Source organism: Heloderma suspectum, chromosome 2 (genome assembly GCF_057233095.1).
Source record: "Heloderma suspectum isolate Gila_16-S chromosome 2, 16-S_ref, whole genome shotgun sequence".
Lineage (NCBI taxonomy): Eukaryota > Metazoa > Chordata > Lepidosauria > Squamata > Helodermatidae > Heloderma > Heloderma suspectum.
Genome location: NC_139459.1, coordinates 325,627,418 through 326,780,850, shown reverse-complemented (window position 1 = coordinate 326,780,850; position 1,153,433 = coordinate 325,627,418). Strand labels below are relative to the sequence as shown.

Sequence of the window (1,153,433 nt, the reverse complement as noted above, 5' to 3'; positions counted from 1 at the left end):
AAATTTTCTTCATGTGCAACTAAAAAGTGCATCAGCCCTCAGTGATCATATAAGAATATTGTAGGTAAGAGCACTGACGGGTGGAGCTCATAGTTCCATGGGGAAAAAACACAGCTAGTTCACGCAACCATGCGGCATTTATCACAACCGTGTGGTTGTGTGGTTGTGTGGGTACAATGTCAGTGTGGACTACAGCCATTTCCTTTGTCATGGCTGCCCTTCTCCAAACGACTAGGACATTGTGAGGTGCAGCAACAGTATACACAGTATTCCAAGTGTGGTAGTAGTAACATACATTTGTATAATGGCATTGTAATATTGGTAGTTTTATTTTCTATGCCTTTCCTAATGATCCCCAAGATGGAATTTGCCTTTTTCACAGTAGTTGGGTCAGTGTTTTCATTGAGCTCTCTGCTACAACCCCAAGTCACTGCTAGCTCAGCCCCCTTCAGTGTATATGTAACATTAGGATTCCCACCCCCCGAATGTGCATCATTTTACACTTGCTTACATTGAACTGTATTTGCATTTTGATGCCCATTTTTGAAAGTTCTGTTCAGAGCTCTTTGCTGTCCTTTTTCACTTGAACTACCTTAGGGTGCACTCCTCTGCATGTTTAGACAGCATGGCTGGCTGGAGGGTACTGGGAGCTGTAGGGCTTTTTTCAGTCCAAATGTGAGTAAGATTGTGCCTTTAAATAATTTGGTGTCATCAGCAAACTTGTTAGGTTTAACTTTGGTAAGGTAAACACTATTGGTCCCAATACAGATCTTTAGGGGACCCCACTGTTTACATCCCTCCATTGTGAGAACTGGCCATTTATTTGTACTCTCTGCTTTCTGTTCCTTAACTAGGTACTGATCCATCAAATGATGTCTCCTCTTATTCCATAACTGCAAAGTTTGCTCAGGAGTCCTTGAGGAGGGACTTTGTCAAAAGTTTTTGAAAGTCCATGTGAACAACATCTACCAGATCATCCTATTCTCATACTTGTTGACAACTGATTCTTCTTCAGCAAGACTTATCCTTTTGTACACTTGATAATTCTATCTTTAATAATGTGCTCCACCAATTTACCCAATGTTATGCTAACATGGCTAGCAATTCATGGAACGAGAATTGCCAGATGTACAAACTGGGTTTCGAAAAGGCAGAGGAACTAGAGAGACCAAATTGCCAATATCCGCTGGATAATGGACAAAGCCAGGGAGTTTCAGAAAAACATCTATTTCTGTTTTATTGACTATTCTAAAGCCTTTGACTGTGTGGAGCATAACAAACTATGGCAAGTTCTTGGTGGTATGGGGATACCAAGTCATCTTGTCTGCCTCCTGAGGAATCTGTATAATGACCAAGTAGCAATGGTAAGGACAGACCACGGAACAACGGACTGGTTTAAGATTGGGAAAGGAGTACGGCAGGGTTGTATACACTCACCCTACCTATTCAACCTGTACGCAGAACACATCATGCGACGTGCTGGGCTTGATGAAGCCAAGGCTGGAGTTAAAATCACTGGAAGAATCATTAACAGTCTCAGATATGCAGATGATACCACTTTGATGGCTGTGTTAGAAAACGAGACTCCATAACCGGTTGGCGCTTCAGTTATGTAGAAGCCCGAGTGGCGGGAAAAATGTAGGCGGAGCAAGAAGGGAACCATACTGACACGCTCATGACTAACGGCTTGGTAAGCTGGTGTACTGGCTGTTTATTGGCTATTGGCTTGGTAAGCTGATGTACTGACTGTTTCATTGGTTACTGGCAAGAACAATAGAAGTAATAAGGTATAAAAGGTTTTTGCACACGTGCTTCGGGGTCCAGACTGCTCTGCACCCATTTTGCAAAACGATCAATAAAATAGTGTTAGATCCACTGATGTCTGCCTCGCATCCTTTCTTTCAACCAGAAGCAAGAACTTTTTATCTAACAATTTGGTGCCGTGACTCGGATCCTGCTTCGGGGTGCGTCCCCTTTGCGCTGAGCCGAGGGGCTGTGGAGGAGGAGTGGCCAGAGGCAGTTGTTTTACACTGCCTTCTCCTCACGTCGTCGTCGGCGAAGGCGCTTGGGGACCAACGCCAGAGGAAGACGTGATCACCCCTTTTTGGCACCGGCAGTGGATTAATAGGCAGCTGGACACGGCTGTGGGCGGGACAGAGGAGGCCTTGGGGTAAGTGAAACAACTTACTTTAGGGGACACACGCGGGACGGTGGTACGTTTGTGATTGTGTGAGACGCCTACGGGCGAAGCGAGTGAGGAGCCCCGATCTGCATTTCCTTGTCTCGGCGACGGGCTGGGTCAGAGGAGGGCGAAGCATGAGATTTGTTGAGTGAAATCCCACCGTCATGGGCGGGTCCCAATCCAGGCCCTCGGAAGAGTCCCATATGCCCTTGGAGTGTTGTTTGCGCAACTGGTCACATTTCAAACAAGATTATGGAACTAAAATGACAAAGGATCACCTTGTCCTTCTTTGTGCCCGGGAATGGCCGGTATTAGAACCCAAATGGCCACCCGAGGGGTCTTTTGACCCAACCCTGGTATCTGCTGTGCGTATAGTAGTAACACAGAGGGGAAGTTGGGACCAGTTCCCCTATATTGATTCATGGGCAACTTGCGTGCCCCTCGGCGGCAGGCCCACCCCGTGGGTAGTTAAATGTATGTCCTTGGCCCTCCCTGTGATAACTGAAAAAAAATTGACAAGGAAAGGAACACCTAAGGTGGTAGTTACGGCCCCCGAGGATCCATTACTTCCTCCTCCCTACGGGACGGCTGTCGCGGGGGGACCACACCCGCCCCAGCCTCCATTTCCTCCAAGGGAGCCTGCCCAAGAGTTGCAACCATTAAAAATTCCCGAGATGGACCCCCCCCCCACCGTGAGCCAAGGTCCGGCCCTGGGTCTATGACTGAGTTCTAGGACACTCTCCAAGATCATTTGGGCGCCCTCGAGAAAAATTTCAAAGAGATGAGGGGTGCTTGGGGGTCTCGAACTCAGGAAGAGACGCCTGATAAAGAGGGGGAAACCAAAGGAGGGCCTAATTACAATTTATGAAAGGACCCTCAGCCACCAGTAAAATTAACCTTCCCTATTAGAGAGGTCCCCGATCCGACCGCCCAACACCCTCAGGGGACAATGTTTGTTTACATCCCCTTTACGACGTCTGATCTGTACAATTGGAAACAGTTCAATCCTCCCTTTGAGGAGGACCCTGGTCCATTGTTGTCCTTAATGGAAAATGTGAGGGTCACACACAATCCTACCTGGGACAACACACAGATGTTGATAAACACTTGTTTCCTTAGTCAGAAATCTACTATTCTTGTGGGGGCGCGAACTAGATTTAGAGAGGAGAACCCCCAGGCGACTGAAGAGCAGGTGGCAGAGGTTTTGCCCATTGGGAGGCCTGACTGGGGAGTGGCTACGGCAGCGCAAAGGCAATTACATGCTGAATACTTTCGGCTTGTCTTAGCGGGCATGAAAAAGGCCGCTCGAAGGGCCCCCAATTTGCAAAAGGTTTTGACGTTAAAACAGGACAAAAGCGAATCCCCCGCCGTTTTCCTCCAAAGGCTGAGAGAAGCCTTTGCTAAATATACTGACATCGACCTGAACGACCCAAATAACCTACGAATTCTCACAATGCAGTTTGTAGGAAATAGCTGCCAAGATATCAGAAAGAAGTTACAAAAAGTCAAAGGAGGACTGGCGGCTGATTTGGGAGTCCTGGTTGAGGTAGCCCAGAAAGTCGATGAAAGACGAGAGGAGGAGGAGGAGAAAGAAAAAGATAAGAGGCAGGCAAAATTACTTGCTGCCATTCTCAGGCCAGAAAAAGGAGGGGTTAAGAAGGGTGGTGGAAAGGGGAACAGAAAAGGGCCTCCCTTAGGAAAGGATCAGTGTGCTTTTTGTAGAAAGATTGGACACTGGAAGCAAGACTGTGAAGCCCTAAAACAGAAAGAGAAAGAAAGCAAGGGGGAAGAACAAAGAGTGTTGTATGAACAAGAAAGATATTAGGACAGACCGGGGCCAGGCCCCCTCTTGGCCGTCTCCGAGGCAAGATGGGACCCCATTGTCAAAATTAAAGTTGGGGGCCGCTCCTACGATGCCCTTGTAGACACAGGGAATGCCTTGTCCATACTCCCCTTGAACAAGACACCAACGGGAAGTGGGGGAACTACCACCATAATGGGGGTCGAGGGAAGGGCAACGCGAGTGCCCCTCTCTTGTCCTTTGTTTACTAAATTTGGAGAAACACACCTAGAGCACGCGTTTGTATGTACCCCCTCCTGTCCGGTGGCATTGTTAGGGAGGGACTTATTGACTAAGCTCCAAATTGAGATCACTTTCACTCCTGATGGAAGAATGGAAGTATGGCTAGGGGTGGACGAAAGTCACTTACCTGTCCTCGAAGCTTGTTCGCGGTGGGGGGGAGGCGCTTTGCTGCTCCCCCCGCGAAGTTCAGGCCGGGGGGGGAGGCTTCCCGCCTCACCTGGCCGAAATTCAGGCCGGGGGGGAGGCTTCCCGCCTCGCCCGGCCGAAATTCAGGCCAGGGAGGAGGCTTCCCGCCTCGCCCGGCCGCGAACTCCAAAGTTTTTTTTTTTTAAAAAAAACGCCCCCGTGATAGGCTACGTGACGATTAACGTAGCCTATCATGGCTAGATCTGCAAAGTCAGCCGTGATAGGCTACGTGAATCGTCACGTAGCCTATCACGGGTGACTTAAAAAAAAAAAAAAAGCGCGTACGCTAATGGCGGCCCCCATAGGGAGCCGCCATTCATGTTCCTTATTTGGTCGCTGTAGTCTACGTAAATCTTTACGTAGACTATGGCGAAAATAAGAGCAATGCGAATAGCGTTGCCCTTATTTTCGCCGTAGTCTACGTAAATCTTTACGTAGACTACAGCGACCAAATAAGGATTGGGAATGGCGGCTCCCTATGGGGGCCGCCATTATCCGTACGCGCTTTTTTTTTTTTTAAGCGACCATGGGCGTACTATCCCTTCCAGAGGGTACAGATTGATTTTGCTGAAATGCCACCATGTAGGGGTTACAGGTATTTGCTTGTAATAGTGTGTCAAATGACGGGGTGGGTAGAAGCGTTCCCATGCAGAAATTGTCAAGCAAAAAGTGTAGTTGCTAAGTTGTTGCAGGAGGTGGTGCCCCGGTTCTCCTTGCCTGAAGTAATCCGACCAGGGCTCACATTTCACCTCAGCTGTTACGCAAGGGTTGGCTCGCGCCCTGGGGGTAGAGTGGCACCTACACTGCCCCTGGAGACCCCAGGCGAGTGGGCAAGTTGAAAGAACCAACCGGAGTCTTAAGGAGACTCTAACCAAGCTCCAGCAAGGGGTAAAACTCACTTGGTTTGACGATCTGCCAATAGCCTTGACAAAGCTTCGAAAAATGCCAAGAAAAGACATAAAGCTGTCCCCCTTCGAGCTAATGTTTGGATTCCCACCTCAGGTACAGTGTGGAAGGAGGGAGGAGGTCAAATGGGAAATGGGAGATCAAATGTTAAGGGGCCAGTTAACTTCTCTACAGTCCGTTCTTTCACAGCTACGAGCCTACTCTGTCCCATTCCAGAGATTGCCACTAGATGCTCCCATCCATCTTTTCCAACCGGGAGATGAAGTATTGCTGAAAAAGTGGAATAAAGAAGCTTTAAAAGAAGGGTGGGAAGGACCCTACCTAGTGGGACCAACCAGTCATCCATGTGTAAAACTTGTAGGTTCTAGCAAATGGACACATTGCAGCCAGTTGAAGCCATTTAGACGACCCCTGCTTCCTCCTGTCACCCGGAAAGAACAGGAGGACACGGGCAATGGTCCTCTGCTCCCTGACACCTCCCCGGAAGCTGCCAGGGACACAGGCAAAGAAGCCACCCAGGAGCCACAATTGCCTGTAATATATAAGTCACAACATCTGGGAAAAGCTCAGGTTCGAATTACAAAAAAACGTAATATGAAGCAAGTATTGTGGGTGGTGTTGATAATGCTAGTTAAAGAAATATTAACATGGGTGGTGATACCTCAAGGGTTTAGGCTTGACAGCTTTAAAATAAAACCCCAAAACGCCACACCTGCGTCTCCCAAATCACCTCTAGTGCAAATTCCCAAACCACCTTTGGTGCAAATCCCTGAGGGAGAGAAGCGTCCCTGGAAAGCCAGGTTAGGAATCCCAATAACAGAGGAAATTGATAATGTGTGGTTAGAATGGGTAAAGTATACTGCCAAATCCTTAAATAAGTCTGACTGTTTTGTTTGTGCTGCAGGAAGATCGGTAGCGAAAGTGATGCCTTTTCTTCTAGGATGGGACACTCCCTCCCTCCTCACCTGTATGATCCACTTGTTCCAACACCCTGATGCATGGGGGGAAGAGGAGTGCCAGACTCTCAATAAGCTATACCCTCCTCTCAAATTAAAGAATCGTGTTAGACCTTCCATAGTTTTTTTGCAACAAAGAAACCATACTGGATGCATACACCGGGACCTTACAGGGATGGGGGAGCAATTAGGGAACTTGACAAGCAACATAAAATGTGTTAATTCCACCCGCTTTAGGAATAATTCCCTTCCAATCCCACGGGCTGATCTCTGGTGGTACTGTGGAGGTCTAGAGTTATATGAAGTGTTGCCCTCTAACTGGTCCGGAACTTGTGGATTAGTCCAATTGGCGGTCCCCTTTTCAATTGCATATCATCCAGCAGAAAGAACTAGCCAACCCCGACGGAAGCGGTTGGTAACCCCTTTTGATGATCAAATATACATTGACTCTATAGGGGTGCCACAGGGAGTACCAGATGAATTCAAAGGGAGGAATCAAATCGCTGCAGGATTTGAGTCTACCTTGTTTTGGTGGGTGACAATTAACAAAAATGTAGATTGGATCAATTACATTTATTATAATCAACAAAGGTTTATAAACTACACCTGTGATGCTGTAAAAGGATTGGCTGAGCAGCTAGATGCCACTAACCAAATGGCCTGGGAAAATCGGCGTGTTTTTGATATGATGCTAGCAGAAAAAGGAGGGGTTTGTGTTATGCTAGGTGGGCAATGTTGCACCTTCATCCCTAACAACACTGCTCCAGATGGCACAGTAACGAGGGCCTTACAGGGCCTCACCTCCTTATCCGAGGAATTAGCCGAGAATTTAGGAATTAACAACCCTGTGACTGCCTGGTTGGAAAGATGGTTTGGAAAATGGAAACACCTAGTGGCCTCTATCCTTATCTCGCTTTGCAGTAACGGCCAGAGTCTTAGTACTGTTTGGTTGCTGCATTATCCCCTGTGTCAGAGGCTTATCCCAGCGATTAATTGAAACCACTCTGTCAAAACAGATGCTCTTGCTTTATTGTACCAATAAAGAGGCTCCATTTTAAGATGCTTTAAGACGTGAGTAAAGACTTAAAGGAGGGAATTGTTAGAAAAAGAGACTCCATAACCGGTTGGCACCTCAGTTACGTAGAAGCCTGAGTGCCGGGAAAAATGTAGGCAGAGCAAGAAGGGAACCATACTGACGCGCTCATGACTAACGGCTTGGTAAGCTGGTGTACTGGCTGTTTATTGGCTATTGGCTTGGTAAGCTGATGTACTGACTGTTTCATTGGTTACTGGCAAGAACAATAGAAGTAATAAGGTATAAAAGGTTTTTGCACACGTGCTTCGGGGTCCAGACTGCTCTGCACCCGTTTTGCAAAACGATCAATAAAATAGTGTTAGATCCACCGCTGCCTGCCTGGCATCCTTTCTTTCAACCAGAAGCAAGAACTTTTTATCTAACAGCTGAAAGCAAGGAGGGGCTGAGGAATCTCATGACGAAGCTGAAAGAAGAAAGTGCAAAAGCTGGGTTGTGGTTAAACCTCAAAAAAACCAAGATTATGGCAACCAGCTTGATTGAGAACTGGCAAATAGAGGGAGAAAACGTGGAGGCAGTGACAGACTTTGTCTTTCTAGGCGCAAAGATTACTGCAGATGCTGACTGCAGACAGGAAATCAGAAGACATGTACTTCTTGGGAGGACAGCAATGACAAATCTTGATAAAATAGTGAAGGGCAGAGACATCACACTGACAACAAAGGTCCGCATAGTGAAAGCAATGGTATTCCCCGTAGTAACCTATGGCTGCAAGAGCTGGACCATAAGGAGGGCTGAGCGAAGGAAGATAGATGCTTTTGAACTGTGGTGCTGGAGGAAAATTCTGAGAGTGCCTTGGACTGCAAGAAGATCAAACCAGTCCATCCTCCAGGAAATAAAGCCAGACTGCTCACTTGAGGGAAGGATATTAAAGGCAAAACTGAAGTACTTTGGCCACATCGTGAGAAGACAGGATACCCTGGAGAAGATGCTGATGCCAGGGAAAGTGGAAGGCAAAAGGAAGAGGGGCCGACCAAGGGCAAGATGGATGGATGATATTCTGGAGGTGACGGACTCGACCTTGGGGGAGCTGGGGGTGGCGACGGCTGACAGGAAGCTCTGGCGTGGGCTGGTCCATGAAGTCACGAAGAGTCGGAACCGACTGACCGAATAAACAACAACAATGCTAACATTAACGTAGCACCAATTTGTCTGATATTAGCATAGACATTATGCTAACTGGCCTATAATCCTATACATTCCTGGATCATTGTTTAAAAACTAGCATTACATTAGCCACGTGCCAGTCCTCTAGTCACAGTCCTCTTTGGACTACAATCCCAGAATAGTAACCCTATGTAGGGATGGGGATGAAACTCTTTTAATTCATATTAATGTGAATCTACCTAATTCACAATTCTTGATCCAAGACATGAACCAAACTGCAGTTATCCTTCTGCATTCACACTTGTCTGAATTTTGTGACGCTGTTCTCCTATTGAAAATCCATACAAAATATGTATATTAAGGCAAACTGCACACAAAAATTGTATATTAATGAAAATTGTTGGAATAGCGATGGCAGGGGATCACAGCCCCAGAAGATGCAAGTTAAGGGTTAATTTGTTCTTAGAGTTTTTAAGGATACAATCCTATGCATGTTTAGACAGAAAAATGCCTACAACTCCCAGCATTCCCCTACCAGCCCTGCTGGCTGGAGAATGCTGGGAGTTGTAGGACTTCTTCCTGCCTAAACATGCATAGGATTGTGCCCTAAAGCAGTGAAGAGCCAACCAACAGCTCTGGATGCATTGGAGAGCCTTGGGTCCAAGCAGGGGTCATCATGGTGATGGGAAGAGGGGAATGTTTTCTAGCAGCCAGGTGGAGCTAAATAAGGGCACAATCCTATTAATCCACCCTTGGTACTCAATAAGCCTCCAAACTCAGAGGCTTGAGTATCCAAAGCAGAGTGGGAGGTGTGATGGACCTGCTGCTCTGCAATTTAGCTAGACAGGTTTTTTTGCCCATCCAGGTGAGGCACTGGGGAGGGGGAGGGGAGGGAAGGGAAGGAGGCTGGGGAGGGCTGGGGATAAGGTGTAAGCTGTCCCCTCCCCTCCCCATCCACTGGGACATCCCCTTTCCCTCTGGTCCAAGCTGGCATTTATGAGCTCATAGAGGCAGCTGGTTGGCTCCCTCCCTGCTGGCTGTGATGGGGAGGGGCCTGGGAGCTCAAACTCCTGGCTCCGAGGTTAGAGTGCTGTCTCCAGTCTTGGATCCAGGAATATGAAAAATGCTATCCCCCTCCCACCCCAGACACTGTCTAGGGGCCATAGCTTTGCTGTCTAAGTTTCCTTTTTAGCCTGGGTTTCCTGCTCAATATGTCCTATAATAGCAGTGGTTTCATTCTGTTACAAGCCTGTCCTTCTGTTTTATACTTCTGGCTGCTTAGCCAGGGGACTGTAAACTGTTATTAAGAGCCGTCTTATTGTTGCAGTTTTGTTCAGCCTATTTGTTTATAACCCAGCAAAGTTTGCCAAACTCTTCACTTTCTGGATTTAATCTGCTTTCTTCAGCCACTTAAACTAACAAAAATAATGTACAAAATGCATTATATTAGGGGAAATTAACTGAAAAAAATGAATAGGCAAAATGTGTACAAAATGTGCATAGCAGGAGAAATGTGCATGGAAGTTCAGATTAATTTTTGTGTGGACTTTAAAACAAAAGAACTGATGTGGAAAAATTTAAGACAAAATTAAGACTGGAAAAATGAGAAACTGAGAGAAAACAAAACTGAGAGATTTGTCCATCTATCACCAGACATAACTTTGTGATCTATTTTATGTAAGTGAGCCTTGAATACTACTAATGCTTATCAAGTGTTAGCATGGATGCTACCAACACCACAGAATATAGTAAGTATGCAGGCAAATATCCACTCATACTTACTCCCCAATAGAGAACATCAAAAGCGTGCATGCACACGCACAAAAGCTCTTCCCTGAACTGGAATAAGGAAGATCTAACAGCTACCTTTGACTGACAAATGGCTCAACAGCACCATTATGCTTTTTGTCAACTGTGCAGCTGCTGTGAATTTGCATGGCAAAGCATGTGCAATTTCCTTTGGAACCATAGGCTTAGGATGGGCAAACTGCATCACAGGGGTTCACTTAAAAGCGAATAAACAGCTGAGCACATTCATCATATTGAATTCTTTCCCACTGACATCCATCATTTGCTTGGGAAAAAATGCTTCTGATTTTTATCCTCTCTACTCTAAACCCCTTGTGATCACTGTTGTTGTTGTTGTTGTTGTTGCATAAAGCCTGTCTCTGCTCTTCAGAAAAGCATCTTAAACAAAGACTCTCCTGCAATTTTAAAATGAAAGAAGAGGGATAAGTATAGAGTTTTACTGACTAATGAAATTAAAATAGACCTCATCAGAGACAGTGGCTCTGGTGGCATATATTTTAGAACCAGATAGGGCTGCCCTTTCTTTGTGTGGCATGTTCTTTTGACGCTCAGTTCAGTTCCAGACATTTTATCAAGCCAGAGTTGTCATATTGATTGACTCCTGGAAGGTCCGGGATGTCTTATTAGCAGTCTCTTCAGGAAGAAGGTCTGCTTTTCAGGTGCAAATTACAGTTGGGCCAGACAGCTTGAATAGCCAAAGTTGACCTTTGAACTTCCCAAAAGCTCGCAACTGCCAACATTCTGAATGAACTGGTGCTCCTCCTTCACATTAATCTTCTTTCTTCTTCATAGAGCCTCGACAGATCTGCTGGCTATGTGACACGTTACCTCTCCAAAGAACAGGCAGTGCTGAGACAATTTGATACACGTTTTTGAGTCCTTGGCAGCTACCAACCAATGCAAGGCACAGACAAACCTCTCCCTTAAAACCTGCTGTTCTCCTTTATGTGGAAAACATTCTAATTCACACAGTAACACAACTCATGACAAAACAGTTCAAAATTAATGGCGTCGACACACTCACGTTTTCCTCCAACGTTTTGAAAGGAAAAGAATAGTTTCAACAATGTACATTACAGATACGTTTAAGGGTGCAATCCTCTGCATGTTTAGACAGAAAAACGTCCTACACCTCCCAGCATGCCCCCTGGTTGGGGAATGCGGGGAATTGTAAGACCTTTTTCTGTCTAAACATGCATAAGATTGTGCCCCATGTCTTTCTTTTCTCCCTCCCACTCTAAATCAGCAGTATAGGATCTATGTTTGAAATTACAGAGGAGCACAGAATTTAGACAGGCTTCTGAACTGCTCTGGCCCGCAAGGTCACTGATTGCTATAGACTAAGCTGCTCTGATACGAAAATCCAAACGAGAAGTGATGTTGTGTCTTTGCTGCTAATCATGCGTATTTCTGCTGGTGCGGGAGGTGGGATCTAACTTTTTCCTCTCCTGCTACAGTCCTGAGGAAAATCCTTTCCCTGCAGTTGGTATTAGCTTTGGGGAGAAATCCCCCATTTCCTTCCAAATCTCTCATTTCCTTGTAAAGCAGCAGGGGAGGAAAGTTTTTAACCCCGGCCCCACCTCCATGCTTGCTGCAGCAGTCCCCAGAATGATCAGCTCCTCTGCCCTCTCCCCTCCTGGTGATAGCTTTTCTTTTCTTTTTTTAAACCCTACATGTTAAATGCATTTTGTTTGGCCCTAAGAATCTGTTGGCCAAAGGATGTTATGTGATCACATTTAAAATGTCTTTAAAAATATCAGTAGTGGAAAGACCTGTCAGGATTTGGAAAATGGTGCACATGGGAGCCCAGAGATCCGGGTTCTAGTCCCCACTCAGCCATGGAAGCTCACTGGGTGACTTTGGGCCAGTCACAGACTCTCAGCCCAACCCACCTCACAGGGTGGTTGTTGTGAGGATAAAAGGGAGAGGAGGAGGATCATGTAAGCCGCCTTGGGTTCCTTGCAAGAGGAAAAAAGGCGGGGTATAAATGCAATAAATAAATAAATAAATTGTTCCCTACAACTACTATAGGCTGCCAACAGCCACTTGTCTCCTGCAGCAAAGAGCAGATTCAGGAAGGGGATCTTCATTGCGATTGTAGGGTGGGGAAAAGGGTTAATCCACTTCCACCATGCTGCATTCCCAGTCCTGATTAGACTCCTGCCTGCCATCCTAACAAACATCTTTCATGAGATCATACATTGAAGATAACATGTAGCTTGGCTCTCTGTCTGCCATTGGCTGAGGTGCTCTGGTCCTATATATGTTTACTGAGACATAAGTATCACTCTGCTGAGTGTTCTTACTCCCACAGAAGCATGTATAGCAGGGGAGATGTTTGGGACTTAAATTCCCAGAAGCCCCAGCCAGCATTGCCAATGGTCAGGAAAGCTGAGAGATAAAGTCCAAAACATCTGGAGATCTACTTTTTGCACCGCGGCCCTGATGTATAGGACCACAGCTTAATAGTCTTCGTCTGCCATTGGCAGAGGTACTCTGACCCAAGAAAGGGCAAAGGCAGATAGAAGGCCCTAGGAAAGCAAAAATGGTGTGGTCCAGAATAATTAGGAGATGAGGACAAAAGCAGGAGAAATCTTAGCGGGGAAGGAAAACTGAGAAAGCGAATGAACGAAGTGGAATGGTGCACATGGCTAGGAGGTGAAGAAAGCCAAATCTTTGGCCTCAGGCTCCTCATTAATAAAGCAATTGCCCAATTAAGTTTCACAATAAACCTATAAGGCTGCCCACAAATATTATCTCTATATTGCAGGTGGTAAACTGAGCCTGAATGAATAGAGGCTTACCTAATGTCACTGAATGAGCCCTGGCTTCAGGTGAGGTGTGAACAAGGAACTTTCTTGCTCACACTCTTTAACGTATACTGTGGGGCTATGGAGAAGACAGTCCACCCCTGCTCAAAATACACATTCAAAACCCTGGGCCTGTCAGGGTTTCCTTGAGGAAGAGCTTTAACCACATACTGTTCTGTAGATGGTAGGACTCTTTCCCACTACCACTATACCTGTGACTGCCAGAGGACTATGGCCAACGGACATCACTATTGGGAAGCAAGCCTTGCAGGCACAGTGCTGCTCTCCTTCACACACATTCACTAATAATTTATATCACCCCTTTGCCCCTTCTTGAGGTTCCTCAGTTCCCATTGTGCAAATGCAGTAGCACTATTCAGGTGTTCAATCTGTGTAAGAAGTAAGCATATGAGGAGAAGGGGAGCTCCACCTCCGTCCCTTCCTCATGTGTTTCTGTCACTCTGCAAAGCTGGCCCTACCATTAGGCAGAGTGAGGCAGTTGCTTCATGCGGAAGATGTTGGGAGGGAGCAGCAAGGTGTTGGAGGAGAGAGCTGTCACCAAGGCCTGCCCTGTGCCCCCTAAGTTAGCCTGCTGCCTTCAGGTGTGGGAGAGGATGCTGTCCCATTGCCAGTCTTGAAGAAAGATTCAAGTGCCACTCCAGTCGGTTTTTGTACATGGGATGGGAGGGGGTGCCATCTTGTTCTTTGCCTCAGGCAGAAAAATGTCTGGGGCTAGCCCTGTCACTCTGCACTTTTGGCGGGCAATTGTCTGAAGAGCAGAGCTGCCTGTATCCTTGGAGGCTCTCTAAGTAATCCAGAATACTGGAAAATCAGCATCCTGGCTCATATGGACAGCCTCCTGTTCAGACCATGGTTCTTCATGAGTACAGGATGATGGAAATATGTGTGTGTGTGTGTGTGGGGGGGAGGGCTAGAGTACTTCCTCTTTTGCATGCTTACTTCCTATACAGATTGAATGCCTGAACAGGGTAGTGTCTTAGCTCTTTCCACTCCAACAGCTTGCATCCCAGATGTCTTTTACGTATGTATCAGGTCTCCTGCTCATATACCTGCCCCTCACAGCTATTCTTGATGATCTGGTTCTCTCCTTGTCTTGGCTCTAAGCTCAGATGATAGTTAAAACCTCCTCTTCCCAAAACCACCTCCTTCCTTCTCCCCCCACTTCTTTCTCCCCTCTCCATTTTCCCAACTCTCTTTTCTTCTCCCAGTCTCTCATTTCCCCTAGCAACCATTGCCATAATGTTCCCCTTGTCAACTTTCCATTCTCCTGGCTAATTTGTCCTATGCCACAGATAGATAGATAGATAGATAGATAGATAGATAGATAGATAGATAGATAGATAGATTTAGGCCGCCTTTAAGGTACAACCCCATCAAGCCAAATCACAAGATAAAGATAATACAACAATAAATATCAGAATAAGTAAAAGCCTGTGACAATAATAAAACAGACAACACACCCAAAAAATTAGTCAGACAATCAGAAGACTTGTAAAAATACAACTCAAGGAAGGGACATAGAAAATAAATGAGTCTTGAGGGCTTTCATGAAGGCCTGCAGCAATGGGTCTTGATGGACTTTAGTTGGTAATGCCACTGCAGAAAAGGCCCTCTTCCCCATATGTGGGCAATGGAAGCCCTTCTCACTTGTCTGCCAGCCTCACTGCTCTCAGTGGCAGACAAGTGAGAAGGGCTTCCATTGCCCAGCTTAACATGTAGACAGGATGGTTGTTGTTGTTGTTGTTGTTCAGTCGTTCAGTCGTGTCCGACTCTTCGTGACCCCATGGACCATAGCACGCCAGGCCTTCCTGTCCTGCGCTCTCTCCCGGAGCGTGCTCAAGTACATATTCATTGCATCAGTGATTCTATCTAGCCATCTCATCCTCTGCCGTCCCCTTCTCCTTTTGCCCTCAGTCTTTTCCAGCATCAGGGTCTTTTCCAGAGAGTTTTCTCTTCGCATTAGGTGGCCAAAATATTTGATCTTCAGTTTCAGTATCTGTCCTTGCAATGAGCACTCAGGGTTGATTTCCTTTAGGATGGACTGATTTGACCTCCTTGCAGTCCAGGGGACTCGTAAGAGTCTTCTCCAGCACCACAGTTCGAAAGCAGCAATTCTTCGGCGCTCAGCCTTCCTTGTAGTCCAACTCTCACAGCCATACGTTACTACTGGGAAAACCATCGCTTTGATTAGACGGACCTTTGTCGGCAAGGTGATGTCTCTGCTTCTGACTATGCTGTCTAGGTTTGCCATAGCTTTCCTCACAAGGAGCAAGCGTCTTTTAATTTCATGGCTACAGTCACCGTCTGCGGTGATCTTGGAGCCCAAGAAAATAAAATCTGTCACTGCTTCCATTTCTTCCCCTTCCATATGCCAGGAAGTGATGGGGCCAGATGCCATGATCTTCGTTTTTGTAATGTTGAGTTTCAGACCAGCTTTTGCACTCTCCTCTTTCACCCTCAACAAGAGGCTCTTTAGATCCTCTTCACTTTCTGCCATTAGGGTGGTATCATCTGCGTATCTGAGGTTGTTGATAATTCTCCCGGCAATCTTAATTCCGACCTGTGATTCATCCAACCCGGCGTTTCTCATGATGCACTCTGCATATAAGTTAAATAAGCAGGGTGACAATATGCAGCCTTGTCGTACTTCTTTTCCAATTTTGAACCAATCGGTTGTTCCATGTCCGGTTCTTACTGTTGCTTCTTGACCTTGTACAGGTTTCTCAGGACACAGGTAAGGTGGTCTGGTACTCCCATCTCTTTAAGAATTTGCCACAGTTTGTTGTGATCCACACAATCAAAGGCTTTAGCGTAGTCAATGAAGCAGAAATAGACATTTTTCTGGAATTCTCTCGCTTTCTCCATGATCCAGCGAAAGTTGGCGATTTGATCTCTAGTTCCTCTGCCTCTTTGAAACCCAGCTTGTACTTCCGGTAGTTCTCGGTTCGCATACTGCTGAAGCCTAGCATGTAGGATTTTGAGCATCACCTTGCTGGCATGTGAAATGAGCGCAATTGTACGGTAGTTTGAACACTCTTTGGCGTTGCCCTTCTTTGGAATTGGAATGTAAACTGACCTTTTCCAGCCTTGTGGCCACTGTTGAGTGTTCCAAATTTGTTGGCATATTGAGTGCAGCACTTTAACAGCATCGTCTTTTAGGATCTTAAATAGCTCAGCTGGAATACTGTCATCTCTGCTAGCTTTGTTGTTACTAATGCTTCCTAAGGCCCACTTGACTTCACTCTCGAGGATGTCCGGCTCAAGTTCAGTGACCGCACTCTCATGGCTATCAGGGACATTCAGATCTTTCCTGTATAGTTCTTCTGTGTATTCTTTCCACCTCTTCTTAATCTCATCTGCTTCTGTTAGGTCCCTGCCTTCTTTGTCCTTTATCATGCCCGTCTTTGCACAAAACGTTCCCTTTTTCGGAAGATCTCCGATTTTCTTGAAGAGATCTCTAGTCTTTCCCATTCTGTTGTTTTCCTCAATTTCTTTGCATTGTTCATTTAAGAAGGCCTTCTTGTCTCTCCTTGCTATTCTCTGGAACTCTGCATTCAGTTGGGTATATCTTCCCGTTTCTCCCTTGCTTTTCGCTTCCCTTCTTTCCTCAGCTACTTGTAAAGCCTCATCAGACAGCCACTTTGCTTTCTTGCATTTCTTTTTCTTTGGGATGGATTTACTTGCTGCCACCTGAACAATGTTACGGACCTCCGCCCAGAGTTTCTCAGGCACTCTGTCTATCAGGTCTAATCCCTGAAATCTATTCCTCACCTCCACTGTATATTCATAAGGGATATGATTTAGGTCATACTTTAACGGTTTAGTGGTTTTCCCTACATTCTTCAATTTAAGCCAAAATTTTGCAACAAGAAGCTCATGATCTGAGCCACAGTCAGCTCCTGGTCTTGTTTTTACTGACTGTATGGAGCTTCTCCATCTTTTGGCTGCAAAGGACATAATCAATCTGATTTCGATATTGACCATCTGGTGATGTCCATGTGTAGAGTCGCCTCTTGTGCTGTTGGAAAAGAGTGTTTGCTATGATCAGCGTGTTCTCTTTGCAAAACTCTATTAGCCTTTGTCCTGCTTCATTTTGTACACCAAGGCCATGCTTGCCTCTTATCCCAGTGATTTCTTGACTTCCTACTTTAGCATTCCAATCCCCTATGATGAGGAGGACATCTTTTTTTGTTGTTAGTTCTAGAAGGTGTTGTAGGTCTTCATAGAACCGATCAACCTCAGCTTCTTCGGCCTCAGTGGTTGGGGCATAGACTTGAATTACTGTGATGTTGAATGGTTTGCCTTGGATTCGTACTGAGATCATTCTATCGTTTTTAAGATTGTACCCCAGTACTGCTTTTCCCACCCTTTTGTTGACTATGAGTGCTACTCCATTTCTTCTAAGGGATTCTTGCCCACAGTAGTAGATATGATGGTCACCTGAATTAAATTCGCCCATGCCTGTCCATTTGAGTTCGCTGATTCCCAAGATGTCGATGTTCAATCTTGCCATCTCATGTTTGACCACCTCCAGCTTACCTTGATTCATTGATCTTACATTCCAGGTTCCTAAACAATATTGTTCTTTACAGCATCGGACTTTCTTTTCACCACCAGACACATCCACAGCTGAGTGTCCTTTCGGCTTTGGCCCAGCCACTTCACTCTTTCTGGCGCTACTTGGAAATACCCTCTGCTCTTCCCCAGTAGTATATTGGACACTTTCCGACCTGAGGGGCTCATCTTCCGGCGTCATCTCTTTTAGCCTTGTGATACGTTCCATGGGGTTTTCTTGGCAAGAATACTGGAGTGGGTTGCCGTTTCCTTCTCCAGTGGACCACATTTTGTCAGAACTCTCCACCATGACCTGTCCGTCTTGGGTGGCCCTGCTTGGCATAGCTTATGGCTTCACTGAGTTACACAAGCCCCTTCACCACAACAAGGCAGTGATCCATGAAGGGGAGACAGGATGGTATTGTTGTTTATCTTCCATTTTTTCTCAAGGCAAATCTTTTTAGCAGACTGAGATGTTCAACAAAATATTGCCATATAGGAACTAAGGCCATATATGGCATATAGGAGCTCTTTCTTAAAATCACTATATCTCAAGAACAATTCCCTACCAATTTTAAACTCATCAGACTTATCTTGACCCTGAACACATCTGTTTTGATTAGTTAATTTATCCATTATAATTTCCAGAGGAGTAGCCATGTCAGTCCATTGCAGCCAAAATAACTAGGAGTCTTGTGGCACCTTAAAGACTAACAAATGTATTGTAGCATAAGTGTTCATGGAGTAAAGGTACTACATAGGGTTGGACTCAATGGTCTTCTTATAGGCCCCTTCCAATCCTACTATTCTATGATTCTATGATATGACATAATCAATTTGTTAGTGCCCACATGACTCTGTTGTTTATCCATTAAAGTTGAAAGCAGCAAAGGATTTGACCATCCTTTTTTCTTTTAACAAAAAACCAGTGTTGCTATCACAACAAACAATTTCAATGGAAACTACACTATCAGTGGGGAGATACTTTAAAAAAACACTAAGAATGTCCCTGAGAATGATGGTGTATCACGATTGGTACCCGATTTACTTCTACAATTTTTGTAATTGCTTAGGGCGCAGTCCTATCTGGACTGCTGTCAGCGTCCGAACTCAAAGGCTGATGGGCATCCTAAGCAGAGAGGGAGGGGCACTGAGGTGATCTTTGCCTCTGTGCTTTCTGCATTCTGCATTTTGCTAGAAGGGCATTTTTGCCCATCTAGTTAGGGGGAAGGAAGGAGGGTGGGGAGGGCTGGGAAGAGCTTGTACCTCCGCTGACCCAGTCCACTCCTCTCCCACAGAACCACCTCTCCGACGTCGCTTCTACAAGCTCGGAGAGGCGTCCAGCCTGGCTTTTTCCATGCGGGCTGTGAGGGAGATGGGGTGGGGAGCTCAGACTCCTGGGTCCAAGGTCAGAGTACTGTCTCTGTCCTTGGATCAGGAATCCAAACTATCCTATGCCCCCCCCCCCCAGATGCTGTCTAGGGACCAGAGGATTGCTCTCCCCGAGATCAAATTTTCTTTCACATAGATACCACAAACTGTACATTTTCAAATGACACTGTACATTTTGTTGTCGAATACTATAACATACAGAATTTTATATCTCACTGCCTATTCACAAGAGTGTTGGATCTAGTGCCAATACAGAAAAATCGGTAACGTATTTTACAAACAAACTAGGTTATATGCTTGTGTATATGATATAAAATTAGCATGTGTCTTTTATATATAAATGCAATTGGCAGTCATTATAAATTGTAACTAATAATAAATAAAATTCAAATATAAATTCAAGCCACAGTTAAGCTAATTGTAATGCTGTTTTGAATAGCTCGCAATTTGTGACTTTTGTTGGGTCATGTCCCATTTAGAAGATCTGCATTTCTATGCACACTTAGGGCACAATCCTATGCATGTTTAGACAGGAAAAAGCCCTACAACTCCCAGCATGCCCCAGCTAACCATGCTGGCTGGGGCATGTTGGGAGTTGTAGGACCTTTTTTTCTGTCTAAATGTGCATAGGATTAGGGCTTTACTTGGAAACTCAGCGACACTTACTTCTGAGTAAACTTGCAGAGGATTACATTGTCAATTCCTTTTCACTTACACGATTTCTGATGAAATTAAACCCCAACCTTAGGTAAGCATGAATAACTTTCTTGAGACCCTGAAAAAAACTGTAGCAGCGGAAACTAGTAGTGGAAAGAAAGATCTGCTCTTTCTTTGTGTAATTCACTTAAGGTGCTTATTTGAATAAAGTCAAAATTTGACTTCAATTAGATTGATTTTAAACATGCTAATTGCAACACTAGAAAACTATCCAAGCTAACAGAAGAAGCAGAATTTAGCGTCATTAAGCAAACAAACTGTTTTGCGGGATGTCAGCACAATATTCGCAGTACAGTAAAGTCCTGCTAATTAAAAGGGAGAAATAATAAACCCTCGGTTGAATAGTATTTCTAGAATGAGCCTTCCCAGAACAATGAACTCTATTCATTGTGGCTTCTTTAAGCCAAGGTGGGCTGAGGCACATGCCGTACAACCCTACAACAGACCATGAGTTATTAGAATGTTGTTTCCCTCTCCAACAACCCCTGCCTCCCAGGTTTGGATGGCACAGCAAATCATGGTAAACCCTCACCGGGGGTTCAATATTCAGAATGACCACTGGCATGCACCACAACCAACCATGGCCTAAATAAGCCATGCTGGGCTGCAGTGATTGTGCAAACTGGCTTCATGGGTTATTGGAGGGTTTTTTCCCCCTCCAACAATCCCTGCCTCCCAGGTTCAGGCAACACGGCAAACCATGGTAACTCCCCATCAGGGGCTGAATATTCAAAATGGCCACCAGCACGCAGCCATGGTCTTCAGTCATGTGACTCAGTTCAGATTATATTTTCCCAGTCTGGCCAGAACTTCCAAGAACCCACTCTCTAGTTCTCAGGGAGGTAATAAACCTGGACTTTACCACTTCAGATTCATGACTGGATGGTCCTCCATACAATACATTGTCTCTGCACAGAAAACTAGCATGTCAGGAAGATGGTCAGACTTCAGCCCTACTCCATGACATGTGGCTTTCTATGTGGATGTATATCTTTTGTATGTGCAGAGGTGAATTCAGTGATGTGACCTTCCTTCCTGTAATCTGGCATGATGTTACAGTCCCAACACAGGTTTACCATCTTAATGCACTATATATCATTGACCTGTCTCTGCTGTCCTGTACGGGTAAATCTGGATGGGAGGATTATTGGTAGGGGTGTCAAGAATTCAAGCAGAAGTGCTCACTGAAAACAAGAATCTCTACTTGAACGTTCATGGATCACAGCAAATCCAGACCAGTTCGCAGTGCAGTTTTGCATTGATTCAAGCCACCCTCTGCCTTTCCCTGCATTAGGGCCCAGAAACATACCTTGGGAAAGAGCAGAGAGAAGTAGATGACCTAGAGCAGGAGGGTCCTTTTCCTCCAGTGACACCCTCAGAAGGCCTTCTCCCTGGAGGAGCTGATGCACGGCGCACAGAGTGGCCACTTACACATCGCCATAAAAGAGGACAAAAGAGGGCACAGGTTTGCAGGACATTTGCATGTGCTAATTTATATGCATGGCTCCAAATGGAGAAATAATTACTATAATTTCAAGTGGAAAGACAATCTTTTTTTCTTTTATCTCATGATAATTGCATACAGTTAATATGAATGACCAGCCGTAAAATAAAAAGAAATCATAATTGTTAGGTAGTTAATTTTAAAGAAACTAACTAATGACACATCTCACCGTAGTGGGGAAGGCTGTGACCAGGTGACCTGTGTGGCTGCCTGTTTAGTCCGCTGCCCAGGTGCAAACTGCTGATGGGCAAAATTCATGCTCCTGGCTCTTTCTCTTTAGGGTTCTTTATCTTTACACTTGGACTCGCCCTGGATTCTGAGACAGACAGACTGATGGGAAAAGAAGCTCACTTCCTCCACTGCTGCCTTCCTTTGCTGAAGCACAAAGGAAGTTTCTCAGCCTTGCACTAGGGAAGCAGCACCCTCGAGTTTTTATGAGCATCCGCATTGAACACTCACAAAAAAGCTCACAAAATCTGTATTCTGGCTTGCACGGAGAACCACCGGAGGCTGAGTACAGGGTGACAGAAATGCATGAGCAGGAGAAGCAGGGCTGGAACATTTCCTGTCCTCACATATTTGCTGTATTTGGGTACAGAATGCCTGAATAGGGCTTCTGAGAGTTGTCGACTGGAAAGCTCGCAAGATCCCCGCCGCCTAGTTTTGGGGGAGGTTCTTGGCCTCTGGGTTTCCCAGCTGCAGAATATTTTTTTTCAGCCCCGCATCTGTCTTATTTCATCTTGTTTAGCCCCACATCTGTACTTAATCTCTGTAAACCACCCAGGGAGTTTTGGCTATTGGGCGGTATAGAAATGTAATGAATGAATGAATGATAGCAATTCCCACAAGAAAGGACAAGAAATGATGGTAGTATTTTCTTTCATTCTGGGGAAGGTAGCAATGTAATTGCCATGAAAGGAAAGGACATGACCAGAGCAGAGGTGGGTTAAAATCAGTGTGCGACTCCAGAAACAGGTATCTTGCATGCTCATTTGAGTGGAATCAAAAGCTGCCACAAAATGCCTGGGAAGTAGCAGTCTCGTCTTCCTGCACACAGCACTCCACATCTAATTCATCAGTGAATTGTCGAGCTGAGCTGGGTTTGAAGGCCTGGGTTTGAAGGCTCCTGTATTTGCCAGCGGCCTTTGTTAACACTTCCCTTGTTGTCAGGAAGCGTACTGTAAATAATCTAGAATCCTATTAGATTTCTAAGACCCGCTGCTAGAACTGGGCAGTGAGCCTGCCAACGTTAGCACTGAAAAACACTAATTATATCATCTGAGCAAGTGGGAAATTAATGGCTTGGTTGTACATTAAGCAGAGGCTTTTTGACTTGCAGTCAGGCAATCTCAGATCAGATAGACATCACTAGGACCTCACCTCCCTGGCTTCTTGAGCTGGTGCTAAACTGACCTTAAAGCAGTCTGACTTTGTGGGGTGGGGTAGGCAGTAGGCTACATAGCAGATCTGTCCATGCCTCTCTGCCTGTCATTTGCAAGTGCACAAACACACTCCCTCCTCCTCTGTTTCTTCTCCATCAGCCTGATTAAAGATTAGTTCCCAAGGAAGAACAGCTACGGGCAATGGATGAGACATATTGCTTGTTTCCTACATTACTTTTGCCTGTCTGGGTTGTGGAAAAGAGGCTTCTAGCCCCATTAGGCTGACTAAAATGTGCAGAAGGATGGAGTTCCTACATGTTTATTAGTTGTGTAGATGTGGGGATTTAAGAGGTTGAACCTTGTCAAACACAGGGGAGAAAAAGCTGCACTGAATTTCTTCATACTATACAGTTATTAAAACAGCCTTCCCCCAGCCTGGTGTCCTCCAGATTTGTTGGACTACAACTCCCAGCATCCACCAGCCAGTGGTGTACTGGCAAATTTTGAAATGCAGGTGCTCATCATGACTGGCCCCATAGCCACACCCCCAAGGATGCTCCCAAAATTCAGGCCTCTGTGTTGATCCATAACAACAAACTTGTGTTGATCCATAACAACAAACCAATTCTAGCAGTTTTCATCTCAGCCAGGAGCAGGTCTTTCGTAAAAGAAATGGGTCTTAATTGCCCATTCCGGACCAAGCCACCACCAAACACTTTGCTCACAACTATATATAATGTTGCTGGAAAAATCCATTTTCCTCCAGGTGCTTTGAGAACTTCAGTTACACTTAGAAAGAGGAGGGAATTCTAACAGTGGGGGTGGGGGTAGTGATGTATGAACCCCTCACTGTCTGGTCTGGGGGGGGGGTCTGTGGATGGGCAATTCAGGTTGCTCGGGGTCCCCCGGAATCCTCCGGAGCCCAGCCGTGTCCTCAAGAGTTGGCAGAGTGGCTCTCCAGCTCCCTATACAACGTGATATGCTAATGGCAGATGCCATTAGCCTATTGCGGGGGAAAATACAGCCGTAAGTGGCATATTGTCATAGAATCATAGAATAGTAGGGTTGGAAGGGGCCTACAAGGTCATCGAGTCCAACCCCCATCATTGTACATCATTTGTGGCCATAAAGCACTGACTTTGCCCTACACTGCAGCTGTTTACTGTGCTGAGATCAAAGTCAGTGCTTTAGGCTGCAAATGGCATACAATGTGCCATTTATGGCTGTATTTTTCCCCTCAGTAGGCTAATGGCAGCTGCCATTAGCATATTACGTTGTATAAGGAGCCAGAGAGCCATTCCATGGGAACTCCTCCAGACCTGGAGGTAAGTGCAGCTGCTCCACCGTGGACTCCAGAGGTCGGATTCTTTGGAATCTGGCCTCATTTGAGTCTGCGGCAAAATTCTCCAGCATCTCGGGGGGGGGGGCAGATGGCATTTGCACCCCTGCTAATCAAACAGTGCTGAGAGCCCTGGCTTCACTGCACTACTGTTCACAAACAGCTTGGGCCAAGTAAGTTTTTGCAATGCTGATATGACCCTGCTCTGTATAACTTCCCGGATGGTTGTGCATCCATCCATTAAGAAGAAGTGCTATGGTTCAGCTCCCCTGAAAAGAAGTAGGGTTGTATCGCACCTCATCTGCCATTCCCCCCCCCCCCAAGTTCAAACTGGGAAAAGGTGACTGGCCCAAGCTCACCCAGGGAACTTCACAGCTGACTGGGGATTTGAACCTCAGTAAAAGCCAAACCCTTTATCCCAGGGGTCCCCAAGCTTTTTGGACCCCTGGGTACATTTCGGAATTTGAGGAACTACTGTGGGCACCACCACAAAATGGCTCCCTCGGAGGATGTGGCTGCCGTGGGGGCCTGGCTAGTCCAAAGACAAGTAATTCATCCATGAAACTGAATACAAGAAGAGGAAAGGTCTGGACTCCAAAGCTAATCCACATATTTGAACCCACAGAACCACAAATGCCCATTTCACAGAAGCCCCCAAAGGAAAAGAAACATTGGTTTTAAAAAGGTATTTTAAATGTTTTAACTCTTTTAACCTGCTGTTTAATTCTTTTACTGTGTTGTTCACCGCTCCGAAATCTTCTGATGTGGAGCGGTATGTAAATAAATTATATATATATATATATATATATATATATATATATATATATTTATTCCCTACCTCAAACCCAGGGTCAGCACTCTGTTCCCCACCTGTTGCTCCTACCTCCTCCTCTGCCATATGAGCATCTGCTCAGGAAGGTGATACGTGTGAGTGTGTGTGTGTGTGTGTGTGTGTGCGTGCACGCGCGCGCGCGAGGAGTGAGAGAAGGGGCTGGGAAGAGAGAGAAAAAGAGCAAGGCTGGGGCTGGGATGAGGAAGAGAGAGAGAGAGAGAAAGAGGGAGAGAGAAAGGGGTGAGAGCGAGAGAAAGATCAAGCCTGGGGTTGGGAACGAGGATGAAGTAACAAGAGAAAGAGCAAGGCTAGAGGCTAAGGGGAGAAACAGCGAGGTAAAAGGGTGGGAGAAGAATAGCAAGGTTATTGGCTGGGCAGGGGGACAGAGAGAGAGAGAGAGAGAGAGAGAGAGAACAAAGGGGCAAGTTCTGTGTGGGTGGAAGAAAACTGGGAGGAATCAGGAAGCAACTCTTTCTTTCTCTTCCTGCCCACCGAACACCTGATCAGTGACAGGTTTAGGAAAAGGAAGGAGAACTTGGTGTTCTAACATTTATCAAGCTTTTAAATAATAAAAAATACAATTTTGTTGGGGGCACAGAGTGGAGCGCTTCATGAGTGTCATTGGACATCCCCATGAGTGCCCTGGCACCCATCAGTGCTGTGTTGGGAACCCTGCTTTATCCACTATACCACAGGAGTTCTTAACACTGATTTAACACAGCCCTCTTCAGACAAAAGAGATTATTCTCTATGCGTATAATATAACATGTTATACGGTGGCAGGCTCCACTCCCTGACAAACATACATTCAGATTCACATCTGCAAAGCACCCCTTGTACATGTGTAGGCAGCACTCCCTGCAAATGGGAAACCAGTGGGTTTTTTTAGCTAATTCCCCCAAAACTAGCTTGTGCATTTGAATCTTTCAGTAAATGTGCCATTGTGGTGGTACATGGAGCGTGGCTCTCTTTGGGTGGGAATAGCCTTCTTAGCCATAGACCCTCTATTTACCAGTGTCTAAAGATTCCTTATAAGCAGGTGTGTAGGTCGTGTTAGAATGTGTGCAGGTTTGTACACACACACTACTAGAGCACATCACATAATAGTACCAATAAAAACTGTGGCTGGTCAGCCAAGGAAGGCTTCCTGGAATAAAGAAGTCTTCAGGAGGCACCAGAACAACAACACAATGTTGGTGCCTGCCTGACCTCCAGGGGCAAGGAGTTCCACAGAAAGGGGGCCACCACACTGAAGGCTCTTTTATATATATTAGTGCTGTGCCTAAAATTTCTCCCACATTTTTTTCAACCATTCTCATTCAATTTAATAGAAGAGAAATTGCTTTCAAAAATAAATTTAATGGTGAAGGAATTTCAGAGAAATTCTCAAAGGTTGGGTTTCAGTTTCTTGGGCTTACCTTACTTAGGAGGTGTCTGAGGAAGGAGCACAAGTGTTCTGTCTTTCGTTGTACAATCAGCTTCCTACACTTCAACTAAATCCCAGTGGAAGGCATCATGAGCTCATTCCACCCTTAGGGCTTTTCAGATCAGGAAATGATTTGGGAGGCTAGGTAAGCTCAAAAACATCACAAAAAGAAATTCAACATAAATTATAGAATGTCCTGAGAATGTGGTAGAACAATGGAAGCCTCTTTCATGGCGGGAAAAAAAAACTTTCTGGAAATTGGAGGACATATTTTGGCAAAGCACTAATTCTACCTCATCCCTGGAGCTGGACACAACACTGCCCCCCCACTCTCACACCTGCATTGTGGTGGATGCAAAATGGGGGCCAGCCTGCCAACACAGTTGATGCTGTTGCAGCACGAAAAGCTCCAAAACCCATACAATAAATGAAACAAGCTGTGCTACAAGCCCTTCCAATGGGGAGCCCTCCCTGTGAGAAACAGTTGAGAATTTCTCCTCCCGCCGGAGAAATTTGGTGAAATTATCCCCCAGATTTCTCTGTCCACAAATAAGGGGGAGAATTTTGAGAGGCCATCTGCGCACAGCTCTAATATATGCACCCATCTTCCCCCAGGCTTTCCTGTTCACGTTATGCATGGCTCTTGAATGGTGGCACTACTGGGCCAGCATGATGGCAGAAGTGAATCAGCGTTTCCATCTTCTAAGAGAAGTCTATCTAGCAGTAACAGAAAAAAAAAGAAGTGGGCCTTTGTTGTTGTTGTTGTTCAGTCGTTCAGTCGTCTCCGACTCTTCGTGACCCCATGGACCATAGCACGCCAGGCCTTCCTGTCCTGTGCTCTCTCCCGGAGCGTGCTCAAGTTCATATTCATTGCATCCGTGATGCTATCTAGCCATCTCATCCTCTGCCGTCCCCTTCTCCTTTTGCCTTCAGTCTTTCCCAGCATCAGGGTCTTTTCCAGGGAGTTTTCTCTTCGCATTAGGTGGCCAAAATATTGGAGCTTCAGCTTCAGTATCTGTCCTTCCAATGAGCACTCAGGGTTGATCTCCTTTAGGATGGACTGATTTGACCTCCTTGCAGTCCAGGGGACTCGTAAGAGTCTTCTCCAGCACCACAGTTCGAAAGCATCAATTCTTCGGCACTCAGCCTTCCTTATAGTCCAGCTCTCACAGCCATACATTACTACTGGGAAAACCATAGCTTTGATTAGACGGACCTTTGTCGGCAAGGTGATGTCTCTGCTTCTTACTATGCTGTCTAGGTTGGCCATAGCTTTCCTCACAAGGAGCAAGCGTCTTTTAATTTCATGGCTACAGTCACCGTCTGCGGTGATCTTGGAGCCCAAGAAAGTAAAATCTGTCACTGCTTCCATTTCTTCCCCTTCTATATGCCAGGAAGTGATGGGGCCAGATGCCATGATCTTCGTTTTTGTAATGTTGAGTTTCAAACCAGCTTTTGCACTCTCCTCTTTCACCCTCAACAAGAGGCTCTTTAGATCCTCTTCGCTTTCTGCCATTAGGGTGGTATCGTCTGCATATCGGAGGTTGTTGATAATTCTCCCAGCAATCTTAATTCCGACCTCTGATTCATCCAACCCGGCATTTCTCATGATGTACTCTGCATATAAGTTAAATAAGCAGGGTGACAATATGCAGCCTTGTCGTACTCCTTTCCCAATTTTGAACCAATCGGTTGTTCCATGTCTGGTTCTTACTGTTGCTTCTTGACCCTCGTACAGGTTTCTCAGGAGACAGGTAAGGTGGTCTGGTATTCCCATCACTTTAAGAATTTGCCACAGTTTGTTGTGATCCACACAATCAAAGGCTTTAGCGTAGTCAATGAAGCAGAAATAGACGTTTTTCTGGAATTCTCTTGCTTTCTCCATGATGCAGCGAATGTTGGCGATTTGATCTCTAGTTCCTCTGCCTCTTCTAAACCCAGCTTGTACTTCCGGTAGTTCTCAGTTCACATACTGCTGAAGCCTAGCTTGTAGGATTTTGAGCATCACCTTGCTGGCAGGTGAAATGAGCGCAATTGTGCGGTAGTTTGAACACTCTTTGGCATTGCCCTTCTTTGGAATTGGAATGTAAACTGACCTTTTCCAGTCTTGTGGCCACTGTTGAGTGTTCCAGATTTGTTGGCATATTGAATGCAGCACTTTAACAGCATCATCTTTTAGGATTTTAAATAGCTCGGCTGGAATACTGTCATCTCCGCTAGCTTTGTTGTTACTAATGCTTCCTAAGGCCCACTTGACTTCACTCTCGAGGATGTCCGGCTCAAGTTCAGTGACCGCACTATCATGGCTATCAGGGACATTCAGATCTTTCCTGTATAGTTCTTCTGTGTATTCTTTCCACCTCTTCTTAATCTCACCTGCTTCTGTTAGGTCCCTGCCTTCTTTGTCCTTTATCATGCCCGTCTTTGCACAAAACGTTCCCTTGAGATCTCCAATTTTCTTGAAGAGATCTCTAGTCTTTCCCATTCTGTTGTTTTCCTCGATTTCTTTGCATTGTTCATTTAAGAAGGCCTTCTTGTCTCTCCTTGCTATTCTCTGGAACTCTGCATTCAGTTGGGTATATCTTCCCCTTTCTCCCTTGCTTTTCGCTTCCCTTCTTTGTGAGCTACTTGTAATGCCTCATCAGACAGCCACTTTGCTTTCTTGCATTTCTTTTTCTTTGGGATGGATTTCGTTGCTGCCTCCTGAACAATGTTACGGACCTCCGTCCAGAGTTCCTCAGGCACTCTGTCTATCAGGTCTAATCCCTGAAATCTATTCCTCACCTCCACTGTATATTCATCAGGGATATGATTTAGGTCATACCTGAACGGTTTAGTGGTTTTCCCGACATTCTTCAATTTAAGCCGAAATTTTGCAAGAAGCAGCTCATGATCTGAGCCACAGTCAGCTCCAGGTCTTGTTTTTGCTGACTATATGGAGCTTCTCCATCTTTGGCTGCAAAGGACACAATCAATCTGTTTTCGATATTGACCATCTGGTGACGTCCATGTGTAGAGTCGCCTCTTGTGCTGTTGGAAAAGAGTGTTTGCTATGATCAGCATGTTCTCTTTGCAAAACTCTATTAGCTTTTGTCCTGCTTCATTTTGTACACCAAGGCCATGCCTGCCTGTTATCCTGGTGATTTCTTGACTTCCTACTTTAGCATTCCAATCCCCTATGATGAAGAGGACATCTTTTTTTGGTGTTAGTTCTAGAAGGTTTTGTAGGTCTTCATAGAACCGATCAACCTCAGCTTCTTCGGCCTCAGTGGTTGGGGCATAGACTTGAATTACTGTGATGTTGAATGGTTTGCCTTGGATTCGTACTGAGATCATTCTATCATTTTTAAGATTGTACCCCAATACTGCTTTTCCCACCCTTTTGTTGACTATGAGTGCTACTCCATTTCTTCTAAGGGATTCTTGCCCACAATAGTAGATATGATGGTCACCTGAATTAAATTCGCCCATGCCTGTGCATTTGAGTTCGCTGATTCCCAAGATGTCGATGTTCAATCTTGCCATCTCATGTTTGACCACCTCCAGCTTACCTTGATTCATTGATCTGACATTCCAGGTTCCTAAACAATATTGTTCTTTACAGCATCGGATTTTCTTTTCACCACCAGACACATCCACAGCTGAGTGTCCTTTCGGCTTTGGCCCAGCCACTTCACTCTTTCTGGCACTACTTGGAAATACCCTCTGCTCTTCCCCAGTAGCATATTGGACACTTTCCGACCTGAGGGGCTCATCTTCCGGCGTCATCTCTTTTAGCCTTGTGATACGTTCCATGGGGTTTTCTTGGCAAGAATACTGGAGTGGGTTGCCATTTCCTTCTCCAGTGGACCACATTTTGTCAGAACTCTCTGCCATGACCTGTCCGTCTTGGGTGGCCCTGCACGGCATAGCTTATGGCTTCACTGAGTTACGCAAGCCCCTTCACCACAACAAGGCAGTGATCCATGAGAAGTGGGCCTTAGGGGAGGCATAAAATTCCCCTTGCTCATGCTATTGTCCACCTCCTTTTAAGCTGCCTCCTCTACAGGAGGACTGCTAACGCTAAGGCTCTTTTTGTTACCTGGGTAGTGGTAAGTCAGTGTGGGCAACGTGTGGCCCTCCAGAAGTTGTTGGATCACAACTCCTATCAGCTCTATCCAGCATAGCCGATAGGGAGGCATAATGGGAGCTGTAGTCCAACAACATGTGGAGGGCTACACGCTGCTCACCCCTGGAGTATGTGCTTCCAAATGAAAGCTGATGAAAGTGGGAAAAGTTGCGGAAGGCAGCAAAGTGCAGGAGAACAGCAGCAAATAGTGGGGAATGTTTGACTTATCTAGACAGATGAATTCCGGTTGAAGGCAAGATGTGATGGAAGCCAAATGCAAAGATCAGGCCAGGAAGCAATGCACTCTGACAGCTCTTGAAGATCTGAAGACACAGAAGATGACTCTTAACAACTAAATTGTAGGTCTACAATAGAAATGAATTTCTGTCGAGCAGATCAGGGAGCTAAAACAGACAGCAGAACAGAAATAGGACGGATGCTCTGATGTGTAATTTGCGGAGGGCTCCTAGATTCAGAAAATGGCATAAGCTGGGAGGGGAAATGCATTACTAATAACATACTTTGCTTACTATTTATAATCCAGTGAGACTGTAATTGTGACTGCTTTTTAAGTCAAAGTGGCTCTGAAGATCAGCAAAGAAGTGTAGGAATCACATGGTGGGGAATTTCAAGAAAACACCATGCAGAAATTGAGAAGCCCCATCCTCTTTCTTGAAGCAAACAAAACCTCATTCCATACTTCCATAGAACCAAATTGGTGGACTCTTATTTGGCAAGATTAATAATAATGTAACGGCAATCATTACTGGCCCCGTAGGCCCAAGAGCTAAGCTGCAATAATGCTTTTACATACAACAGTAGATTTGAATATTAACATTGCACCTGAATTTCCTGATCAGTGCATGTACACTAGGGATAAGTGAGAATTTCATTTCAGTTCACGTTTGATAAGAATTTACCAAAATTTTGAAATTTCTTCATACTTGGAATGGAAGAACTTGAGAATTTTACAAAAATGTGAATGTGGGAGAAACCAAAATGGACAGATTCATCCATCCAGGCTCAGGGCTTAGAGTGCTTTGGTTTTAAAAGTCTGGGTTGACATCCCTGTTCTTTGACCATGGGGCAATCTACATTACAACTTTAAACTGGTTTCAAACTGGTTTATCTAAAGGGAGCCTGTAGTTTCATGAGGGTACTGAGAATTCTTTGCTAGAGACCCCTGTCTCCTGCCCAAGCGGCCCCTCTTCCTAGAGCTACAATTCCCAGAATTCGTGTATTTGGTAGCTGTAATTGCTAAAAACAGGCTTGGGACCAGTTTAAAGTTGTAATGTAGATTGCCCCCCTGTTAGTACTGAATTAAGGTTGCCACCTCTTTTTTCCTGACAGCCACCTCATCTTTAACAGCTATATGGCAAGCAGGTATACCATGGTCCTCACTATGCTAGGAGTACCTGCTACATTTGGCTGGTGAAGATGTGTGAGAATTTCATTTCAGTTCAATTTCAATAAGAATTTACCAAGATTCACATATTTCTTTGTATTTGGGATGGCAAGAACATGAGATTTTAGAATGAGGGAGAAAGCAAAACTGACAGATGTGTCCATGAATGCACACAGCTAAGACCTGCCATTGTGGCTAAGCATATGAACTGGGAAGTTCTCAGCTCAAATCTCACATTGGCCACAAAGTCACTGGGTGATCTTCAGCCCCTCCCACAATACTGACACTACAGGGAGGCAGAATACTGAGCTCAGTGACTTGGTCTCTCCCAGCCAGTCAGCTTTCATGTTCATCAAGTTCCAGCTGGGTATTCAAAGCAGCATCAGCCTTGGACCAGTAGATATGGGTTTTTCTGGCAGAATTACAATTCTTGCTAAAAATTCTCATTTTTTTTGTAGCTGTTTAGTGCTGGTCGCTGCTGGCTTTGATTGTGTGCAGCTTGTATAGACAACAAGGGATAAACCGATGGTCATATTAACTCAACAGTTTTAAAATGAAGGCTGAAACAACTTCTGGAGCTCAATTTGTGCAGCCTGGTGTTCTCTCTCAAAAAGAGTGATGGTCCACCAGAAAAAGTCATATTTTGCTGTAATGGTGGAGATGCATTTCCTCTTTTAGCAAAACACTTGTCAAGAAATGGAGGAAGAGCTGGGTTTCCTGCTGCAGATTGCCTCCCCTAAAGTAGTTCTTGCAGCCAATGTAAGGGATACGATCGGCAGCGATCAGTCCCATTTGAGTGCCCCATTTTTGCTCTACCTGCTTGCCACCAAAGGATAGCTAACTAACTGTTTTTGCAGGTGACACATTTTTTTCATGAAAAGTTCCCCTCTCCATTTTGGCGTACACTTGCCAGAGTTCCAACAGATGAATCCATATGGAAATGGTTCCATGAAAGTGGACATTTTGAGAACTACTGTGCTTTCCCACTGCAGAACAGAGTTCTGGATTGAGCTAAAGATTGAGTGTTCAGGTACCTCAACTTACCTGTGTTGAGAGACATGAACATTCATGGCAGAGCATCATCCCAAAACCAACACATAGGAACACAGGAAGTTGCCTTCTGCCAGATCATATTTGTCCATCTAGACCAGTATCTAGATGGACAAACAACAGCTCTCCATGGTCCCCAAAGGAGGTCTTTTTCATAACCTTCTACCTTTTCATTGGAGATGCCAGGGATTAAACCTGAGACCTTCTGCATGCAAAAGATGTGCTCTACCACCAAGCTATGGTCTCTCCCTTCCAGGTGAAGCATGGCTTTTTAATTATTTATTTATTATTAAATTTATTAATCGCCCATCTGGCTGGTCACCCAGCCACTCAGGGTGATGTACAGCATATAATAAAACAGTTTAAAACAATAAAATTCTACAATAAAAACGTTTTCTAAAATACCCTAACCCACCCCAAATGCCTGCCTGAACAACCACGTTTTTAATGCATGGCGGAAGCTCATTAAAGAGGGGGCATGGTGGAGTTCCCTAGGGAGGAAGTTCCACATAGTGGGGGCCACCACAGAGAAGGCCCTCTCCCTCGTCCCCACCAGTCTAGCTGTCCTGGCTGATGGGACAGAGAGAAGGCCATCCGAGGCTGATCTTGTTAAGCAGCCTGTCTGGTATTGCTGGAGGCACTCCTTAAGAAAGGCTGGGCCAGAACCATATAGGGTTTTAAAGTTCAAAAACAACACCTTGAATTTGGCCCGGAAAACAACTGGTAACCAGTGCAACTCCTTCAGCACTGGAGTGATGTGATCTCGCTGGCGGCTGTCTTTAATCAGGCGAGCCGCCGCATTCTGTACCAGCTGCAGCTTCCGAACTGTCTTCAAGGGTAACCCCACATAGAGCGCATTACAGTAGTCTAAATGAGAGGAGACCAGGGCATGTACTACTGATGGGAGCAGATGGTCGGGAAGGAAGGGGTGCAGCTGCCGTATCAGATGGAGTTGGCACAGCGCTGTCCAGCTCACAGCTGACACCTGAGCCTCCATGGACAGCTGGGAGTCCAAAATGACCCCCAGGCTGCGGACCTGGTCTTCAAGGGTAGCTGTACCCCATTCAACACCAGGTCAATATCCCCCAACCTCCTCTTGTCTCCCACCAAAAGTACCTCGGTCTTGTCAGCTTCAGCTTATTCCTCCCCATCCAGCCACTCACCGTCTCCAGACATTTGGACAGGGATTCTATGGCCAACCTTGGTGAAGATTTGAACGAGAGGTAGAGCTGTGTGTCATCCGCATATTGATGACACCGCACCCCAAAGCTCCGGATGATAGCCCCCAGCGCCTTCACATATATGTTAAATAGCATCGGGGAGAGGATGGAACCCTGTGGCACCCCACAAGTGAGTGGCCACGGGTCCGAAACCTCCTCTCCCAGTGCTACCCTCTGGTACCTGCCAGAGAGGAAGGACCGGAACCACTGCAATACAGTGTCTCCAATGCCCAACCCCTCCAGGCGGTCTAGGAGGATACCGTGGTCAACGGTATCAAAAGCTGCTGAGAGGTCGAGGAGAACAAGGAAGGAGCATTCACCCCTATCCAGAGCCCTCCTCATATCATCCACCAAGGCAACCAAGGCCGTTTCTGTCCCATGCCCAAGCCTGAAGCCTGACTGAAATGGGTCTAGATGATCAGCTTCTTCCAAGTGTGCCTTCAACTGCATTGCCACCACCCGCTCAATCACCTTGCCCAAAAATGGCAGATTTGAGACTGGGCGAAAGTTGTTCAAATCTTGGGGATCCAAGGAGGGCTTCTTTAAAACTGTCTTATCACTGCTTTCTTGAGAGCTGATGGCATCACTCCCTCCTCAAGGGAGGCATTCACCACCACCCTGATCCCCTCACCCAACCTTTCTCTGCAGCTCATAGTGAGCCACGATGGGCAAGGATCAAGTAAGCAGGTGGTCAGCCTTACAGATGAAAGCACCTTGTCCACTTCATCAGAAGGAAGAAGCTGGAACCGATCCCACAAAACCGGTTTGCCACAGGCTGCCTCTTGCTTAGAGGGGCTTGTGGTTTTGCACTGGCAAAATCATGAAAGCTTGTGAATATTAGCAACCCAATTCTAGCATATTTACTTGGAAGTCACATTAAATTCACTTGACTTAGCTGCCAGCCTGTGCACATGTACCTGTTAGTACACCTCATTGAACACAGTGGGTCTTACTTTTAAGTAAATATGCATTGGATGGCACTGCTAGTTTCTTGCTTTCTGATATGTATGCTTAGGAGAACAGTAGCCATATGTGGATAAAAAGTATCTCACTTCCTTCTTGAGCTGTTCTGAGAAGCCCCTTCAGACAATTAGTATGCAAGAGTTTGCCCTACATCAGTTAAGGTCTGCTGTTAGGTGATCTGGTTGTTTCAATGCTACTTAACTTGAAATCAATCCCCAAAGGATGGCACCAGTGTATTTAGATTTACGATCTGCCCCTTTCTTGTTGTTGTTCAGTCGTTAAGTCGTGTCCGACTCTTTGTGATCCCATGGACCATAGCACGCCAGGCCTTTGCTCTCTCGAAGAGTGTGCTCAAGTTCATATTCATTGCATCGGTGACGCTATCTACCCATCTCATCCTCTGCCTTCCCCTTCTCCTTTTGCCTTCAATCTTTCCCAGCATCAGGGTCTTTTCCAGTGAATTTTCTTTTCGCATTAGGTGGCCAAAATATTTGAGCTTCTGCTTCAGTATCTGTCCTTCCAATGAGCAGTCAGGGCTGATTTCCTTTAGGATTGACTGATTTGACCTCCTTGCAGTCCAGGGGACTCGTAAAGAGTCTTCTCCAGCACCACAGTTCGAAAGCATCGATTCTTCGGTGTTCAGCCTTCCTTATAGTCCAACTCTCACAGCCATACGTTAGTACTGGGAAAACCATAGCTTTGATGATATGAACCTTTGTTGGCAAGGTGATGTCTCTGCTTCTTACTATGCTGTCTAGGTTTGCCATAGCTTTCCTCCCAAGGAGCAAGCGTCTTTTAATTTCATGGCTACAGTCACCGTCTGCGGTGATCTTGGAGCCCAAGAAAGTAAAATCTGTCACTGCTTCCATTTCTTCCCCTTCTATATGCCAGGAAGTGATGGGGCCAGATGCCATGATCTTAGTTTTTTTAATGTTGCGTTTCAGACCAGCTTTTGCACTCTCCTCTTCCACCCTCAACAAGAGGCTCTTGAGATCCTCTTCGCTTTCTGCCATTAGGGTGGTATCGTCTGTGTATCTGAGGTTGTTGATAATTCTCCCAGCAATCTTAATTCTGACCTGTGATTCATCCAACGGCGTTTCTCATGATGTACTCTGCATATAAGTTAAATAAGCAGGGTGACAATATACAGTGTGGTGTAGTGGCAAGAGTGTTGGACTAGGAGCTGGGAGATCTGGGTTCTAGTCCCCACTCGGCCATGGAAGCTCACTGGGTGACTTTGGGCCAGTCACACACTCTCAGCCCAACCCACCTCACAGGGTTGTTGTTGTGAGGATAAAATGGAGAGGAGGAGGATAATGTAAGCTGCCTTGGGTTCCTTGCAAGAGGAAAAAAGGTGGGGTATAAATGCAATAAATAAAAAAAATAAATACAGCCTTGTCGTACTCCTTTCCCAATTTTGCACCAATCGGTTGTTCCATGTCCAGTTTTTACTGTTGCTTCTTGACTCTCATACAGGTTTCTCAGGAGACAGGTAAGGTAGTCTGGTACTCCCATCTCTTTAAGAATTTGCCACAATTTGTTGTGATCCACACAATCAAAGGCTTTAGTGTAGTCAATGAAGCAGAAATAGATGTTTTTCTGGAATTCTCTTGCTTTCTCCATGATCCAGCGAATGTTGGCAATTTGATCTCTAGTTCCTCTGCCTCTTTGAAACCTAGCTTGTACTTCTGGTAGTTCTCAGTTCACATACTGCTGAAACCCAGCTTGTAGGATTTTGAGCATCACCTTGCTGGCATATGAAATGAGCGCAATTGTGCGGTAGTTTGTACACTCTTTGGCATTGCCCTTCTTTGGAATTGGAATGTAAACTGACCTTTTCCAGTCTTGTGGCCACTGTTGAGTGTTCCAAATTTGTTGGCATATTCAGTGCAGCACTTTAACAACATCATCTTTTAGGATTTTAAATAGCTCAGCTGGAATACTGTCATCTCTGCTGGCTTTGTTGTTAGTAATGCTTCCTAAGGCCCACTTGACTTCACTCTCTAGGATGTCTGGCTCAAGTTCAGTGACCGTACTATCATGGCTATCAGGGACATTCAGATCTTTCCTGTATAGTTCTTCTGTGTCTTCTTGCCACCTCTTCTTAATCTCATCTGCTTCTGTTAGGTCCCTGTCTTCTTTGTCCTTTATCATGCCCATGTTTGCACAAAATGTTCCCTTGAGATCTCTGATTTTCTTTAAAGGATCTCTTGTCTTTCCCATTCTGTTGTTTTCCTCGATTTCTTTGCATTGTTCATTTAAGAAGGCCTTCTTGTCTCTCCTTGCTATTCTCTGGAAATCTGCGTTCAGTTGGGTATATCTTCCCCTTTCTCCCCTGCTTTTTGCTTCCCTTCTTTCCTCAGCTAATTGTAAAGCTTCATCAGACAGCCACTTTACTTTCTTGCATTTCTTTTTCTTTGGGGTGGATTGAGTTGCTGCCTCCTGAACAATGTTACGGACCTCCATCCATAGTTCCTCAGGCACTCTGTCTATCAGGTCTAATCCCTGAAATCTATTCGTCACCTCCACTGTATATTCATAAGGGATATGACTGATGTCATACATGAAGGTTTAGTGGTTTTCCCTACGTTCTTCAATTTAAGCCGAAATTTTGCAATAAGAAGCTCATGATCTGAGCCACAGTCAGCTCCAGGTCTTGTTTTTACTGACTGTATAGAGCTTCTCCATCTTTGGCTGCAAAGTACATAATCAATCTGATTTCGATATTGACCTTCTGGTGATGTCCATGTGTAGAGTCACCTCTTGTGCTGTTGGAAAAGAGTTTGCTATGTTTGCTATGATCAGTGTAAGGGCATCTTTCTACCATGTATCTTAATGAGCAGTAAAGATTTGGGTGGTGACAGGGGGTGGGGGGGAAGTCTTGGCAAGGTTAGGGCCCTTTCAGTTAGAAACACCACATTTTGCTACATCATTTCATTTGTTTATAAATAAATTATAAGACTCCCTATAGGAAAGTTGATAAAATAGTATAGGTTGACAGAGTGGTTAATAACAGAGACTTCTTCTTTTTTAACCAATGTTTCTTTATTTGTGCTGCATTTTCATTTTCTGATTCAGATAGTTTGTCTATATTTATACCTATTGCATTTTGCCTGGGGCTCTTTTATTTTGTACCCTACCTTTTTTCCTGGAAGTTTGCCTGAGCCTTTCATACCTTACATGGCAGTCAGAAATTCAACACATGCAGCAGAGTTTCCTAGCATGGAGCTGGCCCTGGAGCCCTGTTAGAAAAAATAGTTTGCAACACTAGACACTGAGTTCTTTGTAGGGATGGCAGAGAATTTCTCTACGAATCTTCAGGAGGCCGAATGCCAACGCATTCGGCCCCCTGAAATTGGTGGGGAAATTCTCCGCCGGCCCCCCGCCCCCCCCCGGGATGGGACTTACCCTGGCCGAATGTCCCTCTCGGCGGTGGGTCCCGGCGGCGTTTCGGCGGCATTTCGTCGGGGCATTTCGAACGACCGGCTGCCGCTCCCGCCTCGCTCAAACACCCGCCGAACCGCCGGCCAGACCCGCCACCGGGAGGGCGGCCAGACCCGCCAGTCTCCTGACTGGCCGCCGCCGCCATTACAAAAAAAAAAAAGTAAATTAAAAAAAACACACACACACCCGTGATAGGCTACGTAACGATTTACGTAGCCTATCACAGCTAGATTTCCAAAGTCAGCCGTGATAGGCTACGTAAATCGTCACGTAGCCTATCATGGGTGACTTCAAAAAAAAAAAAAAGCGCGTACGCAAATGGCGGCGCCCATGGGCGCCGCCATTTCTGTTCCTTATTTTGGCACATCTAGTCTACGTAAACATTTACGTAGACTACGGCGAAAATAAGGGAATGCTATTTGCGTTGCCCTTATTTTCGCCGTAGTCTACTAGAGATGGCAGAGAATTTCTCCCCGAAACTTCGGGGGGCCGAGCGCCAACGTGTTCGGCCCCCCGAACAAGTTTCGGGGAGAAATCCTCCGAACCCCCCCGCACCCCGCACCCCCCCCCCGGGACGGGACTTACCTTCACCGAATGTCCCTCCCGGTGGCGGGTCTGGCCGGCGGTTCGGCGGGTGTTTGAGCGAGGCAGGAGCGGCAGCCGGTCGTTCGACCGGCTGCCGCCGCCGCCATTGCAATGAAAGGAAAAAAAAACACGCCCCCTGATAGGCTACGTGACGATTCACGTAGCCTATCACGGCTAGATTTGCGAAGTCAGCCGTGATAGGCTACGTCAATCGTTACGTAGCCTATCACGGGTGACTTAAAAAAAAAAAAGCACGTACGGGTAATGGCGGCCCCCATAGCGAGCCGCCATTCCCGTTCCTTATTTGGTCGCTGTAGTCTACGTAAATGTTTACGTAGACTACGGCGAAAATAAGGGCAACGCTATTTGTGTTGCCCTTATTTTCGCCGTAGTCTACGTAAACATTTACGTAGACTACAGTGACCAAATAAGGAACGCGAATGGCGGCTCCCTATGGGGGCCGCCATTAGCGTACGCGCTTTTTTTTTTCTTTAAAGTCACCCGTGATAGGCTAGGTAACGATTGACATAGCCTATCACGGCTGACTTTGCAAATCTAGCCGTGATAGGCTACGTGAATCGTCACGTAGCCTATCAGGGGGCGTTTTTTTTTTTTTTTTAAACTTCCGCGTTCGCGGCCGGGCAAGGCGGGAAGCCTCCTCCCCGGCCTGAATTTCAGCCGGGGCGAGGCGGGAAGCCTCCCCCCCCCGGCCTAAACTTCGCGGGGGGAGCAGTGAAGCGCCTCCCCCCCACCGCGAACGTCCTTCGACGACAGGTAAGGGACTTTCGTCCAACCCTATAGTCTACGTAAATCTTTACGTAGACTAGACGTGTCAAAATAAGGAACGCAAATGGCGGTCCCCATGGGAGCCGCCATTTGCATACGCGCTTTTTTTTTTCCCCCCAAAGTCACCTGTGATAGGCTATGTGACGATTTACATAGCCTATCACGGCTGACTTTGGAAATCTAGCCATGATAGGCTACATAAATCGTTACGTAGCCTATCACGGGTGTGTGTGTTTTACTTTTTTTTTCGCAGCCGGGTAGACGGGGCACTCCTACCCGGCCTGAATTTCGCCGGCGAGGGATGGGCCGCCTCCCCCCCGGCCTGAATTTCGGCCGGGCAAGGCGGGGCGCCTCCCCCCCCATGCCTGAACTTCGGGGGGAGAATCGAAGCGCCTCCCCCCCACTGCAAAGCAAGCTTCGAGAACAGGTAAGGGACTTTTGTCCATCCCTAGTTCTTTGTCACTGCCATTGCTTTTGTCATCATCGGCTTTTTGCAAGTCTCTGTCTTGATGAATTAGAAACCATCCCTATTATTTAGTGTGTGTGTGTGTGTGTGTATATATATATATATATACACACATATATAATGTTTTATTTATTGATGTGTTTATTCACCTACGTTATTCTTGAGATTGGTATCCCACTCTTCAAGCACATCATCAGGGTGGCATACAATAAAATATTAAAAACACAATGAAATAATGTACTAGAAAATAATAATGGAAAAACAGCATACAAATAATATATGAGCCAGAATAAAATGGAGAAGTGCAAAGGTTTAAAAGCCTGGGGAAAAAAATCAAAAAGGTGTTCTCCTGGCACTGGAAAGATGTTGATGTGGGTGCTAGAGGACTGTTCCTGGGCAGAATGTTCTAAACCACCACCGAAATGGTCCTTTTCCCAGTAACAACACGCTATGCCTCAGATGATGGAAAAACCCAAGCAAGGCCCTCTGATGATGATCTCAAATCCGGATGGATGAATCTCTCAGTTTTGCTTTCTCCTACATTTGTTGTTACTGTTGTTTTTAGCCTCAAGTTCTTTCTGTCCTATTTATGAAGAATTTTGTAAATGTTGATAACGTCATATCAAAAACAAACTGAAACAAAATTCTCACCTATCTGCACCAGCCACATTCACTAGGTATAGCATGGAGAGGACCATGTTGTACCTTCCTAATATGTAGTGGTTAAAGATGAGGGCCCTGTTAGAAAAAAAGAGGTGGTAACCCTAATTCAGCACCAGAAACATGGTTGAATACACAAGGATGCAAATCTAGACTTTTAGGAGCTGAGCATTCAAACCCTCTGCCTGAATGGACAAATCTGTCAGTTTTGCTTTCTCCTACATTTGATTTTTTTTTTTTAATCATATCTCAAGTTCTTTCCACCCCATTGATGGAGATATTTCTATAGTTTTTTAGTTCTTATGAAAACGAAACAAAATCCTTACCCATGCCTAATCTTAAATCTGATGATGATTTCAGATACAGTTCTGCTTTTTCTCATTTATTTAGTGCCAAATGAGACATGATCCTAACATGTCACATACTAAAATGACAACTAATGTTACTGTTGTTGTTTTACTGTTAATAGCCGCTGTTTTTGATGAGGCCACCGCATGTGAAGATGGGAAGATGGGGCATTAACCCTATGATGATGGTGGTGATGATGAGACCCATCAACACACGTTCCTGGGTGGCTTACAAAACAAACACACAAAAATTGCAATATTAACAAATTATTCTTCTAAAAGAAGTCAGTAAAATGCAGCATTAAAACATACTTTCTGGCAGAACAAAATAAACTCTGTTAGTAAGTCAGATCAGGTCAAACATTTATTGCTTATGGCCAAAGGCCTATGCAAAGATTCAAAACACAATCAAAGATAAGTGATACAACAAATCACAGTTGCAAATACAAATACTATATCAATAAAACTCGATATAGTACTTGTATTTTATTGTGTGTATGGAAAACACACGCAATAAAATCATTAATAAAATTATCAAATCAGAGCATCTGCAGAGGAATTTAAACCTATCTCTGGTAACACTTTTGCACAGATCCTTGCAACAGCCAGTGCAAAAATAGACACCCTATAGGTCACAGAAAAGTCACATAGCTGTTCAAATTACCAAACACAGCTTACACAGAGAGCCCAGGTTTTGTTTCTTTAAAATGCAACTTATTTTAGGAGCCTGGGTGAATAAAAAGAAGGAATGATAAAGCTTGAAAAACAATAAATAAGGTGCCAGGCAAGCTTCTCTGAGGAAGCTCTGCCAAAGCCAGGGTTCCACCACGGAGAAGGCCTTCTCTGTATAAGTAACCCCCTCACTTCGCTTGGTGGGATGGCACAGAGCAGAGCCTTTCTTCTCCTGCCTCTGCCATAATGAGAATTGCTTCCTCACACACCTGTCAGAGACCAGCAATGCCATGAGTGGAAGGGAAAACAGCAAGATAGTGTGCCCATACTACTTTTCCCCCTTCTCTTCCTGGGGACCTTTTCACCAGAAGGATTTTTTTTCTTCTTCTCTAGCTGCCTCCACCTAACCAGGCTTAAAGCTCTCTGGGTCTTTGGCTAAGTTTCAAATAAAGTTATAATTTTAGTGAAGAAAATAGTGAATAGGAAAATGTTTTAAATTCTGAATGGACAGCCTCCCCTCAATAAAAACCTCCCATGATCAAAACAAAGGAACCAGGGATAAACATATCCAGTTCTGACTCTTTCCTCTAAGACTCTGGGCTTCTTTCCTTGCTTCTCTCCCTCTCTTCTTTCTGCTTCTCTGCCCCTCTGACTTTCTGACAGGCTTTTATCTCTTAAAATTGGGTTTTTCCCCTCTCTTTCCCCAGCTGAATCTACACATAGCAGTTATGCTATTATCATACAGTTATCATAACTATTGGTGCCCACTGGTGTCATGTGTACCAATAATTATGATAACGGTATGATAACGGTATGACTGCTATGTGTAGATTCATCCCCCAGCTCCAACAAATCAGGTGGGCAGTTTCTCTGTTCATTTCTGCAAACTAAGTTTCTATTTCCTGAGTCTAAGACTTTTCTCTATATCTTTCTCTGCTTGTTTGTTGAACTGTATATTCTCCTGGCCTCCTAAGTACAACTCCTGACTTCTACATTTTAACTAAACTTTTGTCCACTAAAGTATTAACCTTTTGGCTGAAACTGACTAGCACACTCATAGAAATGGAGTTAACTTCACTCATAATATCCTAAAAACAAATGAAATACAAAAATAGAGGTCAGTTCTGTTCCTTCACACCCTCCCAGATGTTATTAGTCTTGAAAGAGAAATTTGATTGGCACCAATGAGAACTCCATCCACTGGCTAATGGCAGCTGGGGGGACAGGAAGATTTGCAAGCGGGGATGGGTAATAAAGAGACAGACTCAAGTGCCAGGATTGAAATTTGGCCACATTTACTGAAATATCTGCAAAGGGGAAAACCTAGGACAGGCACTGAACTGTGCCAGCTGCTAACTAGCAATGTAATGGGCGAAAACATTCACAGCCAAGGGATGGCGTGACAGCACCGCCACCCCTCAGGACTACCCCATTTGGGGAGGTAGACCTTCCCCTGTCACCCTCTCCCGGGCCACAAAGCTCCTGGGTGGGTGAGGTGAGTTGGTAACCCTTATCCCCACACCGAGCCGCAAAACCCATTTGGGAGACCTCAGGCATCACCTGTCACCATTAACGGTGCCTCTAAATGCACACCATCCCTAATCTCACTCCCCTCTGCCCTTCCTAGAAGCCACTGGAAACGTGACCTACGCTAAACAATAATTAGACCAAATTTACCTAAAAGACTAACCCAACCCCATTCACAGTGTGCAGTAGGCAAAAAGATGCACAGCCCAGGCCAATCAGACTGTGAGACAAAAATTCCTACATGGCCCCCAAAAGGGCAACCAGTTGGAATGCACACTGCTTAAGGGAGGGTGGGAGGGAGCCGCATGAGCGAGAGGCTGCTTGGAGGGGTGCGGAGGGTATAAAAGCCTCTCTGACCCCTCCCCTTGCAAGTGGCGCCACCAGCGGTCCGCCAATAGTGGCCCACCAAGACGTCTCACCCCACCCACCCTCAACGTCCCACCCCCACGGCCAGGCAAGCTGGACGTAGGGTTAGGGCATTTTTGCTTGGCCCATTAAGCATCATGTCTAGTTGGCTCTCAGCTTCAACAAATTGGTAGGCACTGTACAAAAGCCAGAAACAGTAGGTTTTCTGCTTTTGCAATGGAAGGCTATAAATCCTGTTCTCTCAAACATTTTATCTGACCAGAGCTATTTTTATTACATTGCTGCAGTGACTTCATGACAAAAAAGACTGCTTGAGGTCCTTTCTCCAAAATAACAACAGGATGCTGATTTCTTGTGACACCAGGAATGCAAACCAGAGCCAAGTGCTAGAGGAAGGAAGAAAGCTCACACACTCCGTTTTTATAAATCATCAACAGGGAGGGGTTTTACCTTTAACTGCAGTAACTCATAAAACCACGCCTTGTTAAGCATGCTAAAATATATACACTCTCTGGGATTTATGCATTTAAAGACAGAGCAATAACAGCCCTCTTCAAATAGAATTGGAAAAAGAATGAAGAAGGATTCCATATAATAAAAATATAATTTTGCTAGTAAATGAATATTTTTATCCTTTGCATTTTCCAGAATGTCTTTGGTGTTTTATTGGAACTACAAAATCACCATCTGTTCAAGAAGAAACAGAATGAAGAAGCAACTTGGATGCCTCAGCAAGCTGGAAGCCTGGTTATGCTCAGAAATCTAGTATCACACAGTCTATTCATACTCTGTGTGTGTGTGTGTGTGTGTGTGTATATATAATCATCTCCATTTACTGTTTCTTTATACCTCAAATCTGGGACCCAGCCATAAAACTTGAAATTAAGATCCATCTTAAGAGACTGATTATGTGGGGGGTTTACCCATATGTACAGAACATCGTGATTCTGTCTATTAAAAGAGAATTCCCATTTAGGAACATCATCCATAGACCAAGTCCAAATGACGAACAAACAGAAAGTGTCTCTGTGTTGCTACTCCACAGCTATGGATCGCCATTTCTTTGGAGAGACACCAGAAAGAGTCACCTGTTGCAGCAAAGAATACAAAGTGCCTTGTGTTGCTTTATTATTTATTTATGTTTATTAATTAAAACAACAACAGAATCCTCCATGCTTGCAAATACCAGGAGGGTGTACAAATATAAATTGAAATTGAAAGCAACCCTAAAACCACCACATCACAATGAAGACAGCAAATACAACAGAGCAGACAAAACCAACACATAGGTTGGTTTTGACCTTTAAAACCCTATATGGTTCCGGCCCAGCCTATCTTAAGGAGCGCCTCCAGCAACACCAGACAGGCCGCTTAACAAGATCAGCCTCGGATGGCCTTCTCTCTGTCCCATCAGCCAGGACAGCTAGACTGGTGGGGACGAGGGAGAGGGCCTTCTCTGTGGTGGCCCCCACTCTGTGGAACTCCCTCCCTAGGGAACTCCGTCATGCCCCCTCTTTAATGAGCTTCCGTCGTGCATTAAAAATGTGGTTGTTCAGGCAGGCATTTGGGGTGGGTTAGGGTATTTTTTTAAAAAAAAAATTATGGTAAAATTTTATTGTTTTAAATTGTTTATGGTGGGTTGTACATCGCCCAGAGTGGCTGGGTGACCAGTCAGATGGGCGATTAATAAATTTAATAAATAAATACATAAACATACAAATGTGTGGGTAAACAAAAGGATTTTGAGCTAGGACCAAAATAACTACAATGTTGGTGGAAGTTGAACCTCCATGGAGAGGGTGTTCCACAACTGTGGTGCCACAATCGAGAAAGCTCTCTCCCTTGTTGACACATAGTGTACCCAACGGGTCAGAAGAACAGAAAAGCCATGCTGGATCAGACTAGGGGTCCACCTAGTCCAGCATTCTGTTCACACAGTGGACAACCAGCTGTCGACCGGGAACCCACAAGCAGGGCAGGAGTGCAACAGCACCCTCCCATCCATGTTCCCCAGCAACTGGTGTACATAGGCTCACTGCCTCTGATACTGGAGGTAGCACATAGCCATCAAGACTAGTAGCCATTGATAGCCTTGTCCTCTATTCCTGATTATCTTAAGTCACAGTCCTGGGTCCCAATCCATTTTGGGCTTTAAAGGGGAGCACCATCACCTTGAACTGGGTCCAGATGCAAATAGGCAGCTAGTGGGATTCTTTCAGAATCTGGAGCGACTGTTCTCCCTTTTGAAGCTTGGCGAATCTGTTGTAAGTGTGTGTGCATGTGTGTGTGAGTGCGCACGCGCGCATGCATGCCTGTGCCTGTATGTGTGTGTATGCAGGGATAGTGGTGCAGAAATGACACCTGCCACACTAAAATAAGGGTTTATATTTATTCCTAGCTTGCCTGGAAGATTGTTATCAATTAACAGTGCAATCTTATGCAAGTTTACTCAGACTTAACGTCCCCCTTTCGTTCAATGGGGCTTACTCCCAAATAAGCATGCTTAAGATTTCTGCCCAAGAAAATAACTTTCCTCCTCCATGAATAAGCAACCATTGGTATATAGCATTGTGCTTGTTGCAAAGGACTAAGAGAACTATGTGGTGAAAGATGTGAGAGTTATAAAAAATCACGTCTCAGCAAAAGGCACGGTATCCTTTTTCATTCTCAAGCAAATCGACTTATCGAGTTGCAGCGCCAAACTCGGTGGAATAATTTTAGCACCGGTGGCTGCCCTTCTCTTGTGGTGATTAGAAGCCCCTATTATACAAGCTGACAGGCGTCTGAATAAATTCCCTCACTATGTTTTCCAGAGAGTGAGACAGTGTCATATTCCAAATCACAGGTAGAAATGAATTAGGCTTAACCTTACATTGTGTCAAGAAGGTGAGTGCTCCAGTCTCTGTTCCCAGGAGAAGCCCTCCCATGAATGCAGGAGAGCTGTGACTCTGTGACCTTATTAGAGTCTGTGAGAACCTTCACATATGTAAAAATCCAGCTCTTTATTTTCTGCCTTGATGCTCGCTCCACAGCCAGCGACTGCCTTGAGTGTTCAGAAGCGCGATGCAGGAAGCCAAGTGGGAGGGAGGGGGGAAGAGGAAGACATGACTCCAGAATACTAAAATGCTAAGCAGGATCTTGAGGGACATCTCAAGAATCTCGAATTTGCAAATATGTATAGGAAAGAATTGTGCGGTTATTCACTTACCTTATAAAATGTCTATTATCCAGTAGCATACATGTCCAAGGATTACACGCCGACGCAGCCTAAGCTTCCAAAGGCACGCTGGGAGCATCAAGGATTTTGGGTAGTATGTGTGAAATGACTGTGCAGCCACACTAGAGGTCCCTATGTAGCACCCTGGGTTGGGGCTGATACTGCAGAAGGCCAGCCAGGTGGCCCGATGGGGTTATATGGTTGCCACTTCCATGGAGCGCCCATGAAACTACCCCCATGCGGCAGCACTTCTTTTCAATGAGATTTTTAATCCACATGTTTAGAATGGGTCGTAACTGACATATCTGGATCCATTCGAATCTGCTTTATGGGTTGATTTTGGCCTTGAAACGGCTTTGGTCGCCCTAATGCAGGAGTGGGCAACCTGCGGCCTGCTCAGCCTCATTTCAAAAGCCCTCTGCAAGCAATCAGTTCAGACCTCTTGCAAGCCAGTCCCCCTTTGCGGGGTGGGGGGAGAGGGGGAGAGAGAGAGAGAAAATAAAGGGGGCAGAGAGAGAGGAGAGGAGAGAAGAGAAGAGAGAGCTTTGGCTACTGCGTGGTAAAGAAATGAAATAAATGAGAGGAAAAAAGATGTTGGGAGATAGAGAGGACAACGAGGCAGAAAAGGGGGTGGCAGAAAGGGAGAGAAAAGGGGGTGGCAGAAAGAGAGAGAAAAGGGGGTGGCAGAAAGGGAGAGAAAAGGGGGTGGCCCCAACCGCTCTTGGCTCTGGCCTGACCCACTGCTAGTTTCAGCCCCACCCACCGCCAGCATTTGACCCTGACAGATTAAGATTACCCATTTGCCCATCGCCAAAAAGGTGGAAATGCATTTTGTATCTGAAGATTTAGAAATAGGTACTTAGGAGGACCACTTCTAAGGTGTTGATGGCAACTTCATTAAAAGAGAATTATATTAAGATTATATTTCAGTGGTATTTTACCCCACATAAATTAAACAAAATATATAAGAATTGTTCGGACAAGTGTTGGAGATGTGGGGAAATGAAGGCTGACTTCATTCATGTATTTGGGTCTTGTTCTCATATTAAAAAAAATACTGGGAAATGTTCTTGCAAAATATTTATGAAATGGCGGGACATATGATAGCAATGGACCCATTGTATGTTTTACTTGGATAAGTTAAAGATTTAAAATTAACTTGTGATTTGGAGCTTGTTGTTAAATCTTTTTAACAGTAAAATACTGCTAAAAGTAAAATATTGATAGCTACTTTCTGGAGGAAGACCAGGATTCCGGCTAATGAAGATTGGTTCCAGGGGGTTTAGGACACAGTTTATATGATAAAATTGACTTATTTAAGAAGGTATAAAGAACAGGGCTCTGTAAACAAGTTTATTCAGAATTGGTCATGGTTTGTCATGTATTGGAACTCTGTGGCTCGAATCCTTATGTTAAGTTTGCAGTGCTGTAAGCTTTTTTATTAGATGTGGAAATGATAATAAATAAATAAATATTTTAATTTAAATAGACCCCCAATACATCTCATTGTAGTGGGGAGGACAGTGACTGGGTGGCCTGTGTGCCTTCTCATGCAGCTGTCCAGGTGTCAATTGTTGATGGACAACTTCAGTGCCCCTCCTGCTCTCCCTTCTTATGGATCTTTATCATTAAATGGAATTTAGGCCATCCTTCAAATAAAGGATGCCTTCAAATAGAGGATTGTCCTCTGTAAAGTAGGACACATGGCCACCCTGCCCCTGAGAGAATGCAGCCCTTAATAGAAACAAATGTTACCCGCCCCTTCCTAGGGATGTATGGATTTTGTTTAATCTGTTCCACATTTATTTCATGGATTGTCAGACGTCTTTTGTTCACTCACTCATGGATCTGACATTTTTTCCCCTTCAGAAAAGTCCATCCAAAAGTCCACTACAATTTACGCAGCTTTTGCTGAATGGCGCATTTTGTGTATTTTTCTTAGCTCAGTGTACAATCAATGAGCAGAGCGTGTGCGCGCGCGCGCACACACACACACACAGATTACTACACAGCAGAACAATGAAGAGAGATCAGAGACGTATAAAACGTTGTGTGTGTGGTTTTTTTAATATCTCATATATTAGCATATTTTCCATCAATGTTCATATTTGTGTACAACTAAATGTGCTCACAATTCTGGAAAGTTTAAAAAAATAGTCTGCAAGTCCATAGAATCTGTGTGACTTGGAAGATCTGTGGTGGAATCCATAGGTCAGGTTCATAGAAATCTGAAGTCATTTGAATGCCTTTGGGATTTCTCCGACATCCCTACCCCTGCCTGAATGGATGACCTATGGAAGGAGATAGACAGGGGGAGTGCAACCCTCCTGGTTCCCCTAGGCCTCCAGCAGCTTTTTGGTACCATCAACTATGACATTCTTCTGAAGTGGTTGACTGAAGTGGTGGAGATTTGCGGGCACTGTGCCTCAGTGGTTCCATTTCCTACCTGGATGGCCATTTCCAGAACCTGGTGCTGGAGGGTGGTTGCTCTGCCCCACGGTAGTTATGTCATGTGTGACACAGAACTCTTTTATGTACCCCAGCTACAGACTCTCCTGGACAGGACAGATTGGACACAGTCATGCTCTAGTAATAACCTGTATCAATGACTGCACTACATTGTACATGGATCTGTCCTTGAAGTCGGTTCAGAAATGTAAGTGAGTACAAAATGCAGCAGCTAGATTCCTAACTGGGCATATGGAACACATCTCACCAGTCTTAAAATACCTGCATGGACTCATGATCTGTTTCTTCTAAGTCCAATTCATGGTGCTTTTAATCTTTAAAGGCCTAACCAGATTTGAACTAGGGATGTCAGAGAAATCTGCAACGGAATCAAATGAGTTTGTACTTCGGGTTTTACTTGTACTTACTATGTTGTACTTTGCGTTTTTAATTTTTGTGAACTGCTCAGAGAGCTTCAGCTACTGGGTGCTATAGAACAGAAATAAATAATAAATAAAATAAAATAAAATAATAATGTCTGTTAATCCATCCCAGAGATTCCACAGTGGACCGGCTCTTCCCAAGTTGCACAGATTCTGTGGACTTACAGACTTTAAAAAAAAAATAAATCTTGAATTTTATGAAAATGTAATCTTAGAACAACATGTTAAAAAAAAAAAAAAAAACCTGGCTGAAAATGTGCATTCCCCCCATAGGGCGAAAGCATGAAAATGCAAATTTTGCTGGGATTTGCACATTTTTGGTGGGATTTGTGCATTTTTTGCAAGTGCAAATGCAAATCTGTGCAACTGTAAATCTGTTCAGATTCAGGAAATTTGCCTATCCGATGACAGAATGAAAAGCACCTAACAATCTGCAAAACACAGAGGGAATGGATTTTACATACTGTCTACATACCTAATAGAACCAGAGTACCTGAAGTATTGTTCCAACTGCATGAGCCTGCCCAGTTATTAGGATCCTCTTCAGAGGCTCTTCTTTGGTTCCTCCTGCCCTAAGGGGTTAGGCAAGTGGCGACGTGTGACAGGGCCTTTTTATTTGTGATGCCCTGACTTTGGAACACTCTCCCCAAAGAAGCTCACCAGTCACCAAATTTGGTGTCTTTTTGGTGCTAGGCAAAGATGTTTTTATTTGCTTAGGCCTTGTAGATGTTATGTTTTTCAGGGCTGTTTTAGTTTGGTTTATACTGTTTCTCTGGTAATTCTTTTTATTTTTTATATTTTTAAATATATATTATTTCTGTGTCTTAAAATGTGCCAGCACTCTGAGAGGCTTCTGCCTGATAGAGCAGTATAGAAGTTCTCTGGTTAGATGGATAAATAAATAAAATGTGCTATGAGATAAGGCAAGATAAAAGAAAAGATAAATAAAATCACTAAAGAACCAGTTATTGCTAGGCTTATAGGATTTCTGCAGCTAGGGCACAAATCCTATGCAAAATGACTTGGAATTTATCCCATTGAACTTGGAGGGACTTTCTTTCAAGAAAACATACATAGGATCAGGCTGGTTATTGATTAGGCCAGATAGATCAAGTGAGGAAGTGTGCTTCAAAGCATTTTTGAAGAGCATCCCCATATTATGGGCAAACTGTCAGCATCTGAGTGCCATTGTACATCTCAGCATCACAAATGTGTTAGTATTCAGCTGGCATATGAATTTAGCTAGCCATCTGGAACAGCTTGTGGAAAGTCATTGGGAGGGACCATGATTCAGTGTGGTGCATATGCTTTGCATGCAGAACATCCCCGGTTCAATCCCTGGGATATCTAGTTGAAAGGATCATCTAGTCAAAAGAGTCAGGTGTGCTGGGAAAGGTCTCTGCTCATGACGCTGGAGAGCTGTTACCACTTAGAGCCTTCCCCAATGTGTTGGACTATAACTCCTACTGGCCCCAACCAGCATGACCAATCATCTTGAGGGGCCTACGTTGGGAAAGGCTGGTGTAGACAATACTGGGCTGGATGGATAAATAGTCTGACCAGGTATAAGGTGGCTTCCTGTGTTCCTGAACAGAAAACCCACACCACAACTCTTATTCACACCTTGGGTTGGGTCTAGATGGTGAACATGGACTTCTTCACCCCCTCCTTCCCAAGGCAGCCCCTTGAAAATGCTACACAGAGAGTCAGGAGACCCTGCAGAGTGGGCTGAGATGTTGTGTGTGAGGGAGGGGGAATCCACCCAAATCAGTGGAAGGACCTTCCACTAGCGGAGCCCTTGCTGTCACAGAAAGTTCCTTCCTCTCACAGAAGGCAGATCCTGGATCCAGCTCCTTCAAATGGGAGCAGACACTTACCCCTGCCACATGTTCAGTGGGAGATGTGAATGGAGTTCTGCAAGCATACACTTTTACTAGGGGTAAACAGATTTTGTAAAATCCATTCCGTCTGTTTCACAGATTGTCAGGTGCCTTTCGTTCTGCTATCCACGCATTGGCAGAACTGGACCCCCCCTTTTCTGCATTTGCACACATTCACAGTTGCAAAAATGTGCAAATCCCCCCCCCCTGCACAAATCCCACCTCCAGTGCTCATTTTCATGCTTTAGCCTATGAGGGAAATGAACCTCTTTGCCCAGTGGGTTTTTTTTATTTAAGAATTCTTCTACGACTAAATTTGTGTACAATTCTAAAAAGTTAAAAAAAAACAACCCTGGTTCCAAGTCCATGGAATCCATGCGACTCAGGAAAAGCCAGTCTGCTGCAGAATCCATGGGGCGGATTCATAGAAATCCAAATTCATTTGATTCCATTGTAGATTTCTCCGACATCCCTAACTTGTATGCCTGCGGGTTTTTACATATGAGTGGGATCCCCGTGTGATCCAGTCTTCCATACATGGCCATACAGTTGTTCACATCTTCTTCTGAACACAGAAGTTAAGGACGGGGCTGGCAGATGTGATCCTGCTCCCCCATTCATGCCTTCAGTGAATGTGATTTGAAGGCATGAATAGGGCCACAATATTAGAAACGCACAATTATTTTTATTCCAGCAACAATTTTAGACTCTGTTTATATGGGTGCTTTAACACTATCTGATTTCTCTCATGTTTGTTGTATTGTATATGCTGATACAAGTATAATTGCTTGTGTTACTTTTTGCTTGTTGATTTTAGTGTTTCAGGCTGCAATCCTATATGCACTTACAAGCAAGCCCTACTGAACGCAATGAGTCTTACTTCTGAGTAAACACCTGTAGGATTGCACTCTTAGTTGACTAGATATATAGATATGTAGAACTATAGATAATGTTTATAATTTTTATTTACTGTTGGGTAGGTGGATATAAGATTGCAACCAAAATCAACTATTTGTAAGAATATAGGCTTACCCATAGGCTACAAAATACAGTTGTGTATCAATATTTTCCTTTTTCCTTTGGAAGAGCAAATATAAGGTAACATTTTTTTTTCATATACAGTCAACCACAGTCATTGCACACAAACACCTAGTATAGTTTCTGCGTAGGGGAAGAGACTTGATCACAGTGTAGACAGAATTCTCATTTTGGTTGAGAATATTTTCAAGTCTTATAGGAGAGATTGTTCTAATTTGGATTAAAATATCTGTTTATTGCCCAGGAGAGAGTTGATGTTGAACAGTCTGGAAAGTTCAGAGAGAGAGAAGTCTCCCAAGGTATGTCAACTTGTAAAAAATACATCAGTGAAGAAACTTGTGTGTGTAGCAACAGCCTAGTGCAAACATTTTTTTTATTTACTATATTTAAGTACAATTTGAAATATGAAACAGAACCATATGGTTTTGTCTCTATCTCGCTGGATAGAGTACTGTGGCATCAAAGCTTTAACATTAAAAACATCTGATGGTTAGAGACAGCAATCTTTGTCATCTCTAAAACTGATTGGATTATAAAGCCATAGTCTAGAAGTGAAATGACCAAAGAATGAGGAGGAAAATATTATGAAAGGTGTCATGAACACTTAAATCCCATAGAAATCATAGACTTAAGCATTAATTATTCTGAGTGAATTTTTGACATTCTAATCCAAATTTTACTTTTTTGAAATTTAGTTTCAGTTACCATTCTGATCATATTACAAATACTTGTAACCAGATTCCCAAGGTAAAACACAAGCAGAATATGAAAGGAATGGCAGGAAAGAGTTATTGCCTTCATGTCTTTCTTGTGGGCTTTCCATAGGCATCTGGTTGTTCACTGTGGGAACAGAATGCAGCAGGACTAGACAGGGCTTTGGACCAGCAGGGCTATTCTTCTCTTCATATTATTATGGATGCATGAGAAATTCATTTCAGTGCATTTTTTAATCAGGATTTATGAAGTTCTCACCTTCCAGACCAAGCATGGACTTAAACATAATCTTCATAAAAGTCCATAAGCATTTCTGAGCTTGCAATGTGATTCATGGATCAAAAAAAGAAAAGGAAAAAAAGCATGCAATAGCATGCGTACATTTGGAAAATGTGCATGAAAATACACACAAACGTCCGTGTGAAAAGAAAAAACAAAACAAAGACTGCAATGTGATACAGACACAACATGGAACAAGTTTCAAAGGGGCATTTGAAGAACTTTGACAAACATGAGTTTTGCTTGTATGCACATCCCTGCTTACTATTTATGTTCTTGCATCTTTGGCCTATTCCCTCCACCCCCATGTTTCCATTCATAAATCTGGAAGAATGGGGAAAATGTCAGCAGTGAGACTAGCTGACCTTCATTATAGTGTTACTAGAATCCTTTCCTTGACCTGGAATTCTACTTTCAAGGACAGAATGTCCTTTTTCAAAAACATTCTTCATTTGTATTCCTGCTCTCTCTTGATATGCACAGTCCAGTATTTATTTGTTTGTTATTTAAGATACTTGCCCCCCCCCACTACAAGACAGAATTAACAAGGTGGTGTGCAAATAATAAAACATAATAAGATCCAAGATAATAAAACAATAAAAAAGCATCATAAAAACCAGCAGAAAGTAGCATGAGATCAAAGTAAAATAACAGTAAAATTGTTATAGCATAAAACTTCAGGAGCAGCAGAAAACAATCTCACCACTGTTCAATTAAAAGCTCAGGTTCAAAGAAATGTTTTAACCTGGTGTCTAAAACTACACAGAGTTGGTCTCAAGCAAATTTCTCTGGGGACTGTATTCCATAAGTGGGGACCACCTAGGGAAGGGCAAATCTGTCCATTTTGCTTTGTTTTGCATTCTTTTTTTCTTTTTTCTTCTTTTTAATATCTCAAATTCTCTCTCTCCCAAATATGAACTTTGTGAACGTTGGTAAATTCCATTAAAAAACAAAATGAAACACAGTTCTCATCCACATGCACCAGCCTATTCAATAGGTACAGCTATTCCCAGCACGCAGAGGAACAAAATGCTCCTGCTTGCCATATAGCTATTAAAGATGAGGATCCTGTCAGAAAAAAAGAAGTGGCAACCCTAATTCAGCACCACACATGGATGAATACACAGGGATTCAAACCCAGACTTTTAAGAGCTAGGCACTAAAAGCCCTCTGCTGGGGCAGACCAGTCTGTCAGTTCCACTTTCTCCCAGATTCATTTTTTAAATGTCTTTTTTTCCCTATCCCAAATATGAAGACATTTGAGAATTTGGGTAAGTTCATATCAAAAACCATCTGAAACTAAATTCTCACCCATCCATACTTACCGCTGAGAGCAGAGTGGGCCTCCTGCTGGCTGCTAGAATTCTCCTCTGAGCAACAATACATCATCACATCACAGAAAGCAGAGAGGAAGAAGCAATGGTGAATTGTCCCAGTGGAGGGATGTAAACAGTCAACAGTGGGGTTCCACAGGGAACTACCTGTATTGGGATCAATGCTTTTCAACGTGTTCATAAATGATGTGGAATTAGGAGTGAACAGTGAGGTGGCCAAGTTTACTGATGGCACCCAATTATTTAGGGTAGTTAAAACAAACAAAAAAAGGATTGTGAGGAGCTCCAAAAGGATCTCTCCAAACTGGGAGAATGGGCATCTAAATGGCAAATGTGATTCAACGTAAGCAGTGTAAAGTGATAAACGTTGGGGCTAAAAGTCTCAGCTTCATGTATACGCTGATGGGAACTGAGCTAGCAGTAACTGACAAAGAAAGAGATCTATCGGTTGTGGTGGACAGCTCGATAAATATGTCAACCCAGTGTGCAGCCGCTATAAAAAAAAGGCAAACTCCATGTTAAGCATAATTAGAAAAGGAATTGAGAATAAACTGCCAATATCACACTGCCCCTATACAAATCTATGGTGCAACCACACTTGGAATACTCCATCCAGTTCTGGTCACCACACCTCAAAAAAGATATTGTAGAGCTGGAAAAAGTGCAGAGGAGGGCAATTAAAATGATGAAGGGGCTGGAGCATCTTCCCTGTGAGAGAAGGTTACAACAACTGGGATTGGTTAGATTAGAGAAAAGGGTGCTGTTGCACTCATGTCCTTCTTGTGAGTTTATCACAGGCACCTGGTTGGCCAATGTGTGAACAGAATGCCGGACTAGATGGACCCTTGGTCTGATCCAGCATGGCTCTTCTTGTTCTTATGCATTCATACATACATACAGGCAAAAGGAGTAAGTAGTTCATCCCCTTTACCCCTGAACCCCCCACCGCACCACCAAATCTGGGTGAACATGGAGAGAAAACAGGAGTTGGCCAGGGGAGTTGCAGTGGAAGAGGAGACAATGGCAAAGTGCTGGGCAGAGCAGAGGAAGCTGCTCCAGCTGGTCTAGGGGCTATACAAGGAAGCAAGCTTCCAGAGAGCAAGCGATCAGGGTGAGTGAGCAGGGAGAGCAAACAGGAGTTGGCCAGGGGAGCTGCAGTGGAAGAGGAGACAAAGGCAAAGTGGTGAGTGGGCTGGAGTAAGTCCAGGGGGCTATCTTTTCCATTCAGAGTTGCCATGTGTTCACCATGTGCTCCTGAGAGCTCCAATTGAATTGAGGGGGTGTGGCCTCAGTAATTCCAGCAGCTGTGTGGGCAGGAAGTTTCAGTCTGTTTCCTGTCTCCTAGCTGAGCAGAGCAGAGGAAGCTACTCCAGCTGGTCTAGGAGCTATTAGGGGTGTATAAAACCTCGCTTACCTGGCTCCGCTGGGGTCTGCATTTGGGGGTAGGTGATCCGTTCCTTCCCCTGGAATCCTCGACGGGGGGGGGGGAGGTGATCCGTTCCTCCCCCCGGAATCCTGCCTGGCTGGCTCTGCTCCGCGGCCAATCTGCGGAGCCGCTGGCCGGGCCAACCTGCAGCGGGGCCTCCAGCCACTGCCGGGCTGATACGGACGCAAATGGCATCCTGCGTAGGGGACGCCATTTGTGTCCCTATGCTAGCCCGTGATAGCTATTAACTATTTACGTAGCCTATCACAGCAAAAGTGGGGATGCAAATGGTGTCCCTGCGTTAGCTGTGATAGGCTACGTAAATACTTATGTAGCCTATCACAGCATTCCTGGGGAGGCAAATGGCAGCGGCCACCCGCCATTCGAGGAGACCCACCGGTGAACGGCACCAGGCAGGCTCCGTTTCGTGCACATTTCGCGGGGTGGGGGCTTCGCTCCGCCATGGATTCCGGGGGCCTGAATGCACTGGCATTCGGCCTCACTGGGATCTGTGGCGGAATTCTCCGCCATCCCTAGTGGCTATACAAGGAAGCGAACTCCCAGAGAGCGAGTGACCAGAGCAAGCGAACATGGGGAGCAAACAGGAGTTGGCCAGGGGAGTTCAGCAGGGGAGGTCAAGGGGGAAGCCCCTAACATTTTTTTCATTAAAAAATATATATATATATTTTCCTTGTAACACACACTTCCATAACAGTGGGACTGTGTTTTCAACCTCCAGTGAACAGAGGACAAAGCACAGGCTATTCCACTACAATCAGAAAGCTAGAAACATAAAGGGAATAAAGACTATGGAAAGACTCTCCAGTGGTGGTGACCTGCAAGGTCTGTGCCATGTTTGTTTTTTTGCCTGAGTTCAACATGGCCTACACATGCAACAAGTGCAAGTTGATCACGCTGTTGGAAGAAAAAGTAAGGGCACTGGAATGGCGAGTGGCGACCCTCCAGGGAATAAGAGAACATGAAGAGTTCTTGGACAGAATGGTGGAGCTACAGCAGCAAAGTGAAGACCAGAAGCTAGAAGAGCAACAGCAAGCTGAGGCAGATGAGAAACATGCTGAGGTGAGGAAAAATGAAGTAGAGGATACTCCTTGGAAAAGGGTGACAGTTAGGAGCAGAAGAACTAGAAGCCACTCTACACCAGTGGAAGCGCTGGAACGATGGAATTGTTTCCAGGTACTTGAGGATGAGACAGGAGGACAGCCTGCAGATGAATAATTACAGGGGAACCTGCATGTGAGCGAGCAAGAGGCTGAAGGTCAGTCAAGCAGAGGCGATGAAACCAAGGCCTACAACAAATGACAAGAAGAGAAGAGTAGTAGTAGTGGGAGACTCCTTGCTGCGTAGGATTGAAACCCAAGTATGTTGTGAGGACACATGGACTTTCCTGCATTGAGCAGGGGGTTGGACTCAATGGCCTCGTAGGTGCCTTCCAACCCTACTATTCTATGATTCTATGACTCTCCAGGTATGCTGTCTTCCAACAGGATGGATTAGAGATGTGACTGAAGGGTTGCCTACACTCAAAAAGCCCACTGACAGGTATCCCTTCCTTCTCATCCATGTGGGATCAAATGATACCGCCAAGTGGAGCTACGAAGAAATCACATCAGACTTTGAAGCTTTGGGAAGGAAACTCAAGAACTTTGGGGCCCAGATAGTTTTCTCATCCATCCTTCCAGTAGTTAGAAGAGGGATAGAAAGGGAAAGAAAAATACTCCAGGTGAATGACTGGCTACAAAAGTGGTGCCAACACAAGAGATATGGATTTTGGGACCACGGGCTATACTTCGTGGAAGATGGACTGTTGGCAAGGGACGGGTTGCACCTCACAAAGGCTGGGAAAAATGTGTTTGGCTACAGCATGAAGCACTTTATCAGGAGGGCTTTAAACTGAATCCTATGGCGGAGGGAGATGTAAAGTTGGGGGTAACAATGGATGAAGGCTCATTCGCCACAAAGGAGAGAACAGCTCTAATAGCACCCAATAATAGTCCTCAGAAACATGTAGGAAGAAAGCCAGACTATAAAGGGCATGGTCTTCGATGTCCATATACTAATGCCCAGAGTATGGGAAACAAACAGAACGAACCTGAACTCTTAATACAGGAGGGGAATTATGACTTGACAGGTGTAACTGAGACTTGGTGGGATGACTCTCATGACTGGAATACAGCAATTGAAGGATATAACTTGTTCAAAAAGAACAGGAGGAACAGAAAGGGAGGTGGGGTTGCACTGTATGTGAAAAATACATATCTCTGCACAGAAATAAAGGAAGATAAGCTTGGTAGCCCCATCGAGAGCATCTGGGTTAAAACAAATGGAGCAAAGAATAAAAGGAACATGGTGGTTGGAGTCTACTACCAGCCACCCTATCAAGGAGAAGACAAGGATGAAACTTTTGAAAAGCAAATAGCCAATGTTTCAAGGAAGCATGATGTAGTAGTAATGGGGGACTTCAATTTCCCCAATATTTCTTGGGAGGCAAATTCTGCAAAACATGGCCCCTCCAAGAGATTCCTGACTTGTGTTGCTGATAATTTCTTCCTACAGAATGTAGAGGAAGGAACTAGAGGATCAGCTATCCTTGACTTGATCCTAACCAACAGAGATGACTTAGTGGATAAAGTAGCAGTTACAGGAACTCTGGGGGAAAGCGACCATGTTGTACTTGAGTTCTTGGTTCTAAAGGAAGCAAAAGTCAAGTGTAGCCAAACGCATACCCTGGAATTTAGGAAAGCCAATTTTAATAAACTCAGATGGCAAGCGAATCTAATGAGAAAACGAGTGCAAGATGGGTGGGAAATTCTAAAGGCACAACTACAAACATTTCCAACAAGAAAAAAAGGTGGAAGACAACAGAATATGCCAATGTGGCTTCACAAAAAGCTTAGAGATGACCTGAAAACAAAAAAGCACACATATAGGAAGTGGAAGGAAGGACAAGCAACAATGGAAGAGTACAGGCAGGTAGCACAGAATTGCAGAGATGGCGTCAGGAAGGCTAAAGCTGAGAATGAGCTGAGGACGTTAGCGAAGGATGCTAAAAGCAACAAAAAAGCTTTCTTCAGATATGTGCATAGTAAAAGACAGAGGAAAGAAACGGTGGTTCAACTATTAAATAAAGATGGCAAAATGATAACAGATGACAAGGAAAAGGCAGAGGTGCTCAATTCCTACTTTGGTTCAGTTTTCTCCCAAAAGAGGGTCTATGAGCCCCCTGGCAAAGGCGAAGTACAGGCTGAAGGGGCAGGATTGCAGCTTGAGATCAATAGGCATATGGTCAAGGAACACCTCATTACTTTGAATGAGTTCAAATCTCCAGGGCCAGATGAACTGCATCCTAGAGTAATAAACGAAATGGCAGAAGAACTCTCAGAAACAACATCTATTATCTTTGAGAAATCATGGAGGACGGGGGAAGTGCCAGATGATTGGAGGAGGGCTAATGCTGTCCCTATCTTCAAAAAGGGCAAAAAGGAGGAACCTGGGAACTACAGACCAGTCTCTGACATCAATCCCTGGGAAAATTCTGGAGCAGATGATAAAGCAATCCATCTGGAAGCACCTTGAAAATAATGCAGTGATGACTCGAAGCCAACATGGATTTGTCAAGAACAAGTCCTGCCAGATTAATCTGATCTCAGTTTTGATCAGGTAACCTCCCTTGTGGACTGTGGGAATGCTGTGGACATAATATACTTCGACTTTAGCAAAGCTTTCGACAAAGTGCCCCATGATATCCTGATGAGCAAACTAGCTCAAAGTGGGCTAGATGGAACAACCATCAGGAGGATCCACAGTTGGCTACAGAATCGGACTCCAAGAGTGCTTCTCAATGGGACCTTCTCAAACTGGGGAGAGGTAAGAGTGGGGTATTGCAAGGCTCTGTCCTGGGCCTAGTGCTCCTCAACATTTTTTATTAATGACTTGGAGGAGGAGGTGCAGGGAATGCTGAGCAAATTTGTAGATGACACAAAATTGGGTGGGATAGCTAATACCCTGGAAGACAGAAACAGAATTCAAAGTGATCTTGATAGGCTGGAGAGCTGGGCAGAAAACAACAGAATGACATTTAATAGGGATAAATGCCAAGTTCTGCACCTAGGAAAAAGAAACCAAATGCACACTTACAAGATGGGCAGTATTTGGCTCAACAAGACTACAGGCGAGAAGGATCTTGGAATTGTTGTCGATCACAAGCTGAATATCAGCCTACAATGTGATGTGGCTGCAAAAAAGGCCAATGCTATCTTGGGCTGCATTAACAGAAGTACAGCTTCCAAATCATGCTACTCAGCATTGGTTAGGCCTAATCTGGAGTACTGTGTCCACTTCTGGGCACCATACTTTAAGAAGGATGCAGACAAACTGGAGAGGGTTCAGAGGAGGGCAATGAAGATTATTAGGGGACTGGAAACAAAGCCTTATGAGGAGAGACTGAAAGAAGTGGGCATGTTTAGCCTTGAGAAGAGAAGACTGAGGGGAGATATGATAGCACTCTTCAAGTACTTGTCCCAGAGAGGAAGGCCAGGATCTCTCCTCAATCATCCCAGAGTGCAGGACACGGAATAATGGGCTCAAGTTACAGGAAGCCAGATTCTGGCTGAACATCAGGAAAAACTTCCTGACTGTCAGAGCAATACAACAATGGAACCAATTACCTAGGGAGGTGGTGGGCTCTCACACACTGGAGGCATTGAAGATGAAGCTGGACAGCCATCTGTCAGGGATGCTTTGACTTAGATTCCGGCATTGACCAGGGGGTTGGACTTGATGGTCTAATAAGCCCCTTCGAACTCTACTATTCTATGATTCTATGAATGTTCAGACAATTGACCTTTCAGCCTGGCATTAAGATCCTGTTGCCAGCCACCAGCCAGCTCATCAGAGGCAGTGAAACATGGAGAAGGGCCTTCACTGATGATATCAACATCCAGGTGAGTTTTAATACAAGGCGGGTTTTAATGGAAGCAAGTGGTCCTTTAGATAGCTGGGCCCAAGCTGTATAGGGATTGTGTATATTAAGCTCATCTAATTTAGCCTAATTAGTAAGTGTCATACAGTTGCCTTCTTCCATCATGTATGTCATGCACTCCCTTGTTTGAACATTCTTTGAACATTCTGTTTCTCAAATGAACTGCTACATGCATTCAAACAAGAATGATGTTTAATTTTAAATCACATTGGCTCTTGTGCGTAGAAGTGTCTTTCAGAATGTGGCAGTGTTGATCTGAGAAGAGTTAATGGAAATTAATTACACGTAGCATGCAAAGCACATAGCCTCATTCCCATAGTTGACTGGTGTATTAACTAGTATCATGTTACTGTTCTTATCTAGCACAGTGCATCCATTAATTATTGTGGATCAATTATTCAATTCTTTTCAGGAATTCAAGAAGTGCCTGGACTACTGAGTTGTGAAATTAAAGCAATGCCATGATGAACAGGGGGAAGAGCATGCCTTTACACTTGTAACATGAAGATCAGATATGCTGTATTGTATGTGGGTGGGAAAAATGAATAATGAAATAAAACAGTACTTGCATGTGATTTATTTTTTATTCTTTAAACAATATGGAGGGTTCCTACAGCCAGCAAAGTCACAAAGGAAATACCGAAATATACGGTCACCTTGCTGGGCAATCTATGCTGGGAATTGGGCAGAGGGAATGTGTCCCTGTTGGTTCTGCTGGAACTTCCAGTAGCTTTCAATACCATTGACCATGGCATCCTTCTGAAGCATCTTTCTGGGATGGGACTTGGCAGTACTGTTCTATGGTGGCTCTGGTTCTTCTTGGAGGGTCAATTTCTGAAGGTGGTACTCAAGGATTCCTGTTTGATGCCCTGGCTGTTGGCCTATGATGTCCCTCAGGGTTCCATCTTGTCCCTCATGCTATTTAACATATACAAGAAACCACTGGGAGAGGTTGTCTGGAGTTCAGGGATTCAATGCCACCAGCATGCTAATGGCACCAAACAGTATCTCACCTTTCCATCTAAATCTAACTCTTCCAGTTCTAAATCAATGGCTGATGTCGATAATCAACTGGATCATGAGGCTGAACAAATTGAAACGTGGCAAATTCTTAAAGAGATGGGAGTGCCAGACCACCTTACCTGTCTCCTGAGAAACCTGTACAAGGGTCAAGAAGCAACAGTAAGAACCGGACATGGAACGATTGGTTCAAAATTGGGAAAGGAGTACGACAAGGCTGCATATTGTTGCCCTGCTTATTTAACTTATATACAGACTACATCATGAGAAACGCTGGGTTGGATGAATCACAGGTCGGAATTAAGGTTGCTGGGAGAATTATCAACAACCTCAGATACGCAGATGATACCACCCTAATGGCAGAAAGCGAAGAGGATCTAAAGAGCCTCTTGTTGAGGGTGAAAGTCAAGAGTGCAAAAGGTGGTTTGAAACTCAACATTAAAAAAACGAAGATCATGGCATCTGGCCCCATCACTTTCTGGCATATAGAAAGGGAAGAAATGGAAGCAGTGACAGATTTTATTTTCTTGGGCTCCAAGATCACCGCAGATGGTGACTGTAGCCATGAAATTAAAAGATGCTTGCTCCTTGGGAGGAAAGCTATGGCAAACCTAGACAGCATTGTAAGAAGCAGAGACATCACCTTGCTGACAAAGATTCGTATAACCAAAGCTATGATTTTCCCAGTAGTAATGTATGGCTGTGAGAGCTGGACTATAAGGAAGGCTGAGAGCCGAAGTACTGATGCTTCCGAACTGTGGTGCTGGAGAAGACTCTTACGAGTCCCCTGGACTGCAAGGAGGTCAAATCAGTCAATCCTAAAGGAAATCAACCCTGAGTGCTCATTGGAAGGACAGATACTGAAGCGGAATATTTTCAAATATTCTCAAATATTTTGGCCACCTAATGCGAAGAGAAAACTCCCTGGAAAAGACCCTGATGCTGGGAAAGATCGAAGGTAAAAGGAGAAGGGGACGGCAGAGGATGAGATGGCTAGAAAGCATCACTGACACAATGAATATGAACTTGATCACGCTCCGGGAGAGAGCGGAGGACAGGAAGGCCTGGCATGCTATGGTCCATGGGGTCACGAAGAGTCGGACACGACTTAACGACTGAACAACAACAACAACAACAGACAAGACTGAGGTGCTCCTGGTTAGTTGAAAGGCAGATCAGGGAACAGGGGTTCAACCTATGCTGGAAGGAGTTCCAGTAGTCCAGATGGAACATAATCAAAGCATGTGTCACCGTGGCCAGATTAGACATCTTCAGGAATGCGTACAATTGGTGAACTAGCCAAGATTCAGGTTTACAGTTTGGCTGTTCTCTTGGTTTCAGTCCTGAACTTCGATGCCCAGGTTTTGGTGGTCACAGGGAGTGTGTTTGCAAATTTGAAGCTAGTGCACCAACTGTGCCCATTTTTGGAAATGTCTGATCTGGCTATGGTGACACATGCTTTAGTTATATTCTGTTTTGACTACTGTAACACGCATTAGGGCTGCCTTTGGTTCTTATTCTGGTTTTATTCTGTTTTAAACTTTTAAACGGTTTATATTACATTTATATCATGTAGTATTTTAGAGTTTTCATTTTTGTGAACCACCCAGAGAGCTTTGGTTATTGGGTAGTATAAATGTAATAAACACATAATAAAAGTGTTCTGAAACTTCAGCTGGTGAAGAATGCTGCACCCATACTGTTGACCAGGGCCACTTACATGGGACATGTGAGTCCCTTGTTCTGACAGCTTCACTGGCCACTGGTCTGTTCCTGGGCACAATTCAAAGCATCATTTTGAGGGGCATTCTGGGGAAATAATAGTGGAAGATGTCAGCAGCCATGAGTTAGCAGGAGTTCCAGTGAGTTTTGCCCCCACTTTCTAAATTTTCCCATGCCTAAAACCTCAAAAGAGGGGAGGCACTTTCATCCCTTCCTTCACCAACAGAACTCCCCTCCCTTCACAATTTGGGCAGAAAGTTCTCTTTTAAAAATATTTGGTCCAGCACGAGTTCCTTATTCCATTTGGAATTAGACTCAGCAAACTAGTTTATTGCCTCCCCCCGCACACCGTCAAATCGTTCTGAGCCCAATTCCAGGACCAATTCAGGCCCTGTCATGTCCTCCTATGAGCCCCCAAGCCTCTCTTCCTCTGCCTTCCTTTTTCACACTATGAACATTGCTATAGCAGCATGACAGGCTGCCAGTCCAAGGCCCCAGAGTTGCTAGGAAATACTGACTTGGTTAATTAATTGATCAGGAACCCATTGACTAGATTTGACCTCACAGAACTCAGGAATGTAATCACAAAGGAAAAGAAGGAAGAATTGCTTACAAAAGTCCTTGGAAATGTCTCAACCCAAATGTAGGAATGTTTCTCAGTTTAACCAGTGACACCAGCAGAACTCATAGGACCCCATTTCTTATAAATAATCATAATATTTCAGTGAGGGTGAGCTGTGCACAAGAGAGTAAGTCTGTCCATATCTGGTTTCCACTTGTTAAATGAGTGGTTGCTGTTGCACAACTGGATATTCCAAGGATACTCATTGCACTTTCTTCAGCTGACAGGACTTTACTTTTTTGCCCTTGGTGTACACTCACACCACAAGATGTCTGCTTTCTAGCCACATGACTCTGCTTCCAGAGCACTTGTATACTGAGCTACATCTCCCAGATGCTTTCCATCTCCTTTGTATGAAAGGATAGTGGAGCAGCTTGCAACAATGGCCTTATCAAGAGTGGCAGGTGGCACTGGGGAATGGGAGCTGAGATAAACATCCGACCAAACAAGAGAGAGAGAGAGAGAGAGAGAGAAGGAACTCTGTAGCTGTTTTCATGGAGAGTACAATTGCTCGACTGAGAGCAAGTGTTGTGAATTCTCTAAAATGAAAGAGTTTAAGATGAAAGACAGGGTTCCAAAAACCTAGGCTTGGCATCCGTTGTTTGTGAAGCACCAAGCTGAAAGTAGGCCACCGGCAATATCTTGAAGACTTTTCCATGTTTGCACTCCTGGCCAGCATGGCAGCACAAACAGGAAGTCTTGCAAGGCTTCTATATATGGCTGTTGGGCTGTGGACAGCTTGCTTGTGGGTGACAAATGGTGTAGGTCTGACCTAGACCCTACATCAGGGGTGGGCAACTTCAGGCTTCCCCTGGACCTCCCGAAGAGAAAGAGAGAGAGCATTCTAAATCGGACTTGGAAAGAAATACATAGGTAACCAGTGAAGGCCAGTACAGTATCTACTCCGACCAGTAGCACCTTTTCAAGATCTCTGGCAGAGGTTCCTCCCAGTGCTGCTATCTGCGATCCGACAGCTGGAGACAACAGCTAGAGATTGAAACTTGGACTTTATGGAGCATAGACAGCACATAGGGGAAAGAAGGGGGAAAGAAATCCTGCCCATAGGTCCACCTTGTCAATTAGAAATACAGACTGTGAAACATAACTTGTTTCTGTTTAGGAAGACGGTAACATGCGAGACACTTCAGGTCTGGCCCTGCCATTAGACAGAATGAGCTGGCTGCCTCAGGCAGCAGAAGCTGGGGAGGGAAGCAGCACCGAATTGCATGTGCCACAAGGCCCGCCCGTGTACCCTCTACACTAGCCTGCTGCTCTCTGATGCGGTGGAAGGCATTGCCCCATTGGCAGTGTAGAAGTATGACGTTGAGTTGGCATCTGTATGTGGAATGGAGCAGGCATCTCATCCTTTTTTTCAGGCAGCAAAACATCTTGGGCTGGTCAAGCAAGGCAGAAGCTGCCCCCCCCTTCTGGATTTGACTTCTCTCATTTTCCCCACTCTGTTTGTTTTCTATTTATGCATGTATATTGGGCTGTGGGCCTCCCAGCAAACGGGATGCTTCCCATGCAGATTCTTACATAATGCACTTGGACCCGTTGTCCAAATGCCAACGTTTAGCATATTATGCTTGACCTTGGGGGAGCTGGGGGTGGCGACGGCCGACAGGAAGCTCTGGCGGCTGGTCCATGAAGTCACGAAGAGTCGGAAGCGACTGACCGAATAAACAACAAAGCGTATTACATTTCAACTCAGCTCTAATTCCCTATCTTGCTCGAGACAAAGGGATGTGTCGTAGGCTGTGAACTGTGGGGAAGGTGCGGCGGGGGGGAGGCCAATAGAAGAGAGGAAAAAATGTAATTTTTCTGATCGGAATATGTGCTTCTTTTATACAGTCAGTTCTGAAGTAAATTTATTGTTCTGTGCTGCTCCGCTGGAAGCAAACACTCCCGAGTCTCGCATGGCCTGTGCTTAGAATGTGCCAGTGCAACTCTTTCAGTCAGTTGGGGAATGAGTTTGCTGCCCATGGAACAGCATGTACTGTAACCACTCAATATGAACCCAGGGAGAGGGAGGCAACTTATTACTTTCCAGGTGTGGGAATTGTGTTTTCATCAGATTTTTGTCAGCCCAAACCCATTTTTCATTCCTTTTCCTTACGTGCAAGAAGGCATGTAGTCTGAGAGCAGACTTTCTCAGACAGATTGGCTAGTTGAGAGGTAAAGATTTAGGATGAGTGTGCGTGCGTGCGTGCGTGCGTGCGTGCGTGTCTGTCTGTCTATGGGGGAGAAGATGTATGGGACAGCAAGGCAAAGCAATAACAGAACAATTGCTGGAAGCAATGTAGGTGAATTCTGTAAATTCTAAGCCGCTTTGCACAACTCAGTTGCTCGTGATGAATTATCTCATCTCCTCTAACTTAAAAATATATCCTCTTCATTTCCCCTGCCTCCCTCTGCTGCTTTGCAACATAGTTTGGACAATTCGGGTAGCTGCGGGTTAATCAGTCATAAATCACCCCAGAAGAGGAAACACGTCACCAAAAATGAGGACAAAAGGGGACAGTGATTTGCATAACACTTGCATATACTAATTTATATGTATAGGTGCAAATTGATAAATAATTATTATGTGCTGTATAAAACATGGCCGCCCTAGGCAGCTGCCATGAAACCTCATGCTTTGGAAAGGCATGCTACAGGCCAGACTTAACCAGAGGTCCAGACTTTTGGGACTAGACCATACAGCCCTTGGATCAGATACTATCTGTATACAATAAGAAGCCACTGCCGTTTTTGCCTGATATATTTGTCAGGCATGAATAGTAAAAACAAACTTGATGACAAGCACTGAAGTACATAAAAGCAATTACCTAAATCGTCCAACCTTGCTTTTTAATAACAGTGTTCTTACTTGTTAAGAGGATATCATGTAGCCTGGAAAAGGGGGCGAGGGCAGAGAATGGCAACTAACTACGGGTCAGCATATATTGGGGGCCTGGGAAAAGAGGGGGTGAGAGAAAGGTGCAGGGAGGCATCCAGCCCAGGGAAAAGGAACAGCTAAACTGAATCTAATAGCTGCAGAAAGGTTAGAATCAAACTAGCAATTAAGTAGTTTAAGTGCTCTGGAGTAATATCTAATCTAGGCCAATTTACTTTTGAGGCCCTGTCACACCAGTGGGGTGGGGTGGGGGCAAACTTCCCAAGGGCCCACAAGACTGAGGAGGCCCAAAGTATTGGTATATGCTGCCTAATGTTACTGAACGCACAAGGTTATGCCCATCTGACCTTTCACCTTTGACTTTCAGGGCAGTGGCTTACAGAGTGAAATAGGAAGCCTGTTTCAATCCAGAATTCCCTCTGGGTGAGCTGAAGGGCTTCCTTGGTTGAGAACTGTAAGTTGGAGAAAGTGAGAGCCTTGAGCGGGAGGGAAGAGGACTAGGCCCCAACACACACTGAAACAAGCTTTAGCACCCTGCACCGTTTGAAACTACTTTGGCAAATATGCATTATCCTAAGAATGGCCAGTTGTATTCCCATATCAGTTGCATCAGGCTAGGTGAACTACTAGTGAACAGAAATGTATACATGTCCAGCTAAGATGTATCACAGGGCAAGAATGGCTTAACTACCTTATGTTCTGAGCAAACAAAGTAAGCATGCAAGGCACATCTCCTTTAATTCAATTGAAAGAACTGGGCATGTTTAGTCGTGAGAAGAGAAGACTGAGGGGAGGTATGATAGCGCTGTTCAAGTACTTGAAAGGTTGTCACAGAGAGGAAGGCCAGGATCTCTTCTCGATCATCCCAGAGTGCAGGGCACGGAATAATGGGCTCAAGTTACAGGAAGCCAGATTCCGGCTGAACATCAAGAAAAACGTCCTGACTGAGCAATACGACAATGGAACCAATTACCTAGGGAGGTGGTGGGCTCTCCCACAGTGGAGGCATTCAAGACGAGGCTGGACAGCCACCTGTCAGGGATACTCTGACTTGGATTCCTGCACTGAGCAGGGGTTTGGGCTCGATGGTCTTATAGGTCCCTTCCAACTCTACTAGTCTACGATTCTATGATTGTATGAACGGTTTGCCAAAATGAAAGCATGGAAGGAGTAGGGATGGTGGAGAATTCCGCCATGGACTCCAATGAGGCTGGATTCTTAGAATCCGGCCCCCCTGGAGTCCATGGCTGAACGGACCACTCACCTCCACTACCCTACGAAGTTTGCACTGGCTGGATCCTACCTGCCGCCGCCAGGTCCGGGTCCGTCCGCTGCCAGACTGCAGACACAAATTCCAGCTTAGCGGACGCCATTTGTGCCCCTGCTCTTTGCCATGATAGGCTATGTAAATCTTTATGTAGCCTATCATGCGAAGGAACAGGGATGCAAATGGCATATTTGCATCCCTGTTCCTTCGTGCGATACGCTACGTAAAAATTTACATAGCCTATCACAGCAAAGCCCCTTCATGGATCACTGCCTTGTTGTGGCGAAGGGGCTTGCGTAACTCAGTGAAGCCATAAGCTATGCCGTGCAGGGCCACCCAAGACGGACAGGTCATGGCAGAGAGTTCTGACAAAATGTGGTCCACTGGAGAAGGAAATGGCAACCCACTCCAGTATTCTTGCCAAGAAAACCCCATGGAACGTATCACAAGGCTAAAAGAGATGACGCCGGAAGATGAGCCCCTCAGGTCGGAAGGTGTCCAATATGCTACTGGGGAAGAGCAGAGGGTATTTCCAAGTAGCGCCAGAAAGAGTGAAGCGGCTGGGCCAAACCCGAAAGGACACTCAGCTGTGGATGTGTCTGGTGGTGAAAAGAAAATCCGATGCTGTAAAGAACAATATTGTTTAGGAACCTGGAATGTCAGATCAATGAATCAAGGTAAGCTGGAGGTGGTCAAACATGAGATGGCAAGATTGAACATTGACATCTTGGGAATCAGCGAACTCAAATGGACAGGCATGGGCGAATTTAATTCAGGTGACCATCATATCTACTATTGTGGCCAAGAATCCCTTAGAAGAAATGGAGTAGCACTCATAGTCAACAAAAGGGTGGGAAAAGCAGTACTGGGGTACAATCTTAAAAATGATAGAATGATCTCAGTACGAATCCAAGGCAAACCATTCAACATCACAGTAATTCAAGTCTATGCCCCAACCACTGAGGCCGAAGAAGCTGAGGTTGATCAGTTCTATGAAGACCTACAACACCTTCTAGAACTAACACCAAAAAAAGATGTCCTCTTCATCATAGGGGATTGGAATGCTAAAGTAGGAAGTCAAGAAATCACCGGGATAACAGGCAGGCATGGCCTTGGTGTACAAAATGAAGCAGGACAAAAGCTAATAGAGTTTTGCCAAGAGAACATGCTGATCATAGCAAACACTCTTTTCCAACAGCACAAGAGGCGACTCTACACATGGACGTCACCAGATGGTCAATATCGAAATCAGATTGATTATGTCCTTTGCAGCCAAAGATGGAGAAGCTCCATACAGTCAGTAAAAACAAGACCTGGAGCTGACTGTGGCTCAGATCATGAGCTGCTTCTTGCAAAATTCTGGCTTAAATTGAAGAACGTCGGGAAAACCACTAAACCGTTCAGGTATGACCTAAATCATATCCCTTATGAATATACAGTGAAGGTGAGGAATAGATTTCAGGGATTAGACCTGATAGACAGAGTGCCTGAGGAACTATGGACGGAGGTCCGTAACATCGTTCAGGAGGCAGCAACGAAATCCATCCCAAAGAAAAAGAAATGCAAGAAAGCCAAGTGGCTGTCTGATGAGGCTTTACAAGTAGCTGAGGAAAGAAGGGAAGCGAAAAGCAAGGGAGAAAGGGGAAGATATACCCAACTGAATGCAGAGTTCCAGAGAATAGCAAGGAGAGACAAGAAGGCCTTCTTAAATGAACAATGCAAAGAAATCGAGGAAAACAACAGAATGGGAAAGACTAGAGATCTCTTCAAGAAAATTGGAGATCTCAAGGGAATGTTTTGTGCAAAGACGGGCATGATAAAGGACAAAGAAGGCAGGGACCTAACAGAAGCAGATGAGATGAAGAAGAGGTGGAAAGAATACACAGAAGAACTATACAGGAAAGATCTGAATGTCCCTGATAGCCATGATAGTGCGGTCACTGAACTTGAGCCGGACATCCTCGAGAGTGAAGTCAAGTGGGCCTTCGGAAGCATTACTAACAACAAAGCTAGCGGAGATGACAGTATTCCAGCCGAGCTATTTAAAATCCTAAAAGATGATGCTGTTAAAGTGCTGCATTCAATATGCCAACAAATCTGGAACACTCAACAGTGGCCACAAGACTGGAAAAGGTCAGTTTACATTCCAATTCCAAAGAAGGGCAACGCCAAAGAGTGTGCAAACTACCGCACAATTGCGCTCATTTCACATGCCAGCAAGGTGATGCTCAAAATCCTACAAGCTAGGCTTCAGCAGTATGCGAACCGAGAACTACCGGAAGTACAAGCTGGGTTTAGAAGAGGCAGAGGAACTAGAGATCAAATCGCCAACATTCGCTGCATCATGGAGAAAGCAAGAGAATTCCAGAAAAACGTCTATTTCTGCTTCATTGACTACGCGAAAGCCTTTCATTGTGTGGATCACAACAAACTGTGGCAAATTCTTAAAGTGATGGGAGTACCAGACCACCTTACCTGTCTCCTGAGAAACCTGTACGAGGGTCAAGAAGCAACAGTAAGAACCAGACATGGAACAACCGATTGGTTCAAAATTGGGAAAGGAGTACGACAAGGCTGTATATTGTCACCCTGCTTATTTAACTTATATGCGGAGTACATCATGAGAAATGCCGGGTTGGATGAATCAGAGGTCGGAATTAAGATTGCTGGGAGAATTATCAACAACCTCCGATATGCAGACGATACCACCCTAATGGCAGAAAGCGAAGAGGATCTCAAGAGCCTCTTGTTGAGGGTGAAAGAGGAGAGTGCAAAAGGTGGTTTGAAACTCAACATTACAAAAACGAAGATCATGGCATCTGGCCCCATCACTTCCTGGCATATAGAAGGGGAAGAAATGGAAGCAGTGACAGATTTTACTTTCTTGGGCTCCAAGATCACTGCAGACGGTGACTGTAGCCATGAAATTAAAAGACGCTTGCTCCTTGGGAGGAAAGCTATGGCCAACCTAGACAGCATAGTCAGAAGCAGAGACATCACCTTGCCGACAAAGGTCCGTCTAATCAAAGCTATGGTTTTCCCAGTAGTAATGTATGGCTGTGAGAGCTGGACTATAAGGAAGGCTGAGCGCCGAAGAATCGATGCTTTCGAACTGTGGTGCTGGAGAAGACTCTTACGAGTCCCCTGGACTGCAAGGAGGTCAAATCAGTCAATTCTAAAGGAAATCAACCCTGAGTGCTCATTGGAAGGACAGATACTGAAGCTGAAGCTCCAATATTTTGGCCACCTAATGCGAAGAGAAAACTCCCTGGAAAAGACCCTGATGCTGGGAAAGACTGAAGGCAAAAGGAGAAGGGGACGGCAGAGGATGAGATGGCTAGATAGCATCACTGATGCAATGAATATGAACTTGATCACGCTCCGGGAGAGAGCGCAGGACAGGAAGGCCTGGCGTGCTATGGTCCATGGGGTCACGAAGAGTCGGACACGACTGAACGACTGAACAACAACAACAACAACATCACAGCAAAGAGCAGGGACACAAAAGCAGGGACACAATCCAGCAGTCCAGCAGCGGACGGACCCGGCCAGCGGCTCTGTAGACTTGCCGTGGAGCGGAGCTGGCCAGGGAGGATTCCAGGGGGGAGGAACGGATTGCCTCCCCCCCTGCGGACCCCCTGGCGGACTCGGGTAGGTGGGGTTCGTACACCCCTAGGAAGGAGTCATTCAAGTTGGCCAAGCATGGGCAGACTTTAGGTTTGTGGAATCTACATTTTCTTCTTCTTCTTTTCTTTTTTAACTAGAACTCTGAGAATTAACATTGGGAGTAGTGGTGGTGGAGCCAGGTGCAAAATAGTAGCTTGGGAAGAGCCAAATGCTAAATAGTGGCTCAGTGGTGGAGCATATTACCTGCTGCACTCCATGAGTTATCCCTTGGGCTAATCAGCATATACAAGTACATATCTATATCTGACTCACTTACATGTCGGGGATTCATAGCCTAATTCAAGGGAGTGAAAGCATTTTTGTAGTTTGTATTGTTAAAAAAATTGGGAGTCAGAGACCTTGATTGATCAATTCATCCCTTGATCTACCAGCAGATCCTGACCTAACTTCTTTCCACCTCTGAAGTAGGCTGCCTGTAAGTATTAGATAATTCATTAATTATAATAGAGGACTTTTAGTTTGCATTATGGGGATGTTTGATAGTTTCTGCTGTTAATTTAGGTGCCCATAAATAATATTTATAGATACTATGATAATTCGTAATTTCATGAGGTTGTAAGATATCCCTTTTTCATTTCATTGAAATAGGTTAGATAAAATAGATAAATTCATTAATAGCTATGAATTCACTAAATAAGCAACCTGTTTGCCTATCTAGTGAAATGGAATTCATTGTTATTAATGAATTGATCATAATTCTGTATAATTAAGATACACTATTATACAGAATATAATATTGACATAATATAGTGCATTTTTATGTCAAAGATTTATGTACTTAAATACACTACTGGGGGGGAGGGGTTCAGGACAAGGACTCCAAGGGTGCATTCCTATGTATGTTTAGACAGAAAAGAACTCTACAACTCCTAGAATTTTCCAGCCAGCATGGCTGGTTGGGGCATGCTGAGAGTTGTAGGACTTTTTTCTGTCTAAACTAGGGCTGTGCAGGGACCCCCCGATCCGACTCGGAAGCCACTTTGCGGCTTTGGAGGTGGGCCCGATTCGGCTTGGTCTGATTCAGGGGGCCCCCAGCCCGACTTGGCCCTGAAACCAAAGTTGGACTCGGATGCTGAACCCCACTTCAGGTCCCCCCCGATGCCCCCGTGCAACGACCCAGCTCCTTACCTTGCTGCCGTCTTCTCCTCTGTCTCCACCTCCTCTGACGCCGACACTGACGCCTCCACCATCACCTTCTCCTCTGCTGCCGCTGCCACCTCCGCTGCTGCCTTCTCCTCACCGCCACCTTCTTTGCCACCGCCTTCTCCGCCTTCTCCTTGCCACTGCCGTCTCCACCGCTGCCAGCTCCTGAGGCCTGGACATGCGCTGACTCTTACTGCAGGGAGTTGCCATTTGCCTCAGGAGCTGGCAGCAGAGGAGACGGCAGCGATGACAGCGGAGGAAGAGGAGAAGAAGAAGGCGGTGATGGCAGAGACAGCGATGACAGCAGAGGTAGAGGGGGAGAAGGCGGCAGCAGAGGTGGTGGCAGCAGAGGTGGTGGCAGAAGCGGACAGCTCAGGTAAGGACCTGGAGACGCCGGCACGGCTGGGAGGGCCAAAGCGCCAAAGTGCACCAAGCTCTTCGGAGAGCCCCTCTGCTTTGCCTCGGGAGGGGCTCAAAGTGACCCGAAGCAGCCCACTTTGATGCGAGGTTTGGGCCTTGGGCCGAAGCAGTGCACACCCCTAGTCTAAATGTGCATAGGATCGTACCCCAAGTCTATGTACTGCCCCGGGCCCAGATTACCTCTCTGCTGCCCTACTTCTCACACAGAGAGTGTAGGAGTTACTTCTGTGTAGTGTGATCTCAAACCACTAGGGGAATGAGGGTAGAGATACCAACCATGTGGTGGGGCCAACTTCATTTGTTTTTTTTCCCACTAAGTGGCCAACCTGCTGGCTAACAACAAGATAGAAAAAATGACCAGCCTACCCCGTGTGCTTGTGATATTCACTCACTTGTCAGTGCTCTGGGCTCCAGCAACTGATTCTTCCTCATCCTAGGGATGTCAGAGAATTCCGCGACGGATCTCGGTGAGGCCGAATGCCAGTGCATCCGGCCCCCCGAAATCCATCGCGGAACGGCCTACCACCCCCCTGCCCCCACAGATCCCCCCTGGGACGAGACTTACCTGGGGCGGATGTTCCGGACGGCGGCGGCTTTGGCAGTGGCGGCAACAGTGGCTGGTCTTCCGACCGGCTGCCGCCGCCGCCATTTGCAGTCTGGTCTTTTTCTTTTTTTCCCCCCATAGACGTGATAGGCTACGTAAAGACTTACGTAGCCTATCACGTCTGGGTTAAAAAAACAACAACAACTGCGTACGTAAATGGCAGCTACGGCCGCCACCATTTACGTTCCTTATTTTTCGCCGTCTTAGTCTACGTCAATATTTACGTAGACTAAGACGAAGAAAAGAAAGGGGAACGCAAATAGCGCCCACTACACAATTTTTTTTTGTTTTTACCCACAGCCCTCCGCGGCCGGAAATCTGGCTGCGGACGGCCCTGGCCTGGCCGGCTGCTCCGCAGAGCCGCTGCGGAGCACAGCCGGCTGTCGAGGATTCTGGGGGGGGGGGAGGACTGGATCGCCTCCCCCCCCATCGAGGATTCCGGGGGGAGGGACGGAACGCCTCCCCTCCCACCATGAACAGAATCTGCGAAAAGGTAAGTGACTTTCGTACATCCCTACCTCATCCCAAAGGGAGTTTCTACAACAGCAGCACCACACAGATGCCGGAAGCACACCATGCTATGCAGAAGAACACATGAGGAACTCTGTTCATATTATAGTAGTCATGTGGGGATGACAGTGTGCTGTTTTCTATATAAAGAAGAAGACTTCTGATTCTTTAAAGAAATGTTATTTATTATACTGTAAAGAGATCTTTTACTGTGCTGCATGGATCTCTCTGTCCCTGAAACAGGCTCCGCCTTGTCCCAGCTAGTGAGTGTGACCAGTCTCTTAACCAGTCCTCGATAACAACAAGTCTGAAAGAGACGGTGCACTATTCCCAAGATAACACATGCAAGCCATTTCAAGAGGCATTGTGGGTTGGATCCAGTCTCCCTTCCCAGGGAGGCGAGAGTGGCACCCTTCTTGATTTGTTTTCGCAGGCATGTAAAAACTTTCTTGTTCTGGCAGACCTTTGGGGATAGCTAGTCTGGACCTGTGAGAATAGGACGGATGGATACTATATTTCTTGTTGTCTTCTAACGTTTTGATATTTTATACAATTTTAATATTATTGATGATTTAATTATATTTTTAACTTTTGTATACTTCTATTTATACTTCTATTTATAGGTTTTAATTGTACAAGTTTTAATGTTGTAAAGCGACCTTGTGTCCCTGTATTGGGAAAAAGGCAGGATATAATAACAACAACAACAACAACAATAATTTATTTGCACTTAGTTCCCACTGAAAACATGGGACTTAAGCCATGACTAAGGTTTCATATTGATTTGAATGGGGCCTAGCTGCAGCCAACATTTGCTGCCATCTTACATCGTCTTACCTCACACCACTGTTCCCCAGCCTGATGCCTTCCAGATGTGTTGGACTGCAACTCCCATCATTCCCCGCCAGTATGGCCATTAACCATGACACTCTGGAATCATGTCAAGCTTGGAGATGACATGGAAGGTCTCTCAGCTTTCTTTAAAAATAAAAAAAATACAGAGAATGGCATACCTACGGAGTGCTTAGAGGAGGTGGAACTCATGTTTGTGATCTTTTTTAAGAATCCTGAGTTTAGGGATGTAAGAACTCACCCTCATTTGGGTTCTCCAGGCACTCGCCGAAGCAGCGCCCCTGCTCGCATCCCCCCGAACCTGCGCTTGAGCCACCCACGAGTTCGGTGAATTCCCCAGTGCTCACTGCAAACCCGTTCGGTGAGGGCCGCCATTTTTGCACCTTTGATTTCTGAATAAACAAGAAGTTAAACAAATGTGCATATTCAAATATGTGCAGTTTGGAGCTGGGAAAGCAAAATAAGTGCAATATTGGAGGGATTATACCTCTAATATCGCGCGTATTTAGCTTTCCCAGCTCCAAATGGCGCATATTTGAATATGCACATTTGTTTAACTTCCTGTTTTACGCAGAAATCAAAGGTGCGAAAATTGCTGTGTTCACCGAACGGGTTTGCAGTGAGCACTGGGGAGCACGAACGGGGAGTGAACATGGACAGTGTCTCAGTGGGCGCAGTTCAGGGGTCACGGGCGGGGGTTGCTCGACGAATTCCTGAACCGCGAACTGCGCTCGTGACATCCCTACCTGGGTTCACTGTGTGTGATTGGTCAAAGGGGGCTGTTCATTTGTTTTACTTGTGGAGTTCACATTAACAAGAGTGTTAGAAAATGATTGCAATGTTTCCAACAAATAGGACTTAGCATCAATCACTGTCATCAACGTGACATTGAGGTGACAGCTTCGGGTTCTGCAAAGTCCTAGGCAATATTTTAATTCATTTCCATTTCCCAGGAGGACCAGGTTTGAGTAACTGACTTAAGGAAATGCTCGTTTTCAGCTTGTTCCATTTTCCTGAGTGAATGTGGAGACTGGCCGGTCTCAGCCGCTTTTCTTTCCTCGCCTGTGCAATTGCTCCAAGCCCCTGTCTAGTTCTAGGATCTTAGGCTGCTGTTCCCTCCTTCACCCATTCCAGTCACTGTTGTAACAGTATGAAAGTGCTAGCAGTACTTTCAAGTAATAGATTCTTTCCTGGAGGGGGCTACTTAGAAGCAGCACTGGCTGGAAACTAGAGAGAGAGAGAAAGCCAGGAGGCGAGAGGTGCATTGTCATACCCTCTGCTCCTGAATGGGAGAAAGTAGGTTTACTTTTTATGTAAAGTGTAGCAGGGATTCACAGTATGATCGTGAGCAAGCCCAGCGAGGGAGTTGCTTCCATGGAGTCAGTCTGGTGACATGCCCTATTTCGAACTTCCTTAAAATAGTCACTTTTAAATATGCATTCCCCTACCACACAGAACAAATGCATTTAGATGTCAAAAAATGTGCACATATTTGTTGTCACGTAGCATTTCACTCCCTAGCCACAAAACAGAATTTCAAAATTCAGGTCATGATGGCAAAGTTTTGAGGTCACTTCCTAAAACAGATTATATTTCCCCAGCCAGCTAGCTCTGGCTGGCAGATACGTGCCGTCGTTGGCTAGTACAGCTGCAGCACGTACCTGCCACCTGATACAGCAGAGAGAAAATGGGTACAGTTGGAGATGTGCCCCGTTGCTATAAGCAGCTACAATACACTGGCAAGCAATACTTTGTTTATAGTGTTATGACCACCATACAACTTTTGATTCAGAGCCTAAATATCATTAATACGATGGTGCCAGCTGGATTTACTCATATGCTAAGCAGATCCGGCATCAGCACATGGCATGGGAAGGCTGTTCCGGGCACCACGTTATTTATTTGTTTATATGTTTTAAGGGCCCAGGGCCAGCCTGAGCAGGTACAGCCAGCTTCTCCTTTCCCTCAAATGCCTCTGGGCCCTGCCCACAACATAATATACTTCTGCCCAGCATAACATAACCTGCCCAGAAGCCTTTGGGGAAAAGGAGGAGATGACCAAAGGAGCCACCTGGCCTTCTGCTTCTCCCCTCAGTGCTAGCCTGATCTTTTCTTTTCTTTTTTTAAGTGGGGTGGGGGGAGGCACATCAGCCCATCTTCATCTTTTTATCTGGTAAGCCCACGAGAGCCATTTTTGGTGGGCCCAGAGGATACCTTGCCCATGATCCCTTCAACCCCGGCACTGTGCCTAATGCTAAAGCAAGTTGCCCTCCAACCTTTGACAGATGAAAATGGGTTTATTTTTGTCCTGTTGGCCCCAGCCTAAATTTCCAGGCACTGGGCGAACATCTGATTGGAGGAAGTCTGCCAAATATGTGCAGGCCATCCCATACATAGCAGTCCTGTTTCTGCAGGTATGCAGTGCACGGGGAACACCTGTGCACATTTAGTAGGCTTCCCCCAACATATGGATAGCATGGGGCCGGGACCAGAGGGGGATGTGACGGTGGGTCAGAGTTAGTGCAATCCCATTCCCACACGATGTGACTCACGTGGTGAGGAAAATGCCTAAATAGGGACATACAGTTGCTCAGTTATGACTTCATTTGTGGAATGTCCCTTCTACCAGGCCATATCTAGAAGTGGCTGGGCCCCTGACATAGAAGTGCCCACAAATAGGTTTGGGGCCTATCGAGCATGGCTCTTCTTAAGTTCTTATGCATTTAATAGTGGGGGCACTCCTATGTATCTATTTATCTGATTGAATATCAACTTTTTTCTTTAGCTTTGTTGCCACATTTATCAATGTTATTACCATATGCTGAGTTTCGAAATTGTTATATGAAATACGAGTGTTTCCTAGATGGTAGGGAGACGTAAGTCCACGTGGTCCATTATTCTGCTCCCACAGTGGGCAACCCAGATGTTTCAGTAGGAAGCCCACGGGGGCACATGAATGAAATCGCACCCTCCTGTTCGTGTGCCCAGCAACTGGCACACAGAGGCATACTGCCTCTGACACTGGAGCAAAGGCAACTTGGAGACCTGCCCAAAAGGACCTGGGAGACGGGGCTTATGTTAACTCACAGGCTTTGCAGCAACAGCCAGAAAGCACCTCACTCAGTGTGTGTGCTTAGGTACACACAGAGAATCACAAAGCAGGGAGAATCACAAAGCAGGGAGAGGCCCCTCCTCCTGCACGGGTTCTGGATTATGTATTCTACAGCTGTAAAGTATAATGTGCTTAGTCCCTTTAACCAGCCATCTAGAGCAGCCTTCCCCAACCTGGTGCCCTTCAGATATTTTGGATGACAACTCTCAGAATTCTTGACCATTGGCCAAGCTGGATGGGGCTGATAGGAGTTGAAGTCCAAAGCATCTGAAGGGCACCAGGTTGGGGAAGTTGACCTTGAGCTCCACAGGCTCAGCTGCAGTGAACTGCACTGTCACAGCTTCCACCCAGTTCACTCACTGGTTTTGTAAGCACACAAAGCTGCCTTATATTGAGTCTGGCCACTGGCTCATCCAACATGGTTTTTAAGGCTGTTTTAATGTTTTACTATGTTTTTATTTGTGTGTGTGTGTGTGTGTGTGAATTCTGGATTTTTCTAAACCACCTTCATTCATTCATTCATCCATCCATCCATCCATCCATCCATCCATTACATTTCTATACTGCCCAATGGCCAAAGCTCAGTAATTCAAACTACAAAATGCTTCATAAAATGCAGTATGTAACGTTAAAGCTTAAACTATAGTAAAGAAGTACAAACCACAATAAAACCTAGCAGCAATGGAGAAAACTAAAATATTACATTAGATTTAAAACAACAGCGCTAAAAGACTAAAATGCCTGGGAAAATAAAAAGGTCTTCACCTGGTGCCAGAAAGAGCACAATGTAGGTGCCAGGCGAACCACTCTAGGGACTTAGTTCCGCAATCGGGGTGCTACAGCAGAAAAGGCCCCCTGACAGCCACCGCACCGACCCACCTCACTTCTTTTGGCAGGGGCTCCCAGAGAAGGACCATTGAAGCTAATCTTAGGGTCTGGACAGGTACATATGGGAGGGAAGGATCCTTCAGATAAACTGGGCCCAAGCCATTTAGGGATTGAAATCTCAATACCAGCACTTTGAATTGAGCCTGGAAATGGACTAGCAGCTAGTGCAGATGGAAAAGCACTGGCATAATATTATCACGTTGGCCAGTCCCTGTTAACAGTCTTGGGGCCCTGTTTTGGACCAGCTGAAGTTTCCATACTGTTTTTGAAGGCAGCCCCACGTATAATGCATCGCAGTAATCCAAATGAGAGGTTACCAGAGCATGGGTAACCGTAGCTAGGCTGTCTCTGTCCAGATAAGGACGTAGCTGGTATATCAGCCAGAGGGAGCACTCATATGGGGATAGACAGCCACCTCCAGACTCGGAGGTGACCACCTATCCAATGCAGGGTGGGAGGAGCGTGGAAGGGATAATCTCCGCACTCCAGCTGCCCTGCATTCGCAGCTTGTTGGCCGATTTCGACTCTCTAGCAGTGAGATGTCAGAGTGTGGGGTGAGGAGGCTGGACGACATATAGGAAGTGTTGTACCGGCACTTCCAAACTCCCCACCCTGCCCCCAGGAACGCCCTCTTTCCCCAGCTCCATGCTGCTCTTCCGAGCGCAGAGCGCAGAGAAATCTGCACTGCCTACGAGGTGGCAGGGGAGGGGGTGGGGGAGGCGGTTCTCTGGGACCCAACCTCGGAGTGCGGGCTCCAAGTCACTTCCTGGAGACCGAGGAATCCTATGGCCATCTAGCCACTGTCTAGCAGCCATAGGATTGCGCCCTAAGCTGATAAAAGGTGCTCCGTGCCACTGAGCCCACCTGTGCCTGAAGTGACAGCTCTGGCTCCAAGAGCACCCCCAAATCACAAACCTGATCCATTAGGGGGAGTGCAAACCCCTCCACTTTGGTTGGCTTCAGAAAGGCAGTACAGAACTACAGTACTTACATACATACATACTCTGACCGCAGGTCTCCATAGTCTCAGGCAAATACCTTTTCCAGTCCTGCAACCTGAGATTGTTTTAACAAGAGATGCTAGGACTGAACAAGCATGTGGTCTCTGTCAAAGGGCAAGAATGGCCCTCCTGCCATAACTTGCTGGTAGAACATATGTGTTGGCCTTCCGGTACTTGCGTTTGCTCATCCCATTTCTCCTCTTTCAAGCACCGCCTTTTGAAAAACCTATCCAATCAAGGAGCAAGTTGGTGGGATTTCCATGGTCGGTTTCTAAGTTTTACAGAAATGTGTGTAAAACTGTGGCAAGAAAAAAAGGGCACTGTGTCAATTAAATAATGCTCAGCCCAACTGGAAACCTGTCCCTTGTGCAATTGCCTGAGAGGATCTCATTATATATCATGCTCCCCAGAAGAGGCTCAGCTGAAACCTCATATGAGACTAGAGACTAGTAGCTGTTCTGTTATCATAGTACTGGGCAGAAGTAATCACTCTGTAAGTTAGGTGGCCACTTATGAATTGCCCAAAAAGAGGATAAAAGAGGACACTGGTTTATTTATTTATTTATTGCATTTATACCCCGCCTTTCTCCCTCTCGCAAGGAACTCAAGGCGGCTTACATTATCCTCCTCCTCACCGTTGTATCCTCACAACAACAACCCTGTGAGGTAGGTTGGGCTGAGAGTCTGTGACTGGCCCAAAGTCACCCAGTGAGCTTCCATGGCCAAGTGGGGACTAGAACCCGGATCTCCCGGCTCCCAGTCCGTCACTCTCACCACTACACTACGCTGGCTCTCAGTGGTTGGCATACAATTTGTACATACTAATATACATATATGTAAATTGATAAATAATAATTATAATTTAAATAGAAATGCAGTACATAGTGTGGAAGAGTATGATCAGGTGACCTGTGTGCCTGCTCAATCTGCTGTCCAGATGCTGTTGAGGGCATCTTCAAGGACCAGCTTTTCCTCCTGATGGTTCTATATGCTGGACTTGGACTGGACAGCCCTTCAAATACAGCAGGGTACCTTCAAAATAGAAAATAGTCCTCTGGCAGCCTTTCAAATAGACTCTATGTAATAGAGGACTGCCTTGCCTCTAGAGGACACATGGCCTTTCGAAACTGAAAGTTGTTTGAAACTATAAACTACTGTCCAATATGGCAGAGCAGAATGGCCATATTCGCTTTACCATGGCATATTTTCAGGTGTGAGACTGGGGGGCCTGCAGGGCTGTCTCTCCATGCCCATCTTTTGTGTCAGCAAAAGAAAACTAACCTGAGAGGTTTGGGATTCTAGACTTCTCCTTCAGCTTATGGCTTGCCATATCGGCTGATCTAATTCTAGATAGGCTTCTTCAAAGAAGTTATATAGCCTTGACAAATTCGGGATGTACAGTATTGATTTCTTTTTAAAACTATAATTCAGTAAATGGCTTCATGTGTATCCTTCCTTTTGCAAAGGCATTTTAAATGTGACAGACCTAGTGACAGGAGAGCATTGAGCATGGCCAAAATAATTTGTTGTCTGAAGTAAGTCACGTCACACCATTGATAGTCATTAAATGACAGCCTTCTTAAGTAACTGCAGAGTTATATACTGCTCAGATGTAAGTGCACTGCACTTGTGAATAAGGAGAAGAAAAAGAAGACATACCTGAAAGTATGTCAACCCTTTCTTTAAATGCAGGGACTCCACTTAAAGTTCTTTTGTTTATAATCACTGATCTCTAAGTACCAGATGCCCAGGAGTGTTCTATATGCAGAGGGATATAAACAGTGGGGTCTCCGAAGTAATTTGGAACTGGTGCTTTTTAATTTGTTCATAAGTTATCTGAACAGTTACATTTGCTGATGACACCAGATTATGTAGTGTGGTTAAAACAAAAAGGGGCAGCAAAGAGTTCCAGAAGGAGCTCTCCAGATTGGAGGAATAAGCATCAACATGGCAAATGTGGTTCAATGTAAGCAAGTGTAAAGTGATGCACATGGTGTCGGGGGGAGGAAATCCTAACTTCACATTTATTCTGATGGGGTCTGAACTGGCAGTGATTGACCAGTAAAGGGATCTTGGCTTTGTGGTGGAAAGCTCAATGAAACAGTCGGACCAGTGTGTGGGGGATGTGAAAAAAGTGAATTCCATGCTGGGGATCATTAGGAAAGGAATTGAAAATAAAACTGAAAATAGAACTGCCAATATCATTATGCCTTTCTACAAATCTATGGTGTGACCACACTTGGAATACTGTGTAGAGTTCTGATCACTGAACCTCAAAAAGGATATTGTAGACCTGGAAAACATGCAGAAAAGGGCAAACAAAATGATCAAGGGACTAACACAACTCCTGTATAAGGGAAGGCTACAGTGCTTGGGGCTTTTTAACTTTGAAAAAAGGCTACTAGGGCCAGACATGATAGAGGTGCATAATATTATGCATGGTGTGGAGAAAGTGCATAGAGAGAAGATTTTCTCCCTCTCTCTGAAGACTAGAACCCAGGGTCATCTAATGAAGCCAGTAATGTAGTGGAGGCAGGGGTCGCAGGGACACAGCCCCGGCACATTTTCATTAGCAGGGACTCTGATGTCATCTGCCACCCCCCTCAGAATTCCTTTCCCTCTGAGCTTAGCTGCAATCCTCACTGTAGCTGCAGGAGGAATGAATTTTCCAAGCAACAATATATTATTGCATGTTGGAATGCATAGTATTTGGGATGACTTGGTCTGGAATGGGCAAATAAGACCTATTTGCTTTACCAAAGACATGCTCCTGGTGGAGATGAAAACTTCTAGAACTGGTTTGTTATGGATCGACACAGCTGCCTGAAATTTTTGGACTGCCCTTGGAGACTGACACAATGAGCTCCTGCATTTCCAAATTTACCACTACACCACTGTGTGTGTGTGTGTGTGTGTGTGTCTGTAGTTCAATCCAGCTGTGTGTGTGGATGTTTCTGTTGGAGGGGGAGGGGGGAGATATAATGAAGGAGCTTAGGAAAGGCTAATGGGTAATGTTGGGGCACTAAGGGAGTGTGCAAGGGAGCTGTTTAAATGAGAAGAGATCTGTCCATGAGGGCTGAGTTGAGAGGGTGAAGCTTCCATAGAGTATCATATTTTGAAAACCTAAAATGTTTGTGAGTGAGTGAGTGAAAAAGATTTTAACACCCCCGTATTTTTTCCCAGACGTCCAATTGAAATTGTTGTTGTTGTTCAGTCGTTCAGTCGTGTCCGACTCTTCGTGACCCCATGGACCATAGCACGCCAGGCCTTCCTGTCCTGCGCTCTCTCCCGGAGCGTGCTCAAGTTCATATTCATTGCATCAGTGATGCTATCTAGCCATCTCATCCTCTGCCGTCCCCTTCTCCTTTTGCCTTCAGTCTTTCCCAGCATCAGGGTCTTTTCCAGGGAGTTTTCTCTTCGCATTAGGTGGCCAAAATATTGGAGCTTCAGCTTCAGTATCTGTCCTTCCAATGAGCAGTCAGGGTTGATTTCCTTTAGGATGGACTGATTTGACCTCCTTGCAGTCCAGGGCACTCGTAAGAGTCTTCTCCAGCACCACAGTTCGAAAGCATCAATTCTTCGGCGCTCAGCCTTCCTTATAGTCCAGCTCTCACAGCCATACATTACTACTGGGAAAACCATAGCTTTGATTAGACGGACCTTTGTCGGCCAGGTGATGTCTCTGCTTCTTACTATGCTGTCTAGGTTGGCCATAGCTTTCCTCCCAAGGAGCAAGCGTCTTTTAATTTCATGGCTACAGTCACCATCTGCGGTGATCTTGGAGCCCAAGAAAGTAAAATCTGTCACTGCTTCCATTTCTTCCCCTTCTATATGCCAGGAAGTGATAGGGCCAGATGCCATGATCTCAGTTTTTTTAATGTTGAGTTTCAAACCAGCTTTTGCACTCTCCTCTTTCACCCTCAACAAGAGGCTCTTGAGATCCTCTTCGCTTTCTGCCATTAGGGTGGTATCGTCTGCATATCGGAGGTTGTTGATAATTCTCCCAGCAATCTTAATTCCGACCTCTGATTCATCCAACCCGGCATTTCTCATGATGTACTCTGCATATAAGTTAAATAAGCAGGGTGACAATATGCAGCCTTGTCGTACTCCTTTCCCAATTTTGAACCACTCGGTTGTTCCATGTCTGGTTCTTACTGTTGCTTCTTGACCCTCGTACAGGTTTCTCAGGAGACAGGTAAGGTGGTCTGGTACTCCCATCACTTTAAGAATTTGCCACAGTTTGTTGTGATCCACACAATCAAAGGCTTTCGTGTAGTCAATGAAGCAGAAATAGACGTTTTTCTGGAATTCTCTTGCTTTCTCCATGATGCAGCGAATGTTGGCGATTTGATCTCTAGTTCCTCTGCCTCTTCTAAACCCAGCTTGTACTTCCGGTAGTTCTCGGTTCGCATACTGCTGAAGCCTAGCTTGTAGGATTTTGAGCATCACCTTGCTGGCATGTGAAATGAGCGCAATTGTGCGGTAGTTTGAACACGCTTTGGCGTTGCCCTTCTTTGGAATTGGAATGTAAAGTGACCTTTTCCAGTCTTGCGGCCACTGTTGAGTGTTCCAGATTTGTTGGCATATTGAATGCAGCACTTTAACAGCATCATCGTTTAGGATTTTAAATAGCTCGGCTGGAATACTGTCATCTCCGCTAGCTTTGTTGTTACTAATGCTTCCTAAGGCCCACTTGACTTCACTCTCGAGGATGTCCGGCTCAAGTTCAGTGACTGCACTATCATGGCTATCAGGGACATTCAGATCTTTCCTGTATAGTTCTTCTGTGTCTTCTTTCCACCTCTTCTTCATCTCATCTGCTTCTGTTAGGTCCCTGCCTTCTTTGTCCTTTATCATGCCCGTCTTTGCACAAAACGTTCCCTTGAGATCTCCAATTTTCTTGAAGAGATCTCTAGTCTTTCCCATTCTGTTGTTTTCCTCGATTTCTTTGCATTGTTCATTTAAGAAGGCCTTCTTGTCTCTCCTTGCTATTCTCTGGAACTCTGCATTCAGTTGGGTATATCTTCCCCTTTCTCCCTTGCTTTTCGCTTCCCTTCTTTGTGAGCTACTTGTAAAGCCTCATCAGACAGCCACTTGGCTTTCTTGCATTTCTTTTTCTTTGGGATGGATTTACTTGCTGCCTCCTGAACAATGTTACGGACCTCCGTCCAGAGTTCCTCAGGCACTCTGTCTATCAGGTCTAATCCCTGAAATTGATTCCTCACCTCCACTGTATATTCATAAGGGATATGATTTAGGTCATACCTGAACGGTTTAGTGGTTTTCCCTACATTCTTCAATTTAAGCCGAAATTTTGCAAGAAGCAGCTCATGATCTGAGCCACAGTCAGCTCCAGGTCTTGTTTTTACTGACTGTATGGAGCTTCTCCATCTTTGGCTGCAAAGGACATAATCAATCTGACCACTGCTTTACTCTCAGCTGCACTGGTTTTGGATCCCAGTTGAAGGCTGTGTATCTTACATAGTTGTATAACCTTAGAAGGGGGTGTGGCTATGAGGGGGCGTGTCTGTGACTGTCATGAAGGGACCCTGCACTTCTGAATTTGCCACTACACTACTGAATGAAGCTGATTAGTGGGAGATTCAAGATGGATAAAAGGACGTACTTCACACAGCACATAGTTAAACTATGGAATTTTCTACCACAAGATGTTGTGATGGCCACCAACTTGGATGGCTTTAAAAGGGGGTTAGACAAATTCATGGAGGAGAAGGATATCAATACCACTAATCATGATTCCTATATATTATCTCCAATAACAGAAGCTGCAGATTCAGGAACCCAACAGTCCCTGACTGATCCCCCCACCCCCAAATCCAGACCTTTCAAAATCACCTCTGGGACCCTCTGAGCAGAGAAGGTGGTTGGTACCATCAGGCATCCAGACCAGAAGGTGAGATCTCCCTTCCTTAAGCCCTAATCAGGAGGAGGGAGCTAGAATCACATGCTCCAAATTAGTTGCTGATTAGCTGCTGATGCTCCATGAAGGAGTGGGGCAAAAGGGCCAGCTGTAAAACTCCTCAGTTGCAGATACAACACCTCATCCAGCTCAGGTCCCAGTTCAATGTGACTAGAGCTGGGCAGCTCCCCTGATGTACTGGAAATCTTGGACCCTAACTAGCTGGAAAGATTCCTGGCCTTACCAGTAGGATGAGAATCTGAACCACACAGCAGTGGTGGTGGTAAGAGGACCCACACATTGTAGCATAGATCAAGAAGTTACACTACTCATTTTTGCCACATTGGTAATCTCCAAAAATGGTGCTCACACATCCCACAGCGAGATGTGTGGGATCCAGATATGTATGGATCTCACAGATGTGGAAGATATGTGAGTTCCTGGTTTCAAATAGTATGATATAGACAGGAAAATAAAAGAGAGTCCCCAGCAGGTGACTCAAAATTCCATCCATATCACCTCACCCCTCATCTGTCCTGTACCTAATACCTCTGATGAAAATGACACAACTGATTCATGTAGCTTGTTCTGCCTGTTCTCTTCTACTTCGACAGAGTTTCCTCTCCCCTTAATGTTTTGATCTCATTCTTGGCTGCTGAAACATATGGTATTGTAACCTCCCACCAGTTCTACTGATCTTTGGATAGCTTTTAGCATTTTGGTCTTCCCACTCATTCGGTGATGTTATCCAATATTGATTTCCTATGATGATCATTTTGCCACTTATTTTACACTGTGCTATATTTGCCCATTTTGGCTGCACTATAGTGTGTCCATTCAATATTGTTTGACTTCCCTTTCCCACAGTGTCGGAAAGTTCAGCACAGCCTTTATTGGAACAACCACCTTTATACGTATAGGACAGGGTATTGAAGGTGTACTTTATCCTTTTAAAAATATGTTATGTGATAATTATGGATCAAGCAGATACCATCATGTGGGTGGCTCAAGGACCCAGGTGGTTTTAGGTAGAATGCAACATCAATCAAGACCCCTCAAAATCTTTCTAAGCATGGCAAACTAACAGACTAACAGTGCAATCCTATGCATGTTTAGACAGAAAAAGACCTACAACTCTCAGCATTTCCCAGCCAGCATGGCTGGCTGGGGCATGCTGGCATTTGTAGCCCTTTTTCTATCTAAACATGCATAGGATTGCACCTGAAGACACTAACAGGATTGCACCTGAAGACTAACATCGACAAGAAATTGCCTCAAAAACTGAGAAAGGCAGGAGAAATTTCTGAGAAATTTTTGACCAAAGTAGGGGTGGGTGGGCTTACCTTGCTTATTAGGACGAGGTGCCTGAGGGTTTTATTTCTTTTATTTCTTTAGAATTATTTTGTAAACCCGTTGGCTGCTCCTCCCAGCTGAGGAAAGTCTCCATTGCTATTTCCTGCCTCAGATGAAGAAGAGGAATTAATAACATTCCTGAAGTTGAGGGCCAAACTAAATGTTCTGCTGATCACACATAGCAGAGCTATGCGTGGTTGGCTTACATACCTCTGTGTTAGAGTGCCTGGACCATACTGATCGAGAGAGGGGGATTTAAGCTTTCCCCTCTCCCATTTTTGTTCTAATTCCACCCCCACCCCCACCCCCGGAAGGTTAAAAAAAAGCCATCTCCACTGGTATCCATGGAGACATTTGTTCTTTTCTTAAACCCCCTGAGGAGGAGAGGGTGGAATTTCAGCACAAAAATGGGAAGGAAGAGCTTAAATTTCCCCTCCCGAATTGCCAGAGCCCTGATTCAAATTGGGGATGCACACACTTACACAGAGATAAGTCAATCACATATAACTCTGCTATGCATGATTTAAAGAAGATCTAGTTTGGCCCTTAAGCAATTAATATTGAAGACGGGACAACTTTTCCTAAGGGTAGCTGCCACGTGTGGAGGATCTGGGTTGGATTGGGACTGCAGCATATGAGGAGAGCTGAGTACATCCACCCCACGTGCTGTGGTCCCTATACAAATTGGGGCACGTTTACTTCAGTATCAATTGTTTAACATACAACACCACAGAGAACTTCAGGAATGTTGTTGGTGGACTTTCATCCCAGCACTACTTAAGACAGACAGTGTAGCTTCTTTTCAAGCTAAATGTGTCAGTTTTAAGCTTCCATAGTTTTGGTGGTGCAGCGGGGGCCATACCAGAGGCCAGCCCCCCCCCCCCACATCCCATGGGCTGCATATTGCCCACTCCTGATTTAGATAATTGAATGTCACAATAAGGTTTCAGGAAAGAAAAATAGTCAAGGCTGTGGGACTTGCTCCAAGAAAGGGAGTTTACTGAGAGAAAGGCAAAAAAAGCATCAGTTTATGCACATGTTACAAGTACGAGTTGGAAGGCTATCCCAAAAGGGAAAGGAGCAGATTGAGAGTGAACAAGCAAGGGAGTGAAGGACAATGAGATGAAGGGCAAAGAAAAAAGAGGGTAGTTATCTATTCTTATCCTGCTGTGATAAACAGAGGAGGGCAAATTCTTAGCCACAGATTAAATTAAAAAATAGTGGACATCTGATGTTCCCAGGCTGAAGCAGGGCTTCCACTGGGTGGAAGCACATTGTGAGAGGGTGCAAAAACAGGAGCCCAGCCAGGAGGTTGAGGAGAGTCCAAAGGCAATTATGCTTTTAAGAAAACAAGAGACTAGGTATCTACTACAAAAGACATTCCATGGGAAACACTAGGGCAGAGGTGCCAGGGATGGTTTCTGAAAGGAGGGTCATACATGCTTGATGGGTGAACTGGCAACAGGCAGAAAGGTCTGGTGCCTAGAGACCCCTCCCTGAGTGGCAGGAGGGGGGTTGAGAAGACTCTCTCCTCTGCATTGAAAGAAGGTGTGAGGGGAGGTCATGGGGCAGTGTGGCCTAGCCCTGTCATCTGCCACTGATGTAGGGGAGAAGATTAGCCTGGGATGCCTAAAGCTTCCATGATCCAGGGCACTCAGGTGCTAGGGCATATTTCAGTAGAAGGTTGAGGACCATCACCATTGACTGCTAGCCCTTGCCAGCTTGACATTACAACCAGATGAAAAGAGTCATGGGGACAAAATAAGAACATAGGAAGAGCCCTGCTGGAACAGACCAAGGGTCCATCTAGTCCAGCATTTTGTTCACATAGTTGCCAACCAGCTGACCACAGGAAACCCATAAGCAGGACATGAGCGCAACAGCATTCTCATGCTCATTATCCCCAGTAACTGGTGTACATAGGCATACTGCCTCTGATACAGTATTCATCACCATCAGCAGTAGTAGCTGGTGATAGCCTTTACTCCATGAATTTGTCCAATCCCCCTTTTAAAGCCACCCAAATTGGTGGCCATCACTACATCCTGTGAAAGTGAATTCCATAGTTTAACTATGCGCTGTGTAAAGAAGTACTTCCTTTTATTGGATACACTCTAGCAACACAGATGTGATTGCTCTCTAGTTTTAATAGTCTGCAATGTTTAAAGCAATTAAGTAGTTAGATTAATCCCTTAAAATCTTTTGACTGATCAAAAAGACAACTTTGACTCCTCAGAGCAGGAGATTTTTAAAAAGTATTTTTTAATTTGCTTTTAAAAACTCAGGTGGCAAGCATAGGTAACCTTGGAAGCTTCCCAAGAGCAGGTTGGACTGTTTGTCCAACTAGCCTAGGGATGTCAGAGAAATCCAAAAAGGATTCAAAAATGAGTTTGGATTTCTAGGAATCAGATCTGTGAATTCCACAGCAGACTGGCCTTTTCTGAGTCATGTGGATTTCGCGGACTTGCTGACTGGTTTTTCGCTTTTGCTGGAGAATTGTACTAATGTGAATTAGCACAAGCAGAATGACATTCTGGTAAAAAAAAATCTGATTTCTTCAATGAGTGGACAATAGAACAAAAGACTCCTGACAATCTGCAAAACACAGATGGAACAGATTTAGCGAAATCCATACATCCCTACTCTGACTGACGGCAGCTGCTCGATGTCTCAGCAGAGGGGTCTTTGATGAACCTATTACCTGATGCTTTTAACTGTAAATGCCAAGGATTGAACCAGGCACCTTTTGCATGCAAATCAGGAGCTCTAACACTAGCCTATGGTCCCTTCCTGTCTGACAGAGCAACCCTATCTATGTTTACTCAGATGTAAGTCCCACTGTTCAATGGGGCTTACTCACAGGAAGGCATGTATAGCAGCCTTCCCCAACCTGGTGCCCTCCAGATGTTTTGGCCTACAACTTCCATCATTCCTGATGATTGGTCATGCTGGCTTGGGCTGATGGGAGTTGAAGTCCAAAACATCTGGGGAGGGTACCAAGTTGGGGAAAGGTTATGTATAGGATGGATTGCAGCCATATAAGAGGTATTTCTCTTTGCTGCCACATGGGTCTTTAAGATGGCCTTCCTTATATTTATATGCACATTTAGTGCTTGTTTAAGTATGCAAAGGACACTCTAAGGGAAGATGTGGTTTTGGAGATCTTTACTGCACTGTTGTAAAAACGTTTTCTAAAATAATATGTAGAGCTGTTGCTGCCTCAAGCCACAACGTTAATATGTTTAAAACACAATAATCTTGCTAACTGGTCCTGGCCATCAGCTAAGAAATACCTTGGTATAGTTAGCAGTCAGTTCAAACATATAAAACATAGTGATCCAATAAAAGTCAGCTCTAAAGGTGTAATGATTTGCCACAGCCATATGGGGGTAGGGGAACAACCTGAACTGTTTCCCATAATTTAATAATTGGGGAAGGGGGAAGAAAATAATTGCAATACAAATTAAGAAGTCAATTTAGAGTTTATGGAAGATTGTTTGGATGTCATTCTGGATGCGGAGTGGTGTTCCCAGTTGACCAGGAGAAAAAAACCCTGCATGCTCTGCTTCTATGCCTTTAAAAGCAGCTTGGTTAGCTGAAATCAGTATAGCTTCATAGTATAGAGATAAATATTGTCACCTGTTAATGTATGCAAATGAAGCTGCACTTAAAAGTACAGGTGCAACAGCTGGTTGGCAGTTCTAGAGAAGAGCCAACTGGCTGTTGCACCTGCACTTTTAAGAGCAACTTCATCTGAATACATTATCAGGTGAAAATAAGCTTGATATCCCTGTCTCCCAGGCCTCCTGCCCTAGGTCTCCCTTGCCTCCTCACAAAGGATACTTCCACTTTAAATACACGAACATTAACGTGTGCTTTTTTAAAAAAAAAACCCCAAACCCATGGACTATTATAAGAACTATATTTGAAGTCTGGATGTCAAATCGGATGAAAGATCCATAGGGAAACCACTCCCATATATATTCACCATTGGAGCAGCACTCACCCAATACGACATTTGTTGCTCCTTAGATATTTACTGAATTTACCCAGCCTCATCTTTTCATTCAGTTCTTTGTTTGGCTAGTCCCAGACAGTTTGAGTGGGGACAGGTCTGCCAGAGTAGGCTTTTCACTCTTCATCAGATGTTTCTTGCTTACCTGGGTGTGCTACCCAGACTTTAGGCAACAACAGGTTCTGTCTTCAGGCTAGGAGTCTGATGCTGCAGTCTCAGGCATGCTTATCTGGGGGGAAGCTCCATTGAACACAATGGAACACACTTCTGAGTGTACATGCATAGGATTGCTCCGTTAGTCAGGATTCTATTCTGGCTCTTATTGTAGCAGGTCTCCTCAATATGTTCTTTGTTTCTGGATAAAAGATAGCCATCAGTTGCCTGTCATACCATCGTAGCCAGGAGTAGGCTCAAGGATTGCCACTAGGCCAGTTTTAGTTTGGTATGACTAGTTTTAGTGGGGCAAAGTGAAAGTTTGCTAGGAGAGTATGAAGCAGAGGCAAAGACAGAAACCAATTATGCACCCTGGTTTCCCATAAATTCAAACACATGCCCATCCCTTAACACAGTTGTTTTCCAGCATGACAGCTACCTGAGTTGAAGTCCATCCCTTTTCTAAGATGCTTATGGACTAGAATAAATATTATTGATAGAATGGTACTATTGTTCTGGCAAGACCATTGCCATAGCTCAGTGGAAAGCTGTATGATATCTCAGCTTAATCGTGTCCATGCCTTATCATAACAAAGTTATATTGCTGTGAGGATAACTGTGGTTTTAATGCAACCCTTTCCAAGGGCATATTACCAAACAACTCTATGGGCTTAGCATAATAAATTAATATTACACACCGTGCCAGACCTCTTCATGGAATCTTAAACAAGAACACACAGGTTCTGCGTATTTTATGCTCTGTGCATTCTGCATGCAGTTGACAAATGCAGGGCAGTTCTTAAAAAGATGTGGTGGGGAAAGCTTTCCAAGATGAAAGGGTGACTCTCACTTTTCAGTTGCATAGCTGAAGTGTATGCCTATGGCAACATGCTATCTTGCATGTTTAGTTCAGAGCTGTCCCTGTGAAATAGAGCTACTCTAGAGTAAACAGGTGGCGGATTTCAGAACGATGAGAAAGACAAAAACACTGGATGGGAAGATGGTTTAGTGCCAAGTCGATTTCCAAATTTCCCAGTGTATGTCAAACATGTGCATTCTTTCACAGGTGAAACAAAAAAATACAAATATAACACAAAACAGACTGAATCTATTTGTATAACATTAAAATATAGAATACCATGATCCATATAAAAGTAAAATATTATTATTATTATTATTACTACTACTACTACTACTACTATTATCCCTCCTTAATAGGTCTATAAGGAATCTTAAACCTGGTAAACTTTCATAAATCACAAATACGCTTATATGAATACAGATCATATATTGGGGCACCAATCCATCATGCAGCACACTTTACAAAATGGTAAAACTGTAACAACTAAATGTCAGGTATTTCTGCTTGCTGACAGCTACAGAAGGTAATATAAAGCCCCCCCCCCCGGGGTAACATTCCAGGTAAAAATTGTAGGGCTGAAAATACAAAGCATCCATTACAGATTGCAGCCAAAGTCATTTTCACTGTATGTCTTTCCATTTGCTGCAGAAGAAAACACTCTTGTGATGTTTGCTAAGATCCACAGCCCCACCCTTACATGTGTGGCACTCTGTAGATGGACAAGGTTTTTTTTTTTTTCTCTCTTCCTCAAGCAACTACTTGAACAACCATTCCAAGACAGGGAGAATGGCATTACTGGGTTCAAAATTTTCATCAAGGAAATGTCACTATTTCTTTTCAAGGTATTCTGCAGAGATATCCACCCTGATTATTAACACTGGTGAGGTGAATATGGGTAAACTTGTTTGAGATGAAGCAAAGGAGTAGCAGGGATAATGCATGCTTGTACATTAATAGCAAGCTTTGCATGTAAAGCCATTTCTGAAAACCATAGAGCTCTAACAGTGGGTTGCAGAATTTAAGTCACCACTGACAATTTAAAAGGCATGCAAAAGAAAGCTGTTTGCTTTGCATTTAAATGTGAACTTATCTAATTTTGCACTCTCAAAGGAGTACACGTATTGAAACTCAGTTATCCATTGAAATTTGCACTTCTCTGAATTTTGCAATGGAGTTCTTCAATCAAAAATGCATCTATTAGTGAAAGCATGTTTAAAATGCTTTATATTAGGAAAATGGTTTGCTAAAAATGTGTATGTTCGGTAAAATTGCATAAAAACACATGTATTGGGAGAAATGTGCCCAAAATGCATACAATGTTTATTTTATTTTGTTTATTTTATTTATTTCATTTCTATACCGCCCAACAGCCAAAGCTCTCTGGGCAGTTCACACAAATTAAAACCAAAAAGCACAGGATAAAAAAATATAAAATACAAAAAAATTAAAACCACAATATAACAATACAACCAGAATAAAACCTAGCAGCAATGCAGAGATTTAAAATACAGATTTAAAACATCAAAGCTAAAAGACTAGGAAGCTAAAGTGCTAAAATGCCTGGGAGAATAAAAGGTCTTCACCTGGTGCTGGAAGGAATACAACGTAGGTGCCAGGTGAACCTCTCTAGGGAGCTCATTCCACAGCAGGGGTGCCACAGCAGAAAAGGCCCTCCTCCTGGTAACCACCCACCTCACTTCCTTTGGCAGGAGCTCACAGAGAAGGACCGTGAGCCCCTGCCAAACTTTCATGCAAACTTTAAAAAATAAATCCAAGAACGAACTGAACGTAAGACTGGAAAAATGAGAAACTGAGGGCAACTGGAATTGATTGATTTGTACATCCCTTTGATTTAAACATAATACACATGCTACATGACATATTTCCTCAGTATGAAAGATGCTGTTTATATGATGAAAAGCACTGAAAACAACAGTAGCAGTTGTCTCTATGGTGCTCTATGTAAGGCCATGTATACACATGCTTACTAAGTAGGGAGTCAGTGTATTCAGCTTTCATGGCATACATCACCAGTTTGGAGGTGGGTAAAGAAGCTGGATTCAATACCCCCAAACAAGTAGCTGACACACTGTTGGACTTTACACAGTATTCAGCTCCATGCACACCACTGCAGCTCTCAAAGTGATCTTGTGCTCTGTGCAAGCCATTTCTACTCCAGAAGGAGATCCATGTTCAGGAAACCTGATTCAGGATTGATTCACCTGGGGTTGAATCAGGGTGATCACAGCATACTACTAGCTTAGACACTGCGCATTATTCTGTTTTATTGTCGGTGGTGGTGGTTCATGAACTAAGCAATCACATGGCTCACCGTGATTATTGCATGATAATTATGGCTATGTGGAGCATCCTCAGATATTTAGTATAGAAGCACATACACTAATTTGCATTATCTTTACTATAACGAGGCAAGACTCTGACATGGAACCAGCTTCCAAAGGCACTTCGTTTCAGATTTATTTGATAACCAACATTCCCATATCTTTACGTTAATGTTTGACGAAAGTATGGGTTAGTAGCTTGCCTTGCGTCCTAGGCAATAAGATCTCTGCAGAGAACATTTGTTCTACATCTTTTGTCAAGCTGTAAGTGTAGGAGTCATTCATGAGTTCAGTACAGCGTGAAAATACCTTTCAGGTTCACATTGATAGAACATAAACAAACACAATGGGCCAGTATTGATCTGAAGTCAGTTACAGTACGTTGGGCAATATTTTAATTGGTTTCTCCCCATCCCATACTTTAAACACACAAATGAAGATGCAGAATTCTGCAGCACAATAGTGGTTTAGTCTCCCTTGAAAACATAAATGTACATCCTGCTAATTTCAGTTAGATGTACATATGCGTCACTGAGTGCAGAATTAACAGTCTTCAAAACCCTAAGAGTGCACTCCTATGCATGTCTAGACAGAGACAAGGCCCACAACTCCCAGCATTCTTGCTGGCTGGGGAATGCTGGGAGTTGTAGGCCTTTTCTCTGTCTAGACATGCATAGGATTGTGCCCTTAGTCCATATCTCCAACTTGGTGCTCTCTAGATGTTTTGGAATTCTGCTCCCTATCAACCTCAACCAGTACTGCCAATGGTCAGGAATGCCGGGATTTGTAGTCTGAAACATCTGGAGGCCACCCGCTTGGCAGGAGGTCTGCTCCAGCTCATTCTTGGGCTAGTTCCACTGATTTCATTAGGGCCATTTTAGAGACAGTGGTTGAAGGATAACATTTTGCACTGCTTGCATATGATTGTCAGTGTACAGCAGAAGAGCTAGAAAGACCTGCAGTGGTACCAAAAACCCATGCACCTATTTTCCATTTCCTTATCCTTTGTGACCTTGATGCAAGAAGATCACTCCAATTCCTGTGATGCTGGTGGATAAAGACAGAAGAGATGGAAGGACCCATAACAATTACACTGCAAATGTGTTTGGACAGTAGTGACTGTATCATCAATATTAAAATGTCAGCAATATCCAGTTGCCCTGATATTTGAGGATGTATCAACATGATCAAAGATACTGAAGGCTGGTTCATCCTAAATCAACACTCCTTGAGTGCAGGGGAACTATCTAAGTTAGGTCACTCTCACTATATGCCTGAATTGTCGCTTGAGCCACTTGCCTTTAGGGATGTGCAAATCAGCAAACCTTGATCTCATTGCAGCTCTCTAAATTCCACCTCAAAGCTTGTCCCGACTTGTGTCCATATCAGATTGAAAGCTTGTGTGTGTGTGTGTGTGGGGGGGGGTTGCATGAACATTTGTATGTTATTTTGTGCACATTTTCCTAAATGTGCAAATCAATTATGCACATTTTTCTTCCATTGATTAAAGCACATTTGTGTGCCTTTTCCAAAAGTATGCATTGTTCATATGTGTTTCATATGCATTTTTCAAATTATGCTTCTTTTTGTTCCGCTAATTGCATGGCAAGCTTGGAAATGTAAGGACTTTGACCATAGATTGCATTCTGTGTTTAGTTCCAGGAGGTGCAAAATGGGTAAATTTTGGTAAAAAAAGAAACTAAAATGAATTTCTCATTCATCCCTACCCACCTTTGACCAAGGAACTGTTTAGATTGTTGGTAACCTCATGAGGTGACACTGTGTCCACCCTTTCCCTAGATTCTTTCCCAGAATCTCAGTTGTTCCCATAACTCCCTGAATCATCACTCATCACCAAGAAGAAAGCTATCAATGTTTTACTTTTCAAAATGGCAGAAGTTCAAAGCTGGAAATGATTGTTTAGAAATAAAATGATTGCCATCTATTCTAAAGGATCAACAATCTTCAATTTAAGAGAAGAGTTAAAGGGCTTGTATGTTCACTCATGCACCTTGCCTTAACTTCCACTTCAAAAAGCTGAAGTGGAATGTCATGTCACACCACCCTGACATGATTCTGACATGATTAGGGGTGGGATCTATTTTTTTTTAACGAACAAATTCTATAATCTCATGCATTGTTAATATTAGAATTAGAAGCCAGTTACTGAGACAGTTGCGAGCCCTGACTATTCTGCCTTCACAATTTTCTACTGTCGTGTGTTATGAAACTTGCCAAGAGTTCACTCATGATTTAAAATGACTATTTTAAGCCCTTCATAAATACACAGCAGATTTTCATCAACACAAGAAGAGCAATTTTCTCCACAATTTTCTTTAATTTGTGGGTCTATAAAGTGGCAAAAAGAGAAACTTGTATGTTTGGAGCATGCAGAGGTTCAGGTGCAAACAGGTGAAAGTAACATTTCAAAGGAACATTTAAAATCAGAACCTTAGCTCTACAGACACCTCTTGTCTGTATAATAACAAAACAATCTTATGAATATTCTTAAAGTAACAGTAAATAAAGAAAATAGATATGATGATAAGAGAAATATCAATTTCACTGTGAAGGTTGTGAACCTAACAATAATAAGACTAACAAAGTTCCTGGCTAGATTAGCAACCTATCTGTTTGTTGTTGTTTTTTTAGCAACTTATTAAATTCAAATCAACTCGATCAAAGTTATCAACACACTGCTGTATGGATGGTGCCCTGGTGGCCGCATTATGGTGGGTTCAAACGTGACTGCTTGATCATTCCTTAGGTTCTGTGCTGGGCCAAAGCTGAAAGGACACTCAGCTGTGGATGTGTCTGGTGGTGAAAAGAAAATCCGATGCTGTAAAGAACAATACTGTTTAGGAACCTGGAATGTAAGATCAATGAATCAAGGTAAGGTGGAGGTGGTCAAACATGAGATAGCAAGATTGAACATCGACATCTTGGGAATCAGCGAACTAAAATGGACGAGCATGGGTGAATTTAATTCAGGTGACCATCATATCTACTACTGTGGGCAAGAATCCCTTAGACGAAATGGAGTAGCACTCATAGTCAACAAAAGGGTGGGAAAAGCAGTACTGGGGTACAATCTTAAAAACGATAGAATGATCTCAGTATGAATCCAAGGCAAACCATTCAACATCACAGTAATTCAAGTCTATGCCCCAACCACTGAGGCCGAAGAAGCTGAGGTTGATCAGTTCTATGAAGACCTACAACACCTTCTAGAACTAACACCAAAAAAAGATGTCCTCTTCATCATAGGGGATTGGAATGCTAAAGAAGGAAGTCAAGAAATCACCGGGATAACAGGCAAGCATGGCCTTGGTGTACAAAATGAAGCAGGACAAAAGCTAATAGAGTTTTGCCAAGAGAACACGCTGATCATAGCAAACACTCTTTTCCAACAGCATAAGAGGTGACTCTACACATGGACATCACCAGATGGTCAGTATCGAAATCAGATTGATCATGTCCTTTGCAGCAAAAGATTTAGAAGCTCCATACAGTCAGTAAAAACAAAACCTGGAGCTGACTGTGGCTCAGATCATGAGCTCCTTATTGCAAAATTTCGGCTTAAATTGAAGAACGTAGGGAAAACCACTAAACCATTCAGGTATGACCTAAATCATATCCCTTATGAATATACAGTGGAGGTGAGGAAGAGATTTCAGGGATTAGACCTGATAGACAGAGTGCCTGAGGAACTCTGGACGGAGGTCCGTAACATTGTTCAGGAGGCAGCAAGTAAATTCATCCCAAAGAAAAAGAAATGCAAGAAAGCCAAGTGGTTGTCTGATGAGGCTTTACAAGTAGCTGAGGAAAGAAGGGAAGTGAAAAGCAAGGGAGAAAGGGGAAGATACATCCAACTGAATGCAGAGTTCCAGAGAATAGCAAGGAGAGACAAGAAGGCTTTCTTAAATGAACAATGCAAAGAAATCGAGGAAAACAACAGAATGGGAAAGACTAGAGATCTCTTCAAGAAAATCGGAGATCTCAAGGGAACGTTTTGTGCAAAGACGGGCATGATAAAGGACAAAGAAGACAGCGACCTAACAGAAGCAGATGAGATGAAGAAGAGGCGGAAAGAAGACACAGACGAACTATACAGGAAAGGTCTTAATGTCCCTGATAGCCATGATAGTGCAGTCACTGAACTTGAGCCGGACATCCTCGAGAGTGAAGTCAAGTGGGCCTTCGGAAGCATTACTAACAACAAAGCTAGCGGAGATGACAGTATTCCAGCTGAGCTATTTAAAATCCTAAACGATGATGCTGTTAAAGTGCTGCACTCAATATGCCCACAAATTTGGAACATTCAACAGTGGCCACAAGACTGGAAAAGGTCAGTTTACATTCCAATTCCAAAGAAGGGCAACGCCAAAGAGTGTTCAAACTACCGCACAATTGCGCTCATTTCACATGCCAGCAAGGTTATGCTTAAAGTCCTACAAGCTAGGCTTCAGCAGTATGTGAACCGAGAACTACCAGAAGTACAAGCTGGGTTTCGAAGGGGCAGAGGAACTAGAGATCAAATCGCCAACATTCATTGGATCATGGAGAAAGCAAGAGAATTCCAGAAAAATGTCTATTTCTGCTTAACTGACTACACTAAAGCCTTTGATTGTGTGGATCACAACAAACTGTGGCAAATTCTGAAAGAGATGGGAGTACCAGACCACCTTACCTGTCTCCTGAGAAACCTGTACGAGTGTGAAGAAGCAACAGTAAGAACCAAACATGGAACAACAGATTGGTTCAAAATTGGGAAAGGAGTATGACAAGGCTGTATATTGTCACCCTGCTTATTTAACTTATATGCAGAGTACATCATGGGAAACACCAGGTTGGATGAATCACAGGTCGGAATTAAGATTGCCAGGAGAATTATCAACATCGTCAGATACGCCCTTATCTGGACAGAGATAGCCTAGCTACAGTGATCCATGCTCTGATAACTTCTCGTCTGGATTACTGCAATGCGTTATACGTGGGGCTGCCTTTGAAAACGGTCCGGAAACTTCAGCTGGTCCAAAATAGGGCAGCAAGATTGTTAACAGGGACTGGCCTGCGAGCTCATATTACGCCAGTACTTTTCCAGCTGCACTGGCTGCCAGTCCATTTCCGGGCCCGATTCAAAGTGCTGGTGTTAACATTCAAAGCCCTTAACGGCTTGGGGCCAGGTTACCTGAAGGATCGCCTCCTCCCATATGTGCCTGCCCGGACCATAAGATCATCATCAGCGGCCCTTCTCCGTGAGCCCCTGCCAAAGGAAGTGAGGCGGGTGGCTACTAGGAGGAGGGCTTTTTCTGTTGTGGCACCCCGGCTCTGGAATGAGCTCCCTAGTGAGGTACGCCTGGCGCCTACATTGTACTCCTTTCGGCGCCAGGTGAAGACCTTTTTATTCTCCCAGGCATTTTAGCTTTCTAAATTTTTATCTTTGCTGTTTTAAATCTGTATTTTAAACTCCTGTACTGCTGCTAGGTTTTATTGTGGTTGTATTGTTATATTGTGGTTTTAATGTTCTATATATTTTAAATTGTTTTATTGTGTGTTGTTTGGTTTTAGTTTTTGTGAACCGCCCAGAGAGCTTCGGCTATTGGGCGGTATAGAAATGAAATAAATAAAATAAAATAATAAATACGCAGACGATACCACCCTAATGGCAGAAAGTGAAGAGGATCTAAAGAGCCTCTTGTGGAGGATGAAAGTGGAGAGTGCAAAAGCTGATTTGAAACTCAACATTAAAAAACTAAGATCGTGGCATCTGGCCCCATCACTTCCTGGAATATAGAAGGGGAAGAAATGGAAGCAGTGACAGATTTTATTTTCTTGGGCTCCAAGATAACCGCAGGCAGTGACTGTAGCCACGATATTAAAAGACGCTTGCTCCTTGGGAGGAAAGCTATGGCAAACCTAGACAGCATAGTAAGAAGCAGAGACATCACCTTGCCGACAAAGGTTCGTATAATCAAAGCTATGATTTTCCCAGTAGTAACATATGGCTGTGAGAGCTGGACTAGAAGGAAGGCTGAGCGCCGAAGAATCGATGCCTTCGAACTGTGGTGCTGGAGAAGACTCTTACGAGTCCCCTGGACTGCAAGGAGGTCAAATCAGTCAATCCTAAAGGAAATCAACCCTGACTGCCCATTGGAAGGACAGATACTGAAGTGGAAGCTCAAATATTTTGGCCACCTAATGCGAAGAGAAAACTCCCTGGAAAAGACCCTGATGCTGGGAAGGACTGAAAGCAAAAGGAGAAGGGATGGCAGAGGATGAGATGGCTAGATAGCATCACTGATGCAACAAATATGAACTTGAGCACACTCTGGGAGAGAGCGGAGGACAGGAAGACCTGGCGTGCTATGGTCCATGGGGTCACGAAGAGTCGGACACGACTTAACGACTGAACAACAACAAGGATTTAGTCCTTTGAATATGAATTCATTTAACTTTGAATGTCAAGTCATCCTAATTAGCCCAAACTCATTTTGTGTGTTTGCTTACCTCTTGTGGATTTGCTCATAATTGACAACTTTTATCCCAAAATAGAGATCGAAGCTTGTCCCCCCCCTCCCCCCATACATACACACAGTCTGTTGAAAGTCAACCTTGAACTGGGTATCGATTTCTCTGGCAGGACTAATTCTTTCTGCCTATCACCTGGCATTTTGGAAGTGAAGATGCCCAAAGTTTGGCCCAGAATTCAGGTAATATGCCAGTAAGTATGCTGTATACCGTAGGTATGAGGACACCTGAAACCTCTTTGGCATGGAATCATCTGGACTAAAAACCATTTAATACTTAAATGCAACATTGACCTATTTCTGCTTCCATTTTGAGGCTCACTTTCTCCACAGCATTTCTTCACTTGAGTTGAAAAGCAACATATAAAATGGTAGCATAGCTGTCTTTAAATGGCTGATGGAGATGCCCCAGCTAAAAAAAGATGAACACATAATGAAATGACGAATGAAGACCCTTTCATTTGCTTTCCCCTTCACTTTTAGCTTGTTCTGATTAGCCAGGCAAAGAAATCATAGATTGAATAAAACACATTATGGGCACAAACCTATGCTTATTTAGAAAGAGAAACGTCCTACAACTCTCAGCATACCTTAGCCAGCATAGCTGATTGGGGCATTCTGGGAGTTTTAGGACTTTTTTCTACCTAAATATGTATAATATTGTGCCCTAAGGTGATAATTATATCAGAATAACTGATCATGTAAACAAACCCTGGGAATAAAGACTATATCATCACAAAAGTTTATAGGGCAATTTGTAGCCAAAGATTAAAATGGAGATGGTAGGAGTACCTAGACTTTCGTTATTCAGAAATGTCTTGATTTGCAATGAGCAAAAGTCGGCTGTTTGAGCTGGTCTCCTTCTCTTTTCCTACATGCTATTTAAACTAAAATGTGCCACTTCTCACCCTTTTCCTCATGGGTCCACTGTCCTAGATTGTAAGCCAGCACAGAGGCCCAGTCTATTATTTTTATTTTTTAAAAAACCTTTGTACAGCACCCAATAATTGTAGGCGCCTTGCAAGAAAATAATAATAATTAATAAACAATTCTTTCAAAAAGCCACTGCTTAAAAATCTTAGGAAGAACCAATTAGCTGAATGTGCCACCTTTTCATGTGGTAGGTTTTATTAGACCAAAGCACATTTTACTTTCTCCCCCCCCCTGTGTTAACTGACCATTATTTCCAGAAGAGGAGGTGGGTGCCCCATACTGAGCTGCTATAAGGAAACATTAACCAATCCATCATCTGGAAGAAATTGTGGCTCAACTGCTTGAGAAGTTCACTTTTAAATTTGTATACGTTATTTTGAGAGAGAGAGAGAGAGAGAGAGAGGAAGCCAGCTTCAGCTGTCTAAGCAAGGGACTGATAAATAAAATGGAAAAGAACCATTATTCATTCTAAATGGTCTCTTCTCAATATCTGCACAGTTAGCAAATAGAATTTGGACTTCCTTTCCAAAGTTTTGATCAAACAACGTCACAAACCTGTATTTATCACTGTCAACTACTTCATACATTCTGTATCCAGATACCTTGAAAGCCTTGCCTTCTGGCATTGTTGGGAAAACAGCTCCTTTTATAGTTTCCCATCAGTAGATGGAAATGTTTCATAAGTGACAACACCTTTCCTAAAGTTCTTGGCCTCATCCTGCCTTATGATGCAAGGCACAGCTGGTTATGATGACACTGCAATATATGAAAGGCATCAAGACAATACTTACATATCTTGTAGGCTTTCCTAGCTAAGTGTTATTCTTGCCTGCAGGACAGGAGTAACCATTATATTAAGTACTACACAGCATCCAGCATTAGCTGTGGTTTAATTACTAAGTATTTTTAAATGTTTCTCTGTACTGCTATGTGAAGCCCTAAAAATCCAAATTAATATTTCACTTTAGACCTTTCCTGTATCCAGTTCATTTGTTATCTATCTATCTATCTATCTATCTATCTATCTATCTATCTATCTATCTGTCTATCTAATAATCTATCACATTTGATTTGTATCCCACTCTTTCTATGGGTTTCTCTCCCTCACAGTCTATCCACACAACAGTGTTGGATAGGATAGGCTGAGAAACAGTGGCTGACCAAGGACACCCATATTGTCTGATGCTATGTCTACTACACCACGGGTGGGCAGAAAGTAAATCTCCAGATGTTTTGGACTTCAGCTCCCAGCATTCCTGACTGCGGGATGCTGGCAGGGGCTTCTGGGAGATGAAGTCCAAAACATCTGGAGATCTACCTTCTGCCCACCCCTGAACTACACCACACTGGCTCTTGCCTCCACCACAGTCCCTGTCTCCTGACTTCTACATCCTACAGTACAATCTTATGCATGTTTATTTAGAAGGAATAGGGCTTACTCCCAGTGCACAGGATTGCAGCCTCAGTTACTTACTTATTTGATTCACACATTTGATTCTGGAGTCATCATAGCTTGTTGATCTCTGTTTGCCTAATGTCCATTTTATTCAGTTCAATTACTGACTATCCTTTCATGTTTTCAATTCCATCTGTTCCATTACTATAAAGACCCATCAAACATGTCCAGACTTACACAACATCCTACAAAGGTCTTTCACTGAAACTATTTTGCAGGATAGTTGACATAAACATATGCAAAGTTCCCATGGAAATGTAAACAGGAGTAAGGAAACAAGCTGGAATGGATAATATTGTTTACAGTATTCCTATTGGCTATGAATAAGAACATCTCTTTATCCCAGAGCATGAGGCAGCAATCTCATTCAGGCTAAGCAGGTCACTGCCTAGATGGGAGACTACGTATGCTGCCTTGCGATCCATCAAAGGAGAGATAGAAATGTAATTAATCAATAAGCATGTTTCGCCATTCTGATTTATAGAAAAGAGAAAGACATCATACAATTTCACCAATGAAATCCGCCCATTACAAGCTTGAAACATCGGCTCCCACCCAAACCATACCCAGGGCTCCTTCACACCGGGCTTTTGTCCTGAGATTGAGATTGCTCCTTCATGGAAGTTTGCAGGCTCTTTACATGATGCCATGACCCTCCAGGGCATCTCCTGCACTAAATGCCCTTTGTTCCATTTTTAAATAGATCGCAGCTATTAAACTACCCTGTTGTGTTCCGCTTCAGTTTCCTCTGTGAAAGGGTTCACGTGGCAAGAAGAGGCGCAAGATCAATGACAGATAATGGAAGACTCAGATAAGTGGGGGAGGAGGGGGAAAGGTGAAGCGAAAAAGGAAGCACATATAAAGGGATTCAGTTGTGATCCTGCATTTAAAACAGAAGCAGAAAGCCCCATTTTAAATGCAGGATTTTAGGCTGGTGTAGAAATGCCTCCAAGCTCTCATCCTATACATACAATCTCATGAATTATAAAAGAAAAATTTCTATTTTGATTCTGAAATTCCTTTCTTTTTTTAACTTCCCCTGGCCTTTTTATATACAATTGTTGTTAAACATAGCATCCAACCTGGAAAAGAGTCCTATAAAGATGGCTGACTATTATGTAACTTTTTCGTTGGTCCTAATAAAGGTATCATCCTGTTGATGTTTTCACTTTTTTTGTATTCCAAGGGACCAATGTGACTGCAAACATTTTTGACAGAGACCAATTCACTTTAAAGCGTTATTTTCTTTCTCTTTTTTTCATTGGAAAATCATGAATTATCTCTCCAAAGTCAATTTCTTTTGCAAATACACACTCGATAGACAAAATAGCTAGATGGTATAACTATTCTTGCCCCCGTTTGCAGCTTTTGATGAGTGCTAGGCTGCTGAAACATTTTTGACCTTCTGCCACAGTTAGGTACCAGCAGTGTGCAAAAAAATCCATCACGCTATGTGCACTCCACTGAAAATAAGGGTCAAACAACAGGTTATATTAATTGCGTAGAATGAAGCTAAGCCTATTCTTCTTAGTCGAAGGCAATTGTATATGTGGCCATGAGTTTAATTAGGGCCAGCATACACTGGGGGGGGGGTATTATACTTCCACCCATTTCCTTCCCAAAATTCTGCCCCTGCCCCAGCATGGGGATTGAAAAAAGAATAGCATCTCCATTGGAGTTAATGAAGCCTTTCCCCTCCTTTAACTCTTAGCCGGGTAGTGGTGGGTGGTGGATTTCAGGAAGCAAACAGGTGGGGGGAGGTTTAAACCTCCCCTCCTGGTGCACATTGGACCTGATCTGAATCAGACCTGCATCCACTTACTCTCAAGAAGAAGAAAAGAATAAGCTCAACAACATACTATGCAATTAATTTAACATATAGTTTGACTCTAAGTTGCAGTTGGTTTTTGATTAATTTAATAAGATAAGTGGAGATCGTTCATACGCCTTTTTCAAAGTAGATTTTCAGATTATTATTTTTTTCAGATGCAGCATTTCACATGTTGAGAGTAGACATTTACTCAAATATATATATATTGGGCCTGTAAATCCTGCTAATAACCCTGGCTTCCACTGTCCCCTGGATCCATGTCTCTGAATATTATGGTGCTTTGTCCTTCCTACCAGCTGCACCCCCCCCCCCAGCTTATGCAAAAGGAAATCTGGGACCTGTAGCCCTTGAGAGAATATGTCACCTAGGGAAACACGGATGTTTCTGTCCTTCTAGCTCCAAGCTGAAAGGGGGAGGCAGAGATGCATTAGCTTGACCTTGTGCCCAAAAGCACTCTGAGCAAGCCACTGTCCCCTTCCAGTTGAGCTGTTGGCAAGGCCAGCGGCTTGTTTTCTCCCCCCACCCCTACCCCCAGCTCCAAACTCAGAGCTGGAGAGAGTACCAGGTTTTCCCTTGACAATGTGCTGCATTTCAGAAACAGCATGAGGTGAGGGACAAGTCCCTGCTCCTTAGGGGAGGGGAAAGGGTCCTGACAATGACAAATGTTGGATTGGCCAGCAAAGCCAGCCAAAATGGGTCAACCCCTCATTTACTACAAAGTCAGTAAAAGCTCCCCTTCAGAATCCCCCTGTGTGCATGTGAAGCTCCGTCTCACATTGGAGTCAAAGGGAGCAGGCTTTACTTCAGCAGCGATCCACAGTGACAGGCACACAGGAACCACTGGATCAGGGCTATGATGGTCCTGTCTTCTTCCATCTAGTGAGAAGAGCTATAAATCTTGCTTGTCAAATAAGGTGACACTGTGATTTCCTTTGCATCTTCTGGGTGAGATTGGAATCACTCTCTCTGTAATGTGTCTTCAAAAGAAGTGCGGGAATAAGGTGTCATCGTCGTCCCCAGCCCCGATCTCCTTAAAAACTCAACAAGCAGGAGAAGGCACTTGGAGGCTTTTCATAATGGGTTCATGATTAGCAATTCTCAACCCCACTGGTTAGGAAATCCTTACACTTGTACTGCTTGCAGTTCTTAAGGACGATATTTCTATCTGGCAGCAAAAAGGGGGGAAAGCATTCTTTTCCTCCCCTTCTTCTATTTTTCCCTACTGTTTGGAAAGAACAAGGCCAAGCAATTTTAAGTTTAACTACCTAGTGTCATCCTTGCACATTTGAAAGTGTTACAAAGGGGCCGCATGTTTTCACATATTGAAAGCTCTTCTTTGTGAAGGCAAAGATATATATAAAAACCAAATGCATGCAGAGCATGGTGGGTTAGAGATACATGATTCATTGTTTAACTACTGGCCTGCTGTACTGTAAATCAAGCTGTCCCAAGGAAAATAAAGAAAGCTGTTTAAGAACAAGAAGGGGGAACATCACTGTGAAAAAGAGGACAATCGTGTTTTTATTTTCCCCAGCTATGTTTCTTTGGAAAGCCTTATCATTTGTAATTGCTTTTCACCTCCTTTGTACATATAACTGTATGCCCTCTCCTGAAAAGAGGGGAACATACAAAGACCATGCTGCAATCAACTGTCATGGAATTAATCATCTGCCAGTTTGTATATGACCCCATTATAATAATCAGAATAATACACAGATTAAGGCCACAGCTGTTTGAGACCTACCTGGGTGTAAGGGTCATTTACTTCAGTGCAATTGACTTCTGAGTAAGGATGTCTAGGAACATTCCTGTGAGAAAATGATTACCTCAAAGCAAGGATCAGGAACCCCCAGACCATGGGATGAGCCAGGCCACCCTATCAGATCTGCAAAGGCTTCCAGTGAGGCCTCACTGGCTCCATGAAGCCCCTCCCTGACGTATCCCCACCCTCAGAGAAGGGAGACAGGATGGAGTGCAGGGATGGAGAGTAGCTCCTAACAATTCCTTGAGGAGGAGGCTCAGTCAGAGCATTCTGATTGGCTAAAGTCTAGCATATAGAGCAGAGACGAGAACACTTGTTTGCACCATTTGCCTTCACATACAAATCCCCAAATCGCCCTATAGATTATGGTACTGTTGAGAGGATATATTTTATGAATGCCTATTACAGAAAAGGCATTATTGAGATCAGGCATGGGAAACTTGGAGCCTTCCAGATGTTTGGCCTAAACTACCATCCGTCTTAGCCAGCATAGCCAATGGCAAGGGGTCATGGGAGTTGTCGGCCAGCAAACACAAGTTGCCCACCTCTGCTGTAGATCCCCTTAACTCACACAGACATCTCCACCAAGCAAATGAATTGGAAGGATTTGTTTCTCTAGCAGCTTGATCCTACACATTTAATTAGCAAGATTGTTGCTCAGAGACCTGATTGGCTCTCCTGCCTCTGGCAGCTGTATCTTGTCAATTAGGTCTTAGACTGGACAGGGCTTCTATGACATGTACAGCACTTGGATTTGAAAGCACTTCAGAAATGAATGGCTTCAACAACAACAGCAATTTATTTCTGAAGCAAGGGAATGACTGTTAAACCTGTTTGTGTAGTAATATACCCTTGTTGCTAAGTCGGCCAACTTTTGAGCCACCTCCTTTAACAGGAGTTGGATGAGTAGACATTAGCTGTTGGTGATATTTATCTCCATGCTTTGTACAGCTTTGCCTGCAGATTTCTGAAGCTCAAACTGCAATTAGAAGCAGAAGATTGGGCCAGGTTGTTTTTCTTTGTCTGTTCGTTTCTGGTTGACCGCCAAGCATACTTGTTGCTATATAACTAAAGGTTTGAATATTTGGCAAGAACCAAAGGGACTGGAAGTGAATGCATACATGCTCACTTTCACAGTTGGCTTGTCAGTGCATAACGTGATAATAAGAGAATGTGTAGCACTCTGGCCGATACGATACCTGATCTGAAGGATGCTCAGGTACCTTCAGTAGCTGCATCTCAATAAGTGTTCAGAAGGTACATCTTATATTTTATTTATTTAAATTCTCATATTTGTAATCTACCACTCCGCCAAGGCTCCAGAGGCAGCCAGTAATAAAATGCAACGTATGTTTTTGCAGGCTCCCATAGATTGAACATAAAATGAATAAAACCCCCAATAAAAAGAGATATTAAGAATAACAATTCAACAACCACAGCAAAAAGTAGACTCTGAATAAAACATATAAACTTAGAAGCCATACAAACTAAAACAGAAGCTATTTTGATCTAATACACTTATCTGGATCAAGATAATCTTTTACCAGTGGAAAGTGACCAGGCCAGGAATTCTACAGCTCCTGAGAAGTGAAGAGAGGCTATAGCTCACATGCTTTTCATGCAGAAGATCCAATCCCTGGCATCTCCAGTTGGATGAGTAAACATTAGCTTTTAGACCAGGAAGACCTCTGCCTAACATCATGGAGAGCCATCGTCAACATGGAGAGCCATTGTCTAGCTCCATATCGCTAGATGACTAGATAGTCTGAACTGAAGGCAGCTTCATGATCCTTGGAATTAAGATTTTCTTTACACTCACAAAGGTTTTGAAAGGGCCCTAGCACAGTGGTAGAGCACCTGCTTTGCGTGCAGAAAGTCCCAGTTTCAATCCCTGGCATCTCCAGGTAGGCCTGTCTGACACAGGAGAGGAGCTCCTGTGTTCCCAAACCCCCAATTTCATGTCCACTCACCACGCCTTAGATGCTGGGTGCCCTTGCAGCAGGGCTATGCGAGGATACATTAAAGTACACATGAAACATCAGGTTCCTTTTCTGTTGTCACAGGAATGCAAGATTTTGAGTATGTGAAGTATTGGGCGTGTATTTGGGGAGCCGGCCTCAGAGGGGCACATCCTTCTTGAACTTAGAATGGCTGCATGTAAAAAAAAAGACAACAGAGGGCCTAGATCTGCATAAAAATGGCATGTGCTAACTGATATGCAAAGATGCAGATTTAGAAATACTATAATTTAAATAGAAGCATAATTTATATCACCATATTGGGGAAAACAGTCACCAAGTGATTTGTGTGCCTTACCCGGCCTCCTGTCTACCTTCAGGGCACCTGCTCTCCCTTCTTGTGGTTCTTTACCTTTAAACTGGACTTGAGATGGAGAGGCCTTCAGACAGAGCAGTTGCTTCCAACCTGGTACCCTCCAGATGTGTGGGACTGCAACTCCTGTCTTTTCCAGCCAGCATGGTCATTGGTTGGCTAGGAATGATGAGTTGCAGTCCAACACATCTGGAGGTTGGGGAAAGCTGAAACAGAGAATGTGTTCAAATAGAGGAGTGTCCTTGTATCTGCAGCAAACTTGATGCTGTTGTTGGTGCACTTCCAGTCAAGGTGTCTGACACCACCATCTGTCCGACTTTGTGGGATCAGTTTCAGTTGTTACGGCCCGATGACATGGCCAAGGTGCTTGCAGCAGTGAGACTGACCATGTGCCCTCTCGATCCTTGCCCCTCCTGGTAATAAAAGCTAGCCGAGGAGGTATGACTGGGTGGGTCCAGGGTGTTGTGAATGCTTCCCTTTGGGAGGGGGTGGTTCCTGCTGTCCTTAAGGAGGCAGTAGTGTGACCACTCCTGAAGAAGCCCACTCTGGACCCAATGGTATTAGACAACTACTGCCCAGTCGCAAATACCCCTTTCTTAGGGAAAGTTCTGAAGAGGGTAGTGGCGAAACAACGGCAGGCACTCTTCAAGGATACTGATTATTTAGACCCATTCCAATCTGGATTTCATCCTGGTTATGGGACTGAATCAGCCTTGGTCACCCTGATGGATGACCTTTATCGAGAGAGGGACAGGGGGAGTGCAACCCTGTTAATTCTGCTTGATCTCTCCTCAGCTTTTAATACCATTCACCATGGTATCCTCCTGGATAGACTCCGTGGGATGGATATCGGAAGCACTGTGTTACAGTGGTTCTGATCCTACTTGCAGGGCCAATTTCAGAGAGTAACATTGGGTTACTACTCCTCGGCCCCTTGGCAATTGAGCTATGGGGTTCCTCAGGGTACCATATTGTCCCCAATGTTTTTTAACATCTATATGAAGCCGCTGGGAGTGGTCATTGGGGGATATGGAGCCAAGGGCCATCAGTATGCTGATGACACACAGCTCTACCTTCCTGTGACATCTGAATCAGGAGAGGCTGTTCAAGTCCTGGACCAGTGCCTGAACTCAGTAATGGGCCGGATGAGACCCAATAAACTGAAACTGAATCCTGGCAAGACGGAAGCCAGAAACTGCACTGGCTGCCTATCTGCTACTGGGCCAGGTTTAAGGTATTAGTACTAGTGTACAAAGCTCTAAAGAACTTGGGACCAGGATACCTGATGCCTTCTCCCTTACCAACCTGCTTGGTCACTGAGGTCATTGGAGGGCTTGCTCCTGGTGCTTCTACATGGACCTATGGCCCAATCGGAGTCCACCAGGAGAAGAGCCTTCAGTGTAATGGCCCCTTTCTTTGGAACTCCCTGCCACTGGAGATCAGGCAGGCACCAATACTGTGTTGTTTCCAGTGCCTCCTGAAAACAGCACTATTCCAGGAGGTATAACTTAATTCCTTAGTCAAGGTTTCTATTGGCATTCTGGGTTGTTTTGTTTGTTTGTTTGTTTTAAATCATGATTTTAAGGTGGTATTTTAATCTTTTTATTCTTTTACTGTTTATCTATTATGTTTACCACGTCAAAAATTTCTGTTTTAGATATGGAGCGGTATACAAATATTATAAATAAATAAATAATAAATAAATAACAATGAAGCTGCCAATTGGGGCTGTGAACAGCAGTAAAGCAATGTGAAAAAAAAAAAACCCAGAGGTTGGCCGGAGGGCTTTTGGAAAACTCTACCCCCCCCTTCCATTTCTCAGGCTGAAATGCAAGCCATGAGAAAATTCAGTGGAGGACTGGTTAGGATGTCTGAGTCAGAGGACTCGTGTTCACCAACACTTTTATATGTATTACAAGGAACTGAAGAAGAGGAAATTTCACCTCTCCAAAATTGTCTATTTTTCACTATTGTATCTGCATCAATTTTTATTCGTTATTACTGGAAAGTCTGCAGGCAAAGCAGATCAGATTATTTCATTACACCTTTAGCCTTCCCTTCTTCTAAGATGATCAGGGCAGCATACATGATCCCCACCACTACCACCATCACTACCCATTCTATCCTCACAACAACCCTGTGATGTAGGTTAGGCTGAGAGAGAGAGAGTGAATGGTTGAAGGTCACCCAGTCAGCTTCATGGGTGAGTGGGGATTTGAACCCAGCTCTTCCCATCCTCAGTGCAGAAGTGTAGCTATTATGCTACACTGCAGCCAGTGGAGTCTGGTGGCTCCGATTTCGGTGGAGCTGTGAATCCACTCCAGGTTTCAGTCATAACCAGTCAGAACTCTAAAGGCACTATCCAAGGTGCTGAACCTATTTGGGGGGCAGGGTTCAGCACCTTACATAGCTCCTTCAGAGTTCTGGCAGGTTCTGACTGAAACCCAAAATGGATGAACATCCCCACCAGAATTGGAGCCACCAGCCTCCACTGATGACAGCCTTTGCCAACCCGGTACCCTCCATATGCGTTGGACTACAATGCCCAGCCCTACAACACACACAGCACACACTGGCCAATGAGCAACAGTGGCTTGGGAATACATGACAGCAGGGTTTATCGTTTCTCACATCCTTTCTTTAATCTTTAGCTTGATGTGATATTTGCTCTGGGCCAGTAAACCACATGCTCCATTTTTGATGACAGAAGCACAGAGCAGGAGTAACAGAAATACACTGAACTATTTGTTGCACATGATTTAACATCCCCACAATAAAATGTGATTTCATCATTACCAAAAAGGGAACACCAAACCAGGAATACAGTCATTATCTTCATTTCTGTATTTTGCCATTCAATTTGGGGAGTGATTTTTTTTTTAAGCATACACCAGTGTTGCTAGCAACATGATGGGAAAACATGTAGCTCTTCTGTTAAGAATGCTTGGCCCACTTCAACGTGGGAGTGATTGGTGTAACTCTCTCTCTCTCTCTCTCTCTCTCTCTCTCAATCTGATTGATATTGTACCAGTAATGCCATCCATACCATGTGACAAGTACACGTGGCCAATGACAAGCTGGTAATTAGGAAATCAGTGGATGAATCTGTCAATTTCGGTTTTGGCTTTTCCAGTCTTACGATCATTTTATCTTGAACTTTGAGCATTTCTCTAGTCTCGATTACTTCATCCTGAATTTTGATTTTTTTTAAAACGAATTTTGCATGAAAATTCATAAGCATTATTGTGCACATTTCTCCAGATATATGAACTTTTGTATGCATTTTTACCAGATACACATACATTTTACAAGCAATTTTTCTGTAATGCCCTTTTGAATGTTAACTTCCCTAACTTACGCATTTTGGGGATGCATTTTTGGGATTGGTGTACTCCACTGCCAAATTCAGAGAAGTGCAAAATGGGAAAGTTAAATGAGTTTAAGTTTGCATAGTGGTTTACAACTGCAAAATTACTTACATTTGCATTAAAATGACAACTGAATTAATTTCTCCCCATCCCTATTTCACACAATGCATTTATAGTAAAAAGGTAATGCTGCACATCTTCAGTACACTGAAGACACCTTAGCCCAAACCTCTGGATGACTTCCCCCAAGGGTTTCATGTAGATGGAACCCTGAGGCACCCCACAACTCAAAGGCGGTGGTGTGGAACAGCAGTCTCTCAGCGTCACCTTCCAGGTGCCCCCCCCCCGAAGGACCAGACCCACCATACTACCATGCCAGAAGCTCATAGGAACTAGGGGATTGTGTCAAAGGCTTCATCGAAAAGGTGGGTTTTGATAGTTTAAATATGAGTTAACTAATTTCAGTTTGGAGCAAATCTTGTAACTTAGGAGTCAAATCTAGAGGATGATGTTCAGATCCACGTTGAGAAGAAGCTGCTAAGCTCAGTGGGCATTTAGTTTATTTATTTAGATTTAAACTTCTCTATAGATGGACTAAAGTGAAATGAAAGAAAAAGAAGCCCAATAGACCATCCTCAAATGTATTAATGTGGAATTAGCAATAAAGGGCTTGCTATGGAACATCTTCATAGGCCACAAGGGGGAAAATATATCAAGAACTGGGAACCTGAAAGAGCAGTCATAAGAACCACTTCATATGTTTTTAATCAACACATTGGCATTTATAGAACAATTAATGTTTTGCTTTCTTGAGCAACCAGTCTTTAGAATGTAAAATTCAGATCATATACCCAAGGATTTCGATTCACCCAAATATCTGACCATCTCTACAGGTGTAGCCTCCTGTGAGACTATTCCCACATGCATGGCCACCAGCAGATAATTGTCACGATCCCACTCTCCTTCACACAGTCACTGAACATATATGTATGTATGCATGTGTGTGTGTGTGTCTGTCTACAGACACCTAGTAAGACAATAACAAGACCTGTAAGTCCCACGTGCTTCACCTCACTCTGTTTCTTGTGTTCAATGCAGCCCATGTAAGCCCAAGGGCTATGGAAAGGACCTATGACTCCTCTGCAATCTGTACCAAACGACCTAAAGTGTCATTGGTACAAGCAGTCCTGCAAGGACTTTTCAAAGCTAGTCCACTTTCTAGTCTGAAATTCATTTGTACCACTTTGCAATTGTTGCGATCAGTGCAACCTTAATTTAGGGATCCAGTTATATTATTTCCAATGTGTGTAGTGTAGTCAGGGAGTTACCATCACTTGGGCTCTAATCTGAAAACCCAAGTGCTGACCCACCAGCGCCCTTGATATGGAGAATCAGCAGCAGTTGGTAGAGTTTTCATGAAAGACGGAGAGTTCCCGGAGGGGGGAACCCACCTGGAACTGATGGAGAAGAGAGGTACCTATTGGCAGCTGAGGCAGAGGCAAAGGAATGGGACCAAGGAAGGCAGCACCAGCACTGCCGATGCGAACAGAGGGAACCTCTTATAATGATGACAGAATCAGCTGGACATCATGGCCTAGACACCAAGGCATCGCCTGTCACTTCCCGCTGGCAGGAGGCATGGAAAACTCCCATACTGATCCAGTAGTCAGAAACTACAGCCTCAGCTAATGCTGAAGAAAGAGCCAGTGTGGTGTAGTGGTTAGATGTAGGACTGGGTCTCAGGAGATTGGGGTTCTAGTTCCCACTTGGCCATGAAGCTCACTGGATGACTTTGGGCCAGTCATCGACTCTCAGCCTAATCAGCCTCACAGGATAAAATGGAGGGGATAAAATATGAGGATAAAATGGAGAGGAGGATGATCTTGTAAGCCGCCTTGCGTTCCTTGCATGAGGAAAAAAGGTGGGAGACCAATGTAATAATAAATAAATAAAAATACACTGCTTTTCACAACCTCTGTGACTGTTTAAATCAGGGATGGTCTAAATCATATTTTCAACCCCAAGGGCCACATCAGGTGTCTGATGGGGTGCTAGGGGCAGCACACACATACATGTACACACACACACACACACACAGTCATCCACAGCTTCACACATTCAGACTCCTACGCTCACACACACATATACAAACACAAACTCATTCACATCTCCCCCACTGCACACACACTTACCCCAAACATACACAGACAGGCTTTTCCTTTGCTAGGGAACAGTTGGCTACTGCCAATCTTTAGACTTTTAAGAGAGATTGGAGTTAAGAGAAATGGCTTTCCTTGTTAGTGTGAATGCTTGCTTTCCCTAGCTAATGCTCGCAATAGCGCTAGCAAGGGAAGCAGCTCCCTTATCTCTCCAACAACCTCTAAGGCAGCAACAAGGGCAAAAGATATTTAGTGGTGACACCATTAGGTCTCTTTGTCTCTCGCTATATTATTCTGGTAAGCATTTCTCCTGGGATTGGGGCATGATCCAGAGGATGTAGGAGCAGCACCTTTCAGCCACAGAGAGAAGGCCCCTGAAGCAATATGCTTTCCATGAAATCTCATAGCCCTGTGTGTGGCTGTCTTGTGCGTCTGCCATATAATGAGGCCTGGTGTCATGAGAGGGTTTTCAAAATGCTTCTTCAGCACAGGAGAGTCAGGTGTGGAAAAGAAACAATCCAAGGTGAAGGGCTCCCTCCCCCTACTAGTCCATTGTATAGAATTGCATACCTCTGTGTCAGAGGAGGCTGGTGGCTCTGATTTTGGTGGGGCTGCCAATCCGTTCTGGGTTTCAGTCAGAACCCGCCAGAACTCTAATAGAGCTATCCAAGGTGCTGAACCCTTTCGGGGATAGGGTTTAGCACCTTGGGTAGCTCCTTTAGAGTTCTGACTGGTTCTGACTGAAACCCAGAATGAATTGGCAGCCCCACCACAATCAGAGGCACCAGCCTCCAGGGCCCCATGGGGGGAAAATGGCTGTGGTTACTATTATGAAGGCATTAGGAATTCAGCAACTACAACCTTTGTCAAAGTTGACTCTGTTACAGACTGGCAGAAGAAAACTGATCTAACGTTACTTCCCTCAGTGCATAATACATCTATGAACTCGATATCTTTCCATCTTGTAAAATTTCCAGTGACTGGGTTTTAGCTCACTGAAATGTGGATTAAATGTGTAGCAAGACATTAATCCCATGTTCTTTCTGTTATTTTTGCTTTCGTTTCTTGATTGGTTGCAAACTGTCAATGTATGATCTGTTGCTTATTTGAGACTGATGTGATAAAACCAGATGGCATAAATTCCATCTGTGGCCTGCTTAGGAACTTACCATTCAGTTTTGATACATGCCTCTTACAAAGAAACCTTGCCAGCAAATATTAAAAATTATTGTGAAACAAATCTCGGTCAGGCACTTTCCATAGCAACCACATCTTTGGCATCCAGCAGCACTGAATGTTCTGATGCTGAAGACGTTGAAGACACAAAAGCCGTTCCCTTCACTGGAGCTGAGCGCTCCATAGTCCTAACCTTGCCCACCCAAAGATACCAGGGGAAGAAGCACCCGTGTCACCAAATTGCTTCTTACAAAGAATCCTGCCAACAAGTAATTAGTAACACCACCCAAATTGTCATGTTTAGAAGTAAGTTTCATATTTTGTAGTAGTTCTGATGTAGCTAGGGATGTTGGAGAAATCTGGAACAGAATCAGTTGGGTTTGGGTTTCTATAAATCCGACCTGCAGATTCTGCCGTGGACTGGCTTGTCCTGAGTTGTGCGAATTCCATGGACTTGTGGATCTTATTTTTTTTTAACTTCTTGGAATTTTGCATAAATTTAGTAATACAGAAATACAGAAAATAGAAAAACACTGTCCAAAAATGTACATTTCACCCACAGGTCAATGCGTGAAAATGTGCATTTTGGAGGGATTCATGCATTTTGAGGGGATTGGTGCATTTTTGCAAGTGCAATTTGCAGAAGTGTGAATTTGCAGAAATGCAAATGTGCACAAATTAGTGAACTTGGAAAAAATACACCCACTAACAAAGCCAAAATCCAGCCAGCCAAACACAGCTGTGCAAATATGTGTGGCCAGTAAGATGGTAACGGGGGGAGAAAGACCATTCTTGCAATAGATCTCCAGATTTATTGCTTTTCATTCATTTCAACAGCAGCAGCAATACACAGAAGAGCTAAAACTTCCCTGGATATCTTAAGAAGCATAGGACACAGTGGTATCATGTCTATAATACAATGCAAGCAGGTGGCTTGGCATACATTTCGTCACTGTAGCACACAACCCTCCAGAAATTTGCTAACTTGATTACAGTTTCAGTTATACTTGGAATCAAATGCTGTGCCTCAGTTAATTAAAAGTGTAAATAACTTCTGAATAAGTGAGAACATTCAGCCAGGGAATATTGTTTGTTTGTATGCTGAAGTGTGTTTCTTCCAATTCTTTGTGATCTGCCAAATCCTACACCAGAGTAGAAAAGCGTTGACAGATCTTTCACGTTCCTTTTCCATTTAACTGTGGTATTCTAAATCAGGAACTTTCTTCCTCCATTGTCTTCCTTGACCCTGCTCCTTTTCCCTATGTGTTCATGTAGAAGACAAGGGTCCTGCTGCTTTTATATGATGTCCTTTTAAATTCACCATGGCCTCACCAAGGTCTCCTGAGTAAAACTAACAGTCCGGGGTTGGGGTGTGTGTGTGTGTGGGGGGGGGATTTTTTTTTGGTGGGGGATTTGTATAATTCCAAAAAAGAGCCAGGTTTTCTTATGGATCAGTAACTTGTAATAGAACAGGAAACAGAAAGTAGGAATAAACAGACACTTTTTACAATGGGAGGAAGACTTTGGGTCCCCAGAAGATCTGTATTGGGACTGGTGCTTTTTAATGTGTTCATAAATAGTCTATAGCTGAGGAGACCTAATAAGAACATGAGAACATAAGAAGAGCCCTGCTGGCTCAGACCAAGGGTCCATCTAGTCCAGCATTCTGTTCACACAATGGCCAACCAGCTGTCGACTGGGAACCCACAAGCAGGACACGAGTGCAAGAGCGCCCTCCATGCCTATGTTTTTCAGAATGGTGAAAACCCAAGCTGTGAAGAGCTCCGGAACGATTTCTCCAAACTGGGCAAATGGGAAACAAAATGGTAAAAATGCATTTAATGCAAGTGATTGTAAAGTGATACCCATTTGCTGCTGCAGCACAGCAGCACAGGGAAAAATAAAAATAAATTTCATGTATAAACTGGTTGTGACTCACCAAGAAAGAGAGCCTGGCATTGTGATGGATAGCTCAATAAAAATATCAGCTCAATGTGCAGCAGCAGTGAAAAGTGCAAATACCATGCCAGGGATAATTAGGACAGGTATAGAAAATGAAAATTCCAGGCTTGTAATGCCCTTATTCAAATCTCTGGTGTGGCTGCATTTGGAATACAGCGAGGTGAACAGTCCTGGGTGCTCCATCTCTAAAGGGAGATTGTACAGCCCATGTCACCTCTGCTGAATTTGCAGGGCCAACAAAAATCATGGCAAGTTTGCAAGGAAACAAGATGTGTGGGGAGCACATACCGTGTTTGCAAGCACAATCACACTTCCAGAACTTTGACAGGGTGTGTCCACCACCCCAATGGATTCTAGGGGGCAATGCAACCCCCTGAAGTTGCCCACTGCTTTTGTGGAGCTTGACATAGTGCAATATGATGAAATGGGGTTGGAGCACTTTCATGGCATAGAAAGGGTACATCACTTGGGCTTTTTCACTTCAGGTGGTGACTGCCACCAATGTGGGCAGCTTAATAGGGGTTTAGACAAATTCATAGAGGATAAGGCTGCCAATGGCTGTTAGTCCTGATGGCTATATCTTACCTCAAGGGTCAGAGGCAGTATGTCTCTGAGTGGCAGTCACTGTGGAACAACAGCAGGAAAGGGCTCTTACCCTCGTGTCCTGCATGTGGGCTTCTCAGAGGTACCTACTGGCCACTGTGGAAAACAGATTGCTGGCCTAGGTAGGCATTTGGTCTGATCCAGCATGGCTCTTCATATGATCTTGTGACTAAGGTTGCAATCTTATGCCCACTTACCTAGGAGAAAGTCACGCTGACCTCAGTGGGACTTATTTTGGAGTAGGCGTGTATAGAATTGTGCTGTAAGAGGGGTCATGATAGGCATTAATGAAATCAGGCATGACGTGGAAAGATGGAGAGTGAGATTTTTTTCTTCCCCTCCCTGCTTCATAATACCATTATTTGGGAGGGGGGGGACCCAGTAAAGTTAATTGGCAGTACATTCAGGCTAAACAGAAGAAATTACGTCTTCAGACATTGCATTAATGGAATTCACTGCCAGAACATGTAGAAATGGCTACTAACTTTATGGTTTTTAAAGGGAATCAGACAAATTAATGTATAATAGGTGTCTTGGTGGCTATTGTCCATTATGGCCAAAGGGGACCTCTCTGCTCAATGGCATGTTGCCAGTGAATATCAGCTGCTGGGAAAGAGCAGCAGGAGAGGGCTATTGCCTTCATGCAGGGATGGCCAAAAACATTTTGCTGCCTGAGGCAAAGATTTGCAATTTCTTGTACACAAGTCAGCTGGAACTTCTGTCTGCAGAAAGGGGCTGCTAAGTTAAGAATATGGCAAGCCTCACAAGTCCAACCTCTTCCACTTCAAGACCACAACTGTTATTTAACATCATGCCTCATAGAACCTTTCATAGAAGTTTCCTTCAGATGTAAATGATCCTAGATATCTAAACCGGTTTTTTTTTGCCTGCTGATCTTTTAAAACGGTGCTTTAATGTTGCATGCTTCACCTAACTGGCAGCAGTGATAAAAGACTGTTCCTTCATTTATTTATTTTATTTGCATTCTTTCATTCTTCACAAAGAGTCAAGGGCAGCTAACAGACTATATAAAACATAATACACCAGATAGAAAATGTTAAAATTGTGCCTCTAAAATCATAAATATATATTAAAATACAATAAAACCATCAACACAATCAAACAACTAACAGAGCACCTGTCTATACCCCCAAACACTTGCATAAATAAATAGCTCTTCAGTAATTAGTTAAGGCTTCACCATTTTCTGTCTTGTATGACCAGGTTTCTGTCTTGTCTGACCAAGTATTTTCAGGAATGGTTTTCTATGTTACACCATAGTTCCTTCCTTGCTGTGGAGATGTGTTCTTTGGTAGTGGTGCTGCTGCTGCGGATAGTGGAAATCAGCCCTAAACAAAAATTGTTGTTGTTGTTCAGTCGTTCAGTCGTGTCTGACTCTTCGTGACCCCATGGACCACAGCACACCAGGCCTTCCTGTCCTGCGCTCTCTCCCGGAGCGTACTCAAGTCCATAGTCATTGCATCGCTGATGCTACCTAGCCATCTCATCCTCTGCCGTCCCCTTCTGCTTTTGCCTTAAGTCTTTCCCAGCATCAGGGTCTTTAAACAAAAATTACCATACGTTTAGTATCTAGCTGTGTAAACCAGAGCCAGTCTAAGACATTTTCCTTCCTGAAGCAAAGAACAAGTTCTCTTCCCCCACCCCATTCCATGTACAGAAGCCAACTGCATTGGCAGTTGAACCTTACTGGCAACAGGACAGCATCCTCTACCACATCTAAGGGGATGAGGCTGGCTTATGGGGTGCAGGACTTGTTCTCTAATATCTTGACACACCACTCCTGCTCCCCAACGTCTGCCACCTGAGGCAGCTGCCTCATGCTGCCTAATAGCAGGGCTGGCCCTGGATTTGTCAACATTTGTGAATGGATTTGGATATTAACAAGAGAATGAGAAGTAGAACAGAGGAGGTATCTGAGGCAGAATGGAGAGCCATTGATAGCAACATAACTTAGATGCCCTGAAAAGTCACTGTCAAATTGGTCCAGCCATCTTTTTTTTTTTTTTTGCCACCCTGTTCTTTGAAAGCACAACATTTTCTGCACTACCCGATTTCAACAAGAACACATTTTCAGCTTCAGTGTCAGTACTGCTTAGTAGTTTATTAATTACCTTTCCTTTTCATCTGTTCCAGACTAAATTGCTGCCTTCTTCCAAGCAAGCATTTCAGCATCTTCTTGTAACAGACAAATATACTGCAGGAAAAGGTCAGATTTGCTTCACAGGATCCATTTTGCATGTCCCTCAGGTAGGGACAAATAAACAACTGTAGTCATCCATAATATCACTTCATGCAACTTTCTCTATGCGCTAGTTAGGCCTTAATATACTTAGAAGGTTGCTCTTCTAATTTGAACTGTGTGAGACTTTGGCTAGAGGCTACTTCTGTGTCCCAGTGATAAAAGAAGACATAAAACAACCCCCTGCCTGATCATTCTCCCTGGCTGTCAGTGAATCATGTTTAACAGCATCCCCATTGCAGTTTGGGCCAATTTGCTTGCAATGGCATCCTTTTCCATGGGCTTACTGCTCAGCAGGCCCTGAAGCAATCTATGAATAACTTCCCAACAGATGCTGTTTATGAATTGAAGCAAATGGCTTCCCTGTTTCTCTTTTTCTCACTTCAATAATTTTCAGTTACATTACGATGAATATTTATAGTCCTATAGCAGTGCATAAAAATGGGGAACAAGCAGACCTATGCATTGTTTCATACGTGAGAGCTGTTCTAATGGGCTTTTTGCTCACTGGTTTTAATAATGTTCTGTTGATGGACTGAAAGGCGGATGCAAATTGTAGATCCGTCATTTTCATTCACTGTTTTAGCAGAGTAGGCATTGATGGAAGACTACATTAGTGGCATCTATAGCTGGCCTTATCTTCTGGAAATAATACACCCCATAATATGAGCGCACAATACCTTTCTCCTTGGCTGTGCCTCCTTTGAGTAATCTCAAACGTTTTGTTAAACAAAGGTTCTAATGCTAACACAACCACTACTTGCTGGTTTTTATTGTACTCGCAATAAAATACCATGCAATTTATGAGAAAATTGCTATCTGCTGCTAGGAGTAGCCATTTAGCTAATGTAACGTGTTCTAGGAATTAAAATGTAAAAATCTAAAGAAAAAAAGATGTTGTTCCTGATTTGTGGGCTTGATGGCTTTTCTTCAGCAGCACAGCACAGCACAGCACAGAGTTATATTTCCACGTTTAAATGGCTGCTTCAGAATGCTCTTTATAATTCTATAGCAGCTCTCTTTAAGATATTCTGCCAGGAAAAGGGTTGAGATTTACAACCCAACATGTTTATTGAATCTTATTTCCAGGAAACCATTCTCAGTGCTTCTCAATTCATTTTCAAATGCCTGATCCATTTGCTATTACTTTATCCCCAAGATTAATAAGTAGATAAACATGCTCACATAAACTTAATGTGCATATAAATATACATATAGTATGTGCAAAGTATATACATACATGCTTACATTTTTATGCATATGCCATATATGTTATAATGCAAGACACTCATCAACACATCCCAATTTCCATCACTATATTACGGTCAATATATAATAAAAAGCAATGTGCTTTACATACTTAATAAAAGCTCTCTCTCTCTGTGTGTGTGTGTGTGTGTGTGTGTGTGTGGAGGTTATGGGTAGTGTAGATATTAGTGGTGTCCACACACCTCTAAAGCATATACCTCTGATGCTTACATCTGCCTATATTACCCAAACGATTTATAAAACATGGGAGCAGAAAGTAAGGATTAATATAATTATGGGATTACTATAATTACGCTCATGCTCATTGTACCTCTCTGCAACTATACAGGAAATCACCATTAACTATGCTAAATAACAGATTCCATGCCTCCATAAACTCAGCTTTGCATAGTTTTAGCCCTTTTTGCTCTTTGTAAATGAGCAAAAATCCTGTTATACTGCCAGTTGCATTTCTGATAATGTAATTTTGAGAAATATACTACGTGTTTTATTATTCCAGGAAATCGGCTTTCCAAACTATGTTGTTGTGAATTGATCACCTTCCTGAATTACGCATGGAGTCGGCATACTTGGGTGGGTGGGTCGGGTGGGGTGGAGAGAAGCAGAATGATACGGTGTCGTTCTGGAGTTTGGATTCATGTAGGGAGTCCACACAAATTCTTCTTCTTCCAAAGCTGAAGTGTACTAACAATCCCAAATATTTCAATAACATCATGTCATCATATTTTTTTGGGGGGGAGGGTTGTTTTGTTTTAATTGTAATTCAGCATCAGCACAAATACTTATGGTATAATACTTATATATTATGTCAGAATTCTTAAATGGCAGGATAATTCCAGATGAGGCTTTTATGGTATTATCAGCCTGCCTCATTCACCAAGGGGTAGGGGGCAGATGTTGTTATTTTCCACTTGTAACTTAGGAAAAACAAGACCTGGAGCTGACTGTGGCTCAGATCATGAGCTTCTTGTTGCAAAATTTCGGCTTAAATTGAAGAATGTAGGGAAAACCACTAAACCATTCAGGTATGACCTAAATCATATCCCTTATGAATACACAGTGGAGGTGATGAATAGATTTCAGGGATTAGACCTGATAGACAGAGTGCCTGAGGAACTATGGACGGAGGTCCGTAACATTGTTCAGGAGGCAGCAACGAAATCCATCCCAAAGAAAAAGAAATGCAAGAAAGCAAAGTGGCTGTCTGATGAGGCTTTACAAGTAGCTCACGAAAGAAGGGAAGTGAAAAGCAAGGGAGAAAGGAGAAGATATATCCAAGTGAATGCAGAGTTCCAGAGAATAGCAAGGAGAGACAAGAAGGCCTTCTTAAATGAACAATGCAAAGAAATCGAGGAAAACAACAGAATGGGAAAGACTAGAGATCTCTTCAAGAAAATCGGAGATCTCAAGGGAACGTTTTGTGCAAAGACGGGCATGATCAAGGACAAAGAAGGCAGGGACCTAACAGAAGCAGATGAGATTAAGAAGAGGTGGCAAGAATACACAGAAGAACTATACAGGAAAGATCTGAATGTCCCTGATAGCCATGAGAGTGCGGTCACTGAACTTGAGCCAGACATCCTCGAGTGTGAAGTCAAGTGGGCCTTCGGAAGCATTACTAACAACAAAGCTAGCGGAGATGACAGTATTCCAGCCGAGCTATTTAAAATCCTAAACGATGATGCTGTTAAAGTGCTGCATTCGATATGCCAACAAATTTGGAACACTCAACAATGGCCGCAAGACTGGAAAAGGTCAGTTTACATTCCAATTCCAAAGAAGGGCAACGCCAAAGAGTGTTCAAACTACCGCACAATTGCGCTCATTTCACATGCCAGCAAGGTGATGCTCAAAATCCTACAAGCTAGGCTTCAGCAGTATGCGAACCGAGAACTACTGGAAGTACAAGCTGGGTTTCGAAGAGGCAGAGGAACTAGAGATCAAATCGCCAACATTCGCTGCATCATGGAGAAAGCAAGAGAATTCCAGAAAAATGTCTATTTCTGCTTCATTGACTACGCTAAAGCCATTGATTGTGTGGATCGCAACAAACTGTGGCAAATTCTTAAAGTGATGGGAGTACCAGACCACCTTACCTGTCTCCTGAGAAACCTGTACGAGGGTGAAGAAGCAACAGTAAGAACCAGACATGGAACAACTGATTGGTTCAAAATTGGGAAAGGAGTACGACAAGGCTGCATATTGTCACCCTGCTTATTTAACTTATATGCAGAGTACATCATGAGAAATGCCGGGTTGGATGAATCAGAGGTCGGAATTAAGATTGCTGGGAGAATTATCAACAACCTCCGATATGCAGATGATACCACACTAATGGCAGAAAGCGAAGAGGATCTCAAGAGCCTCTTGTTGAGGGTGAAAGAGGAGAGTGCAAAAGCTGGTTTGAAACTCAACATTACAAAAACGAAGATCATGGCATCTGGCCCCATCACTTCCTGGCATATAGAAGGGGAAGAAATGGAAGCAGTGACAGATTTTACTTTCTTGGGCTCCAAGATCACCGCAGACGGTGACTATAGCCATGAAATTAAAAGACGCTTGCTCCTTGGGAGGAAAGCTATGGCCAACCTAGACAGCATAGTAAGAAGCAGAGACATCACCTTGCCGACAAAGGTCCGTCTAATCAAAGCTATGGTTTTCCCAGTAGTAATGTATGGCTGTGAGAGCTGGACTATAAGGAAGGCTGAGCACCGAAGAATCGATGCTTTCGAACTGTGGTGCTGGAGAAGACTCTTACGAGTCCCCTGGACTGCAAGGAGGTCAAATCAGTCAATTCTAAAGGAAATCAACCCTGAGTGCTCATTGGAAGGACAGATACTGAAGCTGAAGCTCCAATATTTTGGCCACCTAATGCGAAGAGAAAACTCTCTGGAAAAGACCCTGATGCTGGGAAAGACTGAAGGCAAAAGGAGAAGGGGACGGCAGAGAATGAGATGGCTAGATAGCATCAGCGATGCAATGAATATGAACTTGAGCACGCTCCGGGAGAGAGCGCAGGACAGGAAGGCCTGGCGTGCTATGGTCCATGGGGTCACGAAGAGTCGGACACGACTGAACGACTGAACAACAACAACAACAAACTTAGGAACAGGTTGTTTGAGAGACTACCTCATCCCTTACAGACCTGCCCACTCACTTTGGTTATTAGGGGAGGCCCCTTTGATGGTTCTGAAGAAAGGTGCTTAGGGCAGAATCCTGTGTATGATTGGCAGAATGCTGGGAGCTGGAGGACTTTTTTTCTGTCTAAATGTGCATTGGATTGCACCTTTCGTGTAGTTGCCCTGGCCCTCTGGAATATGCTCTGCCCTGGAAATAAGGCACATGCCAACAGTTGTTTTAGGCACACGCTGAAAACATTCCTTTTCACCCAGGCTTTCTCAGCTTAGTGTTTGCAGGCCAAGTATGCATTCTTTAGATATGTATAGGTTAACATTAACTTTTTATTGTGTACATATTGTATTTTATTGTGTTTTGTAATTGTTTTGGTACTGCACACCATTTTAATAATTTCTTTTGCTAAGTGGTATATAAATCAAATGAGCAAACAAGCAAATAAATAAAGGTCCAGGATGATGAGGGAAATGTATCTTAATAGGAGCCAATGGCTAGGCCGTAGCTGGTAATTTCTCTGGTATGTACAGAGAGGCTCGGGGGTAGTGACCTATTCCCATCTCTCTGTGAAGCTAAGGGCCCAAACTACTTGTTATGCTAATTGTGTAGAGTGGAATTGAGCCTGACAATTTTATTTACTTTAGTGTAACTGTGCACGGTCCCAGTTCAGATTAGGACCACTGTGCACCAGGAGAGGAGGATTACCCCACCAATCTACCAATAGATAGGGCCGGCCCTGTTCCAAAGGAAGACAAATCCAGGTAGCATTGCTCTTGAACTTCTCACTTCTCAGGGAACGTGGGGAGTGCCCAACCACAGAATAACATTGCCTCGTCTCAAACAAAACCAAGAAGATGGAGGTGCACCATATTCCAAGACTGATATTCAACAATAAATACATTGAAATGTAAATCCGTATCTTGATACAAATCCAAAAAGACTATAAAGAGGCCCAGGGCTCTTTCGCAGTTCTTAAGGTTTGTTCATCTGCATAATTCCTTGCAATCACGCAGGCCTTTATAAAGGCAATGCTCCTTTGTTCCCTTCTCAGATTTTATCTGTCTCTCTAAGCCTTGAAGAAATGTTGAAACTGGTAATTCCAGAGAGACAGACACCTCGATTAGTGTCAGTTTACACACATATTTTACAAGAACAGGATTATTATTATTATTATTATTTAATGATGTGTTAATTTCAAACTAGCTTTAATTGCTATCATGTCAAACACATATACTGCATTAAATAAGGCATTCTTTAATGTCTCTTTAGCTAAAAAGAGTTGCAAAAAAACACACACACAACAACCCAGGTTCTGCCATTATCAACCTCAAGTTTTATTGCTTATAGAAATGCACCTGTTGAGCTAATAATTTGCCACTTGGCATCCATTATCTACCTGATGAGACCTACAGCTGTGAAAAATTTCCAAACTGACCCAGTTACAAATTGACTCAGCTACAGTAAGTTAGAAAGTGTGAAAATCGATACATTTAGGGCGCAATCCTATTCAGATAGGTGTCTGCCTCTGAAATCGGAGGCAACTGCCTATCCAACACAGGGCAGGAGAAGTATGGAGGGGATAATTCCCTCCATGCTTCTCTTGCCCTGCATTTTTTGGCTAGACAGCCGATTGTGGTTGTCTAGCCGCGGGAGGGCAGAGTGGGGGCGGGGGAAGCTGCTGTACAACACATTGGATGTACCGTACAGGCATTTCCACCTTCCCCGCCCCATTTGGGAATGCCCCATTTTGGCCGCTCCGTACTCCTCTTGCGAGCGCGGAGCATGGGGCTTTTCCACACTGCCTGCGAGGCAGCACAGAAGTGAGGGAAGGTCAGTTTCTGGAAAACCAGATATCCTATGGCTGTCTAACCACTGTCTAGTGGCCATAGGATTGCTCCCTTACCCTTTTTACTCCATTTTTGAGACTGTATATCATATATTTCAAATTTTGGTGAAAACTACTCAATTGTACTCAATTCAGTCTTGTCGAGGAGGAGTGTCTCTCATTTGGTTTGGTGGAGTTCTGAGCAGTGGTTCAAAGGATATTAAGGGTTTCTTGCCACATTAAAGCCTGTGTCAGCAACTGCTGGCAAAGTTATATCGAGCATGCTCAGTTTCATTCTGAAGCTAGGATATTCATGGAATCATAGAATAGTAGGGTTGGAAGGGGCCTATAAGACCATCGAGTCCAACCCCTTGCTCAAGGCAGGAATCCAAGTCAGAGCATCCCTGACAGATGGCTGTCCAGCCTCATCTTGAATGCCCCCAGTGTGGGAGAGCCCACCACCTCCCGACGTCATTGGTTCCATTGTTGTATTGCTCCATCAGTCAGGAAGTTTTTCCTGATGTTCAGCCGGAATCTGGCTTCCTGTAACTTGAGCCCATTATTCCATGTCCTGCACTCTGGGATGATCGAGAAGAGATCCTGGCCTTCCTCTCTGGGACAACCTTTCAAGTACTTGAAGTGCGCTATCATATCTCCCCTCAGTCTTCTCTTCTCAAGGCTAAACATGCCCAGTTCTTTCAGTCTCTCTTCATAGGGCTTTGTTTCCAGTCCCCTGATCATCTTCATTGCCCTCCTCTGAGCCCTCTCCAGCTTGTCTGCATCCTTCTTAAAGTGCAGTGCTGGACACAGTACTCCAGATGAGGCCTAACCAGTGCTGAGTAGAGGGGAACTAGTACTTCCCGGGATTTGGGAGTGATGCTTCTATTAATGCAGCCCAAAAGAGCATTGGCCTTTTTTGCAGCCACATCACATTGTTGGCTCATATTGCCCATGCTCCAGTGTTTTCAGAGGGATTTTATGTTGCAGAGGAAATATGCAGTATTCCATATACAATGCCTATTGCTTTAGTTATGGAATGTGACCTCACAAGGTCAGACTATATGTCATTACATTGAATGGACTCCTAGTACGGGGACATGAGCGGGGGAGGGGGGCTTTAAGACTTTGCTCTGCTGAAGGATGCCTGGGGCACAACCCTTTTTGCCTCTGATGAGGTACCAGAGGAGATTCTGAGCAGAAGTCTTTTGTGAGGTGATTCTGAAGGAGAAGATATGAGAGGGGAAAGAGACTGAGGGAGTGAATGAAAAGCACCAGCCAGAGGAAGACAGTGGAGGAGAGAACTGCAGTCCTGTTCCCTCACACTGCATTCATCCAACAGCAGTTAGGAGATGAGAGAGTGACGGGCTGAGTCCTACAGCTACATTTCAGTTCAGAGTTGTATAGCAGCAGACAGGCCTCAGGAGAACCTAATCTTTCAGTAGTGCTGGATAACTGGTTCATTGGACTCCAGTTCCCTCCATCCCCTTTTGTGAGAGACTTGCCTTAGATTGTACACTGATTTGAACTGTTCCTATTGCTTCCTTCTCTCTTTTTTCTTCTTTGTTACATACATTCTTGTTAGCATTTTTAAAAATTTCATTACCATTTTTATTCAATTTCCAAAGTGTTTTGTGTTGTTTTCTACTATACCCAACTAGCTACAGTACTTAATTTAACGGTTTCAAACTTCCAGGTAAAGGAATGTCTTTCAATAGGCAAATACAGATTGGGCTATCATCCAGAAACCCCTGTATGACACTGCATTATATGTGAATAACTGTGCATGCATATAGATAGTTGATTGCAATTGATTCTACACATATTGAATCCTAAATGTGAATAACTATGTACGTACAGATCAACAATCTGTGTACATAGGCACACAGATGGTATAATCATTAAATGTAACTTGTGAGCCTATTCCCCCAGCCTCTACTACACTACTGGGTTGTTGTGAAGATAAACAGGGAGAGAATGGACTCATGTAAGCTGCCAAGAGGACTGTCCTTGAAGATGTAAGGTGGGATAAAAATGTAAATTCAGTCATTCATTCTCAATGTAAATTTTAATGTAAAGTTTAATATGTGGATACGTGATACATTTGTTTTTTGTTCATAATTATCTATTTAAGTCAAGCATGCCCAATAGAGTTCCCCAGTATTCTGATAGGGACCTGATATACTCATAATGCACGTGCCTAGCAAGACAGCCAGCCCACTGCAGATGCTGACTTGCTAGCTTCTGCTTTTGGTATTTTAAATAAGCCATCATGACAACTAAGAGGGTCAACTCACAGAGGATTCTTCTAGCGATACAATAAGGCTCAGATGTTTCACAAGGCAATAGAAGACCAGTGGGTCATCTTTGCTGGTCTCAGGCACTCCATCCTCCTCATCTTGATTTGGGCCTGAAAGACCAAGGAAAAGTGTGGGTGTGTGGAGGGGAAATTGTAAGCGAGCACAGGTTGTGATTTTGCACATCATGACTGAGCACCAGGCACGTCTATGAAGGCCTCAGCCTCCCATTTCCTGGCTTTGTGATGCTTGAGCCAACATGAGATAGACTTGACATGTCAAGAAGGAACGGCTGAGGTTTGTTAAGGTTTGTTTGTTAAACCTTGTCAAGGTTTGTTAAACCTTGTCAAGGTTTGTTACCAGCCTTGAGCCTAAGGGTCAGATGGAAATCTAAAATAGTGAATCAATATTCATGTAGTGGTTGATGTCTGTAAGGTGCGTCAGACTTCCTAGAGGCATTTGATATGGGTATGGTGACCATAGTTCAGCACTAGAGGCTGTACATTGCATGCAGGAGGTCCAGGGTTCAATCCCTAGCATCTCCAGGTACAAGGATTGGGTAGCAGGCAACGGGAAAGAGAGCCGCTGCCAGTCAGTGAAGACAATAGCGCGGGCTAGACGAACAAATAGTCTGATCTGGTATAAGACCGCTTCCTTTTCACACGCACAGAAAATCCCCTTGAAATCTTAGCATTTACTTCAGTGCAGACTAGCAGTCTAATCTGGGACCACAGCAGTGCAATGGTGGAGATTTCTCATGTATCAAGGAAGTGCATCTCTCTACCACTGCCTGCGATGCAGTCAGCTGTATAAATGCTCAGATCATCAGGTCAATAATCACAGGTTCCCCAGAGGGCAGAGTAGTGGAGTAAAGTAGTGGAGTAAAGGCTAATTGCTACTGCATTTGGATCCTCTCTTGCTTACAAGAATTGATCACTGTTCAAGGCAGTGGAAGCTGGTGGCTCTGATGTCAGTGAGGCTGTAGATCCGCTCTGGGTTTCAATCAGAACCAGCCAGAACTCTAAAGGAGCTATCCAAGGTGCTTAGCCCTATCCCCAACTAGGTTCAGCATCTTGGATAGCTCCTGTAGGGTTCTCGCTGGCTCTGTCTGAAACCCAGAGTGGATCCACAGCCCACTGACATCGGAGTCACCAGCCTCATCTGGTTCAAGGGACTGGAGGACAGGGAAGAATCAGAATGTAGGAGTAGGACTGCTCGTTGTCCCCAGATTCTCACCATCCTCCGGACTGAGACCAGACAGAAGAAGAAGCCACCCCCTTCCACCCTGCACCATAGTATGGCAGATTTTAATCTGGTCTAGTAATATACCCACCACCACCCTTAACATCCCAACAGGTCACTGCATAGAACTACCTGCCTCCAAAACATTCCCAAGCTTGGCAGAAATCAGAGGCTCTGCGCTTTAAATAGTCTCAACTATTATTCCACTAAGTAAAGATTAGCTGTGATTAAAAGATTATTTAGCCTGCATTTGAACAATTTTCGCTTCATTTCTGAAGAGTGAAGAATAATTATTAGGTATTCTTTCTGCCCATTCAAATATTATTTTATTGCTGCTGGTTGATAAGCACACTGCAATTAATGATAAATGAGTGGCTTCTCAGCGTAATTTTAAATAACTTTAAAAAAGAGCTCTGAAATAACATCTATCAAACCACCTGAGTTAAGAAGAGATGCAATTCAAAATTACAAACTGTCAGAGATAGGGTGGTCATGTGTCTTACTGTGTAGAGGACAGTCCTCTATTTAAAGATCTGTCTGGTTTAAAGATAATGCAGTAAATCTCTCGGTGGGGAGGGGGGCAATGCATAAGTAGTCATCCCATTCCAAGATGAGCCATAGGCAGCCAGTAAATGGGAGCTGGTAAGAAGCCAGAGGCATGCTTTTCCAGACAAAACCCATCCTGGTTTTAATAACTCTTCCTGTTGAAGAGAGCCAATAGCCAGCCTAGGTGGATGGATCTCTCTGATACCAGAGGGTGATGGTCCAAGTTTTAAGTCTGGTGACTCAACACAGAGGGCAGGTGTGCACAAAAATGGTGGGTTTCCACTCTTATCCATCAGAGGTCTGTATGCACCCAGAAATGCATCCAAAGCACTGGATGGAGTGCAAGCCTATTTAGCAGGATAGGTGCAACTTTTTAAAAAGTGTTTTTTTTAATGGCTTTCATAATACTTGCACAAAATTAACTGTAAACTGAAAGCCTCTTCAGTCACATTGCTTCTAATGATTTGTTTATTGTTGTATACCTTCAATTCGCTTGTTCACAAGGCAGGCTATAAATAACACCTATTGTAAATTATTAATAAAATTGTCTTCTTTTTATCACTCTCCTGGCTGATCCAAGCTATGAAAAGCCCTAAGTCTTGCGATTGCTTTTTTTTTATATATATAAAAAACCTTTAATATACACAAAGTGGAAAAGAAATGTTTTGCCTTAATGCAACAGGATTAATGCCCTTTTTTTGTGGCTAGAAAGAATATGCTTCTTTTAGACTGGAGACTAATACCAAAGTGTCTTTATTATTACCTAACAAAAAAGCTAGCATGCATTCCTTAAAAAAAGAAAAGTGAAATGAAAGCATCTTTTTAATTTGGGTATTGTCCTTTTCATATCTGCCTTGTTTGGGCAGACTTTTTGGCTATTGTTCACTGTTCTTTTCATAGAGACAATAAGCCCCATTAGTACAAACAAGGAGCTTCAGATTAATGGCTTAAAATGAGTAGGATCTTAATGTTAACATGATTGTGTGTGCAGGACTTTATCAACCAAGGATTAAAAATTAATCCCCAAACATGTTTGAGAAGCAGGCTTCACAGCTAAACTTGGAATACAAGACTTTAATTTGTTTTTCAACAACAGAAAAATGCACATATTAACCCTCAAATTGCCTGAACCTATGATGGAGCACCTACTTACAGATCTATTGAACATTATTTATAAGGCTCACCATTCAGTTGCAATGGCTTATACTATACTGATAAGCCATTGCAATTGAATATATAAATTGCACTGAGTGTATAAGGGCGCAATCCTAACTAGATAGATGGCCGTCTCCGAACTCGGGGGAGACCGCCTATCCAAAGCAAGGCAGGAGAGGCGGGGGGGGGGGATTGTTCCCTTCATGCCTCTTCTGCCTTGCTGTTTTTCGCTAGACAGCTGTTTTCAGCTGTCTAGCGGTGGGGGGCCCAACCGGGAGAGGAGGCTGCCGCATGACACATAGGATGTGTCGTATGCGCAGCTCCACTCTCCCCTCCCAGAATGCCCCCTGCCCCACCCCTTTTCAGTTGCTCTGCATTTCTCTTGTGAGTGCGGGGGATGGGGCTTCTCTGCACTGCCACTGAGGGGGGCAGTCAGTTTTCCGGGAACTGACCTCGGAGCATAGCATATCCTATGGCCCACTAGACAGTGTCTAGCAGCCATAGGATTGCTCTCTAAGACTTACAGTTTCACCAGGAACTTTCTGCCCATTTTATGAGGCATCTGTGGAATGGAAAGACATTTGCACCATGCTATTTGGGGTAGAGACGCAGCTGGAAGGATTTGAGGTTGGCAGTAGCCCCGCAATGCAATATTCTAAGGGTTTCCAGTCCCTTGGGAGGCTTTGATACTGACACAACAATGGGTGAATGCAGAGAACCGTCGTACCAAATGGTAAATGTATGTGGGGAAGTTTACCAGTTTCTGAAATGTGTGCTGAAGTGCAGTAATGCAGATGAGCATGGCAAGCTTTGTAATATTCTGTGGTTACCGTTCCTCCCCTGGATATGTACTTGTTCTTCTGCTATGAAGACCTGTATCTCCATGTACTGCTGCAGTGTTTTGTCACAACTTCGTGGTTCTTCATTTAGGGAGGTAGATGGTTAAGAAGTTTTCACAGTGTTAAGCTTGTTCATTCTGGTAATGGTGTGGTTTTAAGCATGTCAATAAAACATTTCACCCTTCCTTTGAGGTTGTTCTCTTTCTCTTAGGAAACATTTCTGGCTCGACAGATTGTGAAGACTGGGCAGCGGAGGGCAGGGGGGTGGGATTCAGAAATTTGAAGAAGAGGATATGACTATGGTAGCAACTTCATTCTACTGCTGTTTGCTGTGTGTGTGTGTGTGTGTGTGTGTAAGAAAAAGACACTTCCATTTCTCTTCCTTTCAAGAAAGAAAGTATTTGTCATGAAGCCAAAACAGGGTGAGGGCAGAACAACACCAAATCAGGTGTTGTTCTGCCCTTGCTCTGATTTAGCTTCAAAAGTGAGGGAACAATTAGGATGCAATGTTTCTTATGCGGAGAGAAAGAGAAATGGAAGGATCCTTTTAAAAATGCCAGTGACAGGACTGGCACCAGGTTTTAGGGGGCCCTGGTCAAAGTGCCCAAACTGTTCAAAACTGGGCAGAGCCCTGCCCTGGTGGACATATTGGGCATGAGGCAAGCAGCACTAAGAGGAGCACACAGTTGCAGTGAGCAAGGCATCCTTTAACCCTTTAATTCTGTATCAATCAGGGGCTCTGGGGGGGGTGATTAAAAAGATGGCCCAGTCTCTCACTCTCTGCAGCCACTTCAGAGGGCTTGTTTAAGGGTTTAACCTTACCCGTAACCTTGCTGCCTGGTGCTGAGAGGAGTGCCGACCGAGCAGCTGCAGCAAACGAGATGCAATGTGCAATGCAACATCCGGGGCGTTGGGAGGGATGAAAAGGGCAGCTTGTTCACAAGCTGTAGCTGTACAGCACTTTTTTCAGCACCTGACAGCAAGGGCAATAATTCTTAAAGGGGCTCAGCCAGCCCAGCTGCCACCGAGGGATGGCCCACATCGCTGCAACAACTGACATCCTTTTAGTCCCTCCCAATGTTCCTGATGCTGTGTTGCCTGCTTGTTTCCTGCAGGGCCACAGAGGGAAACAGTGCTCAAAGGAGCTCACCTGGCCCAATAAAGAAGAAACAGGGGCCAGTGGCAGTGAGAACTGGAGTGTCGCCCTGGCCGTGGGCGTTGAACTCCTAGGTTAGAGGTGCCAAGACACCTATAAATCAGATTCAAAGGTTTACTCACAAGGAGACTTTATTGGGTAGCTTACAGCACACAGGCATATCCAGTGGTTGGATCTGACAGCTTCTCTGAACACAGAGCCATCAGGTCAAATGGGTTTTGTACAATGCATGTTAGCAATGAGGCAGCACGTCGCTAGCAAGCACCCCTAGCATTCATTCCCAGCATAGGCCCAAAGTGTTTGGTTCTCAGCACAGCCAGCTGTAAACAAACTTCGCTTCCCAGGCAGAGTGCTTGATAACACTCTCAGTCATTAGTATGGAATGTGCTAGGCTGCGCTATCAGCCCTTTGACTCATCTGCACGTGCTCAGAGGCTTACTAGCAAGGGAACTGCAACAATACTGAACTTAAGCAAGCATTATGGATCACTAGGCTTCTCTAACACTACAATTGACTTGACTACGCTCCTCGGACCAATACACTTGGCCAGCCCAGGTCCCGCATACATAAATCACTGGTAGATCAACCCTCCTCAAATTCATCTAAATTCTAATCCTTTTTTAAAGCAATCTAGGCTGCAATCCTATACACACTTACCTGGGAGTAAGTCCCACTGAATTCACTGGGACTGACTTTTGAGTAGAAGTGCATTAGATTGCACTGCTAAATTTGTAGCCATCACCACAGCTTCTGGTAAGGAATTCCATAAATGAGTTGTGTTTCATGCGAAAAAAGACTTTCTACATAGCATATAGCTTACCTTCTCTGTTATTCATTCTTAAGTAAGCAAGTGGGGCTACGATCCAGATCAAGACTACTGCACATGGGAAGGGGAGGTTTAAACCACCCTCCCAGCAGCCACTTGGTTTGAGAAATTTGCCCCCAAACCTTCCATTGGTGCCAATGGAGGCTTTAAAAAAAAAAAAATTCAACTCCCCCATGTTGGGGGTGGGATTTCAGGAAAAAAAGTGGCTAGCAGTAGGTTTAAACCTCCTGTACCCACCACAGTGGTCCCAATCCAGACTGAGCACACTTACATGTAGTAAAAATGCTATGTATGTTTCATATTGTATAGTTTGACCCTCAGTACATATGAGACTATAGTAAGGCTCAAGAAGACGAGTTAGCATCCTGTATGAACTAAGTGTGCATCCTATAACACTGCTAGGACAGTTTGCAACCTACAAGGGTTCCTTGGTGGAAACATCAATGTGGAAAGGGCTCCCTGAAGATAAAAACGTCGGAAACCACTGCCCCAATCAGAGCTGTCTTTAGGCAAACTGGGAGGCTCGTACTGCAGATGTTCTTCTGGGTTGATTGCTCGGTTATTGCTGTTCGGAATGATATTTTTATACAAACACACAACTGTTCTGTCTCTGCAGTTGCCATCAAAATTGTGCTCCCTATTTAACAAACAAATGACGAGGAGCAGATGCATTGTTGACAGCATGCTTTCTTCACTGAGCCTCGTAGCTGGTTAAATGTTTTAAGAAGGTTGTTAGTCACATCTGCATTCTTACAGTATTTAATTTTATGCCTCCTTTCAACCAGTCTGTCAGCCGTAATGACCAGCACACAACAGCCCCCCAGTGGTAAAGCACATTTACAATGCAAGTGTGACAAACATAACACTGTTGGCAACACTGGCATTGTATGCGCGCTCGTTTTAAGGAGTAGCTTATGGTATCCCTGGAGAGCCCTGAGCAAACTTACTCATCTTCTCACAGATGTTTCCTGAAAACCTTATCAATCAAGGCATTTTATTCTGAGATTTATATATTTAGCTGTTTTAGTAGTTTACACACAAAACATTGGTGCACTTAACTTCAGCACTGCATCATCTCTCTCTCTCTCTCTCTCTCTCTCTCTCTCCCCCCCCCCCTCTCTCTGGCAATACCACCTACAACAGCAGCAGTCAGATGAGGAGTAATGACTGCTCGAACCTCTTGGGAGAGAAGATGACTTTTGGTGGTGGGGAAAACCTGTCAAGCGCCATTCTATAGGGAGCCGGTGTGGTATGTCAGAAGGGTTGATGCTACAGATGGTTAACGTGCAAGTAGCATGGGTTTGCTGTGCTAAGGAGTTGTGGATTCTGGACTGAGAGGAAGTCGACCGACAGAAATCCCAAGGAAAAAATTGTCTTAACACAGTGATAGCCAAGCCCATTAAATAAAGGGGGGGTAAAAGGGTTTTATTTACAAACCAGCTTGCAGCTGATTTATGCCTTTAATTTATCTAAATCTCTGACCCATAGAGCATTGGCAGAAAACCTCAAGTTCAGCAGAACCTTAAATCACTGCAGCAAAACCTGAATTTTCATTAATTAGCTTCATTCTGTTGCCTCACTATATCACATTTTTTCCAAAGTGAAGGATTGATCTTGGCCAACATACTCCTGACTGGTGATTTTGGCAAGAGATTTATCTTTACATTAAAGAAGTGAAACATAAATGTTGAAAGAGCAGCCTTCTTTTTTAAAAAAGTTCTTTAGGGATTTTTAAATAATCTCTCCACACACACCAGGAGTTTCACTTGCAATGGCTCCGTGCTGTTTCTAACTCAGTGACGCATCTACCTCAGTTTCTTTTCATGAAGTACACTAAACAGATCTAGTACCAGAAGTGACACTGAAGCAGCAATATTGTTTATTGTGATCAGGGTTTGGAATAAACCACATGGGAGCCTCTCTGAATAGGGCCAGCTCCCCACTGCAGACTATCAGCCCCAAGGTTTGGAGGGTGGCATGGACAGGCCACTGGGAATGCAGTGGAGGAGGTGGGGCCAGCAAGCACATCCTTGTTCCCCCCACTCCTTTGTGCAACGGCCAACACATGAGGGGAAATGCTTGAACAGGGCTACTGTGACACTCATGTGTATATGCTAAATCAAACATGTCCTGAACCTGTTGCTGCTCTGAGATGGTGGCGGTTACAGCACATGGCCAGCTTGAGAAGCTAGGCCATGCGGATGAAGTGGGAGAGGATAACCTTGAGGAGACCAACTCTCTAGAGCAGTGATCTTCATTTTTCTTCAAGCAGGAGCCACTTTGGTTCCAGGCGCCACCACCAGGGCCTCGTCTGCTGAAGCACCAACCCTGTGTACCAGACACAGCTGGAGACCACTTGGCACCAGGCAGGCTAATTCCAGCAGGTTCACTTGGCCCTTGGATTGGGATGGATCTTTTTCTCATCACTGAGAGAGTGCTCCACTCTGTTTAGTGCTGCAAAATCTTTCAGCCCAAGATCACGTTGCTCTCTATCTTGCCTATGCATTCAGTTTCCTCTCCACCACCTGCGCGGTGCATCACGGCAACTTGCTCCTGTGTTCTGCTCCCCACCCTCAGCCACTTTACAGCTGATGGGGGGGCAGGTTCTTGACTCCCCACTCCTGAAGCCTCCTCTGGTCACCTAGATCACAGCAGCCAGCCCACTGCTAAAGCAAGCAAGGAGGCAAAGCGAGAGCCCCTGCTGAGAGTGCGGATAATGCAGAGGGAGGGAGGGAGGGAGGGAGGGAGAGAGATGCGCTTGGAGGTGACTGGAAGCCACCAGTGGCCCTTGGCTCTTGCAGCAAAGCACAGTGTTTCAGGGAGAATTCTGGCACTTCTAAATGAAGGGAGTATAAATGTATGACTTTTAACTTCTGCAGGGCTGGGGAGCAAGAGACTTTTGCACCTACCATCGCTATCAGATGATAGGATGAAAAGGGAGAATTACTTGCAGTGGTATTCCTGCCTGTAGGGAATATTTGACAACAGTCAACCATAGCAGTCAATTGACAATATTTCACTGGTCAATTGACTGGTGTGTCAAAAGTCCTTGAATTACACGGGAGGGGCAGAGGTGTGAGAAGCCCCATTACTCTTGTGACAGCCCCTTTAGCTGCTGTTTTTAGAAGGCTGTGAGGGGCACGATTTGGCTAAAATACAGGTGAGGTCCTACGCATTTCATTACTCCTACCACCATCACCTTTTCTCTCATAAGCACTGCATTCCAACTCTATTCAGTATCAGTACACATATCCCTCTCAGGAGTCAGTTCCATACTTAACTTCATTGCTTAATTAGGTCATCAAGTAAAACAACAAAACGTGCCAGTGACTTCAATATATTTGGCTAGATATAGTACTTGCATTATTCCTCTGATCCCCTCTTTTTCTTATCTTCTGACTTTCAGGCCTTCTCTGGCAGTGGTGTATTCCTCCACATAATTGTCTTCTGCATTTGTTCCTAAAGCCTTTTTTAAGGCTTTGGTCATCGCTCCTTGAGTACCTGACCTCCTCCATACTGGCCTTTCCTCCCGCTAGTTCTCTCCTCTTCAATCGGTTCAGAATGCCTCTGTTAAAAAGATCTTTCTCTGTCTCATTTCATGTTTTTGTTCTCTGTGCTGGTCTGTTCTTGTTTTCTGCATTCATTTATCATTGTCCTTACAGCCAAAGAGGTACTCCACATCCTTCTTAATTATCTCACTCCTCATATCCTTCTCCTCACTTACTCTGCTGAAGCTGATACTTGCCCCTATTGGGGCCATCCAGTTGGCTGGCAGATGGACCCCACACCCTCCCCTAGTTCTTTTCAGGCAGTATGTAATTAATATATGATGTTCATTACTATTAATGGTGATAGACACTTGCTGAAATGCTGGGACATTGCCAGCATTCACAATGTGGAAGCACCACATTTTGGGGTGGGGCTTCAAATAAATTAATGGAGAACCAATGATTTTTTTCATAACCAACTGACACTTCTATATCCAACTTTCAAAAACCCAGGTGCCTATGGATGAAATCCTATACACCTGCAAATAAGGCCCATTGAACACATACGTAGGATTGAGTTCCATGTGTTTTGGATTCCTCAGTTCATCTTGTAACCCCCACTCAAATCTGTTTATCATTATCATAAGCACCAGAAAGTGGTTGAAGTGGAAAGGCTTGAAAAGGCTAAATCCGAGCACAGTGATGCAATTAAAATAGAATAATGCCTTCATTGCTAAGGTAAAGATGTTCCTCCCTGTCTAGTAATACTAGAACTTGGTTGGGATCATCCAATGAAATTGATTGGAAGGAGGTTCAGGACATGCAAAGCATGGACTTCTTTTTCTATATATAGCACATAATGTATGCAGTTCATTGTCATAAGATATGGTAATGCCTGTCCAGTAACTTAGATGGTTTAAAAAGTGGAGTTAAAAAATTCATGGAGTCCCAAGAGGTTCAACGAGCATAAGCTATGAATATTAGGGCTAAACAGAACATCAGAGGCAGTATTCTTCTCACTACCCGATGCTGCTTCTGAGCTTCCCAGAGGCACCTAAGTGGCCACTATTAGTGACAAAGCGATATACTCAATGGACATTTGGTTTTACGTAGCAAGACAATTCTAATTGGCAGTATCCACTGCGACACGAGCACTAATGTAAATTACATTGCGTTAGCATAAGAGACTTCTAGCACAATGCCCATAACATTAGCGGGCATAACAGTAATCCCAAGAAAACCCATCATGCCTGCTAACACTACTGATGTTGTGCCAGAGGCCCCTTACACAAGTACAATGAGAATTCCGTCAGCACTTGTGTCACATTGGATACTGCTGTATGTTATTAAACATGAAAAATAATGCAATCCTGCTCAGTGATGTTGCCTTAGACTATACTTCCCAGGATGCTTTGGGGTCCAATCCACTGCATGTACTGTGCCACGAAGAGACCTCCATGTGATTTGGCATGTTGCTGTATAAAGCTTCTAGGTGGGGCTGTGTTTTGGAATCCTCTAAAAGAAGACAGTTGTAATTAGCATAATGACATTAACATAATTCTGTGTCCCCCCCCCCATATGGGTTATATGCTATGCTACTAATGCATATAAATTCAGTGCTGGCTTCTTGCACTGAATATTTGGACTGGCATAAAAGGAGGACAGGGTTGACCTGGCACCTGAGAAACCTCTGTCTGTCTCTCTGTCTCTGTCTCTCTCTCTCTCTCTCTCTCTCTCTCTATTTCTATACTGCCAAATACCCAAAGCTCTCTGGGCAGTTCACAAAAATTAAAACTAAAAAGCACACAGCAAAACAATATAAAATATAAAAGCATTAAAACCACAATATAACAATATAACCAGAATAAAACCAGAATAAAACCTAGCAGCAATGCAGAGATTTAAAATACAGATTTAAAATAGCAAAGCTAAAAGACTAGAAAGCTAAAATGCTAAAATGCCTGGGAGAATAAAAAGGTCTTCACCTGGCGTCGGAAGGAATACAACGTAGGTGCCAGGCGAACCTCACCAAGGAGCTTTTTCCAGAGCCGGGGTGCCACAGCAGAAAAAGCCCTCCTCCTAGTAGCCACCCGCCTCACTTTCTTTGGCAGGGGCTCACGGAGAAGGGCCGCTGAGGATGATCTTAAGGTCTGGGCAGGCACATAACAACTCTTTTAGCTGCAGAAGATACATACACGGTATTTCTCTAGGCATGTTTATTTGTGCAATACAGAAGCTGTACATATCCACAGAGTGTGCGGAGAGAATGTAATTGTATATGTTGAGAGAAAAAATCCAGAGGAAAGAATGGAGAGCAAAGAGAGAGAGAGAGATTGAATGGCATCCCATCAAAGCATATGAAAATTGTTCCTGAAATATATGCTTCCATTCAGTGAAGGGGTGTCCTCAAATGTAATCATTAAAGGACTTGTGCTGTCTTATTTATACTTGGGGAGGCTCAAATTATTTTATTATTGATTTGAGACTCGAGAGACACACTTTGGCAAGCCTGTAAACCTGTTGTCCAAAGGAAAATATTAAATTATAAATGTAAATACAAAGAAGTAAACAACTGTAGTTTCCTGAAACACTTGTTGAGACACTAATTTGATCTGGGACCTGCTCTTTCTTCCTTTTGTATTTGTGTCATCACAGTCTGGACGAAGGAAAGTACTGTTAAGTGGCAGATGATATATAGTTCATAATTAAGTATCTGTGGTTAAACTGACATGTATGGGGGGAAAAAATCAGGCTCAGAATAGCAAGCCTTTGAGTTGATGCAGCAAAACTTGATTGTAATGACAGATTCATGATGTTAACAATAACTGCGATAAGCACTTGGAGACATTCCATCAATAACCAAGTGAATACAGAAAATCATCTGCAAGTGCTTGTTATATAAAAAGGAAAGGAAGAAAGATAGGCTTGAGAAACAAGCATCAGATATTCTGCATGTATAAGTGAGGAGAGGGGTTTTTTTATACTTAGTATAGTTTAAGAAAGAAAGAAATTGCTTTTGATCTTCTATACACTTAATAAACCTTGTATACCCATTCTGAGGAGAAGACTCTTACGAGTCCCCTGGACTGCAAGGAGGTCAAATCAGTCCATACTAAAGGAAATCAGCCCTGAGTGCTCATTGGAAGGACAGATACTGAAGCTGAAGCTCAAATATTTTGGCCACCTAATTCGAAGAGAAAACTCTCTGGAAAAGACCCTGATGCTGGGAAAGACTGAAGGCAAAAGGAGAAGGGGACGGCAGAGGATGAGATGGCTAGATAGCATCACCGATGCAATGAACACGAACTTGAGCACACTCCGGGAGAGAGCGGAGGACAGGAAGGCCTGGCGTGCTATGGTCCATGGGGTCACGAAGAGTCGGACACGGCTTAACGACTGAACAACAACCCATTCTGAACCCCCACCCCAAACTCCTATATGAGTAAAGAGGAGTGAGAATTTTGTTTGGTTCATTTTGGGTAATAACTTAGTAAAATGTAATGGTGGTTTGATAATAACTTATGCCTATTCTATATTGGGCCATGTTTAAGGTTTTGGTAATGGCCTATATATAAAGCCCTAAACAATTTGGGACCAGAATACCTGAGAGAACGCCTTCTCCCCTATCAACCTGTCTGGTCACTGGGGTAATCAGAAAGCATGCTCCTGGTGGTTCTGCATGGACCTATATGGCCCAACTGGAGTCCACCCAGACAGTGCCATCAGTGTGGTGGCCCCCTTTCTGTGGAACTCCCTGCCTCTGGAGATCAGGCAAGCACCAACGCTGTGTTGTTTCTGGTGCCTCCTGAAAGAAGCTTTCATGAAGCCTTCCCTGACTGATCATCCATTTTTTTATTGGTACTCTGATTTTTAAAATAATAATTTTAATATGGTGTTTTATTTCTTTTATCTTTTTACCATTTTAAGTTGTATTGTTCACCACTCCAGAATCTGTTTAGATGTGGAGCAGTATATAAATGCTGTCAATAAATTAAAAAAAAAGAAAATGTACACATTTCTTTATAAATAGTATGGAAAGTACTTGATTTTTATTTTTTTTTTAATTCAGATGTGGGAGAAAGTGAAACTGAAAGATTTGCCCATCCAGGCAGAGGGTTTTGTGTGCTTAGCTTTTAGAAGTCTGGGTTTGAATCACAGTGAATGCCTCCATGCTTGTGGTGCTAAATTAGGATACCCTCTTCTTTCTGACAGGCTGCTCATCTTCGACAGCGAGATGATAGGCAGGTACAAAATGAACCGCTATATGCTGGAAATAGCTGTACCTATTGAATTTGGCCATTGCAGATGGGTGACAATGTATTGTTCAGTTCAGAACTTACAAAAAATAAATTTATTCTTAAATGGTATAGAAAAAAATTGAGTTTTAAAATATTTGAACATGGGAGAAAGCCAAACTGATAGATTCATCCATTCCTATATAAGGGTACAAAATTATGGTAATGACCAGATCTCCCTATAGTATGACATTGTTTTGGAAAAAACCAAAATGGAATCAGAGATGTAGGACTAATGCTGGTGAGGACTGGGGTATGCTACACCTACCATTCATGAACTTCTGGAATGGACCTGGAGTAAGCCAGAGAACAATGGGTCATGGTGAGCTTGATCCAAAAATGCTTCTTTCCCAACTACAAGCCCCAGATTTGAATTGGGATGGAAGAACCCCACCTATTCCCTAAGACAAATGACAGCAATGACAGAAAAGAGTGGGATAGCTACAGAATCAAGGCAGATTTAATAAAGAGAAGCTGGAAACAACAGAGAGAAGGGATGTATGAGAGCAGTTCCCCACAAAAGATGGGCCCGAGCTTATGGGGATGTATGGAAACTGAGGAAAGTGCCAATGATCCCACAACAGAGAAAGAAAAATGGCAGGGGCCCACAACGGTCTGATAGCCTTTTTTTAAAAAAACAATGCAAATGCATGTTATCAATGATTGAAATAACCATCACCATTTTCTCTAAAGGAACTGATATTTTGGCTCTTAATATAACATGAACATGCAAATACTCCTGTTTTTGACAAAAGGTTCACAAATGACTGATCTGTTTGCCACTTTCTAATTAGATTATAATAACCTCTTGGATGGAACCCTTTTGAGAATGAAGGGAAGGGCTGTAGCTTAATGGTGGAGCAGATGCTTTGCATGCAGAAAGTCCCAGATTCAATCCCCAGCAAGGATAACCACTGATCCATGGCCAAAAAATAGGAAACACATCACAAACAAAAAAACAAGAGAGGATACAAATCTGTATATATATGTAAATTTAGAGTTAATTACTATAATTTAAATAGAATTACAATATATCTCACTGCAGTAGCGAAAACTGTGACCAGCTGGCCTGTGTCCCGGCCTGTTCAGTTTGCTGTCCAGGTGGTAACTGTTAATGGCCAACTTCCAGGTCCCTGCTGCTGTTCTTTCTTATGGTTCTTTATCTTTAAACTGGTCTTAGGGTGCTTCTTTACACAGAGCATTTATCCTGCTATTGAGATTGCTCACTCACGGACATTTGTGGGCCCTTTAGATGATGTTGTGAACCTCCAGGGTGTCTCCTGCACTAAATGACCTTTATTCTGTTTTTAAATAGATTGGAGATAATGAGCTATCAAATTACCCTGCTTGTATCCTTTCTGTGAAAAGGGAAAAGCTACAAGAAGAGGAGTGAGATCAATGAAAAATAATGGAAGACTCAGATAAGGGGAGGGGGGAAAAGAAGCACGTGTAAAGGGAGTCTGTTGTGACCCTGCATTTAAAACTGAAGCAGGAAGCCTTGTTTTAAGTGTGGGATTTTAGGCTGGTGTAGAGATGCTGAAGGACTGGGCAGTCTTTCAAATAGAGGACTCCTTCAAACATGTGTGTGCTCAATAAAGCAGGAATATAGCCTATCCCCAGCATCTCCTGTAAAAAAGTATCTCAAGCAGTGGTCCAGCTAGGCCTGGACTTGGGGCTGAAGTCCAGGGCCTGAAAACCCAGTGTCCCCTCAAAATGACTACCCAGAGAGTAGCAGGTGATGGGAGCAATGGCTAAATGGCCCAGCATCAGAACCTGGGCCAGCAAGGACATGCCAGGGCACACTGGCTGATGCGGATTGCTACAGCATACTTCCTTATTTTTAAAACATTTTTTATTCAGGGGTCAGCTGGTCAGGCATGTATATGGTTATGGATGCTTAGTATTTTTTTTTTAACTTTTTAAAATATATTATCCTTTTCTACAACATAATGGTGTTCATTCCCAAGTAAATGTGTTTGGCAGCAGGGCAGCAGAAGTGAACTCCATTTTATTCCTGGAGTCATTATGTTGCTGTGATTTAAGGGAGTTTTAAATGTAAAGCTGCACACAATCAGAGGTTGTTGTTTTAATTTCGGGTTGGCAAACAGGCTTGGGGTTTTGTTTTTGTTTTTTTTTGCTCTAACCTAACAGGATGTAGAAGCAGTAGTAAATCATGGCATGGCATGATGGAAAGCGGGGAAAGAGAAATGTTAGTTGTGTGCTTTGCAACTGAACGAATTCACGTGGCCATCTAAAGTTGGCCCCTATAAGACCATTACGTCCAGGATCTAAAATTACCTAACTGCACCATTGACCTCAAGTCGCTGGACTGGGAAACAACTTTTTGCCTAGGAACATGGGAGCTATTGCTGGTCAGAGTAAACATCACCAGGCTGAATCTATCTATCTATCTATCTATCTATCTATCTATCTATCTATCTATCTATCATCTATCTATCCAGGGGTCCTTGAGAGATGTGTGTAACTTGTCTGTCAACCATGCATCCTGCTGATTTCCAGAAAAATAGCTTTGGACAAAGGGCTTAGTTTTCAACTCTATATGGGATAAACATGGTCATATTTCGCCTGCGGAAACTGTGGAATGGGGATGTAATAACCGTGGAGGACTTTTCCTGGAGACATCGAAACAAATTGGCTGCTCATTTGTGTCAAGGAGGATTTTGAGTGTGCTCTATATATGGGAAGTGACTTGATGTGTGCTGCTGCTGAAAATGAAGGGTTCAACTTGTTATGCCTTCAGCTATTACATAGGCTGGGTTTATGAGTGGATAAAACTGCATAATTGCCATTTTAAGAGCACATGTGTCTGACATCAACAAGGTATGGATAGCTAATACTTTGGAAGACAGAAACAAAATTCAAAGTGATCTTGACAGACTGGCGCGCTGGGCAGAAAACAACAGAATGACATTTAATAGGGATAAATGCCAAGTTCTGCACCTAGGAAAAAGAAACCAAAGGCACAGTTACAAGATGGGGGATATGTGGCTCAACAACACTACAAGTGAGAAGGATCTTGGAATTGTTGTCAATCACAAGCTGAATATGAGCCAACAATGTGATGTGGCTGCAAAAAAGGCCAATGCCATTTTGGGCTCCATTAATAGAAGCATAGCTCCCAAATCCTGGGAAGTACTAGTTCCCCTCTACTCAGCACTGGTTAGGCCTCATCTGGAGTACTGTGTCCAGTTCTGGGCACCACACTTTAAGAAGGATGCAGACAAGCTGGAGAGGGTTCAGAGGAGGGCAACAACAATGATCAGGGGACTGGAAACAAAGCCCTATGAACAGACATTGAAAGAACCGGGCATGTTCAGCCTGGAGAAGAGAAGACTGAGGGGAGATATGATAGCACTCTTCAAGTACTTGAAAGGTTGTCCCAGAGAGGAAGGCCAGGATCTCTTCTCGATCATCCCAGAGTACAGGACACAGAATAATGGGCTCAGGTTACAGGAAGCCAGATTCTGGCTGAACATCAGGAAAAACTTCCTGAATGTTAGAGCAATATGACAATGGAACCAATGACTTGGGGAGGTGGTGGGCTCTCCCACACTGGAGGCATTCAAGATGAGGCTGGATAGCCATCTGTCGGGGATGCTCTGACTTGGATTCCTGCACTGAGCAGGGGGTTGGACTCGATGGCCTTGTAGGCCCCTTCCAACCCTGCTGTTCTATGATTCTACATTGTGTTTTACATGTTAGAGAATAATGTGCAATAAATCATTATTGTAGTACCTGATTATCCTGAGAGGGATGGGGGGGAGGGGGGATATCAGTAGACATTTCCATGTTGAACAATAGGCTAGTATTCCTTTGTGGAAGCGTACTGAAGCCTGTTCCGCTTTTTCACCCAGGCTGACTTGCCTGTGACTAGCAACGCTTCACACTGCACAGTGACTAGCTGGCACTTCACTGTGCAGCACAGCAAAGCAGGACAGCAGCTGCAGAGCAACCATGGCAGTATGAAGAGCACCCCCCCAAGGGCATTTTGCCCTGGACCCCTCAAATGTGGCAGAGCCACTGGGCCTAAAAACTAAGTTCAGTTCTGAGAGAAAAGAGAAAGCGAAGAATTCTTTACACAACAGGAATTCTCTCATGAGCAAAACAGAAATATACAGGAAGGACTATAGGGCCCATGATGCAGTGCAATTATGAGTGAAACATAAATGCACCACAACTATCTAGGGAATTTAAGTGATATTAAAAGAGGAGTTATGCAGTTATAAGCATCCAAAATTCAAACTAGCTGATGGATTTTCCATAGAAATCGACCACAGGACCAGGACAACAAATTCAGGGTGCCTATATTGCTCATGACTGGATTCTCCTTAGACCCACACAGAAATGAAGAGATTTGTTTCCACATCGAAATCAGAAACAAATTGGTTCATTCCCCAAGGCAATCTGAGGAGTGCTGGAAATGAAAAGATCCACCATCCAAGGCATTCTCTCCACACTTCCTTTTACTGACCAGCAAGCCGAGATGGTGGAAATCATAGTGAGAAGGAAGATTGACTTTCCTTTCCTGTTCCCTCCATCTCTATTGTCCTGATGCAGTGGATCTACAAGTCCAGATAGCCACAATGCAGTGGCTATCTGGACTTGTAGTCATCCTTGTAGTCCTTAGGAAAACATGTAGTCCTTAGGAAGGCTACAAGTCCTAATTTTCTCAACTCTTTCAGTCATGACATGCTTCTCTCCAGCATGATAGGAAGCAGAGGAGGAGGAAGGAAGGGGGAAAAACTTCCTGCCTGCTTTCCACTGCTACTTAGGGATGTGCAAATCTGCGAAATTTGAGCACACTGAAGTTCCCCAAATTCCATCTTGAAGCTCATTCCAACTTGAGTCCATTTCAGATTGTGAGCTTTGCTTTTTTCTTTTCGCATGAAAATCTGTGCGACTTGTCATAGGTATTTTTCCACATGTACAAATCAATTGTGTGCATCTTTGAAATACATGCATTCTTCTCCCATTGTTCATATTTTTTAACAGTGCACACATTTTTCAAAAGTATGCATTTTTCATGCACATTTTTGAAATGTATGCATGCTGCTGAACACATTTTTTTGTTTGTTCTGAAAATCACATAGCAAGTTTGGAAATGTATGGATCTCGACCACAGATTGAGTCCAAGTCCATGTTCAGTCTGGAAGTTATGAACTGGATAAATCCTGATGGAAACAAACTGAAATGAATTCCTCATACATCCCTGATGCTATTGCCACTTTCCCCACTTCCAGAGAAATAAAGGGAAGAATGGGAATGGCTGGTGGAGAAAGGACGAGAAAAGCCAGGAACTCTTCTCCAGCCTGGATATTGATCTGAGTTGGAGAAAGGGTTGTGGGAAGATTCTCATGTCTTCTGGGTGGAATTTTATGAACACCAGAAGCTCATTTCTGAGCTTCACTTTGGTAAATGGTCAGCATCATTCATCTTTCGTTGTTATTTATTCGTTCACTCACCTCCGACTCTTTGTGACTTCATGGACCAGCCCACGCCAGAGCTTCCTGTTGGCCGTCGCCACCCCCAGCTCCCCCAAGGTCGAGTCCGTCACCTCCAGAATATCATCCATCCATCTTGCCCTTGGTCGGCCCCTCTTCCTTTTGCCTTCCACTTTCCCGAGCATCAGCATCTTCTCCAGGGTATCCTGTCTTCTCATTATGTGGCCAAAGTACTTCAGTTTTGCCTTTAATATCCTTCCCTCAAGTGAGCAGTCTGGCTTTATTTCCTGGAGGATGGACTGGTTTGATCTTCTTGCAGTCCAAGGCACTCAGAATTTTCCTCCAACACCACAGTTCAAAAGCATCTATCTTCCTTCGCTCAGCCTTCCTTATGGTCCAGCTCTCGCAGCCATAGGTTACTATGGGGAATACCATTGCTTTAGCTATGCGGAACTTTGTTGTCAGTGTGATGTCTTTGCTCTTCACTGTTTTATCAAGATTTGTCATTGCTGTCCTCCCAAGAAGTAAACGTCTTCTGATTTCCTGTCTGCAGTCAGCATCTGCAGTAATCTTTGCGCCTAGAAAGACAAAGTCTGTCACTGCCTCCATATTTTCTCCCTCGATTTGCCAGTTATCAATCCAGCTCATTGCCATAATCTTGGTTTTTTTTAGGTTTAACTGCAACCCAGCTTTTGCACTTTTTTCTTTCACCTTCATCATGAGGTTCCTCAGCTCCTTCTCGCTTTCAGCCATCAAAGTGGTATCATCTGCATATCTGAGATTGTTAATGTTTTTTCCAGCGATTTTAACTCCAGCCTTGGATTCATCAAGCCCAGCACGTCACATGATGTGTTCTGTGTACAGGTTGAGTAGGTAGGGTGAGAGTATACAACCCTGCCATACTCCTTTCCCAATCTTAAACCAGTCCGTTGTTCCGTGGTCTGTTCTTACCGTTGCTACTGGGTCGTTATACAGATTCCTCAGGAGGCAGACAAGATGACTTGGTATCCCCATACCACCAAGAACTTGCCACAATTTGTTATGATCTACACAGTCAAAGGCTTTAGAATAGTCAATACAACAGCAATAGATGTTTACTGAAATTCCTGGCTTTCTCCATTATCCAGTGGATATTGGCAATTTGGTCCCTAGTTCCTTTGCCTTTTCGAAACCCAGCTTGTACATCTGGCAATTCTTATTCCATGAATTGCTGGAGTCTACCTTGCAAGATCTTGAGCATTACCTTACTGGCATGTGAAATAAGTGCCACTGTTCGATAGTTTGAACATTCTTTAGTGTTTCCCTTTTTTGGTATGGGGATATAAGTTGATTTTTTCCAATCTGTTGGCCATTCTTGTGTTTTCCAGATTTGCTGGCATATGGCATGCATCACCTTGACAGCATCATCATGCAAGATTTTTAACATTTCAGCTGGGATACCGTCGTCTCCTGCTGCCTTATTATTAGCAATGCTTCTTAAGGCCCAATCATCTTCACTCTTCAGGATGTCTGGCTGTAACTCACTGACCACACCGTCAAATCTATAGGGATGGCAGAGAATTCCACCACGGATCTCAGTGAGGCCGAATGCCAGTGCATTTGGCCCCCCGAAATCTGTGGCGGAATGGCCTGCCACCCCCCACCCCCCCGGGGATCCCCCCCGGAACGAGACTTACCTGGGGTGGATCTTCCGGGCGGCGGCGGCTCCAGCGGTGGCTTCGGCAGCTGCAGCGGCTGGTCTTTCAACCTGGCTGCCGCCGCTGCCATTTGCAGTTGTGTTTTTTTTATAGAGACATGATAGGCTACGTACGTTTTTATGTAGTCTAAAACGACTGGGTAAAAAAAAAAAAAAAGTGTACACAGATGGCGGCGGCTACAGCTGCCGCCATTTGCGTACAGGGTTGTTGTTGTTTTTTACCCAGACGTGCTAGGCTATGTAAGTTTTCACATAGCCTAAAATGACTGGGTAAAAAAAAAAGTGTACGAAAATGGCGGCGGCTACGGCCGCTGCCATTTGCATTCGTTATTTTGGGCCATCTTAGTCTACATAAATATTTACGTAGACTAAGAAGGCGAAAATAAGGGGAACACAAATAGCTATGCGGTTGTTTTTTTTAAAAAAACCAGTCATGATAGGCTACGTAAATCTTTACGTAGCCTATCACGTCGTTTTGCCGCCTGGAAGATCCGCCCTGGGTAAGTCTCGTCCCGGGGGGATCCGCGGGGGGGGCGGGGGAGTGGCAGACCATTCCGCCACAGAGTTCGGGGGGCCAAATGCACTGGCATTCGGCCTCACTGTGATCCGTGGCGGAATTCTCTGCCATCCCTAATTTTCACCATCTTCCGACCTGGGAGTCCCATCTTCCAATGGTATACCGACATATCTCTGGTTGTACTGATCCATTTAGTTTTCATGGTAAGAATACTGGGGTTGGTTGCCATTACCATTCATCTTTAGTGTGCTTAATAATAGGAAGAAAAAATATCAAGGAAGAAAAAAGCAGATTGGTCAGGTCCCAAACCAAAACCGTATGTAGCTCTTGTGTTAATATTGCGATGTTATGCTGTTGATGTTGATTAGCCTAGAAAGATTATGACAAAAAAAGATTTGCCAGTGACTTCATGAGAAAAGAGATGCTTTTGACACAATCTGGAATGCCATCTCCAGCACCGCCCTCAAGCTATTTGTCAAAGATACTGTGTGGATATTGGGCCGAGAAGGATTGGAACAGACTCCCATGTGATAGTGATGGGGAACAACATGAACTTGTAAAAAGTCTCTGTTGGAATCAGAGCAGCTATAAAATACAACTTTGCTGGAGAAAAGAGTATGCTTTGCTGACAGTATTAAATGGTGTCACCATGAAGTTCAGTTCACAGCACGTTCCCACCATTTACTCAGCCCACTGCCATGCCAGAAGCCTTTTCCAGTTTTCATCAAACCAACAGCCTCATTCTAGCAGAACTGAACTGAAAGAAAGCCAGCAGGGATGAAGGCCTTAGCAGCAACATGAACAGGAGCTGTGTTGGCCTCTCCTTCTGAAAACTTTGGACCAGATGCTGAATATTTCGACCATCCCTTCTACTTACCTGACTTTCAATCAAAGAAAGCCCTAGCACAGTTACCCCCAACATGCTGCCCTTCAGGTATATTGGACTGCAACTCCCATCATTCTCAGCTGACATGCTGGCTGAGAATGATGGAAGTTGCAGATCAACACATCTGGATGGTGTCATGTTGGGGAAAGCTGCCTTAGTATTTCCTAATGAATGCGTAGGAACAGAACCATCACAAAACGTGATCCGTAATGTTGAGTGTGCGATGAGAGGAGCAGGCCATGCCAGACATGTAGCTACAAGCCTTGATGATGGCATGTCTCCATTAGGGATGTCAGAGAATTCCGCTATGGATCTCGGTGAGGCCGAATGCCAGTGCATTCGGCCCCCTGAAATCCATCGCAGAATGAAGTCCCTGCTGTCCCCACCCCATGAAAGGCGCGCGGGACGAAGTCCCCGCTGCCCCCACCCCATGAAAGGCGCGCGAAACGGAGCACTTACCTGCTCCCGTCTGCGCTACTTTGCGAATGGCGGCCGTTCTGCGGCCTCCATTCGCTTCCTCCTCTTCAAGCCGTGATAGGCTACGTAAATACTTACGTAGCCTATCATGGCTAATGCAGGGACGCCATTTGCGTCCCTGTGGAGGCCGTGATAGGCTACATAAGTATTTACATAGCCTATCATGGCAGGAGAAAAAAAAACCCAGTGTACGCAAATGGCGGTAGCCGCCGCCATTTGCATACGCTGGGGTTTTTCCCCCTGCTGTGATAGGCTACGTAAATAGTTACGTAGCCTATCATGGCTCAATACAGGGACGCATATGGCGGTGGCTATGACAGCTGCCATTTACAAAGGGATGTACGAAAGGCACTTACCTGGTCCCGCAGCTTGCTTCGCGGTGGGGGGGAGGCGCTTCGATTCTCCCCCCAAAGTTCAGGCCGGGTGGGGGAGGCACCCCGCCTCACCCAGCCAAAATTCAGGCTGGGGGGGGGAGGCGCCGCGCCTCGCCCGGCCGAAATTCAGGCCGGGGAGAAGCACCCCATCTCCCCGGCCGCGAAATAAAAAAGTGGGGGGGAAAAACACCCGTGTTAGGCTACGTAACGATTTACGTAGCCTATCACGGCTAGATTTCCAAAGTCAGCCATGATAGGCTATGTAAATCGTTATGTAGCCTATCATGGGTGACTTTGAAAAAAAAAAAGCGCGTACGCAAATGGCGGCGCCCATGGGCGCCGCCATTTGCGTTCCTTATTTGGTCCCGGTAGTCTACGTAAAGATTTACGTAGACTACGGTGAAAATAAGGGCAACGCTATTTGCGTTGCACTTATTTTCGCCATAGTCTACGTAAATCTTAACGTAAACTACCGGGCCCAAATAAGGAATGCAAATGGCGGCGCCTTTGGGCGCCGCCATTTGCGTACGTGCTTTTTTTTTCCCAAAGTCACCCGTGATAGGCTACGTAACGATTTACGTAGCCTATCACAGCTGACTTTGGAAATCTAGCCGTGATAAGCTACGTAACGATTTACATAGCCTATCACGGGTGTTGTTTTTTTTTAATTTTGTAATGGTGGCGGCGGCAGCCAGTCGGAAGACCAGCTGCCGCCCCCGCCCCCAACGAACGGCCGCCGAACTCCCTCCGGGACCCGCCGCTGAGAGGGACATTTGAGGGAGGTAAGTCCCATCCCGGGGGGGGGGGCGGGGGAGCGGAGAATTTCACCAACAATTTCGGGGGGCCGAATGCGTTGGCATTCGGCCTCCCCGAGATTTGTGGAGAAATTCTCTGCCATCCCTACATTTACATCCCTGCAGGGGATGTCCGGCTGTGGGCGGCCAGAGCTGGCTGGCGGCTCCGTGGCTTGGCCGCGGAGCGGAGCCGGCAGGGCAGGATTCTGGGGGGAGGGATGGTGTGCATCTCCCCCCGTCGAGGATTCCGGGGGGAGGGACAGAGCGCCTCCCCCCCACCGTGGATTCCCCTCAGCGAAGCAAGTTAAGGGATTCGTACATCCCTAGTCTCCATCAGTGATTGTCAACACTTCTGATCTCAAAAGACCCACTTTGTGTACCCATAATAAGATAAGGTATACCTAATACAATGGAACAGGTGCCATAACAACATCTTCACAAGACCATCATGCTAACCTGCATTATATAAATTCATACATTAAAGTTTTGGGTTCTTAGATCTACCACGCACACCATTTTTCAGTGTTAGGATTCTCTCTCTCTTACACGCGGGTGTACACACACACACACACACACACACACACACAGAGTTCAGATGCTATGCAACTTAATGGCAAAAACAAAGATGGACATCTTTTAGGCCTCATATGAACATTATCAGATTATTTAAATAAGACTGCCACATGCTGGGACACAGGAAACTGCTTATATAGCATCAGAGGATTGGTCCATCTAGCTCAGTGTTGTCTATACTGATTGGAAAGGCTCTCCAGGGTTTCAGACAGGGGTCTCTCCCAGACTGTGGTGGCTGGTGCCTCCAGATCTGGTGATTCCACTCAGGGTTTCTGTTACCACCAGCCAAAACTCTGATGGAGCTATCCAAGGTGCTGAACATGGTGTCCAAGGTGCTGAACTCTATCCCCAAAATGGGTCCAGCACATTGGAGAGCTCCCCAAATGGAATCACAGCCACCTCTGGAACAGGACTCACTAGCCACCACTGCTCCCACCCTACCTAGACAGTCCAGGGATTGAACTTGAAACCTTCTGAATGTAAGCTATGTTCTCTGCCACTGATCTACAGCCTTTCCCTATGTCATTGAAATTCAAAATAGGTATTTCTCATAGCTATGGCTACTGAAACCATATTGGATGTCTGCTGGAACTGTGGATATTCCCTAGAAATAGTAAACACAACAACAATGAACATAGTTAGCTTGGCCTTTCCCCCCAAGAATGGTTTCATAGAATCATAGAATAGTAGGGTTGGAAGGGGCCTACCCCCAACCCCCTGCTCAATGCTTTCAAGCCCAACCCCCTGCTCAATGCAGGAATCCAAGTCAGAGCATCCCTGACAGATGGCTGTCCAACCTTGTCTTGAATGCCTCCAGTGCGGGAGAGGAGAGTCCACCATCTCCCTAGATCATTGGTTCCATTGTCGCATTACTCTGACAGTCAGGAAGTTTTTCCTGATGTTCAACTGGAATCTGGCTTCCTGTAACGTGAGCCCATTATTCCCTGCCCTGCATTCTGGGATGATCGAAAAGAGATTCTGGCCTTCTTCTCTGTGACAACCTTTCAAGTACTTGAAGAGTGCTATCATATCTCCCCTCAGTCTTCTCAAGGCTAAACATGCCCAGTTCTTTCAGTCTCTCCCCACAGGGCTTTGTTTCCAGTCCCCTGATCAACTTCATTGCCCTCTTGAACCCCCTCCAGCTGGTCTGCATCCTTCTTAAAGTGCGGTTCCCAGAAATGGACACAGTACTCCAGGTAAGGCCTAACCAGTGCTGAATAGAGGGGAACTAGTACTTCCTGGGATTTGGAAGCTATGCTTCTATGAATGCAGCCCAAAATAGCATTTGCCTTTTTTGCAGCCACATCACATTGTAGGCTGATATTCAGCTTGTGATCTACAACACTTCCAAGATCCTTCTCGCTTGTAGTGTTGTTGAGCCAAGTATCCCCCCATCTTGTAAGTGTGCATTTGGTTTCTTTTTCCTAGGTGCAGAACTTGGCATTTATCCCTATTAAATGTCATTCTGTCATTTTCTGCCCAGTGCTCCAGTCTATCAAGATCACTTTGAATTTTGTTTCTGTCTTCCAAGATATTAGCTATCCCACCCAATTTTGTGTCATCTGCACATTTGGTCAGCATTCCCTGCACCTCCTCATTCAAGTCATTAATAAAAATGTTGAAGAGCACTGGGCCCAGGACTGAGCCCTGCGGTACCCCACTCGTTACCTCTCCCCAGTTTGAGAAGGTCCCATTGAGAAGCACTCTTTGAGTCCGATTCTGTAGCCAACTGTGGATCCACCGGATCGTTGTTTCATCTAGCCCACTTTGAGCTAGTTTGCTCATCAGGAGATCATGGGGCACTTTGTCGAAAACTTTGCTGAAGCTGAGGTATATTATGTCTACAGCATTCCCACAGTCCACAAGGGAGGTTACTTGATCAAAAAATGAGATCAGATTTGTCTGGCAGGACTTGTTTTTGACAAATCCATGTTGGCTTCGAGTAATCACGGCATTGTTTTCAAGGTGCTTACAGATGGATTGCTTAATCATCTGCTCCAGAATTTTCCCAGGGATTGATGTCAGACTGACTGGTCTGTAGTTCCCAGGTTCCTCCTTTTTACCCTTTTGGAGATAGGGACAACATTAGCCCTCCTCCAGTCATTGGGCACTTCTCCCATCCTCCATGATTTCTCAAAGATAATAGACAGCGGTTCTGAGAGTTCTTCTGCCAGTTCGTTTATTACTCTAGGATGCAGTTCATCTGGCCCTGGAGATTTGAACTCATTCAAAGTAATTGGGTGTTCCTTAACCATCAATCTCAAGCTGCAATCCTGCTCCTTCAGCCTGTACTTCACCTTTGCCAGGGGGGTCATAGACCCTCTTTTGGGAGAAGACTGAGCCAAAGTAGGAATTGAGCTCTTCTGCCTTTTCTTTGTCATCTGTTATCATTTTGCCATCCTTATTTAATAGTTGAACCACCATTTCTTTCCTCAGTCTTTACTATGCATATATCTGAAGCCATTTTGTTGCTTTTAGCTTGCTAACCTCAGCTTGTTCTCAGCTTTAGCCTTCCTGACGCCATCCCTGCAATTCTGTGCTACCTGTACTCTTCCTTTGTTACTTGGCCTTCTTTCCACTTCCTATATGTGTCCTTTTTTTGTTTTCAGGTCATCTCTAAGCTTTTTGTGAAGCCACATTGTCTTCTTTTGTTGTCTCCCACCTTTTTTTCTTGTTGGAATTGTTTGTAATTGTGCCTTTAGAATTTCCCTTTTTGCTGTTGGTCACTGAAACCAGTGAAGTTTGTTTTCCACTTTTGCTTCTGCAGCTTGACATTTGTCTCTGTGGGGGGTTTTGCAGTCTTTGGCTGAATGGAAAGTGTTAAGTAGTCATAGCTCATGTTTACAATCCAGTTTATTAATTTTACTTGGCTTTGCATTACCCTAACACCACTCTGTTGCTTGATATATAAGGCATGTTTTGGCACAAATAAGCCTGTTCATTCAAAGTTGCTATTAACTTTTGTGACTGAAATTCTGTAAACAATTTCATAAATCTCCTAGAAAAATCCAGCCGAATTCCAAACAAATTAGCCCGCACTCTGTTAAGCACTAGCAATAAATCCTTGCTTGATCACCATAGACCATTTACATTTGCCTTAGGGCCCAAAACGTTATGAGAAGAAATTATTTAGCTGTTCCTTGGTGTCTGGCTGTCACAGAATTAAAGTGTTTTGTGAATTTAATTGTAAAGACTTCAGTTTAACATTCTTCATCTTCCTCTAGGCAAATGCTGGGGGTAGAGCTCTCATTTGCCATTATGTGGCCCTGAAAACATACCATACTTAAAAACAAAAAACAATGTTCTGGATACAAGTTGAAATTCATCAACATGCAAATGCCTTGAAGAGAAATTAATCTATTCAAGAATTGTCAGCTGTATAAGTTGCCTACATAGATAGGCCATCTCCTATGCTTGTGATATAGAAACCAAATAGTGCATCTGCTATGTATATTCATCTTGTACACAAAGTTGTCTCTATTGTGTGAATTAACTTAACATTTTAGCACTCTTGTGAAGTGAAATCATATAAGTAACAGATAAATCATATGTGTTACTAGCCCACAGCACCAGACAGATTATAAAAGCATGTTACGATTTATCCAGTGTGGACCTGACAATAGCATGTTAGATCCTTAAGGCTACAGTGATAGGAACCTTAAAAAAGGATTAATACATTGTATTATGGTTTGTCCTTTTATGTCATTGTATCAAAATTTAGTACCCAAACATGTTATAATCCTCAAAGCAGCAATCCTATAGCTGCTAGACACTGTCTAGTGGGCCATAGGATATGCTCATTTCTGGGAACCAACCTTGGAGCCTGTGCTCCGAGGTCAGTTCCCAGAAAACTGACCTCCCCCCTTGTCTACATTGCCTCTGAGGCAGAGTGGAGAAGCCCCGTCCTCTGCACTCAGAAGAGGAGCTCAGAGTGACTGCAAAGGGGCATTCTGGGGGGCATTCTGGGGCAGGGAGAGCAGAGCAGCATGTTGTTGTTGTTCAGTTGTTCAGTCGTGTCCGACTCTTCGTGACCCCATGGACCATAGCACGCCAGGCCTTCCTGTCCTGCGCTCTCTCCCGGAGCGTGCTCAAGTCCATATTCATTGCATCAGTGATGCTATCTAGCCATATCATCCTCCGCCGTCCCCTTCGTCTTTCCCAGCATCAGGGTCCTTTCCAGTGACTTTTCTCTTCACATTAGGTGGCCAAAATATTTGCGCTTCAGCTTCAGTATCTGTCCTTCCAATGAGCACTCAGGGTTGATTTCCTTTAGGACTGACTGATTTGATTCGAAGCCAACATGGATTTGTCAAAAACAAGTCCTGCCAGACAAATCTGATCTCATTTTTTGATCAAGTCACCTCCCTTGTAGACCGTGGGAATGCTGTAGACATCATATACCTCGACTTCAGCAAAGCTTTCGACAAAGTGCCCCATGATATCCTGATGAGCAAACTAGCTCGAAGTGGGCTAGATGAAACAACGATCCAGTGGATCCACAGTTGGCTACAGAATCGGACTCAAAGAGTGCTTATCAATGGGACCTTCTCAAGCTGGGGAGAGGTAACGAGTGGGGTACCGCAGGGCTCAGTCCTGGGCCCAGTGCTCTTCAACATTTTTATTAATGACTTGGAGGAGGAGGTGCAGGGAATGCTGATCAAATTTGCAGATGACACAAAATTGGGAGGGATAGCTAATACTTTGGAAGACAGAAACAAAATTCAAAGTGATCTGGATAGACTGGAGTGCTGGGCAGAAAACAACAGAATGGCATTTAATAGGGACAAATGCCAAGTTCTGCACCTAGGAAAAAGAAACCAAATGCACAGTTACAAGATGGGGGATACGTGGCTCAACCACACTACGAGCGAGAAGGATCTTGGAATTGTCGTCGATCACAAGCTGAATATGAGCCAACAATGTGATGTGGCTGCAAAAAAGGCAAATGCTATTTTGGGCTGCATTCATAGAAGCATCGCTTCCAAATCCCGGGAAGTACTAGTTCCCCTCTACTCAGCACTGGTTAGGCCTCATCTGGAGTACTGTGTCCAGTTCTGGGCACCACACTTTAAGAAGGATGCAGACAAGCTGGAGAGGGTTCAAAGGAGGGCAACAAAGATGATCAGGGGACTGGAAACAAAGCCCTATGAAGAGAGACTGAAAGAACTGGGCATGTTTAGCCTTGAGAAGAGAAGACTGAGGGGAGATATGATAGCGCTCTTCAAGTACTTGAAAGGTTGTCACAGAGAAGAAGGCCAGGATCTCTTCTTGATCATCCCAGAGTGCAGGACACGGAATAATGGGCTCAAGTTACAGGAAGCCAGATTCCGACTGAACATCAGGAAAAACTTCCTGAGTGTCAGAGCAATACGGCAATGGAACCAATTACCTGGGGAGGTGGTGGGCTCTCCCACACTGGAGGCCTTCAAGACGAGGCTGGACAGCCATTTGTCAGGGATGCTCTGACTTGGATTCCTGCATTGAGCAGGGGGTTGGACTCGATGGCCTTGTAGGCACCTTCCAACCCTACTATTCTATGATTCTATGATTCTATGACCTCCTTGCAGTCCAGGGGACTCGTAAGAGTCTTTTCCAGCACCACAGTTCGAAAGCATCAATTCTTCGGCGCTCAGCCTTCCTTATAGTCCAGCTCTCACAGCCATACGTTACTACTGGGAAAACCATAGCTTTGATTAGACGGACCTTTGTCGGCAAGGTGATGTCTCTGCTTCTTACTATGCTGTCTAGGTTGGCCATAGCTTTCCTCCCAAGGAGCAAGCGTCTTTTAATTTCATGGCTACAGTCACCGTCTGCGGTGATCTTGGAGCCCAAGAAAATAAAATCTGTCACTGCTTCCATTTCTTCCCCTCTATATTCCAGGAAGTGATAGGGCCAGATGCCATGATCTTCGTTTTTGTAATGTTGAGTTTCAAACCAGCTTTTGCACTCTCCTCTTTCACCCTCAACAAGAGGCTTTTTTGATCCTCCATGGACAATACATCCAATGTGTTGTAAGGCAGCTTCCTCTCCTGGTCGCCCCCCTCCCCACCACTAGTCAGCTGAAAATGGCTATCTAGTGAAAAATAGCAAGGCAAGAGAGGCATGGGGGGAATGATCCCCCCGTGCCTGTCCTGCCTTGCTTTGGATAGACGGTCGCCTCCCAGGAAAGAGGCGGCCACCTATCTAGTTAGGATTGCTCCCTTAATGTTGTTAATAGTTGGAATAACTTACACAAATGGGGAATCGTAAGTTCAGACAGAATTTCTAACAGACAATGATCCTTCGAACATTTGCATAGGTGCCAGGATGTTTGCTTCTCAACTTCAGTTCTCTTCAGCGCATGTCGCCTTTCTACGCTGCCATCTGCTCAAGCACACTGCCACCAAAAAAAAGATGGTGAAGTGCTACAGGACTGGGTCTGTTTTTTCAGCTTCCAGATCTGTTTGGGGGTAAAATTTAGACATTTTGAAGTTCTTGGCAGGAAGGGTTGTAAAAATGGATGTACAATGTAACTCCTTCCCCCATCTCCCCAAAGAGGTGTGACTCTAAATTCTTCACCTTGAGATGTTGTTTTAGCTGGAAGTTGGTGGCATCTCTAGCTGTTAATCAGTTTATGTCATGGTTAATTTTCAATGATGAAGAAATAAAACTGAACTATCTCTAAGATTGGTTTCAATGAGATAAGGGCCTATGATGAATTGTAACCTGAGGTTCTATAAGAAAGATGACCACATTCTGAAAGAGAAAAGGCTTCTCTCACCCATTATGACAAAGGAGACCTATAACATTGATTCAGCAGGTATTGTTTTCCCCATCATTGTAATACAGTGATGGGAGAAGGGCCTCTGGTGGGTATTATATCTTCCTCAGAGCTTGTCAAGGAACAGAAGCAGAGATGGGAAACCCAGGACACAATCCATCTGAAGTTAAACATCGGAAACCCCATTCAGTTCAGTGTGGGGGATTTCAACAATTTCTTAATTCTCCCACTGAAATCAAAGGGACTTTATAAATGCATACTTTAGCTGGATCTCATCCATCTTTCAGGCTTCTAGTAACCGATATCAAATGGTATCTAGATGGTAGATAATACATATCTCAGAATCTTAGCCATCAGCATCATGTTCCTAATTCACAGAAGCAACCCTATTTCTTCTAGCTGTGGACAAGGTTGGTCTGTCTCTTGAGGAGTAGGCCCTTTACGCATGCTCCCAATATGGTCAATCTGTTCCTGCTACCCCCACCCACAATGTTACTGGCTCTGTCCCAACACCTGTACGTTTGGTGCAACATCTGAAAGGGACCGCCTATGCGCATTCAGCTGAACATGCATAGGTTGCCCTTTTCAGATGTCAAATGTGTGAACACTGGGGAGAGACAAGCAATGTCAGGGCAACAGGCATGGCTCCACTCCCGCCTTCCACATATACACTGAACATGTGTGATGTTTGTGTGAGCTGCCCTTACATATCTTTGAAGCGTGAAGTGCTTTCTCTTCTGCAATTTCTCATATGCAAAATCATGCGAATTCAAATAAGCATTTCACATACAGAGCAAGCTATACAGAGATAGCCTCCTTCATTCTTGTCAGCCCCAACTGTCCTGCCACTAACATCCTTTTTGCAGTATGAATTCAGGACCTCAGGCGAATTGAGCTGTGAGCATTCTTAACATCCTGTAGAGCTGGGTACTTGGCACTATTCTGCTATGAGGCAGCAGTTATTATGCTCTGAGATGCATGCCTTTTAAAGGAATGCCACACAGGAAAAGCACACTTTTTACCCTGTGAAAATCCCAGGTAATTACACCACAGCTGGGTCCCCAGTTTGACTAGGATCCTGTTCTATAGCATTCTTTGCATAATGGTTAATTTGTTCCCAAACATTTTCCCTGTGAGAGGAAATTGTTATATACTTGTGCAACCTTTTACTCAGCATGCGGGTCAAGAGTGAAAAAATATTGAGAGAGCATGGTGGGCAACCTAGAGTACACGTGACACCATGACAGAAGTAGGCTAGGCAGAAATTCAACAGGTGCTGGCAGTTCTCATCCCTGTATTTCCACATGCAGATAGTTTCCCCTGCTGAATGTTGGTTTCTTAAGAAGCCTGGCAGAAAAAGATAAAAAACCAAATGCGGGTGGGACAATAACATTTCTGAATAGTATCGTCACAAGTGAAGTCTAAGGAGTGCAATAGATGTATAGATGATAGTACATCTATAACCTCTCTTGCCTTGGTGTGGTTTTGCCTCTAGACTACAAAGAGCAGGCAGCAATACTACATGGGAAAGGCAGACAGGAAAGAGGTGTACAGGCCCACAGGTCATCTCTTCTGTCTAGGCTTACCACAAATATGCATATTTGCAGACTTTTCTTTAACAATATATTTGCTCTCATGATTGTGGAGGGAAAAAAATAGAATTATATTTTCAAGATTTTGAACAGAGATGTTCATTTTACAACAGTGAAGATCTACCACATCCATGTTAAGTATGTAAGACCAGAAGAAGAGCCCTGCTGGATCAGACCAAAGGCCTCTCTAGTCCAGCATTCTGTTCCCACAGTGGTCAACCAGATGCCCCAATGGGAAGACCCGAAGCAGGATGTAAATACAATTATAGGACCCTCCTGCCCATGTTTTCTGGCCTTCTCTTCCATGAATTGGTCTAATTCCCCTTTAAAGCTGTCCTAGTTGGTGATCATCACTAAAACCTGTGATGGTGAATTCCATAGTTTTAAATATTTTAATGTAGGGCTACCTTTAAAGGCAGTCTGGAAACTCCAGCTGTTGCAAAATTCACCTGCTTGCTGGTAGTCCTGGACCTGCCATTGACCCCTGTAAAAGAACAAGATGTGCAGAGAATCTTAGAGTCTTACATGTTTCAGGCCCTCATAGGAATGCATTCAACTTGGGTAGACATGGCCATTGCAATGCATGAATTCTGCAGCTGCTATTTTCCAAGATGGCTGATACATGAATGGGGATAAGCAGTAACGCAATGAATGAATGAATGTAGAAAGCTCAATTTGGTGACAAAATTCAGGGTTTTTTTTTATAGTCAAGAGGAGTAGAAGAAATGTCAGTAGTCACTATTACCACCTGTATGGTCTAGTAGATAGAATGCTGCACTAGGAGCAGGAAGACACAGGTACAAATCCCTACCTCAACAGGATTGTTATGAGGATAATAGAAGGAGAGAACATGGACATCACCCTGATCTCTTTGGAAGAAGGGCGGAATAAAAATGAATATTTATTTAATAACACTGAATCAGAGACTACATTCAAACAACAGCATACATTTTTGACTGATAAATTCAAGTAAATTTTTGAACTTGGGTTTGTTATTTAAGATGAATTGTGGCACAGCTTTTTGCACTTGCATAAAGTACAGCAAATTACTGAGAACCTCTTGCATTTGCACATTCTTGGGTAGCATGTTTTGCACCTACACAAGTCATCACTTCTTCTGGTAGAGGTGTAAGGCACTTGGGTGGCTGCAAAACACCATCCATTTCTTCCCAGCTGTAATCTAGTGGATTCAGCATTGTTTAGTCATCATGATTCAAGAGGGTGAGTGACTCTTTCATAGGGATGTATGGATTGTGTAAAATCTGTTCCGTCTGTATTTCTCAGATTGTCAGGTGCCTTTCATTCTGTCATCCGCTCATTGGTGGAATCAGATTCCCCCCCTCCAATTTTCTGCATTGGTGCAAATTCACGCTTGCAAAAATGCACACACACACCCACTTTTTCATGCAACAATGAATGCTGTTTGGAAGTCTGCTGTAATGGAGCTGGAGGTTAGTGGCAGTTCAGCAAGAGAAGCTTTCAACTTTCTGTATGCATCAATGCTCAGTACATCAAAAGTGTTCCCTTTTGCAGGAACCGCCCACAGAACCCATCCCAAACATGGTGCTCTCCAAGTATTTTGGATTCCCATTAGCTCCAGCCAGCATGGCCAGCGATGAGGGAGGATGGGAGTGGTAATCCAAAATACCTGGAGGTCATCAGGTGGAGAAGGCTAGTCCACATTCTCAGCAGATACCTTGCAGCATTTTCAGTGTCTTTTTATAACAGGACATTTGTTAGTCCACCTAACATGATTCTGTTCCCCCAAGATGGCTGAAACATGGCTGCTAAGACACAAATATTAAATATCCTAAAAATTATTTAATTAAGACAGCTATTGTCTCTAGTGATGTGCATCCCCCCCCGCCCCCCGCCATTGGCTTAACAAGTATTTTGGCTATGAATTACAAGTACTGATGCCAAAATCCATGATTAACTCATCTGAGATATGAATGTGTCTAGCTCTTAGTGCTTGGAAGCAATACAAACCAAACATTATTTCCCTAAACCGTGTTCTAGAGTTTGAAATGCAAAATGACAACCTGCACATGCATAGAGAACAGGTCTCTCCCCCCCCCCAACCACATCGTAGGTCTATTTTTAGTCAAAGAGGGATGTCAGCAGCTCCAATGGCAGTGGTGATGGTAGCAGTCTCACCCATTTGATGGATGCCACCCTCGAACAAGCACCTATTCCAGAAACACCCATATTCCACTCTCCCTCTCAGTGCTTCTTGACATGTGGAAGTGGAGTCTGATGTTGAGGAGTAGGGATAGGTGAACGTTTCCTTTCAGTTCATTTTTGATAAAAGATCTGGGTTCTAGTCCCCACTCGGCCATGGAAGCTCACTGGGTGACTTTGGGCCAGTCACAGACTCTCAGCCCAACCCACCTCACAAAGTTGTTGTTGTGAGGATAAAACAGAGAGGAGGAGGAGAATGTAAGCTGCCTTGGGTTCCTTGCAAGAGGAAAAAAGGCAGGTTGTTGTTGTTGTTCAGTCGTTCAGTCGTGTCCGACTCTTCGTGACCCCATGGACCATAGCACGCCAGGCCTTCCTGTCCTGCGCTCTCTCCTGGAGCGTGCTCAAGTTCATATTCATTGCATCCGTGATGCTATCTAGCCATCTCATCCTCTGCCGTCCCCTTCTCCTTTTGCCTTCAGTCTTTCCCAGCATCAGGGTCTTTTCCAGGGAGTTTTCTCTTCGCATTAGGTGGCCAAAATATTGGAGCTTCAGCTTCATTATCTGTCCTTCCAATGAGCACTCAGGGTTGATTTCCTTTAGGATGGACTGATTTGACCTCCTTGCAGTCCAGGGGACTCATAAGAGTCTTCTCCAGCACCACAGTTCGAAAGCATCAATTCTTCGGCGCTCAGCCTTCCTTATAGTCCAGCTCTCACAGCCATACAGGATATAAATGCAATAAGTAAAATAAATAAATAAGACAAATTTCTTCGTATTTGGGAGAGAAAAAAAACAGGATTTTTAAAAAGGCTGAGAAAGCGAAACTGACAAATTCATAAATCCAGGCCCAGCCTCCCAGGGCTTTGAATGTGTAGCTCTTTAAAATTGGGATTTTAATCTCTGTATGTTCAACCATGTTAATTCTGAATTAGGGCTGTCACCTTTTTTTTTTCTGAAAGGCTCCTAATCTTTACCAGATATATGGCAGGCAGTTACATCATGGCCCTCAGCATGCTGGGAACGGCTGCACCTATTGAATTTGGCTGGTGCAGAAGGGTGAGAATTTTGTTTCAGTTTGCTTTTGATAAGAATTTACCAAATTCACAAAGTTCATGTTTGGGAGAGAGAGAACTTGAGATCAATTTAAGAAATGAATGTGAGAGAAAGCAAAAATGACAGATTCATCCCTGCTAACTAGGAATGAGTGAGAATGTTCTTTCAGTTTGGTTTTGATAAGGGCTTACCAAAATCGACAAGTTTCTTCATATTTGGGACAGGAAGAACTTAAGATTTTAAAAGTTCAAATGTGGGAAAAACTGGAAGTCACAGATCTGTCCATCCCCACTGGTGAATGGCAACTTGGAATGGATGATTCAACTGATATCAGGTCTGTGTCATTTTGCTTGTCTTCAGTCATAAGTCTATTCTGCCCCATACAGTCAGGGCCGGAAATATTGGAACAAGGGTAACTGTTTTGGCAGTTGGCTTCTGTACACAACCACCACATTGAAGTTGAAAGGAAACACACCCAGCTGGGAGCGAAGTCAGGACTTCCAGCTGTAATGTAGGGGTGTACGAAATCCCACTTACCTGGCTCCGCTGGGTTCTGCAGGTGGGAGGAGGTGATCCGTTCCTCTCCCAGGGATCCTCGATGGGGGGGGGGAGGTGATCCGTTCCTCCCCTCTGGAATCCTACCTGGCTGGCTTTGCTCCATGGCCAGGTCGCAGAGCTGCCGGCCGGGCCAACCCGCAGCAGGGCCTCCAGCCGCTGCCAGGTTTCTGCGGACGCAAATGGCGTCCTGCGTAGGGGACACCATTTGCGTCCCTACACAAGCCCGTGATAGGCTATGTAAATATTTATGTAGCCTATCACAGCTAAAGCGGGAATGCAAATGGCATAGGGGACGCCATTTGTGTCCCTGCTTTAGCCATGTTAGGCTACGTAAATATATACGAAGCCTATCACGGGCCGGCGTAGGGACGCAAATGGCGGCTGCTATGATGGCCGCCATTTGTGGCCGCAGCAGCCCAGCAGTGGCTGCCGCCTCCGCCGCCAGTGCTGCCACTGCCGCTGCTGGAGCCGGAGCTGCAGCCAGGTAGGCTCCGTTTTGCGGGGCTTTCGCGGGGTGGTGGGGCGGGGGGCTCTTTTCCGCCACGGATTCCGAGGGGCTGAATTCACTGGAATTCGGCCCCCCTGGGATCGATGGCAGAATTCTCTAACATCCCTACTGTAATTCAAAGGGTTTGAAAAAAGTGGGGCACTAACTATTCAGGAAGTTCAGCCAGTGGCATACATACACCCCCATCATTAGTGGCTCATAAGTAATGGAACAAACCAACATCATTTCAAACTTAAGGATCACCTTAATGCCTGGATGAAAATCCTTTGCACTCAATGACTGCCTGAAGTCTGGAACCCATGGACATGACCAAATGCTGCGTTTCCTCCCTTGAGATGCTTTGCCAGGCCTTTACTGCAGCTGCCTTCAGCTGCTGCTTGTTTGTGGATCTTTCTGCCTTCAGTCTTGTCTTCAATAAGTGAAAAGCATGCTCTATTGGGTTGAGATCAGGTGACTGACTTGGCCAATGAAAAACATCCCACTTCTTTGCCTTCAGAAACTCTTGGGTAGCTTTTGCTGTATGTTTGGGGTCATTATCCATCTGCAATATGAAGCGGCCTCCTATCAGTTTGGCAGCATTCGGCTGAATCTGAGCAGAAAGTATAGCCCTATAACTTCAGAATTCATCCTGCTGCATTTATTAGCAGTCAGGTCATCAATAAACACCAGTGACCCGGTTCCATTGGCAGACATACATGCCCATGCCATAACACTGCCTCCACCATGTTTGACAGATGATGTGGTATGCTTTGGATCATGAGCTGTTCCTTTCCTTCTCCATACTTTTCTCTTCCCATCATTCTGGTACAAGTTAATCTTGGTCTCATCAGTCCAAAGAATCTTATTCCAGAACTGGGCAGGATTTTTTAGGTGTTTGCTGGCATAGGCCTATCTAGCCTTTCTGTTCTTGAGCGTTAGCAGTGGTTTGCACCTTGTTGTGAAGCCTCTGTATTTACACTCATAAAGCTGTCTCTTGACTGTAGATGTTGACAATGACATGCCTACCTCCTCAAGAGCATTCTTGACCTGGCTAGATGTTGTGAAGGGGTTCCTCTTCACCATTAGCGGCATTCTGCGGTCATCCACTTTAGTTGTCTTCCGTGGTCTTCCAGGCCTTTTGCTGTTGCTGAGCTTGCCAGTTAATTCCTTCTTTTTCAGGATGTTCCAGACTGTTGTATTGGCCACTCCCAGTGTTTTTGCTATCTCTCTGATGGGTTTATTTTGTTTCCTCAGCCTAATGATGGCCTCCTTCACTCGCATGGACACCTCTTTGGACCTCTTGTTGGGAGTTCCAGTGAACAGCTACCAAATGCAAATGTCACACTCAGAACCACCTCCAGGCCTTTTCTCTGCTTGATTGGTCATGGGGTACCCAGGAAACAGGCCACACCTGGCCATGCAGCTGCTTGGGCTGCAAATGCAGCCCAAACAAAATTCTTCAGTATCTGTAGTTCACAGGATAAGTGGGAAGTCTGAGAATGGATGGCAGGACTTTCCAATTTGAAGACTGGGGTTGGAAAGCCAACACAATTCCCCTACAAAGGGGATACTAACACTGGGCTGGGATGCAGCTCTCAGGAAAGAAGGCCAGTTAATCGGTGACAGGAAGTTAAAGGTTAAGTAGTCAAGTTCTGAGCATGCACTATCAGCATCTACTGGCCTTCCTGGCCTGGTTGGATAAATGCTGACCATGCAGGAGCAAAAAGTAGAACATTAGCTTGAAATATATCTCATTATTCATTAAGAACAGAGCAGAAGTTTGATGTTAAGAGTGCCTGGCTAATAATAAAGAGGAGTATTATGGGCAGTGAAGACTCCAATTACAAGCCCTTTATTCACAAACTTTGTCAGCATCTCTCATTTCTCTCTGATACCACTTTGGTTCATGAGCAAACATTTTTATTGCTGAACCATAACAAGTACAACGTGGAAGGCTCAATTGATGCCTGATCGTCCGAAAAACATCCTTTGAACAGCCACTTTTCATCATGAAAACTGCACACAAGGCAATATATCCATCAGCTGTGGCTGGCATCCACTGTGCTCATGTAACTTTTATGCTGATTATATAAATTATGTGTTAATGAAATGCAAACTGGCCCTCGAAATCCAGTTCATTATGGTATGTTTCCAGTATGGCCCTCGGCAAGAAGAGGCTGCAGCACTATTATAGGGAACCATGGAAAGAGGCATGAAGCCAATGAACACAGGAGCAACATCTGATTATTGGGCCTTAAGTGTGGTGAAGGAACAAGATTTATATCAAGGGAGGAACATGGTTAGTATTTGCTGCAAAACAACTACATCCTGGTGTATAAAGTGTAGTGATCCAATTACTACAGTAAATAGAGGATGATATATATTATTGTTAACTCATTAGGCTTTTTGCTGGAATTATCAAATCATCCTTCTACTGATTCTGTTTCCATACCTTGTATATATTTGGCATATTTATGAGGTGCTGTTGGTTTAATTCTTTTGCTTGAAAGCAATTTTGCAGATGATTTCAGTTAAGGCAAGCATGCTCTGCTACTTTGTGCGATATCAGATCTGTCTCCAGGAAACAAGTGAATTTATTACTTGCCAATGGCAAAAAAATTGTGAGATGTTTTATTGTTCTATATTTATTTAAATTTACTTAAAAAAATACACTCCACCTTTCCATTTATATTAATATTCACTTTGCTTCTTTCCTTCCAGCTTCTCAGTTCATTTCAGCATTTGCATTTATTTTCAGCCAGATTATTGTTGATGATGTCACATCCTGAATGATGTCACATTCTGATAAGGAATGTGATATCATTTTCTTCCCACCCCCTTCTTTTGCTTCATTCAGCCTGAAGAAGAGTTTTGTTATGTTTTACTTGGCCTAATCACATATTATGTAGTTGTTACTTTGGAATAAGTATATAGTTTCCTTCTGAATTCTGCGTTCTAGGCAGAGAAATCAAAACGAGAAAATATACAGAACAGATCCCCCTCCCCATTGTTACTTCCAAAATATTAAAGGTGGAAAAGGAGGGTATCTATGGACGGGAATGAGGAAGGGAAGGGAATACAATATAATCAGTGCTTGCAAACATGCCGGTACACAATTATCCAATGATAAGTCCCTTTGATTTCAATGAAAATAACTCCTAAATAGCTGTGCAGGACCACATGCCAATAATTAAAGGAACTTCCAGTTATGATTATTTTTAATTCCACACTGTGAGGCAATCAACCGAATAACACATATTCCATTTAAATCATTGTTTTCTGTTTTGGCCAGAAAACCAAACTAGAACAATCCCCCCCCCACACACACACACATCACCACCACCACCACCACCACCACCACCACTAAAAATACATAGTTGTAGTTATGGTTGGATCCACACATGTAAACTTTTCTTTATTTAACTCTGTATGTCCAGCAAAGGAGATCGTTACCTTGTCATGGTGCTGGAGCTTGAGCACCTCAATGACATCATGAGCTAAACCGTGAAGGGACACCCAAGACGGGAAGGTCATGGCAGAGAGGTCAGACTAAATATGATCCCTGCGGAAGGAAACAGCAACCCACCCCAGTATTCTTGCCATGAAAAATAAATTGATCAGTACAACCAGAGATATGTCGGTATACCATCAGAAACATCTATTGATGTTTTATTGACTATTCTAAAGCCTTTGACTGTGTGGATCATAACAAATTGTGGCAAGTCCTTGGTGGTATGGGGATACCAAGTCATCTTGTCTGCCTCCTGAGGAATCTGTATAACGACCCAGTAGCAACGGTAAGAACAGACCACGGAATAATGGACTGGTTTAAAATTGGGAAAGGAGTATGGCAAGGTTGTATACTCTCGCCCTACCTATTCAACCTGTACACAGAACACATCAAGCGATGTGCTGGGCTTCATGAATCCAAGGCTGGAGTTAAAATCGCTGGAAGAAACATTAACAATCTTCAATATGCAGATGATACCACTTCGATGGCTGAAAGCGAGGAGGAGCTGAGGAACCTTATGATGAAGGTGAAAGAAGAAAGTGCAAAAGCTGGGTTGCAGTTAAACTTCAAAAAAACCAAGATTATGGTAACCAGCTGGATTGATAACTGGCAAATAGAGGGAGAAAACGTGGAGGCAGTGGCAGACTTTGTTTTTCTAGGCGCAAAGATTACTGCAGACGCTGACTGCAGCCAGGAAATCAGAAGACGTTTACTTCTTGGCAGGAGAGCAATGACAAATCTTGATAAAATAGTTAAAGCAGAGACATCACACTGACAACAAAGGTCCGCATCGTTAAAGCAATGGTATTCCCCATAGTAACCTATGGCTGCGAGAGCTGGACCATAAGGAAGGCTGAGCGAAGGAAGATAGATGCTTTTGAACTGTGGTGCTGGAGGAAAATTCTGAGAGTGCCTTGGACTGCAAGAAGATCAAACCAGTCCATACTCCAGGAAATAAAGCCAGACTGCTCACTTGAGGGAAGGATATTAAAGGCAAAACTGAAGTACTTTGGCCACATAATGAGAAGACAGGATACCCTGGAGAAGATGCTGATGCTCGGGAAAGTGGAAGGCAAAAGCAAGAGAGACCGGCCAAGGGCAAGATGGATGGATGATATTCTGGAGGTGACGGACTTGACCTTGGGGGAGCTGGGGGTGGCAACGGCTGACAGGAAGCTTGGGGGAGCTGGGGGAGGCGTGGGCTGGTCCACGAAGTCACGAAGAGTCGGAAGCGACTGACCGAATAAACAACAACATGTCAAGTGTTCCCCATCAAGGAAACAAATACACGTCTGAAGGGGTTGGATTCATTATTATGTTATTTTTACCCCCACCGAAAAGGCGCTTGTGAGATTTTCTGCTTCGGGTGCCAAAATAACTTAGTTGGCCTTAGGTAGTACTATGCACCATGACTGGCAGAGGGAGATACCATTTGCTGTTCCACCTCAGGCAGCAAACTGTCTTGGGATGGTCCTGAATTGTTAGGTGAAATTACTTGTATTCACCTACATGTTTTTGCCCAGGGCAGACTATGCACAGCTCACAATTATCCCTATTTGATTTCTTCTTCATGTTCCTACTTTTTAAAAAAAATTATTATTATATTTATATCCCACCTTCTTTCCTCTTGCAAGGAACCCAAGATGGCTTACATGGTCCTCCTCTCCATTTTACCATCACAACAACCCTGTGAGAGAGGTTAGGCCGAGAGTCAGTGACTGGCCCAAAGTCACCCAGTGAGCTTCGTGGCCAAGTGGGACTAGAACCTGGGTCTCCCAAGTCCCAGTCCAACACTTTAACCACTACACTACCACTATTCCTTGAAGCATTGTTACCGCACTCTCCAGATGAAAAGGATCCCATAGCTGCTTTGTTCAGTCGTTCAGTCGTGTCCGACTCTTCGTGACCCCATGGACCATAGCACGCCAGGCCTTCCTGTCCTGCGCTCTCTCCCGGAGCGTGCTCAAGTTCATATTCATTGCATCCGTGATGCTATCTAGCCATCTCATCCTCTGCCGTCCCCTTCTCCTTTTGCCTTCAGTCTTTCCCAGCATCAAGGTCTTTTCCAGGGAGTTTTCTCTTCACATTAGGTGGCCAAAATATTGGAGCTTCAGCTTCATTATCTGTCCTTCCAATGAGCACTCAGGGTTGATTTCCTTTAGGATGGACTGATTTGACCTCCTTGCAGTCCAGGGCACTCGTAAGAGTCTTCTCCAGCACCACAGTTCGAAAGCATCAATTCTTCGGCGCTCAGCCTTCCTTATAGTCCAGCTCTCACAGCCAGACATTACTACTGGGAGAACCATAGCTTTGATTAGACGGACCTTTGTCGGCAAGGTGATGTCTCTGCTTCTTACTATGCTGTCTAGGTTGGCCATAGCTTTCCTCCCAAGGAGCAAGCGTCTTTTAATTTCATGGCTACAGTCACCGTCTGCGGTGATCTTGGAGCCCAAGAAAGTAAAATCTGTCACTGCTTCCATTTCTTCCCCTTCTATATGCCAGGAGGTGATAGGGCCAGATGACATGATCTTCGTTTTTTTAATGTTGAGTTTCAAACCAGCTTTTGCACTCTCCTCTTTCACCCTCAACAAGAGGCTCTTGAGATCCTCTTCGCTTTCTGCCATTAGGGTGGTATCGTCTGCATATCGGAGGTTGTTGATAATTCTCCCAGCAATCTTAATTCCGACCTCTGATTCATCCAACCCGGCATTTCTCATGATGTACTCTGCATATAAGTTAAATAAGCAGGGTGACAATATGCAGCCTTGTCGTACTCCTTTCCCAATTTTGAACCAATCGGTTGTTCCATCTCTGGTTCTTACTGTTGCTTCTTGATCCTCGTACAGGTTTCTCAGGAGACAGGTAAGGTGGTCTGGTACTCCCATCTCTTTAAGAATTTGCCACAGTTTGTTGTGATCCACACAATCAAAGGCTTTAGCGTAGTCAATGAAGCAGAAATAGACGTTTTTCTGGAATTCTCTTGCTTTCTCCATGATGCAGCGAATGTTGGCGATTTGATCTCTAGTTCCTCTGCCTCTTCTAAACCCAGCTTGTACTTCTGGTAGTTCTCGGTTCGCATACTGCTGAAGCCTAGCTTGTAGGATTTTGAGCATCACCTTGCTGGCATGTGAAATGAGTGCAATTGTGCGGTAGTTTGAACACTCTTTGGCATTGCCCTTCTTTGGAATTGGAATGTAAACTGACCTTTTCCAGTCTTGTGGCCACTGTTGAGTGTTCCAGATTTGTTGGCATATTGAATGCAGCACTTTAACAGCATCATCTTTTAGGATTTTAAATAGCTCAGCTGGAATACTGTCATCTCCGCTAGCTTTGTTGTTACTAATGCTTCCTAAGGCCCACTTGACTTCACTCTCTAGGATGTCCGGCTCAAGTTCAGTGACCGCACTATCATGGCTATCAGGGACATTCAGATCTTTCCTGTATAGTTCTTCTGTGTATTCTTGCCACCTCTTCTTAATCTCATCTGCTTCTGTTAGGTCCCTGCCTTCTTTGTCCTTTATCATGCCCATCTTTGCACAAAACGTTCCCTTGAGATCTCCAATTTTCTTGAAGAGATCTCTAGTCTTTCCCATTCTGTTGTTTTCCTCAATTTCTTTGCATTGTTCATTTAAGAAGGCCTTCTTGTCTCTCCTTGCTATTCTCTGGAACTCTGCATTCAGTTGGGTATATCTTCCCCTTTCTCCCTTGCTTTTCGCTTCCCTTCTTTCGTGAGCTACTTGTAAAGCCTCATCAGACAGCCACTTGGCTTTCTTGCATTTCTTTTTCTTTGGGACGGATTTCGTTGCTGCCTCCTGAACAATGTTACGGACCTCCGTCCATAGTTCCTCAGGCACTCTGTCTATCAGGTCTAATCCCTGAAATCTATTCCTCACCTCCACTGTATATTCATCAGGGATATGATTTAGGTCATACCTGAACGGTTTAGTGGTTTTCCCGACGTTCTTCAATTTAAGCCGAAATTTTGCAAGAAGCAGCTCATGATCTGAGCCACAGTCAGCTCCAGGTCTTGTTTTTACTGACTGTATGGAGCTTCTCCATCTTTGGCTGCAAAGGACATAATCAATCTGATTTCGATACTGACCATCTGGTGAGGTCCATGTGTAGAGTCGCCTCTTGTGCTGTTGGAAAAGAGTGTTTGCTATGATCAGCATGTTCTCTTGGCAAAACTCTATTAGCTTTTGTCCTGCTTCATTTTGTACACCAAGGCCATGCCTGCCTGTTATCCCGGTGATTTCTTGACTTCCTACTTTAGCATTCCAATCCCCTATGATGAAGAGGACATCTTTTTTTGGTGTTAGTTCTAGAAGGTGTTGTAGGTCTTCATAGAACCGATCAACCTCAGCTTCTTCGGCCTCAGTGGTTGGGGCATAGACTTGAATTACTGTGATGTTGAATGGTTTGCCTTGGATTCGTACTGAGATCATTCTATCATTTTTGAGATTGTACCCCAGTACTGCTTTTCCCACCCTTTTGTTGACTATGAGTGCTACTCCATTTCTTCTCAGGGATTCTTGCCCACAATAGTAGATATGATGGTCACCTGAATTAAATTCGCCGATGCCTGTCCATTTTAGTTCGCTGATTCCCAAGATGTCGATGTTCAATCTTGCCATCTCATGTTTGACCACCTCCAGCTTACCTTGATTCATTGATCTGACATTCCAGGTTCCTAAACAATATTGTTCTTTACAGCATCGGATTTTCTTTTCACCACCAGACACATCCACAGCTGAGTGTCCTTTCGGGTTTGGCCCAGCCGCTTCACTCTTTCTGGCGCTACTTGGAAATACCCTCTGCTCTTCCCCAGTAGCATATTGGACACCTTCCGACCTGAGGGGCTCATCTTCCGGCGTCATCTCTTTTAGCCTTGTGATACGTTCCATGGGGTTTTCTTGGCAAGAATACTGGAGTGGGTTGCCATTTCCTTCTCCAGTGGACCACATTTTGTCAGAACTCTCTGCCATGACCTGTCCGTCTTGGGTGGCCCTGCACGGCATAGCTTATGGCTTCACTGAGTTACGCAAGCCCCTTCACCACAACAAGGCAGTGATCCATGAAGGGGCCCATAGCTGCTTACATACAATCAATAAAACAAGACCGTGCCTGCCTGCAAAAGGCAAAACACAAAGGGGGAAATGGGTGGGAGATTGGGAAAAAAAGAAAACTTAGGCTCCAATTCTTAAAGTTAAATAGTTTTTATAAATGAACAGTTGAATGGAAATGGTTCAGGGAGAGGAGGAGCCTAATGAAGCTGGTCTTCCACCAGACCTGATGGAATGGCTCTGCTTCCCATCTCCCTCTGCTGCAACCTGATGGAATGGCTGCTGCCTGGTGACAGTTGAGGGAGGAGCTGACCTTTCAGCAGAGCTGATGGCCAGATGGGAATCAGATTGGATTGTGCATATAAGGAGGTATGGATATTGTAAAATCCGTTCCATCTGCATTCTGTGGATTGTCAGGTACCTTTCGTTCCATCATCTGCTCATTGACAGAACTGATTTTTTTCTCCAATTTCCTAAATTTGTGCAAATCCACATTGGTACAAAAACTTCCACTGCTCAAAATGCACAAATCCTCCCTGAAACGTGCAAATCCCCTCCAAAATACACACTTCCTTGCTTTAGCCTATGGGAGAAATCCACATTTTCATCTGGTGTTTTTGTAATTTATGTATTTTCCTATGACTAAATTTACATACATTTCCCAAAAGTAAAAAAAAAAAAAAAGTCCACAAGTCCATAGAATCCACGCAACTTGGGAAAAGCCGATCTGCTGTGGAAACTGTGGGTTGAAGTCAAAGAAATCCAAACTCATTTGATTCCATTGCAGATTTCTCTGCAATGTGTATAGTCACCCTGGCCAGTGGATCGGTGGGTCCAAGACCCTCAGTCCCTAAATGTGCCATACAGAAGTTGTTTTTCATTGCTGTTTAGAAGAGTTCCACTTTCCAGTTCTTTCAAAAACGAATATAAAAATTCGTTTAAAAGTGAAATACTGCATATCAGTTTGAAAGATCGGGTGTCCAATATTGATCTTTTCTGTGCATTTTAAATTGATCTATCAAGGGGCACTGTCAGTACGTACATTTTCTCCAGGGCCCATACACTGGTCACCTTTGTTAGTCATATTTTCTAGCTTTGGGTGGGACATGGCCATACATCATTGCTGGCTGTATGCAAGTTATTGATGGCTTTTTCAGCATACTCTGTTTATTGTTTAAAAATAAACTTTAGATAGAAACTTCCTTGACAAATAAATCAAGGGTTGTTTTTTTACTCCCCCCCGCAAGCTTCCCAAAAAAGAATAATATTTCTGAATATGGGTTATATGAGTCATGGTTTGATCTCAGTTTTTAAAATAAGTTTAAGCTAGGCCAAGGACAAGAAGTTTTGATTCCTCCACTTGCACCCTCCTTTGTGTTTAGTTACATATCAGTAGACGTTCAAGGACAATGCAAAATAGGATAAGGAAATTACTCAAATATCCAATATATTTGGGGAAGCAGAGAAAAAATATGAAAGGCTTTCATTGCATTTTAGATCATATTGGGTACAGTCAAGCAAAAGGTAGGATATTTTAAGTCCCAGTGATTTCCGTTTGAGAGAATTAAGCCCGTACTTACCATTTCCATTGAGATAAAAGGAACTTAATAACAGTTAGCTGCAGCTAGGGATGTCTGGATTTTGTGAAATCTGTCCCGCGTGTGTTTCATGGACTGTACAGTGTCATTCATTCCGACGTCCGTTCACAGACAGATTCGATTTCTTTTTTGTTATGCCGAGTGATGGGCAAATAATTCCGTAAGGACGTTTGCAACAATTTCCATAATTTATGTCAGTATGTAACATTTAATGTATTGTCCCCCATTCCATTCAACTTTCCCCCATGTATATTTACAAGACTCAGCAGAAATGTGCATATTTTCCTATGAATACATTTGCATAAATTTCAGGGAAGTTTTAAAAAAGAGACCCGAAAGTCCATGGACTCCACGTGGCCTGAAGGGTCCAGCCTGCAGAGGATTCCACAGGTCAGATTCTTAGAAATCCAGTCTCATTTTAGTCCATCTCGAATTTCTCCAGCATCCCTAGCTGCAGCATACCCACTGTTTCTAGACATCCCCCACCCAGAAAATTTCAACAATCTTACAGGGTTGGCTGGCTCTCTACACTAATGGTTCATATAACAGCAGCAGCCAATGCTGATAAAACATATGCAGGTGATAGCCTGCCCTCCACATACTTTGGGGACAGTCGTGACTGTATTATTTAAGCCAGAAATTATATGTAAAGAGGGTTGAATTATGGTAGAAGACATAGTCATTCTGATCATCAACATCATCAACATCATGAACTTCAGCCTTTTTGATAAGCAAGACATCCCTTCTTCAAAACTGAGCTGGGAGGAATTTGACTCTCTCAAAGAACGTCAAGAGTCTAAATGAGCTCTGAAAGGTCTTATCGTTGATAGTTTATCACAGCCTAGCAAACAGAAAAGTAGCAAATCAGGGAGAAACTTTCTCACCCAGCCAATTGCCTGTCATGCTGGTTTTCTGCTTGCAGAGAATGATGAATGCATGGAAGCATTTAAAGATGTGACTCCCACCTCTTTGGCTCATTCTCCCACCTCAGGGTTCTAGTACCTCATTCTGCTGTATGTACTACAGACTAGACCTGCATCATGTGGGCAGAAGTGCAGTTTTGCAAGACTGCAATTCCTTGAATACTCTGTACAGTTCAGCTTAGCCTGTCAGTAGCTGGTATCTCTCCACATGCTAAGTGAGCGAGAATTGTTCTGCTTTATTCCTGGCCATTCGGGGTACAGGATGTACACTTTCCTGGATACTGGACAAGACAGCAAGTTCCTGTGCTGCCCACGTCAATCCTGGATCGGCATGCCTTGGCTGAATCAAGCTTCACTGGTGCCTCTTCCCCTTTCTCTTGCAGTTGCCAGAGCTGTGAATGAAATGGATGGTTTTAAAGCTTGTAATTACCTGGTTTGAAATGCAATTTTTGTGAAGTTCTTAATGCTCAGAGCTATTACAAATTGAGCATTGTTTCCTCAGAAGTTCTTAGGGCCACCAGACAGCGGATAGATGGCCATAGGATTGTTCAGTTGTCAGGAACCAACCTCAGAGCCTGGGCTCTGAGGTTGGTTCTTGGAAAACCGGCAACCTGCCCCCTCCCCCACAGCCTCTAGGCAGTGCGGATAGTCCCCAGATTCCGCGTTCAGAAGAGCAGCATGGAGCAGGGCAAAAGGGGGTGTTCCTGGGGGCAGGCAGGGACAGGGAGTGCAAAAGTGCTGGTACGACACTTCCTATGCATCATCCGGCCTCACTCCCACCTGCTTCGAAGTCCTTCGGCTAGACAGCCAAAATCGGCCATCTAGCCACGAATGCAGGGCGGGTGGAGGGTGGAGAAGAGGGTTCCCTCCGCCCTCCGTGCATTGGATAAGTGCAGCTGCCTATCCCAATAGGATTGCTCCCTCCTTCAGCTTGGAACAGAAAACAAGTTTCCCTCAGTCTAAATGAAACTCTTGTAAAAACTCTAATTCTGCATGGTGTAACTACACGAACTCTAACGCCAGCTACAATGTAGGCACACACGCAAGGTTTTTGTTTGTTTGTTTTTACAAATACACCTTACATACCTTTTGCAAATATACCTGAATATCTGTGAAACTGCTATTGATGGTTGTGAAGTAGGGATATATGACAAATTCATTTCACTTCATTTTGGCCAGAATTTGCTGAGTTTGAACCTCCTGGAACCAAACGTGGACCTGAACACAATCCGTGGCCTGTACATTTCTGAGCCTGTGATGTGATTCACAGAACGACAACAAAAAGTGGTTAAAAATGTGTACACTTGAAAAATGCACATAAAAATGTGTACCTTTGAAAAATATGCACAAACGTGCTTTAACCAATGTGAGAAAAGTGCACAGATTTTTAAAATGTATGCAACTGATGCATACGCTTGGAAAAATGCATGCAAATTTTCATGCAAAAAGAAAAAAAAAATCCTCAGAATCTGATACAAGCATGAGTCACAACGTGCTTTGAGACAGAATTTGAAGAACCCAAATGATTCACATTTTGCTGATTCATATCCCTACTATAAACTATTCCCCCCAACCAAAAACCTGTTGTTTCGTGAATATCTTCTCTGTTGCAATTATCCATGCTCTGATAATCTCTAGGCTATGTGGATTTCGGAGTGTTTCCTTATGGTCCAAAAAAGCTAGTTTGGTTTTTATATATTGCTTGGTATTGTAGTTTCCAGCACCAGCCATGGCTGAGATCTGCTTGGAAATTCAACCAGCCTCCTTTCCTAAAACAAACATGCCTGGGAACATTTGGATGGGGTGAGAGGCGGGACAGCAACCACGTAAAAATCGATAAAGAGAATGGTTTAGACAGCCATCTATAGCCCCTAAACAGTGTGTGTGTGTGTGTGGGGGGGGGGACAGGATAGTTCTGATTCCTGCATCTGAGGTCAGAGACAGTGCTCAAACCTCAGACCCAGGAATCTGAGTGCCCTGCCCCCTCCTCCACCCTTCCCTTGGTGTGGAGAGAACAGTACCAGCTACCTCTCCAAGGTTGCAAAAGTGCCCTCAGAGGGAAAGTAAAGGGGGCATTCCCATGGGTGGGGAGGGGACTGGAGAGTCCAGCTTATAAGGAATCCTCTGGCCTCCCCAGCCTCTTTCCCTCTCCCTCCCTCATGCCTCAGCTAGATGGGCAAGAGCGGCCATCTAGCTGAAATGCAGAGCAGGAGGAGCATGGAGGTGAAGATCACTTCTGCATTCATAACATAAGAAGAGCCATGCTGGATCAGACCAAGGGTTCGTTCAGTCCAGCATTCTGTTTACAGAGTGGCCAACCAGCTGTTGACTGGGACCCCACAAGCAGGCAAGAGTGCAACAGCACCTTCCCACCCATGTTTCCCAGCACCTGGTATACATAAGCTCACTGCCTCTGGTACTAGAGGTAGCACATAGCCATCAGGAGTAGCCATCAATAGGCTCATCCTCCATGAATTTGTCCAACCCCCTTTTAAAGCCACCCAAATTGGTGGCCATCACTGCATCCTGTGGTAGCAAATTCCACAGTTAAACTATGTGCTGCGTGAAGAAGTACTTCCTTTTGTCTGTCCTGAATCTCCCACCAATCAGCTTCATGGGATGACCCCAGGTTCTAGTATTTTGAGAGAGGGAGAAAAATGTCTCCCTATCCACATTCTCCACACCATGCATCATTTTGTAGATCTCTATCATGTCTCCCCTTAACCTCCTTTTTTCCAAGCTAAACAATCCCAGCTGTTGTAACCTTCCCTCATAGGGGAGATGCTCCAGCCCCTTGATCATTTTAGTTGCCCTTTTCTGCACTTTTTCCAGCTCTACAATATCTTTTTTTTCGATGTGGTGACCAGAACTGGACACAATATTCCAAGTGTGGTCACACCATAGATTTGTATAGGGGCAGTATGATATTGGCAGTTTTATTCTCAAACCCTTTTCTAATTATGCCTAACATGGAGTTTGCCTTTTTTACAGCAGCCAAACACTGGTTGACATCTTCATTGACCTGTCCACCACAACCCCAAGAACTCTTTCCTGGTTGGTCACCGCTAGCTCAGATCCCATCAGGCTACACTTGGGATTTTTTGCGGCCAGTGTGCATCACATTACGCTTGCTTACATTGAACTGCATTTGTTGTTTAGATGCCCATTCTTCCAGCTCAGAGAGTAGGGATGTACGAAAATCACTTACATTTCGAGGATTATGCTGATGGGGGGGGGTTCCGTCCCTCCCCCCGGAATCCTCGCCCGGGGGGGAGGCGCTCCGTTCCTCCCCCCCCGGAATCCTGGCCGGCCGGCTGTGCTCCGCAGAGATTCTGCGGAGCCATCGGCCGGCTCTGCCAGCAGCCGGACATCCAGCCGCTGGCTAGCAGGGACGTTTGTGTCCCTGCAGTCAGCTGTGATAGGCTACGTAACCTATCACGGCTCATTTAAAAAGAACAAAAAAAATGTGCATATGCAAATGGCGGCGGCCATGGCCGCCGCCATTTGCATTCCTTATTTTGGCACGTCTTAGTCTATGTAAACATTTACGTAGACTAAGATGGTGAAAATAAGGGGAACGCAAATAGCGTAGCGTCTACGCTATTTGCGTTCCCCTTATTTTCGCCGTCTTAGTCTACATAAATGTTTACGTAGACTAAGACGTGCCAAAATAAGGAACGCAAATGGCGGCTGCCATGGCCGCCGCCATTTGCGGACGCACGTTTTTCTGTTTTTGTTTTTTTGTACGCCATTTGCGTACGCGCGTTTTTTTGTTTTTTTAAAGTCAGCCGTGATAGGCTATGTAAACTTTACATAGTTATCACGGTGTTTTTTAAAAATCTAGCCATGATAAGCTACATAAATCTTTACGTAGCCCATCACATTTTTTTTTTAACCTGGAAATGGCGGTGGCGGCAGCCGGTCAGAAGACCGGCTGCCGCAGCTGCTGCTGGAGCCGCCACCGCCAGGAAGATCCACCCAAGGTAAGTCCCGTCCCGGGGGGTGGATCCGCCATTTGCGTGGCTGCCTTTACCATGATAGGCTACGTAAATACTTACGTAGCCTATCACAGCTGACTGCAAGGCCGCAAATGGTGACTGCTATGATGGCCACCATTTGCAGCTGCAGCAGGCCGGCCATGGCCGGAACTCCGGCTGCGGGTGGCCCAGGCCAGCGGCTCTGCGGAGCTGCCACAGAGCACAGCCAGTTCAGGGAGGATTCTGGGGGGAGGGGGGAGCACCTCCCCCCCACTGAAGATTGCCCAGCATGGAGCCAGGTAAGACTTTCGTACATTCCTATGTACGAATCCCTTACCTGGTTTTGGTCCGGGGCTTCGGCGGTGGGGGAGAGGTGATCCATCCCACCCCCTGGAATCCTCCCCAGGTTGCTCTGGTCCATGGCAAGTCTGTGGAGCCGCTGGCCAGGGCCGGCCGCAGCCAGACGTCCAGCTACTGCTGGGCTGCTGTGGCCGCAAATGGTGGCCGCTACGCCATTTGCGTCCCTGCCTTTTGCCGTGATAGGCTACATAAATACTTATGTAGCCTATTACAGCAAAGAGTGGGGGCGCAGATGGTGTAGCGGCTGCCATTTGCGCCCCTGCTCTTTGCTGTGATAGGCTACGTAAGTATTTACGTAGCTTATCATGGCCTAATGCAGGCACGCAAATGGCGGCCACTATGACGGCTGACATTTGTGGCCGCAGCAGCCCAGCAGCGGCTGGAAGATGAGCCAGAGCCGCCGCCGCTGCATCCGCCGCTGCATCCACCACCACATCGGCTGCCACCGCCGCATCCACCACCAGGTAGGTCCGTTCCGGGGAGGATTTTGAGGGGTGGAGGGGGGGGAGGCCGTTCCACCACGGACTCTGGGGGTTCTTTAGAATCTGGCCTCACTGGAGTCCATGGCAGATTTCTCCAACATCCCTACCAAAACGTCACAAAATAGTGAGTAAGCATTCCTCAGAACTCTCCATCAGGCTGGATGGTATTCAAAGGAGGACGTAGAGTGAAATTTTCAAAATGGATACTGTGAAGGTTTGAGGCCTACAAAGACAAGGAAAAGAAAAAAAGTCAGGCCTACAGTCCCGAAGATTTTGTTGGGAAGAGCTATTCCTGAAAGGAGTAGTTTCATTTCCTTGGTCACGTTTCATTTTCATTTCCCTAGTTAAGTTTCATTTCTTCAGGTTTGAAGCAGTACTTTCAGTTTTGTGAGAGGAGGGTATATAAAGAGAATGAGAGAGCCAGTAAGAGCAGAGTCAGGGAGACCAGAGCCTGAAAAGGAAGCAGGAAGAAACAGCCTGAAGAAGTCTAAGTACAGCTAGGGTAAAGGAACTTGAGTTTTGCAGCTTTTATTTTCTCTTAAAGGCCGTTCGTATCACTTAGCTCTATTGTGTAAATAGTTGTGATTTGCTTGCTTTAATTTACCAGTAAACTGTTGTGGTTAAACCCTGTGTCTAGAATGTCAGTCACCCCATGTCTACAGCTTAAACCCCACAATATTGGAAAGGGTAAGGTAAAGGAAGGAAGGTGGGACTCTTAAGGATGCAAGAGATCCTTAAGGAGAGACTCAGGGGGTCCAGGTCATAAGAGGAACCCTGACAGGTACAAAAATTAGCCTGGATGTTGCTGTAGCCATAAGGTCTGCATTAAGTCCCAGTCTCAAGAGGGAGATTGCATTAGCTCTCTGTGCTGCAAGTATCAGGTTACACCTAGGATTCTGAATAATGAAGCAGTGGCTGCCCCCCATTTTTGAATGTTTATTTATTTATTTATTTCTTAAAACTATTTATATATTGCTTTCCTGCTTCCAAGGCCCTCAAAGCATTGTACAACATTAAAAAGTAGGCCAAATACAGAACCAGGTCAAATACAATTTGAAAAGCCAAAGGCCTGAAGAAACAGCACAGTTTTACTGCCTGGCTAAAACTCAGTCAGAATGGAGCTCTCTGGAGGGAGTTCCACAGCTGAGGTGCTGCTGCAGAAAAAATCCCCTGTCTTGTGTTCCCACCACCCTCACATCTCATAGGGGTGGAATGTACAACAGGGCCTCTGATGAAGATCTCAAATTACAAGCAGTCACATACAAGAGGAGACAGTTCTTCAGATTTCCTGGCTCCAGGCTGTTTAGGGCATTGTAGGTCAAAACCAACACCTTGAACTGGGTTTGGAAATAAATTGGAAGCCAGTGCAGTTGGTTGCAGTTGGTTGTAGTTGGAAGCTGGTTGCAGTTGCACGCCAGTGCAGTTGGTCTACAGCCTAAACCCCACGATATTGGAAAGGGGAAGGTAAAGGAAGGAAGGTGGGACTCTTAAGGATGCAAGAGATCCTTAAGGAGAGACTCAGGGGGTCCAGGTCATAAGGGGCTGCAGACTAAGACTGGTGATATATGGCCTGTAAGGTACATGCCAGACAAGAGTCTGGCCACCACATTTTGCATCAGCTGTTGTTTCTGAACACTTTTCAAGGGCAGCCTCATGTAAAGCACATTATGCTAGTCTAAATGAAAGGTAATTCAGACATGGCTTACCATGGCCAGATTCACCTTCCTTAGGAAGGGGCACACCTGGTGCACCAACCAAAGCTGGGCAAAGGCCCACCTGGCCACAGCAGCCACCTAGCCCTCCAGAAACAATACTGTGTCCAAAAATATCCCCAAGTTGCAAGCTTGGTCCTTCACAGGAAAGGCAACCCCATCTAGAACAGGTTGTGCCCCCAATCCCAAATTGGCTTGACGACTGACCAACAGAAACTCAGCCTTGTCTGGATGGACACTCAGTTTGTTCACCCACATCCAGACAATGGTTCAAGACTTCCATAGCCTCCTTGGCATCCATTGAAAAAGAGAGACAGAGCTGGGCATTATCATCATAGTGCTGATAACTCTGGGTGACCTCCTCCAGCAGTTTCATGTAGAAGGATAGGGACAATATTGAGCCATGAGGAAGCTAATGGCCACAATGCCAAACAATAGTCCCCCTGTCCAGTTCACAGTGTAGGTCATCCTCCAAGGTGATGAAGCTGTTCCTGTATGTACTGGCCCCAGGCCTGTAACCAAGTCACCTGTAGTTCTAGAGGGGCCTAGAGATCCATAATGCTTTGCTTAGGTTCATTATTGGTACAATTTCCTTGCTAGTGGGCCTCTGAGCATGTGAGATGAGTCAAAGGTTGATAGTGCAGCCTCAGCACATTCCATGCTAACGAAGGCTAGTATCTTATCAGAGCCTAGTATGTGCCTGGGAAGTGAGTCTATGTTTATGCCAAGCTGCAGGTGTCTGTGCTGAGAAAGCTCTGATTGTTTTCCTTCTGAACAAGCACTGTTAATCTATGCTGGGAATGAACGCTGCTGTTGTCATGCTGCCTCACTGCTGCTGACATGTATGGTATAAAACCCATTTTACCCCATGGCTCTGTGTTCAGAGAAGCTGTCTGATCCAACCATTGGGTATGCCTGTGTGCTGTAAGTTACTCAATAAAGTACTCCTTGTAAGTAAACCTGGACCTGATTTATCACTATCTTGGCACCTCTAAATTAAGAGTTCGATGCCGACTGCAGGGGCAATACACTGTACTAAAACCAGGCCTGAACCCAGATTGGAATGGATCCAAATAATCAGCTTCATCCAAGAAAGCCTAGAGTTGCACTTCCACTACTCTAAAGGCTTTCTTTTAAAAAAGGAACATTGGAAGTTTCAGTGGCTACTAGGCCTGATGGCTATATGTTACCTCCAGTATCAGAGGCAGTACACGATGTATACCAGTTGCTAGGGAACATGGCCAGGAGGATGCTGTTGCACTCATGTTCTACTTGCGGGTTTCCCGTGGGCAGCTGGTTGGCAACTGTGTGAACAGAATGCTGGACTAGATGAACACTTGGTCTGATCCAACAGGGCTCTCCTTATGCTCTAAACTGGTCAGTAGTTATTGAGGTGGTGGGATCCAATAATGGCTTCTTTAGCAAAGGTCTTATAACTGCTTCTTTTAGAAGAACTGGAACAAAATCCTCTTTCAAAGAAGGGCTTATAACCTCCATCACCCAACTGGTCAGCCGTCCTCTGGCAGCTCTGGTCAGTCAGGATGGATATGGGTCTAATGCACACAGTGTTGGCCTCACTACTGCACATCCTCAGGTTGAATGAATTGAAACTCATCTATCAAAACTGGACAAACAGTTCTCTCAATTACTTCACCAGAAATCACCCTCAATGTGGAGCCCAATCATACAAGCAATTTTACCAGCAAAGTGTTTTGCAAGTATATTACAGAGGGTTTCTGGGGCTCCTCACTACTCTGGATATAATAGCCCTTAACTATCTGAAAAAAACCTCCACAGTGGCTTTCTTCACATGGAACTTTTATCCTGCAATTGAGATTGCTCCTTCACAGAAGTTTGCGGGCTCCTTACATGACACCGTGATCATTCAAGGCATCTCCTGCTAGGGATGTACGAAAGGTACTTACCTTTCACGAATTATGTTTATGGTTGGGGGGGAGGCGCTCCGTTCCTCCCCCTCCCAGAATCCTGGCCAGCCGGCTGTGCTCCGCAGAGATTCTGCGGAGCCGCCAGCTGGCTCCGCCGGCAGCCGGACATCTGGCCGCTGGCTAGCAGGGACACAAATGTCCAGGTGCAGGTTTGCGTCCCTGCAGTCAGCTGTGATAGGCTACTTAAATGTTTACGTAGCCTATCACGGCTGACTTAAAAAACAAACGTGCGTATGCAAATGGCGGCGGCCATGGCCTCCGCCATTTGCGTTCCTTATTTTGGCATGTCTTAGTCTACGTAAACATTTACGTAGACTAAGACGGCTAAAATAAGGGGAACGCAAATAGCGTAGCGTCTATGCTATTTGCTTTCCCCTTATTTTCGCCATCTTAGTCTTCGTAAATGTTTACGTAGACTAAGACGTGCCAAAATAAGGAACGCAAATGGCGGCGGCCGTGGCCGCCGCCATTTGCGGACGCGCGTTTTTTTGTTTTTTTTTTAAAGTCAGCCATGATAGGCTATGTAAACATTTACGTAGCCTATCACTTTTTTTAAAAAACAACCTAGCCGTGATAGGCTACGTAAATCGTTACGTAGCCTATCACGTTTTTTTGTTTTTGTGTTTTTGTGTGTTTTTTTAAACTGAAAATGGTAGCGGTGGCAGCCGGTCGGAAGACCGGCCGCCGCCGCACCGCCGCCGCTGCCACTGCCGCTGCCGCCACCAGGAAGATCCGCCCAAGGTAAGTCTCATCCCGGGGTGGTGGCGGGCCATTCCGCCACCGATTTCGGGGGGCCGAATGCGCTGGCATTCGGCCTCCCCGAGATCCGTGGTGGAATTTTCGTACATCCCTATCTCCTGCACTAAATGCCCTTTGTTCCATTTTTAAATAGATCACAGATAATGAGCTATCAAATTACCCCATTGTCTTCCACTTCAGTTTCCTCTGTGAAAAGAGTAAAAGTGGCAAGAAAAGGAGTGAGGTCAATGAAAGATAATGGACTCAGATATGGGGAGAAGGGGGAGGAATGGGGAGGGAGAAAAGGAAGCAGGTGAAAAAGGGAGTTGTGGTGATCCTGCATTTAATCCTGCATTGGGAGGGCCATGGCTCAGTGGCAGAGTGGCTGCTTTGCATGCTGAAGGTCCCAGGTTCGATCCCCAGCATCTCCAGGACAGGTTGGGGTTGGAAAGAATCCTGACTGAAACTCTGGAGAGCCGCTGCTGCCAGTCAGTGTCAACAATACTGCACTAGACGGACCAATGTCTGACTTGGTATAAGGCAACTTCCTATGTTCCTATGAAAGCTGAAGCCAATAAGAGCTTCCAAGCACACTTCCACTACTCCAATGGGTAAAAAGTTGTATGCCAGGTATTGCCTCTTTAATAAGCAGAAGCTGTAGAGCGGGTCTTACCTATTAACTCTGCATTGTGCTGTAAGGTTAACAAGGGGTAGAACAAAATGGCTGAAAAGGGCCCTTGGTAAGTGACATAATAGCTCCTTCCTATAGGAAATTTCTCTCAAATGCCCTTCACTGTGAGGAGAATACTGCCTTTGGAAGACTTCTGACAGCAGAGAAATAGAGGGGGTTGTGAGGTATGAGTAAGTACAGTTTTTCAAGGTCAAAGACGGACAGCAGGACAGTTTAAAAAGAGAGTAAAACAGCATTTATTCAAGAGTGACAATGAATTCATATGATTTCCATTGTAACTCATTTCATGGGTAACAATGGACGTAGGTGCATGCACTGCAACGGAGAGAACAGCTCTGATAGCACCCAATAGTAGTCTTCAGACACATGTAGGAAGAAAACCAGACCATGAAGCACATGTTCTTCGATGTCTATATACTAATGCCCAGAGTATGGGAAACAAACAGAACGAACTTGAACTCTTAATACAAGAGGGAAATTATGACATGATAGGTATAACTGAGACTTGGTGGGATGACTCTCATGACTGGAATACAGCAATTGAAGGATATAACTTGTTCAAAAAGAACAGGAGGAACAGAAAGGGAGGTGGGGTTGCACTGTATGTGAAAAATACATATCTCTGCACAGAAATACAGGAGGATGAGCTTGGTAGCCCCATCGAGAGCATCTGGATCAAAATAAATGGAGCAAAGAATAAAAGGAACCTGGTGGTCGGAGTTTACTACCGGCCACCCAATCAAGGAGAAGACGAGGATGAAACTTTTGAAAAGCAAATAGCCAATGTTTTAAGGAAGCATGATGTAGTAGTAATGGGGGACTTCAATTTCCCCAATATTTGTTGGGAGACAAATTCTGCAAAACATGGCCCCTCCAGGAAATTCCTGACTTGTGTGGCAGATAACTTCCTCCTACAGAAAGTAGAGGAAGGAACTAGAGGATCGGCTATCCTTGACTTGATCCTAACCAACAGAGATGACTTAGTGGATAAAGTAGCAGTTACAGGAACTCTGGGGGAAAGCGACCACGTTGTACTTGAGTTCTTGGTTCTAAGGGAAGCAAAAGCCGAGTGTAGTCAAACGCGTACCCTGGATTTTAGGGAAGCTGATTTTCATAAACTCAGAACAATGATCAGTAAGGTCCCATGGCAAGTGATGCTAATGAGAAAAGGAGTCCAAGATGGGTGGGAGATTTTAAAAAAGGAAATTCTCAAGGCACAATCACAAACCATTCCACCAAGAAGAAAAGGCAGAAGACAACAGAAGAAGCCAATGTGGCTTCACAAAAAGCTTAGGGATGACCTGAAAACAAAAAAGGACACATATAGGAAGTGGAAAGAAGGCCAAGCGACAAAGGAAGAGTACAGGCAGGCAGCACAGAATTGCAGGGATGGCGTCAGGAAGGCTAAAGCTGAGAACGAGCTGAGGTTAGCGAGGAATGCTAAAAACAACAAAAAGGCTTTCTTCAGCTACGTGCATAGTAAAAGGCAGAGGAAAGAAATGGTTGTTCAGCTATAAAATAAGGATAGCAAAATGATAACAGATGACAAAGAAAAGGCAGAGGTGCTCAATTCCTACTTTGGCTGCGTCTTCTCCCAAAAGAGGATCTATGACCCCTCTGGCAAAGGCGAAGTACAGGCTGAAGGGGCAGGATTGCAGCTTGAGATTGATAGGCATATGGTCAAGGAACACCATATTTTTGAACTTTGAATGAGTTCAAATCTCCAGGGCCAGATGAACTGCATCCTAGAGTAATAAAGGAACTGGCAGAAGAACTCTCAGAACTGCTGTCTATTCTCTTTGAGAAATCATGGAGGACAGGGGAAGTGCCAGATGACTGGAGAAGGGCTAATGTTGTCCCTATCTTCAAAAAGGGTAAAAAGGAGGAACCTGGGAACTACAGACCAGTCAGTCTGACATCAATCCCTGGGAAAATTCTGGAGCAGATGATAAAGCAATCCAGCTGGAAGCACCTTGAAAACAATGCAGTTATTACTCGAAGCCAACATAGATTTGTCAAGAACAAATCCTGCCAGATGAATCTGATCTCATTTTTTGATCAGGTCACCTCCCTTGTGGACTGTGGGAATGCTGGAGACATAATATACCTCAACTTCAGCAAAGCTTTCGACAAAGTGCCCCATGATATCCTGATGAGTAAACGAGCTCAAAGTGGGCTAGATGAAACAACGATCCGGTGGATCCACAGTTGGCTACAGAATCGGACTCCAAGAGTGCTTATCAATGGGATCTTCTCAAACTGGGGAGAGGTAACGAGCAGGGTACCGCAGGGCTCAGTCCTGGGCCCAGTGCTCTTCAACATTGTTATGAATGACGTGGAGGAGGAGGTGCAGGGAATGCTGATCAAATTTGCAGATGACACAAAATTGGGTGGGATAGCTAATATCTTGGAAGACAGAAACAAAATTCAAAGTGATCTTGATAGACTGGAGTGCTGGGCAGAAAACAACAGAATGACATTTAATAGGGATAAATGCCAAGTTCTGCACCTAGGAAAAAGAAACCAAATGCACAGTGACAAGATGGGGGACACGTGGCTCAACAACACTACAAGTGAGAAGGAGCTTGGAATTGTTGTCGATCACAAGCTGAATATGAGCCAACAAGGTGATATGGCTGCAAAAAAGGCAAATGCTATTTTGGGCTGCATTAATAAAAGCATAGCTTCCAAATCCTGGGAAGTACTAGTTCCCCTCTACTCAGCACTGGTTAGGCCTCATCTGGAGTACAGTTCCAGTTCTGGGCACCACCCTTTAAGAAGGATGCAGACAAACTGGAGAGGGTTCAGAGGAGGGCAATGAAGATGATCAGGGGACTGGAAACAAAGCCCTATGAAGAGACACTGAAAGAACTGGGCATGTTTAGCCTTGAGAAGAGAAGACTGAGGGGAGATATGATAGCGCTCTTCTACTTGAAAGGTTGTCACAGAGAGGAAGGCCAGGATCTCGATCATCCCAGAGTGCAGGACACGGAATCATGGGTTCAAGTTACAGGAAGCCAGATTCCAGCTGAACATCAGGAAAAACTTCCTGACTGTTAGAGCAATACGACAATGGAGCCAATTACTAGGGAGGTGGTGGGCTCTTCCACACTGGAGGCATTCAAGATGAAGCTGGACAGCCATCTGTCAGGGATGCTCTGATTTGGATTCCTGCATTGAGCAGGGGGTTGGACTCGATGGCCTTGTAGACCCCTTCCAACTCAACTATTCTATGATTCTATGATTCTATGAAAGGGGAGGGGGAAAAGGAAGCAGGTGAAAAAGGGAGTCATGGTGATCCTGCATTTAAAATGGAAGCAGAAAGCCCCATTCATTCTAAATGCAGGATTTTATGCTGGTATAGAGATGCCCTGCATGAAAATGTGCTGACACAATGGAGGCAGAGAAGAACCACTTCTTTGCTGCCTTCATTGCCACAGAATAGGCCCCAAAGGTGTCTTTAACCCATGTTTGACCAGATTCATCCCAGTCCTTCTCCATCATTGCTTTAGTCATCTACTACCCAAGCACTTAATTGCTCTGAGCAGCTCCCCACAAAAACTAGAAACCTGTGCTCTGCGCTCAAGTACAGGCCACTTAAGGGTGATCTTTTCAGCACGTATCTTAAGGCTCATGCCCACAGCACCATCAGCATACATGCATCAGTTTTATAAGCTGGAAGAGAACTCTTAGGAAGCAGCCGAGCCTTTTCTGAATGCTCACTGAGTAAGAATTTCATAGGAACGTAGAAAGCTGCCTTATATGGAGTCAGACCATCTGGCATCAGGCCATCAGACCATCTGGCATCAGTCAGACCATCTGGCCCAGTGCTGTCGACACTGACCAGCAGCAGCTCTCCCGGGTTTCAGACAGGAATTTTCCCTGCCCTACCTGGAGATGCTGGGGACTGAACCAGGGACCTTCTCCATGCAAAGCATGTGGTCTACTACTAAGCGGAATTCAAGATGAGGGGAATTCCCCCAGTGCAAGAATGGGGTGGCCCCCATGTTACAGCTTTCTTGCCTTAACTGTACACACACACATACACACACACACACACACACACCTGCCTACTCCCTGCTACCCTGAGTCTGTGTGACATAGATCTGAAACTAAAGAGAAACTTGCCCTGACATGCCTGCCAGCATGAAGGCAGCCTGGGGATATCCCCAGAGAGCAATCGAGTGGCAGCTGCACTTAGCTACTGACGAAGCATTTGACACTCCCATGCAGACATACAAGCACACAGCAGGCTGCGAGGACAGTTGAAATATTCTGCCCTATCTCTTTTGGAGCCACTGTCCTGCTATGGCCATTTCTCATCCTCACTGACCTGCCTTAACGCCTGGCAGGGATATTCCTGAGCCTCCTTCAAGACAGCTTTCTCAGTATTTTGCAAATCAAAACATAATTTTTCAGACTCTCAGCCCGTAACAAATGATCTGTATTTTGGTGCCGCTTGCAGCCATTCACACTGAAGAGACTCGTCCTCCCTACCCCCTTCCCAGCAAAGCACTTCAAGCCTTATTGAGACTCATTCCAGATTTCAACGCCCAGAATTTGGCACAAGGGCTCCAGTGGCCACAGACAAGCTTGTCTTACTGCTTGCAGAAACTGCTGATGTATAAGGCACGTGGGCAAAGGGAACCCACTGGGGGGCTACTTGGAGCTAATTTGCCGCTGCAGGTAACAGTCATGTGTGCGTCTAGTGGGACCCTGGGAAGATAAGCTTCCCTCTACTCTGGAAGCTGATAGTTCAAATTGGCCGAAGCAACATCAAAGCAGGTGTGAGAACAAGCACAATAGTCTATCTGCTAAGGGCTCTCTTGTTCCTCTCAATGAGGTCATGGGCAGGGCAGTGAAGGGATTAAAAGCAGCCCTGTCTATTTAACATTCCCGCCCCATTACTCAAAGCAACTTGTCTCATGTTTTGATGGAACTTGTCCTGTGCAATGGCAGCAGCTGTCAGTGTCAGGGGTTGTAGCGTCATTCGTTTCATTATATGTTGAGGGGGCAGCATTTCACTGAACTGGACCTTTATATATTGCAGGGGCAGGCAGACTTTAGGCTTCAGGAATCCACTTCGTTTCCCTTTCCACTAGAACCCCGAGATCCACCAACTGGAGCCAGGTGCAAAATAGTAGCTCAAGAAGGCAGACACAGAATTGCTGAACAAGGTTTCTCTGAGGACAGGCTCAGGCCAGGAATGTGTTCACTACCAGAAATGGAGCTCGCACACAAATCTTTTTATGCACAAATCTACTCTCCCCCCCCCCCAATTTCTTGATTTCACTGGCCTAATTTAGGAGGAGGGGGGAAGCTTTTGGTGTTACTATTGCCAAGTCCTTGGGAGTCAGAAACCCTACTGCAAATCACCCAGAGATCTACCAGTAGATCCTGATCTGCCTGCTACATAGTATCTCACAGTAATTTGTGATTTGCACAAACCTGGCAGTGCAAGGGATAGGGAAGAAATGCATTCAGTTCACATTTTAATGCAAACTTACCTGATTTCACACTCTCAAAGCACTATGTGAACCAAACCTCAGTTCTCCTTCAAAATGCACACTTCCCCAAATTTTTACAATGGAGTTTTTCAATCAAAAATGAGTACAAATATGATTACATTAGAGAAAGCAATGATGTATATTATATTAGGCAAAGTGCAAAAAAAATGTGTATATTAGGCATACGTTCATACAAAATGCTTATGAATTTCCATGCAAACTTTAAAAAAAATTATCAAAGTTTAAGCCAAACTGAACTTATGCCTGAAAAAGTGAGAAACTGAAAGAAATGGGAGATCCCTCCCCTCATCAGTGCCTCCATTTTCAGAGAATTGAACCACCAATGAACTGACCCTTTCCTCTTTCCCTTGGCCTTCCTGATTCTCCCCGTGTTAGACCCTAAGCACTAACATGTTCCCTTCATCCATCAAAAATACCTTCATCTCTCCCTCGATCCCTCCTCTGTAGCTGTTCCCTTTTTGCTCCACAAAGTAAGAAAGAGTAAAGGGATGGCTGCACCTGATCTTGTCTGATCTCAGAAGCTAAGCAGGGCCAGCCCTGGTCAGTACTTGGATGGGAGACCTCCTGGGAATCAGGCTTCCTGCCCTAAGAAGGGGGTTAGACTCGATGGTCTTGTAGGCCCCCAACCCTATGAGTCTAAGTATGATGGCTCTGACCATTACCAAGTATGAGGGCCAGACCACAGGGGCCCCACCATCTGATGTGCCACTGCCAAGGAAAGCACTCCGGCGGCGGCAGTCATTTGGCGCTGCTCTCTAGTAAACCAAAATTGAAGCATTTTGGTTTACTACATTTGTTTAGCAGCAAGCAGAACCAACCAGGTGCTGCCTTTGGAGGCACAGCTAGTGAGGGCACAAGAATGGTGGGAGGACTGCCCCTTTGCTGCACCAGTTTCCTAATTGGCCACACACCCACGAAGGGAGCATCCGATTGGCTCAGCTCACTGCTAATCACTTAGAAAATAAAAAATGCTTCAGTTTTAAAAGGCTCGCCACAGAGCTATAGCCTTGGCCAGCAGCTGACACAATGCTTTCTTTTGGCAACAGCATTACAGGTAGGGATGTACGAAAGTCACTTACCTGTTTGCGGATTATGTTGATGGTGGGGGGGCATTCTGTCCCTCCCCCTGGAATCCTCACCGGGGGGGGAGGCGCTCCGTTCCTCCCCCCCGGAATTCTCCAAGGCCGGCTGTGCTCCGCGGCAGCTCTGCAGAGCAGCCGCCCAGACCTGGCCAGGCCAGAGCCATCCGCAGCTGGATTTCCCACCGCGGAGGGCTCTGGGTAAAAAAACCCCCGCGTATGCAAATGGCGGTGGCTATGTAAATATTTACGTAGGCTAAAACGGGGAATCAAAAAGGGACGCAAATAGTGCCCGCTACGCTATTTGCGTTCCCCTTGATTTTTGCCATCATAGTCTACATAAATATTTAGGTAGATTAAGAGGGCAAAAATAAGGAACGCAAATGGCGGCGGCCGTAGCCGCCGCCATTTGTGTATGCGGGTTAGTTTGTTTTTTTACTCACCCAGCCATGATAGGCTATGTAAAGATTTATGTAGCCAATAGGGATGGCGGAGTATTTCTCCCCGAAACTTCGGGGGGCTGAGCGCCAATGTGTTCGGCCCCCCGAACAAGTTTCGGGGAGAAATTTTCCGCACCCCCCCGCACCCCGCATCCCCCCCCGGGACGGGACTTACCTTTGGCGAATGTCCCTCCCGGCGGCGGGTCCGGCCAGCGGTTCGTCAGGTCTTCGTCCGGGGCGGGAGCGGCAGCCGGTCTTTCAACTGGCTGCCGCCGCCGCCATTCCAATAAAAGGAAAAAAAAAAACCCGCCCCGTGATAGGCTACGTGACGATTAACGTAGCCTATCACGGCTAGATTTGCAAAGTCAGCCGTGATAGGCTACATAAATCGTCACGTAGCCTATCATGGGTGACTTAAAAAAAAAAAAAAAGCACGTACGGATAATGGCGGCCCCCATAGGGAGCCGCCATTCCTGTTCCTTATTTGGTCGCTGTAGTCTACGTAAAGATTACGTGGACTACGGCGAAAATAAGGGCAACGCTATTTGCGTTGCCCTTATTTTCACCATAGTCTACGTAAAGATTTATGTAGACTACAGCGACCAAATAAGGAACGCAAATGGCGGCTCCCTATGGGGGCCGCCATTTGCGTATGCGCTTTTTTTTTTTAAAAGTCACCCGTGATAGGCTACGTGACGATTTACGTAGCCTATCATGGCTGACTTTGCAGATCTAGCCGTGATAGGCTCCGTTAGTAGGATCCATAAAATATGATGATGCCAAAGGAGACATTAAAAGTCATTCAAGAGACTGTACTACATCCTCTTTATACTGCTCCCTATGCTCAGTGACATCTCTGAATCTTAAGAAAGACATTTATTGGCATGAGGTAATTACTACCGTAGCTTAAGTTAATTCTATATATGGTAAGTGTAGTAATTTGTTGTATCTTCTTTTTAAAAAAATAAAGGTACACTGTACAGCTGGTGGCTCACCTGATTAAAGGCAGCCGCCGGTGAGATCACATCACTCCAGTGCTGAAGGAGTTGCACTGTTTACCAGTTGTTTTCTGGGCCAAATTCAAGGTATTGGTTTTGACATTTAAAACCTGGGGATGTCAGAGAATTCTGCCACGGATCTCAGGGAGGCCGAATGCCAGTGCATTCGGCCCCCCGAAATCAGTGGCGGAACGGTCTGCCCCCCCGCCCCCCTGGGACAAGACTTACCTGGGGTGGATCTTCCTGGCGGCGGCGGCGGCGGCAGCGGCGGCGGCGGCGGCTGCGGCGGTGGTGTGACGGCGGTGTGGCAGCGGCAGCGGCCGGTCTTCTGACCGGCCGCCACCACCGCCATTTCCAGTTCAAAAAAACCAAAACAAACGTGATACGCTACATAAAGATTTACGTAGCCTATCACGGCTAAGTTAAAAAAAAACCCGTGATAGGCTACATAAATCTTTATGTAGCCTATCACGGCTGACTGCAGGGACGCAAACGCCGCCATTTGCGTCCCTGCTAGCCAGCGGCTGGATGTCCGGCTACTGGCGGACCCAGCCGGCGGCTCCGCAGAATCCCTGCGGAGCACAGCCGGCCAGCCGGGATTCTGGGGGGGGGAGGAATGGAGCACCTCCCCCCCCGTCCAGGATTCCAGGGGAAGGGACGGAGCGCCTCCCCCCCCATCAACATAATCCGCGAAAGGTAAGTGCCTTTCGTACATCCCTATTAAAACCCTATATGGTTCCGGCCCAGCCTATCTTAAGGAGCGCCTCCAGCAGCACCAGACAGGCCGCTTAACAAGATCAGCCTCGGATGGCCTTCTCTCTGTCCCATCAGCCAGGACAGCTAGACTGGTGGGGACGAGGGAGAGGGCCTTTTCTGTGGTGGCCCCCACTGTGTGGAACTCCCTTCCTAGGGAACTCTGCCATGCCCCCTCTTTAATGAGCTTCCATCATGCATTAAAAATTTGGTTGTTCAGGCAGGCATTTGGGGTGGGTTAGGGTATTTTAGAAAACGTTTTTATTGTACAATTTTATTGTTTTAAACTGTTTTATTATATGCTGTACATCACCCAGAGTGGCTGGGTAACCAGCCAGATGGGTGATTAATAAATTTAATAATAAATAAATAAACAAACAAACAAACACTGCTAAAAACTGCCATGCATGAACCATCTATTTTAGAGGAGCTCCACTAATTCAGTGCAGGAATATGGTGGATGCAACTGTTTGTGGCTTGCAGCCAGTGTGAGTGTGTTACTTGGTGAATTCAAACTTGTAGTTTATTTTGTAGCCTGTAGTACTGGCCACTGTCTGAAGCACACCTTTATACAAAGACCTTGTATTTCTCAAAAATGATACATCCCAGTCCTTATAGATCCTCATCTTATAGAATCATAGGGTTAGAAGGGGCCTACAAGACCATCGAGTCCAACCCCCTGCTCAGTGCAGGAAGCCTGATTCCCAGGCGGTCTCCCATCCAAGTACTACCCAGGGCTGACCCTGCTTAGCTTCCGAGATCAGACTAACCATGTTTACTTGTAAGTAAAGGCCATTAAGTTCAAGGGACTGATGTTCAAATAAGAGTAAATGCTTAAGCCTGACCCTGTGCATGTTTACTCAGAAGCATGCGTTATGGAGATCAGTGGGACTTGCTCCCAAGTAAGTGCGCATAGGATTGCAGCTTTAATGTCATTATTGTCAGGATAATATATGAGCAGAGGGAGGAGGGAAAAATAGTTCATTCCTGTAAATGACCACTTAAGTTGTTCGGATCAAATAAATGACTGCAATAAATTGTTCTTTGTGTCAAGCCTTCATGATAGGGTAGGATACAGAGGAAGGGGAAGGCATTTTATTCTTTCCCATTACATCCTGCACTGTTTCAGAATTAGAAGATGTGGTATATGGTCTGGCAAAATTAACCTCTTCTAATTCCCATTAATTCCAACAAAGGAGATTTAACCATGCATACCAACCTTCACCACTGAAATTGGTGGCAAATAAAAATGGTTAATTTTGCCTGGCTTCTGCCCATTTTAAAAATAGGTTCAATATGGGACCTCTTTCACCCTCCCGACACCTTCTCCATTTACCAAATTAACTTTGTTTTCCAACCTGTCAAATCCAATATTCTTCATGAGCATTGAACAGATCAGGTATTGTGTTTTTAATTCATTTATAAGTCAGTTTGGTGACATTTGGCATTCACCTGTGAATGTTAGTAACCCTAAGCCACTTTTGTGAATATACAAAAACCCAAGAGATACGCAAGTGAATGTTGACAATAACCTAATTGTGACTGGTAGTATTCACTTCAGTGTGCCCATAAAGTGGTGAGATATATATGCTTTTAGATATTCATGAAATTCATATGACATTGGCCACATTCTCGTGCAAATGCCAACAATTACTAAATATGGGACCTTCACTGTAGGAGTTCTCTTTCAGTGAATGTCCACAATTGTTACATGCCCACTTTCCAGACATATTTTAGGGTGTTTCCCAGATGGAGGGCAGCTGGTGCTAACAGTCAAAAGGCATTGTGCAGTTATTCTGTCTTTTCTTTCTCAACAGATTGTTTTTTTCTGGTAAGAAAAAGATGGAAGCAGTGGGAAAATAAGGGAGGGCTACAAATGGAAAAAGAGGATGCCTGGATCCGCTCTCTTTAGAATAACATGCATGAGGCAGTGTGATTGCCCAGTAAAAGCCTCATCTGGAAGCACCCCAGGTGAATTGTGTTTAGGTGACTAAAGGTGTTTCTAATGAGGTTTTTTCTAGCACCATGCAGGAGCATTGCTATGCCTGGGCTTATGGGTCCCCTAGTCCCAGTCTATTTAGCAGGGCTCTGAGTGTCCATTGGTGCAAACTGAAAGGTTTTTTTTGCCTTAGCTTAATTGCCATGCAAGTGGAAATTTTCAAAGGGGATTGTAACCTGCTGCAACCCCTACAATCCCCTCTACATGGTAATTAAGCTTAGGAAAAAACCTTCCATTGGTGCCAATAGAAACTCCCCCCCCCCCCCGCGCAGCTTAATTGCAGTGGGGTGGACAGTGTTTGAAAGGGCTCATGAAAAAACTTACCAGCCACCTTTTTGTGTGCATTTTTACACCTGCTCACAAATTAATTGTAATTGAAGAGGAAATACTAATCTAAGATGCTCAGGGACGTGGAGTGCTAATTAATTAAAGAATTTATATTATATGGTGTGATTTGGATGGGAAATTAATTGGCTGGCTTTGCTTTCTGCAAAACTTAAATAAATCCTTGTAATAATTTCTAAATTTGCATATACAGGAAAGTATGCAATGGTGACCATCTACAAGTGGGGCCCACCACCACTTCCATTCCGCAAGAAGCCAGCCCCACGAAGTCTGTTGCACATGTGGGGCCCACCACTCGTACAATGGAGATTTAGTGCTTCCACAGGCAAGTCCCGAAATGACTAGGGATGTCAGAGAATTTATCCACGAATCTCCGGGAGGCCGAATGCCAACGCATTCGGCCCCCCGAATTTGGTGGAGAAACAGTCCGCCCCCCTGCACCCCTCCCCCGGGATGGGACTTACCTTGAGCGATGTCCCTGGTGGCAGCGGCTCCCGGCGGCGGTTCGGCAGCGGTTCAGTGGCGGTGCGGCGGCGGCCGGTCTTCCGACTGGCTGCCACCACCGCCATTTCCAAGTAAAACAACAACAACAACAAACGTGATAGGCTACGTAAAGATTTACGTAGCCTATCACGGCTAGATTTTCAAAAAATACCGTGATAGGCTACGTAAATGTTTACGTAGCCTATCACGGCTGACTTTGAAAAAAAAAAAAGCATACGCAAACGGCGGCTCCCATGGGCGCTGCCATTTGCGTTCCTTATTTTGGCACGGGTAGTCTACGTAAATATTTACGTAGACTATGGCGAAAATAAGGGCAATGCTATTTGCATACGCGTTTTTTTTTCCGAAGTCAGCCGTGATAGGCTACGTAAACATTTACGTAGCCTATCACGGCTGACTGCAGGCTACGGCCGCCGCCATTTGCGTCCCAGCAGGAGAAGAGGTTTCACGGCCAGAGAGATGAGGCGCTCCCCCCCGCCCAGAATTTCGGGGGGAGGGACGGAGCGCCTCCCCCCCACCACGAAGCAAGCTTTGGGATCAAGTAAGTGACTTTCGTCCATCCCTAGAAATGAGCAGAAATGAAACAAGCTCCCTTGTGCGAGCTCCGCAAACCTGTTCTGTTCAAGAATGAGTGTTTCTGCTCATTTGGATACTGCCCATAGATATATATTAGCAAAGACCTGATAGTTCCACATGGACTGATTGGAGTCCACCAGGAGAAGAGCCTTCAGTGTGGTGGCCCTGTTTCTTTGGAACTCCCTGCCCCTGGAGGTCAGGCAAGTGCCCACACTGAGTTGTTTCCAGCACCTCCTGAAAACAGTTCTGTTCCAGGAAACATTCCTTACATGACCAGTTACGGTTTTTATTGGCTTTTTGTTTTTAATAATTGTAATATGGAGTTCTAATATTTTATCTTTTTTACTGTTGCACTTCTTGTGTTCACTGCTCTGGAATCTGTTTGGATGGGGAGCAGTATACAAATGTTGAAAAGAACTAAATAAAACTAATAACAATACATCAATTGTATGCAGTTGGTGCCCTGAATCTTTGAAGTGCCTAGCAACATCCCTGGTCCCATCATCTGCTTCAGTTCATTCACAGATTTTCTTTGGGGGGGGGGGAGGTCCAAATGAAAACACTTTCAACTTGTAACCTTCCCATGTTTTCCCACCACTTATCCCATCTTTTCGCTTACTGCAGGTAATCTGTTAAGGATGAAATAATGACATAGCTGTGCAATGCTGTCTGATTCTTAGTGCTAGGAGCCCTAAATCTGGAAGCACCCTGAATTAGAGGACGTTCACAAAAATCTGGAATTGTCCACATGTACAGATGAATGTTAACATTCATCTGATCTCAGACATTCACTGTAACCTCTCTGTTTTGGTAACATCATCTAGAGGGGGTAGCTGTGTTAGCCTGTTCCCACAAAACCAAAAGAGTCTTATACCACCTTAGACTATCAAACAATCTATTGCTTTCATGGACTAGAAGAATCTACTTCATCAGATCAGACCCATTAAATGTCATCCAGCCAGGGCTGGCCCTACCACTAGGCAAGGTGAATCAGTCACCTCAGGCAACAGATGTTTTGAGATGGCAGCAAGGTGTTGGAGGAGACAGCTGTGTGCCTTATGGCAGTTGCGGCTCGTGACTCCAGTTCCGCCAGGTTGGTGATTCCATTCAGAGTTTTAGTTCCAAGTAGCCAAAGCTCTAAAGGTGCTGTCCAAGGTGCTGAACCCATATCAGAGATAAGGTTCAGCACCTTGGATAGCACATTTAGAGTTTTATCTGGTGGCAAAGAAAACCCAGAATGGAATCACTGTCCCCCCAGAACTGGAATCGCCAGCTGCCAGTGCCTCATGGCTTCCCCTATGGTCCCTAAACTAGCATGCTGCCTTCAGGTTCAATGGGGGGTGCTGTTTCATCACCAGTGTTGAAGAAACTGCTCAGTCAGCTTTTGTAGATGGTGGGAGAGGGCGTCATCTTGTTCTGGGCCTCAGGTGGTAAAATGACTTGGCCCGCCCTGCATTCAGAACATACTTCTGACGAAGTGGGCTCTAGTCCACAATTAGATGTATGCCACAATACGTCTGTTAGTCTTTAAGGTGCCACAAGGCTGTGTTGTTGTATCTACTTGAGGGGGGAGGGCATTCCCAAAATGGTGAGCGGCAGTGGGGCTGGTGGCTCCAATTTCAGTGGGGCAGGGGTTCCATACCAGGCTTCAGTCCAAACCAGACAGAACCCTAAAGGAGCTATCCAAGGTGCTGAAGTTATTTGGGGGATAGGGTTCACCACCTTGGATAGCTAGCTCCCTCGGAGTTCTGGCTGGTTGTGACCGAAACCCAGAATGGAATCACTGCCCCACCAAAAACGGAGCCACCAGCCTCCACTGGTCAGCGGTCACGCATGCTAGGGTCACCGTTCACAAAATCCCGGACCTTCAGTGTCGCATTGAGAAAGCCCGAGGATTCAGGGAGCTTAGTCTCCGGTGACTAATGGGTGGCTGCCCTCGCTGAAAAAGACGAAGTCGCGGCCGCCTTCCCGCGGTTGGACTGTCGCTGCTTTCCTGACCATTCTCCCGCGGCTTCCAAAGTGCTCCCACCCCTCGCTTCTCTTTGGTGCTACAGGGGGGAGGCAGAGCGACCCAGGCTGACTCGCCCAGATCGCGCTGCATAAACGCTTAGTCCTGCCGGTACTTCAAAAACAGCCTCCTCTGGTCTGGTGTAAGGAGGAGACCGGGCAGGTGAGGGGAGGCACTTCGCGGCTGCCGATTGCGATAAGAGGTTCATGTCACTTTAAGACATGTGATACTTTACCGAGCCTGGGATGTATTGACATAGACTCTCGGTGCTTACAGCGCTGGATAGCCGATCCGAGCTTTTCTACGTGCATCTGCTTTTATTCCTCACTGAGTGCTCTGGAGAGAGAGCGAGAGACAGACAGAGAGAGAGAGAGAGGAAGGGGGAGAGAGAGAGAGAGAGAGAGAGAGAGGGAGGGAGAGAGAGAGAGAGAGAGAGAGAGGCAGGCTGGGCTGTCATTAAACATCCACCGATCCTCCTCTTTAAGTGCCCTGGAAGCTGCAAATTATCTCAAGATCACTTCAAAGGTCTCATCAAGCAGAAGGTGACGCTCGGAGATTATTTAAAGGTGAAAATGACAGGCTTTCCACCCCTCAACCCTTGGCTACTTTTCTGACAAGCCTGTGCGAGACGGAGGCTGAAAAGAGAGCGCTCGGATGTCTTCCTTACTCTTGGAATAGGATTGTCAGACAGACAGACAGACAGACCAACACACACACAAAAAACAAACACCCGCTTTTTGTGTTGTTCATCCTAAATAAACGGAATCCTGACCGAGAAGATTGTTGGTGACGCGGCTTTTTATTTTATCTTATTTTAATCCCCCTATTGTGGTGCAGATGGATTTTAAAAAGTGTTAAATCTTTCCAATGAACGCTAATAGAGCACTCTGCTTGGGGTTGGAATACTCAGGTAAGGAAGCTTCTCCGAGGACTCGAGATGCGGAAAGCCTCATCTGATCCTAACTGAAGGGAATAAATATCAGTTAAAATATGTGTATTCAGATGCTGTCTCTGCACGGGAGAAACAGGGTTGAGAGCAGCGGCAGAGAGCAGACAAACAAACCCACGGGGGAAAATGATTAGCAAGGAACGCTGGTTTTGGCGAAAAGTTGATTAAAATGATATTGTTTGAAGATGGATGTTGAGAGACTGGAAGTAGGGGAGAGGGTGGATTCAAAAGCCATTTCTTCAACGCAGTTAACGATAATGCCTCCTGAAAGGATAGATCGTGAAAGAGATCAGCACACCAGAAGCTCTGGAAGTTTACATTATTTTATTTTATTTTCCCCCTTGCGTTTCCCTCACTGCTTGGCTGAGGTTTGGTAAAAGTTCAGGTTCAATCGGAACACTTCTCTCCTTGGAAAATCAGCGTCAGCGAAGAGTCACCTCTTCCCTTTAATTTCTTTGCTGATTGCATCAGAATGCCAGAAAAAAGGGGGTGAGGGGGACGCATCCGTTTCTAAATACACCTGGAAGAGCATTGTGACTGTGAGGGAAGAGAGAAGGGGGGGGGGTTGGTTGGTTGTGTGGTGCTTTGTTGCTGAGGTTGAGGGAAACAAAAGGGTCTGCGGGGTGTGTGTGAGGGAAGAGAGAGGCATACCACAGACGAAAGTAAACAGCAGGGACAGCAACTGTTTATATACTGGGTAAGTACATCAGATATGCATAGATGGGGATGATATTGCACCCTGCTGATGACAATTATGTTTTGCTGTTTTGCAGCTAATTATGTCTCTCCTTTGAATCAAAAAGTTATGTTTGATTTATTCAGGAGCGGTTCCCCCCCCCCCCACACACACACACTTCAAAAGAGCCCTTTACATGCCTGAAATTAAAAACAAAACAAAACGCCCAATGACGTTCTTGTCCAAACTTGACACTTACACACCGCTACTGATCGGAAGGTGGTTATTTCACCCTTAACAAGCCTTGGCAATGGGTCACTTACTCACTTCTAACTCTTTTTGTCATCTAAGCCCAACCTCCACAAAATGAGAGAGGTGTTCAGTAAGAGAGAGAAAAGAGGTGTATTTGAGCTAGAAAGTCTTTTCTCCCTTCCTCTCGGTGTGTGTATGTGTGTGTGTGTGGGGTGATGATGTTCAGCTGATTGGATTATTAGATAGAAAATGCCATCTTGTCATTGGCTGACGAAGGAGTGCGCCTGAAGTTTGATTAATCTGGCAATGTGAAATGCAGCAGAAGGTGTTGTTAAAAGAACTGGACATTGTGCAGCGTGGCCAAGCCTTAGAAATCTGGCAATCCTTGAAGGTTTTGAAGAGAGGCTGTTAAACTTGTAAAGTTTATGGGTATATTCACACAGGCGTGCATGAGCGCACACACAAACACACACAGAGCAATTTAAACAATAATGGACGTAAGTACAGAAACCCAGGAAGGTACCAAGCAATGACACATGACACAAAGAGAAATTTCTTCCTTTTGTAATGACTCCTTTCCATTTTTAAAAAATCCAGTTGGCTTCCTGAAAATCCCTTTTTCTTTTACCTATGAAATTTAATCTAGTCTTACAAGCTTGGGTGGAAGGAAAATTAGGTGATGTATTTATTTATTAAATCTGGGGATTCGAAGAACCTGATTCTGAGAAACAATTACTTTGCTTAGCAGACAACATTGCAATTAAAAATTAATGGCCTTAGAAGTTAAAAATGCTGCAGTCCCAATTGGAGTGGTATTAGACTTGCCAGATTGTGAAGGGAGAGGGTGTTTAAAACATGTATTGGCACTGAACGTTAAGTTACTATTTGCAACATGCTTTATGAAGTTTTGAGGCTGCCCATCTCTATTAGCTTCCCTGTGTATGTCAATAGGAACCTTCCAGTCCTAAGATGCAACTCCCACAAGCAAAGGACACTTTGTAGCTGTGACACTACCTTTTCCTGGTCAGTCGAAGGCGATGATAAGAGAATGGCCTGAGATGCCCCCACTGTGCTTCATCTTGTTATATTGCAGAAGGGAGTAACTCTGGCAAATCAGGGTTGTCTGTTAAGATAGTTGCCAGCTACCCTTTTGTATCCAATCAGAAACCAAAGAAAACATAGCCATTCATTAAAGAAATTCTTGAAAGTATTTTCAAGTATTTGAAAATATTTCAATATTTATTTTCATTCCTTGAAAGTGTAAACAACAGGGACATGGATTGCTTAGTTTTTGTCTTAAGGGTGCCCTGTGGAACTTTGAAGACAAACACATCTACTGCAGCATGAGCTTTTGTAGGCTGAAACCTACTTCATCAGATGCACCCTGGCTTCCGTTAACCTTGGGCTTCTTTTGGCAACAGTTTCATTTATGCCCCTGAATTATTAAAAGTTCCTCTAGAAGCAGACATCTTTTTTTTACCTTCCTTTGGACACACTCTTCATTATTTGACAACCGCAGCTTGGAGAAAGGGGTGGAAAGAGAAGGGGAACATCAACAAAAAGACTACATATGTGTTCCTTGCGCCATGGTTCAGATGCAAATAGCATCTGTGGGAACAGAATGTGGATTTGCTTGCTGTGGATGCTAATTCTTGTCTAACGTTTCCTTTAGAGAATGGCCGTGGTCTCTGCAATGTCCTGGGTCCTGTATTTGTGGATAAGTGCCTGTGCCATGCTGCTCTGTCAGGGGTCCCTTCACCATACTTTTCAGCAGCATCACCTGCACAGACCAGGTAGGACCAACCACATGGTGGATACTGTTAGATGCAGCCACATTGTAACTTTGGAACAGAGGAGAGATGCATGAGTACATGTATGAGCATGTCTGTATAATCTGTTTTACCTCTAAAGTTCTATGAGTTGCTTGCCTGTATGACACTGCAATCAATATTTACTCATCTGGTATGGAAATGCATTACCTATTTAGGTGTGCAAGTGTTTTTTGTCACTTTCTCAAATTACGCAGGAGGGTCAGCATGGGAAACACATTTTGATTATAATATAATCTTTTCCTTATTACATGTTTGGGTTTGTGTGAATGGTAAGAGAGTAAGCATTCTGTGGAGAAATCACAGGGTTATATAACTTAAACCATTTTGATTTTGCTGTACATTTGCCAATTGAGGCACAAGGCTCCCCCCTCCACCAAATATACATATAAAGGACCCCTTGCTTGCATTCAGCAGTTATGGTGCTTGTATTATGGGGATCTGACAGGGGAAAGGTGACAGTAGTATCTTTTCTAGTAACATATTTTGTGTGACATATATGGGGGATTGGGAGGAAAACACTATGCATTGTACTTGACTACAGCATGCAAAATCTATTCAAGAATGTGGTGAAAAACCATTTAGCAAAGTTACAGCACAATCCTATACATGCCTACTCATAAGTACATCCCATTGTATTCAGTGGGGCTTACTTCCAGGTAAGTGTGTCTAGGGTTGCTGCCTATGCCACCACTTTGAAAACCCTTTAAGTTCAAGCCTTATGAAACTTTTCTTCCTAGAATGATTGCACTGGGTTTACAGTTGTAAACAATGGTGAGATTTGGCCTACATTTGTCAAAGACTGTTGTTTCTGGTCATGGGGGGGAGGGTGTGCGAGTGTGATAAGGTGAACAATACTTTTGATGATGCAGTGCGCAATATTTGTAATGATGCTCAGCGGTTAAAGGAACAAAAAGTGTTTTTTGTTGGTAATAGAAATTGATTAAGGTAAGATTGAGTATAAGATATTTCATTACATCGCTGTCCCTCAAGTGGAGATCAGCAATGAAATATTTCAAGGCTGACTATTCATGTGCAACTTCCTTCATGGGTTTGCTCTCCAGGAAGGGATCAATTTGGATACAGAACATTCATAAACTAGAAAGTTTGAGTCCATCTCCTTTGAGGGAAAGGAGGTGGACTCTTTTCTTGTTCTTTTCTTAGAGTTTCACATGTGAAATGTATTGATGATTATTTTTAATGCATTATCTCAAAACAAGTTATTTAAATTTGTGACTATGGATGGGTGAAATAATGAGATCATGCCCTATTGAGAATACCACTATGAGTCCAAAAGATGGAGGATTAAACTATATAGCTTCATTGGATCAGATATGGGTGATGAAAGGTTGTTATGGTTGTTTTCTTTTTAGCTGTTCTCTAGCCCAGAAAATAATAGCCTAGGAATCTTCTGAATTTATAAATAAATGTCTTAGAAAGTGTATTGAATGATGGTCTGAAAGGATTATGGAGAAGTTATTCATTGAGAACCTTTCCTAGATAAATCCCATGAATAGCAGTTGCATAATAGCATAGCGATGCTCTTATAGCTGCACTTCTATACTACCCACAATGCTAGTGGAAAACAAGATCCCAGTGGATTTTAATGTATGGCCCATATTTTGAGTCTCAAACTTCAATTGATCGTGTACGTCTTATTGCTTCCGTCACTGTTGTTTTAATTGTTAGGAGGTAGAACAACTACTTTGGATGTCTTCCTCTGGGAATCATCAAGAGATGTATACAAAGCACCTATAAAAATAGAAAGTACTTGTGATATGACACCAGTGATGGCATAATGGATAAATAAGAATAAATAAAATAGTCATTAAATAAATGAATAGTCAAAAGGAAAATGTAATCACATGTTTGCGCAATCAGTTGAAGAAACGAGTGACATGATGGTGTGTGTGTGTGTGTGTGTGTGTGTGAAATGAGGGCTAGGCATTCTGGTGTTTTGCAGCATTTGCCTAAGCTTGAAAAATCACCTCCTTTATGAAGCTAGAAGAGTACAACATGGGGCGCATACAGAGTATTGGAGAAATGGGAAATATGACGTATCTTTCATGGGAGCTGCGACACAGACAGAGGGAAGGTTTTACAGCTGCCTCATCACCTGCTTAGGAACAGCAGAGCTTTTCCTCTTGTGAGACTTTCCAAGGCAGCCAGCGTGCACCCTCCATGAGTAAGATTGATAGTGTTCTGATCCCAGACAGCCAATTTCAGTGTTTCAAGAAATAATCCACTACTTTGACAGATGAGTGGAATTTGACAGAAATGTTCACCATGGATTCAGGTTGCTCCACATCTGGATAGGACAAGACATTGAGGGGCCTTTAGGAAGATGCTGTTAGAGGTTTTTAGGAGAAGACGTGTGTGTGTGTGTGTGTGTATGAATTGTGGTCTGATTTGAGAATGCAAGTGGGGGTTGCACATAAAAATAAATTAATGATGAAAATGAACAGAGATTTTAATATATTCAGCTATAGTCCCCAAGCAATTGCTATTTTTAATATTTATATTATTAGGAATGCATCATTTACTTGGAGTTAGCCACTTTGAGTTAGCCACTGTTTAAGGAAGATTAAAACACTGCATCAAGGAAAAAAGTGAATAAAAAATTGGGGAAGATGAATCTGTGCATAATTTTCCAATTTAATACTGTTGTATTAGAAGGCTTTTCTATTTTTAATAATGTAAAAACAGCTGTAATTAATCCTCTCGCATACCTCTATCCTAGCCATCATGAACTCTCAACATTTTATGGCAGCCCATAATCACTAGTGGGGTCCTTAATTTGTAAGAGACAAGAGGCCTTCCAAACAATTAAATTCAACAGTAGTGTTACTGTAGCACAGGAAAATTGAAGAAGACAGGTTCCGCTCTGTCTTCTGCATCCTTGGCTTCATAAATTAAAGAACTTCTTTAAAGACCAGTGCACAGTGTTTTAAATATCACATGATTAAATGGGCTGAATCTATTGCTCTTGAATTTAGCTATAAATGGAGCTGTGTGGAGAAATTAAATTATTTCTTTAACTGAATGGTTAGCGTGGTGATTTGGGGGAATGAAGAGTTTCAGTGTTTTTCATTAGATATATATGTTCAAACACATGTGTCCTCGTCATTTATGCCACAGAATGCTTCATGGCCACTGCTGCCCCAATTGGTTTCACAAAATGAACTAAGATGTGGGATTTACATGAAATAACACATGCTGTTCCACATCCATTATTATGTGATTGTTTTCTCTACACTGTACCCTGGCTTGTATTTGGCCCAACGGCTATATAGAATCCTATTTGCACACATGGATTGCTGGCACTAAACAGGAGTAAAGCTGCTGCTGCTGTTACTGACATGCATCGTTTGCTTTAAAAGTAGCTGGAATTAATGTCACTACTGATTTGAAAAGGGCAAAATGTCTATGAATTAAAATCTTGCTACTTGTGTTCTTAGGCCTCTTTCCAGTTGGCTGTGATATCTTCTTCCTACTTGCTTTCTGCTACACACCTGTACAGCAGGTATTGGAAGGGTTTAAACAAATAATAAAAGATTGAATTTGGAGAGTGACATATGAGTAAATTGCACCCATGCATTTTGGCAGTCAACCATTTGCTGCACCTTTCAAGAGAGTCATGGGAAGGCGTAGACCACAGTTCTTTGCAAGCTTGGTATAAACAATGCAAACTGTGTAACATCAAGCAGGGTTATCTTGCAGTATAGCTACTAACTTACCATAAAGAAGGGAATTCAGTCCCTGGAAATTCTGATATGAACTGATCTGGACCTCATGTGGATCAGAATTCAGAACATACCTATCTATCCAGGGCTGTCCCAAGACATTTTGCTGTCTGAAGCAAAGTACAAGAAAGCACCTCTTCCATTCCACCTACCAAAGCACATATGAATAGCACAACTATGTAAATAAAATTGTGTAGCCTATCTACATAAATATCTACATAAATAAAAATGCGTAGCCTATCGCGTGAAAAAACAGGGACGCAAATGGTGTAGCAGACACCATTTGCGTCCGGATCCCTTCCTGCAGTGAGTGCTCAGCGATACGGCATGGCAATGGCGGCCGTATCGCTTGCTGTACGGAGCCGGCTGGCGGCTCTGTGGAGTCACCGTGGAGCGAAGCCAGCCAGCGAGGATTCCAGGGGGAGGAATGGATCACCTCCCCCCCCCGTGGACCCCCCCCCCCCGAGACCAGTAGGTAGGGAATTCATACATCCCTACTCCACACTGCTCTTACTAGCATGGAATGTCTGCCTGTGAGGCAGCATGGGGGGGGGGGTCGGTTCTCTGGGAACTGACCTCAGAGTGTGAGCTCTGAGGATGTTTCCTGGGAACCATCCTATCCTATGGCCGTCTAGCCACTGACTAGCAGCCATAGGATTGCACCCTGTTTTTATGTATTTTATTGCTGTGAACCACCTTGGGAGGGCTTCTGTTCAGAAAGGCAGGCAAGTGATTTTAAAAATAAGGTAATAATAAAAAAAATACAACTCCCAGCATGCCCAGGCAACCATGCTGGCTGGGGGATGCTGGGAGTTGTAGGACTTTTTTCTGTCTAAACGTGAATAGGATTGCACCTTAAATCTTACTTCAACACTGGCAACAAGTTAGCATCTTTCCACCACACCCAAGGGCAGTAGAATAGTTTTGGGGGTGAAGGATAGGCCATGTGGCTCTGTCCTCCAAGAGGGTGTAATGCCTGGGTGGGGTGGGGGCTCATGAGGAACAGTTGCTCCCCAATATCCACCACCTAAGGTGGTTGCCTCACTCTGCCTAATGGTAAGGCCGGCTCTGCAGATTGTGAACTTTGGAAGTTGTGACACAGTTCCCGACTCAAAAAACTGATCAAAATGCATTTAGAAATGTATATTTCTAGAGAAAATACATTTTAAAATATGTATTTCAAATGTGAATTTTTGTGAGGATCTGGGGTTTTTTTTAAATCACAGCTTAATGCAAAAGCAAAAGGAACCAGGCTTAGGAATTAACACATTCCAAAGTGACATGAGCATGATTTGTCCATCCTCATTGTAAAATCTGTTATTTTATTTAATTATTTATAGCAGTCCTATGCTGACATAAAGTTCTCTGGGTGGCTTACAATAAACAAATATACAAACATAACATCAGAAGTTGTAGCCTGATAAATACAGCTTAAAACAGGGATTTTAAAAATGAGAGGCCCAGACTACATGGATGATTTAAAACCAGGGTGAGCAGAAGGGAGATCAGAATCTACTGGTACATCTCTGGGTAATTTCCAGTATATCGGTCAGGATGTCTGACTCCCAATTGTTTGGCAATAGTAACAGCAAAATGACTCCTCCTACCTCCCTAAATTATATTGCCAAAACTGAAAAGGCAGTATAACTCCTCCAGCCAGTACCTCAGCTTTGCTTTGCCCAGGCTGTCCCAGCTGGAAAAAACCCACATGGAGCAAAGCTGTCTGAGGCAATGGCTGTAGGAAGTCCAGCCAGTGAACCAATTGTGTCAGGGGACAAGGCCCTGCCCCTGGCATCATGGATGTGCCCTCATCCCCTGATGTCATCCAGCCCACAGGGAAGTCCAGTGGGCCTGTGCAGGGACGCCCCCCATTTACTTCGAAGGCCGATTCGGATCTTCTGAATCAGCCCTGATTTGCTCCAGACCAATTCGAACATGACCCAATTTGCTTTGGATTCGGATCCAAATTGAGATTTGGATATCTGAATTATTCAGATTTTACATTTTCCCATTGACTTACATTGGAAAACAGAAATAACCATAATGTTTTTGGGTTTTATGATAAACACATGAAACTTGGGGATCGCTCGGGCATCCCAATAGAGATGACCGAACCTGCCAAATATCAGACAGTTTGGCCCAGTAGGTTTTGTGCTAGCCATACATAAAATTTTGTTTTCTCAGAAACTAAAACAAAAGGTAAAAAGCTGTCAGCCACACAGGGGATTAGATATCCTAATCAGGAGGTGTTTAAGGTGACAATTAAAAAAGTCACTATCCCTGTTGTACAATCTCTGTTGTAGGTTGGGGATTTTTTGTTTGTTTTTGTTTTAAAGTGCAAAAGTACTTTCCTTTTGTCTGTCCTGAATCTGCCACTGACCTGAGGCTCTCATTAAGGGAAGAAAGAAAAGTTAAACATCTATTTGGCTGCAAATTGCAATACACATTACCTGGACTGCTGGACAAGTCACAGTAACTGAACTCAGTGGGGCTTATTTATTAATTGCATTGCTGCACTTCCTATACTCCATATTACTTTATACACCTCCCCCCTTATTTGTCCATCTTCTAAATTACATAGCCCAAACATTGAAGCCTTTTATAGTGGAGTTGTTCCAGCCCCCTGATCATTTTGGTAGCCCTTTCCCCCAGGAAGGATAAGCTGAAGCAAACATTTTTTTAAAAAAAAACTAGTTTTTTTTAAAAAAACTTATAACCTAGCCTGATCATATTCTTGTTATTGTCATTTGACGAACACAAGGGAAAACAAGCGACAGGCAAAGTGTCTTGGAAAATTGGCAAAAGTGATGATGCTTCCTATTAGTGTATTGCTTTGGCCACATACTGTCTGGTTGTGTACAATAATGTGTATGGTGCACTCACACAGCACACACACACACACACCCAAGACAAAAAGGAAAGCAGATACAGAAAGAAGAAAAAAACTACCTACAAGCTAAGGAGTGAAGGGAAGGTAAATAACACTAAAGTCTAACAGAAGAGAAAAGGGGTTGTTGTTGTTGTTGTTTTATTCTCTGGTTTTTATACGAATATAGAGCATTGAAAAATGGGAAGGGAAAGAATAGTAACTGAGAAGGGCAGGGAGCCAAAGAACAAACAGTACAAAGCAAGGAAACAAATGGCTGGGTTAAAAGTTCAGTCTATTAACACCTAGAGATGATGTCACTTCCCAAGGTGCAGTTCCCAGCTCCCATCTCTTCCTCCCCCGCTCCCTTCTCTAGCAAGTTGTTACATTTGGCCAGACAGGCTGTCTGGGCTTCAGAATTGTCTGAAGTGATCCAAAGTACTTTGGATCTCTCCAACCCACTTCGGACTGCTTCGGACTCCTCCAGACCCACTTTGGATTTGGATCAAAGTGGTCTGAATCACCTTAAGTCACTTCAGAATTCAGGATTTGGACTGAAGCAGTGCACAGCCCTAAAGTCCAGGAGGCAACCTGGCTCTCAGACCCAAAATGGTTACCCCCTCCCTGCTGCTTTATCGTATAAAGGGAAAGCCTTGGAGCAATGATGGGAATTCTCCATTTCACGTAAAGGATGTTCTCCTGGTTATAGAAGAACAAGGCCAACAACAGGACTTGGCGCTCTTGGGCAGCTGCCAGGGCTCTACCAGGCCCCATCACTGATGCCAGGCCTGCCCCCCTCCCCCGACACTCACCAGGCGGCTGGGGCTGTGAGCTGGCCTCCATGTTAATGCCCTCCATGTACTCCCAATGTCCACAGCAGCATGGTGGACAGCCACAGCTGTCCATCGCAGATTGCATTGCTGGTGTTGCTGCCCACTGACAGCAACAAGTAAGCTGACTTGGGGGATGGGGCACCAATGTACGAGAGAGTCCAATGTGTGAGAGAGACCTCTGCCCTCCCTCAAACCTGGCACCAGCCCTGTAGGAGAGACTCAGTGGAGCCCCTGTGGATGTGTCCTTCAAAGAGATTGGCTTATGGCTATGGTGTACAACTGATACTACCTGAAGGGCACTATGTACAATGTGGCACACTAGAATTAATAATATATTTACTGGACATATACCTGATAATTGTTGCGATATACAGGGAAGGTGTGTAACTGTAACGTAATAAATCATGAAGTTCCATATTTTTTTTGTAACTGATCAGTAATGTGAGAATTAATTCATTAAAAGCATAGGGCCGGATTTTAAGCTGTTGCAATTTGCTTAATCCTTCTTGAAAACATATCCCTTTGCTATATGCCAAATATACAGCATATGTAATAAACAATATTTAGAAGATCTTTAGGGCACAATCCTGTTGGGATGCCTGTCAGCTTCTGAACTCGGAGGCTGACAGGCATCCTATGCAGAGCAGGAGGAGTGTGGAGGAGATCTTTGCTTCTATGCTCCTCCTATGCTCTGCATTTTTGCTAGACAGGTTTTTTTCACCTGTCTAGCTGTGTGTCTGTGGAGTGGGAGGGAAGCAGGCTGGGGAAGCCAGAGGATTCTTCGTAAGCCGGCCTCCCCAGTCCCCTCCCCTCCCCGCCCACAGAACTGCCCCCTTTCCCTCCTCTCAGAGGTTGCTTTTGCAACCTTGGAGAGTCAGCTGGCATGGTTCTCTCCATGCCAGCTGTAAGGGGAAGGGGTCAGGGAGCTCAGATTCCTGGGTCCAAGATACCATGTCCAACCTTGGTTCCAGGCACCCAAACTATCCTATGGCCCTTCAGATGTGGTCTAGGAGCCATAATGGCCTTTTTTAATTTACAACATTTGTATTCTAGAGTGGTGAACATAAGAGGTACAACAGTAAAAATGATAAAAGATTAAAATATCATATAAAAATTATTAAAAACAGAATACCAATGGCTGGTCATTTAAAGAATGTTTGCTGGAACAGGACTGTTTTCAGGAGCCTCTGGAAGCAGCACAGTGTCAGCGCCTGCCTGACCTCCAGTGGCAGGGAGTTCCAAAGAAAGGGGGCCACCACACTGAAGGCTCTTCTCCAGGTGAACTCCAATCAGGCCATAGGTCCACGTGGAACCACCAGGAGCATGGAACCACCAGCATTGCTCTCTTAAGTGATTTTCATTTCCTTATGGAACCGTTCAATAAAACATTACAAATACAAATGAGCATATGGAAACATCCATAGAAAGGGAGAACAACAGGAGCCTTGAAGTTGCCCATCCAAAACTTAGCACCTGGACAGCCAACTGAGCAGTCACCTGGTCACAGACTTCTCTGCTGTGGTGAGATGCCTCGTATTTCTATTTAAGTGATAGTAATTATTTTTAAATAATTCTAAATTGGGATCTATACCTAGAAATCAACATGTGCCAATTTTATACAAGCCTCTTTTTTTGGGGGGGGGGTCCTCTTTTTTGGCATTACAAAAGTGGTCACTCTAATGTGGCTGAAGACCATTTAGGTTACTTTGCATGGAATTGCTTTGGACTGTGTGAGTTGGCCCTCTTAATAAAGATACAATATATGCACATTTATGTTAGGGATGTACAAATCCCTTACCTTGCTCCGCTGAGGGGTATCCGTGGTGCAGGGGAGGCACTCCATCCCTCCCCCCAGAATCCTCCGTGGAGCCGCTGGCCGGGGCCGCCCGCAGCCGGACTTCCGTCTGCTGCTGGGCTGCGCCAGCCACAAATTGCAGAGGCCATGATAGGCTACGTAAGTATCCATGTAGCCTATGACAACAAAAGGCGGGAACGCAAATGGCAGCCGCTACACCATTTGCATCCCTGCCTTTTGCTGTGATAGGCTACGTAGATACTTATGTAGCCTATCATGGCTTGGCAGGGACACAAATGGCGTAGCGGCCGCCATTTGCGTTCCTGCCTTTGCCGTGATAGGCTACGTAGATACTTACATAGCCTATCATGGCGTCTTCAAGGATGCAAATGGCGGCTACCATTTGCAGCCGCAGCCCAGCAGCAGCCAGAAGACAACCCGGAGCCACCGGAGCCGCCGCTGGAGCCGCCGCTGCCGCCAGGTAGGCTCCATCCTGGGGGATTCCGTGGGGTGGTGGGAGGAATTGCCCCGTTCCACCACGGACTCCAGGGAGCCGGATTCTAAAGACTCTGGCCGCACTGGAGTCCGTGGCGGAATTCTCCAACATCCCTAATTTATGTATTGATCACATAAATGTATTTATATATTCATTAGTCACACCTCATAGTATTTGCAATTAAAGTTTCAGTCAAATACATTCCATTGATCCTTATTTACCAGGAACATTCTGAATTTTCTGACCCTTTCCCCTGGTAAATCATTCTCCCTATTCTGTCTTTAGGTAGATTTTTAGCTTTCCTTTTAAAAAAATAATTAGTCTGAAATGCTAAATTGCTATTCTTCAGGTTTCAATCACCACCCCCAGATCCCTAGAAGTGAGTGGGGTGGATGTTAGACAATGCTAAGATGCCAAACTGCATGCGGCTCTGATGCAATAGGGGACAAAAATCAAAGCCATCGTGGTCATACAAAACCCTTTTAATAAATACAATGGGAAATGCAGGGAATGGAAATAAGAATGATGTCAGTGAAGATATATGTAAAGCAACAGAACAAGCATGTAAAGCCAGTAGCAGAAAGGCAAAGTCAAATCTGCAAAGGAGTGACAACTACCAAGGGATATTAGAAATAAAAGCACAAGGAGCATAAAGGAAAATGTGAGCCTACTACTCACTAAAAATGGAAAAGCTAGAAGGACAAATGGCTTTAATTTCTTTGCTTCAACCCCAAACAGAATAACAGAACAACATTCCACAAACAATTTTGAAATATCAGAGTGATCATAGCTCAGACTTCAACATTTGCCTTTACACCTGACTTTTAGCTAAGGTTGCTAACTTTTGATTTCAGAAATACTGGGCAAAGAGACAGAGCTAGTTCTGGGCACAGCCTTGACAGAATTGTGAAGGGTTCACACAATATATCCTTAAGTTAAAAATTCACTACCCCATAAGGTGTGGTACTGGCCATTAATTTAGATGGCTTTAAAAGGAGATGAAAACATTCCTAGAGGATAAGTCTATCAATGATTATGGCTAGATGGAACTTCCATGTTTGGAACCAGCATAACTACTTCTGGATATCAGGTACTGGGGAGAAGTGGCATCACGGGGCCAGAGTTCACAAGGACACACAGCATGTTATTTTTGTTTGTTTGTTCAGGGATGCTGATCTTATCTGCCAACCCACCCCCCTCACAATTCCTTGTTCTCACTTTTCACAGTAGCTGGGAGGGTGATTAACTTTCCCAGCAACAATACATTGTTCCTTCTTTGTAACATAAAGTATCTCTGGGTGACTTGGTCTTGAATGGGAAATTTAGACCCATTAGCTTTACAAAACAAAAGTCCTCCTGGCAGATGGAAGCTTCTAAAACTAGTTTGTTTATATGGTTCAACACAGTTGCCTGCAATTTTTGACTGACCTTGTGGGCATGGCTATGGGGATTGTCATGAGGAATGCCTGCACTTCAAACGTACCACTACACCACTGCTGGGGAGGGAGAGTAAAGCAGGGCTATTGCCTTCATGGCTTCCTTTTGGTTGGCCCAGAGACAACTGGTTGGACACTGTGGGAAGCAGGATGCTGGACTAAATAGACCTTTAGTCTGATCCAGCAGAGATCTTTTAAAGTTCTTATGGGTCAGGGCCAGAGCTAGGACGAAGTCTGGCAGAACAAGGGTAATCCAAGGCAAAATCTAGTGAGTGATGGGCAGACTTGGAATCAGTACATGGCACCCTTGGGCAGCTGTCATGCTCCAAGTGCCCTGGAAGGGCCCACCGGCACTGATGTCTATCGTGCCCTCACTGGCTCCAAACCAGTTTTGTTCCAACAGCCTATTCCCCTGGCTGGTTGGCAAGATTCCTTTCAGCATGAGTACTGGGACTTTAGGGTCCCTTTGGAGAGAAGTATCTCAAGCTGCACAACATGAAAAAGATGGTTTCTACTACACAAGATACATACATTTTGGTACCCAAAGCCTGGATTTCGAATAATTGTTTATCTTCTGGAAACCATTGCGGAAACCATACAGGGAGGGTGGTCACTGTGAATCACCAAAGCAGAGGACATGCATCACTAAAAAAAAGGACAAAAGCGGACACGTATTTGCATAAAATGTATGTATGCTAATTTATATGTATAGATGCAAATTTAGAAGTCATTATAATTTAAATAGAAATGCAGCACAACTCACCATAGTGTGGAAGACAGGACCAAGTGACCCTGTGCCATGTTCCGTCTACTATCTAGGTGTCATTGATGGGCAATTTCAAGGCCCAGTTCTTTCTTCTGGTGGCTCTTTATCTTTATACCAGACCTGGAATGGACAGCTCATCAAATAGTGGATACGTTCAAAATAGAGGACAGTCCTCTGGCAACCCCTCAAATACAAGACTATCCTCTGTAAAAGAGGACATATAGCCACCATGGGACTTTTCTTTCTTCCTTTCCTTTTTTGAACCCAATGTGACAATGCCTGAAAACAGGCCTACATAACTTGCGAGCCATTCTGTAGAATTAAACCTACCAGCCTCCAGCCATGTATTGCGGCCTGCCAGTTGCTTGACAATCCCTTGTTGGTGGTGTTTGCGGTTCCTGCCAAGGCGGTATAAACAGAAATTGTATCGAGGTGCAGAAGGGTTGCATTTGACTTGAGGGATCACAAGCTGTGCAGGCCTGCCCTGAAGAGATAAATCTATATTGGCTGCCCTGGTCTTGCTGGTGCCTTTACATATCAAACTTCTCTTTCTTCAAGTGCAAATTTGGAAGCCTGTGTGAGTCAACCATGGCTTTTCAATACTTGGAGCTGTGTTTGTATGTTACTGTCACGGTGCTGCAGGAAGGCATGCTTTGATGGTCAAGGCCTCAGGAAAATTAAGTGCCTACGAAGGCATCACTCAAAGGGAAGATCTGTGTTCTCTCTGTCCTGGTTACTTCGGATGCTTGCCTTTAATTACCAGCCTACACAGACTCATTGTGTGTTAAAAGCATGTATCGTCCCTTAAAGACATGAATAGGTTCTTGCTCTTATTACCATATTTTTTTAGTCTTTTCTCCTTCTTATGATTTTTGTTGGCTCCCCCCTTCCCCTTTCTCAATGTTTCCTTTCCCAGTCTGTCATGATGTGCTGATAGTCGCCTTCTGGGATTTCACATTTTTCACTTGTTTCAAATGCTATAAACAGGGTTGTTCTCTGGAGGTAAACTTATTTCAGCATTAAAGCTGCACTGGAAACTCCATCCTACTGTGCTTCGGGCAGGTAACTGCAGTTTGGGCTGCAGCGTAATGTTGATCGAAGATGCTTGGTCTCGGCCAGAAGGACCTTGGGTATGAATGAGAGTAAATAAAGTTACAGAGCATGGAATGCCCATTTATGTCATATAAACTGGAAATAAAAACAACTGTGGGGCACAGTTTGTGGGGAAAGGCCTAGCGGGGAAATGTTCTGCTCTGCCTCGTATCATGCGGAGGCACCTCCAAAGCACCCCACTTCAATTTCAGAGCAGCGAACAAAAGAAATAAAACAAGAACAGAATAAAAAGATTTAAACACCACATTAAAACTATAATTGTTTAAAAAACACACACCACCAATAAAAACCCTAACTGGTCAATTAAGGAGTGCCTCCTGAACAGTGCTATTTTCAGGAGGCACAGGAAATAGCACAGTGTTGGTGCCTGCCTGACCTCCAGGGGCAGGGAGTTCCAAAGAAAGGGGGCTGCCACGCTGAAGGCCCTTCTCCTGGTGGACTCCATTGGGCCACAGGTCCATGTGGAGCCACCAGGAGCAAGCCCTCTGATGACCTCAGTGACTGGGCAGGTTGGTAAGGGAGAAGGCGCTCTCTCAGTTGTCCTGCTCCCGAATTGTTTAGGGCTTTGTACAATTGGTTCAGATGTTACAATCCAAGACTTACAAGACATAGTTTATTGGAAATGAACCACTTCCCCGTTGTCTCCCTCTTTGCTCTCCCTCCCTCTCTTCCCTCTCACATCCAGTTTCAGTGAGGCTTTGCCTATGTTCCCGTTTTCAGCCAGCAGCTTCAGATCCTCTGGAATACTGGCCTCTGAGATGCTCCTGGCCCCAAAGAGAGAATGGCTTTCTCTCAAAACATCTCATTTTCATATAGTATATCCTGCCAAAGCCTCACTTCCCCAATCAAGGTGTTGAGTTACTGCTCTGAAATCCCTTAAAGCAGGGTGTTGAATCTGACCTACCTGGGGGGTCCTAATCAGGCCCTTCAGGGTTCTCCAAATGGCCACACACCCCTTTCCATTTCACCAGGTGGTTCCTACTTCTCTCTCCTGCCCCCCCCCAGCTGCCAATCAGTTGGTGATTTCTTGGCTTTTGTGCAGTTCTCCCCTCCCAATTCTAAGAGGTTGAAATGCCTCTCCTAAGGTATAGTTTTAGTGGCAATAAGAGCTTGAAGCTACAAAATGCTGGTATTTCTGACTTTGCCCCTTTTGCCTTTGGCCACACCCACCACTGGAATGCAGCTCCAAGAGCTTCTCTGAATGTGGGAGTTGGCCCTCAGGCTGAAAGAGGTTCAAAACCCCTGCCTTAAGGCCTTGTAGATTGTGAAGGCCTGTTAAACCCATCGATAGAAAGTTCAGAGGCACCTCACCTGCATACAAGCTAGTATCGACTATGCTTGAACAGAGTGGTATCCCACCATACTGAAGGGCTAGAGTCTCTGGGTAGGGCTCCATGAGAAGAGGTCAGCTGGAGTGTTGCCCAGGAGAAGTAATCTCTTCCCACCCCTGGTTCTGGTCTTCCTGTATGGGCTGCTAGCAGCAGCTTGAATGCTCTCCCCAGACACGTTTGCCTAGCAGCATCATTATGATCTTTATACTGTCAGACTAAATCTGTCCTATGCCTTTTTAATATGCTTTTTGCCTGTTTTGGCATGCCTCTTTTTGTACTTTTTCCTACTATTTTTGTTTGTGTTTAATTATTGTTGGGGGGGGGTTGACTTTGTAAACCACTTTGAATGCTTTCTCAATGGAAAGGTGGAACTATTATTAATTATAATAAATAAGTCTCCAATTCCTCCATGAGTTCTGTGTCTTCCTTCCTGGATACATGGGAACGGACATTGCTAAATGCTAAACACAGAGAAAAATACCTGAACTTACTTACTTCCTTCCTTCCTTCCTTCCTTCCTTCCTTCCTTCCTTCCTTCCTTGAGATTCATATATAGATTTCATTGCTGTGCTAGGGAACAGCATAAAAGCAGTGGTGGAAGATTTATCCCTTCTGAGTGAAACATCTTTCTCAGCAACGTGTCGTGTACACAGACAAGCCAGCAGGCACATCCTTCCCAAAAGACTATCAAGCTGCCTAAAGCAGGTTGGATGGTTGCAATGTCCTTCTGTGTTTGAAAAATGCTTGCAGCTTCTGTACGGAACTGGAGCAAACTTGTTTGAGCTATGCGGTCATGTAGATCACTGTGCTCAGTCCAATCCTGTCATCCTTCCCTCTCCTTTAGGGCCCCTTGACCCCCCCCCTGAGGATTATGAAAATAAAAACTTCACTGGGGTCTCACCTTAATGCCACTCCATTGATTGTAGGGTGGCCACTTATGAATGGCCCCAAAAGAGGAAATGGATCACCAAAAAAGGGGACAAAAGAGCATATCGATTTGCATTTGCTAATTTATATGCATAGATGCAAATTTAGACACCGTTATAATATAAATCGAAATACAGTACATCTTGGCATAGTGTGGAAGACTGTGACCAGAGGACTTGTGTGCCTTGCTCAGTCTGCTTTCTAGGCACTATTGATGGGCAGCTTCAAGGCCCAGCTCTTCCTTCTGTTGGTTCTTTATCTCTAAACTGGACTTGGACTGGACAGCCCTTCAAATAGAGGACGCCTTCAAAACTGAGGACAGTCCTCTGGCAGCCCTTCATACAGAGGGCTGTCCTTTGTAAAAGAGGACACATGGCTACCCTAAATTTGTCTATCTGACCACCAAAATTCAGGTTGCAACCTGCTTTGAGAAGTGATCTGTCTTGACAAAAGGCCGGCATTCATGATGGCAATATCCCCGGGTCCTTCAAATTTGACAATTCTGAAAATATTTCTGTAGGTTGCTTTTTAAAGCAGGGGTTAGGATATTTAAAATGGTAATGCTTGATGATAGTATCTGACTATCATCAGCTTAAGTCCCATGTCTTCAAATGTCGCTTAGCAATGGATATCAGATGCCTGTCTGTTTAACTTCTCAACTTGTGCATTCAGAAAGGATAAGAATAAGATAACCCAGAAAAGCTCTGGGTAGCATACCTGATCTGTTTTGTAAACTAGGATTAATGAGGAAGTCACAGGGAAAATTCTTGCAACATAATGTAAACAAGCTTGTTTCTATGTATGACCAGCAAATAATACATTTATTAGGACCAGTAATGTTCACCATGTGGAATATAATTCCAGTGGAAGATGTATATTAGAGCTCCCTCTGAAAATGTAATGATTCATTCAGCAGCAAAGTAGGTGTGACATTGATCTCCCATCAGGCATTGCATTCTGGGGATCCAAGATGGTGGCCATCTGCTGCTGATGGCCCAGAGCCATGCAAGAGCTTGGCTCCTATTTTACAGAGCCACCTCATTGCCACTGCCTGGACCAGGTAAGCCTGGGGTGGATAAAGAGTGCAAGTGACTGGCAGTGGGTGTTGGTGGGGGCCTCCTCTCAGGTTTTCTTGCCCAGTGCCCCCACTGCCAGTCACTTCCACCCTCCCTCTGTCTAACATACAGCTTACCCAGTGGGGTGGCTCTGTAAAATAAGAGCCAAGGTCCTGCTTGGCCTTTGACCATCATCAGCAGACAGCCGCCATCTTAAGTGCCCCCAGATGAAATGCCAAATGTGATGGGTAAACTGTTCACTGGGCAGGGAGAGGATGCAACTGCTGGCAGTTGTGTGTCTGGGCCATGGAGGGGGGAATGCCTGGCTAGGGCCAGGAGGCAGTGGATCCATGGGAGGTGGGTTTGCTTGTCTGTCTCAAGCAGTGGTATGTTCTGGACTGCTCCTTGGTCAGTCTCCTGAGCATAGAGCTTAGGGTGTCCATTTTTGAATCAGCCAAAATGAAGAGATGCATCACCCCTCTCCCAAAAAAGGACAAAAGAGGACACTGATTTGCATATGCTAATTTATATGTATAGATGCCAATTTAGAAATAATTACAATTTAAATCTGGGGTGGGCAACTGGTGGCTTTTCAGATGTTTCAGTCTACATTTCCCATCAGACCTAGTCAGAATAGCCACTGGTGGTGGATCATGGAAATTGTAGGCCAAAACATCTGGAGGGCCACAAGTTGATCAAATAGAAATACAATACTTCTCACCATGATGTGGAAAACTTTGACCGGACAGCTCTTAAAATAGAGTATGCCTTCAGAATACATAGAGGACAGTCCTTTGGCAGTCCTTCAAATAGAGGACCATCCTCTGTAGAACACGGCACATGTCCACCCTAAGTCACAGCTGGAATAATGGCTCAAAGGGAGCAGTTGTGATCCAGCAAAAGTATGGAAGAAAACTGAGGGCTGATATACATGCTGTCAGCTACCTCTCTTCCTGATTCAGCAGTTGCAGCTGAGACTTTTCCCTCCTTATGAGTACACCCTGGCTCCTTAGTAGGTCATAGATGAAAAGGTCTTCTGGCCAGGTGGCTGCTCCAACAACAACTCTTCCGCATGTTCTACTGCTGCTGGTGCTCAGGGGAGTTGGAAACCGCAGCAGGGCTCAAGATGGGGTCAACAAGTTCTTCAGGACCTCAGGTGAGGTATCCCTGTGACAGGACTCCTCAGGTTGCTCCATGTTTTCTGTTGGGCTGCAGTTTGCTGTGGAATCCCAGTCTTCCTCCTCCTCTGAAGAGGTCTCCCTTGGGCTTGGGTCATCCAGAAACCTGATAGTCAGGAAGATATAGTAGGAAGTCATCCTTTAGTATCCCTGCACTCAAGCCATTTAGGGCTCTATAGGAAAAAAAAAACAAACCACAGTATTTTGAGCTGTGCTGGGAAACAATGCTTCTGACTTATACAGTAAGTTAAAGGATGTGGAGAAGGCATCTCCATGTATTTATAAGGAAAAGACCTGGATTCTTTTCTGAACTCAGAAACTCATTTTAATTTGATATTGAGTGGCCAGGTAGAACTCTGCCTTTGGCATCATTCTTGTCAAACTACTCTTTCCTCTTGTAATACCAAAGTCTCCATAGTCGTATCACATGAAGAGAGCTGGTTTTTAGAATGCAGTTTGTCTCCCTGGTGTGTTGGAAATTGCCTTCCCTTGGGTTAAAAGCCATCCCTTTCTCTGAAATGTTGTGCAAAAAGATATTGATCCTCGTTAAGGTTTATACCATTTTCAACTTCTTTCTTTTTCTTTTAATTTCCAATAAATAGATGTTCTTTCCTGCTCTCCCCACCCACCTCTCTCTCACACACTCCCCCCCAGACACACATATCCCACCCCTTCTGTGTTCTGTTTCTACTTGGCAGGCAGAGAAATCAGTTACAGATCAAATGAAAGTATTTGTCATGGATTAAGGCACGCAAATGCCTTGATGACAGTAGGAGAGAAAAGTTACATAAGGAGCTGGATACTGATTTAGAATTTAAAAAGAAATTAATGAACTTCAGCAGGAATGTGTGAGATCCCCACTCTTGCAATTCTTCTTCTTTTTTCCTTTCCTTTCTTTTCTTTCCTTTCTGTCTATAAAATAAGGCTTTTAAAAAAATCCACACAAAGAGAGTTTCTTTCCCTCTCTAATTAAGCTGTAACGTAATGAAAAATGACTTCTCTTTAGGGGGTGGGGGGTGGGGAGTCATTTGCGTAAGCATCAAACACCCTCCTAGGTGGCAGCCATCCCCTCACATGCACACTCACACACACACACAATGTTAATGAAGCAGCATTGTTCGCAGGCTGGCATTTTTTCTAAACTTTAGTCAGAAACTGCGAACATTTTCTCAGTTTTTTTTTTTTAAATTTCTCTGCAGAAGCCAAAGGGCTAGAAACATATATAGATTCAGTCTTCCGCATTGTGAACATGGTCATGCGGCTTGTGAGACTCCTTTTAGTTGCTGCTCTGGAGTAATGTAATGGCTTCTAAGTAGTCCTTAATAGACTAGCTTACCAGGTAAGTAGCATACTATTAGGAAGCCTTTTCAAATATATTAAACTGAGGTTTTTTCCTGAGATTTTAACAGACCCATGTTTATTGCCAAAGCCACATGCCTTCTAAAAGGACTTCAGTAAACTGAGGTTAGATTAATGGCTTGATGTATCCTGAATAGTCTCACAAGCTTTAACCAGAAGGAAGTATAGGAGAGGCCACAGGCAAGTGATCTATTCCCTGACAGTTGCTTCCTCTCAACAATGTCTGTTTCTTGTATCCATATTTATAAAAAGTGCATTTTAAATCTGGCGGTCATTGCTTTTGAATTAATTAGACTTCCAAAGTTCAAACTAAATTGCCTGGACTAGGGCTGTACAAGGTCCATTTCTCACTCATTTCACAGAATTTTAAATCAGCTGTTTTGCTCTGGCTATATTTCAGGGCTGAGGCAAAATTATTTTGTGGGTAAGAGAACAGGAGCAGCTGCCATTTTCTTTCTCAGAAAGTCATGTTTACTTTTGAGGTGGTTTTTTTTAATTATGGAAAATTAAAAATGGCTGCTGCTGTAAAAAAAATGGCTGCTTCCTTTCACTGGGGGCTACCATGACAGCGGACAGCTATTAAATATCTACCTAAAAGCACACAGAGTGGGTGGATCATTCCTCCAGCAGCTCATTTTATTTGAGAGGCACAGTACATTTAAATACCTGTCCAAAGAAAGGGCAGTGATTGAAACAGGCTTTTAAAAAATATAAAGTCACAGTGTGACATTCCATGGAACCCTATTTTTAAACCTGAACTTCTAGGGAAAACATTTTTAATGATTGGACTTTAAAAATATGTATATAAGAAAGTTTTGCAACCCCCTCCCCCCAAATACTTTATTTGAAAGCGGACCCTAAGACTTAAGAGGTATCCCATGCCATTTGTGGGTTAGGGAAAGGGGAATCAGAGATTAACAGTGCAATCCAATGCATGTCTGATCAGAAGTAAGCCCCAACAAATTCAGTTGGACTTACTCCCAAGTATACATGCTGAAGAATCAGAGAAATGATTTGGATAAACCAAGCTGTGGGAGGAGCCATTTCATGAATTCATTCCTCCTCAGATTACTGGTTCAGTTTCATGCATTTTTGGTTGAATCACTATTTATTTATTTGATTCATACCCCATCTTTCTACCAAAATATGCCACCCAAGATGGCTTACAGGCACAATTAAAAGTGATTAAAACAAAACAATACATTAAAATACAATAAACACAACTATTGCAAAATAAAAAAAATAAAAAAATAGAAATAGAAATTAAAAAACAGCACCCAACCCAATGGACCCAATGGTCAAAGGTGTTCTTCAATAAAGAGGTCTTTGACTGCCAGTGAACAAGCAAAGAGCCCTAGTCTAGAGTCCAAGCTCTTAGCTAGATTTTTGTTTTTTGGTACTGATTGGGATCCCTGTTCAAAGACAGATATTTCAAAAGTGCTCAGCTGTCATCCAGGCCACAAAAAGGACCAATTTCACCTACACGCAGAGAAAGAGTGCGTGCACATCCGACAGTTCCCATTGTATAACCTCTGTTCAAATTTTGCAAATGACACCACCTTTGGATAAATGGAATCTGAACACCATTTGAGATTTTTTACTGTATACAAAAGCAATTTCCTTCCGTCATTATTGGATTAACCTTTGCAATTATCCAGGTGTGCTTGAATAAAAATGCGTTGCTAATTTTGTTTTGTTTTTACCTTCCAGCTTTCCCTCTGCTTTGAGTCTGCTGTGAGATTATAATACTATAAGTGTAACAATAGATTTTAGTGTTGTATGTGTAACAATATTACCATCCTTTGAAGTCAATTTGTCTTGAACAGGGACACCGTTTCATATTCACTGCAGTATCAAGTGACAAAGAGATGGCTTAGGAAACCACATTCCCTTGAGTAAAGAAGGGGTTTAAAAAAATAATCAATTATCAAACTATGAAGTAGAAGTAGAGAAGGCAACCTGGTACCCTCCAGATGTCTTGGATTACAACTCACATAATCTCCAGGCACTGGCCATGTCAGTACAAAACAATTGGGGGGGGGGGCAGGTTGCCATCCACTAAGGTACATAGTCAATGGATTCCTGCAGCCTGCATGTTTGACCTGCTAAACCAAAGCCTGATAAACCTCCTGTATTGGCTGACTGCTTGGAATTACTAAAACAGGGGTGGGGGGGGGGAGAGAGAGAGAGAAGAGGGTCAAGCAATAGGGTAGGCCCCAGTATGTGACTGCATTTGGACTGATGGGTCACAAGTTGTGCAAGCCTCCATTAGTGCTTTCACTCAGATTCAGCTGTAATAGAAGGCCAAGGACAGACATTAGATAAAAAGAGAGCTCATGGCATGTTCTGCAGGTATGTTTTGAACCCACTTTTTAACTTGAGGAGAGGGACTGTAGCTGAGTAGCAGAGCACAGAGCACCAGCAGAAGATCCTGGGTTCAATGTCTGGTATCTCTAGTTAAAGGGATTAGGTGATGGGAATGGTATCTCTCTGCCTGCATCCACAGAGAGTCATTGCCAGGTAGTCTACTAGTAAAGATGGATAAGTGGTCGAAGGCAGCTTCCCATGTTGAGCTATCAGACACATTCGTGACTATACACTGGCAGGAGCCCTTGCCCCTTTCTTCTGGCTTCATCATTCACTCCCTGTCCTACTGAGTCTTGGCTCTTTGCTAAGCAAATACAGGGATGTATATAATAGAGAAGTCACTTTAGCAGTCAAATGGTCAAGCACAGTTTTACCAGGCATGCAGGGGTTTATCCAGAGAGAGGTCTGAGGCACGGCCAAGGTCAAAAGCCAGGAGACAAGCCAAGCAGAAATACAGGCAGAAAGCAGAAAGTCAGATAGGAGTGCAGGGGTCAGTAGCACAGAGATCCAAACACATGGCAAGGTCAAGGAAGAAACAAGATACCAGAGCCTGGAGCAGAAGATAAGGTGTTGTTCCCAGCAGGTCTCAAGTTACAAGCGAGACCTGATATAGCTAGAGCTACCAGAGGCCCACCCAGGGCTTAGCTGCATCATGTTAGGGGCTTGTTACATGCCCTCCTCATGAGGAAAGCCCAATCCATGAGTAGTCCTCTTCAGTAAGTAAGCACTCCTTTGCCTGGCCACTGTCCTATCCTGGATCTTAAGGTGCTGGTGTTGTTGGGGGCTAGGTGCTATTGCAGCATCCCCCTCTGCCTCAGAAGCTGAGCTCTCTTCCTTTCCAGGAGGCAGATTCGAAGGCAACTCCCCTGAGGGTCCTGGACCATCTTGGGTAGTGCCAGGGTCCTCTGAGAAGCCAACTGGCTCTCAAGGTTCTGGCTCCTCCTCTGAAGATGATTCCAGCGGAGCATTTTGCTCACACGAACAATGAATTTTGTTCATTGTGTGAACAAAATGCTGGACTAGATGGACCTTGATCTGATCCAACACAGCTCTTTGTATGCTCTTACCTGGGACCATGACACCTGCATTGCTCCCCCCTCCTGTCCCCTCTTGCCTTCTCATCCTCTTACTGGGGAAACCAGATGAAGCACCATTTAGCAGAGTGTCTGAGTTTTCCCAGTCAGATATGGAGGAGAGTGTAGTAAGGATGAAGGGGCGGGGGGAGAGAGAAAGCAGCAGCAGCAGTAGTAAGCAAACGATGGGGCCAGCAAGCATAGGGAGAACTGAAAGGCTCATTCAGCCAGCATTCAAGTCAGGTATGGCAAACATCTCCAGGTAGGGTGCCCACTTCTGCATCAGGAAAAAAGAGGAAACACTTCCCCCTCTCTCCAGATAGGACAAAACAGGACAGGTTTGCATCAAATCTGCATCAACGAATGTATAAGTATAGATGCAATTGTAGAAAAAATCACTATACTTTTAATAGAAAATACAATGCAGCTCACAGCAGGGAAGACTGAAACGAAACCCAGTGAGCTGTGTGTCTGCTCATTCTGATGTCGAGGTGCTAACTGTGGATGGGCAATCAAGGCCCCTGCCAGGCTCTCCCTTCTCATGGTTCTTTGTCTTGGACTGGACAGCCCTTCAAGTAGAAGGCTCCTTCAAATAAAAGATTCTTCTCTGTAAAGAACATGGCCACCCTAGTTCTAGGTTTCTGGCAGACCCCCTCCTACTTCTGTGAGGAGAGTTTAAGACAGGATCTGTGAAGGTATGATCAGGAAATGGTCTGCAGGTCTCAAACCTGGTCTGAGGACTTTGCAGGGGTGCTCCTGTGTCTGAAAATATAATGAAGATACTAATTATATAATATCAGCATCTGTTTTGCCCTCTCTCCATGTTGTATCCATCATATGATTCCTCTGTTATATGTTGTCATTTTATTTATTTATTCGTTCCATTCCATTTCATTTCTATACCGCCCAATAGCCGAAGCTACCTGGGCAGTTCACACAAGAAAGGGCATTTTATTTTATCCTTTTTTTAGCATGACAATCATGCAGGGGTTATTATTTTACATTTTCATGCAGCTGTTGATTTGGCAGAGATCAAAGGCTATCTAGTCTTGGCCTCAGTGCCGGAGGTCTGTCGGTCCTGCAGATCAGTGCAGCAGAGATGACAGTCACAAGCACTCGAGCTCAGTGTTGAAGCAAATGCAGTGCATGTTGTTTTCAGTCTCCGGCATCTTAGGCTCTCTGGTAATAGGTGTTGGTGGTTTTATTTTTCAGATAAAACAAAGTGCTTCTTCACCCAGTGCATAGTTAAACTATGGGATTCGCTAGCTCAAGATGTAGTGATGGCCACTGATTTGGATGGCTTTAAAAGGGAGTTAGACAAATTCCTGGAAGAGAAGGCTATCAATGGCTACTAGTCTTGATGGCTGTGTGCTACCTCCAGTACCAGAGGCAGTGAGCCTACGTACACTAGTTGCTAGGGAACATGGGTGAGAGGGTGCTGTTGCGCTCATGTCCTGCTTGTGGGTTCCTGGTCAACAGGTGGTTGGCTGCTGTGAGAATGGAATGCTGGACTAGATGGACCCTTGGTCTGATCCAGCATCGCTCTTCTTACATTCTTCTATGGCATGCATGCACAATGCTGTGTGAGGGCTAGACCTGCCTATATGTATGTATATATCTGTTTTTTCTCTTAAGGAACTTTCATCTCCAGGCATTCCAAACTGTCACTCCTGATACCCATTTAATAGCACAGCTACTGATGAGGGTGGGGGCCAAAACATTTATCTCAAAATATATTTTTAATACTCTGTTGTTAGTCTATGTCTGTCTGTCTTGTCTGTCCATAGTACCTCTTACTATAGTACCTATAGTACTTATAATACTTCCTGCTGCTTCCTAGTAAGCTGGTTGGGGAAGGAGAGTGGAGCAAACAGGGTGCTGGGGGAGAGGGAAGAACATGGAGCGGGTGGAAAGTAGGGCAGCAGCACAGAGTGCCATGGGAGTGGAGAAAGCATGGTAGCAACTGCAGAGCAGCCAGGGAAACATGTGGGGCAAGACGACCCCCAGAAGGCACCATATCCAGGGCCCCATCAAACCTAGCAGAGCCACTATGCATGCAGTCTAACCATGCTGGAGGGGAAAGAAACCAAAGCAGAGCTGGAGTCATCAGCAGAGGAGCTGTATGTGATTTGTAGCAGACATTTAGATTTTGTGTGTCTGGGCCTTCCTACTGCTAGCTATGCTATCATTTTTCATGAACAGTTCCTACACAGAGATGTCCTATTTCATGTACATATGCTTATATTGGATAGCAACTTATAGTGAGGCAGCATTCAGAATTTAAATGAATCCAATCTCATTATGTGAAGGCCAATTCGGGGGTCATCAGGCTTACCAAAGCAGCCTTTATCTGCCTAATTGCTTTCTTCTAGAAGCAAAAACACATCCCGCTTGTTCTTTAGGATAAGGCTCTTCCTTTATAAGCATCCTTTCCCACTATGAACGATTCATGATCTGCCTGGATTCCTAATCCACATATGCCTTGATGGACAGAATAGCAGTGGTTTCTGCATAACTCAAGGCACAGTTTAATAATGTGTCTGACTTGCAGATCTTGTTAACAGGATCCTATTATCTGAAATATGCTTTAAGGCCCGTTTCAGCCACTTACAATCATGTGCTATAAATTGTGACCTTTATAAATCAAGAGAGGGGAAAATCAAACAATATGATTTCTTCTCTTCCTTTGAAATACTCTGCTGGCTGATTGATCTCTTCCCATTGTACTTTCGGTTAGGATAGGGGGAGGCAGTGTTGCTGGATCATTAGAAGGTGCTCAATCTCACTTGTTTTTCCAGCATTTCCCCCTGAATGGGAATGGAGTATGTAGGGAATGGAGTATGTCCGTCAGACTTCCCTCCACTCACACCCCCAGACCATGCCTGCAGAGCCTCTGGACTCGTTTGCCCCCATTCACACCCTCATGGACATTCCCCACATTCAGCCAGACCCGTCTGTGAGCACCTGCCATTTTGCCAAGTTTATTTTTATAGAAAAAAGGAGAATGTTAAAGATGTGCATATTTAAAGATGTGCACATTGGATCTGGGAAAGGCTATGCAATATTAAAGGCATAAATGGCCCATTTACACCTCTAATATTGTGTAGATCAAGCTTTCCCAGCCCCAGTGTGTGCATATTTAAATGTGTGCATTTTTAATGGCCTCCTTTTCCCCTGTAAAAATAAGCTTGGCAAAATGGTGGGCGCTTATGGACGAGGTCCAGGGTGAGTGTAGGTGGCTTGGTGAGCTCATGGGGCTCAAGCACAGGTCCAGGGGGGCTCGAGCGGGGGCAACGCTTCAGCCAATACCTGCTGATACTGGATGGGGGTGGGTTCATCCATCCCTAGGAGTATGTGCTATATGTCTGTAAACTGCTGTGATGTACTCAAGCAAGACAACTGTTATTTCATTTCTTTTTGGTTGGAAGTGATTGCAAAAACACATTGAGTCAGTTGCCCATCAAATTGGTAGCCACCTTCTCCATTTGATCCTTTTTTACTCTTTTGGGGTACATTAGACTAAGCTCATGTTTTGATGGTTATATCTTTTCAAAATAGGTGTGAACTTTTGCATCCAAGTCAGGGCTGACCCAAGGCATTTGGTGCCTGAAGCAGAGTAGCAAGTGCCCCCCACTCCACAGTCGAGGTGCACAGACAGCCAAATTATTTTGGTCTTTGAGCCAGAAAATCCCACAAACACCCGTCCCCCTTCCTGGCAGTAAAAGTACAGCAATAATACATTTAATAACTAATAGTTTTCTGCCTTTTCATGACACCCCCAAATCATCTGCTGGATGGGCAAATCTGTCAATTTCAGTTTCTCATTTTTCCAGTCTTAACAGTTCAGTTGGTCCCAAACTTTAAGAAACTTTGCAATCTTAAATTTAGTTTGTTCTGAACTATGAGGGGGAAAAAAGTTTGCATTGATATATTCACTCACATTTTTCTGTGCATTTCTCAGAAAGCATTTTTGTATGCAATTTGCTGATTTTTAATTTTTTTTGCAAGCATTCCCTAATATAATGCATTTCTGAAAGTTATTTTCACTAATATATGCATTTTTGTGATCATTTTTCCTGGATATACACATTTGTGTATGCATTTTTTTAAAATGGAGAATTCAATTTCAAAATTCAGAGAAGAACAAATTTCAAAGGATTTTGTTGTTCAGTCGTTCAGTCGTGTCCGACTCTTCGTGACCCCATGGACCATAGCACGCCAGGTCTTCCTGTCCTGCGCTCTCTCCCGGAGCATGCTCAAGTCCATATTCATTGCATCAGTGATGCTATCTAGCCATCTCATCCTCTGCCGTCCCCTTCTCCTTTTGTCTTCAGTCTTTCCCAGCATCAGGGTCTTTTCCAGAGAATTTTCTCTTCGCATTAGGTGGCCAAAATATTTGAGCTTCAGCTTCAGTATCTGTCCTTCCAATGAGCACTCAGGGTTGATGTCCTTTAGGATTGACTGGTTTGACTTCCTTGCAGTCCAGGGGACTCGTAAGAGTCTTCTCCAGCACCACAGTTCGAAAGCATCGCTTTAGTGTGCATATTGATTAAAATGTGCAAAATTAGGTAAGTGCATTAAAATGCATTTACCTTAAGGAGTGCCTCCAACAACACCAGACAGGCCGCTCAACAAGATCAGCCTCGGATGGCCTTCTCTCTGTCCCATTAGCCAGGACAGCTAGGCTGGTGAGGATGAGGGAGAGGGCCTTCTCTGTGGTGGCCCCCACTCTGTGGAACTCCCTCCCTAGGGAACTCTGCCATGCCCCCTCTTTAATGAGCTTCCGTCGTGCATTAAAAATATGGTTGTTCTGGCAGGCATTTGGGGTGCGTTAGGGTATTTTTAGAAATATGATGTTTTTAATATAGAATTTTATTGTTTTAAACTGTTTCTATTATTGTACATCACCCAGAGTGGCTGGGTGACCAGCCAGATGGGCAATTAATAAATTTAATAATAATAATAATAACAACAACAACAAATGTGAACCAAACAAATTTCTGTCCCATCCCTACTCTATGCTCAGTTGTTGTTCTGTGGTGGTGCCCTTCCAGTGACCCATGCACCACCCCTGATCTGCAGCTGGCTTCTCTCCTGGGCCATCAAGATCCCCTGGGCCACCAAGGAGCTTACAAGGAGGTTGTAATGCTCTCATGGCAATAGGGAGGGTGGGACTGGATTGGTGATATGAACAAATAAAAAATGATGAAATAATGAGTAGAGCTAGAGGCTTAGAATCAAGGACCTAAAAGGGATAGAAAAAACAAATTTCAAAAAAAGATCTTTACAGCACTGTAAGAAAAACATTAGTTGTGTAATGTTTTGAAAGAGCTTTATCCTTTGGGAAAGTGCCTTTTGATGTTTTCTCTTTTGCCTCAGAAGAATCAGCTGAACCATTGCATGAAAATATAAAACACTGTACATTATGCATTGCAGTTCCTATCAATTCTTTTTTGGCCTTTCTTGAAACTTGGAATCATTTTCTTCACTCTGCCATTTTTTCTGTGAATTTGAAAAGGAGGAGGAAGAAGGGTGTGTGTCAGCTTTAGTAGTTCAAGTGTGAATTTCATTAACAGTGTTCAACATTTTATACATCTTTCTCCCCCTGCCCTCCCCCTCTCTCTCTGTCAGGTGTCCTTTTGTATTTGCTCACTCTGAAAGCATTCACATACCTTTTGGTAATGTGCAAAAATGAGGCTCCCGTAAATGGAGGTTTGATTTTTGTGGGGATGGATGTTGTGGTGTTTAGCTAACTTTACAGTCATCTTAACATCTTCTCTAATTTAGTGAGGCAATTTCACTCTTCAAAGTAAGGTAGTTAACCAACGTCAGAAAACCGATACAAGCTCTTCTTAAAGTGTAGAATTTTCTTGTTTCATTTAACTTGTCTCGAGAAGGCAGGCTATAGAACATCTAGACTTGTTATCAGAAAATTTATAGTATTTCCATGACACCTTAGCCCTGTTTGGCATTCAGTTTCCCCACATAATTAGAATCTCATGAGAGAGGAGAGTGGGTCCATGCTTGCTGGAATATAATGTATCTAGATATCCTATTTCTTTCTGATCTACCTGGAGCTGATATGCATGCATGTTCAACTTCCTTGGCTAGGAAAGGGACATTGGAAGTGGTCTCTAATTTCCAAATCTAAGGGGGTCAAAGAAAGGATTTTCTGGCAATAGTTTACCACTGTCACCTTAAGAATGAATAGCCTGTTGGTTTCCACAAAAGCTACACTAATGATTTCCAGAATACAGTTTAGTATCCTTCTTCAGCAAGCCTTCACTATCCCACATGAGCAGGTGTAGTGAACCTGATGTGGGGCATGGCCAGTTGGGAGGGGGGTGGAATGGGAGTGAGTGCGGCTGGTTACCAGGGAGACAGGAGAGAATGCAGTGGAATGGGAGTTATGTCAGCTGGTTATGTCAGTTACTTAGGCAGTTGGGAGAGAGGGAGGGAAAGTGATGACAGGTTTGGGGGAATTGGGAGTTATTGTGTCGATTTTCCCTTGAGCATGAGAGTTATTCACACTGCTGTTTTTCTACTGACTTGTTTTCACATCCCTTGTTCACTCAAAATATTCTGACATGCCATAATAAATCTGTTAGCCTTTAAGGTGCTGTAAGACCCTTTGTTGTCTTTACTAGTAGTCAAGACTCAGGGTCAAACTACACATTACATTAATTGCGTAGTGTGTCGTGCTGTGCTGAAACTTTCCCCCTATTTTCAGGAACTTTTTCTCTCCCTGTGAAAGAGGCATTGTTTTGTCTGCCTCTTTTGCGGTCAGGGGGAGAATTTTGGAGAATTTTCTCCTTTGGGAAGGGGATAGGGTTTCCACATACCTTTTTTAATTGTAGGCAATTATTGAGGGCATCTTTCTATTTTTTTTATACCCTCTGCACTTGCAGGAGCCCAGGACTCTTCTCCAGCCAATAATTCTTCCTGAATGCCTATTGGAGACGGCGAGGTCACGTGGTCTCCAGGGAGCTCAGAAAGAACTACTGGGCTGGAGAAGAATCCAAAATTATCTTCTCCCCCAGACTCTTTCACCAGAGTTTTCATCCCCCCCCCCCAAATGCTGAAAATAGGAAAATCAAAATTTTTGGCACAGAGCTAGCAGTGTATAGCTGAGGCTGGCTGGCTGGCTGGCTGGCATTCTTTCTTTCTTGTCCTTCCTTCCTTTCTTTCTTTATATTAGAGTAAGTGCGGGCTGCACCAATTTGGATCAGGACCACTGCATACTATGTGGGGAGGATTAAATCCTCCCCCCACAGTGTTTGCTTCCAGAACCTCCCTCCTCACCCCCCCCAGAGGGGGAATTTTGTTGTTGTTGTTGTTGTTGTTAAGGCTCTATTGGTGTTAATGGAGGGTTTCCCCCTTTTATTATATTAGTTTTAAACTTTTGTATTGTACCTTATGTAGCATTTTATGGATTTAATTGTGTGAATCACTGAGAGAGCTTCGGCTGTTGGCTGGTATAGAAATGCAATAAATAAATAAATATTACCTTCATAGAGATTGGAACTATATTTCTGTACCTGGTTCTGGCTGAGCATTTACATTCTGTGGTGTGTGAGGTTTGAGTGTGCTAAATGAATCAATGGACCCCGCTGCCTTCCAAAAAAAGAAAAGAAAAAGAAATACAAGACCACACACTAAGAGAGAAATGCAGAGTTGCACAAAATGGACTGCTCATTACATTGTCCTCACTGATGAAACATAAGAGGCATTTGGGTCACAATATCAAAACCTTCCCTCCTTTGGTTTCAGTGCATGTGTTAGTCTTTACTTGCTGTTGTTAGTTACAAAATGATTAGCAGAGCTCCTTTGCAGAAATCAAGCGCGGAGCAGCCAAATAGATTGCCAGTTAAGTACCAAACATTTTGTACCAAATGACCAGCTGTATTGCAGAGTTACTGAAACAGTCAGAAGCTTTATTGGGCTGTCCACAATCCCAGTAGGTCTAGATGGAAGGTGAAATGCTAACTGTTCTGCTGCTGCTAAGGTTGCCTCCTCTTGTTGCATTGAGTGCCATTCTTAAAAGTGGTACTGTGTCTGCCTCACCTCCCGATATTTTTCACCTGCAGAAGTGACAGCAATTGACTCAGGAACTGGTGCCTGAATAGTCTGTGTGCTAGATTCTAGGGATGGATAAATATGTCAGTTTCAATTTCTCTGTTTTCCAATCTTAAATTCTCCCTGAACTTTGAGAATTCGTTTGATCTTAAACTCAGTTTGTGCCAAACTTTTGAGAAAATCTTCCTTGTAAGACAAGGGGCTGCTTTGGAAGAACCCAGAACAATGGTGTATCTAAACCAGTTCTAGAATGTGCGAATGAATAATGGCCCTTTAGTTTTCCTTAGAGAGGAGAGAAACCATATGCACTGAGTGAATGTAAAGAGCATCCTATTGTGTCTGTGCTTCTCTCTGTTCCACAGTGCCAGCAGAAGCTGATGAACCCACTGCATCTAGCAGGCTTCAGGGGAATCAAAATGGGAAAGTTTGAGTTAGACTTTGCAAACCTTCACAGCTTCAGTGGTCTATACATACAGCCTCGTAGCAGCTTCAGAGTTGATGGAGACATGGGCAAAGTGGATGTGTAAATGACTTGCATACCTGCTTTTTGGTGATGTTCAATGGCAGAACTATTTATTTATTTATTTATTTATTTACCATATTTATATACTACTCCACATCAAATGATTCTGGAGCAGTTAACAGCAAGGATAAAGAAATAAAACACCCTATTAAAAATAATGAAAACATTTTGAAAGAGAGAAGTTACGATGAGGCCAAATTTTAAAAAAACTCTGGCTGGTTACTCAAGGAAGGCTTCCTGAAATAACAACGTATTCAGAAGGCGCTGTAAGGAACACAGCATTGGTACCTGCCTGATCTCCAAAGGCAGGGAGTTCCACAGGAAGGAGGCCACCACACTGAAGGGCCTTTTTCTGGTAGACTCCAACTGGGCCATTGGTCCATGTAGAACCACCAGGAACAGACCCTCTGATGACTTCATTGACTGTGCAGGTTGGTACGGAAGGACGCGTTCTCTCAGGTATTCTGGGCCCAAGTTGTTTAGGGCTTTGTACACTAGTATGAATACCTTAAACCTGGCCTGGTAGCGAATAGGCAGCCAGCGCAGTTCCCTCAGCAAAGCAGTTACATGCTGTAAAGTGGCAGCTCCCGACAACAGCCAAGCTGCTGCGTTCTGCACTAGCTACAGCTTCTGGACTGGAGCTGGAACTTACCAATTTAATCCTCAGTGCGGTGTGTGTAGTCAGTGTAGTTGGGCAGCTGCTGAGGTCCACACAGGGATCAGCAAAGGGAACACCACTGACCACCAACACAAGCACTGTGACCTTTTATTAAGGCCTTGTGTCCATATTCAGACATATGCACAAGTTAGGAACTGTAAGGCTCTGGTGTTGCTCCATTGCCCTAGTAACCATCAGACAGCCAACAGTAGTCAGTAGGAGAAGACAACTTACCATCTCACTTTAGACTCTCACTGGCCACTGCCTCTCACCAGCCGCTGTCCATTAGCCCAGCTTCATTGACGGGCAAGGTATCTTACTGTTAGGTCTCTTAATACAGAAACTGTGACTAACAATGTTATTATGCTGGAAATACAAGAAGTCAATATATAAATCACTCATCTGCCTCCTTTAGAGCTATGCTGGCTGGGGAATGCTGGGGAATGAACCCTAAATGTCCATTCTCTATTGCCCCATTCAGTGATGAGTCTGATGACATTTTCTGCCTTTCTGTAAAAATGCAGATAGCCGTTTGTGCATGGAACTGAATGTGTGGTAAATAACTACAAAAAGTAGGGTGACGTCCACTGTGCTCATGCTGTGTGGACTGCACAGCACTATCCTGGCTGTGCACCTCCTGCCTTCTGTGTAGATGGGCTGGGACGTGGAGGGGTCCACTGCGGGGATAAAGTGATGGCACTTGCAGAGAAGCATGGGTCAGAAGTTTGCTCCATTGAGATGTTTTAATAGATTTTCGCACCTCCCAGAGCCACATGTGAAAATGGCCTCAATCTGTGGTCAGAAATCCATACATTTCTGGGCTTGAGATTCATTCAGTGGAAGAAAGAAAAAAACGCTTTTGACAACAGACACACATTTACAAAATAAAATATGCAACAAACAAATCACTGCATACATTTTTAAATTGTGCATAAACATGATTTGGTCAATAAGAGCATGCATTCATTAATGTGTTAATTTGAAAAATGCACACCAAAATACGTATGGATTTGTTTCCATACCCCCCTGCCAACCTCGGTTGGAACCACTACGGAATAGATTTGGAGGTGAGAAAAGAAGGAAGTCTGCAGAAACAGACTTAATATCTGCACGTTGCTAGAATCATGGGATAGTAGGGTTGGAAGGGGCCTACAAGACCATCGAGTCCAACCCCCTGCTCAATGCAGGGATCCAAGTCAACTTGCGGACTGTCAGATTACACACATTATATAGACATCTCCTTCAAAACCTCTGTACTTCCCTGGGCTGTATGCATGCATGCATGCATGCATGCATTTAAAAACCTTACTGTTTGATTTTGCCCTCAAAAATTAGGTTTCTTGTAAAATCCTCATTTTAAAATGCATTTGCATTGCTGAGCACAAATAAAGATTAAGTGGATAGTCCTCCACTTTTTAGTGAGGTGCTTATAATCACAAGAAATTGTGTCTAAGCACATGAAAGATGGCAAGATTATGGGTAGCATTCTGTTTGCTGCTCCTATTTTATAAACATTCTCCTAATTGGATGATTTGGTCCTATATTTTAACGGCAAGTGCCGAACCAGAATCTAAGCAATCTATCTAAGTAAAGTAGAGGAAATAAGATCTATGCAAAAAATATTATACAGCTGCAATGTGCTACTTTACGGTGAAAATACTTAATTCCAATGGATGTGAAAAGTCCTGTTGTAAACAAAAATGATGCTTAGCTAGCAGATTGGATTTATTGGAAGCCATATATGCTACATGCATATTCATTAAAGGCCAAATTCTTGGTTAATTTACAGCTTCTGCAATACTATTAAATTGAGGGGAGGTGTGGGATACAAAAAATGATGGTTCACTAAAGTTTGTTCTGCTGTAAGATTCCAAACGCTAAAACATTTGCTGGAAAAAATGGTATATCCCTGGCATGCATGATAATATATCAACAAATGTCTGGAGGTTTCAATATTTTAAAAATATTCCTCATAAATGAGTACAGGGTAATGTAACACTGCATATGGATTACCATTGTTCTGAAATTTTGCTTTCCACTGCATGCCAGAAATCCCCTGCCTCCCAAAATGTATTCTCCCATTCTTTACCATCACTTAGATGTTCTAAATTAGTCATATTCCTCATAGACACAATGTTTCATTTTCTGTAAAACCACTCCGCCAAGGTGGGTGTGATTGGCTTGGGAAAGGTTTTCCCGCCTTCCAGTTCTTTGCAACTGAATTTTAGCAGCAATTTAAAATGCTTGTAACCATATCCAGTAATTTCTTCTATATTTTGAAAGACCAAGTGATGAAAAGTTTTCTCCTGCAAATAACTGGACATCACAAATATATTCTCTGCAATCATGAGAATAGGCTACCCCCCCCCCCTTAATGCAAAAGGGATTCTTGGAATGTTATGGGACGAACGATTCTGAGTTAGAGGTAATTTTAAAAAAAAGCGCTCCATGCATGCAGACACAGGCTCTTGCTATTTACCGCAGGGGAATCAACAGCACAAGATCTCTTCCCAGTGCTGGCTCAGGGATTTTGAGGGCCCTTGGGCAAGACAGCCCCAAGCCCCGCCCCTTAGTCAGCCTTCTGACTGCTGTTGTCACCAATTGGTATTGCTCCTCTTCCTCTTCCTCATCATTGCTGGCTCTTGCTTGCTTGACAGGCAGAGAGCCAGGGAGCAATTAGGCAATGGCATCTCCTACTCCTCACCACCACCACCGTCTCTGCCAGAGCAAGAGGCAGGTGAACAAGCAGATTGTAATGATGAAGAGGCGGAGCAACTCCAGGCGGCTCTTGTCAGTGGGTCCTTGCTGGCGTGAGGGCCCTTGGCAAGTGCCCAACCATGCCTCATGTTGACACTGACCCTGGATCTCTTGTCACTATGGAGGGCTTCATTTATCTTTTGCTCTCCTTTTTAAAGTTTAACTAAGATTGTGTGAATACTTGTTTATGCAGCTAGAATCAAGTAACCCTAGCTTACTCAGGGGATGTTTGACTTCTGACTGGCTCCAGGACATCTCGAGAATGCATGGGGATGAGGGATGGGGAGAGAAGGCCATGATTTCAGTCTGGGACCTATTGGGTTACTGCAACCAGTGTTGATGTAGGCCAAACAGATCATATGGCTGCACTTTGGCATTGCTGCATGCACTTTGGGGCATGCAACAATGAAAGCATACGCTAAATGAGCTGGAATCTGCTGGATACAGAATCTTGCTTGCCAGTCTTCTGTTTCCAACAGTGGCCAGCATCAAATGTTCTATAGGAAAGAGTAAGGAGAGCCAAAGGACAATTTATGCAATTAATGAGGATTCAAACAGGCAGGCATGTACAGAGAGCTTGTTTATATTCCACCTCATTTGTAGAATTGCTTAATGTATAAAATTACTTCCCAGATAAAAACAGAAATGTATTTAAGTTATCCTAATATCTGCCAAGTATGATAAATTAATGTTTCTGCTGAATTCATGAAAGGTTTTGTTTATTTTGTGACCTTGAGCAATTCCTTCAGACATATCTTTACTATGTCACAACATGTGTGTGTGAGAGAGAAAGAGAGTAAGAGGGAGAGAGAGTCAATATGAACAATGTCCTCACCAGACAAGTTTATGTCTGCACTAGAAGGGTCTTTTTTTCAAAGACATTTCACCCATGTGATTAATTATCACCAGAAGTGTATTCCTCAAACTGTGTTATATGAGTAGGGATGCTGGAGAAGTGCGAGACAAAGTGAGCTCAAATTTCTAAGAAACTGACCTGTAGAATCTGCTGTGGAGTGACCCCCTCAGGCCGTGCCGAGTCCGTGGACTTTCAGATGTTTTTTTAAAACTTTCCCGAAATTTATGCATATAAATTGGTAGGAAAATACATACGTTTTTGCTGAGGAAATGTTGAATGGAATGGGGACAATGGATGGAACAATACACTAAATGTTACGTACTGAGGTAAATTATGTAAATACTTACGTAAATACTTATGTAATTATTTGCGTATTTTTCCACATGATGAAAAAAATATATATTTGCATCTGTCTGTGGGCAGATGATGGAACAAAAGGCACCTGACAATCCGCAAAACACAGACGGAGTGGATTTTACACAGTCAGTACATCCCTAGTTACGACTAGATGGAATGGTGAAGTGGGGGAATGTTCACAAGTGAGATTGTCACAAGGAGTTCAGGAGTTGGAATCAAGCATTGTAGCAGGCCTGGGGTTGCATGCAGGCTAAGTCAGAATTCCCAGATTTCCTGATGGCCAGAGATGGAAGAGTGCTGGGCAGAAAAAGCAGATAAAGGATGACCAGCTACCCTTCCAGTCTGAGGCCATAGCTAGGCCCTTCCACACATGTTTGTTATGGTGTCCTCTGCACTGCAGGTAATCAATGCACCCTTTTCCATCTTAGTGTGTTGTTATATATGATGGGAAATATTACAAGGCGGAAAGACACTTGTGTTACTTTCAAGACAAGGTTGTATTTAAGTTGCTGATTTTCCACCAACAAATCTGCTTATGAAGTGGTGTTTATTCTGAAAACCCACACCTACTTATTCCTTCTATATTTTGTTTCATCAGACGTTTTGGGCTTCAATAAATAAGTTCTCCCATCTTCTTCAAGAGATCATGGTCTATAGCCCGAATATGTCAAATATTAACTACATTTGTAAAGTAGCTGTAACATGCGTGGCGTTTGTTCTTTTGATGTACTTTTCTGTTTGTTGTTTTACTTTTCTGCATTGTTAAATTGGTATGGTTGGAGAAAGACGATGACTTTTATTTCCCTGATTTGATTTGATTTCATGTCACAAATACATCAACTACATTTTATTTGCAAGCATTCAATGTAGTTTTATATAAAACTAGAAAGTATATGATTAGTTGTTATGGTGGAAATGTGCAGGGAACAGTTGCAATATCTTGCATTAATTTGTGTGCTCTCTGAGCATCTATGTGTATGAGTTCTATACTTGCAAGGGCCAGGATGGAACATTGGTTTGCAGCCTTCCTTAGCCTGGCACCTTCCAGATATGTTGGACTACAACTCCAATCATCCCCATTGTTCCTGCTGGCTGGGGACTATGGGAGTTGTAGTTCAGCACAGCTAGAAGGAACCTGGTTAGGGAAGACTGGGTTAGATTGTACAAGAAACCTATTTTGGAGATAAGGTTCAGCACCTCAGATAGCTTCTTTAGAGTTCTGGCTGGTTCTGTCTGAAAACCGGAATGGAATCACAGCCCCACTGAAATTGGAGCCATCCGTCTCCACTGTTTGAACCAACCCTAGTTTAAATTAATGCCCATTCACCTCAGTTCAGACAGAAGCTTCTGATCTCCTCAAGCTGTGCCAGAGCAGGAAAGGGGAAAGAGGAGCCTGAGTTTCATGTAACACTACACTTTGGTGTTAGGTCCCTGAAGGCCCAATATGTTGTTCATGATATTTGGTTATTCCATGCTGGCCCCAGTAATATAACATAGGTATCGATACATGGCTTTATTGGCCTAACCTCTGAAAGTATAGGAGTAGGCCAACTTTTGAGTGACACAGAGCTCTTGTCAGGCAGAATAGACACTGACGGGGAAGTATTGCCGTTCATGGGATTAAGTCCTTGCAAATCACTTTGAATACCATAGTAATGGTAGAAAGTACAGCTGTGCAGGGACCTCCCGATCCTACTCGGAATTTGCTTCGTGGCTTCCGAGTTGGGCCTGATCCAGCTCAAGCAGATCCAGGGGGCCCCTGACCTGCCTCGGCCCTGAACCCGAAGCGGTCCACCCCCGACGCCCCCACGCAACCGCCCAGGTCCTTACCTGCACCACCGCCACCTCCTCTGCTGCTGCCGCCACCACCGCAACACCCTCCACTGCGGTGCTGCCGCCTGCTGCTGCTGCCTCCGCCGCCTCCAGCCGCTGCCAACTCCTGAGGCCTGGACAAGCGGCGACTGGTCTTGTTCCAGGGAGTTGCCATTTTAAAAATGATGACTCCTTGCAAGAAGAGTCACTGCACGTCCAGGCCTCAGGAGATGGCGGCAGAGGTGGCGGCACGGCAGCAGAGGGAGCGAAAGTGGGAGCAGCCCTCCATCCACCACCCGCCACCTCCTGCGGCCTGGATGCGCAGCAACTCTTCTTGCAGGAAGTCACCATTTTTAAAATGGCAACTTCCTGGAATAAGACCAGTCGCCACGCTTCCTGGCCTCAGGTGGTGGTGGTGGGCGGTGGGCGGAAGCAGCAGCGGGCAGCAGTATGTGGTGCGGCGGTGGCAGCGGCAGCAGCAGAGGAGGAGGCAGTGGCCCAGGTAAGGAGCTGGAGGAGCTGGGGGGGGCTGAGCTGGGGGCCGAAGTGCTCTGAGCCCCCAACCTGCTCTGGGCTGCTTCGTGCCCCCTCTGCTTTGCCTCGGAAGGGGCACAAAGTGGACCAAAGCTGCCTGCTTCTACTCGGAGTTCAGGCCTTCGGCCAAAGTGGTGCGCAGCCCTAGTAGAAAGCCTTCATTAGAAAACAAGCAAGCAAGCAAGCAAACAAATAAACAAGTCTGATTTGGCAAAGGTGTTCGCTGTTGTTGTATTTCTCTGCTTATGTTCTTTTACAATCTTGGAGCTGGGATGAATATCTTGACTTGGATGGCTGCAGTGGCGGGCTACAGAAATGGCAGCACTGGCTTCTGCAAAGGTGCCCTGTTTATCATGTGTAATGTATAAGATACCTTGTTGTTCTTTTGCAGAAAGTATGGCTGGATTTCTGAAAAAAGTGCAAGGCCCATTTATTTTTTACAGACATTTGGCAGATAAATGGAGGAGTTCAATTACTGGGTCATTTTTCAGCTGACACTGAATTATTTTGTGGATTTGCAACCAGCTGTTGTAAAACTGTTTTGGTTTTTTTAATGATGATGATTTTGTTTTTATTTGCTGGGATCCAAAGAACTTCACAGCCAGTATTGCACAAGTGTGCTGTTAAAAACCTGTGCTTTTAATCTGGCTCAATCTCAATGTGAAACTGAGACCACATCTGTGGGGGCTCATGTGGGATTCCCACTTAAACCAACAAAGCATAACATGACCTTTGGAATAACTTTAGGGTTAGTGTATATAAATGAACAAAGTTACATATTTACAGATGAAAGGCAAACAAAAACAACTCATACATATAATTAATATAGAGGAACACAGGAAATACAGGCACACTCAAAGAGAAGGAAAAGTTAAAAATACCCCCGAGGGGAAAAGAAATCCATAGATGATAAAATCGCAAACAAAGGAATCCACAAGTTTACTATAATAATTCCACCTCTTAATAAACTCTTTTCCAGGCTCAACATGAAATGGCTCTAGTCTACAAATGCTTAAACCATGGTAAATCTGTTAATTCTCAAGGTTCTACAAGACTCTTTGTTGTTTTTGCTGCAACAGATTAATGCAGCCACATGCCTGGTAGTGGTTACACAGTAAGACATGGGATCAATGTCCATAAAGTAAGTTGATTTCAATGCATCTTGAATTGGGGAGGGTGCTATTGCACTTTGTGGGTATCCCACCAGCAGCTGATTGGCCATTGTGTGACAGAATGCTGGATTAGATTTGGTCTGATTTAAAATGGCTCTTAAGTCCCTCTGCACATTGTTTGACCTGTGAAAACATAGAATGGCCTCATCCTGGTCTTGCATACCAGCCACGTGAAACAATTGAGTCAAAACTTTCTCTGCTGAGCTTCTGGATTCCTTTTTTGCTGGCATCTCTTTTCTTTGTAGATTGCTAATTAATTACTTATCTGCAGGTCCTTTACTTTTTTTTGTAAAAGTAATTGGTGCATGTAGCTGATTGGGTACTTTTGTTATTTTCCCTAGAGAAACTGAAGTCATTTTTGTACAACTTTTCTGAATGTCCAAACAGTTAAATTAATACTAATTATAATTTCTTCGACTCCCACCTATGGTTCACATTATAGAGGGGGAGGACTTTTTTTTTTTTTTTAACCTATATGAGAAGATGCTGTAAGATACCACAGGTTATTTGTTTGCTAAAAAAAAAAATGATAACTGACATCATGTCATGAGAAAGCAATTTTGGTTCATTCCTTTTATCTCTCTAGTGAATCTGAAAACACTCACATTGTACATGTTCAGTCACTTGTAACCAAATACATAACCTTATGAATGGGCTTCAGCTATCTCAGTGCAAATTAGGGAATCTACTTAGGTAGGGGCCATAGCTCAGTGGAAGAGCACCAACTTTGCATGCAGAAGGTTTCCGGTTTGATCACCAGCATCTCTCGATAGGGCAGGAAAAATCCCTGCCTGAAACCCTGGAGAGCCACTGCCAGTCAGTGTTGACAATACTAGACTAGATGGACCAATGGTAGGGCAGTTTCCAACATTCTTATGTCCATAAACCTTGGTTTGTGCCACAGTAGCTAAAGCTACTTAGGATGGCTTCAGGCAGGTAAGAATAGCGCAGCACAGCCACTCAAAAGTGTACTGTGTGGCACCGCACCTGTGGCTAGGGATGTATGGATTGTGTAAATCCGTTCTGTCTCTGTTTCACAAATTATTATTATTATTATTATTATTATTATTATTATTATTATTATTAAACATTTCTATACCACCCCATAGCTGAACATCTCTGGATGGTTTACAAACGATTGTCAGGCACCTTTTGTTCTGTTGTCCACTCACTGACAGAATTGGATTTTTTTGTTTCCAAATTTGTGCAAATGCAGTTGCACAAATTTGCACATACAAAAATGTGCACATCCCCCCAAATGCCCATTTTCATGCTTTAGCCTATGGGGGAAATACACACTTTTGGCTGTTTTTATTTTTTTTTACATAGTTTTCTCTGATGAAATTTGCACCAAATTTGGCAAAGTTAGAAAGCTGGTCTACACATCTGTGGAATCCACCCACCAGGGGAAAAGCTGGTCCGCAGTGTAACCTGTGGGTCAGATTCCTGAAAATCTGAACTCATTTGGTTCCGCCGTGGATTTCTCCGACATCCCTACCTGTTTCCAAGTGGGGAGGTGGTCATTTGAACATAGTGTTTTCTGTTTTCTAAATAGTTTTCCTAAGTATTTAAATCCTAAGTATTTAAATCATCATCATGCACAGCATCACCATCCAACACTCTCAGGTTGCATACCACCAGCACTGTGCTGAGCACACAGCTCTGGAAAGCCATCATTTTAAATTCCCCACATGATCTGGAGTGCCATAGTGCTACTCCAGAGCACTGTGGGAAATTTAAAGTGGCAGCCAGTTATTTCCTGCAGCTGCTACAAGGTAAAACCTGCAGATAAGAGGGCCACTGATGATGTAGGAGGAGGTCTACCAGAGGGCAATTTATTGAAGGGCTCCTCAGCTGTCCCTGAAAGCCACAGACACATGTTTCTATCACACATTTTTGCATTCTGTACAATTCACATTCATTCTTATAACCATCTTGTAAGATGGGGTGGGAATATTATCCCCTCTGCTATCTTAATGGTGGGATGCAAACACAAGAAATATAAACACATTTTGCAGGTGAGCAGCTGAGGCAGAGAGAACATTGACTTGTTTAAGGCCACCTAGTGCATTTGTGACTTGAACCAGGGAGTTCCCAAGTCACTTTCTCAGTCACTTCACCATACCAGGTCTTGACTCAGTAACCTTCACAGCTTTAGGCCAAAATGATGATGATCTCTATATTAGAGATGGCTGAGAGAAGTTGTTGCAGAGCAGTTAAGCATTCTTCCTTGTGTGAAAAGGAACTCGGGCAAAATAGTGTGCCCCACTCCTTTTTGTCCTTCCCTTCCAGTGACTTTTTTGGCTGCCTCCACATATAAATCTTTTTTCCTCCTGCTGCCTCCATCAAAAAAAAAAAAGGTAAAGGTGTCCCCAACCAGTCGTGTCCGACTCTAGGGTGCGGTGCTCATCCCCGTTTCTAAGCCGAAGAGCCAGCGCTGTCCGAAGACGCTTCCGTGGTCATGTGGCCGGCCATCAAACTAGCCTTAAAACTCCTTGGGTCTCAAGTATCCATTTCAGGGTAGTGTGGTTGTTGAGTTTTAGACATGGGATGGGTAAGCCAACAAGACAAGAGACCACAAGGTTTCAAAAAACAAAGTTATAAATTTACTGAAAAAATGTTAATAGGAAAAAGCTTTTATCTTTGAATAGCTACACACATACAACATAAAGTCACATGCACACACACACACAAGCACACCACAAACATACACATGAGCAAGAGTATAATAAAATGACTAGGGATAAACACTTCCAGCTAACCTAACTAGACTGTGTCCCTATATTATCCAAGTTTCTTCCCAAATTCGCCATTTGCATCCCAGTTCATGCGATAGGCTGCGCAAATATTTGCATAGTCTATCACGGCCAAAAACAGGGACGCAAATGGCATAGCGGACACCATTTGCGGCAGCTGGTCAATTAGCCTAAATGCAGCCGTTAATGGCTAAATTGAGGCTAATTGACCAGCTTTATGGCTGCAAATGGCGCCCACTATGCCATTTGCGTCTGGGGGACTGACTTACACAGAGACACGGCACGGCAATGGCTGCCAGCCATAGCTACTTTCTCCATCCCTGAGGAGTTGGCAGCCGGCTCCGCAGGGTCGAAGCGGAGCTGGCCTGGACGGATTCTGGGGGCGGGAGGAATGGATCACCTCCCCCCCATCGAGGATTCCGAGGGGGAGGAATGGATTGCCTCCCCTCCGGCAGACCCCCACGGACAGCAGGTAAGGGGATTTGTACATCCCTATCTAGGACTCTGAGGTGCTATTTTCTGTCCGATCCTTCTCTCTTCTTTCTTCAAAAAAGCTCAGGGTAGCTCAGGCTTTTATATATGAAAGATAGCCTGTACTTTCTCCTCTCCAGCCAACCAGGAGGTTTGATTGATTGCCTTTGCCCTATATTCCTATTCCTGAGTCCTTCTTCTGACCCTCAGTTGCTTGCTGAAAACCCTGATCATTTCCCCCCCCCCTTTTTGCAGACTCCATGACTCCTGTCTTTTCTGACAGTCTGTTGAATCTCTTCCCCAGTTTGTTCTTTCCTCTTACTCAGCAGGCCTTTTGGCCCTTGGCTTCCTGAGCCCACATCCTGTTTCTAATTATCATTAACTAACCTACCTCACAGGGTTGTTGTGAGAGCCAGTGTGGTATAGTGGTTAGAATGTTGGACTGGGACTTCGGAGATCCAGGTTCTAGCCCCACTCAGTCATGAAGTTCACTGGCTGACTTTGGGCCATTCACTGACTTTCAGCCTAACCTACCTCACAGGGTTGTTGTGAGGATAAAACAGAGGGGGGGAGGAGGCTCATGTATGCCACCTTGGGCTTTGATGTGCTGTAAATAGAAGACTGATTTGCCAATCCCTACTCTTGACCCAGTATGGGTTTCTATGCCTTCTGCATGTTGTTTGCTACCAGAGTTAACAATTGTTGAAGTAGGTTCATTTATGTCTTTTCTTCCCGACTGGACAATCAAAACAAGGTACAATACTGTATCTGCAAGTTTTAGAGGTATATCTATATTGCTGATTCCTTGTCACCAATTAGTTTTACAGGTAGGTGATTTTGAGGAGGGGTTAAAGGGCAAAGGGCAAAATGGACTGCTGGCAGGCCCTGTTGCAACAGGGCCTGTCATTCCCTCCACCACACACCTCTCCTGCTTTTGCATTGGCCTGAGAGGACAAGGTGATAATCCTCAGGGGCTGATAATTTCGCCGTGAAGATCCAGTTGCTGACCAGCTATTAGGATGGGGTTGCCTTCTGCATGGGTTAGTGATGTTCTGCCACCTGAGGCAGCATCCATACTTTGTGGATTGTGCCATTTCTCCCTACTTACGTATGCATTTGGCTGTAATGGGTAAGAAAATCCTGTTCATTACAATACAATTTTCAGCGGCAGACCAGCTCCTCACCTTGGCAGCAATCAGCTAGAATTTAATTAGCACTGAGCCCCCCGTCAGATAAGCCCTCAAGGGTGACCTTCAACAAAGGAGGGGTGGGATCCAGAGAAATCAGACACTTTTAATCTTCTAATTAGTGAGAAGGGGCTAATGGATGTATGGCGACACATCAATGCTACACAAACTATTCCAGTACAATTAGGGTTCCCGCAATTCTCTGTTGTGTACTGATTATCCCAAAGAACCAAAAGGCACTATGTAACAGACCTATTTTGTTCATGACATCAAAACACCTTTCTTATCAGTATATATAGAGCAAATCAGATGTAACATCACAACACTGAGATTATGACCCTGGAACACATACCACTCCTGTTTCAGTGCAATCCTATCCATGTCTATTCAGAAATAAGTCTCACTGAGGTCATGGAAATGGTTATATGTCATGGCCACAATTACACCCATGTGCCATCTTACATCTGGTATGTATTCAGGTTTTCATCCAACCAGATGCATGCCTATACAACCTTAGAGACCCTGCTGTTCACCCTGAAAATGCATCAGGCTCTTTTAGCATTCTTTTCACATGCTCGGAAACACTTGAGGGGGTTATCACATGTTTGAAAGTAATGCTTGAAGGGCCAACTGATGCCGTCTGCTCTGCCATCAGGAAATAATGCTAGTAGCATCATTTATGTCTATAGCAAAAAGCCCAGTTGTGTTAGGCATCTTGTGATCAAGTTCATACCTTGAGAAGAACCACAGTCCCAAAGTACAAGTCAAACCCTGACAATCAACGCCTACGTTATATGAACAGTAGGAATGAATAAAAGGCCAAATTCAAGCATTAGTGAATAAAATGTGTGGGTGTGCAATCCAAAAGATAAGTATTTTTAATGCCGTTTCTGGTATTTATTAACCTGTAGCAACTGTCAGTTTGAAGTGGGGGTGGGGGTGAGGGGGAAGCTGTTACAAACGGAAATTATTTCCAAAGTTCAGTGGCTGCTAAATGAGATGTTGGACTCCTATGCTTAAATGCTTAACATAAATTATGACCTAATTAACATTTGCATGGCAATCTAGACTTCCTACAGCTTATTCTGCTAATTAACGCATGACAAATGATCAAGAATTAATATTTCATTGCAACATAACTTGTCGAAGAATGCCTGTTCATGTGGTGGAGAATGCTTTCACTCCATTATATTTTTATATTATATTTTTATATCTGGAAAGTGTTTTGTTATGATTGGAAACATTATGTGTGTTGGGTTTTTTTTTAAGTCATTAAAAGTATTTCCCATTATAAAATAAAAATAAAAATAGACTAATGGGCAAAATGGCTGCAGGCATTTCAGAATGGATTTTCTGCCCCTTCCCCTCTTTAATAATAAATTAATAACAGTCATGAAGTGATCTTCTTAGGTAATTAGAATTTGGATTCTAATCATCATTCAGAGTAATGGCTCACAGAGCTTGAACAATGGAAGACAGCCCCATTGCCATTAGTAGGAACAAGTGTGTGTGCATTGTGTCCAGGGGGACTTGTTTCTTTGTAGGTTGATCCTTTTTTTGTCTTTTTTTTCAGTCTGATTTAGCTGGAGAGAGGAGAATCAGTGAGGCTCGAACTCATCAAGAGTTCCTCCTCGAAGCTCAGTCCACCTCGTTCCCATTTCTGGGTGCAAACTTTCTGTTGTTCGAATGGGAAAACTGTGCATTTGGCTGCACATTTTTTAAAACTGTGCACTCAGATGTATACTTTCCCCCCATTGACTAAAGCCTGAAAATATGTATTTTTCCCCACAATGCACATTTTTAAAGTGCACATTTTCCTGAAAAATTGTAAAATGAGTGCATTTTGCAAATGCTATAGCAAGCTTGGAAATAAGTGAGCTTTGTCTGAAAAATGTGGTCATGTTCACATTTGGGGGGGGGGTGCAAACGGGGAAGGTTCTAGCATTAAACAAAATGAAAAGAAATTCTTGTACATCCCTAGTGCTACCCTAAGATAATATTAGATATGCATCTCTCATGGCTGTCACCTGAGTGATTAACCAATATTGTTCTATGACTAGTATAAATTTAAGTTAGCTAATCAATAGTTTGAACTCTCATTCGGTTCATAGTAAAATTCATTGACTCTGTGCAGCTGAGGTCTAAGCCCCCTAACCCTCCAGAGCAGATGTTGATGGCAAATGGGGGTGCTTCAGGAGGAGAAGGAATTTCCCCATCTCTGTTCCTCTAACAGAAGCTGTTCCATCAGTGGGAGGGGCTAATTGGATACAATCCCATATTATTTATTTATTTTATTTATTATTAAATTTATTAATCGCCCATCTGGCTGGTCACCCAGCCACTCTGGGCGATGTACAACGTACAATAAAACCGTTTAAAACAATAAAATTCTACAATAAAAACATTTTCTAAAATACCCTAACCCACCCCAAATGCCTGCCTGAACAACCACGTTTTTAATGCATGGCGGAAGCTCATTAAAGAGGGGGCATGGTGGAGTTCCCTAAGGAGGGAGTTCCACAGAGTGGGGGCCACCACAGAAAAGGCCCTCTCCCTCGTCCCCATCAGTCTAGCTGTCCTGGCTGATGGGACAGAGAGAAGGCCATCCAAGGCTGATCTTGTTAAGCAGCCTGTCTGGTGCTACTGGAGGCGCTCCTTAAGATAGGCTGGGCCGGATCCATATAGGGTTTTAAAGGTCAAAACCAACACCTTGAATTTGGCCCGGAAAACAACTGGTAACCAGTGCAGCTCCTTCAGCACTGGAGTGATGTGATCTCACCGGCGGCTGCCTTAATCAGGCAAGCTGCCGCGTTCTGTACCAGCTGCAGCTTCCGAACTGTCTTCAAGGGTAACCCCACGTAGAGCGCATTACAGTAGTCTAAACGAGAGGAGACCAGTGCATGTACTACCAATGGGAGCAGATGGTCGGGAAGGGAGGGGCGCAGCCACCGTATCAGATGGAGTTGATACAGCGCTGTCTGGCTCACAGCTGATACCTGAGCTTCCATGGACAGCTGGGAGTCCAAAATGACCCCCAGGCTGCGGACCTGGTCTTTCAAGGGTAGCTGTACCCCATTCAACACCAGGTCAACATCCCCCAGCCTCCTCTTGTCTCCCACCAAAAGTACCTCGGTTTTGTCAGGGTTCAGCTTCAGCTTATTCCTCCCCATCCAGCCACTCACCATCTCCAGACATTTGGATAGGGATTCTACGGCCAACCTTGGTGAAGATTTGAACGAGAGGTAGAGCTGCGTGTCATCCGCATATTGATGACACTGCACCCCAAACCTCCTGATGATAGCCCCCAGCGGATCCACATAGATGTTAAATAGCATCGGGGAGAGGATGGAACTCTGTGGCACCCCACAAGTGAGTGGCCACGGGTCCAAAACCTCCTCTCCCAGTGCTACCCTCTGGTACCTGCCGGAGAGGAATATTATGAGTGAATGATTTACCTTTCAGTTGAACTGGCCTCTGTAAGTAGCTAAGGGAGCAATCCTATGCATGTTTGGACAAAAAAAGCACCTACAACTCCCAGCCTGCCCCAGCTTGCCATGCTGGCTGGGGCATGCTGGGAGCTGGGAGTTGTGGGCTTTTTTTTCTGTCTAAACATGCATAGGATTGTGCCTTAAGACATTATTCAGATTCACTTAAAGACATCGGCTTCACTGTCTCCTGTAGATAATTAACAATGAAATAATCAGTAGAAGTAAACCACGCAACCAGGATAAGAAAGGTTTACAACATTACCATGATCAATAAGGCACAGAGGACAATTAGCCTGCTTCTTAGGTATTGGAGCCAGCACAATTCAATAAAAGACAAGTGAAAGCAAATTTTGTGTTTTTTCTCCCCCAGCAACAAGTATGGACAGGGTAGCGCACTTGATGCCCTAAGCAGGAAGTGAAGGGATTGGATAGCTGAGACCTGTAATTGCGCAATGTTATTAGGTGGACAGAATCCCCTCATTCTCAGGGATCAGAGTATTCTGATCTCTGGTCTTCATAACTACACTTGAACTGCCCTCAGTTCCCTTTTCCAGCCTGCAGCCCTCATGGCGCGGGGAAGAAGGAATCAATGCCCGACCCACAGGGATCCCAGTTTGTTACCTTTGATACTTGACAAAGATATTGCAGATTTGTGAAAGCCGGTCTTCTGGCAGGGATGGCTGGAGGTACCTCCAAACACCATATCACAGAGCACATCTAGCCCACGGATTGAGTGACAAAAAACATAGATTTGGGGCTTCATAGCACCGTCACATAGATAAGATGCCCAATTCAATGTGGATCCTCTGAATTTTTACAGTGGGTCCCCCCTGCCCGCCCCACCCCCAATCAAAGCACAGAACTCATCTTTGTCCAAGTATGCACACTAAGAAACCCAGATCTGCTGCTTCCCAGCAGATCCCAGATCTTCTGCTTCACTTCAGATGGTGTGAAAAATCATATGAAATCAAGAGGATCCCCTCCTCAGCTCCCTGTTTTTGCACCGTGGCTGATCCCTGATTTTTCTGCTTCAGTCCATGGAGGCAGACGTACTCTATGATTGGATGGTGGTTTGGGGGGGGGGGGTTGTCTCCCCTTTAAAAATTGTATGAAATCATGAGAATCCCTTTTTGATTTCATTGTTCCTTGTTTTACTTTCTTCCTGTGCTATGACAGCTATGTCGGTGTCTCCCCACCCCACCCTCCTGTAACACGTTTACCAATCATTCTTGTTGCTTGTTCATTTAAAAATCCAGAAAATTTCACTGTAGTTACTTATCTTCCCCCCCCCCACACACACACACACAACTTTTCAAGTCTCTCTCAACCGTTATTTTGGCCTTACTTTGATTCTGTCTAGTACGTTGACTTGTTCTTGGCTCCCCTCCACCTCCCCTTCTCAATTCCGGTATTCCTTCCCTTCCCATTTTTGATCTCTTTTCCCAATCATCATCATCATCTTTCTCTTCTGTTAGAATTATAGTTAGTCCCGCCCACCCCTTTGCTTGTAGTTTAGTGTTTGCTTTTCTTTTGCTCGTGTGTGTGCATGTGTGTGCGCGCACGCATGCGTGTCTCTGTGTGTGTGCTTGTGCTGTGTGGACATGCAAACAGTGTGTGTCAAAGAAGTACACACTGTCCACATTTCCAAAAACAGTGGGCAAAGGACTACACACATTAACAGCTATTATTTAAATATTACACTGTGTGTTGCAAAGCAAGCAAGCCCAATATGAAGCCTCTTCGGGGCCTTGGCAGGGGCAGAGGTGGCTGCTGTGCCCTCCTGGCAGGGTTGCTGTGTTGCTTCCTGCCTCTGTCAGTCCAGCAGACAACTATCGTTGCTCTTCGTTCCAGTCAGCGTGCCCACCTGGCAGGGTTGCTGTCTTTGTTTGCTTCCTGCCTACCAGCCAGTGTTTTCCAAACCAATTCAGCTAAAGAGACTCTGAGGTTATTGACTGTGAATAGTAAAGTAGTACTATCTGCACCTCAAAAAAACCTCCAGCAGAATTTAGGGATAGTGACTTCCTCACTGCTTCAACACCTAAGGGCGCAATCCTATCCAGATAGGTGGCCACCTTCGAATTCGGAGGGGACCGCCTATCCAATGCAGGACAGGAGAAACATGGAGGGGATCATTCCCTCCACGCTTCTCCTGCCCTGCTTTTTCAGCTAGACAGCCAGTTGTGGCTGCCTAGCTGCGGGAGGATGGAGCGGGGAAGGAGGCTGCTGTACAACACATTGGATGTGTTGTACAGGCATTTCTGCCCTCCCTGGCCTGGAACACCCCCAGACATGCCCCTTTTTGGCTGCTCCACACTTCTCTTGTGAGGGCAGAGGACGCGGCTGTTCTGCGCTGCCTCAGAGGCAGTGTGGAAGTGGGGGGAGCTTGGTTCCTGGAAAACCAGATATCCTATGGCCGTCTAGCCACTATCTAGAGGCCATAGGATTGCTCCCTAACTCGATTATCCCTTTATGAACTTTGATTTGAGTTTCTAAGAATGGCACATTTTACCTGCACCTTGCAGAAAAGCTAGTGGGCCAATCTGTCTGAGATTTGGCAGGTGGGATGCCCTCCAGGGGGGCTGAGAGGGGCCCTGATTTCAAGCACTTCTGTGGAAACAGTGAAAAGTTTTAGCTCTTTGCTTTGAGAGTTTTTGTGGGGAAAAAAAACATCAAATTTTACCTGCACCTAGCACAAAACCTAGTGGGCCAAACTGTCTGAAATAGTGGGCCAAACCTCCAGGGCAGCAGAGAGGTCCCCAAATTTCATGTGTGTATTTTAAAAACTGAAAAAGTTATGACCGTTTGTGTTTTCCCGTGGAAGTCAGTGGGAAAACGCCAAAAATGGGTGATTCAGATGTCTGAATCTCACGTCACATTAATTTTTGTGAACTGCCCAGAGAGCTTCAGCTGTTAGGGCAGTATAGAAATTAAATAAATAAATACATACACACATACATACTTCGGATTCAGATCCAAGTCGAAGCAGATGGGGTCTGAATTGGTCCAAACTGGAGCAGGGCTGCTTCAGAAGATCCGAAGTGGCATCCAAAGCAGAGTGGGGGTCCATGCACAGCCCTACTTATTTCCATATTTCTTTAACTATAAGGGAAACCTCCCTGTTAAGATATGAGCTGTGGAAATAAAGACTCATGTTAATGTGGATCTCTGCACCAGTTCAGTTTTGATTGGGACATGACTTGGGATCCAAATGGGAAATAGTCTTCTTTTTCACAGCCATTTGGCTTATTTCTCTCTATCTCCCCCTCCACCCAAGAGTGTTCCCCACTACCCCCAAGAATCTCATCATCTTTCCATGAACAGTACCCAGCAAAGTTTAGTTATTTTGAGGTCTGTTTTGCTCATCGGGTAAAAGTGCCCTGGGGACTGTTGTATTTATGTTTCTGCTTCCAATGGCTATTGGCTCCAGGTTGGGCAGTCCTAAGTATCAGCAGTGATATCTGAAAACCCTCAGTCTTCCTGATCCTGACCTCCCATAAAAATGCTAAATTTCGCCTTATTTTATTGACCTTGAAGGAAGTTAAACAGTTTCTTTTCTTGGCTTAGAATACACTAAGTCAAAGGCCAAGAACCTATGGATAATGTAGTTATTATGCTGTGTTGCTCTTGCATTTCAGTCTTTTATGGGTGTAAACTGGTCTAATTGCTTTCCAACTACCCTGTAAGTACAGAAACTTCAGAACTGTTCAGTCAGAACCTCTTTATTACTTAGTGCATGCAAGTAAGATTTCTGAATGAACAAAAAGTTGGAAAATAAATCTGTCTCAGACAGATCATTCCAGCATGGCCTGAAAATGAACAGACCTTTAATTTATTGCACCGTTTGCTATAATCCATTTCATTTTGTATATGTAAATTCCCAAAGATAAATAAACCTAATCCAATGGGTTATTTTCTCCAAGGACAAATGTCATGTCAGTGTACAGTTGCTAGACCATCCAGTAGGGATAAAATAAATTGTCCCCCGCCCCACCTCAAAATGTGATGATATGTGTGGACTGGATGTGTGCACATACTCTGATTTTTATTTCCAAGACTTGTGAGGCATATTGGCCTATCAATGGTGCCAATAAGAACATTGTCTCACAGCTCCTGGGAACTGAATGAGACAAGAACTGGCAGGCGGTAAGAGCTGTTCTCGCTTGATAATAAAACAACAACACTCCAGTAGTTTAAATCTATCATCAAGAGTTCTTTATACTGTGTCATACTCATTTGTAGCTCTGTTTCTGACTGACTCATTGTAACAGAACAAACATTTAATTGATCTTATAAAGTGTGGCCTTCAAGCAATCGGAAAGAACAGGCTGCGGCTTTCAATCGGATCAGATGGGAAATGGGCCTGGGTAGTTTCTAGACAAGGAAGAAGGCATCATCGTACGTTCCTTACCTTATCCTATGTCTGGGACAGGTTCTCTGCAACCTCGAGAGAGCATTTTTGTAGGAATTCCAAAGTAAAGTTAAAAAAAAAAAATCCTGGCTAGTTCCTTCCATCTCTGAAACTCAAGCCCTTTTCAGACAACACCCCACATATTATTTATTATTGTTTCTATACCATCCCATAGCCGAAGCTCTCTGGGCGGTTTGCAAAAGTTAAAACATTAAAATACAATATACAAAGTTTAAAAATCATTTACATAAAAACATATGGACAATATATACAACAGCATATAACTAAAAACAACTTTGAACTAAAACTTTTTTTAAAAAAAAATCCAACAATAAAACACAGCTTAAAACAGCACTGCTTTAAACAGTGTACAAAAGTGTACATATTCACAGAATGACGCAGTTTGTACTTCATGGCAAGTGGGAACCATCAAGCCTGCTATGGTAAGTTGTTGGGTTAACTCTGGGTTGTTTAGCCTCTAAAGAACCCAGAATGTCTGGGTTCAGATGTCACAATAACAACCTACAACCAGGGCAATCGTAGGTTGTTAATTGAAAGTAGAAGCAACAAATGCACCAGAGGCAGTGCACTCGATCATTCCCACTTGTCCCTGACAAGCCATGGGTTAAACAGCCCACAAATTACTGTTACATGTGAACCAGGTCATTGTGTGAGGGGGCAGTATCATGCCTGCTAGCCATGTTCTTCCCACTGCCAATGTACCCAGTGGCCTAGCAACCACATATTCAGTGGTAGTCTGAAAGTGGCCCTGTGCACAAACAGATGTGTGCACTTTGAGCTCCTACATGCAAGTGGGAACGCTGGGCTGTCAGATCCTGCTTTCATATCCTTATTTGCAAGCAGTGCAATCTTATGCATGACTACTCGGAAGCAGTTCAGTGGGACTTATTCCCGGTTAAGTGAGTGGATGATTGCAGCCTAAAGGCATAACAAGTTTTGCACAGGTCAAGCAAATAAATTAAAGTTGAATAGCAATACTTGAAATTAATAGATTTATTTAATTTTTAATTAAAAGTGTGGGTGGGATATAACAAGAAATATATACTATCTGCCATTTCCCCTCAGGGATCCATGCTCATATATCCATTATTTTCAATGGCCAGATGATTCCTTAAAATAAAAAAAAGTTAAGTAAGAAACTTTTAATGTAAGAGAAGCCATATCTTAACAGCGGTAAATCTATCTCAACTCCAAAACAGAGTTAGTGATGCTGTTGTTGAACTCAGACTGCACTGCCTCCTTTTTCATAAAGAGAATTACAGCAGGTCCGGCCCTACCATTAGGCAGAGTGAGGCAGCTCCCTCAGGCAGATGATTTGGAAAGGGCAGCAAATTATTTCTTAATGCATTTTTTGCCTCCAGAGAGGAGGAAATGTCCTTGTGGTATTCTCTGCCTCAGTTGCCTAAATAACCATCTGGCTTGGGTACTATACCCCTTGACTGAGGTGTGGGGGCACCATTTGCTGCTTTGCCTCAGGCAGCAACAAATCTTGGGCCAGCCCTGAGCTACAGAATCCCCCTAGAAAACAAAAACAAAACAAAAAAATGAGAGCAGCTCTTCCCACCTTTCAGAACAGAAGGAGATGAGGCTAGAATTTATTTGATGGAAGGAGTTCAATCTTTTCATTAGGCTTTTTTCCAGTCTTTCTGCTTCATGTGAAACTGGCACGTGCTTCTGCCTTCACCAAAAGACTTTAAGCCTAACAAGCAGTGTGAGGGGCAAAGCCCTATTTGTAAATAAATGGGAAGTCATTAACCATGACACCTGAGAAATACAGAGCACTGACCTGAACGAAAACATACACTTGCAATTTGGCTGTCTAAATGTAATTAAATGCTGCTAGGTTTTCCCCACAACAAAACGGTTACATTGTCAGTGTCACCCGCTTGGGAAAAAAAGACACCTCAAGTTATTGAGGGCATTGTTCATTTCCTCCTGTCAGATAAGAAATCTGTCCACCAGTCATGTGTCAGTAACTGTCAAGCAAATCAGAGATGTGCCTGGACTTCTGAGATGCAAAGTATTTAATGCTTCAATGGCATTTTCCCTCTTGAGCATACACCCTTCCCCCCAAACTGCATTTTTGTTTAACCACAGAGTTGTTGTCAGCGACTATTATCAGTTAAACCAGGAAGAGGGAAGATTGGTTTCAATTAGGGATGGATGGATTCACTGGAGTCCGTGCTCGGCGGGCACTCAAGCAGCCTCTGCCACTGCTCACCCACAAGAGCCAGGCTGTGCGAGCTCCTGGAGGGCTCGGAGAGCTGTCTGGGAGCATGCTGCAGCTGCCCACGCCCCCAGGTGAGCCGCCATCTTTTAAGCAAGATGGGGCTCTTATATTTCCGTGTATTTACTGTTGCGCACAATGGTGGCTGTAAAGGGCCATTTGCATAACATTAGAGGTCTCTAATGTTGTGGGAATGGCCCTTTATGGCTGCCATTGCGAGCAACAATAAATATACAAAAATATACAAAAATACAGAGCACCATCTTGCGTAAGAAGTGACAGCTTGAAAGGAGGACGGGTGACTGCTGGGCGTGAGTGGACAGGTCCAGTAAGTTCTGGCCACTCCCATGGCTCAGCGAGCAGGGGTGGCAGTTTGCCAAGGTGGATTTGGGGGGAGGGGGGCAGGGAGTCTGATGGACTCCCAGACCCAGTTGGGGGCCCACACCATCCCTAGTTTCAATCTATGGAAATTTAATCATAAGGATGGTTGATGGTCAGTCTTGGCCCTTCTTTCAGGTCTCTTACCGTGGAGATATAAGGCCATGCACTTTTATTGCTGAAATAACAGCGGTCACCAAACGCTGTGGCATGGATCAAGCTTGGAAGCCACTGTAGTGAACACTTGTATGAGAAGTGAATGGATGAATTTGACAGCTTTGGTTTCCTCAATTACTCATTTTTCTGTGTTAAATTTCGTTCATCCCGTTTTCACATCACTTTGGGTTGGGTTTTGGTAAGTTTGAACAAAAATGTGTATGCATTTTGGTGCTAATTTCTCCTAATATACATGTGCAATTTTGCCTAATATGTGATATAATGCACTTTTGAACATTATTTTCATAAATACATGCATAATTGCTTTCCCTTTCTGCTGATGCATGCATTTTCGTATGTATTTTTTGACTGAGGAATTCTATCACCAAATTCTGAGAAGTGCAAATTTTGAAGGATTGCTGTATTTTGGTTTGTGTTGAACTTCTTTCATCCAGGGGTCCAAATTCAGTTTTGGAGAAGTTCCTAGGGGCCACATTCCAGTCATGGGTGGGGCCAATGGAAAAATGGGATGGGACCAAAGGCAAAAAATATGAGCATCGTTTAAAGCTCATACTGCCAGTAGCTAAGCATTAGGTGATCCATTTTATAATGGAGGAGAAAATGAAGCAAATGCTTGGCAACTACCAAACCACTGTTGGTTGGGAAAGGTGGTGGGACCATGGGGAATGGGGTGTGGCCTCCTGGGGAACCCTGGAGGACCAGATTGGGACCTGAGAAGGGCCAGATTTGGTCCAAAGGCCTGCGGTTCTGCACCACTGCATATAAGTTCAGAATTGCAAAATTAAGTACATTCACGTCGAAATGCAAACTAAAGTGTTTAAAGAGCCAGTGTAGTGTAGTGGTGAGAGTGACGGACTGGGAGCCGGGAGATCCGGGTTCTAGTCCCCACTTGGCCATGGAAGCTCACTGGGTGACTTTGGGCCAGTCACAGACTCTCAGCCCAACCTACCTCACAGGGTTGTTGTTGTGAGGATACAACGGTGAGGAGGAGGATAATGTAAGCCGCCTTGAGTTCCTTGCGAGAGGGAGAAAGGCGGGGTATAAATGCAATAAATAAATAAAATAAATAAATAAAGGAATCCCCCTCCCCCCAGAAGTGGTGCTCTGAGTCTCAGGAGTTGCTTTTTGAGTTTATTGCTAGGGTGTATAGGAAGATTTTTTGCACACATTTAGAATTTGGCAGGGGATGATGGGTGGCAATTCTGATGTACACAGCTGATCTAGAACTATACGAATATTCTTAAACCAGATTGCCCAGGCTGAGATTCTGCCCTGAGGAGGGCAGAAGAGGTTGATCAGAGTGAGCAATTGTCAGTAACTGAACTCTGATGGGAATGCTCTGGTAATACTATGAATGCAATTATTGATAGGTATCTGAGGGAAAATACAGATTCTACTAATGCCATTTGACTTGGCTCATTTGATGAGCTAAAACAATTATACACTGTTTACATTTTCTTACCACTTTTACTGTGCCCTACGCTGCTGTGACTGTGGCTGCCTTCTCCACAACCAGTCAGCTGCAGTCCACCTTTTACTGCCACATCTCCATAATTATTTCTACTCTTTAATAGGCAGCTTGCTAGTACAGGGCTGGTCCTGCCATGCACCAAGCTGAAGAGACCTACCTGCTTCAGGTGACACCATGAGGGAGATGAAGGCAGGAATTGGTGCTCAATGGTGTAATGAGACCTTCAAAAGAGTTGGGCCTAGTTGTGGGGTGGCTGGGGAGGGCACAGTTGGGGCTCTGCTTCAGACAGTGAAATGTCTTGGGCCATTGTAGTTATTACCCTTCGATGAGCCGTGGCTGGTCGTCTTGTTTGAAAAGAGGCAAATTTTGTATTGAACTATTGTTAAACATTCCACTGATGCCTCTCTCTGTCATTGATTCTCTATAATTTCAAATGGAATGATAACACAAGTTATGACCCAAATATAACACTGAGAGCTGGAACATTTGTTAGTCTTCGTAACATCAATAGAGTCTCATAGATAAAAGGTACCATAGGCACATCCCTCGGGAGAAGCATTCTGGTCCAGATTTGTGTGTGCAGTTGTTCCAAAGTGGCTAAAGGTGAATACTGTGCTTACTCCAGCTAATGTTTATAAAATAAATGAATAAACCAAATTCCCATAATCAAGGCCAGGATCCAGCATGTGTTAAATTTGACTAGCAAATGGGAGAACTCCTGTGGATGGCAGCCAATAGGGATAATTGTGGAACTCAATCTTTTTGAATTTTTGATCCAAACTGACTTTATCTTCACCTCCCAGGCTCATGAGCAGATCAGAATATTATTATCCTTCAGATTTTGCAGTTTTCTGAATTTTGCAGTACAGGTCTCGGCTCAAGAAAGTACAAAAATGCTTTTTAAAAAGTGTATTTTGTGATTAAACACATTTAGAAATGAGTACATCTGGATAATATACATTAGAGACAGGTATTTTGTGAAAAGATACATTCAAAAATATATATTAAATAAGTATTTTTAATTTAATTTGTATACATTGTTTCATTTGGGGGGAATAAAGTCCACACCATCAAATGTAGAAACGGGATGGAATGGACTTATGAATGAACACATGAGACATTAGGGATGTCAGAGAAATCCGCTGTGGATTCAGATGAGGCCGGATTCTTTGGAATCAGAACTTACCTCCATTCCAGGAGGACTGGAGGCGGAACGGCACTCGACTGCTTCTTGCCAGCCAGAGCCGTTTGCCTCCTCCCTGTCCCTGCCGATTGCCATGTCTTAAAAAAAAAAAAAGGCAATTGGGAGGATGTGCCCATAGACTTATAAGCAAATAGAGTCATGAATCTTGCGTATAAGTCTACATGTACATAGGCTTATATGAAAGATTCAAGGCTCTATTTTGCATATAGGTCTATGGGCACATGGGATCAGCAGGATGTGCCCATAGACTTATATGCAAAATAGAGCTGTGAATCTTGCGTATAAGCCTATGGACACATAGACTTATACGCAAGATTCATGACTCTATTTGAGTATAAGTCTATGGGCACATCCTCCCAATCGCCTTTTTTTTTTTTTTTTAAGACATGGCAATCAGCAGGGACAGGGAGGAGGAGAACGGCTCTGGCTGGCAGGAGGGAAGGTAAGCCCTTCGGAATCCGAGTGGAGCAGAACTGCTCTGGAGGATTCCGGGTGGGAGGAATGGATCGCCTCCCCGCCCCATGAATTCCCCACTGGAACAGATGGTGGGGAATCCGTACACCCCTATGAGAAATTGACATGGACCTGAAAAAGACTCATTCATCCATCCCTAATAGCTACGAGGGATGAGGAAGAAATTTGGTTTGTATTTTAATGTGAACTTGCCTAATTTTGGACTTTTGAACTAATACAACAACTGAACTCAGTTATCCTTCAAATCTGCACTTCTCTGAATTTTGCGATGGAGTTTACCAATCCAAAAATTCATACAAAAATGCATATATTAGAGAAACAGGTGTGCAAAAATGTGTATATCAGGCAAAACTGCATACAAAAATGCACATATTAGGAGAAATGCAGACAAAAATGTGACTTTAAAAAAGCCTCAAAGCTTGGAATGAGACAAATTTAGGATTGAAAAAAAAAAAGAGAAAATTAGTGAAAGTGAATCATCCATTCCTAGTAGCCACATGTGTAAAATTCCTGGAAACTGTTTTTGTGTGTGTTGTATCAAAGCTGCCTTCAACAAAGATGTTAAATAGCCACGTTTTGCAGTGTTAGCTGTGCTGAAGAGTGGTTTATCTAGCTGGCGTATTTACTTTTCCTGCAGAAGATCCAGAAGTTTGTTTTGCCAGTTACAATAGGACATATCAATAGCGATGGACGAACCCAACCCTATCTGGTATTGGTGGGTACCTGCTGAAGCACTGCCCCCACTTGAGGCCCCTCTGGACTCATGTTTGAGCCCCCACAAGTTCACCGAGCCACTCGCACTCACCCTAGATCCCATCCACGAGTGCCCACCATTTTGCTGAACTTATTTTTATGGGAAAAAGGAGGTCATTAAAATGTGCATATTTAAATATGCACAAATTTGGGTTGGGAATGCTTGATATATGCAATATGAGAGGTGTAAGTTGGCCATTTATGCCTCTAATATTGCATAGATCATCCTTCCCCAGCCCAAATTTGTGCACATTTAAATATGCACATTTTAATTATCTCCTTTTCCCAGAAAAATAAGCTCAGCAAAATGGTGGGTGCTCATGGATGGGTCCGGGTGAGTATGGGGAACATCCAGAAGGGAGTGAGCAGGGGTGAGTGAGACCAGAGGCTCAGCAGGCATGGTCCAAGGGTGCAGGTGGGGGGAGACCAATGGACCCTTGGACCCAGTCAGGCACCCACACCATCCCTACTTATCACAGTGTTTGCTTGCCTGCTCAAAACATTTGTAAAATCCACATTTTGCCCAATATTTGTCTTGGGAAAAGCACATCCTTTGCATGTACAAGTTCCCAGGCTCAATTTATGGCAGCCACCTGGATCCTTAACTCAGGTTGCAAGGGCTGGGAAAGACAGCTTTGGAACTGCTGCCAACCCGTGTAGACCCAGGGTGCAGAACCTATGGCCTGTGGGCCAAATCATGGCCCTAGCCCCTTCTCTTGGCCCCTCCCCCTTTCCCACAACCACCAATCATGTATTGGATTCCAGGCTTTTATGCAGCCCTCCCCACCCCATTTTAAAAGGTTGAAATGCCTCTCCTAAGGCTTAGTTAATGGTAGTATGAACTTTAAGCTAAAATAGACAGTGGGGGTGGGGTTCTATTTTTGGCCCTTTTGCCTTCAGCCTCACCCACTCCTGGAATGCAGCCCCCGAGAGCGTGTCTGAAATTGAAGCCAGTGCTCAGGCTGAAAGAGATTCAACACCCATGGTGTGGAGAACATGGAGTGAAGGGCCTAACTCAGTATCAGGCACTTCCACATGCTACAAAGACATACAGATGAGTTGGCTCTAAATCTTAGCATCCTTTCGTCAGAAAATCAGGGAATGCAATGGAATGCAAAACTGCTTTGAGAGCAATCCTATGGTCCCTGGGAGAACATGGCAGGGAACATAGAACAGTTTGGAAAACTCCTCTGAGGTTAGAGACAGTGCCCCAAACTCAGAAGGGGAGTCAGAGATCTGACCCCCATGTCTGACCCCTTGCAGCTGGTGTGGAGAGAACTGTGGTGGCTGCCTTTCCAAGATCAGAAAAGCCTTGGAGGAGGAGGAAAGGGGGTATTCCGGTGGGAGGGGAGGAGACTGAAGAGGCCAGGATATGAGTTATCCAGAGCCTCCTCCAGTCTTCTTCCCTTTCCCTCTAAAACGACCTCACTAGATGGGCTGAAAAGCCCATCTAGTGAAAATCAGGAAAGATGGAAGATGGGGAGGTGAAGATCGCATTCACTGCTCCTCCCGCCCTGCTGGCTTCAGACCAGCAGAGCATAGGAAACTCAGAAGCCTACGAGTTTGGGGGCTTTCGAGTGGCAAGGACACAATTGGTAGGATTGCACCCTTAGCAATTTTATTGTGGTAAAGTGGTATATAAGTATTGTTAATAAATAATAAATGATAATGATTGCATTGTTTTACCACTTTTTTCAGCTGGAAATAAGTCATGGTGAACCTGGCTAATGCATCAAACAAACCTTTGGGTCTAGGTTCTCCCTAGAGAATGACCCAATTATATTCTTATAGAGTTCAAATGGAGCTGGAAGGACAGTAGCTACTATAATGTCATTAATCCAGATCAGTGTAGAAACCTAGTTAAGAAATACTCAAGGAAACACACACACACACACACACACACACACACACTGCTTTCATTTCATATTTCAAATGAAGCATTGGACTCTTCCACATGCCTTTGTTTTTCAGCTAAAAGAAATGTGTGTCAGTGTCACCGTGCCTTCCCTTGCAAACTGCAGAATGTGACTCACCTCCCTAAATCACAAAGAACAGGCCCTTGCAGTGTTTTACAGCATCCACAGTCCTTGTTCCGAAAGTCAGTGAGAACTTAATAACTGAGTTCAACAAGAAAACGATGGTGGCTACCTCTGAAGAGGGGTGTCTGCTGCTGTGGACTGCCCGAGAATGGAAGGACCTGGGATTCAAGCCTTGTATTTCCTTCAATCCATGCACATCTGACAAATTTATATCCCTACTAAAACCAAACGAAAGCCTCAGAAGCTAAAGGAGGTGTGGAAGAGGGCCCCAATAGTCATGTCTACAGTGCCACCTCATTCCACCCAGATTGCTCCAAAAGTCACATCTTGCAATATTTCCATGCCTCCAGGACTCCAAACCTTCTTCCCCCAAAAGGTGAAGAGGGGAAACACCAAATTATTTTCTTTAAACCGAACTGGAATAAGATATTTGGCTAAGGGCTATTTATGAAAATGGTTTCATTTTTGAAATGAATCTGGACTCCCTGGATCTGGTATACACAAGGAGCAGGATGAGGTGGTGAAACCTTCAGGTGGTAAAGAGGAGTGGGCCAGTGCAGGCTGAAGGGGAGATACAATGTTTGAATGCTCCCATGTTTAAACAGGTGTCTGCAGGTTACAAAAGACCCCTTACTTGTCCAGAAGGTTCTGAGTGAGACACACTCTTTGCTATGCTACTTTTTATTTGGGGGGATTATATATATATAGAGAGAGAGAGAGAAAGAGAAAGAGGGAGAGAGAGAGAGAGAGAGAGAGAGAGAGAGCATTCCCATGGCTGTTGTTTAAAGTGGTACAGTTCATTCTACCATCTCAGCCCTCTACTTTCGTATTCTCAGGTCACGCAGCTGTAAGCGTAGTAGAACAGGTCTTGGAAGTTAGAGTAAAATTTTAGTCAGCAGAATCAATATAGAAATAAGAGGGTTCACACAAACACTATCACATGTTGAAGGTTTGCATGATGGCCAGAAGGGTTATGCCAGCTAGTCCGGGCCCTGCCGATGGTCTGTGTGCTGGCTGGGCCCCTCCCTGTTGGCCACATCTTTAGCAGCCATGTGAAGGGATCCCACTCACATACCAATGTATGCATGTAGGGTTGCCCAACCGGTGCTCTCTAGATGTTTTGGACGACGACCCCCAGCATTCCTGACCACTGGTCATGCTGGTTGAAGGGTGATGGGAGTTGAAGTCTCAAACAGCTGGAGGGCACTAGGTTGGAGAGGTCTGGTATAGGGCTTCTCCACGTAGGTCCTCGCCCAATCCTTGGCAGCATGTGTGTCATCGGCAGGGGTGGGGCTAGGAAACACACCACTCCCACATGCTTTCAACCCATGAGAGGGTTCATGAAAACCCACCAATAGTGACTGGGAAGACCAGGAGTTTTTAAAAAATAAAAACTTGCTCCTGCAGATGGACTGTCTGTTTCACTTGCAGTGGAAGCTGATGTCTCCGATTTCAGTGGGGCTGTGGATCCATTCTGGGTTTCAGTCAGAACCAGCCAGAACTTGAAAGGAGCTATCCAAGGTGCTGAAGCCAATCTACCCCCCCCCCAAAAAAATAGGTTCAGTACCTTGGATAGCTCCTTTACAGTTCTGGCTGCTTCTGACTGAAACCCAGAGCAGATTCACAGCCCCACCGAAATCAGAGCCACCTGCCTCCACTGTTCACTTGCTACAGCAGCGGTGATGGTGTGATTTGTGAGAGAAGAACAAATTTGAGGAAGGGCTACCTTTGATCAAACCATCTCTGTAGATATGTGAGTGCACAGAGATATAGAATTCATTTGCTTGTGAAAATCAGCCTGTGATTCATTCAATTAAAAAGAAAAGAAAAACACAGCTCAGGTTGTTACACTGTTTGCTGAACTTATATGAAAGGGACAGCTGCTGTGATGTTTGTGTATCCCCATTATTCCTTGGCACTTGGGGTATCATTTTCTCAAGAAATACCATATATGATATAAACAGTATCCATCCTATCCAATCAGCAAATACAGATGCTAAAATGTAAAATGTTTGTAATGTTGACAAGGCTGTTAACCCTAACGTCCTGAATGAAAGTGTTCTTTTCAGTAAGATCCCCACCCCCGCCACCCCACCCCGACCCCCCACAACAAATCCCGGGGCTTCAATTACATTCTAGGAGATGGAAGCCTTGGATGTTTTCACACACTTTAGAGTTTGGCATTTGTGGCTTTTAGAGCAGCATGAAATATTTATGTGTTGTTCAAATGGCACTGCTTAGTTACTATTGGATACCTACTGTGGTACAAGGATTGAATATAGAATTACACTGAGTCTGATTTGCAGAATACATAATCTGCTTCTGCACATATTAAAGAGCCCTGGCCTCTAGTCTGTGGCATACAGATTCCTAGCTCCGCTGATGTTCAGGACACAGACTCAAGTGTGGTCAGTGGATTATATCAGGTTTACTATCTGTGGTAGATGTCATTTCCAGATTCTGGATTGGGATTGATTCTACAAAGTCATCCAGACTTAGTTATACTTAGAACAGATCTATTGGAATCAGTTGGAATCAAGTTAGGGATGTACAAAAGTCACTTACCTTTTCGAAGGGTGACATTCGCAGTGGGGGGGAGGTGCTCCGTCCCTCCCCCCAAAATTCTCCCCGGCCGGCTTCGCTCCACAGTGACTCTGTGGAGCCACCGGCCAGGGCTGCCAGCAGCCAGACATCTGGCTGCTGGGCTGCACAGGGACGCAAATGTTGGCCGCTGTAGCCGCTGCCATTTGCGTCACTGTATTTTGCCATGATAGGCTACGTATATATTTACGTAGCCTATCACGGCAAAAAAAAAAGGGAACGAAAATGGTGGTGGCTACGGCGGCCGCCATTTGCGTTCCCTTTTTTTGCCGTGATAGCAAAAAAATCGGCAAAAAAAGGCAAAAAAAGGGGCGCAAATGGTGGCCACTATGCCATTTGTGCCCCTGTCTTTTGCCATGATAGGCTACGTAAATATTTACGTAGCCTATTACGACAAAAAAAAGTGGGGGGAATGCAAATGGCGGCGGCTACGGCGGCCGCCATTTGCTTTCCCTTTTTTTTCCCATGATAGGCTATGTAAATATTTACGTAGCCTCTCATGGCCTCTGCAGGGACACAAATGGCGTCCCTGCGTTAGCCGTGATAGGCTATGTAGGTATTTACGTAGCCTATCATGGTAATAATGAAGAAGCAAATGGCAGCAGGTAAGTGCTCCATTTTGCACGCCTTTCACAGGGCGGGGGGCCAGGGGGGTTTCATTCCGCCACAGATTTCGGGGGGCCGAATGCATAGGGATGTCAGAGCATTCCGCCACGGATCTCGGGGAGGCCGAATGCCAGCGCATTTGGCCCCCCCGAAATCGGTGATGGAACGGTCTGCCCCCCCGCCCCCCTGGGACGAGACTTACCTGGGGCGGATCTTCCTGGCAGTGGCGGCTCCGGCGGCAGACTTACCTGGGGCGGATCTTCCTGGCAGTGGCGGCTCCGGCGGCAGTTTGCGGCTCCGGCGGCAGTGGCGGCTCCGGCGGCAGTTTGGCGGCGGCGGCCGGTCTTCCGACCGGCTGCCGCCGCCATTTCCAGTAAAAAAAAAAAAAAAACATGATAGGCTACGTAAAGATTTATGTAGCCTATCACGGCTAAGTTTTTAAAAAAACCGTGATAGGCTACGTAAATCTTTACGTAGCCTATCACGGCTGACTTAAAAACAACAACAACAATGCGCGTATGCAAATGTTTTTTGCGTATGCAAAATAAGGAACATTTGCGTTCCTTATTTTGGCACGTGTTAGTCTATGTCAAGATTTACGTAGACTAAGACGGCGAAAATAAGGGGAACGCTAATAGCGTAGCGTCCGCTACACTATTTACGTTCCCCTTATTTTCGCCATCTTAGTCTACGTAAATCTTGACGTAGACTAAGACGTGCCAAAATAAGGAACGCAAATGGCGGCGGAATGTACTGCACACAGTACATTCATTTGCGTACGCGCGTTGTTGTTTTTTTAAAGTCAGCCGTGATAGGCTACGTAAACATTTACATAGCCTATCACGGCCTTCTGCAGGCCGCCGCCATTTGCGTCCCTGCTAGCCAGCAGCCGGATGTCCGGCTGCTGGCGGAGCTGGCCAGCGGCTCCGCAGAATCACTGCGGAGCACAGCCAGCTGGCCAGGATTCCGGGGGGGGGGGAGGAACGGAGGGCTTCCCCCCCATCCAGGATTCCGGGGGGAGGGACGGAGCACCTCCCCCCCCACCATCAACATAATCCGCGAAAGGTAAGTGCCTTTCGTACATCCCTACGAATGCACTGGCATTTGGTCTCACCGAGATCCATGGCGGAATTCTCTGACATCCCTAACTCAAGTTAGTCATGACTCATGGCTCACAAGCCTAGGACATACAGGTGTGATGGTTTTAGGCCTACAGAGCCAAAGGGAAAAAAAGGATCAGACTTAAAGGCCTGGGTTTTTTTGATTAGAGGCAGTATCCCTGAGAGAAGTAGTTTCATTTCTCCAGTTAAGTTTCATTTATTAAGGTTTGATACAGTACTTTCGGTTTTGCAGGGGGGGGGGTATATAAAGAGATTGAGAGAGCCAATACAGAGACCAAAGTTGGGGAGACCAGAGCCTGAAGAGGGAGAAGGAAGGAGCAGCCTGGAGAAGTCTAAGTACACCTAGGGTAAAGCAATTTGCATTTTGCAACTTTTATTTTCTCTTAATGCCTTTTGTATCACTCAGCTCTGTGGTGTAAATACCTTTAGTTGTGATTTGCTCACTTTAATTTACCAGTAAACTGTTGTGGTTAAAACCCCAGGTGTCTGGAGTGTCAACCCCACCTCTACAGCCTAAACCCCATGTTATTAGGAAGGGGAAGTTTAAAAGAAGGAAGGTGGGGCTCTTAAAGAGGCAATAAATCTTAAGGAGTTGCTCAGGGGGTCCGGGTCATAAGGGGAACCCTGACAACAGGGGTCTCAAACTCTTTTAGCCTGAGTTTTGGAGAAGCTATCAACTGGTGGGCGTGGCCAAAGGCAAAGGGGGCCGGAACAAAAATGCCAGTATAGTTTAGCTTGAAGTTCTTACTGCCAGTCACTAGGCCTTAGGAGAGGCTGGTCCTGCATCCACCATGGGCCCCAGTAGTTGCTAAACAGCCGCCCTGGTTGCTGTCTTGGTTCTCTGAAGACCAGCCAGGAAAATGGATTAAAAATCATGAATTTTCTAGGTCGTGCCATTTCTTGGGAGAGGGAAAGTTTTTCTTGCCCTAAAAGGCCTTGCTTGCAGTTCTGTTTTAGCCTCCCTCCAAAATGGGTTTCAGAAGAGAAGGGTTGAGATGAAATAGTTATAGCTTGGAAAGCCTGATGCTCACCTTTCTATCGCAGACATAGCAGAACAGTGTTTCGGCATTTTTCGTATTAATTGCCTTTATACTGCACCCTTCCTCAAAAGAACTCAAGGTGGCGTACATAGTTTTTGCCCTCTTTTTTTAGGGTGTCCAGATGGAAAAAAAGAAGGCAGGGCTCCTACACCTATGATAGTTGTGTAGAAGAGGGGATTTCAGCAGGTGCAATGCTTGCATGACAAAATTCCCGCTTCTATACAGCTATTAAAAGTGCAGGAAACCTGTCCCTCATCTGGCCACCCTACTGTTCATCCTCACAACAACCCTGTGAGGTAGGTTTAGGCTGAACATTAGTGGCCCAAGGCCACCCAGTGAGCTTCATGACTGAGTACAGATTTGAACTGAGGTGATGCCAGTCTTGGTCCCATACTCTAACTACTACACCACACCGTCTCTCTTGAGTAGCAGCTGCAGCAAGAAAGCAGTGGCATGTTGGGGTAAAGGTATTGCTAAGCAATTGTACAGAGCAGCATTGTTGCTATTTCTGCTACCCAACTTTCCCACAACTTTGGGAGAATGATTTTATCTATTTTCCTTTCTTAAATGGAATAGGCACAACAGAAGAGAGAACAACTGTTAATCCCCTGCCCCCATTTTCCCGGTAGAAAAGGAGCATTACTATAGTGTGACAATGTATATGAAGCTCTTTGAATGCTGCAAAGCTCTGTACAAACGTTAATTGGTATTAATATTTTTATTTATGAAAAATGTATTAATTACTCTTGCATAGTAGTCAAGCACAGGGTACCCTTGATAAAGCCAAAACCTTTTCACCTTAAACATCAAGATAATAGCTTTGCCTATTGCAGTTTTTGCTTTGCACATGATAGTTTCACTGGAGCATCTGTTTAAAAATCTATCTGTACTTAGTGGAGTGATTTTTTGGGGGGGGGGTTGTTTGCCTTCTTCCAGATTTATGCAAGACCAAATAGATCTATTCTTTCCTTATGGATGGATTTAAGTGTCTGTATCATTAAAAGAAAGTTCGTTTGTTCATCCAAGGGTGAAGAGAGCCCTAACAATGATAAATGGATAATAATGTCAGGTTTTTACGTTTAGCATACCAGATAAAGAATTGCATTAAAAAGCTTCTCTGTGCTTGTTAAATTGTGGCCATTTTAGTCCTTTGTGCTGGCGGCTGGTTGAAATGTGTATGTCCTTCGCATCTGCTCTTTCGAATCCCCTGTTGTCAAGCATCAAAGCCATTATTTTGGAGAATGAAAAGTAAAGGCCATTAGCACAGTTCTGCAAGTTTATTCATTAAAGAGTTATGTTTACGGCGATTACATTTTGAGCACAATTTTTGTTTAATTTACAGGTGCCTCGTATGCTTGTGGCAAAGTATCAGGATGCAGAGAGTTATTTCAGAGATTGGGGTTGCGGGGAGGGGGCTGGAAGGCAATTCACATGCTTACCAGCCAGACATCCTGTATCAGAAGAGAACAGAGATGCACTTTCCACTTAATGTATGACGTGCATGTGATGTGGGCAATTTGTGCATACAATAGTGCATGTGTAAGCCTGATCTGTGCAATTGGTGTGTGTGTGTGTGAGAGAGAGAGAGAGAGAGAGAGAGAGAGAAAGAGAGAGAGAGAGAGAATAGAAGCCCACACAAATCAAGTTTACATGTGTGGAATCTAGATCTGGCAAGAAACAGTGACTTGACCAAAAATTCATGAAATTCACCCAGTATTTTGCAGTGAAATGATTTCAAGGAATTCCCCCACCCCAACTTTGCTTCGCTGATTCATCTGCCTGTGTACTTGAGAGAAAGTCCAACTGAACTCAATAGAGCTTACTTCTGATTAGACATACATAGAATTGCACTGTTAATCACCAGTTCCCATTGCTCCCCCCACACAGACAATTTCATGGGGTGCCTTTTAAACCTTTGGGTCTGTTTTTGAATAAAGCATCTTTGGGTTGTTGCAAGACATTGTTATTTATTTTGCAATTTTGCTGAAAGAATCAACAAATTGAAGCCACATTTTGCTGTGAGTGAAATGGCCTTGCAATGACCTATTATGCCAACCCACTGCCTTCAGATGTGTTGGACTGCAAACCCCATCATCCCCAGCCACCATGACCAATGACCATGCTGGCTGGGGATAATGGAAGTTGTAGACTGGAAGGCAGTGGGTTGGAGAAGGCTAATATATGCCATTTTGAACCAGCCCTCCTTCTGTCTGTATCACAAGTTGCCTTGTATAGGTACCTCCAGCCAGAAAACTGTGATTCCAACCAGTATTAGATGCTGGTATCCATACCATTGAGAATGTGCATCTTCAAGGGTGAAAGCAGAGACAGTTTTCTTAAAATCAATCACATGTACTGAAAACATTTCTATAGTTATTATCAGGAAGAAAAAAGTTACCACAATAAATGCACTGCTCCCCCTTTTCTCCAGTTTTCTGAACATATTAAATAACTCTGAATACAATAAAGACTGATAGAAATGCAAAAATATATTGTGCCAATCTGATCTTCTCTTAACACCATGCAGGCTCCACATTTTCAGTGTGCTGTGCTTATAAAACTGGAAAACAGGAAACTGAAAACCAGAGTGTGGCTCCATTATTTACAATAGGTGGGGAGTAGGTTGCTTAAAAGTATCTATCAGTAATCAGTGGTCTCATTTGGATGCCGCAATAAATTATTATTTATTTAGTATTACATGAATGAACCACAGTGAGCTTTGGGCTCATGCACTCCACCTCTCCTCTGGCATAATTACGAAGTGATCTGGAGATTTGACTTCCATTTCTAACTAACCACAAACTATGGTTAGTTTTAACTGTGGTTTACTGAAACAAGCCAACTTCAAACCTTGGTGTATGAAGCTGCCTTGTTTCAATAGACTATAGTTAAGATTTGCTTAGGGTTCAGAGGTACTGCTTAACTGTGGTTAACTGAAAACAGAAGTGCACGAAGTGGAGTGTGTGAGCATGCAGATCTCCTAGGCTCATTCATGTAATGCTAAACTGTAATTTAGCATAACAATCAAATGAGAGCATTGTGTCTTCATTGTGCAAAACATAGGCTCTTCCACTGTACTATGTTAGATAGTGTGGGGACAGGAAGAACCCTTTATTATGGATGGGCCAATCAGCAAAACTCAAGCTGGCTGAAGTTCTCCATATTCGATCTTGAAACTTGTTCTGATTTGAGTCCATATCAGATTATGAGTTGTGTTTCTTTTCACAAGAAAACCCGTGTGTTTCCAAATGTATGCATCAATTGTGCACGTCTTGGATGTGTACGCATTCTTGTCCCATTGATTAAAGCATATTTGGATGCATTCTTCAAAAGTCGCATTTCTCAAATGTATGCATGTGGTCGAACACAATTCTTTTGGTCCATGAATCACATTGCAAGCTCAGAAATGTACAGACATCAGCCACAAATTGCGTCTGAGTCTGAGTACATGTTTGATCTGGAAGGTGCAAACTCAGTAAATCCTGATTAAAAAAATGAGCTGAAATGAATTTCTCATACATCTACCCTTTACTCACAGATGGTATTTGGTGGCTTAAATGGTAATAAAAATGAACAGGATCAGGTACTGGGAAATTTGTGCGGTAACTTAAAACAAAATGATATTACTTGTCTGAGTTAAAATTATTTTCCAAAGAAACTTCTTGGCACCCCTAAAGAATGGATAGATAGATGTATGAGTAACAAACACATGTGTTTACAACGTTTTAATAAGCAGAGTAAAACCACATACCACAGAAATACTGAGAGATGGAATGACTTTGTGATAAGTTGATCAGCTGTATATCTTCAGCTTTCTCTGATTTTGGAATAAAAACATCAAAGAATTAAATGGAATTTACAGTTCAGTGTACTTGTAAATGAAAATGATGTGCCTTTTAAGTTGTTGTGGTTTCATTGCTTAAAGGATACAGCTTAATAAAACACAGCTTCTGTTTGAAATACCTCTTGTCAAAACTAAACACCTTAGAAACTTTCAAACAAATATCAGATCAACTGGCTATAAATGGCAGTTGTGAACTGAACATACCTGTTCGATGGCCTTGTAGGGGCCTACAAGGCCATCGAGTCCAACCCCCTGCTCTTCCTGCATTGAGTGGGGGGTTGCACTCGATGGCCTTGTAGGCCCCTTCCAACCCTACTATTCTATGATTCTATGATTCTATGATCATAAAGTATCTGTGCCCCTTAGTCTGCTTGCTTTTATTTTATGACTCATACAACAACCCCGTGAGGCAGGTTCAGCTGACATTTAGATCTTATTTGAGATTTCTGATTGTAGTTGGGCATGGGACAGAAACGGCCTTGGTCGCCTTGGTAGATGATATGAGGAGGGCTCTGGATAGGGGTGAATGCTCCTTCCTTGTTCTCCTCGACCTCTCAGCAGCTTTTGATACCGTTGACCACGGTATCCTCCTGGACCGCCTGGAGGGGTTGGGCATTGGAGACACCGTATTGCAGTGGTTCTGGTCCTTCCTCTCCGGCAGGTACCAGAGGGTAGCACTGGGAGAGGAGGTTTCGGACCCGTGGCCACTCACTTGTGGGGTGCCACAGGGTTCCATCCTCTCCCCGATGCTATTTAATATCTATGTGAAGCCATTGGGGGCTATCAGGAGGTTTGGGGTGCGGTGTCATCAATATGACACGCAGCTCTACCTCTCATTCAAATCTTCACCAGGGTTGGCTGTAGAATCCCTGTCTAAATGTCTGGACTCTGGAGACGGTGAGTGGCTGGATGGGGAGGAATAAACTGAAGCTGAACCCTGACAAGACCGAGGTACTTTTGGTGGGAGACAAGAGGAGGCTGGGGGATGTTGACCTGGTGTTGAATGGGGTACGCTGCCCTTGAAAGACCAGGTCCACAGCCTGGGGGTCATTTTGGACTCCCAGCTGTCCATGGAGGCTCAGGTGTCAGCTGTGAGCCGGACAGCGCTGTATCAACTCCATCTGATATGGCGGCTGCGCCCTTTCCTTCCCGACCATCTGCTCCCATCGGTAGTACATGCCCTGGTCTCCTCTCGTTTAGACTACTGTAATGCACTCTATGTGGGGTTACCCTTGAAGACGGTTCGGAAGCTGCAGCTGGTACAGAACGCGGCGGTTCGCCTGATTAAAGGCAGCCGCTGGCGACATCACATCACTCCAGTGCTGAAGGAGTTGCACTGGTTACCAGTTGTTTTCCGGGCCAAATTCAAGGTGTTGGTTTTGACCTTTAAAGCCCTATATGGTTCCAGCCCAGCCTATCTTAAGGAGCACCTCCAGCAGCACCAGATAGGCCGCTTAACAAGATCAGCCTCGGATGGCCTTCTCTCTGTCCCATCAGCCAGGACAGCTAGACTGGTGGGGATGAGGGAGAGGGCCTTTTCTGTGGTGGCCCCCACACTGTGGAACTCCCTCCCTAGGGAACTCCGCCATGCCCCCTCTTTAATGAGCTTCCGTCATGCATTAAAAACGTGGTTGTTCAGGCAGGCATTTGGGGTGGGTTAGGGTATTTTAGAAAATGTTTTTACTGTAGAATTTTATTGTTTTAAACTGTTTTATTGTATGTTGTACATCGTCCAGAGTGGCTGGGTGACCAGCCAGATGGGCGATTAATAAATTTAATAATAATAATAATAATAATAATAATAATATAATGGTTGGGATGAATTGTGCCTTATTCTTGGTCCATATTGGTGGTCCATACTGGACCATATTGGTCCATATTGTGATGGGGACTGAAAGTCTGAAGCTACAGAATTATAGGTAATGGTTACAAGCTTTCAGTTTCCTTTTCACGCAATACAATATTGATGACCTGGTTCAAAGAGTAAGACACAGATTTTACAATCCACAAAAAAATCTCTGCATCCATAAATACCATGAAACCCACAGATTGCACTCTACAGGTAATAAGTAACAGCACAATCCTATGCATGTCTACTCAGAAGTAAGACCCACTCAGTTCAGTGGGACTTACTCCCAAGGAAGTTATTTACTGGAGAGTAAGGCCTAGTACACTCTGCGGGAGTATTCATCCCTACTTCAATGTAAGGATGTATGGATTTTGTTAAATCCATTCCATCCATGTTTTATGGACTATTAGGCATCTTTCATTCTGTCATCCTCTCATTCACAGAATCTGATTTTTTTTTAGGGATGTATGAGAATTTATTTCCTGTTTGCAAATGTGCATTAGCGCTGACGCACACATGCACAATTCCACATTTTCACTAATGCACATTAGTGCGAATCCTCCCCAAAAGTAAAACAAAAAAACAAACAAAAAACCAGTCTGCAAGTCCCACACGACACAACTCAGAAAAAGCCAGTCTGCTGTGGAATCCACTGGTTGGAATCCGCAAGTCAGATGCCTAGAAATCAGAACTCATTTGAATCCATTGTGGATTTCTCCAACATCCCTACTTCAGAGGAAGCATGCTTAAGATTGTGCTGTAAGTTCCTTTGAATTGCATTGTTTACAACCCATCACTTAGCTGAAAATAAACTTCTTCAGCAACGTTTAGTAGACATTGTATATTATTCACCCATAATGTACAATGTAACCATTCTTTAAGAACATAATCTGAGGGAGGGGAAGCAGTGTTAAATCAAAAAGCTAAATACAACCTTTCAGGTGTTCCCTTCCATTACACTGCAATTGCAAGGGGGTGGGGGAGCCAGGCATCTGACCTGGGTCCCCCAAACACACTGGTCTGACCCCTCCCCAAAACACACTGGAGGAATGTCTGTAAAGGGGAGCGTGCTGTATGTGCGTAGGTTCTCCCCATGATTTGAAAACCTGACATTCCCCTAAACCTGTGGTTTTACAGGTGTTCCCTTAAACTTGTGGATGGGGGATTGGGTGGACATTTATTATTTATCGTACTGTTCTTATATAAAAGCGGCCGATACCACTTTGCAACATGTGACTTCTGGAGATATTTAACTGGAAGAGGAGGTGAAGCTGATTCTAGATTGAGAATTGAAGCTTCCTTTCTCCAAAGCTGATGTGTGAAAGTGTCCCTATCTTAGTCAGCACAGTATTTTCCTCTCTATTGTGAGTCATTTCTTTTGACTACATTCACAAAATCAGTTTTTTTGGCAGCCAAAAGATAAATGATAATAACAGAAGCTGGATTGTTTTCCACATGTGAGCTGACTGCTGTGCAAGAGAACAGACGGCCAAATGTCTTTCCTAGCTGTTGCGCAGACTATGTATACATTTATTTCTTTAAATATTTTCTGGGAGTTTATTGAACATTTTTCCTACTCTGTACCTCATCATCAAGGACTTGGATAAACAAGAATGTGACTTGTAAGTTCTAAAAATGTAAAGAATAATAAAATAAGAATAATTGGACTGTGAGGAGAAAAAATCGCATATTATTTGCTTGAGCAGTCCATCCCATTTTTTGTAAACCTTTGTAAACTGTGCAGAAAGCTCTGGCTAGTGGGCAGTGTAGACATGTAAATAACAACAACAACAACTATTATTATTATTATTATTATTATTATTCATTTTTGGTTATTCACTCAAAAAAGAAGAAAAAGAAAAGAAAAGAAAATTTTGAGTGAATAATATAGTGAATTAAAGCAACGTGTGTGTGTGTGTTCCTTTAATATATATGCCTTTCAGTAGAATTGCATATTGCACACAAGCCTATCAATCCAATATAACAAAAACAACAAACAACCAGAATAGAATACAAACATGCAGCAGAATACAAACAGACAGGGAACACAATCCTATACATGTCTACTCAGAAGCAAGTGCCACTGAGTTCAATGGGACTTAGTCCCAGAAAGTGGATATAGGATTGCAACCTAGAGCATAAAAGCAGAGCACAATTTCCTCTAAAATGCCAGGGCAAATAGGAAGCTGGCACCAAAATGATTGTCGTGTTGGCACCAGTCATGCCTCTTTGGAAAGAACATGCCACAGTTGTGGCTGAACCACAGAGACCCTCCCCCCTTTATAAAGAAATAACATGTCTCTTCTAGAGAGGGTACTAGGAGAAAGGCCTCAGTTTGAAACGTCTGTTTCTTATAACCAATAAATCAATAAGGAAAATGTTTCAGTTACTACTGTAGTGGATATTTCTGACACGATCTGGATAGTACAAGTCGCCCATTTCATGACATGGGAGAATTCCGCTTTGTATATAAACACCACACCCATGTGCCCGTTCCCAAGAGGTGTATCAAGCGGCGAAAAGTCTCCATTTTATGAAATGGATTGGAATGCTGTCCAATTACTGAACTAAAGGTGTCATTACATGACATTTCAGCGCTGGGGGTGGTGGGGTGAGTCACTCCGCTTGTTACCAATGCAAGCTATAGGGAGCTCATTGATCAATAGCGACAAGGGCTGACAGAGGTGCCTCCTTATGACTTCTCCCTTCCTGTGTATCGTGAGATGAATAGATCGTGCCACCCGTGCCCTTCCCACTGACTCTTTTCCTTTTGTCTCTATCCTTAGTGCTGCCAGGAGAAAGCACCAGGGAAAATAAACACACAAAAATGCCGGAGTAAATAATGAAGTCGTTGTGGAGGCTTTTGGGATAAGCTTTCAAACAGACATTTTGAATTAGAAGCTGGAGTTTGTATGGCACCGTGTCTGTCTTGGAGACTGCGCATAACTAGACTGCTAGTGGCTGCAGTAGATCTGTTAGTAAGCAATCAGATCTTGATTCTGCAATTCGATTCAGCAAGCAATGAGCACTGGCTGCTACCAGCCAGGCCACCGCTTACCCTGAACTTTTGGAATCTAATTGTATGTGATGGATGAGGCTGAGTAAGGAGCTGGAGTGACTGTTGTCTGAGCCAAGGCTCCTGCAGTCAGAGGCTGGAGTGCAGCAAGCAGGTGGTTTGTTTCTTGGTTTGTTTATGTGAAGCATCTAAACAAACAAACAAACCCCGTCCTTCCACAGGAAGGACTCCCAGAGTCCCAGAGTTCTACACACTGTGGCAGTGTGTAGAAGATCGAGAGCAAACAAGACAATCTTTACCCTTGGCCTTATACTCTAAAAAGACATGGCGCAAAAGGAAAAAGCGATGAGGAGGGAAGAGGAAAACAAGCAAAACTGAGGTACCCTGTGGCAGCTGGTGACTCCAGTTCCAGAGGGGAAGTGATTCCATTCAGGGTTTTAATTACAACTAGCCAACACTCTAATGGTGCTATCCAAGAGGCTGAACCCATTTGGGGGATAAGATTCAGCCCCTTGAATAGCACCTTTAGAGTTTTGGCTGGTGGTACCTAAAACCCAGAATGGAATTAGTGCCCCTCCGGAACTGGAGGCACCAGTTCTTAAAGTTACAAAGTTCATTGAATGACCAGCTTGAATGGAAACAGCTGAGGGAGAGGATGAGCCAAACAGAGCTTGTCTTTCAGCAGTGGGCCCTCCTGCCCCTCTCCTCCTACTGCAGCCTCACCGTAGTTCTGCTCTGTTTGTGAAGGCAAGTGCAGAAAGCCACACTTCCAGAACCTGGCCTGGCCAGTCGTGCTGCCTGTCATTCACAGCAGCTGATACTGTGTGCAGTACATTCCTTCCTCCTCCTATGCCCGAAGGGGCATACATGATGGCTTACTAGCCTAGATCCAGACTATGCCAGACCTAAAGCGAGGGGCCAGAGCGTAGGGGTAGAGCACGTGTTTTATATGCAGAAGGTTCCAGGTTCCACCCTTGGCATGTCCAGTTAAGTGGAGCAGGTGGCAGCTGATGGGAAAGCCTTCTCTCTGCCCGAGACCCTGGGGACACAATGTTCGTCAGGGTAGACAAACCTTGGCCCAGCTGAACCAAGAGTCTGGCCTGCTTAGGCTCCTTGCATTCCCAGACAATTTCATTCCCTTTTTCTTCTTTCCAGGTGTGGATAACCTTCCCCGAAGACTTGGGGAGCCATTTAGGGAGGCTTTTCATTTTTTAAAGGCTTTCAGTCTAGTGGTTTTTATGTGTATTACAGTTTATGGAGGGGAAAGGAAGAAATAACAGCCTCTGGGTTTTTCTAACAAGGCCAACTCGGGATATGTAATTAGTCTTTCTCTTCCACATTAAAGCAATCCTGATGGGGAGACATCTATTACGACTCTCAAGTCTTAATCTCAAAGTCGGGCAGGATCATGTTTCTGGAAATTAGCACGGGCTTTCCTCCTCATTAGAGTCACACCTAACTGCATGAATGCTGAGAGGATGTGACTTGCACAGAATCAAAACAAGTTGTTCTCTGTCCTATTAGTCTACTGCCTCAGATGTAAAACAAAGTTCAAACTCTCATTCCTTGTTGTTGTTTAAATAAAGGACCCAAAGAATACCAGTTTTTAATTGAACATGAAGTGTTTTTTTTTTTAATGGAAGCATGGTGAGTTGAAGGGAAGAGGAAAGAGAATTTAAAAAAGAGATTTTTTTTTCTGAATTAAACTGAATGCTTCAGGCCATGCAATTGTAATTAGATGACTGTCTGTCTGTCTGTCTGTCTATCTATCTATCTATCTAACAACAGAGTATTCAAAACATATATTTAAGGTAAATATACGCCCTCATCAGTAGCTGTGCTGTTAAATATATATCAGGAGTGGCAGTTTGGAATGCCTGGAAGTGAAAGTTCCTTAGGAGAAAAAGCAAAGGTGTGATTGCAGTAATGCCTACGAATTGTCCTCCAGATTAAGGCTATTGGGACTAAGAATTCTCAGTCTATAGATCCAGAAATTTCCCCTTTTGTCAAGCATGTCATTGTCTTTTGTTTTCTATACTGTAACAAACAAAACTAGGGATGTAAGTAGGGATGGCACAGGCACCCGACTGGGTCCTTGGTAATTAGGGGCACCATCCTGCTGCCCCTAATTACCACAAGATAATTAAAGATAGTTACCCTATTATATCCTATTGTGCTCATTTAACAGAAGCCATTAACTCTCCACCATGTATCACATTCAGAAAACCACCCAATCTGCATAAATTGTTAGTTAAAGCTGCACTTAAACAAGATACTTGCAACCCAGGATCATACCATTGTAAATCAATGTGTTGCATTACCTGAAGTTATCTTAAAGAAACCACTTCTTTCTGGACCATAGTTACTAACAAAACATACTGCATTAGGCAATTGTTAACATGCACGTGGTTTATTTAACTGAATGTAAACAAAAAAGGATGTTGTATGCAATATATAGGGAAAACTACAACGGACCTAAGAACAAGATTCTGTAACCACTAGGGATGTAAGGATTCCTCACCATCTGTTCTGGTGGAGAATCTGTGCAGGGGGAGGTGATCCGTTCCTCCTGCCCGGAATCCTCCGGAGCGGCTCTGCTCCGTGAGGATTCCGGGGGGGGGGAGAAACCGGTGTGGGGGCCGCTTACCTTCCCTCCTGCCAGCCAGAGCTGTTCGCCTCTTCCCTGTCCCTGCCGATTGCCATGTCTTTTCTTTAAAAAAAAAAAAAATGGCGATTGGCAGGATGTGCCCATAGATGTAGATGCAAATAGAGTCATGAATATTGTGTCTAGGTCTATGTGTCCATAGGCTTATACGCAGGATTCATGGGTCTATTTTGCATATAAGTGTATGGACACATCCTGCCAATTGCCTTCCCCCCTCCTGGAGTGGAGGTAAGTGGTCCTGATCCTCTGCGGATTCCTGAGGCTGGATTCCAAAGAATCCGGCCTCATTTGAATCCGCAGCGGATTTCTCTGACATCCCTAGTAACTACAAATCTGCAATTCTAGGGATGTACAAAACTCCCCTTACCTAGCTCCACTGGGGGTGGGGGAGGCGCTCCATCCCTTCCCCCAGAATTCTGGCCAGCCAGCTCCGCCAGCAGCCGGACATCCGGCCGCTGGCTAGGAGGGACACAAATGGCGGCGGCCATAGCCGCCACCATTTCCGTCCCTGTAGTCAGCCATGATAGGCTACGTAGAGACTTATGTAGCCTATCACGTCTGGTTTAAAAACAAAAAACCAAACGCGCGTAAGCAAATGGCGGCGGCTATGGCCGCCACCATTTGTGTTCCTTATTTTTGGCCGTCTTAGTCTACGTAAATATTTACGTAGACTAAGACAGCGAAAATAAGGGGGAATGCAAATAGCGTCCGCTACGCTATTTGCGTTCCCCCTTATTTTTGCCGTCTTAGTCTATGTAAATATTTACGTAGACTAAGACGGCCAAAAATAAGGAACACAAATGGCGGTGGCTGTAGCCGCAGCCATTTTTGTACACTTTTTTTTTTTTTTTAAGCCAGACGTGATAGGCTACGTAAGTCTTTACGTAGCCTATCACGTCTTGTAAAAAAAAAAATCTGACAAGACTGCAAATGGTGGCGGCCGCCGCCGCCCGGAAGATCTGCCCCAGGTAAGTCTCATCCCGGGGGGGATCCGCGGGGGGCAGGGGGGAGGCCGTTCTGCCATAGATTTCGGGGGGCCGAATGCACTGACATTCGGCCTCACTGAGATCCGTGGTGGAATTCTCTACCATCCCGATGCAATTCTTACCAAAAAACTGGAGCAGCCTGTTGCAAGACATTTCAACTCACCTTTACATAGTCTCTTGGATTTACAGTTGCTTTCAGTAGAACAAACTAAAGACAATGACATGCTTGACAAAAGGGAAAATTTCTGGATCTATAGACAGAGAACTGTTTGTCCCAATGGCCTTAATTTGGAGGACAATTCATAGGCATTATACCACTCATACCTCAGGGTGGGGGGGGGGTCCTAAGAAACTTTTATCTCCAGTCATTCCAAACTAGGGTTATACAGACTATGTAAAAACCACTCTATCTGTGTTTCATGGACTGTTAGGCACCTTTTGTTCCATCGTCCGCTCACAGATGGATGTGAAAAAAATTCTGTCTTGCAGAAAAATACACAAATAATTACATAACAATTCACATAATTTACCTTAGTACATAACATTTAGCATATTGTCCCCCATTCCATTCTTTTCCTCAGCAGAAACGTCTGTATTTTTCTACGAATAAATATGTGTAAATTTTGGAAAAGTTTTAAAAAAAATAATCCAGACTTCTAGTAGAAGCTGCCATGTCACCCTGGCAAGCATCTTGCGGAGGCTCTGCAGGTCACCTCCTCAAACAGCTTTTAAAAGGTTGAAAAACCTTTCTATCTTCCCCTGGAATTAAAAGGGGAAGCAAGAGTACCATCTGGATAAGATCTTGGAAGAACAACTCCTTTTGCGGAGCAGCAGAAGAGCTGGACTAAAGGTCAGTTTTCCAGAGCATCATCTACTCAAAGCTGTTTTGAAACTCCTACGTAATTAGGAGACTTCAGGGCTGACGAGCTCCAAAAGTATTTATAAATTAAAAATACCGACAATATCTGAGGACCTGCAAAATCTGTTGAAGTTACTGTTGTTTGTAACTATACTTACTTGCTTTCTTTATGGAAGAGGAGGATGGCAGCATCAAGGGAAGGGGGGAAAAACCCACCACCAACTCCCCCAACCTCTCCCTTGGCAAAGGTTTCTAGAGATGCCGGAGATATAGAGTTGTTGCTAGCTCTGATAAAAACTTTGTCTTCTCCATTAGCAGAACAGGCTAAGAGGCTGGATACAATCCAAGATTCTATTACTAACCTTCAAGGGGCTGTGGATTTAATTAATAGCTCTTTGCAAAAGATGGAATGGAAGGTTAATGCTCTCCAAAACCAGGTGTCTGCGCAAGACAGAGACGTCGGCTATGCATGCCTCTCATAATATCCTGTCTGCGAGAATTTCCCAACTGGAGGAATATACTCGTAGAGCGAATCTGTGTATCAAAGATCTGCCTGCTGATATAAGTCTGTCTAAATTCTTGGATACATTTCTGCATGAGCTACTCGCTCTGCCATCTGATTATTTACTTGATATTGAGCATGCATACCGTGTTCCAGGTCCAGTTCGTGGCATTAAAGGGACTGCTTATACTGTTATAGTTCAATTTGCAAGAGTTTCTACAAAAAATCATATTTTGTGCTTGTCAGGAGAAGTGGGAGAACTTTTGGGGGGGCCAACACGAGACAAAGTTATGTTATTTCTGGATTACACTAAAGAAATCACTGACAAAAGAAGGCAATTTACCAAGGCAAGAAATCAGGCAAGACAAACAAATCTGTAATATCATATCAAATACCCTGCGATATTTTGCATTCTTTTTGAAGGCCAGATGAAAAAGTTTTTAAATCATGAAATGGCAGAGGCTTAGCTAGCTGGCGTTCAAATAAGCCATGGGCGACGTCTTCCCCAGCCTCATGAGCTGGGAACTTTTTAATTATTATTGTTCTTCGGATTTGTTTGGGTCATAAGGTCCGGGCAGTATGCCAGTCCAGAGGACTGTTTACATATATCTCCTCTCTCTCTCTCTCTCTCTCTTTTTCTTACTTCCTCTTTTTATATATATTAGACATGATATACTGCATAATAAAATTCCTGTTTGTGTGTGTATAGATATGTATACATTCATATATAGATTTAGAAATGACACTATCTAAAATATAGATGGCATAAAATTTATTAGTGATTTGTTATTATTATTACTTATCCCTTTAAATTTCCTTCCTTTTTATTATTATTACTATCATTATTATGAGACTTTGATTAGTAATATTTTTGGCTGGTTAAATTGTTAAGCTTTACTATTATATGTTAACTGAAGGGCAATATACAGTTAGTGGAAATGAACTGTAGGCTTGCTCCCTTGCTATAAGATTGATGATATGACATTGAAATGTAAGGTTGATTATCTAGGCTGTACTGAATTGAAATATTGGCAATGTTATAGGTATAACTTTTAAGTAGAATTATATTTGAAGTTTGTGTAATGGAGTTTACACCTTTTAAGTAACTTTTTATATTTTTTCTTTCTTGCTTTCCCTTTTCCTTCTATTTTTTTCTTCTTTTTTCTTTTTCGTTATTGTGGTGTCCTCCTAAGAATACTGTATTGTTGGAAACTGTAGATAATGACTAGGTTGTTGGTACTGTTTATTTCATTTATAAAGATAAAAAATAGAATAAAAATTATTTTTTTTTTAAAAAAAATGATAATAATAATGTGGAAGTCCACGGACTCCGCGCAGCCTGAGGGGGTCGCTCCACAGTGGATTCTGCAGGTCGGATTCTTAGAAACCCAAGCTCATTTTAGTCGGTCTCAAATTTCTCCAGTATCCCTATTCTAAACTGCCACTCCTGATATCCATTTAACATCACAGCTGCTGATGAGGGTGCAAGCCAAAACATTTTAGCTTAAAATATGGCTTTTGAATACTCCGTTGTTAGTCTTTCTATCTTTCTTATCGATTTTACCTTAAGACTGATGGCATCCACAGTGGATCCAGAGTTTCCTTGTTGCTTTGCTGTTGTGCTGCTTTACACCAACCCTGCCCCCCCCAATGTATGTGTGTGTGTATGTGTGCGCATGCATATATATATATATATATATATATATATATAATTTATTTATTTGATTTATTAGCCACCCATCTGGCTGGCTACCTGTCCACTCTAGGTGGCGTACAATACTAATAACAAATTTACACAATCAACTGAACAACAACAACAACAACAACATAAAACAACACTGCTCTAAAAAACCCTAACCTACCCCAAATGCCTGCCTGAACAGCCAGGTTTTTAAAGCCTGGTGGAAGCTCATCAAAGAATGTGTGTGTGTGTGTGTGTGCGCGCGTGCGCGCAGGCATGTTTGTTTGTTTATTTATTTATTTATTGGGTGCTTAAGTCACATACTGAAGTAGCCATTCCCACCCTCGTGGAAGGTTTGGGACAAGGCTGAAAGACTGCCTTCTCCAATACGAGGGGTGCCCAGATTTTAAGATCTTTGGGCGAGGCCCTTCTCTTTGTATTGCCACCATCAGAGATGCATTTGGTGCGGATGCAAAAGAGGGCCTTCTTGGGGACTGCTCCCATGCTTTGGAACTCCCTGCTGAGGGAGGCTAGGTTGGCTCCCTCTCTACTGTCTTTCCACTTGCAGGCAAAGACATTTTATTCAAGCAGACCATTGACAAGAAAGCTGGTCTATTAGGTTGGTTTCTGTTTTTATTCTTTTATCGTTACGTTTTTAATTGTGTTTTATTGTATTTGTTTCACAATTGTTTTAGTGTGTATTTTAAATTTTTGGTTCTTATTATTGTTAGCTGCCTTGAACACCATTTCCATGGTGGAAAGGTAGGGTATAAATCAAATAATTAAACCTGGTGCCTTCCAGTTGTTTTGGACAGCTACTCCCATCAGCCCCAGCCAGCATTGCCACTGATTAGGGATGCTGCGTTTGAAGGACCGTGCTGTCCAAGTCCAGTTCAGAGATGAAAAACCATAAGGGAGAGCAGGACAGGGCCTTGAAGTTGCCCATCACATATGAGCACCTGGACTGAGCAGGCAGGCACACAGCTCACTTCATCACAGTCTTCCACACAAAGGAGAGATATACTGCATTTCGATTTCAATTATAATAATATTTTCTAAATTTGCATCTATACATATACATTATGCACATTTTATGCAACATACTGTCCCCTCTTTTTTGGATGATGCATTTCCTCTTTGGGGGCAATTCATAAGTGACCACCCTATCCTGTGTAGAAATGTTGGTGATTAGCATTCAATTTCTGTAGAGTTCCCTATTCTGATTCTTAGGAATGCAAAAATACTGTGGTCTGTTGTTATGTGGAAATATCCATTAATTCCTTTGGAATAAGGACAGGCAACTGAAGACCAGGGGCCAAATTTAGACCCCAAAGGCCCACAGCATATATGTTGATCCCAAGTCCCCTCCCCCTCCACACACTGCTATATATCTCAGCCACTTTCTGCTCAACTGATCTGGCCAAAGGGTGCTTCAAAGCCCCACTCCTGTAATGTGGGCAACAAGAAAGGCTTTGGCAGAGCCCTGTCCTTATAAGGAACTTCATCTGCTTATAATGTTGTGAGACATGGGGAAAAGAGTGGCTGGGCTGCTTGAAGACAGGGCTCTTCTAACAACCCCATGGCTCTTCACATCAGTGGAGAAGGGATTATGAGCCTTTTGTCTGTGCCATTGCTTCTTTGGCAGTGAGTCAGTGGACAGAGCAGCTTGCACTAACCTAGTGCCCTCCAGATGTTTTTGACTGCAGTTCCCAAAATTCATGGCTATTGGCCAGCAATTCCCATCTGGCTGGAATTGATGGGAGTTGAAGTCCAAAATGTCTGGAGGCTGAAGAAAGCTGGTGGGAAGAGCCATAATTCCTGACTCTTCAATCTTGACTGAAAATAGAGTTCTGTTAAAACTAGGTGTTTACCCAGGGCTCTACAGGCATTCTGTCAAAGAGTTGCTTGGAGCTTGAAGTAATTATTCTGTCTACCTCTAACAGTCTTGCTTTCTTACTTAGACCAGATCAGCTGTCCTTTGGCTTCTTTAGTTTGGAATGTGGCTGAACACTGTTCTCAACTAGTCACCTTCCAAACCAAAGGTGTCTGCATTAACAACAATGGAAAACTTCAAGTGGGCCTTTTCATTTGCTTTTAAAGCTAAATGCCTTGAGGATGATTGTTAGTTCTTTTAGAAACCAGATTGCTTTCTTTTTTCCCTTTTTTTCCAATTGACTTTTCCCTTTGCTAAATAATTGCATGGAGGTGAGCAGCTTTAAAAGCAGCATTTTAGACACACCCTTTATCCAGAGGTCATGGTAAGCTGCAATTCTGTGTGCAAAGTCCTCTTTTAGGGAAGAAAAGAATAATAATGCTATATAGTCTTACATTCTGATATGGCTGCTTCTTCTTTGGTTTTTTTTTTTTGTTCAAAATCGTCAAACCATTACCTTGTAACTCAAATAATCTTTGTTAAAGCCTGCTCATATTTCTATTATGTCAGTATTATGAACAGTAAGAGTGAAATGTTATTATTCTCTGTTTCTCATGGTGTACACCTTGACACCTTTTGATTTTTTTTTTTGGTGTATATGGCATAATAAGGAATTATCTTGAATTGTTACAATAATCTATAGTGCAGTGCAATTTATTATTAATAATAAGAACAACAAAGACTTATTGTGCAGTCAGAAAAGGAAAAATGTGAACTATTATGCTGTTTCAGTGTTTTAAAAATATAATAAGAAAGCAGTAAAAAAATTGCGATGCATCATAGCCGTATAGTGGATATGGTCTTGTAATATAAAAATATAGTTCACACAATGCACATGTATGGTCGCTGGATGATCATGTTTAGTCAAAGGAAACTCAAAAGCTTAACTAGAAGCCAACTGTTGGCTCACCTGTTATTAAAGGTGCATACTTAAATATGCATATTCAAGTAACATATCATACCATATTCCTGTATGATATTAGTTTCTTACACTAATACATGAATGGATGTTGGCAACCTGGTAATAATTTGGTAGCTCATTTGAACTAGGATCTTCTAGGTGGATCCTTCTGGATAATATGATTTAAGGAATCCTACAGGTAGATAAATATTCCCAACCTGCCATTTAAACAGGATCAGAATTTGTCCAGAAAACTCAGTAAGGGTGCAATTCAATGCATGTTTAGACTGAAAAAAAGTCCTTCAACTCCCAGCATTCCCCAGCCAGCACTGCTGGTCCAGGTCTGCAGGCTGGGGAATGCTGGGAGTTATAGGGGAATGCTGGGAGTTATAGGTAGGGATGTATGAAAGTGACTTACCTTTTCGTGGATTCTGTTCATGGTGGGGGGGAGGCATTCCGTCCCTCCCCCTGGAATCCTCGACAGGGGGGAGGCGATCCAGTTCTCCCCCCCAGAATCCTCGATGGCCGGCTGTGCTCCGCAGCAGCTCCGTGGAGCAGCCGGCCAGGCCAGGGCCATCCGCAGCTAGATTTCCGGCCGTGGTGGCTGCTGGGTAAAAAAAAAAAAAAAAGCGTATGCAAATGGCGGCGGCTACGGCTGCCACCATTTGCGTTCCTTATTTTTCGCCATCTTAGTCTACGTAAATATTTACGTAGACTATTATGGCGAAAATAAAGGGGAACGCAAATAGCATAGTGGGCGCGATTTACGTCCCTTTTTGACTCGCCGTTTTAGCCTATGTAAATATTTACATAGGCTAAAACGGCGAATCAAAAAGGGACGCAAATAGCGCCCACTACGCTATTTGCGTGCGTTCCCCTTTATTTTCGCCATAATAGTCTACATAAATATTTATGTAGACTAAGACGGCGAAAAATAAGGAACGCAAATTTGCGTACGCATTTTGTTTTTGTTTTTTAACTGGGATGTGATAGGCTATGTAAGTCTTTACGTAGCCTATCATGTCTCTGTAAAAAAACAACAACAACCCAAACGAGGCAGACTGCAAATGGCGGCGGCGGCAGCTGGTAGAAGACCAGTCGCCGAAGCCGCCGCCGCTGCCGCCGCTGCCGCCGCTGCCGCCGCTGCCGCCGCTGCCGCAGCTGCTGCCACCCGGAACATCCGCCCCTGGAAAGTCTCATCCCCGAGGGGGGCGGGGGGGGCAGGAATGCACTGGCATTCGGCTTCACCGAGATCCATGGTGGAATTCTCTGACATCCCTAGTTATAGGGGAATGCTGGGAGTTGTATGAATGCTAGGAGCTGTAGAACTTTTGGCTGGGGAATGCTGGGAGTTGTAGGAATTTTCTCTGTCTAAACATACATCAGATTGCACCTAATATGATCATAACATGCTATTTCCTGGAAAATGTGGCTACTGGATTCCTTGTGGTAACTGAAAATGCATCCCAGAATGCACATTCTGTGGTGCATTGTCTTTGCCAGGAGAGTTGAAAGGGGATATAATTATCAAAGCACGTAAGTAAGGATGTGCAAACCCACTGCCATCCAGGTTCTCCGGGCACCGCCAAGGCCCTATCCCCGCTCGCTGGTCCCCAGACTGCACTCGAGCCCCTCCCGTGCTCGGTAAGCAGTCTGCACTCACTCTGGCAGCCTCATCAAGCTCTGCGGTTACCATTTTTTGAAAAATAATGCATTTGCGCATATTTGTGTATGTGCGAAAATATGCATTTTTTTTACAAAATGTGCATCTTGCGCATATGCAAAAGCATGCATGCACAAAAACGTGCATTTTCATTCACACAAATATGTGCATTCTCAAAAATGTGCATTTTCGTGCATACACAAGTATGCGCATTTTGCGATTGCCGTTTTATTTTTCAAAAAATGGCGACCGCAGAGCTTGACAAGGCTGCCAGGGTGAGTGCAAGCCACTCTCTGAGTGCAGGCAGGGGGAAGTGGGGGCAGGGTCTTGGCAAGAGGGGCTCGGGAGTGCAGGCGGGGGGGGGGGTTCTGCCAAATTCCTGGACAGAATCAGGCACCCACGCAATACCTATACATAAGCCAAAGCATCCCGGTTGCATGCTCTGTTATCAGTTTCCATAGTTCTCCAGCTCATTAAGCCTTACTTTCTCCTTGCTTTCATAGCTAGCTTGTGCGTGCTGCTGGGATTTCAAACCTAAAGAGACCCTTCTACTGCCAAGTGGTATGAGCTTTCCAATTCCAGTCTACCCATAGATTTATTAGACAGAATGAGGTAGGGCCATCTAGGGATGGCTGAATCTGTGACTTTCACTTTCTCCCACATTCACATTTTTTATGTCTCAAGTTCTTTCCAACCAGTTTATGAAGAAATGTGTGAATTTTGGTAAGTTATTACGAAACCATGAAAAAAAATTCTTATCCATCGACACTGTCCAAATTCAATAGGTACAGCTATCCCTGGCATGGAAAGGAGCATGTTGTAACCCCCTGCCATGTAGCTGCTAGATGAGCCTTTCAGAAAGAAAAGATGGGAAAACCATAATTCATTGCCAAAATGTGACTGAATAAGCACGGATTCAAACCCAGACTTTTAAGAGCTAAGTACTCAAAGTCATCTGCCTAGGTGGACAAATCTGGCAGTTTTGTTTTTGCTTACATTCAGGGTTTTGTGTTTTTTAAAAAAATCATAAGTTCTTTCTGTCCCATTTATGGCGGGGGGGGGGAAGCAAATGTTAGTAAGATCTTAATCAAAAAGTGAACCAAATGACATTCTCATCATCCCTACTTCTATCTCTTGGTCATTTCAAAAGTTTGCCTGGTGCAGACACTATCATCTTTCTGGTGCCAAGGAAAGACGTATTTTCTCTGTCATTTGGGCATTGGTAGGGATGTCAGAGAATTCCGCCACAGACACCAATGAGGCCAGATTCAAAGGAATCCAGCCGCCAGAGTCCTTGGCGGAATGGATCCCTTGCCTCTGCCGCCTCCCCGGAACCATCCTGCCTGCAGCGACTCCATGGAGCTGCCAGCTAGCTCCATATCACCAGTGATATGGCTGCCATTGCCGTGCTGTATCGCTAGGTTAAGAGCTGACTCTGGACACAAATGGCATCCACTATGCCATTTGTGGCCATAAAGCTCTTAGATTAACCTAAATGCAGCCACCAATGGCTGCATTTAGCTTAAACAAAGGGCTTTACGGCTGCAAATGGCATCGGCCATTTGCATCTGTGGTTTTTCCCATGATAGGCTAGTGGAGCGGCGCTGGCTCTGAAGAGGATTCTGGAGGGAGGGATCACCTCCCTCCACAGGCGGATTCCCTCCCGGAACAATAGGTAGGGAATCTGCCCGTCCCTAGGCATCGGTTATAGTCCAATTGTCGTGGGCTGTTTTTGTGGGAGAGAGATGTTTGTGTATTGGGTGTGAACACTTTTCATACTGTATTATTTTGAGATTACGTTTTTATGGTGTTTCTTTTTATTTTCATAATTGCACTAATCATGGTTTAGATTGACATTGGGGGTGTTCTTGTATTAATTATGGAGTTTTCTGTATTTGTGTATTTGCATGCTGGGAGTTGTGGGGGTTTTTTCTGTCTGATGCATAGAATTGCACCTTAAGTTGTTTCAAGATGGATTTTTGTGGTGGTAATTGACACATACATCATCATGATCATCAAGATCACCATCATCATCTTGGCATTTTGATATGTGTATGCTAACACCAGAACATACAGCATTGCTGAGAGTAGGGGTGGGGTGCCCCTCATAATGGCACTCTAGGGTTGCAACTACTTCCTGTCCCCTCCCTGTACTTGGCTTGGAAGGAAGGGAGGCTTGTGGTTCCACCAGCCCAGCTTTAATCTGCACCAAACAAAATGGAGATAAGTGTTCTGTGTCCATTCAGTGAACCCCAATAAGTTATGGGCCCGTCAAGCTACTCATGCTCAGCTGAAGGCAAAAGGAGAACAGTGGTGACATGTAGGGATGTACGAGAATTTCATTTCTGTTTGCAAATTATGCAAACATCTCTTCTTTGCAATCCTGAATGTGAACATGAGCAAGAGTACTTCTTTTTTTTAGAAACATTTCCAAATTTCCAACTTTGTGATCACTTTAGAAAAATATGTTGCTGTTTTTAAAAGCACTTCGAAATGCAGATTTTTCTTTTTTAAAAAGTGTATTTTGACACTTTAGTCAATGGGGGGAAAGTGTGCACCTTTGGAAGCATGTACAGCAATGTGCACTTTTCCTATGCGAAATGTGCCCTTTCCTTGCTCAAATGAGCTAAAAAATAGGTCAGAAACAAAAATGGGAGCAAGCCAAAATGAGCAGCTTCAAAGTGGTTTTCAGAGCATTTAGGCAAACTTGAAAATCACTCATTCTCCTATCCCTAGTAACATTATCCAGCATTTGCCTTGGGTCAAGCAAGCCAGTTGTAGCAATGATGAGGAAGAGGAAGAGGAGGAAGAGCTCAATGACAATGAGGAGATAGACTCACTGAAGGAGGCAGTCCCATGAGGGTGTCTTGTTCAAGGGCCATCAAATGCCTGGAGCCAGCACTGGGCTGAGTAGAACCCTGAACAGGAACATTCCATACCATAACATGTTGTTGCAGGCCCCACTTGTATCCTCACAATAACGAAATGCCTTATCAAGGTCCATGATTGCACGGAGGCTTCTAAGTACATTCAGCTGTACATGCTTAAAAACACTTTTCAGTAGGGCTGTGCACCACCTCAGGCCGAGTTCCGAGCTGAAGCAGGCCACTTTGACCCACTTTATGCCACTTCCAAGGTGAGGCAGAGGGGGTATGAAGTGGCACGAAGTGATTTGGCTCACTCTGAAACACTTTGGCAGTGCTTTGGAACAATCTGGAAGGCCAGCCACTGCCGCCGCTGCCCAACCCCTAGCTTTTTCCCTTGGTCCTCGGGGCACATGACAGCAGCTGTCTTGCTGTTCCAGGGAGTTGCCATTTTTAAATGGCAACTCCCTGTAGTTCCAGAAATACATCCTGCGCAAATGGTGCAGGATCTATTTCTGGAAGTACAGGGAGTCGCCATTTTAAAAATGGCAACTCCCTGGAACAGCAAGACAGCTGCCGGTGTGTGTCCCAAAGACCCAGGACCTGGCAGCAGCAGCAGCAGTGGCAGCAGCAACGTGGTGACAGTGACGAATCCCTGGAACAGGAAGATGGCTGCTGGTGCACATTCCGAGGGCCCAGGAAAGGAGCTGGGGGTTTGCACGGCACGGGGATGGTGGTGGTGGTGAAGTGGGGTTTGGCCATCTGAATCCCACTTCCACTCCAGATGCCGAAGTGGATCAGCCTCCCCGCCAAAGCAGCCCGAAGTGAATTGGGCCCACCTCAGAAGCTGTGAAGCGACCTCCAAAGCAAATCGGGTGGTTCCTGCACAGCCCTACTTTTCAGACCTTCGGGTTGAGAGTGGAGCGGTCTGAACAGGAGCCTGCATGATCACAGACATGATTGAGAGGGTGGGGAGCTTGCATGTGTATTCCTGCCCCCTACACAGTTTTAGCTCATCTGTGTTCAGGCAAATGCCTGAATAGGGTTTCTGTGTAAGTAGGAAACACGTATTTTGGACTAGCAGTCTTATTGGTAGATTGGGATATCATGCACATAATGAACAACTGAGGGATCGATGCAGGAGCAACCCATCTTCCTAGTTCTCTCATTAGTTCTACTTCTGTCCCTACTTAAATTATGGGAAAAGAATGTCTGATCTTTCTTCTGCAGTTGTGCTGATTAATGTTTGGCTTTATCCCCACTTAAGGAACTTTATCTTGGCTGTTTAATTTGGCAAAAAGATAAAATTTCCACACTTGGCAGAAATCCAAGGCCACGATACTGGTTTTTTTTGTGATACCACTAATTAACAGAGCAGGATTTTGAAGCACAAATGAGAGAGGAACAAAGAATTTCAAAGCACATAATTCAGTGTCTATTTTCAATTTGTGCATATATTTTCAATGATTTAAAGTGGTGTCTGGACAGTTCAGCTGCTCTCATTAAGATCCTCATTCTCTTAAGTACTTATTAAGCAACAATTTTCTTGCTTGCACCAGTTCTCAATAATGCATTATGTTGAATTAAGGGAAACAACATGAAATAATGGTAAAGTTATATGGCCCTTCTGGACACCATTTTTAATTTTGGCTTTTCCAAGTAATTTACCTCTTGAAACTAGCAGAAATCACTAGTTTGCTAACATTCTCTGTTCTTAAAGGAAATATCTACCATATTTTCATTTCCTTTATCATACTTCTGTAAGTTAAATGGCTGTGTTTTAGACTGCAGCTCCCAGCATTCCTGACCATTGGCCATGCTGGCTGGGCTGATGGAAGTTGAAGTTGAAAGGGTGCCCTGCCGAAAGCTGTCTTGCAGTGTGGGGGAGGAGCCTTGGGGCCTTGGGACAACACCCTTGTGGCAACAGGGTCCTTGGTGGTGGGTGGGCTTCTTCCCCACTCAATACATTTTTTGGCAGGGGACACTTTTCCTCAGCTCTGTTAAATCAATGGAGTGAGATTGCTTCATAGCCTTTAATAGAGGTGGGGAAAAGGGTCCCTTGCTGAAAAATGGCTTGAGGGGGGCAACCCCACTCCCCACCAAGTACACTTGGGGTAACAAGGTCTTTGTTGGGGGTGGGCTTCCCCCCTCTACTTGTTTTTCAGCAGGAGACCTTTATGCTCAACTCTATTAATCAATAGCAGTGGGGACAAAAGTCCATGCAAAAAACAAAAAATGTCTGGAGGAGAAGGGGCAAGAAAACTGAACATCCAGAAATGGGAGACAAGAAAAAGTGAGAATCCAGAAATGAGGGGGTGCTTCCAACATTTCTCCTTCCTCTGGCAATTTCTTGTGGTGCCCGGGACACTTTTTCAAAACATCACATGTCCCCATGGACTCTAAAAAGTTGCCTAGCCCTGCTCTGCACTCACCCTTAGGATGAAATCTTTATGACAATATAAAGCAAACCTCAAGTATGTCACAAACATTTTATATAGGCCCAGCTACTTTCTTCCACAACTCAAACTAGAATTGCCACCTCACAACCTAGACACAGGACATCACCCTGTAAATGGTCCAGCCAGTACAACAGAACTGAAAGCAGCTGTTCATGTCACCATTTTCTGCCATGGTCTGGCTGTTCACTGTCCTTATCACTGGCTGTGTGACCACAGCAAGTCAGAGAAGAGGCAAAAGCCAGGACCATTGAGGAAATGGGTGGGAAGAGCTGCAGCTTCCTTCTCTCCTGCTTTAATGGGACATTTAATGGGCTATGTTCACTATTAGGATTGTAGGTGGAAACCTTACGCCTCACTCTACTGTGTTACTGAAAGATATTCTTTTTCATTGTCCTGCTACATCTGGAGGGAATCATTAATTCTTCTTCTTCTTCTTCTTCTTCTTCTTCTTCTTCTTCTTCTTCTTCTCCTCCTCCTCCTCCTCCTCCTCCTCCTCCTCCACCACCACCACCACCACCACCACCACCACCACCACAACCACCACTAGTGCAAGGTAGAAGCTACCCCAGGAGAAGGCAACTATTTTGTGCGGGGAATTGTCCCTCTCCCCATTGGGCCTTCTGCAGACCAGATTATGTCAGTGGGCAGGGCCATGCCCACAGACATCATGACCTCCTGATCCACCCATTTTGCCTCTCTTGCTTCTGAGAGAGCAGCAGAGTTCCATGCCTCTCTCAACTAGGGATAGGGTGAGCGTCTGGTTGGGGCTTGAAGCTCGGCAGGAAGTCGCTGGTTTGCCCCCACCCCACCCCCCCCAGACACCGTTCGTGGACCTGAGCTCTTGCCTGACTCGCCGCGTGCTGAGTCAGGCAAGAGTGCAGGTGCCTGGTCATTCAGCGAGCCACCTACCACCAAGAGTGAAAAAAGGGAGCACCTCCCTGCTACAGCAGCAGTGGTGCGGGACAGGCTGGTTGTTTTGTGTAAGTCTCTTACGTTGAGGTGAAACGACTGGCCTGTCCCTCGCTGTTGCTGTGGTAGCACGGATGGGGGAAGGAGGAGAGGTGCAGCTGTCTTCCCCTCTCATCCCTGCTAAAGTGGTGGTGGTGGTGCCAGCGAGGGACAGGCCAGGCAGTGACAGTGGCGGCAGCGAGGGACAGGCTGGTTGTCTTACGTAAGTCTCTTACACTTACATAAAACAACCAGTCTGTCCCTCACCCCTGCTGCTGCTGTAGCAGGGGATGGGGAAGAAGAAGGGAGCACCTATCGCCCCCCACACACACTACAGTGGTGGCAGCAGGGACACCACTGCAGCTGCCCTGCCTCAATGTGAGCCCCCATCTTGTGTAAAAATGGCAGCTCGCATCAAGGAGCGGGAGCTGCAGGAAGTTCCTGGGCAGCTCACCGAGCCCTCCGGGGCTCTTGCAGCCCAGCTCGCAGGGGCTTGCGGGGGTGGGCAGCTGCAGACACTCTGTGAGCACCCGCGCTCAGTGGGCACAAGCAAGTTCTCACCTCCCTGCACTCAGTGCAGAGCCAGAGACTCCGCACGTGCTTCATTCATTCATTCATTCATTCATTCATTCATTTCTATACCGCCCAATAGCCGAAGCTCTCTAGGCAGTTCACAAAATTTTCCCCCATGCTCCCACCCTCTGTGCCCTCCCACGCTCTGTGGTAGGGATGTACGAAAGTCACTTACCTGTGACGAAATCTGATTCGTGGGGGGGGGAGGCGCTCCATCCCTCCCCCTGAAATTCTGGCGGGGAGGGAGGCGCCCTGTCCCTCCCCCCTGAAATTCTGGCCAGGGGGGAGGCGCCCCATCCCTCCCGCCGCGAATCCTGGCCGGCCAGGACTGCAAATGGCGGCAGCCGTAGCCGCCGCCATTTGCGTCCCTGCAGTCAGCTGTGATAGGCTACGTAAATGTTTACGTAGCCTATCACGGCTGAGTAAAAACAAACAAAAAAAGACACTACGCTATTTGCGTTTCCCTTATTTTCACCGTAGTCTACGTAAATGTTTATGTAGACTAGATGTGCCAAAATAAGGAACACAAATGGCGGCGCCCATGGGTGCCACCATTTGCGTACGTGCGGGTTTTTTTTTAACTCAGCCGTGATAGGCTATGTAAACATTTACGTAGTCTATCACGGTATTTTTTAAAAATCTAGCCGTGATAGGCTACATAAATCTTTACGTAGCCTATCACTTTTTTTTTTTTTTTAACTTGGAAATGGTGGCGGTGGCAGCCGGTCAGAAGACCGGCCGCCGCAGCCGCCGAACCGCCTCTGGAACCGCCGCCGCTAGGGAGATTCACCCAAGGTAAGTCCCGTCCCGGCGGGGGTGGGGGGGGTGGCAGACCATTTCACCACAAATTTAGGGGGGCCGAATGTGCCGGCATTCGGCCTCCCCGAGATTCGTGGCGAAATTCTCTGACATCCCTATGTGAGTACAGATGGGGAGGAGAGCAGCATGCAGGGGAATCCCCCCTGTTATTTCCAATCACAAATCAGAGAGAACAGTGGGGATTACTTATTGTTGTTCTATGGTAGGCTTCCCCAACCTGGCTCCTTCCAGATGTTTTGGATTGCAATTCCCATCAGCCCCAACCAGCACAGCCTATAGTCAAGGATGAAGTGCGTTTTGTAGGCCAAAACATCTGGAGGGCACTGGTGGGGAAGGCTGCTATAGGACAAGAATGAAAATGCATCATGTGCAAGCTTGTTCTATGGCAAGCTTGCACACCCACTAAGCAAAATGAAGCCCACAAGCTACATACAGCAGCCCATCAGGGTCTCAGTAAACCTGATTTGTACTGACCCTTTAGCCTGCAAAAACAATGGGGCTGTCTAGTCCCTGGCAGGTCACAGTGCATGGCTGAGGGGTTGCAATTGACTTAGTGTGTCACAAGTTGTGCAGGCCTGCTCAGCTGGCTGGGGAAGAAGTGGGATCTTCTTCTCATCTCCAGAAATGCTGCATTGCTTTGGGTATGAGCAGGCAGGTCACCAAGTCTTCCAGAAAGGTAACTGGCCTGTCTTAAGATGTCTCTGCTCTTTTGGTTTATTCCATGCAAATTCTTGTTTAACGTGACAGTGAGCTACCAAAGCTTAAAATAATCTTCCTGATAGAATATATATTCAGGGTTTTTTGACCAGTTTCAAATTAGCCAAGTATCGATTCTAGCAGTGGGTCTGGAGCTAGATGATGCTGTGTTTGCTAAAGGACCAGCTTTAGAAGTGAAAAAGAAGTTCAAAGCAGAAGAACGAACCTCAGTGCTGAGGGTGAGGGCTTACTTTGACCAAAGGGCCATGAGGGGGCTGAAAGCAATTAGATGGCAGTGCTGGCAATACTATTAGGGTGCAATCCTATGCATATTTAGACAGAAAAAAGGCCTACAATTCCCAGCATGCCCCAGCCAGCTGGCTGGGGCATGCTGGGAACTGTAGGCATTTTTTTTTTCTGTCCAAACCTACATAGGATTGTGCCTTTAGTGTTCCAACATCCCATACTGTGTTAGGTCCATTACAGGTTACATGACTGTTTCTTTCCCTCCGTTGTGTTCTTGCAAGCCTAAATCTAAATGCATTTAATTGAGATTAGAGCCAATCACTTTGTACACTGAAAAGTACTGATTACTTGTAATACTTGCTCATTCAAAAGAAGGATACTTAGACATTCATTAAAATTGATGTTTGTCCGCCTTCAATTAAAAAGCCAACTCGTAGGTGTTGGGAATGCATCCTACAATAGTAATTTTAATATTCAGTGACCTTCCAAATTAATCATTAAATAATGCATTCCCTTGACCCTGCTTAAGCCTTCAATTTCTTAGGAACCATTCCTGTCTTTTGAATAGCCAGTACCCATTAAGGTGTCAAAGGTCAGAGAAGGATTTTGGCTCCCCCCCCCTTCAAATTACCACCTCTTTCCCACCACAATTTTAATAACATTCCAATTGTTTGTCATTGTTTGTTTTGTGAAAATACTTCATATTTATTATCTCTGCTAACAGCAAAGACTTTAACAAACTACTGATTCACAAATAAGTTTCAGTCAAAGGATTTTCACTGCTTTTGACAGAATGAGACATCTTTGCTCATTCCTCCCCCCGACCTTTTCCATTCTGTCCAATTCATATCCATATGGCAATCAGCATCCTGAGCTCAGGATTGTATGAGGTTTGACTGCAGATTGTGCTCACATTCAGGTTCAGGGTGTGTGAATGGGGTAAATTCTGAACATACTGTAAATGAACTGAAATGCATCCGTCTCTTGACAATCCTGTGAGACTCTTGTATTGGCATTTCTTTTCTTTTTTAAAATTATGTTTATTGAGTTTTAATCACATGTTTTCAATGTAATCAATGAGCACATAAAAATATTCTAAGAAAACGCAAACATTACATAGGAAATCCAGTTACATTACAGCCAACAGGGATGACAGGAGTTTCAATGTATTAATAACCTTACATTTATCCACAGAAGTTCTTCAGGGGTTTAAGATTCAGTTGTAATTATCGGAGGGTGCAATCCTATGGGGATAGGCAGCTGCCTCCAGACTTGGAGGTGACTACCTATCCAATGCAGGGCAGGAGAAACGCGGAGGGGATCGTCCCCTCCATGCTTCAGCCGCCCTACATTTGCAGCTGAATTTGCGGCTACATTTGCCCTACTATTTCAGCTGTCTAGCTGTGGGAAGGCGGAGCGGGGGAGGAGGCTGCTGGACAACACATGGGATGTGTCGTTCTGGCATTTCCACCATCCCCATCCCAGAATGCCCCCCAGGAACACCCCATTTTTTCTACTCTGCACTCCTCTTCTGTGCACGGAGCGTAAGGCTGTTCTGAGCTGCCTGCAAGGCAGTGTGCGGGGGGTTCAAGGTCGGTTCCCAGAAACCGACATATCCTATGGCCATCTAGCTTCTGACTAGCGGCCATAGGGTTGCTCCCTAAATGTATATTTCTATATCTGTCTATGACATGGTGGTAATTTTCTCTGGGAACCTTGTTTATTAATAATGTCAATGAATGTGTACCAGATATCCAGATTCTATAGAAGGTGTCAGATTCCTTTTGTTGTCTTTGGACCCTTATCTGTTTAGTTAGTTTTTCAACCAACACAATATTCCAAAGGTAGTAATACCACACAATTCTTGATAGATCTATAGATTCTTTCCAATGCTTTGCTATTAATTGATGAGATGCTACCATCATAAAAGTCAGCATTTCTTTGTCTGGTAAACGTTCATTAGGGCCACTAAAGATAGATAGTAGTGCCAATTAAGGATCCAGGTGAACCTCCACTCCTGTTATATTACTGAATTCTTGAAAGACCTCCCTCCAAAAGCTATGTATTTGTCCACATTCCCACCACATATGATAGTATGTACCTAATGTATTACACCCCCTCCAACGGTTCAGTGATGTTGTTTTGTATATGGTTTAAAGTACGCCAACCAAAATGGGCTTGAATCAATGTGATTTGAACTTCAGTGTGTACAAGAACATAACAGGAAGAGATCATGATTACTGACAGTATTGTCAGAAAATAATTATTGTCAGTAGATTTTGTCCATAAATATGGTCCTCTTGCTGCTCAGTGGTTATTATCTTGTTTAATAACTACTTGGACAGAGCCGGAAATTGGTGTACAGAGTGCTTCAGTGCTGGGATTCTGGCTACATGTACTGCTTCACTGAGTTTCTCTCTAGAACTAGCTGTAGTAGGAAGGCTTTTTAAATAAGTTGCCTTCAGCTTAATTAATTAAATTCTGTAATTGTGCTGGCTCTGAGCTGCTGTATTAGGTAGAAACTGATGTTTAATTTAAAAGCTTCAATAAGATTGGATATTTTTGAGAGGAGTTGGTGGCTGATGCTGAGAAGGTTGTTGTTTTTTAATCACACATCTTCCCTGTTCAGTCGCTTCAGTTCTTGCAGTAGTGAGGATGCTGTCTGTATCCAACTCTGAAAGCACAGCTGTCAAAACTGGTGCTCAGATCAACAATTACTACACAAAATAATCTAGTGAAATCTGTGGTAATACACAGGGATGGGCTTGTGTCACCATGCACTTTATTGAGGATATCTGCCACAGAAGGCTTAACATAGAATGCCACTGTCACTGAAGTCATACAGCTGTTTGTCATTGATGCAGTTTTTGTGGCTTTGATAGGGATGTATGTATTGTGTGAAATCTGTTCCATCAGTGTTCCATTATCCACCCATTGATAGAATCATATTTTTTGTTTCCAAATTTGTGCAAATTCATATTGGTGCAAATGTGTATTTGTGTGAGTTCACACATGCAAAAACATGCAATCCCCCACCCCAATGTGCATTTTCATGCTTTAGCCTATGGGGGAAATGCACATTTTGGGGCAGGTTTTTTTTTTCTTTTGTGTATTTTTCTGCGATGAAATTTGCACAAAATTTGGGAAAGTTAGAAAAATGGTCTACAAGTCTGTGGAATCTTGGGGCGGGGGGGAGCTGGTCTGCTGCAGAATCTGTGGGTCAGATTCACGGAAACCCAAACTCATTTCATCCCATTGCAGATTCCTCCGACATCCCTAGGCTTTGATAATGGAAGACTGCAATTTTTGTGGTGGCAACAAGGGGCTGGGGAAACTAAGATCCTGGCTAGATGTTATGCTCAAGCAGAAAGCTTAACCTGGCATGAACCTCAGGTAAACTTCACTCGCACTCCATCCCCCATTTTCAATGGAGAAAGTAACAAGTGAACTGTGTGGAACTGTGTTTTATTGCCTGTGGGTTGGATCCAGATGACCTTGAGTAGACCCATTGAAATCAATGGGACTTAAGTAAGTCATGACTAGGGATGGGTGAGAATTTTGTGTCAGCTTGATAAGAATTTGGAAGACTTTGGAAATTCCTTCATATTCAAGAAAGAAAGAACTTGAGGGGTTAAAAAAATGAATGTGGGAGAAAGTGAAACTGACAGATTTGCCCATCCAGGCCCTGGGCTTTGAGTGCCATGCTCTTAAAAGTCTTGGTCTGAATCCTGTACTTAACGTTGTTAGTGCTGAATTGGAGCCTGTTTCCCTGACAGGGTCCTCACCTTTAACAGATATATGGCAGGCAAGTACATCATGTTCCCTCTCCAGGCTGGAAAAAGCTGCACCTATTGAATTGGGCCAGTGTAGATAGGGATGTTGGAGGAATCCGGGGGGGGTGTGTGTGTGAAGCTCAACAAGCTTTCCTTGGTTTGTCCTCCTAGACTTTGATATGCTTTCTGCTGTGGAGCCAAGCTTGATTCGCATCCAGTCAGACCAGTTTGCAGATTTTACAGATTTTTTTGTGGCGAGCCGTATTTTGCACAAATAGAGATTTGCACAAATTTTACCTGCAATTTGCGCAAATTATGCAGATTATGGCTGCCACAATTAAAAAAAAAGGAAAAAGTTCCAGGAGTTTGGGAAAAGCTCGTGGCTCTGCCCATAAATGTAAGCCAAGTTGGGCATGCTGCAGAGCTCTTTTGAGTGGAAAGAGAGACAGACTTCCTAGCAACAGACATCCTTAAGTGTAGATGGGTGAGAATTTCAGTTCATTTCATTTTTGATCAGAATTTATCAAAATTCACAAATTTCTTCATAACTGGGAGAGAAAGAACTTGAGATTTATTTGTTTTTTTAAATATATTTTTATTTATTTTATCTTTATAAATGAAATAAACAATACCAAGAATACCAACAACCTGATCAATACTACAATTTCCCAGCAATACAATATTCTTATGAGGACACAACAATAACAAAAAGAAAAAGAAAAGAAAAGAAAAGGAAAAGAAAAGAAAAGAAAAGAAAAGAGGAAAAGTAAAGAAAAAGAAAATAAATTTCTTTCCCTTTCCCTCCCTTCTCCCTCCCCTTTAAAGGATTAAGTTTAAACTCCAATACCCCCTGCCCTCCGATGCCATTCTGTTTTAAAAACTATAAGAAATAGGCCTACAGGTCATTCCCAGTAGCCAATAATAATAATAATAATAATAATAATAATAATAATAATAATAATTAATAGAGATTTATTTTTAATTGAATGTGGGAGAAAGCGAAACTGACCAGTTTGTCCATCGTCAGTCATGACTAACTTGTCTCATTGATTTTTCTTAAGTATGACTAAGTCTGGATCCACTACCACTCTATTTTAAAGTCTTCCTGATGCTGAGATTCATTTCCAGAATTAAAGAATACCACAGGATTAGGAAGACCCTATGTTCAGATAAATGTAGTACAGCTCAAGATCACTTGTTACTTTGTCCACAGTGTAAGGGCTAAGGTGGGTGTCAGGCAAAATGCATGCACAGTAATACCCTGCTCAACCCCAAAGGATTTCCAGAATTTCTAACAATTAAATCAAATAAATACATTGAATTGTTGCAACAAAACAGGGTTAGGCAACTTGTGACCCTCTAGATGTTGTTGGATGGCAACTTCCACCACAGCCATTGTTGGATGGCAATTCTCACCATAGTCAGCATAGCTAATGGTGGAGGATGATGGAAGTTGCAGTCCAACAACATCTCGTGGGCCACAAGTTGCCCAGCCTTACATTAAACTAGGTGTCTAACTTGTGGTCTTCTAGATGTTTTAGCCTACAACTCCCATCAGCCCTAGCCAACATAGCCAATGGTAAGGGATCATGCGAGTTATAGGCCAAAACATCTTGAGAACCACAAGTTGTCTTCCCCTGCATTAAACCATTAAAACAGCTGAACAAAAACTGTAGACAATGTTAAAATCCCATAATGTGAGAGACAGCAAGGTAAAACCAAATATTGAAGACTCTTCCCGCAGACTGAGGTCACCTGAAGTTTCAGGGTTTCAGCCTTCTATTCGGGGTCTCCAGGGAATTAAAATTTGCTCAAAAGTGCAATTTTGTATGGAGCTTACCAAGGATTTTTTAGTACATGCTCTGAGCTATTGCTTTTTTTTATTTCTCTCATTTGCTTGGCCTCAATCATATTCAGCAGGAGGTCAGAGGAAATTTATCTTTCAAGATAGCACTTTGGAATTAATTACCATGGAGCACAGAAGTAAGTGGCAATAAAACCAGAGCAGGGGAGTAATGAGAACAACGGAAATTCTAACTCGCCGCTTCAGATACCAGAAGTCAAGATTACTTACATTAATATGTCTGTCACCTTGCTGTTTACAACCAATTGCAGGAAGGAAAAGGATGAACCGAAATTTTGAGTTGTTATTCTTGTTTAGGTTTTTTCATTTAAAAAATGTGAGCTAACAATGTAACTATATGAGTCTGAATACAAACATGAGCAGGAAACTGTTATTGCACTCATGTCCTACTTCTGGGCACCCCATATGCATTTTATTGGCCACTGTGGGAACAGACTGCTGGGCTAGGTAGCCTTTGGTCTGATCCAGAAGGGCTCTTTTTATGTTCTTCACTTCTGTTTTCTCCATTTGATGCCATAATCATGATAAATGACATTAAGGACAATTTGGCCTGTACTGTAGTTTAGTGGAAGAGCTAAGGCGGCCATGTGTCCTCTTTTAGAGAGGACTGTCCTCTGTTTTGAAGTCTTTCTATATCCGAAGGGTTTCTAGCAAGTCTGGTTTAAAAATAAAGAACCATCAGAAAGGAGAGCTGGGCCTTGAAGTTGCCAATCAACAGCACCTGGACAGCAGACTGAGTAGACAGGTCACCTGATCACCATGTTCCCTGCTAGTGCTATAGTGAGATGTAGTGTCTTGCTATTTAAACTACAAAAATCATTTCCAAATCTGCATCTATACATATAAATTAGCCTATGCACATTTTATGCAAACTGCTTTTCTCTTTTGTCCTCTCTTTTGTGATGCATTTCCTCCTTTCTGGAAATTAATAAGTAGCTATCCTAGGAAGATCATGTGCTTTTCAAATGGAAGTTCCCAGGTCCAGTCCCTGCCAGCTCCAATGAAGAGGACTAGATATCACGTGATAGAAAAGATCTCTTCTGGAGGTCTTGAAGGACTGCTGTCAGTCAAAGTAGATGATTCTGAGCCTCGTTTGACTACCCACCTTAGCATTCCAGTCTCCTGTAATGAAAATAACATCTCTTTTTGGCATATTATCCAGTAGGTGCTGCAGATCCTCATAGAACTGATCTACTTCTGCTTCTTCAGCATCTGTGGTTGGGACGTATATTTGGATCATTGTGATGTTGAATGGCTTACCCTGAATTCGAATTGAGATCATTCTATCATTTTTTGGATTGTATCCAAGCACTGCTTTAGCCACTTTATTATTAATTATGAAGGCTACTCCATTTCTTCTGTGGTCCTCTTGTCCACAGTAGTAGATCTGGTGGTCATGTGAAGTGAATTGATGTGAAGTGGCCCATTCCAGTCCATTTCAGTTCACTGACACCCAAAATGTCTATATTTAATCTTGATATTTCCCCAGTAACCACATCCAATTTGCCCTGGCTCATAGATCTTACATTCCAGGTTCCTATGGTGTGTTGATCTTTAGAACGTCGGATTCGTCGTTCACCACCAGCACCATCGGCCACTAGCCATCCTTTTGGCTTTGAGCTAGCTGCGTCATCACATCTGGGGCTACTTGAACTTATCCTCTGTTCCTCCCCAGTAGCATTTTGACCATCTTCCAACCTGGGAGTCCCATCGTCCGATGTTATACCGACATATCTCTGGTTGCACTGATCCATTTAATTTTCATGGCAAGAATACTGGGGCGGGGAGGAGAGCAATGACAAATCTTGATAAAATAGTGAAGAGCAGAGACATCACACCGACAACAAAGGTCCGCATTGTTGAAGCAATGGTATTCCCCATAGTAACCTATGGCTGTGAGAGCTGGACCATAAGGAAGGCTGAGTGAAGGAAGATAGATGCTTTTGAACTGTGGTGCTGGAGGAAAATTCTGAGAGTGCCTTGGACTGCAAGAAGATCAAACCAGTCCATACTCCAGGAAATCAAGCCAGACTGCGCACTTCAGGGAATGATATTAAAGGCAAAACTGAAGTACTTTGGCCACATAATGAGAAGACAGGACACCCTGGAGAAGATGCTGATGCTGGGGAAAGTGGAAGGCAAAAGGAAGAGGGGCCGACCAAGGGCAAGATGGATGGATGATATTCTGGAGGTGACGGACTCAACCTTGGGGGAGCTGGGGGTGGCGACGGCCAACAGGAAGCTCTGGTATGGGCTGGTCCATGAAGTCACGAAGAGTTGGAAGCGACTGGCAGGCAGAATGCCACCCAGTTGCACTTGACAACCCACAAGCTGAGTGGCAACTTCATAGCTGATGCATGAATTTGATATATTTCAGCAGCTCTGATTCTGCACTGAGATGCTGGTGAATGGAGAAATAATCGAGTTATTAAAATATTCTGAGTGAACCAGAGGGTTTGTCCACGCAGAATCAAACAATGTAAAAGACTGAAAAAGTTAACTATGAATTGGAGAATTAGATGTGAAGCAATAGTTTCCTTGTAAAATTAAGTAAAATGATTCCAGGTTGTCTTCCCATGGGTTTTCCATTGAATAGTTACAAAATGTGTTTGCATGGATTGTGGTAATCAACAGTATGCCACCTGTATTTGTGGTTTTATCTTCATGCCAGAGGTATTCCAAATAATGAGATACATGGCTCCCAATGAAGCAGAATACTTGGCCAAAAGAAGAAGTTGTTTTACCTGCTTTCTCAATGCATGCATGATACGAACTGAGGAAAGCTCCCAAATGATTCCTGACCTTGATTATGTTCACCTGAAGGAAAACATATCTGCTGAAAATGGGAAAGTTCAGAAAGTTAAAGCATCTGTGTTTCAGGAGAGCAGACATGTCGTATTTGGGTTTGGATGTATCAAGGGTTGGATTCAGATGAACAGCTTTTGCTCCTAATGTGCATTAGATTCTGTAGGCAGAAGCATACACTGAGAATCAAGTGAAATAATTTCAGTGACGTGGCTGTTACATCTTCAGCCAAATTATCCCAGTATACACAAACAACAAATCGAGTGTTTCAGCTACACTTCCTTGCTGGCAATCTTGAATAATTCACAGGTCACTGGGGTTCCATTTGGAACTGAGAACTCTTCCTGTCAGAGGTTAACAAGTTTGCTAATAGGATGTCCAATTGCTTAGCTATTACAATGGGGGCTACTCTGTTTCCAGATGGTGGTTGTGAGTGGTGGAGTGTAAGATTTTATCCAATGCTGCTCTTTTGCCAGCAGAACAGGCACTATTGGCAGGCTGGATTCCCTTTCCCTTCTGCAACCCCATGCATGCCACCCAAATCTGCTCTGGATGGTTGGGAAACCCTCCGAAGCATATTTGGGGGGCACACAGGGGATTGCTGGGGGAAGGTGGGAAAGGGAAACTTCACTGAGTGAGCAGATGTCCACTCATGTAATGTTGGATGTAGCCCATCTCTTGCTACAGGAACTGACTTCATCATGATTGGTCAGGTTCCATAAACTGGTGATGCTAGAAGTAAGAGGGTCACAATTATGGAGTACAAGTCATACAGTCTTTAATACAAATATGTGCATGTACATATTACTTACAAAACTCAAAATGGAGATGTAAATGTTAAAGAAATATCTGGATTTCCAAGCACTTGAGAATATGGTTCTTTTTCTTTATAAGGGAAGTGGTGGGACAACTCTTAATTAAACACAATTCGATTGACATTTGTTAAGAACAGATAAAATTGCCCCAAGGGCTGGATTGGGCTCTCCGGTCACCAGCTGGGCATTCCTGGTTCACACAATCATTTATCCTAAGAAGGTCAAGGGAAGTGCCTGTCAGGAATGCCTTGACGGCCTCCCCCAGTAGATCCCAATAGCCAACTCAAGACACAGACGAAAGGGAATTCTTTTCAAAGCTTTAATCCCATTACAGCTTAATGACTCTTTCAGATGCTCATCACCAGCGGCCAGAGCAAGGGACAGGAGCATGGCCTAACCTTCAGGCAAGCAGTTGATCCCCATTTGAAAGGGAGTCACTTGAAGACCCAGAACTTATGGGCTAGGGAAAGATCCTCCCTCTTTCCCTTGGGTCCATGGGAGGCGGCCATTGCTTGCGTGCCAAACGGGCGCTACGCCTCCTCTCCGCGCCCTCCATCTCTCCTCACTCTTTGCATCTGCGTCCAGCATCTAAGAAGCCCCCCTCCTGCACTCCCTCACTACCTGGGTCACTAAGTATCTCTGGAATGCCAGGAGGAGGAATCTCTGCCAGGTGCTGAGCCTGTGAGGGATGAGCTGGCTCCTCTCCCACAGATGGCTGTTCCTTCTCAGAATCAGAACTGCTCTGGGGCTCTCTGGGCTGAGTTTCCACCCTGATAGTGCCATACTGAAGGTGCTGTTGCACCTGTCAGAGCACAGTCCCTCAGGTGGAGGACTGTCCTCTGTAAAGAAGGATACATGTCTACCCTAAGCAAGGCTACCATCTGCCAAAATGAGCATGTGAAAAGGCCTCTTGGTTTAATGGTGCAAACTTCCAAAAGGTGTAGGACCCTTCATGTGGGCAAGGAGTTCCCCAGTGGAATTCTTGATGGATGGATCCAATCCACATAAATATATCCACTGAAATTAATGAGGTAGCTTAAGAACACAGGAGGCCTATATGTACACATATCTCTGAGTGAAGGAAACTCTATTAAAGTTGCACATTGAGCATGGTTTGTGCAATACATGGTATAACAGACACAGAATCATGGAATCATAGAATAGTAGGGTTGGAAGGGGGCCTACAAGGCCATCGAGTCCAACCCCCTGCTCAGTGCAGGAATCCATGTCAGAGCATCCCTGACAGATGGCTGTCCAGCCTCGTCTTGAATGCCTCCGGTGTGGGAGAGCCCACCACCTCCCCAGGTCATTGGTTCCATTGTCGTATTGCTTGAACAAGTCAGGAAGTTTTTTCTGATGTTCAGCTGAAATCTGGCTTCCTTTAACTTGAGCACATTTATGTTTAGCAAAACAAAACAAAAAAACCCAAACCCACATCCCTTTATGTAAAGTTAGATTATTTTGTCTTCTACATCTTATCTAGCACCATGTTGCCTGTTCTTGCTAAAGCTGTCAAAAGGAGTTAACTGGCAATTAATACAAATAATTATGAAAAAATATTAGAGAGAATATGTTAAGCTATTTCTGCTAATGAATGTCAAGATCACTTACACAGTGGGGTCATGAAGCAAAGCAAGTCCACCCTTTAAGGGCGCAATCCTATGGGCATAGGCAGCCACCTCCAAACTCAGAGGTGACCGCCTATCCAATGCAAGACAGGAGAAGCATGAAGGGGATTGTCCCCTCCGTACTTCAGCCACCCTACATTTGTAGCTAGACAACCCATTTTGGGGAGGTGGAGTGGGGGAAGCGGCTGCCCAACGACACATAGGATGTGTCATACTGGCATTTCCACCTTTCCTGACCTGGAACGCCCCCCCGGAACAACCCGTTTTCACCGCTCTGCACTCCTCTTCCAAGCATGGAGTGCGGGGCTGTTCTGAGCTGCCTGCAAGGCATAGTGGGAAGGTTGGTTTTCCGGGAACCCACATATCCTACGGCCATCTAGCCACTGACAAGCAGCCATAGGATTGCTCCCTCCGTTTTTTAATACAAAGCCATAATTACAAATCCAGCCCAAAAGTATTTTTGATATGTTCCACTTGGCTATTGATACTGAATGGCAGACAGAACTGAAACAAGCATTCAAAAACAGGACCAGACACTTCACATTGTAAGTATTCTGAATGGCCTCACTGATTCTCTGAAGCGGCAATTTACAGTTTACAAAATACTGAATAAAGCAAAGAAGTGCTTTTGACTTAGTCATTGGTTCCCTTTTGGAGCAGCGCAGCCCTAAAACAAAAGCAGTCTGTCCAGCCATGTCTATAGGCAAGAACTATTCGACTCATCTTTACTTAGGTGTTTGGGGAAAATTCTGACCACAATTGCAGGTCATCTTGAGAAGAGGCAAAGCTGAGGCCCTAATGAGATCTTATTGTCTGGAGTGTGCTTTCCAAGTCTTTTGTCGTTCAGACCTGAGGCTTATTTCAGGGGTGGGAAAACATTTTTGGCCCAACGGCCAGATTTCCCCTTCATAAAACTCTCAGGGGTCTATGCCAGCATTGAGTGTGACCCAAGCTCAAAGTGGGCATGGCCACCCCAATCTCTTTCACACACACCATCTGACTATTCATATAACCCACCATCCACCATTCTCTCTAGCTCATACACACACACCTTCCAGCCACCCTCAGCTGATTCATGGGCATCTTAAACCTTCCCACTTAGCACATCATGATGGGGATGAAAATCAGCACCCCCCCCACCTCCATTCAGCTGACCAGCATGGACCAGTTGAGGAGCGTAGGGGCCCCTGATTTTCATCCCTGTTATGATGTACTGGACGGGGAGGTTTAAACCTCCTACCAATCTCACTGCAATGGAGATGAAAATGCATGGATCAGCTGAAGCTGGGAGGTAAGAAATATGCGGGGAAGGATGTATGGATCTTGGTAAATTCATTTTGTCTGTGTTTTGCAGATGGTGTCATGAGCTCCCTGGCAGCCTCTTTCAGTAGACTCCAATAGCCAACTCAAGACACAGACGAAAGGATTATTTTCAAAGCTTTAATCCTATTACAACTTAATGACTCTTTCAGATGCTAATCACCAGCAACTAAGCAATGAACAGCAGAATGGCCTATGCGCCGAGTAGGCAGTTGATCCCCGTTTGAAGGAGAGTCACTTGAGGACCCTGAACTTATGGGCTAAGGAGAGAATCCTCCCTCTTTCCCTTGGGTCCATGGGAGGCAGCCGTTGCTTGCGCGCCAAATGGGCGCTACTCATCCTTTCCGCGCCCTCCATCGCTCGTCGCTCTCTGCATCTGCATCGAGCATCTAGCAAGCCCCGTTCCCACACTTTCTCACTGCTAGGATCACTATCTAACTCAGGAATGCCGGCAGGAGGAATCTCTGCCAGGTGCTGAGCCTGTGAGGGATGAGCGGGCTCCTCTCCCACGGATTGCTGTTCCTCAGAATCAGAACTGCTCTGGGGCTCTATGGGCTCAGTTTCCACCCTGACAGATGGTCAGTCTTTTTGCATTCTGTCATCCACTCATTGTCAGAACTGGATTTTTGGGGGGGATGTATGAGAATCTCATTCCACTTGTAAAGTGCACATTAGCACAGTGTGAACTTTCACTAATGCACAGTAGCGTTAATATGTAGTTGTGCTAATGCCCATTAGCATGTGAATCTACGCAAATCCCTCCCCAAAGTTAAAAAAACAACAACAGTCCATAGGTCTGCAGAATCTGCACAACTTGGAAAAGCTGGTCTGCTATGAAATCCAGAGGTCAGATTCATAGAAATCTGAACTCATTTGAATCCATTGTGGATTTCTCTGACATCCATATGTGTGGGTAGGTGCTAATTGATAATGGAGTTGGAGAGGCAAAGCTTTGAAGCTTCTCCATTCTGTTCCCTCCCTCTAAGGGCCATGTGGCCTATAACCAGTGCTTTCTCTTGCCTATCTCCCAGGGAGCTGGGTCCAAATCTGTTACCCCACCTACTTTACTGAGGGGGTGGGTTACATAGTGCAACAACACAGCCAGTGTGGCGCAGTGGCGAGAGTGCTGGATGGGGAGCCAGGAGATCCGGGTTCTAGTCCCCACTCGGCCATGGAAGCTCACTGGGTGACTTTGGGCCAGTCACAGACTCTCAGCCCAGCCTACCTCACAGGGTTGTTGTTGTGAGGCTAAAAGGGAGAGGAGGAAGAGGAGGAGAATGTACACCACCTTAGGTTCCTTAATGAGGAAAAAAGGTGGGATATAAATGCAATAAATAAATATTAAATAAATAAGCAACAGTGGTCCCTTCTCATGACCAAACATTCCCTCTTCCCATGTTCCCTCTGTGTATATATGTATTGGCCCCAGGAGCGTAGCCAAGTCATTTGTAGTGTTAGAGGGGCCTAGAGATCCATAATGCTTGCTTAAGTTCATTATTGGTGCAATTCCCATGCGAGTAAGCCTCTGAGCATGTGCAGATGAGTCAAGGTCCGATAACAGACTTCTTGGTGCATTCCTTGCTAATGAGAAGAGTCTTTATCTCTGATGTGCCTGGGAAGCAAAGTCTGTTTACAGGTGGCTGTGCCTGAGAACCAAACACTTCTAGCCTATGCTGAGAATGAACGCTAGGTGCGCGTGCTGTTGAAACGCTCCTTATTGCTAACCTGTAGAGTATAAGACCCATTGTACCCAGTGGCTCGGGGTTCAGAGAAGCTGTCTGATCCAACCACTGGGTACGCCTTTGTGCTGTAAGTTACCCAATAAAGTCTCCTTGTAAGCAAACCTCTGTGTCTGATTTATCACTATCTTGGCACGTCTAACCTAAGAGTTCGACGCCCATGGCCGGGGCGACACAATATAAGGCATTTTATTTTGCTTCAAGTTGGGTTCCTCCCTCCTGCAACTATGGGGGGGGGGGATCTACTTCAAGATATTTGGAAACAACCATTCTTTTCATCCTCAATTCTTTTTAAAAAAGGTAACCTCCCAGGCTGGATACAAACCAAGAGCTGAACAGAACACCTCCCATATCTTGCATGTATTGATTGCTCAGTTACATTTGTTTGGGACAAATCACAGTGTTCATCCAGTTTGACCCAGTTCGGTAATGTTCAAGCTCAGTCCCCATTTTGTATTTGATCATCTAACCCACATTTAACTAGTTCAGTAACAAAAATATGATGGGGAACTTTGTCAAATGCTTTATTGAAATCAAGATAAATTACATCTATAGCATTTTATGTGAAACTTGGAAGGAAAGAAAGAAAGGTTTGGCAGGATTTAGTTGTGACAAATCCATACTGGGGTTTACTACCAAATACTGCACTGATAGCAAGAAACGTATGGATTGGCTGCTTTATAATGTGTATATACTAGTATTTGTTCTGTCTCTGTTGTAGCACGGGCTTAACAACACTGAAAGCTGCTGTGGGTGAGGTTACAGGGTTCCACTACAGATCAGGTCTTGATCAGGGTTTTGATCAATTCAGTTTTCCCAGGAGGCAGGAACAGGAATGGGAGAGCCCCACTAGGGATGTACAAAAGTCACTTACCTTTTCGCGGATTCTGTTCATGGTGTGGGGGGGAGGCGTTCCATCCCTCCCCACGGAATCCTCGACGGGGGGGGAGGTGATCCGGTCCTCCCCCCCAGAATCCTCGATGGCCAGCTGTGCTTCGCGGCGGCTCTGCGGAGAAGCCGGCCAGGCCCAGGCCAGGGCTGTCCGCAGCCGGATTTCTGGTCGCGGAGAGCTCTGGGTAAAACCCCCCCCAAAAACACGTACACAAATGGTGGCGGCTATGGCCGGCACCATTTGCATTCCTTATTTTTCTCTGTCTTAGTCTACGTCAATATTTACATAGACTAAGACAAGAAAGGGGAACGCAAATAGCGTACTGGGCGCTATTTGCGTTCCCCTTTCTTGTCTTTGTTTTAGTCTACGTAAATATTTACGTAGACTAAGACAGCGAAAAATAAGGAACGCAAATGGCGACAGCCGTAGCCGCCGCCATTTGCGTACTCGATTTTTTTTTTTTTTACCCATCCATGATAGGCTACGTAAGTCTTTACGTAGCCTATGACTGATGTTAAAAAAAAAAGACGAGAGTGCAAATGGCGGTGGCGGCAGCCAGTCGGAAGAACAGCCGCCACCGAAGCCGCCGCTGGAGTTGCCGCCATCCAGAACATCCGCCCCAGGTAAGTCTCATCCCGTGGGGGAGCCGTGGGGGGTGGGGGGGTGGCAGGCCGTTCTGCCATGGATTTCGGGGGCCAAATGCACTGGCATTCAGCCTCGCTGAGATCCGTGGCGGAATTCTCTGACATCCCTAAGCCCCACAGTGAGCTCAAAGTGCAGGTGGAAGCCAGAAAGCATTGTCTGAATGGCCCTTGCTTGCTTGCTTGCATGTAGGGCTGAAGTGTGGAGGGAGAGATGTGGACGCACATGTAAGCCCCACCTCCAGCATTCCTGGGCACCTGGTACCCAGTTAGTCTTTGTGTTCAGTGCTAGAGGGCTCTGTAAGTGTGTTCAGCTGAACATGTTTATCAAGTTCCCATGACTGCAAACCCTGCCTTATCAGGGTTTCTGATGGTGGAAGGTCTGTAAACATGTTCAGCTGAACACGTTTACAGAGCCCTCTTTAGAGCTTTGCACTTAACATGCAAAGGTCTAACTTGGTCCTGGGTGTGTGGGGACACTGGAGGCAGGGCTTACATGTGCAATGACATTCCCCTCCATACTTTAGCCCTGCAAATGAGCAAGAGAGGGCTATTCACACAAGCAACAAATTGTGACATTGAGCCTTAAGCTGGGGTTTGGCTTTCTTTAGACTGGTTAGCTCTGCTTCCACAATGACTACGGCCTTTTCTCTTAAAGGGTCCTGGTTTGGTTTGGTAGGTTTTTAGCAGCCTTAGGCTGTGATGGCACAGAAGTGGCCGTAGCATGCTGGTGTCTTCATGGGTGAAGTCCTCCAAGTCTGAGGATGGCAATGTTACCACCCATGGATCCAGAGTCGCAGGTCCCCGGGCTTTTTCTGGAGAACTGGGACCTAGGGAGGTGGAAGCCTCAGGACACCTTTGTGTAACTAAGTCCTTTCCATGAATGGTTAATTCAGGGGCCTCGTCTTCTGAGGATGAGGGGTTGGGATCCTCTGAAGATGAGGTTTTGGAGTCCTGGCCCATGACAGCATCTCCCCTGCTATTGAAGTCAGACTAACCAGTCTTCAGGTTCTCCTTTCCCCTCCTTTAGAAGATTGGGGCAACTTTCTTTAGTGTTAGAACATCTGTCAAAGATGACAGAGTTTCTAAGAGCACAACAGCAATTTGTTTAAGTATTATAGATATAAATTTAGGGTTAAATGAATATGTAACAGAATAAAATGTACAGTGAGGATGTTTAAACATGGTGGTGGTAGATTTAGGGAGCAATCCTATCGGGATAGGTGGCCACCTCCGAGCTCGGAGGCAACCGCCTATCCAATGCAGGGCAGGACTAACGTGGAGGGGATCATCCCCTCTGCACTTCGGCTGCTCTGCATTTGCAGCTAGACAGCCAGGAAGTCAGAGCATGGGAAGCAGCAGCCGGATGACATGTTGGCTGTGTTGTACCAGATTTCTGAGGTCCCTACCCCAGCACGCCCCCAGTAATGGCCTGTTTTCACTACTCCACACTCCTCTTCTGAGCGTGGGGTGCAGGGCCGTTCTGAGCTTCCTGAAAGGCAGAGTAGGATGGGGGAAGGTCGGTTCTCCAGGAACCCACATATCCTATGGCCAGCTAGCCGCTGACTAGCAGCCATAGGATTACACCCTAAGCTTTTCTTGTGAATGAACCAACATTCTGGAAGCCCCATTGTCCTAACCACTGAAAGGAAGAAACAGTCCTGTCCTTCCTTATCAAATATAGATTAGGTTCACATTTGACCTTAGAACTATTCCATTCCATCCTAATTATTTTATTTTTTTCCCCTCAGTACACCTATCTCATTTTTTTATCTTCTGCTGGGTAGGGGTATATGAACCCCACTCACCATTCTGCCTGGGGGTCCATGGGGGGGAGGCAATCCCTCCCTCCCCCCGGAATCCTCCCTGGCTGACTCCGCTCCATGGCAAGTCCGTGGAGCCGCTGGCGAGGCCCGTCCGCAGCTGGACTTCCGTCCGCTGCCGGTCTGCGTCCACAAATGGCATCCAGCGTAGCAGAGGACATTTGCGTCCCTGCTCTTTGCCGTAATAGGCTATGTAAATATTTATGTAGCCTATCACAAACAGAGCAGGGACGCAAATGGAGTCTGCCATGCCAGATGTCATTTGCAGATGCAGACCGGCAGCGGACGCAGGTGCAGACTCAGCAGACGGACCTGGACCTGGCCGGCAGCAGGTAGGGTCCATCCATGGTGATGGAGGTAAGGGGTCTCACTGGAGTCTGTGGCAGAATTCTCCACCATCCCTACTGCTGGGTGGATACCAAATGAGGCATTGATGTACAGCAAATTCAGCTGCAATAGAATTTTGGTTATATATGAAGACAATTCTTCAAGGTCACTGACTTTTCAGGGGTTTAGATATCATGCAGGGTATGAGTGATTGTTTTTCTCCTTGTATTCAGATTGTGGGCCAAACACTAATCAGTCTGCATATGTCACTGCTGATGATGAGTCCTACATTGAGTCCTATAAAGGAAGCATTGCAGTAGGATGGGGTATAAAGGAAAACAAAAGCATTTATGAGCACATGTAAGTAAAACATTAAGTAGATCTGTCCTTTTAAAATATACACCTTTGCTATATTATTGTTTATACAGGAACCAAGACTTTAGTTATTTTTTCAATAACCTCTCATAACAACAAGAAAGTCATGTATTTCCTACATGCATATATTATGGCTGAGCTGAAATTTGTCAAGACGTTTTTATAAGAAAATTTCTGAGATGCTTCTTTTCCTCTAACCTCACCTTCCCCACCTAGAAAAAGGAGTACAGTTTGTAGAGTTTTCTCCAAACATCTTCTGTCTTTTTTTCTCTCTTTTTTGGTGGTGGCTGCCATTTCCACCCCACGACATCATAGAATGGCATAAAATCCAAGGCAATGTAAAGGATACAAAATAGTGGTTAGGCTACGAACACAGTTTCTGCTGCTGTTACTTGCTGTGGCAATTAAAAAAAAAAGTTTTAAAAAACTATAGGGAAAAAGTAGTGCTGTGCCGAAAATTTTGATTCCTCCATTTTTGGCATTTCATGGGGTGGGGTTAAAATGAAAACTCTGGCAAAAGAGGCTGGGGAAGTTAGAATTTTGAATATTTTTCTCCTTGGGGAGGAGGACAGGATTTCTGCTTACCCTTTTAAGTGTAGGCAGTGGCTGAGGGGTCTTCTCTCTATTTTTCTATTATTATTGTTTTACTTTAAAACACTACCTGCTCTTTGAGCAGCCCAGGACTCTATAGAGAAGCTTATCCAGCCCAGCAGCTCTTTCTGAACTCCCATGAGACCGTGTGACCTCACTAGGGATGTATGAAAGTCACTTACCTTTTCGCAGATTCTGTTCGTGGGGGGGGGAGGCACTCCATCCCTCCCCCTGGAATCCTCGACGGGGGGAGAGGCGATCCAGTCCTCCCCCCCAGAATCCTCGACGGCAGGCTCTGCTCCGCGGTGGCTCCGCGGAGCAGCTGGCCAGGGCTGTCCGCAACCGGATTTCCATAGCGGCCACCATTTGCATCCAGCAAGGCAGCCGTGATAGGCTACGTAAGTCTTTACGTAGCCTATCACGGCTGGGCAAAAAAAAAGAAAAGAAACACCCAGCATACGCAGATGGTGGCAGTTACAGCGGCCGCCATTTGCATTCCCTACTTTTTGCAGATTTATCTTACATAAATATTTACGTAAGATAAAATGGTGAAAGAAAGGGGAACGCAAATAGCGTAGTGGACGCTATTTGCGTTCCTTTATTTTTCGCTGTTGTAGTCTACGTAAATATTTACATAGGCTAGAATGGTGAAAAATAAAGGAATGCAAATAGCGTCCGCTACGCTATTTGCATTCACCTTTTTTTCACCGTTTTATCTTATGTAAATATTTACGTAAGATAAATTGGCGAAAAATAGGGAACGCAAATGGCGGCTGCCGTAGCCGCCGCCATTTGCATACGCTGGGTTTGGGGGGGGGGGTTAGCCATGATAGGCTACGTAAATTCTTATGTAGCCTATCACGGCTGCAAGGATGGCAATGGCGGCGGCAGCAGCCCGGCCAGGAGACCAGCCACTGGAGCCGCCACTGCCGCCGGAGCTGCCGCCGAGTCTGCCGCATCCGCCCCAGGTAAGTGCCATGCCGGGGGGGATTCCGTGGGGGGGGCAGGGGGCAGGAGGCCATTCTGCCACAGATTCTGGGGGGCCAGGTTCTAAAGAATCCCGCCTCACTGGAATCCATGTTGGAATTCTCTGCCATTCCTAGACCTCGCCCTCTCCTACAGGATTTCAGGAAGTGCTCCCAGGCTGCAGAAGCTGAAAAGCAAGAGTAAATAGAGCTTTTAGAGCTTTAGAAAAGCTCTATTCTTCCTTGCAACAACACAGCAAGCAAGATAAGATTTTTTCTAAAGCTCTAAAGTTCCCATTTGTTCTTGTTTGCCTGGGACTCTTTGTAAAGAAGCTTCTGCAAGCCAGAAGTTCTTCCTGAATGCCTATTGGAGAAGGCCTGGTCACATGGTCTCACAGGAGTTCAAGAAGTGCTGTCGGGCTGGAGAAGCCTGTCTATAACGAGTCTCATGCTGGGGGCATTTTTCAAATAAAAACAATAAAAGAAAAAAGAAAGAAAGAAAGAAAGAAAGATCCTTCATCCACTTCCCAGACTTAAAAGGTAAGTAGAAACCTACTCCCCCGCCCCCGACCAAGGCAAAAATTATTCAAAATTCTCTCCCCCCCCTCTGCAAAAGAGGTGGATAAAACAAAGCCTGTTTCTCAGGGAGAGAAAATAGGGGTGTACGGATTACTCACCCTGTTCCAGTGGGGCCATTAGCTGGGGGGGGGGGAGATGATCCATCCCTCCTCCCCTGGAATCCTCCCTAGCCAGCTGTGCTCCGTGGTGACCCACGGAGCCGCCGGCCGGGCCTGCCCACACCTGGGCTTCCGTCCACTGCCGGGCTGTAATGATGCACACCATCATCATGCATAGTGCTTTACAAAGAACATGAGGACAGGTCTCTACTCCCAGGAGCTTACGATCTAAAATTTGACACAGAGGAAGGGGAGGGGAGGAAAGGGGAGACAGGGCTAAACAGGGGAGTGAAATACCATCTTTTTATTTGCACATGCTTAAGCTTAGTTTCAGGCAGTACAAGGCATGGGAAGTAGGAATTGGGCCAAAGGCTTCATAGAAAGGGTAAGTTTGGAGGAGGGATTTGAATGACGAGAGATGGCATCACACACATGCCCTGGGAGGCTGTAAGGGAGAAAAGGCAGAGTCTTTTGAGGAAGCAGGAGGCTTTAGAGGCAGCTCTTCTCCTGTTCTGGGCAAAGAGGTAGACCAGTGGTTATTTTTTGAGGCACCTGCTGGACTGTGGTTCTCTCCAAGGCCCTAGCCCCCTTCAGGGATTTAAAATGGAGATCTGAAGCTTGCAGTTAGTTTGTACCCATTAGTCCTGCCCCCACATCCCCGTCCCCACAGAGAGGGAGTTTTGCCATGAAGGTCTGAAGGCAGCTTCTATTCATGTTGGCTCAGCTGATGGCGCTTAGCAGCCTCTGTGTGATGGGCAGCCCTGCACATGAAGGCTTCGAATCGAAGCACATTCATTGGAACATGCGTAGAAGCCCCTTTCAGACTTCCATGCTGGACACACAAAGGTCTGAAGCTAGGGATGGCGTGGGCACCCAATCCTGTCTGGAAATCCAGCAGAACTGCTCCTGCCTACACCCCTGAGAAACATGGTCTGTAGTATAAACATGCTGTTAGTAGAGAAGTGAAGACATGAAAAGACCTGCGGGGGAAACTCCAGAAAAAAACAGAAAAAAAAATCCCTCCTCCAAATTTTCCAGAAATCCTTGGGGGGAAATGGGAGGATTCACCCACATTTTGGGGGGGGGGGGTCCTCCCATTTTTTCCTATTTTTTTCCCCAGGCCTTGACATTTTTAGCTGTGAATTAAACCTCCTTTTGACCAGGGGAAAATCGTTGCAACAAAATTTAAGAATCCCTGCCACAAGATATTGTTGAAGTGAAGCACCATAAACCATTTTTCGGGTCTCTTCTGAAGTCTATCCTAGGAGGTACCAATTTAATTATGGTGGAGTACTTGATAAAATGTAGGAAGACACATTTATCTAGAAACCTACATTAAAATTTGGAGGGGTGAAAAGTTATGAGTAAAGCTTAGGGCTGTCAATATTCCTTAAACTTGAAAATACTTATTAAATATGATATGCTTAACACATGCTGCTGTCAGATTTCATTTTTGGCTATGTGAAATACATGAACAGATTAGCTTCCTCGTTTCTTTTTGCTTCTTCTCAAGGCTTGTTTGTTTAATCCCCATCACATGTAATGGCTGAGGCTGTCTGTTATCTACATATGTTTTGTGGTGACCATGTTTGCAAATGCAGCCTATAATTTTAGATAGTGAAAGGGAGATGTTTATTTGTCAGAGAGCTAAATGTGTGTTTTGAGAGTCTAATTTGAGTTGTTATTGTTAATAATAATAATAATAATAATAATAATAATAATTAGGGGCTTTATTATTTCATCTTCCCCATATCTACTTTATATGTTGACTGAATATCTGCTAACTCTGCTTCTCCGCTACCCTACATATATCATGGTAATTCCTTCCCTGTCCCAAACCTGCCAGTGAGAGAAATGGAAAAGGAACCCAGTCAGCTGGGTTGCTCTTTCCTAGGGATGTCTCAAGCATCCATTTGAGGGCTCGAACTCAGCAAGTTCCTGCCAGTTCAGCCCCCCAGACGCCAGTCTGCAACCCCCTGCTCTTGCCCAACTCGTTGCATGCCGAGTCAGGCAAGCATCATGGTCCCTCCTCCTTGCCCAAGCGTTGCTCTTGGCAGCAGCGGTAGCTAGGGATGTCAGAGAATTTCTCCACGAATCTCCGGGAGGCCGAATGCCAACGCATTCGGCCCCCCAAAATTGGTGGAGAAACAGATAGCCCCTCCGCCCCCCCCCCCCCCGGGATGGGACTTACCTTGAGTGAATGTCCCTGGTGGCGGCAGCTCCCGGCGGCGGTTTGGCGGCAGTTTGGCAGCAGCGGCGGCCGGTCTTCTGACTGGCCGCCGCCGCCATTTCCAAGTAAAACAACAACAACAAACTTGATAGGCTACGTAAATCTTTACGTAGCCTATCAAGTTTGTTGTTGTTGTTTTATCACGGCTATCAAGTTTGTTGTTGTTGTTTTATCACGGCTAGATTTTCAAAAAACACTGTGATAGGCTACGTAAATGTTTACGTAGCCTATCACGGCTGACTTTGGGGGGGAAAAAAAAAGTGCGTACGCAAATGGCGGCGCCCATGGATGCCGCCATTTGCATACGTGCTTTTTTTTTCCCCCAAAGTCAGCCGTGATAGGCTACGTAAACATTTACATAGCCTATCACTGCTGACTGCAGGCCAGGGACGCAAACAGCAGCGGCTATGGCCGCCGCCATTTGTGTCCCGGCAGGAGAAGGGGTTTCGCGGCCGGAGAGACGGGGTGCTCCCCCCCGGCCAAAATTTCAGCGGGGAGGGACGGGGCGCCTCCCCCCCACCCAGAATTTCAGGGGGAGGGACGGAGTGCCTCCCCCCCCACTGCGAAGCAAGCTTCAGGATCAGGTAAGTGACTTTCGTCCATCCCTAGTGGTAGCAGGATGGGAGCTGAGATCTCTCTCAGTTCCCATCCTGCCGTCACCGCCTCAGCCACCAAGCGCAACCACGCCCCTCTCTGCTGGTGCTCAGCAGAGAGGGATGCAGTTGCTCTCGGCAGTGGCGGTGATGGCAGGATGGATAGCAAAATGGAAGTGCCATGTGCTCCTTTCTCGGTTCCCTTCCTGCTGCCTCAGCTGCTGCCGATGACAGCAGTTGCACCCCTGTCTACCGGCGTTCGGCAGAGAGGGACGCAGTTGCTCTTGGCAGTGGTGGCAGCAGGATGGTAAATAAGAGGGTGCGCCATGTGCATCCACTTCAGTTCCTATCCTGCTGCCTTCATTGCTGCCAACTAGAGCAACTGCGCCCCTTTCTGCCTTTGCTCGGCAGAGAGGGACGCAGTTGCTCTCAGTGGCGGCAGCAACAGCGCTCGTCGGGGTCCTGTGAACCACCGGCCAGGTTGTGTCCAGCATGCCCAGCATGAGCAGGGGTGGGCAGTGGGCAGGGATCCGGCCAGTGGGTTGCGGGGTGGTCTCGGTTGAGTTCACACAACCTTACTCTTTCCACCTTGGTGGGATGGTCCGGCCCTCTTAACTGAGCACTGGTACATGGAAGGGCTCCCCCTCTGCCAACTGGTAATGCTTCTTCTCTGATCAACCCCTGTAGAGATGAGGATGTGAGTAGAGATGTCCTTCACTGGGAAATCCAGTTCTTTTTTGGCTCAAAGGAGTTCAGTGGTGAGTACGACTTGCTTTGCATCTGCAAGCCAAACTGCAGGCTGTTCCCTGAACTCTGTGAACCTTTTTCTGTGATTTTTGTAAGGTTCTGAAATTTGCGCACATTTCTGAGCAATTTGCTCACATTATGGCCAAATTTGCACAAAATACGCACATTCAATTTCAATCTGCAATTTACACAGTTGGGGTGTAATTTCTGCAAATTGCAGAACCTTCCAAAAATGCGAACAATTCCAAGAAAATCCGCAAACTGGCCCCATTCACTGCAGATTGAGCTGGGCACCACTGCAGGAACCGAAATGAAGGGCCGAGCCTAGGAACACCGATTGGACTCTACCCCCAAAATGGATTTCTCCAACATTCTTTGATGTCCTCAGCTGCCTTGTTCTCACTGCCTTGCCCACCATGTCTTCTCCTGGGCAGGGTGAGGGTTTGCCAAGTTCTTTCCATGTGCAAGTGAGGGGATGGGGAAGAACCAGAGAGCAGAGAAATATTTCTTTCTTCGGGGGCTGGGACAGAGGGGAAATGAGTTGGTTGCAGGTTAATTGAAGAGGAATTAATTTGGGATCTGGGTGGCTAATGAGTTTTGGGGGAAATTGATTATGGCATGTGTCCCCAGTGCAGCACCCATGGTTGCCATTGCATCTGTGGGGACTTCCAACAGCACCCACAGAGCTCTTCCCTCCCTGCCCCCTTAAAAAAAATGTTGTAAGAAAAATCTTGGAAAATATTAGAGCAGTCATCTTTCTCTCTCTTTCTAACTTTTAGCCTTGCACTTTCTCTCCCCTCTGTCCCTTTGCCTTGCCATTTTCCCCTCCCTCCCAGTCTCTAGCTTTGCTATTTCTCCTCCCCACCCTGCCACACACACCTCTTTAGCTCACTTTTGACTAGCCAGGCCCCCCATGGCAGCCATTACGTGACCATCCACATCCAGTGTATGAGCCATTTTGTGGTGGTGCCTGCAGCAGTTTCTGACATTCCCAAATGTCTCCATGAATCCAAAAAAAGGGTTGGGTACCCCTGGATTATGAGATGATCTGGAAGTGTTCTTGGGGCACCAGCCACCACCTGTCACTTCTATTTTATAGATGGCAATAAAGTAATTATTTGCCCAGGATCAGGGCTGTGATAGCATTTGAAGCCTTTGAGCAAGTCCTATGCCCTACCACTGGCGCTCAAGGTCCATAGGGCACAATGTGCCCTTTATTTCTCTGCTACACAATCACTAACGGCAAAGGATTTCTTTTCGCCTCAGTCTGAGAATTGAGAAGTATAACCAGAATATGTTAGGGATGTTCATACATACCAGGTGGCCCAAAAGTAGGTATACAGTTTTTCAGAATGTTGATGGAAGGGGGAGAGTCAGAGAATGTGTGAGCAGAAGATGTGTAGGTGGAGTCAGAATGACAGTTGGGAAGAGTGAGTGACAGGGAGTGACAGTTAAATCAGTTAATGGATTTCAGGGGGGGGCATAGTAAAGAATAAGGTTTTTGACAGGAATCCCCAGACAGTGGACAAATTAAAAGAGTTCACCTCGGAAGCATTTATGGACATTGATGCGGACCAGAATTTGTGTCATACTGTGTGTCACAGTGTTCTGGACAGGTTCGAGGAATGTTGCAACGTTAATGGAATACATTTCGAGCACCTACGAGATTAAACAGTGTTAAGCAAATGTAAACGTAATAAACAATGTAATAAAATGCAAATAAACTATGCTGTATACCTACTCTGTATATTGTTTTCATTTCAACCAATGACTACAACATAAAGCAAAGCCTTGTGTGTGTGAAACAGTCATGATAGTGCAAATACAAATAGACCAGCCTTCTCCAACCTGGTGCCTTTCAGATGTTTTGGATTGCAACACCCAACAGTCCTGACCATTGGGTATGCTAGCTGGGGTGGGGGAGCTGAAGTCCAAAACATCCGAAGGGTATGGCGTTAGGGAAGGCTGGTGTATTGCATCCTTTATGTTGAATGCAAAGTCTATGCTTGGAGAAAACCCAGTGAAATGGGAAACAACTTCACAGTGTATTTATGGAGAATTCCCTTTGCATGAGTTTAATGTACTGCTTCAATGGACAAAGCACCCAATGGCAGCAATCCTGAACATTTCTCTTTATATGTAAAGCTAAGACCCTGCAGTTGATGTGGTACCTTGCTGGTGGCATCCACCTCATCATGGGACATATTGCTCACACTGTATATCCCCATTCAGGCATTCTATCTCTGAGAATACGAAATATGTGAGGAGAGGGAGTGTGCACCTGTTCCTGTTGTTGCAGCTGTTGCACTCTAAATGTTGAGAGTGACTGTCAGATGAGGAGAGCCTCTTCTATCCATGGTAGACTTCTTCATCTCTGCAGATACAAAACCTTTCAGTGAAGGGAGTTCACATGTTCAGCTGTGAGTGACTGAATGAAGAGATACTGGATCCCTATGCAGGCATCCAATCTTTCCAGATGAGGATTTAAAGTGTGGTGGCAGCAAGGGACACACATGCAGATCCCATCTTCAACAGCCCCCAGGCCCAGCTCCTCTGCTGAGCACAAAGGTCTGCTGGGGGATTGTAAGCACATTCAGCTTCCCCACTTCCCCACAAGGCAGAATTAGTTCTCTAAACACATGAAGATCTTTAGAGGTGCCCACATGCTCAGGGATACTTGGGGCAGGACTTGGCCTCACCACCACTTTAGCTGTCCCACATGCAAGCTGCATAGGGCTTAAGGGTGTACCTACATGTTCACAAAGAGGTGCTTAATAAGGTTGATCTTACTTGCTGTCACAAATGTTACCAGAAATGATGAAGACTCTTCTTGTTGCATTATAGACTAATAAAGTTGTTATAACATAAGCTTTCATGGACCAGAGTCCATCTCACCCAGTGCATGGAATGTTACCTTGAATTGGCAGATACACACACACACACACACACACACACACACAGGGTCATCAGGAGAATTTAAAAAACAATGTTAGCAGTGAGAGAGGAATAAAATGCAAGAAATACAGACAGTGATAATTACATTCAAGCATATCACATAATCACATGTGTGACCATTCACAAAGCACTGTTGATAAACATTATGGCATTGATACGTTAATTGACACCTGAAGGGTGATTATACACACACACACACACACACCTAATCTTTATTTAAGCCACAGTTGATAGAACTGAACATCTTGATAAGCTCAGGGGGATTAATGCTCGACTCTCCTTTGGAAGTTACTTTGTTCGAGAATCCCCACCTTAAGGTCAGAAACATAGTCTCCAGAGGGATTGAAATGTTCTCCTACCATTTTCTGAATAGTACCCATTCTGATGTCAGGGTAGTGTCTATTTATTCTTTTGGGGAAGAGATTAGGGGAGGGGCTGTAGCTCTGCTTTGTATGTAGAAGGTCCCAGATTCAATCCCCAGCAGGTAGGGCTGGAGAAACTCCTGCCTGAAACCCCGGAGAACCACTGCCAGTCAGTGTCCACCATATGAATCAGATGTACTAATGGTCTGAGTCAGTATGAGGCAGCTTCCGATATTCCCAGGACCCAATTCACCTCTGGAAATTGTTGTAAATGTCACCTTCTTTCCTTTGACATTTTCCTTGCCATTGTGAATCCCAAGCATTGGGAAAATGCTGTTGTTTGGGCTCTTTAGTGAAGAATACACACATACACACACATATATACATTTATTTATTTAATTAATTTATTAATAGCCCATCTGGCCAGTTACCCAGCCACTCTGGGCGATGTACAACAATAAAAACAGTTTATACAATAAAATTCAACATTTAAAACATCACATTTCTAAAATTACCCTAGCCCACCCCAAATGCCTGGCTGAACAACCATGTTTTTAATGCATGGCAGAAGCTCATTAAAGAGGGGGCATGGTGGGGTTCCCTAGGGAAGGAGTTCCACAGAGTGGGGGCCACCACAGAGAAGGCCCTCTCCCTCATCCCCACCAGCCTAGCTGTCCTGGCTGATGGGACAGAGAGAAGGCCATCCGAGGCGATCTTGTTGAGCGGCCTATCTGGTGTTGCTGGAGGCGCTCCTTGAGATAGGCTGGGCCGGAACCGTATAGGGTTTTAAAGGTCAAAAACAACACCTTGAATTTGGCCTGGAAAACAACTGGTAGCTAGTGCTGCTCCTTCAGCACTGGAGTGGTGTGATCTCGCCAGCGGCTGCCTTTAATGAGGCAAGCTGTGGCCGCTGCATTCTGTACCAGCTGCAGCTTCTGAACCATCCTCAACAGTAACCCTACGTAGAGTGCATAACAGTAGTCTAAATAAGAGGAGACCAGGGCATGTACTACCAATGGGAGCAGATGGTCGGGAAGGAAGGGGCGCAGCTGCCATATCAGATGAAGTTGGTACAGCGCTGTCCGGCTCACAGCTGACACCTCAGCCAACATGGATAGCTGGGAGTCTAAGATGACCCCCAAGCTGCGGACCTGGTCTTTCAAGGGTAACCGTACCCCATTCAACACCAGGTCAACATCCCCCAACCTTCTCTTGTCTCCCACCAAAAGTACCTCGGTCTTGTCAGGGTTCAGCTTCAGCTTGTTCCTCCCCATCCAGCCACTCACTGTCTCCAGACATTTGGACAGGGATTCTGTGGCCAACCTTGGTGAAGATTTGAACGAGAGGTAGAGCTATGTGTCATCCGCATACTGATGACACCGCATCCCAAACCTCCTGATGATAGACCCTAGTGGCTTCACATAGATGTTAAATAGCATCAGGATGGAACCCTGTGGCACTCCACAAGAGAGCGGCCATGGGTCTGAAACCTCCTCTCCCAGTGCTACCCTCTGGTACCTGCCAGAGGGGAAGGACCAGAACCACCGTAATACAGTGTCTCCAATGCCCAACTCCTCCAGGTGGTCCAGGAGGATACCATGGTCAACAGTATCAAAAGCAGCTGAGAGGTCGAGGAGAACTAGGAAGGAGCATTCGCCCCTATCCAGAGCCCTCCTCATATCATCCACCAAGGTGACCAAGGCTGTTTCTGTCCCATGCCCAGACCTGAAGCCCAATTGAAATGGATCTAGATAATCAGCTTCTTCCAAGTGTGCCTTCAACTGCATCGCCACCACCCACTCAATCACCTTGCTCAAAAATGGCAGATTTGAGACTGGGCGAAAGTTGTTCAGAACTTGAGGATCCAAGGAGAGCTTCTTTAAGAGCGGTCTTATCACTGCCTCCTTGAGGGCTGATGGCATCACTCCCTCCTCAAGGGAGGTATTCACCACCACCCTGATCCCCTCACCCAGTCTCTCTCTGCAGCCCATAATAAGCCAAGATGGGCAAGGATCAAGTAAGCAGGTGGTCAGCCTTACAGATGAAAGCACCTTGTCATATATATATATATATATATATATATATATATATATATACACATACATACACACACACACACACACACACACACATTTCTCACACACACACACACACACACAGAGAGAGAGAGAGAGAGAGAGAGATGTGGTGTTTGCTTAATATTAATGATTTCTTTTGATCCTTGGTTAGACTGATGTGAGGTAGCCATTCTCACATGATAAAGTAAATGCCCCATAATACATGTGGGTGGGTGTGCAGGGGTTCATGTGTGGACCCATATATGCTTCTGTGCTCACACTTGAAAAATGGCAGCACTGAGGATATTCTGCCTCTTTCTCATGCATAATTGAGACAAAGGTACCCCTGAATCCTTAGACCAAATGGGAGCCACTTACAAGTACGTTGATTCCCTGCTATTAAAGATGATAATGGAAATGTAGAGTGATGAAAGTTATCTTTATAGGGACAGGAGAGTATATTGACGATCTCTGTACAAATGTAAATATTGATTTTATTATTCGCTAAGGATAGGGTATGAGGAGAGATGAGTGTTTCCTTTTTTAACCCGGGACACTGGGCCTGTCAGTGGTGAAATATGACTGCAGGAGATTTTTCTCTTTGTACACAATGGCAAGAAACATGGCTTCCTTCCTCAGCGGTGCAGCTGCGGCTGCCATCAAGTGAAACCATCTGTGGTGACAGATTTGTGTCCTGTCATTTAGAGACTCAGCGAAGCTGGTAAAGCCTCCCACCTACAGGGCATATAAGTAACTTGAATTAAGAGCCATGATGTATCACACACACACACACACACACATATTTTTTCTTTTCTTTTCCCTTTCTGGTAGTTGTAGGTACAGGCTGGCTATTTTCAATCATTCTCCAATTGAATTGCCAGACACAAGCCTGTGTCATTGTCTCTTCCCTGAGGAAATCAAGTAGAATGGAAACCTCAGGACAGAAATCATAATGAAGCTAAACTCTTCATCGACCACATGATTACAGGAGGTGGAGAAGGCAGCATTTGCTTGATTTTCCAGGTATTTTCAACCTAATCTAAGAAAGGTATTGAAAAATTGGTTGGCTCCAGAGTGATGCTGGGTCAAGGGGCAGCGGTGCAGTTAGACTCTGGACTTAATGGTCTTATGGGGGTGCACTTTAGACAGCCTTGTGCATTATGTCACACACAACTAGCATTTCTCTTTGCCCCAGCCAGCATTCCATGCTACAGCCGCTTCTATATTCCCAACTTGTTAGAGCAATAAACAGACAAACGACAGTTTGCCAACTGTGACTGAAACGAAGAAGAAACTCTGAGCATGTGCAGTTTCACATTTTAAACTCCTTTAAATCATAGCAGCATCACGACTACAGGAATAAAATGGAGTTTGTGTCATGACCCAGGACTGGCATTCCTCAGAGACTGAAGTCTCCAGTGAGAGTGGCTCTGGGGAGGCATCAGAACCAGTTCCTGGTCCTTCTGAAGTGAGGCCCACTGCCTCAGACCCCACGTCTTATCCACACAACCCCCAGGATGTGTCACTACCCCCTGACTCTGAGGAGTGGACTTTGGACTCCTCTAGTGAACAGGGAGACCCCAGGGGAGCCAACTGGCTCCCCCTGCCTCCAACCTTCATTCTCTAGGAAAAGCCAATGCCTGCAGGAAAAGGCTGCTGGCCCTTTAACACCCAGATGCAGCACCTGAAGGGGCGGAGTTTCCAGACAGACTCTCCTGGATGGACTTCAAAAGCCTGCCAGTTGCTCTCGGACTCTGCTGGAGTCATTTGTTCATTCTCTAGCTCCAGGATTACTGATCAAGGTCCTGAAAGCTAACCTAACCCAGCCATTTTGACCACACCAACCCCCCAAGCCTGAGCTGTTGCCCAGGACAGATGACAGATTCCCTGATGGAGTTTGACAGTTTGCTGCAGCTGCCCTGATGTCTTCATCACGTGCCACTCTCGGGTGGTCATTAGAGGGTATTTTCTCTCACGGTGCAATATGTATTTTGAATCATTTATCCTACTGTGAGCTGCATCACAACATCTAGAGAAGTGTGAAATCTGTTGGGTGGCTATGGGTAGCTACATTGGCCCCAAGGTCCAGGCTACACCACTGTCAACTATATTGGTGGGAGTGGACTTGCAGCCCTGCCCCTTCTTTCCCATTGCAGCCCTTCAAGCCCCCTGAAAATGCTACACAGGGGGTCAGGAGCCCCTGCTGAATGGGGGTGAGTTGTGGGGAGGAGGGGGGTCCCCATAAATCAGGAGAAGGAGGAAGCTTGACTGAACAGAGCCCTTGCAGAAGGCAGATTCTAGAACAAACCTACCAGTTCTGGGATTTGAGTGGCACCAATACAGTGAAAAGCCAGTGGACCTGTACCACCAGCCAGCTTCCACACCAATGAGTGTGCTGGGTGGATTTGCAGCAACCTCCAGGAAATGACATCATCTGGACGCACCTGGAATAAGATGAAGCCAGAAATAGCTGCTGGTTGCTTGCTTATGGGGGATAATTGGTGGAAGCAAAGAGCAAGAGAAAGTGAGCAATAAAGGGGGGAGAAGAAGATGGGCCGGGATGAGCGGGCATGGGCAATGAAAGTCACAGTGGAAAGCTACTTCAGGGGCTGGACACAGTTCCTCCCAGAGGAGGGTTACATTGCAGCTCTCAAACTTAACTGCCTCATGAGGAAGCCTCGGACATGTACGGGGTGGATACTCCAGCTGAAAAAGGCTGCTGAAAAGGAGTTAATCTCATATAATGGAATTAATGAATACTATGCACAGTTCATCTGAGATTTCCTGCCACCAACTATGAGAAGTGACTACAGGTTAGATTCAGGCTCTTTCCCCCTGATGGGAATATTCCCTGAGCAGAGTTCCACTCAGACTGTTCCTGCTAACAGAAAAAGGGGGGGGGGAGGGACAACCTTTACCAATTTCCTCTCCTCTGCAGCACCCAGCACCACCTTCCCAACTGCTCTGGAGGCTCCCCAATCCTCCAGAGCATATTTAGAGGTGCACAGGGCATTGCAGAGGGAGGGGGAAATCCAGAAAGACCACCTCCCTCCATTACTCCTGATCCAGTGGGATTCCTCCCCTGGATTAGAACCTCCCATGGATAGAAGGAGCCCTTCTGTCCGTGGGAAATGGATTGTGGATCCAACTCTGTGATTTGAGGCTGAGGCCTGTCCCAGACAAGCTCACTGACCGCCCCACACACTATGCTATGAGATATTCTCTTCATATGCCTGGTTTCTGACAAACTATGGCAGATTTGGCTTTCAGAAATATGGAAGTGAGGATGCCTCCATTTTTTAGAAGGCTTCGATGACTCTCTGCAAGCAAATATGAGCTTGTGCCAGGCTAGGGATGCTTGAGGAATTTGATCCACACAAAGTCCTATATGAAAAATCCTGATCCACACCTCTTGGACTAATATACACATTAAAACATAGCTACCCAACAGATTTCACACTTCTCCAGATGTTGTGATGCAGCTCACAGTAGGTTAAATGATTCAAAATGCACCATGAGAGAAAATACACATTTAAATATGTATTTATTCTGGGAGAGATGTTGTTTCAAAAAGGAATTGCAGATTAACGTAGAGATGGAAGGGAACAGAATTATGGGTAAAAAGTAACCTGTTAAAGCAACACAGTCAGGAAACAGAGAAATACATCCATCCCCTGCTGGACCCTGTCCCATCTTCACAGCATTTGGGAAGAACTATAGAGTCAACAAGTGCTTGTAATTGACACAACCCAATGGGTTATAGCCCCTTTCGTCAGTGGAACAGGGATGGGGCAATTCCTCCTCCGCCCTGCAACCTCTCCATGCCCTCAAAATCTGCTCCCTGGGACCTTCCAGAGAAGATACTGTGGAGGCTTCAGGGAGCAGACAAGCAAAGGAAAGCCCCCTTGCATGAACAGACATCCACACACATAATGAGAATTTTGTTTCAGTTCAATTTTGATAAGAATTTAACAAATTATGCAAAGTTCTCCATATTTGGGACAAAAAGAACTTGAGATTAAAAAAATGTATCAGTGAAGGAGAAACTGAAACCTATGGATTCATTTATGCAGGCCCAGGGCTTTGAGTGTTCTTAAAAGTCTGGGGTGGAATCCCTGTGTATTCAACCATGTTTGGGATGTTAAATTAGGCTTGCCACCTCTTTTTTTCTGAAAGTCTCCTCATTTTAACAACTACATGGCAGGCAGGTACATCATGGTCCACTTGGTGTGGGGAACAGCTGTACCTATTGAATTTGGCCAGTGCAGATGGATGAGAATTTTTTTCAGATCATTCTTGATAAGCATATCTCAAAATTCACAAAGTTATTCTATTTGGGAAAGAAAGAATGTGAGAATTTTAACATCTGAATGTGGGAGAAAGAGAAACAGACAGATTTGTCCACCTGTTCTTTAGATTTTGCCCAATCTGTGATGATAGCACTGGGTTTCACCATGCCAGAACTTTCTCTGCTTCCAATTTGGGGCTAAATGGAAGGAAAGGGACTCAGTTTAGGAATTTTTTTTAGTGAATAAGGACATAAGCAACACAAGAAAAGATAACCATTTGAAGTATCTCTGTTTGTTAGCTAATTGTCATGTGCATTTATCCTGTGTATGGACTCATCAGAGTAGAGCTCAGCTACCATACAGCATATTTACACTATTTACTGGAACACTGTTTACTTCTTTAGTACTTGATTATGGGTTATCTCATTACAGTATATGTTTTTGCTTGCACATTTTCTGCCCATTTATCTGACAAGATTTGTTTTAAAGGAAGCTTAGGAGGGCTGTTGTAATGCATGATCTTCCTGGAAGGTGGATTAATTTAATACCAAATTAACTATAAATTTTTATGAGGGTTTTAATTGGAACAACTGGATTTTTTTAAAAAAAATACCTATCATTATTTATCATTTCATGTACAAAGTGCTTTAGGGCATAATCCTATGCACTTTTAGGCAGAAAAAAGTCCTACAACTCCCAGCATTCCCCAGCCAGCATGGCTGGGAGTTGTAGGACATTTTTATGTCAAAAAGTGCATAGGATTGTGCCCTTAATATGTTTTTGTTTTTGTTTGGGCACCCCATTCAGTACAGACATTTGATCAGTGTGGAAGGATGTGTTCACAGGATCTGTGAATTGGAAGGAAGGATTGGGAACATGCTTCAGTGAGACCCCAGTAATCTTGAGAATTTATTCAGTTCCTCAGAGAATCTTAAATTAGTAAGTAACGTTTAAGCAGGGCAAGGCATGAATCTGCATACGTGAGGTACAAAGCAAATATTTCTCACCAAGGGTGTTCATGCAAGTTTTAATTAGAGTTGTATCAACTGACTGAAGATTTTTGTTTGATCAATTCTAGTTGATTTATTAATGGAATTTAAATAAATGTACATATTGCCAATACATCATTATTACTGGTGGCTTCATGGGGATATTGAAGAAAGGGATAGTTTTACTTAAGTGGAAGGTAACTTATAGCTTAATAAATGTCTCCATTCATTGTTAAAATGAAAGTCTTAATAATTAACAAGTTAAAATCTGAGCAGTATTATTGAAGATGCTGACTTTGAAGACTAACATGCAATCCTATATGTGCCTGCTCGGAAATAAGCCCCATTTGGAGCAATGGAACTTACTCCTAGCCTAAGATTGCAATCCTATACATAGTTACCTGAAAATAAGTGCCGACTGACTTGCTTCTGAGTAGAGAAGTATAGGGTTTCACATGATTTTCACCTGAGCTTTCAGGTGCTTGTGGTTCTTATTCCTACAAGCCCGGTGTGGATGGGGAAAGTGGCAGGCAAATCAAGTCTGCACAGATTTACTCCAACCTCACCTTCAGTCTCCACTTCCACTGTATTTTAGTCAACATTCAAACAAACCATACAGATATAAGTATATGGGGGTAATTAAGAATCATACATAAATCATGAAGAAGAATTGAACAAAAATCATGAAGAAGACAAAATCCCATATCATGTTTTCCCCTAAGCAATAAGAACACTGAAATCTAGGACATAATGGGTGGATCCAGACTACGTCATTCTTAGAGCAGCCCCATTGAAATCAATGGGACTTGTTAGGCATGGATAAAATGATGTCTCATTGATTTGTGTGGGTCATCTCTAAGCATGACTATGTCTGGATCCAACCCAAATGTCAATAAATCACATTGAATTAGGTTAATTCAATTAAATTCAGTACTTGAGTTCCAACATTATTATGTGTGCGTCTATTGTTCTAATATGGTATAAAACGATTCCAGGCTTCAAAAAAACTGTTAAATTCCCCATTTTATAATGTGCAATCTCCATAATTTTGTCCATAACTATTAGACCCCTATTTTATAAAGCTACTCAAGCAAAGAAGGGGTTTTCATAGATCTAAAGTTTAATTGAGTCTGTATTGATGACATCATTGGGACTACAACAGGGTTTCAATCACTTTTCTAATGAGACCCCCACCCCCAAACCACTTACCTTTCTGCCATTACTGGTGGTTGTACAGCAGTGAGAGTGGCAGAAGAGTGCTTCCTCCATCCCTCCTTTCTCTCCTTATCCCCCCTTTCCTCTACATCTTTCTCTGGCATTTGGATTTTAGTCTGAGTTGGAGCCCTATTTAGGGGGCTCAAAATGCTCAACTCTTAATATCAAGGCCTGAACCTGGCAAATTTTGCAGGCATCTCTGTGCATAACATTTTGTTTTCTTTCATGGGGAAATGTTCCCAAACACTAGCTAAAGTGCTGAAATGATGTAGGCCAGCCCCTCATCCAGGTGTACCCAGCCATCCTAATCCAGTATAGAGGGCACACCGAATTCATGTGCATTGCAAAAGTTGACCTGCCATGGTCACATCCAGACTTGACTACTAATATGCACGCCACATGGGACTGTCTGTGAATATTGTTTGGAAACTTCAGTTAGTGCAGGATGCTATTGCAAGGTCAGGGTTGGCTGCCTGAAGCACCTTACACCAATACCACAACAGCTATATTCATTCCTAGTTGGATTCCAGGTCTAGATCCTAGAAACATCAGGGACCATCTTTTCTAATATTTTATTTCATTTCATTCTCTACATTTCTATACCACCCAATAGCCAAAGCTCTCTAGGCAGTTTACAAAGATTAATGTGAGCCTGCCTGCACATAAAAATCTTTCTTGGAGACTCTGGTGTGTACAGCCACCTGTTCTAAAGTATAGTGTGTAGTTACCCAAGGCAGGGCCTTCTCAGCATTGGCTTTAACACTTCGGAGCACCCTCTCTAGGGAAGTGTAGCTCTGTTGTCTCTAGGCAACTAGTTAAGGCTACATCCAACAGTGGCTACATCCACCATTGCATGAGTGGACTTCTGCTCATGCAACATAATGCTCTCAACCTCTCCTCCCTCACTAGTATGTGTCCCTATAATCTTATAATGCAGGGGGCTGCAGGAAGGAGGAAGAATCCATTCTGCTGGGGATGCTGTTCCATCGGCAGATGGACACAATTGGATATTGGCCAGAATTGTTCCCTCAGGCTTTTGGTTCTGTATTTATTATTAATTTTGTTGATTGATTTATTATCTTATTTATTATATTCCTTAATCTTATTTAATTTATTTAATTTATTACTTGGTTTATTATTTTATTTATTTATTTTAAAGTTTATATCCTGCTTTAAAAAAGAAGATGAAGAAAAACAGCAACTCATAAAAACCAAAAAAACCAAAAGGGTAAGGATAGATGAACCCACCTCATCTGGTGTTGGAGGGCACCCGCTGAAGTACTATTCCACTCAAGCCCCCCGGACCCATGCTTGAGCCCCCACAAGCTCGCTGAGCCACCCACACTCACCCTGGTTCCCGTTCACAAGTGCCCACCATTTTGCTGAGCTTATTTTTATGGGGAAAAGGAGGACATTAAACTGCACATATTTAAATATGCACAAATTCAGGCTAGGGAAGCATAATATATGCAATACCAGAGGTGTAAATGGGCCATTTATGCCATTTAAATATGCACATTTCTAATTACCTCTTTTTTTTTGTAAAAATAAGCTTGGCAAAGTGACGGGCACTTGCGGACAGGTCTGGGTGAGTGCAGGGAACATCCAGGATGCTGTGAGTGGGGGTGAGTGTAGCTTGGCAGGCACAGTCCAGGGGTGTGGGTAGGCGTGAGCCTGATGGACTCCCAGACCCCGTCAGGCATCTGCACCATCCCTACCAAAGAGTAGGGATGGCGGAGAATTCCGCCACGAATCTCACTGAGGCCGAATGCCAGTGCATTCAGCTTCCCGAAACCCATGGCGGAACAAAGCCCCCCGCCCCCCACCCTGCAAAAGGCGCGCGAAACGGAGCACTCACCTGCTGCTGTTCGCGCTGCTTTGTGAATGGCAGCCATGTCTGCGGCCACCATCGCTTTACCATTTTAGCTGTGATAGGCTACATAAATATTTACGTAGACTATCACAGCTAACACAGGGATGCCATTTGTGTCCCTGCAGAGGCAGTGACAGGCTATGTAGGGACTGGAGAATCTGAACCAGGAGGACATTCCACAGAGTGGGTGCCATCACCTAAAAGCCCTGCTCCTTGTTGCTGCCTCCTGAGTTTCAGACAGTCAAGGGATCCTGAGGAGGGCCACATGAGGGCTCTGATGAATCATAGAATCATAGAATACTAGGGTTGGAAGGGGCCTACAAGACCATCAAGTCCAACTCCCTGCTCAGTGCAGGAATCCAAGTCAGAGCATCCCCTGACAGATGGCTGTTCAGCCTCATCTTGAACGCCTCCACTGGGGGAGAGCCCACCACCTCCCTAGGGAATTGGTTCCATTGTCTTATTGCTCTAACAGTCAGGAAGTTTTTCCTGATGTTCAGCTGGAATCTGGCTTCCTGTAACTTGAGCCCATGATTCCGTGTCCTGCACTGTGGGATGATCAAGAAGAGATCCTGGCCTTCCTCACTGTGACTACTTTTCAAGTACTTGAAGAGCACTGTCATATCAAATGAGGATTTGTATTTATTTGTTGCTGTTGATAATCCTGCTGTTGATGGATTACTGTTGATTTTTATTCTATCCTAATTATATGGTGTGTGTTTTTAAAATATCTGTCAGATTTGAATGATTGTTAACCATCTTTTGGATTTTTTTTCTTTTCTAAATGGAAGGGCAGGATATGCATTTCAATAAATAACATCCTTATTTATTTCAGAAGATGGAGTTGATCCATACATGCAAAGGAAGGCACTACTGATTCAGAATGAATTGAATGGGGAAGCCATTATGGAAGGGGAGGCCTGTGTTCACACTGCACTTGGAAACAGGGATGTCAGAGAAATCTGCAATGGATCCAAATGAGTTTGGATTTTCATGAATCTGACCTGCAGCTTCCGCAGCGGACAGTCTTTTCCCCCTGTCCAGCAGATTTCCACAGACTTGTGGACCCGTTTACTAACTTTCCCAAATTTTGTTGTAGAAAAAATATGCAAAATTTAAAATTTAAAAAATATGCAAAATTTAAAATTTTAAAATATGCAAAATTTAAATTTAAAGAACGGCCAAAAAAGTGCATTCCCCATATGCTAAAGTGTGAAAATGTACATTTGGGGTGGGGGGATTTGTGCATTTCTGCACATGCAAATTGCCACACCTGTGCATTTGCACAAATTTGGAAAGAAAGAAAAATCCAATTCTGTTGATGGGTGGATGATGGAATGCAAGACACCTGACAATCTGCGAAACACAGATGGAACGGATTTTACACATTCCGTACATCCCTACTTGGAACAGAACATCAGATGTGAACAAACATAATCCTGTTCATATAAACAGTCCCCTGCTCAGTCATGGATTAGTATTGACCATGACATAGGAACTGAATGATATGGGTACTTTTGAGAAGTGGCTGTGGATGAGCTGGGGGGCAGGGGGCAGGCAAGGGAAGAGAATCTGTCTTTCAGTGGTGCATTCACGTTCACATCTATCCTAACCTGGAAGCCTACAGTTTGTTTCATATATGGTTCTGCATAAGAAATGAATCTCGGAGTCTCCAGTGCTCAAAGGCAAATATGGTAATCATCTGCATGAGTTGATTTCTTATTCCAGTAATATGAAGATTGTCAATTATGGATGAATTATGGGTGCCAGCGATACATGTAATTTGGTTCTGTAGTTTTGTAAACATATGCAGCTGTATTTAATTGCATTTCGATAGTCATGTAATTCATTAATGTGCACCTGCAATCATCTATGGTACAGCGCTTAATGAATTTCTGCGAAGCTGGCTTGCATTCTCCATCCTTTATATTGACGATTCTCACAAGTGTTAGCGTTTAATCAAAAATCATGTGCGTCAGTCTGGGGAATGGCGGCTAGCAAGAAAGGAAGAAAAGAGAGGAAATCATTCCCTCCAGATTCCAGCAACCTAACTGCTCTAGCCTAAAATTCCTGTCAATGTCTGCTAAACCACTAATTTAAATAATTGCTTTGCTATGTAAAGGACTTAGGGAATGTTATTGTGGCTGAGATGAATAATTGGAAAACCAGTTCCAAAGGTATGAGTTGCTGAATCTTTAACTTTTCAGTGCTGAAATGGGAACAAATTCTGCTTCTCACTATTATTATTATTATTATTATTATTATTATTATTATTATTACTACTACTACTACTACTACTACTACTAACATTTCTATACCACTCCATAGCTGAAACTCTCTGGGAAGTTTACAGAAGTTAAAACATTAAATACAATATAAAAAGTTTAAATGCCCTTTACAAAAAAGCACATAAAAGCACACAGACAATATATACAAACAACATATAACTAAAAACAACTTTGAGTGTCAGTCAAGACACATCCAGGACCAATTAAAACTCACCATGTGCTGCCAAATGCCTGGGAAAAAGAGATAGGTCTTAACCTGGCACCAAAAAGATAACAATGTTGTCACCAGGTGGACCTCATCAGGGAGCTTGTTGTTCCACAGACGGGGGGCCACCAGTGAGAAGACCCTCTCCCTTGTTGCTGCCTTCTGAGCTTCTCTTGGAGGAGGCACTTGGAGGAGCACCTTAGATGCTGAACATAGCATCATCAGTCACCCCACATTATAGCAGGGCTCAGACCTGAAACCCATGATTTACTCAAAACAAAGAGAGCCTCTGAACATATGAAGTTTTCATTTATCTCAAAGTAACCATGTCCTAACATGCACAGGCCTGGGTATGGAAAGCTAGATTCTGAGACCAGAGAGGCTGTGGCTTCTCCTTCTGCTTAGACTCTACTCCAGCCTTCCCCAACCTAGTGCCCTTCAGATGTTTTGGATGACAACCCCCAGCATTCCTGACCACTGGCCTTGCTGGCTGGGGCTGATGGGAGTTGAAGTCCAAAACAACTGGAGGCTACCAGGTTGGAGTAGCATGATCTAATCAGTGCTTCAGTCCATGTACATCTTCAAAAGTTCTATTGGGGCCTCCCCCCTCACAAGCAGGGCCAGGCCAAGGCATTTTACTGTCTGAGGTGACGACGAACAAGATGGTGTCCCACATTCCATGTAGAAAAGCTGACTGGACTGGCAGAGAACTCTGTCTTCAGTAATGATGATGGGACAGTGTTCTCCAATGCACCTGAAAGCACCAGGCTAACTTAGGAGGCAGAGAGCAGACCGCACGGCACACAGCTCTCTCCTCCCACTCCTGTCTCAATCTGCCTAATGGTAGGACCAGCCCAGCTCACATGATTAATGATTGTGTGTGTGGGTTGTATCCAATATTTGTCAAGTGTATTTCACTGCTTGAGGTCTATTCAGGCATTAGTCCTATGTGTGGAGGGGCTGAGATGATGCCTTCTGGCTCCACACTGATGCCACATGCCCCACCAGTCCTGCCCCAACATTCCCATGCCTGCCTGACTCTGCCCTTTTAGGGTCCATGTGTTCAGCAAAGATCAGACAGAGGCAATGGCTGTACTCACGTAGATGATCTGGACCCCAGTGCAAAGCTATACAGGCATAGCTGGTTCCCCATTGATGCTCTTCCCAAATGTTTGGACCTCAGAGCCAGTCGGGGGCAAAGATGTTGGGGGCCTCACTAACATGTGAAATGTGTGAGTGGGGCAGCTATCTTAGTCTAATGGAGCAGGTGTGTATGTGTGCCCTGGAAACCACTATGCAGTGTTGGTAAGATTTGATAACACATCGTCTTGGAAAGTAGACCATACAGATCAGGGGTGCACAACCTTTTTGGTCCCAAGGGCCAACTCTGGTTTGCCAGGTGAGGGCCTGGGGGCTGCACATGCGCATATAAACCTGTGCATGCATACAAACTCATGTGAGCGCACACACATATATACTGAGGTGGAAGTGGAGACACACACACAATGGAGGAGAGATCTGGGCCGATTCAGGGTCACTGGGGAAGGGACAAAACTGCAGTCTCCTCTATGCCCCAGCTTCTCTGACCGATTGCTGCTTATCTCTGATTTCTCATCAGATATAGGTGATAAGGAAAGGGAGTCCTTTGCTAGCACTGGCAAGGGAATCCCTTGCTTATCTTCAGTCTCTGATAAGAGACAGGCGAGGGATAGGAAGCGCCATCACGGCACCAGGTGCTCCAGGGTCTGGTCAGCTGCCAGATACGGCTTGGTGAGCCACATGCTGTCCCTCATTGGCTGTGGCAGTCTCGTGATAGGGCTGACCACAGGGCCAAGTAGTAAACCCGGCCAATGTTCCAGCAGACAGGTTTCAGTTCAAGGGAGCTCAGGCAAAGCAGAAGTGGCCAAACAGGCAAAGGGTCAAGGCACTGGCAATCAGTCCAGTATATGGCCTCAGGCAAGGCGGGAGCAGTCAAACAGGCAGCAGTGCAACACTGCTAGGCGGTCAGATACATACAGAATCCAGCGGCAGAGTCAAGCAGGAGTCCGAGGTCTGTAGCACAAGGGTTCAGTCACAAGGCAGGGTCAAGAAACTAGGAGACAAGGCAAGAGAAGCTGGTGAGAAGTTGTTTCCAACCACCAGCAAGCTCTGACTGGAAGCTTTTAATCACTCTTTCTTACAGGAGGCCTCCTGGCCTGTCGCTGAAGGTGATGATGCTCCTGGGGGCCAGGGGGGTGCTCAGCATCTGCTCCAGGCCAGAGTCTCCTCCCCTTGACAGGGAAGGACCTGTGATGGTCTCCCCCGAAGGCCCTGGCTCCTCTTGGTCTGGTGCCAGCGACTGACCTAGTGTGCCCTTGGTTTCTGGAGGTTCCAGTTCTTCATCCGAGGAGGATTCTTCTAGTGAGGGCATGGCACACACAGGCCACACTTTTTGCACCCCTGATTTACATTTATAATTCCTAGAGGTGGTTCAGCTCCTTTCTTTGTAGAGTGTACTATGGAAAATAGTTTCAGATGTTGCCTTCAAAATAATGATTTGCTTCCTGCGCAGTTTAATAGTGCTGTAAGATATTAAAGAATAACTAATGAAGATAAATGATTGCAATTTTAAAGGGACACTTTGAAATTATCCATCTCGAGTTGTTCACTTAAACGCTGGTAGTTTTGAAGGGAAAATGAAGGTGGCAGGGAATGGGGGAGGCAGAAAGAAGTAGGAACAAAGAAAAAGGTGTGTATTCTATTAAACCGCTGGTTGAACAATACATTAATTTTCTCTATTGTCTAAGCTACTTCTGGACATGTGACACCCTCTGTGAATAGGAGAAGGACATGTGAGGCCTGCAACACAATGTTGCAGTGTAGTTTTCTAACAGGAGTTCTTTTGCTCAGGGTTCCAGCCAGCCATTCCACTCCCCCTCCCACTCTTTCCCATTGCTCTTCTCCAAATGATACTCAAAGATCTGTGGTCAGTCTGAGCATGCTCAGTCCTCATTGACTTGGGGGCTTAGAGTTTTTTGTTTGTTCGTTTAAAGACTTTCTTTACATTTGCAAACTTTGGGGTTCCCTCAAGCATGCTGATACCTCCCTCTTGCTTTTCAGCAGCCCAGATTTGGCTCCACTATGATTGGCACTCACCATCCAAGTTTGCTATGAGAGGGAATGATACAGAAAATAATGTAGGACATGATTACTTACGATGGTGAACATAAAACTATGTGGGAAGCCAGTAATCTGTATTATCTGCCCACCTGCAGAAGTCCTGTCTCAGTGACCTGCTATGCAACAGCCATATACATAACTAAATATCAAACTGCATCAGTGTAATGGAAGAAACTTGTGCAAAATGTTTGTAACATATGCCATATGTAAGATCAGATGCTATAACTCTTTCTAGATCAGAACGTATCGTATGCCACTGATGTGTCTTTGTTGTGGTTTTGCCAAATGAAATCTTGCTACGCAAAAGGGTTCTTTCTTATTAGCAGGACTGTATAGCCAGCCTGAATGACAGCACAATTATATTATTAAATAGTACTCACAATATTACACTATTGAGCTTTACTTTAAAATCTTAGCACCTGTACATGTACATTTGGTGTTTGCTCCAAATTCTGCATCAAAACTCGTGAAGTCAACTCTGTTTATTTTCATTGATTAGCCTCAGTTGTATATTCTGCTGTGACACAGATTTTTGACAAGCTTTGAGGGAGTTCAATACCAGTTACTGATAATCCTCACTTGGCTTCCTGCTGTACGTATCAATAATAGTCAGCCAAAGTATTCTGAAATACAGACAAACCTATTGCTGCACAGATTGGTAAACTGCCTTGGCAAGAAGAAATTTCCTTCTGTGAGTGTGTGTTAGGGATTTGGAAAAATCCACATCAGATTCAAAGGAGTTCAGATTTCTATGAATGTGGCCTGCACATTCCATACCTGATGAACTTTATCCAAGTCAAGCAGATCTGAAAGCCTTCTTTTTTCTTTTCTTTTTTTACTTTTGACTTTTACTTCGGAGTTGGTGGTGGAATTCTCCGCCATCCCTAGAAGCACCACTGAAATGGACATGTTGCCTCAATCTAGCAACAGGTGCCTCACAGACTATGAAGTTCTACCTCAATATACAAGGCAGCAACGTAGCACAGACAAGAGAGGGACGCTCTGTGGCCAGAAAGTGGGTTCAGTCCCAGACTGAGGGACAATGCCAGGAGCAGATCACAGGCACAGGCAACATAGCAGGTAGACTTTGGAGATTTACAGGCCGAGCACAACAGAGTGTATGAGCCAGGACCTGTGACCACACCAAGAGCTCAGACTCAAGGACAGATATAAGGTACCAGTTACAGGGAATCAGTCTATTTCCTGTCTGTGTCAGTTTCATATGTGTTTAGTCATAAGTTTGTTCCATCCCATTTCTGTGTCAGTCTGCTTTTTTTTTCTTTTAAAATGAAAAGCATTGAAATCTACATTTTTGTAGGCCATTCCCCTAAATTTTGCATTTCTGTATGAACTTTCCTCAAAAATATGTGTTTTTGTACACAACTTCCCCTAAAATACACATTTGCGTATGCATATTTTTCATAAATATGCACATTGTATGAAACTTTCACTAAAATTTGCATTTTGTATGTGTTTTCCCCAAATATATGCACCATTGTACACATCTGTGGAGCTGAGAACGCTTTTGCAAAATTTGGGAAAGTGAGCAATCTGAAGGAAAACTGTCCTCCAGTCCAGGTAGTGGTCCAGGAAGTGTGAATTAGATCGGTTAGCTTGAAAATGCGGACAGAATGAAATTATCCCCCAACCTTATAGGCTACAAACACAAAGGACAAAAGAGGTAATGACTTTGGCTGTGACTGAGTGCTCTCTCTCTCTCTCCCTCTCTCTCTCTCACACACACACACACACACACACACACATACAGACACACACACACACACACACACACACACACACACAAGTGCTGGGTACCTGAAATGAATAAGATCCTTCCTGAGACTCCTAGCTTCTTAACTGAGTTAAAGCTAGCTAGTTAAGCGCTATAAAAGCCATGCTTCTCAGGGACAGTTATGTGGCAGTTCCTAGAGGAAAGGGACCATGAAAATACCTGCATGACATTTCAACCTGCTTGAGGTGAGAACACTTCAGGATGTTTCTGTCCAAGGCTTTCAACTGACCACTTCAAGTTATGCACACCAAGGTCAGGAAGGCATTTATCTCAAGTTCCCAACTTCCCATTGTTTCTCTTCTTACATGAGGGCTACCCCTCTTAATTAGGGACACGCAAATCAGCAAAACTCAAGCTCGCCAAAGTTCTCTGAATTCCACCTCGAAACTCAGGTCTGTATCAGGTTGCAAGCGTCTTCTTTTTCCTTTTCACAAGAAAATCCCTGCATATTTTCCAAGTGTACACATCAATTGTGCACTTCTTTGAAATGTACACATTCTTCTCCCATTGATTTAAGAGTATTTGTGTGCATTTTTCAAAAGTATGCATTTTTCATGAGCATTTTTCAAATGTATGCATGCTGTCAACACATTGGGGGGCGGGGTTGCAAATCACAATGCAAGCTCGGACATATACGGATTTCAACTGCACATTGAATCTGAGTCTGTGTTTGGTCTGAACGATGTGCACTGAGAAAATCCTGATCAGAAAAATGAACTGAAACGAATTCCTCATACGCCCCTACTCTTAATTTAGTGAAGATAGAAGGCACATAGGTCATGAACTTGATTAGGTGATAGCTCTCCTGCTGCCCCCTAGAACTTTCTGCTTTAAGCTGCTGTCAAGCTTCTTGCTCCAACAGCCTTCCCATACAAAATGGATACTTTAAACTAGGGATGTCAGAGAATTCCGCCACGAATCTCGGGGAGGCCGAATGCCAGCGCATTCGGCCCCCCGAAATCGGTGGTGGAACAGTCTGACTCCCCCCCCCCCAAGGATGGGACTTACCTTGGGTCGATCTTCCTGGCGGCGGCGGCTCCAGCGGCGGTTTGGCGGCGGTTCGGCAGTGGTGGCTGCAGCGGCCGGTCTTCCAACCTGCTGCCACCGCCACCATTTCCAGTAAAAAAAAACAAAAAACAAAAAAACATGATAGGCTACGTAAAGATTTACATAGCCTATCATGGCTAGATTTTTAAAAAACACCGTGATAGGCTACGTAAATGTTTACGTAGCCTATCACGGCTGATTAAAAAAAACCACGCACATACTCAAATGGCGGCACCCATGAGCGCCGCCATTTGCGTTCCTTATTTTGGCACGTCTTAGTCTACGTAAACATTTATGTAGACTAAGACAGCGAAAATAAGGGGAACACAAATAGCGTAAACGCTACGCTATTTGCGTTCCCCTTATTTTCGCCGTCTTAGTCTACGTAAATGTTTACGTAGACTAAGACATGCCAAAATAAGGAAAGCAAATGGCGGCACCCATGGGCGCCACCATTTGCGTACGCACGTTTGTTTTTTCTTTTAAATCAGCCATGATAGGCTACGTAAAGATTTACATAGCCTATCACGGCTGACTGCAGGGACGCAAACAGCGGCGGCTACGGCCGCCACCATTTGCGTCCCTGCTAGCCAGCGGCTGGATGTCTGGCCGCTGGCGGAGCCGGCCAGCGGCTCCGCAGAATCCCTGCGGAGCGGAGTCAGCCGGCCAGAATTTCGGGGGGGAGGGACGGAGCGCCTCCCTCCCCCACGAATGCCACGCTTCAAAAGGTAAGTGACTTTTGTACATCCATACTTTAAACCATGGGGCTAGGGCAGCCTTCCCTAACCTGATGCTGTCCAGATGTGTTGGGGATTATGGGAGTTGCAATCCAACATATCTAGAGGGTACCAGGTTGGGGAAGGCTGTGCTCGGGTGATGCTCTTGAATACAAAGTACAACATGTGCATGTTCAAGCCATCCTGGCCAAGCTTCTCAGTAGCAGTGCTTAACTGTGGCAGCTGCTACATGGCCTGGCCCTTTTCTCCCTTCCCTGTCTACATCGGAGCTTTATAACACACATGAAGCTTATAAAACAGATTGCAAAGGAATCTTGGTGTACGTGTCATTGATAACAGTGCATTGATTTGCTAAAATATTCACAGATAAAATAAGCTGTGAAGAACAGCCTTCAGCTCTTTACTCCCCAATATTTTTTGATGATTTTCTCATGTTTTTTTAAAAATTCTACTAAACATGTTTTGTCATTTGCCCACCCACACAAACACTCGTGCACGCACACACAAGCATGTTTCATTGCATTTTATTTACTCCCGATCTCGCAACTGTAGTGTTTTGAGAGTATATTGTGTTACAGCAGACCACAAGTTGACGTTTACATACCAAAAGACTTCCCTAGTGCCTTAAGCCCTCACTAACTGATCTGATGCAGAGGTGAAGGGCATAACCTCCTTGTTTAAAAAATCAATACTGCTTCCCAGTGCTGTTAAGCAACTCTGTCTGAAGCTGTAATATCTAGTATATTACCCTGCTGTCAAAGCCTACCTTTTAAATCACTAGAGCTTCAAATTTAATAGCTAACAAAAGTGGGGAAGATGCTGTGTCAGAAATAAAAGTGACCTTTGCTTGCTTAAATTATGAAACTATGGTTTAGCCGGAGTGGACGGATTTCCTCTCTTCGGTTTTGTTTGTAACTCAGCTCTGCCCAACATTCCACTCCACCTGTCTTACAAATTTAGATAGAGAATTTCTATAATTAATATTGGAAATGGCTTCTTTAGTCATTCATTATTACATTTAGATCAACCTTTCTTGCAAGGATTTCAAGACAGCACACATGGTTTTCCCCTCCGCTTTATCCCCATAGCAAACCTGACAAGATGCAATTCAGGCAATTAGCAACCGCATGATTGTCTTTTAAAAAAACAAATTGCAAGCATGGGGCAGCTGATGCAGATTGGGACCATGGTGTGGGGTAGGAGGGCTTTAACGCTGAGCCCCCCACTACACTCCCAATCAGAATCAGGTCCCCCATTCCTGCAATCTGCATTAGAAAAATAAAACGTTCCCTTAAGCTGTGCATTTGAACAATGTGCATATTCCAAAGGGCATTTTTTCTGTGCACCAATATTCCTTCAGATAATGGAAATGTATGAAATAACTGGCTTCCTATTTCACATGTTAGTGCAAGATGTAGGCTGCAGTCCTGTTCCTTCTTAACCTAGAAGTAAGCCCTATTATGTGAGTACAAATATATAGAATTATGTTGTTAGTGTGTGCAATACCTCCCATTAATGCAAAGGTGCAGTGATAGATAGATAGATAGATAGATAGATAGATAGATAGATAGATATAGATATATTAGGTAATTACATATGGCACTTCCTTCAGTGCCATTTTTTGGAAGAAAGATGTGATATAAAATCAATCAATCAATGTGCACATCCATCCATTAAAAAATGCTTGAGGATTGGGGGAAGAGAGTTACTTGTTCAGGGTACCCATTTAAATTTTGGCTTTTAATTCTTTCCAAATCTATGGTCCTATATTCCTACACATGCCCATGTTCATCTTCCTATCAGCCAATCCATATCTTCATATCAGTGCTTCCATTGTGTCGATCTAATAGTTATCCACCCTCCCACAATCATCGGCTCCTTCCCTTTCTCCTTGTCTGGCACTTAACTGCTGGAGACAGCAATTCCGTGATCCCTTAGTGAGTGTCCCAGGGACCATAGGATGTCTCAGAAAATCTCTTCCAAGGCCTGAGACAGAGCTCTCCCCGCCCCCATCCCTGCCCCCTTACAGCTGGTATGGAGAAAACCACACTGGCTGCTTCTCTGAGGTTGGAAAATAGGAGAGGGGAAAAGGGAGGTGTGTTGGTGGGTGGGAAGGGGAGGAGACTGGAGAGGCCAGGATGTGAATTATCCTGAGTCTCCTCCAGCCTCCTTCCCTCCTCCTGCAACGTGCCCTTGCTAGATGGGCCGAAAAGCCCATCTAGTGAAAATAAAGGAGATTAGAGGATGGGGAGGCAAAGGGCACCTCCTCCGCTCCTCCCACCCTGCCTGCTTCAGCCTGGCAGAGCATTGGAATCTCGGAAGCCTCCAGGTTGAGGAGCTTCTGACTGCAAAGGTGCAGTCCATAGGACTGTGCCCTTAACCTCAGTTTTCATTAGGTCCAGATCAGAGGTCATGATCCTAACCTCAGTGTTTCATAGGGATGTACGAATCCCCTTACCTTGAGTCCACAGGGGGGGGGTCCACGGGGGGGTGATCCGTTCCTCCCCCCAGAAGCCTCGCTGGCCGGCTCTGCTCCACGGTGAGTCCATTCCGCAAGCGATACAGCCGCCATTGCCGTGCCGTATCACTGCTGAGCAGAAACAGGAAGTGATCCAGACACAAATGGCGTCCGCTACGCCATTTGCACCCCTGTTTCTTATTGCAATAGGCTACATTTCTGTTTCAGGTATGACCTAAATCATATCCCTGATGAATATACAGTGGAGGTGAGGAATAGATTTCAGGGATTAGACCTGATAGACAGAGTGCCTGAGGAACTATGGACGGAGGTCCGTAACATTGTTCAGGAGGCAGCAACGAAATCCATCCCAAAGAAAAAGAAATGCAAGAAAGCCAAGTGGCTGTCTGATGAGGCTTTACAAGTAGCTGAGGAAAGAAGGGAAGCGAAAAGCAAGGGAGAAAGGGGAAGATATACCCAACTGAATGCAGAGTTCCAGAGAATAGCAAGGAGAGACAAGAAGGCCTTCTTAAATGAACAATGCAAAGAAATCGAGGAAAACAACAGAATGGGAAAGACTAGAGATCTCTTCAAGAAAATTGGAGATCTCAAGGGAACGTTTTGTGCAAAGACGGGCATGATAAAGGACAAAGAAGGCAGGGACCTAACAGAAGCAGATGAGATTAAGAAGAGGTGGCAAGAATACACAGAAGAACTATACAGGAAAGATCTGAATGTCCCTGATAGCCATGATAGTGCGGTCACTGAACTTGAGCCGGACATCCTCGAGAGTGAAGTCAAGTGGGCCTTAGGAAGCATTAGTAACAACAAAGCTAGCGGAGATGACAGTATTCCAGCCGAGCTATTTAAAATCCTAAAAGATGATGCTGTTAAAGTGCTGCATTCAATATGCCAACAAATCTGGAACACTCAACAGTGGCCACAAGACTGGAAAAGGTCAGTTTACATTCCAAATCCAAAGAAGGGCAACGCCAAAGAGTGTTCAAACTACCGCACAATTGTGCTCATTTCACATGCCAGCAAGGTGATGCTCAAAATCCTACAAGCTAGGCTTCAGCAGTATGCGAACCGAGAACTACTAGAAGTACAAGCTGGGTTTAGAAGAGGCAGAGGAACTAGAGATCAAATTGCCAACATTCGCTGCATCATGGAGAAAGCAAGAGAATTCCAGAAAAACGTCTCTTTCTGCTTCATTGACTACGCTAAAGCCTTTGATTGTGTGGATCACAACAAACTGTGGCAAATTCTTAAAGTGATGGGAGTACCAGACCACCTTACCTGTCTCCTGAGAAACCTGTACGAGGGTCAAGAAGCAACAGTAAGAACCAGACATGGAACAACCAATTGGTTCAAAATTGGGAAAGGAGTACGACAAGGCTGCATATTGTCACCCTGCTTATTTAACTTATATGCAGAGTACATCATGAGAAATGCCGGGTTGGATGAATCAGAGGTCGGAATTAAGATTGCTGGGAGAATTATCAACAACCTCCGATATGCAGACGATACCACCCTAATGGCAGAAAGCGAAGAGGATCTAAAGAGCCTCTTGTTGAGGGTGAAAGAGGAGAGTGCAAAAGCTGGTTTGAAACTCAACATTAAAAAAACGAAGATCATGGCATCTGGCCCCATCACTTCCTGGCATATAGAAGGGGAAGAAATGGAAGCAGTGACAGATTTTACTTTCTTGGGCTCCAAGATCACCGCAGACGGTGACTGTAGCCATGAAATTAAAAGACGCTTGCTCCTTGGGAGGAAAGCCATGGCCAACCTAGACAGCATAGTAAGAAGCAGAGACATCACCTTGCCGACAAAGGTCCGTCTAATCAAAGCTATGGTTTTCCCAGTAGTAATGTATGGCTGTGAGAGCTGGACTATAAGGAAGGCTGAGCGCCGAAGAATTGATGCTTTCGAACTGTGGTGCTGGAGAAGACTCTTACGAGTCCCCTGGACTGCAAGGAGGTCAAATCAGTCAATCCTAAAGGAAATCAACCCTGAGTGCTCATTGGAAGGACAGATAATGAAGCTGAAGCTCCAATATTTTGGCCACCTAATGCGAAGAGAAAACTCTCTGGAAAAGACCCTGATGCTGGGAAAGACTGAAGGCAAAAGGAGAAGGGGACGGCAGAGGATGAGATGGCTAGATAGCATCACGGATGCAATGAATATGAACTTGAGCACGCTCCGGGAGAGAGCGCAGGACAGGAAGGCCTGGCGTGCTATGGTCCATGGGGTCACGAAGAGTCGGACACGACTGAACGACTGAACAACAACATTTCTGCATTTACATAGATATTCATGTAGCCTATTGCATGAAAGAACAGGGACGCAAATGGCATCCACTACGGAGCCGCCAGCGAGGAGGATTCGGCTCCGTGATAGTCCAGCGGGAGGTGGAGGTGAGTGGGGTCGTTCCGCCACAGACTCCGGAGACCGAATTCCCTGGAATTCCTCATTGGAGTCCGTGGTGGAATTCTCGGACATCCCTAGTGTTTCAACAGCATCTGTGAGAAGGTACAAGTAATATTCTTTTGTACTTTGTCAGCACAGCCTTGATGGTGATTAGGGATGTACAGATTGTATAAAATCTGTTCCATCTGTGTTTCATGGATCATCTGCCCACTTACAGAATCAGGGGGGGGGGGGTGTTTCTGAATTTGCACAAATTTGAATTTGTGCAAACATGCAATTGTACAATTTTGCATGTGCAAAACTGAGCAAATACACCCAAATGCACATTTTCACACTTTAGCCTATGGGATAAATGCACACCTTTGCTGATTTTTTTTTTTTTTTTGCATATTTTTCTATGATAAAATTTGTGCAAAATTTGGGAAAGTTAGAAAATTGGTCAGCAAGTCCGCAGAATCCACCCCACGGGGCAAAAGCTGGCCCTCTGCAGAATCCACAGGTTGGATTTATGAAAATCTGGACTCATTTGGTTCCGTTGCAAATTTCTCCGACATCCCTACTGATGGTGGTGGTGGTTGCATGTGTGTGGGGGTGGGGTTGGGGTCAATGTAATCAGAGGTCTGTTCATGAGACTGAATACCAGGATCAGCTGTAGCATTGTGGGCCACTTCAGGCAGCTGATTTCAGTTATTCAGTTTATTATTATTATATGTTTTTCCCCGCTACCACAGCATGTGAGAAGCGCTTGAAGAATTTTCCACTTCAGGTGCCAAAATAACTTGGCTGACCTTGGGCACTACACACCTTGTCTTGGAATGTGGTGCTGCTCTGCCTCAGGCAGCAAAATGCCTTGGGCCATCCCTGCTGTGCACGCCCCCTTTTACTATTTCCAAATGTTATCTATCTAGAAGCATCCCATAGGCTGGCCCTGGTGCACGGTCCACCCTTTGGACCAGGCATGCTTCTAGCTTACACTCTAAAAGTAGTGCACTGCTACATAACTGTCATCCATATAACCTTGGAGTCCAATCCTGCTCTCTCTGAGAAGCCATTACCGCCATCTGAAATGTGAGAAGAGTGAGCCATTTAAATATAGAGCAAACCAACATTCATAACAGGAGCCTGTGTGTTCTTGCTTTGCCTCTTCCTCCCCCGCCCTTCTTTCCTTTCCCACCTAATACAGCTGAACCCGGTGACTTTTATTTTATTGGTATTTATCCTGCTTGACATCTTTAGCCCTCAAGGATGCTCCAAGCTCCAAAAGCTCCCTGTGAAAACTGCTGTGGTAGCAGAGACAGTTGCCCTGCAGTTGGCTGAGAGAGCTCACAGTGGTTAGAAGTTGAGGAAACGTCTGGTGACTTCTGTGAAAAAATAACACTGTGCAGTAAGCAATAAAATCCTGAAAGGTTCTGCTTTGAGGAAGCGAAGGATGGTGAAACTATCTTCCTCAATAAGAAGCTGAAATTGCGATGTGGAAGTGGAGCAGGGGTGGGTAGAGGATAATGCTTGTCTCCCTCTCAGTGTTTCCACTGTGCCTGCCTGCTGAATTTCCACTTGTACATGCATGATAAGTCAGACTGACAACTCCTCCAACTATCTGGACAGAATATGGGGAGAGACACTCTATGCATTTTTCTTTGCATGTCACAAGATGATGATGATGGTGATGATGATGATTGAAACAGTACATGGAGGGAGCAATTGTGTGTCCCCTAGACAGTGTCTGCAGGACACAGGATTGTTTGGTTTCCTGGTTGTTGTTGTTCAGTCGTTCAGTCGTGTCCGACTCTTCGTGACCACATGGACCATAGCACGCCAGGCCTTCCTGTCCTGCGCTCTCTCCCGGAGCGTGCTCAAGTTCATATTCATTGCATCGGTGATGCTATCTAGCCATCTCATCCTCTGCCGTCCCCTTCTCCTTTTGCCTTCAGTCTTTCCCAGCATCAGGGTCTTTTCCAGAGAGTTTTCTCTTCGCATTAGGTGGCCAAAATAGTTGAGCTTCAGCTTCAGTATCTGTCCTTCCAATGAGCACTCAGGGTTGATTTCCTTTAGGATTGACTGATTTGACCTCCTTGCAGTCCAGGGGACTCATAAGAGTCTTCTCCAGCACCACAGTTCGAAAGCATCAATTCTTCGGCGCTCAGCCTTCCTTATAGTCCAGCTCTCACAGCCATACATTACTACTGGGAAAACCATAGCTTTGATTAGACGGACCTTTGTCGGCAAGGTGATGTCTCTGCTTCTTACTATGCTGTCTAGGTTTGCCATAGCTTTCCTCCCAAGGAGCAAGCATCTTTTAATTTCATGGCTACAGTCACCGTCTGCGGTGATCTTGGAGCCCAAGAAAGTAAAATCTGTCACTGCTTCCATTTCTTCCCCTTCTATATGCCAGGAAGTGATGGGGCCAGATGCCATGATCTTCGTTTTTTTAATGTTGAGTTTCAAACCAGCTTTTGCACTCTCCTCTTTCACCCTCAACAACAGGCTCTTTAGATCCTCTTCGCTTTCTGCCATTAGGGTGGTATCGTCTGCATATCAGAGGTTGTTGATAATTCTCCTGGCAATCTTAATTCCGACCTGTGATTCATCCAACCCGGCGTTTCTCATGATGTACTCTGCATATAAGTTAAATAAGCTGGGTGACAATATGCAGCCTTATCGTACTCCTTTCCCAATTTTGAACCACTCAGTTGTTCCATGTCTGGTTCTTACTGTTGCTTTTTGACCTTCGTACAGGTTTCTCAGGAGACAGGTAAGGTGGTCTGGTACTCCCGTCACTTTAAGAATTTGCCACAGTTTGTTGTGATCCACACAATCAAAGGCTTTAGCATAGTCAATGAAGCAGAAATAGACGCTTTTCTGGAATTCTCTTGCTTTCTCCATGATCCAGCGAATGTTGGCGATTTGATCTCTAGTTCCTCTGCCTCTTCGAAACCCAGCATGTAGTTCCGGAAGTTCTCGGTTCGCATACTGCTGAAGCCTAGCTTGTAGGATTTTGAGCATCACCTTGCTGGCATGTGAAATGAGCGCAATTGTGCGGTAGTTTGAATACTCTTTGGCGTTGCCCTTCTTTGGAATTGGAATGTAAACTGACCTTTTCTGGGCTCAGAGACAGGGCTCTGAGCTTGGAGCCTGGAAACCGTGCTCCCCTTCCCTCCCCTCCCCTTCCCCCTCCCCTTTGTAGCAGGTGCTGAGAGAACCATGCCAGCTACTTCTCCACACTCAGAATATGGAGAATGGGACAGGGAAGAGGAGGCGTTCCTGGGGGCAGGGAGGGGAAGAAGCTGGGGTGGCGAGCTTATGCCTTTTCCTATCAGTGCCCCAGCCTCCTTCCCTCCCACTCCCCAAAGCCTCTGCTAGATGGGCAAAATCGCCCATCTAGCTTAAATGCGGCGTGAATGGGATACATGTAAGCCTCTGAGTTCAGGGGCCTACTTGTACCCAGCGCACAATCCATAGGATTGTGCCCTTAGTATCTTATTGCTGCCTTTGTTAAAACTATGTTCTTCACCAGTCACTTCAGTACAGTCCCATTCCCACAGGAAAGTGCTAATAAGCAACAAAGTATGGTGTTGCATCGCAGCATTTTAATTGCATTTAATTAGGGATGGAGCAAAATTCAATTGGTTGGCATTTTAAAACGAAACTACCTAATTCACACTCCCCAAATGAATACGCAAGCTGGAGCACAATTATCCTTTGGTTTTCACACTTCTCTGAATTTTGCGATGCCGTTCTCCAATAATAAGAAAAAATGCATTAAAATGTGTTCCTTTGCGAAAAGAGCACATCAAAAGGCATATATTAGGGGAAAGTGCTTGTAAAACAAGTTGTGTGTATTAGGGGAAATTGTGGAAGAGATGTACAAATTTTCATGTCCGTGAAAATGCACACAAAGAAGAACAAGGAAATACGTATGAATTTTCACGTGTACCCTAAGACAACATTCCCCAATTGATGCATAAAAACAGCAGAATGAACTTGTGCTAGAAAAAAATGCAAACCTTACAGAAAGCAAAATGGATTTGCCCTTCCCTACATGTTACATAAATGCCGATTCAATTATGACATTATTTTTTACATTTCCATTCTGCCCTCCAAGGCTGAATCTACACATAGCAGTTATACTGTCATCATACCGTTATCAAAACTGTTGGTGCCCATTGGTGTCATGTGTACCAATAGTTATGATAACAGTATGATACTGGTATAACTGCTATGTGTAGATTCAGCTCAAGATGGTATACACCAGTCCGTCCGTCCCCCACACACACAATTTTATACTTTCAGTAATGCTATGAAACAGGTTAGACTAAGAGACGGACTGGCACCAAAATCACCCTTGGAGGAAGGCTCATAGCTCAGTGGTAAGGATGCATGTTCTATAGGCAGAAGGTCCCAAGTGCAGCCCCGGCATTTCACATGGAAACTTGTTTGTGCAACGCAATACAGTAGGAATGGTTGAGAAATTTACTCTGTCAAGATTTTTTTAAAGTGCTTATCCAATCTCTACCTCCCACAATTTGCATTCAAAAATCTGTACATTCCCAAGCTTGTGATGCATACCATGAAATGAAAAAGAGCTTCTGTTAACATGCTCACATTTGGAAAATGCACAAACAAAACTGTGTAAACTTAAAAAATGTGCTCAAACATGCTTTAGTCAGTAGGAGCATGCATAGAAAAATGTGTACATTTGAAAAAATGCACACAAAATTATTTATGTGCAGAAAATAGCATGTTCAGAATCAGGACAGAACATGCTTGGTGGTGAGAAAACAAAAACCTCTATGAGATCTTGCTTGACAGGTCTGCCCATTCCTAAAGACAAGCTAATCGCTATATGTGGGGGATAGTTGGTTCAACAGTACTACAAGTGAGAAGGATCTTGGAATTGTCGATCATTTTTGAATATGAGCCAACAATGTGATGTGGTTGCAAAAAAGGCAAATGCTATTTTGGGCTGCATTAAGTATAGCTTCCAAATCCCGGGAAGTACTAGTTCCCTTCTACTCAGCACTGGTTAGGCCTCATCTGGAGTACTGTGTCCACTTCTGGGCACCACACTTTAAGAAGGATGCAGACAAACTGGAGAGGGTTCAGAGGAGGGCAACAAAGATGATCAGGGGACTGGAAACAAAGCCCTATGAAGAGAGACTGAAAGAACTGGGCATGTTTAGCCTTGAGAAGAGAAGACGGAGGGGAGATATGATAGTGCTCTTCAAGTATTTGAAAGGTTGTCACAGAGAGGAAGGCCAGGATCTCTTCTCGATCATCCCAGAGTGCAGGACATGGAATAATGGGCTCAAGTTACAGGAAGCCAGATTCCAGTCTTCCTGACTGTAAGAGCAATATGACAATGGAACCAATGACCTAGGGAGGTGGTGGGCTCTCCGACGCTGGAGGCATTCAAGACAAGGCTGGACAGCCACCTGTCAGGGATGCTCTGACTTGGATTCCTGCATTGAGCAGGGGGTTGGATTCGATGACCTTATAGGCCCCCTCCAACCCTACTATCCTATGTTTCTGTGATTCTATGAGTCTATGTATCCAGTAGATTTTAATTTCATATATCACTAAAACTCAGATTTTTTGAGGAGTGGTGGAGAGGAAAAGCAGAGGTAAAACAGACACTTGTATTGATGGTCCTATATTTGTTTTAGGCAGGCTGACACAGCACTCTTGAGAGCACGTTTGCTTGCTTGCCTGTTCCTATGTTCTCTATGTGGAATGGGAAGAACAATGTCACTTTGAGCAACATTCAAAAGCTCTGGTGCAACTTTCCATTTCCTTAGTTAATTACAGACATAATCTCTAGATGATCTCTTTTGATGTCTACAGAGGAGAGTGTCTGCCTTTGAATTTCAGAGGACACTTGGTCTGTTTTGGACCCAAGCCATAGACTGCACTTACTCAGACTCCTATCTCCCACTCCTTATGATGATTGAAACATGCTGCTGAGCGCTTCTAATGTTGGATAAGCACTCCAGATGCACACAGCTGCATTCAGACCATCCCTGCTTCTCCACCTGACATCTGAAAAGCCATACTCTCGGTGGATTTTCAACAAAATCCCTTGCAACGTACTCTTGATTTCCCCCACTCGTGTCTGTAAGTTGCGCTAAGAAAGCTTCAGAAGAAGAATCTTATTTTTGTAGGCAAACCAGCCTTGTTAAAAGAAGCACTTGTGAGACCTAGTTGTAATCCAGCTAGGATTACAGTTGGATAGACGAGGAGGGCTGTGCATGTCACAACATTTTTTTTTTTTTAAGTACAGCTGTGCACAAATGGCCTCTAGAAATTCTCTGCAGTATCTGTGGGCAGAGAAATTGGGGCGGTGGAAGACAATTTCACTGGATTTATCCGGGGGGGGGGAGAAATTCTCCAACAGATGTGGGAGTGGGGCTCCCCATTAGCAGTGATTGTAGCACAGTGTCTTTCTTCCTTCCTAACTGTTACTGCTTTATGTGCTGCCACTGCAAGTTGCCACCGCAGCAGCTGTGTTGGCTACCAATTTGCGTCCTCCGCAATGCCCCATACTTCCTATCTTTCTGAGTCGTTGAGGGGGGGCAGAGAAAGGAGGCTGCCGCCACCACCCAAAAATGGTGGAGAAAATTGGGAGAGCATTTTGAAAAGTGCTCTTCTCTTTCTAGGGGGGTAAGAAAAAGAAAAATCTCCAGAGTTTTCTTGGGGAAATGTCTTCTGAGAAATCTCAGCCCAGGTCTAATTTTCATTCTTCAGGTTTCAGCACCTTCGCCAGGGTCTCCCAAACATCACATTTCTGGGAGGTGATTGCTGATATATCTTGCCTCTAACGTAGATGCTTATAATACTGCTTCTTTCCTGAAAGCCCTGGGCCAGCTGCGAGGGAGCATTGTTTCATTCAGCTCCAGAGAAGAGGTGGAGCTTGTGCTGTGCCAATATCTGTCCTCCAATTTCCTGACAGTCTTCTTCCCCTAAGAAAGAGGCTTCTACATTTAGCCCTTGTTTTCAGGGTACTTTATAATTTCTCTTGGGTTTCTTTGGGTGTTGTTTCTGAGTTCATCTTATTGTTGTGAGGTGGCTGAGGGTGCTTGAGTTTGTTTTCTTCTTTCCATCACACATCTCTCCATCACCCCTGCAACTGCCGTGATTCCTGATTAGAAAAAGCCCAGAGTGGGAGTAGTTACCTCATGACATCTTCCCCTGGGCTTTAGCTGACAAGTGAGGGGGATTGAAGGCTATTGCAGAGAGGATTGTACAGTGAAAGGCAGGACACTCACACATATTCCTTGGCCACCCCATAAGTAAGATTACAAGAACCTCAGACTGCACCCATGAGAATTTCTTCAAAACTGTCTTTTTCTTTTAACATTTTTTGAAGGCAATTTCTTTTCTATCAAGTGAATGAAAATGGTTGAAAAATGTGGAAGACAGCACTATTGGACTCGATTGGGGGTTGGACTTGATGGCCTTGTAGGCCCTTTCCAACCCTAGTATTCTATGATTCTATGCTTTTGGTACAGCGCTATTTAAAATACTTAAAATAAATTCTCAGTCTTTATGAGTAAACTGATGGGATGATCGTGCTAATGATGATACCATAAACTTCCAGTGTAGGGCAAATGTCCTTACAAGAGCATTGCTTCTTAAAATCTGAGGCAGACCTCACTAGGGATGTCCGGTGCAAGACAATCCAGCTCTTTTATGGCTCGATGGATTCCTGTGATGCTGCCAGCCCGGCTTGCCTGTGCGAGCTGAGCTGGGAGTTTGCTCCCAAAATTTGGGAACTTTTTTCTCCTTTTTGGAAACTCGGTGTTCCACAAATTAAGGCTGCAATTTGCGGAACACCACATTTAAAACAAAGGAAGAACACTCCCACCACCATGATGTGCACCCCTCCCATTCTCCTTGCCAGTGTCAGCATTGGCAGAAAAAGCGGGGTGGGGGCGGTAGCAGTGGTGGCAGGGAGGGAGTCCTCTAACCCCCCAGGATCCTTGACCATTGGCCATGGTGGCTGGAGGTGATCGGAGTTGAAATCCAAAATATCTGGAGGGCACCAGGTCGGGGAAGGTTGGCATAGACAGTAGTGTGCTAGCTGGTCTAACAGTATCAGACAGCTTCCTATGCTCCTAGCGCTATCCTGATCATGATTTCTCTAATATTGCCAACTTCTAGACCTATGAAGAACTGTTTTGAATGAGGGCTGCTTCTTACATTATGTTTTGCACATATGCACAGATGCTCAGATAGAAAAGACAGATACAGGCAATCAGCTGTGAAGGGTGCCTGAACTTAAAAATAGCCAGTTCCCCCTTTAGGATACATGCAAGCAGTGAACAAGAAACTGTTGGGCCTCGTGCATGCTGTATTAAACAGACAAGCAATGGTTCCTTTCTATACATGTGCATCTGTCAAAATCTATGTTGTGTAACCAGGTATTTTGTACTCAGGTATCTGCATCTGAACACAAAAGATAATATGGCCCTGAGGGTATGAGAGATGGACGGTTCTAGCACTCATGTGGCTTCTTTCACCTGATCTCTAAAATCAGATGGGTTGGGGCAGGGCTGCTACTGATATATATATAGCAGCACCAATACTTTCTTGGGCTCCAAGATCACCGCAGACGGTGACTGTAGCCATGAAATTAAAAGACGCTTGCTCCTTGGGAGGAAAGCTATGGCAAACCTAGACAGCATAGTAAGAAGCAGAGACATCACCTTGCCGACAAAGGTCCGTCTAATCAAAGCTATGGTTTTCCCAGTAGTAATGTATGGCTGTGAGAGCTGGACTATAAGGAAGGCTGAGCGCCGAAGAATTGATGCTTTCGAACTGTGGTGCTGGAGAAGACTCTTACGAGTCCCCTGGACTGCAAGGAGGTCAAATCAGTCCATCCTAAAGGAAATCAACCCTGAGTGCTCATTGGAAGGACATATAATGAAGCTGAAGCTCCAATATTTTGGCCACCTAATGCGAAGAGAAAACTCCCTGGAAAAGACCCTGATGCTGGGAAAGACTGAAGGCAAAAGGAGAAGGGGACGGCAGAGGATGAGATGGCTAGATAGCATCACGGATGCAATGAATATGGACTTGAGCACGCTCCGGGAGAGAGCGCAGGACAGGAAGGCCTGGCGTGCTATGGTCCATGGGGTCACGAAGAGTCGGACACGACTGAACGACTGAACAACAACAACAACAACAGGCGAAAATGGACTCTTCACTGGCACATCTTGATAGCATAAAGGAAATGAACTCAGCTAAAAATAAATAAATACAGGTTAGGAGATGTCTGTTGATCTTCATAGTAGCCTTGTGAAGGGCTCCCACATGGGCTAGTGATCCTGTGAAAGCTGCCTATATTTAGTTTAGAGAGAGCTTCGGCTATTGGGTGGTATAGAAATGAATGAATGAATGAATAAATAATAGTTTCCCCATATGAAAACTGAAGCAAATTGATTTGAAGTTGATTCAAGTGAATGTAAAATTTATGTTATAGCCAAAGTTGAGGAAAGTCAAAGAGAAATTCACAATATTACTATGGATTAAGTTGTCTGATAATGGATTAGAAGTTCAAGCAGATCACCTGAACTAATTATCAGTGGTCAGACTAGGATGTTCTTTGAGACCCACCTACTTGCAAGATGGGTGGAAGCTGCAAACTCAGAATGCCTGAAAAGCAAGACTCTTTGTGGCTTTTCCTAGCAGACAGAGCTGATTTTATATTGTATTTTATTTTTATTTAAAACATTTGTATCCCTCCCTATATCATAAAATCTCAGGGTGGTGTACAGATAAAATCAGTTTAAACAGTATAAAACAATTAATAATTTAGGGCACAATCCTATGGCTGCTAGCCAGCGGCTAAATGGCCATAGGATAGGTCGGTTTCCAGGAACCGACCTTGGAGCCTGTGCTCTGAGTTTGGTTCCCTGAGAACTGACCTCTACCCCCTCCCACACTGCCTCGTAGGCAGCGTGGAACCTCCCCACACTCCACACTCGGAAGAGGAGTGCAGAGAGGCAAAAACAGGGTGTTCCTGGGGGCATGCCAGGACAGGGAAGTCGTAAATACAAGTATGACACATCCTATGTGTTGTCTGGCTGCTGCTTCCCGTGCTCCGAGGTCCCACAAGTAGACAGCCAAAATTGGCTGTCTAGCCACGAAAGCTGGGCGAGGGGAATGAGGAGGAGATCCACTCCTCACCACTCCTCCTGCACTGCACTGGATAGGCGGTCACCCCCAGGCTCAGAGGCTACCATTGACCCACATAGGATTGCCCCCTCGAATACCAATAAAACAGTTAACAGATTGTGAGCTTTCAGCAACAGGGTGGTAGTCACTGTGAAAGCACATTGTGCTTTCCTCTGCATCCCCACCATACTGACTTGCAATTGGCAGCAATCAAAAATGCTTCACAACTTTGCAAATTGATCGGTAGGTACGTTCACTAAAGACTTAAACCAAGTGACACTGAAAGATGCTCTAAATCAAACACCTTTAGCAGATTAAAGTATTGCATAGATTATAGCTATAATCTTGCTGTGTGACTACATATTCAAATTTAGCAAGATCAAGAAACCTAGAAAATAAGTTAAAACCAAAAAAGTGCCCTAACAGGCAATGGTTTCCCCTCTTATGCCAGCACATACAAAATATAAGTACACAGAATAAGCATCTGAGCACTCTTTGGATGACATAACCATATAGGAGCATGAATAGATGGTGTGTGTGTGTGTGTGGGGGGGAATTATGACAGAAAGTGACCTATGCCCATTCAGTTGGCATTTGACATTTTGGTGGCTGGATGAGTGAACCAGGGATGCTTGAGCATGCCAAAATTCTCTGAACTTCAGATCTCAGTTCTGCCAGCTCTGGTTCTCATGTGACCTGTTATTTCAGTTTGTTCAAATGGGGAAAATGCACATTATTCAAAAGTGCACACTCCCAGCCCCCCCGTGCACATAGATTAAAGTGTGAAAATGCAATTTTTTTAAAGTCTGCATTTCTTAAAGTGTGCATTTTTAAAAGTGCATATTTTGCAAACATGAATGCAAGGTCAGGAATTCCTGAACATTTTTGGAGAAGATGCACTCCTGTTTGCATTCAGGGTTGTGAATGGAGCATTTTCGAGTGGTTTGAGAACTGGAATGGAATTCTCATACATCCCTGGTTTTGGATTGTATTTGATCATGTTGGCTTTTGTATTGTTGTATTTTTTAGATTTACTGACAGGTTTTATTGTATTCTTGCTCTGTTTTAAGGTTGTATCCAGTAGAATGTATCCAGTGTTAGTCTAATTTAAATCTCATTCATTTCAATGGATATAATCTAAGTAGGACTAATCCTGGATGCAACCCAATGGCTTTACAGGTCAAAGCCATCACCTTGAATAGAAACTAACCGGTAGCCAGTGAACTCTTATTAGCCTAGGTGTGACAGCCAATATCCCATTCAATTGCAGGGCTTTCTCACTTCCAAAGGATTTTGAAGGACAGACTTACATACATAGAATGTACCTACCAATCAGTTTGAATTAGAGCATCTTTCAGTGTCGCTTAGTTTAAGTCTTTATCGCAAGTCTCACAAGGGTTTACCATTTTCTAAGGGGTAAGACGTGTTAGATACACTATTGAAGTATGAGCCAAGTGAGGTACAGCTGATGTGCTGTTGGGCTAAGGCCTGAGAAATGTGTCTTTAAAGTCCTGATAAATTTTTGACTGTTTTGGTGACTGTGTGGAAGCTGCTTTAGGAAAGTTGGTATCTGTCCAGTTCTCTTCCTGTAAAGCTTTTTCAAGAATAACTATCAATGTTTGTGGAAGTCATTTTTCCTTACTAAAAATTAGGGATGTGTGATGCTGGGAATTCCATTCCATTTAAGCTTAATGGGATTCTGCAGCATTTCCTTTCTAGTAAGTGGTGGCAGAATGTAGCAGATTTCCCCCCCCCCCAATTCTGGAAATGTTTTGCTCTTTTTTTTCTCGGGTTCCACCATTTCCACAAATTGAAATTTCTGCAATTGGGGAGGGGACTTGAAATTTGCACAACTGGTGTGGTAATTTTAAAAATATTTTTGATTCATGATCTTGCACAAGTGCGGACAGTCGCAAGTCCACCTGTCTGCTAAGGATGGACGAAAGTCCCTTACCTTGTCCCGCAGCTGTTTTCGGTGGGGGGGGAGGCGCTCCGGTTCTCCCCCCGAAATTATTGGTGGGGGGAGGCACCCCACCCCTCCCAGCCAAAATTCAGGCCGGGGGGGGAGGCGCCCCATCCCTCCCCACCGAAATTCTGGCCGGGGGGGAGCGCCCCGTCTCCCCGGCCGCGAAATAAACAATAAATGGTTAAAAAAAAACGTGATAGGCTATGTAACGATTTATGTAGCCTATCATGGCTAGATTTTCAAAGTCAGCCGTGATAGGCTACGTAAATCTTTACGTAGCCTATCACGGCTGACTTTGAAAATCTAGCCGTGATAGGCTATGTAAATTGTTACGTAGTCTATCACTTTTATTTTATTTTATTTTATTTTACTGGGAAATGGCGGCGCAGCAGCCGGTCGGAAGACTGGCCGCTGCCCCTGCCCCTGCCGAAACGCCGCTGAAACGCCACCAGGACCCGCCACCGAGAGGGACATTCGACAGAGGTAAGTCCCATCCCGGGGGGAGGGGCGGGGGGGGTGTCAGAGAATTTCCTCACCAATTTCGGGGGGCCAAATACGTTGGCATTCAGCTTCCCGGAGTTTCGTGGAGAAATTCTCTACCATCCCTACTGTCTGCTATGTAGCCCTGCAGAGGCATATTTCCCCACCACCACCACCACCACCACCTTGCCAATATTCTTGTCAGTTTCATCTAGGGATGTCAGAGAAATCTGTTGGGAGAGGGATGGAGCTCACCAACTTTTCATCAGCTCAGCACCCTGGACTTCAGCTCATTTCCCTGCAAGCTGGCCAGGCTCAATCTGCACTGAGTCAGGCCAGCTCATGGATTTTTCCGTCTTTAAAAAATTCACATAAATAGAAACGTGCACAAACTGCTGCATGATTTCCATAAACGTTGGCCATAATTTGCAGCTGCAATTTGCATAAATTACACAATTTGCTGCCAAAATTTGCCTAAATGTGGTCAGAATTTGCGTAAATCATGCAAATTGTGCCCTGCAATTTGCACACATTTCTATTTATGGATTTTGTTTTTTTTTTAATGGAAAAAGTTCCCAGATTTCAGGAAAAGCCCTGCAGCTTGGTCTACAAATGTGATCCGAGTCAGGTGCTCGCTGGAGTCTTTCAGGCCCAAGAGGGGTTGGATGCACAGCGACGGACATCCCTAGTTTCATCCTCTCCACATTACCTCATTTAGCCCAGCAGAGCCTTATTCCATAGTTGTCAAGCAACTTGTCAATTACATCATCCACTTCAGCACTTCCCCAGCGGGGTGGTGGCGGTGGCGGTGGGGGGAATTGTATGGAATGTGGTTCTGCTGGACTGAAGCCGCAGAACCAGTGTGTGGCGAGGATGAAACTGACAAGGATATTGACAAGAGGGGAATACGCCCCTGTGAGGCTATAAAGCGGACAGGCAGAGTTGCAATAGTGTGCGCTTGTGTAAGATCACTCATTTTTTTAAAAAAAAAACTTTTAAAAAGTATGACATCATTTGTGCAAATTTCAAGATCTCCCCCCAAGTTGCATAAATTGCCACCATTAAAAAAAACACAAACCTGCATATTGGCTCAACTAGCGCCAATTGGTGTCAAATCGATGCCAGGAGGGGGGAAAAGAATGAAATCCATCAAGTTTTCAGCCCCCCCAAACAGCTCATACATGCGTACTAAAAATCTGGCCTCAACAGGATATTGTTCAGACTATTCCACTCCCTCGACTTCTTACAAATGAATCCTCATTCTATGCCACAGGTGGGGAACCTCAGGCCTGGGGTCCCGGTATGGCCCCCCAGATGGCCCCCACCCCTGCCCTTGGCTCCACACCCTTACCCCCAACCACCAGTCATTTGGCGGTGTCCCAACTTTTGTATGGCTCCACACACACACACACACACACACACACATTCTAAACGGCTTAGGTACTGGAAGTATGAGCTTTAAGCTGCAATATGCTAGCATTTTTGTATTTTTTCCCCACCTCTTTTGCCTTTGGCCCCACCCACAGGAATGTGGTCCCTGAGTAGGGATGTAGTGGGCCCCTGATTCCATCCAGGAGTCCAGTACCGCCACCACCCTGCCCTGCCCCTGCCCTGCCATCGAGCACCATGCGTGCCTTTTTGTGGGGGAAAATGGAGATCGCAACATGCATGCATCTAGCTGTACGCAAAATGGCACCATGAATAGCCCAGATATGTAAGATCACAAACGTAAACGTCCTTCAGCATGATGGCCCCCTTCCAGTGGAACTCCCTGTCTCCCTGTCAGGCAGGCGCCAACGCTGTATGGCTTTCAGCACCTCCTGAAGACATTGTTATTTCAAGAGGCCTTCCCTGGGTGACCAGCTGCAGTTTATGAAGTTCAGAATCTGCTCTTTTAAAATGTTTTAATTGTTTTAATTATGGTGTTTTATTCTTGTATCTTGTTGTTCACCACTCCGAAATCTTTGATGTGGAATGGTATATAAATGTTGTAAATAAATAAATAAATAAATAAATAAATAAATATTAATGGTGCCATTTTGGGTACAACTAGATGTGCACATATCATGATCTCCTTTTTTTTTTTTTTAAGGGAACTGCAGTGCTTGGCGATGGGTCCTGAGTGAGTGAAGCGGCAGGGAGCTCGAGCCTGGGAGGCATGCAAGCAGGGGCAGGGGCTGGGCAGGCACCAGGGGGGCACCTGTCCATCCCTATCCCCGAGAACTTCTCCAAAATGGAATTAGTAGTAGTAGTAGTAGTATTTATTACATTTATATCCCACTTTTTTCCTCTTTAAGGAACCCAAGGCGGCGTACATAGTCCTCCTCCTCCACTTTATCCTCACAACAACAACCCTGTGAGGTGGGTTGGGCTGAGAGTCTGTGACTGGCCCAGAGTCACCCAGTGAGCTTCCATGGCCGAGTCAGAACTAGGACCTGGATCTCCCAACCCCTGGTCCAACACTGTAGCCACTACACCGCACTGGCCCTCCAGTCTTCTAGAGGGTCAGGTGTATTTGTGTATCCCAGCATTAATATAGCAGAAGACAAGTTTCTTGCCAAATTTGGGGAGCGAAAGTTTGGTCATTGATTGGATATTGCACAGAATATGATACTGGGCTGAACTGCGGTGTCAGGTGTTTCACACTCTCAAGCTAATATGCATGTGATGCTTTAAAAAGTGTAAACATCAGAAAAGCCTGAATTAGACTGTTCCACTTCTGCAGTATATAAATTACTTTAAATATGCAATGCTATGCAATCAGAAAAAGCAAAGAAGTGTTTCCAATTCGGATTGAATGGTAGCACATTTGATCAATGTAGGGCACTATGTTCTCCTGAGCGGTGCAGATATTTTTGGCCAATAAGAGACTCTTAGCCCAGGTTCTTTCTTTAATAGGTTTTCTGGAGGTTTTCAGTCCAAGCTGCTTGTTTGAAAGGATGTCCAGTCTAATAAGAGTCTTGCAACCTTCAACAATGCAACAGTGCAAGCTGCCAGTTCTGGCAGCCCTGTCACTAGGGATGGGTGAGTCCCCCAATGTCCAGTCCAGAGGGTGTCTACCGTGGGGCAATTTGGGCTGCCTGGGCTGCCCCATGGATTTCTCCGTAGGCCTGCCATGTCTGCCAGAGTTGGTGGAGTGGCTCTCCAGCTTTCTAAAAGGCACAATAGGTGAATGGTGGCTGCTGGTAGCCTACTGCGGGAAAATTACAGCTGTAAATGGTGTGTTGTATGCCATTTGTGGCCATAAAGCACTTACTTTAACATAAATTGCAGCTGTTTATGGCTGTATTTATGTAAAAGTTAGCATATATGGCCACAAATGGCATACAATACGCCATTTATGGCTGAAATTTCCCTATGATAAGCTACTGGCAGCTGCCATTAGCATATCATGTTTTTTAGAAAGCTGGAGAGCCGCCCCGTTGGAACTCTTGTGGACGCAGAGGTGAGTGTGGCCAGTCCGCTGTGGACTCTGGAGGTTGGATTCTTTGTAATCTGGCCTCATTTGAGCCCGTGGCAGATTTCTCCAGCATCCCTACATGTCACTCATAGTTCTGAGAGAGCTGTTTCTAAAAGTGCAGTGTGGCCCAGGACACATGTGGGCTGCCTCAGCCACTGCCAAATGGCACATTCCTCACAAGCCATTTCTCCCCTTCTTCATGATAGCAGGGGGGCATGGTGGCGTGTGCACTGTTATTAACACAAAGGTGTACCTGCCCCCAAAGGAATGCACTGACAGTAGTTACCATGGCGGGAGAATGGGGCAAATGGTAAGAACATAAGATGAGACATTCTGAATGAGATCAGAGGCCCATCCTGCATCCTGTCCACATAGTGGCCATGGCCAACCAGATGCCTCAGGAAAGCCGCAAGCAGGACATAAGTGAAACAGTGCCCTCCCACTGTTGTTTCCCAGCAACTGGTATACACAGCCATACTGTCTCCAATGCTGGAGACAATTAGGGGTGATGCAGGAGTCCGAGGAGGGGGTGGGGTCTGGCAGAGTCCCATCCCCCCAGCCAACCAAACCCCTCTCACCGGGCTGTGGGAGCTCACTTGCCCACTCGCCCACTCAGCAACCAGCGGGACGCACTTTGAGGCCATCCATCCCCTTACCGAGGTGCAGTCATGTGCACAATCGTGGCTCAGTTACTTCTGCATATGTAAAATGGCATCTATGGTTGCCTTAAAGAGGCAATGACTCAAGATTACAGCATAGAGGGCCCTTTACGCCTGCGATTTTGAGTCATTGCCCTTTTAATGCAGCCATAGACGTAACTTTGCATACGTGGAAGTTACACGAGCTGCAATTTCTGCATATAATTGGAGCTTGGTAAGATGACGGATGGCCTCACAGTGCCTCTCAGGCGATTGCCGAGCCAGCCTGCAGCTCTCACAGTGCAGCTCGCACAGGCGGGCAATGAGGATGGCTCGTCAACCACCCAAAGGGAGTGGATGAAGCTGCATCTATCCATCCCTAGAGGTAATACATAGTCATCATGACTAGTAGCCACTGACAGCCTTATCCTCCATGAACTTTTCTAATCCTTTTCAAAGTCAGCCAAGTTGGTGGCCATCACTATATCTTGTGGTAGCAAATTCCATAATTTAGCTATGCATTGTGTGAAGAAATACTTCCTTTTATCTGCCCTGAAGCTCCCACCATTCAGCTTCATGGGATGACCCCAGATTGTAGTATTATGGGAAAGGGAAAACTTCTCCCTATCCATTTGGTTAGGGAGAATGGTTGCTATGTATATATATAAAGTCAAATGTATCAAGGCTTTCAGGAAACAGTCCCCAAGCATCTGAAATAAGCCATTGCACAGCACTAGAGCTCTCTGTATGTCTTTCCTGGCATTTTCAATTACTTGCTTCTTTCTTAAGTTATAAAGATTCATTAAACTGGAAAAAAATACATGGAATCTAAGTTACAAGAGCTCCTAAGGGGTCCATTAAAAAGGGAAAAATGAAGTTTCTCATTTCTATTATTGCTTTTGGAAAGAAGCATAGCTAAGGATTTAATGCACACTTGGAGAATTGATTGACATCTACTGTGATGGATAAAATAAATGAAACAGAACAGCATGGATTTTTAAGAATAGCATAATGATTTTATTTTTTTTAATGAAGAATGAGAAGCTTCTTCTTTTTAAATACTAACTCTCCATAGTTGTCCTTTAGAATTTTGGTTCCTTTTTCAAACCAAAATGTAACTTTGCCAAACTCCTCTTCTCTCATTAAATTACTGTGCCTTTATTTTCTGTCCCTATACAGTTCTTTATTTTTCTACCATGTTATATATTATGAATGATTTTGTTATACTGGGTGATTAAAAAGGTACATACCATAAGGTGAATTAAAGGCAATGGAGACACATCTCAATTCATGTGAATTTCCTGAAAGGCTGGTGCTGATTTTGGCACCTTATTTCTACTTTGTCAGGTCTACGTTCGTGAGGCATAACGTAATTGACTTAGGATGCCCTCCAGAAAGAAGGCATGAGGGATGATGTCCAGTCACATAGTATGGCTATTCCATGCGACCTTGACAACCTCGCCAACACTTATGTAAGGAAACTCATTTTACAAGTCATGCATAGTTATGGCACAATAAGGTACTACAGTGCTCTGTTGCAGCCAAAAGTAGGGATGGGCAGACTCACTGGAGTCTGTGCTCAGGGGGCACTCCAGCAGCCACTGCAGCGGCTCGCCCACTCAAACCAGGCTGCGCAAGTCCCCGGAGGGCTCAGTGAGCTGAACAGGAGTGCGCCACAGCTGCCTGCTCCGCCAAGTGAGCCACCATCTTTTACACAAAATGAGGCTCTTATACTTTTGTATATTTATTGTATATGCAATCTGTATATTTATTGTATACGCAATCTGTATATTTATTGTATACGCAATCTGTATATTTATTGTATACGCAATCTGTATATTTATTGTATATGCAATCTGTATATTTATTGTATATCCATCTTTTATGCAAAATGGGTCTCTTACCTTTCTGTATATTTATCTGTATATTTATTGTTGTGCACAACGGTGGCCAGAAAGGGTACTGTGCACAACAGTAAATATACAAAAAAATAGAGCCCCATCCTGTGTAAAAGAGGCTCTGTTTTTTCATAAACTGGTAGCTGGGATGGGAGTGGGGGAAAGGATCCATGCTTCCCCCCCCCATCCCAGAACAGCTACATGGGGGCAGCGGCTTGAGGGGAGGAGGATGCCTAGGGGGTCTTCCCTCTCGGCCTCCTCCTCTCATCAAGCTGCTCCCTTCATGGTAGCTGGGAGGGGGAGAAAGGATCATTGCCTCCCCACCCTGCCCCACTGATCAGTGTGTGTCTGCAGCCACCACTATTTTCCGTAAATTAAATCTTGTGCACAATGGCCAGTCAAAAAGTGCTGGCCATTGTGCGCAAAATTTAATTTATGGAAAATAGTGAGTCACCAGTTAATGGTGCCTTGAGAACAGATGGCTGCGGGCGCTTGTGAGCAGCACTAGTAAGTCCCAGTGGCTCGTGCAAGTCATGCAACTCAGCAGGCGGGAGTGGGGGCTCAGTGAGCTGCATCTGGGGGGCTGAACAGGGGGGAGTCCATCAGACTCCACCCCTTACATGGATGCTCACAACATTCCTAGCCACAGTCAACAACCTGGTACCTGCAAGACATGGAGCTCAAACTCCCCACCCACCACCACCACCTTCTACCATATCAGGTAAATTATGTTCTGCACTATCAGGCCTTCCATGCTTTGGATCCTTAACTCAGAGTTTCTGACCTCATTTCATTTGTAGGTCGGTCAAATATTATATAGGGGCATGCATGAACATCCCTAGGTTTGACCTGAAAAGGATTGCACTTTTGTGAGAGTGCATTTTCAGCACCCACAAAAAGGCTTGTGGGCACCCACAACATCACCACCACTGCCACACCTTTCCCCTGCCCCAACCAGAATATTATATTATGGGGCCAGAGGAAGCTGGTGTCAGCAGCAAAAATGGCAGCAGGCTCTCTGGGGGTCTGGCGCGACGTGTTTGTGATTGTGCCCCAGTACTGCAATGGGGGCGGGTGGGGAAAAGACATTATTTGCATTTGTGCTGTGGAGAAGGCACTCCAGTCCTTGGCCTTATCCATGGTAGATGCAAACAGCATCAATTTCTGTGCCAGGGATGATGGGCTAGGGGCTCCCTCAGGCCCAACCTGGTGTGAAAATGCATTCTGCCAGGGATCTTCTTTCCTTTCCCAGAGCAAGTAACTGGACCCTTAGATAAAGAGAGGTGGTGATGTAGGATGGCTATGTGCCTTCTTTTACAGAGGACAGTCCTTCAAATAGGACCTCTGGCAGCCTATTTGAAGGGCTGCCAGAGGTCTGTCCTCTCTTTTGAAGGCATCCTCTGTTCGAAGGGCTCTTCAAGATAGAAGATAGGAATCTATCTATCTATCGAGATAGAAGATAGAATCTTTAGTTCTATGGCTAAAGAACCATAAAGAACTATCAGAAGAAGAGCTGGACCTTGAAGTTGCCCATCAAAGCACCTGGACAGCAGACTGAACAGGCAGGCACATAGGTCACTGGGTCACAGTCTGCCACACTATGGTGAGATGTACTGTATTTCTATTAAAATTATCATTATTATTTCTACATTTGCATCTCTACATATACATTAGGATATGGAGATTTTATGCAAATGGGTGACTGTGTTTGACAACGCATTTCCTCTTTTGGGGGGCAATTCACAAGTGTTCACAGGACGCTGCTTACCTTGATCTTGTCCATGGGTTTTCATACAGGGATGTTCCCTTTTTCAAGCACCCCTATTCAAATGCTCAGTGCAGTAGGTTCCTAGTCAAGTAGGTTTCTGAGATCCCCATACTATCGGTGATAACACTACCTTAAGGGGCCATTATTACAGTATCCTACACACATTTTACCACACTTGTATTAGTGAACAAAACGGGCTATATTTGGATGGATCTCTGGTGGCAGATGAATCCACGGGCCTCAAATAAATGAACAAAGATTGAAGAAATATAGCAAGGAAATTATTTCCACTACAAGGCACATATTTTTGGAATGAACAAAAAAAAAGAAAGAGAAGGCAATATATCAGCAATTACAACTGAAAATAGAACTCTCCTATCCTCACCTAACTCAGCTGATCCATATAACACCCTCTTTTTTCCATCACTCACTTTAATGGGTCTGTTTTTGGAAATGTTTTATGGAGAATGATTTTTTTTAGCCAATTATTTGTGACCACTGTAACATAGCCAATGGCACTCTCATCTTAGAACTCCTTCAGAAGGAACTCTGCAATGTTGGAATATTGATTACTGCAGATTTTCAAACAATTCATCCTTCTGAACTGAAATATTCTGAGAGAAGAAGTATCTGTGTGTGGGGGGTGGGGTGGGGTTGGGGGAGAAACCTCCCTCCATCTTATTTGCAAAGTATTATTTCTAAAACTTTTCTTCTCTCTTCACTGCACACTTTGTTTGGAGGAGGTTTTCTGAATATTACCTTTTATAGACCGAGCAAGTGTACTTTAAAAGAGAAGAAGAAGATGGATGGGGAGGGGGTGTTTAGCACTTTTGTTTGGCCGTAACTTTGATTTGTTCATATTCACCAAAGAAGGGGAATTGTGTGTTAAGGAGATTTATGATGCTCTATATTGACAGTTTGTGAGCAGTAGCTGTGCAGGTCTATCAAAGTGGGCAGTTGCTTGATAGAACTTCCTGTGACCTGAATTCCAGGACTCTATTACTTGGTAAGCTGCATTATATTATCTCCTAACACAATTTCAATATTTACTTCAAAGGACTAGAGAACAACTGACGACTTATATCCATACAGAGAGAAATAAGGAAAAACAGGATTGTGTTCCTTCTACAACCACTTTCTAAGCAAAATTAGATGGAGTATTGGAAGTGTGTGTGTGTGTGCGTGCGCGCGTGTGTATGTGTATGTGTGTGTACTGTATATATATATTGATTTCTGATTTTCAGAAAAGTTCATGGCTGTGACATTCATGATTAGGGATGGGCAGAACTGTCAAGTTCAATCCTGTTTCTACCACCAAGCTCATTCCATACTGGTTCTGTCCAGCCACACAAAAATGCATGTACATTTGTATTCATGCACCCATTCACTTAAAGCATGTTTGTGGGGGTGGAGAGGAAAACAGAAAGTGACTTCACCAAGCAACTCCATGGCTGACCAGGGGTTTATGTCCCCTTGGGCTTCAAGCGTAATATTCCAATCCATAGGATGGACTGGGGAGGAGCATAATCCCAAATTATGCCCTTGCTTGTTATTAACTAGCCTAGTATCTGCCTTTATGATTGGGTTGCATTTATGTAACTTCTCTTGCAAGTGCCTCTGGGCTGTGGGGTGTTTTGCTCTGCTCACAGGTACGTAATATTCCTCACAGGATCCCTCTCGGCGTCAGCCAGTGTCAGAGATAGAAGTCAATTATTTTCTGTGCAACCACATACCAAATTGCATCCCTTCATTTCCCCCTGAAATAGTGAATGGCAGCCACTCACTTGTGTGAGGGAAAGTACAGCATTTACCTATTGATTACATTTATAGTCTACTTTTCTTCCATAGAAGTCGAGATGGTGTACATAGGTCTCCCAGGAGGTCTCCCACGCAGGCACTGATCCGCACCAGACCTCCTTGGCTTCAGTAAAGTTGCTGCATCATTTGCCTTTAGGGTGTACCCTGGTTTTCAGTCAAATCTGGCATGGTCACAGGGCAGCCTTGGACAGCTACGAGGCCCCCAGAGGCCAAACAGCATTGGCTATTTAAAAATGAGTGGGAATTACAGTAGTGACTCCCAGGTTCAGTTACCTGAGAGTACTGGTCAAAACACTGCTGCCAGCCAGGCAGAGCTGGTTCTAGGTTTTTCAGGCCCCTTCAATGGGGCCCATCTCTCAGTGAGTCTACCTTCTCGCCGCCATTGCCAATAGCTGCGATTGCTCCTCCTCCTCTTTCTCACTATTGGTACCACTTGCTTGCTTGACAGGCAGGGAGCGAGCAAGCAAGCAAGCAGGCCGTGGCATCCACTGCTCCTCCTTCTCACCACCACCACTCTCTGGGATAGAGTGAGAGGCAGGTGAACAAGCAGGTTGTAGTGGTGAAGTGTGTCCACATCAGGGGGACTTCAGGGGTTCTTGCTGGAGCGTGGGCCCAGCCCTTGATGCTGCCAGTTAAGCCCCCCATGGCTCACCCACATGGGAGGGGACCCAGTACCATAATGGAGGCTGCTGACACTGGAGAGCCCCTTCAAATGCAGTCCCAGCTCTGCCCTCAGTCACGTCACTGGGCTGAGATGAAAACCTGTTCCCTTCTCCCTGGCTCCTTCTAATCAGGGGCAAGCTCACTCCTATTTGCATGGATCCACCCTTTTATCTGCATAGCCCCATCATGGGTTCTGTTATCCTGGTCACACTGGAGTGTGACAGAATGTTTGAGATTGGCATTTATAGAGAGAAATTGTAGTCTTCCAAACACCAATGCATTGATTAACTTATGCTTGTTAACTAATTCAGCCTTGGGATGGGATGGGATGGGATGGGATGCTAGGACATAAGCAGATGCCTTATAATTCAAGTATAGATCAGACACCTTGCCCAGGGGCTCCTTCACACAGCGCTTTTATCCCGTGATTGAGATTGCTCCTTCACGGACGTTTGCAGGCTCTTTACATGACTCTGGTCCCTCCAGGGGCGTCTCCTGCCCTAAATGCCCTTTGTTCCATTTTTAAATAGATCGCAGATAATGAGCTATCAAACTACCCCGTTGTGTTCCGCTTCCGTTTCCTCCGTGAACACAGTTAAAGCAGCAAGAAGAGGAGTGAGATCAATGCAAAATAATGGAAGACTCAGATATGGGGAGAAGTGCAGGGGGGGGGGGGAGGAAGTGCGTGTAAAGAGAGTCAGTGGTGATCCTGCATTTAAAATGGAAGCAGAAAGCCCCATTTTAAATGCAGGATTTTAGGCAGCCCCAGACCTGCCTAAGTCAGTGGGCAATGGCTCTTCTGCAAGCATCTTGCACAGCTCTGCTAATTGAAATCCTTTCAAGCAGAGAGAGACACCTGGGGCTGAACCTAAAACCTCTTGCATGCGACGCAGGTACTGTACCACCGAGCTATCGACCCAACCCTGGTTTAATTTTGAGGATGCGCTAAGAAGCTGAGACTTTTCTCCAGTTTCTGCCCTTTGCATTGGCCTTCAGTCTTAATTTATCCCAGCTCAGGATGTGGCTCAGTGTGTCTGTAAGAGCCCTCACTCCCTGATCATCCCCTGTTCAGATGGTCTTGCAAGTAAATTTTCAAAAGACCCAACTTTACTTCTCTTCTCCTGGTAATATGCATCTCACTGATAAGCAGCATTAAATCAAATGCTTTCTGTTCAGCATACTGTGAGTCTAAGGTATCAGAATAAATGTACAAAAGTCCCATATCTGTGTTGCTTTTCATGCTCCTTGAATCCAGATTCTTTTCCTGGCTTGAAGAAATGATTAACATAGGGCCACGAGTGAGCCCTCTAATCTATACATGCTAAAGGAGCTCATGCTGAGAGTTCTCAAGAGATAACTGAAATCCACTGGAACTGAGAGCTGCTGGGTTTTTTAAAAAATAAAATGTTCAGATTTTACAGGCTACCTTTCCTCCCGAAGACTTGGAGAACTAAATTCACAGTATAAGCCCACCTCACAGGGTTGCTGTGAGGAAAAACATGTAGGCAATCATCTACATAACATCTACATTAATCTCATCTCTTTGCAGGGATGTGATGAAAATATCAGAATTTCTACCTATAAAAGTTTTGTAGTTGATTATCCATCAGGTCTTTAACTGATTAAGCAGTTCACTTAGACATAAGGGGAGCCCCAGCTGACAAAGCATCTCAGCTCCAATGACAAGATATATAATTAATAAATATATATTTTATCCTGCATTTTAGGATGTTCACCCCCTCTGCAAAGCAGACAGGCAAGTTAAGCACCTGTGTGAATTTAGCAAGGCATTATTAGTATTAGTATTATTTACATTGATATACTGCCTAACAGCCAAGGTTCTTTGGGCAGTTCACAACAATTAAAACCATGAAATACGACACAATAAAACATAACATAAGACTTTAAAAGTTTAAAAGTAGCATATAAAGCCAAAATAAAACCCAACAGCAATTACAACCCAGGGAAAGTCTGGATGAAAGGTGTGTTTTTAGGAGGCACTTGAAAGAGATCACATTTTCTGCCTTCTTAACTGCACAGGGGAAGGTTTTCCAGAGGGTGGGTGCCGTTACTGAGAAGGCCCGCCATCAGGGTTCTTCATGGTGACATTCCTTTCAGTTTGGAACGACCAGCAAGGCCTCCTCTGATGATCTTAGATGTCACCCAGGTATAAGGGAAGGCTTTCTGTTAGGTATCCTGGTCCCAAGTTGTTTAGGGCTTTATATGATAATAAGACAACCTTGTACGTAGCCCGGTAGCATGGAGGCCAGGGCAGTCAACCCTCCTGCCACTTTTTTTAATGTACAGTTCCAAACTTTCCAAGTGAACAAGCTCAATAAAAAACAATAATGTTCAAGGTAGAAAGCCAGCAGGGGCCTGGGACTATCCAGCTGTGCAAAAGGCAAATTCCATGCCAGGATCAATGAAAAGGGATCAAAAATAAAATGGTCAATATTGTAACCATTACTATGTAATGCCCCTGGGACACACTTGGAATAGTGTGTACAGTTCTGGTCAACACATCTCAAAAAGTATATTGTGAAGCTGGAAAAGTTGTGGAAAGGGGCAACCAAACTGATCAGGCAGCTGGAGCAACTCCTCTGTGAGAAAAGCTTACATTTGCAGCTGTTTAGCTTAGAATAATAGTGACTAAGGGGGTACATGATAGAAGTGTATAGAACTTAGGGATGGCAGAGAAATCTGCCACAGACTCCAATGAGGAGTCTGCAGCAGAAAGGATTGCTTCCCCCCACCACCCCATGAAGGCTGGTTGGGATGGACCCTACCTGGAGGTGGCCGGTCCAGGTCCATTGTCTTCGTTCCGCAGACATCCGCTGCCGGGCTGCGGATGCAAATGGTGTCCGGCATAGCAGATGCCATTTGCGTCCCTTCCCTTGGCCATGACAGGCTACGTAAATATTTATGTAGCCTATCACGGCAAAGAGCAGGGACGCAAATGGCGTATGCCAAATATTTGTGTGGCAGCAGCCGGAAGTCCGGCTGCGGACAGGCCCAGCCGGCAGCTCCACGGACTCGCCGCGGAGTGGAGCTGGCTGGAGAAGATTCCAGGGGGAGGGACGGATCGCCTCCCCCCCACCCTACGGACCCCTTCAGCGAACAGGTAAGTAGGTTTTGTACACCCCTAATAGAACTATGCAAGATGTGGAGAAATAGAAATAGAAACGTTATTTCAATCTCTCATAATATTATATCCTGGGCTCATTAAATGAAGCTGGGAGATTTAAGACAGACAAAAGGAAGCACCTCTTCCCATAGATTATAGGTAAACACTGGAATTTGCTGTGTGGAATTTGCCACCCTGAGGTGTGGTGATAACCAAAAGCATAGCTGTCTTGAAAGGGGGATTAAGCAAATTCCTGGTGGATAAGCCATGTCAAGGAAACTATTAGAGAGAAGAAGGCTTTCTTCAGAAAATGGAAGTCTTGTGTAAATGAGGAGAACAAAGTGAGTATAAACTTGCACAAAGGAGATGCAAGCAGACAATAAGAGATGAAAAAAAGCATTTTGAGGAGCATATCACTAACAACATCAAAGTCAGCAATAAAGAATTCTTTCAATATATCAGAAGCAGAAAACCAGCTAGGGAGGCAGTTGGACCATTGGATGACAACAACTTAAAGGAGTACTAAAGGAAGGCAAGGAGATTGCAGAAAAGCTGAATGAGTTCTTTTTATTTGTCTTCATGTAGGATATGATATATACCTGTGCCCAAACTGATGTTTTCAGGAATGGAGTCTGAAGAACTGAGACAAAAAGTGGTGACAAAGATAAAGTTCTCAACCTCTATTAACATACTGAAATCACCAGGCCTAGATGGTACCCATGCTAGACCTCTTAGGGTGCAATCCTATGCATGTTTAGACAGAAAAACATCCTACAATTCCATGCTGGCTGAGGAATGCTGGGAACTGTAGGACTTTTTTCTGTCTAAACATGCATAGGATTGCACCCTTAAAGAACTCAAATTGCAGTGTAATTGCAGACCTTCTACTAACAAAAATATGTAACATGTCCCTAAGATCAGCCTCTGTACCAGAGGACTGGAGAATGGTCAATATAATGCCAGTTTTTAAAAAGGGATGCAGGGAAGATCTGAGAAATAAAATTACAGGCCAGTTAGCTTAACATCTGTTATGGGTAAATTGGTTGAAAGCAGGATTAAAGATAAAACTAGAAGGCATAAAGAAGGGCAAGCCCTGCTGAAGAAGAATCACCATGGCTTCTGCAAAGGTAAGTCCAGACTAACTAACATGTGGACATTAGTGATCCACTATTTTTATTTTTTTATTTTTTTATTTCTATATATAGAACATTAAAACCACAATATAACAATACAACCACAATAAAACCTAGCAGCAGTGCAGGAGTTTAAAATACAAATTTTTCAAACAGCAAAGCTAAAAGTTTAGAAAGCTAAAATGCTAAAATGCCTGGGAAAATAAAAAGGTCTTCACCTGGCACCGAAAAGAATACAATGTAGGTGCCAGGCGAACTTCACTAGGGAGCTCATTCCACAGCCGGGGTGCCACAGCAGAAAAAGCCCTCCTCTTAGTAGCCACCCGCCTCACTTCCTTTGGCAGGGGCTCACGGAGAAGGGCCGCTGACTATGATCTTAAGGTCTGGGCAGGCACATATGGGAGGAGGCGATCCTTCAGATAACCTGGCCCCAAGCCATTAAGGGCTTTAAATGTTAAAACCAGCACTTTGAATCGGGCCTGGAAATGGACCGGCAGCCAGTGCAGCTGAAAAAGTACTGGTGTAATATAAGCTCGCAGGCCAGTCCCTGTTAACAATCTTGCTGCCCTATTTTGGACCAGCTGAAGTTTCCGGACCGTTTTCAAAGGCAGCCCACGTATAACGCATTGCAGTAATCCAGACAAGAAGTTATCAGAGCATGGATAACTATAGCTAGGCTATCTCTGTCCAGATAAGGGCATAGCTGGTATACCAGCCTACCAAACCACTAGACATTGTTTACTTGGACTTCCAAAAGGCCTTTGATAAAGTCCTTCACCAAAGACTCCTGAGCAAACCTAGCAGATAAGAGGAGAGGTCCTCTTATGGATTAGTAACTGGTTAAATAGAGAAAGCAGAGTGTAGGAATAAATGGTAAATTCTCCCAGTAGAAAGATCTGTAATGGAACCAATGCTTTTCAACTTGTTAATAAATGATCTGGAATTAGGAGTGAGCAGTGAGCTGGCCAAGTTATTCATGTTGTTGTTGTTCAGTCGTTCAGTCGTGTCCGACTCTTCGTGACCCCATGGACCATAGCACACCAGGCCTTCCTGTCCTGCGCTCTCTCCCGGAGCGTGCTCAAGTTCATATTCATTGCATCAGTGATGCTATCTAGCCATCTCATCCTCTGCCGTCCCCTTCTCCTTTTGCCTTCAGTCTTTCCCAGCATCAGGGTCTTTTCCAGGGAGTTTTCTCTTCGCATTAGGTGGCCAAAATATTGGAGCTTCAGCTTCATTATCTGTCCTTCCAATGAGCACTCAGGGTTGATTTCCTTTAGGATGGACTGATTTGACCTCCTTGCAGTCCAGGGGACTCGTAAGAGTCTTCTCCAGCACCACAGTTCGAAAGCAGCAATTCTTCGGCGCTCAGCCTTCCTTATAGTCCAGCTCTCACAGCCATACATTACTACTGGGAAAACCATAGCTTTGATTAGACGGACCTTTGTCGGCAAGGTGATGTCTCTGCTTCTTACTATGCTGTCTAGGTTGGCCATAGCTTTCCTCCCAAGGAGCAAGCGTCTATTAATTTCATGGCTACAGTCACCGTCTGCGGTGATCTTGGAGCCCAAGAAAGTAAAATCTGTCACTGCTTCCATTTCTTCCCCTTCTATATGCCAGGAAGCGATGGGGCCAGATGCCATGATCTTAGTTTTTTTAATGTTGAGTTTCAAACCAGCTTTTGCACTCTCCTCTTTCACCCTCAACAACAGGCTCTTTAGATCCTCTTCGCTTTCTGCCATTAGGGTGGTATCGTCTGTGTATCGGAGGTTGTTGATAATTCTCCCAGCAATCTTAATTCCGACCTCTGATTCATCCAACCCGGCATTTCTCATGATGTACTCTGCATATAAGTTAAATAAGCAAGGTGACAATATGCAGCCTTGTCATACTCCTTTCCCAATTTTGAACCAATCGGTTGTTCCATGTCCGGTTCTTACTGTTGCTTCTTGACCCTCGTACAGGTTTCTCAGGAGACAGGTAAGGTGGTCTGGTACTCCCATCCCTTTAAGAATTTGCCACAGTTTGTTGTGAACCACACAATCAAAGGCTTTAGCGTAGTCAGTGAAGCAGAAATAGACGTTTTTCTGGAATTCTCTTGCTTTCTCCATGATGCAGCGAATGTTTGCGATTTGATCTCTAGTTCCTCTGCCTCTTCGAAACCCCGCTTGTACTTCCGGTAGTTCTCGGTTCGCATACTGCTGAAGCCTAGCTTGTAGGATTTTGAGCATCACCTTGCTGGCATGTGAAATGAGCACAATTGTGCGGTAGTTTGAACACTCTTTGGCGTTGCCCTTCTTTGGAATTGGAATGTAAACTGACCTTTTCCAGTCTTGTGGCCACTGTTGAGTGTTCCAGATTTGTTGGCATATTGAATGCAGCACTTTAACAGCATCATCTTTTAGGATTTTAAATAGCTCGGCTGGAATACTGTCATCTCCGCTAGCTTTGTTGTTCCTAATGCTTCCTAAGGCCCACTTGACTTCACTCTCTAGGATGTCCAGCTCAAGTTCAGTGACCGCACTATCATGGCTATCTGGGACATTCAGATCTTTCCTGTATAGTTCTTCTGTGTATTCTTGCCACCTCTTCTTAATCTCATTCTGCCTTCTTTGTCCTTTATCATGCCCGTCTTTGCACAAAATGTTCCCTTGAGATCTCCAATTTTCTTGAAGAGATCTCTAGTCTTTCCCATTCTGTTGTTTTCCTCGATTTCTTTGCATTGTTCATTTAAGAAGGCCTTCTTGTCGCTCCTTGCTATTCTCTGGAACTCTGCATTCAGTTGGCTATATCTTCCCCTTTCTCCCTTGCTTTTCGCTTCCCTTCTTTCCTCAGCTACTTGTAAAGCCTCATCAGACAGCCACTTGGCTTTCTTGCATTTCTTTTTCTTTGGGATGGATTTCGTTGCTGCCTCCTGAACAATGTTACGGACCTCCGTCCATAGTTCCTCAGGCACTCTGTCTATCAGATCTAATCCCTGGAATCTATTCCTCACCTCCACTGTATATTCATCAGGGATATGATTTAGGTCATACCTGAACGGTTTAGTGGTTTTCCCGACGTTCTTCAATTTAAGCCGAAATTTTGCAAGAAGCAGCTCATGATCTGACCCACAGTCAGCTCCAGGTCTTGTTTTTACTGACTGTATGGAGCTTCTCCATCTTTGGCTGCAAAGGACATAATCATTCTGATTTCGATATTGACCATCTGGTGACGTCCATGTGTAGAGTCGCCTCTTGTGCTGCTGGAAAAGAGTGTTTGCTATGATCAGCATGTTCTCTTGGCAAAACTCTATTAGCTTTTGTCCTGCTTCATTTTGTACACCAAGGCCATGCCTGCCTGTTATCCCGGTGATTTCTTGACTTCCTACTTTAGCATTCCAATCCCCTATGATGAAGAGGACATCTTTTTTTGGTGTTAGTTCTAGAAGGTGTTGTAGGTCTTCATAGAACCGATCAACCTCAGCTTCTTCGGCATCAGTGGTTGGGGCATAGACTTGAATTACTGTGATGTTGAATGGTTTGCCTTGGATTCGTATTGAGATCATTCTATCATTTTTAAGATTGTACCCCAGTACTGCTTTTCCCACCCTTTTGTTGACTATGAGTGCTACTCCATTTCTTCTAAGGGATTCTTGCCCACAATAGTAGATATGATGGTCACCTGAATTAAATTCACCCATGCCTGTCCATTTTAGTTCGCTGATTCCCAAGATGTCGATGTTCAATCTTGCCATCTCATGTTTGACCACCTCCAGCTTACCTTGATTCATTGATCTGACATTCCAGGTTCCTAAACAATATTGTTCTTTACAGCATCGGATTTTCTTTTCACCACCAGACACATCCACAGCTGACTGTCCTTTCGGCTTTGGCCCAGCCGCTTCACTCTTTCTGGCGCTACTTGGAAATACCCTCTGCTCTTCCCCAGTAGCATATTGGACACCTTCCAACCTGAGGGGCTCATCTTCCGGCGTCATATCTTTTAGCCTTGTGATACTTTCCATGGGGTTTTCTTGGCAAGAATACTGGAGTGGGTTGCCATTTCCTTCTCCAGTGGACCACATTTTGTCAGAACTCTCTGCCATGACCTGTCCGTCTTGGGTGGCCCTGCACGGCATAGCTTATGGCTTCACTGAGTTACACAAGCCCCTTCGCCACAACAAGGCAGTGATCCATGAAGTTATTCATGACACCGACCAAATTATTTAGGGTGGTTAAAACAACAAGTAACTGAAAAGAGCTCCAAAGGATCTCACCAAACTGGAAGAATGGACATCTGAATTGCAAACACACTTCAAAGTAGAGCTGTGTGCAAATGGGCTTTCAAAATTCTCCAGCCTATTTGTGGGCAGAGAAATTGGGGGGGCAATTTCACCAAATTTCTCCTAAGGGAGGAGAAATTCTCCTACTGTTTCTCACAGAGAGAGCTCACTAATGGCAGGGGTTCTGGCTTGGTTCTTTCCCCCAACCATGGTATCCTTCTAGATAGGTTGTCTGGGCTGGGATTTGGAGGTACTGCACTCCAGTGGTTCCACTCCTACTTGGATGGCTGATCCTAGAAGGTGGTGCTGGGGGATTGTTCACAGGGCTCTATTCTATCCCCCGTGCTGTTTAACACCTACATGAAACCACTGGGGGATGTCGGAGAAATCCACAATGGAACCAAATGAGTTCAGATTTTCATGAATCCAGCCCACAGATTCCTCACCAGACTGGCTCTTCCCGTGCTAAGCAATTCTGTGGACTTGTAGCCCGGTTTTCTAACTTTCCAAAATTTTGTGCAAATGTCACCATTGAAAATTATGCAATATAAAAATAAACCCGACCCAAAAATGTACATTTCCCCTATAGGCTAAAGCATGGAGATGCACACTTGGTGGGAATTTGCACATTTTCACATGTGTGAATTTGTGCAAATGCAAATTTGCACAAATTTGGAAACAAAAGAATCAGATTCAAGATGTGCCTGACAATCTGCGAAACACAGGCATAATGGATTTTACACAATCTGTATGTCACTACTGCCCACCGCTGGTAAGTGAGCTTGATGAGCTCTTTATTGAGGAGGAGGAACTGTCCTCCTGCCTTGGCTTACCCTTGCCATCAGAGCATAGGATAGATGTCTGTCAGGAGAGATGTCCATCAGGAGTGCAATCCGTAGGATGGTGGTCTATGTGTATTAAAATAGTGCATTTAAATACACATGTTGAGATGGATTTTTTTTTAAAGAACGTTAGTGCAGAAACATGCACCAGAAATACAGATTTGCCCATCCCCAAGCAAATGTCAGATCCTATTGGATTAACTGAGCTATTCCATGGGTGATGACTCAACTCTCATATTAACCTGCACTAATCATCTGTTCATAGGCTATAGTTCCTTGAAATTGCCAGTCCTTCCTGTTGTTGTCCTCCAGTGTGCTTTGAATTCCAGGAAGCTATCTGTCCTGCTAATAAAGCCAGGGTTCAGTAGAGACAGAAGGGACATTTCAGTCTTGGATTTCTGCCCTGTATGTCTCAACAGTTGTCCGTCCTACAAGTCCATCTGTGCTGTGTAGAAATAGTCAAGGGGACAGATTTGTAGTCTTTCAAAACTTGTTAAGAATAGCGTTGACATTCATTTAGAACTGTGTGTGTGTATGTGCATGTGTGATCTTGAACACAGAACAAGAAGTTCTATGCAACACACTATGAAAATCTCATTGTACCATTTGTATGCACTGCTGAGTGCTCTGTTCTTTACATATTCTGATCCTCCTTTCAGTGCTTACAATCTGGCCAGATTCTTATTATGTCTGTGGTTTATTTTATTTTAATTTTATTTTATTTGTATGGTCTCCTTTTATTTATTTCCTTTGCTTGATGCAATGTGTTTGCCAGTCTGTGTCCCTATGATCAAACTTCAAATAAGGCCAATGTAATGCATGGCTAATGAATATTTTATTAAGAATGCAATGTTTTACATCAATAAGTTATCTTGATAACATAAAACAATAGCTGCACATGCAGAAAAACAAATATTTCAGCATAAATCACTATAAATGTCCAGGCTGCATGACAGCTCATATATTGTTCTCATTTATCAATCAATATGTCAGGATACCCTGTTGCACAAGATTGAATTAAAACTATTGTCAGGGACATCTTCTTTAACTCCTTCAAAACAGCACCTGTTCACTCAGCTCATTCAAGTTCACCTTTTAAAATATGTTTTCCCAGGACTGCTCACTGTCCATCAATGATGTGAAGTCGGTCAAAGGTTAATTATTCTTAATTGGGCTTCATTAAGAGATAATGCAGCACCTTGAGTCCCCTGATTATGCCCGCGTATCGAACAGCAAAGTCATAACATCAGGCGGTAATGAACTAGAAGTCATGCATTCTCATGCGCCGTCGCACTTCAGGACTTGCTCTGGTTCTCCATAGTGTCTCAAGTGAGATATAAAGTGTTGCATATTAACAGAATAGACTCAGGATGCAGTTTTTGAAAGTATCTTAAACACGTTCTTGAAATGCACAATAAATGGTTTGTGGGTAATTGGATTGTCTCATAAGGAGAGGCTTATCTTTCCATATTTACCTCTTAGGTACATTTTAGACAATAGCTAGCAAGACATTTTACCTCAGGTTAAACTTAGAACAATTAAGAGTTTGAGAATTGGCCTCAAAATAGGTTTCACCACTAGTTGAAATGTTATTTTATTTTATCTGTTTCTATTTCATCATATATTCGAGGATTTCTAGGTGGTTTATGAGGTTCAATGCAACAAAGAAAGAAAGAATAAAAAGAAAGTGAGAGAGAGAGAAAGTATCAAAACATTAAAAGCAATAGATGAAAACAAAACACTTATGAGAGCAATCCTACGGCCCCTAGATGATGTCTGAGAGCCCCCTCCAAGTCAGTAGACAGTGTTATGACTATGGAAGGTAATTCTGAGCAGGGATTTCCCCCCTCTGACTCCTGCCCTTCCCAGCCATCATGGAAATCTCGGCAGTGGCTCCTGACCTTGGGAAGAGGATGGACAGGTAGGGAGGGGGCATGCTGGTGGGAAGGGTGGAGAGGGGAGAGGCTGTGGATCCTGCCTAGCTAAGAGACAGCAGAGGATGGTGGCCCTGTGGATCCACTCTGGGTTTCAGTCAGAACCAATCAGAGCTATCCAAGGTGCTGAACCCAGTGCTGAACCCTATCCCCCAAATGGGTTCAGCACCTTGGATAGCTCCTTTAGAGTCCTGACTGAAACCCAGAGTGGATTCACAGCCCCACTGAAATCAGAGCCACCAGCCTCCACTAGCAAGAGAAGTAGATGGACTCAGAGCCCTGTCTGACATTAAATGCAGTTTGGGAGGCATGAAAAGACTCTGTCATTTCTAACGCCCTGCCTGGCTCTGTATGGAAGGGCTTAGGATGGATGGAGGGTTCCGAGATCAGAACTCGGTAGAGTCTCCGGTAGAGATCTGTTCCCATCACTTCATCTTTTATTTTTTAAATGGGAGTTGTCCATGTTTGAACATGAGACCATTTATGTGCAAAGCTTGGAGCCAGATGGGCTCTCCCACCCTTTTCAATAATTGTCTACTTTGGAGGTTGCTATGTTTGAACAGCATTTAAAAGTAGAATTCAACATTCTCAGTGCATTCCTGTACATGTCAACTCAGAAAAAAGCCCCAGGGAGTTCAGTGAGGCTCACTCCCAGATTACGTGAGTATAGGATTGCAGTGGAAGGGGGGCAGGTTTGGGTAATATAACACATGGGAACATAATTCTGTGAAATTGCCGAGAAGCATTTCTGGAAACAATAACAGGAAGTGATATGGCCAGATAAAATTTGTTGTTTACAACTGTGCCCACAGGAGATAAAAATGAGGCAAGTTTGCAGTTTTATAATGCAAAATGTAGACCCAGAATATTGCATCTCAATTACACTTCAGTTTAATTGCAACCAAAAGTTAATAAACAAAAAAACAGCTTATCCCAATGGTAGTTCTGGGTAGCATTTTAAGAGATATATTGGGCATATGCCCCTCCAGGGTTGAGAGCAGTAAGTGGAAGGGATGGCCAAGTGCTGTTTTCAAATTTTTCTGTGGCCCAGTTAACACCAATGAGAATTACGGTTAAGTTAACACCAATGAGAATTATGGAGGTTGGAGAACTTAGCAATGGAATCAAATGAGTTCAGATTTGTATAAATACAACCTGCAGATTCTGCAGCAGATCTTTTTCTGCGTCATGCAGATTCTGTGGACTTATGCACCACTTTTTCACTTTGGGGGAAGATTTGCAGTAATTTGCATTAGCACTAATGTGCACTTGCACAAATGCACTAATCTGCATTAGTTAATGCACATTAGCGCTAATGCAAATTAATGCAAGTACAACAAAATTCTTGGGGAAAAAAATCTGATGGTGTCAGTGAGTGGATGACAGAACGTAAGGTTCCAGACAATATAGATGGAGTGGATTTAACAAAGTCTTATGTCCAAAACAAGAACTCTGTTCAGGCATTCTACATCTGGGGCAAATAAACACACTAAGAAAACCAGATTTGGTTGTATTTGTAAAATCTGCAGGTTTATACAAATCTGAACTCATTTGATTCCAGAGAGCTAGTGTGGTGTAGTGGCAAAGAGTGTTGGACTAGGAGCTGGGAGATCCGGGTTCTAGTCCCCACTCGGCCATGGAAGCTCACTTTGGGCCAGTCACAGACTCTCAGCCCAACCCACCTCACAGGTTTGTTGTTGTGAGGAGAAAATGGAGAGGAGGAGGATAATGTAAGCCGCCTTGGGTTCTTTGCAAGAGGAAAAAAAGGCGGGGTATAAATGCAATAAATAAATAAATAAATAAATTTCAGTCAGAACTAGCCAGAACTCTAAAGGGGGTATCCAAGGTTCTGAACCTATTATCGGAATGAGGTTCAGCACCTTGGACAGTCCCTTTAGGGTTTTGGCTGGTTGTGACTGAAACCTGAAATGGAATTACTACCCTACCAAAATCCAAGTCATCAGCCTCCACTGGGGAAGACTGAGGGGAATTTCCATGCAAGAGGAGAGACATAGGGAGACAGCATATGTGACCTCACAGGCTGATCCTTAAAGCCAGTGTGATGGAGTAGTTAGAGTAGGCATGGTGGAGAATTCCGCCATGGATCTTGGTGAGGCCGAATGCCAGCGCATTCGGCCCCCCACCCCCCGACCCCGCGAAATGGGCCCGGAATGGAGCCTACCTTTGTCGGCCATTCCGGTGCTCCTCGAATGGCAGCCGCATCTGCAGCCGCCATTCACATCTTTCAAATGGCCGTGGGCTACGTAAATACTTACGTAGCCTATCACAGCTAACACAGGGATGCCATTTGTGTCCCTGCAGAGGCTGTGATAGGCTACGTAAATATTTATGTAGCCTATCACGGCAAAAAAAGGGAACGCAAATGGCATTTGCATCCCTGCTTTAGCCGTGATAGGCTACATAAATATTTATGTAGCCTATCACGGGTGGGCGTAGGGACACAAATGGCGTCCCCTACACAGGACGCCATTTGCATCCGCAGCAGCCCAGCAGTGGCTAGAGGCCCTGCTGTGGGTTGGCCTGGCCAGCAGCTCCGCGGCCTGGCCACAGAGCAGATCTAGCCGGGCAGGATTCCAGGGGGGGGGAGGAATGGATCATCTCCCCCCCATCGAGGATTCCGGGGGGAAGAACGGATCACCTCTCCCCACTTGCGGAAGCCGGCGGAGCCAGGTAAGTGGGGTTTCATACACCCCTAAGTTAGAGCATGGGCGCAGAAATTCAGGCCCTGGGGTCAAATCCATCCCTCTGAGATTTCCCAGACACACATGTCCCCTTTCCCTGGCCCCACCCCTTTCCCTCAACCACTGACCATTCATTGGTTTTCTGGCTTTTTTGCAGTTTTTCCCCCCCTTCTAAATGGTTGGAATGCCTCTCCTACGGCTTAGTTACTGACAGTAAGAGCTGTAAGCTAAAAGATGCTGATATTTTTCGTCACTCTTTTGTCATTGGCCCCACCCACCACTGGAATGTGCCCCCCCAAAAAAAACCCTTCTCCAAAATGGAATCAAGCCCTCAGGCTGAAAAAGGTTCTGCACTCCTGGATTGGACTCATTGGAGTAACAAATAAGGGCTGGCAAGACCCAGCTTCAAGTCCTGTTAAGCTATGAAGCTTAGTGAGCAACTTTTCCCTTCACTGTCTCTCAGGCTAACCTACCTCACAAGGTGGTTGTGTGAGGATACGAGGTGGAGGATCCATGTATGTTGCCTTGATCCCTTTGGAGGGAAGGTGGGAAATAAATAACAAAGCCTGGTTCCAGTCCACACCAGGCATTGCAGATAAGAATTGTTTAGTCAAAAAATAAATATGGTGGAGAGAACCAGACAAGCATGACTCCGCTTTTCTATGTGCAAAAAGGGCACAAAATGTTGGATGTGTCCAACGGAGCTAACTGTCTTCACGTTTTGTATGTGCCAGATTATTTTTTGTGATTTATAGCCATTTTTTAATTACGCCAAATAGCTTCTACAGTCTGCAGCAATGTGCGATTCACACGTGCCATCATCAGTATGGTAGCCGCTTGAAAACACAGCCATGTGGAGGCTGCTTCACATGGCAAGCTGTTCCTATAAACTGGCTTCCCCTGGAGCTCTGGCTGCTTTTCCCATACCATTGCAAAGCCTCTTTATTAGCAAGTTGTGATCATGTGGTGACAAAGATGGAACTGTGTGGGAAGCTGTTCTCACAAATGGCTTGGGGGTTGAGAATGTACATGGTAAGCCATTACATAAGAAACATGGACATTACATAAGAAACATTCAGTCTTCTGATTCAATTGTTAACATCACCAATGTTAGGGGACATTTAACAAATACGCTAATTAGCTTTCATAATCCAATAATTTGGCTTTGTTGAATTAAAAGAAAACATAGATCGTCAGTTCAAATAATCCAAACTCTAATATGAATCAAGCATATTGCCCAAGTCTCATTCACTTGCTGCTTAGATTTTTTTTGTTCAAGCACCTAGTCCTCATTGATCAAATATTGAGTATTCAGTACTGAAAATCAGAACTATAAAACTTATATTGAGCCACTGTGGTGTAGTGGTGAGAGTGCTGGACTGGGAGCCAGGAGATCTGGGTTCTAGTCCCCACTCGGCCATGGAAGCTCACTGGGTGACTTCGGGCCAGTCACAGACTCTCAGCCCAACCTACCTCACAGGGTTGTTGTTGTGAGTAGAAAATGGAGAGGAGGAGGATAATGTATACCACTTTGGGTTCCTTAAAAAGGAAAAAGGGTAGGATATAAATGGAGAATATATATTTATATATTATCCCTACTCTATGTATGTATGTATCTCAATACATTCATAACATTGCTAGAGATCAGGTTCAAATACTGAATAGAGTAATCTGAATGAGTTTGATACAGAAGATGAAAGCAGGCATAAAATTAGTTTCAACTCCAACATAGTCTGGTTTGAAGATAGGCTGTATTGCTCTTGACCTTCTGGGCATTTGATCATTAAGGAAAGAAATGGAATGATTTCCAGGTGATGGGGGGTTTGCATACCGTCAGATCTGATATCTAATAATCAATTAAAATGACCATCAATCTGTTCCCCCAGCTAAGATTAAGAAGCTTCACTGTCTCTGGGGCTTTTGCAGCATAACATTTACACAGGTATCATTTCGCATTCTCTCTAAAATCTCTGTTCTTCTGGCACCTCCCCTACTAGGTGTATAAAAATATACATAGCATCTGTTTAGGCTGCCTGTAATCTTGAGAAAGTCACACAAGCAATCAATTGACTGGCACACAGAGCATTTTGAAAGAAGAGAAGACCCATGTTTAGCCACTGAAGCAGCTGCATGAATTTAAAACCAAACCACGCACTCCCTTTCCCTTGTTTTCATTCTCTAAATGGCAATAACAACCTGGGAAAGCATTTCTTGTGGGGTAAATGACTAATGCAGGTGAGCCTTTGAGTGATGTAGGGATGAACAAATTGTGTACCTTCCGTGCCGCTTGACTTCTGTCTGCAGTTTGCGTCCAGAGTGCACCATTCCACTGTTCACAAGCCCCCGGAATTCTCCTCTTTTTTTCCGCTCCGAAAATACGTAGATAAATCCATACCGACAAACGTAATTCCTGTGCCCAGCCATCTCCGTGAGTCTGCATAACTTCCATAAGAATCGCTATTTTTCATAAATATTTATGTATTTTTTTCCCTGTCCTGACTTGCAGTAATTACTTTCAGCCAAAACACTTCCTCTTCCTTGTAGGGGCTTTCCAAAAAAAGGCTGTCTTAGGTGTGCCTGAGAGTGAGAGAGATAAACTATTTGTTTAAAGCAACGCTGTTTTAAAGAAAGGCAAAACCGTTTAAAATGACTATGCCAGTCCTGGAGCATAGCAGGGAGAATAATACATCATGCAGGGCTCCAGGACTTTTTCCTTTCTTTAAAACAGTGTTGCTTTAAACAAATGGTTTATCTCTCAGGCACACCTAAGACAGCCTTCTTTTGGGAAGCCCCTAGGAAGAGGAAGTGTTTTGGCTGAAAGTAAGCTCCCCAACGGAGAAGGAGGATTTCAACTTTAAAAGAACAAACAAGGCAGTAAGCACAATTCATTTTTTAAAAAAACCTTATGTATTTATTATCGTAGTATTACTATACTGCTTTTTTATTTACAAACATTCCATGACTCCTTGCGAACGACAACAGAAAAGCTGCATGACGGCTGGCTCCGTGAGACCTCGTGGTGCTATTCCGCAGAGGATTCCGTGGCACGGACTGAAGGGAATTCGATCCCATTTTAGTCCGTGGCGGAATTCTCTGACATCCCTAGAATGATGTTAGTGTTAAGAGCAACATGCAAGCATTAGCCAATATGCAAGAGAGTACCTGTGTGTTATACAGTAGGCAGCACAGTCTGGGTCTTTAGATTTACAACCTCACACAAGGGTGGCATTTCCACAAATTATCCTTTATTGAAAAATCAAAACATGGGGAAAATTGATGGTAGTGGGCTAATTCCTTATCTCTAACTAAAATGAAGCCTATGAATGTGTATCTGCAGATGCTCAGATACTTGTGTCCAGAGTCCCTTCCATTAGGTTGATCTTCTCCTTGTCATCTTCTCCTTGTCACATTCTCTGGAACACGCAAACATCCACTCGGTTGAGACCCTGGTGGGTGGGTGGAATGCTGCAATCACTGGGGCATTAGATCAGGTGGCTCCAAAACGCCCTCTCCCCCTGAACAGGGTTCAAACTACACCATGGTTCAATCCGCGGTTACGAGCCCTGAAACAGGAGGTGACATGGCTAGAGCACTCTCACTCCGAAGACAACCGGACACAGGCTAGAGCTGTATCTTCAGCCTATCAGGTGGCGATGAAGGCAGCAAGAAAGGAATACTATGCTGCCTCTATCCACAGAGTGCTATCCCAGAAGGCTGTTCCAAGTTGTCCAGTGCCTAGTCTGTCCAGTTGCTCTGGAACCACTGGAGCATTCTAAGGCCTCCTGTGAGCCCTTGGCAAGGCACTTTGTGGAGAAAAATTGATAGGATCAGGAGTGTTATTCTGTGCGCCGTGGATACAGTTAGCGAGTGAGAGGCGGCCTATGGCAAACTGGTTTTGTGGGATCGGTTCCAGCTTCTTCCTTCTGATGAAGTGGACAAGGTGCTTTCATCTGTAAGGCCGACCAGCTGCTTACTTGATCCTTGCCCCTCTTGGCTCATTATGAGTTGCAGAGAGAGACTGGGTGAGGAGATCAGGGCGGTGGTGAACGCTTCCCTTCAGGAGGGAGTGATGCCATCAGCCCTCAAGGAGGCAGTGATAAGACTGCTCTTAAAGAAGCCCTCCTTGGATCCCCAAGTTTTGAACAACTTTTGCCCAGTCTCAAATCTGCCATTTTGGGGCAAGATGAGGAGGTGGTGGCAATGCAGTTGAAAGCACACTTGGAAGAAGCTGTTTATCTAGATCCATTTCAATTGGGCTTCAGGCCTGGGCATGGGGTAGAAACTTGGTTGCTTTGGTGGATGATATGAGGAGGGCTTTGGATAGGGGCGAATGCTCCTTCCTTGTTCTCCTCGACCTCTCAGCGACTTTTGATACCGTTGACCACGGTATCCTCCTGGACCGCCTGGAGAGGATGGGCATTGGAGACATCATATTACGGTTGTTTCAGTCCTTCCTCTCTGGCAGGCACCAGAGCGTAACACTGGGAGAGGAGGTGTCAGACCCACGGCCACTCACGTGTGCGGTGCCACAGGGTTCCATCCTCTCCCTGATGCTATTTAACATCTATGTGAAGCCGCTGGGGGCTATCATCAGGAGGTTTGGGGTGTGGTGTCATCAATATGAGGATAACACACAGTTCTACCTCTCATTCAAATCTTCACCAGGGTTGGCTGTAGAATCCCTGTCTAAATGTCTGGAGATGGAGAGTGGCTGGATGGGGAGGAATAAGCTGCAGCTGAACCCTGACAAGATCGAGGTACTTTTGATGGGAGACAAGAGGAGGCTGGGGGATGTTGACCTGGTGTTGAATGGGGTACAGCTACCCTTGAAAGACCAGGCCTGCAGCCTGGGCGTCATTTTAGACTCCCAGCGGTCCATTGAGGCTCAGGTGGCAGTCGTGAGCCAGACATCACTGTATCAACTCCATCTGAAAAGGCGGCTGCACCCCTCCCTTCCCGACCATCTGCTCCAATTGGTAGTACATGCCCTGGTCTCCTCTTGTCTAGAGTACTGTAATGTGCTCTATTTAGGGTTACCACTGAAAGGTGGTTCGGAAGCTGCAGCTGGTGCAGAACGCGGCGGCTCGCCTGATTAAAGGCTGCCACTGGCGTGATCACATCACTCTGATGCTGAAGGAGTTGCACTGGCTACCAGTTGTTTTCCAGGCCAAATTCAAGGTGTTGGTTTTGACCTTTAAAACCCTATACAGTTCCAGCCCAGCCTATCTCAAGGAGCGCCTCCAGCAACACCAGACAGGCCGCTCAGCAAGATCAGCCTTGGATGGCCTTCTCTCTATCCCATCAGCCAGGACAGCTAGGCTGATGAGGACGAGGGAAAGGGCCTTCTCTGTGGTGGCCCCCACTCTGTGGAACTCCCTCCCTAGGGAACTCCGCCATACCCCCTCTTTAATGAGCTTCTGCCACGCACTGAAAACTTGGTTATTCAGGCAAGCATTTGGTGTGGGTTAGGGTATTTTTAAATAATGTTTAATGTGTAATTTTACTGTTTTAAATTGTACTGTTGTACATCGCCCAGAGTGGCTGGGTGACCAGCCAGATGGGCGATTAAGAAAGTCAATCAAAATAAATAAATAAATAAATCTCTCCCATTGTCCAAATTTAGACTGTAAACTCCTCAGGACAGAGACTTGCCTCCCCTATCAACCTGCCCATGTTTTAGGATCATCTTCTGAAGTCGTCCCTCATGTACCTCTTCCATTTAAGGTGACACAGTTATCAATAACAGATTGGGCTAGGGATGGGGGAGAATTTCATCTGGTTTGTCTTTTTTAAGCAAACCCAGACTAATATGTGGATCAGAACAAAGTGTTCCTTCAGATTGCGCACTTCTCCAAATTTTGCAAGGCAATTCTGAGCCCAAAAATGCATGTGAAAATGCATATGTTAGGGAAAGTTGCGTACATGTTACATACAAGTTCCCAGCATATGCTGGGAAAATTGCATATAAAACTAAGGGTGCAATCCTATGCGTGCTTAGGCAGAAAAAAATCCTACAACTCGCAGCATACTGGATCAGGGATGCTGGGAGTTATAGGACTTTTTCCTGTCTAAACATGCATAGGATTGTGCCCTAAATGCAGTAATTTTTTGCAAAGTTTTGGGAGGAAGGGATGTGCAGATGGATGCAGAAATTGGATGGAACAGATTTATGACTAAATGCATGCAAAACTGATACAGATAAGAAATGAACTTGTCCAGGGTTTGTCCATCCCTACAGAGGGCTTTTTTCAGCAATAGTGCTGCCAGTTATTGAATACCTATATATACTTTGTAAAGCTCTATGTACACAAGCTTTGTATGATCATTATTAATCATAATAACATTTATTAAACTCTTTTATATAATTAATTTTAATTGTATAATTTCAACAAAAAATAAAATGAGTTAAAGAAAAAAATGTAGCTACATAAATTTGAATATATTTGTTTCGATGCATGCATACATACATACACATATATATATATATATCAGAGAAAAAATATGGCTTTCTAAGAATTATATATAAACTTCCACAAAAGCAGACCAATTACCCATATAAATATCCATTTGCAAGTAGCATCTATATACCACATTAGGGATGTGCAAACTCACCCCAGTCTGGGTTCTCCAGATGACTGCCCAGCCCCTGCCCCTGCTTGCTGAAAATGCACGTTTTCTCATACGTGAATGTGAGCATTCACAAAATGCACATTTTCGCACATGTGCAAATATGCACATTTCTGCGATCGCCATTTTATTTATCAAAAAATGGCAACTGCAAAGCTCGAAGAGGCTACTGGGGTGACTGCAGGCCATTTATGGAGTGCAGGCTGGGGGCAAGCAGGGGCAGGGGCTCAGTGAGCGGGGCTTGGGGGTACAGGCAGGGGCAGTCCCACCAGATGTCCGGACTGAACCGGGTGCCCAGTCCATTCCTATACCACATGTTCAAATGTTGAAAGCTTGTTAGGTCCAAAGTCCATTGCATTATAGGAGGTAAGTCCTTCCAATGTTGTAATATCACTCTTTTAGATGTCAAAAGGGTGCAGAGAATGCATTTGCGCTGACCATGCATTAACTTCCAGGAAGCAGGTAGATAATTTCAGAGGACATGTACATCAGTATATTAAAGATTGTTCCAATACAAGGTTCATCCATATAATAACCTCCTCCCCAAAAGGGGAAACTCTTGAGCATCACCAAAACACGTGGTTAAACGAACCACATGTTTTTCACTTCTAGCCATTAGCCAACTTAGACAAACCCCTATTAAAGAGATATTGTAGAGTCCAGTAGACACAGGACCAGAGCTTTTGCTGAATAAGGGCACACCATCAGGGTCATATACATGATTATATGCCCAAACACTCCATGATATTGAGAAGATATTTCTCTTGAGAAGGCACAAGTAGGATGTAGGAATGTCCTGACAGCAGTGTCCTGCATCCTGATTTGTGCACTAATCTTTGTTATGGTAAATAAGGAAGCTTATAGCAGATATTCATATTTCCTTTCACTTTTGAAAAACAATGGCATCATAGCTTTGGACCCATTTCCCTCTCACACCACAGTGGTGCCTATAATACATGTGATATATCATTATGAAGAGTGAGTCCTGCTGGGATGATGCTGATCCAAGAATATCTTCCAACATCATGTTTACTGAAGAACAAGACCTAGCAGGAACCTGGTCTCCTGCCCATGGATCTTTCCTGACAAGTCATCAATAGGGATAATCAGTTCTGATGTGATATTCCTGTATCTCTCAGGCCTTGGGAATTGTTCAGAAAACATTCCAGAGAGCACAGATGGTTCATAGGGGATCCTTAAAATCATAATCCCTGGATGTGAATTTTCAGTTTTTAATGTAACACTGTCAAGAGGATTGATGTGTGAAGGTTGCCAATATTTGATCCAAACACCACTGCATGCCTTCCACTGATTCTCTCAGTCAAGAGTTGTGTGTGTTTGTTTCTTGGTCCAAAATAGATGCATTCACAATTATTAGCTGTTCCTTCAAACTTTCCTGTTTGAAAGTAAGATATTATCATTGTTACAGTGAATCTAGCCTTGAACTCCTCTTCATCATTAGTACCACTCACTATTTTCAAATCATACTCGGGACAGACTGTTCATTTTTTATTTCCCAGAGCCATCTAATATGGCTACAACAGAATCTCTTTGCATGTAACAGGACAAAGACAGCCCTCTTTGTCTTCTTATTCTTTGGATATATTATTTATTTATTACATTATTTATTACATTATTGATGTACCCTACTCCCTAAACACCACAGAAGTAGAATCCACCTAAAAAAGGGTGGATAGCACACTCCTGGATTATTCCTCTTAAAGATGTGGCTTTGAGTAGGAACTAGGGATGTCAGAGAAATCCGCTGCAGATTCAAATGAGGCCCGATTCTTTGGAATCCAGCCTCAGGAATCCGCAGTGGATCGGGACCACTTAACTCTTCTCCAGGAGGACTGGAGGCAGAATGGCACTCGGCTGCTTCTTCCAGCCAGAGCAGTTCGCCTCCTCCCTGTCCCTGCCGATTGCCTTTAAAAAAAACTGTCTTTTTTTCTTTAAGGCGATGGGGGAGGGGGATGTGCCCATAGACTTATACGCAAAGAGAGTCATGAATCTTGCATATAGATCTATGTGTCCATAGGCTTATACGCAAGATTCATGACTCTATTTGTGTATAAGTCTATGGGCCCATCCCCCCCCCCCCGATCACCATTCTTTTTTTTTTAAGTCAGTTTTTTTAAAGGCAATCGACAGGGAGGAGGCCAACAGGTCTGGCTGGCAGGAGGGAAGGTAAGTACGCCCAAGCCAGTACTTGGCTTGGTACTGGTACTGGTCACCACCACCCCCGGAATCCGAGTGGAGTGGAACCACTCTGGAGGATTCTGGGGGGGAGGAACGGATCACCTCCCCCCCCCGCACGGATTCCCCACCGGAACAGACGGTGGGGAATCTGTACACCCCTAGTAGGAACAGAGGGGAAGCTTGTTTGGTTTGCATTTCAATGAGAACTTGGTGAATTTCAGACTTTCAAACCAATGTATGAACCAAAACACAGACAACCTTGGGAATTTGCACTTCTTTTTTTTCCAATGGAGTTTTCCAATGTTTTTTAAGTGTGTCTTAGAAAAAAGTGCACACACAATGCACATATTAGTAGAAAATAATGTTAAAAATCTGTTATATTAGGGAAACTGCTTCCAAAAAAATGTGTGTACTAGGCAAAATTGCATACAGATGTGTACAATATTTTATGAGGACTTTTAAAAAGGATTCTCAATGTTTGGGCTGAACCCAGCAATTTTCAAAGTTTGGCCCAAACCAAATTTAAGACTGGAAAAATGAGATATTCATAGAAACTAAAACTGAGAAAAAGGGATGATGGCGGAGTCTGGTTGGAGGCTCAAGCTTGGCGGATTACCTCCAGCTCAGCCCCCAAGACTGGAGTCTACAGACCACTACACTTGCCTGACTCAGCGTGTGCCAAGCCAGGAAAGGGGGTCAGGAACTGCTGCTCTGCCGAACTGCCATTCTGCACAAAATGGAGGCTCGGCCTTTTCCGTAAAGGCCGATTTTATGTAAATGGCTATAAAGAGGCCCATTGATGCAACATCACAGACATCCATGGTCTATTTAGACCACGCATGCCTGTACTGTTGCATCAATGGGCTTTTTTACGGCTGCCACTTATGAAAAATCAGCCTTTACGGAAAAGGCCGAGCCTCCATTTTGTGCAGAATGGCAGCTTGGCGGAGTGGGACTCTGTGCACTGCATGCCAGGCACCCACAGACCACTCGGTGGATTGCCACGTGCAATGAGCAGGGACAAGCAGCTGGCAGGGGTCCGGTGAACAGCGCACGATACAGACGGGGATGAGTTCACCCATCCCTATTGAGAGATTGGAACATTGCTAAACTAGAGTAGGGATTTCAGAGAAATCCAAAACAGATTCAAAAGTCTTCAGATTTGTATTAATCTGACCCATGGATTCTGCAGTAGACTGGCATCTTTTGAGTTGTGGGGATTCTGCAAATTTGCAGACTGTTCTTTAACTTTCCAGAATTGTACACAAATCTGGTCATTGGAAAGTATGACAGTTACCTGGAAATATACTAATATATATGCCAATTTTTAAAAACAGCAACATTTAATACATCTCCAGTCTCTCTCTCTTCAGCCTTCTCTGTGTAGCCCTCTTTTATTGTGCCCTCTGCTCATTGATTCTACATTGAACTAAGAAAAATACACAAAATATTGCATACTAGTTACATAAATTGTGGTGGACATTTTGCAGACTTTCCTGCAGTGGGAAAAACCCAGTTCTGTCAATGAGTGGCCGATGCAATGAAAGACATCCATGAAACACACACAGAACGGATTTTTTTTTTAAACCATTCTGTACATCCCTAGGGTTGAGACGGCACCACTGCACAGACAAAGGTTTACACCAATAAGATTTGCTTGTTGGGTACCCCTCTCTGTTATAAACCCATCCTGAACAAGTCCATCCCCCACAGAGTGTGAAAGGCAATTAGAACTTCTATTCAATTAAAACCACAATATATGCAACACCAGCTACTGTGAAACTGGCCAGCTAAACTGCAGTCCATAATTGCCTGTAATTGCAATAAGTGCCTCTCTTGTATTGTCATTTCTCTTAAATTAGTGCCATACAGGGAGCCCTGCTGGAATGATTAACAATGTGATTCATAAAATAGGCTTCAAGTCATGGATTATGTTTCTTTATGTATATGTACAACACACAATGGACCTGTTATTCCAAGTAGGCCTTCTGGGTGGGACTGGTATCTATATGGAGTCTTGAGTCCTGTGGGGGAATTACTGATTTTTTTCTTCAGCATTTGGTCCAGATGGGATAAGCTGACATGAATGCCCATAGAAATCTAACTGCAAAATTATCATAAGAATGTAGCCTTTTATAGAAGAGAAAATGGATCAACCAAGATGAAATTGCTCGGGCATACATTTTAAATGTAATATAAATTAGGGCTACACTGAATGTTCACCCATTTTCATTTGTGGTGGGGGGAAACTTTTGGGGGACCAAATTGTTTTCCAAAAACTCCCTTCTTAAGAAGCTGCTCATTGCATAGTTGTCTCTTTAATGTTGCTTCATAGTATTTTTTGTTCAAATAATTCTTTTTTTCCTTGTGTAATCATGGCATGATGGATTATAGCCAATCAGATTTAGCTATTTGGTGATATCACTGGGAACAAACAAAGCTACTTCCTGCATCAATCTCAACCAGTCAGGTCATGGATTATTTTCACTCTGTGAACATTGCTGAGCCCTACTTTCAAGGTGTCCCTCAAAAAGGCACTTTATAATGGTGCCCAAAATGTTTGTGTAAGTCCCCTTTTGCTTCAGCCCTAATATGGATTGCTATTGCAGAACTTTTGTTGTTGTTGTTGTTTGAGTAATAACAGTGTCAGAACTTGATTTGTCTCACTAATTTGTGTATCTCACTCTGTGTGTGTGTGTGTGTGTGTGTGTGCAACGAAAGACTCGAGAATCAACATCCTTGTCATTCCCTTTAATAGCAAACTCAGGTAGTTGAGTGTTGACAGGATTGACGCCAAAATGAGATCCTGAAGATACAAGAGGGAAGTTTGAACTATTGATGTTGGAGAAATCCACAATGGAACCAAATGAGTTTGGATCTTCATGAATCCGACCCATGGATTCTGCAACTGAGCAGCTTTTCCCCTGTTGGGTAGATTTCACAGACTTGTGGACCGGATTTCTAACTTTCCCAAATTTTGCATGAAGTTTGTCATAGAAAAATATGCAAAATAAAAAACAGGCCCCAAATGCACATTTGCCCATAGGCTAAAGTGTGAAAATGCACATTGGGGGGGGGGGGATTTGCACATTTTCACATGTGCGCAAATTCAGAAACAAAAAAATCTGATTCCATCAACGGGAGGATGTTCCTTATTTTTGGAATGTTTGCGTTCCTTATTTTTAATCAGATTAAAAAAATCTGATTCCATCAATGGGAGGATGTTCCTTATTTTTGGAACGTTTGCGTTCCCCATTTGCATTCCTTATTTTTGGCCATCTTAGTCTACGTAAATATTTACGTAGACTATGATGGCGAAAATAAAGGGGAATGCAAATAGTGTAGCGGGTGCTATTTGCATCCCTTTTTGATTTGCCGTTTTAGCCTACGTAAATATTTACGTAGGCTAAAACAGTGAATCAAAAAGGAATGCAAATAGCGCCCACTACGCTATTTGCGTTCCCCTTTATTTTTGCCATCATAGTCTATGTAAATATTTACGGAGATTAAGATGGCCAAAAATAAGGAACGCAAATGGCGGCAGCCATAGCCGCCACCATTTGTGTACACGGTACTTTTTGTTTTTGTTTTTACCCAGAGCCCTCCGCGGCTGGAAATCCGGCTGCGGGCGGCTCTGGCCTGGGCCTGGCCGGCTGCTCCGCAGAGCTGCCACGGAGCACAGCCGGCCATGGAGGATTCCGGGGGGGGAGGAACGGATCACCTTCCCCCACCGTCGAGGATTCCAGGGGGAGGGATGGAACGCCTCTCCCCCACCATCAACGTAATCCGCGGAAAGGTAAATGACTTTTGTACATCCCTATTTGCATTTGTGATCATGGCTCACTCTGTGCAAACAGGGAAGCGGCGCAAATCGAGCTGTGAACGAAGGTTAAATTTTCACCACTTCCCTCTGTTGGTTTTGCGTGAATCTCCCAGATTTATGCAAATGTCCAAAATGTATGCAAATGTCCAAAATGTATGCTCAATTTCCTCCATAGATTAAAGCAAGGCCAATTCAGTTTACAGGGGGAAATTGCGCAAATTACAAAATTTGCATACATTTAGGAAATTAGCAGAAATTGAATGTGAACACATGTTTAGCAGTTTATGAAACTTTTCAATGGAGATGTGATTGCGATCATGTTTGAAACTGCAGACAGGGCAAATTCACATGTTTTGTGAGCAAAAACGAAATTCTCATAGATCCCTGGTTGGAGCCCAACACCTTCTGGGGGGCTAAAGGTTCCCTACTGTCCTGTGGGAGGGTGTGGCTGGTTGGCTGCAACCCTGAACAGGAGTGCTGTTGTTAGGGCATGAGGATACACTGCAACATTTTGTTGTTGCCTAATGTAAAAGACACTTTTCCAGAGCATCACATTACCATTTCTATTTCACTGTGAAATGTGATACATACAACCAGAGGCAGCAAGGGATATATAAATGTCCAACCCCGTTTTTTATTGATAGATTTATGACAGTTCAGTCAGTAGAACAGGACTCTCTGGTGCATTCTCTGTACCCACAGGGGCAAGACAAATTTCAGGAAATGCAATGCCCATTCCAGGCAACAATCACTTCTCTCTGTAACAGGGCCTTTGCTGGAGATATCAGTGGCAACATCTAATTATAATGAAAGAAATAGCAGTGTTTTCCCATTACGACTAGCAGTGTGGTTGCATTAAATCTAACTTTATTTGACAAGGACTGCTCAAAATTATCTCCTTCAAAAATGTGCCCACAGAAAAAAGTAGGAGAAAACATTTTTATCGAAGGAGCAAGCAGCAGCAGATATTAAGCAACTTAACAAACATAGTCCTTTACAAGTAGAACAACTCTCCTTCCCTGTGCCAAATGCCAATAAGTTCATGCTGGGATGCAATTACAGATGAAGTTACCGGTTTAAGTGTGTTTGGGTTTGTTTGCTTTTCATGAGCACAGGCAGATGATTATTTTTTAAAAATGCAAAATATATTTGTGCTTTCTTAGAAGCAAGAACAAAGAATGAACATTGACAGCAGACTGCTCAACCACTCAGATTCATGTTCAAGTAATTGCAAAAAATGACTAATCCAGGAATGTGAGCTAATCTATGTTTTCCCTTGATGAAAACATAAATACAATATTATATTGTATGTACTTTAACAGGTGCAAAATTACCTACAGCATTCTCTGTTAATGGGTACACAGATATTATTATACTATGATGTTATAGAAATATTAGATATCAATAGAGATACAGATTTGATTTCTATTCTATGTAAATTTGGGCCTATAAAATATTGCCATAAAGGAAGATGGTTAAGAATTCATTCCATTCATTCCATTCATTCATTCTACTCTTGGAGCCCATCCATTGAAACGTAGTAGAGTTCTAAAGACACCAGGTCCCAGTTCTAGATTATTTATATGTAGTCAGTTCCATTCCCATCAATGGGGCTTGGATGGAAACATTCATGTGTCATGTGGGTTTGGGATTTATACTATTTTATGTGTACAATTTTATTGTCAGAGTGATAGCTGATGACAAAATCACCTAAAGAATAGAAATGGTAGTTCAACTAGGATGGCAATGTGATAACAGATGACGAAGAAAAGGCTCAAGTGCTCAATTCCTTCTTGTATCAGACTGGCTCAATCTTCTCCCTCTTTGCCCCAGGCAAAGGCGAAGTACTGGCTGAAGGGGCAGGATTGCAGCTTGAGATCAGTAGGCATATGGTCAAGGAACACCTAATTACTTTGAATGAGTTCAAATCTCCAGGGCCAGATGACTTGCACCATAGAGCAATAAAGGAACTTGCAGAAGAGCTCTCAGAACCACTGTCTATTCTCTTTGAGAAATCATGGAGGATGGGTGAAGTGCCAGATGACTGGAGAGGGCTAATGTCCTATCTTCAAAAAGGGTAAACAGGAGGAACCTGGGAACTACAGACCAGTCAGTCTGACATCAATCCCTGGGAAAATTCTGGAGCAGATTATAAAGCAATCCATCTGGAAGCACCTTGAAAACAATGCAGTGAGTGCTCGAAGCCAACATGGGTTTGTCAAGAACAAATCCTGCCAGATGAATCTGATCTCATTTCTTGATCAGGTCCCCTCCCTTGTGGACTGTGGGAATGCTGTAGACATAATATATCTCGACTTCAGCAAAGCTTTCGACAAAGTGCCCCATGATCTCCTGATGAGCAAACTAGCTCAAAGTGGGCTAGATGAAACAACCATCTGGTGGATCCACAGTTGGCTACAGAATCGGACTCAAAGAGTGCTTATCAATGGGATCTTCTCAAATAGGGGAAAGGTAATGAGCAGGGTACCTCAGGGCTCAGTCCTGGGCTCAGTGCTCTTCAACATTTTTATTAATGACTTGGAGGAGGAGGTGCAAGGAATGCTGATCAAATTTGCAGATGACACAAAATTGGGCAGGATAGCTAATACTTTGGAAGACAGAAACAAAATTCAAAGTGATCTTGATAGACTGGAGCGCTGGGCAGAAAGCAACAGAATGGAAATTATTATTATTATTATTATTATTATTATTATTATTATTTTGTTGTTTATTACATTTCTATACCACCCAATAGCCAGAGCTCTCTGGGCAATTTACAAACATTACAAACATCAAAAATACCATATACAGAGATGAAAAACTATTTACATAAAAAAGCAAACACCCATAAACATGAGACATTCCATAATTTAATACAGATAAATGCCAAGTTCTGCACCTAGAAAAAAAGAAACCAAATGGGGGATAGTTGTAGCTCAACAATACTACAAGAGAGAAGGATCTTGGGATAAGCTGAATATGAGCCAACAGTGTGATGTGGTTGCAAAAAGGGCAAATGCTATTTGGGGCTGCATTAATAGAAGTATAGCTTCCAAATCCCATAAAGTACTAGTTCCCCCCTACTCAGCACTTGTTAGGCCTTGAGTACTGTGTCCAGTTCTGGGCACTACACTTTAAGAAGGATGCAGACAAACTGGAGAGGGTTCAGAGGAGGGCAACAAAGATGATCAGGGGACTGGAAACAAAGCCCTATGAGGAGGAGAGCCTGAAAGAATTGGACACGTTTAGCCTTGAGAAGAGAAGATGGAGGGGAGAAATGGTAGCACTCTTCAAGTACTTGAAAGGTTGTCACAGAGTGGAAGGCCAGGATCTCTTCTCGATCATCCCAGAGTGCAGGACATAGAATAATGGGCTCAAGTTACAGGAAGCCAAATTCTGGCTGAACATCAGGAAAAACCTCCTGACTGTCAGAGCAATATGACAATGGAACCAATTACTAAGGGAGATAGTGGGCTCTCCCACACTAGAAGCATTCAAGAAGAAGCTGGACAGACACTTGTCAGGGATGCTCTGACTTGGATCCCTGCATTGAGCAGGGGGTTGGACTCGATGGTCTTATAGGCCACTTCCAACCCAACTATTCTATGATTCTGTGATTATATGATTGTAACCTCTCCCTCTTCCAGTGTAACTGAGGTACATAGAGGTACGCAGGAGGAAAATGAAATTCTGTTCCAGAGAGGATGAGTCACAGAATCACCGCAACTATAAAGCTCAACCCAAAATGTGACTTCGGTAATGCCACTCATGTGTCAAGTTAATGCAATAAGAACATGTCGAAAAAGGGGCACTCTCTGTGTCTGTCACACAAATGTGCCTCTATCTGACTTTGGCATTAGCATATGCCAGTGTTAGGAAGGTGTGAGGAGCACAGTAGTACTATTGGTACATACCAGGGTTACATCCCATTGTGTTTGCAGCTAGGCCAAGCTGAAGGCCACTAGAAACAGAGGGAGCTAACATATTCTGCGTCTCTAGCATTCTACACAAATGTGGCGAATTGTACAAAGCCCTAGAATTTTCCAGTTTCCAGCAGATGATATGACTTCAGCTTCATAATGCTAGCATAAAATCCGCAATGCTATAAATACTTTCCCATTGGAAAATATTTTTATGCTCAAAAACAGGCCATTTGTCAAATAAAAGGCATTTGCTAAGGATACAGTAGAGGGAGTCTGAAATTGCCCTATTAAGACAGTTTTAACAACTCCCATAATGAAACATTGCTGCAGTTAAAGCTGTGAGCTTTCTATGGCTCAAAGTAGATGGAGCAAGTAGTAACAAAAGGTAAAACTGTTTTCTGAAGGATAATTATAATTTAAATGAGGACCCCCTTCCCTCCAAGATGTATGGAATTTCAGCATTACAGTTCTCCTTCAGTGAACATTCAATAAATGCTTGCTTCATCTCACAAGTAAGTTAACTGACAACAATATTATTTTGTTTCTTGGAGAGTAACATTCATATTTAATTATTTTTTAAAAAAACTGCTGATTTAAGAGCCATGTTATGGCTATCTCGTGTTGTCTCATGCTCCACAAAGCCAGGAAACTGAAAGGTAAGGCTGATGCCTTAACTGATATGCCCCGTGACCAGTGAAGACAAAGTGTGTTTACCTCTCAGCTAAACTCCATGCAGCCACATTTTTCTTTGGTCTTTCAGGCCCAAATCCAGATAGTGAGGATGGAGTTTGGGACAAGCAAATTCTTCACAAAGCCTAAATTAAGTACATTGGTAGTTTTCACCAACATTTGAAAGAAATATACAATATGTCTACTTAGAAACTGGAGTTAATGTTCAATTTTCAGCACTGTTTAACTTGCTGTACCTAGGGATGGACAGACCCATATCCGTCCAGGGTGGGAGGAACTTGACGAGCTGCCCCCCCCAGCTTGTGTGGCCCACACTCGCTCAGTGAGCCTCCCTGCTTGCCTCAGCAGCCCAGCAAGCTGCATTAGCCACCCCTCCTCTCCACACGAAGGACTCCAGCAGCCAAGCCCTTGTGCTTTATGCACACAAGGGCTTGATTGCAAAGTCCTTGAAACAGCCAGCCCCCAGCGCTCTCACCCCGGCCTCCTCAGGAGGAGGCCAGGGCAAGAGCACTGGGATGCTGCCAAGGCCCTTCCTCCTCACCACACCGGCTGTTAAGGAAGCCCTTGACAGCTTGCGGAGGCAGGACAGGTCCTGGCATGGCCAGAACCCAGTGCTGTTGCCCTGGCCTCCTCTCAAGGAGGCCAGGGTGGGAGCACTGGGGTGCCGCTGAGGCCTTTCCTCCCCATGACAACTGTTAAAGAAGCCAACAGGGAAAGCGCTATATGCACAAAACACCAAAAAGGGAAAGACACCCAAAAGCCCCTCTGAGCATGGACTGTAATAATAATTTATTTATTATGCTGATCTCTAAAATACTCATGGACTATAAAAATATTTATTATGCAGATCTCTAAAAAGCTCTAAAATGCTCGTCGTACTTCGAGACTAGGTCTCTTCTTCAGGAACAATTGATCTGTTTAAAATATATATATATATATATATATACACATACATACATATACATATATATATACATATATATATATACATACATACACACACACACACACACATATTTTTGTTGTATAATGAAGTTTACTTGTATTTATTTTTTGTATAATGAAGTACTGGGGTGCTGCCGAGGCCCTTTCTCCCCACACCGGCTGTCAAGGGCTTCCTTAACAGCCGGCAGAGGTAGGACAGGTCCTGGCATAGACAGCCCCCAGTGCTCTCACCCTGGCCTCCTCCTGAGTGCCACGGTGCTCCCAGCTGCTCACCGAGCTCCAGGGTGCTCTGTCCAGTCCAAGTCTCGTTTAAAGGTAAAGAACCATCAGAAGGGAGAGCTGGGCAACATCAGAAACACCTGAACAGCAGACTGAGCAAGGCACACACACAGGTCCCCTGGTCACAGCCTTCCTGACGATGGTGAAATGTATTGTATTTCTATTTAATCCTAATAATTATTTCTAAATTTGGGCCTATACATATAGATTAGCACATGCAAATCTATGCAAAAAGGTTTATGCAAAAAGGTGTCCTCATTTTGGGTGATGCATGTCCTCTTTTTGGCATTCACAAATGGCCACCCTAGGACCTCATCAACAGATCATGGATGCTAGCTTAAAAGTTACTAGTTCAATAGGTGTTGCTTTTATAAGCAACAGACAGTTGAGGCTTATAATGAAGGAACAATTTTTGATACCCATCTTAACTAAAGGGGCACTCCTGTATCTCTTTAATTAATTGGAAGCTCTGCTAAGGAGAGTTAGCTGTGCTTTTGTTTTCTATAAATATAGTAATGGCCAGTGGATGCTGGTGGCACCGATTTCAGTGGGGCTGTGAATCAGCTCTGGGATTCAGTCAGTACCAATCAGAAATCTAAAGGAGCTATCCAAGGTGCTGAATCATAACCCCAAAACAGTTTCTGAACCTTGGATGGCTCCTTTAGAGTCCTGGCTGGTTCTGACTGAAACCCAGAGCAGATTCACAGCCTCACTGACATTGGTGCCACCAGCCTCCACTGGTAATAGCATTATATGTATGTATGTATGTATGTATGTATGTATTTACCATTTTGTTCTTGTCCCCATCCACCCTTTTTGCTTACACATATGTCATACAAAACAATAACCATGCCTAATAGGCTTGTTACAGCTGCAAACCACAGTAACTGCCCAGAGAGCTTCAGCTATGGGGCGGTACATTATTATTATTATTATCATCATCATCATCATCATCATCACCATCATCATCATTATACATGCCAAAAGCTGTGTACTAATGGCGTCTCAAAATCCTCCACCCTATTTGAGGGGTGACACATTGGGGTACCATTTCTCCTAATTTCTCCAAGGGAAAGACATTTTCCAACTGTTTCTCAGGTGCAGGGCTCAGCATTTCCAGTGGCAGTAGCATACCTTTTCCTTTTTTCTTTTCTTTTCTTTTGCTTTATTTGTTCATTTGCTCTTTTTTTGCCGCTGCCGCAAGTTATAGCAGCAACATCTATGTCGGCAGCCTATCTGGCTGGGGAACGCTGGGAGTTGTAGGACTTTTTTTCTGTCTAAACATGCGTAGGATTGCACCCTTAATCTCTTAATGATCAGAAGTTCCAACATTTCAGCTCAAAAGGTTTTCCTGCCCATCCCCTATATAGGAATATTACGGGAAGGTCTTGGCTGAAATACCATGTATGAGTATTAGGCTTGTTTGCAAAAACATTTTATGTCTTGTCCAGTAAGTAATAATGGATGACTAAGATGAAGAGAACAAGAGGGAAGAAGAACACATGGAAATTTTACAGTCGAGTTAATGCTATAAACCAGGAAAATGTGGTCACGTTTATTTGCAATTTTCTGAGAAATGTTTCTATTATTTTTCTTCCTGCAAAGAGATGAGCAAACAAAACCTAAGAACATAAGAGCCCTGCTGGATCAGACCAAGGTCCATCTACTCCAGCATTCTGTTGACACAGCGGCCAACCAGCTGCCCACAGGAAACCTGCAAGCAGGATATGAGTGCAACAGCACCCTCCCACCTATGTTCCCCAGCAACTGGTGCATACTGCCTCTGGTACTGGAGGTAGCATAGCCCTCAAGACTTGAGGACATTGATAGCCTTTGTTGTTGTTCAGTCGTTCAGTCGTGTCCGACTCTTCGAGACCCCATGGACCATAGCACGCCAGGCCTTCCTGTCCTGTGCTCTCTCCCAGAGAGAATTGATAGCCTTATTCTCCATGAATTTGTCTACTCCACTTTAAAAGCCATCCAAATTACTGGCCATCATTACGTCCTGTGGTAGTGAATTCCATAGTTTAACAATGAATTGTGTGAAGAATTATCTGTCCTGAATATCCCACCAATCAGCTTTATGAGATGACTCTGGGTTCTAGTATTATAAGTCAGGGAGAAAAATGACTCTGTGTTCATTTTCTCCACACCATTCAGAATTTTGTACACCTCTATCATGACTCCCCTTACTCACCTGTTTTCCAAGCTAAACAAACTCAGCTGTTGTAACCTTCCCTCATAGGGGAGTTGCTCCAACCTCTTGAACATTTAGTTGCCCTTTTCTGCACTTTCTCCAACTCTATAATATCTTTTTATAGGTGTGGTAACCAGAACTGTACGCAGCATTCCGAGTGTGGTCGCACCATAGATTTGCATATTGGCAGTTTTATTCTCAATTCCTTTCTTAATTATGCCTATCATGGAATTTGCCTTTTTCACAGCAGCTGCACACTGGGTTGACATTTTCATCAAGCTGTCACTGATAGCTCAGATCCCATCAGTGTATATGTGAAGGTGGGAATTTTTGCCTCAGTGTGCATCACTTTACACTTGCTCACATTGAACCACATGTGCCATTTTATGCCCATTCTCCCAGTTTGGTGAGATCCTTTTGGAGCGCTCACAATGCTTTTGGGTTTTAACCACCCTAAATAATTTGGTGCCATCAGCAAGCATGGCCACATCACTGCTCACTCCTACTTCCAGATCATTTATGAATAAGTTGCAAAGAATTGGTCCCAACACAGATGCCCATAAGGACACCACTTTTTCACCCTCCATTGGGAGAATTTACTATTCCTACTCTCTGCTTTCTGTTCTTTAACCAGTTTCTGATCCATAAGAGGACCTCTCCACTTATTCCATGACTGCTAAGTTTTCTCATGAGTCTTTAGTGAGGGACTTTGTCAAATCCGTTTTGGAACTCCAAGTAAACAATGTCTACTGGATCACCCCTGCCTACATGTCTATTGACACTCTCAAAGAACTCAAAAAGCTTAATGAGACAGGACTTATCTTTGTGAAAGCCATGTTGATTCTTTTTCAGCTGGGCTTGTCCTTCTGTATGCTTACCAATTTTATCTTTAATAATGCTTTCAAACAATTTACCCAGAATACACATTAAGCTAACTGGCCTTTAATTTCCCAAATTGCCTCTGGATCCCTGTTTAAAAATTGGCGTTATCTCAATATCCTGCTCAAGGTTCTGTTTAGATAAAGTAGTTTGCAAAAATATATGACAATACAGATCTTGCTCTCCCTCTGTTTCTCCCAAGGTCCAAATTGCCCCGTGGTTTGCCAGCATTATGTTCAGAGTTTATTTCAGTTTAGTTTTGATATGAATTTACCAAGATGTATAAAATTCGCAATGTTCAGAACAAAAATGATGTGGAAGTTTAGAAAAATCAATGTGGGAGAAACCAAAACTGACAGATTCATCCATCCAGGCCCAGGACGTTGAGTGTTTCGTTCTTAAAAGCCTGGGTTTGAATCCTTGTGTATTCATCCATGTTAATCCTGAATTAGGGCTGCCACCTCTTTTTTCTGACAAGCTCATCAATCATCATCCTAAACAGCTACATGGCAGGCAAGTACGTCATGGTCCTCTCCATGCTAGGAATAGATGTACTTATTGAATTGGTGCCAATGAGTAAAAATTGCATCTCACTTCATTTTGATACGATTTCACCAAAATTTGCAAAGTTCATATTTGGCAGAGAAAGAACATAAGAATTGTTTAAAAAATCAGAAGTGGGAGGAAGTAAAACTGACAGTTTCACCCATCCCTAATTCATAGCAGCAGCAACAAAATGTTCTATTAATTATAATTGCATAGATGCAGACTGAACACATATTTCATAGAGTGGGGAGGGAAAAAGGGAAAAACAAGCATCTTACCATTGTCCAGTCATTAGGAATGAACAGATTGTGTAAAATGTGTGCCGTCTGTCTTTTCGGGATTGCCAGGCACCTTCCGTTCCATCGTCCACCCATCAACGGATTCAGATTTATTTATTTATTTTAGTTTCTGAATTTGTGCAAATTCACATGTGCAAAAATGTGCAAATTCCCCCAGAATGTGCAAATTCCCCTAAAATGTGCATTTTCACACTTTTGCCTATGGAGGAAATGCACATTCTTGGCTTTTTTATTTTTTGCATATTTTTCTACAACAAAATTTGCATAAAAGTCCAGAAAGTCTGTTTAAAAAATACCACAGTCCACAAGTCTACAGAATCTTCCCAATGGGGAAAAGCCAGTCTGCTGCAGAATCCGAGAGTTAGATTAATAAAAAATCCAAATTGACTTGGTTTCATTGCAGATTTCTCCAACATTCCTACCCAACACTCATCACCCACCCTGTCTAAATTAGACATGTAAAATGTTCAAGAATTTGGATCTAAGGCCTGCTAGCTCTTATACAAAAAGCAGTGTCTAAGAGACTGAGTTGCAAATCAGGGGGTCCCTGGCTGAAATCTTGCCCATGCCCTGAACTTGATGGGCAACCTTAGCGAGCCCCTCTCTTTCTCTCAGCTTCAGCCTCAGCCTCCCCTCCTGAAACATGGGAGGTAAGAATATTTACTTCCCTGAAAAGATTGCTGTAAGGATTACAACTAGGGATATATGAAAAATTTCAGGTCAGTTTTGGTCAGGATTTACCCACTTCATACCTCTCGAACTGAAGACACACTTGAATGCAATCCACAGTCAAAGTCTGTACATTTCTGAGGTTGCGCTGTGATTTGCAGACCAAAGAAAATGGATTTGACAGCATGTGTACATTTGAAAAATGTGTGTGAAAAAAATCACACTATATAAAAATGTGCACAAACTCACTTTAATCAATGGAAGAGAATGCATAGAGTTTAAAGATGTGCACAACTGATGGGTACACTTGGAAAAATATGCACACATTTCTATACAAAAGAAGAAGAAAACAAAGATTGCAAACCGATGTGGACACATGTTTCAAGGTGGAATTCAGAGAACTTCTACAAACTTGAATTTTGCTTGTATGCACATTCCTAATTACGGCAACAAGGAAATACATGTGAAGCTCTTTGAACACCCCAAAACTCTCTATAGATGTCAAGGATATTTAGTTGGTGTTTTAATATCTATTTATTGGTTTTGGAGTGTTGCAAGTCACTTTGAGAACCTGCTTATAAGGCAGGTATAAATATTTAAATAAATACATGCTGGAGGTTCTGGAAGTCTTGTGCACTCTATGTTATACCTGTGGCAGCCTATTCTACACATAGAAGTTATCACTTGGATGTTGCAATCTTCAAGTAGTAAAGATGCAGGTGAGAAGCATCTCTAAGATGCTTCACTTCCCAATATTTAACATTCTATTGATCGCTATAATTGGAGTTGTATTTATGGTATCATGGGTTGTTTGAGAGTACTACCCAATTGTTCAAATACAAGGGTAGTTTCAAGACTCATTGATTTTCTCCTATTTTTCCTCCAACTGGGAAAAGCAACTTGGTATTTGGCTATATGCCTAAGCCAATAGGGTGATGGTATTATTAGTTAAAATGAGCTTAGCTTCTTAGTGTCAAAGCTGTAACTCATTATGCCACCTGGCCAACATTTATAATTTCTTAAGCTTTCTTTTTTCACATGAGAACCACAGATGGAGGAATATATCATATATAGGATATTCAGCTAAAAATAAGGTGGCATCTATCATGATACTAACTTTATCAACTTTTCCCAATCATATTTCTCACATTGTATCATATGGTAAGATGCTATTTTAGAAATCACTTTCAGGCATACCTTCACTAATTCAATGTGAGAAAGTAATGGCACATTTGTATTAATAGCACTTCACCACCATGTCACATTAAATTTGTTTCAGGCTCTGGAAATAGCTTATTATTACTGATATGATAAAATATTATGCATACCAAAAAAACCCATTCATTTCTGAAATGCTGTTAATATGCACTATACAATTACCGCATTAACTAATAAAGCATTCAGTACAGCTAATAAAAATCTTACACGGCACATTGCAATCAATTGATGAATAAGGTAATATTCTAAGAAAAAGAAAAAGGAGTTCCACTTGAAATGCAGCTGCTGTGCTAAGACAAACTGTACAGTGAGTTAATTATTTAATTGATTACACACATTGACTCAGTGGCCCTCTTAGCCAACATTATTCTTGGAAGGCAACCTGTCCGACACATGACATCTGGATTTTTTTCCAGATTGGATCATGGTAACAGAGAAAAAGTCTGGGTGATCCAGGTATAGTTGAAGGTGAGTGCAAAGTCCATAGAACAGGACCGATGTCATGGAATCATTTAGGGGACAATGAATTATGTCTGGCAGGTTGAAGAACAACAAGCAGGAGATCAGGCAGGTGGGTTGGCACCTAAGCAGAGCCAGTGGTTTATCCCGCTAACAAATTGTTCTGCTCCACTGCAGTAGTTCTTGGAGTTATATAGCAGTAAGTGAATTATAATTGGCTCTTCATGGATGCCTGACTTCCCAACTCAAGTGCAATCTGCTTTATGGAATTTTCTGGCTGGCTGCCTCACTGTGCCAGGAGTTGATGTCCCAAATTAGCTGCCCCAGTGCCACAAGGAGCCACAGCCTGGTCCTCTTCAGAGTTTCTGATAAGGCTTGCAGCACCTAATACGATGATAGTGCTTTCCAAAGCTATATTTCTATGAGCTATGAGGACTGGCAGTGAAGCAAGGAGTCATCAAAGTAGATATTCTCTCACTTTTGCTGTCACCAAATGGTGGAACCAGATGTTACGGGTTGCAACTAGCATGAGTGATCTCCAAAAGGTTGATCGTTAAGTTGTTTTGCATGCACATTTTTTGAATCCTTCATTGTGAGCCCCTCTCCTCTGCTCTTTCTTCTTCATTTATTATCTCACTGTCATGATGTGGAGTTCTGTGACTGCAAAATACTTGATATCACTCAAAGACACATTCATCTGTGTTTGTCACGCAGAATTTCTTACCAAGACCAAAGGTCATTTTCTGATCCAAGTACCCAACCACTAACTCAGAAGCATGATTCGGAAATTCAAGATAGCTGTATGTGTGTGATTAATGTTGTGTCTTGCCTATAATCAAATTTTCCATAGGAAGCTTCTAGTGATTTTCCTACTTGACAATGGCCACAGGCTACATTAGATGGACAAAATAATGGTCAAGGACTGAAAAAATGAGTAATAGGATGAGGTAACTTGGGGAAAATTATTTCACTTTCTTTAGCAAAGTTGCTACCTACTATTTTGTTCTTAATTAGGAAGTCCTATTTTTAAAACACACACACACACACACAATTTTTGCCTTCGGAGTCCCTTTGAACAATATAAAATAGTGAATAAAGTAGAATGAAGAGTGATTGGATATGACTGAATTATATTATATCACATCAAGAGTTATTGGATTATATTACTGACTAAAGGGGTAGAGGCTGAGATCGTACTGTGATTGCCTTTCAATTCTGTTTCTGTTGTGCATGGCAACACGAACTCTTTCCATATTTTTTGCCTTACTGGCCTGTCCTTCAATATGAGGAGGAGGAGGAGGATGAATAGTAATAGTTAGCAGCAGCAGCTAGGGATGCTTGAGGAATTCCATCTTTGCAAATTCTGATTTGCAAAGATGGAATTCCTCAAGCATCTGACCTGATGCACACTGCTGGACTGATGTGTGAATCAGAACTTAGTTATCCATCAGCTTTTCCACTTCTGAAGTTTTGCAATGCAGTTCTCAGCTCAAAAATAATATATCTAAAAGCATCTTAAGCTGAGTATTGTGAGAGAAAGACATTTAGACATGGCTATTTTGAGAGAAAATACTCTGTGTGTGTGTGCGTGTGTGTGTGTGTGTGCGCGCGCATGCACACAAATGTTTGTGTGGATTAAAGAAAATAAATCACAGATTAATATGGAAATGGGATGGAATACATGTATGCATGAACATATGCAAAAGTGACATGGATCAGAAATAGGCTGATTCATTCATTCCTAGTGGTAGCAGCAGCAGTCACCATAGTACTCGTAGAGTATGTAAGTCTAGTGCTTTAGATGGAAAAGTTCCATCTTTCCTTCTCTCACACTCTCCTTCATTTGCTTTGAAAACCGTATCTCAATTTCAGTTTCTCACGTTTGAATTGGCTGATCTCAAGAAGTCCCTTTGCTCTTGCTGAAGGGTTTCTAAATAGTGCCACTTCGTTCTTCCATACTCTGTTTCGTCCCCTATCCTTGAATTATTTTAAGCAAGATGTTCTCTAAAAGGATTTATAACTTACCATTAGAAATCCTCTTCATTGCTTTTTAGCCCCGTAGGATTTCATGGGGATTACGAAGGGGATTTTTTATCATGAGGGAAATATGGCTTTGGCTATTATATCTTAAAAAAATAAATCTTAAGCATAGCCTGTCAACCAAGAAAGAAACACATTTATATTCTCTCTCTCCCACCCCACAGTCCTGGATATTATTCCTTGGAAGGCAGAAGATATTTTAGTGAACCATTTTAATTTTATATGTGAGCTGGAACAAAATGAAGTGTGGCCCAAGGATAAATACCTGTGGACAGAAGATAATTTGCTACTTCTGCCAACAGAAGATAGTTTGCAGTCAACTAGACTTAAATATGTTTCATTAGCAACTTTCTGCAAAGAGTTTTATATGGTTCTCATTGTTCTGAAGGTTACTATTTACAAAAGGTACGCTAAAACTTTACAACACATTTTTCATTTAGACATTTCTTCATCGACTTCTCTTCCTTTGTTTCGGAGGGGACAAGCGTTTTTGTTTTGAGGGGTTTTGCAAAAAAGGGGAAAAAGTTGCATTCCTTAACAGCCTACTAAATCACTCTTGATGACCTCCACTAGTCTAAGGGGCAGTTCCCACAATCATTTTTGTAATCAGATAGCCCTCTTTAGCCTTGATCTTGTTCTTCCCATTATTGTCCTACGTACACACCTCCACATCTAGTTGTCTTCTTACCACATTCTTTTTTTTAAAATCAGCATCACTGTTTGAAACATATTTTCAGTAGATGTCATTCTTTGTATTTTTCCCTGGCATCTTGACTTCAAATATGTGAAAAATTCACCTTAATCACTGCATCCAGCTTCGCATTATATCTGAGAATTTACAGTCAATTCTGTCATACCTTGAAATGCACTCTGAACAGATCATTCTTTGACTTTTTGCGGTGTTTTCATTTGCTGTAATGTTTTAAAAGGGACTTGCTCTTTGAGCATTAAGGCGCAATCCTATCCAGATCGGTGGCCACCTCCGAACTCAGAGGTGACTGCCTATCCAAAGCAGGGCAGGAGAAGCATGGAGGGGATCATTCCCTCCATGCTTCTCCTGCCCTGCATTTTCAGCTAAACAGCCAATTGCGGTTGTCTAGCTTAGGGGTGGACGAAAGTCACTTACCTTTTCTCGCAGCTTGTTCGCGGTGGGGGGGGGAGCGCTTTGCTGCTCCCCCCGTGAAGTTCAGGCCGGGGGGGGGGAGGCTTCCCGCCTCGCCCGGCCGAAATTCAGGGTTCGTAGTTTGGGGGTGCTCTTGGATCCAGAACTGTCACTTGAGGCACAGGTGAACTCAGTGGCATGGAGCACTTTTTATCAGCTTAGGCTGGTATACCAACTACGCCCTTATCTGGACAGAGATAGCCTAGCTACAGTTATCCATGCTCTGATAACTTCTCGTCTGGATTACTGCAATGCATTATACGTGGGGCTGCCTTTGAAAACGGTCCGGAAACTTCAGCTGGTCCAAAATAGGGCAGCAAGATTGTTAACAGGGACTGGCCTGCGAGCTCATATTACGCCAGTACTTTTCCAGCTGCACTGGCTGCCGGTCCATTTCCGGGCCCGATTCAAAGTGCTGGTGTTAACATTCAAAGCCCTTAACGGCTTGGGGCCAGGTTACCTGAAGGATCGCCTCCTCCCATATGTGCCTGCCCAGACCTTAAGATCATCATCAGCGGCCCTTCTCCGTGAGCCCCTGCCAAAGGAAGTGAGGCCAGTGGCTACTAGGAGGAGGGCTTTTTCTGTTGTGGCACCCCGGCTCTGGAATGAGCTCCCTAGTGAGGTTCGCCTGGCGCCTACATTGTACTCCTTTCGGCGCCAGGTGAAGACCTTTTTATTTTCCCAGGCATTTTAGCTTTCTAAATTTTTATCTTTGCTGTTTTAAATCTGTATTTTAAACTCCTGTACTGCTGCTAGGTTTTATTGTGGTTGTATTGTTATATTGTGGTTTTAATGTTCTATATATTTTAAATGGTTTTATTGTGTGTTGTTTGGTTTTAGTTTTTGTGAACCGCCCAGAGAGCTTCGGCTATTGGGCGGTATAGAAATGAAATGAATAAATAAATAAATTTTAAAGTCACCCGTGATAGGCTATGTGACGATTCACGTAGCCTATCACGGCTGACTTTGCAAATCTAGCTGTGATAGGCTACGTGAATCGTCACGTAGCCTATCAGGGGACGTTGTTTTTTTTTTTCTTTGATTGCAATGGTGGGGGCGGCAGCCGGTCGAAAGACCAGCTGCCGCTCCCGCCCCGCTCGAACACTGGACTAACCGCCAGCCGGACCCGCTGCCGGGAGGGACATTCAGGGAAGGTAAGTCCCGTCCCGGGGGGGGGGGGCGGGGGCGGGGGGGGTGCAGAGGATTTCTCCCCGAAACTTGTTCGGGGGGCCGAACACATTGGCGCTCAGGCCCCCGAAGTTTCGGGGAGAAATTCTCCGCCATCCCTAGTCTAGCTGTGGGAGGATGGAGCGGGAGAGGAGGCTGCTGTACGACACATTGGATGGTCGCTCTGAGGTCGGTTCCCAGAAAACAGGATATCCTATGGCCATGGTCTAGTAGCCATGGGATTGCTCCCTCCATCTGCAAAACTGCTGCAAACCAAGCAGCGATCAATCTGGATAAAGAAGGTCTGGCCTACAGTCCTGAAAGGGCTTGAAACAGAGGTGCCTCCATTTTCACTTAAAGACAGTGGCAGCTCTTCAAATGCTTCTGGGGCTTTGCCATTTCTTGGCTGTGATCCTGTGATCAGGATTCCTTTTGCCCCCACTGAACCTCAAACGCCAAATCAAACACAGACAAGAGGCTTCAGTCTGCAGCTTTTAATCCATACTTCAAAGGGTAATTTAGATGCAAATTCTCGGTGACTCTCAGCCTACAAGGAAATGCCTTCGGGGGGGGGGGGGGTCAAAAGGTAGCTAAGAAAGTTGCCTGCCATTTGAAAGGAAGGCAGTCTCCCAGGGTTGGTGGGGAGATATCTGTCTCTCTTGTGCGGTTTCTAGGCTTAGCTGTTCACGCAAGGCCAATCGGGTAGACTGTCTAAGTTCTGCCCTGGCCTTCTCCCTCTTTATGCTGCATCTGCGCCTCTATTAATTCAGACTCCCCAAACTCCGCCTCTCCCTGTTTGCTATCTCTCACGGGGGGGGGGGACCCTCCTCCTCCAGCTGGACCTTTGAAACCAGAGGAGCCTGCCAGCCATATCCGGACTAGCCTAGGAAAATACCCCCCCCCCATGTCTTGCCGTTCTTCTTCAGAATCTGAACTAGTACTATCCCACTCCCTGCACTCAGAAGCACTCCTGACAGATCCCATGCAACTGGATCACAGTCTTGAAGAAAAACATATAAGTTCAGAAGATATCTTACCTGTCATATGGACTGATTCATGTTACTTTTTCAAATACAGGCACATGTATTCAGACAGGGTCAGGTTCACCTTTTGCCCGTATTAGTTTCTGGAAAAAAAGAGCAAGCTGTATCAGCTTTCCTATAGTAGCAAGTAGGAATGTGCATCAATGGGAAGCATGAAGCCCTGTACTTACTTACTTACTTACTTATTTATTTATTTATTTATTACATGATTTCTATACCTTTGGGGTGGGCTAGGGTAATTTTAGAAATGTGATGTTTTTAATGTTGAATTTTATTGTATAAACTGTTTTTATTGTTGTACATCGCCCAGAGTGGCTGGGTGACCGGCCAGATGGGCGATTAATAAATTTAATAAATAAATATCTGGAGTGCACCGAATTCCCTACCCTTCTTATAAAATGTGGCTCTGAGTAAAGTGTGACCCAAACCAAGTATTCCATACACCACAGGAACTTGAAGGGTGTCACATTATCTCTTAATAAGAGAGTTTTGCTGTTATTTCTGTTGTGCTTGGGGAACCCAATAGGCCCATAGGATTTAATCCCAGTTTATTACATGATTTCTATACCTTTGGGGTGGGCTAGGGTAATTTTAGAAATGTGATGTTTTTAATGTTGAATTTTATTGTATAAACTGTTTTTATTGTTGTACATCGCCCAGAGTGGCTGGGTGACCGGCCAGATGGGCGATTAATACATTAAATTAAATTAAATAAATAAATAAATAAATAAATATACTACCCAATAGCCAGAGCTCTCTGGGCAGTTCACCACAATTAAAACCACAAAATACAGCTTCAAATACATTATAAAAAATTAAAAGTTTAAAACTACAGTATAAAATAAAAGTAAAAAAAAAAACAGAATAAAACCTGACAGCAATGCAGTTATTTAAAATACAACAACAGTTTTTTAGAACAACAGAACTAAAAGACTAAATGTAAGCTAAGCAGGGTCAGCCCTGGTCAGTACTTGGATGGGAGACTGCCTGGGAATCAGGCTTCCTGCATAATGCATAATTGCATAATTGGACTCAATGGTCTTGCAGGCCCTTTCCAAGCCTATGATTCTATGCTATTCTATGAAAATGCCTAGGAAAATAAAAAGGTCTTCACCTGGTGCTGGAAAGAGCACAATCAAGGTGGCAGGCAACCTTCACTGGGAAGCTCATTCTACAGCCAAGGTGCCACAGCAGAAAAAGCACTCTTCCTGGCAGCCACACACCTCGCTACCTTTGACAGGGGCTCCCATAGAAGGACCACTGAAGTTAGGGTCCAGGCAGATACGTATGTGAGGAGATGATCCTTCAGGTAACCTGGCCCCAAGCCATTAAGGGCTCTGAATGTTAATACCAGCACTTTGAATTGGGCCCAGACATGGACTAGAAACTAGTGCAGCTGGAAAAGTATTGCCATAATATGATCACACTGGCCCAGACTCTGTTAACAATCTCGCTGCCCCGTTTTCAAACAGCTGAACTTTCCAGACCATTTTCAAAGGCAGCCCCACATATAACCCATTGCAGGTTTTCTGAACATTGACTTGGGTTCAGTCTAGAGTCAAAGCAGACCAACTCTGAATAAGTCTGAGCAAAAGCAGCCCATTTTCTAGGGGTGCACGAAAGCCACTTACCTGGTCTCGCAGCTTGTTCGCGGTGGGGGGGAGGTGCTTCGCTGCTCCCCCCGAAGTTCAGGCCGGGGGGGGAGGCTTCCCGCCTCACCCGGCCGAAACTCAGGCCGGGGGAGGCTTCCCGCCTCGCCCGGCCGAAATTCAGGCTGGGGAGGAGGCGCCTCGCCTCGCCCGGCCGCGAAATAAAAAGTTTAAAAAAAAAACGCACCCGTGATAGGCTACGTGACGATTAACGCAGCCTATCATGGCTAGATCTGCAAAGTCAGCCGTGATAGGCTACGTTAATCGTCACGTAGCCTATCACGGGTGACTTAAAAAAAAAAAGCGCGTACGCAAATGGCGGCCCCCATAGGGAGCCGCCATTCGCGTTCCTTATTTGGTCGCTGTAGTCTACGTAAATCTTTACGTAGACTACGGCGAAAACAAGGGCAACGCTATTTGCATTGCCCTTATTTTCGCTGTAGTCTATGTAATCTTTACGTAGACTACAGCGACCAAATAAGGAATGTGAATGGCGGCTCCCTATGGGGGCCGCCATTAGCCGTACGCGCTTTTTTTTTTAAAGTCACCCGTGATAGGCTACGTGACAATTTACGTAGCCTGTCACAGCTGACTTTGCAAATCTAGCCATGATAGGCTACGTTAATTGTCACATAGCCTATCGCGGGGGCGTTTGGATTTTTTTACTTTTATTGGAATGGTGGCGGCGGCAGCCGGTCGAAAGACCAGCTGCCGCCTCTGCCCCTGTCGAAGACCTGACAAACCGCCGCCGGGACCCGCCGCCGGGAGGGACATTCGGGAAAGGTAAGTCCCATCCCGGGGGGGTGCAGGGGCGGGGGGGGGTGCGGAGAATTTCTCCCCGAAACTACTTCGGGGGGCTGAACACATTGGCACTCAGCCCCCCAAAGTTTCGGGCAGAAATTCTCCCCCATCCCTACCATTTTCTGAAGCACCGAATTGGAGTCCAAGTTGAAGCAGGTGGTCAGTGCACAACTTTAGTAGCCGGTATACACAGTTGTGGATTGTCACAACTCCAAAAATTGCCAAGCCTTGGACTCCTGGTCCAGACAGACCCACTGCCATTGCTTCCCACCATACACTGGGCTGGCACCTTGATTAAGAGGCCTACTCCCTGTTGTCTACAACAACCCAGCCATGGAGGGGCAAAAATACCTCTTCACTCTTTTGGTAACTACTTTCCTTCGAATCTCTTCAGGGTTCCTGCAGATCCCCCAAACAGACTCTTGAGCAGACTTGAAATACCCACCATTACTATTTATACAGTCATCTGCTGTGTGTAGTGGAGATCAGAGGAGGGCAACAAAGATGATCAGGGGATTGGAAACAAAGCCCTGTGAGGGGAGATTGAAAGAGCTGGGCATGTTTAGCCTTGAGAAGAGAAGGCTGAGGGGAGATATGATGGCACTCTTCCAGTACTTGAAAGTAGGGATGGCGGAGAATTTCTCCCCGAAACTTCAGGGGGCTGAGCGCCAACATGTTCGGCCCCCCGAACAAGTTTCGGGGAGAAATCCTCCGCACCCCCCCGCACCCCGGACCCCCCCGGGACGGGACTTACCTTCACCGAATGTCCCTCCCGGTGGCTGGTCCGGCCGGCGGTTCGGCGGGTGTTTGAGCGAGGCGGGAGCGGCAGCCGGTCTTTTGACCGGCTGCCACCGCCGCCATTACAATGAAAGAAAAAAAAACAACGCCCCCTGATAGGCTACGTGACGATTCACGTAGCCTATCACGGCTAGATTTGCAAAGTCAGCCGTGATAGGCTACGTGAATCGTCACGTAGCCTATCACGGGTGACTTTGAAAAAAAAAAAAAAAAGAGTGTACGGATAATGGCGGCCCCCATAGGGAGCCGCCATTCCCGTTCCTTATTTGGTCGCTGTAGTCTACGTAAATGTTTACGTAGACTACAGCGAAAATAAGGGCAACGCTTAAGGAATGACTTGGATTCCTGCATTGAGCAGGGGGTTGGACTCGATGGCCTTGTAGGCCCCTTCCAACTCTACTATTCTATGATTCTAATGAAGGCAGTAAAGTCAGGGCTTTGAAGTATTGTATAGTGCCAGGGTTAGGAACACATCAGAAATGGAAGTTGTTTCTTTCTGAAAGTTTCATTGAACATGACAGTCATTGCTCCATAGCTGAAGAGTGTGCTCCATTAGTTTGAGGTTGTGTCGTCACCCCATCTTTGGAACGGGGAGGTCTGCTTGGGGAGGTCTGGGTGGCACTTGCCTTGGGACTTTCAGCACTGGGTGAAGACCTCGGCTCAAATCTTTCCTATAATTGGAAAGGGCGAGGACTTCGCTCTGCCAAATGGATTTACTGAATTTGCACCTCCTGAACTTTTCAGTGAGCCAAAACAGAGCTGCATTCCCAAATCTGAATTTGTATGAGCATTCTGATGCAGCTTCTTTTGGGGAAAAATATGCATATTGGGGAAAAGTGCATACAAAATTCATATATTTAAAAAAAAAAGTCCGCACATTTCATTTCATTTCATTTCTATACTGTCCAATAGCTGAAGCTCTCTGAAAGGTTCACAACAATTCACAAGATAATAAAATACAACATAAAATGTCAATTTACAAAATTTAAAACAATTTAAAACAATTTAAACAGCTAAAAACAATTTCAATAAAATATGAAACCTGTTAACACAGCTGACATAGATGCCCCATCATATGCCATTAAATGCCTGGGAATAGAGAACAGTCTTAACCTAGTGCCAAAAAGATGACAGTGTTGCCACCAGGCAAGCCTGAGTGGGGAGATAGTTCCAGGAGATAGTTCCATAATGAGGGGGCCACCACTGAAAAGGCCCTCTCCCTTGTTGCCACTTTCTGATCCTTCCTTGGAAATGGCACTAGGAGGAAGGCCTCAGATGTTGATCGTGTCCAGGTAGGTTCCAGTTGGGGAGAGGCACATGTACAGGATTACAATGTTTTTTGTTTTCACATGGTAAAAGGCACACCAAATTGTTTTGAACAAAGTGATGCAATATATTCAGCAAAAAAAATGCCACCCCTCAGGATGGTTCTTTTCCATTTAAAAATCAAAACATGCCAAAAGGTGGATTAAATAGTAGTTGAAGCAATTTTGCACATACGACAGGAAGTAGGCTTGTTTCTGTTCCCTCCAATGCAGTGAACATAAGAACACAAGAACATTCAACATTAAGAACCCTGACCAAAGGTCAACCTAGTCTAGCATCCTATTCTCCTCAGTGGCAAACCACATACCTCTGGGAAGGTAGAACCTTTCGTAGAACTTCTGTATAAACACCATAGCACATATAAAGCTCTGGAATGGATGCAATGTATTTTTTCCCCATGTCAACAGGGTTAGCTGTAAAACTAGATTTTTGTGTGTGGCTTAGTGGTTAAGACGCTGAACTGCAGACCAGAAGGTCGGCAGGACAGCAGTTCGAGACCCGAGTGCCGCGTGACGGAGTGAGCTCCCATCTTCAGTCCCAGCTCCTGCCAACCTAGCAGTTTGAAAGCAAGAAATTGCAAGTAGATAAATAGGTACCGCTTCAGCGGGAAAGGTAATAGCGTTCCGTGCACCTGGGTGTTCAGTCATGCCGGCCACATGACCACGGAAGCGTCTTCGGACAGCGCTGGCTCTTCGGCTTAGAAACTGGTTGGGGACACCTTTACCTTTTTTATCTTGGAGAACTCTTCTCCTTATGGAGATGTGTTGACAGAAAGTTGAGGTGGTGGTGGTTGTCGTCATCTTTGCATCAAAAATCACCTCATTTGTGCCATTTGTGCCCCCTCCTCCCCTTTCTGTCCTCTAATGAGTAAGCAGTGTCTGGCCATGCAGCCATCTGACTGATGCAGATTTCATTGGATCAGATGCATGACACCTTAGAGATTGGTGGGTAATGTCAAAACTCTTTCGGAGGCTTATTCAGAATTTGTGTGATGTGATCCCCATTCTTTTTAAGGAACTTTACTGTTAAAAAACAAAACAACAGCACTTCATATGGCTGAGGATGAGCTACCGAGCTTGCTTAATGCCACATCAAATATAATTATTTAAGGGAGCAATCCTATTGCCTCTAGACATGGCCATAGGATATCCAGTTTTCCAGGAACCAACCTCCCCCCATTTCCGCGCTGCCTCGGAGGCAGCGCAGAACACCCCTGTCCTCCACACTCTCAAGAGGAGCACAGAGCAGCCACCTTAGTACCATTCTATATAGAGCCACATCTTTGGTATGCCTACACATTCCACTATATATGCTGTAGGCTACCTTGTCCTTTCAGGTCATCTGCCTACTTCCTTTTTTAGTAGCAATTTTAGGAAGAACTGAAACACATCCACTGAGTTCATGTATTAAATGGCACAGCCACATTTATACCTCTTGGTTCAAGGGCATGGTCTAAAAGCACAGAAAGAAGGACTGGCTCTGGTCAGTGCCTGGATGGAAGACCTCCTGGGAACTCCAGGTTCCCTACCTTCCAGGGAGGGGGGAGGGAAACAAAGAAATAATATTCAGCCAGTGTGGTGTGGTGGTCTGACTGTTGGAATGGGACTCAGGAGATCTGAGTTCTACTCCCTAATCAGCCATGAAGCCAGTCACTGACTCTCAGCCTCACAGAGTTGTTGTGAGGATAAAATGGAGAGGAGGAGGACCATGTAAGAACTTAAGAACATAAGAAGAGCTTTGCTGGATCAGACCAAGGTTCCATTCAGTCCAGCATTCCATTCACACAGTGGCCAGCCAGCTCTTGACCAGGAACTCACAAGCAGGACATGAGTGCAACAGCACCCTCCCTCCCATGTTTCCCAGAAGCTGATGTACACAGGCCCACCACCTCTGGTGCTGGAGGTAGCACACAGCCATCAGGACCAGTAGCCTTTTGTAGCTCTCTCCTCCAGGAATGTGTCTAACTCTAACCCCCTTTTAAAGCCATCTAAATTGGTGGCCATCACTACATCCTGTGGTAGAAAATTCTATAGTTTAAGTATGTGCTGTGTGAAGGAGTACTTCCTTTTATCTGTACTGAATCTCCCACCAGTCAGCTTCATGGGATGACCCCGGGTTCTAGTATTTTGAGAGAGAAAAAAAATGTCTCCCTATCCACATTCTCCACCCCATGGATAATTTTGTACACCTCTACAATGTTGTACACCTCTATCAAGCTGTTTTGGGTTCCTTACAAGCTGGGGGGGGGGGATGTAAGGGGGAGGAGGAGGAGAAGGAGGAGGAGGAGAGATGTAATTTCTGGTAATCCGCTGGGCTTGATTTCTGAAAGAGATATTGTTGTTCTGCTGATGAATAAAATTATCCAAATCTTTCTTATGTCCAATTTTAGCCAGTTTACTTTCCAAAAATTTCCATTGCAGGGGGGAAATGGTAGAATCATAGAATAGTAGGGTTGAAAGGGGCCTACAAGGCCATCGAGTCCAACCCCCTGCTCAATGCAAGAATCCAAGTCAGAGCATCCCTGACAGATGGTAGCTGAATGTGCAAATTCTCACACTAGCTAGGTAGGGTGTGTGTGTGTGTGTGTGTGTGTGTGAAAATGAGGTTGAATGAGTATTGAAATATACATCCAACTACAGCTGTCTAGCAGCACTGCATTGCTCTCAATGGGATACGAATTCTGATGCTCCTTCACATCCACAACTGGCATTGCTATGCTAACCACAGCTATGATCAGGACATATAAGGGCAAAGCTTAATAGGCGACATAAAGAAACAAATATGAAGGGATTCAAGCACCAACACCGGTGGGAAAAACACATAAGCATGTGAGAAAAGGGCAACCAAAATGGTGCGTGAGCTGAAACAACTCCGGTATGAGGAGAGGTTTACTTGCAACATGTAGGGCTTTTTAACTTAGAAAAAAGGTGATGAGATGGGGGGAAGGACAAGTAAAGGGGGATGTGATAGAGGTGTATAAAGTGATGCATGGTGTGGACTGGGAGATCCCTCTCTCGTAATACTAGTGGAGGTGGAGCCAGAGGTGGGGGTGGAAGTGGAGCCAGGAGGTGGAGTCAGTACTGGAGGAGGTGGAGCCAGCGTAGTTGGCACATACTGCCCTGGCCTGCTGAATGCCTCAATAGGTGTTGATAGGCCACAACAACAGAGCCAAGCTTGATCGAGATTCAGGCCTCTGTTCTTGTTTAATAATTGCCGTGCTCACACACTGAAAAACACCAATGCAGATGGGTAGAGAAATGAAGTGTTGCAGTCGAGAGAGGGAAGATGCTAATGGATGTGATTTGAAAATAGATGAAGAGCTATTTAAGTGGACGTACACAGTAAGGCTTCTCCAGATGGCTGCTGCTCCTAAAATGAAAGGATGCAAGCACCACAGCTGTGGGATTTGCACATGACATGGGACAAGATGAGAAGGGCAGTGGAGACACACACAAGCCCATGACATGAGAGCAAACTCCTCAATTTTCAAAAGCATTTTGGCAGGCACCTCAGTTAACATGAGTCCATCTGTATGGAGTCTTAAATTGGAGTTGTTGTTGTTTAAAAATCTAAGTGCAGAGACTGCCTGCTGTTGAGTGGTAAGTGTGGATTTATCACTGGCATCCCTTTTAGTTCTCTGTACTTTAAACAGAAATCTCACACCTGGTCTGTAGGAACCACACCAAGTTGTAAATGCCATGGACTGATATTTGATACAAACAGATTTGTGTCAGACCAAAATAAACAGTATTAGGCTGGTGCTGTAGAGACTGTAGAGAAAAAGTCGAAGCTTTCTAACTTAAGGAAAAAAATAATAATCTGAATAAGTCTTATTATTTTCTCTTAAGTTAGAAAGCTTTCACTTTTTATGATCACTATATGAATGCATGAAACAAAACTTTGTGTGCAATTCATATGGTTAGGGAATCGAGCTCAGGCCAATTTAAAGATCACGAACTGACAATTGGAAGTGATGATTGTGGGATTTGGCCCAGTTTATTTATGGATTATTTAACTGACCACATTATATGACAGTCATGCTTGTTACCCCTTCACGGATCACTGCCTTGGCGAAGGGGCTTGAGCAACTCAGTGAAGCCACAAACTATGCCGTGCAGGGCCAGCCAAGACGGACAGGTCGTGGCGGAGAGTTCTGACAAAATGTGGTCCACTGGAGAAGGAAATGGCAACCCACTCCAGTATTCTTGCCAAGAAAACCCCATGGAACGTATCACAAGGCTAAAAGAGATAATGCCAGAAGATGAGCCTCTCAGGTCGGAAGGTGTCCAATATACTACTGGGAAAAAGCGGAGGAAATTTCCAAGTAGTGCCAGAAAGAGTGAAGCGGCTGGGCCAAAGCCGAAAGGACACTCAGCTGTGGATGTGTCTGGTGGTGAAAAGAAAGTCCGATGCTGTAAAGAACAATATTGTTTAGGAACCTGGAATGTTAGATCAATGAATCAAGGTAAGCTGGAGGTGGTCAAACGTGAGATGGCAAGATTGAACATCGACATCTTGGGAATCAGCGAACTAAAATGGACAGGCATGGGCGAATTTAATTCAGGTGACCATCATATCTACTATTGTGGGCAAGAATCCCTTAGAAGAAATGGAGTAGCACTCATAGTCAACAAAAGGGTGGGAAAAGCAGTATTGGGGTACAATCTTAAAAATGATAGAATGATCTCAGTACGAATCCAAGGCAAACCATTCAACATCACAGTAATTCAAGTCTATGCCCCAACCACTGAGGCCGAAGAAGCTGAGGTTGATCGGTTCTATGAAGACCTCCAACACCTTCTAGAACTAACACCAAAAAAAGATATCCTCTTCATCATAGGGGACTGGAATGCTAAAGTAGGAAGTCAAGAAATCACCGGGATAACAGGCAAGCATGGCCTTGGTGTACAAAATGAAGCAAGACAAAGGCTAATAGAGTTTTGCAAACAGAACACGCTGATCATAGCAAACACTCTTTTCCAACAGCACAAGAGACAACTCTACACATGGACATCACCAGATGGTCAATATCAAAATCAGATTGATTATGTCCTTTGCAGCCAAAGATGGAGAAGCTCTACACAGTCAGTCAAAACAAGACCTGGAGCTGACTGTGGCTCAGATCATGAGCTGCTTCTTGCAAAATTTCGGCTTAAATTGAAGAACGTCGGGAAAACCACTAAACCATTCAGGTATGACCTAAATCATATCCCTGATGAATATACAGTGGAGGTGAGGAATAGATTTCAGGGATTAGACCTGATAGACAGAGTGCCTGAGGAACTATGGACGGAGGTCCGTAACATTGTTCAGGAGGCAGCAACTCAATCCATCCCAAAGAAAAAGAAATGAAAGAAAGCCAAGTGGCTGTCTGATGAGGCTTTACAAGTTGCTGAGGAAAGAAGGGAAGCAAAAAGCAAGGGAGAAAGGGGAAGATACATCCAACTGAATGCAGAGTTCCAGAGAATAGCAAGGAGAGACAAGAAGGCCTTCTTAAATGAACAATGCAAAGAAATCAAGGAAAACAACAGAATGGGAAAGACTAGAGATCTCTTCAAGAAAATCAGAGATCTCAAGGGAACGTTTTGTGCAAAGACGGGCATGATAAAGGACAAAGAAGGCAGGGATCTAACAAAAGCAGATGAGATGAAGAAGAGGTGGAAAGAATACACAGAAGAACGATACAGGAAAGATCTGAATGTCCCTGATAGCCATGAAAGTGCGGTCACTGAACTTGAGCCGGACATCCTCAAGAGTGAAGTCAAGTGGGTCTTAGGAAGCATCACTAACAACAAAGCTAGCGGAGATGACAGTATTCCAGCTGAGCTATTTAAAATTCTAAAAGATGATGCTGTTAAAGTGCTGCACTCAATATGCCAACACATCTGGAACACTCAACAGAGGCTACAAGACTGGAAAAGGTCAGTTTACATTCCAATTCCAAAGAAGGGCAACGCCAAAGAGTGTTCAAAGTACTGTACAATTGCACTCATTTCACATGCCAGCAAGGTGATGCTCAAAATCCTACAAGCTAGGCTTCAGCAGTATGTGAACCGAGAACTACCGGAAGTACAAGCTGGGTTCCGAAGAGGCAGAGGAACTAGAGATCAAATCACCAGCTTTCACTGGATCATGGAGAAAGCACAAGAATTCCAGAAAAATGTCTATTTCTGCTTCATTGACTACACTAAAGCCTTTGATTGTGTGGATCACAACAAACTGTGGCAAATTCTGAAAGAGATGGGAGTACCAGACCACCTTACCTGTCTCCTGGAAAACCTGTACGAGGGTCAAGAAGCAACAGTAAGAACCAGACATGGAACAACCAATTGGTTCAAAATTGGGAAAGGAGTACGACAAGGCTGTATATTGTCGCCCTGCTTATTTAACTTATATGCAGAGTACATCATGAGAAATGCCAGGTTGGATGAGTCACAGGTCAGAATTAAGATTGCCGGGAGAATTATCAACAACGTCAGATACGCAGATGATACCACCCTAATGGCAGAAAGCGAAGAGGATCTAAAGAGCCTCTTGCTGAGGGTGAAAGAGGAGAGTGAAAAAGCTGCTTTGAAACTCAACATTAAAAAAATGAAGATCATGGCATCTGGCCCCATCACTTCCTAGCATATGGAAGGGGAAGAAATGGAAGCAGTGACAGATTTTATTTTCTTGGGCTCCAAGATCACCGTAGATGGTGACTGTAGCCATGAAATTAAAAGATGCTTGCTCCTTGAGAGGAAAGCTATGGCAAACCTAGAGAGCATAGTAAGAAGCAGAGACATCACCTTGCCAACAAAGGTCCATCTAATCAAAGCTATGGTTTTCCCAGTAGTAACGTATGGCTGTGAGAGCTGGACTATAAGGAAGACTGAGTGCCGAAGAATTGATGCTTTCGAACTGTGGTGCTGGAGAAGACTCTTACGAGTCCCCTGGACTGCAAGGAAGTCAAATCAGTCAATTCTAAAGGAAATCAACCCTGAGTGCTGATTGGAAGGACAGATACTGAAGTTGAAGCTCCAATATTTTGGCCACCTAATGCGAAGAGAAAACTCTCTGGAAAAGACCCTGATGCTGGGAAAGACTGAAGGCAAAAGGAGAAGGGGACGGCAGAGGATGAGATGGCTAGATAGCATCACTGATGCAATGAATATGGACTTGAGCACACTCCAGGAGAGAGCGCAGGACAGGAAGGCCTGGCGTGCTATGGTCCATGGGGTCACGAAGAGTCGGACACGACTGAACGACTGAACAACAACATGCTTGTTATGATTCTCCTTGTTTTTCACATTGAATGTGGTGTTATTCTTTCCACCAAATTTTCTAATGGATGCTTCAACTTGCATTTTCTACAAATGTTCGTTCTGATGATCTGAGAATCCTAAAATATGCACATGGGGAGGGCAGGATGTGCACAGATTTATTTTTTTTTACCTGAGAATCTGCCTCATTGGGTCTCAGAGCCCCAGAATGATGCCATGCTTCTGCTCAGTTCTGAGGCAAAAACTGACCTTGCCATATTTTCCAAAGGCAAGTATCATCCTCATGGACTGGAAACAAAGCCATATGAGGGGAGACTGAAAAACCTTGGCATGTTTAGCCTTGAGAAGAGATGACTGAGGGGAGATATGATAGCACCCTTCAAGTATTTGAAAGGTTGTCACTAGAGAGGAAGGCCAGGATCTCTTCTCAATTATCCCAGGGTGCAGGACACGGAATAATGGGCTCAAGTTACAGGAAGCCAGATTCCGGCTGAACATGGGGACAAACCTCCTGACTGTTAGAGCAATACGACAACGGAACCAATGACCTAGGGAGGTGGTGGGCTCTCCCACACTGGAGGCATTGAAGACGAGGCTGGACAGCCATCTGTCAGGGATGCTCTGACTTGGATTCCTACATTGAGCAGTGGGTTGGACTCGATGGTCTTATAGGCCCCTTCCAACCCTGCTATTCTATTATGCTATGATTCTATGACTATACTGGGAAAATCAACAAATGTCTAGACCATATTTATTTATTTCGGCAGAACTGGATGAAATTTGGAGGCATGGTAGTCCTTTCTGAGGAGATGAAGCCTGCTAAATTCAGAAGCTCAATCTGTGCTTTTAAAGTTTGAAGGTTTTTTTGTATGGGGGGAAATTTGCATGAACATGCTGACATACAATATAAAGGTGCCCTTAGGTAAGATACATTCAAATACTGAGAAGGATAGGTACAGACAAAAGGGGATTGTGCATAAAAAGCAGTATTTGAGGGGTTTTTTTTATAGAGAGAGAGAGAGAGAGAGAGAGAGAGAGAGAGAGATGAAATATAGAAAGACTAACAGCAGAGTATTAAAATATATATTTAAGCTAAACGTTTCAGCTTCCGCCCTCATCAGTAGCTGTGCTGTTAAATGGGTATCAGGAGTGGCAGTCTGGAAGGCCTAAAGATGACAGTTCCTTAGGAGAAAAAACAAAGGTATTATTGGTGTATTGCTTATGAATTGGCCTCCAGATTAAGGCCATATATATATGGTGTGTGTATTCATCCTGCTCACTTGTTACCTAAGTCACACAAACTCTGCAAAGCTGGATATGGTCCTGAGGCAAAACACCCATTTGCTTGGCTCATGGACAACTGTCTGAATCTGTCTTTTCTACACGAGGCTGTTAATCTGCTGTATCTACTTTCAGTTTCACCACAGAATTAGATGTAAGCTCTACACAAAGAGCTTTTCCTTTCCTGCTTTTCCACTATATAACCTCCAGGAGGTGCTGTGCTATAGTGGAATAACACAACTTCATAAGTAGGAAAATATGTTCTCTTTGGCTTTCACAAATAATACTCTATTTTCCTCACTCAAAAAACAAAACAAAATCCTGGGCATGTGTTCTTTGAAAACAGAAGCAAAACTGGAGGATCACAATGTGGTCTAAAGAACCCATAAACAACTGTGAGTAAGGAATAATAAACACACATAAATGCCTCTAGTAGAAAAGCTCAGAGTTCTTTATTGTGTGTCTGTGTTGTGTGAGTAGCAGTGCAATCCTATACAAGCTTACTCAATAAATGGAGATTACTCCCAGGTAAGTGGGCGTAGGATTGCAGGCTGTGTTACACATATATAAACACAGTGTTACCAATGAAGCACTGCTGTAAAGGCCTCCCTGCGTGTAAAGCTCTCAGAGCCTGACCCCTGGCACTTACAGGCTTTACAGAGACAGGATGCCTAGCTCATCACTGTGGCTTTATAGGGTGGGGGAAGTCTTACTGAAAAGGAGGAGAAGGTCTCCAGTAATCCTCAAAGCTCATCAGAGAGATAGGGTAGCCACTTGTGAAGTGCCAAAAAAGAGGGCATTCATCACTCAAAAAGAGGACAAATGTGGACATCTATTTGCCTAAGCTAATTTGAATGTATATGTACACATTTTAAAATAATTAGAAATAGAAATACAGTCCATCTAGCCCTAGTGTGGAAGACTGTGGCCAGGTGACTCTGCGTTTTCACGTTCAGTCCGCTGTTCAGGTGCTCCTGATGGGCAGCTTCAAGGCCCAGGTCTTCCTTCTGATGGTTCTTTATCTTTAAACCAGACTTGGACTGGACAGCCCTTCAAACAGAGGATGCTTTCAAAATAGAGGACAGTGCTCTGTATCAGAGGACACATGGCCATCCTAAAAGCAAGCACATCCATATGCCCCCTCTGCTCCTGCAGTGCTCTCCCTGCACCGAGGAAGATAATTATTCTTGCAAACAGAAGAGAATTCTCTGAAAAAGCTCCTGATAAGTTCCTTCAGTGTCTCCCCCAGTCACCCACACAAACACTGTCTTTGGAGACCCCTGATTGCAAGCTAAAGCTGTCAGTCACAAAACAACTCTTCTTTATTGCCACTCGTCCCTCCCCTCACAAGCATGGCATTTTCCTTCTGAAGAGAGTTTGGGGAGTTTGGATATTAAAAAATGTATCAGATTGGGACACAACACCTCACTCTGAGTCCCTGAGGTGGATCCAAAGCCTCAGGACCAGTCCACTTCATCCCCACCTGCTTCAGACCCGAGTTGTCTCATATTTGGTGGGGAGGGCAATATCTCCACTTCGGTGCTTTTCAGCTCAGATGCAGGCCTTGTGTGAGGTGTCTGCAGAGCCATACTGAAAGTGAAAAGCAGCATGAAGTGGGATTTCATGCTGAGATTAAAGAGAATGTAAGCATCAGACTGCAGCCTTAAAAATGTGTCTGTGTTTGTTTGCTTACTCATTGGTTTGTTTTAAATTTTAGGTCCTGCCTGATCTCAAGGTAAATTATGAGACATATTAAATGTGCAACAAAATTTCTAAAATTCTAAAACTAATACAACATCAGCACTCAAAGGAGATTGGCAGCAGCAATGAATCACTCATCAAACATCCTGCAATGCATACTGACATAAAACCTTACATTTCCTTCTTAAATGTTGTTGTACTGGCAGACTTCACCTGCTTTTAACCACTTCAAAAACAATTAGATCTTTAGTATGGGATGTCAGTCATGGAAGCTCTCATCTTAGAAAATACTGAAATCTTGATTTTAAAAAGCACACATGGGCATGATGGGCTGCCTATGTATTTTTCTTAGAAGGGACTAGAAGCTGCATTGATTGTATACTGTTCTTTGCTGGTGAAAATGGGCTTTGCAAGTGCAAATGCTCCCATGAATCTGATTGATTCAGGGCCTCTTTGAGAAACATCTGGCATCCAGTTTGTCTGTCAAAGGTGGCATCACAATGTGATCAATGCATCCTTATAAAGCAGAGTTAGGCAACTTGTGTCCTTCTAGATGTTGTTGGACTACAGTTCCCATCAGCCCTAGCCAGCATAGCCAATGGTCAGGGATGATGGAAGTTGCAGTCCAACAACATCTGGAGAGTCAAAAGTTGCCCACTCATGTTATAAAGGATCCCTCAATACCTTTTTCTCCCAAACTCTGCCTGCCCCGCATCTGCCACATGGGAATAATGTGCTAAGGCTTTAGACTTACTGGAGCGTGGAGCCCCAGGGCAATTGAAGTTAGTAGTGATTAAGTTTACTGAAAGCAGTAGTAGAAGTAAGTTGTGACTGAAGACCCATTCTTTCCTTTCTTTAGCTGGACTGAAGATTCAAAGTGCTGCAGGTGTGATGACTCTATTACCATAAACCTAATTAAATTCCTTAGGCGCATTCCTAATTAAAGTTCCTACCACATTTCAACAAAAGCAACATTCAAGGAAGATGTAGAGAGACCAGCTAAGGAAAAAGACATAGGGATTTCAAGGGAACCTAACCATACAAACCTATGCAGGTCTACTCAGAAGTAAACCTCAGTGAATCCAATGGGACTTTCTCCCATGTAAGTGAGGGTATAGGACTGCAGCCTCAAAGGTTCTTTAGAAGATTAGAGAAATTTCTCAGAGAGGTTTCCCACATCTCTGTTCCTAATTCCTTATACAAACGTCTTTATTCAGATCTATAGCAACAAAAAAAATTACTGTAGACAAATGTATTACAGAGATTCTAATTCAAAGCGTGCTCAACTCACTGAAGCAAGAAAGCCTGTTTGACTGATATGTGATCTATTGGTCTCTGGAGAGCCATCTTTTCCCATTGTCCCTTTGAGCTTTCAGATCTGACACAATTAAAAACAGGAGGTCAGGTTACTGCTTAGAATTGAATGATTTTATGCCACTTACTAATGCATGTTCCTTGTGGGCCAACTGAAAAGAGTGATCTCTCTCAGAGGCTTTCCAGGCCCCTTGCAATCATATGACATCTAAAGTCGTATTAACATATAAACATATTTTCCCCATCTCCTCTGTTAATTTTTCAGAGGGGGAGCTAAGAATTGTTTTTTTCCTTCTCAGGAAATAGGCCCCACCTGGTGAATCTCTTAACTGTATTGCTAGTTTGTAATATCAAATCAATACAATCTTTAGCGCTTTGGATGAGGTGTTGGGAAAGGGCATGTAGTGACACAGCAAATGAAGGGTTCCACGAGAGGAAGGACCCTTTCACAATAGGAAGGGATCTGCTCTCAAAAGGTCCCTCTGCTCGATTTGGGGGGATCCCCCCTCCCACACACGCCACAGCTCACCCTATTCAGCAAGGTCTCCTGACTCTCTGCGTAGCTTTTTCAGGGAACTGGAAGAGCTGCTGTGGAAGGAGAGTGTGAGGAAGTCCACTTCCACCAGTGCAGTTGATCCAGCTGAAATAACCTGATATTTTTTGACATCTGGACTTATTTTCTTCTGTTTTTATTTTGATTTATTTGGGGGATTTTTCAGGCACTGAATATTTCTAAAATACTCATAGCTAGTATTATGGAAAACCATCCAAGCTAGTGCAATCCAAACGACCTGCTTGGAGCAGTAATGCCGGGATTAATTGGCTTTACTTTTATTTCTTTATTCCAGGCGGCAGTACCATTGTCTCATTACCATTTTTGCATTGGGATGAAACAGAATGAAAACATGTAACATGCAAACATTCTGCTAGAAACTGAAGCAGCATGTCACTTTGCAAAGAGACCAAGAAACCTTGATGGGATTGTTGTTGTTGTTCAGTCGTTCAGTCGTGTCCAACTCTTCGTGACTCCATGGACCATAGCACGCCAGGCCTTCCTGTCCTGCGCTCTCTCCCGGAGTGTGCTCAGGTTCATATTCATTGCATCGCAGCATCGGTGATGCTATCTAGCCATCTCATCCTCTGCCGTCCCCTTCTCCTTTTGCCTTCAGTCTTTCCCAGCATCAGGGTCTTTTCCAGAGAGTTTTCTCTTCGCATTAGGTGGCCAAAATATTTGAGCTTCAGCTTCAGTATCTGTCCTTCCAATGAGCACTCAGGGTTGATTTCCTTTAGGATGGACTGATTTGACCTCCTTGCAGTCCAAGGGACTCGTAAGAGTCTTCTCCAGCACCACAGTTCGAAAGCATCAATTCTTCGGCGCTCAGCCTTCCTTATAGTCCAGCTCTCACAGCCATACATTACTACTGGGAAAACCATAGCTTTGATTAGATGGACCTTTGTTGGCAAGGTGATGTCTCTGCTTCTTACTATGCTATCTAGGTTTGCCATAGCTTTCCTCCCAAGGAGCAAGCATCTTTTAATTTCATGGCTACAGTCACCGTCTGCGGTGATCTTGGAGCCCAAGAAAGTAAAATCTGTCACTGCTTCCATTTCTTCCTCTTCTATATGCCAGGAAGTGATGGGGCCAGATGCCATGATCTTAGTTTTTTTAATGTTGAGTTTCAAACCAGCTTTTGCACTCTCCTCTTTCACCCTCAACAAGAGGCTCTTTAGATCCTCTTCACTTTCTGCCATTAGGGTGGTATCGTCTGCATACCGGAGGTTGTTGATAATTCTCCCAGCAATCTTAATTCCGACCTCTGATTCATCCAACCCGGCATTTCTCATGATGTACTCTGCATATAAGTTAAATAAGCAGGGTGACAATATGCAGCCTTGTCGTACTCCTTTCCCAATTTTGAACCACTCGGTTGTTCCATGTCCGGTTCTTACTGTTGCTTCTTGACCCTCGTACAGGTTTCTCAGGAGACAGGTAAGGTGGTCTGGTACTCCCATCTCTTTCAGAATTTGCCACAGTTTGTTGTGATCCACACAATCAAAGGCTTTAGCATAGTCAATGAAGCAGAAATAGACGTTTTTCTGGAATTCTCTTGCTTTCTCCATGATGCAGCGAATGTTGGCGATTTGATCTCTAGTTCCTCTGCCTCTTCGAAACCCAGCTTGTACTTCCGGTAGTTCTCGGTTCGCATACTGCTGAAGCCTAGCTTGTAGGATTTTGAGCATCACCTTGCTGGCATGTGAAATGAGCGCAATGGTGCGGTAGTTTGAACACTCTTTGGCGTTGCCCTTCTTTGGAATTGGAATGTAAACTGACCTTTTCCAGTCTTGTGGCCATTGTTGAGTGTTCCAAATTTGTTGGCATATTGAGTGCAGCACTTTAACAGCATCATCTTTTAGGATCTTAAATAGCTCAGCTGGAATACTGTCATCTCCACTAGCTTTGTTGTTACTAATGCTTCCTAAGGCCCACTTGACTTCACTCTCAAGGATGTCTGGCTCAAGTTCAGTGACCGCACTATCATGGCTATCAAGGACATTACTATCATGGCTATCAAGGACATTAAGATCTTTCCTGTATAGTTCTTCTGTGTATTCTTTCCACCTCTTCTTAATCTCATCTGCTTCTGTGAGGTCCCTGCCTTCTTTGTCCTTTATCATGCCCGTCTTTGCACAAAACGTTCCCTTGAGGTCTCCAATTTTCTTGAAGAGATCTCTAGTCTTTCCCATTCTGTTGTTTTCCTCGATTTCCTTGCATTGTTCATTTAAGAAGGCCTTCTTGTCTCTCCTTGCTATTCTCTGGAACTCTGCATTCAGTTGGATATATCTTCCCCTTTCTCCCTTGCTTTTTGCTTCCCTTCTTTCCTCAGCTACTTGTAAAGCCTCATCAGACAGCCACTTGGCTTTCTTGCATTTCTTTTTCTTTGGGATGGATTTTGTTGCTGCCTCCTGAACAATGTTACGGACCTCCGTCCATAGTTCCTCAGGCACTCTGTCTATCAGCTCTAATCCCTGAAACCTATTCCTCACCTCTACTGTATATTCATAAGGGATATGATTTAGGTCATACCTGATTGGTTTAGCGGTTTTCCCTACGTTCTTCAATTTAAGCCGGAATTTTGCAAGAAGCAGCTCATGATCTGAGCCACAGTCAGCTCCAGGTCTTGTTTTGACTGACTGTATGGAGCTTCTCCATCTTTGGCTGCAAAGGACATAATCAATCTGATTTCGATATTGACCATCTGGTGATGTCCATGTGTAGAGTCGTCTCTTGTGCTGTTGGAAAAGAGCGTTTGCTATGATCAGCGTGTTCTCTTGGCAAAACTCTATTAGCTTTTGTCCTGCTTCATTTTGTACACCAAGGCCATGCCTGCCTGTTATCCCGGTGATTTCTTGACTTCCTACTTTAGCATTCCAGTCCCCTATGATGAAGAGGATATCTTTTTTTGGTGTTAGTTCTAGAAGGTGTTGGAGGTCTTCATAGAACCGATCAACCTCAGCTTCTTCGGCATCAGTGGTTGGGGCATAGACTTGAATTACTGTGATGTTGAATGGTTTGCCTTGGATTCGTACTGAGATCATTCTATCATTTTTGAGATTGTACCCCAGTACTGCTTTTCCCACCCTTTTGTTGACTATGAGTGCTACTCCATTTCTTCTAAGGGATTCTTGGCCACAATAGTAGATATGATGGTCACCTGAATTAAATTCACCCATGCCTGTCCATTTTAGTTCGCTGATTCCCAAGATGTCGATGTTCAATCTTGCCATCTCATGTTTGACCACCTCCAGCTTACCTTGATTCATTGATCTGACATTCCAGGTTCCTAAACAATATTGTTCTTTACAGCATCAGATTTTCTTTTCACCACCAGACACATCCACAGCTGAGTGTCCTTTTGGCTTTGGCCCAGCTGCTTCACTCTTTCTGGCGCTACTTGGAAATACCCTCTGCTCTTCCCCAGTAGCATATTGGACACCTTCCGACCTGAGGGGCTCATCTTCCGGCGCCATCTCTTTTAGCCTTGTGATCCGTTCCATGGGGTTTTCTTGGCAAGAATCCTGGAGTGGGTTGCCATTTCCTTCTCCAGTGGACCACACTTTGTCAGAACTCTCTGCCATGACCTGTCCGTCTTTGGGTGGCCCTGCACGGCATAGCTTATGGCTTCACTGAGTTACGCAGCCCCTTCGCCACAACAAGGCAGTGATCCATGAAGGGGCTTGATGGGATACTGCACAAGTAAAATAGCTACAATATGCATACTTGCAAAAAGAGAAAAGTTATTTGACATGTCTTCTGTACTCCCTCTTGGAATTCATTTTGAATCCATGCTGACCATGAGGATCACGTGCAAGAAAATAATACCTTGTAACCAATATAGCTATAATGTACTGCGGGTATATTAGAACTATATATAGTTATATAGTTCTAAAATAACTTATATACTTATATAATATACTATATTAACTATGTAGATATATAGTTATTATCCAAAACATAGAATTTGAAAATCTCTACAAATACACACCTACGCACTGCAACCATACATATACCTAAGACCTCCTTTTCTATGATTCTCTATAGACTCTTCCAATTGTGTATTATTAAGGCAGGCTACTTGTTGGGGGTGGGGGGAATAAAATTAGAGAGTGTGTGTGTGTATAGATATATACACACACACACACGTATATATGTATATATACTGTGTGTGTGTGTGTGTGTGTGTGTGTATATATATATATATATATATATATATATAATCAAGTCTGATGTCCACTGACATGGGGCAACATGGAAGACCTACAATGAATTTAGAAATCGGTTTTAGATGCTGAAGCACAAGTAGGAAGAATGGTCCATAGTTAGGTATGTGCAAATCACAAGCTCACCAAATTTCCCCACCATTCCATCTTGAAGCTCGTTCCAACTCGAGTCCATATCAAATTGCAAACTCCCCCCCCCCTTTTTGCATGAAAATCTGTGTATTTTCATGGATATTTCTCAAAATGTACACATCAATTGTGCACATCTTTAAAATGCATGCATTCTTTTCCCATTGTTTAAAGCATACGTGTGTGCATTTTTCAAAAGTGTGCATTTTTCGTGTGCATTTTCCAAACGTATGCATGCTAGCAAACACATTTTGGGAGGGTCCATGAATCACATTGCCAGCTTGGAAATGAACAGACTTCAACCACAGATTGTGTCTGTGTCCATGTTTGGTCTGGAAGGTGCGAACTGGGTAAAATCCTGATCAAAAACTAACTGAAATGGATTTCTCATACATCCGTTTCCATAGCTAATGCATCTATTCCTTGGGGCTGAGGGTAGCAGTAGTTTAAGAAACTATTACTTCTCCTTTCCCCATTGCTCTTCAGTGGCACAGTTCTGAACTGGCTTAACAGTGCCGGACCTGCCCTGCCATGGTAGACTGAGTTGTTCTCTAGTCTGGCACTGGGAAATGCACACCTGACCCTATCAACTTTTGCCTTAGTACATAGGATCAGAGCAGGGATGTCAGAGTAATCTGCAATGGAATCATATGAGTTCAGATTTCTATGAATCCAACCCACAGATTCCACAGTGGACCAGCTTTTCCTGTGCGCATAGATTCCGTGGACTTGCCAACCTGTTTGTTTTTTTTTACTTTCCAGAATGTTATACAAATTTAGTCATAGAAAAATAAATAAAGTAAAATAAAAAAAACACTGACTGAACATGCACATCCCCCCCCCCCCCGCCATAGGCTAAAGCATGGAAAATGTGCATTTGGGGGTGATTTGTGCATTTTGGAGGGATTTGCAAAAGCCATGCATCCCTAGATCAGAACATATGACTGCTAGCTAAGCACACTTTCTTGAAATTATGTTCCATTAATGAGATTTACTTCCAAGTGAGTTCTTATGACTGGATATCAGGATGGAACAGCATGGTACATACAAGCACCTCTAACACAACTCTGATGGCCACTTCTGTAAGGGCAAAACAGCTCCAGGAATTGACAATTTGGGACAGAAAAACTGCAGGGGTAAGGGGTGCTTAATCCTTCCCTTCACTCACTGCCTTCCCACTCCCTTCTTGAAGCTGTTTTGCCATAATAGAAATGGCTGAGGGCAAGGGAAGGTGGTTACATGCATTCATGCATGCATGAATAACATGTCCTAAGTTGAGTATTTGTTTGGTGTTTTGCTGTACCCCCTAAATGGCCAAAATGATCAGAAGGTTAAAGTGGTGACTCCCATTCCCAGTGGTGTCAGCAGACAGCTGGGACATTGCATGGGTGAAAACACATACAACTCAAAAACTTGTTTTCTGCTAGCACCAGCTTGTACTTCTCTGAAAAGTGGCTCTTACCTTGTTTATAATTTATAACAGAGTGACCAAGCAGCAATGCAGTTATATTAACAGCCACGTCAGGCCAATCAATCTGTTATCTCACAGAGGACTTCAGAAATGAAGCAATCTAATGAAGTAAAGTCAGGGCAGAGAGATGCTTCAGCTATAGATTTGCTGAACATTTTCAGGGAAGTTGCTATATAATGATTAATAAATGACAAACTGCCTTACGGATATGTATTGCTTACAACAAGATTACATTTGTTATGTCAGCTGTTATCTTATGGGGCCTATGAGCCTCAAGATCTCATGAGTAGTTGACCCAAGAGGTTGGAATTCAGAACATCTTAATGACATCCCGGAATAGAAACATGGTACACTGCCGAAAATCATTCAAATACTGCCATCTGTAAGCCGATAGTGAATTTGGTTGATGGAAGCACAGTAACTAATGCTTCTGTAGAAAACTGTTAGAATATCAGTTGGCCAACCAACTGGTCGACAGCTGGTTGGCCACTGTGTGAACAGAATACTGGACTAGATGGACCCTTGGTCTGATCCAGCAGGGCTCTTCTTATGTTCTTATGTTCTTATGTTCTTAACATGACTATCCTATCATTGCAATGTTCTTAACATTGACTATCCTTATCATCCTATAATTGCAACCCAGTCTTCCTTTAGAGCTTCACAGAATCATAGAATCATAGAATAGTAGGGTTGGAAGGGGCCTATAAGACCATTGAGTCCAACACCCTGCTTAATGCAGGAATCCAAGTCAGAGCACCCCTGACAGATGGCTGTCCAGCCTCGTCTTGAACGCCACCAGTGTGGGAGAGCCCACCACCTCCCTAGGTCATTGGTTCCATTGTCGTCGTATTGCTCTAACAGTCAGGAGGTTTGTCCCGATGTTCAGCCAGAATCTGGCTTCCTGTAACTTGAGCCCATTCTTCCGTGTCCTGCACTCCGGGATGATCGAGAAGAGATCCTGGCCTTCCTTTCTGTGACAACCTTTCAAGTACTTGAAGAGCGCTATCATATCTCCCCTCAGTCTTCTCTTCTCAAGGCTAAGCATGCCCAGTTCTTTCAGTCTCTCCTCATAGGGCTTTGTTTCCAGTCCCCTGTTCATTTTTGTTGCCTTCCTCTGAATCCTCTCCAGTTTGTCTTCATCCTTCTTAAAGTGTGGTGCCCAGAAGTGGACACAGTACTCCAGATGAGGCCTAACCAGTGCTGAGTAGAGGGGAACTAGTACTTCCCGGGATTTGGAAGCTACTCTTCTATGAATGCAGCCCAAAATAGCATTTGCCTTTTTTGCAGCCACATCACACTGTTGGCTCATATTCAGCTTGTGATGGACAACAATTCCAAGATCCTTCTCGCTTGTAGTGTTGTTGAGCCACGTATCCCCCATCTTGTAACTGTGCATTTGGTTTCTTTTTCCTAGGTGCAGAACTTGGCATTTATCCCTATTAAATGTCATTCTGTTGTTTTGTGCCCAGCACTCTAATCTATCAAGATCACTTTGAATTTTGTTTCTGTCTTCCAAAGTATTAGCTATCCCGCCCAATTTTGTGTCATCTGCAAATTTGATCAGCATTCCCTGCACCTCCTCCTCCAGGTCATTAATAAAACTGTTGAAGAGCACTGGGCCCAGGACTGAGCCCTGCGGTACCCCACTCGTTACCTCTCCCCAGTTTGAGAAGGTCCCATTGATAAGCACTGTTTGAGTCCGATTCTGTAGCCAACTGTGGATCCACCGGATCATTGTTTCATCTAGCCCACTTTGAGCTAGTTTGCTCATCAGGATATCATGGGGCACTTTGTCGAAAGCTTTGCTGAAGTCGAGGTATATTATGTCCACAGCATTCCCACGGTCCACAAGGGAGGTGACTTGATCAAAAAATGAGATCAGATTCGTCTGGCAGGACTTGTTCTTGACAAATCCATGTTGGCTTCGAGTAATCATGGCATTGTTGTCAAGGTGCTTACAGATGGATTGCTTTATCATGTGCTCCAGAATTTTCCCAGGGATTGATGTCAGACTGACTGGTCTGTAGTTCCCAGGTTCCTTCTTTTTACCCTTTTTGAAGATAGGGACCACATTAGCCCTCCTCCAGTCATCTGGCACTTCACCCGTCCTCCATGATTTCTCAAAGAAAATAGACAGTGGTTCTGAGAGTTCTTCTGCCAGTTCCTTTATGACTCTAGGATGCAGTTCATCTGGCCCTGGAGATTTGAAATTCCAAGTAATTAGGTGTTCCTTGACCATATGCCTATCGATCTCAAGCTGCAATCCTGCCCCTTCAGCCTGTACTTTGCCTTTGCCAGGGGGATCATAGACCCTCTTTGGAGAGAAAACTGAGCCAAAGTAGGAATTGAGTACCTCTGCCTTTTCTTTGTCATCTGTTATTGTTTTGCCATCCTTATTTAATAGCTGATCCACCATTTCTTTCCTCTGCCTTTTACTATGCACATAGCTGAAGAAAGCCTTTTTGTTGTTTTTAGCATCTGTCGCTAACCTCAGCTCGTTCTCAGCTTTAGCCTTCCTGACGCCATCCCTGCAATTCTGTGCTACCTGCCTGTACTCTTCCTTTGTTACTTGGCCTTCTCTCCACTTCCTATATGTGTCCTTTTTTGTTTTCAGGTCATCCCTAACCTTTTTCTGAAGCCACATTGGCTTCTTCTGTTGTCTTCCACCTTTTCTTCTTGTTGGAATTGTTTGTAATTGTGCCTTGAGAATTTCCTTTTTTAAAAGCTCCCACCCATCTTGGACTCCTTTTCTCATTAGCGTCACTTGCCATGGGACCTTACTGATCATTGTTCTGAGTTTATTAAAATCGTCTTTCCTAAAATCCAGGGTACATCTTTGACTACACTCAGCTTTTGGTTCCCTTAGAACCAAAAACTCAAGTACAACATGGTCGCTTTCCTCCAGAGTTCCTGGAGGAACTGCTATTTTAACTGCTATTTTATAACTAAGTCATCTCTGTTGGTTAGGATCAAGTCAAGGATAGCCAATCCTCTAGTTCCTTCCTGTACTTTCTGTAGGAGAAAGTTATCCACCACACAAGTCAGGAATTTCCTGGAGGGGCCATGTTTTGCAGAATTTGTCTCCCAACAAATATCGGGGAAATTGAAGTCCCCCATTACTACTACATCATGCTTCCTTGAAACATTGGCTATTTGCTTTTCAAAAGTTTCATCCTCGTCTTCTCCTTGATTGGGTGGCTGGTAGTAGACTACGACCATCAGGTTCCTTTTATTCTTTGCTCCATTTATTTTGATCCAGAGGCTCCCGATGGGGCTACCAAGCTCATCTTCCTGTATTTCTGTGCAGAGATATGTCTTTTTCACATATAGTGCAACCCCACCTCCCTTTCTGTTCCTCCTGTTCTTTTTGAACAAGTTATATCCTTCAATTGCTGTATTCCAGTCATGAGAGTCATCCCACCAAATCTCAGTTATAACTATCAAGTCATAATTTCCCTCTTGTATTAAGAGTTCAAGTTCGTTCTGTTTGTTTCCCATACTCTGGGCATTAGTATATAGACATCGAAGACCATGTGTTTCATAGTCTGGCTTTCTTCCTACATGTGTTTGAAGACTATTATTGGGTGCTATCAGAGCTGTTCTCTCCATTGCTGTGCATGCGCCTACATCCATTGTTACCCCCAACTTTACATCTTCCTTCCCCGTAGGATTCAGTTTAAAGCCCTCCTGATGAAGTTCTTCATGCTGTGGCCAAACACATTCTTCCCAGGCTTTGTGAGGTGCAACCCGTCCCTTGCCAACAGCCCATCTTCCAGGAAGTATAGCCCGTGGTCCCAGAATCCAAATCTCTCTTGTCGGCAGCAAAATCTCTCTCGCCAGCCTCAATCATCAACTAGTGGGTTGGGAGCCATACATGGGTCATGCTCTGGCTTTTATTGGATTGCACTACCACCATTTACGTTTGGTCCTTAGCTTATACCAGGGGTAGGCAATGTGGTGCCCTAAATATGTTTTGGACTACAACTCCCATAACCCCTGACCTCTGGTCATGCTGGCTGGGACTGATAGGCATTGTAGTCCAACACATCTGAAGTCATCCGATTGACTACCCCTGTCTTAAGTGCTAGGACAGAGAGAGAATTATGAGATACAAAAGAAGACGATGGCTCCTGGCCCTCTTACAGTTGTGCAGCAGAACTGATTTTAGGAGGTTTTCCTTTTCTCCCTCCACATGGCCAGCTAAAACTGGGGGCATTCCTTCTTCTATGAACAGAGTTGTTCAAGGAGCCCTTGTCCTGTCCTTCTTTGCATTGGGTCATAGAGAGGAATAGAGAAAGATGGAAATTTGCAGAAAATCTTTCAAATCTTTAATTCTGTCTTGCAGTTTAGGATGAAACATGGGTCTCCGGATCTGATAACATTGAAGAGTGAGCATATCAAGCTGTCTTACACTGAGTCATACACTTGGTTCATTTAATGAAAAGGAAAAAGGAGGGAAAGCATCAATACTGGAGGGCAAAAATGAGGAATGGAAGATCTAGGTTGTATCCAGATTTAAGATGGGTCAACTGAGCTGGTGGAAGTGGAATTCCCCTCCCCTCCTTCCCACAGCAGCCCCTCTGCCCCACCCCCACTAATGCTACACAAAAAGTGAGGAAACACTGCTGAATGGGGTGAGCTGGGTTGTGTTGTGGGGAAGGGACAATCAAAGGCTGAGTGAAGAGATCTTCCATGAGCTGAGTCCTTCCTCTCATGGAAGGTTCCTTCCCCTTGCAGAAGGCAGATCCTGGATCCAAGCCATTAGAAACATAAGGTGCTGCCTTATACTGAGTCAGACCTTTGGTTCATCTAGCCCAGGATTGTCAACACTGACTGGCAGCAGCTCTCCAGGCTTTCAGGCAGGATTCTTTACTATTTATTGTTTGTTTGTTTGTTTGTTTATTTATTTATTTAATAGATTGGAAAGATCTTATCATAAACTGGGTGCCACCATGGAGAAGACTCACTTTCTGGTTCCTGTAAGATGGCTAGCCTTACCTGGGCCCCATCTACACTGGGCTTTTACTCCAGGATGGGTGCGAGTCAAGGTCTGTCATGGTAGATGACGTAGTTGTGACTTCGCAACCATCCATGGTTTTCGCCTGGAAAAAGCAGAGTTCCAAGGAGTCATTTTACCGTGAGTCTTTGGGTTTGCTGCAGGTTCCCCTGTGGTTGTGGGCCATCTGTTCTTTCCCTGAACTCACTCCGCATCTTACAGTGGGCATGTTGCAGGCGTGCGTAGTGACTTAAGTGCTAGGACAGAGAGAGAATTATGAGATACAAAAGAAGACGATGGCTCCTGGCCCTCTTACAGTTGTGCAGCAGAACTGATTTTAGGAGGTTTTCCTTTTCTCCCTCCACATGGCCATCTAAAACTGGGGGCATTCCTTCTTCTATGAACACTCTGTGATATCCCTTTACTCCCCCATCCCTTCACAGCTGCGCAGTTACAGAGGCAGAGAGGGGCATTGTCATCTATTTAATCACACTTACTCACATTTTTGCAGTTTTGTATCTTCGCAATGGTTGCTTTTGGTCTTAGGACCCAAGGGCTGGGGAGGGTCTTGGGGGAAGGAACAACATCACCCCGAGCACCATTTCGGAGTGATGGCTGGCTAGGCATATAGTGCTCACGCTTGTGAGTGCAAACCATCGCGAGTGTCTCAGGCTGGGGAACTGACAAACTGATGGTGTTGAAATGAAGGAGCACAAAACACCCAATTTTTACCTAAAGCAGGGTCAGAAAGACACAGCAGAGCCCCTCAAATACAAAACAGCCACTGAAGAGTTGTACCCCCCACACTCATGGGACTGCACAGCTGTGCATTTCAGTATAATGGCCAAAAAAGGGCACGGTGAGTCTCTTAGGGAAGCGCGCAGTACATCGCGAGTGTATCGCAGGGCATGGTGATTCGAAGCCGCATTGTTGCACAGTTGCGACGGGGTGGGGGGGTCAAAGTGGTGCCATATAGATGGGGCCCTGGAGATGCCAGGGATTGAAACTGGGACTTTCGGTATGCAAAGCAGGTGCTTTACCAGTGAGCTACAGCCCCTCCTGTGTCCTTTGTTCATCTAGCACATTATTGTCTAGTGAGTGAGAGTATCCCTCCAGTCTCAAGCAGAGAACTTTCCTAACACCATATCCAGTGCTTTTGACTGGAGATGTCAGGGTCAAAACATGTGCAAAGCATGTGTGCTTCCACCAAGTTATGGCTCCTCCTCCTTCCTCCCTACAGATTACTGGTTTTAGAATAATTAGTACATTAAGCTTGCAATCCTATACCCTCTTACCTGGGAGTAAACTCCATTGAACTCAGTGGGTATACAATTTGTAGCCATGTATAAGATTGGACCGTAATTATCTAGGAGGGAACTACCTATTTAAACAGCAGGTGACTGTTTTATTCAACACTTCTAAATAGCACAGAATTTGATGAAACTTTAGATGATGTTGGAACATATATAACTGGGATTTTGTTCTTGTTATTGCTGTTCCTGTTTTTTAAAAAAAAATCTTCTGAAATTGTCAACGTTTGTAATGACAGAAGCATTAAGAAGAAACTGGCTTTTGTACAGTTTGCAAAGTAAAACACAAAATATATTTTTTAAAATGATAAAATACCACAATGTATTTATTATTTTTATTATTATTATTATTATTAATTTACAATATTTATATACCGCTCAACATCTAGAACAGATTTCAAAGCAGTGAACATAGAAGATAAAACCATAAAAGAATAAAAGATTTAAACACCGTATTACAATTTTACTTTAAAAAAAATACACACAATGCCAATAGAAACTGTGAATGGTCAATTAATTGCATACCCACCATAAACCACTCCACAGTGCTGAAGGTTAAGGCATGTATTGTGCACACTACCAACCCTAAATCTCCATCACAGACCAAATATGTGGGAGAAAAGCAGGAAACACTTAATCCTTTTAACAAACTTGCCAATTAAAAACACACAGTTTTTCATATTCAGGGAAACCTAGCCATCTGCGTTGCCACTTAATCCTGTAAATAAGAGAGGAAATAAAGGGATACTAATTTTATTGAAGCTTTAACTGCAGGAAACAAAATTGCAGAGTTCCCCTGGTGCTGACAAATACCTCTCCTGGCTCCTTTCAAAAACGTGATTGCATTTTTGCAAAACTGTGAATTAATGAGTTAGAGAAAATCTATGCTTAAGTGAGCATGGCCCAGGGCTCTGAGCATGGTATTCAAGTTCTAATCACAACACTTTCATAATGTCCCAGGAAACATTGACACTTTCTGCTCAGTTGCTCCATGGGCAGATCTAACACCAGCAACTAACATCAATGAGCAGCTGCTGGGGTCCCTGCTCCCCTGAAGGGCCCACCACCAAAATCAACCCTAGGTATCCTATTAAACCTTTTCTAGTGCCCTGATCATTGGTGGACAGTTGGGTCTGGCTGCCATTTTAATTTCCAGAATGACATTGCATTGGATGCAATGTGGGAAGTTTAAATGGCTGCTGAAACCAGAAGTTTAGTGCTACTTCAAAAAAAAAAAAAACTTAAGATGCTGCTGCCCATCACCAGGTTAGCCCACCAGGGTCCACCAGTGGAGGAGTGGGACCACCAGTTGGCACTTTGCCTAGGGCCCATCGCAACTTGGAGCTAGCCCTGCCTATGGGTAATGAGACCATAGAACCAAAGTCTTAGAATATACTTCAGGAAGCCACATAGTATTACATCAACTCTCATTCAAATTTTGTGGCTTCCATTATACCAAAAGCATTTTTGGCTCTATATGGTCTCCAGCTCTGTCAGCAGTTTTATCAAGATGGCTCCACCTCTCCCAGTTTGTCACAGGCATTAATTAGCCAAATATGGATCACATGACCATATCACTTCCTTTGTACCACACAAAGCATTCGTTTGATCAGTTTGTCTGTATCCTGTTCTTGTGAACAAAGAATGCAGGCCAAGTTACCACCCCACATCTCCAGTGGTTGTAGGACCTCTGAAGACATCTGAATCTCCAGGCAGGTTCATGTGGAAGGAGATTGTTAACCGAGGTATCCGGGTTTTAAGTTGTTTGGGGCTTTAATGGTCAGTTCAAGCAATTTGAATTGTGCCTGGAAATGGACCAGAACAGGCATCATCAATACACAACACAAGAAGGCAGTAGTTTTGAAACTGCAGTTATTTTTTTCTGCTTATCAATCTATTTAATACCAGAAGTCCTTGGAATTAAAAAAAAAAAAAAAAAGCGGGAAGATTACCCAGGTTATTTCCATGCAAAGCTCAGTGTACACATAAGCACAGTGACCATTCATAACCACAGTAGCTGGTGATAACTTTGGAAACAGATTTTCTTTTACCATTTACAGATAAGATGCTAATGGGGATGCACCACATGGAGCATCTGTAATAAGCAGTAAATTGATAAGAGGAATCCCTTGCAATAACCAGTACTGCTCCTTTCTGCAGTAATTTTGTTATCATTATGGCTGCCATCAGTCCCAAGGCCTCCTTAGGCCATGTGTGAGAGAAGCCAGCACCACCCACTGGCTATCTGTATGCCCACGTTAAGATTCCCACGATGCCTTGCTCTTTATTTTAATAAACTCACATGGGTTTGCCTCCATTCCTAGTGGGACTGATGTCTTCAGAATTTATTGTTTCCTGCCCTTGGCACCATAATAATCATCTGAGCTAAAAGGAATCTGTTTGTGCAGGAAAGCTACGCTAGAGCTTCTGAATTTGGACCAAGCTGTCAGCTATTATGAAGAAACAAAACAAAACATGACATTCACTGGATAACCAAAATGTACTTCTGGAGCTGCCGAAATGCTCTTCCCTGTTGTGATGTAAATTTTGTTTATCACAAATGTCCTCATTGCTTTTTTGACCACAAAGCTTAAGCTATTGGTGCCAGTTGGGGTGGTATGGCTATTTGGGCACCATTAAATGGAGGAAGAGAACCCATCAAACTTTCTTAGGTGTGACTCAAAAAGCCAAGTCTGCTGTCTAGATAAGCAGATGGTAACAGGAGAGAAAAGGCTGCAATCACATGGACTGTCACTTTGATATTATTATAAGAATCAAAAGTGCCAAGAGCACATGACCACGGAGCTGAGAAGAGATGCTTCTGTGCTGCCAACACATCTAAGAGTTGCTATCTGGTGGAACTGTTTCTAGTGCTGAACAGTCTGGGAAAGTTGACCGTTGTGAAAGGCTTGGTTCCAGTTTTCTGACCCGTGGTCTGTTTTGTGTGTTGAACTATCTGGCTCCTCTTTTCAGGCAGAGTGGGAAAGCATAACAAGTGTACGCTTCTGTCATGCCTGCAACATGATGTGTGATCCAGCTGTATTTGCAGATACCTGGGAAAGCAGGCGAAAAGCTCTACAAACTGTCTGCATAGATGAATGCATCATACATTATGTTATAGGCATGCTGGGAGCATGGAAGCATTCACACTCCCACAATACATGGCGCTATAAATTCAAGAATTATTTCTTCTATCCATTTGAACAATTCCCTGTTATATTTTTTTCTATTGTGGGTGCCTAATGTTTTGGATATGCTATTAAGAATCAGAAATAGTTTTCTACCACTGCTGAACTGCCCGTGAATGCAGAGGTTTTATATCTTCCTTAAGAGTGGAACTAGATGTTATATCAGCAGTTGCATAGTCTGAACCATTGATGGATCCAGGATCTGCCTTTCACAAGAGGAAGAACTCAGCTGGCAAAAGGTCCCTCTACCTGATTTGGGGGGGGGGGTCCCCCTAGACCACAGCTCACTCCCTTCAGCAGGTTTCCTGACTCTCTGTGTAGCCTTTTCAGGGGGCTGGAGGGGCTGCTGTGGGAAGGAGGGGGCAGGGAAATCCACATCCACTAGTGCTGTTAATTTAGCTGAAATCCAGATCAACTCTCTATGTTTGTGATGTTAATGATTTATGATCAGTGAGAATTTGGTTCCATTTGCTCTTGTTTTATAAGAACTTACCAAAATTCACACAATTTTTCATAGAATAGGTCAGAAATGACTTGATATTTGTAAAAAAATTATTTATTTATTTATTTATTTATTAAATTTATTAATCGCCCATCTGACTGGTCACCCAGCCACTCTGGGCGATGTACAACCCACCATAAAACAATTTAAAACAATAAAATTTTACCATAAACATTTTTTTTTAAATACCCTAACCCACCCCAAATGCCTGCCTGAACAACCACGTTTTTAATGCACGACAGAAGCTCATTAAAGAGGGGGCATGACGGAGTTCCCTAGGGAGGGAGTTCCACAGAGTGGGGGCCACCACAGAAAAGGCCCTCTCCCTCGTCCCCACCAGTCTAGCTGTCCTGGCTGATGGGACAGAGAGAAGGCCATCCGAGGCTGATCTTGTTAAGCAGCCTGTCTGGTGTTGCTGGAGGCGCTCCTTAAGATAGGCTGGGCCGGAACCATATAGGGTTTTAAAGGTCAAAACCAACACCTTGAATTTGGCCCGGAAAACAACTGGTAACCAGTGCAACTCCTTCAGCACTGGAGTGATGTGATCTCGCCGGCGGCTGCCTTTAATCAGGCGAGCTGCCGTGTTCTGTACCAGCTGCAGCTTCCGAACCGAAAAAAAAGAAAAAGAAAAGAGAAATAAAGTGGAAGAAAGCAAAACTGACAAATTTGTATGTGCAGGCCAGTTGAGCGCTTAGCTGTTACAATCTGGGTTTGAATCTTTGAATCCCTGTGTATTCATCCATGGCTGCGGTGCTGAATTAGGGTTGCCGTGTGGGTTTGTTTTGTTTTGTTTTCCTGACAGGCACTTCACCTTTAACAGCACATAAAACATTGTCCTTTCCATGCTGGGAAAACAGCTGTATGTATTAAATGTGACTGGTGCTGATGGATGAGAATTTTGGCTTGTTTTTGATAAGAATTAACCAAAATCTGCAAATGTTTTCATTTATGGGACAGAAAGAACTTGAGAGTTTAAAAAAAAATGCAGGAGAAAAAGAAAAACTGACATAATTAATAATAAAGGGGCTAAAGCAGTGCTTGGATACAATCCAAAAAATGTCAGAATTATCTCAATTCGAATTCAGGGTAAGCCATTTAACATCACAGTGATCCAAATATATGCCCCAACCACAGATGCTGAAGAAGCAGAAGTAGATCAGTTCTATGAGGATCTGCAGCACCTACTGCATAATATGCCAAAAAGAGATGTTATTTTCATTACAGGAGACTGGAATGCTAAGGTGGGTAGTCAAATGACACCTGGAATTACAGACACGCATGGTCTGGGAGAACAAAATGAAGCAGGACATAGGCTGATAGAATTTTGCCAAGACAACTCACTGTGCATAACAAACACTCTCTTCCAACAACCTAAGAGACATCTTTATACATGGACTTCACCAGACGGTCGACACCAAAATCAGATTGACTACATCCTTTGTAGCCAAAGGTGGCGGACATCTATGCAGTCGGTAAAAACAAGACCTGGAGCTGATTGTAATTCAGATCATGAACTTCTTATTGCACAATTTAGAATCAGACTATAGAGAATAGGGAAGACCCACAGATCAGTTAGATATGAGCTCACTAATATTCCTCAAGAATATGCAGAGGAGGTGAAGAATAGATTTAAGGGATTAGATTTAGTAGATAGGGTCCCGGAAGAACTATGGACAGAAGTTCACAACATTGTTCAGGAGGCGGCAACAAAAAATGTCCCAAAGAAAAAGAAAACCAAGAAGGCAAGATGGCTGTCTGCTGAGACACTGGAAGCAGCCCAAGAAAGAAGGAAAGCAAAAGGCAACAGTGATAGGGGGAGATATGCCCAATTAAATGCAAAATTCCAGAGGTTAGCCAGAAGAGATAAGGAATTATTTTTCAACAAGCAATGCGCAGAAGCAGAAGAAGATAATAGAATAGGAAGGACAAGAGACTTCTTCCAGTAAATTAGAAACATTTAATTCCAGAAAATTAGAAACATGGTAAATTCCAGGCAAAAATGGGTATGATCAAAAACAAAGATGGCAAGGACCTAACAGAAGCAGAAAAGATCAAGAAAAGGTGGCAAGAATATACTGAAGATCTGTATAGGAAGGATAATAATATCGGGGATAGATTTGATGGTGTGGTCAGTGAGCTAGAGCCAGACATCCTGAAGAGTGAGGTTGAATGGGCCTTAAGAAGCATTGCTAATAACAAGGCAGCAGGAGATGATGGTATCCCAGTTGAACTGTTTAAACTCTTGCAAGATGATGCTGTCAAGGTGATGCATGCCATATGCCAGCAAATTTGGAAAACACAAGAATGGCCACCAGATTGGAAAAAATCAACTTATATCCCCATACCAAAAAAGGGAAGCACCAAAGAATGTTCCAACTATCGAACAGTGGCACTTCTTTCACATGCCAGTAAGGTAATGCTCAAGGTCTTGCAAGGGAGGCTCCAGCAATTCATGGAATGAGAATTGCCAGATGTACAAGCTGGGTTTCGAAAAGGCAGAGGAACTAGAGACCAAATTGCCAATATCCGCTGGATAATGGAGAAAGCCAGGGAGTTTCAGAAAAATATTTATTTCTGTTTTATTGACTATTCTAAAGCCTTTGACTGTGTGGATCATCACAAATTACAGCAAGTCCTTGGTGGTATGGGGATACCAAGTCATCTTGTCTGCCTCCTGAGGAATCTGTATAACAACCAAGTAGCATCGGTAAGAACAGACCACGGAACAACGAACTGGTTTAAGATTGGGAAAGGAGTACGGCAGGGCTGTATACTCTCACTCTGCCTATTCAACCTGTACGCAGAACACATCAAGCGATGTGCTGGGCTTGATGAAGCCAAGGCTGGAGTTAAAATCGCTGGGAGAAACATTAACTATCTCAGATATGCTGATGATACCACTTTGATGGCTGAAAGTGAGGAGCTGAGGAACCTTATGACGAAGGTGAAAAAAGAAAGTGCAAAAGCTGGGTTGCAGTTAAACCTCAAAAAACCCAAGATTATGGCAACCAGCTGGATTGATAACTGGCAAATAGAGGGAGAAAATGCGGAGGCAGTGACAGACTTTGTCTTTCTAGGTGCAAAGATTACTGCAGATGCTGACTGCAGCCAGGAAATCAGAAGACGTTGACTTCTTCAGAGGACAGCAGTGACAAATCTTGATAAAATAGTGAAGAGCAGAGACATTACACTGACAACAAAGGTCCGCATAGTGAAAGCAATGGTATTCCCTGTAGTAACCTATGGCTGCGAGAGCTGGACCATAAGGAAGGCTGAGCGAAGGAAGATAAATGCTTTTGAACTGTGGTGCTGGAGGAAAATTCTGAGAGTGCCTTGGACTGCAAGAAGATCAAACCAGTCCATACTCCAGGAAATGAAGCCAGACTGCTCACTTGAGGGAATGATATTAAAGGCAAAACTGAAGTACTTTGGCCACATCATGAGAAGACAGGATACCCTGGAGAAGATGCTGATGCTAGGGAAAATGGAAGGCAAAAGGAAGAGGGGCCAACCAAGGGCAAGATGGATGGATGATAGTCTGGAGTAGGGGTGCACGAAAGTCACTTACCTGGTCTCGCAGCTTTTTGCGGTGGGGGGGAGGCACTTCGCTGCTCCCCCCATGAAGTTCAGGCTGGGGGGGAGGCTTCCCGCCTCGCCCGGCCGAAATTCAGGCCGGGGAGGAGGCGCCTCGCCTCGACTGGCCGCGAAATTAAAAGTAAAAACAAAAACAAAAAAACGCCCCTGTGATAGGCTACGTGACGATTAACGTAGCCTATCACGGCTAGATCTGCAAAGTCAGCCTTGATAGGCTACGTAAATCGTCACGTAGCCTATCACGGGTGACTTAAAAAAAAAAAAAAAAGCGCGTACGCAAATGGCAGCCCCCATAGGGAGCTGCCATTCGCATTCCTTATTTGGTCGCCGTAGTCTACGTAATCTTTACATAGACTACGGCGACCAAATAAGGAACGGGAATGGCGGCTCCCTATGGGGGCCGCCATTAGCCATACGTGCTTTTTTTTTTTTTTAAAGTCACCCGTGATAGGCTACGTGACGATTTACGTAGCCTATCACGGCTGACTTTGCAAATCTAGTCGTGATAGGCTACGTTAATCGTCACGTAGCCTATCATGGGGGTGTTTTTTTTTTCTTTTATTGGAATGGCGGCGGCGGCAGCTGGTCGAAAGACCAGCTGCCGCTCCCGCCCCGGACTAAGACCCGACGAACCGCCGGCCGGACCCGCCGCCGGGAGGGACATTCGGGAAAGGTAAGTCCTGTCCCGGGGGGGGGGGTGCGGGGGGCGGGGGGCGGAGAATTTCTCCCCGAAACTTGTTCGGGGGGCTGAACACGTTGGCGCTCGGCCCCCCGAAGTTTCGGGGAGAAATTCTCCGCCATACCTAGTCTGGAGGTGACGGACTCGACCTTGAGGGAGCTGGGGATGGCAACAGCCGACAGGAGGCTCTGGTGTGGGCTGGTCCATGAAGTCATGAAGAGTCGGAAGCGACTGACCGAATAAACAACAACAACAAGAGTTATGTGGGGTGTGGGAGCGAATACACCATTGGGAATTATTGTAGAAGTAATTTTTGACTTCCAGATTTGGACCAAACTGGACAGAGATTTCCCAGCAACTTGGCCATTAGACGTTTGCACAGAAGGCAGCCTCTGAAATCGAAAAGGTTAATCATGTTCCAGAGTTAGGGCACCATTTCACTATTTGTTTGATCACTAACAGAGACTAGGACTTTAGGTCATTTTTCTTAGAGAACTGTGAGGTTTACCAACTGGCAACCCAGAGGTGTCTTTCTAGACTTTCAGCTTAGTACCTGTTTTGAAGAACCGAAAGCTTTCTCCTCTTCATCCCAGTAACTGGAAGAACTGACCTTTAGCAATTGAGCCTCCCTAATGAGGACTCTACCCTGCTTCCCAGGTGCTACATCATTCTGGAACTAGAACCACTCATCGTACCAGAGCTGGGCACTACAGGTGGCTCATGCTGACCTGCAGGATGGGGTCGCCTAACTACTGTTCACACTAGGGACGGATGAATCTCTCCGTTTCTCTTCTGCCCACATTCACATTTTTAAAATCACAAGTTCTTTCTGTCCCAAATACGAAGAAATGTTCAAATTTGGCAAACTCTTGTAAAAAATGAACAGAAGCAAAAGGCCCACCTATCTGCACTTGTGCTGGCCAAATTCAGCATGTACAACTGTTCCCAGAATAGAGAAGATCGTGCTGTACTTGCTTATCATGCCACTGTAAAAGATGAGGAGCATCTCAGAAAAAAAGAGGTGGCAACCCTAATTTAGCATTTACATGGTTGAATACACAGGGAGTCAACCCCAGACTTTTCAGAGCTAAGCAAGCACTCAAAGCCCTGGGTTTCGATGGAGAAACATTTCCATTTTGGTTTATCGCATATTCATTATTTTTTTAAAAAAAAAATCTCAAGTTCTTTATGTCCCAAATATGAAATATGAGAATTTTGTAAATAAAAAAAATTAAAATTAAAAAATAACCTGAAAAAAATACTCACCCATCCCTAGTTAACACCAGTTATTTGTCACATGAGCCAAAATGAATTTTCAGTACTTAGAACCATTTTGGAAGCGACAAAATGAAGGGACAGGATGCACATTTTACTTCCTCTTCTCTGGCAGGATCTTCTCTGTCACCTCCAACATCTGATGCACAAGATCGGTTTCAGATGAGGTGGAGCAATGTGAAGTACAAGCTGCACAAGTCAGTTTTGCTTTCTACTTCTTGCCATATCCAATACTGACCTCACTCTTTACTGTGTGTATTATATTTGTTTTATTTAAACCTGACTACTACCCTTTCTCTAATATGAGTGAGCTATATGAGTTAATGAAACCACTGTATGGCAATGCCCTGCTATCATCATATCTTAAATCCTTGGAAATATCCCCTGGATTTAAGCAAAACATGCCATAGTTGAAAATTGCTGTTTGGATTTAATTGCATTGTACTGAGAGATGGAGTTTATATGTCAATTTGTTGTGTAGTCTAGAAATACTTCATATTATGATGTTGCCAACCAGTGCCCCAGAATAATGATAATAATGAGAGATGGCATATGAGACACTCAAAAGGCAATTGGCACGGAAGGGCCTTGCTAGAGAGCCTAGATAATGAGATCTGGGCCTAAAGGGAATATGAATGAATTCTCTTTTTTCTATGAGGTATCACCACCAGCAGCTCTCTTGCCATGTTTGTTAAATACCTTCTGGGGAATCTCTTAGGGAAAGAGTGCCTGGGATTTTTTGACTTTTTATCATAGTAGGTAATGTAGCATTTATTTCCCACATATTCTTGATAAAAATGAAGTTGTATGAAGAAATGGCAAGAACTTCAAAGGGATCATAGCCGCTCCTGCTTGCCTTGGCATTCATCAAGGGATGTCAGAGAATTCTGCCGCAGATCTCGATGAGGCCAAATGCCAGTGCATTCAGCCCCCCAAAATCTGTGGGGGAATGGCCTGCCACCCCCTGCCCCCCACGGATCCCCCCCGGGATGATACTTACCTGGGGCAGATGTTCCGGGCAGTGGCGGTGGTGGCGGAGGTGGTCGTGGCGACGGCGGCGGCAGCGGCTGGTCTTCCGACTGGCTTCTGCTGCCGCCATTTGCAGTCTTTTCGGGGGTTTTGTGTTTTTTTTTTTACAGGGACGTGATAGGCTACATAAAGACTTATGTAGCCTATCACTTCCCGGGTTAAAAAAAAAAAGCATACGCAAATGACAGCGGCTACGGCCGCCGTCATTTGTGTTCCTTTATTTTCGCTGTAATAGTCTACGTAAATATTTACGTAGACTAAGACGGCAAAAAATAAGGAGCCATAGCCACCGCCATTTGCGTACACATTTTTTTTTTTTTTTACCCAGAGCCCTCCACGGCTGGAAATCCGGCTGTGGACGGCCCTGGCCTGGGCCTGGCCGGCTGCTCCGTGGAGCCGCGGCGGAGCACAGCCGGCTGTCGAGGATTCCAGGGGGGAGGACCGGATCACCTCCCCCCCATCGAGGATTCTGGGGGGAGGGACGGAATGCCTCCCCCCCACCATGAACAGAATCCGCGAAAAAGTAAAGTGACTTTCGTACATTCTTACATTCAACTAATGCATATAGAGATGGCTGAATCAGTCTATTTCTGGTCCGTTTCATTTTTGCATCAGTACATTCTGCCAGAGGCGACTCTACACATGGACATCACCAGATGGTCAATATCGAAATCAGATTGATGATGTACTTTGCAGCCAAAGATGGAGAAGCTCTATACAGTCAGTCAAAACAAGACCTGGAGCTGACTGTGGCTCCGGTCATGAGCTGCTTCTTGCAAAATTCCGGCTTAAATTGAAGAACGTAGGGAAAACCGCTAAACCAATCAGGTATGACCTAAATCATATCCCTTATGAATATACAGTAGAGGTGAGGAATAGGTTTCAGGGATTAGAGCTGATAGACAGAGTGCCTGAGGAACTATGGACGGAGGTCCGTAGCATTGTTCAGGAGGCAGCAACGCAATCCATCCCAAAGAAAAAGAAATGCAAGAAAGCCAAGTGGCTGTCTGATGAGGCTTTACAAGTAGCTGAGGAAAGAAGGGAAGTGAAAAGCAAGGGAGAAAGGGGAAGATATACCCAACTGAATGCAGAGTTCCAGAGAATAGCAAAGAGAGACACGGAGGTCTTCTTAAATGAACAATGCAAAGAAATCAAAGAAAACAATAGAATGGGAAAGACTAGAGATCACTTGAAGAAAATCGGAGATCTCAAAGGAAAGTTTTGTGCAAAGACAGGCATGATAAAGGACAAAGAAGACAGGGACCTAACAGAAGCAGATGAGATGAAGAAGAGGTGGAAAGAATACACAGAAGAACTATACAGGAAAGATCTTAATGTCCCTGATAGCCATGAGAGTGTGGTCACTGAACTTGAGCTGGACATCCTAGAGAGTGAAGTCAAGTGGGCCTTAGGAAGCATTACAAACAACAAAGCTAGCGGAGATGACAGTATTCCAGCTGAGCTATTTAAAATCCGAAAAGATGATGCTGTTAAAGTGCTGCATTCAATATGCCAACACATTTGGAACACTCAGCCGTGGCCACAAGACTGGAAAAGGTCAGTTTACATTCCAATTCCAAAGAAGGGCAATGCCAAAGAGTGTTCAAACTACCGTACAATTGCACTCATTTCACATGCCAGCAAGGCTGTGCTCAAAATCCTACAAGCTAGGCTTCAGCAGCATGTGAACCGAGAACTACCAGAAGTACAAGCTGGGTTTCGAAGAGGCAGAGGAACTAGAGATCAAATCACCAACATTCGCTATATCATGGAGAAAGCAAGAGAATTCTAGAAAAACATCTATTTCTGCTACATTGACTACACTAAAGCCTTTGATTGTGTGGATCACAACAAACTGTGGCAAATTCTGAAAGAGATGGGAGTACCAGACCACCTTACCTGTCTCCTGAGAAACCTGTACGAGGGTCAAGAAGCAACAGTAAGAACCGGAAATGGAACAACCGATTGATTCAAAATTGGGAAAGGAGTACGACAAGGCTGCATATTGTCGCCCCGCTTATTCAACTTATATGCAGAGTACATCATGAGAAACGCCAGGTTGGATGAATCACAGGTCAGAATTAAGATTGCTGAGAGAATTATCAACAACCTCCAATATGCAGACGATACCACCCTAAAGGCAGAAAGCGAAGAGGAACTCAAGCGCCTCTTGTGGTGGGTGAAAGTGGAGAGTGCAAAAGCTGGTTTGAAACTCAACATTAAAAAAACTAAAATCATGGCATCCGGCCCCATCACTTCCTGGCATATAGAAGGGGAAGAAATGGAAGCAGTGACAGATTTTATTTTCTTGGGCTCCAAGATCCCTGCAGATGGTGACTGTAGCCATGAAATAAAAAGACGCTTGCTCCTTGGGAGGAAAGCTATGGCAAACCTAGACAGCAGAGAAAGAAGCAGAGACATCACCTTGCCGACAAAGGTTCGTATAATCAAAGCTATGGTTTTCCCAGTAGCAACGTATGGCTGTGAGAGCTGGACTATAAGGAAGGCTAAGCGCCGAAGAATCAGTGCTTTCTAACTGTGGTGCTGGAGAAGACTCTTACGAGTCCCCTGGACTGCAAGGAGGTCAAATCAGCCAGTCCTAAAGGAAATCAACCCTGTGTGCTCATGGAAGGACAGATACTGAAGGTGAAGCTCAAATATTTTGGCCACCAAATGCGAAGAGAAAACTCCCTGGAAAAGACCCTGATGCTGGAAAAGACTGAAGGCAAAAGGAGAAGGGGGCGGCAGAGGATGAGATGGCTAGATAGCATCACCGATGCAATGAATATGGACTTGAGCACGCTCCGGGGGAGAGCGCAGAACAGGAAGGCCTGGCGTGCTATGGTCTATGGGGTCATGAAGAGTCGGACACGACTGAACAACTGAACAACAACAACATTCTGCCACAGTCCTCCATTTAAAAAATCCACACACAAATCCACATTTAAATTTATTTATTTATTATTACATTTATATTCTGCATTTTTTCCTCTTGCAAGGAACCCAAGGCAGCTTACATAGTCCCCCTCCTCTCCATTTTATGTATTTTGTATAAATAAATAAATAAATAAATAAATTCACAGTTTAAGTATTTTTAAGCAAAATAACTATTTTAAACATATTCTATCTGAATATAAACATGCATTTTTATACAAAGGTAGTGAACATTAGTACATCAAAATAGTGAATGTAGTGGATTTTTAGGTGCGAATATTCACCCTCCCTGAAAGTTCTATTTTCACTCTTAAATGATAATGGGGAAAGATTTGGTTCAGCCCTACAAACAATGGCTATTGCCTGTCACCTGTGAACTCACCACCTCCAATGTGGCATAAGTTGAGCTTCTATGATGTCATGGATTATTCGCAAGCATCATAATTACCATGGGAATAGCTTTAAGGTTAGTTTAGATTTCTCTTGGCCATGCTCCACATGAAAGTGGTAATGCTGAAACACTCCTTGCTTTGAACATAACCCAGTTGAATGATACTTATTCACGAGAGCATGGATATATTGATAAGGCTCAAATATGGGCAGAAATTTAGGGATGTACGAAAGTCCCTTACCTGAACCCGAGACTTGATTTGCGGGGGGGGGAGGTGCCCCGTCCCTCCCCCCCAAAATTCTGGCCAGGGGGGAGGCGCCCCGTCCCTCCCGCCGCGAATCCTGTCCTGCCAGGACGCAAAAGGCGGCGGCTGTAGCCGCTGCTGTTTGCGTCCCTGCAGTCAGCTGTGATAGGCTGCGTAAATGTTTATGTAGCCTATCACGGCTGAGTGAAAAAAAACCCCACGCATACGCAAATGGCGGCGCCCATGGGCTCCGCCATTTGCATTCCTTATTTTGGCACATGTAGTCTGCGTAAACATTTACGTAGACTACGGTGAAAATAAGGGGAATGCAAATAGCGTTCTCCTTATTTTCGCCGTAGTCTACGTAAATGTTTACGTAGACTACATGTGCCAAAATAAGGAACACAAATGGCGGCGCCCATGGGCGCCGCCATTTGCGTACGTGCTGGGTTTTTTTTTTCCACTCAGCCATGATAGACTACGTAAACATTTACATAGCCTATCACGGTGTTTTTTAAAAATCTAGCCATGATAGGCTACATAAATCTTTACGTAGCCTATCACTTTTTTTTTTTTGTAACTTGGAAATGGCGGTGGCAGCAGCCAGTCAGAAGACTGTCCACAGCAGCCGCCGCCACCGAACCGCCGCCGGAGACGCCGCCGCCGCCAGGGATATTCGCACAAGGTAAGTCCTGTCCCGGGGGGGCGGGGGGGCAGACCGTTTCGCCACCAATTTTGGGGGGCCAAATGCCCTGGCATTTGGCCTCCCCGAGATTTTTGGAGAAATTCTCTGACATCCCTAGGCACAATGGGGAAGAAGTTTTCAGGAACGCGGCTCATATAGAGGTGTCAATGTCTACACCAGCCCTTAGAGCTGACTTGGACTTTACAATGGAAACTGGGAATGAATGAATGAATTATTAACATATATATACTGCCTTATATGCTGAAAAGCCATCAAGGTGGTGTGCAACAAATTAAAACAATAAAACCTTAAAACAATAAAAACAAGAACAGTAAAAACAGTAAAAACATTACAACTACACATGTTGACAGGCTTATTTATTATTAACTTTTATATACTGCTAAATGATAGACCCACTTTTCTGTCATCTGTCTCCACTTCTCCTGTAACATCTAAAGTGAGGTCATGGATCCGTCAGCTCATATATTACAGCAGCAACGGGCATTTCAGAAATATGAGTTACTCACACTTCTGAGTCCCTTTTTTCTTTGTATCAATTGCTTCTGAGTCATAGAACATTAACGAGCATGCTCCAGCCTCTGTGTTAATAGTTGGTTTTAGATGGGAGAAAAAACCCTCTAACAGGATCTGGGTAAAGTAAGCATTTATCAGGAATATGGATGGAGAAAGTAGTGACCGGGGCTTAGAAGCTGAATGGGAAAGTTTGCCTGTTAATATTGATGACTTTGGTGTCAGTGTCAAGGTAGAGCCCAAGAGGAATTCAGCATTGGTGAAATCCAGGGAGGGGCCGGCCATCCCTTGCTGATTAATCACTCTACATTGTTCCAGGTCAGGCAACTACAGGGATCAAGATAGGGAAGCAGCCAGGAAATCTTTCCAGGGGCACTGAGAGTTGGAGGCTGGAACCAGGAAGATGAATGCAGATGGACATGGAAAAATGGTTTCTGAATGGTTAATTAATCAAAGTATGGCCCAACCAGACATAATCACTCTCTCCATTACCAGTGACTTCACTAACATGCTTAATTTACTCTGACCACTCAGTACATTAGGGAAAACTAGGCAAAAGAGAAACTACTCTTTGCCACACTTAACCCACATTGATTTTATGAACAAAAACATATGTGAAAATTGTCAAGGCAGAACTAATCTATGTTAAGTGGTGATGTGAACATCCCAAGTGGTGTAAACATATGGCTTCTAGGATTTTTCCACAGAAGCACCATAAATGTCAACTGGGAAAGTGGAAATTACAAAGCAATCTATGAATCAGCTCTGCCAATGACAGCATTTTGGAAAGAGTTTACCAAGCATCGTAATTCAGCAGCCCAAACCCTGTTTCTCTGTTGTGCTCTGTTTAATTAAAATACCATGTGTCTGCTGCTTCTTATTGAGCAAGAAATGATACATAGGCATAGTTTCTTTTCTCTTATATGACCCTAATTAGTCTTCAGTGACAGCAAGGCATATAAATGGCTTGTGACCTACTGGAATATCATAGAATCATAGAATAGTAGGGTTTGAAGGATTTGTGTTGGCATATGAAGGGTTCAGGTGGCAAGGTCTACAGGGACTGGAAGTAAAAGAGGGTAAAACTGGAAATATCCCATTCTATTTCTTAAGCAGATTCAAGAATATGGATCTAAGCAGCCTTCTAAACTCTTATGTGGATATAGCATCATGGCTAAGGCTGCAATCCTGTACCCACTTAAATGGGTATGTGTCTGAGTAGACATGCAATCCTTTACCCACATATAGGGTCATTCTGTAAAGGTGCAATCCTATACATGTTTAGACAGAAAGAAGTCCTACAACTCCCAGCATGCCCCAGCATGCCATGTGGGCTGGGGCATGCTGGGAGTTGTAGGGCTTTTTCCTGTCTAAACATGCATAGGATTGTGCCATAAGAGACTAAACTATGAATCAGGAAATCCCTGGTTTAAATCTCACTCCTCCCATGAATTCTCCAGGTGGCCTTCAGCAAGCTACTCTCAGCCTCATGTGCAATATGAGGAAGTCACTAGGGATGCTGGATTAATCCACAACCAAGTCAAACGAGTCCAGATTTCTCATAGTCTAGTCCGCAAATTCCATGCCAAACCAGGATCTGCGGGTCAAGCAGATTCTGCAGATATGCGTCTCTGCTCCACTCCAATTTCCCATTTCCAAAACTTAGGGCAGGGGGCAGTCTTCTGCTTACCAGCAGTTACATGGCAAGTGGTGTGTGTGTCTGTGCATGTTTAGAATGAAGTCTCCCATGTTGGTGCACTTCCTATATCCATAAAGGGACTTGGGTCCTTTCATGAGCATTCCCCTAAGTTTGCTGGCTTGGAGACTGCCTGAGCATCTTTCAAAGACAGAGGGAAAGGGCTCTTTCCTTTGAAAGACACTCAGGCAATCTCCAGCCAGCAAACTTAGGGAAATGCTCATGAAAGGACCCAAGTCCTTTTATGGATATAGGAAATGCACCAACATGGGAGACTTCATTCTACCCCCTGCCCCCCACACACTCACACACAATGCTTGCTATGTTACTGCTGGTAAGCAGAATACTGCCCCTCCACACACACACAATCAAATTTATTTTTTTAAAAAACCTCTTGTTCTGTAACTTGCTTTGACTTTATCTCGTATTTTTCTGGGTGGAGGAAAAAAAAAACACCTGAGTCTGTGGATTTGTGAATGGCAGACCAGAAAATTTAACCCAATCTGGGAACCTCACCAGGACCAGATTCAATACAATCCCAACATCCCTAGCAGCCATCGAGGAAACCCTCTCGCGTTCCTGCCAAATGTGCCTCTGATGGTGACAGGACAGAGCAAGTCTGTAAAGCTGACTAAAGATAATACATGAGATGTTGTCTGAAGACTTGAAAGTATTATATGAATGTGAAGTATTGTTGTTGTTGTTGTACTCAATGCAAGTGCTTACCCATGAAAGTGTATCACTCAGCTACCGTTCGATTTATCTGCTCTTGTCACATGGACTGGCCAATACTCATGCAGCATTAGTATGTCAGGTATCTCTGGCCTTGGAGGACACACAGATGGTGTGCTAATATTGCATGCCACATGGGCCAGAGAATGTAGCAAGAGCATCCCTGTGGAAGATTGGCATGACGCTGGGTGTATATGACCCCTTACCTTCTGTGGCTGTGCACTCTTGGTCCTGCCTGTGGACATCCACATCTTGGCACAGATGGCCACACAGAGGAAACCTGTATTGGCACAGGGGGCAGAGTCGTGACTGACACAGGAAGAGGGCTTAGGTCTCGCTCTTTTCCCATCATGCCCCAAACAATTGGTGTCACTTTTTCTTCCCTGCAAGTCTTTTTGATTGACAGCCTCTGCTCTTTTCAGATCTTTATTGGCTGCATCTCATTGAAACAAAGGAGTTCACTGTGTTTGCTTCCAGCACCTTCTAAATCCCTTAGCAAACAGCCCTGCTTGACTGAAAGTCAGAATTCTCAGCAGTCTCTTGCAACGTAGCTCGCACACGTTAATGATCCCGTTGGCTCTTTCCGCCCCCTCCTCCCCGCCACATTACTTTTCTTTTTTAAAATTCATTTACAGCAAATTAAGGGCTAATCCACACAACAGAATTGGCATCGGGAGAATGTGGGTTGAATGAAACTGTGCAGATCTCGCCATGTGTTGAAATTCTCTGGTGCTTTTTGCAACACATGCACAGCTCACAAGTCAGTCAATCCAGAATCAGTGTTTTCAATGCACAGTGATGCAGCAAATAGTTGGAGGTAGGGATGGTGCAGGAGTCTGAAAAGGGGGTGGAGTCCAACAGGTTCCCCCTCCCTTCCAGCATCCCAGACCCCACTCGCTGAGCCCTGGGGTACTGACAGGCCCAGCCACCAAGTGCCCCAGAGCTCAGCAAGTGGCTGGGAGCCCTGCAGCACCCCAGAGCTCTCACCCAAGAAGGCCAGGGCAAGAGCACGGGGCTGGCCATGCCAGGACCTGTCCTGCCTCTGCTGGCTGCCAAGGGCTTCCTTAACAGCTGGCATGGGGAGGAAGGGCCTCAGCGTCACCCCAGCACCCTTGCCCTAGCCTCCTCTCGAGGAGGCCAGGGTGAGAGCGCTGGGGGCTGGCCATGCTGAGGCACTTCCTCCCCTGACTGGGGGCTGGCCTCTCCAGGACCTTCTGCCTCCACCGGCTGTCAAGGGCTTCCTTAACAGCCGGTGTGGGGACGAAGGGCCTCAGTGGCACCCTAGAACCATCGCCCTGATCTCTTCCTGAGGAGGCCAGGGCGAGAGTGCTGGGGGCTGGCCATGCCAAGGACTCGGCAGTCAAGCCCCCATGTTCATAAAGCACAAGAGCTTGACTACTGGAGTCCTTGGTGCGGAGAGGAGGGGCTGCTCGCATGGCTCGGTGGGCGGGCAGGGCAAGCAGGGAGGTTTGCCAAGCATATCTGGGCCAAGTGAGATGGGGGGGCAGCTTGTCAAGCTCCCCCCACCCCAGATGGAGATGGGTATGTCCATCCCTAGTTGAGGGACAAATATGGTACTGGTACTTTAAAGTCCACTTTCAAAAGGGCAGTTGGGATCAGAGAAGCAAGGAGGTAAGGGGAAAGGAGGCACTTAGGGTGGTAACCAATTAAGTCTTTGCACTGACAGAACTTCTCCCCTTTCCCCTGCAGCTCCCCACCACCACCACGACATGACCTAAAAATCTGTTTGGAAGAGTTAAGGACCCTCTAGAGCAGATTTTGGGGGTGGGTAGCTGGAGGAGGGAGAAAAGGAGGAACCTGACATCTATTCACACCATGTTGGATTATACCCTTAATCCTGCCCCAGTCTGCTGTTTTTCTGCTTCAGATCAATCCCAAATACCATTTATATGCCAGAAAACAGGTTCCCAGTCAGTTTCAACTCTTCCTAGCTTTTTTTTCTCTCTTATTTTTGCAGCTGGTTTTCTTCCTTCCTCCTCTTCCCCCTTTTCTAAATTTACCTTGTAAGTAGATAAGGAGAGCTTCAGCTATTGGGCGGTAAAGAAATGTAATACATACATACATACATACATACATAAAGTATAAAATAAAGGAGAGGAACTGTTTGTAAAAAAGCTTCATACTCCCTCCACTTTCCCTGGAGGACTTATTTATTTATTTATTTATTTCATTTCTATACCGCCCAATAGCCGAAGCTCTCTGGGCGGTTCACAAAAACTAAAACCAAACAACACACAATAAAACAATTTAAAATATATAGAACATTAAAACCACAATATAACAATACAACCACAATAAAACCTAGCAGCAGTACAGGAGTTTAAAATACAGATTTAAAACAGCAAAGATAAAAATTTAGAAAGCTAAAATGCCTGGGAAAATAAAAAGGTCTTCACCTGGCGCCGAAAGGAATACAATGTAGGCGCCAGGCGAACCTCACTAGGGAGCTCATTCCAGAGCCGGGATGCCACAGCAGAAAAAGCCCTCCTCCTAGTAGCCACCGGCCTCACTTCCCTTGGCAGGGGCTCACGGAGAAGGGCCGCTGATGATGATCTTAAGGTCCGGGCAGGCACATATGGGAGGAGGCGATCCTTCAGGTAACCTGGCCCCAAGCCGTTAAGGGCTTTGAATGTTAACACCAGCACTTTGAATCGGGCCCGGAAATGGACCAGCAGCCAGTGCAGCTGGAAAAGTACTGGCATAATATGAGCTCGCAGGCCAGTCCCTGTTAACAATCTTGCTGCCCTATTTTGGACCAGCTGAAGTTTCCAGACTGTTTTCAAAGGCAGCCCCACGTATAACGCATTGCAGTAATCCAGACGAGAAGTTATCAGAGCATGGATCACTGTAGCTAGGCTATCTCTGTCCAGATAAGGGCGTAGTTGGTATACCAGCTTAAGCTGATAAAAAGTGCTCCGTGCCACTGAGTTCACCTGTGCCTCAAGTGACAGTTCTGGATCCAAGAGCACCCCCAAACTATGAACCTGATCCTTTAGGGGGAGTGCAACCCCCTCCAGAACAGGTTGACTATCACCTAGCCGGGCAGACAAACCACCCACTAACAGTACCTCCGTCTTGTCTGGATTGAGTTTCAGTTTATTGGCCCTCATCCAGTCCATTACCGTGCCCAGGCACTGGTTCAGAACAGCCACTGCCTCACCTGGTTTTGATGAGAAAGAGAGGTAGAGCTGGGTGTCATCTGCATATTGATGGCACCTCAGCCCACACCTCCGGATAACCTCCCCCAGCGGTTTCATGTAGATGTTAAACAGCATGGGGGATAAAATAGAGCCCTGTGGAACCCCATGGCACAATTGCCATGGCACAGAGCAATAATCCCCCAGCACCACCTTCTGGAATTGGCCATCCAAGTAGGAGCGGAACCACTGTAGTGCAGTGCCTCCAACTCCCAACCCAGACAACCTATCCAGAAGGATACCATGGTCGATGGTATCGAAAGCCGCTGAGAGGTCCAGGAGAATCAACAGGGTCGCACTCCCCCTGTCCCTCTCCCGGCAGAGGTCATCCCACAGGGCGACCAAGGCAGTTTCCGTTCCAAAACCAGGCCTGAAGCCCGAATGAAATGGATCTAGATAATCCATTTCATTCAAGAGTGCCTGGAGCTGTCCTACAACCACCTGCTCAAGCACCTTGCCCAGGAAGGGGATGTTGGCCACTGGCCTATAATTGTTAACATCCTCTGGGTCCAGGTTAGGCTTTTTCAGGAGTGGTCTAATTACTGCCTCTTTTAAAGCGGCAGGCACCACTCCCTCTCTCAAGGAGGAATTTACAACCTCCTGGACCCAGCCGGACAACCCCTCCTTGTTTGATTTAATAAGCCATGAAGGGCAAGGGTCAAGCACACAAGTGGTCGATCGGACTTGGCCAAGCACCTTGTCCGCATCCTCAGGCCTCAGTAACTGAAACTCATCCAATTAAACTGGACCAGACGGTGCTCTGAATGCCTCTACCAATGGAACTGTATTAATGGTGGTGTCCAATTCATGACGAATCTGGGCGACTTTATCCTCAAAGTGCCGCGCAAACTCGTCACAGCATGCTACCGAGGGTTCCACCGTCTCTCTCCCTGGCCCAGAATGTAACAGGCCGTGAACCACTCGGAAAAGCTCCGCCGGACGACACTGAGAAGATGCAATGCTGGTGGAAAAGAACTGCCTCTTTGCCACCCTCACCGCCACAGAGTAGGCTCGATAGTGGGCTCTTACCTGTGTTCGGTCAGACTCAGCACGAGTTTTCCTCCACCTGTGTTCTAGCCGTCTCCCCTCTTGCTTCATTGCCCTCAGCTCAGGTGTATACCAAGGAGCTGGCCGGGCTCTGCTCAGAGGGAGAGGGCGCTTGGGCACGGGGTGCCTTCCTAATCTCAAACCTTTTCAAGCTCCCTTTGCTTTCTCCCAGAGGTTTCCTTTGTGTATTTGTCTCCTCCATGACTTACATGCATGAAGGAGTCTACAGGCAGAGCAAGAAGTGGGGTTCCATTCTTGGCCTCCCCTCTGACATTTGTGGATTGAGCACACATAGCTGAAGTTGAAACTCTATGAATCAGCAGCTTCCCAACACCTTGGTGCTGCTCTTCAGATATCCACACTCAATGTGTGGAAGACATGAGTAGGGCTAAGCTGGTCACATCACATCAGAAGCACAGCCACTGGGCTGGCCCATCCTTTGCTCTATGTGTTGACCCACTTCATGTGTTATACATGGTAACACATATGAAGGGGGCTCGTGCGTATGTATGAACAGGAGGACTGGTCCTCAGGCCTTCTTGGCTAAGGGAGTTTCTGAGGGCCCAGGAGCCTTGGAATACAACTCCCAGGAATACAGTTGCAGTTGCACTGCAAATATCCTACTGGTAAAATTTCCAGGCCTAATTAAGGCCTCCCTTCCCATCTGCCATCCCTCAGTGCTGCTAGGCTAAGGTATATTTGGGGGAAAGGGAAAGGAGCCAGGGTCTTATTTACAAGCCAAGCCAAAATGCAAGAGGATTTCTGATCATATCATAAAGTTATTGCAGAACTCTGTTTCTGTCTGTGCACACACACACACCTCTGTATGTGTTGCTGACCTCCTCTAATTCCAGCATTTGGCACCATCACTATTTATGGGGTGATTTATAGATGGAGAAAAGATTAAGGTCCCCTCCTTCAGTACTACACCAATCCTGACTGCCCTGCCAGAGGAGGATTCTCCAGCTTCAAAAAGAGCATTAGAGTGATGTTACATCCATCTGTGTGTAATGTTGTTTTGCCAGTAGGTTGTGCTTATCATGCTAGCCAGCTACTCTCTTAGTATTTTCTTTGTTCTATGGAGAGGCATATTCAGTTGTACAGTTTCAACTGTACTTGCACAAGTTTAGGATTCTTATTTTTTTCATCTCTGGCTGATGCCCCTAATACATTGCCATTTTGGTTGCTATTCTGAGACTTTTGTGAGGACTAAAGACTTTCAAAATATGCCTTCCCCTTCCACAAATTCTTCCAGACTGTCTGAATAAAGAAGGTACTGAGTGTACAAAAGAGCCAGAATGAGCCTCGTGCCTTATATATATTTGTTTTTTTATTCAGGTCAGAGACTAAGGGTGCAATCCTATGGCCGCTAGTCAGTGGCTAGGTGGCCATAGGATAGGCGACGGCGATAGGCAATCAGTCCCAGGAACCGACCTCAGATCCCATGGTCTGTGGCTGGTTCCCTGAGAACCGACCTCCACCCCCTCCCACGCTGCCTTGTAGGCAGCGCAGAGCAGCGAAAATGGGGCATTCCTGGGGGCAGGCCAGGGTAGGGAGCGCAGAAGTGCCTTTCCGATGCTTCCTATGCATCATCCAGCCTCTGCCCCCCCCCCACTCCAACTTCCCATGTCTAGACAGCCAACATCAGCTGTATAGCCACAAATGCACGGTGGCTGAAGTGCAGAGGAGAAGATCCCCTCCGCGCTGTTCCTAGCCTGCATTGGATAGGCTGTCGCCGCCGGGTTCGGAGGCGGCCACCTATCCCGATAGGATTGCACCCTAAATCACCTTATGTATATATTGGTCAGAGAGTTTCCATCTCTGATTTTTGTACTTTATCTCAAAGGCTGTAAAAACACAAAGTAAGATGCCCCAGCTAGGTACAGTGAATTGTGATGCAAGCTTCTCTGACCACATCTATCTTGTTTGGGAACAAAATGCATGTTTCTCTCTTGATTTGATTCTGTGCATTGAGGGGGAATGGGCCAGTTTGCACAATGGGCTGCAGTGCATTCAGGCAACCATTTTGAATATTCACCCTGGGGGGCGGGGTTGCCATGGTTTCTTGTATCATCCGAACCTAGGTGGCAGGGGCTGTTTGGGGGTTAAGCAGCCCTCAAATACCCCTACAACGGACCATGGGTTATTTGAGAGTTGTTTAATCCTCAAACAGCCCCTGTTGCCTGGGTTCAGATGACATGACAAGCCGAGGCTGGGGCCTGAATAGGGATGGTGGAGAATTCCTCCACAGACCCCAGTGAGGCTGGATTCAAGAGAATCTGGCCTCTGGAGTCCATGGAGGAATGGAGCACTTACCTCCTCCTCCCTGAGGAATCCTCCCCGGCCAGATCCTCCTCCCTGCTGGCTCTGTAGCACCAGCGATACGGCCGCCATTGCCATACCGCTGGCTGAGGCTGAGTGACTCAGACTCAAATGGCTTCCGCTATGCCATTTGCAGCCATACAGGTCTTACATTACGCTAAATGCAGCCGTAAATGGCTGCATTTAGCTTAATGTAAGGGCTATACGGCTGCAAATGGCGTCTGCTATGCCAGTTGCATCTGTGGTTTTTCACGCGATAGGCTAGCCTATCGTGTGAAAAACCACAGACGCAAATGGCGTCCGCTACGCCAGAGCACAGCGGAGCTGGCCAGTGAGGATTCCGGGGGTAGGGACGGATCGCCTCCCCCCCTGCAGACCACCCCCCTGGAACAGACAGCAGGTGGGTCTTTCGTACATCCCTAGACCTGAACAGGCAACCTGGTACCCACCAAGGCTTACTGTGGCTTAAAAAAACCACGGTGGCATGTGGTGACCATGCGACCAGGTCAATGAGTTTAAGTACTTGTTAAATCACCAAAAACTGTCTATCAAAAGTAGAAATGGGGGAGAAATTAATTTGATGTGTCTGTTAATATGAAATTACCTTAATACGTGAACCAAAACTCAGTTCTCCTTTGAAATTTGCACTTCTCCGAATTTTGCAGTGGAGCCTCCAATCAAAATATGCAAATGTGTATATTTGTGAAAACAACCTTCAGAAATGCATTATGTTAGGAAAATTGCTTGTAAAAATCTGAAGAACAAGGTGCTCACCCTGCAATCCCTCATTGCTGGATCCCTGTGGTTTCTTGAGGCAATTTCTCCCACCAATGCACATCCCCCCTCCGTAATATTTCTTTCTTGTGCTGCCACTGCTCTCCATGGAAAGTGCATGTGATTCCTGTTCCCATGATAATGTTTGTGAGTATTTACCATGTGAATTGCCCTCATCATTTTGAGACTTTGCAATCATATTCCTCACAGCCACCAAGAATGTGAGAAAAGAGAAGGGGATTAGTGGAAGAAGAGATTAGGGGGAAGAGGAGATTGGGGGCAGGTACAGAGATGGTCTCCCACCTCACACCCCAAACAAAATTCTTCCATGACTTGGCATTGTTTCTTTCCTTCCTCTTCCTCTTCTTCTTTTTTTGGAGGAATAATAGATTTTAAAGCCAGAAGGGACAGATGACTAGTTTCTGATGACCTTCTGAATAATTTGAGTTATAAAGAATCTCATAGTAACTGCTATATTATGCCCAGACATCTTGCTAAATTATTTGCAGCATATATTTGGGAGATTGCAAACTGACTATGAAAATTCCAAGTAATGGAACATTTACAATATTCTTGGGGAGGAGTGTGTTCCAATACAGCTCTACTCTTTTGAGATATTCTATTTTTCCTTCTCTCCATGGGTTCATTTAGTGTTGATTCTCTAGGGACTGGCAGTAAAAATAAAACCTTGAATCAAATGTTGGTTCCTGAATTAATGTGGAGATATTAAAGTATATCTAATCTCATCTAAGACTAGATCCTTCTTATAAAGGGAACAGGTGGTATCCATTAAATACACCAAATTAGTGATCAATCACCTTTATTTTATTTATTTATTTATTTATTTATTTCTATACCACCCAATAGCCAAAGCTCTTGGGGCGGTTCACAAAAATTAATCACCTGCCTTTCACCTGATTCATCAATTAATCTATTAATTTAAAACTAATTTCATATAGATTCAAAACCTTGCTATAAATGCCTTTTTGATGGCACTGAAGAGAAGCAAGATGTACTCATGATTTCTCATGTACATTAAATAAAACTACCACTCCTTTGTTAGAAGAGTTAATCTTTAATATCTTTTCCCCATTTTTGTATTATAACAACAATGAGAGAACTAGAGAAAATGGCTTCAAAAATAAACAAGACTTCTCTCCTTCTCTATCCCTGTGAAGGGCAGAATGTGGAGACTGCGTACTTTAAGGAAGACGTAGCAAGCAAAGCAATGGAGAGCAGGATAGGAAACAGTCCACTAAGCTAACCCCTCCACCTCTTCCCTCCTTAAACATGGGCAGATCTGTTAAGTTCAGCCTTGTCAAGGTTCCAATTTTTCTACCGCCAAGCTCATTCCATCCTGGTTCCATAGAAACTCTCCTGTGCCCCCCGCACACACATTTCTATGTGTCTGCACATTTTTTCAAATGCACTCATTTTTTATGTATTCACCCATTGATGGAAGCATGTTTGAGTGCATTTTAGAAATGTACAGTTTTCTTTCCACAGTTTTCGAATGTGTACGTGTTGCCTAATGCATTTTTTAGTTTCTTTCACGTCACAAGCTCAGAAAAGTATGGATTCCTAATTGCAAATCCTATTTGAGTCTGCATTCAATTGTAGGCAGGTACAAATTGGGGAAAGCCATGTGGGGGGATTCAATAGCACAGATTTCTTACCCATCCCTACTCTCCCCTCCTTCTCTTTCCTGGCTTGCCTATCAGCAATGGTACTGGAGACTGAGGGGTGCTGCCAGTGAGTGGTAAGTGAAGTCAGGGGGCTGTGAGAAGCAAGCCAGGCCAGGCTGATAACTGCTGTCACAAGATGCCCAGCTTTCTGGCTTTCACTTGACATGAGACAGCAAGTGACACAGGCCCTCTCATGGGCCCAGCTCATGCCCATCACAGCAGGCTCCGTAGCCTATCTTCCATGCAGAGAGAGGACAAGATTGCACCTCAAGCATCCATTCTCACCAATTAAAATTTGACCCTAATTTTCCTAATTATCAATTTAGTTGATTATTCAGCCAAAGCTTCAGCTGATTAACTCACCAGTTAAATGCATTAAGAGAGCAATCCTGTGGTCCTTAGACAGGATGAAGGGCCATAGGAAGCTCCAGATCTCCTCCTCCAAGGCCAGAGATGGAGCTTAAACCTTGGAGGAGGAGGTCCAACTGTGGATCCAACTCTCCCACCCCACCCTACCAGCTGCCATAGAAAGCTCCACAGTGGCTCCCTCTACAGAGGTTGGTGTTGCAACCTTGGGTGGGGAGGAAATGGGTGTGCTGGGGGCAGGCTAGTGGGCAGGGAGAAGAGGGGAGAGGTGATGGATCAGCCAGATCTAATGGTCTCTCAGCTCTTGTCCTTGCCCCAAGCAAGATGAATGAGTTAAACAGACTCAGAGGCCCATCTAACATAACATGCACTTTTAGAGAGAGGCTAAAAAAGCCTCTGCTATTCCTCAGGCCCTTCTGGGCTCTTCCCAGCAGGGCTTAGGATGGATGGAGGACTCCAGGATCAGAGCCCTCCATCCTATGGTTCTATCCCATAGGCTTGAGGCCTAAAGGTTACGGCTTCAGCTCTATGTTATCCAGTCTGAGAAAGAGTTCTGTATAACTCCAAAGCTTTCTGTATAACTCCAAAGCTTTTAGACATGACTTGGTCCAAATGGCTGTTTTCTTGTTTTGTGACACCCATAACTATGAAGACTATCAATTTCTATGGTACGGTTCACCTAATTAATTCATCAAGATCATACATGAATCTCTGGTTATAATGATAAATAGAAATACTATGTGCTATGACATACTATACTATGCAAAACGTCTTGGAATTTGGGGGGAATATGGTCAAGAAAGTGATTTCACATTGAGATTTCTGCCTGGTTACCTGGTCTGCTGTTTTCCCCCACCTCTTCTCTTTCTTAGTAATCCATTTCTAAGTAATATTCCTGTGGCTTTGGAAATAAGAGAAACCTCCTTATGCTAACGTTGTGTTATTATTAAGCCTTCTTAAATAATTATACCAGAGTCTCTCCATCTGTGAATGGCATGAGTCTACATAATGTAATTCACTATCCATGTAACAGGAAGAGGAGAACATAGGGAGATGGTAGATAACTCTGGGGCATAGCAGCAGGTCTACAATTAAGGAACTGAGTTTGTTCTTTTTTGAAGGTGACCCTGTGGGTGTTCATTCCTTATACTTGTCAACACTGGACCATGATGACAAGGCAGGCAGAAGGTAGTAATGAGACAGTTTGATTGATCTGTGAATGTCAAATTAATTCAGCTGGAAGCTTGCCAAAGCAAAACCCAAAACTGCATGGTGTAATAAATAGAAAAGTAGATGTGATACTTTGGGCAGAACAATGCCCTACTTCCAGTTAAAAAGATAGCCTGGGCAGGGGGGATTTTTTTTTTTTTAAAGAATCCAGTAATGAATTGCTTGTCACTCAAAACAAATTTGGTTTTACAAGTGGAGATAAAAACTGTGGCTCATTCTTAGCGGCTTTGCCAAAAGGAAAACAACGTATCAGACAAATGTGAGTGGTGCCAATGAAGAATATTCATTTATCTTGAAGCAATCTCTCATCCTTATAGATTAAAATTAAAGCACCAAATGTGAAGGGAGATGAGTATATTTTTCCTTCCCATTTTAAACTGCTCATTAACTGTTATGAAATAGAAGTCTGGTGTGTGTGTGGTGGGGGTTGTTGTCTGGGATGTTTTTTCAACTTCATCACTTGGAAAACTGGCCTTGTAAGTACCCCTTGGAGTTTGATTACATATGGAATAATGGTGCTGAAGAATACTGTACGTTCGTTGTCCAAAGTCTACATTGGAGAAACAGCAGCCATACTAAAGGCAGTGTGGTCTCTTAGTGATATCAGTCCAGCCGTGAGCAACACATTTTAAATTGAACCCAAATCTTCCTTCCGTGAGAAGAAGGGGTCTGCTTGCATAAGATTCCTCTGTCCAATTTTTGGGGATCCCATCCTCCCTCCACACCAAAGCTCACCCCCATTCAGCAGGGTCTCTTGACTCTCTGTGCAGCCTTTTCAGGGAGCTGGAATGGCTGTCATGGGAAGGACTGGTGGGAAAGTCCACTTCCACCAGCGCAGTTGATTCCGCATAAATCTGGAACCAAGTAGGGATGGCGGAGAATTTCTCCACGAATCTTCAGGAGGCTGAATGCCAATGCATTCGGCCCCCCGAAATTGGTGGGGAAATTCTCCGCCGGCCCCCCCCCCCCCGGGATGGGACTTACCATGGCCGAATGTCCCTCTCGGCGGCGGGTCTCAGCGGCGGTTCAGCGGCGGTTCAGCGGGAGTGGGGGCGGGGGCGGTGGCTGGTCTCCTGACCGGCTGCCACTGCCGCCATTGCAAAAAAAAAAAGTAAATAAAAAAAAAACACACCCGTGATAGGCTACGTAACAATTTACGTAGCCTATCATGGCTAGATTTCCAAAGTCAGCCATGATAGGCTACGTAAATTGTCACGTAGCCTATCATGGGTGACTTTGAAAAAAAAAAAGCGCGTATGCAAATGGCGGCGGCCCATGGGCGCCGCCATTTGCGTTCCTTATTTTGGCACGTCTAGTCTACGTAGACATTTACGTAGACTACGGCGAAAATAAGGGAACGCTATTTGCATTGCCCTTATTTTCACCGTAGTCTACGTAAATCTTTACGTAGACTAGACGTGTCAAAATAAGGAATGCAAATGGCGGTCCCCATGGGAGCCGCCATTTGCGTATGCGCTTTTTTTTTTTCAAAGTCACCTGTGATAGGCTACGTGAAGATTTACATAGCCTATCATGGCTGACTTTGGAAATCTAGCCGTGATAGGCTACGTAAATCGTTATGTAGCCTATCATGGGTGTGTGTGTGTGTGTTTTTTTTTCGTGGCCGGGTAGACGGGGCGCTCCTACCCGGCCTGAATTTCGCCGGCGAGGGATGGGGCGCCTCCCCCCCGGCCTGAATTTTGGCCGGGCGACGCAGGGTGCCTCCCCCCCCTCACCTGAACTTCGGGGGGAGAACCGAAGCGCCTCCCCCCCACCGCGAAGCAAGCTTCGAGAACAGGTAAGGGACTTTCGTCCATCCCTAGAACCAAGTAGGGATGTCAGTTGGTAGGAAATCCGGTTCGTTTCGGTTCAACGGAGTAGCACAGCATGTAAAACTCACTTTGCATCTGTGAGCTGAGCTGAGGGCTATTCCCCGAACTCCAGCAACTTTTTATGCATTTTTTTTCTTTTGGAAAGTTCTGCAAGTTGTGCAATTTTCTGAGCAATTTGCACAAATTACAGCCAAATTTGTACTAATTAAGGCTCAATTGGTGCAAATTATGCAAAATTTGCCTATTTGCACCAATTTTTCAGATGTTTGTGCAAATTGCAGAACCTACACACACACACACACACACACACACATACACACACACACACACACACACACACAATTCCCAGAAAATCCCCAAACTGGTCTGACTTACTGCAGATTGAGTGAGGTACCGCAGTGGGAATCAAAATGATGTTCGGGGGGGGAGCCTAGGAAAACCCATCGAACTCCTCCCCCGAAATGGATTTCTCCAACATCCCTAGAGCCAGCCTTCTATTTTTCTGGACATGCTAAATATCTGGGTCATCTACCTGATGCTAGAGCGTTTGTTTCCTACACTTGTAATTCATGCTTAAGTGTGAAATAAACTTCTAGTCTACTTTGTAGGTTTAGCTTTGAAATTCTGAATGTCCTGCTCTGAAGTAAGGAATTGACTGATTTATGTAAATGAGGAGGGCACAATTCCTCATACATAAAATAGCAATTTCAAAATGCCTTCTAATTACCTGCAAGCACCCATAGAAGACGTGTATGTGCGTGTGTGTTTGTAATTTGCACAGCATCGGCCCTACCATTAGGCAGAGTGAGGACCAAAGCAGATATTACTTTCAATCTATCCAGAAGCTATGTCTTCTTTTTTCATTTTTACTTTAGACTAAAATGGTTCAGGGTGGGATCCTAATGTGGGGGGTGGGAGTTTTTAAAGATCCAAGTTGCCTCCCCTGCACCTTCTCTAGAGTAAAAATCCAGCCTATCTAAGGCTGCCCCACAGAACTTTCCCTGGAAAGTTCTGTGGCCATAAATCTACTTTCCCCCACTTTCCCATGGGTAATAGATTTATGGCTAGGGAACCAGCAAACCTCCATCGTTTTCTCACCTCCAGTCAGAAATTCTGGGTGTTAGGATTGCACTATTAGTGATCTTACATATTATGAGATTTTTCTTCTTATGTTTGTGTTTAATACATTTTTACACCACAAAATCCACAAAATGTCTGGACTGGCTTACAAATATAAAATAAAACCATGTAACTGGGGTATATGTGGGTTGTACTGAACACCTCAAATACAAGAGATGAATAACTTTTTAAAACTATACACAATAAAGCTATGGAAATAATACATTGCTGAGGAAAGTTGAAATAATTTAAGGTAAGAATTTTTAATTTATATGTCACTTCCTTACCACATTTGAGATCATCTTAAGGTATCAATACATCTTGAAACAAACAGTATTAACCAATAATCAAGACAATAGAAATAAAATCACAATAAGAGGCCATGGGTGGAAATGCAGAAGACCACTGTTATCTTGAGGAGTTAGTGGTGCACAAATTCCCTTGTCCGTGTCTAGAGTTCCATTTGGGCCTGTTTATTGAGCTGGCCAACTATGCTAGTTCCCAGGGTCGATTCTGTTGATGCTATACAGCTTGAGGCTCATAGATAAGCCCCTGGCATAACCTCAGGCTTGCCCCTTTTTTATGGGAATTTACCGAAATTCACAAACTGCTTCATTTGGGGGAAGAAAAGAACTTGAGGTTTAAAGAATTCAAAGGTGGGAGAAAGCGAAACTGACAAATTCATTTGGCCCACCCAATCCTGAAGGCACCAGTGTATCCATGTTTACAGGCTTCCCTGTTCACTTAAGTTTGAATTCATGCACACAATGGGATGTGCCCTCACACTTGTTGTTGTTGTTCAGTCGTTCAGTCGTATCTGACTCTTCGTGACCCCATGGACCATAGCACGCCAGGCCTTCCAGTCCTGCGCTCTCTCCCGGAGCGTGCTCAAGTTCATATTCATTGCATCGCTGATGCTATCTAGCCATCTCATCCTCTGCCGTCCCCTTCTCCTTTTGCCTTCAGTCTTTCCCAGCATCAGGGTCTTTTCCAGAGAGTTTTCTCTTCGCATTAGGTGGCCAAAATAGTTGAGCTTCAGCTTCAGTATCTGTCCTTCCAATGAGCACTCAGGGTTGATTTGCTTTAGGATTGACTGATTTGACCTCCTTGCAGTCCAGGGGACTCGTAAGAGTCTTCTCCAGCACCACAGTTTGAAAGCATCAATTCTTCGGCGCTCAGCCTTCCTTATAGTCCAGCTCTCACAGCCATACATTACTACTGGGAAAACCATAGCTTTGATTAGATGGACCTTTGTCGGCAAGGTGATGTCTCTGTTTCTTACTATGCTGTCTAGGTTTGCCATAGCTTTCCTCCCAAGGAGCAAGCGTCTTTTAATTTCATGGCTACAGTCACCGTCTGCGGTGATCTTGGAGCCCAAGAAAGTAAAATCTGTCACTGCTTCCATTTCTTCCCCTTCTATATGCCAGGAAGTGATAGGGCCAGATGCCATGATCTTAGTTTTCTTAATGTTGAGTTTCAAACCAGCTTTTGCACTCTCCTCTTTCACCCTCAACAAGAGGCTCTTTAGATCCTCTTCGCTTTCTGCCATTAGGGTGGTATAGTCTGCATATCAGAGGTTGTTGATAATTCTCCCAGCAATCTTAATTCCGACCTCTGATTCATCCAACCTGGCATTTCTCATGATGTACTCTGCATATAAGTTAAATAAGCAGGGTGACAACATGCAGCGTTGTCGTACCCCTTTCCCAATTTTGAACCAATCGGTTGTTCCATGTCTGGTTCTTACTGTTGCTTCTTGACCCTCGTACAGGTTTCTCAGAAGACAGGTAAGGTGGTCTGGTACTCCCATCACTTTAAGAATTTGCCACAGTTTGTTGTGATCCACACAATCAAAGGCTTTAGCGTAGTCAATGAAGCAGAAATAGACGTTTTTCTGGAATTCTCGTGCTTTCTCCATGTGCAGCGAATGTTGGCGATTTTAGGAGTGCACGAAAGTCCTTTACCTGTCCTCGAAGCTTTTCGCGGTGGGGGGGAGGCGCTTCGCTGCTCCCCCCGTGAAGTTCAGGCCGGGGGCGGAGGCTTCCCTCCTCGCCCAGCCGAAAATCAGGCCGGGGGGAGGCAACACAAATAGCGTTGCCCTTATGTTCGCCTTAGTCTACGTAAACCTTTACGTAGACTCAGCGACCAAATAAGGAACGGGAATGGCGGCTCCCTATGGGGGCCGCCATTATCCGTACGCACTTTTTTTTTTTTTTTAAGTCACCTGTGATAGGCTACGTGACGATTTACGTAGCCTATCACGGCTGACTTTGCAAATCTAGCCCTGATAGGCTACGTTAATCGTCACATAGCCTATCACGGGGGCGTGGTTTTTTTTTTCCTTTTATTGGAATGGCGGCGGCGGCAGCTGGTCGAAAGATCGGCTGCCGCCCCCGCCCCTGATGAAGACCCGACGAACCGCCGGCCGGACCCGCTGCCGGGAGGGACATTCGGGAAAGGTAAGTCCTGTCCCGGGGAGGGTGCGGGGGGCGGGGGGGGCGGAGAATTTCTCCCTGAAACTTGTTCGGGGGGCCGAACATGTTGGCGCTCAGCCCCCCGAAGTTTCAGGGATAAATTCTCCGCCAACCCTAGATTTGATCTCTAGTTCCTCTGCCTCTTTGAAACCCAGCTTGTACTTCCGGTAGTTCTTGGTTCGCATACTGCTGAAGCCTAGCTTGTAGGATTTTGAGCATCACCTTGCTGGCATGTGAAATGAGTGCAATTGTGCGGTAGTTTGAACACTCTTTGGCATTGCCCTTCTTTGGAATTGCAATGTAAACTGACCTTTTCCAGTCTTGCGGCCATTGTTGAGTGTTCCAAATTTGTTGGCATATTGAATGCAGCACTTTAACAGCATCATCTTTTAGGATTTTAAATAGCTCAGCTGGAATACTGTCATCTCCGCTAGCTTTGTTGTTACTAATGCTTCCTAAGGCCCACTTGACTTCACTCTCTAGGATGTCCAGCTCAAGTTCAGTGACCGCACTCTCATGGCTATCAGGGACATTAAGATCTTTCCTGTATAGTTCTTCTGTGTCTTCTTGCCACCTCTTCTTAATCTCCTCTGCTTCGTTTAGGTCCCTGCCTTCTTTGTCCTTTATCATGCCCGTCTTTGCACAAAATGTTCCCTTGAGATCTCCGATTTTCTTGAAGAGATCTCTAGTCTTTCCCATTCTGTTGTTTTCCTCGATTTCTTTGCATTGTTCATTTAAGAAGGCCTTCTTGTCTCTCCTTGCTATTCTCTGGAACTCTGCATTCAGTTGGATATATCTTCCCCTTTCTCCCTTGCTTTTCGCTTCCCTTCTTTCCTCAGCTACTTGTAAAGCCTCATCAGACAGCCACTTGGCTTTCTTGCATTTCTTTTTCTTTGGGATGGATTGAGTTGCTGCCTCCTGAACAATGTTACGGACCTCCGTCCATAGTTCCTCAGGCACTCTGTCTATCACGTCTAATCCCTGAAATCTATTCCTTACCTCCACTATATTCATCAGGGATATGATTTAGGTCATACCTGAATGGTTTAGTGGTTTTCCCTACGTTCTTCAATTTCAGCCGAAATTTTGCAAGAAGCAGCTCATGATCTGAGCCACAGTCAGCTCCAGGTCTTGTTTTTACTGACTGTATGGAGCTTCTCCATCTTTGGCTGCAAAGTACATAATCAATCTGATTTCGATATTGACCATCTGGTGATGTCCATGTGTAGAGTCGTCTCTTGTGCTGTTGGAAAAGAGTATTTGCTATGATCAGCGTGTTCTCTTGGCAAAACTCTATTAGCTTTTGCCCTGCTTCATTTTGTACACCAAGGCCATGCCTGCCTGTTATCCCGGTGATTTCTTGACTTCCTACTTTAGCATTCCAATCCCCTACGATGAAGAGGACATCTTTTTTTGGTGTTAGTTCTAGAAGGTGTTGTAGGTCTTCATAGAACCGATGAAGCCCTCACACTTAGTTTAGCATTAAATAGAAAGGAGATGTTAGTGTTCTCAGAGTATATCTATATTTGTATGGCCTTGATGAATCGCGATGAAACACTAAATCTGCATCTGTCATGGAAACAAGAAAAATTCTGACCTTAAACATTCATGGCAGCTGCTTGTTGTACACATTTAAAGGTTTGCTATGCTTCAGGACCTTAATGGTTTGCTACAGTTCTACTGAAGATCCATGCTTTGCTTATTTGAATAGAAATTTGTCATATCCAATAGCACAATTAGTCATCATGATAGAATGAACAGTTTCTTGAGCTGTTAGATATAATTATGCAGCTTGTTCAGGCTGTATATGGATCTCGACATACTTCTCGTAGGTAGGGTTACAGAAGAACCACTTTTTTTAAAAAAAGTTGGTCTCTATTCTAAAACTTTGTGGAACGCATTTCCTCGTAAACCCGTGTATGTTTCCATGATGAAAATCACAGTCACTTCTTCACTAAATTCCAAATGTGGTACCTGAGAACGCATACTCAAGACTGTGCAGTAGGGATGGGTAAGAATTTTGTTTCTGTTTGCTCTTGATAACAATTTACCAAAATTCATGAGATTTTAAAAAAAAAAGAAGAAGAAGAAGAATGGGGGAGAAACCAAAACTAGGGATGGACGAACTTCCTGCATGCTGCTCACCAAACCCCCACTGGCCATGTGTCCCTGCTCACCGCATGCCGCAAATTGCCAGGCAGTCCATGAATGCCCAGCAAGTGTTGCACAGACACCCAACCCCTCGCCGAGCCGCCATTTTGCATAAAACAGGAAGCTCGGCCTTTTTGGTAAAGGCTGATTTTATGCAAATGGTGGCCATAAAGCAGCCATTGACACAAGAATACAGGTGTAAATGGCCATTTACTCCAGTAATATTGTGCAAATAGTCACTTTGCAGCCATCATTTGCATAAAATCGCCCTTTTCAAAAAAGGCTAAACCGCCATATTGTGGCTCCATGAGGGAGCAGGAATCCCCGTGCTTCTGGACTTGGTGCGTGCCTAGTCAGAAAAGCATGGGGATCTGTGGACTGGCATCCAGGGGGCTGAGCCAGCAATTTTTCACTGGCCCTCGAGCCTCAGCCAGAAGCCCGCAACTTCCCTAACCAAAATAAAAAGATTTATTCATCCAGGCCCAGGGCTTAGTGCTTCGCTGTTAAAAGTCTAGATTTGAATCCATGTGTTTTTAACCACGATAGTGCTGAATTAGGGTCACCACCTCTTCTTTTCTGACGGGCTCCTCATTTTTAACAACTACATGGTTGGCAGGTACTTGTTCGCTGAGAACAGCTGTACCTGTTGAACGTGGTTCGTGCAGATGGGAGAGAATTTCATTTCAGTTTGTTTCTGATAAGACTTTACCAAAAGATGCACAGTATTCTATATTCAGAAGAGAAAAAAAGGCAAGATTTTAAAAATCTGAATACTGGAGAAAACAAAACTGGCAGAGTCGCCCATCTCTGCTATGCAATGTAGCTTAGTTATCCACTTTTAGTTAATTTGGAAATATGTATTTCGAAATGGGCCAAATATTCTACAATTTATTTACTTATTTAAATATAAAGTCTAGCAATTTGGGTGGAATATAATTCTTTTCCAGAAAACTACTTACATACACAAATATCATTACTAGGTTCTGACCTCCACCTAGAAGCATCTGTGGTATGCGGTAGAGTTGTGTGACTTAGAACGGGTGGGGCTTCTGAAAAACTCTGGATGCATGCTATCACAATGCTCATTGTCCTCAGTCAGCATGGTCATCGTGTATGCTGCTTAGGGACGATGGTAGTTGTAGTACAATGCACCCGGGGGCCACCAGGTCGGGAAAGCCCGCTATAGCTGGTCTGATCAAGTCTTGATCCTTCAGTGTAACTGAAACCTGACTTGGACTGGACATTTGGAATAGTGGTACAGTGTTGGATTTGGATCGTGGAGACCCAGGTTCAAATCTCCACTCATCATCCTTAGGCCAGTCACTGTCTCTCACCATAAGCCATCTCACAGGGTTGTTGTGAGGTTGAAAGAGGGGGGAGGACCATGTACACTGCCTTCAGCTCCATGAAGAAAAAGGGCAAAATAAATTTAATAAATAAACAACAGCAAGTGTTGTTTATTCTTTTAAAAAGACTAGCTAAAAACCCTGCACCCCAGACCTTCGCATGTGGGACGTTGGTTATTAACTGGAGCTGAAACATCAGTCTGCACATCTTTAGAGTAATGTGTTCCCTGCTTTGTAGGGATGTACAAATCCCACTTACCAGTCCGCTGCCGGGGTCCGTTGAGGGGGGGGGAGAGCCATCCCTCCCCCCCGGAATCCTCCCCAGCTGGCTCTGCTCCGCAGCAAGGCTGCAGAGCCGCCGGCCAGGGCCGGCTGCAGCCGGACTTCTGGCCACTGCCAGGCTGCTGCGGCTGCAAATGCTGGCCATTGTAGCAGCCGCCATTTGTGTGCCTGCATTAGGGTGTGGTAGGCTACGTAAGTATTTACGTAGCCTACCACAGGAAAAGGCAGGGATGCAAATGGTGTAGCGGCCACCATTTGCATAGGGATGGCAGAGAATTCCGCCACGGATCTCGGTGAGGCCGAATGCCAGTGCATTCGGCCCCCCGAAATCTGTGGCGGAACGGCCTTCCACCCCACCGCCCCCTCGCTGATCCCCCCCCAGGACGAGACTCACCTGGGGCGGATCTTCTGGGTGGCGGCAGCTCCAGCGGCGGCTCTGGCGGCGGTGGCGGTGGCGGCTGATCTTCCGACCAGCTGCCGCTGCCATTTCCACTCTTGTAAAAAAAAAAAAGACGTGATAGGCTACATAAAGATTTACATAGCCTATCATGGCTAGGTTTAAAAAAAAAAACACGACGTGATAGGCTACGTAAATCTTTACGTAGCCTATCACGGCTGGGTGGGTTAAAAAAAAAAACCGCGTACGCAAATGGTGGCGGCTATGGCCGCCGCCATTTGCATTCCTTATTTTTGGCCGTCTTAGTCTACACAAATATTTATGTAGGCTAAAATGGGGAATCAAAAAGGGACGCAAATAGCGCCCGCTACGCTATTTGTGTTCCCCTTTATTTTTGCCGTCATAGTCTATGTAAATATTTACGTAGATTAAGAGGGCAAAAATAAGGAACACAAATGGTGGCGGCCATAGCCGCCGCCATTTGCGTACACGATTTTGTTTTGTTTTTTACCGAGAGCCCTCCACGGCCAGAAATCCAGCTGCGGACAGCTCTGGCCTGGCCGGGCCTGGCCGGCTGCTCCGCAGAGCTGCCGTGGAGCACAGCCGGCCACGGAGGATTCCAGGGGGGAGGAACGGAGCGCCTCCCCCCCATCAAGGATTCTGGGGGGAGGGACAGAACACCTCCTCCCTCCACCATAAACATAATCCGTGAACAGGTAAGTGACTTTCGTACATCCCTACATTTGCATTCCTGCCTTTTGCCATGATAGGCTATGTAAATACTTATGTAGCCTATCACGCCTAATGCAGGCACGCAAATGGCGGCCGCTATGATGGCCGCCATTTGTGGCCACAGCAGCCGGAAGACAACCTGGAGCCACTGCCGCACCCGCCACCATCAGGTAGGTCTGTCCTGAGGGGGATTTGGGGGTTGGCGGGGCAGAGTCCATTCCGCCACGGACTCCGGGGGTCTGTGGCGGATTTGTCCAACATCTCTACTGCTTTGTAAGTCCTCACACTTCAGTCATGTTCCTGGTCTGGTCTCTGACTCAAATTAAAATCTGGGTATGTTCGCCATGGCCAGAAAGATTTCCTGCTTCGCTCACATATGCCGTGATGATGTGCAAAGACAACAGCTGAGCAATGAAGTACACTGGAGCTCATGGTCTGTTCATTTCTTGTCAATCAGTGACGTTTTTGCTTTGCCAACTACTGCTGTAAAAAACACAGTGGTTAATGAATTGGCAACTGTGACATGGGCCACACAGGATAACCTGGGAATCTCTGTGCCCTTTGGGGTAACAACAACAACAACAACAACAATGGAGTACAAGGTTTTAGATCCTACAGCCGTTGCTGCAGATGTCTATACTGATTTTGCTGCAGGGTTTCTGAACTGTGACCCATATTGTTGTCTCATGAAAATAAACTTCCCATTGAGTATACTGAGACAATTGACCCTTATTCCATAGGACAGTGGTAGAGAAATTGTGACTCTCCAGATGTGGGTGGATTATATTCCCATCATCCTTGAATATTGGCTCTTCTGGCTGAGGCTGATGAGGTCTGGAGTCTAATGACATATGTTAGGGCACAGGTGAGGTTTCCCACCCGTGCCATAGGGCAACACATTAAAAGCCCAGACTAGAAAGACTGAAATCTTGATATAAACTGAGACTTGAAATAATTAAAGGAAATACCCTTTCAGCTAAATCTTGTAGCCTGTTACTTCCAACACACTTAAGATTGCTGATTCTGCTGGGTCAGGGGGAACCGGTAAAGTCTAAAATGTTCCTTAGTGGTTGATTCACTGTAATTTGTAGTATCTCTATCCTTGAGAGTAACTGTTCAATTAACTTCAGTCTGAAGAAATCTTGCTAAGAAAGGGGCTTTTTTTGTTTTTCGGAAGCATCTCCAAGGACTGGGTCAGTGGTGAAATTATAAAAGGACCATCTTTGCTGCAGTAAGAGAGCCAATGACAAGCTGGACATTCTTGAAAATGGGAAAAAAGGGGGATCTTTCCAGGTTTTATTTTCTAGCCTGGATGGGTAAAGAAAAAAAAGGGGGGGGGGAATCACAGCAGAACAAGTATTAACATTTGGGAGCCTATTATCTAGATTTTCCTCTGCAGAACGGTCTGGCTCATTAAGATTTTTTTGGCTGCATTGAACGTACTGATATTTTTAGATTTTTTTTCAGAGGACGTTTGGGGCTTTGATGAGACAAAATGAAATTGCATTTGTGGGGAGTAAATAAATAAATAAGCCAGGGTGGAATGCAGTTTCCCTATTAGTAGGCATATTTGCAGGTATCTGTTGAGTTTTCTATCTGTAATGCCATATTATCTTAACGGAGAATGGATACTATTAAAGCAGTATGCTTCTAAGGTTTTCCCCTCTCCCCACCCCACCCCTTTTCCCCCTGTACTGGAAATTCTAAGTGCTCACAATTTATTCTAATTTAAAGCCGCGCTATTTTGTATGGGCCTCCCCTGAGAGACCTTTGATCAAACTCCTCCTGCAAATTGGAAGGAAGCCTGATACAATTTCCATGCTACCGACAGAGTTCAGTCCCTTTCTTCTAAATCATCCCTATCAGAGATTACTTCTCCCTGGAGCTCGAAGAAATACTCCAGTGAGGACCATTTTTGCCTTTAGGATGGATTAGGTGGCATTAAATAGAAGATACTTACAAAAAAGAAGAGAGAAGGAGGGGGGAGGAGAGAGAAGGAGGGACAAAGATAGATACTCTTGATTCCCCAGCAAAGCTTTCTGTTCTCTGCTTCAAATTAACGTGTTGCCCTGCATGCTCCACAACCTGAAGATAGTTCCGTTTCCATGGAAAAAGTAAAACATAACCAGGGGGCTCTCAGCATAAATTGTCTTAGTTTATTATTTGCTGACTTATACTTCAAGCTAAATTGTTCAGGCTTTTCCCATGAATTATATCTGAAGCTGTTTCAAGCACTACAGGTATAGGGTTGTCCCCATATTGGCAGCCAACATTTATCCCATATACATGTGCAGAAAAATCTGCCCCTGCACAAAAGATGGTGTGGAACAGAATGCACATTTGTCACCGCAACCCTGCCTATGTGCATCCTCTCATCCCTGTCACAACCACCCTCTCCCCCCTCCTCTTTTCCTGGATAAAATGGTTAGGTCCAGATCCCAAGAAGGCTCTGGTAACTTTAAGGGCCATTCTCGTAATTACACACAGTTCAGCTATGCGTGATGGATTTCCTTACACTGGTGCAAGTGTGTGCAGTCCCAATGCAGATCAGGACCATGGTGATCTGGGAGAGAGGTTGAACCTTTCTCCCCCACCCATTTTCCTCCCAAATTTACATACATACACACCGGAGGGTGGAATTTGGGGGGGAAACAGGTGTGGTACCTTCTGGAGGAGATTTGGAAGGCATACAGGGGGCTGCAGGGAGGAGGAGAGGATGTGGAAGTCCCATTCCACCAGTAGTGCCCACTCCACAGGCACAATGACAAAATTAGATCCAACCTGAAGAGAATACACTTGTACAATTCATTTCATGTCCCTTCAAATTGTTCAGAAGCAAGGCCTCAGTCGTAGCCTAGTCATCCCTTCTGAGCACTTCAGAGGGACACGCTGCAGATATTGTGCTTGTAGTACAAGTACAGATGATGTACTTGTACAAATGATGAAGCTGTAACAACAGAATGATATTTAACAGGGAAAAACGCCAAGTTCTGCACCTAGGAAAAGGAAACCAAATGCACAGTTACAAGATGGGGGATACGTGGCTCAACAACACTACAAGTGATAAGGATCTCGGAATTGTTGTAGATCCCAAGCTGAATATGAGCCAACAATGTGACGTGGCTGCAAAAAAGGCAAATGCTCTTTTGGGGCTGCATTAATAGAAGCATAGCTTCCAAATCCCATGAAGTTCTAGTTCCCCTCTGCTTAGCCCTGGTTAGGCCTCATCTGGAGTACTGTGTCCAGTTCTGGGCACCACACTTTAAGAAGGATGAAGACAAGCTGGAAAAGGTTCAGAGGAGGGCAACAAAGATGATCAGGGGACTGGAAACAAATAGGGATAGTGGAGAATTCCGCCACAAGCCCCAATTAGGCTGGATTCCAAGAATCTGACCCCATTGGGGTCCATGGCAGAATGAAGCACTCACCTCCGCACCCCTCCAGAATCCGTCCGGGCCAGCTCCTATGCGTGGTGACCCTGCAGAGCCGGCCACCGGCTCAGCATCGCTGGCAATATGGCCAGCCGCCATTGCCGTGCTGTATCGCTGTGCTCAGTCCGAACGTAAATGGTGTAGTGGGCGCCATTTGCGGCCGTAAAGCTGTTAGATTAGCCTAAATGCAGCCATTTATGGCTCCATTTAGGTTAATCTAACAGCTTTACAGTCACAAACAGCTCCCACTACACCATTTATGTCCCTGTTTTCATGTGATAGGCTATGCAAATTATATTTACGTAGATATTTGCGTAGCCTATCATGTGAAAAAACAGGGACACAAATGGCGTCCACTACGCCATTTGCATCCCTGTTTTTTCACGTGATAGGCTATGCAAATATCTACATAAATATAATTTGTGTAGCCTATTGCGTGAAAACAGGAATGCAAATAGTGTAGTCGATGCCATTTGTGTCCGGATTGAGCACAGCGATACGGCATGGTAATAGGAGCCGGCTGTATCACCAGCTATGTGAAGCTGGCGGCTGGCTCCGCAGGATTACCATGGAGCAGAACCATCCCAGATGGATTCCGGGGGGAGGGACAGATCGCCTCCCCCCCCGTGGACCCCCCCCCCCAACTGGAACAGGGTAAATGATTCGCCCATCCCTAGAAACAAAGTCCTATGAGGACGAGAGACTGAAAGAACTGGGCATGTTTAGCCTTGAGAAGAGAAGACTGAGGGGAGATATGATAGCGCTCTTCAAGTCCTTGAAAGGTTTTCACAGAGAGGAAGGCCAGGATCTCTTCTCAATCATCTCAGAATGCAGGACATGGAGTAATGGGCTCAAGTTACAGGAAGCCAGATTCTGGCTGAACATCAGGAAGAACTTCCTGACTGTAAGAGCAATACGACAATGGAACCAATGACCTGGGTAGGTGGTGGGCTCTCCCACACTGGAGGCCTTCAAGACCAGGCTGGACAGCCATCTGTCAGGGATGCTCTGACTTGGATTCCTGCATTGAGCAGGGGGTTGGACTCGATGGTCTTATAGGCCCCTTCCAACCCTACTATTCTATCCTCTGATTCTATTATTCTAAGTGAGAATTGGCACCCAGAGAGCTCCCCTGAACTGAAAAAAATGAATGAAAACCCCCAAGTGCCCAGAGGTTTAGATTGTGGCTACTGGATGTCATCTGTAAAAGAGAACATTTAAAACTAATAAGCACAGTGATGTGCTTAATAATACTGATTTCAACAGGGCTTCCAAGTGCCTAATGGTCTTTGTTGAGTGACCTGAATCACAAGCAAAGTAACCAGAGCCCATCTGAGAATTCTGGATTTTGCAGGTCAGTGAGCTGAAATGATACTTTTGCCCTGCTACCTACAAATACATTTATGCTGAGAAGGGGATAACTATGTGGGAATATTTTCTACTTTGGGCTGGGGGCAGATAGGAAATATCGTCAGGCCAAATAGTGGTAAGGCAGTAGTTCTCGGAGAAAAGAGAATCTGTGGCCAGGATCCTGGCAAGATCTGCAGGAGACCTTGCTCAATACTGCCAAAGATGCTGTGGTCCAGGGCTGTAGTAAATACTCTTGAACTAAGGTGTATTACCTCTGTGTTCATATTGACAAATCATTGTCAGGTAGGGATGGATAGACCTGTCTACTTCTGGCCCTTGCCAGCTTCGCAGGTGTTAAACAAGTGTGTTCTGTCCCATCTCCCCATCAATCTTCTTTTTTTAATTGCATGCAAATACACTTTATTTTAAATGTAGTACATGCGTGCACGCATGCACACACACATGAAATCCACATTTTTTAATGCATTTTGGTACTTTTTTGAGGCAAGGACAGTACCATGACATTTAGAGACGTGTGAAGGCTGAAGGATCACTGTGTTCTGATCCATGTATTAGTCCAGCAAGTGTGAATCAGGTCAGTTCACTGAAAATGGGGACTGAATAAAATGCTAAATATATAAACTTTGTATGTCTGGAACACCAATGAAATGGCTGCATTGCCTTAGGAGGAGGTGGGACCAGACATGTCCCCAGCTAGTATCAGATTGCAACTTATTGTGGGGTTTTGTTTTGTGGTCCAAATGAAAATCTGTAGTATAGGGCTACCCTAGACCTAGTGAGACCATTGGCCGCTCTAGGCCCACATTGTCTCCTCTGACAGGCAGCAGCTCTCTAGGAACTTGGACAGAGCTCTTTTGCATCACTTGCTACTTAGGGATGTATGAGGAATCTGTTTCAGTTCATTTTCAATCAAGATTTACAGTTCTCACTTTCCAGACCAAACACAGACTTGAATGCAATCTGTGGTCAAAGTCCATACATTTCTGAGCTTGCAATGTGATTTGCAGACCAAAATAACGTGTTTGGCAGCATGCGTACATTTGAAAAATGTGTGTCTTTGAAAAATGCGTACTTCTGAAAAATGCACACCAATTTAATAAATGGGAGAAGAATGAGTTCAAAAATGCGAACAACTGATTCATGCATTTGGAAAATTACGCACGAAAACACACACAGATTTTTATACGAAGAGAAAAAAGCAAAGTTCTGACTTGAGTCAGAACAAGCTTTGAGAAGGAATTCAGAGAACATTGGCAAGCTTGCATTTTGCTGATTTTCACATCCCTACTACTACCTGATCCTTGTCACTGCAGATGAAAATTGTGACCTTCTGCATGCACAGTGTATGCTCTACCACTGAGCTATGGCCCTGCTCTCAAATACCTCATTTCAAGGGAGAGACGCAAGACACTCTACCTCTCACCAAAGATTTCAATCCAGATTCAGATCCAAATTTGGCACCAAGACAGCCTTTGTCACCTAGATGTCAAGGAGAGAGGCAAGGGGAATGAGACCCTGTTGATTCTTCTTGATCTCTCAGCAGCATTTGATACGATCAACCATAGTATCTTCCTGGGCCAGCTCTGTGGGTTGGGTCACAGGGGCTAGGTGGTATGGTGGTTCTGCTCATATCTGCAGGGTAGGGATGGACGAAAGTCCCTTACCTGATCCCGACGCTTGCTTCGCGGTGGGGGGGAGGTGCTCCGTCCCTCCCCCTGAAATTCTGGCCGGCGGGGAGGCGCCCCGTCCCTCCCCGCCGAAATTCTGGCCGGCGGGGAGGCGCCTCGTCCCTCCCTGCCGAAATTCTGGCTGAGGGGGAGGCGCCCCGTCCCTCCAACCATGAAAGCTTGTCTCCTGCCGGGACACAAATATCGGCGGCCGTAGCCGCCGACGTTTGCGTCCCTGCAGTCAGCCATGATAAGCTACGTAAATGTTTACGTAGCCTATCACGGCTGACTTAAAAAAAAAAAAGTCCGGACGCAAATGGCGGTGCCCATGGGCGCCGCCATTTGCGTTCCTTATTTTGGCACATGTAGTCTACGTAAACATTTACATAGACTATGGCGAAAATAAGGGGAACGCAAATAGCGTAGACGCTACGCTATTTGCGTTGCCCTTATTTTTGCCGTAGTCTACGTAAATGTTTACATAGACTAGACTTGCCAAAATAAGGAACACAAATGGCGGCGCCCATGGGCGCTGCCATTTGCATACGTGCGGTTTTGTTTTTGTTTTTTTTACTCAGCCGTGATAGATTACGTAAACATTTACGTAGCCTATCATGGTATTTTTAAAAAATCTTTACGTAGCCTATCACGTTTTTTGGGTTTTTTTACTGGAAATGGCGGTAGCGGCAGTCGGTCGGAAGACTGGTCGCCGCAGCTGCCACCGCTGAACCGCCACCGGAGCCAGCGCCGCCAGGAGTATTCACCCAAGGTAAGTCCTGTCCCGGGGGGGGGGGCAGACTATTTCGCCACCAATTTCGGGGGGCCGAATGCACTGGCATTTGGCCTCCCCGAGATTCGTGGCGAAATTCTCTGACATCCCTACATTACATATACTACTTTTCTAGCATTATTTCCTGCTTTTTATTCCATATTATCCAAAATACTGCAGCAGATGTTGTGTGTGCTACGAGACATAAATGTGCCAGAGGGATATAGCGTTACCACAATGGGATCGCATCAATATGACTTGAGGTGCAGATCTGGCCTGAATCACAGGTGGCCTGAGTGGTATGGGGCGCCTTTTACCATCTTCAGCTGGTACAGCAGCTAGGAACATTTCTGGCCACAGATAATCTGGCCATGGTGATATATGGTCTCCCAATTGGATTACTGTAATGCTTTATACATGGGGCTGCCCATGAAAACAACACAGATGCTTCAGTTAGTGCATAACACAGCTGCTAGAATTTTAACCGGTTTGGCCAGATGGAATCACCTATTTTGAAGGAGCTGCACTGGCTGCCTATTCACGTATGAACCCAATTTCAGATGCTGGTGCTTGCTTTTAAGCCTCTAAAAAGTGTGGGGCCCAAATAATGGAAGGAATGCCACCTCCCATACCAACCTGCCTATGCACTAGTATCTTCAGTTTAGGCTCTTCTCAGTGGACCCTCATTAAAGGAAGCACCTCACCTCCGTGCCCCTCCAGAATCCATCCAGGCCAGCTCCTCCACATGGTGATCCTGCGGAGCCAGCCACCAGCTCCGCATCGCTGGCAATACGGCTGGCTGCCATTGTCGTGCCATATTGCTGTGCTCAGTCCAGACGCAAACCGGAGAGCCTGGTGGCAGTCCATTTGTGGAATACTCTCCGCATGGAAGTACAACTGGGGCTGACGCTGCAATCTTTTTGGTGCCAGGTCAAAACTTGCCAAGGCAAGTTAGGTTTGGTGCTCACACTAGGGATGTCACAAACACCCAACTTTGAGAAGCTGACGAAATACCTCACGCCCGTCCCCCCGGCCCCTGCTGGCCAAACTCCACGGCACTGACGGGCCTGGCCAACGAGTGCCCTGGAGCTCAGCAAGTGGCCAGGAAAAGCTCAGACTTGGCCGCCTGAGGAGAAAGAGGAGGAGATGCCCCGTCCACTAGCCATCTCTTGCTCGTGAGCAAGAGATGGCTAGCAGCTGGGGTGTGTTCTAGTGTACTCCATACCTTCTGCTGCTGCTGCCCCGTTGGCTGTCCTAGGCAGCCAATCAGGCATGAGGAAGGAGAGGCAGTGCCCCATCGCAGGTACCCTCCTGGACTCTCCCCACAGTCAGCCGGGCCCCTCCCAGCGAGCACCAGCCATTCTGCTGACTTGTTTTTTTTACTAAAAGAAAGGGACCTAAAAGAAACTGCTAATACTTAAATGTGTGCATTTTTCAAGCTCCCTTTTTTCGTTAAAAAAGGTAGCAAAATGGCAGGTGCTCGCTGGATGGGTCCGGGGTGAGTACAGGTGACTCTCAGAGCTCCTGGGTCCTTGAGCGCAGGTCCGGGGGGGGAGCGGTGGCGGTGCTTCAGCAGGCGCCTGGAGAACCCAGGCAGGGGTGGGTTTGCACATCCCTAGCTCTAACCTCCACAGGCCAGATTGGGCCCCAGAGTGGGCTGGATTAGGCCCACAAGCCAGAGCTTGCCCTCCCCTGATGTATGGGACTGAAGGTACAATCAGGTTCCTGCATTATTTCCTGCTTTTGTTCATTCTAATTAATAAGACTGTGATCCAGGCCCTCCAAAACTATTGCACCTTGCTTGACTTGTTGCTAACTGAGACTCAAGCAATAATGGGAACACAGCCTTTATAACTGTCCAGAGGATGGCTTCACATCTTGCTTCATACTTTGTAAGCCCTGTTAATTGACACATGCCTGGGAGTTTATTCATTCTGCCAGACAGGAAGCTGAAAAGGATGAGTTACCTTTCTCAAGTTCCCAGAAGAACAGAGAAAGATCTATTAAGTTTAAGTAGGTTGCTAGACTTCAGGAGCAGTTCTTCCAATTACCTTCTGTTGGTTTCCAGGCTACTGGCAGGTAAGGCATATCCTAAATTTTCCAGTGCTAAATAGGGATGCGCGAATCAGCAAAACTTTAGCGTACTGAGCTTCTCCAGATTCCACTTCAAAACTTGCTCCAACTCATGACCATATCAGATTGAGAGCTTTGTTTTTACTTTCTGCATGGAAATTCATGCGTATTTTTATGCACAATTTTCTGTGTGTACGCATCAATTGTGCACATTTTTGAAATGCACAGATTTTCTTCCATCGATTAAAGCAGACTTGTGTCTGTTTTTCACAAGTACACATTTTTCAAAAGTACACATTTTTCATGTGTATTTTTCAAATGTGCACATTTTTAATGCATTGTTTTTGTTTGGCGAAAAGCTCTGAAATGTACAGACTTTGACCACAGATTGCATTATGGTCCATGTTCGGTTCCAGGAGAAGAAAACTGGGTAAATTCTGGTGAAAAACAAACTGGAAGTCTGAAACAAATTTTTCATACAGCCCTAGAACAGTCACATCCCATTTCATCAAAGGTAACTCTGAATGGATAGCATCCTTATGCTTTTATCCTTGCATTCACCACTGAAAACAATTTATTTATTTTTATTTATTTATTTCATTTTTATACTGCCCAATAGCCGAAGCTCTCTGGGCGGTTCACAAAAATTAAAACCAAACAACGCACAATAAAACAATTTAAAATATATAGAACATTAAAACCACAATATAACAATACAACCACAATAAAACCTAGCAGCAGTGCAAGAGTTTAAATACAGATTTAAAACAGCAAAGATAAAAATTTAGAAAGCTAAAATGCTAAAATGCCTGGGAAAATAAAAAGGTCTTCACCTGGCGCCGAAAGGAATACAATGTAGGCGCCAGGCGAACCTCACTAGGGAGCTCATTCCAGAGCCGGGATGCCACAGCAGAAAAAGCCCTCCTCCTAGTAGCCACCTGCCTCACTTCCTTTGGCAGGGGCTCACGGAGAAGGGCCGCTGATGATGATCTTAAGGTCCGGGCAGGCACATATGGGAGGAGGCGATCCTTCAGGTAACCTGGCCCCAAGCCGTTAAGGGCTTTGAATGTTAACACCAGCACTTTGAATCGGGCCCGGAAATGGACTGGCAGCCAGTGCAGCTGGAAAAGTACTGGCGTAATATGAGCTCGCAGGCCAGTCCCTGTTAACAATCTTGCTGCCCTATTTTGGACCAGCTGAAGTTTCCGGACCATTTTCAAAGGCAGCCCCACGTATAACGCATTGCAGTAATCCAGACGAGAAGTTATCAGAGCATGGATCACTGTAGCTAGGCTATCTCTGTCCAGATAAGGGCGTAGTTGGTATACCAGCCTAAGCTGATAAGTGCTCCGTCCCACTGAGTTCACCTGTGCCTCAAGTGACAGTTCTGGATCCAAGAGCACCCCCAAACTACAAACCTGATCCTTTAGGGGGAGTGCAACCCCCTCCAAAACAGGTTGAATATCACCTAGCCAGGCACACGAACCACTCACTAACAGTACCTCTGTCTTGTTTGGATTGAGTTTCAGTTTATTGGCCCTCATCCAGTCCATTACCATGCCCAGGCACTGATTCAGAACAGCCACTGCCTCACCTGGTTTTGATGAGAAAGAGAGGTAGAGCTGGGTGTCATCTGCATATTGATGGCACCTCAGCCCACACCTCCGGATAACCTCCCCCAGCTGTTTCATGTAGATGTTAAACAGCATGGGGGATAAAATAGAGCCCTGTGGAACCCCATGGCACAATTGCCATGGCACAGAGCAATAATCCCCCAGCACCACCTTCTGGAATCGGCCATCCAAGTAGGAGCGGAACCACCGTAGTGCAGTGCCTCTAACTCCTAACCCAGACAACCTATCCAGAAGGATACCATGGTCGATGGTATCGAAAGCCGCTGAGAGGTCCAGGAGAATCAACAGGGTCGCACTCCCCCTGTCCCTCTCCCAGCAGAGGTCATCCCACAGGGCGACCAAGGCAGTTTCCGTTCGAAAACCAGGCCTGAAGCCCAACTGAAATGGATCTAGATAATCCGTTTCATTCAAGAGTGCCTGGAGCTGTCCTACAACCACCCGCTCAAGCACCTTGCCCAGGAAGGGGATGTTGGCCACTGGCCTATAATTGTTAACATCCTCTGGGTCCAGGTTAGGCTTTTTCAGGAGTGGTCTAATTACTGCCTCTTTTAAAGTGGCAGGCACCACTCCCTCTCTCAAGGAGGAATTTACAACCTCCTGGACCCAGCCGGACAACCCCTCCTTGTTTGATTTAATAAGCCATGAAGGGCAAGGGTCAAGCACACAAGTGGTCGATCGGACTTGGCCAAGCACCTTGTCCGCATTCTCAGGCCTCAGTAACTGAAACTCATCCAATTAAACTGGACCAGACGGTGCTCTGAACGCCTCTACCAATGGAACTGCATTAATGGTGGTGTCCAATTCATGACGAATCTGAGCGACTTTATCCTCAAAGTACTGTGCAAACTTGTCACAGCATGCTACCAAGGGTTCCACAATCCACAGTCTCTCTCCCTGGCCCAGAATGTAACAGGCCGTGAACCACTCGGAAAAGCTCCGCTGGACGACACTGAGAAGATGCAATGCTGGTGGAAAAGAACTGTCTCTTTGCCACCCTCACCGCCACAGAGTAGGCTCGATAGTGGGCTCTTACCTGTGTTCAGTCAGACTCAGCACGAGTTTTCCTCCACCTGCGTTCTAGCCGTCTCCCCTCTTGTTTCATTGCCCTCAGCTCAGGTGTATACCAAGGAGCTGGCCGGGCTCTGCTCAGAGGGAGAGGGCGCTTGGGCGCGATCGTGTCAATCGCCCGAGTCATCTCTGCATTCCACAGAGCGACCTGGGCTTCGACAGGAGCACCAGCCATACCAGTAGGAAAATCCCCCAGAGCCCTCTGGAATCCATCAGAATCCATTAATCTCCGAGGACGGACCATTTTAATAGGTCCCCACCTTTGCAGAGGGGAAAGGCCGCCAGGAGCCTAAACCTCAGCAGGAAGTGATCTGACCGTGACAAAGGGACAGATGTTAATTCCTCCACTTTCAGATCACCATCCTCCTGCCCAGTCGAGAAAACCAGATCAAGCGTGTGTCCTTTTATATGCGTTGGGCCGATGACATGTTGGGACAGCCCCATGGTTGTCATGGCGGCCATGAAGTCCTGAGCCGCCCCGGATACAGCGGCCTCGGCATGGAAGTTGAGATCCCCCAGGACCATCATCCTGGGGGTCCTCAACACCAAGTCCGAGACTACCTCCGTCAGCTCAGGCAGGGAGTCTGATGGGCAGCGGGGTGGGCGGTACACCAACAGAATCCCTAATCTGTCCCGGGTACCCAACACAAGGTACAAACACTCAAGATCTGCACTCGAATGAGCAGGAAGCCTGGAGAGGGAGATTGAATTCCTATAGACCACAGCAACCCCCCTTCCCCAACCCTCAAGTCGGTGTTGGTGCTGCACCGAGTACCCAGGAGGGCACAGCTGGGAGAGAGTGACCCAGCACGTGACTGCTGGGAGCACGTGACCCAGCAAAACAATAAGCACGTGAGTTCAGTCTTTGGTTTGTCCTGAGGCATTTTCTTTGTCTTTTTAATTCAGTCATTTGAAAATGTAGTAACATAAATATCCAGTAGGTGCATTCTGCTGTAATCAAAGGTATTAGATGATGCTGTGAAGAACAGCCATCCAAAGCAGTTTGGCTCTGCAACATCCTTGATAGACTTGTGTTATGAACCATGGCTTTTATTATTGCTGGCAACAGTCAGAGTTCATTTACTGAACTCTGAAAGGAAATCCTGGTTGCTGAAAGGAAATCCTGGTTAGCAGTTATGTAGGGGTTGGTCACCAGGGCTGGCCATGCCATTAGACAGAAGGAGGCATTCATCTCAGGCAGCAGATGGTGTGGGGCGGCAGGAGCAGTGAGGCAGAAGCGAGGTGTTGGAGTGTGAACTGCCCTTTCACCAATGCTGAAGCAAGAATCCACTATCACTCTGACGAGCTTCTGCATGTGGAATGGGGCAGGGGGCAGCTCTGTTTTATCCTTTGCCTCGGGCAGCAAATTGTCTTGGGCCATTCCTATTAGCTACCAACATATTTTGTGATCATGCTGAAGTTCTTCATTGTACAACTGACTCTGAAATAAAACTACTCATCCAGAGTTCCATATTGTAATCCACTAAAGCACAGAAATAATTGCATTCATTATAAAGGGGATGTCTTTGTGATAATTGGGAATGCTTTGTTCAGAATGATGCATGCAAGAAGAGAATGCAGGGAGCATGACATTTTGTTGAGAGGGGAAGAGCCGGTGGATTTGAAATGAAATCACATTAGCAAGTAACAATCGATGGCAAGGACAGTTTCACAGTCACTGCTCTCTCCTCAGAAAGCAGTGTTTAGAATACGCATTTAGCAAAGGCTGAATATTTCTCTGGAAATATAAAACAATACTAAAACTGAGGGCAGAATGGGGCCAAGGCCCCAATCACATATGACAGTGCTCTAATGTGCTGCTATTCCCATTTACACAGCACCATCAGCATAGGAGGAACTTTATAGAACAAGTACTGTTGAGGTCATACATTCAGCTTCGGTGGGGCTGTGAACCCAGTCTGGGTTTCAGCCAGAACCAGCCAGAACTCTAAAGGATCTATCCAAGGTGCTGAACCCCATCTATCACAAAAAAAATAGTTTCAGCACCTTGGGTAGCTCATTTAGCATTCTGGCTGGTTCTGACTGAAACCCAGAATAGATTCATAGCCCATGGAAATTGGAGCCACCAGCCTCCAGTGATTCAGAGGCAAATCCTTCTAAATATTTCACCTCACAGCTTGCACCCTAATGGTAATGTTGTCATGTAGTGCAATATTAACATAACATGTTGTAATCATCTTAAATGAAAGGCTGGGTGACCAGCCAGATGGGCGATTAATAAATTTAATAAATAAATAAAAAGGCTGATGCTATAATTGAAAATAATCTACAGTAACGTTTTCCGAAATGCAAGAAGACTGCAGATCAATCACATGAAAAATGGAACATATGGGGGATATCCCTACTACTAGGGGTTTACAAGACCTAGTAAAACTTGAAAGGCGCCAGAGGCGACAAATGTAAAGGGGAATGCATCAGTATATCAGATGAAACTAGGCATGCTGTGGGAGTGTAGGCCAAATAATTGTTTATCTCCCCATGACCCATAGCAGTGTTGGGGGGGAGGGCTTGAATTGGGGATGCAGAGCAAGGCAAAGAGATGCTTTCTCCCTAGCACTGCTGTCCCAATCCAAATTGGAGCCACCTGTGGTGCTTTTTGAGAACAAAAAGTCATGGGAGACATCAAAATATGCAGTTTCCATGTCATGTCTAGTTTGACCCTGATTTGATACTATGAAAATACAGCTATGAGAACAGCGAGTATAGCTTCTGCTTTGACAAATAAGATGGAGGTGGGGTGGAGTTTAGAGAAGACCATTGGAGAAAAAGGATGAGAAAAAGGTAACATAAGAAAATGTAAGAAGCACTTAACTTGTTTCTTCCTCTCTCTTTTTAGTACACACTACATTTCAGGGCTGCAGAATTCCAAACTTTCTCCTAGTTGAGGAATTCCATGTACACGTATGTGGATCTAAGTGACAAAATAGTATGTAGAGTGGGAATGTAAGGACCTTGTATAATCCGCTCCATTTGTGTTTTGTGGATTGTCTGGTGTTGTCTGCCCCATTGTCTGCTCATTTATGCAGATATTTTTCCTCCCTCCGGAAAAGAATGCCAAAAAATCCATCAGAATTTATGGAACTTTCACTGCTGCTTAACATTTTGTATACTTCTCCTAGGTCAGCATAAAATCAATGAGCAGAGCGCACAAAACAAAGATTGCTACATTGCAGAGAGATCAGAGATGTGTAAAACATGTGTGTGTGTTTAAAGGAATGGTGTATAGATTACTATATTTTTATGCAGCTTCCATAGTTTTGTACAACTGAAGTTGTGTACAATTACGGAAAGTTTACAAATGGTTTACGGAAAGTTTACAAGTCTACACAATCCACACAAAGCTGAAACAGGGATGGACGGACACCTGCACATTTGCCAAGCTGCTGCCGCCGCCCGCTGCCCACCCCTACTTGCCTGTAATGTTGCATAAATGGGGCCTTTACAGCCAGCAAGTACGCAATGTTACCTACCTGAAGTGCCTGACCTGTCACTGTTGCATACAATGGCATTTTGCCTGGGGAGACAGGCAGCTGCCGGACACTCAGCGAGCCACAGGGTGTTCACTGGGCGGGTCTGTGAGTGCCCCACAGTTCGGTGAGCAGAGTCTGGGAGGGTGGTGAAGGGGAGTCCATTGGACTCCACACACACGCATGCATGCACACCCAGGCACGTGCACACAGACAGACCATGGGCTCTTGCGACATCCCTACTCTGAAAAGGTAGTCCTGCATGGATTCCATAGGATGGATTCATAGAAACGTTGATCCTTTGCAGATTTCTCTAACAGCTCTACTGTAATACATCTGATACATCTGTGGCAGGGATGTCACAAGTGCACTTCGGGGTTCGGGAATTCGTCGAGCAACCCCCGCCCGCGACCCCCTAACTGCGCCCGCCCAGACGCTGTCCTTGTTCGCCCCCCCCCACTCCTGCCGCTCACACTCCAAAGTCCTCGCCACAAACCCGTTCAGTGAGCACCGCCATGTTCACGCCTTTGCTTTCTAGGAAAAACGGGAAGTTTAAAAAATGCGCATATTCAAATATGTGCAGCTTGGAGCTGGGAAAGCGAAATATGCCCAATATTAGAGGTGTAATCCCTCTAATGTTGTGCTTGTTTAGCTTTCCCAGCTCCAAACTGCGCATATTTGAATATGGGCATTTTTTTAAACTTCCCATTTTTCCTAGAAAGCAAAGGCGTGAAAATGGCGGCACTCACCGAACGGGTTTGCAGTGAGTGCTGGGGAATTCACCGAACTTGTGGGTGGCTCGAGCGCAGGTTCGGGGGGGAAGCGAGCAGGGACGCTCCTTCAGCGAGTGCATGGAGAACCAAACTAGGGGGAGTTCTTACATCCCTAAATTCTGTGGAAAGCTCAATAATTATATTTCCTGGGCAAGCGAACTATATCTCAGCCCATCTCATGCTACTACTGGTGCACTTTGGTGTGCACAAGAGATAGAAATCAATGCATGCTTTTGACATCACACCGCATTCCAATGCAAATTAATTACGCTGAGTCTACTGGGACCATTTGTGTCAAATGGCAAAAGTGGAAGTAGCACACAAATGGCGTTAGTAGGAAACCCAACAAACTCCGGAAATCGTGGGCTTTCCCATAGGAATATCGGACAGAACCATGATAAGCCTTGTCAATATGAAGCTGCTGAAGACCTGCATGGAAGATAAAAGGAGCCTGAGTGTCCTTCCCTCCTTGAGGCTTATTAAAGGAACTAAACATTCCTTTAGGCATGATTGTTTCCCCTACTCTCCTGCAAGCATGGACCAGGTCTGTGGCACTTTAGGAGAGGAGGGTTTAAACGTCCTCCTCCCCCCCGCTTTTGTCCCAAAATTCCACCACCACCTGGGGGGGGGGATTAAAAAAAGGGGAAAAACCTTTTCCATTGATTCCAATTATTTCCATTGATTCCAATAGTTTTCAATAGAGACTCCATGGATTCTCCCTTGAATCGTGGCTGTGCTTGCTTGCAGGAGAGTAGGGGAAATACAACAAAAATGCTCAGTGGGGCATTGTTAGGAACATTTAGTTTGGCTCTTATAGTGTTCCTAAGAAAGGACTGAAGTCTGTCAGTCTGGACCTGTAGCTTCAGAAATGTTATATGGCGAAAAGCAGAGCTCTTGCTTCTAGAAAGTGTTGTTACTTTTTTTAAAGTAACCTCTACACTGCATTTTCCATGTACATAAGAATAAGTTTATTTAATGCCAGAAGGCCTTTCGTGAAGAAAAAGAAAGAGCTGTTGCAGTTTTTGACCTTTGCTAGTGCCAGGCAGATATATTAAGCTATTATTTAAGGATAGCTCTCAGATATCTGTAGGGATGGGTGAGAAATTCATTTCAGTTCATTTTTGATAAGAATTTATCCAGTACATCCCTCCTGCAACTGAACACTGACTCAAATGCAATGTGCTGTCTGAAGTCCCTCCATTTCCAAGTTTGTGATGGGATTCACACAACAAAAATGTGTTTGAAAAATGTGTACAGTTGAAAAAATGTGTACATTTCAAAAATGGCACAATTGGATGCATATGCTTAGGGAGATGCACACGAAATACACATGAATTTTTATGCAAACTGCCCCCCCCAAGGCTCACAATGCAATGTGTGTCATGTTCTTATGTCCTCTCCCTTCAGAATCAAGCAATCAACACACTCCAGGAGTTTAGGCTCACACCACTTTATTAGCTAATGACTCACTTCTTTACCCATGCAGATTCTAGGAAACTCTCAGACTGCAATGAAACAGCTAATCCACACATCTATAGATGTATGTTTAAGATAAAGGCACTGCAGCTATTGGTAGGTAGAATGTTATAAATACTGACATTTTAACATGGTTGAGCAGAGAGATCGTGGGAGAACAAGAAGCCTGCTAAACATGATTACCAACCATGCTTGCCTGATAGGTAGCTATAAGACCTCAGTGATGACTCTTTTGTTGATTGAGAGGAATAGAACTTTAATTTTAATAAGCATTATGCTAGCCACTATTTCTATGATGCTTCTAATCATCCTAGCTGTATTCTTTATGGTGATGCATTTTGCTGGTTTTACCCTTGCAAAGTTTTGTTATTCTCTAATACTGTTTGATGGGGCCACGGTGGCTTAGTGGTTAAGACGCTGAACTGCAAACTGGAAGGTCGGCAGGTCAGCAGTTCGAGACCCGAGTGCTGCGTGACGGAGTGAGCTCCCGTCTTCAGTCCCAGCTCCTGCCAACCTAGCAGTTCGAAAGCAAGAAATTGCAAGTAGATAAATAGGTGCCGCTTCGGCAGGAAAGGTAACAGTGTTCCGTGCACCTCGGTGTTCAGTCATGCCGGCCACATGACCACGGAAGCGTCTCCGGACAGTGCTGGCTCTTTGGCTTAGAAATGGGGATGAGCACCGCACCCTAGAGTCGGACACGACTGGTTGGGGACACTTTTACCTTTTTTACTTTTTAATACTGTTTGAGCAATAAGTATATACTTTGTGGTGCCACTTTGTATTATCTAGCTTGAGAAGTGTTCCGGGGAACACAACCCATCGATTAATTCTTGAGTCACAGACACACCTGTTCCAGTAAGAGAAATAAGCTAGATGGATGGAGTGGGAATGTTTTACCCATCTCATATAGAAGACAACCTGATGTGGAAGATCATAAAATGGAGCGATTCAGATGGTGGAGAATCTCAGTAGTTCTGCATTGGAACAGTGCAAATAGTTATGAAAATGGTTCCATTGCATACAGCTAGCTCTAGGTGATATCAAGGTTTGCTGACAGGGCTGCTTGTCTCATTTCACTGATCCTCGGTAGACACCCATAGGCATATTAGTAGAAGAAGCGCAGTCAATTGCGTAATGATGGTAATTAAAAAAGATGTAAACTTTCAAAGTAGCTGACACTCTCTTATTGCACTGAGCTGACATGCTTGACTGAGCTAACGTTAATTTCAATATCCCATTATATCTCGCTGATATGAGCTTAAGAGATGTCTGCTGTTCCTCTTTAGAAGCTGGCATCTGCAGTCATAACAGTATTGACTGCAGTGGAAAGTTGACAGATGTGAAAGGTGTTCTACGGGTACTTGTGCTAAAGACTTTCTTTGCCTTTGCTCAAACTGCTTGGCGAGCTTTGTCATGATAGTTAACAAGATTGACCAAGTGAGTTCAAAGTAAAGCTATACCAAACTGCCCATTACACAGGCCCGTTGTCAGCTCATGAAACTGAGGTGCCACCAATGGTGTCGTGGTGAATTTTGAAGTACCGGTGCTCATCATCAGAAAGATCAGAAAGAGAGGCCCTTCTCATTTGCCCACCCATGAGAGCAGTCAGGTGGGTGAACACATGTGAGAGAGCCTTCTCTGCAGTGGCTCCACATCTTTGGAACAAGCTGCCATCGGAGGTCCGCCATGCCCCGTCACTGCAGAATGCTTCCACCGATCCACCAGTGGACTAGCAATATTTGGATGTACGTCTTAAACCTGCCGCCTTTTCAATTACCCTCCGGTGCACTGGTCCCTATTAGTTGTTTTGATCCACAGGGACCAGGACAAGCAGAAGCATTCTGCAGATATCAAAGTGGCTACAACCACTTCCCACAGCCAGTCCCGGTTAGAGCAGTCTGGATATGCCCTCGTGTTAAACTGATGGCTGTGATGTCCTTTAATGTGCACTTGCAGCCTGGAGCTTCAGCAAATGGGTCTGAATTGCTTGTTGAATAGACAGATATTTTGTGAGAATGGATATCATTGTCATATGTATCCACCATGTCAAGATCGATTTGGCAATTGGCCAGCATGAAGTCTGTGCCTGAAACTAACAGTACCAGCTCAAGAGGCATAACATGGCTAAATCTTGTACAAATGTCCCCTTGCAGGCTGTAAACTTTATGAAAGTCACAAGAGGCTTTACAAAAATAGCTCTTCCTTTTAGCAGACAATAAAGGGACCTTGAGTTTCCTTGTCCATTAAGATCATATTTCTTTTCCTTTATCATCGATGTCTTGTAGCATCACATGAAGCATGGTCACTAGAGCTGTACTAGATGTTTGCATGAAAACATTTTTGTGCTACAGGGAGTGTTGTTGGGGGTTGGGGGGGGAAGGGGCTAAAATGTTCCCCCAGTTCTCCCAACGTTTTTCTTTTTGTGACTGTTTGCTGCTTCCTCCTCAGTAGCTGTTCTGATATCATTAAAACCAAATGAAGGGCCAACTTCTTTGTGGAATAGCATTCCCAGCAATCAGGGTTCAGATCTGGCTATGTGTTGTTGTTGTTCAGTCGTTCAGTCATGTCCGACTCCTCGTGACCCCATGGACTATAGCACGCCAGGCCTTCCTGTCCTCCGCTCTCTCCCGGAGCGTGCTCAAGTCCATATTCATTGCATCGGTGATGCTATCTAGCCATCTCATCCTCTGCCGTCCCCTTCTCCTTTTGCCTTCAGTCTTTCCCAGCATCAGGGTCTTTTCCAGAGAGTTTTCTCTTCGCATTAGGTGGCCAAAATATTTGAGCTTCAGCTTCAGTATCTGTCCTTCCAATGAGCACTCAGGGTTGATTTCCTTTAGGATTGACTGATTTGACCTCCTTGCAGTCCAGGGGACTCGTAAGAGTCTTCTCCAGCACCACAGTTCGAAAGCATCAATTCTTCAGCGCTCAGCCTTCTTTATAGTCCAGCTCTCATAGCCATACATTGCTACTGGGAAAACCATAGCTTTGATTAGACGGACCTTTGTCGGCAAGGTGATGTCTCTGCTTCTTACTATGCTGTCTAGGTTTGCCATAGCTTTCCTCCCAAGAAGCAAGCAAGTGTCTTTTAATTTCATGGCTACAGTCACCGTCTGCGGCGATCTTAGAGCCCAAGAAAATAAAATCTGTCACTGCTTCCATTTCTTCCCCTTCCATATGCCAGGAAGTGATGGGGCCAAATGCCATGATCTTCATTTTTTTAATGTTGAGTTTCAAACCAGCTTTTGCACTCTCCTCTTTCACACTCAACAAGAGGCTCTTTAGATCCTCTTCGCTTTCTGCCATTAGGGTGGTATCATCTGCGTATCTGATTTTGTTGATAATTCTCCCGGCAATCTTAATTCCGACCTGTGATTCATCCAACCTGGCATTTCTCATGTTCTACTCTGCATATAAGTTAAATAAGCAGGGTGACAATATGCAGCCTTGTCGTACTCCTTTCCCAATTTTGAACCAATCGGTTGTTCCATGTCTGGTTCTTATTGTTGCTTCTTGACCCTCGTACAGGTTTCTCAGGAGACAGGTAAGGTGGTCTGGTACCCCCATCTCTTTCAGAATTTGCCAGAGTTTGTTGTGATCCACACAATCAAAGGCTTTAGCATAGTCAATGAAGCAGAAATAGACGTTTTTCTGGAATTCTCTTGCTTTCTCCATGATCCAGCGAAAGTTGGCGATTTGATCTCTAGTTCCTCTGCCTCTTTGAAACCCAGCTTGTACTTCCAGTAGTTCTTGGTTCGCATACTGCTGAAGCCTAGCTTGTACGATTTTGAGCATAACCTTGCTGGCATGTGAAATGAGCGCAATTGTACGGTAGTTTGAACACTCTTTGGCATTGCCCTTCTTTGGAATTGGAATGTAAACCTTTTCCAGTCTTGTGGCCACTGCTGAGTGTTCCAAATTTGTTGGCATATTGAGTGCAGCACTTGAACAGCATCATCTTTTTGGATTTTAAATAGCTCAGCTGGAATACTGTCATCTCCGCTAGCTTTGTTGTTAATAATGCTTCCTAAGGCCCACTTGACTTCACTCTTGTGGATGTCCGGCTCAAGTTCAGTGACCGCACTTTCATGGCTATCAGGGACATTAAGATCTTTCCTGTATCGTTCTTCTGTGTATTCTTTCCACCTCTTCTGCATCTCCTCTGCTTCTGTTAGGTCCCTGCCTTCTTTGTCCTTTATCATGCCAGTCTTTGCACAAAACGTTCCCTTGAGATCTCTGATTTTCTTGAAAAGATCTCTAGTCTTTCCCATTCTGTTGTTTTCCTCGATTTCTTTGCATTGTTCATTTAAGAAGGCCTTCTTGTCTCTCCTTGCTATTCTCTGGAACTGCATTCAGTTGGATATATCTTCCCCTTTCTCCCTTGCTTTTCGCTTCCCTTCTTTCCTCAGCTACTTGTAAAGCCTCATCAGACAGCCACTTGACTTTCTTGCATTTCTTTTTCTTTGGGATGGATTCAGTTGCTGCCTCCTGAACAATGTTATGGACCTCCGTCCATAGTTCCTCAGGCACTCTGTCTATCAGGTCTAATCCCTGAAATCTATTCCTCACCTCCACTGTATATTCATAAGGGATATGATTTAGGTCATACCTGAACGGTTTAGTGGTTTTCCCGACGTTCTTCAATTTAAGCCGAAATTTTGCAAGAAGCAGCTCATGATCTGAGCCACAGTCAGCTCCAGGTCTTGTTTTTACTGACTGTATAGAGCTTCTCCATCTTTGGCTGCAAAGGACATAATCAATCTGATTACGATATTGACCATCTGGTGATGTCCATGTGTAGAGTCGCCTCTTGTGATGTTGGAAAAGCATGTTTTCTATGATCAGCGTGTTCTTTTGGCAAAACTCTATTAGCCTTTGTCCTGCTTCATTTTGTACACCAAGGCCATGCTTGCCTGTTATCCCGGTGATTTCTTGACTTCCTACTTTAGCATTCCAATCCCCTATGATGAAGAGGACATCTTTTTTTGGTGTTAATTCTAGAAGGTGTTGTAGGTCTTCACAGAACCGATCAACCTCAGTTCTTCGGCATGAGTGGTTGGGGCATAGACTTGAATTACTGTGATGTTGAATGGTTTGCCTTGGATTCGTACTGAGATCATTCTATCATTTTTGAGATTGTACCCCAGTACTGCTTTTCCCACCCTTTTGTTGACTACAAGTGCTACTCCATTTCTTCTAAGGGATTCTTGCCCATAGTAGTAGATATAATGGTCACCTGAATTAAATTTGCCCTTGCTTGTCCATTTTAGTTCGCTGATTCCCAAGATGTCGATGTTCAGTCTTGCCATCACATGTTTGACCACCTCCAGCTTACCTTGATTCATTGATCTGACATTCCAGGTTCCTAAACAATATTGTTCTTTACAGCATCGGATTTTCTTTTCACCACCAGACACATCCACAGCTGAGTGTCCTTTCGGCTTTGGCCCAGCCGCTTCACTCTTTCTGGCGCTACTTGGAAATACCCTCTGCTCTTCCCCAGTAGTATATTGAACACCATCCGACCTGAGGGGCTCATCTTCCGGCGTCATATCTTTTAGCCTTGTGATCCGTTCCATGGGGTTTTCTTGGCAAGAATACTGGAGTGGGTTGCCATTTCCTTCTCCAGTGGACCACATTTTGTCAGACCTCTCCGCCATGACCTGTGCGTCTTAGGTGGCCCTGCACGGCATATCATAGGTCACCTGTATTGACATCATAGGTCACCTGTATTGTAACAACTGCATTGGCTCCTGATACGTTTCTAAGTTCTGTTTAATGGGCTGTTCTTAACTTTTAAAGCTCTACATGGGATAGAACCCAGATAGTTGTTGGACCATATTCTCCTGCAGCAGTCCACCTGTCCACTGGCATCATCATCTGACACCTTTGTCAAGGTCACCCACCATGAGAAATGCAGCAAGTGGAGAGAGAGTGCCTAGGCTCCTGCCTAGGTAATGCCCCCCCATCTGCCCCAGGAATGCCTGCCTCATGCCCTCATTGCTATCATTTAGCCATACACTTCTAACATTGCTGATTTTAGCATTTTTAACATAGAACAGTTTTGACTCTTACTGTCTGTTTCAATGGACTGTTGCCGTTTTCATTTGGTGCATTAGTTTGTATGCTTTATTTTATTATTTTCTATTTAAATTGAACTTTTATTGTATCTTACTACTTTGTAGGCTGCCCAGGGAACATAAGGGTATGGGATATATATTATGACTGAATTCAGTAAATACGTATGCATATATTTTCGGGTGCATATTCGAGTGATACTTTGGACGATGGGGGTGATGTTGGGTCCCCACGATTTAGCTCAAACCAGAACATGGGAAAGTTAGGACTGAGCGCAATGGTTTATAACAAAGAGGAAACAAACAAAAAGGAGGCAAGGAATCGTTATACAGCATGTGTACTTTGCATGTGCATGTGCATGAAGTCTCTGAATGAGATGTGACACAGTGCAATGACTGACATGCTCCTGCTACAAGAGCCAAAGTTCACCCTGTCCAAGGATTTCAAAGCAGCTGCTGGAAGGATCAATGTGCAGCTTACAGCGTGGCTTGCAAAAAAATCATTTCTCAGCTAATATCTTCAAGGATAAGAGAGTGTCTGATTTGGCTCTTCCAGGAGTTATTCTTGATTGCTTCGGAAAGCAATATTTTTTTAAATGGGAGGGGCAGCTTTGGAGAGCTACCTTAAAAGAATAACTACATTGCAACATCAGTCAGCCACATAAACTTTGGCTTGGGCTTACTCTTTTCTTCCTTTTTTTTCTTGCACAGCTCTCCTTGTCTCTGTCTAATTGAGAATTGTTTTAATGAGATAAACCTGGTCCATTTCTGAAGCCCACCACCCATGCCTTTTGTCTGGAGGTGCACTGGTCTGGACTAATCCAATCTTTTATTATTATTTTTAAATCAACCATTTATTTCATTTTCTCATAATAAAGTAAGAAAATACATTGTCTTTGAATATACTAATTGTGCAAACCTACTTCTCCTAAAGAACTTACAGCTTAAGATGTTCCAGGTTGTTTTCACCACATAATTAAACTCTGAATGTCATAGAACGTATTGATTTTACTAGTGTGTTACTGAGGCATTTATAGGGTGTAGGCAAGACAACAAGTTTTTTTCATTTGCTCAGGAGATCAGAATGGTTACGTCAGTCTCAGCAGCTTTTTTTCCTTTTGAAGATTGAAATTGACAATGCAAATGAAAAATGCAAATACATGAAGGTGTGCTAAAACCGCATTTCTTTTCAAGAGCAGAAAGGCTTTCAGTTTTCATGCCACAGTCTTGTGAATAAGATTTGTTTAGCATAGTTCCCCTGCATTTTCTTTTAGATTCTCTCCCCGCCCCCACCATGTGCAATATGTGCGCTGTATGCCCATTTTTTTAAGTGTGGGAACCTAACAAACCTCATCTTAATACTGTGTGAGATGTTTTATGATTTCCCCCCCTTTTTAATGTACCTATGCTCCCTTGATTGTGCTGCACACAGTAGTACAGCAAAAAGCTTATTGCATAGCATATTTTATCGCATATTGTTCATTATAAATAAATCTGTATGCGAACCTTTTTGGCTTGCCTGGTTGGAAGTTTCAGCTATTGGGTGGTATAGAAATGTAATGAATGAATGAATGAATGAATGAATGAATGTTTTGAGCTGATGAGTGGGATATCAAACATTTCCATGACTGACTGAATGAATTAAATAGCAAGCTCTGTGGTCAGTACCGTCAATCCGTTTGTTTGTTTATTATTACAGCATTTATAACCTGCTCCACATCAAGAGACATCACAGTGCTGTACAGCACATTAAACTACAAACAATTAGGGCTGTGCGCTGCTTCAGCCCGAGGCCCAAACCCCAAGTCGAAGCAGGCCGCTCTGGGCCATTTCAGGCCCCTTCCACAGTGAAGCACAGGGGGCACGAAGCAACCCAGAGCGGGTCAGGGGCTCCTCGAAGTGCTCGGTGCACTTCGGAGCTTCACTTCAGCACCCCAGCCCAGCCGTGCCAACACCTCCAGCTCCTCACCTGAGATGCCTCACAGGAGTCACTGCTTCCATCATCTCTGTCGCCTCCGTCACCACCTGCCACGGCCTCCTCCTCCTCCTCCGCTACTTCCAATGTCACCTCCTCTACCTCTACCACCACCACTGTCACTGCCACCGTGGCTGTCCTTGCCGCCCACCACTGCCACCAGCTTCTGAGCCCTGGAAGTGCACCGGCTCTTGCTGCAGGGAGTCGCCATTTAAAAAATGGTGACTCCCTGCAACAAGAGCTGGCACATGTCCTGGGCTCAGAAGCTGGCAGTGGCGGGCAGTGGCGATGATGGCGTCGGCAGCAATAGTGGGGGTGGAAGCAGCAGAGGCGGAGGTGGTGACAGCGGAGGCAGTGGAGGGGTGGTGGTGGCGGAGGCAGCAGCCCAGGTAAGGAGCTGGGGGTGCAGGCAGGGGCATCAAGGATTCAGATGGCCGAATCCTGCTTCGGGTTTGGGGCCGGGTCAGGAGGGCAGGCCCCTGAATCAGCCTGAGCTGAATCGGGCCTGCCTCCGAAGCCATGAAGGGGCTTCCGAGTCACATCGGGGGGTCCCTGCACAGCCCTTCAAACAATTTGTAATAAAAGCTGAACAATCAATCAAGTAGGAGCTTGAATTTAGTCATTAGTCAGGAAAGGCTTGCTGGGAAAGGAAGAGTCTTTAGAAAAGACCAAAAACAAAGTAGGTGCATGCATACTTGATCTCAGTTGGAAGGGCATTCCATAGGGTGGGAACCAACACACTAAAGGCCCTGCTCCTGGTGGTTTCCAAATGGATCTCCTACCTATGTGGGATCACCCCGAGTGCCTCTTCATTTTGGCCTGCGAATTTCATTGCAAGCTCAGAAATGTACGGACTTCAACCACAGATTGCATCTGAGTCCGTGTTCAGTCCAGAAGGTGTGAAATGGTAAATCCTGATCAAAAATGAACTGAAATGAATTTTTCATACATCCCTGGTGATCAGGCAGGATGCTCAGGGAAAAGGCATGTCCTCATGTCCTTTTAAAAGGAGAAGTCTCTGACTGTCCCACAGTCTCCGACTGCTTCAAATATAAGTGCCTCATCTGAAAAAGTTCCCCCAACTGTCATCAAAAGTTCTCCACTACACTTCTTTATTCCTCCCTCACTTCCCCCCCCCACTGCTGCCACCCTTACAAATGTGCCAAAACACTTAAAAAGCTCTCCTGAGGGTGTTCAGCACAGCCCTAGGCTCAGTTAAAACCTAGCCCTTGTTGGAACAAGTTGTGTTCTTCCAGTGCTCTGTTCCCAGTACTTAAAGACCTGTTGCTGATTGCTCTTGTTCTCTGGGATCTTCCTTAAAAAAAATGCCAGACCTCTGTATAGGTACTCTTGTTACCAACTCATAATCTCTGGTCAGGCGTTCAGAGCGGGGGGCAAACAAGGACAGCATCTCAGCGGGCGCAGTTCGGGATCGCGGGCAGGGGTTGCTGGATGAATTCCTGAACCCCGAACTGCGCTTGCGACACCCCTAGTTTTAGAATTGTGCAGAGAGACCTGGGGATTAGAGATGTCGAGGGAAATCTACAACAGAATCAAATGCATTCTAATTTCTATGAATCTGACCTCTGGATTCCACAGCAGACCAGCTATTTCCAAGTCATTCAGCAGATTTAAGGGCAGGTTTTCAACTTTTGGAAGGGATTTGCACAAATTTGCACTTGCGCTAATGCACATTGCCATAAGTGCACCTTGTTTATTTACAGTATTTGCACCCTGCCTTTCTACCAAGAAATGGCACTCAAGGCAGCTAATTGATTACAACAAAATTAATTAGCATACAATTAAAACATAACAATCATAGAATAAAAAACAAAAAACAGCACCCAACCCAACAGACCCACTTACAAGCCAAAGGCCTTCTTGAATAAAGTGTTCTTTGCCTGCCCGCAGAAGGACAGCAAAGAGGGAGCAAACTTGGCCTCCCTTGGGAGGGAATTCCACAGCCAGGGAGTGGCCACTGAAAAGACCCTCTCTCAGATCACCACCAAATGTGCATCTGAAGGTGGCAGTCTTGAAAGAAGGGCCTCTCCTAGGGATGTGAGAACACATCCTAGTTCATGTTCTCCGGGCACCCTCAAGCTTTCCCCCTGCTCACTGGCCCTCCAGGCTGCAGTCAAGCGCCCCCCCTGTGTTCGATGAGCAGCATGCAAACTACCCCGGGCACATAGACGTATACGCAAAAAGCACTGTGAATCTCCCATAGACTCTAGTCCACAGAGCTATTTTGCATATAGCTTTATGGGCAAGTGCTGCCGATCACCATTTTTTTAAAAAAAAACTGGTGATTGGCGCAGAGACGAACAGGCCAAGGGTAAGTCGCAGGCTGCTCATTGAGCACAGAGGGGGTGCTCAACTGTAGCCCAGAAGGCCAGCAAGCTGGGGGGAGTTCAGCAGGCACAGTTCGGTGGGTGCGAGCACCAGCGGTCCATCAAATTTGCTGACCAAAATGGGCACCCACAACATCCCTAGCCTTTCCAGAAGACCTTAAGAACTTGTATGCCAGAAGGCTTAGGTGGCAGAAGGCAGTATTTCAGGTAGCCTGGTCCCAAGCCATATAGGTAGGGTTGGCGGAGAATTTCTCCCCAAAACTTCGGGGGGCCGAGCGCCAACGTATTCGGCCCCCCGAACAAGTTTCGGGGAGAAATCCTCCGAACCCCCTCCGCCCCCCGCACCCCCCCCCCAGGACGGGACTTACCTTCACCGAATGTCCCTCCCGGTGGCTGGTCCGGCCGGCGGTTCGGCGGGTGTTCGAGCGAGGCAGGAGCGGCAGCCGGTCTTTCGACCGGCTGCCGCCGCCGCCATTGCAATGAAAGAAAAAAAAAACACGCCCCCTGATAGGCTACGTGACGATTCACGTAGCCTATCACGGCTAGATTTGCAAAGTCAGCCGTGATAGGCTACGTCAATCGTCACGTAGCCTATCACGGGTGACTTAAAAAAAAAAAGTGTGTATGGATAATGGCGGCCCCCATAGGGAGCCGCCATTCCCATTCCTTATTTGGTTGCTGTAGTCTACGTAAAGATTTACGTAGACTACAGCGAAAATAAGGGCAACGCTATTTGCGTTGCCCTTATTTTCGCCGTAGTCTACGTAAATATTTACGTAGACTACAGCGACCAAATAAGGAACGGGAATGGCGGCTCCCTATGGGGGCCGCCATTAGCGTACGTGCTTTTTTTTTTTTTAAGTCACCCGTGATAGGCTACGTGACGATTGACGTAGCCTATCACGGCTGACTTTGCAGATCTAGCCGTGATAGGCTACGTGAATCATCACGTAGCCTATCAGGGGGCGTTTTTTGTTTGTTTTTTTTAACTTTCGCGTTCGCGGCCGGGCGAGGCGGGAAGCCTCCCCCCCGGCCTGAATTTCGGCCGGGGCGAGGCGGGAAGCCTCCCCCCCCGGCCTGAACTTCGCGGGGGGAGCAGCGAAGCGCCTCCCCCCCACCGCAAACGTCCTTCGAGGACAGGTAAGTGACTTTCGTCCACCCCTACATATAGGGCTTGATAGGTCATAACTACTACTTTGAATTCTGCCCAGAAACACTCCAGTAGCCAGTGAAGCCACTGTAACAAGGGAGTCGCATCCTCCCTGTAACTTGCCACAGTCAACAGTCTGGCTGCAGCATTCTGGACCAGCTGAAGTTTCTGAACAGATTTCAAAAGCAGCCCCACATAGAGCATATTTAGTTAGTCCAAATGGTATGTAATGAAGGCATGCATGATTGTGGCCTGATCAGACATCTGTAGGAATGGGCGCAGCTGATGCACTAGCCTCAGCTGTGCATTAGCATTGATGCTCACTTGTATTAATGTGCATTAGTACTAATGTGCACTTACTCGAATAGAACAACATTCTTATATATCCCTGAAAATACAACACATCAATCTGATTCCGTCACTGAGCAGGCAATGGAACAACAGATGCCTGAATAGCCTAACAACAGGAGCCTAAATTTAATTTGAAAAATACTCATGTAATAAGAGATATGAATGAGAGGGAAAATATTCTGCCTCTGGCTCAGTTCAGATGTAACAGGCCACTCCAATAAGCTACAATGCATGGGTTGGATCCAGGATCTGCCTTCCATGAGAGAAAGGGCTCCACTCACAGAAGGGCATGCCCAATTTTTGAGGATCCCTTCCCCCACACCACAGTTCACCCCACTCAGCAGGGTCTCCTGACTCTCTGTGTAGCATTTTCTGGAGGCTGGAGGGCCTGCCATGGGAAGGGGAGGCAGGGAAGTCCTCTTCTGCCAGTGCAGTCTATCTAGTTTAAATTTGGATCCAGCTCCATGAATGAGCAATGGAACATGAGATCAAGCATAACTTTCTTCCCACTCCTCTTTCTTCCCCCTCTCACACACCTGCTTCCAGAAGAGACTTCCTAGTTTCTTAAACCAGATGTTTCTGTGTTGTTCAAATTGGAAAACTATGATTTAATTGCTACCTACAAACCAGGTTTGAAATTCAGGATCTGACCCTGGTTTGGATAGAGCCATTAGACTACAGATGTCATGGGGAAGTGTGGCTTAAGAAATCAGGGAATCTCTACTGAGGGTGGGTATGCAATAATCGACTCGGAGCGTTTGCAGAAGTAACCCTTCCAACGTGTGGAAGGCAGCAGGAATAGACAATGAGTATGTGATGGAGGCATGGAATGACCTCTTCCCCTCATGTGATTCTAATATCTTCTTCTTTCTGTGCTGTTGGACGTTGGCGATCACTCTGGCCCACATAAACTTATTTACTGCTGTTCGAAATAAAGAAGTAGATGTCATTCCTGTCTACTGTCTCAAATTCTAATCATATGAGGGAGGTGAATTTCCAAACAGGGCTTCTTTGAGCTTGAAGTGGGGTTTTGGTGAATCAGATGGCAATGAAAGTATTGAAAGGAGTGAGGTGCTGAGAAGGTCAGCTAAAATTGGCTCAGTTCTATGCTATCCCCCACTCCTAGTCTTTGCAAGTGATGTTGAGATTCAGCACAAGTATCTACCCCCATGGTCAATATCAGGTCAACTTTTCTTGGTCGGTCAAAACATTTACAATAGGATTCACATCCTTTGTAATTGTCAGCATAGATTCAAAGCCAAACTGAAGGAGCACAGAATCCCTTGTCTAAACTCCAGTGCTTAGTCAGGGAGAGACAGAAAATATTACTTTGATAGAAACCAATCATTCAATGGGAAAAAAACTCTTTCATCAGCTAGTTAGATGCACAGATATATATCCTCAGTGACCTTTGCAATGCCAGTACTCAGAGTTGCTGGCAGCTGTAATTGTCTTTCACTCTTTAGGATTAGTACTACTGCACTTTGCAAAAGCCCACTCTTTTTCTAATATTGATTGGAGAGAAACAACTCTCGCTGAGAATCACACAATAGGAGTTATAACTGATAAATCAGAAGGCGTTTTGCATGGGCAGGAAGCTTTCAGCCAAGGACAACATTCTTCACTAATTTATAGAACAGAGGAGTGTTTCCAGAACATATTCTTAGAGTGGGCCGGGGGAGCAGTCAAAGGAATGTTACTAGTTTAGGAAGTGTGTGTGTGGGGGGGGGGGACGACTCTTTGTCCTGCTCCCTGTTCCAGAGGTTCACTCTTGCTGCTACTCCTCTGGTCAAGTGGCCCATCCATGAATTTCACTATCTGTTGATAGATCCTGCTGTGCTGGAGCAAGAAATGCTACAAAATACAGAACTGGCATCCGGTTGCAAGTTCTAGTATTATGAGAGGGGGAGGGGTGACTGTCCACTTCCTCCACACCATGCATAATTATATAAAACACTTGTCCCTCCTTTAGTTGTCTTCCCCCCTACCTCTAAACCACAAATTCCCAAATGTTGTAGCCATTCCTTGTAGTGAAAGTGCTCCAGTCCCCTGTTCATATTGGTTTCCTTTGGGTGTACTTTCCCCAATTCTACAGTATCCTGCTTGAGATGGGAAAACCAGGGTCTGCTCCTCATAGCCTTTCTAGTTTATTGAACTTTATCCCTTCTTTAACATAGAGACCTACGCCATCCCCAATATATGCCTCTCCCTGCCTTCTATAGAGTGCATATCGAGGGGGTAACCATATCCCACTGATTCCATTCTTTTACCAGGTTTCTGTGATGCTCAGTTTATCTATGTTTTCATTTACAACAAAGCACTCCAGCTTCTCCAGCTTGGCTTGAAGACTTCCAGTATAGAAGGGGTGTTGAGCCTCTTTCAGCCTAAAGACCAAATTTAATTTCAGGGAAGCTCTTGGGGCAGCATTCCAGTGGTGGAGCTGAAGGCAAAATGGGTCAGGCCAAAAATGCCAGCATATTTTAGCTTAAAGTTCTTACTGCCAGCAACTAAGCCTTAGAAGAAACAATTCAACCTTTTAGAATGGGGGGGGGAACTGCAGAAAAGCTGGGAAACCACCAAATGATTGGCGGTCAGAGGAAAGGGGTGGGGCCAGGGGAAGGGGGTGTGGTCATGTGGGGAACCCAAGAGGGCCAGACTGGGACCTCAAGTGGACAAGATTTGGCCTCAAGGCCTGAGTGAGATTCTGCACCGCTGGTATATACACACCTATACATTGTGTTCCTTTCTGGAGAACTCTGGTGTGTGTGTGTTTCTCCCTACAGTCCTTTGGCTTCTTTGACTAGCTAGCATATCCTACTGTACATTCATCGCCAAATTTCCCCCCTTTAGATGAACTGGAACATTTACACCCATATCATTAGGGATGGTTCATCTCAAATTGAGTCCAACTTGCTAAAGGTCTGGGTCTAGTCAGTGCCTGGATGGGAAACCTCCTAAGAACCCTACACAGGCTGCCTTGAGGCCCATGACAGAAGAAAGGTGGGGTCTAATTGTAATAAATAATTATTACAATTATGGAGATTCAGCACAAGTATCTACCCCCATGATCAACAAGCCTAAATCACCTCACAGGACTGATGTGAGTATCAAATGGATTGACACACTGCCACCAGCCCTCATGGCATACCCCCCACTGGAGGAATCCTCCTCAGAGGAAGAGCTGGAGCTCCCAGAAGCCAAGAGGCTTCTTCAGTCACAGCCACCAGACTAGAAGGAGCCTGGGCAATCAGGAGAGATAGCTGCAGCCTGCAGGTCCATCCCTGGCAGGGGGAGGGGAGTCTGAGACACAGGCTGAGCAACTCCTTTGCCCCCAGGAGTCTCATCGCCTTAAGCAACAGGCCAGTAAGGCTCCCATGAGAAGGAGTGATTGCTTGCAAAGAAGGACTCCTCAGGAGAAAGTAACTCCTCATGAGTAGGCTCTGGCCAGAGAGTTCTAATGTACTGCAGCTGAGCTTTTATCTAGTGTCTGTCTAGCCAATGCTGGAAACAATGCCATTCTTTTTGCTCCATTATCTTCTATGGACACGAAATAAATAAAATCTTCTACCTTGTCCCTGAGACCTTGCCCTGTGATTGATGCTTCATGTTACCGTTCCTTGGACTCCTGCTTGACTCTGCTTCTGGACTGTGTGATGTATCTGACTATCTAGCTGTGTTTCGACCTTTGCCTGCTATCTTGACTACTTCTGCCTTAGCCTGAACCCCATAAGACTGAAACCTGTGCTTCTGCACATTTGCCTGTTTCATTACCTTCCATTTTGGTTAGCCCCTCCACTCAGAGTCTGCTGCAGCCAGCTCAGGACACCACATGCCATTCTGTGCTCCTTGGAGGAAGGGTAAGATATGGATGGGATAAACAAATGCATACAGGTTTTGTACTCTTTACCTACACAGTAGTGCTTTCTGTGCAGGAAATGCATAATGTCAAAAGTCATCCTTAATTGAAAGCAAAACCAAATAAGTACTTCTCTGCCTCTTCGTAACATTCGTCAGCATGCCAACCTCCTCGTAGGCCTCTGAAAAAGAGATGCTGAGAATTCAAGCAGTCCAATCTTCAACCCATTATATGAAGTAGATTCCCTTGATTTCAACAGGAGTGACTTCTACTGAATGGGGATATGAGGGCTGATGGAAGTTGACTGCTCCTATTATGCTGCTGCAACAGGAAGCACATACTCCAGAGAGTGCTCTAGCAATCATCCAATAATAATGAATACCTAATCAAGGAGCTTTGTATTTAAGAGCATGTGGGTTTGTCCGTGACGTTTTCTTCTTTTTTCCTGCTCCCTTTACGCAGCCTTGGGTAGGTACATCTCATTTTTGGGGCTACAGTTGCCCTACGTGTAAATCACAGTAAGTGGCAAAGTGAGTCCTCCCCCCCTCCCTCTTTGATTTGACACAGATCATTAAGTACTGTGCCTTTGTTCCTAACACTGCTAAATATAAGAATTGGCTAACTAACTATACATACCACGAAAGCGATCGCCTCACGCCTCTCAAACTGGAGGAAGTCTTTTATTGGACTTTCATGCTAAATAACTGTAAAGGTGCCCCCCTGCTATTTTTATATACATTTAAATGTTTTAAAAATACATTCAAAAATATGCTTTAATAGCTCACTTCCATGGCATGCAGCCTCATGCTACGTAAGTGTTCCATTAGGGCTATTTATCTCCTTCACCTCCAGCTCCATAGATACAGATGTTTATTCAGCTTTGGTAAAAGACATCTTCAGTCCTTGAGTTTTGCTAAGGGAGGCAACAACAACAACAACAACGGGCTTTGGTTTCACAATCTGATACATTTTTTATTGGCACTTAGAGTATCAGGATGGGTGCCATTTTGGGGACAAGGAAAAGGTTTGGGATTGGGATTTGGGAAGCTTCAAAGGTCTGGATATTAAATTACCAAAAACAAAACAAAAAGGTAAACAAAAAAGCAAGCCACCAGTATGATCTCAATTCAGTTAAAGCAGGAGTGCAGAACTTCAGGCCCAGGGGCCAAATCTAAACCTCCTGGAGTCCTACGCTCCCTTCCCATGGCCCCCTCCCCTGAACACCAATCATTTTGTGGTTTTCTGGCAGTTCTTTCCCTGTTCTAAAAGGTTGAAATGCCTCTCCTAAGGCTTAGTTACTGGTCATAAGAAGTGCCATGCTGGATCAGACCAAGGGTCCATCTAGTCCAGGATTTTGTTCACACAGTGGCCAGCCAGTGACCCACAAGCAGGACATGAGTGCAACAGCACCCTCCTGCCCATATTCCCCAGCAACTAGTGTACATAGGTATACTGCCTCTGATACTGGAAGTGGTATATAGCCATCAGGACTAGTAGCAATTGATAGCCTCCTCCATGGATTTATCTAACCCCCTTTTAAAGCCATTCAAAATTGGTGGCCATCACTACATCTTGTGGTAGTGAATTTCATAGTTTTACTATGTGGTGTGTGAAGAAGTCCTCCTTTTTATCTGTCCTGAATATCCCACCAATCAGCTTCATGGGATGACCCCAGGTTCTAGTATTATGAGACAGTGAGAAGAATGTCTCCCTATCCACATTCTCAAAATGCCCTGAGAATCAGGCAGAAAAATGGAAGGCTTTTTCATGGGGAAAAAAATGAGGCTGTGCCTGCACAGGCTGTGCCTGCAAGTAGCAGATCCATGATTTGTCTGGTTCAGTCTGTGGAGTCAGATGTGCTCTGTGATTGGATGGTGCTTTGGGGGAATTGCTCTGCAAAAATAATCTGAAATCAAGAGGATCCCTGCCAAGGATGCATGTTTTTGTGCCTTGGCTGTGCCCACGAGTGGTGGATCCATGATTTTTCTTGTTCAGTCCATGGGAACAGATGTGCTCTGTGATTGAATGGTGGTTTTGTGGGTCTCCCCTTTAAAAATCATATGAAATCATGAGGATCCCTTTTTTATTTTATGGATCCTCGTTTTACCCAGTTCCCGTAGCACGTGCTTTCTTCTTGGCTTCGTTCTCCCCAAAGGAGAGTGGGGGAGCTAAGGCTTCCTCTGCCCTGCCTGGCAGAGGCTGGGGCAGTTGCTTCCCTCTCAGCTCCTGTCCCATCCTGCTGCTGCTGCCACTGCCACCACCACCACCATCGTTGCAGTTGCACACAATGGCAGCTTGTCAGGGTGGTGGGAGGCTGTTCAATTATCATTGGGGCTCGTGCACCCCAATGGATCGTCTTGTGCCCCCCCCAGAGTGCATGCACCCCACTTTGGAGTCCAGTGCTCTAGCCAATTAGCATTCAGACAGTCCTCTCCTCTCCAGTAACACCACTTCTCTCACAGTGAGCAAACAGAGGCTGACTCACAGCAAAGCTCCCTCCTCCTCCTCCTCCCTCTCCTCTCCCCTTCCCCCACCTCTCCTGACATCTCTCTCAAGTTGATACATTTGGCACCTCCATGTCTTCTCACCTTCTCCCCTCCCTCCTCCTCCTCCTCCTGCCCCTCCGTGTGATCTTTCAGAAGTTGATACATTTTGGAGACAGCCTGTCTGGGCTGCTCAGAAGGCATAAGACAAGCTCCAAATATACGAGGCGGACAAGGCACTTTGTGGAGGAGCCACTCTGCTTCAGGGTGCCTCGGTGTTGGGGTGATCCACTTCGTATCATGATGAGGCACCTCTGAATCAGCCCGCTTTGCCTCGTTATTCGGGCTTCGCATCGACGTGGTGCACAGCCCTAATTTATATACCACTCCACATCTAAACAGATTCAAGAGAGGTGAACAATAAAAGAACCCCCAGGGGGTTTCGGACCACTGAGCTATGCCAGCCTGTACCTATGTAGCAAAAAAGGGTGGGGGAAATGCCCCTACCTTCTACACTGTCCAGCACAAGCAACCAGGTCTTGAAATGGAGGGATGCATCCACCACTCCACTCCTCCCATGACCCACTTTGGATTGCTCTTTCCTGTTCTCCATAGATTTTCAATGGGACCTAAGTTCAACTAACTTATTCCGGATCTACCTCTGTTACATGATGTGCTTTAGTTAGACCCGTGTACAAATTTGCACATGTTCTAACAAGACTCACACTCACTTATGTGGAATCTTTAGACATTGGCAATAGAGCATCTATGGCTAAGGTGAGCCCCACCCAAAGAGATTCACACTCAGACACTGCTGGAGAGGATAACGCCACAATGGCACATTTCTTGAGGTTTACAAAGTTTCAAATGCCCAAGCTGGTCTTGGGGGGAATTAAATGAGCAAATGGATTTAACACTTAAGACCAATTGGGGATGCTCCAGCCTTCACCAAGTTATGCTTTGGTGGAGAAATTAGCTGCATTCTTGGTGTAGCTGAGCTCCAGGCCTAAAAGTAGTTTTCAAGACTGTGGGAAGGAGTCTTCCTGAGGGTTGAAGCACACACACACACACACACACACACAGAGAGAGAGAGAGAGAGAGAGAGAGAGAAGGGAAAGAGGGGGTAGAGGCTACAATTTTTAGTAAGACCTTAAAAACACCAATTATACCTTTCCTTGGGTGAGGCCCTTTCCTGCAGAGAGGAACTAGTGCACATTGCAACTCCTGGTCTCAGGTGAAGAGGAAGGAAAGCAGAGAGCCTCGACCAGGGGAGGCAAAGCACCCACTGTTGGCACCTTGCTCTGGCAAGCGAGGAGCTTAGTGATGTCAGAGATTTCAGCATGGAGCCTTTCCTCTGGGAGGAGAGACTCTGAGTGATTTCAGCAGCAGTGTGGCACCATACTGCTGGAAGGGTGAGGCACTGAGTGATTTCAGCAGCATGCCCCCCACCTCTGGGAAGAGGGGGACTGGGGACTGCCCCAACCTTGGGCTTCTTATTCAGTTCAGAGAAAGGCAGTGACATCACAACTCTGATGAGCCAAACACCACTCATAGGCCCTGCAAATGGTGCTACTTGCTATGGGAGAAAGACTGAGTTGGCCGAGTTCCATCCCATATAACAAAAAAGGGTGTTTGGGGATGGTGGCTGTACTTGCTGGATAGTAAGTCTTCTTATATCTTCTTATATCTTACTCTTTTAACAAAAGATGACCTTACATGTTAATGTGTGTGTTAAAGACAGGTGTCAAGGCTGGAGTTCAACAATGGGGGCATATTGCAGGTAGTTAACCAGGTAACTTACCAGGTATCACTCTTGCTATCCAGCACATTCATGTTTTGCGGGATTTTTACCACGTTTGCCTTTGGGGGTGCATTTTAAGCAGTCCATTAGACACTGAATTGCTTGATCTAGTCTTGCATGATGCTCTCAACCCCATTCCTGTGCCTTTCTCCCATCTTTGCTGAGGCTGGGGATGCCTGGCATTTGGGCCATGTCTCAAAATGGAGTCAGTACTGTTCACTCAAAAGACAGCTACTTCGTAACACCTCCCTGTGGTTAGAATCTCTTAAGGTTTGGCAAGAACAGCTTCCTTCCTTCCATTTGTATGCAATGGTGGTGATGGCATACCATTCTGATGTTTCCTCCCACTGCAACAACATAGAATATAATTTCAGAAGCACTGTAAAACCTCCCTGTTGCCATTGTTGTTCCAAGTGGTCCGGAGCCTGGTCGGTCCTGTGGCTCCGGAATCACTGGAGCATTCTAAGGCCTCCTGTGAGGCCTTGGAAAGGCACTTTGCAGACAAAATTGATCAGATTAGGTGTGTTACTCTGCATGCTGTGGATACAGTTAGTGAGCAAGAGGCAGCCTGTGGCAAACCGGTTTTGTGAGATCAGTTCCAGCTTCTTCCTCCTGATGAAGTGGACAAGGTGCTTTCATCTGTACGGCCGACCACCTGCTTACTTGATCCTTGCCCATCTTGGCTCATTATGGGCTGCAGAGAGAGACTGGGTAAGGGGATCAGGGCGGTGGTGAACGCCTCCCTTGAGGAGGGAGAGATGCCATCAGCCTTCAAGGAGGCAGTGATAAGACTGCTCTTAAAGAAGCCCTCCTTGGATCCTCAAGTTCTAAACAACTTTCGCCCAGTCTCAAATCTGCCATTTTGGGGCAAGGTGATTGAGCGGGTGGTGGCGGTGCAGTTGAAGGCACACTTGGAAGAAACTGATTATCTAGACCCATTTCAGTCGGGCTTCAGGCTTGGGCATGGGACAGAAACGGCCTTGGTCGCCTTGGTAGATGATATGAGGAGGGCTCTGGATAGGGATGAATGCTCCTTCCTTGTTCTCCTCTACCTCTCAGCAGCTTTTGATACCATTGACCATGGTATCCTCCTGGACTGCCTGGAGGGGTTGGACATTGGAGACACCGTATTGCGGTGGTTCCGGTCCTTCCTCTCCGGCAGGTACCAGAGGGTAGCACTGGGAGAGGAGGTTTCGGACCCGTGGCCACTTACTTGTGGGGTGCCACAGGGTTCCATCCTCTCCCCGATGCTATTTAATATCTATGTGAAGCCACTGGGGGCTATCATCAGGAGGTTTGGGGTGCAGTGTCATCAATATGTGGATGACACGCAGCTCTACCTCTCATTCAAATCTTCACCAAGGTTGGCCGTAGAATCCCTGTCCAAATGTCTGGAGACGGTGAGTGGCTGGATGGGGAGGAATAAGCTGAAGCTGAACCCTGACAAGACCGAGGTACTTTTGGTGGGAGACAAGAGGAGGTTAGGGGATGTTGACCTGGTGTTGAATGGGATACGGCTACCCTTGAAAGACCAGGTCCGCAGCCTGGGGGTCATTTTGGACTCCCAGCTGTCCATGAAGGCTCAGGTGTCAGCTGTGAGCCGGACAGCGCTGTATCAACTCCATCTGATACGGCGGCTGCACCCCTTCCTTCCCAACCATCTGCTCCCATCATGCCCTGGTCTCCTCTCATTTAGACTACTGTAATGTGCTCTACGTGGGGTTACCCTTGAAGACGGTTCGGAAACTGCAGCTGGTACAGAACGCGGCGGCTCGCCTGATTAAAGGCAGCTGCCGGCAAGATCACTTCACTGCAGTGCTGAAGGAGTTGCACTGGTTACCAGTTGTTTTCCGGGCCAAATTCAAGGTGTTGGTTTTGACCTTTAAAACCCTATATGGTTCCGGCCCAGCCTATCTTAAGGAGCGCCTCCAGCAGCACCAGACAGGCCGCTTAACAAGATCAGCCTCGGATGGCCTTCTCTCTGTCCCATCAGCCAGGACAGCTAGACTGGTGGGGACGAGGGAAAGGGCCTTTTCTGTGGTGGCCCCCACTCTGTGGAACTCCCTCCCTAGGGAACTCCATCATGCCCCCTCTTTAATGAGCTTCCGTCATGCATTAAAAACGTGGTTGTTCAGGCAGGCATTTGGGGTGGGTTAGGGTATTTTAGAAAATGTTTTTATTGTAGAATTTTATTGTTTTAAACTGTTTTTATTGTATGTTGTACATCGCCCAGAGTGGCTGGGTGACCAGCCAGATGGGCAATTAATAAATTTAATAATAAATAAAATAAATAATAAATTGGTGTTCAGCTGCCACGGTTAAGCTGGTGTTGAGGGCAGGGAGTGGACTTCAGCTGGGATATTTCTATTTTTTTAGGAAGTGGGGTTAGATCTGAATGTTTTTGATGATTTTATGCTTTTGGCTTTTAAACAGCCATGACTGCTGACCCCAAGCTGGGATGGTTGAGAGTGAAAATCCTAATGAATAACCTCTCATCCATATCACTAATAGAACAAAGTCAATGTATCTGGCAAAGTCAAAGCAAGAAATTAAATTTCCCTGTTCAATAGCAGATCCTTGCTTGAATTTTTCTTCATCTTAGTATATAAGTAAACTATGGAAACCAAAACTATGCCAGTCTTTCAACTTTAGAATTCAGTGCCAAGGAAAGGAAAGGAAAGGAAAGCTAGGATAATTGACTTAACCTGTCGCGAAAGGAGAGAAGGCTAAAGTACACTTGTCAGGATAAATAGAACTTGTTGATTCAGACTTAATAACAACAGAGAATCAACAGCAGCTGGTTTCTGTAATAGACAGATGATAGATGGCTGACGTCAGGTATTTCCCGTCAAATATTACCCATCTTTAAAATAGGCATGCCATTTTGAAATCTTTCAAGCATTGTTGTTGTTGTTGTTGTTTATATATTGCTATCAATGTACTTGTGACTTTGCAGAGTACACGATATCAGGCCCCTTTCTGAAGGAACTTACAGCATATCATTTGACACAGGAAGGCAACAGAGGATGGGGCGGCAAGGGACAGCAGGGGTCAACTGGGAAAACAATGTGCTTAGTTCCATTAGGGCAGCCTTCCCCCAACCTGATGACCTCCTGTGTATCAGGTGCAACCCGCCCCAGCCAGCATGGCCAATGGTCAGGAATGCTGGGAGTTGCTGTCCAAAAGATCTGGGTGGCACTACGTTGGAGGAAGCTGCATTAGGACATAGAGTAGGGGGTTGTGCCAAAGCCTTCACAGAAAAGGTGGGTTTTGAGGAGGAAAGAGGCAGCACCATGCTGGTGTTCTGGGAGACTGTTCCAGACACAGAGGGCAAGGGAGAAAGTCAGAGTCATCTGACAGAGCCGGAGACTTTCAGGCACCTGAAGGTGGAAGAGCTGCAAGACGGAAGGCCATGGACGGGGATGAACTGAGATATAAGGCCAGAGAGATCAGGGGAAGGGAAGGCCATAGATGGCCTTCAAGATCTCTGTACTGTATCTCGGAGCAGACAGAGAAACAGTGTAGGGATTTAAGTAGGGCTGTCATGTGATCAGAGGTATGAGAAAAGTGAATGATTTGGGCAGGGAAGTGCTGAATTGAGGTGAGAGTACCATGGTGAGACATTGGGCCAATTCACATGATTGCAGCAAGGGAAATAAGCCATTATTTCCCCCCTCAGTGCATGGCAATTACATGTGCCATCCAAATCCAGATGGCATGACATGTTTGGGATGGACAGCAACCCTCAAATAACCCAACAATAGCCCATGGGTTATTTGAAGCTTGCTGCCCCCTCAAACAAGCCACCGCCCCAGTTTGGATGACATGGCAAGGCATGCCAGTGGGAGAAATTAGGGAAATCCAGCTGGCATGCAACCGACATGCACAGTAGGTTAACAAGTCACCACTGCATTTGTGTCAACGGGAGATCAGAGAGGGGATGACTGCAGTAATCAAAGCAAGAGATGACCAGGGCATGAACCATGGGAGCAGAGTGGAAGAGCTGTATTTTTTGTCAACACTTACCATACTGCTCAATCACCGATATCTTCTGAAAAGGCACTCCTGTTGGTTCCACATGGGTTGGAGATCTACTTCGAAACCACCAAGAGCAGGGCTTTTCATGTGGTGGCCCCCACCATATTGAATGTTCTTCTGAGACCAGATATGCATCTTTGCCTGGTCTTCAGCACATGTTTGCTGTAGACAGTTGTCTTGAGGCCTGGCTGATGAGTAAATTCCAGCCATTGTTTTATTGATTTATTTGCTTTTACTTTTTTATTTTGTGTTTTAATTCATTGTACACCACTCTGATATCTCTTGATGTGGAGCAGTTTATGAATTCTATAATAAATAAAATACATAATTGTTAAGGGTTGGTCCCTTGTTGCTGTGTATTGTCATTATTTTTAAACCATCTCTGGTCAGCTGGTAGCCCTAGTTCATAAGCAGAGGCTAGCATCTTCCATTGGCCTGATAGAGACTGCCTCCTATCTTCCCGTCACTGAAAATGTTACATGGGGACAATGAAGTCTGGCATCATTGGTACAGCAGGGTCAGAAGTCAATGTTTTTCTAACATATGAGGAAATAAGAGTACAGGCATGTCATGGAAATCTCTGCCTCTATTATTCAGTAAACACAACTGCGATCCTGTCAACAGATGTAACATTTCATTTTCAGGAGACATTTTATTCCAGGCAACAATTCTGTGAAAATACAGCGTAGGTATTTTTATGCTTGGAAATATGGCTGTTCATTCACAATCAATGATCCCATAAACTGAGCTTTGAAAGATAATATTTGTAGAAAAAAGTATGATTTTGAATGACAGACCCATGTGGATTGACTGTTAAGGCACCTCCTTGCTAAATTTATAGCATCATCTTATATGTTTAGTGACCCTTCAGCGATAATAATGCGAAGGAATAAATCACTGTCTGATTGAATGTAGCAAGACCCTGGGCTAGGACTAGTCCCAGAGATTAAAAATCTGAATTTAAGAAGTGTTTAAGCAGAAGACAGAGCTACTTTTCAGGACATGTTGGACAGGAATGCAAGAAGGTTTAATGGGACCAAATAGGCCAAGACCTGAACCAAGAATTAATGTCTTCCCTCATTATCAAGAGTGTTACAAGCATCAGCCTGGGACTGGGACTAGATATGAATTGTGATGTCTGGCTGTTCAATCCTGTATGATGAAAAGCTTGGATTAGATCGGGGTGGGCAACCTCTGGAGGTCAGGGGGCTGCACTTCACCACCACCACCAAAATTGCTTCTTCTGCTGAAATTGCTGCTGACATTGCCGGCAGAATAGGAGCAAAATGGAGGCATACCTTGTTTGCAAGCAGAATCATGCTCCCAGAAGCCTCCTGAATGTGTGATTCTGTTTGCAAACAAAGGCACATGCTCCCTGCACACCTTATTTTCTTCCAAAATCAACCTTTTTTCCTACTGACACTATCACAACCGCAGCAGCAAATTTGGCATCAGTGGGGCAGGGCTGGCTGAAAAATTGGTCATGGCGGCGGCATATGGACCATGGGTCATGTGTTACCCACCCAGCCCAGGACTAGATGGTTCATTGGCTCCTTTGCTGTTCTGTGATTCTAGGGCATAGACATTGGGTAGGCCTGAGAGGCAGACAGTGAAAGCAGGAGAGGCAAAGCAGAAGGTGGAGAAGGATCTGAAGGAAGGATCAATAGGCAAGGGGGCCTAGCAGCCCAGCACCAAGGTCAGGCAAGCATCCAGTTGAAGAGAGACCTTCTCTTCATGCCCCTGACAAACGCTCTTTTATCCTCTGAACATTTTTCCAGTTATATAAAGGAAAGAGAATAAGAAGAGCTGGGGGACCTCTCTATTAAGTACCCCAGGTCAGAGCCTGGAGTCCTAAGGCCATCCCTAGATGCCAATGTACTCAGAGCTCCTGAGGCTTTTTAAAGACAAAAAGAGTTCAAGCAAAAACTGGGAACGTTTACGGACTGGCAAGCTAGAACAAACATAAACCATACACATAAGAAGAGATGCTTAAAATGACCTGGCAGTGGGAGGCCAGGCTGGATAGATAGTGAAGAACAAAGATTAAAAAGGGACGAGAGAGAGAAAATGCATGCTGTGGCAGGATGGTGACAGTTCCACGAGTGACCTTCTTGTTACAGTCAGGGCCAGAAATATTGGAACAAGGATAACTGTTTTCGCAGTTGGCCTCTGTACACCACCACACTGAAGTTGAAAGGAAACACACCCAGATGGGAGCAAAGTCAGGACTTTCAGCTGTAATTCAAGGGGTGTGACAAAAGTGGGGCACTAACCATTCAGGAAGGACAGCCAGTGGCATATACACACCCCCATCGTTGGTGGCTCATAAGTAATGGAACGAATGGCTGACAAGCAGCTGCATGGCCAGGTGTGGCCTGTTTCCTGGGTGCCCCATGACCAATCAAGCAGATAAAAGGCCTGGAGGTGGTTTTGAGTGTGACATTTGCATTTGGTAGCTGTTCACTGGAACTCCTGACATGAGGTCCAAAGAGGTGCCCATGCGAGTGACGGAGGCCATCATTAGGCTGAGGAAACAAAATAAACCCATCAGAGAGATAGCAAAAACAGTGGCAGTGGCCAACACAACAGTTTGGAACAGCCTGAAAAAGAAGGAATTAACTGGCAAGCTCAGCAACAGCAAAAGGCCTGGAAGACCATGGAAGACAGCTAAAGTGGATGACTGCAGAATTCTGCTCATGGTGAAGAGGAATCCTTTCACAACATCTAGCCAGGTCAAGAATGCTCCTGCGGAGGTAGGCATGTCATTGTCAACATCTACAGTCAAGAGACGGCTTTATGAATGTAAATACAGAGGCCTCACAACAAGGTGCAAACCACTGGTAACGCTCAAGAAGAGACAGGCCAGATTAGCCTTCACCAGCAAACACCTAAAAAGCCTGCCCAGTTCTGGAATAAGATTCTTTGGACTGCTGAAACCAAGATTAACTTGTACCAGAATGATGGGAAGAGAAAAGTATGGAGAAGGAAAGGAACAGCTCATGATCCAAAGCATACCACATCATCTGTCAAACATGGTGGAGGAAGTGTTATGGCATGGGCATGTATGGCTGCCAATGGAACTGGGTCACTGGTGTTTATTGATGACCTGACTGCTGATCAAAGCAGCAGGATGACTTCTGAAGTGTATAGGGCGATACTTTCTGCTCAGATTCAGCCAAATGCTGCCAAACTGATAGGACACCGCTTCATATTGCAGATGGATAATGGCCCAAAACATACAGCAAAAGCTACCCAAGAGTTTCTGAAGGCAAAGAAGTGGGATGTTTTTCACTGGCCAAGTCAGTCACCTGATCTCAACCCAATAGAGCATGCTTTTCACTTACAGAAGACAAGACTGAAGGCAGAAAGACCCACAAACAAGCAGCAGCTGAAGGCAGCTGCAGTAAAGGCCTGGCAAAGCATCTCGGGGGAGGAAACTCAGCCTTTGGTCATGTGCATGGGTTCCAGACTTCAGGCAGTCATTGACTGCAAAGGATTTTCATCCAGGTATTAAAGGCGATCCTTAAGTTTGAAATGATGTTGGTTTGTTCCATTACTTATGAGCCACCAACGATGGGTGTGTGTGTATGCCACTGGCTGTACTTCCTGAATGGTTAGTGCCCCACTTTTGTCAAACGCCTTGAATTACAGCTGGAAGTCCTGACTTCCCTCCCATCTGGGTGTGTTTCCTTTCAACTTCAATGTGGTGGTGTACAGAGGCCAACTGCCAAAACAGTTATCCTTGTTCTAATATTTCTGGCCCTGACTGTATATGCATCCGATGGTGACCTGCAATGATGAATAAAGTAATGTGTGGGGGGGGGGGGAATCACTGACTTTCACAATGGGGTTACATTTAATCTGCATCTGCAGTCCCATTCCTTCATTTGTAGTGGTTGCCCATCTCTTCTGGAATAGCATGCTAATGACAAAGACCTGGAGAAGTTGCAGAAAAGGGCAACCTAAATGATCAAGGGGCTAAAGCAAATCCTCTGGGCCAATGTCAAAGGTAGGCATGACTGGGCACCCGCCAAGGGCCCACATCCTAACAGGGGTCCAGAGACAAGAGCCCCCTGGAGTTGCTCCTCAACTTCACTTTTGCAACCTGCTTGTTTACCTGCCTCTTGCTCTGGCCCAGACAACAGTGGTGGGAAGAAAGAGAAGCAGAAGGTGCCACGGCCTCCTTGCTCACTGGCTCTCTGTCTGTCAAGCAAGCAAGTGGTGGCAATGATGGAAAACGGGAGGAGGAGCCAGAGCAGCTGGGGACAATGATGGTGAGAAGGTCGACTCACTGAGGGAGGGGCCCACGGAGGATGTCTTGCCCAAGGGCCCTGAAAAACCTGGAGCTGGCAATGCATTTCCTGTATGATAAACTGTGACAACATTTGGGGCTTTTCAGATTAGAAAAAAAGGGTACTAACTGGGAGCGTGATACATGTATATAAAATGATGCATGGTGTGGAGAAAGAGGATAGGGATAAGTTTTAATACTAAGACTAGAGACATCTAATGAGCTGACTGGTGAGAGATTCAGGACAGACCAAAGAAAGTATTTCTTCACATATTACATAGTTAAGCTATGGAATTTGCTACCACAAGATGTAGTGATGGCCGCTAACCTGGATGGCTTTGAAAAGGGATTAGACAAAGTCATGGAGGATCAGGCTATCTATGGTTATGAGTCATCATGGCTGCATATTACCTCCAGTATCAGAGGCGGTATGCCTCTATATGCCAGTTGCCAGAGACCACAAGTGTGATGGGGCTGTTGCACCCATGTCCTGTTGTGGGTTTGCCACAAGCAGCTGGTTGGCCACTGTGTGTACAGCACGCTGGGTTAGATAGACCCTTGCTCAGATCTAGCATGGCTCTTCTTACGTCCTCATGACAGATCCATACACCATGCTACTCCTGAGCACATTTTATGAAGGATGTGACAGAGAAGCTTTGGTCTGATCTAAGGGCTATCATCATCATTTTATATCCCGCCTTTTCCCCAATACTGTGACTCATGAATGTTCTTATGTTCTTAATGAAAAGGAATATGGGGTAACCCATACTTTGCTTCTCAGCATGGTGGTGAGGCCAAAGGGAACGACAGCCATTTAAGATATGTTTGTACAAACAGTGCAGCACTGAACTACTTTACTGGAGTGAACATGGGAGGAGATTAGGCTGCAAATGTGCCTGGTTTAAATAACCCCATACATATTTCTGTCTTCTTTTCCTACTTATTCACACATTTATGAAGAGTGTAAAACTGCCTTTCATCTGCCCTTTCTCAAGGGCAGCTCCCTGGTGCTGCAATAATTGAAAATTATGAATTCCATCTCATAATTAAATTCTACCCTTTGAACTTCTTGCAAACTATAGCTGCATATTAAGAGCAGCCCACTTGGATCACCGGTGGCAAGCAGGATACGGCACACACCAACTGTGAGGAGGTGACATAACAAGCGTTGACAGTTCTCTAATTACTAGACAAGCCCATAGTAAGAAATGCTTTAATACAGTAGCAAAGCACATAAGTCAAAAGATATAACTTATTTGCTCTTTCGTTGATATCTATATTGCTGCCACTAAAAAAGGGGTGGGGAGATTATGTACTCCCCCAATTGATTCCCCTGTTAATTCATTTCCAGTTATCTGAATGTGTAAAATAATTGGAATGGACAATCTTTCCAAAAGCACATTTTATTCCACTTTTAAATGTTTGTGATTCAAACTAGGTTGATCCTTCAGTGAGGTCGTAAGTACAGCCCCTCTGTTGAAAGCTCTATCATAGGGATGGCAGAGAATTCCGCCACGGATCTCGGTTAGGCCAAGTGCCAGTGCATTCGGCCCCCCGAAATCTGTGGTGGAATGGCCTGCCACCCCCCCGCCCCCTGCGGATCCCCCCTGGACGAGACTTACTTGGGCGGATGTTCCGGGCGGTGGCGGCTCCGGAGGCGGCAGCTGCGGCAGCGGCTGGACTTCCGACCGGCTGCCACCACCACCATTTGCAGTCTTGTCGGGGGGGGGGGGGTTTATAAGACGTGATAGGCTATGTAAAGATTTATGTAGCCTATCATGGCTGGGTAAAAAAAACAAAAACATAACGCGTATGCAAATGGCAGCAGCTACGGCCGCCGCCATTTGCATTCCTTATTTTTGGCCATCTTAGTCTATGTAAATATTTACCTAGACTAAGATGGCAAAAATAAGGGGAACGCAAATAGCGTAGCAGGCGCTATTTGCGTGCCTTTTTGAATCAAAAAGGGACGCAAATAGCGCCCGCTACGCTATTTGCGTTCCCCTTTATTTTTGCCGTCATAGTCTACGTAAATATTTACGTAGACTAAGATGGCCAAAAATAAGGAACACAAATGGCGGCGGCCATAGCCGCCGCCTTTTGCGTACGCCATTTTTTGTTGTTGTTGTTTTGTTTTTACCCAGAGCCCTCCGCGGCCGGAAATCCGGCTGTGGACGGCTCTGGCCTGGGCCTGGCTGGCTGCTCCATGGAACTGCCACAGAGCACAGCCAGCCGTGGAGGATTCCGGGGGGGAGGAACGGATCGCCTCCCCCCCATCGAGGATTCCGGGGGAAGGGACGGAACGCCTCCCCCCACCACCATCAACATAATCCATGGAAAGGTAAGTGACTTTCATACATTCCTACTCCATCACTTATGACATGACTCCCTAATTGGACCAGCTCAGTTGACTGAAAACGAAGTAGGGATCTCAGAGAAATCTGGGGGGGGGGGGGTCAACAAGTTTTCCTCCCCCCTCCCCCAGACTTTGTTGCAGTTTCTGCCATGGCACCTTACTCGGTCTTCAGCAAGTCAGACCACTTCATGGATTTTCCAGGCATTTTGCACATTTCCCCCCACCGGTTCTGCAATTTGCACAAATTTCTCAGCAATTTGCACAAATTACACCCAAATGTGTGCAAATTGCTCAGGAATTTGCAGATATTGAGAAACCTGTGGGAAATAATGAACAAAAAGGGTCCTGGAGTTCGGAGAAAGCCCACAGCTCGGCTCAGAAATGCAAATTGAGTTGTACATGCCACAAAACTCCATCAGGTCAAAAACAGAACTGGATTTCCCACCAATGGACATCCCTAAAACACAGCTGGGCTAGAACATGCTATATAACTTGTTAGAACAAGTTAACATGGCTAGGCAACCTGGCATCTTCCACATGTTTTGGGCTACAGCTTCCATAATCCCTTACCATTGGCTGTGCTGGCTGGGGCTGATGGGAATTGTAGTCCAAGACATATGGAAAGCACCGGGTTGCCTACTCCTGCTGTATAATCTGCCCCCTGCCAAGGAGAAGTGGGATGTTAAGCAGCAGACAAGTACCTGATCTGGCAAGACAGCCCTCAGCAGGACTGCATCATATATTTTATTTGTATTATTTGTATTTATTTATTATTGCATTTATATTCCCACCTTTTTTCATCTTGCAAGGAACTGAAGGCAGCTTACATGGTCCTCCTCCTCTCCATTTTATCCTCACAGCCACCCTGCATGGTTGGTTAGACTAAGTGACTGGCCCAAAGTCTCCCACTGAGCTTCATGGCTGAGTGGGGACTAGAACCCAGTATTGTTGAGTCCCAGTCCAACACTGTAACCACTACACCACACCGGCTCTCACCCCTTCTCAAGCACCCTTTAGCACAGCAGGGACGCCAACTTGGAAAGATGGAGACCAGCAACCGAGAGGGAAGTGTTTCCTGGGATGGAGTGAGTCCTTCTAAGTGTTGTGAGATGGAGAAAGGACTTGGTTGCCCATCTCTATGAGGTCTTGTGCTCAATTACAGTTTCCTGGGGAAACCCGCCATGCCAGCTCACCCTATTGGTGGACTGCTAGAGGCCACTTACACCAACAGTATGTCAGTAGCTTAAATGGACAGGCAGTGTTGGGTACTGCCCTTTATCCCCTTCTGCCACCCAGTACAGGATTCTCACCATGGTTCAGTTGTTGTTTTTTTCAAGAGAAGACAATATTTACAACACTGTTTCCAAGATTCTATGGACAAAAAGATAATTTGGTTATTTTATGGAAGTAACTGATAGGTATATGACTTGTGTCAATTATTGCTGTGTAGCACCGATAGAGAACATGTGACCCCTGAGATGTTGTTGGACTGAAATTCCCATCATCCCTCTGTGCTTGCTAGGGCTGATTTTATTTACTTATTTACTTACTTACTTACTTACTTACTTACAATATTTATATACCACTCCACATCGAAAGATTTCGGAGCAGTGAGCAGCAAGAGTAAAAGAATAAACATTTTTAAACATTTTAAAATGATGGTAGTTGTAGTCAAGCAACATCTGGCCACACATTTCCCACCCCTGCTCTATTGTATGGTCCTTTTAATAAACTCCTCACTCAGTCAAGGTAACTCAGAAAGAACCCTCTGTCGCTGCACTTCTCCTTTTATTGTCTTAATGCTCTGCAGAGATGGGGGTAGGAAGCTGCCTCACACTGACTCAGATCACTGATCCACATAGATCTACACTGACTGCTGGAAGAGTTCTCTAGGATTTCAGACAAGAGCTGGAGATGCTAGAGAATGAACCTGGAACCACAGGAATGCAGAGCAGGTGCTCTGTCACTGAGCTATGGCCCTGAAAGACATGCAGGAGTCAGAGGATCGGAGGAAGCTCTGTGATGCTGATGTTTAAACAAATAATGGTGATCTTAGGAGCTGTGCCAATGGTTCCACGAACTATCTGTCTCATTAGGATTCAGGATAGAATTTTCCTCCAAGGCATCTGATGTCTCTCAAATCAACTACCATTACTTTAGCTGGCATAATCTTATCAGAGCCAGTGTGGAGTAGTGGCTAGAGTGTTGGACTGGGAGCCGGGAGATCCGGGTTCTAGTCCCCACTCAGCCATGGAAGCTCACTGGGTGACTTTGGGCCAGTCACAGACTCTCAGCCCAACCTAACTCACAGGGTTGTTGTGAGGATAAAATGGAGAGGAGGAGGATAATGTAAGCCGCCTTGGGTTCCTTGCAAGAGGAAAAAAGGCGGGATATAAATGCAATAAATAAAATAAATAAAAATAATAAATTTTGCATATTATTATTATAAATATTATTATTATTATTGCATGTGAGTCTTATTGTTAAATGCAAAATCTGAAGTCATTTGACATTCAAAGGTACTGTCCTAAAGGCTCAATCCTATGCTTGTGTAAACAGAAAAAAGTCCGACAACTCCCAGCATTCCCCAGCCGGCCATGCTGGCTGGCTGGGAAATCCTGGAAGTTGTCAGACTTTTTTCTATCTAAACATGCATAGGATTGTCCCCTATGAGGGGAGCAAAAGCCACTCTCTGAGCTCCCCTTGCTTTCTCTGTGTTAATTGTGTAAGATGCATCAAGAAGTAAACGTGTAGCAAGGCACAACATTGTAAATGGCTACATGGAAGATTGTTTTTTTCATGCTGAGCTCAGTTTATGCTACATATGGGGAAAATCCTATATCCTTGAGGCTGACTCAGGGCTGTTTCTCACATTACAGTTTAATGATACAGTTCCAGTGGTTCACTTTTATGTCTGCATGTAACTCTCTTGTATAAATAAATAATACATATGACTGATGCTCCCTCTAAACCATGCGCTGTGGCTCTCCAGAAGAACATCCTGCAGTTCGCTAATGCATCTGGGAATTGTATGTAGTGTTCATTGAGAAAAGATCTGTGCACTTTGCATTCATCTCATGTCTTTCATATGAGACGCTGCCATCTCAAAGCCTGTGCTACTATTTCCTAGAAGTCTCCCTCAAAAGAAACTTAATCTGTATGATCAGTACTTCTTTTCTACACGTTTCAGTAAGCGATCTCTTTTGTAAGTGTATTTTTGTAGCCTTTTTTTTTTTTTTTTGCAATTATATCCTATATTGCACATTTCTCTGCAGCCTCAATGGTTTAGTAACATTTGTTGCATTGTGTCAACATGTGATTTCTACCTTTTTATGAATCAGTAATGGGGTTGCATTATGACTTTGGAGGAGGAAGTTTATTTGAGCCGCAGTTGCTGCCTCTTACCATAGCTTTGGTGTACCATCTTTTAACACTTGCAAGTGGTCGAAGTGTCCGGGCTCATACAGAGCTAGACACATACAACAATCCATCTGCTCCTGTTTCCTTTAACTCATGCAAAAATTAAGACACATCACTCTGTTTTGGAAATGGCCGTTTTATTTCTTGTCAGAATACAACGCTTTAAAAAAAATCTAGTGTGCATGTGTTTCAATAAAATGCAACGTATTCTAATGGCTAAGTATAGTAATTACGGTGCAACAGATATAAAGGGAGTTGTGTAAGTCTGAGCTGCTAGCATGTTTCTTTGAGCATCACCAGTTTGCCTGCTGTGAAATTGGTTCTTTGTGGGAGCAGATTGACCTTTGGGCCTCAGACTCCACCACTGCCTTTGTACTCAGTTTCTTGGCTATGTTACTTGCCCCTGCACCTTGTCAGTTTTCTTTCTGCAAAATGAGGGTTGGAGCAGAAAACTGTGGGTTCAAGATAGTAGTTTTATGTTTTGGCGCTCAGATCCCCATCTCTTCCTTGTATTTAGGTTCTTGGGCAAGCTACTTTTCTTTTAGCCTCACCACGTTGCCTTCTCAGAAATGGGTGTTTTGTGACTGGCCATAAAGGAGAAGAGGTGGTGTTAGGAAGCTGGGCGGAGTAAGGGATCCACATTTTAAATGTGGGATAGCCAATAGGAAGCATAGGATGAGATCCTACATGCATTTTATTCAGCAGCTGCACCAATGGAATTCCCAATGCGTTTCGACACTTGGTCTTTATCAAGGGAAAAACTCTTGGAGATTCTTTTGGAAGATTCCTTCTCCCTTGCTTCTCCCTTGATAGGGAAGAAGCAAGGGAAGCAAGGGAGAAGGAATCCTCCAAAAGAATCTCCAAGAGTTTTTCCCTTGATAAAGATGAAGTGTCGGAACGCACTGGGAATTCCATGGGTGCAGCTGTTTCTTTTTTGACTTTGGTTTCCAGCCTTACAGATGTTTTTTCTGGTCCCTACTGGCACTGTTACATTTTATTCAGCCCCTGCCATCCCTTCCAAATTGTAATAAAGGCATTGTAATAGGTTTGCCCACAGTGTTACTCATGACGGGGGAAATGCTTTCAAGTAAAAGATTGGTAGAGTCTACAATTTAATGTCACATCCCTTTGAATTGTATGTGACTGAATGCACATGTTTTATAACTGTGAAGTTCTAACTGCTAGGCAATACTGCTTTAGTACCCCTGACCACACCCCATTTCCCCTGACCACTGATTATTTGGTGGTTTCCTGGGTGTTAACATGGTTTTCTCCCATGCTAAGGTTGAAATACCTCTCCTAAGGCTTGGCTGCTGGCAGTAAGAGCTTTAAGCTAACATACACAGGTATTTTTTGGTATTTTGGCACTGCCTAGGGATGGATGGATGCCACTGCATCCGTGCTTGGTGCGTACGCCATCAGCTGCCACTTGCCCAGGCGAGCCAGGCCCTGCGAGGGCTCAGCGATCCTTCTGCTTTCATCCAGGCCTGGCTCGCACACATCCTTCCTCCACCCATCCTCCTTTGCAGCCGCCACTTTAACACAAGATGGGGGCTCTTCTTTTTCATAAATCTATTGCTGCACACAATGGTGGCCATAAAGGGCCATTTCTGCAACAATAGACTTACGAGAAACAAGAGCCCTCATCTTGCATGAAAATGGCGGCCGCAAAGGAGGAAGGGCAAAGGAAGGATACACATGAGCAGATGGGACCAGTAAGTCCTCCTGCCCCACCAGCACTGCTGCAGCCATGGTAGCCAGGATGGGGGGAGGAGGAGAAGGGAGCACCTGCCCCCACCAGCTGTCAAGCCCTCACATTCTCCTTCCTTGCAAGGGAAGGGAGGAGGCCTAACTGCCGTTTTGGTGGCCTGCAGTGAGGGGCAAGCTGATCCTGGGCACTGCCAAGCCCTGGGGTGCTTGGCAGCTGGGTCCATCAGCACCCCATGGCTCAGCAAGTATGGCGCGGGAGGCCAAGCACAGAGGAGTCCGCCAGCATCCCAGACCCAGTCGGGTGCCCACAACAACCCTAGCCCTGCACCCTTTTGTTTTCAGCCCTGCTCGCAACTAGAATGTGGCCCCTGAGAGTTTCTCCAAAACTGAATTCAGCCATTAGGCCGAAAAAGGTTCAACACCCCTGTTTTAATGTCTCTTTATTCAGGCACACTGCACAAATTATAGACTGGTGGGGGTGGGGGTTGGCAGAAGCTATTTCTTTTTTTTAAAAAAAGGTTCTTTATTTAACCATCTCTATGTCCCATTAGCTACTCCATGCACTCACTATGCTTTCTACCCTAAGGAAAAAATGTGGGATGTACACTACTTGGTTAACGAAGATATGCATTTCTGTAGGGACTGAGAGACGATTCTTTGGCTTACAGATAGGACGGAACAAGGTTTCCAAATGATTTTAGTCTGAGCTTTGATATTTGGATGCATAGCAAAATGGAGTTTTCAAAGCGCTTTGAAGTGGAATATCACATGATCTAAGGAATAATACATTAAAGCAGCAAAAATAAATAACACCCCAAAAAACCTTCCCTACCCCCTTTTCATAACAGTGCATGTCACCACCATCCCAAATCTATGAGCTTTTCTGTTGCTAACATTATGTGTAGGATGGCGTACAACTACTGCATCGGAAGGCCACCATTACCAGCTCCTGCACAGGAGAAACACAGCACTTGTTCCATCTTTGATGTCTTTCATCAGAAGGCAAATACTGTTTTTTAATTCCAGCAGGCTTTTGCCTTTTGTCTTGTTTGCTGATGTAGGTTTTAACTGGTGGGTTTATTTCTTAACATTATTACTGTGTGTTTAGTTTTTGTAATTTAATCTTGTATTTTCTTCTTCTTATCCCCCTTGAACACTAACATTAGCATGTGGCACAAGGATAAGTAAGCAAGAGGGCCAGAAGTGAAGGTCGATCATTTACAACCATCCTTATTAAGGCTATACCCCCTGACTAAAGTAAGCCCCATTGAACTCAGCGCACTTACTTCTGAGTAGACATGAACAGGATTGTGCTGTATGAGTTCACCATACGTAACCCCAAGTATTTCATTCAAAGAGTGTGTGAACTTTTGTAGGTGATTATTAGCCACTGTTGTGCAATGGTTAGGACTGGATGGACTGCGTGTGTTGGACTGTGTTAGGGAGAGACCTAGGTTCTGCTGCCCACTCTGCCATGAAGCTCATTGGGTGACTTTGGGCCAATCACTGACTCTCAGCCTAAGCTACCTCACAGGGTTGTCCTGAGGATAAAATGGAGAGGATCATGTATGCCTCTTTGGGCTTCTTGGAGGAAAGGTGGGATATAAATGTAAGAAATAAATAATTCACAGAATAGCCATAGAATATTATCATAGAATAGTAGGGTTGGAAGGGGCCCATAAGACCATCGAGTCCAACCCCCTGCTCAATGCAGGAATCCAAGTCAGAGCATCCCTGTCAGATGGCTGTCCAGCCTCATCTTGAATGTCTCCAGTGTGGGAGAGCCCACCACCTCCCTAGGTGATTGGTTCCATTGTTGCATTGCTCTAACAGTCAGGACATTTTTCCTGATGTTCAGCCAGAATCTGGCTTCCTGTCACTTGAGCCCATTATTCTGTGTCCTGCACTTGAGAAGAGATCCTGGCCTTCCTCCCTGTGCCGACCTTTCAAGTACTTGAAGAGCGCTATCATATCTCCCTTCAGACTTCTCTTCTCAAGGCTAAACACGCCCAGTTCTTTCAGTCTCTCTTCATAGGGCAATTAATAAAATGAATATTACCTCCTGCTCTATCAGATGCCTGAGAGGAAGTAAAGCTGCTATAAAAAGTCCTTCCGTTATCTCAGAACTCAGTGGTGCAATGGCATTGTTTGTGGTACCTTGCTATGAAAGGAGCTGACCAGGCTAGGCTTGGCTCACATCCCTACATTGGCTCTGTTCAAACCATTTGACCGTATTCATTTGCCCACAGCTTCAGCAACTGTGGATTATGAAACTGTAGATGATTGCTATGGCCACAGACTCCTCTGTCCTCCCTCTCCTCCCATCTTCCTGTCCTAGATTGTATCTCCTAGTTACATTGTATCTGAAATGGGGAACTCTGTTTTAATGTTAGTTAACAAACCAGGATAATGAGCAGATCTTGGCTTATTATCTTGGTTTGTTAACTGACATTAAGCCAGAGTTCCCTGGTTCAGACAGAACAGAAACGTTTGGCTAAATGCAGCCAGGTTCTCTGCACCAAAGTTGACACATGAGGGCAGGAGGGAAGAGAAGGGTAAAGGGAAAAGTGCTCAGCCCTGGTCCTCATCCGTGGTTTATGAACCCAAGGAGAAATTTCTGGGTGTGGCTATTGTGTGCCCTGTGAAAAGCACTGCAGAGTGTATCACTCTGAATGCACTGCTATAGTTGAAATATAGGTTTACTCAGCAACAACAAAAACACCATTGTGGTTAAGTGAACAGAACTAAAAACTAGGGATGTGCATTTACGAAAAAGGCCAAGCTGGCATTTTTACACAAAATGGCAGCTCAGTGAGGCATTGGGGATCCCTGCACTTGCCCAACCCGGTGCATGCTGAGTCAGGCATCAGGCAAGCACAGGGGTCCACAGACTGGAGTTAGGGGGCAAACAGGGGGATGTCAAAGTGCTGGTATTACATTCAAAGCCCTTAATGGCTTGGGGCCAGGTTATCTGAAGGATCGCCTCCTCCTATATGTGCCTGCCCGGACCTTAAGATCATCTTCAGATACCCTTCTCCGTGAGCCCCTGCCAAAGGAAGTGAGGCGGGTGGCTACTAGGAGGAGGGCTTTTTCTGCTGTGGCACCCCGGCTCTGGAATGAGCTCCCTGGTGAGGTTCACCTGGCACCTACATTGTATTCTTTCCAGCACCAGGTGAATACCTTTTTCTTTTTCTAGGCATTTTAGCGTTTTAGCTCTTAGACTTTTAGCTTTGCTGTTTTAAATCTGTATTTTAAATCCCTGCACTGCTGCTAGGTTTTATTCCGGTTTTATTCTGGTTGTATTGTTTACTGTGGTTTTAATGTTTTATATATTTTGTATTGTTTTATTCTGTGCTCTTTGGTTTTAATTTTTGTGAACCGCCCAGAGAGCTTCAGCTATTGGGCAGTATAGAAATGAAATGAATGAATGAATGAATAAATAAATAATTTTTAAAAAATGTCCGCTGGACTGCACCCCCTTCCCAGGCTCCCACGACATCTCTAGTGTTAGCTTTCATTTCTCTGTAAATGCAGGGGTGGAGAGGGGTGGGAGGGATAGAGTGCAACTGAGTGACTGACAGTTCCACCGTTTAATCATAGGGCATGTTTTACAAGGGGCTTTCCCATCACTGTCCTTTGTGAGCTGTTCTGTACCAAGCCAATGGGAAGGAAGTCTAAGGTTCTGTGTTGTGAGGTGGGGAGCCATGAGTTCAAGTTCTGTTTGCTTATGATTTCAGAATTGTTTGTTTTACCCTTCTCAATGATTAAATTAATCCTCGTCTCAGACCTTTTCCTGCAGTGACAAATCATTCTTTTCAATGCCACCATGATCTAGTATTTTTTAAAAAGCCTCAAATTGGTTTACAATCACTATAACTCTCTAGCCCCTGCACCTATCTTTCTGAAAGCTTCATATTTCTTTCCTGGGGACTCCTCTATGCTGCATCCCATTTTCATACAAAGTGAACAAAAATAACAGGGGGAGAAAAGCGGAGGCAAGTCATTCACACACACCCCAAACTGAAGACTCCCCTTCCACATAAACTGCTGCACTTATCCTTCTGTGGTCCTGAGCCATGTAAGACTCATTTGGATCTGTTATAGGTTTCTCTGACAACCTTAGATTTCAGTGATTTGGATTTTAATACTTGTATGTTCGGGAGGAGGGGGGAAATTGTCCTCCAGATACCTCGTGCCTGCCTGCTGAAACTGAACCTGGACTCTGCAGGCTTAATCTGGGGCTGTCGAACTCCCAAGTTTTGAAGGCAGAAATCCAAATAACTCTCAAGGCCTTTGATCATGTCCCTCAGCCCTGACTGGCTGGCATTACTCATCCTCTGTTGTAGATCAAGGCTGTCAGAATGTGGATGGAATCCCTGGTGTATGGCAGGTGAACCATCAAACGAATGGAGAGACATGTAGAAACCTCCCAAAGGTTCTGATATGATGCTTCCTATGAAGGGTATTTCACATCATATTAGCCTCATTGCTGCTTGTGCATCACCAAGGCAAAAGTAGTCTCTATGATAATGCAGAAAGTGCAACTGTCATGTATTCGGTAATTAACAACTTGTGGTGCTTGAATCTCCCAGTTTATAATCAACTTGGCACATTTATTTTGTTTCTTTCCACACAGAGATCACAATAAATGTGCTTAATTGCTAAATTAACTAAGCTAACAATCTGTGAATAACCCCCTACCCCCCACAAAACCCAACTATGAATATTCTAGATTTTATCCTCATTACCTGGCATCAACGTAAATCAAATTTGACTTAAAGCTTGTAGAAAAATGGTATATGTATAAGGTCCATAATGTAAAACAAAGGAAGTCGAAATAAATGTCTAGGATTGGTAGGATATCTAGTCAGGTTCCCTGTTGTCTGAGTTTCTGGGAAATAACTGCTCCCTTTAAAGAGAGAACAAAATATCGCTAGTTCAAGCCAGTAATTAGCTTCTCTGCCAGGCGAAGGATGGACTGGGGGTTAGTATTTCAACCTTCTGTTTGAACAGAAGGGGATAAGTATTTACCATACTTAGGGATGACAGAGAATTCCGCGACGGATCTTGGTGAGCCCGAATGCCAGTGCATTTGGCCCCCTGAAATCTTTCGCGGAATGAAGCCCCGCCCCCCTGCCCCACGAAAGGCGTGCGGGACAAAGTCCCCGCCGCCCCCACCCCACGAAAGGCACGCGAAACGGAGCACTTACCTGCTCCCGTCCGCATTGCTTTGCGAATGGCGGCCATCCTGCGGCCGCCATTCGTTTCCTCCTCTTCAAGCCGTGATAGGCTACGTAAATACTTTTGTAGCCTATCACGACTAACGCAGGGACGCCATTTGAGTACCTGTGGAGGCCATGATAGGCTACGTAGGTATTTATGTAGCCTATCATGGCAGGGGGGAGAACCCAGCGTACGCAAATGGCGGCGGCTACCGCCATTTGCGTACACTGGGGCTTTTCCCCCTGCCATGATAGGCTACGTAAATATTTACATAGCCTATCATGGCTCAATACAGGGACGCAAATGGCGGTGGCTACGACAGCCACCATTTGCGTCCCTGCAGGGCTGCCCAATGGCCTGATGTCCAGCTGCGGGCGGCCGGAGCCGGCCAGCGGCTCCGCGGCTTGGCTGCAGAGGGGAGCCGGCCAGGCAGGATTCCAGGGGGAGGGACGGAGTCCCTCCCCCTCCCCGTCGAGGTTTCCGGGGGGAGGGACAGAGCGCCTCCCCCCCACCGAGGATTGCCCAGCGCGGAGCCAGGTAGGTGTTTCGTACATCCCTAACCATACTTATGGAGAACTTTGTAATGTTCTCAGTGCTGCATCTTCACATCTAAGTTTTATTTATTTATTTATTTATTGCATTTATACCCCGCCTTTCTCCCTCTCGCAAGGAACTCAAGGCGGCTTACATTACCCTCCTCCTCACCGTTGTATCCTCACAACAACAACCCTGTGAGGTAGGTTGGGCTGAGAGTCTGTGACTGGCCCAAAGTCACCCAGTGAGCTTCCATGGCCAAGTGGGGACTAGAACCCGGATCTCCCGGCTCCCAGTCCGTCACTCTCACCACTACACTACACTGGCTCTCAAGTTCCTTGTTCTTCCTTAGATCTTCCTCTCAAAATCTAGATTTCTAATGAAGTCGGACCTCCAAATACAATTCGATTAACAACATTTTCATTTGCCATTCTGCCACCCCCACTGACTCTTTCTATTTTAGCCACCACGCAGTGTGTGTGTGTGTTTTGTTCCTATTATCTAGTTAAATTCTTGGCAGAGGGATTCATTTGATAGATGAGCATTGCTGTAGCCTCCACATCATTTTAGGTCTTCGGTCATCCATCAGCGGCATGGAAAAATGCATTGAGGAAAGAGGGCAGCTATTAAAAAGAAAATTATATCCTAAGATGTTTGGAAGCCAGAAAGTAGACTTGTCATATTGTTTGGAAGCTGGAGACAAATACTTCTCAAATGTGGGCAAGGGCACTGAGGGAGGCTGCCACAAAGCAATTTAGCAGATAAAAGCCGGTGAGGGTGCACAAGTCGCTGCAGACCAGCTCATATGCTGTTCCTAAACTGATTTGTGATGGAAGTTGAGATTACATTAAGACATGTTGCAGTCATTCGCTAACACTAACATCCAGTGCTCTGTCAAGGTCCTTTATTCACTGTCCTATGGTGGAAGATATATCCTCTCCTTATTTTTGCTGCTACTCTTTATGAGTGGCCTTATTTTTGTCCAAGAATTTGGGCAGTTTGTCTCTAGAATAGCCACTGGCATTGCTAATTTCTTTCTTTTTTCCTTGTTAAGTATTTGTTTTTATTTTTAAAACATTTGACTTAAGGATAAATCCAAAGCTTACACAGGTCCTTTTTTAAATAAATAAATTTGTAGGTATCACTTAACATTGTTAATTCTAAGGATGACTCACACATGCCCACAAGGTCATTTCTTTACACTTGTTTATTGCACACTGGATGACCCACTGCAAAGATGTGAACTCCCTCCACTGTAAGTCTTCAGTTTGAATGTTCTAGTGTAAGGGAAAAACTGGAGGCTAAAATTTCTGGGTCCCAGGTATTGGATACCTAGGCACACCCTCAGTTTGGCTCTGATGTGGTAGGTGAGGTTCCTTTGGGAACTAAGATCAGAGTGATCACATTCACCCAGATTTACTTAAATTCTGCAAATAAGAATTAAAACAATGACATAAGCTAAATGCATCTATTAAAGAAATATTAAAAAATAAGATTAACAAGCACACAAACCTTCAGCTAGAAAAGCAAAGATAAAAATAATACACTTCTAGCAGCTCTGTTTGGTTACCATTCATACAAGTTCTTTTACCAGTAAAAGGGACCCTTTCCTAAAAGAGAGACCCCAATCCCTTCCATGTCCAAACCTAAATACCCCTCTATCTTGATGTCTTCCAATCTAATACATATTCCAATACATTATCTTTTCCATCAGACCACGTCACTTCATACGTGTATTCTTGTGACACATTTCCCAGCAATTTCCTATCTCTGACACATCTTGTTTACTCCAAGAATGCCTCAGTTCCCGTTTCCTGTGGTCAAATGACTCCCTTTTCCTTCCCCTTTTCCTAAAACCAATTGGAACCAGCTCTGTTCTTCACTCTCCAAATGTCCTGTGATAACCTTCTACTTAGAACCACCTCATCCTTAGCTTCATCTGATAGCATACATTGATGTCAATTGAACCCCTTATCCCATTACCTCTCTAAGGTCTGGCAGGCATCTAACATACCCCTTTCCCTACTTGCTCTGTTGCATCCTATCCATTAAATCCATAACACACCCCTGACCCTTGTAAAGATACCCCCCCTTGATACACACATACTCCCCAAACCCCGCAATATCCTTTCACTGCGTGTGGTACTATATATGTGCTGGCACATTCACATCTGCATGCTTGCATTTGAGTTGTAGTCATCATCAAGTGTTGAATATGCATGTGTGAGCCAGCCCTAGTATACAATACAAAATGAGTTCACACAGGCTGCAATATGATCATCACAGATGGAGAACATTCAATAACGTTTCACATCAGCTGAAATGCAGTGCTTTTCAGTGGTTGTACATTCAAGGGGGATTGATATGACCCTCCACTCATGTCAGAAAAACATGTGAGGGGGTGCCACATGGGCTGGCCACACCCACTCCCACCACTGATACACCTTGCTGCCATGTTCCTCACTGCTGATGAACCCAGTGGTCATGCCACCATCCACCACATGTTTAGAACACATTGGAAAGGGCTGTACATACTTACCAATGTACCTGCATAGGGCTCCTCCACATCAAGGGGGGAACCAAAGGCCTTCCTTGCATAGAGTTCTATGTATGTATATCAGTACACATGTTGAGTTCCTACTGGAGCATTCCAAGCATGCAGATGGCAGGGGGTTGGGTTCTCATGTGTATCAATATTGGGGCACAGCTAGCCCTCACACCCCCATGATCCCCCTCACATTTTCTTTCAATGCATGGGAAGGGTCATGTAAACTCCCTTCCACTGTTATCTGTTGAGTGTAGAGTAATCAAGTGCAAAGAAACCAACTTATGTATGTGAATAGAGATTATTTGTGATCTACTTCCATTCAAAAGTGCAATGTTTGAGATATTAAAGCTTCATTTGTAATGTTGCATCTATGATATTACAGTGATAACCCATATATGATGACACATATAAGTTGCCATTGTCAAGCAATGAACTTGGTTGATGTGGTTAGTATTCTCATATATACTTCCAGATACGGATGTATGGACTGTGTAAAATCCTCTCCATCGGTGTTCCGCGGTTTGTCAGGCACATTTTGTTCCATCATCTGCTCACAGACAGATGCATTTTTTCCCCGTCCTGCAGAAAAATACACAAATAATTATGTAAGAGGTTTCATAATAATTTACATAAGTTACCTTAGTACATAACGTTTAGGGTATTGTCCCCCATTCCATTCAACTTTTCCTGAGCAGAAACGTGCATTTTTTTCCCCTACAAATAAATATGCGTAAATTTCAGGAAAGCAAAGAAAAGGATCCAGAAGACCATGGACTCTGCGCGGCCTGAGGGGGTTGCTCCGCAGTGGATTCTGTGGGTCGGGATTCTTAGAAATCTGAGCTCATTTTAGTCCATCTCGAATTTCTTCAGCATCCCTAATCCCAGATAGAGACATATTGCTCCAGTGTTTGTGATACTGCTTTTAGCAGCCATTGACCTTGGGCCTTGCACTCAGATGCATAAACCATTTAAGGTCACATAGTTACTCTCCAGATGGCTTAGTCCTTTTAACTACAATTCGATTAGAACATTTTAAGGGCCTATTGTGCACCTCTTAGTAGTGTTTTGGGATGGAAACTGTTTTGATTCCTCTGTGGGATGACCTTTGCTGAAAGAAAGACAAGCAGAATGTGACCCTGTTGATTCTCTTGGACCTCTCAGTGGTTGTCGTTACAGTCAACCAAGATATCCTTCTCAATACAATGTCTGAGCTTGGTGTTGAAGATACTGCTTTGCAGTGTTTCTACTTCTGCAGTTAACATTTTTAACTTTGTTGTTTGAAAATTTGTGGTCTCTTTTCTTTTAGGGTTACCCACCCCACATCTAATAGCCAACCCCCACACTATGTAAAAGTAGATACTTGAGATCCAAGGAGTTTTAAGTCTTGCCTAGTGGAGGCAGCCAGAGATGAGGGAAAAGATTTCCACCTAGTGACAGTGGAAAACACCACAGGAAGAGGGAGGCAAAAAGGAGTGGTGCACACTAATTTGCCTGGGTTTTCCTTCCACATACTGAACAGGGGGGTGCTGGTCTGTGATATGGTTCTTTCTATATGGTCCTGGGCTTGTCATATTATCCCAGTGGTACAGAGGAAGTAGGGATGTCCGTCGTTTGCAAATATAGCCCTTTGGGGGCCTGACAGATTCCTGCTGCCTGCCTGGCTCAGCTTGCATTGAAGAGCCAAGCTGTGGGTTTTCCGGAAATCTGAGAACTTGGTGGGGGGTCATAACTAGAATTTTGAAGAAATTGCATCCAGAATTTGCATAATTTGTGCAAATGTCAGCCATAAATTGCACAAATTACTAGGGCTGTGCACCGCTTCGGCCCGAGACCTGAACCCCAAGTCGAAGTGGGCTGCTTCAGGTCACTTTGTGCCCCTTCCGAGGTGAAGTGGAGGGGGCACAAAGCAACATGGAGTGGGTCGGGTGGCTCTCTCAAGCACTTGGTGAACTTCAGAGCTTCACCCCCCCCAGCCCAGCCCCCCCCCCGGTGCCTCCAGGTCCTTACCTGAGCCACCTTCTCTGCCACTGCCACTGCCTTCTCCTTGCCACAGCCACTTTCTCCGCCTCCTCTCTGCCGCCTTCTCCGCCACTGCCTCACCACCACCCGCCACCACTGCCGGCCACCGTGCTGCCACCGCTGCCTTCTCTGTCGCCACACCTGCTACTACCTTCTCCGCCGCCACCACTGCCTGCTCCTGAGGCCTGGATCCACAGTGACTCTTCTCGCAGGGAGTTGACATTTTTAAAATGGCAACTCCTTGGAACTTCCAGGGGCTTGCCATTTTAAAAATGGCAACTCCCTGCAAGAAGACGAGTCACCGCATGTCCAGGCCTCAGGAGCTGGGGGCCGTGGCCATGGAGAAGGCAGGGGCAGCGGCGGTGAAGGCAGAGAAGGTGGTGGCTGTGGAAGAGGAGGAGGAGGCGGTTCAGGTAAGGAGCTGGGGGGTTGTGCAGAGGTGTCGGGGGGACCTGAAGTGGGGTTCACCATCTGAATCTGGCTTTGGGTTCAGGGCCGAGTTGGGTTGGGCCCTCCCAGAATCTGCCCGAGCCTAATCAGGCCCATCTCAGAAGCCACAAAGCGGCTTCCACATTGGATCGGGGGGTCCCTGCACAGCCCTGCAATTTACACAAATCATGGCTGAAATTTGCACAAATTAAGCAAATCACGGTCACAATTTACCAAATTAAGCAAATTACAGCCACGATTTTTGCAAATTATGCAAATTGCAGTGCAATCTGCACAACTTTCTATTTATGCGGGGGGGGGACAGAAAACCTACGAGCTGGCGTGACTCGATCCAGATCGAATTGGGCCAGTTCATGGGGAGGCAAGACGAAATCTGGGGGGCTGAGCTGATGAAAGCTCAACAAGCTCCACTTTCCAGACAGATTTCTCCCACATCCCGAAGAGGAAGGAGCAGCACTGCTACACTGAGGTGATGTAAGAAGTCCGTCCCGGTGAGCAAACTGCATTTGCCTTTCTGGATCAAATGTCCCCAGTGTTCTCTTCTTCCATATTGAGCTTCTGGACATCCTTCCCATCTTCCCATCATCTCTTTTATCACCTGTCCAGTCCTGCTGTAATTACTACCTATGTTCAACTACAAAATTATTTCCAAAGCATGCCAAAATGTTTTGGGTGCAAAATCTTACACAGTTTTACACTCTGGCCAGCCATATAGCCTGTTGATGCTGCAATCTGTACTTCCAGTGCAAACCGTTGGGTTGGAGGGAAATGTTCCCTAGAGGAAGACTAGCAGAGCTTTCTGGCATTCCCTGGGATGGTACCATGAACAGGATGAAGACAGGGGTATGGATGGTCAGTGCAGTTCAGCCAATAATAGACCCAAGTTGAAAGCATTACAGATTCAGTTACATTTGCTATATAGAAGAACAAAGAGACCGATACAATTTAAGGCGACAATATGAGGATACAATATAATGTGAGCCAAATATAATATAATCTCAATATAATGTGAGATTCATCAGGTCTTCAAGCCAAAGTACTCACAATGAGGGAGAATCCTATTTCCCCATATATCTGTTTTTACTTAAAGATGGGCATTCCGGTTTTTTGATGCCCATCCCATGAACTTGGGAAAGGGACAGGACTACCTAATAACTAAATTCTCAGAGCCCAGAGCAGTCAGTATTTCTGCATTATCTGAACTTATGAGCTGCTAGTTCAGAATCTCAACTATTCTTTGTCTTCGTTTTATCAAGTACTATCAATGTGCATGGCGGTTTACAGAGTTTTGTAAACAAACAAACGAGACAGCTGCCCATCTCAAAGAAGCTCACAATCTAAAATTGACAGTGTGGAAGATGACAGAAGCCCCTACCAGATGTTACATTCATGGAGAAGGAGAGGAGGATACCTTGTCCCCACTCACAGCATCCAGCCATCCACATGTTTAACTTTACAGAGCCTCTGTGTACAACTGTATGCATACAGGGCTCTCTCCCCACACAGTTGGGCACTCAAGGTTAATACATGCCTTCAACATAACATCTCAAGAGTCCTAGAAGAGGGATAGGTGACAGGAAAGGGACAGAGAAAGAAAGGAGATGCTTGGATGACATTAGGTGAGAATTTTGTTTCAGTTCAGTTTTGATTTAAAAAAAAATTACCAGAATTTGCAAAGTTTTCCATATTTGGGTGAAAAAGAACTGGAGATTTAAAAAAAAAAAAAATTCAAATGCAAGAGAAACCAGAACTGACAGATTCATCCATCCAAGGCCAGGGCTTACAGTGCTTTGGTCTTAAAAATCTGGGTTTGAATTCCTGTGGTTTCAACCATGTTAGTGCTGAATTAGGGTTGCCACCTCCTTTTTCTGACAGGCTTCTCATTTTTAATAGCTATATGGCAGTCAGGTACATAAGGTCCTCTCCATGCTGAGAATAACTGTACCTACTGAATTTGGTCAGTGCAGATGGGTGAAAATTTAGTTTCAGTTCACTTTTGATAAGATTTACCAACATCTGCAAACTTGAGATTTAGAAAATCTAAATACAGGACAAAGTGAAACTGACAGATTCACCCATATCTACTTGGATTTTACTCATGTAGTGTAATGAATGTAAACAAATGAACTTGCACATAATTCACCTTGGTTACAGGTGAGATCATCGACATCAGCACAAGGTTACAAGGAGTTGCCATTGCACCAGGTGGACTAGACCCTATCTCTATCCCCACATCTGGTAGAGCTCCATCCATTGGTGCTCCCATTCTAATGCTTCTTCTTGCCTCTGTTGTGGCATGGGTGGGGTGCATCCTGGTGCATATGATCCTAATCACTGAGAGTAAAACTGACAGAACCCTGTGTGAGTGTCTCTGTATTTTTTAAAAGTGAGATAGGAGATAAGATTGTTATTTATTCATGCCAGGGCATATATGAGTAGATCAGTGTATCTACATAGCATAGTGGTTTTCAATTTATAGAAGTATGCATCAGCAGGTCAAGAATATCAAGTACATCAAGAACATTACACACACACACACACAAACACACACACACACATGTGATATTTGCCTCATGCATCAACACAGTTTTCTAGCAAAGGGAGGTACTTTGAAGATGACTGTCAAATTTAATTTCTGGGGATCCCAGACATGCTAGGAAGAGTTTCTGGGGAAGGCAAAATTGGCAGTTATATTTTCTGGCAACTCTCAGTAGACAGATACTGTTGATGGGCTGTTGACTCCCAACTGATAAAAGCCGTCACAGGAGGTGAGTGGTCAATAGGAGACACTTGGATGTCACTCTCTGTGCAAAAGGAACAAAGCATCCATTGTTGTTGCTGTTTTCCCTCTGGCTCCTCTGTGACATCATCAGAAGTAGAAACCGCTTTGTTCAGGAGCAGCTCCTTTCGTTTTTGTAAAATCGTTTTGTTAAGTGCTCAGTTAAAATTAAAACGCCCACATGGTTTAACTTCATGTGGAAATAATGGAATGCTTTCAAATGTATCTTGTTTCGGGGTGGATTTCAGTTGTATTTTTCTCTGCTAGCAGATGCTTGCAGCGAAGAGAAGTGGCCAGAGGTGGGGGTGGGAACATGCTCCAACTGATCAAGGTCATCTTTATAAAGCAAGAGTCAGATGCAAATCTGACACACACAGCTTGTAGACAAACTTCAAGGAGGTTTCCTAGCCCAGTTTCTCAGACTTGCTTAGTGACACTCTGTTGCTTGTAGTTTGTGCCCACCATCTTGTTTCACAAAATACAGCTGAAAACTAAAGTGGAAGTCAGCCATGGGAGGGGGATTCTTAATCCTTTTCTGTATCACATACGAGTTCCTATATTTCTTCCCTTACAATGCCAGTCCCAGGTTTGGGTGGCCATTGGGCAGGCTACTTTGAGAGGAAATCCCGCCCCTGAGTGGGCGGCCTTCTCACCACCGCTGCCACTGCTCATTTGCTTGCCTATCCCTCTCTCCTAATCAGCACAACCTCCCAGATGAAGACAACAAACTGTGTGGAAATTACTGCTCCCTTTCCTTGTTCACTGCTTCCTCACTCAGAGAAGACTTGTGAACGCGCTAGCCAGGAGCAGCAGGGCTGAAACACCCCAGGGAGTGGCAGTGGGACCCTCCCTGGGACACAGGACTCAGTAGGTGCCTGGCAATGGCCCTGCTCGTATGGCAAAATGTAGTATGGGAGGGGCCATGGCTCAGTGCTAGAGCCCCTACTTTGCATGCAGAAGGTCCCAGGTTCAATCCCCAGCATCTCCAGGTAGGGCTGGGAAGGAAGCCTGCCTGAAGCTCTGGAGAGCCGCTCCAGTCAGTGTCAATAATACTGGATTAGACCAACGGTCTGACTCAGTATAAGGTAGCTTCCCACATTCCTAATTTTTAGCAGAAAAATAATGCGAGAGCAAAGGGTTAAGAATCTCTTCAGCCTGTCACACTAGTCCCCTGTTTTAATTTACATCTTTGCTGATACTCATGAGCATCCGCACAAATTTTTCCAAGGGGAGAGGGGCAAAGCTTCAGCACACAGCAGTTTGTAGGTGTAATTCATGTGTGCAGCACACCCCGCTTCAACACACCTGTGTATTTTTTATTTTTTGGTATATGCACTTTGTTGCTTAGTGTCACGTTCCATGACATATAGGGCTTAATCACACAGAGCTTTTATCCCGCGATTGAGATTGCTCCGAGACTGCTCCTTCACGGAAGTTTGTGGGCTCTTCACATGATGCCGTGACCCTGCCGTGACCCTCCAGGGCGTCTCCTGCACTAAATGGCCTTTGTTCCATTTTTAAATAGATTGCAGATAATGAGCTATCAGATTACCCCCTTGTGTTCCACTTCAGTTTCCTCTGTGAACAGAGTTAAAGTGGCAAGAAGAGGAGCGAGATCAATGAAAGAGAACGGAAGACTCCGATACGGGGAGAAGGGGGGGAAGGGGGGGGAAGGAAGCAGGTGAAAAAGGGAGTCGTCGTGATCCTGCATGTAAAATGGAACCAGAAAGCCCCGTTTTAAATGCAGGATTTTAGGCTTGTGTAGAAATGCCCTTAGAAGCCTACACAGAGTAGTAGAAGTTCCTGGGAACTGAACAGCACTAATGCAGAAGAGTGTTGTATTCAAGAAACATCACGAACGCCAACAAAACTTTATTTGGAGTGAGCGATAAATAAAACATACACCTAAGAACAAGAGGGGAAACCCCCAAAATGCATGAACACAGTACAGATGTCTTAAGAATATTGTATCGAATATTTTATGCCCTTATCATAACATTGAGAACTTCACATGACTCATCCTAGAATGATTTCTTTCATCTTGGAAATGTTGGCAAACAATCTCTAGAGCAGTGTTCCCCAACCTGGTGCCCTTCAGAAAGGGATGTCAAAGACATCCGCAACAGATTCCAATGAGTTTGGATTGCGAATTCCACAGTGGGCCAGGTTTTTTCCGAGTTGTGCAGATTCCATGGACTTGAGGACCAGTTTTTTTACTTTTGTGGGGGATTTCTGCATATGCACATTAGTGCAAATGTGCATTTGCAAGCAGGAAGAAAATTCTTATACATCCCTAAAAAAAAGTGATTTCATCAATGAGCAGACAATAAAATGAAAGATGCCTGACAATCTGTGAAACACAGATGGAACAGATTTAACAAAATCCGTATCTACCTCCATATGCTTTAGACTACAGTTCCCAGCATTCCTGACCATTGGCCATGCTGGGTAGGGTTTATAGGAGTTTGGGGTTCTAGAGGAGCCTGGACTACTCACTTTACTTTTCACATTGTTTTTAGCCAACCCAGCTAACAATACAAGTTTTGCATGGCTTGAATTTTGAACGACAGCAATGTTCTTTTGGAATTGCCTATCCCCACCCCACCCCCTGTAATTGCACATTTCATGTATGGTTGCACATTTTTAAAAGCTCTGATAGAATCAGAGCACAGGTTCACCATTTCTGGTAGATCTGGGGACTGAGCAGTGACAAGGCCTGGACACTGGATCTACCATGATAGGTAGTCCTGGCCTCTGTGAAATGTTTATACCAAGTCTACCTTTCTGTTCTGTGTTGTTTCTCAGTGGGTAGACCTGGTGTTTGAACAATGTCTTCCCACTCACATCTGAAACCCTCAATTCTTTCTCTGACTCTTTTCACACTTGTACTGACTGGCCTTTGAGCCAACAGCCATTATAGGAGTGAAAGGCATGGTTAATGGGGCGGGGGGGGGGGTTTGACTTGCTCAGCTTGCAGCTCACTCCTAGGCTATGCTCTGTAGGAAACACACAATAGATTCAGATTCACACAATAACCTTCGCAACAGAGTTATTTGTTACCATAATACATGAAGAAACACTATCTTCTGTGGAGCTGCAAGGCACACTGTCTCAGCTACAAGGCCTGCACTTAAGAGATGGGGAGAGATGGGGAGAGGCTCCACGTGGGCCTCCTCTATCCCTTAATAAATTGCACTGCTGCTACAGTCAACTTCACATCCCCACCTGCATTTACCTAAAACACCAACACACCAGGAGACGGGGCTAGTTCTACACTGCTGCTTTCTAGCGGTATTGAAGTGCACTGATAACTGTTGGGGCACATTTTGATATACTGCTTTTGTAGTGTTATTTCCTGCTTTTTATTCCACATTATTCAATATATCACAACAAAAGTCACTGTGTGTCCTATGAGGTATAAATGCGCAAGAGGGATATAGCATTACCGTGATGGGATCATAATGACATAACACAAGGTGTAGATCTGGCCTGGATAACAGCAGTGGAGTTAGGGGTGTTAGAGAAATCCGCCGCGGATTCAAATGAGGCCAGATTCTTTGGAATCCGGCCTCAGGAATCTGCAGCGGATTGGCACCGCTTACCTCCACTCCAGGAGGATTGGAGGTGGAACGGCACTCAGCTGCTTCTTCCACCGGAGCCGTTCGCCTCCTCCGCGCTGATAGCCATTTGTGGGTTTGGGGGGGGGGGGTTAAATGGTGATCGGCATAGGTTATACATCTATGTGTGCATAGGCTTATACGCAAGATTCATGGCTCAATTTTGCGTATGAGTCTATGGGCACATCCTGCCGATTTTAAAAAATGGCGATCAGCAGGCTGAGCCCATAGACTTATACGCAAAATAGAGCCGTGAATCTTGCGTATAAGCCTATGGACACATAGACTTATATGCAAGATTCACAGCTCTATTTGCATATAAGTCTATGGGCACATCCTGCCGATCGCCTTTTTTGTTTTTAAAGAAATGGCGATCGGCACGGAGGAGGTGAATGGCTCTGGCCAGCAAGGTAAGCGGCCCTATAGCTGGTGCGGCTCTGTGGAATCCTCATGGAGTGGAGCTGCTCCGGAGGATTCCGGGGGGAGGAACAGATCACCTTCCCTCCCCCCCACGGATTCCCCCACCGGAACGGACGGTGGGGAATCCATACACCCCTAACTGGAGTGCATTGCAGAGTTCTCTTCCACTACTTGAAGCAAAATGGGAACTACATCAATACTGGGCTACTTTGCCAGACTACTTTGCCAGACTTTCTCAGCCACAGCCCAGCTTTTTGTTAATAATGATGACCATTTAATAATGATGAACTTTATCTGCACATATTGTCAGGGTAATTTTTTAATGTTTATAAACTCAGGGGGGAAATTTATTAACAAGACCTGAGTTAGAAAGATCATGAAGTCCTGTCTTTTCTTTACCTTTTGGTTTTTTGGTAAATACACTACTGCCCAAACTCAGCTATACTCAGCTCCTGGATTTCCACATTATATTTTATGAGGCTGCAACTACTTCCTAACAGGGAAGACTCCCAAAAGGATTAATACACCCAGAAGGGTTAATGCACCCAGTTTCTATTTATTCACTAGCTAAAAAGATTGAAAGGCGGGAGCAGGCTAGTTTCTCACAAAATGAATGGGCAGAATAGTGGCTGCACGTTTTGCCTCATATCTCTGGTTCTACAATGGCTAGAGATTTTTTTAAAAAAATAAATAATTAAACCTGGGAATCTGGAGATTGTGGCTTCTCTGGGGAAGGGGCAACTGCACCCCCTTGCCCCTTCCTGCAGGCACCAATGCTGTTATGTTTTGTAAAACAAAATGATTTTCAAGCCTTCCCGTTGAAACATCCAGTATGTTACTGACTCACTAGTAGCTCTACTTGTAGCTAACTGTATGCATTAGAACTCCTCACAAAATAGCATTGATCTTCTCTATTTTCCTTGTATCTAACTACATGTTAATTTGACCAGATAAATGCTATCCCAGATCTTTCCCAGCCAAGGCAATTCTACAGCAATTAGGGTGCAATTCTATGCAGAAAACGTCCTACAGCTCCCAGCATGCCCCAGCCAGCCATTTTTTTCTGTCTAAACATGCACAATATTGCGCTATTAGACTGCAATCAATCCTAGACACACTTTCCTGGAAGTAAGTCCCACTGAACTCAATAGGACATATTTCTAATTAGACATGCATAGGATTGCACAGTTACAATCCACAATAAACTAGAAAAGTTTGTTGTAGTTCTTAATTGTTGTAAAGCTGCTTTGGGGAATCCATTGGGGAAAAGGATTAAAATGTTTTAATAAATAATGAAATGAGGTATAGACTACATCATCTGTTTCTTTCCTAGCTGACATGTCCTGAAGAGAATTTGTCTGGTAATTTGTTCAGCTATGTCAAATTTTCTGTCTTCAAAGTGAATATTTGAAATTAGAGAGTATCTGGTGCAGCCCTCTGTGACTGATAGAAACACAGGGGGAACGAAGTCAGTATTGCCAAGATTTTGTAAAAACCATGAAGGGAGGTTGTTTTGTTTGTTTGTTTGTTTTTCCAAGGTGGCTTTTCTGAAAAATATGGCCTGCCTATTCTCTTGTACATTTGTACTCAGGTCTTTAAAAGTATATATTTTCCACATACGCACACACACTTAAATATATAGCTAACGATTTCTTTGTGAACATTCAGATTTTGTTCAGATCTTGAGAGTAACCCATGTGTGCAGTTCTGAAAATCTGATCTACCACTGCTTTGGTATCTGTGACTATCACATACGAGAATTTGCAACACTCCTAGAATCTGACAAATCAAATCATTTTAATGAACCACAGCAAACAGCTCATGTTGAAACAGCTGTAAGCACAAAATGCAAATCATGTTTGTTGATAGCTTATGCTCCAGAGAAATAATCTTTCTAGGACTGCTTTATTATTTACAATAGTTTTGAAAATTTCATTTTTGTCAACATTGACAGATGCCATCCATGAGTAATACTTATGCTTACGATATATGCGGAAAATGCTAAACATTTGCCAAGAGATCTTATGTTTGTGAGCTGATAATGTGGTTGACAAATGGGTTTAACAATATCCAGTCATTTTGGAGCAGTCAGCTGAAATTTACATGAGGTCTGTGGCATAAGAGCGCAAAGGAAGGTCAGAAGAATATGAATGAAAAAGAAATAAAAAGGACTGGCTCCAGAGACTAGTGGTGTATAATAAAGGCATGACAATGGATGATTAATTATATTTTAGACTCAGATAATTCCCTGTGAATGAATAGCTGATAGAAGTTTCTAACCTTTCCTGTCGTAATTAAATGAGAGATATCATAATTGTAGCAGAGTAAAGAGGCTTTCATCCCTAAAACAGTGCTAATATACATATTTAAAAATGGGTTAATATGATTATTTAAAATAAGCAGTGCTCTTCTGTAAGCACAGAGTCAGCAGGAAAGAAAGCAAATGACAAGAACAAGAGTTAAACTGCTGAATAAATGAAACAAGGTTCTGGCAAATTCTTTAACACTGTACATCACAGTAGCTGCAGCATGAAGTGTAGATTTTCATGAGTGGCATGCAGACTCTAAGGAATAAGTGCAGCACTGCTGCATGAAACTAAGAGTACATCTAGCATCTTGTCTTGCACCTTATCTTCAGCAGTAGCCTGAAACTGGCTGTGGAAAACAAATGTTTACCTTGTTGTGAATGTCATGCCCTGATTTATTACATTTTCATTCTGGCCCATCTTCAAGAATTTCAGGGAGTCTAGTCCCCTACATAGGTGCAATTTTGTACCCAGCTAGACCCCATAATGAAGAGAAGAATCTGGCTTTTTGAATTTCAAAGGAGCAACAACGTCTATTAAACATTAGTAGAGATTTTGAAGATGCTTCAGGGTGCTCACCAAACAGGTTTCCTTTTTTCTTCTGCTTGAAACCACACTGAAACTGCCTGACAATAATTCTGTCTTTTGAACCCATCCCAATACAGCCTTGTATACAAGGCAGGGTGGCCATGTGTCCTAATTTAAAGAGGACAACCCTCTATTTAAAGGACTGCAAGAAGCTGTATTTGAAGGAAACCTCCATTTGAAGAGTTGTCCAGTTCAAGAAGAGAGAGAACTAGGGACCTTGAAGTTGCTCATCAACAGTAAAAGGTTCCTTTTACTCTTTGCTCCATTTATTTTAACCCAGTTGCTCTTGATTTGGCTACCAAGCTCATCCTCCTGTATTTCTGTGCAGAGAGATGCTCTTCAAAATTTTTATTAATGACTTGGAGGAGGAGGTGCAGGGAATGCTGATCAAATCTGCAGATGACACAAAATTGGGCAGGATAGCTAATACCTTGGAAGGAAGACAGAAACAATTCAAAGTGGTCTTGATAGACTGCACATAGGAAAAAGAAACCAAATGCACAGTTACAAGATGGAGGATACTTGGCTCAACAATACTACAAGCGAGAAGGATCTTGGAATTGTTGTACATCACAAGCTGAATATGAGCCAACAATATGATGTGGCTGCAAAAAGGTCAAATGCTATTTTCGGCTGCATTAATGGACGTATAGCTTCCAAATCCCGTGAAGTACTAGTTCCCCTCTACTCAGCACTGGTTAGGCCTCATCTGGAGTACTGTGTTCAATTCTGGGCACCATACTTTAAGAAGGATGCAGACAAACTGGAGAGGGTTCAAAGGAGGGCAATGAAGATGATCAGGGGACTGGAAACAAAGTCCTATGAGGAGAGCCTGAAAGAACTGGGCGTGTTTAGCCTTGAGAAGGTAAGACTGAGGGGAGATATGATAGCGTTCTTCAAGTACTTGAAAGGTTGACACAGAGGGGAAGGCCAGGATCTCTTCTTGATCATCCCAGAGTGCAGAACATGGAATAATGGGCTCAAGTTACAGGAAGCCAGATTCCGGCTGAACATCTGGAAAAACTTCCTGACTGTTAGAGCAATACGACAATGGAACCAATTACCTAGGGAGGTAGTGGGCTCTCCCACACTGGAGGCATTCAAGATGAAGCTGGACAGCTATCTGTTAGGGATGCTCTGACTTAGATTCCTGCATTGAGCAGAGGGTTGGACTCGATGGTCTTATAGGCACCTTCCAACCCCACTATTCTATGATTCTATGAACCAAAAACAACTTTGAACAGTCAGTCATATCTAAAGACACATCCACAATCTGATTAAAGCTTATCATGTGCTGCCAAATGCCTGGGATCTCATACATACAGTAGTATGAGAATTTCATTTGTGTTTGCAAAACAGTCAAACAAGCCCCATTCCCAGCCCCAAACATGAATGTGTGCACATTTGCAGAGAGCTCATAATATGCATTTACTGAATTGGGGGAAAGTGCATATTTTCCCTATCAAAACACACATTTTTCCTGATGGGAAAAGAAATGCTTGTGTTTGGGAAAGCGATTGAGGTGAACCAGGTTTCGGGGGGCAGGGTGAGATTCAGGGAACCTCAGCAAGCTTGAACATCATGTTTCCCATACCTACCACAGAGTGAGAGCCATGTGATTTCATTCCACCATTTTGGGACTGGTGTTTATGAAGACCAGACTTGTGGCCCATGTTTGTTATGGTTTTTCAGTTGTTAAGTCGTGTATGACTCTTCGTGACCCCATGGACCATAGCACGCCAGGCCTTCCTGTCCTGCGCACTCTCCCGGAGTGTGCTTAAGTTCATATTCATTGCATCGGTGATGCTATCTTATCTAGTCATCTCATCCTCTGCTGTCCCCTTCTCCTTTTGCCTTCAATCTTTCCCAGCATCAGGGTCTTTTCCAGTGAGTTTTCTCTTCGCATTTGGTGGCCAAAATATTTGAGCTTCAGTTTCAGTATCTGTCCTTCCAATGAGCACTCAGGGTTGATTTCCTTTAGTATGGACTGATTTGACCTCCTTGCAGTCCAGGGGACTCGTAAGAGTCTTCTCCAGCACCACAGTTCGAAAGCATCAATTCTTCGGCACTCAGCCTTCCTTATAGTCCAGCTCTCACAGCCATACGTTACTACTGGGAAAACCATAGTTTTGATTAGATGGACCTCTGTCGGCAAGGTGATGTCTCTGCTTCTTACTATGCTGTCTAGGTTTGCCATAGCTTTCCTCCCAAGGAGCAAGCGTCTTTTAATTTCATGGCTACAGTCACCGTCTGTGGTGATCTTGGAGCCCAAGAAAATAAAATCTCTCACTGCTTCCATTTCTTCCCCTTCTATATGCCAGGAAGTGATGGGGCCAGATGCCATGATCTTCGTTTTTGTAATGTTGAGTTTCAAACCAGCATTTGCACTCCCCACTTTCACCCTCAACAGGAGGCTCTTTAGATCCTCTTCGCTTTCTGCCATTAGGGTGGTATCATCTGCGTATCTGAGGTTGTTGATAATTCTCCCGGCAATCTTAATTCCGACCTGTAATTCATCCAACCCAGCGTTTCTCATGATGTACTCTGCATATAAGTTAAATAAGCAGGGTGACAATATGCAGCCTTGTCGTACTCCTTTCCCAATTTTGAACCAATCAGTTGTTCCATGTCTGGTTCTTAATGGTGCTTCTTGACCCTCATACAGGTTTCTCAGGAGACAGGTAAGGTGGTCTGGTACTCCCATCTCTTTCAGAATTTGCCACAGTTTGTTGTGATCCACACAATCAAAGGCTTTAGCGTAGTCAATGAAGCAGAAATGGACATTTTTCTGGAATTCTCTTGCTTTCTCCATGATCCAGCGAATGTTGGCGATTTGATCTCTAGTTCCTCTGCCTCTTCGAAACCCAGCTTGTACTTCTGGTAGTTCTTCGTTCACATGCTGCTGAAGCCTAGCTTGTAGGATTTTGAGCATAAACTTGCTGGCATGTGAAATAAGTGCAATTGTACGGTAGTTTGAACACAGTGTATAGTTCTTCTGTGTATTCTTTCCACCTCTTCTTAATCTCATCTGCTTCTGTTAGGTCCCTGCCTTCTTTGTCCTTTATCATGCCCGTCTTTGCACAAAACGTTCCTTTAGGGTGTCAGAGAATTTCTCGCCGAAACTTCGGGGGGCCGAGAGCCAACGTATTCAGCCCCCCGAAGTAGTTTCGGGGAGAAATTCTCCGCACCCCCCCCGCACCCCGCACCTAGGGGTGCACGAAAGTCCCTTACCTGTCCTCGAAGCTTTTCACGGTGGGGGGGAGGCGCTTCGCTGCTCCCCCCGCGAAGTTCAGGCCGGGGGGGGAGGATTCCCGTCTCGCCCAGCCGAAATTCAGGCTGGGGGGGAGGCTTCCCGCCTCGCCCGGCCAAAATTCAGGCCGGGGAGGAGGCGCCTCGCCTCGCCCGGCCGCGAACTAAAAAGTTAAAAAAAAAAACGCCCCCGTGATAGGCTACGTGACGATTAACATAGCCTATCACGGCTAGATCTCCAAAGTCAGCCGTGATAGGCTACGTTAATCGTCACATAGCCTATCACGGGTGACCTGGGGAAAAAAAGCGCGTACGCAAATGGCGGCACCCATAGGGAGCCGCCATTTGCGTTCCTTATTTGGTCCCTGTAGTCTACATAAAGATTTACTTAGACTACGGCGAAAATAAGGGCAACGCTATTTGCGTACACGCTTTTTTTTTTCCAAAGTCACCCGTGATAGGCTACGTGACGATTTACGTAGCCTATCACGGCTGACTTTGGAGATCTAGCCGTGATAGGCTAAGTAAATCATTACGTAGCCTATCACGGGGGTGGGGTGTTTTTTTTTTTTTCGCGGCCGGGTAGACGGGGCGCTTCTACCCGGCCTCAATTTCGCCTGCGAGGGATAGGGCGCCTCCCGCCCGGCCTGAATTTCGGTTGGGTGAGGCGGGGCGCCTCCCCCCCCTCGCATGAACTTCGGGGGGAGAAGCGAAGCACCTCCCCCCCACCGCGAAGCTTCGAGGACAGGTAAGGGACTTTCGTCCATCCCTAGTTTGCTGGCAAAGGCTAATCTGGCCTGTCTGTTCTTGAGCGTTACCAGTGGATTGCACCTTGTTGTGAGGCCTCTGTATTTACATTCATAAACTGTTTCTTGACTGTAGATGTTGGCAATGACATGCCTACCTCCTCAAGAGTGTTCTTGACCTGGCTAGATGTTGTAAAAGGGTTTCTCTTCACCATGAGCAGAATTCTGTGGTCATCCACTTTAGTTGTCTTCCGTGGTCTTCCAGGTGTTTTGCTGTTGCTGAGCTTGCCAGTTAATTCCTTCTTTTTCAGGATGTTCCAAACTGTTGTATTGGCCACTCCCACCGTTTGCTATCTCTCTGATGGGTTTATTTTGTTTCCTCAGCCTAATGATGGCCTCCTTCACTTGCATGGACACCTCTTTGGACCTCATGTTGGGAGTTCCAGTGAACACCTACCAAATGCAAATGTAACACTCATAACCACCTCCAGGCCTTTTATCCACTTGATTGGTCATGGGGTACCCAGGAAAAAGGCCACACTTGGCCATGCAGCTGCTTGTCAGCCATTTGTTCCATTACTTATGAGCCACCAACGATGGGTGTGTGTGTATGCCACTGGCTGTACTTCCTGAATGGTTAGTGCCTCACTTTCGTCAAACCCCTTGAATTACAGCTGAAAGTCCTGACTTCGCTCCCATCTGGGTGTGTTTCCTTTCAACTTCAATATGGTGGTGTACAGAGGCCAAATGCCAAAACAGTTATCCTTGTTCCAATATTTCTGGCCCTGACTGTACATACAACCTATATTACCTTTGTACTGATAGGAACCAAATGCATGAGTATCATCGTTGTTGTTTTTTAAACTATGATGACTGAATATTAAGGATCTACGAACTGTGTACCTTTGGTGCCACTTCACTTCCGCAGTTTGCAGCCAGTGCGCCGTTCTGCAATTCACAAGCCCTCGGAATTCTCCTCTTTTTTTTCCGCTCCAAAGATTACGAAGACAAATCCATACTGACAACTGTAATTCCAGCGCCCAGCCATCTCTGTGAGTCTGCATAACTTCTGTGAGAATCGCTATTTTTTGTAAATATTTACTTTTTTAAAAAATTGAAATCCTCCGTCTCTATTTACTTTCAGCCAAAACACTTCCTCTTCCTAGGGACTTCCCAAAAGGCGGCTGTCTTAGGTGTGCCTGAGCGATACAGTATTTGTTTAAGGGATGGCAGAGAATTCCGCCACGGATTCCAGTGAGGCCGGATTCTTTAGAATCCGGCCCCCCAGAATCTGTGGCGGAATGGCCTCCTGCCCCCCCCGCCCCCCCCATGGAATCCCCCTGGGACGGAACGTACCTGGGGTGGATGCGCAGATGTGGCAGTAGCGATTCTGGCAGTGGCTCCGGCTGGTTTCCTGGCCGGCTGCAGCTGGGCTGCTGCGGCCGCCATTGCCGCCCTTGCAGCTGTGATAGGCTACGTAAGTATTTACGTAGCCTATCACGGCTAACCCCCCCCCCGCAAAAAAACCAAAAACCAGCTTACACAAAAACCAGCTTACACAAATGGCAGTCGCCATTTGCGTTCCCTATTTTTCGCCATTCTAACCTACGTAAATATTTACCTAGGCTATTACGGTGAAAAAAAGGGGAATGCAAATAGCATAGTGGGCGCTAATTGTGTTCCTTCAATCCCATTTCAGTCCGTAGTGGAATTCTCTGACATCCCTACTGAATATGTGTTATGACCCCAACTACCACAAGTGACCCAGACTCAGAAGGTGAGAGGGGCCAGTGGTGTAGATTGAGGATGCACTAGGCTCAAACACTGATGCTTGGCCTAAACTCAACAACCCAGGACAATCTAAGTGTGAGACCTCTGACACTGAGACCTCCGCAAGCCTAGATTCCCAGAAACTGCAGCCCCCATGCCCAGTTCCACTGAAAATCCAGTATCTGCACCCCCAGAGGCTTCAGTCTACTGAACCTGCTAGGCAACACTTTCACTGAAAAATAGTGGAGAGACAACAGACTGTTCTGTTGGCTCTCCACTCAGGTCTGCCCCTTTAAGGCTCTATACTCCTCAGCATAGGGGCAGAACCTGACAAGGGTAGTAGGCCCAGGTTGGTATGGGGGAGAAATGTGTTTGGTTCACACTTAAGTGTGAACATACCATATTTCTAGGGATGGCAGAGAATTCCACCATGGATCTTGGTGAGGCCGAATGCCAGTGCATTCGGCCCCCCGAACACTGTGGTGGAACGGCCTGCCCCCCCGCCCCCCCCGCAGATCCCCCCCGGGATGAGACTTACCTGGGGTGGATCTTCCGGGCAGCGGCGGCTGCGGCGGCGGCCGGTCTTCCGACCGGCTGCCACCACCGCCATTTCCAGTGTTAAAAAAAAAAAGATGTGATAGGCTACGTAAAGATTTACATAGCCTATCATGGCTAGGTTAAAAAAAAAATGTGATAGGCTACGTAAATCTTTACGTAGCCTATCACGTCTGAGTTTTTTAAAAAACCAAAACGCGCGTACGCAAATGGCAGCAGCTACGGGCGCCGCCATTTGCGTTCCTTATTTTGGCCCGTTTTAGTCTACGTAAATATTTACGTAGACTAAGACGGCAAAAATAAGGGGGAACGCAAATAGTGTCTGCTACGCTATTTGCGCTCCCCTTATTTTCGCCATCTTAGTCTACGTAAATATTTACGTCGACTAAGACGGCCCAAAATAAGGAACGCAAATGGCGGCGCCCGTAGCCACCGCCATTTGCGTATGCGCGTTTTGTTTTGTTTTTAAACTCAGACGTGATAGGCTACGTAAAGATTTACGTAGCCTATCACGACTGACTACAGGGACGCAAACAGCGGTGGCTATGGCTGCCGCCATTTGCATCCCTGCTAGCCAGCGGCCGGATGTCCGGCTGCTGGCGGAGCCGGCCGGCAGCTCTGCGGAATCCCCGCGGAGCGAAGCCGGCCGGCCAGGATTCCGGGGGAGGGTCGGAGCACCTCCCCCCCCCAGCGGAACCCGGCGGAGACAGGTAAGGGCAATTTCATACATCCCTACATATTTCACAATTCAAAACTTATACATGAACTGAAATTCAGTTATCCTTTGAAATGCAAACTCCCCCAAATTTTTCAATGAAGTTCTCCGATCAACAAATGTGTGCAAAAATGTCTATATTAGGAAAAGGGGCGCACAAACATGCATATCTTAGCCACACACACAAAAAGTGATTAGTGCATTATATTAGGGAAATTGCTTGCAAAGAATGTGTATATTAGTCAAAAATGCATACAATAGACATGTATTTGGAGAAATGTGCAAAAATGTCTATATATTTTCATGGGAACTTAATTTTTTTTTGCAAAGTTCAAGATGAATTGAACTTAAAATTGGAAAAATGAAAAACCAAAAGTGACAGATTTGTCCATTTGTAGGCCCATGGAGGATAAAAGGACTCCATCGAGACTGAGCTCATGTTGGACTAAGTCACCAGTTCTGTTGCCCTTGAAGGCCTGCCTCCAACCGACAACAGTCCTTGTCTACTGGAGACTGGGTCTGGGTCTGGGATTGACCCTGCCTGACTATTTCTGGCCTGACCTCTCCCTCTCCTGCATCCTTCCACTGCCTCCATAGGCTCTGCTGATCAGGACTGCATCATATGCTTCCTTGGACTATCTACTGTCTCCAGAAACAGAGTTTCGATGTTCTGGATTTGTTATTGGCATGGTTATTATTTCTATTCAACATGATGGAAAGTCTTATTTAATTTAGTCAGTCATAAGAGAAGGAGAACAGCGTCATGAAAAGGAGAGTTTAAAGATGCAAATTTCAAGCAGTCACATGCATTGCTCTGACACAAAAGGCAGATGAATTTTAATTATTCTGATAAAAAGAGAACTACAAAGCAAGAGTTTGGTTCTTGCTCATGACAGATTCCATTACCATGTATTTGATCACAGATCGGGGAAAGAGTGAGAAGATTATCTTGATTTGATCTTTGCATGCGTTTAGGACAGGTCTGGCTCCAAGTTTTCAGGGCTTCATGCTGTCTGTTACACACGCGCACACACTTCATAATGTATTTATTTCAATTATTTATATGCCACCTTTCAGGATGCAAATCTTACCAAGGTGGCTTACAAGTAACAACAATAATAATAAATCCTAATGAACAATATTAACAAATCTTCAAAATAAAAATAAATCAAATACAAATCATTAGGATCCTTCCCACAGGGCAGTTGATCATAGATGGCCCTGAGCGGGGAGACATCCAGCTGGAACAGGCCCTGAGTAGGGATGTATGAAATTGCCCTTACCTGGCTCCACCGGGTTCCGCTGGGGGGGGAGGCGCTCTGTCCCTCCCCCCGGAATCCTGGCCAGCCAGCTCCGCTCCGCGGGGATTCCTCAGAGCCACCGGCCGGCTCCGCCAGCAGCTGGACATCCGGCCGCTGGCTAGCAGGGATGCAAATGGCGGCGGCCATAGCCGCCGTTTGCGTCCCTGTAGTCAGCCGTGATAGGCTACGTAAATCTTTACGGAGCCTATCACATCTGACTTTTAAAACAAAAACGCGCATACGCAAATGGCGGCGGCTATGGGCGCCGCCATTTGCATTCCTTATTTGGGGCCGTCTTAGTCTACGTAAATATTTACGTAGACTAAGATGGAGAAAATAAGGGGAACGCAAATAGCACTGGCATTCGGCCTCACCGAGATCCGTGGCGGAATTCTCTGACATCCCTAGCCCTGAGGTCACTAGGTGCTGCTGCCATTTGAAGCTGTGGGAGTATACACGACATAGCGATATGTCAATTTAGGCTTTAAAAGGGGGTTAGACAAATTCTTGGAGGAGAAGGCTATCAATGGCAACTAGTCCTGATGGCTATATGCTACCTTCAGTATCAGAAGCTGTATACCTGCGTACACCAGTTGCTGGGGCGCATGGGTGGGAAGGTGCTGTTGCACTCATGTCCTGTATGTGAGTTTCCCATGGGCATCTGGTTGGCCACTGTGTGACACAATGCTAGACTAGATGGACCCTTGGTCTGATCCAGCAGGGCTCTTCTTATATTCTTATGTTCTTACCTCTTCCTTCTGCCACACCCAAATAGGCGAGTGTGCAAGTGGTGATGGTTGCTAGGGGAAGCAATTAACGTTATTGCACAGAGACAGATTGCAGTGGTGGCCTCCGCACTTACATGTTTTTGTTTAGTTTGAAGGGTTTTTTAAGCCACCCTTTAGCAAAGCAGTCAGGATGGAATACAATATACATTAGTATAAAATGCAGAGCAATAGAAAATGCATAAAATCACACCTGAGCAACAGAGCTTGGAGCCAGGAGACTGTGCTCCTCTCCCCCTCCCCCGTCCCCTTGCAGCCAGCACACAGGGAACTGCCCCGGCCACTGCTACAAGCTCACAAACACGAGCTCGTACAGGGTTAAAGGGGGCATTCCTGGGGGTGGGGAGAGGAGGAGACTGGAGACGTGGGAATGCGAGGTGTGCCCAGCCATCCCCACCCTCCTTCCCTCCCCCTCCCCGAAGCCTCCGCTAGACGGGCGAGAACTCCCGTCTAGCTAAAATGCACAGCAGGAGGCACAAGGTGCCTCTCACTCTGCAGTGGAAGCTCATAAACCTCCAGGGTGGCTCTCTTAGGGTTGCGCCCTCGGTGAAAAAAAATAACCTTCAGAAATGCATTATATGAGTACAATGGACTGTAAAAAAAAAAGTGTATATTCAGCAAAATTGAGTACAGAAATACATGTATGCAGAGAAATGCACACAAAATGTGTTCAAATTTCCATGCAATTTTTTTTCCTAAAAGTTCAGAACAAGTCAAACTTCTGGTTGGGAAAATCCTCAAAGTTTGGGATGAACTGAAAGATTGTAAAAATGAGAACCAGAAAGAAGCTGTGATTGACCGATTTTCTCCATCCCTATTCTTACCCCCTTAATTGCCTTGCAACTAAGGAGGACCTGCAGTCAGAGGAATAAGTCCTGTTCTGGAAGAATTAGGCAAATACAAATAGCGTGGAGCCTGTAGGAGACTGAAAGGCCAGCCTGTGGCAGCGTCAGAAAATAGCTGTCACTTTCGAAAGCCCCAACCATGTGGGCACTTTTAAGAGTCGGACAGTTAGATCTTTAAGCTTAAATGTGCTGGTATAGTTGGTATTCATGGCCATGCCACTTTTGCATTTGCCCCTCCCCTTTTTCTTTTGGCCCTGCCCACCACTGGAAAGTGGTCCCCAAAAACTTCTCTGAAATGGAATTCAACCCTCAGGATGAAGGAGGTTCAATACCCCTGGTTTATAGCAGACCCATTTCCTTATTGCTAATCTGGAGCATTAAAGCATTCTGCAGAGGCCTTACTAATTTTTCAGTAGAAAATTATGGGGAAAGCTGTTAATGTTTTCCAAGATTCTCTCGAAAAAGAGTGATCCTCTTGTCACTTTCCATTTCGATCTTGGAAAATGGTGCTCCTTTCCTCCCCATACCTTTAATGCCCTGGGCTTGATCAGCAGATTTAAAATCAAAGCAGTTCCTGTGGCACCTTTTATTAAAGTTGAAAAAATGCAGTTCAGCTGTTTATGTACCAAAAAAAATGCTGCATTAAGAGCTGGAAATAATAAAAAATCCCCAGAATACTGTGGTAACTATAGTAACCTGCTTTTATAAGGAACCTTGTATTTAGCAGGGTTAACGTATTTGACAGAGATCGTAAGTTTGCGTTATCATAACAGACAATTGCAAAGATCGTCTCACCAAAGTAATAAAGAACGACAACTTTTTTTTAATATTCATTGGGGGAATATAGATGTTAAACATAACATAGTAATTGTTTTTTATTCCCTTTGGTTCACTTTAAAATACAGCCATTATCTTTGGATAGCATTGGGGAGAAATGCACATGTGTATACAACCAGTGAGAGGTGGGGGCTGGTGTTAACAGCTCATGCTGTGCTTTTTTATTGAATTTTCCTGGTCACACTGGAGTGATCTATGCAATCTGCTCTGCTCATGTATGTTTTTTTCCTTCTATGGTTGGGGTTTATAGTGAATACAGTAATGAATGGGAGAGTGAATACCCTATAGTGAATACAATAGCGAATACAATAAATGAATTGCAGTCAATACAATAAATGAATGAGAGAGCCAGTGTGGTGTAGTGGTTAGAGTGTTGGACTGGGACTTGAGAGATCTGGGTTCTAGTCAACAATTTTGAAACAAAATTCAAAGTGATCTTGATAAACTGGAGTGCTGGGCAGAAAACAACAGAATGAAATTGAATAGGGATAAATGCCAAGTTCTACACCTTGGAAAAAGAAACCAAATGCACACTTACAAGATGGTGGATACGTGGCTTAACAACACTACAAGCGAGAAGGATCTTGGAATTGTTGTAGATCACATGCTGAATATGAGCCAACAATGTGATGTGGCTGCAAAAAAGGTAAATGCTATTTTGGGCTGCATTAATAGAAGCATAGCTTCCAAATCCCAGGAAGTACTAGTTCCTCTCTACTCAGCACTGGTTAGGCCTCATCTGGAGTACTGTGTCCAGTTCTGGGCACTACACTTTAAGAAGGATGCAGACAAGGTGGAGAGGGTTGAGAGGAGGGCAACAATGATGATCAGGGGACTGGAAACAAAGCCCTATGAGGAGAGACTGAAAGAACTGGGCATGTCTAGCTTTGAGAAGACTAAGGGGAGACATGATAGCGCTCTTCAAGTACATGAAAGGTTGTCACAGAGAGGAAGGCCAGGATCTCTTCTCTATCATCTCAGAGTACAAGACACGGAATAATGGGCTCAAGTTACAGGAAGCCAGATTTTTTTTATTTATTGTTTATTTTTATTTATATATTTCATTTCTATACCACCCAATAGCCGAAGCTCTCTGGGCGGTTCACAAAAATTAAAACCAAACAACACACAATAAAAGAATTTAAAATATATAGAACATTAAAACCACAATATAACAATACAACCACAATAAAACCTAGCAGCAGTGCAGGAGTTTAAAATGCAGATTTAAAACAGCTAGGGGTGGACGAAAGTCACTTACCTTTTCTCGAAGATTGTTCGCGGTGGGGGAGAGGCGCTTCGCTGCTCCCCCCGCGAAGTTCAGGCCGGGGGGGGGAGGCTTCCCGCCTCGCCCGGCCGCGTACGCGAAAGTTAAAAAAAAAAAAAATGCCCCCTGATAGGCTACGTGACGATTCACGTAGCCTATCACGGCTAGATCTGCAAAGTCAGCCGTGATAGGCTACGTCAATCGTCACGTAGCCTATCATGGGTGACTTTAAAAAAAAAAAGCGCATACGCTAATGGCAGCCCCCATAGGGAGTCGCCATTCGCGTTCCTTATTTAGTCGCTGTAGTCTACGTAAATGTTTACGTAGACTACGGCGAAAATAAGGGCAACGCAAATAGCGTTGCCCTTATTTTCGCCGTAGTCTACGTAAACATTTACGTAGACTACAGCGACCAAATAAGGAACAGGAATGGCGGCTCCCTATGGGGGCCGCCATTATCCGTACGCGCTTTTTTTTTTTTTTAAGTCACCCGTGATAGGCTACGTGACGATTCATGTAGCCTATCATGGCTGACTTTGCAAATCTAGCCGTGATAGGCTACGTGAATCGTCACGTAGCCTATCAGGGGACGTTTTTTTTTCTTTCTTTTATTGCAATGGCGGCGGCGGCAGCCGGTCGAAAGACTGGCTGCCGCTCCCGCCCCGCTCGAACACCCGACGAACCGCCGGCCGGACCCGCCGCCGGGAGGGACATTCGGCGAAGGTAAGTCCCGTCCCGGGGGGGGGGCGGGGGGCGGAGGATTTCTCCCCGAAATTTGTTCGGAGGGCCGAACACGTTGGCGCTCGGCCCCCCGAAGTTTCGGGGAGAAATTCTCCGCCATCCCTAAAAACAGCAAAGATAAAAATTTAGAAAGCTAAAATGCTAAAATGCCTGGGAAAATAAAAAGGACTTCACCTGGCGCCGAAAGGAATACAATGTAGGCAACAGGCGAACCTCACTAGGGAGCTCATTCCAGAGCCGGGGTGCCACAGCAGAAAAAGCCCTCCTCCTAGTAGCCACCCACCTCACTTCCTTTGGCAGGGGCTCATGGAGAAGGGCCGCTGATGATGATCTTAAGGTCCGGGCAGGCACATATGGGAGGAGGCGATCCTTCAGGTAACCTGGCCCCAAGCCGTTAAGGGCTTTGAATGTTAACACCAGCACTTTGAATCGGGCCCGGAAATGGACTGGCAGCCAGTGCAGCTGGAAAAGTACTGGCGTAATATGAGCTCGGAGGCCAGTCCCTGTTAACAATCTTGCTGCCCTATTTTGGACCAGCTGAAGTTTCCGAACCGTTTTCAAAGGCAGCCCCACGTATAACGCATTGCAGTAATCCAGACGAGAAGTTATCAGAGCATGGATAACTGTAGCAAGGCTAACTCTGTCCAGATAAGGGCGTAGTTGGTATACCAGCCTAAGCTGATAAAAAGTAGGGGTGGACGAAAGTCCCTTACCTGTTCTCGAAGGACGTTCGCAATGGGGGGGAGGCGCTTCGCTGCTCCCCCCGCGAAGCTCAGGCCGGGGGGGGGGAGGCTTCCCGCCTCGCCCAGCCGAAATTCAGGCCGGGGGGGAGGCTTCCCGCCTCGCCCCGGCCGAAATTCAGGCCGGGGAGGAGGCTTCCCGCCTCGCCCGGCCGCGAACGCGAAAGTTTAAAAAAAAAAAAAAACGCCCCCTGATAGGCTACGTGACGATTAACGTAGCCTATCATGGCTAGATCTGCAAAGTCAGCCGTGATAGGCTACGTCAATCATCATGTAGCCTATCACGGGTGACTTTAAAAAAAAAAAGCGCGTACGCTAATGGCGGCCCCCATAGGGAGCCGCCATTCGCGTTCCTTATTTGGTCGCTGTAGTCTACGTAAATCTTTACGTAGACTACAGCAACCAAATAAGGAACGCGAATGGCGGCTCCCTATGGGGGCCGCCATTATCCGTACGCGCTTTTTTTTTTTTTTAAGTCACCCATGATAGGCTACGTGACGATTGACGTAGCCTATCACGGCTGACTTTGCAGATCTAGCCATGATAGGCTACGTTAATCGTCACGTAGCCTATCAGGGGGCGTTTTTTTTTTCTTTTATTGCAATGGCGGCGGCGGCAGCCGGTCGAAAGACCGGCTTCCGCTCCCGCCCCGCTCAAACACCCGCTGAACCACCGGCCTGACGCGCCGCCGGGAGGGACATTCGGGGGGTGCGGAGGATTTCTCCCCGAAACTTGTTCGGGGGGCCGAACACATTGGCGCTCGGCCCCCCGAAGTTTCAGGGAGAAATTCTCCGCCATCCCTAATAAAAAGTGCTCCGTGCCACTGAGTTCACCTGTGCCTCAAGTGACAGTTCTGGATCCAAGAGCACCCCCAAACTACAAACCTGATCCTTTAGGGGGAGTGCAACCCCCTCCAGAACAGGTTGAATATCACCTAGCCGGGCAGACGAACCACTCACTAACAGTACCTCTGTCTTGTCTGGATTGAGTTTCAGTTTATTGGCCCTCATCCAGTCCATTACCGTGCCCAGGCACTGATTCAGAACAGCCACTGCCTCACCTGCATTTGATGAGAAAGAGAGGTAGAGCTGGGTGTCATCTGCATATTGGTGGCACCTCAGCCCACACCTCCGGATAACCTCCCCCAGCGGTTTCATGTAGATGTTAAACAGCATGGGGGATAAAATAGAGCCCTGTGGAACCCCATGGCACAATTGCCATGGCACAGAGCAATAATCCCCCAGCACCACCTTCTGGAATCGGCCATCCAAGTAGGAGCGGAACCACTGTTGTGCAGTGCCTCTAACTCCTAACCCAGACAACCTATCCAGAAGGATACCATGTATCGAAAGCCGCTGAGAGGTCCAGGAGAATCAACAGGGTCGCACTCCCCCTGTCCCTCTCCCAGCAGAGGTCATCCCACAGGGCGACCAAGGCAGTTTCCATTCCAAAACCAGGCCTGAAGCCCGACTGAAATGGATCTAGATAATCTGTTTCATTCAAGAGTGCCTGGAGCTGTCATACAACCACCCGCTCAAGCACCTTGCCCAGGAAGGGGATGTTGGCCACTGGCCTATAATTATTAACATCCTCTGGGTCCAGGTTAGGCTTTTTCAGGAGTGGTCTAATTACTGCCTCTTTTAAAGCGGCAGTCACCACTCCCTCTCTCAAGGAGGAATTTACAACCTCCTGGACCCAGCCAGACAACCCCTCCTTGTTTGATTTAATAAGCCAAGGGTCAAGCACACAAGTGGTCGATCGGACTTGGCCAAGCACCTTGTCCGCATCCTCAGGCCTCAGTAACTGAAACTCATCCAATTAAACTGGACCAGACAGTGCTCTGAACGCCTCTACCAATGGAACTGCATTAATGGTGGTGTCCAATTCATGACGAATCTGAGCGACTTTATCCTCAAAGTGCCGTGCAAACTTGTCACAGCATGCTACTGAGGGTTCCACAATCCACAGTCTCCCTGGCCCAGAATGTAACAGGCCGCGAACCACTCAGAAAAGCTCCGCTGGACGACACTGAGAAGATGCAATGCTGGTGGAAAAGAACTGTCTCTTTGCCACCCTCACCGCCACAGAGTAGGCTCGATAGTGGGCTCTTACCTGTGTTCGGTCAGACTCAGCATGGGTTTTCCTCCACCTGCGTTCTAGCCGTCTCCCCTCTTGCTTCATTGCCCTCAGCTCAGGTGTATACCAAGGAGCTGGCCGGGCTCTGCTCAGAGGGAGAGGGCGCTTGGGCGCGATCGTGTCAACCACCCACAGAGCGACCTGGGCTTCGACAGGAGCACCAGCCATACCAGCAAGAAAATCCCCCAGAGCCCTCTGGAATCCATCGGAATCCATTAATCTCCGGGGGTGGGCCATTTTAATAGGTCCCCCACCCTTGCAGAGGGGAAAGGCCACCAGGAGTCTAAACCTCAGCAGGAAGTGATCTGACCATGACAAAGGTTCAGAGGTTAATTCCTCCACTTTCAGATCACCATCCTCCTGCCCAGTCGAGAAAACCAGATCAAGCGTGTGTCCTTTTATATACGTTGGGCCGATGACATGTTGGGACAGCCCCATGGTTGTCATGGCGGCCATGAAGTCCTGAGCTGCCCCGGGTACAGCGGCCTCGGCATGGAAGTTGAGATCCCCCAGGACCATCATCCTAGGGGTCCTCAACACCAAGTCCGAGACCACCTCCGTCAGCTCAGGCAGGGAGTCTGATGGGCAGCGGGGTGGGCGGTACACCCTAATCTGTCCCGGGTACCCAACACAAGGTACAAACACTCAAGATCTGCACTCGAATGAGCAGGAAGCCTGGAGAGGGAGATTGAATTCCTATAGACCACGGCAACCCCCCCTCCCCGACCCTCAAGTCAGTGCTGGTGCTGCACCGAGTACCCAGGAGGGCACAGCTGGGAGAAAGTGACCCCTCCCAGTTCCCCCACCCAGGTCTCAGTAATACATGCCAGGTCAGCCCCCTCATCCACAATCAAATCATGGATGAGGGAGATTTTATTTGGGGCCGACCTGGCATTCAGCAGCAGCAGCACCAGACCCGAGGGCAGACTGGTAAGGCTGCCAGGAACCATCAGGTTGGGGAAAGAACCAGAAGAGAGGACAGCTGTAAGGTGTCTAGCCCCTCTTCTCCTCAGCTGGCCTGTTAATCCCCCAACGCCATACCTCCCCCTGCCCGTGACCACAGTTATGGTGGCACCTCCCCGACCCCCTGAGTTGCCCAATAGTCCTCCCAGGCACATATTAAAATGTTAGGGTATAAAATGCACAACAGTTTAAAAGAATATAAAAGATAAGAGATAAAAGAGAACAGCAGCTAAGAAGGAGCAGATAAAGTCCATGTTTGCCCCTTTCCCCTTGTCTTTAAAGCTGCTGACCTCTGCTGCTGCTATTTGCTGCTGGTATTGTGGCTGCTGGTGTCTCTGGAGAGGCAGGTGGGTAGGTCTTCAGATCCTACACGACTCCAAGTGAGACGCTAAGTGCGCACTTAGCGTCGCACTTGGGGCGACGCCAAGGCGCATGCCGAGGCGCTGCCTCTGGCAGCCCTGCCTTAAGTACCTGTGGGCGGGGGCAGAAGCAGGCTCAGGCTCAGGATCCACCTGGTGCAGCTGCTGGCTGGTCCTCCTTCCCCAGGCTCCTTCCCCGGCTGAACATCAGGAAAAACTTCTGTTAGAGCAATACGACAATGGAACCAATTACCTAGGGAGGTGGTGGGCTCTCCCACACTGGAGGCGTTCAAGACGAGGCTGGACAGCCATCTGTCAGGGATGCTCTGACTTAGGGATGTACGAAAGTCACTTACCTGGTCCCGCATCTTGCTTCGTGGTGGGGGGGAGGCGCTTCGGTTCTCACCCCGAAGTTCAGGCCGGAGGGGAGGCGCCCCGCCTCGCCCGGCCGAAATTCAGGCTGGGGAGAAGCGCCCCGTCTCCCCGGCCACGAAATACAAAAGTAAATTTAAAAAAAACACACACACACGTGATAGGCTACGTAATGATTTACGTAGCCTATCACGGCTAGATTTCTAAAGTCAGCCGTGATAGGCTATGTAAATCGTTACGTAGCCTATCACGGGTGACTTTGAAAAAAAAAAAAGCGCGTACACAAATGGCGGCGCCCATGGGCACCGCCATTTGCGTACGCGCTTTTTTTTTCCCCCAAAAGTCACCCGTGATAAGCTATGTAACGATTTACGTAGCCTATCACGGCTGACTTTGGAAATCTAGCCGTGATAGGCTACGTAAATCGTTACGTAGCCTATCACGTGTGTGTGTTGGTTTTTTTTACATTTACTTTGTAATGGTGGTGGCGGCAGCCGGTCGGAAGACCGGCTGCCGCCCCCGCCAAAACGCCACCGAAACGCCACCAGGACCCGCTGCCGAGAGGGAAATTCGAGGGAGGTAAGTCCCATCACGGAGGGGTGGCGGAGAATTTCACTGCCAATTTCGGGAGGCCGAATGCGTTGGCATTCGGCCTCCCCGAGATTCATGGAGAAATTCTCCGCCATCCCTACTCTGACTTGGATTCCTGCATTGAGCAGGGGGTTGGACCCGATGGCCTTGTAGGCCCCTTCCAACCCTACTTTTCTATGATTCTATGATAAGATTCAACAGGAAGTCTTCAGGCAGTGGTGGCTGATGGCTCCAGTTCCAGAGGGACTGTGATTCCATTCAGGGTTTTAGTTATCACCAGCCAAAACACTAACTGTGCTATTCCCATTTTGGGGATAGGGTTCAGCATCTTGGATAGCACCTTTCAGCACCTTGGATAGCACTGTTAGTTTTGGCTGGTGGTAGCTAAAACCCTGAATGGAATTACAGCCCCTCCAGAGCTGGAGTCACCAGCTGCCACTGTCTGCAGGGAGTTTCAGAATGCTGTTGCACTTTGTAGAACCACAAATTCTGAGCTGAATCCCCCTTTGTCAAAATTAATTCAGGGTTAATAAGATGTAAAAATGTGTCACCTTTTGTGTATACTGTATATTTGTTTGCTTTTTTACTTGTCTAATAAAATACAAGCTAGCTGTTCTGAATGTTATTTCTGGGAATGTTAGATAATGTTGAAGCTTGGTGTTTTTGAGGTAAATGTTATATTTGTTTATAATATTAATTATATTTATATATATATATATGGATGTGCGAACCCACCCCTGTCCAGGTTGTCTAGGCGCCCACCCAGCCCCTGCCCCCACTTGCTGGTCCCCAGACCACACTTGAGCTCCCCCTGCACTCAGCAAGTAGCCCACATTCACCTCAGCGCCCTCATCAAGCTCTGCAGTCATCATTTAAAAAAAATAATAAAATGACAATCGCAAAAATTCGCATATTTGCACATGCACAAAAATGCGCATTTTTACTATCACCATTTTATTTCTCAAAAAATGGCACCTGCAAAGCTCAACGGGACCACCAGGGTGAGTTCAGGCCATTTGCTGAATGCGGGCAGAGAGCAAGGAGGGGCAGGGGCTTGGCAAGCAGGGCTTGAGGGTGCGAGCAGGGGTGCTTCTGCAGGATCTCCAGACGGAATCGGGTGCCCGCACCATCCTTATACACAGAAGTACTCTTTGTGCCTCACTAAATGAATAATACCTAAATGATCAGGGTCTGCTACTCACAACATTCAAGATGCGATCCATCACACTGTTATTTTCCCAAACTCCAACTCTTCAGCTGAAGAGTTGGAGTTTGGGAAAATAACTATGTTTTCATAGACTTTCCATTTGCCATTAGCATGTAACTTCCATCAGGCATGAGCATAACAAACATGTAAGCAAAAATGTAAAAGATTCCTATAAATAGAAGGCTTTCAACCTTAAAAACTACGGTGTCAATGTAGACAGCAAATAATAGACATAGCAAGTTGTTCATAATAAAGAACATAAGAAAAAGCGTGTCCTTTAAAACGATAATAAATAAAAAGTCACACATTTCAGTCAAGTGGCTTTGGGTATTTCACTTTCAAATGCAGTGACTGCAGGTTACCATGGCTACGGAGAATTGTGGAATTCTCTTATGGTATAAACGCTGGATATTTGTAGACAGACCACTGAAATGCATCTTTCACACCCACTCTGGTGTCTTTCTAGAATTCACACTTGTTGTGAATTTGAATAATTGGTTCACCATGTGAACACCCAGACTGAATAGAAGAGCAGTGATAAGATTGGGTCTGAATTAGTGCAATGGTTAGTGATGGGCAAACTCTCCCTCTCTCCCTCTCCCTCTCCCTCTCCCTCTCACACACACACATGCACACTTCTCCTCAGATTGGTTCACAATGATGTGAACTGTTCTCCCCCCTCCCTACCAAGTACACACACACAAGCTGGGAAATAGCTTGGCTTCTCCTAGGCTGAGTTGATTTGATTCAACCCCCATCATGGAATAACGACTTCCAACAAGAAAGAAGCCACCACAGGGCATGCCCGCATCATATGCCTTGGGTGGAAATGAACTTCCCCAGCAACAATATACTATTCCTTGTTGTGATGCAAAGTATTTTGTGGTGGCTTGGTCTTGAATAGGCAGTTAACATCGATTCGCTTTGCAAAAGACCTGCTCTTCATGGAGATGAAAACTGGTTTGGTGATATGGATCAACACAGCTGCCTGAATGTTTGGACTCGCCTTGAAGCCGTGTACTTTGAAATTTACCAGTACACCACTGGTAGAGCCAAGAGGAAGGGGAGAAGTTTTAGATTCACAGGTAGGTAAGATGGAGGACAGTGGGTGGGTGGGAGGAAATGAGCGAGGGACAGCAAAACTGAATTGTTCTCTTGTTGAATTAAAATCCATCAAGTAGTGAGTCTCATTCTCAATTAGACATCTGTAAGCAAATTCTAAGAATTGAAATAGTGCTTGCTTAGTGTTGTCTAATTGAGAACTAGACTCTTCAGGCTACATTCACCATCCTCCAATATAGGGATGTACAAGAATTTCATTTTGATCCATTTGTGACTGGAACTTGCCCCATTTGCACCCCTGAATGTGAGCATGAATGCGAGCACATTTTGCAAGCAAAGCTTGCACATCCCCAAGCTTGTGATGCTTGTTTGAAAACTGTGGATTTTGGAAAAGTGTGCATTTTGATTCTATAGTCAATGTGTGTGGGGGTACACACTGGGGTGCATGCTTTAACAAATGTGCACTGCAATGTGCACTTTTCCTATTCAAAAGAAAAAAACTTGCATTCAAGAATGTGGTAAATCAAGCTTTGAGGTGGAAACTGGAGAACCTCAATGAATTTAAGCCTTAGTGAGTCTCCCATCCCTACTCAAATGTGCAGCTTCCAAATTTGGGGATAATCTGCAGGGAGATGAAAATTTTCTATTTTGAAAATGGTAGGAAAACACAATGATAGGAGCTACAAGGGCCTTCCATGTAGGGATGGGTGAACCCCTGAAGTCCGGTCCAGGGAGGAGTCTCCCGTGGGGAAATCTGGGCTGCTTGAGCTCACCAGATTTCCCCAGAGCCCAATGTGCACACTCCAGATTTCACAGGGCACCTTTCTGGTTTTAAAAAGACAAGGTCCGCAAATGGCAGCTGCCATTTGCGGACCTTGGGAAAATTACAGCCATATATTGCACATTTTACACCCTTTGTGGCCAGAAAGCACTTATATCTATGCAAATTGCAGCTGTAAAAGCACAAACCTGGAAGCTGACCTGCTCAGAGTCTAGCAGGCACAGAGGTTGGGGGGGCAGTCCACAGCAGACTCCGTAGGTCGGATTCTTGGGAATCCAGCCTTATTGGGGTCTGCAGCAGATTTCTCCAGCATCCTTACTTTCATGTCCTCCTGTCATAAGAACATAAGAATTGCCCTGCTGGAACAGACCAAAGTTGTATAGTCCACCATTCTGCTCTCACAGTGGCCAACTAGATGCCTACAGGAAACAGGAAGGTGCAGTAGTACCCTCCCACTTGTGTTCTCTAGCAACTAGTATGCAGGGGAATGCTGCCTCTGATACTGGAGGTAATATATAGCCTTAATAACTAGTAGCCATTAATATCTTTATTATCCATGAATTTGTCTAATCCCCTTTTAAAGCCACCCAAGTTGGTGGCCATCACTACATTTTGTGAAAGCAAATTCCATAGTTTAACAATGTGCTGATGCTATGTGATGAAGTATTTTCTCTGTTCTGAATCTCCCATCATTCAGCTTCATTGGATGAGAGAGGGAGAAAAATGCCTCCCTATCCCCATCTACATGCATAATTTTGTATGTATGAGGAGACACCTCTAACATGTCTCCTCATACGTGCCTTTTCTCAAAGCTAAACAGCCCCAGACTCCTCATAGTGAATTTGCTCCAGCTCGTTTTGCTTTCCCTTTTCTGTCCCATACTGCTGTCACAACTGAAGCTCTTTATAGGACTCAGGAGGGATGGAAGCAACCTCTGCCCCCAAAATAAGGCCAGGATGGTGTTTTTGCATTTATATAAATAAAAGCCAGTGTGGTGTAGTGGAAAGAGTGTTGGACTGGGAGCTGGGAGATCCAGGTTCTAGCCCCCACTCAGCCATGGAAGCTCACTGGGTGACTTCGGGCCAGTCACAGACTCTCAGTGCAACCTACCTCACAGGGTTGTTGTTGTGAGGATAAAACAGAGAGGAGGAGGATCATGTAAGCTGCCTTGGGTTCCTTGCAAGAGGAAAAAAGGCAGGATATAAATGCAATAAATAAATAATAAATAAATAAAAGCAGCAACAGTGGAAGTGCAAGTGACCTGCAGATCTTTGCATAGTATGGAGATGGGAAACTATATATCCCACCAGTTATTTCAAATGCTTGGTTTATTTCCATCATCATCATTATCATCATCATCCAGTTCTAGATTATGTAATTATGTAAAGTTAGCCAGAGATGCTGTGAAAACCAAGTCTATATTTTATGTTTCTTTAACATCCCTGGGCCAGAAGAAGCACAAAAGAAGCATGGGATGAAAGGCCTTGCCTGCCCTCCAGGCCCATACTGAACATCATTAAGCCTAAATGGCCACTTGGTTAGTTTTCTAATCGCTTAGATTTTTTCTGTCAGACTAGGTTAGCCTTTACTCAAGTCCTCTTAAATTTCAGTTCCCTTTCCTTGTAATATATGTAGTGCTGCTGCTGCATTTTCGTCAATTGTTTTACGGTCCAAAATTTCTCCTCCCAGCTGATCAGTATTCTGCTCATTGCAGACCAGTGTTCCTCTGTGTAAGCACAATTAGCCACACGCAGGCTACTTTGTATGTACAAGTACTGCTAAGGGATCCATTCGCAGTTTCTAGAGAGGCTTATATGGATGTTCCACTTTTCCGTAGCAGAAGGTCTATACCAGTTGCTTGTCTTGGATGTGCATGAGCGAGTGTCAGAGATTCAGCAGCCCTTCAGCCATTGCGAGCTTCAGGAGCCAACCTCACCACTAAATACAAGTGATTTCAATCTCCCTAAATCTCCTTCTCAAGTCCACCAAGCCCAGATGAAGAATATTAATCACTCAGACTGGCCCCAGTAGCTAAGTAGCACTTTCCCACATAACTACCCAGACCTTAAAAACATCTTCAGAGGCCTTGCTCTGGGTGCCACTGCCAAATGACATGCAGTGGGAGGCTGTTAGAGAGCGGTAGGGTGGCCAGTTACACATTGCCAAAAAAGGAGACAATTGCAAAAAAATTAAGATAACTGAAATAGAAGTACAATACATCTTACCATGTTGGGGAAGATAATGACCAGGCAACCTGTCTGCTGACCAGGTGCTGTTGATGAACAACTTCAAGGCCCCTGCTGCCCCTTTTTATGGCTTCTTTTTCCTGTAAACTGGACTTAAACAGGACAACCCTTCAAATAGTGGGCTGGCCTCTGACAGACCTTCAAATAGAGGACTGTCCTCTGTAAATTAGGACACCTGGTCTCCCTAGGGCTTTTTCAGAAATGTTGTCTCAGGTGTGAAATGCAATACCCAGAGAAGCTGTTGCTGTTTTTATGCTCTTTTTTAGATTTTTTTTGGTTTGTGTTTTAGGTAATGTTATGGTTTTCCATTTTTACAGTAAACTGCCCAGAGAACCTTGGTTATTGGGCAGTACATAAATAATGTAAATATATGACAGACAGCCAGACAGACAGACCCAAACTACTCATCTTGATAGCGTTCCTGCTTTGACTGGATGGAGTTCAGATTTCACTCACAACATCAGTTCTGCCACCATGCCATTTCAATTAGACTGTCCCTACATTTGCTTTGGCTCTTCCTTTGTTGCTGTCTACTGGTCTTCATTTTTGCATACACTGACCTTCGGACCTTTTTATTTTAACTACCTTGACTTATTGTTTGATTGTACTTGATCCAACTTGATTTCCCTTGTGTGTCGATCAGCTTGGCTCAACTTAGCTTGATTGACTAAGTCACTTGAAGCATTTGCTTTCACAGACCTAACACTGTGGTGGTAGCTAGCATAAATGACCTTTTAAAAACATCAGATGAGTACCTAAAGGATGGCTCTATCAGTGGCTACTCGCCATGATTCCCAAAGTGCAGCATGTTGGCTGTTCCTATTAAGCAAGGTGCTGAGATTTAAAAAATGGCCAGGTCTAATTACAGATGGGTGAGCTCCCCTGGATTTGATTTGGAATGGGCCTGACTTGAGTCCCTTTTGGATTGGGCCCAAATTAACTCATTTTAACCTTGACCCAGATTTGGAACTGGGCATGGAGGAGCTCACCCATCACTCACCTTTCTGCCACCAGTTCATGCCACTATCCCCCTGCTGCTATTGCCTCTTCCTAATGGAAGGTGGATAGATGACTATGCGCAGGACATCCATTGATGCTGTGGTGTATGGGAAATGTGGTTCTCTATGGAAAGATTTGGAAGCACTAGAACTACATCTTCCATTCTTCCCAGTATCAATAGACCCTCCTGCATAGGGTCGCAGTCATATTCATGCCTTATGCCTGAGGCTTCTGCTTTCCCAAACTTACACTTGGGGTAAGTTTGGGATAGAGAAAACTGGTGACAGGTAGGGATGTCGCAGGAGTTCAAGAGAGGGTAGAGTCCAGCAGACCCCCCACCCCCACTTGGCCTCCTGGACCCCGCTCACTGAGCCACCGTGCACTTACCGGGCTGTTCACCAAGCACTGCACGGTCCATGAGCGCCCAGCAGCCGCCTGTCCGCTCGCTGAACCACCATTTTGCAAAAAAAAAATGGCAGCCTTGGGGTTTCCATAACAGTAATGTTGTATAAATGGCAGGCAAAAGGGGGCTATTTATGCAACATTATGGATGTGAATGCTCCATTCATGCCTGTAATGTTGCACTGATGGCCTCTTACGCCGCCAATTACACAACAGTGCCTACATAGAAGCGGCCAAGCGGCCATTGTTGCACACAATAGCAGCACCCCAGAGAGGACAGCCCCCCCCCCCCCGCAGCTTCATCGGGCACTCAGCAGGCCACAACAAAGCTTGCACAGCAGAACGAGCAGGGGCGGGTGGCAGCAGTCGTTCGGTGAGCACCCAATGAAGCCAGATGCAAGTGAGTCCATCCATCCCTAGTTACATTCCATATAGGAACATGGGAAAATGTCTTATGGGTCATCTAGCTTGTTTATTGGCTACACTGACTAGTGGCAACAGCTCTTGAAGGTTTCAGACTGGGATCTATCCTGGCCCTCTTGGAGATGCTGGGAATTAAACCTGGAACCTTTTGCATGCAGAACATGTGTGCTACCACTGAGCAAAGTATTTCATGTGGAGCCATCCTCTGCATACTGAGTTCTGGATTGCAATGGTTCATCTGTATGATCAGATCACCTTGGATCTCTCACAGTCCTGTGATTTTATGATTCCAGGACCTGCACTAAGGATTCCCTTCCTGCCCTGATCCTGCAAAGATTCCTCTTGGTGAAACCCCTAGGTTTGCACTGCCTGTCTGCCTTTGTAAATCTTGTGACAAAAAGGTGCAGCATAAAACACTTTATGCTTTATTCTTTTTGGTGTTGCTCTGCAATATCTGCCAGCTTCCACACACATCTTTCACTAGAGCCAATAGTCCTTTTAAAAATCTCGTTACATTTCCTTTGCTAGAAACCTTTGGACCTTTTATAATTATTTCTATTACATTTGCAAAGTGAGCTGCCAGACTTGATTACATATATCTTAATATTTGGAATTGGGGGGGGGGGGTGCTTGAACAAGAAGAGCCTAAAATAAATCATTTAGAACTCTAAATGCATCCAGCATTTTGAAAGCCACTGAGACACTTTGCCATCCTGTGCTATTAAGACAGATATGAATGTCTTAAGAGGGGTGTAAGTGGGAAAGATCTTCCATCCCAACGGCTAACCAAACGTGGCAAAATGACAACTCCATCACAATCTCCCATGCCCAGCTGAATGGCAGCATCTTGGGAATCTCCTGCTTTTCAGATCTGAAGCTACCATCGATTAGATTTGGTAGTTTTACACATCCCCAAGCTACAGATAAATTCAATTCTTTTGCCTTCTCTGAAGAAGGAGATAGCCTTATTTTTTAATATACAAACCTGATAAACATCTTGCAGAAAACAAGTCATGTTAGCACTAAAGCTAGATGCTATCCCTATTGCCACATACTTCCAGGCAACCATAATCCATTTGTCACAGATAATGAAAACAGGTCCAAAAAGTCACACCAACTAACTTGCTTTCTATACATAATTTCCTGAATTGGTTAAGGATTAGATAAACTAAACTCACATGCTACAACACTTTATTGTGTGTTGTTGTGAAGCTGTATGTTGTTGTTGTTGTTCAAAAACAGAAGGTCTACTGAATTCTACAAAGCGACAACCATACATAACAAATATTTTAGGGTTTAGTGGACCTCGTCTCTTGTTCTGTAATTCTTCAAAGACACCTGCATGTGTAGACCTAATCATTAAGGTGAAGGAAGAGGATTCCATTTCAGGGTAGGGCAGGACAATAGCATGAATATTAGTGAAAGTTGGAGAGATTGAAGGGAGGCAGTATCATTAGAACTGTGCTTATTTCACATTGTCCTGTGGAAGCCTGTGGTTCCTTAGAGACATATCAAGGGGTGAAAAGACCAGCAATGACAGATAGGACTTCCAGGTCAACTGTTTTGTTTGGCCCCACACTACTGCTTGTCCCCATGGGAATGTTCTAAGGCAGCCTCCCCAACCTGCTGCCCTCCAGACATGGTCGACAACAACTTCCATCACTCCCAGCCAGCATGGTCAAGCCGGGGGGGAGGGGTGCAGCAATGGCCTTACACATGGAGCAGGCCACTTCAACACTGACAAACATTACGCTCCAAATGAGAAAAAAGATACTGACATGGGGTTCAAGGAGAAGGAAGCAGGGGTCTCTAGAGAACATTCAGGCTGCAAGCTGCTCTATATGTTAAAAGCAGCCTGTCTTGGCTAAGGGTGGATGCATATGTCTATTTCCTCCACCCTGCCACATTCATTAAAAAAAAAAAATCAAGCTTTTTCCATTCCCAATATGAAGAATTCTGGGAGAGTGTTATCAAGGATCAACTGAAACAAAATCATCTCACCCATCTGCACTAGTCAACTTCAGCAGGTTACAGCTAGTCCAGCATGGAGAGGGCCATAATATACCTGCCTACCATAGATGAGGAGCCTTTCAGGAGAAAAAAAGTGGTGGCAAGCCTAATTAAGCACTAAAATGGTGGAATACACAGGGATTCACACCCAGATTTTTAAGACCGAAGCGCTCAGAGCTCTGGACCTGGATGGATGAATGTGTCGGTCAGTGTTGGTTTCTCACACATCAAAGCATAATATAATGTTCTTTCCATCCTGACTATGAAGAAATTTGCAGGCATTTGGTAAATTCTTATCAAAAAATGAACTGAAACGAAATTCTTACCCATCTCCAGTCTAGGCTCTGCTCCCAGTTTACACAGAGTAATGAAGAGATCCAGCAGCCCCTTCTCACATGCAGCAGTAGTATGTACATGTGCAGTCAAATATCTGTTAAAATCTGATGGGGTCTTCAGAAAAGAAAAAAAAACCCTGCAGTAAATCCCTTCCTTGGTTCTGGACATGTGGGAATCATTAAATTTATCCAGGATGGATCCAAAGCTGCACCACCATCCTTACACTGGACTAGTTGATGGCATGCTGCTTTGCAGAGCCCTAGCGTCTGATCTTTGGAAACCTTTGAGGCAGAGGTGGGCAATGCTTTTGCCCCTGAGGCCTGCACCCAACAATAGGCAGTGGGCTGGGGGCTGCTTGCACACAGCTGCAGATGAGAGAGAGAGAGAGACTCACACAGTGTCTTTTCCTCTCTCCTCCATCTCAGCATGCAGGGATAGGGAGATTTAAACCTCCCCTCCCTGTGCGCTGAAATCTCATGGTGCCTCTCTCCACTCCCCCACCCCCTGGCGATTGGCTCTCAGAACAGCTTTTCCCAGCACCAATTTGCTGGGCAAGGGGGAAGGTGTAATTCAAATGGGGAGGAAGGCTCCCAGATATGACTCTCTCTGTGCACTGTCATTCTTACCATAATCGCACCCAACCCAGCTGAGTACTGGCTTGGTTGCCAGAGCAAACTAACTTGGAATACACTAGGAGAACCTGCGCACCTCAGGTGCAGATGAGGAGGCAAGTGCATGAGCCAATGGCACATTCTGTACTCCAAATTAGAGGTGTGCACCCACCCCAAGATGTGACTTAGACCTTATTTGGTCCTTCAGAAAATGGCCCAATTCAGCTTGGACCAATTCAGATTCCAATTGCCTTGTCCCAGGTACCAAACCTGAGTCATGATTCATTAATCAGAGGCTTCATGACTCCCATTGACGATCATGGGAAATTTGAAAAACAGCTATAATTTTTTTCCTCTCTTGGACAAAGTTAGATTATATTTGAGGCATAGTAGCCCCTTACGGCAGTGTTACATCTGCCAAATGTCAGAAAAATAAGTGCAGCAGGTTTGGGAATACATTCTTCTATATTGTGATTTAAAAAAAGAAAGAACTCCTAATAATTTCTTTAAAAAAAAAAAAACAACTCGGCCACAATTTGATGAAAATTGCAGGGATAGTTGCCCCTTCAGAAGGGATCAAGCCTGCCATGTTTCAGAATTATACTGGCAGGAGGTTTTATGAAAGAGCAGACTTGACATTTTGAGACATTTCCTTTTCCTTGTGGAAATGACAGATATAACAGAGGTGGCCCTAAGTAATAAAATTGCAAAGTTTCAAAAGGACAGGTGCAGGGGTTAGGGGGTTATGATGACTGAAAATCAGTCTAAGGCTTTTCTTTTCTTTTTAATAATGAAGCCCAGTAGTACCATTGGGAGAATGGCCATCTCACGGTTCCATTCTTGCCCTCCCCCAAAACACAGTGATTGGAGACTCCCAGATAAAATGTATCCTATGATTAGAAAGTGGATCTGTCAGTCACTCAACCACACTCACTCCCCCCAACCCCGCCAGTGTTTAGAGAAACAAAAGCAACAGATGCTATTTTTGGAGACATGCTGTTTGCCTTTCCAAAGCCAAATTAAAAATGAAGCTTGATGCATGGTCTAGCTTTAGTTCTGGTCACTTTGGAGGGAAGCCCGCTTTACTTCAAGAAGCTCCAGAAACATTCCAAAGGGGCTCAATTCTCCTTGGGCTTTGCGCTTCAGCCAAATTTGATGCACATCCCTATTAACTAGCAGCAGAAAACATTGAACAGAACTAGGAAGGAATTTCAGGAGAAAAGCTGGGCAACGGCAATAATACTACTAATAAATAATAATATACACTGTCAATATACTAATGTAATAATGCAAAATGGACTGAATGGAACAAAGAACAAAAGAAGAATGGGACCAAAATTATGGGACTCCAACAAAAATCTCTATGGAGAAGGGGACGGCAGAGGATGAGATGGCTAGATAGCATCACCGATGCAATGAATATGAACTTGATAACACTCCGGGAGAGAGCGGAGGACAGGAAGGCCTAGCGTGCTATGGTCCATGGGGTCACGAAGAGTCGGACATGACTTAACGACTGAACAACAAGAGGGTAATATTCTGCTTTTTTCAAATGGAGAAAGATGTGTATGTTTTAACTTTTGTACAGATGTATTTTATTTATTTATTTGTTTGTTTATTTAAAAAACCTTTTAAAAATCCATAAGGGGAAAGAACTAAAGTGTGGTGAACTCCCTGGCCATAAAGCAAAGGACGACACAGACAAAAATAGGGGAACAGCATCTCTCTCTCTCTCTCTCTCTCTCTCTCACACACACACACACACACACATCACCTTGGAAATCACTGGAAACTGCCCAAAGGGCTTTGGGCTTCAGCCAAACACAAGGCACATCCCTATCCAAACCATGGTTTTTGAAATCTTTTTGGTTTTTTAGTTTCATGATGCCTGCACTGAGCTTAAGCCTTGTTGTTGTTCAGTCGTTCAGTCATGTCCAACTCTTCGTGACCCCATGGACCATAGCACGCCAGGCCCTCCTGTCCTGCGCTCTCTCCCGGAGCGTGCTCAAGTTCATATTCATTGCATCCGTGATGCTATCTAGCTATCCGTGATGCTATCTCATCCTCTGCCGTTCCCTTCTCCTTTTGCCTTCAGTCTTTCCCAGCATCAGGGTCTTTTCCAGAGAGTTTTCTCTTCGCATTAGGTGGCCAAAATAGTTGAGCTTCAGCTTCAGTATCTGTCCTTCCAATGAGCACTCAGGGGTGATTTCCTTTAGGATTGACTGATTTGACCTCCTTGCAGTCCAGGGCACTCGTAAGAGTCTTCTCCAGCACCACAGTTTGAAAGCATCGATTCTTTGGCGCTCAGCCTTCCTTATAGTCCAGCTCTCACAGCCATACATTACTACTGGGAAAACCATAGCTTTGATTAGACAGACCTTTGTCGGCAAAGTGATGTCTCTGCTTCTTACTATGCTGTCTAGGTTTGCCATAGCTTTCTTCCCAAGGAGCAAGCGTCTTTTAATTTCATGGCTACAGTCACCGTCTGCGGTGATCTTGGAGCCCAAGAAAATAAAATCTGTCACAGCTTCCATTTCTTCCCCTTCTATATGCCAGGAAGTGATAGGGCCAGATGCCATGATCTTAGTTTTTTTAATGTTGAGTTTCAAACCAGCTTTTGCACTCTCCTCTTTCACCTTCAGCAAGAGGCTCTTTAGAACCTCTTCGCTTTCTGCCATTAGGGTGGTATCGTCTGCATATCGGAGGTTGTTGATAATTCTCCCGGCAATCTTAATTCCGAGCTATGATTCATCCAGGCCAGCATTTCTCATGATGTACTCTGCATATAAGTTAAATAAGCAGGGTGACAACATGCAGCCTTGTCGTACCCCTTTCCCAATTTTGAACCAATCGGTTGTTCCATGTCTGGTTCTTACTGTTGCTTCTTGACCCTCATACAGGTTTCTCAGGAGACAGGTAAGGTGGTCTGGTACTCCCATCACTTTTAAGAATTTGCCACAGTTTGTTGTGATCCACACAATCAAAGGCTTTAGCGTAGTCAATGAAGCAGAAATAGACGTTTTTCTGGAATTCTCTTGCTTTCTCCATGATCCAGCAAATGTTGGCAATTTGATCTCTAGTTCCTCTGCCTCTTCGAAACCCAGCTTGTACTTCCGGTAGTTCTCGATTCGCATACTGCTGAAGCCTAGCTTGTATGATTTTGAGCATCACCTTGCTGGCATGTGAAATGAGCGCAATTGTGCGGTAGTTTGAACACTCTTTGGCGTTGCCCTTCTTTGGAATTGGAATGTAAACTGACCTTTTCCAGTTTTGCGGCCATTGTTGAGTGTTCCAAATTTGTTGGCATATTGAGTGCAGCACTTTAACAGCATCATCTTTTAGGATTTTAAATAGCTCAGCTGGAATACTGTCATCTCCGCTAGCTTTGTTGTTACTAATGCTTCCTAAGGCCCACTTGACTTCACTCTCTAGGATGTCCGGCTCAAGTTCAGTGACCGTACTATCATGGCTATCAGGGACATTAAGATAAGATCTTTCCTGTATAGTTCTTCTGTGTATTCTTTCCACCTCTTCTTAATCTCATCTGCTTCGTTTAGGTCCCTTCCTTCTCTAACAGAAATCTAAACCCCAAATTACTTTCCTCCTCTCTTTAAAAACATGCTGAAAATAAGATTTCCTTGTCTTAATTGTAGCAGCTTTTATTCTTTCTTTTTTTACGACAGCAAGGTAATTTCAAAGGATTATGATTGACTCAGACATTCATGTCTCAAATATTTAATCTGAAGGAAAAAAACCCAGCGTACGTCTCTCAATGTTTTTCGATTCTGTACAGTGAAAGCTTCCACTCTATATGTTCTGATATTACTACTATTATTGGAATTATGCTGTAGGCAAATATCCTTCAAGCAGCAAAATCTACTTCCCTTGTGTTCAGCGATTTAAGCATCACAAAGGTCCAATCGTCACTTTACACTGAGTGCTGGGAATGACGTGTAATCTGCTGAGAATTTTAGAGAACAATAATGATACCTCATATTGTCTGGAGTCTGTAAAGCATAAAATAGAATTCTTTGGAAAGTTAAAGTATCTTTTACTTTGTGAGAGTGTTAAAACACAGAGGATGAGTTTGCTATTGAACTGCAAGTTGTTCTGAGAAAAGTAATAGTGCATACGGACTGAATCCTAATGCTATCACAGCGAGCCTTACTACTTTGGATTCTCCTTTCTTTGGGATGGCTGAGGAAGTTCCTGGGACAGGCTCCCTCAATCTGGTGCCTTCCAGATGTATTAGACTGCAGTTCTCATCATTCCCAGCCAGCATGCCCAATGGTTACAGTGTCTGGGAATGATGGGGGTTGTAGTCCAACACATCTGGATGGCCCCAGTTTGCAGAAGGCTGTCCTAGGAGGTTCTCCATCCAGGCAACATACAAAGCCAAAAGCACTTAGCTTGGGAGCACTGCATCATTTGCTTTCTGACTGTTGTCTAGGCTGTATTTAAGAAGTAGCCATTGATAGAATACTTCAGTACTCAAGCCAGGGAAAGAACACATGGGTGTTCCACTTAACTAGGCCAACCATATTTTAAAAGGATTAGGACATCTGTCCTCCAAGTGCTCAAAGGAACACTGTGGTGTAGCTTCTGCTTCTCATCACAGTGCTGCTGTGATGTGGAAAAACCACATCTGCTGATGTGTGCTCTTCAAGGCTATACATTTGATCCAAGGTATATATTGTATGTCAATTTGCAGCTTGCCTTTCTATTTCTAACTAGGATCGATGGGGTTCAGTTTTCATTTTAATGCAAACATACCTAATTCTGCATTTTCAAACCTATACGTGAACCAAAACACAGTCATCCTTTGAAATTTGCGCCTCTCAAATCTTGCAATGGAGTTCTCCAGTCAAAAAATGTGTATGCCTTGGGAAAGTGCACACAAAAATGTGTATGTGACTAAACCCTCTCCTCTCTTCAGCCAGCCTATGGTCCATCAAGATGGCGGGCGGGGGGGTGTTCATCTTTGCTTCCACCTAGGCAGGTTGTTCCCACCCACCTCAGGTTTCCACCTTTTACCACCTTTCTTATACTCTTTTATTTTCCTAGAGTATAATTGTGTGTGAGAGTTGTGCCCTTTTTAAACTTGTCCCTAGGTTAAGTATCAGTAGCGTGATGAAGACATCAGTACAGACTTGATGAAAAAGAATCAAAATAATGTATTTAGATTATTATACAGATTGAATTTTAAAAGTTTTTTCTTAACCTAATCTACACTAAACTAAGGCCTAACACTGTTAACCATCCCTCCCTGTCCCCAGGAGATGGTTTATCTAAGAGGTCAAATCCCTCTCTCCCTCCTCATCTCTCTTCTGCCCTCTTTCAGATACATCTCTGCTCTCAGTTTCTCCCTTTCAAATTCCAAATACTGAGATGACATTTCTTCAAAAGCAGGTCTAACTGGATTTACCTCAGCCTCTCTTGTCCCACTAGCATATAAGTGTCCTATGAGCATAAATCGAAGCTCATCCACCATTTTTCCTTCAAAAGACAGAGTGAGTTTTTTACATCTCTCTATAAGCCCTTCTTTCTTTAAGGTTAAAGCATCCATCTTGAAGAGAAACCCGAATCTTCTATCAGGCAATCTTAACTTTGAGCTACTGTATTGCACCAGCTCCCACAATACAGTTCCTCAGCAGCTTTCTTTTTTCCCCTGAAAAGAGAAGTGTTCAGTTTTAACTTGGCCTTTTGCCAAGGGCTTCTCCTAGTACACACTATCCTCCAAGTGAAGTCACAATATACTCTTGTGACCACTTGTGTGGTAATAAAACAACACTTTTTCATATTCTGACACTGCCACTACCTGTGATAAAACCCCTTCTCTTTTCACCCAGCCTAGGTGGAAGCAAAGACGAACTCCCTGCCTTGAGGGACTGTAGGCTGGGTGAAGAGATATATCCAAAATTACATACAAAAATCTATGCATTAGGAGAAATGTACACATCAATGTCTATGAATTTTAACACTAACTTAAAAAAAACTTGAGCTAATGTGGAAATGGCATGAACCAAATTTATGATTTAAAAAATCAGAAACTGAGAGAAACTGAGAGCCAGTGTGGTGTAGTGGCAAGAGTGCTGGACTGGGAGTCGGGAGATCCGGGTTCTAGTCCCCACTCGGCCATGGAAGCTCACTGGGTGACTTTGGGCCAGTCACAGACTCTCAGCCCAACCCACTTCACAGGGTTGTTGTTGTGAGGATAAAATGGAGAGGAGGTGGATAATGTAAGCCGCCTTGGGTTCCTTGCAAGAGGAAAAAAGGCGGGGTATAAATGCAATAAATAAATAAATAAATAAAACTGCAATTCACAGATTTATCCATCCCTATTTATAGGCCACATTTTCTCCAAGAAGCTCAAGACAGTGTATAAAATATACTGCCCCCTCCATTTTTATACTTATAACAACTCTGAGAGGTAGGTTAAGCTAAGAAATAGTGTCTGGCCCAAGGTCATCCAGTGAGCTTCATGGTCAAGAGGAGATTTGAACCTGAATCTTCCTATCCATAGTCTGACATTCTAACCACTACATCTCACTAGCTCTCAGTGTGGGATCAGAAATTTTATAGGTTCCTCTGACAAACTCTGTGTCCCAGTCCAAAGCTTTGCACACTGAGGTCCTGCACAAGTGACTTTCCCCCTTAACTCCATCTATCCTTAAGCACATGTAGCTCTCAAATAACCCATACAGAAACTCCTTCCAGCACAGAAGAGTCATGCCCATAGCGCAGCCCCAAACACACAGCTTCCAAGGAGAAATGACATGTCAAGGCTTATGTCCTTAAGTCCAAGTAATGCAACCCAGTCCTCATTGAAGAAGGGGTGCATCATATTCTTATGCCCACCCCAATACCCTAAGCGGTGAGAAATTCAAGGGGCGCAGAGTTTACCTGGGTTTGGTATCCTTTGGAAGGTGGTCACGTGAGGCTAATAACATTTAGTCGTTGTTGTGTGTATTTACAAATATACAGGCTGCGCATAGGCAAAGGCTCAGCTTAAACAGTCCAAAAGATAGTACAAAATTCACTGCTTCCACATCAGGTTTCCCGGGAGGCAGCTAATATCCCAAGATGCTGTTAACTTTTCCAAGTCCAACGCTCAACTTTCTGTGTTTGTCTTCTCCCAAACTCAAGCTGAAGTCTTCTTTTACTTCCTTTCACGCAGAGACCTAGATAGCCCTTTGCCCTGGAATACAGTAGGGATGTCAGAGAATTCCGCCACGGACTGAAATGGGATTGAATTCCCTTCAGTCCATGCCATGGAATCCTCTGTGGAATGACACCACAAGGTCCTGCGGAGCCAGCAGTCATGCAGCTTTTTTTCCGACGTCCACAAAGAGTCACGGAATTTTCGTAAATAAAAACGCAGTGTAGTAATATCATGATAATAAATATGTAAGGTTTTTTAAAAAATGAATTGTGCTCACCTCCTTGTTTGTGGTGTTCTTTTAAAATTGAAATCCTCCGTCTCTGTTTACTTTCAGCCAAAACACTTCCTCTTCCTAGAGGCTTCCCAGAAGAAGGCTGTCCTAGGTGTGCCTGAGCGATACACCCTTTGTTTAAAGCACTGCTGTTTTAAAGAAAGAAAAAACCTTTTAAAATGACCATGCTGGTCCTGGAGCAGCATGATCATTTTAAAAGGTTTTTTCTTTCTTTAAAACAGCGGTGCTTTAAACAAAGAGTGTATCGCTCAGGCGCACCTAGGACAGCCTTCTTCTGGGAAGCCTCTAGGAAGAGGAAATGTTTTGGCTGAAAGTAAACGGAGACGGAGGATTTCAATTTTTTAAAAAATACATATTTATGAAAAATAGTGATTCTTACGGAAGTTATGCGGACTCACGGAGTTGGCTGGGCACCGGAATTACAGTTTTGGATGCGGATTTATCTTCGTAATTTTCGGAGTGGAAGAAAATAGGGATGTACGAAAGTCACTTACCTTTCCGCGGATTATGTTGATGGTGGGTGGGAGGCGTTCCGTCCCTCCCCCCGGAATCCTTGATGGGGGGGAGGCGATCCGTTCCTCCCCCCGCCGGAATCCTCCACGGCCGGCTGTGCTCCGCGGCAGCTCCGCAGAGCAGCCGGCCAGGCCCAGCCAGGCCAGAGCCGTCTGCAGCTGGATTTCCGGCCTCGGAGGGCTCTGGGGGGGAAAAAAAACCACGTACACAAATGGCGGTGGCTACGGCCACCGCCATTTGCGTTCCTTATTTTTGGCTGTCTTAATCTACGTAAATATTTACATAGACTATGATGGCGGAAAAAAAGGGGAACACAAATAGCATAGTGGGCGCTATTTGTGTCCCTTTTTGATTCACCGTTTTAGCCTACGTAAATATTTACGTAAATAAATATTTACATAGGGGGTCTGGTGAAGACCAAGAACTCCTGGTAGATAACAGCCACTCCCCCTCCCCAATCCCCAGCTCTCGAAAATCTGGCTGGACACATGGCTGCAAGAGTTGGAGCAGCAGCCTCAGCCAGCCAGGTCTCCGTAATACATGCCAGGTCTGCACCCTCATCCCAGATCATGTCATTGATAAGGGATGTTTTCTGGGTAACAGACCTGGCATTGCAGAGCAGCAAACAAAGGCCAGAAGGTGGAGTTAGGCCTCCCCCAGCCATCCTTTGGCTCTGGACAGGCCTGGAGCAGGACACAGATACTACACATCTCTCCCTTGTTCCCCTTACCTGGCATGGCCTGCCCTGAGTGCTCCGCCAGCGCCTGCCGCCCAGCCTTGGTATGTTCTGGCCCCCAACACTCCCCCACTGCCTCCATCAGGTGGACACATGCCCCCTCGCTCCTGCCTATCAGGCAGGCTACCCACCCCTAAAACCACAACAACCCCCCCCGCTCAAAACCCACCCCCCACCGACAATTAAACAAAAATCAAAACAATACATCCGCCTCACAAATCCTGCCAGGCAGGAGTCCACAGGGAGGGAGGGAGGGCGATGGCAGCAGAAGAAGGCCCTCTTCCCTGGGTGCTGGCTTCTCCTGCAGATGCTGGCTCTCCCAGGCCACCTCAGCCAGCCAGCTTATATATCCCTTCCAGGAAGGGACAGGTGGAGGTGGTCAGCACAGCTGGTGCAGTACCTGGGGGCCTGGCCTTGCAGGAATGGCGGTCTGCCAGGCAGAAGTCCACAGGGAGAGCAGCGGTGGTGACGGCAGTGGCAGCAAGCAACAGCAGCAAGCAACAGCAGCAGGCACATCCTCTTCCCTGGCTGGCAGGCACACATCTTTCCATGGCCCTGTAATTCTCTCAGGCCACCTGCCCTTCCTGAACTGAAAAAGCCCCATGGGAGGAATTGCCTCATGACGTCTTCCTCATGATGGCTTTAACTGAAGTGCGGGAAGCCGAGGAGGCTACAGGCTGCCACAGAGATTATTGCACGATGAGAGACAGGCACACTCCTCAGCCCCCTCGTGAATAAGCTAAGCCCCAAACCCCCAAACCCAACCCATGAGAATTTCTCCTGAATTTCTCCTCCTTTGAACTTCTTTTTGAAAGCAATTTATTTTCTATTGAATTGAATGAGAACAGTAGAAAAAAATGTGGGAGAAATTTTTGGCACAGCACTATCGTGAACTGCCCAGAGAGCTTCTGCTATTGGGCAGTATAAAAATAATTGAATAAATCAATCAATCAAATATCCGATCCATTAGTAGAAACCTGCAACAAGGCTATAGCACAAGGCCTCAACAAAACCCATGGACTGAAATGGTACAGTTTGTTATGACTACTTCTTTACTAAGAACACTGTTTCCCCTAGCCACTGCTTTTCCCACAGCTGGCCCAAGAAATCTTGATGCATGAGACAAAGTGCAAAGTACCCAGTGGCCAGTCCAGTTATGTTGGCACCTGAGGCAGGGAATCCCACAAGTGTCTCTGCCCCTTCTACAAGTGAAAATACAATAATAAATCAAATAACTAACCATTGGCTGTCCTTTCATGACACGCAAAATCAGCTGCCCTAAGTGGCCATCTCACTCTATGGTAGGGTCAGCCCTCCATTACTTCTTCCTGAGTTGCATGAGTTCCTCAGCTAGAACTATGCCAAATTTATGTTCTCTGATATTTCATGTGAAAATCCCAATTCCTTCAGCTCATGTGCTGTACTCTCCTTTGAAAAAAGAAAAAGAAAACAAGTTTTTTGTGTTAAAAATGGATGTTCTGTACTACAGTTCCCTAAGCAATCCATCAGCAGTGAAATATCTAATGTTATTATGAGGGTAGTGCCTGAGAGTGCACTCTAGGTACACAGAGACTTTCATGCTGTTGAGTGCATGCTCTAAACTTGAACGACACTCTTTGATACAAAGAAGCTGCCACAGTTGCCGATGCTCCAACGCCTCCATGGCAGACAATGACTTTCATCAATAATGCTGTGCAATATTAAAAAGCCAATAATATTCAGTGCTGGAAATGTCAGGATGTTGCTATGTGCTAATTCATGGCACAGTTGTATTTGGTGAACAAACTCATGAGGGCCCAAGAAGCAAATTGGGGAACACACACTTCACATGTAATTACACAGTTACAATCTGATATCCATAATTTTGCAACCAGGTTGCCAAAGAACATTGATTGGGGAAGGGATGAAAAATGTAAATGCATGGCATAGCTGTCACAGTTGGCAAAAACACAGGAAAAATAAAGGAGTTGTGTCAGGTCAGGTGAGTTATATTCTGAACAACTTAGCGGAATGGTGATTAGTGGATGAATGAGTAAACTAACAGCAATTAAAATAGGGATGTCAGAGGATATCCAGTTGGGGCTCAAGCCTGATGATTTCTTGCAAGCTCTGCCCCACCGGACACCAGTCCATGGATCTCTGATCTTAACCAACTTGGGGCATGAAAAGCTGGGCAAGTGTGGGCATCCCTGCTTACCTGCGAGTGCCATTTTACGTACAAATTGCAGATAAGCTACTTACATAAATTTGTGATTTCCTCAAAATGGCAGCTGTAAATAGTGCCATTTATGCAAAGTTACAGGTGTAAATGGTCTGTAACTTTGCATAAATGGTGGTATTTATGGCTGCCATTTGGCAGAAATTATGGTTTACATAAATAGTTTACCTACGATTTTTACGCAAAATGGTGGCTTGCACCAAGAAGGGGAGCCACACATCATTTGCAGGGTGCCCATGGACTGTCCGGCAACTCATCCAGTGCACCAAACAGGGTCATGAAAGCAGCGGGGGTCCGGCAAAAGGTACAGGGGGCAGGCATGGGGTGGGGGGAAGAGTTGCTCATCCCTAAATTAAAATGCCTTGTGTTTGCGATAATATGAAAGTTCTGTTCAGGATAGCTTATCCACACCTATAGAATTATAGCATCATAGAATAGTAGGGTTAGAAGGGGCCTATAAGACCATCGAGTCCAACCCCCTGCTCAAAGCAGGTATCCAAGTCAAAGCATCCTTGACAAGTGGCTGTCCAGCTTCATCTTGGATGCCTCCAGTGTGGGAGAGCCCACTACCTCCCTTGGTAATTGGTTCCATTGTCATATTGCTCTAACAGTCAGGAAGTTCTTCCTGATGCTCAGCCGGAATCTGGCTTCCCGTAACTTGAGCCTATTATTCCGTGTCCTGCACTCTGGCATGATCAAGAAGAGATCCTGGCCTTCCTCCCTGTGACAACCTTTCCAGTACTTGAAGAGCGCTATCATATCTCCCCTCAGTCTTCTCTTCTCCAAGCTAAACATGCCCAGTTCTTTCAGACTCTCCTCACAGGGCTTTGTTTCCAATCCCCTGATCATCTTCGTTGCCCTCCTCTGAACCCTCTCTAGTTTGTCTGCATCCTTCTTAAAGTGTGGTGCCCAGAACTGGACACAGTACTCAAGATAAGGCCTAACTAGTGCTGAGTTGCCAGTGCTACTTGCAAGCTGTAGCTTGATGCTATAGCCATTGGGTGACAAATATTCATGAATGAAACTACTCTCTGTCTTATATGTGATATCTTATCTTATATGTGATAAGTAATCAATTGCAGACATTTAATCAATTGTTTTTGTTCTCACTGGAGCATCTTTTTGTTCACAAGCCTCCCTCACCCCACAGAAGGAGCAGGGGGCTGGACTCAATGGTCTTATAGGCCCCTTCCAACCCTACTATTCTATGATTCTATGACCTACCCATTATTTCAGTTTGCAACCTGGCACTGTGTGTGTGCGTGTGCGTGCGTGCATGCATGGTGGGGTGCTTTCACACAAAAATACCCACATCAGGGCTGAACTAGAAGCGAGAAATAATGACCACAGAGAGTATGGGAAGAAGGCTGTGTTTTGTTGACATAACTAGTTTCTAATGTCAAAGTTTTCATGTCTGTCTGTCTGTCTGTCTGTCTGTCTGTTTATGTAGATGCTGCCATTGATATGCCTGACACTCTTCAGAGTAGCATAAGTAAAAGGTCAAGGAACTTACAATCTAAATTTTGTCAGAGGGAGAGACATAGTTAAAGTGTAGTATTTGCTTCCAGAAGCAGCTGAAACATCCACAGCACAGGGGAAGAGACTAACATCCCCATACCCACCCCCACCTTCTCTCTGTTGGAGCTTTAAGAACTGCACCAGAATGAGAAAGTTGGGATGGGAAAGATCAGCTGCTGCAGGGTGTAAGAAATCTGGTTGCTCTTTTCTGCACTTGGTACTTTGGGGGTCTTTGTTTGCAGGTTGCATTGTTCATTAATACCTCAATGTATTGGAAAGGCTTGGTGTATTTGGTTCCGGCTTAGACTTCACCGATAAATAATAATTGATATTGTGTTGTAATGGTTGATAGTATCAATTTAGTGATTGATTTGAAACGTTATGATGTTAGTATTAGTGAAATGAATTGTTTGGGTTGTTTATTGTAGAGACAGACTATTGCAGTTGATGCAATAGTATGCATTCTTATTTTTGTATTTCTGTTGTGTTGTGAGCCACGTTGGGCGCATTTTGTGGGAAAGCGGCGTACAAATTAAATAATGATGCTACTGTGAAAATCATAATCATTCATTCATTTCTGTACCACCCAATAGCCAGAGCTCTCTGGGTCATTCACAAACATCATCTCAAGACAACTTATTATGTAATTATTACATAAGCCAAGACTGGACAATGATGATGACAATGATGATGGAAATAAACCAAGCTTCCTTAATAACTGGTGAGGTACTGGGCAGTATCCAATCCTTCCTGCATGCTAGGCTGAATCTACACATAGCAGTTATGCTGTTATCATACCGTTATCATAACTATTGGTACACAAGACACCAATGGGCACCAATAGTTATGATAACGGTATGATAATGGTATAACTGCTATGTGTAGATTCAGCCCTAGTGGGAAGCTAGGGGTTCCAGGAGCATCCGGAAACAAGCAGAAATGCTAATTTCCAAAACGGGCCAGCTCAGAAAGCTTGCAGAAGGAAGCTCTGCTGATCTGTCCTGCTACTGAAACAAGTGTTTCCACTTGTTTCCAGAATTGCTTTTTGAACTCCTACTTTCTGTGACACAAGAGGTAGGTTTTGCTTGTGCAACAGAATATTCCTGGCCCTTAGGCTCTGCTGGAAGAGCTGGAGTGAGGGACTTCTTTGCAGCCAGGAAGAAAGAGGCAGGGATGCACTTGCATGCCTAGGGGGAGAGGTGGGCTTTAAAAGCCACTCCTCCCCCCAGCTCGGCCTCTTTCCTTCCAGCTCCCACCCACACTTTCTTTAAGTAGTGCAGGCATAGTTAGCTCCCTTCGGAGGGCTGAGTAGGAATTTTTGATCTATTCATATATTTGCGTGGTGTGCAGGTTTTTTTCACCTACTCTGTACTGTGTTTCATTTGGCTTAATCAGTTGTAGAGGATGTGAGCTTGTTAAATAGCTGAACTGTTTTTTCAGGGAGAATTGGTGAGTACCCCAAGGCACATTTATGGTGATGGGCAAAAAAGGAGGCCTGCAGCTCAGGGCCATAGGACCCATGGCTATCATATGGCTTGGAACTGACCTGACTCACCAACCCAGAGTTGTGTGGCACCAGGCAGGGGTGAATCAGGGAGGTCCCCCTTACACACCTTTAAAGTGTGGCTGAGGGGAAGGGGCACAGTGTCTGACTGGGGATGGATGCCCCCCCCCATCTGGGTTCTCCAGGTGCCCACCTGCCCAGCCTCTGCTCCCCCCCCCCAGACCCACACTTGAATTCCCTGCCACTCGCCAAGCTGCCCACATTCACCCAGGACCCATTCTCAAGAGCTGGAAGCACCATTTTGCAAAATAAACAAACACGTGATCACGATATGCGAACATCTAGTTGTATGCAAAATGGTGGCATGAATGGTCCATATACACAAGATTACAGGCAGAAATAGGTCCTGGCTGAATGCCAGCAGCTTGGCGAGTGCAACAGAGGATTGAGCGGGTCAGGGTCTCAGCAGGCATGGCTCGGGGGTGCAGGCAGGGGGGTCTGCCAGGCTCCCAGACTGAATTGGGCATCTGCGCCATCCCTAGTCTGAACCCACCTCCCTCCCAAGGCAGGGTTGGCTCACCTAAAAGCTGGCTAGTTTCCTGGAGGAACATTGAGTAGTTTATTCCCCCATTTACACATGCAGATCCTGGGGTAAGTTTCATGATTGTTAAATAAACAGGGCCAAGTTCAGGGTCATCCCATGAAGCTGATTAGTTAGGGATTCAGGACAGATAAAAGGAAGTACTTCTTCACACTGTGCATAGTTAAATTTTGAAAGTCGCTACCACAATATGTAGTGAGGGCCACCAACTTAATTTTTTAAAAAAGGGCTTAAACAAATTAATGGAACATAAGGCTATCAAGGGCTACTTGTCATTATGGCTATATGCTACCCCCTCATCAGGAAAATACCAGCTTCTGGGGAACAGGAGTGAGAGGGTGCAATTATGTGCATGTTGTCCTTGTGGACTTCCCAGAAGCATCTGCTTGGCCACTGTGGGAAGCAGGATGCTGGACTAGGTAGGCCTTTGGACTGATCTAGCAGGTAGGGATGGTGTCTAGGGGGTGAAGCTCACTGAGCTTTCAGAAGCTCATCTCGCCCCTCCAACTGCTTCTTGCTAACCCGTGAGCTGGCCTGGCTCAATCTGTATCAGTCAGGCCAGCTCGCAGATTTCCATCCCCCCCCCAAATCGCCATGTATGCAAATTTGTGTAATTTGCACAAATTGCAGCAATAAATTGCCTAATTTGCACAAATTTCATCTGCAATTTGTGTACATTGCGGGCACAATTTGCACAAAATCAAGCAATTTATGGCCACAATTTGCACAAATTACACAAATTGCAGCTGCAATTTGCACAAATGGTGATGTTAGGAAAAAAAATTAAAAGCTGAGAAATTCCCCAGATTCTGGGTAAAACCCTGCCATTTGGCTTGCAAATGCAAGCCAAGTCAGGGGCTCAAGAGAAATCCATTGAGGATCAAAAGGCCAGTTTTTTTCCACGCAACGGCCATCCCTACCAGCAAGGCTCTTCCTATCTCCCCAGAAACTAGGGCGACAGGGGAAGAACAGACAAATGCAGTTGCCCACACTTAGTCTTGGTTCCTGTGTAGCATCTTCTTTTGAAATACATTACATAACTAGCTGATGAAACTCTGGGTCGGTGAACATAACCAGATGCCTAAATCTGCTAAACGTGTTATATCAGGTGTGAGGAATGTTGCGTAGACCCATTCATCTCAATTTATCCCATCAGCCTTAATTTATCTAAACTGAAAACCTAGTTTCATAGTTCCCAAACACAATCAGAAGAAAGATGAAGGCATGGAGGAGTCACGCATAACCCAGATTTAGGATCTGTCTTTTCCCTAATTTTGACTTTGCAACAGACAGTAAAAAGGACTCTCCAGCCCTCTCAAATGTGAAAAGAGCCACCCCCACACACCATAAATCAATGCTCTGCTGCCCTGTTAAGCCATCCATGCAGAAAACTGTCTTCAGCCAGACAAACAATGGCTTATTTAGAGGAAATTTACTGAAGGCAAAGGCAGCAGAGATGGATGCTGGGAGCTGTTACACTGTGGAGAGCAGCTCCATCCTTAGCAAGAGCCATGCAGCAAGATGACATAGTGCCCAGGAGAAAATCAGATGACCTCTAGAAACTATGGGAGATTGGCAAGCAGCAAACAGGTGGACCTGAAGTGAAAGAGTGGCCAGAGGGTGGGTTGCGGCAGAACCAAAGGATCTGGTAAAATGTTTGCTTTGTGAATTGAATGCCTTTTGCATCCTGCTAGAGGCTGCAACTCCCCTTCATGGATCACTGCCTTGTTGTGGCAAAGGGGCTTGTGTAACTCAGTGAAGCCATAAGCTATGCTGTGCAGGGCCACCCAAGATGGACAGGTCATGGCGGAGAGTTCTGACAAAATGTGGTCCACTGGAGAAGGAAATGGCAACCCACTCCAGTATTCTTGCCAAGAAAACCCCATGGAACATATCACAAGGCTAAAAGAGATGACGCCAGAAGATGAGCCCCTCAGGTCGGAAGGTGTCCAATATACTACTGGGGAAGAGCAGAGGGCATTTCCAAGTAGTGCCAGAAAGAGTGAAGCGGCTGGGCCAAAGCCAAAAGGACACTCAGCTGTGGATGTGTCTGGTGGTGAAAAGAAGGTCCGATGCTGTAAAGAACAATATTGTTTAGGAACCTGGAATGTAAGATCAATGAATCAAGGTAAGCTGGAGGTGGTCAATCATGAGATGGCAAGACTTAACATTGACATCTTGGGAATCAGCGAACTAAAATGGACAAGCATGGGCGAATTTAATTCAGGTGATCATCATATCTACTACTGTGGGCAAGAATCCCTTAGAAGAAATGGAGTAGCACTCATAGTCAACAAAAGGGTGGGAAAAGCAGTACTGGGGCACAATCTCAAAAATGACAGAATGATCTCAGTATGAATCCAAGGCAAACCATTCAACATCACAGTAATTCAAGTCTATGCCCCAACCACCAAGGCCAAAGAAGCTGAGGTTGATTGGTTCTTTGAAGACCTACAACACCTTCTAGAACTAACACCAAAAAAAGTTGTCCTCTTCATCATAGGGGATTGGAATGCTAAAGTAAGAAGTCAAGAAATCACCAGGATAACAGGCAAGCATGGCCTTGGTGTACAAAATGAAGCAGGACAAAGGCTAATAGAGTTTTGCCAAGAGAACACGCTGATCATAGCAAACACGCTTTTCCAACAGTACAAGAGGCGACTCTACACATGGACATCACTAGATGATCAATATTGAAATCAGATTGATTATGTACTTTGCAGCAAAAGATGGAGAAACTCCATACAGTCAGTCAAAATAAGACCTGGAGCTGACTGTGGCTCAGATCATGAGCTGCTTCTTGCAAAATTCTGGCTTAAATTGAAGAACGTAGGGAAAACCGCTAAACCATTCAGGTATGACCTAAATCACATCCCTTATGAATATACAGTGGAGATGAGGAATAGATTTCAGGGATTAGACCTGATAGACAGAGTGCCTGAGGAACTATGGACGGAGGTCCATAACATTGTTCAGGAGGCAGCAACTCAATCCATCCCAAAGAAAAAGAAATGCAAGAAAGCAAAGTGGTTGTCTGATGAGGCTTTACAAGGAGCTGAGGAAAGAAGGGAAGCGAAAAGCAAGGGAGAAAGGGGAAGATATATCTAACTGAATGCAGAGTTCCAGAGAATAGCAAGGAGAGACAAGAAGGCGTTCTTAAATGAACAATGCAAAGAAATTGAGGAAAACAACAGAATGGGAAAGACTAGAGATCTTTTCAAGAAAATTGGAGCTCTCAAGGGAACGTTTTGTGCAAAGACGGGCATGATAAAGGACAAAGAAGGCAGGGACCTAACAGAAGCAGAGGAGATTAAGAAGAGGTGGAAAGAATACACAGAAGAACTATACAGGAAAGATCTTAATGTCTCTGATAGCCATGATAGTGTGGTCACTGAACTTGAGCCGGACATCCTAGAGTGTGAAATCAAGTTGGCCTTAGGAAGCATTAATAACAACAAAGCTAGCGGAGATGACAGTATTCCAGCTGAGCTATTTAAAATCCTAAAAGATGATGCTGTTAAAGTGCTGCACTCAATATGCCAACACATCTGGAACACTCAACAGTGGCCACAAGACTGGAAAAGGTCAGTTTACATTCCAATTCCAAAGAAGGGCAATGCCAAAGAGTGTTCAAACTACCGTACAATTGCGCTCATTTCAGCAAGGTTACGCTCAAAATCCTACAAGCTAGGCTTCAGCAGCATGTGAACTGAGAACTACTGGAAGTACAAGCTAGGTTTCGAAGAGGCAGAGGAACTAGAGATCAAACCGCCAACATTCGCTGGATCATGGAGAAAGCAAGAGAATTCCAGAAAAACATCTATTTCTGCTTCATTGACTATGCTAAAGCCTTTGATTGTGTGCATCACAACAAACTGTGGCAAATTCTGAAAGAGATGGGAGTACCAGACCACCTTACCTGTCCCCTGAGAAACCTGTATGAGGGACAAGAAGCAACAGTAAGAACCAGACATGGAACAACCGATTGGTTCAAAATTGGGAAAGGAGTACGTCAAAGCTGTATATTGTCACCCTGCTTATTTAATTTATATGCAGAGTACATCATGAGAAACGCCGGGTTGGATGAATCACACAGGTTGGAATTAAGATTGCTGGGAGAATTATCAACAACCTCAGATACGCAGACGATACCACCCTAATGGAAGAAAGCGAAGAGGATCTAAAAAGCCTCTTGTGGAGGGTGAAAGTGGAGAGTGCAAAAGCTGGTTTGAAACTCAACATTAAAAAAACGAAGATCATGGCATCTGGCCCCATCACTTCCTGGCATATAGAAGGGGAAGAAATAGAAGCAGTGACAGATTTTATTTTCTTGGGCTCCAAGATCACCGCAGACGGTGACTGTAGCCATGAAATTAAAAGACGCTTGCTTGCTCCTTGTGAGGAAAGCTATGGCAAACCTAGACAGCATAGTAAGAAGCAGAGACATCACCTTGCCGACAAAGAATCGTATAATCAAAGCTATGGTTTTCCCAGTAGCAACGTATGGCTGTGAGAGCTGGACTATAAGCAAAGTTATATGCCCAGCTGCAATTTGCATAAATGTTGATTTTAGGGGAGTGAAAAAAAGGAAATCCACGAGCTAACCTGACTCATACATATTGAGTCGGGCCAGCCTGCAGGTTAGCGAGCCAGACTCCAGGGGACTGAGTTGCTGAAAGCTCAGTGAACTTCACCCCAGATTGATTCCTCTGACATCCCTAATCTAAAGCTTCTCTCTCCCCCTGCCCCATAAAATCACCAAGTTCTAAAATTACCTAACAGCACCACTACTCCTTGACTTTTTTTATGCTACTCAGATACTTGCCTTTTTAGTTTGTTGTTATAATTTTTGATGTTATTGTCACTTTCGTGAGCTGCCCTGGAAATACCCATACTGAAAGTTGGGGCATAATAAATATTAGGGGAAATTGTGTTGCTCAGTGTGATAGAGTACCTGCTTTGCATGAAGAAGGTCCCAGGTTCAATCCCCAGCATCTCCAGGTACCCTAGGAAAGACTCCTCTTGGAAACCCAGGAAAGCCTCTGCCAGCTAGTGCAGGCAATACATTATAGACAGGATCCCTAGAAAATCCAGATTCTAAATTTATGGGAGAGCCTCCATGGAGAGAGGAGGAGACTGCTGCAGGCAGTCACCCTCTATGACAAGAATGTCAATGGGGTGGAACTAATGTACTCATCCAAACTTCTGCCCTCACACTTAGGCCTATACACATTAATAATGCTTGTATAGGGCTAAGAAGATGAACCAACCTGACTTGATATAAGGCCGCTCCCTATGTTCCTATCTCAGCATTCTACCTCCTTTATTCTGCCAGATGTTTACTACAGATGGACAAATCTGTCGATTTTGGTTTCTCTCTATTTCTAATTTTTCCAGTCTGAAGTTTGGTTTGTATTGAACTCTGAGAATTCCTCCAATCCTAAATTCAGTTCATCTGAAACTTGAAGACATTCTTTTTAAAAGTTCACATAAAATGTCATAAGCATTTTTCTGTACATTTCTCCTAACATATATGCATTTTTGTACACACTTTGTTAGAACTCCACTGCAAAATTTGGAGAAATGCACACTTAGAAGGATAGCAGAGTTTTGGTTCCCATAGTAGTTTGGAAGTGCAAAAAAGACATAAGAACATAAGAAGAGCCATGCTGGATCAGACCAAGGGACCATCTAGTTCAGCATTCTGTTCACACAGTGGCCAACCAGCTGTCAACCAGAAACCCACAAGCAAGACATGAGCGCAACAGCACCCTCCCACCCATGCTTCCCAGCAACTGGTGTACGTAGGCTCACTGCCTCTGGTTCTGGAGGTAGCACATACCCATCAGAACACATTTCTTCCCTATCCCTAGTTTAGACCTAGTTTAGGGCGCAATCCTATGGGGACAGGCAGCTTCCTCCGAACTCAGAGGCGACCGCCTATCCAATGAAGGGCAGGAGAAGCATGGAGGGGATCATTCCCTCCACACTTCAGCCACCCTGCATTTGTGGCTAGACAGCCAATTTCGGCTGTATAGCCACAGGAAGGCAGAGCAGGGGAAGCCACTGCTGGACAATATATAGGATGTGTCGTACCAGCATTTCCACCTTCCCTGCCCTGGAATGCCCTATTTTCACCGCTTCACGCTCCTCTTTCAAGCGTGGAGTGCGAGGCCATTCCGAGCTGACTGCGAGGCAGTGCGGGAGCAGGGGAAGGTCAGTTCTCCGGGAACCGACATATCCTATGGCCATCTAGCCACTGACTAGCGGCCATAGGATTACTCCCTTAGAGTGGGAAGTACAAAACATTTATACAAATATAAATTAGAAACTGGACCACCTCCTAATTCCACTGGCCTTACTCCAGAGATCTTGTATGCACCAGACGGCTGGACCAATAGACTTTGCACACACACTCACACACACACTTTATAGAACAGACAGTTGACACTGCCAGCTTTGAACTTTTGCTTTCATTTACCTTTCATTTACACAATCAGGATCTGTTGCTAATGTGTGTTAAGAGCTCTTGTAAATGCCCTTTAGAAAATAATACCTTGGAGAATGCCATTCAAATGGGAGACGACACCATCTCAGATACCGAAGTTAGCTTCAGCCTTCTTACTTTGTTCTAGCTGTAATAAGTGACATGTTCTCGGCCATTAGTCTCTCCCAGCAGCTGTACTGTCACCACTAACGCAAAGCTTCCGTCAACAGCGTGATCCTAACTTCAGCTGTCACCCATTAAATACTGATAGTCAAAAAGGGGTCTGTGGGTAGAAAGATAAGGGCACAACTACCTCATTAGCTACTCAGCAGGGTTGTCACTTAATACAATATTTATCACAACAGCTCATTTGGTAGGCTGAAATTTGTCAAATTTATATTGCTAATATTGTTGTAGTTAGTCACTTGAAATACAGTCTATACAAATAAATATGACACATGCCACTATTTAAATTCACAGCTTGGCATCATGCTACGACACAAAGATGTTAAAAGGACCTGATTTATATGGAAATCCTAGCATTTTATGCTGAACAGGAAATCGTTGTACTGTACATTAGCTTGTTGACAACAAAATGAAAGAGGGGGAAGGGGGAATTATATTATCTTCTAATGAAAACAGCAATTTATTAACCATGGCTACAATTTGTAAGGCTTTGAGCAATATCCTCTAATGCTTTTTAAATCAAGAGATCCAAAGTTCATGAGAAATAACATCATTTTTTCTTGTGTCCTTGCATATAATAGCATCCATGTTATCATTTTACCAATAAGGAATAAAAGTCTGCCATTTAAAATGACTTTACTTGGCTGATTGACACTAATATAGGCAAACTATCAATTGACTAACAGCATGATATTGTGAGTTGCTGTGTTAACACAGGGGCTTGGTGGATTGTAAGGCAGGGCACTGGCAAAAGGGCTGGTTTATCCTCTTGTTCCAAGTCCCAAACCGTCACACAGCTAAGGATAGGTGGATTAGGGAGCAATCTGATGTTCCCTAGACAGTGTCTTGGGGGACAAAGGATATTTTGAATTCATGGATCCAAGGCCAGGGACAGCACTCTGACCTTGGAGCCAGGAAACTGAGCTCCCTGTCCTTTCCCACTTCCCTTTGCAGCCAGCATGGAGAGAACCGCACTGGCTGCTTCTATGAGCTTGCAAATGTGAGCTCATAGAGGGGTGAATGGGGGCATGTCAGTGGGGTGGGAGGAGACCAGGGACATGGGGATCCAAGCTATACCCAGCCTCCCCAGCCTCCTTTCTTCCCCTTCCCCAAAGCCTCCGCTGGATGAGTAAAAATGCCCATCTAGCTAAAATGTGCCTCCCACTCTGCATTGGATACACATAAGGCCCTGAGTTCAGACATTTACACATACCCAGGGCAGATAGGATAGATTAGTCTATTTCTGCCCTGTGTCAATTTCGCATGTGTTCATTCATAACTCAATTCAGTCCCATTTCCATATTGATCTGTGGATTTTTTAAAAATTCACATGAATATTCACATGCATACTTAAATAGGTATTATCTTAGTGCATTGTCTCACAAAATGCTATTATACTAATAGTATTATTAACAGTAGTATTAATAATATAATATATTAATATATTATATTATATATATTATATATATGTAATATATATAATATAATATAAAATCATAGAATCATAGAATAGTAGGGTTGGAAGGGGCCTATAAGACCATCGAGTCCAACCCCCTGCTCAGTGCAGGAATCCAAGTCAGACTCAGCATCCCTGACAGATGGCTGTCCAGCCTCGTCTTGAAGGCCTCCAGTGTGGGAGAGCCCACTGCCTCCCTAGGTCACTGGTTCTATTGTCACATTGCCCTAACAGTCAGGAATTTTTTCCTGATGTTCAGCCGGAATTGGCTTCCTGTAACTTGAGCCCATTCTTCCGTGTCCTGCACTCCAGGATGATCAACGAGAGATCCTGTCCTTCCTCTGTGTGACAATCTTTCAAATACTCAAAGAGTGCTATCATATCTCCCCTCAGTCTTCTCTTCTCAGTGCTAAACATGCCCAGTGCTTTCAGGCTCTCCTCATTCTGTTGTTTTCTGTCCAGCGCTCCAGTCTATCAAGATCACTTTGAATTCTGTTTCTGTCTTCCAGGGTATTAGCTATCCCACCCAATTTTGTGCCATCTGCAAATTTGATCAGCATTCCCTGCACCTCCTCCTCCAAGTCATTAATAAAAATGCTGAAGAGCACTGGGCCCAAGACTGAGCCCTATGGTACTCCACTTGTTACCTCTCCCTAGTTTGAGAAGATCCCATTGATAAGCACTCTTTGAGTCCAATTCTGTAGCCAACTGTGGATCCACCTGATCATTGTTTCATCTAGCCCACTTTGAGCTAGTTTGCTCATCAGGAGATCATGGGGCACTTTGTCGAAAGCTTTGCTGAAGTCAAGGTATATTATGTCCACAGCATCCCCACAGTCCACAAGGGAGGTTACCTGATCAAAAAATGAGATCAGATTCGTCTGGCAGGATTTGTTCTTGACAAATCCATGTTGGGTTCGAGTAATCAGTGCATTGTTTTCAAGGTGCTTACTGACTGATTGCCTTATAATCTGCTCCAGAATTTTCCCAGGGATTGATGTCGGACTGACTGGTCTGTAGTTCCCAGGTTCTTCCTTTTTGCCCTTTTTGAAGATAGGGATAGGGATGGACGAAAGTCACTTACCTGTCCTCGAAGCTTTTCGCGGTGGGGGGGAGGCGCTTTGCTGCTCCCCCCGCGAAGTTCAGGCCGGGGGGGGAGGCTTCCCGCCTCGCCCGGCCGAAATTCAGGCCAGGGGGGAGGCTTCCCGCCTCGCCCAGCCGAAATTCAGGCCGGGGAGGAGGCGCCTCGCCTCGCCCGGCCGCGAACTAAAAAGTAAAAAAAAAAAAAACGCCCCCGTGATAGGCTACGTGACGATTAACGTAGCCTATCACGGCTAGATCTGCAAAGTCAGCCGTGATAGGCTACGTAAATCGTCACGTAGCCTATCACGGGTGACTTTAAAAAAAAAAAGCGCATACGCAAATGGCGGCCCCCATAGGGAGCCGCCATTCGCGTTCGTTATTTGGTCGCTGTAGTCTACGTAAATCTTTACGTAGACTACGGCGAAAATAACGGCAATGCAAATAGCGTTGAAAGACCGGCTGCCGCTCCCGCCCCGGACAAAGACCCGCCGAACCGCCGGCCGGACCCTCCACCGGGAGGGACATTCGCCAAAGGTAAGTCCCGTCCCGGGGGGGGTGCGGGGGGTGGGGGGCGGAGAATTTCTCCCCGAAACTTGTTCGGGGGGCTGAACACGTTGGCGCTCGGCCCCCCCGAAGTTTCGGGGAGAAATTCTCCGCCAACCCTAGATAGGGACCACATTAGCCCTCCTCCAGTCATCTGGCCCTTCACCCGTCCTCCATGATTTCTCAAAGAGAAGAGACAGTGGTTCTGAGAGCTCTTCTGCCAGTTCCTTTATTACTCTAGGAAGCAGTTCATCTAGCCCTGGAGATTTGAACTCATTCCAAGTAATTAGGTGTTCCTTGACCATATACCTATAGATCTCAAGGTGCAATCCTGCCCCTTCAGCCTGTACTTCGCCTTTGCCAGGGGGATCATAGACCCTCTTTCCGGAGAAGACTGAGCCAAAGCAGAAATTGAGCACTTCTGACTTTTCCTTGTCATCTGTTATCATTGTGCCATCCTTATTTAATAGCTGAACAACCATTTCTTTCCTCTGTCTTTTACTATGCACATATCTGAAGAAAGCCTTTTTGTTGCTTTTAGCATCCCTCGCTAACCTCAGCTCGTTCTGAGCTTTAGCCTTCCTGATGCCATCCCTGCAATTCTGTGCTACCTGCCTGTACTCTTCCTTTGTAGCTTCGCCTTCCTTCCACTTCCTGTATGTGTCCTTTTTTGTTTTCAGGTCATCTCTAAGCTTTTTGTGAAGCTACATTGGCTTCTTCTGTTGTCTTCCGCCTTTTTTTCTTGTTGGAATTGTTAGTAATTGTGCCCTGAGAATTTCCTTTTTTAAAAACTCCCACCCATCTTGGACTCCTTTTCTCATTAGCCATGGAACCTTAGTTATCATTGTTCTGAGTTTATTAAAATCGGCTTTCCTAAAATCCAGGGTTCACATTTGGCTGCACTCAGCTTTTGCTTCCTTTAGAACCAAGAATTCAACTATAAAATGGTCACTTTTCCGAAGAGTTCCCGAAACTGCTACTTTATCCACTAAGTCATCTCTGTTGGTTAGGATCAAGTCAAGGATAGCCGATCCTCTAGTTCCTTCCTCTACTTTCTGTAGGAGGAAATTATCAGCAAGACAAGTCAGGAATCTCTTGGAGGGGCCATGTTTTGCAGAATTTGTCTCCCAACAAATATCGGGGAAACTGAAGTCCCCCATTACTGCTACATCGTGCTTCCTTGAAACATCGGCAATTTGCTTTTCACAAGTTTCATCCTCATCATCTCCTTGACTGGGTGGCCGGTAGTAGACTCCAACCACTGTGTTCCTTTTTGCTCCATTTATTTTAACCCAGATGCTCTTGATGGGGATACCAAGCTCATCCTCCTGTATTTCTTTGCAGAGATGTATTTTTAACATACAGTGCAACTCCACCTCCCTTTCTGATCCTCCTAATAATATAATATTAGTAGTATCATTATTATCACAAAATATAATTATAATTATTAATAACAACAACAACAACAATAAAATAATAAAATACACGTTTCTTAAGGCAATTTATCCTAAAATAAGCATTTAAATATGCACTTCAGCATGTGTTTTGAGCCAAGATCTGCATCTTGAGCCAAGAACAGTGTGGTCTTTTAGCACAGGCATTTCAATATATAAAGGTCGAAGTCTGGGTCTTTAATATCATCATTTCCCTTTACGAATTTAGTTTTAAGCTATGTATTTTATTGCTTTTCATGTTTGTAATAGTCTGAGAGTGCTGTCCTCGGTTTTATATGTTTAGCTCCTGAAGGAGTCTTTACTCCAAAATGCATAGACCAGGGGTGGGGGACCTCTTTCAGCCTGAGGGCCAAAATCAATGTCAGAGAAATTCTCAGGGGCCACATTCAGGTAGTGGGTGGGGCTGAAGACAGGGATAAAGGCAAAAGGGGTTGGGGCAAAAAATACCAGGATATTGTAGCTTAAAGCTCTTACTGGCAATAATTAAGCCTTAGGAGGGGCCTTTTAACCATTTAAATGGGGAAAAAACCTGCACCAACATTGGGGGAAAGGGAGGGAAAGGGATGGGAAGGGAAGAGGAAAAAATCAAGTAGTCTTTCATAGGGTTGGTGGAATGACCCCACACACCTCTCTCATCTCCCTCTGTACGGCTGGCTGGAATGGATCCCTTCCCCTTAAGAACATAAGAACATCAGGAGAGCCCTGCTGGATCAGACCAGGGGTCCATCTAGTCCAGCATTCTGCTCACACAGTGGCCAACCAGCTGTCCACCAGAAACCTTCCCTCTTAAGTCATTGCTCTATAGGTGCTCAGTGTTATGTCAGTGCTAAGGATTTTGACAGGGGAAGTTTGATGGTAGCTGGATGCTCTTTATAGAGAGAGCAAGGGAACTTACAAATGCATTTGGGGCACTTCCAACCACATCGTCCTTCACACAGAATTTGTTGGCCAACACTGCAATAGCCTCAGAATTCTATTGCTCCGATCTGTGTGATTGTTCGTGCTCTGGTGCAACCATGGGAGATCCCCATTCACATAGAGCAGCTCCACTCATGTGGAGGGCTCCAGGTTGGGCAAGACCATGCTACGGTATCTCAGGGCCCATAAGAAATTGCTGGACTGGCACAAGTCTCTCTGTTCAAACCATTGTCCATCGCATTCAGCAATTTGAATTTTCATTCCATTTTTTTATTATTTAAATGCTGGAGACATTTAGAATGAGACAGAGAAGGAGTGATCTTTCAAAAATTGTGCTCATCCACAGATGACAAGTAGTACTTTGATTCACTAATGTTGATATTTGAAAGGTTATTACTACGGTGAGAGATATTCGTGGCAATCGCATCATTCTCGCAGTCTTTCAGTCAGAATGTGAGAGCGGCCCAAAGAACGGCTGGAGCAGGCAGCCAGGCTCTGGAGCCATCTGACATGTACTTCTTTGTGACTGTAAGTCTGCCAAAGTGTCAGAAGATAAAGACAGGTAAAAAGCTTGCAGTAGGAAATTATAGCTTCCCTTTGAACTCACCTTCACCTCGCGTGGGATGTTCACCATCTCTTCCCCTCCTCACATGGATGATATCTAAGCCATTTTGAAAAAGGGCGGTTTTATTCTGAACTTTCGTTTTGAGTATTTATTTATTTATCAATCACATGTTTATACCACCCATGTTCTCTGGGCAGTTCTCAACAATTAAAGGGGTGGGGAACCTCAGGCCTAAGAGCCAGAGCCAGCCCTCCCAATCCCCCCTCCGCCCCATCAGAAATGGATCGTCCTTTCCCTTCACAATTGACACCACAATAGACACAGCTTCAGGCTAATACACGTTTATTCTGCTAGAGCCTAGCCTCTCTACAAATGCATATTCAAGGAAACTGTCAGACTGCCCCAGGCCCTAAACAACTAATCGACAAGCTCTAAGCAGAGGAGACAAACCAGAGGATAGAGAATTTGCTGACAGTTTGGGTATGAACCCCATGGCCCGGCTAGCTTTGCAGTAATGACCCTCCCTTAGGATGGCTCCCTCCTACCTTGGCTTTCAAGACTGGCTATCCAGGCAGAGCATCTGAGCCCTGCCCCTAACTTTTCCTGCTTAGCTTTGCGATGTGCCCTTGAGTCTCTCAAGTCATGCACCTCTTCCTCCTCCTCTTCGGAAACTTGAATTTTCACAGTGGAGGGATGGGGCAGGGACTGAATCTGGGTTCCATGAGGCCTTCAGAGGAATCTCTCCAGTGTCTAGGCACTCTATGAAGGGTCCCTCACCCGTGCTTTGATCTAGCAATTCTAACTCTGACTCAGAATCAGAGCTGTCAGACATCTGAAAGGGTGCTCCTCCCTGGCACCCTCCAGGCTTCCCCAAATGGCCACAACCACTTCCCCTGGCCCTGGCTTTTCCCCTGACTGCCAATCATTTGGTGGTTTTCCAGCTTTTGCATGGTTCCCCACCATCACCCATTCTGAAAGACTGAAATGCCTCCCCTAAGGCTTATTTACTAGCAGTAAGAGCTTTCAGCTAAATATGCTGGTATTTGAGCATATGTTGGCCCCACCCCTTTTGACTTTGGCCCCACCTACCACTGGAATGCAACCCCTCAGTGCTTCTCTGAAATCGTTTTCAACCCTCAGGCTGAAAGAGGTTCCCTGCCCCGATGTATAATATAACATTTGTGTGGGTACATGCACAAAAAGATGACTCCAGCCATTGAATCATAAGAGGATGATTCAATAGAATTAACAGAAGATGGTCACCTTTCATATCTACTGAGCAAGCTTCTGAACAGGTAATGCTTACAGGGATATATCTTTATGGACAATGATCCTTTGAACAACCTTCACAAAGACGTACTCTGAAAATACCTAAAGATAGGGTTGGGGGAGAATTCTGCCAAGGACCCCAGTGAGGCCAGATTCCAAACAATCCAGCCACCGGAGTCCGTGGCGGAACAGCACCACTCACCAACAGGCTAGCCGATGGCATGAAAAACCGCAGACGCAAATGGCATAGCAGACGCTATTTGCGGCCGTAAAGCCCTTAGTTTAAGCTAAGAGCTTTATGGCCACAAACAGCACAGCGGACACCATTTGCATCTGGAGTCAACCCTCACTCAGCCAGCGATACAGCACAGCAATGGTGGCCAGCCATATCACCAACGATATGGAGCTGGTGGCCGGCTCTGTGGAATCAGTGTGGAGCAGAGCCAGCAGAAGAGGATTCCGGGTGGAGGGATGGATCAACTCCCGCCCCCCGCCACCAGGCAGATTCCCTGCCAGGATGAAAGGCAGAGAATCCGCCCATCCCTACCTAAAGAGAATGTCAAGATTTTTTAAAGAAGCATTGCTGAGAGCTTGTCATTAGAGTGCTGGACTGGGACTCGAGAGATCTGGGTTCTAGTCCCCACTCGACTGTGAAGCTCCCTGGGCGACTTTGGGCCAGGCACTGGCCTAACCTATCTCGCAGGGTTGTTATGAGGATAAAATGGAGAGGAGGAGGAGGACTATGTAAGCAGCCTTGGGTTCCTTGCAAGAGGAAAAAAGGTGGGATATAAGTGCAATAATAATAATAACAGCAGCAGCAGCAAAAGTAGCAAAAGCATCCCAGACTTTCTGAGGAGCTGCTGCAACAGGAGCTGCAAGAAGGTTTCAAGGAAGAGATATGGATCTGTTCATTATAATGGACTTGTTAATTACTGAGACACTAAGAGGGCAATCCCATACAGCCTACTCAAAAGTAAGTCCCACCGATCTTAATGGGGCTTACTCTCAGCTACATTTTGACCTAAGGCTACAATCCTATAAGCACTTACCAGGGAGTAAACCTCATTAAGATCAGTGGGACTTACTTTTGAGTAGACATGTATGGGATTGCACTGTAAGTGCTGGTTCACTTGCGTGGACATGCTGGGATTGCACCATTTGGGCAGCAATCCTATACACACTTATTTAAAAGTAAGTATAATCAGTGGGACTTAATTCTGAATACACATGCATAGGCTTGACGGCTATGAACAAGTCCTGCATACTAGTTTCTTCTTTGTTGAACAAAACCTTTTACTTTATATACCAAGGCTATCTCTAGCGTAAACTTGCTTTTTCAGACCTTCCTTTTTCAGACATGTCCTTCTCAGTATATTTTGTTTTCTTTGGAGCTCTCATGGCACACTGAGCGCTGTCCAAATGCAGATCCCTTGTGTGCTCCTGTCATTTCTTACCCATAAATAACCTAATATGATAAAGTTCTACTCTCTCTACAAATATAACTTAATTTTGCCATCATCCAGAATCCCCATACACATATATTCATTTATTTTACTTGTTTTCTTTGTACACAGACTTTTCACCAGTGATGCTCATTTCACCTGGCCATGCTTCCTAGCAATGGTGAAAGTATATATGCTTGCCACTCCATCATCCCTAAATCACAGTCTGGACATGCTTTATTATGATGCTGAGAACCAACTGCTTGGTAAAGGAATATGCAATTCTTCCAGTAATGCAGGACTCTTCATGGACACACAACTTATTTTAACTACACAGACAGCAAAACTGACATACCAATGCAATGGGTTGGATCCAGATTTTAGCTGGATCAACCGTGCTGGTGGAAGTGAACTTCCCCACCCCTTCCCCACCATGATAAGCCCTGCAACCCCCTGAAAATGCTACACTGAGAGTCAGGAGATCCTGCTGAATGGGAGCTCTGGTGTGGGAGGAAAGGGTTACGGATGTCAGACAAATCCATTTGGAGGGTTGAGTTTGATGAGTTTCCTAGGCTCCCCCCCCCCCGACTTCATTTGGGTCCCTGCTGTGGTGCCTGACTCAATCTGTAGAGAGTTGGGCCAGTTTGTGGATTTCCCTGGAATTTTGCACATTTGGGGAGGGAAGGTACTGCAATTTATGCAAATTACAGCTGAATCTGTATGATTTGTGCTGTAATTTGCACAACTTGCTCAGAAATTTGCACACATTGCAGGACCTCACCCCCACCTCCCAAGCGCAAAAATGTTCCTGGAGTTTGGGGAACAGCTCACACCTCAGCTTGCAGATGCAAACCAAGTCATACATGACACAGAACTCTGTCAAGCCAAAAAAAGAACCAGATTTCCCAGCGACAGACATCCCTAGTAAGGGATCCCCCCAAATCAGGTGGGGGGGACCTTCTGCAAGCAGAGCCCTTTAAATCCTGGATCCAACCCAATTATTTTGAGTCCTCTACCACATTATCTACTTTTAGGCCAGGACTAGTGGTTAAGACGCTGAACTGCAGACTGGAAGGTCGGCAGGTCGGCAGTTCGAGAACCGAGTGCTGCATGACGGAGTGAGCTCCCGCCTTCAGTCCCAGCTTCTGCCAACTAGCAGTTCGAAAGTAAGAAACTGCAAGTAGATAAATAGGTACCGCCTCGGCGGGAAAGGTAACAGCGTTCCATGCACCTCGGTGTTCAGTCATGCCGGCCACATGACCACGGAAGCGTCTTCGGACAGCGCTGGCTCTTCGGCTTAGAAACGGGGATGAGCACCGCACCCTAGAGTCGGACATGACTGGTTGGGGACACCTTTACTTTAAAAAAGCAGAGGAATCCAGTATGGTGTAATGGAGTAACTGGAGAGAACAATGTTCAAATCGCCATTCAGCCATAATCTTCACTGGCTGACCTTGGCCCACTCATTATCTATCAACTGAACCTATCTCACAAGGTTGTTGTGAGCTCCCTTGAGGAAGGGTGGGAAACAAATGTAATAATAAACAAAAATAGATAGTTGTCTGCTGAACCAACATTTGTAGCCATGCATATCTGACCCATAAGGCTTTCTCTCTCTCTCTCTCTCTCTCTCTCTCTCTTCTGTGCAATTTAATTCTTTTCAGGCATACCAGACTAGTGCTGTGCTGAAACTTTCTCCCCCCGCCTTTTTTTTTTTTTTTTTTTACCATTCTCATTTAATTTGCTAAAAAAGAAATTGCTCTCAGGAGAAAATTCAGAGAAGAAAATTCTGGAGAAATTCTCATGGCGGGATTCAGGTTTCTTGTGCTGTACCTTAGTTATAAAGTGGCCAAGGAGTACGTGTGAGTGTCCTGTCTTCCATTGTACAATCATATCTCTGGCAATATGCAACCTCCCAATCTTCCTGCATGATGACATGATGTGATTCCTCCCCAATTGGCCTTTGTCAGATCAGGAAATGCAGCCAGCCAGAGAGGCTGCAGGATGATGAAGAGATGTGTAATAGAAAGGGCTGGTCACCTCGCAATGATAACGTAAGCGCACAAAAATACCACCAAAAGAATTTCAAAAGACATTCTAAAGCATCCTGAGAATGAGGCAGAAAAGCTAACGTCTCTTTCATGGGGGAAGTGGCACCACAAAAGACAAAAACAGTTCAGAAAAAAGAAAGAACCTGTGCCACAACCACTGCTAATGGTGAGCTTCACTTCTGAGAAACTGTTGGAGAATTTCTCCTCCCCGCTGGAGAATTCAGTGAAATGTTTCCCTCAGCTTCTCTGCCACAAATAGGATGGAGAATTTCAAGAGGACATTTGCACACCTCTGGGATGTCCATAGCCGGGAAATCTGGCCCTTTGGGGGCTCGCCAGACTTCTGTGGTGAACCTGACTCAGCATGCATTTGTGAGCCAAGCTGCATATTTCCCCAAATTCTGGATACTTTTTATGGTTTCTTATTTGAGGAACTAGACATTTGCACAAATCTTGGCCACAAGTTGCACAATTTGCTCGAATGTCACAAATCCTTGCCGAAACGTGCACAAATAACATAAATGTCTATTTTCGCAAATAAAGAAATACAGAAAATCTGCCAACTGCCCTGACTTGCTGCGGACTGAGTCGGGCCAGCTGGCAGAAGGAGGAATGGAGTCTAGGGGCTGAGCCAACGAAAGCTCATCAAGCTCCAACCCAAACCCCAACTGGATTGCTCCAACATCCCTATACACAGCTGTATTCAGAACATGTTAATTGGATGTGCATAGAAGGAGGTTGCTGGATTATGAAAGCAGAGTCCATCCTCCGCCTAAGCATGTTCATTAGAAGAACTGCATAGAGCCTGTGTCATGGCTGGGAACCCTCAAAAAGTATACTGATTTGTACACAGTCCTTCAGATGAATGCCTGGAGGTTGAGTGAGATAGGGCTTGAAGAACAGGGTGGCCCAGGGCCAGCCCTACCATTGGGCAGAATGAAGTGGCTGCCTAAGGCAGCAGATTCAGTGTGACATGAAAGTGGAACAGATATTTAGTTATTTAATTTGTTATGACTGTATTTTTGCTGCCAGGGATGGGGAGAGATGCATGTGGGATTTTCCACCTCCTGTGCCAAAATAATTTAGCTAATTTGGGGTACCATTGCATCTTGACTTGGGTGGGGGGAGATGCCATTTGCTGTTAGATAGCAAAATCTCATGGGCCAGCCGTGGGGCCGACCAAGGGGGCCAAGGACTGGAAAAACAAGGTAACTGCAGGTAATTTCCCCTTACCTTTGGAGATGCCCCCCTCAGAAATGTTTTAGAAGGCAGGAAAGCATGATGTGATTAATATTAGCGGGAACCAGGGGTGGTGGGGCTTATGGGTTTAATTAACCCCCCATACATTTCCCTATATAATTCAAGCACTGGAGTAGGGACAGCACATATGATCCTACTCCCCCCATGTGTTTGATGAAGGTCTGAAACAGTCCAAAAGAGGTCAGACACAGAGAGAGACTCCTTCCTGTTTCCTGCCCATCCAATCCTGTTTTGGCCCTGAAATATGTCCCAGTATAGACAATACTCATGCTGGCCAAGTTACCTGTAATCCTAGATTCCCTGAAGTGGAGAAGATGACCACTGCTCTCTGACTTATAAAGAAGGATCTTCTTCACTACCCTGAGCTGTAGATTATTTTAAGGAAGGCCAGCAGTATACAGAACAGGAAAACCATTAGGAAACCATCAGACAGTAGCAGCATCAGTATTGCTGTAATAATGTGTGTGTGCTCCTCATCTGGAGGTTACTTAGCATAATGGTTAAACCAGCCCTGCTTGTATTGTGTCTCTTCAACTCAGAAATAAAACACTATACTGACCATCCAGGGGGGAAATGGTTGATAGACTATATATCTCCTGCAATGGTATATGGAAAAAGGATTGACATCTCCTATCTTGAGCAGGGAGAAAGGAATCTACAAGGGTAATAGCATTTTAGCTGTTTTCCATTTTCTCTGTGATGATTGGCATCAGGAATCAAACAGTGTTGTAGAAAGGCATTGACATATCCCTTACTGACATACAATACCTTGTAGGCATAGATGGTATTCAGCAGAAGAAGCTTGCCATGAATAAAGCTTCCTCCACACAAAAGAGCCCATGTCAAGTATCCACACTCTGCCACTTCAGATATAATACAAGGACTTCTGACAATGGACCTGAATTGCAAGCACTGCTATGCTGAAATCTTCCTAGCAATAATTTAAATATATACACACACGCAAATATGCAAGCTGAACGTTGTGTCACACTACCACAAGCACAACAGTGTGTAAATTACACACTTTATATTTAAGGCTGTTGAGTTTTTTGTAATCCTACAGTTCGCAGTGTACAGTGGAATCCTAAACTTGCTTACTAGAGAGTAAGCCCCATTGAACTCAGTGGGACTTATTTCTCAGTAAACAAACTTTGGATTGCACTGTGAGACAGAAGCATTAAATAGCTCATAGCAGCATCACAGAAAAGCCCATATTTGTTTGCCTCATTTGTTTGTTTATTGAAATATTTCTGTCTTGCACTTTCTGTTCAAAAAAACCTCTAAGTTGGTTAACAGCAGTATAAATAAAAACAAGTGAGGCACAATCCTATGCATGTTCAGACAGAAAAAAAATCCTACACCTAGCATTCCCCAGCCAGCTTGGCAGGCTGGGGAATGCTGGGATTTGTAACAATTTTTTGTATCTAAACATACATAGGATTGCACCCTAAGTTGTTAATAAAGCAATCCAAACAAAATCATCCAAAATTAAGAAACTTAATTGGGCAGTATGATAAAACATATACAAAGTCATAACAGGGAGAAAAAAAAATGTTCAGTTATCCAAGGCAGTGGCCTAGTAAAATAAAATTATTTTTCTCTGCTGGTAGAATATCATCAAAGAGGGGACCATCCGAACCTCTTGGGGAAGGCTTTCCAAAGCCTGGGTGCTGAAATAAAGAAAGCCCTGTCCCATCTCCCTCCCAACCACTTTTGTCAGTGGTGGGGCACAGAGCAGCCCCTCCTCCTCCTGAGGATCTGTGTGGACAGGCAGAGTCACGCAGGAAAAGGCGGTACCTTTTAGGTATCCTGGTCGCAAACCATGTAGGGCTTTGAAGCTGCAAAACAGAGCTTTGAATGTATTTAGAGAAAGTCAACTTTCTTTAAATATCCATGTCAAAGGCATGTTTGTGACAGCGGCCAGCTGCAGCTTGACTCTTCAAGGAGAATGCAACCCCATCCAAAAGAAGCTGTACACCTACTCCGGGATCAGCCTTCCTATTGAACAAAAGCGTGGCTCTCTTGTCTGGATTGAGGCTCAGTCAATTTGCCTATATTCAGCCCTTTTCTGATCCCAGACACTGGTTCATTGTCACTCTGGAATCTGATGAAAAGGAGATCAGCATATTGATTGTACCCAACAAAATACATGGGACTGACCTGTAGACCCCCAGTCTCACTTCTGGAACTTATCATCCAGGGAGTACTGGAACCACCACTAGGTGCCCTCTAGCCCCATACTGGCCAGGTGACCCTGAATGCTACTAAAGCTGGTAGAATTGAAAGTCACTGAAAGGTCCAACAGAACCAACAGGACAAACTCCCCCTGTCCATTTCCCAGCATAAGTCATTTACCAGGGCAACTGAGACTGTGTCAATCCTCAAACCAAGTCCAAATTCAAATGAAAAAGCTCTAGACAATCCATATCATTAAGAAATACTATATGCATGATAAGAATGCAGGAAAATACATTAGACATTCTTTTACGGAGCCTCATCTTCATTCATAAGTATAATTGGATTAAGACATTCATACTGCAAACTCTGGACACAATCCACAAAAGAAGTTATTCATGACTAACAATGTGATCCTAAGCATGCTTTCTTGGAAGTAAGCCCCACTGAATTCAAAGGGATTTTATTCCAAGTGGATTATTCCAGCTGCCTTCATTTTGACTGTGCTAAATGTCTAACCAAGTTGTGATGGGGAAAAAAAGGAATTAAAACATTCAGAGCATGAATTATTGCCTCCTGGAACAACTAGTTCTAGAAACCACGTGGAGTGATACGATAAGTGCTTTATTCATAAAGGGAGAGAAGAAGCTGCTTCTGTCAATCAATTGTATGCCTGTAATTGATATATTTTCAAAATTCATAGGATCTTTTCCAGAGTTCAGCATCTCACTTACTTTCAGACTTGTCAGACATTACAAAGATGCACCATCTTTAGCCATTCTATGCCAGGTTCCGGACATGCATTTTTGACATTTCAGTAGGGAAATGTAACATTGGAAGGGCCCTTAGAACCCTAATGTTGAGCTAGGACACTGATTAATTTGCTCATCGGCCCTGCAGTAAAAGAGATGAGTGATGGAGCACTTGATGGAAAAGTTGGCATTGGTGAGCTTGATTACTAGACAGAAGGGGCCAGGGAGTTGTGATTATCACTCCATTGTGGCAACACCCAGAGCATCTCAAATAACTCAGAGCCACAATTAGAGGAATATTTATTGCAGGTGGACTGTGGACAGTAGCAGCTGGGAGCTTGTTTGTGCAAGGCATTCAGTGCACATTTCACATCATCTTAAGTATCAACTTTTCCAGGCAGTCACATTTAGCCATTTATTAAGGGTAGAAAACCTCCAACCCAAACAAGACTTAATCTGGGGAGAACAAACTAAGACAACAGGATTTGCACAATTTCTTTTGTTTATATAATTAATGTTCAACATTAAGTGTTCATTCAGCAGATTCAGCCCTAGGACTGGGCAGCAAATTAATTCAGATGTAAACAATTCCTGTTGTATTGTTTCGGGGACTATACAGTACATTTGTTCAGCCCTCCAGTAAGGCTTTAAAAGCTAATTGCACTGCAAAGCAAACAAATATCTATGTAAATGTCTATCCAGAACTGCCAGTTGTGTTGTCTCAAGTTTTCAGTGTAAATGGAATCTCACAAGATAGAACTATGAGTTTATCTCCCTAGCGACTACCACAGTGAGCTTTTGAAAAGATGTTGCCTACTGTCATTCCCTACAGCCTTTTTGTCTTGATTTAACCTGGTTGGAAAGAATTGAGCTCAGTGTTGTGCTCATTGGGAAAACTTTCGCGCCATTCAGAAAAGGAAATCTACAGCTTTGATACCACAATATAGCTAGGAAATAAATGAATATATTTTGAACCATGTTTCACTTAGCCGTTCTTAACTGTCGGAGGGAGCAATCCTATGGCCAATAGTCAGCGGCTAGACAGCCATAGGATATCTGGCTTTCTGGGAACTGACCTTGGGGCCCACGCTCCAAGGTCGGTTCCTGGAGAACCGACCTCCCCCCTTTCCTCACTGTCTCGCAGGCAGCACAGAACTGCACTGTGCTCCGCGCTTGCGAGAGGAGCATGGAGCAGCCAAAATGGGGCGTTCCGGGGGGCGTTCCGGGGAGGGTAGGGTGGAAATGCCAGTATGACACATCCTATGTGTCAACCAGCAGCCTCCTCCTTCCCACAGCTAGACAGCCGAAATCAACTGTCTAGCCACAAATGCAGAGCAGGAGACATGCAGAGGGAATGATCCCCTCCATGCTTCTCCTGCCCTGCGTTGGATAGGCGGTCACCTCCGAGTTCGGAGGCAGCCGCCTATCTGCATAGGATTCCAACCTTAGATGTTCAAATAAATGTAATCATATTTAGCAAGGTAGCATGACATGGAGAATGAGACCCAGAAAACGCAAATAACTAAGCTTCAACATATAGCCAAGCATCAATGCATGAGGGCATGTGTATTCCACAAATATGAGCAGCTTTAGCTATTGAAAGGTACCCTAATGTATGACAGCAATATTGTTCAGGATCTGTTTCTATCTCTTAGTTGTATAGCAATTTAAATTTGTAAAAATGTTTCACAATCCTGTTCCCATCGCTACCAGGAACACAGGAATCTGTACTTTTTTCATTCTTCCTTACTCAGCCCTTTCAAACAGAGACAGAAAAAATATGGACGTCAGGATTCCTAGTGGTGACTGAGGATCCCAAAATGCTGCCTGGAGAATTGTATTAAAGGGCAGCATGTAAATACCTATAATAAATAAATAAATATAAAGTTTTTCACTGGGAACTTTAAGAAGAATGTCCAGCTGTCCACAGAAATCCTGCCACGCATTTTCCTCTACCTTCCCTTGCAAGAAACATTTGCGGAAAGGAGCAAGGAAGAGGTAGACCAAAAGCAGAAAGGGCAGGTGATGGCTTGCCAAGATGAGCTAACTACAAAGTGAGTGAAACCTGGCAGGGGGGCTCACCTTGTAATTGCCATGAGTTTTCCCCAATTAGGGGGTTCATTTCCAAACTCTCCCAGTTACAACATTTGGCACAATTCCTACTAAATCTGAAGCAAATATCAAAAGTAGTGAATATTTGGAATAGCATCAGTCTGTATCAGCTGAGGAGAGTGGCAGTGGTTGTGACTTTTAGTCTGAGGCTCTGAAATTCCTTTGTTTTAATAACCCTGTTCTGATTATGGTGACATAATAAATTGGAATCCTTCAGCAACAGGTTGAATGTAAAGCAAGCACCAAAGGGAAAGACGGGAGATCACTGTTGCCTAAGCTGTTCACAGATGGTTGAGCTTTGTCACGGGAATGAACTGGCTTACTTTTGCAAGACATTAACCAGATCAATAGGAAAATTGTCTAACAGTAAGAGAACACATTTTTTAAAAAACAATGTCTTCCCTAAAGGTATTCATGTTGTTACATTATTTGTTCCCTTCAGAGGAAAGTCTATTGTTAGCTGTAATGTCAGGGCACATCTTGATTATTATAATATATGTAGTTTAGGGTAAAATGTAGCATCCATTTCAGGGTGTGTATGGAGAGAAAGCTTGCGAAAATGTCTGTAATGTACGAACTGCTAGGGATGAGGTATGAAGGGCTTCATCCACGGAGCTTTTATCCTGTGATTGAGATTACTCCTTCAGGGACGTTTGTTGGCTCTTTACATGACGCCGTGACCCTGCCATGACCCTCCTGCACTAAAGGCCCTTTGTTTCGTTTTTAAATAGATTACAGATAATGAGCTATCAAATTACCCCATTGTGTTCCACTTCAGTTTCCTCCCTGAAAAGAGGAAAAGTGGCAAGAAGAGGTGCGAGATCAATGAAAGATAATGGAAGACTCAGATGGGGGGGGGGGAGTGTGTGTAAAGGAAGTCACTGTGATCCTGCATTTAAAACGGAAGCAGACAGCCCTGTTTTAAATGCAGGATTTTAGGCTGGTGTAGAAATGCCTGAAGAGAGAGAAAGGGGGGCTTTCAAGCTGCTAGAAATGTTTATCACAGCACAAATACATGCATGTTTACTTCGAAGTACATAACACTATGTTCAGTGGGGCTTACTTTCAGGCAAGCATGCATAGGATTGCAGCCCCAGAGACCTCCTAAAAGCTTAACTTTTTCGTGCTGGTTGGCTGATGGATCAAGAGTTGGTTTCGGGAAAAATTACATTAAAGATCAATACTCGTGTAACTTTTTATGTGTGTATCTTCATGGGCTGGCTTCCAAAAGCCATCACTCTTTTCTCAGATCTAGATTTGCTAGCTACCCAAAGCTTTAAAACTGATCCTCATCTCATTTCCAGCCTTCTTTTTTAATGGAATATATTTACTGCATTGTTGTTGTTCAGTCATGTCCGACTCTTCGTGACCCCATGGACCATAGCACGCCAGGCCTTCCTGTCCTGCACTCTCTCCCGGAGTGTGCTCAAGTCCATATTCATTGCATCAGTGGTGCTATATAGCCATCTCATCCTCTGCCGTCCCCTTCTCCTTTTGCCTTCAATCTTTCCCAGCACCAGGGTCTTTTCCAGTGACTTTTCTCTTCGCATTAGGTGGCCAAAATATTTGAGCTTCAGCTTCACTATCTGTCCTTCCAATGAGCACTCAGGGTTGATTTGCTTTAGGATTGACTGATTTGACCTCCTTGCAGTCCAGGGGACTCGTAAGAGTCTTCTCCAGCACCACAGTTCGAAAGCATCAATTCTTCGGCGCTCAGCCTTCCTTATAGCATTCCTTATAGCCTTTCTTATATAGTCCAGCTCTCACAATATCCATTTTAATACATAGGTAAGAGAAAATACACATTTAATATGTATTTTCTAATAGGCTCTTTTTTAGTTTAATCACAGATGAATGTGGAAATGGAATGGAATTATGGGAGAAAACATGCAAAAGTGACACAAACTGGAAATAGAGATCGGCACAGCCCTAACTCTGCGTCAATTCCAAAACAGTGGTCAAAAAATCAAGGAACCTTACACACTATTAGTATGCCCAGGACAAACTAGCAAAACGTACTAGGGATGGCTAATAATTTTATGTCAGTTCTATTTTTACAATTTAGAATTTTAGAACTTACAAAAATTCACAAAGTTCTCCATATCTGGAACTAAAAGAACTTGAGATTAAAAAGGGGGGGGGGATATTTCAGAGATTGAAAGAACTGGGCATGTTTAGCCTTGAGAAGACTGAGGGGAGATATGATAGTGCTCTTCAAGTACTTGAAAGGTTGTCACAGAGAGGAAGGCCAGGATCTCTTCTTGGTCATCCCAGAGTGCAGGACACGGAATAATGGGCTTAAGTGACAGGAAGCCAGATTCTGGCTGAACATCAGGAAAAACTTCCTGACTGCTAGAGCAATACGACAATGGAACCAATGACCTAGGGAGGTGGTGGGCTCTCCCACACTGCAGGTGTTCAAGATGAGGCTGGACAGCCATCTGTCAGGGATGCTCTGACTGGGATTCCTGCATTGAGCAGGGGGTTGGACTTGATGGCCTTGTAGGCCCCTTCCAACCCTACTATTCTATGATTCTATGATATAGGGGAAACCAAAGCTGACCAATTTGTCCATCCAGGCCCAGAGTTTTGAGTGCTTTGCTCTTAAAAGTCTGGCCTTGAATCCCTGTGTATTCAACCATGTTCCTGCTGAATTAGGGTTGCCACCTCTTTTTTCAGACAGGATCCTCATCTTTAGCAGCTGTATGGTAGGCAGTTACATCAGTTGGAAAACGTACAGAAAAGGGCAACTAAAATGATCAAGGGGCCAGAGCATCTCCCGTATGAAGGAAAGTTACAATAGCTGGGCTTGTTTAGCTTGGGAAAAAGGAGGGTAAGGGAGACATGATAGGGGTGTACAGAATTATGCATGGTGTGGAGAATGTGGATAGGAAGACATTCTTCTCCCTCACTCATAATACTAGAACGCAGGAACATCCTATGAAGCTGATTGGTGGGAGATTCAGGACAGATCAAATTAAGTTCTGCTTCACACAGCTCATAGTAAAACTATGGAATTCACTACTACAGTATGTAGTGATGGCCACCAATTTGGATGGCTTTAAAGGGGGTTAGATAAATTCCTGAAGGAAAAGGCTTTCAATGGCTACTAGTCTTGATACCTCTGGTATCAGAGGCAGTGAGCCTATGCACATCAGTTGCTGGGGAACATGAGTGGGAGGGTGCTGTTGCGCTCAAACTCTGCTTGTGGGTTTCCCCTGGGCAGATGGTTGGCCACTGTGTGAATGGAATGCTGAACTAGATGGACCCTTAGTCTGATCCAGCATGGCTCTTATGTTCATATGTTCTCAACGTTGTCCTTTCCATGCTAGGAATACCTGTACCTATGGAATTTCGCTTGTGCAAATGGATGAGAAGTTCATTTCAGTTTGTTTTTAATAAGAAGCTATGAACATTCAAGTTCAGTGACCGCACTATCATGGCTACCAGGGACATTAAGATCTTTCCTGTATAGTTCTTCTGTGTATTCTTTCCACCTCTTCCTAAACAATATTGTTCTTTACAGCATCGGATTTTCTTTTCACTACCAGACACATCCACAGCTGAGTGTCCTTTCGGCTTTGGCCCAGCCTCTTCACTCTTTCTGGCGCTACTTGGAAATACCCTCTGCTCTTCCCCAGTAGTATATTGGACACCTTCCGACCTGAGGGGCTCATCTTCCAGCTTCATCTCTTTTAGCCTTGTGATACGTTCCATGGGGTTTTCTTGGCAAGAATACTGGAGTGGGTTGCCATTTCCTTCTCCAGTGGACCACATTTTGTCAGAACTCTCTGCCATGACCTGTCTGTCTTGGGTGGCCCCGCACGGCATAGCTTATGGCTTCACTGAGTTACGCAAGCCCCTTCGCCACAACAAGGTGAAGTCAAGTGGGCCTTAGGAAGCATTAGTAACTACATAGCTAGCGGAGATGACAGTCTTCCAGCTGAGCTATTTAAAATCCTAAAAGATTATGCTGTTAAAGTTCTGCACTCAATATGCCAACAAATTTGGAACACTCAACAGTGGCCGCAAGACTGGAAAAGGTCAGTTTACATTCCAATTCCAAAGAAAGGCAACGCCAAAGAGTGTTCAAACTACCGCACAATTGCGCTCATTTCACATGCCAGCAAGGTGATGCTCAAAATCCTACAAGCTAGGCTTCAGCAGTATGCGAACCGAGAACTACCGGAAGTACAAGCTGGGTTTCGAAGAGGCAGAGGAACTAGAGATCAAATCGCCAACATTCGCTGCATCATGGAGAAAGCAAGAGAATTCCAGAAAAACGTCTATTTCTGCTTCATTGACTACGCTAAAGCCTTTGATTGTGTGGATCACAACAAACTGTGGCAAATTCTGAAAGTGATGGGAGAACCAGACCACCTTACCTGTCTGCTGAGAAACCTGTACGAGGGTCAAGATGCAACAGTAAAAACCAGACATGGAACAAGCGATTGGTTCAAAATTGGGAAAGGAGTACGACAAGGCTGCATATTGTCACCCTGCTTATTTAACTTATATGCAGAGTACACCATGAGAAACGCCGGGTTGGATGAATCACAGGTTGGAATTAAGATTGCCGGGAGAAATATCAACAACCTCCGATATGCAGATAATACCACCCTAATGGCAGAAAGCGAAGAGGATCTCAAGAGCCTCTTGTTGAGGGTGAAAGAGGAGAGTGCAAAAGCTGGTTTGAAACTCAACATTAAAAAAATGAAGATCATGGCATCTGGCCCCATCACTTCCTGGCATATAGAAGGGGACGAAATGGAAGCTGTGACAGATTTTATTTTCTTGGGCTCCAAGATCACCGCAGACAGTGACTGTAGCCATGAAATTAAAAGACGCTTGCTCCTTGGGAGGAAAGCTATGGCAAACCTAGACAGCATAGTAAGAAGCTGAGACATCACCTTGCCGAAAAAGGTCCATCTAATCAAAGCTATGGTTTTCCCAGTAGTAATGTATGGCTGTGAGAGCTGGACTTTAAGGAAGGCTGAGCGCCAAAGAATTGATGCTTTCGAACTGTGGTGCTGGAGAAGACTCTTACGAGTCCCCTGGACTGCAAGGAGGTCAAATCAGTCAATCCTAAAGCAAATCAACCCTGAGTGCTCATTGGAAGGACAGATACTGAAGCTCAACTATTTTGGCCACCTAATGCGAAGAGAAAACTCTCTGGAAAAGACCCTGATGCTGGGAAAGACTGAAGGCAAAAGGAGAAGGGGACGACAGAGGATGAGATGGCTAGATAGCATCAGCGATGCAATGAATATGAACTTGAGCACGCTCCAGGAAAGAGCGCAGGCCAGGAAGGCCTGGAGTGCTACGGTCCATGGGGTCACGAAGAGTCGGACACGACTGAACGACTGAACAGCAACAATGAACATTCACCAAGTTCTTTATATTCAGGAGAGAAAGAAATTGAGATTTAAAAAAGATCGAATGCAGGAGAAGGCAAAACTGACAGATTTTCCCATCCCTAAAACATACCATCTGGGTACATCCAGTGACATTTCAAGACACATAGATCTTGTGGAGAATTGTGCTTCTGACAATTCGTTGGTTTTCCTGTGCATACCTTCTTGTCTTATTAGTTTTGTCTTAAGGACTCGATGGCCTTGTAGGCCCTTTCCAACCCTACTATTCTACTATTCTATTATTCTAGTTACGTATACTTTATCTTCATTTGCTTTGTAACATGCTGTCAATGGCTTTATTTCAAATCTCTTAACCAATCCTAGAATATGATTAAGTCCCAAAGCAAGACTACCAAGTCATCACACCATGTTTAACAAGCTAGCCTACTGATTAAGTCCTCTTTTCTCTCTTTGATGCATTGGCCCAGAACTTTCAATTCCAACTTCCAATTCCCGTTTGTTAGTTTATTTATTAACATTATTTCAAAGACTATCGTTAGCTTGAGCACTGGTAGTAACTCCGTATATCAGACTGTCTTCAGTATCTCTAAAATCATGACCTTTCTGTCACTGTGCATTCTTTATGGACTACGTTATTTTTACTGGCTGCATATCTGACTGCATGATGAAAAACCAAGTGTGTGTGTGTGTGAGTGAGTGAAAAGCTGTGAGCAGAAAGAGTGCCTTAAACCTAGTTAGTCTCCTTTGTAAGCCACTCAAGGACTTTTCACAGGCCAATTATTTTACAAAATAATCTTATCACTGGATGTGTTTATCTCCTGGCAATCTCATCAAAACATAATCTGCATAGAATAATATTGAGCTTCTCTGCCTCTTCACAAAACGAGACACTAGCCTTAGGATTTCTTCACTTTGGAGTTATCGTTATAAGCCTAAATAAAAGAATTCTTCTTCCCTTGGGTCTCCAAACTAGATATTAGCAAACCCCCCTTTGCACTTGCCATTCCTTGTTTGTTTTTAAATAAATGAAGAATTAAAGTTGTGAGGCTTCTCTCCCCAATGCTTTAATGCTGACTCTGTGTTTATAAACCACCACCATCCCACCACCCCAAATAATTCTACAGATTCTGTTCCAAAATTCATAATAATATGTGGGTGGAATTGGGGCTGGCGGTAGGCAGATCATACCAATATAAATGCTAGGGAACAGGAGAATATTGCAAACTGATCTCATGAGAAATTTGCACAGCACCTTTTTCTTAGCTTACAAGAGTGTATCTCAGAAATGAATTAAAGGAATAATCCAGTACGATTAAAAAACAGATTGGCTTTGGTCAAAAAAAGATGGTGGGAGGGACAAGAAAATATCTCACATGGTACAGTCTTGTACCAACAAAAGCCAACAAAAGTTACTACCCTAAAATTATTATTATTATTATTATTATTAGCCTGCTCCAACATATCCAGCATAGCAATGTAGGGGGCTGCCGGAGGGAGGGAGAATGGAGTACACCATTTATCGACTGACAACCCACAGTTCACTTGCCTGGAGGGATGGTGCAGGTGCTCAGCTGAGTCCATGAGCCCAATGGAGCCCCCTCCCCCCGCTCGCACTTCCAGGCTGCACCTGCCAAGCTGCTGCCCCCACTCACCCCCCATGCTTGCTGAGCTGCCCACACCTACCCTGAGCCAATTGTGAGCACCCATCCTTCCCATGGTCATCATTTGGGGGGGGGGAGGTGACCCGGGAACTTCCACAACTTTAATACTGCACACATATATTCCTGTAATATTGAGTAGATGGGGCCTTTACAGTCCCTATGTGTGCAATATTAAATGTACAGAAGTTACCCAGTCGCCATTTTTCCCCCAAAATCATGACCATGGGAATGACGGGCACTCACAAATGGCTCAGGGTAGGTGTAGGTGGCTCGGCAAGCATGGGGGAGGAGCCAGTGGTTCCAGGGGCACACAAGCAGGGGCAGTGGCTGGAGAACCCAGGTGGGGGGTCCGTCCATCCCTACTTCGCTGCATATAATTCCTTATAATGTAGGCGACTGATTAAATACAAGGCTGACATAACAGAAAACGACAAGAAGCCAGTGTGGTGTAGTGGCTAGAGTGTTGGACTGGGAGTCAGGAGATCCGGGTTCTGGTCCCCACTCAGCCATGGAAGCTCACTGGGTGACTTTGGGCCAATCACAGACTCTCAGCCCTACCTACCTCACAGGGTTGTTGTTGTGAGGATAAAATGGAGGAGGAGGAGGACTATGTATGCCGCCTTGAGTTCCTTGGAGGAAAAAAGGCAGGATATAAATGCAATAAATAAATAAAGAAGCACACATCCGTATGCAGGTTAAGCAACAGAACAGAGGTGCAGAAACTCTTTCAGCCCAAGCGCCAAATTTCATTTCAGAGAAGTTCCCAGGTGGTACGTTCCAGTTGAGGGGTGGGGCTGAAGACAAAAGGGTTAGCCACAGGAGAGGCATTTCAACCTTTCAGAATGAGGAAAAAACTGCAACAACAAAAAAGTCAGGAAACTACCCAATGATTCGTGGCTAGAGGAAAGGGAGTGGGACTTTCTAGGGAAGCCTGGAATGCCTGATTGGGACCCCAGGAGGACCGAATATGGCCCCAGACCTGAGGTTCTGCACCCCTGCAATAAAACAACAGGAGCTAAACTTAATTTCACTGTTGTATTGGAATGAAAATAGTTGACTTCTAGCCAGCTACCATGATGTCATCAGGAAGGTACAGTTTTGTTTGGAGCCAGTTGTAATAAAGTACATGAACAAGTCAGACCTCTCTCAACTCTTAATAACACAGGGTGCCAGAAGTGGCTGAATTCTACCACTAACTCAACAGAACCAGATTCTGCAAGTGAAAAGTAAGTCCAGTAGTTCTTAAAGCCCTTGGATGTTCAGAATATACTAGGAAGAGCATAGCAGCAGGGATTTGTCAGATTTTTTCTTGTCTAAACAATGCATAGGATTGTGCCCATAATTGGCTTCATAGCCAAATGCCTGTCTAAATATAAACATCTTTGCTTGCCTGCAAAAAGATATCAAAGATGGAGCTAGCCTGGCTTCCATTGGCAGGGAGTTGGAAGAAGCCACTGAGAAGGCCCTGTCTTGCATTCGCACCAAACGTGCCTCTGATGGGCCTGCCTCAATTCTGTTGTCAAGATTTTGAGCAGGGCTGCTCACCAAGGTTTTTATTCATTCATTAATTCATTCAAAATTATCCTTAGGCCACCTTTAAGGATAAAACCCAAAGTGGCCAACACCCAGACCAGCGAAACAAGGACAAGCATACTCTAGCAGCAAATCTAATCCAGAAGAACAAATCCCAGGGTTAATTACATTGTTTTTATAGCCATCATTTGTAGCCACCTCTATATCTTGCCAGGAGCAAGTTGTTATGTTTTATACTGTGAGCAACTATGGGATTTATGTCCACACTCCTTGTGTCTGTTGGTTTTTTGCTTAGGCTTATCACTTGTCTTCATCCATTCTCCCCATCACACACACGCGCACACACACACACACACAGACAGCGAGAGACAGAGATAGAGAAACTACTCCTTGGATTTGTAAAAAAAAAAAAAAAAAAACCTGATGTAGTCAAATAGTTTTATCATTATAAAAGAGACCACCTATCTAGAGATTCCAATCATTCCACCTTATGACTACGAAAAAATTTTCCAATGCCAAAGTTAATGAGCCATAGCAAGAGACATTTAAACAGCAGCATTGTGCAGAATTTGTCTATGGCTGAAATGTCTCATTTTTTCTCCTGTAACAAACAACATATAATTGTGCTAATAATAACAAAATAAATATGTTTTAGCAAATAACCACAAAAATGCATTATGATCTATGGAGGGAATAATTTTCCTTGCAGAATGGTGTGAATGGACGAGAGGCCTTTATGCACTACAAATCTGCAGTTGCAATTTTATCTCCACTGTCATTGCAGTAGAATGTTATGTATGAACTGGATTAAGTTTTATGACTAGGGCAGAGTGTTTGGATGAAGTGTGTTGTGCAGCTGCCTAATCCTATGAGCTGCTGCATGAGCACAGAAGCTTTCATGTATTTATATCTGGGATGTTGGAGAAATCCGCAATGGATTCAAATGAGTTTGGATTTCTATGAATCTGATCTGTGGATTCCTCAGTGGACCGGCTTTTTCTGAGTCTTGTGGATTCTGCGGGCTTGTGTATCAGCTTTTACTTTTGGAGGGGATTTGCACAAATTTGCACTTGCGCTAAAACACATTAGTACTAATACGCACTTGCACAAGTGAATGAAGTAGTCACACATCCCTAAAAAACCCCAATTCTATAAATGAGTGGATAACAGAATGAGAAGTTGCTTGACAATTCACGAAACAGACAGAGCAGATTTAACTAAATCCACACATCTCTAATTTATATAGAAAATGTTATATCCTGCCTAACCAATAGTTCTTCAAGTGACTTGCACCTTATTTAAAAACAATATAATAAAATAATAGCTAACAAAAATAGCTTAGCATACATTAAAAAGAGTAAATCAATCTCTTTAGATTTATGTATGTATGTATTTACAATATTTATATACCACTCCACATCAGAAGATTTCAGAGCGGTGAACAGCAAAGATAAAAGACTAAAACACCATGTTAAATCAATTAAAACATTTTAAAAAGAAACCAGTTCTGATAAGACCAAATTTAATAAACTGCGACTGGTCACTCAAGGAAAGCATCCCAAAGTAACCATGTCTTCAGGAGGCATGGGAAGCAACACAATGTTGGTGCCTGCCTGACCTCCAAAGGCAGGGAGTTCCACAGTAAGGGGGCCACCACACTGAAGGGTCTTTTCCTGGTGGACTGCAGCCGGGCCGTGGGTCCATGTGGAACCACTAGGAACATGCTTTCTGATGACCTCAGTGACCGGGCAGGTTGGTAAGGAAGAAAGCGCTCTCTTAGGTATCCTGGTCCCACATTGTTTAGGGCTTTGTACACTAGTACTAATACCTTCATCCTGGCCTGGTAGCAAATAGGTAGCCAGTGCAGTTCACTTTAGATCACACCAAATGCCCAGGTAAACCTAATGCCCTAAACGGTTTGGAATCAGGTTTTTTGAAGGACTACCTGCACCCATACAAATCTGGCAAGGCCTTAAGACTGACCTCAGAAGCCCTGCTTTACAGGCCTGTCATCAAGATCTATTAGATTGGTGGGCACTAGAGACAGGGCCTTTTCAGTGGAGGCTTCATGTTTATGGAACACCCTTGAAACTGAAATATATCTGGCTCCATCTTTATTAGCATTTAAACAGGCCTTGGAAACCTTTCTGTTTCAGTCTGTTTTTAATGAAGGTGCTGGGCTGAGTTTGTAATTGTTTAAACTTCTGCTGTGCTGGTGGAATGGGAGAGACCTGGATGGGAAGAAGCCTTGGCAAACTCTTTCAGCTGGCTGCCAGATAGGACCCAGTCAGGTTTTCCCTGTTGCTTGTCCTGGAAGGTGGGAGAAGGATTAGCTGTAAGAGATCTGAGCAGGCAAAGGCCTCCTGCGCTCACTGCAGAGTGTGTGCTCTTCCATTCCAAAATTCCTTCCGACTGCAACAGGCTCATCACTCCATTTGCAGTCAATTAGTGGATTATTATTATTATTGTTTATTAAATTTATTAATCGCACATCTGGCTGGTCACTCAGCCACTCTGCGTGATGTACAGCATATAATAAAAAGGTAAAGGTGTCCCCAACCAGTCATGTCCGACTCTAGGGTGCGGTGCTCATCCCCGTTTCTAAGCCGAAGAGCCAACGCTGTCCGAAGACGCTTCCGTGGTCATGTGGCCGGCATGACTGAACACCGAGGTGCACGGAACGCTGTTAACTTTCCCGCTGAGGCGGTACCTATTTATCTACTTGCAGTTTCTTGCTTTCGAACTGCTAGGTTGGCAGAAGCTGGGACTGAAGATGGGAGCTCACTCCGTCATGCGGCACTCGGGTCTCGAACTGCTGTCCTGCCGACCTCCGGTCTGCAGTTCAGCGTCTTAACCACTAAGCCACCGCGGCCCCTTCACAGCATATAATAAAACAGTTTAAAACAATAAAATTCTACGATAAAAACATTTTCTAAAATACCCTAACCTACCCCAAATGCCTGCCTGAACAACCACGTTTTTAATGCACAGCGGAAGCTCATTAAAGAAGGGGCATGGCGGAGTTCCCTAGGGAGGGAGTTCCACAGAGTGGGGGCCACCACAAACAAAGCACTCTCCCTTGTCCCCACCAGTCTAGCTGTCCTGGCTGATGGGACAGAGAGAAGGCCATCCAAGGCTGATCTTGTTAAGTGTTTCGGAGCCACCCAATCTAATGCCCAAGTGATTGCGGCATTCCACCCACCCACCAGGGTCTCAAACGAGTGGCCATTGGCATGCTCCAGAGAATCCCCAAGTGCATTCAGGAATCCATTCAGATCCATAAGACGCCTGGGGCGGACCATTTTAATAGGTCCTCCACCCCTGCGGAGGGGTTGTGGAACCAAGAAGTCTAACGTCACCAGATAGTTATCTGACCATGACAAGGGGTGGTGGATATACCCCCGACTTCCAGATCACTCCCGGCTTCTCCAGAAACAAACACAAGGTCTAGTACATGACCGGCTACATGGGTGGGCCCAGTTGGAATAGGGCACAGCTCCCAGGAAGCCATGTGAGGATGGCCGCTGAATGTACGTTGAAGTCCCCCAACTCCAATAAGTTAGGGGACTGTACACGCACATCAGAGACCACCTCAAGCACCTCGGCCAGGGAGTCAGTCGTGCAGCGGGGTGGATGGTACACGAGCAGAATCCCCAGACTGCCCTTCGGGCCCAACCTCCAGTACATGCACTCAGCAACCTTGGTCTCCCGGAGAGGGGGTCTGGTGAAGACCAAGGACTCCCGGTAGATAACAGCCACTCCCCCTCACCGATCCCCAGCCCTCGGCTGCTGTGCATACGAAAATCTGGCTGGACACATGGCTGCAAGAGTTGGAGCAGTGGCCTCAGCCAGCCAGGTCTCCATAATACATGCCAGGTCTGCACACTCATCCAGGATCATGTCATGGATGAGGGAGGTTTTCTGGGTAACAGATCTGGCATTGCAGAGCAGCAAACGAAGGCCAGAAGATGGAGTCATGCCTCCCCCAGCCATCCTTTGGCTCTGGACAGGCCCAGAGCAGGGGACAGATACTACACATCTCTCCCTTGTTCCCCTTACCTGGCCTAGCCTGCCCCTAGTGCTCCGCCAGTACCTGCCACCCAGCCAAGGTATGTTCTGGCCCCAAACACTCCCCCCACTGCCTCCATCAGGTGGACACATGCCCCCTCGCTCCTGCCTATCAGGCAGGCTACCCACCCCTAAAAACACAACAGAATCCCCCAGAAATTAAAAACAACAACAAAAACTAGAAAATCCCCTTTAAAATACTGCCAGGCAGGAGTCCACAGTAGTGATAGTGGGGGGCAGCAGCAGGCACACCTCTTCCCAATGGTGGTAGCTTCTCCTGCAAGCCCTGACTCTCCCAGGCCACCTCAGCCAGCCAGCTTATGTAGCCCCTCTAGGAAGGGGCAGGTGGAAGCAGCACAGCTGGCTCGGTACCTGAGGGCCTGGTCCTGCAGGGACTGGCGGTCTGCCAGGCAGGAGTCCACAGGGAAGGCCTAGTGGTGGCGGCGGCAGCAGGCACTCCTCTTCCCCGGTGCTGGCAGCTTCTCCTGCCCTGGCTCTGTATCCCTGTAACTGCTACTACATTGACAAACTTGCCCTCTTCTGTCACCTTTCTCCTGTCAGTCTTACACTGATGTTAACTTGGCATTTTGACTTCCGCTCCTATATTCTATACAGTGCCTAGCAGTCCATTATTGGTGCTTTGACAGTGCTAATTAAATGTTAATATTACAGATCATCAGTTGTATCCAACGGGTAGTATCCAACGTTAGTCTAATTTAAGTTAGGCTAACTTCATTTATAGTCTAACTTCAGTTAGACTAACTTCATTTCAATGGGTGTACTCTAAGTAGCATTAACACTGGATACAACCCAACAGCAGGCATGGAAAGAGGGCTAGCATTTGCAGTTTATTTTGGCTACAGTCCACATGGCCAAATCCATATTAGCGGTTGCACACAGAAACCAAGGAAAGCAGAGTCACACTGTTAATTAACCATGTGGATTTGCTATTACTTTGTATATTGTCAAAATATATCTCAGATTGCCTTGTTCTACCATGTTCACAAAAGGGCATGAGATCAGGAGACATCCGTAAAATTGCATTGCTGCATATTACCTCCTGTAAGCACACACTGGACATGTCTTTAACAGGATAAAGTGCTATGTTACTGTCACGTTGTTTGGTGACTAGGGATGGTGCAGGCATCCAGGAAGGTGGTGGAGTCCGATGGACTCCCCCCCCTCCCGCTTGCCAAGCCACCCCCACCACTCGGCCCTGCTCACCACATTGCACAAGCTGCTGGAGAGCTTGGCGAGTGGCCGACAAGAGTTGCAGGGCCACCCACCCCCAAAGAGAGCCGCGATTATGTGCAAAATGGTGACTGTTCCCCATTCTGCATTCTTTTGCAGAAATGGCAGCTGATCATGTCATCTTTGCTTGTGTAACTTCACCACTTCTCCAATGCTTATGTAACTTCACTATATTGGGGCCACGTGATCAGGGAATCGCTATCCTTCTCTGATGCATGTGTAACTTTGCTGTATCAGGGCCGCGCGATCAGGGAATCACTATCCTTCTCTGATACCTGCGTTACTTTGAAGCTTCTCTGATGTGCGTTTAACTTTGCAACTTGAAAAGTGAGCATAAAGGGGGAAAGCGGATGGGAACTATAACTCCCTGACTGTTTGCTGGAATGGTTCGAAATTGCACAGGAGGGTGAATTCAGGGCACCCCTCCAAATGCTCTACTGGATAATAGCAGAATTTAGTTTCTTCATTGAAAAGTGCACATAAAGGAGAAAGGGGGGTGGGAGTTACAACTCCCTGACAATTTGCTGGAATGGGGTGAAATTTCATAGGTGAGGACCCCTCAGGGGGCCTCCAAAATCTACAGTGCTATAGTGGATAACTGGGCAGTTCTGTCTTTTCATGGAAAAGTGAGCATCCCCCCTCCCCCCTTTCCCCCATTCAACCGTTATCTCTGTTCCTCTTAATGTTTTTATTTTTGCTGCATGTATTTTCACAGTTCAAAACAGGGATTTTCCCCTCTGTTCTTTACTTTGCCAATATACAGATGCGCATTAGTGCTTTAGCGAAGTAGCGATCCAGGAATCATTCTGTCATTTTGTTCCTTCACTGTAGTGGGCTCACGCACTACCACATTCAGGGGAGGCTGTCAGGGAACCCTGCCATTTTGTTCATAATCATGGCTCATGGCTCGCTATGGGGACGGGTGGCCCCACAGTGCTCATCAGCCACTTGCCGAGCCCTCCAGCAGCTCACACAGCAGGGTGAGCAGGAGCGGGCAGAGGTGGCACCTCCACAAGCAACTGATGAGCACCAGAAAAGGTGAGTTCATCCATCCCTATTGGCAACATATATTTGTGGTCTGAAGCATGCTAATCTGTTGAGGTGGTGTCAGTGATGTCTTATGAAGAAATACATCCGCCTCCCAGCTGAGCAGAGCAGAGCAGAGCAAGCTGCTCCAGCTGGACCAGGTTCTACAGAAGCAAGCAAGCTCCCAGAGAGCGAGCGAACAGAGCGAGCGGACAGGTGGAGCAAACAGGAGTTGGCCAGGGGAGGTCAAGGGGGAGGCCCCTAACATTTTTTTTTATTTTATTTTTTAACTAACTTTTTTTCATTTATTTGTCTTGTAACACACACTTCCACACCAGTGGGACTCTGCTTTTAACCTCTACTGAGTAGAGGAGCAGGCACAGGCTAGTCTAGAACAATCACAAAGCTAGACACAAAAAGGGAAAAGAGGCAATGGAAGGACAAGACTCTCCAGTGGTGGTGACCTGCAAGGTGTGAGCAATGTTTGTTTTCTTGCCTGAGAACAACATGGCCTACACCTACAACAAGTGCAAGTTGATCACGCTGCTGGAAGAAAAAGTAAGTGGACTGGAGCAGCGACTGTCGACCCTCCGGGGAATAAGAGAACACGAAGAGTTCTTGGACAGAGTGGGGGAACTACAGCAGCAAAGGGAAGACCAGAAGCTTGAAGAGCAACAGCAAGATGAGGCAGTGGGAAATGCTGAGGTGAAGAAAAATGGAGTAGAGGATACTCCTTGGAAAAGGGTGACAGGAGAAGAAGAACTAAACACCACTCTGCCCCAGTGGAAGCAGTGGAGCTGTGGAACCGATTCCAGGTACTTGCGGATGAGACTGGAGGACAGCCTGCAGAGGAAGAATCACAGGGGAACCTACATGAGAGTGAGCAAAAGGCTGAAGGTCAGTCAAACAGAGGTGATGAAACCCAGGCCTACAAGAAGAAGAAGAGAAGAATGGTAGTAGTGGGAGACTCCTTGCTGCGTGGGATCGAGACCCAAGTATGTCACGAAGACATGGGCTCAAGTTACAGGAAGCCAGATTCCAGCTGAACATCAGAAAAAACTTCCTGACTGTTAGAGCAATACGACAATGGAACCAATTGCCTAGGGAGGTGGTGGGCTCTCCCACACTGGAGGCGTTCAAGACGAGGCTGGACAGCCATCTGTCAGGGACGCTCTGACTTGGATTCCTGCATTGAGCAGGGGGTTGGACTCGATGGCCTTGTAGGCCCCTTCCAACCCTACTATTCTATTATCATGAGCATTATTAGTAGTCAAAATAACATCTTTCCACCTAATGAGGTAGATTATTGTGACATGATTTCTTTAACAGACTGAAAGGAATGAAAGGATTTCTCACAGAATGAAGGATTTGGCAATAGACACTGTGAGGGAATTCTTAATATATAGCATAAATCAATTTAGGATGCAAATTGGCCCTAATTTAGGGTGCAGTTAGTATACTATGCCGCTTGATGTGCCAGCCACAAACAACACCCCCTGCCACCATCAATGCAAGGAAGGATTGCTCTGTTATATACTTTTACTGGATCCCTCATGGCCCACCACTGTGTTTTAAATTTACAAAGGAAGATTACATAGTGAGGATACTCTGAGTCTCTTTGTTAGTTAAGGCACAATTAAACTGTGTAAAGCAGACTTCCCCAACCTGGTGGCCATCAGATGTGCTGGACTAAAACTCCCATCATTCCCAGCCAGCTGGCTGGGAATGATGGGACTTGCAGTCCAACCCACCTGGAGGGTGGCATAAAGTGATTCTGACCATGCACATTGCTCATGAACATAAGGATTTTCTTGGTGGTTCAAAAGCCACCTTGACCACAAGATGGTTTTGCAAGAATCCCAACAACCAGTGGGCCCCATAACCTGCCCAACCCTGAGCTTAGCTATTCTTATGGAACTCTTTTCCTCCAGGATTGTCGATGCAACCGATGAAGATAAAAATCTCATGTGCTATTCCATTACTGCTAATAGGATCAGACTGTAGAAATGAGGCATATGTGGTAGGGCTGTGCACCACTTCGGCACAAGACCCGAATCCCAAATTGAAGCGGGCCATTTCAGGCCCCTTCCAAGGCGAAGCAGAGGGGGCACAAAGTGACCCAAAGTGGGTCGGGGGCTCTAAAAGCACTTTGGAGCTTCAGCATCCCAGCCCAGCCGTGCCAGTGTCTCCAGCTCCTTACCTGAGCCATCCTAGGAAGAGTCACCATCATCGTCGCTGCCACCACCATCGCCACTACCTCCACCTCCACCACCTTCGCCTACACTGCCGCTGTCACCACCACCCGCCGCCACCAGCTCCTGAGCCCTGAATGCACACCAGATCTTGTTGCAGGGAGTCACCATTTTAAAAATGGTGACTCCCTGCAACTAGAGCTGGCACGTGTCCAGGGCTCAGGAGCTGGTGGCGGTAGGTGGCAATGATGGCGGTGGCAGCGATAGTGGCAGTGGTGGAAGTGGTGGTCCAAGTAAGGAGTTGGGGGTTTGTGTGGGGGCATCAGGGGGGCCTGAAGTGGGATTTGGCCAAAGGAAACCTGCTCTGGGTTCGGGGCCGATGCAGGTCAGGGGGGGCCGAAATCAGCCCAAAGCAAACTAGGCCTGCCTTGGAAGCCCCAAAGCAGCTCCGAGTCGGTTCAGGGGGTCCCTGCACAGCCCTAATATGTGGCATATCAGATTCCGAATGGAAGCAAATGGAAGCAAGGATCATCAGTATACTTATGAATACCCAAAAGAAAAACACATTTTTGATTGAATCCACTGGCCTCTGTGTACAAATCCAAGAAGCATCAACTAGCTGTAGCTTCAACTCATGCGCTCTCACGCACTTGCATTCATTACAACCAACCTGCCTAGGAAGGTCCATTAAGTAGAGCTCTTTTCAAGCACAGATGGTCCTGTACAGCTTAATGTCTGCCTGGTGGCCAGAAGAAGTGAATTCTTGATGGCCTTAGACTTCTGATCATATTAATGCAGTCAGGGAAGCAAAATGAAAACTTGTTTATCATTTTGATAAACAACCTCTCTCATTGCCACAGGAAACTCTATGTAATTCAGCAGAGTCAAATACTATTAAATTGCCATCACTGTCAAAAAAAGAACTGATATGTTTTTCTACCTGAGTCAAAGTTAATGACTTCCACAGTGCATCACCCAAATCAGGGCTGCCGCTGCTTCTTTTTTAGTTTGTTTACTGTTAAGGCTTGGCTCTGCTACTATACTAGGTACGTTATAATTCTGAAGTACAAATATGCTGTCATTATTACCTTTAAACAAGAGATGGAGATGTAAAAAATGGATATGACTAGGAAATGGCATTTGGCTTCTGGTGGGCATACGTGCCAAACCCTTCTGCTGATGAGATATTTTATATCACAGCTGCACACAGAAGGTTCTCATTTAGGGGCAAAATATTTCACTCTGTGGTTTGGCTTTATAATAGAGGCATAATTGTCATCATTTTCAGGTGTTCAGTCTTTGCCTCCAATTAAAACGAAATCATCATCAGGAAATGGTCCCTCCTTTGGTGTCAGACTCGTGGGTGTGAAAACCTCTTCATTTATTTTTTTTACTGTTTAAACATGAGACTGCATACCAAGCAAAGAAGGATGGCTTCATACAGGAATTGCTCCAACAAAGAGAAATTCAAGTGGTTGAATTATGGGGAAACTGATTTTGCTGGATGAAATAGCTGGATGGGCCTGTCTGAACTAACAGAACAGAAGCTGAAATTGAATATTATTGCATATGAGGAAAGATGGTCAATACAGTAAAGAAATGCTGCTAAATTTTCCCAGGGACAATGTTGCATCAAGGGATGTCAGAGGATTCCATTGGGGGGGGGGGTGAAGCTCAACGTACATTTTCCAATTCTGCACCACGGACTTCGTCCCACTTCCCTCTACTGGCACTGACTCACTCTGTAACAAGTTGTGCCATTATGCAGATTTTCATGTGTGTTTTTAATGGTGACAATGTGTGCATTTTTTCTGGGTTCCGCCATTTGCGCCATTTAAATTTTTTTAGGGGTGGGTCTTGAAATGTGTGCAAATATTGTCATAATTTTTATTATTGCCGCTTTTGAGCAACTGCACATCATGGCAAGTCTGCCTGTGTCCACTATGTAGACCTGCAGAGGCATATTATTCCCCTCTTGTCAATGTCAATATCCTTGTCAGTTTCATCCTCTCCACATTACTTCCTTTTGCCCATCAGGGCCAACCTGTCAAACAACTTGTCAATTCTCCCCCCACCCCCACCTACATTCCTGGTTACTGCAAAAGGATAATTTGAGCACGCTTGATACAGACAACTGACAAATTACTCACTGACAGCTCAGAAAAAGGGCAGCAGATTGCCCACTTAGCAACCTGATCTTCAGGGTTTAAAGTGTTGAATTCAGGGTGCCCCGCTTCCATTGCATACCTGCCCGAGTCACCAGCACGTCCTTTTAACAGAGATGGACATGGTGACCAGATCTGCAAAACAGGGGTAGAATGTAGATCTCTGTTAAAGGGACTTACCGGAGCCTCGGGCAACTACATAAAAGGCAGGGGGAAATTGCATAGGAAATGATGGGAAAGAGGACATTCCCCAGACTATTTTGAGCTTGTGTGCACCTTCCAGCTTATTCACAAGCTGTTTGACAGTGTAATAGATGGCCTTTGAAGATGGTCAACTCTCCTTCATTAGAGGTTTTAAAGCAGAGGCAGGATGGCCACCTATCATAGAATCTTAGAATAGTAGGGTTGGAAGTGGCCTATAAGACCATCGAGTCCAACCCTCTGCTCAATGCAGGAATCCAAGTCAAAGCATCCCTGACAAGTGGATGTCCAGCTTCATCTTGAATGCCTCCAGTGTGGGAAAGCCCACTACCTCCCTAGGTAATTGGTTTTATTGTCGTATTGCTCTAACAGTCAGGATGTTTTTCCTGTTGCTCAGCCAGAATCTGGCTTCCCATAACTAGTTGAGCCTATTATTCCGTGTCCTGCACTCTGGCATGATCGAGAAGTGATCCTGGCCTTCCTCCCTGTGACAACCTTTCGAGTACTTGAAGAGCACTATCATATCTCCCCTTAGTCTTCTCAAAGCTAGACATGCCCAGTTCTTTCAGGCTCTCCTCATAGGGCTTTGTTTCCAGTCCCCTGTTCATCTTTGTTGCCCTCCTCTGAATCCTCTCCAGTTTGTCTGCATCCTTCTTCAAGTGTGGTGCCCAGAACTGGACACGGTACTCCAGATGAGGCCTAACCAGTGCTGAGTAGAGGGGGACTAGTACTTCATACGATTTGGAAGATATACTTTTATTAATGCAGCCCAAAAGAGCATTTGCCTTTTTTGCAGCCACATCACATTGTTGGCTCATATTCAGCTTGTGCTGTACTCTCGACAATTCCAAGATCCTTCCCGCTTGCAGTATTGTTCAGCCAAGTATTGCCCAACTTGTAACTGTGCATTTGGTTTCTTTTTCCTAGGTGCAGAACTTGGCATTTATCCCTATTAAATGTAATTCTGTTGTTTTCTGCCCAGCGCTCCACTCTATCAAGATCACTTTGAATTTTGTTTCTGTCTTCCAGGGTATTAGCTATCCCGCCCAATTTTGTGTCATCTGCAAATTTTATCAGTATTCCCTGCACCTCCTCCTCCAAGTCATTCATAAAGATGTTGAAGAGCACTGGGCCCAGGACTGAGCCCTGCGGTATCCCGTACGTTACCTCTCCCCAGTGGAGAAGATCCCATTGATAAGCGTTCTTTGACTCCGATTCTGTAGCCAACTATGGATCCACCGGATCGTTGTTTCATCTAGCCCACTTTGAGCTAGTTTGCTCATCAGGATATCATGGGGCACTTTGTCGAAAGCTTTGCTGAAGTCAAGGTATATTATGTCCACAGTATCCCCACAGTCCACAAGGGAGGTTACCTGATCAAAAAATGAGATCAGATTCATCTGACAGGATTTGTTCTTGACAAATCCATGTTGGGGTCAAGGAATCACTGCATTGTTTTCAAGGTGCTTACAGGTGGATTGCTTTATCATCTGCTCCAGAATTCCCAGGTTCCTCATTTTTACCCTTTTTAAAGATAGGGACAACATTAGCCCAACAACATGTGTTTGTACCTTGTGTTGGGTACCCGGGACAGATTGGGGATTCTGTTGGTGTACTGCCCACCCCGCTGCCCATCAGACTCCCTGCCTGAGCTGACGGAGGTGGTCTCGGACTTGGTGTTGAGGACCCCTAGGATGATGGGTCCCAGGATCACCCCAGGATGATGGTCCTGGGGGATCTCAACTTCCATGCCGAGGCCGCTGTATCCGGGACGGCTCAGGACTTCATGGCCACCATGGCAACCATGGGGCTGTCCCAACATGTCATCGGCCCAACGCATACAAAAGGACACACGCTTGATCTGGTTTTCTCGACTGGGCAGGAGGATGGTGATCTGAAAGTGGAGGAATTAACATCTGTCCCTTTGTCATGGTCAGATCACTTCCTGCTGAGGTTTAGACTCCTGGCAGCCTTTCCCCTCTGCAAGGGTGGGGGACCTATTAAAATGGTCCGCCCCCAGAGATTAATGGATTCCGATGGATTCCAGAGGGCTCTGGGGGATTTTCCTGCTGGTATGTCTGGTGCTCCTGTTGAAGCCCAGGTCGCTCTGTCGAATGCAGAGATGACTCGGGCGGTTGACACGATTGCGCCCAAGCGCCCTCTCCCTCTGAGCAGAGCCCGGCCAGCTCCTTGGTATACACCTGAGCTGAGGGCAATGAAGCAAGAGGGGAGACGGCTAGAACGCAGGTGGAGGAAAACTCGTGCTGAGTCTGACCGAACACAGGTAAGAGCCCACTATCGAGCCTACTCTGTGGCGGTGAGGGTGGCAAAGAGGGTGAGGGTGGCAAAGAGACAGTTCTTTTCCATCAGCATTGCATCTTCTCAGTGTCGTCCAGAGGAGCTTTTTTGAGTGGTTCACGGCCTGTTACATTCTGTGCCAGGGAGAGAGACGGTGGAACCCTCGGTAGCACGCTGTGACGAGTTTGCACGGCACTTTGAGGATAAAGTCGCTCAGATTCGTCATGAATTGGACACCACCATTAATGCAGTTCCATTGGTAGAGGCGTTCAGAGCACCGTCTGGTCCAGTTTTATTGGATGAGTTTCAGTTACTGAGGCCTGAGGATGCAGACAAGGTGCTTGGCCAAGTCTGATCGACCACTTGTGTGCTTGACCCTTGCCCTTCATGGCTTATTAAATCAAACAAGGAGGGGTTGTCCGGCTGGGTCCAGGAAGTTGTAAATTCCTCCTTGAGAGAGGGAGTGGTGCCTGCCACTTTAAAAGAGGCAGTAATTAGACCACTCCTGAAAAAGCCTAACCTGGACCCAGAGGATAAAAATAAATAAATAAATAAATAAATAAATAAATTAGCCCTCCTCCAGTCACTTGGCACTTCACCCGTCTTCCATGATTTCTCAAAGATAATAGACAGTGGATCAGAGATAGGGATGTCATGGGTGTCCAGCTGGGGCTCAAAGCCCAGTGAGAAGTCACCAGCTCAGCCTCCCAGACATCAGTCTGCGAATCCTCAGTGCACACTGAGCTGGGCAAGAGCACACCCACCCGCATCCTCACCGAGCCGCCATTTTGCAGAAAAATAACAGCTTATCCTTGTTTGTAAATCTCCATCTGCGCAAACGGTGGCTGTAAAGGGGCCATTTATGCAAGGTTACAGGTGTAAATGGACCACTTACGCCTGTAATATTGAGTAAATGGCCCCTTTACAGCCGCCATTTCACGGATGAACACTTATAAACAAGGATGCGCTGCCATTTTTCAGCAATAGGGTGGCTCAGTGAGGAAGTGGGTAGCTGCTCACCGCTCGCCAGCAGTAGTGTAACGGCAAATTCAGGAGTCACAGTCACAGCCACGCCCCCTTACAGCCACGCCCCCTCACAGCCACACCCCCTTCTAAGATTGTACAACCTTGTAAGAGATACAGCCTTCAACTGGGATCCAAAAACAGTTTTGGGATCCAAAAACAGTGCAGCTGAGAGTAAGGCAGTGGTATTTCAATCGGACGTCTGAGAAAAAATGCAGGGGTGTTAATTTTTTTCACCCACTCACTCACTCACACACAAACATTTTAGGTTTTCAAAATATGATACTCTATGGAAGCTTCACCCTCTCCACTCAGCCCTCATGGACAGCTTGCTTCTCATTTAAACAGCCCCCTTGCACACTCCCTTAGCACCCCAACATTACCCACTAGTCTTCCCTAAGCTCCTTCATTATATCTCTCCCCTCCCCCAACAGAAACGTCCACACACCCAGCTGGATTGAAACACACACACACTTTCTTTCTCCTCTCCCCGCAACTTATTCTTTTCTGTTTCCCTCCCGTCCACCAGGGCTTGTTTGCCCAGGTACATGCCAACCTTGTACCAAAAAATGTAGCTGACAGAGCAGGTTGCATTTGGCAATTCCACTTGGTGTAGAAAGTAACGTTCAAGAATTAACAGTGCAATCCAATGGGTGTTTATTTCAAGTTAAATTTACAGAGATCTTGGGAAGGCAGCTAAGGCTGCAGTCCTACACACACTTACCTGGGAGAAAGCCAGTGGAACATAGTAGGACTGACTTGGCAATGGAACATAGTAGGACTGACTTCTGAGTAAACACACATAGGATTGTGTGATAAATCCTAAAAACTGGCACAAACCAGCCACCTGCCCTGCCCCATGAGTAAATAATAGCAGCAGCGCCCCCCACCCTCCTGCTGCTGCTGCCGTGGCCAGCAGCAGCAGCCCTGAATGGGTGGCCAGCGTTACAGGAGGTGAGGGCAGTGCCGGGCGCACAGGGACAAGCGGAGAAGCCAAGAGCTGAGGAGGAGAATGGGGGGGGGGGCGAGAGGAGGCTGCAGAGATTCCTCAGGCTCCCTCTCTCTCACTCACTCCCTTTGTGTAGTAGACGAGAGGCAGCCAAGAGGCAGCCGCCCACACTCCCTCTGCTCCCTCCTCCTTCCCTAACAAACTGTGACCCAGCTGGGGGCTGGCTTCAAAAAAAGTGCCGGAGCGAAGCCCCAGCGCGACCCGCCACCACTACACCACTGCTCACCAGGCTCTCACAGACTGCCCAGCTCAGCAAGTGACACAGCTAACCAGGGCAGGTGGCTGGCAGGGGTCCAGCAAGCGGCGCACAACCCAGACCCTGGTGAGTTTGCCCATCCCTAATCAGAGACGGAGATGTCTATCGCCAGGAAATCTGGCCCTTTTGGGACCTGATGAATTCGTCCAGCACCTCTCACTGGGCTTGCATTTGTGAGCTGAGCTGGAGTTTTGTTCCTGAAATCCAGGAAATTTTCAAGTTTTAGGTGGAGGGGGGGATGGTGCATAAAAAGCCAATTGTGAAAATTGCAGCAGTAATTTGCACAAACTGCTTTACTTAAAAAAAAAAAAAGTCAATGCAGATCAAGTCAGGCCAGCTTGCAGGAGTTGGGCCAGCTTGCAGGAGTTGGGCCAGCTTGCAGGAAAGCAAGCCAAAGTCTAGGGGCCGAGCTGACTAAAGCTTGGCGAGCTTCATGCCTCCTCCACCCCCCGGATGGATTCCTCTGACATCCCTAATCAGAGATGCTTAAATAATAAATTTCCTGCATTGGATGAGGTGCCTTTTGAAATGCCTTCCAATTATGATTCCTTCTTTGGACTCATGATTACTGTATCTCAAAGCAGAACACAAATAATAAAATTAAAATTGCAAATGTCTCCTCGATTATATTGACTTATGCCATTGAATGTCTTCAACAGAAAACATTTTAATCAGGGAGTGTACATACTATTCCTTAGCAAATTACTCTGAGTAATTACTTCAGAATCATTGCCATCTGTGCCTGCGTTATGCTAGATGTAAGCTATAGTTATCTCCTGGCAGATTTTCACTTACCTCTAATAAATGTTCTCACCCCACTGTTAAATAGCAGCAGTTGCAGCAACCAAGGGGCACAGTGTAATGAGTACCCAAGCTTCAAGTCAAAGTTGCTATAGTTTTCAACATGGTTCAAATGCATCCTGAGTAAGCACTGACAACATCTCCCCACCCCCAAGCCAATGGAGAGGCTCCAACTTACTTACAAACACAGCCAGAAACTGAATTGGCTCAGCAGACCATAAAATGTTCCAAGGCGCCTTCCCTGCCTTTTTTTTTTTTTTTTGGGGGGGGGAACAATGATTTAAACTTGTGGTGTGGTTACAACCTTTGAGGTCAATAATGCACATTTTTATACAATCCCTAAATATGCATTTATGACAGAGACAATAATGGCTCTTGGGAAGCTGTTACAGAGTCGAGTCAATAATCCATTTTTTTAAAGTCTATAAACTTGAATGTACATTTATAAAAATCTTTATTTCGCCCTTTCATCAGTGTCAATGCTGCTATTTTTTTTACTAGAGGTTTCATATTCCATCACTGTTAAAAACAACTAATAGGTGTGTATTAAGACCAGAGGCATTGGAAATGAAATAAAAGAATATTTAACATATTAGGTTATAAACCACATACATCAGCATAGACATTCTGTCTCCAACATGATTACCCTGGAGGATTACAACATTTCTCCTGCTTCTGTGTTTGTGTGTCATTTCCAAAGTTATCACAGCTACTTATGTTAGCTACCACAGGACTATGCCAACTTAAATGCAAATGAAGGGTACATGTTTATACATGCTGTCAAGGTTCCTCTTATGACCTGGACCCCCTGAGCAACTCCTTAAGGATCTCTTGCCTCGTTATGAGTCCCATCTTCCTTCTTTTAAACTTCCCCTCCCAGTAATGTGGGATTTAGACTGTAGATGTGGGGTGACTGACACTCTAGACACAGGGCTTAACCACAACAGTCTACTAGTAGATGTAAAGCAACCAAATTACAACTGAACGTATTTACACAATAGAGCTGAGTGATACAAAAGAAGGCATTAAAAGAAAATAAAAGTTGCAAAATGCAAGTTCCTTTACCCAACCTGTCCTTAGACTTTTCTAAGCTGCTTCTTCCTGCTCTCACTTCAGACTCTGCTCTCACTTCAGGCTCTGGCTGTCTCTGCTTTGCTCTTGCTCTGGCTGTAGCCTGGTCTTTCTGACCCTTTCTCTCTCTCTCTCTGTCTCTCTCTCTCTCTCCCCCCCCCCATATACCCCCCACTCAGCAAAACCAAAAGTACTGCCCAAACCTGAAGAAATGAAACTGAAGTGGAGAAATGAAACTACTCATCTCAGGGTTACCCACTCTCAATAGAAAACTCCAGGCCTTTAAGCCTGACCACTCCCTCCCCCTCCCTTTGCCTCTGTAGGCCTCAAACCTTCACACATGCACTTTTTTTGGGGGGAGGTGTTTTTGTTTTTACTGCAGGATGCTCTGCACTAAGCGAAGAGGGAGCATGTGAAACAAATGTCATGATGACATAGCCTTATTTGGGGAGGGGGAAGCCAGTTACCTTATCAGGAGTGAGTGTGTCCTGTCTTTCACTGTACAGTCCTCTCTCCAGCAGCCTGTAGCCTCCTCAGCTTCCCACATTTCAATTAAAGCCAAGGGAAAGACATCATGAGGTAATTATTCTCCCACAAGGCTTTTTCAGATCAGAAATTGCAGGCAGCTGCAGAGGTGATAGAGAGAGATGTAACAGAAAGACAAAACACACACAGCACCCTTGACCACTTCGCAAGGATAAGGTAATCTCAAAAACACCACCATAAGAACTTCAAAAGAAATTCTAAAGCATCCTGAGAATAAGACATAAAAATGGAAGCCTCTCTCACGAGAGAAAACTTTCAGGAAATGGGAGGACGGATATTGGCACTAGCTCTACCTCGTCATCAGAGCTGCACGCAACACTGCCCCCCCCCCCACACACACACCCCTGCTCCAGGGCTCGCAGGCAGGAAGTGACATTATAAACAACTGCATTACAGAAAAGATATAGTCACAATCACCCTTTATTTATTTATTTATTTTTATTTATTATTTCATTTATATCCCACCTTCCTTTCATCATGGAACTCAAGGTGGCTACATGTGGTTCCCAGGTGGTCTCTCTTCCAAGCACTGACCAGACCCAGACCTGCTTAGCTTCAGCAAGGTGGCTGTCTCATGTGCCTTCGGACCATGCCCTTCCAGAACATAACGTTTGGGAGACCCTGGGGAAGGTGCTGAACCTTGAAGAAAGACAACTAGAACTGAGCCAAGATTTCTCAGAATACATTTTTCTCAAGTTCCGAGATTTTTCTTTTTCTTACCCCTCCCCCCAAAATAGAAGGCTACTTTTCAGAATGTTCTCTGAATTTTCTCCACCATTGTGTGTGTGTGGGGGTCACCCCCCGGTGACCACCTTCCTCACTCCACAATACCCCACAATGACATGAGGTGCAGGGCATTGTGGAGGATGCAAAATGGTAGCCGGGCTGCCAATGCAGTTGCTGCCGTTGCCACTTGTAGTGGCAGCATACAAAGTAATAACTGTTAAGAAAAAGGAAAGAAGCTGTGTAAGACCACGGCTAATGGTCAGCCCCGCTTCCAAGAATCTGTGGGAGAATTTCTTTTCCCCCTGGAGAAATTTGGTAGAATGGTCCCCTCAATTGGTGGAGAATTTCAGGAGGCCATTTGCAGACAGCTCTAATATACACAGCTATAACATACATTTGCACACAGCTGTAATATAATACAATACAATACAATACAATACAATATTATAACACAATATACATTTTAATCTGTTCTCTGTAGAGAGGATGGACTTTTCAGCAGGAGTGAAATGTTGCTCCAGAAATGCAATCTGGTCACTAAAGCCTTTGTAAAACAAACAAACAAACCTGAGCATTTTCAGACACTAAAAATAATATAAGCAGCTAACAACAGTAGTCAAAATGGGATGCTTCCTTCCATAACTGCTCTCAAAATTCAATTCTGACAGATTGTCTTAACGCTAGAATAACAAGTGGCATCTGGAAAATGCAAAATAACAATACGCATAAAACTTTTCCAGAAGTAGAATCTAAAATACTCTTTGGATGGCTAGTCATTGAATTGCTAATACAAATTCTTTCTTCCCATCTTTTTATTAAAACATAAATGGCTGACTTGGAGCAATTGGGCCATTGTGCCAATGTGACTCTCAAACACACAGAAGAGTTTTGAAAGGGAAGACTCCAAGGCTCAAACCCACATTTTACATCTGAACCTGTCAAAAAAGGAAGCTTTTAAGATCTGCCTGTTTGGGTTGGCCTTTATGGATCAGCATTAAATTGGGAAAGGGTGAGGATAGTTCTGTGATTTTATTAAAGGTTTTTGTGTTCCGCAGATAATGTTTTACTTATCTTACCTGGAGTGAAACGTTGGCCTTCTATGGGGCCAAGTCGTCATGATACTACAGTGTGATGCACTCTGAAAGGATGTGTGTCTCTGGTCTTATAAGAATGGGACTTCTATCAGAATGGGACCGCGAACCCTGTAATTGTTGTAAGATTCAAGTTGGCCGATGCCTGTGGGTGGCTCATGGGGAGGGAAGCACTAATTTAGCCCATGCTTTCCCTGTGCATTCTGTCTTTACCTGGGTCACCCCCACAAAGAAGGTTGAAACAGTATTATATGCTTTCACACTGCACAGAAACACCTGGGATAAATTTCTCGCAGCCCCAACGGGCTTAGCCAAGGCTTTCTTGTTTTCATTTTTGCTTGGGCAATCATGATTTTATTATTTTTATTTCTGGACAATCTATCTTTGAAGTGAACCCTTCTCTTTTTTTTTGGGGGGGGACAAAAATATATCATTGATATTGTTCATTTACCAGGCATCTGAATATTTCCTAGACCTCAAAAAGGTGAAGGCTGGGGGGTTTTGTATAACCTGACTGTAAGGGCTGCTTTTTGCACTATGTATATGATGTGCATAACTTTGGGAGCAGTCATTTGTGTTTATCAAGACTACTTCATACGTTATACAGCACGTCTATTTGCCACATTACATCAATGTTTAAAGTAGTAAACAATATAAAGTGTGAGGGGAGATCACACACCTTACAGAGAACTGGTGCACACATGGATAACTGGTGCATATCCACTGCCTTTTTACAAAGATGTGCCATTTATACAGATAAATGTGTCAAATAAACATGCCACTGAAATACAGAAACTGCACCTCAGCATTTGCCAAACATGTTTGAGATCCCATCGAATTACTCCTCAGCTACAAAGATGTTTATCTTCTGACATTCCCATCTCTCTCTCTCTCTCTCTCTCTCTCTCTCCCCCTACAAACTAGTCATGATGACACTAATTGTATGAATGCACTTAAAAAAAAAATGTAAATAGTGGCCACCGGGAAGCCTGAGTAGCCTCATGACTGTGGATGAAGAGGGCAAGTTGAACTCTTTCTTTCAATGCCAAGATCCAGACAAAAATCTCTCAGAAGCCGTTCTTTGCAGTTCAAGGGAAGCTCTGATTGGCACCAGTGGAGACTTCCCTTGCAGTACAACCAGCAAATCTGGAGAGTCGTTTTTTGTTGGGACCGTGACCCACACCATGGTCCGAAGGTGGCTCAGACTTCCCCACCAGTGCAATTCGCACACAAAACATGGCCATTAATTGCATTCATGGCACTAGATAGGCCCATAGGGAACATGGGGATGGGAAAGCAACACAAGAAAAGGACTTAAGACACCCAATTGCAGATAAAGTTGGGGAAGATTCCTATAGCTGGTACTTTGAAGATTCAGAAGTAAATAATACTAATTGACTATGTTTAAACTCACTAGTTTGGAGATGGGATGATCAGGGCTTTAGTACAATTTTCTGCAAAATTCTAAACCCAGATCCCAAGAGAGATTAATCCTTTCATGGTCCCTTCCTATTATGAGAGATCCGGATGGAGTAATAAGGTATAATGGTGATGGCCTTTTGTCGAGCTCTCTCAATTTTTGCCTCAGAAAAGAGCTGTGTCAGGGACAAGCCAATACGTTTCTGCACCAGACAGGAAACTTCTCCTCTTGATGAGCGGAATTAAATATTAATAATGGGGTCCATCTTGCCTTCAGCTTGCAAACTCATCAATACTGAGCCCCAGAAGTGCATGACCTAAGGTCTTTTACCTTAACAGACATTAACCCGCTTTGATTGACTCATCCCTGAAAGCCCAAGGTCTGAATATTTAAAATTACATCTAGCTTTCCCCAAACATTAAGGGGTCACTCTTAGCTGGGAGTCTGAGCTCATGACATTTAAAATGGCTGGATTGGCTTTAGGTTCTTTTTTAAAAACGCTATTTGTCAATGAAAGATTGCATCAAATTGGAGAGAAAGAAGAAAAAACCCAATATCATCATGGTGAGCTGAGTGGCATTAGGGAGTTACAGTAGATATTCTGATACCAGTTAACTGCTGTGGTAGCCCTGAACAGATAACCATCACCTGAATAGCTCATGAATACGTCTTGCAACTGTCTCTCTGCCACCACCTTGAATAAACCTGCCAGCTGGCCTAGCCACTATGTAGTCCAACAGTTTCACTCAGATGGCTGCTTAGCCTTGGCCTTAGGGATTGGCGCAGGCACCCGATTCAGTCCAGGAGTCCAGAGAACCCCCTGCCCATGCCCCTAAGCCACGCCCACTGAGCCCCTGTCCCCGCTCAACCCCCCCCATGCTCACCGAGCCACTGGCACTCACCTGGGACCCATCCATGAGCTTCACCATCACCATTTTGCAAAAAAAATAAAATGGCGATCACGATATGCTCACATCTAGTTGTACACAAAATGGTGCCATAAATGGCCCATATATGCAAGATTACAGGCATATATGGGCCATTCACTGCACCATTTTGGCGTACAAAGATGTGTGCATACTGCGATAGCCATTTTTTCCTGAAAAATTGTGATTGAGGCGCTCGTGGGTGGGTCCCAAGTGAGTGCAGCACAGTGAGTGGTGGGAAGATTGAGCACATGTCCAGGGGCGTGTGAGCAAGGGCACAGGCTGGGTAGGTGCACGTAGAACCCAGATGGGGGGAACACCCATCCATCCCTACTTGACCTACACATCCTCTATGTCAGCTTTTTCCCAGCTATCTGGTGTAGGCCCTCCTGTTCTTTGACTTGTAAACCTCCCAGGGAACACGGGGAAGCTGCTTTATACCAACTCTAACCACTGGCCCATCCAGCTCACTGTGGTCTTCTCCACTGGCCCATCCAGCTCACTGTGGTCTTCTCCACTGGCCCATCCAGCTCACTGTGGCCTTCTACTCTCAGGGGTTTCTGACAGGACTCTTTCCCAGACCTACCTAGAGATGCCAGCTATTGAGCCTGGGACCTTCTGCCTGCAAGGCATGTGCTCTGTGCCTGAGCTATGGCCCTTTGATACCTACCCAACTAACAGACAGCCCAGGGATAGAGATGGGTGAATTGATTTTTATCCGTTCCATTTTGATAAGAATTTACCAAAATTAGCAAGTTCTCCATATATACGACAAAAAGAACTTCAAATCAAATGTTGGAGAAACGGAAACTGGCAGATTCATCCATCCAGGCCCAGGGTGCTTTGGTCTTAAAAGTCTGTGTTTGAGTCCTTATGAACCAGCTATGGGTGATGGGGCTGATCATGTGGTCCTGGTCATGGGATTGGCACCCCGCATGGAAGGGGTAGCTACTTCTATGGGAAAGAGCCATGTGATCCGCCCTCGCTCATGTTATTCCACTCCAGCTACGTGGGAGATATACAAGGAAAAGCAGCTCCCATGGCTGCGTAGTATTTAGATGCTCACAAAGCAGGGGTGGAAAGGACACCTCCTGGGGCCTCTCTGCTATGGGCCATACTAAGAGCTCGAAGTCCACAAAAAAGACATGAAAGCTGATAGGAATCCTATTCACATATTTGTCTGGCAAGTCAGAGCTTGATACAGCTCTGAGCCCTTTTTTCTAACATCCTAAATCTGGACTCAAAATTGCCAAGTGGTTCCATGGCATCTCTCATCAACATACAAAGGTTGTGTATCCAGTGTGTGCCAATCTGCCTAGTGTATTGGATGGAATATGCAACAGGAATTGGATTTCCTTTTGGCAACTCAAATGATAAATTCATTTTGATTGCAAAAGTAAGTGGCCTCTTGCATATATGTCAGGCTCTGTTACATGCTGTAGATAAAACGAGTGCTGCAAATCAATGATGTGGGCAAATGCTTCCACGAGAGAGTATTTGGACTTCTAATCATATAGCAATTTTGCACGTAATGCATTCCGAACTTAGGTCTCACAAAATTTATGGGCAGTGCACTAACCTGGTGACATGCCTAATCTTCCTATTCTTTATGTACTAATATGCGGGATTAAAAACCTCTTACCTGTGCTGCAAAATAAAGATAGTATATGAGCACATTGCGCTTTTGGCCTTTGCAACCAGTAGTAGGCAGGAGACCAGAGTTAATATTAAGGGAGGGGAGCTACAAGTTTCCTGGAAAGTTGGGTACTCTGCTCCTAGTTCCACTGTAGTGAGAAAAGTCGCTGCTGTGGTGTAACCTGATGTGGAATGTGGGAGGTGTGGGGTAAAGATGATTGAGAACTTCATAGGGATGTGCGAACTCACCCCCGTCTGCGTTCTCCTGATGTCTGCCCAGCCCCTGCCCTCCTGATGTCCGCCCAGCCCCTCACCGGTCCCTGGACCACACTCGAGCTCCTCCAACGCTCAAGAAGCAGCCCGCATTCACCCCAGCAGCCTTGTCGAGCTCCACGGTCGCCATTTAAAAAATAAAATAAAATGGCGATCACAACAATGTGTATGTCTTTTTATGCACAAAAATGCGCGTTTCGTGAATGCGCATATTCTCATGTGTGAAATGCACATTTTTGTGAAGGTGCATAATTGTGTGTGTGCAAAAGAGTGTATTTTTTAGAGTGCACATTTTTGTGCATACGTGAATATGAGCACTCGCAAAATGCACATTTTCACATGTGTGTAAATATGGGCATTTTTGCGATCACCATTTTATTTCTCAAAAAAATGGTGACCACGAAGCTTGATAAGGCCACCGTGGTGAGCGCAGGCCATTCGCTGAGCATGGGCAAGGAGCGAGCAGAGGCAGGGGCTTGGCAAGCGGGGCTCGGGGGTGCGGGCAGGGGTGGTTCCGTCAGATTCCTGGACTGAATTGGGCACCTGCTCCATCCCTAGGAGTTCATTTCATTTTGGTTTTGTTAAAACCTTATCAACATTTGCAAAGTTCTCCATATGTGGAACAAAAAGAACAAGATTTTAAAAATTAGAATTAATACATCCAGGCCCAGGGCTTTGAGCACCTAGCTCTTTAATGTCTGGGGTTCCCCGCCCAGGTACACAGCCATGTTAGTGATGAATTGGGGTTGCCACCTCTTTTCTTCTGACAGATTCCTCATCTTTAATAGCTATATAGCAGGCAGGTACATCACGGTCCTCTCCCTGCCATGAATAGCTGTACCTATTGAATTTGACTGGTGCAGATGGATGAGAATTTCATTTCAGTTCATTTTTGATAAGAATTTGTAAAAATTCACAAAGGTCTTTCTCGGGAGAGAAAGAATTTGAGGCTTAAAACATTCGGATATGGGAGAAATTAGGCAGAGTGAAGCAGCCACCTCAGGCAGCTGATTTGGGGTGCCATGAGAGGGCAGCAAATTGATAGTTATTTAATTTGTCATTATATTTTTCCATCACGTTGGGGAAGGCTGATCTAGGGTTTGGGAGAAACACATGTCATGACATAATTTTGCTGAAAAGGTGACAGATAATATATTTTTTTAAAATTCTGTCTATATCAACATGTAGGGTAGGGTACCATGCTTAGGTGTTTCTTTGTTTGTTTTCTGTCTAGAGCAGTCCTTCCTAATGATAGTCTTGATATTTTCTCTTTGTTGCCAGAAGGAGGAACGTGTGAAGTTATAGCAGCTCACAGATGTTGTAATAAGAATCGGATTGAGGAGAGATCACAAACAGTAAAGTGCTCCTGTCTACCTGGGAAAGTGGCTGGGACAACCCGGAACAGACCATCGTGTGTTGACGGCAAGTAGCCCATACTGTATGTCATACAGATTTGTGTAATGTTTGACTATACAGTCACATTCAACCAAATAACCTGGAAGATGTGTAACATATTTGGAAAATCAGGATAAATTGGCACCTTAACAGAGGGCTTCCATTGCATAGGATTACCAACATGGCTTGCATGTAGAATTGCTTATCATACTGAATAATGAGGAGTTTGAATATGGGTAGGTTGTGAAGAGTTTTGCATATTAAGGCTATAGTCCTGAGCATACTTACTTCCATAGCTATAAGGATGGTATGGAAAAGAACCATAATACAATTTTGATCATGAATAAAAACTGATGAGTGTGGCAAATGGAAATCACACAAATTCAATTCTGCTTTTTCTGGTGAATTTAAAAATGGCCATTTCTTTTCATTGCAAGTGTTTATTCCTTTAAAAGCACACTGCAAAGGCTATGCTTTTACCTCTAGGTGCTCTGAAGATGGATACTAATAAAGCCATAAATGATACTAATATAATTTGGTCTAATTTTGTTCATCAATGCCTGCAGCAGAAAGATAAAGATGAAGAAGCTACCGTAGATAACACTGATCTTTGTGTTGATTATGTAACACAGCAATGTAAAGGAAGCTCCCATACATGCAGATCTCCAAATGCACACTGAAGACCCATAGAGCTTTGGATCATTTCCATTATGTTTTCTCTGTGTTTCCTCTGGGGTAAATTCTTCCTTAACTAAGGTAATTGCCACATGTTCCAGGATTAAGGATGTCAGGGAAATCTGTTGGGGGGGCGGCGTTTGACGTATTTTCCTACGCTCAGCCCCTGGAATTTGTTTTGGTTTCCACTGCAGCACCCAACTTGATCTGCAGCAAATTGGGCAGTTCACAGATTTTCCGGGAATTTTGCACATTTGGGGGAAGGTTCTGCAATTTGCGCAAATTTCTTGTGCAACATATGGCCAAAATTATGCAAATTCTGGCCGAATTTGTGTAATTTGCACAAATTCAGACATCATTTCTGCAAATTCAGGTGCAATTTGCACAAACTGCTCAGAAATTTGCACCAATTCTGGAATCTTCCCAAAAAATGTGCAAAGAAATTCCTGGAGTTTGGGAAACAGCCCGCAGCTTGGCTCACAGATGCAAACTGAGTACTACCTGCAATGGAACTCCATCAAGCCTATGTGGCAAGGGAATGATGGGAATTGTAGTCCAACACATCTGGAGAGCACGAGGTTGAGGAAGGCTGCTCTAGTCACTGGTTAGAGATAGGCCCATAACTGCTATTCAGAGATAAGCAAAGCAGTGAAATGTCGATATAGTCACCAAAGGGTCGAGTAATGTGTGTGCAAGCTGTGCAGGGTTCCTTTTTTTAATTTCAAAATTATCCCTTTGTGCCACCACTTGTCTCATTTGTGTTGATAGATTAAAAGTTCAAGTGGCTACAGTGGTTGAGATTTAATTAATGTGTTTGTGTTTTTTTAAGTTAGCAGCAAACCAATTCAGAAATCTGACCCTGTAATGAATGTCATATAAATACTTGAATAACAAGATGAAAAGGGTGGCTTCTGTTTTGAAGAGGATCCAGTGCTTACATTTTCTCACATAGTTTTCTGATTTTTCAAGAACCAGTCTTTCAACTCTCTCTTTTTAAAAAAAATTGCATGTAAAAATTAATTCATAGCAGAACATGAATGTGATCTTAGGGCTACTTAGATTAAGTTAGATTCTTTCTATGATACTGCAACAGTGAGATTAATACAGTTTCATTGGATGGAAGCTTTACTTCCTTTCTAGCTCACATAACTCTAAATATCTTACAAATCACAGTAAGACCACATTGTTCCTCTCCCCCGCCCTAGCTTGATTATTCAAATATATTATATTGTGCCTGTCTGTTCAATAAGACAAACACTGTTCAATTAGATAAAGAATTCCAAATAGTGAGATGTAATTATCTGAAAAAATCACTTTTTTCTGAACTAGTTTTTGTCACTTGGTTCATCAGTTTCAAAGTAACTGCCAGTACAGTTAACAGTCAGGTCCAGATTAACTATTGGATTAAGTTTTATTTAGCATAGGGACCAGAGGGAAATGGGGCTCCTGGGCCTTTGTATGTGAGTATACCATTCAAGGCCAGTGTCAAGAGTAAGCATGGCTGGGCACCTGCTGAGGGCCCATGCCTCATCCGAGGCCCACTGACAAGAGCCCTCCCTGGAGTTGCTGCTCATCTTCACCATTGCAACTTTTTTAAAATCATTTTTTTATTATACGTTCCAGAAAAACAAAACAGACAAACAAAAAGAAAAACAATTAAAAATAGAAGTGTAACTATATGCTTTAAAGGCCCCCATTTCAAATATTACAACATTCTAAAGGACAAAAAGGAATAGATTACACATAAACTTTAGTAAAAGCAGACCAGATATCCAAATATAAGTCCCTTTGTGAGTGATGCCTATATACCACTCTTTCAAATGCTGCTAGTGCTGTTAAGTCTTCAATCCATTGCATTATAGGAAGTGAGCCTTTATCATTCCAGTAGTGTAGTATCAGTCTTTTAGAAGCCAAGAGAGCACAAAAAAAATCCATTTACACTGACCATGTGTTGCGTTCCAAAAAGCAGGTAAATAGTTTAAGAGAACACATGCACCAATAAATTTTAAAGAGCTTTGCCACAGCCTACCTGCTCACTTGGCCTGCCAAACAAGCCAGTGGTAGCAATAATGAGAAAGAGGATGAGGAGCAATAGCATCTCATGGCAATGGTGGTGAGAAGGTAGACTCACTGTGGGACGGGGCCCATTAAGGATGTCTTGCCCTAAGGCTCTCCAAAACCTGGACCAGGCACTGATAACATCACTGCATTTCATGTCAGAATTAATTGTTTGAAACCTGACCAATAAATAATTGGCCGCTGTGAGTGGTGTGGAGGCCTCAGCGTATGGTTTTGGAAGGGAAAGATCCTATCAGATTTTGTGGTCTACACATACATCATAGTTAGAATGCTGTGTTGCTATCTTTTAAAACTAAAGAATCATGTTAAAAACATTAGTTGCGACAGTGATTGCAGCTTTATTGGACATGAAGGTTTATTGGTACAAGGATGGCTATGTTGATGGCTCCAGACTCTCCAGGAATAGAGGAGTAAGTACTTCCAAAGTGGTGTGACACATATGCATTGTATGCAGATTGCCTACAGCAGCTGCCCTAGAGTAGTTCACAGTTTTATCTCAAATGATGCCCCTCTGATGCAAACTTCCTAGGAAATACGACCCATGGTGTGCATGTCTGGTGCCATTTTGGTAGCACTTCGTTCCTGAAACTTGAGGACAGTAGGTGGTTGACTGGAGGAGATGACTGAAGTGGCTGGTGCGGGCGGGGGAGTGATTTAACCCTTTCACCTCAGGTGATGAAAGGGTTAATACCATTTCTGGTGGTGGTGACCTGCCCCTGGTCCATAAGGAGATAGCTTGTTGCTGCTGTTTTTAGTCTGGTCGCTCTCTAACTCATTTATGAAAGAGGGGCCTTTGTCATATAGAAAAACTGTGCCTCATGTCTCCTGGCAAGTGCTGGATGCTATGAAAACTTTATAGATAAGCGCCCATTGAAGTTAATGGGAAGATGTGTGTTGGCCTCCAGTGGGCTTTGAGGAGGACCTGAGTAAATACTTTGTATTAGCTCCTCTATATCAGCACTTGAATCAAATGAAAATTGTTCACAGTCAAAAAGCCAATAGTTTTCTATTTATCTAATATGTACTTTAGATGGTATCAAAGAACAGTTCTCTCTTTCTCTCCCTCTCTCTTTCTCTCTCAACTCCTTAAAAGTAGGTTCAATCAATTCTTATTTCAACAGAAAAAGGGGAAAATGTTATTTTAAATCCAAAGAGTCAGCTTCTCATCCCTCTAGCTGTGCTCCGGCCTAGATAAGGAGATATCTCAGGGTCCCATCTTATTAATGCACTGTCTGTATGAATAACGAGCAGACTGGGTGAATTATTTTTCACTCCTGGGAAAATCTATAGCCCTGTCCTTCCACAGCACCACTGGAAACCGGGCAGGAGATTCATATTTTTTCGATTTGGTGAATTCAGATGACTTCATTTGTAAAGACAGGGAGGGAATGAGGGACAGGAAGAGTAGTGTTCCCCACTGAGGTCCATTTAGCACACAGGGACAGAGAGGTATAGCACACAGTACTCAATGCTTCAGAAGAAAAAGGAGTTTATCCATATAGAGATATGATTCAGGGATTTCTATTTGTTCAGAAATATTGGTATTATAGATTTCATGCCTGCCAAAGTTCGGGGTGGGGTTCTCCTCATTTTTGAGGCCCTGCACTTTAGCTAGGCTTCTGAAGAACCCGTGAGGTTTTCAAGGATGTGAATGAGATCATTCCTAAATTAAACATAAATACATTCAGATATTCTATAGTGCCTGGTCCCCTCTAGAAGTCCAGGAATATAACTGCCATAATGCCTGACCATTGCTCATGCTGGTTGGGGATTATGGGAGTTGTAGTTGAAATTACCTGATTTGCACATCTTGGATTAAGGTGAGGATCAGAATGTATCACTTTTCTGAATGTTGTGATGTGGTTCTCAAAATATGTATTTTGAGAGAAAATGTATGTTGACATACATATTTTGAGAGAAAATATGCATTGCAACATGTATTTGGAGAAAAAATGCACATTTAAATATGTTTTATAAATACATAGTTAAATAAGCATTTTGAGGCAGGGGATGAATTATAGATTAATGCATGATCAGAATAAAAGCATGGGATAGTTACATACATTAAAAACAGATAGATTTACCCATCCCTAGTTTAAGGCTTAAATATCAATTGGAATCTTTTGTGCTTTGCTCTTTAAGCCTGCAAAATTTACCTTTGTTGTTGCTGTTGTTCAGTCATTAAGTCGTGTCCAACTCTTCGTGACCCCATGGACCATAGCACGCCAGGCCTTCCTGTCCTCTGCTCTCTTAAAAATTTACCTTACTTATCTTAATTAATGTTACTTAATGCTAGTTATGTTAACTAGTCCATGCAAAGAAGCAAACCTCTTGCAAGGAGCTTTTATCCCAGAATGGGTGGTCCAAGTGGAAAGGACACCATTCTTCCTGCCCTCTCCATCTCTTCTTTCTCACTCTATTTTCAGTAGAAGCCACCAAGATGAACCAAGCTGGGGTTTCTGTTTTTAAATAACACATGAGAAGAGCGTCCTTGGAAGCCCCCAAGACCTTATATAATCCAAACTTGAATATTTGCTTTTCATTTAAGATTTTCAAAACAGCATCACCGTCCAGATGTTTTGGGACTCTAGCTGCCATCAGCCAGCACTGCCAATGGTCAGGGATGATAGGAGTTGTAGTCCAACAATATATGAGGGGTCACCTGAACCATAGACAATGGAAGCTGTGGCTCAAAGGGGAAAGTGAAACACACAGGTCTTCATACTGTTTCTCCAGAGTACAAGGAGGCACACATCCAGGTCCGGTCCTACCATTAGGCAAAGTGAGGTGGCTGCCTCAGGTAGCAACTGCTGGGGGTCATGTGCCATACAATCTGGCCTGCACCTGCTAAACCAGGGCTGGGGAACCTCCAGCCCATGGGCCTAATTCAGCCCACAGAGGTTCCCTATCTGGCCCACACAGGCTTGGGTTCTGCCTGCAGGCCCCCAAAGCCCTGCCTCCTTCCTGGAGTCTGCCAGATGTTTGGGGAGGAGGCAGAGAGAAGAATCGCCTGCTTATCTCTGATCTGAAATAACAAGGGGATTCTATAGAACGCTGGTCCCCCTCCCACTGGGAGGGCAAGGGCTGTGAAAGGAAATCCTCTGGTTATCTCTGATCACAGATAGGACACATCAAGGAGATTCCAGCTTCATGCGCTCCGCTCACCCCTCGACTGCCCCATGCAGGGCAAGCAAGGGACAAGCAAAGCCAGCAGCATGGTTGGCACTGCCTGAGAACCCTCTCAGTCTGCTTATCTCTCCCCCACCATGTATGAGCAGGTGAAGGACAAGCAGTCAGCCATCACTTTCAGGAGCCAGATGACTCCTTGTCCCCCTGATGTCATCTGGCCTGGGCGGAACTGGGAGGGCAATATAGCTTTGGCTATTGGGGGGTATAGAAATGTAAGAAGTGAAATGAAATCTGGCCCCTGAAACCGATATGATTCCCCACCCCTGTGTTAAGCTAACCTGCTGCCCATGGGTATTCATTCATTCATTCATTCATTTCTATATCACCCAATAGCCAAAGCTCTCTGGGTGGTGTTCAAAGATGAAAGTCTTAAAAAGACATTATAAAAACCATTTCCATATAAATAGCACACACAGAGACACACGTATCTAAAACAATATTAAATAATCATGGTGGAGGGAAGAATGGTGGAGGACAGTGGCGCCTTGCCAGTGCTGAAGTCGTGGGATTCAACTGCCAGTCCAGTCAGGTTTTGTACATGGAATGGGAGGGGGCGCCATCTTGTCCTTCACCTCAGGCAGCAAAACGTCTTGGGCTAGCCCTGTATACACCAGGTGAGATGCATTTCGAAGGTCACAAGGATGTCACAAAAGTGGGAATAACTTGGACTGATTTCTGAGAAGAGGGGACTTTTGGATCCAAGCAACAGAGGGATGGGGCAACAAGAACTTGCCCCAGCCCCAGATGCCGAAAGGGGTCCCTGATCCCAGGCCTTAGGCTAATGGTGTCCCCCTTGTCACTTCTTGAAACAGCTGTCCAGTTCTTTACGGACAGGTAACTCAGGCTATGATAGAACCATCTCCTGGATGTGGTGCACCCTGCTTCTATCTCCGTTTTCTGTTTCTCCCACATGGGCCCAGCTGCAGTCTTGCTCTTAAATCCATACAAAACAAAGGCCTCCAGCAACATGTTGTACTAGCAACCAATAAACTAAATTGCCTGTGACGCTCACTGAAGTTCTTCCCATCAGACATTTCTGTCTGAAGGGTTGGCAGAGAGAATTCCAAGTGGCAGGAGAATCTTTCAGAGAGAAATCCAAGGTAATGAAGAAAAGGTCAAAAGATTGGTCTTGGGAAGCGAATGTCAGAGCCAAAGGACTTGCTCCAGGGTTGCAAGTAAATAGCTCTGAAGAGCAAAATCATGCCGGCCCCCTGTGGGGTTGAGCTATAACGCAACTCAGAACCTAGTATAATAACTGCAGCATGTCAAAGAATGGATTTAACTTTATTAAGACAACGAGCTGCTAGTGATCCCAGAAGAGAGAACAAAACAACAGCGGCTCTTCTCTTCTATAGAAATGTATGCTCCGTCTCCTTAACAGAAAGGGGAAATATCAGGACTGGTTTCAGTCTGCACGTGTGCATTTGGTCCAGCCTCCAAATCATTGTGCAAATCATTTGTATATGTTTGCTATGCATAATTGGGCCTACGTGTTACTTTCTTTTAAATCTTGGCACTGCTGCTAGGTTTTATTTTGGCTCTTCTATTTTATACTGAGGTGTTAAACGTTTAAATGTTTAGAGTGCATCTTATGTTGTGTTTTATGGTTTCAATTGTTGGGAACTGCCCAGAGAGTTTCAGCTATTGGGCAGTATAGAAATGTAATAAATAAAGAAACACATCTATCAAGGGTACAGAACCACTTTCAGCCCAAGGGCCAAATTCCATTTCAAATAATGGAATTGGGAATGGGGGGTTAAATTCCAGAATAATACATATACAAATGTATTATTTGGGTGTGGCTGAAAGCAAAAGGGATGAGGGCAAAAGCAAAGGAGCAGGCCAAAAATGCCAGCATATTTTAGCTTAAAGTTCTTACTGAAGCCCTAGGAGAGGCAGTTCAATGGAGAATGGAGAAAAAACTGCACAAAAGCTGGGAAACCACCAAACGATTGGTGATTGGAGGAAAGGGCTGTGGAAAGGGGAAGGGGAGTGGCCTTGTGGGAAACCCAAAGGGCCAGATTTGGCCCTTGGGCCGGAGGTTCTGCGCCTATTGTCTATACAAATCAGGTTTTCACTTTCAGATAATGGAGACAGATAAAGGGAAGATTCCATCAGACTGTAGCAGAGGGATAGAAGGAAAGCAGGGCCACTCCACTGGCTCAGCAGAAAGACCAGCAACATTTGGCTCACCCTCTTCTTTTGCCACTCTAGCGGGCCATTATAAGAACTTTGTAACTAAGAACTAGTTTGCTTTCTTCCTCCTCCCTCCCAATCCCTTTTCCTTTTGCATCATGACTTTTACATTGTAGTTTTGAGGGCAGGAACTATCTTATTCCTGACCGTTGTAAGCCACTCTGACAGCCTTTTGGGGCTGAAGAGCTTCAAATAAATAAAAGGAAGGAAGGAAGGAAGGAAGGAAGGAAGGAAGGAGAAAGACTACGGGGCTAGGTATATCTAGACATTATGACTGCCAGCTAGCCAGAGTTTTATCTACCACCTGGCCAGAAGGCAAGAATGACAAAGGTGGGGGGGTTGTCCTCAGTGTTTTTGTCATGGTCGATACAAAAAAGATTTTTGATAAAATGTTTTCTGTTTAAAAAGAAAAGATGGAGGCAGAAGGAAACTCTGTGCACATGTTCAGAGGCACTAAGATTATTCACTGATCTTTTGAAGAAGCTGTTTTCTTCTAGAGGATGACAGCATTCTCTATGCACATGCACAGAAATACTCAGCTGGGGCAGGGGGAATAATTTTTAGAAAAGAAGACTACTAGATAAGGAAGAGGGAGTTATTGCCCCAAGCAAGATCCATTTGAGTAGGGATGGACGGGCAACCCCCCCCCCATCCAGGTTCTCAGGATGCCCACCCAGTCCCTGGCCCCGCTCACACACACACAGAGCCATGCTCAACTCCCTCTGCCATGCTTGCCGAGCTGCCCACACTCACCCAGGCCCAGTCCTCTAGCATCATGATCGCCATTTTGCAAGAAAGAATGGTGATCACGAATATGCACACATAGAGATATATGCAAAATGGTGCCGTGAATTGCCTATATACTCAAGAATACGCTCGGGGGTGCAGGCGCGGGGGGAGTCCACCGGACTCCTGGACTGAATCGGGCACTCACATCATCCCTGCATTTGAGCCCCATTTAGTCTTTAGCCCTCCACGTAGAGGGCTAACACTTGGAAGGGGTAGACAACCATGCCTCTTGCCCCACACCAACATGGCATGGCTCCCCAGCCCTCACGTGCCCTAACCTCTGCAGATTGGGCTAAGATCAGAAGGGGAAGTCAGCTGTACTTATGGAATCTCCTTCATGTGATCAGGAGCTTTGTGTGATCATATGGAGGTGCTTCTTCAACTATAGCCAGCTCCCCCTTCAGAGCTTTGCGCTATGCATGGAGTTTGGGGGTGGAGCCAGGTGTCTGCTCTTGATGTTGGGGGCAGGATGAGCAGTGTGGCCCTTCACACTGCCCAATGCATGAACCAGGGCTTGGTCGCTAAGCTCTCAGCATATAGACAACAAGATACATTCTGTGGCTATGGATGTTGGCCAGATTTGTGGGGTTCAGCAGGAGAAGAGCTTGTTATCTTGGTAGGTCTCCTCTGCACTTCCATCCTTGGCCACTGACACTTCTGCAATACCACCTGAGGCCTGAGCTTCACTTCTGTTCCTGTCACATAAGGCCGCTCTTGAGAATGTAGCAGTCAAAGTGTTAACGGGCATGTCTGTTAGGGACCATATTACACAAGTCCTTAAATATCTATACTACCTGTCTATTAGTCACCAGGCCCAATTACAGGTACTTGCAAACAAAACCCTAAATGGCTTGTTGCCCAGGTACTGGAGGAACAAATTTCTTCATGTAATCCGGCTCTAGGGATGTACGAAAGTGACTTACCTTTCACGGATTATGTTGATGGTGGTGGGGGGGAGGCGTTCCGTCCCTCCCCCTGGAATCCTGACCGGGGGGGGAGGCGCTCCGTTCCTCCCCCCGGAATCCTCGAACGGCTGGCTGTGCTACCTGGGGTAGAATTGATTCTGGGCAGGTATGTTGGGAGTTACATGGTAGCAGTGGGTGGTGGTGCCACCCCACTGCCGGCATGTGGCCCTTTGAAGTGATTGCACAGACCCCATTCACACACTCATTGCCCCTTCCCTGCTGCAATCAGGCATTTTAAAAGCCTGACTGCAGTATGTGTGGGCATGTAAGGGGTAAAGATGTACAGATTCTTTTAAAACTTAAGTGGATTGTCAGGTACCTTTCATTCCATCATCTGCTCATTGGCAGAATCGGGTGTTTTTCCAGTTCCCAAATCTGTGCAAGTTCACATTTGTGCGAATCTGCATCTGCACATATTTGTACCTGTGGAAATTCACACTTGCGATAATGTGTATATCCCCCCCGAAATGCACAACTCCTCCCCAAAATGCACAAATCCCCACAGATTGCACATTTTCATGCTTTAGCCTATGGGGGAAATCTGCATTTTTGGCCGGTGTTCTTTTATTTCACATATTTTTCTACAACTAAATTTGTGTAAAGTTCTGAAAGGTTAAAAAAATAATAATAATAATAAAGATCTGGAAATCCACGGAATCCATGTGACTTGGGAAGGGCCAGTCCACGGCAGAATCCACAGGTTGGGTTCATAGAAATCCAAACTCATTTATTTCCGTTGCAGAACTCTCCAACATCCCTAACAGGGGCGGTGATTTTTGAGGGGGTGGCAGTGTTGGGGAGGGGAGAGTTAGCCTCTCCCCTCGGAATCCTCAACGGCGGGGGGGAGGCGCTCCGTCTCTCCTCCCGGAGTCCTGCCCGGCCGGCTCTGCTCCACGGGGATTTCACGGAGCCGCTGGCCGGCTTCGCCCACAGCCAGACATCCAGTCACTGGGCAGCAGGGACACAAATGGCGGCAGCTGTAGCCGCCGCCGTTTGCATCCCTGTATTTAACCGTGATAGGCTATGTAAATATTTACAGCAAAGTAAAAAAACAAAAAACGCGTACGCAAATGGCGGCGGCTACGGCGGCCGCCATTTGTGTTCCTTATTTTTCGCCGTTTTAGTCTACGTAAATATTTACGTAGACTATTACGGCAAAAAAAAGGGGAACGCAAATAGTATAGTGGGCGCTATTTGCGTTCCTTTTTGATTTGCTGTTTTAGCCTACGTAAATATTTATGTAGGCTAAAACGGCGAATGAAAAAGGAACGCAAATAGCGCCCACTATGCTATTTGCGTTCCTCTTTTTTTCGCCATAATAGCCTATGTAAATATTTACGTAGACTAAAAAGGCGAAAAATAAGGAACGCAAATGGCGGCCGCCGTAACCGCCACCATTTGCGTCCACCATTTTTTTGTGTGTGTTTTTTACCCAGACATGATAGGCTACATAAGTCTTTACGTAGTCTATCACGTCTGGGTTAAAAAAAAAAAAAAGACCAGACTGCAAATGGCAGCGGCGGCAGCCGGTCAGAAGACCAGTCGCCGAAGCCGCCGCTGGAGCCGCCGCCATCCGGAACATCCACCCCAGGTAAGTCTCGTCCCGGGGGGAGATCCGTGGGGGGGCAGGCTGTTCCTCCACGGATTTTGGGGGGCCAAGGCCAGTGCATTCGGCCTCACTGAAATCCGTGCGGAATTCTCCGCCATCCCTACTTGCTTGTGGGCTTCCCATTGAACTGCTATACAAACAGAATGCTGGATTAGATGGGCCTTCGGTCTGATTCAGCAGGGTTCTTCTTAGGTTCTTAAGCCTTTTCACCCTGGGAAGAGGGATGAAAGTGCCCTTTGCCCTTGGTCTTGGACCTGACCGATGATACCAGGTGCGTAAAAAAAAAAAAAAATCTTAACCACAAAAGCATTCCACACAGCTGGCATCTTGTTTGAATTGAACCATCTTGCCTGTATATGCAGCATTTAGCATGGCAGCCATATGTGTAGGAGGTGATGGCCCAACTTAAACATGAAGCCAAAGGCATGGAACATTGCATAGGTAAGTTGTTGTTGTTTTGCTTGCCCAGCTTCAGGTTTAAATGAAGCATCAACGTACTTAGTCATGAGTCTATGGACGGAGACAATGAGTTGGTTCCAAAGTGCCCTGCATGGGCAAAAAGGCATTTCTCCTTGTGTAAGGAGCCACCTAATTCCACTGATCCCCCCTCCCGCTGTGTTTTTGTTGTTATTTACATTTCTATACTGCTCCATAGCCAGAGGTCTCTGGGCAGTTTACAAAAGTTAAAACATTAAAAGCACAATATGAAAAATATAAAAAACATACAGACAGTATACACAAAAGACAACTTATATCTAAAACCAACTTTGAAAAAATCAGCCAAACCATAAAACAAATCCTGGATCAATTAAAACTAATCACATGCTGCCAAATGCCTGGGAAAAGAGAAAAGTCTTGACCTGGAGCCGAAAAGATAACAGTGTTGGCACCAGGCAGGCGGCAGGCCTCATCGGGGAGATCATTGCACAGTTGGGGGGGGGAGTACCACCAAGAAGGCCCTCTCCCTTGTTGCTGTCTTCCAAGCCTTCCTTGGAGTAGGCAGCCAGAGGAGGGCCTTAGATGTTGAGCGTAGTGTATGGGTATGTTTGAGCCAGGAGAGGCGCACCATAAGGTATTGCGGTCCCAAGCCATGTAAGGCTTTATAGGATAAAACCAGCACCTTGAATCGGGCTCAGAAACATATAGGCAGCCAATACAAGTGAGCCAGAGTAGGTCTTATATGTGCAGATCTTCTGGTCCCCAGTATCAAACTGGCCACCACATTTTGCATGAGCTTCAGTTTCTGAACCGTCTTCAAAGGCAGCCCCATGTAGAGCGCATTGCAGTAATCTAACTTGGAGGTTACCAGAGCATAGATAACTGAAGCCAGGTTATCCCTGTCCAGATAGAGGTGTAGCTGGGCCATCAACTGAAGTTGGTAGAAGGCACTCCATGCCACTGAGGCCACCTGAGCCTCATGTGACAAGGATGGTTCTAGGAGAATCCCCCAAGTTATGAACCTGCTCCTTCAGAGGGAGTGCAACCCCATTCAGAACAGGTTGAACGTCCTCCATCTGGTCAAAAGGACCACCTACTAACAGCATCTAAGTCTTGTCTGGACTGAGTTTCAGTTTATTAGCCCTCATCCAGTCCATTGTGACAGACAGGCACTGATTTAGTACATCCACAGCCTCACCTGATGAAGATGAAAAGGAGAAGCAGAGCTACATGTTATCAGCATACTGATGACAATGCACTCCAAATCTCTGAATGACTGCATTCGGTGGTTACATGTAGATGTTGAACAGCATGGGGGACAAAATGGACTCCTGCGGAACCCCATACTGGGGAATCCATGGCACTGAGCAATGTTCTCCAAGTACCACCTTCTGGAGCCGACCATCCAAGTAGGAACAAAACCATTGTAATGCAGTGCCTCCAATTCCCAGCTCAGACAGCTGTCCTAGAAGGATACGATGGTCAATGGTCTCAAAAGCCACTGAGAGATCAAGGAGAATCAACAAGGTCACAGTCCCCCTGTCTTTCTCCCAACATAAATCATCATACAGGGCAACCAAGGCTGTGTCTGTGCCAAAACTAGGCTGTCGCTCTCCCCCCTCCCCTTCATGTCCCATTTCACATGTTCCAGAGAGCCAGTCAGAGCTTCCCTCTTGCACCAAACTACAGCTACAGAGGTGGAGTGATCTTGATTAGGACCGTGTGCAGGAAGAAAGTAAATCCCCATCTCCCGTGCACCTGGATCCTAAACAGACTTCCCCATTGGCCTCTATTTACAGTTTTTAAAAGATCCATGCAATTCCAAGTGACACATTTAATTTCATGTGTAGTTTAGTCCTATGTCTATGGGTTGGATCCAGAATCATTGGTCCCCAAACCCTCCGGACCAGATATGGAGGATGAGCAGATGCCAATACAAGGAGGAGAGGGCAGGGAACTCCCAGTCCATCAGCGGTCACCTTCTGCTGGCAGAAGTGATTCTGGATCTAAGCCCATGTCTATTTTCCAGTGTCTGTGAATGTACAGAAAAATATAAATTGAATAAGAAGAAAATGGTTGTTCTGATGTTCATAAGCTTTTACCTTCTTCTTAACAGTGATAAACAGTATGAACCTGTTCCTTAAATTAAAACTTCAGATATAATGGTTATTAGATAATAGATTATGGTTGAATGGAGGAAAGAGGAATTTTAATGACAAACACCTCACACAGACTAACAGACTATTTTGTCAGAATGAAAGTTCTAATAAGTATGCAGTGGTCAACCTATACATGCAAAACAAATGAACTAGTTTACATTATAACTAGGACATGAAAAAATAGCTTAAAATAGCACATTTTCTAAAATTATTCCATTTCAATCTTATGTTGCTGTATTGGCCCCAGGAGCGTAGCCAAGTCATTTATAGTGTTAGAGGGGCCTAGAGATCCATAATGCTTGCTTAAGTTCATTATTGGTGCAATTCCCTTGCTAGTAAGCCTCTAAGCATGTGAAGATGATTCAGAGGGCCCATAACAGCCTTCTCAGAACATTCCTTGCTAATGTGGAGAATGTCTTATCACCGATGAGCCTGAAGCAGAGTTGGTTTACCTTAAAGCTGCAGGTGGCCGTGCTTGAGAACCAAGTGCTGTTGGTTGATGCTGAGAATGAACGCTAGGGGCGCGTGCTGCTGAAACGCTGCTTATTGCTAACCTGTAGAGTATAAGACCCATTGTACCCAGTGGCTCGGGGTTCAGAGAAGCTGTCTGATCCAGCCACTGGGTACGCCTGTGTGCTGTAAGTTACTCAATAAAGTCTCCTTGTAAGCAAACCTCTGAGTCTGATTTATCACTATCTTGGCACTTCTAACCTAAGAGTTCAACGTGCACTGCAGGGACTACACAGTTGTTCACTAATACAATAAAGTAGCTCAAGAAACAAAATGTGGGTGCAATCCAGCCAAAGTTTACTAGTCTCGGCTCTCATTGCCATAGGAGAGTGGTGCTGAGCACATCCTTACCTTTCCCTTTGAAATAAATGAATCATTTTAAACTGGCTGCTGGCGTTGCATCCAAACTGTGTGTACAACAACCCTGGGGAAAACCTCATGCTGCTGTGCACACATTCTGGAAATTAATAGAGGCTAATAAGAGGGGCCTGCAACCAAATGTTGCAATGCGGAGTGCTCCTGTTCAGGTGTCCAGCACTCCATTCCATTCTCCCCCCTTTCCCCTAACCATCAGTCTTGTTCAGTCTTGTTCAATCTTCATTGGGTTGTTTGGGGGGTGAGGATGGGCTTCTCCTCCCCTTGGTATCTTTCTAAAGTATGTGAGGGCCTAAGCTCCATCACACTAAACGACCCCGTTTTCAGCATTAACAGATACCTATTTCACAGCAATCCCAGCTGCCAGTAAGAAAATGTGTTAATTAAAAAAAAAAAAAAAAGTGGGAGGGATGGGGCACCTTGGCGGGCACCAAGAAAGGTGCCCCAGAGTGCATTGGTGCCTGGGGGCACCACATTGGTACCCCCATTCTAAAGTTTTGTTATAGTTTTGTAAACATTAGGGTTCCCCCAGGCCTTCTGATACCTCCTTCTTGTGCGTGGTTGGTGCCATTTTGGCTACATAAAGATAAGCACTTGGAAAATGAGTTTGTTATTACTAGTGTATTATTGCTATATATGATTATTAGTGATGGGCAAATTTGCCCCAACAGAAATAGTAATTTGATCATCAGATTATAAATTCCTCCATCCAGCTTCTTCTCCAGACCCATTCCTTCCCCGCACCCCCAGCAGAAAATAGCTCTTTTGTCATATCAGCAGCTTCTCACAGATAAGACTTTTAACCTGCTCAGCACTGAAAAAGACTACCTTTCTCAGGACTTAACAGTGAAAAGTTTTTGTCTCTGATCAGCTGTTGATCAGATATAAGAGCTTTTCCCTGATAGGGAGAGAGACAGCTGGGGAGGGGGAGTTGCTGGGTGATTCAGTCCTGCTTACTACTGAGAGTTGTCCGCAGAGGCGTGTCCTGCTTACTTTTGAGTAGACATGCAGAAGTTTAGTATTTGGGATGTCATTAGGAAGTGCTTCTGGGTGATTCAGTCCTGCTTGCTTGTGTTCTTATGCTTGCTTCTGAATAGATATACAGAGATTTGTATTTGGGATGCCATTTGAAAACACTGCTGAGTGATTCAGTCTTGCTTACTTATGAGTAGAAATAAAAGTTCTCCACCCAGCTAGTGATGGCACATGCGTGTGCAAACACTGTATGTGGCCCTCAGAGCTGAAAAGGTGGTGCGCCCCTGCTCTACAGCCTTAGAATGTCTGCATAAGGCTAGTTATCTCACACTACCTCATAAGACAAAGCTTTTTCAAAGCTGAGGATTACCACCATGGCAAGTGAAACAGAAATGTTTTCCTCTAAGCCACTGTATTTGTCACCCCAGTGGGCAATCCAATTTTTAATTACAGCATGTCCTTCTTACTTATTTATTTCACTGCCTATAATTATAACAATTTCTATTATTATTATATTTTCAGCAGAAGGAGCTTTGGAGGAACTGAAAATTCATTGGAATTGATTGTTATCTAGGGCGATGAATTGATTAGGACACACAGTAAATTAACAGGAGCAGAACGCCATTAAATTTTAAACTTAATTGTCTTCTACTTTTAATTGCTATTGGCTATAATCAATAGATGCCTGAGGAAGGTTCAAGGAGTTATTTAGTAAGCATCTATTTCCTGCAACATAATAGAAAACTACTGTTTTATCATCTAGTTCGTGCAAATAATTTGCAGCTAATAAATAAATAATTAAGTGTGACCACTTAAGCATTATGGCAGAAGGCTCACTTTGATTCCTGTCTTGATTAGTCAGGAAAGTTTTTCTTTCCCTTCATGCCAAGGAAAAGTAAGATTGTATTTATTTATGTAATATTATTTTGTTTTACTTCTTTTCATCTTTGTGCTTTGAGTCTCACCCCAAGGCACCAACTGAACCTCCAGTTACGGATGTACAAAAGTTACTTACCGTTTCGCGGATCTGCTTCCCGGTGGGGGGGAGGCGCTCCGTCCCTCCCCCCGGAATCCTCGATGGGGGGGAGGCGCTCTGTCCCTCCCCCCGGAGTCCTGCCCGGCCGGCTCCGCCCGCGTGGATTCCGCAGAGCCGTCGGCCAGCTCCACCAGCAGCCGGACATCCGGCCGCTGGGTAGCAGGGACGCAAATGGCAGCTGCCATAGGCGCCTCCGTTTGCGTCCCTGTATTCAACCATGATAGGCTACGTAAAGACTTACGTAGCCTATCCCGTCTGGGTAAATAAAAACAACGCATACACAAATGGCGGCGGCTACGGCAGCCGCCATTTGCGTTCCTTATTTTTCGCCATCTTAGTCTACGTAAATATTTACATAGACTATTACGGCGAAAATAAAGGGGAACGCAAATAGCGTAGTGGGTGCTATTTGCGTTCCTTTTTGAATTGCCGTTTTAGCCTTCGTAAATATTTATATAAATATTTACATAGACTAAGACGGCTAAAAACAAGGAATGCAAATGGCGGCCACCATAGCCGCCATTTGTGTACGCATATTTTTTTTAACCCAGACTTGATAGGCTACGTAAGTCTTTACATAGCCTATCACGTCTATGTAAAAAAAAAAAAGACAAGACTGCAAATGGTGGTGGCCAGTCGGAAGACCAGCCGCCGCTGGAGCCGCCGCTGGCCAGAACATCCACCCCAGGTAAGTCTCGTCCTGGAGGGGATCCGCAAGGGGGCAGGGGGTGGCAGGCCGTTCCACCATGGATTTCAGGGGGCCGAATGCCAGTGCATTCGGCCTCACTGAAATCCGTGGCGGAATTCTCTGCCATCCCTACCTCCAGTATAACCAACCAAGTTGGCACAAGACGAGTGCTTGCACTCCTTTGAATGCCACTCCGGGTAACCCAAGACATTGCGGCTGCCATCCAATACTAGGGATGCTGGAGAAATCTGTTTGAAGGTGGAATTTAATGAATTTTCCTTGGCTTGGCCCCCTGGACTTTGTTTCGGTACCCACTGTGGCGTCCAACTCAATCTGCAGCAAGTCAGTCAGTTTATGGATTTTCTGGGAATTTTGCACATTGGGGGTGAAGGTTCTGTAATTTGCACAAATTTTGGAGCAATTTGCATAAATTACAGTCAAAATTGCACAGATTACAGTCACATTTGCTCAAATTATGGCAGAATTTGTATAATTTGTGGGATACTTTGTGCAAATTGCTCAGTATTTTGCACACATTGCTCAGAATTTTGCACAAATTGCACAAGCTCCCCCCCCCCCCGGGCAAAAAGGTTTACGGAGTTCAGGGAACAGCTCGGTTCACAGACACAAAGCAAGTTGTACATGCCGCGGAACTCCATTAAGCCAAAAAAAGAACCAGATTTCCCAGTGATGGACATCCCTATCCAAGATTCACTCTCTAGGGTAGCCAGCCACTTACGCATTACCAAAAAAGAGAAAATGCAACACCTAAAAAGAGGACACAAGGTGACACCAGCTTCCATAATATTTGAATATGCTAATTTATGTGTATAGCTGAAATTTAGAAAAAAAGTACTGTAGTTTAAATAAAATTACAATACATCTAACCAAAGTGGAAGTCTGTGGTGATCTGAGTGTCTGCTCATTTTGCTGCCTGCTCAAAGATGTAAAAGAGTACAGGAGTAATTCATACCTTATCCAGTTTTGTTATTGTTAATAATTTGTTTTATTACAGTTTGGGAAAGCTGTTTTGGGGTGCTTCGAGATGGAGCGTTCCAGGCACTACCAATCAAACAGCATTGTGCAGCTATTCCATTTTTCCCTCAATAACATTTTTTATGTAGGAAGAAAAAGGATGGAAAAAGCTGTGGGAAAATGCAGGAGCGTTACAAATGGAAGAAAATGTCATATGGAACCCTCCTAAAATCACGCACAATAAAAGTCTCGTCTGGAAGCACCCTTGGCTGATGCCTTCTGATGCCTCCAACAAGCTTCCTGTTCAGCAGCTAGCTAAAGTAGTCAAGAGCTACCAAAAATTTCCTTTCATGCTTATGTCCTGGCTAGGAGACATTGTCAATCGAGGCCTCTTTTTTTGTATCCACAAGCTGGTTTCCATGCAAACTCACTGTTTCAAAGGTACCTAAAAGAGGTTATTATTTTTAAATTGTTTAAGCTGTTGTTTATTAAGACCCATGATTGGGAGGTCTGACCTGGCAGGAGAGAACTGGTGCCTAATACGTTATTTACAGCAGAAATTGAAATTGTATCCAAATAGAAAACTCTATCTCTTGAAGAGTGATTAAGATGAACATGGAACATCATTTTGATGGTGAAGCTTACTCATTTGATGAGATTTAAAGAAGAAAAACAAGGAAGGGATGTATTTATGAACAACTGGAATGTGTTCTTCACCTTTGGGAGTAGAATGTTTGTTGTTGTTTATTTGGTCAGTCGCTTCTGACGGGAATGGAATATTTCATCAAAATATTTCCAAAGTTATTTCCCTTTTTTATGGTATTTGTTTCAGAAGTTTAGTCTCACTTTTCCAGACAATAAGTCTTATTGTCTGGAAAGATAGGAGCTTTCAGGCATAGAGAGAGGTTTTGAGGGAGGGGAGGGGGGCTTGGTGAGCTGGATGGGAAGGTCTTGTAGGTCAAGTGTGGCACACAGGCTGGAGGTTCTATCCAGTTCACTACACACCATGATTTTAGAAACACCCAAGTATATTTCAGTTACCTTGGCTGATCTGATTCTGCACTCCTATTCACTGCAGTGCCCAAGATAACAGGAGACAGCTCACCAGATGTATTTAATAATATTTATTACATTTATATCACACCTCTTTTTCTCTCGCAAGGAACTCAAGGCATCTCACATGGTCCTCCTTTTCTCCATATTATCCTCACAGCAACCCTGCAAGGTATTTGGGCTAAGAGCCAGTGACTGGCCCAAAGTCACCCAGTGAGCTTCATAGCCAACTGGGAGCTAGAACCCAGATCTCCCGAGTCCCACTCCAACACTCTAACCGTTACACTGCACTGGCTCTCTCAGGACATTGTCTATATACCTTTCATTTGAGGTTAATGGGAATTCCTAAACTCACAGGAATTCCATATGTGCATTTAATTGTCTGTATTGCCCTCAGCTACGGCTCTGTTTTTTGTTTGTTTTTTATTTAGTAAGACAACATTTGCAAGGTTAAACAAACACTGTGGTTACTGCTAACTTACAATATTCAACAATATTGAATTTATTTTAAAATGGAACCTCATGTTAGGTAAACCTGAAATAGTTACATTTTCTAATGAGGGAATATTCTGGATCCTGATCAATTTATAGTAGCTTAAGATAATCAAGATGACAATTCCTTTAAGAAAGAATTCATTATATTCTATATGCCTTCTTCTGTTTCTTTCTGTAGATCTTGTGTTCACATTATGCCACTAACCAGAATGTAATGTCCAAAGATTTCAGCTGGTGAAATTTTGATATAAAAAGGATCCAGACTGTACTTACCATTTCCCTTTTTTCATTTTTCCCCCATTTGAAAGTAAGAAAGCAATATGTGCCTTTATTGTAGCTCTAGGTGACAAGAGTATCTCAGAATTCAGAACAGCACATGCATACAGTAAAAAAAACTTTTCTTCTGATTTAACCTGAACTAGGCATCATACACATACCTGTCATTAATCTTACATGCAGAGCCAGGCTCCTCATATTTCAAAATCTTTGGAGAGACAGCTTTTTAATCTATATTTGGTTCCTCTTCTTTCCCCCTTTGAGATTGATTCCTCTTTGCATGTAATGCTATAGCATTTTCAATTTAAAGAGAAACCAGAAATAAAGGAGATGAATTTAAAATCTTAGCAGGAAGAGATAACAGAAACAATTGCCTTTAAAAAAAGAAGTAAAAATGTGAGGGAAACATGACAGAACTAGATGACAATATTTCTTTTTTTACCCGTGGTTTCAAAATATGGATATATCTTATGGAAACATAAATATATAAATCCAATTAAGAATAATAGAAAGTTTGGTAGTTATCTTAAATCCTAATCTCCCTGGCCTAGGGTTCAGTTAGAATTGTGGATGGGTAGAGGGGAGAACTGGCCTATCATTGGGCCAATTACCTACATAGAATCATAGAATCATAGAATAGTAGGGTTGGAAGGGGCCTACAAGGCCATCGAGTCCAACCCCCTGCTCAATGCAGGAATCCAAGTCAGAGCATCCCTGACAAATGGCTGTCCAGCCTCGTCTTAAAGGCCTCCAGTGTGGGAGAGCCCACCACCTCCCCAGGTAATTGGTTCCATTGCCGTATTGCTCTGACACTCAGGAAGTTTTTCCTGATGTTCAGCCGGAATCTGGCTTCCTCTAACTTGAGCCCATTATTCCGTGTCCTGCACTCTGGGATGATCAAGAAGAGATCCTGGCCTTCTTCTCTGTGACAACCTTTCAAGTACTTTAATATGTGCCACTGATCAGCATCGGGTAAATATGCAAAGGCAATCTGAAGATGCCCTCCCTCACTCCTGCTGTACATGGGTGAGGTCTCTGTGGCCAATGCCACATGCAGGCATGTTTTTGAAAACAAGTTGTAGCAACCAAACTGATTTCCAAATTTTGGATCATAGAGTTGGAAGAGCCCAGGAGTAAGCAGAAATCTTGGGCCATGGGCAGATATGGAAATGTGTGAAACTGTCCTAGGCACCACCACGAAATGGCTGCTAGAGGGTGTGTGGCAAAGGACAAGTAACCCACCCAAAAGTCTGAGTACAAGGCAGAGGCGGGGTGTGAGCCCCAGCAAACTAAACAATACCCTGAATCCACAGTTTTCAACACCAACAGAAATCTATTTCACAGCAATCCCAGCTGCCAGTAAGAAAATGTGTTAATTTTAGTGAGAGGGTTAGGGCACCTTGGTGGGTGCTAAGAAAGGTGTCTGGGGGGCATTGGTGCCCGTGTGCACCACATTACATACCCCTGATCCCATCCAACTCCCTGCTTAATGCCTCATTGTGAATTTCTAAGTCACACCCTCTTATAATATGCTGACGTCTGGACCACAAGTCTGATTAACCAGCAGACGTCTGTGACAAGACTTGGTAAAGATAGACAACCTGACTAAGTTAACAGTGCTCCAGATCTTTGCTAACCATTCTTTTGGGGATGGTTCCAAATAGTCTTTCTGCTATTTCCAATACACAAGTCTGCCTGTTCTTAGAACATATAGAAGTACCTCATGATATCCCTCTGGAATATTTGAGTTCACATAGTTAGAAGAAATATTGTTAGCTCCACAGTTGGATCCAGTAGCAAAATACCTTCCCAGTCCTATGCTCACTGATGATTGAAACTGAACAAGCCCTGTTCCCTGAGGTCCCATAGAAGGTCTCCTTGTTTGCCCAAGAATGTTCCATTTTGATACAACCTGTGTACTACATAATGAACCAAGGCTGCACTGCTACTTTTATTCCCATGAATACAATTGCTCACAACTTGGGAGAAGGTCATATAAACTTTGGCCATGGCAACTTATCTTTTATTCATGTGCTCTATCCACAGCATCAAGCACCTCTTCAGGCTCCCTTGGAAATTATATTCTTTTTGTGAATTTAAACTGTTTATTAAAACTGCGGCATTAATCATTTAAATTATAATATAAATAATTGAGAAGTCCATGCAAAAGGCAGTCATCATAAATTAACACATTCTACCTTTTATTTTATTTGGAAGTGAAACAACAGACTTTAAAGATTATTTTTCAGTGGAAGACTTTTTTGGGCAGGGGGACACTTATTAACAAGTCTGTGAAGATAAATAAAATTATATTCATATTATGCCATAGGAGGTGGCAACGGGGGTGGCAATGCGCATGGGTGTGCTAGAGATGTATTGATCTTAGAAATTTGTCAGAAATACACGTTTTAAAATTCAGCATTTTACTTTGAATTTGCACTTGAGTCTTCTTCCCTCCCTTCCCGTCCTCAGCCAAGAATGTTTAGCTGCAGCATGTTATCCATTACTTTTAATGGGACATCCCTGTGTGATATCCATTTACTCAGCCAGCCATCTTTCTTCTCCTCATGGTCCTCCTGGCCCACAAACTAATTGTGCTCTGACCAGGAGCAACTTGTAGGCCGGAGTCCTGAGATTCAGGTGGCAGGATACATTTATGGGTAGCTACCTGTTACAACTAATGGTTGTCATGCTTCAGTGTGTGTATGCTGATACATAAGTATATGAAGCTCAAGACAGGGAGGGGGAAGGAAAAATTATTGAGCCAATGCTCCATATCTGCTCTGCACTCATGTAACTACTGTATTCGCATTGGAAAGTGAACTAGGCCAGTTCTACACCTCGTGTCATATCAATAGTATATCACCATGGTGACGCTATATCCTTCTTGTGCATTTATGCACCATAGCATGCACAATGACATCCATTGAGGAATTTTGGTAATACAGAATAAAAAGCAGGGAATAATGTTAAGAATTCAGTATATGAGCATCTCTACACCAGCCTAAAATCCTGCCTTTAAAATGGGGCTTTCTGCTTCCATTTTAAATGCAGGATCATGACAGATTCCCTTTACACACGCTTCCGCCCCCCCTGCCTTTCCCCCTTATCTGAGTCTTCCATATGTTTCATTATACTCTGTTGAAAAGAGAACCTTTGTGGGCATAAGAGGTGGGAGGAAAGGTTCAAAAAGTCATTGATATTAATGGCAGCATGTTATACAAGCTGAAATTCTGTTTGCTTCAAAGATTCCATACAAGCAGATCTTTAGATTTCATAGGTAAGCCTCAACTAAATATGAATAAATTGTCCCTTTTCTATGAATATCTTTGCTTCCCTTCTGTCTGCAATGATGCCTTGCATAGTTTATATTCTGAGTTAACCTGAAACAAAATTGATTTCACACACAATTTCAAAAGTTATTTGCGGTCTTGTGTTTCTAGTTCAAATACAACTCATGGTCAACAGAGTGATCACACTGAAGCCAAGCACATGTTTAAGATTTCTCTCCCCTCATCCCATGCTTTTTTGTCTTGTAGCAAGTTGTATTGGGATAGGTTATTGTTTTCTACTTGGAACCCACAAAACTCAGAGGCAAGAAAACATAGAATCTGTAGCCATGCTCTGGTCATCCTTTGTCGCATGTGGCTAGTGACTCTCCCTATCAGTATGTCCTCCCTATCAGTATTGTACGTATCTGTATTGGATTTGGTTTTGGAAGAAGGGTGAGGAGTGAGGTGTGAACTTGCACAGAGTCATACACAGTGTCTAGTAGCATATGTATACTTATTTGGTAGAGCAGTTGGCAACTATTCTCATAGCTCTACAGTGAAAGTTAGCGTTTTTTGCTACTGATAAAAGTTAGATAATGCACAGTAGCTGTCTTGTACAGTTTGAACTTTTCTTCTGATAAGAATGTTATTTTCCCTGCTTCGAGAAACATGCTTTCCTGCCAAAGAATTAAGGCCTCCTTGGTGAAGGGAGGGAGGTGTGTGTGTGCCTTCTGACAGTCTGAAACTAGGTGAGACAAGTACTATAAAATCCTGGGCAGATTGGCCTGCTACCTGTTCTCGTCGGGGGTAGGGAGAGTGCACCACCTGCTCAGGTAAACAGCCCTGGGATGATGCCTGCTACTTTTAGGGAACTGAGGCAGCTACAGCGTCTACCTGAGGGGTGTGTATAAGCTTTCCTTTGCTTTTATTAACTTCATCCATTTTCCATCAATAAACTGTATCATTCTTTCACACAAGTGGGCGTGGGTTATATTGATACTTTCAAATCTGTTTAGTGTGGGTCCTGGCTGGATCAGGTCCCATATTTAAGACAACATCCATTAAGATCACTGGGGACCAGATGAACATGAAGATGTGGTTCTGCATTTAGATATGCCTGCACATCAGTTCCACATGCTGGATTGTGGTAAATATGTTTTTAAAAAGCCCAAGAGGAATGAACTGTTCTCAGACAGACTCCCATAGTGTCCTTTGCTATGGCTATGAAGTCTGCTGCTTTTACCTGATGTCACAGTTAAGATTTGTGGAGTCAAATTCCCACATAGCTAGCTGGAAAGAAGAATCTTAAACCAGTCAAGGTATTAATGACTGACCAGTTGGCTGAAGGTCCATGCAGAAGTCAGTCGATACTCTGGTTCTAAATCAGGATCACCGATAGACAGAGCAGACTTCAGTAAATAAAATGTGTGGGGCTTTACAATTTATTCCTAAGACTCTGGACAACAGGAAGCACTGCCTGTCATTGGTTTGCATTTGTTACATTTAACAAGGGTTAGGGCCTAACTTCGCATTACATTGACAATGAGATCAGCATGGGCTGCATTCACAGAAGCATAGCTTCCAAATCCCGGGAAGTACTAGTTCCCCTCTACTCAGCACTGGTTAGGACTCATCTGGAGTACTATGTCCAGTTCTGGGCACTGCACTTTAAGAAGGATGCAGACAAGCTGGAGGGGGTTCAGAGGAGGGCAACAAAGATGATCAGGGGACTGGAAACAAAGCCCTATGAGGAGAGACTGAAAGAACTGGGCATGCTTAGCCTTGAGAAGAGAAGACTGAGGGGAGCTTTGATAGCGCTCTTCAAGTACTGGAAAGGTTGTCACAGAGAAGAAGGCCAGAATCTCTTCTCAACCATCCCAGAGTGCAGAACACAGAATAATGGGCTCAAGTTACAGGAAGCCAGATTCTGGCTGAACATCAGGAAACACTTCCTGACTGTCAGAGCAATACCACAATGGAACCAATTACTTAGGGAGGTGGTGGGCTCTCCCACACTGGAAGCATCCAAGATTAGGCTGGACAGCCATCTGTCAGGGATGCTCTGACTTGGATTCCTGCACTGAGCAGGGGGTTGGACTGGATGGTCTTGTAGGCCTCTTCCAACCCTACTATTCTATGATTCTATGTCACAGGGTTTTAAAAAAATTAAATACCAGGCATAGGGTGGGGTTGTGATTGGCACCACAGAGCACAGAAGCCTTCCCTTTTCATCCATGATATCAGTGCCACCCCTCTCACCACCACCACCACATAGCAACAGGCACTAAGGGGAAAACTTCCCATTGGCATAAATGGGAGGCTTATTTCCCAGTGCTAATGGCAACATGGTATGGGGGTATTTTTACTGAGATAGTGACTGGGAAGGGAAGACTTAAATCCCCCAACACCTGGTATTTACATATTTGTTTTTAACCAACATCTTGACTGCTACGCCATTAACGTAACATGTGGTTAGGCCCCGAAACTTGCTAAACGTCACAACAAGAATAAGGCTGTCAGTGGCTATTGCTCCTGATGGCTATAGATTAGCTCCTGTATCGCAGGCAGTATAGCTGCTGGGGAACACAAGCAGGAGGATGCTGTAACTGTGCTTGTATCCTGCTTGCAGTCTTCCCAGGGGCATCTGGTTGGCCACTGTGTGAACAGAATACTGGACTAGAGAGGCCTCTGGTCTGACCCAGCAGGGCTCTTCTTACATTCTTAACAATCATGTCATTAATGTAATGTTGACATTGTTAATGTAAGTGAGGCTATCTCCCAGCTGAAGGTGGCTTGTTTTGATGCAGTTCAAGAAATTTGGGGCTAGAAGAGTTCAGTATCCTGAGCACCCCCCTAATTCTTGGCTTCAGGAAGACCCTGCCAACTAAGGCTTGTTTAAATTAAATTTATACTGCTTAGAAATGAAAACACAGCTCTTATTGATCTATACCTTTTTAAGAAAAAACTAATCAATTCTTACTTCCATGCCATTAGTAACTGTAGTGGCACGCAGGGTTGAAATCTTCATTAGCTGAGGAATTTCCAAGGCTGTGTAATCACATCCATTGATTTGCATGCATGGAGATCTGGAAAGACCTGCAAACTTCTTCTGCTGAAATGACTTTGGTGTGTGGTCAGTACCAGTCCATTGACCAAGAGGATCCACCACCCTCTGTTTTATATCCACTACCCTATATACCCATCTATCAGGAGGCAAGAATGGGGAAAACCACATGGATGTTATCTAGCCTTTATTTCTGTATTAAAACATTTTATTCAGCCTAACAAGCTAGTTCATAACAGTAATTTGATTGAAAACAGACAAGTGTATATCAGCAATACCCATAGCAATCCAGCAATTAAATGATGAGTGTCTATTAAGAGAGTTTTCAGCATATTTCAGAGAAAAACACTAAGAGTAAAAGTAAAAACAGGGATATCTTAAAGGAGCATTGGTCATTAGGTCCATTTATACTGAACTATTTGAAATCATGCTATTGAAAAGACCAGAGAATCATACATACTCTGTGTGTGTGTATGTGTGTGTGTATGTTTGTGTGTGTCTATATCTATATCTATATCTATATCTATATCTATATCTATATCTATATCTATCTTCTGATTTACTACACAGCAAATTATCTCTCTCCAGATCTATTTTTATTGTGACATTGCTCTGAAAATATCTCAGAATCTGTCCTGCCAAGAACATTGCATTAGAAACCATCTCTTCCTTTGTTATGTCCGTTGAAACCTCTGTGGTCAGCTGAGAACAGCCTCTTGACTGTACAGTAAGAAATGCGCCACCACCAGCTGCAGTTATTCCCAGCACTTGCCTTTGTGGAGCCTGTTTCCTCCAGTCATCCGTCCAGAAACAAGATGCATTTGTTGTGACAAACATTAACTGGCTGCTAACATTTCAATACGGAGATGTGTTTGCTAGCAGTATTTTTTTTTTTTAACTATTTAAAATATTTTGCTGTATTTTTATTTTCAAATGCAGCCTCTTCCATGCAGAGTACAGATAAACCTTTATAGAAGTTCTGAACACTCAGATGTTCTCGCACACGCATGCTTTGGTCATTGCTTTTGTGCCCTCACCACTCCCAGCCTCGTGTGGCGCAGAGTGGTAGGCGGCAGTACTGCAACCGAAACGCTCCCCACGACCTGAGTTCGATCCCAGCAGAAGCTGGGTCTCAGGTAGCTGGCTCAGGTCAACTCAGCCTTCCATCCTTCCGAGGTCGGTAAAATGAGTACCCAGCTTGCTGGGGGAAAGGCAGTCATGACTGGGGAAGGCAATGGCAAACCACCCCGCTACAGTCTGCCATGAAAACGCCAGCGCAAGCGGCATCCCTCTAGGGGTCAGCAATGACCCAGTGCCTGCACAGGAGGAACCTTTCCTTTTCCTTTGTGCCCTCACCACTCCCAGCTACCTGCACTTGTAGAAGTATGGGGAAGTTTTTCCTTCTCCATTTTTCTAGACGATTGAGGGCTGCTGTCTTCCTCTGTGTCACTGGGGAATGGAAAAAGCTGAGTTTGGAGCTATCCTTTGGTTTTGTACAGGAGAAGATGAGGGAGTGAAAAGAAAGCAGAGAAGGGGAGGGACCTCTATGACCCTTTGGAACTAGGTTGGGGCAGCTGATATTCCTGGAGATGTTTGTGCCTGAACTAAGGATGGACAATTCCTGAGAAACAAGGAAGCTGTACTTCTGCAGGACATGTTCTTGAACTGAAGTGGCTTATTGTACTGCCATGAGAGAAAGAAGAGGGATCAAAAACAGGCTAAGGGTGAAGTTGGAATGGGGAAAGAAATTTGTTCCATTTGCATTTAAATGCAAATTTACCTACTCAGACCAATATGCAACCCAAATCTCAGTTATCTATTGAAATTCTCACTTTTCCCAATTTTGTAATGGAGCTCTCCAATCAGAAAATGTGTTTTTAAAAAGTGTATATTAGTGAAAATAATATTCAAAAGTGTTAGGCAAAATTGCCTAGAAACATGTATGATTTAGGAGAAATGTGCGCAAAAATGCGTACAAATTATTATGTAAACTTTTTTTAAAAATCTCAAAGTTAAGGATAAACCAAATTTAAAATCAGGAAAATTCTCTCAGTGTTTGGGATGAACCAAATTTAAGATTAGAAAAATGAGAAACTGGAATTGACATCCCTAGTTTAAAGTCACTCCACCCCACCCCTGCTGAAAGTTTTGACCAAAACCAAAGAATTTAGAGGCTCTGAGATGAAGAATCCATTTTGATAATCTGCCACCACCAGGAGCTGCCATCGACAGGTCACCAGTCCAAATACTGTGTATTCTTATTAGTCGTGGCTTGCCAAGGTCTCAGGTAGAGGGATTCCTCACCTCTGCTCCCTAAAATCTTTTGAATGGGCAATGCTGAGAATTGAAGCTGAGACCTTCTGCATGTAAAGCATGTGCACTTAACTATGGTCTCTCCTGGGGGGTATCTCCACCAGCAATTTACTCCAAGCCAGCTGTGTGTTGAGGTCATTAGGGATACAAGACTCTGTGCTCATCCAGCAGCCACCCCAGAGCTTATCAGGGAAAAACTGAATTTCCTGAAATGGCTTAAAGTCCAATTCTTTTCCTCAAGTCGGGTTCTCCCCGATATAGTTGCTGTGTGCCCCAACCCCCGCATTTACCTTGGGTATGCTAGCCCTGCCAGGGGTGTGCCTTTCACTGTGACCTGGGTCAAGGCATGTTTCATGTGTGTTTCCCACCCCTGCACAAACCACTTAGTGTCTACTCAGAAGTAACTCCCATTGTGGTCAATGAGGCATCTCCCCTGAATGCCCACATCAGAACTTACAGAAATCCCTCTCAATTGACATGGCACAGTTTAAAGCCCAATTCCCTAAGTGCTGTAAAGTGCTATTCTCGAGGCTCCAATTCTCTGTTGTTTGGTTTATTGCCTTAGGAAGTAACTACTTCAGCCCTTTGTTATAGAGATCCTGCAGGTTAAAATGGGGGCTGGTTTCCATCTTTGTGTTTACTGCTCTCTTTTCCACAACAAACCTATTAGTGTCTCCTCAGAAGTAACTCCCATTGTGCTGAATGCAGCTTGCCCTCTGAATGCCCACATCAAAATTTACAGAAATCCCCCTCAATTGAAATGGCACAGTTTAAAGCCCAATTCCCTGAGTGTGGTTAAGCACGATCTCAAGGCTCCAATTCTCTGTTGTTTGGTTTATTGCCTTAGGAAGTAACTACTTCACAGCTTTGTCATAGAGATACTGCGCAGTATCGATTTGGTTAGAAAGGGGGCTGGTTTCCCATCCCTGTGTTCTTCCCCCCTCTCCTTCCCAGCACAAGCATATGTCTGTCTACTCAGAAGTGACACCCATTGTGTCAAATGTGGCTTGGAGCTCATTGGGAGGCTTGTCTTACAAATGCGCACATCAGGGGTGTTTCTTTTATCCCTCCATTACTGTGATCAAACACAGCAACAGGCTACAAAGGGGGCTCATTGGAAGGCTTGTTTTACAAATGCACACAAGGGGAAGTAACTACTTTGCACCTTCCTTACGGAGCCTGGAGGGGGGGAAGCCTCTTGTTGGTTGAGCAGCCCCTAACACCCCAATGACATTCACTCCAACCCTCCCCGCCCCCCACCGCCACACCCGGAAGTAAATTATGTGAAGCCACTTAGAATGGCGTGATGTACACCCTCGTGAAGCCCTGCCCAGACCAAAAGCGGCTCCTACAAAAATGCGGGTGAGCCATTCCTCCCTTCTCCTTCCATTGTCATGGAGACAGAGCCCTGGACTGACATGAGCCCTGCTCTACAGAAGGGGATATAAGACTGGAGAAACCGTGTGGACAGTTAGCAAGGAAATATGCTAAATATTTCTTAATATTCTTAAAGCACTCGTATGCTTTCATGATTCCTCCCTTCTTTTCATTGGCAGAATGGTTTTGGGCCCAGCATGCTTTTGAGTAGGCCGGGTGTCTGGTTGTTTTGGAGGTACACCCAAGGCCACTTGTTGAGAGAAGAGTTCAGCTAAGTCACCCAGCCAATGACTCCTGCCTGTGAGAGAACTCTTTAGCTAAGGGTAAAACAAGCTATAAACTAGCTTGTTAAAAATTCCGTTTTATAATACCGTCTGCGACTAAGTGACGCACACAGTGTAATCTCCTGCAGTAGTTCCAGTGGGACTTGAATGGGAATATTGTGAGAGCAATATTCAGAATAAGTCAGACTATAAAGGGCCCAAACTTTGTTCAAACGCTGCTCCTAAGCATGAATGGTGTTCTAATTTTCCTGGTACAATTTATTAGGCAACAACCAGTGCTATGTTCCTGGGAAATCGCAGTAGATCAGGAATTTATTGCAATGGATGAGATCAACGGCCAAGTGACTCTAGTTTCCTCAGAAGGGTAATGATCAGGTTTAAAAGAGCCAGCCTGCCCATACCACAAAGTTAATATAACGGATAGATTGCCAAGGCTCCTCCACACACCAGCAATGTCCTTCCGAGGAAGCGGGACAACACAGACTTGGGGAAGAGTTACAGGCAATAGGAGGGGCTTGGCACATTTTCTTTCCTGGGGCAAAAAGTGGAACGGGACCCAATGATTCTACGTTTTTAGATTCTGTGGGCTGAGAGATATGCCTGTAGGCCAGGGGGGTGGGTAACACACAGTCCACAGGCACCCACTGCCCCAGTAAAAACTTGGAACCAATTGAGGTCAGAGAACCTCAGAGCAGGTTCTAACTCCACCTCCTCTAGGGAAGCCATCACAGCTTAAAGGAACCATGCTACATTCTTTAGGCACTGGCTTTGTCAGAGCTGGACAGCCCTTACCTTGGCCTAAATCAGGGGTGCAGAACCTACTTGAGCCCAAGGGTGTTTTGGGGAAGCTCTAGGGAGTGACATTGCAGTGATGGGTGGGGCCAAAGGCAAAAGGGGTATGGCCTAAATATCAAAAATGCCAGCATATTTTAGTTTAAAGTAGAGCTGAGCACAAACGGCCTCTCAGAATTCTCCAGCCTATTTGTGAACAAAGAAATGCTGTGGTGGGATTTCACCGAATTTCTCCTAGGGGAGGAGAAATTCTGTAGCAGTTTCTCACAGATAGGGCTTACTATTGGCAGGGACTGTAGCACAGGTTATTTCTTTTTTCCTAAGGGTTTACTGCACTGCTTCTGTAGGTGGCAACAGCATCAACTGTGTTGAGGCTTCCACTTTTCTGAGGCAGAATTTTGAATCTCTTTGGGTGGGATTTTTGAGCGTCCTTAATCACTGCAAGGTGGCCGAGGGTGCTGTGTGTGTTTTCTCTCTCTGTTACACATCTTGCCATTGCTCCACAGTTCTCTCAGGCCACCTGCACTTCCTGAACTGAAAAAGCCCCATGGGAGGAATTGTCTCATGACGTCTTCCTCATGATGGCTTTAACTGAAGTGCGGGAAGCCGAGGAGGCTACACGCTGCCACAGAGATCATTGTACAATGACAGACAGGACACCCATGCACACTCCTCAGCCACCTCGTGAGTAAGGTAAGCCCAAGAACCCCAAACCCAACCCATGAGAATTTCTCTGAAAGTTCTCCCCCTTTGAATTTCTTTTCGAAAGCAATTTCTTTTCTATCAAAAGAAATGAGAATGGTTGAAAGAAAAGTGGGAGACATTTTCAGCACAGTACTAGTTTAAAGCTCCTACTGCCAGTCACTCACTTAGGAGAGGCATTCAGAATGGGGAACAAACTCCACAAAATCCAAGAAACCACCAAATGATCAGTGATTGGGGGAAAGGGGTGGGGCAGGGCCTTCTGGGAACCCCAGGGTGGTATCATACCTAGAGTGTTGGACTGAGACTCAAGAGACCCGGGTTCTATTCCCCACTTGTCCATGAAACTCACTTTGAGCCAGTCACTGACTCTCAACATAACCTACCACACAAGTTTGCTGTAAGGATAAAAATGGAGAGGAGAGGGGGACTCCTTGGAGGAAAAGTGAGATATAGATGTAACAAATAAATACATAGATCCCCAGAGGGCCATATTCGGCCCTCTGGCCTGAGGTTCTACACCCCAGGCCTAAGGTTTGAAGGTGGAATCTTTACAGTCTGAGGACAAGGGCAGAATGAGCTACTCGGGCTCCGGTGGTGGTGGAAGAAGCACTGTTTCCTGGAGGTCTCTGCCTGTGTGGTGGTGTCTTCTAGGGTTCATTCTGAGGGTGATTCCTGTACCAAGTCTTCTTCCTTAGTGTCTTCAGCTTCTTCTCCTGATCATAGGAGGTCCAGCCCCTGTTTCTTGACACCTCCAGCATGCATATAACTTACTGCATCAAGACCTGCCATTGTCAATCCAATAAGCATTTGAGTGAGTATCAGACTGTGCATCTAAATGGGGATGCTGACTTTATCCACCCAGCATTCCTTTAATAAGATCTGCAGGGTGTATTCTGATGTAATCAGTCATGCATTAATTAGGGCTGTGCACCGCCTCAGTACAAAGCCCAAATAACACGGTGAAGCAGGCTGATTTGGGGGTGCCTCATTGTGATATGAAGTGGATCAGACCAGCACTGAGGTGCTCCAAAGCGAAGCAGCTAGGTATGTATGAAACTCACTTACCTTTTTGTGGAATCTTTCACGGTGGGGGGGGGGAGGTGCTCCGTCTCTCCCCTCGGAATCCTCGATGCGGGGGAGGCGATCTGGTCCTCCCCCCCGGAATCCTCGACCGCCGGCGGTTCTGGCGGCGGTTCCAGTGGCAGCGGTGGCGGCTCCAGCGGCGGCGGCAGTGGCTCCGGCAGCTGGTCTCCTGGCTGGCCGCGGCCAGGCTGCTGCTGCCACCTGTCCTGGCTTGCAGCCATGATAGGCTATGTAAGAATTTACGTAGCCTATCACGGCTGGGTAAAAAAAAAAACAGTGTATGCAAATGGTGGCGGCTACGGCAGCCGCCATTGGAGTTCCCTATTTTTCGCAGATTTATCTTACGTAAATATTTACGTAAGATAAATCGGCAAAAAATAGGGAATGCAAATGGCGGCCGCCGTAGCCGCCGCCATTTGCGTATGCTGGGGTTTGTTTGTTTTTTACCCAGCTGTGATAGGCTACGTAAATTCTTACGTAGCCTATCAAGGCTGCAAACCAGTATCTCAATGGCGGTGGCAGCAGCCCGGCCGCGGCCAGCCAGGAGACCAGCTGCCCGAGCCGCCGCCGCCAAATCCGCCACATCCGCCCCAGGTAAGTACCGTCCCAGGGGGATTCTGTGGGGGTGCAGGAGGCCGTTCCGCCATGGATTCCAGGGGATTCTTTAGAATCCGGCCTCACTGGAATCCATGGCGGAATTCTCTGCCATCCCTAGAAGGGGCTCCTCCACAAAGTGCCTCATCCGCCTCATATATTCGGAGCTCTTCCTATGCCTTCTGAGCAACCCAGACAGGCTGTCTCCAAAATGTATCAACTTCTGAAAGATCACACGGAGGGGCAGGAGGAGGAGGAGGAGGGAGGGGAGAAGGCAAGAGGACACGGAGGCACCAAATTATCAATTTGACAGAGATCCGGCCACTGGGAGAGGCGGGGGAAGGGGAGAGGAGAAGGAGGAAGAGAAGGAGGAGGGAAGGAGCTTTGCTGTGAGTCAGCCTCTGTTTGTTCATTGTGAGATAGGTGGTGTTACTGAAGAGGGGAGGACTGCCTGAACGTTATTTGGCTAGAGCACTGGTCTTCAAAGTGAGGTGCATGCACCTCAGGGCGGCGCAAGACAATACATTGGGGTGCACAAGCCACCTGATAATTGAGCAGCCTCCCACCACCCTGACAAGCTGCCACTGTGTGCAATGATGGTGGTGGCAGTGGCAGCAGCAGGATGGGACAGGAGTCGAGAGGGAAGCTCCATGGCATTTCTCTGTCCGCTCCAGTCCTATCCTGTTTCTGCTGCGGCCACTGAGAGCACCAGTCCCAGTCTCTGCCAGGCATGGCAGAGGAAGCTTTAGCCCTTCCCACTCTCCTTTGGCAGAATGAAGTCGAGAAGAAAGTGTGTGCTGGGTAAAATGAGGATCCATAAAATCAAAAAGTGATCCTCATGATTTCATATGATTTTTAAACAGGAGACCCACAAAACTACCATCCAATCACAGAGCACTTCTGCCTCCATGGACTGAATGAGAAAAATCATGGATCTGTCACTCATGGGTGCAGCCAAGTTGCAAAAACAGGGATCCTGTTGATTTCATATGATTTTTGATGAGCAAATCCCCCAAACCACCATCTTATCACATCTGCCTCCATGGACTGAACCAGAAAAATCATGGATCTGCCTCTCACGGGCACAGCCAAGGTGCAAAAATGGGGAAATGGCTCCCCCCATTCCCTGGAACAAGATGGCTGCCAGTGTGCATCCAGAGGGCCTAGGAGCTGGTGGTGGCAGTGGCAGCTCATTGCAAGCTGCCACCACTGGCCTCACTCAAGCCTTCACAGGCTCCTCACAAGCAAGGAACCCAGGAAGGCTTGAGCAGAGGTAGGAGTCGGCCTCCAAGCGGGTGCCCTCCCCTCCTTCTGAGGAAGGGAGAGAGTGCAGTTGGAGGGCGACTCCTGCCCTCGTGTCTGTCAGCAGTTGGCATTTTCCCCACAGTGTCTTCCTCAGCAGTGCCAGCAGAGGCTCCCCTGGAGGCGCCAGCAGCAGTGGCAGCGGCAGCTCCCCTGGCGGCAGCTCCCCCACGCACACACGGAACAACAGCCCAGGTAAGGACCTGGGGGCTGGGCACTGTGTTCGGGGGGGGGCAAGTGGATGTCTGAATCCCTCTTTGGCTTCGTAGGCCGAGGCAGGCTGGGCAGGCCCGAATCGGCCCAAGCCAAATCAGGCCCACTTCAGAAGCCCTGAAGCAGCTTCCGAGGCAGATCGAGGGGTCCATGCATGGTCCTAGCATTAATATCATTCAGGGAGGAAAATGGCTTGAGTTGGATTGTGGTGCCAGAGCTTACATTTTAAGGTGTGAGTTTTGGTATTCTGTGAAACTGAGCCTCTCTGGTCATGATTCTTGTTTATTTAGGGTGTTTTTACCCCACTCTTCAGCCGAAAAAGGCTCTCAGAGTGGCTTACAAAGATGATTATTAAGTAGGGATGTCGGAGAATTTCTCCATGAATCTCCGGGAGGCTGAATGCCAACGCATTCGGCCCCTCGAAATTGGTGGAGAAACGGTCCGCCCCCCCCACCCCCCACCCCCGGAATGGGACTTACCTTTGTCGAATGTCCCTGGCGCTGGCGGCTCCTGGCGGCGGTGTGGCAGCGGTGCGGCAGCCGGTCTTCCAACCAGCTGCCGCCGCCACCATTTCCCAGTAAAAAAAACAACAACAAACGTGATAGGCTATGTAAAGATTTACGTAGTCTATCATGGCTAGATTTTCAAAAAACACTGTGATAGGCTACGTAAATCCTTACGTAGCCTATCACAGCTGACTTTGGGGGGGGAAGCACGTACGCAAATGGCGGCACCCATGGGCGCCGCCATTTGCGTTCCTTATTTGGGCACGTGTAGTCTACGTAAACATTTACGTAGACTACGGCAAAAATAAGGGCAACACAAATAGCGTTGCCCTTATTTTCGCCATAGTCTACGTAAATGTTTACGTAGACTACACGTGCCCAAATAAGGAACGCAAATGGCGGCACCATGGGCGCCGCCATTTGCATACGCGCTTTTTTTTTTTTCCAATGTCAGCCGTGATAGACTACGTAAGGATTTACGTAGCCTATCACGACTGACTGCAGGGACGCAAACGGCGGCGGCTATGGCCGCCGCCATTTGCATCCCGGCAGGAGACAAGATTCGCGGCTGGAGGGACAGGGCGCCTCCCCCCCGGCCAGAATTTCAGCCGGAGGGATGGGGCGCCTCCCCCCCCGGCCAGAATTTCAGCGGGGAGGGATGGGGCACCTCCTACCCCGCCCAGAATTTCGGGGGGAGGGACGGACCGCCTCCCCCCCACCGCGAAGCAAGCTGTGGGATAAGGTAAGGGACTTTCGTCCATCCCTATTATTAAGGCAGTCCCTGCCCTCGGGCTTACAATCTAAAAGACACAACACAAAAGGAGAAGGGATTGGGAGGAAGGAGGGGAAGGAAAGCAAATACACCAATGACTGATGAATGGAACCAGGTTGGTCTCCCCCCTGTGATGATGTTCATCCTGGGAGGCAGGAGGTGCAGCCCCCCCAGTGGCCCTCGGTTCTCTAGCCGATGGATGAGGCCAGAGTCTGCAGTCGCAAGGAACTCTCAGTTGGAGCTATGGGTTCTTTCTAGCAGGGAGGGGTGGAGTGAGCTCCCTGCAGCTGCTCCCTCTCTGGCTGATTTATAGGACCAGGTTGGTCTCCCCCTATGATTTTCTTGGCACCATGAGGCTTACAGTCAACCTTACTGTTGAAATCACCTCCAGTGTCACTTCCCCCTTATTTCCAACCCATCTCATTTTTAGGGATGACGGAGAATTTCTCCACGAATTTTCGGGAGGCCGAGCGCCGAGGCATTTGGCCCCCCAAAAGTGTTGGGGAAATTCTCCGCCAGCCCCCCCCCGGGATGGGACTTACCGTGGCCGAATGTCCCTCTCAGCGGCGGGTCCCGGCGGCGTTTCGGCAGCGTTTCAGCGGGGGTGGGGGCGGCGGCCGGTCTCCCGACCGGCTGCCGCCACCGCCATTACAAAATAAAAAAGTAAAAAAAACACACACACACACCCGTGATAGGCTATGTGACGATTTATGTACCTATCACGGCTAGATTTCCAAAGTCAGCCGTGATAGGCTACATAAATCATCACGTAGCCTATCACGGGTGACTTTGGGGAAAAAAAAAAGCATGTACACAAATGGCGGCGGCCCATGGGCCGCCGCCATTTGCGTATGCACTTTTTTTTTTTCCAAAGTCACCCATGATAGGCTACGTGACGATTAACGTAGCCTATCACGGCTGACTTTGGAAATCTAGCCGTGATAGGCTACGTTAATCGTTACGTAGCCTATCACGGGGTTTTTGTTTTTGTTTTTTCACTTTTTCTTTCATGGCCGGGGAGATAGGGCGCTTCTGCCCAGCCTGAATTTCGGCCGGGCGAGGCAGGGCGCCTCCCCCCGGCCTGAATTTCGGCCGGGCGAGGCAGGGCGCCTCCCCCCCGGCCTGAATTTCGGCCGGGTGAGGCGGGGCGCCTCCCCCCCTCGCCTGAACTTCGTGGGGAGAAGCAAAGCGCCTCCCCCCCACCGCGAATCACCCCTGCGAAAAGGTAAGTGACTTTCGTACATCCCTACTCATTTTCAATAATTCAGAAATTGACCTGATACAGTATTTTCAGTATAGCACTTGGCCCGAACACTGGATACCAATGCCAAGCCAGCTTTCCATGTGGCTCAAAAACTGGCATGCTCAAACCAATCTCAATATTCACGATACCCTTCCCTTCACACACACCCCTTCCTGGTTTTAATCCTGGTTTCAGAGGGGGCAATTTGTTTTCAATTATAAGCCATTCCAATTTAAAAGGCAAGTGGCAGTATACTCTCAAATTCAGTTTTATTTGTCTTGGTTTGATTCAGGACTCATTTTATTGCTCAAGGTATGAAATGATAGCTGGCTCTCCAGTAGTGCTACAAGCACCGAGCCATCCACAGCCTGGAGTTAAGGTCTGCTATACGACTTGGGAATGCATTTATAAAAGTAGCAATTTCTGAAACCAAAGAGGAAATTGTTTTTGAGATTGAAGCTTGGTCTTGATCCAATTTTAAAGCTCACTTCATGTTACAATTTCAAAGGGGTCTTTTGTTTCGATATTGGTTGTTCCTTTCCTGCCCCCCCCGCCCCTCCCCCACCCCAGAAAAGGTAAGTACACCAATCAGGAAGGTCTACATGTCAGCTAGCTTGTTCCATTTAATATAGGTGAGTAGCTGCTACAATTATAGCAGGGTTTTCAGGGTCTTCTGAAAATGTGCCTTAAATAACTCCAGCTCAAAATCATCATCATCCCCCTCCCCCCCACACACACCGTTTCATTTTGGATTTATTTTTCCTATCATTTATTTTCACTAAGTACCAACATACAGATTCCATTGCTAAAAAGGAACCCCCAAGAACGTTCTCCTAAAATTGACACCCACCACGTGGCATGGTTAGAAGGTACCATTTACCCTACACATACACATCATTTTATGTTGATCAATCAAAGGGTCACTGGATATGGCAGGAAAACAATGGCAAATTTATTTCTTGCCCACTAACAGGACAGCTTACATTCCTGAGCTGAATAAGATAGAGCACGTCTTTAGGAATAGGAGTGGCTTATAGAGTGCAAAATCACTTAAGCTAATTTATATTTGCATTTAAAACAAATTGGTTTAAGCGCAAGCCTGATGATTTCGCTGGTTTGTGGATAGCACCATCAGTCAGCCTACCCACAATTCCTTTCTCCTCTGAAAACAATTTGTGCCCAGCCCAAATGTTATATTTTGGGGCATTCCAAGTTCAGTGATAACATAAGAAGTCAGAAAACGAGGCCATAGTCTTTCATTTTTTGAAATGAAAGTATTCCTAAGCTAGTCAGTGCTCTGTATCGTTTTCCCAATATGTAACCTTACAGATTTTCCCTCCTAGTTATCCTAGGATCTCCCCAGAGGGGAAAAGAATTAAAATATCTAGTCTGTTTGGATATACCTCAACTGAAAATAAATTGTCTTGCCTCCCCTGGGAATTTACAGCCCAGTCATAGTCCATGCATTCCAGCTGAGTCCATGAACTCCAGATTCAGGATACCTAAAATGTACTCCCTGCATGGTTCACTGCCACCACATTGTGATTCCTCACACGCTCACCAATGGCCTTCGGGAATTTGTAGTCAGCGATGGTGGTGTTGGATATAGTAAGTTGTTCTAGTGGGCAGGAGCACTTGTGGATCATCTCTATGTGATGTAGAAGTAGGACCCCCTAGAATAGCTTTCCTCAAACTGGTGCTCTCCAGGTGTTTTGAACTACAACACCCATCACCCAACCATTAGCTATGATGTCTGGGGCTGATGGGAGTTCAAAACATGTGGAAGGCTTCAAGTTGGGGAAGTCAGCAGCCCCAGAACACAGTGTCATGTGTCAGTGCTGTGTCAGGTCATCACATAGACACTTTTTCCAGTGGTCTCCATGTGATGTCTATAACATATGCCCTCGTTTCAGTCATGGCATAAATAAGGTTATATTCAGTTTCATAGGACACATTTTCAAGTACACAAAACAATCAATAATATAACATCACCAAACATTACTGCAGTTTTTTTTTGTTCTAAAGTACATTGCACTCAGCCTAGTTATAAAGAGCCTGATATATTTTATATTCTTTGTAAGTGCTTTTGCTCCAAACAAGCCACCATGCTGATGATTGTAAACCTTGAACAATTGCTTTCAGTTTTTAAAGGACTTATTGCTCTATATTTGTTCTGTAGCACATAAGCACCAACTTGGATGGCTTTACAAGGGGATTAAACAAATTCTCAGAGGATAAGGCTATCAGTGGCTACTAGTCATGCTGGCTATATATTCACCTCCAATAACAGAAGCAATATGCCTGTCTGTAGCAGTTGCTGGGAACATGGGCAGGAGAGTGCAACTGTGCAAACAGAATGCTGGATTAGATGGGCCTTTGGTCTGATCCAGAACAGCTCTTCTTAAGTTCTTATCATCCATACACTAACTGATTAAATACGAGTTGGACTACAACAAGAAATACACATTTTAGAAGCTACAAAACATAAACTGTCATATTTCTAATGACTGTCACAGCATCTCCTTACCAAATTGTTCTTGTTTATGGCAGTGTATTTATTTTATTTCATTTCATTTCTATACCACCCAATAGCCAAAGCTCTCATATTCCTATGTTACATACAAGGAGTTGGAAGCCTTTTATTTACCATTGTCCTCAGCAATCTGTTATCACATTTTGCAAAGTGTAATGCTGCATGAGCATTGAATTGATGCTTCTTGGGTGGAATCAGATGAAATTAAACTAGAGATATAGGTGGACTCCCCCAGCTGGCAATATCTCCTGTTTCTTTAAAGCAGCATTTCTCAAACCGAGATCCCTGGTTTTCTACTTGTTATTCTTTTTTCACTATTGGGCTCCTGTTTTACAGCTCCCAGAGCAAATGATATCTCCGTCGGTTTGTGACATGCATTCAGCTCCTGTATTCTTTCATTCTACTCTTTGCTTCTTCCTTCTAAAATTTCCAAGTTCCCAGTACTACAATTCACTCTGTACCCCATGGCATTGTAGTAAAAATAAGAGACTGCATGTCTCATTCGATTCTCTGAAATCTTGTTTTTTAAGGAATAGGTGAGCCCTGGGTTACAGACATTCCTATGCTACTTTGTATTTTTAATAGATCTGAACCTGCCTCCCAAAATGATTTACCCACCTCTGTGCTATTTTCCTTGTATAACATCTCCATCAGTTGTGAGAGTCTCTCCCTAGGAGTTTGGATTTTCCTTTAATCTAATCCATTTAGAAAATGACTCACAATTTATTGAATGAAGAGGAGAAAATTGATAGCTTTTCATTAGGCTGACAAACTCTTTTTCACTGTTGGCATCTAAAATGTGTTCTCTATTTAAATTTTATTTATTTCAATCTTCAATCTTCTCTAGTGGGGATGAGATTAAAATAGAATGCCTTGCACTAAATGCTACAACTTTTTCCATTACTGAAGAGAATGCTGTACTGGTTTTGCCAAGCAACTCTGGACTGGCATTCGTACCAGCTTATTAGTAGCTACAGAAAGAGATCAAAACAGATCAGATTCTGATATGCTGATATTCTGATACAGCACCTGTATGCTGTTACACAGGTGGATAAGACAGCTGTATACCGATCAGGAGAACAAAATCCCATGAGTTCTTTATTACTATAAATTCAAAAACAGTTTTAGAAAGTCCTGCAGAATCTCACGATTTGACTATAATGCACTATAGAACCAAGTCATTTTAAAAATGGTAGAAGCATCATGGTTTTTCCAATGGAATGAATGCTCGGTTTTGCAGTTTTGTGTGTTAGAGGTTTTGAGCACCTTCACAAAACTCCCATTCCCAAGGTTCATGGGAGGGAAGCCAGGATAATTGACGGTTGAAGCCAGGACATTTTCAGTTAGTAGTGCAGATGTCATCTTGGTGGAAGGGAGAAACAGGATGGGTTATAGCAAAATTCCTATGGGAGACTTCTACACAATGCCAATCATCTAAAGCAGGGGTAGGAACCATGCAGCCCTCCAGATGTTGTTGGACTGCAATGCCTATCATCCCTAGCCAGCATAGCCTGTGGTGAGAGATGATGGTCCAACAACACCTGAAGGACCACATGTTCTAAAGCAAAGAACAAATCACAACAACCTCCTCAAGGTCAGCCTGTCTGAAGGATTTTGAAGGAACAAAACCCAAGGGCCAAAACTTCATGTGATTCTAAACACATCATTGTGAGAAGCATGGATCCTTTTTCTTTCTTTTTACTGGAAATAGCAGGCAGGGGTTAGTAGGCCTGAGCCATGGTGCATGGGAAGGAAAGGTTAACCTTTCCCCACCGACAAAAATCTTCCCTGATGCTGCTATTAGTCCTGCACCTTGATTTTCACCTGGATCCTGCAGGCAGGGGATTAACCCCTGTACACCACACCATAGTTCCCAATTCTGATCCTTTTGCACCTGCTATTTCTAGTAATAATATTTTTTTTAAAAAAAAGATTCACAGTGCTTGCAGTGACATTTTTAGCATTACATGTAGTTTGGCCCTAAGGCTAGAATGAAGCTGCAGTGAGCAACTCACACTGAACACCATTTCCAAAATCTGGAGAAGGGAACAGTATTTTGATTGGTGGATTATACTGTAGATGTCACCACCAGATCTAGGAACTGATATTAAACATTTGACTGCTAACATCGGTATGAATCCCCATATCAGTATTTTAAAAGGGCAATCTGACCTCAGGTGCTTCCTTTCTGTTTTGAATGGATTGGATACAGAGTTGGAAGGGATCTTTCAATTTGCAGGGACTGAGATCTACCAGAGAAAAGTGGAAGCAGATTCCCCTTTCCCTCTGAAGTTCACCTCCTATGCTGTTCTGGAGGGTCTCCCAGCCTTCTGCATCAGCTTTTCAGGGGGCTGCAGGGGAAAGTAGGAACCAGCGAAACTCATCTCCCCCACTTGTTCCTCCAGCTGACAGGAACTCTGACTCCAGGCTATTGGCTGGTAGATTACAGTACAGTTTTCATGATTAGTTAATAAATATATAAAATACTGACACCTGTCAAATACCAATCCCCGACTCACTATTTCAGTTTTGAAAGAGAAATCTGACCCCAGAGACATTTCATTGCAAATATGTAGTTGCTTAAAAGTGGATGTGATCATGGATTTCAAACCCATCCAGCCAGTACTACCTGAGATATTCCCAGAATATAAGTTTCTAGTTTTAAATTGTTCAGAAAATGTAAACAAACAAATGACAACAAGGATAGGGATGGAAGAATCTCAGTTTCTTTCAGTTTCTCATTTTTCCAGTCTTAAGTACCATTCCTCCCAAACTTTGAGAACTTTTCCAATCTTAAGTTTGATTTGTTCCATACACTGATTTTTTTAGGTGTGCATATTTGTACACATTTCTGCTATTACATGCTATTACATTTTTGTGTGCAATTTTGCCTAATATACATATTTTGCAAGCAATTTTCCTAATATGTATTTTTGAATGTAATGTGCATTTTTGTGCTAACTTTCCTCTAATATATACATTTTCAATTGGAGAACTCTATTGCAAAATTCAGAGAAGCGCACATTTTGAAGGATAACTAAAAGTGGTTTGAAAGTACAAAATTAAGTAAGTGCATTAAAATGTGAACCAAACTAATTTCTCCCCCATCCCTAAACAAGGAATAAAACCAGAAATCCTTTCAATTTTTACTGGTATTTTCTTGAGAAATACCTTCCATAGGTTGAATAGAGGCCACTAGATCTTCACACCATTTAGTACTTGTGTTGCAGCTTTTTGAGACATAGGGTGCAATCCTATGCATGTTTAGACAGAAAGAAATCCTACAACTCCCAGCATTCCCTGGCCAGCCATTTTCTGTCTAAACATGCATAGGATTGCACCCTTATCTGCACTATCTCAGGTACCCAAAATGTTTAAATTCCATCACTGTGCAACAGCAAACAGTAGGAACCAGCAAACCTGATACCTTCTCTTACACTGCATCTGCTCAAGGCTCTTATGTGCCATGTGGTGGCTGGGACAAGGAGAAGTATTGGCACAGAAGTGCTACAGGGAGCTTTTGCAGCACCGCTCAGGCAAAGCTTCAGATCAGGTTCAAAATATGACTCATTTGTTGTACCAGACATCTAACCCCACGTATTCTAGAGATAGAGCATTGAAACATCAAATTAGGCTGATAGTTTTTTGGAAGACCCATATGGAGTTGAATTCCAAAGGTTCATTTTGGTTTTATCCCTATGGATGCAGTTGAATTTAACCAGACCTAGGCAATTTGTGAAAGTAATATGTGGCATTGTTGAGCTTTCCTCTGTGCTAATGTGCTTGCATTTACAATGGTGTCTACCACAACTGAGACCCTTTCTACATTTGGCTTTTATTGTGTGCTCATGATTGCTCACTTACGGTCATTTGCAGGGCCTTTATACCATGTCATAACCCTCCGGGGCCTCTTCCACTCTTTCCTACCATTATCGCTTCTTTTTTTCTAACAAGGAACATCTGCTATTATTTCGAAAACGTGTTATAAAGCCCCAATGTAATTGTGCAATGTGCTATACAACAGCAACATCTAGTGATTTTATAATGAAACAAACAGAAAAGCAGATAAAGAAAAACCCAGTAAAAAAGCATATTTAAAGGAGCCAATCTTAATCCCACAAAGAAGCCAGAAGCAGAAGCCCTGGTAAAGGTGCGGAATAAAAACCTCATGTAGAAATGCCCTGAATGTTTATGTTAAAAGGTTACGTGTCAAGTGGGGCTTTGATAAGGTGGTTGAGTATTTATTTGTTCTTTCAATCAAGGTCCAGTACAAGATTTGGTTCCATTCAAGGCCAGCTGCCATAAATAAGAAGAACAGCACTGCAGAGAGTTATCTTCCTTCTCTTTCATGTCATAAGGTGTAAAATATTCCCTTGGATCCACTCATATTGGATCTCATACTTTTCTATTCTGAATGCATTCAGAATTCCAATACATTAAGGGGAGGGGGGTTGTGTCACTCCAGATGTTGTTGGACTGCATTCCTAACCATTGGCCATGCTGGCTGGGTGGGGCTGATGGAAATTGGAGTTCAACAACATTTGAAGGGCCACAGGTCCCCCCCCCCGCATTAAGAAGTTATTTTTCCCCAGTAAGATAAAAAACCTAGCTGTTGTGATCTGTTACAAGCTGCTGGCCATTCCTGTTTTAGAGGGAGAGGAGAGAGAGAGAGAGAGAGAGAGAAGGGATGCATGAGAAATGTGTTTCAGTTAGTTTTTCAGCAGAATTGTATCCAGTCCACACTTTCTGGACCAAACACAGACTCAGATGCAATCTACAGTTGAAGTCTGTTCATTTCCAAGCTTGCAATGTGATTCAATATGCCAACAAATCTGGAACACTCAACAGTGGCCACAAGACTGGAAAAGGTCAGTTTACATTCCAATTCCAAAGAAGGGCAACGCCAAAGAGTGTTCAAACTACCACACAATTGCGCTCATTTCACATGCCAGCAAGGTGATGCTCAAAATCCTACAAGCTAGGCTTCAGCAGTATGCGAACCGAGAACTACCGGAAGTACAAGCTGGGTTTCGAAGAGGCAGAGGAACTAGAGATCAAATCGCCAACATTCGCTGCATCATGGAGAAAGCAAGAGAATTCCAGAAAAACGTCTATTTCTGCTTCATTGACTACGCTAAAGCCTTTGATTGTGTGGATCACAACAAACTCTCGCAAATTCTTAAAGTGATGGGAGTACCAGACCACCTTACCTGTCTCCTGAGAAACCTGTACGAGGGTCAAGAAGCAACAGTAAGAACCAGACATGGAACAACCGAGTGGTTCAAAATTGGGAAAGGAGTACGACAAGGCTGCATATTGTCACCCTGCTTATTTAACTTATATGCAGAGTACATCATGAGAAATGCCGGGTTGGATGAATCACAGGTCGGAATTAAGATTGCTGGGAGAATTATCAACAACCTCCGATATGCAGACGATACCACCCTAATGGCAGAAAGCGAAGAGGATCTCAAGAGCCTCTTGTTGAGGGTGAAAGAGGAGAGTGCAAAAGCTGGTTTGAAACTCAACATTAAAAAAACTAAGATCATGGCATCTGGCCCTATCACTTCCTGGCATATAGAAGGGGAAGAAATGGAAGCAGTGACAGATTTTACTTTCTTGGGCTCCAAGATCACCGCAGACGGTGACTGTAGCCATGAAATTAAATGACGCTTGCTCCTTGGGAGGAAAGCTATGGCCAACCTAGACAGCATAGTAAGAAGCAGAGACATCACCTTGCCGACAAAGGTCCATCTAATCAAAGCTATGGTTTTCCCAGTAGTAACGTATGGCTGTGAGAGCTGGACTATAAGGAAGGCTGAGTGCCGAAGAATTGCTGCTTTCGAACTGTGGTGCTGGAGAAGACTCTTACGAGTCCCCTGGACTGCAAGGAGGTCAAATCAGTCAATCCTAAAGGAAATCAACCCTGAGTGCTCATTGGAAGGACAGATAATGAAGCTGAAGCTCCAATATTTTGGCCACCTAATGCGAAGAGAAAACTCCCTGGAAAAGACCCTGATGCTGGGGATTGAAGGCAAAAGGAGAAGGGGACGGCAGAGGATGAGATGGCTAGATAGCATCACGGATGCAATGAATATGAACTTGAGCACGCTCCAGGAGAGAGCGCAGGACAGGAAGGCCTGGCGTGCTATGGTCCATGGGGTCACAAAGAGTCGGACACGACTGAACGACTGAACAACAACAAAGGTCAAACATACCTGGATAGGTATCAATGACTATTCCCCATATAGAACAGTGGTCCACTTCTGTTTTATCAGGTGATGTAGACAAAGCAACAAAGGATATTATTCTCATCATGATGCCCTGACTTGGTTGTTAACTTCCTAGAGGCATTTGGATTTGTGGTCAGAATGCTGGACTGGAACTAATGAAGGTCACCCGCCCCCAAATCTTACATTATGTTGTCATGTTTACCATGCACAACATTAATTTGTGTTGTTCAGAGTCATTGTTGGCATCTTTGCTGCAGACACAATTTTGGAAGAAGAACTCCCTGGTCTGGTTTTGGAAACATTAAGGGTACTCCAATGTGGCAAAGTATATATTCATGCTCCAAATTTGTGTCCTGTTCCCCTTAGGCACATATGGATATAGATGATATAGATGTAGATATTGATAGATATAGCTGAGCAAGTTGGATCAGAGAGGTAAAGGAGCATTCATAGAAGAGGGAATTGGGTTAGTGGCTATCAAAAGAATGCAGAATTACTGCAGGCTGAGCCTCTTGGCAGTCGTCCATTTTTAATGCATCTCACTGGAAAACGGGTGACAAAAAAAATGCAGTAAAGTTTGAATGGCATTGGGGGGAAAGGCAGGCTTGCCATTACAGCCAGTGTTTGATTATTTCCATTTCCAGTTATTTAGAATGTATGTGGCAATGCAGGAAATATGATATTACCTTGGAGACAGAATGGACCATCCTAACAAATAAATTAATGCAAAAGGTACTTCTATGTTTTATTTATGGATGGATTTCAATGTAATTGAGTTAAATAATCCTTGTAAATAATAAGACACCTCAACATCTCCTATGAAAGCCATGTTGAAACTAGATAGATAGATGATAGATAGAAAGACTGAAAGAGAGTATTCAAAAAATATATTTAAGCTAAATGTTTCAGCTTCCACCCTCATCAGTAGGTATCAGGAGCGGCAGCCTGGAGATGAATGTTCCTTAGGAAAGGGAGGGGAAGAAGTATGAGTGGTATAATGCCTATGAATTGTCCTCCAGATTAAGGCCATTGGGACTAAGAGTTCTCACTCTATAGATCTAGAAATTTTCCCTTTTGCCAAGCATGTCATTATTTTTTGTTTGTCTTATTGAAAGGAACTCTAAATCTGAGAGACTATGTGAAGGTGAGTTGAAATGTCTTGCAACAGGCTGCTCCAGTGTTTTGTAAAGAATCGTGGATATGTGGTTACGGAATCTTGTTCTTAGGTCCGTTATAGTTTTCCCTACATAATGCATATGACATCTTTTTTTTTTTTTTACATTGAGTTAAATAAACCACATTAGTAGAAGTGCATGTTAACAACTGCCTAATGCAATATGTTTTATTAGGAACTGTGCTCCTGACAGAAGTGGTTTCTTGGAGGTAACTGCAGGTAATGCAACACATTGATTTACAATGGTATGATCCTGGGTTGCAAGTATCTTGTTTAAGTGCAGCTTTAACTAACAATTTACACAGATTGGGTAGTTTTCTGAATGTGATGCATGTAGGGATGTACGAAAGTCACTTACCTTTTCGATGGGGTGATTCGCGGTGGGGGGGAGGTGCTCCACACCTCACCCCGAAATCCTGATCTGGCCAGCTCCGCTCTGCGGAGATTCCATGGAGCCACCGGCCAGGACTGCCCGCAGCTGGACATCCGGCCACTGGGCAACCTTCCGGGGGGGAGGAACTGCGTACGGAAATGGCAGTGGCTACAGCAACCGCCATTTGCGTTCCCTTTTTTTTTTTTTTTTTTGCTGTTTTAGCCTATGTAAATATTTACGTAAGCTATTACGGCGAAAAAAAGGGGAACACAAATAGCGTAGTGGGCGCCATTTGCGTTCCTTTTTTTGCCATTTTAGCCTACGTAAATATTTACGTAAGCTATTATGGCAGGGGGGGAAAGGAACGCAAATAGCACCCACTACGCTATTTGCATTCCCCTTTTTTTCACCGTAATAGCTTATGTAAATATTTACGTAGGCTAAAACAGCGGAAAAAAGGGAACGCAAATGGCAGCTGCCATAGCCACCGCCATTTGCATATGCAGTTTTGTTTTGTTTTTTGCTTTCTGTGATAGGCTATGTAAGTATTTACATAGCCTATCACAGCAAAGGCAGCTACACAAATGGCGTGATGGCCACCATTTGAGTCCGCAGCAGCCGGCCAAGAGACCAGCTGCCGCTGCCACAGCTAGAGCCGCCGCCAGAACATCCACCCTAGGTAAGCTTTCATCCTGGGGGGGATTCCGTGGGGGGGCTGGAGGTGGGAGGCCGTTCCGCCACGGGTTTCGGGGGGCCGAATGCCAGTGCATTCGGCATCACTGAAATCCGTGGCGGAATTCTCCGCCATCCCTAGATGCATGGTGGAGAGCTAATGGCTTCCGTTAAACGAGCATAACAGGATATAATAGGGTAACTATCTTTAATTATCTTGTGGCAGTTAGGGGCAGCAGGATGCTAGTCCACAACAAATGGAATGCGATTTTCTTTCGAAGAGTTAGCCTTTGCATCACAAAGAAGGATATCCCTGGATATTAGGGCTGTGCACGGACTCCTCACTTCACTTTGGATGCCACTTTGGACCCTCCAAATCATCCCCGCTTCAACTCAGACCAATTTGGACCCCCTCCACTTCAACTCGGTTCCGGATCCAAAGCGAGATTCAATATCCAAATCACTCTGGGGATTTTCCCATTGACTTGCATTGGGAAACACAAACGGCCATAACGTTTCCAGTTTTCATGATAAATATATGAACTTTGGGGTGCCTCTCTGTCGACATGGAGGGGATATCACCTGCCAAATTTCAGACAGTTTGGCCCAGTACTTTTTGTGCTAGGTGCCGCTGAAATTTGATTTTTTTTCTAAAAAAAAATGAGCTATACCTCTCAGCCCTGCACCACCTCCTCCTTCTGCCTGCTCGGCTGTCTATGGCTGTGTTTCCATGACAACGGAAGGAGAAGCTAATGGAGGAGGACTGGATTTTTTTTTTAAGGAATCAGCTTTGCTGCAATGTGGTCCATGCAGGGCTCCACGAGCAGTAAAAATTGCTTCACAGAACATGCTTCCTGGTGGAGGTGGGGGTTGGAGTGAACGTCATCTGACTGGCAGGGGCTTCTCCCCTCGCCCCCCTTTCTTCTTTCCCCTGAAAGTCCAGATGCACCTGCATTTCAGGAGCAAGCCTCATTGACCACAATGGGGGTTACTTCTGAGGAGACACTAATGGATTTCTTGTGGGAAAGAGAGCAATAAATGCAAACATGGAAACCAACCCCCATTTTAACCTGCAGGATCTCTATAACGAAGGATCGAAATTTCTTCCTAAGGCAATAAACCAAACAAAAGAGAATCAGAGCTTCAAGATCATGCTATGCCTTGTCAATTAAGGGGGTAGATCCCTGGTGGAAACACACCATGGACTGCTAGCAGTCTCCTGCTCATGAGGAGGAGAAAGCTAGCAAGCAGCAGGAACATGCACCTCCTCTTCCTTCTGCCTGGGCGATTCACAGCACTTTTTGCGTATAAGTCTATGTGCACACATAGACTTATATGTAAAAAGTGCTGTGAATCGCCCATACACTCAAGATTCATGGCACTTTCTGCGTATAAGTCTATGTGGAGAGACTTCCAATCACCATGTTTTCTAAAAACATCGTGATCACAGCAGAGGGACCGGCAAGCGGAGCAGGGGCTGTGGGGGGCATACAGAGAACCTGAACGGTGGTGGGTTCTAACATCCCTAAGTAACAACACCAGAATGATCTTTGTCTCTGAAATGCAGCTGTTTTTCTCCAGTTATTCAGTCTTCCCCCTTCCACCACCACAGTCACTGATTGGAGACTACTGGGTTACGTTCAGCCCTGATTTGTCAACAAGAGTTTCCTTTCACCAAAGCTCCCTCCCTCCTCCTCCTCCTCCCTTCTCCCCTCCCTCCTCCTCAATGCCTCACTGAACTTTCTCAAGTTGATACTTTTGGCTCTAGGCTGTCTGAGTTGCTCAGAATGAATCACCGAGTCAAAAGAGGTGCTTTGTATACAAGCTGCTTCATTTTGGGGCACTTTGTTGCTATTCTGCTCCACCTCTTATCACACGGAGGCACCTCTGAAGCAACCCCCTTCAACTCGTTATTAGGGCTTCAGACCAAGGCATTGCACAGCCCTACTGGATATTACTGATACTCAACTGATGTTGTGGTCAGTGATGTGTCTAGGGTATCCACATTGTTGGAGATGTTCTTTAAGTTTGTTACATCTTCTTGAGAATTTTGTTGGTGTTGTTATTACAAATGTGTTTTATCCTAAGAGCCAAACTATATATAATGTTCTTCTTTAGATGGGTTGGATGACATAACTGGAAATTAAGGTACAGGTGGGAATCTGTAGATTTACAATATAAGGCTGTGACAATATGATAGTTTTCAATGGCAAGTGTGATAAATTGTGTGCATGTGAGTGTGTGTGGAGGGTTGGATCCAGAATCTGCCTTCTGCTAAAGGAAGGAACATTCCATGAGAGAAAGGGGTCTGGCTCCAGAAATCTCTCTGCCTAATTTTGGGAGATTCCCCTTCCCCACTACAGCTCACCCTATTCAGCAGGGTCTCCCAACTCTTTGTGTAGCATGCTGCTGTGGAAAGGAGAGGGTGGGGAAGTCCGCCTCCACCAACAAAGTTGATCCAGCCCATTTATACACACATAATTTAACACAATCCCCACAAATAACAGATATAATACATTCACCAAGATTTAAAGAGAATCTCAATTAATTTTCAGAAAGCTGTAAGTTGTACCATAGCTTACACAGCACACCGTTTTTTAGATTGCTCCCAGAATTGCAAATGATGGTATCGAATCCTGAACTTTCATATTCCAAAACATCAAAATATGCCAGTTTTGAACAAACTTATTGTATGATACTTGACCTTCTCTAACCATAACAAAACCTGTTAGTTTAACCATGCGCACAATAACCCTATGCATGCATTACATGTGCAATTGGTCGACTTCGGTACAGAGGGACTGCTGGGCCCCTTTGTACTTGCATGGCTCCTCCCAGCCCCTCTACAGCATTAAAGAATCATAATACCCCACTGAAGAGTTTGGTATTGTCAGTGTTGTAAAGTTTAACTTGATATATGCTGCTAGGCTTTAAATATTGTGGATGCATGGAATTATTTCTGTCTGAAGAGTACACGTTTTTCTTCCTGTTGTGATACTATATATGTTTTGCCATACTGCCCAACAAGGTTCTTAATTTTGGATGGTTTGGTTTGGATTGTTTTACTGACAACTTAGGGCTCAATCCTATGCATGCTTAGACAGAAAACTGTCTTAGAACTCGCAATGCTCCCCAGCTACACATGCTGCCTGGGGAAGGCTGGGAGTTGTAGGACTTTCCTCTGTCTAGCATGCATAGGATTGAGCCCTAAGGCATTCATACTTCTATTTCCCCTAAAATTTCTTTCAAAGCAGAAAAGGGGAAGAAAAGTGGTTTTCTCCCAGGGATTTAAGATATCCAGAAATGTTAACATGGGGATGGTGGGAGGCGAGGTCATACAGGAAGCCTTTTCAGTTGAACTAGATCTCAGTCCTTTTCCACACTCTGGTTCTTCTGTCACTGTAATTTACCTCAAGATTGTGGTATTGTAATGCACTTTATGTGGGACTGCCCTCGAGAATGGTTCGGAAGCTGCATCTAGTGCAATTGTTCATAGGGGTGTCTTACTGTGCATACATGACTCCTGTGCAAAAAGCTCTGCACTGACTACCAATTAGCTACTGAGCCATGTTCAAGCTACTCTACTGACCACAGCGCAGCCTACTGAGGTTCATTTGGCAGAGAGGAGGGCCTTCTTAGTTGTGGTGCCCACCATGTGGAATGATCTCTCCATTGAGATCAGGTGGGCTTCTAGTGCACAGTGCTTCTGCTGACAAATGAAAACACACTTGTTTGACCAGGCATTTCCTGACTGCTAGCATTGTCAGCTACCCCTAGTTATTTTAATGGGATTTTATTGTTTTTATCACTGTTTTATTGTTTTAATTATTGGCTTTCTTATATTTTGTCATGATTTTATCTTGTAAGTCGCTTTGCAATTTTTAAAAATAAAATGAGAAGCGGTATAGAAATTCTCTGAAATAAATAAATAAATCAGAGAGAAAGAGAGAGAGCATAATATGGCTGTCATACATAACTTCAGCTGGGGCATTTCAGCCATGTTGTAATAGTTCTCAATATAAGATGCATACTCAGGTGAGCTGCAAATGAGTCCCACAGGCTTGTGTGTGTGTGTTGTATCTTCGCAACAAAACAAACTGAATTGTGGTGGGGGGACATTATTAATGCAGTAAGATTAATATTCACAAATATTTTGCTGGTTCTCTTTTAGCATCAATAGTCATTGGGAAATGGTGGTGTGAGATGGAACCCTGCCTAGAGGGTGAGGAGTGCAAGACGTTGCCTGACAATTCAGGATGGATGTGTGCGACCGGCAATAAAGTCAAGACCACCAGAGTAAGTTCTTTTTCTCTCCCCCCACCCCACCCTTTTTGCTTCTTTGGGGGAAAACAGATGGTTACCATTGTTTTTCCCCCTCCTGACCTTTTTTCATCTTCAAACCTCTGAAAAAAGCTAACAAGCTGCTTCTTTGCCCAGGAACCAGTGTCTTACCTGCTGCCTAGATGAGTCACAGGTGAGTCCTCAGCTAAACTCTGCAAGACAGCTGAATTGCACTGAATCACCATGTCACTTTCATAAAAGTAATTTCCCCCAAAGGAATAAAATAACCACCTTTCAGCAGGGCCAGTTCTGATTGCTCAAGATTACACTTAACTGTATTTCTTATCGTGGGATGTTAAAGCTGCGGTTTAAACCATCTCAGTTTAGAGAGCAAAATCATTTGAATTGGCCCCAGTAATCTTTGGTGGGACATGGGAACTCCTGCATGTACCCCTCTCCCTTCCTTTAAATGATAGCACTCCCTGCTCTGTCTTCACCACTCTTTCCATGTATAATCAGGGATATGGCTGGGATTGAGAATGATTTGTGAAGCATCTACAAATCATTCCCAGTTGTGGCGGTGTGGCACCCCGGTTGTAGAATGAGCTTCCCAGAGAGGCTGTGCTCTTTTCAGAGCCAGGTGAAAACCATCTTATTTTCCCAGGCATTTCACTCTTTCCCTTTCTGACATTTAAAATCTGTTACCATATTTTAAAGCTTTGCATTGCTGCTAGATTTTATTTTGGTTTGTTTGTTTGTTTGTTTGTTTATTACATTTCTATATTGCCCAATAGCCAAAGCTCACTGGGCAGTTCACAGCAATTATACTGTAGTTCTAAACTTTTAAACTTTTATATCATATTACATGTATCTTATTACAGAGAGGAAGGCCAGGATCCCTTCTCGATCATCCCAGAGTGCAGGACATGGAATAATGGGCTCAAGTTACAGGAAGCCAGATTCCGGCTGAACATCAGGAAAAACTTCCTGACTGTTAGAGCAGTACGACAATGGAACCAATTATCTAGGGAGGTGGTGGGCTCTCTGGACTGCCATCTGTCAGGGATGCTTTGACTTAGATTCTTGCATTGAGGAGGGGGTTGGACTCGATGGTCTTATAGGCCCCTTCCAACCCTACTATTCTATGATTCTATGATCATGTCGTATTTTATGATTTTAGTTGTTGTGAACAGCCCAGAAATCTTTGGCTACTGGGTGGTATAGAAATGTAATAAATGCATAAATGCATCTACTCCACAGATCATGCATTAGGGGTCAAACAATGTGATAAGCTAATTGTGTAGCATGTATTTGAGCCTGATAATTTTCTTTACTTTCGGGTAACTGTGCATGGTCCCAATTTGGTTCAGGACCAGCATGCACCAATAGGGGTGAAGTAAACTCCACACACCCCATCCATTTTCTTCCTGAAACTCCACACCATCATTTTGGAAGGAGAAGTTAAAAGCAGCAAATACTCTCTATTGAATTGGGGCTTTCCCTGCACCTTTTTAAAAAAACCCTGCAGGGAGGTAGAATTTCAAGAAGAAAACAGTGGGGAAGTTTAATGCACTCCTCTCAGTGTGCAGTGGTTCCAAGCTGAATCAGGGCCACACACGATTACACTAAAGTAAAGAAAACTCAGCTACATGCTACACAATTAATGCAATGTGTAATTTGACCCTTTGGTTACAAACCTGGGTTATCCTTCCCCCAACAACCTCCAAATCCAGGTTTGGACATCATGATAAACAACCCAGGAACCAAGTGTCCCTGAGTTGGTTCCAGGGCATAGTCTGAAGGCACATGAGGCAGCCATCGTGCTGAAGCTAAGCAGGTCTGGGTCTGGCCAGTGCTTGGAGGGGAGACCACCTGGGAAGCACATGTAGCCACCTTGAGTTCCACTAGGGAAGAAAGGTGGGATATAAATGTAATAAATAAATAAATAAAATTGTTTAACTCAGGAGGGGCAGGCAGGTGGGCAGGTGAATGCCAGCTCACTTACTTCTGCTTGTTTGTTTAAACCCAGAGTAGCCATGACACGCGAAGCGGGCCGATCTCCATCTCTTATGCACATTGTTGGTAGATTTGCACTGCACCGCATTTCATTTGCACTTGAAGATACATGTGTAAGTCTCCATTTATTAGTTTTACACCTTTTCTCCTTGTCTCAACATCCTGCCTACCAGCTTTGCGCTAATATCCAGTGTCTAGAAATTGTTGTTAGGTACTTCGAAGCTTCATTAATATTCAGATATATGGCTCAATCTGCTCTGTATGGATTATTGTATTTCACTTCAATTAAATACCCATGGACATGAATGTTTCAAAATGAAATAATCCCCCACCCCGCCCGAACTACCCTGTACTTTTTTCCTGTCATCTCCTGACAGAAATTATTTTAATTAGCCTGTGTGGGGTGCCTTACAGTATAAATTCCAGTAATGTTTTGCTTTCTTACTTGAAAGCTTTACAGAAATGATTACAACCGGTGAAGGTAAATTGGTGGATGAGCTTAAGGACTGTCTCTTGAATCATCGTCTGCACAGAATGCACATATAGGGTTTGGTTTTGGTGAATTTTTGAGAGCAGCTTTTTAGAAATCTCATGTCCTGGACATTGAAAGGAGGACAGTGTGAGAGTTATCACAGCACACAACAGAGATTTTAATGGTGTTGTTAATTTATGAGGACAAACTAAAGATAATAGTTTTTTATTTATTATTTACAATGTTTATATTCCACTCCACATCAAAAAATTTTGGAGCCATGAACAGCAAAGATACAAGAATAAAACATCCTGTTAAAACAATTAAAACGTTTTAAAAAGAAACCAGTTCTGATAAGACCGAATTTCATAAATCGCAGCTGGTCACTCAGGGAAGGCCTCTCGAAATAACCATGTCCTCAGGAGGCGCCAGAAGCAAGGCAGCATGGCACCTGCCTGACCTCCGAAGGCAGGGAGTTCCACAGGAGGGGGCCCCGAGATAATTTCAGAGTGTGCATGCAAGCTGTGCTTAGCATGTTCATTTGTTTATTTCAAGTATGCCCTCACCTTTCCTCGATGAGCCCAATGCAGCTAATAACATCAGTTAAGACTGGTTTGCGCAACATGACAGCCTACTGTGGTTTATTTACCTGCAGGGGCTGTTGCGTTGTGCCAGGTGCCTGTAGATGCCATTTTTACATGGCACTTGTGGGCTTGTTGTGGCTTGTCGTGTTGTGTAAACGCAGGCATCAGGGGTTGTTTGGGGTTAGACAAACCTCAAATAGCCCTGAAATAAGCCATGGGTTATCTGAGGGTTGTCTAACCCTCAAACAACCCCTGTTGCCTGGGTTTGCACAACACAACAAGCTACAACAAGCCAGGTGCCGTGCAAAAATGGCACCCACAGGCACTCAGCACAACGCAACAGCCCCTGCAGATAAATTAACCCATGGTGGGCTATTGTGTCATACAAACCAGGTCAATATATTAACAATGCCATGTTGATTCTGCAGAAAGAAAGGAATTCCAGGGTCAGCTCATGCTACATGCAAATTAGACATTTCCTGAAGCATTTCAGGGATCCTAACAGACACACAAAAAGAGAGAATCAATTCCAGTCACTGGAGAAAAATGCCAAAGACAAAAAGGACAAGTTCATAGATGGAATTGGTTTGCATTGCAATGGTTTGCACTGAGGAAACTCTTTATTCTATGCTTCTTAACTGCCTTAGATTTACGTATTTATTTTTGGCTGCAACACACCTAGGCAGGCTAAACCATGCTCAGTCCAACAGGTTATATAACAGATATGCTCCCAGAATGTGTACCCTGATGCAGGGCTGACATTTTTAATGGAGACTTCTTTGATAAATTTGTGGAGGGAGCATAAAAGGAGGGGGTGATTTTCAAGGGGAAGCCTATTTATGTTCAGAGGATTAGGGTAACTTACCATGATAAGCTTCCCATCGCTTCAAGCAGCAGCCCAGCTAATTTCCTATTTCCCACAGAATGGCCCAATGGCAATGACTCTACTTCTGGGGGAGGCAAGCTGGTGCCTTCCAGGTGTTTTGGACTACAGCTTCCATAAGGCCCAGATAGCACAGCCAGTGGTTGGGGCTTGTGGGAGTCGTAGTTCAAAGCATACGGGGGCACCATGCTTCCTACCTCTCCTCTACTTCATGACAATGCGCAATCTCCAACACTGCCAATCCGCTTCCGTTATTGACATACTGCTAGCGTAAGCAGCCTCTAGGGGTATGCCAATAGTGTACACTGGCATGGTGTGTTTTCCAGGGGAACCCGTCACTAGGGATGTTAGAGAATTCCGCCACGGACTTCAATGAGGCCGGATTCTTTAGAATTCTTCTTAGAATTCTTCCTACAATTCTTCTAGGATTCTTCGCCACCCCGCGAAGTTGCCGTGGAACAGATCCTACCTGCCACCAGCCGGTCCGGTCCGTCTGCTGCCATCCTGCAGAAGAAAATGGCGTCCGGAATAGCGGACGCCATTTGCGTCCCTGTTCTTTGCAGTAATAGGCTACGTAACTCTTTATGTAGCCTATCATGGCAAACAGCAGGGACGCAAATGCTCTTTATGTAAAAAAAAAAAAAAAAAAAAGATTTACGTAGCCTATCACAGCAAAGAGCAGGGACGCAAATGGACTCACTGCAGAGTGGAGCCGGCTGGCGAGGATTCCAGGGGGGAGGGATGGATCGCCTCCCCCCCCCGCAGACCCCCCGCAGATTCCTGGTAAGGGGGTTTCGCACATCCCTACTGTCACACCAGTTTATGCTGTTGGCATACCACCAGAAGTCGCTTATGCTAGTGGAATGTCAACAGCATAACTGGACCAGCAATGTTGGATACTGTTCATAATGTCCTTCTCAGTTACACGGATGGGCAAAGAAGAGAGCTGCCAGAGACTGAGCCATCTTTCCTTCCCAACAGTGCCCTTGGGAGTGGCGCTACATCATGACATAGCATTATTCCCATCGGGCCATTGGGTGGAAGATAGGGACATGGGTAGAGTGCTGATTGCAGTGCCACCTCCCCTTGTAGTGCTGGCCAAGCTTTTCTTGTTATAGGAAAAAAAATGGGGATAAAACCTTTTGCTGCCCACTCTTATCATGGTAATTCCCCCCCCCCTTAATCAATTTCCCCTCCTCCAATAAAGTCACTGGAAATATTCCCCTCCCTCTATCACCTGTAAATGACCCTGTGAAAGTGGGCAGAGAAATTTTCAGCAAAGTGTTAATATTCCTTATTGAGTTGACCAATGTTTAGTCTTCTAAGATATCTTTCTGCAGGCAAAAACCAGTCCCAAACAGTTTTTATTAAGAAGTATGAACACTTTTCCTCAATACAGAACCATGAATAAAGAAGTAGGGAGATGAAATATCCATCTGTGAAGCTGCCTTTCTTTACTTCTTGCTGAACAGATAGCCTCACTTCAATAGGCATCAGTGCCCTTCATCTGCATTGGAGAGAGGGTTTCTGATGAAAAGGGGGACATACGTTGGCCACTACTAAGTGTCACTTTTCCTCTGAAGAGGAGGCTCCAAAGTTAACAGTTTAGGGAGAGGTTTGTATCATGGAAAGACATCATGAGGCTTCCACCTCCCCAGGATCCAGTTCCCCAGAAAGATATGGGGTTGGAACCGCTGTGTCCAGAGAAGATTGTCTTGCCATCTTCAGACTCTAGCCATGAGGACACACACACGGCACACTAACTCCCACATCATCACAACTTGAGGCTGCTTAAACAAGGCAGACCCCTTTGAGAGACAAAATCTCAGTCAGTGTGGAAGAAGGCCAACCAGCCTAAATGAAGCCAAACTCTTATTTAAGGCTCATCTGCTCCTTATTAGAGATAACCTTCTCTGGCCTCCAGTTCTAGTACCACTCAGAGCTTTCCATGATGCTGATCTCTTCCCATCTTTAATCCCTGTGAAACCTGATCTAATCTCACCCTTGCTAAAGATCAGACCCATAGCAGAACCTTGCATCCCAGGCTACAGGACAGAGCATTGACAACACTCATGGCTGGAAATGGTCCACTAAATAATTGCAAACTCACCACAACCTCTTCTTCTAGAGCACCACTTGGCAGTGCCATAACGAATCATTTCTACATACAAGACCGGCTCCGAATGTGTATATGCTCCACTAGGAGACAACAAGGGAGCTGTGATCTAAGAACAGATGCTGGTATTCTCCTTACTCAGATAGACAGCTCCTGCTCAAAGCTGTTGTGTAAAAAACAAAAACATTACTAGGTAGTGCTGTTTAAAGACAACATTTCTAATTTTCTCCTCCTCCACCAGCAGTATTGAGTGGCAGGCCCACAAGAAGCTTTGGCAGTGACAACTCTGCTGCCCTGATGCCCAAACTAAGTCTCTGACCAAGCATTTGATACCTTCTTTTACTCCTGTCACCTTGAAAACATACTTATGGCACACTCCTATGCATGTTTAGACAAAGCGGCCTCCAACTCCCAGCATTCCCCAGTCAGCGAAGCCTTTTCTCTGTCTAAACATGCATAGGATTGTGCCCTTAATAATGAAAATGACATTAGTTTAGTAACAGTTAACATAGTAAGTGAACTTTGATCCCCATTTATGCTCCTGTGCATTTTGTACCCAGGGCAGATTCCCCCACCGCCACTCCGCCCCCCCCCCCCCGAGCCTTCCCTTCAATGCTCAGTGGCAGGAGTCAGAAGGTAGAACTGAAAATAGTCAGACCATCACAGCGAAGGTCCCATCCAGAACGCCAGCTCTGAGTTACTTGTTGACCTATTTTATTTCTTTTTGACAAGAGAAGAGCTATTTGGAGCTCACTCTCACCATCAAAAGATGAATCAATAAAAAGTATCACTTCACCTACTTCATGTCTTTCATGAGAACAAGGTGTTCTACAAGAGTGCAGTGTCAAAGGTCAGGCTTTTATGCTTAGAAATAGGGAGCTGAAAATGAAAGACCTATTTCTCCGCTTCCTGTTCATGTGTGGTTTCACCTCTGCCAGCACAACAAAATCGTCGAAGTTGTTCTCTCCTTTTCACCTGTGCTGCAAGTCACCAGGGGTGGGGGAGTTACCCAGAGCCAAGGAGGTGATTCTCTATCCAATACTAATTAAGAAACAAAGGATCCTAGATGGACATCCTAAAGTGGCCTTCCCCAACCTGGTGCCCTCCAGATGTGTTGGATCTGAACTCCCATCATTCCCTGCTGAATTATGGAAGATGCATTCCAACACATCTGGAGGCCTGGGGGAAATTGCCCTGAGGTGTGGTGGAATGTGGAAGTGGCATGAATTCACATACCATGCATTCCAAGAAAGGACAATTGTAAGGGTCTCCTCATCTGAATTTCTCTCCAGATTTTAGAGATTCTTCTCCTAAACTGGATTGCAGACTGGAGTGAATCCACAGACTAATAAAGGAATGGAATAGAGGTAATCTACTCATAGAGATGCTAGAGAAATTTGGGAGGAATCTGCAGTGATCTCACCTGACCCACAGCTTACAAATTAATGCATAGGTTGTAATGTGGTCCACTCGAGAATCTGCTGCTGTGTGGCAGTCCAAGGGCTACCGTTAAAGGTTCCCACACACACACACTTGAAACAACTAGATGGCACAGCAACTGCCACACACCTTAAAAGGGGCCCAAAATGCCTCTCTGAGGGCTGTATACAGCAATGACAGCAGCCATCTTTTTCCCTGTACATTTTCACTGTGAGGGATGGGCTTTTCCTGACCCATCTCAGCACGCACAGAACCTGCTGTTCTAGTTAGTTCCAGACATGGGTAGTGGAGCCTGGCGGCTCCAGTGTCAGTGGGGTGGTGAATCTGCTCCAGGTTTTGGTCAGAACCAGTCAGAACTCTAAAGGAGCTATCCAAGGTGCTTCACACCTTGGATAGCTCATTAAGAGTTCTGACTGAAGCCCGGAGCGGATTCGCCACCCCACTGACATAGGAGCCACCAGCCTCCACTGGACATGGGAGAGTGTTCCAGAGGATGGGTGCCACTACCAAGAAAGCCCACTTATGTGCCATAACTTGATAATATGCTGTTGGTTGCAGGGAATCGGGGCAACCAATGAGGCCTCCTTGGAAGATCTCAGGGGTCAATTTGGTGTGTATAGGTGGAAGATGGTTTGCTAGGTATCTGGGCCCAAGTTCTTTAGGGCTTTGAATGTCAACAACAACAACAACTACAACAACAACAACCATGAACATGGCTCGGTAGCTAATAGGCAGCCAGTGTAGTTCTTTCAATGCAGGTGTAGTGTGCATAGCTCAGTGCTCCACCAAGCATCCTAGCTGCTGCATTCCTAGCTGCAGTTTCTGAACCTGATGTTGCTTCTAAAGGAGCAAGATTGTAGCAGCCCATGATGGAGAAGGGACATCAGTTCTAAAGCTTTCGATTGGTCAGGAGTTTTTATTACATCGCAGGGTAGTCATTGTTTCTTTCTTGCCTGCTTTTCCATGCACTCCCTTGCTTACTCTTCTGGCTGTGTAGCAATGGAGGAGGAGAGCTTACGCCAGCTAAACTGGAGGATCAAGATGTTCCACAAGGGGCTGAGTGTAACTCGTTCTTCTGCATTTTGTCATTGCAGATTCACCCGAGAACCTAACAGAAAAACTTCTGACAGCAGCCAGTGAAGGATCCCCTGACAGATAAGAGGACAAAAATCTTTAAACTTTAAACCATCTCTAGCTTTTACAAGCCAAATGGGATTTTTTTTATTTGCACTTTAACTCTGTACCAGAGGAAACTACAGTGGCTTGACTTGTGTGGAGTCAAATACCCCAGGAAAAGAATGCACCCAATTTGACAACAGAAAAAAAGGAGGGAGAGAGAGAGAAGGAGAGAGAGAAGAAAAGCAGTTCTTCAGAAGGAAGTTTCATGATTTTGAAATATGAACAAAAATCCTATAAGTGTGGATCTACATTTTTTCTTTGTACCATTACAAAAGATATAAATATATAAGATATTTTGAAATAAAGCTTGACTCTTCGAGAAACTGAGCAAAGCCACATTTTGCTGCAACTGCTTTGTAACCCTTTTTTAAAATAACAAAATAGCAAGGAAGAGTTTGGGGGATCAAGGAGACAGTGGAAAAAGAATACAAGCCAGATGACTACTGACAAATGAATTGAAATGTTGCTTCTTTTTTATTATGGTTATTATGATGATTTCAACTGGACATTCAAGGGAATTCCGTTATTCCATTTTCCTGTGTTCTGGAGTCCTTTTTCTTTTTATCCTCGTGCAACACTAGCATGCTGGCTTTGCTTACATTAACCATACTTTATACTTAATTGATAATGTAATACCAGTCCTATGCTCTTCCAAGGACATCTTTTGGAAGCAGTGAGCTATCCCACAGAGTAGAGAAAGCTGACTCTCTGCATTTAAAAAGACACAGTCTCCATCCAGAAGTTTAAGTGGCAGACTTTTGGTAGACTGCGGGCAACCTTATTAAAGAAGCATTGTACAGATAATTTGTCTACAGACTTTGTATAGCTGGTATAGACAACCCTAGTAAAAAAACAAAAACAAAAAACAAAAGAGAACTGGTTGCTAACTTCAATGGTTTGTGTTGTTTGCTCATGAGAACAACTTTATTATGTTTGATTAGGACAAACCAGAACATGCACCAATTTGGGGTTTTCCCACTGTTTTTCAGTCACAGTGACAAGCAATAGTAGTAAAAACCCCAAATACCAGCTGGGATGGACCGCCATGTCAAGTATCACTAAGTGGGGCAAAGAGATTGGGAGGTGGGATGAATACAGGAATCACAGCAAGGCTCACACCTCTTCCCTTGGATGTCTTCAAGATTAAATTACCAAAAAGCAATGCATTTTAAGAACGTTGCCGTCATTTTTTCATAGGTTATATTTAATAGGCGCTCATGCAGAACAATGATGTGATCTGAAATATTTGTGGTTTTGCCCCCACCCCTCACCCTAAATGACACCCTAATGTCAACCATGGCCATATTTATGAGTAGATACTAGGACCATCAATTTCAGCAGTGGGGCTTTGTGTGCAAATGGGCATGGGAAATATTTATTTGTTTGTTTGTTTATTTATTTATTTAACTTATTAAATGCCTCATAAAATAAATTCCTCTAGGCATTTTACAATAATGATAAAAATACAAATAAAATCACAATAAAATCAACAGTGTAAAACTAACAGACATGCCAACACAGCATAAATTACAGTATCACATTGCTGGAACCACAATAATAAGCAACAATGCAGGGGCTAAGAAAACAGAACAGAAAATTACTACAATATTTTTTAAAACTTTAAAAGACTGATTAAAAGAAAACATTAAAAAGCCTGGGAGAACAAGAAAGTCTTAGCCTGGCATCAGAACGATAGCAGTGTGGGTGCCAGGCAAGCTTCCCTTGGGACAGCTTTCCAGAGCTGGAGGGGGCCACTACCAAAAAAGCCCTGTCTCTTCTTGCTACCCTCCAAACCTCAGAATGAGGGTGCACTTTAATCTAATTTGAGACTTTCGCTATTAGCATCTAAGGTGTCGTAAATGGACCCATTGGATGTATGACTACTGCTGGACACAACCCTGCTATGTGTACTGCAACAAGCTCTACAGAAAACTAAGTGGGGCACTGGTGGGAGATTCGGGACAGATTAAAGGAAGTACTTCTTCACACAGCACATAGCTCAACTATGGAATTCATTACCGCAAGATGTAGTGACAGCCACCAATTTGGGTGGCTTTAAAAGGGGGTTAGACAAATCCCTGGAGGAAAAGGCTATCAATGGCTACTAGTTCTGATGGCTATATGCAACCTCCAGTATCAGAGGCAGTATGCCTATGTACACCAGTTGCTAGGGAATATGGGTGGGAGGGTATTGTTACACTCATGTCCTGCTTATGAGTTTCCTGTGGGCAGCTGGTTGGCCACTGTGTGAACAGAATGCTGGACTAGATAGACCCTTGCTCTGATCCAGCACAACACTCTTTTATATTTTTAAACAAGAGCAGAATTATTGTACAAAGTATCCCCTTTTTTCTGGTCCCACAGATTTTCCAAGGAGTTCAAAAGAGCAGTTTGAGCATTTGATGTATGAGCTTTATAAAACGGGGAAGCACAAGCAACTGGTCTTGGGCTTCTTCTTTTTTCCTGTCATTTTTTCTATTTCTTTTTAATCATTTTCATGTCAAAGCCCCAAACCCTTTTTTGGTCTGGAGGGGATGAGTTTAAAGAATATTCTGGGGCTTCTGTGAATCCAACTTCTGGAAAGGGAAGTACAAGCAGTCCAGCCCGGGAGTGGGGGTATTAGCCACTTGAGTGACCTGGGAGTACTTTTGGCAAGAGCTGCTGCAGAGTAGCTCAGCTCACACACACCTAAAGGAAACTTCAAAAAGTGGTCTGCACTTTATCTGAGAACCCAGGGAAGTCTGTCCCTGGTAGGCCTCCTTACCTCACCTCCCGTACATGATCCTTCTTCCAACTGAACATATTTAAAGAACAGCAGAAACACGCTTTTATATCCTAAGCCAGCCTTCCCCAACCTGGTGTCCTCCAGATGTTTTGGACTACACCTCCCAGCATACCTGGCCATTGGCCTGGGGCTGAAGGGAGTTGAAGTCCAAAACATCTGGAATGCACCAGGCTGGGGGAGCTTGTTTTATACTATCAAGCATACTATTTTCAATTTGCTGTCACCTCTCAAGATTTGCACATGCACCAGCTGTACTAATTATGTTTCTTATGTTGACCCAAACTCAACCAAATAGTCCTGTTCGTGTCCATCTCCAAGGCAACGGCTTCAGTACCTTGACATTTCAAGAGGTTAAAAAAAACTTGGCATTCTAATTTCACTGCAGATTAAGCTAATTGTACTAGGTGTTGCATCACATTCTTCAGAGACTTCCACTGCCGACACCTTAAGGGCTGGTCTTCAAAGCAAAAAAAAAGCAGGGCGGAATGTGCTATTGCTTACAAAACTTTCTAAAGCTATGGGCCTATTTTTTTAATATGTCCAAAAATGTTTTAGAAGAGAAATTATATTTTTCCAGTGATAACTGCTTCTCTTCACCAGTTTACAGGTTATGGTAACTTAGACCACAATCCAACACAGCTGGGAATTTTAAGCCCATTGATTGTGCCAACTCTGTGCTGGATAGAGGCCTTCTAATTTTACAATGTAGGGGCAACGTTTGCAAGGTTTCATCACTTGAAAACTGATTAGAGATGTCCCCTTCTGCTAACCATGCCAGAATGATTGTCTCAATTGACCCTAGTATTGTGAAGCACAGGTCATTATTGATGAGCTATAAATCAGTGAGGGTCTCCTATCAGAGCATCTGAGCATGCAAATCTCTGAGTAGTGATTGGGTGAGCCTAACCTGGTTCATAGTGCATCAGTTTGCAAATAATATTGTTTGGAAAACAATAGGAAAATGGCTAGATTCATTTCCAAGCTAAGCCAAATTTGGCCTGGCCTATCCTCCCAAGCCTTCAGTCATTGCCACTCCCTTTCCATAACCTTCAATCCTCCCCCAAACCTTCCCCCTTCCCTTTAAGCATTTAGCTGGGTTGGTGCTGTGGTAAGGAAGGAATTTATTCCCCCCTTTCTACCAGTGCCTGATGGGCTACATAGGCCCCAATGGCACTTGGGAAATGTTGCAGTAGACCTTGGGGAAATTAGACTTCCCAAAAGCCATGGGACCCATGCAGTGCACCAGCATCAGAGTCTGGCTGAAGTAGGGAGAGAGGCCTCCCTCTCACTATGGCCAGCATGCCACCACAATTGCTAGCCCAGCCAGCAAGTGTGGTTTAAAGGGGAGGGTGGCTGGGTGATCAGGAGGCTGGCTTGCTCAGTGGGTAGGTGGAGGCATGTAATCCAGGATTTCTTCAGAAGAAGTGCGTCTTCTAATTCTTACTTCTTCTTTACTCTTCTTTCTTTTCTGTTTTGCAGTTATAACAGGAAAAAAAGAAAGGAAAGAAAGAGGGAAATCTACAACAATAAAGAGAACATAGTTCCCCAAAAGCATATGTATTCACAATAAGCACCCACAACACCATTCATAAAAAAAGGGGTGGGGGAGAAAGGTTTGACACTTCTGCTTCAAATATGTGCATTAATATAAGCAGCCCATATATCTAAATAAGCATCCAGATGAAATTGATGACCGTAAGATATACATTCATATGCAGCCAGAGCAGTAACATCTTCAGACCATTGAATGATAGGTGGTGGGTATTAGTCTTTCCAAGTTTGAAGTATGAGCCTCATTGCAACTGTAAGGGCTCTCAAAGTCCACTTTTGTTGTCCATCACATCATAATTTAAAAGCACATGAACATCCACAATCAGCACAAATTTTTCAAGAACAAAATTTATACACACAATGATTTCCAACCAGAAAGAAGCCACCACAGTACATGCCCACATCATGTGCTTCAGTGAGGCATTCTTCATTCTTCCTGGAGGGGAGCATTAAGAACCTCTGAAGCTTATATCATACATTGGCATCTTTGCTGGTATCTCTATTTCTGGGTCACCTTCTAGAACTCTTTATTTTCAGGTACTTTTCTTCAGGACACCTGTTCTGTGTTCACGATATATCAGGTCTATGAATCTGTGATCCATAAAATTAAAGTGTTTGTATGTTAAGAACCAAAAGAGGAATTTTGACTGCCCTGATTTTAATTATCTTCAAGCAATCTGACATCTAAAAGTAGGAATCCATGTAACACCATGAACAACCATAGCCCACTGCTCTAACAGTTATCTTGGAACCACTGGCAAAGGTGAAATGTAACTCAAATAACCAGTCTTTGGGTCCCAAGACATGGTCTGAAGGCACATGTCACTATGGTCTGTACTTGGATGGGAGGCCATCAGGGAACCACGTACACTGCCTTGAGCTCAATGATGGAATAAAAGCAAGATATAAATGAAAGAAAGAAAGAAAGAAAGAAAGAAAGAAAGAAAGAAAGAAAGAGGCACAGACTCCAAAAAGATTTTTAAAAATACAGCAAAAATGTCAAAAAATCAAGTTAATATATCTTTGTTCACAATTATTTTTAAAGTAATAATACAATAATAATAGATTTTGTATTCCTTTAGCCCATACAAGCTGTGGTCACGTTAGTGTTGTCTTTTTTATCATCTTGGGTTGGGACAGCAGGGGAGGGAAGAGAAGAATGTTCTTCCCTCCCCTGGGTATGCTTGCACTTTCTGTGAAGTTAGAGTGAATTTTATTCTAGGATATTATCCAGCAGTAGTATTGCTTCTGGATTCAGAATTTGGCAGTGTTGCAACATTTAAATATATCTAAACATGCATATTGTCAGAAGAACTTTAGAATATGGAGGGAAAATCCAACCATTATCTTGGACTTTCACAGGGCAGAAATTACTTTCTAAGCCTTCTACTGACACTAAACATCCAAAAGACAATAAGAGGTGAGGCTGGAAACAGGTTGAAATATCTTTGGCATTTCTGCATGCAAAGATGAGTGTAGGGTTGATTAGTTGTGACAGAGTGCTGAGCCCAGCAAAAACCTCCTTTTACTACAAATATGGCATGTTATCAGTGCATCTCCCTGTATAAAGGAATGTTGAAATGCCCAGTAATGTATTTGTTTATTAGAATAATCCTGAATTTCACCAAATGCAACTAAAATGCTCCTTTTTAATCCGCGGAGGTGGTGGTGACGCATGTATGTTGTGTTCGTCACACTGTAGCTTCCATATCTGAAACCATCCTCACAATCAAGCATCAGAAGCTTCCTATCACCTGACATCACCCCAAACACAATTATTTTTGAAGGAGACTTTTCAGCTACAAGTCAAAGGATGATAAACCATCAAGGGATGGATACCAAAAGCTGTACATGCACGTGTGAATCAGGCCTAAGATGTGAGTATACAAATATTGATATAAGCTGAGATCCAAAGTGAAATGCACAGTGTGTCACAGGTAAATCGGGGATTTCAGCCCACTTCTCACCATATCTCCCCACGTCACACCCAAAAGCTATCCCTGAAGGTTGGGAGATCCTCCAGAACAGTATCCCATGGGATATTAGAAGCTACCACTAGAAAGTAGAATCAGCAACATTCCCCATGTATATATGGAAGCACTTAGCACACACAAATGGGTCACTAGGTCTCAGCCATAACAAAATATGACAGATTAAGGTACTGTCAGGGATGAGTCCAAGCTCATTGAGATGTCCAACAGCTCCAGTTTGAATCAGAGTTGGAACAGCTAGATCGGAATCTGGGACAGGAACTTTCCCCAGAATCCCAAGGCACTGGGAGAGATTCCTCCCAAGGCCTTGACAAACAGATGGCCCAGGCCGAGTTGCTGTCTCCTCCCTCCACTGTCAGAACTCAAGTTTCCAAGGAAGAGGAGGACGAAGAGAGGCGTGACTTGAGAAATCCTACGGCTCATCGCAAGGCAAAGTGGGAAAAGTTAGAGACAGGGCTCAGATACTCCACCAGGATAGCCACTCTTAGAAGCCAACATAGGCGGGGCATCACTGTGAAGCAAGTTTAGCCATGAGGTTCATGGGGCAAACTGTCAGCAACTTCACTACCCTCCAGTTCATCTTCTCTATTTGGAGATCACAGATTAGTTGTTTAGGGGCCTGAGGCATTCTGAGAGCTTCCTTGAATCTGCATTTGTAGAAAGGCTGTTGTTGTTGTTCAGTCGTTCAGTCGTGTCCGACTCTTCGTGACCCCATGGACCATAACACGCCAGGCCTTCCTATCCTGCACTGTCTCCCAGAGCGTGCTCAAGTTCATATTCATTGCATATTTTAGCCTTGTGATACGTTCCATGGGGTTTTCTTGGCAAGAATACTGGAGTGGGTTGCCATTTCCTTCTCCAGTGGACCACATTTTGTCAGAACTCTCTGCCATGACCTGTCCGTCTTGGGTGGCCCTGCACGGCATAGCTTATGGCTTCACTGAGTTATGCAAGCCCCTTCGCCACAACAAGGCAGTGATCCATGAAGGGGTAGAAAGGCTAGACTTTAGCAAAATAAAATCGTAATACCCTGAAGCTTTAACGGACTCCATTTTAGCAAGCAAAGAAAACATCTGGATACCCACATACAAGGGGCATATAGGGCTATACTATCTGTTTCTGTAACTGAGAATGGGGTCAGCAACCCAATCCCTACCAGATATTATAGACTACAACTCCCAGAATCCATAACCATTGGGCATGCTATCTGGCATTGATGGGAGTTGTAGTCCAAAACATCTGGAGGGCACCCAGTGGCCTACTCCAGGCTTAGAAAGTGAGCAAGAAACATAGGCAAGGAGTGGACAATGAAATGACAGATCAGATTCTATAGCCAGTATGAAAAAAAAGGTTTCTACTGACATAATAACAGTACAAAATGGGGAGGGGGGAATCCATTATTTCAAACACCCAAACACCTGAGGCCGTCCAATGTGATACTTTAGGATTAATTTTTGGAGCATACTGAGCAAATCTAATTCACTTCATTCAAACTGAAAGTGTACGAAGTGATCTATCTCTGATTTGCCATACTTATGAACCCACCTTCCCTTGCCAGCATCTCTTTGAGAAATCATGGAGGACGGGTGAAGTGCCAGATGACTGGAGGAGGGCTAATGTTGTCCCTATCTTCAAAAAGGGTGAAAAGGAGGAACCTGGGAACTACAGACCAGTCAGTCTGACATCAGTCCCTGGGAAAATTCTGGAGCAGATGATAAAGCAATCCATCTGGAAGCACCTTGAAAACAATGCAGTGATGACTCGAAGCCAACATGGATTTGTCAAGAACAAATCCTGCCAGACAAATCTTATTTCATTTTTTGATCAAGTAATCTCCCTTGTGGACTGTGGGAATGCTGTAGACATCATATACCTCGACTTCAGCGAAGCTTTCGACAAAGTGCCCCACGATATCCTGATGAGCAAACTCGCTCAAAGTGGGCTAGATGAAACAACCATCCGGTGGATCCACAGTTGGCTATAGAATCAGACTCAAAGAGTGCTCAACAATGGGATCTTCTCAAACTGGGTAGAGGTAACAAGTGGGGTACCACAGGGCTCAGTCCTGGGCCCAGTGCTCTTCAACATTTTTATGAATGACTTGGAGGAGGAGGTGCAGGGAATGCTGATCCAATTTGCAGATGACACAAAATTGGGCAGGACAGCTAATTCTTTGGAAGACAGAAACAAAATTCAAAGTGATCTTGATAGACTGGAGCACTGGGCACAAAACAACAGAATGACATTTAATAGGGATAAATGCCAAGTTCTGCACCTAGGAAAAAGAAACCAAATGCACAGTTACAAGATGGGGGATATGTGGCTCAACATTACTTTGAGTGAGAAGGATCTTGGAATTGTTGTCGATCACAAGCTGAATATGAGCCAATAATGTGATGTGGCTGCAGAAAAGGCAAATGCCATTTTGGGCTGCATTCATAGAAGCATAGCTTCCAAATCCCAGGAAGTACTAGTTCCCCTCTACTCAGCACTGGTTAGGCCTCATCTGGAGTACTGTGTCCAGTTCTGGGCACCACACTTTAAGAAGGATGCAGACAAGCTGGAGAGGATTCAGAGGAGGGCAACAAAGATGATCAGGGGACTGGAAACAAAGCCCTATGAGGAGAGACTGAAAGAACTGGGCATGCTTAGCCTTGAGAAGAGAAGACTGAGGGGAGATATGATAGCGCTCTTCAAGTACTTGAAAGGTTGTCACAGAAAGGAAGGCCAGGATCTCTTCTTGATCATCCCGGAGTGCAGGACACGGAAGAATGGGCTCAAGTTACAGGAAGCCAGATTCCAGCTGAACATCAGGGAGAACCTCCTGACTGTTAGATAGGGGTGGACGAAAGTCACTTACCTGTCCTCGAAGGACGTTCGCGGTGGGGGGGAGGCGCTTCGCTGGTCCCCCCGCGAAGTTCAGGCCGGGGGGGGGAGGCTTCCCGCCTCGGCCCGGCCGAAATTCAGGCCGGGGGGGAGGCTTCCCGCCTCGCCCCGGCCGAAATTCAGGCCGGGGAGGAGGCTTCCCGCCTCGCCCAGCCGCGAACGCGAAAGTTAAAAAAAAAAAAAAACGCCCCCTGATAGGCTACGTGACAATTCACGTAGCCTATCACGGCTAGATCTGCAAAGTCAGCCGTGATAGGCTACGTGAATCGTCACGTAGCCTATCAGGGGGCGTTTTTTTTTTTTTCTTTCATTGGAATGGCGGCGGCGGCGGCTGGTCAAAAGACCAGCTGCCGCTCCCGCCCCGCTCGAACACCCGCCGAACCGCCGGCCGGACCCGCCGCCGGGAGGGACATTCGGCGAAGGTAAGTCCCGTCCCGGGGGGTGTGTGGAGGATTTCTCCCCGAAACTTGTTCGGGGGGCCGAACACGTTGGCGCTCGGCCCCCCTAAGTTTCGGGGAGAAATTCTCCGCCAACCCTACTGTTAGAGCAATACGACAATGGAACCAATGACCTAGGCAGGTGGTGGGCTCTTCCATACTGGAAGCATTCAAGACAAGTCTGGACAGCCCTCTGTCAGGGATGCGCTGACTTGGATTTCTGCATTGAGCAGGGGGTTGGACTCGATGGCCTTGTAGGCCCCTTCCAACCCTACCATTCTATGATTCTATCTCTTTTTTCTTTTTTTTTTAGGCTGTTTAAACCACGACAGTCTGGCAGACATACATCCAGACATACAACACATGTGTTTGGTTTCCAGACACATCAAATTGTAATCCATAAACTGGTATGGGATGTACAGCTAAGCAAATCTAGAAGCCCTTTTCAATCCCAGATCTCTAAGGGCTGATAGTGGTTACTCTGAATTCCACATATGCTCAGAGCAGCATCCCCCAACATAGTGTCCAGGAGGAGGGATGTGCTGGGAGTTCTAGTCCAACAAATCTGATGGGCACCAGGTTGGGGAAGGCTGGTTTAGAAGGAGGCTTTGTGTTGTTTTCAGGTCCACGCGCTAGAAGACTTGGGGTGAATAGACTGGGGTTTAATGTGGCCAGGGAGTTCTAGGCCTGAGGGTCTATTGTGCACCCAAATTAGTCACCAAATCACCCAGGAAAGAAAAAGAAATTGAACCAAAAAAGAAAAGGCCCCAAGATGTATTCCTTAATTTTTGAACATTCTTCTCCTGTGTCCTTTGCCCCAGTCAATCTCCTTTCCCTTCCCTCTGTTCTCTGCCTTTCTGTCAAAATGTAGATTATAAACTAATCAGGGCCAGGAGGAACCTGTTAGTCTCCATGTAAGATGCCATGTACATTTCTGGAATGAATGAATGAATGATGGTGACAACAACACTGGACCGGGATAGATATTGTATAAAAAATGAATAGGGGAGAGTGAGCATTAGCAAAACAGAGGAAGGAGAGAGAAGGAACACTTAATACACTGATATCAACATGACAGTCTTCTAGTTAGTTTAGTTTATTAAGGGCACAATCCTATGCATGTTTAGACAGGAAAAAAAGCCTGCAACTCCCAGCATGCCCCATCCAGCCATGTTGGCCAGAGAATCCTGGGAGCTGTGGGCTGTTTTTCTGTCTAAATATACATAGCATTGTCCCTTAAATGTAAAAATCACTTCACACAACAAAAAGGAGTCCCAAAGCGATTGACAAAAAAGGATAGAATACAATATATAATAACAGTCATTCAATCATACAAAATTAATTAAAAAAAAGCCAATCCCAAAGAACACCTGAAGCCATCCCCCGTCCAACAAAGGACTAAACAACAGAAATAACCACCAGGGCCAAACCATTAAAACAATCCAAATGCTCTGGAGAGGAGAAGTGTCTTCACCCAGTGCCAAAGGATGACACAGTCGGCACCCCGGAGAGTGCATTTCACAGTCAGGGAGCTGTCACAGAAAAGGCCCATTCTCTTGTGGACACCTTCCAAACATCTGCCGGAGCGGGCACAGAAAAAAGGGCCTCAGATGTCAATCCCAGGATCCATGCAGATTCATATGGGAAAATGTGGTTCTTGAGTTGCTGGAGTCCCAAGTCATCCAGGGCTTTATATGTCAAGATCAGCATTTTGCACTTCTATGAGTGTTAGATCTCAGCAGGTTCAATAATAATGTGCATGGGAGGGGGGGGGGAGCTCAGAGCTTTCTATTGTTGCAGAAGGCCTTTCTTCCTAGCAACATTTTTATCAAGGACCAGAACCACAAACGCTCATCTTCAGAGGTCCCTGACACCTTATCCTCTGAAGAAGAGGCTCCAGAGATAACAGTTCAGGGAGAGGATTTGGTTACAGAAAGGCATCTTGAGGCTTCCACCTCCCCAGGACCCAGTTCCTCAGAAAGATACTGGGGGTTCAGTCCCTCTGCATCCATCGTTGGACTCTGATCATGAGGACATTAATATGCCACAGCCACTCCCACATTGTTACAGCTTGAGGCTGCTAAAACAGATCAGCCCCATTTAAGATGCAAAGCCCCAGTCCCTGGGGAAGCAGGGCCAACCAGCCTAAATTAAGGCACACTCTTATTTAAGGCTTAGTCTTGATCTGCTCCTTGTTAGAGCAACATACAGACAACTTTGTCTGGTTTCCAGCCCCAACACCACTCAGAGCTTTCCATGTTGCTGATCTCTTCCCACCTTTAATCCCTGTGAAACCTGACCTACTCAGGCCCCTGCTAAAGATCTGACCCCCGGTAGAACCCTGCAACCCAAAGGACAGCAGTGCTCAGGGATGTGAAGCCCTCATCACAACTGAGGCAGCACAGGGCAATGACAGAACCCACAGCTTGAATCAGTACAACTTCCATCTTTGCATTCTTTATGAAGGTCTATAGTCCAGACTCCTGAAACAGCTATTCTAACCGGCCTTCAGAACTGCAGGGGAATATGACCCCCTGTTGAACACTGGGCACTGGGCATTTGACAGAGTTGCAGTGATGCGTTCATCAGTATCTTGGCTCATACCTGGAAAATCTGTATTGCAAATGAAACTGGGATGAGCAGCTTGCATCCGGACCTCATGGCACTGTCCAGTAAAAACTAGACTAAAAAATATCCACATAACACAGTATCAGCTTCATTGAATTGCCGACACCAAATAAGCAAAACCATACTGGGCAAGTTTATTGCAAATCTTAGGTGATTGTGCAGTGATCTTCTCTGCCTATAAAATTTTCCTTCCCTTAGGGGCAGGGGGAGCAACTGTTAGGTGGTGATAGTATGCGTGCATTTTGCCTCATTGCACAGCTGATGGGACTGATGATGTTTCCACGAAGAAGTCCCTTCTTGCTCACATTTGTTTATACCAGGGACCGGGGATTTTTTCTCTCCATTATGAGACACATTCCCTTGGGGATCGTCTGTCAGGAGGCAGCATGCTGGTGGTGAGCAAGGCGGGTGGGGCTAGAGCTAAAAGCGAGCACAGCCATTCCCATCTATCTATCTCACCCCCTTTTCTCTCTCAGTCTCCCTTTCTGACACACCACTCTCCCTCCCTCCCTGTTTCCCACTCCCCACCCATAAGCTGCCAGAGGAAGGACATTTCTCTCTCACCAGAGGTCTGAACTGATCACTTGAAGAGGGGGTTTGCAATTAGTCTGAGGATGGCAGATTGTCCACCCCGATCTATACACTGAGTTCCACAAGAATTTTGTGCCTGTACTACTTTAATGGCAGATTCCTATGCATGTTTAGACAGAAAAAAGACTGACTGCTTCAACATTACTGGGCGTTGTAGGCATGCTGGGAGTTGAAGGACATTTTTCTGTATAAACATGCATAGGATTGCACCTTAAGAGAATAATAAATCCTGAGGCCCTGATCTATAGAATCTTATATGCAACACAAGGCTGCAATGATTATTTATATATTTATTTATTATAGTCTACTTTTCTGTTAGTACGCACGCAGAGAGATTGCTTACAAAGAATCAAAAGCAGCAACAAAATCCAACAGAAAAAGAACAATGAACCACACCATTCTAAAAATAGTATGCTGTACGCAGATTTCATCAGAACTAGGGGCCAGGCTACACGTTCTGCAAACATGGTAGGTGTAGCTGAGCTTGATATTTTTCTTTACTTCAGTCTAACTGCACATGGTCCCAGTTTGGATCAGGATCAGCATGCTTCAAGTGAGAAGGATTAAACCTCCCCCCACTGATTTTCCTGAAATTGGGGGGGGGGGGAGAAAGGGGTTAAAAAAAGAAAAAAGTTTCCATTGGACTCAATGGGGCTTCCCCCCTTTTTAACCCCCCAATTGGTAGAATTGGAGTGGGGGGATGGGTGAGAATCCTTCCCTCCCAAATGGGTTGAATCCTTCCCTCCCAATGTGTGCTATTCCCAATAAGAATATATATGAAAAACATATGAAAAATATCAGGCTCATTAGCTATCTGAGTAACAAAATGTGTAGTTTGACCCTTAGAGTAGACCCATTGAAATCAATGGGACTTAAGTTGCTCATGACTAACTTAAATCCCATTAATTTCTGCGGGATTACTTTAACTATGACTAAAATCTGGATCCGACCCAGTAATATTTGGAACAGCAAACAATGTAAAAGCAAGGTACAGCAGGTTAGCAGATTAAAACCATGCGTTAAAGGCATATTGATTTTTTGTTGACGACTTTAATGAACATCTTAAAATCAAAAGAGAAAGGATGTGGTGGTTTTCCATGGGAAGGACATTCTCAGCATCACTACAGAAAAGGCCCTGCCTCGTGTACACAGCTGTCTGATCTCACGTAAGGGCAGGACCAAGAGCAGGGTCTCTCACACTGATGTTAACTGCCAGGAAGGCTCATGTTGGACTCTGTGGTCTTATAGGCCCCTTCCAACCCTACTATTCTATGATTCTATGTGCAGGATTTCCCCATAACTGTTGGCAGTGTCAGCTCTGACAGCTCTGATGGCAAGGAACCATCGTGGTTCCAGCATCATGGTTCTGCCAGTGGGAGAAATGGGTCTTTCACATCCTCTCTGCCCCACTGCAGCCCTCTGGAGGACATTCAAGGGGAGCTCGGGGGGGTTGCAGGGGGGCGGAGAGGATGCGGAAGTCCCGTTGGGGCTCTTCGCACATGACTAACAAGTTCAATTGATTTCAATGGGTCTACTCTAAGCATGACAAACTCTGGAGCCAACCACAGGCCGGTTTGTACTGGAATTGCTAAAGCGTCCCTAAGTCAGAGGATCCTAAGATAAGGTCCGATCAGATCAAGGGTCCATGTAGCCCAGCATTCAGCTTTAATTTAAACATGTTGAGCCTTTGCCAGCTTCATCAGAAGATGATGCTGCATGTTTATTTTTCCAAGATATGGTCCTAATGAATTCAGACACAGTGTAAATGATGGAATTTTCACAGCATTTAGTAGATCCTGCCCTTCGTTCTAAAGGTACATATTGAGCAAAATGCACTAATTGCTTGGTTTTGGAACTCCTAACCGGGTTTCAATGAAGTGCTCCTTCAGGGCCAGAGTGATGGAGGTGCGGGGTGGGGAGGCAGAGTCAGACATTTTTATCATTCTTTCTATACTTCTTTTCAGGCCGGGTTTGGAGGTAGATATCTTGAAAGGCATTTAAGATGAGCGTTCGAGCCACGGGGCTTTTCAGCTTTTCATTCATGCGGCTTCCTTTTCATTTAATACTTTTTTCTGCTCGGCCTCCAGGCGCTCAAAGACGTGTGAAAGCTAAGTAGCTGCTGCTGGTGGAAGCTGAGAAATGCCACAACCCAAATGTGTGCCTTGAACGGCCTTGGGGAGCCTCTCTTCTAAGTAATTTATTTATTCTTTCCTCAGTTGACTTTCAAGACCTAGCAGCTTCAGAATCCAGCACCGAGCTCTTCCTAGGTGGAAACCATGTAGAGGCCTGGCATTATTGTGCCCCACTTGCCTGATGACAAGACCTATTCCATCCCCCCCCCCCCGCCGCCCCGATTGAATTGAGGAAGAGTTCAGAGGTGGCAAAAGAAAAGGGAAAACATTCTGAAACGCTCTTATTTTTACAGGTGGAAACCTGGAGTGTTTGTCCTCTTCCTTGTTTTTCTGTGCTGACCCAGAAGGCAAAGCTTGAAGAGTCAGGTAGTAAAACATGAGGAAAAGGCTGAAGGCTTGTCTAATTGGGCAGGGGGAGAACATGAAGGGAGTATACATTGACAGTTTTCATAAATTTATAGAGTTGGATCCAGGATCTACCTTCAGTGAGAGGAAGAGATCTTCCTGGAGAAGTAGAGCTCCACTCATGGAAGGTCCTTACATCCAGTTTGGGGGATACCCCTCTTATATATTGCGGGGGATTAGTGGCTTGTGTATTTTGTCCTACAAGTTCTTTATTAATCCCCACAGCTTTGTTTTACTATAAATTAAATACAAGTTTCTTTTCATTTCAAATACTGTTTTTCAGTATTGGAGTGTATACTAATATTTTGTCACAATAAGTGTACTCATGCCTAGCAGTGCTTTGAACCATGTGATGGGACATTAAAGGCGCAATCCTATGCATGTTTAGACAGAAAAAAGTCCTACAACTCCCAGCATTTCCCAGCTAGGCATGCTGCCTAGGGAATGCTGGGAGTTGTAGGGCTTTTTTCTGTCTAAACATGCATAGGATTGCATCCTAAGACAACAAACCACAGAATACTTGCTTAACACTAACACTTACTTCTGAATAAACATGCACATGACCAAGCTCTGATTTTTATTTATTTATTACTTTTAGCTTACCCCTTCTTGTTTCCACATTTCTCCCCCGCCCCCTTTTAGTCGTCTTATTTGTTTTCTAGCAAAGGTGATATCATGAATTGCCTTTACATATCATTCATTTTATGGATACCCTTCCCTGAATACATATTTGTCCTGGCATCATTTTGCTTTCTGTGCATGTCTGCATGCATTCCTTAATTGTGTTCCAGTATTATCAATTTCATGTATCCCTTCGCATATGTCAGGAATTCAGGCATACAGACTCCTGTTTTTCTCATTATATTTTATATTTTACTTTGTGTTTATTAGGGATACAATCCTATGCATGTTTAGTCAGAAAACAAAGTCCTACACCCCCCAGCATTCCCCAGCCAGCTGGGATATTTAGGACTTTTTTCTGTCTAAACACATATGCAATTGCACCCTAAATCACCAAATAGTTTAGGAAATGTCAGTGAGGCTTCGAATCCACTCTAGGTATCACTCAGAACCCTAAAAGAGCTACCCAAGGTGCTGAAGAGAACCCCTGCCCACAGTTCAGAACCTTGGTTAGCTCTTTTAGAGTTCTGGCTGGTCCTGACTGAAACCCAGAGCAGATTTACAGCCCCACTGACATAGGAGCCACCAGCCCCCACTACGAAATGTTATCCGTTACAACTCTTAAGGTTCATGGGCTCTGCTTCCTGTGGGTTCACCCTGGTCACTTTCTGCTCAGCCTTCCTACTTTTCCCATGGCCATTGTGATATGGCTGAGTGAAAATCTCACCCTCCGTCCTCAGCCAGTCTCTTCCCTCTCCTTTCTTTAGCTATTTTTTTCCAGAGGGGAGGTTGCAGGAGAAGCAAACGAAGCAGGCTTTCCACTCAGTCAACCATTTCCTGAGTGGTGTAGCTAGGACTAGACCCTGGGGCCCAAATCCAGGCCCTGCAGCTCAGGGCCACCCCCAAATGACCACCCATCGAACAACAGGTGATGGGGTAAGTGGCAAACAGGCCCCAAACAGCATCAGCACTTGGGCCAGCATGGCCATGCTGGGACCTGCTGGGACCAGTGCCGGTTGCTACAGCATCCTTTCTTTCTTCTCATGTTTAAAAACATTGTATACTCAAGGGCTGGCCAGGGATGTACATGGTTACTGAATGCTTTTTAAAAATCATAATTACATTTTTAATATCTCTTTTCTCTTCTACAACAAAATTGTGTTTATTCCAAAGTCAATGTGCTTAGGATCAGGGCAGCAGAAGCAAATGCCATTTTAGTTCTGCAATCATGATGGCGCTAAAAAGGAAAACTGCACATGTTCAGAGTAATTCTTTTTTTCTTTTCTTTTAATCGGAGTAGCTTAACTTTTTTACAACATTGTTTGTTTGGAATGTCATATCAGGAATGTATATCAGGAATGCATATGAGGAATGTAGAAGCAGTTTTTAAGGAAGGGCAAGAATGGAGGGATAAGAATATTACTTGTGAGTAGGGATGTCAGAGGAATCCACAATGGAACCAAATGAGTTCGGATTTTCACAAATCCGACCTGCAGATTCCGCAGTGGACCAGCTTTCCCCCTGTCGGGCAGATTCCACAGACTGTGGACCATTTTACTAACCTTCAGGAATTTTGTGCAAATTTCACTGTAGAAAAATACACATAAAAAAATTTAAAACCTGGCTGAATATGTGAATTTCCCCCATAGGCTAAGGCATGAAAATGCACATGGGGGGTGCATTTTGTGGGAATTTGTGCATTTTTGCATGTGTGAATTTGCACAGATTCGGAAACTTTAAAAAAATCTAGTTCCATCGATGGGTGGACGACAGAATGAAGGTGCCTGACCACTGAAACACAGATATAATGGATTTTACACAATCTGTACATCCCTGCTTGTGAACTTCATAGAATCATAGAATAGTAGGGTTGGAAGGGGCCTACAAGGCCATCGACTTCACAACTGAAATACGCATGGCCACCTAAAGGGGCCCATAAGACCATTAAGTCCAGGATCTAAAAGTAATTACTGCCTTTCTTACTGAGCAGAATCCATTTTCCCAACTCAGGGTCAGCATCATTGGGCACCTGCTGAGGCCTACATCATAGCAGAGGGCCCACAGGCAGCCCCTAGAGCCCTGTTTCTGTTCCTTCTCATCCTTGCTATCACTGCCTGATCACTTGCCATGCCTGAGGGGTGGAACACTGACAAGAGTGAGGAGAACAAGGAGACATCTCTCTTTGCTTGACCCTCTTCCTCTAGGTTTTAGTAAAAACTGGGCACTGGGGGAGAAAGGGGGCAAGCGAATGGACAGTTGCGACAGTGACAAGGAGGAAAGAGATCCATTCAAGGAGAGGGGCCCACTGAGGACATCTTGCCCAAGGGTCCTCCAAACCTGGAAGCAGCACTCCTCTTTATTATTACATTTATATCCCGCCTTTTTCCCTCCTCAAGGAACCCAAGGCAGTGTACATAATCCTCCCCATCTCCATTTTATCCTCACAACAACAACCCTGTGAGGTAGGTTGGGTTGAGAGTCTGTGATTGGCCCAAAGCCACCCTGAGCTTCATGGCTCAATGGGGACTAGAACCTGGATCTCCCAACTCCCCGTCCGACACTCTAGCCACTACACCACAGGCTGTCCGCAGCCCTCTGCTGTGTTGCCCCTCCTCCCATGTAGATATCCCACATGGGTCAGGAGAATTCAGAGGAGGATTCAGAGCAAGAAGACGACGGAGCTCCTCATCTAACAAAGGTGTCTGTTTGAATGCTGCCGATGGCTGGGGCAAGAGAAAGGATGATAAGCTTCTTGCTCCCCCTGGCCAGCAGAGGCAGTGGTGACGATGGCAGCAACCAACTGACCCCAGCAACCGCAACAGCAGCATTGGCTGGTTTCTGAGCAGGGAGATTGGAGCCAAGAAGGTTTTTTGGAGTCCAGGCATCTTCTCTCTTCCTCTTGACACCCTGCACTCCATTTCCTAGTGGGATGAGGTAGGAACAGGGGCGCCTCCCTTCTTTAGCAAGCCTCTCCCTCCCCACCCCTTCCTCAGATGCTACGCCACGCGTGCATGGAGGTTTCCTGCTGGCAGTCTCCCTACCAGTCAGCAAAACTCCCATCAGTGGAGAACTTACGGGATGACTACAGGTATTGATCTCATGGAACAAATGGATCAGGCCTATATTGTAAACTTCCCCATGTTATTTAAAATGTATCACAGTACGAAATCATGAGCAATATTTTCTTTTAACTTGGTATGCAGCATCCTTTTCGCCCTTTTTCTCCCCAAGGTTCAGAGCCGTTCAGGTCTCTCATCATGAAGCTCAAATAGTTCAGTGAAGATCTCTAATGGGCAAAAATACCCTGAAGGAGTTCATTAGTTTTGTATAAGGTTAAGGCTTTGTCGGTGTTGGCTTACTGTTAATAGTATATACTATTATACTATACTGCATGTTATCTACAGGCTCCAATATGCTTTGTCCCTGCCCAGTTCCATCCACTTTCAAGCTCAGAATCACTCTTATTTTTACATTTTCCTGCAAATTAATAGAGCACTGAGCCTGTAACCCAGACTTCAGTGCAGCCACCTACAGTTTCATAAGGGCAGACTCTGGTAAGATCAGCCAGTAAGATATGAAGTTCCTCCTGTGCTTTCCTACTGAAAAGTCAAACACGTATTCTCACATTTAGTTTGTGATCATTGTTTTATCTGAAAGCCACACTGAGGTAAAAATAATCCCCATGAAGTCTTAATCCAAAGGGTTCTTTATGGAAGTGACTTTCTTGTCCTTAGGACTCAGATGCCCTTCACACGCACACCCAGCAGCATATAGCCTGATACAGGCCACAATCCTTTATTTGCTGATTTAGGAATAAGTCCCATTGAACCCAATGGGGTTGATTTCTGAGTAGATGTGTATATGATTTCACTGTCCGTGTGTGTAAGCTTACCCTGTGGGGGTGCCTGAGTACGTAATGCAACCCATGAAAGCAACATAGGAAGCTGCCTTATACTGAGTCAGACCCTGGGTCCATCTAGCCCAGTATTGTCAGTACTGACTGGCAGTGGCTCTCGAGGGTTTCAGGCAGGATTCTTTCCTCGCCCTACCTCCAGAAGCCGGGGACCAAACCTGGGACCTTCTGATAGAAAGCATATGCTGTATCACATTGAGCTATGGCCCCTCTCCTCAAAGGAAGTGGAGTCCTTCTTCTCATGGAAGGTCCCTTCCTCTCAGGGAAGGTCTCTTCCTCTCACAGAATGCAGATCCTGGATCCAACCCTGTTACCTGATCTGTGATAGCTGTTCCACATAACCAAGCTACCATGATAGTTGCAGTTTCCAAATTAAAGACATAAACCTGTGGACAAGGAAAGCTGTAAAAGACACAGTTCTATGCCCAACAAAATAAACTACTTTCTTATGCTCCCAACGGCATAAATCCAGTCCATCAAAAGACTGAAAATCAATTTGGAGTACAATATTATACGGGCAAAAGTGATGTCCTTGTTGGGGTGATATAAAGGAGGCAAGCTCATGATTTACAAGAATTTTGCAGGCAGTTGAACTCTTCAAAGCAAGAAGGAATGACCTTCTAAATGCTAGAGAGAGTTTAGCAAAGTAAATATTATCCTTGCTTATTCAAAACTCATAGCACGTCAGGGTCAACCATGCCAATGTAATCTGTGCACATAAAACACCCATTCATCTAGATGTCTTGGGGTTTTGTCCAGTGCTTTTAGATAAATGGACCCGTAATGCCTGACTCAGTACAACTATGTACATGTGCATAATTTGACTTGGATTGTTTTGTTTATTTGCGCTGTTATCAGTACGGATGGGTGAGAATTTTGTTTGGTTAGTTTTTTAATAAGAATGTACCCAAACTCACAAATTTCTTCATAAATGGGATGGGAAAAAACCTTGAGATGTTAAAAATGTCGATGTGGGAGAAAGTGACATTGATGGAACTGTCCATCTCTAGTTGCCAGTTAGGGGTAGTGGAAGGCTTGTGGTCTTCCCATAAGCATCTCAGTAGCTACTGTGGGAAGCCATATGTTGGATTAGTTGGTCCTTTGGCTTGATCCTGTGCACTTCCAGACAGAGGTTACCCAGCAGTACTGATGAGAAGGCATTGTGTCCATCTTTTCTTTATGAGCAAATTATCTGTGGTAAGAGAAAAGATGGAAGAAGCTGTGGGAAAACACAGGAGCAGGGATGGATGGACACATCTCTGTCTGGGGTGCAGGGGAGCTTGACAAGCTCACACACACATACACACACTGCTTGCACGGCCTGGACCCACTTGGCGAGCCTCCCTGCTTGCCCGCCTGCCCACCAAGCCACGCAAGCCACCCCTCCTCTCTGTGCCAAGGACTGAGGCAGTCAACCCTTGTGGTTAATGTGCACAAGAGTCCTTGGCGCGGCACCCCCCCCTCCCAAGGGCTCTAGCCCTGTCCTCCTCCCGAGGAGGCCAGGGCGAGAGTGCCGGGGTGCCGCCATGGCCCTTCCTGCCTGCACTGCTTGCCAAAAGCTTCTTTGACAGCCAGCAGAGGCAGGACAGGGCCTGGGCCAGCACCCCGGCCGCTATCCATCTCCTGCTTGTGAGCAGGAGATGGCTAGTAGTTGGAGCATGCACCGTGCCTCCTCCCCTCCTGCCCAGTTGGCTGTCAATGAAGCTTCCTGGAAAGCTGACCAGGCAGGAGGAGGGGGAGGAGGCACCACGCATGCCCCTGCCACTTTACCATTGGGGTGCAAGGGGTGACAAGTCCGGGCAGTTCCAGGTCCATCGGCCAGGTCTGTCAGCGCCCTTGAGCTTGGCAAGCAGGGGCCAGGGGGCCGGGTGCAGGGGATTTTGCCAGCCTCCCAGACTCAATTGGGCACTCACAACATCCCTACACAGGAGAGCTGAGTTGAAGACAATGACACCTGGACCCCATGAAATTCCATGGATGAGGCAAGGAGATGGTTTCATAAAAGCCTTGTCTGGAAGCACCTGTTGTTATGATCTTAGCATGAATCCACAACTAGGATTTGGAACAGAAATGCCAATGTAGTCCAGCAGTGCCAGCTCCAGGTTTTGTAAGGGCCCTTAGACAAGATACCCTCTGTGGCACCCCTCTCCCTCCCCGCTCACCCACCCAACCCACCAGTGGAGGCTGGTGGCTCCAATTTCAGTGGGACGGTAGATCCGCTCCAGGTTTCAGTCAGAACCAGTCAGAGCTATAAAGAGCTATCCAAGTTGCTGAAGTTCCTTTAGAGTTCTGACTGAAATTCAGAGCAGATTCACCATCCCCTGACATCGGAGCCATCAGGCTCCACTGCACCCCACACACCCTCTCACTCCCCAACTCTGGGTCCAATTCCACAGCTGGCTAGGGGGGAATGGCAAGTAAATGAGCAGTCCGCCACAACTGCTGCTCATTCTTCTTGCTCCCGTCAGTCCCCACAGGGTGGCCACTTATGAATCACCAAAAATGAGGAAATGCCTCAAAATGGGCGTCAGTGCACACAAAAAATGCATATGCTAACGTATATGTATAGATGCAAATGTAGAAATAATCATTATAATTTAAACAGAAATACTATACATCTCACTATAGTGTGAAAGACTGTGACCAGATGGCCTATGTGCTGACCAGCTGCTGTTGACAGGCAACTTCAAGGCCCAGCTCTTCCTTCTGAGGGTTCTTTATGTTTAAAGAGGATTTGGACCGGAAAACCCCTTCACATAGAGGATGCCTTGAAAATACAGGGCAGTCCTCTGGCAGCCCTTCCAATACAAGACCGAAAGAGAGGGCAGGTGGGCAGATGGCACTGGCAAGAGAAGCAGCAAGAGGACTTGGGGCATGGGGGGGGAGCTTTGGTGATCAGCTGCAAGTACCTGCTGAGACCTGGGCCTCAGAAAGATGCCCCAGCAATGCCTGCCTCTCATGCTGGCCCTGTATCCCAGTCTGGCTGCCAGACTTCATTAAGGCCTATACAATATGCACAATTTATATATAGCCTGAGCTTATTCTTTCTTTAAGATTTAGAGAAGCAAGCAAGTTTAGTTTTCTAGGTTTCGTGGTTGTTTGATCTCACTACAGTAAGCAGCTCCATTTTTTTTCCTTTTCATGTTTTATCCTGAAGCAACAGAGCATTACATTAATTGACTTGTCTTATTAATTCAATAAGCTGCTTCCAAGATGAAATGCTTAGCTATGCCTGCTTGTTTTTGGCACTTTTGGGGGTTGTTGGAGGAAAGGCTTGAAGGCTTGAATTGCTCTGATGTTTTCCACAGTTCACTGAATAATTTTATGCGCTGCTGAAGACTCGCCACATTTGGAATTACTACAAACTGCAACTTTTTCCATCATATTATAATTTAATTCACACTTTATAGCATGATAAGGAAACATTTAGCACTGTACATAAATGTGGAAGGATATTTCAAATGCCAGGAAGATGTGGCCAAGTGTTCGGAAATGTCACCATTTTCCAGAACTTAGAATCTGGATAGAAAAGGTTACTTATAAAGCAGAAAATGTCCTCCTTTAAAAAAAAAAAAGGTGTGGGAGTCCCCATCCAAGTGAATTATTTGTAATAAAATTAGAAATGAAAACTGGAGCTATAGTTATTTGGCAAGGTGAGGGGGATACATGCCACAATGCAACAGAAGGACATGCAGGCACACATGGATGTCATGTATCGTGCACATGTCCCAATTCTGAAAGGGCTAGTCCAGAAGCCAAGGCTGTGTCAGAGCCCTCTCATCAGATGAGGGGACCGGGAAAAGCCATCAGTTCAGTATGCCCCTGCCTTCCTGCCCTCATCTGATGAATATGTGATTGGCACTACGGCAAAGATTCTTACTCGGATTCTACTTGTGCAGCCCCAACTTCTTAACTGGGATTTTGAGCTAGGGTAAACACAGAGGAAGAGCCATAGAGGACTGGGATCCCATGCAGGCTGGATTAGACCCACAGACCTGAGGTTCTGCACCCCTGTTTTGAAACAATTCAAAGCAGGCCAGCATCAAGGGTAGGCATGGCTGGGCACTTGCCAAGGGCCCACACCCAACTGGGTCCCACTGGCAAGAGCCCCCTGGAACTGCTCCTCCTCTTCACCATTGCAACTTATTGTTTGTTTGTTTGTTTGTTTATTCATTTCATTTCTATACCGCCCAATAGCCGAAGCTCTCTGGGCAGTTCACAAAAATTAAAACCAAACAGCACACAATAAAACAATTTAAAATATATAGAACATTAAAACCACAATATAACAATACAACCACAATAAAACCTAGCAGCAGTGCAGGAGTTTAAAATACAGATTTAAAACAGCAAAGATAAAAGTCTAGAAAGCTAAAATGCTAAAATTCCTGGGAAAATAAAAAGGTAATCACCTGGCGCCAAAAGGAATACAATGTAAGTGCCAGGCGAACCTCACTAGGGAGCTCATTCCAGAGCCGGACTGCCACAGCAGAAAAAGTCCTCCTTCTAGTAGCCACCCACCTCACTTCCTTTGGCAGGGGCTCACGGAAAAGGGCCGCTGAGGATGATCTTAAGGTCAGGGCAGGCACATATGGGAGGAGGCGATCCTTCAGGTAACCTGGCCCCAAGCTGTTAAGGGCTTTAAATGTTAATACCAGCACTTTGAATCGGGCCTGGAAATGGACTAGCAGCCAGTGCAGCTGAAAAAGTACTGGTGTAATATGAGCTCACTGGCCAGTCCCTGTTAACAATCTTGCCGCCCTATTTTGGACTAGCTGAAGTTTCCGGACCATTTTCAAAGGCAGCCCCACATATAACGCATTGCAGTAATCCAGACAAGAAGTTATCAGAGCATGGATAACTGTAGCTAGGCTATCTCTGTCCAGATAAGGGCGTAGTTGGTATACCAGCCTGATAAAAAGTGCTCCGTGCCACTGAGTTCACCTGTGCCTCAAGTGACAGTTCTGGATCCAAGAGCACCCCCAAACTATGAACGTGATCCTTTAGGGGGAGTGCAACCCCCTCCAGAACAGGTTGAATATCACCTAGCCGGGCAGATGAACCACCCACTAACAGTACCTCCGTCTTGTCTGGATTAAGTTTCAGTTTATTGGCCCTCATCCAGTCCATTACTGTGCCCAGACCCTGATTCAGAACAGCCACTGCCTCACCTGGGTTTGATGAGAAAGAGAGGTAGAGCTGGGTGTCATCCGCATATTGATGGCACCTCAGCCCACGCCTCGGGATAACCTCCCCCAGCGGTTTCATGTAGATGTTAAACAGCATGGGGGATACAACAGAGCCCTGTGGAACCCCATGGCACAATTGCCATGGCACAGAGCAATAATCCCCCAGCACCACCTTCTGGAATCGGCCATCCAAGTAGGAGCGGAACCACTGCAGTGCAGTGTCTCCAACTCCCAGCCCAGACAACCTTTCCAGAAGGATACCATGGTCGATGAAACTGGCTTGTTCACCTGCCTTTCACTCTGGCCCAGACAATGGTGGTGGTGAGAACAAGGAGCAGCAGGTGCCACGGCCTACTTGCTCCCTGGCTGTCTGCCTGCCAAGCAAGGAAGTGGTCACAATGATGGGAAAGAAGATGAGGAGCAATAGCAGCTGGTGACAATGGTGGTGAGAAGGCAGATTCACTGAGGGAGGGGGCCTACTGAGGGTGTCTTGCCTGAGGGCCCTCAAAGACCTGGGTTCAGCACTGCTCAACAGAATACAGTTATGATAGTTGTCACGTTTCCCTTTGCCCCTGCTGTAAAACTTCAAAAGCCAAATCAAAACACAGACAAGAGACTTCAATTCCATGGCTTTTAATCCACTTAATTCAATGGGTCATTCAGATGCTAATTGTCAGTGACCCACAGTCTACAAAGGAAATACCTTCAGGGAGTTCAAACGAAAACTACGAAAGTTGCCCACCATCTGAGGAACAGGCGAGCTTGCTGTCCTAACTTAAGGGGTGAGGGGGTGGATCTGTCTCTATCTTGTGAGGACTCTAAGCATAGCTGTTCCCTCCAGGCCAATCAGGCAGATCGCCTAAGCTCTGCCCCTGCCATTTGTCTCTTGTCTCTGCATCTCCATCTAGCGTCTAAGAATTCAGGCTCTGCCATCCCCCGCTTCTCCCTGTTCACTATCTCTCACAGGGATGGGAGAAGAGGGGCCCTCTCCATCCAGCTGTGCCTTTGAAGCTTGAGGGGTAGGCCTATCCATCTCCATCCAGGCCTGGGAAATTTCCTCCCCCACATTTTGTGGTTCCTCTTCAGACTCTGAGCTACTCTGCCAATCGCTGCGCTCAGGGGAAACCCTGACAATAGTGATATTTGAAATGGCTTGAAAATAATATCCTATTCCCACAGATGTGTAAATGAGTGCCTGGAATGTATCACTTCAGACTGATGGAATGTTTCCCCATGAAAATACTTTGCTACACAGAGAGGACTAGCATGTCAGGGTGAAGCTCGAGCTCTTCTCCCTGATGTCTGGTTTTCTGTATGAAGGATTATATAGACATGCAATTATATAGTCAGATTCACATGACTATCTAATCCTCCCTATGAAGTGGTGCAGCCTGAAGTGGTACAGCCTACACATTCAAATTTGCCACCTCACCTCCAGTTTGTGACAGCTACTCCTGCTACAACTTTTATCAGCACAGTCACTTCCTGCATGTCTTCGTTATATGTCCCCAACCTCTTTATGTTTTAAAATTGTCATACTTCCCAATGCTCAATGAACTATTTAAACAGGGAAGGAACATCTGGTGAGCTGAAACAGTGGAGACTCCATGGACTGATAAAGTTGTATTTTTTTTCCCTCTGTAAATGAAAATGCCATATAAATTAAATCTACCCATCACTTGGGAAGACACAGGGCAGGCAGCAGGTGCGACAAGGCCATCTGATTGCCAAGGTCAAATTTTATGTGGGAATGTTCCATGAGGAAATCTGACTCACTTAAAAGTAGCAGTGATCATGGGAGAGGAATAGTCGCCTGAGCATCTGAGGGCTACTTTTCAGGTGATACCTTGCATTTGAGCATGGGTTCCCAAGTACAAAACACCCACCAGCCACATCTGTTATCTGGTGTTTCAGATATATCACTGGTTACTTCAAGGGTGGGCAACTTGTGGCCCTGTAGATGTTTGGGCCTACACCTCCCATCAGCCCTAGCCAGTAAAGCCAACTGTGAAGGATGATGGGAGTTGTAGGCCAAAATATCTAGAGGGCCCAAGTTGCCCACCCCATATCTATTGCCTCAAAGGCTCAAATTCTCTCTGTTTTTTCTTCTTCTCAGCACCCAGCATCCTAAAGCCGTTGCTGGTGCCCACAAGCATGGGAGGGCCCACCGCCGATGTTTTCCGTAGGCCTCCTGTGCCATATGACTGGGTTTAGGAGCCACTCACCATTTAAATTGCCCTTAGTGCCTCAGGGCCATGCTACATATGCACTGAGGAAAATTTAAATGGCCTGCAGTTCCCTCCTACCCAGTGCAGATCACAGCACTGTTGATGCCTGCTGCTACTGCCACCAGGTAAGACTGGGGGACCAAGGAGCGGGGAGCTGACAATGTCATAGGAGGAGACCCACTAAAGGGCAATTTTGAGGTCTCCCCAGGGGTAGGCTACCTGGTACCCCCCAGAAGTTTTGGACTACACCTCCCATAAGCCCCAGCCAGCTCCGGCTGCTCTTAGAGAAGTGTGTAGAATAGACTACAGAGGGGGGGAAATGATACAATGAGCTTGGAGGTGATGGTATGGAGGAATAGTCAATAATAATTCAAAAGAGAGGGTTGGGTGAAAAGGATTAACCAGGTGCCATGGAGTGGAGGATGCAGGCCAGCTGGAAACGTTTTGTATTGTTCTTTTAAGAGAATTGTAAGAAATTATCATCTATCATATCAAATGTGAAAGTAAAACTAGCTAAGGCTCCCTCAGTGCTTGGCAGCCCTGACCTGAGTGTGTTTCATTGAGGCCTTTTATGTTTTGGCCATCTTAATAAGTGCTGATGCTAATAGAAGACCTGGAGATTTATCTAAATGCATACGCAAGGCACAGACAGTTGAAAGAACAGAGGTGACAAAGGGGGCAGGTAAAGGGGCAAGAGGGGCAGGAAAATACATTATCAAGAAGGGAAGGTTAAATATCAGCACTTGGTGTCTTTGGGCAACTTCTGGGCCCCAATAGTGCTTCCTGCTGCAGACACCTGTCCTCCCCCAGCCCCACATTTCCCAGAATTCCAATGAGTGCCAGGTGGCTTGGAGCCATCATTTGAATTCCCCCACAATGCCCTGTAGCAACAGTATGTTGGGGGCACTTCAGGGCATTATGCGAAATTTAAATGGTGGGTTCAACAGCATAGGACTCATCATAATCCTCCTGCTGCTGCCGCCCACCACCAGATAGGCCCACCAAGGCTCCTGAGGAGACAACAACATAGGAAGGTCCCACAAGAAGGCAGTATGATGAGGGCCCCCTTGGAGCCAACCCTGGAATATAGAAAGGGGTTTTAATATTATGATGAACATGAGAAAGACAGGTGGTATCTAGGTAGATCTATGACACTTCCGCACAGTCACAATAGGGGATTCTTAAAGGAACTTAATAGGTCTTCCTGTATATCCATTTCCTCTTCTTTTTTTTCTTCTCACAAGAGCTGAAGCAAAAAGGATGGCAGAGAGCTTAATCTGCAGATGATTCAGGTGTCAAAGAATATTTATCTTAAGCCAATGTTAAAGTGTGACAAGTGAACACCCTGACATGCAATTCAACTGATGGCCATTTTTGAGATAAAATAATCTGTGTATGAAGGCAGAGCTTCTGTTTGACAGTGCTTGTGGGAAAGAAATGCCATCAGACTCAACCTGCTACTTTTACTTGTACCTTACTGCAATACAGAATCTGCCCCTCTTCTGGCTTCGCTGTAAGGATCTTTCTTTGTAAGAAGCTATATATATACATACACACACACACACACACATATACACGCACGCATGCACACATAGGTAGGTAGGTAGGTAGGTGGATGGATGGATGGATGGATGGATGCGTGCTCCCTTACTTCTTCAAGGAGTAAGGAGTCCATGGGTAGTTCTACAGGCTCAATTTTCCTTTGGATAAGAAAACATTGTCTTTGTGAGGTCTATTATATAAGTGGAACCCGCAACAATTTGTTGTAGTGCTGAGGGCTCCTGTTCTGGGTTCCAACCAGCCATGTCCTTTTCCAGAATGCTCCATTCCATCCCCCATCTCCCCTCGGTTTCCATCTCCCTGCCACAATCAGTTGGCATTATGTGGCCAGTGAGCATGCTCATTGGGCCGTTCCCCACCACCACCAGCAAGGGGTTTTTTTCCTAAAGTTTTTTGTACATCTGGGATTCCCCCAAGCCTACGAGTACCTCCATCTTGTATGTGGATGATGCCACATAAGGAGCCACACTCTGAGAATAATCTTGCAATTATTAGTATATAGGAGCTACAAATATACCAGCAGAGGATAATGGAAATACACAGGCTCCTACAGCAGGTAGTAAAACTGCTGTGCTTGCATCACATTTCCTGAGGGCAAACAGTGTGGATCCATGCAGATGCCTCTAGTGCAGCTAAAGTTCAAGCCTGCAGCTCTTTCTCTCGGGCCTTCTCTGTCCCACTTCCAGATTCAAATTCTCTTATTTTCTCACAAGACAAAGGCACCTTGCAGAACACTGCTCTCGGAGCATCATGACCTCTTTCCAATAAAATGGTAAAGGGTGTGTGTGTGGGGGGGGTGAATCTCCTAACCATTAACATCCACTGAGAAGAGAACAGGAAACCATTCTTAACTATGAGCAAGCAATCAGTTTAAGAAAAGAGGCATAACAATACTTTTCCTACCCTTATATAAATGTATTCATTTTAATTCCCATTAGCCATGCCATACATAGGAGTATTGATATTTCTGCGTAAGATACTGGATATGTGTAACGTGACCCTTTGCATGTGTTTACACAGAAGACCAGTAACTGTCACTTAATAAGATTTATTTCCAAGTACGTATCCATAGAACAGAACCTTAAGTGTCTAGAATAGCAACCCCAAATCAAAGTATTTAAACATATAAGAGAAACCACTGGAAATCATCGGTGTATGTCAAATCTATATTGCAGGTTTTTTGGGGTGGGGGGTCCTTTTTGTATCTTGGTTTATGAAACATTTGAGTATATTTACTTTATTTTTGTCCAAACATTTCTAAAACTCATGAGGACTAGAACCCTTCTAATTGGGAGTAAATACCAAGGAATTTGCTGTAGTTCCTCTACACACTGTTATTTATTATTTATTAAATTTCTTAATTGCCCATCTGGCTGGTCACCCGGCCACTCTGGGCGATGTACAACAGTACAATTTAAAACAGTAAAATTACACATTAAACATTATTTAAAATACCCTAACCCACCCCAAATGCCTGCCTGAATAACCAAGTTTTCAATGTGTGGTGGAAGCTCATTAAAGAGGGGGCATGGCAGAGTTCCCTAGGGAGGGAGTTCCACAGAGTGGGGGCCACCACAGAGAAGGCCCTCTCCCTCATCCTCACCAGCCTACTGTCCTGGCTGATGGGACAGAGAGAAGGCCATCCAAGGCTGATCTTGTTGAGTGGCCTGTCTGGTGTTGCTGGAGGTGCTCCTTGAGATACGCTGGGCCGGAATGGTATAGGGTTTTAAAGGTCAAAACCAACACCTTGAATTTGGCCCAGAAAACAACTGGTAACCAGTGCAACTCCTTCAGCACCGGAGTGATGTGATCACGCCAGTGACTGCCTTTAATCAGGCGAGCTGCCACATTCTGCACCAGCTGCAGCTTCTGAACCATCTTCAAGGGTAACCCCATGTAGAGCACATTACAGTAGTCTAGACGAGAGGAGACCAGGGCATGTACTACCGATGGGAGCAGATGGCTGGGAAGGTAGGGGCGCAGCCGCCGTATTGGACAGAGCTGTCCAGCTCACAGCTGACACCTGAGCCTCCATGGACAGCTGGGAGTCCAAAATGACCCCATTCAACACCAGGTCACCATCCCCCAGCCTCCTCTTGTCTCCCACCAAAAGTACCTCGGTCTTGTCAGGGTTCAGCTTCAGCTTATTCCTCCCCATCCAGCCACTCACCGTCTCCAGACATTTGGACAGGGATTCCACAGCCAACCTTGGTGAAGATTTGAACGAGAGGTAGAGCTGTGTGTCATCCACATATTGATGTTACTCACAGTGACCTTTGCGAAGTTGTTTCCTTTGTTAAGTTGGGATAAGCTAAAGCAGAGTCAAAATAATAATGAATGTATATCATTTTTAGCTTTGGGAAATTTGGTAGGCTAGTTCCTTTTCATCCGGAAGAGCTGCTCACTCACTCTTCTTATGGCGGTGGTTGTGTGGTCTTTCCAGGAGCTTCAACTAGCACTTTTATTTATAGCACTTGTACAGGGATGGCCAGATTGTTTTTGAGCTAGGAGGATTTGAACCATCCTAACTCAGCCCCTATCCACAGATCACACCACCTCAGTTGCCTTAGGACAATATTCAAATAGAAAGAAGGGCTCATTTGAAAGGACAAAGGAAGGGGTGGGAAATATATATTTTTAAAAAATAAAGAAAACACCAGAAACTTATCTCATCCCTTAATCTTGAGATATCAGCAATAATCTATGGCCATGCTTACTTTAATAAAGCTCATGTAGACAGATTGCCTTGTCAGAGTCACTTTTTCCTTACGCTTATCTACTCCGCTTTGTGGTTTGAAAGACATCAGACAATGAAGCAATGGTGTGAACCGTGTCTCTCACAAGGCTTGCTAAGAAGCTCCAATATTATGTTGGAGAGAGTATCACTGGAGGATGAGAGAATAGCTCCCAGAGATTATAAACATTTAATATTTCATCCTACCGAAAGGTCTGCTACGGCAAGTAGTTTGTTATAGAAAAGGCATACGAGTATTTATTTATTTATTTACAGCCCTTCAGCCAAATAGATCCCAGGATGGCTCAGAACAACAAGACAATAAAATCAGTACAAATTCAAACCAAGCCTTAAATAGACACTATGGCTAGCAATTAAATGCAGTAGATTCAAACAGTTGAAATGCAGCACTTAAAAAATTTGGAGAACAAGGAAGTATTTGCCTGGCACTGAAAAGATCCCAGCATAGATGCCAGGTGAGCCTGGCAGGTGTATTGTGGGAACAGGTATTCCTTCAGGTACCCAGATGCCTTCCATAGGCAGTGTACTAATGGGACCAAACCAAGATGCCACAGAAGAATGTACAAACTTTCAAGTTCCCCAGAACTCTTCATCAGGCTGGATGGTACAAAAACCAGGGGGTGGGATGGGGATGGGGAGGTGGAAACATAAAAGTCCACAGACTAGGTCATATGTTGGGGGCCATGTGGTCTGCAGCTCACTCAGTCTGAAGATGGAGACTGCAGACTGAATGACTGAGTCACTGGTAGGTGTTGCAGGTATCAGATTACACCTAGCATTCTAGGACAAGATGCAATGGCTGACCCCCATTTCTGAAAACGTAAAGGCCAGCTTAATTCAGATCTGTCTCTTTCCTTGGGCAAAACCCACCGGCTCCTAGGTAGGAAGAGGGCAGAAGTAAAAAACACACACAACAGTATTTATATTAGTCAAGCCTGTGATTAATTTTAGGTGATGCAGTAGGATAAAAACTCAACTGAAGCCAAATTATATAGAATGGAACGGCTTGTAATGTCTGTGAATGTGCATTGATGGTGCCACACACATGCACCTTATATTTCCTCTTGTAGCTTCCAGGCCAGCACCACCTATGGTTGGGACCTCCTTGGAAATCCAGTCCCCTTCCCCCAGGAACAAGAGCCTGTTCTCCATCAGGATGGGATGCACCAATCACATAATAGTTTGTTTTTGCTTCTGCAGTCAAGACAATTGATCCAAACTGAGAGAAGATACCAGTGGAGGCCGGTGGCTCTTATTTCAGTGGGTAGGTGCTGGGTTTTAGTCAGCACCAGTCAGAACTCTAAAGGTGCTGAACCCAATTTGGAGAGAGGGTTCTGCCCTTGAATAGCTCCTTGAGAGTTTTGACTGGTTCTGACTGAAACCCAGAGTGGATTCACTGCCCCACTGAAATAGGAGCCACAAGCTTCCACTGGAAAATACTCACCAAGCAAGACTGCTTGGGGTGGTGTAGTCACAACATTCACGCGTAGTTTAATCTAGAGTAGGAGTTTTATCAGTAAAAAACAAACCTGTGAATGGGCCTATGAAGCGGCTGGCCCCCATAGTTCATGAGGTTGCATAGTAATCCATGAGAGATTCGGCGAGAATTTTAGTGAGAGTTTCATCAAGAATAAGGTTTTGACACTAAAATACCTATTATTATTATTATCATCATCATCATCATCAACATCATCATTCTGCCTTTTTCCCAATACTGGGATACAAGGTGGCTTTACAACATTAAAACTTGTACAATTAAACCTATAAATAGAAATATAAATAGAAGTATACAAAAGTTAAAAATATAATTAAATCAATGATATTGAGGGGATCAGGGCGGTGGTGAACGCCTCCCTTGAGGAGGGAGTGATGCCATCAGCCCTCAAGGAGGCAGTGATAAGACCGCTCTTAAAGAAGCCCTCCTTGGATCCTCAAGTTCTGAACAACTTTCGCCCAGTCTCAAATCTGCCATTTTGGGGCAAGGTGATTGAGCGGGTGGTGGCGGTGCAGTTGAAGGCACACTTGGAAGAAACTGATTATCTAGACCCATTTCAGTCGGGCTTCAGGCCTGGGCATGGGACAGAAATGGCCTTGGTCGCCTTGGTGGACGATATGAGGAGGGCTCTGGATAGGGGTGAATGCTCCTTCCTTGTTCTCGACCTCTCAGCGGCTTTCGATACCGTTGACCACGGTATCCTCCTGGACCGCCTGGAGGGGTTGGGCATTGGGGACACCGTACTGCGGTGGTTCCGGTCCTTCCTCTCCGGCAGGTACCAGAGGGTAGCACTGGGAGAGGAGGTTTCGGACCCGTGGCCACTCACTTGTGGGGTGCCACAAGGTTCCATCCTCTCCCCGATGCTATTTAACATCTATGTGAAGCCGCTGGGGGCTATCATCAGGAGGCTTGGGGTGCAGTGTCATCAATATACGGATGACACACAGCTCTACCTCTCGTTTAAATCCTCACCAAGGTTGGCCGTAGAATCCCTGTCCAAATGTCTGGAGACGGTGAGTGGCTGGATGGGGAGGAATAGGCTGAAGCTGAACCCTGACAAAACCGAGGTACTTTTGGTGGGAGACAAGAGGAGGCTGGGGGATGTTGACCTGGTGTTGAATGGGGTACGGCTACCCTTGAAAGACCAGGTCCGCAGCCTGGGGGTCATTTTAGACTCCCAGCTGTCCATGGAGGCTCAGGTGTCAGCTGTGAGCCGGACAGCGCTGTATCAACTCCATCTGATATGGCAGCTGCGCCCCTTCCTTCCCGACCATCTGCTCCCATCGGTAGTACATGCCCTGGTCTCCTCTCGTTTAGACTACTGTAATGCGCTCTACGTGGGGTTACCCTTGAAGACAGTTCGGAAACTGCAGCTGGTACAGAACACGGCGGCTCGCCTGATTAAAGACAGCCACCGGCGAGATCACATCACTCCAGTGCTGAAGGAGTTGCACTGGTTACCAGTTGTTTTCTGGGCCAAATTCAAGGTGTTGGTTTTGACCTTTAAAACCCTATATGGTTCCGGCCCAGCCTATCTTAAGGAGTGCCTCCAGCAGCACCAGACAGGCCGCTTAACAAGATCAGCCTCGGATGGCCTTCTCTCTGTCCCATCAGCCAGGAAAGCTAGACTGGTGGGGACGAGGGAGAGGGCCTTTTCTGTGGTGGCCCCCACTCTGTGGAACTCCCTCCCTAGGGAACTCCGTCATGCCCCCTCTTTAATGAGCTTCCGTCGTGCATTAAAAACACTGTTGTTCAGGCAGGCATTTGGGGTGGGTTAGGGTATTTTAGAAAATGTTTTTATTGTAGAATTTTATTGTTTTAAACTGTTTTTATTGTATGTTGTACATCGCCCAGGGTGGCTGGGTGACCAGCCAGATGGGCGATTAATAAATTTAATAATAAAATAAATAAAATATTAAAATTGTATAAAATATCACAACGTTAGAAGACAACAAGCCATATAGTATCCATCTGTCCTATTCTCACAGGTCCAGACTAGCTATCCCCAAAGGGCTGCTGGAACAAAAAAGTTATTACATGCCTAAGAAAACAAATCAAGGAGGGTACCACTCTTGCCTCCCTGCGAAGGGAGTTCCAGAGCCTTGGGGCAGCCACCGAGAAGGCTTCTCCCGCGTTCCCACCAGACGTGCCTGTGATGGTGGCGGGATGGTGAGAAGGGCCTCCCTATGGCACATGCACCCACAGAACAGCCTGAATGCTGACCATGTATGTACAGAATCTCATTTTGCAATCCAAACTGGAGAAGAACTTCTGGGGAGAATGACACTCGATCCACAGTACAGCTAAGCGCTGCAAGCAAGGGTTGGACTGAAACAGCCACTGCCAATTTGGTCACCTTATTCATGTCATTTTCGTGTCATTTGGGCAGCTGCAATTTGATCCCAGAAATGGTTTTGGAGAGAGGCCTAAAATGGCCATGAGCAGCAACTTCCCTTTGGGGTTTTTTTAAAAATCAGAGGGAAGGGAGGAGGCTTATAATGGTGTTGGATCAACTTCTTACTCAGAGTATCCTCAAAAGCAACCTTTTGTTTCTGAGTCTCAGCATGGAACAGGACAGGCATCAAGGTTGAGGCCACAGTCACACTGCAAGGCTTCCTGAATCAACTGTTGTTTATGGTTCCAATCCATGCATGCAAACATTCCCAGCTTCCATTCCCCGGCATCTCCATAAGAGCATAAGAAGAGCCATGCTGGATCAGACCAAGGGTCCATCTAGTCCAGCTGGCTAGCCAGCTGTTGATCAGGAAACCACAAGCAGGGCACGAGTGCAACAGTCCAGCCCATGTTCTGGTGCACAGAACATTGTTTATAAACTGTTTATGGTTCCAATCCATGCATGCAAACATTCCCAGGTTTCATTCCCCAGCATCTCCATAAGAGCGTAAGAAGAGCTGTGCTGGATCAGACCAAGGGTCCATCTAGTCCAGCTGGCCAGCCAGCTGTCAACCAGGAAACCACAAGCAGGACACGAGTGCAACAGCCCAGCCCATGTTCTGGTGTACATAGGCATAAGCAACTAGTGTACATAGGCATACTGCCTCAGGTACTGGAGGTAGCTCATAGCCCTCAAGCCTAGTAGCCATTAATAGTCTTCTCCAGTAATTTGTCTAACCCCCTTTTAAAGCCATCCAAGCTGGTAGCCATCGCTACCTCTTGTGGTAGCAAATTCCATAGTTTGACTATGCAGTGTGTGAAGAAGTACTTCCTTCTATCTGTACAGGTAGATCTGGGAAAGAGTCGTGCCTGAAATCCTGGAGAGCTGCTACCCATCAGTGCAGATAACACTGAGCCAGACAGAACATCCCCTTTCCAGGGGAAACTCATATTGAGTGCCATTTTTTTTCCTTTTGTAGAAAGGTGGGGTAGAAATCAAATGAATAAATAAGAGAGGTTATTGCCAACGTTGCAAGCAACAGTAGCAAACCTAGTGGAAGGCCCTCACTAGTCAGCCCTTTGTCAAAGCAACCCCCGCCAAAAAAAAACAACCTTGTAGCTGGCCTTGACACTCTCTCATAAATTATTCCATGGGTGGGCAACTTCAGGTGGTCGAGGGGCCAATTTCAGTCCATGGAACCCCCATGGGGGCTTCACTCCTACCACCACAGCAGCAAAACCCCCAATGTTTTGGCACTTAAATTTGGCAGTAAACTGCTTAATGGAGACTTAAAAGGGCCACATTTAGCTTGATAACAAGCTAAATTGGGCACTTTTGAGCCTCCATAATGGTTTGCAGATGAATTTCAGCAGCAAACCTCTGGGTTATTTTTGCCACTGCACTACCAAATGTCAGCACTGCAAGGACAGCAGCAGGGGTGGTGAGGTCTCTGCTCAAGGCATGGGGGGGCATGTAGACCCCACTTGGCATCAGTGCTGCCTCACAGGGCCAGCCCTGGCATGAGGCAGAGTGAGGCAGATGCCTCAGGCAACCGATTTTTGGTATCGTGAAAATGCAGCAAATACATATCCCTTGTATTTATTGCCAGGGAAGGGGAGAGTTACTTGTGGGGATTTCTGCCTCAGTTGCCAAAATAATTTTGTTATTGGGTACTAGGCACTATGTATCATGACTTTGTGGAGAGGACCGCCATTTGCTGCTCCAGCTCAGGCAACAAAACATCTTGGCCCTGCTGCTTCATATCAAGCTTGCCTTCAGAACTGTCCTGTGGTTTGTTAGCACCAAAGTCTACATGTGGTACCCCCCTGATAATGTAAAGAACACTACTTTCTAAAGAAAAACTCATACATTATCCACAGACACTGCCTGCAAATCATAAATAGTAATACAGTCTAATAATACCAGCAGCTCCCATTGCCTAACCTCCTGTGAGACAGTCTTACTGTGGTCCTTTTTGTTCATTCACGGATGTCTTGTTAATGAGAGGAAAATCATCCAAAACTCCCAGCCCCTACTTTCTACTGTTTTCTTTGCACCTTTTGTGTGTGTTTGAACTAGAAGAATCTGTTGGGGGAGAAAAAAGAATATTACATTATCAACCCTCTTTGCGAATCCTGTGAATCCTGTCAGCATGATCAGCATTTTTAAACTCCAAAAGTGGCATGAAGAATGATAAGAGAAAGCAGCAGGTTTAAAACAAAACTCTGGATTTGCTGGACTCCATCACCTACCACCTCTTTGTCATGGTTGTTCTCACAGAAAGTGTCTCAATAGAGTCATTGTTTTAGACACCTTTCCTTGGAAGAGAGAGGAGGACCCCAACCAAGAACCACGGCAAGGTGGAAGGTGAGGGAACCTGCTGCTTGCTGCTACCTCTGCTTCTGCCTCTGGGCCTCCTGATCCACATCGCTGTGAGTGCTGCCTCTTCGCAGGACTAAGGCCCTGACTCAGCAGCTTCTCCCAGGACTGCCACCCCCTCCCAGCCCAGTTGTGTCATCTTCCTGGGCTGGGGTCATAAAAGCTAGGCTCCTGCAGGGGTGGGATGGCCACCAAAGGGGCGACACCAAAGGGGTTCACCACTTTGGAGGAATGCGAGGGCCCTGCCCCTTGTCAACAGGGGGGTGGGGAGGGTGTTGGTTACACATCTACCTTTTGAGGGATGTGCTTCAAAGATAGAAGGGGAGATGAAGGGACACAGGGAGCAGCTATCACAACTATACAGAGCATAGGGAGATAAGGTGAGGGGAGACAGTTGCATGTTCAGGGGAGCGGCCAGGGACCATAACAGGGTCCTGGTTGTCCCCAAGCAGTCCCCCAATACAAATAACCTGGATAGCCTTGGCAGCAGTCCCCCTGGGTTGAAAATACTGTTGGTGAATGCCAGGTTGGTGAATGCTAAGGCTGCTGTCATCCAGGACTTGATCCTGGATGATCATGCCAACCTGGCATGTATTACAGAGACCTGATTGGATGAAGCTGGGGGTGTTAATCTATCTCAGCTTTGTCCCCCAGGGTTTTCTGTAGAACAGCAGGCTAGACCTGGGGGGCGGGGGGGAAGAGTTGCAGTGGTCTATCATGATACTATCTCTCTCACCAGGTGCCCGGGCCCACAGTCTACTGGGTTTGATGGCGTATACTTAAAAGTGGGTGCTTGGGACAGAGTAGGGATTCTGTTGGTGTATCACCCATGCCACTGTCCAACAGTCTCCCTTCCTGAGCTAGCCGGGGTGATCTCGGCGGCGGTGATGGAGTCCCCTCGGCTTGTTTTGCTGGGAGACTTCAACATCTATGGGGAGGCTGCCCTGTTGGGAGTAGGGATTTTAGAGAATTCTGCCACGGACTCCAGTGAGAATTCTAAAGAATCCAGCCTCCCGGAGTCCATGGTGGAACAGACTACCACCCCGCCGCCCCCCGAAATCCCCACAGCAGCAGACCTACCTGGCGGCAGTGGCTCCAGCAGAGGCTCCAAGTTGTCTTCCAGCCACAGCCAGGCTGCGGCCACAAATGGCGGCCGCTACACCAGCTGCCATTTGCGTCCCTGCCAAGCCGTGATAGGCTATGTAAGCATCTATGTAGCCTAACATGGCAAAAGACAGGAACGTAAATGGTGTAGCGGCCACCATTTGCATCCCTGCCTTTTGGCGTGATAGGCTATGTAGATACTTACGTAGCCTATTATGGCTTGGCAGGGACGCAAATGGAGGCTGGCATAGCAGCTGCCATTTGCGGCCACAGCAGCCCGGCAGCGGCCGGAAGTCTGGCTGCGGCCGGCCCTGGCACCGACTAGGGAGGATTCTGAGGGGAGGGATGGAGCACCTCCTCCCCACCACGGATGCCCTAAACGGAGCCAGGTAAAGGATTCGTACATCCCTAGTCGGGAGTGGCTCAGGACTTCATGTCCTCCATGATTACCATGGGTCTGTCCCAAGTGGTTTCTGGCCCCACTCATACAGCAGGTCACACTCCATACCTAGTTTTCTATGCTGAGCAGGATGACGGTGATCTGGGTGTGGAGGAACTTTCTGTTGTTCCGTTGTCATGGACAGATCACTACCTGGTGGGGTTTAGACTCACTGGAACTCAGTGCCTCTGCAGGGGTGGGGGACCGATTAAGCTGGTCCGCCCCAGGAGCCTGATGGATCCAGATGGTTTCCTGACGGCTCTTGGGGATTTTCCTGCTGCCTCGGCAGGCGATTCTGTCGAAGCCCTGGCTGATTTCTGGAACAGGGAAATGGCTGGGGCGGCGGGTGGACACACTCGCTCCTGAGCTCCCCCTCTCACCGAGTGGAGCCAGACCAGCACCCTGGTTCTCTAGGGAACTGGCAGCAATGAAGCGAATGAGACGGAGACTAGAGTGACGTTGGCGGAAAACTCGGAAGGAGTCCGATCGAACACGGGCTAAAGCTTATCTGAAAGCCTACTCCGTGGCAGTGAGGGCAGCAAAGAAGTCTTTCTTTTCTGCCACCATTGCATCTGCAAGGAGCCAGCCACCAGAGCTGTTTCGAGTGGCCTTCTACATCCTGGCCCATGTGATAAAAATTGTGACCACTCGACAGCCCGCTGTGAACAATTTGCTCAGCACTTTGCTGATAAAATCGCTCGGATCCGTTCCGACTCGGGTGCTGTAGTTGATGCAGATCCTGTGGATGTCACTTTGGCTCCTGCTTGTTCAGTGTTGATGGATTCTTTTCCATTTGTGCAGCCCGAGGATGAGGACAGGATCCTCGGAGGGGTGAGAGCCACCATATGTATGCTGGATCCTTGCCCATCCTGGCTTATTAAGAAGGCCAGAGGAGGACTGGCTGAGTGGACAACGGGCGTGGTTAATGCCTCTCTGGAACAAGGCATTGTTCCATTATGCTTAAAAGAGGCAGTTGTGAGACCTCTGTTGAAGAAGCCTTCCCTGAATCCCACCATACTAGATAACTATCGTTCAGTCTCTAACGTACCATTTTGGGGCAAAGTATTAGAGCGTGTGGTGGCTTCCCAGCTCCAGGGGTTCCTGGATGAAATGGATTATCTCAATCCATTTCAATCTGGTTTCAGGCCAGGGTGTGGGATGGAGACAGCTTTGGTCACCTTGGTGGATGACCTATGCTGGGAATTGGACAGGGGGAGTGTGTCCCTGTTAGTTCTGCTGGACCTCTCAGTGGCATTCGATACCATTTATCACGGTATTCTTCTGGGATCTCGCTGGGATGGGACTTGGCGGTACTGTTTTACAGTGGCTCCATTCCTTCCTAGCGGGGCGAACTCAGAAGGTGGTGTTGGGGATGCCTGTCTGACTCCATGGCCATTAGCTTGTGGGGTCCCTCAGGGTTCTGTTCTGTCCCCCATTCTATTTAATATCTACATGAAACCGCTGGAAGAGGTTGTCTGGAGTTTTGGAGCTCAGTGCCACCAATATGCTGATGATGCCCAGCTCTACTACTCCTTTCCACCAGATTCCAAGGAAGCTGTTTCTGTCCTTAACCAGTGTTTGGCATCAGTAATGGACGGGATGAGAGAGAACAAACTGAAACTTAATCCAGACAGGACAGAGATGCTCCTGGTCAGTCAAAAGGCAGATCAGGGAATAAGGATTCAGCCTGTGTTGGATGGGGTTACACTCCCCCTGAAGACTCAGGTTCGCAGTTTGGGGGTGCTCCTGGATTCAGCCCTAAGCCTGGATGCTCAGGTTTCAGCAGTGTCCAGGAGTGCTTTTGCACAGTTAAAACTAGTGCGCCAACTGCGCCCATTCCTGGAGATGTCTGATCTGCCCATGGTGACGCATGCCTTAGTTTCATCCCGTTTGGATTACTGCAACACGCTCTACATGGGGCTGCCTATGAAGAGTGTTCGGAAACTGCAGTTGGTTCAAAGAGCTGCTGCCAGACTGTTGACTGGGGCTGGTTACAGGGAGCATACAACTTCCTTGTTAAAACAGCTTCACTGGCTTTCAGTCTGTTTCCAAGCACAATTCAAAGTGCTGGCTATGACCTATGAAGCCCTATATGGCTCCGGTCCAGGTTATCTGCAAGACCGTATCCTCCCTTATGAATCTGCCCCTGTCCTGAGATCTTTTGGGGAGGCTCTTCTCTCAGTCCCACCACTGTCACAGGCATGTTTGATGGGAACCTGGGAGAAGGCCTTCTCAGTGGCTGCCCCATGGCTGTGGAACACCCTTCCCAGGGAGGCTAGGATGGCTCCCTCCTTGATGTGTTTCCGGAGGCAGGCTAAAACATTCTTGTTCCAGCAGACCTTTGGGACTGCATACCTGGGGGCAAGCTGCTAAAATGCTGTTTTAAAATGCTGTTTTAACGTTCTAGTATAATTTAATTATATTGTTGTTTAATTTATATTTTAACCTGTGTATATTTTCATATGTTTTAATTTTTGTAAGCTGCCTTGTATCCTAGTACTGGGGAAAAGGTGGGGTATAAATAAATATGATAATAATAGTTTTATTATATCATTACTCCATCCCTTGAAGAAAAAGGTAGTTTGTGAGGTGGGAATATCCCTATTCCCATCATCCAACACTATGTAATTAAAACTATCTTATGAAAGGATGGAAAAACTTTGACACATGATGAGGAGAATATATTGCCAGATTTAAACAAACCAGATGGTTTCCCTGTTTTTGTTTTCAAAAACCATGTGGACTAGAAAGTTGCACTTAATAAAAAAAAAAGAAAGAAATCTCTGCATCGATAGATTCCATTGCATTAAGGGCTGGGCATGTCTAAATGGCATTAATAAATTCCCTAGTTGTCTTCAAATACATATACTGTAGTTCTAAACATACCCTCCTTCCCTGTAATTGAGGGTGAGCATGCACAAAATATATCCATGTCTAGTGAAGTGTTAATATCTTCCATTTAATTATTCACAGTGAGTTAGAACTATGTTTCACTGTAAGTGGTTAAAAATGCAAAAATCAAGAACTTAAGAACAGATCTAGACCCAAACTTAATCAATCCCACTGTTTCTGACAATGGGTTGCATCCTTATTTAGTTATACTTGGAGGAGAACTATTGAAATCAGTGGTACTTAAGTGAGACTAAAGTATCATAGACTTCAGTGGGTCTGTTCTATCCAACCCAATGTCCAGAGGTCATATCTGAGGAAATACATAAAACCATCATTAAACAAATGATAATTAAGTCCTAGTTTAACTAGTTTAGACATTGCCTATGTGTAAGGCCAAACTGCCCTGACCATTTAAGGCTAGATCTACGCTAGTGCTTTTTATTGGAACTGAAGGGTACTGATAACTGGTGGGGCACATTATGTATTCTGTATACCACTTTTCTAGTGTTATCTCCCACTTTTTATTCTGTATTATCCAAAATACTGCAACAGCTGTCATTATATGCACTATGAGGTACGTATAAATGCACAAGAGGGATATAGCATCACCGACCGTGATGGGATTGTATCAATATGACACAAGGTGTAGATCTGGCCTAGATCAACAATTGTCAATATATTACATCCTATAGATTTGCCTTTGTTAAAGAACACACTCAAATGAACAGATTGGCAAGGCAATCGAAATAGACAAAGAGACTAGACAGGGAAGTAGCATGGTGCACTGGCAGTGTATTGTTAGGTAGAATAGGCCCAGGAGAATTGTATCCATGTCTGTTCCTAGCTTTGGAATCATAGAATCATAGAATGGTAGGGTTGGAAGGGGCCTACAAGGCCATCGAGTCCAACCCCTGCTCAATGCAGGAATCCAAGTCAGAGCATCCCTGACAGATGGCTGTCCAGCCTCATCTTGAACACCTCCAGTGTGGGAGAGCCCACCACCTGCCTAGGTCATTGGTTCCATTGTCGTATTGGTCTTACAGTCAGGAAGTTTTTCCCGATGTTCAGATGGAATCTGGCTTCCTGTAACTTGAGCCCATTATTCCATGTCCTGCATTCTGGGATGATCAAGAAAAGATCCTGGCCTTCCTTTCTGTGACAACCTTTCAAGTAGTTGAAGAGTGCTATCGTATCTCCCCTCAGTCTTCTCTTCTCAAGGCTAAACATGCCCAGTTCTTTCAGTCTCTCTTCATAGGGCTTTGTTTCCAGTCCCCTGATCATCTTTGTTGCCCTTCTCTGAACCCTCTCCAGCTTGTCTGCATCCTTCTTAAAGTATGGTGCCTAGAACTGGACACAGTACTCCAAATGAGGCCTAACCAGTGCTGAGTAGAGGGGAACTAGTACTTCCTGGGATTTGGAAGCTATGCTTCTATTAATGCAGCCCCAAATAGCATTTGTCTTTTTTGCAGCCACATCACATTGTTGGCTCATCTTCAGCTTGTGATCGACAACAATTCCAAGCTCCTTCTCACTTGTAGTGTTGTTGAGCCACGTATCCCCCATCTTGTAACTGTGCATTTGGTTTCTTTTTCCTATGTGCAGAACTTGGCATTTATCCCTATTAAATGTCATTCTGTTGTTTTCTGCCCAGCGCTCCAGTCTATCCAGATCACTTTGAATTTTGTTTCTATCTTCCAAGGTATTAGCTATCCCGCCCAATTTTGTGCCATCTGCAAATCTGATCAGCATTCCCTGCACCTCCTCCTCCAAGTCATTAATAAAAATGTCGAAGAGCACTGGGCCCAGGACTGAGCCCTGCGGTACCCCACTCGTTACCTCTCCCCAGCTTGAGAAGGTCCCATTGATAAGCACTCTTTGAGTCCGATTCTGTGGCCAACTGTGGATCCACCTGATGGTTGTTTCATCTAGCCCACTTTGAGCTAGTTTGCTCTTCAGGATATCATGGGTAGGGATGTCAGAGAATTCCACCACGGATCTCGGTGAGCCCGAATGCCAGTGCATTCAGCCCCCTGAAATCCATGGCGGAACGAAGCCCTCCCCCCCGCAAAATGGGCCCGGAACGGAGCACCTACCTGCTGCCATCCGCGCTGCATTGCGAATGGCAACCGCATCTGCGGCCGCCATTTGCTTCTTCCATATAGCTGTGATAGGCTACATAGATACTTACATAGCCTATCATGGCTAACACATTTGCATCCCTGCAGAAGCCGCGATAGGCTATGTAAGTATTTACGTAGCCTATCACGGCAAAACTGAGGGAACGCAAATGGCAGCAGCTACAGCACCCGCCATTTGCGTTCCCTTTTTTTCTACGTAAATATTTACGTAGCCTATCACGGCGGGAAAAAAAGGGAACGCAAATGGCGGCCGCCGTAGCCGCCACCATTTGCATTCGCTGTTTGCTTGGGGTTTTTGCCGTGATAGGCTATGTAAATATTTACATAGCCTATCATGGCAAAATACAGGGACGCAAATGGCAGCAGCTACGGCGGCCACCATTTGCTTCCCTGTGCAGGCTGCCCAGCAGCCGGATGTCCGGCTGCGGGCAGCCCCGGCCTGTGGCTCTGCGGAGTCACCACTGAGCAGAGCCGGCCAGGTTAGGATCTCGGGGGGAGGTGCGGAGCGCCTCTCCCCCACCACGAATCACCCCGTCGAAAAGGTAAGTGACTTTCATACATCCCTAATCATGGGGCTCTTTGTCGAAAGCTTTGCTGAAGTCGAGGTATATTATGTCCACAGCATCCCCACAGTCCACAAGGGAGGTTACCTGATCAAAAATGAGATCAGATGAGTCTGGCAGGACTTGTTCTTGACAAATCCATGCTGGCTTCGAGTCATCACTGCATTGTTTTCAAGGTGCTTACAGACTGATTGCTTTATCATCTGCTCCAGAATTTTCCCAGGGATTGATGTCAGACTGACTGGTCTATAGTGCCCAGGTTCCTCCTTTTTACCCTTTTTGAAGATAGGGACAAGATTAGCCCTCCTCCAGTCTTCTGGCACTTCTCCATGATCGGCTTTCCTAAAATCCAGAGTATGCATTTGGCTACACTCAGCTTTTGCTTCCCTTAGACCAAGAACTCAAGTACAACATGGTCACTTCTTCTCTTGTTTTCCACCTTTTTTCCCCATTGGAATTGTTTGTAATTGTGCCCTGAGAATTTCCTTTTTTTAAAACTCCCACCCATCTTGGACTCCTTTTCTTGTTAGAGTCGCTTGCCATGGGACCTTACTGATCACTGTTCTGAATTTATTAAAATCGGCTTTCCTAAAGGCCAGGGTACGCATTTGGCTACACTCAGCTTTTGCTTCCTTTAGAACCAAGAACTCAAGTACAACATGGTCGCTTTCCCCCAGAGTTCCTGCAACTGCTACTTTATCCACTAAGTCATCTCTGTTGGTTAGGATCACGTCAAGAATAGCCAATCCTCTAGTTCCCTCCTCTACTTTCTGTAGGAGGAAGGTATCCACCGCACAAGTCAGGAATTGCCTGGAGGGGCCATGTTTTGCAGAATTTGTCTCCCAACAAGGATCAGGGAAATTGAAGTCCCCCATTACTACTACATCATGCTTCCTTGAAACATTGGCTATTTGCTTTTCAAAAGTTTCATCCTCATCTTCTCTTTGATTGGGTGGCCAGTAGTAGACTCAGACCACCATGTTCCTTTTATTCTTTGCTCCATTTATTTTAACCCAGATGCTTCGATGGGGCTACCAAGCTCCTCCTCCTGTATTTCTGTGCAGAGATAATATTTTTCACATACAGTGCAACCCCACCTCCCTTTCTGTTCCTCCTGTTCTTTTTGAACAAGTTATATCCTTCAATTGCTGTATTCCAGTCATGAGAGTCATCCCACCAAGTCTCAGTTATACCTATCAGGTCATAATTTCCCTCTTGTATTAAGAGTTCAACTTCGTTCTGTTTGTTTCCCATACTCTAGGCATTAGTATATAGTTATCGAAGACCATGTGCTTCGTAGTCTGGCTTTCTTCCTACATGTGTCTGAAGACTATTATTGGGCACTATCAGAACTGTTCTCTCCGTTGCAGTGCATGCGCCTACGTCCATTGTTACCCCCAACAGTACATCTCCCTTTCCCGTAGGATTCAGTTTAAAGCCCTCCTGATGAAGTTCTTCATGCTGTGGCCAAATACATTCTTCCCATCCTTTGTGAGGTGCAACCCATCCCTAGCCAACAGCCCATCTTCCAGGAAGTATAGCCCATGGTCCCCGAATCCAAATCTCTCTCATCGGCACCACCTTTGTAGCCAGTCATTCACCCAGAGTATTTTTCGTTCCCTTTCTATCCCTCTTCTAACTACTGGAAGGATGGATGAGAAAACTATCTGGGCCCCAAAGTTCTTGAGTTTCCTTCCCAAAGCTTCAAAGTCTGACGTGATCTCTTCGTAGCTCTGCTTGGCAGTATCATTTGTTCCCACATGGATGAGAAGAAAGGGATACCTGTCAGTGGGCTTTATGAGTGCAGGCAACCTTTCAGGCACGTCTCTAATCTGTCCTCCCGGGTAGGGATGGTGGAGAATTTCTCCCCGAAACTTCGGGGGGCCGAGCGCCAACGTGTTCGGCCCCCCGAACAAGTTTCGGGGAGAAATCCTCCGCCCCCCCCGCCCCCCCCCGGGACAGGACTTACCTTCCCTGAATGTCCCTCCCGGCGGCGGGTCCGGCTGGCGGTTCGTCCGGTGTTCGAGCGGGGCGGGAGCGGCAGCCGGTCTTTCGACCGGCTGCTGCCGCCGCCGCCATTGCAATGAAAGAAAAAAAAAAAAAGTCCCTTGATAGGCTACGTGACGATTCACGTAGCCTATCACGGCAAGATTTGCAAAGTCAGCCGTGATAGGCTACGTGAATCGTCACGTAGCCTATCACGGGTGACTTAAAAAAAAAAAAAAGCGCGTACGCGAATGGCGGCCCCCATAGGGAGCCGCCATTCGCGTTCCTTATTTAGTTGCTGTAGTCTACGTCAATGTTTACGTAGACTACAGCGAAAATAAGGGCAACGCTATTTGCGTTGCCCTTATTTTCGCCGTAGCCTACGTAAACATTGACGTAGACTACAGCAACTAAATAAGGAACGCGAATGGCGGCTCCCTATGGGGGCCGCCATTCGCGTACGCAGTTTTTTTTTTTTTTAAGTCACCCGTGATAGGCTACGTGACGATTCACATAGCCTATCACGGCTGACTTTCCAGATCTAGCCGTGATAGGCTACGTGAATCGTCACGTAGCCTATCAGGGGACTTTTTTTTTTCTTTTTTTTTTACTTTCGTGTTCGCGGCCGGGCGAGGCGGGAAGCCTCCTCCCCGGCCTGAATTTCGGCCGGGCGAGGCGGGAAGCCTCCCCCCCCGGCCTGAATTTCGGCCGGGCGAGGCGGGAAGCCTCCCCCCCCGGCCTGAACTTCGCGGGGGGAGCAGCGAAGCGCTCCCCCCCACCGCGAAAAAGCTGCGAGAAAAGGTAAGTGACTTTCGTTCACCCCTACTCCCGGGAGACAACATACCTGGCGAGTCCACGGGTCTTCGCAACATACTTGGGTCTCGATCCCACGCAGCAAGGAGTCTCCCACTACTACCACTCTTCTCTTCTTCTTCTTGTAGGCCTGGGTTTCATCGCCTCTGTTTGACTGACCTTCAGCCTCTTGCTCACTCTCATGCAGGTTCCCCTGTGATTCTTCCTCTGCAGGCTGTCCTCCAGTCTCATCTTCAAGTACCTGGAATCGGTTCCACAGCTCCACTGCTTCCACTGGTGCAAAGTGTTCTTCTTCACTAGTTCTTCTTCTCCTAACTGTCACCCTTTTCCAAGGAGTATCGTCTACTCCATTTTTCTTCACCTCAGCATTTCCCACTTCTGCCTCATCTTGCTGTTGCTCTTCAAGCTTCTGGTCTTCCCTTTGCTGCTGTAGTTCCCCCATTCTGTCCAAGAACTCTTTGTGTTCTCTTATTCCCCGGAGGGTCGACAGTCGCCGCTCCAGTCCACTTACTTTTTCTCCCAGCAGCGTGATCAACTTGCACTTGTTGCAGGTGTAGGCCATGTTGTTCTCAGGCAGGAAAACAAACATGGCACAGACCTTGCAGGTCACCACCACTGGAGAGTCTTGTCCTTCCATTGCCTCTTTTCCCTTTTTGTGTCTAGCTTTGTGGTTGTTCTAGAGTAGCCTGTGCCTGCTCCTCTACTCAGTAGAGGTTAAAAGCAGAGTCCCACTGGTGTGGAAGTGTGTGTTACAAGAAAAATAAATTTAAAAGAAATGTTTAAAAAAACATTTAGATTTTTAGTTTTTTAGATCGTAAATAGGATACAAAACTCAACTCTGATTATTAAAATCTTAAACATTATTCCCATCATGCCAAAACAGAAGGAATAAAAAATATTATGTTGTAAACGTCATGACTGGAGGGTCGGGGAGTATTTGCTTTCTTTAACAGAGAATGAAAGTATCGTCAGATCTAAAGAAATATCAAATATGTTTAAATAAAAAACCTACCAGATTAAGAACTGAGTTTAGGCTATCTCATGTTGGCTCAAGCTCCACAAATCCAGGAAACTGGAAGCTAAAGCTCATTCCTTAATTGACGTGCCTTGTGGTCAGAGATGTTGTGCCATGTTACAGATTGTGCTCACTTACAACTTACCCTCCATGCACCCAGACCTTTCCTTGGTCTTTCAGGCCCAAAATCCTTATGGGGAGGATAGAGTGCCTAGGCCCAGCAAATATGCCCCCCCCCCATTGTCCTGGTCCTGTACTACCTTATGAAGTATGTGAGTCTTACTGTATTGTTAGAGGAATCCTCCTGTGAATTGACTCATGCCTGTCTGTTGCTTATATCAGTAGCTAGTAGGATGGGTAACAGCTGGAGATGCGGGCGGGGGTTTCCTCTGATGCAGTGGGAGTGAGAGAGATAATGACTTGGGGTGTGGTGCTTGTAGACAATTTTTCTATGGAAAAGTGATAGGTGGTTTTTTAAATAAAATTCTCACGATAGTTAATGGGAGGCACAAAGCCTTGGTTTTCCAAATTACCTCTGGTTTGGTACCCAAGTCAAAGCAGCCAGCCTCAAAATTGGTCTGATTCTAATCGGGCCATTTTCCAAAGTGTCAAATCTGGCTCCAAAACAAATCCTTTGGTCAGTGCAAACCCCTAACATCTATGAAGTGACTCCCATTAAGTTCAATGGGGCTTATTCCAGTGGAAGCTGGTGGCTCCAACATCAGTGGGGCAGTGAATCTGCTTTGGATTTCAGTCAGAACTCTAAAGCACACTGGATAGCTCCTTTAGGGTTCTGACTGGTTCTGGCTGCAACCTGGAGCAGATCCACTGCCCCACTGATATCAGAGTCACCAGCGTCCACTGGCTTACTCCCAGGCAAGTGGGTATAGGACTGCAGCCTGATTTGTTTCTTTAAAATATTTATATCCTACCTTTATTTTTGGTATTAACAATTTAATTGAGTTTTGTTGCTGATTCAGTGTAAAATATCCAAAGTAAGGGGTTCATCTGAATCAGAATTGAAATTATCTGAAACGCTAACAATTATCTGAAACGCTAACAATTATACTAAGACAGAGTAATTTGTTCTTAGAACCACCAGTATGTGGTACCAAAATCCAGTGAATCAACTACCTGCCTGCCTACCCATCCACTTTTGGAGACATGGAAGCAGAAAAACAGAACAAACAATAAGATTAAAATAAAATAGGCTGGTTTTCCTTTCCATGAAACTGTATTTTATATAACATCTATTGGCAATGTCAGAGTGAAACAAAGGAGAATACATATATGTTAGGATAGCAGGGCGATGGGCTAAACTAAGCCTAAAATTCCTATCTGATTACCATGCAACTGCAAGATCTGTTCTATGGACATTTGCTTTCTTTCCCAGCAACCTGCGGGGGAGGGTGTGGGTGTAACGACAGCTGTTGCGAACAGTGTAAATCCAGAACTGTCAGGTGTAAGGCAGCTAACAGTTTATCAACCCCTGCTTATCCAAAACATCCCCAAACATGTCAGATACGATGACAATCAACACTGATTTCCTAATGAACAAGTCAATAGGAAGCTGCAGTCTCAGATTCAGAGGCTGGAACAGACATCATCGGCAGGGCTTGAGAAACAACCATTAGCCTCCAGTGCAGAAAGACAACAAACAGCTCTAACCACTTTTGAGCATACAAGTGATTTAGGTGGACAATCGTTGCTTCCAAATGACAACTTGATAAAACTGGCAACATGATTCCTTTCAATGGTCGGCCTTTTTCTTTCCTTTTCTTGTTGCAGGGAGATGCACGAGAGGGATGCTCAGGTTATTAGTTTTATAACTGAAAGATAGCATTGTAACAGAGAACTTGTTGGGCAAGCTAGATGTAAGAGTCCTATTGTACAAACATACTGAATAATACTGGGACAAAATGAGAGCTACAGGGAGATAAGCAGAAGGTACACCGGTCCTCAAAGGATCAAGTCCTCAAGAAACTAAATAAATAGCATTTCCAAAGAGGTGCTTCTGGCTAGAGATGTATGGATTGTGTAAAATCCATTCCATCTGTGTTTTGCGAGTTGTCAGGCACCTTCTGTTCCATTGTCATCCATCAAGGGAATTGGATTTTTTTTAAGTCTCTGGATTTGCACAAATTTGCACTTGTGCAAATTTGCACATGCAAAAATGTGCAAATTCCCACCAACTGTGCAAACCACCATCACCCCATCATTTTCACACTTTAGCCTATGGGGGAAATGCACATCATTAGATGGATTTTTGTTATTTTTGCATATTTTTCTACAGTGAAATTTGCACAAAATTCCAGAAGGTTAAAAAAAATGGTCCGCAAGTCTGTGGAAACTGCCCAACACGGGAAAGGCTGGTCCACTGCAGAATCTGCAGGTCATATTCATGAAAATCCAAATTCATTTGGTTCTTTTGCGGATTTCTCCGACATCCCTGCTGCTGGCATAGTAAAGCTGTGCTAGGCTGTATTTATCTAATATGCATGGACCATGTAGAATTTTCGAGACTAATGTCTTAGACTGTAAGAGCATACATTTTTGAAGAATCAAAAATGATTCTGTGTAAAATCATTTGGATTGTGTAAAATCCATTCCGTCTGTGTTTCGCGGGTTGTCAGGTGCCTTTTGTTCCATTGTCATCCATCAATGGAATTGGATTTTTTTAAGTTTCTGGATTTGCACAAATTCGCATATGTGCATATTTGCACATGCAAAAATGTGGAAATTCCCACAAACTGCAAAAAAACCCCACCCATCATTTTCACACTTTAGCCTATGGGGGAAATGCACATCGTCAGCTGGATTTTTTTTTATTTTTGCATATTTTTCTACAGTGAAATTTGCACAAAATTCCAGAAGGTTAAAAAAATGGTCCGCAAGTCTGTGGAATCTGCCCAACAGGGGAAAGGCTGGTCCACTGCAGAATCTGCAGGTCGTATTCAAGAAAATCCAAATTCATTTGGTTCTGTTGCGGATTTCTCCGACATCCCTGCTGCTGGCATAGTAAAGCTGTGCTAGACTGTATTTATCTAATATGCATGGACCGTATAGAATTTTAGAGACTAATGTCTGAGACTGTAAGAGCATACATTTTTGAAGAATCTACCAGACCGGTGGCACTTAAAATCATAAAGGTCACAGAGTAACTTCCGAAGTAACTCCTAAAGGGCAAACAACAGAAGCTGAGGAGTATCCATTTCAGGATGACCCATTCCTTAGGGATGATCTAGTATCACATATACCATGGGTGGGGAACATATGACACTCCAGATTCCAGCCCCCATTAGCCACAGCCAACATGGCCAATGGTCAGAGATTATGGGAGTTGGGTAAGATCTGGAGGGCTATAGGTATATCAGTAGGAAAGATACTAATAGCAAATTCGATTCTCTGAGTGCTGTTCCTTGCGTACCCAAAACAGCACCACCCACACACAAGAGGCATGGTGATTCCCCAACGTTTACAGAAAGTACAAACACTATTGCGGGGGAGACTAATGGGGAGGAAACCTGAAAATAGCCCAAAAAGGACTGCTGGCTGACTGTTAGTGGGACATGTAAAACCGGTGGAGAGAAGGGAAAATGGAAGAGTTATTGGAAACCTGAACAGGAGCATTGCACACTGCAGAAATGTGTTACAGGCCCCACTTGTACCTCTGAATACCAGTTGTCAGAGACCCACCATAGGAGAAGGTTATTATCTTCATGCCCTGTTTGTAAGCTTCCCAGAGGTATTGCACTGGCCATTGTTAGACAAAAAAATGCTACACTAGGTGAACCTCTGGCTTTTCTTATTCAGATGGTATTTTTAGGGCTTCCCTTGAAAGGGAATTTGAACCTGAAATGTTAATTTGCAATCTAGAACAGAAAAAAAACAGGCATCATAAATTCCTCACCGTAGAAACAAGGTTCTCACCTTGATCTATTTCCTCATGTCATGGAGTAGATCCAAGCATATGTAAGTCCTATGAATTTCAGTGGGAAAGTTAAGTGTGCCCTGAGCAGAGCAATCCAGCTACTCGATGCACAGAGCTCCAACACTGGACCCTCTAGAGCATCCAATACCCTGCTGGGCACATGCTAATGTAACCCGTATAGACTGAATGGTTTAGTCCTTTGTGGGCAGAGTCCTCACACAGAAGGAGGGCTAAGAGAAAAACAACGAGTCAGTTTGTCCTGCTGGGAAGACGAATGCTAGAGCAGCGGTCCCCAACCTTTTTGGCGCCAGGGACCGGTCCAATTTTTCCACAGACCAGGGGGGGCGGTTTCCGCTGGCAGACTTCCGGCTGCTGGGAGGCAACGCGGATGCCATTTGCGTTCCTACTCTTTGCAGTAATCGGCTACATAAAGATTTACGTAGCCTATTACTTGTAGAACAGGGACGCAAATGGCTCCCCCCCTACGGCCCTCCCACAGACCCAAGGTGAGGGGGTTTTGCACACCCCTGCGGACCGGTTGCTGACAGGCCACGGACCGGTCCACGGACCGGGGGTTGGGGACCCCTATGCTAGAGAACTGCTTTTGGATTATGGGCATTTATCAGAGCGGAGGACAGGAAGGCCTGGCGTGCTATGGTCCATGGGGTCACGAAGAGTCGGACAGGACTTAACGACTGAACAACAACAATCACCTTGTATAAGGGCTAATACCTTGAACTACAATTAGGGATGTCAGAGAATTTCTCCACGAATCTCCCCTGAAATTGGTGGAGAAATGGTCCACCACCACCCCGGGATGGGACTTACCTTGGTAGAATGTCCCTGGCGGCGGCGGCTCCCAGCGGCGGTTCGTCAGCGGTTTGGTGGCGGCGGCGGCAGCGGCGGCGGCCGGTCTTCCGACCGGCTGCCGCAATCGCCATTTCCAAGTGTAAAAAAAACAAACAAACAACAAACATGATAGGCTACGTAAAGATTTACGTAGCCTATCACGGCTAGATTTTCAAAAAACACCGTGATAGGCTACGTAAATGTTTACGTAGCCTATCACGGCTGACTTTGGGGGGGGGAGCATGTACGCAAATGGCGGCGCCCATGGGTGCCGCCATTTTCATTCCTTATTTGGGCACAGATAGTTTACATAAACATTTACGTAGACTACAGCGAAAATAAGGGCAACGCTGTTTTTTTCCCAAAGTCAGCCGTGATAGGCTATGTAAGGATTTATGTAGTCTATCACGGCTGACTGCAGGGACGCAAACAGCGGCGGTTACGGCCACCACCCTTTGCGTCCCGGCAGGAGACGAGATTCGCGGCCGGAGGGACGGGGCGCCTCTCCCCCAGCCAGAATTTCGGCCGGAGGGATGGGGCGCCTCCCCCCCGGCCAGAATTTCGGCCGGAGGGACGGGGCGCCTCTCCCCCAGCCAGAATTTCGGCCGGAGGGATGGGGCGCCTCCCCCCCGGCCAGAATTTCGGCCAGAGGGATGGGGCACCTCCCCCCCAGGCAGAATTTCGGCGAGGAGGAACGGAGCGCCTCCCCCCCACCGCAAAGCAAGCTGCGGGACCAGGTAAGTGACTTTCGTCCATCCCTACAATGTATAAGCTACCAGTTGTGGATTGTCTTGTGGTCTAAAGTTAAGGTATCGACAAAAAGACTACTGAAGTGTCCAGCATCTTCAGAACATAAGAAGAGCCATGCTGGATCAGATCAAGGGTCCATCTAGTCCAGCATTCTGTTCACACAGCAGCCAACCAGCTATCAACCAGGAAAGCACAAGCAGGACATGAGTGCAACAGCAGCCTCCTGCCCATGTTCCCCGGCAACTGGTGTACATAGGCATACTGCCTCAGGTACTGGAGGTAGCACATAGCCCTCAAGCCTAGTAGCCATTGATAGACTCCTCCTCCAGGAATTTGTCTAATCCTCTTTTAAAGCCATCCAAGTTGGTGGCCATCACTACTTCTTGTGGTAGTGAATTCCATAGTTTAACTATACACTGTGTGAAGAAGTACTTCCTTTTATCTGTCGTGAATCGCCCACCAATCAGCTTCATGTGATGACCTCAGCTTCTAGTATTATGTGAGAGGGAGAAAAAAGTCTATTATCCATATTCTCCACACCATGCATAATTCTGTACACTTGTACATCTTGTGAAACCAAAGGCACTTTGGGACTGGCCTAGTGCAAAGTTGCAAGCAAGAACTCCATATTTTTGTTTGGACTCAAAGGGACTTATTGTTGCATTTATTTGTATTCAGAAATTGTTGCATGGTTTGTAGATTTTTAATTCTTACTAAAGGCCTGTTTGTTCAGTTATACCTTTGCAAGTTTTATTCTAATTAAGCCCCACAGGACCCACACAAGCAGAGGTTATATTAACGTGGTGGAAGCTAGAAAGGAGCGGCATTCTCCTCACTCCCTCTTCCGGGGAGGCAGGTTACCCTCTTGATCGTTTTGCAAGGGAAATGAAATTATTTACACGAGCTCCAGGGCTGACATAAATTTCCCTTTGTGTGGGAGGTGTTTGGAGATAGGGAGAACTTTGAATCCTGTGGATCCAAATCCTCTCCAGACCCTCCCATGCCACACCCCCAATCCACCCCTTTTTCCTCTCCCAATGTTGGAGCTCCAAGGCTGGATCTCCCACTCCAAAGGTGGAGCTCAGGGTAAGCCATATGGTACCTGCAGGCACCAATATACTTCTGGACAACTTCCTTGGTGCCCACCAAGGCACCCTAACCCTCCCAATTTTTTTGTTTAATTAAAATGTTCTTCCCAGCTGCTGGGATTCCTTCAAAGTGAAATGAGGGCTCCCAGCTTCTGCCATCTTCATTTCCCGTGAATGCCTCTGAGCCACATATGAAGCCCAGAGACATGATTAGGGAATTAAGATGGCGTGCTGCAGGCTGACATTTTTCTCTGCAGCACACCCAGCCATCAAGAAAACAAAAAGAGTAGGGGGAGAGGGACCCCTGTCACTGCTGTCTGGTAAGCTGGAGGTGGGGCGGGCTAAAGAGCAACCTGGGCAGTTGGGGAGGGTCGTGTGCTTGGACGTCTGAATATATGGGGGCTGCATGTGTGAGAGAAAGAGAGGAGAGAGAAAGGATTTAGGGGGGATTTTGGAGGGTTCCTGAAAAAGAGTGAGTGTGGTTTTTTGTGTGTTTTACAGTGAAGAGGAGAAGGGATGAGCATGTATGTGTGCATGTATGTATGCTTGATGTGTACATGAAGTGCTTTCTTGTGTGTATAAGAGAGAGAAAGACAAAGTGTGAGTGTATGGGTGGTGATTCAGAGTGAGAGAAATGAAGACATGAGAAGAAATAAGTTGGCTGGCAGAGGTTGTTGGGAGAGAGAAAGAATTTGCCTTCTGTGAAATAGGTTTGTCTTGACACAGAAAACTGTGGGTTCAAAGGAGCTGTTTTGTGTGTTGGGGTTCAGACCTGACCTCTGCCTTGTACTCAGTCTTTGGGGCAGCTTGTGATGAGCCATAGCTGCCATGGCAGTCATTTTGTGGCTGTGCCTAGGACAGTTTTTCAAATTACCAAATGTGCCCACGGACCCCTCAGAAGGAGAAATCCAAACAATCCTATGGCCCCCAGGACACTGTCCCAGGAGTCATAGATTTGCAGCCTAAATGTCTCACATTAAACAGGGCATATAAGTGCTTAACTTGGATGAATCATGGCAATGAGATTGCCTGAGGCCACAATCTTATATACAGTTAACTTGGAGTAAATCCCAATGAGCTCAATGGGACTTACATCAGAATATAGATATAGATATAGATACAGATATATAGGATTGCACTGCAAATTGATTAACCATTTACTAAAGTTAATCTTTGTGTCTCTGGACTATTCTGTCTTTTCTGCTGATGTGAAATGCCTCTGTGGTATAGTGTTCACAGTGTTTTGGACTTGGAATGGAGTCTGAACATGGGTTCAAATCCTAATTGTGCCATGGAGTCCATAGGGTGACCTTTAGCCAGTCACTATTTCTCAGCCTTACATCATAGGGTTGTTGTGAGAATTAAAATGGGGAAAGCCCTGAGTTCTTGGAGTAAAGATGTGTGACACATAATTTTTTAAGTCATTTCTCGTACTACATTTTGCACTTGTGAAATGTTAAAGTGCCCAAGTGCTAATTTCCTGTGAATCTGAGTGTTCTGGAAATGCTGACAGACCTTTAACTATAGTCCCACTGCAGCTCTTTATAAATAATTCAGGTTTTGTGCTACTTTGACTACTCCTTTCATACCATAGTGTGTGAATAGGTGGGAAAGCATCATTTTTCAGCACTATAATTTGCCATTCCCTACATATGCATTAAAGAGCTGGGAAACAAGAATAGATGCCACAATTAGAGAGGTCCAGGGGGATGGGGGAGGCTTCCTTTACAATAATCCAGCATTTTCAGTATAACTGTCATTCCTGAAAGCTCATTATAGGGCACATTTTGTAGCCTGCATCACTTGGGTGAGGGTAATTTCTCATTGGTCCTTGGCACATAAACATAATGGACTAGAATCACCTCAGCATAGGGAGGTGGGGTGGGGGGCTTAGTCATGGCACACCACGCCGCTAGGGTGGCTATCTATTCAGCGGCTGAAATAGGCTGCCTTTACACTAAAGAAAAAACCCTCAGTCCTCCCATTGTGGACCCTTTCCATGTTTACAGCGGGATCCCAGACAGTGACCACATGATTGCTGGGAGAGGAAGTTTTTAATTTTCAAGGTTCCATAGAGTTCAATGAAACAGCGCCATCTAGTGGCTGTTTTAATGGCGTAACAATCCAACTTAAATAGGTAGTTTATTATTTGCAGATCTTTTTGAGATGGGATAACCAAGAAATACTTCTGGATATGCCCTGGAAGTTGATGACGTCATGAAAAGGACCTGCAAACATCTGTGAGTGAGCAATCTCAATAGCAGGATAAAAGCTCCGTGTGAAAGAGCCCATAAATAGCCAGCTTTTTAAAAGCTGGGAACATTGACCTGCATAGGGCAGTGTTGTATTTATCTCCTTGAGGTTGTAGTGGTGGTGGTGGTAGTGGGACGGTGGGGGTGATTACATTTTATATCAGGGGCGTCCCACAGCCAAATGCCATTTCAGAGAAGCTCTCAGGGGCTGAATTCCAGTGGTGGCCAAAGGCAAAAGGGACCGGGCCAAAATACTGAAATTACCAGCATATTTTGGACCGGGCCAAAATACTGAAATTACCAGCATATTTTATTTTAAAGCTCTTACTACCAATGTATGTACCAATAACTACACCTTAGGAGAGGCATTTAAACCCTTTTAGAATGGGGGGAAAAACTGCGCATAAGCCAGAAAACCTCCAAACAATTGGCGGTCAGAGGAAAGGGGGCATGGCTCTCAAGAAAACACAGACTGAGCTGCAGTTTGGCCTCAGGCGTGCGCTTCTGTGCCCCTGTCTTATATGAGAAACCCTTTGTATAATTCAAGCAAGTGAACTAAGCCTGAAATGCCACAGAAAGAAGGCTTTTCAAAATGTTGAACGAATTGAAGGGAATGCCCAAGGTGTTCCTTATCTGGGGCTAGCCCTGCAGAGACAGCCTGAAGGCTAGTGGCAAGTGTACATCCCAGTTTGATCTGTGATCTGTTCTGTTAGGAACTCTCAAGACAATTTAACACCCCAGAGCGGACGGTTACCATGGTGTTAGCACTAGGGCTGATTCAGAGCCAACAGCACAATACCCATGTCATGGGTGTCAAGGCCCATTTACAGGGCCTCAGGGTGGCAAGTTCAAATCTCAGGACCATCAGTCTCACATTTCTGTTTTTGGCTACGAATAGGAGATCTGCAGCAGTGTTATTTTAAAATCACTCATTGTTCTGAAAGAGAAAATATTGCATAAGGGGGAGGGTAAAATGTTTTCCCAAATTTCCAGTTTTTCCAGTGGGAAAAGAATGAAGAAACTAATTTTTCCCTGAATTATTCCATATTCCTGGGTCTTCTCATCTCTAGTTCAACATCTTTACAGCTGGGCCACTTCTCTAGACCCTGCAGAGGTATCACATTTTTGTCTTTTCAGAGTTGGAAGCCCCATCAATTCACAAGGCCCTGACCCAGACACCAATATGGCCCACCTCATGAGACTTTGGATTTGGGAAGCTAGACACCTGACAACTAAGGTCACCAGGTGTCCTACTTTACAAAGGACAATCCTCTATTTGAAGCTGTCCTCTATTTGAAAGGCTATCCAGTCCAAGTCAGGGTTAAAGATAAAGAACCATTAAAAAGAGTAATAAGGGACAGCAGCAGGGGCCTTGAAGTTGCCCAGCAACAGTTACCACCTGGACAGCAGACTGAGCAGACACACAGGTCACCTGGTCACAGTCTTCCCTACTCTGGCAAATGAGGGAAGTATTTGTGGCAGTATTTCTGTTTAAATTATAGCAATTATTTCTAAACCTGCATACATATAAATTACCACAGGTATTTTTTGTACAACCCTGTGTCTTCTTTTGTCCTACTGACAAGCCTAAATGGATATTGGATTGACATACTGAGGGGGGCATAGCCTTGCCAGTCCTTTAAAAAAAAAAAAACCCTGTAGTAATGTAGTAATGGGGCCGCGGTGGCTTAGTGGTTAAGACGCTGAACTGCAGACCAGAAGGTCGGCAGGTCAGCAGTTCGAGACCCGAGTGCTGCGTGACGGAGTGAGCTCCCGTCTTCAGTCCCAGCTCCTGCCAACCTAGCAGTTCGAAAGCAAGAAATTGCAAGTAGATAAATAGGTACCGCCTCGGCGGGAAAGGTAACAGCGTTCCGTGCACCTCGGTGTTCAGTCATGCCGGCCACATGACCACAGAAGCGTCTTTGGACAGCGCTGGCTCTTCGGCTTAGAAACGGGGATGAGCACCGCACCCTAGAGTCGGACACAACTGGATGGGGACACCTTTACCTTTTTAGTAATGTAGACTGAAGAGAAGGAGGCACACATAGCTCTATGAAAAAGTTGATGAGGGATCGTGAATACTGGAGCATTGCTGGAAGGAGGTGTGGTGTCCTTGCCCCAACAATTGAAGACACTTTCAGGCACAATACGCCTTTATTGAAAAAGAGAAATGACGCTGCAGCGGAAACAGTTCACCCGCTGCAAGGTGCAAGAACTCTTTGAAGCATGCTAGACACAACTAGCTTTTTTTTAGGAAATCGATTACAGCCACTTGATCATGCACAGAACGCTTGTTGACTCAAAAGGAAGTCTAGTTTAACCACAAGTTATTAGACTGTTGGCTGGTCTGTCTGGAGAATGGTGACATACACGCAGTTCCCTCTCTGGCTTGCTCACATATACACATTTCTGCTGGTTAGGCAAACTGCTTTCCAGAACTTTGTAAATCTTGCATTTTTATGGAGAAAGAGGGTGGGGTAGTCATGTACCCATTTGAAAATTCCACAGTGTAAACACTCAGGCCTAACCTTCGCTTGGCCCTCAATATGCTCCACTCTGGTCTATTACAGTTGTCCATACCAATGTACCCTGACTGGATTTTGGTACTGTAAATGGATAGATTTTAAATGGCCAATTGAATATTCCCTGCTACAGTAGCATTCGGGTGGATGGAAGCTCACACAGCAATGCTGTGTTATTACTTGGAACTTCCAAGTAATAACAAATACATTGAATCGTTGCCTGTGTCACTCATGTAATGATGTTTCACATTTCACTCATAAATGCAACAGAGTCTGGGGAGGGGGTTGCAGTTCACCAGCTACAAATGATTGCAGTTCAGGCACTGGAGAAAAATGTTTGTTTATAACTTCGCTAAAATATCTGCATCTTGCCTCTTGGACGAAGGCTCTTCAAGGCGGCTCACAACATTAAAAAAGCAAACAAATATAGATAGAAAGCAAAGCCTGCTTCATGCTTCCCCTGCAGACAGGTAGACCCAGATACTCTCACTCATCCTCCTGCCCCCTCCCATTCTATAAAAGATCACTATCAGCAGGCAGGACCTCACTACGATCAGCAGGGAAAGACAGGAGGAGGATATGGTGGTGACACTGGAAGCAGAACTGGAACCAGCAGAGGAGGAAGTGAAGGGCAGAATAGGGCAACTAAGAGTGCAACCCTATGGATGCTTGGGAAGAAAAAAGTCCTACACTCCCAGCATTCCCTAGCCAGCCATGCTGGCTAGGGAATGCTGAGAGTTGTAGGACTTTTTTTCTGTCTAGCAACTGCACCTTAAAATGATCAACGAGCTGGAGCAACTATGAGGGAAAGTTACAACAGCTGGGATTGTTTAGCTTGGGAAAAAGGGCAACTAAGGGAGACATGACAGAGGTGTCCAAAATTATGCATGGGGTGGAGAATGTGAATAGGGAGACATTTTTCTCCCTTTCACATCATACTAAAACCTGGGATCATCCCAGAAAGCTGATTGGTGGGAGATTCTGGACAGGTAAAAGGAAGTACTTCTTCACAGAGAGCATAGTTAATCTACAGAATTCACTACCACAAGATGAAGTGATGGCCACCCATTTGGATGGCTTTAAAAGGGGGGTTAACAAATTAATGGAGGAGAAGGCTGTCAAGGACGACTAGTCCTGATTTTTATTTATTTCATTTGTATACCACCCAATACCCGAAGCAATCTGGGCGGTTCACAAAAATTAAAACCAAAAAGCACACAGTAAAACAATATAAAATATAAAAACATTAAAATATAAAAACATTAAAACCACAATCTAACAATACAACCAGAATAAAACCAGAATAAAACCTAACAGTAATGCAGAGATTTAAAATACAGATTTAAAACAGCAAAGCTAAAAGTCTAGAAAGCTAAAATGCTAAAATGCCTGGGAGAATAAAAAGGTCTTCCCTGGCGCCAGAAGGAATACAATGTAGGTGCCAGGCGAACCTCACTAGGAAACTCATTCCACAGCCAGGGTGCCACAGCAGAAAAGGCCCTCCTCCTAGTAGCCACCCGCCTCACTTCCTTTGGCAGGGGCTCACTGATGGCGATGTGCTACTTCCAGTAACAGAGGCAGTATGCCTATCTGCAGCAGCTGCTGGGGAATATGAGTGGGAGTGTGCCGATGAACTCTTGCCCTGCTTGTGCGTTCCCAGTCAACAGCTCGTTGGCTACTGTGTGAAGAGAAGGCTGGACCTTTGGTCTGATCCAGCAGGTCTCTTCTTATGAAGCAGCAAGGAGGCACGGCTGGGCCATCAGCAGCTGCCCGACTGTTCCTCCTAGTGTCGCCAGGCTTGATTGAAAGCATAAAATCAAACTAATCAAAATCGCAGCATAGTCAGCAGCCAAACACAGATTAAAACTCCCTAGTCCGACAGGTTAGAAGGTCTTTGCTTGCCATTGGAAAGCCAAAAATGAAGGGATAGAATAGACTTCCCCTAGGAGGGGGTGCCAGGGTTTCATTGCTACCAAGGAAAAATTCTGTCCCAGGCAATCCAGGAGTTGAACCCGCAGCTCCCTGGTCATAGTCCAAGATCCTAACCCTACCCCATACTGATGCTACAAACATATCATATATGATTGCGATGTTGGCAAATATATAAATATCTTTGATACTGACATAGATATCAACAAAGATATCAATCTAAGTTTGGAATCATATCTCCTGTGATAAGCCATAAACCAGGGGTGGGCAACACATGGCCTACAGCCTGCATGAGTTCCCTCCTAGCAGGTTGTGTGACCCCCACTAGGTACCACCACCACTGGAATCTCAGAGATTCTGCTGGGAAACAAGGCATATGGGGAATGTGCACCTTGCTTCCCAGCAGAATTGGGCTCCCCACAGCCTGGAAACAGCTGTGCCATGGGCTGAGGGGAGCGTGATTCTGCTGGGGACAAGATGAACACTGCCCACACAGCTTTTTTCCCAGCACAACTGGTGGGATCGCACATCCATGACCACTTACAGAACCAGGAGGCCTCTGGAGGGCTCTCAGGGAGCCAAGGCAGCCCCCCAAGTTGCGCACTCCTGCCATAAACACTAAGGATTTGCACTGACGGCGCCTGCATACACCCATCCGTCAGAGCAACAGGCATGCTGAGTTACTTTACTAAGCTGAATTGAGCAATAATATGACTCAGCTAATGTAAATATGGAACACCAAATGGCATTAGAACTAATATAATTTTATCCACTTACTTATTGTTGTTATCATCAGTTATTAGCATCCACAAATTTATATGGAAGTATAAGCTCATGAGCTTATCCCAGAAAGCAAATTGGATATTTTGCCCATTTTTTTTAAAGCCCAGAAGCATGTCATGTTTTGCACATCCTTGCTATGTGGGCGTCAAAATGCAGCATGGACAAATTATTCAGTGCTTGCATCAGCCTTGTAGAGAATTACCCACTTAGTCTTTTCTCATTTGAGTATTCAAAAATCTATCTGCTCCATTTTTCAAAGCTTTAAGTGTGATGAGCTTGTGTAAAGACCCCTATTACAGAATAGTGATAATGAAATGGCTTCTTGTTTCCAAATGTCATGCAGTGCCCTGGAGTGTGCGCACTCAGTTACATGTCCCCTTGGACGGGTTTCTCCACAGAGGATAGGAGAGGCTGAATACTTCCAGAAAGCCATAAACTGACCATGGATTGGCCTAACATAACCTCAGCTGGGGCTCATTTCATTCAGCATAGATCCAGGGGTATATATAGAAAATATGCACAGTGGTAATTTCAAGCTGGTGATCATTCTCAGAGACACAGTGTACCATGCATATCTATCCAATGAGATGTAATTTCTAAAATGAGAGCTTCTGAAGAATAAGGCTATCAATAGCTCCTTGTCATAAGGGCTCTATATTACCTCCAGATTCAGATCGAGGAAGTCATTGGAGAATATGAGCAGGAGAGTGTTATTGCATATATGCCCTGCTTGTGGGCTTCCCACAGGTAATTGGTTGGCCACTGTGTAAACAGAATGCTGGACTAGATGGACTTTGATCTGATCCAGCATGGCTCTTCTTATCTTCTTATGAGAATCAAGCCATATTCTCTACCCTGCTCCTTAATCCTTTCAAAAGAGGAACACCCCCAATGTATGCACATGTAATGAATTGATTTTATTTTTATTTTATGTTTTAACTTTGTATGTAACCCAGCTCAGGAAAACTTTGGCCCTGAAAGGTGGCATAAAAATATTGGGAATAAAATACATGAATAAGGGTGCACTCCTATTGGGATAGGCAGCCGACTCCAAACTCAGAGGTGACCGCCTATCCAATGCAGAGTAGGAGAAGCGAGGAGGGGATTGTCCCCTCTGTGCTTCAGCCACCCTCCATTTGTGGCTAGACAGCCAATTTCAGCTGTCTAGCCATGGGAAGGCAGAGCGGGGGAGGCGGCTGCCGGACAACACATAGGATGTGTCGCACCAGCATTTCTGCCTTCCCTGCCCCAGAACGTCCCCTGGAATGCCCCATTTTCACTGCTCCACACTCCTCCAAGCACAAAGCATGGAGCCGTTCCAAGCTGCCTGCGAGGCAGTGCAGGAGGAGGAAAGGTCAGTTCTCTGGGAACCGACCTCGGAGCGCGGGCTCCGAGGTTGGTTCCCAGAAACCAACATATCCTATGGCTGCCTAGCCGCTGACTAGAGGCCATGGGATTGCTCCCTCCACCATTCAACAAAGAAACAAACAAATGTTTAGCTAAAAGTGTCACATAGTAAGTGACAGAAGAGTACTGGAAAAGATAGGCCAATGGCCTTGATACAGATAAATTCATGTGTCCCTCAAGCTGTGCCTTGAAAAAGTTCTTGTTTCAAATTCACAAAACTGCTTTTTTGAACTTAGTTAACAGAATTCTAAGAAAAGCTATGGGGGGTTCTGAGGGCAGCTTCTGAGAAGGAAAATGGAGGGGGTCAGAATGGATGTATGAACTTGAGCACACTCCGGGAGAGAGCGGAGGACAGGAAGGCCTGGCGTGCTATGGTCCATGGGGTCACGAAGAGTCAGATACGACTTAACGACTGAACAACAACAACAACAGAATGGATGTATCCATAAAACATATGTGGGTCATGTCCTGTATTTTGATTGGGCTACCTGAGCCAGAGTTTCTGGATGAGTCTCCTATACAAAAAGGAGGGACTATTAGGTCAGGAAGAAGCTGTCAGATGGATCATTTGTTCATGCATTTGAACTTTCTTTCCCAATTCTGAACATTAAAGAACATTACATAGTAATGCCTTTAAACTGAAATCAAAGATTGCCCATTTAAGACAGCCATGATTTAATAATTCATTGCATTGACAGGCCATGTGGAGTGAGGATACAGGCTGTTAACAGTAACTTTTAAAAAGCGAATTTGCAAACTTTTTGCTTAAAGTGCTATTTTTAAATAATAAAAGAGAGTTCCTGTTAATTTTGAAAATTAGGTATCCTGTCTATACATCTGCAACTCATAAATGGTGACAGATTGCAAGGCAGCTGAAGTTGTCATTAAAACTCACTGCAACATGACATGACTGCATTATTGCAATGTTGAATCTTCATATTTTTTTTAAAAGAAAGCATGGTTATTTGCAAATGTTGCTTAGGCATTGTTATTCTTGAATTATGCTGCTGACATTTAAAATTTGACCTGGGTGAGACTGAAGGAGAAGAAAGCCACCAATAAGGTTGGCCACAAAGTATAAATGAATCAGTAAATATCCTGTATGTTGATCTTTACAAAACATGCATCATGGGCTCATCGAGTTGTTAGGCATATGTAAGGGCACCCGATTCAATGAGGACTCATTTTCAGCACAATACATTTGCAGTTAGTTTGTGTTTTAGCCATTTGTTTTGTGCAGTCCCACTGTTGGCTCTCAAGGTTGCATTTCAGTTGTGGGTATACTGCATTTTCCCAGCACTGGATGTACTAGAGCAGAGATAGTTCACCTCTGTATTTTTAGAGATCTCTCTGTCCTCTTTACTGAGGTCCAGGGCTTGAATGCAGAATCTATCGAATTCTATTTTGTCACCTAACACTGTGAGATACCCAAGGGGTAAGCATATGTTTGGTATTTGGGGAGCTGAGGTTCTATTAATACCAGAAAGCAGGGAAAAACCAAAAGGTGCAAAAGCAGGAGAGCATCCAAAACAGACCCACGACTGGAAGAAACACGTCTCCAGATGCTGGAACAAAGATTTTGTTAAAAAAAAAAAAAGCCAAATGCGTTTCGGCCTATTTTTATTTTATAAAAACATCTGTAATAATTCCTGTAATAATGTCTCCTGCTAAATGTTGCCAGTGAATTTTAGTAGGAGACATAGGGCTGATCTACATTGTGCCCGCCATCGCAATGAATTCGGTGTCCCATTGGGTTAAACGTTCTCGCATTAAAATGTGATTATTCACACTCACTCACCCATTTTCCCTGTTGCAGTGCTTCATCGAATGCGTGAGCTCGGTTCATACTCGATCACTGTGCTGTTTTCCTGCTGTTTTCCTGCATGTGCCTGTCTGATATCAGAAGCTAAGTGGGGTTGGCCCCGGTCAGTAGTTGGATGGGTGACCACCTGGGAATCAGGCTTCCTGCACTGAGCAGGGGGTTGTTCTATCCCTTCAAATGAGACTAAGTTTTACCCCCTCCTATCCCCCACTCTGGATGTGTTTTTTTTAAATTAAGGCATTATCCTCGCAGAATCAGGGCTTCTCCGCAATGTTTTTTTTTCCTAATTCAGCATGATCTTCGAAGATTCAAAGTTGTGAAGCTTGTGAAGCGGCCGACCCCACTTAGCATCCAAGATCAGACAAGCGTGCGCACATCCAGCCCTTTGCTGGTTGCTGAGGAAACGGGGGCTGCTGAGGAAGCTATGCGATCAGTAGCCAGAAGAAGACATGGGGCCATCGAGAGCTGTGATTGGACAGGAGGGAAATACAAACACTGCCGTATATGACAGGTGGGGGAGGGGACTACAACTGGATATGGTAGCAAAGGTGGAAAATCAGAGCACATTAAGGGGAAATACCGGGATATTAGGGAATTGGAAAGTGGGAGCACGGAAGTGGGAAATTCCGGTTCCAATTCGAGGCGGGTACTGCGTAATGTGAAAGGTGGGCGGTGAAGCCTCATTGGAAGTGAAAAAAAAGGCAGTAAGTGTAGATCCAGGCATAATTACAGGAATTTCTGCTGACGTTTTTATAACGCCTTGAAGAAGACCTTACAATAAAAATAGGCCGAAACACGTTGGGCTTTTATACAAATAAAATCTCTGTTCTAGCATCTTCAGACATGTCTCTTCCATTTGTGGGCCTATTTTGGAAAGACCTAGTGATTTCAGCATGGAGCCCAAAATCTGAGTGATCCCAGCACAGCATGGCATCTTTCCCCTGGGAGGTGAGGCACTTTGGCTCAAAACTGAGTTGTTGTTTTTATACAGTTTAGACAAAGGCTGTAACATCACAACTGACTTGAACTGAATTACAAACACTTACAAAAGTTTGGGGCAGCTGTCCCACACGTGGAAATGGCTACACCTGCCTTAAGTGAAAGACCTGCTCAAACTCCATGCGACAGCCATTTCCATAAACAAAAGATGAGCTTTAACACAGATGGCTGTCTCGAGGATCTGCATTAAGAAAGCTGGGTTGCATGCAACAGCTGGAGCATATTGCAAACCTTTAGCCATATTCCGGAGAGATAACACTCTCTGTATGAAATGCACATACGTCTTGCTTAATTTTGCCCCCAACTCTTGCCTTGGGGCCTATACCTTTATGGAGGTCTGAGAAGAAATCGCCATTGCTCAGTCTGGTCATGCATATGTGACAGATCTGCTGAGGGAGGATAATCCCTTTTGTATGGGTTTTCCCCACCTTACTGAGGCTGAGGGTGAAGTTGTCCAGCTTATTAGAGCTTGCACAAAGATGAAGTCTATTCTGGGGCCTGTCTACATGAGAAGTTTTCTCTGATGCTGCTGAGGCTTCAAGTCATTAGGGACACATGACATGGTAGCCAATGTGCAGTCAACCAGCTGCATCCTTCTTGAAAAGCCACATTTTCTGAAAGTCCTTTCACTCCATATTTTTTACTTAAAGCAATTCCCAGGCAGTTCCCCTGCAGTATGCCCCGTCCCTCCACATTAAATCTTGGGCGTGCCTCTGTGACATGACTGTAACCTGACCATGACATGGTCAAAGAGTGGGGCCACTCCCCCCCTTCCCTCTTTTTCCCCATTTGCTGTAGGGCTGCTTTCACAATACATATCCTCCTTTTCCCATTCTTAATATCAGTTGTTGTTGTTCAGTCATTAAGTCGTGTCCGACTCTTCGTGACCCCATGGACCATAGCATGCTAGGCCTTCCTGTCCTCCGCTCCCTCCCAGAGTGTGCTCAAGTTCTTATTCATTGCATTGGTGCCATCTCATCCTCTGCTGTCCCCTTCTCCTTTTGCCTTCAGTCTTTCCGAGCATCAGGGTCTTTTCCAGTGACTTTTCTCTTCGCATTAGGTAGCCAAAATATTTGCACTTCAGTTTCAGTTTCTGTCCTTCCAATGAGCACTCAGGGTTGATTTCCTTTAGGATGGACTGATTTGACCTCCTTGCAGTCCAGGGGACTCGTAAGCGTCTTCTCCAGCACCACAGTTCAAAAGCATCAATTCATCGGCGCTCAGCCTTCCTTATAGTCCAGCTCTCACAGCCATACGTTGCTACTGGGAAAACCATAGCTTTGATTATGTGAACCTTTGTCAGCAAGGTGATGTCTCTGCTTCATACTATGCTGTCTAGGTTTGCTATAGCTTTCCTCCCAAGGAGCAAGCATCTTTTAATTTCATGGCTACAGTCACCGTCTGCGGTGATCTCGGAGCCCAAGAAAATAAAATCTGTCACTGCTTCCCTTTCTTCACCTTCTATATGCCAGGACGTGATGGAGCCAGATGCCATGATCTTAGTTTTTTTAATGTTGAGTTTCAGACCAGCTTTTTCACTCTCCACTTTCACCCTCAACAAGAGGCTCTTTAGATCCTCTTCGCTTTCTGCCATTAGGATGGTATCGTCTGTGTATCGGAGGTTGTTGATAATTCTCCCGGCAATCTTAATTCCGACTTGTGATTCATCTAACCCGGCATTTCTCATGATTTACTCTGCATATAAGTTAAATAAGCAGGGCAACAATATGCAGCCTTGTCGTACTCCTTTCCCAATTTTGAACCAATTGGTTGTTCCATGTCTGGTTCTTACTGTTGCTTCTTGTCCCTCATACAGGTTTCTCAGGAGACAGGTAAGGTGGTTTGGTACTCCCATCTCTTTCAGAATTTGCCACAGTTTGTTGTGATCCACACAATCAAAGGTTTTAGCATAGTCAATGAAGCAGAAATAGACGCTTTTCTGGAATTCTCTTGCTTTCTCCATGATCCTGCGAATGTTGGCGATTTGATCTCTAGTTCCTCTGCCTCTTCGAAACCCAGCTTGTACTTCCGGTAGTTCTCGGTTCACATACTGCTGAAGCCTAGCTTGTAGGATTTTGAGCATAACCTTGCTGGCATGTGAAATGAGCGCAATTGTACGGTAGTTTGAACACTCTTTGGCATTGCCCTTCTTTGGAATTGGAATGTAAACTGACCTTTTCCAGTCTTGTGGCCACTGCTGAGTGTTCCAAATTTGTTGGCATATTGAGTGCAACACTTTAACAGCATCATCTTTTAGGATCTTAAATAGCTCAGCTGGAATACTGTCATCTCTGCTAGCTTTGTTGTTACTAATACTTCCTAAAGCCCACTTGACTTCACTTTCTAGGATGCCTGGCTCAAGTTCAGTGACCGCATTGTCATGGCTATCAGGGACATTAAGATCTTTCCTGCATAGTTCTTCTGTGTATTCTTTCCACCTCTTCTTAATCTCATCTGCTTTTGTTAGGTCCCTGCCTTCTTTGTCCTTTATCATGCCCGTCTTTGCACAAAACTTTCCCTTGAGATCTCTGATTTTATTGAAGAGATCTCTAGTCTTTCCCATTTTATTGTTTTCTTCAATTTCTTTGCATTGTTCATTTAAGAAGCCCTTCTTGTCTCTCCTTGCTATACTCTGGAACTCTGCATTCAGTTGGATATATCTTCCCCTTTCTCCCTTGCTTTTCGCTTCCCTTCTTTCCTCAGCTACTTGTAAAGCCTCATCAGACAGCCACTTTGCTTTCTTGCATTTCTTTTTCTTTGGGATGGATTGAGTTGCTGCCTCCTGAACAATGTTACAGACCTCCGTCCATAGTTACTCAGGCACTCTGTCTATCCGGTCTAGTCCCTGAAATCTATTCCTCACCTCCACTCAATATTCATAAGGGATATGATTTAGGTCATACCTGAATGGTTTAGTGGTTTTCCCTACGTTCTTCAATTTAAGCCAAAATTTTACAACAAGAAGCTCATAATCTGAGCCACAGTCAGCTCCAGGTCTTGTTTTTACTGACTGTATAGAGCTTCTCCATCTTTGGCTGCAAAGGACATAATCAATCTGATTTCGATATTGACCATCTGGTGATGTCCATGTGTAGAGTCGTCTCTTGTGCTGTTGGAAAAGAGTGTTTGCTATGATCAGCGTGTTCTCTTGACAAAACCCTATTAGCCTTTGTCCTGCTTCATTTTGTATACCAAGGCCATGCCTGCCTGTTATCCCGGTGATTTCTTGACTTCCTACTTTAGCATTCCAATCCACTATGATGAAGAGGACATCTTTTTTTGGTGTTAGTTCTAGAAGGTGTTGTAGGTCTTCATAGAACTGATCAACCTCAGCTTCTTCGGCCTCGGTGGTTGGGGCATAGACGTGAATTACTGTGATGTTGAATGGTTTGCCTTGGATTCGTACTGAGATCATTCTGTCATTTTTGAGATTGTGCCCCAGTACTGCTTATGAGTGCTACTCCATTTCTTCTAAGGGATTCTTGCCCACAGTAGTAGATATAATGGTCACCTGAATCAGTAGCCCTGTTTCATTCACAATAGTGGAGTAGTCAGTTTATATGCAGTGCACAATAAAAAATACAAAGAGCAGAGGAAAGGGAGCCAGATGCTATTTCACAGTAGTGATACACCTGCAACTTTGGAGTTGCGCAATACACCTACAACTAAGGAATACGCAGACGGGAAGGAGAAAAGGTAGCCAGTACAGCAAGGGAGCATGGACAGGGCTGAGAACAAGCCTTCTCAACCACAGAATCATGCTAGGTTGCCCCTTCAGAGTAATGCAGCAGTTTGCTTTTTCCATTCACAAATACCAGCTTCCGATTCACTCATGTCTCTCCTTCAGAATCGTCCCCTCTGTGTGTGATTATTTGTTTGTTTATTTATTTATTTATTTACAATATTTATATACCACTCCACATCAAAGATTTCAGAGTGGTGAACAACAAGATAAAAGAATAAAACCCCATAATTAAAATATTTAAAAAAAACAGATTCTGAACTTAATAAACCGCAGCTGGTCACTCAGGGAAGGCCTCTCGAAATAACAATGTCTTCAGAAGGTGCCAAAAGCAACACAACATTGATGCCTGCCTGACCTCCAAAGGCAGGGAGTTCCACAGGAAGAGGGCCACCACGCTGAAGGCTCTTGTCTTGGTGGACTCCAACTGGGCCATAGGTCCATGTGGAACCACCAGGAGCAAGCCCTCCAATGACCTCAGTGACTGGACATGTTGGTAAAGAAGAAGGCACTCTCTCTCATGCTCTTTTCTGCATGTTTGTGGGGAGGAGGAGAAGTCTTGGTTCCAGTCGGGGAAGTGGAGGCAGCAGTAGCCCCCACTGCTGACTCCGGAGTGTTAGCAGAGGGAGGCAATTCCAGCCCTTTCCCTCTGTGCAGGTCCTAGGCTCCTCCTGTCTGCCTGCCCGTCATTCTGTCCCTGGGATTCAATTTTGCTGTTCACAGTCAGCGGATGCAAGGAGTGAGGTGTAGGGTAAACTATCCGACATGACTCATCTCTTCCATTAAACTTCCCTGAGCAGTGGAGAATGGAGATGGGCGGGGAGCAAGCCTCTCTCATTGGCTAAGCAGCATCCATGGCATTGATGACGTTCACTTCTACCAGCAGGACTCTGCCCATTCAACCGCAAAGTAAGGCAGATTGAAGTGTAGTTTGACCTGTGAAAAGCAGGTGTCAAGATTGTGTTTACTCCACTTTTTTTGCTTCATGTGCTTTTGATGGACCAAAGCCGATTTCATGAAAATCCACATTAAACATGAAAGCACATCACATTCCTTGCCATGTAGATCCAGCCCTGTTCACTCTAACTGAGCTACTTTGGAACAGCTATTAACACAACTTGAGTTAGAAAGATTATGAACTCATGTCTTTGCTGCTACCTTTTGCTTTTAGGTAGACACACTATTGGCCAATCTCAGCTACACTAAATTCCTAGGTTTTTAAAATGTTTTTTATGAGGCAACAATCACTTTCCAACAGGGAAGGACCCCACTACCCACCCTCCCCAAAGGCTTTAAAATGAGCTAGGAAGCTCCTTCTCCCACGAGCAGGCATGTTCATCATTTCTGTGACTTCATTCATTGCATTGTGGGAGCAGGCGAGTTTCTCACAAAACAAATGAGCATAATAGTGGTTGCACATTTTGCTTCATATCTGGAGTTCTGGAGACTACTTTTTTTAATGAAAGCTGGGAATCTGGAGATTACAGTGCAGCTGCTCACAATATGAGGAGCACAACTAAGCATTTAACCATGTACAATCATAGAGGGCTTAAATCCAGAGGCACATTGGAACAATAAACATACATAGGTTTATTAATTAGAAAATAAGAATTATGACCTTCAAGCATAAAAGGAAATAAGATACTTTAAAATCTGGTAAGCAAACTTTTCTCTGCCTGGGATGTTAAAGGGGAGAAGGACATAATGATTTACTGCACAATCCTATGCTTGTTAAATACATGCTGTGAAGCTGAACCTCATCATTTTTTTTTTACTTTGAAGGAAGCTTGCAGGAGCATGCTCTGGGTCAGGATCATCACTCATGGGTAGGAGAGGTTAAGCCTTTTTTGCCCAGCCACTTTTTTCTCCTAAATGCCCAGGGAATTTGCTCTTAAAAAAAGAGAATATTATTAGCACGTGAAGTTTTTTTTCTGGGTGGGGGGATTTAGGTGGGAAAGTAGCAAGGTGAGAAGGTTTCAGTATCTCCTATTTGTGTTCAGTGGTCCCAATCTGGATCAGAGTCCACATGCATTCTATGTTTTAAAATATGGTGAGGTTCAGCTGCATGCTACATATTTAATATAGCATCTAGTTCCACCACCACCACCACCACCCCGCCCAGTCAGTCCTACTGATTTCAATGGGACTTAATTCCAGGTAAGTGTGCATAGAATTGCAGCCTATGGATTCAACCCTATGCACACTTCCCTGAGAATACGCACCCCTGACCACGGTTATTTCTCAGTGAACATGAATAGAACTGCACTCTTAAGTCCTATTCAGGCATTCAGAATATTCAGAATTCTGGAAAATCTCGGTTCTGGCTCATGTGGAGAGCCCCCACCTACAGAGGAGGCTCTCCTCTTCAGACTGTCACCCTCCATGAACAGAGGGCGACAAACATGACACATGAGAGGGCTGGTCTGGAGCATTCCCATTCCTCAAGCGTTTGCTTCATCCATGCATAGAATACCTGAATAGAGCTTTAGCTGCCCAGTTTCCAAAGATCTGTGTCCAGGCATTTCAATGGGCCCAAGCAGGCATTGAGTGCATGCTCCCTGGGCTAACTCTGGCCTACAGCAATTATATCTACATGTAATTCTGCTTGCATCAGGAGGTGACAGGAAAATGGAGAACTGAATTTCCTGGATGACTAGGGTTCTGCCTTTAAACGGGGAAAATGTTAGGACTGGGCAGGAGGTATGGGCACACAAACACCAACCCTATGCCCTGAAAGCTTCAGCTATAGGTGACTAATAAATGAAATAAATAAATAGAATATGCAGACATTCACCTGTACACAAGAAGGCTAACTGCGTAGGGGGGCAGCAGGGCACATAAAAGCCCAACACAATGTCCCCAGTTTAGGCTCCTCTAAAGACCATTGTAGGACAGGAAGGCCTGGCCTGCTATGTCCATGGGGTCACGAAGAGTCAGACACGACTGAACGACTGAACAATAAACAAAAGACCATTGTGCATTGAGCCTTATCAGGGTTCCACATCACCGAGCGTTTCTGACCACATTCAGCTGGACATGCTCACAAACCCCTTTGAGACCTGGGCGCTAACTGTGCAAAGGTCTTTAGAGAAGCCAGGGCAGTGAGGATGTGCTCTATGGCAGGGGTAGGCCACCTGGTGTTTTGGGCTACAACTCCCATAATCCCTGACCATTGGCCATGGTGGCTGGGTCAGATGGAAGTTGTAGTCTAAAACATCTGGAGGCCACCAGGTTTCATAGCCGTGCTCTAGGATAGTCTGACAGGCATTAGAAAATTCCTCTAGTCTACAGCATATATAGGACCTTCAAGAATGGACATCAACTAACTAGGCAGAAAATGGTGGGGGTGCACTAGTATAGATTCTTGTTGTCATAGCAACAGACAAAAAATGTGCATATGCCTTAGGCTGACTCCAAAATGGGGGTTTGGGCACTTTTAAAAATAGATTCTAGTACTACTAATGACAAGCAGGGGCAACCTTAGCATCAAGGTTAATATAAGTCATGTTCATTCCAAATCTCCATCCCTCCTGGGTAGTCAGGCTAAATAATGAGATCTGCATGACCTAATATTACGGATCACATGCTCAAACCTCTAGATGAATAAACTAAAGAGAAATGGAACATTAAATTGTGGAGTATCTCTGTCCCTCTAGTGTCCAGAAAAGGGATGTGGTATAGCCCTCCTGGGACTGTCCTGCTTCAGAATTCAGGCAGGGAATTGCATGTTAGAATGTTCTCCATATTTAAAAAAAAAAACTGTATACACATACAAAATCACCGTGAATTAAAAAGCTAACATTGTAGGCTGTAGCAGTGCTGCAATCCTGTGCACACTTGCCTGGGAGAAACTCCCATTAAACTGGATGGGGTTTCCTTCTGAGCAGTCATGTATAGGATTACTGAACAGGTTAGAACTTTTCCTGCAGAAAAGTTTTTCTGTGTGCCAGTTTTTCTGTGTGCAGGATTTTTTAATTATATATATAAGCAAGCAGTGTATCATGCAATTTCTACCACCACCAACCCACCAGGCTAAAAGCTAGACTAAAACATTTTTCAGAATGTTTGTTTGTTTGTTTACAACATTTATATACTGTTCCACATCTCAACAGATTCCATAGCATTCTTTCTTTCTTTCTTTCTTTCTTTCTTTCTATTTGCATCCCACCTTTCCCCTGAGGAGCCCAGTGTAAAACAAGTGTAAAATAATGCACGTTGGGGCAAAAAATCTCAATTTAATTTATATGCTGATGGGATCTGAGCTGCCAGTGACTGATCAAGACAGAGTTCTTGGGGTTATGGTGGATAGCTCAATGGAAATGCTGACCCACTGTGCATTTGCTGTGAAAAAGGCGAGCTCCGCGTGGGTCATAATTTGAAAAGGAATTAAAAATAGAACTACCATTATCATACTGCCCTTATACAAATCTGTGGTGCGGCCACACTTGGAATACTGTGTACAATTTTGGTCACCGCACCTAAAAAGGATACTGTAGAGCTGGAAAAAGTGCAGAAAAGGGCAACTAAAATGATCAAGGGACTGGAGCATCTCCCCTATGAGGAAAGGCTACAGCAGCTGGGATTGTTTAGCTTACAAAAAGGGTGAGTAAGGTGGGACATGATAAAGGTGTACAAAATTACGTATGGTGTGATGAAAATGGATACGGAGACATTTTTTTCTCGTCTCATAATACTAGAACCTGAGGTCATCCCATTAAACTGATTGGTGGGAGAGTCAGGACAGATAAAAGGAAGTACTTATTCACACAGTGCATAGTTAAATGATGGAATTCACTTCCACAAGACATAGTGATGGCCACCAATTTGGATGGCTTTAATAAGGGATTGGACAAATTCCTGGAGGAGAAGGTTATCAATGGCCACTAGTCCTGATGGCTCTATGCTACCTCCAGTATCAGACGCAGTATGCCTATGTACACCAGATGCTGGGAAACATGGGCGGGAGGATGCTGTTGCACTCATGTCCTGTTTGTGCATTTCCCATGGGCAGCTGGTTGGCCACTGTGTGTCTTCTTGTGTTATTATGTTCTTAATGTTCTTGTTTTTATTGTTTTAGAGTTTTATTGTTTTCAATTGTTGTACACCACCTTGTTGGCTTTTTAGCAGATAAGTAGGGTTGGCGGAGAATTTCTCCCCGAAACTTCAGGGGGCCGAGCGCCAACGTGTTCGGCCCCCCGAAAAAGTTTCAGGGAGAAATTCTCCGCACCCCCCCCTGCCCCCCGCACCCCCCCCCGGGACGGGACTTACCTCTCCCGAATGTCCTTCCCGGCGGCGGGTCCCAGCGGCGGTTCGTCGGGTCTTCGTCAGGGGTGGGGGCGGCAGCCGATCTTTCGACCGGCTGCCGCCACCGCCATTCCAATAAAAGTAAATTTAAAAAAAAACGCCCCCGTGATAGGCTACGTGACGATTTACGTAGCCTATCACGGCTGACTTTGCAGATCTAGCTGTGATAGGCTACGTAAATCGTCACGTAGCCTATCACGGGGTCGTTTTTGTTTTGTTTTTAACTTTTAATTTCACGGCCGGGCAAGGCGAGGCGCCTCCTCCCCGGTCTGAATTTCGGCCGGGCGAGGTGGGAAGCCTCCCCCCCGGCCTGAATTTTGGCCGGGCGAGGCGGGAAGCCTCCCCCCCCGGCCTGAACTTCGGGGGGAGAGCAGCGAAGCGCCTCCCCCCCACCGCGAAAAGCTGCAAGACCAGGTAAGTGACTTTCGTGCACCCCTACAGATAAGGCAGCATTGAATGATTCAAATCCCTCTGGTTCTAGACCAGAGTTAAGGCTTTCTCGTGTTGGGTCAAGCTCAACAAAGGCAGGGCACTGGAATCTAAGGCTCATTCCTTAACTGGCATGCCTCCTGATCAATGATGATGTTGTGCAATGTCACAAATTGTGCTTGCTTACAATTTACCCTCCATGTACCCACAGTTTTCCTTGGTCTTTCAGGCCCAAATCCAGATGGGGAGGATGGAGTGCCTGGGACCATTAAAGATGCCCCATGTTGTCCAGGTCCTTTGATGCCTTATTTATTTGTTTGTTTAATTTCTATACCACCCAATAGCCAAAGCTCTCTGGGCAATTCACAGAAATTGAAACCAACAAGCACACAGTAAAACAATATAAAATATAAAAACATTAAAACATTAAAACCACAATATAATAATACAACCAGAATAAAACCTAACAGCAATGCAAAGATTTAAAATACTGCTTTAAAACAGCAAAGCTAAAAGTCTAGAAAGCTAAAATGCTGAAATGCCTGGGAAAATAAAAAGGTCTTCACCTGGCACCAGAAGGAATACAATGTAGGTGTCAGGTGAACCTCACTAGGGAGCTCATGCCACAACTGGGGTGCCACAGCACAAAAGGCCCTCCTCCTAGTAGCCACCTGCCTCACTTCCTTTGGCAGGGACTCCCATAGAAGGGCCACTGAAGTTAGGGTCCAGGCAGGTACATATGTGAGATGATCTTTCAGATAACCTGGCCCCAAGCCATTAAGGGCTTTGAATGTTAACACCAGCACTTTGAATCGGGCCCGGAAATGGACTGGCAGCCTGTGCAGCTGGAAAAGTACTGGCATAATATGAGCTTGTTGGCCAGTCCCTGTTAACAATCTTGCTGCCCTATTTTGGACCAGCTGAAGTTTCTGGACCATTTTCAAAGGCAGCCCCACGTATAACGCATTGCAGTAATCCAGACGAGAAGTTATCAGAGCATGGATAACTGCAGCTAGGCTATCTCTGTCCAGATAAGGGCATAGTTGGTATACCAGCCTAAGCTGATAAAAAGTGCTCTGTGCCACTGAGTTCACCTGTGCCTCAAGTGACAGTTCTGGATCCAAGAGCAACCCCAAACTACGAACCTGACCCTTTAGGGGGAGTGCAACCCCCTCCAGAACAGGTTGAATATCACCTAGCCAGGCAGACAAACCACCCACTAACAGTACCTCCGTCTTGTCTGGACTGAGTTTCAGTTTATTGGCCCTCATGCAGTCCATTACCGTGCCCAGGCACTGATTCAGAACAGCCGCTGCCTCACCTGGGATTGATGAAAAAGAGAGGTAGAGCTGGGTGTCATCTGCATATTGATGGCACCTGATGAAGCATCTGAGCCTTACTGTTTCGCTACAGGAATCCTCCTGTGAGTTGATCCATGCCAGTTTGCAGCTTACATCAGCAGCTGGCAGGATGGGTTAAACAGTGAGAGGGAGACCTCTTCTAGCACTGAGGCTGAATACTTCATCAGGCAATACAGGTGATTGTGGATACATCTTGTCTCTTATACAAGTGCTGAAAATACTGCTTCTTCCCTGCAAGCCCTGTAGTGGGTGGGAGGGGGAGCAATCTTGTGTCCAGCTCCAGGAAAGAGGTGGAACTAGTGCTGTGCCAGAATCTGAATCCAACTTCCTGAAAGTTTCCTTCCCACACGAAGGAGGCTTCCATTTTTCTGCCTCATTCTCAGGACATTTTATAATTTATTTTGAATTTATTTTGGTGGGGGTTTTGACCTTACCTAATCACTAGAGGATGAACTTGAGCACTCTCTGGGAGAGAGCGGAGGACAGGAAGGCCTGGTGTGCTATGGTCCATGGGGTCACGAAGAGTTGGACATGACTTAACGACTGAATAACAAATCACTAGAGGTGACTGAAGATACTGTATTTTTATATTTCTATTAAATTAAAAGAATGCTCTCCATTTCTCTGCAGTCCCCCAGACTCCCTGGGCTTTCTGATATGAAAAATGCCCTATGGACAGAATTACTTCATGATATCTTCCCCTGGGCCTTTAATTGAAGAGGGGACAACAAGGAGGCTACAGGCTGCCAGAAAGATGAGTGCACAATGAAAGACAGGACACTCACACACACTCCTCAGCCACCTAAGTAACCCGGAACCCAGCCCATGAGAATTTATCTGAAATGTCTTCTCCTTGAATTTTCTTTTCAGAAGCAATTTCTTTTCCATCAGATTGAATGAGAATGGTCAAAAAATGTGGAAGAATATTTCAGCACAGCACTAGTGCGAACACACATTCAGTGCAACTTGTGAATATATCCCTAGTGTGAGATATGATCCTTGCATGTCCTTTTCCCACCACACAGAAAGTAAAACAAGGATTGGTGCCCTGGGCTGCATTTCTGCTTTCAGAAAGGTGGTGTGAGGCTCCGATTCTTCTGCTTCCCCCCCTGTTCATTCCATTCCACCCCACCCCCAAATTTCCCTGAGGATCTAACTGACTGTGACTTCAAAGAAGTAGCTAAGGGTGGGGTGGGGTGGGGGGTTAATTCAAAAGTAATCTCATGGAGCCTCATATGGATCAGGAGTAGTGGGTAAAGGGTTTAACGTTTTGCCCTATGCCTGCAATTTCCCTTACAAATGGATGCCATTTTGGCAATATAAATTGGAGGCATGGGGGGCCCTGATCCAGATTAGGACCACAGCACAAGGCGGGGGGGGGGGAGGCTTGAAGTCTCCCACCCACCTCCATGCTAGGATCTTGTGTAGTAATATGTAGTCTCACCTTGTGAGATCACATTCCATAACTAAATAAACAGGCATGGTACAGAAGCCCTCTGTAACAGAATTCCTGTGGAAACACTGGAGTACTGGCAGCGTTCTAGCTTCAGAGTGAAATTGAGCATTCCTGACATAATTTTGCCAACAGTTGCTGCCATAGGCTTTGCAGAAAAACCTTAATTGAACTGCTATTCAGAATGTCACCAAACCCATGAAAAACACAGCTCCTCAAAAGCCTTGGAAACATACATTAGTAGTTTTCACCAACATTTGAAAAATATATATGATACACCTCAGCTTGGAGTAAAAAAAATACTAATATGTCAATTTTCAGTACTTTTGAACTTGCAGTACCTGTGGCAATCTGTATCAGATCATTCTGAAAATTTGCACTATTTCAGGTAGACCATAGATGCTCTGTATCAAGTGATTAGCCCCACAGTTGTCATTTTATAAGCAGTAGACTTTTGTGGTTTATAATGGTGGAAACGTTTTCTTCCTTCCTTTCTCAATTCCAGTGCCCCTTTAATTAATATATATATTTATTTATTTATTAATTTCTAATCTACATTTATTACATTTCTAATAATAACTAATGTTCTCTGGACTGATAATGTTCTTAACATTCTTATGTTCACTCTAACCACTATACCACACCTTCTCCCATCTTTTATTCCATCAAAAGCCTTTCTGAAGTTGTGTGTTTGCTACTGGCTAGGCAGAAGCAGCATGACTTCAGTGACTTCTAGGTGATGGCTCTCTTGCTTAGGTTTATCTTATGGTCTCTTTCCTTCCTTCTAGGTCTCATTTATAATTATTTATTCCTAGTCACTTCCCCATCGCTCCTCAAAGAAACACTCTCCATGACAGACCCAAGAGGATAAATTATTATTCTGCAGCTCAAACTGGCATTTAGGATCATGATTCTATGATTTATTTCCCATCTCAGAGTTGCACATTCCCAGTATTGTTGAAATCGTACACAGATTAAAATGTAAAGCCTTTACATCTGCAGTGTGCTGATCTGACCTTAGGCAAGACATGGTATCTGTTGAGGCCGAGTTACATCTAATCGCAGCAAGAAGGAAAACTTATGTTGTTCGTTGTAATTTTGTATACTGATGTTCATCTGTACTAATCAATTGCTGCACACTCAGCTCTGCTTAGGGGTGTACGAAACCCCGCTTACCTGGCTCCGCTGGGTTCTGCAGGTGGAGGGAGGCGATCCGTTCCTCCCCCCCAGAATCCTCGATGGGGGGGGGAGGCGATCTGTTCCTCCCCCTGGAATCCTGCCTGGCTGGCTCCGCTCTGCGGCCAGGCCGTGGAGCCACCAGCCAGGCCAACCCGCAGCGGGGCCTCCAGCCACTGCAGGGCTGGTGCGGACGCAAATGGCATCCTGTGTAGGGGACGCCATTTGCATCGCTATGCCAACCCGTGATAGGCTACGTAAATATTTATGTAGCCTATCACACACACAAAAGAAAACAGCAAACGCAAATGGCGGCAGCTACAGCCGCCGCCATTTGCGTTCCCTTTTTTTCCGCCGTGGTAGGCTACCTAAATATTTACATAAATATTTACGTAGCCTATCACGGTGGAAAAAAAAGGGAACGCAAATGGCGACCACTGTAGCTGCCACCATTTGCGTTCCCTTAGTTTTGCCGCGATAGGCTACGTAAATACTTATGTAGCCTATCACGGCTTCCGCAGGGATGCAAATGGTGTCCCTGCGTTAGCCCTGCATTACTAACTGCGTTTGTATTTACGTAGCCTATCACGGCTATATGGACCAAGCGAATGGCGGACGCGGACGCCATTCGCTATGCAGCGCAGACGGCAGCAGGTAGGTGCTCTGTTCTGGGCCCATTTCCCGGGGTGGGGGGCGGGGTTGCTTCATTCCGCCACGGATTTCGGGGGGCCGAATGCACTGGCATTGTGCCTCACCGAGATCCTTGGCGGAATTCTCCGCCATGCCTAGCTCTGCTATAGAGTGCAAAATCACAAAGAACAGTGCAAATCAGACAGTGGTATATGTTGCTCTCTGCCACACATGCATTTGTCAAGACTATCATCCTTCTCCACTGCTGGCCAGCTAATCCTGTCAAACTTCAACAAGATTTTCTTCTAGGAGAAGCATGTGACTCACTTGAGAATTAACAAAGAATTTAACTATGGTAACATTTTCATAGGCAACAAGCAGAGTTGGCATTTAAGGAGGGGTATTTAATTGTTTGTTTGTTTGTTTGTTTGTTTACTTTGAAAAATCTATATGCCATCATGATCCAAAAATAAAAGTTAAAAATACTACAGCATTAAACAGCAGCAGTTAAAACGGTACAGAGCCACAAATATTAATAATCAGTTTGAAAACCGGTTTACAGCATCTATCTAAACTGTGGTAGAGCAGGAAGGAACCCTAATATTTATCTTGCTAGGGCAGGAATTCCTCAACCATGGTGCCACTATTGAAAAGGCCCTATTTCTTGTGCCGCCAGTCTAATTCATCTCAATGGTGAGCCTATGAGCAGGGCCTCTGAGGCTGATCTCAAGGCTCAGACAAGAAACATGACTCCTAAGGGACTGGTTTACTGCATGCACGCAGAACTGGGGTACAATCTTAAAAACGATAGAATGATCTCAGTACGAATCCAAGGCCAACCATTCAACATCACAGTAATTCAAGTCTATGCCCCAACCACTGAGGCCGAAGAAGCTGAGGTTGATCGGTTCTATGAAGACCTACACCACCTTCTAGAACTAACACCAAAAAAAGATGTCCTCTTCATCATAGGGGATTGGAATGCTAAAGTAGGAAGTCAAGAAATCCCTGGGATAACAGGCAGGCATGGCCTTGGTGTACAAAATGAAGCAGGACAAAAGCTAATAGAGTTTTGCCAAGAGAACATGCTGATCATAGCAAATACTCTTTTCCAACAGCACAAGAGACGACTCTACACATGGACGTCACCAGATGGTCAATATCGAAATCAGATTGATTATGTCCTTTGCAGCCAAAGATGGAGAAGCTCTATACAGTCAGTAAAAACAAGACCTGGAGCTGACTGTGGCTCAGATTATGAGCTTCTTGTTGCAAAATTTCGGCTTAAATTGAAGAACGTCGGGAAAACCACTAAACCATTCAGATATGACCTAAATCATATACCTCATGAATATACAGTGGAGGTGAGGAATAGATTTCAGGGATTAGACCTGATAGACACAGTGCCTGAGGAACTATGGACAGAGGTCCGTAACATTGTTCAGGAGGCAGCAACTCAATCCATCCCAAAGAAAAAGAAATGCAAGAAAGCAAAGTGGCTGTCTGAGGAGGCTTTACAAGTAGCTGAGGAAAGAAGGGAAGTGAAAAGCAAGGGAGAAAGGGGAAGATATATCCAACTGAATGCAGAGTTCCAGAGAATAGCAAGGAGAGACAAGAAGGCCTTCTTAAATGAACAATGCAAAGAAATGGAGGAAAACAATAGAATGGGAAAGACTAGAGATCTCTTCAAGAAAATCGGAGATCTCAAGGGAACGTTTTGTGCAAAGACGGGCATGATAAAGGACAAAGAAGGCAGGGACCTAAACGAAGCAGATGAGATTAAGAAGAGGTGGAAAGAATACACAGAAGAACTATACAGGAAAGATCTGAATGTCCCTGATAGCCATGATAGTGTGGTCACTGAACTTGAGCCGGACATCCTAGAGAGTGAAGTCAAGTGGGCCTTAGGAAGCATTAGTAACAACAAAGCTAGCGGAGATGACAGTATTCCAGCTGAGCTATTTAAAATCCTAAAAGATGATGCTGTTAAAGTGCTGCATTCAATATGCCAACAAATTTGGAATACTCAACAATGGCCACAAGACTGGAAAAGGTCAGTTTACATTCCAATTCCAAAGAAGAGCAACGCCAAAGAGTGCTCAAACTACCGCACAATTGCGCACATTTCACATGCCAGCAAGGTGATGCTCAAAATCCTACAAGCTAGGTTTCAGCAGTATGCAAACCGAGAACTACCGGAAGTACAAGCTGGGTTTCGAAGAGGCAGAGGAACTAGAGATCACATCGCCAACATTCGCTGCATCATGGAGAAAGCAAGAGAATTCCAGAAAAACGTCTATTTCTGCTTCATTGACTACGCTAAAGCCTTTGATTGTGTGGATCACAACAAACTCTCGCAAATTCTTAAAGTGATGGGAGTACCAGACCACCTTACCTGTCTCCTGAGAAACCTGTACGAGGGTCAAGAAGCAACAGCAAGAACCGGACATGGAACAACCGAGTGGTTCAAAATTGGGAAAGGAGTACGACAAGGCTGCATATTTAACCCTGCTTATTTAACTTATATGCAGAGTAAATCATGAGAAATGCCAGGTTGGATGAATCAGAGGTCGGAATTAAGATTGCTGGGAGAATTATCAACAACCTCCGATATGCAGACGATACCACCCTAATGGCAGAAAGCGAAGAGGATCTAAAGAGCCTCTTGTTGAGGGTGAAAGAGGAGAGTGCAAAAGCTGGTTTGAAACTCAACATTACAAAACCGAAGATCATGGCATCTGGCCCCATCACTTCCTGGCATATAGAAGGTGAAGAAAGGGAAGCAGTGACAGATTTTACTTTCTTGGGCTCCAAGATCACCGCAGACGGTGACTGTAGCCATGAAATTAAAAGACGCTTGCTCCTTGGGAGGAAAGCTATGGCAAACCTAGACAGCATAGTAAGAAGCAGAGACATCACCTTGCCGACAAAGGTCCATCTAATCAAAGCTATGGTTTTCCCAGTAGTAATGTATGGCTGTGAGAGCTGGACTATAAGGAAGGCTGAGCGCCGAAGAATTGATGCTTTTGAACTGTGGTGCTGGAGAAGACTCTTACGAGTCCCCTGGACTGCAAGGAGGTCAAATCAGTCCATCCTAAAGGAAATCAACCCTGAGTGCTCACTGGAAGGACAGATACTGAAGCTGAAGCTCCAATATTTTGGCCACCTAATGCGAAGAGAAAACTCTCTGGAAAAGACCCTGATGCTGGGAAAGATTGAAGGCAAAAGGAGAAGGGGACAGCAGAGGATGAGATGGCTAGATAGCATCACCGATGCAATGAATATGAACTTGAGCACGCTCCGGGAGAGAGCGCAGGACAGGAAGGCCTGGCATGCTATGGTCCATGGGGTCACAAAGAGTCGGACATGACTGAACGACTGAACAACAACAACCCCACTCTTCCTTTGTTGGTGTGGAGGCCTGAACAGAGTCTATCCAAGTATAAACTTCATGCACACAAGTTCTTCCTACATAATCAGGGTTCCTGTTGTTGCAAGGTTCCCAGGTACAGAGCCAACACCTGTACTGTTAAAAGTTCTTCACTTTTAAAGAAGATAGAAGCTCTATTCAGAAGTTCAAAAGGTGGTTAAAAACAACACACGAAGGGAGGGAGCTCCCCAGCTCCACCCCTCTCCCTCACCATATTTGTCACCCGCTACTTGCGGGGGGTGACTGACTGAAGAGGAGAGCTTCTCCATGTGATTGAATACACTGATTTTCCAGCATTGAGAGCCTTCAAGGAACCCTGAAATTTCAGCTTCCAGTTTTTCCCTTACAATGTGTTGAATATGCATAGATATTTTGGGATGACTGAACAAGCCTTCTTATTCAACTCATCCTGTAGTTTTCTGCTGAGATTCATAATGACCAATAGAACATCAGGATAAGAGTGCTTATCTATGGGAACTTCTCAAATTGGGGAGCGGTAATGAGCGGGGTACTGCAGAGCTCAGTCCTGGGCCCAGTGCTCTTCAACATTTTTATTAATGACTTAGATGAGGAGGTGCAAGGAATGCTTATCAGATTTGCAGATGACACAAAATTGGGTGGGATAGCTAATACCCTGGAAGACAGAAACAAAATTCAAAGTGATCTTGATAGGCTGAAGCGCTGGGCAGAAAACAACAGAATGAAATTTAATAGGGATAAATGCCAGGTTCTGTACCTAGGAAAAAGAAACCAAATGCACAGTTACAAGATGGGGGATACTTGGCTCAACAATATTACAAGCGAGAAGGATCTTGGAATTATTGAATTATTGTAGGTCACAAGCTGAATATGAGCCAACAATGTGATGTGGCTGCAAAAATGCCAAATGCTCTTGGGGATGCATTAATAGAAGTATAGCTTCCAAATCCCGGGGAGTACTAGTTCCCCTCTACTCAGTGCTGGTTAGGCCTGATCTTGAGTACTGTGTCCAGTTCTGGACACCACACTTTAAGAAGAATGCAAACAAACTGGAGAGGGTTCAGAGGAGGGCAACAAAGATGATCAGGGGACTGAAAACAAAGCCCTATGAGGAAAAACTGAAAGAACTGGGCATGTTTAGCTTTGACAAGAGAAGACTGAGGAAAGATATGATAGCACTCTCCAAGTACTTGAAAGGCTGTCACCAAGAGGAAGGCCAGGATCTCTTCTCGATCATCCCAGAGTGCAGGACATGGAATAATGGGCTCAAGTGACAGGAAGCCAGATTCCAGCTGAACATCAGGAAAAACTTCCTGATTGTTAGAGCAGTACAAGAATGGAACCAATTACCTAGGGATGTTGTGGGCTTTCCCACACTGGAGGCATTCAAGATGAGGCTGGACAGCCATCTGTCAGGGATGCTCTGACTTGGATTCCTGCATTGAGCAGGGGGTTGGACTCAATGGTCTTATAGGCCCCTTCCAACCCTACTATTCTATGATTCTGTTCTATGATTCTAGGACAATTATTTATTAGTGCTTAGTTAAAACCTTTTTACCCCATTCTTTCCCCAGCTGGAAACGCTCCCAGAGAAGCTTGCAGATTTTTTTTTTAACCAAAAAAGAGGACAGTCCCTACCCTCACAATAGGGTGGCCACTTATGAATCACCAAAAAAGAGGACAAAAGACGGCACCAATTTGTATATCATTTGCGTATGCTAAGTTATATGTATTCATGCAAATTTAGAAATTATTATTATAATTTAAATAGAAATACAGTAATCTCATCATACAGTGTGGAAGACTGTGGCCAAGTGACCTGTGTGCCTGATTACAATCTAGAAGACATGACACACAAGGGAAAAGGGATGGGAAGGAAAGAGGAAAATACGCAAACTCAGCCATCAGTTCTTCATATTGTTGTTGTTGTTCAGTCGTTCAGTCGTGTCCGACTCTTCGTGACCCCATGGACCATAGCATGCCAGGCCTTCCTGTCCTGCGCTCTCTCCCGGAGCGTGCTCAAGTCCATATTCAGTGCATCGGTGATGCTATCTAGCCATCTCGTCCTCTGCCGTCCCCTTCTCCTTTTGCCTTCAGTCTTTCCCAGCATCAGGGTCTTCTCCAATGACTTTTCTCTTCGCATTAGGTGGCCAAAATATTTGAGCTTCAGCTTCGGTATCTGTCCTTCCAATGAGCACTCAGGGTTGATTTCCTTTAGGATGGACTGATTTGACCTCCTTGCAGTCCAGGGGACTCGTAAGAGTCTTCTCCAGCACCACAGTTGGAAAGCATCGATTCTTCGGTGCTCAGCCTTCCTTATAGTCCAGCTCTCACAGTCATACTACTGTGAAAACAATAGCTTTGGCTATACGAACCTTTGTCGGCAAGGTAATGTCCCTGCTTCTTACTACGCTGTCTAGGTTTGCAATAGCTTTCCTCTCAAGGAGCAAGCGTCTTTTAATTTCATGGCTACATTCACCGTCTGTGGTGATCTTGGAGCCCAAGAAAATAAAATCTGTCACTGCTGCCATTTCTTCTCCTTCTATATGCCAGGAAGTGATGGGGCCAGATGCCACGATTTTAGTTTTTTTTAATTTTGGGTTTCAAACCAGCTTTTGCAGTCTCCACTTTCACCCTCAACAAGAGGCTCTTTAGATCATCTTCGCTTTCTGCCATTAGGGTGGTATCGTCTGCGTACCTGAGGTTGTTGATAATTCTCCCGGCAATCTTAATTCCGACCTGTGATTCATCCAACCCAGCATTTCTCATGATGTACTCTGCATATAAATTAAATAAGCAGGGTGACAATATACAGCCTTGTCATACTCCTTTCCCAATTTTGAACCAGTCGGTTGTTCCATGTCTGGTTCTTACTGTTGCTTCTTGACCCTCGTACAGGTTTCCCAGGAAACAGGTAAGGTGGTCTGGTACTCCCATCTCTTTAAGAATTTGCCAGAGTTTGTTGTGATCCACACAATCAAAGGCTTTAGCGTAGTCAATGAAGCAGAAATAGACATTTTTCTGGAATTCTCTTGCTTTCTCCATGATCCAGCGAATGTTGGCAATTTGATCTCTAGTTCCTCTGCCTCTTCGGAACCCAGCTTGTACTTCCGGTAGTTCGTGGTTCACATGCTGCTGAAGCCTAGCTTGTAGGATTTTGAGCATCACCTTGCTGGCATGTGAAATGAGAGCAATTGTACGGTAGTTTGAACACTCTTTGGTGTTGCCCTTGTTTGGAACTGGAATGTAAACTGACCTTTTCCAGGCTTGTGGCCACTGCTGAGTGTTCCAAATTTGTTGGCATATTGAGTGCAGCACTTTAACAGCATCATCTTTTAGGATCTTAAATAGCTCAGCTGGAATACTGTCATCTCCGTTGGCTTTGTTGTTAGTGATGCTTCCTAAGGCCCACTTGACTTCACTCTCTAGGATGTCCGGCTCAAGTTCAGTGAGCGCACTATCATGGCTACCAGGGACATTAAGATCTTTCCTGCATAGTTCTTCTGTGTATTCTTTACACCTCTTCTTAATCTCATCTGCTTCTGTTAGGTCCCTGTCTTCTTTGTCCTTTATCATGCCCATCTTTGCACAAAACGTTCCCTTGATATCTCCGATTATCTTGAAGTCTTTCTCTAGTCTTTCCCATTCTATTGTTTTCTTCGATTTCTTTGAATTATTTATTTAAGAAGGCCTTCTTGTCTCTCCTTGCTATTCTCTGGAAATCTGCATTCAGTTGGATATATCTTCCCCTTTCTCCTTTGCTTTTCACTTCCCTTCTTTCCTCAGCTACTTGTAAAGCCTCATCAGACAGCCACTTTGCTTTCTTGCATTTCTTTTTCTTTGGGATGGATTGAGTTGCTGCCTCCTGAACAATGTTACAGACCTCCGTCCATAGTTACTCAGGCACTCTGTCTATCAGGTCTAATCCCTTAAATCTATTCCTCACCTCCACTCAATATTCATAAGGGATATGATTTAGGTCATACCTGAATGGTTTAGTGGTTTTCCCTACATTCTTCAATTTAAGCCAAAATTTTGTGATAAGAAGCTCATGATCTGAGCCACAGTCAGCTCCAGGTCTTGTTTTTACTGACTGTATAGAGCTTCTCCATCTTTGGCTGCAAAGGACATAATCAATCTGATTTCGTTATTGACCATCTGGTGATGTCCATGTGTAGAGTCGCCTCTTGTGCTGTTGGAAAAGAGTGTTTGCTATGATCAGCGTGTTATCTTGGCAAAACTCTATTAGCCTTTGTCCTGCTTCATTTTTTACACCGAGGCCATGCTTGCCTGTTATCCCGGTGATTTCTTGACTTCCTACTTTAGCATTCCAATCCCCTATGGTGAAGAAGACATCTTTTTTTGGTGTTAGTTCTAGAAGGTGTTGTAGGTCTTCATAGAACCGATCAACCTCAGCTTCTTCGGCCTCAGTGGTTGGGGCATACACTTGAATTACTGTGATGTTGAATGGTTTGCCTTGGATTCGTACTGAGATCATTCTATCATTTTTGAGATTGTGCCCCCGTACTGCTTTTCCCACTCTTTTGTTGACTATGAGTGCTACTCCATTTCTTCTAAGGGATTCTTGCCCACAGTAGTAAATATAATGGTCACCTGAATTAAATTCGCCCATGCCTGTCCATTTTAGTTCGCTGATTCCCAAGATGTCGATGTTCAATCTTGCCATCTCATGTTTGACCACCTCCAGCTTACCTTGATTTATTGATCTTACATTCCAGGTTCCTAAACAATATTGTTCTTTACAGCATCGGATTTTCTTTTCACCACCAGACACATCCACAGCTGAGTGTCCTTTCGGCTTTGGCCCAGCCGCTTCACTCTTTCTGGCACTACTTGGAAATTCCCTCTGCTCTTTCCCAGTAGTATATTGGACACCTTCCGACCTGAGAGGCTCATCTTCCGGCATCATATCTTTTAGCCTTGTGATACGTTCCATGGGGTTTTCTTGGCAAGAATACTGGAGTAGGTTGCCATTTCGTTCTCCAGTGGACCACATTTTGTCAGAACTCTCCACCATGACCTGTGCATCTTGGGTGGCCATGGCCTGCACGGCATAGCTTATGGCTTCACTGAGTTACGCAAGCGCCTTCGCCACAACAAGGCAGTGATCTATGAAGGGGCTTCATATTACAATGTTCTTATAACAACCAGCTGGGTTGGCTCACAGGCCTTCAAAAACAAGTGGCTCACAGGCCTTCAAAAACAAACCTTGGCAGGCCTCCCCAAAATATGCTGGCCTTCCTGAGAGTGGGTGTAATGCAGTCAGCATCTGTTGGCCTTCCAGAGTGGGCCCTCAGCCTTCTCGGGCCTTGCTAGAATCTGCTAGTGTCTCATCACTCGCACTACAGCAGGAAAGACTCAGGGTGGGGCAGGGGGCAGATTACACCACCCCCACTCACCGAAGCAGATGGCCCCGCCGCTCTTCCTCACTGGGCAGATGGTTATAAAATCCATTGTGGGACGGGAAAAGGCCCAGAGCAATTGGTGAAAGGTGCAGTTAGTGGAGATGGACAAGGTGGCAATGGATGGTGAAAGGAGAATGCTGAAGGTGTGCATATAAATTCAAATGTTATCATTAGAGATGCCTGAACATTGGAACACATGGGGAATGGCCTGGTCAAGTGTGTAAGCATGTACAGCCTTCATGTCAAGAAATTTGATACATTAACAGCGGCGAGGTCATTCTGCACTTTGGCATTTAGGATTTTGTTTTCATCTGAGATTTAGCTGTTTGAACCAAAATTTGAGGTAAGAACATGAAATAACATGAGACAAGGGGTGCCGGGGTGGGTAGTTTGCCCAGCTGTGCCTTCTGTGTGATACGGTTTGCAAGTCGGGCCTTCTTGATGCAGCAGAGCAACAAACTCACCCACGTTGCTGCTGCTTTTCAACCCATTTAAAACAGTTCTTTATTTTTAGTAATGTAAATGATGAATACATTTAATCACACCTGTGTCTCTTTTAAAAAGAAAAGAGATCACCTAAGGCTAATCACTTCTCTGCATGCCAATGCCCCATCATTTGAACAGAATTTTCTTGGCTGATAAAAATGCTTCTTCACAAATGGTCCCCACCACCAGCACTAGAACTAACATTTTTATGGCTCTGCAAGTCCTGTAGCTTAGTAGGCATGTTATAGAAATTTTGGTTGTAATATGTCTGTTATCCCATAATTTTATAAGCTAGGCTATGTCTGTTCTACCTTTGTGTGAAATTGTCATGCCAGACAAAGACATAGTGCCTTATCAGAGACCCAGGAATGCCAAGAATGTATTTACGTTGGAGTACAAGGCTACCTCTCTGTGCATGCCTAGATATATAAAAGGTGCTGCCTCTTTTCTGTTTCCCTCTCAGCTAGATAGAGATATGTTTCATTTATTTCATTTATTTCATTAATTTCATTTCTGTTCAGCCCAATAGCCAAAGCTTTCTGGGCAGTTCACAAAAACACATAATAAAAACATAATATAAAATATTTAACATACAAAAATTTAAAAACAATTTAAAACACATTAAAAAAAAAAAAGGTTACAATAGAATACCAGCCCCTGGTTAAAAAACCAAACCAAACCAAAAAACAGCTGACATGAAAAGCCCCATCATATGCCATCAAATACCTGTCTGTAGAGGACAGTCTCAACCTGGTGCAAAAAAATAACAATATTGGTGCCAGGCAAACCTCAGTGGAAAGAGCATTCCACAATAGGGTGCTACCACCCAGAAGGCCCTCTCCCTTGTTGTCACCCTCTGAGCCTCCCTTGGACAAGGCCCCTCGAGGAGGGCCTCACATGTTGATCCCAAGCATTGGTTTTAACTTGAATGCCTGAAACTACTGTTCCCCTGAGCATGACTCTGCCCAGGGGAAAAAAAAATAAAAGGAGAGATTTCAACTCAACTCATTGAGCCAAGAATGTGCCACCTCCTGAAACATGGTAACCTATCTATCCCATTGAGATTCAAAGCTTTCTCAGACTGCTCTGCAACACCCATTCCCATCTGAATCAGTCGGCACAGCATGATCATTAGTTCAGAGTGCAAGTATAAGCAGGCCTTTGCTCTCTCTCTATGTTAAGTACATATATCAAGATCTAATTAGGCAAAACTGTATTTAATTGCAGGGAAGCAGATTTCAGCTAAATATTAGGCCAAACTTCCTAATGGAAAGAGTTGTTCAACAGTGGAACAGTCTGCTTTCGGTGGGGGTGAGCTCTTCTTCACTGGAGGTAAAAAGCAGGGTCTGAATGGCCATCTGTTAGAAATGCTGCAGTTGCGTCCTGCATTGTAGGTCCTGGATTAAGCGGGCAGGGGAGTGGTGGGCGGGTGAACTACATGACCCCCAAGATCCCTTCCAGTTCCAATGCTATGATTCTACAATAAATTCCAATATTTAAGCTTTTGCATTCATAATCAAAAGGTATTCCATTTCCTCCACCTGTAAAACAAGAATATGTAGAGAAATTAAGATTGTTCTAGGCTGAAAATCATGGCTGAGTATTAGCCATGTTTTGCCACTATGTTTTCTAATTCAGAAATGTTCCAAACAGCCTCTTGCATGGAAGTTGTAGCCTAAGAAAATATGTGATCTACAGCAAAGACAAAAGCAACACCAAAACAAAATAATAGTCTGAAATGCTATAGAAAGTTTAAGAATTACTGGGATGGAGTGTTGAACTCAGGCATAAGACTTGAGATCATTTTCCAGTATAGCTGTGAACTAAAACCTTTCTAGAAGATTTGGCATTCTGATGGCAAAAAAAACAGTTGCCCAGGATCCAGAAACACTTTTATTGCAGCCTTGTAAATAAGCCAACAAAATGACTAGACTGCAGTTTGTTAGGTATTATTATTGTTGTTGTTGTTGTTGTTAGCCTGCTAAGAGGCTAGTAGCCTATGTTTCCATACTGGCTGTGGAGTGGGGAGAAGCCCCCTCCTCTGCTACCAGCATGGAAACCAGACTACTAGTCTCTTAGCAGGCTAGTAAAACAAATTCCCTTCTACAGTGCAGGCTGATGGAGGAGGGAAGTTGCTGAGGCATGGGTTTTCCTTCCCCTGGCCAGTGTAGAAACCAAGTGGACTGGCAGAGGGGGTGGTGGAAAGATCTATCTTCCACCAGCTTGTTCACTCACCTACATGGAATTCCTAGTCACCTATGGCAACCAGATGATCTGTTAAATACCATGCTTTCTACCATGCAGACTGAGGGAGGAAGGAGGGAGTTGAGGGATGGGATTCCCTTCCTCTGTGATCAGCATGGAAACCAAGTAGACTGGTGGCAGAGGGATGGAGAGATCGAACTTCTGCCAGCCCATTCACTCACCTGCACGAAATTCCTTGATGCCTATGGCAACCAGGTGAGTTGTTGAATACAAGGCTGTTCTAATGTTAATATTTTACATATTCATTACTGATGCAATCCTTCATGCAGCTACTCATGCATAAATCCAACTGAAGTCTGTGGAGCTTAACCATGGATAGCAGGACTGTACCATAGGTTCTCCAAGACTGCTACATAAATGATATCCAGACTGTAAGGAACTTTGCAAATTATAATGCTGTAGAAATGATGAATGCTACTGCTATTAATACTAATGATAAAAAGGAAACTGTAGGATTTGTTTGTAAATTTAGAGCAAAATAATCACACTCTAAGAGAAGCAGAGTTGCAGATCAAATGATATATGAATAAAACAAAGTAATCTTCATAACCAGAAATATGCATCTTTAATAAATATCAGTCCAGGTTCCCAAGAGGATCTTCGTATATTGCTGCTTTCATTGATTCATATATTAATATCATTTTGCATTCGGCTAATACAAAATTGATGATACAAAAGTGTTTTTCTATTAGCACTTCTTCAGTGGATAATATAACCCACTTTTCATACTTTCTGTGTGAAATTTAAAAACTTCATAGATACATTATATGCTGAAATGAACAAATTAACTATTGAAAAGTCTAGTACATCACAAAGAAAAAATGTGTGTCTCATGGGACCTGAAAATGATATACCATATTGAGTGGTGATTTTATATAATAATAGGACCATAGATTGTATGAGTTGGAATCGACTTCATAGACCATCAAGTCCAGCCCTCTGCCAAAAATAGGAATCCTGCCCGAAGCTATCCTTCTCAAATTACAATAACTTTCACCCCCACTGACGGACATCCTGGAATATAGAGCCATAATGTAAAAATAGAGCTCACATTGAATACTCCAGCTGTGGTACAAGCTTTGCATCGCAACTGAAATGACAGACTTCAACAGCAGCAAAGTGAACACCGGCTTAACCATGAGTCTTATCCTTCCCCTATGCTTCAGCCACACTGTCCTTTCTTTCTTTTTTAAGTGCTGCTTCCTTTGTCCATTCTTTCGTCACCTTATTTTTAAAAAAACTTTTAAAAGGGCAAAACTACTTTGTGAAAGTTTTTTTGTTGGCATCATGAGGTGGGACAGCCATTCACGACCTTTCATGGATGGCTTCTACTTGAAACCTACAGAATTCTTTTTAATAAAGAAAATTTTCAGAACACATTTCTGGAAAGGAATAGGTACATTTGAACTAAATGTTGTCATGGTGCTTTCAAGGCAGCTTTACTTGTCTATGAATGTTACGTGTATGTTGATTTTTATTATAAATTTCTGGTTGCAATTTATGACCAATACCTCTTTCCCTACATAATCAGAAGACAAAATGTTGCAGTGTGTACTGCTGTTGTTCAGGAGTCCAACCACTGTATTCTATTTCACTTTCCTCCATTCTATTTTCCGTATTTTCCCACAACAATCAAGTCAACATTCCATGGCTCAGTCTTCACTTCATGATAGGCTGGCCACTTGTGAATCACCAAAAAAGAGGAGAAAAGAGGGCATTGATTTGCATATCATTTGCATATGCAAAGTTATATGTATTCGTGCAAATTTAGAAATTATTATTATAGTTTAAATAGAAATACAATAATCCCGTCATACTGTGGAAGACTGTGGCCAAGTGACCTGTGTGCCTGATTACAATATAAAAGACATGACACAAAAGGGAAAAGGGATGGAAAGGAAAGAGGAAAATACGCAAACTCAGCCATCAGTTCTTCATATTACAATGTTCTTATAACAACCAACTGGGTTGGCTTACAGGCCTTCAAAAACAGGTGGCTCACAGGCCTATGAATAGGCCTTGGCAGGCCTCCCCCAAATACCCTGGCCTTCCTGAGAGCGGGTATAATGCAGTCAGCATCTGTTGGCCTTACAGAGCGGGCCCTCAGCTCTCTGGGGCCTTGCTGGAATCTGCAAGCGTCTCATCACTGCCACTACAGCAGGAAAGGCTCAGGGTGGGGCAGGGGGCAGATTACATCACCCCCACCCCCCCAAAACAGATGGCCCTGCTGCTCTTCCTCACAGGGCAGTTTATTATGAAATCCATTGAGGGAGGGGGAAAGGCCCAGAGATAAATGATGGCACTCAAAGCCTGACCATCAGAAATTGGGTGAATGATATCATCTCCTCAACAAATGTAGGCTGTTCCTTTGTACAGTCAACACAGTCTTCTTAATTGGGCTCACATTCTGGTGCACTCAGAGAAGACAAGAAATTTAGAAATGAGTATTCACATAGTAGAAATTTTCATGAAAAAAATTACAATGCTGGGGAAGCAGACAATGGCCCTCAGTCTAAAGAGCCATAACCATGGCCATAATGATTAGAAATGACTTCCCTTTCTTTACCTTCAAATAAGGTGTGCATTCAAGATGGACTGTGCTGTGTTTGCACCCTGCTCTTTTCTGTTGCTCTAGTCCTTTAAAAAGTGGTGTCTGAAAGAAGTCAGGAAAGCACGGAAAGGTCAAGAGTGAGGGAGTAATTTTGGTTTGCAAGTGAGGAGGTACAGTGTTAAAGAATTTCCCCACACTTCCACGTTCCCACTTAATATTACTGGGATGTTTATTGGCTTGATGGAGAGGGGGCAGCACAGACCATGTAGACTGGAAACTGCAGCTAGTATGATTAACGGAAGCCAAAGAAAGCTGCACAATATGAAGGAACAACATGAAGAAGGCTATCAATAACATAAACTATTGTGAGAAAGGTGGAACTGGGTTTTGGAAACACAACTAGCTATGACAGTTTACTAAGGCCAGGAAAAGGATTCACTACTGGAGATCCTCAAGTGTTTGGACTAGAAATGTATTGGACCATGGACAAGTGCAGAAGTCCATCGACTGGCAATTGTGGAGTTCCGTAATTGGAATGTGACATGTCACTGATCTTCAGTTTAAACAATATACTGACCAGAATGGGTTTGGTTAAGCTGAGACACAAAACTCTCATTTCTCGGTCTAACAGAAGGTGTGAAGAGTTCTATCTAATACCTGATGAACTCAACAGGAGTCTTTCCTAAGTGAAATAAGATTGCTGCCTACCTTTATAAAAGTCTTCCCCAAGAATTCTGACATTTTACAATTGCTCGAACGGTCATCTTACACTTCTCATACATGATGAACAATCTCATTTATTTTGTTCTATATTATAAGAGACTGATTACTCCTAAAAGTTATCGCTGAATACTTACTTCGGTGCATATAACTGAGATACATCTTGACATGAAGATGTCAGGCCCAGCCATCTTTCAACTATCCACCACCTTTTCTCCCTTCTTTTCTTTTTGCATCCTTCTGCAACGTTGGCATGGTGTCACAGAACCTGTCTATTGTCAAGAAGATCCGCTAAAAGAAATATCTTACTTTGAAATGACTCCTTCCGATTTAAACATGTGCCTCTCAGCAAGAGCACATAGCAAGGTTTCCAGCTGAAGGCACAACCCTTGCCCACCGAGGAATCTTGACATCCTGACCTGCAGAGGATGTATGCAGCAATCAACACAGAATCATAGAATCATAGAATAGTAGGGTTGGAAGGGGCCTACAAGGCCATCGAGTCCAACCCCCTGCTCAGTGCAGGAATCTAAGTCAGAGCATCCCTGACAGATGGCTGTCCAGCCTCGTCTTGAACGCCTCCAGTGTGGGAGAGCCCACCACCTCCCTAGGTCATTGGTTCCATTGTCGTATTGCTCTGACAGTCAGGAAGTTTTTCCTGATGTTCAGCCGGAATCTGGCTTCCTCTAACTTGAGCCCATTATTCCATGTCCTGCACTCTGGGATGATCAAGAAGAGATCCTGGCCTTCCTCTCTGGGACAACCTTTCAAGTACTTGAAGAGCGCTATTGTATCTCCCCTCAGTCTATCAAATCAACCAACATGTGGTTGGTTTATTTTTAAAACTTTAATATGACCATCATTTGACTGCAAACCTACAGCAGCACACCACTTCCAAATAAGGAAAGTATAGGGTTAGCACAATTTAAAACAACAGTCAACACACATTATAACATTCAAATAAATCACCACACCATGGCCTATGTCAGCTAAAAAAGAGCACCATAATAACTCACAGAAAAGCTTGTTAGCAAAGAAATATCTTTATCTGACTCCAGAAAGCTAATGAGCACTGGTGGGCCTCTCTCGGGAGGGAATTATACAGTGTTTGTGCCAGTACTAAGAAATCCCTGATCTGGAAAATGGCAGAATATAATGTTTTACACATGACATATGAAGAAGGGTTTCTCCGCCACACTTTAACACAAACTAGGTGAGGTGATAAAGCAGTGGGCACTCAAAAATCCCCCTTCCACATCCCATCACCCTGGCCTCTGTGCCATTCCTTCCATTACTGTAACTTGTACCGCTTTACGCCAGCCCTTTCTCCTTGTCTAACCCCACCCCTGCCATTAGCTGAACCCAGTGACATTGAATGGCACAGGGAGCTGCCCCCTCACTGTGCTACCATTAGCTATACACTGAGTCAACCCTGGGAGTCACTGATTTAACACTGTGGCTTATAATACCAGACCACTAGACAAATAAGTGGATTGCTCATATTTATCCATGCTAGGAGCTTCAGAGCAGCTTCTTAGGGTGCAATCCTATCTTTTTCTTGGAGTGCTCTGAGGTTGGAGCACCCTAACACTTCCAGAGCTCTGCTGGGCTCCTGCAGCAGGGTGGAAATGATGGAAGAGTGGCATTTGCCACTCCTCCTCCATTTGTTGAAGGGGAGTCACCATTTCCCAGGGCTCCAGGGCTGATCTAATTGTTTCCCTACATTGGAGGCGTCGTTGGTGGCCAAGTACAAATGTATCGGTACTCAGTTGTAGAATTGTTGTTGTTCACGCGTTCAGTCATGTCCGACTCTTTGTGAGCCCATGGACCATAGCACGCCAGGCCTTCCTGCCCTGCGCTCTCTCCCGGAGTGTGCTCAAGTCCATATTCATTGCATCGGTGGTGCTATCTAGCCATCTCATCCCCTGCTGTCCCAATTTTCCTTTTGCCTTCAGTCTTTCCCAGCATCAGGGTCTTTTCCAATGACTTTTCTCTTCGCATTAGGTGGCCAAAATATTTGAGCTTCAGTTTCAGTATCTGTCCTTCCAATCAGCACTCAGGGTTGATTTCCTTTAAGATTGACTGATTTGACCTCCTTGTGGTCCAGGGGACTAGTAAGAATCTTCTCCAGCACCACAGTTCGAAGGCATCGATTCTTTGGCGCTCAGTCTTCCTTATAGTCCAGCTCTCACAGCCATACGTTGCTACTGGGAAAACCATAGCTTTGATTATGCGAACCTTTGTCGGCAAGGTGATGTCTCTCCTTCTTACTATGCTGTCTAGGTTTGCCATAGCTTTCCTCCCAAGGAGCAAGCGTCTTTTAATTTCATGGCTACAGTCACCATCTGCGGTGATCTTGGAGCCCAAGAAAATAAAACCTGTCACTGCTTCCCTTTCTTCACCTTCTATATGCCAGGAAGTGATGGGGCCAGATGCCATGATCTTCGTTTTTGTAATGTTGAGTTTCAAACCAGCTTTTGCACTCTCCACTTTCACCCTCAGCAAGAGGCTCTTTAGATCCTCTTTGCTTTCTGCCATTAGGATGGTATCGTCTGCGTATCTGAGGTTGTTGATAATTCTCCCGGCAATCTTAATTCCAACCTGTGATTCATCCAACCTGGCATTTCTCATGACGTACTCTGCATATAAGTTAAATAAGCAGGGTGACAATATGCAGCCTTGTCGTACTCCTTTCCCAATTTTGAACCAATCGGTTGTTCCATGTCTGGTTCTTACTGTTGCTTCTTGACCCTCGTACAGGTTTCTCAGGAGACAGGTAAGGTGGTCTGGTACTCCCATCTCTTTCAGAATTTGCCACAGTTTGTTGTGATCCACACAATCAAAGACTTTAGTGTAGTCAATGAAGCAGAAATAGATGTTTTTCTGGAATTCTCTTGCTTTCTCCATGATCCAGTGAATGTTGACGATTTGATCTCTAGTTCCTCTGCCTCTTCAGAACCCAGCTTGTACTTCTAGTAGTTCTCGGTTCACATACTGCTAAAGCCTAGCTTGTAGGATTTTGAGCATCACCTTGCTGGCATGTGAAATGAGAGCAATTGTACGGTAGTTTGGACACTCTTTGGCATTGCCCTTCTTTGGAACTGGAATGTAAACTGACCTTTTCCAGGCTTGTGGCCACTGCTGAGTGTTCCAAATTTGTTGGCATATTGAGTGCAGCACTTTAACAGCATAATCTTTTAGGATCTTAAATAGCTCAGCTGGAATACTGTCATCTCCATTAGCTTTGTTGTTAGTAATGCTTCCTAAGACCCACTTGACTTCACTCTCTAGGATGTCCGGCTCAAGTTCAGTGAGCGCACTATCATGGCTATCAGGGACATTAAGATCTTTCCTGTATAGTTCTTCTGTGTATTCTTTCCACCTCTTCTTAATCTCATCTGCTTCTGTTAGGTCCCTGCCTTCTTTGTCCTTTATCATGCCCGTCTTTGCACAAAACGTTCCCTTGAGATCTCTGATTTTCTTGAAGAGATCTCTAGTATTTCCCATTCTATTGTTTTCCTCGATTTCTTTGCATTGTTCATTTAAGAAGACCTTCTTGTCTCTCCTTGCTATTCTCTGGAACTCTGCATTCAGTTGGGTATATCTTCCCCTTTCTCCCTTGCTTTTCGCTTCCCTTCTTTCCTCAGCTACTTGTAAAGCCTCATCAGACAGCCACTTTGCTTTCTTGCATTTCTTTTTCTTTGGTATGCATTCAGTTGCTGCCTCCTGAACAATGTTACAGACCTCTCTCCATAGTTCCTCAGGCATTCTAATTATCAGGTCTAATCCCTTAAATCTATTCCTCACCTCCACTGTATATTCATAAGGGATATGATTGTGGTCATACCTGAAAGGTTTAGTGGTTTTCCCTACGTTCTTCAATTTAAGCTGAAATTTTGCAATAAGAAGCTCATGATCTGAGCCACAGTCAGCTCCAGGTCTTGTTTTTACTGACTGTATAGAGCTTCTCCATCTTTGGCTGCAAAGGACATAATCAATCTGATTTCGATATTGATCATCTAGTGATGTCCATGCGTAGAGTCGTCTCTTGTGCTGTTGGAAAAGAGTGTTTGCTATGATCAGTGTGTTCTCTTGGCAAAACTCTATTAGCCTTTGTCCTGCTTCATTTTGTACACCAAGGCCACGCTTGCCTGTTATCCCAGGGATTTCTTGACTTCCTACTTTAGCATTCCAATCCCCTATGATGAAGAGGACATCTTTTTTTGGTGTTAGTTCTAGAAGGTGTTGTAGGTCTTCATAGAACCGATCAACCTCAGCTTCTTTGGCCTCAGTGGTTGGGGCATAGACTTGAATTACTGTGATGTTGAATGGTTTGCTTTGGATTCGTACTGAGATCATTCTGTTGTTTTTGCGATTGTACCCCAGTACTGCTTTTCGCACCCTTTTGTTGACTATGAGTGCAACTCCATTTCTTCTAAGGGATTCTTGCCCACAGTAGTAGATATGATGGTCACCTGAATTAAATTCGCCCATGCTTGTCCATTTTAGTTCGCTGGTTTGTTTATTTATTTATTTATTTATTTATTTCTATACCGCCCAATAGCTGAAGCTGTCTGGGCGGTTCACAAAAATTAAAACCAAACAGCACACAATAAAACAATTTAAAATATATAGAACATTAAAACCACAATATAACAATACAACCACAATAAAACCTAGCAGCAGTGCAGGAGTTTAAAATACAAATTTAAAACAGCAAAGCTAAATGTTTAGAAAGCTAAAATGCTAAAATGCCTGGGAAAATAAAAAGGTCTTCACCTGGCCCCGAAAGGAATACAATGTAGGTGCCAGGTGAACCTCACCAGGGAGCTTGATTCCCAAGATGTCGGTGTTCAGTCTTGCCATCTCATGTTTGACCACCTCCAGCTTACCGTGATTCATTGATCTCACATTCCAGGTTCCTAAACAATATTGTTCTTTACAGCATCAGACTTTCTTTTCACTACCAGACACATCCACAGCTGAGTGTCCTTTCGGCTTTGGCCCAGCCGCTTCACTCTTTCTGGCGCTACTTGGAAATTCCCTCTGCTCTTCCCCAGTAGTATATTGGACACCTTCCGACCTGAGGGGCTCATCTTCTGGTGTCATATCTTTTAGCCTTGTGATACGTTCCATGGGGTTTTCCTGGCAAGAATAGTGGAGTGGGTTGCCATTTCCTTCTCCAGTGGACCACATTTTGTCAGAACTCTCTGCCATGACCTGTCCGTCTTGGGTGGCCTGCACAGCATAGCTTATGGCTTCACTGAGTTATGCAAGCCCCTTCGCCACAACAAGGCAGTGATCCATGAAGCAATTCACACATTCCTGTTTTAATGAGGGAATGCAAGGTTTGGAACCAATCTGCTACTGCTGCTGCTGTTACATCATCTCTTCTCTGTCTTGACTGCTGGCACAACTGAGCCAGGAAACAGCTGTGACTTAATTCAAGCATTAATCTAATTGCTGTGACTGGACCCTAATGCTGCCTATTTTGGTACCCAACCTGCTGTCTTTTGTAAAAGCCAAGAGGATACTGCATGGGGACAGCTGGAAACTAGTCAAAGCCCAACACTCTCTCCATTACCAGGACAGATGAGAACTGAACATGATTCCCAACCTCCATTCCCTCTCTCTCTCTCTCTCACTCTCTCTCGCTCTCTCTCGCTCTCTCTCCCCCCTCCCATTCTATCTCCCTCAGAGTTTCTAATACAAGCACTTTCTCTTGCTTGGGCTTCTACTCTGTTCTAAACAAGGGCCTGGACCATCAGCTAACTGTTTAAAATGTTGCTTGGTCTGCTCTAACCTTGCTTCTGAATGGCTCCAACAAATCTCACCCGGCGCTTCATACAGGGGAAAAAATTTTGCATACCCTCAAGCATGATCTATAAATTAGCTTCATTTTCCTCATAGTAATAGGCTTGAAGCATGGGATGTCTGCTTCACTTCCTGGACCTCCAAGCCCCAGGAATACCTGTCCACCCATCCCATGCTCGGTCCCTGACTAATGGTACACAACAATGGCCAGTATTGAAATGTGACAAGATGCATGTGAGAAATGTGCATTGGTAAAGGCTTCCCCTATGGGCTGTGTAAAATCCGCTTCAAAACTGAGCCAACGTAGCTCATCAGGGGAAAACTCTGACAGAACGTCCATTGCTGTTTGCACTGGGTGTTAAAGACCCCTTTGTTTTTGTATAGGGGTGAATGGCGGACATTACAATAAAAGGGAACCCTTGGATTGGAAGGCTGGGGGCCTGATGGAGAGACCCTCAGGTCTGGATTGAGATTTCCAGGTGCCAATCGCCTACATGTAACCCTGGGCAGGGAAGCCCTGTAGTGGAATGCCTGAAGCTCAGCCCTTTTTTACCCTGAGGAGCCATGATAGAAGGGTTGGTTCTGAGAGATTACGAAGAAAGGGTCTGAGGAAACTTCAAAAGGGATAGACAGAGGTGGTCCTGAGGAGACTGAGGAAAGACCAGTATAGAGAGGGTGAGGAGCAGCATTCTGCCCTTGCCTCAGTTACCAGTCAGTAGATGCTTGACATCCAACTGTCAGTAACTGAGGCCTACAGTTACTTCTGAGTCTCAGACTGCACAGCTCGACACAGGTTTTAAGCAACAACCTACCTTTGTGGACTATGTAACTACTGGACTCCCTGCCCTCCATTTTATTGTTTAGAAACTTACTTTGAATTGTACATTTTAATATTTATTTTGCTTCCTCCCCACTTTTCCTCTTCTTTGTTTAATAAATCCTAGTTTTGTTTTATGAGCCGCTCACTGGTTTTCTCCAGACCCATTTTTAGGGAAGATGGTTTCTGGTGGGCTGGAGGCACCACACATTCATTTAGGATCAGCATTTCTCTCCCTCACCCATCCCGCTACTGTACAAGCCCACGTCCCATGGTTTCCACTATTCCACAGCGTTGCTGGTAGGGAAAATGGGGTTACATGCACATTCCCTCATTGACAGGGTGACATGTGAACCAGTATTCAAAATCCTAGGTGTGCAATGTGCTTTTGAATGTAGCAAGGACATTAATTCTTTCCAACCATATTTGACTGGAGCATGTTTGCCCCAGTTGCTTTATCACTCCCTTTCCACTGCCTTGTCATTAATGTGCATCCAGCACTCAGAGGGAGAGTGTATTAAAGATTCATATCTCTGAGGAACAGGTTCTGCATGCATAGTTCTAACAGCCCATACAGTAAGTTATATCATTTCCATCAATTCCCTCTTCTCTCCCCCCACTGCACTCCCCTGGTATAATTTATGGCAGTCACAAAACACAAGTTAATGCATCTTTTTCATTACACTCTCGCCAGAAATTTATTATATGTTTGAGCTAGTTGGACGACGAGCAGAGGCATCTAGTATGTTTCTGAGTTATATACTGCATTTCAATAAAGTATGATTGTGGGGTACAATTCTCAGATGCCTTCGATATGCTTGGCCCTATTCTTTAAAATGTCTCTTGCTCAGCAATGACATCAACATCAACATTCCCATTAGCTTGAATAATGAAAGATTGTGGCCTACAGGACTTGTGTTTGCTCCTCTCTCTCTCAATCACATATATATTTCTTTCTTGAGCTTCATGCTGCACACAGTCTAGTGAAATCAATGGGGATATGCCAGGAAAATTGGTTGGTTGATTGTTGCCTATTGCCTGTTTGCCTGAGAACAAATACCATACATTCAAAAGTTGTGGTCCTGCCAGCCTTTGTTCTCTTTCTTTCTTTCTTTCTTTCTTTCTTTCACACACACATACACATTTTTGTGGAAGGGCATTCTACCTACAGGCACACCCCAGAGGAAGTCCTCTTGTGCTTTGCTCTGCAAAGTTTCAAATGTGTACTGTGTTATGCAGCATGAGGGATTGTTTGGTAATGCACACACGCTTGCTCATGAACCTGCCACACACACACTCCTCAGTATTATGGCTCTATTCTTATTTTTTATTCTTTTTTCTGATTACTTAAAAAAATATTTACAGTAATGGATGGCCTGATCCTCACGGACATACTTTTGGGATAAGGGTGCAGAGGCTCTAGAGGCTACAACAACTTATACATTTGGTCCTGGTTCCAATATTATTTTACCACTACTACCTCAATGACAGTTACGTTGCATAATCAACAATAGCACTGGTGGTATTACTACAATGTGAATGATTCCTGTTACTTCAGAGAATTTACACAACTGAAATAGAAACAGTAAAATTTAAGGCTGCCAGGTAGAACATTCACAGTATTTTAAAATTATGCCCCAACCACTGAGGCCGAAGAAGCTGAGGTTGATCGGTTCTATGAAGACCTACAACACCTTCTAGAACTAACACCAAAAAAAGATGTCCTCTTCATCATAGGGGATTGGAATGCTAAAGTAGGAAGTCAAGAAATCCCTGGGATAACAGGCAAGCATGGCCTTGGTGTACAAAACAAAGCAGGACAAAGGCTAATAGAGTTTTGTCAAGAGAACACGCTGATCATAGCAAACACTCTTTTCCAACAGCACAAGAGACGACTCTACGCATGGACATCACCAGACGGTCAATATCGAAATCAGATTGATTATGTACTTTGCAGCCAAAGATGGAGAAGCTCTATACAGTCAGTAAAAACAAGAGCTAGAGCTGACTGTGGCTCAGATTATGAGCTGCTTCTTGCAAAATTTCGGCTTAAATTGAAGAACGTCAGGAAAACCACTAAACCATTCAGGTATGACCTCAATCATATCCCTTATGAATATACAGTGGAGGTGAGGAATAGATTTCAGGGATTAGACCTGATAGACAGAGTGCCTGAGGAACTATGGATGGAGGTCTGTAACATTGTTCAGGAGGCAGCAACTCAATCCATCCCAAAGAAAAAGAAATGCAAGAAAGCAAAGTGGTTGTCTGATGAGGCTTTACAAGTAGCTGAGGAAAGAAGGGAAGCGAAAAGCAAGGGAGAAAGGGGAAGATATATCCAACTGAATGCAGAGTTCCAGAGAATAGCAAGGAGAGACAAGAAGGGCTTCTTAAATGAACAATGCAAAGGAATCGAGGAAAACAACAGAATGGGAAAGACTAAAGATCTTTTCAAGAAAATCAGAGATCTCAAGGGAACGTTTTGTGCAAAGACAGGCATGATAAAGGATAAAGAAGGCAGGGACCTAACAGAAGCAGATGAGATTAAGAAGAGGTGGAAAGAATACACAGAAGCACTATACAGGAAAGATCTTAATGTCCCTGATAGCCATGATAGTGCGGTCACTGAACTTGAGCCAGACATCCTAGAGAGTGAAGTCAAGTGGGCCTTAGAAAGCATTGCTAACAACAAAGCTAGCAGAGATGACAGTATTCCAACTGAGCTATTTAAAATCCTAAAAGATGATGCTGTTAAAGTGCTGCACTCAATATGCCAACAAATTTGGAACACTCAGCAGTGGCCACAAGACTGGAAAAGGTCAGTTTACATTCCAATTCCAAAGAAGGGCAATGTGTTCAAACTACTGTACAATTGTGCTCATTTCACATGCCAGCAAGGTGATGCTCAAAATCCTACAAGCTAGGCTTCAGCAGTATGTGAACCAAGAACTACTGGAAGTACAAGCTGGGTTTCGAAGAGGCAGAGGAACTAGAGATCAAATCGCCAACATTCGCTGGATCATGGAGAAAGCAAGAGAATTCCAGAAAAACGTCTATTTCTGCTTCATTGACTACGCTAAAGCCTTTGATTGTGTGGATCACAACAAACTCTGGCAAGTTCTGAAAGAGATGGGAGTACCAGACCCCCTTACCTGTCCCCTGAGAAACCTGTACGAGGGTAAAGAAGCAGCAGTAAGAACCAGACATGGAACAACTGATTGGTTCAAAATTGGGAAAGGAGTACAACAAGGCTGCATATTGTTGCCCTGCCTATTTAACCTATATGCAGAGCACATCATGAGAAATGCCGGGTTGGATGAATCACAGGTCGGAATTAAGATTGCCAGGAGAATTATCAACAACCTCAGATACGCAGACGATACCACCCTAATGGCAGAAAGCGAAGAGGATCTAAAGAGCCTCTTGTTGAGGGTGAAAGTGGAGAGTGCAAAAGCTGGTTTGAAACTCAACATTACAAAAATGAAGATCATGGCATCTGGCCCCATCACTTCCTGGCATAAAGAAGGGGAAGAAATGGAAGCAGTGACAGATTTTACTTCCTTGGGCTCCAAGATCACCGCAGATGGTGACTGTAGCCATGAAATTAAAAGACGCTTGCTCCTTGGGAGGAAAGCTATGGCAAACCTAGACAGCATAGTAAGAAGCAGAGACATCACCTTGCCGACAAAGGTTCGTCTAATCAAAGCTATGGTTTTCCCAGTAGCAACGTATGGCTGTGAGAGCTGGACTATAAAGAAGGCTGAGCGCCGAAGAATTGATGCTTTCGAACTGTGGTGCTGGAGAAGACTTACAAGTCCCCTGGACTGCAAGGAGGTCAAATCAGTCAATCCTAAAGGAAATCAACCCTGACTGCTCATTGGAAGGACAGATACCGAAGCTGAAGCTCAAATATTTTGGCCACCGAATGCGAAGAGAAAAGTCCCTGGAAAAGACCCTGATGCTGGGAAAGATTGAAGGCAAAAGGAAAATTGGGATGGCAGAGGATGAGATGGCTAGATAGGCTAGCATCACCAATGCAATGAATATGGACTTGAGCACAGTCCAGGAGAGAGCAGAGGACAGGAAGGCCTGGTGTGCTTTGGTCCATGGGGTCACGAAGAGTCAGACACGACTTAACGAGTGAACAAAATCCAGCAGAAGCCAAAGTGACCATGGCTTTTTCAACCATTCCCTCCCTGGTCCTGTGACCACACCTTCCCCTAAGTCAGGTAGTTAGTACCACTCCACCTGTGTCACGACAACAGGTGGGAGAGAGGGGTGCAGAACAGGATCCAAGATGGAATGGGCAGGAGATACCACTAGAGATGGGGGACAAACATGTTGAGTTTGCATTTTAATGCAAATTAAACTGATTTCACACTTTCAAACTATTATGCATACCAAAATTCTATAGTTCAAAATTCTTATAGTTCATAATTCTGCTATATCAAGATGAGTAGGAGTTAAAGGTTGTGAACATTCGCTATATTGCAACCCACACGCTGAAGTAACCGGAATCATTTACACTGCTGTTAACATCACTAGTGTTTTTCTCCCTCGTGGGATGTAGCTGTCATAATGGTGTTTAAGTAAGATTGGAAATGGCACAGAGTGTGGCAATCTTTGTGGCCCCTAGATCTCCCCCCCCCCACCAAATATATTGAGTTCAAATGTAGTCATAATTAGAGTCATAATTAACATAATTTCCACTTATTTAAATGGGTCTATTCTCAGCCATGATCAGTTTTGTACAAATGTAGTTTAGATTTTCTATTTTTGTTGACATCTAGGGATGTACGAAACGACTTACCTGTTTCGTTTTGTGACATCTGCGGTGGGGGGGAGGCACTCCGTCCCTCCCTCCGAAATCCTTGCCGGCTGGCTTCGCTCCGCAGCAACTCCACCCGCAGCAACATCCGGCCGCTGCTGGGCTGCGCAGGGACGCAAATGGCAGCCACTGTAGCCGCCGCCATTTGTGTCCCTTTTTTTTGCCGTGATAGGCTACGTAAATATTTACATAGCCTATCACGGCCTCCGCAGGGACGCAAATGGCATCCAACTTATACATTTGGTCCTGGTTCCAATATTATTTTACCACTACTACCTCAATGACAGTTACGTTGCATAATCAACAATAGCACTGGTGGTATTACTACAATGTGAATGATTCCTGTTACTTCAGAGAATTTACACAACTGAAATAGAAACAGTGAAATTTAAGACTGCCAGGTAGAACATTCACAGTATTTTAAAATTATGCCCCAACCACTGAGGCCGAAGAAGCTGAGGTTGATCAGTTCTATGAAGACCTACAACACCTTCTAGAACTAACACCAAAAAAAGATGTCCTCTTCATCATAGGGGACTGGAATGCTAAAGTAGGAAGTCAAGAAATCACGAGATTAACAGGCAAGCATGGCCTTGGTGTACAAAATGAAGCAGGACAAAGGCTAATAGAGTTTTGTCAAGAGAACACGCTGATCATAGCAAACACTCTTTTCCGTCCTTTGCAGCCAAAGATGGAGAAGCTCTATACAGTCAGTAAAAACAAGAGCTGGAGCTGACTGTGGCTCAGATTATGAGCTTCTTGTTGCAAAATTTTGGCTTAAATTGAAGAACGTCGGGAAAACCACTAAACCATTCAGGTATGACCTAAATCATATCCCTTATGAATATTGAGTGGAGGTGAGGAATAGATTTAAGGGATTAGACCTGATAGACAGACAGAGTGCCTGAGGAACTATGGACTAGCCGTGACAGGCCACATAAGTATTTACTTAGCCTATCATGGGAAAAATCGTGAAGCGAATGGCGGCGCAGACGTGGTCGCCATTCGCAAAGCAGCGCGAACGGCACCAGGTAGGTGCTCCGTTTCATGGCCTTTCGCGGGGTGGTGGGCCGGGGGGGCTTCATTCCGCCACGGATTTCGGGAGTCCGAATGCCAGTGCATTCAGCCTAGGGATGGACGAAAGGGACTTACCTTGTCCCGCAGCTTGCTTCGCGGTGGGGGGGAGGCGCTTCGGTTCTACCCCCAAAGTTCAGGCGAGGGGGGGAGGCGCCCCGCCTCGCCCAGCTGAAATTCAGGCCGGGGGGGGAGGCGCCCCATCCCTCACCGGCGGAATTCAGGCCGGGGAGGAGCACCCTGTCTCCCCGGCCACGAAAAAAAAGTAAAACACACACACACACACACCCGTGATAGGCTACGTAACGATTTGCGTAGCCTATCATGGCTAGATTTCCAAAGTCAGCCGTGATAGGCTACGTAAATCATCACGTAGCCTATCACGGGTGACTTCGGGGGAAAAAAAAAAGCATGTACGCAAATGGCGGCACCCCATGGGCGCCGCCATTTGCGTTCCTTATTTTGGCACGTCTAGTCTACGTAAAGATTTACGTAGACTACGGCGAAAATAAGGGCAACGCAAATAGCGTTCCCTTATTTTCACCGTAGTCTACGTAAATCTTTACGTAGACTACCCCTGTCCAAATAAGGAACGCAAATGGCGTGAATCTTGCATATAAGTCTATGTGTCCATAGGCTTATATGCAAGATTCACCACTCTATTTTGCGTATAAGTCTATGGGCACATGCAATCAGCAGGATGTACCCATAGACTTAAACACAAAATAGAGCGGTGAATCTTGCGTATAAGCCTATGGACACATAGATTTATATACAAGATTCATGACTCTATTTGCGTATAAGTCTAAGGGCAAATCCTCCTGATCACCATTTAAAAAAAAAAAGACTTTTTTTTAAAGGCAATCGGCAGGGACAGGGAGGAGGCGAACGGCTCTGGCTGGAAGAAGCAGCCTAGTGCCGTTCCGCCTCCAGTCCTCCTGGAGCAGAGGTAAATGGTCCTGATCCACTGCAGATTCCTGAGGCCGGATTAAAAAGAATCCGGCCTCATTTGAATCCGCAGCGGATTTCTATGACATCCCTACTATAGCGGGGTGATTTGCCATTGCCTTCCCCAGTCGTGACCACCTTTCCCCCAGCAAGCTGGGTACTCATTTTACCGACCTCGGAAGGATGGGGGGCTGAGTTGACCGGAGCCAGCTACCCGAGACCCAGCTTCCGCTGGGATCGAACTGAGGTCGTGGGGAGAGTTTCGGTTGCAATACTGCCGCCTACCACTCTGCGCCACACGAGGCTCTAATATGCTAGGGCTCCTGCCTTTATCGCAACTGACATTCATTGACCTGTGTGTCCTCCACGGTAATTTCATCAAAGGGGTTGCCCGCCTGCAGTATGCAAAGCTTGGGAACTCCAGATAAATGCAGATGCCTTCCTGCCCTTCAAATCACCATCCTAGTAACGCAACTCATAAGGCCATGATGGGAAAGGTGACCCAGTCATGAAGAATCCTCACCTCAGGATAGATCAGCAGGTTAAAGCACCACATAAACCCTGCTCATTGTACCTCTACCTAACTATCTGTCCGAAGCATAACTTTTATAATGCTTAGTCAGCCAGCCCAAATTTCAGTCAAGAAAACAGGAACCTTTCAAGGGTCACTGATCACCCTTGAAAGGTGATCTGCAGCCTGCTGTTGTACCCTGTTTGGGTCTCATCCTGACAATGCCCACAGTCATTGCTCTGGTGTGTTTTTGATTGAACCTGTAACTGCCCATGGGTCCAGCCATCCAGTCTACTTTTTGATTGTTGAACCCAGCATGGTCAGACTTTCTGTTATGCAACTCCAAGATCCGCCTGGGATTTGCTTGGCTTATACTCCATTCCTTGTCATCCTTCCTAACACTTTCTCTCTCCTCCTCTGGCGCCATACCCACACTTCCAGATTGCGAATTCTCCTCTTGCTTGTACCATCTTGATGTCTTGCATGCCCAGAGAGAGTTTCATCCCATGTGAAGCAGCCGTTGCAGCTTTTGAGATGGTTTCAATGTCATTGCCATGGCCCAATCACACTGTGAGCTCAAAAGATCTGCCTAGGATACCTGAACTGGTTATGCAATCTTGGAGCCAATGAACTTTTGTGGACCTTCTGGATTCTCAAGAAGCCATGACTCAACAGTAGGGATGGCAGAGAGTTCCGCCACGGATTTCAGTGAGGCTGAATGCACTGGCATTCGGCCCCCCGAAATCTGGGGCGGAACAGCCTGCCGCCCCCCTGCCACCCCGTGGATTCCCCCTGGGATGAGGCTTACCTGGGGCGGATGATCCGGACTGCGGCGGCTCCGGCTGCGGCGGCAGCTGGTCTTTTCGACGGGCTGCCACGGCTGCCATTTGCATCCTGATCTTTGCTGTGATAGGCTACATAAGTATTTACGTAGCCTATCATGGCAAGCCAAGCAAAAAAAAAGCATACCCAAATGGCGGCGGCTACGGCGGCCACCATTTGCATTCCCTATTTTTCGCCGTTTTAGTCTACGTAAATATTTACATAGGCTATTACAGCGGAAAAAAAGGGGAACACAAATAGCGCCCACTATGCTATTTGCGTTCCCCTTTTTTTCGCCGTAATAGCCTACGTAAATATTTACGTAGGCTAAAACGGGGAAAATTGGGAACGCAAATGGCGGCCGCTCTAGCCGCCATTTGCGTATGCTGTGTTTGTTTGTTTTTTGCCCAGCTGTGATAGACTACATAAATACTTACGTAGCCTATCACAGCAGCCTGGCTGGATGCAAATGGCGGCTGCCATTTGAGTCCGTAGCAGCCCGTCCGCAGCCGGAACTCCGGTTGCAGATGGGCCTGGCCGGCTGCTCTGCAGAGCCGCTGCGGAGCAGAGCCGGCCAGGCAGGATTCTGGGGGGGAGGGCCTCCCCCCCCATTGAGGATTCCAGAGGAAGGGATGGAGCGCCTCCCCCCCACCGAGAATCAATTCCACGAAAAGGTAAGTGACTTTCGTACATGTCACTTTCAGTGCTGCAGTGGGAAATTCTGAAGAGCAGCTGCTCATCATGACAGGCCCAACAGCCACACTCCCAAGGAGAGTCCAAAAATTCAGGCAGCTGTATTGATCTATATCAACAAACAAGTTCTAGCAATTTTCAGCTCCACCAGGAGCAGGCCTTTTGTAAAGCTAATGAGTCTTAATTGCCCATAGAATCCATAATTGCCCTAGGATAGTAGGGTTGGAAGGGGTCTATAAGACCATCGAGTCCATCCCCCTGCTCAATTCAGGAGTCCCAGTCAGAGCATCCCTGACAGATGGCTGTCCAGCCTCCTCTTGAATGCCTCCAGTGTGGGAGAGCCCACCACCTCCCCAGGTAATTGGTTCCATTGTCGTATTGGTCTTACAGTCAGGAAGTTTTTCCCGATGTTCAGATGGAATCTGGCTTCCTGTAACTTGAGCCCATTATTCCATGTCCTGCATTCTGGGATGATCAAGAAAAGATCCTGGCCTTCCTTTCTGTGACAACCTTTCAAGTAGTTGAAGAGCACTATCGTATCTCCCCTCAGTCTTCTCTTCTCAAGGCTAAACATGCCCAGTTCTTTCAGTCTCTCTTCATAGGGCTTTGTTTCCAGTCCCCTGATCATCTTTGTTGCCCTCCTCTGAACCCTCTCCAGTTTGTCTGCATCCTTCTTAAAGTGCGGTGCCCAGAACTGGACACAGTACTCCAGATGAGGCCTAACCAGTGCTGAGTAGAGGGGAACTAGTACTTCCCGGGATTTGGAAGTTATGCTTCTATTAATGCAGCCCCAAATAGCATTTGCCTTTTTTGCAGCCACATCACATTGTTGGCTCATCTTCAGCTTGTGATCAACAACAATTCCAAGATCCCTCTCACTTGTAGTGTTGTTGAGCCATGTATCCCCCATCTTGTAACTATGCATTTGGTTTCTTTTTCCTAGGTGCAGAACTTGGCATTTATCCCTATTAAATGTCATTCTGTTGTTTTGTGCCCAGCGCTCCAGTCTATCAAGATCAGTTTGAATTTTGTTTCTGTCTTCCAAAGTATTAACTATCCCACCCAATTTTGTGTCATCTGCAAATTTTACCAGCATTCCTTGCACCTCCTCCTCCAGGTCATTAATAATAATGTTGAAGAGCACTGGGCCCAGGACTGAGCCCTGCGGTACCCCACTCGTTACCTCTCCCCAGTTTGAGAAGATCCCATTGATAAGCACTCTTGGAGTCCGATTCTGCAGCCAACTGTGGATCCACCTGATAGTTGTTGCATCTAGCCCACTTTGAGCTAGTTTGCTCATCAGGAGATCATGGGGCACTTTGTCGAAAACTTTGCTGAAGTCGAGGTATATTATGTCCACAGCATTCCCACAGTCCACAAGGGAGGTTACCTGATCAAAACTGTGATCAGATTCGTCTGGCACGATTTGTTCTTGACAAATCCATGTTGGCTTTGAGTAATCACGGCATTGTTGTCAAGGTGCTTACATACTGACTGCTTTATCATCTGCTCCAGAATTTTCCCAGGGATTGATGTCAGACTGACTGGTCTGTAGTTCCCAGGTTCTTCCTTTTTACCCTTTTTGAAGCTAGGGACAACATTAGCTCTCCTCCAGTCACCTGGCACTTCACCCGTCCCCCATGGTTTCTCAAAGATAATAGACAGCGGTTCTGAGAGTTCTTCTGCCAGTTCCTTTATTACTCTAGGATGCAGTTCATCTGGCCCTGGAGAGTTGAACTCATTCAAAGTAATTAGGTGTTCCTTGACCATATGCCTATCAATCTCAAGCTGCAATCCTGCCCTTTCAGCCTGTACTTCACCTTTGCCAGGGGGGTCATAGACCCTCTTTTGGGAGAAGACTAAGCCAAAGTAGGAATTGAGCACTTCTGCCTTTTATTTATCATCTGTTATCATTTTGCCATCCTTATTTAATAGTTGAACCACCATTTCTTTCCTCTGTCTTTTATTATGCATGTATCTGAAGAAAATCTTTTTGTTGCTTTTAGCATCCCTCTCTAACCTCAGCTCGTTCTCAGCTTTAGCCTTCCTGACGCCATCCCTGCAATTCTGTGCTACCTGCCTGTACTCTTCCTTTGTTTATTGTCCTTCCTTCCACTTCCTATATGTGTCCTTTTTTTGTTTTCAGGTCATCTCTAAGCTTTTTGTGAAGCCACATTGGCTTCTTCTCTTGTTTTCCACCTTTTTTCCACATTGGAATTGTTTGTAATTGTGCCCTGAGAATTTCCTTTTTTAAAAAACTCCCACCCATCTTGCACTCCTTTTCTCATTAGAGTTGCTTGCCATGGGACCTTACTTATCATTGTTCTGAGTTTATTAAAATTGGCTTTCCTAAAATCCAGGGTACACATTTGGCTACACTCGGCTTTTGCTTCCCTTAGAACCAAGAACTGAAGTACAACTCGCTTTCCCCCAGAGTTCCTGTAACTGCTACTTTATCCACTAAGTCATCTCTGTTGGTTAGGATCAAGTCAAGGATAACCGATCCTCTAGTTTAGCGGTTCTCAACCTGTGGGTCGTGACCCCTTTGGGGGTCGAATGACCCTTTCACAGGGGTCACCTTAGACCATCACTATGACAACTTGGAAGGGCTCAGCTGGGTGGATTACAGCGAGCCCGGTGGCTCCGACGGGGCACGCCACACGTCTCACCAGCGCGACGCTTATGATACGCTCAGCTCCGACGGTGAGTGGAGGAGGCATCGGGCCGACAGCGAGCTGCCGCCCCCGAGGGGGCTTTTCTGCCTGCCCCCGCTGGCTTCTCTCTCCCTCGCCACCCCGCTCCCGTCTCGCCTCGCTCTCGTCTCTTCGCTACACAAAGGCGTCGCTGTTGTGTCCCGCTGCTCCAGGGTGAGCTCGGAGGGGCGCCAGGCGCTGGACAGGACCGGCGGGGTTTCGTGGCAGGCTTCGTGGGCAGGCTCCGCAACAGGCCCAGGGCTTGCCTCCGACCATGTGAAGAGTTCCGGAGACGGGCCTATCCAGGAGGCGAGAGAGGATAGGGATGGGGATGAGGATGAGGAGGTCGGTCTTGAGCCAACCCTTCAAGGTTAACCGTCAAACGAAGCCCAAAATCTTTGGGTAAAATCCAACTAAAGCCCTACTTAAGGTAGACACATTGAAATGAATGGGACTGACGTTCATAGAATCATAGAATAGTAGGGTAGAAAGGGTCCTATAAGGCCATCGAGTCCAACCTCAAGGTAGTCATGACGGTTTTAAGTCCCGTTCATTTTAATGGGTCTACTGTAAGAAGGGCTTTAGTTGGATTTTATCCAGAGTTGCCCAATTGCCCAGCTGTGGATTTTGAAGTTATTGCCTGGCTTCCTGCCCCTGTCTTGGCCTTTTACGTAAAGAGAGGAACGGTGTCTCTGAGCGTGTGCAGAGTTGCAGCTGTGAGAAGATGCAGAGTGGGCCTCTTGAGCATGTGCAAAGGTCTTGGGCATGTGCAAAATGGCCCTGTTGGAAGGGAACACTGGAGAGGCAGTCAAATGGGGTGAGTGGGCTATGGGTGTCATTAAGGCTGCAATTAAATGTGTGCTTATGTGGGAGTAAGCTTACTTGAGAGTAAGCCCCTATTGAACTGACAGCGGGGCTCACTTCATGGGCAGGACCAAGGTATTTGGGTGCCTGAAGCAGAAAATCCAAACATAATTCTTCTTGCTACCAAATTCATGCTAACATGGGACCTGACCCACCAAGACATGCTCCTGCACAAGCCCCATTGAAAGTGCAAGTGCTTCTAGTGTGGGGCACACACAGGGGAACGCCCTGGTGGGTTGTGCGCCAGAGATCAGACCATCTGCCTCCAACTGCTGTGTGTGTTTTAGTTTATAAAGTTTTATAGTAACTTTCAGTTTTTTAAGGGAGCAATGACACAAAGCAAATGGCAAGATGTGGGGTGAGGGAGTAAGGGAGAAGGAAAAGGAAAAGACCGGGAGGAGAACATAAAGATGCAGAGGGATAAAATCATACCATCAGAGTTGGAATGAACTCTGGTCCAGGGATGGGGAACTGTTCTGGCCCCAGGGGCCGGATTGCGTCCTGGGACAACCTCTGGGGGCAGGATGATGTTGGGGTGGGCTCACTCTCTCCTGAAGCCCCACCTCCTTTCTCCAAAGCCCCCACTCCTGACATCTTTAACTGCTCAGAGATATTTTTAAAAAAATATAAGCGATAAATAAATCTATGAAATAAATAATAAACAATCAAAGTCTCTTTTTCCATGTGTTGAGAATATGATGAGGTGCTTAGCCTTCCCCAATCTGGTGCCTTCCCAATGTGTTGCACAGCATCTCCCATCATCCCCAGCCAACTTGGCCAACTGAACAGGCTGGGGATGCTAGGAGTTGTTGTTCAGCACATCAGGAAGGCAGCAGGTTGGGGAAAGTGGCCTAGATAGAAGGTGAGTCTCTTTCACCACAGAGGATGTCTTTCATCCTGCCGAGATCCCTACTCAAGCGGGGAGATACCTAATCAAGGAGGAGGCTCTTGGACTTCCCAACCCAAGTGTCTTATTTTCTGACCATCTTGAATTCCACCAGCTGAGTTCATGCCTGATCTGATGGGTTATGTAAGTTGTAGATGCTGTCTGCTCCTCTCCAGTCCAATACTCCAGTCCCAATTTGGGGTTGTTATATTAAGACTGTTACCCATGCTACACCATGCTTCAAGACAAAATTTCATTTATTTGTAATTAGAAATAAATATTTCACAATATATAATTACATATTGGTTTTGTGATTAATCACTATGCTTTAATTATGTTCAATTTGTAACAATGAAAATACATCCTGCATATCAGATATTTACATTACGATTCATAACAGTAGCAAAATTACAGTTATGAAGTAGCAACGAAAATAATTTTATGGTTGGGGGTCACCACAACATGAGGAACTGTATTAAAGGGTCATGGCATTAGGAAGGTTGAGAACCACTGCTCTAGTTCCTTCCTCTACTTTCTGTAGGAGGAAGTTATCTGCCAAACAAGTCAGGAATTTCCTGGAAGGGCCATATTTTGCAGAATTTGTCTCCCAACAAATATCGGGGAAATTGAAGTCCCCCATTACTGCTACATCATGCTTCCTTGAAACATTGGCTATTTGCTTTTCAAAAGTTTTATCCTCATCTTCTCCTTGATTGTGTGGCCGGTAGTAGACTCCGGCCACCAGGTTCCTTTTATTCTTTGCTCCATTTATTTTAACCCAGATGCTCTCGATGGGGCTACCAAGCTCATCCTCCTGTATTTCTGTGCAGAGATATGTATTTTTCACATACAGTGCAACCCCACCTCCCTTTCTGTTCCTCCTGTTCTTTTTGAACAAGTTATATCCTTCAATTGCTGTATTCCAGTCATGAGAGTCATCCCACCAAGTTTCAGTTATACCTATCAGGTCATAATTTCCCTCTTGTATTAAGAGTTCAAGTTCGTTCTGTTTGTTTCCCATACTCTGGGCATTAGTATATAGACATCGAAGACCATGTGCTTCATATTCTGGTTTTCTTCCTACATGTTTGTGAAGACTATTATTGGGCACTATTAGAGCTGTTCTCTCCGTTGCAGTACATGAGCCTTTGTCCATTGTGACCCCCAACTTTACATCTCCCTTCCCCATAGAATTCTCCGTTTCAAGACCAAGTCACCCCAAAATAGTTTGCATTGCAACAGGGAACAATATATTGTTGCTGAGATAATTTACTGTGAGGATTGCAACTCAGCTCAGAAGGAACACGGAATTCTAAGAGGGTGGGGGTGGCAGGTTATGTCAATCTCCCCGCTAGTGAAAAAGTGCCAGCACTGCATCCCTGTGATCCCTGCCTCCTCTACACCTCTGTTCACTGTTATGAGTTGCTGACTTCAATTGCAAGGGGTTTTTTTTTCCTCTGTAGGACAACTGGGAAGCCTAGAGCATACCTGTGCTAAGATATTTCAGGGGTCTCAAGCCAAGCACAACCACACACATACATTTGCTCCCTTCCCCTAATTTCCCTTACCTCTCTCCATGTTTGCTGCTTTGTTTGGAGTGGCCAGGATCCAAGGAGAAGCCTTAGCTCTGGTCTCTTCCTTGCAAAAAAAAAAAAAACACCTTTAACCTCCTTCTGTGCACAATCCACTTGACATACTGTGTGGTTATTTATTGCTTATTGTATTTTGTCACCTGCAGGCGTACCTAGCCATGCAAAGAGATTGATAGATTTGAGAAAGGGAAGTGAAAACCCCAAGTGGGAGGCAAACGCAATATAGGATCATGTCAAGAAGAACTAATTAAATGGAAAAAGTTGAAACAGAATTAGGAATGATTGAAATGTAGAGATAAACTCTCCTATAGTGCTTTGATGCTTTCATATATAGAAATGTAAACAGCAAATGAAACAGGGTAGAAATAGAGAAAAGCATTTGGTGTGAAAACAGAGTAAGAGAGACCCGCTAAGCTCCCTAAGCACCAAAATCAGTTCCAAAAGGGCAAAGCTGAAAATATGCAACTGGCTGATCTGGTCAAGGATAATATATGTGTGAGTCATGGACTATCGCATAAACTCATACATGGAAAACTGGCTGTTAGAAAATCTCACTTTATGAAGGAGGACTACTCACTTGGACATATCAAATAAAATTCCCACACGTTGTAAGAGAATTCTATCAGAACAGTACTGGAAAGGCCATAAAATCAGAATAGGGCAGGGCGTTAGAGGTCTGCCATAGTCACCCTAAACTGAGAAATGGCAGACTATTTTGCCAGTAGCAGGCTAAATGGCATCTGAGATACGGCATCCTGGAAAGTTATTATACAAAACTACCATACAAATCTAATGTAATGTACTTTACATTAATGGGGGTTGTGGACATTTTCCACATTATCTACTAGAATGCAATTTGTACAGGGACATAAGGTTCAAATATCTCCTGTATTGCAGGTCGAAAATTGGGCCAAACAGTGGGAGGAAAAAACTTTGTTATGAGGCGGGAAACATCACACCAGTAAACCAGACTTCCCCCAACCTGGGCCCCCTCGAGATGTTCTGGACTGCAATTCCCCTGGCCATTGGCCATGCTGGCTGGGACTAATGGGAGCTATAAGCCAAAATAACTAGAGGGCACCAGCTTAGGGACCAAAATAACTAGAGGGTACCAGCACTAAATTATCAGCCAGGTATCCAAGGGACAGCAGGAGGTTCCCTGCCTCTTAGGAAGAGCATCATGCCAAAGGGGAGACCAGCCCATTCACTGGCCTAGGAAGGAGCATCTGCTGGAAGCTGGTTTTCTCTGCCCCCTCTCTGCCAGAAAGAACACTTGGCTTCAACTGCCCATTGCCCTGCAGTGACAGAGCTGAAGGGAAGCACACTCTGGCCCCATCCATTAGCCAGAGGACTAAGGGCTGCTGGGTTTGTTGAGTTTATTTTATTATTGCATTTATATCCTGCCAGTTTTCCTCTCGCAAGGAGCCCAAGGTGGCTTTCATGGTCCTTCTCTCATTTTATCTCATAACAGCCTTGTGAAGTAGGTTAGGCTCACAGTCAGCACCTGGCCCAAAGTCACCCAGTTACCTTCACAACCGACTGGGGACTACAACCCAGTTTTCTCCAGTCCAAGTCCAACACTAACCACTACTCCACACCGGCTCTCTGAGTGGATTGCGTGAGTTTGGAGTGTGTGTGTGTGTGTGTGTGTGTGTGTGTATGTGTTATTACAGTCTCTTGTTAGTAACTTTGAAGATCATTTAATTGAAAGGCAGGATATAAATCTCCTAGATAAATGAGTAAATATTTTTTGCTGCAAGAGACTAGCATGGCTAGTATTAATATTTCTCTGGAGTTAATAACATTAAGTGGTTGTTTAATTATGCCCTATAACTATGTTTATCAGCCAGGAGACTAAGAGCTGCTGGGTTGTGTCAGTTTGGAGTTTGTAGGTGTACGTGTATTATTATGATGAATCGTTAGCCACCTTGAGGACTACTCGATCAAAAGGCAGTATATAAATCTTCTGTGTGGCTGATGGATTATTCCTGTCTTAATTGTTATAGTGTTTATATATTCAGATCGGTTTTTAACAATTAATGTGACTGACTGACAAAGCATCCTCCCTCAAAATGCTTTGCCAGGCCTTTACTGCAGCTGCCTTCAGCTGCTGCTTGTTTGTGGGTCTTTCTGCCTTCAGTCTTGTCTTCCGTAAGTGAAAAGCAAGCTCTATGGGGTTGAGATCAGGTGGCTGACTTGGCCAGTGAAGAACATCCCACTTCTTTGCCCTGAGAAACTCTTAGGTAGCTTTTGCTGTATGTTTTGGGTCATTGTCCATCTGCAATATGAAGCAGCGTCCTATCAGTTTGGCAGCATTCGGCTGAATCTGAGCAGAAAGTATAGCCCTATACACTTCAGAATTCATCCTGCTGCGTTTATCAGCAGTCAGGTCATCAATAAACACCAGTGATCCGGTTCCACTGGCAGCCATACATGCTTATGCCATAACACTGCCTCCACCATGTTTGACGGATGATGTGGTATGCTTTGGATCATGAACTGTTCCTTTCCTTCTCCGTACTTTTCTCCTCCCATCATTCTGGTGCAAGTTCATCTTGGTTTCATCAGTCCAAAGAATTTTATTCCAGAACTGGCCAGGCTTTTTTAGGTGTTTACTGGCAAAGGCTGATCTGGCCTTTCTATTCTTGAGCATTGCCAGTGGTTTGCACCTTGTTGTGAAGCCTCTGTATTTACATTCATAAAGCCATCTCTTGACTGTAGATGTTGACAATGACATGCCTACCTCCGCAAGAGCATTCTTGACCTGGCTAGATGTTGTGAAAGGGTTCCTCTTCACCATGTGCAGAATTCTGCGGTCATCCACTTTAGTTGTCTTCTGTGGTCTTCCAGGCCTTTTGCTGTTGCTGAGCTTGCCAGTTAATTCCTTCTTTTTCAGGATGTTCCAAACTGTTGTATTGGCCACTCCCAGTGTTTTTGCTATCTCTCTGATGAGTTTATGCTGTTTCCTCAGCTTAATGATGGCCTCCTTCACTCGCATGGACACCTCTTTGGACCTCATGTTGGGAGTTCCAGTGAACAGCTACCAAATGCAAAAGTAGCACTCAGAACCACCTCCAGGCCTTTTATCTGCTTGATTGGTCATGGGGTACCCAGGAAACAGGCCACACCTGGCCATGCAGCTGCTTGTCAGCCATTCGTTCCTTTACTTATGAGCCACCAATGATGGGGGGGGGGTATGCCACTGGCTGTCTTTCCTGAATGGTTAGTGCCCCACTTTTGTCAAATCCCTTGAATTACAGCTGAAAGTCCTGACTTCGCTCCCATCTGGGTGTGTTTCCTTTCAACTTCATTGTGGTGGTATACAGAGGCCAACTGCCAAAACAGTTATCCTTGTTCCAATATTTCTGGCCCTGACTGTACATAAACTATCAAGCATTACAATCTATATTAACAATATTCATAAAAGTAATCATGATTATGAAAAAAAACAATTAAAATAGTATAAGTAAACATCCATATCAGCCATACCCATGTGAATCAATTCAGTTCAATAAATAACAGAATTTGTTTTTAAAAATATACTCATAGCTTCTTAGCAGCTATGGCAAACGATACCATCATTTCAATAATACAACACCAGTTATCCATGAGTGGTTCAATCACAATATTTTGTGATGGTTTATCCAAATACTGGATAATATGGGATAAGATTTTTTTTCCTCCTTAGATCCAGGTATAATGGGCCACATTATATCTTCATTTCAGTTGCATCCAAAAATACAGTTTGGTCCTGCAGCAGTATACCTTCATACCTCTCTTCAAGATACATGTATGGCATTACTTGAAATTTACATTCTGTGAAGGTCCTACATAACTGGGGGAAGGTCAGTGTTTGATGGTAACATAGCCTGATATAATCTTTCCTAAACTTATCATATAACCATGAACAACATATGTTATTAATAGCCATACCATCTCTCTGGGTATCATTACAAGCCCATTCCCTCAGGGTGCAACAATCATTTAAGATTAACAATCCTTAAATAATTGTTATAATTTGCCTGTTTATTTTTACATCTCTGCACCCAAACTTTTATTGTTCCAGTCAACATAATTTACTAAGGCTGGTATCATCTGTTTCATTTATTTATACTCCAGTATTTCAGATAAAACAATGCAACTCTATCTGTGATAGATGGTTCGGCTCTGAGAAGAACAGATGGTTTCCCACAAGGAGGGAGTCTGAAAATTTTCATTAAAATTTTATTCTGCAAGATTTCCAGATCTGATTTTGCTCCTTCTCCCAAAACTCAGCCCCATATAATAATTGGACTAATATTGATATTCATTTGGCCCTCATTGATTATTCTGAATCAGTTAAGTTCCTTGCATCACATAATGCCTGAATGTTCATGCCTGAAAATGTGTGTGTAATCGGTCATTTGAATTTAGATCTGTTTTGGTTTTGCTCAACTGCTCCCTGCTTACCATTCGCCTTCCATTTATTCACCAAATATTTCATTTGGTTACTTCTCATGGGAACCTAAATTGCACAATTTTCAAAGTCCAAGGACCAGTTCAACTGTCTCTTTAAGATGTGAGAAAGGTAGCACGGTGTTTATATGTGTGTGTGTGCAGGGATGGGGGAGAAATTTGTTCAGTTCACATTTTATAGGGATGTCAGAGAATTCCGCCACGGATCTCGGGGAGGCCGAATGCCAGCGCATTCGGCCCCCCGAAATTGGTGGCGGAACGGTCTGCCACCCCCCCGCCACCCCCCGGGACGAGACTTACCTGGGGTGGATCTTCCTGGCGGTGGCGGCTCCGGCGGCGACTCTGGTGGCGGTGCAGCAGCGGCGGCTGCGGCGGCCAGTCTTCCAACTGGCTGCCGCCACCGCCGCCATTTCCAGTTTAAAAAAAAAAAAAGACGTGATAGGCTACATCAAGATTTACGTAGCCTATCATGGCTGACTTTAAAAAAACAACAACAACAACACGCATCCGCTACGCTATTTGCGTTCCCCTTATTTTTGCCGTCTTAGTCTAAGTAAATCTTGACATAGACTAAGATGTTTTGAAGGTGTTCCATCAACAGCACATGGACAGCAGACTAAGTAAGGCACACAGGCCACCTTTCTGAGTTTCTAAATTTGCATCTATTGATATCAATTAGCACATGCAAATTTTATGCAAATCGGTATCCTCTTTTGTCCGCTTTTGTGGTGATGCATTTCCTCTTTTTCGGCAATATATGTGCCATCCTAGCCACAACAGGCAACAAGACTGTTAGCTTTCCTGCAGCAAACTGGCATAGAAATTATAGGTCATGGGTTCCGTTGTTAACCATTCTGTCACAGCAAAGGCCTGTGTCTGCCAGCATCTTTTTGTATCGTTGCCAAAAAAGATGACAACAACAAAATGAGAGAACATAATTTTGAAACTGGTCTTGATATGCCATGTGAAAAATCCAGTGTGGTTAGGAACACAGTGGTAAAGGCCTGGGCCAATTCACACATGCATTCAGCACATGCTGGCTGAAGGAATAACAACATCAATCTGTGTGCTGGTTCCAGCATGAGCCGAACCCAATATGATAGAATGTAAACAGCATAGTTTGGATTTGGGCACTTGCAAATGAACTTTTTCAGGCAACTGACATAATTCTAAACACAATCCATGCCAACTTTAGCCCATAGGATCAGGTTTGGTGAGCTGTGAAGACAGGAGGGGCTGGCCCATAGCTGGCATTCATTGAGCAGTAATGTTTAAAAAAAGACCCTAAGTTCACATCTAATTATTTGAAGTATAAGCCACTGGTTGCCTCATGGGAGTTTAAGCCTCAGATATAAATATCACACTCTTTCAAAATTAACTAGGACAGAAATACAACAAATCCCCACCCTGGATTTAATCAAACCATATACTTCTTGTTATCCAGTGAGAGTATCAGGCTTGGCTATTAGAGAAGGCCTGGGCTGAATGGATTAATATTTTGCCTTCTGCTATCAAGAGAATTTCATCTACAAATAAATCCAGCCTGATCTCTGCATGCAAGAAAGTAGATTATTCCAACTAGCCTGCAGGCTGAGATTTTTGTATTGAAACTGACTGGTGAACTGGGGTGGAAGGAAGCAGACAGTTTTTAATACACATATGAAGGTGGAGGGCATCCTAACTTCTTTATGAATTAATCTTTAATGGCAGAAGCACAACAAGCCTTTGGTTGTCAGAGCCGTATACAAGAATACACTGAAGAAATAGCACAATGCACTGACTAGCTTAACCTATCTGGACCAGACATCAATAACTGGTGCAAGAAAAGGATGAGCAGGCCTTGGTCTCTCCAAAATCCAAAACAGGTAACTTTCCTCTGGATATATCTAGGCCCTCTTAGCAGAGTAAGGGAGGATAAACTGCAGATCTCCTGTCCAGGGGCTCACAATGCACAGCAATAATGTTTCTCGCTGCCAGCCCCAAAGCCCTCTTCAATCTATTCCCCGCACTCTATGAAGCAGGCTTACGCTTGTGTGATTCACAGCCATACTAAGTGTGTCTCTGGAGTGCCAGACTTACTACAGAGATCAGTACTGCTCTAGAGTGCTGCTGAAGACAATGGAGGAATTCCAAGGTGTAGAAATGCCCCTTGATTTGCCACTCCATCAGGCTGCAGGGGAAGCAGAGAAGGAAAGCAGGGCCACTATGCACTTCCTGTGAGGGCGTCACCTTCCCCCCAGCCAACCCCCACTGTCATTCAGCACCCACTCTATCAGCTTGTAAAAGAAAGAGATAAGAAGCAGAGCCACTCCGTCAGTTCAGCTGACCAACTAGGAATTTCAAAATCATTGCTCATAGTACTCCACTTTTCCTTCCAAAAGGAAGCCGGAAGTGGCTAACAGCAGCAGCAGCAACATTAAACCAACATTTAAAACAACTAAAAGCAATGATCATCTAAAATACTACATTCCATAAAAGAACTAAAACATCAGTGACCACAAACAATTCGATGGATGCATTAAAAAGCCAGTCATGTGCTACCAAATCCATAGGAATAGAGGCATTTGATGGCTCTTCCTCTCTTTGAGCTGTTTCCATTCCAGTTGGTCGTGATAAGAAGACCAACCAAGTCCAAGATTAAAGTCATTACAGCAGCATTGCATCTGGTCATTATAAGAACCTCATAACATTAAGCACTGAGGCTTCCATTTTCTTGTTTTGGTGTTCTTTCCCCATCCATTTTATTTTGGGTGTCGTGTCTTCTTCTATTGTAAGCCTGAGGGCGGAAACTGCCTAGTTTTTATTGATATGTAAACACTCTGGGAAGTGTGTAAACCTCCAGCTGAAGGGTGTGGTATAAATGCTCTATATAAATAAAGAATACATTGAATCAGTCATTTCTGGTCAGATCAACTTCAGACAGCAGGTGTTGTGTGAGGTGCAGGCACAAGTGAAGGAAATGCATTCACTTTAAACAAAAAACAAAAAATTAATTACCTGCACATTGGAAACTAGTATCTGATGGAGAAAGATAGGCTGGAACCTTTTTCCTTGATATGCTTGTGTTTGGTGTGCAGGAGTTCTTTCAGACAGAGGAATATTTAGTCATGCAATCCCCTACTTGCAGTTTGAAGTAGTACAATCTAGGAACAGGTTTACCACCTCACCAACTCTTTGTACGAACTTGACCAAAGTTCCCATGTATAGACAGGTTATTTTTATATGATGGAATATTTGATGATCACCCACTTGCAGTCTAAAGTGGTACGATCTAGGACAGGCTATATCACATAGTATTCCTGCACTTTTGAATTGGCTGTTATGTGACTGCTCTTCTGGAATTTGTGGACATTGGTTCCCAATGTGCTTCCCCTCCCACCAAAGCTTATGCCATGCAAACTTACCTAAATAAATAGCCCCCAAATTTAAAAGAAAAAAAATCCAGGGCAAACATTTTCACCTATGTATGTCCTAAGTTTAGCATGCGTACTAGCCCTCCCAGTAACTTCCTTGGAAGGTGCAAATAATTCTGCTTGAAAGCTTTATGAAGCAGAATATCAGTGTGCGAAGGACAACTACCCACTTGAAAAACTGTTTTTTGACTTCAACGACAACATAAATAACAAAGAAAACTATCTCACTTTTCCTTGATCCCATAAAATGTGACCCGTCTGTTTTTTCCCCAGCTGTGAGCCACCTCCCGCACCCCACCTACGGTTCTCCTGAAACATTTAAAAACACCTTTTAAGATGTCAGCTGAGTTAAACATCAGAGAACTTTTGCTGTTTATTTTGTTTGTTTTTAATCTGGATTGTGCTCCCAAGAAAATGGATCCATTTGCCTCAACATGGGTGTCAATTGCTCTGTTTGTCCAGCTGAAAGTCCTACTTAATACTTTCCCAGTTATAAGCTCTGGTTACCCTTTTGTCCTACATGCCTTCATAGACTATGAATCTTGGCACTGCACAACTTCTTGGTTAAATATTGTGCCTTCACAAAATGCATTTCCTCTGCTCTGCCTCTCCTCATACACCCATATTTAACAGTTGGGGGGGGGGGGTGTTACATATGACAACTTTTCTGGGTTACACTGGGAGCATAGACTGTTTCGTGAAATGTATGGGTAGAATTTGCTTGTCCATCACCCTCCTAAACTGACAGCACAGCAACAGACTAAAGACAAGTTTTATTACATTAATCTCTCACTGTGGGTTTGCTACTGGCAATTGTCATGGATATTTCCCCATTTCACAACCATGGGGAAGGGCATCCCCCAGATTTGTGGCCTAATAATGCCACTGCATTTCCCTCAATCCATCCCTCACTACAAAGGGAGAATAATACCAGTACTTTGGTCCTAGACTTAAAGGGTACAGGAGAAGCTATCATCCTTTACATTTCTACCTGGCAGCCAGTATCAGACTTCTTTTGGAATATCCCCTTTTCCAGTGTCTCATTTTTCCTCAGTGAGAAATCGCTGTACTGACAATAAATATTGACAGTGCAGTCCTATGAACTCTGACATAGGTCCTACACAGCTAATGGGACTCACTACCAGTTCTCATACACACACACACACACACACACACACATACACATAATGAACTTCTGAATAAGAGACTGCACTGTATAAGATTGCCCTGTTAATCACAAGACTCTAAAAAAGTGAGAACTCTATTATGAATTACAACACATACCAATATGTAGCAACGTATAGCAATAGAATATTACCTGATGTGAAAAATATCTAAGAACAGTGATGCATTCACAGGGGGATGCACTCAATCACAACATATTGATTGACAAATCAATATGTCAGAATGGACACACTCATGGAGCAGAAGGCTATGAATGGCTACTAGTCCTGATGACTATATGCTACTTCCAGTATCAGAGGCAATATGCCTATGTACACCAGTTGCTGGGGAACATGGGTGGGAGGGTACTGTTGCACTCATGTCCTGTTAGTGGATTTCCCATTGGGAGCTGCTTGGCCAATGTATGAACAGAATGCTGGGCTAGATGGACCCTTGGTCTGATCCAGCATGGCTCTTCTTACGTTCTTATATGCAAACAATTAACTGACAAAACAGAGATGACATAAAATTATTTAATTAAACCTTAGTTCTGATTCTGAATGCTTAGAATGGCACTGTTCGGGCTCTTCTACATGAAGCTGTTAATCCACTGTATCTACTTCCATTTTTGTCACAGAATTGAGATCTGAGCACTACACCCAAAGACAGTTTCCTTTCCTGCTTTTCTACTACATACCTTCTAGGTGGCACTGTGCTATACTGGATTAGCTTAAATGCACAAGTGGAAAAAGCATTTTCTTTCGCTTTCACAAATAATACCACATTTTCCCTGCCTTAAAAAAAAAATTGTTATAAACACAAGTGAAACTGGAGGGTCCAGGTGTCATCTAAAGAACCCATTAACAACCATGAATAGGGAACGTTGAGTGCATAATCAATGTGTCATGTAGAAAAGCTCGTGTAGTATTCATGTATTTGTCCATTTTGACCTAGAATTTAAAATTAGCCTTTATGCTGATGATCTTTTGTTGTTTATCTCAAAACTCCAGTTGTCGGTTTCAGCTTTGATTACATTGATTAATACTTTTGGTGAATTGTCTGGATATTCAATTAATTGGTCAAAGTCGGAAATAATGCTGATTGGAGATAGGGCATATTCTAGTGTATTAGCCAACTGGCAATTTCGACAGTGCCCAGAGTCTATTACGTCTTTGGGAATACTTATCCCTAGAGATATATCTCAAATGATTAGGTTAAATTTAAATAAGTTGATGAATGATATTTCACGAGATATAGATAGATGGGCATCTTTAAAGTTGAGTTTATGAGGTAAGGTTAATACACTTCAGATGAATACTGTACTTAAAGTTATTTATATTATACATGGGATCCCCATACTCATAGCTGGCAAATATTTCCAAAAACTTAATGCTTTGTTTTGTAAATTCTTTGGGGGTTCCTTTCCACCAAGAATATATTTGAAAAGGGAACATCTGGCTGGAGCCATGGCATCCGGCAGTGACTTGTAGAGTTCTGCAGGTTGCTTATCTCAAACAGCAGGGAAAAGGTTGAGAAACCTTTTTTTATCTTTCCCTAGAATTAAAAGGGGAAGCTTACAATACCATCTGGCTGAAATCTTGGAAGAACAGCTGCTTTTGTGAAAAAACAGAGGGGCTGAAATCTAAGAATAGATGCCGGAGTGTCATCTATTGCAAACTGTTTGAAACTTCTAAGCAATTAGGAGACACAAGGACAAACAGCTCCAAACAACATCTCTGAACTTAAACTACCAGCAATATCTGAGGACTTGTAATTAAATCTGCATAAGTTTGTTTTTCTTGTTTCTGCAATTATACTTGTTTGTTGTGCTTTGGAAAGTGGGGGATGGCAGAACCAAAGGAAAAAAGGAAAGGCTTGAAAACGCCACCTCCCCCTCCCCCATGGCTCCCCGGCAAAGGTTTCTAGAAATGCCAGAGATGAAATGGAGTTACTTGCTTTGATAAAAACTGTCTTCGCAGCTACGAGAGCAGTCAAAGAAACTTGAAACAATTCAGGACTCAATAACTGCCCATCAGGGCTGTGGATTTAATTAATATCTCTTTTCAAATGATGGAAGTGAACGTTAATGATCTTGAAGATCGGATTGTTGTGCATGAAGAGGCCATGAAAGTGTCCCATAATGTTTTGTCTGCTCGAATCTCTCAACTGGAGGCCTTCAAACGCAGAGCAAATCTACGTATCCTTGGTATTAAAGATGTGGCTATTGATATATGCTTGGCGAAATTTATGGATAAACTTACATTTTGTGTTCTTTTTGAAGATCAGATGAAGAGATTCTTAGTTCCTGATGCTGGAGAAACATTTTTGTTTGTTGTTTGTTGGTTATTCGGTCAGTCGCTTCCTACTCTTCATGACTTCATGGACCAGCCCACGCCAGAGCTTCCTGTCGGCTGTCGCCACCCCCAGCTCCCCCAAGGTCGAGCCCATCACCTCCAGAATATCATCTATCCACCTTGCCCTTGGTCGGCCTCTCTTCCTTTTGCCTTCCACTTTCCCTAGCATCAGCATCTTCTCCAGGGTATCCTGTCTTCTCATTATGTGGCCAAAGTACTTCAGTTTTGCCTTTAATATCATTCCCTCAAGTGAACAGTCTGGCTTTATTTCCTGGAGTATGGCCTGGTTTGATCTTCTTGCAGTCCAAGGCACTCTCAGAATTTTCCTCCAGCACCACAGTTCAAAAGCATCTATCTTCCTTCGCTCAGCCTTCCTTATGGTCCAGCTCTCGCAGCCATAGGTTACTACGGGGAATATCATTGCTTTAACTATGCGGACCTTTGTTGTCAGTGTGTGCTCTTCACTATTTTATCAAGATTTGTCATTGCTGTCCTCCCAAGAAGTAAACGTCTTCTGATTTCCTGGCTTCAGTCAGCGTCTGCAGTAATCTTGGCGCCTAGAAAGACAAAGTCTGTCCTGCCTCCACGTTTTCTCCCTCTATTTGCCAGTTATCAATCAAGCTGGTTGCCATAATCTTGGTTTTTTTGAGGTTGAACTGCAACCCAGCTTTTGCACTTTCTTCTTTCACCTTCATCATGAGGTTCCTCAGCTCCTCCTCGCTTTCAGCCATCAAAGTGGTATCATCTGCATATCTGAGATTGTTAATGTTTCTTCCAGCAATTTTAAGTCCAGCCTTGGCTTCATCAAGCCCAGCATATTGCATGATGCGTTCTGCGTACAGGTTGAATAGGTAGGGTGAGAGTATACAACCCTCCCATACTCCTTTCCCAATCTTAAACCAGTCCGTTGTTCCATGGTCTGTTCTTACCGTTGCTACTTGGTCATTATACAGATTCTTCAGGAGGCAGACAAGATGACTTGGTATCCCCATACCACCAAGAACTTGCCACAATTTGTGATGATCCACACAGTCAAAGGCTTTAGAATAGTCAATAAAACAGAAATAGATGTTTTTCTAGAACTCCCTGGCTTTCTCCATTATCCAGTGGATATTGGCAATTTGGTCTCTAGTTCCTCTGCCTTTTCGAAACCCAGCTTGTACATCTGGCAATTCTCGTTCCATGAATTGCTGGAGTCTACCTTGCAAGATCTTGAGCATTACCTTACTGGCATGTGAAATAAGTGCCACTGTTCGATAGTTTGAACATTCTTTGGTGCTTCCCTTTTTTGGTATGGGGATATAGGTTGGTTTTTTCCAATCTGTTGGCCATTCTTGTGTTTTCCAAATTTGCTGGCATATGGCATGCATCACCTTGACAGCATCATCTTGCAAGAGTTTAAACAGTTCAGCTGGGATACCATCATCTCCTGCTGCCTTGTTATTAGCAATGCTTCTTAAGGCCCATTCAACCTCACTCTTCAGGATGTCTGCCTCTAGCTCACTGACCACACCATCAAATCTATCCCCGATATTATTATCCTTCCTATACAGATCTTCCATATATTCTTGCCGCCTTTTCTTGATCTCTTCTGCTTCTGTTAGGTCCTTGCCATCTTTGTTTTTGATCATACCCATTTTTGCCTGGAATTTACCTCTGATGTTTCTAATGTTCTGGAAGAGGTCTCTTGTCCTTCCTATTCTTTTATCTTCTTCCGCTTCCGTGCATTGCTTGTTTAAAAATAATTCCTTCTCTCTTCTGGCTAACCTCTGGAATTTTGCATTTAATTGGGCATATCTCCCCCGATCACTGTTGCCTTTTCCTTTCCTTCTTTCTTGGGCTGCTTCCAGTGTCTCAGCAGACAGCCATCTTGCCTTCTTGGTTTTCTTTTTCTTTGGGATGTTTTTTGTTGCCGCCTCCTGAACAATGTTGCGAACTTCTGTCCATAGTTCTTCCGGGACCTATCTACTAAATCTAGTCCCTTAAATCTATTCTTCACCTCCGCTGCATATTCATTAGGAATATTCATGAGCTCATATCTAACTAATCTGTGGGTCTTCCCTATTCTCTGTAGTCTGATTCTAAATTATGCAATAAGAAGTTTGTGATCTGAACTACAATCAGCTCCAGGTCTTGTTTTTAACGACTGCATAGATGTCCGCCACCTTTGGCTACAAAGGATGTAGTCAATCTGATTTCGGTGTCGACCGTCTGGTGAAGTCCATGTATAAAAGAAACATTTTTAATTGGTATTAAAATTAAATTCAGGGAACCAACTCTCTCAGCCTCTGGAGTTGGAACTTAGCCATTTTTACTGTTCTTTTGTTGTTTGGGTTTTAGCTGATAAGTGATCAGGCAGTCGGCCAAAGATAAATGTTTGCATTTTTTTCTTCTCTCTCCTCTTTTTTATGTTATATTGTAATAAAGTGCATATTTGTGTGTGTGTGTGTGTGTGTGTGTGTGTACACATATAAATCTATTTTTAGATATGATACTACTTAAAATATACAAATGATTTGTTCCTGTTTTTGTCTTTCTCTTAAACTTCTCTTTTCCCCCTTTTATTAGTATTAGTACTATTAATATCACTATGGGATTATTGTTGTTGCTGTTCCTTGCTGGCTAAACCTTTAATGTTTATTAATACGTGTTAACTGAATAGTAATTTATGGCTAATGGAAATGGATTGTTTGCTTCTATTTCTGTGCTATAAGACTGTCTGGATATTTGGTTTGTTCTTATTGAAGTTTAATATAATTCTGTTTTTTCTTTTTTCTTTTCTTTTTTCTCTTCCTTCTTTTGCTATCCGCCCTTTCTTTTCTTTTTTTAGAATACTGTAATGTTGAAAACTGAAGATTTTGATTATATTGTTGGTAGTGTTTATTTTATTTGTAAAAACAAAATAAAAATAGATTAAAAAAAAGAATATCTTTGAAAAGGATGCAACTTCCAATTAATGAAGGTGGGTTCGGTTTTCCAGATCTTGCTACATACAGACTTATTTGCTGACCTGTACTACATTTTGGTCTTTTCCACTCAGATTTGATTTTCCACCTTGGTCAGTGTTGGAATCTTCTTGTCTGGAGCCTCTCTCTAAATGGAGGCATTAGGTTCTCAGCATATTAAGGCAGATAGAGCTCCTTCCATAATCTTGACAGTTGGAGATGTGTGACATAAAATGTCACGGCAATTACAGTTTGACCCATTTTCCCATGCCAAATTGGCTTTATGGGGAAATCCAGATTTAAGAACTGGAAAGAAAATGTTTTTGTGGCAGACCTGGACATATAAAATGATCTTTATCCTGAATGAATTATTTGGTGCTGATGATGAGTTTCTGCTATTTTCAACTTTGCAAGATAAATTTGATTTGCCTGCTACAGCGGAATGGCAGCATTTGCCATTGAAACATTTGTTAGTATCTAGATTCAGTCCTGCTGCTTTTACTGCTTTGGAGTATCCTTTGCTATTGGAAACAGTTATTGAAGTTGACCAGATATATCAACCCACGATTCATGTTTACAAATACTTATTATCAATGAATAAATATGATACATGTGGTCGACAGCAGGAATGGAACAGGGAATTGGAATGTCCTATTTTGTCTAATCAATGGACCACCATTTTGGCGTCTGTATCGGATATCTCTATGGATCTTCGGTTTCACCTTATCCAGCAAAAACTTTTGTTTCACATCTATTGGACACTACAATGTCTCTTTAATAAAGGTTTGTCAAACTCGGCTAATTGTTGGAGGTGTAATGCAGTTAACGCTTCTCTTATTCATATGTTTTGGAAATGCCCAACAGTTTCCTCCTTTGGGGAGGAAGTTATTATATAGATAAAATTTGTATTGGAAAGCTCTTTAATATTTCCTGATGTAAATGTTTTCTTAAATTACTTACCTGCTTTTTGGAATGTAACACATGGTCAGAGTAAATGGATCCTTCATGCTCTTTTGGTTGCTAAAAGACTGATACTATGATACTGGCAGGATAAAAGCTCACCATCTATAATGCAATGATTTGAAGACTTAACAACACTAGCAACATTTGAAAGAGTGGTATGTCAGTGTAACTTGCAAATGGACTCATATTTGGATATCTGGCCTGCTTCTACTGAAGTTTATGTGTAACCTTTCTTTCTCTTCTTTTCTCCCTAGAATATTGTAATATTTGAAACTGAGGATTTTAGAATATGTTGTTATTTTTTAATTTTGTGGTTTTGTTATTTTTTGTTTTGTTTTGTTAAAACTCAAAATAAAAATTGATTTAAAAATGTATAAAAGCTCACAATCTCTGATTCCTCTTTCCCACCCCTCAAAAATATGGCTTTTAAACCTTAGGCTGCTCTCAAATAAAACATACAGTATTTGGGTTTTTTCAAGACTTTTTTTAAAAAAAGGAAATTTAGTATTTCAGGTTTACAAATAGGGTTGCAGACAGAAAGTAAATGATTTAATGAGAAGGAGAGAAGTGTTACTGGTCTTTTATTCTGTTCTGTGTCAATCCTGGGAAGGAGTGCCAGTCCAGGGAGGCAAGGACTAATATTGAGCCAGGAGTTCATGGACATTTTGAGGGGGGGAAATCAACAAGTCAAAACAGCCCATTCCAAGTCGAGTGAAGTGGGTTCGAATGTATCATTGTCATTTTGAGCCAGCCCTCAGTGGCACGCCCATACATTTCAAACTAAGTACATGGCAGCTTTATATGTTCATAGGCAGCTGCAACCATTACATGGAAGTAAATAAAAAAGACCAAACATGTAGAAAGAAAGAAAGAAAGAAAGAAAGAAAGAAAGAAAGAAAGAAAGAAAAGTTTAAAACATCACTTGCTAATATCTGAGTTGACATGAGAGATATTAATCTTGTGTTTCCCTCACAAACCCAGTATAACAAGCTTAACTTTCATTTTCTATTCATCATATAAATGCCATATGATTCATCTGTTTTCTATTCATAGAGGCACGGAGGAAGATATTGAAGCACTGAAAGGTGTTGCTGGAGCAATTGCAAACTGTTGGGTGGCAATCAGCCCCAGCAAAGCGGAGCAGCCACATTTGCTTCTGACACAAAAGTATCGTTGGTGTAAAGAACTCCCCAAAGGTGGCTCTGACATAAACACCAACATAAACTCCAAAAATAAGAGGATCAAAACAGGTGACAACAGAACCAAGCCGAGGTGTGATGAACTGTGATTCCTGCGCTAAGGGAGTCCTTTTTTTTTTCTTTTCTTTTTTTTACTTTGACAAGCAAAAAAAATTAACAAATTGCAGTCTGAATACATAATAAGCTGAAGTCACTTCTAGTATCATCCTGGTAAGATCAGTGGAGCCTTTTTTGTGAAAATGTAACTCCTGAGTGCCTGTAGGTTTAGCCTGATAAATTAATATACAAGATATTTTGGAACAGTTTGTGGGGCTTTCCACAAGATCCCACCCCCTCAGAGCATACTTAGTTCTCTGTTACATCAGAGGACAGGCTTGGAACCATTCCAGGTCTTTGTTCTTCCAATTAGGAGCTCCAGCATATCAAAGGAAAGGGTTGAGGGGTGCCCATCCTTTCCTCCTAGAAATGGCCTAATAATTTCCAGAGTCTTTCTACTTCTCTGGTGCTTTCAGTGTTTTTCTGCACTGATGCTGAATGCACCTCCTCTCTCACAATCTTTTTTTCTAAGTCCTCCTCCTTCTGTCTCCCCTTCTCAACTTCCTCTGCTCATTATAAGCTGCCCTTTCTGTTCGTCACAAGCCTCTACTTTCCTGCCCCTGCCCTTATCCAGTCCAGTTGTGCTTAATCCCAACCAGCCAGCATGCTCAGAGAGCCAAACTGTAACTCTTCCTCTCATCACACAGAGAGCCACTGTGGCGTAGTGGCTAGAGTGTTGGGCTGGGAGCCGGGAGTTCCGGGTTCTAGTCCCCACTCAGCCATGGAAGCTCAGCCCAACCTACGTCACAGGGTTGTTGTTATGAGGATAAAATGGAGAGAAGGAGGATAATGTAAGCCACCTTGGGTTCCTTGCAAGAGGAATAAAGGCGGGATATAAATGCAATAATAAATAAATAAATAAATAAATAAATAAATATCACATCACTTACAGTTTAAATGGATTTCCCATTTATATTGAGGCCCCACTTTGCAACACAGTACAGACGTGGCTCTGACTGTGTAGAAAGGATGTACATTTTGCTTACAATAGTCAAAGCAATTAGTTAAGAAACAAATTTTAGATCTCTGCCATTTTTCATTTTAGCCATAGTTCTAACATTGCCTTATCTATTTTGCTGCCATTACAGATTGGTACAATTACCTTTTCCACAATATGGCTGTAAGTTCCCAGGGCATGATCTGAGGGCACATGAACATGATGCAGCAACTTTGTGGCAGGCAGCTACACAGACCTAGGTCTGGTCAGGGTCTGCATGGGACGGGAGTTTGTGTGAGACCTGCATATATGCTATCATATATTTACTGCAGTAAGTAAATGCACATTTAACGTCATGTGTCAAACTACTTGTATCAAATGTGCCCAGTTGGGTTTTTAAAAAAAATGCAAATCACATCTACTGGAGAGGCTGATCATTAATGGGATCAGAGCAAGGGTAGAAAGGGAATTTAACTATTTCTTCCCCTGCTGTGGCCTTGAAGAAAAAGTATCCTCTGAAGCTAGTATCTGGTTGGGGGGGGGGGAGAATCCCCCATTGGCACCAATATGAGCTTTCCTACCAATGCAAACAGCAGCTTCCAAGGATAAATTTTTCTCAGGACCATGGTAGGGGAGGAAAGGGTTATATTCTCTGTCCACACCTTCTATGACCCTATTAATTCTCAGCCTCTCAAGCTGATCCCTTTGCATTTAAAAAAACAACAACTGCAAGTTAGATTCAAAGATTCATGTAATGTCACATGTAGTTTGACACTCATCTCCTGACCATTCTCCAAGGAGATTAGGGTAGCATACATGGCCCTTCCGATCCCTTCCCACATGCATTTTATCCTCACAACAACACTACCTGTAAGGTCGGTTAGGCTGAGAAATCATAACTGGTCCAAAGTCATCTGGTGAGTCTCATGGCTGGTTTGAGTTGGGATTTGAACCCAGGTCTCCCCCATCCTACTCCAACACAATAAATATTTCTGGAATATTTATGTGGAAGAAAGCCAGGATAAAAATGCAATAAATAAATAAGATGGCGAAGTAGCCATGAGCCAATTAGGGGAGAGGTGAACTTTTGCAAAAGTGAAATTCAGCCACAGTGCTGGCGTGTACACACCCAAATAATCATCTGAATACACTCCAGTTCATCACCTTATAACAAAAAGGTTGTACATATGACACTATCTTCCAGTTTTTATGAATTCAAACAATACCCCACGTATCAAGATAGCCTGTAGCCCATTGTTCAAAGTAAGAACATTAGAAGAGCCCTGCTTAAAGCAACCTGTTTCCCACAATGGCCAGTCAGATGACCATGGGAAAGCCAGATGCAGGATGTTAGGGCAATAGCTCTCTTCCACTGTTGTTCCCCAGCAACTGGCTTTCAGTGGGATTCTACTTCTGATAATGGAAGTAGCATCTAGCCATCATGACTAGTGAGCCATTGATAGCCTTATTCTCCATGAATGTGTCTAATCCCCTTTTTAAGCAATCTACATGGTTAGCTGTTATCACATCTTGTGGCACTGAATTCCATAGTTTAACCATGCACTGTGTGAAGCCATAAAAAGTCCAAACTGCTTTTTTTCCAACAGGAGTCCTCAAATGCCCAGCTTTCTGAAACGTTGAAGCAAAAATCTTTAAATTCTATTAAATAATATAGTTCCTTAGCAGGAATTTCTCTTGGGAAGAACAGTCTTCTATTCAAGTGCCATGTTATGACAAGCATGACAGAGTTGATCACAATCTACTTCAATTCATGACATTGTTTAAATTAGGTCAGATAGGAATCTATATAAGCTTTCCAAGAACGAGTCCCAGGGGTATGAGCACTCACTATTTTTGTTAATGGCTGTGAATCAGGATTTCCCCCCAACCTCCTCTAAGAAGTCATAAAGTATGTTAACATGTTATGTAATGTATGTGAGACAAGGCTAAATAGAAAGAAGACCATCCTTTGGATATATTACAGCCAAAACGGCAGTTAAAATACAAGTCAGGATGGCAATAGAAGTACATGTCAGAATGGCAGTTGGAATACATATTTATAGATGTCTTCTCCATTTTGATGAATCACTTGACTGTGCCTTAAACTTCCATGCCTTTTTTTTCTCCATTTGTATAATCCACATCCATAATCTTCGTGTAGTCTTGTTTCTTTGCAAACACAGAAAGCATTGTGCTTCAGAACAGATCATACAAACAAGGACCCTAATCCAACAAAGGCCCTCTTACAGAGTAACTCCTCATCTAAAGGTGACTCAGTGTACAGATTCCAGAGAGGTAGCCATGGTAGTCTGTCAAATATAACAAAGCTATAGAGCAAAAATAACTAAGAATCTTATGGTACCCTAAAGACTAACATGTATTGTGGCATAAGCTTTCATGGACTAGAATCTACTTCATCAGATGCATGAAGTGTTGTGTTTTTATTTAAAAAAAAAAAAAACTGCATCACCCCACCCCATCTGGTTACTTTCAGTCTGACAACTGGTTTGGCCTTTGAGCTGAGGTGCACACCTGGTCTTTCACATGCAGGTGTAGTGTTTCATTAGAACTTGCCCTAGGAATACTAAATGACAGAGTGATGGATTCTGTGGGATATAAAACAAGATGTGGCACTAGATTATAACCTAAGAAGCCACTGTTAGGAGAAGGGCCACAGCTGAATTTCTGTGATGCCACCCCTGAGACTGGAATCATGGTGTGCAATGTGACATTCACATTGCAAATTATACGGGCCTTTGCAGTGGTTCTAATACTAAGGTAATAGGAACAGAAAAATCGAGAGGGAGGAGAATGCATTTTCCTGGACAAAAACAGGTGGCGATGTTCTTTGCCCTATTTTCTGTGTAGTCTTCTTGCTTAAGGCTATTGTTGTGCCAGCTCATTGCAAAGGGAATTATGCCTGCTCGTTGCCAACCATGCAATAATAATAAAAAGCAATACTTCTCAACATGGGCAGAGCAAGAAGAAAAATGACCCCATGACACCTGGGGATTGTTAATGGATGGCAAGCAACACACACTTTCCACCAAGAGAGCTGTCAGCACAACACAAAACCTCCCTTCCCATTTCCCATCTGCATGTCTGAAATACATGCACACAAATCAATAGCAGGTAATTTTTGTTTTTCTGCACTAATGATGAATGAGTCCCAGGCTCTCCCGGTAAATAATCTGAGGTGGAGAATTGTACAAAATAGGCTCCTCCGGAGATTTCACTCTATTAAAAAAAAGGAAGGGGAAGACTAATTTCACTTCAGCTCTTTGCCACATCAGGACTTCAGCCTTCCTCTCTGGCACTCGGCTTGTGCTGCCCTTGCAGGCAAAATATAGACATCTGCTCAGGTGGGAAAGGTCTATTTCTGTAAGAAAAAGGCTGTAGGGTCAGGTCTTAATGTGATTGGTTTGTGTTTGTTAAATGGGGGAATATCTTTTTTCATTCTGTGGATATGACACCTGAATGACCCTTTCAATCAAGCTCCACAAAGGGCTAGATTAGAGGGAAACCTATGGTTGCCCATGCTTTTCTCCTAAGTTACTGTACATTGAAAAATGGCCTGCTGGATTGGAAAGTGATCTGAAAGAGGCTTCACTTTCCTTGGTGTGTACATACATTTCTCGTACCCCACTGGGCAAAGAGGCTTTCGAAAAACACACACTCACTCAAAATTGGGTGAAGGGGCCATGTTCCAAGAGAAAAGTGGATGCGTCCCCATTGGCAAGGCAAATAATAGGCTGATCCCGTAGCACATATTTTTAGTACTATCTATAGGGGAGTGCATTGGAATTGATGCTGAGGTAGCAGCATTACTTTCAAAGGGATGCACATTCAGAAGCACATTCCCATCCACATGCAGCAGCAGCAGTTAGTCACACCTTATGTGACAATACAGCAAGGATGATGCAGAGGTCTTGCTGTGCAGCACTGGCAGGCAACAAAACTGCCAACGCAGTGCAGCAAGACAGGGAGCGTTGTCGCAGTTGCCTGGGCAACGGGGATGCATTTCCTTTAAATGCCCACCCCTGTACTTTCAGAGAGAAGGTAGTGCAAGGGCTTTGTCTGGTCTCTGTGATGTCATCATGCAGCTAAATCTGAGGGGCTACATGGTCTTGTAAAGTTTTTACATTCACAATGGTTCACCCTCAATATTTCTTATTTTGGTGTCACTTCCTGTTTAAGAGGGGTATTTTATTATGTTTCTGTATGCGTATGGCCTGATTGGTTAACAAGCAATAAACTGAACTAAACTGAACAATCACATTGGGATCCCTGATCGACTGGGAACATGCTCAAGAAAACTCCCTTTCAAGTTAAAAACAAGATGGCACTGAAGCACCAACATATTAAGGGAATAATGTCTGCAAGAGTCATGACAAAATGCATCAAAGAGTGGAAGATGATGGTGAGTGATGAATCTCTCCCAGCTCCCCACTACATTATGGCAACTTTTGCTTCAAAAATCAAACATCGTGAGAATCTGGCACAATATCTGGCACAATATACATCACAAACATTCACCTTGAGAAACATTTGGATATTTATAGCTCATCATAAGTGTTAAACATTCGATTTAGGTTTGCAGTGTGTGTATGCCAGTTCATTACCCTATAAAGTTCCTCTCGAAGAACAATTAAATCGATCAAGAGCAAAATGATGAGAAAGACCCTTCCCCTTTCACTCTTTAAATATATTGTACATGTCAGATCTAAACCACAGAAAAGTAAAAATGAAATGCAAATGAATGCTGGTAAGTGGGGCACATATACAAATAAGGAGCCCAATTTCCACTTTGAGGACTGCCTTTAGCTATAATTCACAAGACTTAGGAGATTTGAATGCAGTCTTTCTCATCCTAAAGAGGCAAAAGGAATAAGAAGGGATGCAGCCATTGCTTTTCTTTGACGCATTTCTTTTCATATATTTCCTTTCCATAGAAATATCATTATGAAGATACATTGAGTATTCCATACTGCAACCAGATTCAGAGCCATGTTTGTCTGTAGAAGTTTATTGAAAGAAAGAAAGATCTTTGTAGCTCCTTAAAGACTAACTTATTTTATTTTAAGACCATGAGCTGTCCTAGACTGGAACCCACATCATCAGATGTTAAAATGGGGTGGGATACTTTATACAACAATATGCAGTGGGTGAAGTGACCTGTTTCAAGGAGGCACAGGAGCAGGGTACATGAAGCCAGGAATTGGTATCTGAATGGCACTACAAGAATTTTTAAAGCAGCTTGCAGGGTGCAGGGACCCTAGAAGAGGAAGGGCAAAGGGGGCTAGAGCCTTTCCGCAAGTTGGCAGTAGGAAGCTCAGTTCCCCTAGAGAGGGTCAGGGAAAAAATACTGCTGCTGTAGGCAAGAGTGACTGATTTAAAAAAAGGAGAGAAGAAGCCCTGAGCTTTGTGAAGCTTTGCTTGTTGTGCTTGAGGAATAGAGTTTTGCTGTGGCCATGCTGGTGGGAATGGTGGGAGCTGCGGCCCAACACATCTGGAGAGAATCAGGTTGCGAGGAGTTCAGCAGAACAGATGAGAGCTTAGGGGAATTAGGGCACAGATTAGGGGAAGAAGGGGGGGGCTCATTGGCAGTACTTAGCATAATTGTTAAACCAGTCCTGTTCAAGCAGTCCAGTGCATCAGCATATTTAAGCTGGAATGTCTATCGTTCACAAAATATCTAAGGTGGTTTCAAGAGCAGGCACTTCATAGTAGGATAACCAGGATCCTGTGCATGCATGTTGCTGCTGCTGCTGTTCTAATATTTGTTGTACAAATATTTGAGAGAAAGTAATTTCTCCAGTGCCTTCATCATATCAGATGCATGGAGTTTGACTGATGTGGACTTGCCTGCGGAGACATGTCTATACACATGCTCTTTTCCAAAACATAAAATACAAAGATCCCTAAATCTCAACAGCAAACTCCTACAACTAAGTGGAAATACTGAAACAGGTGTTATATAAAATGTGAAATGTGTTACTTTCTAGATGGAGGTTGAAACTTCATCCACCTGTCTCAATGGATCGAAGAAAGTCAGTTTACCTTGCCTGACTTCCACAATTTCATATATGATATGAAAGCAAATTGGCCAAGCAGCTCCCAGGGAATTCTGAGGGCAGATGCTAACTGTGGAATCTTCTAGAAGCCATGGCTCTATTAAGAAATCCCAACAAGCTTAAGGAAATAAAACCTAGGTAAACTTGATTATTATTTTCTCTACCAAAATATCCTCAGAGATCTAAAAGGCCTTGGGATGTGATCTTCAGCAAGGCTTACTTTCAGGTAAATGTGTTTAGATTTATTCAGGAAGACCCATAGCAGCACCAGAATAGTTGATGTCATTATTATATTAGGAGAGATTTTTTTTTTATTTAAAACATTTGTATCCCACCCTTTATCATTAAGATCTCTGGGCGGCATACAGATAAAATCAATTTAAACAGTATAAAACAATAAATTAATTTAAACAGCTAAAAACATATAAAACCAGTAAACAAGCTAATACCAATTAAAATCTAAAACAATAAAACAGCTAAAACAGTGTGCTACTTTGGGGAATGCATTTAGCCCTCAAGGGCTTTGGTAAAAATCCATGTTTTTACTTGGTGCCAAAATGAAACCAATGTACACACCAATCAGGCCTCCAAGGGGAGGGCATGAGATAGCAGAATAGGATGTGCTTTCACAGTTCTTAGACTCAGTGATCACTGTGGTTATGATGGCCCTGATAATAGAAATAAGTGTAGTTCTTTGAAATACTGCCTTTTCCTAGAAGAAGAAGAAGAAGAAGAAGAAGAAGAAGAAGAAGAAGAAGAAGAGATGGACAGTTGAAAGAATGGGATTAATAAACTCATCCAAATGGAACCTCTTTTTTAAGGCTAATTGCTGCATGGGGCAGGGAAAGGGAGAGGGAAGAGATTGTTTAGCTTAGAAAAAGGGTGAGTTAGGAGAGACATGATGCAGGTGTTCAAAATTATGCATGGTGTGAAGAAGGTGGATAGGGAAACATTTGCCTCTCTCATAATACTAGAACATGGGGTCATCCCATGAAACAGATTGGTGGGAGCAGTTGGAGATTTTTCACACAGCACATAGTTAAACTGTGGAAGTCACTTCCGCAAGATGTAGTGATGGCCATCAATTTGGGTGGCTTTAAAACAGGACTGGACAAATTCCTGGAGGAGAAGGCTATCAATGGCTACTAGAATAATAGAATCATATAAGAGTAGGGTTGGAAGGGGCCTATAAGACCAACAAGTCCAACCCGCTGCTCAATGCAGGAATCTAAGTCAAAGCATCCCTGACAGATGGCTGTCCAGCTTCATCTTGAATGCCTCCAGTGTGGGAGAGCCCACTACCTCCCTCCTACTAGTCCTGATAGCTACACGTTACATCAGAGGCAGTATGCCTATGTACATAAGTTGCAGGGGAACATGGGCAGGAGGGTGCTGTTGCACTCATGTTGTGGGTTTTCTGTGGGCAGCTGGTTGATTACTGTGTGAACAGACTGCTGGACTAGATGGACCTTGGTCTGATCCAGCTTGGCTCTTCTTATGTCCTTAAGGGAAGAGAAAAATAATGAAGAAAGATGTTTTAATATAGGCAGGACTTTAGCTTATAAATTGGTCTGTTGCAGAAGGGTTTTTTAATTGGTTGGGTGCTGTTTCTTTCTCTTGTGTTTTTAATTGTGTATTTAATATATTTGTGTTTATGTTATGTTTTAATTAAGATGTTGTTCTTAATCTGGATGTTATTGTTAGCCGCCTTGTGTACCATTTTTGGTGGAATTCTGAGAACTAAATACATACATGACATAAGGGGTTAAAAAAGAGAAAGGGGGGCTCCAGAAGGAAACTGGGTGGCTGACTATCAGCTCTGGCCCCACCCACTTTGGTTCAGCATTGTCCACCACTCATTCTGGGCCCGCCCACTTCTAAGGGTATGCAGGGACATGAATAAGATACCCCACCCTAGTTTTAAAGGGCAAACGGAGTTTTGAAAGTATACAACGTGAGAAATTCTTATTGCCAACACTGAGTACTGCAGTCAGTTGGAGATTGAAGCCTGTAATCCCATACACATTTTACTATGGAGTAAGTCCCATTGAACTCAGTGGGACCTGCTTCCAAATAAAGAATTAGGACATGCAACAAATTGGGCTGCTATAATTGTGCTGGTCTCAGCCAGGTGATTTGCCATTACATTTAGCTGAAACTACAAACAGACCTCTGGGTACTAAAGATACTGTTAGCTGCTCACTGCTTCCCTCAGTGGTGAGAAGTTCCAGGGACAATGCCTTCCACGTTTAGTTTCCGTTTGGAGAAGAGATCACTGCAGCTGATTTATACAGGTAAAGGTGGAAACAAAGCACATTCCTAGCAGGCAATAGATCCTCTGCCTCCTATGAGATCCCCAGAGAAAGGTATCTACACACACACACAAGATATCTTAAGCTCAAATGCTCTCTATCCACCCACGTTCTGTCTTTCTGCCTTCTAAACTAGATTATCCCCACACGGACAGACTCCAGCCCCCTCCCCTTAGTTGAGGGGAGAGATGAACCACCTTCCCATTCTCCTTATCCTTATATTCCAGGGATTGTCTCTGTGTCTCTACCATTGAGAAAATGGGCAGGGGGAGTGTGACCCTGCTACTTCTTCTCTATCTCTTGGCAGTTCTTGATACTGTTGAGCATGGTATGTACTTCTGGACCACCTCTGTGCATTGGGGGCACTGTTTTACAGTGGTTTGACTCATACTTGCAGTAATTTCTCAGTTCCAGAGAATAACATTGGGAGACTGTACCTCAGCCCCCTGGCAGTTGAATGGGCAAGGCGTCACCAGTGTGCTGAAGACACCCAGCAATATCTCTCTGTGACATCTGAATCAGGAGAAGTCGTGCACATTCTGAAACAGTGCCTGGATGCAAGTTCTGAGTTGGATGAGAGCTAATAAACTGAAGCTGAATCCCGATAAGACAGAGACTTTGTGGCTGTGCAGCTCCCAAGTCCAGGAATTGGGGTGTTTGCCGGTTCTGGAAGGCGTTGCATCTCCTCTGAAAGAGCAGGTATGTGCTTTGTAGATGCTCCTGGATCCATCTCTGTCACTGGAGGCCCAGAAGACCTTGGTGACCTGGAGCACCCATGGCCAGCTTCACCTGGTGTGCCGACTATGCCTGTTCTTGGATCGAGATAGCCTAGCCACAGTGATGCATGCCCTGGTAACCTCACAATTAATTAGATCACTGTAATGAGCTCTCTGTGAGGCTGCCTTCGTGCCTGGTTTGGAAGCTGCAGCTATTGCAGATGACAGCAGTTAGGGAGTTCATGGAGCACCTAGCTGTACACACGTTGCACCTGAATTAAAAGCACTACACTGACTACCCAGTAGGTACCGAGCCATGTTCAAGGTGTTATTCCTGTGGCAAACTTTATATGCCTCTCGAAGACACGCCTGTTTCCTCAGGCGATCCCTGACGCATAATTGCACCACTCTGTTTTATTGTCTCTGTAAATATTTTTTAAATGTATTTATGATTTTGTATTGTTTTTTATATTGGCTTTATTTTGTATTTTATGGATTTCTTCTGTAAACTGCTTAGAGGTCTAATGATATCAAGCGGTGTGTAAGTAGTTTAAATAAATACATAAAACATCAGCCACTCTTCCTGAGCCATTAAGGGCACAATCCTATGCATGTTTAGACAGAAAAAAAGTCCTAGAACTCCCACTATGCACCTTTCTGCCAAGGCACCTGAGGCAATTTAGAACGTTAAAATGCTACGGGTTGTGTTGCACCTTTAATGCTTGTAAGCCCCCGGACTTGGAGACCTACAATCATCCTATGCTGGGTGAGGTGAGCATAGAGACAAATGTCGCTTCCACATTCCTCTCGCCATGCATTTTCGCTAGACAGGCGATTTTGCCCGTCTAACTGGGGCTGAGCAGAGGGGGAGCGAAGGAGGCTGGGGCAGCCAGAGGATCCTTTGTAAGCCAGCCACCTCGATCTCCTCCCCTCCCTGCCCACAGAACTGCCCCCTTTCCCTCCTGTACTAGCTCACATTTGTGAGCTCGTAGAGGCCGCCAGTGTGGTTCTATCCATGCCAGCTGCAGGGCGGAGAGGGACAGGGAGCTCTGATTCCCAGCTCCAAGGTCGTAGTGCTGTCTACAGCCTCAGCGCTGGGAATTCAAACAATCCTACACCCACCCACTCCCAGACTCTGTCTAGGGGCCATAGAACTGCTCCCTCCAACAAACAAACATTACAAAAAATAGAACAGAGTTCTCTTAGGCCAGTTGAAGGCCTGTTCAGGAGCTGATGGTATGAGCTCTCTGGCCAGGGCTTCCTTACTTCTGCCTTTCAATTAGATATTTTATTGTCAAGAAAACTCTATTCAGCACAGACACAGCCTCTGGTGTATGTGGCTATAGCACCCCCATAGCAGGAGAGACCACTTATTGAGGAGCTCCAGATCTACATTTCAGCATACATGAGGCTCTGAACTGGGGTGAAAAGCCTCACATCCAGTACTTGGCAAATGGAAAGTATTGTGACTCAGGACTTTTTCTAGGAAAGGAAATGCCTTTGAAACAACATCACCCAGGATTTATTCCTGGCTGTTACATTTCAAGCTAATTAGCTCTTTCAGAGGATGGGAGGGGGGATTGGCACCCCCTCCCACCTTTTTTTGTCAGGAGGAGTTCATGCCATCAAATTAGGAAGCAACCTAATTCTCACTGTCTACAAACCCTGCCTCATAACAATTACTAAAACAAAAAATATTACTCAGGGCAGTATTTTCTTTTTGACAAACTCCACTGTTTCCTCAGAGGCTTCTCTTTGTCATAACTTGTGAGGGAAGCAGCTTGCAGCCCTCCACGCGCTCAGACTCCATTTTATAGCACTCAGATGGAAAACAAAAACTTTGCCACCTATATTTCACTTTTATGGGACACGTGGGTGGGAAAGTTACTGTTCTAACCTAGAAGAGCAAAACACCCTAATTCTGCCCCCCACACACACACACACACACCTCCAGCTCACATCTTTCTTTAGACAGAAAGAAAAGCTAGTTGCCATGGCATCGTTATTTTTCGTTAATGAATAACAAGTGGGGTGATAATTGTCAGGCCTTGAAAATGTTAACTCAGTGCATTTTCATAGTATCTAATGTATGCTAGCTCATACTTTGTATTATGAGGCTTCAGTGGAAATCAAGTAATGTCACAAATGCAGAGGGAGCAGGTAGGTTCTGGATCATCACCATTATCCCTCCCTCATTAATGCTTTATACTATATTAACTGGGCAACGGAAAGAACTGTAGATACCAGTGGCACCACAGCCACAGAGGGCCACCAGTTCTCATCCACATAGGAGGGGTCCACTCACATACGAGGTCACTGACCATCAGAGGTTATTTTGCCTTGGGCTGCTCAGAATTGGAGCCAGCCATGACAGAAGTGTGATTATTCCAAATGAGGTCGCCTGGATTCCATGTTAAGTGGGATGTTTCCAAATGATATTAATCCATTTGAATTGCAGTTGAATTCAGCTGCTTTAAGCAGGAAGGTTAAATGATAACAACGTAAGAGTTTTAATTTTATAATTAAACTCGCAAACCTGATATTGCACAGCAAGTAGAGAAATCTCGTGCTCAGATAAATACAGAACTACCTTCTTTGCAAAGAGCCTGGCCTTGTGATGTACATTATCATTTCAAATCCCTTTGATCTCTGCATTATTCCTGATGGCTCGACTGAGAAAGTGAAGGAAGTGACCAATAGATTACAATTAAACAACAACAATAGTTCAGCAGGAAATCCATCCCTGACAGGAATTCTTTCCTTTTTTTTAGCCTTTTGATCATGCCTCAGACCTCTTTAGGTGAGACCCCATTTCAAGAAACCTATATGCTCTGAATAGTATTAGGGAAAATAGTTTGCAAAGGTCTGCATTGTCAGCAGTTATCAGCCTCTTGAAAATAGGCAAGGATGCAGAGTAATTAGCAAATGCTTCAGCTATTTTTGTGGATTTGGTCAGGTAAGTATCTTTTGAGCTTTTAATTATGGGAATAATTTCCATATCGATTTTCCAAGAGAGGCTTTTAGCCAGCAGACTATTAGCACTGCCCCCCTCACATTTGTCATGATAGCTCTGATTTAGAAAAAGAAGAGTTTTTTTTTTCATTTCCAGTAACTCAAATTTGTTTTTCTGTCTTAAAAATAATTGGTAAGTTCAAAACCTTACATTAAAATGTATTGCATAGTGGGGAGGAACTATTATTTCATGTCTGCCTCGCTTCTAAGGCCCCTGCTGCCTTGTGAATATTTTGTTAATATTTTCTAGTGTTTCCATCTCTTTTGCTTTTTACAACGCTATCCCAATTCATTTGCTCCATGAACAGATTTAAATCTGCATTTTTCTATCTCTGTTTTTCTCCACAGGCAAGATGGTTCTGGAAAAAAATATTTAATTTCCACAATTCCCTTATTAAATAAGAGAAAGATCTTTGATTTCTAATCTGACCCTTTGCAGTTGTTTGTCTAGGGACAATCATGCTAGAGCCCCATGAGTGATCATACTGAGGAGAAGGATCATAGCTGGCCCCCATGGAGGATGTGGCTATTTACATAATGGCTGCCTTGGGGGCCTGGCTAGTCAAAAGTGAGCTAAAGAGGTTGTGGGGAGAGAAATAGCGGGCTAGAAGATGGGAGAGAGGGGGAAATATCAAGGCAAAGAGATAGAAAGAAGAGAAAGACCAAGGCTAGAGGCTAGAAATGGAGAGAAAGAAGACTGCCCTAACTTCTTTTTTTTAAGGGGCAGGGAGTGGAGGCTTCATGGGCACCATTGGAGGTCTCTGCAGGCACCATGGTGCCCATGGGCCCCACATTGAGGACCCATGCCATAGAGAGCTGCTGCAGGTTAGAGCAGACAATATTGACCTAGATGGACAGGGTGCTGTTGCATTCGTGTCCTGCTTGTGGGTTTCCCATGGGCAGCTGGTTGGCCACTGTGTGAACAGAACACTGGACTAGGTGGACCCTTGGATGGATCTAGCATGGCTCTTCTCACGTTCTTATGATGTATTGTCTGACTAGATACAAGGCAGCGTCCTAGGGATGGGCCGATCTGTCTATCTCAGCCTCACTGAGATCGTTGGGCTTTTTTAAGTCAAGCTAGCAATTCCATCCCATTTCCACATGAGCTTACGATTTTTATAAAAACCAATCCATACTAACATTCATACACATTTTTCATAACGTATGTATTAATGTACTCATTTTTGTGAGCATTTTAAATGCATATATTTTTAATGCATACACCCATTGCCTAAAGCAAGTTTGTGCACATTTTGGAAATGTACACATTTTTCTTTGTACATTTTTCAAATGCATGCATGTTGTCAAACCCTTTTTTTTTTCATTTTGAGGAATGGATTGCAAGCTTGAAAACTTACAAATTTGCAACCTCAAATTGCAGTCTCATCTGCATTTGGGTCCAGGAGATGCAAACTGGGTAATTTTATATATATTTGAAGAAAACCTTGACAGCAGATTTCTCATATACCATTACTTTCTATAGACCATATTTTTCTCCTAATTCTGCATGCTGGATTTGATCTGCCAGAGGGGGAGGACAGGGTGTAGCTAGAAAATGATCTATATGGGAATGATGAGTACCCTGAAAATGGAGAAAGGAAATGAAATCTGCCGCCACCCCTGCCGCTCCATGAATAGATGAAGAAAAATAGATCCACAAGATTATAGCTCTTAAATAGCTTGCTCAAGGGAGACACCCCATGAGTTCTTTTCTGTGTCTTTGGTACGTATACTTTAGTTCCATTATAAATCAGTCACTGGACTGATTTATGACAAAATTAAAATCCCTAACAATTAGCAAAGTGTCTTCACTAGAGGTTTCAAGTTTTTGCAAAATAGTCTGAATGAATGTACACTGATTAGAATTTGAGGTATATAATGTGTTAAAAGAGCTGCTGAAAGTGCTTTTAATAAAAATAAATCTGCTCTTAGGATCTATTTCAGTAGCCATCATTTGAAAAAGCAAATCTTTGGAAAGAATAGCTGCCTTCTCATCTTGGAAGAGCATACTGACTACATGGTGCAATCCCACACACCTCTACTCAAAAGTTATTGAGCATAGGATTGCAGCCTAAATTTAAGAATGGAGATATGGTGCTTTTTCAAATGGGTCTATAAGAGAAGAATATCAAACCTAATATAAAGGGGATCTTGCTTGATTTTCTGGGATGGTTCAGATCTCTACAATTTAAAGGAAGTACTATGCAACAATTATTACCTTTAAATAATTAATGTAGTATTCGATCACTGATATGGAATGAGCACTAATTGCTAAAGTCCAACTAGGGTCTCCAATTTTTGTATAACCTACAATTAACAGCAAAAAAAGAAAGAAAAAGAAAACTTAATATAAATCCTAAAGAGATTCAAATCACTACACTACACCCTCCCGATGCCCCCTTCATCACTAGGGAAGTGGCTATTCTGGATAGCAGGTAGAAACCTTTGGAAAGGGATGCGTAAGCAAACATTAAGCAACAGGTCTGGAAGGGAGAAAACAGGTGAAGGAAATGCTCAACTCCAGTCATTTAAACTAGCACCCTGCAATCTTGAACTACTCAAAATAAAAATGATTCCACTTTATGAAGTATTCAGGAGAGCGTTACTTCTTTGAGCCTTCAAGTGTGTGTGTGTGTGTGTGTGTGTGTGCGTGTGCGTGAGAGAGAGAGAGAGAGAATCCAAGGGTTGGATTCAGGATCTGCTCTCCATCAGAGAAAGGGCTACACTTGCAGCAGTTTCCTCTACCATATCTGGGGGAATCTGCCCACACACACACACACCTTACTCCATTCAGCAGGATGTCCTGGCTGGCTGTCTTATATTTTCAAGGAGCTAGAGAGGCTGTCATGGGAGGGAAGAGATAGGGAAGTCCACTTCCACCAGTGCTCCCAAAGGCTGATGGGGTATGTTGATGCTTATTACATATATATTTATTTAAAGAGACTTATAGGCCACTTCTCAAGGTGGCATATAAAATTCAAAAACTGCAACAATACACAATTAAAATCCAGTTAACAACTTAATAGCTGATACAAGCCAACTAAAAACCAAATACAAACATTAAAATCAATCATGCATTAAAATGGTTTCCATCAGCCTGGTAATGAGTTCCATAAGCATGGTGCCACCACCATGCTGATAAAAGCTGATAAAAGAATGTGTCCCTGGTCAAGGCCTCAGTAAGTGACTACGAGATTCTCAGTGAGTGATTATGAATTTATTTCAGCCTTCCCCAACCTGGTACCCACCAGATATAGGGATGTACAGATTGTGTAGAATCTCTTCTGTCTGTGTTTCACGGATTGTCAAGTACCTTTCATTCCATCATCCGCCCATAGGCAGAATAGGATTTTTTTTGTTTCTGAATTTCCACAAATGTAGTTGTGCAAATTTGCAGTTGCACAAATTTGTGCATGCGAAAATGCGCGAATTCCCCTAGAATGTGCATTCTTACCTTTTAGCCTATAGGGGAAATGTGCTTTTTTGGCAGGGTTTTTTTTTAATATTGCATATTGTTCCATTACAAAATTTGCACAAAATTCCAGAAAGTTAGAAAACTAGTCCCATCGGGGAGGCAGCCATTACAGTGCGGAATCCGCCAGTCGGATTCATGAAAATCCAAACTCATTTGGTTCTGTTGCAGATTTCTCGAACATCCTTATCCAGATGTCTTGGACTGCAACTCCATAATTCACAGACCACATGGACACCATATTGGGGAAGGCTGGTTTAATGGGAACGTCATGCAGCACTCTTGTCCTTCATTCTTCCCTTCACTTAAAGATACATATCTTCAGCAAAAGATAATTATTTGTACCACAGAAATTCCATAGCAAACTGTTATCCTTTACCATGAGATGTTGACAACTTGAGTCCCTAACCCATATGTTATGGAAATGCTCAGTCCTAATACCCTTTGGTAACAATCTACTGGGTGTAACTTCACTGTATTTTAAATATACAAATGTGTTATTGCCCTATACCCCTGTTATTTTTGAACCTCCTGCCAGTCATGAATTCTGGATTGTGTGTGCAGTAGGGACAGCTAAATGTTTAGTGCTTCAACACTAGAAAGAAACATCTTGGCTTTCCACACAGCAATGTCAACAATGTGTACTCACTATCCTTGTCTGAACATGCTGTGAGTGAACATAAATGCAGAAAGGATCCATCTGAGGACATTTGGTTTTGTTTTCTTCACACTTATGCCCAATAGTTGCCAGTTTAGCCCATAATACTGAGTTTCTTTTCCAGTGGCTTGAAACAGTGAACCTTTCTTACATTTCCATGTTTTGTGTGTGTGTATTTTCTCATCTTTTGTGATATTTTGAAAAGCTTTGCTAATTGACTTAGTTGCTGGTGTCTCCAGAAGGTATCATATGGAATATTCTGGAATAGGATCATCATCCACCAGCAGAACAGATACTGCTGTCAGAATGGGACTTCTCCTCCCCGCTGCAGCCCCTCACATATCTTCCAGATCTGCTCTGCAAACCCTCTCCAGAGGGCTGGAGGGAGGGGGAGAGGATGGGGAAGTCCCATTCTACCAGGGGTATCTGTTCCATTGGCAGAACTAGGATCCTGGATCCAACCCACTGAAAGGATAAATCCTGAAAGGGGAAGGTTCATATGGTTCTTACCTCTTTAAGGATTGTTTCTTTATTATAGGAACTGAATAGGACAGCAATGTGTTCTAATTTACAGAGTACAGCCCTCTATTTGAAGAGCTATAAGAGGCCTCTACTTCGGGGTCTCTCCAGTCTAAGTCGAGTTTAAAGATAAGAAGGGGGGGAAGTTGCCTGTTAACCCCCATAAACTGGGGAAGTTGCCCATTAACAGTTAGAATTTGGACAGCAGATTGAGCAGGCACACAAGTCACTCGGTCACAACCTTCCCCACTATGATAGGATGTATTGTATTTCTATTTAAATTATAGTAATCATTTCTAAATTTTCATCTATACATATAAACTAGCAAATGCAAATTTTATTCAGAACGGTGTCCCCTTTGTCCTCTTTTCTGCTGATGCATACATAAGTGGCTACCCTAGAACTGAATAATCTCTGCAAATTATTCCTAATTGAGATAGCAATTCGTAATTCCTAACTGAGATAGCAGTCAGTCTTTGAAATTTTTGATTCACATCCTTTCACTTTGTCTGATAATCTTCATAATTGTAAGCTATTACAATAATAATATTACAATGTGATCCATTTTCTTACAGTTCGATTCTCCTCAGATTTTTTGAGCCAATGCACTTTTTGTAAGGTTGAGCCTATTTTCATGGCTGATTCTTCTGCAGCCATAGACAGTCTTCTCCTTAAGTGTGAACCTGAGGTTATGAATTTGTTGGCATATTGTGAACTGCCCAGAGAGCTTCGGCTATTAGGTGGTACAGAAATGAAATAATAATAATAGTGATTATGATGATGTATTGGTAGCCATTTTATCTTGGAAATAAGTAGATTTCGATGTCCCTTGATCTCTCCCTTCTGGTTTTGCAAATTTTCTTTATTTGTGAGGTTGTTAGACATGTTGGGGCTGTCTTGTGGCATATTCACCATGTTGTATCTTTCAGCTCCTTGGCCAATGGGAAAGGTTTTGTTGTAGTCCATAGCTGAAACTGTGGGAGCCTGTAGACTTCTGATTTGCCCATTTTGGCAGCTTAAAATAGCCAGTGCAGCTGTTCAGAGCAAAAGAAGTCAACTGGGTGGTGGAGAGAGCATGGTCCTCACACATCAATAGCTATTGTCGCTCCTCTCCTTTACTCTTTTATTAGTAAAACGTCTATTTACAGCAGATTGCAAATAAATCCACAGAAGTTACTAGTCAATAATATTTTTCCTAATGTAACATTTATTTGATTTTGTACCCCACCTTTCTACCAAAAAATGGCACTTAAGGTGGTTTACAGGCATAATTAAAATTAATTAAAACAATAAAATAATACATTACAATATAATAAAAGCATCACAAGTCCAGAGGCGGGGAATTAAAAACAGCATCCAACTCATTTGTGGTATATGTGGTAGTTCTCTCTTCTAATTTACACAAAGCTTCCCTGTCTGATTGCTTGGAACTGACTCTTATTCACCACTGATTACTAGGTAAGTGGCTATTTGCAATGTGGAATAAGTCCCAACTGTATGCTGACCACTAAAGACAACAAGAGGACACAAAGAATGAAAAATACCTATTGGGTGTAGGGAAATGGGTTTGGAGAAAGTCATAGCTCAGTGGTAGAGTGCAGTGGAGGCTGATGGCTCTGATTTTGGTGGGGCTAGAATTCAGCACATTGGATAGCTCCTTTAGAGTTCTGGCTGTTTCTGTCTAAAACCCAGAATGGATTCACAGAAAGCAAAGTCACCAGCCTCCAGTGGTAGAGCACATGCTTTACTTGCAGGAGGTCCCACACTCAATCCCTAGCATCTTGAGGTAGGGCTGGGAAATGCTCCTGTCTGAAACCCTGGAGAGCCAGTCAGGGTTGACAATACTGGATCGATCAATGGTCTTACTCAGCATAAGGCAGCCTCCTGTGTTACTAGCTCAAATGGCAGTGGATGACCCAGTGAATGTGGACCTAAGAGGACCAGAAATGCGTGGCTGAAGAAATAGGGCTTGAAGAGAGGCTTCAAGCAAGAGAGAGAAGAGGGTTGCCAAAGAGAAAGCAAGCTGCCATTTAAATATGTATTTTTAAAAACAATAATCCATTTTATTACACCTGCAATCTCCTTAAACATTTTCCTACATCCAAGTTGGCTTTGGCAGTTTCCAAGCAAGCACCGATGGGGTCTTGCTTAGGGAGTGGTCTCCTCAAAGTATTCCCATTTTCACACTTTGGGAGTGTTGGCTGGCTGTCAGCATTTATTTTATCTGCTGCTGTTAGGCTGCACCTGTATTCAAGTCTCATGAGACTGTCAAAGTAATAATCCACCTGCCACCTCCTCTGTCTGCCGCACATTTTATTGTTTTTATAGCATACTCCTCTATAGAGTCATGGTAAGCTTACATTTTATGCAGGGTGACCTTGGGGGGAAAACCCATTGTCATGTAACCATCTCTATAAATCCATATACACCACTTTATTTCTCTACTTCCCTTTGTCATCTTGGATGATGAGCCAAATGAACAAGACTTACATTATTCTGCTTCCACCACAAATGTGATATTTGACCCATGTAATGGGATTGCCTGAGAATTTTAAAATTTTGTTACTCTTTGTTATTAAAAATGAGGTTTGCACTTCTATGCTGGTCCCACAGAAAGAAAGAATAAATACAGATAAGGAGATGACCCTTCTCCTCCACCCCAAGAAATCAGGAAGAGTCCAAGTTCCTTTTAGGGCCAGTTTGTACAATCCATAGAATAATATGTATAGACGGCTTTCCCAAGGCTTCAGGCCACAGGTTGATGGGGGAGTCACCTCCTGTATACTACAGGTATTGAGCGTCTTTCAACCTGAGGGCCAAGTTAAGATTCAGAGAAGCTCCAGTGGTGTGTGGGGCTGAGGGCAAAAGGAGCAGGGTCAAAAATGCTAGCATTTTTTATTTTTATTTTATTTTTGGCCTAAGGGCTTCTCTACATTAAGCAAAAATCCTGCAGCTTCACCTTGTGGAGTCTTTGCAGGTTTACAATTGGCACAATACGTGCTCCCCTCTCCACCCGCAGCCAGTTTTTGCCTGTTCCTTCCCCTGTGGTTCATTTCTATCGCCAGCAGATGGCACTATTTTATTGCACGGTTAATTTATTACCACTTTTTGGGTGACATAAAATGGTGGTGTCCCACTTGAAAATGACAGGGCAGGCAGCAGAGGTTGCTGACATCATGAAAACGACCCGCAAACTTCCATATGTGAAAATCCTGACTGCACGATACATGCCTCTTGTGGAGACGGCCTAAATATCTTACTGCCAATAACTAAGCCTTAGAGAAACATTTCAGCCTTTTAGAATGGGGGTGGGGGTGCAAAACTCAGGAAACCACCAATCAATCAGTGGTTGAGGGAAAGGGAGTAGGCCAGGGGAAGGGCATGGGGCCATTGGGTCACCCTGGAGGGCCAGATTGGGATCTTAGGTGGACAAGTTTGACCTGCGGCCTGAAATTCAGCACCCCTGCTATATACTAATTGCAAAGTCATTCTTCAAGTGCAGGTGGTTGCGGAGTTATAATAGCACCACCCATACAGAAGAGGGAGGTATCAGCTGACTTGGAGGCAGGAATACAAGAACAAGAACCCTAATGGGGAGAGTGGGAAGACAACAAAAACAGCATTGTGTAGCCAAGGAAGGCTAACTAACTATTGGGCAGGAAATGCTTAACAGGGGGTGGGGGGAGAATATGATGGAGTATCCTGAAACTGGACATGGCTGGCCAGCCAGCTGAAATCCCACACAGGAGCATTCCACACTGCAACAGTTCGTTGCAGATCCTATTTGTGCTTGAATGCTCCCTCAGCAAACACTTACCTGCATGTAGAACAAGAATATGTCAGGCTGAACCCTTCCCCTGCTGCATTAGTTTTATATGTGCACATAGAGACTGGTTTTCATGGGCAAGAGTCAAAATGTGACAACCTCGCCCTCCTTCCTGAAAGCAGTAAAGTCTAGTAAATTGCTTTTTAATACTTGATGCTGGTGATGATGTAGACTGGCCATCAGATTAGTAGAATTTTGGCACCAAGTGTTCTATGGGCCTCCAGAAGTCATTTATTTATTTATTAAAAATTAGGTGTTAGGCTCCTTCATCCTTCTTATTTAAGAGTGTGTAGTGCAAATGTCTGAATAAAGAAATAGGATTTAATTGTATCAGGGAAAGTAGATGGCAAGAACATATATGAGAAGGCAAAGTCCTATTTTGATCTGATTGTGTATGCATTGAAAAACCTATTGGTGATTCATAAGCTTGCAGGTCCCAGAGTTGGACCAATGAAATTCATCATTTTCTATCTAGCTGTATGCCTTACAGAGAGCAACCCAACCAAGCATGGCACAGAGATCTGAAGGTGGATGAACCGCCTCATCCAAAGTCCTGCTGGGTTCATGCCAGCTGAGTGGAAATGAGGAAGGAGCAGCATTTCTGTTTCCATCCTCCTCCCAGACATTTTTTAAAAAGAACTCCATCCCATTTGTTTCAATGGGAAAGGAAATAATATATCAGCTCCTGGTCCTGCATAGAATGGCTGCTTTGGGTTCATGTCTGGGAACTGCAAATCCAGCCCACAGCAAATTCAGCCCACAGTGCAGAAAAGGGCAACTAAAATAATCAAGGTGCTGGAGCATCTCCCCTATGGTAGGAGGTTACAACAGCTGGGATTCTTTAGCTTGACAAAAAAAGAGGGTAAGGGGAGACATGATAGAAGTCTACGAAATTATGCATGATGTGGATAGGGAGACATTTTTCTCCCTCTCTCAAAATACTAGAACCTGGGGTCATCCCATGAAGCTGATTGGTGGGAGATTCAGGACAGATAAAAGGAAGTACTTCTTCACACAGCACATAGTTAAAACGATGGAATTCTCTACCACAGGAAGTAGTGATGGCCACCAGTTTGGATGGCTGTAAAAGTGGGTTAGACAAATTCCTGGAGGAAAAGGCTATCAATGGCTACTAGTCTTGATGGCTATGAACTACCTCCAGTACCAGAGTCAGTGAGCCTATGTGCACCAGTTGCTGGGGAACATGGGTAGGAGGGTGCTGTTGTGCTCATGCCCTGCTTGTGGGTTCCTGATTGAAAGCTGGTTGGCCACTGTGTGAACAGAATGCTGGGCTAGATGGACCCTTGGTCTGATCCAGCATGGCTCTTCTTATGTTCTTAGCTCTGAATCTGACCCACGGATGAACATAAATGAGCCTTGCCCCTTCCCCTGACATCATTTCCACCCATTTTACATGTTCCATGTAGAGAGAGACACAGAGCTCCATGCCTGTCTCTACATGGAGAAAGGAACTCGGCCAGCATTCTCCAAGCACCAGCCAAGTTTCTTTGCATCTCACACAACATCCCACTTGGGCAGAGCTTGGAGGAGCCACTGCTCCAAGCACCGAATGACTCCCTTCCTCAATGCACAAGAGGCACGGAGCTCCAGGCCTTCCACTGCACAGAGAAAAGTAAAATGAGTGGAGGCTGGGGGCTCCCCTGTCAATGGGGCTGTAAATCCGCACTGGGTTTCACTCAGAACTCTAAAGGAGCTATCCAAGGTGCTGAACACAACACTCCAAATAGGTTCAGCACCCCGGATCACTGCTTTAGAGTTCTGACTGGAACCCAGAGAAGATTCACAGCCCCACTGACATCAGAGCCACCAACCTCCACTGAGTGGGGCCAAATGGACAGACTTCGGGGGAGGTGGACAGACTTCGGAGGTTTGGCCTCACCACCCCAATGTCGTCTGGCCCACCAGATGGGGGGATTCTGGCCCCCAGAATAAGAAAGTTTCCCCACCCCTGAGAAATATCCTACGGCACCTGGGATGCCCTCCCTGGAATGCATCCTCAAGGTTTGTAGGGGACATTCAAGTGGGAATATCTTCTGCACAAAGCTCTATAAAATAAATTAGAACTCCACAGGGAATTAGAACTTTTAGGCAGGTGGCAAAAACATTTTTTTTCTTCCTGGGCTCTAATGGTTTTCAATTTGAGACTGAACATTTTTATTTGATTACAGTTTTATCTTCTGATTTTTTTGTAAACCACCTTGGTTGGTTTCAGAAAGGCAGTATAGAAATACAATAAATAAACAAACAAACAAACAAACTGCTGCCTTGCCCTTTTTAAATACTCAGGATATCAGAGATTGGACCTGGGATAATCTGCACACAAAGCGTGTGCTCTGCCACTGCGCCACGGCCCCTCCTGCACAGAATGTTATACTTTTAAAAACTGCAGTCAAAAAACCTCAGTGGTGTGACTGAGCGCATTATGTGATGTCTTCTCTCTGTAAGGCAGGAGGTACTAAGTACTGTTCAGAAGTGCTGTTGAGTCACTGCATTTTCTGCCTTATCATTTTCTTTCTTGTCTTCTGACCTGCTGCTGTTTCAAAGGCTAATATTGGTAAATTGAGAATAATGACGACATCAGGAGTTAAGTGAATGTGATCAGAAATCTATTTTGTGTTAGTACACTTTGACATGGTTAATCTGTCTTATCTTGGATACCACTCAAGCAATGGGGTCAAAATGTATCCTTCCAAAGGACTCTTTACCCATCCCCACAGCCAATCCGGTGTTTTAAAGCACTGTGATAAATCATTGCCTATAGATATGGAACAGTTTTAAGAAGCATACATCCCCTTTACCCCTTTGTAAGTATGAGCCCCACTGGTGAAATATAAGTATACTTTATGAGGTACTTTTAATATTAATTGATGAATTTGCACATGAATATGCATCGTAACATCTCATGATGACTCCTATGCATGAAATTGCCATCGAAGATGAAACACTGCAGTGGGGACGGGAAATTTTGGGAGGTCTGGGGGCCATTTTCGAACCCTGGATCTCCCCCACCACCACTGCCCTTGTGCAGGTGAAACATGTGTGTGTGTGTGTGTGTGTGTGTGTGTGTGTGTGTGTATGGCTGCAGCTACAGAGTGCCAAAAGGTCAAAATCATCTCGTAGAAACTGCAGCTGCCATTTTTCCCAATTTTCCTTAAAAATGTATTTGTGGGGCAGTGGGAGCCACAGCAGGGCATGGAAGGGGGTACATGCAGCCTGTGGATAGCATGTGGCCCACCCCTGTGTTTCCTATCACCTTGTCTTGGTTCAACTATATCACCTTGCATTTACACCACATGCTATGAGTTATTTTATTTTTTATTATTTAAAATATTTCTTGGCTGCCTTTCAGGACAGAAGCCCTCCCAAGGTGGCTTACAACAATAAAATACATAAAACCTGTTAAAATATTAAAAGTGATAAAAACATAAAAACAGTAAAATCCAACAATTAAAACCAACAATTAAAACCAACAATACAACCAATGATGATGTTAACAGCAGCAACAGCAACAGTAACAGTCATATCAGTAGAAGGCCAAGGTAAAATAATGTTTTCAAGGCCTTCTTAAAAGTCTGCAATGACAGAGCATGGCGGACCTCCGATGGTGCTTGTTCCAGAGATGTGGAGCCACTGTAGAGAAGGCCCTCTGACATGTGTTCACCCACCTGACTGCTCTCATGGGTGGGCAAATGAGAAGGGCCTCTCTTTCTGATCTTAAAGTGTGGGCAGGCTAATGTGGGCGAAGGTGGTCCTTCAAGTAGAAGCTTCAAGAGAGCTTCGGCTATTGGGCGGTATAGAAATGAAATAAATAAATAAATAAATAAAGTAACTTGATCCCAACCCGTTTAAGGCTTTAAAGGTCAAAACCAGCACTTTGAATTGGGCTCAGAAATGCACTGGTAACCAGCACAGCTGGTGCAGTATAGGCGTTATATGGTTGAATCTCCTTGCCCCCACCAATACTCACATTCTGCACAAGCTGGAGTTTCTGAACCATTTTCAAAGGCAGCCCCACGTATAGCACACTACAGTAGTCCAGCCTGGATGTGACTAGTGTGTGGATAACTGAGGCAAGGTCCGTCGTCTCCACATAGGGCCGCAGTTGGTGTACCTAAGCTGGTAAAAAGCACTCCTGGACACAGCAGCCACCTGGGCTTCCCCAGTTAGCGCAGAATCCAGGAGGACTCCCAGACTGCGCACTTGGTCTTTCAGAGGGAGTGCAACCCCATCTACGGCCAGTTGTAAACCTCCATCCGAAGTAGTTGGTTTCCCAAACCACAGTACCTCCGTCCTGTCTGGATTAAGTTTCAGCCTGCTCACCCTCATCCATCCCAAAACAGCCTCCAGACACTGGTTCAAGAGTTCCACAGCCTCCCTGGGATGTGCAGATGGAAATGAGAGGTAGAGCTGGTTATCATCTGCATACTGATGACATTACAGCCCAAACCTCCTGATGACTTCCCACAGCGGTTTCATGTAGATGTTAAAAAGCATAGGGGGCAAGATGGAACCTTGCGGCACCCCACAGGCTAATGGCTATGGGGTGGAACGAAAGTACCCCAGCACCACCTTCTGAGACCGCTCCTCCCGAAAGGACTGGAACCACTTTAAATCTGTGCCTCCCAAGCCCAATGCAGATAAATGATCCAGAAGGATGCCATGGTCGATGGTACCGAAAGCCGCTGAGATGTCCAGAACAACCAACAGGGTAGCACTCCCCCCATCCATTCCCCAGCATAAGTCATCAACCAGGGCAACCAGGGCTGTTTCCGTCCCATAACCAGGCCTGAAACCTGACTGGGATGGATCTAAAGCATCAGTTTCATCCAAAATGGCTTGGAGTTGTGAGGCCACCACAGGCTCTAGCACCTTGCCCCAAAATGGCAAACTTGACACAGGGCAGTAATTATCTGGAACCATGGGACCTAAATTTGGTTTCTTCAGCAAGGGTCTCACCACAGCTTCTTTCAAAGCTGTGGGGACCTTGCCGTCCCTCAAGGAGGCATTTACCACCTCCAAGGTCCATATATCCAGCCCAGCTCTGGCAGATTTCACCAGACAGGACGGGCAAGGATCTAAAGGGCAAGTAGTAGGCCTCAGTCCTCCAAGCAATTTGTCCACATCCTCAGGTTACACAAGCTGAAAGGTATCCATAACATGACTAGATAGTGCACCAGCCCCATCCATATCAGACTCTGTCAAAACAATGTCATCCAAGTCAGCATGAATATGAGCAATTTTATCTGAAAAGCGTCTGGCAAATTGTTCACAGCAGGCCTTTGAGGGTTTGAGTTCTTGTGTTCCAAGGCGTACACCCAAGAGGCCTTTAACCACATGAAAGAGCTCCACTGGATGACACTGAGTAGATGCAATGGTGGTGGACAAGTAAGGTTTCTTCGCCACCATCACTGCCACAGAATAAGATCGCAAGTGGATTCTTACCTGTGTTCGATCGTATTCATTCCAAGTCTTCTTCCATTTGTGCTGTAATTGTCGACACAATCATTTCATCACCCTCAGCTCCTCAGAATACCAAGGAGCTGACACAGTTCTACGACTAGGTCAAGGACGTTTGGGAGCGATCATATCAATAGCCCGGGTCATCTCCTCATTGCAAGCAGTGGCCAGAACCTCAGCAGAACCCCCAGCTAAGCCTGCAGGAAAATCCCCAAGAGACCTCAAAAATCTATCCAGATTCATCAGTCTCCAGGGGCGGACCATCAAATTTGGTCCCTCACCCCTGCAGAGGTTACAGGTGGCCTGAAGGTCAAAACTGATCAGATAATGATCTGTCCATGCCAAAGGAGTCACCACTGGCTCTCCCAACCACAGGTCATTTTCTCCCAATCCAGCACAGAAAACCAGGTCCAAAGTGTGTCATGCCACATGTTGGGCAAGCTATTATTTGAGACAGGCCCATGGTTGACATGTCAGCCATGAAGCCTGAGCCGCTCCTGACCAAGTAGCCTCAGCATGAATATTAAAGTCTCCCAAGACCATAAGCTTTGGGGTCCTCAACATCACACTCAAGACCGCCTCAGTCAGCTCAGGCAGGGAGACTGTTGGGCAACAGGGTGGGTGGTGCACCAACAGAATCCCTATCTTGTCTCAGGTGCCCAACACCAGGTACAGACACTCAAAACTGGCTGACTGCTGGATAGGGTATCTGACCAGGGGGATTGAATCCCTATAGACCAAGGCTACCTCCCCCCCCCCCGCCACACTCCTCTAGTTGAGCTTGGTGCTGCACAAGAGATCCTGGCGGACACATTTGGGGGAGACTGAGTCCTCCCCATTCATCCAACCAGGCTTTGGTAACACAAGCCAGGTCGGCATCAAGTGTTATCATGTGATGAGACATCAAGTGATGTACATGCATGTGTGAATCAACCCTCAGATGGTTAACACAAAGAAGAATAATGCTTAGGTGCCTTGTGCTGCAGCTCTGGACAGTAAAGATGCTACATGAATTGTTCACTGCCAGACAATGCCTTTCTTAAGCTGTGGAAGCATTCTCACCAAAGTGGTCCACATGTGTCTGGGCAGTATGACTTCAGACTGCAGGTGACATGATGTGATGCCCCTCCCAGCAAAAAATCAATAAATTTCTGCAGTTAGAAAAATAGTCTGTCCTGAAGAAGGCTAGGCTACAGCCCTTCTTTAACATATAGTTTTCTACTTGGAGATCATGTTGAGTTGGAGGACTTGCGGTCTGTAGTAGTACAACCTTGATGCATTTTACAAAACCGAGTTGTCTATAGGCGAGGGAGAGGGCTTTTTCTGTGGTGGCCCCCACTCTGTGGAACTCCCTCCCTAGGGAACTCCGCCATGCCCCCTCTTTAATGAGCTTCCGTCGTGCATTAAAAACGTGGTTGTTCAGGCAAGCATTTGGGGTGGGTTAGGGTATTTTAGAAAATGTTTTTATTGTAGAATTTTATTGTTTTAAACTGTTTTATTGTATGCTGTACATTGCCCAGAGTGGATGGGTGACCAGCCAGATGGGCGATTAATAAATTTAATAATAAATAATAAATAAATAATGTATTGCAGAGTTCATCACAGACTTATGATAAGATTCAGCAACTGCAGGCCCCACTGACAAATCTGGGGCCCCATACCATCTGGGTCTCCCACTGCCAACCCCCAGGCAAGAGAGGATGTGGAGGAAGTGGTGGGGACTGCTGGTAGTCTACTTTGGTGGATAACTGCTATGGGCTGGGGAGCATTCCCATCACCTCCATCCTTTCCATGAATTAAGCAGGCTGACTGGCAGGGCCAGCCCACCCATGATACAGGCGTATCGGGAGGAGCAGCCACTCCCCCCACCCTGGAGGGCTGCCCACTGCTGCTACTCCCCTGCCTCCTCCAGCGGGTGGTCTAGAGAGCCCTGCCAGCCACTTCCCCACTGTGTTATTTGCTGAAGTGAGAGAGTGGTCAGCGGGGCTCTCTGGAACAGCCACCCACACTCTGCTTCGTTTGTCAAGAGCCATGTGGCAGAAAGAAGTGGTTGCGCGGCTCTCACAAAACCTGGGTGGCCGCTTCTTCAGGCCAAGCAGCTTTCTAAGGAGCCCGCTCAGCAGTGGTGGCTAAGGTAATGGGGTGGGGATGGGAAAAGGGTGTGTGTGATGAGGTTGCACATGTTCTTTCCTGCTTCAGGTGGCAAGAAAGTTTGCGCCAGTGTGGCTGACTAGGTCAAAGGAACAAAAAGCTGCACACAGTTTCCAATGCACTTTGAAAAAGAAGTTTGTTCTAAAGTCCTTAGTTTAAAAAATAACTGCCTGGAAAAAAAAAATATTTATGCTGCAGCTCACCAAAGCTGTCTTTTTATTCCTTTGGTATTTGTTTTTCTTACAGCTGTCTCTGATTCCATTTTTGTGCCTCCCACCTGGGTCACCTAGTTGCTTACTGGGGCTTTAAAGATATTTACAGATATTTATTTTATAGACCTTCTGCCTACCATTTTTATTTATTTGTTTCCAACATTGATTGATGCATTTAAAATATTCCTCAGCTGCCCTTCATCCAGTGGATTCCAGGTGGCAGTGTACAATATCGACATAAATAGTATCAAAACAACATACAAATGGAATGAAACGATATTCTTCCTAACTGTTTTAGCCCTGTTTTTCTCAAATATTATCATGGCGGCTTACACGTGCAGAAACAACAGTAAGTTACAGAAATCCAAACCCGCAACAAACAACCATTTAAAAGCAGCAGCAGATATATCTTTAAAAGCAGCAGTGTCCTGAAAGCTTGATGTAGCTTTATTCCTGCCTCCTATTGAGAATCCATGTGATGACCTTCCCCAGCAATCACAGAGCCATTAATAGGTAATGATTTACTTGCCGCACAGTAGCTATTTGTGAAGCCCATCCACTCCGTTTGCCTGAAGTGCTGTCGGGACTCTTCATAAGCCTGCTCCATTCATCATTAGTGCAGTTTACACTGTAAACAGGGTGTCCACATTACCAAGTCTAATTACACGCCGCAGAAGACAAAGCAGTGTGTGTGTGTGTGTGTGTGTGTGTCCCACACACATCACGTTGGAATTAGAAGTCAAGGCAGACGAGAGGAGAGAGGACTTTTAATTAAGCAGTGACAGCTTCCTTTTCACAGGGAGCCTACAATTTAATTTAAACATTCTCACGGCAAGAGCATCAGGGTCAGGCCGCTTCCCTGATCTTGCAGACTTCAGGACCGGCAGTCGCAAACATAACACACAATCATTGCCACTCAACTGCACCACTTTTTTGGGGGAGGGGGGTTTTGGTTGGGTTTCAGCTCAGACGTCTTGGTGTTTCTATTCTCCCTTCCATTGCTTTAATTAGAAGTAAAGAAAATGTGGTGGCACATCAGAGGGTGTCAGTTTTGATTTGGGCACAATCCATCACCTACCGAACACATGTGCCGAACGTTTCCATCGAGGATTATAGAGCGCACCTGCTGAGACACGCTATCATCGGTGCTCCTGTAGCACTACGAGGCCCACATGATGCCGAACCCGACTTCAACATTTATGACTTATAAATAAAACCCTCTGGAATTAAAAACAGAACAATGAAATGGGACGCTTTCAATTGCCTGTGAAGTCACCCTATTTGCACTGTTGATAGAACTAAGTAAGCTGTTTGCGGTAATGGAAAACCGCGGCGGTCATGGCTCTGGTTAGTCAGCGTTGACAGAAAACAAAAAAATTCTCAACATTCCTCGATGTTATCTGCTAATGATTTTCATACCAACAAGCTAATTATAAAGCCAAAGTACTGCGGGAATATCAAATTATAGCTATAATGCTTTGTATAATTGCTTCATATTTAATTAAACGAGAATCGTGCTTTTCAAGGGAGATGATAGCTCTCATTATGGAATAGGCTTCTGAAGCAGTTTGTGGAGAAAATAACAACACGCCTAGGAGCACCTCATGCAGGTCCACTTCATACTCTCGCAGGCTGCATGGTTCCCACTCACAGCTGCTTTTGCTCAACAGGAACTTCATGTTCCTGCTCTATTGGAGATATTACTCGCAGGTCAGTGTGACTGAATCGCATTTATAACCCGCCTTTTTTTCTCTCTTGCATGGAACCCAAGGCCCTCCTCTCCATTTTATCCTCATAACAACCCTGTGAGAGAGGTTAGGCTGAGAGTCAGTGACTGGCCCAAAGTCACCCAGTGAGTTTCATGGCCAAGTGGGGGGAAAAAACCTGGATCTCCCAAGTCAAAGTCCAATAGAATCATAGAATAGTAGGGTCGGAAGGGGCCTATAAGACCATCAAGTCCAACCCCCTGCTCAATGCAGGAATCCAAGACAAAGCATCCCTGACAGAGGGCAGTCTTGAATGCCTCCAGTGTGGGAGAGCCCACTACCTCCCTAGGTAATTGATTCCATTGTCGTATTGCTCTAACAGTCAGGACATTTTTCTTGATGTTCAGCCGGAATCTGACTTCCTGTAACTTGAGCCCATTATTCTGTGTCCTGCACTCTGGGATGATCAAGAAGAGATCCTGGCCTTCCTCTCTGTGACAACCTTTCAAGTACTTGAAGAGCGCTATCATATCTCCCCTCAGTCTTCTCTTCTCAAGACTAAACATGCCCAATTCTCCCAGTCTCTCCTCATAGGGCTTTGTTTCCAGTCCCCTGATCATCTTCATTGCCCTCCTCTGAACCCTCTCCAGTTTGTCTGCATCCTTCTTAAAGTGTGGTGCTCAGAACTGGAAACACTACATCACGCTAGCTCTCCTTGTCACAGCAAAAATATCCACATCGGGGAGGCAGCCCCCTGGGAGGTACAGTGCCGGCATGCAGACTTTCCAAGCAACTGGACCCATCCATTTGAACCTATGTGATGACCAGCTGCAAATCAGTTTCAGTGGCAACGCCACCACCTGCGTCACAGATGAAGTCGTCCTGAGTAAAACCATGTTTGGTTTCAAAGTCTGCTATGTACCAATTGCCATTCCATTTATATGTTTATTGTAACCTTTTGGTTAACTTTTCATACTGTTTTGCTGTCTTTTGATATTACTGTGTTCATTTTTATATGACGTTGCTAGTGACTTTGAGCTTCGTTTTGGAAGGAAAAACAGCATACAAATAAACGCTGAAATGAAATGGAAAAAATGACATGTCATCTTCAAGGGTGGACAACTTCTAGGGGTTGGGGGGCTACATTGTCCCCCTTCCCAAACCCCACTGTGGGCTGCACCCCCATCCCCACTGCCCCACCCCACCAAATTTGCAGCAGGAAAAAGCAGTGAATTTTTTCTTGGTAGTGTCATGGCGGATAGAGAGCACACGCCTGGTTTGGAAGCAAAATGCAGTCCTGGGATGCATCCAGGAGCACAATTCTGCTGCAGACAAGGTGAATGCTTCCCACATGGCTTGTTTCCAAGAAAAATCACTGCTGCTTCTTTTTCCTGCCGCCACAACGAATTCAGTGGCAGCAGTAGGGGACACAAAAAAAGCTAGGGGGGCACATGCGTTGCCTAGCCATGATCTAGTCAGAGAGAGAGAGAGAGATGCATGCTTATTCACAAGTGAGACCTGCAACAAAATGTTGCAGTGTGGAGTGCTTCTGTTCAGGTTGTCAGACAGCATGCCCTCTTCCAGGGTACACCATTCCTTTCCTGCTTCCCACCTCCCCCAGTTTTCCATTTTTTTCCTCTCAATAGTCAGTCAAGCATCCTGTGCCCCCTGAGCATTCGCAGTCCACATTGGGATGTTTCAGTTCCCCCTTCTATGGATTTTTCCCCCTAAAGATTTTTTGTGCTTCTGCAAACTATGGGATTCTACCAAGCCTGCTGATACTTCCCTCTTGCCCATGGGTGGTTCCACCTTGGCTATATAATGATCCTCACCCAGGGATTCCATCTCCCACAGCCCCATAACTGATCCATCAGGTACAGCTTCTCCTCATCTGTTTTAGCTCCTGGTTAGAGTTGCCATGCCATTGGCTTAGGACTCACTGTGCTGCCCATGACCACCCTCGTGGTGCAACCCTGGGCATATTTCTGTCAGGAGCGCTCTAACAGCCTCTTTCAGTAGACTCCAGTAGCCAACTCCAGACACAGACAAAGGATTCTTTTCAAGGCTTTATTCCTTTTACAACTTAATAACGCTATCACCAGCGACTAAGCTATGAACCGCAGAGTGACCTATGCCCCGGGATGGAAACAGTTGGTCCCCGTTTGAACGAGAATCACTTGCAGACCCTGAACTTATGGGCTAGGGAGAGTCCCTCCCCTTTTCCCTTGGGTCCTCTGGACGCGACCGTTGCTTGCGTGCCAAACGGGCGCTACGCCTCCTTTCCACACCCTCCATAGGTCGTTGCTTTTTGCGTCTGCGTCGAGCATCCAGCCAGCCCTCCTCCCGTGCTCTTTCACTCCCAGGACTACTATCTATGTCTGGAATGCTGGCAGGAGGAATCTCTGCCAGCTGCAGGGCCTGGGAGGGATGAGCACGCTCCTCTTCCACGGACGGTTGTTCCTCCTCAGAATCAGAACTGCTCTGAGGTTCTATGGGCTCAGTGTCCACCCTGACACATGAGTTCTCCACTCCTGGGCTAGAGGTGACTGTCAGGACTGGAGTCTAGCGGCAGCTGCCAAGCCTGTCTGTAGCTCTGTGCTACCATGAAAATGAAGCTGCTCATAGAACAGCTAACTGTAGAGCAGGGACAAGCATTAATAAGGTGACTTGCCTGGTTAAAGCAATTCTATTAACACATTATATTGCAGCTGAGGGTAATTATTTCCAATAGAAATGGTCCCTGAGACCATGACCCGTGATATGATCGCATAACGGTGATTAAATTCTCATGTCACTAATATACATAAAGACGTTCGCTGATGCTTAAGAGCTAGTTAAGACTCGCAGAACCAGCTGCAGCCACAATGGAGTCTCGATCTTGTGCTGCCAAGGAGAGGGGACGCACGACAAGGGAAACACCTGCTGGCATATGTAGCGGCTGTATCTCCAGGGCAGGCCTTACCATGAACCAAGATGAAGCAGTTGCTTCAGAAACCATTTCTCTGCCTCCAAGTTACATTTTTTAAAAATGAACCGCAGTCCGAAGCCAAGACAAGGGAATATTCCTTCCGACTTTTTGCTTGCGGTAGGAAAAAAGAAGGAAGGCTGGCACAGCATACTCTAAATCGATGGACAGCTTTGAGGACACAGCACATGCTACAAATGGAAGCAACAAGGCCCCAAGGTTTTAATGAAAATCGGGCTCAGGCAGCTCTAATTTGGGGGAACGGAACGCAGAGGCATTGTGGGGGGCATTGGCCCTGTTTTCCTCTTCAAAATTGCCTCCTCCTTGCAAGTTCCTGTTTGTTACAAGGATAAACTTGCATCTGGAGACCTGCTGTGCGGATGGGGCACCCATGTGTCCTACCTTTGCAGAAGACAGTCCTACATGTGAAGGGCTGTCAGAGGACAGGCCTCTATTTAAAGGGCTACCCAATTCCCATTCAAAGATAAAGAACCCTAAAAAGGCAGCGTAGGGGAGGGGCCTTGAAACTGCCTATCAACTAGTTAGCGCCTGGAGAGCAGACCGAGCAGCACACAGGTCCCTTGGTCCCAGTCTTCCCCATTACAGTGAGATCTTTTGCATTTCTATTTAAATCATAACTATTACCAAATGAGCATCTGTACATATAAGTTAACATGTGCAAAATTTAAGCAAAAACATGTCCTCTTTTGCCGTCTTTTCTGTGATGCATAGGTGGCCAGCTTATGTATGGGGAAGAAGCAGCAGCTTGTGTGTGATTTTAAAAAAATACCTTAAAAGAAATACAAGACATCTGTCATACTGGGGGACTAATCCATTCAACTCTTACATCATTCAGTCATAATCATTTTCCATTTCACATCAGAACTAACACATGTTGTATTACCAGTTCCTAGGTCTCACACAGTTCCAACACGGTAAAACAGAGTCCAATTCTGACTAAAAGTCTCTTTTGTCTAGCCCAGCCTCTCCAACCTAGTATCCCCAGATGCTGGACTATAATTCCCATCATCCCCAGCCAGCAGAGTGCTGGTCAGGGGTGATGGGTGTGGCAGTCCAACAACAGCACAGGACCATAGATTGGAAAGGTTGGTCTAGAACTTGTAACGTATAAGAGCCAAAACAGATATTACTTTAAATGTGTGCCTAGCAGCTATGTCTTTTTTCATTTTTACTCTGGATTAGGGCCCCTGCATCTACTTTAGATCTTAAAAGCCTTCCTAGTCCCCATACTAAGGTCCTGATTTGGACTGGGGTACCTCCACCTACTCAATAGTGAAAAAAGAAAAGATAAGTAAAGAAAAGAAAAGAAAAGAAAAGAAAAGAAAAGAAAAGATATAGCTTCTAGGCATACATTTAAAGTAATGTCTGTTTTGGCCTTACATTTACTTGTTAGCAGTGAGTTGGATCCACGGGCATACTTCCATGAATGAAAGGGCTCTTTCCACCATCCACGGAAGGCTTCTTATCCAGTTGAGCATTTCCGCTGATGGAAATGGGGGATGACACAAACTTTACTGATCGCCTCCTCCCCTTGCAGTCCTCAGCATCACTCAAAAATCTGCTCTGGAGGGTAGGGGGATCCTCCGGAACTGTGCGGGAAATGGAATTGCCAAATACTGCCTTCCCTCCCCCTCCACCAGTGGAAGCATTTGGAGTAGAACTCCAGTCAGGCAATGCTCCCACAATCAGAAAAGAACCTGGATTCAAGCCATTACATTTCAGATCATCCCCAAAAGTGAAAGCTAGCCTGTTCCCCATATCTTTGCCATATTTTGAAGCCCCATTCACTCTTTCCTCCTTATGCAATTCCAGTTGCATGAGCAGGGAGAGGAGGGGTGCACTCATTGGCCATGCCCCCTCCCGGCAGCCCATTCTTGTAGCCTGCTATATGCAGGTAAGCTCCTGTGCAATTTTGAACCCTGATCATGCAGGGTTCTAAATTGCACGAGCAATTTGACAGCTTAGGGGTCAAGCTACATTGGTATAGTATGCTCTCCACTACATAAGTTCAGTCCAAACATGTGGAGGGCTGTAGGGAAAGGGAGGGAGGGGGTGGAGCCAATCTGCATATCCCCACTCTCTACCCGCATGTGATTGGAAGTGCCTGAAGGGGAACAACTGAATGGGCCGTGCATATAATTTTTAAGTGGGAATATGGTGGGCAGGGAAAAGGTTAAGCACACGTCTGCTCAAAATGGCTTCCTCCTGACACAGCTTTTAATTAAGAAAAAACCTATTGCCATAACCCATTGCCCAGAATGGCATTCCCCCATGTGGTGCCCTTCCAGAGGTGTTGGACTACAACTCCCATTATCCCCCAGCCAGCATATCAGAGTTGTTGTAATCCAACACATCATGAGGGTGTCAGGTTGGGGGAGGCTGGCCAAGAAAGAAGGGCAGAGCCAGGCAATCCCCTTGCCCCATCCCGTCCATCAAGGAAACCCTGCTCACTTCCCAAGTATTTACGCAGAGGCCATGCAAAGGGACTGAACCAGGTGGGATTCGGCCAGCTCCTTCTTGCTGCTCCCCCGAAGTTGCTCGCCCCTGGTCTAGACCACTTAGGATGATGGTGGCAGTGGGGACGACGACGACGACGACGATGATGATGCGGCTTCCACAAGTGGCCCTGAGGGGAAGGGGAAAGAGGTACAAGTAGCTCCCAATCCCGCCTTCAGGTGCCACCAGAGGAACTTTTTAGGGCTGGCCCAAGACACTTTGCTGCCTGAGGCAAAGGACAAGACGGCACCCTCTGCCAGTGGATGTAGAATCAGAATGGCAGCTTCATCTTACTTCAGCGTTGGCAACAAGACACTATCCCCCACTGAACCTGAGGCAGCAGACATGCTTAGAGGGTACAGGGCAGGGCCATGCCGCTCTGCCTGCTCCCCGTTCCTCAGCACCTGCCACCTGAAGCAGCTGCCTCGCTCTGCCTCATGGCAGGCTGTCCCTGGGGCTTCTAAACAACCATCTTGCCCCGAGGGAAGTTGAGAAGAACCAGATGCAGTCTCTTCATGACATTTCTGTTCATTATGTATTTTTGTCATTTCTGTTCATTATATATTTTTATTGTAGCTCATTGTTTTAATAATTTTTATGTGGACATTTGTCAGGTCTGCCTGAAAAGCACTATATCAATCAATCCATTCATGGGCCACATTGGCATTAGAAATGCAATGAGATGCAAAACCATCGCTAAGCTGCAGCTAGTAGGATGCGAAATCTTTATTTAGCATCTGCCTCAGTCATGAGTGGCTGTCTATAGTGTGCAAACTTCTCATAAATTCAGCTAATGAGCCACACTGATTGGCAAAAAGCAGACCATACTTTTAACAATTGCTCAGCAATGCTCCAGAGTTGTGTTCAAAGGCTTTTCATCCCCTAGATCTTCACTTCCTTGATCAGTTAAATTAAGTGGATTTTGCTGCATTTAACAATCACTGGGAAACACCGTGAAGCCGTTCAAGCCCAGCTTATGACTTCGAAGAGGAAAGTGGGGAAATGAATGACAAAAGCAAAGAACTATCTAGCACTTGGCTAAATTTTGCAGTGCTTTTATCTGGAACACCTGTTAACAAAGGCCTTGTGAGCAAAGCAATATATTTCTGACATGGGCAATATGAAACAGTGCATTTCTAGGAAATTCTTCATCAGCACTCACTTACACCTTCATTGTAAATTGTATGATATCCAGGGCTCCTTACACTGGGATTTTATTGTGGGTGTTCTTCTGACCCTTTGCTGCTTTTGTTTCCCCAGGCCAGATCTACACCTTGTGTCCTATCATTACGATCCCATTGTAGCAACGCTATATCCCTCTTGCACATTTATACCTTGTAGGACACACAATGACATTTGTTGTGTTCTACTAGAGAATGTGGAATAAAAAGCAGGAAATAACACTACAAAAGCGGTATATCAAATGTGTAACGTGCCCCAACAGTTATCAGCGCACTTCAATACCACTATATAACAATAGTGTAGATCCAGCCCCACATGACGAATGAAGATCCATAACCCATGTTCCCTGTTCATAAACTAATTTGATCTCCCCTGCTGTAAATTACAGCTTTAAAGCAAAAGTCAGCTCTCTTGTTTACACATGTACTGGGTCATTGATAAACAAAGGCAGGTACCCCAATCCAGTTGTTCTAATCCAGGGACTATGGTATCAGTGGCAAAAGCTAAATGGTCGGTGAATTATGGTTGAACTGAACACACAAAAGCCAGGAAATCATTTCTCCAGCCATAGCACCAGCTGCCTTTCAAACCACAATGTGCCTTGGGCAAAGGGACCAGCACAAGTGTGGCAAGTGGCGAAGGGCAGCAGCCCGTTGGGATGAACACAACCCCTGTTCTACTGGCTTTCTCTCATCTGTTTTCCCATGAGGGGGCAACTCTGACATGGCCTGCATAATATCTCACAGGTCTGAGCACTCAGGCTGTTGACTGATAGGTCCCAGAGCCCTGTGGCTCAACAGTCACATGTGCATCCCAATGGGCTGCTGCCCTTCGGCACTTGCCACACATATGCTTGTCTCTTTGCCCAAGGCGCACTGCAGTTTGAAAGGGGGCTGGCGCTATGGCTGGAAAAATTATTTCCCAGCTTTTGTGTGTTCAGTTCAACCATTACTCACAAACCATCTAGGTTTTGCCACTGGTATCATAGTCCCTGGATTAGAACAACTGGATTGGGGTACCTGCCTTTGTTTATCAATGGCCATGTCAGAAATATATTGCTTTGCTCACAAGGCCTTTGTTAACAGGTGTTCCAGTTACTCACGAACTGATACTGATACAAAATATAGGAGCTCCTGAGTAAGCAAGAGATCCGCATATGCATAAGGACTGGAGCATATCTATCTATATATGGCTCTAACATAGTTTGTCTTCCCACCCCTATCACCTTCCAATCATTTTTGCTTTCCACTAATCCTCCCCTCTAAACTACACAGGCCCCATCCAATTTGGACTAAAATACCCCATCTCTGCCTCAGAAAAAAAAATTATTCCCTAGCTCTAGGGTCCCCATCGTGGTGCCCATGGGCACCAATGTGCCCACAGATACCTCTCTTGGCATCCATCAGACTCCCTGCCCCTCCTGATTTTAATTTTAACTGTATTTCTTAAGATGTTTTCATTATTTTTAAAAAACTGGGAACTCAGACCCCACGTCTGCCTTGTACTTCAACTCTAATGGGAAGTTACTTTTCTTGTAGTCCTTTTGGGAAAGGAGTGTTTTGTGACTGGCCATGCCCACCATAGCAGCCATTTTATGAATGGGCAAGACCTTTCCATGGCAGAAATTTTGTGAGCGCATCCATGTCACTCTCAACATTCCAAATGTGACCACCAAGCCAAAGAAGTTCGGGACCCCATGCCCTAGTGCATATATGAGGGAGAATCTGACGGGCAAATCGGATCATGTGAAAAACACACCACCATGGCTTAGTTACATATCCACATTATAGTGCCGCACATTAGAACAGAGGTCTTCAATACAGAGCAGAAAAGAACACTTCCATTGTAATTCACATTTAAAAAAAAATACCCAGGCAGCAGCCAGCCTTTTATGATGCTCTTGCCAAACATAAATTATTAACCGTAGTCTTTTGTTAAATGTTCCTGTTTACAAGGTTATTTTGTAAGCTGATATGCTTGTTTCCCTTCTAATCTCCACTGGAAAGCATCTGTAGGCAGATTTGCATGATGTAGTTGACGTGTTGCATTTTGGCAGTACATCTGTCATCTTTGCATTCTTGTGTCAAGAGATCAGATAAGCATTTGCTGTTGGTCAGGAGGACCATTAGCATTTAGAGGGATGGAATATCCTTTTGCACACATTTTTACAAACATTTTTGTAAAGGAGGAAACAGTCCTTTCTGTTTTGCTGTCCACAAAGAATCATTAATTATCAACATTATGATTTGTATTTCTCCCCCTTCCCTCCTCTACAGTATTATATACATATCCTCCAATTGTAGCTATCTGTAAAAAAGAACAGAACCTGTTTTCTACAGTGTGTACCAGTTTATATTGTGTAGTGAACTACTACACAGTATTGAAACTTGGTGCTGATTTGGCCCACTGTGTTGTTTAGGACTAACATTACTTTCTGTCTTACCTGAGAGCTGGATGCTTATGGGTGTATTACATTTTGAAAATCTATATTTGCAATCAGTGTGCCTGTGCATGAGATATATATCACTTTAGAACAGCCTTCTCCAACCTGAGGCCTCCAGATGTGTTGGACATAGCATGGCTGGGGCCAGCGGAGGCTGGTGGCACCAATGTCAGTGGGGTGGTGAATCCGCTCCAGGTTTCAGTCAGAACTAGTCAGAACTCTAAAGAAGGTATCCATGGTGCTTCCACACCTTGGATAGCTCCTTTAGAGTTTGGACTGAAACCCAGAGCAGATTCACAGCTCCACGGACATCAGAGCCACCAGCCCCCACTGGCTGGGTCATGCTGGGAGTTGTAGTCCAACACTTCTGGAAAGGTGCCAGGTTGGGGAAGGCTGCTTTAGAACAGGTAAAAGATATGTATTTCTGTATTTTGTAATTAACATTTCAAAGTTTTCTAGGTAAGAAATGGTACCACCATCCTTGCTTAGGAAAAATGCATGCATGTGGTGTCTCCTACACAATCCCATTAAAAACTCCTGGCATGATGGGGAGTTGCCTTTTGTGGGTTGAAAATCCGTGACTACCCCAGTTCCATCATGGGGGTGAAACCTCTTTGTGTCACTACCATCTTGGGAAAGACAGCAGCCACAGATACACTATTAATATGAAAAACAACCGTTCATACATATGTCACCACCACATCATTCCAACAAGGCTGTGACTCCGGCAACCCTACGCATTCCTGGAGATGAACTTGTATGAAATGGTCTTTGTTAGGCTTGCTCAGGGCCATGAAATTAATTCTTTGTTTACTTAATGTAAAAATAAAATCAACAACCAACAAGTGTACCTATTTTCCTCTGTCAAATGTTGGACAGTATACTATGCATTTAAAAAACCTAATTATAATGAAATATCGATTGGCAGGCTGATCTGTAGACCCACTGTGAAAAAAAACCTTGACCTTACTTGTACAAAATTCAATCAGACTACAGCTGGCTTTAATCTAAGTACTCCATCTTAACTGTTTGTAGATGAAAGTCATAAGTTACCCCATTAGAAGAACATTATTTATAAACATGTGTAGCCAAAACTATTTTTTCCTGCCTCTAAAGTCAAGTTTTGTTCAAAAACCTGTCTTTCTAGCTGATTCTGTTCTCCCAGTCCAGATTCCTGACATTCTACAATATGCAGAATGTGAATCTGATATTCTGTAAGGTTAACATAGTAACTTTATATAGGTCCTGGATGTCCCAAAGGCCATGATCACTGATAGGAGCTCATTATTTAAACACAAATGCTTGAATAGTCTATGCTACATTTGCCCCATTTTCTTTCCATCTATCTCTGAATGTAGATTTCTGAGCATGCAGTATTTCAATATATGATGGTTTATATTTCTGAGTTTACCTTACATTACCATGGGGGGGGGGGGTGGAAGGGGGAGACATCCTTCCCCTAACAAAGTATTTCACTGCTGCCTTTCCAGTGCAGGAATCCCTGTTGTTACTTGAAGGTAAGGTTCTTTTCACATATGAATTTTCACTGAATAATAAACTGGAGATTTTAAATAAGTCTACAATTCAAAATGTTCTTACTTGAAAGTTTAACTCCACCAAAATCAGTAGGACTTACTTCAGGAAAAATACTTTAGATGGGAGTATTAATGTAAAATATATCGTTATTTCTTTTTCAGAAACCTTCGATATGAGATGAGGCCTACCTTCCCTCAGAAATGCCATTTGCCTCTTCTGTGCCTCCCCGCAATATTTTTCCCTAGTGCCTCCATTGATCTTAAGTTGCAGATCAACATTTTAGAGCAGAAGAGGCCATTTGGAAGTTTCCCATCTGTGTTCAGTCCAAAGTACTTTTCCTCTCTAGAGAGGAAAGATCTTACATTGAAGATCTTCAAAGGAGGCCTCTCTCCATGTCCCATCATGGGGAGAGGTACATTATGTATTTACAAAAGGGAGGGCTTTCTCAGTGGTGGCACTCTCACTTTGGAATGCCCTTCCAAGGGAGATAAGATTGATGCTGCCTCTCTACTGTTTTCTGTGCTAAGTGCCCAGGCATTTTGAGGAGAATTTTGAAATTTTAAAATCAAATTCACTTACAATCTAAGGGAACAATCCTATGGCCTCTTGACATTGTTTGAGGGGCCACTGAATATTGGGGATTTTTCCCTCTGAGGCCATCAATAGAGCTATGACCTCTGGAAGGTGGGGTGGAGGAGAATCATTGCTTGGATTTCCCTCCCAGCCACTGCGGAAAGCTCCAGAGTAACACCAACTTTGGGAAGGGAGGATGAGTTTTCTCATCCACCCTTCCAGTAGTAAGAAGAGGGCTAGAAAGGGAAAGAAAAATACTCTAGGTGAATGACTGGCTATGAAGGTGGTGCCGACGTGAGAGATTTGGATTCTGGGACCACGGGCTATAGTTCCTGGAAGATGGGCTGTTGGCAAGGGATGAGTTGCACCTCACAAAGGATGGGAAGAATGTATTTGGCCACAGCACGAAGAACTTCATCAGGAGGGCTTTAAACTGAATCCTACGGGGAAGGGAAATGTAAAGTTGGGGGTAAGAGTGGACGAAGGCTCATGTACCGCAACAGAGAGAACAGCTCTAATAGTGCCCAATAATAGTCTTCAGACACATGTAGGAAGAAAGCCAGACTATGAAGCACATGGTCTTCGATGTCTATATACTAATGCCCAGAGTATGGTAAACAAACAGAACGAACTTGAATTCTTAATACCAGAGGGAAATTATGACTTGATAGGTATAACTGAGACTTGGTGGGATGACTCTCATGACTGGAATACAGCAATTGAAGGAAATAACATGTTCAAAAAGAACAGGAGGAACAGAAAGGGAGGTGGGGTTGCACTGTATGTGAAAAATACATATCTCTGCACAGAAATACAGGAGGATGAGCTTGGTAGCCCCATCAAGAGTATCTGGATCAAAATAAATGGAGCAAAGAATAAAAGGAACCTGGTAGTCGGAGTCTACTACCGACCACCCAATCAAGGAGAAGACGAGGATGAAACTTTTGAAAACCAAATAGCCAATGTTTCAAGGAAGCATGATGTAGTAGTAATGGGGGACTTCAATTTCCCTGATATTTGTTGGGAGACAAATTCTGCAAAACATGACCCCTCCAGGAAATTCCTGACTTGTGTGGCAGATAACTTCCTCCTACAGAAAGTAGAGGAAGGAACTAGAGGATCAGCTATCCTTGACTTGATCCTAACCAACAGAGATGACTTAGTGGATAAAGTAGCAGTTACAGGAACTCTGGGGGAAAGCGACGATGTTGTACTTGAGTTCTTGGTTCTAAGGGAAGCAAAAGCTGAGTGTAGTCAAACGCGAACCCTGGATTTTAAGAAAGCTGATTTTAATAAACTCAGAACAATGATAAGTAAGGTCCCATGCCAAGCAACTCTAACAAGAAAAGGAGTCTAAGATGGGTGGGAGCTTTTAAAAAAGGAAATTCTCAAGGCACTATTACAAACAATTCCAACAAGAAGAAAAGGTGGAAGACAACAGAAGAAGCCAATGCGGCTTTACAAAAAGCTTAGAGATGACCTGAAAACAAAAAAAGGATACATATAGGAAGTGGAAGGAAGGCCAAGCAACAAAGGAAGACTACAGGCAGGTAGCACAGAATTGCAGGGATGGCATCAGGAAGGCTAAAGCTGAGAATGAGCTGAAGTTAGCGAGGGTTGCTAAAAGCAACAAAAAGGCTTTCTTCAGCTATGTGCATAGTAAAAGACAGAGGAAAGAAATGGTGGTTCAACTATTAAATAAGGATGCCAAAATGATAATGGATGACAAAGAAAAGGCAGAGGTGCTCAATTACTACTTCAGCTCAGTCTTCTCCCAAAACAGGGTCTATGACACCCCTGTCAAAGGCGAAGTACAGACTGAAGGGGTAGGATTGCAGCTTGAGATCGATAGGCATATGGTCAAGGAATACCTAATTACTTTGAATGAGTTCAAATCTCCAGGGCCAGATGAACTGCATCCTAGAGTAATAAAGGAACTGGCAGAAGAACTCTCAGAACCACTGTCTATTCTTTTTGAGAAATCATGGAGGACAGGGTGAAGTGCCAGATGACTGGAGGAGGGCTAATGTTGTCCCTATCTTCAAAAAGGGTAAAAAGGAGGAACCTGGGAACTACAGACCAGTCAGTCTGACATTAATCCCTGGGAAAATTCTGGAGCAGATGATAAAGCAATCAGTCTGTAAGCACCTTGAAAACAATGCAGTGATTCGCGAAGCCAACATGGATTTGTCAAGAACAAATCCTGCCAGATAAATGTGATCTCAGTTTTGATCAAGTAACCTCCCTTGTGGACTGTGGGAATACCGTAGACATAATACACCTCGACTTCAGCAAAGCTTTCGACAAAGTGCCCCATGATCTCCTGATGAGCAAACTAGCTCAAAGTGGGCTAGATGAAACAACCATCTGGTGGATCCACAGTTGGCTACAGAATCGGACTCAAAGAGTGCTTATCAATGGGACCTTCTCAAACTGGGGAGAGGTAACGAGTGGGGTACCGCAGGGCTCAGTCCTGGGCCCAGTGCTCTTCAACATTTTTATTAATGACTCGGAGGAGGAGGTGCAGGGATGCCGATCAAATTTGCAAATGACACAAAATTGGGCAGGATAGCTAATACTTTGGAAGACAGAAACAAAATTCAAAGTGATCTTGATAGGCTGGAGCGCTGGGCAGAAAACAACAGAATGAAATTTAATAGGGATAAATGCCAAGTTCTGCACCTAGGAAAAATAAACCAAAGGCACACTTACAAGATGGGGGATACGTGGCTCAACAACACTACAAGCAAGAAGGATCTTGGAATTGTTGTCAATCACAAGCTGAATATGAGCCAACAATGTGATGTGGCTGCAAAAAAGGCAAATGCCATTTTGGGCTGCATTAATAGAAGCATCGCTTCCAAATCCCTGGAAGTACTAGTTCCCCTCTACTCAGCACTGGTTAGGCCTCATCTGGAGTACAGTGTCCATTTCTGGGCACCACACTTTAAGAAGGATGCAGACAAACTGGAGAGGGTTCAGAGGAGGGCAACAAAGATGATCAGGGGACTGGAAACAAAGCCCTATGAGGAGAGACTGAAAGAACTGGGCATGTTTAGCTTTGAGAAGACTGAGGGGAGATATGATAGCACTCTTCAAGTACTTGAAAGGTTGTCACAGAGAGGAAGGCCAGGATCTCTTCTCGATCATGTCAGAGTGCAGGACACGGAATAATGGGCTCAAGTTAGAGGAAGCCAGATTCCGGCTGAACATCGGGAAAAACTTCCTGAATCTTAGAGCAATACGACAATGGAACCAATTCCCTAGGGAGGTGGTGGGCTCTCCCACACTGGAGGCATTCAAGACAAGGCTGGACAGCCATCTGTCAGGGATGCTGTGACTTGGATTCCTGCATTGAGCAGGGAGTTGGACTCAATGGCCTTTGTAGGCCCCTTCCAACCCTACTATTGTATGATTCTATGTGTGCTTTGGAGTTGGGACTCTGGCTGAGCAGGAGAGAGGACATGGATCCACAAACGTCTCAGCCTCCATTCCTGTCCCTTCCTGCACACATCAGCTACACAGGCTCAGAGGCCCCTCCAGCAGAAACTGAAGGAAAAACTACATTAGAAATTAGGAACACAATAGCCACCAAATATGGAATCAGGTGGACCCATAGGCCAGTGAAACACCTAGGTGTTTGGTTAACTTCTGAGATAAATTATATCAGTAACTATCAGCCTTTGGCTCTGTTTTGGCAGACTTTAATGGCTCTTTATGGGAATCTCTTGGATGGGCAGAACTGCTATTATGAAAATGAATGTCATACCAAGGATACTGTTTATTTTTGAAAATAGGACGATACCAGTGACATTAACAATACTAAAGGAATGGCAGGCTATATTATTAGAGTTTATATGGAAAGGGAAGAGACCAAGAGATGCAACAAAGACCTTAGAAAAACCATATGAAAAAGGACTGAAAGTCGTTAATTTGATAGCATAGTATTATGCAGTCCATTTAAAGGTGTTTGCACAACAGCTCATCATATGTCCTAGTACATTATGACTGAGCAAAAATGTGCCAAGGTTCCCCTTGCGACACTGCCATGGCACAGTAAAAAGAAAATCAACAATTTAGAGGTGTTGGTCAGTGACAATCCATGTATTATGCTACTACTATGCTAGTTTGGGATAGTTTTAAGAATATCTTTTCCCCCAACATGTCTTTGCTTTCACTGTTTATTTATAATGATAATTTCTATTAATTGATGGAGTTTTAAACTGGATTAGACATAAAGTCTGTAGATTCACACAAGTGGTGAGAATGAGACATGGATTTCTTTACATGAACTTACACACAAAATGGGACAGACTCCTCGTTGGCTGCATTACAGCCAACTACGTTCCTACATAATTTCTAACTATCGTAATACTGTCTTGAACTCAGATTTAACTACTTCTGAACAATTAATTTATGAATGAAAGAAGCGGAAAGGTTTATTATCACAGATCTATCTGTTAATTATAGAGAGAGTGATGAAAATAAGGGTAATAGCTTCAAAACTAGACAGAAAAGAGCGATTGTCCATCCAATTACATCACAGATGTGGAAGAAAATATTGTTTACAAGGCCCAGCAGCACTACTATGAAAGAAAATTATTATTAAATACTGTATCAGCACTATCTGACATCTAATCGATGGAGTCATATTTATGGGAACTGTGATGACTGGTGTTGGTGAAGTGGAAATGACAAAGCTAATTTTTTACATGTTTGGTGGGAATGCCCTTTAATTAATTATTTTGGGGAAAATGTTGTATGTGTGGTATCAATACACATGTTTCTACTGTATATCCTGTGACCCTCTAACAGTCAATCAATGAACAGATAGAACCCATATAAAAAGAGATGGTTCAAAATCTATTGACTGTTGCCAAGTTTTTGGTTGTCAGAAACTGGAGAAGTAATGTTATCCCCGTGCTGGAAAGAATGGTTGTGTATTTATTTATTAATTTATTTAGTTTCATTTCTATACCGCCCAAGAGCCGAAGCTCTCTGGGTGGTTCACAAAGTTTGGAAGGCTGTAAAGTTTGGGTGTAAAGTCTGGAAGGTTGCAGAGATGACTAGTTAACCGAGTATGTCTGTTTAAGAGATGGTAGATAAAGGTCTGCCTGTTTTTCCAATGTCTGGCACCCTTTTATTGTCTTTATGTGGGCTAGAGACAACTTGGATATTGACAGATATAAATGTTTTTCCTTGGTATAGTCTGACCTTTGTCGGCAAGGTGATGTCTCTGCTTCTTACTATGCTGTCTAGGTTGGCCATAGCTTTCCTCCCAAGGAGCAAGCGTCTTTTAATTTCATGGCTACAGTCACCGTCTGCGGTGATCTTGGAACCCAAGAAAGTAAAATCTGTCACTGCTTCCATTTCTTCCCCTTCTATATGCCAGGAAGTGATGGGGCCAGATGCCATGATCTTCGTTTTTTTAATGTTGAGTTTCAAACCAGCTTTTGCACTCTCCTCTTTCACCCTCAACAAGAGGCTCTTTAGATCCTCTTCGCTTTCTGCCATTAGGGTGGTATCGTCTGCATATCGGAGGTTGTTGATAATTCTCCCAGCAATCTTAATTCCGACCTCTGATTCATCCAACCCGGCATTTCTCATGATGTACTCTGCATAAAAGTTAAATAAGCAGGGTGACAATATGCAGCCTTGTCGTATTCCTTTCCCAATTTTGAACCAATCGGTTGTTCCATCTCTGGTTCTTACTGTTGCTTCTTGACCCTCGTACAGGTTTCTCAGGAGACAGGTAAGGTGGTCTGGTACTCCCATCACTTTAAGAATTTGCCACAGTTTGTTGTGATCCACACAATCAAAGGCTTTAGCGTAGTCAATGAAGCAGAAATAGACATTTTTCTGGAATTCTCTTGCTTTCTCCATGATGCAGCGAATGTTGGCGATTTGATCTCTAGTTCCTCTGCCTCTTCGAAACCCAGCTTGTACTTCCGGTAGTTCTCGGTTCGCATACTGCTGAAGCCTAGCTTGTAGGATTTTGAGCATCACCTTGCTGGCATGTGAAATGAGCGCAATGGTGCGGTAGTTTGAACACTCTTTGGCGTTGCCCTTCTTTGGAATTGGAATGTAAACTGACCTTTTCCAGTCTTGTGGCCACTGTTGAGTGTTCCAGATTTGTTGGCATATTGAATGCAGCACTTTAACAGCATCATCTTTTAGGATTTTAAATAGCTCGGCTGGAATACTGTCATCTCCGCTAGCTTTGTTGTTACTAATGCTTCCTAAGGCCCACTTGACTTCACTCTCTAGGATGTCCGGCTCAAGTTCAGTGACCGCACTATCATGGCTATCAGGGACATTCAGATCTTTCCTGTATAGTTCTTCTGTGTATTCTTGCCACCTCTTCTTAATCTCATCTGCTTCTGTTAGGTCCCTGCCTTCTTTGTCCTTTATCATGCCCGTCTTTGCACAAAACGTTCCCTTGAGATCTCCAATTTTCTTGAAGAGATCTCTAGTCTTTCCCATTCTGTTGTTTTCCTCGATTTCTTTGCATTGTTCATTTAAGAAGGCCTTCTTGTCTCTCCTTGCTATTCTCTGGAACTCTGCATTCAGTTGGGTATATCTTCCCATTTCTCCCTTGCTTTTCACTTCCCTTCTTTCCTCAGCTACTTGTAAAGCCTCATCAAACAGCCACTTTGCTTTCTTGCATTTCTTTTTCTTTGGGATGGATTTCGTTGCTGCCTCCTGAACAATGTTACGGACCTCCGTCCATAGTTCCTCAGGCACTCTGTCTATCAGGTCTAATCCCTGAAATCTATTCCTCACCTCCACTGTATATTCATCAGGGATATGATTGAGGTCATACCTGAACGGTTTAGTGGTTTTCCCGACGTTCTTCAATTTCAGCCGAAATTTTGCAAGAAGCAGCTCATGATCTGAGCCACAGTCAGCTCCAGGTCTTGTTTTTACTGACTGTATGGAGCTTCTCCATCTTTGGCTGCAAAGGACATAATCAATCTGATTTCGATATTGACCATCTGGTGATGTCCATGTGTAGAGTCGCCTCTTGTGCTGTTGGAAAAGAGTGTTTGCTATGATCAGCATGTTCTCTTGGCAAAACTCTATTAGCTTTTGTCCTGCTTCATTTTGTACACCAAGGCCATGCCTGCCTGTTATCCCGGTGATTTCTTGACTTCCTACTTTAGCATTCCAATCCCCTATGATGAAGAGGACATCTTTTTTTGGTGTTAGTTCTAGAAGGTGTTGTAGGTCTTCATAGAACCGATCAACCTCAGCTTCTTCGGCCTCAGTGGTTGGGGCATAGACTTGAATTACTGTGATGTTGAATGGTTTGCCTTGGATTCGTACTGAGATCATTCTATCATTTTTAAGATTGTACCCCAGTACTGCTTTTCCCACCCTTTTGTTGACTATGAGTGCTACTCCATTTCTTCTAAGGGATTCTTGCCCACAATAGTAGATATGATAGTCACCTGAATTAAATTCGCCCATGCCTGTCCATTTTAGTTCGCTGATTCCCAAGATGTCGATGTTCAATCTTGCCATCTCATGTTTGACCACCTCCAGCTTGATTCATTGAACTGACATTCCAGGTTCCTAAACAATATTGTTCTTTACAGCATCGGATTTTCTTTTCACCACCAGACACATCCACAGCTGAGTGTCCTTTCGGGTTTGGCCCAGCCGCTTCACTCTTTCTGGCGCTACTTGGAAATACCCTCTGCTCTTCCCCAGTAGCATATTGGACACCTTCCGACCTGAGGGGCTCATCTTCCGGCGTCATCTCTTTTAGCCTTGTGATACATTCCATGGGGTTTTCTTGGCAAGAATACTGGAGTGGGTTGCCATTTCCTTCTCCAGTGGACCACATTTTGTCAGAACTCTCTGCCATGACCTGTCCGTCTTGGGTGGCCCTTCACGGCATAGCTTATGGCTTCATTGAGTTACGCAAGCCCCTTCGCCACAACAAGGCAGTGATCCATGAAGGGGTATATTGTATATTTTATTATTATATAGGAAATATAATACATATATTGTTTATACTATGTATTATATTTCCTATATAATAATAATATATATATATATATTAAAAACTGAAGGAAAGGAGAATGGAGTGGCTAAAAAGTCTCCAGCATTCCTGAGTCTCCTTCTGTCCTGCACAGGATAGACAAAATTGGAGTCCTCCGTCTATCACAGTGATCTTCACTATTTTTCAAGCGGAGCCACTTTGGCTCCAGGCACTGCCATCCGGGGCCACTTGTGGGCCTTTCCTGGGCCGTTAGTGGCCTATTCCTCCCCTGGTCAAGGGCTGCCTTTAAAGAAAAACCCCGCAGCCCTACCATTGTGGACCCTTTCCGCATTTACAGCAGGCTCCCAGGCTGCAATTACACGATTGCTGAGAGGGGAAGCTTTAAATTTTCAAGGTTCCATAGAATTCAGTGAAACAGTGCCATCTAGTGACTGTTTTAATAGCATAAGAATCTGAGAATTTTTGATACCTCATTTTCTTCAGATCTTTTTGGGATGGAATAACCAGGAAATACCTCTGGATGTGCCCTGGAAGTTGATGATGTCATGAAAAGGACCCGTAAACTTCCATGAGTGAGCAATCTCAATAATGGGATGAAAGCTCCACGTGAAGAAACCCAAGCAGTGATGCTGGAGGCTTTTTTCAGGCCTCTCTTCCTTGTCTCCTTCCACATTGTCCAAGCAAGGTCTCATCAGTCAGTCAACAGGCAGGCAAATTCTGACATGCTCACCTGGTCCTTGGATTGGGATGGTTCTTTTTCTCATAACTGAGAGAGTGTTCTGCTCAGTGCTGCAGTAATACCCAGTGCAGGTCCACCTTGTGTTCTCTCTCATCCATACATTCAATTTCCTCTCCATCTCCAGTGCCTTTACACCGCACAACTGCAGCTAGCCAATCACTTTGCTCTTTGCCTCTTGGGCTCCTGCCCCACCTCTGTTAATTGGCTGATTGCTCCTGCATTCTCCTCTTGCCTCTCCTCCCCAGCTGCCCCACAACTGACAAGTGGTAGGTTTCCTGACTTCCCACCCCCAAAGCCTCCTCCAGTAGCCCAAATAACAGCAGTCAGCCCACTGCTAAAGCAAATAGCAGGGCAAAGCTAGAGAATCCCTACTGGCAGTAAACAGCTACTGCAAAAGCAGCAGTGGTGAGTGAATGAGAGGGGGGGTGGAGGGCTCCACTTGAGGTAATTGGGAACCACCAGTGGGTCTTGGGCTTTGCAGTGAAGAGCACTGATCTATCAAGTGTCAGTCAGGTAGGACCGAGCTCTAAAATGTGTTTTATCACTGGTTTTACTGTATATGCTTCTGTTGTGGGTGTTGCCCTGAGAGCTTCAGCTATAGGATGATTCATAAATTGAATAAACAAAATAAAAATAAATTGATTTTGGATGGTTGTTTTTTTATTTGCTGGTTTTATGATTTCAAATTCGTGTGTGAGTGATTTCTACGCACAGTGCCCCAGGATTGCCTTTGGCTGTAAAGAAGCGGTATAGAACTTTAAAAAATAATAATAATAAATTAATGAAGGCAACAAATGGAAAAGCATGCATGTGACGCTTTCTAAAAATATAGTGTTGGGCAGCCCTCCTAAAAGTTTAGGGGAGGGGCAAAACTGACAATTAAGAACTTAAGCAGAGCCCTGCTGGATCAGACCAAGGTTCCATCTAGTCCAGCATTCTGTTTGCACAGAGGACAAGCACCTGCCCCCAGGAAACCCCTAACAGGACACGAGTGCAACAGCACCCTCCAGTGAACCAGTGAATTGAACTAGCATCCAATTCATGGATGCGTATGTCTATCATTTAAATTGTCAAGCTGGGAAAAAGCCAGGCCCACCTTGGGACCGAAGGAAGGGAACTGCTGTGAGATGTCTTTCTACATTACATTTGCTTTCACCTTAGATTTAGGTTCTATCTATATTTCAGAATGGCAGTATTTTGTACAGGGAAATAAGAGTCAGCTAGAAAAGTAAAATATGCCTTTGTAAAATTATTGTAGCTTTCAGGTTACCATAATTCTTTAGTTAACTGCCATTCTTTAAAACGTTCTGTCTGCTAGACTATTTTCTCCTCCACTGAAATTTAGTTTGTTGTATTTTAATACTAGATAATGATATGTGCTTGATCTATGTCTCAATATAACTGTAAAGTAGGTCTTGGACATTTAAGATATGAATTACTTTGTAAAACAAAATCCGTTTAACTGAATTGCAAAGAGCACTTGCCTTAGCACAGTATATCTTTAAACAAAAGGAAGTCTGTCCTGCATTATTGTATCCTGCTGCTTTGGGTATCAGATTTGAAGCCTTAAAATGGCTTTGGAGGAGTTTTGGAATGCCTGGTGCGCAACAAAATGTCAAAGAGTGTTTAGCAGCAGCAGTTTTGCTTTGAAGTGCACAGTTGAGCTGACACTGGATGCTAAAGTGAGGCTTTCTAGAGAGTTTAAAAAACCACATGCCTCTCTACAGGAGAGTCATCGGTAAATAAAAAATTTCTTTGTTAGATCATCGGAATGGAATGGAACTAGCCACAAAAGTAGGGATTAAATTATGAGAAATTAAGGGAAACATGGTGTAGCCTGTTATGGGACATGGAAGAGTTGCTGTCTACTTGGGGAGTAGGAGTTATCTCTTTTATGTGTGACTGATCTATTTTTTAAAATTAAGGAACTCAGTGTTGACAGCAGGGTTAGTAGCTATTCTCACAGCATGTCTTTCTATTCCCTACAAATTAGCAGAGACACATCGACTTAGTTTGGATGACACAACAGCCCACCATGGCTTAAATTGGAGGCTGTTGCATCGTGCTAGGTGCCTGTGGGCACCATTTTTGCATGTCACATACGGCCACCAGCTTGCTGTGTCATGAGCACCCAGGCAACGGGGTTGCTTGAGGGTTAGACAACCCTCAAAGAAGCCATGGCTTGTTATAGGATTATTCGAGGGCTGTCTAACCCTCAAACAACCCCTGCTGCCTGGGTATGCATGACATGACAAGCCAGGTGCCCATGGATGCCCATCACAATACGATAGCCCCACAGGTAAATTAAGCCAGAGAGGGCTGTCATGATGTGTGAACAAGCCATTGGATTGGATCCACAATCTGCCTCCCATGGATGGAAAGGTTCTTTTTCCAATCATGGGAAGGCCCATGATTCTTTGGAGGAATCCTCTTTCAGGGGAAGAGGGTGATTCTGTGGATTCCTCCCTCCCCTGCATAGGACTCCCTATGCCCCCTAAATATGCTCCAGAAAGTTAGGTTTGCCCTCTAGAACAATGGGGAAGGTGGCACTGGGATCTGCAAAGGGAGGGGGAATCAGCAAAAATTGCCTACCTTTCCATCATCAGGAACATTCTGAGTGCAACTACACTCAGGAAATGCCATTAACACTGGAAAAGTAGCTGGATCTGACTCACTGTGCTTCAGTCTCCCTCCATAAAGAACATAAATAAAAACAATGGATCCATTCACCACCCTAGTGGCTTGAAGGAATCAAAAAGTGTTATGGGAACAACTGACTTTTTGGAAGTTTTTTTTAAAACATTGTATATATGTATGTTGGGTTTCCCAATGCTGTCCAATCATCAAAGGAATGTCTTTGAAGAATGACACCAAGCATCCTGTGTTCAGCCAGACCCTTATCTACTCATTGACTTGCAAAGGTCTGAGAGCAGAACGTAGTCATCTGAAATGAAAGTGTTGTTTCACAGAGCTCTATTTTTACTACACTGAGGCTTAGATTAATGTATTTTACATTGATTTTGCCACTACAGTAGATTACTTTGAGGGGCACTTAATTTAAAAGGTAAGAAAACAACAGGCGCATTCTGTAGCTTCCATGAGGAGTAAAACAAAATCTTGCGCTAAAACACAATAAATAAAAGTTTTCCCAACCTTGAACTCATTTGTGTAGATGGAGTGTTGAAATTATTGTTATTACTATTACTTTTATTATTATAGTACCATCAGTGTGCATCACACTTTGCTTAGTTTTAAAGGTTATGTTGTTTAGAGCTGTGTCTCAGCAGACGAATGCAAAATTATGTGGGTCATATATGGTTTATAACTCCTGACAGAAGTGGCCCTCTTCATCCACAAAGCTGAAGTAACAGAAGCTGTGTCTGCTAAGCTTAATGACAGGACTGGCCTTGTCTTGGATGTCTCTGGCAAGCCTATAAATAGGGCATTGAGGAAACAGAACCCTGCCCCCAAGCTCCATTTTGCTATCATAGCTAATAGCTGTTGATAGATCTGTCCTCTATTAATTTGTCTAACCCCTTTTGGAAAGCCATCTAAGCTAGCAGCATTATCACCTTTTATGACAGCAAATTACTGACAAAGGATGACAGTTATGGAAGTGTGAAACAGATTTTCCTTTGGTCTGTTCTGAAACTACTGACAATCCATTTAATTGGGTGGCCCCAGTTCTAGTACTATAAAAGATCCATTATCTCCATACCATTCATAACTCTTGCCCCTACTCCTTTAGCCAGACCACAGATTTCTATAAAAGCATTATGATACTGCTGGTTATATTTCCAACCCTTTACGTAATAATGCCCAAAACTGAGTTTGTCTTTTTCACTGCCACTTCACACCAAGCCCATGTTTTCAGTGATCTATCTACCAGGAGCCCAAGATTCTTTTCTTGGAGCATCACTGCCGATTCACACTCAACGAGAGTACGTATGGTTAGGAATATTTTTTTCGCGCAAATGTGTAACAGTTTGCAGTAGTTTAGGACAGCCTTCCCCAATCTGACACCTTCCAGAGGTGCTGGACTACAACTCCCATCATCCCCAGTCGGCATGGTAGGGTGTTGGGAGTTATCATCCAACATGTCTGGAGGGTACCAGATTGTGGAAGGCTGTTCTATAGAATCTCATTTCCCATTTTGTTGGCTATTGACCTAGTTTGGAGAGTAATGCCATGTATATAACCTCTGTGTGTGGCCTCTATGAGGCTACAGTGTATCTGAGTAGGCCTGAGGCTTTAAGGAGTTAAGGAGTCTGTGGGTAGAGAGTAAGGAAGAAGGTCTACTGTGGGTGGGTAGTGTTTTAGAAGTTGAGCTGAGTAGGAGAAAGTTGAGGAGAAAGTGAATGGCTAAAGCCTGAATATTAAGCTGTTCTTTCTCTGTGGGATAACCATACATGACTGGTGGAGATCAGGAGTAGGAAGCAGGTGGCTGTGTTATGCCAGGAGGCTGTCCTATGATCTTGCCAGAAGAAGGTTAAACAAACAGGCAGTAACAACCCAAATAAACAGTCCAAGCTGCCAGAAATACAACAGGAGGAGCTTTGGTATCAGAGGAAGACTGTACCCAAGAGTTGGACCTGGCTGTGAGTGTATTTGGCTGGGGTGGAGATTTAGGAAATTTGGCCTGAGGTAAAATAAGTAATTAGGGTGCAAACCTATCAGGATAGTCGACCACCTCCAAACTTGGAGGTGGCCAACTATCCAATGCAGGGCAGGTGGAGCAGTGGGGATCCTCTCCTCCACGCTCCTCTCCTCCCTGCATTTGCAGCCAGACAGCCAATTTTGGCAGTTTAGCTGGGGACTTCAGAGCAGGAGGCGTCGTGGGATAGGAAGCACTGTAATGGATAGGAACGCTCATAATGATGCGTCGTAATGATGCTTCTGGGGTCTCCTCCCCTCCCTGCCCCTGGGAACACCCCCTTTTCTCCTTCTCCATGCTGTGTTTATGAGGGCAGAAACGGGGAAAAACCATACTGCCTATGAGGCAACAGGGGAGGGGAGTGCAATTTCTGGGAAACCAGCTCGGATTCGTGGCTCCGAGCTCAGCCCCCAGAAACCAAAAACTCCTATAGCCACCAAGACACTGTCTAGCGGCGATAGCATTGCTCTCTTAAAGGTTTTTTATTAGTGTCTCTTCAAGTCCTTAAGTGTCACAGCAAGCACTTTTGTGAAAACGCCAAAGTAAATATTAATAATCCCTTATGTACAAAATATCCCTTTAATAAATTAACTTGTTTAATAGTTCATATCGTCTCTAGTGTTGGTGCCCATCTCATGCTTAAGCCTCTTATAACAGCTACTAAGAGGTTTTAAAGTATTCGAACAGAACTGGGGGCAGCGGAAAGGGGTCAGCTTGTGGAACTCTTGAGTTATAGGGGCAGAGAGTTACTTAGGCCCTGACATATAAGCATTTGCTAAAAATAAGAAACTCCATAGGTGGGATTGCCCAGTGAAGGAGCAGCTCCCCCAAAGGTGGTGGCAGCACTGGGAGAGAAAATCCCCCATACATCTTTCTTGAAGTCTTCATGGCCTGCTTTGGATTTCACCATATGAATAATTGAGTGTTATCCACAAACCTGGCTAACTCCCTTTTCACCCCTGGCTCCATATGATTTATGAAAAAGTTAGCAACTGCCTCTGTACTGATCCTCACTTCTTCTTTCCATCTGTTGTGGAAACTGTCCATTTCTTCCTGCTTCCTGTTTTTTACCCAGATACTGATTCAAAAGATCGTACCTGTTATAGAAAGACTCCATGTTATGGAGCATACTTCATGGATGTATTCTTCCAGTGACTCTGCTGGCAAAGGGAGAAGAAAGTCGACTCACGAGTAAAAGTTGCGTAACATACCGCCACAGACAAGGACTAGAAGTCTGCAAGCTCCATCTCGTATCTGGCAGTTTTATCGGCAAGATTCCATTTTATACTATTTGGGTGTAAATTTCTGCCAGGAACATTCTTTTATCCATAGCCTCCCTTAAAACTAGCATATAGTTACTGTTAGTATTATGGAGAGTTAAAAGTGCACATATCAAAGCTAGATTAGGCCCTTGGGTGTTTGAACAGTAGTATGTTTTTCTTCTGTTGGGAACATTTTCCCTCATGCCTATAATAAACATATATAATGATTCATAAAACAGAAAGGTCTCCCAAGGTTAGTTCATGCTGTTATTTTAAACCATTATCTTATATGAAATTCTGCTTTAACTGGATCATAAGATTAACAGGAGACAGATATTTAAAGAACACCAACAGATTCAATGCCTTAGGCTGAGACTTACCAGTGTTGTGGGGCAAGAAGGTCCTTTTGGAGAACCAACTTAAATCCTATGGTCAGTCATTACCAATTGGCACTATCTCCAGATCAACCTTCCCCAGGACCATCTGGACTACCCACTGTAGTCCAGATGGTGATGGGTTGAACTACAATTGCCATCATCTCCAGCCAACATGGCTAATAGTAAAGGGTTATGGTAGTTTTAGTCGAAAACATCTGGGGTGCATGAAGTTGCCTATCTGGATTCATATCAGGCTCCTTCATAAAGGACGGCATGTGGCTGAGATGACGCTTTCGAAAAACAAACGTTTTGCTCCATCTCTGTGATCCAGGAGGATAAAATCCCCATGAAATTCAGGAGAGCAGATGTACTTCATACAGAGCAATCCTATACATGTTTACTCAGAAGTCTCACTGACTTACTGCCAGGTCTACTGGTTGGTTTAGACACCAATCCTGAAAGGGCTCTTAGCTAAAACACAGTGTCCCCAATCCAATACAGGCATGCTTCAAAACATGAAATGCATTGGGTATGAGTATGCAGAAGTCTTGTGTTGCACTGGGGCTACGGCCTTTTCTTGTGCAGAAATAGAAAAGCATGAGTTAAAAAGTGGGCTGGGTTTTTTTTCTAACCAGCTTGTCTGGAGATGGTACCAGAAACAATTGAAACGCTGTTGAACTATGGAATGCCTTTTGCCCATATACTTTACCTGAGAGGTATGCAGCACCATGGAGACAAAATAAACCCCAAAATGCAAGGGCAAAGCTAACATGTGAAAACAAAGAAGAGCCCTGCTGGATCAGACCAGAGACCCAACTAGTCCACTGTCTTGTTTCCCTCAGTAGCCAACCAGATGCCAATGGAAAGGCCACAAGCAGGACTTAAAAGGCAATAGCACTCTCCTACTGTTTACCTCCTAGTAACCACTGATAGCCTTATCCTCCAGGAATTTGTGTAACCCCCTGCTTAGCTGAAATCTAGATACATAACACATTGGTGCAATTTTACTGGCTTTCCTGATCATGTGCATACATATTTCTATAAGGATTCAAGCACTGGTGATCTCTTCTATTGGTGAGCCCATTCCTTGAAAATCTGGCATGTGAATCTACCCTCAATATCTTCTAGAGGCAATGCAAGATTCCCGCCTCCCTGGGCAGGTGTTTAGTGGAATTAAGCAAGGATTTATTTGGCTTTCACATCTTTTGTTCATGTTGTTATATATTGTAGTCATCTTTTAATATATAATATTTTATATATTGCGTTGGTCATTTGGCCTTGAATGATCAAACCAATTTAACAAGTTGACATATACTGGGAAAGACCATCTCTGATTAACCATCCAGGAAGCAGGGTGGAATAATTGTCTAAAACAAGTAGCCAGGGGGGCAAAAAACCTCATTTACTAATTAACAAATACAATAATTATTAAAATTAAGAGTCAGAAGCAAGATTAGGAATCTATCTTGGTTTTAAAGGCGAAAAAAGTTATCTGAAGGTCTTAGAACATGGTGTGAATATTCAAGAAATTCCTCACAAAATAAAAGCCAACAATGACTATTATTCTAGACAGCTTCACATTGTAGTGAGGAAATCCTGTACACAATTAAATAAATTAGTGCAACACCGTCTCCATGTTTTTGGCATTTCTGGATCTACAAAAATTGGTTGTACGTTAACACAGTCCAATTTACATAAAGCACAGCAATTGCTGGGTCAGTGACAGTTCATCTGCAGAGATGTGTGTGCATCGCTGAATTTGAATATGTTCCAATGCATCTTAAAGTCAAATGATGTAACCAGGAACAGACGGGCTATAAATTCCCCTCCCTTTACAGTTCCATTTATGCAGGCTGATGACAAAACAAAAGTATGTAGCACTTAGGGAAAGACGGAAACCGGAATGAGATACAACTAAAATAATAGGAAACAATTACATGTCATAAATTGTATGCACTAGAAAATGCGGTCTGTCAAAGAACTGGACGTTTAATTATTCTAATCATTATAAATAGCAGCTACCTGAAAGTGAAGATCTTCTTTTTACCTCGAACTTTGTTTATGAGCGATAAATATGCTACCCATCAGGATGCAATGAGAGCAACAAAAATCCAAACAAAACAGCTTCCATCCGCTAATCTTTCTAGGTGCAATGTTGGCAATATTATCCTAAGTCCCAGTGTGCTGCTAAATGTCTTATGATTTATTTATTTATTTATTTATTTATTTTATTTCTATACCGCCCAATAGCCGAAGCTCTCTGGGCGGTTCACAAAATGACCGATATTCTCCATTTTGCTGCACTGGCACCATAAGCCAACATGGGACACAGCAGGTAGGTCAGAGCCACTAAGAAGAGTCATCATAACAGATGCAGAAATGCACCAACACAGGCAGTTCTAACACAGCACAGAAATAGAGATGCTTTATGCTGCATCCTAAAGACTTTCCCCTTGTTCCAGAGTCATCTATGCCAGCACTTGGTATGCTGCAGCAAGAGATCAGAAGGAAATTTGGATTATGTCTTGCAGTACAACAGGCTGGATTTGCTCCCTAAAGATTGCCATCTAGTACAGTTGGCACATGAGATTATAGAATGTGCTATAGATAGCGATCTAATTGTGCACATGGGGTGTGCAGTTCTAGCACCTTTGACCTCTGCACTCCAGCAGCGTAGGAAGCTTCAGCTCACAGTCCCACACCATTCAACAATGCCAACAGGAATCAGTGTAGAAATTATAGATCTACCTAGCTAACTTCCCACTCTATAGATGGGACTATTCCACGGTAAAAGAATTGTCTTCTCGCCTAAGTCACTTCCCACACTTGTAGTTTGGAACATGTAAAGCCATGACCTGGTTGTTCCGTGACTTGGATGAAAATACCTACTTGATGGCCCAGTTTTCTTTCAGTTTCTGGAAGCAAATTGGCAATGAAGATGTTTATTCTGCGGATTCCCAAGTAGATGGAGACATCTGGCATGCTAAAATCTCTCTATGTTTTGGAGCCAGTGTCCTCACTACTGCCCTTAACACTACCAATGGGGAGAAACATAACTTCACAGACAGTAACAGAATATGAAGACTGGCAAGGGCTACTTATTTAATAAGCATCATTATTTACTTCCCTACTTCATTTGATAACTTAGTAAATCTCAGATAAAAAATATATTGAAGTGGATTTTCTAACAGTAATTCGATTGTCTTTCCTATCATTTTTATGGTGAGGCGCCTTCATCCGAAATATTACTGGTTCTTAACCTCACCTTTTCTCCAAAGTTATTTGAATCAAGGTTTCAGGATTTATAATGTAATAAATCAAGTCCTATAGATGATGCACCTTGAAAGGTGTTTTGGTTGCTCTTCTACTGATGTTCATCTTGAGCATGAAAGAGATAGACTCATAGTTCCTGTCTTTAAAATGTATACAGTTCTTTGTAAGAAAGTTGTAGTCTGAGGAATGCTGCCATCATTAAAAAGGAGCACAGCTCTAGTTCCTGCCAGCTCATTTGAAAAGCTGACTGTCCAAACTTGATAGTATTCTCACAAAATGAATGTCTCTGTGCAACAGTCAGGCAATGCAGTTGTAAATTCCACTGTTCCAGGTTTGGCACATGTTTATGTTTTGCTACCGTGTCACCTGCAAACAAAGAAAAAGAGGAAAGTGAGAACCATACATGTAAGTACTTTGATAGTGACAAAACTAGGTAGGAGCTGAATTTGTCAAAGATGTTATGAGCTGACATACCTCTGGAGTCTCAAATTCTAACCTGTACTTCTGTGCTCAGAACATCCTATGTTCTACCAGCAGACACCCAACAGAGCAATCTTTGCCTCACTGCCCTCCTTTCAGTGGATTTTCCACTGTACGCACTTTTGAGCACATCTAGTGGAATCGCTGGGACAGGAGCTGGGAAACATTAGGATAGGGATGGATGGACTCACCCCACTCCAGCTCATATGCTACTTGCTGGACCCCTGGTCTGCAGAGTGGAGTCTGAGAGGCCGAGCGGGGGAGGAGTCAACTGGACTCCCCTCCCCTCTCAGAGTCCTGCGACATCCCTACTTTAGGACACTGAGGATCCTCTGCACCTCCCCTCCCTGCCCCCTGATTTGCATCCTTATAAAAGTTCAGAGCTCTGACCTCAGGTGAGGCAGATACCATGGTGCTTTTGGTGGTGGCTGCGGGGCAGGTGGGTATATTCCTGTTTGGATTTCCCCTCCCGAAGTTGTAGACATGTCTATGGCCTCAGGAGGGGAACGCCACTATATCCAATTGGCCATGAGATACTCTCCTAGGGACCATAGGAGTGCTCCCTTAAAGTCTGTTAGGGCGCATTCCTGTTCAGATAGGCGGCTGCCTCCGAACTCGGAGGCAACTGCCTATCTAATGCAGGGCAGGAGAAGCATGGAGGGGATCGTTCCCTCTGCACTCCTCCTGCCCTGCATTTTCAGCTAGACAGCCAACTGCTTCGGAGGCAGCACGGAAGTGGGGGGAGGTCAGTTCTCCAGAACCCGACCTCAGAGCGCAGGCTCCCGGAAAACCAGACATCCTATGGCCATCTAGCCACTGTCTAGCAGCCATAGGATTGCTCCTTCCAAGTATTTAAAAATATTTTAGTATTTTTGTGTTTTATTATTTTAGTCCCTGCAATGTGGTTTTACCTGATATTATATTTTATGCTGTGTTGGCACGTTTATTCGTTTTACGTTGTTGATTTTATTGCAATTTTATTTGTATTATTATTATTATTATTACTACACTTTAAGCTGTAAAACACCTAGAGCAATTTATTTCATGAGGCATTTAATAAATAAAATAGTGGCACCAAAGCATTTGGTGTTACAGCACCTATCCAGGCAGGTGTCCACAGTCCTGACTTCTGGACGTCTCCTTAAACATTCGTCTGTACACAGGCTTTCCCTGAGGAATGCCTCAGCCAGTTTCAGTTTTATTGCTGATGAGCAGAAATTATTGTTTCATTGTTATATTTTTGTGTTGTGTTCACCACTTCGATAATTTTGTTGGGAAGCAGTATATAAATTTGTGAAATTAAATAAATAAATCTTACATGCTTTTGAAGGAATAAGAATAGCAAAACAGCAGCAGGTCAGACATTAAGTAGAATTTTGCTTTGCAAGTAAATACAAGCAACTTATTAAGAGCTGGAGGACAGAGTCATCAGGGTGGTGATCTAAGTTCAGGCATACAACCGAAATGGAAGAAAGTTTGAGAGCTCTTCTTTTCGTTTCAGGTAAAGACACTGATCTTTATAGTTTCTAAACACATTTTATGTACATTTTAAAACAGCTCTGTTAATTAGCAGTGCTCAGTGAACGTAAACAGTAAAATGTGTTCCATTAATTTTTATTCGGAATCATAATCACTCCAAAAATGGTTTATTTGTGTGCCTATATTAATCTCATCCAACAGTTATTGTAACTATGAACAACATGCAAAAGCAACATTATGCCAGTATTTTGTGTTTGTTCCCTTTTTTTTATAGTTGCCTAAATAACTTTTTTTTCATCTAACGCATGGCAAACATAGAGCAGTTGGGATGAGCTCTTCTTTAAAAAGCTGAAATTCCTCTAACCAGCTATTTGGTAGCTAAGGGGAAGTCGGGTAGGCTTTCAGTGAAAACAATACTTATGAACTAGTTCTTATAAAGCTCATTTCATTTAAGGGGACTTTCATGCATTACACTAAGTGTGATGTCTATCTACTTTTCCCACACCTGTGAGACAAAAGCCTTCATTGTAAATTGCAAAACCTACAATGGCGTGTATATACACACACACACACACACATACATACATATACATATACACACACACACTGGATTTTCTGTTCCACACTCCTATTCACACTTTTCACATGAGTGCACAAACAGAATGAGAGAGACTTGGAGCCATTTTTAATATTGTGTTTGTTTGTTTGTTTGTTTGCTTGCTGGGGGTGGAGTTTTTGTTCTTAGTTTGCTCCTTCATTATCACTGAAATCCTAAAGGCCTTCATAGTTGTCTATTCTCAACAATTTGCTGCAATGAATCCTTCTCAATCTCCTGGCTGTGTCTCTTTCGCAGACCAGGAAGCACAGTGTTCTACTGAATGGCGCCCATAATCACAAGCTGTTAGAAACATAAGAAGAACCCTGCTGGATCAGACCAAAGTCCTCTCTAATCCAGCATTCTGTTCCCACAGTGGCTAACCAGATGCCTCTGTGGAAGCCCACAAGCAGGGCATGAGTGCAATAGCACCCTCCCACCCATGTTCCCCAGTACTCAGCAACATGCTGCCTCTGATAATGGAGGCAAAATATTGCCATCACAGCTAGCATCCATTGATAGCCTTCTCCTCCATGAATTTCTCTAATCCACTTTTAAAGCTATCCATGTTGGTGGCCATCACTACACCTTCTGGTGGCGAATTCCATCGTTTGACTATGCGCTGTGTGAAGAACTTCCTTTTACGTGTCCTGAATCTCCCATGAATCAACTTCATTGGATGGCCCCAGGTTCTAGTATTACAAGAAAACGAGAAAAACGTCTCCCTATCCACTTTCTCACACACCATGTCTAATTTTACACACTTCTATCATGTTCCCACTTATCTTTTTTCCTAAGCTCAAAAGCCCCAAACACTGTAGGAGAATTGCTCCAGCCCTGTTCATTCTGATTGCCCCTTTCTGCGCCTTCTCCAACTCTACAATATCCTTTTTGAGATGCGTCAACCAGTACACAATATTCTAAGTATGTTCGCACCATAGATTTCTATAAGCATAATATTGGCAGTTTTATTTTTTATTCCTTTCCTAATGATCCCCAACATGGAATTTGCCTTTTTCACAGCAGCTGCTCAATGGACATTTTCATTGAGCAATCCACCCCAGCTCCAAGATCTCTTTCTTGGTCAGTCACCGCCAGCTCAGACCCCACATAATAAGCCATATAATTGATGCCTTTGTGTGTTTAAAGAAGATGCAATATTGTTCAGTCGTTAAGTCGTGTCTGACTCTTCGTGACCCCATGGACCATAGCACGCCAGGCCTTCCTGTCCTCCGCTCTCTCCCGGAGCGTGCTCAAGTAATGACCGAGTCTGAAATCCACATAGGTATTAGCCGGCATGCAGTTATTCACGCTTAAATCCTACTGACTTCAACTGACAAGGATATTTGAACGCTGGACCATGATCATCACTTACCAAGCAATAATAGCAGCAGAGGTCTAGCCTCACAGGTATGTGCAAGAGAATGTCAACCTGCAGAACTTATCACCAGGTTTATCTATGTGACTTGCATGTTCCACATGTACTTATACAACTCACATGGCAGCCTGGAAGGCACTCTAGCTGGCCCCTCATGATTTTTGAAAAGATAAACAGTAGGGCTGTGCAAACAACTTGGATAAAGCATGAAACCAGCTGGTGAAGCAGACTGGTCCTGAGGCTCTGGGCCCACCTCAGGTGGGTTCTTCTGTCCTGATCGTATATATTTTTGAACCTCCCACAAGCTCTGCAAGCTCTCCATAAGTGAAAACCACCAGACAAGGGGAGAGGGAGGCAGAGGAGGGGGTGTAGTTTTGTGACTGAGCACTCAGGAAATGATCGGTTGCACTTTTCTGTCCCTTTTCCAGCTCTACAATACCCCTTGGAGGTGTGGCGACCAGAACTGCACACAGTATTTCCAGTATGTTTGCACCATAAATTTGTGTAAGAGCATTATGATATTGGCAGTTTTATTTTAGATTCTTTTCCTAATGATCCCCAATATGGAATTTGCATTTTACAGACCATTACATATTGAAATTATCTACTGGATATCATTATTAAGAACATAACATAAGAAGAGCCATGCTGGATCAGACCAAGGGTCCAGCATTCTGTTCACATAGTGGCCAACCAGCCATTGACCAGGAACCCACAAGCAGGACATGACTGCAGCAGCACTCTCCCACCCATGTTCCCCAGCAACTGGTGTGCATAGGCTCATTGCTTCTGAGTTTGCAGTATCATCCTTTATCATCTCTAAGGAAAATGCCCCATCCATGATAGCCTATTATATAAATGAATCTACTCGTGGAAATCTTTTTTATGCGCAGAAGTAAAAAAAAAAAAAAAAACACTTCAGAGCACCTTTGTTTGGACTGACAACAGCAGCAACTTTTTATGAATCTAGAATTATTCCCAAGATGGGTGATGATGATAATAATAATAAAAACCTCCCTACTGCTTCATGATGCCTTGGGGAATTGTACTTTTCCTTACGGAAGTACCTGATGAAATGGCTGTACTTTCAGGAATCTGACAATCTAAAATTTATATTCCCAACTCACACTGATGCTTCCTTGCCCAGAAAAAAAAAAAGCTGGAACCAGAAGCTAAACACACCACAAAGAGATGCCAAGTACATGAATTCACAGTATAAAAGGCGGCTTACGTGCATTATTATCTGGATAGGTCCAACCTTGGTTTTTCTCTTGGTGTGAAAAGTATATTTGCAAAACAACAAGAAAATGGAAAAGCCCCATCACAGACATCTTATCAAATTAAAGATACTTGCAGCACCTCTGGGTGCAATGCTAACCCATTAAGATCAAAGTGAGCTTTGCCACTGACTTCAGTGGGATGTGGATTGCACGCTTGAGGATCTCCTCTTTGAAAAGGGGAGTTAATGGCTTGTTACTTTAATGAAGCAAAGCCAGTTTAGGGCACTCTTGGGTGCTAATTCAGCACAGTAATTAATCTCAAACTACAGATGTGTGCAAAAGCCTCAGTCAGAATTGGAAATCATACCCACACATGTGAAGAAGAGACAGTTCCTGCTCATTTTCATTCTAAGGGCAGAGAGCTCTGCTGATTCTCTTGCCTCTGGCTGGTATGGACTTGCTCTCCTTAGACTGCATCTGTTTCTGCTCACCAGCTCCTTCGTTACTCCTTTTTCTCCATGCTCAACCACACTGTGGACGGCCCCTTATGATCAGCAAAGAACTGCAGTTCTGGAACTCCCTTCCAAATGGCTTGCAGTTGGCCCCTTCTGTACAGGCCTTTAAGAGGGCCTTGAAAGCCTACTTTTTTCACTGTTGCCTTTCCTTAAGATGTGAATAGTTCATATGATTCACAGTGGTCTTCACTGTGGAAACTGCACACCTGTTTGATGTGCCCATGTACATCTATCTGATGTGCCCAGTGTATATTACATCATTCTCCTGTGTATGTTGTTTTATGAGGGGTTGGCCCTGAATATCGGCTTATAAATACCTTGAATGAATAAACTAACTAACTAACTAATCCTAGGCTAGAACTGTTACTGTCAACTCCAACTCTTCCTCCCACACTACAACAACTGAGATACTACAAGTAGCAATTGAGCTACTCATGCAATACAAGGGTCACACAACAGCATAAAAAGGAGGAGGATAAAGATAATTCCACTTCGGCCAAGAGCATAAACAGGCAAGAACTGCAAGTGACAAACACACCAGTGTGTAATTTGTGGGATTTCTGTCCACACACACACATTTTGTAGCACCGTATTCTGAAATGGTGCCTCACTTAAAGCCAGAGGAATTTTCAGCTGGTCGATATTGCTGGTGTTGTCTGCGTCAACATGAACCTAAGCCAATCCCCAGCTGTTTTCAGCATAGATTCAGAAGGAACTGCAAAACAGCAGTCAAAAGACCAATCTGATGAAGATAGGATATAAAATTTTAAATATGGTGTTAAAGAAGCCAACTTTGCACAGCAGTCCTATACAGATTTATACAGAAATAGGCCCCATTATGTTCAATGGGACTTACTCCCAGGCAAGCGTGCACAAGAATATAGCTTTACATTGCAGTCTTTGGCATGCCTATTCAGAAGCAAGTGCAAATGAGCTAGGAAGGTACCTCGTACCGGTCAGACTATTTGCCCATTTAGCCCAATATTGTCTACTTTGGCTGGCAACAGCCCACTAGGGTCTTAGGAAGAGGTCTGCCACATCACCTTCTTTTAAGAGAACAATGCCAGAGATTGACCCCGGGGCCTTCTGCATGGAAAGCATGACATTTATCACTCAGCTAGGCTCCTTCCCAATTTCTTAAGGTCTTACTTCCTAGTAGAGGGATGAGGAAAGTGTGGCCTCCAGACATGGTTGGATTGCAGCTCCCATTTGCTCACCATTGGCCATGCTGGCTAGGGCTGATGGGAGCTGCAGTCTCACAACATCCAGAGGCCACATGTTTCCCTACCCTGCCCTGGCAGGTATGTTTAAGATTGCAGCTTTGGTCACATTGAAATATAACGCTAAATCAGCACCATTTCTAGTTGTCCAAATGTCTGATGACCCAAATGTTTTGTTTGCTTCTCAAAGCCACCTGACTAACAGAGCTGGGATGAATGGCTAAGAACGCAAACACAGGTTAAATTTGTGGCAAGCCCATTTACCCCCAAATGGTAAGCACTGCAGGAACACAACTGTTCCAACCCCACCAGGCTTTCTTCACACAGAGCTTTTATCCTGCGATTGAGATTGCTCCTTCACAGAAGTTGGCAGGCTCTTAACATGATGCCATGACCCTGACATGACACTCCATGACCCACCAGGTGTCTCCTGCACTAAATGCCCTTTGTTCCATTTTAAATAGATCGCAGATAATGACCTATCAAATTACCCCGTTGTGTTCCGTTTGAGTTTCCTCTGTGAAAAGAGGAAAAGCGGCAAGAAGAGGAGCGAGATCAATGAAAGAGAATGGAAGACTCAGATATCGGGAGAAGGAGGGAGGGGGGGGGAGGAAGCGAGTGAAAAAGGAGTCGTCGTGATCCTGCATTTAAATTAAAATGGAAGCAGAAAGCCCCATTTTAAATGCAGGATTTTAGGCTGATGTAGAGATGCCCCCAGATTCTCCGTAAGAGCTCTACAGCTAGCACTCAAAGCTCTTGCCAGTACAGATCACCCCGTTTATTTCAACGAAAAGAACAGATCCACACACAAGAAATGCAGACATGAATCTTTCTCAAAGTTAACTAGGGGAACATGGGCACATTAATACTCCCTGCACAGGATGAAATTCACTGGATTAGAGCTACTCACTCTAGAAAACACTTACAAAAAGTGGTGTCATTTTCTGTGCTTGAGCAGTTAGTGGTCCTATTTTCTTTCTTCTTCTTTTATATCATGATGAAGGCCGCAAACTATTTTACAGGAAACAAACTTTACCATGGAAAAAGGAAATCCTGAAGGAAAACAGGATTTTTGTTTCCTTGGCACATTTTATGCTAGTATATATCTTTGGCTTCTTTTTAAAAAAAAATCAGGTGATCCAATCTTATCTCCCAATCCTGTCCATCTCCCACTATTTTGTCTAGTTTGGCCCCTAATTAAATTTACCCTGATGTTGGCTAACATGAGAGCAAGGAATGAGCAGCGTACATGAACTTGCCTTGGTAGTTTTGACTTTGTTTCCACTGCTGCATGACCAACCTGAGTAATCTGGAAGTACTTTACATTCTTCTCCATCCAGACAAGGGCTCATATGACACCACCACTTCTGGACAACAATGGTGGCTGGAAGACAAAAGCAAAAGGGAGCCAGTGCTATCAAGAAACTTATAGGCAAATGCAACCCTTCCCCCAACCTGGTGCCTTCCAGATGTGTTGCGCTACAACTCCCATTAGCCCCAGCCAGCAAGGTCATTGGCCATACAGTGCCATCATACTAAATGCCCAGCACAAGTAGTTAATGCAGCACACGTGCACTTTATGGGCCACTTTCCAGTTGAGAATATTTAGGTGTGTATACAACAGGAGGGCTGCTATCTCTTTCTTTCTCTCCTGCTGAACATGCTGCCCTGTGTGCCCCTCACACATTCTTTTCATCTGAACTGTGATAAATGCAGGCTAGAGCTGGTTTAAAAGAAGTTCAAATTAACTTACTTTATTAGTGCTTTTAGAGTCGGACACGACTGAACGACTGAACAACAACAACACATCATCAGAGGAGACTAACACTGTTTAAGTACAATCACCCCCTGAAGCTGGGTGTGAGAGTGTAAGTAAGTGAGGGCATGAGATATGGTTACTCGCTTCCTCTTTGGGAGAGAGCCACATGGTGTTTGTTGCTCGTTGCAGAGGAAAACGAGGAAGGAAGAAGAGGAAAGGGAGGGAACAGGAAAAAGGAACTGATCGGGTTACAGGACAACAGGGGGATGAACAAGACATGTTTTCTGTCGCCCCCTAGTGTCTGGAAGGATGCGGAGTTGTTCCTATTATCCAACAATAAGCAGGGAGGAGGAAAGAGAAATTAGCCAGATGGTGGGACGGGGAGAGAAAAGCAGAGAGGACAGTATGGGGGGCATCTTTGCCCAGAGCCTCTCAAACCTGGCAGCATCACCAAGTGTTCCCTGTTCCCTGACTCCCATACAAAGGCCTTCCGTTACTGTTCGTCTGCAGGGATGGGGGACAGGGAATGCATCTATGTTGCTACAGCAACCAGGCTGAAACAGCAGTTTCAACACAGCATGACAAAACAGGGAGCATCTCAACCCAGTTGCATTGGCAGTGGAGGTCCTTCTTGTAACATGGTTCCTCGGCCCTAATATTTTGTTTGCAAATCATCACAACAGCCATTGCCGGTGAGCTGGTGTGTATATGTATTAGAATAAATGGAATAAATGATAAATTTTCTGCACAGCATATTTTGGCAGTTTTCTGCAAGATACTTCAGTAACTTTATTTAAGCAAAGCAAGGTGTTTACATACATATTGCAGTCCTGCACAACAATAAGCTGCTTAACAGTGTTTAATGCATGTTTAGGCAGAAGTATGTCTTGAGTTCAATTGCAGCCTAAATTCCTTTGACTTCAATAAGATTTAAGCAGCTTCTCTATACGATTGCAGGCAAAGGCAGTTGCCTTTAATCAGTTTCCTCTTTCACTTCTTCTTAACTATTTTTCATACTGTATTTTTACTAGGGAGGGAAAAAAATCCATAAAGCGTATTTATTTATACATCCCTTATTTAATTTGATTCAGTGGATGCAATTCATCAGTTCATATGAAATTACTAGAGAAGATATTGGTTCACAATCCAAACTGAATTAGAAACTGAAATATGGAAATAAATGTTAATTCTGTTGTCTAACATTCTTTTATTATGTGCACATTATTATGAACTTCATTGCTGATTACAATTCTTTGCTCTGCAGAAGTGTACAAAATCACAATTCTTACATGCAAAGGACAAAGCAATAGGCCATAAATTTCACAGGGTGACTTTTTTTTTGTTTTTTTGCCCCAAACCCTAAATTAGGTTAACTAACAGCAGGATAACAATGGTAGATTTGGTAGCTTGGATACTGATTCAATTATTTCATTTCTGCTGTGTATTTTCTATGTAGGTAACAGCCAGGTGTCTTTGGGTAGGAGTCTATCATTACTGTGTGTAATTTCATCACCTGAAGTTTCAGTTAATAAAAAATGCAAATAATCTCTCAGAGGGGTTTTTAAAAGCATATTCTAGTGTTTTCAGCAAATAATTATTCTGATTGGACTGGTTAATGATTAACTAGCTGGATTTTTAAAGTGTGTGTATGTGTTCATGATACTTAAATTTTGATAATTTTTGCTTGGAATCTCTTAATTTAATTGTGGTGACCCACAAGTCTTGTAAAATACAAACAAAAGGGCTAAAAATGGCCTAGCAAGTGAGAAAGCCATTAGGAGGAGCCAGCCATTTGTCCTCTTTTTCCTTCCCATCAGGGGGCGGGGTGCTTTTGTCATAACTGACTTCACTGAGAGAATTGCCTGCAACCAAGGACAAGATGGTACACAGACAGACAGACACACACACACACACACACACACACACCACATTCCATGTATAGAAATCTGACTGAACTAGCGGTTGAATATTACTTCAACAACGTTGATGGGACAACATCCTCCAATGCACCTCAGGGCAGCAGGGTAAATTAGAGGGTGCAGAGCAGGCTAATTTCAAGGGAAATGGTGGAAGGCTGCTGCCCACCGGCACCTGCTGCTTGAGGCAGCCACCATAGTCTGCTTAATGGGAGGGCCATCCCTGGGTCAATCAGTCAGTTTGGTTGGGCAGACAGCCAGGGCAGAAGGAGCGCGAGTAAACTGAGGGTGTACATTCTCCCCCACTCTATTTTCTGAGTCCACATAGGAAGAGGAAGATGGGTGTCAGGGTTCCCCTTATGGACCCCCTGAGCAACTCCTTAAGGATGTCTTGCCTCCTTAAGAGGCCTACCTTCCTTCTTTTAAACTTCTCCTTCCCAATAATGTGGGGTTTAGGGTGTAGACGTGGGTGTTTGATACACCAGACACTTGGAGTTTAACCACAACAGTTTACTGGTAAATTAAAGCAAGCAAATCACAACTAATGGTATTTACACAATAGAACTCAGTGATACAAAAGGCATTAAGAGAAAATAAAAGTTTCAAAACGCGAGTTCCTTCACCCTAGCTGGTGATTTCTCCAGGCTGCTTCATCCTGCTCTCTCTTCAGGTTCTGCTCTTCCTGACTCTGCTAGTACTGGCTCACTCACAATCTTTATACACTCTCCTCCCTCAAAACCGAAAGTACTGCTTCAAACCTGAAGAAATGAAACTTAACCTGGGAAATGAAAATGAAACTTAACCTAGGAAATGAAACTACTCCTCTCAAGGATGCCTCTCGGCCTGACCTTTTTCTTTTCCTTGCTTCTGTAGGCCTTAAACCTTCACAACAGGTATGAGACAAGGGAAGGGGGAGGCTGTAGCCTGTCAGGTCATTAAGGATACAAAACATGTGACTGGCTCCCAGAGTATGGTCTGAAGGCATATGATAAAGCTAAGCAGGTCTGGGTCTGGTCAGTGCTTGGAGGGGAGACCACCTGGGAACCACATGTAGCCACCTTGAGTTCCATGATGGAAGAAAGGTGGAATATAAAGGGAATGAATGAATGAATATTAATCAGTATGACAACTTGTGGAAAACTTGTGAGGGGTGATCTAGTGTCGTTTTACAACCCTAAGAAGAGGGGTAAAATCCCTTCACTACGTAAGCCTTGGGAAGCGCATTATGTGGTACTTAGAAAAACAAACAAAGTGATTACCAGATCCAGCTAGGTCCTCAGATCCAGATAATCCCAAAATTATTTGTGAGGACCAGCTAAGACGTTACCAAGGAGACAAAACATCTGACTAGCTCCACCAAATTTCAGTGGGCCAACGTATGGCACCTGAATCGGAAGCCTAGAAAACATGCTAGTTGGGGTTGCCAGGTGTCCTACTTTACAGAGGACAGTCCTCTACTTGAAGGCATCCTCTGCTTGAAGGGTGGTCCAGTCCAAGTCAAGTATGAAGGGAGAACAACAGGGGCTTTGAAGTTTCCCTTCAACAGTTAGCACTTAGACCACAGCCTGAACAGGCAGGCACACAAGTAATCAGTCTTCCACACTATGGAAAGATGTACTGCATTTCTGTCCAAATTGTTATAATAATTTGATGGTCTGTCAGAGGACAGTCCTCTGTTTGAAGGTGTCCTCAGTTTGAAGGGCTGTCCAGTCCAAGTCAGGTTTAAGGATAAAGAACCTTAAGAGTGGAAAATAGGTGCCTTGCACTTGCCCATCCACCATTAGCATGTGGACTGAAGACTGAGCAGACACACAGGTCACCTGGGCAAAGTCTTTCCTGCTAGGGTGAGTTGTATTGTTTTTTATTTAAATTATATTAATGGTTTCTAAATTTGCAGCTATACATATAAATTAGCATGTGTAAGCTTTATGCAAGTTGGCATCCTCTTTTGTCCTTTTGAGGGCAGGGAACGCATGCCCTCCTTTTTGGTAACGTGTAGCTGGCCATCCTAGGGCCATTTGCGTCATCTCACAAGGTGGGCCCGCAGCTGCAGCAGCTGCAACCACAGTTGATAGAGTTGGACTAAATGGGGACGGCTCTGCTCAACAATCATATATATGGAAGGCCTCAAAGAAACAGGATAACATCCCAGAGGCTAGATCTCGGAGCTGATTTAAAGACTGAAGCTCGCCTGTTGCATTACAAATTGAGGTTCAGAGAGAACCGTAACAAAAGGTTGGAGTTTATATTGGTGAAGGGGAAACATAACCTTGTGTTCTGAGTTAGTGAAACTGGTGTGTTCTTTATGTCTTTAATCACCTACCTGTTTACAAGAAAAACTATTTATTTTTGTTATTATAGCCTGGAGGACCAAAAGGAGAGAAGAGCCCTGTTTGGGCATTCTGTTCCCCCATGTGCTAGCTCCACCCCCTCCGTTCCCATCCTTGTTGCCCTTGAGTTTGAGGGTGAATGTCTGGAAGATTAGGCATCTAAAACACATGGAGAGCTCTGCGAGTGCAGTAGGTTGCCATCTACAGGCATTCATGTGCCAGCGCATCCAGCATAACGGCAATGGCAGGGATGAAGCTAGCACTTTTGTCCCCATTCTCCCTCATGTAAGGGCTACAGAGTTGTAAGACTGGAGCTATGGCCAGGAGGAGGTTAAAGGAGCTATTAGTACTGCTGAAGTCTCCCTTAATAGCCAGCAGCTAAGATTCCAGCCACATTTTGACCTGTTTTGCACATAACAGCAAGCCACCATGGTAGAATTTCCCCACGGTGCTTGCCGGTCAACATTTTGAAAATTCAAGCCAGAGCAGGGGTGTGCCATAGGTTGTTGTTAAATATTTACCCAGTGTGGGTGGGTTGCTGGTGTGGTTAACAAGCCACCAAAAAACTAGGGCTGTGCACTGCCTCGTTACGACGTCTGAATAACAAGGCGAAGCGAACTGTTTTGGAGCAAAAGCCTCGTGATATGAGGTGGTTCAGAGCAGTACTGAGGCTCCCTGGGGCGAAGTGTCCCACGAAGCGCCTCCTCCGCCTCATATATTCAGAACTCTACTGAATGCCACGGCAGTCCAGACGGGCCGTCTCCAAAATGGATCAACTTCTCAATGCTCACATGGAGGGGCAGGAGGGAGGGAGGAGGAAGGCAAGTGGATGCAAGCACAGGAGGAGGAAGGAGTGTGCTTTGGCAAATAGGAACCCTCAGCCAGAACCGACACTAGCAGTCTCCAATCAGAGAGAGCGTTGGAGGAAGGGGGTATATATACTTCGGCGAAAGGCTGCGTTCGGTCATTGTGCTGGCTGTGTCTTTGGGAGAGAGGGCTGGTGTGGGTAGATGATCATTCGTGTGTGTGCACACGCATGCATTCCTAGGAGTTGTTCCTTCAATTTATTCAATTTTGATTGCCATTAGGCTTTCCTCAGAATTTAAATTAAAAGGAAACAGCTTGGTTGTACCGGGAGCGTTCCCTTCCCTCGCCCCTTGATCGTCTGTCCCCATTGGGACAGTGTCTTTTGCAGCACCTCTTCCAGCCGTTTTCTCCTATATCTTTGTACCTCCAACTCGTTCGTTATTTGTATTTGATTAGATTCATCTCTCCATATTTTTTCAAACTAACATAGCTTTCCCTTGCAAGTTGCTGCCATGCTCCCCCTCCCGCACCATTCCTGTGTTTGTTTATCTCAGTTTTGGACTCTGGAAAAGGCTGCATTTGTTGTGTAACGTCGAGCCTTACTTCTGCTTTCTCCATTCTATTTTCTTGACATTTTTGTCAGTCAACTGTGTCTCTGTTAGATTTTTACAAACCCACTCTTATTTAGAATTTTAAAAGCAAACATTGACTTCTGGGCATGTTCCTCCCCCCACCCTTTTTAAGTCATATTCAAGCATTCAGTTTTTTCTTTCTTTCTAAATCCTTAAAGAAAGACATATTATAGCAGCCTATGTGTGAAGTGTTTGTCCCCCCACCCCTGTGCTGAAGTGAGCCATCTGTGTCTTCTCTGTGTTGATCCTCCCAAAACAGAATTTAAAGGTGTGTTTTTTTTTAAGGGTTTGATTTGGCTGTTACCTAATCGCCTGCGCTATCGCCCTGTATTTCTTGAAGCTATCCTGCCTTCTATAAAAGAACATGAAATATAAAAATACATTAAAGACACCCGTCATTTGCTTAGGCAGTTCTGCTTTTCTTTAGCTCTTGCGTGTCTGTGTCCGTGTATGTGTGAGTGCTAGGTTGCAGTTCCACCAACACTATACATCCAAATTTCAAGGCAGTGTTGAAAAAGCATGAGACACATTGTATTTATATTAATTACCTTCTTATTCCATTAACAGTCCACTGTGTGGCAAAGCAATTCAGATGCAAAACATAAGAGGCATCTTTGGGGTGTTGGCAGGGGCAGAGGTGGGGAGAAGTTACAGCTCTTTGCTCTGGGACTTTTCCTGGAAAAAATCAAATTTCACCTGCGCCTAGCACACAAGCTGGTGGGCCAAACTGCGCCCTGGAGGGGGGCTGGGAGAAGCCAAGGTCATGTGTGTGTGTGTGTGTGTGTGTGTGTGTGGAAACAGGGAGAAGTTACAGCTCTTTGCTTTCAGCGTGTCTGTGGAAAACACCAGATTTCAACTCCACCTAGCACAAAAACTGCTGGGCTAAACTGTCTGAAATTTTGCAGGTGGCCTCCTCTGCAGGGGCGTGGAGAGGTCCCCAAATTTTATGCCTGAATCATAAAACCTAAAAAAGTTATGACCATTTGTGTTTTCCCATGCAAGTCAATCGGAAAATGCACAAAACGGGCGATCCGGATATCCGAATCTCGCTTTGGATTCAGATCTGAGTCAGATTGGGAGGGATCTGAATTGGTCCGAGGCGGATCGGGGTTGCTTTGGATGATCCGAAGCAGCATCCAAAGTGGATTGGGGGGTCCGTGCACAGCCCTACCAAAAACCCATGGCCTGTTTTAGGGTTATGGGTGGCTTGTTATCCACCGCAACAGTCCACCTTCACCAGGTTTGCACATAACGACAAGCTCATCACTGTGGCTTGAATTTTCAAAATGGTGGCTGAAAAGCCCTGCAGGGAAATTCACCCACGGTGGTGTTTCTTTACATGCGAACACATTCATTTTGTTAGGGGGACAATTAATTAATTGTACTTTTAAACTGCTCTACACCCTGTACAATACCTTAAAAACATGCAATAGAAACAATAAAACAATGAATAAAAACAGCACACCATAAAATCAAGATAAAACCTGCAGCGGTGTAAAAACCACTCCAGCACATAAAACCAAAGGAAAACCAGCAGCAATAAAAGTGCAGTGATCTGAAAGCACTAAAAACTGTTCTTAAAATTCCTTGGAGAATAAAAATGTCTTCACCTGGTGCTAAAAAAAAAACCATAACGTAGGCACCAGGTGAGCCTCTCTGAGAGGGCATTTCACAGATGGCATGCCACCACTGAAAAGTCCTCTCTCTTGTGCCTCGCCTCTTTTGGTGGGGACACCTGGAGAAGGGCCTCGGGCAATGATCTTCTTGTCCACGTAGGTAAATATGGGAGGAGACACTCCTTCAGGTACAAGTAAATGTCCAGAGATGGCTGGTGAAAATGGCTCATCCCTATTCCCCCTCCACCTCCAGCTAGAGGGAGGGGGAAAGCTAGCTGTTGAGTGGGAAATGACAGATTGCAGGTTTTGAGTGAGGCAAAGAGACTTGAATTTGGGGGTTTTGCAAGCTCAGGGAAAGATTATCCTTGGGGACCTGCCTCTCACTGAAGCCCTGACATGCAACAGTGGATTTGACCGTCTGTTGGAGTGCTTGATCTGTGCTTCCCCTTGTGCATAACCTGTATGTTTTCAAATAAACTCAAAACACCATAAGCCTCCAGTGACTCCTTCCAAAGAAAACTAAACCTGGGTAAGCACTGTACTGCGCCCCTGGAACTTCTCAATGCTCAGAGAAGTGGGCCAAGTATAACACTGTGTTGGGTGTGTGTGTGTGTGTGTGTGTGTGTGTGTGTGTCTGTCTGTCTGAATGAGAGAGAGTGCCTAAGCCATGCCAAGCCAAGAATCCACACCATAGTTTGAGCTTCAGGAGAGACAACAGGCTGCTCAATACAGCTTTGTAAATTCATACATTCACTCCTCTCTCCATGATGCAGCAGCGTCTTGAAGCAGAGCAATGGCCCTAACTGTGGTTTGTCAATGGTTTGTAAATTCAGGAGCTCCTGCAAGCACCAGCCGGGTGTACTTCACTCCCGCTTCTCGTTCCCCACTGCAGGAGTTCCTGCAAGTGCCAGCCAAGTAAGCAGCTGCTACTCCCCCAGGGGAATCCCCTTGTTATCTCCAATCAGGGATAATGATTAGAGGATTCCTCTCCCCATCTCCTCCCGAAGCCCTCAGTAGCTTTCAAAACATGGAGTGGGGCCCAAAGGAGCCCAAACCTCTGCAGGCCAAATGGGAAACTCCATGGGCTCAATTAGGCCTGCGGGCCGGAGGTTCCCTACCCCTGCTCTGTCTGGAGGATCCTAGGGACTAAAATGGAGTCTTCCACCAGCAGAACCATGTGTGTTCCAACAAGAAGCTTCAGCCCATTTCACATGAGAAAAGGGCAAGAGCAGTGTAGGGCCAGTAGACCTTCAACTATGTCTTTCATTTGAATGGCTTATCTCACTGATTTCATAGAGGCTGCAAACTTTGATTCTCTAACAGTAGGTTCCCCCATCTGGCAATCCTGGATTAAGTAAACAGCTAACAGATTAAACTGTGTGTGTGCGCGTGCGCATGTGTATGTGTGTGCGTACACACACGTTTTCTTTCACAGCTACAAATACACTAGGGAGTAACACTTTGCTGAGGGGATCCTGGTGGGATTTAGAACTACTTTTCTCTTCAGCACAATTAAATGTGTTCAAAGAAATTCTCCTAATTATGTTTTCCAAGGAATGGATATATCAGAAGACTACTTTAGTTTTGGTAGCAGACTTCAGCATGAAGGTGAAGATTTATAATGATACTGGGATTAAATCCTATGGGCCTATTGGGTTCCCCAAGCACAACAGAAATAACAGCAAAACTCTCTTATTAAGAGATAATGTGACACCCTTCAAGTTCCTGTGGTGTATGGAATACTTGGTTTGGGTCACACTTTACTCAGAGCCACATTTTATAAGAAGGGTAGGGAATTCGGTGCACTCCAGATATTTATTTATTAAATTTATTAATCGCCCATCTGGTCAGTCACCCAGCCACTCTGGGTGATGTACAACAATAAAAACAGTTTATACAATAAAATTCAACATTAAAAACATCACATTTCTAAAATTACCTTAGCCCATCCCAAATGCCTGCCTGAACAACCATTTTTTTAATGCATGGCAGAAGCTCATTAAAGAAGGGGCATGGCGGAGTTCCCTAGGGAAGGAGTTCCACAGAGTGGGGGCCACCACAGAGAAGGCCCTCTGCCTCGTCCTCACCAGCCTAGCTGTCCTGGCTGATGGGACAGAGAGAAGGCCATCCGAGGCTGATCTTGTTGAGCGGCCTATCTGGTGTTGCTGGAGGCACTCCTTGAGATAGGCTGGGCCCGAACCATAAGCCTGAGTTTTAAAGGTCAAACCCAACACCTTGAATTTGGCCTGGAAAACAACTGGTAGCCAGTGCAGCTCCTTCAACACTGGAAAGATGTGATCTCGCCAGCGGCTGCCTTTAATCAGGCGAGGCGCCGCATTCTGTACCAGCTGCAGCTTCCGAACCGTCTTCAAGGGTAACCCCATGTTGAGCACATTACAGTAGTCTAAATGAGAGGAGACCAGGGCATGTACTACCGATGGGAGCAGATGGTCGGGAAGGTAGGGGCGCAGCCGCTGTATTAGATGGAGTTGGTACAGCGCTGTCCAGCTCACAGCAGACACCTGAGCCTCCATGGACAGCTGGGAGTCTAAGATGACCCCCAAGCTGCGGACCTGGTCTTTCAAGGGTGGCCATACCCCATTCAACACCAGGTCAACATCCCCCAACCTCCTCTTGTCTCCCACCAAAAGTACCTCGGTCTTGTCAGGGTTCAGCTTCAGCTTGTTCCTCCCCATCCAGCCACTCACCGTCTCAAGATTCTACGGCCAACCTTGGTGAAGATTTGAAGGAGAGGTAGAGCTGCGTGTCTTCCGCATACTGATGACACCACACCCCAAACCTCCTGATGATAGCCCCCAGCGGCTTCACATAGATATTAAATAGCATCGGGGAGAGGATGGAACCCTGTGGCACCCCACAAGTGAGCGGCCACGGGTCCGAAACCTCCTCTCCCAGTGCTACCCTCTGGTACCTGCCGGAGAGAAAGGACCGGAACCACCGTAATACGGTGCCTCCAATGCCCAACCCCTCTGGGCGGTCCAGGAGGATACCGTGGTCAACAGTATCAAAAGCCGCTGAGAGGTCGAGGAGAACAAGGAAGGAGCATTCACCCCTATCCAGAGCCCTCCTCATATCGTCCACCAAGGCGACCAAGGCCGTTTCTGTCCCATGCCCAAGCCTGAAGCCTGACTGAAATGGATCTAGATAATTGGCTTCTTCCAAGCGTGCCTTCAACTGCATCGCCACTACCCACTCAATCACCTTGCCCAAAAAAGCAGATTCGAGACTGGGCGAAAGTTGTTCAGAACTTGGGGTTCCAAGGAGAGCTTTTTTAAAAGTGGTCTTATCACTGCCTCCTTGAGGGCTGATGGCATCACTCCCACCTCAAGGGAGGCGTTCACCACCGCCTTGATCCCCTCACCCAGCCTCTCTCTGCAGCTCATAATGAGCCAAGATGGGCAAGGATCAAGTAAGCAGATGGTCGGCCTTACAGATGAAAGCACCTTGTCCACTTCATCAGAAGGAAGAAGCTGGAACCGATCCCACCAAACCGGTGTGCCACAGACCGCCTCCTGCTCACTAACTGTATCCACAGCACATGGAATAACACTCCTAATCCGATCAATTTTATCTACAAAGTGCCTTGCCAAGGCTTCACAGGAGGCCTTAGAATGCTCCAGCGGTTTCGGAGCAACTGGACCAACCAGGCTCCAGACAACTTGGAACAGCCTCCTGGGACAGCACTCTGCAGACGTGATACAGGCAGCATAATATTCCTTTTTTGCTGCCTTCACTGCCACATGATAGGCTGAAGATACAGCTCTAGCCCATGTCTGATCGCCTTTGGATAGAGACTTCCTCCACCGGCGCTCTAGCCGTCTCACCTCCTGTTTCAGAGCTCGTAACTGCGGATTGAACCATGGTGCAGTCCGAGCCCTGTTCAGGGGGAGAGGGTGTTTCAGAGCCACCCGATCCAATGCCCCAGTGACTGCAGCATTCCAGCCACCCACCAGGGTCTCGACTAAGTGGCCGTTGGCATGCTCCAGAGAATCCCCAAGCACGTTCAGGAATCCATTCGGGTCCATAAGACGCCTGGGGCGGACCATTTTAATGGGTCCTCCACCCCTGCGGAGGGGTTGTGGAACCGAGAAGTCCAACGTCACCAGATAGTGATCTGACCATGACAAGGGGGTGGTGGATATACCCCGACTTCCAGATCACTCCCCGCTTCTCCAGAAACAAACACAAGGTCTAGTGCATGACCGGCTACATGGGTGGGCCCAGTTGGAGTATGGTGCAGCTCCCAGGAAGCCATGGTTTCCATGAAGTCCCGAGGTGCCCCTATGAGGACGGCCCCCAAATGTACACTGAAGTCCCCCAACACCAACAAGTTAGGGGACTGCATACACACATCAGAGACCACCTCAAGCACCTCGGCCAGGGAGTCAGTCGTTCAGCAGGGTGGATGGTATACGAGCAGAATCCCCAGACTGCCCTTCAGGCCCAACCTCCAGTACATGCACTCAGCAACCTTGGTCTCCCGGAGAGGGGGTCTGGTGAAGACCAAGGACTCTCGATAGATAACAGCCACTCCCCCTCCCCAATCCCCAGCCCTCAGCTGCTGTGCATATGAAAATCCAGCTGGACACATGGCTGCAAGAGTTGGAACAGCAGCCTCAGCCAGCCAGGTCTCCGTAATACATGCCAGGTCTGCACCCTCATCCAGGATCATGTCATGGATGAGGGAGGTTTTCTGGGTAACAGACCTGGCACTGCAGAGCAGTAAACGAAGGCCAGAAGATGGAGTCACGCCTCCCGCAGCCATCCTTTGGCTCTGGACAGGCCCAGAGCAGGGGACAGATACTACACATCTCTCCCTTGTTCCCCTTGCCTGGCCTGGCCTGCCCCTAGCGCTCCGCCAGCACCTGCCGCCCAGCCAAGGTATGTTCTGGCCCCCAACACTCCCCCCACTGCCTCCATCAGGCACATGCCCCCTCGCTCCTGCCTATCAGGCAGACTCCCCCCAAAATTTAAAAACAATTTAAAAATCCCCTTTAAAAATACTGCCAGGCAGGAGTCCACGGTGGGGGGGGGGCAGCAGCAACACACCTCTTCCCCAGTGATGGCTTCTCCTGCAGGCCCTGGCTCTCCCAGGCCACCTCAGGCAGCCAGCTTATGTAGCCCCTCCAGGAAGGGGCAGGTGGAACAGTCAGCACAGCTGGTTCAGTGCCTGGGGGCCTGGTCCTGCAGGGACTGGCGGTCCACCAGGCAGAAGTCCAGGGGGAGGACTGGTGCTGGTGATGGATATTTAGACTCCAACTCCTATCAGCCTCAGCCAGCATTGTCAGGGATTATGGGAGTTGCAGTCCAAAACATCTGGAGGGCAACAGGTTGCCTCCTGCTGTTTTACGCACTGGGGGAAGGCAGTTACACAAGGCAAATCAATGCTTTATCTTCTTGAAAGTGGCTGACAGCCAGGTTCTAGGTACTAACCCCTGAGTGTTTATTCCCACAAAAGGAAGGAGAGTAAGCGATTTCTCTTGATCACTTTGAATGCAAGTGTTTACTGCTTGTTCAAAAACACACAAGACGTTGACCTTTACGAGACACAATAGTGTGTGGCTCTGTTGGAGTCCTACAACTGCAGTGCAAAGCTGTAAAAAAAACCTGGCGCTGCCTCCTTTCCTTTCTGTTCAATTTTGTATTCTTCTTTTCATTTGCTATGCTGCTTTGAGAGCTCAGCAAAGCAATATATCTGGGGAAACTATGAGTCAGAAAGCATGACTTACAGAGCCTCCAGGAAACAAAAAGGGGAGAGGCCAGTCTGCGGGGGGCTCTGCCTGTAGCTTTAAGAGCTTTAAGGCAGGGAGACAGTGGCATCTCCTGCCTAGAGCGGCTACTTACACTTCACTCCCAAAAAAGAACATATTCATCGCCAAAAAAGAGGGCACAGATGTGCATAACAGTTGCATGTGCCAATTTATGTGTGTAGTCGCAAATTTAGAAATAATGACCATAATGTAAATAGAAATACAATACATCTCACCACAGCATGGAAGACTGACCAGCTGACCCATGTGCCTGCCTGTTCAGTCTGCTGTCCAGGAGCTAACTGTAGATGGGCAACTTCAAGGTCCTTCCTATCCCTTCTTAGGGTTCTTTATCTACAAATGAAGATAAAGCCTTTCAAAAAGAGTATGCCTTCAAACAAAGGACTTGGCCTCTGTAAAATAGGACACATGGCAAACCTATTCCTGTATCACTGTCTCACCTTTTATAGCAGGAGTGGGAAACCTGTGGCCCTCCAAATGTTGGACTACAGATCCCATCATCCCTGACTGGGGCTGATGGGAGCTCAACAACATCTGGAGGGCTACAGGTTCACAGAATCATAAGAAGCACATAGAATCCCCACCCCTAATTTTGTAGCTAGCAAGATTCTAGTCTATTTCCATTCCTCAGAAGCAGGAGAGCATGGCAGGTGAATGGATGGAGGCCTGTAGAAGATGGAGACCCTACAGATGCCAGCATATATTTACAAGGGGGGAGGAATTCTTCCCATAAGCAGACCAATAGGGCCTGCCAGCTGTTTCAAACTATGCACAATTTTCATCTCCTCTCTCTCTCTCTCTCTCTCTCTCCCCCCCCCCTTGCCATCCTTTTCTTTTAATGAGCTGCTTTTACTTCTGTCACTATCTGCATTTGTAGCTGAATGGCACTGAGAAACTGCAAAGTGCTATACCAACATTAATTAAGCCTTGCAACAGGATGACTATTATTAAACCCATTTCACAAATAAGATAGTTTTAACTGAAGACTCAATTTAAAAGGCCGGGATTCTTTTATTTATGGTATTTCAAGCCTTTCGGGCAAATAGATTTCAAATTTTAATTACTGTTTGTGTTTGTTCTTGCTGACTGCTATTAGCTCCCAACAATCTACTTGGCCATAGTTTCTTAGCCCACTTTAATCAAAACATTCCAAAGCTGCTTACTTATAACAAAACTTTGTCCAACATTATGGTCTGTTCAAATCCATGATCTTCTTGAAAGACCACAAACTGGATTTTGAATCCTTGCCAATCCTAATGAAAGGCATTAATTCACTAACTCTGTGATAATTATTCTCCTGGAACAACAGAGCTACCCTATTTTTTCTTCTTTGGGCTTCAGTTAACTGTCTTAGGGTTATATGCATGTTTAGACAGAAAAAAGTCCTCTGCCTGAGACCTTGGAGAATCACTGCATGAACTACCAGGCCCTGTTTGAACATCACAACAACCCTGGTTTTTTTAAAAAAAACACCCTGATTTGCGGTGAACAAAGCAGGAGTGAGAAAGCAGACTGGTTCGCACACTGCTTCATCGCTCCCACTGGGGCTAAACAACTCAGGGATATTCCATCCCAGGGATGTTAAGCATGATATGCAAACTGGGAATTCTGGGTTGTTGGGGGAGAGACAACCCAGAGTTGGAACCCATGACTGTTTCTTTCCAAACAACGCAGAATCCCTGGTTCGCACACCATACTTAACAACCCAGGGATGGAGCATCCCTGAGCTATTTAGCTCTTCCTACTTGCAGCGGGAGTGATTAGGTAGCAGGAACCAGCATGCTCTCTTGCTCCTGCTTTGTTCACAACAACCCAGGGTTAAAAACAAACAAAACTGGGTTGTTGTGACGTGTGAATCTCGTCATAGTCTGACCTAATACCCTGGGATGACTTGCTGGAGGACTGCATAAAGATTGCCTATAGTTCCACAGTTAACATGTATTCCATCTCTGAAGATCTTACTGCTCTTGCTACATTTGAATGTATCTCCTAAAGCTGTCAATCTCATATGTATGCTTAATTAGATATATGGACTACTTATATTAGCGTATATATTTGAAAATGAAGTGTCAAATCCTTCTTTTTCCCTCTTTTTCTTTTCTTTTTTAAATTAAGGGTGATGTAAATGATTATTGTGTATGGATAAGTTTTATGACTTAAGTTTTAAGACGGGAAAAGGTCAGTTTACATTCCAATTCCAAAGAAGGGCAACGCCAAAGAGTGTTCAAACTACTGCACAATTGCGCTCATTTCACATGCCAGCAAGGTGATGCTCAAAATCCTACAAGCTAGGCTTCAGCAGTATGTGAACCGAGAACTACCGGAAGTACAAGCTGGGTTCCGAAGAGGCAGAGGAACTAGAGATCAAATCACCAACATTCGTTGGATCATAGAGAAAGCAGGAGAATTCCAGAAAAGCGTCTATTTCTGCTTCATTGACAATGCTAAAGCCTTGGATTGTGTGGATCACAACAAACTCTGGCAAATTCTTAAAGTGATGGGAGTACCAGACCACCTTACCTGTCTCCTGAGAAACTTGTACGAGGGTCAAGAAGCAACAGTAAGAATCAGACATGGAACAACCGATTGGTTCAAACTTGGGAAAGGAGTACGACAAGGCTGCATATTGTCGCCCTGCTTATTTAACTTATATGCAGAGTACATCATGAGAAACGCCGGGTTGGATGGATCACAGGTCGGAATTAAGATTACTGGAAGAATTATCAACAACCTCAGATACAAAGATGATACCACCCTAATGGCAGAAAGCGAAGAAGATCTGAAGAGCCTCTTGCTGAGGGTGAAGGAGGAGAGTGCAAAAGCTGGTTTGAAACTCAACATTAAAAAAACTAAGATCATGGCCTCTGTCCCCATCACTTCCTGGCATATAGAAGGGGAAGAAATGGAAGCAGTGACAGAGTTTACTTTCTTGGGCTCCAAGATCACCGCAGATGGTGACTGTAGCCATGAAATTAAAAGACGCTTGCTCCTGGGAAGGAAAGCTATGGCAAACCTAGACAGCATAGTAAGAAGCAGAGACATCACCTTGCCGACAAAGGTCTGCCTAATCAAAGCTATGGTTTTCCCAGTAGTAACATATGGCTGTGAGAGCTGGACTATAAGGAAGGCTGAGCGCCGAAGAATTGATGCTTTCGAACTGTGGTGCTGGAGAAGACTCTTACGAGTCCCCTGGACTGCAAGGAGGTCAAATCAGTCCATCCTAGAGGAAATCAACCCTGAGTGCTCATTGGAAGGACAGATACTGAAGCTGAAGCTCAAATATTCTGGCCACCGAAGGCGAAGAGGAAACTCTCTGGGAAAGACCCTGATGCTGGGAAAGACTGAAGGCAAAAGGAGAAGGGGACGGCAGAGGATGAGATGGCTAGATAGCATCACCGTTGCAATGAATATGGACTTGAGCACGCTCCGGGAGAGAGCGCAGGACAGGAAGGCCTGGCGTGCTATGGTCCATGGGATCACGAAGAGTCGGACACGACTGAACGACTGAACAACAACAGAAGTTTTATGACATGCTTTTCTTTCTCCTTTTTAAAATCTCTTTTGTAGTTGTTTTTCCCCATTTTTGTTTTTTGTTCGTTACTGTTATATTTGCAATTTTTAAAAAAGGTATACCATCTCTAATGTAGCTTTATAATAGCTCGAATGAATTTAGAGCGATGGCCAATCATTTTACTCAAGACTTTGGCTGGATCTACACTTACCGCCTTTTTTCGCTTGCAATGCGGTTTCACTGCCCGCCTTTCACACTACGCAGTACCCGCCTTGAATTGGAACCGGAATTTCCCACTTCCATGCTCCCGCTTTCAATACCCTAATGTCCCGGTATTTCCCCTTAATGTGCTGTGATTTTCCGCCTTCGCTACTATATCCAGTTGTAGTCCCCACCCCTGCCTGTCCATATATGGCAGTGTTTGTATTTCCCTCCTGTCCAATCACAGCTCTCAACGACCCCATGTCTTCTTCCGGCTACTGATTGCATAGCTTCCTCAGCAGCCCCTGATTCCTCAACAACAAGCAAAGGGCTGGATGTGCGTGCGCTTGTCTGATCTTGGAAGCTAAATGGGGTCGGCCCCGGTCAGTAGTTGGATGGGTGACCGACTGGGAATCAGGCTTCCTGCACTGAGCAGAGGGTTATTCTATCCCTTCAAATGAGATTAAGTTTTACCCCCTCCTATCCAACCTAGACAGCATAGTAAGAAGCAGAGACATCACCTTGCCAACAAAGGTCCGTATAATCAAAGCTATGGTTTTCCCAGTAGTAATGTATGGCTGTGAGAGCTGGACTATAAGGAAGGCTGAGCGCCGAAGAATTGATGCTTTCGAACTGTGGTGCTGGAGAAGACTCTTACGAGTCCCCTGGACTGCAAGGAGGTCAAATCAGTCCATCCTAAAGGAAATCAACCCTGACTGCTCATTGGAAGGACAGATAATGAAGCTGAAGCTCCAATATTTTGGCCACCTAATGCGAAGAGAAAACTCTCTGGAAAAGACCCTGATGCTGGGAAAGACTGAAGGCAAAAGGAGAAGGGGACGGCAGAGGATGAGATGGCTAGATAGCATCACGGATGCAATGAATATGAACTTGAGCACGCTCCGGGAGAGAGCGCAGGACAGGAAGGCCTGGCGTGCTATGGTCCATGGGGTCACGAAGAGTCGGACACGACTGAACGACTGAACAACAACAACAAATCCCCCACTCGGGATGGTTTTTTTTTAAATTAAGGCATTATCCTTGCAGAATCGGGGCTTCTCCGCGATGTTTTTTTTTTCAGGCATGATCTTCGAAGCTTGGAAGTTGTGAATAGTTCAAAATAGTTCAAATTGAGGGCTGGGATAAGCTCTTTGAAAAGGAAATGAAGAATGAAACTCTTTCATGATACTGAAAATAATTAGTTACACAAGTGGGGCCAGTAGGGACCAGTCTTAATTAAAAACTTCCTTCAGGCGTCTGCAGCATGGAAGCTCCCACAGGATTGGGTAGATCACGAAAAATAAAAATTTGCAAACTGTAAGTGGACATGCATGGGTTTCTGCCCTACAGTATCTGAATTAATTACCTCAGTGCTTACAGTATAAATAAAGTATGCTAAGCTATCACATTGAAGGGGAAAATGCAGGGGTGTCTCCTTTTATATCTCTAGTTTTTGTATTCACAATGTTTTTCTTAGTAAATCTAAAACTGAGACACAGACACTAACCTGTCTCAGCAAGGATTTGTTTGGACAAAATGAATGTAACGTCCACTCCAGCGCTGCAATTAGAATATTGTTACAAAAGCAAAAAGCATTACCTTTGCTACGCTGGTGCGTTTTTTACTAAATATTTTGAATTTATTCTCCATCATAAAGTGTTAAATTGTTGCATGGAGCACCGTATAAAATTTACAAGCATTGCCCAGGATTCAGCAGAATAAAAATATTCAATGTATACTGAGTAATTAAATCTGAGTTGCATGCACAGATAATACGATATGAAAAATTTAAACATCCAGCCAAATCTAATCTCTAAATAAAAGAAGAGGCGGCGTGGCATAGGGAATACTTGAAGGAAGTCATAGAATCATAGAATAGTAGGGTTGGAAGGGGCCTACAAGGCTACAACTGTTCTAATATCTGACACTCTGGCAACTCATGAATAGCTTTTGTCGCACCCAACTCGTGAGTAGCGTATGCAGGCTATTTTAAGAGACAGGAGGTCTAGACCAGCTTTCTTCAACCTTCCCCAATGGCCATACTGGCTGGGAATTATGGGAGTTGTAGTCCAACATTGGGAGGGCACCAGGTTGGGGAGCCAAGGCAATACCATACCAATACAGTCACATCCACAATGCTCTGTGATGCCACCTACTGTGGAAAGGCTTGATACAGTACAGTAGAGGACAAGGAATGTGTCTGTGTCCACCTACTACTGTTATCAAGCCCAACCCACAAAACTGTGAACATTGCCATGTTCCATATTGTGAGCCTTGTTAGAATAACATGAACAAGCCTATGGCACTGGATAAAACCCGGACCAGAGATAGGGGTAGGTATGGTTGGGCACCTACCCAGTGACAAGAGCCCCCTGGGGTTGCGCCACCCACTGACAAGAGCACCCTGGAGTTTCTCCTCCCCTTCACCATTGCAACCTGCTTGTTCAGGTGCCTCTTGTGCTGGCCCGGACAACAGCTGCGGTGAGGAGAAGGAGCAGTAGGAGCAACTGCTTCCTTGCTCACGGGCTCTCTGCTTCTCAAGCAAGCGAAGAGGAGCAAGAGCAAGAGCAGGCGGTGACAATGGTGGTGAGAAGGTGGACTCACTGAGGGTGGACACCCACTGAAGGTGTCTTGCCCAAGGGCCCTCAAAAGCCTGGAGATGGTGCTGGAGAACATAACCAACCTAGTTTCCCCTAGCTCTCATGCCTCAGAGCCACTTGTCTTCCCTCAGTGGCCCAGTGCAGTGACGCTTCCACATCCCACTGGTATTGGCTGTAATGTATGTTGGTTTTCTCTTTCAAATTCATCTGTACATTAATAACACTCATACATAGCACCAAAGAGGCTCAAATGGGGGAGGGGGTGGTGCTACCACAGTGGGGGTGGGGGGGTTGTACGTTGCAAAGTTTCATTTATTTACGGGGTAATTCATAGATTAAAACATTGGGGGAAGTTAGGGAAACCTGGGGCTCTTTGTTATTTCACTTTTAAAGGTCATGATTTTGTGTGGGAAGCAATGAAAATAAAAGATAAGTATCTTCCATGTGGATTAACAAACATGATTTCTGTGTCAATATTAATTAGCAGCAAGCTATTAAAATATTGCACTGATTTGCTTCTATTTAAATGTAAATCTCACCACATTTTGTGCATTAAGATTATTTCCATTGGCACTGGCAGAAACATTAATTAAGACTTATAGGTGTCATTTTCTAACATAAAGCTATCCATTAAAAAAAGGGGGGGGGATGCCACTGTGTAGTTGCTGGGGGGAAGGGGGAAAGAATGGGGAAGAAAACTGAACTATTGGGAAATTTCCTGAATCATTTTTCAGCTATAAATGTGCATTTAATCAGTGGAAGGGAAAACCTTCACATTTTCATCGAAGGGATCATGTCTACAACAACTGGAGAATTCTAATAAAAGCTAAAATACCTGTCCAAGCAAGCACTACCATGATTATTATCAGCAATCACAGCTAGGTTTTGTATATTCTGTAGCATTTATTTATTTTTTATTTTATTCACAACATTTATATACTGCTCCACATCTAAACAGATTCTAGAGCAGTGAACAATAAAAGATAATAGGAATAAAACACTATATAAAAAGTGTTTTGAAAAAACAGAATACCAATAAAAAGTGTAAAAGGTCATTCAGGGAAGGGTTGTTGAAATAAAAATGTCTTCAGCAGGTGCTGGAAACAAAACGATGTTGGTGCCTGCCTGATATCCAGAGGCAGGGAGTTCCACAGAGAGGGAGCTACCACACTGAAGGCTCTACACTGGGTGGATTCCAACCAGACTGTAGGTCTATCCGGAACCACCAAGAGCATGCCCTCTGATGACCTCAGTGACTGGGCAGGATGGTAAGGGAGAAGGCGCTCTCTCAGGTATCCTGGTCCCAAGTTCTTTAAGGCTTAATACACTAGTAACAAAACCTTAAACCTGACCCGGTAGCGAATAAGCAGCCAGAGCAGTTCCCTCATCAAAAGAGTAACATGCCAAAAAGGGACAGCTCCTAACATACAGCCAAGATGCTGCATTCTGCACTAGCTGCAGCTTCCAGACTAACCTTAAGGGCAGCCCCACATACAGCAAGTTGTAGCAGTCCAGTCTTGACATTACTAGCACCTGTACCACTGTAGCCAAGCCAATAGTAGTAGAAGTTAGCAATAGTAACAATAATAAGTTTTGTAGCAAGATAACCCAAATTCTGCCTCCCCACCTATTTTGAATTCGGCAGCTGACCTGTTCAGATGCTTTTATTCTGCTGTTTTTGTCATTGTTTTTATTTGTTTGTTTTAAAATTTGTTTGTTTTTAAAAACTCTGTGCATGGCTTTGGGATTTAATGAAAAGCAGTATTATGTCTAACCACAAGGAGGTTGGAAGCTTTCATTTCCACTTTTAAAGCAATGAGTACTGCTTGATACATTCAAATTCAGGGGGTTTCTTGTTAGTTTAAGCCAGAGGTGGGCAATGTTTGGCCCTCCAGATGTTGTTGGACTGCAACCCCCATGAGCCCTCACCATGAGCTATGCTGGCTAGGGCTGATGAGAGTAGCAGTCCAACAACATTTGGAAGGCCACAAGTTGCCTGCCCTGGTTTAAACTACGGTTTGTTCAAAGAAGCCAGATTTAGACCATAGCTCATGGGTTCCCACCATGGTGCCCAGAGACACCCTAAAAATGTAATCCCCCCCCCCCGTTCTTTAATGTACATACATGCATTTGTATGAAATGCATACAACTTTCTAGCAATTATACAGAGGCTTCAACAAAAGTGGCCTAGATATCCAAATACTGTAGGTGTCTGTTTGAAGGTACCACCTGGTCAAATACTGAAAGGGTTGTAAGGTGAGGACCCATTGCATGAGTGGTTATCCTTCCAAAGTTGTAATATCAGTCTTTTAGATGACAAAAGGATGCAGAGAATCCATTTACTCTGAGCATTTGTTAATTTCGATGAAGCAGGTAAATAATTTAAAGGGGAGTGTACATCAGTGAATATTAAAGCCTGTTCCGGTACAAAATTTATCTGTGTAATAACCTCCCCCCACCACCAAAAAGCAACTAATACCAATACATATGTTTAAAAGAAGCATTAGCTGTATTGCACCACCAGCAATTAGTTGAATTAGACCTTATTAAAGAAACGTTGTGGTGTCCAATAGACACAAAACCAAAGTTTTTGCTGAATAAAAGCCCAAGATCCATAGACGTGACAGGTAGACATCAAAGCCGCAATCCGCTGATTAGGTGTTTTGTGGTGGTGCCTACAGAACTTTCTCAAATTCTCAGATGTGCCACGGGTCCAAAAAGGTTGGGGACCCCTGCTGTAGTTTATCATCCTGGTTGATCTCAAATCATAGTTTTAAATAACTAAAGATTCCTCAGTTTGAATGTAATGGGGAACTCTGGAAGCACACGCTTCCAAAGTTTTAAAGCACACGCTTTAAAAGTGGAAGCACACGCTTCCATTCTTCTCCTTGTGGACATGCAAAAGGAGGAGAGGGGTGCCAATGGTTTAGCATTATGTGTGAAATGGTCCACAGGGAGATGAATGAGAGCCAGGGTGGTGCAGTGGCTAGAGTATTGGACTGGGACTTGGGAGATCCAGGTTCTAGTCCCCACTCGGCCATGAAGCTCACTGGGTGACTTTGGGTCTGTCACTGACTCTCAGCCTAACAACCTAACAGGGTGGTTGTGAGGATAAAATGGAGAGGAGGAAGATCATGTAAGCCACATTGGGTTCCTTGCAAGAGGAAAAAAGGCAGGATATGCATGTAATAATAAATAATAAACAAATACATGTTTGCCACATTTTCACTTTTCTCACTAACCACAAAATCCTATAGTCCAGGAGTGGGCAAAGGGGGCTGCATTGCACACATCCCCACGGTCGTTTTTGCAGCCTGCCACCAAAATTGCCACTGCATCTGCTGTGGCAAAAGCCATAAAAGCTGTGACTTTGCAAGCCAATAAGGGGTGTGGGGAGCACCCACCTTGCTTGCAAGCGGAACAGTGCTCCCAGAAACCTCTGGAAGATACTCACCTCCGCTTTAGTGTGACTAAATAGCTCTGTTCCTTGTGCTCTAAAGGCTGCAAGTATTTTACAACTTGTCCACAATTTTTTTTAAGAAGTGGCAAATGTATCCCATGCCATAGCAAGGGGAAAAAAAATATGTTCAGAACTTTTTAAAAAGCTCAGTATAAGGCTTTTACTGGACGGGCCCAGTCTCCACTTAGCGGGACTCACTGATAATTAAAGTACAGCAGTGACCCAAGTCTGAGGCTGTCTATTATAGTGTACTTAACATATTGGTTGATCCTGCCTTGGCTGACACAGGAAAACTCTGTCCCACCAAAAACAGGGCTATTTCTGGGTTAACAAGGAAGTTGTAACCAAATCCCTGATTCTGGCCAACTTTATAGTTGACTTTTCTGCACAAAAAGGAACGAAACATAAAACTACTAAGAAATCTTTTTAGCACCGACATGGAACAGACTCATACATAAATTAAGGAGATTAATTACACCATGATTTAGGCACCTACTCATTATCATTAACAAAGAGAAATGTGTCCAAAATTTAAAAAGGGGGAGGATTATACTTTTTTTCAGACATCGGGAATGCGAACCATCAAGGAGACAAAGAGACTCCTATCATTATTAAGCCAGCGTGACAAATGAAGCAGAAGCTGCTTACCTTCAACGCAGGAGGGCTGCGCTCTCGTTGTGCCAGCAACCTGCCCCGGGAGGCAAGAGCACTTGACAGTTTGCGACCGCTCTTCAATCCTGTTCTTGTTGCAACACCGATGCACAGCAACCACTTCACATGTCCCTTGCTTCACTTGGTGGTGGCCTAGGGATGATGGAGGTACATGCTGCTGAGTCATCAACTATGGTGACAAAGGACACACAAGACTCATTCTCTCCCTATACCAGGGGTGTTGAAAACTCTTCCAGCCCAAGGCCCAAATTCCAGTTCAGAAAAGCTCTTTGGAGGCATTTTCCAGTGTATTGTGGAAAACGTAACACATCATATTAAACTAATGCCTGGCTTGGTTTTCTTTTTCTTCTTCTTTTGCCACATGGCAACATCTTATGCCAAAGGAAGTTCTCATTTAGCATTGGTTGTTTTTTTTAAAATATATTATTATTGTGCTTTATTAAATACAGCAACATTTTACGGCGACCTAACAGGCCACTTAGAAAAGGTTTTAAAAAGCCAACAATTGTACTATCCACAAGAAAACTGTAATGAGAACTGAGTGTTTAAGGCTGCAATCCTAACCCACTTGCCTGGGAGTAAGTCCCACTGAAAATAATGAGACTTTTTCTGGGTAGACATGTATAGGTGTACACTGTAGAGAACCACACAGGTATTATGTGTTGCACATTGGTTGTGTGCTTCCAATGGATAATTAACGTCTACATGAAGAATGACTACAGTAATTAACTAGAAGGCTGTCTTTTTTTATTTACAGCGTATTAATTCCATATAAATTACTGTTACTCTTACAAAATATAGCCAAGCAATTCCTTAAAATCCATGAAAGCCTCTGTTGCTATTGTGCATCAGACAAAATACACGTTAGCCGTTAGTGACAATCTACCAGGGAGTACTGCACTGCACTACAACTTGCTGAGAAGCTTTTCTCTGAACATGTGCTCTGTGCCACTGCCAGATTTGAGAGGGCCCTGAGAAAGTGGCCTTCCAGGGCCCTTCCCACACCACACTAGCTGCCCTCCTCATCTTGCCGCTGCAGGAAGCACCTGCCTAGATCGCGGGGGATATGGCAAAGAGACAGCCCAAGCTGCTGACAGGAAGCGCAGTGAAGCTGAAGCGCTCGCCTGCTTTGGCTCCACGGTCCCTCTCAGGACCGGCTTTGACTCTCTTTGGGAAAGCTGCAGCAGCAGCAACACAAGTATCTTAAACCCAGAGCATTCCAGCAGGATGGGGCGACCCAATGGGCAGAGACTCCACTCCACTCCACTCTCCTCCCCACCTCCCCCAGGTTACCAGGCGCAGAAGGAAGGCATTCCTTTTTCTTTTAAACATGTACAGAGGGAGGTGACTGGGCGTGCTAGAAAGTGCCCGCAGTGGCGGAGGCTCCTGCCACCTTTATTGTCTCCGAATGCCTCTGGGCCCTCGCAGCGCCCTCAGCTGCCACCTGTAAAGATGTTTACTTTTAAAGAAACAAAGGAAGTCATTTGGCAGCCCTACACACCATGGGGACACAGGCCTTCTGCCCCAAAGTCTGGCCCTAGCAGTGCCACTGCATGTGCTGCTCTGTCATGTTCGGACGCAACTCAGAAAAAGGCTTTACTGAAAGCCAAGGACAGCAGCGCTGGTTTTCCAGTGACATTATCCATTGATGAATGGCACTTGCTCAGATTATGATAATGTGATTTATATAGTGCAGATTTGATGCTGATTGTATTTAAAACTACACACAAAACCCTACATGTTATCCAAAGACAAGACCAGGCATTCCCAAGGCTTTAAGTAATAGATAGAGTATTGGTACTGAGTGATCTCTCCAGTTCTTCACAATCCTCCAGAGAATCAGATATTGGAAGTGTCGAAATCTATAGTGCGGGTCCTGCTAAAGTTATGCTTTTCAAGGCAGGCAGCTGCTCTTTCCTCCTGCCATATTCCTACCCTTGCACAAGCCCAAACTTTTTTCGCGTGCACACACCTGTGGGAAAGAGAAGCACCTTTACTGTGGGAAATCCTGCTATTGCGATATAAAGAATGACCTTGATAGTTAGACTTAAAGATAGTGTGTGATTTGCCTCCACGGCACTATCCAGTCTTCATTTGTATGAAGATGCGTGCCTAAATAAAATAGGTGAAGTAACAGGGCATAATAAAACAAGCAAGGTAAAGAGAAAGAATGTATGTTAAATCCTCCACCTTCTCCTTCAATCTGTCATTCCTGCCTTACGCTATTCCATTCATTTTTCCACCTCAAATTCATGCTGCAACAGGACTGCACAAAGCTCTGCAGACCCGCAGATTGCAAAACATTTTGTACACTGAGAAGCACTGTAGAAATGGTAAATAACACTACTAAGCTCTCAGGGCTACATGATTCCCCACAGGGCAGGATTCATGTCTTTAATAGTATTCAAGAAGGGAGACATTTCTCAGGAACCTCTTACCCAACCACTCCAGCCTTATGGAAAAAAGTCACTGAAGACTTATCCCAAATTGAATCAGGCAATCTTACCAGTGTCCCCTGACGATGATGCTTTTTACCTGCCCCCACTCACCTCCACTGTTTGATTTTCAACACCTTAGGAACTATTGCATAGAGCAACCTCTCCTCCTTCGCTTTCTGATAAATATCCTATACTTCTCTCACTCCCAAAGTGTTGTCAGGTGCCTGCCCATCTTCTTTCTCTCTGTGTGTTTCTTATCCTCTTTACACTGCAGGATCTTCAGTGCATTGCTTAGATCTTATCAGTGTTTGCAAAGTACTGGGTAAATTAATAGTAAATTAATTTATTTAATTAAGAAATTAAGTAATTTCTTTTAACATATGACATTTGGTGAGCAAAAGAATGATTTGGAGAAAAATAAAATATGGTCACCAAAGCTACACAAATGTTTCTTACAGATATAATAATAATAATAATAATAACAACAACAACAACAACAACAAAAACAAAAACAGGGGAAAATGAGGCAAAGGCAGTTGAAAACAAAGATCCATAACAAAGGAAATAGGCTGCCATATAAAAACGCAAAGATGCCTCAAAGTATTTATTTATGAATTAAATGCCTGATAAAATACATTTTCTCTTGGCATTTTACAACAACACAATTCAAATCACAATAAAATCAACAATATCAATTTAATAAGTGTGCCAACACAAGCATAAACTACAGTATCGGGTATAATAATGAAAAGACAGTATCAAGTATATAATAAAAACTAATCAAAAAGATTTTAAAATACTTCCAATGCTTTAAAAGATTTTAAAAGTCTGGGAGGACAGAAAAGTCTTAGCCTGGCATTGAAAAAATAGCAGTGTGGATGCCAGGCGAGCTTCCCTTGGGACAGTATTCCAGAGCTGAAAGGCCACCACCAAAACAGCCATCACTCTTGTTGCCACTCTCCGAGCCTCAGAATGAGGGGGCACTTGAAGAAGGAAAGCTGCAGTAAGTGAAAGACCCTCCTACAAACTTCCTGTCCCAGCATTTCCTGTTCCATTAATAGATCCTGCACCTCTCCGCTTAGTTTTATTACTCATGATACAGTACATATGGGAGTAGGCATTCCATACACATGTTTTATGATATAGAAAGTCCAGCGGGGCATCCCTAATATAAGAATGGCTGGAAGAGTATCAATTTACCTCCTGATATATGTTAATAGAAGCTGGTCATAAGCTGAGCTTCCTTCTACAAAGGAAGAGATGTCATATTGAGCCAGGAATTACCAATGTTTAAAGCTGGTTTCCAATCCTGGCTTGTCTGGCCACACTTAACCATAATCCCAAGGTCAGATATTATGTGACGCTACCCCTTCCTGGTTTGCTCACGCAAAAGGCAAAGCAAACGGGCTGCTTCTACCACCATTCTGCTCATTAACATCATGGTTAATAAGCCAAGATTCCTGGCTTACCATGACATCCAAATGTGGCTGCTGTCTCAAGAGGAACCAGATACATAGATTCCCGTTCCATTCTCACCTTATATTATACATGCATTTTGTAACAATAATATTATTTAAATAGTGGGAAAGCAACGTCCTCAAGGCAATCCTGAGTTACTCCATAGGATTGCAAATCCAAAGCTAGGGTTTAAACACAGATCCAAAGCCAAACCACAGTCTCCTAGAATACAGTGCCTACAACATCCATATTTGTGATATGTGTCCGTATGTGTAATCTGTTAACTGGCATGCAGACTTAGGGTGGTGGACTGAAAACTATGCAATGGAAGATACAGTCTTCCATTTTCATACTGAATAATGTATAGAAAACATTAGATTTTATTTCATTCCTCCTGCACCCACCGCACTTTTAAACAAAATATGCTACAGCTGTGAGATGCATAATGCATTTTACAGGAAGTTGGGAAAATGTTGATCGCAGCATAAAAGTGTCTCTCACAGCCACTGTATTATGTTTATTGGCTGGCTGTGTACTTTCATGGAAGTGCCTAATATCTAAGTAATAGCAATAAAAAAGCTCAACTGGGCAACAGATGCACTGTAAATTGAGAAATAAATAAGCAGAGAAGATCACTGCATTCCATATTCCAAAAGATCAATCCCTAAAATCTCCTGATAAATATTTGCAAGCATTAATAAACAGAAGAATAAAATTTCACAGAAAATAAAATTAAATTAAGGATACTGTTACGGATGCTGGGAAGATTGTCCTTTGTTAAGCTGATATCTTGTTAATAATTGAGGATGGTGGCAATAGACGTTCTAATACCTGGGAGAGGGGAACTCTTTCCAGTTTTTGAAATGTAATACCCAGCAGAGTTTAGAAAGATGACACCATGCAGGTAGCGGGAGACCCAGGAAAAGTCTGATGCAACTTGTCCGTTGGGTTGAGAGCAGCAGTAGGCAACTTTGGGGGCTTGTGGGCATATTTTGCAGTTTGAGAAACTGGCCTGGGCACCACCACAAAGTGGCTGTGCTGAAATAAAAGCATCTCTACAAAGGTTTCTGAGCCCAACATGTGACCCAGAGGCATTCATGTGGGGGGAAAGATGATAAGTACTCACTTTGCTGAGTACTTTGATGATAAGTACTCACTCTCACTTTGCTGTGAAGCAATCCCAGCTGCCAATAAGAAACTTGGTTACATAAAAAAAAAAAAGTGGGATGGGTAAGACACCTTGGCGGGTGTCAATAAAGGTATCTGAGGGCACACTGGAGCCCACAGGTGCCCCACTGCCTATCCCTGGTTTAGAGGTTCATACAGAGGCCAGGAGTTTTATAGCAGTATATTGGCTTAAGGTGAGGCACCTTGGGATACAGCAGGAGTGGGAAACTGTGGCCCTACGGATGTTGGACTACATCCCACATCATCCTTGACCACTAGCCATGCCGGCTGGGGCTGATAGGAGCCCAATAACATCTGGAGGCCACAGATTCCCCCCCCCCCGGGGGTACAGGGACTATTGCTGACTGTTTTAATTCTGGCTTATTGTTTTGTGCAAACATGGCCAGCACGTTGTACAAATAAACTACCACTTCCAACATATGAACTGGCCTGCAGTTCATATGTTGAACTGACATGATCCTTTTGTTTATTGGTGAGCTTGCTTGTCCCATTTCTTATTTTTATGCTTTTGCAGTGGAAGCAAAGATTGCCTTGATTGCGTCTATTCTGTTCTCAGTAAGGCCTTTAAGTAGATTCGAGTAAAGCCACCGCTCTTGGTTTGCTTGCACAGGTCACTGAAAAGCTTATGGTTGGTTATGAGATGTATACACCATTTGATTGATTAACTGCTTGGACAATAGTTCTTCCCCACGCCCCACCTGCACCATACCCACCTACACATGCATTTTGCTATGAGCACAGATAGGTACTTTGATCACTGAGCACTGGGTAAATTTATGGCAGGTATTGTATGAAATCGAAACAACTCACATCGAAAGCTAAAGTGCAGATAAATAACAGCAATGTGAACACTGTGCTTCACCACAGGCCTGAATGCTGGAAGATGACAGCTACGATCTCACATAAGTCAGAGACACTTCAAAACAACTGTCCACAGAGAATAATGGGGATTTGTTTGGTTGGAGAAACTAACAAATGGAGAGCTGCAGGAGAAGTGCCAAAAAGGGGAAAGCAAGATGCCAACGGCTGGATCATTTATGTAGCGTGGCAGCAAATGACTTACTAGTTTTGAGATGGAAACCTGTAGGGAGAAGGAGAGGACGAAGGTCCAGATAAACATGGGAAAAGACAACGGGAAGGGAAAGGCAGGCTCCCAAATACAGATGGGACTACAAGAAGACATCCACCCCTATGAGCCTGCACAAATCAATGGAGTGTCTTAAAACCACTCTTGCCCCTCAAAGCCCTCGGAAACAGGAAGGTTTTCGCCATCTGGTGGAAGGCCACTAAGGAGAGGACGAGATGAGCCTCCCTCGAAAGAGAGCTCCAAAGCCTCTAACTATCATTGTAGGACTGAATTTCTCAGCTGAATAGTAGAAACTAATACTTGGCTAACAAGCCCAGCCATAATTTGCAGACCGCTGGTTGGGTTACTTTTCAGGTTCTAAGGGTCAAACTAAATGTTACTTTAAAGACAAATAAAGCAGCTACCTCTTTTTTTCCTTGCTCAAAAGTAAGCGTGCAGGACCCAATCTAAGCACATTGAGACCCTAGCATGAGAGAAGGAGGGCTGAGGTTCTGATCAGGATCGACACCCCACCACCAATGCCTGCAATTTGCATTGCCAAAGAACGATCCAGTTTGGCAACACAACTTACAAGCACAGGGACCCCAGGAACCCCGATCCAGACAGGACCTGGCAAAGCCCCCCTACCCCTGCACTAGGATCCTGATCTAGACTGGGTCCTCTGCATTTCCTTTTGAGGAAAGGGGGAAAAAAGGGAGCTGCTAGCTACACCTTTAAAGTAACCCTTCGTTTGACCGCAAGTAGTGAGCAAGTCCAGAATCAGCACAATGGCTCATCATGCTCCCCATTCATCCATGTTCAGGTTACACAAGGGCATAGCCCTGAATCTGGAGGAGTGCTCATAATCTGTCTGCTCTAGGAGCTGGTGGGCTCTCTTTCATGTGAGATCTTTGGGCAGATGTTTGGGTAGCCATCTGTCAGGGATGCTGTAGTGGCATCCTGCATCGTAGATCCTGCACTGAGCAGGGGGTGGGCCAGATTACCTCTAGGGTCCCTCCCATCCCTAGAATTCTATGAAACTTTGAACAGACAATCCCATCATTTAGCTAACAGGCTAAATGCCAATCTCAGCTACTGCCTCTATGCAAGTGCTCCATGGCAGAACATCTCACAAAGAATGAGCAGAAAAGGAGGCTGGAGTGTTTTCCTTTTCTGTGCAGTTGATACCCAATCATTTCCTGAGTAAGAAAAAGCTCCATCTCGTTTTCTGAATGGCACAGCTTACTGCAGGAGGAGGAATGAACACATGAATAGCCTCAAAGTATCTAGTAATCAGTGTGCCACAACTCAGTGAGCAGGTGCAGCAGGGAAGTAGGTATGAAAAGAAAGTTTAAAAGAGAAGATCACAGTTGCTAGAATTCTGAGTGAATTCTGTAAGATACCTGGGAGGCCATTACAGAGGGAGCTGCAGAGAGAGAAAAGGAAAAATGCTCACTAAAAATTCATTCCCAAGGGTCTCACTTATTAAAAACATCAGGAATGCAGTTTGCTAACAATTAACCTCTTAATTAACCTTGAGTGCTACATAATGGCACTCAAAATGCACATAGTAGAGGTTTGGCCATTGCATTCCAGTAAGGAAAATCCCACCTACTATGACTTCCACCCCACTGATTTCTGGCACGGCTTCTAGCAACAAGCCACAATTATCATGCATGTTATGTTACAATGTGCCTTCTGTTTTCTCTGGGCTAGGCGTGAGGAACAGGGGAAGCTGTCTGCGCCCAGGATTCACTGTCTGTTCTGGGTCACACTAAGCACGGCAGGATCCACATCAGACAAGGCTGGGCCTTGGAAATGCTGGCTGGAAAGTTCTCCCATAATTTATTTATTTTATTTATTTCATTTCTATACCGCCCAATAGCCGAAGCTCTCTGGGCGGTTCACAAAAATTAAAACCACACACACAATAAAACAGTTTAAAATATATAGAACATTAAAACCACAATATAACAATACAACCACAATAAAATCTAGCAGCAGTGCAGGAGTTTAAAATACAGATTTAAAACAGCAAAGATAAAAATTTAGAAAGCTAAAATGCCTGGGAAAATAAAAAGGTTTTCACCTGGCACCGAAAGGAATACAATGTAGGCGCCAGGCGAACCTCACTAGGGAGCTCGTTCCAGAGCCGGGGTGCCACAGCAGAAAAGGCCCTCCTCCTAGTCGCCACCCGCCTCACTTCCTTTGGCAGGGGCTCACGGAGGAGGGCCGCTGATGATGATCTTAAGGTCTGGGCAGGCACATATGGGAGGAGGCGATCCTTCACGTAACCTGGCCCCAAGCCGTTAAGGGCTTTAAATGTTAATACCAGCACTTTGAATCGGGCCCAGAAATGGACTGGCAGCCAGTGCAGCTGGAAAAGTACAGGCATAATATGAACTCGCAGGCCAGTCCCTGTTAACAATCTTGCCGCCCTATTTTGGACCAGCTGAAGTTTCCAGACCGTTTTCAAAGGCAGCCCCACATATAACGCATTGCAGTAATCCAGACGAGAAGTTATCAGAGCATGGATAACTGTAGCTAGGCTATCTCTGTCCAGATAAGGGCGCAGTTGGTATACCAGCCTAAGCTGTTAAAAAGTGCTCCGTGCCACTGAGTTCACCTGTGCCTCAAGTGACAGTTCTGGCTTCCATAAGGAGCTGCTGTTCCGGTGAAGGACTGCAGTCACCTGAAGCCTTAAGAGGGCTGGCAGAGCCTGGTCTTTCAGTGATCCTGCTGGATCCTGGCTGCCGTTCTTACACAGCCAATGTCCATTTCTGTAGCCTCATGCTCCTGCGTGGCTGAGGAACAGGGGAAGCTGCAGAGGAGTCATCCTAAGAATCAGATGCTGGGAGAGCAATATCCTCTGGCCATGCAGGTTTAGAAGAGGGTGCTGAGGACTCCACCTGAAGTGGGGTTACCTGTGACCTGCCCGAATCCGTCCTTCTCAGGGAAATGCGGCACCTCAGAAACAGGGGATGTGGCACCTTATTACTGGAAGCCCTACCAGAAGCTGTGGACCCTGAACCCACAAACTTCTCAACAACTTTCAAAACCTTAGAAAACTTGCTAAATTGACCCCCCTCCCCCACACATGCACACACTTTTCACATCAGACCTAAATATTTGCAAAATACAGCTCCCCATTTTGGCTCAGCATATGAACTGCTTCCTCCACCCCCTGCCCCCCACATATTATTACTTGGCTCCCTTCCACCCTCCAAAGAACCCCAGCATTCTCCTTCTCCTCACCTTTATCCAGTTTAAAGCTGCAATATTCATTCATTCAAAGCAATTTTATCCCACGCCTCAGCCAAGGTTCCCAGAGCAGCTTACAAAGATCAGAAATAAAACAATACAAATGTGCCCTCCCTTCTCTTCTTACACCCTTCTCTGCTCCTTCTTGCTGCTACTGTTTTCAAGTCTGCACCAGATGAAAATTGGGTAGGAACCTCTTCACCTGGCACATCTGTTTGGATTTTTAATCAGGAATCATGGCCTTGTACAAGCTCAACTTTCCTCCCCCACCCACCCCAGGCAAACGCCTTCTTTAAGTTGTACTCATGTCAAGTGGACATTCCAAGGAGAAACGGAGCACTGAGAACACCAGCAAATCTTTGGAACCATTTGTGGAGAACGTGTCTTGCTCTCAGCAACACGCCCAGCTTGGAAATGCACAGGGATTTCAGCAGCATTAACAGCCTCTCCTTCCCTGTGCTCCGGACTCTTGAGCTCCATCACCCTCATCATTTCTACTGAGGAAAGACCCAAATAGCACTGAAAGAGGTAGGCTTGTATGTCACGAAAGAAGTATTTAGAAGGAGTTTAAAGAAAAAGTGATTTGACAGGGAAGAGGTTTCCTAGTATGACAAAGATTTTTATTTTTATTATTTTAGAACATAAAGGCTTCCATTATAAATGGAAAACAAATACCAATCCACTTTACTACCCTTTATCCTGAAAGTGACGCATTGAGGAAACAACCTACATCTCACAAGCAATTTATCGGTGTGAAATCAGAAAGGTGCAATAAAACTAGAAGTGTATTTGAAATCAAGGTGTGTGACCTCAAGTCCTGATAATGAGAGACCCAAGAAGTTAACTAAATCAAAACCGTGACCTTTCATATGTACCCGGAAAGGAAAATGCTGATGATGCAGGAGCAGATTGTATAGCACACTCAATTCTCTGGTGGGTGTCAGAGGTCACATCTGTATGGAGATTAAAGTCCCTCAAAAATAAGTAGTGTAGGTGACCTTAGAGCAGCTACGAGTCGAAGGTTTCACCAAGAAAAGGAGCACAGCGCAGAATCGGAGGAGTCGATAAATCAGAGCAGCTTTGACAGAAATGGGTGGTCTGGGCAGGCAAGGTGGAAACTTGCTGTATACAAAAAGGAAGCGGGTGGGAAGTGACCCCAAACTCATGAAGAATAAGAATAAGGAACCCTCTGCCAACTTAGGCTGGCTAGAGCTTAATCGGTACGCAGACGTTTCCTTTGTCAAGGTGCCAGGAACTGGCCTTGTATGACATCCATTCCTGCAGTGTTTCATGGTCTTATTTTATGGTTTTAATTTGATGCATCTTGGATATTACTGTATTCTAGAGATAACAGCATCCTAAATAGAAATGAGTATCATGGTGCAGTTTTACTAATTTCTTGGGCCCACATGCTTTTTCACTAAAGTAAGATGTTTCAAGACTCAACAAGCTTCTTTGTTAGGTAGTCTGACCATGAAGCCCTTGGCATAATGCATTTCTTCCTATGATTCTGAATCTCTTCTGTGTTTATTTGGTTCTGTACTCTAGCCTACCCCTAAAGCTCAGGGCTGAATACTACAGCACAGAAGGCAATAATATAAACGAGAATCCCCATAGTTTATATCCTCTTCCCACTGAGTGACTATAATCGGGCCTTTCACGTCCCCTCTATGCCTACATCTCTTTCCATACCTGTCCTTTAAAATCATGACAAATTCCCCAAGTAAATCCTCTTGTATTCTATTGACTCAGGGCCAAAACTGACATTACTTTAAAGTAACATATCTGCTAGCTACATATTTTTTATTATTATTATTCTAGAGTACATGCAGGGGCCCTGTTCCAGATGAGAATCCTAGGGGGGCTTTAACTCTTCAGATCCTCCTGCCCATGCCTGCAAATTCTATTGCAAAGTAGTGATGCATTTGCTTTGTGGATCGCTATTTTGCAACAGAAAATGCACGTGGGGTTCAGGTCCATAGCATAAGGAAAAGGGTTAAAGCCCCCTCTCTCAAAATACTAGAACCCGGGGTCATCCCATGAAGCTGATTGGTGGGAGATTCAGAGCAGATAAAAGGAAGGACTTCTTCACACAGCGCGTAGTTAAACTATGGAATTCGCTACCACAGGATGTGGTGATGGCTACAAATCTGGATGGCTTTAAAAGGAGGTTGGACAAATTCCTGGAGGAAAAGCTATCATTGCCTACTAGTCCTGATGTCTATTTGTTACCTCCAATCCCAGAGGCAGTGAGCCTATGTACCCCAGTTGCTGGGGAACATGGATGGCAGGGTGCTGTTGCGCTCATGCCCTGTGTGTGAGTTCACAGTTGACAGCTGGTCAGCCACTGTGTGAACAGAATGCTGGACTAGATGGACCCTTGGTCTGACCCAGCATGGCTCTTCTTATGTTCTTAGAATTCCATGCTAGGGTCCCAATCTGAATCAGATTCCCTGCCTGAAATCTACATCTAAAAATGGCAGGGGTGGGGGAGTCTGTCTTTCCCCTCTTTATTTGAGAGAAGAGTCCTAGCCATTCCCAGAATTCCTTTCTTCCTATCATTCTTCAGCCACACATATATTATTAAATTCCCTCTATTTCTGGTCTACTTTCTCCCAGTTCATCCCACTCAATCCTCCTTTTTTGGTCATATCATCCCTCCCAATCGGGGGTCATTACCATGGTCTGTGGTCACATGATGCAGCCACCTTGTTGAAGCTAAGCAGGTTTGGGTCTGGTCAGTGTCTGGATGGGACTGTCTAGGAACCCCCTGTGCACTGCTTTGAGTTTCATGATAGAAGCAGGATGAACTAAATACAAATAAATGTACTTAATAAACAGATGCCATCCTCTTCCCACCCACCCAGATCAGCCTGTCTTCATGATAAACCTCTCCACAGAAGTCCCAGGAAGAATTTGTAATCTCAGTCAACACACATTTTGTAACCCTATACACTGGAGACATGTAATTTGCCCCTTCTCAAAATGGAATAGTCCTTAAGCATAACTGTTTTGTGGAATGCCCTATTTCCAGAGGTGTGCTTGTGCAGACGCTGCAAGCAAAAATGTGTGTTAAAGTTGCATTACATCAAGATGAATGGTAGTGAAGATAAGCGGAGGGGAGCGGAGCTCAAAGTTATTCTTGATTTCTCAAGAGGAATGGTTCTCCCGCCTTCTTCATCAAGAATCATGTGATAATCTGCAAATGCCTCTTATCGAATTGCAAAAGCAGCAGAGGTGGCTGAACGGCAATCTACTTGGTCCGGAAACAAGAAATGACATTTTAATATGAAAGGCATGCATTAAAATTTAAGATGACTGGACTGTCGAGAGATGTTTCAAGCAATCAGGCTGGCTAATGTCCTGGGCTGGAGGCCATCAACTGCTTCTCAGCTAGCCATTAATCCTCCGGAAAAGCCCTCGGCCTTGGAAATGCTGTTTAATTACTTTCAGAGGCTGACTCATTTTCTAACAGGCCTTATATCACTTTTACAGTTGTGGTAGGCTTCTTCAGATGAAACAGACGAGAGCGATATTCCAATTGTTCAAGTTTTTAAAGATCTGTTTTTTGGCCGCAGAATAATGACCGACAAAGACTAAACAGCATAAGAGCATTTTTTAAATTTGGAAAGACCACTTTAAAAGGTTTTGTATTGCCATGTTGGCTACAGAGCTATCTGAAGTCTGAACACTTGTATATTCTTTTTCATGCAGACGCATGTGTGAAGATGCACGCATAGAGGAAATGAACCTTTCTTTATTGCTGTTCTTGAATTATGCCTTTAAAAACATATCTGGCATTTTACATTCCATTGGCTCTCATTCCAAAGCCATGAATCAAGAGCTACATAAAATCATCAGAAACAGATAATGCACCAAGAAACATTAAAAAGCCAACCGTTTCTGACAGGCTAACGTCAGAATCCATGTTGTAGAGTTATATGGCTCTACAGTTCAATTAAAAAGTGGTCCAATTTTAAGCTTTCTGTATTTGATCTAAACATGGTGAAAAAAGACTTGATCTGATGATATCAATGGGCATGATCAGCTATTCTTCTTTGGGATAAAGTAGAGTACACTAGGGGTGGTTGAGAAAGTTGCTTTATGAATTAAAACAACAACAACAGGTTACCCCTATCTGTACCTCCCTGATTTACCCCATCTATAACATTGGAGTGGTGGGGGGAGTCATTTTGTTTTTTTACGGATTTACCCACTCTGTATCTCTTACCAGTAATAGTAAGTTTTTTCCCCCTAAGGTTCACAAGAAAACAGCCCTATTTGCTCCTGATCTGAAAGTTCCCCCTCAAATACTTTTTAGCGCCATGCATGCACATTAGACAGAAATACTTTCAAAGACTGTTAGATAATTTATGATTGGTAAAGGTAATTAATTTACAGAATTCACTGACACAAGATGTGGTACATTATACCTGTCTATGGTATCGCATATATAGTACCCTGTATTTGTACATCTTCCAATCTCGTTAAGACTGATAAAGAGTACATGATATTGTGTATGCACATTCATATAAATATATATATAGCACGCACACATATACATATATATATATATATGGAACGAGAAAGGAAAGCACCAAGTGCTATTGTTTCTTAAATCTTGTTCTTTTTGTCAGTTAGAAAATAAACCTTTTACACCCCTGGCTACATCTGGGCTGTCATAGCAATATCACAAATTACTTCATATTAGCATTATAGCTATATTATGCCAATACTATAAACAGGCATGCTGTCAAATATTTAGGACTGGTGTGTCATAAGCAGAGGTCCGACAGACTGTACAGTATTTTTTATTAATCATCATATAAAATCAGAGCTTAGTTTTTCTTAAGATTTTAGGAACTCATATTTCAACTGAAGAATTGTATGTAACTGAAATTCAATGTCCAGTTTAAAACTGCTGATGAAGGTCGAGGCTTTTTATATATGAATCCACATATAATTGCCTTAAAACTTGTTCATTTACATATTGTTTACCAACTTGTTTATGTTATAGACCAAGGAAAGAATTTCTGACACATTCCTGTAGTTTTGATTCTTTGACAAAAACAAAGCAGAACTGAGATGCAAATGGAACCACAAATTTCAACTCTACCACCTGCCCGCACGCATATAAAAAAAGGGGTTATAAAATGCTTGTTTTATTTAGAATAAAACCCACAACAAACGTGAGGAAAACAAATAGGGTTGTTACGATAAGAAAGTTCTAGTTAATATGAATTGTTTCTCTGTGTTCTGAGATCTGTGGCAGATCAGTAGATGGCCTGAGGTTATCATAAATATATAAGCTCCAGGAAACAGCTTTATTTGAAAAGCATCCAGAAAGATAGCTGTGTTTTACCAGCGATGATAATACACAAAAGTTCTAGCAAAACAGGGAAAACAGGGCTCTAGCAAAATATGACATTTCCTTTGCTTAACTATAAAACCATGATGGACAACTTGATCTAGAAATATTTCGAGTGCACACTGGTATTTCTGTAGCTAAATTTGTATGGAAGAAGAGAGGGTGCAAGGGATGCTGTATTCAATCCACTGCTGAAATGGAGCCTGTCACCAGAGAACTGTTGTTAACCCTGCATCCCGCCCAGTTGTTTATGTGAGTAGTGGTAAAATTATGAATGCAGGCACTCATTGTGACAGTCCACACAGCCACGCCCCCAAGGAGAGCCCCAAAATGCAGGCAGCTGGTCGTTCCACATCAACAAACCTGTTCTAGCAGTTTTCATCTCCACCAGAAGTCCAGAACAAGGCTTTTGTAAAGCTAATAGGTCAATTGCTCACTCAAGACCAAGTCATCCCGAAATACTTTGCATTACAACAGGGAACAATATGTTATTGCTGGGAAAATTCATTTTTGCCCAGTTAAGGGGAGGATTGCAGCTCAACTCTGAGGGACCAGGGAAGTCAGAGGGGGGTGGAAGATGATGTCAGTGCGCCTGCCAATAAAAAGGTGCTGGCACTGCATCCTTGTGAACCCTGGCTCCACTATACCACTGTATGTGAGTGGAGAGGCAGTATTTTGAGAGGAGGGTTGTCAGCAACTTCCTCCTTGCTAGCTCTTCTGAGTTTCAGTCTATTGGTGTGGTTGGGGGAAGAGAGACAGAGACAGAGACCGGGATACTGGTAAAAACCTTAAAGCAAAGGCAAACTCGAGTTTGCCACCTGAATATCCCTTCTACAGAAGGTGCAACCAATCACAGCTGATGTGTACCTGTACAATACACATGGTCCAGGGACTTACTTCAGTCATGAAAATGACAGACAATGTAATTTGATTCAGTTCCTAGTTTCTGTCCTTTAACACATACCTTTTGACCCAAGAAATATTCTGGGACACTGAACACAGCTTGGCCTTCAAAGACAACAGAAATATAAGAGTCCAGCAGTGGAGGTGTGATAGGAGTTTGGGAACCATGTGTGTGTGTGTGTGTGTGTCACATTCACACTTTATATTTTTAGACATACACTTAAAACCTCTTAAGTATGCACTTAAGAAAATAATATGTGAAAGGGCCCCACAAGGCCAGTGTTAGAAATGTGTGTCTCCCTCTGCGGGCCTTTGAGATTGGCCTGAAAAATATTCTCCAAACATTATACAAGTCATCCAAATCCAACATTCAACTCAGTCATTAAAATTACATTGTTCTATAGCTGAAAAAGGACTATGGATCAACCCTGCCAAGAAACACCTTCAGTGGTTCTCAGCTCTACAAAGACTTAGCCCATGAGCGTGACCTTTAAAATATGAAAACTCCTAGTGGTCTACACCTAAATTATTGTGTTCTCACAGAGAAAAATTTGAATAAATGCCTCAGACATTCCCTCCTTCCCCTTGTGACATGGACGTGTCAGAGTCTGTACAGGCACAGATCTTTGCCACAGGCTAGTCAAGCAACGTTCATTTTGGTTTCTTCTGCTGCATCTTTTAATGTCAGCTTTTAATCTAATGCATTCCAAAAGTGCAGAGATAAAATTAGAATTGTCACTAAAAAAGAAAAAGCAAAGCATCTCCTGAGCAATTGCCTCAGGTTCTTCTGCCATGGTGACACATAGACTGAGCAGAGCTGCAACTGGCCCCCAAAGAGAAGCCTTTATTCCCATCAAATACTGAATCTACAAAACCGTTTTCAAAACCACAGTGAATCCCGGAGGATTAAGTGGATCCAACCACCATGGGAGAAATACAGGCCAGTTACCAGATTGCCAGGAGATAAATGCAGGGGAAAGTGTGGCACCCCCTCAAATGGCAGAAAGTTACTTAACAGTCACGAAAACGACAATGTTATGCAATTCATTTCCTGGATCCTGTCCTTGATCAGCCATTTCTTGACTGATGAAATGTTCTGGGAGGCAATATGAACACTAAATGGTCATCAGCAAGAAAAGAAGCATAAGCCACCAGCAGTGGAAGTGTAGTAAGAGTTAAGGAGCTACCAGAAGGCAGCCACATCAGTTTGGGCTCGAGTGTTCCCAATCCTTTGGTACATGCATGTACTGTACCTGGTGCCAGACACAAAGCATCAAGTCAGAAGCCAGTGAATCCTTGAACTCAGTAACACTGTCTGGGTGCCCAGAGTTCTAAATCACATGGGGATCCTTCCCACGTAGAGCAGGATCCTTGGTTCAGATGTTCCCTTCCAATGCGTGGAATGTGGCAAAATGGATGTAGCAGAAGGTTAGGTGAGAATAGCAAGGAGAGACAAGAAGGCCTTCTCAAATGAACAATGCAAAGAAATCGAGGAAAACAACAGAATGGGAAAGACTAGAGATCTCTTCAAGAAAATCGGAGATCTCAAGGGAACGTTTTGTGCAAAGATGGGCATGATAAAGGACAAAGAAGGCAGGGACCTAACAGAAGCAGTTGAGATTAAGAAGAGGTGGAAAGAATACACAGAAGAACTATACAGGAAAGATCTGAATGTCCCTCATAGCCATGATAGTGCGGTCACGGAACTTGAGCCGGACATCCTCGAGAGTGAAGTCAAGTGGGCCTTAGGAAGCATTACTAACAACAAAGCTAGCGGAGATGACAGTATTCCAGCTGAGCTATTTAAGATCCTAAAAGATGATGCTGTTAAAGTGCTGCACTCAATATGCCAACAAATTTGGAACACTCAACAGTGGCCGCAAGACTGGAAAAGGTCAGTTTACATTCCAATTCCAAAGAAGGGCAACGCCAAAGAGTGTTCAAACTACCGCACAATTGCGCTCATTTCACATGCCAGCAAGGTGATGCTCAAAATTCTACAAGCTAGGCTTCAGCAGTATGTGAACCGAGAACTATCGGAAGTACAAGCGGGGTTTCGAAGAGGCAGAGGAACTAGAGATCAAATCGCCAACATTCGCTGGATCATGGAGAAAGCAAGAGAATTCCAGAAAAACGTCTATTTCTGCTTCATTGACTACGCTAAAGCCTTTGATTGTGTGGATCACAACAAACCGTGGCAAATTCTTAAAGTGATGGGAGTACCAGACCACCTTACCTGTCTCCTGAGAAACCTGTACAAGGGACAAGAAGCAACAGTAAGAACCAGACATGGAACAACCAATTGGTTCAAAATTGGGAAAGGAGTACGACAAGGCTGCGTATTGTCGCCCAGCTTAACTTATATGCAAAGTACATCATGAGAAACGCCGGGTTGGATGAATCACAGGTCAGAATTAAGATTGCTGGGAGAATTATCAACAACCTCCGATATGCAAACGATACCACCCTAATGGCAGAAAGCGAAGAGGATCTAAAGAGCCTCTTGTTGAGGGTGAAAGAGGAGAGTGCAAAAGCTGGTTTGAAACTCAACATTAAAAAAACGAAGATCATGGCATCTGGCCCCATCACTTCCTGGCATATAGAAGGGGAAGAAATGGAAGCTGTGACAGATTTTATTTTCTTGGGCTCCAAGAGCACCGCAGACAGTGACTGCAGCCATGAAATTAAAAGACGCTTGCTCCTTGAGAGGAAAGCTATGGCAAACCTAGGCAGCATAGTAAGAACCAGAGACATCACCTTGCCAACAAAGGTCCGTCTAATCAAAGCTATGGTTTTCCCAGTAGTAATGTATGGCTGTGAGAGCTGGACTATAAGGAAGGCTGAGCGCCGAAGAATTGATGCTTTCGAACTGTGGTGCTGGAGAAGACTCTTACGAGTCCCCTGGACTGCAAGGAGGTCAAATCAGTCCATCCTAGAGGAAATCAACCCTGAGTGCTCATTGGAAGGCCAGATACTGAAGCTGAAGCTCAAATATTTTGGCCACCTAATGCGAAGAGAAAACTCTCTGGAAAAGACCCTGATGCTGGGAAAGACTGAAGGCAAAAGGAGAAGAAGACGGCGGAGGACGAGATGGCTAGATAGCATCACCGATGCAATGAATATGAACTTGAGCACGCTCCGGGAGAGAGCGCAGGACAGGAAGGCCTGGCGTGCTATGGTCCATGGGGTCATGAAGAGTCGGACATGACTGAACGACTGAACAACAACAAGAAGGTTAGGAGTGCGTTCTCACTCTCTCCCCTCACATGATTGGATTTGTCTGAGGGAGAATACCGGAATAGAACTAATTGACTGGGTATGCAGTTACCATCAAGTGATCATTTTACCACTTGATCAGCTGGATTCCTATGGAAGACCAATAGCAGGAGAGGCCTATTGCCCATCTATCCCACTTGTGAGCTTCCCATGAGCATTTGGTTGGCCACTGTAGGGAAACTAGATGTTGAACTAGATAGGCATTTGGTCTAATCCAGCAGTATTCTTATATTCTTATGAAGAGTTACATTTGGCAACTACTAGAGGCCAAAACGGTATTTTTATATTCTTTAGAAACGGAGACACGTGGGGAATTCTAACCCAACTGCCATACATGCATTGTTCTTCAGCCGTAACTGGACAGCTAACTTAAGAAGCATTAAAAACACATTATCTTGGGAAAGTAACATTTTCTATTGTGAAATCTAGAAGAATTAGATAATCAAAGGTGCCCTGATGCATAGATGGATTTCGTGTGCAAGAGAGCTTCGGCTATTGGAAGGTATAGAAATATAATTAATTAATTAATTAATTAATTAACAAACATGATTCCTTTTAACAAACATGATTAACTCATTCCTTTTAACAGAGGAATCTAATAAATTGCATGCCCTTACTGGAGCCTTCTGCGCTGTGGGGCTTTCGTGCCTGTAAAAACACCACTGAATTTGCTTTGATTTATTGATTCCTGCATTGAGCAGGTGGTTGGACTTGATGGTCTTGTAGGCCCCTTCCAACCCTACGATTCTATGAACTGAAGTGAGTGTGCACAAAACATGCATTCATTGTTGTTGTTTAAAAAATTAAGAAATATTTTACAACAAAGAAACTGAAGACACACACACACACAGAGCTATGAAAATGGAAGTTCACTGAAAAATGACAGCCTTTTGGTAGAACACCAGAAAATGTATGTCCCCTTATATCATCTTGTGAAAATTCTGCCTCTTCTGGTCTCCACTTGCTCTACTAATATTAGCAGCTGAGGAATTGTGATTTTAGAGGTTCCATAATATTTAAAAATATGGAGGCAGTTGAGAGGAGGACATTGATTCATAATATTTGATGGAATCACTGTGCAGGAATCAGCTTCTCTACTTAAATACCAGAACCAAAATATGTATTTATCATGATATTCTCATGTTTGCTTTCTTCTGTCACCATTATTACATTCTACCAAGAGAAACAAACACTGTCAGAATGCAGGTTGGGGACTGAATGTTTAAATTCTGTCCCTCACACACACACACACACAATGCACTCCCAGGACAAACATTTGTATGTGTATTCTTCCTACACATACAAAAGCATTTGTATGTGTAGGAAAGCGGAAAGTCATTAACCCTCACCTGCAGTCTTTAGTGGTACAGTTCTGCAACAGATACATCAGGTGAATCTGCTGATTGTATATCCTGACTTGAAGTTGAGAAAGGATCCTTAGTTCACCATCTCCAAGCACTTTTCCATATAATAACTGCTATTCAACCATGATTATGAAGAATTAACATCTAGTCAATTAGTTTCATTGAGTTGCATCAGAAACAGAAAGATATTAACAGTGTGCAATGCACAGCTGACTAAAACCAATCCATATTAAGGGGAATTTGGGGAGAGGGGTTCTTAAGCATGAAGACAAACCAATGGAAAGCTTTTAATAAGCATTAATTCTTGCTGAATTATCTAGATCTCTGTGAACAAAACAGAAAATACTGGACTGTCTATCTCTTACAGTAGACATCAGTCTACAAAAACTAATACCTAATTACTTTGAATGAGTTCAAATCTCCAGGGCCAGATGAACTGCATCCTAGAGTAATAAAGGAACTGGCAGAAGAGCTCTCAGAACCACTGTCTATTCTCTTTGTGAAATCATGGAGGATGGGTGAGTGCTAGATGACTGGAGGAGGGCTAATGTGGTCCCTATCTTAAAAAGGGCAAAAAGGAAGAACCTGGGAACTACAGACTAGTCAGACTGACATCAATCCCTGGGAAAATTCTGGAGCAGATTATAAGGCAATCAGTCAGTAAACACCTTGAAAACAATGCAGTGATTACTCGAAGCCAACACGGATTTGTCCAGAACAAATCCTGCCAGATGAATCTGATCTCATTTTTTGGTCCGGTAACCTCCCTTGTGGACAGTGGGAATGCTGTGAACATACTATATCTCAACTTCAGTAAAGCTTTTGACAAAGTGCCCCATGATATCCTGATGAGCAAACTAGTCAAAGTGGGCTAGATGAAACAACTGTCAGGTGGATCCACAATTGGCTACAGAATCAGACTCAAAGTGTGCTTATCAATGAGATCGTCTCAAACCAGGTAGAGGTAACGAGTGGGGTACCGCAGGGCTCAGTCCTGGGCCCAGTGCTCTTCAACATTTTTATTAATGACTTGGAGGAGGAGGTGCAGGGAATGCTGATCAAATTTGCAGATGACACAAAATTGGGTGGGATAGCTAATACACTGGAAGACAGAAACAAAATTCAAAGTGATCTGGATAGACTGGAGCGCTGAGCAGAAAACAACAGAATTACATTCAATAGGGATAAATGCCAAGTTCTGCACATAGGAAAAAGAAATCAAATGCACAGTTACAAGGTGAGGGATACTTGGCTCAACAATACTACAAGCAAGAAGGAGCTCGGAATTATTGTAGATCACAAGCTGAGTACGAGCCAACAATGTGATATGGCTGCAAAAATGGCAAACGCTATTTTGGGATGCATTAATAGAAGTACAGCTTCCAAATCACGTGAAGTACTAGTTCCCCTCTAGTCAGCACTGGTTAGGCCTCATCTTGAATACTGTGTCCAGTTCTGGGCACCACACTTTAAGAAGGATGCAGACAAGCTGGCGAGGGTCAGAGGAGGGCAACAAAGATGATCAGGGGACTGGAAACAAAGCCCTATGAGGAGAGACTGAAAGAACTGGGCATGTTTAGCTTTGAGAAGAGAAGACTGAGGGGAGTTATGATAGCACTCTCAAGTACTTGAAAGGCTGTCACAGAGAGGAAGGCCAGGATCTCTGGTCGATCATCCCAGAGTGCAGGACATGGAATAATGGGCTCAAGTGACAGGAAGCCAGATTCCGGCTGAACATCAGGAAAATCTTCCTGACTGTTAGAGCAATACGACAATGGAACCAATGACCTAGGGAGGTGGTGGGCTCTCCCACACTGGAGGCATTCAAGCTGAAGCTGGACAGCCATCTGTCAGGGATGCTTTGACTTGATTCCTGCACTGAGCAAGGGGTTGGACTCGATGGTCTCACAGACCCCTTCCAACCCTACTATTCTATGATTCTATGCATTTATCATTACGATAGGTGCGGTATATGTACAAAGACAGTTAAACCCTATCTCTTTGGGCATCCCTCATTCCACTCCCGGGCATGGTTAGTGAGGAATGGGCCAAACTGATTTCACAGTCTGAAACTACGCATAACAAACATGTGGAGGAGCATCACGGCTGGGCCCTGGGAAACAGTCTGATGTGAGCCAATGTCCAGAAAGCAAAGGTTATGGGACAAACCAATCATCAGGACTGATGGGCAAATCAGAAACCAAAGGACAAACCAGGAACCAGGGCCGGCCCTACCAAGAGGCAGAGTGAAGCAGTGCCAAAAAAAGAAAAGAAAACCTAAAACATATTTTAGCTTAAAGCTGTTACTGCCGGTAACTGAGCCTTAGGAGAGGCATTTCAGCTTATGCTGTGCCAAATTTTTCAAGTCTTCCATTTCGGCAATCCATGTGGGGTGTGGGTGAAACGAAATCTCTGGTGAAAGAGGTTGGGGAGGTGAAAATTTTGACTCGTTTTCTCCTTAGGGAGCAGGGCAGTAGTTCCATTTACCTTTGTGGCTGAGGGCTCTTCTTTCTTTGTTTTTAACTTTAAAAATACCCTGTGCACTTGCAGCAGTGCGGGACTCTTTACCAACAGGCTTCTCCAGCCTGCCAGCTCTTCTTGAATGCCTCTGAGAGCACACAACGTCATGTGGTCTCCTGGGAGTTCAGGAAGAGCTGCCAGGCTGAAAGCCTTTGTGGAAAGAGCCCCACGATGCTGCGATAGTGCACAGAGTGATTTCAGTGTTTAAAGACAGAAAGACGATGCCCTCAGCCACTTCCTACAATGGAAAAAGTAAGCAGAAATCCTGCCCCCTCCCCCAATGAGAAAATTATTCAAACTACTCCCCTTTTCTGTGAAAAAGGCAAGAAAAAAAATGCCTCCTTCACAGGGAGAGAAAAAGTTTCCAAAAATAGGGGGCAGGGGCAGCACTAAATTCAACCTTTTAGAATGGCGGAACACCTGCACAACAGCTAGGAAACCACCAAATAAATGATCAGTGATTGGGGGAACAGGGATGGCACCTGAGGAAGGGTGTGTGGCCATCTAGGGAAAACCAGTGTCAGATCCTGACTTCCTGGAGACGAGGCACAAGTCACAGTAAAACCTTTTATTGCAGTAATTCCAGTAATTAGCCATAAGCCTTTACAGTCCCAATAAAGATCCACAGTTAACAGATCACAATGTAAGTCCTTGACCAGAATCAGTTCATGAGCATCACAACAAAAGACCCAACAGCCTTGGGTTCAGCACACAGAATAAATCCAAAAGGGTTCAGAAAGTTCTAGTGAAAGCAGGGAAGCTTTCCAAGTTATCAAAGCCTTGCTTCCAGGAAAGCATACTGCTGGATGCTCTTGTTAAAATACAGGGGAGCGGCTGCTAAAGATCAGTATCGGACATTCGATCCTGGCAGCAAAACCTGCCTATCAGGCAGCTGCTGCACCTCACCGGACGCCTCTGAAACACCCTCCTTAGTTGATGACGCACTAAAAGAGACACCCCCCCCTGAAAATTGCTCTCCTGCAGAGACCTCCTGCTGCTGCCCTGTTCCCATAGAAGATGTCCCTGGTCAAGAAGCAGGGGCCACCATCAAAGTCAAGTCTCCCAGGTGTGGAAGATAGATTGTATCAGCATCCCATGTCTCACCCCCTTCCGGTTTGTAAGCCAGTGGGAAGCCTGGTACAACGGAGTTCTCAGGCGCCTGGCTTCCCATGGCTGGGCCTGACTCTACAGCATCCCTGTCTCACTCAGAATCGGTGTCACAGGCTATAGCTCCCCCTGGATTGGGGCACGGTTCCACACCCAGAGGGCCAGACTGGGATCCCATATGGAACAGATTTGGCCCGTACGCCTGAGGTTCAACACATCTGGTCTATGCATACAAAGCCAATGAGCGTGCAGAGCTGAGGGGTGGAGACAGCAGGTAGAGTTCTCCTCTCTGCTCCATGTGCTTATTGTACATGGTTTCAGACCCTATGAAAAGAGCTTTGGTGTCAAGGGTGGAGGGCAGCCTTTACTTTTTCATTTACCCATGAATATCAACCACTCAATTATATGCGAGACATAAAAAAGTAAACTTGAAGACATCACTGGGGTTAGGGGCTAAACCTGCTGTCTGCTCCTGATGGTCACTGAAAATCACGCCCCCTCCTCCTAGCTGCACAGCCCCATGCTGGGTTTTCATTCTTGGCTGCACTAAAGTGTGATGGGTTGCTCAGAATTAGCTTTTCTATGATGCCAGTATTTAAGGGTTAAAAGGACTTTGGAGAGTTCCAGCTGGAAGAAAGAGAAGAAACCGTTAATTTTTTTCTGAAGCGATATTGACTAAATATTTAATAAGGCATGCTGGGGTTGAGGAAGGTTTAAGCCAGTGTGATAGGAGAGTGTACCAATCAGGTCTTCTGCTAACAGTCTATATACATATAGTTTAAGGCTGGCTAGTTTATTTTAATTATTTAACACAGAGACTGAAAGAGGTTAATGATACCTAGCAGATTTCTTTGCATTTAAAGTCCCTACTTCTTCTTCATCAGTGGCAATCAGCAAATGGTGATGTGCGTCACCACACAATGCACTGAATATACAATTATGTTATCTCTGCTAGAGGTGATCCATACAGCTGCACTGACACTTCTCACATAAGAACATAACAAGAGCACTGCTAGATCTAGAGCCCTGCCAGATCATTGATTCCTTTTCAGGGAAGGGAAGCTTCCAATGGCTACTAATCATGATGGCCATATGCTACCTCCAGTATTAGAGGCAGTATGCCTCTCAATACCGGTTGAGGGGAACACAAGCAGGAGAGTGCTGTTGTGCTCACCTTCTCGTTATGGATCTCTCTCATAGGCATCTGGTTTAGGGATGTATGAGAATGTATGTTTTGCTCATAAAACATGCAAGCATGCTATGTTCCAAGTCCCAAACACAATTGCAAGCACATGTCCACTGAAAATGTTCACAGATTGCTGGATATGTGCACAAGTTCAATTTGTGCATGTTTCTCAGTTCAATTTTGCACAAATTTCCCAATTTGCGCAAATTTCCCTGTAGATGCTGATCTAAATAGGTCTTTGGTCTGATACAGCACAGCTCTTCTTATGTTCTTAAATCAAAGGTCCATTGATCCAGAATCCTCCTCCCACAGTGGTCAACCAGATGCCTCGAGGAAGCCCACCAGCAAGGCTTGAAGGCAAGAATGCCTCCCCCCACACACGCACCCGCTCTTTGTTGTTTCCCAGCACCTGGAATTCAGTGGCACACTACCTCTGAACATGGAAGGTTCCACATAGCCTGCAAGACTAATATCCATTCACAGACTCACATTATGTTCCCCTCCTCACCCCATCATAGAGAATTGCAGTTGCAAGAGAAACGAGCCTCAGGATAAGAGACTTGGCCCTGGAAGCAAGCAGGGATGGCTGGTGCAACAACACCCTACCAAAAATACAAAAGATACCGCTCACCAAACCTGCTCCAGTCATTGCTATTCAAATGATAGTTGGGAATTTGGCCTGATCAGGCACCTAAGGCTCCTGAGAAATCAAATGTCTTGGCTAGGGAAGAATTTATCTTCCCCTATTTATCTATGTGGCACAGGTGGCACTGTCACTGTAATTATGTATTACTGCAATTGCTGCACTGATATGCACCCTTGGTTTTGCATTGCTGTTCTTGTGTTGTGAGCCACTTTGGGAACCTTGTGTGGGAAAGCAGCATACAAATTAAAGTGATTATGATGATGTTGGCAACGCTGTTGTGGCTGCACCCTCTACCCCCCAAAGCCCCTTGCTCATTTCTGTGGGAGGTGCTCTCTTGACATCACATATGGAAAGACAAAACATTAATTTTGTTGTAAGCCACTTGAGACTCTTTTGAAAAAGTCATCTAATGAATCTAATCACCAACAACAATAACCCTACCACAAAATTCTACCCAATGCTTACAGAGTTATGCTAAAAAGTTCTATAAGTCATCACAAGGCTGAAAGAACCCAAGGCATCTCAGTTAAGCATGTGCTAGTTACAAACCAAGCCCTATTTCTCCTGTCAATGAAAACCACGGTAGCTTTGTGCAAAAAGACAAGGGTGTGATCTTAAAGGCACTCATGGAACTGTTGGTTCAATGGAGCAGATCAGGAACGATGACAAATGGCTTAGGTGATTCGTAGAGCCACCAGCAGTATGTCCATCACTGCGTGACACCCTTTCTCTTGTCACTCTCTTGTCTCTTCTGTCTTGCCTTTTCCCCACTTCTATTTAATACAGTTTGAAACCCACTGATGCACTCCCATGTCTAAAAATGTATGCCAGAGTAGGGATGGCACAGGATTCTGAAGAGGGGGGTGGAGTTTGACTCCCCCCCCAAATCCGGCCTCCTGGTTGCCAAGCCCTGGGGAGCTAACGGACCCAGCCACCAAGCACCCCAGAGCTTGATGAGCAGCTGGGAGCACTGAGGCACCCCAGCGCTCTTGCCCTGGCCTCCTCGATTAGAGGGCGGGGCGAGAGCGCTGGGAGCTGGCTGTGCCAGGACCTGTCCTGCCTCTGCCAGCTGACAAGGAAGCCCTTGACAGCCAGCATGGGAGGAAGGGCCTCGGCGGTACCCCAGCATCTCACCCTGACCTCCTCGGCATAAAGCACAAGGGCTTGACTGCTGGACTCCTTGGTGTGGAGAGGAGGGGCGGCACGGCCGGCAGGCAGGGAGACTCGCCAAGTAGGTCCAGGCTGCATGAGTGGGGGGGACAGCTCATTAAGTTCCCCCAACCCCGGATGGAGATGGGTCTCTCCATCCCTATGCCAGGGCTATACTATACTATAATATACTTCTGGTCTTGGATCTTTGGCATACAATAGGCTTGAAGTAATAGCAAGTGTATGAATTGAAGTTTATCTTTAGAAATGGTAGGCCAAAGATGGAGCTTACCAAAGAATTATCTCCTAACAAAGAGTTAGTTTTGCATGGAAATGCATTGAGAATGTCTACCTTAGACTCATGCTCATCAAGCATTTGTGCATCTTTCATGGTTTTCTCCATAGTACCTTAATTTTTATTTATTTAATGTCTTAATCGCCCATCTGGCCAGTCACCCAGCCACTCTGGGCGATGTACAACAATACAATTTATTTAACAGTAAAATTACACATTAAAACATCGTTTAAAAACACCCTGTTGTTGTTGTTTATTCGTTCAGTCGCTTCCGACTATTCGTGACTTCATGGACCAGCCCACACCAGAGCTTCCTGTTGGCCGTCGCCACCCCCAGCTCCCCCAAGGTCGACTCCATCACCTCCAGAATATCATCCATCCCTCTTGCCCTTGGTCGGCCCCTCTTCCTTTTGCCTTCCATTTTCCCTAGCATCAGCATCTTCTCCAGGGTATCCTGTCTTCTCATTATGTGGCCAAAGTATTACAGTTTTGCCTTTAGTATCATTCCCTCAAGTGAGCAGTCTGGCTTTATTTCCTGGAGTATGGACTGGTTTGATCTTCTTGCAGTCCAAGGCACTCTCAGAATTTTCCTCCAACACCACAGTTCAAAAGCATCTATCTTCCTTCACTCAGCCTTCCTTATGGTCCAGCTCTCACAGCCATAGGTTACTACAGGGAATACCATTGCTTTCACTATGCGGACCGTTGTTGTCAGTGTGATGTCTCTGCTCTTCACTATTTTATCAAGATTTGTCATTGCTCTCCTCCCAAGAAGTAAACGTCTTCTGATTTCCTGGCTGCAGTCAGCGTCTGCAGTAATCTTTGCGCCTAGAAATACAAAGCCTGTCACTGCCTCATGGTGTGTAAGCAAAACACTGATTTCTCTGGCACAGCAGCCTTAAAAATGAAAACTGACTGTCAATGTTTACTTCTCAAGTCGTATACTTCCAATTCGTCTGTATGATAATGAAACCTCCTCTCCCAGTGCTACCTTCTGGTACCTGCCAGAGAGGAAGGACTGGAACCATCGTAATACGATCTCTCTGCAGGCAGTCCAGAAGGATACTGTAGTCAACAGTATCAAAAGCTGCTGAGAGGTCAAGGAGAACAAGCAAGGAGCATTCACCCCTATCCAAAGCCCTCCTCATATCATCCACCAAGGCCATTTCTGTCCCATGCCTGAAGCCTGACTGAAATTAATCTAGATAATCGGCTTCTTCCCAGCGTGCCTTCAACTGCATCATCACCACTCACTCAATTATCTTGCCCCAAAGTGGCAGATTCAAGACTGGGTGAAAGTTGTTCAAAACTTGGGGATCCAAGGAGGGCTTCTTTAAGGGCGGTCTTATCACTGCCTCCTTGAGGGCTGATGGCATCACTCCCTCCTCAAGGGAGGCGTTCACCACTGCCCTAATTCCCTCACCCAATCTCTCTCTGCAGCTCATAATGAGCCAAGATGGGCAAGGATCAAGTAAGCAGATGGTTGGCTTTACAGATGAAAGCACCTTGTCCACTTCATCAGAAGGAAGAAGCTGGAACCAATCCCACAAAACCGTTTTGCCACAGGCCACCTCTCACTCACTAACCGTATCCACGGCCCACGGAATAAAATTCCGGATCTGATCAATTTTAACCGCAAAGTGCCTTGCCAAGGCTTCACAGGAGGCCTTAGAATACTCCAGCAGTTTCAGAACAACTGGACTGACCAGGCCCAGGACTACTTGGAACAGCCTCCTGGGACAGTACTCTGCAGATGCGATAGAGGCAGCATAATATTCCTTTTTTTCAGCCTTCATCGCCATGTGATAGGCTGAAGATAAAGCTCTAGTCCGTGTCCAATTGTCTTCGGAGCGAGACTTCCACCACCGGCGCTCTAGCCATCTCACCTCCTGTTTCAGAGCTCAGAACTGTGGATTAAACCATGGTGCAGTTTGAACCCTGTTCAGGGGGAGAGAGCATTTTGGGGCCACCCAATCTAATGCCCCAGTGATTGCGGCATTCCAGCCACCCACCAGGGTCTCGACCGAGTGGCCATTTGCGTGCTCCAGAGAATCCCCAAGCGCATTCAGGAATCTATTTGGATCCATAAGATGCCTGGGGCGGACCATTTTAATGGGTCCTCCACCACTGGGGAGGAGTTGTGGAACCGAGAAGTCCAACGTCACCAGATAGTGATCTGACCATGACAAGGCGGTGGTGGATATACCCCTGACTTCCAGATCACTACTCGTTGATCCAGATCACTGTTTCTCCAGAAACAGACACAAGGTCTAGCACATGGGCCCAGTTGGAATAGGGCACAGCTCCCAGGAAGCCATGGTCTCCATAAAGTCCAGAGGTGCCCCCGTGACGAAGACCTCTGAATGTACATTGAAGTCCCCCAACACCAACAAGTTAGGGGATTGCATATGCACATCAGAGACCACCTCAAGCACCTCGGCCAGGGAGTCAGTCATGCAGTGGGGTGAACGGTACATGAGCAGAATCCCCAGACTGCCCTTCAGGCCCAACCTCCAGTACATGCACTCAGCAACCTTAGTCTCCCAGAGAGAGGGTCTGGTGAAGACCAAGGACTCTCGGTAGGTAACAGCCACTCCCCCTCCCCAATCCCCAGCCCGCAGCTGCTGTGCATACAAAAATCCAGCTAGACACATGGCTGCAAGGGCTGGAGCAGCAGCCTCGGCCAGCCAGGTCTCCATAATACATGCCAGGTCTGCACCCTCATCCAGGATCATGTCATGGATGAGGGAGGTTTTCTGGGTAACAGACCTGGCATTGCAGAGCAGTGAACGAAGACCAGAAGGTGGAGTCATGCCTCCCCCAGCCATCCTTTGGCTCTGGACAGGCCTGGAACAAGGGACAGATATTACACATCTCTCCCTTGTTCCCCTTTCCTGGCATGGCCTGCCCCGAGCACTCTGCCAGCACCTGCCACCCAGCCTCTGTATAGTCTAGCCCCCAACACTCCCCCCACCAGCTCTATCAGGTGGACACATGCCCCTCATTCCTGCCTATCAGGTAAGCTACCCACCACTAAAAACACAATAAAAAACCCCAAACCCCACCCCTCTACCAACAGTTAAACAAAAATCAACAAAATACACCCCCAATACTGACTCTCCCAAGCCACCTCAGCCAGCCAGCTTATATAGTCCTTCCAAGAAGTGACAGGTGGAGGGAGCCCACAGCAGCTGGCTCAGTACCTGGGGGCCTGGTCCTGCAGAGAATGGCAGTCTGCCCGGCAGACGCCCACAAGGAGAGTGGTGGTGGAATCCTAGGCACATTTAGACAGAAATGAGTTCTACAACACCCAGCATTCCCCAGACAACCTTAATCTATCATTTATTTATTTATTTATTTATTTATTATTTTACACATACACGTGTGTGTGTGTGTGTGTCTAAACATGCATAGAAGTATCCCCTAAATCTGTTTTGTCACAGCTGACTCTGCATTGGATAGAGTTCACTAAGCTCAATGGTTCTAACTTATTAGGGGGAAATATCCATGGATGGAAATGGAACCTCTCTGCAGGCTTGAAACTTGACCACCATCTGCTACCCTAAAATCCAAAAGGGAAGAAAAATCAAGGAGAATAAAATGACCTATAATAATTAACACAGTAAACTGTAACTTATTCTAATATAGAAATTTTCCTTTAACATCTTGTGTGCTTCCAGTGCTCTTAGAATTAATCAGGGATCCTTAATTCCAGTGCAACAATCTTTGAAGTTGTCTGTAAACACAGACACAATAGGTGAAATGGTTCCTTTTCATGAGGTAATCATTAAAAGCTTTTATCTCCTGATACTGGCTACTGAAAAGTTCAAATGAGTATCAACAGGTTGCAAGTCAGAGAGGGAGCATAATTTCAGGGGCTCATTTATTAAGGGCACAATCCTATCAAGATAGGCTGCCGCCTCCAAACTCGGAGACGACCATCTATCCAAAGCAAGGCAGGAGAGGCACGGGGGGGACCTTTCCCTCCGTGACTCTCCTGCCCTGCTATTTTTTTTCTAGACAGCCGTTTTCAGCTGTCTAGCCACGGGGGGTTGGGGGGAGCGACCGGGAGAAAGCTGCTGTACGACACATTGGATGTGTCGTACGCACAGCTCCGCTCTCCCTGACCCGGAACACCCCTTTTCAGTCGCTTGGTGCTCCTCTTCCAAGCATGGAGGACAGGACTTCTCTGCGCTGCCTCTGAGGCAGCACAGACGAGGGGGGAGGTCAGTTTGAGCATATCCAATGAGCATATCCTGTGGCCCTCTAGACAGCATCTAGCGGCCATAGGATTGCTCCCTAATTTGAAAGTGGGATTCAACTCATAACACTGGCTTTGATTTGATATCAGATGTCGACAGGATGTAACATCCTGGCTGACACTAGCTTGGTTGTCAATTGTATAATATCCAGTCATCCATTACACAAAGGCATGAAATTCAATAAACCAAAAAAAACTGTGGTGTACAAAACGTTAAGGCTGTACAGCTTTCAACCAAGCACCAAAACGCAAGGAAATTGTGAGCTAAGGCTCACAAGCCTTAACACCACATCCTCCCTAAGGAGGCAGAAAGTGCAAGTAAAACTCTCAGTATCCCAAAGCAGATAAACCATGTGGACAGGATGGAGAATATGATATGCAGAGGTTACTGTGCGGTTGTGGAAAACTGATGGTGAACAACTTAGGGCCACCTACTTCTCTCTTCTTTAGAGCATCTCCTAATGCTAAGAGTTGCAATCCAACACATTTGGAGGGCACCAGGTTGGGGAAGGATGGGTAGAATGTAGACCTCCAGATGTTTTGGAGTTCAACTTGTAGAGGTCCCTGCCAGGCTGGCCAGTGATCAGGAATGGTGGGAGTTGAACTTCAAAACATCGGGATAGATGTATTTTCTGCCCACTCCTCCTCTACAGCGTGATGGCTTCCAGAATTAAGATATGCAGTCCACCAAGGATCTCCAAGACAGGTGCATCACTTTAAATAAACTGTCTTAAACCAAATGAAAGGACGACGAGTGAATCTTGAATACCTAGTCCAGACAGTTCTTCAGACTTCAAAACTAGTTTTCAACACATGGCATAGGTTTTCTGTTTACTGAATGTCAAAGATATGGTCTTGGGGGAGTAACATGGAGGATTTCTCTTATGTGTTCAGCACTGTGAGATCTAAAGCAGAGCTAGCACCTAATGCTCACACGTGTAAAGGTTGCTTTAAAATTAATGATGGAAATGATTTTTGTGTTCCCCAGAGCACCTAATACGGGAGGCTGCAGTGCAACACATCTGAAGAGCGTCACATTGGTGAAGGTTGGTTTACACTTGAATCCTGTACATGTCTTTTCAGAAGCAAGTCCCACTGAGTTGAATAGGGTTTACTCCCAAGTAAGTGGTAGAGTATTGCAAACTAATCTCTTTTGAAAGGAGTTAATGACAGCCAAACTGTAGCTTTTCTGCTCCTCTGTCACTTTGATAAGATGATGTACTGTGAAGGGGGTGAACAGTACATTTTTAATAAACACAATTGTAAGAAAAACATTGGCTCTTTGAAGGGCAGAACACTTACAAAAAACTGAAAGTGCCTGGCTTAGGACACATGCTCTGGTTCAAGATCTGTAATGAATAGTCCCTTTTGCCTTCAGTGGTGCTGCTACATGGGACATGTGTGTGAGAGAGAGGTATTGGGCTGAATTTGGTAAGGATGTAGAACAGCATCCCTCAACCAGCTGCTCTCTATATGTTTTGAGATTACAACTCTCAGCATTCCTGGCCACGGGACATACTGACTGACAATGATGGGAGTTGCAGTCCAATGTATCTAGAGGGCACCAGGTTGGGGAAGGCTGCTCTAAAGAAGACTGAAGTAGATGACCCTAAGTTGTTCGCCATCAGTTTTCCACAACCTCACAGTCACCTCTGCATATCATATTCTCCATCCTATCCACATGGTTTATCTGCTTTGGGAGACTGAGAATTTCACTTGAACTTACTGCCTCCTCGGAGAGGAGGTGGTGTTAAGGCTTGTGAGCCTTAGCTCACAGTTTCCTTACTTTTGGGTGCTTGGTTGAAAGCTGGCTGGGGAATGCTGGGAGCTGTAGGACTTTTTTTCTGTCTAAACATGCATAAGATTGCACCTTTAACTGCCTAATCTTAAACATGTCAAGTCAGAAATAAGTCCCACTGAGTTCAGTAGGGCTGTGTCCCAGGTATAGAACTGCAGCCTAAGTCTGCTACCTGCTTCTTCCTCCATCTATGACTAAATGCAACATTTTGTGAGGAAGGTGCGGGGGCCTGCAGAGGGGGAGGAGAAGTGGAGAAAGTCCCATTGTGTGAGCGGAAGTCCACCCACACGTCATTGGATTTCACCCTGAGTGACTTCAACATCTAGCCCCTCCCACCCACACTGATGGATTCTGGTGCCCTCAAAAGCTTGATTGCCATTTTGGTCTATGATTGGTCCTAATCACTACCTGAGTGTGGATTCCGAAAACAGTGATCCCCTCCCTCAAAAACAAAACAAAACAAAGCTGTTTTGGATCATCGGACCCACAGAAAGAACCAGTCAAACTGGTTAACCCAGGGTGATTTCAACGAAAGGCTTGCTTGGCCAAGAAACTGATGCTTAGGACTGGGTGTACAGACTGCCCCACAAGAATCACCACAAAATAAGCTGTTATGCTGGCTGGCAATACAGGGACATGATGCCATCTTTTGCAGCCTGAAGAGAGTTTACACCACAGAGTTGCTCTATTGCATACAGTCTTAAAAGCTCAGGACCGATACTTATAGACATGTTTATTGGCAGATAAAATCGGATGCAAGAGCCCTTTCATTCTCATCATGAAATTCTCCAAGGTCTTTCACTGGGTGCAATGGAAGAGAAGTATATTAGACATTTCTTCTTTCAAATCATTAGCTGTTCAATTCTTATTTTAAAATGCGGATCAGGGATTTGGTGTGAGCGGGCATTTCCTATCCAACCTGAATAAAATTAGCCTATTTAAAAAAAAAAATCATTTGCTGGATATTCCTTTCCCCTGATCATCTTCCCTTCTTTTCATTACCCTGTCCAGAGGCTCAGAGGCAGGCTTAGAGAACTCTGAAAGAAGAGGGAGGGAATTGGCTCACCCGACATTTTATTCCCTACTCTTCTCAGCCCTAATTACAAGGCAAAGATTAAAAAGACAAATGAGCTTTATCATTGCCTCCTTGGCTTTTTGGAAAGCAGGGAGGGGGGAATCCACAAAGCAATAAATAAACAAACAAACAAACAAACAAGAACCCAGTTGAGCTCTCTAACCTGAGAGATAAACTGATGAAGTCAGCAGCTCGTAGCAATGGCAGGCAGATGAAATCCAATTTATAGGGAATTTCACTACAAGCATATATGCCTTGTGGCAGTCCTACTTAAGAACAAAGTTTTTGTGCAGCATGCAGGTGACATAATTAGGTCACTAGGGGCAAGAATGCTTAGAACCGCTACATCAAGAAATCCGTAAGACTTCTCAAATTAGACTCCTTCAGGTTCCAGGGGGAGGCTTTTCCCTTTTGCCTGCTGGGTTTTCAAAAGAGCGGCACAGAGCTATTACACAGGCACACTCCCACTCTAGTGGCATTAGGCAGTGTACTGCGCAGATTTGGGCTAACTAAAGCCTTCCCTCTCAATACACACACATATACCTCCCAATGTTACTGCATTGTTGTCTTGAAATTATTGATCCCATTGTGGTTTAATATGATTTGCAAACTTGGCACAAAATACTAAACTTGGTCAAAAGGGAATGATCTTACAAACAGGCTGCTATCCATTTCCCCCCAATAAAAATTTGGACTGAGTAGTGACATAACTGTTACAATCAACATAAATAATCAGGGGCTGATTAGATGACAATTCCCAAAGAATTGACTGCTTCTGAATTATTAGTTCATAGCCAAGTGCCAGTCAATATGATGGATCATATTGGCCCCGTCTGGATATAATTATGGCAAATTGTGGGTTAATTAACCCATGATTTGCCACAGTACGTGCCTAGTGCATGCCACCACCATTTTGAATATGCAATCTCCAATCAGCCCAATCGGAGATTATTCCATGACATGTGAACCCAGACACTATAGCTTAATCATCGGTAAAACAATCCACAGTTAACCTACAATTAGTTGTTGCAATGTGTTGCTTAACCCACAACTAACCCATAGAATCCGGGTTCAGACAACACAGAGCAACATCCTATTGACCCAATTGGAGGTTTCATAGCGAAATCGCAGCATTTTTTAAATTCACCCATGTTTAGCTGCCATTATGTGCAAACCAACCCACTGAGTCACCTTCTTGAAGCCCACTGAATCATTCACAAGACCAGTCCTAAACAGGCAAATCCAATGACAACGTCAACTCATGAAGAATAGAGATCCAGCCTTGGAGAGCAAAAATACTAACAACAGGGAAGAAACTTTAGGCTGAAATAACTATGCATACTTATTAGGGAGCAAGCCTTGTTGAACTGTGGAACCTACTTCTGAGTAACCATGAATGGGGTTGCACTGCTAGATCCAAACATCAGGAAGCTATGAAGTTGGCTGTGAGAATGATACCAAAAAAGATACTGAGGGATGATTTCACAATTAATGTAATGGATTTGTAGAACTATTTATCTAAAGCACAGAAAGATTAACTGAAAGTAACCAACTAGACCCTGATGCTGGGAAAGACTGAAGGCAAAAGGAGAAGGGAACGGCAGAGGATAAGATGGCTAGATAGCATCACTGATGCAATGAATATGGACTTGAGCACACTCCGGGAGAGAGCGCAGGACAAGAAGGCCTGGGTCACGAAGAGTCGGACACAACTGAACGACTGAACAACAACAACCAACTAAAGGAACAGCCAACCCTACGCGTTACTAATATTATGACATTTTAAAAAAATCTTCTAGTAACATCCCTGTTCCAGCTACTTGATTAGAACTATCTTTGTCTATTGGCTGGCATATTTGGCTTCGAGCTTGGTCCATATCCCTGCTTGACTATGATGCCTTAGACAAAGAGCCACCTCTCAGGCTAAGTTCCCTATCAGTTAACAATAACAATAATACTATGGCAAATGGAACCTGAAACAAAATGTTGCAGCATATCCCCAACCCAGTGGAACCTGGTGGCTCCAATAGCGAGGTGATGAATCCGAGCTCTCCAAGGTGCTTTAGAGTTCTGACTGAAACCCAGAGAGCATTCACTGCCCCGCTGACATTGGAGCCACCGGCCTCCACTGCCCCAACCCTACCATGACATATCCCTGTTCAGTGTAGGGAGAGGAGGGTTTTTTTTACCTCAGAGCACGGATCCACCCAACCCTATTCCGCCCACCCTGGGATGCTTGCTGTAAGCTGCTAGGGACTTCAGCAAACCAGTTGCCTTTTCACCCCCTCACCTGTTTCCCTTTCCACCCCGCCCCCTCAATTGACACTTCAACATTCCATAAGTCCTGGAAGTTCACAGATCCATGTCATGCCATTTTGGAGAGGTTTGACATTTTATTTTTATTTGAAATGTCAAGCTTATTTTCTTCTGTGTCCATCGTGACTTCTCTGAAGATGTAGAAACCTCTCCCTTATTTCTGGGTTGCCTAAAATCATTTTGTTTTCAGCATGATAAGACACTCAGCCACTCAAATTCACTATTATATGGATTTACACTTTAGGGACTACTGACAAGTAAGATAAAGACTGTAAAGCACCCTGTGCTGTTAAAGTACTACAAAAATGATTAATAACACTGTTTGTGCCTCCATGCAGTTTCTTACTGACTTTGCTGGCCTCACAATGTATTTCTTCATTTTACCACATATCACTTGAGGCACAAAACAGAACATTCCCAGAGGTTCAATCACAGTCCAGCATTAATAGCATTAACCAGTCATCTTAGATGGATGACACAATTAATCTTAATTAAAGAGATTCCCCTTCCCCCATTCCTTTTTTTTTTAATCCTCCTTCAAAAATATTTTTTACCTTTATTAAATTAATCAGGAGAGCCAGATAGTTCAATCTTCAGTACCAAACTGCTCAAGCTTCTACAGGGTAGTGCAGGGAAATTTATGTAGCACAAAGTCGAATGCTTCTGCACATCAATAATTCTCACAAATGGGAGTTTGTAAGATTATCACTATTTTTAATTGTTGTCTCTGTCAAGCCAGACAGTCAGCAAGACAGGTTCACAAGCTTCAGCCCAACTCATTTTGCCATGTAATTTAAGTTGCAACCCTATACCCACTTCCCTGGGAATGAGCTTTACTGAACTCAACAGGATTTAATTCTGAGCAGACGTGTGCAGGGTTGCTCTGTTATGGTTAACAACCTGTGTCCTCTACAGCAACCTCTCCCAACCTGGAGCCTTCAGATGTGCTCAACCACAACTCCCATCAACCCCAGCCAGCATGGTCAATGCTGAGAGTTGTGGTCCAACACATCTGGAGGGCCTTGGGTTGAGGAAGGCTGCTCTACAGAGAGGCTCTTGTTAAGAATCAAGATGAAGCCAAGCCATCCGCCCAGTAGGATCTGCCTGACAAATCTGTTCATTTCTTCCCATGTTATTTTGCCAGACCGATTCCTGCCTTGCTGTCTGGAGACATCAGCACATCCTATGGGAGGAATGTTAGGCCTGGAGGAGTCCTAGAAACCCACAGATCTGTGCCAACCCTAGCAACAGGTGGCAGAAGCTCGGGCTCAAGGCATTTTCACATATGAGGTTGAAAATTGCCTGTGAGCGTCTCTTGCTCTGTTTATGTTTATGTCTGGTGGCCATTCATACAAAAGAAAAAGTGGAGAGGACAAGCATTTATACTGTCAGGGAGCATTCCGGCAAGTGCTGGTTTTTGCATACACATTTCAAACCCCACAATGTTACAGTGTGGGGTGCTCCCTGTTCAGGATTCCAGCCACTCCATTCCATTCCATCTCCCATCCCTACCCCCCACTGTTCTCCCCATTTTCTTCCCCCAGGAGTAAGTCAGCATTCCATGACAACTGAGCATACTTAGTCCTCACTGGGAGTTCTCCCTCTTAGGGGTCTTTTCCTAAAAAAAAAATATTTTTCTGCTGCAAACTTCAGGATTCCCTTAAGCCTACTGATACCTCCCTCTTGTGCCTGGGTGTTACTGTTTTGGCTACATAAGCAACAGCCCCCACACCCTGAACATTGGAAACAGGCTTGAAGCCTCATGAGTGAAAATGCCCTTGAAAAAGCATAGGTGCTGCTCCAGCTCCCCCCCCCCGCCCCGCCCTGATCACCAGGGAATCATCCTCTTCTTTGGGTTGCTAGATATCCATGTTTCAAAGGAGTGATCTTTATCATGGAACAGGTTAGCTCCAGAAAGCATAACTGATTACCCTTGTTTCAGAATATCCTGGGATAGGGACAGCTCCAACTCATTACCCGTATGCTGATCGGCAGCATGCTTTGCACACATCAGTGAGTGTTACCCAATGAAAGAGGTTCAAATAAATAGGGCAGCATTGAGCCCAGAGCCTTGATCTACACCAGATGTGGGCAATATGTGGCCCTTCAGATGTTTTGGCCTACAACTGTGGGCCATTATGTCAGCAGCTAAGCAGTATGTCAGCCAGCATGGTGTAGTGGTGAGAGTGCTGGACTAGGAGCCGGGAGATCCAGGTTCTAGTCCCCACTCAGCCATGGAAGCTCACTGGGTGACTTTGTAAGCTGCCTTGGGTTCCTTGCAAGAGGAAAAAAGGCAGGATATAAATGCAATCAATCAATAAATAAACTCACATCATCCTTCACTATTGGGTATACTGGCTAGAAGAGTTATAGGTCACAACATCTGGAAGGCCAGATGTTGCCCATCCCTGACCTATACTGACAAGAGCAGTCCCAATCTGAACGGAACACAATGAAGTGGGTCGGTAAAGTTGGTAGGCACCAAACTCATCGCAATCTCCCAGAAACTATTCAACAATCCTAGTTCACAAGGTCTTTCCTCATCACACGGAACAGTTCCACCAGACATCCCTTTGCAAATTGAGACTCAATCCAGACACAATGAAGGTATTGTTGGTGGGTGGTACGTCTGCCCAGCTAAGCGATGTTCAACCTGTTCTGGAGGGGGATGCACTCCCCCAAAGGGTCAGGTTCATAGTTTGGGATGCTCTTGGATCCAGCATTGGCACTAGAGGCACAGGTGGACTCTGTGGCATGGAGCACTTTTTAACAGCTTAGGCTGATATACCATCTACATCCTTATCTGGACAGAGATAGCCTAGCTACATTTATCTATGCTCTGATAACCGCTTGTCTGGATCACTGCAATGCGTTACACGTGGGGCTGCCTTTGAAAACAGTCCGAAAAACTCAGCTGGTCCAAAACAGGGCAGTGAGACTGTTAACAGAGACAGGCCAGCATGATCATATAATACCAGTTATTTTCCATCTTCACTGGCTGCCAGTCCATGTCTGGGCCAGATTCAAAGTGCTGGTATTAACATTCAAAGCCCTAAATGAAGGTACATATATGAAGGATTGCCTCTTCCCACATGTACCTGCCCAGACTCTAAGATCATCTTCAGGGGTCCTTCTATGGGTGAGGTGGGTGGCTACTAAGAAGAGGGCCTTTTCTGCTGTGGCACCCCAGTTGTAGAATGAGCTTCCCAGAGAGGTTCGCCTGGTGCCTATGTTGTGCACTTTTCGGCACCAGGTGAAAATCTTCTCATCTTCTCAGGCATTTTAGTTTTTCAATTCCCGTTTTAAATCTTGTATTGTATTTTAAATCTTTGCACTGCTCCCAGCTTGTATTTGGTTATTATTTTTATTTTTATAACGTAATTTTAAACTTTTATACTTTTGTATTGTTTTTTATTCTCTTGTATTTTATGGTTTTAATTGTCGTGAACCGCCCAGAGCGCTTTGGCTATTGGGCAGTATAGAAATGTAATAAATGAATAAATGAAAATAAACTACTTATGCCATTTTCCCAAATAGAACGCACAGGTTTCAGCTCCTGAGGAAGCCTAGGTGCGTAGGGGTTTGTACATGTAGGATTTCCCCCTGCAATACATCCACAATGTATGGACGTTGGGGAAGGGACATTAATGCATGGATGCTGGGGAAGGGACTAGAGATGAAACACCCCTTCACAAGTAATCATGTGAAGACCCCCAGACATTTTGCTGCCTAAGGCGAAGAACAAGATAGCACCCCCTCCCATTCCATGTACAAAAACTGACTGGAGTGGCACTTGAATTTTTCTTCAAAACTGGCAATGGGACAGCACCCTCTCCCACACATGAAGGCAGCAGGTAGCTTAGAGGGCACAGGGTAGCCCGCTTGGCTACAGCTCTCTCCTCCTACATCTTACCGCCACCTCCCAGCATCTGCTGCATGAAGCAACTACCTCACTCTGCCTAATGGTAGGGCTGGCTCTAGCGTCATGCATAGAAGACTTGAAGGGGACTTATACCTCAAAGCAGTATAGCCTGCTGCATTCAGAGTACTGGGGATCCCCAATCACATGGATGAGCACACAGCCTCAGGTTGAGCTCTGCCACCCCATCTGATCACTGTGCACGGTTGAACACCTACCTGTACAGAGCTCCTGTCTATCAAGGTCCTTATCTCAGAGAGGGCAGCCCCTAACCCAGGTAGAGTTCATTCTTTCTGCATGCAGAAACTGAGGACCTGGAGAGCCACTGCCAGTCAGAGTACACAATATTGGGCCAGATTCCTCTGTTCAATTTAAGGTCACCATGTTAACTCCCAAATTTGACATAATCCTCTTGATTTGAAACCTTAATGAAACTGGAAGCTTTAGATCTAAGTGGGAAGATGGCCTTTACTTCACAAATCTCTCCTCTATGGTTGCACAGATTCTGCAGGGAGCCTGAAGATTGCAAACTCCCTCCTTTCATCTTAATGGATTGTTAACTTCAGAGGCTTGCTGGCCACCATTTCAAAGACCTAGTGCTTTATAACAGGGAACAATGGGCGCATGTGCACACAAAATCATCAGTATGAAACACCGATATTTAGTTGGCAAACATTCTCCCATGTTGCCAATGTGCAATGCAACATCAAATGTTGTTGCAAGCCGAAGGATCTCCTGTATGCAAGCTCAGAGACACAGGATTCCTCAAGGACAAATATGTTTACAAAGTAAACTAGGATGCTATGAGGTTAGATTTTTTGAAGTGAAAAATCAAATTATTTGTCTGAGCTCTGTGGAAACAACGTCTCTACACATTTTAATTGCTGCTGCTGCTTGGTATGCACCTAGACGGGGAACATTTTCCCCCCTGGAAAGATTTTCACTGGGCTGGGCTGTACGTTCCTGGAGTATGACCCATGAAATGTATCCTGGCATGTCTGTAATAGACGAGGTATGACTCAGCCACCTGCGTCTTTAGTTGCCAGCACAGAAATATCTGTTCCACTGATCCTTGCAGTAATTATTAAATTAAGGCACTAGTAGTGTCTCATAGATACAGAGAGCCAAAATGGGGAAAAGGCATGGAGATGCAAAATCAGCTGTAACGCTGGCGAGAAAGGGGATAATGAGGGTCTAAATTCTACATTCTACTTCTAAATTAAATCCCAGGACATCTCCTTTCTGGGTGTTCTTCTGCTGCCATCTACTGCCCAGGATGAACATAAAAGCACTTGTGCAAATGTGGCTGGCCACCACTATAAAAACACACACGCATGACTGATTGTTGTGCACTACACCATCAAGGTAAAATAAGATCAGCTCTTTAAGAGCCCTGCTGCAATGGAATTCCATTGGCATATAACTGTGTAACTGCAATGGAGACAGCATTCTCATGACCTCTCCTATGTTTGTTCCAGTCTTTCACTCTTGGCTGTATGCACACCCAGTCTACGAGAAGACTTTGGGCTCAGTGCAGGGATTACTAGACAAAGTTTCAAGGCTGAGTTTATTCTGGGGATCAGAGAGAAGATCATTCAGTGATAACTGAGCAGTACTACTGAAGGAAATAAAGTAAATGGGGAACTTGTTGGAAAGGGCTTAGAAAGGAAAGTGAGCAGGTGATAATTGGCAAGGACCTAGCAAGCATTTAAGGGGTCTCGGAAATCATCACAATTTGAGCACCGTGAAAAAAAGATTTTATAGGTGAAAAATCTTTAAAATGTATTGAAACCGGATGCATAAGTTCTTTACGCTTGTACAAATCATCAGATTAGAAAGAGCTCAAAACCATGCAGTGTAACCGTATTGGGAGGCCGTACCATTCACACACATGTTTTCCATTCTAGTCACCTGGGCCAAACCAAACATTACTTTAAATCGGTATCTAGCAGCTATGTCTCCTAGATGCAGGGGGAGAATTTAGATCTTAGAAGAAAAAAAACCTGCCCACCCCCCACTAGGGGTCCAATCTCAATCAGGACACCTGCTCCTATTCCAGTGTAAAAATGAATAAAAAGTCATAGCTGCTACACACACACATTTAAAGTAATGTCTGTTTTGGCCCTGACAACTTGCCATGGAGATGAGGTCAATTCAGCAACAAATATGGTGGAGCTAAGAGTTCAGCCATAAGACTAGATTAAGGGAGCAATCCTATGGCCACTAGACACTGTCTAGAGGGCCATGGGATATGCTTATTTCCGGGAACCGACCTCGGGGCCCACTCTCCGTGGTCCGTTCCCGGAAAACCGACCGCCCCCCGTTGTCCACGCTGCCTCGGAGGCAGAGTGGAGAAGCCCCGTCCTCTGTGCTCGGAAGAGGAGTGCGGAGTGACTACAAAGGGGCGTTCCGGAGGGCATTCCAGGGCAGGGAGAGCGAAGCTGCGCATACAACACATCCTATGTGTCGTATGGGAGCTTCTTCTCCCGGTCGGTCCTCCCGCCGCTAGACAGCCAAAAACATCTGTCCAGCGAAAAATAGCAAGGCAGGAGAGGAACGGATGGAACGATTCCCCCCCCCACCTCTCCTGCCTTGCTTTGGATGGCCGGTTCCCTCCGAGATCGGAGGCAGCTGCCTATCTAGTTAGGATTGCACCCTAAATGTTAATGATATTCAATATGGCAGCAATAAGGTCTTCCAGGTTGACCCTGTGGCATACTGGTTTCTTTGGCTTGTTTTTTTCAAAAATGTTCATATATGATATGCAAACGGTAACTGCCAGGTCTGAGGAGTTGTGAGCTGGGAAGAGCATTTACAGTTCTTCAATTTCAGTCCATAATTGCGTACAGTCTAGAAAGATGGTATCAACAAACACAATAGCCCTCCCTATTCAGGTTTTATGCCTGAATGTGGAATTCCAACTCGTGAAGGGGGTGTGCGGCCACACATGCTGGCTCTACTCCAACATTCCCACGTATGTCAGCCCTGCCCTCTCCACTCCCGGCCTTCTCATGTGGCATGGGAAAGTCTGAAGGGGCGTTCTACATGCATTTGGCTGAACCTGTATAGAAGCCTCCCCTTAAAGCAGGATTCCCAGTCACTGGAAGGCTTCTAAGTCGGTTGAGTGGAACATCTACAAAAGCCTCCTTCAGACCATCCTACTTAATACAAGAAGGTATGGGGTGCAGCAGGTAGGGACAGGAATATTGGGGGCAGGAGGCACATGCCATCCCATACCAGCCTACACATGTTAGAATTCCCTGGGGAACACCTACACGAGCCTTCTACTCCGTGGAGGGTGCGAGTCGAGGTCTTTTTGATTAGACAACGCAGTCGCCACTTTGCAGCCATCCATGGTTTTCTCCCAGAAAATGCGGATTTCCAAGGTGTTTTGCTGCAATGTTTTTGGTTTGCTCGGGTTTCCTGCGGGTGCGAGCCATCTGTCCCTTTCCCATACTGACTTTGCATTTTGCGGTGGGCATGTTGTAGGCATGCATAGTGCTTGCGTCGCTCTGTGACGCTCCTTTACTCCCCCATCCCTTCACAGCTGCGCAGTTACAGAGGCACAGAGCAGCGTTTTCATCTATTTAATCACACTTCCGCACATTTTTGTAGCTTCGTATCTTCAAATGGTTACTTTTGGACTTAGTGCCCAAGGGCCGGGGGGGAGGCCCTTGGGGGAGGACCACCATCGCTCCAGCCACTGTTTCAAAGTCACTGTTACATGATGAGTAGGCATGTACTGCTCACGCTTGTGAGCGCGAACTATCGCGAGAGTCTCAGGCCAAGGAACTGACAAACAGATGGCGTGGAAATGAAGGAGTACAAAACACTCATCTAATGAGGGACAGAAACACACAGCAGAGCCCCTCAGATACCAAACAGCCACTGAAGTGTTGCACCCCCATACTCACAGGGCTGCACAGCTGCGCATTTAAGTATAATGGCAAAAAAAAGGGGCACGGCGGAGTCTGTTAGGGAAGCGCACAGTAAATCGCAAGTGTATACCACCAGAAGCTACTTCGACGCTGCGATGCTGCGCGGTTGTGACGGGGTGGGGGTGAAAGTGGTGTCATGTAGATGGGGCCCTGTTCAACCATAATGGCTGAAGACAGCTCTTATAAGTCGGTAGTTTGCATCCATATGAGTCTGGGGGAGGGGGAAATAGGATGTTCCCCATTATTCCTTGAAATGTAATTTATACGGTTCAGACAGAGCGGAACTTCTTACACTGCTATTATCCAGCACTCAGTTCTGGTCAACTACAAAGAAGGTTTTTTGTTTTGTTTTGTTTTGTTTTGTTGCTGTCAAAGGGCATCAGCAAGTCTTATACCAGGAGAGGAGCTGCTTTTGCAACAGAAAAGTGCTTTTTGAAAAGTAATGTTGTTTGCTATGCTGGCAATGTGGTTTAATTTTAAATTCTTTATTGTCTAAGTATTTTGAGACTGTAACATTTTATTAAATGCCTTGTCTATGTGCACGAGCATGTGCATGTGCATATGCTTGCACATGTGTTTATTTGTACTGCTTTATCACATGGCTGAATTTTTTTTAAGAACAATTATATGATGTGCTAACGTGCATAAGGGAAACAACATTAGAGGTGCCCTTTTGAAAGCAAATTGTCAATGTGACAATGCACAAGTGTTTAAAGTTTCATACTGTTTGATATTCTGATGATGACGTTGCTGATGAGGTCTTATTCTCTTGCTAATCAGTAATTTAAAAAATTCTGATGTGATGGTTCAGGCCAATAAACAAAATTTGACAATTCAAACTTATTCAAGATCCAATTATTACAATTATTTGATAATTTGGTAACTCATTATCTATGAAGTAGATGATTCATATAAGTGGGCTATAGAAACAGGAATATAACAAGGAGCCCTATACCCTGCATTTGCCTACACAGGGCTTTTATTGTGTGATTGAGTCTGGTCACTCATGGAAGTTTGCAGGTCCTTTACATGTCAAACTCCAGCACCTCTCTCATACTTTCCAAGCATTTCCATGGCTTAATTTGAAACGGAAATAATCTAGTAACAAACAGATCCATTTTCCATTTCTCTGTGAGAAGAGGAAATCCTGCAATAAGAGGAGCTAGACCTCAGCGCCATCTAGTGGTTATCTAATTTAAACATATAGAACTCACAGGTAAAGGAGAAAAAGGGGTGGAAGGGAAGCACATGTAAAGGGCGAACTTAATCCTGGAAAGAATCCAGAAGCTGAAGCGCAGAACAAAAAACGTCTGTGTGGAGACGCCCTAAGTCAGACAATTAGTCCATCCAGCTTAGACTTTCCCAAAGTGACATCCTCCAGATGTGTTGGACTGCAACACATCTGGAGGGCATCAGGTTGGGAAGGCTGAGCTAGTTCAAGACTGCTGTAGTTCAATTGTCTAGACTGATTGGCAGGAGCTCTACAGGGTTTCAGGCAGGCCTCTTTCCAAAGATTCAAAGTGTGTGCTCTACCACTGTGCCCTTCCCCACCACAAAGACAGCCAGCAAAGAATCCACAATGTGTCTGTTTTTTCATGGTTGCTACAAATGAGCTGCCAACATAGCAAATTAGAGATACAGCCCCCAAAGTTCCTAGCGAAGTTCAAAACTGGGGGTGTGTGAATTCAGAGACCAACTCCCTCAGCTGGGGAAACCCTGAGCCATTATGAGCTCAGCCAAGCCTGAAGTTTGGCCCTGCACATTAAAGGAGGCTCCCTCTCTGCTGTCCTTCCACTGGCAAGCGAGGCCGCTTTACATGAGAAGGACTTCAGCCTGTAAATGGGTCTCTGCTGGGTTGAGTGCTGCTTCTAATAATTTTTTTCCTGTAATTGTTATGTTTGTATTGTTTTTGAATGAATTGTTTTATTGCTTTAATCAATTTTAATTGTTTCTGTAAGCTGCCATTTTGGTAGAAAGGCGAGGTACAATAAATAAAATAAAATAAATAGGCCAGTGCCAGCAAACTCCAGTCATCCAACTTCCTCAGTCTCCTATCCACCAACGTCTCCTTTCCCAAAGCTTAACCTTAATCTTGCAAAAGGGAGGCAGAAGGATTGTGGCTGGGAAACAACAGCAGAGAAGCCCTTGTCATGAAGGCCTGGATGCTCTTGCAGCACATCCATTAATACTGCGGACCATGGGGAATATAGTCCAATTGAGCCAACAGCCATTGCAAACTATGCTTGGAAAATTCCCTGGTGACAATACATTCCCGAGCCTGCTCAGGGGCATCCACTGCCTTAAATATTTCAGTCAAGAAGAGAGGTAATCACTAGAGCAGACCTATTTATCTCCATTGCATTTCAATGCCGAGGAATTTAAATCTGATTTCTGATTCTCAATCCGCTTATCGGGCATTAAACATCATCATGAGATCCTGTCTCTGCTGAAAATGATTTTTCCCCTTTCTTCCCCCTTTGCCGACTGTCATGTCCTATTCATTTTATCAGTCAGCTTGACATTAACTCCATTCCACAGTGCAGAGAGTTTAAGTCATGAGATTTATGGCAGAATATTATTATTATTGTTGTTGTTATTATTTCAGTACCAAGAAGAAGCTATCATATCAGCAGAGAACACTTTGGAATTAAATGACATCATTTATATACAGAGTGTATTTTAAGGTTCCCTACTTTATCAGTATTCTTCATACCCACTTGTCACTCTTCTTCATCAGTTTGTGGTTTATTCGCAGTATATTGCAATGTCGCAAGCCAATGTTTTGCTGCAGTGTTCTACTTATCCACATCAATGGAGGAAAAATTACAGACCAAATGCCTCAAACCACGCAAAAAAAGGCATGAGAGCAATCTCTTAAAACTAGGGGCTACAATATTTAGTTAAGATTAATCAAGTAGATTAATCAATTAACCATGTAAACCTATATACATGACTATTCAGAAGTAAATTTCATGGAGCGCAATGGGGTTTACTCCCAGGTAAGTGGGTCTAGGGTTGCAATCTGAAAATTGTTTGATTGTTAACTGGTTATAAGACGTTAATTGTCGCAATGTTAAAATTTAGGGCCAAACAACTACATGGTTCATTAATTGCATGAATGAAATTAATGGGCTTTGAAATGACAGCCACAAAGAAGTGGATGTATAATCAGGATTCTGTTCCATGGGGAAGGGAGTTTTAACCCTTTCCTCCTTTGCCATAATTCTGAAAATGACACACTACCTGCTATTACCCCCAGGAGGGAAGCTCCCATTGGGACCAACCAACACACTGAACTGAGCTCAGAAATGCATTGGCAGAATGCATTTGTTGTAGAACAAGTGTAGTAAGTTCTCACTGGCTTGGCCCAGTCAAAAAATGGGCAATATTTGGAGCTAGCTGAAGTTTCTGAACAGTCTTCAAAGGCAGGCCCACATAAGCTACATTATAACAGTTTAAATGTGGCCTTCCTCCAGTTAAATGCACACTGGCTGGGGATGATGGGAGTTATAGTCCCTGGCTGTGGAACTCCCTGCCAAGGGATGCCAAGTTCACTCCCTTTCTGCTGTCCTTCTGCCAGCAGGCAAGGACTGCTTTATTCAAGCAGGCCTTTGGTGTGTAAGCGGGTGTGTTGAGCTGGATGCTGTTTTTACTCTGTTGTTGTGTTTTTAATTGTGTTTTAATATATTTGCTTATTGTTGTTTTTATCAGTGATTGTAAGCCCCCCTGAGTGAAATTTTTAGTAAAAAAGTGGGCTACAAATCAAATAAAGAAATAATGGCCCTGTTCAGGTATCTGTCCCAGACATGCTGGTTTATTAACCATGGACTAATCATGTTAAATACCTACTTGCTACAAGATGGTTAGTGGACTCTACCATGGCTTAGCATGATGTCTGAACAGCCTCTTGTGGTTAACTGACAGCTGCCATAGAGCTCCGCGGCAAGAGCTGCCAAAAAAGGAGTAGCCACCGAGGACCAAAATGGCTGGCAGTACCAAGCATCCCCTTCATGGATCACTGCCTTGTTGTGGCGAAGGGGCTTGCGTAACTCAGTGAAGCCATAAGCTATGCCGTGCAGGGCCACCCAAGACGGACAGGTCATGGCAGAGAGTTCTGACAAAATGTGGTCCACTGGAGAAGGAAATGGCAACCCACTCCAGTATTCTTGCCAAGAAAACCCCATGGAACATATCACAAGGCTAAAAGAGATGACGCCGGAAGATGAGCCCCTCAGGTCGGAAGGTGTCCAATATGCTACTGGGGAAGAGCAGAGGGTATTTCCAAGTAGCGCCAGAAAGAGTGAAGCGGCTGGGCCAAACCCGAAAGGACACTCAGCTGTGGATGTGTCTGGCGGTGAAAAGAAAATCCGATGCTGTAAAGAACAATATTGTTTAGGAACCTGGAATGTCAGATCAATGAATCAAGCTGGAGGTGGTCAAACATGAGATGGCAAGATTGAACATCGACATCTTGGGAATCAGCGAACTAAAATGGACAGGCATGGGCGAATTTAATTCAGGTGACTATCATATCTACTATTGTGGGCAAGAATCCCTTAGAAGAAATGGAGTAGTACTCATAGTCAACAAAAGGGTGGGAAAAGCAGTATTGGGGTACAATCTTAAAAATGATAGAATGATCTCAGTACGAATCCAAGGCAAACCTTTCAACATCACAGTAATTCAAGTCTATGCCCCAACCACTGATGCCGAAGAAGCTGAGGTTGATCGGTTCTATGAAGACCTACAACACCTTCTAGAACTAACACCAAAAAAAGATGTCCTCTTCAGCATAGGGGATTGGAATGCTAAAGTAGGAAGTCCAGAAATCACCGGGATAACAGGCAGGCATGGCCTTGGTGTACAAAATGAAGCAGGACAAAAGCTAATAGAGTTTTGCCAAGAGAACATGCTGATCATAGCAAACACTCTTTTCCAACAGCACAAGAGGCGACTCTACACATGGACATCACCAGATGGTCAATATCGAAATCAGATTGATTATGTCCTTTGCAGCCAAAGATGGAGAAGCTCCATACAGTCAGTAAAAACAAGACCTGGAGCTGACTGTGGCTCAGATCATGAGCTGCTTCTTGCAAAATTTCGGCTTAAATTGAAGAACGTCGGGAAAACCACTAAACCGTTCAGGTATGACCTAAATCATATCCCTGATGAACATACAGTGGAGGTGAGGAATAGATTTCAGGGATTAGACCTGATAGACAGAGTGCCTGAGGAACTATGGACGGAGGTCCGTAACATTGTTCAGGAGGCAGCAACTCAATCCATCCCAAAGAAAAAGAAATGCAAGAAAGCCAAGTGGCTGTCTGATGAGGCTTTACAAGTAGCTGAGGAAAGAAGGGAAGTGAAAAGCAAGGGAGAAAGGGGAAGATATACCCAACTGAATGCAGAGTTCCAGAGAATAGCAAGGAGAGACAAGAAGGCCTTCTTAAATGAACAATGCAAAGAAATCGAGGAAAACAACAGAATGGGAAAGACTAGAGATCTCTTCAAGAAAATTGGAGATCTCAAGGGAACGTTTTGTGCAAAGACGGGCATGATAAAGGACAAAGAAGGCAGGGACCTAACAGAAGCAGATGAGATTAAGAAGAGGTGGCAAGAATACACAGAAGAACTATACAGGAAAGATGTGAATGTCCCTCATAGCCATGATAGTGCGGTCACTGAACTTGAGCCGGACATCCTAGAGAGTGAAGTCAAGTGGGCCTTAGGAAGCATTAGTAACAACAAAGCTAGCGGAGATGACAGTATTCCAGCCGAGCTATTTAAAATCCTAAAAGATGATGCTGTTAAAGTGCTGCATTCAATATGCCAACAAATCTGGAACACTCAACAGTGGCCACAAGAATGGAAAAGGTCAGTTTACATTCCAATTCCAAAGAAGGGCAACGCCAAAGAGTGTTCAAACTACCGCACAATTGCGCTCATTTCACATGCCAGCAAGGTGATGCTCAAAATCCTACAAGCTAGGCTTCAGCAGTATGCGAACCGAGAACTACCGGAAGTACAAGCTGGGTTTCGAAGAGGCAGAGGAACTAGAGATCAAATCGCCAACATTCGCTGCATCATGGAGAAAGCAAGAGAATTCCAGAAAAATGTCTATTTCTGCTTTATTGACTACGCTAAAGCCTTTGATTGTGTGGATCACAACAAACTGTGGCAAATTCTTAAAGTGATGGGAGTACCAGACCACCTTACCTGTCTCCTGAGAAACCTGTACGAGGGTCAAGAAGCAACAGTCAGAACCAGACATGGAACAACTGATTGGTTCAAAATTGGGAAAGGAGTACGACAAGGCTGCATATTGTCACCCTGCTTATTTAACTTATATGCAGAGTACATCATGAGAAATGCCGGGTTGGATGAATCAGAGGTCGGAATTAAGATTGCTGGGAGAATTATCAACAACCTCCGATATGCAGACGATACCACCCTAATGGCAGAAAGCGAAGAGGATCTCAAGAGCCTCTTGTTGAGGGTGAAAGAGGAGAGTGCAAAAGCTGGTTTGAAACTCAACATTAAAAAAACTAAGATCATGGCATCTGGCCCCATCACTTCCTGGCATATAGAAGGGGAAGAAATGGAAGCAGTGACAGATTTTACTTTCTTGGGCTCCAAGATCACCGCAGACGGTGACTGTAGCCATGAAATTAAAAGACGCTTGCTCCTTGGGAGGAAAGCTATGGCCAACCTAGACAGCATAGTAAGAAGCAGAGACATCACCTTGCCGACAAAGGTCCGTCTAATCAAAGCTATGGTTTTCCCAGTAGTAATGTATGGCTGTGAGAGCTGGACTATAAGGAAGGCTGAGCGCCGAAGAATTGATGCTTTCGAACTGTGGTGCTGGAGAAGACTCTTACGAGTCCCCTGGACTGCAAGGAGGTCAAATCAGTCCATCCTAAAGGAAATCAACCCTGACTGCTCATTGGAAGGACAGATAATGAAGCTGAAGCTCCAATATTTTGGCCACCTAATGCGAAGAGAAAACTCCCTGGAAAAGACCCTGATGCTGGGAAAGACTGAAGGCAAAAGGAGAAGGGGACGGCAGAGGATGAGATGGCTAGATAGCATCACGGATGCAATGAATATGAACTTGAGCACGCTCCGGGAGAGAGCGCAGGACAGGAAGGCCTGGCGTGCTATGGTCCATGGGGTCACGAAGAGTCGGACACGACTGAACGACTGAACAACAACACCAAGCATCAAAATGGCCAACAGCACCAAGCACCAAAATGGCCAACAGTGCAAGGGCTGCTGGGATGCATGGCCGCCCATCCAGGGGACTGTGGGCTCCTGCGAGAGGGAGGGTGGCTAGAGAATGGCTAGTCTAACCACATTGCAGAACATGGTTACCTGCACATGTGGCAGTAGCACTCACAGTGGTTAGCGGTAACCACCATGCACCATGGTTAGCCTAACCACCCTTCCCCAGTGTGCATCTGAAAAGGGCCAGGAGTCTAACACCTCTGGAGAGCACCAGGTTAATAGAGGGCTGCTTTAATGGATTCAAAGGCAGAGGTCAGCTGAGCTGGGGAGACCAAACTGTGGACTGGATAGAAGGCCCCCAATTGAGCGCAACACATCCTTAGTGGGGCAGCAAGAGAGGCCCTCCTTTCCTCCTCCTCTCTGTTGCCCTGAATCTCTCCCACTGCCCTCTGTAATGCCTTGCTGCTCCCAACATGTTATTTTTTTTAAAAACTCCACTTTCTTTTTAGAAGCATTGTTATTCACTCGCAGTGATCCCTTGAAAGGGATCCAGCAGTGTATGTGTGTGTGTGTTTGGAGAGCCAATAGAACAGACTAGTTCCTACAGAAATAGAAGCAGGCTTAACCAAGAGATTAATTGCTCCTGAAGAAGAGACTTTGTCTCAAAATGTGTAGAGCAGAGCATTTTAGAGATTTGCACAATGAATAAACAATTATTATACACCATACTCAGTGGCGCTTTGGGATCTTTTCCTTCCTGGTGTTTTTTGTGTTTCAAGAGTGTAAGGAAGCATGAAGTGGCATGAATGCATCTGGATTTGTTGCCCCAACAACTGTCACCAGGTACATTCTTTGGGTAGATCATATGATGCTGCAAGGGATCATGTTTTCAGTGCAAACTGCATTCTCCCTGGGTGTGGCACAAGCGAGCATCCATGTGATTCGTTCTGACAAAAGAGATGCTTCTCAACATTAGCAAAGCAGAGTTCTTCACGAAGTTCAGATGAATTATCTTGGCTCCTCGTTTGAGGGCATTGTTTGCCATAAAAAAATATTTTACTGAGGCCAGTGAAAAGATGTAAAAAGAATCTCTCACACCTCTCACAGCCCCTCTGAACAAAAACACTGCACAGATAATTCCCTTCCATCTATAGCGCGGACAAAAAAAAGGGCAAAGTATGGGATGCAGTGGCACTGGCGGAAAAAATCAACATAACCTCTGCTGCCTCCCCATTCCTTTTTTTCAGTCTCAAGCAACAGATTAGGGATGTATGGAACCCCTACCTTTTGTTCCGGCAGGGGTGGCGATCCATTCCTCCCCCCCAGAATCCTCCGGAGCGGCTCCATACCGTAGCCAATACAGCAATGGCAGCCACCATTACCGTTTTGCTTGCAGAAAGACAGCCGCAATGGTGTGGTGGACGTCACTTGCGGCCATAAAGCCCTGAGTTTTACCTAATCGCAGCCATTTACAGCTCTATTTACGTAAAACTCAGGGCTTTACGGCCGCAAGTGGAGTCCACTACGCCATTTGCGGCTGTCTTTCTCCAAGTGAAATGGTAATGGCAGCCGCCACTGCAGTATTGCTGAGGATCCAGAGAAGGAGTGCCGGTCCGTGGGGGATCCTTGGGAGGCGGAGGTGAGTGATCCCATTCCACCGCGGATTCCGGAGGCTGGATTCCAAAGAATCCAGCCTCAGTTGAGTCCGCAGCGGAATTCTCCACCATCCCTACAACAGATACAATCAAAGAAACCAGGTCAGTACAAGGAAGTGATTAAGTTCGCCCAACTTCCAGGCACTGACGATTCACCTTGGGAGACAGCCTTGCTTCTGAATCTCGTTAAGAAGGAACCTTACCATTCAACTGGCATTTTATTAAGAGCAAAGTGCTCTTAACAATGAAAGCTAAGAGAGCATGATGGACTCTCATTATTAGAGAACTGCTGGCACTTATCGCTCAAGGAAAGCTCCGGAGATTACCACTCAAGAAGGCCCTCCAAGGATCAAAACCTGTCAGGTCAAGATGCATGAAGAGCCTCCTGCAAAAGAGGAGGAAGGAAACGGAGAGAGAGAGAGAGAGAGAGAGAGAGAAACAAAGCAATATACATCATCAAAAAACAGTCAACAAACAGAAGCATTTATACAAAATAGACGAGCCTTCCCTAACCCAGTGCCCTCTGGATATTTTGGACCAGAACTCCCAGCATTCCTGACCACTGGCCACGCTGGCTGGAGATGATGGGCGTTGAAGGCACCAGGTTGGGGAAGGCTGAAACAGAAGAACAGGGCAGAAAGCTCTTGTCCCAGATAATCTGAAACGCTCTAGCTCAGCAGCTAGATCAGTGGGCTAAAGGAAGTTGTTCTGCTCTGTTCATAATATGTACTACATCGTATCCTTACTATGATACTGTGCAAATTGTTCTTAATCTGTCACAGTTTTGGTTATCTGAACAGTATTGGAATCAGTACAGTACAGGATAAGGCTGCTTGTGCATTCAACAGCTGCATAGAAGGAAGAGTTTTGAAAGATGTAACATCTCTTGTGACCATGCTTAGGGGCAGAAGCTCCCTACCACTAAGAGCATTTCTACATCAGGCTAAAATCCCACAACTTTACCGGGGCTTTTTGCTTCCATTTTAAATGCAGGATCATGGCGAGCTCCCTTTACACATGCGTCCCTTGCCCTCCTTATCTACATTGTTCTGTATGTTTCATTATCCAGCCACTAGATGGTGCTGTGATCTAGCGCCTCTTACTGCATGACTTCCTCTTTACACGAGGCACTCAATGCGCTGTAACTTGATAGCTCATTGTCTCCGATCTTTTAAAAAATGGGATAAAGGTCATTTAGTGCAGGAGACACCATGGAGGTTGACGACATCATATAAAGGGCCCGCAAACTCCAGTGAGTAACCAATCTCAATCACAGGATAAAAGCCCCATATGGAGAAGCCCTTAAAGTATGAAACCTCTGCCTCATATTCAAGCTTGCTGCCCTAACACTTTCTCTCTGTGCAGCTGTGAATGAACTGTGCCATTGTATGTTCTTTAGGGCAGAGACCTGTAGCATCCGTTCCTCCACCCCCACCCTGATAGCCCAAACTAACCCTTCTCCTCCCTTCAAAGCATACACTCTAGCACTAAGTTGCAGCACATCTGTGCGCACACAAACTCAGTGTATTTTGCTGATCACTCTGAAGATTCAACCATTGCAAAGAAAACGACAGCCATCATCAGCTCCATTGCCTTTTGGATCTTGTACAGCAGAAGACAAAAGGAAGTCTGATTCCAAGCAATGTAAGCACTGATCTTTGTGCTTCTCCTTGCTCATTATTTATTTTTTTATTCTAGGGAGCAAGCATTGTTAAAGATTGCTATCCTAGGAAGTTAATGAATACCAAATGTTGGATCCATTCTGTTCTGACAGGTATCATTTCCAGTATGATGAGAAGAGATTACCCAGCAGAACATGAGATGATCTGTCTAATCTCCTACTTTAAAAAGACACTGCCCCCCAATGGTCAGTTTTCAAGGAAAAAAGCCGGTTGCAGTAAAGTCAAGAAATCGGTAGCTGCATTTCATTTCTTTGCAGAGAGATTTCATGAAAAGTTATTAGACCAAACTCAAAATGCTATCAATACTATCAATTACCCATTGCTCTGAAAAGTCATCCATATAACTGAGGTAGAAATGACTAGAGAGAAATGTTTGAGATTAATGGCACCATGCTGAAATGGGAAAGCTTCCAGGAGATTCAGTCAGCTGCAACTTGTATAAGCTCCATACTTATGGAACTGGATGTGACCCAATCCTTTCCTGGTCTCCAGTGTCCACATACAGTTCCCCATGTTCAGATGCTGCCCTGTTCTTTTGTATATCAGTAATACTCTGTATGTGCAAGGAGAAGCTCTGTGAACTACCTGCACGCACACATGCTAGCCACAGAGGCATTATGCTGATTCCCATGATCTCTGCAAGCCCGAACAGCCAAGACAGAGGGAAGAGTTCAAAACATTAGTGTCAATTGCTGTGCACAGAAAAACACCAAACCCACCACCTTTTCCTCCCAGTCCCAGCACATTTGGGGGACTGAATTATGAATAATTCAGCTTAAGAATAAGCAACCAAAATGATCAAGGGGCTGGAGTAACTACCCTACAAGGAAAGATTACAACGGCTGGGACTGTTTAGCTTAGAAAAAAAGCAAGTAAGGGGAGACCTGGTAGAGGTGTACAAAATTATGCATGGTGGAAAGAAAGTGGATTGGGTCAACCCTATCCCATACTAAAAACCAGGGTCACCCCATGAAGCTGAATGTTGGGAGATTCAGAACAGACCAATGGAAGTCCTTCTTCACACTGCACAGAGTTAAAGTATGAAATTCACTACCACAAGATGGAGTGATGGCCATCAACTTCAATGGTTTAAAAGAGAATTAGACAAATTTATGGAAGATAAGGCTACCAGCGGCTACTAGTCCTGATGGCTATATATTCAAGGTGCTGGTTTTAACCTATAAAGCCTTACACGGCTTGGGATCACAATACCTGACGGAGCGCCTCTCCCGACACAAAGACACTATCTGTATACTACGCTCAGCATCTAAGGTCCTCCTCCAGCTGCCTACACCAAGGGAAGCTCAGAAGACAGAGACAAGGGAGAAGACCTTTTCGGTGGTGGCCCCCAAATTATGGAATGATCTCCCCGACGAGGCCCACCTGGTGCCAACATTGTTAATGTTTCAGTGCCAGGTTAAGACCTTTCTCTTCTCCCAGGCATTCAGCAGCATATAAGTTTTAATTGATCCTGGAATGTTTTATGGTTATGGTTGTTTGCTTTTGAGATTGTTTGAAATTGTTTTAGATACATGCTTCTTTTGTGTATATTGTCTGTTCATGTTTTTTTTTTATGTAAATGGTTTTTCATCTCTTTATATTGTATTTTTAATGTTTTTAATCTTTGTAAACCTCCCAGAGCGCTTCAGCTATTGGGCGGTATAGAAATGTTAATAATAATAACAACAACAACAACAACAACAGTAATAGTAATAATACCTCCAGTATCAGAGGCAGTATGCCTATGTATACTAGCTGCTGAGGAACATTGGGGGGGGGGATATTTCACTCACATCTTGCAGGTGGGCTTTCTACAGACAACTGTTTGGTAACTGTGTGAACAGACACCTGAACTAGGGAGGCCTTTGGTCTGATCCAGTACAGCTCTTTGTATGTTCTTAGGTTTGTAAAGGCTGAACTGCTACTGCTTGTTGCTTCAAACTGGGAAGATACTAGAGCAAACCATCAATTGGGCACTTGGACAGGCAGTGATCTTTTTAAGGGGGGAATAATATTATGGGTTTCCTATCAGATTTCTGAGAGTAGGACTATCAGTGAGTTACCTGACGCAATACCTGGTCAGAGCATCCCAGCTCCAATACACCACTTATGTAGGCTCCCAAACCATCCATATTAGTCTTCATTTCTAAACTGAAATGGCCCAAGACATTAGCATGAAAACTTTTCAGTTTGGCATCAGAAATATCTGATTAGGTAGGATATCTGCCAATAAAACCATAAGGGTTTATCTTCCATTAGAGATATCAAACTTCAAAAATGAGGCTGTCAATGTAAATGTAAATCTGAGTAAATATAGTATTTGTAATGTTTCACTGTATTTTATTGTGTATTTATTTGCCTATTTGTATACTTCTGTATGGTTTTTATCCTATATGCTGCGTTTTACTCTTAAAGGCAGCCTAAAATAATTTTAAATAAATAAATAAATAAATAATTTACATCGAGTCAAGGAAGTATGTATTTCCCCAAGGTTTCCCGAAGCAGTTATGGAATAAGTTCATCTTATGGGAAAGAAAAATAGGATTTCAGTTTACCATCTGTTCAAAGAGACACCAGAGTTGACCATCTGTTTGTTGCTTGAGGCCTATTATTCCAAAGTTTGCCCTACACTTCTAAAGGGAATGTTACTTCTTTTCTTAATCGTTATGAATCCTGACCCATGAAACCTAAACATTAATCATCCAATCTGTAATTTGTTTCCAGCTCCCTTGAATACATAAATCTATTCATACAGGAACACACTGTAAAGTGCAAGTTCTGAGAAACTATACCAGAGGCTATATTTTACATTACAAAAGACCAAATTAACATTGAATCGCTCCCAGTGGAAAGTATACCTATGCATTTAAATTGAAGACTTTGTCAAAACCTACCCTGTGTGTACTAACTTCCCTATGGTATTTAAAATAGATAAAACTACCGATTTTTTTCCCACCTCCCATCTTTATTGCACGGCAACATGTATGTTCTCAAGCCAAGAATCATATTGTTTAAAAGAATCCCTTTTGTTACACAGATCTCCTCTTTTCACCTCATTTCCTTAAAGGATTACAGACATAGCCTTCCACTGTGGCCAGCCTTGTCTTTCCTTTTGAAGTAACAAAGCAATAATATCCAGAATTGTAACACACCAAATAAGACATTAAGACATAAATAGAATTAAACGTAAGGAACGCCTACAGCAACACCGTGTGCCATCCATGTCTGACCCATGAAAAGACAAAACTGGCCCATCAGTCTGATTAGCAAATTGTGGAATTATGACCTCGACCACTACACAAAGAGCTTTGTGTCTCTTTGGCAGCCCTCGTCTGGTTTTTAGTCGTGCAGAGCCCTCTAGTGGGACTTAGAAAACTACTGAATTTCCTCTTTAAAATAAGTATTACCTTATTTAAGGTAGCAACAAGAGCTCTTGACAAACAAGAAAACAAAAAGGCGGTACACACAATGACTTCCCAACATGTGGACGTTTCAACAATGTTCACATGTTAAAAGAATATGCAGAGCGCATGGGCCAGCCCCATCCACCACCAGAACCATGCGCCACTTCCCTCTGCCCCTGACAAACATCCAGTGGATGTTTGAGATTTCCATGCATGTGGATGTACATGCAGAGAGCTCCTAGATTCAAGGAGGTGCCCTTGCCCAATTCACTGCATGTGAGGAGAGGGTTCATGTAAACCCTGTAAAGAGAAATACAGATTCCAGGTGTGTTAAGAGATCGGGCTGGAGAAACTCTATGATTCTTGTATTTCAGTCCGGCATTTCGTAATGAGAGAGATCTATTATCTGAAGTCTAAAGAGTACTTAATACCTCATTGCCACAGAGGGTTGGGGGGCTGTGTTTGTTTTGTGAGCCTTGTGTGGCGCAGAGTGGTAGGCGGCAGTATTGCAACCGAAACTCTCCCCACGACCTGAGTTCGATCCCAGCAGAAGCCGGGTCTCGGGTAGCCGGCTCAGGTCGACTCAGCCTTCCATCCTTCCGAGGTCGGTAAAATGAGTACCCAGCTTGCTGGGGGAAAGGTAGTCGTGACTGGGGAAGGCAATGGCAAAGCACCCCACTATAGTCTGCCATGAAAACGCCAGCGTAAGTGGCGTCCCTCTAGGGGTCAGTATTGACCGGGTGCTTGCACAGGAGGAACGTTTCCTTTCCCTTTGTTTTCAAAGTATGGGGATTGTAATGGTTGCTGTTCTGACTGGATCTGAAATTAGAAAATGTAGTTTCTAGCACAGTTGCCAAAGTAGCCTTATGTTCCTGAGAATTCTAGTGTTTATTTATGTATTACATTTCTATACCGCCCAATTGCCAAAACTCTCTGGGTGGTTCACAAAAATTAATATGACAAAGTACAGAATAAAAACAGCATAAAAAATACAAGCTTTAAATTATAGTATAAAAATACAACCAGAGTAAAACCTAGCAGCAATGAAGAGATTTAAAATACAGTAACAGATTTAAAAGAGCAAACTAAAAAGACTAAACCACTAAAATGCAAAATGCTGGGAAAATAAAAAAGGCCTTCACCTGGCACCTGAAAGAGTATAACGTAGGTGCCAGGCGAACTTCTCTAGGGAGCTCACTCCACAGCCAGGGTGCCACAGCAGAAAAGGCCCTCTTCCTGGTAGCCACCCGCCTCACTTCCTTTGGCAGGGGCTCCCAGAGAAGGGCCCCTGAAGATGATCTTATGGTCCAGGCGGGTACATATGAGAGGAGGCAATCCTTCAGATAACCTGGCCCCAAGCCATTTAAGGCTTTGAATGTTAATACCAGCACTTTGAATTGGGCCCAGATATGGACTAGAAGCCAGTGCAGCTGGAAAAGTACTGACATGATATGATCACATTGGCCAGTCCCTGCTAATAATATTGCTGCCCTGTCTGGGATCAGCTGAAGTTTCTGGACCGCTTTCAAAGGCAGCCCCACATATAACGCATTGCAGGAGTCCAGACAAGAGGTTCTCAAAGCATGGATAACTGTAGCAAGGCTATCTCTGTCCAGATAAGGGAATAGTTGGTATATCAGCCTAAGCTGTTCACTTTTATACTTGGGTACGGATACCCAAGTACAAAATGCACACATATCTTATTAGGCTTGAGGAATGTACACTCATGGAGGAGAAGGCTATAAATGGCTACTAGTCCTGATGGCTATATGCTACCTCCGGTATCAGAGGCAGTATGCTTATGTACACAAGTTGCTGGGGAACATGGGGGGGTACTATTTCACTCATGTCTTGTAGGTGAGCTATCTACAGGCAACTCTTTGGCCACTGTGTGAACAGAATGCTGGACTAGATGGACCCTTGGTTTGATCCAGCATGGATTTTCTTATGTTCTTGCATTCTTAATGTACATATGTAAAATTCAAGTCATGTAAATTTACATTTATATCCTGCCTTTTCTCCAAGGAGCCCATGACAGTATACATGATCCTCCTCCTATCCATTTTATGCTCACAACAACCCTGTGAGGTAGGTTAGGCTGAGAGTCAGTGACTGGCCCAAAGTCACCCAATGACCTTCATGGCTGAGTGGGGACAAGAACCCAGGTCTCCCAAGTCCCAGTCCAACACTCTTATCACTACACCACACTGGCTCTGTAAATTAAAAGGACATGCACAACATTTTACACACATGCACCACTGACAGGAGGCAAATATACTTTGAGCTTGGCTACCTAGCCATACTTAAGTATAAAATGAGCATCAGCCCTGAACTGAAAACATGGCAAACAGCACTTAAGTACTGATTGAGTAAGTAGGTTCTGAGGGGGACTACAAAAGAGATTAAAAGGGTGAATGAGTGAGTGGAAAACATTATATACAGTACTCTTCTCTACTCTTTTCCCTTGTTATTCTGCTTTGTTGTGGAAGCTTGTGAATCATTCACTTCTGCCTACAGGAAACACAGAGATTGCTCAAACAAATTATGTTTAGAATGGCTTCTTCACTGTGCTTCCCTTGATATATCCTTTCATGTTCCAGGCTATATACTTCAGTGTCTAGACTGCCCCATCTTAAAAGCATAAACCAAGGAATAATAGGTTTTTTCTTTTTCTTTTTTCTTTGTTTTCTTTTAAAGAGAGATTACATCGAAAATAACCAGTTTGTGCAGAATTAAAATAAAACATACATGCTGCAACTAGAAGCTGCAGGGCCGGACTGCGCCTCCCATCAGCCCTAGCCTGTATGCCAATGGTGTGGGATTATCAGAGCCACAGTCTGTGACACTCCTGCCCAAGGTTCCAACTTTCCTCAGCCTCCTCCACAGAAACTGAGAACCAAGCCCCTCAGGAACGCCTGCTTTCGCTTTGGGACAGCTGTACCCACTGACCCACAAGCTTCAGCCCTTTTACTCTCTCTGGGTTCCAGAGAAACTCAATATGCTCAATTGGTTCTCTCAACTCACTACAGGAGAAGTAACCAGAAAATAGATATAATAAAGGTAGCGTAAAGTCAAAGAACATATGGGAATTTGGATTTTTAACAACAAACGAATAAACATTTATTTAACACAAGAAGAGTTCTATGTTAATGTTATTCATTAATGCTTGGTCCTAAGTTCCTACCTACTCTACCCCTTCTAAAATCCTATACCCAACCCCCACTAACTACATGTTGCTTCCACGATCCCTAAGGCCCTATCTGACTATCAGCTCACCCTTTATATAACCTCAGAATCCTCACACACACTCAGGCCCCTCCCACCTTTCACCCACCCTCTGGCATACTATTAACTCTATCTTACCTGGGTTAAATTTAACAATACAAAAACATGCATAACAAAACAGGCAGATGTTACACAGCCTAACAAGATCTGGAGGGCGACACGTTGCCAAGCCCTGCCCCGCTGGCTTATTGTGAACGCAAAAAGCCAGTTCAGTTAGAAATGTTTACTAATATCACTTCTGAATGATGCTCAAGTGACTCCCCAAGGAACAACGGCATCCTGCCAGATGGTAAACACAAAAGTTGATTGCATACACCACAATAGTTCATAGGCAGCCAGGCTCTTTCTTAAGTGTGTTGGCCATTAAGAGCTTCATAGGTAAAAGGCATCCTATTTCACTGGAAAAAAATAACATTGTGATGACTTCAAGACTAGATGAGAAACCCAGCTCAGTGTATTTGGCCAACAGGGGCCCAGCGTGCAATGGAGTGGGTGGTACTCCAACAGCACTTCCAGGTTGTGGTGCGGCTAGGGCCCAGGGAGCCCCAAATGGCCACCCAGGGAGTGGCAGATGATGAAGGCAGCGGAAACAAGCTCCACATTATTCCTGTAGTCATGACGGTAATGCTGTCAGGAGCGCCCTAGCGGCCTCTTTCAGTCTACTCCAATAGCCAACTCAAGACACAGACAAAATGATTCTTTTCAAGGCTTTAATCCTTTTACAACTTAATGACTCTTTCAGATGCTAATTACCAGCGACTAAAGCAAGGAACAGCAGAGTGGCCTAAGCTTCGAATAGGCAGTTGATCCCCGTTTGAAAGAGTCACTTGAAGACCAAGAACTTATGGGCTAGGGAGAGATCCTCCCTCTTTCCCTTTGGTCCACGGGAGGCGGCCGTTGCTTGTGCGCCAAACAGGTGCTACGCCTCCTTTCCGCGCCCTCCATCGCTCGTTGCTCCCTGCGTCTGCGTCGAGCGTCTAGCAAGCCCCGTTCCTGCACTTTCTCACTGCTAGGATCACTACCTATCTCAGGAATGCCGGCAGGAGGAATCTCTGCCAGCTGCTGTGCCTGTGAGGGATGAGCTGGCTCCTCTCCCACGGATTGCTGTTCCTCCTCAGAATCAGAACTGCTCTGGGGTTCTATGGGCTCAGTTTCCACCCTGACAGCTATGATCTCAGTGTGTTTAAAATGTAAAGCTGCACATGGCCAGAGCTTCTTCTTTTTTAATCAAGGCTGGCAAACAATGGTGTTGTTGTTATGGTTCTAACATATCAAGGATGTAAAAAGTAGTTGTAAAGCATGAAGTGGTGATCAGGGGTGAAGAGAAATGTTTGTTGTGCTTCATGGCCACCTAAAGGGAGTGCCCATGAGATCACTAAGTCCAGGACCTAAAATTTCTGAGCTGCATCGCTGCTTCTAGGCTATTCCACAACGCCAGGAAAATGCATACCATGGTAGATGTGTCAGCCACTAAACATCTTGCATGAGCAGGTCAAAGTGTATTACACAGAACACAAGCTGCTCTAAAAGCACAAGGGAACCCCACTACTGTTTTCCCTCTTTCCCTTGTCTCCCAGTTTGTACCGTTTTCATCCCTTGATGAGTTCTTCCAGCCCAGTCTTTGCCAGTAGGGCAGGGGGAGGAAAGAAATATTTTGTAAATGTTGATGCCAGATGCATAATAAATTGTTCAGAAGTAAATATAAGCAGACATGGTTAATGGCACACCACCTGCTGTCAAATCATGTGTCTTTGGCACTATCACTTTCAAAGAAACAGGAATAGTTTTTGCTACTAGACTGAGATATGAGAAAGAAATGTAGTTATCATGTGGACATCTTACCTTAAATTATCTTCAGAGTGGTAGTGAGGAGGTAAGGGGAGGATATGAAATTGAATGTTTGTATTTTTCCTGGATAGTAGGGGGAAAGGTGAAATTTTGTTCGCTGCAGCTCAATTTTTCCCCCTGCCCTGTAAATGACACACATTTCCTATCTCCACATGTCAATGTCACGATGCAGCTGTTTGATTAGATGATGAAGGGAGAATTGAGCTCAAGGCTCAGATTTGTTTGAATGCCCTGTGTGTCTCGCGCTGAAGCCGTCCTCCTTCTAGCTGCCACTGTGAAGCTTGCATCTCGACAATGGGATTGTTATCCTAGACCTCTGCCCCCAAATATGTGTATTGATTCAGGGCTTATAAGGGGAACAAAAACAGCCTCACAATGCCATGAAAACCAGAGGTCCACTTCCAGCCCAGATCCATTAAACTGGAATGCTCTGGGAAGGAAGCATCCATTCTCAGAAGATACTAAACTGTGTCAAAGGGGTCAGCAAGATATAATCATCCATGGATGCTCTTTTTGGCCTTTTGGCTCACTGGCTCTTGTGCTGTGTGTGTGTGTATATATTTTCAGTCCAGTTTCCAGTGAAAAAAGATGCTCTGCCAAGGCCTTGTATTTCCCAAAGCCACCTCTGCTTCCCTGTTCTCCAAGATAACATCTGGAAAGCCATGGGACAGGGACAGGGGCAGGGGGAAGCAACTTGCAGGAGTGGGGCAAGCACAGTCTTGTGTTTGCTCCATCCTGCTTGCAAACTTTTGTGAATACCCCTTGGCAAGGTTCCCCTTATTACCTGGACCCCCTGAGTAACTCCCCTTCATGGATCACTGCCTTGTTGTGGCGAAGGGGCTTGCGTAACTCAGTGAAGCCATAAGCTATGCCGTGCAGGGCCACCCAAGATGGACAAGTCATGGCGGAGAGTTCTGACAAAATGTGGTCCACTGGAGAAGGAAATGGCAACCCACTCCAGGATTCTTGCCAAGAAAACCCCATGGAACATATCACAAGGCTAAAAGAGAGGACACTGGAAGATGAGCCCCTCAGGTCGGAAGGTGTCCAATATACTACTGGGGAAGAGCAGAGGGTATTTCCAAGTAGCGCCAGAAAGAGTGAAGCGGCTGGGCCAAACCCGAAAGGACACTCAGCTGTGGATGTGTCTGGTGGTGAAAAGAAAATCCGATGCTGTAAAGAACAATATTGTTTAGGAACCTGGAATGTCAGATCAATGAATCAAGGTAAGTTGGAGGTGGTCAAACATGAGATGGCAAGATTGAACATCGACATCTTGGGAATCAGCGAACTAAAATGGACAGGCATGGGCGAATTTAATTCAGGTGTCCATTACATCTACTACTATGGGCAAGAATCCCTGAGAAGAAATGGAGTAGCACTCATAGTCAACAAAAGGGTGGGAAAAGCAGTACTGGGGTACAATCTTAATAACGATAGAATGATCTCAGTACGAATCCAAGGCAAACCTTTCAACATCACAGTAATTCAAGTCTATGCCCCAACCACTGATGCCGAAGAAGCTGAGGTTGATCAGTTCTATGAAGACATACAACACCTTCTAGAACTAACACCAAAAAAAGATGTCCTCTTCATCATAGGGGATTGGAATGCTAAAGTAGGAAGTCAAGAAATCACCGGGATAACAGGCAAGCATGGCCTTGGTGTACAAAATGAAGCAGGACAAAGGCTAATAGAGTTTTGCCAAGAGAACATGCTGATCATAGCAAACACACTTTTCCAACAGCACAGGAGACGACTCTACACATGAACATCACCAGATGGTCAATATCGAAATCAGACTGATTATGTCCTTTGCAGCCAAAGATGGAGAAGCTCTATACAGTCAGTAAAAACAAGACCTGGAGCTCAGATCATGAGCTGCTTCTTGCAAAATTTCGGCTTAAATTGAAGAACGTAGGGAAAACCACTAAACCACTCAGGTATGACCTCAATCATATCCCTTATGAATACACAGTGGAGGTGAGGAATAGATTTCAGGGATTAGACCTGATAGACAGAGTGCCTGAGGAACTATGGATGGAGGTCCGTAACATTGTTCAGGAGGCAGCAACTCAATCCATCCCAAAGAAAAAGAAATGCAAGAAAGCAAAGTGGCTGTCTGATGAGGCTTTACAAGGAGCTGAGGAAAGAAGGGAAGCGAAAAGCAAGGGAGAAAGGGGAAGATATATCCAACTGAATGCAGAGTTCCAGAGAATAGCAAGGAGAGACAAGAAGGTCTTCTTAAATGAACAATGCAAAGAAATCGAGGAAAACAACAGAATGGGAAATACTAGAGATCTCTTCAAGAAAATCGGAGATCTCAAGGGAACGTTTTGTGCAAAGACGGGCATGATAAAGGACAAAGAAGGCAGGGACCTAACAGAAGCAGATGAGATTAAGAAGAGGTGGCAAGAATACACAGAAGAACTATACAGGAAAGATCTTAATGTCCCTGATAGCCATGATAGTGCGGTCACTGAACTTGAGTCGGACATCCTAGAAAGTGAACTCAAATGGGCCTTAGGAAGCATTACTAACAACAAAGCTAGCGGAGATGACTGTATTCCAGCTGAGCTATTTAAAATCCTAAAAGATTATGCTGTTAAAGTGCTGCATTCAATATGCCAACAAATTTGGAACACTCAACAATGGCCGCAAGACTGGAAAAGGTCAGTTTACATTCCAATTCCAAAGAAGGGCAACGCCAAAGAGTGCTCAAACTACCGCACAATTGCGCTCATTTCACATGCCAGCAAGGTGATGCTCAAAATCCTACAAGCTAGGCTTCAGCAGTATGCGAACCGAGAACTACCGGAAGTACAAGCTGGGTTTCGAAGAGGCAGAGGAACTAGAGATCAAATCGCCAACATTCGCTGCATCATGGAGAAAGCAAGAGAATTCCAGAAAAACGTCTATTTCTGCTTCATTGACTATGCTAAAGCCTTTGACTGTGTGGATCACAACAAACTGTGGCAAATTCTTAAAGTGATGGGAGTACCAGACCACCTTACCTGTCTCCTGAGAAACTTGTATGAGGGTCAAGAAGCAACAGTAAGAACCAGACATGGAACAACCAATTGGTTCAAAATTGGGAAAGGAGTACGACAAGGCTGCATATTGTCACCCTGCTTATTTAACTTATATGCAGAGTATATCATGAGAAATGCTGGGTTGGATGAATCAGAGGTCGGAATTAAGATTGCTGGGAGAATTATCAACAACCTCCGATATGCAGACGATACCACCCTAATGGCAGAAAGCGAAGAGGATCTCAAGAACCTCTTGTTGAGGGTGAAAGAGGAGAGTGCAAAAGCTGGTTTGAAACTCAACATTAAAAAAACAAAGATCATGGCATCTGGCCCTATCACTTCCTGGCATATAGAAGGGGAAGAAATGGAAGCAGTGACAGATTTTACTTTCTTGGGCTCCAAGATCACTGCAGACGGTGACTGTAGCCATGAAATTAAAAGACGCTTGCTCCTTGGGAGGAAAGCTATGGCCAACCTAGACAGCATAGTAAGAAGCAGAGACATCACCTTGCCGACAAAGGTCCATCTAATCAAAGCTATGGTTTTCCCAGTAGTAATGTATGTCTGTGAGAGCTGGACTATAAGGAAGGCTGAGCGCCGAAGAATTGATGCTTTTGAACTGTGGTGCTGGAGAAGACTGTTACGAGTCCCCTGGACTGCAAGGAGGTCAAATCAGTCAATCCTAAAGGAAATCAACCCTGAGTGCTCATTGGAAGGACAGATACTGAAGCTGAAGCTCAAATATTTTGGCCACCTAATGCGAAGAGAAAACTCTCTGGAAAAGACCCTGATGCTGGGAAAGACTGAAGGCAAAAGGAGAAGGGGACGGCAGAGGATGAGATGGCTAGATAGCATCACCGATGCAATGAATATGAACTTGAGCACGCTCCGGGAGAGAGCGCAGGACAGGAAGGCCTGGCGTGCTATGGTCCATGGGGTCACGAAGAGTCGGACACAACTGAACGACTGAACAACCTGCGTAACTCCTTAAGGATCTGTTGCCTACTCAGAGGTCCAGGTCATTAAGGGGAACCCTGACACCCCTGATCAAATGCTTGAAACACCCCTACTATATGTATTAGCTGCAGTACTCAAGATACAGTCACAATGTACCAAGCAAGTGTTCTAAATAGGCCTGCTGTTGCATCTATATGGCTATAACACATGTGGCTGGTGATTGGCAGCCCAGCATTTGGCAGATTCACCCAAGTCAGTAAGCAAGTGTAAATATTTTCATGGCAACCGCTTTGCACTTTCTGTTTCCTAGGCTCACTCTATCAAGGTCCCCAGCTTTCAAAGCTCCTTGCCTGTCCGCTACAATCTTGCCAACATCATGCAATCCCTACTGTCCTTTGGCTCTGTGACAGTTGTTGTGTCAGTCTCTTTCTCATTTTCCCTTCCCTCTCTCAAATCCATACCTCCTCCTTTCATTCTTCTTTCCCTCAATTTCTGCTTCCTCCCCTTATCCATATTTAAAGTCTCTGCTTCTCAGCTCTGACTTGCCATGTTCCCTTCCTTCAACCACTCTGTTTCCCATGCCCCCCGTCCCTTACCTCCCCTCCCTCTTGGGCCCTATTCTCCTCCTTATTCTCACTTTCTAGTCATGGGCCTCCCTGCCTGTTCAGTACCCCTGTCACCTTTCTGTCAACAGCTCTCAGCCCTTTCACATCCTTCACAAAGGCTTCGTGGTCTGTCGACATTATAATGGCCAACCTGAGCAGCTTGAATGTTGTGAACATTCTGTAACTTCACAGCAGCTTAGCCAAGGTTACGGGGAGAGTCTCAGACAGAAAGTGGCAGGCAGGCAACAGCTAGTTTTTAGCATATATTATAGGCTAATCTTCTATTCTATTCTTAAACCAAATTTGCTTCAATTTCTGAGAAGAAACAAAACTTAGCAATGACAACAATGTATTATTAGTATGTTTCTTGAGGCTTCCAGAAGCAATTATGTTATGGTCATCTATTTTTCATTCATATAAAGTTGTTGGCACTTTGTAAAGACTTTAAGATTAGGAGGGTGAATTTTGAAAGGACTAAAATCAATCTTAATCCTACAAAAATGTTCAGTCAGAATCTTGAGTTGTAAAGTTAGAGAATTTGCATCATGTATAATGAGGATTCATCTTGCATGCACACAACAGACACCATCATCTTCCCGTCACAGGTATTTCCCCTGGGACTGGATGGGGAATTAATTTTAAAGGTGTGTGATTGAATCCTAGGTTGGACACAAATTCCACTGCCAAGATGTTTTTGCCCCACTTACATTCTACAAAGGAGAAATTAAGCAAAACTGGAAATACTAGTTAATAAGATGGGCTGTGGGGGTGCTTATGCATTTAAAACTTGCGAATTTATTTTGCTCATTGACTGCAGCTGCTGTATTTTCAAAAAATAATTAGTCCTCTTCCTCTTTTTGGAAAAATGAGCCCTGGAGTTCATCCTACAGGGATAATTTTGGGTACATTCATGTATTCAGACATTCAGACACCAATCACCACCTTGTGAAATCACCACACACCACCCCATCTTATCACCTCCTCATTGGACTCCTAGTTGTAGAGTGTTTGTGAATGAAGTAGTAGATAATTCACAAGCTAATTGGTGCCAGCAATTTCACATATTTTTGTTACAAAGTGAGGCTCCTAAGGTTTATTATTAACCTGAGGACTTGTCCTTCAAGTGGGGTGATTTGAGATTGGTAGCAAAGCAGATATTCCAGAATATTTGTTCTTTAAATTAATGATTTACTGAATTGTCATAAAACTATATTTATATATGACAAATGTGAAAGAATTCAGTGGTAGTACAACATCCAAGAGATCTGTTTAACTCTAGATAAAGCTGCCTCATCACCACCACATCTGCAACTTGGAAATATTTAAAGAAGCAGATCTGCATACATTTGCACAGCTTATTTTGCTTCCACAACTTGTTTGACAGACTTTCAGTGCTGAAAATTCAGAGTTTTGTTTATTCTTTTTGTAGCCATGGTGACCACAAGAATCCCTACATTCTAAAGCCAGCCTTTCCCACACTTTCTAAGCTTTTAGCGAAAATATTCACGCATTCCAAGTTTCTCAAAGCAACCAGGATGTCAAGACATTTGCTGTTTCACCATGAAAACTATGCGTAAGTTTCTGTGTGTTAATCTGAAAGGGTAAACAAAGAGTAAAGATGGCTAATTTGATCTGGAATGGTAGAAGGACTTGAGTGAGGGTTTTGGGGAGACCTACAAGAAGAGCCCCTAAAAGACCCCAGACTCATAACCAGTTTTATATTCCAGACTCTTGACCCCTGGGCGAGAAGACCATGCAGTTTGATTCTATGCTAAATGATACTGTTTCACTAACTACGACTCTAACTAAGATTTTGCAGGACTGTCTTTGAAGAAAGGGAAAAAAATGCAGCTGTCTTTACAAGTGGCTTCATAGAGCTTGCTCGAGGCCACCATGTGCTGGCAGAGATGAACAGATGAGAGATGAACAGGAGAATGGAAAACTGCCTCCATTGGAATCCAAAACGGAAAACCACCTCCACTGAAATCAATGGAGGATTTTTTTATTTTTTTTTAACACACACACCCCCGGGGGGGTGGAATTTTCAGATGAAAACAGGTGTCTGCTATCCATGAGTAGAAGAATGTTTAGTGTGGTGCTCAGTGGCCTTCACTGTTGGACAGGAATGGGAACCCAGGAAAAAGTAAAAAGTACAACAACACCATAGGACACAGAGGGAAAAATAAAGAAACATGAGCTATGGGTAATGGTCACAACATTTTCTACACAGACTTTTCAATTGGTCCAAATAGCTTTCATTTACAGAAAGGGGGTGCCTATGCAAAGAATCACATTTTTGCCACTTCCAATGCCCCCCACAGCACATGAAAGTGGCACGGGGGAGGGGACAGAGATATGGTCAACATTCAACACTATGCATGTGATCCTGGCTCCAGTCCTTAGGTCTGTGGGTGCAGCCACACCTGTTGCAATGGTCTTGGAGCTCCCCAACTCCTCTGTTTAGGGGGATACCTTCACTCGGGCACCCAATTTCCCCTTCCCATCACTGATTATCTCTTCAGATGGGGAAAGCGTTCATAATACATTCGGATTTTTCTCACCTTATAGATGGACAGAAAGCCTGTCAACTGCTCAGGGTTATAACAGCTGCTCACAAAAGGAATATATTTTGTTGAGGTAATCAGCTCATGAAGAAAGGGCGGGGGGCAACTAACAAGTGAAATACAGCTAGGCAACAGTTCCCTCCCTCCTTCATTTTCAAAAACATTTCCTTGTTCTTTATTGTGTTGTATGGAATTGGGAGTTTTATCTCTTTTCTTTTGGATACATGGAAGAGATGAAGAAACATGCCCCAAATTCAGGGGTGTCATGAATTTGCTCAAGAAACTTCCCTATATACAGTCACGGCCAGAAATACTGGAACAAGGATAATTGTTTTGGCAGTTGACCTCTGTACACCACCACATTGAAGTTGAAAGAAAACACACCCAGATGGGAGCGAAGTCAGGACTTTCAGCTGTAATTCAAGGGGTTTGACAAAAGTGGGGCACTAACCATTCAGGAAGGACAGCCAGTGGCATGCACACACCCCCATCGTTGGTGGCTTATAAGTAATGGAACAAATGGCTGACAAGCAGCTGCATGGCCAGATGTGGCCTGTTTCCTGGGCACCCCATGATCAATCAAGCAGACAAAAGGCCTGGAGGTGGCTCTGAGTGTTACATTTGCATTTGGTAGCTGTTCACTGGAACCCCCAACATGAGGTCCAAAGAGGTGTCCATGCAAGTGAAGGAGGCCATCATTAGGCTGAGGAAACAAAATAAACCCATCAGAGAGATAGCAAAAACACTGGGAGTGGCCAATACAACAGTCTGGGACATCCTGAAAAAGAAGGAATTAACTGTCAAGCTCAGCAACAGCAAAAGGCCTGGCAGACCACGGAAGACAACTAAAGTGGATGACCGCAGAATTCTGCTCATGGTGAAGAGGAACCCTTTCACAAGATCTAGCCAGGTCAAGAATGCCCTTGCGGAGGTTGGCATGTCATTGACAACATCTACAGTCAAGAGATGGCTTTATGAATGTAAATACAACAAGGTGCAAACCACTGGTAACGCTCAAGAACAGAAAGGCCAGATTAGCCTTTGCCAGCAAACACCTAAAAAAGCCTGCCCAGTTCTGGAATAAGATTCTTTGAACTGATGAAACCAAGATTAACTTGTACCAGAATGATGGGAGGAGAAAAGTATGGAAACGGAAAGGAACAGCTCATGATCCAAAGCATACCACATCATCTGTCAAACATGATGAAGGCAGTGTTATGGCATGGGCATGTATGGCTGCCAATGGAACTGGGGCATTGGTGTTTATTGATGACCTGACTGCTGATAAAAGCAGCAGGATGAATTCTGAAGTGTATAGGGCTATACATTCTGCTCAGATTCAGCCGAATGCTGCCAAACTGATAGGATGCCGCTTCATATTGCAGATGGATAATGACCCAAAACATACAGCAAAAGCTACCCAAGAGTTTCTGAAGGCAAAGAAGTGGGATGTTCTTCAATGGCCAAGTCAGTCACCGGATCTCGACCCAATAGAGCATGCTTTTCACTTACTGAAGACAAGACTGAAGGCAGAAAGACCCACAAACAAGCAGCAGCTGAAGGCAGCTGCAGTAAAGGCCTGGCAAAGCATCTTGAGGGAGGAAACTCAGCATTTGACCATGTCCATGGGTTCCAGACTTCAGGCAGTCATTGACTGCAAAGGATTTTCATCCAGGTATTAAATGCGATCCTTAAGTTTGAAATGATGTTGGTTTGTTCCATTACTTACGGGCCACCAACGATGGGTGTGTGTGTATGCCACTGGCTGTACTTCCTGAATGGTTAGTGCCCCAGTTTTGTCAAAACCCTTGAATTACAGCTGCAAGTCCTGACCGCTCCCATCTGGGTCTGTTTCCTTTCAACTTCAATGTGGTGGTGTACAGAGGCCAATTGCCAAAACAGTTATCCTTGTTCCGATATTTCTGGCCCTGACTGTAAATGCTACCATGAACTCCTTTGACGTCTTAGCCATAACTCATCTTTCTTTGTGTGTGTGTTCATAGCCTTCTCTTTTTTTGTTCTGATCATAACACTTTGTCAAACAGCTTCATCAATTATCCATGACTAAAAAGTGGACTGTAACGTTCGGAGAGTGTTATTAATTGGCCTCGGCAGCGCGTAATGAGTTTAAAAGCTCCTACCTGGATGCCCCCGGGGATGGTGGCTAGTCGCGGACAACAATTTACAGCACACCATTAACACATATGCCAGGAACAGCCGCTGAGAAGGAAGCATTGATTTGGCACAGGACCTCATCCTGCAGGCAGAAAAAAGGAAACCACTGAGAGAAAGGGACAATATATAATTTAGGAGTAATGTAAAATAAAACCAAAAAAGCTGCAAATCAGGAAAAAGGCAGATGACAGACTGGAAATTAATTGAAATGGATGATTAAAAACAGAATACTTGAATCACGTTCACACCCAAACCAAAATCAATTCTTTACCAGCCGTGTCTCATAATAAGAAGGGATGCAGCAGAGTGCACGCTTCATTCCCACCACCACCACCTCCCTGGAAGTTCTCTTTCTGCAATTCCATTATGAGGTTAAGAATATGAGCTGGGCAAGATTCAGCACAAGATCTGTGCAGACTGTCCCACAATATGTAAGATTACTTTTAGGTAACATTTTTGAGCCCATTTAAATCACTGGCCTTTAACCAGTTAGCCAGGGTAGTTTAAATTAGATGGCTACTAGTCATGACGACTATATATTACATCCAGTAATAAAGGCTAGGGATGTGTGAACCCACCCCCATCTGGGTTCTCCGGGTGCCCACCAAGCCCCTGCCCCCACTCACCGGTCCCCAGATCGCACTCAAGCCCCTCCCACACTCATAGAGCAGCCCGCACTCACCCCAGCAGCCTCATCGAGCTCTGCAGTCGCCATTTTTTGAAAAATAAAATGGCAATTGCAAAATGCACATTTTGTGCACACATGTGGTCTTGTAGGCCCCTTCCAACCCTATGATTCTATGGTTCTATGAAAATGTGCATTTTGTGAATGCGCATATTTGTGCATATGCGAAAATGCACATTTTTGCAAAAATGTGCATTTTCGCACATACACAAATATGCACATTCACAAAAAAGTGCATTTTCATGCATATGCAAATATGCGTGTTTTTGCGGTTGCCATTTTCTCAAAAAATGGAGACCATGTTGCTTGACAAGGCCGCTGCGGTGAGTGCGGGCCATTCGCTGAGCGCAGGCAGGGACAAGCAGGGTCAGGGGCTTAGCAAGCAAGGCTCGGAGGTGAGAGCAGGGGCGGTTCCGCCGGATTCCCAGACAGAATCAGGTGCCTGTGCCATCCCTAATAAAGGCAGTATACCTCTCAGTACCAGTTGCTGGGGAACATGAGTAGGAAAATGCTATTGCGCTCATCCCTACTTGTGGACTACAGAAATGATGCCATAGGTAACAGGAAGAGAGATTTAAAAGCTACTGAGAAACAAGTATTGTGTGGTCCGAGAGCATGCGAGTTATCATGGCTCTGGACCCCGGTCAAAGACTGATGTTCTGCCATCTTAACCTTCTGGCTCACCTGGACACCAACATGCAACCAAGCTACAATGTGGTCGCAACGTGAATCAGCTTCAGACACTAGGAAGCTATGATGAACTACTTTTTTCAGCCTGAGTTGTAAGTATGACGTGTGTTTTTTGAAAAGTATGTGGATCCAGTCCTTGGAGTGTGTTCCCCCTTATTTTCCCAATGGCCAGTAGTTTTCACCCACATTCTCTTTAGCAGTAAGTATTTCCTTCTGTTATGTTAGCCATGGTCATTTCAATGGGGGAATACACTCCGGTTACACCTCTGTGTTTTGCCCCCAGGCTGAGAAATAAAAGCAGTGGTTATCCAAATGGCTGTTGTTTTGTACAAATTGTATGAAGAAATGTTACTTCTGAAAAGGCCACTGTGCATCAGAGATATGCTAACATCAGTCTTGCATGGGCAATTGGACTACTGAATGTGAACTGGAGAGGCAGGCAAAGAAGATGTCAGACCTTGCTCCAGCTGGAATGTTGTTGTCATCCCCACCCATACACAAACACACAGGGCCATTTACCATCAAATGTCCTGTGGGAAGGAATAGGAGAGTGAGGGGGGCAAAGAAGACAGTAGCTGCTCAGTTGGACTGTCTCTCTGCCCCACCCCACAAGGGCCTTGTGAGAAAAATCCTTACGAATTATGTTTTGATACTGTCACGTTTATTATTTTATTACTGCATTTTTATTTTACTTGTAAGCTGCCTTGGAAGGATTTATATCCTAAAAGGTGGGGAATAAATATTTAACTATAAATAAATGCTGCTGCTTTTTAAAAAACAAGAATATTTGTGGTCCCCCACTGCATTTTCAATTTATAAAGCAAAAATCTACACTCTGGATCTCTTAACAGAAAAGGCATAACTACGCTGGCCCTGAGTGCCCACATGTCCACGTTGATCTTTCTTGCAGATCAGACCAACATCCACCTAGTATTCTCTGCAAGAATCCCAGCAACCATCTACCTGAAATTGGTCAGTCATCCAATTGATGGAGCAGAGTGTAGCTTCTTCCCACTCCTGGTCTACACACCTATTTCTATTCAGGAGGACAGGAATTGTTACCATTTGAGAACTTCTGAGATCCAGCGTCATGCCACTGGTCAGAGTGCCAGGCCAGGAAAATAGCTAAAGGGGCTCCAGAGCAGGCATTGGCAGTGAGCCCAGCCCGAATCCTGGGACCCTGGCAGCCGCCCAAGGATGCCAGATATTGGCGCCGCCTTCCGTCTGCACACCTGGGTTTAAGGGAAGAGTTTTGAGATTTACCCATGCAGATTCTAGGCAGGTTTAAACACAGGCACCTGAACGTTTAAAAATTAGGCACTGGCTCCAGCTCGGCAGTGTGAAAAAGGATCTCAAGAGATGGGAATTAACTCCCAAAAAATCAAGATTGCTGAGTCTTTAGATAGAAGCAGCAGTCACAAAATGTACCAATGCTCAAAAATATTGAATTCCTAATCATGTTAACTTTTTCTACCTCCACAAAAAAATTAGTTCCTGTGTCATTGTCAAATTATGGTAAGTAATATTACACATGAGATAAGCCTTCCCTAACTTGGCACCCTCCAGAGGTATTGGACTACAACTCCTATCAACCCCGCCCAGGTGGGTGCCATGCTGGGAAGTGTCAGTTTGGGAAGGCTGCATTAGACATTCCGGAAATCTTCATGATCTATTTAAAAAGATTAGGTGTTCTCCTTACCTTGGTGATTTTTCCAGGTTTTTACTGCAGTTAAAGAGCTTTATCAGTGTATATGTTTCACAGTAAATCCAAATTCCCATTTGAAAATATGCACAAGCATTTCTGCATCTGCTAGGTTTTCCTCCACCTCCAAGGCCTGGGGAAGAAACCAGATTGGGAAACCATTACTGAGGGTTCAGGCTGATGATGTTAGATTAAAACCACTGTTATACAGCACCATCTGCAGTTCAATGCAAGACCACAGCAGTGGCAACACCCTTTGAAGGGAGTTTACAGGCCACAACGGAGCGTTGTGCATGTGATTCTACAATTTTGTACAAGCCCATGTTTACATCGAAAGATCTCTGTGAGTGCCAGTGACAGAGAGATATGAGTAAAGTTAATCTGAGGATGTATCCAAGCTATCTCCCTGTTCCCTAAAACAAGTAATGCTGGACTGCCATCGTGATTTAATCTGGCAAAGACATGATCAAGGGGAAAATAGATATGAGATAAATCTCTGCTCAGGTAAGGGGGCTGTTTAAATAGCACCCCCAAAAAGGGAGGGGTGCAAAAGAGGAGAGAGATTTGCACATGCTAATTTATATGTATAGATACAAACTTAGAAATAATAATTAGTATAAGTTAAATAGAAGTACAGTACATCTGATGACCTGATTTGCAATATCGCAGGGTGGTTGATAAGCTTGTTCTGGGTGGCTTGTTAACCACCCTGCATGTGCTGGTTGTATGCCAGGGGGGAGAGTGCATAATTACCCTCAGTAGCGGAGCTTCCCATGTCCTGAGAACCAGCCACAGTGGCTTGTTGCCATGGTTAACAAACCACCTAGAACCCATGGGCAGTTGTAGGGTGGCTTATTTCTCCCACCGTGATTATGCAAACAGGCCCCACAAGTGGGGAAGACTGTGACCTGTGTGCCCCCTCCGTCTGCTCTCCAGGTGCTAACTGTGGATGGGCAACTTCAAGGCCCCTGCTGCTCTCTCTTCTTAGGGCTCTTTTATCTCTGAACTGGATTTGGACTGGACAACCTTTCAAATAGAGGATGTCTGAATTCAGACAATTACGGGGGGGAGGGAGAAGCTATCATGGCTTCTTCCCCCACGCCCGTGCATGCCATGCGCACACCCATTGTTTACATAATTACCCACGCTGCTGTGCGGGTTGTCATGAGAACCCAGCGCACAGTGTGGCAGTGGTGACTTTGTACCCACCCTAAACCCCACGACATGCAGTAGGGATTGTAGGGTGGGTACAAAGCCATTCCCACTGTGCTGTGCGCTGGGTTCATATGACACACCAACCTGTGCAGCAGTGCCGGTAATTATGTAAACAACAGGCACACATGCAGCATGCGCAGGGGGAGAAGCCATGATGGCTTCTTTTCCCCATGCAATCGTCCAAACACCCCCAAAATCTTCAAACAGTGCTCGGGCAGCCTTTCAAAGAGAGGACTGTAAAGCAGGACACATGGCAATCCTAAGCTCAGATAAGCATAGTGCTCCTCAGCTCTAGCACTATGGTGGCTGCTCACGTATCCACAAGGAATGTACACAGAGCAAGCGCGTACAACACGAAAGCAGGACTTTGTGGGGGCTGGAAACTTTGTCTCTGCCCTGTAGCGTAGCACGATACAGCAAATGTGAGGAGTTGGTTGATTTTTTAGAGATCCCAAAATAGGCACTTACGAAGGAGCTCTTTAAAAACTTACAACTCAAGTTCTTCAAATACTATGCATTTGTAAACTCTCTCTGTGTAATACATGTGCATTAACATATCCCACTAAAGTCTCGTGGATGTTTGAAACCAATGGGATTGTCATCAATAATGTTGTAGCTTGATAACCTACAGAGAGCTTCGGCTATTAGGCAGTATAGAAATGAAATGAAATGAAATTAATAAATAAATAAAATAAACCAGTTCAGCATCTCAAGTGCATCAACTTTATTGCCATTTTCCCTGCTGCAAAAACTTCCTTTTATTTCTTTTAAGCTTGTATTATTTGGATTTAAACCCCACCCTACAAAACTCAAAAAGCTCCTCCACTTGCTTTGATCTATCTATCTATCTATCTATCTATCTCATACCAATAAGAATTTCTTCCATCAACTAATTTCTCGACCAATTGTTCCTGCCCTCACTTGTAATTCCTTCTCTCAAATAGGTACATTGGTACATATACACCTTTCCACCCTATGCCCCCTCCTCTATCCTCTCTGAATTCATCGCAGACCCAGGTCTGTCTGTCCGTCTGTCTGTCTTTCAGTCTCTTTCTCACACACACGCACACATGTACACATGCACAAATAATGAATCCTTCCCCCTGATCCCATATGTGTATTCCCTGAAAGAAGAGGAGAGGAAGGAACAAAACATTTCAACCCAACCTGTCCTCAGTGGTCACTGGACTGTGCCTAGGGTGGCTGCTGCAGCCTGTTGAAAGTGCGCCGTTTTGTAACTTGTTGCATGAGCAAAATGCATGTAAAAAATTGTGGGGGGGGGGGAATGGGTTGTGTTGGTAACAGTGCATTATTATGAGCCCTACTGAAATTGCATCCTGATCACTGAAGGTCAAGTTGAGCCCAGGGGCAGGAGAGGGAGCAAAGATAAACAATCAAAGCAAAAGCTTGTGCATTTCCATGAGATGGCAGGGGTTTTCTTGGCTCATTACTTTGTGGGACAGATGTCAATAAAGGCTACTGGGATTTCTTTTCCAAACCATTTCTCAGATTGACTTGTCTGTTGGACAAAGGCTTGCTTTTTCGCTAGGTAACTTCAGTAACAGACTCAAGAAAGCAACATCATAAAACTTGTGTGGTGTCGCTTGGAAACAACTGCCTGACGATTATCTTGCATGGTCGGGAGTACACTGGTGGTTGAGCATCTTCCAGATAAATAAAGAGTTAAGTCAGCCACCCCATCTACATCCACTGTTGTCACAGTTCTTTCTTCATTACTAAGCAAAGTGCCCATCAATGGGCTGTACTTGCTTTCAGAGCCCAGTAGTTTATGAAGTGAGGTGAGAAGATAAGACAAGCTCCCTTTGAGAGGTGAGCCGCTGCCAGAGAGGGCAGGAAACATGGCATCCGCAGTTGGTGATGCTGCTTAGGCTGAGCAAATCAGAAGGACAAACAGTGGTAGACTGGGCTGATCAGGGGCTGTAATGGCATTCCAAGGAATATCAATGACAGCCCTCTTTTTCTCTGCCCCTCCCCTTCCATCTTGGCTCAAACCCTTCAAGATGGTTCAGACGTAATGCCTAACATTTAGCAAGAAGCCTCAGAACTGCATGCTCTCTCTTCCCCCTCCTTCCATTTCCCTGCCTCTGATCCTTGTCTGAGGCAAACCACAGTTTGCTGTTCTGCCTGAACCAGCAAACTATGGTTGGTGCTTGCCCTGCAAACCAGGAACAGCCTCCATTTTGCACGTCAACCATAAACTATAGTCAACTGATTCTATCAGAGCCTTCCCCAACCTGGTGCTCTCCATAGGTTTTGGACTTCAGCTCCCATCAGCCCCAGCCTGCATGGTTAATGGTCAGGAATGCTGGGAGAGGTAGTCCAAAACCTTTGGAGGGCACCAGGTTGAGGAAGGCTGGTCTATGGTTTGCTTCAAATCAGGAGCACAACATTAGAACATAAGAAGAGCCATACTGGATTAGACCAAGGGTCCATCTAGTCCAGCATTCTGTTCACACAGTGGCCAACCAGCTGTCGACCAAGAACCCACAAGCAGGACATGAGTGCAACAGCACCCTCCCACCCATGTTCCCCAGCAACTGGTGTACATAGGCTCACTGCCTCTGGTACTGAAGGTAGCACATAGCCGTCAAGTCTAGTAGCCATTGATAGCCTTTTCCTCCAGGAATTTGTCCCATCCCCTTTTAAAGCCATGCAAATTGGCAGCCGTCACTACATCCTGTGGTAGTGTGTTCCATAGTTTATCTATGCACTGTGTGAAGAAGTACTTCCTTTTATCTGTCTCGAATCTCCCACCAATCAGATTCATGGGATGACCCTGGGTTCTAGTATTTTGAGAGAGGGAGAAAAATGTCTCCCTATCCACATTCTCCACACCATGCATCGTTTTGTCGACCTCTATCATGTCTCCCCTTACCCTCCTTTTTTCCAAGCAGGAAAGCTTTCCAAGGGAAGTGTTAAGCAAGGAAATGCTTAGCCATGTAATGCCAATCCACAGTCCAGTGTTATGTCTGAACCATGCCTTTGCATGGACTGGAGATGGTGAGTGAGGATTGTGAGTGACCCTACAAGAACCGGACGTCGATGGGTCTCAGCACTTGGGTACACTGAAATCACTGCCTCCTTTCTTCGCTGTGGGATTGTTGTTGTCCTAGGCTTCATTTGTAATTATGAGGTATTAAAAAGTAGCACCAACAAAAGCTCTTAAAATACACTTTTCGGTTTTTGCAAATTAATCTTGAATTCATCCAAGAGCCTTTGAACTTTGCCGTGACTCTTGCCCATCCTCACTGAAAGCGCTTTGCTCCTCCCTTAGAGAAACCTGAGAACAGTAGCCCTGTTCTCCTCATCTGGAGCAGAATGGCACTGACAACAGAGAATACTGGGTTTTATTACATGAAGGAGACCTAACTAAGCCTCCCCTTGTAAACAAGGCCAAAAAAAAAGAGGTGGGGGAAATCTTGATCTTAATAATGCCTCTTTTCTTTGTCGAGTGGGAAACTTTCCTTATGACCAACTGTAACGCTACTGTTTGCATCAGACAAGGGGAGACCAGTAATGGCTTACACACTGCATAAACAACAAGATCACTTCTGACCGTTTGAGGCAGGAGCTCTACTGGGGCAGCGCGGTTTGCAAATGCAGCCATTCCCTAGAGGCTTGGTACCATGGTAAGGAAAGATATTAATCACCTGTCATTTCTACAGCTTGATTCAGTTTACTGGGACCCAACCCAGAAATGTACCAAACGTGCTTAAAGGCAACAGGAGAAGTCAATGCGCTGGATCCTTAGCTTCAATTACCCTTGTTGGGTTCTAGCAACTTGTGCTTGAACTCTGGAGGGTCATGATGTGACAAGAGGGCTAAGCTCATCCTTTTAAGAGAGTACAACTCTATAGGGCTGACCCTTATCGCAGAGCATTTAGAAGGGTACTTCTTTGGATCTGGCAAGCCTGATCACAGAGTAGCACCTTCACTGTCTACACATCCTTGAGAAGACAATTATCTTTCAGCATTTACACCACATGCTTCGTAAGACCATACGCATTGAGGTGACAAAGAAATTCACTAACAACTTTAATTTAGCCAACAAGATAACAGAGTTCCAACACAGTATATGAGATGTAATTGCCAGCATTCCAAAGAAATTTTGTGCTCGCAGATGAAAAACTGCAGTTTAGTTTTTGATTAAGATCACTTTCTAAATCACATTATTCCTTTCAGATAAATGCTACTCCCCCCCTCGCTATTTACATATTACGAAATGCATTTTATGGTCCCCTATATTATCATCTGCTAACAATTTACTCACAGTGCATTTTATAGTATCCTTTATAATGAGCAATTAAAGATGATGACTATGCCAATTAACAAATTTATGAATGTAGATTTAATTCTCAATCGTTCCCCAAGTTGTCTCTGCCTTTAAAATGAAGTGGCCCATCTCTCGTTCCCTCACTCTCTCTTTTTTAAGAACTGCTTATGTACTGTTTATGTCTATGAAATAAACAAGCACACCATGTTTTTAACTGTTACAAAATGTGGGCTGTTAAAATGGAGCTGAGAAAACAGATATTACTGCTGAACTCTACGTAAATGAATTACATATTCTAAAGAGCGAGGGACTCAGAAAATACACACGCACAGAATCAGAAACAAAACACCTCACACACCTGCTGATCGGGTAGATTTTTAAAGCAGCAAGTCAAGTAAGAGACAAAGTAAAAAGCAAATCCACTTACCAAATCCTGCACATAACCTGCTGTCCAAGAGAGTTTGCCCTTTTAATGGGCTAAACAAATGTGAACTGTAATGGATATTTAGCTACAAATCCCTAAAGGCCCAATTATCTGTTACTTTAAAAAAAAATGGACCAGCTTTTTTAATTGGATTTTGGCCCTAATTTTATATACAATGAGCAAATACCACTGAATGGCAAAGAAGGCCACCCACAAGTAACCATGATTGAGTGTATTGTCTCTGTGTCTTATCTCTTTTGTCATGTAATCATGTCAGCAATATTAGCATCATTTATAATCTAATGTATTTTATTAAAATATATATATAGGATGCAGGAGAGAAGGATTCAACTGCTATGTCCTTTAGAGACTTCTTGGACTGCCATGGCAAGTTTTTTCTGTTCCGATGGGTTTGTTGATGCAATTAATACAATACTGTTTTGTGCACCCCAAAGCTCTGAGTGGTGATAACTCCAGGGTTCATGCATTTAACCAGGGTTTTGGTTCCCTTGGAATGACGTTCTGGAGGCTTGTGGTGTTTTTGTGATGTATGGTTTATTTATACATATATGTAGGTTGAGCATAGGTGGGGATACACAGCACTAACTCTCCAACAGATAATGTTCCCCCATTAGTTCTCCAGAGGGGCACTTGAGCCCAGCTCTGTCTCTCCAAACTGCCACCCTGTTGGCCTCAAAAACTAAACTTGCAGCTTCTTCACAAAAGACTTGATGACATCACCTCCTGCAGGAAAACTGAGAGGGGCGGGGGGCTAAACCCCAGATTCCCAAAAGGCTCTTTCCTTCTGGGAATAGTGTGGCTATATAGAGAAATCCCCCTTCATGGATCACTGCCTTGTTGTGGCGAAGGGGCTTGCGTAACTCAGTGAAGCCATAACCTATGCCGTGCAGGGCCACCCAAGACGGACAGGTCATGGCAGAGAGTTCTGACAAAATGTGGTCCACTGGAGAAGGAAATGGCAACCCACTCCAGTATTCTTGCCAAGAAAACCCCATGGAACGTATCACAAGGCTAAAAGAGAGGACACTGGAAGATGAGCCCCTCAGGTCGGAAGGTGTCCAATATACTACTGGGGAAGAGCAGAGGGTATTTCCAAGTAGCGCCAGAAAGAGTGAAGCGGCTGGGCCAAACCCGAAAGGACACTCAGCTGTGGATGTGTCTGGTGGTGAAAAGAAAATCCGATGCTGTAAAGAACAATATTGTTTAGGAACCTGGAATGTCAGATCAATGAATCAAGGTAAGCTGGAGGTGGTCAAACATGAGATGGCAAGATTGAACATCGACATCTTGGGAATCAGCGAACTAAAATGGACAGGCATGGGCGAATTTAATTCAGGTGACCATCATATCTACTATTGTGGGCAAGAATCCCTTAGAAGAAATGCAGTAGCACTCATAGTCAACAAAAGGGTGGGAAAAGCAGTACTGGGGTACAATCTTAAAAATGATAGAATGATCTCAGTACGAATCCAAGGCAAACCATTCAACATCACAGTAATTCAAGTCTATGCCCCAACCACTGAGGCCGAAGAAGCTGAAGTTGATCGGTTCTATGAAGACCTACAACACCTTCTAGAACTAACACCAAAAAAAGATGTCCTCTTCAGCATAGGGGATTGGAATGCTAAAGTAGGAAGTCAAGAAATCACCGGGATAACAGGCAGGCATGGCCTTGGTGTACAAAATGAAGCAGGACAAAAGCTAATAGAGTTTTGCCAAGAGAACATGCTGATCATAGCAAACACTCTTTTCCAACAGCACAAGAGGCGACTCTACACATGGACGTCACCAGATGGTCAATATCGAAATCAGATTGATATGTCCTTTGCAGCCAAAGATGGAGAAGCTCTATACAGTCAGTCAAAACAAGACCTGGAGCTGACTGTGGCTCAGATCATGAGCTGCTTCTTGCAAAATTTCGGCTTAAATTGAAGAACGTCGGGAAAACCACTAAACCGTTCAGGTATGACCTCAATCATATCCCTGATGAATATACAGTGGAGGTGAGGAATAGATTTCAGGGATTAGACCTGATAGACAGAGTGCCTGAGGAACTATGGACGGAGGTCCGTAACATTGTTCAGGAGGCAGCAACGAAATCCGTCCCAAAGAAAAAGAAATGCAAGAAAGCAAAGTGGCTGTCTGATGAGGCTTTACAAGTAGCTGAGGAAAGAAGGGAAGCGAAAAGCAAGGGAGAAAGGGGAAGATATACCCAACTGAATGCAGAGTTCCAGAGAATAGCAAGAAGAGACAAGAAGGCCTTCTTAAATGAACAATGCAAAGAAATCAAGGAAAACAACAGAATGGGAAAGACTAGATATCTCTTCAAGAAAATTGGAGATCTCAAGGGAACGTTTTGTGCAAAGACAGGCATGATAAAGGACAAAGAAGGCAGGGACCTAACAGAAGCAGATGAGATTAAGAAGAGGTGGCAAGAATACACAGAAGAACTATACAGGAAAGATCTGAACGTCCCTGATAGCCATGATAGTGCGGTCACTGAACTTGAGCCGGACATCCTAGAGAGTGAAGTCAAGTGGGCCTTAGGAAGCATTAGTAACAACAAAGCTAGCGGAGATGACAGTATTCCAGCCGAGCTATTTAAAATCCTAAAAGATGATGCTGTTAAAGTGCTGCATTCAATATGCCAACAAATCTGGAACACTCAACAGTGGCCACAAGAATGGAAAAGGTCAGTTTACATTCCAATTCCAAAGAAGGGCAACGCCAAAGAGTGTTCAAACTACCGCATAATTGCGCTCATTTCACATGCCAGCAAGGTGATGCTCAAAATCCTACAAGCTAGGCTTCAGCAGTATGCGAACCGAGAACTACCGGAAGTACAAGCTGGGTTTCGAAGAGGCAGAGGAACTAGAGATCAAATCGCCAACATTCGCTGCATCATGGAGAAAGCAAGAGAATTCCAGAAAAACATCTATTTATGCTTCATTGACTACGCTAAAGCCTTTGATTGTGTGGATCACAACAAACTGTGGCAAATTCTTAAAGTGATGGGAGTACCAGACCACCTTACCTGTCTCCTGAGAAACCTGTACGAGGGTCAAGAAGCAACAGTAAGAACCGGACATGGAACAACCGACTGGTTCAAAATTGGGAAAGGAGTACGACAAGGCTGCATATTGTCACCCTGCTTATTTAACTTATATGCAGAGTACATCATGAGAAACGCCGGGTTGGATGAATTAGAGGTCGGAATTAAGATTGCCGGGAGAATTATCAACAACCCCGATATGTAGACGATACCACCCTAATGGCAGAAAACGAAGAGGATCTAAAGAGCCTCTTGTTGAGGGTGAAAGAGGAGAGTGCAAAAGCGGGTTTGAAACTCAACATTAAAAAAACGAAGATCATGGCATCTGGCCCTATCACTTCCTGGCATATAGAAGGGGAAGAAATGGAAGCAGTGACAGATTTTACTTTCTTGGGCTCCAAGATCACCGCAGACGGTAACTGTAGCCATGAAATTCAAAGACGCTTGCTCCTTGGGAGGAAAGCTATGGCAAACCTAGACAGCGTAGTAAGAAGCAGAGACATCACCTTGCCGACAAAGGTCCGTCTAATCAAAGCTATGGTTTTCCCAGTAGTAATGTATGGCTGTGAGAGCTGGACTATAAGGAAGGCTGAGCGCCGAAGAATTGATGCTTTCGAACTGTGGTGCTGGAGAAGACTCTTACGAGTCCCCTGGACTGCAAGGAGGTCAAATCAGTCCATCCTAAAGGAAATCAACCCTGACTGCTCATTGGAAGGACAGATAATGAAGCTGAAGCTCCAATATTTTGGCCACCTAATGCGAAGAGAAAACTCCCTGGAAAAGACCCTAATGCTGGGAAAGACTGAAGGCAAAAGGAGAAGGGGACGGCAGAGGATGAGATGGCTAGATAGCATAACGGATGCAATGAATATGAACTTGAGCACGCTCCGGGAGAGAGCGCAGGACAGGAAGGCCTGGCGTGCTATGGTCCATGGGGTCACGAAGAGTCGGACACGATTGAACGACTGAACAACAACAACAACAACAACATAGAGAAATCTCCCTAAAAAAAGGAAGCACACTTGGCCACTTCACCAGAGCCCTCAAGGCATTGCCAAGACTTGACTGCTTTCATTAACCCTCCCTTTGGCACAAACACAGGGTTCAAAGGGACGCCAGGAGGTCTCACAACTGATTTCATCAATGAGAGGCCTTTCCTATATTTTAATAGCAGCAAGAACCAGAGGGCCCTGTTTCCCAAGTACCTGTAAAGGCATATAAGAAACACAGATGACACACCTTACCCTACTTGCTCTGCTGAATTTTGTCTGCCTTGGTCACCTTTGACTGGCATTTCTCAAGATCAGCCTTCCCCGATCTGGTTCCCTCCGGATATGCTGGACTATAACTCCCTGTCATGCTAATGGGAGCTGTAGTCCAACACATCTTGAGGACACTCGATTGGGGGAGGCTGTTCTACATACAGAAGTTATGTTTCATTTAATACATCAGAAGCAACCTTTCCAGAGGCAATGCATAAATATAAACCCTAAGATTACTGGTGGTTCACACTATCCAAGGGCACAGAATTAGCTTTAAAAAAAACACAATCTAACAGCAGGTTAAATAACTGCATTGCTACACAATATATTTTAGCAAAAACTCTGCAAGAAAGTAGAGTGGATTTCTGGGTTTAGTGTAGCAAGGATGCCCTCTTGTGGCGTTACAAAAGAGATTTCTCAGTCCAGCCACAGAGCATCAGTAGCTACATGTATTTCACTTGTGCAGTTCATTATAATTTCAGCTGTGTTTTTAAAGTAATCAGAGGAGGTCTAAATGAAATTCATCTCTGTCTTAGAGTCAAATTAAGTCATCCAGGACGTCTGGGAGTGAAGGCAGCTCACTAAATTGCACATACATAATTTATAGTGATAAAAGATATTAAATATCTCCAATTTGGGTCATAATCTCATTATATCTCATCTGACAGAATATGCAGCAACACTGCTTGGATTTTTTTTAAGGCTCCTTATTTCTTGCTCTTCGTTCACAGACCAATCCTTTCAAAGTCACTTGCCTTGCCACAAAGCCACTAATTTGAGAATTCTCTTTTGTGTACAGATGAATCATCCATGCAAATTAAACTGTGTCATTAATCATATTAATGTGCCAATGTCACAGATGCCTCCAATTCATCCTCTTTCCCACAACACTCCAGACACCAACGCCATCGCTGCTTTCCAGTCACACACATATATGTGGACAGCCGTTCTCTGTTCTGACCGGAGCTACAAGGCTCCTTGTCTTAAAGTACTGAGCAAAATCAATACAATTCCTGGGAGCATGCTCTCTTTCCTTTTCAGATTTACTGGCCAATGCTATTTTCAATGGAAGCACACTCAAATCAGGTGAGCATTAAGCTGTCTTCCAAACCATAATCAAAGTGCACACAGACAACATACTTCCTGCTAGCACTTCACCTTCTGCCCTCAATCAAAACCAACAGAGGCACATAATGCCAGAAAGGAACCTGCGATCCCAAAGTAGCAGGCACACCACTGCTGTGCAATGATGGCTAATTGCACAAGCTGCAAATAAGGTCTATAACGCCTTGACCCCAAGACTGTCCCTGCACTGACTGTGTCTATTTAGGCTTCTGGATCTCCAGAAATCAAGTAGAAGGCATGTATTTGTCACCTCCCACTACCTCCTCCCCGCCAAGGGGTCATACCAATATGAAGCAGTCAGTGACTCTGGGCTGCTTTGCACACTCACTTGGCCACATGGGAAAGCAGTTCCCATGTCTCATGTGGCTGCAGTGAGTGAGTGTGTGTGTGTGTACCACTAAACCACACAATAGAACCAGTGGCACAGGGGCAAATTTTGAAGTGCAGGAGCCCATCATGACAATCCCCATAGCCACACCCCCAAGGAGAGTCCAAAAATGCAGGCAGCTGTGTTGATCCCTATCAACAAATCAGTTCTAGCACTTTTATTTCCGCTGGGAGCAGGCTTTTTGTAATGCTAATGGGTCTTCACGGCCTGTTCAAGACCAACCCACCCCATAAAATACTATGCATTACCAAAGGGAACAATATATTGTTACTGGGGAAATTCATCCCCCACCCCACGGCTCCTGTGGAAATTGCAGCTAAGCTCAGAGGGAAGAGGGAAGTCTGGGTGGGGCAGGGCGGCAGATGATGTCAGCATCCTTGCTACTAAAAAAGTGCCGCGGCTGGATCCCTGTGCGCCCTGCCTCCACTCTGCCAATGAGTGGGACTGATTGCCTGGGTCTTTCACACCTGATTGTCACCCCCTCCCCATTCTGGCAAAATGTTGGTGGGAAAGATCCAGAGTATCAGCCCTGCCCACAGCTCCTTCCAGAAGTGCCTCTGAAGGCACAGAGGTCAGGAATAGTGTGGCCAACAGGCAAGCTGACATCTAGGTGTAAGACCAGTGGCCAGGACCCTCTATGTGGTCATGAATTAATGGAGGGGCACTTGCAAAAGGATCACTGCCCATCATGGATCACTGCCTTGTTGTGGTGAAGGGGCTTGCGTAACTCAGTGAAGCCATAAGCTATGCCGTGCAGGGCCACCCAAGACGGACAGGTCATGGCAGAGAGTTCTAACAAAATGTGGTCCACTGGAGAAGGAAATGGCAACCCACTGCAGTATTCTTGCCAAGAAATCCCCATGGAACGTATTACAAGGCTAAAAGATATGACGCTGGAAGATGAGCCCCTCAGGTCGGAAGGTGTCCAATATACTACTGGGGAAGAGCAGAGGAATTTCCAAGTAGCGCCAGAAAGAGTGCAGAAAGAGTAGAGAGGCTGGGCCAAAGCCAAAAGGACACTCAGCTGTGGATGTGTCTGGTGGTGAAAAGAAAATCCGATGCTGTAAAGAACAATATTGTTTAGGAACCTGGAATGTAAGATCAATGAATCAAGGTAAGCTGGAGGTGGTCAAACATGAGATGGCAAGATTGGACATCGACATCTTGGGAATCAGCAAACTAAAATGGACAAGCATGGGCAAATTTAATTCAGGTGACCACTATATCTACTACTGTGGGCAAGAATCCCTGAGAAGAAATGGAGTAGCATTCATAGTCAACAAAAGGGTGGGAAAAGCAGTACTGGGGTACAATCTCAAAAACAATAGAATGATCTCAGTACGAATCCAAGGCAAACCCATTCAACATCACAGTAATTCAAGTCTATGCCCCAACCACCGAGGCCGAAGAAGCTGAGGTTGATCGGTTCTATGAAGACCCACAACACCTTCTAGAACTAACACCAAAAAAAGATGTCCTCTTCAGCATAGGGGATTGGAATGCTAAAGTAGGAAGTCAAGAAATCACCGGGATAACAGGCAAGCATGGCCTTGGTGTACAAAATGAAGCAGGACAAAGGCTAATAGCGTTTTGCCAAGAGAACACGCTGATCATAGCAAACTCTCTTTTCCAACAGCACAAGAGGCGACTCTACACATGGACATCACCAGATGGTCAATATTGAAACCAGATTGATTATGTCCTTTGCAGCCAAAGATGGAGAAGCTCTATACAGTCAGTAAAAACAAGACCTGGAGCTGACTGTAGCTCAGATAATGAGCTTCTTATTGCAAAATTCTGGCTTAAATCAAAGATCGTAGGGAAAACCACTAAACCACTCAGGTATGACCTCAATCATATCCCTTATGAATATAGAGTGGAGGTGAGGATTAGATTTAAGGGATTAGACCTGATAGACAGAGTGCCTGAGGAACTATGGACGGAGGTCCGTAACATTGTTCAGGAGGCAGCAGCGAAATCCATCCCAAAGAAAAAGAAATGCAAGAAAGCAAAGTGGCTGTCTGATGAGGCTTTACAAGGAGCTGAGGAAAGAAGGGAAGCAAAAAGCAAGGGAGAAAGGGGAAGACATACCCAACTGAATGCAGAGTTCCAGAGAATAGCAAGGAGAGACAAGAAGGCCTTCTTAAATGAACAATGCAAAGAAATCAAGGAAAACAATAGAATGGGAAAGACTAGAGATCTCTTCAAGAAAATTGGAGCTCTCAAGGGAACGTTTTGTGCAAAGACGGGCATGATAAAGGACAAAGAAGGCAGGGACCTAACAGAAGCAGATGAGATTAAGAAGAGGTGGAAAGAAGACACAGAAGAACTATACAGAAAATATCTTAATGTCCCTGATAACGATGATAGTGCGGTCACTGAACTTGAGCTGGACATCCAACAGAGTGAAGTCAAGTGTGCCTTCGGAAGCATTGCTAACAACAAAGCTAACGGAGATGACAATATTCCAGCTGAGCTATTTAAAATCCTAAAAGATGATGCTGTTAAAGTGCTGCACTCAATATGCCAACAAATTTGGAACACTCAACAGTGGCCACAAGACTGGAAAAGGTCAGTTTACATTCCAATTCCAAAGAAGGGCAATGCCAAAGAGTGTTCAAACTACCGTACAATTGCGCTCATTTCACATGCCAGCAAGCTTATGCTCAACATCCTACAAGCTAGGCTTCAGCAGTATGTGAACCGAGAACTACAGGAAGTACAAGCTGGGTTTCAAAGAGGCATAGGAACTAGAAATCAAATCGCCAACATTTGCTGCATCATGGAGAAAGCAAGAGAATTCCAGAAAAACGTCTATTTCTGCTTCATTGACTACGCTAAAGCCTTTGATTGTGTGGATCACAGCAAACTGTGGCAAATTCTTAAAGAGATGGGAGTACCAGACCACCTTACCTGTCTCCTGAGAAACCTGTACGAGGGACAAGAAGCAACAGTAAGAACCAGACATGGAACAACCAATTGGTTCAAAATTGGGAAAGGAGTACGACAAGGCTGTATATTGTCGCCCTGCTTATTTAACTTATATGCAGAGTATATCATGAGAAATGCTGGGTTGGATGAATCACAGGTCGGAATTAAGATTGCCGGGAGAATTATCAACAACCTCAGATACGCAGACAATACCACCCTAATGGCAGAAAGTGAAGAGGATCTAAAGAGCCTCTTGTTGAGGGTGAAAGAGGAGAGTGCAAAAGCTGGTTTGAAACTCAACATTAAAAAAACGAAGATCATGGCATCTGGCCCCATCACTTCCTGGCATATAGAAGGGGAAGAAATGGAGCAGTGACAGATTTTACTTTCCTGGGCTCCAAGAACACCGCAGACGGTGACTGTAGCCATGAAATTAAAAGACGCTTGCTCCTTGGGAGGAAAGCTATGACAAACCTAGACAGCATAGTAAGAAGCAGAGACATCACCTTGCTGACAAAGGTCCATATAATCAAAGCTATGGTTTTCCCAGTAGTAATGTATGGCTTTGAGAGCTGGACTATAAGGAAGGCTGAGCACCGAAGAATTGATGCTTTCGAACTGTGGTGCTGGAGATAGGGATGTCAGAGAATTCTGCCACGGATCTCGGTGAGGCCGAATGCCAGTGCATTCGGCTCCCCGAAATCTGTGGCGGAACGGCCTGCCACCCCCCTGCCACCCCGCGGATCCCTCCCGGGATGAGACTTACCTGGGGCGGATGTTCTGGGGGCTGCCGCCGCCGCCATTTGCAGTCTTGTCGTTGTTTTTTTTAATCTCGGTTAAAAAAAAAAAAAACGCGTATGCAAATGGCGGCGGCTACAGCCGCCGCCATTTGCATTCCTTATTTTACGCCATCTTAGTCTACATAAATATTTACTTAGACTATTTACAGCAAAAATAAAGGGGAACGCAAATAGCGTAGTGGGCGCTATTTGCATCCCTTTTTGATTCGTCATTTTAGCCTACGTAAATATTTACATAGGCTAAAACGGCGAATCAAAAAGGGACGCAAATAGCGCCCACTACACTATTTTATTTATTTACCCAGAGCCCTCCGCGCCACGGAGCACAGCCGGCCGTCGAGGATGCGTACACGTTTCTGTTTTTTTTTACCCAGAGCCCTCCGCGCCGCGGAGAACAGCCGACCGTCGAGGATTCCAGGGGGGAGGACCGGATCGCCTCCCCCCCATCAAGGATTCTGGGGGGAGGGACGGAACACCTCCTCCCCCACCATGAACATAATCCGTGGAAAGGTAAGTGACTTTCATACATCCCTAGCTGGAGAAGACTCTTACGAGTCCCCTGGACTGCAAGGCGGTCAAATCAGTCCATCCTAAAGGAAATCAACCCTGAGTGCTTACTGGAAGGACAGATACTGAAGCTGAAGCTCAAATATTTTGGCCACCTAATGCAAAGAGAAAACTCCCTGGAAAAGACCCTGATGCTGGGAAAGATTGAAGGCAAAAGGAGAAGGGGACGGCAGAGGATGAGATGGCTAGATAGCATCACCGATGCAATGAATATGAACTTGAGCATGCTCTGGGAGAGAGCGGAAGACAGGAAGGCCTGGCATGCTATGGTCCATGGGGTCAAGAAGAGTCGGACACGACTTAACGACTGAACAACAACAACAGCTTGCAAAAGGGGCTAAAATAATTATTGTATTCACACGCTACACAGCAGGGCTGGCCCTGCCATTAAGCAGGATGCAGCAGCTGCCTCGGGCAGTAGATGCTGATGAGTGGGGAGCGGCAGTGAGGTATTGAAGGACAATACTGTGTGTACCACACAATTTGCCCCTACACAGCAAAAACAGACCCTGACAAAGGGCCCTTTTTAATGACATCACTTTCCACTCTCCGCTGGGAGCTTTCCAATCTGTCACAGCCAGTCAGCTCTTGAGACTGGCATATTTCAAAACTCCATTTTACACTGGAGAGGGAAGTGGGGAGGCAGGAGTGAAAAAATATATTCATACAACCCATTCAAATGAAAGGCCCTGTATTCCCTCTGAAACAAAAAGATGTATACACAGTCCTAATGTGTCCATTTCTTGGAATTCACCTTATTCAATACATGCCATGTGGCCTGGGGGATAGTTTTTTTTTATATAGTTGGTCTGTGGAGAGGCCTCCTTTCAGCTCCATCCTGATGCTGAATTTAGCTTGCAGTCCACAAATGCCTTGTTCCATATTAGTCCTAAAGCAGTAGAGGCTGGTGGCCCCAATTTCAGTGGGGCCATGCTTCCATTATGGGTTTCAGTCAGAACCAGCCAGAACTCTAAAGGAGCTGCCTGAAGTGCTGACCCCTATCCCCCAAATAGGTTCAATGCCTTGGATATCTCCTTTATAGTTCTGGCTGGTTCTGACTGAAACACAGAATGGATTCATAGCCCCACTGAAACTGGAGCCATGAGCTCCACTCTAAACAATGCTACAGAGGCAGTGGTCATAATCAGGCATGAGCGAATACAGTAGGGAGTAAAGGCTTATACAAAAAAAGTGCATAGTAGTGCTATACTCCCACAGGTCCTGCACAGCTTGGGATGTCACGAGTGCCCGGCTTAGTCCTGGAGGCTGGCGAAATCTCCCATGCCCAGACCCCACTTGCCAAGCTCCAGGGCGCTGATGGACCTGGCCGCCAAGTGCCCTGGAGATCAGCAAGTGGCAAGGAACAGCCCAGTTTAGTTTTTGATTAAGATCACTTTCTAAATCACATTATTCCTTTCAGATAAATGCTACTCTCCCCCCTCTATTTACATATTACGAAATGCATTTTATCATATATTATCATCTGCTAACAATTTAATCGCAGTGCATTTTGTAGTATCCTTTATAATAAGCAATTAAAGATGATGAGTATGCCAATTAAGGAATTTATGAATGTAGATTTAATTCTCAATTGTTCCCCAGGTTGTCTCTGTCTTTAAAAAGAAGTGGCCCATCTCTCATTCTCTGGGCCCTGGCCACTAGCTGTCTCCTACTCGTGAGGAGGAGACCCTAACCAACAGAGATGACTTGGTGGATAAAGTAGCAGTTATGGGAACTCTGGGGGAAAGCGACCATGTTATACTTGAGTTCTCGGTTCTAAAGGAAGCAAAAGCCAAACGCATACCCTGGATTTTAGGAAAGCTGATTTTAATAAACTCAGAACAATGATCAGTAAGGTCCCATGGCAAGCAACTCTAACGAGAAAAGGAGTCCAAATTTTTTTTAAAAGGAAATTCTCAAGGCACAATTACAAACAATTCCGACAAGAAAAAAAGGTGGAAGACAACAGAAGAAGCCAATGTGGCTTCACAAAAAGCTTAGAGATGACGTGAAAACAAAAAGCACACACATAGGAAGTGGAAGGAAGGACAAGCAACAAAGGAAGACTACAGGCAGGTAGCACAGAATTGCAGGGATGGCGTCAGGAAGGCTAAAGCTGAGAAAGAGCTGAGGTTAGCGAGGGAAGCTAAAAGCAACAAAAAGGCTTTCTTCAGATATGTGCATAATAAAAGGCAGAGAAAAGAAATGGTGGTTCAACTATTAAATATGGATGGCAAAATGATAACAGATGACAATGAAAACGCGGAGGTGCTCATTTTTTACTTCAGGTCAGTCTTCTCCTGAAAGAGGGTCTATGACCCGCCTGGCAAAGGTGAAGTACAAGCTGAAAGGGCAGGACTGAAGCTTGAGATCGATAGGCATATGGTCAAGCAACACCTAATTACTTTGAATGAGTTCAAATCTCCAGGGCCAGATGAACTGCATCCTAGAGGAATAAAGGAACTGGCAGAAGAACTCTCAGAATCGCTGTCTGTTCTCTTTGAGAAATCATGGAGGACGGGGGAAGTGCCAGATGACTGGAGGAGGGCTAATGTTGTCCCTATCTTCAAAAAGGGTAAAAAGGAGGAACCTGGGAACTACAGACCAGTCAGTCTGCCATCAATCCCTGGGAAAATTCTGGAGCATATGATAAAGTAATCCATCTGGAAGCACCTTGAAAACAATGCAGTGATTACTCAAAGCCAGCATGGATTTGTCAAGAACAAATCCTGCCAGACTATTCTGATCTCATTTTTGATCAGGTAACCTCCCTTGTGGACTGTGGGAATGCTGTGGACATAATATACCTCGACTTCAGCAAAGCTTTCAACAAAGTGCCCCATGATATCTTGATGAGCAAACTAGCTAGATGGAAAAACTATCAGGTGGATCCACAATTGGCTACAGAATCGGACTCAAAGAGTGCTCATCAATGGGATCTGCTCAAACTGGGGAGAGGTAGCGAGCGGGGTACCATGGCGTTCAGTCCTGGGCCCAGTGCTCTCCAACATTTTTATTAATTACCTGGATGAGGAGGTGCAGGGAACGCTTATCAGGTTTGCAGATGACACAAAATTGGGAAGGATAGCTAATACCCTGGAAGACAGAAACAAAATTCAAAGTGATCTTGATAGGCTGGAGTGCTGGACAGAAAACAACAGAATGACATTTAACAGGGATAAATGCCAAGTTCTGTCATCTAAGGAAAAGAAACCAAATGCACAGTTACAAGATGGGGGATACATGGCTCAACAATACTACAAGTGAGAAAGATCTTGGAATTGTTGTAGATTATAAGCTGAACATGAGCCAACAATGTGATGTGGCTGCAAAAAAGGCAAATGCTCTTTTGGGCTGCATTCATAGAAGCATAGCTTCCAAATCCAGGGAAGTACTAGTTCCCCTCTACTCAGCACTGGTTAGGCCTCATCTGGAGTACTGTGTCCAGTTCTGGGCACCACACTTTAAGAAGGATGCAGGCAAACTAGAGAGGGTTCAGAGGAGGGCAACAAAGATGATCAGGGGACTGGAAACAAAGCCCTCTGAGGAGAGTCTGAAAGAACTGGGCATGTTTAGCCTGGAGAAGAGAAGACTGAGGGGAGATATGATCGCACTCTTGAAAGGTTGTCACAGAGAGGAAGGCCAGGTTCTCTGGTCGATCATCCCAGAGTGCAGGACACGGAATAATGGGCTCAAGTTACAGGAAGTCAGATTCAGGCTGAACATCAGGAGAAACTTCCTGTTAGAGAAATACGACAATGGAACCAATTACCTAGGGAGGTGGTGGGTTCTCCCACGCTGGAGGCATTCAAGACGAGGCTGGACAACCATCTGTCAGGGATGCTGAGACTTGGATTCCTGCACTGAGCAGGTGGTTAGACTCGATGGTCTTATAGGCCCCTTCCAACCCTGCAATTCTATGATTCTATGGGACGTGTGCCATGCCTCCTCCTCCTCCTGCCCGGTTGGCAGCCATGGATGCTTCCTTGACAGCCAACCAGGCAGGATGGGGCCTTGGCTGGTGCCCCGGCCACAAGCCATCTCCCGCTTGCAAGGAGATGGCTAGCGGCTGGGGCATGCACGCCAATCAGGGGGTCAAGCCCTAGTGCACACAAGGGCCTGACTGCCAGAGTCCTTGGCAGGGTGGCTGGGGCCATGTAGCCCATATAAGTAAGATTACAGACATAAATGCCTGCAATCTTGCATATATGGGCTATTCACAGCCCCCTTTGCATATATAAAAATATGCGCATTTTCACAATCACCTTGAATGGCAATTGCAAAAATGCGCATATTTGTATATACATGAAAGGGGGCCTGTAATCTTGTGTATATGGGCTATGCATGGCCCACTTTTGCACAAATATGTGCATTTTCAACTTAAGGCGATCGTGAAAATGCGCATATTTCGCAAGCACTTTTTTTTTTTAATGGCGCTCGCAACACTCACTGAATGCTCCCGGGTGAGCATGAGTGATTCGGCAAGCGGAGGTAGAGACCACAAGTCCAGGGGGTGCACGAGCGGGGGTAGGGCCTGGGTGGGCACCCAGCAAAACTGGGCCGGGTGATGCCCATCCATCCCTATCCACACCACCTGTCCCCTGGTTATATGGTAGAACAGCCTTCCCCAAACTGGTGCCCTCCAGATGTGTTGGGACTACAACTGACTGGGGAATGCTGGGAGTGGAGTCCAACACATATGGAAGGCACTACATTGGGAATGGCTGTAGGACAGGGAAAGTCCTTGCTACAAAAGAGAGCAGAAAGACTATGCAGCTGTTCACCCTTTTAAAACAAAACACAAACCCTAAGGGAGCAACTCTATGCGTGTTTAGGCAGAAAAAAGTCCTACATCTCCGAACAGTAGAACATTGAACTAAAATGCAACTGTCGACCAAATTCAAGTTACAAATCCATCTCACTAGAGCTTTAAGGGATGTACAGCCTGATCCAGTGCATTTTTATTCAGGGGGAAAATGGCTTCTCTGAGAGGAAAGAGACCATAGCTTAGTGTCCGAGCTCATGCTTTGTATGCAGAATCATAGAATAGTAGGGTTGGAAGGGGTCTATAAGACCATCAAGTCCAACCCCCAGGTTGAACCCAGTCCAACCCCCAGGTTGAACCCAGGTTGAAGGTATCAGGTTTAATCCCTAGCATCCCCAAGCATGGCTGTCTGGGGAATGCTAGGAGTTGTAGGGCTTCTTTCTGCCTAAACATAAATAGGGTTGCACCTTAAAGGGTTGCATTCTGGTGCAGGAAAGGAGCACATATGCACAGCAGAACCTGGTGCAGACTGGAATGGGCACTCACCTGCTTCAGCTGTCAAGTGGATTGACAGCTGTCCAGAGAATCCAAGTGCAAAGTCAAAAGGCTCCAAAACCAGTAATGGTGGGAGAAGGTGCTGTGGTATCAGCTAAAGTTGGGACACTGGTCAGTCAAATCTTGTCATCTGAGCTGACCAATATCTTACTTAATATTTCACTGGCCATACCCAGCCTCTAGATTTAAACTGGTTTAAACAGTTCTTGCCTCTAGAAAGGAAACTCTGACAACTATAGTTCTGTGAAGGGCACGGGTCTCTAACAGAGATTGCCTCTGTCCCCGGCAGTTTTAGTTTAAAAACAGTTGATCTCATGAGCCTGAAATCTGCAAACCTATTATTATTGCTGTTGTTGTTGTTAATATAATGATGATAAGAAGAACAATAAGAATAATTCCAACTTTTATCCCACTTTTTGACTCAGATAGACGGTGAATCTAGGGATGGTCAAATCTGTCCGTTTTGCTTTCTCCCACATTTGATTTTTTTAGTATCATTTTCTTTCTCTCCCAAATGCAAAGAGCTTTGCACCTTTGGGTAAATTCTTATCAAAAATGAGTTGAAATGAAATTCTTACCCTTCTGCACCAGCCAGCTTCTGTTGGCCAGTCTATTCCCGGCGTGGAGAGGACCACGAGCTACCCGCCTGCCATACAGCCGGCAGCACTAATTCAGCATTAACATGGTTGAATACACGGGGATTCAAATCCACACTTTTAAGAGCAAAGCACTCCAAGCCATACAGACGTTAAAGATGGGGCACCTGTCAGGAAAAAAGAGGCGGCAACCCCAATTCAGAACTAACATGACTGATTACACTGGGATTCAAACCCAGGCTTTTAAGAACTAAGCTCTCAAAGTCCTGGGCCTGGATGGACGAACCTGTCCGTTTTTGTTTCTCCCAGTTTGATTTGCTTTCTTTATCTCAAATTGTTTTCGTTCTGAATACGAACTTTGCAATTTGGTTAATCCTTATCAAAACTGAACTGAAACTAAATTCTCACCCATCCCTGGGTCCAGGTGATTTACTTAGAAAGTAATAAAATGCCATTTTAAAATGCAAAATTCCAGTAAGTTGATTAATGCCACAATAGGCAGGGAGGCTGGTGAGCAAAGGGACCAGGTAAGGGATTGAGATGGGACACACAAACAGCTGTGTCCTCTTATCTTGCCTCAGATAAAGGTATAGAGTAGGATATCTCTGGGTGCAATCTGGCCCTACAGATAGTTAATGGGGTTTAAGCTCCTAACCTCCTTTTGTGCTTTGGAAAAAAAGAAATCTCATATATTAATCCATCTATTATTCATTATCCTACAGACAAATGGGAAGTGTACAACTTGAGAAGTAAATGTTGACTGTCGGTTTCCATTTTTAAGGCTGCCACGCCAGAAATCAGCGCTTTGCTTACACACCATGAGCTGCCTCATAGGAACATAGGAGGCTGCCATGTGCCGAGTCAGACCTGGGACCTTGTGCGCACCAAGCACGTGCTCTACCACTGAGCTGCGGCCCTTCCTGTGTGATTACAGAGAAGGGCTTTCGTTCTTCCAGCTATTTATCACAGACTTCCAAAGGCATCTGTGGGAAGCACAGGGGCTTCAGCATGAAGACCAACGGGAGGGATCCACTGAGAGATGCTTTGCCCGTAAGATGTGACATGGACCCAATGAAAGAAGTACGCACTGAGAAATCACTTGTCAATCTGAGCAGAATTTTCCAACCTAAAACTTAGTGCTGATACACAGAGCCACCTTGGCGCATGGAAACTTAGCTTTTGAAACAGGGGGTATACTGCGTGGATGCTTTCGTGCTCTCACACATTATGATGTGCCTTCTGGACGTGATGTCCAAAATATGCCCCTTCCTACCTTCATCAATGTCATATGTTTGTGGAATGGATAATGTGTGGAATCTCCCTCGCTATCCCAGAATGCATCATACCACTATTGTCAATGTCACAAGTGGTAAAACAGAGATAGTCTAGCCTGTAATCTCTATAGTCCAGGATGACTAACCAAGTCCGCATAGCTATTTGAGGCTGTGATGAGCTGTCGCATGACCAAACTAGCATGCACATAAACACATCTAAGCTTGGCATGGCATTGCCCAACTCACATGTCAACCAGAATGCAACACAGAATTCTGATTTCGGAGAGTGTGAGAGTAGTCATATAGCCACCTCTGCTTATGATGAATGACAACCACCATGTGCTGAAGTGGTCATGGGCACCAACCATCAATTGAGGCAGCAGCAGGACTTATACCACTGTAACTATACCACTATACCAAAAGTAAAATCACCAGAGCATAATAACTAAATCCTAAAGGTCATAGTCCTAAAACTGATATGCAAAGGTTCTTACAGTCACAGATAGGACTATACACTAAAAAGGGTGCATATGGAAGCCTCCTTTTTCAAGAGGCAATGGCAAACAATGTGCCCAGTTCTCTGTTTTTCAAAAAAAGTCAGAAATTTAATTCCTCCAATTTATTTATTTTTCTTTATATCCCGCCTTTCTTCCAAGGTGGCATACATGGTCCTCCACCACCACCACCATCTTATCTTCACAACTCTGAGGTAGGCTAGGCTGAGAGACAGTGAATGGCCCAGGGTCACCCGGTGAGCTTCATGGCTAAGTGGGGACACTCAGGCCTAATCCAACACTCTAACCCAAGGTAGGCAATCTATTGCCTTCCAGATGTTTGGACCACAACTCCCATAAACCCTGGCCGTGAGCCAAACTGACTGGGCTTGATGGGAGTTGTACTCCTAAACATCTGGAAGACACTAGGTTGCCAACTCCTGCTCTAAACACTTCCCCACACCAAACAAACCACTCACTTCTTCTGCGGCCTAGAAGTATGCAGAAGAATAATCCTGTGAGGGGGAAACCCACTACCACAAATGTGAGATGATCAAGGAAATGCTCATTTCAAAGGTGTTTTTTTTTAAACGCAGGTATTGACTATTCACATAGTGAGCTTTCTATGGAGTACTACATACGATATCATTTTGAATCCTGGGTGTACATCTAGTGTGGCACTAAGGACATGCCAGCTTGGACATTTGCACTCTCTCTCTCTCTCTTTCATGTGATGTCCCATTTGCAAATGTATCTCTCTGTGCCCAGAAGGTCTACAAAACCAAAGGTTTTGCCCTACAGCTGCTGCTCTTTGTACACAGTCGACACAGACACGCATATGGGTGGAAACCCAGGGTGAGCACTCAGTGGGAAATGCTTGCAAACAGGGGCAATGCGATGCCTGGCCTTGGCTCTATTTCCCTGGGCCCTGGATCTATTCCCCACAGTCCTGAGTGTCCATTGATGTTAATGGAATATTTTTTCCCTTAGCTCAATTGCCATGCAGGGGACAATTTTGGGTCCCAGGTCCATCTGAGCCACAGACCCATAGTCTTAGCTCCCCATCTGTAAAAAGGCTTTCTGGTGGTTATGAAAACAAATGAGATACACAAAGAAAACACCACAAATGCTTTTTAAAAACCCACACTACAAAAACCTAAATTGTATCATTAGAATCTATCAGACAAATTTGCCAAGATGTGTTTCTGGTTGTACAGTTCAGACTTTGAGGGAGGGCTCAAATGATGAGGATTGTGATGGAATCAGAACAGACTACAATGAGGAGCAATGTATTTGCATAACAGAGCCGAAGAACATAGACCACATGACCTGGATGGGGGAAAGTGCCCTGTCTCTTATCATAAGTCAGCTTCTTCCCCTACTTTCTATGGTTTGTAGCAGCAGACTGACATGCTCTTTTCTGCAGCTATGAGGGCTAGAAGTTGGTCTTAAAAAGAAAAGAAAAGCTAATATGAATCTCAGGAATCTATGGAAAATTAGCAGATTCTACATTATTCCATTTTAAGACCACGGTGGCTTAGTGGTTAAGACGCTGAACTGCAGACTGGAAGGTCGGCAGGACAGCAGTTTGAGACCCGAGTGCCGCGTGACGGAGTGAGCTCCCGTCTTCAGTCCCAGCTCCTGCCAACCTAGCAGTTTGAAAGCAAGAAATTGCAAGTATATAAATAGGTGCCGCTTCGGCGGGAAAGGTAACAGCGTTCCGTGCACCTCGGTGTTCAGTCATGCTGGCCACATGATCACAGAAGCGTCGTCGGACAGCGCTGGCTCTTCGGCTTAGAAACGGAGAGCCACACCCTAGAGTCAGACACAACTGGCTGGGGACACCTTTATTTATTTATTATTAAATCTATTAATCGCCCATCTGGCTGGTCACCCAGCCACTCTGGGCGATGTACAACATACAATAAAAACAGTTTAAAACAATAAAATTCTACCATAAAAACATTTTCTAAAATACCCTAACCCACCCCAAATGCCTGCCTGAACAACCACATTTTTAATGCACGACGGAAGCTCATTAAAGAGGGGGCATGACGGAGTTTCCTAGAGAGGGAGTTTCATAGAGTGGGGGCCACCACAGAAAAGGCCCTCTCCCTCGTCCCCACCAGTCTAGCTGTCCTGGCTGATGGGACAGAGAGAAGGCCATCCGAGGCTGATCTTGTTAAGTGGCCTGTCTGGTGCTGCTGGAGGCACTCCTTAAGATAGGCTGGGCCGGAACCATATAGGGTTTTAAAGGTCAAAACCAACACCTTGAATTTGGCCCGGAAAACAACTGGTAACCAGTGCAACTCCTTCAGCACTGGAGTGATGTGATCTCGCCGGCGGCTGCCTTTAATCAGGCAAGCCGCCGCGTTCTGTACCAGCTGCAGCTTCCGAACCGTCTTCCAGGGTAACCCCACGTAGAGCGCATTACAGTAGTCTAAACGAGAGGAGACCAGGGCATGTACTACCGATGGGAGCAGATGGTCGGGAAGGAAGGGGCGCAGCTGCCGTATCAGATGGAGTTGATACAGCGCTGGCCGGCTCACAGCTGACACCTGAGCCTCCATGGACAGCTGGGAGTCCAAAATGACCCCCAGGCTGCGGACCTGGTCTTTCAAGGGTAGCCGTACCCCATTCAACACCAGGTCAACATCCCCCAGCCTACTCTTGTCTCCCACCAAAAGTACCTCGGTCTTGTCAGGGTTCAGCTTCAGCTTATTCCTCCCCATCCAGCCACTCACCGTCTCCAGACATTTGGACAGGGATTCTACGGCCATCCTTGGTGAAGATTTGAATGAGAGGTAGAGCTGCATGTCATCCGCATATTGATGACACCGCACCCCAAACCTCCTGATGATAGCCCCCAGCGGCTTCACATAGATGTTAAATAGCATCAGGGAGAGGATGGAACCCTGTGGCACCCCACACGTGAGCGGCCACGGGTCCAACACCTCCTCTCCCAGTGCTACCCTCTGGTACCTGCTGGAGAGGAAGGACCAGAACCACCGCAATACGGTGTCTCCAATGCCCAACCCCTCCAGGCGGTCCAGGAGGATACCGTGGTCAACGGTATCAAAAGCCTTTACTACATTCCATTTTAGCCACAAAGTCTTCAACACTCACCCAGCTTTAAAAACCACAGACAGCAATAAATCCAAGTTTGATGATGATGATGGAGAACTTTCCACAGGAAAAACTGCCCAGAGAGCAGGAAATGCTTGCAAACAGGGGCGCTGCTATGCCTGGGTTCCTGGGGCCCTGGCCCTGGCTCTGTTTCCCTGGGCCCTATATCCATTCCCCACAGCCCTAAGTGTTCATTTATGCCAATGGAAGATTTTTTTCCCTTAGCTTACTTGCCATGCAGGGGGCAATTTTCAAGGGGGACTGCAACTGGGGAGGGAAGGGTGCAGCTTGTCATGCAAGCTACAACTGCTGTAATTCCCTCTTCTACACAACTGTTTAAAGGTGCAGAAGCCCTATCATCTTTTGCATCTGATCACCCTAGTTAGAGATGATATTTCAGATATCTGATAAGGCGTACTTCTCATCAAACAGGAAATGTAAAGGTGAATGCATTCACAGTGATTACAGAGAAGTGGTTAGACTTTAGGAAACTACTTCCTGACTCGGCTCTAGGAAACTGAAGAAATGAAAACTATACCATGTGAAATTTTTGTATCAGCTGAAATGCCCTTGGTGACAAACCAATGTAAGATTAAGGCCAGATGTACTGACATCCTAAATAAATGGCTTCGTAATGGTCCTTCCTGCCCACTTCCTACAAGATAAGCATTGGCCTGTCATTACATTTTAGTGGAAAAAATTATCCCTATACAACTCAGGACCAGGTTACCGCATGGAACATCTCCCCCTATACCAACCTCCCAAGTCATGACAATCTTCAGGGGAGACCCTATTATCTGTTCCACAGCCTACTGATTTCTGTTTAGTAGCAATACAGAGACAGGCCATCTTTGCAGTGGCACCTGCCCTGTCAAACGATCTCCCCTCTGAAATATGGCACGCCTCAATACTTGCATGTTTTAAGCATTTATTGAAATCACATCTGTTTATTTTTGCTTTCCCACATCCATGAGCTATCTTTGTACCAGTCTCATGATATATTTTGTGTTATGTAGGAGTGTGTGTGGTTTTTGTTATTTGTTTTTATTCTTTTGTAATCTGCTTTGGGATTTATTTCAAATGAGAAGCGGTATATAAATATTGCTAATAAAATAAAATAAATATAACTAGATGCTTAAGAGCATGTCCTTTCCTGGTTTGTTCAGAATTTTTGGAATGGGCTAAAAATATCTACAATTTTCTTTCCAAAGGTAGCATGTACCCTTCAGTGGCACAGAAACATTAAGCAGTCATGATGAGTGCTATCAGTGGGAGGAAAGAGCTAAATCATTGGATCAAATGCTGGAAGATGCTTCTCCTCTTATTCTATTCTTCCATCCAAAAGCCTTCCAAATTATTATTTTTTAGGGGAAGCACCACTTTCACCGTGGATGTGTTTTCTTGCTGGTATTAGAGAATACTTGTTTCATATCAGAGAATGGTTTCATAAAATTATTGTGAAAATTAAATGGCATTTTAAGTCTCTGAATCTTCTGAAATAGGGAGGCTAACACCAATTTCTACCACTTCTTCATCTTCTGCAGTTTGATCATTATTCCTGAAGGCGGTTTCTTTAATGTCACTCTTCATTTTCTATAATTCACTGACTGAAAGCAAAACACAGCTAAAAGGCTAGAAGGGCATTTGTACCAGTGTGATGATTCAAAGCTCGATCAATAAATAATTGCACTTAAAAGATTAACCCAATCTCGTCCAATCTTTTCCCTAGTTAAGTGGCTAAAAATACATTCAGAAAAGGGGTCCCACAGATCTTTACCTATTTCTGGTTTACCAATATCAGACAGGGCAACAATGGATGATGTTACATGGGTGCTTTCAAAAATTATGGCTCACTGGAACATTGATTTTTCCTTGGGTCTTAACTGCAGGAGGCCAGACGCTGAATATTGATAGCACAGATACTGCTATCTCTTCGGCATTTTTCCAACCAAGCATTCAGAGGAAGGATCAGTGGGCTTAACCCAATGGCCACTGAAGACTGTGGAAAAGTTCCCATGGATCTTAATAAGCATAGGATTGGGATAATATTTTGCAGTCATCTTTGAGGTTATATTTATGATACATTCCACTGAAATGAGTTTCATGGGGTATGCTAATAGCAGCAAAGCTTGATTTGTTTAGTTATTTTTCATTGAATATGTTCCAATATCCTGAAAAAAAATCATTTTCAATGGTTTTCTTACACATAGGAACCCACATAAGTGCACATTCAGTTTCACCGCACAAAAGGTCCAGGGGAAAGTCATCTTGTGGCAACTTCTGCACACCAAAAAACTAACGTGAAAATCAGGCCTCAGACAAACATCAATAAAGGCTCAAAGAACTAAAAGGGCTATCACAGGTCACTTAATACAGTAAGTTCCCAGAACCCATCCATGAATAAATTTTACATTTGTCCCAAGATTCACTAAGGGAGCAATCCTATGGCCGCTAGTCAGCGGCTAGATGGCCATAGGATATGTGGTTTTCCAGGAACCAACCTCAGAGCCCATGCTCTGTGGTCAGTTCCTGGAGAACTGACTTTCCCCCACTTCTGCGCTGCCTTGCAGGCAGCGCGGGACAGCCCCACACCCCGCACTCAGAAGAGGAGCGCAGAGCGGCCAAAATGGGGTTTTCTGGCGGGTGTTCCAGGGCAGGGAAGGTGGAAATGCCGGTACAACACATCCTATGTGTCGTCCGGCAGCCTCCTCCCCTGCTCAGCCCTCCCACGGCTAGACAGCTGAAAATGCAGGGCAGGAGAAGCACGGAGGGAATGATCCCCTCCGTGCTTCTTCTGCCCTGATTGGATAGGCGGCCACCTCCAAGTTCGGAGGCAGCTGCCTATCCCCATAGGATTGCGCCCCAAGCCTGCAGTCCTATGCACGCTTCCCTAGGAGTAAGCCCTGCTGAATACTAGAAGACTTGCTTCTGAATAGACATGCATAGGATTTCACTATTAGTTGACCCATTCCTGCTGAGGTTGGAGGCTGGGACCGCACCACGGCCCTGCTATTGTATAATTGTGCGGAGCCCCTTCACATGAAATATAGCCTCCTTCACTCATTATTATCTCAATAATAATCCTTACATCCACTGTGTAAAACAACCTAGGATTATTACTTCCCAGTTACAGATGGGAGGCTGAGTTTGAACACACATGAAGCTGCCTTAAACTGAAACAGACTATCTGGTCCATTACTGTCTGCTTTGACTGGCAGTGGCCCTCCAAGGTATCAGGTCATTTTCTAGTCCCAATGCTAAGATCCCAGAGACTGAAGATGGGATTGTTTGCTTACAGGCATGCGCACTACCACTGAGCTGCAAATCTTGTTTCTGGAAAAGGTAGACAGTGCAAATTCAGAGTGGAGGGAAAGAGAATTTGGGGAGAGTTCCCCAGCTATGTCTCTACCTAGACTAGTGCACTCCTATGGTATTTATTTCTTCCTTGTGTTTTCCTGTATAATGATCCTGGCAGTTGAGATACATTTTGAACAAGCTGAGCTGATAGATCAAACCAAGATTCCTTTTCAAGAGGTCAAGTCTATGTAAGTTAAGATACAACACGTTTTGCAATAAGTTTTTAAGGTACTGTTACTATGCAGGCCCTGGAACGTTTTACACAGCCTGTTTTAAGAATGTAAGAATTGCAATGATGGATGAAATCAAGGGTCTGTCTTGTCCAGGGGTAGGCAACCTGGTGCCCTCCAGATGTTTCACACTACAACTCCCATAAGTCGAAGCTTTGGTCTCACTATCTAAGGGTGAGATGGAAAAGGCCATAGATACAATTGTTCCCGAGCGCCCACTCCGGTGCTGTGGAGCCCATAACCTTGGTTTACAGAAGATCTACAGGCAATGAAACAGACTGGATGATGACTAGAGGCAGGTGGCGCAGGTCTCAGAGTGAGTAAGCCCGAAGATTGGCAAAGACTCTTCGTTGTGCCTATTCTGCAGCAGTGATGATGGCAAAAAAATCTTATTACACCTCTATTATCTCATCCTTGAAATGTCACCCAGCAGAATTGTTCTGAGTGGTGAAGAGCCTGTTGGGATCTGGCTTGGGCTCAGAGAAATTGGGATTGGAACCCTCGGTCATTTGCTGTAATAAATTTGTTAGGCACCTCAAGGAGAATGTTGCTCGTATTTGCTCAGAACTTGACACCACAGTTATCGCAGCGTCTGGGGAGGTGTCCAGTGCTCCATCTGGTTGTGTTTCCTGGGATCAGTTTCAGTTGTTGCAGCCTGACGATGTGGACATGACGTTTGAAGCAGTCCGTCCCACCACATGTAAGCTTGACCCTTGCCCATCTTGGCTAATACAATCTAGCAGGGGTGGATTGATTGGGTGGCTCCAGGGGGTGGGAAATGCTTTCTTCTGTCAGGAGGTGGTGCCTGCCGCCTCGAAAAAGGACCTCCCTGGACCTAGAGGTACTGTATGTGAGAACTATCACCCCATCGCTGATATCCCCTTTTGGGGCAAGGTGCTTGAGCACATGGTGGCTGGGCAGCTTCAGACATTCTTGGAGGAAACTGATTATCTGGACCCATTTCAGTCTGGTTTCAGGTTTCTGGTTTCCAGAGTATGGCACTGAAATGGCCTTGGTTGCTCTGATCTCCTCGGGGTGAAAGACAGGGGGAGTGCTACCCTGTTGATCTTCCTGGATCTCTCAGTAGCTTTTGCTACCATTGATCATGGTATCTTACTGGATCGGCTCTACAGGATGGGGGTTGGGGGCACTGTGCTACAGTGGTTCCACTCCTACCTGCAGGGCCAATTCCAGAGAATGGTATTGGGGGATTCCTGTTCCACTCCATGGCTATTAAGTTGTGGGGTGCCACAGGGTTCTCTTCTATCCCCCATGCTGTTCAATATCTATATGAAGCCGTTGGGTGAGGTCATTAGGAGTTTGGGGGTCAGGTATTCCCAGTACTCTGATGATGCTCAGCTCTACTTCTCCTTGTCGTCGGAGTCAACTGGGGCGGTGAAGGTGCTGGACCAGTGCCTGGAGGCTGTAATGGGCTGGATTAGGGCCAGTAAACTGAAGCTGAATCCTGACAAGATGGAAGCTCTGTGGATTGGTGGTTCCCGAGTTTGGGAATTGGGTAAGCGACCTGTCCTGGATGGGGTTGCACTACCCCTGAAGGAGCAGGTACGTAGCTTGGGAGTACTCCTAGATCTATTTCTGTGGCCCAGAGTACTTGGGGCCAGCTTCGGCTGATCTGCCAGCTACGGCCTTTCCTGGACAGGGATAACCTAGCTACAGTATTGTACGTGCTGGTAACTTCCCGATTAGATTACTGCAATGCACTTTATGTGGGGCTACCCTTGAAGATGACTTGGAAGTTGCAGCTAGTGCAAAATACAGCAGCTAGACTGTTGACTGGAACATCTCGCAAAGATCACATAACACCAGTCTTAAAGACTTGCACTGGCTGCCAATATGCTTCTGATCAGAACTCAAGGTTCTGGTGATGACATTTAAAGCCCTAAGTGGCTTGGGACCTCGATATTTGAGGGAGCACCTCTCCCTATATATGCCTGCCCAAGGAGTGAGACCTATTGGAGGGCCCTCCTCCTCATCCCACACGTGCGAGACATACCCTATGGTGGGACGTGGGAGCGGGCCTTCTCTGCTGTGGCACCCCAGTTGTAGAATGCCCTCCCCTTGGAGACCCAATTAGTGCATACATTGGTTTCATTTCAACACCAAGTAAAAACATGACTTTTTACCAAAGCCTTTGAGGGCATTCCCCAAAGTAGCACACTGTTTTAGTGTTTTAGATTTTAATTAGTATTCGCTTGTTTAATGGTTTGTGTTTTTAGCTGTTTAAATTATTGTTTTATACTGTTTACATTTATTTTATCTGTATGCCGCCCTGAGATCTTAATGATATAGGGTGGGATAGAAATGTTTTAATTAATTAATTAAATAAGCCCCAGCCAACATGGCCAATGGTAAGGGATTATGGGATTTGTAGTTCAAAACATATGGCGGGCACCATGTTGTCTACCCCTGACCTAGTCCATCCTTCTGTCTCCAACAGTGGGAACTGAACATGCCCTATTTCTAGCTCACTGCATCCAATTGACAGCTATCTACTGCCTCTAACCAGTGAGGTTCAATTTGGCACCTCATGGGTAATATTCACTGACATACCTTTCATCCACAGGAGGCATCATTTTTACAAGTCACCTTGAGAAATCCAGAAATGCTGTACTGTATTGAACCAGATCTTGCAAAATCTCCACACAACATTAGCATTGCATGAGATAAGGTGCACATTAACCAAGATTAGAGCCTCCAAAGAAAGCACAACAAATCTATTATCTAGCCTTAAATTATAGCACTCTGAGGCATCTTGTATTTTTTGCTGTCAGCATATGTTTAAGAAGGTCAGCCGAATGAATGCAATCACTAAAATATCTTACATATTTATTTATGTTTACCTTTGGTCTGGCCTACACAGCACAGTTTCTACAGGGAAGCTACTGAAAACAGCTGATGCATCACATCTTCTCCTCGTGGTACCTGCAATATATACAGGAGCTTAACACAGGGATCAACTCTATAGAGAGTTTCTACTCTATGGAGAGTTCCACTGCTACCAAAAGGATCATCCAGTAGTAGCACGGAGACTGTCCATACATTGAGACTTTCCATACATATGACTTTCCATACATCCACATGCTGAGCCACTTCTATCTATCGTATGCTGTTTCAAATTGCCTTCACAGGGCAATGATAATATGCCACAGAGGGGGGCTTTTACATAGGCAGGATATTTCAGCTGAAGACGGAAACGCTTAAATCTACCTGTTGTGAATGTTTTGAATGGCAATGACACTTCACAGCATGACAACACTTAAGTTGGCACTATTTGTTTGTTTGTTTATTTATTTATTTATTTCATTTCTATACCGCCCAATAGCCAAAGCTCTCTGGGCAGTTCACAAAAATTAAAACCAAACAACACACAATAAAACAATTTAAAATACATAGAACATTAAAACCACAATATAACAGTACAACCACAATAAAACCTAGCAGCAGTGCAAGAGTTTAAAATACAGATTTAAAACAGCAAAGATAAAAATTTAGAAAGCTAAAATGCTAAAATGCCTGGGAAAATAAAAAGGTCTTCACCTGGCGCCGAAAGGAATACAATGTAGGCGCCAGGCGAACCTCACTAGGGAGCTCATTCCAGAGCCGGGGTGCCACAGCAGAAAAAGCCCTCCTCCTAGTAGCCACCCGCCTCATTTCCTTTGGCAGGGGCTCACGGAGAAGGGTCGCTGATGATGATCTTAAGGTCCGGGCAGGCACATATGGGAGGAGGCGATCCTTCAGGTAACCTGGCCCCAAGCCGTTAAGGGCTTTGAATGTTAACACCAGCACTTTGAATCGGGCCCGGAAATGGACTGGCAGCCAGTGCAGCTGGAAAAGTACTGGCGTAATATGAGCTCGCAGGCCAGTCCCCGTTAACAATCTTGCTGCCCTATTTTGGACCAGCTGAAGTTTCCAGACCGTTTTCAAAGGCAGCCCCACGTATAACGCATTGCAGTAATCCAGACGAGAAGTTATCAGAGCATGGATAACTGCAGCAAGGCTATCTCTGTCCAGATAAGGGCGTAGTTGGTATACCAGCCTAAGCTGATAAAAAATGCTCCGTGCCACTGAGTTCACCTGTGCCTCAAGTGACAGTTCTGGGTCCAAGAGCACCCCCAAACTATGAACGTGATCCTTTAGGGGGAGTGCAACCCCCTCCAGAACAGGTTGAATATCACCTAGCCGGGCAGACGAACCACCCACTAACAGTACCTCCGTCTTGTCTGGATTGAGTTGCAGTTTATTAGCCCTCATCCAGTCCATTACCGTGCCCAGGCACTGATTCAGAACTGCCACTGCCTCACCTGGTTTTGATGAGAAAGAGAGGTAGAGCTGGGTGTCATCTGCATATTGATGGCACCTCAGCCCATACCTCCGGATAACCTCCCCCAGCGGTTTCATGTAGATGTTAAACAGCATGGGGGATAAAATAGAGCCCTGTGGAACCCCATGGCACAATTGCCATGGCACAGAGCAATAATCCCCCAACACCACCTTCTGGAATCGGCCATCCAAGTAGGAGCAGAACCACTGTAGTGCAGTGCCTCCAACTCCTAACCCAGACAACCTATCCAGAAGGATACCATGGTCGATGGTATCGAAAGCCGCCGAGAGGTCCAGGAGAATCAACAGGGTCGCACTCCCCCTGTCCCTCTCCCGGCAGAGGTCATCCCACAGGGCGACCAAGGCAGTTTCCGTTCCAAAACCAGGCCTGAAGCCCGACTGAAAAGGATCTACATAATCCATTTCATTCAAGAGTGCCTGGAGCTGTCATACAACCACCCACTCAAGCACCTTGCCCAGGAAGGGGATGTTGGCCACTGGCCTATAATTGTTAACATCCTCTGGGTCCAGGTTAGGCTTTTTCAGGAGTGGTCTAATTACTGCCTCTTTTAAAGCGGCAGGCACCACTCCCTCTCTCAAGGAGGAATTTACAACCTCCTGGACCCAGCCGGACAACCCCTCCTTGTTTGATTTAATAAGCCATGAAGGGAAAGGGTCAAGCACACAAGTGGTCGATCGGACTTGGCCAAGCACCTTGTCCGCATCCTCAGGCCTCAGTAACTGAAACTCATGCAATAAAACTGGACCAGACGGTGCTCTGAACGCCTCTACCAATGGAACTGCATTAATGGTGGTGTCCAATTCATGACGAATCTGAGCGACTTTATCCTCGAAAGTGCCGTGCAAACCCGTCACAGCGTGCTACCGAGGATTCCACCATCTCTCTCCCAGGCCCAGAATGTAACAGGCCGCGAACCACTCGGAAAAGCTCCGCTGGATGACACTGAGAAGATGCAATGCTGGTGGAAAAGAACTGTCTCTTTGCCACCCTCACCGCCACAGAGTAGGCTCGATAGTGGGCTCTTACCTGTGTTCGGTCAGACTCAGCACGAGTTTTCCTCCACCTGTGTTCTAGCCGTCTCCCCTCTTGCTTCATTGCCCTCAGCTCAGGTGTATACCAAGGAGCTGGCCGGGCTCTGCTCAGAGGGAGAGGGTGCTTGGGCGCAATCGTGTCAACCGCCCGAGTCATCTCTGCATTCCACAGAGCGACCTGGGCTTCGACAGGAGCACGAGCCATACCAGCAGGAAAATCCCCCAGAGCCCTCTGGAATCCATCGGAATCCATTAATCTCCAGGGACGGACCATTTTAATAGGTCCCCCACCCTTGCAGAGGGGAAAGGCCGCCAGGAGTCTAAACCTCAGCAGGAAGTGATCTGACCATGACAAAGGGACAGATGTTAATTCCTCCACTTTCAGATCACCATCCTCCTGCCCAGTCAAGAAAACCAGATCAAGCATGTGTCCTTTTATATGCGTTGGGCCGATGACATGTTGGGACAGCCCCATGGTTGTCATGGCGGCCATGAAGTCCTGAGCCGCCCCGGATACAGCGGCCTCGGCATGGAAGTTGAGATCCCCCAGGACCACCATCCTGGGGGTCCTCAACACCAAGTCCGAGACCACCTCCGTCAGCTCAGGCAGGGAGTCTGATGGGCAGCAGGGTGGGCGGTACACCAACAGAATCCCTAATCTGTCCCGGGTACCCAACACAAGGTACAAACACTCAAGATCTGCACTCAAATGAGCAGGAAGCCTGGAGAGGGAGATTGAATTCCTATAGACCACGGCATCCCCCCCCTCCCCGACCCTCAAGTCAGTGTTGGTGCTGCACCGAGTACCCAGGAGGGCACAGATGGGAGAGAGTGACCCCTCCCAGTTCCCCCACCCAGATCTCAGTAATACATGCCAGGTCAGCCCCCTCATCCACAATCAAATCATGGATGAGGGAGATTTTATTTTGGGCCGACCTGGCATTCAGCAGCAGCACCACCAGACCCGAGGGCAGACTGGTAAGGCTGCCAGGAACCATCAGGTTGGGGGAAGAACCAGAAGAGGGGACAGCTGTAAGGTGTCTAGCCCCTCTTCTCCTCAGCTGGCCTGTTAATCCCCCAATGCCATACCTCCCCCTGCCCGTAACCACAGTTATGGTGGCACCTCCCCTACCCCCTGAGTTGCCCAATAGTCCTCCCAGGCACATATTAAAATGTTAGAATATAAAATGCACAACAGTTTAAAAGAATATAAAAGATAAAAGAGATAAAAGAGAACAGCAGCTAAGAAGGAGCAGATAAAGTCCACGATTGCCCCTTTCCCCTTGTCTTTAAGCTGCTGCCCTCTGCTGCTGCTATTTGCTGCTGGTACTGTGGCTGCTGGTGTCTCTGGAGAGGCAGGTGGGTGGGTCTTCAGATCCTATGCGACTCCAAGTGCGACGCTAAGTGCTCCTTCCCGAGCAGCCTCTGGCAGCCCCGCCTTAAGTACCTGTGGGCGGGGGCAGAAGCAGGCTCAGGCTCAGGATCCACCCGGTGCAGCTGCTGGCTGGTCCTCCTTTCAGAACTTAAGAATGTGGTCCAAATGTCCATCTGTTCCAGTATCTGTTTCCAACTGTGGCCACCCAGGGACCTCCAGAAAGCCCAGAAGCAGGTCACGAAGGCAATAGTCCTCCCTGCTTTTGCTTCCCCACTCAGTAACTGATATTCAGTGGTATACTGCATTCAGACATGGAAGTTCCATTTAGCTATCATGACTAGTAGCCAACTATAGACCTATCCTCCATGATTTTGTCTAATCCCTTTTTCAAGCCATCTAAACCAATGGCAATTATTACATCTTCTGGCTGCAAGTTCTATGAGCTTTTTATGCAGTGTGTGAAGAAGTACATTCCTTTATCTCTCCTGGATCTACCACTCAATTTCACTGGACGACTCATGAACAATATTATTATGAGAGATGAAGGTAAACGTCTCACCAGCCATATTCTCCACCATGCATAGTTTTATTAACCATAAGATCCGCCAAGCAAAACCCAGACCATCAACCTAATCCCAGACCACCAACCTAATACTGTGGCTTCCTAGATGTCTGACCATCAACCTGCCCCAACAGGTGGCAAAAATGGGAGGTTCACCAAGTCCCTAGCGCAGCTTTCTCCAACCTGGTGCTCTCCTGGTGTCCATGCTGGCTGCAGCATGAGGGGAGTTGTAGTCCAACCCATCTGGAGGGCACCAGGTTGGGGAAGGCTACCCTAGTAGATCCCTATCCTTGGCTGCTCGTCCACTTCATAGGCCAGAAATTACAAAGGCCTGCTATAGGTTCATTAGACCTGGAGAAAACAATTACAAATTAGTGTCATATTGACAGTTCTTGAAAGTAGTCTCCATAGGCCCAATAGAAACGTTTATGGCTCATTTAAAGCGAAATATTAACATCTCTAGCAGGATTTTCTAATGAAAATAACTCAAGTACACCAGTTAAATTTCCAGAAACCACTTCATTAATTTAAAAAACAAAACAAAACATGAACTCAGTATGAATAAGTAACAATATGTCTCTCACAGTAACCATTTTTCTTCCTGTTAACCCTAATGTGTAGTTAAAAAGAAATTTATTTATTACATTGGTGCCATGCCTTTCTTCCCAAATGAAACTCAAGGTAGCACGGAAGGAGTTGCCAGGCCTTCTCCCATCTAGGCACTCAGCAGAACCAGACCTGAGAGAGTTTTATAGGACAGACTATAGTAGAGCACATGTTTGCATACAGAAGTCACAGGTTCAATCCCCAGCATCTTCACACAAGACCAGGGAAAAATCCTGCCTGTAACTTTGGAGAGCTTCTGACTGTAAGGGTCAATAATACTGGGCTAGATGAACCAATGGCCTGACTCTGTATAAGGCCTGCATTGCTTTTGAATTTCAGCAAGGTGGCTGTACCATGAGCCTTCAGACTATGCCCTCAGACATCTTACAGACTGAAGGTTATAAGTTTATGGAGAGAAAACAGTTTCTTATTTATAAGCCATGCTTATGATATTTGAGGCACTGGTGCTTCACGGCACTTAGAGGGGCAAAGATTAGAGCTAATTTACCATATAGTGGGAACTCCAGTGTGTGGGCGAGTTTTGTTTTTAATTTCACGCTGCAAACGAACTGCAACCCTCTTTTTAAAAAGATGATTCTTCTTGTAAATCAGCCAATTAGGCCTGCTTAACCTGCCACTGTCTCCTTTAATGATTGATGTAGTGGAACATAAAAGTGAAACGCTTACACGTTCTAACTGCTCCCTGCTGAATTTCCTGCACTGTTCAAGTTCCACAAGCGAGTAGGCTTAAAGAAAAAAAAATGCTTCTGGAAGCAGATGTGACCATTCAAACACCATGTTTATAACGTGTGTAGCAATTTGCTAGCACTGTAATATGGCAAGTGGCAAACCAAGGAAATGACCATTAGTGGCAAATGTAACAAGACTATTTAAATAAAAATCTGCTCTTATTAAAATCGAACTGTGTCTCACCAACTGCGAAAAATATGTTAGACCTTTTGAAATACTTGTGGTTGCTAATGAAATGTAAAGCAGCTACATGAATGTAGATAGCAGCTTCAAGTTTTAGGTTTTCATGTTTTCTCTCCTTTAAAAAAAAAAAATCCTCTTCCGTGATTTGACAGGCCATTTGGCAAGATCAGTATAACAAGCATGTGTAAATAATAAATTCCTTTCTCACTGGCATGTGCTGGCACCATCAAAAGAAATAATAGAAAGGTTTAGTTCTAAAAAATACCCTCTGATGCACATGAATCAGATGCTAGGCGTGTGCCTTTAAAGGAGAGGCCCAGATCCAAACATATTGGCCACAATCCAAGACAAATGTGCTCATTCCCCCATGAAATCAATGGACTTGTATATACCTAAATCTACACTGGATTGCAACCACTGTAGATCATGCTTATCTCAGACACCATAGTTCTAAATTATCCGTTTTTGAAACGTTGAATGGGAACTCCTATGTACCAATATGGAAGCTGGTATGGGTTTTGTCATACTCTTATGTGCCCCTCTCTTCTGAGGCCTATTGTTTCCTTTGGATGAGAAACACTGGTGACTAAATGGTGTCACTCTGATATTTCTCCCTTATTTACAAATATAAGGCAAGCAAGCACTGCTACAGGGGCAGCAGATCAACAAAGAGCTACTTGCGCATACCGCCCCAATTCCAGTTAGACACACATATGCACACTGTGTGGGTTTGTTTGTGTGCCCTCTCTCTCTATTCGAATTCCAAATCTGTTGTCTCTCTCTCTCTCTCTCATGCACACACACACACCCTGCAGAGCCCTGAATCCCACCCCAGCCAGTGAACTGCCCGTTCACAAAACATCCACAGACATTAAACAAGCATTACATTTCTTTTGTGTCAAATCCATGCTTCCAACCAGGCCACAACTTTAGGCAAGACCCCAGCAATATGCCCATTCACAGTAATCAGAGAGCCCAACTCATAACATGTTAAGACACTGTAAATTACCTTAAGGACATTCAGGTGAACAACGTCGTTGATTAAAAAATATATAATAAATTTCAACAAGCATTTATTTCTTTATTTATGCAATTGATTACCCACTTTTCATTATTAAATACTCCCAAAGCAGGGTACAACCAATAAAATACAATAAAGTAATACATCAACAACAAAAAACCACCAGAGAACAGCACATGATGCAGCGAAACAAATTCAGCCAAAAGCCTGGGTGAACAAATATGTTTTTACCTGGCGCCAAAATATTGTAAGAGTCCGTGCCGACAAAGATGACAGGTGAGGGAGTTCCACAGTCAGGGTGCCTGCACCGAGAATGCCCTCAAGGCAGAGGATAAGGCTATCAATGGCTACTAGTCCTGATGGCTACGTGCTCACTCCAGTACCAGAGGCAGTAAGCTTATGTACATCAGTCGCTGAGGAACATGGGTGGGAGGGTGCAGTTGCACTCGTGTCCTGCTTGTGGTTTCCTGGTCAGCAGCTGGCTTGCCACTGTGTGAACAGAATGCTGGACTAGATGGACCCTTGGTCCGATCCAGCACAACACTCTTTTATGTTATGTTCTCCGTCGGGTTGCTATGCTTCAATCTCAGAAAATGCTGTATCTTCTAGAAGGCATACATAATGAAGGCAGGTACATAAGATGCTCCATCAGGTACCCAGGAGGGTGTCTCCACAAGCGATTTGCTGCGAGTTTGCTGCGTTTGGAGGTCCTTCAGGGCACATGACATTATGGCCATCCCACAGCCACTCCAGAGTTTCATGCCAAAAAAACAGTTTTTCTGAGACTACTTTTAGTCCAATTGTTTTCCTTAATTCAGCTTGTCTGCGCTTCTGTTGCGGTGTGCACCAACCCTCCACGTTCACCCTGGCATGACAGCCCTGCCCAGGGGTGTGTCTTTCACCTGGCCATGACCTCACTCACCGCAGTCAAGGGGTGTTCCCCCAATGTTTTCCCCACCTGTGTTTCCTCAATGTTTCCACCATTTCGTGCATTGAACAGGGGTAGCTATATACCCCTACCGCACTACAGAAGTATCATGAAACAGTGCATTTGAACAGGAATAGCTATACTCCTATAGCACTGTCACGAAATAGCACATTTGAACAGGAGTAGCTATACCTGCAATTGCACTACTGCAGTTTACAGGGACAGTAATTAAAAAAAAAAAATGAGGGGGGAATCGGGCACAGGCTGTAGTGACAGGCACTAACACACACTGGCCAGAGAAAACAGAAAGGGTGGAACAAAGCGAGAGTGGGAGGGAGGAAACAGGCTCTCTAAATGATGAGGTGGATGAAACACCACCCAGTAGCCACCCATACAATTTACGGTAAACTGCCACGTGACTTGCCGGCCAGCTTTGGGATAATCCAGGTTTTCAAGCCCCGTTTGTCCCCAGACGGAGCAGATCTAACTCCAGTAAAAACCGCAGCAAAGTGGAGAGTGAACTAAACCCATTGTCGTGGAGTTCCCATCCCCCACCTAAGCTGGGCTATGTGTACTCGTAGTTTGTCTCTGTGCAGGTAAAAAGTGGATGGATCCAGAACAGGATATGTGAGAGGCTGGACACTCAATATCTGCCTTAGTATGTGGCCTGGGTCATCTATCCTACTGTAGGTCATCACTTTCTCAGCTGGATTCAACCACATCTTGAGCTTCACAGGATGCTTCCAAGTCCTGTTGGGTAATGAGAACAGCCACTTCCATGCCTAATTGCCCTCCCCACTCAGTCTGAAAATCATTATTGACTTGTGGTCTGAGGGGCAGCCTTTCTCCCATGAAGGATGTCTACATCCTAGACCAAGGGATTCTTACTAAGTGATTTTCCTTTCCATATGAAGTGATCAATGCAAAATGCAATAGAACAGGTTTGGTAGTTGCAGAGTCAGCTATTTCACAGCTGTAATATGTAATTTCAGTTCATCAACTCAATACCACTTGCACTCAAGTCAGTCCAGCTTTTGGGCTTTGCATAGGGTTGAGCACCGTGGGAAGAGCATGCTGGACTAGATGGGGCATTGGTCTGATCTAGCACTGTTCTTCTTATGGGTTAAATCCAATGTCACGTGAGTAGACTTCTGCTTCTGCAGTGGGAATTGCCCTTGCTCTCCTCTCTCGGCAGACCTCCGTGCACCCCCACTTCTGCTCTGGATGGTCCCCCAACCCTCCAGAGTAGATTTGAAGGGGATGCAGGGGGCGGTAGGAGGAAGGGAAATCCATTCTGCCAGCAGTTTCTGTTCCACCGGAGACAGTGATATGAGGCAGAAAAATTTCCAGTGCTTAATTTTTCCATGGAAATTTTCTTTTTCTGAAGTTCATTAGTAAAAACAAATGTATGCCAGATGCAATATTAGGCAAGCTTCAGAGTTTCAAAGTTGTAATTAATGTTTTTCAGGTGATTACCCTCAGCAAGCATGTGAGCGAATACATATATGTCACTGATATACATGTATGGCTCAGAATGAAATGGAACTAATAAACAGTGACAGAGAATGTGAAGGTGCCCCAACAGCCTTCGTTAGTGGAAGAGAGTTGAACTCTGTTGAAATGGATGAGTGGTTATCGGCATATCATACACATTTCTTTGGGTTGTTAAAATGGATTAGTGTGTCAACAATTTTCAGCACCTTTGGGTTCCCCCCCACCCTTAAATTTCAATATAAGGGAAATACACACTATTTTTTTTTAACTTTTTACAATATTTTAGTAAAAAAATCTCCATAATATAACACTGAAATTACATGAAATGTGCTTTAATTTTTTTTTCTTCAGATATTTCAGGTGAAATACTTCTGATGTATTGGGATAAAAAAATAACATAGGGCACTTTTTTTTAGCTTTGTTACTAAATGCAAGTAGATCTCTCAAGAGCAGGGGTGGGCAACTTCTGGGCCCTGCAGATATTTTGGCCTACCACTCCCATCAGCCTTAGCCAGCATAGCCAATGATGAGGGATAATGAGAGCTGTAGGCCAAAACTTCTGGAGTGCCACAGGTTGCTCCCCATCCCTAACGCATCAGAACATTTTCCAATGCAAACTGAAAATTTCCCTATGCAAATGACCCTAGGCAAATCAACGGAAATTTTTTTTGATGCAAACAAATTGGAAATTTCCCAACTCAAATTTTTCAAGAAAACCCACTTCACTAGTTGGCGGAGAGCCAGCACTGGATGAAATCCTGTTTTTATCTGGTATTCTGCACGGCATTCATCTGGGGGAGGGGTGGATATTTCAAACCATAAAGACTTGGAAGTATGCGGCAACGCTTGGTAACATTTCAAAAGCCAGAAGGCAGCTGAGCAGAGGGTGGTGAGCATCAGTGTGTTTCCCATCACTCCTTTCCTCTTCATGTCTAGCAGAAGCACAGAAGGCATATAGACATAGACACAGAATCATAGAGTTGGAAGGGGCCTACAAGACCATTGAGTCCAACCTCCCGCTCAAGGCAGGAAGCCTGATTCCCAGGCGGTCTCCCATTCAAGTACTAACCAGGGCTGTGAACTGGAACAGGAAGCTACCTCAAATTCCCGCAAGAGCAGATTTTCCTTACATCCAAGCCATCCTCCAGAAGATTCAGGTGAGTAACATTACCAGCTGGTAGCCACCTAAGAGTCGTACCATCTCAGCTCCTCCTAGCATGTATGCTCATTCTCTTATCTCACACATGTGGCTATTTTCTATCATTCAAATTCAACTGCCAGTGCCCAAATCATCTTAATCCAAAGGGAAAGATACTCAGTGACAATCGTACATTTAACCACTACGGCTTCTCCACCTGATTCTGAGGACTGTGAAATGCTTCTGGCTTAAGAGTAACACTGCTTGGAAAAGCAGCACCAATCCTTTGAGTTGGTTAACGCAGACTTCCCCAACCTGGGGCCATCCAAATGTTTTGGATAACAACTTCCAGCATCCCTGACCATAGGCCATGCTGGCTGGGACAGATGGAAGTTGAAGTCCAAAACATCTGGAGGGCACCGGGTCCCAGAAGGCTGGGTAGTACTCTTCCCTTGCCCAAACCATGAGTTAGAGAGAAATAATGCAGACAGCCACATTTGGGGACATGTAGCTTCAAAAGACTGAACTATTCCTTTTCACATACTGCCCAGCTTCCAAAGTGAATCACAGCCCTTTCATACCTACTAAATCCTTCTGTACTATAGAGGTAATTTAGAGGAAGCATCCATGCTCAAGATCATAAGACCATAGGAATCTCAAGTCATGGTTATTGCTGCAGTACAGCAAACTAAGAAAATAATACGTAAAATTAGATTAGGTTTCATAAGATTAAGGCTACAATCCTAAACACATTTACCAGGAGTAATTATTATCCCACTGAGCACAGTGAGATTTACTTCCAAGTAAATGTACATAAGATTGCTCTGTAGGTTTCTCTAAAGCCTTCAATCTTCTTTAATGTCATGTTCTATTCTTAACAATTACAGAGACTATGTTTGAACATGTCATCTTTCTGGCTTCTCTAAATGCTAATTCATATAACAAGAATCCAAACAGGTTTTGTTTTGTTTTGTTTTTACACTCTGTTTGTAAGTCAACAAGACTTTACTTCACATTCTCCAAGTGCTTAGGCAAAAGGTGTGTTTAAAAAAATATATTATTAAAAATCAACTTTGGAATGCTTGATTATTAACAGACAATATTATTAACAGACAATAACTTTTTTTGTTTTTACTTACATGTATTCCAGGTATAATTTATCCCACAAACTAGCAGATTTGGGGAGAAAGAGGAGGTTATTTGTTATATTAGTTGTGGAATGACCTGCCAATTAAAATGTGCCTACTGACCTCTTTGAAGGTTTTTAAGCAGGAATTAAAGGCACTATTATTCCAGCAGGCCTTCCCTTTTTAGAACTCTTGTTCCTTTTGCTGACTCTTGTATACTGTTTTTAAGCTGTGTTGTTTTTAAGTTGTGTTGTTTTTATTGCTGGATTTTTTGTTAAATTGTTTTTAGTTCAAAGTTGTTTTTAGTTCAATGTTGTTTGTGTATATTGTCTGTGTGCTTTTATGTAAATGGTTTTTAAAGTTTGAATATTGTATTTTAATGTTTTAGCTTCTGTAAACCGGCCAGAGAGCTTCAGCTATGGGAAGTATAGATATGTAATAAATGAAATAAAAAATATTACTTCTCTGCAAGACCAGCCGCATTTTTATTGTTATCATTTGATTTTAAATATTTTATCTTTTTTATAATTTTTTATTTTATTTTGAACCCATTGTTCACCTCTCAGGAATCTTTTTTTTTAATGCAGAGTGGTATATAAATGTTCTAAATAAATAAATAAATAAATAAATAAATATTATTATCCGTGAAGCAGTCCTTCCTATAACTGAATTTAAAAATGACAAACTAGACCTGACAGGTTTACAATTAATTTTCACCAGCTCCTATTTACATCTTTGATGCTGGCAGTTTTCCGTTTCTCTGAACTAAGAACCCCAACTCCCATTCTGTTGTTTCAGCTGTAGCTAAATCCATATCAGTGTAGCAGGTGTTTATTACTTCTTTGCACTGACACCAAATATATGTTAATCAAAATTAGAACTGGGAGATGTGCCAGCTGCAGCAGCAGCAGCAGCAGCAACGAAGGAAAGGAAAAGAAAAGCTGTGCTTGGAACTAAAAACACATCTATACTCAATCCCTTACCCCCACGGACACAGTACGGACAGAGTTCACACCGTGGTTTCGCATTATGACGATGAGCTGAGACTCACACACTCCCCTCCCAGCACAGCCATAAAGACAATGAAAGCTTCCACTTCCGTTTTAGATTAACCACAATTTAGGGTTTGGATATAATGTTTGTGGTTAATCTTAACTATGGTTTGTGGAAACAAGCCAGCTTCTTGAACTATGGTATGAAAGTAGCTTGTTTCCATAAACCACAGTTAAGATTAACCACAGCTTATCAGGTTTGGAAATCATGGCTGTTGCTGGAAGATACAGTGGGTTGTGTTTCAGTTCTAGTGAAGGAGTTGAGCAGGGAAATGGCTGTGAGAGCAATCCCCAAACAGTTGTCACATTGCACCAACCCTCAGTTAAACTGCATCTGAATGGGACATCTTTCACAGAGGGAAGTCCCCTCTGCACAGGGAGGCTGCAGTAGGTAGGGTGGAACCAGTGAAAACTGGATGCTCTGATTTGCATGAGCATAAGCAACTTCTGCTTGTGCAAAGCCACCACTGGAGATAACCCACTGTTTAAGTGAGGGATGGCTCCAGGTTTTTGAGGGGGTAACACACCTCAGTGAGCCCTTCAGTGAATCTGCCTTCTCACCGCCACTGTTACCAGCTGCTATCGCTCCTCATCTTCTTTCCCATCACTGTTACCACTTCCTTGCTTGGCAGGCAGACAGCCAGGGAGCAAGTAGGCCGTGGCACCTGCTGCTCCTTGTTCTCACCACCACCACCATTGTCTGGGCCAGAGTGAGAGGCAGGTGAACAAGCAGGTTGCAACGGTGAAAAGGAGGAGAAACTCCAGGGAGCTCTTGTTAGCGGGCCCCTCCTGGGCTGTGGGCCCTCAGCAGCTGCCCAACCAGGTCTACGCTTGGGTCCTGCTCTAGAGGCGTGGCGGTTTGCAAGCAATAGAATAGTCAAGTTGGCGAGCATATGGTCAAACACACAGGTTTCAGTCCAAGGAGGCTTAGGCTAAGGCAGGAGTGGTCAAAATCCAGGCAGAGGTCAGAACACAGTCAGTCAGCGCAGGCAATGAGGATCAGGCGGCAGCAGGAGTAGTCAAGGTAACAAGCAAGAGGTCAAACACAGTAAATCAGTCAGGGCCGTTAGGCAGTCCAGAAAGTCAGTAAACAGAGCATCAATCACTGGGCACAATTCAGGAGGCAAGGAACATGGCAGAGGCTGGATAGACCGAGCTGTTCCAACACTGGCTGGGTTTCTAGTGAAGGCTTTTGAGCCCAAAACCAGCCGGACCCCATCCGGAGCTCAGCTGAAGTAAACAGAGCTCCCTACAAGGCAGCAGGGGAGGGGACGGTGAGTCGGGTTTCTGGCAGCCAACCTCGGAGCACTGGCTCCGAGCTCTGTTCCCAGAAAATGAAATATCCTATGGCCATCTAGATGCTATCTAGTGGCCATAGGATCGCGCCCTAAAACACCATTGCTTTTGGCTTTAAAAAGAAAGTCCCTTGTCTTCATCTACATACTAGAAACTAATACTATAATTATTCATTTCTTAAGGAAAATCAATATTATCTTGATTTCCTATGGCTTGAATAAGCCAGCAAATATTAGTTAAGATAAAGAGTTCCATAAAGAAAGCAAGTCATTAGGTGTGTTAATGAAACCCCAATAAAAACCCCAGTTACTTTCTCTCTTTCTCCCATCAGATGACTGAATTATGTATGCCTGCTTGCATGTTGGTTTGTATGACTAAAACATAATGTTTTTCTCTGATATTAATAAGATCATATCTCAATAATATAAAATATTACCTCGAATTTATTTATGTAGTATGCGGTTTCGCTTTAATATCGGGTTTTGTGTTTTTTTGGAGGGGAACTATTAGGCTTGATATGCTGAGGTATCATCAGACATTTTTAAACTAATCCATAGTCCTGCTTGAAAGCTAATAGGTTCATTTTGAGTGCCCTATAGAATTCTACAGTATTTGCACATCAAAATACTCTCTGGGTTTTACACTTGGGATCCTTAAGCTTTGTAAATGAAACTGTGAAAAACAGTAAACTTTGAATCCTGGTTTCTTCAGGAGGCTGGTTTTCCCCCTAGCCACTAAGTGTCCTTTTCTTTTCAGGGTGACCTTAACTTTCATATTTGTAAAATGTTTGTGTGTGTGCACGCACGCACATGCACACACACACACACACACACTCAATTCAACTATGTCATAACGACTATTTAACTTCTTTAATGTATTAGAAAAATACATTGAAAGAAATCTCTTAGGGCTCTCTTTTAAAATACACACACAACAACAAACAAGCCTTACGTCACTGCTGATTTAGACTGAGTTTTCATTTATTGACAAATAAACAATCATGAATATAGTTGCTGGAATGCTCTCTCTCTCTCTCTGCCTGTGCGAGAATCGTTTCGTGCATCAGCTGTAATTTCACACATCTGCATATTTTTACACTAACCAAGACACTGCTTAATACAATTTGGAGGGAAGGTTTTGAACTCATACATCTTGTTACATCGGCTAAAGTGCTTGGAAAAACAAATCATACAGCGTCTCGGCCTGCAAATTGATAAAAAAAGCATTTTGCAAGAAAAAAGAATCCTGTTTATTCTTACAAAGAGAGGATCAATATACTGCACCAACGGGTGAATCCCTAGGGGAAAAAAAGTGGAAATACTAAAGTACACTTGAATGCTTTGACATTTTGCATTGCTAATGGTGATCTCAGCTGTTTCCCACTAAGTAATGACTATAATGAATAAACATGCTGTGCTTATGAGGGACTTAGACCTAACAAGCTGATCAATTGTTAATTCTATAAACTGATGATAACATGTCCTCACTATCAATAAATAAATCAACTCCTGTTTGAGGGATTAAGACACCACACCAGTTTAAAACCCTCAGCTTCCCTTGTCCTTCTCTGCAGTATTGCAGTTAGCATTTTAGCAGTATTTATTAAGCAAAAGCAGAAGTTGTTCCAACATTTCAAAAACCATTGTAGATTAATTAAAGAATGCACAATTGTAGGCAAAATTCTAATTAATAGTAGTCACCTGGAAGTCTATTTCTCTCACAACAGCTTTTGTTGAACGTCCTCAGCAATAAGCAAACAGCAATTCCAGGAGCAAATTGAAAGTATACATTCTTCCTTTGTTACATTTTTTTTCCTTGAGGCCTGAGCAGAGCAAAGCAAAGGAAGATTATTTTCAACAAATTCAGAGTACTTTTTTTATCCATAACACATTACTTGTACTGAGAAATGTATTTTCAATAGAGCCATTTGGTTATTTCTAGCAGGGAGGAAAATCCAAATGGGCAAGATCCTATTTTGCAGCAAGAAATATTCTGAAAATGTGTCTCCGACAAACAGTTACCATCACCCGCTGCAATTCCAAGCTAGTTTTAGTATTCATAGTTCATTCACCACCAACGTCCAATTTAAAAGAGAAATATATACGTTCAACATGTGGGCAGAGAAAAAGTCATAGAGGTGCTAACCAATACACATTTCCACTAGTTTCTGTAGCCCAGTGTAGTGTTATGAGTGTTAAACCTGCAAATCAAATAATCTGCAAACACTGGGCAATACATATGGCTATTTGACAAAGCTGACCACAGATTCCAAAGAACATTATTTACATTAAGCAGCCATAATATCCCAAAATATAAATAGATTCACAATTTTGGCCAATGGCCATTAAAACCAATAGGCAATTTGATATTGATTCCAACACTTAAAAGGTCAAATCCTGGTATTGGTAACTTGTTTGTCATTTTTATAAGTCTAAATATAGCTAGCATTCTCCTTTAATTGTTTTTTTTTTAATGACATATAAATACACTTTAAAAAAAAACTAGTTAGAATTCTGCCTGCTTCCACAGAAAGATACACAGAAATAGGCACCAGCTTAGAAACAGCTGGTAGATATTTATTGTCTCTTTATACTCTAAAGACAAAAAACCAAAAGGGATCATTAAAAAATTAAACATAATAAATTGGGATTATCCTACATTCAAATAGCTCAACTTCATTACGCTTGAACTGTAAGAACAAAAAACATTGTTGAAGAGTGGTGTGTAATCAGTGGCAACACTAGAAAAGTATTAGGAGGAATAAAGAAGTTTGTGAGGGAACAAGTTATTCCTATTACATATGAATTGTAATGGAAATAGTGCTCTGTAGGGGAAGGCAGCAAGTAATTGTTGTGAACTGCCCAGGCAGCTTCAGCTATTGAAGATATAAAAGTAATAAATACATAAGAAATAGAAATAGAAATGTAATAAATACATAAATAAATAAATAATTTTTAGGGGAGGCATGTTCCACCTTTGCTACCCTTTAGTAAAATCCACATATGTACTATAGAGGCAGGCAAGGTCATGTAGGGTGGCCATGTGTCCTGCTTTACAGAGGTCAGTTCTCTAAGGACTGCCCAGCCTAAGTCCAATTTAAAGATAAGAAGGGAAAGCAGGGACCTCGAAGTTGCCTGTCAACCACTGGCACCAGAACAGTGGATTGAACAGGCAGGCAAATAGGTTACCTGGTCACAGCCTTCTCCACTACAGTGAAATGTACCACACTTACATTTCAATTGTAGTCATTATTTCTGAACTTGCATCTAATAGAATAGAATAGTATAGTAGGGTTGGATGGGGCCTACAAGGCCATCGAGTCCAACCCCGAAGACACATAAAGTATCATATGCAAAATTTATGACGAATTGTCCTCTTCTTCCTCTTTTTTTTGGCAGTGCCTAAGTGGCCATCAGGCGCATAACCTGCTTGTCACAAGCTATGCACATAACCGTTGTCCCAGGATAGCCAACAACAGGGACTGACACCTTTGGGCATCTGGAGGGAATCTATTGCTGACTAACGGAACCCCCATGCTCTTGCCATTGCCCCTTGCTCACCGACTCTGCTTGCGTGGCCTGGAGGAAAAGTGCCAGAAAGCAATGGGAGTGAGCAGCTGCCTTTGCCTGCTCACTCATCTGCTTTCTCTCTCAGCAGCAGTGGGAATTGGGCCCAGATGTAGAGGGCTACTGCAGGAAGGGAGGCCTCACAGATGGCATCTTACCAGGGTCCCCAAAAAAGCTGGAACTGGCCCCAGGCCCTGGTTACAATCTCACACATATGCATGTGACTTGTATTCCGGGTAGGCTACTTACAAACAAAAAGAGGCCTTGTTAGGGGTGGGCAAGTTGTGGCCCTCCAGATGTTTTGGCCTACAACCTCCCTCACCCCTCACCATTGGCTATGCTGGCTAGAGATGATGGGAGGTGTAGGTCAAAACATCTGGAGAGCCACAAGATGGACCCTTGGGCTGATTAAGCATGCCTCTTCTTATGTTCTCACCAAGCAAAGTATGGGAAAGGCTTCCCCGTCCTATCAAAAAACTGAGTCAAGAGGAGACATACCCCTTATCACAACCTGATGATGGTATAGGAACTCCAAAGCACACACAGAGCTCCCTTGTCCACACCGTTTTGTGTTCCTGTCTTGTAGTGCCAGTATTCAACAGAGGTGAGCACAACACAAAGGCATCCCAATTCACACTAAAAAAGATGTATGCATGGAGGTGACCCCCTCCACTGAAGTGAATACAGAAGTCAGCAGGTGCAGATGGTTTTTGTGAGCATATGTGTGGCCCTTGACCTGGGCAAAGCCAGCCACTTAATCCTCTAACTGAGTCATTGTGGCATGGGCTTTTACACCTACGAGCTTTCCATCAGCAGCAGCGGTCTACATGAGGTGCAGTAGAAGCCAGGTGAGCTGGAATGACATGAGGCCAACAATGGCAAGGAGGAGCTGGCAAGCCAGCACTGAGGCAGGAAAGCAAGTAAGGGACAGTCCAATGCCAGTCCAACCTTTACACCAACGATAAGTTATTCAAACTGAGCAGCAACGCCCAAGTCAGGAGCTTTCAAGGGCTAGGTAGAATCCTGCTGACCCCTTCCCTTCCCAGACCACTTTCGAATTAGCAAGAGACAGGAGACATAAAATGGAATCAGCCACGACAGTGATGAGGAACATACATGTACACCCTGGTTCAGGTGCGGCGGAGCACTAAGGTGAGAACTCAGAACAGCGTTCCCCAAACTGGTTCCCCCCAGATGTGTTGGACTGCAACTCCCATCATCCCCAACCACCATGGCCATTTGGAGAAGACTGGCTAAAAATAACAGGAGCATCACAAGCCCAGCCTGAGAGTCAAGGTATACAACCGCCCTGAGCTTCAAGGGCCTCAGAGTTGCTTACAAGATTCTCCCCACCACCAGCCACGCTATTTGGTCCTCACAATAACCCTGTGAGGCTGGCTAGGCTGAGAGATAGTGACATGCCCAAGGTCACCCATGGCTGAGTGGGGATTTGAACCTGGATCTCCCTGGTCTTAATCTGACAACCCTATACCACACTGCCTGTCATATATGCAACTTTGAATGTTACAGGATAGCTTTGTTTATTCCTGCAACACTGGTGGATGTTGAAAGGCATGTGACAATTCACTGGAACAAGTGACACAGAGAATCTTACATTTTATTGCTGTGAATTCTGCATGAAATAAGGGAACAAAAACTTGATTATGATATTGTTGTTGTTAAATGTATTAACGGGGGAACATTTGACAATTACCTCCAATTATTTAATGCTTGAGGAAAGCAGAATTAATTTCTGTGTATATTATTAGTACCTCACCCTGCGGAGGTATTCCCATTGTTACACTAGCACACACTGTAGACAGACCACTTGCAGCTATCGCACGTGCTTTTAAGAGAGGTAAATCTAAATAAATGACATTATTAATATATCATCCTTATTGCAATAGCAGTGAGGAGGCAACTGAAAACTAAACCCTACTGTGCCTATAACTATATGGGTATAATGTAGTAACTTCATCCCAAAACAATACAAAAAACTATGCACAAGCAAACAAGGAAGCAATTTTGCTTCATTTTGCAAATGTTCTACTCATTTCCAAATAAGAATCCTGCATAATTCTTTTTCTAAAACTGATTTATTCCAACTTTCCATTCTCATCTCATTTTCTGACTATGAAAAAAGCATGCCTCCTCTTCCCCTGCCCCCCTAGTTCTTCCAACGCACAAAGGAAGCTGAACATCAGGAGAAACTTCCTGACTGTTAGAGCAATACGACAATGGAACCAATGACCTAGGGAGGTGGAGGGCTCTGCCACACTGGAGGCATTCAAGATGAGGCTGGACGGCCATCTGTCAGGGCTGCTTTGACTTGGATTCCTGTATTAAGCCAGCGGTTGGACTCAATGGTCTTATGGACCCCTTCCAAGCCTACTATTCTATGATTCTATGAAGCCATGACTCCTTCTCCAGGAAGGTTTTCTGGAAGATCACTGCCCATATTCTATCAAGATATCTGAATTACTTTTCTTCAGTATATGTTATTCTAATCCAGGGGGAGGCAACCTGCTGCCCTCCAGATGTTTTAGACTACAAGTCCATAACCCCTGACCATTGGCCATGCTGGCTGGGGCTTATGGGAACTGTAGTCCAAAACATCTGGAGGGCAGAAGAGTGCCTGTTGTTGTTGTTCAGTCGTTCAGTCGTGTCCGACTCTTCGTGACCCCATGGACCATAGCACACCAGGCCTTCCTGTCCTGCGCTCTCTCCTGGAGTGTGCTCAAGTTCATATTCATTGCATCGGTGATGCTATCTAGCCATCTCATCCTCTGCCGTCCCCTTCTCCTTTTGCCTTCAGTCTTTCCCAGCATCAGGGTCTTTTCCAGAGAGTTTTCTCTTCGCATTAGGTGGCCAAAATATTTCAGCTTCAGCTTCAGGATCTGTCCTTCCAATGAGCACTCAGGGTTGATTTCCTTTAGGATTGACTGATTTGACCTCCTTGCAGTCCAGGGGACTCCTAAGAGTCTTCTCCAGCACCACAGTTCAAAAGCATCAATTCTTCGGCACTCAGCCTTCCTTATAGTCCAGCTCTCACAGCCATACATTACTACTGGGAAAACCATAGCTTTGATTAGACGGATCTTTGTCAGCAAGGTGATATCTCTGCTTCTTACTATGCTGTCTAGGTGTGCCATAGCTTTCCTCCCAAGGAGCAAGCGTCTTTTAATTTCATGGCTAGTCACCGTCTGCAGTGATCTTGGAGCCCAAGAAAGTAAAATCTGTCACTGCTTCCATTTCTTCCCCTTCTATATGCCAGGAAGTGATGGGGCCAGATGCCATGATCTTCGTTTTTGTAATGTTGAGTTTCAAACCAGCTTTTGCACTCTCCTCTTTCACCCTCAACAAGACGCTCTTGAGATCCTCTTTGCTTTCTGCCATTAGGGTGGTATCGTCTGCATATCGGAGGTTGTTGATAATTCTCCCAGCAATCTTAATTCTGACCTCTGATTCATCCAACCCGGCATTTCTCATGATGTACTCTGCATATAAGTTAAATAAGCAGGGTGACAATATGCAGCCTTGTCGTACTCCTTTCCCAATTTTGAACCAAATTGCTGAGTGGTAGAACACTTGATTAGCATGCAGAATCATAGAATCATAGAATAGTAGGGTTGGAAGGGGCCTACAAGGCCATCGAGTCCAACCCCCTGCTCAATGCAGGAATCCAAGTCAGAGCATCCCTGACAAATGGCTGTCCAGCCTCATCTTGAAGGCCTCCAGTGTGGGAGAGCCCACCACCTCCCCAGGTAATTGGTTCCATTGTCGTATTGCTCTTACAGCCAGGAAGTTTTTCCTGATGTTCAGCCGGAATCTGGCTTCCTGTAACTTGAGCCCATTATTCCGTGTCCTGCACTCTGGGATGATCAAGAAGAGATCCTGGCCTTCTTCTCTGTGACAACCTTTCAAGTACTTGAAGAGCACTATCATATCTCCCCTCAGTCTTCTCTTCTCAAGGCTAAACATGCCCAGTTCTTTCAGTCTCTCTTCATAGGGCTTTGTTTCCAGTCCCCTGATCATCTTTGTTGCCCTCCTCTGAACCCTCTCCAGTTTGTCTGCATCATTCTTAAAGTGTGGTGCCCAGAACTGGACACAGTACTCCAGATGAGGCCTAACCAGTGCTGAGTAGAGGGGAACTAGTACTTCCCGGGGTTTGGAAGCGATGCTTCTATTAATGCAGCCCAATAGAGCATTTGCCTTTTTTGCAGCCACATCACATTGTTGGCTCATATTCAGCTTGTGATTGACAACAATTCCAAGATCCTTCTCGCTTGTAGTGTGTTGAGCCACGTATCCCCCATCTTGTAACTGTGCATTTGGTTTCTTTTTCCTAGGTGCAGAACTTGGCATTTGTCCCTATTAAATGTCATTCTGTTGTTTTCTGCCCAGCGCTCCAGTCTATCCAGATCACTTTGAATTCTGTTTCTGCCTTCCAAAGTATTAGCTATCCCGCCCAATTTGGTGTCATCTGCAAATTTGATCAGCATTCCCTGCACCTCCTCCTCCAAGTCATTAATAAAAATGCTGAAGAGCACTGGGCCCAGGACTGAGCCCTGCGGTACCTCACTCTTTACCTCTCCCCAGTTTGAGAAGGTCCCATTGAGAAGCACTCTTTGAGTCCGATTCTGTAGCCAACTGTGGATCCACCGGATCGTTGTTTCATCTAGCCCACTTTGACTAGTTTGCTCATCAGGATATCATGGGGCACTTTGTCGAAAGCTTTGCTGAAGTCGAGGTATATGATGTCTACAGCATTCCCACGGTCTACAAGGGAGGTTACTTGATCAAAATATGAGATCAGATTTGTCTGGCAGGACTTGTTTTTGACAAATCCATGTTGGCTTCGAGTAATCACGGCATTGTTGTCAAGGTGCTTCCAGATGGATTGCTTTATGATCTGCTCCAGAATTTTCCCCGGGATTGATGTCAGACTGACTGGTCTGTAGTTCCCAGGTTCCTCCTTTTTACCCTTTTTGAAGATAGGTCCCAGGTGCAGCTAAAAGGATCATGGGAAAGGCCTGAGACCCTGGAGAGCCACTACCAGTAGACAAGGCAGGGCCAGATAGACAAATACTCTGACTAGGTATAAGGCAGCTTCCTGTGTTAGTAAGTTTATTTATTTAAAAGATGTTTAACCCGCTTTTCAGGCCACGCTGCCCTCACAAAGTGATTTACAAAGTGTTAAAACACACAACTTAAAGGCAACTGGTTGGATACAGACTTAAGTCATGCTTACAGTAGACCCACTGAAATCAAGTCCCATTGAGTTCAGTGGGTCTGCTCTAGATCCAACCCAACAATACCCTATCAACTCCCCTAATAAGAAGCAATAAAATTTTAAAGCATAGCACATTAAAGCTCAAACTGGAATAAAAATGTTTTTGAGGCTCTTTTGAAGACCAACAATGACAGAGACATATGCATTTACGCAAGTAGGGAGTTCCAAAAGTGCAGGGCCACCACCAAAAAGGCCCCATTTCTGGTACTCTCCAATATAATTGCTTTTACTGGCAAGCCCTGTCACAGTCAGGGTCTGGCTTCACTGGACTCTGTGAAGTCAAGACTTGAGGCAAGTCAGGTTCAGCGGATTTCAGCCAAGCCGGAAGACAGGTTTTCCAAACAGACAGGAATAGAGCAGCAACACGGAGAGCTCCAAGTGATTGGCACCAGTGCAAATTATCTCCGCCTGAAGCAGGAGAACACGTGCTGTTGCTACCACCACCTTGCACCCTTCCCTGACACCACCTTGTGCACCCCCACCTATGTCCCTCCACTTGCTGCTGTTGCATCACACCACCCACCCCTTCCCCCATCCCGCACCCCCTTACCTTTGCCACTGCTGCCAAGCCGACTCTATGGAGAGCAACATGGACAGAAGAAGCAGCCTCCAAGATCTTGAGAGACCTCACAAAACCCAGCCAAACTTTCACGAACTCTCCCGAGAGATAGATAATGTCTCGCCAGAGTCCCCCAGCCACTTCATCCAGCCATGGGGCTCTCGAAGGTGAAACAGAGGTGGGCAGCTGCTCCAGAGAGCCCCACCAACCACTCTCTTGCTGAGGCAAATGCCCTGCCCTCCTGGCTGGGGCAGGGTGGGGGAGGGCACAATTCACAGGTCCTCCAGCTCCAGCACCTGATGCAGGGCCCTGCAAGTGATGGCAAGTGATGCTGGTGCTGGGAGCCAGACAAGCTGGCCTCTATGTTGTTCCAACAAGCAGCAGATTGAGACTGAGCTCAAAAAAAAAAGTATGCTTTTGGTCTCCTTTAGACTGGTTGACTCCACCTCCCTGAGATAGGTCTTTTCTCTTAAAGGGGCATCTGTTTCAGTAGGCTATGACAACATTATGAGGTCCATAAGATTGGTCCCACATACACACACAGCCTCCACTCCATGCAGAGCCAGTCACATTGTAGAACATCTACACTGCTCAACACCAGAGCTGCACAGTTCTTTCAGTAGTTGAGGCAGACAGACTTCCAGGGATTGAAAGACAGTCTCCATGGGCTTTTAAAAACATTTTATTTGTAAAGAATTGAACAGCTTTTCACATAACATACATATCATAGAATCAATGTGAACACTAAATGTGAACATAATGTGAACAACGTGAACATAAAAAAAATAGAGCCTATAGTACACAAAATAAGCAGGAGACAAAGTCTACAGCACAGGCAATAATATCAATGTCATACATGTAAAGAAAGCAGGTGATGGACTAATGATAAATAAGACATGGCCTGGTGAATACTCAAGTTAACTACAAAGCTAAGTCAGGGGCTGAAATTACAAAGCTTTAATATATGTCTATAGTTTTACATTTTTCAGGCTTTGTTGCTCACCTAGCGATGAATGGACCACAGATAAGCAGAAAGGTCTCCAGCTGAGCTCCACACATGGTAACTTTAATTTGGTGTGTAAAATGTGTTGACCAGCTCTATGTATCACACCATGTATCAGTATGACTGAAGCAGTACATTGCCTTACTACCAGCATAACATTTGAAGATGTGGGGCACCTGATGAAGGTACAACTCACAGCTCCCATGGAGGGGAAGGGATATGTACCCTCCAGGTTACCAGGTTACCTGGCAGTTCCCCTTCCCCAATACAAACCTGTGTGATTATTAAGATCATCACAGGAGGGCTTGTGGGTTCTACCAAGACCTGCAGACTGCCATCTTGCAGCAACCTGGAAGAGGGCCTTCTCTGTGGTGGCACCCATCTTATGGAATGCCCTCCCCCTGGTATCCAGGAGGCGCCAGCAAAGAGTTTTCTACACAAGGTGCTAATCCACTCTATCTACTTTCAGTTTTTTCACAGAATTGCGATCCGAACTCTACACAAAGTTTTTCCTTTCCTGCTTTTCTGCTACATAGCTTCTAGGTGGAGCTGTGCTATAGCAGAATAACACAATTACACAAGAAAAGAAATGCATTTTATTTCACTTTCACAAACAGCACTCCATTTTCCCCATTCTGCACCCCCCCCCAAGTGCTCCTAAAAAACAGCTGCAAAACCAGAGGGTCTTAACGTCATCTAAAGAACCCGTAAACAACCACAAGGAATTATGAGCATTCAATAAATGCCTCATGTAGAAGAGCTCTTTATAATGTTTTAGGCATCAGTTAAAGACCATCTCTTTATCCAGGCCTTCCCTGAGTGAGTGTGCTACTCAGTTTGTTAGTTAATTATGGTGTTGAGAATATTGGTTCTAATGTTTTTATCAATGTTTTATATTAAAAATGCAATCATTATGTACTTTAATTGCATTTTAATGTATATCACAATGTATTTTAATGTATTTTAATCTCCCTGAAAACCACCTAGAGATATTTTAAAAATTAAAGGATAAGTAGTATATAAATCTATTAAATAAATAGAAATAGACAAATATGTAGACATTCACTTAATGCATTACAATAGAAGTATGGAAAGTAGATGTGGAAATCCACTCTTGATGCTTCCTCTGGTAATGTACGAGTCTGGATGGAGACAAGAGTCAAAGCAAGGAATAAAAAGTACAGACTTCCGGTAGTCCCCTAACTCCTGCCCTGTTTATTCAACTGAAGGAATAAACAGGAGCACGGCCCATTCCTCCTTCCCCAGGGTGCCTCTGCTTATCACAGGGAGTATGCTTACTTCCACTGATAGAAGCCAAGCTAACAATTCTCGAGACAACACCCCTGTATAACTTCACTTAGGAGTCACTTCTGACAGTACATCGGGTGGGGGGGGCAGTGCACATGAGTAGTCTATTCAGGTGTGCACTGTAACATGGGAGCCACAAACTTACTCAAGATCATGGTTCCCCTGCTATAAGGAAGTTGCCTTTTTTTCTTTCCACCAAAAGAGAGCAACTGTCTTGTACGAGTTCACAGTTTCCATGTTCCACTCTTCAGATGAGCCATGATTATAGCACAAGTCGGCCTCTGCATGTTGTCAGAACTGGGGGGGGGGGGGGTATGAATTCCTATTCATAACATGTGTGCAAACAGCACAGAAAAAAAGGCTCACACCCTGCCTTGAACAACATCTACAAGTGTACTCAAGACAGCTCACTTATAATTGTGGGAAACCAGTCTATAAATACACACACATATACCAGCCTTCCCCAACTTGGTGCCCTCCATATGCAGAGGACATCAGGTTGGGAAAGGCTGATACATACCCCTTATCCCACTTCTTTTCTCTTTGAGCCTTTCGAGGCTTTTATTGTGCACTCATGATTCCTCATTCACTGTAGTTTGTGGGTCCTTTACACGACAACCTCCTCCTCCACAGCCTCTCCCATGCTTTGCAACCATTATCACAATTTTTTTCCTAACAAGGAAAATCTGGTATTTTTCTCAATGGCATTATAGAAGCCTCATGTATTTGCACAATTCTGCTATACCACAGCACCACTTAGGAGTTGTGTAATGGAACATACAGAAAGGCAGAGAAAGAAAACCCCCAGAAAAAAAACACTTGTAAAGGAGCCAATCTTAATCCTGGCAAAGAATCCAGAAGTAGAAGCCTCGGTAAAGGTGTAGGTTAAAAGCCTCATGTAGACAAACCCTGTGTTGTCTCTCCTTCTTACCCTGTTTTAGAATGCAATCCAGATTGCAATTAAGAGAGGAATAGCTCAGTGCCCCTAGATTTAAATGGAACTGGCTTGCATACTGAAGGTCCATTAATGTGGATAAAGAGAAACAGCACTGGTACTCCTAGAAGTGATATTCAGAAGCCAAGATTCTTACCACTGTAACTGTTCTCAGATACTTTCTGTATCGAAGTACATTCCCTAGGAATATCATGAAGGTTAAGAGAAACCAAAATGGAGGTAGGTTACTGGTTGAAACAGAGGCCAATTTCAGAAGTGAGAAAGTGCTAATGCAATTCAGGATGGGGGGGAAGCAATAATGGGCAAAGAAAGCAACACAGAGAAGCTTCTCTGAGCTATTTCCAGGTGCCCTCTTGATGCCTTGGACTACAACTCCTAATTTGCATAAGTAGCAGCCTTTTTTTTTTTTTAAGTACAACCATTATTTGACAATGTTTGACTCGTCAAATGCCCAACCCTGTTGTAAGTGTTCTCCTTCTTGATAATATAGAAAGGAAAATAGGTTACTACTAACAAAATACACATCCTATATTTTGTAACTTATTTAGATTGCATCAGGGCCCTGTCATTGTAGGAGTTCTTTTTCCTATTCCCTGTCAAGACTTCTGTAAAACTCAAATAAGATAGGAGAAACCAAGCAGGATTGCTCCTTGCTCCTCCTTGTCACCCAAATCATTGTTGGCACCTTAAGACTTGCAGGTCAGCCAATACTTTTCCCACCTTGGGCTCCTAAATGCTGGAAAGTATGGTGCTGATACTTCTTTCCCAATGTATATGTGATGTCACAGCGCACTTTTGCTAGCTATTTCAGGGCCAGCTACCTCTCATATGAAAACACTTTTAACTATTTTACCAGGAGAAGTACAAAGGAGCTCTAGTGGCAAAGGGATAACCATGTCTAGATGTTGCCCACCAATGCTATAATAGGAAGTCTGAACTAAGTAAACACATGAGATGTGTTCCAGAGGGGTAGCCATGTTAGGCTGTTGTGGCAAAAAAAAGACAATGAAAAAACAGTCCCGTGGCACCTTACAGACTAACAATTTATTGTGGAATAACCTTTCATGGGCCAGAGCCAATGCAATATATGAGATGAGAACTCCTAAACTGGAAGTTAGGCCTCCCTATTAGCCTCATTAGTCATTTCTATACCACTACTAATAGTTATCTAGCACTGGTAACATGAAAGTATTTTGAAGTCCTTACCTCATAGAATCATAGAATCACAGCGTTGGAAGGGGCCTACGACCATCGAGTCCAACCCCCTGCTCAGTGCAGGAAGCCTGATTCCCAGGCAATCTCCCATCCAAGTACTGACCAGGACTGATCCTGCTTACTTCCAAGATCAGACAAGATCAGGCACATAAAATATTAGTACTTTACCACAGTACTAATTTGGGTCAGGAAAAAATCCCATTTTACAGATAAGGGGGTGAGACTGAAGGATAGTGATATATCCTTGGATATACCACTACATAAATGGAAGTGTCACACATCTGAATTCAACACTCTGATCCACTCTACCACACTTATTTCCCTAATGACGTATGCCCAACAACATGCCCTTCCTAACTAATGGTAAGTGACTTCCAACATTTTCAGCTTGAGGGGTGGCAATAATTCCAGACATTCAAACACCTCCCCAAGTGCAAGTGAAGTACTATACTCCCTGCATAAGACCTGTGCGACCAAACACATATGAATCAGAGCACAGTCTGTATACATCTCATAAGCTGTCATATTAGACACATTAACAGATTCTAAACACAAAAATGCATGCAGCAAAAAAAATCACCTCAAAAATGTGAAAAATAATTAGGGCTGCAATTCTATGCATGTTTAGACAGAAAAAAGTCTTACAACTCCCAGCATTCCCTAAACAAATCTGTTTACTGTTTTCTAATTTAAAATAATCCATTACATGCCCATGTTGCATTTCATTGTCAACTCAGAGTGAATTTTACACCCACACACTTACACACACAAAAGTCTCAAACAAGTCAATGGCAACATTTCAATATCTCATGTGGTTCATTTTAATTCCTTATACACCTATGTATCTGTAAACTGCCAGCAATATGATATGTAGGAACCTATCGCATTTAATAGCATTAAATTATTCTAATGACCCCACAGAACAGGAATGGGAAATGTGGGACCCTTGGATTGCAAGTTCTATCATCCCTCACCATTGGCTATGCTGGCTAGGGCTGATGGGAGCTGCAGTCTAGCAACATCTGGGACAGCCACACATTTCCCACTCCTGACACAGAATTTATGTCTTAGATTAACTGAGCACATAAACATTTTCAAAAGGTCACTGCAGAGTCTTATGGCAGGATAGTGTAGAAATAAAATGCTTCTCACTTCAGTGGTGAAGGCTCTGTGTATATGTAACAGTTCAAACCTATGCATGCTTACTCAAAAAGAAGTTCCACTGAGTCCACTGGATCTTACTCCCAAGTCAGTGGGCACTGGATTGCAGCCTACGGGACTTGACCTCAGAAGGCTGCTAAATCATTAGCAGCTTTCTCTCTAGAGATTCACAGTGGGGTTGGATCAAGTCTCGAAAAATACGAGTGCATTTGAGCAGATATAGTGTTCTATTATAAACATGAAAACAGATTTGGAACCAAGGGCGATTCTTTAATATATTCTGTTCTTATTGCTTAGTATAACAGGCAAGTGGTACATCCAGCACCCTCTAATCCAGGGGGCAGAACCTCAGGCCCAGGGGCCAAATCCAGCAGCCTTCCTTGGCCCGCTCCCCTTTCCTTCAACTACTGATCATCTGGTGGTTTCCTGGCTTTTGTGAAATGCCTCTCCTAAGGCTAAGTTGGTGGCAGTAAGACCTTCAAGCTAAAAGATGCTGTTGCTTTTGGCATGCCCCTTTTGCCTTCAGCCCCACTTACCACTGAAATCCCCCCCCCCTCCACAAAATGGAATTCAGCCCTCCGGCTAAACAAGATTCAACACCCCTGCTCTAATTTTTAACTATCTTTGGGAAATTATTAGTGCTGTGCCAAACATTTATCCCATGTTTTTTTCTGACCATCCTCATTCAGTTTGATAGAAAGGGAAATTGCTTCTGAAAAGAAATTCAGTGGTGAAGAAATTTCAGAGAAATTCTTATGGGCTGCATTTGGGTTTCTTGGGCTTACCTTACTTAGGAGGTGTCTGAGGAATGAGCACAAGTGTTCTGTCTTTGTTGTACAATCATCTCTCTGGCAGCCTGTAGCCTCCTCAGCTTCCTACACTTCAACTAAAGCCAGTTTAAGGCACCATGAGGTAATTCCTCCCATAGAGCTTTTGCAGATCAGGCCGTGCAGGCATCCTTGGAGGCTAACTGCGATTAGGTGAGCTCAAAAACACCACACACAAAATTATAAAACATTCTTAATGAAGCAGAACAATGGAAGCCTCTTTCGTGGGGGGGGGGGGGAATTCTCAAGGAACTGGAAGACAGATTTTGGCAGAGCACTAAGCCAACTTCATCCTTGGAGCAGGACACAATCTGCCCCCACCTGCATTGCAGTGGATGCAAACTGGGGGCCAGCCTGCCAAGACAGTTGATGCTGCTGCAGTACAAACAGCCCAGACTCCCTTATGAAAAAAAGAAAGAAGCTGTGCTACAAGCCCTGCTAATGAGGAGCCCTATGGGGGAGAAACTGTTGAGAATTTCTCCTCCCCCTGGAGAAATTGGTGAAATTCTCTCCCAAATTTCTCTGTTCACAAGTAAGGTGGAGAATGTTTTGATAGCATACCGCATGCTACTTTCTTAACCATTTATACAGTTCTGTAACTCTATTAGCTTCACAGTCCTGATTAGTTTTACAACAATCTTCTCTTCATTTTACTGGTGAGACTCCCAGATGGCAACTTGCCCATGGCTGGGCTGGTATTTGAAACCATGTCTTCAATAACTACTCTCCAGATTTCTCCAACATCCAGTGGGTAGAAAGCTCAAGGGCACAGAAAACGACTGTGTTCTTCTAAAAAACTGGAGTACAGTAGTGAAAATAAAATGTAATGCATTAACATAATGCATGAACTTACCCAGGCACTACAATCAATATCTGAGGCCTTCCTTCAAGTGCCACCTCCAAGGGAGACTCAGAAGGTGGCAACAAGGAAGAGGGCCTTTTCAGTGGTGGCCCCCCAATTGTGGAACAATCTCCCCACTCAGGCCCACCTGGTGCCACCACTATTATCTTTTTGCCTCCAGGTTAAGACTGCCCTCCATTCCCAGGCATTTAATGGCATAATATGGGGCAATTAGGTCAGCTGTCTTTAAGAGGCCTAGTATCTTATTGCAATTGTTTCTAGCTGCTTTAATTGCTTTATTTTTATGCTAAAATATTACACAGTATTTTATAACCTTTTATCTGTGGTTTGTAATTGTTGTGAATTGTTGTGAACTGCCCAGAGAGCTACAGCTACTGGGTGGTATAGAAATGAAATAAATAGTAACAACAACAAAATAAAAGTATCCTGTGATCCTTTATTAGATGGATAGCCTTTGAACGATCAACAGTGGTGCTGCCCATAAATATCCTTGTTGGACCATATAGGTTAGATCAGACAGAAGAATCAGACAGCACAGGTAGAATTTAATTACCTCCAAAATAGACAGTGTGGGTAAATAGAATTACAGAGGATGTCTGAATCATGTAAGATAAATAAACTGGAGGTAGTTTTATCTAACATTGTCCATGTTACTAATCACTATGACTAAAAGAAAATTAAAACTTAAGACAGTGTCTTTCTTAAACAAGCAATGGAATCTCTGAGCTACCCAGACCTTATTCATTAGATGTATTTATGAGATACCCTTCGCTTTACAAAACTCTGAAGGTGACTAATTCGTGACTTAATACAGCAAATACAAAGCGGCAGTAATAATAATTAGGGATGTGCATCAGATTTAATGAAAGCCCAAACCAAATTGAGACCCTACAAACTGTTTCTGGTACTTCCCAAGGTGAAGCGGGCTTCCCTCCATAGTGACTAGAAGGAGAACCCTGCACAAGGCTTCATTTGTGATTTGGCTTCAGAAAGGCAGTGTCTCCAAAAATAGTGTATTTTGCTTCCTTTAAGTGGTAATGAGGGGGGAAGGGAGTGGGGTTGAGTGATTGACAGGTCCACCTTCTAATCCTGGGCATGCTTTACCAGGGGCTCTCCAATCACGTGCTTTGGGGGAGGGCAAAGCTGGGAAATTAAGATGGCCATTCTTCCAACTCCACCAGGCTTCAATAAAGCTTAAACTGGTCTTCAGGCATAAGAACTCACTAGCCCCTGCACCTGCCCTTCTGAAACTTTGCAGCTGTCTTGTCCAGAGACACCTCTATGATGTGTACCATTTTCATACAAATTGACCCTCCCCAAAAAACGCACAGGGGGAGAGAAGGGAGGGCAAATAACTCACACATAGCCCAAATCTGGTAACACCCCTTCCACATAATCTGTTGCACCTATCCTTCCAAAACTTTGCAGTTTTAAAACTTAGAGACACCTCTATGCTGTCTGTCATTTTCAGAAGAATGGTCCACAAGAAACATATGAGGATAAGTTAGTCCTTTTTTTTTGATACCCTCAAAATATAAAGGCTACTCTTGCAGAAAATTGCACATATTCATCTGAAAATTGGCAGGATTGATCCTCTCGGAAATGGCAACTATCCCTGCAAATTCTGCCAAGAAATTGAAAAATAGGCAGTTCCCTTAAAAGAAAATCAAAACGTAAAGGTGCATAGCACAAAATACACTTTTTTTAATTTGGCAGGTATAATCTCCGCCTAAGGGGCTAATATTTCTATAAATGTCATTCACTTCTGACAAACGTAAGAAATTATCAATTTTTTAAAAATTCCCATAATAGTCAATGAGAGGTATAAAGCTTTGATATTTCCGAATCTCATTTCGGTTCAGTACCCAGATTGAAACAGACGGCCTCCAAATCAGTCCACACAAAATTGGGATGTTTTCCAAAGAGCAGAATCAGAGTCTGAGTCCTGCAGTCGGTACACCCCTCTAGTAATAATTATAATAATGATCACACATATAATTAACTCAACAAAACAATAGAACAAGATCAAAGCAGAAGAGACAACAAAAACTGTTTTCAGAAAACAGCTAGATGACCTGCTTGTAGGCCTAGACAAATATGAATGTCTTCACCTGGCATTAAGAGGCATCAAATTCAGTGCCAGGTAAATCTTCCTGGAGTTGGCATTCCACATTCAGGGTACCATCACTGAAAAGGGCTTTCTCTATTCACTTTCTGCCTCTCTCTATTCAGTTTCTGCCTAACTCCAAGGAACTCAAGAGTAGGATCTTTGAAGCTGATTGTAACATTTGGGCATGTCCATTTGGGGGGAGGAGGCCCTTTAGATACCAATGTCCCATGACATTTAGGGCTTTAATGGTAAGCAAAGGACTACAGTACTTACAGCGCAATCTTAGGCTGAATCTTAGGTTCCACTAAATTCAATGGGGTTTACTCCCAGGTTAGTAGGTAATTCCACAGAAATGTGAATTTCTAAGGAAATCCACAGGACTTGCTTCCATGTAAATGTAAGTGACACGCCAGCCACACACACACGCCCACACACACTCATATATACATATATATTCTTCAAGCTTTTGAAAACTGCACAGCACTGAGAATGGAACTGGGTACTTGTAAAGAATCAAGCTGCTCCATGTAATCTCATCTTAATCACTGGGAGTAGAACAGAACCACCAAACTGGGGCTGTTCTAATGGGGTTTGGTCAGTGTATCCAAAACACCCAACTGGCTAATGATGATGTCAAGCACACACTTAATCTCGAGTGGCTGCAGTTTCAACATCTCTCATACATTGCCCTCAACAGCTATAAAGCAAAAGCATTAGCGTTAAGTGTCATTATTGTAAATGGTCCGAATGAGACACTCAGACAACTTGTTGAAACAGAAAGCATAGCGTGGCATAAAACTTGTTTTCAAAGCTGAATTCATTCTTCACCAGGAGAGTCGGAAGTTGTAAAAGCATCCCTTCTTTTTTCAGAATCTCCCATTCTGAAAAGAAAAAGAAAATAGGCAGAAAACTCAACTAATGAGGAATCTTGGTATTTAGCGATGGAATTCCGTAAGAAGTGCCTTTTTTTAAGCAAGGGGGAATAGTGTGCACATGAGATATTATGACAGAATATCAACAGTGCAATCCCATGCGCTTACCAGGGAGTAAGTACCATTGAACTCAATGGGGCTCACTTCTAAGTAGAGATGTACAGGATTGCACTCTAAGTATATTAATGCTCTGTATAACCAAATACATCTCTAAATTTGATTCTTTCAAGCATATTAGAGGGATAGCCTACTACTTTTACATGATGGTGGCCAGACATAACAGAAAATTATAAACTCAAAATTCTAAACATATTCTTTTTTAAAAAAATGAACTGCCACAATATAAAGAATAATTGTGCATACAAATAGGAGACAGACTGCAAGGACCCAGATGGCCATTCTGGAAGAGAGAGGTCTTTACCGCCCATAATTAGACTGGTAATTAGCATCATAAATATAAGTTACCACATCAGACTCACTTGTATTGTTTCCTGGGCAAAGAAATGACTGTAGCCTCTGTCAAACAATTTGCTGTTTTAAAAAATCATGTCCTTCCACAGGTCTTATAAGTCTTTCATTCATGGATTCCCTAGCAAACTATGGCTTTTCTAGTAAAACATAACACTCTTTTAAAAACCAATAAATTAGGGAGCTTCCCTTCAAATAAGTTACCATTCCAAGACATACAGGGGGGGGAAATGCCAGCTTTGCAAATACGTGTGCCAGGGAAAATGTATGTCAAAGCAATTTGAAAACACATCGGTGGAAAGGTTTGCATGCAATTACCGAGCACATACCTTGGAATACATTGAGTGGCATACTGGGAATATGCTGTCATGAGTTATTTATTTTTACAGCATGTGGAATCAGAAGAGGGGTGGGGAAGAATCATAATATATCAACTGGCTACCTAAGAACTACAGAGATTCCTAACTCAAAGTACAGTGTACAGGAGATGCTTTCCCAACTTTCTATTTACTATTAGATAAATGACAACACCTAATTACAGTAGCTATGTTGAAGTTGATGTCAGGGTACTGAATGGTTGATAGCAAAGCGAGGACTGATCAGGCTTGTTTGTGGCACGTGCTTTCTAGCTACCAGTTTGCTATGTGGTAGTTGTAACACACACACACACACTGACTCTCTCCTTCTCTGCCCCCTCCTCTTTCACCCCCGATCCCAAATCCAGTGTCTTTACTCAGACACCTCACTTTGTTAAATTGGGCTCACACCCTGATAAGTGTGGTTAGGATTGTACCTTCATAGGGATGTACCACCACGATGAGACGAACTTTCCAACCCTAAATACATTACTTGGCAGTAGGTCAGATGAATTATGTATTTCATGTAGTGTATTTAGGGCCAAGTAGCAAATGGACTTAAGTGGTGTGAGAACAGCAGTTTATCCTTTGCGAAAAACTGGGGCTGGCTCTGCCAGATGCCTCTTATGTTGAGGAAAGTCCCCAATAGCAACACCGTCCCTTAATAAATACACAACAACACAAAACAAATTGTCTTTGTTTCTGAAGAAAAATCTTGATTTCCATAGTGTCGACGAGCATACACCCAGCAGGTTGTGTAGAACTGCTACAACTATTGCTATTATTACTACTGCTATTATTATTAATAATATGTGGATAAATAATAATATGTGGATAAAGTGGAAGGATTAAATGGGAGGAAGAAGTGTCATTCTCTTTGTCTCTCTCTCTCTCTCTCTCTCTCTCACACACACACACACACACAGAGGGCAACAACACTGCCCTACTAGACCTCCTCCTAAGCACAGTTCTTTGTCTACCGACAAAATGAATCAATCCGCACATATCTATTACAATCAGCCATATTAATCAAGGTTGACTGAGGCCATCTGCGCATGAAGTAACAGCAGCACAGTATACCCACCAGTGCTATGAAATCCCATTTCATGGGCTGACGATAGGAGGAGGACCGCAAAGTTTTATTTCACTCTTTCTGGGGTTCCTTTGCCATGCAACACACCTCCTTCACACCTCCACCACCCCTGCCCCCAGCCCCAGCGTGCCACGAACAAAACCGAACAAAACTGTACAACACAGAAGCAACAGCAGACAGGAAATTCCTTGGCGCCCAGATTTTGACCCATGGGAGGACAGCAGGGCTGAGCATCCAACCAGACACCCATCACTCTCGCTAATCCTCACTCGCAATAGCAGCCTTCCCCAACCAGGCGCCCTCCAGAAGTGTTGAACAACTACTCCCACCATCCCCAGCCAGACAGCCCATGCTGGCTGGGGGCGATGGGACTTGTAGTCCAAAGCCTCACAGACTTTCACGCTTCAGTGTTGAACATACAAGGAAATAAATTATTTACACCAAAGCACCGGGGGTAGAATACCGAATGGAGAGGTGGAGAAAGGAGGTATGTTCTGCTCATTACCAATACACATCCTGATCTTGGCGCTTCAAATCATTTGACAAAATCTTGATGGGACTCAAGCCTGTCTAGAAGTCGCCCACGCCCTGTGTGAGCCAGAAGGCCTAACCCCTCATTCCCAATGGCTGGAGACATTCCTGGGTGATCAAATGCACTCTGCACATGCTTAGGGGGCACGCCATTATTAACCCATCTGTTCTAGCACTGCCTGGGGCTTTCAAAACAAGTTCTTGCGCTGAGCACTGCTAGCTCCCCGTTACAAGCCCCAGCGGGTGAGTTGCCAGCAGCAACGGTAGCTCACGACATGGCTCCCAGAGCTGAGGAACGAATGCCCCGCCTGAGCATCTGAGCGCCAGGCTTCCCCACAAAGTGGTCTGCTTCCCATCCTCCAGACGCAGCTCCCGCCGCCAGCGTTGGCCATCCAGCCCCCATGCCAAGCTCTCTGCTGTCCAAGCCAGCCGCTCCGCTTCTTATACATCTAGCTCCAGACCCCCGCAGCTTCCAGAGGGTCACTTTCAGTACCCTCCCTCCACCCCGGACGCTTGTACCACTCCCTCGCAAGCCAACCGTTCAAGTCTCAAGACTTCGACCTAATGCATTGCATACAGTTGCTTGGGAGTGAGTCCCACTGAACTCTGTGGCACGGATTTCTGAGTCCAGGTGCAGAGAATCGAGCAGGGCTGCGAAGCCCACCGAATTCCAAAGTACTCCACCGGTTCCAAAAACGACCCACAACCACGCCATCGTCGCTCACCAATCTCAGGTATTTCAGCCGTTCAAGCCGCTGGAACCAGCCAGGCTTAAACATGCCGGTGCGCGCTTCCCCGGCTGCGAACTGCGCTCAATGGGGCTGACCCCCAGCTAAGTGCGCGCATACGGTCGCAGCTTGAGTACATACTTCAGACAGACGGCGGTTCACCTGAAGGGCAGACAGACACCCACCCTCACCCACGGGCCGCTGAGCTTTGTGATTTTCTCAGCAGAAGTTCTCCTTGTTCCCCAAACAGATGCCTTCCTTGGGGAAGGGCCAGATTGAGAACGCTGGCCCCCCGCTCCCCATTATCCGACTGAAGTTTTCTTTCACTCACTCACACACTTGCTTGCTGTGCTTCGCGCGCGTTTTACTTCGGATTCACTCGGAGCGGTCACACCGCCTAGTTCGCCTCTGGCATTGATTCGAATGCCCGCTTCGCGCACAAGAGCGGGAGACAGCCTGGTTGTGCGTGCAGTACGGGAAAGTCACGGAGCTGAATGAGGGGCTCTCCACCACCCGGTTCCGATCTCGACTCCCGAGTACGCAGGAGGGAACGAAGCCCAGGGACCGCTCCGCCCGAGGCCACGAGCATGCAGCCCACGGCCACGCACTCCACCCTCAAGCCGGCTGCCCGGACCTCGCGCTCGCGGAAAGAGCAGGGGGGCAAAAGCGCCGCGCGCGTGGCCGAGGGCGCAGCGACGAACACCTCTTACCTGGAGCGCAGCCGAGGAGGAGAGCCGGGATCTAGCCGCTCCGCCGGGGACAAGCGAAGGGTCCGGATCGGCCCAGTCAAAGCCGGGCGCCCTGCTCTCCCCGCGCCGGATTACATCGCTTCGACCGTGCGCGCCAGGGGCGGCGGGGGCCCGCCTCTCCTCGCGCTGCCCAGAGGAAGAGCCGCCTGTGCCGCGGCCGCGGGGTGGAGGCGCGCGGGCTCCAAGGCTCCGCCGCCGAGGCGCGCGCGGATGGGTGGCGAGCGCGATCCCTGGGAGGACCCGCCCGAGCCAGGAAATCAAGGGGGGGTTCGAAGGGAGCGGGTCTCGAAGGCCGGGGGCGCCAAGTTCGGAAGCGGGGTCGGCGCGCGGCGCCGCGAGGGGAGCAGGAGCCGGAGAGGCGCCGCCAGCGCGGCGCGGAGAAACTACGGAGGGGCTCGGTGGCTCTCCCACGCCTGTTTCGAAGGGCTCCGGGGCGGCCGGCGCTGATTGGGCGGCGGAGGGCGAGCGCTGCCCGCCCCCTTCGCGGGCCCTGACACTCTTCCTCCTCCAGCCCACCGGGGGCTCGCTAGTCTCCTCCCCGCGAGGCCTAGCACGTGGCTATCTCGCCCAGGCCCGGGGAGCGGCGCGGGGAGAGGGGAGCGCGGGGCTGACTTGGCCGCAGAATCTGCCTCCTCCTGCATAGTTTTCCTTCCCTGTTTACTTGGAATCAAACTTCACGGAAAGCAGCCCATGACTGGTTTCAAATGGAGTTTGCTTCCAAATCGGTGTGCCTGGGGATGCCGCTTAACGTCCTGTTCCCTGGGGCAGTGGTAAATCTTGACGGGCGGGCGCCCATCGGGACAGTCCCCGTAGCCGCACCGCCAAGGAGAGTCGAAAAATGCCCGCAGCGGTGTCGATCGAACAAAGCACTTCTAGCGCGTTTCATCTCCACCGGGAGCAGGTCTTTTGGACAGACGTTATTACTGTTCAAGGCCACGCGACCCGCGCAACACATTGCATTACAACCGGGAACGATGTATTGGTAATGGTAACATTCATTTCTCCCCAGCTACTGTAGTTGGGATCTGGGAGTTCAGGGGGAACTGGGAGTTCAGGGGCGGGGCAGATTACATCAGGGTTCCTGCTAATTACAAAAAAAAGTGTCGGCACTCCATCCATTTGAGCCCCTGCTCCGCTACACCACTGCATCCTGTTCAAGCATAATAAGAAGCCGGGCGGATTTCAAGGGAATTTACCAAGCAGGTGTGTGTTTGAGTTTGCAACCCCCAATCCTAAAGCGCATGCCCAGCCTGATCTCAGTACCATGTCTCCGCTGCTTTTTAAAATGTGTTTTATTCGTGGGCTCTGCTGTTTTTATCTTGCTGGTTGTTTAGAATTTATATATTCTTGTTGTAAGCTGCCTTGAGGCCATTTTATAATGAAAGTTGGGGTCTTTTTTTAAGAGTAGATATAAATAAATAAAAGGTTTATTGGGGTGTAAGCCCCACTTTAGAGTTCTATTTGTTGTTCAGTCGTTAAGTCGTGTCCGACTCTTCGTGACCCCATGGACCATAGCACGCCAGGCCTTCCTGTCCTGCGCTCACTCCTGGAGTGTGCTCAAGTCCATATTCATTGCATCAGTGATGCTATCTAGCCATCTCATCCTCTGCCGTCCCCTTCTCCTTTTGCCTTCAGTCTTTCCCAGCATCAGGGTCTTTTCCAGAGAGTTTTCTCTTCGCATTAGGTGGCCAAAATATTTCAGCTTCAGCTTCAGGATCTGTCCTTCCAATGAGCACTCAGGGTTGATTTCCTTTAGGATTGACTGATTTGACCTCCTTGCAGTCCAGGGGACTCATAAGAGTTTTCTCCAGCACCACAGTTCGAAGGCATCAATTCTTCGGCGCTTAGCCTTCCTTATAGTCCAGCTCTCACAGCCATATGTTGCTACTGGGTAAACCATAGCTTTGATTAGACGGACCTTTGTCGGCAAGGTGATGTCTCTGCTTCTTACTGTGCTGTCTAGGTTTGCCATAGCTTTCGTCCCAAGTAGCAAGCATCTTTTAATTTCATGGCTACAGTCACTGTCTGCGGTGATCTTGGAGCCCAAGAAAGTAAAATCTGTCACTGCTTCTATTTCTTCCCCTTCTATATGCCAGGAAGTGATGGGGCCAGATGCCATGATCTTCGTTTTTTTAATGTTGAGTTTCAAACCAGCTTTTGCACTCTCCCCTTTCACCCTCAACAAGAGGCTCTTTAGATCCTCTTCGCTTTCTGCCATTAGGGTGGTATCATCTGCGTATCTGAGGTTGTTGATAATTCTCCCAGCAATCTTAATTCCAACCTGTGATTCATCCAACCCAGCGTTTCTCATGATGTACTCTGCATATAAATTAATTAAGCAGAGTGACAATATACAGCCTTGTCGTACTCCTTTCCCAATTTTGAACCAGTCGGTTGTTCCATGTCTGGTTCTTACTGTTGCTTCTTGACCCTCGTACAGGTTTCTCAGGAGACAGGTAAGGTGGTCTGGTACTCCCATCTCTTTCAGAATTTGCCACAGTTTGTTGTGATCCACACAATCAAAGGCTTTAGCGTAGTCAATGAAGCAGAAATAGACGTTTTTCTGGAATTCTCTTGCTTTCTCCATGATCCAGCAAATGTTGGCGATTTGATCTCTAGTTCTTCTGCCTCTTTGAAACCCAGCTTGTACTTCCTGTAGTTCTCGTTTCACATGCTGCTGAAGCCTAGCTTGTAGGATTAGAGTTCTATAGGATTGCATAAATCCATCGGATCACAACCCCCAGCATGAAATTTCCTGCTATGTTTTACAGTGTGCATGGGGGTCATCTAACCAGAATCTTAAGAGGATATTATAATGAGATATTATTATTATAAGTGTTGGTTTTAAATATGCTTTAGTTTTATTGACATATTGCTGTTTCCTCTGCTGTGAATAACCTCTTATACAAATGGCCCTTTTCTTATACAATGGCCAATTATACAATGTGGGGCTACTCCTCTGCCCCTGCCATCAGTTCCCTTCCCCACTGGACCTGCTCCTTTGAAGGATGGGGTTTAGGTGTAGACATCAGCAAAGGGTGGCTATGTGTGAACAGTTGCTTAAGTAGAGTCATTCCTTGCAGCAGCATTGTTGTTCAGTCGTTCAGTCGTGTCCGACTCTTCGTGACCCCATGGACCATAGCACGCCAGGCCTTCCTGTCCTGCGCTCTCTCCCGGAGCGTGCTCAAGTTCATATTCATTGCATCCGTGATGCTATCTAGCCATCTCATCCTCTGCCATCCCCTTCTCCTTTTGCCTTCAGTCTTTCCCAGCATCAGGGTCTTTTCCAGGGAGTTTTCTCTTCGCATTAGGTGGCCAAAATATTGGAGCTTCAGCTTCATTATCTGTCCTTCCAATGAGCACTCAGGGTTGATTTCCTTTAGGATGGACTGATTTGATCTCCTTGCAGTCCAGGGCACTCATAAGAGTCTTCTCCAGCACCACAGTTCGAAAGCATCAATTCTTCGGCGCTCAGCCTTCCTTATAGTCCAGCTCTCACAGCCATACATTACTACTGGGAAAACCATAGCTTTGATTAGACGGACCTTTGTCGGCAAGGTGATGTCTCTGCTTCTTACTATGCTGTCTAGGTTGGCCATAGCTTTCCTCCCAAGGAGCAAGCGTCTTTTAATTTCATGGCTACAGTCACCGTCTGCGGTGATCTTGGAGCCCAAGAAAGTAAAATCTGTCACTGCTTCCATTTCTTCCCCTTCTATATGCCAGGAAGTGATGGGGCCAGATGCCATGATCTTCGTTTTTTTAATGTTGAGTTTCAAACCAGCTTTTGCACTCTCCTCTTTCACCCTCAACAAGAGGCTCTTGAGATCCTCTTCGCTTTCTGCCATTAGGGTGGTATCGTCTGCATATCGGAGGTTGTTGATAATTCTCCCTGCAATCTTAATTCCGACCTCTGATTCATCCAACCCGGCATTTCTCATGATGTACTCTGCATATAAGTTAAATAAGCAGGGTGACAATATGCAGCCTTATCGTACTCCTTTCCCAATTTTGAACCAATCGGTTGTTCCATGTCTGGTTCTTACTGTTGCTTCTTGACCCTCGTACAGGTTTCTCAGGAGACAGGTAAGGTGGTCTGGTACTCCCATCACTTTAAGAATTTGACACAGTTTGTTGTGTTCCACACAATCAAAGGCTTTAGCGTAGTCAATGAAGCAGAAATAGACATTTTTCTGGAATTCTCTTGCTTTCTCCATGATGCAGCGAATGTTGGCGATTTGATCTCTAGTTCCTCTGCCTCTTCGAAACCCAGCTTGTACTTCCGGTAGTTCTCGGTTCGCATACTGCTGAAGCCTAGCTTGTAGGATTTTGAGCATCACCTTGCTGGCATGTGAAATGAGCGCAATTGTGCGGTAGTTTGAACACTCTTTGGCGTTGCCCTTCTTTGGAATTGGAATGTAAACTGACCTTTTCCAGTCTTGTGGCCACTGTTGAGTGTTCCAAATTTGTTGGCATATTGAATGCAGCACTTTAACAGCATAATCTTTTAGGATTTTAAATAGCTCAGCTGGAATACTGTCATCTCCGCTAGCTTTGTTGTTACTAATGCTTCCTAAGGCCCACTTGACTTCAGTCTCTAGGATGTCCGGCTCAAGTTCAGTGACCACACTATCATGGCTATCAGGGACATTCAGATCTTTCCTGTATAGTTCTTCTGTGTATTCTTGCCACCTCTTCTTAATCTCATCTGCTTCTGTTAGGTCCCTGCCTTCTTTGTCCTTTATCATGCCCGTCTTTGCACAAAACGTTCCCTTGAGATCTCCGATTTTCTTGAAGAGATCTCTAGTCTTTCCCATTCTGTTGTTTTCCTCGATTTCTTTGCATTGTTCATTTAAGAAGGCCTTCTTGTCTCTCCTTGCTATTCTCTGGAACTCTGCATTCAGTTGGGTATGTCTTCCCCTTTCTCCCTTGCTTTTCGCTTCCCTTCTTTCCTCAGCTACTTGTAAAGCCTCATCAGACAGCCACTTTGCTTTCTTGCATTTCTTTTTCTTTGGGATGGATTTCGTTGCTGCCTCCTGAACAATGTTACGGACCTCCGTCCATAGTTCCTCAGGCACTCTGTCTATCAGGTCTAATCCCTGAAATCTATTCCTCACCTCCACTGTATATTCATCAGGGATATGATTTAGGTCATACCTGAACGGTTTAGTGGTTTTCCTGACGTTCTTCAATTTAAGCCGAAATTTTGCAAGAAGCAGCTCATGATCTGAGCCACAGTCAGCTCCAGGTCTTGTTTTTACTGACTGTATGGAGCTTCTCCATCTTTGGCTGCAAAGGACATAATCAATCTGATTTCGATATTGACCATCTGGTGATGTCCATGTGTAGAGTCGCCTCTTGTGCTGTTGGAAAAGAGTGTTTGCTATGATCAGCATGTTCTCTTGGCAAAACTCTATTAGCTTTTGTCCTGCTTCATTTTGTACACCAAGGCCATGCCTGCCTGTTATCCCGGTGATTTCTTGACTTCCTACTTTAGCATTCCAATCCCCTATGATGAAGAGGACATCTTTTTTGGATGTTAGTTCTAGAAGGTGTTGTAGGTCTTCATAGAACCGATCAACCTCAGCTTCTTCGGCCTCAGTGGTTGGGGCATAGACTTGAATTACTGTGATGTTGAATGGTTTGCCTTGGATTCGTACTGAGATCATTCTATCATTTTTAAGATTGTACCCCAGTACTGCTTTTCCCACCCTTTTGTTGACTATGAGTGCTACTCCATTTCTTCTAAGGGATTCTTGCCCACAATAGTAGATATGATAGTCACCTGAATTAAATTCGCCCATGCCTGTCCATTTTAGTTCGCTGATTCCCAAGATGTCGATGTTCAATCTTGCCATCTCATGTTTGACCACCTCCAGCTTGATTCATTGATCTGACATTCCATGTTCCTAAACAATATTGTTCTTTACAGCATCGGATTTTCTTTTCACCACCAGACACATCCACAGCTGAGTGTCCTTTCGGCTTTGGCCCAGCCGCTTCACTCTTTCTGGCGCTACTTGGAAATACCCTCTGCTCTTCCCCAGTAGCATATTGGACACCTTCCGACCTGAGGGGCTCATCTTCCGGCGTCATATCTTTTAGCCTTGTGATACGTTCCAATGGGGTTTTCTTGGCAAGAATACTGGAGTGGGTTGCCATTTCCTTCTCCAGTGGACCACATTTTGTCAGAACTCTCTGCCATGACCTGTCCGTCTTGGGTGGCCCTGCACGGCATAGCTTATGGCTTCACTGAGTTACGCAAGCCCCTTCGCCACAACAAGGCAGTGATCCGAGCATTGCTAGGCACTTAAAAGGTTGTACAGCCAGTGAGGGTTGTTAGTGCTACACTTTTCAGAAGAGCAGACTTCCACCTAATCAGGCTTTAAAAAAAAAAAAAATCACACTGTATGTGTTAATCAGCTTACCAATGCAAGGATGTCTATCTTATCACCCAACAACGGTTTTGTGAATGGCCGTTTTAATAAGGTAATGATCATTGTCTATACTTGTACATTGTCTATACTTCACTGTTTACAGTCTCCCCACAACCATGCATGTACTCATTACTCAGCATAACACTTCATGCATCTGATGAAGTGGACTCCAGTCCATGAAAGCTTAGGCCATAATAAATTTGTTAGTTGTTTAAGGTGTCACATGTCTCTTACTTGCTTTAGCCTTAACTGAGGCTCTGTGTGAGAAAGGGCTTCCCTGTTCACTGTGTTTGTTTGTTTGTTTGTTTGTTTGTTTGTTTGTTTGTTTCTATACCACCCAATAGCCAAAGCTCTCTGGGCAGTTCACAAAAATTAAAACCAACAAGCACACAGTAAAACAATATAAAATATAAAAACAGTAAAATATAAAAACAGTAAAATCACAATATAACAATACAACCAGAATAAAACCTAGCAGCAATACAGATTTAAAATTTAAAATACAGATTTAAAACAGCAAAGCTAAAAGTCTAGAAAGCTAAAATGCCTGAGAAAATAAAAAAGGCTTCACCTGGTGCCGGAAGGAATACAATGTAGGTGCCAGGTGAACCTCACTAGGGAGCTCATTCCACAACTGGGGTGCCACAGCACAAAAGGCCCTCCTCCTAGTAGCCACCCGCCTCACTTCCTTTGGCAGGAGCTCACGGAGAAGGGCCGCTGAAGATGATCTTAAGGTCTGGGCAGGCGCATATGGGAGGAGGCGATCCTTGAGATAACCTGGCCCCAATCCATTAAGGGCTTTGAATGTTAATACCAGCACTTTGAATCGGGCCCGGAAATGGACTGGCAGCCAGTGCAGCTCGAAAAGTACTGGCGTAATATGAGCTCATTGGCCATTCCCTGTTAACAATCTTGCTGCCCTATTTTGGACCAGCTGAAGTTTCCGGACCATTTCCAAAGGCAGCCCCACGTATAACGCATTGCAGTAATCCAGACGAGAAGTTATCAGAACATGGATAACTGTAGCTAGGCTATCTCTGTCCAGATAAGGGCGTAGTTGGTATACCAGCCTAAGCTGATAAAAAGTGCTCCGTGCCACTGAGTTCACCTGTGCCTCAAGTGACAGTTCTGGGTCCAAGGGCATCCCCAAACTATGAACCTGATCCTTTAGGGGGGTGCAACCCCCTCCAGAACAGGTTGAATATCGCCTAACCGGGCAGATGAACCACCCACTAACAGTACCTCTGTCTTGCCTGGATTGAGTTGCAGTTTATTGGCCGTCATCTAGTCCATTACTGTGCCCAGGCACTGATTCAGAACAGCCGCTGCCTCACCTGGGTTTGATGAGAAAGAGAGGTAGAGCTGGGTGTCATCTGCGTATTGATGGCACCTCAGCCCACACCTCCAGATAACCTCCCCCAGTGGTTTCATGTAGATGTTAAACAGCATGGGGGATAAAACAGAGCCCTGCGGAACCCCATGGCACAATTGCCTTGGCACAAAGCAATAATCCCCCAGCACCACCTTCTGGAGTCGGCCATCCAAGTAGGAGTGGAACCACTGCAGTGCAGTGCCTCCAACTCCCAACCCAGACAACCTATCCAGAAGGATACCATGGTCAATGGTATCGAAAGCCGCTGTAAGGTCCAGGAGATCGCACTCCCCCTGTCTTAAGGGACAACTCTGTATTTCACTATTTTGTCCACAGAGCACTCCTTGGCACCAACCTCAATGAGACACGCCCTGATGTCAGGACACATGAAAATTGCCATCTATGTGCTAGAACCACAAAACTCAGGATCAAGGTGTTAAGATGACCTGATATTTTAGTTACTATGCTGACAAAGAAATAGGATTGAGTGCCACCACTATTACACTGACATGCTACTGCAACCTGTGGCAGGGAGTTGACTTTCAGCATGTCACATTGACAATGCAGCATGGGCCAGTTTTGCTATGCTGCAAATACCTGCCATCACCAGATGTGGCATTGTTACAATTCTCAAAGGTGTTATACCGGAAAGAAATTGGAGAAGACAACATATGATTGGGCAGGACTGGGCACTACTCATTTACAAGTAAGATATTGCAAATCCTGTAATTCTTATGAACACCATGCTAGCTGATTCCCTCCTGTATATATAACTTGCAGTAAGATGCTACTTCATAAGCAACACAGAAGCATCTAACCCAGGATGCTATTGCAAGCTTTCTCTGCACCATTGCAGCTATAGATCAATCTAGGACTGGGATGCCCAAACGTAAGAGGAGGCAGACTGTTGCTGTTGTTCATTGTTGATCTTCTGTCACTTACAATCATGTACACTTTAGATCAAAACGGGTTGCAGACTATTCTAACCACAAGGTACATGAGACATGATGTAATGGTACAATATTAGATAATTCAGCATTCTTAATATCAAAGCCCAGACACTATGTCAATACTATCTATACCGCTGTCAGATTATTCTTAAGTGCATCTTTTTGCATTGTCACTCAGTTACATGCACTACATCTTTTACCAACAGTATGTTGAAAGACAGCATGAATCTTCATAGTCACGTTCTCCATTTGAATTATTTGTTTAAATGTAGGCTTATGGTACACAAGTTTGACAAGGGTCATGGTTCAAGGAGAAATTGATCACTTGAGGAACAGCATCTCTGGCACATCCAAAATGAGCACCAACAGACACCTGGCCTTTTTTACACCACCATCAATTGCCAATTGGAGCCTTCACCACTTACTCTTTTTGCAATAAAGACATAAGAAGAGCCCTGCTGAATCAGAGCAAGGGTCCATCTAGTCCAGCATTCTGTTAACACAGTGGACAACCATCTGCCTGTAGGAAACTCACAAGTAGGATATGAGTGCACAGCACCCTCCTGTCATGTTCCTCAGCAACTGGTGTACATAGGCATACTGCCTCTCAAACTAAAGGTGGCATATAGTCATCAGGCCTAGTAGCCATTGTTAGCCTTATCCTCCATGAATTTGCCCAATCCCCTGGCTGCCATTCTAATCAGAATCTGTATTTCTAAACAAAGGTTGCAGTAGACTATTCAGAGGGGGGGGTATGTGTGGGGTCCTGCCAAACATCATATAAATATAAACTGTTCAGGGTGCTTCCCTATCCTGAAAGGGAAGATTTCAGATTCAGGATAGGGTAGTAATATCTTAACTGTCCTGAAAATATCAGTACAGTTAGCAACCATGTCCCAGGGCATGGTCTGAAGGCACATGAGGCAGCCACCTTGCTGAAGCTAAGCAGGTCTGGGTCTGGTCAGTGCTGGGGGGGGGGGGAGAGAGACCACCTGGGAACCACCTGTAACCACCTTGATCTCTGCGATGGAAGAAAGGTGGGAAATAAATGTAATAAATATATAAATAAATAAAATTTGCTTTCCTGGCCACAGACCTCATGTGGGTGGTTAAAAGTCCTCAGCTCTGTTTACATTGCCTATGATCCTTTCATGTCAAGAAATCAGGCAACGGACAACCCACCCATCGCACAAACATGAGACTCGTGCACAGAATCCCAGTGTTAGAAGGGGCCTTGTAGGCCATCTAGTCCAACACCTGGCCCAATGGAGGAAATCCAGAGCTAGAGCATCCTAACAGATCTTCCTGAAGTCCTTCAACAAGGGAGAGCCCAACACTCCCTCTAGTAGGGGGCGGTAGCTCAGTGGTAGAGCACCTGCTTTGCATGCAGAAGATCCCAGGTTCAATCCCCGGCATCTCCTGATAGGGCTGGAAAAATTCCTCCTGAAACCCTGAAGAGCTGCTGCCAGTCAGTGTTGACAATACTGGGCTAGATGGACCTATGGTTTGACTCAGTATAAGACAACTTCCTATGTTCCCATTGTCAATCTTCTCTCTTAACGTTAAGCCAAAAACTATGCTTCTGTAATTTGAGGCCATTAGATCTAGTTCTGTCCTCTAGGGCAGCAGAGAAAACATCTTTGCCCTCTTCCATTTATTTATTTTTATTTAAAATTCTTATAAGCCCCCTATAAGGGTAAAAATCCTCTCAAGGATTGTTAAGAATAATAATTAAACTTCTCAAGCAGAAAACCAAAACCAGAATTAACAACTAATAAGAGCCAAAAGTAAAATTAAAACCAGCCACGTGACACGTACTATCACATCCCCCTCTCCAGCTTCTCTTCTCCAAGCTAAACAAATCCAGTTCCTTCAATCTTTCATCATAGGACTCATTTTCCATACCCCTCACCATCTTTGTGGCCCTCTCTGAACCTGTGCAGTTTGTCTATATATCCTTCTTAAAGTACAGCACTCAGAACTGTACGCAGTTCAGTACTTCCCTCAAAAGTTTATGATTTAGAGCAAAACTATCCTTCTAGGTCTAGAACAATTGATCTGGTCTCCACATTGTCCAGTTAAGATGACGGATAACAAGAGGTCTAACAAATTATTTCATTTACCTAGCATGCTGCAATCAAGAAAAGCTTTATTTATTAGTTTGTTTTTAATTTTATTTATTAAACACCTTATACATTTCGCTAGGTATTGTGCCAACCTTGATTTGAAAATCTAATGTTGATTACTCAGCACATAAATTCTAAACTGATAAATTGTAGAGTTCAAGTCTGTCAGGGAAACCTATCCTCTCACCTTGAATATTTTACACTAATCCTAAGCATGTGAATGCAAGCCCTGATGGCTCATTGATGAAGGAAGGGCACTCCGCATATGCTCGGGATCTCTATTGTCCACAGATTCCACAACTAAACTCTGATAATGAAAAAGGATGAGTCCTGGTAAAGCCCTCTGATCAGGATTCATTCACAGCCCGCCCCACCCTTGCCACTACACAAAAACAAGAAGAAATGGTTTCACAGACATAATGAAATTTCCTCTCAAAATCAGAGAAGGAAAAGGGTGTACTGAAATTTTTCAAACTTAGTTTCAGTTTCAGAAGGGCTGCCCAACTGTGATGCCTTCCACTGGGAAATACAGTTTTGTTTCAGTATATCTCTATAGATGCTTTTTGGGGTGGGGATTACTTTCTTGTAATGACAACCAAAAACTTCAGGAATAAAACAGCATTTCATGATTCAGGCAGAAAAACAGGTGTATACCAGGTGTTACTGGTACTCACCTGAAGCTGCACATGAGAAGGGCTCAGTTAAATTCCAGAGAATGCTCCATATGCTCCTATGCACAAACAACATGATATCGATCAAGAATGAACAGATTGGGGCACCCTTTCTACATGCAAATATCTATATGTACATAAAAGTTCAATGGACCTTAGACTGCAGACCCTGCCTTTCCACCTCAAAAAAATGGTGCTCATGGCGGTGGCTAAGAGTTCAATGCCCTCCTTGTATACTAAGGCTGCAGTACTAAGGACCCTTACCCTTAAGTAAGGGTGCAATACTATGCATGTTTAGACAGAAAAATATCCTACAACTCACAGCATCCCCCAGCCAGCCATGCTGGCTGGGGAGTGCTGGGAGTTGTATGATTTCTTTCTGTCTAAATACACATAGGATTGTGCCCGAAGTCACAATGAAGTCAGTCTGACTTACTTCTGAGTAAACATGGTCAGGATCGCACCATAAGTGTGTGGCTAAAACTCCTGTTGTTATAGAGGTTTATATGGACTGTCAGAGGCATAGCTGAAATGCCAGTCATTTGATTGCCTTTGTGAAGGCTGTCAAATATTGTGAAAATGCCTTGTATAAGTAGCAACCTTCCTTTGTTGTTGTCTTGATAGCAATGGCAGCAGTGAGGGTTCTGTCCTGGTTGCTTGTCACTGCAATACGAAGAGATACAGAGAGATATAGAGTTGCCACCTAGCCAGAATTTTACTGGACTAGTCAACATTTTACAATCTCAGCCAGTTTCCTGAATTGCAGGAGACGAAGCCAGAAACAATGACCGGCAGAGAAGTTTTTGATGTTATTGTAGACGTGCACGTTGTCATGGCATTTACACATACGTTAAGCCACCAGAGAAAGGTGATAACTGCATCTGCAGCGCAGTGCACTACTTGTGCATGCTGTAAAAGCTTTGTGCCTTTGTGATTAAAAATGCAGGCACAATGTACATCTCCATCTAGCTCTGCTCCTTAATAGAAATATGGAGAAGGCTGACACCATATATGAGTGTGTGTGTGTGTGTGTGTGTGTGTGTGTGTTGATCTCCCAGAAGCATACAGATGAACATACAAGACAAACCTCTCCTTTTCAATCAAATTGCTATCTGACCTCTAACCCCAGGCCAATTCTTAGGCAGTGCAGTATCTTGGGGGCTGCTGCCCCTCTGGCAAGCAAAGGGTAAGGCATAGAAAGACTTAGGACTAGGCTACCTGAGAGCCGTCTTCTCCCATATGAGCCTATCTGGGTTTTAAGATCTTCTGGGGAGGGCCTTCTCTTGGTACCACCACCACTGGAGGCATGTTTCTTGGGGACGTGAGAGAAGATGGATTCCCTCTTTGCTGTCCTTCCGCCAGCAGGGACATACGTTTTTATTCAAGCAGGCCTTTGGCATATAGGCTGCTCTGTTGCTGAAGTGGGCTGTATTGGGTAGGTTGCTGTCTTAATTTCTTTTGTTGTTGTGTTTTTAATTGTGTTTTTAATCGGTTTGTTTGTATTATCGTTTTAACTATGTTTATTTTAATGTTGGTTTTGTTACTCTTAGCCACCACCATAAGCACCATTTTTTTGAGGTGGAAAGGCAGGGTATAAATCAGATAAATAAATAATGAACACCAAATACTACAGTTTTCAGACTGTGAGGAAGGTCCCCAAAAGGACCTTCACAAAAGGAAGGTGCTCTGCACATGCTCAGGAGCACTCTCTCCAGGGCCAGCCCAAGTCATTTTGCTGCCTCTGACGGAGTAGCAAATGGTACCCCCTCTGTCCAAATCAAAGTATACAGTACCCAAGACCAGCTGAGTTATTCTGGCACCTGAGGTAGAAAATCACACAAGGACTTTGTTTCAACGTTGGTGGACTGCACCCCACAGACTCTACCTTCCAAACAAACTTACAGGTTTTATTCAGAGAAAGCCTTTTCACTGAGCTCCCGGAGGCTGTGGCCTCTCTCTCCTCATGCCAGAAGCAGTGGGTGCCTCCCAGGAATTGCTGAATCCACCAATTTGTTCATATTGTTACAGATGTGTCCTCTTTGGCAGTAAAACAACAATAATAAATTAAATAATTATCAATTTGCTACCCTTTAATGATATGCCTGGAGTGGCCACCTCACCCTGCCTAATGGCAGGGCTGGACCAATGTTTGTAAGCAAAGACTGGTACAGGTCACAAGTACCCAAGAGTCAGGACTACCACTGAGTCGGTTGTAATGTACTCTAAGGAAAAGGGGGTCCACAGCAATTTAGCTGGGTGCTCTGTAAAGAAACTGGGAGAGAAGAGGCTCTGGAAGAGTGCTGTACTGAATTTTCATGAGGTTTCACTTGGGAAAAAAATGGCTGCAAATGTTGCCATTTCATGGGACAGGCTTGAAAATGTTTGTGGGGGGAAATCCTTCTCTTACAAAAAAAAATGCAGACCTGTTCACAGCAACCCAGTGCCATTATCTTGCTGCTTGGGGGACAGAGGGAACTCATCCTCATTGCTGTTATCTCTCTCGGGGCAGCATCAGCCAAAAGAAGCAGAATTCCCCACCTCTGCTCTCTGCCAGGGAAATCATCCCTCCTGCATCTTATCATCATCTGAGGGGAGCACAAAGTTGCACTGAGTTCTACAGATGGGCCTTGAAGTTCCAACTGTTATCTCATAGCAGTATCCTTACAGTACCACTGTGCCACATTAAGGAGGCCACTAAGTGGGTCCCAGACTTGCCACAACTCACAAACTCTTTTTTGTCTCTATGGTTTTACTCCATTATGGTTACTCCTGCAAAGATGGGTTATGTGCCTATTAAGCCCGGCACATGTTTTGTTTTTTTGTTCTTGGAGGTTATTATATAATTATAATAGTCATTATGGTTATTTTTTTACTTTTCTGTTTGCTAAATGAGATGATGCAGATTGTAAGTAAACAATTAATTGCCGATTAATAAACTACTGAAGGAGATAAAAGGCATCCTCTCTCTTTTGAATGCAATTTTATTCAAAAGCTTCACTCCTGTAACCTCACCGAATGCTAATGAACAACATCATAGTCTGCAAGGGCTAGCAGGAGCTGATTAATGAAGAAGAGAAGAACCAGATGCAAAAGGTTTAAAACGTACTTACAAAAAATAATTCAATACACATTGTAAATCGAGTATACCTTTAAAAAAAAATGCACGGTTACCTTGTGCATCCCACCCCATTTGTTACTATCAAAACTGTTTTGCTTGTGTACTAAAAGACATAACTGGGATGTCCAGGTGTGATGCTTCAGATAAAGGAACAAAGCCTCCTCAGTCAATCTAATTGCCCATTTGCATCATATCCTGGATTCGATATGGTTACTCTCGGCTGGACGTATTCCAGCACGAATGGATTTAACAGGACAGTTTTTGCATTTGGACTGCAGTGTTACATCACAGGGTAAAAAAAAAAATACTTGGGAAAATTGCAAAGCCTAAGTAAGCATAAGTCTATAAATAAATGTGCATATCCACCTCCTATTATCCTTGCCTCTCTTTTCCTCCCTTCCTTCCCTTTATGGTCTTCTTTACCACTGAGACTTAGACGATAAGCTCCAAGGCAAACACCAGCCTTTGTTGTTTATGGTTCTCTATAAAATGCATCTACTAACTGTTTTTCTACTAAAAGTATTGAAAGCAGTGTACTACACAAGTCACCAACTGTAATTTAAACAATAAAATAGAATAAGAATGCACTGGCAAGATTGTTGACAGGGGTGTGATCTTCTGAACCATGCTATGACAATATTACCTCAGTTGCATTGGCTCCCAATCTGCTTCCAGGTTCAGTTCAAGGTGCTGGTTAAATGGTTTGGGAGCTTGGTATCTGAAAGACTGTCTCCACTCTCATGAATACTACTGCATACTACTGTCATGAGGAGAGGGACTTTTTTTACATCCCCCTGCCCTTTGAAGTGTGGAAGACCGCGACGGGAGGGGGTGGGTGGGTTAGGCCTTCTTGGTAGTAGCACCTAAATTCTAGGGCCTAGATTCTAGGCATTGTACATTCAGGCAATGGTCAAAACAACCACATTTTTTTAAACAAAATCTAGTTTTTTAATGTTTTGTTGTGGTCTGGTGAGTGGAGGTGGGGTTTTGTTTGTTTTTTGTTTTTTCTGCTCCTATTTGATTGCTTTGGTTTCTGACAGATTGATTGCTTCACATTTTAAATATCTGATTTGTAAGCTGCTCTGAGGACCCAGTTTAGGACTGAAGAGGTGAGATATAAATTATCTTATATTAACCCCCCACACACACACACTTAAATAATAAAAATATCTATTTCAATTTTTAAAAAGTGTTATTAAAACAACAATATAACACACACTAGAAAGAGCAGCAACAAAAAAGGTTCACAGCTGCCTGCATAAATGAAGCTGCCTTGAGTATGGCTGTTAGTGGGAAGGCTGGATATAAATGAAATAAATGTGCAGGGAAGGCTTTCTGGTAAAAGCAAAATCTCATGAAGGTGGTAGCCAAGCCGGTTTCCCTTGGGAGTTCCGTATCGCAGAAAAGTCCCTGCTCCTCACTCTGCTAGACTTTACCTGACTGAAAGATAGCATGCAAAGTTCAGCCTCTTCAGCAGGCCTCAGTGGATAGGGAGTAACATATATGTTATCAAGTAGCTCTCTTTTGAGTGAACAGTACTGACTCCATCTTGAGACACAGCCAAAAAGCCAGGCGTCATCATCCCCAGCCTCAGCCATGGTGGGAGAAAGGCACAGGAATGGGGTTGAGAGCATCATGCAGGACTAGATCAAGCAATTCCATTTCTAATGGACTGCTTAAAATTCATCCCCCAAAGGCAAAGGTGGGGGTGAAAATTCAGCAAGACATGAATGTGCTGGATAGCAAGAGTGATACCTGGTAAGTTACCTATGCAAATACCTGCAATATGCTCCCATTGTTGAACTCCAGCCTTGACACCTGTCTTTAAGACAGTCATTAACATGCAAAGTCATCTTTTGTTAAAAGAGTAAGAGATAGTAAGTAGGACTTTTGTTTCCAGCAAGTACAGCCATCATCCCCAAGTACCCTCTTTTGTTAGATGGGATGGAACTCGGCCAACTCAGTCTTTCTCCCATAGCAAGTGACTGCATTTCCAGGGCCTATGAGCAGTGTCTGGCTCATCAGAGTTGAATAAGAAGCCCCAGGTTGGGGCAGTCCCCAGTCCCCCTCTTCCCAGAGGTGGGGGGCAATGCTGCTGAAATCACTCGGTGCCTCACCCCTCCAGCAGTATGGTGCCACACTGCTGCTGAAATCACTCAGAATCTCCTCCCAGAGGAAAGGCTCCATGCTGAAATCGCTGTCATCACTAAGCTCCTTGCTTGTGGGTGCATTGCCTCCCCTCGTCGAGGCTCTCTGCTTTCCTTCCTCTTCACCTGAGACCAAGAGTTGCAACCTGCACTAGTTCCTGTCTGCAGGAAAGGGCCTCAGCCCAAGGAAAGGTATAATTGGGGTTTTTTAAGGTCTTACTACAAATTGTAGCCTCCATCCCCTCTTTCCCTTCTCTCTCTCTCTCTCTCTCTCTCTCTGTGCGCACGTGCGTGCATGCGCTTCAAGCATTGGGAAGATTCCTTCCCACAGTCTTGAAAGCTACTTTTAGGCCTGGAGCTCAGCTTCAGCAAGAATGCAGCTAATTTCCCCACCAAAGCATAACTTGGTGAAGGCTGGAGCATCTCCAGTTGGTCTTAAGTGTTAAATCCATTTGCTCAGCTAATTCCCCCAAGACCAGCTTGTGTATCTGAATCTTTGTAAACCTCAAGAAATGTGCCATTGTGGTGTTATCCTCTCCAGCAGTGTCTGAGTGTGAATCTCTTTGGGTGGGGATCACCATCTTAGCCATAGACGCTCTATTGCCAATGTCTAAAGATTCCTTATAAGGGGGTGTGTGAGTCTCGTTAGAACGTGTGCAAGTTTGTTTATGGGTCTAACTAGAGCTCATCACCTAAGGTATAGGAAGCAGAGTTCCCTCAGGCACAGAAGATTGGGTCCTTAGGCCTTTTAAGGGAAGTGCCAGCCCTTTGAATTGGTGTTAGAAAATTTGCTAACAGCCAGTGCAGCTGACCAAAATTTGATATAATGTGCTGTCAAAGTCTTCTGCCCACTACGAGGTGAATAGCCACATTCTGCACCAGCTTAGTTTCTGAGCCATCTTCTGGGCCACCTTCCCACTCTGAAAATGTTTTCATTGTTGTTGTTGTTCAGTCGTTAACTCGTGTCCGACTCTTCATGACCCCATGGACCATCGCAGGCCGGGCCTTCCTGTCCTCCGCTCTATCCTGGAGTGTGCTCAAGTTTATATTCATTGCATCCGTGATGCTATCTAGCCATCTCATCCTCTGCCATCCCCTTCTCCTTTTGCCTTCAGTCTTTCCCAGCATCAGGGTCTTTTCCAGGGAGTTTTCTCTTTGCATTAGGTGGCCAAAATATTTGAGCTTCAGTATCTGTCCTTCCAATGAGCAGTCAGGGTTGATTTCCTTTAGGATTGACTTTGACCTCCTTGCAGTCCAGAGGACTTGTAAGAGTCTTCTCCAACACCACAGTTCGAATGTTTTCATTATGGCAAGGCAAATATTAATGTTGTTTCAAAGTCAGTGCTTAGAAACAGTGCATCTTCAAATGACAGAAGGCTCCAGATTCATCCTCCTTGCCCTGACCTCCTCAATTTCATTATAGGAGTGGTACAGATTTTGCCTTGCTTCAGTGACTCCTAGGTAGGGATGTACGAATCCTTTACCTCTGGGTCTGGCGGGGGGTCTACGGGGGGGTGATCCGTCCCTCCCCCCCGGAATCCATCCAGTCTGGTTCCACTCTGTGGCAATCCTGCAGAGCCGGCCGCCAGCTCCGCTTCGCTGGTGATACAGCCAGCCGCCATTGCCATGCCGTATCGCTGGGGTAGAGTAACTGAGCCTCCGGATGCAAATGGCGTAGTGGGCGTCATTTGCAGCCGTAAAGCTGGTAGATTAGCCTAAATGCAGCCATAAATGCATTTAGGTGGCAAAGGTGAACTTTGTCTCCCCATCCTCTGATCTTTGCTTTTTTCACTAGACAGGCTTTTTAGCCCATCTAGCGAGGATGAGGATGCTTCAGAGAGGGAGGGAAGGAGGCTAGAGGAAGCTCAGGATAAATCATATCCTTGCCTCTCTGGTCTCCTTCCCTCCCCACCCACCAGAATGTCCCCCCACCACCACCTGAAGCTGGCTTTCTGATCTCAGAGAGGCAGCCTGCACAGTTCTCTCCATGCCAGCTGCGAGGGGGCAGGGGGCGGATCTCTGCCTCCCCTTACAAAGTCTGAATACTGTCTCCATCCTTGGAGGAAGTAATGTGAGCCACCCTATGGTCCTTGAGATGCTTGCCCAGGGTCCATAGGATTGCTCTCTTCAGAATTATCTCCTTCCAGATATTCCCACACACACGCTCCACATCTAGATTTGGATCCAGATGTAAGTAGGATCAACTGTGCTGGCAGAAGTGGACGTCCTCACCCCCTCCTTCCCATGTAGCCTTTCTAAAAAATGCTGCACAGACTCAGGAGATCCTGCTGAATGGGGTGCACTGTGGTGTGGAGGGAAGGGGGTATCCCCCAAAATCAGGTGGAGGGACCTTCCTCTCCCAATGCAATGGGCCTATCACATCTACTCTATTGGGCTAACTAATTTCTCATCCCTGAGGCAGGTGTACCTGTGGTTCACCTGACCAGGAGAGAAATTCCAGCTATATGGATGGTCCCCAGTCAGATTCAGATGTATAAATCTTATCTAATTGTTATGGGCATCAAGGAATATAACAATTTTGGGGTGGTGAAGCACCCCCCAGCCAGACAACACAAAAATGGTACCAAAGAATATATATTTTATTGCTCTAATAATCTAAGAGAAAAACATACTTTTATCATAATGAAGCAGACATAGCACAAACATAGCTAAATACATCAAAGTTACAATAACTAAGGGTGCAATCCTATACAGATAGGCGGCTGCCTCCGAACTCAGAGGCGACCGCCTATCCAATGCGGGACAGGAGAAGCAGGGAAGGGATTGTCCCCTCCACACTTATCCTGCCCTGCATTTGCAGCTAAACAACCGATTTCGGCTGTCTAGCCACAGAAGGGTGGAGCGGGGGAGGAGGCTGCCAGACGACACATAGGATGTGTTGTACCAGCATTTCCACCCTCCCTGCCCCAGAACGCTCCCCGGAATGCCCCATTTTTGCTGTTCCGTGCTCCTCTTGCGAACGCGGAGCATGGTGCTGTTTTGCGCTGCCTCACAGGCAGCGCAGAAATGGGAGAAGGTCAGTTCTCCAGGAACTGACCTTGGAGCGTGGGCTCCAAGGTCGGTTCCCAGAAAACCAGATATCCCATGGCTGTCTAGCCACTAACTAGCGGCCAAAGGATTGCTCCCTAAAAGTATAATAGAAATAGTGGCAAGCATATTCTTAATAAAAACAAATTTTAAGTTCCTCTCAATGTAACAGTTGTTATATTTACCTCAATAGAAGCCATGGTTGGCAGAGGTAGCTTAAGCACGTTCGGCAGGTTTCTCATTCTCCCAAGATCTTTCTCCTCAATCACATCAAAGTCTTACTATTTATAACATTCTACCCAATCACGAAGAGTCGGACACGACTGAACGACTGAACAACAACAACAACCCAATTTTGGCTCTAGTTCCTTAACTTAAACATACATCTATGGAGCTTGGCTATATGAGGTGCCTCAGACTCAGCCATGCCTCTTGCCCATAATCTCAGGAAGTCCTCTCCCTAATAAAGCCTGGCTTACAGCTAACTTCAGAAGAACCCTCATAAAGGTCCCTTCCCTCATCAGATAAAGAGCTTTTTACTTCCAAAAACTAACCAAACCCACCTGCAATCAGCTTCCTTGCCTCAGTTCCAAGAACACATTTTTGCACTTGAAGTTTTCTCATAGTATATATATAGGAACTAATCTCTCCTATAAAATACAAACAAATGCTTAATCTTACATGTTACAATGCATGTTTCAGTACAGCGGAAGGTCCCTTCCTCTTGCACAAGACAGATCCTGGATTCAACCCCTAAAGTCTTGCTCTGGATTCCTTCATCATATGAAGTACAATAGGTCAATACTAGGAGCAGGGCCTTTCTGTGGTGGCTGCCACCTTGTGGAATGCTTTTCCAGGTGAGATTTGTCAGGCCCAGGGATGTTAGAGAAATCTGCCACAGATTCAAATGAGGCCAGATTCCAAAGAATCCGTGGCGGATTGGCCCCACTTACCTCCATTCCAGGAGGATTCTGCATGGAACAGCTCCGGCTGCTTACTCCTGGACCCATCCCATTCTCCTCCGCGCCGTTCGCCATTTAAAAAAAAAAAAAAAGGCGATCAGCAGCATGTGCCCATAGACTTATACGCAAACTAGAGCCGTGAATCTTGCTTATAAGTCTATGTGTCCATAGACTTATATGCAAGATTCACGGCTCTATTTTGTGTATAAGTCTATGGGCATATCCTGCCAATCACCATTTTTTTTTAAATGGCGATTGGCGTAGAGGAAAACGGGACAGGTCCAGCAGGTAAGCGGCCCTCAAGCTGGGCAGCTCCACAGAATGCTCGTGGAGCGGAGCCGCTCCGGAGGATTCGGGTGGGGGGGAGGGATCACCTCTACACACACCCCGGGCGGATTCCCCGCCAGAACAGACAGTAGGGAATCCGTACATACCTAGTTAGGCCCTGACACTCTGCTTTTTTAGCCATTGGGTTAAAATATGGCTGTTCAGGAAGGCATTTGGCTGAATGTTCTCCTTAAAATGTTTGTCATTTTCATAGTGTTCCCTTTATCATTGTGTTCTATGAGATGTTTGTGATTTGTTGATTTCTATGTTATTATGAGGCTTTGTTTTGTAAGCATCCTTGAGTTCACCTGGTGAAAAAAGGTGACATATTCATCTTATAAAAAAATAAACTCACTCGCCATGGGTCCACATAACCAGCAAAATACCAGCGTACCAACAGACCAATACCAACAGAACAATGTAACTATGAGAGCAATGGAGCTGAAATTAGCTCTCAGCATCGCTGCAGTGGCCTTGTATTGTGCCCTTCTATGATAAGGCCTCACTTGGTTCTCACAGGAGAACTAGCCAGCGGATCAGACCATAAAATACACCGTAATTTTCATCAACAGCATCTTTTTCCATTTGCATTCTCAAAGGCACATGACAGAGCAGGGGGAAGGGAATGGCATATCCCGGGGTGGGGAATGTGTGGACATCCAGATGTTGTTGGGCTGCAGTCCTAACCAGCATAGTCAATGGTGAGGAATGATGGGAGTTGTAGTCCAACATCTGGAGGACCACACATTCCCCTTCCCTGACCTATACCTTGAGGTACTCATGTTGAGTGTGGTCCCAAGCTACCCCACCTTACCTAAGCCCTTCTATTAATAACTTGTCCATCATTTATAAAACAAACCATGGGCAAGAATAGAGTTGTCTACTCTTGAAGAGGGAGCAACTTTTCTTCTTGATAGTCTCTGAGTAGCAATAAATAATGAACCACAGCAAGAAGAAAAGTCGTCAGCCTTCAATTTTTCATTCAGTTTATTAAAGTTCAGCTATGATAAACAACTGGGGAAAGACACCGGAAAAGAGTTAGGCATGTCCGTGTATGGATGTTTAATTAATGACTAAATGCAAAGGATAAGTACAGTCCCACACTTGAGAGTTAAGCATCCAATATACAAATGAAATACACCATATCACTGCAGCAATATCATCTGCGCTCTGGATGTTTGGGGGCATTCATTCGCCACACTTGATGCTGGACGTCGAGATCTGTGCTTGTTTTTTCTCAGTGATAAATTAATCAGGATCCATCTGTTTCCTCCTTATCCTGGACAATTTCATTACAACTAAACCAAAGATTAAAGGATTGTCATATCTGCATGCGCGCGTGTGTGTGGGTGTGTGTGTCCCACCCCCACCATCCTGCGCAGTTTTGGTGCTCTCTGTCCAGGGTGATTAAAGCCACCTGGTTTAAAGTAAGATTATTTCCAATCTTCCTTTCTTAAGAGAGAAGCATAATGAGAACAGCCAGAGATCAAAAGCCATTCTCAATTACCTCATGTACAAAAATACTGCAGCTCCATTTACAGGAATGGAATAGTCACTAGCGGAAGCCAGACCTTTCATTTTAAATAGGTCCCTTTATAAAATGAGCTCGATGTCGCAGCTGGGGTTGCATAGCGGAGGATGCCCCCCACAAATCACATTGCCATAATTTAATCTCTTCCCCACCCCTGAATAACTTTTATTGAATTTGAACATCAACAACAGACCCCTTCTCACCCATTCAGTTCCCCCACCCCACCCCGGCTCTTCCACATCACTATCTTGCTAGTAATCTTGCATTTAATCTTAATCTTAAACAGCTGTTCAGGGTTCAGTCGGATTCTCTGGGTCAGGGGTAGGCGACGTGGTGCCGCGGACACCAATGAGCTCTCAGCCACTTTTCTTGGCCCACCAAGACACTCCCCTCCTCCCAATTTTTATTTTAAAAATATTTTTTTTCTTACTGGCACTTAGGATTGTTTCAAAGCAAAGTGGGAGCCTCTAGCTGCTGCCCTCTTAATTCCCCATGAATGCCCCTGGGCATACTACTTGTCTTTTGTGATTAGCCATGCCTACCCGTGGCAGCCATTTTATGTTTGTCCCCAATTTCTCAGTTTAATGAATGTGCCCATGGGCCCAAAAGGTTGCCTACCTCTGCTTTAGGGACTATCCCCAAATTATGCAGAACTTAAAACACCTAATTGATATGACACCCATGTGAATAGTTAGCCAGAAGTACTGTTCAACGTGCTCTTTGATAAAACTAATGTAGAGGAGCAATTTATCATTCATTTATGAAAGCCACTGCATGAAAGCCTCTGGCAACAGGGGGCATAAACCCCATTTTTTTCCTGCGACCAAGACAAGGACTAAGGAAACTAGGGTTCATAATCCTAAGCAGGCATCAAGACCTTGGGCCAGTCACTATTTCTCAGCCTACCTCACAGGACTATTGTGAGAATAAAGGTATAGTGGGGGAGAACCATATATTGCTGCTGCTCTGAGCAGCAACATCTACCAGTACTGCAGGAATGCACAAAAATATACCCAGAATATCCAAACTTGCATATGTGTGAGCCAGTATGGTGCAGTGTCTCCATGAGCACTTAATTTTCTCCATCCTCCTCTATGTTGATGAGCCACATTCATCCCCACCCATGTACTCTGAATCTGTAGTGAGGTGCCAATCCTGAATTCATGACATTCAGGTAGGAGCCATAGCTCTGGGTAGAGCACCTGCTTCTCATGCAGAAGGTCCCAGGTTCAATCCCCAACATCTCCAGGTAGGGTTAGGAAAGACTCCTGTCTGAAAAACCCTGAAGAGCTGCTGTCAGTCAGTGTTGACAATACTGGGCTAGATGGACCAGTTTTTCAGCCCATTCAGATCTTTTGGAGACACTGTACTGGCTATATTGATCCACCATCATCAGAGGGTTGGGTAGAGTAGCCAGGGGTCCTATACAGTCCTCTTTTTTGAAGAGCTGGCAGAGTGCCATCTTTTACTTGAAGGCTTCCTCTATTTGAAGAGTTGTCCGGTCTAAGTCTGGTTTAAAGTCAAAGAACCATAAGGAGGGAAAGCAGGAGCCTTGGAGTTGCCCATCAACAGTTAGCGCCTGAACAAGATACTAAACAGGCACACAGATCGCCTAGTCAGTCTTCACCACTATGGTGAGACATGTTGTATTTCTATTTAAATTATTGTAAATGTGCAGGTATACATATAAATTTGCATATGGGAATTGGTGACCTCTTTTGTCCTTTTTATGGTGATGCATTTCTGCTTTTTGGCCTATTGTTGGGTGCTGGTGTGTATGTGGGATGGGGACATTTTGGTTATAGTGAGGTTCTAGAACTCCTTACCCCACATGGCTCATCTGGCCCCTTCCCTATTGGCTTTTTATCATCTGGTAAAGGTGGTGCAATTTGCACCAACCCTTGGTATGGGACAGTTGTCCTTCACCCTGATTGGTTCTGCAGATATGATGTTATTTGCAGCTGCTGTGATTCTGAGTTTTGCTTTTGCACTGCTGTATTTTTAATCTTTTTTTAGTCTATTGATTGTTGTTTTAATCGACTGTTGTAGTTTTATATGCCACATGAACTTTAAACTGGTTATAAGCCCTGTTAGAGTCTTCAAAGCAAAAAAGTGGACTACCGTGGTGAGGAAAAGTTTGTGACCCCTCATGATAATTACAGAAATTCCATAGCTGTACCATGATAGCCTTTGTGAATCAGATTCAGTCCTTTTCTAAATATCTAATAGGGTTTAGATTAATGAATTATGTGTCTAGTGAAATAAAATGATGTATAAATTAGGCAAACAATGAGTACTTAAGAGTCAGGATATGTTCAAAAGTAAATGAATGTCTGGTTGCATCATCTCAGTTAAAGGGAATAATTAGAATCAGATGTTTAAGTAATTAGGTAGATCTTCAGGGTGGAGTTTGGGAGGCCCCATTGTATAAAAGGATCAGAAACCTTGTGAGTTTGGTATTTATCATGTGGTTGTGTGGAAACATGTAATGCCATGATCAGGTGCTGAATCTAAAGGTGCACATACTTTTTCACAAATGGCTATTTAACATGAATCAGTTGTGGATACATAAATGTTGAAAAAGCATCATGTTTGTATATCATTTGTTGAATCAGGTTATCCATTGTTCTTTATCTAGGATTTTGGGGTTAGATTAAGATTGAATAACATTTTAGGTTGGAAATATGTGACAATCCTAAGGGGTGCACAAACTTTCTCACCACTGTATATATTAAAATACTATGTAAGAATACGGTAGTGCAAGGCTCATTACTTGAGATCTGCCAGACCAATTTTGCTCACTGTTGTTTTAAACTGAAGGCTGAGCAGTGTAGACATGCAGAAAATTTTGAAAGTTCAAAAAAGTTAAAATGTTGAGCTTTAATAGCAATTAATTTCCTCCACATCAAACAGGCAGGGCAGCCCCTCCACCAGTGGGATGACAGACACCCTGCATGGCCAGTCAGTGGGGTGTGAAGATGGGCCCCAGGTGCAGCCACATGGTTACGCTATCGCTGCCAGCAGGGAGTGGGAAGGGGATGAAGGTGGCCAGTCAGGGCGTGTGAGGGAAAGGGAGGGGCCACACCACATGCAAATTTCAGAGGGAGTTTCACTGTATATGAGCCATATTTACATTATTCATGAGCCCCTCTGTGGTGAGAGGACTGAGGGGCAAAAAAGCAGGAAAGGAGCAAAACTAGTAGCACCCATGGTGACGTGGGCTTTACACTAGTAAATAAATACTCCACTTGGACCTTATGGAAAATCAACCTATATATGTTTTAAACAAACAAACTGCAATTGAAGGTGGCTGGTTAAACATAGCCCTTTCAAAATTGCAAACATGTCAGGTTACCCTCTTCTTCCCACCATGAAATAATCCTCTTTTTTCTTTGCTGCTTTTCATGAAACTTATGTATAATGACTCCAAGATATCTTTTTTGTGTACTAGATGCTAAAAGCAATATTTGTATGTGTATAGATACAACCACTTCTTCTGTTGGTTCTACATTATATTTATAGGTGCAGTGAAAATGTTTGGGTTCTTAGTAGTCTTTGGTCATGTGCAGGATGTAGTTAATGCCTTAACCTTTTTCACAAGTGAGCATGTCTTCTAAAGATCTTTTGGCTTCCATACTATTTACATCTCTGGTCTTCCATGGTGACAGAACACTGACTACACCAATGCTGTTTATGTCTTAAGTGGCTACTGCTTTTGTATGAATTTATTTCTAATGTATAAATAGTGTCATGCCCTTTTTCTTTTTTTCTCAGAGAAAATGGCCGAAGAAGCATATAAAAATGTTTTAGTAATATCAGAATGGTCAAAGGAGACTTTGATGTGAATGGCTGACAAAACTCATCTGCTTACAGCTGAGTCCACCTACTGATAGACGTCTTGCAGTGGCGCTGTCAGCTTCAGACTTTGGGGCAGATGTTCAAGGCCATACACAGCAGAATGAGCAGGAAGGTGCCCAAACACAGCCGGGCTGGCTTACCACATTCTAAAGTAAGTGGAGTAATACATTTTACCATCTAAACAAGATGGAGAGTAAGGCTATTAAATCTCGTCAGACATAAGTCTAAAATTACCAAAGTGCACGGCTGCAGACTTGTATCGGACCATTTGGGTGCTAAAAAGTAGGGCTGTGTAGGGACCCCCCCCCCGATCTGCCTCAGGGGACACTTTGGGGCTTCCGAGGGGGCCCCAATTAACTTCAGGCTGCTGGGGGGTGGCTGACCCATTTCAGCCTCCGTAGCCAAAGCAGGATTCGGATGGCTGAATTCTGTTACCCCCACCATGCTGTGTGAGCCCCCAGCTCCTTACCTGGGCCCTCGGGACATGCACTGGCAGGCATCTTCCTGTTCCAAGGAGTCACCGCTGCTACCAAACCCTGGGCTGTCGGGACGTGTGCTGGCAACCATCTTCCTGTTCCAATGGAATCACCATTTTTAAAATGGCAACTCGCTTTATTTCCAGAAATAGATCCTGTGCTGTTCGTACTGCAGAAGCGCTTCGGAGTGACCCAACCTGCTTCATGCCCCCTCTGCCTTATCTCCAAAGCAGCACGAAGCACCCTACTTCAGCTTGGAACCCAGGCTTCAGGCCGAAGTGATGCACAGCCCTACTAAGAAGAGACGTCTTGCCTATTAACTCCCTCTTAATCGATGAACATCTTCCCTACATCCATCTTCAAAAGTAACACCAGAAATGTTGACTAGTGCCAACGGACTTGGAAGCTCTCAGGGAGCAGACTGTTTCCATCTACAGCAGGGCTGTCCAGCCGTAAGCCCACAGACCAAATTTGGTTTTCTGGAGTCCCCATTTAGCCCTTTGGGATTCCCCAGATGCCCACACCCTTTCCCAGCTGCTGATGGTTGGGTGGTTTCCCAGCTTTTGTGCTGTTTTTCTCATTCTAAAAGTTTACTGGCAATAAGAACTTTAAGCTAAAATATGTAGGTATTTCGGGTAAATTTGGCTCCACCCTCTTTGCTTTTGGCCCTGCCCCTTTGCTTTTAGCCCCACCCCCCATGGAACGCAGCCTCAGAGAGCTTCTCTTAAATTTAATTTGGCTGTTCAGCTGGAAGAAGTTCAGCACCCCGTCAAGCACTTCTATGTTCCGTTGATTTCAACAGAACTTAGCAGGTGCTTAACATTCTCCCACTGAAATCTATGGGATTTTAAAAATAATTCTGACTGGATCATGCCCATTGTTATGCTTCTTTTGCCCAGTGTAATTTTCTCAAAATTCCTGGACTATACACTCATAGCTTAGAGTTTATGAAAGCAAAGAGGAAAAAGTTTTTACAGTACTTGCCTGTAGTATCTTCAGAAATTACAACAAAGCATTACTGGCCATGGATACGGAGGGTACTAGAGTACAGATCTAAGCACTTGTGGAAAGTTTTTAAAACCACCACTGTCCATTTTTGCACATTAAAAGCCACAAAGAGATTTATTTACTACATTAACCCCCGTCTCTTCTCCCTCACTGGATGTTTAACTATTAAAATATTCATCACACAATCTGAACCTTAATGCCAAGTGATTTTTTTTTCTTAATACAACCTTTTAAAGGAAGAGCATCTACAAAAATACCTTTAAGTACAGACATTAGTTTGCAAAATTGTACAACACCAAGGGACTAAACAAGACATGAGTCACACACAGAGAATGACCACACGTGAACTCATTAAATACAGCCATTCATCCTCTCAGAGCTAGCAAATGCTCTCAGAGCTTTTACAATCCTCTCAGAGCTTTTACAATTAGAAGAAATAATTCAGGTATTTATCCAAGTGGCTCAACCCAACTACCCCACTGCACAGACACACACCAAAAACAATTTATCAACTTACATGTTTAAGTTTCTTGACTTCTCACATGATCTTCTGACCTTCAGAAGAACCAACCCCAAAAGCTGTAATTACAGGAAAACAAGCGCTAGAACATCACTAAGCACAAAGACTGACTTTCCCCTGATTAATATCACCCATACCAGACAGGAGCCCAAACACAATAAATCAAGCTAGATTTTCTATGCTGTCACCCCTGAATTCCGCACTTCTGCTTCTCTGCTTGCCAGCTGTCTGTGTTCATCCCTGTGCCCATCCTGTCCTAGACATCAGGCATGTGGTACCATATTGTCTGGTTCATATGATGGAGGAATTGTATGATATGGTTGCTATGCCCCTGGACAGGTGCTCCTTAAAGAAAATCCCAACAGATGGAACAGATGTCCCAACTCAAGTAATAAAATAAATCAAGAGCTGCCTTTTACTAAATTAGACCACTTGTCCATCTTGCTTAGAATTGTCATATCTATTTGGTCATCTTCTGCATTCATTTTATTCAGTTGTGGACTGCTTTTTAGGCCATAATGATTCTCAAAACAGATCACAATAATACACTCAGTTTTAATACCAGATGATATTGCCCTTAGAATTCCAGGTGCTGTCAGTGGTATCAGTCAGTATCAGTGGTATCAGTGGTATCAGTGGCTCCTGATTTTGCTCTCCTGGAAGAAGATGGTGACAACAAAATAAGCTACTGGGGACCAGACGTTTTGCAAAGTTTTCTACCCAGTCCACCAGGTTGCCACTATTGTTGCCGCTGCTTCTCCAATTGTTTATTTGTTTATATCCTGCCTTTATTCCTCTAGCAAGGAACCCAAGGAGGCGTACATGAGCCTCCTCTCTATTTTATCCTCATAACAATCCCGTGAGACACGTTAGCCTGAGAGGGAGTGACTGGCCCCAAGTCGCCCAGTGAGCTTCATGGCTGAGTGGGGCCTAGAACCTGGCTCTCCCGAGGCCCAGTCCAGCACTTTAACCTCTACATCACACAGCTCCCATTCTTTTAAAACCATCAGAGGCAATGCAGAGGGGCAATCATGCTGTAATCTTTTGCTTGTTTTTTTCCCCGTTGTTTTAATCTCTATGGGAAACAGTAGGAGTGGTGGTGATGCCACTATTTTCGAGGCATATTTCTATTCAGATGGATTTTGTTATGGCTCCTGATTGGCTGCATTGATCCATCTTACATCAACAAGCTCATGATGAGGGCGGAGAACTTTGTGGTACTTTGATATCAATGCCATCCAGACACCCAAATGACTATTTTTCATATCCATGCTGGGAAGTACATGAAGAAACCCATTTCGGCCAGAGCTATTTTGCTGCCTGAAGCAGACCCCAAGTGCTGCACCACACACACTAGGACCAAGACTTTAAAAAACCTTGCTGCACTATTCAGACACCAATTTTTGCCTCCTTCTATGCTCTGCCCACCACCTTCATGGTACTGCCTGAAGCAGGTTGCTCCACTCAGTTGCGTGTCAGGGCCAGCCTTGTACAAACTAAATTTGACAGAGGCCCAATCCAAATGGTTAGCAACCAAATTCAGCTGATATTAATGAAGCATATGATTATCATGTCAAAACCTGCAAAAATTATGGGTCATACCCAATTGCGGTCACTCTGCTGATGGAAGGTGCCTGTCAGCAGGGGAGGGATGCTAATTTTGGCAATTCTCCCTCCCCTCTGTAGCCCCTGGATATCCCAGAGGAAGGGTTGCTGAAAGATGCATTTCTCCCATCAGAGTTCCACAACTGGATACAATCCTATATGTGAAACATGTTACAAATGAACCCATCTTTTACTTTCTAAACTAAGATTCAGGGTTGGTTGGTTGGTTGGTTCATTTTGCGCACCTATTGCTTTTCTTATCACACCACCTTCACTGGGGCTTGTGCAAGTGCGGTGCTTTGGAGAACAAGCTATTTTCCTCTGCATTAATTTTCTGCAAATCCTTTGCTTATTCCTGTTGCATTAATCTTAATGCTAGAGCCTGTTACCAAGTTGCAATCTTCAATTTCAAAGACATTATCTTTTAATTAACCTAGGGAAATTAATGCTTATAGTATTGCAAACTATTCCAAGATTATTATTTTTTTTCAGTTCATTTTAAATGTGCATGACCATTCAAACAGACTTTTTGAAACTTCAAAGTGCTTTCCCACAAAACCCAGGAGGATCCATTGGACAACTTTAGGCAGACCCCAGGGTTTGGGCATGTTCAGATGGATTTTATTTTTTTATTTTGAACAGCAGTCCTCCTTGCCGTATCACAAATTGCTCTGAAAATCCCCTCTGTTTCAAAAGCAGTTTGCAGTCCTGGGCAAGGGGTGAGTCTGTATTTTACTGTGTGATACAACACCACTAAAGAAATAAATATAATAAATGGACAAAAGAACTAGAAAATTCACTAGGATGTGGACTTGCAGCCAATTCAAACATTGTCATTCTGATGTGGAGCAGTCCCTCCAAAGCCATATAACCAGCTAAAAAATAGAAGTTACGGATCACAGGATTTCTGCTTGCAGGACATTTTGACATTAGTTAACTTTCAAATAAGCAATCTCTTGTGTGCATTCTGAGCCTATGAGAGGATTGCACTATATCAGACAGAATGCTTAGAACTGGCTCAATGTACTAAATAAATGTGTGCTGTGTTAATATTCCATGCATACATGGCGATTACAGAAATGTATTTATTTAGTAGATTTATATCCTACTTTTCAGCTAGCACATTCAAAGTGGCTTACAATATTCATAAAGCACAACACTCCAAGGACCACATGCTCGAAAAACAAAATGGAACACCACAATGAGCTCTACTTAAGCGGGAGCCAGCTTCTGATGTTCTTTCCCTGGGGGCAGTTGATGACATGGGGGGGGGGGCAGAGCAGAATAGATACATATATGGCCCAAAATAGGCAACATGACTGTTAACTGGCACTGGTCAATAAGATCATATTGCTCTGGCTTCCAGTGTGTTTCTGGGCCCAATTCAAAGTTCTGATATTAACCTTTAAAGCCCTAAACAGTTTGGGGCCAGGTTACCTGAAGGAGCATCTCCTCTATATACCTTCCTGAACCCTAGGGTCATATTCTCAGGCCCTTCCCTAGGTGCCTCCACGAAATGAGATGAGTTGAAGTGAGTGGGAGGGAGGGAGGGTGCTAGATAGAGGGCCTTTTTAGTGGTGGCACCTGGTTATCGAATACCTTTCCCAGAGAGCTTCACCTGATGCCTATGTGGTGGTCTTTTCAGTGCCAGGTGAAGTTCTTTTATTCTCTCAGGCTTTTTAGTCTTTCCGTTTTGAAAATGTGTTGATGCTTATTAGATCCTTGCATTTGTCCTGTGCTGGTGGTTTTACTTTGGTTTTATTCTGTGTCTGCTTGAATTTGTTTTAGATCTTACATTATGTTTTATTATATTTGTTTACTGGATGGTTTTAACCTTTATTTGTGAACTACCCAGGGGGTTTGGTTACTGGACAGCATAGAAATGCGGCAAGTAAACAAAAATCCAATTATTCCCTACAGCTACACACAGCAGGGAAAGATTGGTAGCAGTGTGCAAACTTTCCTACCATCACTGATCTCATTATGTAACGCCTGATAACCTTTCAAAGAACTCCAGTGTCCCTGAGAACACCATCTAGAAAACACTGGACTAGATTGTGACACCAAACACTATCCTCTTCACAAGTGAACTTCATGAAGACAATATAACATGCATCCGTATGAAGGACGGAGGCTGTGGGATGATGGTTAGAGTGTCCAACTAGGACTAGGGGAACCCTGAGTTCTAATCCCCATTCACCTCCAAAGCTTAGCAATTGATCTTGGGTCAGTTGCTGTGCCTCAGCCTGATAACCCTCACATGGTTGTTTTGAGGTTAAAATCAGTGGTGCTCTCAGGTTAAGACTGTGAGGCAGATGTCCAGGGCCCCACTCAGCAGAATGAAGAGGAGGGCCCCCAATTGCAGCTGGGATGGCTTACCACATTTTGAAGTAATGCACATTACCATCTAAATAGGACTCCCAACCACCACCATTAAGACTGTTAAGTCCAGAGTCTAATAGTACTTAACTGTACAACTGGTTAAAATGGAGAGGAACTGTGTAAGCCCTCCTGAATGTCTTGGAGGAAGGGATAGGATAAACAACAACAACAATAAAAAATGTCATCTCCAAATTATCCATTTTGTAAATACAAGACACAGTCAGGTATGCGATCCTAAAGAATCCTTTGAGCCCCATAGCTGCCTAATGCCTGAAAGAGGGATACATTTCTATGGTAGTGATTTTTTCAAAACTATTTGAAGCCTTCCTTTTCTGCCAAGATTCAGCTCCTGGATTTGTTTACACGGGTAGGTAATGTGGTGTCCACTTCTCTTGGCACCCACCAAGGTGCCCTGCTCCTCCCACTTAAAAAAAAAAACAACACACACACACATGTTCTTACTGGCAGCTGGGATTGCTGTGAAATAGGTTTCTGTTGGTGCTGAAAACTAGAGGTTCAAATGAGTTGTTCAGTGTGTTGGGACTCCTTCTCTGCCTTTTGAGTGGGTTACTTGTCTCTTGCCACACCTCCCATGGCAACCATTTTGTGGTGGTGCCCAGGCAGTTTCTCAAATTGACTAATGTTGCCTACCATGGAATCTTAGAATAGTAGGGTTGGAAGGGGCCTACAAGGCCATCGAGTCCAACCCCCTGCTCAATGCAGGAATCCAAGTCAGAGCATCTCTGACAAATGGCTGTTCAGCCTCGTCTTGAATGCCTCCAGTGTGGGAGAGCCCACCACCTCCCTCCCTACCTTTTTTACCTGGTTGTTCTTTTTTGTATGGATTTAATAAACAATATTTCTTTGTACCTGTTTATTTGTGATTTATTAACATCTTTCTTTTGGCCAGATCTCAAAGATTAATCCAGAAAAATGTGGTGGTACAGAAGCATTTGAAATTTTCTTATTATACTCTTGAGTTCATTGTATCTGCGCAAAGTAAGCAAGAGTACCCTTAGACCTGAAAACCAGCATGGCATTCAATATATCCTTCAGGAATTCATATAGAGGAATTGTTTTTATCCAGGGACTGTTTCCATTTAATATAGAGATTTATACCTGCCATGCAGCGGGCCTAGTGGTCAGTTTATTTAGCCATTCTGTTTTGTAATACTTCCTTCGCGTCACAGAAAATGCCAGTGGATCCCCCCGAAATTGCTGTATGATCTCCTTGTACTAGGGTTTCTTATGACACCTAGTACACAGCTAGGGTGAGTGGAAAGAATTTGAAAGAGATGGGATAATGCTGAACTTCCTAGTGATCATGTTTCTAGAGCATATGAAGAAATTTATATTTTCTCCAACATTCTGAATTGCTGCCATTACCTACAGGCAATTTCAAACATTTCTTCTGATCTGATCAATAAAACAGTTTCACATCAAATGACCAGAATGATATCATTTTTCCTTTGTTTCAAAACACATGAGTCTCTCTCCTGGATTCTTCACTTAAAAGAAAAGCATTAAGGTTATTAAGTGTAGTAATGATTGATTTATTACATAACATTCTGAAGTGTTGTCTTTGAAGCCCAAATTAAAAAGCTCTCGTATTCCTAATTTTTTCTAAGGGCTGAATGCTGAAAATGCTGAGCAGATAATATCAAAGGCAATATTGTAACCAAGGGCATGGGAAGGAGGTTTTGGAGCATCTGCGCCCCTCTGCATTTACTTAGCGTATTTTAATGAAATGTTTAATATTCTGCCTAGGATTCTGGCTGTAGCTCTTTTTTCTTTGGGTGGAAAAAAGAGAGGGAAGAGGGAAAAGAAATATAGGGAAATAAGAACCAGTTTGAAAACTTGGGTACATACGTGGTCCTGTGGAGTTTTTGTTGAATGTACTGAAGAAAAGCGAGTTCCGTTTCACATTGGCACTCATTCAGTCACAGTCCAATCTATGGACAGATTGCTCCCTGTAATTCCAATGACAGCATAATGCACTGCTCTCAGACTTACACATTCAGCACTCGGTTGCATTTCCCTCCTCCCCTTATCGATGCTTATTATCTTGGTGAGTAATTAATTACAACAAAACAATGCCCTCCTGGTCTCCTTTGCAAGCATTGAGGCAACATTTCCAAATACTCTTAAAAACATAAGATGAGCCCTTCCAGATCAGATCCAAGGCCTGTCTAGTCCACCATTCTATTCTCACAATAGCGAACCAGATGCCTGAATCCAATAGCACCCTCCCATTCATGTTCCCCAACAAGTGGTGTACTGCCTCTGATACAGGAGGTAGTATATAGGCATCATGAGTAGTAGCCATTTATAGTGTGGAAGAAAACCAAAAGTCTTCACTTTTGGTTAATAAGTAGGAAAGTCTTTTATTCAGCATGCTGGGAGGATTACAGACCGAAAGAGATTTCCTATCAGTTCTGAAGTCCTTCCTGAACTAACCTCAAGCAGATATATTTATAGTACAAGCTGTAGTTACAATTCTGTTTATGTACAAAAAGGCCTTGCAAACAACAGAGTGACATTAAGAAAGACAATGCTACTTAAGCCTCAACCATTTGCAGAAGAGAATGTTACATATTGACTCTTGATGCCAGAGTCTTATTTTTTCTTCTTGAAATGCATCAGAACAATCCATTCAATGTTTCTTTGACATACATTTATTTGACACCTAACTTAACTCTTTCTTTTGTCATGTACACAGTTTTATTATTCCGTCCAGGCCTAGAGTCAGAGACTCTATTTTTTTCCGCTTCTACAATAGCTTCCATGAATTTGTCTAGTCCCATTTTAAAGCCATCCAAATTGGTGGCCATCACTACATATTGTGGTAGTGAATTCCATAGTTTTAAGTATGGGCTGTGTGAAGGAGTACTTCCTTTAATCTGTCCTGAATCTCCCACCATTCATCTTCATTGGATGACTCTTGAGTTCTAGCATCTCTCCACTTTCTCCACACCATGCATAATTTTATATTAACTCAATCATGTCCCCCTTTACTTGCCTTTTTCTAAGCTAAAAATCCCCAAACATTGTAACATTTCCTCCAAAAGGAGTTGCTCTAGCCCTTTGATCATTTTGCTTGTCGTTTTCTGTACCTTTTTCACCTCTACAATATCCTGTTTGAGCTGCAGTAATCAGAATGGTATCGGCAGTTGTATTTTTTATTCCTTTTCTCATGAACCCCAATAAGGACTTTGCCTTTTTTGCAACAAACCTACACCGGGTCATTGGGTCCACAACAAACCCACAATCCCATTTTAGTCCAGTCACTGCCAGCTCTGACCCTATCAGTGTATATGTGAAGTTAGGATTTTTTTGCCCCAGTGTGCATCTCTTTACACTTGCTTACGCTGAACTGTACTGCCGTTTTAATGCCCAGTTTGGACAGGTCCTTTTGAAGCTCGTTACATTTCCTTGTTTTAATGATCCAAAATAATTTGGTGCCATCAGCAAACTTCGCCACCTCGCTGGTCTCCCCGTCACAAGTATGAATGTAACATGTATTGTTCCTAAGAATTCAATGTATTTCATAGAAGTGTTATTCATTATAATCTGTGTGTGCTTACTGTAAGTGTAGAGTGCTAAACGTAAGCATAGAGTAATTGCTTCTATGTATGCTATGAACTAGGTTTAAGTGCAAAATGTGTTCTTGGAATAGGAGCAAGGAAGCTGGCTGCAGGTGGGTGAGTGAGTTCTTGGAAGTAAAAAGCTCATTACCTCTTGAGGAGATGGACCTTCATGAGGGTGCTCTGAAGTTAGCTGTAAGCCTGGCTGCATTAGGAGAGGCCCTCCTAAGGTTATGGGCAGGAGCTATGACTGAGTCTGAAGCTCCTGGTTAAGTAAAGCTGCATGATGTATGTTTAAGATAAGGAACTAGAGCTAATGTCAGGCAGAATGTTATAAACAGGAAGATTTTGACTTGGTTGAGGAGAGAGATCCTGGGAGAACAAGAAGCTTGCCAACATGATGACCTAAGCTCTGCCAGCCATGCCTGTCAGATAGGTAAATACTGTATACAAGATCTCAATAATGGCTGTTTTGTTGGCTGAGAGGAATAGAACTTTAATTTTAATAAGAAATATGCTAGTCGCTATTTCTATTATGCTTCTAATCATCCGAATTGGGTTGTATGTCATAATGTGTTTTGCTTGTTGCATTGTTGCAAAGCTTTGTTATTCTCTAATATTGTTCGAGCAGTAAATATATATTTTGCGGTACCGCTTTGTGTTGTCTGGCTTGGGGGGTGCTTCAGAACTGCAACCCATTAATTAATTCTTGAAGCCCAGAACTCTCAGCTGGGATTTATAAATCTGTTGCTGAGGGGGGTCTGTTCGTACAGCCACTGTTTTCTCTCTTGGTCAGGTGAGTCACAGACACACCTGTTCAGATAAGGGAAAGAAGCTAGATGGATGGAGCAGGAAAGTTTTACGCATCTCAGCTTCTAACTTTGCCACCTCAGTGATTACCCCAAACTCTAGTTCTCTTATGAACAAGTTTAATTACACTGGTCTCAATACAGATCTTTAGGGGACCCACTTCTTACAGCCCTCCATGGTGAGAACTGTCCACTTATTCTTACTGTCTGCTTTCTGTTCTTTAACCAGCTACCTATCCATAAGAGGGCTTCACCTCTTATGCCATGACTGCTTTGCTTGCTCAAGAGTCCATTAGCATTTTGATCTGCAGAAACATGAACATGAATGGGCAACGTGCATATTTTGAAGTCAGAGGTGGTGAACATAAAAAGGGCCCTGCTTGATCAGAGCAAAGGTTCATCTAGCCCTGCAGTGGCCAAAGAGAGGTTTCCTAGAAACCCATAAGCAGGACATAAAGGCAACTCTCTCTTACGCTTTCTCCCAGCAGTTGGGATTCAGAGATATAGCATGGAAGCGTACTTTCTCTTAGACATCTCATCCACCTGAGGGGCAGGTATCACTGGGTACTTGCTGAGGCCAATACCCCAAACAGGGGCTTCACCACCAACTGCTGGAGCTTCCTAAGCCTAGTTGCTGCTGCTGTTCCTCCTCCCTGTCAATGTATGGTCATTTACCCTTTCCATTTTTCCCAGAGGAGCAGGCAAGGAAGCATGTGGTGATGGAAACAAGGAGAAGCAGCAGTAAGCACCACCTGCTCACTTACCCCTAATGGACTTTTGTACATGAGACATTTATTGTGCACTCGTCATTCCCTACTCACTGTTGTTTACAGGTTCTTCAGCCAATGTTGTGACCCTCCAGTTTTGCTTTTGTATCTAAAGAACACTTCCAGCGAGTTTTTTTAGAGCAAGGAAAATGTGGTATTTAGTTGTAAAAGCGAAAGCAAATGCTTTTGAGTATTTGCACTATTCCACTATACCGCAGTGCCACCTAGAGGTTATACAGCAGAAAAGCAGGAAAGGAAACGTTCTTCGTGTAGTGCTTAGATCTCAGTTCTGTGCCAAAACAGAAAGTATATACAAAGGATTAACAACTGATGAACAGCCTTATGTAGAAAACCACTCTCTCTATGGGGAGAAACTGCACAGCTGAGTTTCCAGTTCCCTCTTCTGAACTGGGGAAGCTTCTCCCCACCTCTCAGCAAGACACTTGGAAAACTTGAGGGCACCCAAGCTTATGAAGCATGACAAGCAGCTGTGGGTCTGAAGAAAACAACAACAGGACCTAGAGTCCCCTTCTCCAATATGGTGCCCTCCAGATGTTTTGGACTACAACTCCCAGCATTCCTGACCATTGACCCTGCTGGCTGGGGCTGCTGGGAGTTGAAGTCTAAAACATCTGGAGGTCACCAAGTTGGACAAGGCTGACCTAGGGTATTCAGTGGACTTGGAAGCCTATATTATCAAATACAGTTAGCATTTTCAAAGGATTTCCCCCCCCCCAACTGGAGCCTTCTTTATCTGTACTGTAGATATTTCTTGGCAAGCCCACTGCTGTTCTTGCATAATTATATGTTTAAAATATTTTCATAGACTTCTGATGTACGGGATATACCTCAGGATATCTGCCTGGGAGCACCCAGGACAAGTTAGGTGAAAGGAAGGAGATCATTACTAACCAGCTCAACTTCTTGCTTGCCAAAATGCTTTTGACAGAACTATGTAAATCCCTGATGACAACATGACACTACATGGCGGGGAGGAGGGAAGAACTTTAAGAAGTCAAATAAGATCCAGGCCTCTTTAATAATGAATAACGATGCATCAAAGGAGGAAAATGTAGGAGGGCCGAAAGGGCAGATCTGATATTTTAAAGTAACTTAACACCATGGTAAATAAATTATAAGAAAGGTTTAGTACAACCCTGCATACAAAGGAAGGAAGTAGTGAAAAGGAAACTTTGGACCTGTGATGATGTAATTTTTCATATTCAAGGATTTGCTTTTAAAGGGATGCTGGGAGTAACTCTACATAAAAAGTATGTGGGGATACTTTTTCTGGAGCCAAATTCATGAGTTAACCCCACAGAGATCTAGTATTCTTCTTACTGATCCAGCTAGGAAGACAGGCAGTTTCCATGTAATATTTCCTTCTGTAAATGTTTTTTTGTCAGATAGCTTGAAAGTGAAAACCTGCAAATACAAAAACAAAAAAGTCTGAATCAGCTCTTGGTTTCTATGTGTAATAAACCACCCTGCCAGGTGAAATCAATGCCATCCCCAACTGTACATACACAAACACCCAGAGAGATATACCTCACTGCCCATTGCCTTAGTTGAGACAATAGCTAATACTGACCAAAGAAGGGGAAATGCAAGAATGCTAACGGAGATTTTCAGATTCACAAATCAAAACTGAATATTTGTGGGAAAACCATGGTCAAGGAGGAGTTCTTGCCACTCCTGCCCATGCACCCTCCGCTGTTATCTGCTAGCGTTTTTAAATAATCAGAATGACAGTATTCGCCAGCTGCCACGCCAAATGGTCAGTTAATAATTAACACTTCTATTTCTACCCTCTATTCATTTATTCAAACAATTTCTAATCTGCTCTCTTCAGCCTTAAGTAGCTAACAATGACCTAGAAAACAAAACAACAGTAAAAAACAAAACAAAATCCAACAATAATAGAAACAAGCAGAAATGCATCAGTGTCCAGCCAGGAGATTAATTCAGCAAGGTGTAAATATCAAGAACTAAATAGCTAACCAAATATAGAGGTATGGAAAAGAGAACAGACTCCAGACCAGGTAAGCCTCTTCAGAGAGAGCATGTTATGAAAAGCTTAAAGGACACACCAGTCCTGAAGCTCAACAGGAACTTTTATTGTCTCTGGGCATTTCTGCATGAGGCTTTTATACTGCACCTTTACTGAGGCTTCTGCTTCCAGATTCTTTGAGGGATTAAGATTGGATCTTTTACACGTGCTTGGGGGGGTGTCTTTCTCTGCCTTTATGTTTCATTATACAACCACTAGATGGTACTGTGGAATTGTGCAGTTACACAAGACTCTCATTCTGCCATTTCTAAGTAATACCAGACTTTCCTCATTAAGAAAAAACCCGCAATAATGGTTGCAAAGCATGGGAAACAAGAGAAAAGGCCTCAACTGAAGCTGATAGTGACACTTTTTTCTTTCATCTGGGGCAGCAGGCTAATTTAGGGAGTTCATGACAGGCCATGTGGCAAGCACTGCTCTGCCCTCCAACAGAGGGGAACACCTGGGGAGCTCTTCAGGATTAGTCCAAGGGGCTGTCTCCAGCATTTGCACCTAAGGCAATTGCCTCCTTTTTCCTAATGGTAGGGCTGGCCATGCAGAGCATTCCAAAGGCAAGACACTACAACAAGGTCCTTGCTCAGGTCACCACCCACCTCACATATGAAGAAAGAGGAGACCTCTGAGAAAAATCTTAGCATGTTGTGGGAGAAGGCAGTCCTTAAGGCACTTGGCTTACAAGTCACTTAGGGCTTTATAGTGTTATTCTTGCCCCCAACTTCCCTGAGCAGTAAGGAGCTTACCTGGGTTTGGTTCCCTTTGGAAGGAGGACACTGGAGCATTATGGTGCTTTACAGTATTTGAGTTTGTTTACAAATATACAGGATGAGCATAGATGAAGGCACAGCTTCAACACTTCAACAGAGTCAAATTCCATTTCCCACACATCAGTTATTCAGACAGAGGCACCCCTGTATCTCCTGATATTGACCTGGTTCGCACATCATGGATAGCCACTGTGAGTTAATTCATCTGTGGAGATCAACTGGATCAACTTGCATATTCAAAATGGTGGCTGGTGTATGTCTTGGAACCCTGTGGGTGAATTAACCCATGATGGGTTATCCTGAGGTGTGAACTGGCCCATTGTTACCTTACTGAGCTTCTAAAACCCAGCTCAATTCTCTCTGTGACTCTCTCCAAAAACTGCAGTCTGTCCCCTTTGTTCCCTTTCTCATATGCACCTAGATTTCATTGCTTCCTCATCCTTAGGTTGGGGGATTGGAGAGAAAGGAATGAGCCCTTTCAGGAGACTTAAGGAAGATCTAGCTATCACCTGGCAACTTTGCCACTAACTGTGAAGGGAGTTTCAGCCGTTCTTCGGGCTCCATTAGCTCACTCCTGTCCAAATCCAGAATTGTACAACAGTATTTTAGAAACAATGCTTTGAACTGTGCCTGGAGACAGACTTAAGAAGAGCCAGTGTAATGGTTTTAAAATTGGCGAGATATGTTCCAGTTGCCTAATCCCAGTCAACAGTCTAGCCATGTCATATTTCACCAACTGATATTTCTGCAGGCCCAAAGAGACATTAATTTGAATCCTCATCTAGCAGCTACATTTTTCCCATTTTTCCTCTAGAGTAGGTATGGGGCTCCCAATCTGGATTGGGACCCTGGCATGGGGGTGGGCTGGGCTTTTAAAATCTGGGTCAGAGCGCATGTGCCTACTCTCGAGTAAACATTTTTAAAAGATGCAGATTTAGATACGAATTTAAAGTAATGGTTAGTTCACTGTATCACAGTGGTGATAAATTGTACGGGCCGTTTTTTAACGGGGGAGATTTGCACAAGCGCACTTCTGTAAATAGGAACGTTCTTCTTTTTTTTAATATATTTTTATTTATTTTGTCTTTATAAATGAAATATACAATACCAAACATACCAACAACCTGATTAATACTAGAATTTCCCAACAATACAATATTCTGATGAGGACACCACAATAACAAAAAGAGAAGGAAAAAGAAAGGGGAAAAAAAGGAAAAAAGGCAAAGGGAGGAGGAAAGGAAGTGAAGAAAAAGGAAGACGATTCTTTCCCCTTCCCCCTTCCCCCACCCTCCCTCTCCCTCCCCCTTAAAGAATTAAATTTAAACTCCAGTACCCCCCAGCCTCCGATGCCATTCTATTTTACAAACTATATCTATAACCTTAACAATCTTATAGTTTAATAAACAACCTAACATTTCAATATCATATCATCAATTTTATATCCAAGAAACAGGTCTACAGTTCATTCCCAGTAGCCTAGATTACTACTACTAATAATAATAATTTTTTTAAAGGAATATAGTGTTATATAATAATAAAACTTAAAATAAACCTTCAACAGTCAGTAATATATTTTATATTTTATACTAGATATATAAGTACACATTATACCCTCAAACAATTAATTTAGATACAGTATACCATATCTATTTTGAAATAAAAAATATAAAGAAAAGCAAGAAAGAACAAAAGATGAAAGAAAATAAACAAATATAATCATTTATCTTCTGATCTAGACTGGATCATGTAGACCAAACACAAACAGTTAACAAAGCTTGTTTAAAGATTCCAGTTCATGGGGTTGTAACAGGAATCTCACGCATTTTTACATTCAACCATGCCTCCGCCATTTCATGATTTATAAACTTCTTCATCTGACCTTCAGGCACAATACAAAGTGTAGCAGGATATTTTAAGTAATATTGTAAGTTCATTTGTTTTGCCATATTTTTCACTTTGATAAATTGCCTTCTTTTATTCGCCACCTCTTTGATGTAATCTGGAAATAATATAACTTTATCTTGTTTCCAGGAAAAGCTTCCACCCTCTCTTGCCAAATGCAGGATATAATGCTTTGTGGAGACTTTTGCAAATTGGACTATGATGGTATAGTTAGTCCCTTTCGCATTTGGCACATGAAATGCCTGCTCAATATCAAGTAAATAATCAGATGGGATAGGGAGTATCTCATGCAAAAGTTTATCCACAAAAATAGGCAATTTTACATCATTAGACAGATTTTTAATCCCAAGAATACGTACATTGGATCTTCTTGTGAAGGCCTCCAGTTGAGAAATTCTGTCAGAGGTATTTTTAAAACAAATTTGTGTTGAAGTTTCATTCTCTGCTACCCAGTCTTCTAGCTCGTTAATTCTCGTCTCCATTTTTTGCCATAACGCATTAATTAAATCGATGGCTCCTTGCAAGGCGGTGATGGAATTTTGGATTAAATCCAACCTTCTGGCTTGCTCCATAAATTGCGAAGATAAAGTCTTTATCAGAGTAACTAATTCCCCTATATCTTCTGTTTTCGAAACTTTTGACACAGGAGGTATGGGGGGAGTTGGCGGTGAAGCCATCCCCTTTCTTCTCCTCGGTGCATTCATGTTTCTCTCAAACAGATCTTACAGGTCCTCAGATGTTCTCAGATGTTGTTAATATTTCTTAAATCATCCCACAGGAGTTGTTGATATTTCTTGAAGCATATATTATTATGGAACACGTCAGCCCTCTTTTCTCCTATGAAATAGGAGTCTCATCACAGCTTTTTGCATTGGTAAAGCTCTGGGGAGATTATCCTGGAATCCAGCCTCCCCACTATCTCGAGGGGGGTACTTTTCTCCAAGATGTTGTCCAGATGCCGCCTTGCCCCCTCTTTAATTCCAGGGGGGAGATGAAAAGGTTTTTCAACCTTTTAAAAAGCTGTTTGAGAAAGCTCCCATGGGAGAACCTGTGGGAAGCTGCCAGAGTGACATTGGTTCCAACCGGAAGTCATCCATGTTTTTTCCAAATAGGAACAAAGTTCTTGTACATCCCTAAAAAAAAAAATCCAATTCTATCAATGAGTGGATTTTATTTATTTATTTATTTATTTATTTTTATTTATTGCATTTCTATACCACCCCATAGCTGAAACATTCTGGGCAATTTACAAAAGTTAAAACATTAAATACGATATAAAAAGTTTAAAAGCCATTTACAAAACACACAAACAATATACACAAACAACATATAATTAAAAACAACATTGAACTATCAGACATAACTAAAGAGACGGATGACAGAACAAAAGAAACCTGACAGTCCACCAAACACAGATGGAACAGATTTAACAAAATCTGTACATCCCTAGTAAAAGCCATCTCACTCTACAGCCAGGAAACGCACTCAACCAATTCTCCACATGGTTAAACGCCATATGAAGTCATGCAGTTCTACCCAGACTCCTCTGCTAATCTGAGTTCCATCTGTCTCATAATAGCACCCTAGACCCATACAACAGTGTGGGAATAGTATGGGAAGATACCACTCCCTTTACCAAAGTATCTGATCTGGATGCCTCTAAGGCTGTTTGGTTACACTGCAGCTCACTTAATGAACTTTGCCTTTGTTCCGATCCCTCCAATACCTTTTACTCTGTTTAATACACCTCAGAGGGAGACCGAGATGTCACCGGCAGCCTGAGTGGGGAACAGAAGTAGCCTTGCTTGCATCAGTAATCCCTCACAGCGTCACTTCCTGCTGCCTGGGTGAAAGTCCCCAGTGCTGTTAAATCAGAATTTTCTTTCAATATGATTGTCAGGGACAGCCCGTTCCTTTTTCTTTTCCTGTCCAGGGCATATAATCCTCGGTGTGGCTTCTTATCAGCACCAGTACCACTGGATCCATCTTAATTAACACGGGCAAGCAGCACTAGCTGAATCTAAGCACTGGGCACACGCTTTCAGTCCTAGCCCCAGTTATAGAAGTAACTGAGCATCACCCAGTTACTTCTATAACTAGCCCATTCTTCAATGGCTGTGACTTTGTCTTATTTGTAGGGCTGCAGCACTTACAGTGCATGTCTACTCAGATGTAAGCCCTATTGAGTTCCATAGGACAAACTCCCAGGTAAGTGTGTATAGGCTTGCAGCCTTAATTGATATGAACTGAAGGTTAATCAACTAAAGCTTTAGTAAATAAGGGCGCCCTGCTGACTGGGGAATGTTGGGAGTTGCAGGACTGTTTTCTGTCTAAATATGCTTAGGATTGCACCTTAAGGTTACTTAAAGTTGATTAATTGGGGAAAGGTTTTAACCACCAAGTTTAAATATGTCATTTTTAAAGCTATTTTGGGTATGTGTTAATATAATTTAAAGTGAAAATGAAATGATTAAAGAGAGCTTTACAAGGATTGGCACCTTTCCTTTTATTACATTGGAAAATTATCTTGCATTTCTTTCAGTATATTAACAATGTAACCCTAGACATGTCTGTTCAAAAGTAAAACCCACAGAGTTCAGTGAGGTTTACTTTTCCCCACCTAGGTGTGCATAGATTGCAGCCTTATTTTAAAAAATATTTATAAGCCACCTTTCTGGACCAAGTCCACCCAAAAGGCACTGACACTGGGGTTTTCATAATAGATACATCTGTGTACATTTAACCAACAAATCAGTTCAATGGTAGGTGATCCACTGAACCATAATTGGTTGGCATCCATAATCATGTTTGTTTGTTGTAGCAGACTGGGATAAAATGACAGCAGGGCCAGGCAGGATGGACCTTTCGAGCAGCACAACAACTGCCAGTGCTGGTGCAGAGCATCATCAGGGTCCTTGAACCACTGTTAAGCAACACTCTTAAATGGTTGCTAGTGGTAAGCTTGGCTAATCCCAGGAGGTGGCTTTTCAGCTCTCAGACACTATGAGGACCTTGGCAGGGCATTGTCTGCATAAGATACAGAAGAGTGACCACTGTTGACAATGGTCAGGGGAGGAAGCATGGGTCAGTTGTTAGAGGGGTCACTCGCTCCCATATCAGCCTGCCCATACAGTAAAATCAGGTGTTTCTCAGTGTGCAGTCCCCTGTGCAAAGTGCGGCTGACACCCACAAGAGAATGGACTCTTTTGGCTGTTGCACCCTGGTTACGGAATGCCTTCCTCAAGGAAGCTTGTCTGGTGCCAACACTGTTACTCTTTTGGTGCTGGGGTGGGGGGAAGCCTTTTTATTCAAGTAGGCATTTTAAATCCTGCTGGTGATGTTTTTGATTTACCACCTCTGGTATTTTACCTGCTGTTGCTCTTTGTGCTTTTATGATGGCATATTTTCTTGGTGTGTTTTTGATTCAGTGTAAACTGCCCTGAAATCGAGAAATGAAGGGCAGTATATAATTATTTAAAATAAAATGAAGACGCGAGATGCCCCTAACGTCCTATGTGGACAGTTGCTGCTTCCCTTCTGCAAAATCAGAGCACTGTACCTCAAAGGAACACAGTTAGGAAGAATGTAATAACTGATCGAATTATTATAGCATCAAGGGTCATGTCACTCAATAAACTACAACATTTCCAGACCAAGAACCACACAGCATGTGCAGCCATCCACATACTTCATAATGATATCACTCATCTAAGGATACCATTGGAAGGGTTGGCTCTTGTTTGTTGCCTACTAATCTATTTAACCTGCTCTACAAAAAGACAAACATTTCAAGCTGTGATCAGCAGAGGATGACATGAGCATCATTCTGTTAGCAAATGACATCTCTACTTTCTAGCCTGCAGCGTTTGGAAGTAGAACCCCTTTTTTAATGGCTCTGATTAAAGTGGGTGGAATCTCTGCCTCTGACACAGCCAGGCAATTGGGAGTGTAAAGGCTGCCTAAAGATGCATTCCCTGTCAGAATGACTGGAGGCAGCACTCTGTTCCTGGAAAATTAGTGGCAGGAAAGGACAGTGTCATACAAAAATTGGTTTCTGGGGCAGCCCTATGATTTGTGGGGCTTGATGTAGCTGGGATGGGAGATGGGGGGGGGAGTTCCCTAGCAGCAATGTAGTCTGTCTGCCTGAGGTAGGAGTCAAGTCAGAGGTACAGGTTTAAGTCTAACCTTTCAAGGTTATGCAGCATAAGCTGACCTTGCATCCAACATACAGCTGGGACAAACTGAAAAGACTTGTGTTAGAGCTGTTACCTGCTTTCACATTAGAATTGTAGAATAGTAGGGTTGGAAGGGGCCTGCAAGACCATCGAGTCCAACCCCTGCTCAAGGAATCCAAGTCAGAGCATCCCTGACAGATGGCTGTCCAGCCTCATCTTGAATGCCTCCAGTGTGGGAGAGCCTACCACTTCCCTAGGTCATTGGTTACATTGTCGTATTGCTCTAACAGTCAGGAGGTTTCTCCTGATGTTCAGCCGGAATCTGGCTTCCTGTAACTTGAGCCCATTATTCCATGTCCTGCATTCTGGGATGACCGAGAAGGGATCCTGGCCTTCCTCTGTGTGACAGCCTTTCAAGTACTTGAAGAGCACTATCATATCTCCCCTCAGTCTTCTCTTCTCCAGGCTAAACACGCTCAGTTCTTTCAGTCTCTCTTCATAGGGCTTTGTTTCCAGTCCCCTGATCATCTTCGTTGCCCTCCTCTGAACCCTCTCCAGTTTGTCTGCATCCTCCTTAAAGTGCGGTGCCCAGAACTGGACACAGTACTCCAGATGAGGCCTAACCAGTGCTGAGTAGAGGGGAACTAGTACTTCCTGGGATCTGGTAGCTATGCTTCTGTGAATGCAGCCCAAAAGAGCATTTGCCTTTTTTGCAGCCTCATTAGATTGTTGGCTCATATTCAGCTTGTGATTGACAACAATTCCAAGATCCTTCTCGCTTGTAATGTTGTTGAGCCACGTATCCCCCATCTTGTAACTGTGCCTTTGGTTTCTTTTTCCTAGGTGCCAAACTCGGCATTTATCCCTATTAAATGTCGTTCTGTTGTTTTCTGCCCAGCGCTCCAGTCTATCAAGATCACTTTGAATTTTGTTTCTGTCTTCCAGTGTATTAGCTATCCCACCCAATTTTGTGTCATCGGCAAATTTGACCAGCATTCCCTGCACCTCCTCCTCTAGGTCATTCATAAAAATGTTGAAGAGCGCTGGGCCCAGGACTGAGTCCTGCGGTACCCCGCTCGTTACCAATCCCCAGTTTGAGAGGATCCCATTGATAGGCACTCTTCAAGTCTGATTCTGCAGCCAACTGTGGATCCACCAGATTGTTGTTTCATCTAGCTCACTTTGAGCTAGTTTGCTCATCAGGATATCATGGGGCACTTTGTCGAAAGCTTTGCTGAAGTCGAGGTATATTATGTCCACATTCCAGTCTTACTTTTTGTACTGTTTCCAGTGTCATCCTTGTAATACTAGAATATTGACGAAAGTTGGGTTGGAGTATCAAGATGTAATCGAATGCTGATTGGCAGTACACCTGAACGCATATGATTCTCTGTGAGTGGCTGGCTCATGGGAGTATGATTCCATCAGAGAGATCAGCCCTGCTCAGGCTTTATTTAAAAGCAGTGACTGCAACATGCGAGTGGGGATGGTGCCATGGCAAGTAGCGCTACCCCCTGATGTCGAGCAGGTCATGAAGGCTCTCCTTGGCATCTGCACATACACTGCAGGCGCCTGCAGGGAGTGGGCCTTCATACAGCTGTATGTGTAGAGACTTCCACACAAGCAGGAACCCTGCAGATGTTCATGCGGATGTCAGGGCATTGGCTAAATGACACACATTTTATTCATGTATTTCTACTCATTTGTATGAGCCTACCTACCTCAAGGGTAGCACATGACAGCAGGGGTGGAGCAACTCAGTGTGGCCTTTTCCCTGCTCACGTGTTAACTACTTTTGAACAATGCCTGAACAGGGCTATCACAGTTCTGAACCTATAAAAAAGATGTATTGGATGATCTTGGGTTCCAGTATATAAGAAAGGGAGAAAAGCTTCTCTATATCTATTTCTTCCATACAGTTCAATCATCTAAACCGATGCTCACATTTTTTTTCTAAACTAAAAAGCCTCGAACATTGTAGCTTTTCCTTTTAGAGCAGGTGCTTTGACCCCCACCCCCCAATCATTCTAGTTACCCTTTTCTGCACCTTTTCCACCTCTACATTGTCCTTTTTGAGATACAGCAATCAGAACTGTACACAGAATTCCAAGTGTAGTCACACTATGGATTTGTGTAAGGGCATTACGATACTGGTAGTTTGATTTTCGATCTCTTTTCTAATAATCCTGGAACTTACCCTTTTCACAGCTTCCACACACTGAGTTAACATCCTCATTTAGCTCTCCACCCCAACCCCTGATCTTTTTCTGGTTATTCCGCTCAGACCTTATCAGCATATGTGAAGATAGGACTTTTTGCCCAATGTGCAGCAGTTCACACTTTCTTATGTTGCACTTCATTTGCAGTTTTGTAATCCAGTTGACCAGTCTAACTACCCTTTTCTCTCCTGCATTGAAATCTCCTGCTGAACAACCCAGTTCTGCAAGTCCGCAGCAGAAGACAGCTTTGCATAGTGCTGATTGGCTAGCATCTGCGATGTCACCTACAACACATGCATGTGTGTGCCTGCGCACTCACTACAGTTCTTGGACTGGTTTTTCTATTTTGAAAGGTTTCCTTTTTAAAATCAATAGAGCAGCATATGAACTTCTAAAAATTAAAAAAGACAACCTGTATCAAGCAAGGGTTGGGGTTGGGAGGCAAGTCAGATAGGTAAATTCACTGAGAAGTACATCCATCCCTCAAGCTGGGAATCCAGCTAGAAGCCAGGCTCATGCCACAGCTGAACAACTTGTTGAGTGTCCTCCTTTTATATTACATCTTTCTTCACTCTAAGTTATATTAAGTCCTGGGGAAATGTGGTATTTCATTCCCAGCCACTTCCACCCCAACAGAAGTGTTAGCCGGTGAAGAAACCATGCAGATTGAGGACTACGACCTCATCTAATTCTGTGGAAAATTGCTAAAATAATGATGGCTGCCAAATCTCCTAATGTCCTAGCTCTCCAGTGGATCGAAAAAGTGTCTGATGATATCCTTTCTAATTTACAAAACTAAATTCTCCTTGGTCAAATATTGATCGATTTTATCCGCCTCCCCCCGCCCCCATTTCTTGACTTCCATTTGACTTTATCCAAGCAAAATGTGGATATTTCCAGTAGAAAGTTCAGTTTCTTTTCCCCAAGCTGTATTATAAATAACTGTGGATGAGGAGTGGGTATCTATCTATGCAAATCAATTTCATTACTAATGATTTCTCTTTTCTCCTTTCTACTGCAGGCTTTCCCCAACTACGAAGCATTACTAAAGCACAAGACAAATATATTCAAACTGCCCCCTTCAAAAACACATTTTGCTTTGTAAAATTGTCCCTGTGAAAGTGAGGATTCCATTATCCATTCCAGATTTTTCTCCTTCTTGGTCTGGCAAATGCTCTAGGTTACCGAATGTGATTTATGTCAGATACTCAGACAAATCAAACCAGTCCCCATTCAACCTAGCAGCAGAGACTAGTTGATGCAAATAATCATGCTATTGGGATAGCATTTTTTTGGATGTGGAAAATGTTCAACTGAGAACAAAACACAGCTATGATTGTTGGAACACCCAACTGCATTTTCACAACATTTGCATCAGCATCTGCAGTATCCACTGTAATTGTGTAGCAGCTTACATTACAGTAGAGAATAATGCTTGTCATCTTCTCTCAAGCAGCCATTTGATGGTAGTATGACCTGGGGAAGAGAGTTATTTAATGCAAATTTACAGTTTCAGTGCCTTGGGTTTGTCATTTCACTAGGTAGCAAAGAAACATGGTAAAAGTTGTAATTAGGCAGCCAAGGAACCAAAGGCAGCACACGTGTGGCTTATCCTATTTTATCTTCATACAGTCCAATGTGGTAGGTTAGGCTACAGAGTGTAACACGCCCCCAAGACCAACCAGTGAGCTTCAAGGGATTTCAACAGGGATTTGAACTCACATTTCCATTCTACTATATATTAGGGGTGAGATACATGGGAATACAGGAAGCTACCTTCTACAGAATCAGACCATCTAGCCCCATATTGCCGACACTGAACAGCAGTGTCTCTCCAGGGTTTCAGGCAAGAATTTTTCCAGCTCTACCTGGAGATGCCAGGGATTGAACCAGTCACCTTCTGGATGCAAAGTATGCCCTCTACCACTGAGTCACAGCCACTCCCTTAATGTTCCCCCCACCATTAAAAAACTCCTTGGACATATACTGAGCAAGCATGTCTGGAAGGTTCGAGATTCTCCTCCTCCCAACATGCTAGTTTTGAATGTACAGGGAGTTTTTCTAGAGGAAGAACAGCACTTTCAGACATTGAAGTTGGCACCTACAGACTCCAGTGGCACAATCCAGCAACAGGAACATTGCACGAAGCTGCTGATTGGATGCTTGTCTGCAATCCTACTTCTCCCAGGTCACATCTTGACTGGGCCAAGAATTTACCTGCTCTTGATGGTCACTGCTGGCAAATTGCAGAAGCAGCCATCTGTATGGACCACCTGTCTTTCTTTTTTGCCCTTGTACCACAAGGTATCCTGTGAGCTGATGCAACCTTACTCTTTCTAGTCCCATTTGATTTCTTTGCCCTTACGCCAAAGAGAATACTACAAGGTGGAATCCTGTCCATCGGGGGCAAAGTTCAGATGGTGGCTCCCTAACAGCTGCTTTAATGGTACACCTAAACCAGAGATGGGGAAAGATATCTCAAGAAAGGCACTAACAGCAGAGCGGTGTTGCCCTGCAAATCACTTTTTGGCCATGAGCTTTTCTACATGACGAATTTATTGTGCGCTCATCATTCCCTACTCACAGTTGTTTACAGGTTCTTTGGACGATGTCATGACCCTCCAGTTTCACTTCCTTTTCAAACATCACTTTTGGCAAGTTGTTTTAGAGCAGGGAAGATGCAGTATTATTTGTGAAATCAAAAGAAAATGCTTTTCCCACTTGTGTAACTGTGCTATTCTGCTATATCACAGTGCCACTAGGGCTTTTCTACATGAGGCTGTTAATCCACTATATCTACTTTCGGTTTCATCTCAGAATTGAGTTCTGAGCACTAAACGAAGAGAGTTTCCTTTCTTGCTTTTACACTACATAACCTCTAGGTGGCACTGTGCTATAGTGGAATAACACAAATACACAAGTGGAAAAAGCATTTTCTTTCACTTTCGAAAATAATACTGCATTTTCCCTGCTCTAAAAATAACTTGCTGTAAGTGCTCTTTAAAAACAGAAGCAAAACTGGAGGGTTATGAAGTTGGCTGTTGTTCAGTCGTTAAGTCGTGTCTGACTCTTCGTGACCCCATGGACCATAGCACGCCAGGCCTTCCTGTCCTCTGTTCTAAAGAACCCATAAACACCATGAGTAGGGAATGATGAGCATACAATACATGCCTTATGTAGAAAAGCTCTTAGAGGTTATGTAGCAGAAAAGCAGGAAAGGAAACTCTCTTCTTGCAGTGCTTAGATCTCAATCCTGTGATGAAACTGAAGGTAGGTACTGCAGATTAAAAACCTCATGTAGAAAAGCTCTATGTCACCTACACTGACTTGTTAGTCCCCCATCTGCCATATGGATGAGTCAGTATAATCAGTTTCTGTGTGGTTTGCAGGTCAGTCAAATTGCCGAACACTTGGAAAAGAACTACATATGAAACTGCTTCAACAGCACCATCTACACGTTTACTTGGAAGTAAATCCCACTATTTTCAATGGCATGTTTAAGATTGCAGCCTTAGGACACAATCCTATGCATCTTTGCTGTTTAGACACATTTTTAAACATAGACACGGCGCATGAATCTGTTTAATTAATTAATTAATTAATTAAATCTTTAGGCAGAAATAAGTCCTGCAACTCCCCGCACCCCCTAGCCAACCTGGGGAATTGTGCCCTTAGAGTTATTTTCTTATATCACAGAACCCTACACAGCTGAAATATTGTACCTATTGAATTAAGGTTAAAATTTACTCTTCAATTAACATTGAAAGAAAAAAGACAAAACATGTAATGTTTTGAAAAAGCATTCTTCCCGAATAAAGTGATGCACAGAGTTTGCAACAAGGCTATCAGCACTGAACATTTATTCATAGGGACGGTTCCAATTAAAATAAACATTTTCATCTGCCTTTAAATACATTGGGCTGTGTTATGTAATTTCTTCGCTTGTTTGTGCACTTTTTTTGTTGCCATTTTATACTGTTTTAAAGTTATGTTTGCATGCCAGTTTAGGACTTACATTAAAAAGTGTGATACTTGAAGAAGACTCATTGAAATCAATGGAACTAAATTAGTCATAACTAACTTACATTCCACTGATTTCAGTGGGTCTACTCTGATTAAGTCTGAAACCAACCCATAATAATTAGATGACTATTGGTCCCCCACCAGCTATTAGAACATTCAGATCTCATAACTGGATGAGTAGCTTCTAAAGTATTCCTTTTTCTCTTACATTTCATTTCATTCCTTGATATTTGACAGTATTCTAGCCCCATCTAGTGTTCTAACTCTATGATTTAGAAATAACTGGCAAGAAAACCTGGACATTGGTCAAATTATATTATGCACCAATTCATTTTAAAATCATGATATACTTCAGTATTTATGGGGTGGGGGGGAATTTCTTAAACTGTAACATTTTGTTGGCATCAGATAAGTTTGCCAGTCACAACTTTAAGTAGAAGATATGCTAGTGCCAAAAGACAGTACTATAAACGTTGTTAGTCTTTATTTCAAAACCAGAGTCAAAATTTACATTCATTCATTAAATCTGTTCCAAAAATGATGTCATGTCACAAAGCTTTTCAAATGACTAAGTAGCAGTGCAAGCTGCACAGGTATACTGTGAAGGAACAATGGATTGTATCTGATGGTGTCCACCATTGGCAGAATGAATTCCTCCTCTCCCCAGCAGCCCCGCCCCCCCTGCCCCATCGCCCCATGCACTCCCCAAATAGGCTCCAGAGGATTCCCTAACCCTCTGGAGCAGATCTGTGGAACGTGCGAGGAGGAGGAGCTGCAGGGGGGGGAGCGGGAGGGAAACTGCCATTGCAGTAATGTTGGGTTAAGCCCAACTGACCCTTGCTTTTGGAATTAGTATCAGTTCCCCTAAGCCTGAATTCTAACCAGGCAAAACTAAGTTATTCCAGGGTTGGTTCACAGACTGCAAAATGCTTATAAAGAAGGCACTTTCACATAAGGAACAACGATTTTCAATGTAGATCATAACTTACAATGCTCTCACCCATATGTAGATCACTGCATGTACACATGTTGAGGAGGCATGATTGGCTTCCCAGAAACTGTCCATGCTGTAATTTACACAGATTATGCACTACATGACCGTGACACTTCCTGCTCCTGTGCAGAAGAGGTGCCTTCTGTGTAGGAAGTTTGCAAATGTATGAAGTGGAATTCTGTGTAGTAACTGGGCAACGTACAAAGCAGGGGTACAGAACCTTGTTCTTCGACCTCTCAGCGGCTTTTGATACCGTTGACCACGGTATCCTCCTGGACCGCCTGGAGGGGTTGGGCATTGGAGACACTGTATTGCGGTGGTTCCGGTCCTTCCTCTCCGGCAGGTACCAGAGGGTAGCACTGGGAGAGAAGGTTTCGGACCCGTAGCCACTTACTTGTGGGGTGCCACAGGGTTCCATCCTCTCCCCGATGCTATTTAACATCTATGTGAAGCCACTGGGGGCTATCATCAGGAGGTTTGGGGTGCAGTGTCATCAATATGCGGATGACACGCAGCTCTACCTCTCATTCAAATCTTCACCAAGGTTGGCCGTAGAATCCCTGTCCAAATGTCTGGAGACGGTGAGTGGCTGGATGGGGAGGAATAAGCTGAAGCTCAACCCTGACAAGACCGAGGTACTTTTGGTGGGAGACAAGAGGAGGCTGGGGGATGTTGACCTGGTGTTGAATGGGGTACGGCTACCCTTGAAAGACCAGGTCCGCAGCCTGGGGGTCATTTTGGACTCCCAGCTGTCCATGGAGGCTCAGGTGTCAGCTGTGAGCCGGACAGCGCTGTATCAACTCCATCTGATACGGTGGCTGCGCCCCTTCCTTCCCGACCATCTGCTCCCATCGGTAGTACATGCCCTGGTCTCCTCTCGTTTAGACTACTGTAATGTGCTCTACGTGGGGTTACCCTTGAAGACGGTTCGGAAGCTGCAGCTGGTACAGAACGCGGCAGCTCGCCTGATTAAAGGCAGCCGCCGGCGAGATCACATCACTCCAGTGCTGAAGGAGTTGCACTGGTTACCAGTTGTTTTCTGGGCCAAATTCAAGGTGTTGGTTTTGACCTTTAAAACCCTATATGGTTCCGGCCCAGCCTATCTTAAGGAGTGCCTCCAGCAACACCAGACAGGCCGCTTAACAAGATCAGCCTCAGATGGCCTTCTCTCTGTCCCATCAGCCAGGACAGCTAGACTGGTGGGGACGAGGGAGAGGGCCTTTTCTGTGGTGGCCCCCACTCTGTGGAACTCCCTCCCTAGGGAACTCCGTCATGCCCCCTCTTTAATGAGCTTCCGTCGTGCATTAAAAACATGGTTGTTCAGGCAGGCATTTGGGGTGGGTTAGGGTATTTAAAAAAAAAAAATTATGGTAAAATTTTATTGTTTTAAATTGTTTTATGGTGGGTTGTACATCGCCCAGAGTGGCTGGGTGACCAGTCAGATGGGCGATTAATAAATTTAATTAATAAATAAATAAATAAATAAACTCTGTGGGCCTCTGATTAGGCAGTTGATAGAGAGGTATTTCTGTACTCACTAACGTAGTGCAAGTCCAAAGCTTTCTTTTCATGCTTTTGATATAACTTTCAAAACACCGTGCAGTGAGATGCAGTGCTCCAGATGTGGATACAGCTTATGCTTCTCAGTGTAAGAAGAAGTAAGCACTAGCTAGGATTTAAAGCAGGGGTACAGAACCTCAGACCTGGGGGCCAAATCCGGCCCTCTGAAGGTCTCCGGATGGCCCCACTCCTTCCCCTGACCACCAATTATTATCCTGGCTTTTGTGTAGTATTTCTCCCATTCTAAAAGGCTGAAATGCCTCTCCCAAGGCTTGCTTACTGGCAGGAAGAGCTTTAAGCTGCTGGAATGTGGCCCCAAGAGCTTCTCTGAAATAAAATTTGGCCCTTGGACTGAAGGAGGTTCGGCACGTCTGTTCTAAAGTCTTTGGCACAATATTCCATTCATATCTCATGCAGTGGGAGAGTAAGTGTGTTTCTGTTTCCTTTCCCTTTCATCACCCTCTTGCCAAGCAGATAACTAATGTTATATGCAAATATCTTTGCAGGGCACCACAAAAATGTGGCTGCGCCCTACTTGGTGTATTAGATGTACCAACCAAAACCAGCATAACACCCCGGTCTATTTCCAAGGATAGAGCTTACTACTGATGAGATG

The 1,153,433-nt window shown here is 44.5% G+C and overlaps 2 protein-coding genes across 6 annotated transcripts; one reads left to right on the top strand and one right to left on the bottom strand.

The window, feature by feature from the left end:
• Positions 1-203,639: 203,639 nt before the first annotated feature.
• Positions 203,640-724,002, top strand: TAFA1 (TAFA chemokine like family member 1). Its single transcript, XM_084832508.1, has 5 exons — positions 203,640-204,057; positions 206,697-206,817; positions 661,085-661,225; positions 714,357-714,481; positions 723,072-724,002. Exons 2-5 carry the CDS (start codon positions 206,700-206,702, stop codon positions 723,087-723,089), a joined length of 402 nt encoding a protein of 133 aa, XP_084688634.1. The 5' UTR covers positions 203,640-204,057; positions 206,697-206,699; the 3' UTR covers positions 723,090-724,002.
• Positions 724,003-916,175: 192,173 nt separating this feature from the next.
• Positions 916,176-1,097,936, bottom strand: TAFA4 (TAFA chemokine like family member 4). 5 transcript variants are annotated; one of them, XM_084832507.1, is made up of 7 exons: positions 1,097,373-1,097,831; positions 1,075,396-1,075,517; positions 1,026,291-1,026,426; positions 1,023,183-1,023,298; positions 950,227-950,382; positions 926,214-926,338; positions 916,176-918,433 (listed from the first exon to the last, which is right to left on the bottom strand). In XM_084832507.1, exons 3-7 carry the CDS (start codon positions 1,026,368-1,026,370, stop codon positions 918,422-918,424), a joined length of 489 nt encoding a protein of 162 aa, XP_084688633.1. In that variant the 5' UTR covers positions 1,026,371-1,026,426; positions 1,075,396-1,075,517; positions 1,097,373-1,097,831; the 3' UTR covers positions 916,176-918,421. The 5 variants fall into 5 exon arrangements, with proteins under 5 accessions (XP_084688633.1, XP_084688632.1, XP_084688631.1 ...); XM_084832506.1 differs by lacking the exon at positions 1,075,396-1,075,517 and having other exon boundaries at positions 1,097,373-1,097,936; XM_084832505.1 differs by lacking the exon at positions 926,214-926,338 and having other exon boundaries at positions 916,182-918,433; positions 1,097,373-1,097,825.
• Positions 1,097,937-1,153,433: the final 55,497 nt, after the last annotated feature.

Excerpts from the sequence above, each read along its gene's own strand:
- TAFA1 (XM_084832508.1), top strand. The coding sequence starts at position 206,700 with ATGGCCGTGGTCTCTGCAATGTCCTGGGTCCTGTATTTGTGGATAAGT. Across the intron at positions 206,818-661,084 it reads GCATCACCTGCACAGACCAG|AAGGAGGAACGTGTGAAGTT; the intron begins GTAGGACCAACC and ends CTTTGTTGCCAG. Across the intron at positions 661,226-714,356 it reads CAGACCATCGTGTGTTGACG|CATCAATAGTCATTGGGAAA; the intron begins GCAAGTAGCCCA and ends GTTCTCTTTTAG.
- TAFA4 (XM_084832503.1), bottom strand. The coding sequence starts at position 1,026,370 with ATGGGAATTTGGATTTACTGTGAAACATATACACTGATAAAGCTCTTT. Across the intron at positions 1,023,299-1,026,290 it reads AACCTGGAAAAATCACCAAG|GATGAGGTCCTGTGCCAAAT; the intron begins GTAAGGAGAACA and ends TTCTGCCTGCAG. Across the intron at positions 926,339-950,226 it reads GCAGCCCTCCTGCGTTGAAG|CCACCATTGTTGTCCAGAAG; the intron begins GTAAGCAGCTTC and ends TTTGTCTTCCAG.